The sequence below is a fragment of the Manis javanica genome, chromosome 1, assembly GCF_040802235.1.
Source record: "Manis javanica isolate MJ-LG chromosome 1, MJ_LKY, whole genome shotgun sequence".
Lineage (NCBI taxonomy): Eukaryota > Metazoa > Chordata > Mammalia > Pholidota > Manidae > Manis > Manis javanica.
In genome coordinates, this window is record NC_133156.1 from 49,062,802 (window position 1) to 50,209,528 (window position 1,146,727).

The 1,146,727-nt window shown below is 43.0% G+C and overlaps 6 protein-coding genes and 3 long non-coding RNA genes across 13 annotated transcripts; 6 read left to right on the forward strand and 3 right to left on the reverse strand.

The window, feature by feature from the left end:
• The first annotated feature begins 4,456 nt into the window (after positions 1-4,456).
• Positions 4,457-154,676, forward strand: WWC1 (WW and C2 domain containing 1). 3 transcript variants are annotated; one of them, XM_073231957.1, is made up of 23 exons: positions 4,457-4,677; positions 74,218-74,327; positions 85,310-85,513; positions 94,960-95,036; positions 96,385-96,464; positions 101,344-101,473; positions 102,789-102,935; positions 104,134-104,207; positions 107,746-107,988; positions 115,385-115,474; positions 116,280-116,815; positions 119,980-120,088; positions 120,552-120,632; positions 121,275-121,361; positions 122,502-122,694; positions 131,207-131,359; positions 133,406-133,497; positions 139,577-139,682; positions 140,956-141,120; positions 144,296-144,388; positions 147,752-148,003; positions 150,194-150,315; positions 151,315-154,676. In XM_073231957.1, the coding sequence occupies exons 1-23, from the start codon at positions 4,559-4,561 to the stop codon at positions 151,379-151,381; spliced, it is 3,330 nt and encodes a 1,109-aa protein (XP_073088058.1). In that variant the 5' UTR covers positions 4,457-4,558; the 3' UTR covers positions 151,382-154,676. The 3 variants fall into 3 exon arrangements, with proteins under 3 accessions (XP_073088058.1, XP_017505804.3, XP_073088059.1); XM_017650315.3 differs by having other exon boundaries at positions 147,770-148,003; XM_073231958.1 differs by lacking the exon at positions 74,218-74,327 and having other exon boundaries at positions 4,476-4,677.
• A 4,146-nt stretch (positions 154,677-158,822) lies between these two features.
• RARS1 (arginyl-tRNA synthetase 1) lies at positions 158,823-185,266 on the forward strand. Its single transcript, XM_017650317.3, has 15 exons — positions 158,823-158,963; positions 160,092-160,226; positions 163,202-163,390; positions 164,273-164,381; positions 164,963-165,063; positions 165,649-165,770; positions 166,287-166,407; positions 166,919-167,048; positions 168,039-168,143; positions 170,113-170,291; positions 170,820-170,929; positions 173,592-173,697; positions 183,711-183,883; positions 184,025-184,272; positions 185,048-185,266. Exons 1-15 carry the CDS (start codon positions 158,919-158,921, stop codon positions 185,155-185,157), a joined length of 1,983 nt encoding a protein of 660 aa, XP_017505806.3. The 5' UTR covers positions 158,823-158,918; the 3' UTR covers positions 185,158-185,266.
• Positions 185,267-209,458: 24,192 nt separating this feature from the next.
• On the forward strand, positions 209,459-210,792 carry FBLL1 (fibrillarin like 1). The gene has a single exon (XM_017650302.3). The coding sequence runs from the start codon at positions 209,671-209,673 to the stop codon at positions 210,664-210,666; it is 996 nt and encodes a 331-aa protein (XP_017505791.2). The 5' UTR covers positions 209,459-209,670; the 3' UTR covers positions 210,667-210,792.
• Positions 210,793-223,703: 12,911 nt separating this feature from the next.
• Positions 223,704-241,673, reverse strand: PANK3 (pantothenate kinase 3). Its single transcript, XM_036995082.2, has 7 exons — positions 241,369-241,673; positions 237,203-237,555; positions 234,544-234,797; positions 232,969-233,145; positions 232,256-232,379; positions 230,800-230,925; positions 223,704-229,811 (listed from the first exon to the last, which is right to left on the reverse strand). Exons 1-7 carry the CDS (start codon positions 241,394-241,396, stop codon positions 229,761-229,763), a joined length of 1,113 nt encoding a protein of 370 aa, XP_036850977.2. The 5' UTR covers positions 241,397-241,673; the 3' UTR covers positions 223,704-229,760.
• A 205-nt stretch (positions 241,674-241,878) lies between these two features.
• LOC118967786 (uncharacterized) lies at positions 241,879-289,588 on the forward strand. Its single transcript, XR_005055017.2, has 5 exons — positions 241,879-242,171; positions 262,108-262,560; positions 264,355-264,436; positions 268,558-268,649; positions 289,499-289,588. It is a non-coding gene; the product is annotated as an uncharacterized lncRNA (long non-coding RNA).
• Positions 289,589-314,025: 24,437 nt separating this feature from the next.
• On the reverse strand, positions 314,026-910,759 carry SLIT3 (slit guidance ligand 3). 2 transcript variants are annotated; one of them, XM_036995101.2, is made up of 36 exons: positions 910,130-910,759; positions 864,364-864,435; positions 858,170-858,241; positions 798,292-798,363; positions 511,383-511,454; positions 477,325-477,396; positions 456,450-456,521; positions 450,551-450,714; positions 441,570-441,711; positions 432,505-432,576; positions 427,605-427,676; positions 423,911-423,982; positions 412,575-412,718; positions 411,198-411,361; positions 401,243-401,393; positions 399,922-399,996; positions 393,475-393,618; positions 392,558-392,701; positions 390,098-390,261; positions 388,911-389,043; positions 370,064-370,132; positions 368,267-368,338; positions 367,577-367,648; positions 361,928-361,999; positions 360,080-360,243; positions 357,603-357,727; positions 351,327-351,424; positions 347,476-347,615; positions 344,368-344,461; positions 342,857-342,994; positions 341,097-341,337; positions 338,634-338,764; positions 331,122-331,276; positions 329,713-329,998; positions 328,520-328,731; positions 314,026-319,112 (listed from the first exon to the last, which is right to left on the reverse strand). In XM_036995101.2, exons 1-36 carry the CDS (start codon positions 910,324-910,326, stop codon positions 318,877-318,879), a joined length of 4,575 nt encoding a protein of 1,524 aa, XP_036850996.2. In that variant the 5' UTR covers positions 910,327-910,759; the 3' UTR covers positions 314,026-318,876. The 2 variants fall into 2 exon arrangements, with proteins under 2 accessions (XP_036850996.2, XP_036850997.2); XM_036995102.2 differs by having other exon boundaries at positions 328,520-328,728; positions 910,130-910,758.
• LOC118967788 (uncharacterized) lies at positions 319,101-328,512 on the forward strand. Its single transcript, XR_005055020.2, has 3 exons — positions 319,101-319,805; positions 325,173-325,418; positions 327,770-328,512. It is a non-coding gene; the product is annotated as an uncharacterized lncRNA (long non-coding RNA).
• Positions 480,159-542,458, forward strand: LOC118967787 (uncharacterized). 2 transcript variants are annotated; one of them, XR_005055019.2, is made up of 3 exons: positions 480,159-486,823; positions 489,465-489,649; positions 538,109-542,458. It is a non-coding gene; the product is annotated as an uncharacterized lncRNA (long non-coding RNA). The 2 variants fall into 2 exon arrangements; XR_012129334.1 differs by lacking the exon at positions 538,109-542,458 and adding an exon at positions 490,318-496,429.
• LOC108396092 (putative pre-mRNA-splicing factor ATP-dependent RNA helicase DHX32) lies at positions 534,311-537,657 on the reverse strand. The gene is given in 5 exon segments (XM_073231989.1): positions 534,311-535,628; positions 535,631-536,830; positions 536,833-536,954; positions 536,956-537,098; positions 537,284-537,657. Coding segments are annotated over 5 exon segments (2,034 nt in total). The 5' UTR covers positions 537,554-537,657; the 3' UTR covers positions 534,311-535,329.
• Positions 910,760-1,146,727: the final 235,968 nt, after the last annotated feature.

The following is a 1,146,727-nucleotide window of genomic DNA, read 5'->3' on the forward strand; positions in this document are numbered from 1 at the left end:
ACTTACACCCCCACCCATTTCCCACCAGGGCTCCTCTTCTGCTCTTGGGGCGGGGGTGGAGGGAAGCACTGCTTTGCAGCAACTCCCTGCCTCCTCACACTTTCTCCCCCCCACCTTTGAAACTGAGATTTCATCTCCACCTCCTCCTTCAGTGCATAATTCATTTCCTCATTGGTTAAAGACTCAACAGCGACCAGCCCCCAGTACCCAGAGGACTCTTGGATGAGAGTCGAAATCGCTCCTGCCAGTCCCAGGATAGCCTCCCATCCAGAAGAAATCCAGTTCACTTAATGAATGAACAGCAAGGAAAAAAGGGGGAGGCAGGGAGGCAAGCAGCATAGGGAGCAAAGTGCCCCTCCTTCCACAGAGACAGAGGAGCCTGTTAAATCCCCTGAGAACTAAACCCCAGGTGGGTCTTGTTGACAGCACTGGTGGAGGTCACGAATCAGGTTGGTTTATCTCCAGCTTAGAATTCAGAACCCCCACCTTGACCCTGCCCCTCTCAGGGTTGTAAACTCAGCTGACCTCAGCATGCCCCCTCCCACTACTCCAAATAGATATACCATCCAAACCAAAGCAAGTGCCAGACTGTCTCCTGTCTGCTCCTCCACCCTCTTACAACCAAACTATGCCCTGAAGTTCCTTTATCATTGGCATTTTAGAGCCCACATGAATTCAGAAGCAGAAACCCACTGGAAGGAGCTGATTTGGAGTCTTGGCTCTATTATTTACTAATTACTATAGGAAAATCACTTTGTCTCTCTGTGTCTCGGTTTACACATCTGTAAAATGGGACTAATGAGAATCAGGGCAGTAAATTTCTTCATAGAAACTCCACCTATTTTTAAAATGAATAAGCAGTCCTAGACTTATTTCGATTTATTATCAAGCGCTGTATTAAGCACTGAGGACCCAGGGATGAATAAGAAACATCTCTTCAGCATTAGCACTCCCACTGCCACGGTTTCTTCCACCCTAACTTTCCCTGGCTTAAGACCTTTTGTCCCATCATTGAAAAAAACAGTCCATGGGCCCAATTATGAACCAAAATAATGCATGACTAAAGAAAGGGGGCATTATTGGCTTAGTCCTATAAATCTGTGTGCATCCACAGGAGTGTGTGGGAGGGACAGCATGAGGTGGGAGGCACATGGAATCATGGAGTCAGAAGAAAACTCCCAGCCACGTTTCCACAGCCTCCATTTCCTTCAAGAATGTAGAAGCTAACAGGAAACTACTGCTGGTCTATCTGAGTTTTTTTTTCAAGCTTAATTTTTCCTCCCTACCATCTTCAAGAAATGTGTTATCCTTCCATTCTGAAATTTTCTGAAATGTGTGTGGAAACTGGCCTTTCTTCTTGCTGCTGCTGCAGTTGGGCAAAGGATTTTAAAAACAAGATAACCCTGTCCCAGACTCTGGTGTCTCCTACAGGCCACCTGGGTATGAAAGCAAATGAAGAAAGGCTTGTCCTGTGGTCACTTTGGCTCCGCTCCTGTGCTGGCCATGCCTCCGACTCAGCTCCCAGGAGACAGGACACAGCCCCAGCAGGAAGGCCAGGAGAGGCTGGGCTTCTTGTCTTCAGGTCAGATTCCTGCAGTTCAGTCACCTGTAGAATAATGTCTAATTCGAGCTTTCACGTGGCTGAGCCGGTTTTACCTTTAATCCCTTTCACGTTTGTCCTCAGCCTTGAGGAATGCCTGGGGATGATTCACGCCGTCACATGGGGCAGGCAGTCGTCTGTTTTATTACCTCACCCTGCTTGCAGCTTCTGGGAGATAACCTAAGATTCTTTGTTGTAGGGAGTGGGGAGGAAGAAAGGAGGATGGACTAGCAGACAAGGCTTTAAGGAGGCAATTCCTGCTCTGGCCTCACCTTCCTGCTCCCCAGCTCAAGTCTGCAGGTCCAAAGGAACAAGGCATTTGGAAAATGTCAGGGCTTGGGCATCTGGGCTAAAAAGAAAGTTGGGTTTGGCAGCCTGGAAGGTGTTTTCCCTTTACAACCAACACCAATCAGTGAAAAGGCTTGCTTGCAAAAGAAGACAGAAATGAAATCAGCAGTTAAGAAGATTGTCACAAGCAGCTATGCACGATTTTCTGGAGGGGAAAGGACATGGACTTGTGTTTGGACTAGAAAATACCCCCCTGATTCATACTGATGTGCTTTCGCCAAGAATGGTGCTCTGAATGCATCACAATGAGCCCACCTCCCCCTTAGATGATGGCTTCCTGCCGAGCCCCAAGCCCTCTACATTTCTCACCTCCTTTAGCCCTCACAGCAAGCCCTACAGAGTCTGTATTATTATGATGCTTTTCAGACCTAAGATTGAGACTTTGTAAAGCAAATTATTCCAGATCACATGGCCAGAAAATAGGGCTGGTTTGAGACCTAAACAAACCTATTCCAGAGCTCTTGCTTCTCAGCCACAAATTTATGAAGCAAGCATCAAAAAAGACAAGTGTCCATCAACATCCATAATATTCCAGATCCAGACCATGGGTAAGTCCAAGAGTTGCAGAATAATTAAAAAAGAAAGAAGTATAGGTTCATGGTGGACAGTACAAGTGCTGGGGTTAGTCGGACCTGGATCCACTTATTAGCTCTGTATCCCTGGCCAACAAAACAGCATCTTGGAGCCTCAGTTTTCTCATCAGTAAAATGGGTATAGTAAGTATTCCCTACTCCAGAGGGCTCTTGTGAGGATTTGTGTGTGAAGCATCTAAGACCATGTTGGCTTTCCTTTTGCACTATTGCCCTAATCAATCAGGGGAAGTTTTTACATAGTGAAGGCTTGGCCCAAGCACAGGAAGTGAAGAGGGCCTTGGGAATTCCTCATAAAAGGATGAGGAACTACTTTTGAGTGTTGAGGCCCGTCTGAGGTCCACGATTTTGGACTTTGGTGCGTGGCATCTATGGAATGAAGGAGGGAAGGAAGGGCCAGACACTGAGCCCTAGGTCTGGCCTCAGGGAAGTGACTGACTTTGTGAAAGGCCCTTGGAGGTGAGGAGCTGACAAGGCTAATGAGGCCACAAGCATGGGATCCTTTCTCTTGTTCTGCACACTCTGGCCCACACAGCATAGGATGATGGCACCTCTGGGAGACTGTGGGGCTCAGACAAGAGTACACACCACTCTGGGCTTCATTCCTCCAGTCCAGCTTCCTGTCATACGTTCAAGCAAAAAATGGTTAAACAGGTGTTCAGAAAACACAAGCCAGTTGATCCTTAACTCAGTACATGCTACCTTCTTTTTTGAACTTAATTATATACTTTTAATTTTTCAAGAAATATTGTCTGATTTTTCGATTTTTTCTGATTTTTGTCAAAATGGAATTTTGCTTTACTTTCCTCTTAGTCATAATCCCCTTCCCCAAATCCCTAACATTCCTACCTCAAAGCATCACAGGAGATAATGCATGTGAAGCTGCTAGCCCACAGCCTAACACAGGTTAAGTACTCAATTTAGCTGACAACATCATTACTATTACTTTTGCCAAGTGCTTCCCTTGACACCTTCTGAAAGTCCTCCTGGGGGAGGGGATCCAGAGCACTCCTAATTTTAAGGACCCTGAGGACAGCCAGCTAAGTTTGCAAATACCAGGGGTGGAGGATGGGTGAAATAACAGAGGTAGAAGACTGTCATAAGAGGGAGACAGATGGTGCGTGTGTTGGGGGAAGGGATCAGAAATCCTGGAAAACTTCTGTTCCCCCATTTGCAAGAATGTTTCCATTTAACCACTTCTTGCCTGACTCCTGATTCTACGTGACAGAGAATCGGGGAGTTTTAAGATTTGGGGCCACCTGTGCCAGAAGCTTGGACACTCGGGGTGGAGAGAGCTTGGAGCGTTGGGAAGCAGAGGCAGTGCGGGTCTTGCTCTAACCTCCAGGGGCTCCAGTCCGTGTCCGGGACACAGGTAAGGGGCGGTCTCGTCTCCCTTTCCCCTAACTGGGGCGCCAAGCGGATCGGACTGTCCCACGAGGGGGCGCGTCTTGTGCCCTAGGACCCGCCCTCTTAACTCTGGGCGCGGGGAGGGGACCTGGGCGCCCGGGGCTCCGCCTCCCGTTTCCGGGGCAGCGCGGTTACCTGCACCGCCCGAGCCGCACCTGGCGGAGGCAGAAGTCGCAAACGGAGGGAGCGCAGAGCGGCGGAACGGAGAGGGACTGCGCTCGGCTGCGGGGAGGAAGAGGCGGCAGGAGCGTGGAGGGCGCAGTGCGCGGCACCGCGGAGGAGGGCCGGCGGCAGCTGCGCTTGGCTCGCTCTGCCCCGCCGGCCGGGCGCGCACCCGGGCCCGCACCGCGCCGCTGCGGGCGCACATGGCAGCGTGAGAGGGGGACGGCGGGAGTAGCGGGCGGCGCCGGGCCGGGGCCGCAGGGCCGCATGGACAGCGGCACCACCCCGGCCGGCCCCCATTAAGGCCCCCAGTCCGCGGGCGCCACCCACCACCCTGATCATGGTGCCTCGGCGGCCGCCCGGGCCCGGTACAGCCGGCCGGAGCCGCTGAGCCGGGGGCCCCCGCGGCGGCCGGGAGCTGCATGGGGGAGCGCGGGCCGCTCTCGGGAAGATGCCCCGGCCGGAGCTGCCCCTGCCGGAGGGCTGGGAGGAGGCGCGTGACTTCGACGGCAAGGTCTACTACATAGACCACACTAGCCGCACCACCAGCTGGATCGACCCGCGGGACAGGTAGGACCCCGGGGGGCCCCCTCATCCCCAGCCCCCTCCTGCCCCCGGGGCCACCAGCCGGTGCTGGGCAGGGGGTGCAGGGGAGCTCCGTGAGCCTTCTCGCGCCTTCCGCAGTTTGCCACCCGCCCCCCTTCTGGAGCTCTGTTAGTGCCCCGGTGGACTGCTGGGAGAAGCGGACGGCCAGTGAGTTGGCCCGGGCTGCCCCCTCCGCCATCCCCGGATGGAGCACTTAGGCCCCAGCCGGCACCTGCACAGTTTTGACCTTAAGCTCTAGCCCCCCACCCCATCCCTTTAGGTAGAGAGGTCGGGCGGGGACTGGGGGAGCAACCAAGCCGAACCACGCTGGGGCTTCCCGGAGAGGCTTTCCCCGGCAGTGTGTGTATTGGGAGGGGCGGAGGGTGGGTGGGGAAGCACCTGATTTGGAGAGCATGGTAGGGACCCGGGATTCAGTGGGAGACTGCTTAAGGAAGGACACTACGCGGAGGGCAAGGCAACCGGGTGTGATTTTTGACAGGTGCCTTGGAGGCTCTGAGAAGTGCACTGGAGCAGCCAGGGGGCCTGGAGGCTGGGAGTGGGAAGGAAAGGAAGGAGTGGGGGTGCTGATTGGGGAGACTGGTTCTCCAGGAATCTCACAGCAGCTTGGAAGCTTTTAGGGTGTAGATGGATGTGAGAGGCCCCTCACAAGCCCTGTCCATCTCTTTCTCCTTCCTTTCTTCCTCTGGGGACCTGAGTTCCTCAGCCCTGCACCAGCGCGTCCTGACCTTGGTGGGCACCATGCCGGCTGTAGCAAAGGATTTTTTTTTGCTGAGGCAGGTGGAGTCTGATATGGCCATGGTGGCTCTTAGCTTCCAGACATTCTCCCGGTTTTGACTGCTTGGCATTTCTTTGCACACACACATACCTTACCCGTGTTATGTCCCGAGGGTGGGGAGAGGCCCACCCTCTGGTACAGCTTTGTTGTCCTTTGCCATCTCTGTCTATGGTCAGAGTGTCTCAGGAATGTGGAATTTTCACCTGGTCAGTGTGACCTTGGGCTGCAGGTGCCTGTAAAGCAATGGAGGTGAATCTTTTGGATCCTGCATGTTGGGCTGGGATGGAGGTCCCAGTAGTCTAGAATGGGGTGTGCAGCAAGATGAGGGTTAAGAAGAAGAAAAAGCAGAAAGAAAATATGAGTTGAGGTTCCTAGTAGTTTCTGTGAGCACTTAGGTTCATTCATTCATTAACTGGGTGCCTACTGTATGCTCCCTACCAGGCTGAATGTTTCATCAATGTAATATGGAAGAGAAATTTTTGATCCTCAAGGGCATCCCTCAGGCAAGCTGCTTTAACCTCTGAGCCTCAATTTCCCTATTTGTCAGTTTAACAGTTTGCTTGGAAGGGAAGAGTAATAATAGAAACTCTTAAAAGTTGCAAGGGACATAGAGTATCCGAGCCCAACTCTGATTTGCAAATTAAGAGAAAGTTTAAGGCCCAAAGGTGTAATTTGCTCAGTATTTTTGTCTTTTCACCACTTTGATCTTTCCACCACTCTGCTGTTCATCAAGTTCTTTAGCAGTTCTGTAGTTACGACCTCAAAACGTATCCTGACTCTTTCCTTCCCCGCTCCTCAGGGTCAGTTGCCCCAGGGACTCAGTTACTGTGTTGGCAAACTGAGCAGCCCCTTGCCCTTCCCTACGACAGACACAAGTGCTTCTGTGTGCTCCGCCAGTGTAGGTCGCTGCAGCTTACTGAGGCCCATGTGCTGCCAGCAGTTGGATGTCAGAGGGCTAGGACAGCCCCATATCCAGCCCCGGTTTTGCATCTGGAGACTTTTCTAGGACTCTGAAAGGATAGATAATAGAGCTACAGAAAAGCTTTTCAAACAACAGTACGTTTTTATCCTTGGGAAGAAAGCAAGAAGTACAGCTTGAGTGGGAAACTGACTTGTTCAGAGCATTAATTTCCCAAATTTTTGTACTATTTGGACCACTTTTATGATTTTTTGGTACATCTACCTGGGTTATAGCTTACTTATACTTGGCTTTAAATCAACACAATCTGAAATGTTTGAGCCATTTTCACAAATGGAAACTAGTAATGTCTATGGCCATAAATGGAAGAGATCCTTAAAAATAAAGTGGAGAAGAAAAAAAAAAAAACAGTGCCATTATGCTCTAGCTCAGTATCATTTGTGGCTTGCCCACAGCCCCAGCAACAGGTCTGCCCAGCCTTTGTTTTAGGCAGATTGGCAAGCAATGGAGAGGATCAAAAACATACTGATGCTTAACTGATGCTTTTTTCACCTTGTAAGTCATTGGTTGTAATGCTGTATCTTTGTACCTCCTGGGCATCCCACTCACACTGGGCTGATGTGGGATCCCTGGGCTTGGTGTAGTGAGGGGTTCTGAACACAACTCTGAGGTCACTGTTGTAGTGTGCCAACTTAAAAAATTGGGGGAGAAGAGCGGAGCAGAGAGCATCCACTTGTAGCTCCCTGGAATTTCTCTCTTGTACACCCACTTAGGGATTTCTGCCTTTCAGTCCTGCCTGCGACACCTCAGCCCAATCTCTTGACCGCTTTGAGGTGCAGGTGCTCCAATGGTGAGAGAAGACGATTGATTAGATGCTCTCCAAGGACCCTGCCCTCTCTCAGATACCGTTTCAGACTCCTCAGCCTCTCCTTATGCCTCCTGACTTCAAGGCAGAATGGGGTGGGTTGGGGGAGTAAACGAGTGGGGAGGAAGCTATGGGGAGGAGGAAAAAATTTAATAAAAGCCAAAAAAAGACAGACTTCTTTGAGGTAGTGGGGCAGGGGAGATCAGTTCTGCCAAGGTAATTACATCTCTGCAACTGGTTTACGCTGTCAATCAAAAAAAAATCATATTAAAAAAAATTCTACTCTTTGTGTGTGTATGTGTTTGCTGGTGTTTATCTTGGCCTTTTCCTTACCTGAATCAAGGAGATGCCCACCCATTCCCCCGAATTTAATAGAAGTCTATCAAATAATGCTTCAGTCAGAAAAGTGATTTCTTAGCCACTGAGAACAAAATAGCATCTCAGGTTACCAACCCTGAAGAATGTCTTGGCACATTCCTCCCTCTGGGCCGAGCTGTTTTGTGTGCTTGCTGTCCAGCATGGAGGCTGCTGGGGGTAGGGAATCCAGTTTTCAGCTCCCCTTTCACCAGGAGATTGGAAGAGCAGCCAGGCAGTCAGCCTTGCCAACTCTTTCCCCTTCTCACCCAGGGGAAGACTGGGAGGCCGAAATTCCTGAGGACGGTTGTCCCAACAACTGGAGAAGGTTCAAGTGGGCAGCTTGGGTCCTGCCTACTGGGCCAAAGGCTGCAGCAGCATATGGAGGGGCTCCTCCTGCGGCAGGGCTGGTCTGGGAGGGTGCGTGCTCCGTGGGGAGTCAGGTGTGCATAGCCCCTTGGAGCCGGCTTCCTGTAACAGAATACCTCCAGGTGCTTCTGGGAGCTCCCAGCAAAGGGCCAGCATTCCATGTGTATTCAACTTAGTGGTATGCAAAAACAAATAGGCTGATTGTTCTCTGAAGAAGAATGGATTATTTGAACTGGCCTTGCCAGAGAAGGTTCCGGAAGCCTAACTCCTGCTCATTCTGTGGTTTGTGTTCAGCCCTTCTTCCAGGAACTACCTGGGGACTCTGTGGGTGCAGTTTCTGGGTCTGTGTAATAAGTGTTGGAGACCCACATGGCTGAGAGGACTCTTCTACTTCCGTCCTGACTTGAGGAGAAACCTGTGCTAACCCTGTTTCAGAAACGATTTATATTGTGGAAATTGGGTCTACAGCAGTCATGAGATCTCTACCTCATTCTGGTCATAGACCCTTATAAGAATCTTGACAAAGGATGCTTTCTGAAGAAAAATGGAAACACTTTTAGGCAAATAATTTCAAGGGGCTCATGGACCCCAGGTTCCAGGACCCCAGGTTCCAGGACCCCCATCCAACTCCTGCCATAGATTAACTGAGAAACTGCTTGTCACTACTTGTATGCCCTCTTGTTTAGCTAGGTAGGAAATACTGATGGAGCATTTATTGTATTCAGGCAGTCTGCTGAGAGCTTTTCGTGGGTGATTGCTTTTAATCCTCCTGACAATCCCTGGAATAGGTACATGAGGAATTATCTACCCAAGGAACCTGAGGCTCACAGGAGCTGAGTTTGGTGAAAGCCACTCAGCTTTCATGGAGCTGAGGTATGAATACTAGGTATACTGCTTCCAGAACCCACATTTCTAACCACTGCATCACTCAGCTGCCTGCTGAATTAGTTGTTGAATCAAAACTTCTGCCCCATCGCTGAAGGGATTTGGTGTTGGGGAATGGAGCTGGGACAGGCATGGTTTCACTTACCTGCAGCCATGCTGGTGGGCCAGGCCACAGTCAACCAGAGACCAAGTGTGGACAATGGAAAGAGGTTGAGCCTTTGGATCCTGGCATCCTGGGTCTGCTGCTTGCCACCTGAGTGACCCTGGCAAGTTAAATATTCCTTCTGAGCTTTGGTTTTGTTTTCTCTATGATAGGGAGATGCACATAAGCTGTCAAGGGCAGTTATGAGCATTAAATAAGCTAAATCAGGTAGGGCAGTTTGCACAGCGCCTGACATGCAGTAGGCCCTTGGGAATGCCAATTCTCTTAGCTTTTACCAGCAAGTGCCTATGAAACACTTAAGTCGAATGGCAACTGAGTCTCTACCTGGCTCTGTAGTAGTTGGCAGCTGAAATGGACCTTGCTGATCATGTAATCCAACCCTCTATTTGATGGATTAAACAGGCTCAGAGACAAATGACTTGCCCACAATCACACAGCAAATAAATGTCAACCTTGAGTCTCCAGTAAAGGTCTCCTTTCCTCTTTCTTTCATGTAAATATTTCCCTAAGCATCAGATCCAGTTTCTCCTCATCCATGGTAAGGATTTGGGAATATCTTATGCTTGTGGCTGTTATTCTTCATAATTCTTTTTGACTGTGCAGACCAGCAAGTTTTTTTCATAGTGTCAAGATCATTTGTGAGTTGTGTGGCAGGAATTTGTTATATGTTGTACAGTTAGTACTGTTCACAGCAATTGCAAGTGAATTGCTATTTTTATAATCAATTAAAATGGATTTAAGGTTATTGTCAGACTAATGTCATTTTCTACCAATTTACATTCCAACATGCTTTCTTAAGTGGGAGTTATATATAACCAGCCTACCAGGGAATTTACCCAAAGCCTCTATCTCCATGCTTCTGCTCTTAATGATCCACTAATACCTATAGATTGGGCCATTACACGTTATTAGAAGGCTTTTCTTTTCCTTCCAAAGCCTGAGTTTAAGATCTACACATTCCCTGGTAGTCTGTGATGCATGGAATATCTTGTGTCAGTTATTAAGAAAGAAGGGTAAAAAGCACCAGTATAGGTAACAGGAAGAAATAAGGGACTTTGAAACACACAGATGAATAAAATAATATCTGAATATGCTACACACTGGATGAAGATTTTACATTATGATCTCATTGAATCCTTTCACTAACCATATGAGGCAAGTACTATTATCATTTCCATTTTCAAATGAGGAACCTGAGACTTAGAAAGTAACTTTGCCACCAGTAGGTGATGTGCCCAGGATTGGAGCCCAGATGGCAGAACTGAATCCACAGTCATATTAACTGTAGCCATTTCAGGACTCCAGAGTGTCCTCTTAATCAGTTGATCTTTGAGAGTTACCATTTATTTCTAAAATGAGGTGGACCTGCTCTGGATCCCAAGGAGACACATTGCAAAGGAGGCTTGATCTTAGAAGCCAGGGAGGTCCCCAGGTGGCTCAGCAGAGGACTCATCCTCAACAGAGATGAAAGCAGAGAAACACTGAAGGGTGCAGTGGGTGTAGAGAGTTAAAAGTTATTTCCAAACCCCTCAGGTAAATGCTCCCAACAGCCAGGGAATAAGTAGCCAAGGCAGCTACTCTCTGTCACTACCCCTCCCGCTTTTGGCTGGGCCAAACTGACCTGATTCTCCAATCCCCTGGAGTCCCAGGCTCTGAAACGCTGCTCTTTTGAAGAGAATCAGGTTGCCTTGGTTACTGGGAGGGTTAGAACTCCAAGCTCAGGTGCACAGAGGGGAGACAAGGCTGGAATAAGCGGGAGTTGGAAGGTAGTCAGCATGTTGCTGCAGAGCCCTCTGGATGAAGAAGGCTTGGTCAGATTTTGGTGATATTTGCTGGTGGGGCCGGGGGTGGGTGCAACTTAGTGGCAGTTGGCTGTCTGTGCTGAGTGCCAGGAGTTCTCTCAGCCATGTGTACCCCCAGGTGATGAGGATCTGCAGCCCCATCCAGTTCCCTCGGAGAAACAGCTTGGGTGACATCTCCTAGCACTTCCCCTTGGACGGGGCTGAGGGCTGATCTAGGCTGGTTCTTGTGAAAAATTCGGGACATGCTTCTCCCAGTGCAGAGAGGGCCAGCCGGCCACACACCCTTAGGCTGGGTGGCTGTTGCAGACGAGCTTTGAACCCGGCTGCCTTGAATCCGTGTTTCAGAGTGGGATAAAGGAAGAGAAAACTCAGAAACTGGATACAGTGGCGTTTTATTATTTAACTTTTACCAGCAGTCCATTAAGCCTCCAGCTCCTGAGGAGAAACCTCTTGCCAAAATAATGGGGGAATTGGGAGGGACAGGCATTCACTGTTGCTGTGTCGGGAGAGCATAGAACATTCTATAAAGATGCTGGACAGGGAAGAGGGGGTGGAGTAGAGAAAGTGGAGAGGAGGGAAAAAAGGACAAGTGCAGGGGTCACATGCCCCCTCAGTTGCCACCTCATACTTCTACCCCTAACTTCTCACTGTTGGGAGAAACGGGGTCTTTCAGTTTCAAATGTCTGCCAAAGAAAAAGGACTGAGGCTTAAGTTCTTGTTCAATGGTGAGCCAGAAAAAATGAAGCTGCATCAAGATTAGGGACACCTTTGTTGGCTTTTTTTTCTCCCCCTGCTCCATTCATCACTTTCTGGCAGCCAGGACACCAGGCCAGTGGCAGCTGCTGACTTTCCCCAGCCGGCTGCCGGCTGCCTGCTGTTGCTGGGCCTCTAGCAGCCCAGCTGGCCCCAGGCTGTCTTCCTCCCCACCCAGTGGCAGTTACTTGTTTGATTCATCACTGGGGCAGCCCTTAGGATCCACTGACTGGTACCTGACTTGGAAGGATAGAGTATCAAGATACAGGCATCAGGTGGCTGCTAGAATGAGATGACCCTGGGACAGCCTTCCAGTCCTGCATCTGTTGTGGCTTTTCTTGGATAGTTAGGGCTTTGTGAGCATTCTGCTGTGTATTCCAGGAATTTATTACAAGTGCATTGCTTGTCTTTGTATCACTAACAATGAGAACAATAACTGGCAGCTGGTGATAACTACGATAATAATAGTGATGTTTAATCATCTTTGTCTGGTACCTGTCATGTGTCAAGTATTGTTTCTCAGTGTATTTTTCTGGCATTTTGCAAAAGGGGATATTGATTTGAAAGTGACAAATCGAGGTCATACAGGTAGTAAAAGGCAAAGTTGGAATCTGAATCTAGGGGCCATGTGATTTCAAAGCCTTCCTCTTTGCACCACTGCATTCTCTTTCCGTGAATTTGGAGAGAGGAAGGGAGGGGGAGGGAAGCAAAGGGACCTTTAACTATAGAGAAATAAGCAGAAACACACCTATCAGTATATATAGCATATTCACCATGGAGAAAAATGTTTCTGTGGTTCCAGCCAAGCATTGTTTTGACATACACACTATTCCTTGCAGTAGATAAAGCCCCCCTTCATAAAAATCATCAGAGGATACTAAGTCAAGTCCTGGCTCAGCCATTTGCACAAGTGACCTTGAATGAGTTTCTTCTCAGCTGGGCAGCAGGGATAAGAGTAGGACATACCTACCCCTGAGGGTTGTAGTGAGGATGAGAGGACACAAGCTGTGTCAAGTGCAAGCCCAGTGCCTGGTGCGCACCAGGCTCCTCGTGGGGGCTGTTGCTAGTGAGGCTGGTTTACTCTCCTGTGCGTTGGTAGAGGAACTGGAACCGCTGTTCCTCCTTGCCAACTCAAGTCTTTTCCTGGTGAGCCACGTTGACATCAGAGCTTGCAAACCACCTTGGCAGCACTCATTATCTAAATGAATCAATAAATTCTTCCCCCCTACCCCCATCACGCTGGTCTTATCGGAGGCAAGCCCTTCTTTGGAATTTCTGGAGTGAAATGACTCTTGCCGGTGAGCTGGCACCAGGACTGTGTGAAGCAGCGGTAATGAATTGCAGTTGTCATGGCAGAGCTAAAAAGGCTGATGCAGAAACTGGACGTCTCTGGATTTATTTGTGATTGCTTATACATCATGTTCCTTCACTTGGGGAGTCTTCCCCTTGCACTGTTTGAAAGCTGTTTTTGAGAACCTGCTGATTTTCACGTGGTGGTTTTTCACAAGGGCAGTGGTGTTTATCACGTCCCTCCCAGCCAGGGGCTGGCCATTCACTCAGCAGGTATTTATTGGGTGCCTACTGGGTTTCAGGCTCCATAGCCAGTGCCGAGGATCAGAGCAAAGTCCCTGCCACTGCAGGGTGTACCTGTGGGCCAGGGAGATGGGTAAATAGGCAGATATATTGGATTATGATTGGGGGCTTGGTGTCCTCTAGAATTCCTTAACCAATCTTAGGAAGGGGAGGGGGGTGCTTGTCTGTGATATCTGTTGTCAGTTGTGGTGTGAACTTAGACTTGGAGCTGGGAGGCCTTTGTGCCTTCAGTAGGGTGTCACCAGGAGTCTGTAATGATGAGCTGAGCATGAAGGATGAGACATGTCTCCAACCCATCACATTTACTACAGATTAGTGAGAGAAACAAGGGTCACCGAGCTTGCAAATATAATTAGAAATACAAGGCTCTTTGAACCTCGATTTTCCTTCCTCTCCTGTTTCACCTGGATTCATTCAAGCATTTAAAAATATTTATTGGATGCTTGTAAATGGATAGAATGTTTGTGATGTGCCAGGTATTGTTCCCACACTGGGGATTCATCAGTGATTAAACCAACGAAAATCATATAGTGGAGCAGTGTTGGGAGACCCTGGGAAGCGTCAGAACCACGTGGAGGGCTTGCTAGCCACCCACCGCCAGTTGGAGTTAGTAGGGCTGCTGTGGGGCCTGGAAGTCGGCATTTCCAACAGGTCCCCAAGTGATTCCGGTGCCTGCTCTGCCAGCCCCTGACAGCTGAGTCGCTGAATCCACACAGCAACCTGGGAGGGGTGCCATATTTATCCCTGTGTTATGGAGGAGAAATGGGAGAAGGCTCGTGAGGAGAGCTGGCGCTTCTCCTGATGCTCCCGAGAGGTGAAGGAAGTGGCCTCAGGTGCGAGCCCTGTTTGCCTGACCTGCTATGATAGCTATGAGCATGCAGACCTGAAGCCGAGGGTTGACAAAATCCGCTAGGGTTTTCTTCCACTGTGAAATAATTCACAGGGAGCAGGGGGTCTGAGGGGATTCCAGAACCAGAAGCCAAAGGGATTTCCTGATGGCAGTGTGCCAGGACGTTTGTGCTGAGCCGCTCTTCAGAAGAAGAGTCCCTGGGCTCCTCCGCCCCTGGAACCTCCGGGGCCCATGCTGTCAGTCTTACTTCTTCTTTAGGGAGTGCAGAGGAGGTGTGGGGAAGAGGCAAGTCCCTCCTCTCACCAAGTCCTCACAAGCTCTCTGGGGAGGCATTGTCCACCCCTGTTCCCCTTGACCATGACTTGAATTTGCATCTCTGCCCTGTCATAGGCTAGTTCTGTGACCTTGATTACTTAAACCCTCCTGAGCCTCAATTTCTTCATTTACAAAATGAGAATAAATTAGAGCCTATCTCCCAGGGCTGGTCAGCATCAAATTAGAAGTCTTGCATATTCAGGATCCACGATCCAGACAGTTCTAACTGCAGCAATCATGGTCTCCCAAGTACATTGTATAGCTTTACCTATTGTTAGCTAGTTACTGCTCAATTCATATATTTTGAGTACCAGATTTTTTGGACATACACCCTTTCCTGTTTCTCTGGAAAAACCGATCATACTTAAGCAGTTCGACATTTTCCCAGTTACAGTGTGTGATTCAGTAGCCACAGAGTCACTGAGCCAACCAGCCTCTGAGCTACCTATCAACCAAGACACAGGCAGCCACACTGTTCTACTACAGCCTAAGGTGCAGGGATCCCAGGCAAGGGAGAGGGGGAAGGCCTTTCTGAACATCATTTGTGAGATGGATCCTGATGCAAAGAAGATGTCAAGTGACTGTAGGGCCTGGAGAATGAAGTGTGGAGGTCCAGCTTGAACAAAAAGGGTTTGGGGATGGTATTAAAATGTTCATAAGCCAGTGAAAACCATTTCAAGTGGCTGCATCTACCTGCACTCAGAAGGTTCTCCATACCTGGCCTGTTTTTCCCTGCAATCACCAACAAAGTACCTTAGGTCACACTGGCAAGACAGTTGTCCAGTGGTTCCTAGATTTGTAGGGGCAGCAGTCTCCCAGAGGGCTCCGCCTTCTGATTCAGTAGGTCTAAGGTGGGACATCAAAATCTACATTTCTGACAAGTTCCTAGGTGAAGCTGAGGTGCTGGTCTGGACCTACATTTTAAGAACCATACAGGCTGGGTGAGGAGTAAGGAGGCTGCAGAAACACCCAACCTCCTGCCCTGGAGGCCTGTACACGTTTGTATTATGTCAGAATGTAAATAAACCACTCAGGCTAATGTTGAAACTTCTGGAGCTATTAAGATTACCTCTTACTAGTCCTGTCTAGCAGAAGTCATTGTAGGCTGGTACGCAGTAGGCAGCAGACTCAGCCAGGAAATGAATGCTCCCAACTGGGAGTTTTGGGTCCTGCTTTTTTTTTTTGGCCCTTCCTCTCAGCAAGTCACTTGCCTTTCCTGAGCCCCAGTGTCCATTGCTCAATGATAGGGGAATAATGACCCTTGATCTCCTTTGCACCACAGAGAATAGGAGGTTGTATTTGGAGCTTAGGACAATAGAATCAGTCAATTAGTTTCAAGTTCAGTCGGACATTGGACTCATACCCCCACCCCACCCCAACTCAGAGATTCTGGTTTAATTGGTCCGGGGGATGTCCTGGGCATGGGACTTCTAGAAGCTTCCCATTTGGTCTGGGGTACAGCCAGATTAGAGAACCATGACCGTAGTTAAGTATCTTCCTTCCTCTTAGTTTGAACTAGATTATGTGAAAGTACCTTGTAAAGGGTTTTTAAATTTAAGATTTACGCAGTTCTACATAGAAAATCTGAGGTGATTCAGTAAGTATTTAAAAAAATAGTTGTGGCATGGGGAGAAGTAGATATTTGGGAGGTATCAGGCACCTTGCTGTTTAGTAATTTCTCCTCTTCTATATCTGTTTTGTTATTTCTCTTCTGACAAGTTAAGTACCAAAGAGATTTGGGCTCATCCTTGCCTTAGTGTGAAAATCTTTCAACTACCATTGCCGCAGTGCTTTTCAATAATATTGGTCTAAGGTACTTTAGAGTTGTAGGCCTGGGCGTTGGGCCTCCCTTGCATCTGCTGTCTGCCATCAGCCATACCTGGTCTGGATTTCATGCCCATGTCTGTGTCCTTGAGACTCTGAAAGAGTTGGGTGTGCAGATGTTGTCCCCATAGAGGCTATAGCCTATGGATAAGAACTAAAAATAGCTAATATTTATTAAGATTTTAGAGTGTGCCAAGATCTGGGCTGTGTGCTTTGAGTGCATCATTCAGTTTCAGGCTCACAGCAACTATATGAAGTATGAACTGTTACCATTTCTGTTGATGAGGAAACTGAGGCTCAGGAAGTTGAAAACTAGCCCTTGATTGCACAGCTAAAAGTGGCACAATTGGGATTCAAACCCAGTCCTCTCTGCTTGCAAAATGTATATTCTTCACCATCCTGGAGGTTGGACCAGGCCTCAAGGAGAGCAACACTGTCTCAATCCTGGTAATCGAGACCAGGGCCATTTTTACTACTGTGATTTCGTGCAGGGGCAGCTTCTTCCAGTTGTCTAGGGTCTGTTTGGAGAGCCAGATCTTTCTGTTTGTGCTACTCCTGTTTTAGCAGATGACCCTCTTTCAATAAGCAGAAAAAGAGTGAGCTCTTTTTCTAAGTAGTTGGTTTTTCAAAGCCCCTCCAAGGATCAGTTTCCTTGACCAGACCTCCCTGTCCATGGGGTTGTCAGCATCTTTGCTTCACCCTCCTTGTTGACTGTGTGGTCAAGGGAGGAGCTCCATCTCTTGTTACTTTGGCACCAGAGTAAGACTCAGTGAGAAATGAGAATCAGTTCCCGTTGGACTCCTTGGTGTCTGAACAGCACACGGGCTTGTTCTGCAGCATTCTTACTTTTCTTCAGATTGTTCGTTTGGGGTTCAGTAGAAATGAGTTGCATCATCTCAGGCCTGAAGTGGCTCTAGTTGTGCATGAATTACCTTCCACTTCTGCACATTGGGTAGAATTGAAACCAAAGAATGCCATTACCTTTGTCTGTTTGGTTCCTGGTGGGAGCTCTGCTTGGAAGGAGGTACAGCAGCGAAGACAGACAGACATCGTTTCTTATGGAGCTTACAAATAATAAAAATACAAACAATAATTATAGGCTAGGAAAACAAGATGCTCTATTAGAAAGTAACAGGCTTTGTGAATCACACCAAAGGTCAAGCCATAAAGCTATAAAGTTCCATAATTAGAAAAACTGGGGTTTGCCTGTAACTTTTAACAAGAGAAATCTGTAGTAATCGTCTCTCTACTTCTTAACCAGGTCTTCTCAATTCCAGTTAGGAGATCTTGGCGCTCACTGTAGCAGCAGTAAGCGGTATTTTTTTATTAACTTTGGCCCAGGAGCGTTTTCCGGAGGCAGTGTGATCTGTTGACAGCATACGTGAACATCCTGAGAGAGTGGCTCATATGCAGATTCCCAGGCCTGGCCCCAGGCAACAAAATCAGAATCTCTGGTATATGTGGACCCCAGGCTCCACATTTGTAAAAAGAACCCCAACGTGATTTGGGTGACATCTTAAGTTTGAGAGCCACTGATCAAGAGAATAGACTTGTCACAAGTTGCAAATCATTCTAGGGACCCAACCGGCACTGGAATGCCTCAGCTTCCCTCACAGTCTGGCCTACTTCTGGGTTCCTCACTTCAAAAAACATGACTTTCTCAGTGTAGCACAGAGAAGACAAATAGTGACTCTCTGGCATCTTACTACACTAATGGACAGTGACTTCAGTGGGGTGTTGGGGGGACTTGTTAATATGGGTGAATGTAGTAACCACAATGTTTTCCATGTGAAACCTTCAAAAGAGTGTATATCAATGATACCTTAATAAAAAACAAACAGGCAAAAACATGTCTTCCTTTTGGCATCTACTGATTTTTCCCCAGTGCACTCATGTGTTCCCTGTACAAGAGTAAAAAGTCTTCAGTCCCTCTGCCCCTCCCTCTATGCCCCTCTCTCATGAAGATCACAGACGGATCCCATACCCACTGCCTCCACAGCCTCACACATGCTTGAGCCCCTACCATCCTCCTCCTCCACTCCCATCCTCTGACCCAAGTTCCAGAAGGGTTACCAGGAGCCACACAGTGGTATCTTCCTGGACCTCTCTAATATCTAACAGTGCTGCTGACCCTCCTTCCTCCTTTACCAATGGCCATTCTTTTATTATTTTTTTTAATTTTATATTTTTTTATTGAAGTATAATTAACAAACAACTTTATATGAGTTTCAGGTATATAACGATTCAATACTTGTATATATTGCAAAATTAAGTCTAATCAAAGTTGTCACTGTACATAGTTAACAATTTTTTCTCTTATCAGAATTTTTAAATCTCTTATAGTCACCATAGTGTACATTACATCACCATGGCACACTTATTTTACAACTGAGGTTTGTACCTTTTGACCTCCTTTACCGATTTTTGTCATTCCCCACCTCCCTGTGTCTGGCAATCACCAGTCTGTTCTCTGTGTCCATGATCTTGGTTTGCTTTTGTTTTTTCAGATTCCACATGTAAGTGAAATCATACAGTATTTGTGTTTCCCTGTCTGACTTATTTCACTTACATAATGCCATCAGGATCCATCCATGTTGTCACAAATGGCAGTACTTCATTTTTTTATGGCTGAATAATACTCTATTGTGTGTATGTGTGTATCATATGCATATATGATGTATATATACATCATATATGCACATATATACATACACACACATATATATGTTTGTTTCCACACTTTGGCTATTGTAAATAATGCTGCAGCAAACATGGGGTGCATATATCTTTTCAAATTAATGTTTCATTTTCTTCAGTTCAGTAACCCAGAAGTGGAATTACTGGATTGTATGGTGGTTCTATCTTAATTTTTTGAGGAACCTCCACACTCTTTTCCATAGCAGCTGCATCAGTCTACCTTCCCGCCAACAGTGAGCAAGGCATTTGGTGGTGTTGCTGGCTCTCTGTTGCTGGCAGTCACTCTTGTGGGGAAAGGTAAAGTGTTCGACTACCTCCTGAAACCTACAAACTACAACAATCTAAAATTTTTTCACAAATTTGTAAACCCTGTTACAAATCAGCCCTGCCTCTAAGTTACTGGATGACCTTGGGCAAGCTATGTAATTTCTTGGGGCCTTACTTTCCTTGCTTTTATACAAATAAAACTAAGAGTAATAAAATAATAGCCAACATTTCATCGAGTGCCAACCACTGCTCTAAGCGTTTTATATTTGTTAGCTCAACTGTTACACTAACCTTCTGAGGGTGGTACTTTTACCATTCCTATTTAGAGAAGTGGAGGCACAGAGGGACTAAGTGATTTACCCAAGGTCACACAGCTGGGAAGTGGCAAAGCCGGGATTCAGGCTCAGGCTGTCTGGCTCCAGAGCTCATGCTCTTAAATTGTCACCCACTTTGAAGGGTTACTGTGAGAATCACAGGTAGTTCTATCACTTAGGGCATTTAGCAGAGAGCAAGGTTCAGAGTAAGTACTCACATATGTTAACAGTTATGACATCCTAACAGCATTAGTTTGCAGATGACCCCTATCACCTTCACAGTCCCAGCCTGACTTAACCTTTCTGCTTAGCAACCACAGCTAACTCAGTGTCCCCAAATTCAAATTCTTGTGAAGATGCTGATATGGAAATATCATGGAGCTGACATTGAATTGGACTCACCTGATACAGGAAACCACAACAGGGCTTGGGGATCATGTGGTACCAACCACAGCAGCTGCCCGCTCGGGAGAGGCCATGGGCAGCTTGCATCCCTAGGTCTTTCTTTCTCAGAACGTCCAGGGTAAGTTAGCAGAGGCAGTGGTCACTCTGTCTGAGCACATGTTCAATCCTGAGCTCTGCTTCTAGCCTCCGCCACCCTGTGGCAAGCTCCTGTTCATTTGGGTGACCCCTACCCTCTTGCTGCTGGAAGTGTGGACTGTGGACCAGCAGGCAGCATTGCCTGGGAGCTTGTTAGAAATGCAGAATCTCAGGCTCCACCCAGACCCACTGAATCAGAAACTGCATTTCACCAAGATCCCCAGTGATCCTTATGCATGTTAATGTTTAAATAACACTGACCATTCAGCACTACTTATGTTTGCATAGTCCCCTGGGTTTTTTGGTTTAAAAAAAAATTCTTTTGTTTTTGTTCTATGGCTGACAGTGCCTTTTACTAGCTCTAATCTAGGGCATGCCACATAGTTGTAATATCAATAAATGGAATATTACAACCAGTCATAAACATCATCAAGAGAAAGGAGCTTCTTAGCCTATTACCAGAACCCCATATAGGATAAGGGATTGGAAACCCAATTGAATAAGGGAGTCATTCCGTGGAAAGGGGATCATACCTTCTGAGAAAAGGCAGATCCTGAGGCTACAGCATGTCCACGAGGGAGTTAGATTACAGCAGGCTATGCAGGAAGTCCCCCAGTGTGGTAGAACCTGGTCCCCAGGAGGCATGGGGCAGTCAGAAGTGGGAACCCTTGTGGGAGGGTGGTGTCTGTCTGCTCTAATTCACATGAGGAGGTGGCCCGGCAGACATTTGGCAGAAATCACAAAGGCAGATTTCCAGCCCTCAGAACAGTGGCAAGAGCAAAAAAGGAGGTTTGGGGTCCCTGTAAGCTTCCCAGGCAGGGGCTTGAGCCAGTGAAATAAATGGTGGGCTCCCTGGAACTAGTTCTGGGAAGAAATACTGCTGTTGGGCTAACTGACACAGTGCCTTTGGCCAAGGGTCAGGCTGATTGAGTCAGAGCCCCCAGCGGCTAACCCCGAGCCAGGGGGAGCCTGAATGAGGTGGCACTTGGGCAGCAGAGGCTGGGGTCCTGGTGGGGGCTGGGGACAGGAAGAGCGCGCAGCCAGCCAGCGGGGGCCTGCAGGGAAGGTCCCTAAGAGGCCCTGTGGACCGCCTTGCCTTGCCTGGTGTGAGGGTGGTGAGGAGGTGTGGCCACATTCCAGAGGGCTTTCCGTCACTGCTTGCTGAGCCCAGATTCACCTGTGACCGGCATTTGGGGATAAGCATGGACCTTGCCCCCACACATTCCTGAGGTAACGCTCACCGTGATCCTGTGTAACACAGTGACAGCCTGTCTGTGTGTGTGAGGCTTCTGACACCCTCCCTGGCTTCATTTCCAGTTTGTTTGATGTTGGTATGTACGTCTGAGTAAAATAACTGAAGAGCGAATCATTAGTGCGCTGTCCAGAGTCCCTTTGGGAACAGTCCAGGAAAACAAACCAATATTCATCAAAGCAGAGATCACAAAGCAGGACCACAAGCAGATTTTTTCCCCCATTCCTCCAATGCAGTTCCTCAGCGTGTGGTCCACAGGTCTCCTGCACTGAGTCCCCCTGGGAGCTTGTAATAAGGTTCCTGGCCCCCACCTGAAATCTACAGAATCAGAATCTCACTGGGTCTTCCAGGAATCTGCATTGTTAACATGCTACCAAGATTCTAATACACCTTAAGCTTGAAAACATCTCCCCATACCCGTAAGGTGCTCTCTTTCCTTTACATAAAGCATGTGTGCCCTGCCTGCTGATAATGCCCTCCCTGTGCTGTGCCCAGCTAACGGGCTTCCTTTTCCCTGTGGCCTGCCTTGCCACCTGTGTCCCAGCCCACATAAGGGGCTTGCTGTGCACCCTTCCAATGTGAATCTATCACATAGTCATTATTCTCATTGCTGTGTTCTCCAGTGAATGATGAAGTGTCCTGTCGGTGTCCCCCAGCCCAGCAGTTTTACACATAGTAGGTACTAGTACATGAATGAATACAAGTGAAGGCAGCTGAGAGGCAACGGGGACATCCCAGAGTAAAGGGTGATGAGCAGATGCCTCCCAGTAAGAAACTGCCACCTGACTCCTCTCTTAGTCAGTTTGAACTCCTAGGTCAAGTTTTGAAGCCAGAAGGCCAGCATTGGACCCTTCCGTTTGGGGCTGAGGTGTCCCTAGTGGAAGCCCAGCTCTCTGTCTACATTTCAGGAAGACCCCAGTGCTTGAGAGGTAGAAAAAAAGAGGTAGAAAAAAAAAAAAAAAGACTGGGCTGCTACAGGGCTCAAACTTCTCCCTAATCAGGCAGAGGAATTACAGAATAGAGCTATCAAACCATGAAACTCTCAGGAGTCCTTTCCCCAGTGTTTCTCCTAGTTTGCTGCTATGATTTTCTGTGTGAGGCTCCAAATTGCTGTTTGCCAAACCAGGCATTGTTGACCCAACAGAAATCACACAAAGATACAAGAAGCCCCGGACACGCTCTCTTAATTGTGTTGGTGAAGGGACAGCTAGACACCTGTGATGTGGAGAATGCTGCCCATCACCTAGCTCTGAAATACAAAATGTATTTCCTTATTCTTAATGGCTTGAGCACCACAAAACCTGCTTTACCAGTCCAGAGTGCCTCCTCTGATCTTACTTACCCCTGTTTATGTGGAGGATGGGGAGCTTCGGGGGTTGGCAGGGGGTAGGGGGTAGGGTGGCTTTGTAGATGCCTGACCTGGCAAGGCTTTGGGGTTATTGCAGACTGCTGTGACTGCAGGGGACCCCAGCACAGGACACAGACTGGCCTCTTAATGCACGAGGTCAGGGTGAGGGCAGCAGGCACTTTCAGTCTGAAGTAGGGGCAGAATCCTTCTTGGTTCTCCGAAAAGAAAGCAAGCATTGGCTGAATTATAGGTGGTAGGGCAGAGCAGCTGAGGGCTCAGTAGCACAAGGCAGGCCCTTAGGAAATGCTTTTTGAATTGAGTTGGTGAAAGGGGAGCCCCCAGTTTTAGTTAAAGGTGGGCTCTGAGTCCTTCAGGAGGGAGTAAGGAATTAAAAGATTGTAGGTAATTACTAAGTTCCTTTTATGCCTTTCTCATAGGACGTTATTTCTGAATCCACTCCCTTTCTCATCTTCTCTCCCCAAATTACACCTGATTGGCTCCCAGGAGGAAGGCAGTACAGTGTTATCATTTGGTCAAAATTTCGTAGTCAAAAAATGATTAAGTCCAAAAATCTTGTTAGATGCTGTGGAAGTTCCCAGCTGGAGGTTGTGACACTGCCATTTGCTGAGGTGGCTGAGGCCCAGAGAGGTTAGGGAATTTATCAAGGTCACACAGCAAGTTGGTGAGGAAGTTGGGTTTCAGGCCAGGGCTTTTGGAATCCACGGCCGTAGTGCTTGTCAGTGGCGCATTGTCTCCCGGAGGTTGTTGGTGCATGTGAATGTGACATCACTAACACTCACTGAGCTCTCCACCATTTCTCAGAGTGTTTTGTGTATGTCCGGATTTGAGAATTAGTTAAGCTCTTGCACTCTCCACGGTGCAGTGCTGGAATTCCGGCTCTGGAGAACGTTCCTCCTCCTTCCTAGAGTCGGCCTGCAGCTGGATCGCACAGACCCTGCTCAGTAGGGTGGTGAAGACAGGAGATGAGGCCCAGGAGTTGGCAGGCAGCATGGTCAGGGGGTGTGGAGCAGGTAGGGTTGTGGTGACCCCATGGGGCACACGTTCCTGGTCACTTATCACGCTTTGGCCCCCAGGACCCGCCCCCTGCCGAGACTTCCTCCCCTACTTCCGCTTTGCCTCCTGCCCTCATAGGATCTCTAGCTATTTGGAAACATGAGCACAGAGGCCTTTTCAGGAGTCCTGTTCTACAGTATTCCCTGCATCCTCACTGGAGAGAGAGAGAAGCAGGATCCTATGGAAAGGAGAAACAAGAGTGTGAGAACAGTTTAAATCTGATTCTTAATGACTCCTGGAATATATCTCCCAAATGTCCCCATTTGCATTCAGGAACACTGTCTGCCTTTGTGAGGGGCTGCACCATGTTGAATGATGTGGTATCAGTGCAGTGCAATAACTGGCTGGCATCATGAAAATCCGGACTTGATGAGAGTATGTTCATAGGCAGGAATGCAGCGACGGGAGATGGAAGGGCCTCGTTATACTGCATATTCCAGCTTTTAGTAACCCCTGGGTTTATTGGCCCTTTGTTCCTTTTCTTCTTGACAAAGGGTGATTTTTTTTTTAACTTTCTGATTAGAAATCAGTGGTTTTAAGCCTGTTAATCACCTCTTTGGTTTGGCATGTGGACCAAAGAAAAAACCACCACACTTAATCTGTTTGCAAAAGTTCTCTTGGTTCCACAAGTTAAAAAATGTAGTCAGCCCCCAATTTAAAAAAAATCAGGACTGTTACTCGGGATAATTCCTACTGTATAATAAACATTCTGAGATACTTTTTTTAGTTTATTTTAAAAAATTATTTTTCATTGGGTAAAATATACGTAACATAGAATTTACCACTTAAACAATTTTTTAGTGTACTATTCAGTCGTATTCAGTACATTCACTTTGCTGCACAATCATCACCACTCATGTCCATAATTCTTTTCATTTGCAGAACTGAAACCCTATACCCATTAAACAATAACTCACCATTCACCCCTCCCTGAGCCCCTGACAACCACCATTCTACTTTCTGTCTCTACCAATTTGACTGCTCTAGGGGCCTCATATGAATGGAACCATACAGTATTTGTCCTTTTGTGATTGGCTCATTTCACTTAGCATAATGTTCTCAAGGATCATCCATTGTGTGGCGTATGTCAGAATTTCCTTCCTTTTTAAGGTTGGACAATATTTGATTTCACATAGATAACACATTTTGTTTATGTATTCATCCATGGACATGGGTTGCTTTCACCTTTTGATTAACATGAATAATGCTGCTCTAAACATGGGTCTAAAATATCTTTTCATGTTCCTTCCTTTAAATCTTTTGGATATATACTCAGAAATGGAATTGCTAGGTCATGTAATTTTGTTTTTAATTTTTTGAGGACCCTCCATACTGTTTTCCCCTGGAGCTATAAAAATTTACATTCTCACCAACAGTGCATGAGGGTCGCCTTTTCTCCACATCCTTACCAACACTTGTTTATTGCTTGTCTTGTTGATAATAGCCATTCTGACTGGTGTGAGATGATATCTCACTGTGGTTCTGATTTGCATTTCCCTGTTGATTCCTGATGTTGAGCATATTTTCATATATCTGTTGGCCACCCGTATGTCTTCTTTGGAAAAATGTCCTCTGCCCAATTTTTAATCAGATTATTTTGGGATGTTTTTTTGTATTGAATTGCATGTGTTCTTTATATATTTTTTATGTTAACCCTTATCAGATACATCATTTGCAAATATATTCTCCCATACAGTAGGTTGCCTTGTTTTGTTGATGGTTTCCTTTGCTCTGCAGAAGCTTTTTAGTTTGATGTCACTTGTTCATTTTGCTTTTGTCTCTCTTGCCTAGAGAGACATGTCTGGGAAAAAAAAACACTAAGGCTGATGTCCAAGAGTTTCCTGCCATGTTTTCTTTTAGTTGTTTTATGGTTTCAGGTCTAACAGGTTGTTGATCCATTTCAAATTTATTTTTGTGTATGGTATAAGACGGGCCGAGTTTCATTCTTTGCATGCAGCTGTCCATTTTTCCCAACACCATTTATTGAAGAGACTGTCTTTTCCCCATTGTATGTTCTTGCCTCCTTTGTTATAGACCATTTAAGCATAGATTTATTTCAGGGCTCTCTATTCTTTTCCATTGATCTGTATGTCTGTTTTTGTGCTAGTATTATACTGTTTTGATTATTATAACTTCATAATATAGTTTGAAATCTGGGAGCATATGGTACCTCCAGCTTTTTCTTTCTAAAGATTGCTTTGTTGATTCAGGGTCTTTTGTGGTTCCATTCAAATTTAGGATTATTCTATTTCTGTGAAAAATGCTATTGGTATTTTGTTAGGGATTGTTCTGCATCTGTAGATTGCTTCGGGTAGCATAGGCCTTTTGTCAATATTTTTCCAATCCTTGAGTATCAAATATTTTGTGTCATCTTCAATTTTTAAAAATCTTCCTCTAGTTTTCATAATGCAGGTCTTTGACTTCCTGGGTTAAATTTATTCCTAGGTATTTTATTTTTTTGATGCAATTGTAAATGGGATTTTTTAAAAATTTGTCTTTCTGTTAGTTCATTATTAAAATACAGAGACACAACAGGTTTCTATATATTGATTTTGTGTCCTACAACATTACTGAATTCATTTATTCTAAACGTTTTTTGGTGGAGTCTTCAAGGTTTGCTATGTGTAGTATCATGTCATCTGTAAATAGTGACATTTTTGCTTTTTCCTTCCAATTTGATTGCCTTTTGTTTCTTTTTATTGTCTGATTGCTGTGGCCAGGACTTCCAGTACTATGCTGAAAAAAGTATGTGAGTGGATATCTTTGTCTTGTTCTTGATTATAGAGTAAAAGGTTTTAGCTTTTCATCATTGAGTATGATGCTAGCTATGGATTTTTTGTATGCTCTTTGTTATGTTGAGGTATTTTCTTTGTACCCACTTTGTTGAGAGTTTTTATCATGAATGGATGTTGAATTTTGTCAAATATGCTTTTTTGCACTAATTGAGATGCTTGAGATGACCATATGGTTTTTCTCCTTCCTTTTGTTAATGTGATGTGTCACCTGGATTTATGAATATTGAACCATCCTTGCATTCATGGAATAAATCCCACTCAGTCATGGTGAATGATCCTTTTAATGTATTTTTTAATTTGGTTTGCTAATATTTTATTAAGTATTTTTGCATCTATATTAATCAGAGATATTGGTCTGTAATTTTCTTTTTTTGTAGTGTCTTTGTCAGGTTTTAATATCAGGGTAATACTGACCCCACAGAATGAATTTAGAGGCATTCCTTGATCTTCTATTTTTTGGAATAGTTGAGAAGAATAGGTATTAATTCTTTAAGTATTTAGAAGAATTCACCTGTGAAACCATTTGATCCTTGACTTTTGTTTTTGGGAATTTTTTGATTACTGTTTCAAAACAATTGTTACCAGTAATCAAAGACTGTATGTTTCTAGGAATTTATCCATTTCTTCTAGGTTGTCCAGTTTGTTGGCATATAATTTTTCATAGTAATCTATTCCTTTGTATTACTATGGTTGATTGTAATGCCTCTTTCATTTCTGATTTTGAGTCCTCTCTCTTTTTTTCTTGATGGATCTGTCTAAAGGTTTATCAATTTTGTTTTTCTTTTCAAAGGTCTGCTCTTAGGTTCATTGATCTTTTCTATTCTTTTTTTTTTTTTTTAGGTCTCTGTTTCATTTATTTCCACTCTGATCTTAATTATTTCCTTCCTTCTAACTTTGGACTTTATTCTTCTTTTTCTAGTTCCTTTAGGTGTGAGGTTTTCTAGTTCCTTTCGTTTCTTGAGGCAGACCTGCATCATTGTTAACTTCCCTGTTAGAACTGCTTTTGCTGAATCCCAAAGTTTTTGAACCATTGTGTTTCTATTTTCATTTGTCTACAAGTACTTTTTGATTTCCTCAACTTGTTTGTTGACCCCATTGATTGTGTAGTAGCATGTTGTTTACCTTCCACATGTTTGTGTTTTTCTTTTTTTGTAATCAATTTCTAGTTTCATACTGTTGTACTCAGAAGAGATACTTGATATGATTTCAAACTTCTTGAATTTGTTGATACTCTTTGTAGCTAACGTGATCTTTCCTGCAGAATGTTCTTTGTACATTTGAAAAGAGCATGTATTCTGCTGTTTTTGAATGCAATGTTATATATATATTTGTTAAGTCCAACTGGTCTAATGTGTGAATCAAAGCCAGTTTCCTTATTGATTTTCTGCTGGATTATCTACCCATTGATGTTAATGGGTTAACCTAGTCTTTTTCAAGTGGGGCAATGGCTTTGGGAGTTTGAATTGAGATGGTAGCTGGAACCTGGTGGGTTTCACACCCCAGGAGAAGGCATTTCAGGGAAAAGAACAGTGAAAGCTTCTGATAGCAATCCTGACACTTGGTAGTGTCTGGTTTTGAGAGTGAGTGTTTGAATTTGGCAGCCAGGAAGTGGGACTAGGCCTGGGAGCCTAGTGGAAAGAAAGCTGCTATGGTTCCTCCCCCAGTAACTATTAGAGCAAATAGCCATCTGGATGAGGAATGGCTCTTAATTGCCTTAAAGTAAGGCAGTTAGCTAAGGGCTTATGTTGCTACATGTGTTACCTTCGGCCACTGCATCCTTAGGCCTGTGTCCCCGTGTCTCAGCACTTGGGCCTCCATATACTGTCCCAGGTTTGGGACATCAGCTCATCCTACAGAGATCAGGGTTTCCCTCTTCCTGGGGTAAATGCCAGGAGTATTAGAAGCACCCTGGTTTACAGCTGCCCCTTTGCTTCCCAGAGCAGATCTCTGACTTGGTCACTCATCCCAAGGGAGGATGTCATGGAAAAGTGATCTTCATCCCTGATGCTTCTCTAAAGCCTAACCCAATTTCCTTGATGAGGCAGGAAGAGCAATGGTACTGAGGAAAGGAGAGCATACCCCCTCTCCTGCCTGCCCCTGATAAACTCCCTTCTCAGAGCCCAGCTTTAAATATCAGTTCCTCAAGAAATTATTTCCTGACTCCCCAAATGGGGCCAGGTTCAATGTTTACATTCCCTCACAGAACAATATTCTTTTCATTTAATTCAGTGATGGTAATTAACTAAGACCTCACGTTATTTCTGTTTAATATTAGCCTATTACTTTTCTAAACCAGCTGTTCTCAAAGTATGGTCCCTGGAGGTCCCAGAGATCCTCTCAGGGGGTCTGTAAAGTCAAACTTCATAACACTAAGAAATTCTTTGCCTTTTTCAACTTTCTACCTGTCACAAGAGGACAGTGGAGTTTTCCAGAGGCTACATGATATATGATTTTATAGGAGATTGATGCAGAAACAGATCTTAGGACCCAGCTGTCTTCTAGTAAGCTATATACTAAGGAGCCTTACAAAAATGTAAAATAATACCACTCCTCTCCCTAATTTTTTTGAGGGGAATTAGAAAATATTTCATTATAAAAATGTGATTTGTTAACATGTGATGGGTTTATTATTGTTATTTTCAAAGGAATTAATAAGTCTTTTCAAATTTTCTCTTTTGATTTCTAATATGGTAAATATTGATAAATAAAACCCACATGACCTAAAACTTTTTGGAGTCCTCAAATTTTAAGAGGGTGAAGGGGTCCTGAGACCAAAAGGTTTGAGAACTGCTGCTCTAGACATGGGTCAGCAACCTTTTTCTATAAAGAATTAGGTAATAAATATTTTAGGCTTATACATTGCTGTCTTAACTACTCAACTCTGTAACACAAAAGCTGCCACAGATAATATGCAAACAAGGAAGCATGGCCATGTCTCAGTGAAAACTTTATTTACAGAAACAGGTAGAGGGCACATTTGGCCTGCAGGCTATAGTTTGCCATCCCCAGCTCCAGACAGTGAGCTTTAAGATGGCAGGAACCACGTCCAAATTCTAAATTACTTTATTTGCAACACCTAACACAGGGCCTGCCACTTAGTAGGTATTTAGTGATTTTAACACAAATAGTGTTTAGTTGCTAGCAGTACAAGTCAAAAATAACCGAGGCTTAGCTTCAAAATAGAACATTACTTCTTTATCACATTTTAAAAAATCAAGACAAGCCAATAAGGGTTGGAGTGATGGCTCCACAAAAGGAACAGGGACTCTGGTTCCTTATGCTTTTCTGTCCCACCATTCTTAGCATGTGACTTGCATCATTAAACTCTCCTGATAACCCAGCAATGCTTAAAAAGCCCCAAGAGAATGAAGCTGACCTGCCAGCAAATTAATTGCCCATCACAACAAAACTTAACATTCTTTTAAGAAAGATTTTCAAAATCCAGATGCTCAACAATTTAGTGTTCACAATGTCCAGCACATACTAGAAAAGGTACTAAACGTATAAGGAAAGACAATCAGTAGAAACAGACCCAGAGATGTCAGAGACGTTGGAATTGGTAGAAAATGACCTTATGTTAATTATTATAAATATGTTTAAAGATTTAAAGGAAAATAAATCAGAGAAATGGAACCAAATAAAAATTCTAGGTGAAAATGACAATTTATGAAATGGAAAAGTCAGTAGATGGGTCTAACAGTAGATTAAATGCTGTAGGAAAAATGATCACTAAACATGAAATCAGGGTAATAGAATATCCAAACTGAAACAAATTTTTTAAAAGCTGGAAAAAAATCCTTTTAATTTCAGTGATCTGTGGGACATTAATTAAGCAGTCTAACAAATGTGTATTTGGATTCCTGAAAGAAGAAAGAGAAAAATTAAGAAAGAAAATATATTTGAAGACTAATAGCCACAAAGTTCCAAGTTGCTGAAAAATATCAGCCCACAGATCCAAGAAGCTCAACAAACTCTGAGCAGGTAATCATGTGGAAAAACCACAGCTCCACATACCATAGTCAAATTGCTGAAAGCTAAACGTGTAAAAAACTTATGTCAGCCAGAGAATGAAGATATATTACATACAGGAGAAAAAGAATTACTGACTTCTCATCAGAAACAATGCAAACTAAAAACTAACTGAGTAATATGTGTAAGGTGCTGAAAGTGGGGAGGGAGTCAGTTTTAAATTCTATATCCAACACAAAATTCCTTAATAAATAAGGGCAAAATCAAGATAGTTTTGGATAAAAGCTGAGAGAAAATTTTCAGTAGACTTACACAATAAGAAATACTGAAAGAAATTCTTCAAGCTGAAAGAAAATTATGTTAGGTGGAAACCTGGATCTACAAGAGAAATTAAGAGTACCAGAAATATAGAAGACTTTTAAGATTTTTCTTAATTTCCTTAAAAGATAATCGACTGTTTAAAGCAAACAAAATAATATGTATTGTGGATGGTTTTTTTTTAAAAGAAGGGAAAAAGAATCAAACAGAGAAGACAATAGAAAACTGTCAAGTTAGTGGACTTCAGTCCAGCAGTATCAACAGTTCATTAAAAGTAAATGGGACTAAACACTCAAATTAAAAGGCAGGTATTGTCAGATTGGGAAGAAAAACAAGACTCAACTGTACAGGTGTATAGGGTGCCCTGTAATAGATTCCTTTTATATAAATATAAATACACAGATGGGTAAAATGTAACAGGATAGGAAAGATAAACCACACACATACTGATCCAAAGAAAACTGGGATGGCTGTAATAACATACAAAGTACACGGAAAACAGGAGTATTACCAGATACAGAGAGCAAGCTTTTGTAATAATAGGCCAATTCATCAAAAAAGACACAATATTCCTAAATGTGTCCACGCCTAATAGCTGAATTCAAAATACATGAATAAGTGTCTGGATCCAGTCGAGTGAGTTTTCCAACTCTTCCCAAGGGGAAGGATTGACTGAGGCATTTCCTCATTCCAGACCTGATTTGAATCAGTGACAGGACAGAAGTGGGCAGAAGCGGGTTAAACTTCATGGCCTCATTTGTGTCCTGCCTGTGCCTCAGAGAAGGCAGTCCCTGGGGGCTTCTGACAGGAGCCCTTGTGGATACTTCCCACCTGTTCTTGCCATGGAGTGTTTTCTGGAACCGGATGCCAGCCAGTCCCTGGGACCAGGGTTCCTGAGGTTGGAGAGGGCTGGGGTCCTGGAGTGATGGATGGGGACAGTGCTGGCCACCAGGAACTCAGGGCGTCCCAGGCCGCAGGATAAGGTGGCAGTGCCAGCCCTCAGGCTGGCTTCCACCATTCAGGTACTAAGAGGTGCTGAGTCGGCATCAGGTGGGGCACGGGAAGGGGTTTGGGGAATTTTTAAACAGTAATGAAAAGTTGCCTGGAAGAGAAGGAGGAGTTTCCCGATGGGGTGTTCCTGGTTGGCAGAGTTATATTGTTTTCAGCCAGTTCATTTGCTAACAATTCAGCAATAACTTCTTAATTTTTTTTTCCTTCCTTCCTTCCTTCCTTCCTTCCTTCCTTCCTTCCTTCCTTCCTTCCTTCCTTCCTTCCTTCCTTCCTTCCTTCCTTCCTTCCTTCCTTCCTGCCTTCCTTCCTGCCTTCCTGCCTTCCTGCCTTCCTGCCTTCCTGCCTTCCTGCCTTCCCCTGCCTTCCCCTGCCTTCCTGCCTTCCTTCCTTCCTGCCTTCCTGCCTTCTTTCCTTCCTGCCTTTTTTTTTTTTAGACTTTTTAAAAATTGTGGTAAAATACACATAACATAAAAGTCAGTCTTCAGCGTTTTAAACTACATAGTTCAGTGGAATTAAGTATATTCACTTAACAACCATCACATGCATCCATCTCCAGAGCTCTTCTCATCTTGTGAAACTGTACCTCTGTATTCATTAAACACTAAGTCCTCCTTCACCTGTCTTCTAGCACCTGTCAGCCGTCGTCGTACTTTCTATGAGTTTGACTATTCTAGGTACTTCATGTAAGTGGAACCATACACTATTCATATTTTGTGACTGGCTTATTTCACTCAGCATAATGTCCTCCATGTCCATTCATTTGGTGGCATGTCAGAATTTCTTTCTTTCTTAAAGCTGAATAATATTCCATTATGCCTATAGAGCACATGTTGCTTATCCGTTTATCTGTCCGCAGACACGGTGGTTGCCTCCACCTTTTGGCTATTGTGAATAATGCTGCTGTGACAATGAGTGTACAGCATTGATTTCTTTTGTTTAATTTTGTTTTGTCTTAAGGTAATGAGGTGAATGTGGGGATAGGAGTTAGTGGTGCAGGACACTGGCGTGACTGCCATGAGAATAGAACAAGAAAAAGAATCTGGGAATTTTTCTGAGCAAATCTGCATTTTTGACAGGACAGAGCTGTCAAGATATTTCAGTAGTTTAGGTCTTTAAAGTCCATCCTACGTTTCTACCAATTCTTTGCCCTATCTGAGTTAAGGTGTCATTTCTTACATTGGCTATCTTAATAGTCCCTTACTAACAGGATGGCCAGACTCCAAGATCCTTTTCCAGAAACTCACAATGCAACTATTTTGGGGACTTTCTTCTGTAAGGTTTTCCAGAGCAAATTGCTCCCCTTCTCAGAAACTCCTCATGGTTTAAAATGCCCATAGAAACCCCCAAAACTTCTTAGCATGATTCAGGGCTCCACTGGCCTTCCCAGTTCCCTCTCTCTCTCCTGCCTTCCATTCCTTCATTTATTGATTGGTTCATTTGTTCACCCTGTATTGTTGTATTTGTGTCCTGTATTTTTTGTATGTGTTTCTAACCTGCATGTCTAGTACTGACTCAGTCAAATGGGGTTAAACCACCCAGCACATAGTAAGTGCTGAAATGTTCAAGATTAGAAGAGTTTTACCTTCTGGGGTCTCAGTAGCTCTTCACTGATAGCCTCCTGAGGTAAATCAAGTCAGGAAATTAAGCTTTAGCAGTGCAGAGAAATGGGTTTGTAATCTAGGTCCTTGGATCAAATTCAGTCAGAAACAGGGTGTTCCTCTGAGTGAGACTGTGGCTTTATGACATAACCGGGAAGCTGGAGGCAGCAAGAGTAATGCTCAGGGTTCTCCGGATGTGCCCTCTCTTGCCAAGTAAAGATGAGGCCTTGCTGGGCCTGAGTTTGACTGAAGAACCACGGAAGGCCAGTGCGTGTAGATGTTCACTTAATGAAAGCCATGGTGTAGTGTAGATTAAGTTGGCTGCTTTCCCAACTCTGGAATGACACATAATGGGAATATAAGCTTATCTTGAAAGAAAATGCTTCTCCCTCTATAGGGAACCGAGAAGCAAGGGGGAAGCCTTGACAAAACAAGTCGCATTTATGTGGGCAAAATTCTGAGTGCTCGGGATTGGAGTGGAGCACGGGGTGGGTGTGGACTCCTTCCTCCAATGTACAACCCACTGAAGTGTTGCAGTGAGGACAGAAATGGGATCAGAAACACCTGCAGAGAGCTAAGTGACTTGCTCAAGGTCATCCGGCTAAGAAAAGCTGAGCTGGGCCTCCCACAGTATAGGAATCCAGGTCTTGTGCTGCTTCATGCACATCACGAGCCTGTTGTTAGCATCACCTTCCCCTCAGAAGCCGTGCAGTGAAGCACAGAGAGTGTGGGTTTGGGCATCACTGCAGCCTTGGCCAGGTTAGCTTAGCCTCAGTGACCTCATGTGCAAGGTGTGGATAAGAACATTTGCAAGGACTAGTAAGCTGACCAGGTAAAGCAGCCCGCAGGGACCTAGGACAGAGTCAGTTAAAGGTGCTTTTTCTTGGTGAGCCCTTGCTTCTTCAGCTCTTCCTTCATTTGGTGGTGCATGAACCATCACCTGGGACTTGCCCCACATGGTAAGGAGGCTTGGTTGATTGCACCTTAAGTGCTATCAGAGAGAAATAAGGTTCTGATTGGATACAAATGTCGAACAACTGCAGTCATCGCTCCTTGTCTGATTAGAGCATTTTCACCCTTCTACATCAGCTATCTTGGTAGGTATGGGGAATTTTTTTCTCTTCCTTTCCCCCAAAAGTATCTGTATCACCTCAGTGTCTGGTGTCTGTTGGCTGTGGCATCTGTTACTTACTCTGTCAGCTCAGCCAGAGACTTTCCTGGGCTCCTACCTGCCAATAAAGTAGACATGCCTCACTGAGAAAACCAGGTCTGTCAGGAGTGAACAGGTGGGCCTTAGGACCTTTGCCACCTGTGAAGTTGGCTTTGCCCTTTTACGCCCTATTTGCAGGATACCCCCTCCCACCCCCCACCCCCGTCCACTTTGGTAATATCTCAGGAAGAAAATTCTACCCTAGAGTTTCCAGGAAGACACTTGATTGCATTACTGACTGATAACCCCATTACCCGGGAGCAGGGAGACTTGTAGTTTTGAGTTATGCTGAGTATTTAACGTATGCTGGTGTCAAGGCACAAGTGAAAAATTGAGAAGGCTTGGTTATATGATGAGCCCATGTCAGATATCAACTTAAGAAGGCTTTGAGGTTTCTTATTTTATATGTTTAAAAGGGTTCCTTCTTTGGAGACAGAACTTCAAAGGAGTCATTCCAGGCCACACTTCCTTTTGGTAAATCTTAACCAGTGTAAATGTTTACTTTTGTGTTGTAAATCCTAGGAGGTGGAGGGAGGAGGAATTTCAGAAGCAGGTGTCCTGCCAGCAAAAGTTAAAATTTAAAACTTAATCTGCTCTTTTGAGTATTTGGAAGAGAGGGGTAGCGGGGGAGGGGAGCATTGATAATTAACAAGCATGCTAATGAACCCAGAATCAATAGACATGGACTTTTTGCCACATTGTGTGAATTCCTGGACCTTGTGCCCGTGGGCCACTGGAAAGGAGACTTTAGGAAAACCTGCCTTGCTTCCTCCCCTTTTCGGGGGGGTAAGTGAATGAAAACTGGAGGAACAGGGCAAAACAATTAAAAGGGTAGAAAGAGAAACAAAGGGGAAAGTGAAATGATGTAAAGCAATATTTGTTAAAAGCTGTTGCTTTGGATAAAAATGTGCATTCCTCAAGTGATTACTAAAAGAAGTCTCCATTCCCCTACCAACCCCAGTTGGGTTACCCTCACTGCACCCAGGGAGGGGATACCTTGAACAAGAGAGTTTTGGGGATTGGCCTGGTACCCGCACTCTCAGGAAAAAGAATTCTGAGTTTTGTTTGCTGCCCAAGAAACATCCCATGTAAGAAACCCTTGAAAAACTGGGAAATTCTGTGTAGGGAGCCCACCTTGTGTGTTGTGTAGCTTGGGCAAAGGATTTACCTTCTCCAGGACTCAGTTGCCCTATCAATAAAATGGAGCTAGCCATTGGTACCTTCAAAATTGTGAAAATTAATTGGGATTTTCAATTACTAATGTCAGCACTAAACATCAGCACAATGTCCAGTAATCATTATTGTTACCCCCACCCCTACAGTGCCCACCATGTGTACATGGAATGTACTGAAAGGGAATGATTTGGTGGGAGGTGACCATGGGTTAACAAAACTAAGACCCCTGCCCACCTCTGCATGCTGTCATTCAGTGAGGCCTCTTTTGCCTTTGTCTTTCCTTTGTTCATCTGGAAGGCACTGGGGCTAGAAGGGGAAGAAAAAAGGACAGAGCAGAGAGAAGCATGCAGTGAGCGTGTCTGAAACTGTAGGTTGACAGCTGGCAAATTTGAGGCTACAGGGCTCTGCAGCTTAGGAGGAGGAAGATAGGGATAGAGCTGGGCCCTTTTCACTGTCCTCACCCCTAACACTGCTGAATCTTCTGACTAGAAGAAGCAGTTGGTGCATCCAGAATCCTCCACAACCAACTCCTTCCCACCTCCCTGGAGTCTCAAAACGACCTAAAGGCAGACCTGCCAAGCTGGCTAACTCACATCCATCCTGTCTGGAGCTGTCAGAGTTCCCCTTCCCACACGGGGATCATGCTTCAAACAGCAGTTTTACAGCTTCCTCACTTAGCCATGAGGATGAGAGCAACAAAATCAGAGAAATATCTCCCACTGGAAACTGCAGAGGTAAGTACAGGACATCCATGCAGTTGAATTGCTGTATAGACACTTAACCAGTGTGACGCGGAGCTACAGGTGCTGATATGGAAAGAATTTCAAGATTCATGGTTAAGCAGACATCAAGATTCAGGATTGTATGTGTTGTTTAAAAAAAAAATGGGGTTAAAAATACACATCCATATATACTAGACTCTTATAAAGGGTCTCCAAGGGATTCTATATTCCATAGAAACATTGGCCAACACAGGATTGAAATAGCTGCTGGTCCAGGACCACCATCAGAGAATCACTGTTTTAGAATTACTTTGTTTCATATAGTCCACTTCTCCCACTTCCCTCTGTTACCTGCCTGGCTCCTGTTGTGGTTTCAGTTTGTAACCCCAAGTCAGCTGGGAGCGAGTGGAGGGAGATTGTGTATGTACTGCAGTATATTTAATCAGTTTTATGATTTACTTGTTTTTTCCTCATAAAAATAAATATTAACATTGTTAACATCTTCAAATTGGAGTTTAACCTTAGGAATATTAGCCATGGTCAATGCCTAAATACATATGCACAAACTGATTTTCCTGCTAACATAACTGGTACTGGAGCCCCTCCGTGTTCAGTCACAAATCACTTAAGAACTATTGTGGATAGACACTCATGAGAGAAATTAAAGAAGACACCAGAAAATGGAAATCTATCCCATGCTCATGGAGAGGAAGAATTAATATTGTCAAAATGGCCATCCTGCCCAAAGCAGTTTATGGATTCAGTGCAATCCCTATCAAAATACCAACAGTGTTATTCAATGAACTAGAACAAATAGTTCTAAAATTCATACGAAACCACAAAAGACCCTGAATAGCTAAAGCAATCCTGAGAAAGAACAAAGCTGGGGGTGTCATGCTCCCTGACTTCAAACTCTACTACAAAGCTACAGTAACCAAGACAATTTGATACTGGCACAAGAACAGACCCATAAATCAATGGAACAGAATAGAGAGCCCAGATGTAAACTCAAGCATCTATGGTCAATTAATATGTGATAAAGGAGCCATGAATATACAATGGGGAAAAGACAGCCTCTTCAACAACTGGTGTTAGCAAAACTGGACAGTTACATGTAAGAGAATGAACTGGATTATCGTCAAACTGCATACTCAATCAAAAGTAAACTCGAAATGGATCAAAGACCTGAATGTAAGTCATGAAACCATAAAACTCATAGAAGAAATGAAACTCATAGAAGAAAACATTTCCTGGACACATTTCCTTGGGCAAGGGAAACAAAATAAAAAATGAGCAACTGGGACTACATCAAACTAAAATGCTTCTGTACAGCAAAGGACACCATCACAGAACAAAAAGGCATTCTAAAGTATGGGAAAATATATTTGTAAATAACTCATCTAAAAACTATATATAAAACATTTTAACATCTAAAATATATAAAGAATTCATATGCCTCAACACCAAAAAACAAATGACCTGATTAAAAAATGGGTGGAGGACCTGAACAGACACTTCTCCAAAGAAGAAATACAAGTGGCCAACAGGTACATGAAAAGATGCTCCACATCTCTAATCATCAGGGAAAGGCAAATTAAAACCACAATGAGATATCACTTCACACCGGTTAGGATGGCCACTGCCCAAAAGACAAGAAACAGCAAATGCTGGCGGGGATGCAGAGAAAGGGGAGCCCTCCTACACTGTTAGTGGCACTGCAAATTGGTGCAACTACTGTGGAAAGCAGTATGGAGGTTCCTAAAAACACTAAAAATAGAAATACCATTTGACCCAGTCATTCCACTCCTAGGAATTTACCCAAAGAAAATAAAATCCCTGATTCAGAAAGATATATATACCCCTATGTTTATCACTACACTGTTTTCAATAGCCAAGATATGGAAGCAACCTAAGTGTCCATCAGTAGATGAGTCCGATAAAGAAGAGGTGGTACATATACACAATGGAATATTATTCAGCCATACAAAGAAAAGAAATCTTGCCATTTGGAGCAACATGAATAATCTAGAGTGTATTATGCTCAGTGAAATAAGCCAGGTGGAGAAAGACAAATACCATATGATTTCACTTATTTGTGGAATATAAAAACAAAGCAAAACAGAAAGAACAAAACAACATTAGATTCATGGACATCGAGAAGTGACTAGTGGTTACCAAGGGGAAGGAGAGTGGGCAGGGGTGGGAGAATGTTGAACCACTGTGATGTAATTGTACATTTGATAATAAAAAAAAATATTGTGGACAGACCTTTGTTCATACTTATATATAAATCTTTCTTTGATGTCTTCTGGTAAAACCAGGAAGGCACCAGAATCAAATAAAAACTCAGAGTAATTTTCATTAGCTTGGGAGAAATTGAGGGGCCATTATTGGAGCTCTTTCAAGAAATGCTGCCTCAACTAGGAGTAGTGGCACAAAGAAGGACGTTTAAGGAACCCCAGGGTCTATGACTCAGTGCTGAGAAGGGCCTCAGTCTTATCAGGACTGTAGCTAGTTTGTTTTTGCTTGTATTTTTCTTTCCATATATGGAAAAGAGAGCCATATAATTAAGTCCATGTCTAAATAAGTCTAAAAGCACTTTCTCAACTCATATCAAATAAATATTCTAAGGTAAAGAAAGCATTTGGTCGTAGTTTGTTGGCAGTGTTTTTGTTTCTTGGTTATATATATAATAAAACTTCTGTAAGTGAGGCTTTCTTAGGTTTAATGAGGTAAAGTGAGTGTGGTGTGTGTGTGTATGTCAATGTGTATGATCACCACACATATGTATATGTGCTGGGCACATACACATGCTGGTGTCTATGAAAATATTTCTGAAAGGACACACAGGAAATCATTTTTTGAGATATAATTGGCATATTAACATTAGCTCCAAATGTGTAACATAGTGATTGAATATTTGTATGTATTGCAAAGTGATCACCACAATAAGTCTACTTAACATCCGTCACCAATCACAGTAATAGATTTTTTTCTTGTGATGAGGACTTTTAAGATCTACTCTCTTAGAAACTTCCAAATATGCAATACAATATTGTTAACTACAGTCACTATGCTGCACGTTACATACCTATGGCTATAATGTTTGGACATTTGGAATGAATGGAAGTTTGTACCTTTGGCGTTATTTTATCCACCTCTACCCCCACTCCCTCCTGCTGCTGACCATCACTGATTTGTTCTCTGTATCTACGAGCTTGTTTTTGTCTTTCTTTTTAGATTTCCACATATAAGTGAAAAGGAAATCTTAACTTTAAAGTTAACCTTAGGGGCTTACATCCATGGGTGTTGAGGGGAAAGTTTTTGATGCTTGTGGTGGTGGGGGGGAGGGTTTGTTTGTTTTTTTACTTACCGTTATGTTATCTGTGATTTTTTTTTAATTCTGTAACAAAAAGAGTGGTGGAAACTTGAGCATCTCAAGCCCCATCTCAGACCTCTGAGTCTCTGGAAACGGGATCCCATGTGCTTGGCAGCGTGTGGGTTGTGTATCTAATCAGGCTGAAAGCCAGCCAGCAGCTCCACGTTCGTGAGACCGAGAACCCCAGGAGGCTCATCAGGGTTTCAGAGAAACTGCTAACTAGCCAATTAACTGTCGTCTTGCTCTCCTGTCTCCTTTCCTTCCTTAAATGTTTTTTTGAGCATCTTTTGTGCGTAGCGTCAAACAAGCTTCTACAGACCCCCCTCTCCCTTCTGGAGCTGGAGGGGGTGCCCGCTTTGTGCCAGAGCTCATCCTGCTAGGATGTGTGTGTATTCACAGTCCTTGATCATCTCTGCAGAGCCTTTAGGTCTGAGAATTTGCTCTCGGTGCTGTGAGCCCCACCACTGGGAAAATGGCTTCTCCTCCCTAAGGTGACCTTGCCACAAGGCCAGATACAGGTCTGTCAAATTCCCAATGACAGGCAGCATCTCTGTGACCTTTGCATCCTCGAAAGGCAGTCCAGAAACACTGAGCTCAGTCCAGGTGTGGCCGCCAAGGCCTTCCCGAAGGAGAAAGACAGGCCACCCAACTCCACATGCACAGCTCCTTGCTATCCCCCTGGGTCCATCATTCTGGGGATTGGGACGCTGTAGAGTTCTCTAACTGGTGTCCTTGCTTTCTATCTTATCCTCCCCTCCTGACTCCATTCTCCAAAATGATCTTATTACAAGGTTTTTGACAGTCTGATCATGCCATCCTCTTGCATTAAACTTTGGTGCTTCAACATGGCCCAGAGGACACTCACATAAGACTGACCCTGACTTTGCTTCTCTTGCCGCAGCCTGTCCCCCTCCACCACCCACCACAGTCTGGCAACTGGTTTGCACAGGTGTTGCAGTTTTACGCATTAGAGAGCCTTCGCCAATGCTAGACCCTCCACATGGATTTTTCTTCCCTTCTCTTTCCATCTATTTATGCCAACTCACCCTTCAGCCCTGAACTTAATCATCACTAAATCAAGGAAGCCTCCTCTAACACTGGTGAGTAGATCAGAATCCCCTACATACAGTCTCATGTCACTGTATGTTGCCACTTAGTAGAACTGCTCGCATTATTTGTGTCACTGTCTCCTCCGCTGTACTGCAAGCTCCCTTAGAGTGGGGGCTCAGGCTGTTTTTCCATGAAACTGTATCCCCTGTGCCTGGCTCCAGTAAGCTCTGAACATACATGTTGGACAAATGAATGAATGGATGACCCTCCTGCTAAGGAGTGATGCTTCCCCCAAGGACCAGTGACAGGCCCTGCCCCCAGCAGGATGTGACTTAGGAGGCTGATTGGTGGGGTGGAATGTAGCAGGTCCCTCTGGTATCCTGGATACCAGAGCCGGTGGGAATGTAAACTGGGCTGAGAAGCTGCATTCTTGAAATTTCACTTTAGCCCAGGAGGAGTCTGCAGGGAAGTGACCCTGACCTTGAAATTCTTTTAAAAAAATCAAGATGAAAGGTGCAGTCATGCAACACGTTCTTTATGAGGGAGCTGCAAGGTGGGAGCTTCTACGTCATGCTTGATCAATCACCCAGACCTGCATCTTGCAGGCGCACCTTCTAAGATTCTTTGGCATCAATTCAGTGCCCTGGAGGAGGTGAGACTTCTGGCACATATTCCCTGGGCACTCACAGGAATGTCTCACAGCATTTCCCCAAATGAGGTGCCGCGGAAGTCAAAACGTGGTTTGATGATAATGGCCGGTGTTCACTGAGCATCTACTACATCTCAGGAAATGTGCTAAGCACTTTGCATGCTTTATATGATCTTGGTTTCTCAACACACCTGTAAACAAGGAATCATGCCAATTAAACATGAGAAATTACGACTCAAAGAATGAAAACGACCTACCCATAGTCACATAGTTTGGGTAGAAGGGCTGGGATTCGAAACCAGATCCATCTAGGAGCTTCCAAGCCACTGTTTCTATTCTGACTATTGTGTCATCTCCAAGTTGCCCTGACAGCCAACACCTGGCCACTTACAGTTTTTCTAGCACTTCACATTCATTAGCTCATTAAATTGTTTAAAAACTTGATGAAGCAGATATGATTACTCTCTCTTCTCAGATTACTAAACAGAGGCAGGATTCAAACACAGCTTTATCCACCTGCAAAGTCCTTGCTTTCTTCCCCCTCAGGGAAAAGGGGAGCCTGTGTTGCTGAGAGTAAATATTTTCCTCTCTGGTCCTTGATTGCTCTGTTTATTAAACGAGGATATTGGATTTTATCAGAGGTTTTCAGAGGTTTGGTAGCAATGGGGACATTCCGTCAAGTGCAGTCCCACACCGAGTCCTGGGGTGTGAACCCCTCCCTGTGCCTCCGACTCCTGCCAGCCTGCCTGGGTATGCCAGTTCCATATGTTCCACATACCCTCATACAGAACCCAGTCTGAGAACCTCAGAAGTAGGTGACTTCAAAGGCCTTTCCAGGGTGGTCAGCCATCTCTGTTTCTGTAATTTGGGGTCTGATAGAATAGCCAGGGCACATTCTCAATTTTTAAAACAAATACCTCATGGTCTCCCACTTGCTCAGGACCCCAGGCCAGAGGGAGCTGAGCCTGTGCCCTTCCTGCATTTTAGAAACTGACTAAAGGATAGGTGTTAAAGGTGAAATTCAGTGTCTTATGGTGTGGTTGGTGTTCTCACGTGCTAGGAAATCCATATAAATTAGTAGTTACTGCAGGACTGCTGGAGTTAAACTGACTGAATTCAAATCCCTACGCCTTCACTTCATAATTTGTGTCTGGGAGACAGAACACCCAAGCTGTGCTTCAGTTTCTCCCATGGGTCTAGAGGGTGCTGATCAAGCTGCATGTGGTGTATGGGCTTAATCTCCCAGCCAGTATTTGAGTGGTTCTTAACTGGGGAAGACTTTGACCCCTCCTGCTCCCCCCACCGCAGGGAACATCGGCAATGTCTGGAGATGTTTTTGGTTGTCATGACTGAGAGGGTGCATCTAATAGCCAGATGCCAGGAATGCTGCTGAACGTTATAGCTCCCTACAGAAAGAGTTATCTGGCCCAAAATGTCCGCACAGGCTTATGGTGAAGGCCAAAGTTGAGGAACCCTGAAATCTATCTCAAGCACCAACTGTGCGGGTTTGAGAATGAACAGAACAGACCTGGTCCCTGTTTGCATGGATCTTGTAGTCTAGTGTGCATTGCAGGGGTGGGTAAGGGGGACCTTAATTAAGGTGACTTGGTCAGATAAGAGCTCTCTGGGAAAGTGACAGTTTAACTGGAGTCTGAAAATCCAGGAGCTAGCCTTGAATAGAGAGGAGGAGGGCCTTCCTGGCATGGGCAAGAATGTGCTAGGTGGCCGGGTGAGAGTGAGCCTTGGAAAAAGTGTGAAGAGCTGGAAGCACCTGGAGAGCCTGCCAGGAGGGTCTTTAGGCTGCGGCGAGAGTGTGAATTTGTTCTAAATGCCACGAGAAGCCACTGGAAAGCCTTTAACAGGGGCGTGACAGAATCTTGTATAAAAAATACTGAGAGATGCTGAGAAACCAGTCTTGGCCATCTTAAGGACCAAGGGATCTAGGGAGGCCACTGACCCTCTGCAGGTGAGAGGACACAGGGCTTACCTGAATGCAGGCTCCTCGCGGCAGGGAGCAGGACCCGTCAGCTGGGCTCCCTGTAGAAACGAGACCCCCCAGAGCAGAAGGTGGGGTGGGGCCCTGGGTCTAGGAGAGGCAGGGAGCACCCCACAGTAAATTGCCTGGGGGGACGGGATGCAGGCCAACGGGTCCTAGGCCCTGGGGGCTGGGGGCGGCCCTTTGATGTGATGGGAGGGAGAACACTGTTTTTGCCTAGTGGTTCCCACTTTAAGTCCGGGGGCCCCTGGGTTTGGGGAGCATTGTTTCCTCCGTATGTGGGGGTCCAGCACATGGGTTTCTACCGCTTACCAGCCGAATCACCAGAGGCAAGTTAATTAACTGTCTGTGATCCTCAGTTTCTCATCTGTAAAGTAGATGAGTAATTAACCTCATGGGCTATGGAGTTGAAATAAGCTTCTATTTGTAAAGTGCATAGCAGAGGGCTCAGTGTAATCAAGGCTTAGTGAGTATTAGTTATTATGTAGTTACTTTAGATAACAAACACTTTCACAAATAATACATTTGATTTAATCCTTAGAGCAACAGTATGAGATAGGCACTATAACTGTTTTAAACAGCTTTATTGAGATATGTCACATGCCATAAAATTCATCCACATAAAATATACAATTAAGTGGTGTTTAGTATAGAGTTTTGCAGTCATCACCACGACTTTCAAACATATTTAGCACCCCAAAAAGAAACCTTGTGTACCCCCTTAGCCACCAACCCCTCAGTCTCCTTCTACCCCTCCCCTCAGCCCTAGGCAACCAACCGCTTATCTACTTTCTGTCTCCATAATTTACCTATTCTAGACATATCATATAAATGGAACCATATGGTAGGTAGCTTTTGGTGTCTGGCTTCTTTGACTTAACATGTTTTCAAAGGTTAATCCATGTTATACCCTGTATCTGTACTTCATTCCTTTTTATTATATTCCATTCCAGAAATATCCTATTATATGAATATGCCATATTTTGTTTATCTCTTCATTAGTTGATGGATATTTGGATTATTTCCATTTCTTAGCTATTATGAATCATGCTGCCGTGAACATTTACTTACAAGCTTTTGTGTGTCAATGAATTTTCATTTCTTTGGGGTGTCTGGTAGGTACTACTCTTACCCTTACTTTACACGTAAGGAAACCGAGGCACGAATGGTTAAGTTACTTGCCTGGGTCACACAACTGGTGTGTGACAGAGCCGTGCTTAGAACTCAGGCAGCCTGGCTCCAGAGTCTGTGCTCTCCCGAGAGCTTCCTACACAGCAGCTCCTGTGCAAGGAGTTGGAGAGGGCAGGAGGGCACAACAGACATGTCCCTGCCCTCGTGCAGCTTACAGGGAGACCACAGGCAGGAACCAAAGACACAAAGCAACTAGTGTGACAGCCGTAGCATTAGAGAGTCGTAAGGTCCTGGCTGGTGGGCCCTGGGACTTGTCCTCATCAGAGGTGCTTGGACTAAGCTCGGCAGGGTGTGGAGGTGCTGATCAGGCAGAGATGGTGGGAGGGGAAGCAGCAGCCTTGCTGGGCCGAGCTTGCCAGGGTTAGGGCCAGAAGAGCATGCGTCCTTCACTTAGCATTTAGTAGGCCCAGGGCTCTATAGATAATGGGTCCAAGGGGGCAGTGCTTTCTAAGAAACCCCACCCCCCACCCCTTGAGCACCAGGCATGAATGCGTCTTGCTGTCAGATATGACTGATGTCACAGTCAGGCAGGCCTAGATTTCAATCCCCGTCTCTCATCTTAAACATCAGAAGGTTGGTTTGCTTCACATCTAAACCTGGGGTGGTGTTTTTCATCTCCTTCCCTCCAGGTAACTGGCCTTTCAAATGGGGGAGAATATCCATTCCTCTTCAAAGGGGTGCAGGTGCCATTTGCTGATGAAAAATGGATTTGGGAAGAAGTAAGGTATCAGTCACCAGATACACCCCTGTAGGGGTTTGGCCAGTGGGGTCCTCCCCTGACCCCTTCTGAAGTGAGCCATGAAGAGAAGCTGGTGACTCACTCACAGGCAGCAGAATAAAACGCTTGTTATCTCCTGCTTGTTATCTCCTGCTAGCGGCATTTGAGCCTACCCCATTTCCCCAGGGGGCTGGGAGTATGTGTTGTTAGCTGACTGTGAACACCCCACACATTTAGTGCCCAGCTGCTCCCGGCCAGCAGGCTTCAGGGCCCAGAGGCGAGTCTGTAGCCTGCGTCAGGAACCAGTGTAATTGGAGGAAGCAGCAACCTGTCCCCAGGGCACTAGCTCCAAGGGCCTCCTCAGGCTCTGGAACTGGCGCACACACGCACACCCTCCCGCCGCATGGGGGAGTTCGGGCAGAGGAGTGTGGGAAGGGTAACGGGCCTCCTGGAAGACTTCCAGAGGTGGGGAGGATTAGACACTGCTCAAGCCCAGCTGACCTGGTTTTATTCTGAATTGTGTGGAGCAGAAGAGAGAAGAAAAACAACAGATCAGGGCAGTAGGTTCTGGGTGCTGATGGAGCTGAAGAACCAGGGGATGGCGGGTAGAGTTACTGAGCAAAAAGTCAGGCCATCTGCAGCTGGGCAGGCCCTTGACTGGGAACAAGTCAGAGCGTTAGGTGCTCTGGGTGGACTGAGAAAGAGGTGGCACATGCCCTGCCTCCCAGGAGCTAACAGTCCAGCTGGTAATGAATGCACACAGGTTTAAAGCAGTGAAATTAAGTTTTTGGGTTGAATTCATGCTGACAGGATTCAAGCAGAGGGAGATTCCTCTAGACTTCATGGAGCCCTTGTAGGTTTTGTGGGGTTTAGAACGGCCACACTGATGTGGTTGGGGGTGGGCAATGGGACCTGCTTAGCCTTTCATGTGCTAGGACATTGAGGTGGGAAGGGACCCAGTGATTAGACCACATTGCATGGAGGACAGGTTTTGTGGGAAGGGAGAGAACTCCCACAGTGTAGATAAGGAAGAGCCTTGGACACCCAGCAAGGAGACCTGTAAGTAAAAGGGAGCCACTGGCAATCCTGAGCAGAGAACAGAGCATATATGCCTTGGTTGAGGGCACTGTTGTGGGCTCCTGAACATTTCCATCCCCATCCAGTGGGCTTGTCCAGGTGTCCTGAGGCAGGGAGCAAAGGGCATTTTCAATTCCTTCCAAAGTTAAGTAATTCCTTCCTGCTTATACCCTCCAAGGAACTGGGCTCCCAGAAGCTTGGAGTTCTTATTCTGTAATCACCACCCGGCCCTAAGAGGTCCTCCTGGGGGCTCTGCATGTACTTCCCATTGCACACTGGGGAGTCCCACCCCGAAACTTGCCCAACAACAATTCCCCCTCCCATTTGCACAAACCTGTAGTCGTGGTTTTGGAGGTCATGAAGTCCCCTTCCTAGGGCACATGGAAGTGCCTTGTTGATAGTGGGACCTAACATTTATTGAGTGCTTCATTTTGCTGTGCACTTGATTTTATTCATGATAGCCTCTGGGGGTTGAGTGTTTACTGTGAAGTTAAGCACGGTGCTAATTGTGTATCCTCATCTCCCCACACTTTTTGCAATAGGTGTAAATAATGATGGCCATTTTATAGATGAGGAAAACTGAGTCTCAGAGGGGATGTAACTTGCCCTGGGTCCCAGAGCTCAGGTCCGCCTGGCAGTAGAGCACCCCTGCTTCCACTATACCTGCTGCTGTGGGCGGCAGCACACACAACTGGTTCAAAGATCTTGCTGACTTCCACCTCAAAAACTGAACTCTTGTTTCCAGGGTATTTCTTCCTTGTCCTCAGGGGTTCAGACTGCTCAGGTTTTGCCCATAACCCCAAATCAGTCTTCCACTGATGGCATTTCTAATAATCTGTGAGTGCTTCTCCCTTGGCTCCATTAGGGATTAAAAAACACTGCTGCATCCAGCCCTAGCTGACAGGAAGCTATCATGCAGCAGACCCAGACAGTGGTCTGCAAAGCCTTAACATTATGTGCCTTTGAATTAGAGCTCCTGTGATACTTAGTTTCTACATAGAAAGGTCTTGCTAGGGAAGTGGAAATGTATTAATTATCACTGTTTTGCTTAAAGACCTCGGACTGTTTCTGTGAAAGGAAAGGAGACAGGTTTAGGTATTTCAAGGCATTTTAAGGCAGCCTTGCAGATCGTTTCTGCAAAGACTTCATTGGCCTGAGAGAATGTTCACTAGCCTGCAGAATTTTCATTTGTCCTAAGTTTGATAGAGCTGGGTATCCCGTGGGAAAAAGTGCTTGGTTAAAATCTGAGTTCTGCTTCCATCAATGAGTTATAGGGCCTTGGGCCTGTCCTTCTCACCCAAAGTCAGTTTCCTCACCTGTAACATGGGAGCATTATTTTTGTGCTGCAGAATTGTCCTGTGGGTTAAGGCAAGACAGCAGAAGTGATAAGACTTTTGTAAATTCCACAGTGGATATACTTGTGGGGGATAATGGTACATTTCCTTAACTCCTGGAGTTCTTGAAAACATCATGAAACAAAAGAGGGGAAAGTTCTTTGGAGAGTGAAAAGCTCTCTGCATCTCTTCCGCAATGGTATTATTGCTCAACCCTCAGCAATGTGTCTCCCACAGCAGGAAGCAGGGAGGGCTTAACAAAGCACCGCAAGTGGTTCATAAACCAAGAAGAGGCTCATTTAGAAAAGAAACTATGAAATAGAGGCCAAATATTTATAGTAAATATTGGAGAAAAAATTTTTACTGGGACTTTATTTTGAGAAGCCAAACTGAAAATTATGACAATAAGTGGTTGTCATATTTAACAAAATTTGTTACAGTTGTAACTATGCCCCAATTCTTAGTATGAACAAGTGTTCAATTATTTTTTTGCATACTTATTTTGACGCAATTAACAATAGCAATATAAGGGGCACCTTTCTCTTCTCATTTGACTTGCCCAGCGGACCCCATAAGGAAGGTCATTTTTGCAAAATAATTGAAGAGAGCTTCACCAGTTTGCAGAGGGCCTCATTTAACCCCTTATTGTCATTGAAGTTCTTCTCTTTTGAGGGGCCTGCTCTCTCGCCCTCATCCTTGTGGGCCTTCTCCTTCGTTTGTTAACTAAGGCACTCTGCTACTCCTTGGGTGTGATTTGAGCCATCCTTCAGCATCCTTTTCACCAACTTCACGACATCCTGCATCATTTGCAGTATTACCCACTTCTCGAGGTTGATGTGCATTGTGTTTGCATTGCTTTGTCAACTGCTAAGACATTGAACCGACCCATGAGGATGTTGAAGTGTTAATGGGCTGGTCTAGACACTGATACTAACTGGAGAGTAATAGTTGAGTAGGCACTGATTTTATAAGTGCTTGTTTCATGGGTTAAATTTTCCAGTTGTGATGATTCTTGCTTCCCTAAGTGATCTTCCCAGTACGGGAGCAAGATTATAAATATCCAGTTATTGAGTTTCCCGTGATGAAGAGTGCAAGCTAGAGTCAGAGCGCTTGGATTTCCATCCCAGCATCTATTTGTACAATCTATGTGGACCCTTGACATGATAATTAAGTTACCAGAGTCTCATTTGTCCTGCCTGTAGGCAGGGGACACTGTTGATCCCTAACTCATAGGGTTTTTTTGAGGATTAAATGAGATAGTTGAGATAAAGAACTTAATTTAATAACTGAAACTGACTATACTCTCAGCAAATGTTAGTTATTACTACCAAGTGTGGTTCATGGTTTTCACCAGAATGTTTTTACTCCTCTGTGGCCCAGTTGTCCTGTGGAACTGCAGTTGGCAAGTAGAGTGTCAGGGACGCTGTACATCCAAGTCCAGGGTCTACCATAAATGAGGCTTTAGCAGGAAGGAAGCCTCCCAGAACCACAGTAATGTTGGGAACAAGAGTATCGCCAGCATTCAAGATGTTTGTATGGTGTGAGAGACTCTACCCAGCATTACCTTATCAGGTCAAAGTGCCTGAGTCTGTGTCATAGCAGAACCAGCCAAGGGAGGCATGCGCCTGTAAGAGCATTGGGCCAGGGAGCCACAGCTGTGGCCCTCCAGCTGCCTGGAGCTCGCTGCCCCTTGAAACTAATCAGGTGCTCTTTCTGATGTAAGAAGCAAAGAGGTACAGAAAGGGCAAGTTCTTGCAGACCGAAGTCAGCAGGTCTGAGTTAGGCTAGGAATCTATTTTAAAACACAAAAACATTTTGTATTTTACAAAAACACTCTAAAGAGAGAGCACATACCTTGCACTTAGTAGGCATGCCTGAAATGCTTGTTGAGAGAATAAATGGCATGCATAATACACTGGAATACCTCCTGTTGTGCTGTGAGCAAAGGAATTCAGCTGAGCCATTGTTGAGAAACCTGTGTGACTGGTTAGAATTAGTTAAAAAGTAAAAGCTGAGGACCTCCCAGGGCCCAAGTTTGGTATGCTCTTTAAGCATGATTGTTGCATAAATTGGTGGTGGTTTAGAAACGGTTGCCAGACGTGTCTTATTTTTTAATGTGACAGTGGATGTTCTGGTCGCCATACAGCAATTTAAGTAGGAACCTTGTAGTTAAGTCAGGCAGTGTGAACCCTCAGTGCCCTACATGCTTTCCTTCTGATGTTGGGGCACTGGACCTTCTGAGGGTCTGCTGGGAGTCACGGGGCCATGAAGGGCAGGGGGAGCTGGGCAGAAAAGGAAAATAAGGCTTTTGCTCCTGTCTTAGGCTTTGTCTCCTAGTCATAAGAAAATCATTCTGCATCTGTGACACTGGGCTCATGCTCTAGGTTCCTCTTTCCTTTCCTTATGGATCCTCAGAAATGGTTCTCAGGCACTGCCAATAACCCTGAACCCACTGGACTGGTCCCTGAGGGACAAGGGTCCTCCTCACAGGCCAAGGCCATGGTCTCTCCAGGGCAGCCACAACAACTTCGGAGCACTGGGGCGGACGTTGCTTCCTGGGTCCTGAGAATGACTGATTAAATGGGTTTGGACCATACATCCTGCAGGGCAGATCCCAGGAGGGAAGCCGTTCCTGGGCACTGCTTGTTTAGCCCACCACGCTGAAGGGCCCATTCTCAACTTCTGATTTGCCTTCCTCGGTGTCCATCCTTGAGAGGGAGTTTGGAGTTCTGGGCCATGGATCCCAGCAGCTGCCCCACGATCTCCCTGCACTTTTTGTTGAGATGCTAGTGTGGAGGAAAAGGTCTGGTGAAGTCCTTGTTTACTCTGTTGAGACCTGTTTGTGGGTCACCTGTTGCCATTCTGCCAGCTTATGAACGCAGGCCTTATTTTCCTGCATATACCGTCAACTTGAATGTGAGGGAGGGGCCTGAAAAAGAAGTAGGAATCCGTGAGAGGATTTATTTCATTCTTTAGCCTGCGTGAAATCTGATGGAGATTTTTTTCATAGTCATTGACAAGCAAAGTCCGTCCCCAAATCCCAAATCCCTATATATTTATTATCATCATATGCACCAGGCATTATTCTGTGCTCTGTCCCCTGGGGAGAGTGTAGTGACCTAACAGTCCTGATGCCTGCCCTGGAGAAGGTCACTGTCTACACAGAAAGATGTTAAGTTTATTTGCAGTGAAGCTGGGATCTAGTTTGGTCTGCAGGGTCAGAGCAGTGTTATTCAGGTGATGGTGATTTAATTATTTGACATACATACCACCATAAAGTATAATGCATGTAGAGTACTGAACACGTGCTGTATTCAAGCACTGTGCAAACACCTGGCATGCCTGAGTCCTTTACTCCTGTGAGGTGTTACTGTCAGCCCAGATTGACAGGTGGGGTTTGCAGCACCAAGAAATGGATGGAGTCCTGTGCAGGGCATATAGCTGCCAAGTGGCAGAGCTGGCCCTGAGCTCAGGGGATGTGACCAGTGTGTGTATGTGTACACACACATATGTATGCACTTAAGCTGAAGTAAGTTGCAGTTAAGGGAGGCCCAAGCCATCACCCTCACCCTCTCTGCTGTTTTCCTGCCAAGGAGGGGCACGTCCCCAGGATGTTTGCAGGCTTTCTTCCGCCTGGGCACTTACCCAGGCTCCTTTAATCCACGGCCGGATGGGAAGAGCTGCTGGCCCTGCTGGCAGAGGGAAGGGCCACACATCATTGTCCCTTTCACGAAGCTCACCTCTCACCAAGTTCCGGGGTGGGGTGGGAGCTTGGCGGTGAGCACAGGCCTGCCTTTATCCCACCTCGATGTCGGACAGGCCAGAGGAGAGCTTCTCTGACTTGCCAGCTGGGGGTGACAGCCATCACAAACAAGGGCTTCTCCAAGGAGGAAAGACAAAGACTCCCTCCGGAAAGCTGGGGACATGGGGGACTGAGGAGTAGTTGTCTGGTTAGGGTCCACTTGAGAAACACAGAGAAGGAAATGGTCAACCCAGAAAAGGGCTTTAAGAGGGCCCTTCCTGAGTGTGACCTAGAAGAAATTTGGTTGGGGGGAGGCTAGGGGTGACCAGTCCACAAACTATAGTCCTGCTTCTTCACTTAGGGATGTGGGAAGAAAGGGGTTTCTCTCCTGGGGGAAGAGTTTCTGGATAATTGGAAAACCACCGCTAACATGCCTCAACTGCTTTGCATCTGCCAGACATGATGCCCAATGTTGTACTCACACTGTCCTGTAAGCCTCCCAAGAGCTCTGTGAGGTAGATGGGACTGCTGTTATCCCCGCTGGCAGAGGAAGAAACTGAGGCATGACATGTTAATTGACATGCCCAAGGTTCTGGAGCTGGTAAATGGAGGAGCAAGCTGGGTATTCCTCTCAGCTGTGCCATAGCCAAGTCACCTCCCCTCCCTAGGCCTCAGTTTCCCCTCTCCACAATGAGATGGCTGTATATAGAGATTTCTAATAAAAGTCCTTTCAGGACCAAGGCTCCATGACTATGTCACATAGTCTTACAAGGTCATTCAGCCACTGAGGGGTAGGTCCTCTTGGGCACCTAGGTGTTGACACCCCTTCCCTCTTGTCCCCATGCACACCTATTTCTGCGTAAGCCTCCTGAAATCTCGTTTTGTGTATAACATCCTCTACTTACAATGTTTTTGTTTTGTTGTGTTTTAAATGCTTTCCATTTTTTATCTCAAGAAGTCCCTTTTCCTCCCCCCTATGAAAGCTTTCTGCCTCTTGTCCCATGCTGCAGGGCTCCATCAATGGCCAGTAGCCTCATGTTCACCCCAGCCCTGCAGACAGGCATTCCCAGCCCTCTTAACATTTACTGAGCACCTGTCACAGGACTTGCCCAAAGTCACACCATCCAATAGTGAGCAGCTATTCCAAGCTAGAGTTTCATCTCGGGCTGCTATTAGGCACGTAGTAGGCCCTCAAGGAATTCTATTTTCTTTCCCCCTCATTAAACTGTCTCTTCTTTTTGCTTCTATTCACAGACAGAAGGCAGCACAAGGCAGGGAGCAGGGTTGACTGCTTCTTCGCACCCTCAGGGCCAGACCTCCCAAGAGCCCTGCCTTTGGAGGCATTGGTCTGGACCAGCAGCTCCACCAGCCCCCACTCGAGGCAGCCTCCTTAGTAACCCGCATTTTCTCAAAGTAGTGCCCAGCAGAAAAGGGTGGTGATTCACACAGCACCATCTGCCTGGGCTCTCCAATGTGAGCTCTCTCCACGTTTGCCACTTAAAACACTTGTTTCACCATCCAGGCCATTTGTCCAGGATCTCATGGGAAAACCTTCAGCCACATTGGACATTAAATGCTTGGAGTCACAGTGAAAACCCCTGGAGAAGTTGCCCTTAGCTCCAGTTAGGACTCAGAGTCAGGACTTAGTTCTCTCCGTCTCCTGACTCTGTCCACTGTTATATTCCTTCATTCTGAGTTTCCACATGACAGGCTTCTGGAATGCAAGACAAGCGAAGAAAGAGGTCTCGGTCTTCCATGGCCCAGACAGAAGTCTGGAGGTAGACTCTCATGAGCCCACACTGGGTCACTTGCCTGCCCCAGCACCAGAAGCTAGGGTTCAGAGGCATAGACTGAGGCTTGGTCAGGCCTGTATAAATGCCCCTCTAGAGCTGGGGTGCAATCCATTCCCCATCAAAGCACATGGACTGAGAATCTTAGGTGACTTCCCAAGAAAATTTGCAGTATGCTTATGAAATAGGTGGAATGGGTGTTTGGTGGCAAACCCCCAACAACTGTCCTCTGCACCTTCCCTGCTGGTCCCCAGGACCAGTCCAGGAGCCTGCACATGGGGGCTAGGTGGGCCCCTGGACACAAGTTGAGAGTTGCCCTTCTGGACTGACTCTCCTACTTTTAAGCAATGCTCTATTTTTTCTCCACTCAAAGATGAAGGGTATCTGGCCAAGGGCAGCACAGAGGATGTAAAGGAAGTGGAGGAGACCCTGTCATTTTCACGATCATTCATTTGTTCATTTAGTCACTCATTCTTCTGCTCATCAGATTACTCAGCTCTTTGCTCCACAAATGTTTGTTAACATCTTAGACGTTGGCAGGCACTCAGTTAATTAAGGATTTCCCAAACTTTAGTCATTGGTGGATCCTCTTCCCAATTTGTCATTCAGTCATTGGTGCAACTTTTCAATTTCCCTCTTCCCAGTTGTTGGCAAAAGCCAGCAGAAGCAAAATGATGTTGTTGATCCTTGGCTAATGGCTCATGGGGAGGCTCTGAACCTGGGGTTTGATCTCCCTTTATTAAAGAGGAGTCTGGCAGATGTTGGAGGTGTTAAAGACACAGTATCACCAGACTGAGACTGTTTATGATCAGATCTGAAAAACTGGAGGGGAGTTGAAAGGGGAACCGTTTTCTTCTGAGAGCCCATGCTTATTCCTGCCTTGTATGTATGCCACCTAAAGTTGTCCTGCATGCTGCCAAAGTCTTCATATACATGTGGGAAATAAAAAATACTGATGGGATTCAGAAATAAGTCCAACATAGACCTTGCCTCAAAGCAACTTCCCTATACTAGGAGAGAGAAGAGCAAGACGTGATGGAAGGAAGGGTGCAGGGAGCTCACCGGAGGGTCTGAGGGTTTGCGCCTGGAGGCTGCTGGGGCCTTGATGCCCAGGGAGGATTGTGGCCTCCAGGGAAGAGGATAGGGCTCCCAGGCAGAGGGAAAGTGTGAGAAAGGCATGGGAATTGGGGGTGTTTGGAGAGCAGCATGGAAATGTGCCTGTGCCAAGTGCCACCTGCCCACTTGGGTGTCCTGTTTATACTTGGATCCTAATGGTGTTTAGTACGCTCTCCACTCAGAACCGACACGGGGATATTTGCCCAGGGACTTGCTTATTCCCTGCACGCTCTCCCCCGGGACACCCTGGTTTACTCTACCTTCTCTGCCCAGTCATCCTGGAGTGGCAGCTGGTGTAACAGAAGGAGCCTATGTGGATGCGGACCCCAGAGCTGCTCCTTTCCTGCTGTAGGACTGGACTTCCTTCCTGTAAATTGGTGGTAATCAGACTGCCTACCAGAAAGGGTGCTTGAGGGTGTAAAATGAGACAGTGTACCTGGAGTGCCAAGCGCTCAGTGAACATTAATGAAGACCATTTGAAAACTATTGTTCTGTATGCCCTCTTTAAGTGCTTACAGGTGAGACACGGTTGACTTCCTATGCCCTTTGCTTCCCAGCTCTGGGACCTCTGGAGCCTTAGTTTCTTCTCATAGAAACCCTGAGCCTTGGCTTCATCATCTGAAAAGTGAGATATCCATATCAGGCGATCCAATGACATGTACAAAGTCAAAACTACCCAGTATGCCCTCGGCAGACACTTCCTTTGCCTGAGTGGCATCAGCTGTGCTCTGCGTTTATGTGATAATTATTCAAACATCATTCACTGAGTTCCAACTTAGTACCAAAGCCTTCCACACATTTTTTTTTCTGATTGTCAAAATAACTGCAAGGTATTAATATTTTTATTTCCTGTTTTGCTAATTGGATGGTGCATGATGATTAAGGGCACAGAACCTACATGCCTAGATTCAAATCTCAGCTCTGCCGCTTTCCAGCTGTGTGGCCACGAGACCCAGCACACCCTTTCCATGCCTCAGTTTTATCTAAAAAATGCAGATAATAATCCATACAAAATAGTGTCGTCTCCCAGGACTGCTATGAGGATTAAATTGTGTTAATACATGTCATGCTTAGGTCAGTGCCTGCTAAATAGCAACACTCTGTAAATGAGAACTGATGCAGGTATTATTCATGAGGAGGTGAAGCTGCTTACTCAGTTGGTAAATGGCTGAACTCCAATTTGAACCCAGACCTGAGTGCTCCAAAGCCCACCCCCCTTCCACTCCTCTAGCAGTCCACCTGTATTTTCAGCCCTTCGGGGGCCCAGGATAGCCACTCATGCTGCCTGTCACCCAGGCTCACCCCAGTGGGTTTGCTCGCCTCCCTCTTTCGCTTTCCCTGAGAAGAGGACACACCACCAACCTTCTCCCTCCTCCCCTAGCTTTCCTGGAGCTATCTTGTGACCAGCCTTCCTTCCAGAATTTTCTTCCAGTAGCCCCATGCTATTCTTCCAGACCCTGAGGCAGTTCTTGCCCTTTGCATGTGAAGTTCTTAAGTAAAGAGACAAGGTGCTGCTAATGTGCAAACATGCAGCAGCCCAGCTGCTGGTCAGCCTGCTCTGACTGCGTGGAGCCTTCTCCTCTCCCACCCCCAGGAATTTGGGTTGCTGCCCTTCCTTGCCCAATCCTTCAGGGAGCCTCCCCTCCTTTCCCTCTGGGCTGCTGTCTTGAGGGCTTTTCCTCTATAGTTGTGTGCTATGGGGCCGATCACAGCTCCTTTTGAGGCCTTAGCTTCCTGTGCTGCACTGTGCCTGGTTGTGAAGGTTGAAGACGAATAACACTAGTTATTTGGTGAACAATCGCTGCCCTTCAGGACCCTGGCTACTTCCTGCTTCCTTTCGGGAGCCTTGTGGGAGCCGTCCAGCATGCTGGGAGCTCTCCTTTATTTTAATCCTGTGGCACCTTTCATGAAAGTTTCATTTTGAACAATGTCCTCATTGTTTTCATTCCTCCATGTGTATATATATATATATATATATATATATATATATATATATATATATATATATATATACTACCATGTGTGAATGAATTAATATGTTTATGTGTTTATATAAGTTCATATGTAGTGTTTGGGGCTGGACACATGGTAGCTATGTAGGAGATACTCGCTATTAGCTTAGGCTCTTTCAAAAATGAGTATTTTTTCATTTGTTTCTCAATATTGATGCAGGTAGATTGGGTTTGTTGAATCCTTTTTCATTGGTCTGCACGTTCTCCAAGGAAAAGCAAAATCTCAACTATTCAGATAAGTTTCTAAAATTTGTTTTAGTTTACTTTTTAAAAATGTCTTTTCTCCATTCTACTTTTTTTCAGGAAACTGAGGTGTGTTTAGCACTAGTACTGTACTAGGTACAAAAATAATCATTCCTAAAATTAATGGGGCCCTTGGGTGTTCACTGTGGACTCGATTCCAGGGTCTGACTTTTACCGTCCGCAGAGAGAGGTTTCTGGGTGCCCGCGCGGTCTACTCCATCAGCGTGTTTCTCCTTCATGGACCTCTTCTGGTCCTGTCATTCAAAGGAGGGTTCTCAGGGCCTGTTCTTTGGTAATTTCCAGTTTTCTGTGGGGTTTGTGGAGAGCTACGTAAGGTTCAAGGGCGACCCTAATGCTTGAGGTTCCAGAGGTAGACCCTGGAGTGGAACCAGACACTTTGTGCCCCGGGAACTCTTTGTAGGAGTCTTGGTGTTGGCTTTCTAAGTGTTGGGTTCCAGGACTTTGCCTCGCTGGGAGGGAAAAGGGAAAAAAAAATACTCAAAACCCTTCCCCTTGGAGTAAAAGAGACACTCACAAGTCCTCTGTTTCATTCGTTCAGCAGATAGGAAGCATCACCTAACTGCTCCATCATCAGAAGACAGTGGTGAGCTAGGCAGGCCAGCTGCATCTGAGTGGGAAAGATGGCCAGGCAGTCCACATGCTGCAAACAAATACGGAGCTCGAAAGTAACGGGCAGATGGGAGGAGCCCTGGCCTCAGGCGGGGCTGCCTGGGAAGGCTTCTTAGAGGTGGCATAGCAGCTGCCAGCTGAAAACAGAAGGAAAGAGCCATGTGAAAGTGTGTATGGACATGTGGGCAGCTCAGGTAGCAGTGTCCTGGGCAGGGGGAGCTGCGTGAGCGACCTGGGCAGGGGGAGAGGCAGGAAGGAGGCTGCTGAGTTCTGAGAATTGGACAGAATAAGTCTAGAGAGGTCAACAAGGGACTGTGTCCCAGAGGCCCTGTGCAGGCCGCACCAAGGAGTTCAGGTCTCATTCTAATTTTAGTGGCAAGACTTAGAAGGGGTTGAAGCAGGAGAGTGACAAGATCGGATTCTGTGTGTGTGTGTGTGTGTGTGTGTTATAATGGAAGGGTGGTGAGCAAGACGGAGGAGATGGAAGAGTCAAAAAAGCTAACAGCTAGAGAAGTGAGGTGCGGGCAAGGCAGGCAGAGAGGGAGGAGCTGAGAGAAAGAGAAAAAGAGAGACATGACTAGCGGAGAGCGAGATGTCAGTGATTCCCCTGGGGACGGCGACTTAACAAGTAGGAGAGATCTAGAGGCTTTTGGAAACCAAGCAGGTATGAGAGCTGCAGGCTCAAGGATCGGTCTCCCCATCCACACGGGGCAGACAGAGTGAGCCAGAGGGAAGAATCCCGGCTCATCCGCTGGTGCTGGACCTGCATGTCTTCTTCTGCACCATGAAATCTTGCCACATTATTTCTACTGATTAGACTTGTTAAGACGCTAATGCATGTAATTCTTGGAAGGCTTCGTTCTGGAGATAAAGTAGAAGGAAGTGAAGAAGCCCACAGTCCTTGAGCCCTCCTCCCTGCCAGGGAGCATGCTGCCTGGGCCTGCAGAGGTGACATGTGGCCCTGAGCCTTGCCCACTGCGCTGACCCAGTTAGGCTTTGGCTTTTTTGTGTTGGTGTCCAGGGAAAAGGAGCAGTAGGTGCATTGTGTCGGGCAGGGGCCTCCAGTCAGCTGGGCTGGCAGGGCCCCAGCGCACCCTGCTCTCCTCTGGGGCTCATAGGCGGTGGTGGAGCAGTGGCTCCCAAGTAACTGAAACCTGTAGACGCTCCACAAGGAGCCTGTCTACCATCAGGGGTCACTGCTTCCCCCAGGACATTTCAGCAGACTACCCAAGGGCTCCGGAATACATGCACCGGAGAGAGTTTCCCCTCTACACTATGATGATTATACTGATGAAAGTGAAACCAGAGTAGGAGACAGAGGCCCCTGTTGGGTTATTCACTCCCCAGAGAAGGAGAATTGTCTGCTACCACACTTCTCCAGTTACCAGTGGGAATGAGGCGGGAGACCCACTGAGACAGTCGAGGTGGACGGGAACAAGCAGTGGGCCAGGGCTCTGGTCCTGTCCAATCCTGGCACAAAACAGGGATCCGGGAGCCCTGCCAGTTCAGGAAGGTCTCTGAGTGTCAGTTTGCTCATCTGTAAAATGGAGTAATAATGATGGTAATGCGGCTGCCTTTGAGAATCAAATAAGATCAAGCATGCAAGCATGTGGAGGACCCCAAAGGATTTCTTCAATCACAAATTTCCCTTTTTCTTATTAGGACAAGCAAAACTTGGAAGGTAGAGGGCCTAGTTGTGAACCTTGCTGGAAATTCCAATGAAATCTTTCTTTGTTCTTTTATGAGTTCATTTATTTGCCCAATAAGCATTCACTCAGTGCCCACTCATGTAAGATGTGGGGGTTGCAGTGATTAATAAGACACTGCTCAGGACCTCATGAAACTCACAGAGGTGACAGACATGTAAACAAATAATACAAGCACAAATACCGTAAAGAAATAGGTATTCAACCCTTGCTTCAGATAAATGGGTGCCCAGGGAAAGATATTCTGGGCAAAAGGAACAGCAAAGACAAAGGCATGGAGCATGTGAACTAGTGTAGAATATGCATGGATGGTCTTAGAGTCGTGTTGTTACCAGGAGCAGCAGGAAGCTGCCACCTTCCCCAGGCCAGAACATTGTCAGGTCAGGGAGTTCAGGGGATGCACCAGAGTTGTTCTAGTAGCTCCTACGACCAAATGTTCTAGCTGTGGTCTTGCCACAGTTTGTGTTGTGACACACAGGTCTGATCTTCATCAGCTTTGTGTTTATCACAGAAAATACTCTAAGCTCCCCTTATTTATTACCCTCTACCCACAGTCTTCCAGCAAAATCTAATTGGTTGTAATTTGGGGTAAGGGGTAATAGTTTGGTTGTTGTTTTTTTTCTGTATTCTTCATACCCAGATGCCTGTGGGGGAAGGATCAAGAAATAATCTCCAGGTCTCCCCAGGGCCTTTGCCATCAGCTCCTAGACAGCCTCCCAGGCTGGTGCCTCAGGTCTGCGGGCTTTAGGGAAGAGCCGGGAGGGCTGATGGCATTCCTCTCCGGGCAGCTGCTCCAGGGCCATGCTGGGAGTCTCCTTGACTTCCACCCTGCTGCACCGCTCCACTTGTAAACAAGGATCGTGTAACTATGCTCATACTTGTTTTCTTTCAATACTTGAGTATGTTTCTATACTTTGAATTTTCCTCTAAGAAGAATATTAGAGTTCATTTTATAATGACTTTTGTATAAGGGATAGAAAGAGGTTTAATGGAAGGACTGAATTTGGATAGAAAAATGTTCCTTTTATTTTTAGGTCTTTTTTTTTTTTTGTCTTATTTCTGGTTATAAAAGAAGAAAAAAAAATCCTTGAATATTATCCTTACCACTGAAAAGCAAACACTGTCAACACTTTGGCATTTTTCCTTAGAGTCATTTTCCCTTTTCTTGCAAGTGGGTGAGATTGTGCTGCATGCACAGTTGTGTGTACTGCCTTTTAATTTCTTTATAAATTCTGTAATATAAGCATTCTCCCCTCTGTCATTCAAAATGCTTTATGAACATACATTTCAAATGGTTATAAATCAACCCTTCAGTCCCTATATTCCGCCATCCATTCATTTTCTACAGTTCTTGAGGCTGTATCTGTTTTTTTCTTGTGTTAAATAACATTGCTTTGAACATCTTTGTGTATAAAATTTTCTACCTGGGTAGGTTGAGAACAGTGGTGAATGCTGATGCATTTGTCCTCAAGAGTCCAGATAAAGCCCTTCTACCAAGCCTGCTGGGAGCATCCTTTGCTCTCCAGACCTTGGGTGGGCTCAGTGTGAGGACCAGCTGGTGCTCTGCAGTCCACCTCCTATCTGTTGAGCCCCCAAATTAATCTCAGATTTGTGGAATATTAGAAACAATGTATAATGTCCCATTTGCATTGCACAAGTGATCTCGGTGACATCTTTCTCCCTGTCTCTCTCTCTCTCACACACATATACCCTTGAGCCAGTTGGATATTCATACATTCCCCCCTGGCACCAGAAATAAAGGTGTCTGCCAACCTACAGGTTTCTTTTCCATGTGGCTCACCATCTGGAATGGCCACCTGGCCTCCTTGTGGGCTGTGTGTGTGCGTGTGTGTGTGTGTGTGTGTGCATGCATGTGCTCAGGCACCCGTGTCCCAGGGCCAGGGTACTGTGTCCCCTTTCTGTGTTTGAATGGCTGAATGAACAGGAGCAAGAGAGCAGAGGCACAGAGGACACTGCCCAGAAGTCATCCTGGCAGTATGAATGAATAATTCATATTGTAACTGCCACTTTCCAAAATAGCTATTTTAATTGCTTATTTGTTTCACTGCTGACTTTAATTCAGCTGCTTTCAGCTCACTTTGGTGTTTAACATTGACTTGCAGGTAGAGCTTCCCTTCAGGGAACAACAGTCTATTTATTTTCTTCTTTAAAAAGAAATGATGGGAGGAAAATAAACCCTTGAAGAAAGTCATGCTTTTCTGAGGCGAAAACCATTTTCTTTTCAAAAACTCCTGCACAGAGCACCTTTGTAATCAGTTGCTATAGGTCTCTGTGGTCTTGGAAAATAAAGAAATAGCAGTTGGGTGGACAGACAAGGCAAGCTTCTGGGCTCTGTCAGTCTGCTCACTGTGATACAATCAGCAAACACTTGGGTGTCTGGAGCTTCTCAGATCCTCAGACACAGCCATGCCATGCTTTCCTAGGCATGCCAGTGGCACCATGTAGGAAAGGTATCAATCAGAGAGGCCCTACCTGCCTGGGCAGGCAACCTGGGGAACTGCCCTACCCCTGCTGCCTATAAAATAGTGGGGGGCCAGTGTCATGTCCCCTCAGGGCTCTAACAGGACAACTCCAGTGTGAAATGTGTGGTTCCACTTTGAAATGGCTTCTTCACGGTCCTAGTAGAATGATCTGGAAAAGGGGGTGACTGGAAGTGAGGCTTTTGGAGCTCCCGATATATGTGTACAAGGGCAACAATAGGTAGTGAGATAGAGGTAGGGTTTGGAGGGCCTGAGAAGATAAAAGCCATATATGGGTTATGGTGTGAGGTGACAGGTGTTGATCTGAAGACACAAGAGCACTCAGAAATCCCATGGTGGCTGCAGAGATGGGGCCGGTGGGCACTGTGGCCCAGCCGTGCACCTGCAGATCCAGGGTGCCTGCAGAGCTGGTAGGCCAGGTGCAGCCGAGTGCCCCCTGCCCCAGCCCTGCTTGGCCTTCTGTATGCAAATGGATGCAAAGGGAAGAAAGCCTTTTAATGTGGGAGGAAAGAAAATGATGTTCACTGAGGGCCTGCTATGTGTGGAGCAGCAGAGTGGTTGAGAACCTGAGTTCCTGGATCAGATCCAGATGTTGGCCCTGTGCTCACTGGCTGTTTGTCCTCAAGCAAGACGCTGTGGGACAGGAGCCCAGCAAACACCATTGAGGGCTGATACAGCCTGCCTGGGGCTGTGCTTGGAGGGAGGCTGGGTGACCCTTGACCAGGCCCTGCAGAGTGGGACGGGAGGCAGAAAGCTCTAATAAAGAACAAGAAGGAGAGGGATTTCTTGCACACCAGATCGGTTGCCATTTTTTAAAGTACCTACAGATATGAGGTAGAAGATGCTGTACACCAATGCGCCCTAAATGTGGTGCTGGGACCAGCAACATCAAGGTCACCTGTGAGCTTATTGGAAATGTAAATTCTCAGCCCAGCCCAGAACCAGAAACCTATTAAATCAGAAAGTCTGGGGGTGCATCACAGCCGTCTTTGGGTTACCAAGCCCTTCAGAGGATGTCGGTGCAGCTCAGGGTTGAGACCACTCCTGTATACTGTGAGATGTCAGGAGGGGTGTTCAGAGAATGACTGAGTATGGGAACAGGAACTGGGGGGATGGTGCCAGGAAACTGGTGCTCAGGAACATTCACTCCTCTGTGACCATGTGACTCTGGACAAGTCCTTAGGACATAGTCTGGGAAGCTCATTACTGAAAAATCCCTTAGCAAAGACTGGGTCATCTTCTCATGGTAAGGGTGGGGAAATAGCTGCCCAGGGTGGGGAAGGGATTTGGCACAGTCGCTCAGTGGCAGAGCTGAGAACTAAAGCCGGTTGGATTTACCTCTCTGCTAGTTGACTGTTCCTGAATGTATCAGCTTACCTCTCTGTAATATACTTGTAACATTATTTTAAACAAGTTAATATCATATTGCATTGACTATGGAGCTTTCCTTAATTTTTTTCCTTAAAACTTTACTGGGGACTTAATTATTGAAACACACTAAATTGTGTGTAATGAGTGCAATTTGATGAGTTTTGAGGTACATATATACATCTGTGACCCATCTTTATAATCAGTATACAAACATTCCCATCACTCTTAAAACTTTCTTTGTGCCCCTTTATAATATCTTTCTCCCCTTCCTTCCCCCATCCCCAGGCAACCACTGATCTGCTTTCTGACCCTGTGTTTTCTAGAATTTTATATAAATGGAATCATACATTGTGGTCCATTCTTTCTGACTTTTTATACCCAGTATAATGTTCCTAAGTTTCATTTTTGTTGTTGCATGTTAATAGTTTCTTCCTTTTTTATACTGAGTAGTATTCCATTGTACAGATGTACTACGTTTGTCTACCCATTAAACTGCTGAATGGATATTTGGGTTGTTTCCAGCTTGGGGTTATTACAAATCAACATAACCCTGATTTTAAAACCACCATTCGTGCATGTGCCATTAAAGAAAAAAGCTACCAATTAAATTATGACCCAATGTTTTTAAGTTAACTAGAATGTTTATTTCATAGTCACTGAAACAAATCTTTCAAACTTAGATTTTTTTACTCACCTATCTCTTACATACGTACAGAAAAGTATATAAACAAAATAAAACTGCAATACTCCTAAAACATCTTCCCATTCTGAATTTCATTATTTGGAGTCACTTTTTAACTCAGCATTACTGATGTTCGTGCTTTACTTTGAGTATCATCCTTGGTGCCCTCGAGAGTGTTGGAGGTGCAGCCTTGTTACGAGGACCCAGAGAGGAATTAATTCAAAGGCTTTGGCGCTGGGCTCTGAAGACAGCAGGGCAATTAAGTAGAGTTAGCCTACTGTGCACTCCTGCTTTGGGAATGCTGCTAAACGTGTCTGTTCACCGCCTCCTCCACCCCTCCCCATAACCATTTGGTTCCTAGGGGTTGAAAGTGCTCCACTATTGTCTCTGGGCTTTTATCCCAAGCCCATGACAGCTTGGATGTCTGTACGCACAGGCGGTGACACCTCCTTCAGGACTGCAGCCGGGCAGACCGTGCTATAAGAGGTCAGTAGGCCGTGGTAACACACATCCCAGTTTCAGAGACGTTAAAATCTTATTTTAAAATGTGCAGTTAGAATAGTTGAAATAGAGTCCATGTAAAGGAGCCTGAATAGTGCCTGGTACTTTGTAAACACACAATGAAAGTTAGTGTTTATTATTATTATTACTAGTACTACTACTCCTGTTACTATTAGGCATTAGTTTCCTTGCAAGTTGAATGAGGGTGGTAGTGGTAGTATCTGCTTCACAGAAATTTTGGGAATATAAAGGAAATTATTTATGTTACATAGAGCTTATGGTCCAGTGCCTAATATTTAGTTGACCTTCAGCAAAAGATTTTTAATTATTGTTTCATTGCAGGCTCACAATGCCCTCAACCTTTGGGACAGGCAGGCCAAATAGTAAACTTAAGAAGGCTAAAACTCAAAGGGGGCCTTAGAGATGTTATTTTCTGGCTCCCTCGTTGTACAGGTGGGAAGCCCAGAGAGGCGAGGCACCTTGCCGCAGGCATGGCTAATGTGGTGCCAGCGTCAGGGTTTGGGCCCTGGTCTTGTCACCCCCTTCCAGCTCTCTAACACGTGCTGTCATGGCAGTGGCCTCTGGTCAGGGAGGATCCTGGAGAAAAGCCGTCATGGCCAGCTCCATTCTAGAAGGACCTGCTTCTCGGGCTGCATGGCCGAGGTGAGGGTCAGAGCTCCAGGCAGAGGATCGGCTGAATTCCAGGGAAGGGTGGGCTGGTTGGAGGCCCCTGGAAGGCCCAGCACCTGGGAAGACCCCTTAGAAACGGGGCTCATGGGGTGGAAGGGGCAGAGCTGAGAGCTGAGTGGCCTCAGCGTCCTGAGTACCGAAGAGAGGAGCTCTGCAGGCCTGCCTGTGTTGCATGCCAGGTGCTGTGCTGAGTCACTCCCATGTACGGGTTCATTTAATCTCTTGCCTGCCTGCCTGTGTTACATGCCAAGTGCTGTGCTGAGTCACTTCCATGTTCTGGTTCATTTAATCTCTGCAAGACCCCTGTGAGGCAGAGTTTCTTGACAACTTTATACCAGTGGAGAAACTGAGGCTTAGAGCTAGGGGAGGAATGGGCTAAGACTACACAGCTAAGAAGGGTGGGGGTGTCCAGTTTGGTTTCTTGGCCCTTTCTATAGGGCACAGAACTTCCTTAATCTAACTTGCAATTCAGAAATGAGGATGAAGCTGGCATGGAGCTGGGTAAACATATATACCAGGTGGTCTTTTCTGCTGTAGTGTTGGGCTTTCAGGAAATTACCCTCTAGGGTCCACCTCCCAACTGGATCCCTCCATGAATAGGAACTTCATAATTTGATACGGCCTCTCACCCAGTGATAAGTCTCCAAAAATAATAGGGTGAGTTAGTCCAGAAAATACTATTGACAACTATTTCTTGGAGGCTGTTCAGATACTCACTGCATTTCAAATAGAGCCAAGCTTAGCACCAGGTTGGCTTGATCTCTTGGTGTCCTGAGTGTTATGTAAGCCACTGGGTTCATTCTCGGGTTTTAGTTTCAGCCCTGCCACTGGGTCCTTGGGTGGCTCAGGGCAAGTCTTCTCTCTGCGTGCCTCAGTCTGCTCATCAGTAGAACAAGGGGGTTGGTTTGTCAGATTCTGGATAGCTCTTTCAGTTTCTCATTCTTTATTACCTTTATATTAGGGTCTTCATTTGGACAGCAATAAAAAAAATGCATTGCTTACATTTATTGAGCATGCATTGTCTGTCAAAATGCTGTTTCATGCATTATCTCATTTAATGTTCAAAGAACACTGTGAAGTAGGTATGAATGGTATCTACCTAAAATGGTTGTTATAAGGGCCAAATGAGTTAATAGATATGAAGTGATTGAAATAGTTCCTGGCACATAGTGAGTGCTCAATACATGTATTATTATTTTTCCAGTTTTGCAGAAGTGAACACTGAGCCACAGAGAGTTTATGTATTTTCCCTGAGGTCATACAGCCCGAACGTAGCAGAGCCAGAATTCAAACTCAGGGAGTCTGGTTCCAGAGCCCTGTGTTCTTTTTTTTTTTTTAAGTGTAATTTTTTTTTAAATTGAGTATAGTTGATGCACAATATTATATTGGTTTCAAGTATACTACACAGTGATTCAACAGTTACACACATTACTAAATCCTCACCCCAAGTAGTACAGTTAAAATCTGCCAACATAGGAAGATGTTAACAGAATCATGGGCTATATTCTCCATGCTGCAGTTCCATCCCCACGACCGATTTATGTTATGACTGAAATTTTTGTGCCTCTTTATCCTCCTCACCCACCCACCCACTAGCCCTCCTACTCCACCATGGTAGTAACAACCAATCACTTCTTAGTGTCTATGAGTCTACTACTGTTTCATTTATTTTGTTTATTCTGTTTTTAGATTCCACATCTAAGTGAAATCATATAGTATTTGTCTTTCTCCATCTGGCCTATTTCACTTAGCATAATACCCTCCAGGTCTAGCCATGTTGTCACAAATAGCAGGAGTTTTTCTTTTTCATGGCTGAATAATATTCCATCTTATACATGTACCACCTCTTTATCCCTTCATTTATTGACAGACACTTTGGTTGCTTCCATGTATCTTGACTATTGTAAATAATGTGGCAGTCAACATAGGGGTACATACATTTTTTTAAATCAGAGATTTTGTTTCCTTTGGGTAAATTCCTAGAGTGGAGTTACTGGATTTATGGTTATTTCTATTTTTAGTATGTTAAGGAACCTCCTTACTGCTCTCCACAGTGGCTACACCAATTTGCATTCCCACCAGCAGTGTGGAAGGGCCCTGTGCTCTTAACAACTACTCTGTGCTACCTCTTGATAAGACAAGAAGCAGGAGTAATACATTAGAGAGCAGTGGGGACTGTGTGCAGCTAGAGAGTACTTGCCCTCAAAAGGCATGCTAATTCCATCTTTAAAACATAGCACTATAGTAGACAAACCTCTACCTACAGGCTGCATTTGGCCCCTAGTGGTCAGTTGGCCTGTAGTCAGACAGTCTATTCAAGTCCACTATCTGGTTCTCAGAATCATAATCCCAGTCTTAAATCCCAGCAAGTGATACAGAGAATAGTAGCACAGATTCACTGCTATGTCAGCAAGCCAGAGGAAACTGGGGTATGACTAGGCGTAGAGGCGTGGGGATGGAGGTGGAGGAAGCAACAGGCCCAGGTGTGTGATCGCAAGACTCCTCAGGGGCAGACTGAAGACAAGATTTTAGTATGGAGGGGTGAGCCACTGTTTTGTGAGAGCCCTCCCTGAAAAAGAGAGGGGGACAAGGAGCATTCTGGAACCTTCCCTGCAGCTCTCTCCCTCCTCTTCTTTTCCTCATAAAAGAATTCCAGGAGTGGGAGTTACTTGGCAAGAACGATTCTGGATAGACCAGCCCAACTGAAGCAGGGAAGCAAAGAGGTCTGGGGGTCGAAAAACTAGAATATTGAGACAGGTGTTTTGAGCTTGGAGGGAGGGAAGGAAATCTTTAAGAGCAAGAGAACTTGGAAATTCCTGGTGCAAATGCCTCTTTCAGAGAGCAAATTTTGAGCCAAATCCACTCCAGCTGCCATCTCCTAACTTCTGTCATTTAATTTCCAAAAAGAAAAGAGTGCAGGCAGTCCCAGCTCCCCCAGGTAAGGAAGCTGTGGAGTACAAGCAAGGCTGATTCGCCATTAGCCTGGATAATTATTTTGCCTCAGCTTCCCAAGCATGAAAATAGGGATATAAAACCCAACTGATAATAACAGCTGATGTTGATTGAGCCCTGTGTGCCATGGGCTCAACATAGCTCTTTTTAACCAGGTAGTTAGTCTGAGCATCCCCACTCCACAGACATAGAAGTGGATTCAGGCAGGTTAGGGTTCACGCCCGGGGGTACACAGTAAGTGGAAGTGCCTGCCTGCATTTGGAACCCAGGCGGCTGATGCTAGAGCCCGCCAGAGCCCGTGAGTTAACCATCACTGGGGCTCTCAGGATGAAGGATGACGATGGTGCAGATGACGATGACATGTGATAGCTAACGGATCTGACCACTTATGATGGAGGATGACACCATCGTCACTGTGTCCAGAGCATAGAGGTCTCTGAGCTAATCACGTTAACAACTCCCATTTATTGAGGGTTTCTTATATGCCAGGCCCTTCATATTACATGCTAAACAATTCATATGGGGCATCTCATTAACCCACACAACACACTTACGAGATTGGAACTTCTGAATTTCACAGAGAAGGCAACTCCTAGTGCGGGTGCATTACATGCCCATGGATGTGGAAGAAGTGGGGCATGGGATTCAGCCCAGCATAGATTTCTGAGCCTTTGCCCATAGCATCTACCATCTCCACATTCACTGGAAAGCTGACCATCGTTCTGTTCTCTTCCTTTCTCCCTGGACTCCTTCCTTCTCCAGCCTCTCCTAACTATGCCCCAATCCCTCCATCCCTCCCTTCTCCCAGTGTCTTGGCCTTTCATGCCTGGATGGCTTACCTAGCGCCTCACTAACTACCCCTGCATCCTCTGTTGCCTGTGGTTCATAGCCTCAAGTAATGTAACTGCATCGTATGTGATCACCAGGTGCCATGCGGGTGGGTCACTGCCTGTTTAAAGTATAAGCCTTGGCTGCCTGGCCAGACCCTGTGCTCTTAGAGGCATAAACAAAGCTGATTCAGATGCCTGAGCTCCCCTCCTGTCTAGCATGGGACTGGACTGTTGTATCCATGCAATAAGTGCATGTTGCTTGGAGAATTAGTTGAAATGAGGGAGACAGGAGGAGAGTGGGAAGTGAGGGGAGCAGCTCCTCTGGGTCACCTTTGGCAGCTCTGCACAGTGGTGGCTCTCAAAATCCTTGCCAAGGGACCCCAGGGTCCAAAAAGCCCCACCTCTGCCTCCACGCAGTCACTCAAACATAATGCTATGTTATGTGGCTTCCTTTTCTGTTCCTCAAACTCACCAACATCATCCCACCCAAAGCCTTATACTGGCTGTTGCCCTTGCATCCCACAGTCTGGTCTTCCCTCCAAGATCACCTCCTCCATGAGGCCTCCCTTGGATGCACACACCCTCCTCCCCCGTGATGCTGATCCCACCACCCTGTTGTATTTTCCTGAATAGCGTGAGTCTCTGAGATGGTTACTTCGATTTGCTTCCTGGTTGAGGTTTGTCCCCTGCCTAGACTATAAGGGCAGGCCCTCTCTGTCTCAGCCGCTTCCACAGTTGGTGTTCATTAAGATTCAGCTGTGTTCTGTGTGCACAGCCCTACTAACAAACTCATGAGATGGTTATGTTTATCGTGCCCAGATTTGTGAGATGTGTGAAGAAAGGTGTTTGAATGGAACTGAATCAAAGGAGGGAAGGGGCTGCTTAGAAATGGTGCTCTGAAGGGCCTGGAGGTGAAGGCGTGTAGTCAGGAGTTGTGCAATCTAAGCTATGGGAACTATGCATGGGAAACACCCTGGGGTGGAAGAACTGGCCTGCTTATTGAGCTGGGGCAGGAGGGAGGTTCGGCTGAAAGTTTGGACAGTTCTTGGCTTGGAGTCTAGAGGGCTCTTTGGAAAGTGATCCTGCCCAGCTGGCCCTGAGAGCCGGGTCAGGGGCCAGCATCCTGCCGGACAGCTGTGAAGATGGTACTGTGGGAAGCATTAAGATTGCTCGGGAAGCACTGGGAACATGAAAGATACGCTACCTATTCTTCAGTCCCCAGAGAATCACCACCCAGTGTTAGACTTGGCAAAAGGTTTTCTGCTCCTTCTCTGAGCTGCCTCCTTAGAGAATATGCCCTGTCTGAATTCCAAATGCCGCCCAGCCGAGGCAGATTGCTCCCCGAGCCTCTCCCATAGACCCTAGGAAAGCAGCATGCAGGGGGCAGAAGGTGAGAGGCCTGTGTACTGTGCTCCCCTTAGTGGGGTCCCAGCAGAACCTACCTGTCCCCAAGGCAGCATATCTGGGCTGTTTTCCTGTTGTGAAACATTCGGGAATGTTTGTGTTCCTTCAGAGATTTGTGATTAAGAGGCAGACCTAGTTCTTGCTTGGTGCCTTTCCTTCCCTCCCTCCCTCCCTCCCTCTCGCCGCTCCAGCATTTGGTCATTTGATTTCATGGTTGGGGTTTTTCAGCATCCCAGGACTTGGAGGCTGGAGGCTGGACTGGGGTGAATCGCTTCATTGGAGAGTGGGGGCTGGGATTTCAGGCAGGGCCTCAAGTCCTGGCCACATCTGAAAGCGGACATCTCTTCCCAGATCACATTCTTGGCACTTGCCTGAGGGGAAACAGTGCAGGCCAGAGAAGCACCCACAGTTTCCCGGGGGGACTGGTTCAGACAGTTCCTCTCTCTGGCAGGAAGAGTGAATGTGTGCACATGTGTATACGTGTGTGTGTTTAATCCTCATGCAGCTAAAAACACTTCTCTTCATCCTGATTCTCTGAATGACACATCCCTGCACACTGAATAATTCATCTCCCTCTTGGCATTTGTTCCAGAGAGAATCTTGCTGTCCAGATTTCTTGTAACTTGCATAGTTCTCCAATATATTTTCTCTTTCCCACGGAAGAGCTCTGGGAGTCAGGATATCAGCCCTCTGGCTTTCCCCCGATGAGCGCATCGAAGGGAAACCTGAATATCAGACCAAAGACTTCCTCTCTCCTGTGCCATCTTCCTCTGACTTTGGGCCTCGCAGCTCACTCTTCTTTTCTCTGTTGGGCACAATGTCTGTATTGGCTACACGTGGGAATCAGCATCTCAGCCCCCCGCCTCCTGCCTCTCACAGGGTGTCTACATGCCCTTCACCTCACTGAGGCTTGGCACTTAACATTTTTTCAGACACTTCACAGTGTCTAAGGCTGAACAACCAATGGAGTTAATGGTTTCTGGAAAAGTGATGATTTTTGGTGTTTCAGTCCTGTCTCCACACTAAGCCCCATCCTCACACATAGAGAACTCAGTGCATCACTTGTATCGATGACTTGAAAATATTTGCTCATCCTTTCATTAAAAAGCGAGCGGCCGTGGCTTATCCAAGTATGTTGAATATCTTTGTACCAAGACACAGATAACCGAAGGTGCAAACATGCTAAAGCACCAGTGCCTTTTGCTTGCTTCAGACATCCCCTCTGCTCCAGATTCATCATCTTTATCTCTGACATAGCTTATGCTGCATTCCAGGTTGTTCTGAGACTCACTTGGTCTTATTAAATTTGATTAGCAAAGCTCAGGTTTTGGAATCAGGCAGTGGGGCTTCAGGTTATGCCTCTGGGGTTTACTACCTACGTGATTTTGAGCATGTTTCTCATTTGTAACATGCAGTTAGAGCCCCTATTACCCAGAGAGGGAACATAAGCTGCATAACTTGTATCTAGGCCTACATTTAGCTGTTATTAAGTATTTTAATTATGTTGATATATGAACACGACAGAGAAATTAGCAAAGAGAAAGAAAAAAATTTGGAATTACATTAAAATCCCTCTGCTGGATATCATTTTAATGTATATCTTTCCAGTTTCTCTTGTATACATACACACACACACACAAACACACATTTTAGGCAAAATGTCATACTACAACAGTGTCTGTGGATTTTCTCTTTTCAATAATGTTTTTCTCAGTATATTGAGAGCATCTGTCCATGTTAGAGTATGGAATGCTACATTATTTTTTGTTCTATATATTCATTATTGTATTCACCTAGTCCACAAGGATTAGTTGATTGTATTCACCTAGTCCACAAGGATTAGTTGAGCACCAATTGTAGGGGACATAGGATTCTTTTGCTTACATGCACCATTAATGAAATCATTTAATTAATCCCCAGGGAGGAATTTTGAAAGGTGATGATGCATGCACAGATCCATGGGCACTGTCAGGAAGGGATGTGTCTTCTTGGTGTTCTGGGTTGTAAACTGTATATATAATAAGATTTATGTCTCTGCACCCGGGCTGGCAGGCAGAGCTTTCAGGGCAGAGGGCAGGGAGAGGAATGAGCCAGGAAGGGAGGTCACAGATTTATCTTTCCTCAGTAACAGAGTAACCTGGCCTGTGTGCAGTTTTTCCAAAGAGATCCTTTCAAAGATTTCTTGGGTAAAATGTTGAATAAGATTTGGCTCTTGGTCACTGGTCTTCATTCTCTATAAGGAGAAGGGAATAAGCCACTTAGAGAAGTGTTTGGGTGGGGAGGCCCCACAGGGTGTGTCATTTGGTTTCTGAAGTCTAGGCAGTACATCAAGTGGAGATGCGGTGGACTGGGGACAACTTTGCAGAAACTTCATCCAGACTGAAGAGTACTCTTAGCTGAGGAGAGTTCCCAGCACCTGTGTGTCATCTCCACTTTTTCCTCCCTTTTACTCCAAGGCAGTGGCTTATGATTTCCCTGGGGCTCAGGAGATGCATTGAAGAAGTAAGTCAACTTTCAAGAGAACCCTTTAGCCCAGAGCAAGGGTTCTGGAGACATATTTCCTTGCTTGTAATCCCAGCTTTGTCACCGACATTGGGAATGTTACTTAGTCTTTGAGGGTTACTGCCTTGGGTTTCCCCTCCGGAGAAACCAAGCTAATAATAACTCATTTTTTGAGCATCGTTTGAAAAATAATTTGTGCTAAATGCTCTTACAAACATGGCCTTATTTAAGCCACGCGACAACCTGGAGAGTGGTGATTATTATCTCCACTTTTCAGATAAAAATGCTGAGGCTCAGAAAGGTTAAGTAAGTTGTCAGACTCACACAGCCAATAAAGGGGTACTTACTGAATCCTTATTTGAGGTTTAGTCTGTTGCATATCATCTGTGCCACTGGCTTCATCCTCATCGTCTCCCACAAAACAACAGAAAATTACTAATAGAAGTGTTTGGATTATCCTTTCATTTAGGCAATAGATATTTTGCACAACCCACCTGACTCTGGGGTACATGAACACACCAGGTCCTGTCCACTGGGGGTTCTTTCAGTGTTTCTGTTTTCCCCATCTATTTTGCTCTAAGTTTGATTTGGAATGGGTTTAAGAGGGAAGGAGATTGCACAGGATAAGAGAGGGGATAGTTTCCTGTGGCTTGGAGGGAAGCTCTTGGTCTGGAACCTGAGGCCCCATACCCGTTATCTTTCTCCCTGTCCTACTGTACCTCAGCTTGCCAATCTGTCAAGAGAGTGGTAAAGCAGAGCCTTTGGGCTTCCAGAATAAGGTGGGGGTTGGGAGCAGATAGGAGATGGGTAATATTAGGATATGTATTTTAGGCAGAGGCAGCAATGGGATGAAAGCAAAGGGGCTGTCTGGAGGGGCCACATGCTGACTTTTGTATATCTAGATTCCTGGCTTCCTGCACGCTGGGTAAAATGCTTGACCTAATGCTAAATGCACTGCACTCATGCTGAAATGGTGTGTGGTAGTTTCTAGCCTTGAAAAGCCTTTGTTTGTGTAGGTGGGTGATGTGTCTGTCTGATTTAGCCACCGTGGCCAGATGATTACCACCACTCCACTCCCCACAAAATGGGGACTTAGGAGGGTGGTTTTTGCTAAATGATCAGTTTGGCCTGGATTGTCTATCGAAGGAGGGCAGTGGGTATAGGCATTTGGGAGCTGACTCAGGAAGCAAGTAAGACTACTTTTGATCAGACCTCCAGGGATGGGAATCTGCTCTTCTAGTTGCTATAGGACACCAGCTTTCTAGAGGGGAAGTGGGCATGACAAAGACAGGCTAGAGCTAGAGTGAAGACTGGGGATGAGGTGGGCCAGGACATAGTAGGTGGGGAAGCCAGAGAGAGCCGGAGTGCTAGTCCAGAAGCAAGACTTGGCCTTCGAGCCCTTTCCCAGAGGAGGATGACGACTTCCTCAAATCACTCCTCAGTTAGTGGCAAAGTTGGGGCTGGAACCCAGATTCCCTGCCTCCCTCCTGGGTGATGTGACACTGCTGCTGCAGCCATGTGTTCACCTTACTGGGACAATGGGGACACAGAGCTGGTGTCAGCGCAGTTTCCAGGTCTTTTGGGCCAGCTCAGAGGAACAGGGAGGCTGAGAGGAGCAGCCAGTTGTAGCGCCTTGGAGATTGTAGGCTGATGGACTCTGTTTGTCCTCTCCTTTGCCAGGTACACCAAACCGCTCACCTTTGCTGACTGCATTAGTGATGAGTTGCCGCTAGGATGGGAAGAGGCGTATGACCCACAGGTTGGAGATTACTTCATAGACCACAACACCAGTAAGTTCCTGGCTGGCCTCCCTTCGTCGTCCCCTTATTCCATTCCCTCTACCTCCGCTCACCCCCAAGGCTGTAAGAGCTACCATCAGAGGCTCTTAAAGCCAGACTGTTTTGTTTTATATAGAGTTAGAGAGAGATGTCAATGTAGATATAGATAGATATTGTATGCTCACACAAATAGCACTTAAGAAGGGTTTTAAATAAAATCTAAAAATCCCCTTCTCACAACTCCTCTCCCCAGTTTTACAGAGGCAAGCACTGCAAATAATTTCTTGTAAATCCTTCCAGAAGTTTCCCAGTCATAGGTGTTTATATGTGTATGTGCATATATTCTTTTTTTTTAAACATGTGCATACATATATTTTTCATATAAGGCAGATGTGTCATTTCCGACCATTTGGGGGCAGCCAGAGCCTCAGTGAGTCCCCTGCAGCGTGCACACATGTGTCCACAGTGGATTGATAATGAGCGTGTGCATGTCTAGCTCATCATACCAGTCAGCCTACCCTCACTTCCCATCTGTGATCCAAGTATCCTGATCCAGAATGAAGATTCCTAGTGTCTCTGTCTCTGGGACTATGGTAGAGAAACGGCTGGGGGAGGGAGAAGCATGTTGTCTGACAGGTGGAGGAGCCCGGGCCACAATCTCCTAGCCAGGGGGAGTTGATGTGTATTTGGGCCTCATCTCTTGTGTACCTTCTGGCCACAACTATTTCTGCCCTCTGAAATTTGCTACGCCATTTGCCCAGGTATACAGAGGAAAGAGGATTTTTCTGTCTCCCTATCAACCTTCTGAATGTAGGATTCCCTTTAGCCCTTCAGGCAAGAGGAGAAGGGAATGAAATGGGAGATGCTTGGCCAATCCTGAAGGCTGAGTACACAAGGCCCCAAATCCTAGTAGCCCCAGTTGACTGAACCTATACTGTGTGCCATGCGCTGGGCTAGGCGCCTGGTGGGCATCATCTCATTTGGTCCTCCCCACCACCTTGTGGGTGTTGGGATGATGATAGCCCCATCTCATCAATGGGACTTAGAGGTAGTAATTGACTGCCCAACGCTCAGAGCTACAACACGGCAGAGCTGAGAATTGAATTGGCACTGGGAACACAGTTATACTTCCCCATCCACTTCCTCCTTGGGGTTCCAGTAGCACCCAGCCACCCCTCTGCTGTGCCTCTCATCACTCTGTAGATAACCCTTTACCTCTTTGTCTAGAGCAGGAAAGTATCTAATTGATCTCTCTAGTTCCAGGCCTTTGCCCAGTAAGACACATAGTAGGTGTGTACTTGACCTTTGCTAAGTAGAAAAGGGCATATATACATGAATGCATGACTAAATGGATGAATGAGAAGACTGTTGTTGGCACCAAAGCGTGGAAGGATTTTTGAGAGACAGCTAATGGCGTGAATTGCATTGTTGGTGGTAGCAGAGGTTTTTATTAGCACTCGTGATTGCATACTGGATAATGAGAAGTAAATATGCCTAATTGAGTGTGTATGGGGAATGAGGTTAATGCTTGGAGGGCTGCATGGTATGCTGGGTTAAACACTGATGTGCAGGAACCCTAATCAGCCCTTTCCTGTTGCTAATTGCTGAGCGCATTCCCCTCATTAAAATCTGATGGAGGGAGTGGGATTTTAAGGTACTTCTGGGAGTTGTTGGAGAAACAGAGAGAAGGAAGGAGTAGCAGGCAGTGGCATTGTTTATCCTTGAGGGGGTGAGAGCAGAAAAGGGGTGTGGGGGGCTGTGAGGAAATGGGGTGCACAACAGAAGAACTCTGGTAGTTTTAGTGCCTATCAGGCCACTGGTTTACTTTTGGTTTGAAGGTGCTTTCATTGGGTGGAGGGTACCACCTCTGCAGACAGAGCCAGTGATAACAGCACAGAATGAATAGGACCCTCAAGGCCCAAGAATTCAGAGCTTTTGACTTGGACCAATCCTCTGTGTGTGTATTGTTCATTGAAATCATTCTCTTCAGAGTTATAGATACAGTAGATTGGAACAAGTTAAGGCCGCTATCTAGTATTCACTCATGCAACATTTATTGACCACCTGCTGTGTTCCGGGCATTGTTTTGAGAACTTTGGATACACAATAGTGCAAAATAGCAATGACCCTTGCCCTTATAGAACTTTCATTTTGGCAGAAGAGAAAGAAAATAAACAGAATAAATAAGGAGATTATGTAGTGTATTGGAAAATTATCAGTATTGTGAGAAAAAGAGGAAATAGAGTGGGGGGCTAAGGTGTGCTGGAGTGTGTTTAAGGGTGGTGGGAGAAGGATGGTGATAATGGTCTGCAAGAAGACCTTGTTGGGAACAGATTTGAGCTACAACCTGATGGAGGTGAGGGAACATTTCAAGTAGAGAGGGTTGATAGTGCAAAAACTCTAAGGTGTGATCACATTTAGCTTGCTCAAGGGGTGGCATAGAAGCAGGTGTGCACATAGCAGAGTGAGTAAGGAAACAGGGAGAAGGACATCGGGCCAGAGAGCAGCCGGGCATGGATGGAATGTGGTCTGCCTTACATGCTACAGCTTCTACTGCATGTGAGATGGGAGCCATTGGAGGGCTTCAAGCCGACAAGTGGCATGATCTGCTTTGTCTTAAAAGGGTCACTCTGGCTGCCTTGCTGAGAGTAGACCTTAAGGGAAGGACAGAAGCAAGGAGACTTGTGAGACACCATTGCAAAGTCCAGGTGGCAGAAAACAGTTCCCAGGCCAAGGCTGTAGCAGTGGAGGTGGTGGAAAGTGGCCAGATGATGGAATTATTTCCAAGGTAGAGCCAATGTTTCTGTTGGATTTCTAGTAGATTTCATAAGAAAGAGGAATGGGTGACCCTTGTTGGGCCTGAACAACCGGCATGATGAAGTTGCCATTGATTTAACAGTGAGAACTATAGGAGGACTGGGTTTAGGAAGGAAGAACAGGAGTCTGTCTACACACATCAAGTCTTCCATGTTACAAAACTGAGAGAAGTTATTTCAGATCAGTTTGATAGTGGAATCTGGAGTCTGAAAAAAGGCTGAAGATACGTATTTGGGAGTGGTTGGCATATAGATGGTATTTAAAGATGTGAAGCTGGATGAGATCACCAAAGGAATAGACAGAGAAGAGGACCAAGGAATGAGCCCTTGGGGTCCCAGACAGTAAGAGGATGCAGAGAAGAGGAAAACAAACAATTCTGAGGAGTGATCAGATGTGGGGGGAAAGACAGGAGTGTCCCGGCAGCCACGTCAAGGAGGGCAGTCAGCCCCGAGAGAGGCTTCTGACAAATCGAAGAGGGCCGAGAAGTAACCAATAGATTCAGCACCCAAGCTGACACTGTGACCCTGACTTTGGACGAGGACTCGGGCAAAAGCATGACTACAGTGGTTCTAAAAGAAAACGGAGGGGAGGAATTAGAAACAGCAAATACAGACAACTCTTTCTAAAACAGAACCCATTTTCATTTTTTCATATGTCAGTATTCAGTATTCCCACTAATTACATCTGTCATGATTAGATGGTTTAAATCCATAATCAAATACGTGATTTGCTGTTTTCTTTTCATACTATATCATGAATATTTGAGAGATGCCATTTGTCATTTTTAAAACACCAAATAGATGTGTCAGTGCATTTGAATACATAAAATGAATGTACCGTAATACTCCTATTGCTGACCTTTTGATTTATTTCCCTTTATTTGTTATAAATTGGATCACTAGGGGGAGAATCTTTACCCATATTGCTTTTTCCTTTGTGATAATTTCCTGAAGTTGTATTTCCAAATATAGGATTACTGAGTGAAAGGTTATGAATGCTTTTGAGACTTCTGGTACATATTCCTAGATGGATAAGTATTTCTGGAAGATTGTATCAATCTGTATTACCACAGCAATAAGGTACTGTTTCTTCACACCTTGACCAGTATGGAGCTATTTTCATTTCTTTAATTTTTGACACATTCATCATAGGTTTAAACTGTTACTTTGTTATTTGTTTGTGTAGTAACAAGGTTGGATGTTCTCCAGATGTTCAGTTGTTTTCACACAATTGTTGTTAAAGTCCTTGATGAATACAGTAGTGTTTGCCATGTGGTGGTGGTGGTGGGGGTGCCTGTAGAAAGCAGGTGTGTGGTATGCTGAGGAGGTGGGGTGTGGAATGTGTAAATTGCACCTGAGTATGGCGAAGATGTAGGCTTTTGGAGAATGTGTGTGCAGTCTGTAGGTGGAGGTTTGGAGCATGAGGGAGGATGGAGACGTGGCTCTCAGTGATGGCTGGGCTCAACTAAATATTTGTTGGAAGTCACTGTCTTTTGACGAGGGGGAAGGGGACGGAGGAAAGATGTTTTGTGTAGCCATGCGTAACATGCTGACAGCTCAAACTACGTTCATGTATACCTTTAATAAAACAAGAACTAACAAACAGTTGGTCGAGGCGACCTTAAGATCTTGCCCAGGTATAAAGTTAAGAGTTCTGGTGAGACAGACTAATGGAAAGACAGTGTCAGCAGGAGCTGGGCTCGGGAGATACCCCCTGGGTGACTGGTTCAGGATGAACAACAGCTAACACAGCTGCCTAGGGAGCTTTTAAAAAGCCCAGAGCCCTAAAGGAAGTCTTTTCAACACTTGCTGACACAACCACTAGTCACATGGAAAAAATACACCTCCACTTCTCCACCTCATACTATATGCAAAAATAAACTCAAAAAATAGATCATAGACCTAAACATGAAAGCTACAACTAGAAAATATCCAGAAGAAAATGTAGGATAAAATCAGCAAGGTTTTAGGGTCGGCAATTATTATTATTTTTTTTTTTGGACAAGACACAAAAGCACTCACCCTAAAAGAAAATTAATAAATTGGGCTTCATCGAATTTAAACCACTGTTTCTCAGAAGACACCATTAAAAAGCTGAAAAGGCAAGCCACAGATATTTGCAGTACATATATCAGACAAAAGAGCAACATCAGGAATGTATAAAGAACTACAATCTAATAGTAAGAAGCACAACAAGCTAATAAAAAATATGGGCAAAAGATTTTAAAAGATGCTTCACTAAAGACATACAAATAGTCAATACACCCATAAACATAGGCTTTACATCATCAGTCATTAGGGAAATACAATTAAAACTATAAGGAGATACCCCTACATACCCACTATAGTGACTAAAAGGAAAAAGATTCACAATCCCAATGGTTGGCAAGGATGTGGAGGAACTGGACCTTTATTAACACATGACTGGTGACAGTGTAAATGGGAACAGTTTTGGAAAACAGTTTGCCAGTTTTTAATAAAATTCAACATATACTTAGCATATACCCCAGCAATTCCCTAGGTGTTTTTACTTAAATTTTTTAAAATTAATTTTAATAACTCCGCCTAGATAGTTTTGCTTAAGACAAACATATACAAAGACTATGCATACAAAGACTTATGCAGGCATGTTTATTACAGTTATTCATAATAATCCCAAACTGAAAACAATCTAAAAATTATTAAAAAGTGAATTGTGATATTGCTGAATAATATTCTATTGCATGAATATAATAAACGGACAACTGTATAACAGCATAAATGTGTCTCAAAAGCCTTATGCTGAGCGAAAGAAGTGAGACTCAAAGCATGTAGTATATCCACTGATAGGAAATTCTAAACCAGACAGAACCAGAGGAAGGGGAGGGTGGAGGTGACTGATGGAAAGAGCAAAGAGATCGTGGGGGTAAAGGATGTGTTTTTTCACACATTGATTCAAATGGTGGCATATGATATTTACATTTGTCAAAATGTATTGAACTCTACATTTTAAATGGCTCTACTTCATTGTGTGTAAAGTATGCCTCAATAAAGTTGATTTTAGCAATATATTGATGCCCACTTCATACTGCAGGCCAATGAAATGGAAATCTCTGGTGTAATTCCAACATACAGGCAAGTTGAGACCAGAGTTCTGGTGTGTGGTTTTGTGCTGTGTTTACTGTATATCCATCTATCTTTCAATTTCTACTACAAAAGAGAGCCTAGGCCATCAAAAATGGTAGCCAAGACAGCCTTTACTTAAGGCCGTCACATAGTTTTATATTCCAAAGAGCAGGACCTCAGCCAAAGGGAGGGTGTCACTCCCAGATTAAACCCAGAGCACCATGGGAGGGTCCATCCCGGAGTGCCTGGGGAACTTGTCCAGGGCCCAGCCCTCCAGCCAGCCCTCTGGCAGGTTGCATTTACCTTGAGCTCAGCGTCACATTGCTGTGAAGATTTAGTGACCAGTCAGCCCACCTGGGTTCTCACCTCTCAATGTGGTGACACATTGGAATTACTTGGGAATCTCTGCAAATCTCCATTGCCTCCTTCCCACCCTGAGATATTCGAATGTAAGAGAGATGTGAATGTAATTGGTCCAGGGGAGTGGGCTGGCCATCAGGAGCATTAAAATTTCCCCACGTGATTCTAGTATGTAGTCAGGCATTCTGAGCTATGTCTGCATATCAGAGTACCTGGGGAAGCTTTTAAAGCTACCAATGCCTGGCCACACTCCTTGAAACTGACTGAAGTGTTCTGGGGCAGGGTTCAGGCTTTTTTGTGTTGTTTTTTGAAGCACCTCAGCTAATTCTAATACACTGCCAGGACCTAAAATTACTAGACGAAGTACCATTTTTTTTTTAAATGGAGCAGTTTTGCTGAGAATCTGGGGGGAAAAGACACTCTCATAGGCCATCTGTGAGAATAAAAATAGGTGCAACCTTTCAGAAGGCAATTTGGTAGTATCTATTACAATGTAAAATGTGCGTACCCTCTGACCCAGTAGTTCCTCTTTTAAGAAAATGAAAGTTCCTATGGCCAGGATCCTCACCTGACCCTAAACTACTTGATGATGTAATTGGCCTGCTGCTAGGCTACTGCTTCCACACCTGTTGGCAATGAGCCATTATTGTTGGTGTTACTATATGGAGAGCCCCACCCGGTGCTGTGCCTGGAGTCAGAGATGGAGAAGGGCTTGCTGCATGCAGGCTGCCTCAGAGGCAGACGTAATTCCAGCACTCTGCTGTCACCGTGCTACCTATGAATCCTTTTACCCCTAATGTTCTGTGGTTATTCAGTCTCATCGAATCCAGACTGAACTTGCCCCGGAAGCAATTCCCCTGCAGGTGAGACAAGCCTGCAGAATTAATCATGCAAGTTCATAGAAATTATGTCTTTGAGAACCCTCACTGCAGCATTGACTGTGTTAGCAAAAGAACTGAAAACAGTCCAAATGTTTCCCAATGGTGGTCTGGGAAACTATTAATATCCTACCGTAAATAAACTGTAATACCATGGAATACTATGCAACCATTTATATGAATTAAAAAAATTTTAAATTAAAAATAAAAAATAGTAATAAAACTAAAAAAAAATGTGAGGTAAATCTTTATGCATCTACAGGGAAGGATGAATTGATACATCATTTAGAGATGAAAGCAGATTGACCAATATGCATGACATGGGACCATGTTGCATTAAGACTAAGTTTGTGTGTATAGACACCTATGTATGAAGAGATTGATATATAATCACAGGTCAATCTCTCTTGGTGTGTAAAACTCCTAACAGCAGTTACGTCTGAGGAGGGATTAGAGAGATGGTGTGGATAAAGTGAAGATTCCTATAGCCAGAATTCTCACCTGTCCCTGGTTGGCTAGCTCACTGCACACATGTGGGCAATATATTGTTATTAACTGTGTGTAAAGAGCTCTGCCCAGTGCTCTGAGCCACACAGTGGCACACAGCTGCAGGAGAACAGAAGCCCTTTAGCTTTCATTCCTCCTGAACAGGCCCAAACAAAGAAAGAAAGGAGAGAGAATGATCACAGAGGCAGCAGGGCCAAGTTCTCATCCCCACCAATAATGCTGTGTTACAGTGGCTTAACTTCTCTGATTCTACTCTATCATTCTTAAAGAGGATAATGGGCCCTGCCTCACTGCTTCCCGTGAAGCTGTAAGGCCCTTATGCCCAGGTAAAGTAAACAAATGATGGTAAGAGTAAATTCTCACAATTCTACCATTGTAAATTTATAAAATAAAGAGAGTCTCCATCTGTCTTGCCAATGGGTTTCAGCTCTGGGCACGTGAACTATGGGTTCAATGAGACCGAAAAATGACAATGGAGCATTCTTGGGAAAGGGTTTATACCCAACTTTATTCCCACCGTAGCAGGTCAATCACTAGAATCCTGTCCTAGAGCGGATCTGCATGCAGCAAGCCCGTCTCTGCCTCTGGGCCTCTCTGCCCTAGCAGCCGTCTCAGCCTTTGTCCTCAGTGCTGCCACCACTCCAGCTACTCCTGCAGCTGTGTGCCACCATGTCACCCAGAGCCCTGGGCAGAGCTCTTTATGTAGTGACTCAGTCAATAATAGCTTATTGCCTACAGGAGTGGAAGCAATAGCCTAGCAGCAGGCCAGTCACATCATCAAGTAGTTTAGGTTCAGGTAAGGATCCTGGCTATAGGAACCTTTACTTTATCCCAGTGGGATTTTCCTTTTTTTGTTTTTCATTATTTTCCCCAGAAGTGTAAAATTTTAGAAGTTACAAACTTTAAACAGCATCTCCAGCCTGGCCGTGACAAGCCAAGTTTATTTTCTGTGACCTGTATCAGCTCGAGGTTTGAGGCCAGCCCTTGAGGAGGGGGACCCAGGAGTCACCAACCCTGAGGGGATCCACATCTGCTCCCGGGACATGGGGCCTCACAGCAGCCACCCTTTAGCCCAGCCTTAGAAATTCTGTCCTCCTCTCTTTCTATCTTTTCTCGCAAATGTTCCTCCCTCTTTCTTGGTTGAAGGGTTACAAAGCTTTATGTATAGGGAACAATCCTGTGGCCCCTGCCAGCAATCTCCAGACTTCATTTTCTTTCCCAGAAAAAGAGGGAAGAGGAGCTTGAAGAACTGCTATTCACAGATGATTCAAAAACTGGTTCCAGTGAATAGCTCTGGCTTTACTCTCACCATCATTTGTTTACTTTACCTGGACATAAGGGCCTTACAGCTTCATGGAAAGCAGTGAGGCAGGGCCCATTATCCTCTTTAAGAATGACAGTAGATTCAGAGAGGTTAAGTAGTCTGCCCACTGTAACACAGCACTATTGGTGGGGATGAGAACTTGGCCCTGCTGCCTCTGTGGTCATTCTCTCTCTCTCCCTTCTTTCTTTGGAGATGCTTGTTTGGGCCTGTTCAGGAGGAATGAGAGCTAAAGGGCCTACAAAAAGAGGCAGACACATGACCTTAATGAATGAAGCAGACCAATGATCAGCTGGTGGAGTGCTAGGGTCTGTGGCAAATTATGGACCAAATGTGGCCAGATCTTCTGAACCATCAAGAAAAGCCCAGAGATCAGGATTTTAATGTATAAATATTATTGCTTTGACATGCCAGTGACCAGTTCAAAATTAATGAAACACTTTGAGTTAAGCAAAAACGATGGGCAGGCTGCTTTCACCCTATGGCCATGCTTGTACAATTTCTGGTATGTTAATCACTGCTAACCCCACCCACCCATCAACTGGGAAATGGCTGAGGGATTGACAGTTGATGGGCAGTGATTCTTTGACATTGCTTTGACCTCTTTCATGTCTGCTTAGCTACCCCTTTTTAAAATGTCTTCTTTTGTTTTTTACTTTTTTTCAAATTATCACTGAATGTACTTAGTTGCACACATAATTTTGAATAATTTAAAAAATGAAAAAATACCACTAGTAATTTGCTAAATTGACTCCAAAACTTTTTGATAATGTACATATTTATTTTGATAAATCAAAAATTATTTATGCAGTTTTGCACCCTGGATTTTCACTCACTTTTGTATCATAAGCACCTTTCTATTTTATTAACTTTTCTTCAAAGACATTATTTTTATGGCTGTGTTAGTATATTTTATAAATATAGCTGTGGATAAAATTGTAACATTTCCAGAATATCCTGCCCGGCTTTCGTTCATCTGCATATCAACAGGCGTTCAGATGTGGAAAGAAGTATGGCTTTAGTTCATTTGCATATCTTTCCTCAGGGGTGGAGAAGTTCATCTCCATATCAATGGGTAATTACCTGGGCAACAGAGGGCTTAACTGTACCTGAGAGGTGAGGGGGAGGGCTGCTTTTGCTGCTGCTTGAGAAGGAGAAATGGGTGTGTCTGTAGTTTTGTAAGCAATGAATGAATTTTAAGCTTTATTTCTCCCCTTGACTGATTTTGGTTTTTAGAGGTATTTTGCCACAAGATTTCCTCTCCCAGACTTACAATAGAATACTTACTTGAGCAGTTATTTCCTGTGTGACCTTGATTGAGTTACTTAACCTCGCTCTAATTGGGTTTTCTCTTGTATAATGGGGGTAATAATAGAATCTCCTTTATAGGGTTAGCGTAAGGATTGAAGAAGTAAATAGATATAAAGTGTTTAGAACAGTGCTTGGAACAGAGTAAACATTAAATAAGTGCTTGTTATTTATATTCATTATTATTATGGTTTTGTACAAATGCATCTTGGCCCGAATTTTTTATTACTTTTAATAAATTACTATAGGATTAATAATTGGTCATTAATTTGCATGGCCAGGTAGCCATCTTCTAAGTCTGTCCTAATTTACATTTCTAGCAGGGTATGAGTTGCCTATTTCTTCATATCCTCTGAAATATTATTTATTTCACTTTCCTTTATTCTTGGCCAAAACAGGTGACCTTAAGCATCTGTAACGTCCTTGAGCCTCTCTGTCTAGATTAAAATTCAAACCTGTTCCTTTTCCTGGCTGTTCTCACAGATTGACCTTTTTTTAAAAAAAAAGCTGGTTTATTTCATGGTTATTTGCTTAACCTAATGAGAATCTCTGTTGTTCAGTAGTAAGTTTAGCCCATTCACATGTATTGTGATTCTTTCTTTATTGTGCTTTTTTTTCCTGATAGTGGATTCCAACGGGTCACCAACCCCAATTGTATTTGTGAGGTTGCTGACCCAGGGTCTCTGTGGTGTTTTCCAGAAACCACTCAGATCGAGGACCCCCGGGTACAATGGCGTCGGGAGCAGGAGCACATGTTGAAAGATTACCTAGTGGTGGCCCAGGAGGCCCTGAGTGCTCAGAAGGAGATCTACCAGGTGAAGCAGCAGCGCCTGGAGCTTGCACAGCAGGAGTATCAGCAGCTGCATGCCGTCTGGGAGCACAAACTGGGCTCCCAGGTCAGCTGTGAGTACCTCCCACTGCCAGCACCCCCCACCAGTGCCACTGCAGGGAGCAGGGAGTGGCCTGCGGTGGAATCCTGCCTGCATCGCCTCCGTGCTCAGATCTGCCTGTGTTCCTCCGTCTCCTCTCCTCTCTGCTGCTCTGCCTACTCCTGCGGGTGCCTTGCCGTGATTCATTTGCCATTTCCACTCCATTCACTTTCATTCATTTGTAATCCTCTCAGCATGTCAGTCCGGTTACGAGTATCTCCTTGTTTAAACCCTTCAGTGGCTGGGGAAGTGCCGAGCAGAGAGCTCTTGTTTTAATGGGTAGAATTTCAGGTTGGGAAGATGAAAGAGTTCTGGAGGTAGATGGCGGTGATGAATCCACAACAGTGTGGATGTGTGTAATGCCCCTGAACTATATACTTAAAAATGGTTGCAGTGGTAAATTTGGGGGTATGCGTATTCTACCAAAATTAAAAAAAAACCTTCAGTGGCTTCCCATCATGCTTTCTACTGCCTACAAGGCCCTGTGTGATCAGGCGTCTGCTGGCCACTCCCACCTCCTCTCATTCTCTCATTCACTAGGCCCCAGGTTCCCGAGCCCTGCATTCTGCTCCCCTAGCCTGCCTGCACTTTCCACTGCGGGGCTTTGTGCTTGCTGCTCCCCTGTCCAGATGTCGGTCTCTTTGCACAGCTGGCCCTCATCCCTTGGTGTCATCCTACAGGTCAGCGCTCTGAGAGGCTCCCTTCCGACCACACCAGCAACAGACTCCCTTCCTCAGCATTAGCCTCTGTCACGGCTTCTGTTCGTTTTCTTCATAGCATGTATCACAGTACATCTGCCTCTGTGTCTCAGTATTCCACTAGAATATAAGCTGTATCAGGCCGGGCTCCTGTCTTCCTTGTTCACACTGATGTCTGCAGGAAACAGGAATGCAGAGCCCCCGCGTGGACCGCAGTACCAGGACATGAGCTGTCGAGGAGCCCCTGACCTTGTACAATGTCAGGATTTTTTGTGCTATTTTACTTAATCCTCCTAACAGCTCTGTGAACAAGTACAATTAATATCCCCCTGTAACAGATAAGGAAACTGAGGCTTACGGGGGGATCCATAAAATGCTCAGGGTCTTAATAGCAAGTAAGAGGAAGCAATAAGTTATAAACCCATTCTGTCTGTCCCCCCAACATTTTCAGTGTGGACCAAGGGGCCAGCATTAGGCCATGCTATTAGGTTGGCCATGGCTTGCCTGGGCTGGGACCAGATAGTCCTCCTGCGTGAAGCCCTCACATTGAGAAGTTTAGTTAGTCTACTAAGAGAACAGGGACAAAACTTGCCAGGTTACTCACTGTCTCAGCCCTGCCCTCTATCTTGGTGGCTCAAGAAAACCTCCAGAAATCTCAGATTGTAGAAAAGAATTGTATTACACTCTGAATCAAATAATGTTCCAGAGATTGTCGTGAGGATTTTAGCATTTAACCTGTCTTAGCTAGGGCTGCCATATCAAAATACCATACACCGGGTAGCTTAACCAACAGAAATGTATTTTCCCATAGTTCTGGCAGCTGGAAGTCCAACATGGTCTGGTTCTGATGAGAGCCCTCTTCCTGGCTGGCACCTTCTTGCTGTGTCACATGGCAGACAGAGAGAGACTAGCTGTCTGGTGTCTCTTTTTATATGGCCACTAGTCCCATCATGAAAGCCCCACCCTCATGACCTCATCTAAACCTGATTACCTCCCAAAGGCTCCCTCTCCAAATGCTGTCACATTTAAGTTAGGGTTCAACATAAGAATTTTGGAGGGTCCACACAATTCAGTTGATAGCATTATCCTTACCATAGACCTGGCAGGGAGATATTTTTGTCCCTAGTGAAACGTAGGTTTGAAGATTAGAGTGAGTTCATTTCTCTCTGAAGTCCCTAGTCTGAAAAAGTAACAAGTGTATATAAAAAGTTTCCTGTTTTGGGGGGCAGGATGTTTACATGGACCCAACATATTACCCCATAAATCACTTACTGATTTCATGTATTTTCCCATGAGAGAGAGCTGCAGCCACGACCTTACACAGGGGTTAAATTACCATCACCAATAATGAGAACTGTCATCATGTGCCTTCTGGTGATGTCATAAGAACAAAATGGAAGATTCTTACAAAAATGTTTATCATGAATGAAATCATAAACATCCAGACACATCCATAATGTGGAATATCCTACCAGATAATTGGCCTGGACTCTTTAAAATAGAAAGTACTGTGAAAAACCAAAAAGAAGAGAAACTATTTCAGACTGAAAAAACACCTAAGGAGACATAAAGCAAATGAAATGTCTGTACTTTGATTAGACCCTGGACTGGAGGGGAAAAAGCAGCCATAAAAGATATTCTCAAACAATTGGAAAATTGTCTTAGGTGTGATAATGATGTTGTGGCTCTAGGAAAATGTTCTTGTTTTTAAGACATGCATGTACCATCATGTCTGCAACTTAACTCCAAAAGGTGTCCAGTGAGGTTGGGGGGAACCCTGGTATCAGCTAAGTGAGCAGATCAGTACATGTTGATGATACATTGATGCCTTTGAATGTGGGATAGGTTTTCCAGTAATATGGAAATATGAATGATATTCAGTAATCTGAGATACTATTTCTAGTAATCATTCATGGAGGGCTTAGTGTGAACCAAGCATCCTGCTGAGAGAAAGATTGGGGTGAAGGGGCGGGATAGAACAAATGTGGAAAGTGTTAAAAACTGATGGATCTATTCCAAAATAAGAAGTCAGGGTGGGGAAGAGTCAAACAGAGCAGGAATGAAGCATTCCTGCAGAGAAACACTGTGGTAGGGAGTGGCAGTCTCTGGATGGTGAAGTCAGAAGGCCTGGGTTCCAATCTCTGTTTCATCATTACCAGCTATGCCCTCTTGGGGAATGTACTTTACCTCTTTAGGTCAGAGGTCCTGTCTGTTTAAATATGGAAATGTAAATAGTACCTTCATCTCATGGGTCCATGTCAAGGTTTTTTAGCTTCAGTATTACATTTTGGGCCCAACAGTCTTCATTGTTGGACTGTCATGTATATTGTGGGATGTTTAACAGCATCTGTGGTCTTTGCCCACTAGCTAGCTGCCGGTAGTACCCCTCCTCCAAGCCATGGCAATTAGAAATGTCTCCAGACATTGTCAGATGTGCTCTAAAGGGGCAGAATCCCCCCAGTGAAAAACCACTATTCTAGGTAAAACAGTTCCCTTAGAATGTGTTAATGGCTCAATAAATATTCTTGCCAGGAAACACTTTACATAATATTTTCAGAGCGTGGACTTTGGAGTTAGACTGCCTGGGTCCATATCCAGGATATGCAGCTTAGCAGCTGGGTCACCTTGTACAAGTTATGCTACTTCTCTCTGCCTCTAATTCTTTATCAATAAAATTGGTATAATAATGGTATCATCGCCGTTGGGGTATTATGGGGCTTAGGATTGCTAACGCAAGGAACTTGGGACTAGTACTTGTCACATTTTTTGCTTGTCACATTCTTAAGCTCTCAATAAATAGTAACTATTTTTTGATATTATTAATTGATTGGCTTGAAATGACAGGCTTTTAACAGATCCCTGGAACCAAGGGGAATAAATACACTATCAGTGGTAGGAAGTAAATGGTGCGGTCCTGTCATATGACTTCTGGGCATTCCCAGGAGCTCCGCCAGGCTTAAAGACACCACCATCCTGAATGTTAAAGAACTTCCATCTGAAGGGATGGAGTCACCTTAGGTAACTAGATATGAAATCCAAACTAGCCGGGAACTAGGGCATACCCCACCCAAGCATCCCAGTTAAACAGACATGACCCAAGCCTCCTCATGACTTCCTTCAGGTTTTACAAGCCAGGTTTGCCTTCCAAGTCAAGCTCTCTAGCATGTTGATAGACCGGTGAGGTTACATGCCTCACTTCTAACTCAGATGACCTGCCGGGACTTGTGAGAGTTCTGCCACCTGGCCTTGGCTGCTGTGGGGCCTGGCCACAGGTGGGGCCTTGCCCTGGGGATGGAGACTTCATTGTCTCCTCTGGAGCAATCTCTAGCTCCATGGGGAATGAGAAGAGAATGAAGATTTATATGTACCTATTATATTCCTGCAGGGCAATGTGCTGGGCATGCTATGCACTAAAAGTAACCTCTCTCCACACACAATCCTGCAAGATATTGTCATTCCCATTTTACAGATAAGGAAACTGAGGCCCAGAGAGGGTACAGTAGAAAAAGTTCACACTGGAAAAAATGTCATAGCTAGCCTTTATAACCAGGATCATCTGCCCTCCAAAAACCAGCTTTCCTAATTTCATCCAGCCAGTTAACCTGTAAGGTTTGTGGGCTCCTCACATCCTCAGAAGAAATCTAAAGAGCACAGCAAAAATACAATGAGGTAGAAACATCCTCACATCCTCAGAAAGTTGAGAGAGAACTCAGAATAGCTGGGTTCTTTGGGACCTCACTATGCCCCTTCCTCTCTCTAGGCCTTAGTTTCTCATTTGAAAAATAAATCACAAGGAACCTTGCAATTAAAAATGCCAGTTGAACCATCCACCTGAATTTAGTCTCTCCTGAAACTAAGAAAATATCAGTTAAGAGATTTTTTTTAAGGCATGCATGCACAAGGAAAGGGAAACTTGGACAAAAAGGAGCAGCAATAAAATAGAAGCTGGAAAGCAGACAGGCAGGCAGCAACCTGTCTGATAGACCTGAGGAAAGAAAATGGGTGAATAGTGAGAAACATCAACACTCTCATCAACATAGAGCACTTGCAAAATCCTAGGGAATCAGAGGCAGCAGCTATGTCTGGGAGTGGGAGTGAGGTGAGTGGGGTCAAATAAAGAGGATTGTGTGAAAGGTGTTTCTGAGCCAGACCACCAGATCTCCCAGATGGGCACAGCCAGGCAATTGCCCATCCCCAACCTGGCAAAAGACTGGAGATATATTTTTTGGAAACAGTAAAAGAGAGTTTCTGGACTACTGGATACAAGGTTAGCTCAAAGCTGGGGTACACTATACCGAAAACACAGTGGGTAGGTACACACAGACATACAGGATTTTGAGACCCTAGCTAGACTGGCATGTACCACTTGGTTCCCAGAATGGTGCCAGGCTACTACCATTCAGGCTGGACAGTAGAGGAGTCTGAGGAATGACCAGAGGAAAGATGTAAAGACACTTACATTGAGGATTCCTGGGTGAGACAGTCCTGCCAAATCATGTACCACATAACCCACCATCAATAGGCTTATTGCTTATTGCTCCAGCCTTTTGGGCCCACTCTTAAATGTGAGCAAGACAGCTGAGATTCCAGACATTCCAGGAAAGCCTCTAACTTGAAAAATGAGATTAAAACAAACACATGGTAATAGGGAGGCCTTGGATCGGGGAGTACACAGGCAAAGAAAACATCTGGAGAAGCTACGTAACCATGAAACAAGAAACGGATGCTATGTTTTATAAAAAAAGAACTCTCAGAGAACACAAAAGAGCCTTTGGAAGTTAAAATATGATAGTAGAAATTTAAAATCCAGGATAACTAAAAGGTAAAACTGAAGAAATCTAAAGAGCACAGCAAAAATACAATGAGGTAGAAACTGAGAAAAAAAAAATAGAGAACCAAACCAGGAAATCTATTTCAGTAATAAAAGTTCCAGATAGATCAGAGGAAACAAGGGGAAGAAGAATCAATTAAATAATTCGGAAAAGTTTCCCAGAACTTAGCAGGGAGAGATTTTAGATTGAAAGAGCTCCATGAGCAGTTGCCCAACACAAGTTAAAAGTCAACTCACACCAAGATACATTATTGTATGACTTCAAACACTGGGAGCGATTCAAGGTCCTAAAAGCTTTCTGAGAGAAAACTAGGTTACACAAAAATTATCAGGACACAGAATAGCTCTGGGCTTCTCACACTAGGAACCTAAAAGACAATGGAGCAATGCCTTCAAGAATCTAAGGAAACTCCTAGAATTCCATATCTAGCCAAACTACCTTTAATCAAGCATAGGGTAGAATCAAGGTATTTTTAGACAAGCAAGATTTCCAAAAGTTGCTTCCCGTGTGGTTCCTTTCTCAAGAAGCCACTGAGAGTAATATTCTACCAGAATGAGGGGGTAGGCCGTAGAAGGAAAGGCATGGTATTTAGGAAAGGAGAGAGGCAAGGAGGGGAATCTCAGGATTCCAGCAGTACAGTGAGCAGCCAGCTCACCCTGAAACCACACACCCGGGCGAGACAGGGCCAAAAAGGAAACCAGCAGAGTTCAGTGGACTCTGTGAGAGGAGATTTAGATAATTGGCAGAGGGTGAGGTTGAGTCAGTGATAAGGCTATATAGAAAGTAAGCAAGCATAAAAATGACAATTATTAACTCTAAGGGGAAAAAATGAGCTGGAAAAGAAAAGTAAGCCAAGTCAGCAACATGCCTCTACCCTGAACAATGTGTACAGAGTAAAAGCAATGCAAACCTTGAAGACTGCATTCACCAAAATTATGCTGTAATTAAGCAGGATGGGGAGCTGGGAGGGAGGGAAGTTAAACTCTCCATCCTCCAGAGAGAAGTGAATAACTAATGCCTAAAACTGAAAAAATCAAGAAGCAACAACACACGCATATTATTAGATATGTAGAGGAGGATATCCAAGAAACTGGCTGAACACACTGAAATGGTTCCCATTTGGGGAGTGAGATTTGGAATAGGGGCCTGTGCTCTCTTCTAGCAAACTACTATGTTCAGATATAACTTGAATAAAAGCAATTACAAACTATGAAAAGGTGGGAACTTTAAGGCAATCTCTAAGATCCTGTTCAAATATAAAATAATTGTAATAGAGGGATAGTGAGGGGATGGATGCAGACAGAAAGGGGAGGTGATAGCCTATGTCTTGATTGGCGTGCTGGTTACTTGAGTGTGTTTCTTTTGTGAAAATTTATCAAGCTCCACACATTATTTATGCACTTTTCCACATGTATTTTTTAATTGATAAGAAGTTGATGTGAAAAATGATAATAGGCTACATCCTATTTCAGCATCTTTGGATACAAATAGGGCACTTTACAGTGATACCCCAGAGGGTAGCAATTCATGCCCAGTTGGAGGAAATCTGTTCTTTTGGGGGTTCCTATCCCCCCAGGATTTTTGAGCATGTCCAGGGAACACCTCTGCATTCCACTAGTCAGCCCTGGTGTTGCTGGTCCCCACAGCCACCCTCGCCCTGTTAGGATCAAGTATTGCAATTTTTTAGGGCTTTTCCAGGCTGCCGTCAGGCTCACCTTTACACCTGCCTGAAGTGTAGGCCCAAGTCCTGCCACACAGCCCAACAAGCAGGATGGCTGTGGGGTAGGGAGCTCACAGAACAGGCTTTCTGTGTGTATCCTTATTTTATTTCCACACTAACAACCATTCTTGTCTTTTCATGTTTTGACTTTCAGTGGGTAACAAATATTGTTAACTACCTTAAAATTGTATTGAGAAGTACTGACCTGGAGAATATACTTAAGTGAATGCCTCCAACTATGTATCCAGCCAGGTCTTTCTCTGAAATCCTCAAGCCCAGCAAAGACCAGAGGAATTGGAATACAGGAAATGAAAGCTCCCAGCTGGAAATGAAACATCCCTGTGTCTGGAGTCCCTGTTCCATGCTCATGATGAGGGCTACAGGGCCCTCCCCACCCAGGTGTTCCTGCTACTCAGCTTCTCTGAAGCTCAGCTTTCATTACCACCACCATCATCATAAACTTGGCAGAAATGCAACACTGTCCGTGGTGCAAAACGTTTGTGTTATTCTGCAGAGCAGTTTTATATCATTTTCCAAACTTTCCAATGTTGCATTTTAACTTTCCTTTTGCAAAATCAAAGACCCACTCAGTATTTTTACCAAATCCAAAAAGCAGCATCTCCTTCAGACCATCACTTCTACCTTCCAGACACTGGTAATTGCCAGCAGTCTCCACATAAGTTCTTCGTCCTCAGAAAAATCTCACTACACACAAATAGTGTGTTCAGGTGATGTTGAGTGGAAAGGGGAGGTGGTGAACTTGCTCATAGAGTGGGGTTAAGGACTCAAACACTTCTGTGGCCTCCTTACCAAGAATGACTGTCCTTTTCCTGAACAGCAGGGTTGTGTTTACCTTAAGGACACAATGGACCTTAATATTGGGCCATTTCCCTCTTCACATCACCAGTTAGGAAGCTGAGAGCCAGTTTTGTGTGAAAAGTGTGAAAATTAATAAAGGGAAACCTCACTGGTATGGTGTCAGAGGCCTGCAGGGGGAGCTCACGTGCCCACTCTTTCTTTTCAATTGCAACCCCCATGGAAGGAAGGGACTGACATCTTGCAACTCAGACTATTTTGGCTACTTTACCACCCAGTAGGACGGGGGAAGAGTTTCTGCTTCCATCAGCCCAACCTATGAGATACTCATCTCAGCCAGTGAGCAGCCATCACACATGGGACTCCCCAGTTTCCTCCAGTGGACTTTTGCCTAGAAAGTCCCTGCAGCAACCCACTTTCTTCTTTCTGTAAAAAAGCAGGCCTTTCCTTTGTTCTTAGGACATGCCTGTGGTTTTGCCATAGCTTGCTTGTCCTGAATTGCAATTCTGTGCTGTTCCTGAATAAACCCATTTTGCTGGTAAAATAACTGACAGTATTATTTTGTTTGGTTAACATAAGGAAGTGGGACCTCATGGTAGGCAATGAGCCCTAACCTCATGTCTGTTACCACTTTGATTCCTCTTATCTCCTCTTGTTTCGTTTTTCTTACTTTGAATTTATTTTACTCTGTTGTGTTCATTTTTCTAAGTCATGAAATCCTTTTTCAAGACATAAATACTATTTTAAGAATACAGTAAGATTACAAATACCACATGATAGAACTATAGATAAACATCGGAATGTAGCTTGAAGAAAAGAATTGTATTAGGGCAACATGATTATGCATTATTTACTTTCCTTTTCAAATTACACTAACAAAGTACAGTAATTTTTAGTAATTTTTTTCTAGTTACAAAAATACATGTTTGTGTTAGAAAATGTGGAGAAGAAAGAAAAATACAAAGATGAAAATTAATATTCAGATCTCTAGATATCAGCGTTACCTTTTGCAATATTTCTTTCCAGTCTATTTTTAGATGGATTTGTGTGTGTGTATATATTTCCCAAATTTAAGTTCTTCTTTGTAGTTTTTTGTAAACTGTCATTTTCATGTAATAACAAGTTTGGCATTTTCCCCTTGTCCTGCAATATTCTGCACCATCATTTTAAATCACTTAAGTTGTATAGTCCCCATTCTATGCATATACCATATTTATTTAACATATCCCCTTTTGTTGTACATTTAGGTTGTTTGCCAATAATTGTTTCTTTCCAGATTTATCTAGATGGCCAAATAAGCCAACTTTACCAAATGTGTTTCTTCTACAGAATTTTTGTTTCTTTTTTATTGCAGTGGTCTCTGGTTCGTCCTCCAGCTCTAAGTATGACCCCGAGATCCTGAAAGCTGAAATTGCCACTGCAAAATCCCGGGTAGAGCCTCTTTGCCTGTACTGTTGATGGGGGTCCCTTAGGCCTTGGGCCACTAGCTTACCCACAGGACCAGAGTACATGCCTCACCCAGACGGTAGCAGCCAATGCTGATAAGCAAGATCCTAAATAATAATGGTAGTAGCAATAGTAGTAGTCATCATAGTAATAGCAATGGTAATAACAGTTATCATTTCATAAGCAATCACTATATGCCAGGTACAGTGCTAAATGCTTTATGAGTGCTATGTCCTTTCAACAGCCCCTTGAAGGAGCTCCTGTCAATATCTGCACCTTAAACATGAGCAAACAGTGGCTTAGGGGAGGTAAATAACTTGCCCAAGGTCGCAAGAGACTCAAAGCTTACTCTAAAGTTCTTAATGTCATATACTGTCTTCCTAGCCACTGCTGACTTTGCATCATCATATTTAATTACTTCATGATTACCTTAGGAGATAGATATTATTCCCACATCATTGATGTGGAAACTGAGACACAGTAGTTGAGTTGGTCAAGGTAAAATCAGTATTTCAAGCACTGGTTTAGTTAAATTTAAGTAGGTTCTATAAATTCAGATGCCTGCAAGAAAATATAAAAGGGGGAAGTGAGCTGAGAGTGAGGCAGTAGGGAGCAGTGGGGGCTGTGTGACCTAGATGGGTGTGCCCTGACTAAAGGGGTAGTTGAATGTCAGCCCTACCCCATTGGGGCCATGCTGGAATGTGGGTTCGGTGTTGGCAGATCTTCAGGTATTTTTAGAAGATAATTATATACCTATGTTTATTATACAAAATCTCAGTATTTAATTATTAGCAACTAATTTTTTAAAATTTAATAACACGGCAAGCCAAACAAAGCATTTCTGCAGGCTGATCTGGCTCCCAGGCCATGTCTTGCCTCTAAAGTCACTATACTGCCTCTCACCTCCATGCACAGCACTCCCATACCCATTACCTGCTTTAAGTTGATGCGCAGCCCTGGACCTGCCATTATCCTCATTTGTCAGAACAGGAAAGGCTCAGAATGGCAAGATGCTTGAGAGAGGTCCTGGTTGGTGCAGGGAGCGCCAAGCTCTATCCCAGGTCCGCCAATTCCTGTGCACTTTGTTTCCCTGGAGTGAAGGCTGGCAAGGAATGACCTTCAAGCCAGCCAGGCTGGGTGCCGACTGATGTGCAGCTGCAGAACCAAGGCAGCATCAGTGAGAGGAGGGTGTTGTGACCAGTGACCAAGGGATGTTGATCTGAGTCATTTTGCAGGGGTCGTGGGGGCTCTGGGTTCCCTTTCTGGGAGAAGGCTGCCGGAGGCTCGGTGTCAACCTCTGACCTAGCCCTGTGTGTGGTCTTCTGCCATCCAGGTCAACAAGCTAAAGAGAGAGATGGTTCACCTCCAGCAGGAGCTACAGTTCAAAGAGCATGGCTTCCAGACCCTGAAGAAGTAAGTCCAGCCTGCTGTGGGGAACTTGGAGATTGCCCCTGACCCGTGCTCCCCTCCTGCCCTCTCTGTCTCTGTCTCTGTCTCCTTCAGCTCCTTTCCTCCCTTCTTGAAATGCGGCTCTCTTGATTCGTTTCCAGTTCTATTCCTCTGACCTTTACTGAAGATAACATTACCCACAGCTGAGATTTAGAAAGGAAAGGAATCATGTTCCTTTCATTTGCATTTTACCAGTCAGTCATAGAAACAAGTACTGAGCATTTCTGTGCATCTGTCTCATCCCTTCTAGTAGACCCAGTAGGATGTGATTCGCACAGAGACAAAACAAAACTTCTTTTCCATGGCCCAAAAGTGGGCAGCAACTCGGTTAGAGCGCCCCACCGAGAAAGAAGGGTGTGTCTCCCACGGCAGACAGATCGCTGGAGGAGCATGTGTGGTGCCGTACTCACTGGACTTTACAGGCAACTTAAGGAGTTTCCAGGATGACTTGGAATGAGTGTGATTTTCGTTTTTAGAAACTGACTTGCAGCCAAGCAAGGTACAGCTCTGTTGTTTCTTTAGAGCAGAAGTGTTCATTGTTGTTATCATGATCATTCTAGCTAGATTTGTGAGTAGTTACTCTGTGCTGGGAAGCACTTGCAGTGTTTCTGCATGGGTGACCCCATTGCAACACTGTAAGGATGTTCTTTTAGCTAACTCCATTTTGTAAAATGGACGAGGAAACTAAGCCACATAGTTAAGTGCCCCGTGTTGGCTTATTATAATTAACCACACGCATAACCAAGACGTACGTAATCCGTTGAGTCACATTCAGAATATCTGATGGGCCCAGAGGTGGTCGTCACGATGGTGTCTGGCAGCTCCTGGAAGCTCCAGGGCGGACATCCAGTCAGTCTCTCTGCTCTGAGGGCCATCTCAGTCAGATTCCCAGGGAGGCCATGTCTGTGCAGACAGCAGCCTCTGCAGTCGCTTGGTTTCTCTCTCTCGCTGACCTTACCTTTTCCTCATCCTCTGAGCCTCACGTGCACCCCCACCGCTCTGTGGCCGCAGCCCCACACCTTTGGATGTCTGTCTCTAAGCCCTGTGAACCAAGGGGACTGTGGCCGCCCATCGAAGGACCATTTGGTTCTTACATCTTCCCATCCCCAAGCTCCCAATGTGTGAGGTGAGCCACTGCGAGTCCCCCACAACACAAGTGTCAGAAAGGACAGCTCTGTGTTATTGTGTACAATGCATTTTTGTATTATAAATTACTATAAATTGTGTGATATAAATATGGTTTTATAAAAATAAGCTTTATATTTCTATATATGTAGGTGCATTTAGATACATAGATACATATGTATATCAATTTTGTCTCTCAAATCAGATCCTAATCTCAGTAAGACAAGGGACCATGTTTTATGCTTCTTGGTGATCTTCAGTAGTGCCAAGGACAGTTGAAGGCAGTACTGTGAGCTTAGAAAATACCCATTCTTGACCTATAAAGCAGATAGCCACATCAGTCCATCCCTCTGCAGTGGAGCAGCTCCTGAGCACATAGTTTAAGGGCTACTCACTCCCACGTGGTCACTGTCTACCTCAGGGGCCTTCTCCCCGCCCCCTTCCTGCAGTCCTCAGGAGCTTCTGGTTAGATCACTTCCCATTATTCTCTGAGCCACCACAAACCTGTTTTACTACTTTGTCAAGCTGTAGCAGCATTTAAAACTCTTGTTGTTGGTAAGCTAATGCTTAAACCCCAAAGACAAGCCTCCTTCCCCCACCTCCACCTGATGTTTGATATCAGGCCTAGATAAGACTCTGTTGCAGCTCTGACCACCCATGCTCCTTAGCTGGAAGCCCGCTTTGTGTTCAGTATGGAGGAAGGCATCTGCTGTAATGCACACCTTGGCACAAAAGGTCAGGAATGTAGCACAAAAGGCAGATGACCTGGGTTTAAATCCCAGTTCCCAGGACCCTGGAAAAGTGACTTAATCCCTTTGAGCTTAAGTTTCTTTATCTGAAAAATAAGTTATTATAGAGACTGAATTAAAGTGTGTGGCAGTGCCTAGCACATAGGAAGAGGCCAGTGAGTTTGAGGGGGGTGGTGGCCTCTAGTTAGCTGCCTGTTGAGTTGGGAAGGATCCAGATGAGCTCTCCGTTCGCCCTGGGCTGGAGGCTGTGCTGGGTAAGCGCCTTGCACCAGGCACTCCATTCAGTGTCTTTACTCCCTTAAAGGAAGTTTTGTTCTGCTCCACTGTATTGATGAGGGCAGTGACAAAGTTGAAAATTCCCCCAAGGCCACCCACTGAGTAAGCGTCAGAGCTGGATTACAACCAGGACTGGGATTTTGAAGCTCATGTCCTAGTATCTCCCTTCTGGGCTTCATCCCAGGTAACTTCCCCCTCATACCCCAAAAACATGAGGCCTCTTCCCATCTCCTCTGGGATCCTTTCCCGAGTCTCGTCTGGGATGATAGAGTTACTCCTGCGTGTTAGCCTCCTCTCTGCAGAACATGGGGGAAAGTGAAATTCTTCCATTTGCCTGGTTTGTGGCTGGCAACCTCAGTTTTAAGAAGAGAAAAGGTTGGTGAGGATTGAAGGCTACCCCTTAGAAGAGACTGAAAAGTCCAGATGAAAGCTTGGCCTTTGGGTCTGCCAGCTGCATCGAGCCCTAATAAACAGAGAAGAGCTGAGCCTTGGCATAGCATCCCTGAGGGAGGAGGGCAGGGTGGGATCCCCCTGCTCATCCCCAGAGCCACCCTGCCCAGGTGAGAGGTGTCTGGACAAGACCAGGAGGAGCTGGCAGCTGGCGGAGCCTTTGCCCTGCTTCTCTGTGGTCATCCTGTAACTACGAGTCTCCGAAGGGCCCAGAGAAAGGACAGCTGTGTAATTTGGAAATCCTAAAACACATACATCCCCCACACACCCTCTCCTCCCCGGCAACCACACAACTTTTCTTTCCCTTAAAAAAAAAAACAAGGCAGAGAAAGACTCATTCACTGAGTACATAATGGTGACCCTTTGTTCCCCTCGCCCCAATCTCAGGAGTGTTCCCCCTTGGACCTGCTCTCTGGAGCCAAATTCCAGAGCCTGGGTTGCTAAGGCTCCTGAGAGAAATCAGGTAGAGGCTGTCTGAGGAGCCGAAGCCCAGCAGACAGACCGCTTCTGTCCTCATCCTGCTGAGGATTCAAAGCCATCCTCACCCTGTTGGCAGAGGACAGCTGGGCACAGTCCCTTCCCCAGAGCCCCCAGCCCCCACACATGCTCAAGCGAATAGCATTTGCCCTGCACGTCCCCCACTTTGGGGCAGAGCCACCTCTGGTCCTGGACTCACTTGGAGAATCCTTTCCACAGCGCATCGCGGGCAGGCCTCTGCTGGGGGAAGCTCCCTTTAGACTAATTTTTCAAACTAAATCTGAGACCAGTCTTACCGGACCTGGCAGGCTTGCCCAGGCTCCAGTCCTCGAAAGGAATAGACAGGCTATTTTTAGCGAGGAGACATAAATGGGGCTTTGTTTTCTCTCCATGGAGGCTGAAATAACGGAAGGGAAGGGGGAGGGCCATGCTGAGCCCAAGTTCATTCCCGCTCTCTGCTGCTCAGTCTCTGCTGCTCAGAAGCGCAGACGCTGAGACCAAGGCTAAAACCCCCTCCCCATCAGCGATTCCCCACTCAGGTTATTTTTAGCCCGGGACAGTTTGGTCTCTAGCAGGAAACCAGAGAGAAATGCCCGTGAGCAGTTTCTCATCCTGAAATAATGGGTTTGTGGTGTTTCCTCAGACTGTAAAACTTCCTTTCCTCCGTGGGGGACTGAAACCTCCGGCCTAGCCCTGGTGAAAGTGTGAGGCAGGAAAACCCATCTCTGCCCCCCAGACCTCTGCTGCTCCACAGCCTTCCTTGCCCGGAGGGCTGGCATCCATACTGTCTCTAATTTGGTCTGATCTTCAGGAAGCCACATCATGACCCTTAATGTGTTTTTTACTCTTTCCCCCTCATCAAAATGAACATGTATGTAGGACGTAGATAAGCTCTTCAGGGTAGAAGTAATTAAATCCCTTACATGTGTCCAGTACTTCCTAGTGTGCTGCCTGATTTTCCATCCTTCATCCCATTTGACATTCCTAATAGCTGCATGAACATAGGCTGGGCAGATGATGTCCAGGTGTTTTTGAAGTCCATGCTCAAGGTCACACTACTAAGTAGTATGGCTGAGTATTTCATCCTAAACATTTCCTTCATTGTGTCCATTCAGGCGTGATTTTGCTTCTTCCCCCAAGGACATTAGGCAAAGGATGGGGACATTTTGGGTCGTCATACCTCAGGGTCAGGGTGCTACTGGCATCTAGTGGGCATAAGCCAGGGGTATTACTACATGTTGTGCAGAGCGCAGGATGGCCTCCCACTACAGAGAATGATCCAGCTGCAAACGCCAAGTGTAAAGGACTGTTCTAGTGCCAGATACTGAAACCACTCACACGTGTGTAGCCTGCTCCGTCCCCAAGCCTGTCAGAGACAAGTCAAGGATACTGCCACATAAACTGTTAGTCATAATGCAGCATGATGGGTACAGTGTCGCAGCTATGTGCAATGTGTTATGAGAACACCTAGCCCAGTCTACAGGACCCAGAGGGGGCATCAGGGAAAGCTTCCTGTGAGAGCTGATGCTTAGTGGACTCTTGACTTTAGCAGTGGTGGTGTTCTGCAGCCCCACACCAGGGAACACCGCAGTTCAACAGGGACCTTCTGTGCCTTCTCCTGTAGTCAGGAGCTGGGGAGGGAAGGTGTGCTGAACCGAGAGGACCCTTCTCGTGGGGTCTGAAGACTGTTGGTCTGTGCTTTTCCCCTGGGGAACTGCATCCCTTGCCTGGTCTTTGTCTCACCTTTCCCACTGATTGTCTCCTAGAATTGATAAGAAAATGTCTGACGCTCAGGGTAGCTACAAACTGGACGAAGCTCAGGCTGTCTTGAGAGAAACAAAAGCGATCAAAAAGGCCATCACCTGTGGAGAAAAGGAAAAGCAAGATCTCATCAAGGTATGAGAGCTCCCGGTAACATGGGCCCCATCTCAATTTCTTCTGAGCACCTTTCTTGCCAGGACCTGTGGGCCGTCTCCACATGCCACACAATCACCAAGTCCTCATCTGGTTTTCTTGGGCTTTCAGCCTCATTTTATAGAAGAGGAAATGGAGGTTCAGGAGCATTACATAACTTGCCCAAGGTCACACAGTGTAAACAGCAGAACAGGAGCCATGGTCTAGTCCAGGGCCATGTCCTTGCCACTAGCCACCTGACTTACTTCTCAAAGAACCAAGTGGAGGGAGGTGGTTTTGACATTCCACCATCACAGTGTGGCATCTTTTTGTAAGCATTTCGTTGCTTACAACAGTGTTTTGACTGTATGCTAGGAACTGAACAAAATGGTGATAGGTAACATTCAGTGTACCGGGCAGTTGTGCCAAGCACCTTGACTGTATCGTGCCTCACTTGTCCCTCACATCAGTTCTAGTTTATCCCCATCATACTGATAATGACTGTACAGCTCAGAGAGGAAGTGATAGAACCGGGATTCAAACCCACGGATACCTGACTCAGAAGCCCATTCCCTTAATCCCTGTACATCCCACCTTCATAGGAACTATGCTGACCTCCCAGATATTGTATTTTTGTTTCCTTCAGCAGATTAGGAGTCAGGCACAAATGTTGTAAATGACTTAGTGCAGGGAGCTCTGCTACGTCAAACAGAATAATCTCAAAGTCCCTGTCCATAGCAGCCTGGTGAAAACATTCAGATGAGGTACTAGTGGAAAGTGAGGCATGTTCTTATTGTAGTTAGCAGTCAGGAGCACTGAGTCTTCAGTCGGAGAGACCAGGACCAAATCTTGGCCCTGCCAATAGCCAGCTTCTGCTTGTAACAACTCTCATCAATAAAGTGGGGATAATCGCAGGTCATTCCTCACAGGACTGATGACAGGATTAAATGAGATCATGGGTGATAGCCCTGTGAGATAGGACCTGTAATTATTTCTATTGTGCAGGAGAGGAAACTGAGGCACAGAGCGGTTACTCCACAAGCTCAGATCACACAGCTAGGAAGTGGTAGAGCAGGGATTCCAACTCAGACAGTATGGCTCCTAAGCCCATGTCCATGCCAGTCTCTGCTGTGTGAAGCACCCAGCACAGTGCCTTGTACCCACCTGCTGCTAGCTCTTTACAAGATAAGTAGAATGTCTGGCGGGAGCATAGGTTCCTACAAATTACAAAAAGTGAACAGGAAACTAGGTGGAGTGTGACATGCAGAGAGCTCCCCCGCCAGGAAGGTGTGTTGCTAACCCTGCCTCCCCTCTTCAGAGCCTGGCCATGCTGAAAGACGGCTTCCGCACTGACAGAGGGTCCCCCTCTGACCTGTGGTCCAGCAGCAGCTCTTTGGAGAGTTCGAGTTTCCCACTGCCAAAGCAGTACCTGGATGTGAGCTCCCAGACAGACATCTCAGGAAGTGTGAGTAGGCAGTGCGTGCTGCTGGGGGCCTTCCAGGAGACAGTGCCCAGGAGGCTGGTCTAGTGGGCAGCCACCGTCTTGTTCCTCACCTGAGGCACTGGTTCCTCTGTGGGCCTGGCTGGTCCCTCAGTCTTCTGGAGCTCTGTTCCCTTACACACCCCAGGATGACATGAGATGAGGAGAAGCCAGCACTGACTCCTCAGCGTTGCCAAGCCACCTGCTTGTGCGTCTAGATGCTGCACAGAAAGCATGTTTGAAGGACCAAGTGTCTTTCCCTGGCTTCCTTTATTCTAATTTGGAGTGCCGTTCTATTTTTCTTGCATGAGCTAGAAAGCAGAGGATATTCCCTTCTGTTTGGCCTAAAACACTGCATGCAGCATTCAGACAGCTACTTGACTCCCTGTTCAAAAGCTCAGTCTGGTCTTAGTGATAAATAGTGCAAGTGCTATCCAGATGTAGCTCATGAAGGCACCAGAGCAGGACTTACCCACGGCAACCTGGAACTTTTGGAGAACTTTTGTTTCCTATACCAGGTGACACTGAACCAACCTACCTCCCAACCTCCATGGCCAAGTGCTATTCCTGTCTGGTTTCTATAGCTGTGTTCCCACTTGTGAAGAGAAGGTATGCCGTGTCTGATTGGATGAGCCTGATATTTTCTTGCCACTCTTTGACAGGCTGGCATGGCAAACAGGGCTGTCCCCTCCTCCACACCACTCATGTGTCCAGCTACAAGCCACCTATGGGCCTCCTTCCAAGTTCTAGGACCTTCTCCTTGCTCACTCAGTTTTTTTCTCTCCTGTCTGCAACCTCTCTGGGTTTTCAATTGACCCCCTCCCCAGTACCCCCAAGGTGGCTTTTTTTATATATTGACTGTCCTTGTTTCCTCCTGACCAACCGCCCTCCATGCTTGAATGGCCCCCAAACCATTTGGGACTGCTAGATGATATTCTGGGGTCCCTCGGTTTCTCTTCTAGAAGAGATAGATTTCTGAGTTTGGGGCTCCTCCCCTGGATTGAGGGAAGAAACGTGTTTTTGCCTAACTCGCTTCCTTGTGATCAGCTCAGCCAGTTCAATAACTGGGGGCTATTCTTAGCTACTTCCCACATGAGCTGTCAAGTCTCTCATGAGCCCTTGAAAACTAACTCAACCTCGGCCACAGTAGCCACATAATTCTGTACTTTGTTCTTTCTTCCAGTTTGGCACTGGCAGCAACAATCAGTTGGCAGAGAAGGTCAGATTGCGCCTTCGCTATGAAGAGGCTAAGAGAAGGTACTTAGAGGCTGGATCATTCCAACCATAATACTGCATGCTATTGTAGAGTGTCACTCTGTGCCTGGCTATTTATATGCTTCCTCTTGTTTAATAGTCACAAGGGTTATGAAGATATGTGCTATAACTTCATATTTTAATACGAATATGATACTCAGAGAGGAAATGACTGACCCAAGAACACTTAGCTAGATAAAGAGTAGAACTATGCTTTGAACCCAGAGCTGTTAAACCTCAAAGCATAGTTACCTTCCTGCTTGTTTTCTGAATTTCTATAAGCACAGTTTTCTAATGAGCCTGTAAGTAGTTGGTTTGAAGGAGTACAACTGGGGTTTTAACAACATTCTAAAAGACTATGGATACCACCTACTTCAGTGTCTCCTGCCCACTTGGGAGCAAGCTATGCTTTTGAACCATGTAGACCCCAGTGACTTTAGATGTGCTGTGGCTTCACAGAATCCTAAGCAGTTGGGTTTCACTGCCACAAATAAAATTAAAGTGATAATGAGAGCTGACATTTTTTAGATCATCTGTTATGGGCCAGGCATTGTACTAAAACGTTTGTATGTGCATCATCTCATTTAATTTTAAAAGCAATCTTTTAAAGCATAGCTTGTATCTTATTATCTCCATGTTAGAGAAAAAGAGGGTAAGATCAATGATGCTTTATGACTACTCAGGGTGGTAGTCAGAATTTGAATCCTGGATGATCTGGCTCCAAGTGTCTGATTTTCCTATACCCTGAGCCAGCGTTACTGAGGAAGAACTCACAGGGTAGGACAGTGAATGGAATATATTGTATCTATTCCTCCTTAGGCTATATTCCCTGGCCCATGGACATTCTAAGCCAGGCCAGGTAGAGTATAAAAGTACCTCTCTGCCAACTCTGTGTGAGCAGCAGAACCCTTTGCAGCAGTGACAGAAATGCTCTAGAAACTAAAAGAAGCAAAAAAGGGATCTGTAAGCTTATTGAATCCAAAGTCCTGGGGTAGTTAGCTTCAGGCACAGCTGGATCCAGGGATTCAAATAATGCTGCATAGACTCAGTTTCTCTCCTTTTCTCTACCCTGCTTGCCTTTGTGTGACGTTCCTGTCAAAGTAGAAAGATGATCCCCAGCAATTCTAGGCTCATATACTACCAAGTTAGCAATCCCAGCAGAAAGAGGACCTACCTTTCCAACAGTTTTAACAAGTTTCAGGTTTGAGACTCACTGGCTTTTCTGAGTGAACCAATCGTTATTGCAGAGTAAGAGGAATTAGAATTGTCTGAAGGTTCAGTCATGGGTGAGGTGCCCAACTCTGGGAAGGGGATTGAGGTCAGGTTTGTGGTAACCAAGTGGCTTGAAAATTTGGTTGGAGTGCTTTCCCAAATAAAACTTGCAACATTGTTAACAAAAGGAGAAACTGAATACTGGTCAGGTAGGAAAAAAAGAAGTACTGTCCTGTGTACTATTTGAGCTCCCCCTAGAGGTCCAGCAAAACAGCAGGACTTCTAAATTTGGACAGAAATTTCTTGTCCCCTCTGAAGAGGACACCTCTGAACCCTGGACCTATTCCAGCCTGCCGTAATGCCTTTCTTAGATGATCAGTTCTGGAGACACTAACAGGGTGAAATCTTTACTCTGGGGTTGAGCCGTTAAACTTCTCATCACAAAACTTCCGGTCTCACCAGCCTTTGTCCAGCTTCCTGCCTCCCTCTTCATGCAAAGGTAGTTTAAATGTAAAGGACAGAGCAGCCTGGTGCAGGGAAAGCAGAGGCTGCCGGCTTGAAGGAGGGAAGAGAGGAGGCTGTAAAGCAAGGCCCGATCATTGTGTGCCAGACTTTGTCACATGCACATTTCTGCAGAGCCTCATAGTTTTCATCAGATTCTCCAAAGGACATATGGCCTGAGGTTTAAGCAGCACTCGCACAGGACCAGTGCCATTAGAAAGCACATCCAAGAAAGCATCAGTCACCCTTCAGTGTCCTACTTGTATTATAGCTCCTGCCTCCAAGCCCTGCCCATACCATTCTATCCTCAAAGTGGCTGAAGATACAAAGTTACCCAAAGCTGATTTTGATAGATTGCTGTGAATGTGACTATGGAACTTGAATTAATTAACTCTAAAATACTTCTGAGACACTTGGCTGGGGAATGGGCAAACCTAGATGTGTCTTTCTATACAAAATTTTCACTACACAGCATGGAGATCTTATCTCCAGTAGTGTTTTGGTTGAATAAGAGGTGGGCCATGTTGTCTGCAGATAAGATCAAACTGGGAGTCTAGAGGCCTGGGCTCTCAGGAACTTTTGGCCATGTTTATGACTTACAGTCTTAGATGATCCATATTCTCTCCAGACATCTAGCCAACTGGGTTAACCACCAGGTCTTAGCCACCCTTTAGGGAGGGAGAGAGGTGAGACTAGGATGTGACAGCCGAAAGACTTCACAGATGCTAAATCCTAAAGGATCACATTATGATTGTTTTTAGATATTCATAGCAATGATCTTAATTATACCATGAATGTTATTTTGGTGCAAAGGTAATCACACCTAGTGTCTGTGCAGCACTTGGCAATGTAGAAGGAACTAATGGTCCTTATAACCCACCCTGAGGCACCAACATTACAGATGAGGATCCTGGGTTTCAAGATGTAAAAGTATAGGGCTGTCAACTTCTTTTAACATTTAGTGGGTGCCTGCAGTGTACCAAGCACTGTGATAGAAGCTTGGAATACCACAATGATTTCTTAAGAAATGATGCCTTCTGTCAAGAAGCTCAAAGCCAAGACTGGCTCAAGGCCACTGACCCCAAATCCACAGTTCATGCTGTGTCACCACTGCTGTCTGGACTGGGAGTGAGTGGTTAGCAGTTGTAGAATTTGCCGCCATCATCGTGGCCCTGTGACTGCCACTGATTGAGCACTGGTTATGGCCAGACACTCTGGACACATTATTGCTCATTTTCACAACTCCGGTGGACAGATAATCATTTTCTTATCAACAGGGCTCAGGAAGTTTACATTAGGCTTAGGCATGATGTTGTACACCTACTAAGTGGTCAAACCAAGTAATAACAATAGTAGTGGTAGAAACATTCACTGAGCGCCTACTGTATGTCAAATACTGTGCTTTATGAGAGTTTATGGATTATGTTATAAACTTTCAATCACAACCCCAGGACGAAGGAGCTTTTGTTACTCTTCAGAGAGGTGAAGTGGCTTGCCTGAGGTCACTTAGCTGGGGTCAGAGGCTCCTGCCTGGTGACAAAACCAGCTCTCTCTCCTGCAGGGTTAGTGTCCCTTAGGGCAAGGACATTGCCTTGTTTATGTCTCTACCCCATCCCTGCAGAGCCTACTCGTTGGTGGCACATGGTGAGCACATGTTCAGTAGATAAAAATATGTTCTTTGAGACGACACACCAGTCTAAAGGAAGAGAGTGACTGTCAGAGATTGCTCAGATGTCATGGCTCCTCATTCCTCACCACCTTGGAAACTGTCACCCTGCTCCTGCAGTGCCACTGGCATGCCAGTCATGTTCGCCTTCTTGACCTGCAGGATCGCCAACCTGAAGATCCAGCTGGCCAAGCTCGACAGTGAGGCCTGGCCTGGAGTGCTAGACTCAGAGAGGGACCGGCTGATCCTCATCAGTGAGAAGGAGGAGCTGCTGAAGGAGATGCGCTTCATCAGCCCCCGGAAGTGGACCCAGGGGGAGGTGGAGCACCTGGAGATGGCCCGGAAGCGGCTGGAGAAGGATCTGCAGGCAGCGCGGGACACCCAGAGCAAGGCATTGACAGAAAGGTGGGGCTGGGCTGGGGCTGGGAGGGAACACGGGACTGTACCCTCCCTGCGGGTCTAGCCTCCATCCTCCAGCAGCGGGAAGGGTGAGGGGGACAGCCTGGGGCACTGGGCTCCACCCTGAGAGCCCTCAGTTAAGAGAACTCACAACTTTTCTTTTTTTTTTTTTTATGATCATGCTTTTGATATCATATCTAACAGACCAGCATCATGAGACCCACTGCCATATGAATCTGCTCTTCGCTCTTCAGATTTTGGTTTTATATTTTTACATGTAGATCTATAAACTATTTTGAGGTGATGTTAGTATGAAGTCTAATGTTTTCTACATAGAATATCCTGCTGCTAAAGGTGCCATTTTCTGAAACATTATCTTTTCTCCATCAATTTCCCTTTGTACTTTGTCAAAAGTCAGGTGTTTTTATTTGTGTAATTCTGTTTCCTGGTTCTCCTTTGTGCCCCTTTGGTCTGTGTCTCTGTCCCACTGGTATTGCATTCTTGTGATTATTGTCAGCTTAGAGTAAGTCTTGAAACTGGGTCACATGTCCTCCAACTTTGTCCTCCATAATTGTTGACTAGTGCCTTTGCTTTTCCATATACATTTTAGATTCAGCATGTTTCTGTCGGCAAAAAAGTTTCTGGGTTTGGGATTTTGTTGAATCTAAAAATAAAATTGGGGAGAATCGACATTTTAACAATAATGAGTATTTGAATCCAGGAGCATGCGTTTTAGATGTATGTTTAATTGGGGATTATGCCCTCTCTTGAGAAAATCTAGTTAATTCCCAAGGGCAACTAACATCTGGTATGTAGTAAGCATTCAGCAAATATTTATTAGATAAAGCAGCAGCTTAGCAAAATATAGTATTGATTTTGCCTTTTCTCCTCATATGCTTTAAGCAAGAGAAACCTTTAGGGGTAAAAGAAACTATGCACTTTTTTTTTGGTATCGTTAATGTACAATTACTTGAACAACATTATGGTTACTAGACTCCCCCTATTATCAAGTCCCCACCACATACCCCATTACAGTCACTGTGCATCAGCATAGTAAGATGCTATAGAATCATTACTTGTCTTCTCTGTGTTACATTGCCTTTCCTGTGTCCCCTCCACTACATTATGTGTGCTAATCGTAATGCCCCTTTGGTAACTGTTTGTCCATTCTTGGAATCTGTGAGTCTGCTGCTGTTTTGTTCCTTCAGTTTTTTCTTTGTTCTTATTCTCCAGAGATGAGGGACATCATTTGATACTTGTCTTTCTCAGCCTGGCTTATTTCACTGAGCATAATACCCTCTAGCTCCATCCATGTTGTTAGAAATGGTAGGATCTGTTTTCTTCTTATGGCTGAATAGTATTCCACTGTGTATATGTACCACATCTTCTTTATCCATTCATCTACTGATGGACACTTAGGTTGCTTCCATATCTTGGCTATTCTAAATAGTGCTGCAATAAACATAGGGGTGCATATGTCTTTTTCAAACTGGGCTCCTGCATTCTTAGAGTAAATAACTAGGAGTGGAATTACTGTGTCAAAAAAAAAAAATTGTTAGTTTTTTGAGAAACCTCCATACTGCTTTCCACAATGGTTGAACTAATTTACATTCCCACCAGCAGTGTAGGAGGGTTCCCCTTTCTCCACATTCTCTCCAACATTTGCTGTTTGTCTTTCGGATGTTGGCCATCCTAACTGGTGTGAGGTGATATCTCATTGTGGTTTTAATTTGCATTTCTCTGATGATTAGCGATGTGGAGTGTCTTTTCGTGTGCCTGTTGGCCATCTGAATTTCTTCTTTGGAGAAGTGTCTGTTCAGCTACTCTGCCCATTTTTTAATTGACTTATTTGCTTTTTGTTTGTTGAGGTGTGTGAGCTCTTTATATAATTTGCATGTCAACCCCTTATGGGATATGTCATATATGAATATATTCTCCCATACTGTAGGATGTCTTTTCGTTCTACTGGTGGTATCCTTTGCTGTACAGAAGCTTTTTAGTTTGATATAGTCCCACTAGTTTATTTTTGCTTTTGTTTGCCTTGCCCAGGGAGATATGTTCATGAAGAATTTGCTCATGTTTATGTCCAAGAGATTTTTGCCTATGCTTTTTTCTAAGAGTTTTATGGTTTAATGACTTACATTAAAGTCTTTTGATCCATTTTGAGTTTACTTTTGTATATGGGGTTAAAAAATAATCCAGTTTCATTGTATTACATGTAGCTTTCCAGTTTTGCCAACACCAGTTGTTGAAGAGGCTGTCATTTCCCCATTGTATGTCCATGGCTCCTTTATTGTATATTAATTGACCATATATGCTTGGGTTTATATCTGAGCTTTCTAATCTGTTCCATTGGTCTATGGGTCCATTCTTGTGCCAGTACCAAATTATCTTGATTACTGTGGCTTTGTAGTAGAGCTTGAAGTCAGGCAGCATAATTCCCCCTGCTTTATTCTTCCTTCTCAGGATTGCTTTGGCTATTCGGAGTCTTTTGTGGTTCCATATGAATTTTAGAACTATTTGCTCTAGTTCGTTGAAGAATGCTTTTGGTATTTTGATAGGGATTGCATTGAATCTGTAGATTGCTTTAGGCAGGATGGCCATTTTGACAATATTAATTCTTCCTATCCATGAGCATGTCATCTGCAAACAGGGACAGTTTGACTTCTTCCTTGCCAATCTGGATGCCTTTTATTTCTTTGTGTTGTCTGATTGCCATGGCTAGGACCTCCAGAACTATGTTGAATAAAAGTGGGGAGAGTGGGCATCCTTGTCTTGTTCCTGATCTTAAAGGAAAAGCTTTCAGCTTCTCGCTGTTGAGAACTCACAACTTTTCAAACTGGCAAACTGGGAGAAATTATTCACCATCCAGAACACCAGCTCCCAGGACTTACACAGGGAGTCACAGTACCAAAAAGCCTGTTCTGGTGCAGGTTTTCAGAAATTGTCTTCTAAGGTAAGTCATGTAACTCTGTATGATTTAGAGCAGTCATTGCCAACTTTGTGACAAGAACTCATATTATACAAATGTGTCCCCAAACAGTGCATGTTCTTCCCATGTGTGATAGCCCTCTGATATTTTCTCTTACACTGCATTCCTTTTCACACTGGTCATGACTCACTTAATTGATTTCACCACATGCTAATGGGTTGCAACTTCTAGTTGGAAAAACATTGGTTTAGATAGGGGTTGCAAACTGAGTTGCTTACAGGGGCCCAGCAGGTATGACAAGTGCTAGAGGCCCACTTGGTGGCAAACAGCATCCATGTAGCATGCACAGACCACATGTGTCTAAACCAGTTCCTTCTCCATCTCCAGCAAGTGGCAGTGCTGATGGCTGTGAGCCTCCTGCAGGAGAGAGAGGCCAGAGCCAACCCAGCACCCTGTCTGTGTCTGCAGCTGTTTCTTTCAGGCCCCAGGTTTGCCTGTGTGCATCTCTCTGACTGTTGTCTCTCTAGGCCTCATTCTCTCTGTTTCTTATGCTCCAATCTCCTCTCTCTCTGTGCTCTCTCTTCTCTCTCTCACAAAGTGGGAGTTATTATGCCCCTCACCTTCACACAAGAGCCTCTCCATTTAAGGTGTCTTTAAGAAGGACAGCAATAGGCACAGCATAGGGCCTGCCAGACCCCACTCATGAATCAGAGTCCCATTCATCCCAGCAGCCCTCGTCCTGCCTCTGCTTCCCCGCTTCCCCGCCACCACCACTCATGAGAACCTCTGTGCTGCCTGGAGCACAGGGTGCTCATTAGAGCAGAGCCTCTGGGCCCCACCCCAGGGACCAATTCCCCAGGCCTGAGATGCAGCCCAGGCTCTCACATTTTTAACCAGGACCCCAGGTGCTGAGCTACAGCTTGTAGGGATTCCAGTTCCCCCTTCTGGACTCCCTGCCTGCTTCCATGCTTGATGCCTTCTTGGCCCCCAAACACATGCCTCACACACAGATGCCATATGGCCTGCTGAGCCCAGCGCCTTATGTTGTTGCCAGTGGTTATACCTCCGACCCCCTTAGCATCCTGTCAGGGCTCCAGTGAGGACCTGCATTTACTCCCAGAACATGCCTCTGGCTTTCCTTATAGAGAAGAGGAAAATGAAGGTAGAAGCAGTGTGCCCCAACTTCTCCTTGAGCTGTTCAGATCTCACAGCCATTCAGGGCTTTGCTGTTGTGGAGAGTCAGGAGATCGCACACTCCCATCCATCCCATTGAGAGCCAAGGGTTTCGTTCATTACGAGCTCTGTCTACCAGCCTGCTCCCTGCCCCACCAGCCCCAGGCAGCACTCTGGAAGAACCATGCCAGGGACTGAGCTGCCAAGACCATGCCAAGGCCACCCTGGCCATGGCTCAGTTTGTCTTCCTGTAATTTTGTGAGTCCAGTTGCCCAGGAACAGGTCCTGCCCATCCCTACCACCCCATAGTTGTCTGGAGTGACCTCAGGTCTTCATTGCAGGGCCTGTGCGTGAGGTCTAGGTGTGGGGCTAGAGGGATCGTGTGCAGATGGAAGGATGACATGGTTAGGTTTTTCATAAAAATGAATTCTTCTTCAGTCCCCAGGCTGGGTTGGCTGTGCCCTGGAACAATGGGTCAGTCAATCCCCCTTTATCAGGATGGCATAAAGGGGATAAGAGGCCAACAGTGGAATGCATCTGTGCAGGGGAGACTGAGCATCTTTCAGCAAAGTAAATGAACTTTGCCTATGTCAGCTGGGAAAAAGCTGTTCATTCAGCAAATATTTATTGAGCATGTCCATGCTGTGGGCACCTTGCTGGGTGCTGGGAGAGCAAGGCATAGTCCCTGCCTTATAATCCCCAATCAGTGAAGCAGTTTATTAATATTAGTGTGCCTAAAAATCCCCTGGGATACTTAAGAAAGATGCAGATTCCTGGGCCCTGCCCCCAATTTTCTGATTCAGTGGATCTAAGGAAGACCCAGGAATGAGCACTTCATTAGCTCTCCTCCCTTCCTCACAGAGGAGGTCTGTGGGCCACACGCTGAGAACCACTCATCTAGCTGGTCCTGGAGAGCAGCCCAGGTCATGAATTTGCATGGACACAGCCTGGCTGGATGGCCAGATCAAGAGATCTTGAAGTATGGTTAGAGGAAGCCGTTCCAGGAGCCAACACACTCCCTGGAGCCCACCCAAGGAGGCTAGGGGCTGAGACATGGGCCTGTACCCAGTGGTTCATTCTAAACACATAGGTTTTGCCTCCAGGAAGATCGTTACTGGATTGGGATTTAGTATCGGATATCAGACATGATCGGTGCAGGTCTTTGCTCCTAGGTTTAATGACATGCGATCACACCCCTGTAGGTCCTCTCTGGCTCTCTGTTCCCATTCTCTTTGGCTCCCTTGCTGACTGTTGCCAGTTCATTCAACCTTGGAATGCTGTATATCCTCCAAGCTCAGTCCTGGCTGCCACCGCTTTTTGTTCCCCCTTTGTATTTTTACTCTCAGATAGCACATTCATTTGGTAGGGCTGTCAACCAAAGTACCACAACTGGGTGACTTAAGCAACAGAAATTTCTTGTCTCACAGTTCTGGAGCCTAGAAGGCCAAGATCAAGATGTTGGCAAGGTTGTTCTCCTGGGCTTGTAGGTGGCCTTCTACAAGTGGTATCTACCATGTCTTCACACCATCTTCTCTCTATGCATGTCTCTGTGTCCTAATCTCCCCTTATTATTGAAGCACAACAGTCATACTGGAGTCGGGCCCACCCAGACAACCTCATTTTACCTTCATTCTTTAAAGGTCCAATTTACAAATACAATCACATTCAGAGATACTGAGTTGTTAAGACTTCAACGTATGAATTGGAGGACGAAGGACACAATTCAGCCTATAACAGATAGTAATCTCTCACATAGTGATCCCTGTGATGGTGGTTCCCCACCTTTCCAACAGCCACCTGTTCAGCATTCATATCTGCACATCCATAAGATAACTCTTCTCTTTACCCAGATTGGTCTGCCTCCTACCTTACAGTCTTAACAAAAGCCATCCCAAAATCCATTCAGTTGCTCATGACAGTCACGTCGAAGTCATCCACATTTACTTCCTTGGCCTCCCCCATTCTCCAGCCCATGCACCTGTCTCTGTCTCCTCCAGTGTCACCCCAGTCCATGCCATCAGAATTACACTGTCCCAGACATCGTAACTTCTCTCTGCGTTTAGTCTGTAGCTTCCTGCCCATTTACCTCACAGCAGCCATGGTGACCTTAAAATGAAAGAGGTCTCTGCTGAAACTCCCTGCTTGGAGTGTTCTTTTCCTGGCCAACTCCAGGTTCTTCCTTCTGATCAGCTTAAAGTACTCTCCTAGTCAAGGGAAACTACTACAACCTCCTTAAATCTCTATGGCTTGACACAATAATTTTATTTCTTGCCTCCTAGCATCCAGTTGTGTATTCCTGGCTGATAGGCAGCCTTCTGTGGTTGGTCGTTCAGGGACCCAGGTTCTTCCTGTCTTGTGGCACCTCCCTTTTAGGTCATAGGAGTCATCCAAGGGATAGCAGAGTACACACTACCACTTCTCTTAACTACTTCAGCCTGATGAGCATCACTTCTGTCACATCCTATGTTGGCTGGAACCTGGTCACATGCCTCACCCACCCAGCTGCAAGGCAGGCTGGGAAGGGGTCCAGCTGGAGACCCAGGAAGCTATGGAGAGCACAAGTTGGGTGAGCACCAGCAGGCTCAGCCACAGGTTACTTGCTCAGAGTGGCTCGCCTGCCAGTTAAAACTTACTCATTTCTACCATTCCATGAACCTTGTCTTACAATGTGTTAATTAGATATTTGAGCATTTTCTTAATATCTGTCCTCCTCGCAACCTCCCCCATGGAATGTAAGCTTCATACAAGCAGAAGCAAGTCTGTTTTGCTCACAGCTTTATCCCCAGTGCCAACAGCAAGGTCTAGTATGAGGCAGGCACTCAGCAAATATTGGTGGGTGTGTGGATGTATGGATAGATGGATGGGAGGGAGGAAGGAAGGAAGGAGAGAAGGGAGGGGAAAAAATGAGAAGGATCCTAATTCTACCACTAATTCTCCAGCTTTAAGTAAATTATTTAACTCTGAGAATCTCAGTTCCTTCAACTCATATATGTAAAGTGGTAAAAATCATTATTACCTTGCAGGATTATTGTGCAAATGAATGAAAGCAATGTCATAGGTTTCCTAGCACAGCTCCTGCTGCGTAGTAAGTGATGAATATAGCAGTTACTATAGGATAATATGTAGAGGCCGCATCTCACCAATCATCATAGTAAAGTGCTTCCAGAAATTTCTGGTGTATGTTTCTGTGGGTCTGTGGAGTTGTACAAGTATGAGTACATGCCTATGGTTCCTCTTTTAGGGAGATGGAGGCTGGATCCCTCGGGGGTCCCCCGCTCATTCCCTCTCTCCCTTCAGGTTAAAGCTAAACAGCAAGAGGAACCAACTGGTGAGGGAACTGGAGGAAGCCACCCGGCAGGTAGCCACTCTGCATTCCCAGCTGAAAAGGTGAGAGGGGGCAGTGAATGCTCCCCTGGGGGTATCCAGATACAGGCATCCTGGCGGGGCCCAGCCCAGGCTCTGCCCTTCACGTGTCCTCTGTGGCTTCAGTGTGGACATTCAGCATCACGACAGGCAGGTGGTTAGTCCAGTGGACTTGGCCTGAGCCTGGCGTGACTGGGGCGGGTCGGAGGAGGCAGGGTCCCTCACCTCTCCAGACTGCAGCTCCCTCAGTCCCTCTGATAACACTGAGGAGAAGGCCGCCTTTGGATGCTAAATAGGTGTCAGGCTGGGCCTTGGCCAGCAACAGGGCATTATTGGAATTTAATAGCATTTTGTTTTCATCTGATACTTTTAATGGCCACCTCCTATTTGTAGTGGTACTTTTTAAAATTACACTTAGGATATCAAGTTCCCTTTTAAGGTAAATGAATTAAACTGTAAATGGGGAGTTGATTTGAAGAAAAATATTGAGAAATATTATTTTGGGTTGGATTTGAATAGGGAGAAAGAACATGAAATGTAATGCATCCAATGGAGGTTTGGGAAACAGAGGAAAAATTGGACTTTTAAGGCAGCTGACTTGAGTTCATTTTCCCAGCTCTGCCAATTTCTGATTATGTGAGCTTCCTGGGGTATCAGTTTCCTCCTTAGGGAAACGGTCAGGGTGCAAGGTCTCCCCTCAAAACTGTCAAGAGCGCCCAAGAATATAATGTATTCTGAGTGCCCGTGGTGCTTTTCAGAGCCATGCGGGGAGTTCCACAAGGCCCGCTTCACTCTGTGTCCTCAGCCTCTCCCCTCTCCCTGCCCCCAGCCTCTCGAGCAGCATGCAGTCCCTGTCCTCGGGCAGCAGCCCTGGCTCCCTCACATCCAGCCGGGGCTCCCTGGCCGCTTCCAGCCTGGACTCCTCCACCTCGGCCAGCTTCACCGACCTCTACTATGACCCCTTTGAGCAGCTGGACTCAGAACTGCAGAGCAAGGTGGAGTTCATGCTCCTGGAGGGGGCCACAGGCTTCCGACCCTCCGGGTGCATCACCACCATCCACGAAGATGAGGTGGCCAAGACCCAGAAAGTGGAGGGGGGCAGCCGCCTGCAGGCCCTGCGCTCCCTGTCTGGCACCCCGAAGTCCCTGACCTCCCTGTCCCCCCGCTCCTCCCTCTCCTCCCCATCCCCACCCTGCTCTCCTCTCATTGCTGACCCCCTCCTGGCTGGAGATGCCTTTCTGAGCCCTCTGGAGTTTGAAGACCCGGAACTGAGTGCCACTCTTGGTGAACTGAGCCTTGGCAGCAGCACCCGGGAGAGGTACCGCCTGGAAGACCCGGGAACACAGGGCATGCAGCTGAGCCAAGGTAGAGAGCAGCACCTCCCAGGGTGGGTGGGCCCCACAAGGAGGGAGGAAGGTGGAAACTGTGCTCAGGCCTGAGCGTTGACCCCAGTGATAATTATGGTCAGTGCTTACTGGCTGCTGTGTGCCAGATTGTTACATGGTATGTTGATTTATGTATTCATTCGGTAGGTATTTGTTATATATATACTATGTCCTAGGTTCTGGGCTGAGGGTTTTTCCATTATGAATTCATTGATTTCACAAATACTTATCAAGTACCTCCTGAAACGAAATGCCAGGTCATTTTCTAATGGGTGTGCCTGGATTCATTCATTCATTCAACAAATGTGCTGTGTGCCAGGCACCAGCTTAGTCACAGGATAATAGCATCCCTGTTCCATGAAGCATACATGCAAATGAAAGCACAGACAATAACTACAACTAGACCAATAGAATCACTAAGAAGGATCTTAAACAGGGGATGGGATGGAGCCTTTCAGGTTGGGGTGGGGCTGCCAGTTCAAACTGGGTTGTAAAGGAAGGCTACATTTAAACGCTGGCTTGGACACTGAGGAGCAGTGAATGGTACCTTGAACAGTGAGGAGGAGCCAACCTTGGGAAAAGCAAGAGCATAGTCTCTGAGGCCAGAGGCAAGGGGCTATGACAGGGGCCAGAGATAGGGGGTCACCAACAAGGCCAGAAAATCAGGCAGATTCCAGGTCACGTGTGGCTCAGATGGCTGTAGTGAGGAGTTTGGATTTTATCCTAATTGCAGTAGGTACCCAGGTGACCATTTGGAGCAAGGTCGTGGTATAATCTGACTTCCATTCTGCCTGGGGTCAGAAAGAACATTCTGGTATGGATTGAAATTATAATTGGAATCTTCAAAACAGAAGATGATGATGATGACAGCTGAGATTTATTAGGAGAAAAATTCTTTAGCAGCAACCATATAATGCATTATAATGATCAATATTCATTGGGATGTATTTTGAGATGGGCAGTGCTCTTCATATATCAAATAGGGTGCCTCTGTTATGTCCATTTCATAGATGAGGAAACAGAGGCTCAGTGAGATGATGTCACTTGTCCTAGGTGTCCAAACCATTCTGGAGAAACAGAGATTGGCATCCGTTTTTTGTTTTTATTTTTTTGACTCCGGAACCCCACCTCTTTATAGTCATCCCTTTTAGGATGCAAGGAATGTCCTGAGACTTTCCTGGTGCTTGCTGGTCCCACCATGCCCACCTGGTATGAAGATCAGGACTGAGGAGGGTGCCCAGTAAGCTCACATGGGGCTCCTAGGCTTTCCTTGTTATGATTTATGAAGTATAGGTGTACAAGCACACTGCTCTACATATTTACTCATTTAAGCCTCACATCAACTCTGTGAGGTGGGTGCTATTTTTATTCTCATCTTACAGATGAAAAAGTGAGGTTAAATGACTTGATCCAAGGTCAGTGTCACGGGTGGGAAGCAGTAGAGTCATGAGTGGCACAAGGACCACCTTCTCCAAACCCACACTAAGACTTGTGCCGGCTCTGTCTGCAGTGCGTTCCTGCTCCCGGCTCCTTGTGAGGCCAGCTGGGAGAAGCGGGACCCATCTCAGCCTTAAAGCTCTGGGAATGGGTGGGAGGGCTGCTGCCATGCCCACAATTACCCGTTCCTGTGTAAGGGGCCAGTGGAAGCAAAGGGGAAGACGAGATTTCCTGGTTAATTAAAGACTCTATTGGATGAGTGCCAGACATTTCCTTAGGAGCTGAGAGATCCCTGGGGCTCTCTCATCAGGAAAGGAGTCTTGCTGAGTGTTCTCAAACAAAAATAAAAACAGGCTTCCTACTGCAGCAGGTGGCAAACTTTAGAAAATTGTTCCCTGGAGAGGAGGGGGTGCGGGTGGAACCTGTAACAAGGCTCAGGAAGTGTTCCCAATGCTCCCTGATTAATGGTGGTGATAAGCCAAGTCAGGGACTTTGGGACTCCAGCCAGGTTCCAGGAGTGACGTCTCCCCACCACCACCACAACCTCCTTGGGGCTTGTGGGCCACAGATGGCACATATCTCGGGATGGCGTTTCCTTCATGGCATCTCCAGAAGCCTTGTTTGCAGTGAATGATACCAGGCTGAGCTCAGATGCTAAGCAGGTTATGCGATTAGTGCCGCTGTTCAGTCAGCAGACAAATTAATCTCCTTAAGTGGTTCAGTGGAGGGTGGAGATGCGTGGGTCTGAAGGCGGGAGGTCTCTGCCAGCCGCAGCAGGTGTGGGACACAGGCTGGGAAAGCCGCACCCAGACGGCCGCTTGGCTGCCCCAGGCTCTCTGTCACCATCCTTTCCCCCAGCCTGCCCCGCCCCAGTCTCTTCTCTGCCCTGACGCCTGGCACACAGTGGGTGCTCAGAAGTACTGGCTGTGAGGTTGCAGGGCCTGAATCTGGCCTTTCTCACAGCGCAGAGGTCAGGAACTATCCTGTTCATCTTGGAAGATGTAAACTTGGCAATGGGCCTGGCTCGCTGTCACCTGCCATCACCTGGGAGGAAGAAATGAGCAGCGTGCACTGAGTGCTCCTGTCTGAGTCCAGGGTCAGAGGCGTTCCAGGGCCTCCGTCCAGGGCTGAGACAGTGAGCTGAGTTAGGAGTGGAACGGGATAGGCCGAGTGGGAGACATGGCTCCAGCCCTTCCTTTTCCTCCCCTTCTACCTTCCTAGGGTCCAGGGGCTTTTATTTTGCCTCAGGTGTGTAGAGATTGATCTTGAAGGCATCAGAATAGTGATGAAAAAGACAGTTGCAATAAGGATAGTGGTACTGAATTTTGTAGAGCACTTCCCCTGTTCCAGGCTCTACACTGAGTCCTCCCAACAGCCCTACAAGGTAGGTATTAGTACCCCCATTTTACAGATGAGGAATCTGGGGCCTGAAGAAGTTCAGTCAATGTCCTAGTGTCATGAAGCAGTAAGTGGTGGAGCTGAGATTTGAACCCAGGCACATTGACTCCTGAGTGTGGAATGTTAAACACAGAATCATATGCTCTCTTTTCCTTCACCCAAAAGTGAGGGAGGACCTTGGTAAAAACTCAGAGGGGTTGGAATTTAGCAGGACTATCTAAGGACACAGTAAGTGTGTGTTGCATAGACAGTATCCTGGTTCCTAAACCCCTCCTTGCCATCCCTCCTTTTTCTTCCCTCTTCCTGCAGCTGTGAATACAGCCCAGGGGTGTGGCCTGAAAGTGGCCTGTGTCTCAGCTGCTGTGTCAGATGAATCCGTGGCCGGGGACAGTGGTGTCTATGAGGCTTCCGTGCAGAGGTGGGTCCCTGAGTCCGGCACCCTCTGTCTGGGAACTCGGGAATGGGTAGAGCCCAGGGCCGCACAGGTCAGTGGGAGGGGCCTGCATGGAAGGCGTGCCACAGGAAGGAAGGGTGAGCTCCGCCTCCGCCGGGCAGCCCTGTATGGGGCTGTGCCAGAGATGCAGACAGCGCAGCTACTCTTGGCACTGGGGGCACCTCGAATTTGGGAGAGCCCTAGTTCTGTGATTGCTGTCAGAAAGTGTTCGGCCCAGAGAGCAGGTGCTGGAGAAAGGACTGCCCCTTCAAGAGAGGGAATGGCATCTGTGGGAAGGCAGGCCCACGGGGAGGCCGAGCTGACCCAAACTTCCCTCTTGGAGGATCCAGCCACAGCCTCCCAGAGAACCCTGCTTCTGGAAGATGACTTTGGCCCCAGGTCACCACAGGGAAGCCTGAGCCTCTTTCTTTCCCACATTGCCTTTCAGACTGGGTGCTTCAGAAGCTGCTGCTTTTGACAGTGATGAATCAGAAGCAGTGGGTGCAACCCGGGTTCAGATGGCCCTGAAGTGAGTGACGGGGAGGGTGAGAGCAGAGGGGAGTGGTCTGTGTGGGGTCTCTCCCTTGTCTGCAGCATCGTAACAGCATTTACCTTCCTGCCTGCTTGGGGAGGAAGGCAGAACCAGCAGGACCTCTGTGGGGGGCAGCTCTTAGCCTGCCTCCCAGCTCCCCACTTTATAAAAGAGAAAAATGAGAGTCTGAGGACCTTGTCATTTCCCCCATCTCACTGAGCCGGGCAGTGACAGACAGACCAGGACAGGACCTCCTGCCTCTTGGTCCCCGTGGTCACACTTGCCATGGCTTTTGTCTTGCCATCCCATCAGGGTTTCAGGACTGCAGTTGACCCCAAGGGCTGCAGCCCAGATTTGTTGTTCCTGCTTTGTTTTCTCCTGTTACAGGATAGACTCAATTTTTTAAAATAGGAATTAACTGCCAACATTTAAATATCAGGAAATTACACACAACTTTCCGGCTTCTCTTTAAAAATTCAGTCTGTCAGCTCTGGAACCATGTCTGCATAGCAGCAGCACGCCAGGCCTGTGCTCTGTAGCTCCCCACAGTCCCCCGAGCAGCCAGCAGCCATGTCTGTGGCTCAGAGAGGAGGGAAATGTGTTACTAATAAGTGTTCCCTATGCCCTTTTTCATTTCAGGTATGATGAGAAGAATAAGCAATTTGCAATATTAATCATTCAGCTGAGTAACCTTTCTGCTCTGTTGCTGCAACAAGACCAGAAAGTGTGAGTATGTAGCTGACAGGTGTGGATTATCCTCTCCCCCTTTCCAGATATCCCCAGGGAAGTGTTCCTGCTCTGACCACAGGCCCTGTAAAATAAATAGGGGTATTTGAACGCATATGACCACAATGTAAAGTGTCAGTACTGTGCATGTAGGTACAGGTGTGGTAGCAAACATGCTGACTATTAAGACAGCATCTGTGATAAAGACATGCTAGACAGCTCCGATTCCTTCACATATACATCCTGCGTGCCTACCGTGAGCCAACACTAAGAGTGGGGTGGTGAGCAAACTCCTGCCCTTGCGAACTTGGAGCCTTGTGAAAAAGAAGGTCATGGTACCTTTTATCTCCTCTAAGCTCAAGTGTTCCACACAGGAGGGGACAGGTCTGCCTTTCTCAGGAGTCAGTGCCTGTCACAGTACCCAAGAGAGGTATTGCCTTACAGTTGATAGCACAGCAAGTCCCTGCACTCTCCTCCTGTCGGCTCTTGCCATTGCCGACTGGCTTTGCATTTCATCGCACTCATCTGCCCACATCTTTCTCCTTTAATGAGACCAGAGGCCTCGAGGGCATCATGGGAGCTGGTAACTGCTGTCGCCTGCACCCAACCAGCATCTGGGGGTGCAGCATGTCGGGGAAGGAAGGCAGGAGGACAGCAGGCCAAACAGAAGGAAGACAGGATTGGATATCAGGGTTGTGTTCAGTCTTTCACTCTTGTGAACAGTGCCAGAATGAATACCATTATCCATATTTCATCAGCACTTGTGCAGGGGTGTCTAGGAGTAAGCCATCTGGGTCAAAGGTTAAAGCATCTGTAGTTGGGATTTCCTATTGCCTTCTGCAGGGGTGGTAGCATTTTGCCTTCCTACCAGCAATTGTGCGAGGATTCCTCAGTGTTAGCCAGCAAGCTCACAGATGTTCTCACACTGTCGGCCTCAGGCTGCTCATGCTTTGAGGTTCTAAGGAATGGAGGGATTCAGGAGAAGGGAGAGTGTGCCATGTATTTTCCCTGGGGCCCTTTCTGCTTCCCTCACAACGTGCACCAGTGTTCTCTTGGGGATTCACGGCAGCTGTTTAGCCAAATACATCAGCACCAGCCAGGGGATGACCTAGGCTCTCCTGCGTTTCTGTCTCCCTCCAGGAACATTCGCGTGGCCATCCTTCCCTGCTCCGAAAGCACCACCTGCCTCTTTCGGACGCGGCCCCTGGACGCCGTGGACACCCTTGTGTTCAACGAAGTGTTCTGGGTGTCCATGTCCTATCCGGCCCTTCACCAGAAGACCTTAAGAGTAGATGTCTGTACCTCTGACAGAAGCCACCTGGAGGAGTGCTTGGTGAGACCTGCGTCTGTCTGTCTGTTCAGCCTTCCATCCTTCTGGGGAGTGGTCTGCCTACACTTCAGGGGGAAGGCTTGGAGAAAACAGGTTGTGGTATCAGTCAAGCTCATCGTGGGTTCTAGGCAGGAACTCTTCCACAGGTGAACAGTGTTCTCAGACGTAAGGGGAGCAGAGGATGGGGGAGTGGGACGTTCCTTTCTCTGGGATGGACCTGTAGGACCACATCCCTTGTGCCTGAGGCTGAGTCACCAGCCCTGTCCTTCCCCGCCATGTCCCCTAGGACTATTTAATTCTCAGTATGTTCCATTATCTGTAAAATCCAGATAGCACTGCCTATACCACAGATGATTCTCTGCAGATTAAATAAGGTGCTAAAGCAGTGCTTCTTAAAGCTTACCATGCATACAAATTACCTGAAGCTCAGGTTAAAATGCAGATTCTGACTCAGCAAGTCTGGGGGAGCTAAGACTGCATTTCTAAGAGCTCCCAAGTGATGGTGATTCTGGGGGATGTGAAGCAGCATAGTGTCTGCACCCACTAGGTGCTCAGTGCATATCAGTTCCCGTCCCTTTCCTCTTCAGCTGGGGTGCTCAACAGCTTCCTCCCCTTTATGTTGTTGTTATTATTACTGGCAGTAATGCAGTTGTAAGTGTCGATTGGATGCAATTTATGTGGCAGGCTCTGAGCTAAGCTCCTTACACACATCATGATCTCTACTGATCCTCACTATGACTTTATAAAAAAGGTAGTTATACTGGCTAGGAATCTGAGGCACGAAGAGGTGAGAGAACTTGCCCAAGGTCGCACCGTGAGGAGATGGCAGGAGCGCAGTCGGAGCCCAGCACGTCCTCCTCTGAAGCCCACCGCGTTAGACCCCTGGTGTTGCTCTGTGCCAGCGTAGTGCTATCTGGACCACTGTCCCACAGGTGGGAAGTGATGCAAGAGTTCTGTGAGTGGCTTTCTGAACAACAGCAAAAAAAGCTTTTCCAAACCCAGAGAAGGGTTTCCTCAGCCCTGGGCATTCCTAAACGAGAAGAGACTCAATCCTGTTTTCTTCTCCTAATTGGATGCCTTTTATTCCTCCTTCCTCCTTGAAGGCTGGCTGTTGCTGGTTGCCATGACAGCAGCCAAAACTGCACATCCCTCTGCGGCTTGTCCCTGTCCCTGGCCAATGGGAAACCTACTTTCCCGTATCCTGTGGGGACATGGAGTGTCAGGCTGTCATGTTTTGGTGGCTGGAGGAGGAAGCAAGGAAGAGACACGAGACAGGGCAGTGTGCCCCTGCACCATCTTCCTCCACTGCTGGTTTGTGGAATCCCTGCTGTTGTGAGCCATGTAATCAGCCAGACAACAGTAGTACCCATCTTAAGCAATGGCTCTGTGTCTGTCCTGGGCTAAGAACTTTACAGGCAGTATCTCATTTAATTCTCACAAGAGCCCTAGGAAGAAGTATGAGGACTACTTCCATTTGACAGATAACTGGTCGAGTCCCAGAAAAGCTAAGTCACCTGCTCAGAGCATCCAGTGAAAAAGTGGAGAAGCTTGGATGTGAACAGAGACTCCAACTTTCTTACAGGTAGCCATCATACTATTCCTACCTGTCAGGGGGCTACTTGACTCTCTCTCGTGTCCCCAGAACTGAGTTGTGTTTGGATGAATATACGGCCTGCCCTCGTTGATACTGCAGATAACAGTTGTCCCCAGGGCTTTGGCGTGGCCTTCAAAGAGGTCATAGGCTCTCCAGCTGGGCCCCTGGTGCCCACTCCCCAGCTGCTTTGCTCAGAGCCACTCAGCACAGGTTCTGATAACACAGCCCTCTCCCAGGCCCCACTCATATCCCATCATTAACGTTATGGCATCTCTTTGGCCCATTCCTATTTTGCCATCCTTACTTGGCAAAACCTCAGCCCTGTCAAAGTGAAGTCTCCACCTCCTTGCTACCTGTGCAGTTGGAGAAAGACACACACAGCCATGCTGTAAGGTCTCGTGTTAAGATTGTGGTTGTAAACCCCACATGAGCCCTAATGCTTCCCCGCATTTATTCTGCGTCTCCCTTCTGCTCATCCCAGTGGTGAGTTCTCCTCCCCTCTCTCTTCCAACCCCCAGCAGCTCCTCCCAACCCTTACCCTCCCTCCGCTGATGCTCCTGCGCCACGGTCAGTTCTGAGAGAATGGAAGGAACCAGGGGAGAGCTGCCACCCCTCACCTAGCTGTTCTCACAGGTTCTGCATTTCTCCTGGTTCCCCTGCTCCCATCTAAGGCCATACTCTCCCCAGGACACCATGCCCACAGTTATTCTCCTGCTCTTTCCTCTCCCTGTTTTCCCCCCTCTTCTGGATGTGGTCTATCAATATGTCAACACTGCTGCTATTTTCATGTGCTTAAAAATCTTTTTTACCCCACTTCTACCTCCAGCTACTACATTGTTTCTTTCCTTTCTCTCATAGCTAAATGTGAAAGAGGTATTCACGTTCTCTTTGGGGCCTAACCCATGTGGGCTTTTGCCTTTGTCATTCCACCAGAAATGTGTTCGTTACATTCCCCCTGCTCTGGTCTAAGGCCATCAGCGACCTCCTTGTTACTAAATCCAGTGGCCAGGTCTCCATCCTCATCTCTCTTGGCTTATCAACTGCCAACTTATTTGGCTCAGCTGCTCGCTCTGTCGTCCTTGACATCTTTGCTCTGACTTGGCTGCCCAGACCCCTTGCCCTCCTAGTTCTTCCCACATCACTGGCTTCTCTCTCTCTTTGGCTGGTTCTTCCTCATTGCCCTGACCTGTAACTGTCAGAGGGCCCCAGGGCTCAGCCCTTGCTCCTTTACCCTTTTCTATTTGCATTCACTGCATTGGTGATCTCAGCCTGTTCTCCGGCTTCAAACACCATCCCAAATGTGTGGCTCCAGCCTAGGCCTCTCGGCTTATCTCTGCAGTATTTAGCTGCTGCCTATTCCACATCTTTGCCTGCCAGTCCAGTAGGCATCTCAGATGTGTATGTCCACAAGCAAGCACCTGATCTTTCCTCCTGTATCTTCACTATCTCAGCTGATGGCAGCCCCATTCTTCCACTGTCCAGGCCAGAGACTACAGGGTCACCGTTGAGTCACCTCTTCCTGTGCCCTATAGTCAATCCTTCAGGAACTCCTGGTAGCTCCGCCTTCAGAAGGGCCCCATATCCCAACCACTTCCCACTGCTGCCCCTGACTCACTGTCGTCTCTCACCTGGATTGGGTAGCAGTCTCCTGCTGGGTCTCCCTGCTTCTGTCCTTGTCCTGCTTCATCTCTTTTCAACACAGAGGCCAAAGTAGTCCTATTAAATTACAAGTCAGTACATGCCCCGCCTCTACCTAAAGCCTTACAATGGCTTCTGTCTCCACCTAGAGTCAACATCTGGGCCTGGGCCTGGCCTCCAAGGCCCTTGGGCTCTCCTCCTCATTTTTCAGTATTCATACCAAGGCTCTTCCTCCAGCCTCCTGTGCCCCTTGGGTACACCGCACACTCCCTGCGTCAGGCCTTTACACTTGCTGTGCCTTCTGACTGGAATTCTGTTCTCCCACGTATTGACGTTCAAGGCTCACTCCCTCACCTCATTCTGGGCTTGACCCAAATGTCACCTTCCTTCTACTCTGTTTAAAATCACATGCCCCCCTCCACTCCTCTATCTCCTCCTATCCCTTCTCCCTGTATTATTTTTCTCTGGGGTACTTTCAATCACCTAACATTTCTCTATATCACAGATGTTAGGGTACACATGATTTTCGCATTTTATCATCTCTGAAATCAAGATGCAGTTTATACTAGATGGCAGGTCATAGTTTAGTTGGCAACTATTTACCTTTCTTAGTAGTGCATGAAATAATAGTACACTTAAGAATTGGTAGCATCTTAAATTCCATGAAATGCAATATAAAATTTACTTATTTGATTTGTATCTGATTCTCTCAGATGGGCATGTAAGCTCTTGAGGGCAGGGATTTTTATCTGCTTTAAATCCCGCTGTATCACCAGCACCCAGAACAGAGCCTGGCACATAGAGTGCCTGGCACTCTTGGCAAACCTGTGTGTTGAATGAATGAATGTAAATGTCAGCTGAGATACACCATTTTCACACCTACGAGCCAGCCCAAAGTAGATGGGGTAGCTTGTTGGCAATCATCTGATGGCAGTGTCATACCTCAGTGCTGTCCTCATGTTCATTACCCCTTTGCTCCTCATAAGTGAACTGGCACATTCTGAACTGTGCTATCTGATGTATTTGTCCCCGCAGGAAACTCTGAGTCCCTTGGGGGCAAAATCATGTCTTACATGGTACTGTGGCTCCAGAGCCTGCAAAGGCCTCAGAGAATATTTACTAAATGAATGAGCAATATAAACATATATTTAAATTTATTCTAGGTGCCTATTGACTATAGTCCTGAAGGTAGGAGTTATTTTCCTTGTTTTCTCAACCTACTCACCACTGTTCTCCTAGAAGTCACCTTTAGCCACACAGTGGCTTTGCACACTCCATGCCATGCTGTTACATGATAGAAGGAAAAACTGGAAGAAAGGATCCCAGGTAGATTGAAGAGCCCCCTCCTAATCCCAGGTGCCATCCTGAGCTATTACTTGGCTACTGGCCCACTTCACAAGCTGGCTTGTGGTATTTCTAGCACAGCCACTGTTATGTTTGGGGAAGGTGAGTGACCTAAACCCCAAACCTAGGCAGGGCTCTTCAAAAAAGGATGTGTTGAAACAGTAAGACCCCTGAGGAATGGTTAGAATTATTTTGTAGTTCTTTCTGCTAAGGATGTGTAGTGAAAATATTAAGTCACTTGAAATAAATCCTCTCTCTGAGAAGTTATATTCAGTTAGGCTAATTTGTTATAGTTTGTTTTTATCTTAAAGGCTCCATTTACATGATTCAAAGAAAAACTGTATAGAAAGGTTTGCTGAAAAGAAATCCTGCTCCCTCCAGACCTTTCACCCCAATCCCACTACCTACCCTAGATAGGTAACCACTCTGATTAGCGTCTTCATTATCTTTCCATTATTTCTTGTTGCATATATAATCATGTGATCATGTTCACTCTCCTCTGCACTTCAAACATGGTGCAAAATATGTACATAGAGACAGAATATATATATTCTTATCCCTCCATTTCTTATACAAAAAGTAGCACATATTCTGTTCTGCACTATTCTGTATTTTCCCCATAAGAATTTGCCCTGGAGATCTCACCATATCAGTGAAAATGTTCATCATTTTTTATACATACTATATAATATTCCATTGTAGAGCTATGGTTTACTCTTCCAGTCCTCTGTTTCTGGAGCTTTGCATTGTTCAAAATCATTTTCCTTGATATTAGTTTGGGCACTGATTTCTTGGATCTGACTCTAAAAGCAAAGGCATCAAAAGCAAAAATAAACAAATGGGACGACATCATACTAAAGAGCTTCTGCACAGTAAAGGAAACCATCAACAAAATAGAAAGGCATCCTATGGAATGGGAGAAAATATTTGCAAATCATGCATCCTATAAAGGGTTAAAATCCAAAATATATAAGGAACTCATGCAACTAAACAGCAAAAAGCAATCTGATTAAAAAATGGACAAAGGATCTGAATAGATATTTTTCCAAAGAAAACATACAGATGGCCAACAAGCGCATGAAAAGGTGCTCCGTATCACTGATCGTTAGGGACATGCACATCAGAACCACAATGAGGTATCACCTCACACCTGTCAGAATGGCTATTATCAAAAAGACAAGAAATAAGTGTTGGTGAGGATGGATAGAAAAGGGAACCCTTGTGCGCTCTTAGTAGGAATGTAAATTGGTGCAGCCACTATAAAAAAGTGTAGAGTTTCCTCAAAAAATTAGAAATAGAACTACCAAATGATCCAGCAATTTACTTCTGGATACTTAGCCAAAAAAACAAAAGCACTAATTCAAAAAGATATATGCACCCCCATGTCACTGAAGCATTATTGATAATAACCAAGATACAGAAACAAAGTATCCAGTGATATATGAATGGATAAAGATGAGATGTAATACATACACACACACAATGGAATACTCTTCAGCCATAGAAAGAAATGAAATCTTGCCATTTGTGACTATATGGAGGGACCACGAGGGCATTATGCTAAGTTAAATAAATCAGGCAAAGATAAATACCATATGACCTCACTTATATGTGAAATCTAAAAGCAAAATAAGCCAAGTTCATAGATAGAACAGTATGGCAGTTGCCAGAGGGGAAGTGGTCAAAATGAGTAAAGAGGGTCAAAAGGTACAAACTTCCAGTTATAAAATGGTCATGGGGATGTAATGTGCAGCATGGTGACTACAGGTAATAATACTGTATTACAGTTTTGAAAGTTGCTAGGAGAATCAATCTGAAAAGTCCCCATCACAAGAGAAAAAAATTTTTTGTAGCAACATGTGATGACAGATGATAACTTACTGTGGTGGTCATCTCACAATGTATACAAATAATGAATCATTACATTGTAGACCTAAACCAATATAATGGTATATGTCAATTGTACCTTAGTACAATATTTTTAAAAATATTTTTAAATTAAAAGTTTTTTTTACTATTAGAAAGAGGGCCAGAATAAGGACCCTTCTTATTCATGGGACATTTTGTACTTGTGTTGGTCTATCTATGGGATAGACACAAATAGGATTACTGGTCAAAGAGAAAAATGCCTCTGTGTTTTTGCTAGATATTGCCAAATGCCTTCCATAAGTTTTTTACCATTTGCATTCCTTCCAGAAAAGTAAGGGACTGCCTATTTCCCCATAGCCTCACCAATAGCATATCTTGTCAAATTTTTAGATCTTTGCAAATTTGGTGGAGGAGACACGATATGTGGTGTTTCATCTCATTTATAATTAATTACTTGTTCAATGTCTGAGTCAGCTTCCCAAGAAGGTGGGGAACCATCACTTATCCCTGGTACCTGACACAGAACCTAGCATTCAATATGATTAATATAGGATAGGTACCCAACCACAAAAAAACAAACAACCCAATTTTAAAAATGAGCAAATGGCTTGAACAGGCATTTCTCCAGTGGCCAATAAACACATGAAAAGATGCTCAACACCACTGTCATCAGAGAAATGCAAATCAAAACGACAATGCCTAAACTCATTAGGAAGGCTGTTATTAAAAAAAAAAAAAACTGGAAGTGTTGACGAGAATATGGAGAAATTGGAACCCTTGTGCACCATTGGTCCATTGGTGGGATTATAAAATGGTGTGACTGCTATGGAAAACAGTGTGGCGGGTCCTCAAAAAATTAAAAATAGAGCTACCACATGATCTAGCAATCTTACTGGGTATCTATCCAAAAGGATTGAAAACAAGGTCTCAAAGAGACATTTGCACACCCATGTTGCACACCCATTCACAACAATCAAGAGGTGGAAGCAACCCAGATGTCCTTGGATGGATGAATGGATAAACAGAATGTGGCATATACACACAGTGGGATATTACTGGGCCTTAAGAAGGGCAAACCTGTCACGTCCTGTCGCAACAGATGAACCTTGAAGACATTATGTTAAATGAAATAAGCCAGTCACAAAAAGACAAATACTGTTCGATTCCATTTATATAAGTTATTACAGTAGTCAAATTCATAGAAACAGAAAGTAGACTGGTGGCTATTAGGGACTGGGAGAGAGGGAGAAAAGGGAAGTTGCTTAGTGAGTATAGAGTTTCAGATTTGCAAGATGTAAAGTTCTGGAGACCTATTTCAGAACAATGTAAATATGCCTGACAGTGAACTATATACTTTAAAATAGTCAAGATGGTAAATTTTATGCAACAACATGGATGGGCCTTGGGGGCATTTTTGCTAAGTGAAATAAACCAGTCAGAGAAAGATAAATATTGCATGATCTCACTGGTACATGGACCCTAAAAGAACAAACTCATAAAAACAACAGATTGGTGGTTGCCAGAGCTGTGGGGTAGCACAAATGGGTGAAGGTGGTCAGGAGGTACATACTTCCAGTTATAAGATAAATTAGTGCTGGGTATATAATGTGCAGCATGATAACTAGTTAACAATCCTACATTATCTATTTAAAGTTCGTAAGAGAGTAGATCTTAAAAGCTCTCATGACAAGAAAAAAATTGTAACTGCAAGGTGATGAATGTTAACTTACTGTGGTGATCAGTTCGTAGTATATACATATAGCAAATCATTATGTCATACATCTTAAACATATGATGTTTCATGTCAATTGTATTTCAGTAAAGTGGGGGAAAAGGTAAATTTTACGTGTTTTTTAATAATAAAAAAAGAGAACATTCTATAGGTGCTCAATAAAGATTTGGCAAACAAGTAAACCAGTGAATGAATAAGGTAATGAATGAGTGAATTACTGAAAATGATTAGCAGTGAGCCCTTTCTTCCTCGCAGGCAGCTCCCATTTCCCCAGGAGCCAGACTCCGGAATGCCTTGGCAGCCGCTGCTTACACTCTCTCTTTGCCCATCCTCAACAGGGAGGCGCCCAGATCAGCCTGGCCGAGGTCTGCTGCTCTGGAGAGAGGTCAACTCGTTGGTACAACCTCCTGAGCTACAAATACTTGAAGAAACAGAGCAGGGAGCCCAAGCCAGTGGGAGCCAGGGCCCCCACCCCAGGGCCTGAAAGCACGGTGAGCTGGGCCACAGGTTTGCCCCACCCTCCGGCATGTGCAGCACCTGGGTGGATGGAAGGAAAAGCCTCTCCCAGAACTGGTGATGGCTGGGCATCGGAGGTGGAGGAAACCAGGACCAGAGGGTAGTGGTGTGGAGAGGGAGAAGAGACAGGGTAGGAAAGACCTCTGCCAAGGCGCAGGTAGCCCCCATCTGCAACATACCCCCTTCCCCATTTGTGCTCTCACCATCTGTGCTTTGCTTGACTGAATATAACTTGCGTGATTAAAAAATGAATGAATTATTTTTTGAATGAAGTGGAGAAGGGAGGAGAAACTGTGGAAGGTAGAAAATGTTGAGACTCTAGCACATGCATAGTGGTGGATGGTGGGAGGGAGTGGGAAGTAACAAGAAGTACACTCCGAAGACTGGAGGTTTCTCAACTGGGGGACAAGGATCATTTCTCTTCTCTGAGCATCCATTTCTCCATGTCTAGTCTCAGTCTAAAAAGGTTGTTACGAAGCTTTGAAGAAGCATATGTAAAGAGTACTTGGTAAGGGCTTGATAAATGGTATCTGTTACATTACTGTTTAAGTTTCTTGAAACTCTTACATTTGCTTATTTTTGGTTAAAAAATATGTATTGTTCTCATTTTAATGCTGTATACTTTAACCTATTGAAATATCATTAAACTTTTCCCTGCACTTGGAAAGCCCACTTCTGCTGACTGAGTAGACTGGCCAGTACTCAGCTGAGCAGTGAAGTTACCCTTGGACATAGAGTGTCAGCGTGTGTCAGCACATCTCAGATCTAGTTATGTCCAAAATAGAGAGCATTTAGGATCCCGATTGGCTTGTCATTCTCTGTGGTGCTTCTGTCCTGTCAGTACTTGGTTACCTTGGACAGTCACTGCCCAGAATTTCAGTGGAGGGGATGGATGGGTAAGGAAAAGGGTGAGGGTTCAATCTGTTCTCTTCTCCTCTTCCTTTGTCACTATTGTCATCATTTTCTATACGTCTGGCACTGTCTTGTTTACTGTGCATTTTACCAAGGCACAGAAAGGTTACCTGAGGATACACACCTAATAAGCAACAAAGCCAGGAGTCAAACCAAGGTCTCCCTCACTCCAAAAAAAGGAGTCAGTGAGCTAGCAAAAGTCTTGAAAACAAATTTCTAGAGCATGTCCTTGGCTAAATAATGTCAGCCTTAGGCACATTATTTTCTTTATTCACATTTCTCAATGGAATAATCATAATTTCTACCTATCAGAATGATTGTAAAGATTAAATAAGATGCTATATGTAAGCCATCTATCAGCACCTGGCATATACTAGGCCTTCAATTAATTTAGTTTCCTCTTTCCTTCCCGAAAAGAAAATTTCAGGAATTATACAGGCTCTGAGCCATACTACAAGCGTATTTGCAAATTAACCATGTGCTCAGAAAACTACATGATCAGTTTTTGTTCTATTAGGTGCCATTTACTGAGTGCCAATTATGTGCTGGATACTCTCTGCATTCCTTATGTATATATTCTCAATCTTCATAACAACCCCTTGTAGCAGTTGTCAGAGGGAACAGTCTCAGAAAGGCAAATAATTTCCTCAAGTCACTGTAGTGACTGTAGATACCGTTTAGTATAGATGATGTTCTTCCAGGAAGCCTTCCCTGAATGCAACCTCCCAGGCTAGCTATGCCACTGCTCCTCTGTTCTCAGACATCCAATACTTACAGTCTTTTTCACATCATTTTGTTATTGATAGTTCATGTGATGGTCTTCCTGGATATACTGAAATCTCTTTACAGCCAGAAACCCATAAACCTGTCTCACTCAACAAATAATCTTGGCTGTCTTGCAGAATTCCCCATGCATGCAGAGGCTATTCTTAGGAGAACTGCCAGGTAGAAGAACTAAGCACCATATCTCCAATTATAAGTGAGCTTGGGTAGACTCTTCCCCACTCCAGTCAGTCTTACCCTCTGTTCATTGGGAGGGTCACACTCTTAAGAATCTTTTGATTCTTGCCATGGTGGACAAATAAATGAATCGGCCTTTGTCTCCACAGGATGCAGTATCTGCTCTGCTGGAACAGACGGCAGTGGAGCTGGAGAGGAGGCAGGAGAGGAGGAGTGGTGCACAGACCCTGGAAGACAGCTGGTAAGCGAGGGCTCCCTTGGGCCTCAGCTGCTGACCTGGCTTGGACTGGACCCAGGAAGGAGATCCCCAAACACCGGGACGTTCAAGAAAAATGTCCCTCTGGGAAACTGAGAGCCTCTCTCCTCATGAGTTTTCTACAGGCAACGAGGCAATATATATACAGCGTGGTACAGTGGTTCCCAAAATTCTTTCCCAGTCTATCATTTTGTGTCCTATGAATCATTCCTGCCAGTTCACATCTTATATTACTGTTTTGATGCCATTATGTTTGTTTTGGTTAAAAAAATTAAGCTTTATATTACTATAAATGGAAAATTAGTATAATTTACCATAAATTGAAGATTCTCCAGCAAGGAATTACATTTGACTGGGAAGAGAGACTGGAAATAATAGGTTTAAATAAAATAGAAGTTTATTTCTTACTTAAGAAAAAAGGGAGGTGGCAATCCAAGGATCATCTGTCATTTCCATGGTGCTACTGTGAACCCAAGCTCCTCCTCTCTTTCTGCTTTGCTGTCTTGACCTCCATCGTAGAGGGGCTGCTTTTAGAGCCCCAAATGACTGCTGCGTCACCTAGCCGTCAGGCATCAGCAAAGAGGAAAAGCAAAAAAGTGTGCCTATGTGCTTTTTAACCAAGGAACATTCTTAAAGTCCCACCCAGCAATTTCTGCTTGATTCTCATTGGCTGAGCTTAGCGACATGGCCTGCCTAACTACATGAGAAGCTGGGAAATGAGGTCTGTTAATTGGGTTAAAAAATTAGGATTTTATGATTAAGGAGGAAGTGTGAATGGATGCTGGGTAGGCCATGAGCCAAATCTGCCTCAGAAGGTAACTGTTGAAAATTAAATGTAATGAAAATAAAACAGAAGAATTAAAGTCTAGCTAGATAAATTGCTTGCTAAGGCTGTAGGCCTGAGGTGGTCTCTCCAGTGTTAAAAAGGAAGTTTAGTTGGTGTTTCAGCAATGTTAAAGACATGCTTCCATCAGAGAGAGAGAGACTCTCTCCTTGATGTAGTCAGGAGGTCTGAAGGAATGAGACAGGAAACTACTTTCTCACCACGTGACTCTTTAGTCCTTGTCTCCTGACAGATCTCATTACATGCTTTAGGCAACAATGATGTAGACTAGGGTTCAAAGCTTTATCATTTTCTGTGTGAACCTTCGGCAAAACATTTTTAACTTTTCATCGCAGTAATGCATACTTACAGAAAAGTTCACTTAAGCATACAGCTTGGTGAAATTTCAGAAACCAAACTACCCCTGCAGCACCCGGCATCCAGACCAGGGAGCCACGCACTGCCAGCATTCAGAGGCCCATACCAAGCTTCCTCCAGGCCGCTACCCTCCATCTCCAGGGTAGCCACTATTTGGCAAGTCATTCTAACCTTGTCTGAGCCTCAGGTGAACAGTAGAATCATCGCACCAACTGCATAGGGTTATCGGAAGGGACTGGAGGAAAAACCACTAATGAAGGTGAAGTGCAAAGCTTGTAGTAGGTAGACACTCAGTAGATGGTAGAAACTATCATTAGGAAAATGGGAAGGAACATTGCTAGAAAGAGAAAAGGCAAGTCTCATCTGGAAATGACCACAGCTGATGAATCTTGCCACAGTGCATTAAGTGACGTGCTCTGAATTCAAACAGATAGGATTCAGAGTCTTGCCCAGCCAGTTTCCTATGGGATTTTAGGTCTGGGTGAGGCCTGAGCACCATAAGTTTTAAAAGCTCCCTGGGTAATTTTAATATGCAGCCGGGGCTGAGAACTATGGCTCTAAACCCCCACTTCTTCGTTTGTGAAGTACAGATTAAAAAAACAGCCACTATACATCTTACTACACTGATAGACAGTGATTGCAGTGGGCATGGAGGGGACTCGATAATATGGGTGAATGTAGTAACCACATTGTTTTTTCATGTGGAACCTTCATAAGAGTGTTTATTAATAATACCTCAATAAAAAAAATTTTTTTAAACAACCACTACAAATGGAGCTTTTCATAGACTCAAAAAAAACTATGAATGTTAGCACTTAACACAGACCCTGACCCACCCAGGAAGCACTCAATCACTGTTCTGCATTATTCTTGTACAGATTATACATTAGGTCTCAGGAGGAGTCTTTCATTAATATCTTTTACTCCAGGGGTCAGTCAGCAAATGTTTTCTGGAAAGGGCCAGATAGTCAATGTCTGCTCTGTGGGCCATATGGATTCTGTTCCATCTCCAAAACCCTGCTGTTAGGGTATGAAGGCAGCCAGAGAGTGTATATATACCAACCGCTGTGTCTCTGTCATTGAAATGTCATTGATAGACACTGAACTGTGGATTTCACATAATTTGCACAAATCATGAAATAACCACTCACCTTTTTTTGTCCTGACCTTTGAAAATATAAAAACCATTCATAGTCCAAAACAGGCAGTGAACTGGATTTGGCCCACAGACTGACCCCTCTTGTGCTCCTCTCTTTTACTATTCCTCCATGTGATAAAGGGCATGGCAAGGTTCCTGAATTTTTCTGTGTTCATTTGTTTGTTTTCAGGTTCTCTCTGAATTGTCACAATTTCTTTCAACTCCTTCCTTCCTTCCTCTGTCCCACCCTCTCATTCTCTCCTGTCTCCCTGCCCTCCATTCTCCCTTCTTTTCTCTCCCCCTTTCCCTGGCATACTATGGGGCTGTGCTGTGATTCACATCAGCAAGGTCTGATGCCGGAAGCAGGCCCAGGACCTGTCTTCTAAAACCCTGGCACAAGATCAGTGGTTTCCGCCAAATTCCAAGCTTGTGTTGAGACTTTTCACACTGTCTCCTAGCAACCGCCTTCTGTTCTCTTTCCTTTTGTGGCCCCCTGTTTCCCCACCCCTCGCCATTCAAACTCCCCTAGACACTGACATACAAAGAGGGCTGGGAATCCCAGCGCTGCTATATGGGGGTAAATCTATCTGCATCCCACCCCCTCCCCCAGACTGGACGCTTCTTTTGGTCCTGGAATGTTAACTAGCTTTGCTGTGCCTGCTTAGCTCTGGAGGCATGTGTGGATGTCTCCAAAAGACTGGTCTTCTGTTCTAATGTACACTCCCTCTCCCTCGGCACCCAAGGCCCAGAGTGCCATTGTTATCTCCTCCTTTTATTTGTTTAGGTTTCTTTAGCGCATATAATAAGAAGACTGGGTTGGTGTTTTTTTTTTAAGATCCACAAGCAAAACAAAACTCTTAAGAGTATTAGAAAATATAAAAGAATATAATCACAAACAATTACAGAGTAAAAATCCTTGTATTTGCCTCCTGGGGAACTTGCATGTATTTGCCTAGAGCAGAGGTTGAGAAGTGGCATTGCTGGGTCCCAGGGAATGAGTGTTTTATATCTTAATAGGCATTGTGAAATAGTTCTCAAACAAGATTGTACTAGTGAAGGCTCCTACCCACAGTGATAAGAGTACCCCCAAACCTACACCCTCTGACTTTGAATATAATCAAACTATAGTACTTAATCAGTAATACGTACATTTTTAGCAAATACCGTTAAATTGACTTCACAGTGTAAATTGGCTGCTCTAATCTACATTCCCCACAGGGATGTGCCTATTTGCTATACCTTCCCCAGCTCTTGGTATTATCAGATATATGTATGAGTGTGTGTATATATATATATTTTTTTGGAGGAAATACATTTTTTGGAGGAAAGGGGCATTCCAAAGGATGAAAAGATGTTGTTTGCTTTCATTAGTTTTCTCTTCACCATTGAGATTATTTTCCTTTCCAGAAATACTTTAATCAGAGTCACATTCAATAAGAAGAGACTTTGATAGTCTCTTGCTTAGTGGAGTTGGACACACTTGGAATGGAAACCTGGCTGCACCACTTGTGACACTGCACAAGGCCATCAACTCTCTGATCCTCAGCTTTTGAATCTGTAAAATGGAGACAGGAATTGGCTACAGTGTGGTTGTAAGGCCTTGGCGTAGTGCACGTAACTTATTAAGCCTTTGATAAATGCAGGCTAATGTGTCTGCAAAATTCTTCAGAGGTGCTCCTTTTGTGTTCCCATGTTTAATAGCTATTTTAAGAATAGATCAAGAGGCTGTGGGGGCAAAGAACGGGGAGAGAAAAGGCCCCTCCAATGTGGTTACACACATCTCAACACAGGGGAGATTGTAGTCTCAGAGCTGGGGTGGTGACTTAAGATCTGTTCTTCCTGCTGGGAAAATCCTAAGGGAGATCTGATGTTTGTCCACGGTCTCACTGAGTCAACTAACTAGATGTCAGATTCTCTGCTTTTGACTGACATGCATCCATTCCATGTGGCAATGCTGCCTCATACTGATCAGAAGCTTGGTGGTTATATATGTCTCTGAGAAGTAACGATGGGAATAGAGATAAGGTAACTAATTAGCAATACAGTCCATTTGTTATATCAACTCCTCCCAACCCTGAAGTCCAAGGGGAAAGGATAATTATGAAGAATATGACCAAAAACAAAGACTCATCATTAAATGGTGCCAGAGCACCATTGGAAATCCATAAATGAAAAAAAAACAAACTTTGAGCATCATGTACAAAAATTAATCTGAAATGGATCATAGAGCTAAACATAAAAGCTGAAACTTAAAGAAAATATAGGAAGAATTCTTTGCAATTCTGGAATAGGCAAAGATTTCTCAAAAGATTTTTTTTAGGACAGAAAAAGCAGAAATGATGAAAGAAAATTGATACATGGACTTTATCACAATCAAAAGCTTCTGTCTTTGGAATATACCATTTAGAAAATAAAAAGGCAAGCCACAGACTTGGAGAGAATACAGTGATTCATATCTGGACTATATAATGAACTCGATAATAAAAAGACAAGTGAATTTTTAAATGGGCTAAAGATTGTAACAGACACTTTGCCAAAGAAAACATGAATGATCAACAAATGCAGGAACAGATTCTCAACAGCAAAGTGTGAATTAAAACCACAATGAGATACGAGTACACATCCAATAGAATGACTAGACCAACAATGCCAAGTGTAGATGAGGAACTGGTGGTATTCTTACATTGCTGATGGGAATGTAAAATGGCAGAGGCCAGTTTCTTAAAAGGATAAACTGACACTGTATGGCCTAGCAGCTCTGCTCCGGGGTATATGTTTGTTGAAACTTTGACCCCAGTACCTCAGAATGTGACTGTTTTCTGGAGATAGGACTTTCAAAGAAATGATCAAGTTAACAATAGGCTGTCAAAAGTTAAGGTGGGCCCTAATCCAAAATGACTGATACCCTTATAAGAGGGTGTTTGGATACGTGTCAGGACACAGCATGAAGGTGGCCATCTGCAAGCCACAGAGATGGGCCTCAGAGGAAACCAAACCTGCTTATACCCTGATCTTGGATTTTTAGCCTCCAGAACTGTGAGAAATAAATATCTATTTAAGCTTCCCAGTCTGTGGTCTTGGGTTATGGCAGCCTGAACAAACTAGTATAGTATCCAAGAGAAGTGAAAACCTGTATCTGCACAGACTAGGAAGTGAATATAGAAGCTTTATTTATAATTGCTAAGAAATGGAAACAATCCGAATGTATATCACCTGATAAATAGCTAAACAAATTATGCTCTGTTCATCCAGCGTAACAGTACTCAGTGATAAAGTGGAGTGAACTATTGATACATGACCCAACATGGATGAACAGCAGAAACATTACACTGAGAAAATGAAGCCAGAGACAAAAGAGCATATACTGATTGCATTTACATGAAACACTAGAAAAATCAGATTTAATCTGTAGTGACAGAATGCTCAGCAGTGGTGGGCTGGGTGGGGAGAGATGAACTGGGAAAGGTACAGGGAACCTTTCAAGGTAATGGAATGTTCTGTATCTTGAATGTGGTGGTGGTTACACAGCAGAATACATTGGTTGAAACTCATCAGAGTAGATAAAAAACGTGTTTTGTTGTATGCAAATTATACCTTAATAAAAAGGATGTTTTTAAAAAGAAATGTGTCCTTCATCCTGAAGGTTAGGAATCCCTGCGCTGGATGTACTTAAAGACATCAGAGTAGCCTCTGGGGTGACTAACCAAAGCGGTTTGTCCTCACAGGGGCTGCGAGATCAGCGAGAACGAGGTGGCCGCAGAGGAGGAGGGGGAGGAGGGCATACCCACTGAGAAAACCTCACCGGATGTGGGCGAGTGCCCAGCATTAAAGGTAGGGAGGGCCGGGGAGACGGGCAAGGCTTTCTCGTGGATGTAGCCCTCAGTCCTTGAGCCCAGTCAGAAAAGGTTAAGTCTTGTCCTGCAGCAATCAGGGGACAGGCCCTCTGAATGAGATGTGACCTGCAGAAGGTTGTATAGGGGTGTCCCTGCCTGTACTCGGTGACAGTAAACTAGGAGAAGCTGACTCACTGCTCACCTTGCCTGCCCTTTGCAGGTTCCCCTGTTTCTTTGGACAGACCCCAGGCTTTCTGGTCACGTGGATCTGGGTTCAAATGCTAGCTTTGCTACTCGCTAGCTGTGTAGTCTTAAGCAGATGACTTCATCCCTCTTGAGCTTTGATGTCTTCATCTCTAAAATGGACACAATGATACCCACCTTGCAGACAGGTTCTAAGGTTTTGAAGGAATGTATTTATTTTGTTCTGCCCAAAGTACAATAGGAAGAGTATCCAGTCAAGTTCCCCTTGCCTCCTGCTTCCCTGCTGCACTGGGGTTACATGTTTTAACAGAATTCACTCTCCATAGAGATCTCTGTGTTCTTTCCAACTGCAAGAAATAGAGTACCCCATTGTGTTTGAACAGGGCAGTTGGAGGTGGGGCTGCAGGGTATGCATTGCACACAGGTGCCTAGCCAAAGGGGGCTGGAGAAGAACCTGGGGCCACCTTCTAGCTGCACCACACATAGGGGAAGTCTTTCTGCAGTTTCTGCAGCCAAAGGGGGGAGCCTTTTCCAAAACACACAGAGGCACTGTTAAGGCTAACAGGGGCCCTGTGTTTAAGTGTTCTTGTTTGTTATCTTTTACTGGAGGCTTGTGAAAGGATGGTAGAAGCCTTGATCACCTAGTTTAAAAAGCATGAATTATGGTTGCCTCCATAATTCTAAAAAAGTACCTGCAGTTCTGGGCTGAAGCCATGGAAGCCTTAGGTATGGCTTTGTTAAAATGTGATTGGCATAAGCCTTGAGGGTGCGAAGTCCAGGACATCTGTGAGGCACCTCTCTGCTCATCTGAACTCACCTTTGGGGACTGAACATGCGCTCACTAGTCCCAACCCACAAGTGTCATGGAGGGAAAGGGCTGGCACTCTGGGCCTTGAGCACTGTGCTGGCTGCGTAGGGCTGGGCTGAGGAAGCTCCTAGCTGTGTCTGTGGGCCAAAAATGAGGTGACAGGAGTGGGGAGCAGCCAGGGAGTCTGCCCGTGACTCTCAGGTGGGCTGCTGAGACCCTGTGGACGCTGGTGGCCTCAAAACTGTGACTTCTTCCTCAGGTGGACAAAGAGACTAACACAGAGACCCTGGCCCCATCTCCCACAGTGGTGCGACCCAAGGACCGGCGGGTGGGCACGCCATCCCCAGGGCCATTTCTTCGAGGGAGCACTATCATCCGCTCTAAGACCTTCTCTCCTGGACCCCAGAGCCAGTATGTGTGCCGGGTAAGCAAATACACAGCGCCTTCCTCCTCCCAAACGCCTGCTTCCCATGGAGCAGCTCAGAGCCTTCAGCCTCACCACTGCTCTAAGTGCAAATCCCTTTTATGCTCACCTTGTCAGGTGTCCCCGGGCAAGTGAACATCTCACCTCACGTGGAGTCACTAGACCAACTTCAGTTTCCTCACGTGGGGTTGACAGACTGACTTTGAAGGATTGTTTTAAGGACTGAATTAGAGAAAGTATGGAAAAGGCTCAGTAAGCAGTAGATGGCCGGTGTTTATTTTATAATTCCAACCAACTCTCCCCTCCTCACACCCTGCCCTCCCTTCCACACGACCACTTGGTGAGATGAGACTGACCCCTCGCTGTCATCTGGAGTGATGCCTGAGGTCACAAAGCAGCAACAGGCCTGTGTTAGTCCCAGGTTTGTTTGGTTTCTTTTTAGTTGAATTTGTCTCTAACATTGAAAATTTAAGAAAAGTAAAGTAAGAATGAAAAAGTTTCACATAAAATCCCAGTTTCTCTTGAAAAAAGATACTGCCTGGCACCATGAGCCTTGTTTTCTCTTGGCAGCAGCTGGCTAGAGCTAAGCAGTGGGGCCACTGTCCTTGATGACTGGAGGGCAGGGGGCTTTCATGTTCCCTTGGCCACCTGGCCCTCTTTACCTATTTTGGTTGCCAATGTGCTCTTGCAGGCCTCCCTGGAATTTAGAAGCCCTGAAGTAAGCCTTTGATACCCTTACCTTGCTACCCAATTAGTCTACCCCTTCCTAGGCCAGCCCCTTTCTTTCATTCTGCCATGAAAGGAGCATTCGAGCACTTAAAACCACATATGAGGACTCATGCTGGTTGCTAGGGCTGTAGAACCAGGCCTGTTGCAACCTTCCTTGGGGATGGCATGGATGGGGCACATGCACACTTTCCCTGAGTCCTGGACTCAAATGATGGGTCAACATCCTTCCTTACTCTCCACCCTACAGAACCAGTGGACAATAATGAGAAGCATAAACAGAACCTTCCTGCCTTGTGTTCCCATAAGTGATCACAGAAGGGGAGACCCATGGAGCCTCCCTACATCATCAACCTGTCACCTACCTATGTATTGTTATTGGTGGAGGAGGATACTGAAGGGCATTTTCACTATCTGATATTCAGTATCCAAGGCCTACAATTTTAAGATGGAGTTAGAGAAGCTAATTTTTTCATAAACATGAGAGTTTCCCTACTTTACCGGCTCATCAAATTAGTCCACACAAAAACATACCCTGCAGTCTCTCTCAGAAATAACATAAGCCCCTCCCTTCTGTGTCAAGTCTCTCGTTAATCATTTGAGCTTGTAAGCATCTGAAAAGACAGTGTAAGCACTGTGCATATTAGCTGCATATCTCACAGAAAGTTCAGGGTTTCCTAAAGCCACTGAATGTGATTTTGATGTTGGGGAATTCATGAATCATGGGTGAAGAATCCTGCAGTTAAGCCAGCTCACAGCTGAAGAGGAGAAAAATATAACCTATGTCTCATATGTGAATAATTTGAAGGATTTAGAAAAGCCCTTAGGATAATGTATAAAACCCTCTGTTTTTGGCAAAATTATCACCCTTATGAAAGTACAGTGGAAATAAAACACAAAGAATGTCCCTTGTCAGAAAAATCAAACCAAAAGAAATTAGTGTTGGATTCATTCTTTTTCATCAGGATTAAAGCGCAGTTGTAAATTTGTTAAATGGAGGATGTAAATACACCTTTTGTAAATTGCATTTGTATCCTCTTGGTACATATTTCTAGTTGGTATTGCACATATTCTGAGTGCCACCTTTGGAATAAAACAAGGATAAAAAAAGGATAAAGCCCCTGTCTGGTATGATATCCATCCGGTCCATGTGTGTGAAGCACCCCAGTCAAGATGGCCCACCCCTCCATCTATGTATTAGTTTTGTCTCTGAGGGAGAAAACATGGCCTGGGAATCAGACTGGACCTTGAAATCTCTCTCTGATACTCACCAGCTGAATGACTTATAAAAGCCTCATTCCCTCCTTTAGGATTATTTAAGGCTGAAATGAAAGCATATGGCACATAGTAGGTGCTCCACCCACCTGGCTGTTATTACTGACACTACTCTGTTTCTGGTTCTGATTGAGACTCTGCATTGTACAGTAACCACTTCATCAGTTACATTCCTGGGGTTGCTGTGTTCGTCAACATTGCAGGAAAATTAATATCATTTTCACTAATTATTAGTAACTGCAAAATGACAATGCAAACAGCTTCTCAGGAGAGACCTTCAGCAGTGAGCTGCCAGCTGCCAGAGCAGGCTCTGAAGAAGCGCCTCCTGCCTTGACCAGAAACCCCTGGTCTCTGGCTGTGGATGGGGAATCTGTATCTCTGGGGAGTACAGAGTAACTAAAGTGATTGAAGGGATTCTGCTGAGGGGCTGTGATCGGCTCTGCCCTCACAGAGCCTGTCTGCCCCAGCTTATCCCATGATATATATTAGTTATATATTATTATGTATCAATTACATGTATATCTCATATACAAATATGTGTGTATATATATATGTGTGTGTGTATGTGTGTATATATATATATAAAATAAAAATCTTGGCAGTGGCTCCATTTGTGCCATGAAAGAAGGCTCTGTGGGTGACAGGGAAGAGTCGATGCACAGGGGCCTTGGCACAGTAGATATAGGGGACAGTATACCCTGGAGTCACTCTCGTGTCAATCCCACTGTGCTTGCCAACTTTGGACAAGTTCCATAACCCCTGACCTCTGTCTCCTCATTTGTAAAGTGGAGGTGCTTCTCTCCCATGGGTTGTTGGAAGGATTAAATGAGACTCCACATGTATAGCATGTGTCAGAGTTCATTGTGCCAAGCATGTGCTCAATAAATATTCACCTCAAAAGAAAAGGAAAGTGGCATGAAGCCTGCTTCATGCAGTCCCCAAGGAACAGAAATGACGTAAACCTCTCCCTTCTGTGTCAAGTCTCTACTTAATCATTTGAGCTTATAAGCATGTGAAAAGACAATTTAGACAAAAGCATCTGAAAAAACTATGGTGTCTGCACAAGGAGAGGAAGGCGTGAGCTGAGTCAGGGAACCCCACCATCCTTCCAGCCCCAGAAACCTTCCAAATGTACACTAACCTTAATTAACTTCCCACGCCTTTTCTCCCACAGCTGAATCGTAGTGATAGTGACAGCTCCACGCTGTCCAAGAAGCCACCTTTTGTTCGAAACTCCCTGGAGCGGTGCAGTGTCCGGGTGAAGCGGGTAAGGTGGTCACCTCAAAGCTCTCTGTACAGCTGCCTCCCCACTTTCCCAAGCTCATCCCCTAACATCTGTTTCTCCTCAGCCACTGGCATGAAGAAAGTTGATCTTGCAAGTGTGATGATGTTTGTAAACTGCAAGGTCTGTGTAGGTCGCAGAGAAGGTGTCAGAGGGTACATGTAACATCATGATGATGATGAATAGGTTAGATCAGGAGGGTAGGTGCTTGGCCTTATCTTCCTGGGTAGAAATCAAAGTCATTGAGAACTAACTAACCCCAGGACATCACAGTCACCTAGGAGTCTACCTCACACAGGACGCTACTAGGCGTGTTGTCCAGCTGACTGAGTAGCTAAAGGCTCTGACAGCCTTGCCTGCCGGCAGAGAAGCCGGATACATCCAAGCACCAGTGGGAAGCAGGGAGGTGTGGATGGGCTTCTCTCAGTTCAGCTGGAAGAGCACAGGGAAGAAGCCACATGCTGTCCCTGCAGATAAATCTCACCTTTCCTTATGGAGACTTGGCTGAGAGATTGGGGTGGAGTAGCATTAGGCAAAGGACCAGCTCCTGATATGGATTTTACCAATCAGGGCTGCAGAACATGCAGAGGAACCTTCCCCACATTGGCCTTTTAACACGGCAGTTCTGGTGAGCCTGCAGAACATGAAGAAACAGGAGCCAAAGTGTCAGAGAGAGAAACAGAGCAGGAGAGAAAGAGAGCAAAGTGAAAGGCAAGGCTCAGGGAAAGGAGGGTAACCAGGAGCCCCAGGTGGGGGAAGGTGTCCAGCAGTTGGCTGTTGACAGCTCAAATTGGGAGCTGGTCCTCGGTCTGTCACCACCCCTCCCCTCAAGTCTCCAGAAAGCACTAGAGAGTACAGGATAAAGAAAGTAATACAGAAGAGGGTGCACAGGGAGGGGAATGAGCACTGGCTGTGGGAGACTGTGGACATGGCCTCTGGTGGCAGAGATGGAGGACTGCCCACAGGGGTCCCCCACCTCCACCCCTGTCTGCTGTAGCTGGCTGGGGCTGTAGAGTCTCTGGAGCACTGAGTCTCCTGGCGCACTCGTTGGCCATGCAGATTCCAAGGGCACACTCCCCGACAGTCTAGGTCAGGCAGCTGGAGTGGGGCCCTGGAAACTGCATTTTGATAAGCTCAGAAGGGTCTGGAGCAGTTGTTCCATGATCTATTCCTGGAGAAAAGCTTCTGGAGAAGGTCCTTGTTTCCCCTGCATTACTTACAACTCCCTGCCAAGACACACCCCACACAATTCGCCCAAGTTTCCTTTGGGTCCTACCAATGTCTTGAGGACAGAAGGGTTCAGAGGCCAGGCAGTCCTTCTTCCACCCACTGCCTGAGTTTGTCTCTCTCCTTGTGCCTGAACAAGCATATTCTATGCTTGGACATCAGTCAAAGAAAAGCAAACGAATCTTGAGCTCTGAGAGCTTGAGCCACATAGATCACTCAGCTGGATTTCCTAACCCTGCTCATTTATAAGCACAAACTAGGCCATGGTCACCCTAGAAGAACATTGTACAACCTGTGTACTAAGCTATTCATATTCCTAAAAGTGTGCTTGCCAGCCTTAAGTGAGGTTATGTCTCATAGTAATGTTTTATGTGACATTTCTCAAATCCCTTTAGCGGTCATTGTATTTGTTTTCTGTTGCTGCATAACAAATTACCATAAACTTAGCAGCTTAAACCAACACAAATTCGTTATCTCACAGTTTTCATGGGTTAGAAGTTCAGGCACAGATGAGCTGGGATCCTTTGCTGAGGGTCTCACCAGGCTGAAATCTAGGTGCTGACTGAATGTATCCTCATCTGGAGGTTTGACGGGAAAGGATTCACTTCTAGGCTCCCCCAGGGCTTTGGCAGAATTCGTTCCCTTGCGTTTTCTTGGTCTCTACTAGCCAGGGGCTGCTCACAGCTACTAGAAGTCACTCTCAGGTCCTGGCCATGTGGCCCTCTTCACGACATGCATTGCTTTTTCAAGACCAGCAGGAGACCTCTTTCCAGGAAGGAGAGCTTTTAAGGGCTCACCTAATTAGGTCAGGCTCACCCAGGATAATCTCCCTTTTGATTAACTCAAAGCCAGCTACTTTGTTTCCTGATCATGGGAGTGGTCCCCACCTTACTCACCGGTCCCATGTACACTGAAGGGGAGAGCATGATATGGGGCATGTATGTTACAAGGTGGGAATCTTGGGAGCCATCTTAGAATTCTGCCTCCCAGTCATTTAGTTACTCTTTTTAAATCATTACTGTTTTTTGATAGGAGAATAAAGTTAATGGTTGTATTACTCAGGATCTTTTACATACAAATAACCAAAAAACTCAACTGAAATATGGCTTGAGAGTGAAAGGGAATTTAATGGAAAATTTCAGTATATTGGAGTACCTTCACGCATGGATTAATCCAAGATTTGAAACAACATCATCAAGTCTCGGTTTTCCTCCCATGACACTGCTCTCTCCAGAGAGGGTCACCCCATATGATTGTAAAGATGGCCACAATCAGTTCTTGCTTTTAGCTTGCTGGCTTACAATGGCTGTTTAAAGATGCTGCCTTTTTTCTAGTGGGTCAGCAAAAATACCAGAGAGGAATTATTCTTGCTGAGCTTAGATAACATAACTGTGAAGCACTCACTAAGAATATAATTGCCCGGATTCAGTTCACATTCTTATTCCTAAAGCCGCACATGAACCACCACATGGTACATGGGGGCTGAGCATGGAGGAGGAGTGGCTTCCCAGGGAGGAGGAGGGAGCTGTCACTGTAAGATTGGGGAAGAGGATGCTGGACAAGCAGAAACAATACATGAACATATATATGTATGTCCATTACACAAACATAAAGTCAAGATGACACAACCATCTACCCAAAGGAAAACAGACCTGCAGTGAGGAAACAACTTCAGAGTAGGATAGTGGCAAGAACTCACAAAGCGAGTGTGTAAACGTTGAATGCTCTGAGAGTTGGGGAACAGGGACAGTATGGGGAGCCCGTGGGTGGGGTCTAGAGCCAACTGCCCCCAGTGGAATCTTAGCTTTACCACTTATAATCCATGTGACTTGACCTCTGGGAGTCTCATCCATGCAAATGATGATAGTTGGGACTTTCATAGGATTGCTGTGAAAAGGAACAGAAGTAATGGAAGTAAAGCTCCTAGCACTGCGCCTGGAACGTAAAAATACTCAATAAGCATGAGCTTGGAAGCAGGAGAAATGGAGACAAGCTGCCAGGAGGGCAAGCCCCATTTTTGAGGGATGGGAAGCCTGCAGATGAGCAAAGGAGGGTATTTGAGGTTCAGTGGAGGGGGTCGTGTGGGCTCATTGGACCTGACCCTCTAATAACCCGCCCAAGCCATCCCCACTCCTGCAGCCTCCGTCAGTCAAATCTCTGCGCGCTGAGCGCCTGATCCGCACCTCGCTGGACCTTGAGTTAGACCTGCAGGCCACCAGGACCTGGCACAGCCAACTGACTCAGGAGATCTCGGTGCTCAAGGAGCTCAAGGAGCAGCTTGAACAAGCCAAGAGCCACGGGGAGAAGGAGCTACCACAGTGGTTGCGTGAGGATGAGCGCTTCCGCCTGCTGCTGAGGATGCTGGAGAGGCGGGTGAGTGCCCCAGGGAGGAAGGGAGGCAGCCTGGCCCAGCCTTGGAGACCATCCTCTGCTGCAAGGGGAGAGCCCTAGAGCCCTGTGACCCAGGGAGAGTGTTCCCAGGGCCCCTCTTTCCCATCAGTAGAGGGACCCAGGAATCCCTTTACTCAGTAAATTTTATTAACACTTGACCTGGCTTCCAGGCCCCTTGGCGGCATTTCTGTGTTTATGTGTACAAGCTTTATTATTCACACTTATTCACCCTTGTAGTCCTTCTTCAAACATATTCAGTACCCAGTCTGCACTGAGGCACACACTTTAACAGAGTAAGCTCATTTACTAGAGTAAATACAGAATACTGACCCACCCCAGTGCCTGCCTCTGTAGTCCCACAGAGCATATAACTCCAACATGGGCAAGAGCAGATCATGGTGGGGCTTTGTACTGATAAAGATGCCCAGGAATACAAGCCTGCTTGCATCTCTGCCCTGGTATAGTGAGTTTGAGGGACTTCAGGGAGGCTCAAGGAAAAAGAGAGAACCACAGAATGGCACTTGCACAGTGGATTTTATTTGGGTGGTACTGCTTTCGCAAGTTTGCATGTGGGGCAGTCCTCAAGCATGACACCTCCTGAAGGCAGCTGCTGTTCAGGGACTGTTACCTAGAAAGGAGCAGGTGCAGGGAACTGGCTGGGCCAGGCTGGGCCGGGGCGGGGGAGGGAGGGCGCTACGCATCTGGAGGGTGTCTCTCCATGCACCACAGGGAGTCTGTGGGCCCAAGAGCTCCAAAGCAGCAGCAGCTCAGGACCTTTTATAACCCTAGGGTTTCTCTTATTTGTGGCTAGCAGATATTGGGTACAGCTTCATGGGCCATGGAAAGCAGGCCAGTTCTAAGTGGCTAAAAAATCTGTTTGAGCTATATTTTAAAACAATTAGATCGGTAAAAATGTGACTTTGGCACCATTAGCTTTTGAGCTAACCATGGCCGACGGTGGTGAGGAAGTAAACAATAGAAGGCCAATACACAGAGGCCATCTTTGACTCATTTATGTAACACCTGCCACTCCCAGTTGCCACACATGGCAGGGATGACAGACCTCTACTATTTCTCTCTGCACATAGCCAGACAATGCAAAGAGCACCTTATAGAGGGTGCCTGCCTGGATTACTAGGAGGGCCATTAGCTGAAGTCTCAGCTCTTGACGCAGGTGGTGATGCCTTAGAGCAGAAAAATAGTGCAGGACTTCTTGGGTCTGGAGCTTCACACCAACTCTGGTAATCCAGAAAGTCCAGAAATGTTTATTTCTTTGTAATTTATTACTTATACCCTATAGACATAATAGGGTTATAATAAGAGTATTATGGGAAAGTAGAAAATAAGAGAAATTTTTAAGGAAGAGAAGGAAATAAATATATCCCTAACATAATTGTAGTTGTCTATTACATTTATTTTTGGGCTGCCTGGTAGCCAAGGTAAAAATAGGCAAGAAAACAAGTGCATATGTGTTCTGTCTTAAGAAAACACCAACTAAGATAACCTGACCTTTCAAATAGTAAAAAAAAATAGTACATCCATGACTGTCTGATAATGACTTTCTACTAAAGAGCCCTTTAAATGATGGCTTCATTGACCAAAATTCTGTCATCGTGCAATGTTTTCAAGTATATGGTATATGGATATTTTAGGGCTCTTTGCGGTTTATTCTCAAAGGTGCTTACATAGGTTTGCATCAGGAGGAAGGTTATATAATGTAACTGAAGCCCCTGAGCATGACTAGGTATTCGGTTTTCACCACTTATTAGTTGTTTGACATAAAGAAATTCTTAACATGCCTGGGCCTCAGATTCCTCATCTGTAATATAGAGGCAATTATAAAATCCACCTTCTTAGGTGAGCCTGAAGATTATAGAAGTAGCAGACATTTCACTAGTCAGCCCTCATCTCCTTATTTCCCGGAGGTCCACATAGGTATCCAGTTCCCTGGCCCCTTAAACCTGTCCATTCTGACTGATGGGATCACTTCTCATTATTCTGAATAAAGAAGATCCTCCTCTGGAACAGGAGGAGTGAAGGTGCCTGCTCCTGACCCTCAGACCTTTTGACTGCAGTAGACTCATCTGTGCTAGAAAGTTCTCCTAGGATGACCCATTTCTCGAGGCCCTCAGGGACTACTCCCTCATGGCTTTGCTTGCTTTGGACCTACAGATGGACCAAGCCGAGCACAAGGGTGAGCTTCACACAGACAAGATGATGCGGGCAGCTGCCAAGGATGTGCACAGGCTCCGAGGCCAGAGCTGCAAGGAGCCCCCAGAAGTGCAGTCTTTCAGGTAAGCAAGTGGGTGCCCGGCCGCCCGCCTTCCCTTTCGCACCTGGCCGGCCCAGCCTGCGGCATCTTTTCTCAATCTCACTGCTCCCTGTGCCCTGCCCAGTTCTCTAGCAGAGCACCAGCTCTCTCTGTAACAGATGTTCATCCTCTGCCAAGCTGTCCCTGGTGGTCTGTGAGCTTTGCAGTGTTTTCCCCTGGCTGTCTTATCAGTCCCCACACAACTCGAGCTAATTTGTTTGATCCTCTTAAATGGATGAGCCACCTGCTCCGGCCTTTCCTCTTAGCGTTTCCATCACCGGTAATTGCAGAGGATTGGCTGAATGATTAATAATAAGCCTGGCGGTGACGGATGCTTGCTGGCCCCCCCTGGCTCTGCCTCCTGCCTTCCAGGATCTCAGGGAGGTCCTTTCTTGCTGTACTGGACCCAGGCATGTCACAGCAGGACCGCAAATGCCATTTGGCCCAGGCCTCCCATTCTCAGAGGGCCTTGTGTTTACACTTGTGATGTCCTCTGAGATAAGGTACCCGTGGTTGTGTATGTGCTAAAAAAGCACTCCTCTATGGAATATAAACATTTAATATATGCTGTAATTTATATAACCATGCTTGGACATCTCTTGATTTTTAACTAATTGGGAATCTAAAACAAAACAAAACAAAAAACACACAGGAAGTAGCTTGAGAGCTCTTTTAAAGCTGGAGAGACCCCTGATTTGAACTGAAGGTGACTGGTCCTCCTAATGTCTCCTAAAGAATGGTTCTCAACCAGGTCAGTTTGGACCCCCCAGGGACATTTGGCGATGTCTGGGGACATTTTTGGTTGTCACAACTAGAAGGATGGGTGGGGGAGTGCTATTGGTATCTAGTGCGTGGAGGGCAGGGTTATTGCTGAATGTCCTATAACGTAAAGGACAGTCCACAAAACAAAGAACTATGCTGCCCATAATAGCTGTGTAGTGGAGTTTAAAACCCTGCTCTAAAGGGATGGCGTCTCTCACAGGGAGAAGATGGCGTTTTTCACCCAGCCTCGGATGAATATCCCCACCCTCTCTGCAGATGACGTCTAATCGCCAGAAAAGTATTTCCTTTGTTCCACTGACCACGCTGTGAACGTAGACTGTGGCTAGTTGTTTATGTGGTGTTATATGAAGGTACTGAGTCACAAGTCCAGTAGTGCTCTTGTTGGTTTGAAATTGAATCAGATTTTTTAGTTTGGGCTCTATTATTATTGAAACAAAAACAAAAACAAAAAACCAGCATTAAAATGACAAGATTGTATAGTTTGTATATTTAGGAATGTATTTTTGAGAAAGAAAATTTAAATGAACTAAAGCAGTATTAAGTTGCTGCTCTTCTTAAAATTGTTTAGATTTTTTTTTTGTACAGCTCTACCTTCTAGAGGTTTCACTGCAATAAGAAGTAATGTTTTGGGGATGGTAATCCTAAAAGGACATCCCACAGATGTCACAGCACAGCTGACCTTTCCTACTTAACATATTTTGTACGATATTAAAAAAAAATGCACAAGAACCATTTGGGGGATTCTGAGGTGCATCCGTGAATCTTCAAGAGCTGTGATGTGTTTTTATGTGATCGCCTGATGTGGAGCAGAAAGCACGGAGCTGGCTGAGCAGCCCAGCCCATGCCGGTCTCAGATGCCCAGTGAAGCCACTGAAGTGAGTGAGGGAGGGCTGTGGAGAACGCCTTTCAGCTTTATCTTCATCAATAAAGTGGCCTTTCTGAACGTACTTCTTCTCTCTCTCTTTTCCCCCACCCCTCACTCCATCTATGTTTCCCTGATTTTTGACTCCCCTTTCCAACCATTTTCTCCCCACCCGTTCCCTGTCCAGGTGACTTGCTTTTCTTTTGCCCACCCCTCCCCTCGTTTCTCATTAAATTAAAATGACTGCTCAGCTGCGGCTGTTGCAGACAAACCAAAGTCAGCCTTTGACAAATGAGAAGCAAAGTCTCTTCCTGCTTCCTTTCGCTGACATCATCCTGTGTAACTTCCCACAAAGTGTGTTGCACCACCAGCCACATTAGAATCACTTGAGGCAGCTTGTTAAAAATACAGACTTCTTCCCCAGACCTACTGACCCACCCTTCCCCCGACCGGGATGGGTCCAGAGGCCTGCTACTAGCCATGTCCCACTGTCAGTCTTATGCACGCTGTGTTTTGAGAGACCTACTGGTATAATGTGAATGAAGCCCAGGCAAAATGCTGAGGCCCTGCACCCTGTTAGAGAGTCACATGGGACACTGATCTGCATGGCCCTCTCCAGGCCTCTGAGGATCACTGTGAGAGAAGGTGGTAGAGGAAGTAGAGCCCCTTTCACTGGGCTGTGGAGGCTCCTCCGCCATCTCACCACTGCTTTCCTGACCTGGCTGTTTCTCCTTCTGCAGAAGGAACCTATGGTGGCATAGAATCAACTGCTGTTCCCCATATGGCTTGCAGAGCTTTCAGGGGCCAGGCCTCCCTCCTACTATACAGTCCATTTTCTCACCACCAACCCAGAGCTTCCTCTTTCCCCAAGGCTTCACATCTCTGAACACACCAGTCCATGACACACAGTTGCTCCTTCCATGAAATTCCACCCCACACGTTGAGGGTTAGCTTTGCACTTTCTTCAAATGAGTATCAACATTGTCTCTAATCATTTGCAATAGGTCCCAGAGTACAAGGATTGTATCTCACACTGCTCCTGTGGCCCCAATGCCTGCACAGCTCAGAGCTTTGAGACGGCTGCTGTCCTTGCTGACCCTGCCCTTCTGTTACGGGCACTGATTGCAGCGATGGAGCAGATGGCCCCAGCCAACCAGTCAGAGTGTCCCATCCCATTGGCTGCCATGAATAGACCAAGGAAGGGCATGGGGCCCTAGCTGGGCTAATCAGAGCCCTTCCCCTGCATTTTCCATTTGAAGGTTAGAGACTAGATTTTCTCTTCCCAAAGCTACCGATAGCTATGGTTCCAGCTTCAGGGACCAATCCTACAGAGAGAAGCAAATGAAAGAAGTGAGAGGAGAAGGGATATGCTTGGAGTCTGAGTGCACAGGTCAGCTGCATCCTCACTCTATTTGTAGTCTATCTCTTAAACCGAGTCCAGAGTGCTCAAGAAAAATTTGAAGGTCATGAAATGGAGTTTTTCACTCAGTCACACCTTCATCCGTGTTAGCTGTCCCAACAAGGGTCAGCCCCTCACCCCCTCACAGCTTCAGTTTCCGTGAAGCAGAGCTCTAAACTGCCTCCTTATGTATGGGAAAGGCCATGTATGGAGCAACTCCTCCTGCCCAAGAAGCGTGTCTCAATGTTGCTGCAGCTGACAGAGCATTTGCAGGGAGTAGCAGACCATCTCTGCAGAAGGCAGACAGCCCTCTGTCAGCCATGGCATTGACCTCCCTATAAACAGTTCACTGGCAAACAAGCCACCAATACATCCTGTTGGTTGCCTGGCAAGAAACTAAAGAATAAATTTCCACTCATATTCATGCATGTGTGTTCTCCAGAATCTTCAGGAAAACAATGCTCAGCAATGTAGAATGATCTGCTCAAGGTCTTCCAAAAGCTAGGATGCCAGCCTTGTCTTCCAACTTGGAAATTTTCTATGTCATTCAACTCTAGTTTCTGTTTCATGGCATTGTGGTCACATGAGGCCTTACTTGAAGGGAATTTGATCATTTGGTTTTAAAGAATGAAGTGATGAAAACCTTTGGTTTCTCTGCATGGGGGTATAGAGAAAGGTGGAGTGAGTAGGAGACCAGCCTGAGAAAAGATATTCAGCAAACCCTCACTGGGTTTGTTTGTTCCATTCATAAAGCCAATCATATTGTCTTCTTGACTACAAATCTTTTGTAATATGCACACTGGCAGTCTTCATGTTTGCTGCCTCCAAGAAGGCTAACAAGTAATATTTGTCCAGGTAACTATCCCCCTCCTAATCAGATTGCAGCCACGCTGACCTTTCATTTCTATATTCCCATCCCATGGCCTTTACCTTCTGTCTGGCACACTTTCTCTCCACTTTTTCATCCCATCCTCATAGGACTCGCTCTTTATCACTATTCAGATCTCAGCTCAAGCCTCACCCCTCAGAGAGCCACCTCTACCCTGATCCTGGGCCACCTTACCCTTGCCCTCCTGTAAGTTAGTCTCTGGTATGATAGCATGATTTGTTTGCTTCAGAGCAGTGTTCTTCTCTGTAGTAATCTAATTACATCCCCTTCCTCTGTGTCTTCCTTCTAGAAAGTTAAGATCTTAAAGCCAGGGTCCTTGTTTACTTTGTTTTCTGTTGAGTCTGATGCAGGGTGAGTCCTTAATAAGTATTTGTAGAATGAATGAATGAGAGAATAAATGTTTGCCCCAGAGGTGTGTTCAGTCGCTTCTCCTTTGTCATTCCTAATCAGGAAAAAGGAAGGTTCTGGGTGGAATAGAAGAACTGAAGGCTCTTCTTGTGGGGTGCCAGGTTGTAGACACCTCTCTGATCCAACTCAGTGCGCACCGCTACAAACACACATGCCACCCTATGGCATAAAGAAACAAAAATGATTGGGATTCCAAACACACACATGCACACAGTGTTCACATTCTTTGAAGAAAAAGGTTATTTACCCTGAATTAGTCTTCCTGTAATAGTTTATTTTATTTCAATAGCTAATACTTACATACTACACAAAATCCAAAGGGCACATAAGAACTATAGTAGCAAAATCCTCCTACTCACTATAGGCCTAGGCACTGTTCTAAAAGCTTGCTTATTTTTGTAATTTTCCTCACGACAGCACTATAAGATGTAGGTACTATTATGACCATGTCTGTTTTACAGTTGAGGAAACTCGCCCAGAGAGACTTACGTTATTTGCCCAAAAGCACATAGCTGGTAAGTGGTAGAACTGAATTAAATCTAGTACGTCCTCTAAGACACCTTGCTACAGTGACCAGTAGGTCTTCTTCACACTTCTGTCCCCACCTACCAGTTTTTCCTTAAAGACATCCCATATTGCCAGTTTCTTTCATGTCCTCCCAGAAATAAGCAATGTATTATATGTACATTATACATATAAGACTTATACATGAGTACATATATAAATCTAATCTGTAAAGCTTATACAGTTGTACATGTGTATTCCTTTTTTTCTACCTAAAAATGCATACTAAAGGTATGTCCTGCACCTTGCTTTTCTCAATAAGATACCTGTGAGCAAATTCACTTTTTAACAACCGTGTAGAATTCCATTAAGTGATGTACCATAAATCATTTAATGGACATTTATGTTGTAGGCAATCTCTTGCTTTTACAGTGTCCTAATTGCTCTCTTTGTCCATCATCCTTCCACACGTGTATGAGAATATCTGTAGATAAATTACTGCCTACATTTTTAAAATGTACTATCAGAGCACCACATATAGCTATAAAGTGCTTCTCAGACATTTCTTCTCAGCAAGTTTGCTGTCTTCATTAAGTGGTGTGAAGATTCAAGGAGATAATATACTTTAGGTACTGAATAGTTGTAAGGAATGGTGGGGAAGTTGTTACATTCTTACTGTATTTTAATGCATCTGGGAATAACTAAACTGAAAAGTCTGTCCTACACTATAATAAGGCTTCTCCCAGGGCATTTAGGACTATAAATTTATTTAGGACAACACAGTAAGTCATAAGTTTAAAAGCAACCATAAATATACATACAGCTAAATCAGGAGTAACAAAAGGACAGAAGTTTGGCATTTATAGTACTTTTTACTACTTGCCTTTACATACTTTATTTTTGGATTTGGCTATCTGCTCATGAGGATGTTGGAGACATAAGGCAGGCATCATGCATGTCTCCTTCACTATTTTAGCCCCAGAGCCAGAGCAGTCCCTAACAGATAGCAGATCTCCAAATAATTGTTTGGTGAATGAATTCGGCTAAGACCAAAGTTCTAATTCCAGTGCTGTAAGTAACAGCTCAAACCTGGGCAAACACTTCCCAGTGGCTTTCATGACATAATGCTTCCCAAAGAAAGGCATAAGAGAAAATATTAGGTGGAGCCTAGCTGCATCATTTTAGTCATATGTTTATTTTAACATGCTCATCAAAGTTGTGAATTCACTGCTTAGGATTAGGATATGTAAATATTTAAGGTGAATCAGTTTAAAGAAAAAGATCACATATATAGTGGCACAAAGAAATGGCAAAAATAGTGATGGGGTAACATTGGGAAAAGATTAAGTCAATACATCTCAAACGGTCCTAAAGGGGCACCTAGCACAATTTCCTATTTGCAAATGAAAGCAGGCCCAGGAGCTGTGGCTTGCTGGAAGTGAACTGAGCTCTTGGGAACTAAGGAAAAGAGACAGTGACATTGAGGTGCTGTTATGGGTTGTCCCTACCCCGTTTGTTCTGATGGCTCCAGTAAGTGCTGCCTGGACAAACTGAAACATGAGGTCAACCTGAGTGTATCCGAGACAGCATCTTCTCCTCCTTTCACTCCCGTCCTAGATCTGCATGCTCTTGGCTCATTATCACTGTATCTTCTGTGTAATCCCTCTGCCCATTTTTAAAAGTTACATCTACTCTGTGAAGTAGTACTAAAACAATGGTGCCATCCCCAATATAAAATCACAATACGGAATATGCTTTTTTCTAATACATCCCCCTCATCAAGAAATTCCAATAGACCTCTCCCTTTCCCCATCCACTCTTACAAATTACTGATCCACTTTAAAATGCAAAAGGCAGCAGAAAGCAGCTGCAGCGGCAACCATCCCGTCCTTCTAGTTCAGGCCCCATCTCTGTGTTGGTGAAAGACTCCCGGGTCTGCCATCTCCCCGTTATAAGAGAAACAAGACAGGTCAGTACATTCTGGTTCTATCATAGGGCTCCAGAAATGGTGACAGTAATACTGCTACCACCATCCCCCACTACCGATTCCTCCTTTCATCTCAAGTGCAGACCCAGGAGCTAGAGGGAATGTTAACCCCAGAGCCTCATCCTTCAACATGGCCTGTGGCTAGGGATGCAGCCTGCCTCTCCACCTGCAACGCCTCTTTCCATCTGGAACACCCTTCCTCATCCCATTCCCAGCCTAAATATCACCTCTAGAAACCCTCCTCATCACCCACCAGCCAGGCCATCACACCTGCCACCACTAACAACCCACACACATCTTCCTATTTCCTAAACATTTTTTAATATGACTTCTCCCCTACTAGACTAGATTGCCAGTTCCTGTGGACACAGACTGTATGTCTAATTCATCTGTGTCCCCAGCAACCAGTCCTGAGCCATGGGTGCTGATGACTGCAGAACAAGGGTGAAGGATGGAGGCAAGTCAGGGGGCTCTGGGGCTCAATGGTGCCCACCTCTGCCCTTTATCCTTTAGAGTCCCCAGGGTGCTTTACCAAGCTTGGGGAGTTTATGGGAAAGCTGCCACTCTCCAAGCTTCCCAGACTTTCTCTGGCTTCAGCCTGCCTGAGTCAGCCCCTCCTGACCTAGCGTGAAGACCAAGGCTGTTGTGACACCAGGTCACTTTCCCTTAGAGGGAAGACCCAGGGGTTCTTCTGCAGATTGCCTCACTTGTAATCAGGAAATTCCAGACTGATGGGTTTAAAATTACACACCTGGGAGAGGTTGAAACTGCAATTACACTAGGTACTGAGTCTTGGTGGAGCGTCACATAAGTGGCTCCATTTCGGGCCTCTTCCTTTTTAACAGATTTGACAAAGAGGACTGGTTTTACCTATTAATTAATATGGCAACATTTCCCATAAATTAGATGAGCTAAATTTGCTGCTCCACAGTTTTGCTGAAAATGACATTGCGAGCACTTATACCAGAAACAACACACCAGAAAATATTCCACTGCCACTATTTAAAGTTGTGACAAGAGTTTTCAGATGCCAACTTTGAAAAGACTACACTCAAATATGAATGTTTAAGTATTTTTTATGAGGCACACAGCAGAAAAGATTTGAGACTGCTCCTCTAAGTAGGGGCTTTAGGGAAGAGGAAACAAGACAGTTACTGTCCTTGTCCTCCCAGAGCTTAAATCCCAGAATAAATGTTTGAAATTTTAACTCAAATATCACCTGCTCAAAAGACCTTCCGTGATCCAAATCACTCTGCCACATGACCTTCCTGGCAATTAAATCTGAAATTACTTTATTGTCTACAAATCTCTCAGGGACCTTGTCTTTGTTTCCAGCTTATGTTCCAGCGCCTTGAAATAGTGTCTGGCATATTAATGCGCACAATAAATGCTTGTTACTGTGATAAATGAGTGTCTTATGTCAATTACCCATTTCACAGAGGAGCAAACTGAAGCCCTCGAGAGACAGAGGTTCTAGGTAAATGCTTTTGTCCAAGTCAGTCCAAGCACAGAGCTCTCCCAGCCCGCTCAATTCCTCTGCTCTCGCACCGACTGCGGAGTCTAAGGGCTGCAGACCCCACCCCGGCCGACCTCTGGGCGTGTCCTGCCTGCAGGGAGACCCATGTCCCGCCAGGAGGCGGCAGAGGCGGCCGTACCCAGACGGGCCGCCGGAGAAGGCGGGACGGGTTTCCGCTTCCGGGCGGGCTGGCAGCTTCCACTTCCGGCCACTGGGCGTGTGTGTCGCTTACGCGAGGATGGACGGTGTGGTGTCTGAGTGCTCCGCGCGGCTGCTGCAGCAGGTAGGACCGCGTGGGACCAGTGGGAAGGTTTGGCGGGGAGGGACCAGACCCGGTTGCAGCCCGAGAAGCGTGGGGACGGCGGCAGCGAGGTGGGAGACCGTCCTCGTCCCCTCGGACGCGGGCAGCCAGGGTTCCGAGACCCGGGCCTGCGCTGCCTCCGATCCGAACGCGTTCGAGGACGGCCTCCCCGGGGTGAGAGAAGAACCAGTTACTCCCAGACCCGTGTGCATGTGGCGTTCAGCGGAGTACAGGGTGCTGCCCTCTCCCAGACCTCCCTACCCGCCTGCTCCGAGCGTCTCCGGTGTCGGATCCTGGCCTGTTCAGTGGTTCTCCGGCGCCGCTGCTTCCCTGCACACATGCGCTTTCTCGGGATGCGGGGCGACAGGCAAAGAGGGGAGTGGAGTAAGAGCAGGATCCCTGGGTCCTGGTTTGCAGCTCAGTCCCCCTTCCCTCCGTGATACACTGAATACAAGTAGCCCTAAAAAGGGGAGTGGTTCATTGTCAAGCAAACTCCTGGTGAAAGAACAGTCACAGCTTATGAAAGTGAAAGTGGGCCAATTCCATCATTACCTTTTATGCCCAGGTAGGGAGGGGTAAAAGGCAAGTAGTTTAAGTGCTCTTATCAAGGGAGCTGCTTTGTACTTACTTAATCAGCAGTCACAAAGCACAAGTGATCAAGTAACTTGGCAAGTTTTGCCCCAAAACGAGCAAAAGGCTGACACTTAAGCTATTTTAAATGTGACAGAAGGCATTTGCTTTTTTAAAGAGCCTCAACTCGTAAGACTCGGGATTAAAGTCAGGTTGGTCACTCTTAAACTTGACTAATATTCTCGCTGTAAATCAGTGGTTTATTGAGGCCAAAGAAACGGGATATGTGGCTTGTCCTGTCATATGTTAACACTCCTATTGCTCTCCCCCAACACACACACTTAATTTTTTCATATCAAGAATAATGTGTTAATGTCACCAAAAGCCTCAAGGTGGAAAAACTTAGCAAAGGGAAAGTGCTTCATTCCTATCACTGTCATGCCTTGGTGACCCAGGGAAATGAGGTACATTTATGGTACAATTTATCATGTGGAAGTCATCAGTCATACTGAATTGAACAAAGTGCCTTTTCTTTCATAGGAAAAAGAGATTAAATCTCTAACTGCCGAGATTGATTGGTTGAAAAACTGCAGCTGCTTAGAAGCTTCTTCAGATTTGGAGCAGTTGCGGGAAGAAAATTTTAAATTAAAGTATCGCCTGAATATTCTTCAAAGAGTAAGTATTTTGGGCTCTAAAACAATGTTATCTTAGATTCTAAAAGTACACACGGAGAAATTTGGAAAAAGGAGGAAAGAGACCCTATTCTTTAGTGCAAGTAATGGAGAAATTGGTGCTGCCCTGTCCTTCCGCGGGCCTTTGAAATGCTTCATCATACTGAATGTTGAGTTGAGACATTTCCTTCAGCAATTTTTTTTTTAATTTTAAATAATTGTCTCTGTCAAAGGAAAATATTTTAAGATATACTCACAGTCCTTCCGTGCCCTAAGTTGATAATTTTACAATTTCACTTTTATATTGCATGCTGTCATATTTGGTTATGTTTTGTTTTTTTTCTGTTTTTTTTTTCACTTAATATCTCAGAACATCTTTTTTTCCATGAAGTTTGTGCTGTGTTTGTAATTTAATGACTCATGATCTAACAGTATTTAAAAATTTTGTCAAAAAATTGAGCTTGGTTCAGTTGAGGTTTAAATTTCTTAGCCTGCCTTTCAGGTCTGCTGATGATAGATTCCAGAGGATGACCTCACTCCCATCATTGTTTTCCTGTGTGTATATACTGCTTTCAGCCAGGCTGCCCTGATACCTTTATTCCAAAGCTGACCCTACTTAACTCCTCTTAGATTCTGCCTGCCCCACTCCTATGAAGTCTTTTTTATTATGATTTGTTCTACTGAAGTAGCTTTGGATAGTCAAGAGTATTATTAAATCCCTAATGTGTGCTATAGGCTATAAGAGGAAAGTTACAAAAGGAAGTACAGTGTATTCTAATACATATTTCCATAATGCGAATTAGCTATAATGTGTAAATAGAAGAATACTGTCACTGTAATGCAGAAGGCACATCTGTTTGGTCACAAACACTTTGCCCTACTGAGTAACAGTGACTTAACACAAGGTACACAAACAACAGAAAACAGCAAGCCACAGAAGAATAAGTACTGTATGGGACACACATTCACCCTGCCTTCCTCCTGTGGCTCACTCAGGCTGCATGTCTGACTTACAGTTACATGATTGTCTCAGGCATTATACCCTTGTTTTCATTAACTCAGCAGCCTCAACTCTTCCTTATTCTCCCTTCCATTGAGCTCCTTTTTTTTTTTTTTTACTTTTCTTATGAGATTATTTTTTAATGAGGTATTTTTTTTTTTGTAGATAATTATTTTTTATTGAAGGGTAGTTGACATACAGTATTACATTAGTTTTAGGTGTATAACACAATGACTCAACATTTATATACATGATAATTCTGTGAGCTCCTTATTTTATTTAACATAAAATCTTGTATTTATTTAGTCCTTATTAGAAATTACAGGTACCTTTTTAATGGTGGTAGTAAGATTACTGTGGTGATAGTTTTCATTACACAATCACATGAATTTTGAGTAATTTGCTTCTGGTACTAATTTTCTCATAAGCTCTGCTGTTTCAGTCTGTAAATTTTTATATAATGTGAGGTGTTTCAGAATGCTTATATTGGGTTATGGAAGAGATCCTCATACTGTATGTAATATTTCTTAACCTCATGGAGCCTACCATTCTTGGGGAGAAAAGCCTTGCACATGTGAAACAAGTTGGGGAAAAGTCTTAAAATAATTATAATCAAATACTAAATTGCAGGGTGCAGAAATCACATACAGTGGATTTATATGTGAATGTTTACATATATACACACAAATATGCACACATACATTTATCCATGTACTCATCCTTTAAATATACAAAGATTGAGGTTTATTTGAATTGGGTTTTGGGTCTTAGGAGCATATCTAAATAACTTTAATATTTGCTATTAGAAATCTTTAGATCATGCAAAGCATATCGTCCCTTTTTTTGAGTGTATCATCATAGAGGGGAGTCAGTTATCAGTTAACTGAAAAGTTAGATCAGTTTTTTAGTGAGTTTAAAAATCTAATTTCTTTTAGATGATAAAGGCAGGTGATGAGGAAGCGTAGCACTTGGATTTTCTGTTCTAATAGTACTATTTGAATTCTGATTTTGCCAGTTAACCTTTGTTACCTTTGTCAAGTTACTTCATCTCCAGCCCATGTGGAAATGGTAGTAATAGTAACAAATACAATTTCTGTTGGTGTAGATGCAGTAAGATAATGCATATAAATAAAGCACTTGACTCAGTTCTTGATACAGTACTACTCAAATAATAGCTTTCTTTGCTGCCATTAATATTGGGCACCATTGAAATATTTAATTAACATAAAATTGTGTGTAGGCAGCCTTTTCATTCGTATTCCTTTAGAAGCTTATGTATTCAGTCACTATTTCTGACCTGCTACATGGCAGGTACGGTGCTAGGTGGCAGGGATAGAGCTATGAATAAGACACTTTCCCTGCATCCAGAAGTGTGGTGATAGAGACAAATGATTTTTAGAAGGTATGATAAGTACAATAATAAAGGTAAATAATTATATGCAATCTGAAATGAATATATTCCACTTCAAAGGAGTTGAGAAATAGGAGGTAGGCATAGTCCAACATGGGACATTTTTCTGATATGTTGATATTACTTATCAATATATTTGCCTCCTTTCATCTTATGCCTTGAAGAGGTCAACATTTTAATGGACAGAATACATTATTTGTTTTTGTCCATAGAGTTTTCACATCCAGCATTTGATAAGAAGTTAATTAAGACTGATTTTATATTTGCTCAGAGCTTTAGAGAAGCTGAGAAGATTCAGTCAGCCCTCTTTACTCCCTACTTCTAGTTTCTATTCTGATAAAAAAAAAACTATAGGAAGACAGATCTTAGGGTATTTCCCATGTATGTTTTTTATGCTGTGGGATAGATTTGTTCTATTATATTTGCAACTTACCTCAATTATAAAAGCATTGCACTGTGAGTGTATGTTTAGGTTCTTCTCCAAGACATTTGAAGGCTTCTCAAATTTGAGATAATTTTGCATAATAATTTAATATTTTATTGACGTACTTCCATTCTTTTCTCACAGAGCCTCCAAGCAGAAAGGAACAAACCAACTAAAAATATGATTAACATAAATAGCCGCCTTCAAGAGGTCTTTGGTTATGCCATCAAGGCTGCATATCCAGATTTGGAAAATCCTCCTCTGATAGTGACACCAAGTCAGCAGCCCAAGTTTGGGGACTATCAGTGTAATAGTGCTATGGGTATCTCTCAGGTAATTGTATTATTATAAAGCACACTTGGTGATTTGATTTTCTTAACCCTTATCATAATCATTACCATTTACATAAATAATAGCAAGTTGTATCCTCAATAAAAACATTTTCCACAATTCTGAAAAACTTGTTAAGAGGGGGTTCACGTTTTCAATTTTTTAAAAAGCCTGCAAACTTAAATATTTAGTTCAATGTTATATGCATTCTCGATATTTAGGGGCAATAGTTGGTACTTTTTATGCTTTAGTACTTCCCTACAGGATTGCTGTGTGTTTTTGGTGATTGTGGGAAGGTGAAAAATTGAAAGTTAGGGATTTCTATCAAATAATTGATGCAGCTATGCTATCTATGAGGTGGGCTTACACCCCATTTTTAATAGCTACATCGTCTAATGTGTTTGTGGCTAACTGCCCCTGGTTTGGGACATTTTGCTTTCCTTTGTTGACTAGAAAGGGTTAACCTAAAGGGTTCAGATTTTTTTCTGGACAACTTTTGTATGTCTGTGTTGAAGTTAAATTTATAAGGGTACTATTTATTGCTCAAGTCTGAATATTGCACACTTTCATACTTTGAAAATTAGAAATGTATATATCCTGGAATCAGGCACCATAACTAAAGACTGTTATATCTCATAAAAATGTTACAGATGTGTGTGGCAACTGATTTTGAAGAGATCATATGGTTTTGGCACTGTGGCATTCCATTTGGCACTAATTATTCTTGATGCTTTTAATCTGTCCGTTTGAAAGGTCATTGGACTGCTCTGCTTTTGCTGTTTGATGGGTCTTATGTCTGATGCATCTCATGCTTTGTCAGTTGTACATTTCCGAGTAACTTGCTGAAACCTGTTGTATAATGAATCATTTTATGTTGTGTTATAGATACTCAAAGCCAAGGAACAGAAAGTTAATCCAAGAGAAATTGCTGAAAACATTGCCAAACACCTTCCAGACAATGAATATATTGAAAAAGTTGAAATTGCTGGTCCTGGTATGACAATGTTACCCTTCTTAAGTAGTTGTGTTGCTGCTGAGTCCTTTTGAAATAAAGAAAACCATTTTAAATATGAATGTAGAGTTGAAACTTACATAGTGAACAAGATGGTGAAAGCACCTTGGATTGCGAGTTAGGAAGTTAAGATTTTATGCTAGATTTATCTTGGATAAGTTACTTTACCTCCCTATGACTCAATTTTTCATCAGCAAAAAAGAGAGATAATGGCAGTTAAGTCTGTAGCAAAAGGGCCAACTATTTTTCTTAAAAGCTGAACAAATCATTTGCTGAGAGTGAAGGGGCCCTGATTAAGTAGGAAGCTTTGCTGAGAGTGAAGGGGCCCTGATTAAGTAGGAAGCTTTCGGGAAGTGGTAAGGTTTGAAATAGATGCTGATACAGGGAGCTTATAAGAGGGCTTAAGTCAAGGCAGCAAGTGGTCTTAGGATTCTGAGGAGTTTTGCCAGAGCCCAATCAGCACTCTGGAGCTAGCATAACTGAAATTGAGGTCTTCTGGAGTGAGCAGTCCTTCAAAATAGGAGACTATCTGATTTTTTTCCCTCTCTTTTACTGTTCACTAGGTTTTATTAATGTCCACTTAAGAAAGGATTTTGTATCAGAACAGTTGACCAATCTCTTGGTGAATGGGGCTCAACTACCTGCTCTTGGAGAGAATAAAAAGGTATGTGTACAGTATTCAATTGAAATATTAATACCTTAGAACTGTGAGGACAGCGCTGTAACTGGGAATGGCTCTCACTTTTTGTATTAAGATTTAATCATTAGTATTTGAGATTATGAATATAACTGAAAATTGCCTTACTCCTGGGTCTTGCCTGTTATGTGATTTTTCTTCTCACTTCATTCCACAAGGCATTTGAGGTAGCCAGCTGATAATTTATTAGGTGTAGCTAAAATAGAGGACAGATAACCTGAATTAACAAATTTCTTTTTCAGTTAATTATGGACAACTAGATACATCAGTACTTCATTAGGTTGAAATAAATTAAACCAAGTTGAATTACAACCCAAACTGCTGTTGGAGTTTATTACTAAATGTTATTAATGAATGTGTTAGCAGAACAAAATGCTTAAACCTTTTTTATCTCATTGACTATATTTGACAAACAACATTATAAATTAAGGTGTACAGCTATGCTACTTTGGTATATTTATATACTGTAATATACTTGCCTTTATAGCTATATTGCATAATCATAGTACAATGTTATTGTCTATGAGAGTGTCTTTTTATTGTCTATCCCAGGTTGTAGTTGACTTTTCCTCTCCCAACATAGCTAAAGAGATGCATGTAGGCCACCTAAGGTCAACCATCATAGGAGAGAGCATGTGTCGCCTTTTTGAATTTGCAGGATACCATGTGCTAAGGTATGTACTCATGCCTTTGGAGATTACTATAGAAAATGAAAAATGTGACTTGAGAAAGAATCTTTGACTTAATTAGTGATTCCTGAGTATGGTTCTGCTTCTAATCATCCAGTAGGCTTTTTAAATAAATTTTGCTTTGAGCTCCTCCTGTGAACTAACAACTTTAGACTCTGTGGGGATGCAACCAAGAAAAAGCTCCCCCATTGATTCCGCAGGTATTTTTGAGTGCTCCCTGTGTGCCAGAGGTTCATATTCTAGTAGGGAAAGAGCTAGACAAGAGATAGATTATCCTGGACTTTCTAGGCCATTGTAGGAAATTGGGATTTTATTCTTAAGTGTAATGGAAAGCTATAGGGAGTTTTGCAGACCAGTTGAGGAAATAATTGAGTAAGAAAGATACTACTAAAAGTGACGACTGGCACTTAAATGTTAGTGGTTCGTAATGAAATGTAATTCTTCTCATTTAAACATGTTTATCATTTTTAAGTTATTTTATATTCTCTTAATTGGTATTAGATTAAATCATGTAGGAGATTGGGGGACCCAGTTTGGCATGCTCATCGCTCACCTGCAAGATAAATTTCCTGATTACCTAACAGTTTCACCTCCTATTGGGGATCTTCAGGCCTTCTATAAGGTTTGATACTATTTATTATATTATTTGTGTGTCTGCCATTTATAATTATTCATTTTCTTTAGTGAGTCCAGAATGGTGTTTGAAGCTGCTGTGGGTTTAAATAAAAACCGCTATACTCCCTCCCCTTAACACATCATCTTTCCTTTTTTATTGGTGTATATTAGAAATTGAATTCTACCACATTACCATTGGTAAATGAATTTAAGAGTTTGTTAACCAAAATACATTTTAGTATTTAAAGTTTTTTGATGCTATTATTTTCTTTATTTTATATACTTTGGAAATATTACTAAGCACATATAATAATAAGGTTCTTTGACAAGTTGATTGGTGACAGTATTCTTGACTGTTGAGCTAGAAGAGCACTTGTTCTGTTTTTATTCTAAATTTTTGCTTCCTCTTTGGTTTTTTGTGGGAGGTGGTGATTTGTTATTTTAGAAATGAACAAATTTTAAAGCTAGAAATGTGGGTTGGTTCTTTCTACAGACCTGCTTACTTGTTTTAAACACAGGAATCCAAGAAGAGGTTTGATACAGAGGAGGAATTTAAGAAGCGAGCATACCAGTGTGTAGTTCTGCTCCAGAGTAAAAATCCAGATATTATGAAAGCTTGGAAACTTATCTGTGATGTCTCCCGTCAGGGTGAGTTTCTGGACTTCATTCATCTAACAAATACTATTGCATGTAGTTTCCTTGAGTCTGTATTCAGAATTAACCTTGAATGACAGGTTAAACTTTCAAGAACTGGCAGATAGATTTTTTTCTTAAATATTTTTTGAAAATGAAACAACTATAAAGAAAGTTTATAAAGACATGCAGGTTAAATTTTAACTTCCTTAGAAGTCAGCAAATATTAATTAGAAAAGAAAGTGCGAAAGAAAAAGGAAAAGATCTTATTCACAGTAGCTACCAAGGCTATAAACACTTAGAAATAAATTTATCCAGAAATATGTAGGACCAAAATGAAGAGAAATAGACAACAGGATGTAATCAGTGTTTGAGTAGAGTAATGACAAAGTCCCCTAGTCCTCCACATTAATTTGTTTTAAGTCAATTTCAAGTTTTCATACTTGACAAAGTAATTTTAAAATTTCTTCACTTTGAAGACTAAATGAATAAGAATAATCAGCAGCTCTTAGAAAAGGAACCCTAATGGAGGTGTAAGTAGTACAATGTTTTATAATGCTACTGTAAGTGATATTTTGTCATTCCTGCCTGGCTGGACAGATAAATAGTAATAATTAGGAAAAACTATTTAAAAATTCAGTAAATAAGCTTTCCAAATAGGAAAGGCTTTTCTTTCTTTTTTTCTTCCCATGTACATTTTTTTAAGAAAAAATTTTTTTTAAGTTATGCAGGAAGTACATGTTCCATTTAGAAAAATGTGAATGTGGACAGGAAAAAAAATCATAATTATCTGAAGTCCCACCTACTGTTAATATTTTGATATGTATCTTGTTCTTTCCATATTTGCAAAATGGCAACATGTGTATATAATTGTATCATATACTCTTAATGTAACTCATTTCCTTCCAAATTTTTTAATTAAACAAAGTTATTTTAATGTAAGATTTGTGTGTCTTGTTTATTTAAATTCTTACGCATGTTATTTGGTGACCTTTTTTTCCCTAGAGTTTAATAAAATATACCATGCACTGGACATCTCTCTAATAGAAAGGGGAGAATCCTTCTATCAAGATAGGATGGATGATGTTGTAAAGGAATTTGAAGATAAAGGTAGGCAGTCTACCTTTTTTTTTTTTATTATGAAAATTTTCAAACATAGGCAGAAGTAGAGAAAATATTATAGTGACCCCCTAACTCCATGCATGTACTAGTTGTTCAACTTCAACATTTATGAATATAAGCCAACCTGTTGGATCTGTACCTTCCCATAAATACTGCATCATATATAACTTCATCTGTAACTACTTTGGTATATGTGTTCCAGAAAGAACAAGCCCTTCCTTCCACCCCAAAATTAGAATACCATTATCACTCTATAAAAATCAAGAATTTTGTAATGTTAACCAGTCAGAATTCAAATTTCACAAGTACATGCATAATCTTTTAAATACTGAGTTTTTTCAGAGTCTGTGAATTGCATTTGTTTGATATATCTTGAATTCTGTAAATCCATAGGTTTCTCTTTCTCTCCCATTTTTTCTCTTTTATTGTTGAAGAAACTGGGCCATTTCTCTCAGAATTTCCCATATGGAGTTATTTAACAATAATTCCTCCATCTCTGTATTTAAAGAGGCTTGATTAAATTCTGGTTTGTATTTTCCTCCTTTTTTTGTCTTGTCTTCTGTTTGTTTGCGAGAATGCAAAAAAATGTCTGGTTGGATCTTATGTTACGTTAAAATTGATCACTGAGTTCCAGTATTGTCAGTCTTATCTATACTTACATTTCCCCATTAGACTTTCCCCTGGTGGATTTAGCAGCTGTGATGAGCAGGCTTTCATCCAGTACTTCATTAGAGATTGAAAAATGGTAGTATTCTATCATTCCTTTTTTGTTTGTTACCTTGAATTCTCCTCTGCAGAACTTCAACACATAATTATTTTGGTTATTGTATGATATAGTTCATAGAAGACAAGCAGTATACATGCTTAATTTGTTTTCTTTAATCAATTTCTGGAATAATAAATTTGTTCCTTAGTATCTTCCAGCTGTAACAACTGAGTTGTTCTAAGCATTAGGAAGTGAGGTTTAATATGTCTTAGAGTTTTCAATCGTTTGCTTTTATTTATTTATTTTTTTGATACTCAGATTGTAGCTGTTATTTTCAAGGGAACTTGGCTCCTTGAATGGGAAATGGTATCAATCACAATCTAGAACCTAAGGAACATACTTTTAAGATAATAAAATTTTAAAGACTTTTTTATTTAATGAGAAGGAGACAGAAGTTAGCAATATCTCAAGGTCACATAGCTAGTAAGTGGTAAGTCTGAGATTCAATCCTAGACAGTCTTGCTTCAAAGGTGTTTTTAACTACTCTTTTATACTGCCTTTACCTTACCAAGCCTCAAGTTTCCTAAACTGTAAGAAAACAAAAATAGTAGTTGCTGCATAAAGTTTTTAGTTATTGTGAAGGTTGAATTTAAGACTTAGCATATAATTTGGCCCATAGTGGCACTCAAATAGGTATGTTATTATCATCATTTTCCTTCCTGTTCCTTCTTGCATCTGTGAATTTTGTCTTTCTCATGAGTATATGAACATTATTTTTCCTTTCCACTAATCATCTTAAATGCTACTGCCATGTTTGTTTCCTGGACCCTATTACAGTTCTAACTTTTTTTCAGTACATTTTAAGAGGCAATGGTAGAAATTGCATCTTTGTCTCAGAGGAAGACTTTGGCTCCAACTTGAAAACAAGCATAGACTCCCATGTTCTGTGTCCACTGAGAAGATGGGCTCCAATGAGTTGTTAAAATTGTTATTGTTAAAGTTTTATAGAGTTTGGGAGCCAAGTGTGGTGTGAGTTCAGAAAACTGCCAGGATATTTCACCTGTGCCCTGAAAATACCCTGGGTAGCCAGGCAGCCCTGACAATAGCCACTTTCCAAGGGTTATAGTAGGTCATGGTGAGAAAAAAATCATGTGATTTTTTGAGCTAATAAATATCATATAATAGCTAAGCATTTGTATTCCTTCAAGGCTCTTTTAACATTATTAATAAGCATTTTTTTTCTCTCTCTAGGATTTGTACAAGTGGATGATGGCAGAAAGATTGTGTTTGTCCCAGGATGTTCTGTACCATTAACCATAGTAAAATCAGATGGAGGTTATACCTATGATACATCTGATTTGGCTGCTCTTAAACAAAGACTGTCTGAGGAAAAAGCAGATATGATTATCTATGTGGTGGACAGTGGGCAAGTAAGTTTGTAGATTTGTATATATCCTATATTATTCAGTTTATAGGTGAGACCGTATAATGAGGTTTTTGGCATTTGGCAGGGAAGACTCTCTAAATTTTCCCAAAGACTAAAATTCAGAATAGCAGTGTAACATAGGAGAAAGACCAACATTTTAATTTGGCAAAACTGGACACTTCCCAGCTTGTCTCCTTAAACTAGAAAGGGTTACTTACTTCTCTGAACCTCAATGACCATTCTTATCTGAAAGGGTAGTTGTGACACCAAAAATTTAATTGAAATTATAATACATGAATCTGCCCTTAATTCTGTTACTTTAAAAACTTTTGAACATATAAAATATAACAGTTCTGCTCATTTTGTTTCTCACATATAGGAAATAAAGTAGAGCTTTTACAATTATACTTGCCTTACAAGATTTGTGAATGATTTAAATTTAACAAATCTTTATCCCTAAGCACAAGAACTTTAAGTCATTTTTTATTGTTAGAAAAAATAGCAAGTAACTTCATATTCCTTTCCTTTGTAGTCTGTGCACTTCCAGACAGTTTTTGCTGCTGCTCAAATGATTGGTTGGTATGACCCTAGTGTAACTCGTGTGTCTCATGCTGGATTTGGTGTGGTGCTGGGGGAAGACAAGTAAGTCTGGAAAACCTCAAAGTTGTATTGACATGCCCAACACTCAGATTTCTTCCGAAGAAGCTACATTGCATTTAATACCATATTAGAATTAAGAGCAAAGCACACAATTTTTTTAGTCTGCATATGTTGTAATGGTGAACCCACATGTGCCATTTTGTACCTATGTCTTAGCACTACCAGAGAATGTAGCTTTTCAGGGAGATTTGTACAGACTTGAATGAAAACCAGGCTGTGGACTTAACAGATTATAAAACGGTTTCTGGTTCCACAGATCTAAACTGTAAAACGTTTCACAGTACCCCCTCACACTTCAAACAGTGTAATGCAAGCATTTTGTAAATTGTTTTTCCCTTCACAGTTGAGCCATCTAGTCAACAGGTTCAAGTTTATTGAGACTCCAGTTGAGTTTTAAGGTTCTTCATGGCTTTCATTTCTGTGTTCATCTAAAAAATACTGTTTATTCAGACCTACATGTTAATATCCATACTTCAGTTTTTCTATTTTCCAGTTCTTTCCCCCAGTTTATGATGTAAAAAGGTAAATACAAACATTCGTACACACATTCATCAATTCTAAGGCATAATATTTTTAACATCTTGTCATTCAGTAGTTTCTGAGGATTTCTTAGCTATTTAATCAGCGTATCTCTTAAAATCTATGGCGTTTTAGATTTGGTGACATTGCCCAAATACTATCATCATAGGAAGGTGGTGATTCTTCTAAAAACTACGACAAGTAGATCAAGCTGTTTGGCTAGACAATGTACAAAGGCCCTAATTAAGCGTATAAAAGGCAGGCTAGATGTGTCAAGATATTATTAGTTTAGAAAGAGATTATGTGGAGATCAAAGACCTTGTTGGAGCCAACATCAAACATTTAGTTGTAACATATGACTTCTGTCCAACTGCACTTTTCAAAATCCCTGGGTCCTTATTCTGTTAACGGTCCTAAGAAAGTGCTTAAAAACTAACCAGTGAGTTAAATAATGCTTATGGTTTCTTAGTATTTGTTGTTTTTCTGGACTGACACTTAGATGATTATTTAGACAGTTGGATGAAATTATCAAATTTACTTTTATACCTGATATTTGTCATCAATATTCATATCTTGGCATTTATCATGTAATGGCTAAGGGCCTTTTTTGGGGTGAGGGAGGGTTTTATATTTCTGCACTCTCAGCAAGCATCATGTAATATGGCATCCTAGACTATAAATGAAGAATTATTTCAATGATAATTAACTAGTGACAGCCTACCATATTTTAAATATTTACATTAAAATGTTCATGGGTTCTGCTGTATAAAACTTAGTGAAATTTTCCATTTTAAAGCTTTTAAAAATAATAAAAAATTTATCCTTTTATTTAATTATTCCTTAAACACCTGTTTATTGAGCACCCACTTTACATGGCATTGGCTGGGTTCCACAGTGTGTACATGAAGATAGATAAAACATAGCCTCTTCCTTGAAAGAGCTTATCATCTAAAGCAAAGCAGTTCCCCTATGGAACCTGTTAAAATATACATGCCAGTCTCCACCAGGGGAGTTACTAATTTACCAGGTCAGAAGTGGGTAATAGGTATCTGTTTTTCAAAAGCTCTTTTGGTCTTTGGATATGGATCCCTCATATTAGAACCCCTAGTCAGAGGTATAAACAGACACAAAAAGACAAAAATTCAAGGCAGGGGAGTAACAGAGAAGACCAGTTATTGCAAAGTAGAGACATTGAGGAAGGCTTCCCCTAGCATTTTGGCTAGATTTTATAATGGGTATTATTTCATCAGACAGAAGGTGTAGAAGTTGTTGGACACTTAAGAAAGGAAGGGATGGCATAAGAAAAGCCATGAAAGTATTTCATGTATTTATGGTACAATAAAGGAGTTTTAATTCTGTGATAAAGGGCAAGAAAATCCTAAATCAACTCTGAAAATACAACTTTAATAGATATCACAATTATTTTGGTAGGCTTTGTGTTAGAAAAGCATGCTTTATTTCTACTGTTGTTGCATTTGAAGGATTTTTAACTTAGAACGACAAATTAAATACTCAGTGTTGTGCAAACTTCTGTTTAATAAATAAAACCCAATTTTCATGAAATGCTTTTACTTGTGCATTTGCCCAGGGCAATGCTTATAAGTGCTTTTGCCTCATCCACAGAGGTTTCGATTTCAGTAAGTATGAATGGGACACTGGGGTCCCTTTGTATGTTTGTTTAACTCTCACTTTAAAATACACCCAAATTTGGTTACCACTGAGCAAATGGAATTATAATACAGAGAAATGCGAATGAGATTCTAGTTAAGAATTTGCTTCCTAAACAGTTCTAGAAGCAAACGGGTATTTTAATAATTTTTCTTTTAAGGTAAAACAACTAAGCCAAATTTTGTATTTAGGAAAATGAACAAATTAACAGATACCTTCTTTCTTTCCCTTCTAGGGAATGTATTGAAGGTGAATATGTAGAGATTGCTATTAGTAGCCTAAAGCATGAGATGCTTTCAGTTAAGGGCCTGTAGATGAAGGAGAGTTGAAAGTACCCCTGTTTCTTTTGCATCCTCCTGGTTACCAACTGGAATAAGGCAGTGTCAAACCTTCACAGATTGCTGAATTTTAAGTTCTGTTTTAAATCTATTTAATTGGGGCTCTTAAATTTTTTTAGGAAAAAGTTTAAAACACGTTCCGGTGAAACAGTGCGCCTCATGGACCTTTTGGAGGAAGGACTAAAACGATCCATGGACAAACTGAAGGAAAAAGAAAGAGACAAGGTAATCCAAAGCCTTATTTGCACATTGTGTACATGCCTTGTGTTGTGATTTTCATTTGTGTTTATACTAAGAGAAACTGGGAAGGATTGTAAGGAGTCAGTCCACTTAGGACAGGCTTATATTATTCAGATTTTATTGCACAGTAACTTTTTTCATGAATTGCTGAGCATTTATTTTGAATACATACTCCTTGGCTATTATAAAAGGCCATGGCCTTTTCCTCCTTTGTTAATGTGGAAACAGCAGATTATCAGCAGCTCATGTGTCACTACTTCGAATCAATGAAAATTGTAGACTTAGAGCAATTCCCCAGCCTGCATTAGAGTCTACATCTGGGAGCATTGGGTAGCATAGCCATGACAGTCACCATCTACCACCGAAGGCCACTCATCAGCCACTAGAGTAGGCAACTGTTGGGCTTTCACAGCACCCATAAAAAGGACTATAATTAGGACAGAGAATTAAAGATGGCGGCATGGGAAGTGAGACAGAGGCTTACTCCTAAAACTACATATACTACAAAAATATAATAATACAACTAATCCTGAAAGAGCAATAGGAAAGAGGACTGCACCAGACTGCATACACCTGGAGAAAAGAGCAGCCCTCATGGAACAGGTAGCAAAGCTGTAGCCTGGCAGGACCCAAGCCCTTCCCCCACCCCAGCTTATGGACAGGATGAAGAGAAACGGAGCGGGGAGGGAGTGGAGGCCTGGGACTGCTGAATACCTAACTCCAGAGATCTGCTCTGGGAGCACAAACCTACACTTCATGGTGCTTGCATGGTACTCTGGTGATTAGGGGGTTGGAAAGCTAAGAAGGCAGAATTCCTGGAGAGACTGAGATTCCAGCTGCTTGTGGAAAGCAGGGATCCATATCTGGCTGCTCTGGGACAAAGGAAAGGCAAGCAGTCTGAGAAAATTCTTAACAAGGAAGCCCTTAGCAAGACGACTGCTAAAGGGGCAAGTACTGCACAGAGCTTACTGCTCAGGAGAACGGATAGGTAGACAAAATTGTCTGGGTGCATTCTGCCCAGCAGGTTGGGAGCTTTCACGATCTTCAGGTGCTCCAGCTCCCAGGCTGGCTACACAGCTCCAAGGACCCCCTTCATGATATGCATCCTAGTGCGCCTTTCTCCCAGCCAGCACCACCTGGATCACAAACACCAAACCCTACCCTGGTATTAGGCCAGCCAGATGGAAGATCTGTCTACAGCAACTGCAAATGCAAAGCATAGAGGCTTATACCTGTGTGCTCAGCCCACTGGTTCAGGCAGTGGAGATAGGCATAGCACCCGGGAAGCAGGAAACAGCTCTTTCCTCCCCCGAGGCACCAATACAACTCCCTTGCGACCCCCAGCATTGCTTCAGAGGCTGAGCAGCTCCAGAGAGTAGAGCTGCTGGACACTAGAGGGTGCCATTTACAAATGTGAAACGCCAAAGGAACCTGGTTCAAAATAAAATTATTAATACAACTCCTGAGAAAGATTTAAATGACATCGACCTCATGAATCTTCCTGAAAGGGAATTCAAAATAAAAATCATTAACATGCTAATGGAGGTATGGAATGATATTCAAAACTCAGGAATGAATTCTGGTCGAGATCCAATCATTGAAGAGCACAATGAAGGTTATTAAAAGCAGCTTAGATATGGTGGAGGAGACGATAAATGAAATAGAAACTAGAGAAGAGGAATACAAAGAAGCTGAGGCACAGAGAGAAAAAAGGATCTCTAAGAATGAAAGAATATTGAGAGAACTGTGTGACCAATCCAAATGGAATAATATTCGCATTATAGGGGTACCAGAAGAAGAAGAGAGAAAAAGGTATAGAAAGTGTCTTTGAGGAGGTAATTGCTGAAAACTTCCCCAATCTGGGGAAGGAGATAGTCTCTCAGGCCATGGAGATGCACAGATCTCCTAACACAAGGGACCCAAGGAAGACAACACCAAGATATATAATAATTAAGATGGCAAAGATCAAGGATAAGGACAGACTACTAAAAGCAGCCAGAGAGAGAACTAAGATCACATACAAAGAAAAGCCTGTCAGGCTATCATCAGACTTCTCAGCAGAAACCTTACAGGCCAGAAGGAAGTGGCATGATGTATTTAATGCACTGAAACATAAGGGCCAATATTACTTAATCTGGCAACATTATCATTTAAATTTGAAGGAGGGATTAAACAATTTCCAGATAAGCAAAAGCTGAGAGAATTCACCTCCCACAAACCATCTCTACAATCTATTTTGGAGGGACTGCTATAGATGAAAGTGTTCCTAAGGTTTAATAGCTGTCACCAGAGGAAATAAAACCACAGTAAAGAAAGTAGAACAGCTAATTACTAAGCAAATGCAAAATCAAAACTATCCCCAAAGTCAATCAAGGGATAGACAAAAAGTACAGAATATGATACCTTATATATAAAGAACAGAGGAGGAAGAAAAAGGAGGAGAAACAGAAAAGAAACTTTAGATTGTGTTTGTAATAGCATACTAAGTAAGTTAAGTTAGACTCTTAGTGAGGAAATTAACCTTGAACCTTTGGTAACCACGAATCTAAAGCCTGCAATGGCAATAAGTACATACATACCTATCAATAATCACCCTAAATGTAAATGGACTGAATGTACCAATCAAAAGACATAGAGTCACTGAATGGATAAAAAAAGAAGACCCATCTATATGCTGCTTACAAGAGACTCACCTCATACCCAAAGACATGCATAGACTAAAAGTCAAGGGATGGAAAAAGATATTTCATGCAAACAGGAGAAAAAAGCAAGTGTTGCAGTACTAGTATCAGACAAAATAGACTTCAAAACAAAGAAAGTAACGAGATAAAGTAGGACATTACATAGTGATAAAGGGCTCAGTGCAACAAGAGGATATAACCATTATAAATATATATGCACCTAACACAGGAGCACCAGCATATGTGAAACAAATACTAACAGAACTAAAGGAGGAAATAGAATGCAATGCATTCATTTTAGGAGACTTCAACACAGCATTCACCCCAAAGGACAGATCCACAGACAGAAATTAAGTAAGTCACAGAGACACTGAACAACACATTAGAACAGATGTACCTAACAGACATCTACAGAATTCTACACCCAAATTTTTACAATAGCCAAGATATGGAAGCAACCTGAGTGTCCATTGGTAGATGAATGGATAAAGAAGATGTGGTATATATACACAATGGAATACTATTCAGCCATAAGAATGAAACAAATCCTACCATTTGCAACAACATGGATAGAGCTGGAGGACATTATGCTCAGTGAAATAAGCCAGGTGGAGAAAGACAAGTGCCAAATGATTTCCTTGATTTGTGGAGTATAACAATGAAGCAAAACCGAAGGAACAAAATAGCAGCAGACTCAGAGACTCCAAGAAGGAACTAGTGGTTACCAAAGGGGAGGGGTGTGGGAGTGAGGGTGGGGAGGGAGGGAGAAGGGGATTGAGGGGTATTATGTTTAGTACACATGGTGTGGGGGATCACGGGGAGAACAGTGTAGCACAGAGAAGGCAAATAGTGAATCTTTGACATCTTACTACACTGATGGACAGTGCCTGCATTGGGGTCTAGGTGGGGACTTGATAATATGGGTAAATATAGTAACCACATTGTTTTTTCATGTGAAACCTTCATAAGAGTGTATATCAATAATACCTTAATAAAAAAATTTTTAAAAAAGGACTATGGTTGGATTTGTATGGAATTTGGAGGAACTTTATCAAAATGAAGAAAGCTTAAGAAAATTTTTAACATGGCTATAACAGAGGTCGGGGTTTGAGATTCAACAGGTCTTATGCCTACCTCTCCAGCAAGTCAAATAATATTTTAGAATGGACATAACTACTATAAATAGAAAAGTAAAATTACAGAAGGAGGAACAGTACAAGATGAAATACAGCCATGAAAGAGCCAAACACCAAAAAAAGGTTCTTTGAAGAGAAGCAGTCTTACTTGGTTCAGATAGATCACTGACCATCCAGAGAGCATGAAGGCAGGCCATGAGGCTACAGTCTCCCCACCTGCTCCCTTTGCTTTGCTAACAAAAAGAAATGTAAATAGTATTTCCCTCTATTTCTAGTAGGTGGTTGCCAGGTCTGCTCAGCTGGTATCTCTGGTGTAGTTTTGCCTTTTAGTCCTGGCCTAGGCACATCTGGCACAATCAGATGAAAAGTGGAAAATTTGGTCACTTAATCAGTTTGCTTAGTCTGCATGATAACAGAAACTGCTTTGACCGTTTTATTTATTTAGCCAATCCAGCTAGTATTTTTCATTTTTAATTTGCATACAATAAAATGTAAAGCTTGTGAATTTTTGCACATATATATGCCTGGTAATACCAGCCAATCAAGTTAAATTTTCATCATCCCAGAAGGTTTCCTATTACCATAAATCACTTCTATTTATTCTAGAGCATATATAAATGAAATTATAAAGAATGTGCAATTTTCCAGGTGTACCAGTAGTTCATTTCTTCTTATTGCTGAGTAGTATTCTGTTGTGTGAATATACCATGTTTTACTTACCGATTCTTCTGTAGGTGGACATTAGTTTTGTTTCCATTTGTTGGCTATTATGAAAGAAAACAATTTTCAGTATTGTTTTTCAAGCTCTTTTATGGATACATATTTTCTCTAGGATATATATCTAGGAATGTCACTGCTGGGTTATAGGGTTGGCTTATACTTAACTTTATTAAAAATTGCCAAGGAGAGAGTGGTATCTATTATGTATTTATTCCCACCATTAATATACAGTCATTCCAGTTGCCACATACCTTCATCAGCACTTGATTTTTTCAGTCTTTCTTGTTAGCCTTTCTGGAGTGTATAGTGGAATTTCACTGTGGTTAAAATTTACATTTCCTTCATGAGTAATAATAATTATATTTTCTTAGGCTTATTGACCATTTATATATATTTTATGAAAGTTCTGTTGAAGTCTTTTGCATGCTATTTGTTTTAAGCTATGTTCATTTATATTTGTATGCATGTTTACACTTTCCTGTGGACTTAATTCCTTCCTGTAGTTACTTGCTTCTATCTGGGATTATTTGTCTTCAGTCTCAAGATCTCTTGAGTGTTTTTTTTGTAGTGTAGGTGTGCTGGTGACAGACTATCAACATTTGTTTGAAAACATCTTTATATTGCCTTCAACTTTGAACAATATTGTTACTGAATTGTAGTTTGGCAGGTGTTCTGTCAACTTTATAAAGATGGCATTCTGTTGTCCCCTAGCTTCTTTCTCTTGCATATCACTTGTCTCATAATTTCTCCTTTGAAGATAATATATCTTTTTTGCAGACCACAGTTGACCCTTGAACAATAGGGTTTGAACTGTGTGGGTCCACTTATAGGTGGATATCCTTCAGTAAATGTATTTGGAAATTTTTTGGAGATTTGTGACAGTTTGAAAAAACTCTTTAGTTTTATTGGAAGAATACAGTATACGATACATACAACATATAAAATACGTGTTAGTCAGCTGTTTATGTTATTGGTGAGGCTTCTGGTCAATAGGCTATTAGGTTTGGGAGGAGTTAAAAGTTAAAGAAGGATTTTCAGTTGTGCAAGGCATTGGTGCCCCTGACACCTGCATTGTCTAGGGCAGCTGTACTTCTGCTATTTTTCTTAAGCTTTGTTTTGGTACTTTGTCTAAAAAGTGCCTAAGTGTATTTGGAATTTGGGGGGTAGGGGGTTGTTTCTTTTATACTTGCCACGCTTAGGAGGTGGTTGGCCTCCTAAGTCTGTCAGTTGAGCTTTTTATTGGTTTAGGAAAATTCTTGGCCCTGTCTTCAGATATTGCATCTTTGCCCCATACTGTTCTCTGGAATTCTGAGAATATATATATCATGCTAAAACTTGACTGTATGTCCCATGTCTTTCACACGCTAATTTTTTTTCTCTACTTTTTTTCCTCTCTGCTTCATTTTGAATATTTTGTACTTCTACTATTTTATTTTGCTGTTGTATATTCCAAATATCTGGTGAAATTTTGCATGCTTTCAGTTTTGTTCCTCTTTCTTTTAATTTTTTTGAACACCTTAATCATAGTTTTCTTAACTTTTCATTTTGAAATACTTTGTTGCCCCAAACACTGCAAAATAATAGTCACCATGTTAACTTCTCAAATATCAGCATCTTATGTAGCCATAATAAGATTATTAAAATCAGGAAATTAACATTGTTACAATACTATTAACTAATCACAGAACTTCTTTCAGGTTTTACCATTCATCTCACAAATCTTTTTCCTAGTTCAGGATCACAAGTTGCATTTAGTTGTCATAGCTCCTTAACCTCTTTTAAGTTGGGGGGTTATTTGTGCTTTAACTTTCATGACCTTTACACTTTGGAAGGCTACTTGGTAAGCTTTTTGCAGAATGACCCTCAGCTGGATTTGTCTCATATTTCCTCATGATTAAATTCAAATGCAGTCTGGTCAAGAACAGGTGTAGAATCCTTCTCACTTCATTATTTCAGGAGCCACATGATGTTGATAAATCTCAGGACGTTAGTAGTTCATTTTGATCATTTTAAGGTGATGGTGTCATTTTTTTCTTCACTGAAAGTTGTTGTTCTTCCCCTTTGTAATTAGTAAGTATTTAAAGATAGCTTTATTGTAACCATTCCAGACTTCAAAGTGGCTGTCTTTTTTTGTGTGTTGCTATTGTCTTGTTTCTCCTCCCACCCTACCCCCTTGGTTTTTAGTCATTTCACCTGGCCTTTTTATCGAGATTAATTCTTTATTAGATGCTGGATGTTATGAATGAAAAGTTACGAAGCTTCTGGGTAAGGTCCTCTTTCTCCAAAAACCAGTTAAGTTTTTTGACTGGCAGAGAGCACACCAGCTGATTGTTTTAATCCTGACAGTCTTAGTCTTGGGCTTTGTTATATCTGAATTATTTCAGTTTTACTTTGATTACCACTGAGGTGTAGTCCTTAATTCCTGAAATCAGAGGCTCTGCTGGCTTCACCAGGGTATTTACTATTGCCCTTCCATCTTGCTGCTGCTCAGACTCCTCAGCCTCACACAGCTGCTGAAATGTCTGCTCATCTGCTCATCCACCCACTTATTCTTCTCCACTGGATTATTTGGGAATCTTGCCACTGGACAATTTGAAAGAAATGTGTTCACAAATACCTAGGAATAAACCTAACCAAGGAAGTGAAAGACCTATACTCTGAAAACTACAAGACACTCATGAGAGAAATTAAAGAAGATACCAATAAATGGAAACACATCCTGTGCTCATGGATAGGAAGAATTAATATTGTCAAAATGGCCATCCTGCCTAAAGCAGTCTACAGATTCAGTGCAATTCCTATCAAAATACCAACAGCATTCTTCAATGAACTAGGGCAAATCATTCTAAAAATTCATGTGGAACCACAAAAGGCCCCAAATAGCCAAAGCAATCCTGAGAAGGAAAATTAAAGCTGGGAGGATTATGCTTCCCAACTTGAAGCTCTACTACAAAGCCACAGTAATCAAAACAATTTGGTACTGGCACAAGAACAGACCCATAGACCAATGGGACAGACTAGAGAGCCCAGATATAAAGCCAACCATATATGGTCAATTAATATATGATAAAGGAGCCATGGACATACAATGGGGAAATGACAGCCTATCAACAGCTGATGTTGGCAAAATTGGACAGCTACATGCAAGAGAATGAAACTGGATTATTGTTTAACCCCATACACAAAGTAAACTCAAAATGGATCAAAGACCTGAATGTATGTCATGAAACCATAAAACTCTTAGAAGACAACATAGGCAAAAATCTCCTGAATACAAACATGAATAATTTATTGCTGAACGCATCTTCTTGAGCAAGGGAAACAAAAGCAAAAATGAACACATGGGACTACATCAAACCAAAAAGCTTCTGTACAGCAAAGAACACCATCAACAGAACAAAAAAGGCATCCTACAGTATGGGAGAATATATTTGTAAACAACATATCCAACAAGGGGTTAACATCCAAAATATGTAAAGAACTCACAGGCCTCAACACCCAAAAAGCAAATAACCCAATTAAAAAATGGGTGGAGGATATGAACAGACAATTCTCCAAAGAAGAAATTCAGATGACCAACAGGCACATGAAAAGATGCTCCACATCACTAATCATCAGGGAAATGCAAATTAAAACCACAGTGAGATACCACCTCACACTAGTAAGGATGGCCAGCATCAAAAAAACTAAGAACAACGAATACTGGCAAGGATGCAGAGAAAGGGGGACCCTGCTACACTGCTGGTGGGAATGTAAGCTAGTTCAACCATTGTGGAAAGCAATATGAAGATTCCTCAAAAAACTAAAAATAGAATACCATTTGATCTGGGAATCCCACTCCTTGGAATTCACCCAAAGAATACAAGTTTTCAGATTCAAAATGCACCCCCATGTTTATCGGGGCACTATTTACAATAGCCAAGATATGGAAGCATCCTAAATGTCCATCAGTAGGTGAACGGATAAAGAAGAAGTGGCACATGATATTATGCTCAGTGAAATAAGCCAAATGGAGAAAGACAAGTGCCAAATGATTTCTCTCATTTGTGGAGTATAACAATGAATCAAAACAGAAGGAACAAAACAGCAGCAGATTCACAGACTCCAAGAAGGACTAGTGGTTACCAAAGGGCAGGGGTGGGGTAAGCAGGTTGGGAGGGAGGGAGATGGGATTGAGGGGTATTATGTTTAGTACACATGGTGTGGGGGATCATGGGAAAACTAGCACAGAGAAGGCAAAATTTTTCAGTCCTGTGGGCTCCTCCTCTTGGTGATTTTGTCCTCACTACTTTGGCAGCCCAAACTCTGATCTCTGTCTTCTAATCTCCCAGTAAGACCACTTCTCTCTTCATGGGTTTTTGTCTCCCACTTGCCCACCACACAGTGACTTGGGAAATGCCCTCAGGGAAAAAGCTAGGTGAATATGAATTTGCTTCCTATGTTTCCATTTTCCCAAAGATAATAGCCCCTCAAACTTAGCTTGTGTTGTTACTCTCCAGTGACTTCAGTTTCATTTAATTTATCCAGCTTTTAAATAATTGCTTCGGTTTGTCTACTATTAGCTACTCCCTTATGTTTAGAACAGATATCTTTAATCACTTACTTGGGCCTGATAGTGCTTCACAGTATATAGCCAAATACTATCAAAACAATGCATGAGTTCTTTGTCCTACTCTTGACACCCTGTTTTGATTTCAATTAACTACTTGACCCTAATTTTTTGTTTTAATTTTTCTCTATTACTTTGTTTCCTGTGAACTACCTCAAAATCTTTATAGAATGAAGTGGACATAAACTAATAATTGGTGCTTTCAGTTTCATATCTACTGAATACATTGGGGGGAAGAAGTATTCAAGCTGATACTTCATATTTAAAAATCAAGTTTCTCATAGAAACATTCTTTGTTGTGCAGAGCTGATGAGTTACATTTTCATTACTCTCTGTAGCTTTGCCCGTGTTGTTCTACCTTAGTGTCAATGTTTATTAAAGTTCACTGCTAGAAAAACTGAAGGAACAAAATAGCAGCAGACTCAGAGACTCCAAGAAGGGACTAATGGTTACCAAAGGGTAGGGGTGTGGGAGTGAGGGTGGGGAGAGAGGGAGAAGAAGATTGAGGGGTATTATGTTTAGTACACATGGTGTGGGGGATCATGGGAAAACTGTAGCACAGAGAAGGCAAATAGTGAATCTGTGGCATCCACTTTCCACTGATGGAAAGTGCCTACATGGGGGTCTGGGTGGGGACTTGATAATATGGGTAAATGTAGTAACCACATTGTGTTTTCATGTGAAACCTTCATAAGAGTGTATGTCAATAATACCTTAATAAAAAATTTAAAAAAAAATTTACTGCTAGAAGAGCACCATTAAGATGCTCCCTACTGCCGTCTTCTGCCTATGAGACACCAAGACAAAGAGTGGTTAGTAAGCTATGAAGTATTTTTTTTGTTTTTCCAAAAGGTCTTAACTGCAGAGGAATTGAAGGCTGCTCAGACATCCGTTGCTTATGGCTGTATCAAATATGCTGATCTTTCACATAACCGGTTGAATGACTACATCTTCTCCTTTGACAAAATGCTAGATGACAGGGGAAACACAGCTGCTTATTTGTTGTATGCCTTCACTAGAATCAGGTAATTGTGGGTACAGCGTTGTTTTCTTTTAAATCAAATGATAATTTCTAATTTACATCAATCACTTCTTATTACATATTTTTGGGCTGGAAAAGAATGTACATAACAAAAGAGAACAGTGGCTCTTGTCTAATTTTTCAGGTCTATTGCACGTCTGGCCAATATTGATGAAGAGATGCTCCAGAAAGCTGCTAAAGAGACCAAGATCATTTTGGACCATGAGAAAGAATGGAAACTAGGCCGGTGTATTTTACGGTTCCCTGAGATTCTGCAAAAGATTTTAGATGACTTACTTCTCCACACTCTCTGTGATTATATCTATGAGCTGGCAACTACATTCACTGAATTCTATGATAGCTGCTACTGTGTGGAGAAAGATCGACAAACTGGTGAGTGTCTCATCCAGTGGCCATTAGAACGGGGTACCAGCAAAGCATTTATTTGAATTGGGTGTGCATCGTTTTCAACTTGTCTTATTTACAGAAATCAGACTTCTTCCCCAGGTAACTGCAGGGTGATTCATATGTATATAATAGACAAAATTCAACAGTTCTAATTAAAATATAAATGGAATTTTTCCCATTCTCAGAATACTACTGTCCCCTGCAGTCACATAGCATGGAACAAAGGGCTCCAAAGAAAACAATTGAAAGGCCACTGCATATAAGATATTTCTAACAAAAGCAGTGTGACTGAGGGTCCCAGAATGAGTCTTTGGGGGTTCTTGACAATGGAAACTGCCCTTGGAGAAAAACTGGGCTCTATTCTTACCTTATGCTTTCTGCTCTGTTATGTTATATAGTTAATGAAGTAGACTAAATTACTGAAAGAACTGGAACTATTAGGAAAAAAATCTCACCATTATCCTAGAATTAAAGTTTATAGTTATTTCAAACTATGAGGCCTAGGAAAGAACTCTGAATCTTAAAAGAAAGATAAATTTATAGTTCTAATCATTGTAGACCTTGTATTCCTTGTCTTGATTATCAGTTAAAAACACTTGAGCAGAAATAACTTTGTTTCTTGAATTATCTGCCTTTATAATTTAAAGTGAAGGTTATTCTAGTTAAAGCCCCAGAACATCTATGGGTTAGGCTTTTTACTTCTCAGTAAAATCCAGAAGTAACAGGTTCTTATTATATCTTCTTTTTTCTATTTTCTCAGGGAAAGTGTTGAAGGTGAACATGTGGCGTATGCTATTGTGTGAAGCGGCAGCTACTGTTATGGCCAAGGGATTCGATATCTTGGGAATAAAACCTGTCCAAAGAATGTAATCTGTTTTAGGTTTGAACACTGTGTGTTTTTACCAGAAGTGGCCAAATAGCAGTTTGCTTTTTTACAATCATGTTAATACAAAAACAAGTAAAAGATATTTGTCAACTATCTACATAACCTGTGGTTCTTTATCTCTAACAAGTTGGCTTCTGAAATGGAAAAAATTACTTTCAAGATTTGTGTACTGAAATAACAGTATTGGCTTGTCAGGGATGTATTGTCATTAATTTTAATTGACAGGGAATCCCATTCATTGAGCCCTACCATAGGCCCCAGGAACTTAATAGTTCCATGTATTCCTTATTCCACTGTTCTGTCATACATACTTACCGCCATTTAACAAGTGACAAAACTGAGTCTCCACAGAAATAAGTAACTCTCCCTGGATTGCTCAGGAACAAAATCAAGGTTCATATCCATGTGTCAAACTCTTGTTTACATTCTTTACATTTTAGCAAATGATGGCATTTGCAATATACCAGACCTGGGTTCAGAGGAAGGGCATAGACTGGAAATTTCCTGAAGCTCCAGAATAACTCTTAACATCTCATCAATCATATGCCAATTCTATTTGCAAAGGAAGCTGGGAAAACTTGAATAAGCAAACAGGATTGCCATGATTTATTTGGATCAGTCAAGATTCATCCCCTGGACTTGGTATATTATTTCATTTCATGAAATCGAGAGTTCTAACAAGACAAAGTGAAGATTTCTGGTGGCAGTGAGGGCAGTACGAGGAGGCAGGTGCTAATAGTGATTGTTGGGTCAGTGGTTAATGTAGTCTGCTAACAAAGCTGAATTTAGAATTCATGGAGAGAAGAACACAGTGTCTAGAAAGCCAAGTGTTTAATAAACATAAACTCTATTCCACTATGTTGTTTCCAAGGGCCTCCAAGCTCAAAAGGACCTTAGAGATGATCTTAATGAGTTCTAACAATAGCTTTTATTTACAAACAAACTGGTATGTAAGTTTGACATATCCACAGGAAGTCAGTGAGTCAGTGCTTCCTCCAACAAATAGGAGGCTAAGCAGTTTCCTCTTAGCCGGCTAACTGCAAAGAGATAATCCACCTGTACTTACATAGGGGGAAATAAGAAAGACTATGGAAATGTGTTTGTTAATAATAGGTCACAATTGGTTCATATACTGATAAATATGCCTCAGCTTCTTGAGATAATAACTGTACCTGATTATTTCATCTTTAAAATATTGTCTGGCCAGAAATTATAGAAATATAAATATCCTTAGGTAACACCAGAAACTTTTCCTTAGGAAATAAAGTTCTGATTGGTCTGTTTCTAATGTGCTAGTCTTTGAGGAAAATAAAAACAAAGCTAGAATTCTTAGTGTGAGGATGGGATTGAGAAAGATTGAGTACTAGCATAACAGACTTCGAGAGGGAAGGCTTGAGGCAGTCCTGTGCCAAAAAGCATTGATAAGAGTACTGGAATATAGAACTAGCTCAGCCTACAGCTCTCTGACATTTTTTTGGCCCTCTGCTCTCCTGTAAAGCTGAGAGGTGGGGAAGGGTCAGACTAGAACATTTCTAATGTCATTGCCTCTCAGCCCTAATATTTGATTGATTCTAACATGCACATGACAAGAGCCCTAGGAAGCCATGTTCATGTGCTCCTCTGCAACCATCTTTAGTAGCTGGTTGGGGCCAGATTACAATGGCCTTTTTGTCCTTGAGTTCTATTTTAATTCCATTATTGTTGGAAAACACATTTCTGTTCTAAAATGCATTATTTCAATTCTCTGAAATTTGTTGAGACTTGTTTATAGCCCAACAGTTGTTTGGTTCTTATGAATGTTCATGTGCACTTGAATAGAGTGTGGTATCTGCAGTTTGTTGGATACACTACCCTATATAGTTCTTTAAATCTCTCATATCCAGACTTCAGCAAAAATGGTGGAGTAAGGAGCCCTTCCATAAAAGGAATGAAAAACTGGCAAAAGACTGTCATAATCAACTTTTCAGAACTCTGGAAACTAATTAAAAGCTTGCAGTAACCAAAGTAATGCAAAAAAGAAGAAACTATTGAATCTTAGTAAGAATGGAGATCTTTGTGACATTTTACCTTACCCTGGTCTCATATTCCTCTCCCCACCTCAGCAATGGCTTTGACTATAACAGCTATTCCCTGTCAATGTACCAGGACTACAGTGAGTACAATGAAACATTTGCCAAGGATTGTGTTTCTTTTGAATTGTCTGTGGCACTCTGAAATACCAGCTCAAAGAGTTTGCCTTTGTTGTAACTCAGAACCCTTCTAGTACTGAGATAGTTACCTCGAGGCATTTGTCAAACATTTATAGGTAAATATATTAGTTGCTGTCTTGGGGAGTGAGTAACATTTGGGAAAAACAGTTGACTAACCAAAGAGCTTGGGAAGAAAAGCTGGGAAATGAGACACTTTAGGGAATAAGGACTTTGAAAAGCTCTGACATATTTCTAGGTCTCTAGAAAGCTATGCTCATGCCCAAGGCTGTACTCAAGAAAGACCTGAAAAGGCCCTAATTTCTCATCTCTAGGTGATCCAAGGCTCTGTGCAAGCAGGAAGTAAGTACTAAGGCAGAGTTGTAGACGTCTGTAGAATGGTGAAGGTTATACCAGCATACACAGAGCCCATCAGCAAGACTGGGAGATAGTTTAGGTTCCAGGCTTTTAAGAAAATATCTGTCCAATCACAAACTAACCACTAAGCTAACAGAACAGAGTACAGTGGCTACTCAACAATGAATACAGACTTTACAAAATTAGTTCAAAAAAAGTCACTAAACAACTACAAGTAGAAATAACAAACCCTGGGAAGTAAGGAGAACCTGATTTCCAGAGTTATAATATTAAAATACTCAAAATACCCAATTTCCATGAAAATTAAACAAAACCAGGTATGTAAAGAAACAAAATATGACCCATACATAAGAAAAAAGAAATTAAGTAGAGGCTGTCCCCAAGAAAACCCAGACATTGGACTTCTAAGACTTAATCAGCTATTTGAAATATATTCAAAGAGCTAAAGGAAACCATGAGAACTATGTCCCACCAAATAGAGAATAGCAATACAGAAATTTCAAAAAGAAGCCAAGTAGAAATTCTGGATCTGAAAGTTTAATAACTGAAATGTAAGATTTGCTAGAAGGACCCAACAACAGGTAGAAGGAAGAATCAGTTACTTGAAATCATCCAATCTGAGAAACAAAAAGAATGAGGAATTTTAATAATTTAACAGCCTGAGAGACCAGTTGAACACCAGTAGAAGTACCAATGTATAATGGGAGCCATGAGTGAAGGGAGAGGCAGAATATTTGAAGAAATAGTAGCTGAAAACTTCCTAAATTTAATGAAAAACTTTAGTCTACACATATAAGAAACTCTACTCCAAGTAGGATAAACTCAGAGATCCATTGAGACACATTATAATCAAACTGTTGAAAGAAAAGACAGAGCATCATGAAAAGAGCAAGAGAGAAGCTACATGTCACACAAAAGAAATCCTCAATAGCTAACTTAACAAAAACCACGGAGGCCAGAACACTTGGAAGGACATATTCAAAATGCTGAAATAATCCTGTTAAACAAGATTTCCATATCCTTCAAAAATGAAGATAAAATTGAAATATTATTGGTAAGAACTGAGAGAGATTGTCACTGGTAGACTTTCCCTATAAGAAATGCAAAAGCTTAAAATGTAAGGACACTAGGCATTAATTTAAATCCACACAAAGAAATAAAAAATACCAGTAAAGGTAACTACATAGGTAAGTGTAAAAGTCAATATTAATGTAGTTTTTGTTTGTAACTCTTTTCTACCTGATTTGAAAGACAGCTACATAAAACAATAACTATATGGGCACATAATATGTGAAGATGTAATTTGTGACAAAAACAGCCTAAAAAGAAGGGGACACCCATGTAGGAGCAAAGATTTTGTACACAATTGATATTAAGTTGTTATTAATATAAACTAGATTGTTGTAAATTAAGGTGTTAATTATAATCCCTAAGGCAACCACTAAGTAAAAAACTCAATGTAAAGTAAAAAATTACAAGGAATTAAAATACTACACTAGAATATACTAATTTAATACTCTTTCCAGTTGTTAACTGTAAAATATGTATAATAAAAAATTTACCATCTTAACCATTTTCAAGTGTGTCCTTCAGTGGTATTAAATACATTCATGATATTATGCTACCATCACCATCCATCTCCAGAACTCCTTTCATCTTGTAAAATGGAAACTCCATACCCATTAAACAGTAATTCCCCATTCCCTTTTTCCCCTGAGCAGCTGAGAACCAACATCCTACTTACGGACTCTGAATTTGACTATTTTTGTGTAAGTGGAATCATGCACTTACATGTCTTTTTGTGACTGGTTCATTTCACTTAGAATAATGTCATCAAATCCATTTTGTAGCGTATGTCAGAATTTCCTTCCCTTTTAAGGCTATATTCCACTATATGTATATGCCATATTTTGCCAATCCATGTATCTGTTGATAGGCACTTGGGTTGCTTCCACATTTTTTTAAATTCATTTTGTTATCATTAACCTACAATTACATGAACATGTTTACTAGACTCCCCCCTTCAAGTCCCTCAAACACATTACACTCACTGTCTATCGGCATAGTAAGATGCTGTAGAATCACTACTTGTCTTCTCTGTGTTGCACATCCCTCCCTATGCTCCCCTCACATTATACATGCTAATCATAAGGCCCCCTTTTCTTTTTCCCCACCCTTATCCCTCCCTTCCCACCCATCCTCCCCAGTCCCTTTCCCTTTGGTAACTGTTAGTCCTTCTTAGGTTCTGTGATTCTGCTGCTGTTTTGTTCCTTCAGTTTTTCTTTGTTCTTATACTCCACATATGAGTGAAATCATTTGGTACTTGTCTTTCTCCGTCTGGCTTATTTCACTGAGCATAATACCCTCTAGCTCCATCCATGTTGTTGCAAATGGTAGGATTTGCTTTCTTATGGCTGAATAGTATTCCACTGTGTATATGTACCACATCTTTATCCATTCGTCTACTGATGGACACTTAGGTTGCTTCCATTTCTTGGCTATTGTAAATAGTGCTGCAATAAACATAGGGGTGCATCTGTCTTTTTCAAACTGGGCTGCTGCATTCTTAGGGTAAATTCCTAGAAGTGGAATTCCTGGGTCAAATGGTATTTCTATTTTGAGCTTTTTGAGGAACCTCCATACTGCTTTCCACAATGGTTGAACTAATTTACATTCCCACCAGCAGTGTAGGAGGGTTCCCCTTTCTCCACAACCTCACCAATATTTGTTGTTTGTCTTTTGGATGGCGGCGATCCTTACTGGTGGGAGGTGATATCTCATTGTGGTTTTAATTTGTATTTCTCTGATGACTAGCGATGTGGAGCATCTTTTCATGTGTCTGTTGGCCATCTGAATTTCTTTGGAGAACTGTCTGTTCAGCTCCTCTGCCCATTTTTTAATTGGATTATTTGCTTTTTGTTTGTTGAGGTGCATGAGCTCTTTATATATTTTGGATGTCAACCCTTTATTGGATCTGTCATTTATGAATATATTCTCTCGTACTGTAGGGTACCTTTTTGTTCTATTGATGGTGTCCTTTGCTGTACAGAAGCTTTTCAGCTTGATATAGTCCCACTTATTCATTTTTGCTTTTGTTTCCCTTGCCCGGGGAGATATCTTCATGAAGAAGTTGCTCAAGTTTATATCCAAGAGATTTTTGCCTATGTTTTTTTCTAAGAGTTTTATGGCTTCATGACTTACATTCAGGTCTTTGATCCATTTCAAATTTACTTTTGTGTATGGGGTTAGACAGCCCATCTGTTCTAGTGTGTTGTTCAGTGCCTCTGTGTCCTTACTTATTTTCTGTCTGTGGATCTGTCCTTTGGGATGAATGCTATGTTGAAGTCTCCTAAAATGAATGCATTGCATTCTATTTCCTCCTTTAGTTCTGTTAGTATTTGTTTCACATATGCTGGTGCTCCTGTGTTAGGTGCATATATATTTATAATGGTTATATCCTCTTGTTGGACTGAGTCCTTTATCACTATGTAATGTCCGTCTTTATCCCTTGTTACTTTCTTTGTTTTGAAGTCTATTTTGTCTGATACTAGTACTGTAACACCTGCTCTTTTCTCCTTGTTGTTTGCATGAAATATCTTTTTCCATCTCTTGACTTTTAGTCTATGCATGTCTTTGGGTATGAGGTGAGTCTCTTGTAAGCAGCATATAGATGGATCTTGTTTTTTTATCCATTCAGTGACTCTATGTCTTTTGATTGGTGCATTCAGTCCATTTACATTTAGGGTGATTATTGATAGGTATGTGTCTACTTATTGCCATTGCAGGCTTTAGATTCGTGGTTACCAAAGGTTCAAGGTTAATTTCCTCACTAAGAGTCTAACTTAACTCACTTAGTATGGCTGTTACAAACACAATCTAAAGGCTCTTTTCTGTTTCTCCTCCTTTTTCTTCCTCCTCCATTCTGTATGTATTAGGTATCATATTCTGTACTTTTTGTCTATCCCTTGATTGACTTTGGGGATAGTTATTTTAATTTTGCATTTGCTTAGTAATTAGCTGTTCTACTTTCTTTACTGTGGTTTTATTTCCTCTGGTGACAGCTATTAAACCTTAGGAACACTTCCATCTATAGTAGTCCCTCCAAAATAGACTGTAGAAATGGTTTGTGGAAGGTAAATTCTCTCAGCTTTTGCTTATCTGGAAATTGTTTAATCCCTCCTCCAAATTTAAATGATAATCTTGCCAGATAAAGTAATCTTGGTTCCAGGCCCTTCTGCTTTATGGCATTAAATACATCATGCCACTCCCTTCTGGCCTGTAAGGTTTCTGCTGAGAAGTCTGATGTTAGCCTGATGGGCTTTCCTTTGTATGTGATCTTATTTCTGTCTCTGGCTGCTTTTAACAGTCTGTCCTTATCCTTGATCTTTTCCATTTTAATTATTATGTGTCTTGGTGTTGTCTTCCTTGGGTCCCTTGTGTTGGGATATCTGTGAATCTCCATGGCCTGATAGACTATCTCCTTTCCCAGATTGGGGAAGTTTTCAGCAATTACCTCCTCAAAGACACTACTTTCTATCCCTTTTTCTCTCTCTCTTCTTCTGGTATCCCTATAATGAGAATATTGTTCCATTTGGATTGGTCACACAGTTCTCTCAATATTCTTTCATTCTTAGAGATCCTTTTTTCTCTCTGTGCCTCAGCTTCTTTGTATTCCTCTTCTCTAGTTTCTATTTAATTTATCTCCTCCACCGTATCCAACCTGCTTTTAATACCCTCCATCATGCTCTTCAATGATTGGATCTCTGACCTGAATTCATTCCCGAGTTCTTGGATGTCTTTCCGTACCTCCATTAGCATGTTGATGATTTTTATTTTGAACTCCCTTTCAGGAAGGGTCATGAGGTCCATATCATTTAAATCTTTCTCAGGAGTTGTATTAATAATTGCATTTCCCTGATAATGTTATGTGGAGAATCTTTTCATGTGCCTGTTGGCCTTCTGAATTTCTTCTTTGGAGAATTGTCTGTTAATATCCTCCACCCATTTTTTAATCAAGTTATTTGCTTTTTGTGTGTTGAGGCTTGTGAGTTCTTTGTATATTTTGGCTGTTAACCCCTTGTTGGATATGTCATTTACAAATATATTCTCCCATACTGTAGAATGCCTTTTTGTTCTGTTCATGATGTCCTTTGCTGTACAGAAGCTTCTTAGTTTGATGTAGTTCCATGTGTTCATTTTTGCTTTTGTTTCCCTTGCTCGAGGAGATGCATTCAGAAAAATGTTTGTCATGTTTATGTTCAGGAGATTTTTGCCTATGTTGTCTTCTAAGAGTTTTATGGTTTCGTGATGTACATTCAGGTCTTTGATCCACTTCAAGTTTACTTTTGCGTATGGGGTTAAACAATAATCCAGTTTCATTCTCTTGCATGTAGCTCTCCAGTTTTACCAACACCAGTTGTTGAAGAGGCTGTCATTTCCCCACTGTATGTCCAGGCTCCTTTATCATATATTAATTGACCATATATGCTTGGGTTTATATCTGGGCTCTCTAGTCCATTCCATTGGTCTATGGGTCCATTCTTGTGCCAGTACCAAATCGTCTTGATTACTGTGGCTTTGTAGTAGAACTTGAAGTTGGGGAGTATAATCCCCACACCTTTATTTTTCTTTCTCAGGATTGCCTTGGGTATTTGGCATCTTTTATGGTTCCATATGAATTTTAAAACCATTTGCTCTAGTTCATTGAAGAATGCTTTTGGTATTTTGATAGGGATTGCATTGAATCTGTAGATTGCGTTAGGCAGGATGGCCATTTTGACAATATTAATTTTTCCTTTCCATGAGCATGGGATGTTTCCATTTATTGGTATCTTCTTTAATTTCTTTCATGAGTGTCTTGTAGTTTTCAGAGTATAGGTCTTTCACTTCCTTGGTTAGGTTTATTCCTAGGTGTTTTATTCTTTTTGATGCAATTGTGAATGGAATTGTTTTCCTGATTTCTCTTTCTGCTAGTTCATCATCAGTGCATAGGAATGCAACAGATTGCTGTGTATTAATTTTGTATCCTCCAACTTTGCTGAATTCAGATATTAGATCTAGTAGTCTTGGAGTGGATTCTTTAGGGTTTTTATGTACAATATCATGTCATTTGTAAACAGTGACAGTTTAACTTCTTCTTTACCAATCTGGATGCCTTTTTTTTCTTTGTGTTGTCTGATTTCTGTGGCAAGGACCACCAGAACTTTGTTGGATAAACATGGGGAGAGTGGGTATCCTTGTCTTGTTCCCAATCTTAAAGAAAAGGCTTTCAGCTTCTCGCTGTTGAGTATGATGTTGGCTGTGGGTTTGTCATATACGGCCTTTATTATGTTGAGGTACTTTCCCTCTATACCCATTTTGTTGAGAGTTTTTATCATGAATGGATGTTGAATTTTGTCAAAAGCTTTTTCAGCATCTATGGAGATGATCATATGGTTTTTGTCCTTTTTCTTGATGTTGTAGATGATGATGGATTTTCTAATATTGTACTGTCCTTGTATCTCTGGAATAAATCCTACTTGATCATGATGGATGATATTTTGATGTATTTTTTTAATTCTGTTTGCTCATATTTTGTTGAGTATTTTTGCATCTATGTTCATCAAGGATATTGGTCTGTAATTTTCTTTTTTTGTGGTTTCTTTACCTGGTTTTGGTATTAGAGTGATGCTGGCCTCAGAATGAGTTTGGAAGTATTCCCTCCTCTTCTATTTTTAGGAAAACTTTAAGGAGAATGGGTATTAGGTCTTCACTACATGTTTGGTAAAATTCAGCCATGAAGCCATCTGGTCCAGCGTCTTGTTCTGAGGTGGTTTTTTGATTACCAATTCAATTGCATTGCTAGTAATTGGTCTGTTCAGATTTTCTGTTTCTTTCTGGGTCAGCCTTCAAAGGTTGTATCTTTCTAGAAAGTTGGCCATTTCTTCTAGGTTCTAGGTTATCCAGTTTGTTAGCATGTAATTTTTCAAAGAATTCTCTCATAATTATTTGTATTTATGTGGTGTCCATAGTGATTTTTCCTTTCTCATTTCTGATTCTGTTTATGTGTGTAGACTCCTTTTTTTCTTGATAAATCTGGCTAGGGGTTTACCAATTTTGTTTATTTTCTCAAAGAACCAGCTCCTGCTTTCATTGATTCTTCCTATTGTTTTATTATTCTCAATTTTATTTATTTCTACTCTAATCTTTATTATGTCCCTCCTTCTACTGACTTTGGGCCTCACTTTTTCTTCTTTTTCTAGTTTCATTAATTGTGAGTTTAGACTGTTCATATGGGATTGTTCTTCTTTCCTGAGGTAGGCCTGTATTGTAATATACTTCTCTCTTAGCATGGCCTTCACTGCATCCCACAGATTTTGCAGTGTTGAATTATTGTTGTCATTTGTCTCCATATATTGCTTGATCTCTGTTTTTATTTTGTCATTATCCATTGGTTATTTAGGAGCATGTTGTTAAGCCTCCATGTGTTTGTAGGCTTTTTCATTTTCTTTGTGTAATTTATTTCTAGTTTTATACTTTTGTGGTCTGAGAAGCTGGTTGGTGCAATTTCAATGTTTTTTAATTTACTGAGGCTCTTTTTGTGGCCTAGTATATGATCTATTCTTGAAAATGTTCCATGTGCACTTGAGAAGAATGTGTATTCTGCTACTTTTGGGTGGAGAGTTCTGTAGATGTCTGTTAGGTCCATCTGTTCTAATGTGTTGTTGAATCCCTCTGTGTCCTTACTTATTTTCTGTCGGTTGATCTGTCCTTTGGATTGAGTGGTGTGTTGAAGTCTCCTAGAATGAATGCATTGCATTCTATTTCCCCTTTAATTCTGTTGGTATTTGTTTCACATATGTAGGTGCTCATGTGTTGGGTGCATAGATATTTATAATGGTTATAGCTTCTTATTGGATTGATCCCTTTATCATTATGTAATGTCCTTGGAATAGAGGCATATTTTAACGAGTTTTTTTTTCAATTAGTATATCATGGGCATCATCCCACAGCTTTGCATATTCTTCCAAAACATCAGTTTTAGTAGCTGAATTGTATTCCATTGTATGGATGTATTACAATTTGCATTAATTCCTTGTTGAGCAAAGAGCTTATTTCATAACTTATGCTTCAATTATGCTGCTTTGAACTTATGCTTCTTCAGATAATGCTAAAGTGAAGATTCTTGGAGCTGAATATTTACACACATCCATGATTATCTCCTGCTATACCAAAGAAGTGGAATCTCTGAGTCTAAGCATACATTCATATTAAAGGATTCAGCACACGTTACCAAAGGGCTCCTAGAAAGAGGATACCAGGTCACAGTCCCAGCAGCGTGTATGAAAACTCCATGTTCCTGTATTGAGGGCTTTCTGCTAACCCTGACCTCCTTGAACCCCTATACCCAGCATACTTTTCTTGATTTGTTTTGTATAAATAATTTGCCAAATATCAAGGTAAAATTCAGTGAAGAGTTTGACAACTTTCCTTGCCAACACTGGATATTAAGTTTGACAGATTTGGTAATGCAAGGTTAGCCCTGGTAAAATTATTCAGCCTTAAGTTATTGGGCCTTACCTGTTAAAATGTAAAAGAAGTATATGTCCCTTCTCTGAAGGCATTCACAGAATATAGGCTGGGTTTCTTAATCCACCTTAACCACTACTTGCCTTCTGTTTGACTCTGGAAAACTTACTTAATCTCTCCTCATTTTCCCCTTGCCTGCCAACTGTGAGGACAGTGAGTGTTATGGATTGAATTGTGTCTCCCTATTGTTCAGGCCATAACCCTCAATGTGACTGTGTTTAGATATGGGGCCTTTAAGGAGGTAATTAAGTCTAAATGAGGTTATAAGGAAGGAGATCTACTTTGATAGAACTGGTGTTCTTGTAAGAAAAGGATAAGGTCTCCCTCTCTGCCCATGCACAAGCATAGAGGAAAAGGCCATCTATAAACCAAGGAGACCATTCTCACCAGAAACCAGCCCTACTGGCGCCTTAATCTTGGAATTCTAAGTCTCCAAAATAGTGAGAAAATACATTTCTGTTTTTTAAGCCACCCAGTCTATGGTATTTTTTTATAACAGCCTGAGCAGACTAATACACTAAGGATGGGGCCATGTACCTTGCATTTAAGGGCAGAATGTATGAGGTTGGATGTGGTTTTAAACCCTGGTACCACGAGTTATTAGCTATGTGATCCTGGACACAATTTAGGTGTCTAGTTGGGGAAGATAAATGAGGGAAAAAAAAGTATTATATGTAAATATATATATAAATATTGTATAATATAAATTATATTAATAATTTATATGAAATATATCTTTAAAATATAAAAGTATAAATATATTATATATAATATGTATAAATGTGAATGAGAATGTGTGTGTTCTTCTTTACCTTCCCCAACTAGACACAGTTATATATATATATGACATATACTAACTAGTAACAATAATAAACATGGTTAATATAGGCACAATGTTCAAAAAGAGTTGTCCTACCATTACTGCTACCACTCCTAACTGAGATGGCTCTGGGCAAACAGTCGACAAATGTTAGTTACCACCTACAAACTGTATAACTTGGCCGGGAAAGTTACTTCATCTCTCCAGTCATTGCCTTCCCCATCTCCTCAGGGGAAGTAATAATTCTCACCCCCCAGGATTACTTTTAGAAAACAATCTCAGAAAAAACAATGTGTAATGCCTCACAAATAGACAACTCGGAGGGTTTCTTTTGTATAGAACTCTAAGATCAGGGTGGAATCAGCGAGAGTTGGTCTTTACCTTGTCAAGAGTCTTCCTTTTCCCCTTGGAAGAATGATCCATATAACAAAAATATAACAGTAATATGCATGGTTAAACAACATCCTTTCCATTCCTTTGGCTCAATTTTCAGTTACCTGTTGCCAGGTGTGACTGGGTGACTGCAAACTTCATAGGAAGGTGGAGGCACCAATCTAGAGAGACTGAAATAAGAGCAGTGGTTAGGTGGAGATGGAGGAATTCTCCCCACTTCCTTGCTTAGTAAATTCCTATTGGCTTCCTAGGATGTTGCAAGCATAGTTAAACAAAGGTGTGTCAGTATCTAGCAGCAAAGGCACTCTGCCAACAACCTAAGCTTCTCAGCACCTGCTCTGGCTTTAATAGCTTTGATAAGAACTACTCATTATTGAGCACCTATTGTAAGACTGTATAATCCTTACAACAACCTGATTATTCCAATGAAAACACAGCTAACAATTCAAAGAGTCAGGGCTGGGATCCAGGTTTGTTTGCCTTAAAGTATACGTTATTCCTTCTCCACTTTCTCTTCTCTTCTTTCTCTACTACTTTTCAGATTCCTTCCTTTTCCGTCTTGCGCATCCAGATTTCAGGCCTTTCCCTATAGCTTCAAGGTCACCTGTCCCCATGACCCTCTACTTGATGGACTGAGAGGGATGCCAGCTGCTCTTTCTCTGGAGGGCACAGGGCCCTGAATAGCACACCAAAACAGGCAGGAACCTGGGAGCTGGGGACTCCTCAGGAACCTGAGTCTCTGAGTCACTGAAGACAAAGCAGGTATTTCAGTGAAAAGGGCTCAGCCTTACTAAGAAGCTTAAAGAAGATATTAAAGGCACTGGTTTTTAAAATAGTGTGTTTGAGGGGGTTCAACATTTTTAGCCAGAACAATTTCATACTGTGACTAAGGGAACTGAATGAAAGAGTTCAGTTAATATGCTATGTGGAAGCAGAATCATTGCATCTAAACAGACCTATGTTTTAACAGTTAAGATTTTTATACTTGATAAAAGAGCCAAGAGAACTCAATGGGGGAAAGTTAGTTTCTTCAATAAATGGTGTTGGGGAAAACTGGATATTCACATGCAAAGAAATGAAGCTGGATCTCTATCTTACAGCACTCAAAAAATTAACTCAAAATGGATTAAAGACTTAAATTTAAGACCTGAAACCATAAAACTCCTGGAAGAAAACACAGGGAAAAAGTTTGATTTTGGCAATGATTTTTTAGATGACACCGAAAGCACAGGCAACAAAAGCAAAAAGGAACAAGTGAGACTACATCAAACTAAAAAGCTTGTGTACAGCAAAGAAACAAATCCACAAAATGAAAATCAACCTATGAAATGGAGAAAATATTTGCAAACCACATATCTGATAAGGGGTTAATATCTAAAATATATAAGGAGCTCATACAATTCAACAGCAACCCCCCCCTCAAATAATCCTATTTAAAAATAGACAAAATGGGAATAGAGGGCAAGTACCTCAACATAATAAAGGCCATATATGATAAACCCACAGCCAGCATTATACTGAACAGCGAGAAGCTGAAAGCATTTCCACTGAGATCGGGAACCAGACAGGGATGCCCACTCTCCCCACTGTTATTTAACATAGTACTGGAGGTCCTAGCCACGGCAATCAGACAAAACAAAGAAATACAAGGAATCCAGATTGGTAAAGAAGAAGTTAAACTGTCACTATTTGCAGATGATATGATACTGTACATAAAAAACCCTAAAGACTCCACTCCAAAACTACTAGAACTGATATCGGAATACAGCAAAGTTGCAGGATACAAAATCAACACACAGAAATCTGTAGCTTTCCTATACACTAACAACGAATCAATAGAAAGAGAAATCAGGAAAACAATTCCATTCACCATTGCATCAAAAAGAATAAAATACCTAGGAATAAACCTAACCAAGGAAGTGAAAGACTTATACTCTGAAAACTACAAGTCACTCTTAAGAGAAATTAAAGGGGACACTAATAAATGGAAACTCATCCCATGCTCATGGCTAGGAAGAATTAATATCGTCAAAATGGCCATCCTGCCGAAAGCAATATACAAATTTGATGCAATCCCTCTCAAATTACCAGCAACATTCTTCAATGAATTGGAACAAATAATTCAAAAAATATGGAAACACCAAAGACCCCGAATAGCCAAAGCAATCCTGAAAAAGAAAAATAAAAATCTCACTCCCCAACTTCAAGCTCTACTACCCCAAGACAAACTGGCACAAGAACAGAGCCACAGACCAGTGGAACAGATTAGAGAAGAAATTAACCCAAACATATATGGTCAATTAATATTTGATAAAGGAGCCATGGACATACAATGGCAAAATGACAGTCTCTTCAACAGATGGTGCTGGCAAAACTGGACAGCTACATGTAGGAGAATGAAACTGGACCATTGTCTAACCCCATATACAAAGGTAAACTCAAAATGGATCAAAGACCTGAATGTAAGTCACGAAACCATTAAACTCTTGGAAAAAAACATAGGCAAAAACCTCTTAGACATAAACATGAGTGATCTCTTCTTGAACATATCTCCCCGGGCAAGGAAAACAACAGCAAAAATGAGCAAGTGGGACTACATTAAGCTGAAAAGCTTCTGTACAGCGAAAGACACCATCAATAGAACAAAAAGGAACCCTACAGTATGGGAGAATATATTTGAAAATGACAGATCTGATAAAGGCTTGACGTCCAGAATATATAAAGAGCTCACACGCCTCAACAAACAAAAAACAAATAACCCAATTAAAAAATGGGCAGAGGAACTGAACAGACAGTTCTCCAAAAAAGAAATACAGATGGCCAAGAGACACATGAAAAGATGCTCCACATCGCTAATTATCAGAGAAATGCAAATTAAAACTACAATGAGGTATCACCTCACACCAGTAAGGATAGCTGCCATCCAAAAGACAAACAACAAAAAATGTTGGCGAGGCTGTGGAGAAAGGGGAACCCTCCTACACTGCTGGTGGGAATGTAAATTAGTTCAACCATTGTGGAAAGCAGTATGGAGGTGCATCAAAATGCTCAAAACAGACCTACCATTTGACCCAGGAATTCCACTCCTAGGAATTTACCCTAAGAACGCAGCAATCAAGTTTGAGAAAGACAGATGCACTCCTATGTTTATCGCAACACTATTTACAATAGCCAAGAATTGGAAGCAACCTAAATGTCCATCGGTAGATGAATGGATAAAGAAGATGTGGTACATATACACAATGGAATACTACTCAGCCATAAGAAGTGGAAAAATCCAACCATTTGCAGCAACATGGATGGAGCTGGAGAGTATTATGCTCAGTGAAATAAGCCAAGCGGAGAAAGAGAAATACCAAATGATTTCACTCATCTGAGGAGTATAGGAACAAAGGAAAAACTGAAGGAACAAAACAGCAGCAGAATTACAGAACCCAAAAATGGACTAACAGGTACCAAAGGGAAAGGAACTGGGGAGGATGGGTGGGCAGGGAGGGATAAGGGGGGGGAAGAAGAAGGGGGGTATTAAGATTAGCATGCATGGGGGGGAGGGAGAAAGGGGAGGGTGGGCTGCACAACACAGAGAGGACAAGTAGTGACTCTACCACATTTTGCTAAGCTGATGGACAGTAACCGTAATGTGGTTGTTAGGGGGGACCTGATATAGGGGAGAGCATAGTAAACATAGTATTCTTCAGGTAAGTGTAGATTAAAAATTTTAAAAAAAAAAAGAAAGAAAGAAAGAAAAGGGGGATTACTCCTTAACAGGATAAAACTATTGGTAAATCAAAGATCAACGCATGCTTTAAATATCCTTAATGTTGATCACTTAAAGGGTGTCAGATGATCAGCTATGGAGGTACTCTTTTCTGATAATATTCCTTTCTCTTAATTAAAAAAAAAAAAAAAAAAGCAGTTACTGTGTGCTGACCTCCAATGAGTTCTGCACAGTGGTATAGAGGGCATGTCAAAGTGTGGGCAAAGGGTCTGTTTGTTTCTAGGCAGAAGATCAAGGCCTAGCTTGGATACCCAGAAAATGAACTAAGATACGATATGAGGAGGAGCTTCCGGCATCAGCACTCTCTGGAGGACTCGTGCCGGGGGATGATCATCAAAAAGCCTCCACAGGGATCCGGACGATGCTGCGGTTGTGGCTGCATCCAGCCCACCGTCTCCTGGACTTGCCATAAGAAGGAGGAGGGAGATGTCTAGGCTGGCATGTGCATACAGTGAGACAACGAATTTGACTGGATCTGTACTGTTGGAACTCAACCAGGAGTTGGGAGGGGTGCAAGTTGTAGCACCCCAAAATCTCATGACTATAGACTATCTATGGTTAAAAGAACATATGGGATGTGAACAGATCCCAGAAATGGGCTGCTTTAATTTGTCTGATGGTTCAAGTACAGTTCGAAAATATCCATCATATCATAGATAAATTTTCACAAATGCCTAGGGTGCCTAAATGGTTTTCTTGGCTTCACTGGAGATGGCTGGTAATTATAGATTTGCTTTGTTTATGTCACCGTATTCCTATTATGTTAATATGTGTGTGCAAATTAGTTAGTAGTTTAAAACCTGTACATACTTAAGGTACTATACAAGAAGATATGTCAAAGAAATAATCTATCCAAAAGAAATGAAATCCCTATCTCAAAGAGATACCTGCACCCCTATGTTCACTGGAGCAGTATTTACAATAGCTAAGACATGGAAACAACCTAAGTGGTGGATGAATATATATACATATATGGCATATTATCCAGCCACTAAAAAAGAAGAAATTCTGCTATTTACAACATGGATGAAACTTGAAATCATTATGCTAACTGAAATAAGTTAAAGAGACAAAACTGCATGATGTCACTTATGTGTGATCTATGTGGAGTCACTATAATGGAATCTAAAAAAAACCAAACTCCTAGAAACAGAGAATTGATGATTAACATGGTGTAGGGGAAATGGGTAAAGTCAGTCAAAGGATACAAACTTCCAGTCGTAAGATGAATAAGTTCTAGGGATGTAATGTGCAGCTTGGTGCCTACAGTTAACAATACTGTATTGTGTATTTAAAAGTTGTTAAGCAAGTAGATATTAAAAGTTTTCACCACACACACAAAATTGTAACTATGTGAGGTGGTGGAGGTGTTAACTAACCTTATTGTGGTAATCATTTCACAATATATACATAAATCATATCACCATGTACAACTTAAACTTATACAATGTTTTATCTGTCAGTTATATTTCATTAAAGCTGGGGAAAAGTAAACTGATTTTTATTTTCATTAAAATAACTTTTGTTCATCTGATCATCTGACATTTGGAAAGGCAACAGTATTTATAAAAGGGTCAGTGATACAGGAGGGGTCAACTTTATTCTAATTATTTCTTTCTGGAAAACGTTGATTCTTCCTGTCTTACTAGAAAATCCTGAAGAGCAGAGAAACCAAAAGGTTATAAGTGAAGTTAAACTGCAGTCAGAGTTACTTAGCATTAACAAGAAATGGGGTTATTCAAGACGTTTTCTGTCAAGCTCTGATTTGACCCCACTGGCAAAAGAAAAAAAATCCTAGAGATATGAAGAAATATGTACAGGCAAGAGTGAGGCCACAAATATTCAGAGTCAAAAGAGTAGCTGTGAGATCAACTGAAGTCGAAATGCCTATGTTTGGGCTCTATTTCATTTCTATGGCTTTATTTGGGGTTTTCTACTACCTATCAAATCATTAGAAAGCAGAGAAAACTAATGGTACAAATGAGGTCATAGAGAAAATTATTCTGAATATTTTGAGGTAAATGTGTCATCCAGCAGCCTTGATTTTTTCCCCATTGAGCAATTAATTCTTGCAGAGGATTTAAAATAGGGCATGAATAGTATCAGAGAGAAGTTACTCAAGGTTAATTTGTATCAGCAGTGTAATTTTATGTTAATTTTTCCTGCTAGTGTTTGACTTTCCCTCTTGGCCAGTGTTAGCCCAAATGGCCAGAGTTAACCATCCTAGAAAACTGGTTAAATAATATTCAGTTGGGTCACAGAAATTTCACCGAGGTAATCAAAGTATATGAGGTCAGTTGAGGTAAAAAAAACTTTTGCTTTATTTTGCTGTTTGGCATGCTTTGCATTTCAAGTTGGCCAACACCTTCATGACTGAAGTATAGACAGTGCTAGTAAAAGGTAAAATGCAATGGATTGAAGGAAAGCAGTTAGACTCACTATATTTTTGTGAGGATTTTAGATAATTTGTAGGAATTTGTAGATGGTAGTATTTGTAGTGTAAACAAGACCGCTAAGCCTGAATTTCAACTTCTTATTCTATAAAAAGAGGAATTACTGATGATTTCTAAGGTTTCTTCTAGAAATAAGACCTTTGGAAAAGTAGCTCATTACAATAGACTAAATTGTATTCCTCCAAAATTCATGTCAAGCCCTAACTCTCAATATCTGTATTTGGAGTAAGGAAGTAATTAAGGCTAAATGTGGTCATAGGGTGTAGCCCTAATGAATTAGTGTCCTTATAAGAAGAAACACCAAAGAGCTCACTCTTTATCCCCAGGAAGTGAGGACACAGTGAGATGATGACCATCTGTAAGACAGAAAGAGGGCTCTCACCTGGCTCTCTGATCTTGGACTTCCAACCTCTAGAACTGCGAGAAAATAAATTTCTGTTTCTCTGGAGAACCCTGACTGATATACCAATATAAGCTTTTTTGGGAATTTACTGAGTGCCAGTCACTAATTCTACAGGGGGAAAAGGAGTGAAGTCTGAGTCGCCTCAGAGATGAAGTACCACACCCAGCAAGGGAATGGCCAGATATTAATGGGATTGCAGTTCAGGCTTAAGCTATTCTCCATGGCACAGAGACTAGAAGAGGAGAGATGGTTCTCTTTTCCTACTTTATTTAACAAGCTGTATTAGATATATGATTGGGAATTGATGATGATTCTGGGTTTTAGTCATGTATTAATAAAAAGGTATTATATTTAGCTTGATGAGGTAATTTAAATATATGTACATTGAACAGTAAACTTTGCTTGTGATGTTTGTTGTGGGTGCACTGATGCAGATATGTATCTATGTAGCAGATACGTACAGCAAAAACATTTGCTGTTCACTGATTATCCTACCCACATTTCCCAGCTGCCTTTCAGTTAGACAGGGCATGTAACTAGATCTGGCCAATAAGTTATGAGTAGAAATAACATGTCAAGCCCTATGTCAAAACATAGAATAAAGAATGTGAGTTCTCCATGCATTCTCTCCCCAGTGGTAATAATAAAAGTCTCTTGTTTCTCATGTTATAGACACAAGACGTTGGTGCCTGAGCCTTTCCTTGACTATGTGGAGCAAACCTCTCACAGACCTTCAGTGAAAATGAAATGTAAGCAAGAAATAAACGTAACATTAATCCATTGAGATTTGGGGGTTATAATATGTTACTACTGCATCACAGCCCAGACCATCTTGACCGAATACAGTGTGGTCATCACTGGGGGTGGAGATGCAAATCCCGGAGTCACCTTTGGAAGTGAACTGTGCAGACTGGGGGAGCCACTTCATGCATGAACAGTTAAATATTAATGAGACTGCCTTCCAGCTGGTTTTACCTAAATCATGGCTAGTCGTTCATTAGGTAATTTTCTGAATTACCAGGTTACTGATGCACTCCATTGTTAGCTATTGAGGCCCAGTCACAGATGTAACTGGAATATCACTAAATTTTATGGAATAATAAGTCAATTGTAAACAAAAGTTTAAGTGACCTTAGTTGTTCTTACTGGCTGTCAGAGAGAAATGTCTGAATTGTAATGCCAATATATTCCTTTAGGAAACATCTTAAGTAGGTGGGACCTGCTGCTAAAGAACCTTTGGAAATGAGACAGATTTCAGTATTTTCAGTGGCTCCAGATGAAAATTTTAGTGGAAGAGTTTTTTTTGACACTTCAGTCCTTCTATGATGCCAATAACTGGCACAAGTCCAGGTCCTGGAGCATCCTTGGAACATGTACAGGGTAGGTGGAACATGTTCAACTGCACTGAAAGTCTTGCTGGCTAATGGGTGCTCCCAGTCTGTAGCATTCTAACAGGTGGACTATAGCAAATGGCTATGCCAGGTAGGAATCAAAGCCAGGAGACAGAAAAGTTCTCTATGGGAGTCCTCAAACACTACCCTGGGAAAAGTTGCCTCTGGTGAGAAGCAAGATTTGAAAATTTGATTTGCATCAGTTCTAAGGATCCCACTAGCAAAGAGGCAATGGGAAGAAGCCTGAGAAAATTACCTTAGGCTTGCATACCTTGAAAGAGGGTGGGTCTGGAACCCTTAGTGGATTTTTGAAAATGAGAGCAATAATGTGATGAAACCAATGGGTAGATGGGGGTAGAGGAGGGTATAGACAGCTGGAGAAATTGTCACTGCTAGACTTGTAGTGGAGGCTGCCTCAAGCCCTGGTTTGAAATCTAGTCAGTAAGGTGGTCCAACAAAACATGGGGAAATGTGCTCCACCAATGAGGTGGCCCAATCTTATTGTTAGTTTACAGTAATTACTCCCAAAGAAAACTCTAAAGGCATGAAGATGATGCTCATTAGATTTAGTTTGTAATCACTAGCCACCCTTCCCAAAGGATTCCATTTAACAGATCACATAGGAATGCATGACATCCTTGAGTATGTCAGTTCTGAAATAAACAGCAAGAAGAGTAGAAAGGCCACCTGAGTCTGTTTAAAACAGAGGCTATAAACAGGGGTCTGGGGAGATACTTGTAGTGAAGACGAGTTAATGACAAATTAACAGAAAGTGAAAAACAAAGGTCAAAATGTGTAAGTATCCCTGTTAAGGCTTACACCTGGAGTGAACAGAATTGTCTAAACAATTTTTAGATGTAAATTTGGGAAATCTAAACTATTTAAAATTAACTAAACTATTTTAGGTAAAACTATTGGATTTGATCCCCTTCAGTATCCTGGAGTCATACTGAAGAGGGTTCACTGCGGGAGACTGGGCTTTACTACCATGAATAAAAGTAAAGAAGGAATATACTATTCATATGTAACTGTAGACCTCCATGATACTGTGCACCAGAGTGAAAAATATTAATGCTCATTGATGAGAAATTTGTATTGCTGAGTTGAATACCTGTATTACAGGTAGTATTAGTACATTTATAGTGTGAATTTCTTTCTTGATGTAATAAGCCTTATGAACTTGTGCACATTTTCTAGGTTACAATGTTCTGGTTGTACGTGAAATATAATGGCTAAGTGAAGCAGGCACTGTTGGTGCCCTACCTGATATACCCTAAGCCCACTTCTGAGTTCACCCGCAGCTGTGATAAACAGTTTCCAGAATGATCCCAGCTCCCCACTCCAAGAACCTGCTTCTCTGCCTGAGGGCTTCCTGCAGCATCAAAGGAGTTTGCTGAGCCATGCACAGGAGCAGCTCAAAGGGCAGGGAAGTTAATGCCCCAGAAACACCTCTCAACAATAGGGAAAGAAAGAACTGTGGATTAATGCCTCAGCCTTCCAGTTTGCAGTAAACAATTCTGTGATGCCTTCCACACAGTTTCTCAGAGGGTGCTCATAACAAATTGAGCTGTAATCTCCCACTGGTAATCTGCTCATTAAAATCCCATTTCTTAGCCTTTCTATTCTCCTGCCTCATTTTCCCACTTTCACATGTGTTTTCTGGGGTCATCTCCCCAAAAGCCACCTGGACTGAAGTCCTTATCTCAGAGTCTGTATTAGTGTTCTCCAAGGAAACAGAGCCAATAGGATGGATTGATTGGTGTATCTATATCTACATCTATACCTATATAAAGAGAGAGATTATAAGGAAATGGCTCACAGTTTTGCAGACTGGCAAGTTCAAAATCTGCAGACAACTGTTGCAGTTCAAGTCTGAAGGAAGGCAGTCTGCTTAGAACGAGGAAAAGTCAGTGTGCCAGTTCAAAGACTGTCCGGCAGAATTCTCTCTTACCCTGGGGGAAGGCCAGCACTTTATACCATTCCGGCCTTAACTAACTGATCAGATGAAGCCCATCCACATTACAGAGGGTGAGCTACTTTAGTTGGTCTACTGATTTAAATATTAATCCCAAAACACCCTCACAGAAGCATCCAGAATAATGTTTGACTAAATATCCAGACATCCTGTGGCCCATTCAAGCTGACACATAAAATTAACCATTACAGGGTCTGATTTTTGGAAAATCCATAACTAAGTCACCAAGCATATCTCATTTTGGAAAATACTCCTCAATTTGCAATGAGAGCAGAAACCTCTAAGGAATGTGTTTTATGAGAACCATCCACCTCAGGAACTGTACATTGCACTCTCTGACCCCTTGTCCACATTCTCACACATAGACTTCTGGCCCCCATTAAGGAGGTGCTTTGGCTCTTAGGGAAAACCAGACCTGGTGTCACTGTCATTAATTGAGACAGGGAAAGTCCTGGTCCAGGATGGAGTGAAAGCTTTGCTATGTGCACATTCAGTATCCCCTGCCTGATATTTTTCCAGGTTTTCAGGTATGTCCTGTCTCTGGAGAAGACACTTATCTCCACTAATAGAGAGGTCTTCTAGTCGCTTACACCGCCCATCAGTCTTTCCCCACCCACGTCTTGGATGGCCCCAAAGCCATTGACCTCAATCGATGTCGCTGTCCGTGGTGCTGAGCAACCGCATAGGCGGGCCTCCGCGTTTTGTAGTCCTTGTACTGCCCAGTGGTTCTTTTTATACTCAGGAAGATGCTGCAGACTGAAAGCTGGTTTTTGAAGCATAGACTAGAATTCGGGATAAACGTGAGATTTTTGGCTCCTGCTGAGGTTATAGGATTTAGGGCTCCAGCCTATGTGTTCCCATTCACACTGAAAAACCAACATTTTCTTGCTACCCTATATCCCCAAACAAGTTCCGGGATTTAGCACAGTTGATGGAAGAGAGCAGAGCTATGCAGAGAACAACCAAGGCTGGCTTGTAGGCTATTAACCACAGCAGGGGAGTCACTATACTCTGGCAACCCCTGGCTTGCAATTTTCCTCTTCCTGACTTCCTATATCCAATCTGTCAGAAAGTTCTGTGAAGTCTATCTTCTAAATACCTCTTGGATTAGTCTACTCTGTCTCTCCTCTGCCTCCACTTCCACGACAACAGTGATCAATCACCACTAGCGCTATCACCACCCTCCCTCTAGTAGTTCTAATTACCACCATTGGCAATTGCTGGTATCATCTGTTTAGGATAAAATTTTCAAAGCAGTATTACTAAATTGAAATACAGTTACATGTTTAAGTGTTTTGTCAGAATATGCATTCCTACCAACCTTGTATAAGTGACAGAGCCACTCTTGGTAGCAAAAGCTCTAACAGCAATACATTTACTTAAAACAAAAAAAAAATGGTGCATCTTATTGTATATAAACTATATCTCAATAAAAAGGTTGACCAATAGAAATACAGTAAAAAAAAAAAAAAAGCTAGTGCTTATAGAGCATTTAACATGCACCATGGCTGGGTTATGTGTATGTGGTGCTTTAAAGCAAACATTTGAAGTAGGTTCTGTTTTACAGATGGCATGATGAGACCCAGAGAGTTCAAGAAACTTGCCCAAGTTCAAACGAGATCCTCAGAGAGGGTAAGCTTCCTCAGACCACACAGCAAACAGGTGGCACATCAAAGACTAAAGTCCATCCTGGTCTCCGCTCTCCTGCCAAGGAGACGCCCCCTGACTCCCCCACACCCCCACACCCCCGTTCCCTTCCCTGCGGTCGAGAAGTGCCAGGGATCCCCGAGAAAGCAGAAGATGGGGAAGGGGCAGGGGATGGTGGTGGAGGTGGTGGTGGGGTGTTAAGAGTTACAAGGCAGCAGGCTGAGTCTGCGTGAGCGCCGGGAAGGGGGGTTTCCGGGGCTGCAGGGTCGCTAAAGCGGGTGTGATGCAATCACGCCAGTCGCTGCGTCAAAGGGCGGCCCCGGGGATGCGGGGACTGCGGTAGAGCAGGACCCGACCGCCTTTCAGCCTCGCCCGGCCGCCGCGGAGGCTAACGCGGCCGGCGCCAGGACCACCTCCCGGAGCCTCCGCGACCCCTGACAAACCCTCCCAGTCACCGGTAACCCCTGCCAACCGCGTCCAGCCCCCGGGGCGCCCAGGGCGAGCCATGAAGTCTGCGGGCGCCCGCGGGGGCGGGTCAGGCGGCCGCGGGGGCGGCGGCTGGGGCGGAGGACGCGGAGGCGGCGGAGGGGGCAAGGGCGGCGGCGGCGACGGCGGCGGTCCTGGGCGCAAGGGTGGCTTCGGGGCGCGGGCGCGCGGCTTCGGCGGCGGCCGGGGCCGGGGGCGCGGCGGCGGGGACGGCAGGGATCGCGGCGGCGGCGGCGGCGGGCAGCGCGGGCGCGGCGGCCTGGCCAAGAGCAAGAGCCGCCGTAGGAAGGGCGCCACGGCTGTGTCGGTGGAGCCGCACCGGCACGAGGGCGTCTTCATCTACCGTGGGGCAGAGGACGCGCTGGTCACGCTGAACATGGTGCCGGGCCACTCGGTGTACGGCGAGCGGCGGGTCACGGTGACCGAGGGCGGCGTAAAGCAGGAGTACCGTACGTGGAACCCCTTCCGCTCCAAGCTGGCTGCGGCCATTCTGGGCGGGGTCGACCAAATCCACATCAAGCCCAAGTCCAGAGTGCTGTACCTGGGCGCCGCCTCGGGGACCACGGTCTCCCACGTCTCCGACATCATCGGCCCCGACGGCCTCGTCTACGCGGTTGAGTTCTCCCACCGTGCCGGCCGCGATCTGGTCAATGTGGCCAAGAAACGAACCAACATCATCCCCGTCTTGGAAGATGCTCGGCACCCGCTCAAGTACCGCATGCTCATAGGGATGGTGGACGTGATCTTCGCCGACGTAGCGCAGCCGGACCAGTCCCGCATTGTGGCTCTGAACGCCCACACCTTCCTGCGCAATGGGGGCCACTTCCTCATTTCCATCAAGGCCAACTGCATCGACTCCACTGCATCTGCTGAGGCAGTGTTTGCCTCTGAGGTGAAGAAGTTGCAGCAGGAGAACTTAAAACCTCAAGAGCAGCTGACCTTAGAGCCCTATGAGAGGGACCACGCTGTGGTCGTCGGTGTCTACCGTCCCCTTCCCAAGAGCGGTTGCAAGTAGCTTCCAGCCCTGGCTGCCCCTGCGATCATCCCAAGACTCTGTTGTGTTCTTCTGTATGTGTTTTCTTTGTGCGTTGTTCTTTCTTTTATTTTTCTTTCTTTTATTAAATGGCATACAGAAACAATACCCAGGTCTATCAGTGGGCCCCGATTGGGGTTTGCTAAAGTAACGTCAATCCCCAAACCCCGAACACAGCTAAGACACATGGTGGTAGGATCCCATCAGGGGACAGCTTGAGAGCTGTGCTTACTGTAATCACTCAGGGCCTGACTCCCCAGGACCCCTCTTCACATTGCTTCCTCATCAGTGGGTCAGGGGACACAGATCAGCTTGTGAAGCTCCCCTTGGAAATGAGGGGGCACTTCCATGCACATTGGCCAAGGCACATGACCGAGCCTGATTCCAGGAAGTGGCATTGAATATTGATGGGCAGTTACATAGTTTAACACATCCAGTCGGACTCCAAGCCAGAGTCCTAATCACAATATATATTTAGTATTTTATTCTTCAACTAAGTGAGCCCTTTTGCATGCCCCAGCATAATTTAATCATCACGCCAACCCTGAGATGACTTTATTACCATTTTGCTTTCACCTGTGAAGCAACAGGGCTTCTGACGGTAAACTAGTCGCCCAAGTTTACACAGCCAGTAAGAAGGTAAAATTTAAATGCACCTTTTGGTTTCTACATCCACTGCTATTTCCTCTCCCCCAGTGGGATCTTACCTTTCCCCAACACGGCCCTCAATGGGCAGACCGTAAGTCCCAACATGAGAGCAGGGCTCCTCAGCTTCACTGTGTTCTTTCTGTCACCTCCCTATGCCACCCTTTTCTTAGATTTCAAAATAGCAAAACAAGGGGGGCTGGATAGGATGTGGGTCCACCTTGCAGGGTATTCCCACTGCAAGGCATATCATGCCCAAAGTGGTATTGCCAAGTGTCTAAGAAACAACCAGAAGAAGGATTCTCAGAAAGTACCCATCTTAGAAGGGCATTTTCTGCAGCCCCTGAGTTGCTGCACTCAGTACATTCAATTTTAGCCTCCAGATTTGCCTGAAGGGAGAAGGAGCAGAACGATTCCAGGAGAATCGTGAATACTCCAAATCTGGACCTTAAAAAGGCCTTTCATTTATTCGTTCACTCATACATTTAAAAAATCCCCATTTAGTATGGGATTGATTGTTCACTAATTTAGTCACTGACATTTAGTATGGGAATGATTGTTCACTAATGCATCATCTGGAGAGTGAGTGTGCCTTCTTAAAGATGTACTTGGGCAGAGATTGTAGTCAGCATTTTCTGAAGGCATACTTCCTGAACAAACTATAAAGATAAATCAGATTTTTAAAAAGGCAGCTATTGCCCCTCTCTTCCCCTCCACTCCCCTACCACATCTATAAAAAATCTATAATGCAGGAGAAGAGTTAAAGTTTAAATTCATTGGCCAGACAGATTCAGGAAGAAGAGAATGAGTGAAGTGAATGTCTACAGAGGCCCAAACCAGACATTTTCATAAAGGGTGAAATCTTCATTACAACACTGCAAAGCAGGGATCATTATTCCCATTTAACAGATAACTGCCGTTCAGAGAGAAGACATGACTTGCTTAACAACCTCTGGTAAGGCTCACAGCTAGAAATCAAACCCAGAAGAGTCTGACTCCAAAATCTATAGCCTTTCCACAGAAATCCATCCTGGCTCCATCGCTTTGCAAAGCCTTCTTTCCAATCCTAAACTAATTTATTCATTGCTGGGATGAACCCCGGAGGCTGGGGATGGACTGCCAGGAAACAAGAATATTGCTTCCAGAATCTTACAGGATCCAGCCCTTCCTCAGAGCCAGCTTAGCCTCAATAAGGAGCTTTTAGTTCCTCCTTACAGGATAGCTGTCCCCTAGGATGGGGGACAGAGCAGAGGAAACGTGGCTTCCTTTCTTGGCATGAACATTCCCACATACAAGCAACAGAAAATTTATAGTCCATGTCTGAAGCTGCTTGAAGTGAGACTATCAATGGAGAAAGTCGAGAAACCAACTGAAGAATGTCTGAGTTGCAGATGGGTTCCTGGTTAGGCCTGGTAAGCACCAAGAGAAATATGGGTGTAAAGACTAAGGTAATAGAGGGGGTTTGGGAGGATAAAGGCAGGAAAAGTATAGAACTATTACCCCAGTGGGCAGTGAGGCCCAGGAAATAAGCAATGACACTGGGCACCTGATCTGTTCAAAGCTGAAAATGCTTGGGTTCCCAGAAGGCATTCAGTTGTCATCTCAATGTGTCTTAGACTGCTAGGTCTATCATCAAATACCACAGCCTGGGTGGCTTAAACAATAGACGTTTATTTTCCCACAGTTCTGGAGAATGGAAGTCCAAGGTCAAGGTGTCAACAGGGTTGGTTTCTGATGAAGCCTTTCTGCATGGCTTGTTGGAGGCCACATTCTCCCACGTCCTCACATGGCCTTTTCTTTGTGTGCATGAGAGGAGAGAGAGAGACTGAGAGACTGAGAGGGAAAGGGTAAAGGAGGAGAGAGAGAGATCACTGGTGTCTCTTCCTCTTACAAGGACACCAGTCCTGCTAAATTAGGGCACCACCTTTATGACCTCATTTAACCTTAGTTGCCTCCTTAAAGGCCCCATCACCAAACACAGTCACATTGGGGGTTATAGCCTCAACATTTATATTTGCCATTCAGCCCATACGTAACACTAGGGCTGGACGGGAACTTTCAACTAAAATGCCTGTCTTACTAGCTTGTGAGAACTGCCTGAGGAAACCAGTGTGCAGTGTGAAGTACCTGCATAGATCTCTGCGTATTGTTCCTTCCTCCAGTCTTACTGCCAATATAAGATAACAAGTTTGCTGAGAATTAAGACCTACCCTAAAGGCCATGGGAGTTGGGGGGATTTAACAGGGCATCTGAGGGAACTGGTTCAAACTGGGAGCTGGTTGGAACTTGCTGCTGAGTTTCAGAGAATCGACAGCCTGCCAAGAGCCATCATTGAACCTGGCCCAAGTGTCGGTGAGTGGCCAGCGGCAGTCATCTCTGCAGCAGGTGCAGTGGCCCTGGTGGCTGGTGCTCCAAGGCCAGGTGAGATGGACCCTGTGCTAAAGGGAGTCAGCAGGAGCCAGCAGGGAAGAACACACAGATCCACTTCCCACCTACCCTCACCCTCATCATCGTGTCTGTCAGCCTCCCCAGCCTGGATGCCTCCTAGGATGAAGGGAGGAAGAATGGGTGGAGAAGAAGACCTGATGGAATGGACCTTTGTCCAAAAGGGGCTATATTAAACCAGAAGGAACCAACTTCCTTTAAATCAACAGTTTCCCTCCCTGCTGCAATCCTGCTATCAAACAAGACACTTTAGCACATCTGAGCTGCAGTAAGTATATTTGGATTCCACTACACTCATATTTATCAGGCACTTACAGTGTCCTAGGCATAGAGCTAAGCATTTGTTTATTTTAAAAGTATTGTTTTAAAACTAATTAATGAAAACAAACATGCCAGAAAAATACTGAAACATAAATGTTTAGCTTAAATGAACACTGGTATAGCTACCTCTAACATTTGTGTACCCTGGAGCAAGAGAACACACAAGAGCTCCTGGCAGTGGCCTCCCCCTTCCTCTTCCCACCCCCCTGGTCTGCCCCACTCCCTGAAAGGCCTCATGTGCACTCCTGTAGACTCTCAACACTCAAATCCAAGATCCATCCCCATGCTCTTTAAAAAGCCTCCTTTAAGCCATGCCTTGGGGCTAGAGTTGTAAACTGGGATGTGGTCCCTTTTCAGGAGGACTGGCCTGGGGAAGACAACAGAAGTGGGTTCAAGCTGTTCAGGCAATGCATGATCTAGAAAATAGGAACACAGAATGCTGGGGGGCATGGCACTTGCTCTCTATGGGCTCCCTGCCCTGTGAGGCAAGGTACAGAGGAAGGCCAGAGAACAGTCCTCTAAAGTATGGGGCCCAGGGCAGGGACCCTAGTTGCTCATGTCTAATAAGAGTGGCCCCTCTGCCTCTCCACCCACCCAAATCTCAGCATTCCTTCTTAAGGAGACAGGTCCAACTCTTCCAAGGAATCTTCCAGGCCCTTGGGCTCACAGGAAGCCCTCTTCAGAAAGTTCTTGATTCATGTTCTGACTGAGACACCATTTACTAAGCACATTTTATGTGTCAGGTGCTTCCAGATACCTTGTTTCACTTAATCCTCTCAATGCCCACTGGGAGGCCAGTGTTATCACCCCCATATCACAGATAAGGAAACTGAGGCTCAGGAAGGCGACATGAATCACCCAAGCTGGTACAGCTAGAAAACAGGAGATCTGGGATGTTTTGGAGCAAGATTATATCCTTTTTCTAAATCAATGAAATTAAAACGATGCACCATGGGAAGGACTGACATCAGTGTTTTTAATAAACCTCCTAAGTGATTCTAATGTGCACTCAGGGCTGACACCCACTATTTAAAATCCCATACAATTCTTATCATTGAATGGGATAGGCAGACTTAGGACAGTATTCTGAATAACAGGAAGATGACGAGTTTTTCTGTGGTGCCTGCTGGTACTTGTGGCCTCTGAGACAGTCCAGGATGCTCCCTGACATTCCAAAAGGAGGGTTGACATCTGTGTCTGAAAACAAAGTTATTGATATTTCTGTGACTTTGGCCTCTGAGTGCTGTGTGCGGATCGTATTTGTTTGAGCTCAGCTGAACTGGGAGAGAGCGCTGAGCTGCCAAGTGTCAGAGTAGCTCAAAAATCAAGGAGCCGTCTAACTCCATACACAAAAGTAAACTTGAAATGGATCAAAGACCTGTTTGTAAGTCATGAAACCATGAAACTCTTAGAAGAAAAATTAGGCAAAAACCTCTTGAATATAAACATGAGCAATTTTTTTCTGAACACATCTCCCCTGGCAAGGGAAACAAAAGCAAAAATGAACAAATAGGACTACATCAAACTAAAAAGCCAAAGGACACAATCAGTAGAACAAAAGGTATCCTACGGTATGGGAGAATATATTCATAAACAACATATCCAGCAAGGGATTAACATCCAAAATATATAAAGAACGTACACACCTCAACACCCAAAAAAGCAAACAACCCGATTTAAAAATGGGCAGAGGATATGAACAGACACTTCTCCAAAGAAGAAATTCAGATGGCCAACAGGCACATGAAAAGATGCTTCAAGTCGCTAATTATCAGGGAAATGCAAATTAAAACCACTATGAGATATCACCTCACACCAGGTAGGATGGCCAACATCCAAAAGACAAGGAACAACAGATGCTGGCAAGGATGTGGAGAAAGGGAAACTCTCCTACTCTGCTCGTGGGAATGTAAATTAGTTCAACCATTGTGGAAAGCAGTATGGAGGTTCCTCAACAAACTCAGAATAGAAATACCATTTGACCCAGGAATTTCACTCCTAGGAATTTACCCTAAGATTGCAGCAGCCCAGTTTGAAAAAGACAAATGCACCCCTATGTTTATCACAGCACTATTTACAATAGCCAAGACATGGAAGCAACCTAATTGTCCATCAGTAGATGAATGGATAAAGAAGATGTGGTACATATACACAATGGAATACTATTCAGCCATAAGAAAGAAACAAATCCTATCATTTGCAACAACATGGATGGAGCTAGAGGGTATTATCCACAGTGAAATAAGCCAGGCGGAGAAAGACAAGTGCCAAATGATTTCCCTCATTTGTGCAGTATAACGACAAAGCAAAACTGAAGGAACAAAACAGCAGCAGACTCACAGAACCCAAGAAGGGACTAGGGGTTACCCAAGGGGAGGGATTGGGGAAGGTGGGTGGGGAAGGAGGGAGAAGGGGATTGAGGGGCATTATGATTGGCACACATGGTGTGTGTGTGGGTCACGGGGAAGACTGTAACAGAGAAGACAAGTAGTGACCTTGTGGCATCTTGCTATGCTAATGGACATAGACTTTGGTGAGGTGTGTGTGGGGGGACTAGGTAATATGGGTGAATGTAGTGATCACAGTGTTGCTATGTGAAATATTCATAAGATTGTATATCAATACCTTAATTTAAAAAAACAAGGAAAAAAATCAAGGAGCCAAAATAAGAGTTTTTAATTTCTTACTGGAATTACATGGAATAAGCAAGAGGCTAAAACTGGAAAAGCGCCAACTCCCCCGTTCCATTTCCCCCATGGATGGCCCTAATCAAGAGTCAGTGTATCAGAGCCAGGTGGAAGATCATCTCACTGTTAAGGGCACCCCCAAAAAAGGCTCCAGCAGTTTTAGGGCCCCTGAGGTAGGTGGGGGGAACAAGGAATATAGATGTTTGAGTACTGAGTCAGAGTGGGGAAAAGCATCTTCAAGATCTCCCTCCTTCCAGTAGATGGTAGAGCTGCCTGAAGGAGACTTCTATTGAAGACTTCAGGTAAGAGGCCTAGGAATAGAGGTGATGGGGAAGGAATGTATATTTACTGGTCAAGGGCCCCAAGTCCCTGACTGTATCCATTGTTAGAGACTGCAGTGCACAGGCTGTACCCCAAGTCTGGCATGGAGAGGGCAGCTAGCTGCTGACCCCACCAGGTCTGCAAGATAGTCTTTGTGATCACTTCTAGTCAGTCCTGAGAAATTGGTGAGGTGTGTCGGGGGGGACTAGATAATATGGGTGAATATAGTGTTCACAATGTTGCTATCTGAAATATTCATAAGATTGTATATCAATTGTACCTTGATAAAAAAAAAAAAACAAGGAAAAAAATCAAGGAGCCAAAATAAGAGTTTTAATTTCTTACTGGAATTACATGGAATAAGCAAGAGGCTAAAACTGGAAAAGCGCCAACTCCCTAGTTAAAAAACCTGTTTTTAACTAGGAGCCAGATTCTGCAATGTTTATCTCCTCATCCAGTCTCTTAAGTAGGGGTCCCTACTATTTCCATTGGTTTGAATGGGCTTTCTCTCTTAAGCAAAAACACTGATGGCTTTCTTTCCAAAATCTTGCCTTTTTATTTTTCCTTTATTTCTCACATTTGCCATTTCTACTCCCTGGTGGCTACCAAGCCCCACATCTATGTGAAATCCAGGCCTACTGTCCATTAGACACTTCTCCACTCACTGCCTTTCCCTGAGCCTCTGCCTGAAAACTTCAGTCAAGAATTCTGAGGAACCTCTAACTTACAGCCTGGTCAGGAGCTCAGGTAACAACCTGGGGTTGCTACCAGTGTCTAAAGTTGGGGTGAGGGGATAGCCCTGTACAACAGCCCGAGTGTGGGATCCGATGCTATCTCTGGATAGTGTCAGAATAGAGTTGTAGGACACCAGACTGGTGTCAGAACTGCCAGTGGTGTGGGAAACAACTCCCCTCCCCACATGTTGGAATCGGGGTACAGAACCAACTTCGGAGGTGGGGCCTTTGGGATGTGATTAGGTCCTGAGGGCAGATTAGTACCCTTAGAAAAGAGACCCAAAGAGATCCCTTCCCCTTCTATCATTGGGGTCACAGCAAGAAGTTGACATTCTGCAACCGGGAAGAGGCCTTCACTGGACGCTGACCACACTGGCAACCTGATTTTGCATGTCCAGCCTCCAGAATTGTGAGATTTCTGTTGTTTATAAAACACCCAGTCTGTGATAGTTTGTTATGGCAGCCTGAGCAGACCAAGACAGCATGGCCTTCCAAGGGCCAGCTTCTGACTACTTCAGTCTTCTTTCATACCACTCTGAATTTATGTTCCAGTAATTCTGAATTGCATGTATCAATATATTGATTTGTTTGTATCACCTTGTGTTTGACATCTGGGCCCTGCTGAGTATTTCATCCTGTAAACTACTTTCTTCTTTACAACCTTCTCCACAACTTACTCCTTCCTCAGGCTTTAAGACTTATCTCAGGTCCTTTGAAGAGTTTTCCCTGCCTGCTCTTCCCATGTTTCCACCTTCACCCACGTAGACTGGAATCAGTGCCTCCCTGCTCCCATCGTTCAGCACTGTGTTTGGCCAGGGAACTTATTACATGTTATTAATACTGTGGGAAGCAGCCAACCCAAAGGCCCCACTGCCTCCCGGCCACTCTGCTTCTCAAAGGATCTGCTTACTATACCAATTGTTGTTCATGGTGAAACAAAAGAATTCTGGCTGCTTGCAGAATGTTCTCTCTGCCACACAGTAAGGCTTTCAGAAACATTGGCCAAGAAAAGCTGAGGAAGAAACTGGGGGTTTTTATGGAGAACACCATCTTATTATGTGATTTTATTCTTCTCCCATTGGAACCAAATTTGTCCACCTCACTACCTTTAGTAACCTCAAAGCCAACTGTGTATAAAATGAGAGTTCCTGTGGCCAGAATTCTCACCTGGCTATGGTTGACTAGCTCACTGTACACCTGTGGGCACTACATGGCTGTTGACTCTACAAAAAGAGCTCCACCCAGTGCTCTGGGCACGACACAGTGGCAGGGTTGCAAGGCTGCAGGAGAGCAGAGCAGAGGCTGGAGTGGTGGCAGCGCTGAGGACAGAGGCCCAGAGGACGGCTGTGTGGACAGAGAGGCCCAGAGGCAGAGACTGGCTTGCTGCATACAGACTTGCTCTGAGTGAATGGGATTCTAGTGACTGACCTGCCACCTAGAAATAAAGTTGGGTATAACCCTTTCACCCTAAAGAGCGTTCTGCTGTCAATTTTCTTTGGTCACATTGAATCCATAGCGAACTTGCCTGGGGCTGAAACCCATTGGCAAGACAATTGGCGTAGTTGGCAGGATTCATTGTTGACCAAGGAAAAAGACAAGCTGCCCTTATGGGAGGGGTGATTCAGTGGGCTGCCCCTGTGAGTGGGGAGACAGTGGATTGTCCCCCAGTGGGTATGTGGTCTGAGGCGGCTTGCCTCCTGGAGGACTGGGCCCCACTCCAGGACTGGAGGCAAGTGGAGGTGACACCTGAGGCAGTAGGGGTGGCTCTTGGTATAGTAAGCAGATCCTTTGAGAAGCAGAATGCCCATGACGCAGCGGGGACTGTGGGTTGGCTGCTTTGCACAGTATTAAAAAAGTCTACAGAGGAGGCCCAAGAAATGGTGGCATGAGAACACGAGCCGCAAACTTCTGTGGATTCCCTGAAGAAAGAGATGGCATTGATGCAGGAGGAGGCAGCACTAGAGCACTGGCAGCAAGGTGCCATTGGAGACGAGATGACAGTGCTGCCAGGTGTTCTGAAGGAGGAAGAGGCCATCAAGAAAAAAGACAAACTCCTGACAGAAGCACAGGCAGAGGTGGCATGAGAACAACAGCTGTGAAGCATTGAGCTGAAGGTAAGAGACCTGCTGAAGACTGAGCTGGCATTGTTGCGAGGCACTGTAGCAGAGGAGGCACTTAGGAGAGTGGAGAGAAAGGTGCCATCAGTCTCAAAAATGGAGGAGCTGGGGAAGGATGAAAGGGTGGTGCCAGAAGCACTGGCCCCTCCTGTATTGAAAGCACACCCAGTGGTTGTAAAGAAAATAAAGACCCAGCAGCTGAAAGTTCCCCAAGGAGAGGAGCAGCCCCCTTCCTAGGTCGTGGAGCACTCTATGGTCCACCCCTATACTCAGGCTGAGCCGGTGGCTGTGGGACTTAGGGGTGGATGGAATTCTTCTTTCGGGATCAGAGATGGGAAAGCTGTCTTCCTTGACAGTGCAGCCTGCCTTGAGGCAGCAATTACAAATGCAGGGTGACATGTACAGTAGCTGAAGCAACAAGAACCCGGAAAGAAATAAGACCTGTTATTCACAGGAGGAATTTGAGGGGCCTCATGAGGGTTACAAGGACCCAGATGTGGGTTGATTTGATACAGGCAGGAGTAGATGGAAGGAAATTAGATGGGAAGCCAAATAGGATCTTACTGGAGCTATGGCAACAGCTGAAACCAGAGCAGCAGTTCCAGCCATTAAGACCAAAAAGGCAGAGATCAGAGATAGAGCCACGAGTCCGGCCTGTGTGTCTGTGCAAGACTTTTTGCTGGAGAACAATGTTTGAGCTTCCTTGCACGGGGACCATTGCAGAGGACTAAGGGCACATAGACTGAGAGGAGAGAATCCTGGAGGGGTGGAGTGTGGAGCAAATGAGAGTTCCTGTGGCCAGGATTCTCACCTGGCTTTGGTTGACTAGCTCACTGCATACCTGTGGGCACTATATGGGTGTTGACTATAAAAAGAGCTCCACCCAGTGCTCTGGGCACGACACGGTGACAGGGCTGCAAGGCTGCAGGAGAGCAGAGCAGAGGCTGGAGTGGTGGCAGCGCTGAGGACAGAGGCCCAGAGGATGGCTGTGTGGGACGGCTGGCAGAGAGGCCCAGAGGACAGCTGTGTGGACAGAGGGGCCCAGAGGCAGAGACTGGCTTGCTGCATACAGACTCGCTCTGAGTGAATGGGATTCTAGTGACTGACCTGCCACCTGGAAATAAAGTTGGGAATAACCCTTTCACCCCAAAGAGCGTTCTGCTGTCAATTTTCTTTGGTCACATTGAATCCATAGCGAACTTGCCTGGGGCTGAAACCCATTGGCAAGACACCAACGATAAATCAACACCGTGGGGTGCGTCCTGCACTGACCCGCTTGTTCTTCACCACTCCTTCAACAACCACTTCATTTCTCTGCCCCCTACCTGGCTAAGATTTCACGGACCTTTCTTATAGTCTCTTCCTTGCTTAATTCCTTGTCCCTCTCTCTTCATCTCTGCTCAAAAAACTGGCCAATTATTTTCTGAACACATGTTTCCTGGAGTACATGAACAAATGGAAACAAACCTTCCAATACATGCCACTATTTTCCAACTTCTACAGCCCCAAGTTCCTTGGTACATTCTCTCCCTTCCAAGTTATCAGGTGATCAAAGCTTCATTTCTTCATAAAACTAGTCACCACCCTTCTATCCTAACAGTGGTTTCTTTGCCACTTGCTGCTAGCCTCTAATCCAGTGCCACGTACTTTAGGTTTTTGTTCTTCAGCGTCATTCCATTTCTGGTATTGGTTGGGATAGGTGTATTAAATGGGTAAATCTCTGACACCTGTGCCTAAATGAAGTTTGTTTCCTTCCTCACACTACAGTTACTTCACTGCTTGGTGGAGGGACCTCTGTTAATTTTAGCCACTTAGGGATCAGGCTGACAGAGCAGCCACCATCCTGAATACTGCTGGCTGTCATACTAGAGGGAAAAGATGCCTCCTGGTCTCAAACAGGTGATAAAGGGCTCTAGCCTAGAAGTGGCACACATCATTTCCAAACACAATTCACTCAATAGATGGCCCGAACTAGTCATATGAACCTACTCAACCACAAGGGAAACAGAAGCACAGTCCTACTGTTTATCTGAAAGGTGGAATACTGAAAATTTGCTTAATGTTAATGATGACTGTTAAGATATTAGCTTGTGGTATTATGTGCATGCGGTGAGCACTTGGAGGTTAAGAAATTTGAGGTCATATACATAGTTAAGTCTGAGTATTTGAATCTGTTTCAGAATACATGCTCTTATCACTACTCTATACTACCTCAAACCACCAGCAAGTATGTTGATTTTTAATTCTTACTACTGGTGTGTAATTTAATTGGGGTGGTCATTTTTTTGCTTTTTTCTTGTTTGCTTGAATTGAGAAAGGTGCTGAAATCTCATCATGATGGCAATTCATGCCTTATCATTTCATCAATTTTAGCTTAATTTTCTGGCTATTTGATTACTTGCATATGTATTTTGTTATGACTTCTTGGTTAACTGAATTTTTTATGATTATGCAATGACCCTATTCCTTCCTTATGATGGATTTTATCTTCAAGTTTATTTTGCTTAATATAACTATGTAAGCTTTACTTTATTTTGCTACTGCTTGCCTGATTTTTAACCCCTTTGATTTCAAACTGTCCAGGTCCTTATACTGAACATTATAGGCAACACATAATTTTTTTTTTCCTGTTAAACTCAATCTCTTAATTGTCAAACTTAGTCCACTTGTATTTGTTTGTAAAGGTATTTGCATTTTTCTCATTACTTGTAGTTCTGCTTTCCTATATTGATTGCTCCTCCTTGTGTGGATGTTAACTTATTTTTAAAATTTATTTGGATAACATTCTGGTGCCACATTACTTGCCCAACAAAGCAAGGGTTAAAAAAAAAAAAGCACTGGAATGGGATAAGGAGAGCTAGGGTTGAGTTTTGCTTATATTAACTTGCTGTGTGACCCAGGACAACTCAGTTGACTTCTCTGAGCTTTGTTACTCCATGTAAAACCTCCAGTTTTAATCAGCAGTCTGTGAGATTCCTTCTAACTCTTGGATTCTGTCTGCCAAACTTGGCTGGTCAATGGCTCTTGGTGTGTGAAAGATCCTACAGCATCTCTAATCTGAAGTTTGCTCTTAAATCTTTTTTAAAATTTTTTTTGCAGCATGATTGACACAAGTATCTTTAAGTCTCAAGATAGAATGCCTTCTTCACAGCATTATTTCAGAAAAAAGCAGCATTATGTAAAATAACCCAAGAAAAAACAATGTTTGTAATTTAGTTATCTCGTGTCCAAGATTGGTCAAATCTTAACTTTCAAAGTTAGGGAATTGGATGTGTTGACACTAGTGTGAGTAGTTATTTTGTATCCATATTCAAAATAGTCAGTATGAGTTTTGACATAACTCACACCTGTGGAAACATCCCCACAATTAAGATAATTAAACACATTCATTGCTCCCCTACAGATTTTCTCCAGATTCTCTGTAATTCCTCTCTTCCTCCAATCCCTGGACCCACACAACCACAAAATGGTAAGGATTACCTTCTGACACATGATGCTGAAATGACTATATGTCCCTATGCCAAAACAACACCCCCCACCCATGCCCCACAAAAACCAAAACGCCTTTGCAAAACCTCTACTCTTACTTCATGGATTCACAGGAACAACATAAGGAGGAGAGGAAACTTTACAAAGTTTCTGCTCTTAGAGTTTATATTCTACTTCTACATTTCAGTTCAAACCTTATATTTAATCAGAGTGCAAATGTGGGACTATAATATATAAAATAAAGGATAAAAAGACAGACATAGTAAACAACTTAGAGAATTTATTTGTAAAGTAGGAAATAAAAGGCATGGTTTTAAGATTCTAGAATATGAACAAAACTAGAAAAAGTTAAAGTACAGAAAAGGCTTAAGACAGTACTTAAATTGGCTTAATGGCCATACAATACAAACAAGCAAAACCTAAGTGTCTCTCATGCGAATAAGCATTAAGGAAAAGAGTATGGGAATGTTTACAGAACAGGCCACAACAAGTATTTTTAAAATTTACATAAACTGTACATAAATGAAAAATAAATTAAACAATTTACAAGAAATGTTTGATAGGTTACAATAGGCTATAACTTAAGATTATGAATAAAATTTGTAGCACATTAGACATTTTTATATTACAGATTCAGTGTTAGAATTCCAACATGTACAATGCTTATACTTGACAGAACAATGCATCACATACAATAAGGTAACTTAAACTGAAATGGCTTATGTAAGTACAATTAACTTGTACAACCATCTTCTAGGTGTGATTTGGTCAATAACAGGCCAGACTTAAGACAAATGCTTTCAACTTCAGTTGAAAAGCCAAATTTCAAAAAATGCACACAATGTATTAAGAAAATGTTAAAACCATCTTAACATGACTTATGTCCTAATTCATTCATTATATCTGGGACAAGGAGACTAAGATATTGATGTCAGGTCTACAAAATTATCTTCTGTTTCTAAGTGTTGTAAACTAAAAGGGGCACCTCAGAAAAAAGCGGCAAATTTGAAGATGGCTTAGTATCAGTGACAACTACTGTACCAGGTATGATATCCATGACTCAAAGATACTCAGATATCTAAAATAATCTCAAAGTATTTGCATTACTCATGAATACTTTATAAAAGATGAAATGTTTTCTTTGCAAGTTACTGAAACTATAAGCACAGCAATGTATGAAAGATGTTAACACCAAAAAAAAGGCAACATTTTAGAACTGAAATTTAGTTGCACACTTAAATCTTGAATTTTAACTTCACATCACTCCTTTGAAAAATACAATCCTCATTAGTTTTTCTAAACATAAAATTAGTGGCAGCTGCAGCAAACAGACTGAAAATCTGAGAGAAAAATTACCCCTTGATTACAAAAGAGTCAGAATGTAAATAAAGGTTTTAGATTTTTTTATGGAAAAAAAAATCAATTTCCCCTTAAACACATCATTCAGCACTAACTTTAGTACCTGAAATACCAGTATCAGTACACTGCTACATTTATTTCAAATAGTAAGCTACAAATGTCAGACACATGTCCAATCTGATTATCACACCATTCTAAGGATAAAAGTATTTTAGGCCTTCATCATATTTGATGTAATGACTATAGACTATAGTCCATGATATTTCAACTCACTTGCAGGTAATTAAAATTGTGCTCTATAAATTTTGCTATGAATTGCATTAGACAATAGCAATAAATAATTTCAGGAGGGGTTTATCGCACATCTATTCCTATTCACAATGATCAGAAAACACAAACAGCTTGAAGAAAAGGGCTATTTAAAAAAAATCCCATCTAATATTCAAACATTGATAAACTTAATGGGAATGTTTCTTTCTGTGCAGTGGAAAAGTTCTGACAATGCCCACATATTTTAAAAATCAACATAATAAAAATTGCAGATATCTTTACAGATTGATGTACACATAAACACACTTTTATACAAAGCCCTTTGTATTACTTTAAGGTTATCCATGTGGCCACTGCAGGCAGTAATGTAGCATTATGATAGAATAACCAAATACCATTCTACTGGTTTGGTGGGAATTCAAGATGTAGCACCTACCAACTCACACAAATAAAAATTAACTCTAAAACATGACACCAAATATCTGAACAAACTGTTTTAAATTTAGTCTTTCCAAATGCTGCCATGGAGCAACCAACTTTCTTTCTCAGGATCCTGATGATAACTGAGTCATTTTCTGTTCTAACAAATCAATTCCCTCATTTACAAATAAAGAAAATAACATTCAAAGAAGTTTACACCAGTGGCAGTACTTCAAATACAGTATCAAATTATGATCCCATGGTCTACTTATAAACCAGACTGATAACACAAACAATAAAGACTGCTTTAAGAGGACATTCGAGAAAAAAATAAAAGACATTTGAACTCTTTGGAAATGGAAATCACTCAGAATTTAGATATGGCCAAAAGAGCTGGGATGACTTACTTTCATGCCACAATTATTTTTAGTAGTCTGTTAAAACAAAGTTGGCTGAATCCCTTCAGTATTAGACTAAAATACTAAAATAAAAAAACTTATTGGAAAAATAGGACATTGTTGAGATTTCATGGCAAATCATCTTAAATAAGGTCAGAGTATTATTACAAAAAGGCAATATATTTCTGATATTTTGTTATACATACTACAAAACAGTAAGATAAAGGCAAAAATTGTATACTCATTTTTCTGGCGATTACCCTTTATCAGTTTTTTCATGGCTTTAAAGGAGAATTTCTAAACTACACTCTCAAATGCAACAGACTAAAAGCATAAAGTGCTCAAGAGAAAAAGATACACTAAGTAAAATATGAAAAATTTTGCATATAATAAGCAGGGTAGTTATCAAGGATATTTCAAAATTCTTACCTTGCTAAGCTTTCTACCCAAAAATGCAACCTTAGAAATCAAGGCAAGATGTGATGAGCTGCTCTTACAAGGCAAGAATACTGCCAGCTGTAGAGGAAAACCTTTTCCCTTTCAGCTGCAACATTTTTCTTTCAGAAATGAAGTTTCAGAAACCAGTACTGACAATACAGCAATGACATTTGCATGCAAAGGTAAAAAATTTAGTAATAATTATAGAGTATATTTGGCAAACAATTTGAACCTCTTGAAAGCCGGTTAGTGACCATGTATATTATTGGTAACGGCACTGACTTAACCTAAATTAAGAACTCACCTATTTAAACTGGAGTAGCTGAGTAAGGAATGCCCATGTCAGTAGGCAAACAAATATAATACTTTGTACTCTGTCTCTGGAGAAGTCCTGGTGTAGAACTGAAGGCCATTAGTTCTAAAAGTCTCTAGTTAAAAGGCTGTTTTTTAGGGGGTTGGGGGGAGGAGTTTGGGGCTTACTCTTCTTTACCAAATCCCAAAACAAATCAATAGTGCTCCTTTCATTAGAAAATGTTGAGTTTTTAAGAATGAAAATGAAATTCAAAAGTTATAAAGATTCTCCCGTGGGTACAGAACTCTGTAAGAATTAACAGGGTCTCTTTTTTAATTCTTTAAAATTGACTTCTCGAAGTTCAGTTAGGTAAGGTGAGGGAGACGTGAGGGAGACTGATTTAAGTCCCTGGAATCATCAGATTTGTTGCAGAGGAAGAGTATGAATTTTGGAGACTGCTGAGGATGCAAGGATGTGTCTTGGGCAACCTGATGAGTATCATAGGAAAAATGATGCACACTATGATGAAATGGAAGAATGCAATGAATTTTTAGAATGGTCAGAAATACTACTTGTCTGTGTAAAATAAACTAACCCCGAAGAGCCACTTCATTATCTCTACATTTTAAAAAATAAGGCCCCCATATATTCATTCCCCTCTCAAACATTCTTTTTAAAAAAGCCTTTCTTTATAAAGTTTAAAAGATAATGACAGCATTAATTTTTAGCAGCTAGTTCTAGAACTGTAGTCTACCACTACCCATATGTGCCTAATAAGAACTTGAAATGGAATTTAGCCTAAATTGAGATGTGCTGTAAGTGTAAAATAGGCACTCATTTTAAAAAGTATCCCCCCAAAAAGGAAAAATATTTCCTAAGTGACTTTTTATATTGATGTAACAAGTTAGATATATGGGTTAATTAGAAATATGTAATTGAGATGAATTTCACCTATTTTTTTTTACTTTTTAAATGTGCCTACCAGAAAATGTAAAATTACATGTGGCTCACATTTTATTTCTATTAGCACTGTAAAGAGCACAGAGCGTTGAGGCATTATGCTGACTGGGATTAGAGCCAAACCACTTTACCACTGCATGCTTCCAAAAAATTTCTTGAGATGCTAATAAAAAAATCAGAATCTTGGTAGACTTCATTGCAATTCTGGGTTCTTATTTATTACTCCAGTAATTCTAGATTATCCAAGAGAAAAGCAAAGAGCAACTGTGTGAGATCGTTGTTCACTGTGTATGTATTTTAGCAGGTAACTTTAGTTTCAAAGGACAAAAAGAATGAATTATAGTCCCAGATTAACCAAACTATTCATCAAATGAACCTATATACATTTTGATCATTCCATTTATCTCTTAAAGACAGCCCCAAATCTGTCTTTAAGCTAACTATATGTAGCTGCTAACATAGTTTGCCACAGGGATACAACTTGAAGTTATCATTTAAAAATAGAAACATTTTGTACAGACACCCAAGTCATAAAATTGTAAAGTAAACTGAACAGATAGCTTTTGGCTACACTACTAGTCACTACAATGGAGACATTACAGTAAGAAGCGTTTAGTCACTGGAGGCTTTCACAGTGACTACTGATAGGAATTCAAAGGTCCAAATTCTAAAAGTTTATCTTCACATGTTTTTCCCACTAATTATTTACTCTTGCTATTCATACATTCATGTTTTTAGATAGAGAAAACTGAATTTTAAGTATTTGAGCACAAAATCTGAAAACCACAAGGAGAAATGTCTTTATCAAGCACTTCTTGATAGTCTATTGAAAATCTTTCTCTATGGAGAATTGTGTTCTGTAAGAACATGTTGTAATATACTCCCTTCTTCCTGTAAACAATTTTTAAGCTCTTCAAAGTACATCCAGATTTAATAGTACTTCGAGGAGATATTTTCCCCCAAGTTTTTCTACTTCCTAAACCATAAGTAAGTCTCAAACAACTCTGCTGAACTACTGGACCTTGAAAATGTTACTGCCTAAGTAAAATCTGAAAACATTTACATTATAAAAAATGACTTTAATTAGAGAACAAACTCCAAGGCAAAAGGTTTTACAAATTTTGGAACTGTAATGCTGTTACTACCAGAACATACAAAACACTGATCCTTTCATAATTCTGCAGTACTGTCTCAGACTCCCAGAATTTCGGAACAACTCTTAGATTTCTGTAACATCGTTAATAATAATAGATTTTGTTGCTATTTATAATAAGTCTTTAGCTTTAAAAGTTCAGACAGACCTAATTAAACACAACTGACTGGTTTGAGCCTAACGTAAATGTGGTATATCAAGAGTACAGAACTCTACCAATGCATGCAAACCATATTCTGTTGGAATAGTCCTGAACCTCATTGAATAGACTTTCAAATAAGTAATTAAACCTCCAATTTAAAAATATTAAACATTTTGAACTGTATTGATTTACTCTTAACATAAAGTACAGTATCATCAATATGTGCATTTTTGAAGATTCATTTTTAAATTCAGGTTATTATGTAACATAGTATTTCAATTAAACTATGGCATTTGAAAAAAATTTTAGGGAAAGATCACAACAAACATGCTTTTGGGGAGTATATGTTAGGAAAACTGTAATAATAATGTTGCCTTAACATCTCTAAAATCACATAAAAATTATCATCTTTGATTGCTATTTCAATAGTTTTGAAACAGGGTATGCTACTGTCTGCTTACTAGTAACCAAAACACACATACAACAGACTTGTAACAAATACTGAAATTCAATTATCTTCATGAGTTAAACATTTCTGAGACTTTAAGATTTGTATTTGAGCATACAGTATTGCAATGTTGGCTACATAAAATAAATAGAAAATCTTTTGAAAGGAAGCTCAATAATCAGAGGCTATATTGCATTTAAGAAATTAACACTGCTTATATACAGAAGAGTAAGCATTTCAATTAGAAATACTCACGTTACCAGGTTCTCTTTTAATATGGCAACATTTAGCAGCTTACCATTTTGACATTTAAATATCAACAGGAATGGAGCTACTCTTTTATCCTTTGGTTCCCAGTGACAAATAATCCAGTAATAATGCCTCTGGTTGTCAGTTTCTTTTGGATGACATTTATTAGCAGAGAGAAATCTGATGTTTTAGCTGAAATTTGGCAGCCCAAGAAGTGCACCAACTGCTCCAAAGTATCCCTGTATAATTTCAAAACAAGTATTAATGTGGTGCTTTTAAAGTAGCATGCAACATTAGGCACTAGTAAGAAAACATATTTATGTACAATCTATTTATTTTAAGAGAACACCTATTTCAGAAATCCACCAATCTGTGTTGTCAGCTATTGTAAAAAGAAAAGCTGTATTAATACAGTTTAACATACGTATTTTTAAATATGTATTTAAATACATAACAAATTGAAATGTATTTTTAAAGTCTGGCTTTTAAATACTAAAGCTTCTGTGCTTTTACTATCTAAATTCTGTTGCAAATTATATATTGCAATTCTGTGCTCCTCTCCCCTTTCCTCAAAATATTTTCTCTGGCTTTGCTTGCCACTCTCAAAGCCTATGGCGTGCCACATGAAGCTGCACAAGAGTGTATCATTCTATTTGTATAGTAAGAGCAGTGACAATGAAACACGGCAAGCTGGTAAGAGCAGAGCAAATACCCACAACTTGTATCATTAAAATTCTCAGTAATATATCCATTTGAGTGACCAGAAATAACTCAAGTAAGTTTATTCAATCCAAAGCATTATATGAATTATTTGCTCAGATTGTAATTTAACTGAATGTAGTGAATGAATAGGGAACAATATCTTGAAGAACAAACTCTAAAATGTTAACATTGGTTAGACCTGTAGAGGTGGGGGTGAAGTTGTGGTGGGAAGATTAAGGAGAATTTTCATTGCTGAACTATGTATTTTTGTACTGTTCACATTTAACATCTGTTATCTCAGGGAAAAAAAAAAGAACTGTGAAACTGTTACCTCAATGAGGTGTCTGCCAGGTTACAGTAACCTCTGTCTGCCTCAACTCCAACCCAAGTGAGGGAATCAATATGCTATTTAGTTATATCATATACTTTTGTACCTTACTTGTAAGTACAGAGCAAGAAGCAATGTATGAAACCTTCATACAAAAAGCATGCTATTAAAATTCACAGAACAGTATTTTACCATACCTCGTGCTCTAGAAACAATGCTTTCAGCTGACCTTTTGACCAGTAGTCCAGTGCATATGCCAAAAGTTTCATCGAGAGAATATTGACACGTAAAAAGTTCCCAACAAAGACAACTCTTTTTATTTTCTAAAAGAAAAGAAGGTAATGACTTGAAAAAAGAATTACCAAGTAGATTTTACAACATAGTAGGTTTTACAAAATCTCTTCTTAAAAATGTAAACAACTACTACCTTTTATTAGTGCCTATTACATTCCTGGTACATAACTCCATAATCCTGAATATTTAAAAATTATTTCAGGACATGTCACTACACATTTGTCAAGCCCATAAAATATACACCATGACTGAGCCCAAATGTAAACTAGTGACTTTAGGTGATAATGATGTGTCAATGTAGGTTAACAGACTGTAACAAACACACCAATCTGGTGCTGGTGCATGCATGGTAACTCTGTACTTTCCACTCATTTTTGCTATAAACTAAAACCCATAAAGAATAGTCTATTTTAAAGAAAGAAAAGTTCTAGAAATATCCTAGCAAATTAATTAATTATAGGTTAAAACTGGTTTTTTTAAATGGCCAATAAATAATCCATTTAATAAGTAATTTGGAGAAATACTACTGATGAGATTAAGAAGACAAACCAAGGAAAATTATTTCAAATGTATTTAGGATTACAAAAAAAACCATAAACTTGGCCAACATGTTGAAATTATGCTCAACAATGACATGCAACCTGCGGATCTAAGGTGGAGAGCAACACTGACTAGGGTGATGGCATTCTCTGTCCCAGGACTAACCCATCAAATCATTCTCTCTGCTGGGATTCTACTCACTCATTCGGCTCCTTAGCTATTTTAAGATGAGGAAATATCAGATGGAGGAAATGGTGTCTGAATTTTTGGAAAACCTACTTCAGATAATCCTTCAGATAAAAATAACCAGCCATGAAATAAACCTGGCTGCACATGCTCTTCCTAAGTATGCAGCATCCAGACTGCCTGCGAAGATGAGGTCTCAGCGCCTTCATAGCCCTGTACAATGCTGCTTGATCATATGCAACAAGGCAGCACTGTAAAGAGGCCGAGGGCAGTAAGACCGCCTCCAGGAGCTCCACTCGTCACGCAGTAACAGCAAACCTGCCTTCAGTGATGTGTTCCCGCAAAAGTCCTCCTTAGGAAGAATTCCTCTGTCTCTCCAAGACTTAGACTGTTTATTTCTGAAAAGGTTTCTGGATAAATATGAAATGTAAATACCTATTTTTCCTATTTCAAATTCGAATTATCTGCTATTTTCTTTAAAGGTACTGAAACAATTCGATACATAACGTATATACCTAATGAGTCTCGGAATCAGGAAATTTCTACCCTAGAGTCCTCCTTAAGGAACATGTAGAAAGCCTGGTATATGTACATAAAACTCCAACTCATTCTTCATATAATAAAAAAATTTACCTCATTAACAGCACACATTCGTGCCACAGAACCAATGTTATTGGTGATAGTAACTAAAGTAGCTCTTGCTAGATCTTCTTTACTAACAGATTCTCGCTTCTCCTTATAAATCATATTCCCAAAACTGCAGAAAAATGAAAAAACAATATCAAACTACTAATAACAAGCAACATTTTATACATTTTGGGAGTTTATTCTATAGATAAATCTAAACAAGTATGTACAATGTGACTCACTGACCTGTACATAGCAAAATATTGGAACTACCCAAACACCCATCAAACTATGATATATTCACATAATGGAATCCTTGAAGCTGTTAACAAGGGAGGGAAGAAAGAAGGGAGAGGAGAAAGGAGGGGAAGGAGGGGGGAGAGGCAAAGGGAAGAGAAAGAAACGGATAGAGGCAGGCAGACAGACTAATATAGTGCTACTGAAGACTTACATATAGTGCGCTATACAATGGTGTGTTACCCTCTATATAAGGAGGGGACAAGGATATGTATTTACAGAAACACTGGAAAGATTCTCAAGAATGAATAAAAATGGTTTCTATAGGGTGCACTCAAGGGAGATGTCTAATTTTTCTTTTCAACTACATGAATGTTCAAAACTTGGAACCTCAACTGGGTAAGAGGAAGCCCCCTTACAACTTAATTGTTTTCTAAAAACTAAATAAGCAACTTTGATTACAACATAAATGTTAAACCTACCTAGATGCTACAGCCCAACCTGGCAGACCGAATCTTTCATAATCTCCTCCATAAATATCACGGACCAGCTTGTCAGCATGGGTGCTGTCACCTTTGGATGCCATTTCAAGAGCCTCTTCAAAACTTTCACAGCCCGTCAATAAACTGCATAAACCCAGAAAGGTACCACCTCCAAGACTAAAAAGAATAAAGAAACAAGGTAAGTTGCATTTACACACCGTATTCTTTCTCCAAAGTAAAGGGTGGAACATTCATTTAGTCAATAAACACACAGAAAGAACATATTACTAAAGCCAAGTGCTAAAATATTAACATAATGAAGAAAGGTTAAGAAAAATACTTAGCCAACCCCAACTTGTCAGATCAAAGAATAAACCAAAGGGAAGAAAATCATTGGGTGGTAACTACACAAAGACAAGAGATCTCTACTAGTATCTTCACCTGATACCTCACACTCTTTTAACTGCTAAACGTAAATGTTTTTTACGAAAAAGAAATAAATGTTAAAGATTAATTCCATATGAATTAAAAGGAGAAAACTTATTATTCTAAATAGTTTCCAGGAAATCATTTTGTGAAAGGCCTATTACTGCAGCCTGACAAGGCTGAAATCAATTCAGTGTGATTAACATCAACATTTAACAGGACCCAGAAATGAATGCAGGGAGGAAATTTATGTCAGGTGGGTTATCATGTTAATTGGTTCTATTGTTTTTTTTGGGGATATGCTTACATAATGAAATGCTCCCTAATCCCTAAAATAAAAACCTTTGCTCTCTAGACTCACCTAAATTTCTAACAGGTCCTACTACCCCTGAATCACTGTTGGAGTTTAAATAACGCTTCCTTTTAAGTCTTTGGCATACGAAGTTACAATGGAAGTAGATTTTTAGCCACCAGAGCAATAAAATACAAAATAAAGCATTATTTAAATAAAATTACTACTTTAAAACTGAAATGAGTTTTTTCACAAGTCAATGCAAAACATCCCCAAATCATTTTTCTTGACTAATAAATAGGAGTTTCCACCTTTCTTGAAAGCCGATGAAGTACACATGAGAATCATAAAGAAAAAATTTTCAATCTCATTTCAAACATTTCAGGTATGACAGAAAATTTTATGGGATACTTGAAACATCTCATGTTAAATTCATCCTTTAAGAATTAATCAGTGTTGCCCAAATAATCCCCTTAAATTTAAAACAAATCAACATGTGGCAAGCTTTAGGCTTAAATATATCTATAAAGAAGTGAAAAATAAGGGAAGAAAAAAGTGCTTAGGAAAAGATATTGTAATCATTCCAGTTAAAACTGACTCTTATCATTATGGAAATTTTGATCCCAATTGTTGCTAACCAAATATAAATACTTACTGATTTTAGTTTTCAGATTCTGTATACATAAATTATAAAATAGTATTATCTCCAACACTTCAAGTTATACTTACACATCTACATTTTTTGCTATTGCACAAATACAAGTTATTTTCTTGATGAAGTTACCATTAATGAACTGATTTCACAACTTCCATTGTATAAAATATGAATGCTACAACAAGAACAGAAAGGATACTACCTTGTCCCAGTTACTCGTTTATAGTTGTCTTTTGAATGGACTGCTAAAATACTGACTCCCGAACCAATGTTCACTACCAGCAGCGGATAAGGATCATCCAGGTTAAAAGGCATCTTTTGGCATCGCTCAGGTTCTGAAGCATTAGCAAAATAATAGCACTCTGCTTGTCCATTGAAACTGACAGAATCTATATACAGCAAGCCCTTTACAAGGCAGTCAAGTTCGTCCAGTTTGTGCAGGTGGAGGTTTCCAATCTGTCAAAAAAAACAAAAAACATCAAACTTTTATAAAGTGAACAAAGGACAGCATATAAAATACTTGACTCAGTACTGTATAATTTTCACATACTCTACAAACTTCAAAATCATCTATGACCCCAAAACGTTTTCACTAGTTTCACATCAAAACCTTGGTCCAGTGCTTCTCAGTGATGATGATGACGATGGTTATACCTCAGTGATGAATGATGATGGAGGCATTCTGGAAATCTGTGGGTACATCTTAGTTTTCACAAAAGTGGAGAGGAGAGTTAACACTTAGTGGGCAGAGCCTTGGGATGCCAGACATCTGCAATGGTGGGGCAGTTGTACAAAACAAAGAACTTTCCCATTTCTGCATTATCTTTGAGTGTCCTTACATTTTTATAGGCAGAAAATTTTATTTATAATTATCTGAGCCTATCTATGTGTATAAACACAAAGCATTCTTTAAAAAAAAAGATTTTTTTTTTAAAAAGGTTGACATTATGTATGAAAAAATAGGACAAGTTGAGGATGAAGTAATTTTCCTAAGGATATTCAGTATGTTCCCTGATTTGGTGCATAACCTCTACCTGTTCAGGTGACCAAAGATGACTGCTACAAGGAGGAATAGTAGGTAATATATTTTAATGATCAATTCTTTTTATTTATTTATTTTTATTAAGGTATCATTGGTATATAATCTTATGCTCAGATTTCACATGAGCAACACTGTGGTTACTACATTCCCCCTATTATCAAGTCCGCACCACATACCCCATTACTGTCCATCAGCATAGTAAGATGCTATAGTCATTACTAACACAAAGCATTTTTTACATGGTTTTAATACGTACTAAATGTGCTAAGAATGCAACCACCATATAAACTGAGAAAATATTGTACTTTTCATTGTCTGGCCTTTTACCAAGTGTTGTTTAGCATCCTGGCAAGTTGTATCACCATAGGGAACACCATTGTGGTATTCGATTCTCCAGTAAAACTTACCGTATCAACCTAAGAGTTTGTGGCTTTAAAATTCAGTGAATCCATGCATAGGTGGCAAGCATCTAACTGCTTCATTATACCCTCTCATGTACCAGATTACCAGAGAATCTATCTACTACATACTTAACTCCCTGTCTTTATAGTGTAGCTTATGTACTACTTTGAAATTCTTAAACTCATTTCAGGTTAGTAAAGAGTATATTACAAAATATTTGTTATCAAAGATCTCAGCTTCAGTATCTGGGAAGCTTTCCAATTCGCTAGGACTTATCCCTCCTCTGTTCTCATGGCACCTCTCTTCATAGCAGTGGTATTAATTATAAGGCACTGAACTTTATAATTCACTTATGTGTGTAGTCTAGAATACTGCATTCTTTGAGGGCTGTCTGTGTCTTATTCCTAGATGAATTCTGTGTCTAGCACAGTATCAGGCATATACTAGATGCCCAGATATTGGCCTAGTAAATAACTGAACATCAACAAAACAAGTATTATAGAATTTCAGAACTTAGTATCAATACTTAAAAAAAAACTAAAACATTGTATCTGGATAACAGTATCTTCAATGGCCAGGTGCAAGAATACTAGCAAACATTAAATATCACATGTCCAAACAAACAGGCCTCAAATCCATGAAATTTATGCTCAGATTACTCAATAAACTGAATACAAATTAGTATCATCCATCACAAGAATAATGTTTTTTAATAAAAATTTACTTTTAAACTACCTCAAATTACAAGGGGCTCACTTATGTGAGCCCTATAAATGATCACTTATATTTTATTAACAGAATTTTCTTACATGAATTTAAGAAATTAAATGGTCCACATGTGTATTTTCAGGGAAAACAAACTTAGGTAGCTCCAATGCCAATTTTTAAATCCTAATGCTAACGGAAAGAAAAGAAAGGAAGCTTGGCAAATCCCTACTAGCACATAAATCAACACTTACACAGTTCTCTTGCCATATCCAAATGACCCCATTTGGGACAGGAACATGGTAGGTTTGATGGTATAAAACCAGGGAGAAAGGGGTAATGGGACTTGCATCTCAGGCGTATTCTGACTTTAGTTGGGGTTTGGGAAGGAGATGGCCTTGGGAGAGATGACTAGACTCAAAAAATCATGCAAACACAGGACAAATTCATTGAAGTCCCTCTTCACTGTGGCTTTGTAGCAGTCCCTAAAATTAGCTTTATCAAATATTACGTACAACAGGCCCAAATCTCGGCAATTTTTACTCATCCTATACAGGTGTTTAAATGTCCCCAAATCCAGTCATGAATACATACTTCCTCTGTACCTGCAGGGGTACTAATCTAAGAAACATACTAGGTGAAAGTCTAGCCTCAATTTTCAGTATTAGAGAGAATGGGCATCAATTTTTGGCTTTGAGTAATAGATACCTACTGTGCGAAAATCTTTTTCAAACTTGTAAGCACCACCTCCTGTAGCACATAGCACCGTGTGTAATGTGGAGAAGTTTTTATCTCTCCCCATTTGGATAAAAGTAGGCAGGTCCTGGGTTGGAAATCTGATAAAGTGCAAGTTCCCTCTCCGGCCAAAGAGTGTTAAATCCTTCAGTTCAAGGTGTACATCCCGAATACCAGTGGATCCATACGCTACATTAGAAGTCAAATATTTCCGGATACTTTTTAAGCTCTCAACTTCCTCTTGTTCTTCCTCTGCTGTGATATCAATTGGTTCAAAATATGACAGCTTCACTAGAGTTCCCCCAATGTCCATGCCAAACCATGGGAAAGCTGTGGATAAAAAAAAATACATATGTACATATATGTAGATTTTGGAAATGTAAATTAGGAACTAGTCAATTAGCCACTAATTTCATTTACCCTGAATCATGCATTCAGTCAATATTTACAGAGTAAGAAACATTTATTTACAACTCAGCATTTCCCCTTCAAAGTGCTATTTTGTATATTTTCTAAAAATCCCTAACATAGATGGTTGGAGCTGGCCCAGGGCTTTTGAATTTCTGGTCTGGTAGGCATTCTTTTTCATTTATTAAATACTTATCGAACAAGTTATAGGAAAAATTTGGACCAATTCTGTTAATAGATCATCACTGAGAACTTGAAAATGTTTCTAAAAATATTTTAAAGAATTGTAGTAAAACTGGCCTATAATCACCTCAAAAGAAGAACACCTTCTTAAAAATAAATCTTTTTTCTTTGCCCATTGAACATATTAGGGTTCTTTGGTACATCTGGTTTATTTAGCTATTAATAATATTGATGGTAAGTCTATTTGGAGACAAGCACATTTGGAGAGACACTATCATTTGGGTTTGGGACTTGGTCCTTTCTCATTAACTGAACTGTATGACTTTGGAATACCCATTAACCTCTCTTCGTCTTAGTTGCTTTACGGTCTATTTCTTTCGCTAGGATTAAATCATTGTGATAAGAGACTCAAAAATAATACTCAAGATATGGATTACAAAATGCCTTATAACCAAATGTACTTAACATTATTTTCTGTGTAAGTTGTCATGGAAAATTAGTTTCCTCTAAACTCCAACTTTCTTAAATATTCATATCTTATCTGATACATGCATACCATCAGAAACTGGGAACAATCCTTGATTCAGTGAGAAAGGAATCTCTATACTTCTCTATTTCAGAATTTACATTTACTGAAATTAGTAAATGATACTGAAGATGAGGAAGGAGTAATTTTTATTATTGTCTTTTGGAGAAGAACAAAAAAACATTGTTTTTGTATCTGAACCTCAAGTTGCATGCAGATCCAGGTCTATATTAAAGACAATCTTAAAAAAGGAACATTTTTTTTAAAAAGCAAAATGACTTAAAACCCTAATTTGGGAAGCTAGGGTAGCAAGATCTCCAATAGGCACTATGCTTTTTATGTTATCTATAGATCTGTATAAACAAGTAATTTGCAGGGGACAATGACTAAATTTTCTCCATTTTCTTGGGTGGCTAGCAACAGAGGCCATCTTAAATAAGGAACACACTCTTGAGAAAACAGGCCAGCTACAATTTTTTTCAAAAAGTAGAAACCATGTAATTACATATCCTTAGGTAGAAAGAAATGTGCTATCACTAAATTTTGCTACAGTTTATTCATGAAATCTAGAATTTGTTTTAAAGAGTGTCCCATGATGAGTTACATATGGTCTCTCCTCCTCTTTCATATAAATCAGTACAGAGCTGAAGCAGTACAGGGTTCAAAGTTCATACCGTTTTCATTTTTAATCAGAAGTCCCTGTCTATGCCCAGGTTTAAAATACTGGAATACTGCCAATCTTGGAAGCAAAATGCCAATTAACACTTACATGAAGAACTCTTTCAATTCTTCAACAAAATCATGAATTACATTTCAAAGGAACCATAAGGCCTAGGAAAATATTTCAGGTTTATAGCTACATCATTGAAGAGTATTATAAAATTACCTACTTTTCTAAAGCTATGTACAAGCACCAAGGGTTTTGACCCTAAAGGTATTATCAACACCCAATTCCAAAACACAAAACTGGAGCAGGCAGTAGAACCTTTAGCGTGCATAAAAGTGTTACTACTATTTTGACTCTTTCTTCAGAGAGAAAATGGCTGTTCGCGTATAGTTGTCATTAAAATGATAAAGAAAAAACAAAACCTTCCACTAATTTTTCTTTAAAATGCCTTTGTTGATCTACTTGCATGAAACAACCAAATCTGTCCTATCTCAAAAACTTTACACGCAAAGTAAAAAAACAAAGCTGTTTTATTATTACACTGTATTAAATCTCTCTTTGGTTTAAATACTGAAGAACATTATAAAATGTGTATCATATGTAAGGCATAAAGAGTAAAAACCACCAAGAATCAGGAACTCATGAAATAGGACATTACCATTCAATTTCAAACCTTTGTGTGACCTACTTGTTTGCATACGGACTAAAGAAACAGAAGGTTCTATGAAATAACTAAATTAAATTGGAAAGAACTATTACGATTTCCTTAAGGGTTATTGCCCACTGAGGTAGATTTTTAAAATCAACAATGCAAAAATAATCACAATCATCTCACATCTTTGCTGAAACACCTTTGACAGAGGTGGTATTCCTAACAGATTAGTGGAAGTTTGCCCAAATCTAAGTAATCAAATCACTAATCATAGCAAAAAGAAAACACCCCAAGAGTCCAATTTTGAGCTTGTCATTGTTAACTCATTTTCCTAAATCGAAATTCTAAGACAAGCAGAGAAAATGTATGTGTTGAGAGGTTTCCAAGTGTTCTACCTTACTCCATTTGTTTACGATTAGTTTAAGTCAGCAATTTAAAACAAGTAAATATTTCTATATTACTTTGTCATTTAAACCTTCGTATCACTTTTATAGACTTTCTTAATAAGAATTCTTTAGCTATTACAAGAAATCATTAAACTTAATTTTTTTGAATTAGTAGATAAACCAGATCAGAAAGGTTTTGTGTTCCTCTAAGTATTCAGACTATGTTTTACAGTTGCAGAAGCATGAACACTGGACTGTGAGTCTCTTGACTGAATGTTCTGAACCTCATTAGAACAGAATTGGTTGGTGTAGCCTTGGGAAAGTTACTTTGGGGCTCAGTAAATTCAATTCATTCTTCTGTAAAATTGAGACAATTATCTCATTTAAATAACAATTAGCAGTTTTGAGTGCTTTGTTATGTCAGTGCACCTTGTTATGGCAGATTTCTCAGAACTGTTGGGAGGATCTTACGAGACACTGTGAAAACTACAAAATATCAATACAATTCTAAGATAAAAGCATGCATCCCCACATGTACACTAGCTCTGAAACAATGTTCTTTAAGTATGGCTTTAATCACATGGCTGAGTGATTAAATAGGCCATTTACAGGAGTAAAAGGATTTTAAAAGGCTAAATATAAAGAAACTGATCTCTTAAAGCATGGGAATGATGTTTTTTAAGAAAAGTACATGAATATATAGTCCTAGAAACACCTTTATGAGTATTCACCAAAATATTAATGTGGCTAGCTCCGAGTGGCGGGAATGCGGGTGATTTATCTTTTTTATCTTAAAAAAAAAACAAATACGAACGAGTTGATATTCCAAACAAAAACAAGCCAAGACAATTACCCAATAGCAGGTTACATGTGCGTGTCTAAAGCTCTAATTGTAACAGTCCCGGAACCCCCGGATTTCAAGGACACCAACAGGAAGCCTAGAAATCAGCAAAGGGTGGTAAATGACCCCACGCAATTTGACAGCCATGACACCCATTTTTAACCTGACTTCAGAGAAAGCTGGAAAAGCATACTAGTGGCTCCAGTCTTCCTAGGCAAAACCCGAATAAAAAATTCTCCCTTGCACCTTCCCAGATTTCGAGGTGGAAGTGGAAGAGGCCAAGGGGGCGGCAAGCGTTCTTCACGCGAATAGGGGGATGGGAGGGGGCCTCGAACCAGGGGCTGAAATGGTCCCTCCGCCCCATCCCGCGCTGGGCGCCAGCGAAGAGCCACGGCTTGGAACCAGGCCGCTCCGCCACGGGGCTTCCACACCGGGCCCAACATGCTCTCCCAACCCGGCGGACCTAAGCCCCCATCTTACACGGCTTCTTGGCATCCTTGATCTTCATGGCGTCGGCCAGAGGGGCGAGGGGCAGTTTCCAGTTCGGCGCACGGAGGGTAGCGGCGGTGACTCCGGAGGTGGCTGGGCCGCGCGGGAAGGCCCAGCCAGTTCCTCCCCTCAGACCGGGCGGGGCGGGCCTAGGGCGGGGCGGCGGCGCCTGAGGCGAGGCCCGGCCCAGGGGGCGGCCCCTCCACCCCGGCGAGGGGCGGCCAGGACCCAGCGAGCTGGGGAAGGCCGCCGGCCTCGCCGCTCCGGGCCCCCCCACAGCCGCTCCGAACAATAGGCCTCGATCCCCAGAGCCGCCGCCGCCGTACTGAGAAATAGCCCGCCCAGGCTGAGCTTCCACGTGACGCGAGCCCACCCTCCCTGCGATTCCCGCCCGGCTGCTGGGGACTGTAGTTCTTCCGGGCGTGAGGCCCCACTCTCTAGCTACAGCTCTGCAGAAGGACCACAAAGCCCAGGATGCATCGCGGCCCCTCCTCGGAGGCTCTTTCGCGTCCGGAGATCGGCTCAGAATGGGCCCAGAGAGAAGGGGGCGGGGCCTCAGTCACGCCAGCGACCAAGCGGCCAATGGTGGCTGAGATGGGCGGGCTGCGGAAGTCTAGGGCCCAGGCCTTGCTCCGCCGCCCAAAGAGAAGAGAAAGGCAATGCTTTGCAAGTACCGACATGGCTGTTCTACGTTGCAGACTTTCCCAGGAGATAGAAGGCCAAGTCATTGTGCAATGGAAAGCGCTAAATACAAGACTCTAGAGCCGCTCTTTAGACGAAGATTGGACGTATTTGTAAGTTAAACTCATTCACAAAGGAATCCTCTGGCTTAAAAGAGACATCGAATGCTGGAGTCGGAATGATGACGACAATGACAGTATCAGTAATAAGTATTGTTTATTGAACGCTTACCATGTCGCAGGCTCTGGGCGAAACACTTGTGAATTATTTGATTCAATTCAGCAAATTTGTTCTGAACTTACCTACAGTCACTATTCATTTTATTACCTCATTTTGAGAACAGGGCAGGATCTGGAAAGTTAGTTTGCAGAGTACGTGCTCTCTGCCTCCATTCGGTTACCCTCAGGGGCTTGCACAGTTGAAACTGATTGCCAGAGAAGAAAAGTAAATGCTCTAGTTCTCACAGGCACCCCTTTCCCTGTGTCTCCTAAATTCTGAGTCCTCTAGCTGGAACGGGAAGGGCTGGCATTGGGGATTTCTTGGCTTCCCCTCCACACCTGTCTCTCAGCTGACCAGGAATTCAGGATTTTTGGGTGATGGGGAACCTTACTGCTCCTTTCTTGTGGAGAGTAAGACGGGTTGTGAAAAAAGATAGGAACGGACACAAACTGCCATTTAGGGAGCCCGTACTAACAGCTGGCACTTTTGCTTTCCTTATTATTAAATCTTAATGTAAGTTTAATCCTCCCAACCACCCTTTGATATATAATGATTAAAAACTCAAACTTGAATTCATATCTTGGTCCTACAACTTTGTATTAATTTGGACAAACTGCTTCATCTCTCTGTTTCCCATTGGAAATACCAATGCCTACATTTCATGGGATTGTGCTGGGGATTAGATGAAAGAAGGCATGGAAAGTGCTCACTCATTGCCTATCATATAGACAGTGATCAGTAATTGATGACTACATTTATAATTGGTATTGTTATCCTTATTGTAAAGATGAGATGAAAGGTTAAGTATCTAGACTGTTTGCCCAAGATAATTACTTATGATTGGGCCCCATATCTAATTGGTGCTTTGTAGTTTCTTGTTATTTTGATCTGAGGTTCCACACTTGTTATTTAAAAATACATTTTTACTTATATTTCTTATGGAGATATTCTTCTGAGCTCCCAGATACATGACCTGATACCTTAGAACCCTGACAGTAGATTTAACTTTCTTTTCTCCTTTTTTTCCCTGTTGTTACTGCATCACACACAGAACCCTAGAGATCCTCGAATAGTCCTGTATTCCCACATTTTCACTGGGAGAGAGTCATGATTTCTGATCTGACATGGCTTCAAAGAGTGTTCATTGTCTAATATGATTGCTCCACTGGTTCTGTAACTCTTGAGTGTGTACCTTGTTCTCTACTGAGATACATCTTTTGGTTGTTTCCTCCCTCTTTCTGATTGCATCAGGTTGGAAGTCAAAGGGGAAGTGATACATAGGCCTTGTGATAGGCTTGCTGTGGACAAAGAGAAAGGGGAGCTAGAAATGAGAAACCAGAGGAATTTAAGTGAGTTTGGGGTACAGGCTCTTATTAGTTTCTATGGCCACAGAGATGAGTGTGCACATGGATGACTTATATTAGTTTAGCTTAAAAGTTAGGTTTACACCTGTAAACACTGAACTTTGAAGAGTGAGAATTCTAGTCTTAGAATAGCCACAGAATTTCTGTATGATCCTGGGAGAGTCTTTTCACCCCCCTGGGGTTTCATTTCATCTGTAAAATGAAATGGTAGTCTGAGATTTCTTCCATATCTGATTCTTGAGGTTCACTGATGTTTCTTTTTCAGGAGTAATATGAGATGTGCTCAACTATGTTTTTCTATGTTTTTCCTAATGTACTGAAACTGAGAGGCTATCCCATTTCAGCCTCTGAGCAGAATCTTCCTTCTGCAGCCCCTGTTGGCTATCAGCCCCAACCTGCTCCTCCAGCCCTGTCTAGTTAACTGCATTTTCTCTTTTAGCTTGGTGCATGTCCTCAAAACTCATCCTAGCAGAGTGAGTGCAAGAGCTGGGAAGAATATTTACAGGGGTGAAGATATTGTCTTCCTGTCTCAATATTGTCTTACCAAACACAATAAATCCACCCCCTCTTGCAAAGTGAAAGAGGAGACTTTACATGCCCTTGTTTTGCTCTGAGTGGTATCCATGGAGACAGGTGGTAGGTTGTACCTAATGATGATCATGAGGTCTCTTGACTTGAAGAAAACACACAAAGATACAAACACACACATCCTAGCTTCAAAGCCCAGACCAATGGATTCTGTCTCTGTTTAGGTGTAAAAAACATGCTCCAGTCAGTCCTTAAATCCACAAATTCAAACCAGGATCTCACTGTGGGAAAGAACCATTAGTATGAGTACCAGTGGTATCACCAGCATATTCATGGAAGCACAATTCCATCCGACAAATGTTAATTGAGCTTTAACTATGTTCTGGGCACTGGAGTACAAATTGGGAGGCAGAGTGATAGAAAAAGAGTGAGAAGTTAGGGAACAAGAGTAGTCTGTAATAAGTGATATGAAGGAAATAATGAGGTCAGTGTTCTGGGAGAGAGAAGGAGGACTCTATTTCAGTCTGGATGGTCAGAGAAGACTTCTCCTGGGAGGCAGCACATGAGCTGGGATCCTTGCACATTGCCAGGGAAGACAGTGATGTGACTGGGACTGAAGGTAGGTTTGCTTTAAGAAAGAGAAGCAGAGTATGAGGAGTTGTGAGCAAGGAATAAAGTGATTGGAGAAGAAGTTGGAAAGATGGGCATGCTAGACTTTGAGGAGACCAGAAGATTCTAAGCAGGGAGTGATATGATCTACGATTTTAGTGGGTGTCAGTCCTCTCCCTGCTAATGACCCACAGACAAGGGAGGAGACGCAATGAGATATTGAAGGTCTGAAAGGGCCAGGCAGGGGACTCAAGGCGTAACAGCGCAAGGGTGGTGCTGAGAGGGCACCCTTAGTATTTATTGAGCAAATACGTGTTAATAACAATAGAATTCTGTGTGGGGGACCTAATAGACAACCATTAACTAACTGGAAAACTTAACCTCGCAGTCTCCGGTCTCCTGGGGCGCGAAGTCTTACAAGGTATTGAAACAATAGCAAGGGCAATTAGGTCACAGAAACTGTTTTGTTCTTGTTCTGTTCTTGATCACTTACCAGGAAAATATCAAGTCATATATGATTATACACCTGATTTCTATACTTGATTTATATATAAATCCCACAAGTGGGCTACTGTGGCTGCTTTGTGGAGAATAGGCAGATTGGACAGGTGCCATGACTTGAAAATTTAAAGAGTGGTCACCTGAGTCTTTCCCTTGCCCTCCTGGCTCAAATGCAATCAGTCACTAAGGTAGGGGGGAATGAGGGAGCACTCTAGGAACTGTGTGGAGGCTTGACTCAGTGTGGTGGCATCAGAGATGGAGAGAAGAGCTCAGATCAAGAATTTCATTTAACAAACGCTTATTGAACTCGCAGTGTGCCAGGCACTGTTTTAGGATTAGGGGTACAGAGAACAGGACAAAGCCCCTTCCCTCCTGTTACCTATATTCCAAAGGGGACACAGACAGTAAACAAGTACACAGATGTATAATATTATTTTAGTTAGTATAAATTAGATAGGAGAATATTTAGATAGTATAATTGCTAGGAAGAAAATAAAGCAGGGTGGGAGATGAGTGGTGATGGGGCTGTGTGAGATAGTGTACTTGAGGATGAATGGGAGAGAGAAAGGGGAGCATGAAGGTTAGGCATTAGATTGGGGCTTGAGCTTTGGTGCATGGTAGTGTCATTTACCAAGAAAGGGGAGCATGGGGAATAAATAAGTGGGAAATCAAGGTTCTCCGTATGCCTCAAGAGCCATCCTTTCCTCAGATTACAAACCCAACCCATGTTTGGTGATAGAAGCCAGTTTATTGCAACAGTTGACCATTTGCATCTAGCAGCTCCCAGCTTGGGTGTCCCTGCCTTCCCCAGGACTGAGTCCTGCCAGACATTTCCTTATGGAAACAGAGAAGAGTCTCTCTGGGAGCTCTGCTCTGCCTGGTGATCTTCACTTCCTGGCACACTTTAACCTAAACAAGTCCTGATATAAACTCATCATCCTTGCCGGCTCACTCTCCTGAAGGCACTACTTCAGCTGGTAGTACCAGCGTCCACCCACTCACCTAACAGAAAGTTGGCATCATCCTGGACTCCTCTCGCCCCCTCACAGCCCACAGCCAACCAGTCACCCAGTCCTCTTGCTGTTATCCTGGTGTCCATTCCTTCCTGTCCGACCTTACTTCTCTCACCTGAGCATTAGCCTCTGCATCTCACGTTTATACTTTTAAAGGCCCATCTTGCCTCTTGATGGCTTTATCCTATCCTCCCTCCTTATTGATGCCAGAGTGGGTTTTCTTGAAAGCAAGCCAGATCATTTCCATTTTCAGGGCATAGAATCATGCCTTTCCCCCTACACCGTCTTCGGTATAAAATCCTAGCCTTTTAGCCTAGGATATAAGACCCATCATGATTGGTCACTGTGAATGTGTTTAGCTGCATCTCTTGCATCTACACATCCTTCATTATATGCTCCAAGAGGACAAAAACTGCTATAGCTGATGGAGTGCATGCTACTGCCCAATGCCGCCACCCCTTTCAAATGCGTAAAGCTTTTTGAGTTACCACTGAACACCTGTTTGTACTTTAAAGTTCAACCCGGAAATCCCCTCCTTTGGAAAGACTTCCTCTGTGCTCCTTCTAGTCTCTGTATTTGCTTCTCTTTGCCACTTATTGTGTAGTAATATAGTGATCTATTTACTCGCCTGTCTCCTTCATTACTGGATGAACTCTTTGAAGGAAGATTGTGACTTATTCCATTTGGCATCTTCAGGCTTAGTATGGGGTCTGACCCAGAATAGTGACTGACAAATAATTAAACTGGAGAGGTTTGGGTCCAAGTCCTTCAGAAGCAACATGGAAACTTGCTCTTCTAGGAACTTCCAGTACCAATAATTATTGACCACAAACACAGCTTAGTAGGGGTGAATCATTGTACTTTATGGGGGTACTACTGAAAAGATTGACCTGAGAGCCCTCATGTACTTCCTAATACCATGTTTAATCAGAGGCAACTCTAGTTATAGCTGGGCTTATTCCTGGGCCTGGGACACCTACCAAGTTTATTTATAAAGGCTTCGACTAGGTTAGAGTACTGTTCAATGGTTAGAAACTAGGTATCACAATCAGGCAGAATTAGGTTTTCATCACTAATCAGTTGTGCAACTTTGGAGTGGTAATTTTACCTCTGTCTTGGTTTCCTCATCTGTAAAATGGGGGTAAAAATGGCTCTCATGCCATTCAGCCTTTTGAAGATGAAATGACTTCCTGCATCTTTGTGCTTAACATAGCACCTGCCACATTGGAGCGAAAGGGTGGCCTTGCTGGTGATATTAGAGAGACAAAGTATTCATGCTGATACCCACGCCTGGGTTCTTGCCCTCACCAGCATGCCTGATTAGGATGCCTGTTTGACCTCCTTATAAAACATTAGTACTTTTGTTCATTGTACTCATCATGATACTATTTGTGTCACATTTAATGTGACTTCCTCCCTTAGCTCAGAAGACTCCCAGAGGACAAGGGCTTTGTCCTTTAATCCCCAACTCTTAAAATAATGCTTGCCACCTAAAAACTTCTCACTGAATATTTGAATGAGTGAGCAAACCTTTCATTTCCTATCAGCATGCTGTCTTGTCATGGTGTGTGTGTGTGTGTGTGTGTGTGTGTGTGTGTGTGTGTGTGTGTGTGTGTGTATGTAAAGGGGTTGTTTGGTAGGGTTAGAAGTGAAAGCACTGGAAGAAAGCCCATGGTGATGGAGAAAGGGGGCCAACTGTGGTTAGGGAGGCTGGCACCAGTGCATCTAGAGACTAAGAGCACGTAAGGACAGACCCCTGCCTCATTGGATTTTGAAGGCTGTCACTGCCTTAGGCTGTGAGGCCAACATGTATAAGAATAGCCTGCACTGTTCTACTTCGGAAATCAGGAATTTGACTGAGAGCTTAGCCAACTAGCCAGCAAGAATAGCTTTCTGGGGGCTTAGAGCCTCATGAAAATTCCAAAACTGGGGAGTAGTCCAAAAATAGTTTTTTTGCTGGCTTTGAAAATCAGGAATAAAAAAAAAACTCTCAATATTCTCTTCTTCTATGATATAAATTATCAGATACTTACTGTGCACAAGTCCACAGCTGAGAGGAAGAAGGAGCCAGGAATAAACCCGGTGGTTGAGATGAGGTCATTGGCTAGAGGAGAAAGAAGAGTAAGGAGTGCAGTGTGGTGGTCCGACTAGAGCCATGCTGTTCAGTGAGGCGCACAGGTGGGTGCTGCCTCCCAACTCTGATGAGCTTGCAGCAGAGGTGATATGGAGCATGCAGTTGGGTGTATATCAACTGCATCACTAAGCACACAGTTTTTAGTAGGGCCGACATTTTTTTCATAGCAGCTATGCTGGGTGAAGATAGCATTGCATTGTTTTACATTTTGGCCTAATCTGCCACTGCCTTAGGCTTGGACCAGTAACTAGTAGTTCACCGACCAGCTACTTTGAGCAGCACTTGTCTGGAGCATGGACTCTGAAATCAGTCAGGCTAGGCCCTACTGCTTAAGCAAGTCTCCTAAACTCTCTGAGCTTTGGATTCCAAATCTGGAAAATGAAGCTTCATTTATGACCAACAACAATTTTGAGCACACACTACATGCTAGGCACTGTTCCGTGAGCTGAGGATGTCATAGTGACTTTGGCTGATAGCATCTCTGCTTCAGGGGCCTACAGATTGAGCAGTGAGATAATCACAGTTTATGATAAATGCTATTAAGAAAGTCAACAAACTTTGATGTGTGTATGTAACAGATTTCATGATGAGGGAGCAGTTTACATGAGCAGTTGAAGAACCAGGCATGCCTTGTGGACGAGTGGAGTGAGGGAGAGGAGGTGGAGGGTGGGGGGAGGTGAGCGGCCTATTAGGACATAGAGAAGAGTTTGGATCCCATTCTAAAAGGAATGTGGAACCATTGGAGGGTTTAAGCCAGGTCATAAAGTTTCCTGTGCATCATGTTAAAGAGTTTGGACTTTGTTCAGAGAACAACATGGACCTACTGAAGATTTAATGACAGAGGAATGTCAGGATTAGAACCACCCTTTAGAATGTTTACTATGGTAAAGGTAACAGATTAGGCAGGACAGAAGGCAGAGAGACCAGGCTGGAGAGCACAATCAGATAGAATGAGTAGGTAAATGTAAGAATGATTGAATTAACATCACTAACTATATTGCAAGTTTCCTGATGTCTTGAGCCTTACAACCTCTTGCTTTGGATATTCCACAGTACAAACTTTTTTTAGGTCTTTGTGAAAGTCAATTTTTAATTAATGTGCAAATAGCTGAACTGACTAGAGAACATAAAATCAAACTAGATCCTCCATCCACTCTATGGAAGCCAAGTCTTTGTGCGCAATGCTGATTTTGTCAAAGGATAGAAGTCTGTCTCCTTTACCTTGTTTGCTTCTCATCTGTTTATCTTCATACCCAGTGATGCTCAAGTCTAGAAGGTGAGCCATTTTCCAACACTGAACTGGAGTGATTTCTGTCTGGAACCAAACAAATGCCTAAGCCCTGCTTGGAATGTCTATTTTCAGAGTCATCAGGCCACAGGGCCTGTTGCACAAGGCAAGCTGGCATGTGCCCAGCCTGCTGAATAGAATTCCTAGTGCTCTTCCATGAGAGAAGGCCTGTTCATCCTCAGGGGCCTTGCTAGCCAACATTAGCTCAACCAATGTCCAGGAATAATGATGAGAGATGGTTATAGAGCAACTACAATGTACCAGGCACTGGGCTAAGAGATTTGCATTTATTCTTTGATACAGAACCTCACAACAAGCTTATTCAGTAGGTGTTCTTAAGTAACTCTATTTTAAAGAGAAAGAAACTGGGAATCAGAGAGGCTAAGCAATTCATTTGATGTTGTATGACTAATTGGATGCTGACCAGGATATGAACCTAGTTCTCTTCAATTCCAAAGCCTTCTGTGATTTTAATAGTAAATTTTAATTTATTTTATATAGTAATGACTTTATAATCGCTAAAGTTATGTATGCTTTTTATCATTGTAGGGGCCAAGGGCAGGCCACCCCAAGATATGCCTCTTGAGCATGTATGTATCCCAAAAGACTCAAAGAAACTTTGACCTTTCACCCTACCAATTGCGTAAAATATTTAGATGGAGGAACTGCTCCAGGAGGAGATCCATCACCACAGATAACTACGTTATCATGTGAACTAGGAATGGTAGTCAGGAAGGAATGTGGCCAGGTCTGTTAACTTCCTCTCTGTCCCATTGTTTCTGTGTGGGTCATCAAGCATTTGTTTACTGAATATTTACTCTTTCATATTCAAGTGCATTGCCTTCCTTTCCTATTCCCTTCTTCTTAGTTCAGGAGGAAGTACTTATCTCATAGTGCCTGATTGTCTTTGGAATCTCATGTCTGTGGATTCCTAGTACCTGTGTAATTAAACTTTGTTTTACTTTCCTCCTGTTAACCTGTCATGTGTCAATTTAATTTTGTTAAAAAACAAAACTCAAGTCAATTTGAAGACCTAATTGGCTTTATTAAGCAATTCATTAATTGGGCCACATCACCTCTACCAAGCAGAGAGATGCTCTGAAGAGTTGGGCAAAATGGAAGGATTTTATAGACAAGAGGGTGGGGAAAAGTTATTAGCAATATAAAAGAAGGGGTTGTTTCAGGCAAGATCACTTCTCTCAGGGGGAAAAGCAGGGCTCTTACAGTGCAGATCACCTTATCTTCTTTTAGGGAAGATGGAGAAGACTCATGGGACAGATTATTTTATCCATGATGCTGATTAGAAAATTCCTGACTGCCTATGTTTCTGGGAGAGGTTGAAACTGTAATTGGGTTTAAGTATTAGGCCCTGATTTGGGGACTTGGCTAAGCAGAAGTGACACCTTTTTGGGCCTGTTGTCTTTCTTTTTAATAATTTTTAAACCAACTAGAACCTTGCAGGGTAGAGGAAAATTCTTCCTCCCCAACATCATACACTCAAACAATTTAAGATTATATAAAGTAACTAAAGAAAGTACTGTCTTGATTATCTATTGCTGTATAACAAATGACTCCAAAGCTTAGTGACTTTTGAAAACCAGCAAGAATTTATTTATGTTTCATGGTTCTGGGGGCCTGCCTGGGATCAGCTAGATGTGTCTCAGTGTCTCCCATGTGGGTATAGTTGGTTATCATCTGGGACTGGAATCTTCTGAAAGCTTTCTTACTCTCACATCTGGTACCTGATGCTAACTAGAGACTGAGACCTCAGTGTGTGCTGGGACGCAGACATTTGGCCCTGTGACTTGGTCTTCCTCGCAGCATGAGCGGTGGGATCCAAGAATAAGCATCCCAAGGAAGAGGAAGTAGCTGCTCATTTTTTAAGACTTGGGCCAGAAACTGGCACAGTGCCACTTTCTATTGTGCTATTTTCTGTTGATCAAGCAGCTACAGAGCCAAGATGGAAGGAAAGGAGACATAGATGCCACTCTTCCATGGTGAGAATGTCAAAGAATTTGGAGGCCAAATTTTAGAACTGCCACAGTCTACTACATCTGACCCAAATTGTGTTCCTCCTTCATGCAAAATGCAGTGGTCTAATCCCAAGACTCTTCCAGACATCTCCTGCCATCAGGTTCAGGCTTCAGTCCAGGAGCCTGTCTCTACAGCACTTCCTGGTATGGCCAGGATGCCTTGAGTGCAGTTTCTTGGTTACAGCTTTTCAAGAGTGATTCTTTTTTATCTGAGTTACCTGTGAACTAAAAAAGACAATTATCTGTCTTCCACACCCAGAATACAACGGTGGGACAGGGGTCCTCTGAAAGCTGCAATAAACATATTGCAAGCTCCCTGATGAGAGTCCAGTTCTATTCAGTGCTTCCTCACAGCTCTTCCTTCTGAGCTCTGGTTCCACTTCCTGTTTAACCTTCCTTTCCTATGAAATGTAACTTGTATCTCTCCTGAGTAGTTTTTGAGCCTGCTCTTGTCCATGAAAGTTCTGGAATCCAAAGCTCTCATTTTGTCCTATACTATCTCCTCCTTCAGTTTAAGCTGATTCTAAGAAAGTTTAAGGATTGGTTATAATTCTTCCTGGAGTTCCTTCCATTTTGAGAAGGCTACAAAGCCTTCAGTCCTTGTTAAATCCTTTCTACCTTGGGGGCCCTTTTCCGCCACTGTGGGGCAATGCTTTAGGGTCTTAGAAATCCTGTTGTTTAATTAAGAAAGGCAGGCACACCCTTAAGGTCTTTAGAAGGATTTTGTTCTGAAAGGGTTAATGAAGTACCTTCTTAAACCTTTCTGAGCTCATAACAAAAAATGCTATACCCACCCTTTCCTGGAAAGCCATTTAAAATTTGAGAATAGTTTTCCCTCTGGAGAGCTTGGGCTTAACTAGTTTTATTTTCAAACCCAGAAAACTCAAGCTCTTTTATATACTCTCTAAAATTTGCTCAAAACCCAAACAAGTTCTTTTTTAAGCTGTTCTCTCTCTTTTGCTTTTAACTACAGGTAGGTTGGCCAGATCATCATGTTCATTATGGAACATTTCCTACTTTTCCACATTTACCACACAGCAGTGTCACCAAACTTTCCACCACCCACAAGGGTTCTCTTTCCTCCAGCTTCCAGTTGCGTTTTCCTCTATTTCCCTTAAGTCACTATCAAGATGCTTAGCCTTTCACTATGTAAGTCTGGGGAAAAATCCCAGGGCAAAATACATTTGGAACCGAAATCACTCAAAGGGAGAAATAAAGTGGGAGAAACCCATTTATTTCTTACAAGCAGTTGTCCCATGTCTCTCTTGACCCAGCTGCAGAAGAGGTCCACCCAACCTCTCCAGTCCTGGTAGCCCTCTACTTGCCCATGTAATTACCTATTGATATAGAGATCAACTACTTCTCTCCAACCCTTGGCAACACCTATTGATATGGAGATGAACTAAAGCCAGGCAAGAGATTCTGGAAATACTGCAGTTTTATCCACACACTAGTATGCCCTTTAGGACCCCTCCAACTTCTGCCAGCTGTTCAAACACAGGATGATTGTGACATTGTGGTTTGTGATAAGAAACATATATTTGCTCTTCAGATATTAAAATTGGAAGCAGAATTATAATTACACCACATGCTTAAGTTTTTAGCAGCAACCCACTTTTGATACCAAAAGCTATTGTATTTACTAATTGCTATGTTATAAATTTCCCATAAGGTAGTTGCTTAAAACAAAATTTTTACTGCTCATGGTCCTCCGGCTTGATGAGGTTCTGTTAGCCAGTTCTCACTCAGGCTATCTCATGAAGTTGAAGTTGTCTGGCTGGGGCCACAGTCATCTTGAAGGTTAGCCCAGGCTACACCAATCTCCCCTTTGGGAGTGTATAATTGGGATATGGACAGACTAAGCTAGTTGTCAACCTTGAAAGTCAAACAGGCAGGAGGATTGGATTAAAGATGGTGGAATAGGAAGGCAAGGCAGAAACATCTTCCCAAAAGCACATTAAAGAAGAAAATAGAGCAAATACAACTCAACCTGAAAATGACTTGAAGACTGCAGAACAGACTACCTACACCTGAGGAAGCAGAGAAGACCACACAGAAAAGGGTAAAGTGGCAAGGCTGGGACCAAGTGGGATCCAAGCCCTCCCCCAAACCCAGCCTATAGGCAGGAGAAAGAAGAATGAAACAGGGAGGGAGTAGGAGCCCAGAAGCATTGCATACCCGGCCCTGAAGATCTGCCTTGGGATCATGGGCTCACATTACAGTGGGTTCTGGTGAGTAGTGGGGCTGGACACCAGGAACTGGTGGAACACTCTAGGAGGCTGAGACTCCAGCCAATGTGGAGGGCAGGCATGCTCCACCAGTCCTGGGACCCAAAGCAGAAGTGGCAGTTTGAAAGACTTGCCAGCAGTGGAAGGGGTACCAGAAGGATGAGGGTTGGATGGAACTTTCTCCTCAGGAGAAAAGGCTGGTGGACCAGACCTCCCTCAGCCCAACAGATTGGGAACTCTTGGGAGCCCCATATGTGCCATTCCCCTTGCTGTCAATGCAGCCCTGAGACTCCTGCCTGCACATGCTGCTGGGAGCCAACCCATTTTGTCCAGTGGCAGCATCAGACTTTGCTGCCTGGCAGAAAGAGGGAGACTCCCCCATCTTCCTTGAGTCCATTTCAACCCAGTCAGGGAGGTGCCTACAGGAGCCAACCCCAAGAACTCCTTCTGCCCTGCAGGTGTCCAAACCCTATGCTGTGTATCTGGCCAGGGCAGAGCTAAACATAAGTCCACCCAACCCGTTAACCCTACAGGCATGCTATTGCTGCAGGCCAGGCAGAGGGCAGCCCCTCCCACAGTGAGCCCAACAGAGACTCCCAAGGTGATCACAAAGGCATGGTGGAAGCAAACTGCCCATCCAGAGAAGATAGAAAGGCAGCCTTGCCCATGGCACACCAGCAGCTGGGGCCCTCACAAAATGGAACCTGGCACTAGAGAGAAAATAATCTTGAGCTTATGGGCACCACAGGATGTATTTTTCATAAAGCTATTACTCTATAGGCCAGAAAGCATAGCAGAGACATCTAATACAAAGGAAGAAACACAGAAACCCTGGCAAAATGAGTGGGCAGAGGACTATGATCCAAACAAAACTATAAGAATCCCAGAAAGAGGGCTAAATGAAATAGAGATCACCAATCTTCCTGATAAAGATTTCAGAGTAAAAGTCACAGATTTACAGAAAAGTATTCAAGATCTCAGGGAGGACTTCAACAAAGAGATAGAAAACCTGAAGAAGAGCCTCTCAGAGCTGATGAATACAGTATCTGCTATGAAACATACAATGGATGGATTTAAGAGTAGACTAGAACATGTAGAGGAGATGGTAAATGAAATGGAAATTAGGAAAACGGACCTGAGAAACAGAGAGAAAAAAGGATCTCTAGGAATGAATGTTAAGAGAGCTATGTGACCAATCCAAATGAAACAGTATTTGCATAATAGGAGTACCAGAAGGAGAAGAGAAAGATAAAAGGATAGAAAGTCTCTTTAAGGAAATAATTGTAGGAAACTTCCCCAATGTGGGGAAGGAAATAGACACTCAGGTCATGGAAGCACAGAGATCCCCTAACAAAATGTACCCCCAGGAAGACAACACCAAGACATATAATAATGAAAATGCAAAGTTCATTATCTCAAGGATAAAGAGAGAGTGTTGAAGGCAGCCAGAGAGAGAGAGTAAAAGTTACTTAAGGAAATCCTATCAGGCTATCAGCAGAATTCTCAACAGAAATTCTACAGGCAAGAAGGGAATGGCATGGTATATTTAATATACTGAAACAGAAGGACCTCCAACCAAGTACCCTGTACCTGGCATGATTATCATTTAAATTTGAAGCAGATATTAAACAATTTCCAGATAAACATAAATTGAAGGAATTCACAACAACCATTAAGCCTAGCCCTACATGGTATATTAAAGGTGCTGCTGTAGATGGAAATAACCCTAAGGCTAACAAGCTTTAACCAGTGAAAATAAACCCACAGTAAAGAAAGTAAACCAACTAATTACCAAGGAAGTAAGAAAGTAGAACAAAACAAAAGAAGCAAGATCAACTATACACAAAATCAGTCAAGGGATACACAAAAAGAGCAGATTATGACATCTAACATGAAAATGTGGAGGAGGAAGAAGGTAAAAATACTGTTAGATTGTGTTTGAAATAGAGTAATCAGGAATTTAAGATAGAATATTTTATAGTAAGGAAGCTATCCTTGAACCTTTGGTAACCACAAAACTAAAGCCAACCATAAATATACACACATGCAAAAATAAATAAAAAAAGGGAAATCCAATTACAACACCAAAGAAAACCATCAATAACAAGAAAAGAGAAGAAGAGAAGAAGAAAGGAACAGAGAGGAGCTATAAAAGACAGCCATAAAACAATTAATAAAATGGCAGTAAGTACATCGCTATTAATAATCACCTTAAATGTAAATGGAATGAATGCACCAATGAAAAGATATAGAGTGGCAGAATGGATAAGGAAACAAGGCACATCTATATGCTGCCTATAAGAGGCTCATTTCAGATGCAAAGACATACACAGACTAAAAGTGAAGGTATGGAAAAAGATATTCCATGCAAATAATAGGGGGAAAAAAAGCAGGAGTAGCAGTACTTGTATTGGACAAAATTGATTTCAAAACAAAGAAAGTAACAAGAGACAAAGAAGGATGTCACATAAAGGGATCAGTCCAACAGGAGGATATAACCATTATAAATATCTATGCACCCAACATAGGAGGACCTAAATATGTAAAACAAATACCAACAGAATTAAAGGAGGAAATAGATTGCAGCACATTCATTTTAGGAGACTTTAACACACCACTCACATCAATAGATCATCCAGACAGAAAATAAATAAGGAAACAGAGGCAATGAACAATACATTAGATCAAATGGACTTAGATATCTACAAAACACCCCACCCCAAAGCAGCAGGATACACCCTTTTCACAAGTGCATATGGAACATTCTCTAGAATAGATCACATACTAGGTCACAGGAAGAGCCTCAATAAATTTTTAAAATATTGAAATTGTATCAAGCAGCTTCTCAGACCACAATGGTATGGAACTATAAATAAAGTACACAAAAAACAAAAAGACCTACAATACATGGAAGCTAAACAACATGCTTATAAAAATTAATGGATCAATGAACAAATTAAAACAGAAATTAAGCAATACATGGAGACAAATGAAAACAAAAACACAACATCCCAAAATCTGTGGGATGCAGCAAAAGCAGTTCTGAGAGGAAAGCACATAGCAATACAGGCTTACCTCAAGAAAGAACAATCCCAAATAAACAGTGTAAACTCACAATTAAAGAAACTAGAAAAAGAACAAATGAAGCCTAAAGTCAGTGAAGAAGGGGCATAATAAAGATCAGAGCAGAAATAAATAAAATAGGGAAGAATAAAATAATAGAAAAAATATCAATGAAACCAGGAGCTGGTTCTTTGAGAAAATTAACAAAATAGATAACCCCCTAGCCAGACTTACCAAGAAAAAAAAAAGTGTGTACATACATAAACAGAATCAGAAAAGAAGAAGGAATAATCACAACTGATACCACAGAAATACAAAAAATTAGTAGAGAATACTGTGAAAAATTATATGCCAATAAATTGGACAACTTAGAAGAAATGGACAAATTCCTAGAAAAATACAACCTTCTAAGACTTACCCACGAAGAAACAGAAAATCTGAACAGACCAGTTACCAGCAATTAAATCAAATAACTCCCCCAAAACAAAACTCCATGTCCAGATTGCTTCACAGCCAAATTCTATCAGACATTTAAAGAAGAGCTGGTACCCATCCTTCTTAAGCATTCCAAAATGTAGAAGAGGAGGGAATACTTCCAGACTCATTCTATGTGGCCAGCATCACTCTAATACCAAAACCAGGCAAAGACACCACAAAAATAGAAAATTACAGACCAATATCCCTGATGAACATAGATCAAATATCCTTAACAAAATATTAGCAAACCAAGTCCAAAAATACATTAAAAAGATCATACAGCATGACCAAGTGGGAATTATTCCAGGGATGCAAGGATGGTACAGTATTTGTAAATACATCAATATCATACTTCACATTAACAAAAAGAATGATAAAAACCACATGATTACCTCAGTAGATGCTGAAAAAATAATTTGACAAACTTCAACATCCATTCATGATAAAACTCTCAACAACAAGTTAGGATGGCCAACATCCAAAAAACAAACAACAAATGCTGGTGAGGATGTGGAGAAAGGGGAACCCTCCTACACTGCTGGTGGGAATGTAAATTAGTTAAACCGTTGTGGAAAGCAGTATGGAGGTTCCTCAAAAAAGTAAAAATAGAAATACCATTTGACTGGGTAAGTACACTCCTAGGACTTTCCCAGAAGAAAACAAAATCCCTGATTTGAAAAAATATATACACACCTATGTTTATCATTGCACTATTTGCATTAGACAAGATATGGAAGCAACCTAAGTGTCCATCAATAGATGAATGGATAAAGAAGATGTGGTACATATACCCAATGGAATACTATTCAGCCATAAAAAGAAAAGAAATCCTACATTACAACAACATGGATCTAGATGATATTATGCTCAATGAAATAAGCCAGGTGGAGAATGACAAATACCATATGGTTTCACTTATTTGTGGAATATAAAAACAAAGCCAAACAGAAGAAACACAACAGCATTATACTCATAGACATTGAGAAGTGACTAGTGGTTACCAAGAGAGGGAGGGGGATAGAAGGGCACAATAATTCACAATTACAGTGTAAGTTGATCATAGGGACTGTTTGAACCACTGTGATGTACATTTGAAACATAAGATTGTATAGTAATGATACTTTTAAGAAAAAAAAGTAGAACAACTAGTTATTTTACCAGCAAGAAAGTTTCATTCAGGAACAGCAGAACAATTGCCATTTGGGACATGCAGCTATGATAAACCATAAGCAAGTCTGGAGATCAAAGATCAAAGTAGAAGAATGTTACTTTATAGAGAAAAGGAGGAAGTTGGGAGGTTATTTTTTGAATGAAAGTTCATTGCAGGAAGGCAAGTGTTCAGGTTAGTAACAGTTTCTCATTAGCTGAGTCATGGTATTTTCATATTGGCTGAATTTGCGGCTGTGGAAGAAGTAATTCTTCCTTCCTCTATCTGGTGTAATAATGTAGGCTTCTTCTTATGGGAATGCAAGGTAGGAAATTCTATAAGTCTCTTCCTGTTTACCCCTGCAATTGAGACAATTTGTAGGGTGTGAAAGTACCCCCTTCTGGCCTCCCTACTGTATTTGAAATGAGATTTCCTTTATTCAATTTCACATAGTTAAGTAAAACCAAGGTAAGAGGCAATGGGGACTTTCAGAGTCAAAACAGAGCTGAAGCTGGTATATAAACCATTTGCAAGATGGTTAAACAAAGCAAGATAACAGCTGGGAGAGAAAACCAAGGTGTACAGATGACGGGGCATTCTGATTCCTGATGGCTTTTCAAGCCCTTACATCCTGGCTGTGCTTTGCTTTTTTAATACTTCTGTGTTCTCAACATATGCTTCCATTTTAACTTGAGTTGGCCTGGGAAGTTTTCTGTTTCTAACCAGGAACATACATGTTCATACCTGATCATGACCTGTTCCTGACTAGAACCCTGGAGAGATGTTGTAAGGATCTTTATTATTCTCAAGAAGTGATGGGAATAAATGAGCATGTACTTCAGGGCCATTGACTCAGGCATTCATTTATTTATTCATTATTAATTCAAGTAAGTGTCTATTGAATTCTGTTAGGTACCAACTTCTGCTAGGCACTGGGTAAACAGAGATAAGCAAAGCTGGCATGGTCCCTGTCTTTATGGAGCTCATAGTGTATTGAGAATCACCCAGAGCCAAGTTCAAATTCCTCCTCTGCCAGTTACTAGCTGGGTGAAGTCCCCACTTAATCTGGGATTCCATTTTCCCATTTTGGAAATGGACATCACTCTGCGGAATTGTGAAAATTCAATGATGTGTGTCTATGTATATATATGTGTAGGTCATATGACACATGAAAGGCCCTTAAATATTTGAGTTTCTTTTTCCTCTTCTTGTTTCCTTAAATAAGAGTTGAGATTTGGGGCTGGATAATTCTTTATCAGGGAATGCTGCCCTGTGCATTAACGGGATCTTTAGCAGCATCTGGCCTCTGCCCACAGCATTCCCGCAACCCTAAATTGTGATAACTAAAAATGTTTCCACATATTGTCAGATAAGTTGGGCAAAACCATACCTGGTTGCAAAACACTGTTTTAGTTAAACGCAGATATCTATGGCTAAAAGCTATAGATCCTAACATCCTCCTCTGCAATCTACCTGACTCCCTTTTACAGAGTTTTTGCCTCCGAAACTTAATGGCATCAGGAAGAAGTAATACCAATGGCAATTTTGTGGTACTGGCTTTTAAGAAAGGAAAATCTGCCTGGCTGCCTCCCTCCTTCCTTCTTTGAGGCCAAGCCCAGTCCTGCCTGTTTAGGCATTAACAGGGTCTGTTGATCTACCTTGCATGAAAAACAACAAGCTTGGCCAGATCTGATAATGTAGAGAAATCCGAGCCTGTCCCTAGCGCTGCTCACAAGGGCCCCAGCTGTGGGGCAAGGGTCATGGTTTTAGTGGCTCATGGTTGGAATACACTTGTCATTGCCTGAGGGAGAGAGAAGGGGTACAATTTCCAGTGGCTAATAGAGAATTACACAGTGGGGTGCCATAGGCTTAGGAATGTGATTTGTGAAGAAACTGAATTTGCACGGCAAGAATATGATTTATCTATAGATTGTTATAGAACTATACAAATATCTTGCCTATCACATGGGTTGACCTGGGCATTGGCCATAAGACATGGTAAACACTTTTCTGACAAGCCTATTGTGCTTAGTAAACGGTAGCCGCATTATTAGGTACTCTACACTCGCATGTGAAGTGAATGGGGAGGAGCCGGAGGTGCCCCTGTCTACTTGTGTCTGGGAGGAGCTCAGGGGGAGTTAGGAGGAAGAGAAGGTATGAGAACTGAGGAGAGCTGGATTCTGCTCTGGCTGGCAGGATGCAGTGCCTGTCTCCTGTGGCTTCCGTGGTTTTTCTGGTGGGGCTGGGGAGAGGCAGATTTAGTTTTTTCTTTCTTGGACAAGTTGGCATGTGTCTTGTGTCAGGTTTCTTAGAAGCTGAATCTGGGACAGGAAGAGGGAAGCTGTTCAAGGGGCTCAGAGCAAAATGAAAATGTTGGGGCCCTTTTTCAAAAAACAGGGAAACTGTCCTGTTAGAGATACTAACATGAAAACCCTTTTTCTTTCTTCTGCCATTTCTCTTTCAGCTTGCCACAGTATTTTTTATTTGCCATTTAATGTAATTCTAAGTTAAGTTGACATTTAAAATTATTAGCATGAATTTTACTGTTCACCTTTATATTTCTTATGCAAAGCCGATTTTAAATGCAAATATTACAGGGTTCAACTTGGATGTGGAATCACTAAAGTTATACACTTTGCATTGTGTGGCTTCTCCCTAGAAGGTTCCTCAAACTAGTCAGAAGAGACAAACACAAACCAGACTGAGGGAGGTTGGAAGGGAGGGTGTGCAGGCATTAGGATACCTTCAGCACCTGACATGGTCTCCCCTTCCCACAGGCCACCTGCTCCAACCCACAGCAGAAGGAGCCCCTACAGTTACGGCAAGCTCTGTGCTGGGAGACCAGAGGCAGAGGCAGCCACCCCCATGCCCTGCCCTGGGGAGCCAGCATGCCTAGCCTCATCTTTCCTTGTGTCTGCACTCAGCTCTGCCCAGGCAGAGGGCTGGGGGGTCACTGGACTCAGAAGTGGGCAATGAGGCCAGAATAAGGGTAGCTACTAGGAGGTAGAGGATATGAGAGATGGTGGGAATGGCACTACCTTTGAGTCCCTGTTCATCTCTATTGTCTAAACCGAGCAGGACATCCCCTACAATTATTAACAATTTCAAGATGGCATGCGCAGAGCATTAAACCCCATCAAGAGGCCCTTCTAAGCCTTGCTAAGCCAACTAGGGTGACCTCATTGGTCCTCTGCCCCTGAACGGCTCTGACCTCATTCTTTTGCTTACCACTCGATCTTTTTGATTGTGTGTGTTAAGCAGCACCCTAGTTGGCTGTCCTAATTTGCTCCCAAGATTACTGTGTTTGATGAGCCATCTATCTAGATCCCTGTGGGTCAGGGCCCCTTGTTCCCCTTTATGGTAATTACAGCCCTCTTGCTGCTTATGGTTGAGTGCTTCTCATGGTCTTTGCTCTTCTGGAATTTTATTACCCACTGTCTTCTAGGGAGCCCAGTTCTACAGCAGCACCTCCTAAGGAAGACAGCCACCATTGAGCTTCTCATGACACTGTCGCCAACCTCACCAAAACATTTCTTACCACGTTGGTAAAAGGAGAGTCCTCCAGGCCTTTCCAGGGAACACGGTCAGCTGCTGGGTGTGTTACTCAGCTGTCAGCCAGATCTGAACCCAAGTTTGGCTGCTCGTCATTCAAAAGGCCAAAATTTGAGAGACAAGTGTTGGTGAAAAGGAAAGGTTGCTTAAAGGTTCAGGAAGCTGGCAACCTGAAAGATGGTGGACAAGCATCCCAAGACCATCCCCGAAGTGCCATGCAGAGCAAAAGCACTTTAAAGGGGAAGTTCATGGAAACAGGAGGGGCTAACCGTGAGTCAGTGGCTCTCTGGCAGACTTGCTGGCATCAAGGAGGCTGAGCACTTTGAAACTGCCCAGGACTGGAATGGTGAGATTCCTGAAACTAAAAAGGTTGGGTTAGAAGGCCACAAAGGGGGGGAGGTTTAACTTCTTAGCTCGTTTCAAAAGGGAGTGTGTTAGTTAGGTTGTTAGAGCCTCTAACAGGTGTTCCTGTTTTATATAGTAGGCCCGTTTGAGAAAGCCAACTTCTCTGAGCCTTACAGTGTTTCTGTCCAGTGTGCAAGGGCAGTTGTGGCATCTCTACACTATTCAATTCATTGCTCTTCCCAATATTTCAAGAGCCAACCCAACAGCATTTTGGAACTGTCACCTGGAACCCTTGCCTGGGTGTCACATCCTATGATAACCGGAGAGGAGCCCTCCACCTCAACAAGCTTTACCTTATCCAGCTTCTGGGTCACCTGCCTTGCTCCATCACCCTTGGAATCCTCCCTGGGCACTCTCCTCCAGTTTGGGCTTGGGCATGTTGGCCGGGCCTGATGCCCAATTCTTTGCTTTCCTCAGCAGCCTAGCACTTCCTGAGCTGATCCATGCTGCAGTTTCACCCCGGGTATCGGTCTGCTGGCCAGGAGAGGGGGTAGGGCAAGTCACTAGGAGGGCAGAGCACTGTTTTCTAAAGCACCTTACTTGTTTTCCAGCCTAGCAGAGTGGGCGTAGAGCTCTATTGTCCAGCAAGGGGGCAGTGGACACTTCTGCAGGCCCAGAGGGTTCAGACAGCCTCTCCCAAGAATCGGGGTCCCCACCTTCCCTATCAGGGCCTAGTCTTTGGTGTAAGGGGACCCATCTAGCAGAGAATTGTCATTCTTGGAGGTTGTGCTGCTCTTAGGATGCAGTGCAATGCCTGTTCTTCAGTTCTCGCAGCCTCCTGCTATCGGAGGTGAGGTCTCTAAATGCTGCCAAGCAAGCCCTCTGAAATGGTCTATCGGTGAGTCCCTCCTGTTCTCTCTGTGACAGATCTGCAGTGCTCAGCCAGAGCCGTGGCAGCAGCTGGCGTGCCCCTCCAGCTCTACCGCATCCTGCTCGCTGAAGGTGAAAGTCTTAGCAGTTGCTTTGCGGAGGCACGCAGTGTTTGTTTCCTAGGACATCTTCTGGTACCAACTGTTATGGATTGGGTTTCTTAGGAGCAGAACCTGGGATGGTGTCCAATGTTCAAGTGAGTTTTTTGAAGGAGCAAAAAAAGGAGAAGGGGACTGAGGTAGCAAGACAAGGCCGGTGAAAAGCTAAGCATGAATGTGGGCTCAATGGGAGCCTACTTCTTGCCTCATCTCCCTTGGGTGCTCAGAGTACATATTGGATCACAGAGCTGGCCCCAACCTGAGGCAGGGCAACCTGCCTTTTATATTCCCCATATGGGCCAGTCATCGGCCTCCTCTCCCAGCAGAGGGGCACAGTCTGTGTTGTTCTGTCCTACTTCTCAGAAACCTTAAAAAAAAAAGAGGAAAGCAGATCCTCAGCCTTAGAGGAGAGAAGCTTGAAAAAGAGCTTTGGACGTTGGCCTGATTTCTCTGGAAAATGATTTCAGGCTTGAAGACATTTTAATTCATTGTTAGTCACGTCACTGATACCATCTCTACTGGGGTGGCTGTTGGCAATGGGACAATGAAGAGGTCTGGCAAAATGTGCCTCTGCAGTCAGGTTTGCTTTCTGGGATCCCATAGTTGGATAATTATGGGCACCACAGGAACTGTTTTGCAAAGGTCTTTGTCTCCCTTGACTCCTGGGATGTTCACTACATGTTTACTAATTGTGGCAGGAGTTAGAGAATCAGTAGGAAACCTGAAGAAATTGTGATATAAAAATGAACTTTCTTTGTTTCAACTAGATATTTTGAGCTGGCATGGGAAGCAAGGAAGAAAAGGGAAGAAGGAAGGTATGGTGGTTCAGAGCCTGCTCTTGAGACTCAGGTAAACAGGGGTTGGAATCCTAACAGTGACTCTTTGTAGCAGCATGACCTTCAACATGTGGTTTCACTTCTCTGAGCCTCAGTTTCCTCTTCTGTTAACTGGGGATGACATCTATATCTACTTCATAAGGTTGATAGGAGGATTACATGATATAATACATGAGAAAGATTTAGCATGGGCATTGATTGACTGCTTAGTAAATACTACTATGGGTAGTGGAGTGTTCTCTGAACTTGTTTGGGCAGCACATATTGTGGAGGCACTATGACAAGTGGAAGAAGCCAGGGCTTTGAAATCTGAGAGGATTCGCAGTCACTTCCTGGCTGTATGACTGTGGGCAAGTCACTTCCCCTCTCTGAGCCAAGGTTTCTTCATCTGCCAAGAAGGAGTAATCTACCTATATTGCAGGATTTTGGTGAAAAAAAGCATCTAGCCCAGTTGTACTCATCTTAATGTCAATTCTTTCTTCTTCTCACTTTATGGCAACATAGTAGTAACTCTACACCTTCAGTTTCTCACACATGGCTTGAGGCCAAAGTTGGCAATTAGATATTTTAAGTTTCTAAAGGATAAGAAGGTAGGACACACAATGAGTGAGAGTATTAGGTAGAATGCTTACTTTGGAAGGCAAAATACTTCTGTATTTAAAAAAGAAGCAAATGTGAATTGGCATAGAATTATGCAAGATCAAATAAGCAGACAACAAGCTCTGAGAGGCCATTTTAACATCAGGAGATGTAACCAATCTTATGAGTGTCTGCTTCTCTTAACCCTTAATTACAAGGCTGATGAAAGGGAGGGGGATGGTGGTAGCTAGGATTTGTCGAGCTCTTATTCTTTTCTAGGTGTGGTGCTAAGCACTTGATATGTCATATTTCTTTTAATCTTCTTAATACTCCTGGGAGGGAGATATTAATATCCCCATTTTATAGATAAAAGGAAATTTCAGAGAAGGGAACTTCCAAGGTCATGGGCTGGTGGGAGGCACACTGGATTAGATTCAAAGTCTGAGTCCAGAGCCCTGGATGTTAGGCAGCACCCCCTAATATCACAGGAATGTCCCAAGAGTCAGTACTCTAAGGAAATGCCCTATGAGGGCTTTTCTGAGAAAAATTGGCTCCCATTCCACTTTTATAAAAGGTGTCTATATAGCAGTGAAAACTATCCTCTAAAGGCAATAATTTTGAAACAGTCTTTCATATTGCTTGTGAGATTTTTTTAATGATTGAAGAAATACTCATTTCTTCTTGTTAATAAATGACACAAAATTATACTTGCAACAGTTAAGATCTCAGTTTTGAGAAGAAAAAAGTGACTCAGGCAAAAAAAAAAACGTTAATAGTATTGTCTCTGGTCATTTGGAAAGACTGTATTTCTTTACATTTTCCAAAGTGTCTGCAGTTTTTCGTTTATTACGTTGGTAATCAGGAAGAAAAAGGTTAAAGATCATTGGGAAAAATGATCTTCTATGTTGTTAATGATTAGAGCTCTACAGTTGTGTGGAAATAGACACTTGTAGAACCAAACTATCCAGTTTGGGGTGGGGAAGTGGGTGTAAAAACCATCAGAAAGTTTTCTTGATTGTGAATGTAGGCTAACCTCATGAACAACTATACCTCTAAGAATGAGGGATTTGCCCCCACCCTACCCCGATGATAACTGACAGAGCTTCAAATTCAGTGAATTATTTTAACAAGTGCAACATGAGCATGGAGTGACCTAGTTCAGAATATCCAAGGCTGGGACACCAAGATGGAAGGTTGATCTGGGGGACAATCTGTGAAAACAGTATGTTTCCATATAGATGAAATGTCTGTGAGAATGGCAGGCCACTTCTCATTAGCTACTTTTCTGTAAGGCGCCAGGAATTCTCCTCACCTTAGAGATCTTAAAAAAAAAGAGTTCTGTTACTTTTTACTGAAAAATTTAAGCTCAGATACTATCATTAAAAAAAAAAGATAAATCACTTAAAAAATATTTAATGTGCCTAACACTGTTCTGAATACTGGGATGTATCAGTGAAGAGGATGAGGTTTCAGTTTTCATAAAGCTTACTTTCTAGTTCTGTCATTTTTTGTTAAGTCAATAGATGGAGTTTGCTTTACTCTCTACAAATGTTATTCTTTGTTCAGCCAAACATTATCCTGATACTGTTTTTGTTTTGTTTTTTGTACAACTGTTTTTTCTAGTTCTGAGGTGCTTCAGTATTTGTCATTTGCTTAGTTTTTGAGATATTTATTGCTCCTTATTCCCTGTGTTCCTTCAAATCTGCCCAATGCCTTGCAGTAGTATTTCTAAATGTTCAAACACATAAGAGAATCGATTCCATGCTTTATGGTTTATCCCCCTGAGACTGACCTCCTGCTTTCTTACATCTTCCTTCCTTCTCCACCCTGGACAGCTTATACTTTGTCACACTTCTGGGTTGGGCCCTCTGTTGCTTGCATCCCGAGTCTTTGTGTTATCGTATTCCTTGTATATCCTTTGCAACCTTCCTAAGAAAGACTGTTTGGGAACTTGCATAACTGAGTAGTTGCTGGGTTGGCTTCCTTCATACTTGGTTCACAGTTTGTACAAAAGTCTTGAAAATCATTTTCCATCAGAATTTTGAAGCCTGTTGAAAAATCTGATACAATTATGACTCCTTTAATTTTTTTCCTCTATGGGTTCTTTTAGATTTTCTCTTAATCCCAGTAAAGTATTATTTCTCTGTGATGATTTAATTAAATTTATTTTGCCGGGTGCTTCGTGGGATTTTTCAGTCTGAAAACTCATGTCCCTCAATTCTCATGGGGTAGGAGTGCTCATAGCTTTGATTCAAACATCAATTTGAACATCAATTAAGTTTTATATGTGTGCAAACACCAATTAAGTTGTATGCATACCAGTATCAGGCAGCTACATTATGCCAGTTGCACTTATTATTGTAATTATAAATTAGTTAAAAATTGTATCTACCAAAGAACAAGTGAGTGAATAGAGAACTGTTCCCATGAAAACGAAGTTGAAATTTTGGGAAAAAGTTGCTTTTGTCAATGACTGGGAAAATAATAATTCTAGAATAATCAGCACTTTGAAGGTGACTTGCAGTTCTTTTCTTGAAAGAAACTGACATTGAAAATCTTAGACAATGCACTCCAGGACATGCACTGAAAATGGCTTAGAGATCTAGGTGCAGACCTATCCTCAAAGAAAAAGCCTAGGCCTGAGTCAAAAGCGTGGTAAATAAATGCACATTTATGTGGTTTAAGACAAACATGTAAAACATGGTTAAATACTAATTTTAAAGCATAACTGGCAGATGCCACTTAACCAAGTGATAAAATTGACGTTATTAATACTGGGTCAGACAGTCCCTCTGAATGGATGCACTGAGAAGGATGCCATGTATTTCTGCCAAAACTGTAAAACATTAATCTAATAATAAGGAAACGAGATGAGTGCAAGTTGGGGGACCTTCTACAAAAGAACTGGCCTGAACAATTTAAAAATGAATTGTTCAATCAGTTTTTCAATTAAGGTCAAGAAAGGCAATGGGAAGCTGATCAAAAGAGACCAAGAAGACAGAGCAACTAGATACAATGTGTAATCCTGGATTGGATCCTACCTTGGCAAAAGGCACATAACTCTAAAGGATATTTTCAGGACAATTGATCAAATTTGAAAATGAACTGTGGATTAGATAATAGTGTCACCTCAATGTTAAATTTCCTGATTTTGTTAATTGTACATGAGTATGTATGAGAGCATCCTTGTTAGGAGAACACTCTGAGGTATTTAGGGATTAAGGGGGATGATTCTCCAACATACTTTCAAATAGCTCAGAAAAATGATATGAAAAAAATAGAGACAGAATTATAAAGACAAAGTAAATGGGGCTAAATATAAACAGTTGCTGAAATCTGGGTAAATGCTATATGGATATTTATACATACAGTATAAATCTTTGTATTGCTTATGCAATTTTTCTGTGCAATCATAAAAATACATAGTTATAAAAATGCTTATAGTGAAAATGATTTATTCTGATGATCCACTGTAACTAATTTTTTAAATAATCAAATTTCCTTTTAATTGACCGGCTTTGGAGTTGTCACCAGGTCTGTGTTTCTGGGTCACAGGTTGAGTGTGGGAGAGCAAAGAGCAATGAGGCTGGAGAAGCAGGAGCCAGCTGGCGAAGATGCAATACCCAACTTAAAGGACTTGAACTTTGGTGAGCTGCTGAAAGATTGTTAAGTAAGAGAGTTATGTGAACCTTTTGCAATGACCACTCTAGCAGCTGGTATGCAGTGTAAATAGGAGAGGCAAGGGGAAGATGCAGAATTGAGGCTACTATAATCATTCAAGAGAGGAGTAATTGGATCTTGTATTACATTTGTGACGGTGGGGATAGAAAGAAGTGGAGGGATTCAAGACCACTTTAGAGGTGGGATCATCAAATGGGTAACCAACTAAGGAGTGGCAGTGAGGATGGGAACAATTCAAGTTGACTCAACTTACCTTCTTTAGCTGGTGGAGTAAATAGGAATGCCATTAACCTCTCAGGGACTTGAATAGAAGAAACAAAGTGGGGGTGGAATGCATGGGTAGGGCAGGGTGATAAATTCAATTAGTCATGATGAATTTAAGCTCCATTGGAAATCAGATGAATGGGCATAGGGTTATCAGCAAGACATCACCCCCTCAGTTCATGGCACAGAAAAAAACATGTAATTCAGAATTAATGAAGTCTGTAAATTCTGTCAGATTGCTTTTCAGTTCAGCTGATCTGGTTTTGTCTCCTGTTAGCTGTGCAAAAGGTTTGGTTGGTGTTTTCCCATATCCTTGGCAACATTTGGTATTTGCCTTTTTTTTCTTTCTAATTTTTGCTAACTTGATGGGGATATCTAATGATAGTTTGCATTTCATTGTTTACTAGTAAGTTCAGGCTTTTTTTTTGTTCTTTTCTCGCTTGTTAGCTACTTGAGTTTCCTCTTCTGTAAATTTATATATATATATATATATATATATATATATTGCTCATTTTTCTATTGGGTTTCCTGTTCTTATTGATTTTGAAGGAGTTTTTGAGTGTTGTAGATATTAATCTCTCATTAACTCAATGTCTTTCTGGATATTATCCCTTGCAAATATCTTTTCCTATTCTTCATCTGTGTATTTTGTCTATAAAATCTCTAATTTTGGCATAGTCAAATGTAATATTTTTCCCTGTGTGATGTCTGCTTTTAGAATTTTAACAGGTCCTTCCTCACAGGTCACACAGATATTATTTTCTATTAACTCCATAATTTAACCTTTTATATTTATGCCTTTAATTTTTCTGCAGTTCACCATTGAATATGGTCTAATGTAGAGATCCAACCTTATTTTTCATCATATGGTAAAATGCTTTTCTCAACATAATCTCCAAGAAAATCTGTCTATTTCCACTTATTATTATTTAACATGGGTCTATTTCTGAGCTCTCAGTTCTGTTCTATTGATTTTTTTGTTCCTTAATACCAACACACTAGATTTATTGTGGCTTAAATATGCCTTAATATCTAGTAAAGTGGACACCTTTTCTTTGCTCTTCTTTTTCAAAATGTATTTATTGTTATTTATTAATATATTTTTCAAATTTACTTATTTATTGTTGACATAAATTCTACTAGTCACTTATAGGAAACCTATTTGCTAGCTTTTAAAAAAATACTGTTTAATATTATTACTGTCTTTTTGATCAGTGAGTTTACTTTCATTGAAACTAAAATTGATATTATGTACGTATTTATTTCTATCTTATTTTATGTTTCCTGAACTTTATTTTTTACTCCCTTTTTCCTTTTTGACTCTCCATTAAATCAAACTTTTTTTTTGGTTTGAAATACATGCATTCTATTTTTAATTAAGACAAATATTTTTAGGTATCTTCCCTAATAATTTCTTAAGCTTATAAATATCACTATCTGTCCCCTAAACAAGACAAACATGTTAGCATGCTTTTACTTCCCTTATTTTTTATCTCTTTTGTCCCTACTCTTCCCTCGCCCTCCCTTAACATTAAGTTTTGAATTGTTAGTAATTGTTACAGTAATGTTATACATCAACTTGCCAGACTACAGTACCCAGATATTTGATCAAAAGCCAGTCTAAATGTTTCTGTGAAGGCGTTTTTTAAAAGATGAGATTTAAATCAGTAGGCTTTGAATAAAGCAGATTATATTGCAGATTATGGGTGGGCCTCATCCAATCAGTTGCAGGCCTTCAGAGAAAAAGACAGAGGTCCTCTGAGGAAGAGGAAATTCCGACTCCACACTGCCTTCAGACTTGAGTTGCAACATCAGCTTCTCCCTGAGTCACCTGCCAACTGATCTTCCTTGTGGAGTTTGGACTTGCCAGCCCCCACAATTGCAGGAGTTAATTTTCTTTCTGAAATATCTGTGTGTGTGTGTGTTCTTTTTCTATTGTCCTGTTTCTCTGGAGAAACCTGGCTAACACAAGGATATATTTACTTTTTGCAATTATTCTAGAGAATGGCATAACCCTGATCCTAAATTTAAGATTTAGGGTTCATTTTCCGAAGTCTGTCTGGCTGAATTCTGCCTCAGTCACTTATTGGATAATTTCTGAAAAATTTAATTGAAATATTATATACATATAGAAATGCAAACCCGTAATAGGGCACTGCTCAATGAATTTTCAGAAAATAAACACACCAGTGTAACTAGCACAATAAAAAACCAGAACATTACAAACTTTCAAGAAACTTCCCTTGTGCCTTTTTTTCAGTCACTACCTCACCCTTACTAAGAGAAACTACAGTTCTGACTTCCAAAAGAATAACTATGTCTTGTCAGCTTTGGTACTTTATAGTCAAGAAATCATGAAGTATGTATTTTTTTGTATCTGTGTTCTTTTGGCTGATCATTTTTTTTTAGTAGGATGTATATGGATGTCTGTAGTTTGTTCATAGTTGTGTAGTATCTAGCATAGTATTTCACAGTATGCCACACTACATCAATTATTTATTGATTTTACTGTTGATGAGCATTTTGGTATTTTCTAGTTTATTGTTTTGTTTTTTGCTATTATGGATAGATCTACCATGCACATCCTAGTGCCTAGCTTTTGGTGAGCACCGCAGGCATTCCTACTGAGTGTATATCCCTCGGGGTGGAATTGCTGACTCATCAGGTAGGCATATTTCAGCTTCAGATCTCCAAAGCTGGTGTGCCAACTTACACCCCCATAATCCAAGGTATCAGAGTTTTGGTTGCTCCACATTCTCACCCACACATGATATTTTTCCATCTTTTTTATTTTAGCCATTCTGGTTCTGAAGCGTTTGTATCATGTTGTGGTTTTGTGAGCATTTTCCTAATTATTAGCAAAGCTGAGTACCTTTTCATATGTTTATTGGATATTTGGTTATCCTTTTTTGCAAAGAGTTCTTTTACACTCCTTCGTACATTTTTCTATTGTCTTGTTGGTCTCTTTTTAGTTTATTGAGATGGAAGCTCAGGCTATTGATTTCTTTTCTGATACAGGTATTTAAAGTTTATTGAGATGGAAGCTTAGGTTATTGATTTCTTTTCTGATATAGGCATTTAAAGGTATGCATTTCCCTCTAAGCATTGCTTTAGCTACATCCCATAAATTTTGACATGTTATGTTTTCGTTTTCATTCAGTTCAAGATATTTTCTAATTTCTCTTGTGATTTCTTCTTTGACCCTTGGCTTATTTAGAGACATAAACTTTTAATTTCTAGGTATTTGAAGAATTGTCAGATTTCTTTCTGATGCTGATCTCTAATTTAATTCTATTGTGATTGGAAAATGTAGTTGGTATGATTTCAATCCTGTTACATTTATTAAGACATGCTTTATGGCCTAGCATATGCATCAGATTTTATTTGACTTTCAAAATCTTAATTTAGCCCAGCTCATTTAGCCTCTTGCACTCCTAGCCTTTGGAATCAGTACTGTGTAGTCAGGAAAATCAAATGTGTCTGATGCTCCTTGTTTCTGGTTTTGTCACTCCAGCTCTAAGCCAGGGCAGAAAGCTTTGATGGTTTCCCTTTCCCCTAGTAGTGGCTGTCTGCCTGGGCTAAGTCCTAGTCCTTAACCCATGCCCAGACTTGGCACATGTCCCTAGAGGAATGTATCAGCTGTCATCCGACAGCTCTCCTCTAAACTATTCTCTCTTCTCTGGGATTTTTAGTCCATCTAGTCATCATTACTGCCATAGCCCTTTGACACTTTTGAAATGTGATTTTTTGTAATTTATCTAGTTTTCAATAGTTGTGTTAGTGGCAGTGTTGGCCTGTTTCAACCTCCTCCGTTCTTCCCAGAGTGGAACTTCTTTGTCCTGTTTTAGGTATTTTGCTCTGCTACTTACTAAACTTTATTTCGCTTATGGCTTGTAACATTCCTATGTGTTTGCTTCTCTTCTTGCTGGGATACTACCTACAAAAGTATTTTTCAAAGAAGACCTTTGAATGATAAAACTGAGACTTTTTATATAGATTACAATTCTGGGTGTGATGTTCTTTTCCTTTAAAACTTTTGAAAATATTGTTTCTCTTCATGGCCCCAAATTGAAACAACCTAAATGTCCGTCAACAGTAGAACAGGTAAATCAACTTTGATATGCTCATACAATGGAATACTATTCAACAGCAGTTCTAACTGGAGATGATGTTGCTTCCCAGGAGACATTCGGCAATGTCTGAAGATATTTTTTGGTTACCAGAACTTGTTGGGGAGGGGAGAAGATTGCCACTGGTATTTAGTAGGTAGAGCCTGGGGATGTTGCTCTACATCTCATGGTGCACAGGACAAAGAATTATCCTGCCTAAATTGCTAACAGTGCTGGGCTTGAGAAACTCTGTATCAATAAGAAATGAATGATTGCTACATAGATGCAACCATATGGTCCATCGCACAAACATAATGTTGAGCAAAAGAAGCTAGACACAGAGGAGCTTATACAGTGTGCTTCTATTTATATAAAATTCAAAAACAGAAAAAAAACAACTCATGATGTTAAGACTCAGGATTGAGTTGTCTTTGTGGGGGCAAATGGGGATTGGTGGGGTCAAGAAGACTTAGTGGGTGGTGGTAATACATGTTTTTTTAATATTGGGGCTAGTTACATAGATGTGTTCACATTGTAAAAATCAAGGTGTGTTTTGTAATCGGTGTACTATCTACATATGTATATATGTGTTTGTGTGTGTATGTTTGTATAATAATACTGAATAAATGTTTTTCAAAATTCCATTATTTGATTTTAAGAAGTGATCTATTCTTCTTTGGAAGCATTTACATTTTCTGTTTTGTTTTGGTACTTTGAACTGTTGCTTTAATATGACAAAAAGAGGGCTTTTTCATACCTATTTATTGCTATAAGATCTTTTAATCTCAAGTCTTTCTTTTCTTTCTAATCTTGGGAAAACATTTTAGTTAATCTCTTCCCAGTTGTTCTCTGGGTGACTGGAATTTCCAATGCCACTAATTCATTCTTCAGATTTATTCATTCTGCTATTCAACCAATCTATTGAGTTCCTTTTTTTAAAGCCATTATATTTTTTTGTAATATTTTTCAACCCAGTGTTGCTTATTGTTTTGTTTTTCAATGTTAGTATTCTTGAATTGTTTATAAACTCTGATCTTCTGTGTTTTTGAAGATATTTGCTGTGCCTGTTTGGATTGTTATCTGTTCTGGTCCATTAGTTGCTCTTTATCCATCTGTCCACACAAGTTGTTCACTGTCCATCCTGTTGCCTTTCTTTTATGGTGCCAATCCCTTCAGTTATTGTACCTTGAGCTCGCACACACAGTAACCTTACTCTGGGGGCTTATCGCCTTGGTTGGTAATGTGTGTCCAGAGGGAAGGCTGAAAGGCCTGGCCCAGGCTTGTTTTCTGTGAAGTTTTGAGAAGTAAGTATGTGTGTCAAAGTGTATAATTCAGGGTGAGCACTCTGGCCGTGTAGCCTGGAACCCGCTGCTGCTGATTTCACTGGCCTTGAGGAATCTGGCTATACCTTACCCCGGGCTCTGCTCTTTCTAAGAGCTGTCTTCACTGGCTGAAATCCCCAGGTCCTCAGGCTGTGGGGCAGGGAGCAGTGCCCGGAGCCAGGCGTCTGTGTGCACCTGCTGTTCTTTGCTCCAGAGCCCAGCAGAGCCTTCCTGCTTCTGTTCTGCCCAGAGCACTGGCTGGTAGGAATATCCACCCTCTGATCCTCATGGAAACAGGGAACAGAAGAGAGCAGCTCTGAGATCCCCTTCAGAATCTGTCACCTGGGTGGCACTTGGCTGTCCTCTTATTTCCTAGGCTAACATTTTCCATCTACATTGGAACCTAACCATCCTCTGGCTTTCCAGAGAGATTCCTCACATTTTTGACATGGTTTCCTCAGATTTATCAACCTCCCTATCGCCATCATGTTTTCTCCAGGGTCGGAAGTGGGGAGAGAGACAACAGCCCTTGTTAGTTTACAATCTTGCTGGAAACCGGAAATGGTTATGAGTGTGAACCCTAAAAGCAGCCTCTTGAGAATTGTGTGACGTCAGGCTCTGCACATCTGTGAAATAAGTGGCTGTTGATGGTACCTGCTTCAGAGGGTTGCTGTGGGCTGGCACAGCATGGGCACATTGTGTCTGTTAATAAATACTTACCATTGTTGTTATGACAGGGTTTGGGATGTCATTAGTGGGGAGCTGATGTTGGTGGTCGGAACTGTGGACCTGAATATCATGTCCCCATGAGAGTGAATAGAGTAAGGAAATGAAGGAGGCTTCAGAAGTGGCTCTGGCATTTAAGGGTTAATGCACAAAAAAATGAAAGGAGATGGAGAGGGAGGGTGTATCACAGGAAAAGATAGGGCCACAAAGGCCAGGGGAAAGGAGAAGCTCAAGAAAGGTGGTAGTGTGGGGTGGGGATCATGCACAGGACCCCAAGCTCAGGACTAACCCTTTTTTTCAGTCTATTGCATTTTGCCATTAGCTGCTTCCTGGTGAACTTAGATCAGGTTTAGTGGAGGGGGGAGAACACAAGCCAGATTGCAGCCAGATAAGAAATAAATAGGAGGTGAAGACTAAAGACAAATATAGACCTTTCCCCCACAATGTTTGGCTGTGACGAGAAGGAAAGAGATGCAGGCAATAGCTGGCAGCCGTGTCGAGTCAGAAGAAACGCAGTGAGCTTGCTTCCTAGAGGAAAGAGGCAGTTCATCTGTCCTTCTCTTCCTCTCTCTCCCTTTTTCTTCGCTCTCTCCCTCTTCCCTCCTTCCAATTCTCATATGTGAGTCTGATTTCATATTATTCCTAAAATGAGTAAGGTGACCAGGAAGATCCAGAAGAGAGAGAGAGGGAGGCCGCTTGGGGAGAGTCAGCGGTGGGTGGGACTTCGCCCAGGGAGGCAGAGCGCCGGGCCTGGGGCCAGCTGGGTCTTGGATCCTTTCCTGGTGTTGTGGGAAGGGAGGAGAGGTAGCAGTGAGCATCAGGGTAGTGAGTGTGCAGTAGGGCGGAGCAGGGAGGGAGAGGAGAGGGGGGCAGTTTCTTCCACTCTCTTTAGTTTGGTTTATTAAGAACTTCAGTAGACTTGAACGTTTTTATCTTTCCCAGAGGCAGGTAATCCTCTTCTCTTCTCACAGAATTCTGCACAGGAGTGAAATAAAGTGAGGTGTGTTAAAAAGCTTTGTGAGTTGTGAGCCATGCAGTGCTGACAGGGGAAAGGCTTTCACTGAAAATGTCTGATTTGGCCTGATTGTTGCCCAGATGGTGCCAGGACTCAGTGACACAGGCTCAGACCTAGTGATGTCCCAGGCACGGAGGTCATGGCCTGACAGTCCCTCTTTGGGGTGATTTTACGATTATGATGTGCCCCTGAAAGATTAGAAGTGAAGGAGTCAGACTGCCTCCCATAGCCCAACAGTAAAACAAACACATAGAAATGCAACCAGAGGGCCCTCAACGCTTCACCATACGTGGGCCAGATGTCTCAACAGGCTGATGCATGACACAGTATTCTCAGCCCAGATGATATTTATGGAGATAACACCTCCACCACCCAGAGGTTTTCAGCTATGTGTGTGTGTGTGCACACGTACACGTGCATGTAGGGAGTAGAATTTATGCACTATATTCAGTTGGGGGATATACAGCATTCTTAATTTTCTAATATTCTGCTTATCTTGCTCATAAACTGGAGCTGAGAACAAAAGGTGTTAAGAGCACTCAATTTCTAAAGGGAGGTGCTAGACCAGCAATGCAAAACATGCCAAATGGGGATCGAAGAACCTGGTCCCATTGCTACTTTGAGAGTGTAAAAGAGGCAGGGAGATGATGGTGAGGGGGTGACCAAGAGCAGGAATTTCTTGAGAGGTGCTGTGTGTCTTTTCCCCATACCCATATACTATCTTGAGTGAAGTGAGGGGACTCTATGAAAACCCCTGAGAGAATATGACAGGTCAAGGGGCAATCTGGAACAGATGCCTTTGCTTCCTAAAACCGAAGGCAAGAAGTTGTCTAGGGGAAACAAGCCTTCCATGGAGGAAAGTCAGGCTTCCACTGAGCCAGCTGATGAGGAAGCCCAAAGGATGCTGTCGCTGGGATGGGCCTCTCAGGGCACAGCACAGAGACAGCAGTGATCGGGTGGGCTGATGTGTCTGCGTGCACGCATGTGTGCTCATATGTGAACTGGAGGTACATTGTCAGTGGGCACCGTGATGAGGCTGCTGGGGGATACACCTTATTCTCAGTTTCTCCTTCAGAGAGCTTCAGTTTGGATGTCCTCAAGACTTCCAACTGGAACCCTCTGCTGCCTCTGGAATTCTCTGGGGTGACCAGGAGGAAACACAGTGCTTCAGAGCCAAGGCATTTCAATAGCTTCTTTCATCTTGTCATAATAAAGGAAATAGCAAAATAGGGATGGTTGGTGGGCCAGCCTGGGCCTAGTATCCAGGGTCATGGCTCCGCTTGCCTTCCACTCTCCTTGAGCCTCTGGAGGCCTGCTAATCCTCCCCAGTCCTCTAGCCTGTTATCCCCAGCCAGAGAGATGAGGTCACAGGACAGCTGCTAACGCTGCCCAGTGCTGGGGGCCAGGGCTGTGAAGTCTGCTGTAGTCAGAACTGCTGGCTGAGCTGAAACAGGATTAAGGATTGAGGAAAGGTCTTAATTACTATACTTCAGAGATCATGAAATCCCAGGATCATGCAGAGAGCAGACTGCTTAGCTGAGGTTTCTTTACCCTCCGTGGACAATTTCACAGAGCCCACAGGCATTAGCATGTGAATCAGGTTTCCCTTTCCTAGCCTGCATCTCAGATCAAGATGGGATGCACTCATACTATTAGGCCTTTTGTCCCGAAAGAACTTGGACCTCTGCCAGCAGTCCCAGGTCCTAAGTCTGGCTTATCACTTACCAGCTGTGGGAACTTGCATGTGTGTGTCACTTCCCCTCTCCGAGCCTCACTTTCTTCATCTTTAGAGATGATCATATCTGTTCTAAAGGGTCGTTGTAGGAATGAAATAACACACGTAAAGTGACTTGCACCATGTCTGGGAAAGTTTATTGTAGATCTTAGTAAGAAAACACATGACAGCTACTCATTAGAGGAAAAAATCAAATTCCTTAGCATGGCTCACAAAGCAGGGCATGACCTGTTTCTGTCTCTACTGCCTCATCTCCCACCCACTCTTCCCATCTCTTCTCTTTGTTTGCCTCAAAAATCTTTTGCCTCTTTTTTGTTTGTGGACTCCTAACCTGCCCCTGAATATTCATTTCAAATTTTAATTTTTCCAGAAAGTCTTCCCTGATCACCCCTTTCTCCTCTCCCTTTTGGCGCCTCTGTAACCTGCACATCCTTCTACATAGTACTGAGTGCCCTGTATTCTCTCTCCTACCAAACTGTTTCCTCGAGGGAAAAACTATGATCCACCTTTAGAGTCTAGGGTGAACATTTATTCTTTGCCTTCTCACCTCCCTTCCATTATCCCTTCTTTAAGGAACAGTCTCTTGTTTTAATCTAGGGAGCTACTTTTCCTGCATTCTCAGTCCAGGTAGCTCAGAGGTGGTCCCATCCACCTGGTGTAAGAGACGTGCTTGTGTTTGTTATCTTGGTCTCTCAGCATACTTTGTATCTTTGTCCAGAGGGCTTGGTTGCCTACCTAATTGGAAAGGGCTTTGGGGGGTCATGGATCACATTTTAATGTCTTCTCCATCCCCTGCTCACCCTGTGGTGCCAACCCATTATATATTAGGCCTGTGCTAAGTGTTTCATGTTTACAATTTCATTTAATTTTCCCAGCCCCATGAGGTAAAGGTACTGTTGTCACCCCCCATTTATTCATGAGAACTCTGTTTCAAAGAAGTTAAGTAGAACACAGCTAATGTACTTCCAGCACTAGTACGTAGACTAAAAGCTAAAGGCTGCCTTTGTATAAGTGATAAAACATTAAACTTTTCCTCTATGGAGAGCAGGCCCTTGAAGAAAATAATTTTCGTGTAGGTTTTTCAAAGGTGTTATAGGGATGCCCCCCTTACTTTTCTCTAGTGTTTTAAAGATTTCATCTCATTAACCCTCTGGCCTCCATTGTCTCTGATAAGTAGTAAGCTATAATTATTTTTGTTCCTCTGTACGTAATGTGTCTTTTTTTTCCTCCTGGATTTTTAAGATTTTAAAAGATTTTAAAGATTTTCTCCTTATATTTAGTTATCAGTAATTTGATTATGATGTGCCTAGGCATGGCTTTCTTTGTATTAACATCTTTGGGGTGTTGTGAGTTTCTTGAATCTGTGGATTGGCCTGTTCCCTATTGGATTTGCAAAATTTTCAGTTGTTATTTCTTGTATAATTGCTTTCTGCCCAATTTTCTCTCCCCTCTTCTTCTGGGACTCCAATGACCAAATGTCATACTACTTAATGTTTTCCATTGAGGCTCTGTTCATATTTTAAAAATATTTTTTCACTCTTCTACACTTTCACTTATACTTTCAGAGTATCCAGTTTGCTGTTATTCCATCTAGTGAACTTTGTATTTCAAGTACTGTATTTTTTAATTTTTGAGTTTACATTTGGCTTACTTTTTAGAGTTTTCTTTTCTATCCTGAAATTTGTCAGCTCTTCCAACTATTACATTCATCTTTTCTTACAGAATATTTTGAACATGTTTGTTATAGTTTTTTCAAGGTTCTTATCTGCTAATTCTAGTATCTGATTCATCTTTGAGTCAGATACTAGACTATTCTGCTTCTACTGACTATTCTCTTGATTGTCACATTCTCTAGGTTCTTTGTATGCAAAGTAATTTTGTATTGCATGCTTATTGTATGTAAAACTCTTTGGAGACTCTTGACTCTATTACCTTTCTCCGAAAAGTGTTAAGATTTGTCCTAGTGGATGGTTCAGTTGCTGACAGATCACCTTAATCCTGTGAAAGCTTAGTTTTAGCCTTTATGGGAGTTGATCTCTTTCAGTTATATCCTATTCCTAGGTGTAAACTTAGTCCTGGGATGTGGTCCTTATTCCTAATGTGTGGCTCTGAAAGAGTTTCATGGAAGTGTTTGCTTAGCTTCTCTAATGTGACAGGACTTAATTTCAAACTCCGCTCAGTTCTTTGGTCTTGAGTTGCTTTCCTTTGGGTTGGTGTCTCAGCCTATGTATGAACTGTTTATCCGTCAACCAAGGATTTGAAGAGAGTAGGTATACAGACTTTAGGGCACCCCTTCTGTAGTTCCCTCATTTACAGGATTTCTCACCTCAATTTCCAGTCACTTCATACCTCATGCACAGTATACAAAGGGATGGACCTTTAGGGGAAGATCCAATTAAATGTGGCCCTCGCCAGAGTACTTCCTTTCTCTCCATTTCTGCCTATTTTGGTTGCTGTCCAGTGCCTTACAGCAGTTGTTTTTTAATTAAAACTTATCCAGAGTATATAATTATTACATGTGGGTTAGTTTGATACAAGCTATTCTGCTATTACCAGAACTTCTTCCTCACTTTTCTTCCTATAATTTCAACACCAAGGAACATGAGAGACCTAAGAAGTCAAGGAAGCAATGACAAAAAGCCTTGAGAGAGACTTACCAGGGCCAATAGGAAAGAGACAGGATGGTATAATGGTTAAGAACAGGCTGGTGAGGTGATCTTGGGTTTGAATCTCAACCCTGTCACTTATCAGCTATATGAGCTTATGCAAGGTATTTAACAATTGGAGCCCTTTATATTCTTATCTGCAAAATAGGAATGATCATTCCATTTTCATAGTTTTTTGGATGTGCTTAGCACCAAATCTGACATATAAGGCTTTAACCAAAGTAGTTGGTACAGTTATTTGAGAATAATGTGTTCTTTTCCAGGGGGCTTACAGGAGAGGGGACATGGCTGGAAGATTCTTTTCCAGACAGCAGGTGGGTGCCTTCCATTGGGACTGCTGGGACTAGAAGTCTGTGTCTCCAACTCCAGATGGTCACACTTGTTTGGAAATAAGCAAAGTCCCAAACCACAGAATTTCCTTATATTCTGGTAAGGCTTATCAAGGGCTGGAGCATGTAAACCAGACCCATCAGGGACTTTAAAGGAAAGGGACAAGGATGGTGGAGTTTAACTAGAAGCTACCTGGAAGTTCTTATCAAGGGCAAAGGCTAGGAGATGATACCTCCCCACAAATCCTGCTCCAACACTAAGGTCCCTTCCCTTAGTGTTCCAATTAGACATAAAGTGGTCTTAATTACCAAACCTAACATGTCTGGAAATTTTTAAAAATTGAGGTTTAATTCATACAGTAGGAAATTCCCATTTTAGCCATTTAAAAATGTGTAACTCAGAGACTCCCAGCACATTCACGATGTTGTCCAACCATCATCACTATCTAATTCCAGAACATTTTCACTGCCCCTAAAAGAGATCTTATGCCCATTAAATAGTCACTTCCCATTCCTCCTTTCCCCCAGCCCTACCAACCACTAACCTACTCTCTCCCTCTATGGATTTGCCTATTCTGGACATGTCATAGACACTATATAATAGGCAGCTGTTTGTGTTTGGCTTCTTTCACTTTTAGCATAATACTTTTAAGGTTTGTCCATTACCTGGAATTTTTTAGATACTCATTTTTGTATAAACTCCTGTGTCCTTTTGACTTTTCCAAGTTAACTCCTTCATAGGGATTTCCTATAGGGAATAGGGAACCCTGAAGTAGTGAGGAAGAGGATGATGGGTGCAAAACAAGTGGGGCACATAACCACACTTCCATTTCTGTACTCTGTTGACAGTGTTCTTGAAGCTCTTCTGTAGGAGTGTCTGTTTTTCTACCTGAAAGTTCCCTCACCCCAGTTGCAGTAAAAGATTGATATCTTTCCAAGTCACACAATTAAATGCAATGAGGTAACATTTAGGAGTGTCTTGCCAATAGGTTTCAGCCCTGGGCAAGTTCCCTATGGATTCAGTGTGACCAAAGAAAATGACAGCAAAACATTCTTGGGGTGAAAGGGTTATACTCAACTTTATTTCCAGGTGGAAGGTCAGTCACTAAAATCTCATTCACTCAGAGCAAGTCTGTATGCAGCAAGCCCGTCTCTGCCTCTGGGCCCCTCTGTCCGCATAGCTGTCCTCTGGGCCTCTCTGCACAGTCGTCCAGCACAGCCGTCCTCTGGGCCTCTATCCTCGGTGCTGCCACCACTCCAGCCTCTGCTCTGCTCTCCTGCAGCCTTGCAGCCCTGCCACCATGTCGTGCCCAGAGCACTGGGTGGAACTCTTTTTATAGAGTCAACAGCCATGTATTGCCCACACGTATGCAGTGAGCTAGTCAGCCATAGCCAGGTGAGAATCCTGGCCACAGAAACTCTCATTTTATCCACAGGAGTAAACACAGGGTCTGTGTTTTAGAGTCAGATGTGGATTTGAATCCCACTTCGGAGACTGCATATAGGTTTGGGGAATCCCAGAGTAAAGGAGACCTGTGTCCACTTTGCAGGCAGAACCTGGGCAAGGGGCACATACTCAAAGGTATTGCTGTGTGATAAGATGGTATGAAAGAAGTAGAGCAAAACAGCTGCTGCATACCATGTCTGAGTCAGCCTCGGAGAGTTCCCAAAGCCTGGTTTCTGTGTGTCTAAGAGAAGAAAGCGAGTGAACAGCCTCAGTCATACCTCATTTCTTATGGTCCCAGCATGGCGTAGTGGCACTGGGTGTATCCAGATATCCATGGGGAACAGAAAAGTGGCATAGGGAACCTACAGAGCTGGAGAAGTCTTGCTGGATACTTAGGGCAAAAGTAGCCAAGACAGATGCCCAGAGGTCCACATGAGTATCAGGGTGTCTCAGTGGCTGGCAAGAATACACGAAGACAGCAAGAGGCAATATGAGACACTTGGAATTCAGTGTAATTCTGGAGAAAGGGAGTGGCAGACACTGAACCAAATGTGATTTTTTGCTATGCAACAGGATGGGGGCTCAAAACAGGAATTAAGTTTCATTTAGAAAGGCAATGTACATTTTTAGCACTTCTGAATAGATAAGCCAAAAAGCCTAAATTAAAAACAGATTTTCCCACTGCGCTTCATTCTGCTTTATTTCATTTTAAGCTTTTGAAAAACTAGGACCTCTCTTGAAAAACATTATCAGAGAAAGGAGCCCCGGATTGAACTGATGGATAGAAGAGGCAGAACTTTCTAGCTTTAGGGGGCCAAGCAGCTGACTCAGGGTGCAGTCTCTCAGCTGAAGCTCCTGGGAGACTGCTGCAGGCATTCAGCCCCGGGCTCTGGAAAGCCGGTGCTGCCCAGGAGGCTGGTGCTTGTGAAAGCTCACTTCAGCTGAGCGGCAGGCCTGCCATCCTCATCCCCAACCTGTTTTTCCTTCCCTCTTTTGATTTTTTAAAAATTGAGGTGAAATTCATGTCACCTAAAGTTAACCACTTTACAGTGTACAACTCCGTGTCCTTTAGGACATTCGCGCTGTGGGGCGGCCATCACCTCTATCTAGTCCCAAAACACGTTCATCGAAAGGCGCTCCCTAACTATCAAGGAATCACTCTCCATTCTTCCTCCCCCAAGACCCTGGCAACCGCCAGTCTGCTTTCTGTCTCTATGGATTTACCCATTGTGGATAAAATGAGAGTTCTTGTGGCCAGGATTCTCACTTGGCCGTGGTTGACCAGCTCACTGCACACCTGTGGGCAATACATGGCTGTTGACTCTATAAAAAGAGCTCCACCCACTGCAGGGATGAGAGGCTGCAGGAGAGCAGAGCAGAGGCTGGAGTGGTGGCAGTGGCCGAGGACAGGCCCAGAGGCAGAGACCAGCTTGCTGCATGCAGACTTGCTCTGAGTGAACGGGATTTTAGTGACTGACCTGCCACCTGGAAATAAAGTTGGGTATAACCCTTTAACCCCAAGAATGTTTTGCCATCATTTTCTTCGGTCACACTGAATCCATAGTGAACTTGCCTGGGGCTGAAACCCATTGGCAAAACACCCATTCTGCACATTTCATGTAAATGGAATTGTATACTATGTGACCTTTGTGTCTGGCTTCTTTCCTCATCCCTTTTGTACCTTGCAGTCCTATCTCTTCTCCCTGAAGCTTTGGGGCCCACTCAAGCAGTTCCCCGGCTTCCAAACTCCATTCTCCAGGAATTAGGCCGGAGAAAGAAAGTGAAGAGTCAGAGGGCTTGGGGTGGGAATTAAATTGGTTTAGGAAAAAAGAAACCCAGCAGTTTCTGATCAGATCCCAGCAGCTGAATTTGGTTTGGAGGCCAATTATCTCAGGCCACGAGGTTTTAAGTACATCAGCTGGGGCTTTTGAGTACTTGCCATGTAGGAGGCAAGCTTGCCCTGGCTCCATGTGGTCTGTGCCCATGAAGGAAGGTCGAGTTTTGGGAAAAATGCAGCCAATTGAGATTGTGGTGTGACTGGATTTTTCACAAAGCTGTGTTTATGATCAGGCAGAAATGCATGGGAAAACAGCTACGGGGTCAAGTTGCTCCTTACATTCTGCATGACTACACCTGGCCAGGGGAGCTGGAGACTGTGGGGAAAAGCACATTGTAAGCCATGGGCCAGGTCTGGCACTTCTCTGATGAGTACTGTGGAAGGGCATTGAAACTCTAAGTGGAGGAGATTGTAGGTGGTGGCTTCTCTCTGTGTGTTTGGTTAAAGAGCTGACTGGAGACACTGCTGGCTCTCTGGTTTCTTCAGTGACTTTTTTTGGGGAGTGAAATGTCTATTTTCTTCTAGCTCCAGGAGGAGGAGGGGTTTCCCTGCCTGGGGCAGGTTCTCTATGATTTCAGTTAGACTGAAGAAAGGCAAGGGCAAAAAGTTGGGGGTAAGAGGGTTACCATATTTATTCTCACTGCGGTCACCGGCAGCTCGGTACTTGCACTGGCTCAAAAGCACTCCCCGGCTGGCTACAGGTTCTACTCCCCTACTCCTCTAGGCAGTAGGTCTCAGTCTCTCCATGTTCCCTGCCCACCAAGGCCCCCTACTCCAGCACTCGGGCTTAATTCTCCAGGAGCACTAGAGCTCCGTGGTTTTCTGCTCTCTCAGTGGCCCAGCTCCCTGCTCCCACGCTCAGTGAGCACCTCTGCGGGCGGGTCCCTGGTGACTGGTGGATGCCTGACCAATTATGTACCAGGTTTGTCCAGTTCAAAAGTTCATTATTACACCACTGAGGATGTGCCAAAGGCCCATCTCCTTAATGGCTTATGGTTGTGTTTTAAAACCCCTTGGCATGAGCAACTCCATTTGGTTTCACCTTTCACCCTGGTTTCAGAGAGCTTCTGGGTGGGTGAGCACTTGGAGATTTGGGGAGAGGGGCCCCCTTGGAGAGGGCATGGAAGCTCTGTACCTTTTCCCCATGCTTTGCTCTGTGCATCCTTCCATTTGGCTCTTCCTGAGTTATAGCCTTTCATAATAAACAGGTAATCTGGTAAGTAAACATATCTCTGAGTTCTGTGAGCTGCTTTAGCAAATTAATCAAACCCAAGGAGAGGGCTGTTAGAACCTCTGATACATGGTCTGTCTGTCAAAAGTACAGGTAACAACCTAGACTGACGATTGGCTTCGGAAATTGGTTGTGGGGCAGTCTTGGAGGACTGAATCCTTAACCCGTGGAATCTGCTACTGTCACTGGATAGTGTGAGAACTGAATGAGATTGTAGAGCACCCAGCTAGTGTTCAAGAATTGCTTGGTGTCATGTGGAACCTCCCTTCCTCCCACCTGGGAGATTGGGGTTAATGCAGGACCTCTTAACCAGGTAACTTTCCTGGGCTGCAAGTAGATTTTATCAGCCCATTCCCTTTTTTGCAGGTGCTTGAAGAGATGATATATTTTCCCAAGTGACATAGCAAGTCAGTGGCAGCCACAGGACTCCAGTTGGTGGGCTTTTTCTTCAGTGTCGGAGAGGGTAGAGGGTATTGGTGAGGATATGCATAGGCCCCCATCAGCTGAAAAGTTTGAGTCCATGAGGATGTATATGGAAAATGACCTTCCTGGACCTGAGCTGAAGGCTGGTTGGGAAGGGCCTCCTCACCAGCTGCTCCCTGGTAATCATGGCCAAAGCCCACCAGTAAGACTCAGGCCTCAACTGCCGTGGACCCACACCTCCTCAGAGCTTTGGAAACACTTCTTGCAGCCCCTCCCCCTACCCATGGAAAATAGAGCGTATTGTTCTCTACGCCAGTGGGAGAGTGGAAAAGTGGATAAATGTAGACTTAAGAGACCCATGTTTGAATCTCAGCTCTGCAGTTTAGCTGTGAAGCCCCAGGTAATGACCTCATATCTCTAAGATTCTGGCTCTTCATCTATAATACAGAGATAACAATCCCTATCTTACAGAATTTTTGTGAGGTTTGGGAATAAACGTGCAAAACCTCTGGCTCACAGAAGCCACCCTATAAAAGCTGTTCCCATTATTTCCCCAATAGTTGCACTGGCTTTACTCCAACACTTACACAAGGTCTGGTTTCAATCTTCTGATTAATCGGCTCATCAGCTTTCCTTAATCCTATGAGCTCCATTACCTTGCGTAAGGCTCCCTTGTGTGTAGGGAGGCATCCAAGGAGACATTTACCAAGAGCTTGTGCAAATGATGGTGTTGTAGTGGACTGGACCTGGGCATTCATTGTTCTTAGTCAAACCTGGTTCAAATCACCTTTCAACCATTTCCTTGCTGTGGGATTCAAGGCTTGCTCACTCTCTGATTAGATGCTGAGAACAGAACCTGCTGGCAGCATTACTTAGATCTTACAGAAAAGGATGTGTATAAATGTGTGATAAAGAGCATATGCTCCATGAGTGTCAGTTTTTCGACCTTCTCATTCTGGGAGTTTATCTTCTCACCCATGATTAGGCAGTCTTCCACAGCCCCAAACACTGCTTTTACATCGTATCAGCCACTGTCAATGGGAGGTGGAAGAGGAAATCATTTCCAAAACAAGGTCACTGGAGAAGAGGTCACCCTGAGAATCCCTCTTCAGCGAATTTATTTTATTCTAGATTCAGAGCATGGTTTAGCAACTATTCCCTCTCTTTATCTGTGCCCCCTCCAATTTAGGTAGATATATTTTTAGGCTGCATTTTAAAATCTAATTTTTCACATCAAATGCAAATTGCACCTTGAGCCCAATGAAGACAAGTTTTGCAGATTTTTAAGAATGTTAATTAGAAATTTAGTGTTATTTTTTAGCTGCCAAATGTGGGTATCTGCATTTACCACTTATGTTTACTAGGTGTGCCAGAGTCCACAAAGTAGATTGCTAGCCTTATCTAATCATCTCAATATTGTACCATAATTTTTTATTGAGATAAATTGAATAACATTCTGTAAGTTTCAGGTGTACTGTATAATTTGATATTTAAATATATTGTAAAATGACCACAACAATAAGTCTAGTTAACATCTGTCAACATACATAGTCACACATTTCTGGTGAAAATAACTTTTAAAACTTACTCTCAACAACTTTTAAATATATAATATAATACTATTAATTTCAGTCACAGATATACAATGCAGCCCCATATCCAAGATGCTGTATGTTATAATCCCAGGATTTACTTATTTTATAACTGGAAGTTTATACCTTTTGACCACTTTCACCCATATTGCCAACATCCCACCCTCTCTGACTCTGGCAACCACCAGTCTATTCTCTGCATCTCTGAGTTTTGTTTCATTTTTATAAATTCCACATATCAGTGAAATCATATGGTATTTGTCTTTGACTTATTTTCCTTAGTGTAATACTATCACCTCTGTTTATGTTGTCAAACATGGTGATATTTCCTTCTTTCTTAAAACGTACATATATATATACATACACACAACATTTTCTTTGTATAAAACACTTTTTTTTTTGAGAGGGCATCTCTCATATTTATTGATCAAATGGTTGTTAACAACAATAAAATTCTGTATAGGGGAGTTAATGCTCAATGCACAATCATTAATCCACCCCCAGCCTAATTCTCGTCAGTCTCCAATCTTCTGAAGCATAACGAACAATTTCTTACATGGAGAACAAATTCTTACATAGTGAATAAGTTACATGGTGAACAGTACAAGGGCATTCATCACAGAAACTTTCGGTTTCAATCACTCATTATGAACTATAAACAATCAGGTCAAATATGAATATTCATAAAACACTTTCTTGTTTATAAAATGTTTATATAGAACATTTTCTTTATCCATTCATCTATTGCTGGATCCTTAGGTTATTTCCATGTCTTGACTATTGTAAATAAAGCTTCAATGAGCATAGGAGTACAGGTATCTATTTGATAGTATTTTCATTTTCTCCTGATAAATACCCAGAAATGGAATTGCTGAATCACATAGTAGTTCTATTTTTTATTTTTTCTGAAACTTCCATACTGTTTCCATAGTGGTTTTAGCAACTTACAATCCCACCAACAGTACACAAGGGACCCTTTACTCCACATCCTCCCCAACGCTTGTTATTTCTTGTCTTTTTGGTGATAGCCATTCTAATAGGTGTGAGGTGAGATCTAACTGCAGTTTCGATTTGCATTTTCCTAATGACTAATGTGTTGAGAACTTTTTTATGTACCTGTTGATCATCTGTATGTCTTCTTTGGAAAATGTCTATTCTGGTCCCTGGCCTATTTTTAATAAGATTGAGTTTAGTTTTTGCTATTGAGTTGTATGAGTTCCTTATGTATTTTGGATATCAACTCCTTATCAGATACAGAATTTGCAAATATATTCTCCCATTCAGTAGATTGCCTTTTCATTTTGTTGATGATTTCCTTTGCTGTACAGTAGCTTTTTAATTAGATATAGTCCTGTTTCCTTTTTTGTCTTTGCTTTTTGTGTTAAAGCTACAAAATCATCACCAACACCAATCTCAAGGAGCTTACTCCCTATGTTTTCCTCCAGGAATTATGCTTTCAGGACTTACTTTCAAGTCTTTAATCCATTTAGAGTTAATTTTTGTGTTATGGTGCAAGATAATGGTCCAGTTTTATTATTTTGCATGTGGCTGTCCAATTTTTTAAACACATTTATTGAAGAGATTGTCCTTTCCCTGTTGTATATTCTTGACTTCTTCATTATAAATTAATTAACCTGCATGGGTTTATTGCTGGGCTCTCAATTCTGTTCCATTGACCTATGTGTCTATTTTTATGCCAATGCTGTAGTTTTGATTACTACAGCTTTGTGATATGGTTTGAAATCAGGAAACATGATGCATTTAACTTTGTTCTTTATCCTCAAGATTGCTTTGGCTACTCAAGGTATTTTGTGATTTCACACAAATTTTAGAATTTATCGTTCTATTTCTATGAAACATGCCATTGGAATTTTGAAAGGGATTGCCTTGAATCTGTAAGATTGCTTTGGGTATTATGGACATTTTAACAATATTAATTCTTCCAGTTCATGAGCATGAGTTATCTTCCATTTATTTGTGTCTTCAACTTCTTTCATCAATGTGTGTTAGAGTTTTCAGTGTACAGGTCTTTTTCTTCCTTAGTTAAATTTATTCCTATGTATTTTATTTTTGATGCAATTATAAATGGAATAATTTTCTTAATTTCTCTTTCTGATAGGTCATTATTAGTGTATAAAAACAACTGAATTAACTGAAGGAACAAAATGTCAGCAGACTCACAGAACCCAAGAATGGACTGTTACCAAAGGTAAAGGGACTGGGGAGGAAGGGTGGGAAGGGAGGGATAAGGGGAAAAAAAAGGGGGCATTACTTTAGCAGACATAATGTAGAGGGGGGATGGGGAGGGTTGTACAACACAGAGAGGACAAATAGTGATTCTATAGCATCTTACTATGCTGATGGACAGTGACTGTAATGGGGCATGTAGGGGGGACTTGGTGATAGGGGAGTCTAGTAAACACAATGTTCCTCATGTAATTGTAGATTAATGATATAAAAAAAAACCAACTGAATTTTGCATGTCAATTTTGTGTCCTGTAACTTCATTAGTTTATTATTTTAATAGTTTTAGGGGGAGTTACTTTAGCTTTTCTCTGTATCACCTACAAATTGTGACAGTTTTACTCTTCCTTTCCAATCTGGATGCCTCTTATTTATTTTTCCTGTCTGAATTGCTCTGGCTAAGACTTCTAATACTACACTGAATAAAAGTGACAAGAGTGGGCATCCTTGTCTTGTGTCTGATATTGGAGAAAAGGTTTAACCTTTTCACTATTGAGTATGATGTTAGCTGTGGGCTTGTATATGGTCTTCATTATGTTGAGGAATGTTTCCTCTATACCCACTTTATTGAGACTTTCTGTTGTAAGTGGATGTTGCATTTTGTCAAATGCTCTTTTTGCATCTATTGAGATGATCATATGTTTTTTTGGTCTTAATTTTGTTAGTGTGGAGTGTCACATTGATTGATGTGAAGGTATTGAACCATCCTTTCATCCCCAGAATAAATACCACTTGATTTTGATATACAATCCTTTATAAAAAATTGACATAAAATTGACATACAATATTGTATTACTTTAAAGTGAACATCATTTGACTTATTTATATTCATGAAATGATTACCACAATAAGTTTAGTTGACATCTGCCATCTCATATAGACACAAAAGAAAACAAAAAAATATTTTTTTCCTTGTGATGAGAACTCCTAGGATTTACTCTCTCAACAACTTTCATAAATACCGCATAGCAGTGTTAATTATAATCATCATGTTGCACATTATATCTCTAGTACTTAAAACTGGAACTTTGTACCTTTTGATCACCTTTATCCAATTAAACCCTTCCCACCCCTTCCTGTGAGACCTTTATCCAATTAGACCTTCCCCCACCCCTGCCTGTGATAACACTAATCTCTTTTCCTATGAGTTTCTTATTTATTTATTTAGATTCCACATATCAGTGACATCATATGGTATTTGCCTTTCTCTGACTTATCTCACCTAGCATAATGCCGTCAAGGTGCATCCCCATTGTTGCATATTCATGGCAAGATTTCCTCCTTTTCATGGCTGAATAAAATATTGCAGGGTAGTGTGTGTATGTGTGTGCATACCATCCATTTATCTATCAATGGATGCTTAAGTTGTTTCCATGTCTTTTATATGGTAAATAATGTTGCTGTGAACATGAGGGTACAGATAATTGTTTGATAAAGTGTTTGCATTTCCTTTGGACATATTCCGAGAAATGGAATTGCTGGATCATATGGTAGTTCTATTTTTAATTTTTTGAGGAACTTCAATACTGTTTTCCTCAATAGTGGCTGTACCAGTTTGGGTGTACAATCCCACCAAAAATGCAGGAGAGTCCCTTTCCTTCATATCCTTGCCAGCATTATTATCTCTTGCTTTTTGATGGTAGCTATTTTAACATGTGTGAGGTGATATCTCACTGTGATTTTGATTTGCATTTCCCCAATGATTGAATAATGATGTTGAATATATTTTTACATACCTGTTGGCCATTCATATATCTTCTTTGAAAATGTCTATTCAGGTCTTCGGCCTGTTTGTTAATTGGATTATTTGTTTTTGTTTTTTGCTATTGAGTTATATGACTTCTTTATGTATTTGTATATTAACCTCTTATGAAATATATGGTTTGCAAATATATTTCTCACATTCTGTATGTTGTCTTCAATTTGTTGATTATTCTTTTTGCTGTACAAAAACTTCTATTTTGATGTATCCTACTTGTTTATTTTTACTTTTGTTGCTTGTGCTTTAGGTGTCATATCCAAAAAATCATTGCGAAGATCCCCATGTCAAAGAGCTTATTCCCTGTTTTCATCTAAGAGTTTATTGTTTTTAGGCCTTTAAGTCTTTAATCCATTTAAAGTTAATTTTTGTTAGTGATTTAAGAATGGTGTATAGTTGCAGGTATAAGAAAAAAATATCCAACTTTCCTAATACCATTTATTGAAGAGACTATCTTTTCTACATTGAGGATTCTGCCTTGTCAAGTATTAGTTGACTATATATGCTTGGGTTTATTTCTGGGTTCTTTATTTTGTTCCATTGGTCTATGTGTCTGTTTTTATGCTGGTACCATACTGTTTTGGTTACTAGAGCTTTATAGTGTAGCTTGAATCAGGAAGTATGTGCCTGTTGCTTCATTCTTTCTTCTCAGAATTTGGCTATTTGAGGTCTTTTGTGGGTCCATATAAATTTTAGAATTGCTTTATCAATCTCTGTAAAAAATGCCATTGGAATTTTGATAGGGATTGCATTGACTCTATAGATTGCTTTGGGTAGTATGAACATTTTAACAATATTAATTTGTTCATTCCATGAACATGGGACATGTTTCTATTAATTTGTGTCATGTTTGACATCATTCATCAGTTTATAGTTTTCAGAGTAGTGATCTTTCACCTCTTTGGCTAAGTTTGTAATACTTAGGTATTGTTGATACTATTATAAAATTGGATCATTTTGTTTATTTTTTAGGTAATTTGTTGTTAGTGTATAGAAAAGCTACTTTTTTGCATGTTTGTTTTTGTATGTTTTGCTTGTATTTCCATATATTAATTTTGCATCCTGAAGCTTTACTGAATTTTTTGATTAGGTCAAACAATTTTTTAGTGGAGTATTTAGGTTTTCTATATATAAAATCATGTCATTTGCAAATAGAGACAATTTCTTCTTCCTCAATTTGTATGCATTTTACTTTTTTCTTGCCTGATTGCTGTGGCTAGGACTTCCAACATTATGTTGAACAGGAGTGTTGTGAGTGGTTACTCTTGTCTTGTTCCTGATCTTAGAGGAAAACCTTGTAACTTTTCACCATTATGTATGATGTTAACTGTGGGTTTGTCATATGTAGCCTTTATAATGTTTAGGTATGTTCCCTCTATTCTTAATTTGTTAGGAGTTTTTTTATCATTAAAAGATATTGAGTTTTGTGAAGTGATTTTTATATGTCTTTTGAAGTGATCATATGATTTTTATCTTTTATTCTATTAATGTCATGTGTCACATTGATATTTTTCCTATGTTAAATTGTGCTTGTATCCCAGAGATAAATTCCAGTTGATTATGGTAAATATTCCTTTTAATGTGCTGCTGAGTTTGATTTGCTGACATCTTATTGAGATTTTTGCATCAATACTGATCAGGGATATTGGCCTATACTTTTCTTTTCAGGCAGTATCCTTTTCTGGTTTTGGTATACGGGTAATGTTGGCCTTATAAAATGAGTTTGGGCGTATTCCCTCCTCTTTAACTCTTTGGAACACTTTGAGAAGCATTGGCAGTAATTCTTTAAATGTTTGGTGAAATTTACCAGTGAAGCCATCTGGTTCTGGAATTTTCTTCATTGGAAGATTTTAAATTACTGATTCAATCTCCTTACTATTAATTGGTCTGTTCATATTTTCTATTTCTTCCTGATCCAGTCTTGGCAGGTTTTATGTTTCTAAGAATTTTTCCATTTCTTCTAGGGGGTCCAGTTAGTTGTTTATAGTAGCCGCTTGTAATCCTTTGTATTTCTGTGCTATCAGTTGTTACATCTCCTTTTTCATTTATAATTTTGCTGATTTGAGTCCTCTCTCCTTTTTCCTTGGTTAGTCTAGCTAAAGGTTTCCTTATTTTGTTTGTTTTTTCAAAGAGCCCACTCTGAGTTCTGTTAGTCTTTTCTATTGCTTTCTTGTTCTCTATTTCATTTATTACTGCTCTAATCTTAATTATTTACTCCCTTCTGCTAACTTTGGTTTCAGTGTGTTGTGCTTTTCTAGTTCTTTAGGGCACAGAGTTAGATATTTATTTGAGATCTTTCTTCTCTATTCACGTAGGCATTCATTGCTATGAACTCCCTCTTAGAACTGCTTTTGTTGTAGTCTGTAAGTTGTGGTATGTTGTGTTTCAATATTCTTTGTCTTAGGATACTTTTTGATTTCCCTTTCAATTTCTTACTTGACCCATAGGTTGTTCAGGAGAGTGTTGTTTAGTTTCCATATAACATGAATTTTCTAGTGTTCTTCCTGTTCCTGATTTCTGTTTTCATACCATTGTGATCAGAGAATATATTTGATGATTTCAGTTTTCTTGAATTTGCTAAGACTTATTTTGTGGCCTAATATATGGTTTGTTCTAGAAAATGGTTCGTGTTTGTTTGAGAAGGATGTGTATTCTGCTGTTGTCAGATGGAATGTTCTGTGTATGTCCGTTAGGCCCATTTTCGTCCACAGTGTTCAAATCTGTTTCCTTATTTATTTTCTGTCTCAATGATCTGTCCATTGTTGAGAGTGGGGCATTAGAATCCCCAATTATTATATTGCTGTTTGTTCTTTTAGCTCTGTTAGAGTTTGCTTTATATGTTTGGATGCTCTAATGTTGGGTATACAAATATTTATGATTGTTATGTCTTCTTGATGAATTGCCCCCTTTATAATTATATAATGGCCTTCATTGTTTCTTTTTATCATATTTAGTTTAAAGTCTCTGTTGGCTAATATATAGGTATAGCTATTCCTGCTTTGTTTTCATACCATTTACTTGAAACATCTTTTCCCTTCCCTTCTCTCTCAGTGTGTGTGTGTCTTTAAGGCTAAAGTGAGTCTGTAGTAGGTAGCATATTGTTTGCTCTTACTTTTTATTGATTCATTGTTCCTATGATTTCTGTTTGGATAATTTAATACCCTTACATTTAAAGTAATTATTGATAGGTAAGAACTTACTAATACCATTTTATTGATTGCTTTTGGCTGTACTGTAGGTCATTGTGCCTTAAATATTTTTTAAATTGAAGTATAGTTGACCTAATGTTGTTAATTTCAAGTATACAACATAGAGATTCAATATTTACATACATTATGAAATGCTCACCTTGATAAGTGTTGTTACCATTTGTCACCATACAAAATTACACAGTATTATTGACTATATTTCCTCTATTGTACTTTTCATTCCTGTGACTTATTTAGAAGTTTATACCTTTTCATCCCCTTTACCTGTTTTGCCTTTCCATCCCTTCCTTCACCCCACCACTCCAGAACCACCAGTTTGTTCTCTATGAGTCTGTCTTTGGGTTTTTTATTGTTGTTTCTTTGTTCACTTGTTTTGTTTTTTCAGATGCCACATATAAGTGAAATCATATGGTATTTGTCTTTCTCTTCCTGACTTATTTTATGGAGAATATCCTGTAAGTCCATCCATGTTGTTGCAAATGGCAAGATTGAATTCTTTTTTTTTGGCTGGGTAATATTCCATTGTGTATGTATACCATATCTTCTTTATCCATTCATCTGTGGATGGACACTTAGATTACTTCCATATCTTGGCTACTGTAAATAGTGCTGCAGTAAACATAGGGCTGCATATATCTTTCGATTAGTGATTTTGTTTTCTTTGAGTAAATACCCAGAAGTAGAAATGCTGGATCATATGATATTTCTATTTTTAATTTTTTCAGGAACCTCCATACTGTTTTCCATGGTGACTGGACCAATTCACATTCCCACCAACAGTGCATAAGGGTTCCTTTTTCACTAGAGCCTCACCAACACTTGTTATTTCTTGTCATTTTGGTTCTAGCCATTCTGACTGGTTTAAGGTGATATCCCATTATGGTTTTGATTTTACATGTCTCTGATGATTAATGATGTTGAGCATCTTTTCATGTTTCTATTAGTCATCTGCATATCTGTTTTGGAAAAATGTCTATTCAGGTCCTTGGCCCATTTTTAAATCATTTTATTTACTTATTTGTTTATTTAGTGTTAAATTGTATGAGTTCTTTCTGTATTTTGGATGTTAACCCCTCATCAGATAAATCCTTTGCAAATATTTCCTCCCCTTCAGTAGGTTGCTTTGTGGATGATTGTCTTTGCTGTGTGGAAACTTTTTGGATTGATCTAGTCCCCTTTGTTTATTTTGCTTTCGTTTTTCTTGCCTTCCCTAAATATGGAGATGAAAAACATTGTTAAGGCTGATGTCAAAAAGTTTATTGCCTGTGTTTTCATTTAACAGTTTTATGGTTTCAGGTCTTGAAGTTAGGTCTTTAATCCATTGAACTTATGTTTGTGTATGGTGTAAGAAAATGGTCCGTTTTCATTCTTTTGCAAGTAGCTGTCCAGTTTTGCAATACCATTTATTGAAGAGACTGCTTTCAGTCTCTTCAATAAATGGTATTGCATTGTATATTTTGTATATCCATTGTATATTTTGACCCCTTTGTTATAGATTAATTAACCATATACTCAGAGATTTATTTCTTGGCTCTCTATTCTGTTTAATTGGTCTATTTCATTGTCTGTTTTTGTGGCAGTGCCATACTGTTTTGAACATTATAACTTTGTAGTATAGTTTAAAGCCAGGGTATATGATTCTGCCAGCTTCGCTCTTCTTTCTCAAGAGTGTTTTTGCTATTCAGTATAATCTGGGGTTCCATACAAATTTTAGGATTATTTGTTCTAGTTTTGTGGTAAGTGCCCTTGGTATTTTGATAGGGATTGCATTGAATCTGTAGATTACTTTGGGTAGTAGGGACAGTTTAAAAATATTCTTTTTTTTCAATTAAAAACTTTTTTTGTGTGTGAAGCAGAGTAAAACTTTAATTTAAGTACACTCCAAAGGAGGAGTGGGCCAGAGTCAAAATATCTTTTAGCAGAGGGTCCATTTATCATGTCCTAGCTGGGAGGTACCTCTTTGATTGACAGAGTGATGTTATTTGATTGCCAGTTCTATTATACACCCATTCCTCTTGGTGCACATGTCTTTTTCTAAAATGTACATGGAAAAGCCCCCAGGAAGGAGGGGTAGCAAAACTGCAATTTTATTTTAGTGAAATTATGATGGGTGGTTTGGGCATTGTGATCTCATTGGGACTGGATTGGTCAGCTCCCAACAGGCAAGGAAGTTCTCTCTCTGCAAAACCTTTGTCTTCAAGTGGGACCCCTAAATGGGTGATTTTTCCTTGAATCTTATCTTCCCCTTCCCCATAGCTCCTCATATCTATCTACCTGACATTGCCCCCTCAAGTAGTTGGGACCCAGTTCTTTGGGCATTGGGGTGATGACTGCTCTGGCTGCTTTCTGCTTATGGAGAGGTGACAGGCATAGACTGGGTCCCAATGCTTGCTCTGTGTCAGTTGGGGTTAGGGGCTTATGACTGGTTGGTTAAATCCTATGGGGCCTGATATCTAGGGAACCATGCCCAGGTGAAGGTTCTGGTCAATCCAGAGGTCTCATGTAGATTGAGGGTAAGGATGTCTGAGCTGGCTAATAGCCATATTGAATCATTATTGTAGATGTTGAGCCTTCTTGGGGCCAGGTTTCCTTACTGGGGAGTTTGTATTGGGGCCAGGCTGTGATGCAGAAGAATTTGAGCCTTTATCTCTTCAGGGTCTGGGGGTCAAAGTGTTGCCAGTGTTGGAGGATACTGCAGGGAATTGAGTATTGGTTCCCCATTGGGAATAGCGATCTGAGTCGTGGCACCAAATATGTTAGGGGTGAAGTTTGTTCTTCTCAGTTCTTGTCCCCACCAAAACAAAGAATTGACACATTAGTGAAGCAGAGCAAAAGTTGTATTTGAATACACTCCAATGGAGGAGTGGTTGATAGTCAATGTAGAGGAAGGCCACAATATTCATTCAATCTATGAGCTTAGTATATCTTTCCATTTATTTATGTCTCCTTCAATTTCTTCAGTGTCTTAGAATTTTCAGATTACAGGTATTTCACCTTCTTAGTTAAATTTATTCCTAAGTAGTTTATTCTTTTTAGTGCAATTGTATATGGGTTGTTTTCTTAATTTCTCTTTCTGTTAGTTTATTTTTACTATATAGAAATGCAACATATTTCTCATATTGATTTTGTATCCTGCAACTTTACTGAATTAATTTATTTTATCTAATACTTTTTTTTGGCAATCTTTGGGATTTTCTATTCGTAGTATGATGTCTTCTGCAAATAGTGAAAATTTTACTTCTTCCTTACCAATATCGATGCCTTTTATTTCTTTCTCTTTTTTGGTCTCATTGCTGTGGCAAGGACTTCTAATACTATTTGAATAAAAGTGGTGATAGTGGGCATCCTTGTCTAGTTCCTAATCTTAGAGGAAAAGCTTTCAGCTTTTCACCAGTGAGTATGATTTTAGTCGTGGGTTTGTCATATATAGCCTTTATTATGTTGAGGTACATTCCCTCTATACCCACTTTGTTCAGAGTTTTAAGCATGAATGGTCTACTTTCTTTTTTTCATCTGTTGTAATGACTATATGGTTTCTAATCCTTCCTTTTGTTAATTTGGTTTATCACTGCTTGACTTGCAGATGTTGAACTATTCTTGCATCCTTGGAATAAATCCTACCTGATTATGGTGAATGATCCTTTTATTTTTGAATTTGGTTTGATAATATTTTGTTGAGGATTTTTGCTTCTATGTTTGTCAAGGATACTGGTCTATACTTTTCTTTTTTGTAGTGTCTTTGGTTTTGGTGTCAGGGTAATGTTGGCCTAGTAAAATGAGTTTGGAAAGATTCCTTCCTCTTCCCTTTTTTGGAATAGTTTAGGAGGATAGGTATTAATTAGTTCTTTAATGCTTGGTAGAATTCTCCTGTCAGGCCTTTTGGTCCTGGACTTTTGTGTTTTGGGAGTGTTTTGATTACCAATTCAATTTCATAGCTAGTAATTGTTCTGTTTAGATTTTGTTTCTTTCCGATTCGGTCTTGGAATATTGTGTGTTTCTAGGAATTTATCTTTTTCCAAGTATCCAATTTATCGGCATATACTTTTTCATAGAATTCTCATATAATCCTTTGAATTTCTGTGGTGTTGTAGCTTCTCTTTCATTTCTGATTTTACTTATTTGAGTCTCCTTTTTTTCTTGATGGGTCTGGCTAAAGACTTATCACTTTATCTTTTCAAAGAATTAGCTCTGTTCCATTGAATTTTTTCTATTAATCTCATTTTCTTTTATTTATTCTCTTATCATTATTATATCCCTCATTCTACTAGCTTTGGCCTTTGTTCTTTTCTAGTTACCTAAGTTGTAAGATTGTATTGTTTATTTGAGTTTGTTTTTGTTTCTTGAGGTAGATTTGTTTCACTGTAACCTTCCCTATTAGAACTGCTTTTGCTGTGTCCCAGTGATTTTTGAACTGTTATCTTTCTGTTCTTGTTTGTCTCCATGTATTTTTCAATTTTCTCTTTGATTTCTTAGTTGGCCTATTGGCTGCTTAGTTGCATGTTGTTTAACTTCCACACTGCTTGTATTTTTTCCATTTTAATTTCGAGTTTCATAGTGTTTGATCAGAAAAGATGATTTCAGTCTTCTTAAATTTATTAAGACATGCTTCTTGGCCTATCCTGCATAACATTCTCTATCCTGCAGAACAGTCTATGTGCACTTGAAAAGACTGCATTCTACATATTTTGCATGGAATGTCCTGTATGCGTTTGTTAAGTCCATCTGGTGTAATATGTCACCTAAGGCCCATATTTACTTATTAATGTTCTCTTTGGATGATCTATCCATTGATGAAAGTGGGACAGTGAAGTCCCCTACTATTATTTTATTGCTGTCTATTTCTCTTCTAGGTTTATTAATATTTGATTCTGTATTTAGGTACTCCTGTAGTGGGTGCAGAAATATTTACAAATGTTATATGTTCTTGTTATATTTACCCATTTTCATTATCTAATGACCTTGTTTATCTCTTATTATAGTATTTGGCTTAAAGTCCAATTTGTCTGATGTTTAAGTGTAGCCACCTGAACTTTCTTAATGGTTTTCATTTGCTTAGAGTATCTTTTTCCATCTCTGCATTTTTAGTCTGTGTATATCCTTACATTGGAAATGAGTCTCTTGTAGGCAGCATATAGATGGACCTTGTGTTTTTAATACATTCAGCCACTCTGTCATTTGATTTGAAAACTTAGCCCATTTACATTAAAAATAATTATTAGTATGCATGTACTTATTTTTATTTTGTGAATTGTTTTCTGGCTATTTTGTAATTACTTTGTTCCTTTTTTCTCTTGGTGTCTTCTTTTGTTATTTGATTATTTTTTGTAATGTTATGCTTAGATTCTTTATCTTTTGTGTGTCTAATATAGGTTTTTGCTTTTTGGTTACCATGAGGCTTACATAAAATTGATATTTTTAATAGTTTAAGTTGATAAAATCTTAAGTTTGAATACATCCTAAAGGTTTATGTTTTTACGCCTCCCTCACATTTTATGTTTTTGATGTCACAATTTTAATCATTTTATATTGTATATTAACAAATTATTGTAATTATTTTTATTACTTGTCTTTTCACCATCATACAGCTTTATAAATCATTAACCAACCACTTTACATTAGATTTTTCTGAATTTTACTATTTATCTTCACCAGTGAGACTTACATTCTTATGTGTTTTCCTGTTACTAATGAGTGTCCTTTCATTTGTGTGTTTTTTTTTTACAATTAAAATAAATTTATTGAAAAAGAATGGAAATGATAAACACATGACCTTGATCTAAATTACTGCTGTTCCTGAGACTGGCTGATAAACTAGCTATGAAAGCTGCTTGGATTTTTTTTTTTTGAGAGGGCATCTCTCATATTTATTGATCAAATGGTTGTTAACAACAATAAAAGTCTGTATAGGGGGGGTCAATGCTCAATGCACAATCATTAATCCATCTCAAGCCTAATTCTCGTCCCCAATCTTCTGAAGCATAACGAACAAGTTCTTACATGGTGAACGAATTCTTACATAGTGAATAAGTTCTTACATGGTGAACAGTACAAGGGCAGTCATCACAGAAACTTTCGGTTTTGATCACGCATTATGAACTATAAACAATCAGGTCAAATATGAATATTTGTTTGATTTTTATACTTGATCTATATGTGGATCCCACATTTCTCCCTTTATTATTATTATTTTTATTTTTAATAAAATGCTGAAGTGGTAGGTAGATGCAAGATAAAGTTAGAAAACATACTTTAGTGCTGTAAGAGAGCAATTGTAGATGATCAGGTGTGTGCCTGTAGACTATGTGCTAATCCGAACTAGACAAGGGCAATAAAACATCCACGGATGCAGAAGCTTTCTCTCAAAACAGGGGGGGTGAGGTTCTAAGCTTCACCACTGTTGTTCCCCGATTTCTCACCTGATGGCCCCCCTGTGACTGTGCCTGTCTTAGGTTGTTCCTCCCTTGAGGAATCTTACCCGTCTCTGGCTAACCAGTCATCTTCCGGGGCCATACAGGGAAATGTAAAGTTGGTAAGTGAGAGAGAAGCCATATTGTTTGAAAAGGTTAGCTTTTTACTTTGCAGATTTATGCCCTGTGGCTTCTATGCCCAGCACTTGTCTCGAGGTATCTTTACCACCTGGAGGAATTATGATACTCGGTAAATTCGATATGAGGCACGAGTTCTATTTAAGGGTTGTAATTAGGAAGGAAGAAGAAAAGCTATAGAGGTAGCATATGGAAGAAAACATGGGAGGATTGATTATTTCTTTGACATATCTTCTTGTAGAGTACCTTAAGCATGTGTAGGTTTTAAACTACTACCTAACTTGCACACACATATTAACATAATGGGAATACGGTGACATAAACAAAGCAAATCTATAATTACCAGCCATGTCCAGTGAAGCCAAGAAAACCATTTAGGTACCCTAGGCATTTGTGAAAATTTGTCTGTGATATGATGGATATTGTCCAACTGTACTTGAATAGTCTGAGAGAAATCAGACAAATTAAAGCAACCCATTTCTGGGATCTGTTCACATCCCATATATTCTTTTAACCATAGATAGTCTATAGTCGTAAGATTTTGGAGTGCTACACCTTGCACCCCTCCCAACTCCTGGTTGAGTTCCAACAGTACAGATCCGGTCAAATTCGTTGTCTCACTGTATGCACATGCCAGCCTAGACATCTCCCTCCTCATTCCAATGGCAAGTCCAGGAAAAGGTGGGGTGGACGCAGCCACAACCGCAGCATCGCCCGGATCCCTGTAGAGGCTTTTTGATGATCATCCCCCGGCACAAGTCCTCCAGAGAGTGCTGATGCCGGAAGCTCCTCCTCATATCATATCTTAGTTCATTTTCTGGGTATCCAAGCTAGGCCTTGATCTTCTGCATAAAAACAAACAGACCCTTTGCCCACACTTTGACATGCCCTCTATACCACTGTGCAGAACTCATTGGAGGTCAGCACACAGTAACTGCTTTTTTTTTTTTTTATTAAGAGAAAGGCATATTATCAGAAAAGAGTACCTCCATAGCTGATCATCTGACACCCTTTAACACCCTTTAAGTGATCAACATTAAGGATATTTAAAGCATGTGTTAATCTTTGATTTACCAATAGTTTTATCCTATCAAGGAGTAATCCCTCTTTTCTTTCTTTCTTTCTTTTTTTTTTTTTAATCTTTAATCTACACTTACATGAAGAATACTATGTTTACTATGCTCTCCCCTATATCAGGTCCCCCCTAACAACCACATTACGGTTACTGTCCATCAGCTTAGCAAAATGTTGTAGAGTCACTACTTGTCCTCTCTGTGTTGTGCAGCCCACCCTCCCCTTTCTCCCTCCCCCCATGCATGCCAATCTTAATACCCGCCCTTCTTCTCCCCCCCCCGCTTATCCCACCCTGCCCACCCATCCTCCCCAGTTCCTTTCCCTTTGGTACCTGTCAGTCCATTTTTGGTTCTGTAATTCCGCTGCTGTTTTGTTCCTTCAGTTTTTCCTTTGTTCCTATACTCCTCAGATGAGTGAAATCATTTGGTATTTCTCTTTCTCCGCTTGGCTTATTTCGCTGAGCATAATACTCTCCAGCTCCATCCATGTTGCTGCAAATGGTTGGATTTTTCCACTTCTTATGGCTGAGTAGTATTCCACTGTGTATATGTACCACATCTTCTTTATCCATTCATCTACTGATGGACACTTAGGTTGCTTCCAATTCTTGGCTATTGTAAATAGTGCTGCGATAAACATAGGGGTGCATCTGTCTTTCTCGAACTTGATTGCTGCATTCTTAGGGTAAATTCCTAGGAGTGGAATTCCTGGGTCAACTGGTAGGTCTGTTTTGAGCATTTTGATGAACCTCCATACTGCTTTCCACAATGGTTGAACTAATTCACATTCCCACCTGCAGTGTGGGAGGGTTCCCTTTTCTCCACAGCCTCTCCAACATTTGTTGTTGTTTGTCTTTTGGATGGCAGCTATCCTTATTGGTGTGAGGTGACACCTCATTGTAGTTTAATTTGCATTTCTCTGATAATTAGCGATGTGGAGCATCTTTTCATGTGTCTGTTGGCCATCTGTATTTCTTTTTTGGAGAACTGTCTGTTCAGTTCCTCTGCCCATTTTTTAATTGGATTATTTGTTTTTTGCTTGTTGAGGCGTGTGAGCTCTTTATATATTCTGGACGTCAAGCCTTTATTGGATCTGTCATTTTCAAATATATTCTCCCATACAGTAGGGTTCCTTTTTGTTCTATTGATGGTGTCCTTTGCTGTACAGAAGCTTTTCAGCTTAATGTAGTCCCACTTGTTCATTTTTGCTGTTGTTTTCCTTGCCCAGGGAGATATGTTCAAGAAGAGGTCACTCATGTTTATGTCTAAGAGGTTTTTGCCTATGTTTTTTTCCAAGAGTTTAATGGTTTCATGACTTACATTCAGGTCTTTGATCCATTTTGAGTTTACCTTTGTATATGGGGTTAGACAATGGTCCAGTTTCATTCTCCTACATGTAGCTGTCCAGTTTTGCCAGCACCATCTGTTGAAGAGACTGTCATTTTGCCATTGTATGTCCATGGCTCCTTTATCAAATATTAATTGACCATATATGTTTGGGTTAATTTCTGGAGTCTCTAATCTGTTCCACTGGTCTGTGGCTCTGTTCTTGTGCCAGTACCAAATTATCTTGATTACTATGGCTTTGTAGTAGAGCTTGAAGTTGGGGAGTGAGATCCCCCCTACTTTATTTTTCTTTTTCAGGATTGCTTTGGCTATTCGGGGTCTTTGGTATTTCCATATGAATTTTTGAATTATTTGTTCCAATTCATTGAAGAATGTTGCTGGTAATTTGAGAGGGATTGCATCAAATCTGTATATTGCTTTGGGCAGGATGGCCATTTTGACGATATTAATTCTTCCTAGCCACGAGCATGGGATGAGTTTCCATTTGTTAGCGGTCCCTTTAATTTCTCTTAAGAGTGACTTGTAGTTTTCAGAGTATAAGTCTTTCACTTCTTTGGTTAGGTTTATTCCTAGGTATTTTATTCTTTTTGATGTAATGGTGCATGGAATTGTTTTCCTGATTTCTCTTTCTATTGGTTCATTGTTAGTGTATAGGAAAGCTACAGATTTCTGTGTGTTAATTTTGTATCCTGCAACTTTGCTGTATTCTGATATCAGTGCTAGTAGTTTAAGAGTGGAGTCTTTAGGGTTTTTTATGTACAGTATCATGTCATCTGCAAATAGTGACAGTTTAACTTCTTCTTTACCAATCTGGATTCCTTGTATTTCTTTGTTTTGTCTGATTGCCATGGCTAGGACCTCTAGTACTATGTTAAATAACAGTGGGGAGAGTGGGCATCCCTGTCTGGTTCCCGATCTCAGAGGAAATGCTTTCAGCTTCTCACTGTTCAGTATAATGCTGGCTGTGGGTTTATCATATACGGCCTTTATTATGTTGAGGTACTTGCCCTCTATTCCCATTTTGCTGAGAGTTTTTATCATGAATGGATGTTGAATTTTGTCAAATGCTTTTTCAGCATCTATGGAGATGATCATGTGGTTTTTGTCTTTCTTTTTGTTGAGGTGGTGAATGATGTTGATGGATTTTCGAATGTTGTACTATCCTGGCATCCCTGGGATGAATCCCACTTGGTCATGGTGTATGATCCTTTTGATATACTGTTGAATTCTGTTTGCTAATATTTTATTGAGTATTTTTGCATCTACATTCATCAGGGATATTGGTCTGTAATTTTCTTTTTTGGTGGGGTCTTTGCCTGGTTTTGGTATTAGGGTGATGTTGGTTTCATGAAATGAGTTTGGGAGTATTCCCTCTTCTTCTATTTTTTGGAACACTTTAAGGAGAATGGGTATTATGTCTTCTCTGTGTGTCTGATAAAATTCCGAGGTAAATCCATCTGGCCCCGGGGTTTTGTTCTTGGATAGTTTTTTGATTACCGTTTCAATTTCTTTGCTCGTAATTGGTTTGTTTAACTTTTGTGTTTCTTCCTTGGTCAGTCTTGGGAGGTTGTATTTTTCTAGGAAGTTGTCCATTTCTTCTAGGTTTTCCAGCTTGTTGGCATATAGGTTTTCATAGTAGTCTTTAATAATTCTTTGTATTTCTGTGGAGTCTGTCGTGATTTTTCCATTCTCATTTCTGATTCTGTTGATTTGTGTTGATTCTCTTTTTCTCTTAATAAGTTTGGCTAGAGGCTTATCTATTTTGTTTATTTTCTCAAAGAACCAGCTCTTGGTTTCATTGATTTTTTCTATTGTTTTATTCTTCTCAATTTTGTTTATTTCTTCTCTGATCTTTATTATGTCCCTCCTTCTGCTGACTTTAGGCCTCATTTGTTCTTCTTTTTCCAATTTCAATAATTGTGATGTTAGACTATTCATTTGGGATTGTTCTTCCTTCTTCAAGTGTGCCCGGATTGCTATATACTTTCCTCTTAAGACTGCTTTCGCTGCGTCCCACAGAAGTTGGGGCTTTGTGTTGTTGTTGTCATTTGTTTCTATATATTCCTTGATCTCTATTTTGATTTGTTCATTGATCCACTGATTATTTAGAAGCATGTTGTTAAGCCTCCATGTGTTTGTGAGCCTTTTTGTTTTCTTTGTAGAATTTATTTCTACTTTCATACCTTTGTGGTCTGAAAAATTGGTTGGTAGAATTTCAATCTTTTGGAATTTACTGAGGCTCTTTTTGTGAGCTAGTATGTGGTCTATTCTGGAGAATGTTCCATGTGCACTTGAGAAGAATGTATATCCTGTTGCTTTTGGATGTAGAGTTCTATAGATGTCTGTTAGGTCCATCTGTTCTAGTGTGTTGTTCAATGCCTGTGTGTCCTTACTTATTTTCTGCCTGGTGGATCTATCCTTTGGGGTGAGTGGTGTGTTGAAGTCTCCTAAAATGAATGCATTGCAGTCTATTTCCCTCTTTAGTTCTGTTAGTATTTGTTTCACAAATGCTGGTGCTCCTGTGTTGGGTGCATATATATTTAGAATGGTTATATCCTCTTGTTGGACTGAGCCCTTTATCATTATGTAATGTCCTTCTTTATCTCTTGTTACTTTCTTTGTTTTGAAGTCTATTTTGTCTGATATTAGTACTGCAACCCCTGCTTTCTTCTCACTGTTGTTTGCCTGAAATATGTTTTTCCATCCCTTGACTTTTAGTCTGTGCTTGTCTTTGGGTTTGAGGTGAGTTTCTTGTAAGCAGCATATGGATGGGTCTTCTTTTTTATCCATTCTATTACTCTGTGTCGTTTGATTGGTGCATTAAGTCCATTTACATTTAGGGTGACTATTGAGAGATATGTACTTATTGCCATTGCAGGCTTTAGATTCGTGGTTACCAAAGGTTCAAGGTTAGCTTCTTTAGTATCTTACTGCCTAACTTAGCTTGCTTATTGAGCTGTTATATACACTGTCTGGAGATTCTTTTCTTCTCTCCCTTCTTATTCCTCCTCCTCCATTCTTAATACGTTGTTTGTTTTGTTCTGTGCTCTTTTTAGGAGTGCTCCCATCTAGAGCAGTCCCTGTAGGATGCCCTGTAAGGTGGTTTGTGGGAAGCAAATTCCCTCAGCTTTTGCTTTTCTGGAAATTGTTTAATCCCGCCATCATATTTAAATGATAGTCGTGCTGGATACAGTATCCTTGGTTCAAGGCCCTTCTGTTTCATTGCATTAAATATATCATGCCATTCTCTTCTGGCCTGTAGGGTTTCTGTCGAGAAGTCTGATGTTAGCCTGATGGGTTTTCCTTTATAGGTGACCTTTTTCTCTCTAGCTTTAAAACTCTTTCCTTGTCCTTGATCCTTGCCATTTTAATTATTATGTGTCTTGGTGTTGTCTTCCTTGGATCCTTTCTGTTGGGGGTTCTGTGTATTTCCGTGGTCTGTACAGTTATTTCCTCCCCCAGTTTGGGGAAGTTTTCAGCAATTATTTCTTCAAAGAGACTTTCTATCCCTTTTCCTCTTTCTCTTCTTCTGGTACCCCTATAATAAGAATATTATTCCTTTTGGATTGGTCACACAGTTCTCTTAGTGTTGTTTCATTCCTGGAGATCCTTTTATCTCTCTCTATGTCAGCTTCTATATGTTCCTGTTCTCTGGTTTCTATTCCTTCAATGGCCTCTTGCATCTTATCCATTCTGCTTATAATTCCTTCCAGGGATTGTTTCACTTCTGTGATCTCCTTCCTGACATCTGTGATCTCCCTCCAGACTTCATCCCATTGCTCTTGCATTTTTCTCTGCATCTCTGTCAGCATGTTCATGATTTTTACTTTGAATTCTTTTTCAGGAGGACTGATTAGGTCTGTCTCCTTCTCAGGTGTTGTCTCTGTGATCTTTGCCTGTAGTTTTGCCTTTTCATGGTGATAGAGATGGTTTGCAGAGCTGGTATGAGTGACCACTGGAAGAGCTTTCCTTCTTGTTGGTTTGTGGCCTTCCTCTCCTGGGAGAATAGCGACCTCTAGTGGCTTTTTCTTGGCAGCTGTGCGCAGACAGGGCTTCTGCCTCCTGCCCATTTGCTATGGAATTTATATCTGCTGTTGCTGTGGGCGTGGCCTGGCTGGGGCTGCTCCTCCAAAGTGGTGGAGCCCCGTTGGAGGGGGAGTGGCCGGGAGGCTATTTATCTCTGTAAGGGGCCTCTGTGCTCCCTGCTGCCCAGGGGTCTAGAGTGCCCAGAGATCCCCAGATTCCCTGCCTCTGGTCTAAGTGTCCTGTCCTGCCCCTTTAAGACTTCCAAAAAGCACTCTCCAAACCAAAACTACAACAGCAACAATGAAAGAGGAAAAAATTTAAAAAAAAGGAAAAAATGCGCAATTTTCTTTGTCCTCAGGCGCTGATCCCAGGGACCGACTCACCGGTCCTGCTGCCCTGCCTCCCTGGCACCGGGGTCCCTGTCCCTTCAAGGCTTCCAAAAAGCACCCGCAAAAAAAAAAAAATAAAGGGGAAAACGAGCAATATTGTTTGTCCTCAGGCGCCAGTCCCAGGCACCTGCCCACTGGTCCTGCTGCCCTGCCTCCCTAGCACTGGGGTCCCCGTCCCTCCACAGCCTCCAAAAAGCACTTGCCAAAAAAAAAAGGGAAAAACGCACGACCCTCTCCGTCCCCAGGTGCCGGTCCCAGGCACCTGCCCACTGGCCCTGCCACCCTGCCTCCCTGGCACTGGGGTCCCTGTCCCCCTAAGGCCTCCAAAAAGCACTCGCCAAAAAGAAAAAAAAAAGGGAGAAATGAGCGATTTTCTTTCTCCGCCAGGCACCCGCTCACCGGTCTTGCTGCCCTGCCTCCCTGGTATTGGGGTCCCTGTTCCTCAAAGGCTTCCAAAAAGCACTTGCCAAAAAAAAAGGGGAAAACATGTGATTTTCTTTGTCCTCAGGCGCCGGTCCCAGGCACCCGCTCACCGGTCCTGCCGCACCGCCTCCCTGGCATTGGGGTCCCTGTCCTTTTAAGGCTTCCAAAAAGCACTCGCCAAAAAAGGAAGAAGAAGGAAAAAACGCGCGATATTCTTTGTCCTCAGGCACCGGCCCCAGGCACCCGCCCACCGGTCCCGCCGCCCTGCCTCCCTGGCATTGAGGTCCCTGTCCCCTTAAGGCTTCCAAAAAGCACTCGCCAAAAAAAAAAAGGAAAAACGCGATTTTCCCTGTCCCCAGGCGCCAGTCTCAGGCACCCGCTCACCATTCCTGCCGCCCTGCCTCCCCAGTACTGGGAAAAATGCGTGATTTTCTTTGTCCTCAGGTGCCAGTCTCAGGCACCCGCTCACCAGTCTTGCTCCCCTGTTTCACTGGTATTGGGGTCCCTGTCCCTTTAAGGCTTCCAAAAAGCACTCGCCAAAAAACAAACAAACAAAAAAAAAACCACTCCGGTTTCTTTCCACCCGCCGGGAGCTTGGGGGGAGGGGCGCTTGGGTCCCGCCAGACCGGGGCTTGTATCTTACCCCCTTCGCGAGGTGCTGGGTTCTTGCAGATGTGGATGTGGTGTGGATGTTGTCCTGTGTCCTGTGGTCTCTATTTTAGGAAGAGTTTTCTTTGTTATATTTTCATAGATCTATGTGGTTTTGGGAGGAGATTTCCACTGCTCTACTCACGCTGCCATCCTGGCTCCGCCCCCCTCATTTGTGTTTAAAGAAATATTTATAACACTTTTTGTAAAGCCAGCGTAGTGATGATGAACTCCTTTAGCTTTTGCTTGGCTGGAAAACTCTTTAAATCCCATTCAATTCTCAAGGACTGTTTTGATTGATAAGAATATTCTTATTTGGCAGGGTTTTTTTTTCTTTTAGTACTTTGAATATATTGTAACACTCCCTTCTGCCTGCAAAGTTTACAGTGAAAAATCTGCTGGTGTTACTGGGGTTCCTTTGTATGTATCAAGTTGTTTTTCTCTTGCACTTTTAAGATTCTTTGTCTTTAATTTTTTGACAGTAAAATATAATGTGTCTTGGTGTGGATGTCTTTGTGTTCATCCTTCTTTGGAATTCTCTGGCTTTCCTGGATCTAAACGACTGTTTCTTTTCCGAGATTAGGGAAGTGTTCAGCCATTATTTATTCGAGTGAATTTTCTGCCCCTTCCTCTTTCTCTGGTTTTTGGGGACCCCTATAATGTGAATATTGGTCTATGTGATATTGTCCCATAATTCTTTTTAGCTGTCTTCATTTCTTTTCATTTTGTTTTCTCTCTGCTGCCCTGATTGTGTGAGTTTTAGTGCCCTACCTTGAGTTCATGGATCCATTCTTCCACTTTGTCTAATCTGCTATTGAATCCTTCTATTGTATTTTCTGGTGCAGTTATTTTATTATTTACCTCCGTGACTTCTATGTGGTACTTTCTTATATTTTCTGTCTCTTTGATGAAATTGTCACTTATACATTATTTATAGTTCATACATTATTCTCTTGAGTTTGGTGAGCATCTTTATGACCATTATTTTGAACTCTTTATCAGATAAGTTATTTATCTTCATTTCATTAATGTGTTTTTCTGAGGTTTTAGCTTGTTCTTTTCATTTGGAACATATTCCACATTTTCCTCGACTCTCTGTGTTGGTTTCTAGCATTAGATAAAACATCCAACTCTCTCAGTACTGAAGGGGTGGCCTTGTAGGAGATGAGTCTTATTGCTCAACCTTGCCCTAGCTCATGGTTGTCCCTCAAAATGTCGTGATTGTCCAAGCAGCCTACCAGGTTTTTAAAATGAGATTTCTCTATACTTTTGAATCTGTATCAATTAAACAACAACAACATTGGGCAAGTTAAATAAATCAAAATGTATTTATAGACCAGTCTCAGTCTGTAGACTCCTTGCTTGGAAATTCATGTAGTTTTCAAATTCAAATTCAATGTTATAAGGTTCATAGCTGTGATATTCTGATTGACCTAGTTGATTCATAGCATATAAACTGCTGAGTATCTATATGATAATTCTTTTTCACATTGAGAATCAATTATAACATGAATTAAACTGAAGGTACTATTAGCTACACACGTAACATGCAATAAAATACCACTATTTAATGCCTAGTTTGTGACATGTGCTTTAAATACATTATTTCATTTAGCCTCTACAAACCATGCCAAAGAATTACTTATATTTAGTGGCTCTCAGTAGTTGAGGGGGTGCCAACACTTGTCCAGTGTCCCAGAAGGGAGGATCTCAGTCAGCACCTAGATTCAGGCTGGTTAAAAAACAGACCCTTAGACAGAAGCTTTTTTTTATTAAAGTATTGTTAATACACAATCTTACATTGGTTTCAAATGTACATCCAGTGGTTCAACAGTCCCTGTGATCAACTTATTTTGTGATTGTGAATTATTATGCTCTTTTATCACCCCCTCCTGTCCCTCTTGTCACCTGTCCAAACTCCTCCCCCTTGGTAACCACTAGTCACTTCTCAGTGCCTTTGAGTCTACTGCTGTTTTATTCCTTCTGTTTTACTTTGTTTTTATATTCCACAAATAAGTGAAAGCATATGGTATTTGTCTTTTTCCTCCTGGCTTATTTCACTGAGCATAATGCCCTGTAGCTCCATCCATGTTGTTGCAAATGGCAAGATTTCTTTTCTTTTTATGGCTGAATAACATTCCATTGTTCATACGTATCACATCTTCGTTATCCATTCATCTATTGATGGACACTTAGGTCGCTGACAGCAGTTTTTTAAGTACGCAAATATCTCTCTTTCAAGGGACGACTGGGTGATCGGTGTTTCTGTCTGCTCTCTTTGCACCGAGTCCCTGGTGACAGCCAGTTAGCAACTGTTTCTTAGTTTGTGCCTGTGAACCATTCATTGATCTGGTGATTGTAAGCTCTGGTGGCCACTAGAGGCAGGCTATCAAAGGATGCATCCTCTAGATGGCAACCACAAAAGCTGGGGTGCAAATATGTACAGTAGCTACTTTCTTGGAGATACTGGGTGTCACAGTGAGTCCTGTTGGCTTTCAAAGGCAGATGTTTTGGGAGCTCATCTTTTAGGTGCAAGTCTTAAAAGCTGGGGTGCCATATGTGGGGCTCAAACCCTTCGCTCCTCAGGGAGAAGACTGGAGTGGAGAGTTCCCTCCCAACTGTGGGTCACTGCACTGGAGGTGGGATTTATGGCCAGATTGTGTCTCAACCTCTCCTACCTTTTTTGATGTGGGTTTTTTCTTAGTTATCTGATGTGTAGGAATTGCTTAGCTGGTTTTGGGGTTCCTTTCAGAGGAAGCTTTTCCTTATGTAGCTGTAGATTTGCTGTGTCTATGAGAGAAGGTGAACTTGGGGTTCTCCTGTGTCACCATCCTGAACGAGAACTTGTCTTATTTTCTAAGTAACTCCTTGTGAGTAGTTACCATCTGTAATTTTGGCCCACCCAGCATCTATTCCCTCTTTTCCTTGGGGAAACACCCATCCTCACCCTCCACTGTCTGTGTCTGGCTCTGGGGTAGTCGTGGATAAAAGGCTTGGCTGATCAGTGTACCCTAATATCTTGGCCATATGTTTGGTCCAGTCATGGGCATTTGCCTCAAGCCAGGCCAATCAGAGATAGTGACTGCTGAGACGTCTCTTGGAATTTTTGGAAAAGAGAAGCTGTTTTTCTTGGACTTAGTGGTGGGTACTGCTTTCCATCTGCAGTGGCTGAGTCACTTTGCCGTCTTCTCAGGAGAGCCTTGCTGAGAAAGAAGCCCGAGCATGTGCAAGAGACCCCAAGCCCTTAGACATTGTATGAGCTCTAGGATCCACACACCCCTGCCTGATGCTGCGAGAACTGCCTGAGGTTTCAAGGACTTGAGCCAACATATTCCTTTTGTGCCTTAAGTTAGTTTGAATTGTTTTTTGCCACTTGTGCTCTACAGAGCCTTGATAACATCCACCCCTGTTCTCTAGATGGGGAAACTGCAACTCATGGTGACGTTGTTAAAGTCAAACAACAGGATAGGGGAGAGGATGAGGGGAGCTCTCAGACAGGCAGGGCTGCTCAGCCCCACTAGATCCTCCCAGCTCTCAAGCCTCAGGGCTTGCCTCCTCTCCCATGACCCCACTGCAGGGGCTGGAAAACAGGACGTTTACAGAGCCCTGGTTGGAAGCTGGGAGAAACTCCTGTGCCTACAGCACTTTAAAGGTTACTTGAGTGAGTGAGGCTACTCTGCCAGCCATCTAGTGCTGCCATCCTTACTGAGAGTCCCCCCAGAATCCTGTGCGACATCCTCAAGTGGGGCTGCTCGTGCCTTTGACCCACACTTTGTTCACTCGCCTTTGACATTCCACAGACAAATGCTCAGTGCGTATGTGCTGATGCAGTAGCCTTCCTGTTCCTCCCGTTGGGGCCTAGCTGAAGCTTAGAGTTGCAGGAAATAGAGACAACATTTTTATCTACCCTGTTCTTTATTTCAATGCCAATAGCAGGTCCGAAGGTGAATGCTCTCTGCTCTACCATATTTTGTATGTGTTACCTAAGCACATTAAATCCATAATCTGTTGCTTTTCATCCATTTTCAGTGACTGAGTGGCAAGAACAGAGTGGCAGAAAGGATGATGGTTACACTCCATTGCTTGAAATGTCTTGGTCCCAGTTTCCTGTCAGTGATGATGCTCTGAATACAGTATAGAATAGACCACCCGACTACCCTGTATTCCCACCAAGGGACCACATTCCCCTGAGGAGGTCACTATTTGTGCCTATTTAGTGCTCTTATCCCTTCCCCCTTCCTTTGTAAATTATTCAGTCTAGGTATTCAGGAAAGGAGCTGGTTAGTCCAAGCTGGCGTTTCTTAATCTTAGGACTACTGGTATCTTGGGCAGGATGATTCATTGTTGTAGAGGCTGTCCTGTGCATCATAGGATGTTTAGAGGCATCCCTGGCCTCCCAGTAGATGCCAGTCACACCTACTGACCTAGTCATACAATCAAAACTGTCTCCAGGCATTATCAAATATCTCCTGGGGGACATAATCTCTCCCAGTTGGAAGTTCTTCAATTACTGATACAAAAGGGGATTTGAAAGGGATCGACAGACCTGTTGGTCCCAAACCTGGGAGGAGAGGTTAGTTGGCCTAAGCATGGAAAGTGGAGGCTGTCCTGGAGAATCCTGGAAGGGGTGCCCAGGACTTGTGAGCACTTCAATGCCTAATTCCCTCCTTTATTCATGTCTTAGTAAGTGTTCTCTTTTGCTTTGCATCTCCCCCATGACCTTTGACATCCAGTCTGTGACCATACACCCTGCAGACCCTTAATTATGTGTTGGGCATTCTTTCTCCCATGCCTCTGGGAAATCTGGATTAATTTCCCCCATTTCATGGTCCAAGAAACCACATTTTTTCACTAACTCCACACCAGACTTGCCCAAATCCTTGAATGCAGTAATCTTTGCCCCAGGGAATGTGAAGGTCAGGAGTAAAGATAAAACACACACACACAGAGCAGGGCTGAGCTTATAGTATTCACAACAGCATCTGATAGCTCTCCTGCGACTCATCCATTTATTTTAATGACATCAGAGTGTGACAGTCTGTAATGCACATTATTTATCCCATATCAGGGAAGTGGCACTGTAACACTGTTTTTAAAACATCATAAAACTTTTCTTCTTAAAACCTATTGTTGAGTTAGAGAAGTAAGCTTTGCCAAATGCCCAATTCTGTCTTTGCTCATCCTGGCTAGCTGGCATCTCTCATCAACCTCCCCAAATGTTTCCTTTGGCAATTTTTAACCCAGACTGGAAAACATGGGTAAGTGCTACCAAACCAGACAATGCCCCAGCTTCCTGGTCATCTGAGTGCCCTAAGAGATGGCTGTGGGGGAAGGTGGAGGATACTTCCCAGCCACCTAGAAGGTATTGAAAGGTCTGTCTCAGGCTTCCCTCTGCCTGGATGCTGCTGTGGAGTAGCAGGAAGAACTTTGGCCTGGGTAGACATCTGGGTCTCTTCCTGCCTCTGACATTAATTTGCTAGGTGATCTTGGTCTGTGATTCAGACACTCCATTTCTGATTCTCAGGGTTCCCACCCACCAGGGACCCCTTTGGGTTCTTTCAGCTCTGATACCTGGAATGCTGTGAGTCTTTGAGAGGCAGGCTCATTTGTGCTAGGGGCTTCTGTTCCCCACAAAGGCAGTGGGTGGCTGGGTACCCTTAGGTTTCAGTCTGATGATAGCTTTGTATCTGGTGAAGGGCAAGGTTAGCTCAATCCCAGGCCTGGCTACTCCTGGGTGTCTGAGAGTTATCCTGGAGATTTTCTCCTCTTTTCCTGGCCTTAGGTGATCTCCCTTCATTTCCTTGCCCCTCTCCTCCTTGTCCTCCTCACTATCATCTTCCTGAAGTGTCAGACTCAGGTTCTTTCCTAGGAGATTGGAAAGGCAAAGCCATCTTCTACAAAGAGTCTTTTGGCATGTCAGTCATAGCAACAATGACGGTAATAACAACAACAGCATTGTACATATAAGGTTTTTAGTTTACACTTTACAAAGAGCTTTTAAATACATCATCTTATTGGCCATTATTTAGGGTTTCTTGGTTGTGTCAAAGAGGGATTCCTGCTCAGGGGAAAACAGCCCCCTCTTCTGCACATGTTCACATCTTTACCTACAAGCATTGAATTATACTTTTTTCAGTGTGCAGATTACCTGATTGGACCCCTCTTGCTCCACGGGACTTCCTGTTTCTAGAATTTGGCTACTAAAATAAGAGAGTTTTAATCTCCCTTTGTTAAAACAACTTCCTTGTAGGGAGAATTTTCTTAATGGTCCTACATTGGGCATTTCATAAAGTCAGGGCTTCTGAAATTCAGGGGAAGGCTCAGAATCACCCCAAACCACACCAAGAAAAAGAACCTTGGGTTTTTTTTGGCTGAGTGGGCCTGCATTCTGGATTGGGCTTGGGGATGATTGGCGGAGAGGTCTCAGGTTCCTTGGGGAGACAGAGGGAGAGCCAGCAGTCTGGCAAGTCCTCCCAGAAAGCCCGTGATGCTGGGTGGGTTCTCAAGATGGCAGGCTGCATGGGCTGTGTGCTGGGTTAGCTGGAAGTGCTGGTGGTAGAATAAGGCTTAGGTCCACCTGCCTGGGTGGGTTGTGGGGGATGGGAGGAGTGTAGGGCAGACCTGAGCATCTACAAAGACTTTTGTGACCTATCTGGAAACCAGCATTGTCTAGTTACAACAAACTAAAGTGAACAGCTAGGAGCCCACATACCATTTTGGGTGGTAGAACCCTCTCTCTTTCCAGGCCTCTTGCTACTTTGCTTCAAGTTCTCTTGCTAAAACAGAGCTTGTCTTGGTGTCCCCTCCTCCAAACCCAGTGGGTCCCTTTGGTCTAGCCTCTCACACAGAACTCTTCGTGGTGAAACCCCTGCCTTCCCTGTCTCCTCCATCTGTCCCTCTGCTCTCATGTGTGTCCCATCCTCTTGCCCCCACAGACCTCTGACTGCTCCCCAAACATGCCAGGCCTTTTCCTAGTTCACTGCTTTGTAATAGGCCATTCCCTGGAAAGTTTGACTTCTTACCTGCCCCCACTGGCAAATAGCTACTTCTTTTGTTTATACTGCCCTTAGGGTACTTGTATAATAAAGCAGTTGTCCATTTCTATGATTGTTTCGGCTCCAGATTGTAGGACCCTTAAAGGTGGATGTTTCCTTCCTATGGGGAGCAAGTTCTGGAGTCAGACATCCTGGTCCCAAATCCAGGTCCTGCAATTTCTTAGGCATCTACTCTCATGCAAGTCCCTTAAGTTTCCATGCCCCTCAATTTACTCAACTGTAGAATAGATTGGTAATGTCTTGACTAATGGGTGGGTCTGAGAAATGAATGAATATATATATACATTCACACAGGCATACCTCATTTTATTGTGTTATGTTGTATTGTGCTCTGCAAATACGGCATTTTTAAAACAAATTGAAGGTCTGTGGCAACCCTGCATTGAGCAAATCTACTGGAGCCATTTTTCTGACAGCACTTGCTCACTTTGTCTCTGTCACATTTTGGTAGTTCTTACACTATTTCAAGCTTTTTTGTTATTCTTATATTTCTTATGGTGATTTGTGACCAGTGATTATGACTTGCTGAAAGCTCAGATGACAGCTAGCATTTTTTAGCAATGAAGTATTTTTAATTAAGGTATACACATTCCTTTTTCTAGACATAATGCTATTGCACACTTTATAGATTGCAGTATAATATAAACATAACTTTTATATGCTCTTGGAAACCAAAAAATTAATCTGACTTGCTTTCTTGTGGAACCAAACCTGTAGTATCTCCGAGGTATGCTTTCGTATGTATATATATTGGAATGGTATCTCATGTATAAGGTAGTAAGTCCTAAGTTAATCTAGCTATTAATGTTTGAAACAAATCCTTCATAAGGTCCAGAAAGTACCTAGAACATACTGGATATTAATATGCATATATTAAGTAAATTCTTCCCTGTCATCCTTCCCCCCTTCCCTTCATCCCTCTCTTCCTTTCCCTCTCCGTCCTTCTCTCCCTCCCTATCTGCCGCTTGCTTGCATTCCTCCATCATCTTCTTTCCTTTCTCCCTTCTTGATTCTTTGAGGCTTTGACCCACTGTTGGTCTGCATGGAATCCCTACATTCCCTGGCAACCTGCAGAGCTGAAAGGCCCAGTAGGCCCCAAACTCACCCCAGACCTGTCTGCAGGGGAGGCTCCTGGAAGGAGGGAGGGTGAGAGACAGGGCGTTTGTGGGAGCAGCTGCACCCGGGGCCATCTGCACTACTCTGCAGAGGCGGGAGGGGCAGATGAGGGTCTGGGAGAGATGGCACGTCCCCTTCAGGAGGGCTGGCAGTTCCAAGAGTCAGGGCTGGATGGGCTGCCTTGTTCACACTCCCTGATAAATAAGCCCCCAAGTCTAGACTCTTTCTGAATGCTAGGGGCAGAATAAATGAACAAGGCAGAACAAAAGGAGGAAAAATAGCAGAAAAAAGCACCTACTTTCCTTTTCTGGTAGGCCTCCTCTGATGAACTAAAATTGCCTGTATCTCCTGTGTTTTTACCATTCTGAAGAAGGAATCTAGAACTTTGAGTCTGGGCTCCAGGCCTGGCTCTTCCACTTACCAGATGTGTGGCTTAAGGCAAGATACAGAGCTGGGGAGAGGCCTCAGTTTCCTTATCTGTGCAATGGGGCTATACTGTTTTAGCGTCCCTGGTAGACAGGGGTTGCATGGATGAAACAAGACACCATGGTGATATGCACTGGTGAATGTTGCAGATGGGTGAGGGGCCGATTTAGATGGTGGCCTGGAGGAGCAGGTGGAAGAGGTCTGACTGTTCTACAGCAAGAGCCCCCAAGAACTTTCCAGAGTCAGACTTACCCAGGTGTGGGAAGGCTGGACACCCAGCCTCCCTTGTCCCAGCAGCCCCGGCTGCCCGCTTTCCTAGTGTCACTGGAGGGAGGTGGGAGGTTCAGAACTTTGAGGAAGAGCCGTGGCGGGGCCTTGAGGAGACAGCAGGAGAGCCCCCGTCCTTCATTCACCTCACTGGGAGGAACCACGTTCTTGAAGAGGGGCAGGAAAAGAGCAGCTGTTTTAAAAGTTAGCAAAACAATCTCTGATGAAGCCTTTGGCAGAGTTCTGACAGTCCTGTGCTGGACCCCAGGGCCAGCCAGGCAGGAGATGCCGGCCCTGCAGGGGGTGTGGGCAGGCAGGGCCGGGGCTTGGTTTGGGTCACAGTGAGTCTGAGAAGGCCAGCTGGCGCTCAGCAGCTTTCCTGGAAGAACTGGCAGTTCTGGGCATTGACAACCAGGTCTTAAAAAGCTGGGAGCTTTTAGGGAAGGAAAGAGAGTCATTAAAAAGAAAAAGAAACCAAGAAAAATCTTTTTTCCTTCTCTTCCTCTTATCCTTCCTTTTCCTGAGCTCGTTAAGCAGTTCTTGGTTCAGCTGACACGATAGTGTTTCAGAAACATAAGAAGTTCCTTCTTCTTCCTCAGACAGGTTATCACTTCTTTATTCTTATCCTGTTGTTTTAAAACTATTTTATTAGTCTTCTTTCTTAAAATTTTTAACAGCTGTTTATCAAAGCACAACAAATACACAACCAAAAAACTCGGTAAAAATAACTCACTATATGGAACATATACTCAGATGGTGTGATATATTTATATAATAAAAGATGAAAATAGTCACTTTCCATAATAAAAATAAGTTCTATTTTTTGTTTATTTTACAATATACTTAATATTCTCTTCTTCTTTTGCTTTCTCTCCAGCTTCTGCTTCTTCACTCTGAATCTCGAGGGGGCCCCACGCAGCTGTCCCACCTCTGCTGAGCTGGAGTCCGAGAGGCAGGGAGGCAGAGGGGCTCAGGAACACATGCTGCAGCCGCACTCTAAGTGTCTCTCCACCTCCTCCACGAATGAGGAGCCGTCTGTGCACTGGAAGACATATTTCCGCCGCTTGCTGCGGGTGGGCTGGCAGCACAGGGGCCCGCAGCCCCCACGACATTCCATTATGGGCACCTTGGAAGCTGTGGCACAGGACGCATAACCTTTCTGGCGGTGGATCACCTCTCGGAGTACCTCCCCCAGGCAGGGATTCTCTGTAGAGGGCAGAAGAGGTTAAGGTCAGGGCATTGGTGGGGTAGATGGCTGGCAGAACCTGGGTAGTATAGGGGCCAAGGGCAGGCTGCCTCAAGGTGTGTCACTCTGACAGGCAGACTGTGCTGGAGTTGAAAATAATCTAGGCCCAAAAAGCCAGAAAGAAACTTTGGGCTTCCTGCCCCCTTAACTGCATAAAAGGCTTCCGATGGAGGAACTGCTCCAGCAGGGGAGCCACTGCCATAGGGAACTCCTTACCTGTGAACTAGGTGTGGTAGAGAGCGACGTGGCCAAGTCTGTTAACATTCCTCTAGGTTCCCTTCTTTCTGTGTGGCCCCTCAAGCATTTGATTACCAAGGATTTACTTTCATATTCCTGTGAATTGCCTTCCTTCCCTTCCCTTCCCCCTTCTCCTTAGTTTAGGATGAGGTCTGTATCTCCTTGTCCCTTATTGTCTTTGGAGTCTGTGTCTGTGGATTACCCTAGGTACATAATTAAACTTTGACACAAGACAGATTAACAGGAGAAAAAACCAATTTGTTTCTTAGACCAGCTAAAAGAACCTTGAAGGGTAGGGAAATTCTTCCTCCCCAACAGCTGGCATAGTCGGAGGGAGACTTGAACTCACTGGCCATTGCTTGCTTCAGTCCTCTGCAGATGAGAATCTGGGACATCTGACGGACAGCTGGTGGAAGGTAAGATTTCTTACCATATCATCCTCCTGGAATCTCTGGGGGTGTGATGGGGCAAGAATGGTGAGAGTCTTTCTCTTTCTGAATTTAGATTAGCAGGAGAAAATATTGGTGGAACTAGGTCTTTGGGCTTGATGACTCTCGGTAAATTTGGTCTGTGTGCTCTTGGCTTTGCTGAAGGATTTCTTCCCAGAGGTGGTCTTTGTCATAAGGAGAAAAACCACAGGGATAAAATGCAGGCATAGGCCCTGTGAGCCTGCCGTCTGAATCTGCCTCACAGCCTGCTGAGTTCACGGTTCTCACCAGACTGTCTGTGCAGACCAACTTTGCTGTGGGTGAATGTGCACAGGAGGTTAAGGCTGTTGCTATGAGACAACTTGGAAGCCAAAGCTGTAACCTTGGTGGGCACGGGTTGAGCAGTTAAAGGCTGTTAGGGCATTTGCCATCTCAAGAAGATTCCTGTGATAGGACAAGTTGATCACTGAATGGGTTGGATTGTTACTAGGTCATTGTCACTTCAAAGACACGTCCATGCAATGAGTTCTACTTTCAAACACACATGGCATGTTTAAAACACTCCTGAGGCATGTCCCTCCTAGGTATTAGTTTAGTTTCCAAGAAGGCCCAAGGCTTAGCTAAAGCTGTTAATGTCCATGTAAGTTTTCCTTTTGTCTTGTTGCATGCCTTGAAAGTTTAGCTTTGTGACCAGTGAGAATATTCTCTCTGGCCCCCACCACCAGCCAGAGGATGCGTGTACCGTGTGCACCTGTGGGCAGCCCAATAGGCTGTGGATCCAAATACCTGTATTCTTTGTCTCACTCTGCCAGCTCTCAGGGAGTTTGTCATAACAGGTCCCATTCCCTAAGGGACTTTTTTTTATCTCAGCCTTTGTTGCTTATTACAGCCATCCTTAATGCCTGTGCAATGAAGGTCTTTGCTTAGACTTTAGGAGTGAACTTTTTAGACCATAGGGGCTGTATCATCTATGCCCTCTAGGGACGTTTCTTGTGTCCCTGGCCTGGAAAGATTCCTCTGGGTCTTTCCATAAAAAGGGTTATGGGTTTGAATCACTATGAAGATCCTACTTGTCAATGAACAGACAATGGATCCTTTAAATGGCTATATTTGAAAGAAAAAAATCTTTTTGGAGAGCTCTCAGTTGTCTTATTAGTGTAATGGCTAGCCTCAGGGATTCTGTTGACAAGATAAAAGAACTGAAATTAGGCTTGGAAAAAAATTAATATCCACATCCAATACAAATTCCCCTTAAAATCCAGCCCCATCTGCCTGTTTTTACTTGCTTTCTGCATGGATGTATAAGGAATACTTAGACCTGATTTCTAGGCCCAAAGAATACATGTTACTCCTATATCTGCTGAAAGCCAGGGTAGAATTTAACAAAAGCACCAGAGACTGGAGGTAAGGCTTAACTTTGCTCCCACTTTCCAGGGCTCTGTAATCAGGCCCGACCAGGTTCAGACAATCCTACACAATCCCCTCTGCAGGTGTATCCTAGACCACCTTCCCTGCACCCAAACAAGAGAAATTTTTTTCCTGACCCCTGGACAGCAGCAGATATTTGACATTATAAAACTCTTTAATCTCTATGCAGAATATCCTACCAAATTTAGAGCAGTTAGAAAGATTAGTGGCCATTCACAACCCCCTCACAGAGGAAGCAGTGGGTCAAAAGTTCTGTTGGGCCCCCCTGCAAATGACCAATACAATGCCAATATTCTGGGGCTGTTGAGAAAGGAAATAGAATTCGCGATGCCCCTTCTGTTGCAAATCCATACTGATTGGTTATTGATCCTCAGGAATAGCTTTTGACTTCTTGTTGGTCTGCTTGGCTTGCTGCCTCCCTGGGTCGTGCAGCTTGTTGATTCTTTCTTTGGTTGTCTTTGGGAGTGACATTAGATCTCGTAAATATCCTTTGCATCCCCACTGAGGATGCCTCTTGCCTCCATGGGGGTTGTTTGATACTGTCAGAAATATTTACTGTTTGTCCCAGATGAAACTTGACAGGATGTTTACAAGGAGTTAGTAATTTTATGACAAAAAAAGTTTTTGGCCAAATTGGAAGCTGATAAATAAATACAGATAGAAATACTTTTAGGTCTCCCCTAAGCTAAATGTACCCAGAGGGAAAGGAAAACCTTTCAACAAAGTTGAATGGAAGTCAGTCCTTGTTAAACAAATTGGGTCTTTACTGGACCAAGGTGTGGCTCTAGAAGCAATTCAAAGCCCACCGTAGTCATTTAAAAATGCTTGTAGATATTAAAATAGATTAGGACAATTGCAAACAGGATTGTCTTGAACTTGAGGAAAGGAGAAATTTAAATATTATCATAAGTGTCTGAAAATAGGCAAACATGTCTTCCTTACCAGGACTTAACATTGAAAGGAAACTAGGATACTTTGTGTTTTTGTAATAAAATTTTTGCCCTCATCTTTTCTAGGACCTAAGAGCCATTCTTTAAATGCAAACTTTAGGGAGAAGTTTCTTATCAGAAAAAGAGAGAGAAAGGAAGTATTTAGAACTTGGGTAAATAAAATCTCCACAAATATAAGTAACTAGAAAATCTTTGCATTTGTGTTTGGCTGTGTTTGGCTGTGTGTGGCTGTGTGTGTGTGTGTGGCTGTGTGTGTGTGTGTGTGTGTGTGTGTGTGTGTGTGTGTGTGTGTGTGTGTGTGTGTGTGTGTGTGTGTGTGTGTGTGTATTTATGTAAATGGAAGATATTTTTCTGTATCTGGATGGTATTGCTAAAAGTAACTGGTTTGAAGATAGGGACTTGTAAAATTTGGGCATTCCAAAGCTCTCAGAAATTCTTACAGGAACACAAGTGTTTTTCCAAGTTCATGTGATCCTGGGAAACGTTCAGTATTAAAGCTCATCTAAATTTGGTTTAATTAAAAGAGACATGTCTGTAAGGTTATCTGCATTAGAATTAGAACTTTTAGTCTGCTGGGGTTTACTTAAAAGCCAGTTAATTATCTCTGTTACAAAATTGTTTTCCCAAAAAATGGCTTGGGGAAAATGACTGACTTGTATGTCTAATGAAGTTTTTGTGGGCAATATAGACATGGCTTTTCAGAACAAGTAAACTAAATAGATGTAATATGTGAACTCCTTAGCAATAATTATGTGTTATGGTATATGTACCTGAAAATAGCTCACTTAGTACCAAAAAGACTTTCAAGATAAATTAAATTCATTGAATATCTAGACATGACAAAACAATGAAACATATTCATTAGTGAACACAGGCTTACCTTTTTCTGGTGTTCTTATTACAGATAAACCAAAGATAAATTGTGTTTGTTAGTAAACATTTTTGTGCTTATTGAAAGATGGCACTATGAAGTATGTTTCTAGAAAGTATAAAATATTAATACATGTGCCAATCTAAAGAATGCTGGCATTGTAACAGTTTACAGTAACTTACTCCTTAGTTTTCACTAGAAATTAAAGTTTCTAAGAGTTTCTACGGGTTAACTACTTGAAATGAGGGTGTGGATAAAATTGTAATATTTCCAGAATATCTCGCCTGGCTTTAGTATATCTGCATATCAATAGGCGTTCAGAAGTGGAAAGAAGTATGGCTTTAGTGCATTTGCGTCATTCCTCAGGGGTGGAGAGAAGTTCATCTTCATATCAATAGGTAATTACCTGGGCAACGGGAGGGCTTATCTCTACCCGAGGTGACCGGGAGGGCCGGTTTTGCTTCTGCCAGAGCAGGAGAGAGACGGCCCAGACTGCAGTTTGTAGGCAATAAACAGGTTTTAAACTTTATTTCTCCCTTTGACTGACTTCGGTTTTCAGAGGTATTTTGCCCTGGGATTTCTTTTCCCCGGACTTACAGAAGGAAACATCTTCATATGCAAAAAACCTAGGATGTGTGCTTTATGTGAAATAAGGAATGAGAAATGGAAATACATTTTTGTTAAAGAAAAATAAACTAATTTGTTGTAGAGAGGTTGGAAGAGGGAAAACAGGACAAAATCTAAATGTAAAATGGAGAATTGTAGGTTTGTGTAAAAGGAATCTGAAAAGGAATTTAATGTGTGCTCATACTAAGATTAAAGTTCTGAGGTTTAATATCAAGTACACTTTAAGGTTAGAATTTGGTTTTCCCTTTGTGAAAAGGGCAAGGTTTTCTCCTATTGTCTGCTCTTGATGTTAAGAGATTGTGAAGGGTTTTTCTTTGCCTTAATTATTTTGTCAGAATAATTTCTTGTGCTTCATGTTGTCCTAATTAGGTCTTTGATTACTTAACAAAACAGTCTTATAATAGGGGGAGTCTAGTAATAGTAACCATAATGTTGTTCAAGTAATTGTACATTAACGATCAAAAAAAAAAAAAGAAAACAATCTTAAAAGAGCTAAAAACTGTATAACCTTCTATGTGCCTTTAAAATCTTTTATTGTCACTTGGGCTAAATAAGTATTACATTTCATAATGACCTGTGATCCTATTTAATCAAATGTTTAAACCTCTTGATATTTTTGACAAACTTTCCAAAACCAAATTCTAAATAAAGTCTTTTTTACCTCTGGTTAACTCAGAGATTTTCCAGAGGGCCCCTGGAACATATCAGAAGATTTTCTTCTTAAAGAGAGATTTAGCTAATTAGGCTTATTTATTTAGTATGTTAAATGGGAAGCATTGTCAAATTAGTAATGTCAAACCTAGATTATATTTGTGTAAAAATATGTTAAAATGTGTTCTAGCCATTATGCAAAACTTTGAGAAAGTTGTCTTGGTATGTTATTGACTTAAAATGTTAGGAATAACCAAATTTGTTTGCATTATAATGAACTCTCATCAGATCTTTATGTCCATTTCTAAATCGTTTGTCATTATAGACAATATTGTTTTCTTTGTGGCCATTTTTAAGTCTTTTGTCATTTGTAGACAGCTTTTGTTTTGCTCAGATGCTTTTGCAGAAGTGTCCCTGCAAAAGAATTTCAAGGAGATTCATGGAAAGGATTTTTGACAAATACAGGTGTTACTGATAACTTTAAGATCATAAAACTGAACTACATAAAAATTTACAGAACTAATGGAAAATTGGATTCAAGCAGAACAAGAATTACATGGCGCTGAAATTAACTGAGGGTGACGATTTAGACTTTTCATTTGAAACATTTCTGTTTTTTAAAAAAAGTTTTGTCCAGATTTATGGAAAATGCATCCTCTTAAACTATGACTTAGATCAATTTGGTAAATTATACCTCTGTAAGCAGAATTGAAACATTGTTTTTCTTCCTACCTTATCCTGCTAGAATTCAAGAACTCAGAACTTTTATTTTCATGGCAATATAGTTATTTGCATAAGTTCAATAAAAACCTGTTTTCCTTGTAACAGGACAATTGAAACATTGGTTATATTACCAAGGCTTTGACTGAAATGTCATATTTAAAGGAGATGTGCATAGACTCAGATATGACCAGACAGCGCTAAGGAACCAAGGTTGACAGCCAGTGAAGTCCCTTGGAAGAACTGGCTTGGTGCCCTGCTTATAGCATTCTCAGCAGCCAGGTGAGAAGGCCACTTCCTGGCTGATGCAGGAACCTTCAGAAGGGAAGTAATGCAACCCCATAGGTATTGCAGGTGAGTCTTGGCTTTCCTGGCCTCGAGAAGGCTTTGAAAGTTCAACCTCAAATTCCTTATGAAAAGATCCAGCAAAAAGCACATTTAAAAGAGCCTATTGACCAAATTGCAGTATTGCTGCAATGTAAATAATCAGGCCAACTCTTTTTGAAACTAGTTTTAATTTGGTTACTTCTAATAAAAGTGAGGGTGATTTTAGAGAGAAAAACTATGTGTCAGTAGCACACCTTTATGGGTATTAGAGTCTAATGTTTATTGTAAACTGGACTAGATCCTCAGTTGGTAACTGGAATCTAGTTTCCTCTAATGTCTGGCTACAAATCTCCAAACCAATGTTTTCAGTTTTCCCCCACACTTAGCTCTCAGTGTTTCCAAATCAGAAAACTGCTCTTTATCCTGAAGCTTGTACAAACTGAAGATGCACATCTTGATATAAACTTGAGAGAAACTACCACAGCAGCCCATGTTCAGTCTTTCTGCCCATTGCTGTGGAACAAATGGGAATTTCTGACCAGAATTCCTGCCTGGCCTTAATAGCACCCATTGTATATGTAATGAGTGTGCAAATCCATGGAATGTTCACAGGGACAGAGCGGCTGTTCAGTTACCAAGTACCGGTCCAAGAGGGGTGGAGAAGAAACACCCATTCTCTCCTCTCCTCAGTTCCTGGTATGTACTTGGTCAGGCGCCTGCCAGCACCAGAGACCTGTCCACAGAGTTCCTCCCAGGGTGAGGGGCAGGAAAGTAGAGGAGGGCTCTGGGAGAGAGGGGAGCGAGCAGCACCATTGGAGACCCGGCTCCTGGGTGAATGAAGTCTGAGCGGGAAGCTTGGCGAGAGGAGGAGGGGAGCCAGAGCAGATGAGAAACTGAGACCTACTGCGGTGAGAATAAAATCCCCTTTAAGCCCCTAACTTCTTGCCCTCGCCTTTATTTGGTCTTACTTAATTCATAGAAACTTGCCCCAAGCAGGGAACCCCCTCCTCCGAGAGCAACAGCCAATCAAAAAGATTATCAGAGACATTCTAACTACAAACTGAGAAAACCCCTTCATATCACCACTTCCCGCACTTCTGGGACATCTGGAAATCTCACTGGTAGTGCTCAGACACTCGGTTTATAATTTCTTCCAACCAGTAACCTCTGTTTCATATCCAAAGAAATGTCTCTTATTTAATACCTGATTGCTTGAACCACAGGCCTAATTTGGGGAACACACCTGCATCACCACCTCCTGAGAGGAGTTCAAGTAAACTGACTTATTGTCAGGACTCTAGACACAGACTCAATCAGCCAGATGGGTCAACTCAACCTTTAATGTGAAACTTCCCTGGAAGTTTTAGAGGAGGAAACTGTAGAGGCCAAGGGCAGGTCACCCGAAGCTGTGCTGCTCTGGCAGTCAGATTACGTCGGAGCTGAAAATCACCATGGCCCAAAAGACTCAGAAAGAAACTTTAAATCCATTTTATGCAGTTAAGGGAGAACCAGTAGAGCCATCACCATAGAAAACTGCATTACAAAATGTACTAGGTTTGGTAGATAGACAGGAATGTGACAGGCTGATTAAATTCCTCTGTGTCCCTCAATCATTTGTTTACCATATATTTGTTCTATCATATTTGCGTAATTTGCTTCCAAGTCCCAGACCCCTACCCGCTTCTGCTTAGTTCAGGCTGAAATATATACCCAATTGTCCTTGATTGTCTTTGTCTCCTGTCAAGGTTTAATTACATACCTAGCGGAATCCAATTTGATTTTTAGACCATCTAGAAGAACCTCAAAGGGTAGGGAAAATTCTTCCCAACAGTAGGCTGGTCTGAAGACCATGTGTACTTGCTTGTTCACTCATCCAACCATCTCTCTACCTAACTCTGCCACAAATACTAAGCGCCTTTTCAGTGCCAGGCTCTAAACGAAGGTCCCCCAGATATAATGATGACGAAAGCAGGCATGGGCCCTTCCTTTAAGCAACTTGAAGATCAAAGTAGATGTGGCAAGCTGGTAGACTATGGGCTAAATCCTGTTCCCAAATTTGATTTCACCACCTGTGCTTAAAAATCCCAGATTTCACTTAAAAATTGGGCTTTTCGGCTTTGAAAGCCAAGAGGTCTGGTAGAGCTGAGCCTGTGTCCCTCAAGTGCAATGACACACAATGACAGTGTGTTGGCTGGGGCAGGGGAACCCCTCCAGTTTGCCCAAGTCCCCACCACTCTCATTAATCATTTGAATGAATGTATTTGTAATAATGACATGGGATGGATGGGCTAAGGAGGGGAAGGGCGTCCCTGTATCTGCTGGAATCCCCTGGACTCGGACCAACTCCTTATCTCCATTCCTCTTTGTCTTCATTACAGCAGCGAGCATTGGGAGCAGAAGGAAATGGGCTTACAGCCAGACCCACAGCCGCACATCCCTGAACCTCATTTTCTTGTCTGGAAAGGGGTGGCATATTTCCCTGTCCTTCCTGCTGCTGCACAGGCTGTTATGAGCCTCATTGTGACTGAGAAAGGGCTTTAGGCATTTTAAAGTTTCAGGTGATTAATGTGATGTAATGTGAATACTGTTAAGCTTGAAGCAATTTTTAAAAATTGAGATTGTTAAAGAATCAGAGAGACAACTGATAATGGGCATGTGTGCAGTGTGGGGAGAGGAGAGTGTGGATACGGATGCATGTTAACTGGGCATCTGGTTGAAGGGAATATGAGAGCTATTTATATTGTCCTGGCAAGTTTTCTGTTGAATTTGAAGTTGTTTCAAAAAAATGTTATTGAATAAAACTTTAAAAAATGGCCAGTTTTGGTTAAGAATGGTATTTCAACTAGGTATAAAAATGCAACAGTCTCTAGTGATGTGGAGGGGAGGCAGAGAGGAAGGGAGTATTTTGAACTGTGATACTTTGGTGCTAAATCATTACACAGTAGTGGATAAATGATGCAGAAAGGTATAGTATTGGCTCCATTTTCAAGGTGAGGGAAATTGGGATGGATGAACTTGGTTAAGTCACTCTCTAAGTAGCACAGTGGGCACTGGAATGAGCGGGATCTGGAGCCCAACGCTGACCCCTCCTCCTCCTCAGGTGCCCTCTCCCATGCACACAGACCCACCTTGTTCGCAGTGTTCTCCACTGAAGCTGGGCTGGCACAGGCAGTAGGGCTCCCCTTGATCTGAGATGTGACACTGCCCGTGGTGACACTTGAAGGCTGAGCAGGGGTTGGTGGAATCATTCTTGTGGTCACATAAGGCCCCTCCGTAGCCCTCTACACACTTGCACACATATGAAGTCCCGGTTGCCACACATTTCCCATGATTGCATCTGCTGACAGAGGACAGAATGAGAAGGGGACCAGGTTCAAACCTGGGGACCCAGAGCTCTGGCACCTCAGGCCTTCTCCATCCCAGGGTCTGACCTCTGCCAGCACAGTGGCTCCACATCAATCTTAAATCCCTGCCCCAGGGTCAAATAGGGTGCATTCTTATTTTCTACAATCACCTATCCTCTGCTGCTTTTGTTCTGTACATAGTCTAGTTCACATCTCACAGAAGGAGAAACTGATGACAAAGTCTACATTCATAATCATGATGCAGCACTGTCTCTACTGGGATGACATTCAGAGCCAGGATTCACTGTAGACATATTCATTACAGAGTCAAAACACAGTCAAGAGCTACACAGGAAACCCAAACCTTTTCTAGCTGCCCATCATTCCTGATTCAAAATAATCATTTCCCAGCTTGTTCAGCCAATCAAATTACCAGTCTTGGTTCTGGTGTTATTTTTGACTGTTTCAGGTTTCTTAATACAGATAGTATTTTCTTGCATTTAGCACAAGGCCTGGCACATTGTAGGGCCTCAGTAGATATTTGTCAAATAAATAATAAATGATTGTGCCATGAAATGGGATTCAGCTGTGCCTACTATTCACACCTGGTGCCTGGCCCAGGACCCTGAATCGGGGCAGATGTTCCCCCTCGCTCCACGTGCCAAGCAGTGTGCTCCCAGGGCTGCATCTGCCGAAGCAGACCCTGATTCGCACACAGGCAGGAGGCTTGTGTGGCTCCCAGCAGGTTCTAAAAGCCACTTGGCAGAGGTGGGTTTTCAGCATGGCCCTGGCATGCAGTTGTCTCTGGGCAGGACCTGCTGTTTGAATGTTTAAGCTCTCAACCTTTTCAGCAGTCACACTTACACAGTCTGACCACCATTCCTCCAATGTCCTTCAGTGCCCACTTCTTGGGTGGGACAGGGACTGAGTCCTCGCTGTGGGCCTGAGAGGGGAGCCTGGGCTCTCAGGACACTGACCTGTGGCCGAGGCAGGGGTCCCGGACCTCCTGGTCGCACAGTGGGCCGGTCCAGCCAGGGTGGCACTCGCACGCCATGCTGTCCTTCTCTACTGAGCGGCACAGGCCGTGCTTGCACACGGTGCAGGACTTGCAGCCTGGCGAAACCCCCAGGGACTGTGGTGGGAGGGCTTTGAAGTCCTGCAGTTCGTTGTTGATGCGCACCTCATGGATGCAGCCGTGGAAGCCACCCAGCGGCCGGTCTGTGCCCTGGCGCAAGGCCGAGAGGCCCGTGGAGGTGGGGATGCCTGTGGGAGGGGCACCGGGACAGCAGCCTTAAGACCCACCCCTGTCCACTCTGCTCAGACCTCCCATCAGAGCAAGAACGGGCTCTTTACATGTTCATAGTTAAGTGCTCACAGCCCTGCCTCTGCTGTCCAGTACAGGGAATGGGCCAGAACCTGGGGCTTTGTCCGTGCATAGACAGGCATCCTTTGTCCTGTGCTGTGACTCTTTAAAAACCTTGAATTTGTTGTCAGTATTTAAATATAGGAAATCTCCCATACAAATCCATATTTCGGGTTTCTCTAGAAGAGTCTGGCCACCCACAGCTACATGGCCACAGTGACTGGATGAAGACCCCTCCCTCTTGGCAGGAAAAGGGAAGCGGCACATCCCGCTGGGTCCACACCAGCCTCCATAGCCCCTCAGCCTGGGCCCCGCAGGAGAACACGGGGCAGGAGAGGGAGCGTTTGGGAGAGGAGGGGCATGGGGGAGCAGCCTCGGTCAGGGGAACTTTGAGGGTCTTCACTAGGGGAGAAGCTGTGTCCCTTCAGGGGCTGGGGGATGCTCTGGACCGGGTGTTAGCAATGCAGATTCCTGGGCCCCTTCCTGTCTTCCAGAGGGAGACTTGGTGGGGAAGTCTCAGGAATCTGAACAAGCTGCTCTGACTTTTTCTGCAAAGAACCCTTTGAGAACTACTGGCCCAGGGCTGCATTTTAGGCCCCGACTCTGCCAAGCAGGTGGCTTCTCTTTCATCCTTTCTACAACCTTAATCTCAAACCTATTCTACATGCATTAGCTGAGCTTTCCAGGGTCTGAGGAGGCGGCAGAGCCCAGGGAATGTGGCCTGAAGCCTGCAGATGGACCCGGCCTCCATTCCCACTCCATCTTCACCTAGCCCCACCATCTTCTGAACAAGCCGTTAGTTCCCAGAAGGAGCCCTGTCCTCCCTCCTTTCCTCTTCTCCCCGTGACCTATTTATGGATAGCTTGGTTGTCACTTCCTCCGGGGAGCCTTCTCTGATTTGGTTTGGCAGTGGGTGCTGAGATAAGAGCAGAAGAACACTGGCCAGTGGGCCTGGTTGCTGGTGCCCGATAACAGAGGGCAGGTGGGAGGTGGCAGGGGTGGTAGCGGGGAGAAGGGCTTTACCTCCAAGGTAGAGGGGGGTATTGATGCTCACTGCAGGCTGCTTCTGGGGCTTCCCCAGGCTCTTGGGGACTCCTTTGTCCACCACCAGGTTCAGCGTCTGGTTTAGCATCACCAGCTCCACGCTGTGAAACTGCCCGTCATTCACTGTCTCCACGCTGCACAGGGGAGAGCCAGAGGATTTGCTGAGTGCCTTCAATGGCTGGGCACTGGGCTGTGAACTTGACCTGCACTTCACTTTTCATTTGGAAATAACTTCAAACTTACATAAATTACAAAAATAGAAACAGTAACAGAGAACGTCTATTACACTTATAGATTCTATTAGCCCCATTTGCTTTATTACTTTCCTTCTTCATATATACATATCTATATCTGTAACTATCTCCATGGATATATACACACACATGTGTATATATATGCATATGGATATATACCGTTTTTCTGCATACATAAGCTATATGTATAGTATGACATACATACACTTTTACTGAATCATGTAGGAGTAAGCTGCATACCTGGTGGCCCTTTATTCCTGGATAGCTCAGGGTGCATTCCCTAAGGATAGGCTATCCCCTCATATAAGCACAGGGCAGTTCTTATCTTTGGTAAATTTAACCTTGATACCATGCTTGTATCTAATGTGTCTGTATTCTGATTTTTCAGTGGACCCCATAATGTCTTTCACAGCATTTTTTCCATTCCAGTACAAGATCTCTTCTAGGGCCAGGTACTGCATTTGATTACCATTTTCTGAATTCTTCTAGCATTTTACAGTTAAATTCCATCCTCAGTTTTTGTTCTACTATGGATTTTTACTCTCCAATGGGACCACTATTTACTTAACATATTTTCTTCTACTGCTCTATGTCCCCCTTAAATATCAAGAAGGCAGGCATTATTGTAAGAAATGGTGTCCATGAAAAAAATATTTTGGTGGGATTGCACGCTTTTTCTAGTATACATGAAAAACATTACCTCACAGTTAAAATGTCAATAGTTTGTCTTTGTCCCACCTAAACTCATCTCAGGCACTGCCAGCAGTGTGCATATATATACATACCACATCTGGGAAAGTAATGACTACAACTCTCCTTCAGGTGTTCACAGAATCACAGACAGGACAAACAGAAGCCTAGGGAGGCTAAGTGATTTGCCTAAAGCTGCACACCTACAAAGGCGTGGAGGGGTTTAAGCCAAGGTCTGTCCAGCTTTGAAGTCCACACGTGTTCCCTTTCCCCATGACGCCCCCACAGGACCAACGGCTGCTCCCCAAAGGCTTGTGAGGCATGAGAGCCGAGCATGGTGCCAGATGGGCCACTGCTATTTTATATGAGCCTCATGAGAATTCTATGAAGTGGCGCCAGATATCCCATTTCACAAAGAGACTAAGGCCCAGAGAGGTTAAGTAATTTGTCTGAGGTCGCCCAGCTTGTATGTTCCAGAGACAGAATTCATAGACAAACATTTGACTCCAAAATTCTGCCTTTTCCTCTACTTAATCCTTGGCAGGGGCTGGGAGGGAGCAGCTATGGGAGGTGACAGAAGAGTGGGGATATGGCATTCCTTCCCTGAAGGAAATGGCAGAGTTGCAGCTGAGCTTCAGGTGTGGGCACTACATGTGGAGCGTCCCTCTCCCCGTGAAATCTCCTTGGTGAATCTGCAGGTGAATTAGCTCCAACAAGAGGATCCTGGCATGGAGGTGGTGCTGATGCTCCAGGCAGACAGGGACAGTTTCAGAGACTGACTCAGAGTTGGAAACCTCAGTAGCCAAGAAGGTGAGGGAAATGCTTGGGAGAAGACAGGCTGAGCTGAGGCCCAGGGGAGAAAGCACGAAGCCCATTCCAGCCCCTTACTGTGGGTGGAGGACGGCCAGTCACAGAAACAGAACCCCTCTGGTCTCGGTTTCCTCATCCAAAAAGGTGGGAAAATAACTCAATTACCTGATGATGAAATCAGTAGCTACACGGAAGTGCTTTGTAGCCTGTAAATTACTAGGAAAATGTGAGCAATTATCATGTGTTATTTAGAATACTAGTAACCACAATAAGAACCTACCATTGTCTCCAAATTAGCTCTACTGCCAATCTCTGGGAGAAACTGATGGCAGAGAGGGACATGTAGGTGCCCAGCACCCTCCCAAACCCATCAAGAACCCTCTCTTCTCATATCCACCCATCCATCAGTCATCTGTCCTTCCACCCATCCATCATCCATCTCCCATCCAACCATCCATCCATCTATGCAATAGTCCATCCATCTATCCCCCTTCCACCCATCCACCCACTTCGCACCCACCCATCCACCATCCATCCATCTGCACACCTATCATCTAACCATCCAGCAATCCATGCACCACCCATCCATCCATCCTCCCTCTTTCCCTCCCTCCCTCCCTCCCTCCCTCCATCCACTGAATGTCTACTATGAACCACATTATCCTAGGAGTTGGGGATCACTGGCAAACGGACAGAGTGTCTTCACTTATAAAGCTCACCTCACTTTCCTTAGCCTTTCTTCTAAGTCAAATAACCATCTAATCAATCTAAAGCCTGGTCAAGAAAGAGAGTAGTGAGGAAAAGAGTGGTAGTTAAAAGAGTTGCTTGGGGGATCTGGTTTTGTCATGGGGAGTCAAGAAGCAATATGAAGGTAGGACTGTTCTGTTTCAGTAGCTTCCAGCTTTCTGAATAGTCAACTGAGGATAAGGCCGAGGAGGCCTGTGATCCTGCAGCCTAGTTGGTGGTAGTGGGTTGGGGAGAAGGGCTGCTGTGAAGAGACCACAGGCTTCCTTGATCTTGAGCCCTAACACAGTTTTCTAAACACATGAAAAAATATGCAGATATATCTCCTAATCATCTTGTAAACTGATGCTGTCCTGAATGAAAATGAGCTCTCTATTCCTTGAGGTGTATAACTAGATGCTGAACAGCCACCCGGTCAGAGAAAGAGCTGTAGAGAGGCTACAGGTCTGGGCAGGTGCTCTTCCCACATTAGGATTCCGGAAGTCTGAGGCAGCTGCTTTTCATGGTAGAAGCACAGTCACAGTGAACACTCACACACCATAACCCTTCCTGGCCGCAGGCTCTGGGTCTATTCTCTCCTTTCCTTCCTGCACTCCCCCACTGGCCCAGGCCTTGGTGCACCACCACCGAGGGCATCTGGCTGGGAGCCAGTGGTTTGGTCAGAGTCACAGCAGCAGAGGGGACCGTTAGGCCTCTGGCCCCCTGCCTCTGATGGGAGTGCTGGGCTCCACAGGGCCCTGGCTGCCCGGCTCCCTGGAGGTCCTCCCCTGATGCCCACAAGGAGAGTCCTAGGCGGGCCCCTTCCTCTAGGTTCACCTCTTCAGTCATTTCGGGGCTGAGAGGTCGAGTGTCACACTGGGCCCTCCAGCTGAGGGACCCTGGGCCAGTCACATCACTTCTGTAAGTCCTAGTTTCTACTTCGGTGCAGTGGCCTGGTGATAATGTTGGCCTCATTTGGTTTTAACAGGCAATGCACGGCCCCTTAAACCATGCAAGTGCCCAGTAAAGGGGGAGGTGATGGTCTCCGTGGCCCTAACCCTAGCCTGGAGGAGCTGGGTGTGGCAGGCAGGACAGAGCAGGGAACAGGCTAGTGAGCCCCAGAAGAGCTCTTCTACTGATTCTTAACCGTACAGCTACTGAGGCCTTTGGGTTTCCATATGCCTTCACTGTCTTGTCACACCTCTGAGGAGGGCACTCATGTGAACCCCATTTTACAGCAAGAGAACCTAAGAAACTTGACTGAGGTCACACTGCTAGGAGGTGGTGGAATTGAGGTTCAATGTCAGGACTGAGTCTGAATCCAACCCTCCCATAACCTTGTCTGTGCCAGTAGATGCTGATGGATTCACAGGCTGCCTTCTTCCTGGCGCATCGTAGGGTCTCCTGGAAACACGGCCTAAAGCCAGTGGTTTTTGAATCATGGGTAGGTGGTGCTGAAGGCTCGAATTTCTTACCACTATCTTCCATATCAGGATAGCTCCATTTCTGCTTGTTTATTTTTTATTAAATCTTGACCTATTAAGTAACAATAATGAGAAAAATGGCTCTCCTACTACAAAAGAAGAGAAAAAAATTGGGGAGAAAACCCCCACCTACTGTTAATTCTTAAAAGAATTGATCTTCCTGTGGTTCTAAGCTCCATTACCCGCCTCCTGGAGAGAGACTGGGGGATTGCAGAGGAAGGAGGGGGCCCTGGCCAGCATGGAGTGGGAGGTGGGGAGCATGGGAGGGGTCAGAGCCAGGCTGGACAGCTCCTGCCTGTGTCTGGCAGGAGGACATGCATTGGCCAGAGTGGCCGCTGAATTCTCTTGCTTTTCATATCAATGGAAGGCGGGTGTCGAGTGCTTAACAGGGGAAGACACTGTGCTCCTCTGTGCTAAGCACCGGGCCTGCATTCCCTCATTTAACACTAACAACTTCCCATTATTTTATAAATAAGAAGCTTAAGGCTCAGAGTCTTAAGGAGTCCAGCCTGAAGCCTTAAAGTGGAAGTGATGGAGGTGGGACTCCTATCCCGTCTCCCAAGCCTTGGACCCTGCTGCCACTGAAAATGATCCTCAAGGCGGTGGGTGTGCTCACCTGAATGCTGTGTGGCCACTAGGTGGTGACAGAGCTTCACAGGAACACAGAGTTCCTGGCATTTTGGTTAGGCAGCCGCCCAGGCAGCACACCCCACTGCAGCCCCATGGCTGGAGCATGGGACCTGGCGCCCCCCGCTCAGATTCAGCACCGTGGGAGAATGGCATTTGGCGGCAGTCTGAATCCCAGCCCTGCCACTCACTGGCTTGCGTGCTTTGGGGCCACGCATTTCATGTGAACCTCAGGTTTCTCATCCTTAACACAGGGGTGATGACACTTGCCTGGGCTTGTGCTAATTAAGGCCATGGGAGCCAAATCGAGCTCTGTATGAAAAGTCAGCATTTAAGTGCAGATATTTCACATAGAAATCCCGAATTTCTAGCTTCTCTTGGTGCCCCACACCCCCACACAGCCGCACCTGCTGGAGCTGAGGGCCGCTGTGCCTTGACAAGGCCTGTACCCCTTAGGCTGCCACAGTCCCCACTACTCCCTGAAAGCTCAGGCTACTTTCCCCAGGTCTGCTCCCTTGCAGGCAGGAAATTATGCCTAAAGCCCCTCTGACAAGTCCCGGAAGTGAAGACTAGTGAGATCTGCCCCCACTCCCGGGGAGGGGGTGGCTCAGGTGGGCTGTTCTGTGTACATGCCCCAGGGCCTGGAGCAGAACCTCTGTGCCCTCACGTGGGGCAGATGAACACAGTCAGGCACCCGCACGGAGAAGGCCACAGAATCCAGCTGCCCCAGGCCTGTGTGTCCCTGCGGGGCCCTGGCTGTTCACTCTCCTCTGGGGACTGGTCAGCGGGGCCTCAGTGCGTAGCAGACCTCAGGCTGCCAGCTCCCCTCAGCAATACCAGGGCTCCCTCAGAGACAAGTGTTTAGAAGCAAAACCATTTTTAATATGGGATTTCTGGAGTTTTGGGCTCTTTAGGATTGAAGGGCCATAAAGTTTGTCACCAGGCTTGGCATGTGGATCCAGGCCTGGGCATCCTTCACAAGGTTCTTCCCACAGGTGGGAGAAAGAGCCGGTGGTCTCCCTGGTGCCCCTGCTAATGCTCATCTGACTCCCTGACGAGGGCCACAGGAGACAGCAGTGCTCTGGGTCTCCACTTCATCCCTCATGCCCTGAGTCAGCCAACAGCAGTGCTCCCCATTCCCACCGATGACAGCACCCCTTTACTAAGTCACCCCTGACAGCTGACGTCAGTGTGGGCGAAAGCTTGGTTTCCAAGTTCTGGACAGAGCCCCACCCCTCTGGAAGCCTGGTTGTCACCTTCTGTGCTCCACATGCCCACATAAAAGTTCAGTTTGCCAAGCCCTCCCTCCACCTCCAGCCCTAACACCATTCCTGGCGGTACACCCTGCTCTTAACCACAGTGTGCAGATGAGGAAACAGGCAAGAGGTTGAACAGCTTGCTCAAACCCAGGTGTGTCTTACACCACAGAACGGCCCCTGCCCTCGTCTCTCTGTCCCGTCCACTTTGCCATGACCAGCAGCTCTGCGGTCCTGACTGTGGGAACTCGAAGCCACGGGGTGAGCTCTCTGCCTGGGATCCATTGTACTCAACTGTCCTAACCAGGCTGCTCTTCCCCCACCGACCTCCATCTGTTACCACGAACCTTTTCATTGTCCCTTAGGCTTGTGATTGCTGTTCCCCCAGCCAGCCTGTCCACCTGTTCTGCTCATCAATTTCTTCCCTTTCTTCAAGACCCACCACAAACAGATCTTCCTCCAGGAAGGCTTCCTGTGTAAGCTGGCACTCTTCAGACTTGGGCATCAGAATCATCTAGAGGCTCCTTACAACAGGTGCAGGGCCCTACCCCAGCGTCTGGCAGCAGGTGCGGGCTGGGGTCTGAAAATGTGCATTTCTAACAGGCTCCTGGTCCTGCTGCCGCCCCGGGGGGTACACTTCAAGAACCGCAGGTTTAACCAGTGGTTTTCAACTGGGTTTGTTGGAGGTATACTGGGGTGTTCCTGACAGTATGGGAGAAGGGGAGGCCTTCGCTCTCTCCAGCCCTGCAGGGTAGTTTTGCTTCTGTGTAGTTACCATTCTTGAGTTCAATATAAAAGATTTGATTAAAGAAAGGATTTAGTTACTGGGGAAAAAAGTCTGAGAATTGCTGCTCTTGACCAGCTCCCATCAAACATGCGCTTGCTTCCAGAGGCAGGAGGCCGGCCTCTGCATGTGGGTCCTCCTCACGCACTGCGCTTCCCTGGAGTAACGATTCGCCTTCCACAGGCGGGTTTATGTGATGTCACATGTAACGCAGGTAAATGTTTCTACCAGTTATGTCTATAACTATCACAAAAATATTTATAGCTAAGATAATTTTTCATTTTAATAGTTTAACATTTATTGTACTGAGAAAAAAAACCCTAACATCGAACTAGCTGAAATCATGGATATGACTTAAGAGGAAGCTAAATTTAAAAAGTGAGCAGTTTAAGCTGATGTAAGGTAGCATGTTAAGCAATAGTACAGCTGACATATCAATAATGTAAAAAAGACCAGGGTGATTGTCAGAAAGACTGACGTTTAGGGAAAACTGTCCTTCAGAACAGTTTGAAGGTCACTTAAGGAGTGGTCCTGCTCTCTCAGTGCTCTGGAATTTCTTCCCCTTGAGCTGCATGCTCATCTCCTCCTGTTTTCTTTCTTAAACTAATAAAAGATTAGGATGACATTTTGAAAAGGGCATCTCATTAAGCAGCCTCGTCCCCATTGGAGCGCAGGGCTCCTGCACAGTCGCCAGCTGGCCATTTATCTTATGGTAATGAGGTGTCATCTCCCCGCAGGGCCTGCCTCCTTCTCCTGCCTCTCCCTCCCACCTGCCACTCCGAGGGGGAGAGTGCGTGGGGGGGCGGGGAGCAAGGCGGCAGCGTGGCCCCGCATCTTCTGGAGGGAGGGTCCATGCCCCTTACCTGTACACCGTGGTTGGTGGGGAGCTCAGGCTGTCGTAGACAAGCCTCACGTGGCCCTGGTACAGCTCCAGCGCCAGGGGGTCGTTATCTCCCTTGTAGAGGAGGATGCCGTTGTCTTTGTCAGTGGCCACCTGGAGAGAGGCGGGGGGTGGGGGGGGCGGAGTCAGGGCTCCCGGGAGACCTTCCCTCCCCTGTCCCACCTCCCAGAGCCCTCCTGCAGGGGCAGCTTCTGAACAAACCCCAGATCTGCATTCATGTCTCTATTTCCTCTTGCATCTGGTCCGTAAATTCCCAGAAGGTCAGTCTATACTTATCTTCTAGTGAATGTTGATTGAGCAGTTTAATTCAACAAATGTTTATTCTTTGTTATTGAGTAATCATTATGTGCGACTATGTTTACATATACAGTTGACCCTTGGGCAACACAGGGAATTAGGGGCAACTTCTCCCGCCCCCACCTGCGGTAAGAGATCTGTGTATAAATTTTGACTCCCCCAAAATGTAAATCCTAATAGCCTACTATTGATTTTATGGTACGCAATAAAACAGACTAGTGTTTACACATATTTTATGCATTCATGACATAGCTTTTTCTTAATTTTTTCATATTTCCAGGCTACATAGTTCATTTGTGAATTTTTTCAGATTGTTGCAAATCTCCAAAAAATTTTCCAATGTATGTATTTAAAAAAATCTGTGTGTAAGTGGACCTCTGCAATTCAAACCTGTGTTGTTCAAGGGTCAACTGTATATATAATGGACATTACCATATATATTATTTTATTATATAAATACATATGCATATATACATATATATATGTATGTCAGGAGCCCTGAGCTCTAATCTAGCCTCTCCCTGTGGCATACAAAGTGATCCCATTCAAATCTCTGCCCCTCTAAGGGCCTCTGACTCTCATATGAAGTATAATAATAATTATAGATAAAATGCTAATAATAACCACTTAATTTAATATTTACTATGAAGTAAGTAGGCTGTGTGTTAAGAGTCATCTGGGGGATTTTTAAAAATACTAGTGTCTGGGCTTTACCCCAAACCAATTACACATGAATCTCTGGGGGTGGGGCCCAGGCAAAGATTATTTTAGTTCTCTAGGAGATTTAATGTGCTGCCGAGGCAGAGAACCACTGGTTTCAGAAGCTGCTGCCCTGAGAGCTGGGGTTCTCTGGCCTGCATTCCCACTGCCCGCCCAGGTGCAGTCTGAGGGACAGCGGGGAAGCAGGCAGCCTGAGAGGACATCTGGGTGCCTGGGCACTGGGTACTGCTCTAGGCACCTGACATTCCTGCCCCTGGGTGGGTGGGACTGAGGCAGGAAGGCGGGAGGGCAATGAGGAGAACTCAAGAGGGGCTGATGGCAGCCAGAGCTTCCTTCTTGTTTGTGCCCAGGGACAGCCCTCATCTCAGAGGCTGGCCCACTGGACTGTAAGAGCCACAAGGTGAGGCAGTTTGAACTTGTGCCTTTCTGCAGCCCCAGTGCCTACAATGGTGCCTGGCATGCATAGGTGCTCAATACATCTTTGTTGAATGAATGTTTTCTCCATGAGCTTAAACCTGCGCTAGTGTGGCCAAGAGGAAGGCAGGGCCGCAGCGGGGGCTACCGACTGGCCTGCTCTCTCTAGCTGTGTCTCTGGAGTTTCTCATTCCCAGCAAGTCTGTAAGTAGGGGCCTGCTTTTCTCAATCATACACATTCCCTGCTCTCCCCAGCCTACCATGTAGCATTTAGGTCTCCCAGAAGTGCAGTTAGGAGTAAATGTACTCAGGACCACATGTAAGGAATCTGAAAGATGTTAGTTGGTAAAGAATTTGCTTCGTACTAAATGGACTTCCGGTCCCTGAAAAACTTCCTGCTCGTCTGTGCCTCTGGGCCTTTGCACATGTTGATCTGTGGGGCTAGACTGCTTCCCCACTTCATCCTGCTCTGTCAGCCCCTCACCCTTCCACCCCTTTCCAGGCTAACTCCTAACCCTACTTCAGATCTCAGCTTAGCCAGCATTGCCTCTGGGGAGCCTTCCATGATTCTGCCCAGCAGGCTGGGGTCACTGCCCCACTTGTTTGCTCTCACAGCACTCAGGGATGTCATTCCCCTTTCCCTTATCATCCTGCCCTGGGCAAGGGGCTTTGTGCATCTTATCTACCATGGAATCCCCATTGCCAGCACGCTGTCTGGCATATAACAGTTCAATGAATATTTTCTAGAAAAATGAGGGAATGAGGCTAGAAGTGGTGGCTGCTGTTGGCAGTGAGGGCTGGCCAGGAGTTGTGTATAGAACCCTCTGGATGGAACTGGTCCAGTTGCCCTGAAGCTGAGTTTTTGTCCTTGATGACGCTTTAGTTGGAGGGGGCAGGGCTGCTATGCTCTGGGGAATCCCACCTGTTCTGGAGACATTCAGAGCTTGGGGGCATGTTGGGGTGCTTTTAAGCACTGGGTGGGGTGGGGCCGCACCTGCAGGGAGATGTTGGCCTGGGGCCGGACCTTCGCAGAGGCCAGTTCCACATAGGAGTCCTTGCCCACAAAGTTGACGGTGATGAGCTTCTCGCACCTTGGGCCGGCGAAGCCTGGGGGGCAGCGGCAGGTGGGCTCCTGTTGCACCACGATGCACTGGGCTCCGTTCTGGCACTCGTACTGGTCACAGGGGCTGGTCTGTAGCAGGACCATGGGTGGGGGGTGCTCACAGAAGAGCCCGCTGAAGGAAGAGGGGTAGCAGGGGTAGGGAGAGAGCGGGAGAGGAGACAACCATAATTATTTGGGCCAAAAAGCCACTAGTAGAGAGGGGGAGAGAGAGTGATGGGAGCTGGGACCGGCTCCAGCCCTGGCCCTCACTGGGACAAGCCTTCTCTGCTAAGCTCCGATGGCCCCATTTTTAGAATATCAGGGTTGGACAAGAGTGTAGGACCCCACATTTCACTGTCATCAGAATCACTTGGGATGAATGTGTTAAAAGTGCAGATTCTTGTCCATTTGAAGAGGAACAGATAAGCAAAATGTATATGCAAATGATGGCATATTATTCAGCCTTAAAAAGGAAGGAAATTCTAACACAGGCTACAACACAGCTGAACCTTAAGAACAGACATTACGCTAAGTGAAATAAGCCAGTCACAGAAAGACACATACTGTACGGTTCCACTAATATGAGGTAACCAGAGCAGTCAAATTCAGAGACAGGTGGTTGCCAGGGGCTGCGGCTGGGGGAAGGGGAAGTCAGGTTTAATAGGTACAGGGTTTCAGTTTTGCAAGATAAAAATATTTCTGGAGATGGATAGTTGGTGACGGTTGCAAAACAGTGTGAATGTATTTAATACCACTGAAATGTCCACTTAAAAATGGTTAAGATGGCAAATTTTATGTTATGTGTATTTTTACCACAATTTAAGAACATTAAAAGAGTACAGATTCCCGGCCCCTTCACTCTACTCCCAGTTCTAAGTAGCTCTGGGGTGGGGCTCCGGACCTCATATTTTCACAAGTGTCTGATGCAGAGGGTCTCAGCCAGGCCTTAGAAAGACTGGCCTTGGGAGCTCTGTGGCTCCTTCCTGGCTCCCGTCCCTGGAGGCTATCGCATGGTCGGCTCTATGCCATCCAGTGGCTGATGTACACGGACCTGTCCCCCAGTCTGGCCCCTCATAAGTGTGGTCCCTGACTCCCCTCTAGTCCCTTCCTGTCAGTGCGGGAGCTCGCCATGGAAGCCAGGCCTCTCCTTCCACATACCCACAGATGTCTCCTGACCGCCTCTCCCCTTTCTCATCTGGTTTCACCGATTCCAGCAGCTGGCCCCAAGGCCCCGTTTGTCTCAATTTTCTGCCATTGGGGCATTATAATGTTTTTTTTCTCTAGCCTAAAAAGAAGATTTGTGACCACATGGCCTCCCCAACCCTGAAAGCTGGGCTCTAAGATGGTGACATCTTCCGTTAGATGCAATCACGCCCAAGCCTGACATTATGTGAGCTGGACCCTAAGTCTAACTTCTGCGCGGTTGCCCTGGGTAGATTTTCTCTCCATCTACAACACAGGGTTAATGACATCAACTGGGGGACTTGGAAGGTCTGGAGAAGATGCGGGTGAATGAAGGCATCATGGAAACCCAGGCTGGGCTGCCTGGGGGTGGGTCTCCATCCTGGTTGCCTTAGCCTGTCAGTCCCCAGCCCACTGCCCGCTGCTGTCTGATCCAGATGTCTCCTTCCTGAGGGGCCCCTCCACCATACCTGAAGCCCTGGGGGCAGATGCACGTGTAGGCATTGACCGCGTCCACACACTGGGCCCCGTGTTGGCACCTGTGGGCCACGCAGTCATCACTGTCCACCTCGCAGAGCTTCCCACTGTAGCCTGGGAGACATTCACACCTGGAACACAGCAGAGCAAGGCTGTCCCATGGGCCCAGTCAGCTTCCAGATGGCCTCTTCTCTATCTGTCCACATTCCTGAGTCCCCCTCAACTCACACAGGCTCACCAAAGCCTGGCCCCACAGTTGGTTTCACTGGGTGTCCATAGCCTCTGGTCCCTGTGAGCCAGTCTGTCTGCTTCATGTGAGGCTGTCCTGTTTTCAGGTGTCAGGCTGAGGAGCCCAGGACTGGAATCACAGATATGGGCTTGGACCTATGACCTCCTCCAGAGAATTAACATGCAGCTCAGTCCTCCTTTGTGCTTGTCACTGTGCTAAGCACTGTTCACTGTCTCACTGAGGCCTGCCAGCACCTGATGAGGTCTGTCCCCCTCCATTACCTGGGGAAAGCGGGGCCCCGAGGGAGCTGGAGTGATTCTCCAAGACCCCCCCAGTATAACACTGTCTTGTTCACACTTACTGATTGCCAGACCTGTTCTCAGTGCCTCAGCCGCTCATTCCCTCTGTTTCAGTTTCATCTTTAAATGCAGTTGGTAATAACTTGTAATATATTGTTCAAAAATTAAGTGACATACTTTGTGCAGTGCACTTGATGCACCCTGAGCAAATAGTATGATACATAGAAGGTAATGAAGAATTTGACGCTGTTTGTACTCCCTTTGATTCTGTGGTACTGCTTTTCATTATTCCCCCAAGACTGGTGCTGGGATAAGAAGGGCAAATGGCCTTGGGAGGGCTGGGAAGTAGCCTTCTGTTCCCCAGATGAGAGGACAGCAGCTGCTGCCCCAGCCCAGGCCCTGCAGGCTGAGCTGCACCCCCCAGAGCAGCGCCTCAGCTGTGCACCCCTGAGCCTGCTGTTTGGGCTTACACCTGGCTGGGGAAGGCTGCTGCAGCCGAAACGTGGCCTCCCTGAACGTGGCGGCCACACACAAGGTGACCAAACACCCTCTGGACTCTGCTCAGTGGGATTGCTGCCTGCAGCTCTGGAAGGAGAGCTCCTAGAGAGATGGAGGTGGGTGGGGAGGGAAGAAAGAAGGGGGGTAAAGAAAAGGGGGGTATATAATCAATCAATCAATCTCACAATCAATCAAAAGACACAGAGAGAGACTTACAGACACCCACAGAGACAGAGAGAGACAGAAACAGAGACAGACTGAGAGAATTCGACCGTTACGAGTCAGAGATAGAAGTACATGGTAACAAACAAGTAACATGACGGGGTTGGGGGGCGTGGGAGTAGAAAGCCGGGACGGAGGGAGGGAGGATCAGAATGAGAATGAACATGGAGGGAGCCTGAGAGCCTCTGCTGCCAGTGCAGATGGCTGGAGTCAGAGTGCTCAGGACCCGTGCTGGGGGCATGAAGCCAAGTGTTACCTGAATCCTTTGTCCAGGGAGATGCACTTGGCCTCATGCTGACAAAGGTTCATCCCAGGCACGCAGTGGTCAATCACCTCATCGCACAGCTCACCTGGGGGTGGGTGGAGAACTCAGCATGAGGGAGGGTGTTGGGGGAGAGCATGGCTGGAAGATCAGATTCATCTGGCCCCATTCAGGAAGTTAAGGACATCAGGAGCCCTGCATTTGCTCATTTGGCATATCCTGTCACCTGCACCTCTGCACTGGCTTCCCTAGCAGTGATGGGGAAAGGCCCAGGGCCTCTCCTGGGCATTGCCAGCACTATCATTTGGCTGTTTCACTTGGTTATTCAGGGGCTGCTGCAGCTGAAACCACAGGATGACAGCCCCTGACCTTGGGTTATGCTTATGTGTTTGAGTTTTCATTTCACACCCATTTATTGAGCTCTTACATGGTAGGCACTGTGCCAGGTGATAGGGACAACAGTGATGCGGTTCTGTCCTCCCCCATGGCCTAGTGGGGGAGATCTACAATAAGCAGGCCCTGCAGAGCTGTAAGCACGAGGGAAGAGGTGAACTCTGTGGAAGCCCAGAAGCTTCCTAAACAAGCAGACATGGCTTGGCAGCATAGTTCACCTGTTATAGATAAGCAAGCTCCTTGGATTTTCTCAGAGAAGAAACTATGAAAGGAATTTGAAGTTCTGGTCTCTGGATACATTCCCTTTGAAATTCATAGTGCTACAAAATGCCTAACGGGTCATAAATACCCAGGGATGGCCTTAGTATATAAGCCCCAAAAGCTCACAGTGCCTGAAAATGTGTTTTGGGAATATGATGGATGAGGCAGGATACGGCCGGGGTAAGGAGGGTTGTAGTGTACCTCTGAACTTTGTGACTCCTCAAATTCCACTGGCCAAGCCAGGTGGAGAGTGATCTAAGAGAAGAAAACTTCAATCCATGGCAGTTCTCTCAGAGGCGGGGTAGGAGCCAGGGCCGGAGAAGGCTGCCAGGCTGCGGCTCTCAGTGGACACGGCAGAGGACCGTCCTGAGTGTGGCTGGGGTGTACATAAACAATGGCAGCCCTGGCATCTGTTCTTGGCTGTGGTGGGGAAAAACTATCCCCTACCCTGTCCTCACTTTGCCACCAGCCTCTCAAGACCACCAGGCCACTGTATTCTTTACATAAGCCCCCTCCCCTTGCTCACTTCCTGGGGAGACCCAGCAAGGTGGACAAGTGTCTGCATGGGACTACAGTGTTTTCTGGGACTCAGAATAGCGGGACATCCCATTGTCAGGAACAAAGTGCAACCGATCAAAAGTGCACCCAATTAAGGGCAGATACGGGCCATGGCGCTCCACTGGGGCTGGGAACCACCTCGATGACTGTCTCCTCACCCTCTGCCCATCGCCAGCCATACATTCAGTTCAAGCCCTTCCTCTGCCCTTAAGCCTATTTTGAGCACCTCTACCTTCTAACTTTTGGGATTTTTATTACCTGCCTCCTGGCACTAAGCAGACTCTTCTGGACCAATGATTTTACTCTATACAATGATTCCACTCATCTGAGGTAGACCGGATGCCCCTTGTTGGCTGAGGGCATATCTTAGACTTTCTGCTATCTCTAGTAACCGATTCAGTACACTGTATACAGCAGATGCATAAAAAGTGTTGCCTGTTGCTAATTTAACTCTTGGCTATAACTCCACTCTTGAAGGTAGAAGATAGAAGGCATAAGGGAAGTAGGCCTTCAGCAGATCTCTCTGCACTTTTTCCCAGCACGAAGCCTTCTCTGAGACCCCAGGAGGCCTAGGATTAAGTAGAGTAGGTGGTAATCTCAGCTGGCCTTAGCACACTCCCACAGTCTCAAGAGTGTGCTTTGGTAGATGGTGGGGTGATACCTGGCTATTGGGCTGGAAGTCTGCATAAAGGCACAGGGTTTTGAGGGGCAACGGGAGCTACTTGGCTTCCCTGTCTGCAGGCTTTAGGACTGATTCCATTCATCTTCCATGTATTCTCATCTCATTCTTGACGTCAAAGCCAGGTTCCAACAGAGCAGGGTATAGGAGTCCCTGGAGTTGTACTGTCCTTATTTCCATCCTTGCCTTAGGCTGGTATTTCCTAAAATATGTTTCTTGCAGCACAGGGTGTTGATTGGCAATCGTGTTCTGAGGTAGGCTAAGAGGGAAGCTCTGAGATCAAATAAGTTTGGGGCCTTCTGGCTTAAATAAACAGCATTACTTAAAGTAGGAATTCTTAGAACCTCCTAATTTGTGTCAGGAAGCCCCAAAATAGGAAGCTATATATGCAGTGTTTCCCAAACTTTTTGCCAACAGAGACTTTTTCTTGAAGAATTCATGGACTTTCATTTTGGTATATGCTACTTTGGTATATACAAAGTAGGCTGTGTTCGTACCACTTAGTGGTATTTTGCTTCACAATTCAATGGCATATCTAATTGTGCACATTAGGGGCTATTGATGTAGGAAATGAAGGTGCTGTGTTTTGAGGGTGGAATGATTCTCCTGATGGATAACCTCCTGTGGGGAGCCTTCTTCTATTCTCCAGCTGGCTCAGCTTCCTGCTCTGTGACACACTCCCCCTGGGCTTACAGGTGTTATATTCTCATTCTATTAAATACAGGTCTCTCTCTACTGGACTATCAGCTTCCTATGAGAAGAACTTTGTCTTGCTCATTTTTGCATCCCACCTCCTAACAAAGTACCTGGAAAATGCAGTGAATCAGGAAAGGTTGCCGAGACCTGAATACAGTATAAACACAATGCAAGTGCCTCTCTAGTAGCCTCCAGCACCACTGGGACCCCAGGGTTCCCACAGGAGGGAATGCCATCATCTAAGGGGGCAGACAGCTGGAAGGGCCTCGGGGCCTGTTTCAAAGTGGGAAGAAGCTGGTGATTTGCAGGAGTGGGAGGCATGGACAAGCCAACACAGATAGGCCTTTGGGAAGCCCTGATGGCATAGACTGGGGCTTGGGGGGTTTAAGTCTCTGTTGACATGGGGAAGCAGGTAAGATCCCTGGAAAAAGCTAAGAAAATGCTATTCTTCTGTGCATGACCCCCACCCAAGTGACTACATGCACCAGTTCACACTCAGGCATCAGGGAGCTTACCTGTGTAGTTAGGTGGGCAGACACACACGTAGTTGTTGATCCCGTCCACACAGGTAGCATTGTTCTCACAGTCGTTGTCTTCACAGTCATCAGGGTTGACCTCACACCGCTGCCCCTCAAAGCCCAGAGGGCAGGAGCAGCTTTGGGGTTGTGCAGCCCAAGGAGAAGGGGAGCCAGAGGTCAGGGAGTGGGGTGGCAGAGAAGAAGGATGGGGTAAGGGGTGGGAGGGAAATACAATTAGATTTCTCTCCAAATGGAGTTTAAGGCAGCCCTTTGGACACAAGGTCTTGGGGTGCTGAGCAGGAAGGTCCTTAGAAACCTAAGCGGTCATTCATCTAGCCCCCTGTCTCCGGGCAATATTCCCTCTCCCTGGCCCTGCCCACCAACAGTCTCCTTCAGCTGGAAGTGGTTTTTCTGGACCTTGTTTAAATTCCTCCAGCTGTCTTTTCAACCTTTCTTTCTCAGCTCTTCTATAGACAAAACAAACATTTCTCTTTGGGAAATGTTCGACTCCAGGGCAGCCGTCCTAATCTTGAGCAGAAGCAGGGCACAGCGGCCAGGGTCAGCTCTGCAACCGGGTTTCCTGGGAATGAAATCTGTGCCTGCCACTTCCAAGTGACTTGCCCTTGGGACAATTACCTAAATTCTGTGTCTCAGTTTCCTCATCTGCTGATTTACCCCTAGGGTAGCTGTGGGGACTAAATGAGATTATACAAGTAAAATTTACAAGAGTACATAGCACATGGAAAATGCCAGACCACATTAGCTAGCTTTAATTCTAACTGCCTGCACAGCCCACCTGCCTAACTTTTCCCTCACGTATGCCATTTCTCCCTGTCATGAGCCCTACTACTTCTGAGCCCCCTCTGGCTTCTGAGGGATAACAGACAGTGTGGGAGGACCCCTCTCCTGACAACACTGAAGCTTTCTGGTGAGCATGGCTTAAAGCACCAGAGAGCAGCATGATGGATTTCCTTAGCTTGTCTCTGGGGTGTTAAATCTCTTGGATAGAAATGTTGACCCACCTGTCCTTTGCCCAACCTTGGTCACATTGTCAGGTTTAGGCAGGCAAAATCAGTCAGAACAGATAAAGGCTAGGCAGGTGGGAAGGGGCGAGGGAGCAGCTGCTTCAGTGAGCAGAGCAGTGAATCTTACTCTTTCCATGACTCCATCACCTAGTCAGGGACTTACATCCAATCGGTGACCTGGAATTCCAGGCCTCTTTCTGGAGCTCTGATTTGGGATTTAGCTAAAAAAGCTAAACTAATAGGAAGGGATTTCTAGAATCCTTCTTAACCTCCTCTCATCTACAACCTGAAAGCCATGTCATATTCTCTACAAAGGACAGGGGTTTCTTAGGTGTGAGCTCTTGAGGTCAAGAGGAATGATTTATTCCTTCATTTCTGTTAGGGACTCTGCATTTGTGAAAAAGGCTATTTCTTCAGAGCCAGACAGGGGTAGGTTTTCAAAGGTCTGAAACCAAAGTGTGCCTTATTTTCCTGGAACAAGTTACTCTGGTTGCTTCCACAGCCTTAGGATTGCATAGATATGGGACCTGGGTGGCTGGTTAAGGGAACAGGGGTTGCTCATGGCATAGACAGAGGGCGGGAAGGAGGTGAAAGTGTCCCCTGCCCTCACTGGAAACCCTGAGGGGAGGCTGTCCGGGAGACTCCAAGAGCATCTGGTTAGCTGCAGGGACACAGGACAGGCCACGTCTTTCGTTTTCCTCTTGTCCCTTGTCAGCCAGCTCTGCCAGTCTTTGCTCTTCTTGTGAGCAGACAAGCATCAAGATGGGAGAAGCATCTGTATGAAAGGTGGATGATGCTTCTAGAATTCTGACTCAGAAGAGCTGCTTTGGGCTCAATTGTGTCTCCTCCATAAGATATATTGAAGTCTTACCTCCAGTACCTCAGACTGTGACCTTATTTGGAAGTAGGGTCTTTGCAGATATAATCAGTTAACTTAAGATGAGTTTATACTGGTGTAGGGTGGGTCCCTAATCCAGTATGTCTGCTGTCTTTATAGGGAGACAGCCATGTGAAGACAGGGACAGGGAGAGAGCCACGTGACGGCCAGGGCTGAGGCCGGAGCGCTGCAGTGCAGGCCCAGGGACGCGGGGTTGCCAGCCACCGTCAGGAGCCAGGCAAAGGCAAGCGGGGCACCCCTTAGGGGATGCACGGGGAGCATGGCCCTCCTGATGTGTTGGCTGTGGACTTCTAGCTTCCTGAAATATGATGGAATACACTCTGTTGTTCTGAGCCACTGGTCCGGGGTCCTCTGTGATGGCGGGAGGGAAGAAGGGGGCAGGGTCCCTAACAGGTGTCCCTCGCTTTGCCAGCCTGCCGGGGTCTGACCTAAAGAGAGACCCTTCCCGCTCATCGGGAAGTCCCGGTGGCGGCGGGTCATCCTCAGTATGTGGGTCTCATTGCCTACACCCTCCACTCCATTTCACTAATCCTGTACATCTGAGCTCTTTTTCTTGATAATTAAGTTCTAAAAGTATTTCCAGTTTTGAATATTTCCAGTCTTTTGAGTATGCCCAATAACTGAGGGGGAAATGGAATTCTGCAGCTCATCGCACCTCCAGCCAAGAGGAGAGACAGTCACCTGCCAGGGGTGCTCTTCCTTCTCGCCAAGCGCATCCCTCGGCTGGCAGGGCTGGGCCCGGCTCTCACTCTGGAGGTGGTGCCTGCTGGGGCCACATGGCCACCTCCGTGGGATCTCCATGGGGTTTCTCCTCACCCCTGCTCCCAGCAAGAAGGGTGGAGTGGGTGGTATGGTGGACTCCAGGCAGCAAAATGAGCTCTGCCTGAATTTCAGTTTTCAAGGGCCAGAGTGTGAAGGGGCTGGCTTGGCAGGTGGACATGGGGGTGGGCTGGGTTCTCAGAGGGGGCAAACTGAGAACCCAGAGTTCAGTTTCTTTCACAGTCCATATGCAGCCCCTGCCAGAGTGCCTCTGATAATTAATTGTTGGCAGCCTGAGCTCTAAGACATCCACACAGAGCTTGGCATTGGGGACCCCCTCCTTTACCACCTGACCTACTCAGTCACTGGGGGTGCCAAAGGAACCAGTTTCAATAGGTCTGCTTTTGCCAACGCCATGGGCTGGGAAACCGGGCGCCTGGAAGCATGGGGAGGGTGGGCAGCAGGCAGGGGGCCCGAGGCTTGGCAGTGGCCTACGAGGTGCACTCCCAGGAGAGAGATGTGAAGAGCTTAAGTGGCTTCTATCCTTTTCTTTCTGAGCTCTCAATGCCAGGGAGGAAGGAGGTAGGGTTGGAAGACCCAGGAATGAGTGTCAGGATATGTGACCTAGAGCAAATCAATCTCTGTGCCTCAATTTCCTCATCTATCAAATGGGATAGTACATACCTGTAGCCGATAGGGTCACTGTGAGGATTTATATAATGACCACCTACTTACCTGGCACATAATGAGCATGTTATCAGTGTCACCAATTATTACCTTTTTTTATAACACAGAAAAGAATGGTGAAATGGCCAGGCTGGTGGGTCTTTGAGCCATCATCCCATTCTTCTCTGACTTTAGCCAACAACTATATTGTCCCTTGGAGTCCTTCTGGCTCTGGGGACAAACTATCTGAATTCAAATCCCTGCACCAATGCTTACTAACTAACTGCAGGCAAAGGACTTGTCCTGTTGACACCTCAATTTCCTTATCTGTGTAATAGGGATGAGCAGCTCCCTATGGGGTGTGAAGAGCCTTTAAATAATTCATGGAAAGGGTTGGCACAGCGTGGGCACACAGAAAGCCTCTTTGGCGAACAGCCTGCCCCAAGAGTTGGCCCATGAAGCCCTGTGTGGGGAAAGAAGGCCCGGGGGTGAGCTGGTACCTGAACCCATCCTTGTGGGTCTCGCTCAGGTGGCAGGTGCCTCCGTGCCGACAGGGGTTCTGGATGCAGGTGTTGATGGGCACAGTGCAGTCTTTGCCCTGAGGAGCAGGAGAGGGGGAGCACCTGGTTAGGAGGTTGCTAACGGCTGCCTTGACCAGGAGACCCCAGGGAGTTCTCAGCATCCTCTGGGGACAAGTCAGCCATGTGACACGGGGAAACCCAAAGGGGGCCCTTGCCTTTGGTCCCCCACAGCGAGAAGGGGAGGAATGTTGACAGCTCAGGAGTTCCGACCTCAGCTGTTCCTCTGAGCAGCTTCACTACTTCCCAGAATTCACACCGTTCTTTCTACCCCGAGCTGCAGGGCAAGAAGAGCATGGGCTGTGGATCCAGGAAAACCTGGTTTCACACTCCAGCTTCATCTGTTCCTGGTTGGCTGACTCTGACCTGTATAAGCCTTTTAACCTCTCCAACCTTACCTCACAGAGTTGTTGTGAGACTTAAACTACACTTTTCATATAAGGAAGTATTTAATATTATGTAACACATGCAGCACATAGTAGGTACTCTATAAATGCTAATAGATGATATTAGTCCCACTGAGGCTTAAATATAACCCACAATTTAAGTAGGGTGGCCTGAGGCTGAAGTGTGGCCAAAAGACCTTGCCCTTATAAAGTGACAACCCCACAGATTCATCTTTGATTCATCTGCTATGGACCCAGGTGCTCATGTATATGCTGAAGTTCTGCAGGTGATTCTAAAGTGGAGGACCTCTGATAATTTTGGGTGGGGGTCCTTTGGGGCTGGCCCCTCTGAAGGGTTTGTTCGAGCTGAGCAGGAGCCGACCATGTGGGGAGGAGCATGTCAGGCAGAAGACCAGGGAGGCCCAGGTGGAGACGGACGTTATGACCCAAACACCCAGGGAGCAGCCCCGTGCTTGGCCCTTTGGTTCCAGCTTCTCTCCCAGGATGGAAGGCCCAGCACTGCACCCAAGTCTTGGCAAGCAGTCCCCTGGAGGACCTGCGGGGCCTCGGGAGGTGTCTGTTGCATTTGTTTCTGGGCTGAGGGCTCAGTGTGGGCACCGGGCCAAGCAGGGGTGATCACGGGAGCTCTCCCGCTGCCACACCACCTGCTCGCCATCTGCCTGAGAGAACCCTCTTCCCCTCTGCCGCCTCCAGTGCCCGTGATGGAGTGGGACTGGGCTTCCTGGCTGGGATGCTGCTGCCAAATGGGCCCTGGCCTCCGCTGTGGACAACCTGCTTCTGACTGTCTCAAATGCTGGAGCCACAGGCTCGGTTTTCAGCAGCTGGTAGGCATGGCCACATCTGCCTGGTTCTCTTCACACCCTCTCACAGCTAAAGGGCCCGTAAGAGGTTTCTTAGAGGGAGAGGAGATGCAGTTTGGGGTGGGATCAGGGTTTATCCTAAAGCAGAGCAACATAGAATCCCTTTCGGAAGGACAGTGTGTGGAATGGAAACTGCAGTACTCACTCTCACACACATTTATTGAGCACATTTTCTGCTCCAGTCCTCACGCTAACTGTTTTATATTCATGATTGCATATAGTGTTCACAAAAACTCACATCCCAGCCAGGAAGCCCAGTGAGATGGATGTGATTGTCATTACCCCATCTTTACAAACAGGGAAGGCAGATGTGGAAAGGGAGACAATATGTCCAAGACTGCACAGCAGTGAGCAGAACAGGCAGCAGCTGAACCCAGACATCCAGTCCGAAGCCAGCGCTGGGCCATGTACTCTGTCTCTCAAAGCACGGGCTCCGGAGTTAAGCAGATCTGGGTGCACGTTGTAGCCCGGGGCTCTGTGCCTTGAGGAAATGAGCTCTCATTGAGCCTTGTTTTCATCATCTATAAAATGGGAATAATAATACCTACCCTGTGGAGTTAACAAATGATTAGAAATCACACACATGCAAGGCCATCTGGCATGTAATGATGGTTCCATAAATAAAAGCTCTTCAGATAATGTTTAACTGGGTCTGAGGCAGGACTGAATGTGGGTAATTAAAAGACTTTTTCAGGTCTTTGGTTGGTGCTGAATAGTCCATGTGTGTAGGCGTGTGTGTGTGTGTGTGTGTGTGTGTGTGTGTGTGTGTGTTTGTGTGTGTGTTTGTGCGTGGTGTGTGAATGGACAGTGAAAAGCAGGACTGGAGAAACTTGAGGAGGCTGAGGCAGGCCTCCCTCACCTCTGCTTGGGCCAGCCTCTCTGCTCTGGGGAGCTCTCAGCCACCAAGGACTCAGGGTGGAGTCCTCTCCTGGGGGCTGGAGGGGTGGTGGAGGCGGAGTTGATGGTGTCTCCTCCCTTCTTCTGTTCTGTTCAGACATCCAGGAGGCAGAGCCTAGCATTTGATGGTGTGGTAATTGGGCCTGGAGGTGGGGATTTCTGTCACTTACATGTCCTTGAGAAATAATCACCATTCTTAGTGCCAGCCTGATTAGCCCGATTCAACTCTTTTCAGCCTCATTTTGCTCAAACCCACTAGATTTGTGATGCTTCTTGGCTTGTCTCTTCCCATGCGCATGTTATGGACAAGCCTGGGGCTTCTGGCTTCCTTTAAAGGTGCTTTGGAACAGCTACCCCCATTGGCAGACTCTTCTGAGATGGGGCCAGGAGGGCTGCTCTCAGAGCTTGCTACTCAAAGGGTGGTCCTTGGACTAGTAGCACTGCACTCCTTAGGAGTTTATTAAAAATGCACAATCTTGGGCTTGACCTCAGATCTTAATGAATCAGAACCTGCATTATAAGATCTCCAGGTGATTCTTGTGCACATTTAAGTGTGAGAAGCACTGTTCTGAAACACTGAACATATGTACATGAAGCTAAATGGCTAAGAGCATCAGCCAAAATATACATTTCCTCAAATCTTAGAATTGTGGTAAAGTACTTACCCTCTGTGGCATGTCTACTGAATCCTGGCAGTGAGACTAGCAAAGCACATTTATGATCCCTTTTAATCCTTATGAAAGCTCTGCAGGGAAGTATGGTTATTCCCACTTACAGGTGGAGAAAGTGAGGCTTAGAGAGAGTTAGTTCGTGGTGGGGTGGAGTGTAGCGAGAGTATAGGCTTTCCTGCAGGAGAGCTGGGTTCTGGGTGTTGCTCATGTGCTTCCTAGGTGTGGGAACTTGGGTAATTATTTGATCTTTCTGAACCTCAGTTTCTTCATCAAAACAGGATAGTAAAATTTATTTCAGAGGGTGATTAAGAGTGTTAACTTAGGTAATTTGCTTAAACTGCTTCACAAGGCCTGGTATTATAGATTAACAGTTGCTGCTACTAGACATTTAGCAGTGTCTTCTGCGCTTGTTTTGGTATGGTAATATTGCTGCTTTTCAAGGTCACACAGCTAGTCACTGGAAATAGCCAGATAAATGCCTGAACTTTAAACTTGGTTTTGTGGGTATTCTGTTGATTGTTGTCTACTTAGCAGCTTCCCCAGTCGCTTTGCTTGGCTGGGCTCCAATCCCAGAAGGAAGGAAAGCAGGGGGAACAAATGCAGGACAGGGATTGGACGCAACCACAATTAAAGGTCCCCTTTTGTTGAACCTGCTGCATTTTACAGCTGGGGAGCCTGATGTGGGAGCAGCTGTCCAAGGTCATGCAGTCAGGTAGGAACCAGGGGTGTCCTCCTTGGTGATCTTGCCCCTATTATGCCCTACTTTTCCGTGTCCTGGAGACTCAGGTCCTAAATGGCCAATGTCCTTCACCCTCTGCCCCTGCGATCGTGGTGCTTGCCCGTGGGCAGTGAGTGTAGTGGCTGAGAGCATGGGTTCCACAATCAGCTCTGAGCTTTGAATCCCAGCTCTCTCAACTACTATCCCAGTTTTCTCAACTGTAAAATGAGTCATTTTAGTACCTGCCCCCTGGGGCTTTCATGAGGAGTATGCAAGAAAATGCATATACTTTGTTTAGTACATATATGTCGGTACATACGAGGCTGCTGGCTGCTAATATTGTTATTGTCATATTCATCATCACCACCACCATCACCATGACCCACCACCATCCCATGACCACCACTACCACTATCACCACCATCACCACCACCACCATCACTACCACCACCACCATCACCAGTGTATCCCAGACCTGCCTGAGCTCAACAGCTCCCTAAAGGGAAAAATCTCTGTTCAAATGTTTCTGAATCTACAAGATGTTCAGAATCTTGTGAACAAAGTCCAAACAAGTGGTGTTGTCCTGTAGGAGCCCCGTGGATGCATTCTGCTCCACGTGGCCAGGCTCGTTTTATAGTGTTGTCAAGTGTAGTTGGAAGAAGCCTGGGGCTTGAAACCCAGTTCCACTACTTCCAGAACTCAGGCCAATTTTAAAGAGAAGGAAGCAAGATTCAGAATATGAAGTGGCTCACCTTATCTTTCAGAAAGGGATGATACCACCCATCTCATATGGTGATTACAAAAATTAGAGCACAAAATAAATACAAAGGTCCAGTTGAGTGCCTGGCTCATAGCTGATGCTTAAAAAGATAACCATACATGTATGGAATTGGGGATGTTATAAATGTACATGGTACAGTTCTGAGAGCAACTAACAGCCTTTGACATTTTACACTGTCATAGACTGAGAATCCCTGGTGAAACTGGCAGCGCATCTCTTGTTACTGATGGCCCCTCCTGCATTAGGGACCAGTATGCAAGGAGTAGGGTAAAGGTAGCAATGTGTCTGCTTATAGAGTGCTTACTGAATGCCACATACTGTCCAAGGTGCTCTGTGTATGTTATTGTACATTTGATTCTCACAGCAAACCTATGAGACAGGTCCTAGTTTATACGTGGGAAGGCTGCAGTGAAGCCACTGGCCATCACCACACTATACATAACAGAGCTGGAATCACACCTGCCTCTCTGTGTAATTTCCAGAGTCTGTTTTCTACACTGAATTAATACTAAGGAGTTTGAGGAGCCAGGCCTCCTAAGTATGCCTGCTTAATTTCTACTTTTCCACCGCAATATTTGTATGTGTGCGTGCATATGTGCACCTGTAGGGTGCATGGATCTGGGACTACAGTCAGTTTGAGGTCCTGGGGTGGCTGCCTGGGGCAGGGCTGGCTGGCTTCAAAGGGACTCCTTTGGGTCTTTTGTCACAGGCCTGTAGGTGGCGCTCTGACACTGTTTACTGGAGGCACAGCTCCAGTGGAAAAAGCCACCAGGGACCCCTGTTCCCGAGCTTGCCACTACACACACAAATCCCCCTGGGGACAGGAGATTGAAGGATGCTAGCTTCCTCCCTCCCTGTCTGTACCAAATGCATACATCAGATGGGCTCTGGGGCAGTCCTGCAACTCTCTGTTTGCCCAGTGCTTTGGATGGGTGTCCTGGGGAGGCTGGAATCTGGGAAGCCAGGAGGGTCCTGGGCAAGAGGATCCAGCCACAGCCGTGCTGACTCAGTGAGACACGGCCAGGGGTTCAGCCATCCAGCCAACCCTCCAGGGAAAGGAGTTGTAAAGCCCTGGGTCTTATCCCAACCCTACTGCTTACAGGCTTTGGGACACTGAGTCAAGTTCTTTCAACAGTCTGAAGCCTAGTTTCCACATATGTAAAATGGGGATTAATAAGTCGTTCCTCACAGGGGGTGTTTAAAAGAAGAAAAATAAAATGCCAAGCAGGCTGTTTGGCACACAGTTCATATGCTACAGTGTTAGGAGGCAGGCTGATGTGTTTAAGGTGGTGCTGGGTGAGAAGAAAGGAGGCCAGGGTGACTCTGGGTTTCTGGGAGGACAGATGTCCAGCCCTTGCCGGCAGACCTGAGCCTGTCAGCAGTGCGGGTGGCATGGCAACCCCCCGGGCCTTTTAATCCCCATCTCCGAATCCCTTCAAGCTGGAACCAGCCCTTTCAGGGCTGTGCATCCTGAGGGCAGAGCTGGGGGTGGGGGTGGGAGGAGATTCTGGAAATCCCCTTGGAAAGAAAGCTGGGATACTGTTCAAGGGAGTCATCTACTTAGAAGCACTTAAACTCTTTGAGACTTAATTTCCCATGTTTAATAAAGAAAATACAAACATTACATTTGTTCTTTATCTTAGCGTCACTGTCAAGACTACATGGATCCTCTGTGATTGGCATGAGCATGACACAACTGGGCAGCCCCCACCGGTGGAACAGGAGTGTTACTGGCAAATGCCACACTGGGGTGACCTGTGAAATGCAGTTATGGAGGCTGCCCTCGGAGAAGGGAGGCTCAGCAGGGCCCAGTGATCCTCCTAGGACCAGCAAAGGTGGGGGCGGGCGGGACCTCCTGCCTTACCTTGTAGCCGTAGGGGCAGGCGCAGCGGTACAGCTCCACAGGATCCTGGCTACAGGTCCCATTGTTCTTGCATGGGCTGGAGAGGCAGGCATTGCACTTGGCCACAATGCCGACATCCACAGGCCCTGGACAGTAAAACCACAGAGTGTTGGTGGCAGGCCCCCAAATGGGCTCACTGTCACACCTCCCTTCCCCTCTGCTCTGGTCCCTTCCTCAGCCAGCTGCCAGTCTCTCCCCATCTCTAAGCACAGAGAGCAGCAGGCCCTCCCAGGTCGGCATCATCCTGTCTAGCTAGAGTCCCATTAATTCAGCCATTGTCCAATGAGGAAAAAAATCACAGTGGGACATCATTCAGAAGCACTTCTCACAAATCAATTACCATAATTAGCCTGATCCGATTCTGGTGCTAATCTGCAAACAATGCACTGTAATTACAAACCTCCTGAGTATCTTTTTATGTTCCGGAAGCTTGGCCCAGGCTCCATTTGGACCTCCTCTTCCTCCGCCCCATGGAATAGTCTGCATCAGGCTAAAGAGGGCACGGTGCCTGGGCCAAAGGCACAGAGTAAAGTACTCCTTGCAAAATCCTTGAATTTAGCAGGAGGAAGTAAGAAGTGGCCCCAAAGGACACAGCAATGACTCTGTAACCATGCCAGTATTAACTGGGTCGGTCCCTTAGTCAGGAGGGCTGGCGGGAGGCAGCCCATGGTCCTTGCACAGAGCTTTGCACAAGGGGCTGAATGCTTCTGCTGCAGCCGGCTTGACCATGAGCCCTGGATAAACAGGTTGTGCTCAATATCTGTCAGGACTTTAAACGATCCCAGGATAGGAATCATTGATTTGGTGGTAGAGGGAAGATCGACCCCAGGGTGTCCGACTATCTGTGGGTGGGGTGAACAGAAAGGCCTCACTGAAAGCCTGCACCAGCTGGCCCACCCCAGGCGTCACATCAGAACAGGAACATGCTCTGTCCCAGTTTGCCTGGGACTGAGGGGATTCTGGGGACACAGAACTTTCAGTGCTGAAACCAGGAATTTCCCTGGCAAACTAGAGCAAGCTGGTCAGTTTATGCCAGAAGCAGCCGCAGCACTTAAAAAAATCCCCACACCCAGGCTGTACCCCAGACCAATTTAATCAGAACCGAGAGGGTGGGCCGCAGCCACCTGTAACTTCTAAGGCTCCTCAGATGATTCCAAAATGTGCAGCTTGAGAACCATTGTTCTAGGGCCAGCTGGGCCTCTGTGGCATCAACCAGCTCAGAGGGACAGGCGGCAAGAGGAAAAAAAGGGAGAATCAGCTTAAAACCTATAGAAATGTCTTCTTGCTTTAAGCAGGAAAGAGACGCAATGAAATTTTAGAGGGTAATCAAAGTATACCTGTGAATCAAAATAGACATTAAGGCTCCAAGAGATGAGCAAAAGACAACAAACAGGTATGTTAATAGAAACGGAAAGTAAATTTTTGAAAACAAAAATAAAAAACCAGTTTCCCCAATAATCAAAGACAAACAAAATGTAAGGAGATACAATTTTTTGCCTATTGATTCAGCAATGATTACATAATGAGATAAAATAATGCCAGGGTCTGGTGAGAAATGCACTCAAATGGTGCTACTGGGAGCATAGATTGGTTAGAACCCTTTCTGGAAATCAATTTGGCAATATATATGAAAACCTTAAAAATGAACATATACTTTGGCTCAGTAATTTCTGTTCTCTGAATCTTACCTAGGGATATAATTTTAAACAGAAAGGAGTTATGCCATCGATGGTAAGAAAAACATTGAAAATATTCTAAAGGTTCAAAACCAGGAACTGGTTAAGGAAATTACGGTGGGATATTACAGCTTGGTGAAAAAGAGTGTGTACTTTGGAGTCAAACACCTGGAATCCTCCTAACTGTGGTCTTGAGAAGTCATTTATTCTTGATAAGACTTGGTTTTCTCATCTTTTAAAATAAAGTCAATACTAAGGTCTACCCCCATAGAGGTGTTGGGGAATTAAGTAAGTTAAAACATGGGAAGCAAAAATTAAATGAAATAGTACAAGAAAAAGTGCTTAACATAATGCCTACCACATAATAAAAACTCAGTTGTAGTTTGTTATCCTAATACTGATGCAGTCAATCAAAATCTCATGTACCAAAAATTTGCTATATAGTAAAATGGGAAAATGCTTATGCTTTAGGGATGTTGGGTAAAAAAATATAAGTTAAAGATTCTTCTCAACTATGCAAAAATATATAGAGAAAGAAGTCAGAGAAATATGCAGAAATGCCATAGAGGACAGAGTGACAAGCAGACTCTTAGCTGCTGGTCCACATCAAATGCAGCTTCCAGGTCTGTGTGACTCACGGAAGAGACAGGGCGGTGGCTTCAGAAGACACATCCATTGAGATGTCCAGCTCTGACAGGTTGTTGGAGACACAGGGGACCCCACGACAGGCAGGGAAGGGTGGAGGGAAGGGTCAGCACCTACCTTTGCACTGGAATCGGTGGGTGGGGGTGGTGAGCAGAAGTCTGTCCGCCATGGGCTCTGGGCTGCTGCAGCGGGCGATGCCGGGCTCCTTGTACCCTGCTTTCACCCATTCTGACAGCCAACGCAGGCTGCAGTCACAGTGCAGTGGGTTCGTTCCCAGAGCCCTAGGAGGCAGAGCAGGAAGTCAGCCCTCACTGCCCAGCTTGGCCCAGAGGCTCCATACCCTTGACCCCCTGGAAAGCAGAATTTTAAGACTTTGACTAGATTGGGGGTGGCCGACATGAGGCCCAGTGGGAAGTCATTTTTGAGGGAGCATAGTCAACGACTCTAGACTGTACTTCTAATACCTGCAGCTGTTTCAAGCCCACCCCAATCCCTCCCACCTCGGAGGCTCTGCTCTCACCTACCTGGTAAGATTCAGTCCTCCACTCAACCTCAGTCCTAACCTAGCCCCTCTGGGAAGTTTCTGGACTTCTGGCCATCTAATGATCTGGCTCGCTGGCCCTGTTGAAGGGTGCCTTCTTTGGCAGATGTACTTTGCAGAGAAGGTTTTGATACCCAACAACCTAGGAGGCAGCTTCAGACCACTGAAGGGGTTCAGGAAACACCACGTCCCAACATGCTGCTTTGACATATTGATTATTTTGAACTTAAGGCACTTCAGAAACAGCAGATGCAGGAAGGGCTCTCTGATCTCCCTCTTTCCACCTAAAAGCAGGTCATAAAATTTCTCATGGGAAAAGCGCCCTCCCTGTACCAGGAAGACAGCATTCTTATTACCAGACTGGGAGTTGATGCTGAAATGGGCCTGTATGAACAAACCTACTAAAACACCCTAATCTTTCATCAGTTTCCCCCTATATTTTCTCGTTACTGCCCCACAATTTACTGCCCCCAGCCCAAGCCCCTTTGTCTTGTCACATCCTCACAGCTTATCATTCTTTGTATAAAAAGGTTTATAAGCTTTTGGGTCCAGTGGCTTCATAGAGTACTCATTTTCCCATGTACATGTAAAAATAGCAGATACATTTGTATGCTTTTCTCCTGTTGATCTGTCTTGTCAGTTTAATTCTTAGGCCAGCCAAGAACCTAAGAGGGTTTTCCTCCTCTGCATCACTCTGCTTACAAATGTACTGAAGGACATGGCACAGTGCAGGGCAGACATCTCTGAAATGGTGTCCAGGAAGAAAACACCGGAACTTCTGCTAACTTTTATCATACCCTTTAACTTCTGTTTTCTAAATGTTTTATAACATGCATACATAATGTATCAGTATCGTAGTGTATACATACAATATTGAAAATAATTACATATACATAGAGTAGGTAGTATACAAACTGAAAAATGTTCACTGGCAGAGGCATGTAATGCTTAGTATTTATGGGGCTCAGTTTCCCCTGTGTAATGGGAAGGGAATACCCGAGGCAGAGTGCAGAGTGCTAAAGAATATGGAATCAAGGCAAACTTGAATTTGACTGGATCTCTAGCACTTGCTACCTGTGCTGTTTGTTCCCTAGGACAAATTCTTTACCTCATGCATAATAAGGGGATAAAAATGACTTATTACTGTAAGAAATAAATGAGATAATTCATCAAAAGTGTTTAGCACATAGTAAGAGTTTTATATTAGTCCTTATTAAATATTTACATTGCTTATGTAACTGATGATGCCTCTGAAAGCAGCTGGAGTAGTGGACACACAATGTGCCCAATGTGGGTACGTTTTTGTAAAGCTTGCTTACTCTGTGCACACGGAAAGATCATATTCTTTGTGAACATTATCTCTGGCACTATAATGATTTTATGTTTTGAGTGGATGCACACTGGGGAGAAATACAGCCACTTACAGATGGGAAAGAGATGTCAGGTCACTGAAGGAGCCTTCAGGAACACTGGAAATGTCATTGCCATGGAGGGTTCTGAAGTGGAAGCAGAGGTCAGGAGGTTAACACCTGGTGACGCTTCTGAACAGGGTATACTCTCCCGGTGTCCCAGCTGGCCTGGCACCTGTTGGCTTTGCTCAGAGCTGACTGCTAGCAGCAGCTACCATCTCCTTCATGGCAGGTGTGCAGACGCTTCCATGCCCAGCTCAGCAGTAGGGGCGTGGGGGAAAGAAGAGGATGGGCTTTTACATTGGACAAGCCTGGGAGAGAGTCAGAAATCAGTCCCTTTTAGCTGTGGAACACTGGGTAAGTGACTTTACTTTTCTGGGCCTCCATTTTTGTACCTGAGACATGGAGAGAAAAATCTACCTAATGGAGTGGTTGGACAGAGAATGTGAAGAGCCTGACTGGGCGCTGGAGCTGATACCCATGCAGACTTCTGAGCCCCTTTCCCAGAGATTCTCATGCAGAGTCTGGGGGCATGGTGGGGCGCCTGACAGGCTGCCTATCTAACAAGCTCCTGGGTGGTGCTAATACTCCTGGTCTTCTGAACCACACTGAGTTGCCCTAGGTTGCCATCCTGGTTACCAAAATCTCCTCCACCCCACCCTCTTCCCAGGGCAGCATGAAGAGGGGCACCAGAAGCTTCTCATCTCCCTAGGTAAGCAGGGGCTAAAAACACTCCCTAACACTTTTACCAGAAGCATTTAGCCTCTAATTCATGAGGTTATTTATGAATCACACCAGCTGCTGCCTGCTCTTAACTTGGATGACTTCATGGCTGCTGGCTGCTTGGCAAATGCCCCCAACCCCACTGTTAATCATTCCAAATGAGGCCTAGGCCCCTGGAGAGGCACGAAGCCCTAATTTAAAAACACGAAATGACCTAAAGGCAGCTTTGGTGCTGTGACTCCTCCAAGTCATGCTCCTATTTATTATAAGCTGAACTGCTGAGATCTCTATAAACTGCAGTAACGGGGCTATAATTTACTGGAATGCTGAAGAAATCTGCCTACACTGCAGGTTCTCACTCTTGATTTGGCCCCCAAACAAAGACTCTTGCTTGTCCAACCGCCATCATAAAGGATGCTCGGGTAGTGTCCAATATGTGCCCTCCCAGGAAGCAGGAAGCGGGAAGCAGGAAGCGGGAAGCAGGAAGCGGGAAGCAGGAAGCCCTCTCCCTTTCCCTCTCCTCTCTTACACCTCACAGGGGCTGGTGCTGGCAGCACTTCTGAATCAGAATGACTCATCTTCAAGGGCCTGGGACTCCTTTTTCCCTCCTGACTCTTAGAAGGTGTTAATGCAAACTTGGGGGTTGAGGGTGCAGATGGAGGCATCATTATAGCAACAGGAGGGCATAGCCATCCCATGACAGTTCTGGGTTGCCTGAACCTTGGGCTCTGAATCCCCAGGTGCTTACAGTTTTGTATGACAGATGGCAGGAACTATCCTCACCCTAAATGTGGGTTGAGGGGGGGTGAATTCTCTTCTGGGCTAGTCTTGGTTCAAATTCCAACTTTACTCTCTACAGGTTGTGTTACTTTCAGAAAGGTATTCAATCTCACTAAGCCTGTTTCCTCATCTGGGAAATGGGGTGAATAGTGGTATATTCTTTGTAGGGCTTCTGTGAAAAGTGAATATGCTAATGTAACTAGAGCATTGAGATGAGTGTGCAGTGGGCAGCCAAGGTTTAATGTCTTGTGATTGTATCTTTCTTTCAGAAGCCTTTTGATGGCTCAAACTGGGTTCCATGCATATCACATCTGCTGCTGTCACATCTATCACCCTGTTTTGAAGTTGCTTATTTCCTTGACCGTTTCTCCTATGCAACTGTGAGCTCCCTGAGGGCAGGAACTGTGTTTCATACACTAGTTTCTCCCCAGTATTTAGCACATCATTTAACTCAGAGTAGGCCCACAGGAAAGGATGAATAAGTAAATGATCTTGGGCAAGTCATTAAGCTTTTCTGAATCTGTCTCCTTATAAATGAGAGGTCTGGACAGGATCACTTCTAAGACTCACTCCTTATTTCTAAGATCCATTATTCAAATTTTTTTTTTTTTTGGTGGCACCAAAGGTCCAAACCAAGACCATAGTTTGGAGATAACAAGGAGTCATCTCTTGGCTCACAAGAATTGTCTGATGTCCAACAGCTGGTCAAAATGGAAGAGGTTGTCTGGGAAGGGAGTGAGTTCTTGGTCTTTAAAGGTAATCAAGCAGGGGGAAATGGGGCTTTTTGCAGAAATGTTGTAGGGAAGGTCCATGCAATCAGTACAGTAGTGGAGAACAGGCCTATGTGCGCAAACAGCAAGCACAGTCTTACTTCAGGAACTAGGAGCTAAAAATACTGAGGATGATTAATGATAATCCCACTTGCTTTCTCCTGAGCACACCCTGGTGTAGCCTTTCCAGGGCTGATTTCAGGTGGCCCTCCTGTGGCGGGGGCTGGGAGTGACAGTCGGGAGCGTACATGCACCCAAGACATGTGTCTCCATATAGGACAAAGATCAGGGACACCACAGGACCCTGATGAAGGGCTAGAATGCCCGTGAGAATGCTTGCCTCTAGCTATTTTAGATGAGGAGTGAAGGAGGAAAAGCATATTTTACACACTGTTTTGTACTCAGGGCTCTCTGAGCACCCTCCTGTCTCTGAAATGTATTCACACGCACCCACTAGCACATACACATGCACACACACTCGTCATCGCCTGGTCTTCCTTCCTGCGTCCTGGGACCCCTTCTGGCCTTCGTCTATGGTGAGCCTTGGTGCTCACTCTCCTCCCCCACCCCACACTGGCACCATCCCTGGGTCTCTGCCATTTCTGAAGTTGTAATCAAAATAATAAAATCTTTCAGAAATGAGAAAAGAAAATACAAATGCTCAAAAGCAGCTGCAGATATTGCAATCCTGATTTCAAAAAAGCCTATCTTTTTCCCAACCCCCTAAGTTGTAAATATGTTATGGTCTTCCTTTATCTTCAACTTTGCCTTCATGTATTACAGAATTACTGCACATGAACAGTTAGCCAGCAGTGATGTTTTTCATTGTCCGTGTTCCCTTATAGCCCTCCTTCATAGTTATACATGTTTGTAAGTTATGACTGTAATGTATATACAGATGAGGTTTATTTTTCCACAGAACACTATGTGGTGAGCACTTACCTATACTGCCTCTAGGTTTCTCTGTCACTGTTTTCATGTTTACCTCCTTTAATAATTGTACATCGTTGGCTGGTTGCTTTATGCTTTCCTTACACATTTTCCCACTGTGGCACTTGTGCATAATATTTAAAGTGTAGGTTAAAAATAACAGTGCAACCAAGATCTTAATGCAGAGACTCTTTCCCTCACTTTGGATTATTCCTCAGCATAAATTCCTAGATGTACAATTTCTGAGAAAGGATACAAATATCATAAAAGAAATGTAGCCCATAAACATTTTTATTTTTCCTGAATTGGTCCTTATGCAGAAAATGGTTGCTCCCCACTGAGGTAGATGGTTGGAATGAGGGCCTCTAAGACCTCTTATCTACAAGCAACCATGATTCTAAAACGATGACGTTAAAAGCCTGCTAACACAAGCATGTTGAATGTTTGTGTGTACCCCTGATGAGTTGACGGAAGCAGTAGTTCTGGAGTGGGACAAACAAGGTGGTGGGAAGGAGAAAACCCTGGTGATGTCCACCCTACCACTTGGTGGACAGACAGATGGACAGGCAAGTATTCTCTGTCTTTCGTGTGTTGAGTTGTCCCAGCCAGAACTAATTATAATTAAAAGCATATGCATAAAGATTCCCATTAAAATTGGGAAGTCCCACCTGCTGGCAGCAAACCCATGCACAGAACTGGAAGGCCGGGATGGGGGACAATAGGTTGGGACTAAGGTGTGGGTGGTGGGAGGGGAGCGGGTTCAGCCTCAGCCTCAGCCTCGGCCAGTGGGATGAGCCCATCTCCCATTATGCTCAACTGGAAACTGGGAAATGCTTTTGCTGATGTTTCCATTCTCAAACTCCCCAGAGAAGGTGGATAATAAATAAGTGACAATAACAGATTGCACACTGTCAGCATGGGTACTTCTTTGCCCCTAGAGAATTGATTTTTAATAACAGTGCAGATGACATGTGGTGGGAGTTGTCGCTGACACCGGTGTTTTGTGGGCTTCAATAAATCACACCAGCTTGGAGGCTGCAGATTGGACCAGCTCACTAGGTGCTGTTTCCAATTGTTATTGGGTCCCTGGAAGCATCCTGGGCCCTGAACAAGGAGGCTAAATTCTGCAAACTCCTGACTACTGGACTGTCAGCCAGTTAATTCACTAATCTGGGCCTCAGTTTTCCCATCTTTAAAGTGGGCACTATCCTCTCAATCTTACAGCACTGTTGCAAAAATTTACATGAAGCAATGGCCATGAAAAACCCATAAAAACACGGTTATCACTGTTACAGTAATAGTGGGCCAGAAAGGCAAGAGGTTGATAGGTTTGGGGGAAGAATATCAGGCATCTCTCTTCTCACGGAAATATCAAAGGATCCTCCTTTGCCCATAAAGTAGGTACAAGATGAGAAGGCACAAAAATTGGGTGACAGTCAGGCCTAGGGTTGTGGCATTGGGGTGCCATTCCTGCTCCTGTAAGCTCTGATGCAGGAACAGTAATAACAAATGAGTATTTATCAAATGCTTGCAGGAGGCCAGGACTGGGCTAAGTGCTTTACATTCAGTATCTCATTTAATCCTAGTAAGACGTGGTTAGGCTCTTACCATCTGATTTTATGGATGAGAAGACACAGCTGGGGAGGGACAGAGGCGAGCTAGAAAGCGGGTACACTCCCAGGCCGTGTCACCTCTGCTTGAGCTCATCTCCCTCAATGGGCCGCCCCCACCCACATGCAGGCAAGGCCAGCCAGATGTCACTGGGTGACAAGGGGCCAGGTGCGGTGGCTGTAGACCACACAACCCTGTCTATGAGCTGCTCTGCCATGCAGGAGGGCGGAGGAATGGCCAGGTCTCTCCATTTTCCAAGAGAGTATAGAAATTAAGACTTATGTGAGAAATCTCTGATAGGTAGATGTTGGCAACTTACTGAAACTCAGTTTTTTCAAAGATATTCTTTGTGGCAACTCTGTAATTGCTAACTAATAGCTGTCTGTGAGCTGGACGGGGCCCCTGGGTCTCAGTTTGGGAACGCTGATGTATGAGCGTGGTTTCCTCGCAGAGGTTCAGCGTTAGCATTGCTCCTCTGAAGCCAGAAGGACCAACTGTGAAATAGCCATCCTCCGAATGGCAGCTGCATGCCGAATGCTGTGTATGGCTAGGGTGCAGAATACACCTGCACATCCTAATCCTCGCGAGGGAGATGCTATTCATCCCCTTTTGTACCTAAAGAGGCAGAAACTCAGAGGGCTTAGTGATTTGCTCCAGGTCGCACAAGCAGTAGTGAGCCGGAATTGGCAATGTCTGCCTCTCTGCCCCACTGGGCCAGGAAGAGTGCTAGGCTGGGGAGAGATGTATAGGAAGTGGGCTCTGAGCAAAGGAGAATGGGGAGTAGGAGTGCCAGGATGGGCTGCTGTTACCAGGGAGGTGTAAGTTGAACCTCGGGCTTTGGGGTACTCACAGCACACGGAGAGACCGGAGTCCATTGAAGGCGTGGATGGGGATACATCGCAGCTGGTTGTAGCTCAGGATCCTGCAGAAACGGACACATGTGCCCTGTTGGCCATTCCAATCGCGGCTACTCATGGGTGCATTGTCCACACTGTGGACCAGTCAAAGCAAATGGGTCTCTTTATCTTTCTAATTTTAATATACTGGTGAAAAGAATCCTAACAATAAATGGAAAAGAAACATCTCCCACCACTCCAGGGAGCTCACTGGCTTCATTTAGCCACTTCCTCCCACGTTCTGTGGCAAGGAGGCCTCCTAACCAGCTTTGTCATCACCTTCCTCTATTGTCAAATGGTAATGCTCACGACATGCAGAGCTAATGGGAAGTAAATGGGTCTGAGCAAAATGTAATTGTGTGGGGAAACCCTCTAGCGGAAAGAAAATTCACAAATCACAGAAGGCATTCCAAAGAGGGCCTTGTTCAGAAGTAATTAGGCTCCAATTCCTCTCTAACTGCCTAGATAGTAGAGGTGTGATCTACTTTATTTTTCTTTTAATGATTAAGGTCTTCCCTCTGCAGAGGCAGCCACAGCCCTGAACATCACAAGGGGAGAGAACTTAGGCCTGGAGGCACGGGGGTAAGCCAGCCACAGAGCACTTGCCACCAGGCCCGTGGGAACACAGCACACCCTGTACTCACAGGGTGGACAGCTGAGACATGTTCCTGAAGGTGTGATTGGTCAGCACGCCAATGCTGTTGTTGCTCAGGTCACTAGGAGAAGGAAAACAGAGGGTCACACTTTATGGTTGGTTGCACCTGAAGGGGATCATTCCCAATGCTCACACATACCTGCCTGCCTGCCATCCATTCATCCACCCATCCATCCATTCACCCACCTGGCCACCTACCATCCACCCACCCACCCATCCACCCATCTACCCATCCATCCATCCATCCATCCATCCATCCATCCATCCATCCATCCACTTACCATCCATTCACCCACCTGCTCACCTACCTGCCTTTCATCCAAATGTTCATCTTTTTCACTCAAGATTTACTCAGTCATTGAAGCAATTGTTCATTCATTTGTCCATTCATTCAGCTGTTCAGTCATTCCATTAGAAGTGTGTTCATTCACTTCATTATCCCAGCAAAGCATAACACCTAAGTCTCTCCTTATTCTAGGCCACCCCTCCCTGCCTCAGTCACTGCTCCTACACTCTCCCTTTCCTCTGGCACTCACTTATTCCATTTTATTACATTATTTCCTAGAGGGAATAAGGTTGGTGTATAGCCCTTTGCCAGTTTCCTCTTCTCTTCAGGGATCAATATGCCCAGCAGTGGTTTTTAACAGTTGCTGCACATTAGTCTCACCTGGAGAGCTTTTATATCCTCCAAGATCTGGGTTCTGTGCCCAGATATTCTGATTTATAAATCAGATATTCTGATGGAATTGGTCTGGGATGGGCTTGAGCATCAGTATTAAAACACACACACAGGCAAACCCATTGAAGCTGAGACCTCGCTCAAGAGTGGGGGTTCTCACTGGGAGCACTTTTGCTCCCCAGAGATGTTTGGCAACATCCGGAGACATTCTTGGTTGTCACTGGCGGAGGAGGTGTGCTGCCAGCATCTAGTGCATAGGGTGCTGTTAAACATCCCACGACAGCCCACACAACAGAGAATTATCTGGCCCCAAATGTCCAGAGTGCAGAGGTTGAGGAAGCCTTACCTAGAGGTTGGTTTTGGGGCACCTAGGAAGCCAGGCTGTGTAAGGCAACAAGTGGCTTTTGCTGCTCTTCCTCAGTGGCCCCCTGCCCCCTTCCCAAGCTGTTCCCTCTGAAAGAACTCTCATCTCCCCTCCGTGGACTGGCTCCCAGCTCCTCAGTGGACAGGACATATGACCTGTCAATGACCACTTGCCCAAGGAACTGTTTTGCACCCTCTGGGTCCCCTCTTGACAAGGCAGTGAGGCTGTTGAGGGACAAAGCTCACAGACCACCCAGCTCCCTGGGCCCTGCCTGTGCCCAGCAGTCTTGCCCCCATCTGGGATTTTTCCTGAGTCTTGGTAGACCTGGAGCCAGTAGTGGTTACTACCTGACGGTACCTCAGTTTGAACCATGTACTTAGAGCATTTTTTGGGCACTAAAGAAAGAAGAAGAAATGCTCATTTATGCTGTTGGCAAACCTAAGTGCAGCCACAGCTTCCAAGAAATTTGAAACTGAGGAGTCTCAGGAACTTAATCGGGACCCCAGAAGGTCAGAGGCTCCCTGCCTACACCAAGCCGAGGAGAAGTGATGTGGGTGGCCAGTGATGCCAGGTTCTGGGCATTTCTGCATGTGGTTTTCGCAGGAAGACCTGGCTCGTCAGGCTGGTCCGCTCCTCCCAGCTGCCTCTGCGCACAGTGCTGAGCCTGCCCCACTGTCCTCCCTCACCCTCCACAGCCCCTCAGGAGAGAAAATGAAGTGTCCCACGCGCAGCCGGTTCCTTACATTAGTGTCAGGTGTCGGAGGGTGGACAGCTCCCTGGGCACAGCTGTTAAGTGGTTTCCTTCCAGGTACCTGAAAGAGAGGTGTGGAGTGACACTCGGCAGAGACACTGTGCATGTTCTCGTTTTCTCAGAGACGCTACCTGACTGTCCAGGCAAGATGGGGGCCCTGTTTTACTCTCTCACAGCTCTTTCTCTGCCTGCAAAGCACATACTATATTTGTCATTTAAAATCATTTGTGTGCTTATTCAACTAACGACATTTCTCCCCACTAGACTGCTAAGTCTCAGGACGGCGGGGCTCTTGTCTAAAATTGTCCAGTGTTGGGTCCCTCAAGACTGTACAGAGATGTACATGGTAGGTGTTAAAGAAGTATTTGTTCAATAAATAAATACCCACATTGTACCCAACCCTCACAATACCCTCAGTGGCAGGGATACGCAGTTGAGGAAATAGAATTTCAGAGATTAATCAAGAACACTTGCCCAAGGCCACACGGCGAGGGAGAATGCGAAGCCAGGTCTCTGGCTGTGCTCCTATCACAGTTCATATGGCCTCTACTCAACACTCAGACGGCGTGGGAGGTGGGGCCACAATGCATCCCCAGAACCCTAACTCAGTGTTGAGTATCTGTGATGTGCATCTGGAAGCGGAGGAGACAGGCATGTTCCTGGAGTGCTGTGTTGTGGATGGCTCCCGGCAGGGAAGCCACACGTGGGTGGGGACATGGGTTCAGAATGAGGGTGCACCAACAGATGGAGACTCCTTCTGGATGGGCAAAGGCTCGCTCGACCTCAGGGTCTGGCCCTCACCTGTTCATCTAGGATGGGACAAACTCCTCGGACACTTGAGCGTGGGGGAAGATGAGAGAACAAAGTCTCTTTTCCATCATGAATTACAGAAGTTATTTCTACCCTCAAGAGGCAACATGGGCCAATTCATTCAGCCCCACTCTTACTGTAAACCTCTTTCCCTGGGCTTCCTGCTGCTCTCAGGATGAAATTGCAAAACCTTAAGAAGGCTTACCATGCCTGTTCTGACCTCCTGGGCAAGTTTCCCTTGGTATCAGGCCCCCATGGCTTCCGCTCTCAGAGCAGTCAACATCCAGCCACTGCAGTCCATTGGCACAACACCTGCCTTAAGCTCAATGAGGGCAGACCACCCCAGGTCTATCTTTCTTTAGCCCCGTGCTTCCCAAATTTTAATGCACACATAAATCACCTGGGATCTGACCCAGCAGGTCTCCCGACAGGTTGGAGACTGCATTTCTAACTGGCTTCTGAGTGACAGTGGGAACTGCCAGTCTGTGCGCAGACAGACAACCTGGCTGACTGGACCAGCCACAAGATGATCGACTAAGATGAAATGGGTAAAACCAGGATCCTGGGAAGTTTGTCAATGACCAACTCAGGCTTAGCTTTAAGGGCAAGTTGGAATGGATATTACCTTAAACTAAGGCAAAGTGACTTTATTTCTATGGCTGGCCCCTGGGGACTCTCATGGCACAGAACACCAGACAGGATCCCACATGGCCTCAGCTTGCCATGGCATGGTGGAATAACCTTCCTTTGGTCCTCAAGCCTTGGTTGTGTGCTTGTTTTGTGCCAAGAGCTATGCTAGATGCTGGAGGAGATAGAAAGATGAAGCGGACTGCATATCTGCCTTCAGGGGGCTTGAGCATATGGCTTGAAATTCAGTCACACACACACTTTGATCATGCCCTCCGGCAGAGGAGCTAAGAGAAAGATATTCACTGATGCATTTGTTTATTCAGGCAGAAATTTCATTAAGCAACTGCAATGTGCCAGGTACTGTATATACTGGTGAATAAGGGAGGCAGGATGCCTGCTTTCTGGCATTTAAAAATCTAATGTGGGGGCACGTGGGGAGGGAGGGGACACGTGCACATAAAGTGACATAAATTACAAATTGTGATGGATGCTTTAAGGAGAGGAACAAGGAGCTGTGATGGAGAAGGCCAAGGGGCTTACTGCAGAAAGATGCAGCGGAGCAGGAGACATTTGAGATGGAAGGAGCAGGGGAGGAGGGAGAAGCCGGCAAGAGGGAGGCCTGTGGAGGGCCCTGAGCTTGAGCACAGACGGACGCAGGCAACAATGGTCAGGGAGGTGGAAGTCAGGTGGGTGAGCAGAGGACCGTGGGAGATGGGGCGGAGCACCCCAAGGCTTTGAGGGTCAGTTTATGCGGAGTGCAGTGAGCAGCATGAAGGCAGACAGGTGCAGGGGGCTGGTGTCACACAGAGCTTCCTGAATGCCTCTCATTTGCATTCAACCTTCTGCCCTGCCCCGAGTGCCAGGCTGTAGGGCATTCACACTGGCTCTGGGCCTCAACACTGGCAGGGGCTCAGCTGGTAGTGGGGAGGAGCAGGCGTGGAGGGGAGTGGGGGGAGGCTTCCAGCTTTCTCGGCTGAGCAGGGAGGCTCTGTAGGGGAGGTGGCATTCTGGGGTCTGTGCGGGCTGAAGGAGGGGAGGGCAGCCAGGCTGCGTGCTCACCTTCCTGCTTGCCTGCAGCAAGTGCTCTGAGGATGGAAGCCTGGGGGCAGGAGCGGTGAGTGGGCAGGGCCAGTGGGAGGCTCCCCGCTGGCCTGGCCGGAGACTAATTCACCCTGAGGGAGCCTCCGAAGGAGTGCGGCCTCAGACAGGCGGCTCCCGCTCTCTACTATGCCACTTACTCTCTTTCTCAATGACTTGCTATAACTACCCAGCAAACCTGAGGCATCAGAGATGAAACCCAGGGTAAGACGCCAAAACCCCTAGTGTCCTTCTGGGGTATTTCCCAAAGGCCCCAGACAAGCCCATCTGAGGGCAGGTTGGTAGCCTGGGCTTGCAGTGTGACTTGTGGCAAGTTACTTAACCTCACAGGCAACTCGGGGACAAGGGCGACTGCAAAACAAACAAGCAACCTAGCAGCCTTTCTGAGGCCTACGTTCCGGGGCCATGGGACAGAGAGACTCTGGGCTGGGAGCATATTTTGCTGGGTATTTTGTCCATTTTGTTGATGAGCATACTGAGGCTCAGAGAGGTCAGTCAGTCCAGGAGCCAGGCTCTAAACTCAGACTTGTTGGACTCCAGTGCCTGAAAAGCCAACCCTATGTGATTTGCCCTTCCACTTAGAGCTCCTTACTTTCACTCTCAGCCACCTCAGTCCCAGGAGAATATACTTGCTATTCAATTTACTTGTTTCTCTCATTCCCACTGGACTGTAAGCTGGATGTCACAGGGATTTTTGCTGGTTCTATTTCTGCTACATCTCCAGTGCCTATTATAATGCTTAGTAAGAGTAGGGATACAAATATTTTCTGAGTGAATGAATGAATGAATGTATATAGAGGACTGTTCACAGAGCCCTGGGTTAAAAAAAAAAATCTCCAGTGGTCTCAAGGCATACCACGTGCCTGGCCCACAAGCCCCTGTAGGGAGACTGTGCTCTATAAATGTGTTTGCAGAACAGTTGAGTAAACTGCATAAATGATCACTCGAGTTTAGGGATGCCAATGTCTTCCTCATCGGAGACAGGGAGGTTCAGGGGGCAACATGACACAGATGCTTCTGGAGCCTCTGGGCCCAGTGGGCTGTTCTCCGGGCTCCAGCCTGGCTTTGATCAGTGCTATCCTGATGCTGACTGGAGTAGCTGCTCTCCCTGCTTAAAACCCTTCTTTGGCTTCTACTGCTTGTTAGAGAAAGACTACCCAATTCCTGCCCAAATTCTGCCAAGTTTTCTGTGGTCTGCCCCGTCTCAGAGTTCTCAAGAGCAGCAGATCAATAGGGGATACACACACACACACACACACACACACACACACACACACACACACACACACAGAACCGCATGTAAATATAAATATATATATACACACATATACATAAATGTGTATACACATATGTAAATACACACACACACACACACACACACACACACACACATATACAGAGAGAGAGAGAATTTAAGGAAGGAATGCCAGCAAGCTGCAAAGTCAAGCAGAATTTCTGTGCTATAGTCTTGAGGCAGAATTCCTTCCAGGAAACTTCAGTTTTTGTTCTTAAGGACTTCAGTGGCTCATATGAGGTCCATCTCTACATTATCCTTGGTAATCACCTTTACTTAAAAAGTCAACTGATTGTAGGTGTTAATTGTACCTACAAAATACCTTCCCAGCAACATGTAGCTGGGTAACACAGCCTGGCAGAGTTGACACATAAAATTAACAGCCACAGTCCCTGCCTCCTTCTCTGGTTCATTTTACAGCAAAGTCTCCTCTCACCTCTGATTCCACCAATCTTAGCCCTCCCCAGATGCCCCCCACTCCTTTTGGAGGGGCAGGTCTTTGCACACGCTAGCCCCTCTTCTTCCTCTTTGCCAAAGTAACTCAGACAGACTCCTCCATCTCCACTCGGGCATCACTTCCCCAATATCTCCTGCGCCCATTGTAACATGACAGGTTCCCAAAGCCTTTGGTACATTTTCTTCACAGAATTTAACCCCCATGGTAACTGACATCTGTAGTGTGATTCTGTGATTGTGATTAATGAGGCCGAATCGTGTCTGTTTTCCTCACTGCAGCATCCCAGCACACTAGCTGGCAACCAGAGATGCTCAGGCAACATCATTCCTACGATGAAAAGCCCAGGATTCCCCAGGTGTAGCTGCATTTCACACTGCGGAGCTGAGTGGGAGCTGCTTTAAGTGCAGAGGTCCCTGGCGACTTGGCATTGAAGCTCTGAAGATGCAGAATCAAAAGGTTTTACTTCAGAGATGAAGATGCGGTTGTGTGGAAAAGCATTCTTTGTAAAAAACCCTTCATGGAAAGTCTGAACTCCAAAGTTGCCTGTAGCCTGCAGCCCAGATCCCAGAGGGATGCTTTCAGAAGACTGCACTCTTGCCCTGCCAGCCTTAGAACTACTAGAGCATTTCTAGTGGGTCAACTTTTGTGTTGATCCGCATTTAAATCATCTGTTTCAGCCCAGCGCAAGCACATGAGGACATGTCTGCTTTGCATGAAAATCCACAGAGCTCTGTCAAATGCATTTTCCCTAGTTCTGTTTTGAGTTCTGTGGTGCTGACAAGTGCCCCACAAAGAACCCTGGGACCTGTTGAGCAGTGAAGGAGGAGGGCAGCTACCTTCCAGGAGCACCCCCTCTGGGCCAGGATTGCCAGCAGGGAGTTGGGGTTATGCAGGAGCAGCTCAGAAGCCAGGCAGCCCAGCCTTACATCCTGGCTCCACTAGTCAGTGCTGTGTAACCTTGGGCAAGTTACTTAATGTCTCTGAGCTTGCGTTTCATCTGTAAAATGAGGCTTATAATGATCAGCACCTTGCAGCGATTATGAAGATTAAATGAGTCTCTCTGGAAAGCTCTTGGAGCAGTGCTTGGCGCACTAGTGTTCAATAATTTTGAATATATACACATGTATGTAAAAATATACACCTATACACACATATATCTCCATCCAATAATACATATGATTACTGAATGACAGATAATGATCTTTTTTGTTTATTTTCTATTCTTATTCCAGAATAATATTTCTAAAATGAGAATCAGATCATGTCACTTTCCTGCTTAGAAGTCCCCTTGGCTCCTGCATTTCTCCTGGGATAAAGAGTCAGCCCTCACCATGGCCTACAAGAACTTACATACCCTTCTTAAGTTTTACACACCCTTCTCACCACATTCTTTTCCATTCTATATGCTCCAGCTCATGGTCTTCTCGGTTTCCTGATCTTTCCACTTTGGGATCTTTGCAAAACATGCTCTTTCTACTCATTTCCCCCCTTTACTTCCCTGGGAAACACTATTCTACTTCCTACCTGAAATGCTTAATTTATTGGTTAACTTTCTTATTGTTTTCCTCCTTGATTTGAAGTTTCTGACATCAGGGATCTCTGTCATGTTAGCTGCTGTGTGCCCAGCTCCTGTGACATTACCTGGCACAACAGACTGAATGAACATTGACTGAGTGAAGGAGCCTCTCTTAGCCTGTGGCCTGTGCTCAGGCCTCCCTCAGCCCCTCCCACAGTGGTCATGACTGCACGACGGCCTAGAAGTGTCCTCTACCGAAGCCATCAGCTGAGGTCTCCTCTGGGCCAGGGCCTGAGCCAGGACTCGTCGGGGCTGCTGGGCCCAGAGCCAGCCGGCTGCAGGCACGTCTGTCCCTCCCCCCGGCTGTGAGCAGAGCAAGGATGCAGCCAGCGCTGGGCAGTTGCTCTGCCGAGTGCTCTGGGGGGCCTGCACAGCAGTACTGCCAAAGCAGGCCCAGCCGCCAGGATGGGCCCGGATGGAACCTCTCACAGGGGCCTGTAGCATCATGGCTGGTGCTGGGGTTTTCTAAATGCAGGTGGCAGTTTCCAAGCAGACCTGTGGCTGTCTACAAGTCCCCACCAAGCCAGGATGCTGGGCAGAGCACACAGGTACCTGAGCCTCTGCCAAAGGGAGGCGGTGCTTTAGTGGCTAAAGGATGGGCCTTGGGGTCAGACAGACCTGGGCTCGAGTCTATCATCTGCTGCATCTTGTCAGCATGATCTTAAGAAATTACTCAGCCTTCCCAAGCCTCAGGTATCCCATCTGCAAAACGGGAATAACACTTGCCTTGTAGGCTTTTTGGGAGGATTAAATGAGGTCACATATGCGGAAAATCTAGCCCAGCACCCAGCACACAGTAAATGTGATGTAGAGGAAGCTGTGGGCTACACACAGGACATTCCTGTGCTTTCCTAAAGGCCAGGACAGGCACAGTTTTCTGGATTCCTTCTATCCCAGAGTACATACTGTGGTTGCCACTCACGTGTGCTTGTCACTCACTGCGTCGCCCTGCCTCTTCTCTGGCATGCATGGCTATCGTCCATGTGTGTGTGCCAGCCTGCTTCCCATGATGTCCTCAGACCTCACACCCCAGTAGTAACCCCTCCTTCCAGCAGGGAGAGAGACACCATCCTTCCCTTCCCCTCTCCCCGGATAGCAGTGGCAGGACAACAAATGCGTGACCACGGGCCTCAGACTAGAATCAGGATGGGAGCTTCCTGTTAGGAGTGGGCTGCAGGGGCAAGGTGGGGGGTGGGAGAGCACTGTTTACTGGCACTAGATTCTGGTTCTACTTTCTAGCCCTTAGGAAGATGCAGGATTGTGGAGTTTGTCTGCAGAATCAGGAAGGCCTGATGTAAGTAAACATTTCCTTAAATGGAAACAAATTTTCAGGTTTCAGTTTTCCGGAATGGTAAGGCACATGGCACAGCAGTGAGGGAACTTTCTGAAGATGGTAAGTCCCTCAGCCTTTGCAGGGTATTTGTGCCAGGGACCTTGGGGGCTGTGATGGTTTGCATCTGTTTCTGCTCTTCTGGCAGTGACACTTTGTACGTTTGCTTTTAAATCAGGAACTTGAGCATTGACATCTAGCGGGTGTCTCTGTGCTCTTTGCCTATTGGTGTAATGACCTGAGTGGTTCTCAAAGTGTCATCCATGGACCCCTAGGGCTTCCCTACTTTCTTTCATTGGATCTGAGGCTGTAACTAGTTTTTTAATAAGACTAGAACATTGTTTTCTTTTTTCAATGTGTGAGAAAAACAGCTGGCAGCTCAGTATGAATTAAGGCAGTGGCACCAAGTGATATCAGTGGTCACTGTATTCTTGACCTCCATGCACTTGCAAAAAAAAAAGCCAGTTTTACTTAAGAATGACCTTGTTAAAAGAGTAAAAAGGGGAGGGAGCCAAGATGGTGGTGTGAGTAGAGCAGTGGAAATCTCCTCCCAAAACCACATATATTTATGAAAATATAACAAAGACAACTCTTCCTAGAATAGAGACCAGAGGACACAGGACAACATCCAGACCACATCCACACCTCCGAGAACCCAGCGCCTTACGAAGGGGGTAAGATAGAAGCCCCAGCCCGGTGGGACCTGAGCGCCCCTGCCCCCAGCTTCCAACAGGAGGAGAGGAGTCAGAGCGGAGAGGGAGAGGGAGCCCAGGACTGCTGAACACCCAGCCCCAGCCATCTGGACCAGAGCGCAGACACAGTGCATGCGCTGGGTCCTGGATACTAGGGAAACAGGGCAGCAAGACCGGTGAGCGGGCCCCTGAGGCCGGCGCTGGAGAACAAAGAAAAGCGAGCGGCTTTTTTTTTTTTTTGCGAGTGCTTTATGGAAGTCTTAAAGGGACAGGGACCCCAAAACTGGACGGAAGCGTCCTGGGACACTTAGTCCAGAGGGAGGGAATCCAGGGATCCCTGGGCACTCTAACCTCCAGGGCAGCAGGGAGCACAGAGGCCCCTCAGGGAGATAAATAGCCTTCTGGCCACTCCCCCTCCAACGCAGCTCCAACATTTTGGAGTAGCAGCCTGAGACAGGCCACGCCCACTGCAACAGCGGAGATAAACTCCATAGCAGCCGGGCAGGAAACAGAAGCCCTGTCTGCACGCAGCTGCCCAGCACAAGCCACTAGAGGTCGCTGTTCTCCCAGGAGAGGAAGGCCACAAACCAAAAAGAAGGGAAGTTCTTCCAGCCATCACTCGTTCCCAGCTCTGCAAACTATTTCTATCACCATGAAAAGGCAAAATTACAGGCAAACCAAGATCACAGAGACAACACCAGAGAAGGAGACAGACCTAACCAGTCTTCCTGAAAAAGAATTCAAAATAAAAATCATAAACATGCTGACGGAGATGCAGAGAAATATGCAAGAGCTAAGGGATGAAGTCCGGAGGGAGATCACAGATGCCAGGAAGGAGATTACAGAAGTGAAACAAACTCTGGAAGGATTTATAAGAAGAATGGATAAGATGCAAGAGGCCATTGATGGAATAGAAACCAGAGAACAGGAAAGCATAGAAGCTGACATAGAGAGAGATAAAAGGATCTCCAGGAATGAAACAATATTAAGAGACCTGTGTGACCAATCCAAAAGGAAAAATATCCATATTATAGGGGTACCAGAAGAAGAAGAGAGAGAAAAAGGGATAGAAAGTGTCTTTGAAGAAATAATTGCTGAAAACTTCCCCAAACTGGGGGAGGAAATAATCGAACAGACTACGGAAATACACACAACTCCCAACAGAAAGGACCCAAGGAGGAAAACACCAAGACACATAATAATTAAAATGGCAAAGATCAAGGACAAGGAAAGAGTTTTAAAGGCAGCTAGAGAGAAAAAGGTCACCTATAAAGGAAAACCCATCAAACTATCATTAGACTTCTCGACAGAAAACTTACAGGCCAGAAGAGAATGGCATGATATATTTAATGCAATGAAACAGAAGGGCCTTGAACCAAGGATACTGTATTCAGCACGATGATCATTTAAATATGATGGAGGGATTAAACAATTCCCAGACAAGCAAAAGTTGAGGGAATTTGCCTCCCACAAACCACCTCTACAGGGCATCTTACAGGGACTGCTCTAGATGGGAGCACTCCTAAAAAGAGCACAGAACAAAATACCTAACATATGAAGAATGGAGGAGGAAGAACAAGAAGGGAGAGAAGACAAGAACCTCCAGACAGTGTATATAACAGCTCAATAAGTGAGCTAAGTTAGGCAGTAAGATACTAAAGAGGCTAACCTTGAACCTTTGGTAACCACGAATCTAAAGCCTGCAATGGCAATAAGTACATATCTTTCAATAGTCACCCTAAATGTAAATGGACTTAATGCACCAATCAAAAGACATAGAGTAATAGAATGGATAAAAAAGCAAGACCCATCTATATGCTGCTTACAAGAAACTCACCTCAAACCCAAAGACATGCACAGACTAAAAGTCAAGGGATGGAAAAACATATTTCAGACAAACAACAGAGAGAAGAAAGCAGGGGTTGCAGTACTAATATCAGATAAAATAGACTTCAAAACAAAGAAAGTAACGAGATAAAGAAGGACACTACATAATGATAAAGGGCTCAGTCCAACAAGAGGATATAACCATTATAAATATATATGCACCCAACATAGGAGCACCAGCATATGTGAAACAAATACTAACAGAACTAAAGGAGGAAAGAGAATGCAATGCATTCATTTTAGGAGACTTCAACTCACCACTCACCACAAAGGATTGACCCACCAGGCAGAAAATAAGTAAGAACACAGAGGCACTGAACAACACAGTAGAACAGATGGACCTAATAGACATCTATAGAACTCTACATCCAAAAGCAACAGGATATACATTCTTCTCAAGTGCACATGGGACATTCTCCAGAATAGACCACATACTAGCCCACAAAAAGAGCCTCAGTAAATTCTAAAATATTGAAATTCTACCAACCAACTTTTCAGACCATGAAGGTATTAAACTAGAAATAAATTCTACAAAGAAAACAAAAAGGCTCACAAACACATGGAGGCTTAACAACATGCTACTAAATAATCAATGGACCAATGAACAAATTAAAAAAGAGATCAAGGAACATATGGAAACAAATGACAACAACACAAAGCCCCAACTTCTGTGGGATGCAGCGAAAGCAGTCTTAAGAGGAAAGTATATAGCAATCCAGGCACACTTGAAGAAGGAAGAACAATCCCAAATGAATAGTCTAACATCACAATTATCAAAATTGGAAAAAGAAGAACAAATGAGGCCTAAAGTCAGCAGAAGGAGGGACATAATAAAGATCAGAGAAGAAATAAACAAAATTGAGAAGAATAAAACAATAGAAAAAATCAATGAAACCAAGAGCTGGTTCTTTGAGAAAATAAACAAAATAGATAAGCCTCTAGCCAAACTTATTAAGAGAAAAAGAGAATCAACACAAATCAACAGAATCAGAAATGAGAATGGAAAAATCACGACAGACTCCACAGAAATACAAAGAATTATTAAAGACTACTATGAAAACTTATATGCCAACAAGCTGGAAAACCTAGAAGAAATAGACAACTTCCTAGAAAAATACAACCTTCCAAGACTGACCAAGGAAGAAACACAAAAGTTAAACAAACCAATTACGAGCAAAGAAATTGAAACGGTAATAAAAAAACTACTCAAGAACAAAACTCCCAGGCCAGACGGATTTACCTCAGAATTTTATCAGACACACAGAGAAGACATAATACCTATTCTCCTTAAAGTTTTCCAAAAAATAGAAGAGGAGGGAATACTCCCAAACTCATTTCATGAAACCAACATCACCCTAATACCAAAACCAGGCAAAGACCCCACCAAAAAAGAAAATTACAGACCAATATCCCTGATGAATGTAGATGCAAAAATACTCAATAAAATATTAGCAAACAGAATTCAACAGTATATCAAAAGGATCATACACCATGACCAAGTGGGATTCATCCCAGGGATGCAAGGATGGTACAACATTCAAAAATCCATCAACATCATCCACCACCTCAACAAAAAGAAAGACAAAAACCACATGATCATCTCCATAGATGCTGAAAAAGCATTTGACAAAATTCAACATCCATTCATGATAAAAACTCTCAGCAAAATGGGTATAGAGGGCAAGTACCTCAACATAATAAAGGCCATATATGATAAACCCACAGCCAACATTATACTGAACAGTGAGAAGCTGAAAGCTTTTCCTCTGAGATTGGGAACAAGACAGGTATGCCCACTCTCCTCACTGTTATTTAACATAGTACTGGAGGTCCTAGCCACAGCAATCAGACAAAACAAAGAAATATAAGGAATCCAGATTGGTAAAGAAGAAGTTAAACTGTCACTATTAGCAGATGATATGATATTGTACATAAAAAACCCTAAAGACTCTACTCCAAAACTACTAGAACTGATATCGGAATACAGCAAAGTTGCAGGATACAAAACTAACATACAGAAATCTGTGGCTTTCCTATATACTAACAATGAACCAATAGAAAGAGAAATCAGGAAAACAATTTCATTCACAATTGCATCAAAAAGAATAAAATACCTAGGAATAAACCTAACCAAAGAAGTGAAAGACCTATCCCCTGAAAACTACAAGTCACTCTTAAGAGAAATTAAAGGGGACACTAACAAATGGAAACTCATCCCATGCTCGTGGCTAGGAAGAATTAATATCGTCAAAACGGCCATCCTGCCTAAAGCAATATACAGATTTGATGCAATCCCTATCAAATTACCAGCAATGTTCTTCAACGAACTGGAACAAATAGTTCAAAAATTCATATGGAAACACCAAAGACCCCGAATAGCCAAAGCAATCCTGAGAAAGAAGAATAAAGTAGGGGGGATCTCACTCCCCAACTTCAAGCTCTACTACAAAGCCATAGTAATCAAGACAATTTGGTACTGGCACAAGAACAAAGCCACAGACCAGTGGAACAGATTAGAGACTCCAGACATTAACCCAAACATATATGGTCAATTAATATTTGATAAAGGAGCCATGGACATGCAATGGGGAAATGACAGTCTCTTCAACAGATGGTGCTGGCAAAACTGGACCGCTACATGTAAGAGAATGAAACTGGATCACTGTCTAACCCCATACACAAAAGTATACTCCAAATGGATCAAAGATCTGAATGTAAGTCATGAAACCATAAAACTCTTAGAAAAAAACATAGGCAAAAACCTCTTAGACATAAACATGAGTACCTCTTCTTGAACATATCTCCCTCAGCAAGGAAAACAAGAGCAAAAATGAACAAGTGGGACTATATTAAGCTGAAAAGCTTCTGTACAGCAAAAGACACCATCAATAGAACAAAAAGGTACCCTACAGTATAGGAGAATATATTTGTAAATGACAGATCCGATAAAGGCTTGACATCCAAAATATATAAAGAGCTCACCCACCTCAACAAACAAAAAACAAATAATCCAATTAAAAAATGGGCAGAGGAACTGAACAGACAGTTCTCCAAAATAGAAATACAGATGGCCAACAGACACATGAAAAGATGCTCCACATGCTAATTATCAGAGAAATGCAAATTAAAACCACAATGAGGTATCACCTGACACCAGTAAGGATGGCTACCATCCAAAAGACAAACAACAACAAATGTTGGCGAGGTTGTGGAGAAAGGGGAACCCTCCTACACTGCTGGTGGGAATGTAAATTAGTTCAACCATTGTGGAAAGCAGTATGGAGGTTCCTCAAAATGCTCAAAATAGACTTACCATTTGACCCAGGAATTCCACTCCTAGGAATTTACCCTATGCTCAGTGAAATAAGCCAAGCGGAGAAAGAGAAATACCAAATGATTTCACTCATCTGTGGAGTATAAGAACAAAGGAAAAACTGAAGGAACAAAACAGCAGCAGAACCACAGAACCCAAGAATGGACTAACAGTTATCAAAGGGAAAGGGATTGGGCAGGAGGGGTGGGTAGGGAGGGATAAGGGGCGGGGAGAAGAAAGGGGGTATTATGATTAGCATGCATAATGGTGGGGGGAGAAAGGGGAGGGCTGTACAACACAGAGAAGACAAGTAGTGATTCTACAACATTTTGCTATGCTGATGGACAGTGACTGTAAAGGGGTTTGTGGGGGGGACCTGGTACAGGGGAGAGCCTAGTAAACATAATATTCTTCATGTAATTGTAGATTAATGATAACAAAAAAAAAGAAAGAAAAGGGAGATTACTCCCTGATAGGATAAAACTAACTGTAAATCAATGATTAATGCATGCTTTAAATATCCTTAATTTTGATTACTTAAAGGGTGTCAGATGATCAGCTATGGAAATACATTTTTCTGATAATATTCCTTTCTCTTAGAAAGAAAGAGCAGTTCCTGTGTGGTGATCTCCAATAAGTTCTTCACAATGGTATAAAGGGCATATCAAAGTGTGGCAAAGGGTTTGTTTGTGTTTATACAGAGGATCAAAGCCTAATTTGGCTACCCAGAAAACTAATTAAGATACGATATGAAGAAGAACTTCCAACATCAACATTCTCTGGAAGAGTCATTCCAGAAGATGATCATCAAAAAACTTCAACAAAGATCCTGGCACTGTTGCAGTTGTAGCTGCATTCATCCCACCCGTTCCTGGACTTCCCACTGGAATGAAGAAGGAGATATCTAAGCTGGCCTGTGCATACAGTAAAACAAAAAATTTGACTGGATCTATACTGTCGGAACTCAACCAAGAATTAGGAGAAGTGCAAGTTGCAGCGCTCCAAAATCTTGCGACTACAGACTATCTACTGTTAAAAGAACATATGGGATGTGAACAGTTCCCAGGAATGTGTTGTTTTAATTTGTCTGATTTTTCTCAAACTATTCAAATTCAGTTAGACAATATCCATTATATCATTGATAAGTTTTCACCAATGCCTAGGGTGCCTAACTGGTTTTCTTGGTTTCACTGGAGATGGCTGGTAATTGTAGGTCTGCTTTGGTTATGTACCTGTATTCCTATTATGCTAATGTGTGTATGCAATTTAATTAGTAGTTTAAAACCTATACATGCTTATGTTACTCTACAAGAAGATATGTCAAAGAAATAATCAATCTTCCCATGTTTTCTTCCATCTGCTACTTCTATAGCTTTTCTTCTTCCTTCCTAATTACAACCCTTAAGTAGAATTCGTGCCTCATATCGAAATTGCCGAGTATCATAATTCTTCCAAGTGGTAAAGATACCTCAAGACAAATGCTGGGCATAGAAGCCATAGGGCATAAATCTGCAAAGAAGTAAAAAGCTAACCTTTTCAAACAATATTGCTTCTCTCTCACTTACCAACTTTACATTTACCTGTATGACCCCGGAAGATGACTGGTTAGCCAGAGATGGGTAAGATTCCTCAAGGGAGGAACAACCTAAGACAGGCACAGTTGCAGGGGGGCCATCAGGTGAGAAATTGGGGATCAACAGAGGTGAGGCTTAGAACCTCACCCCCTCTGCTTTGAGAGAAATCTTCTGCATCCGTGGATGTTTTGTTGCCCTTGTCTAGCTTGGATTAATACTTAGTCTATAGGCACACACCTGATCATCTACATTTGCCTTCTTACAGCACTAAACTATGTTTTCTACCTTTATCTTGCATCTACCTACCACTTCAGCATTTTATTAAAAAAAATAATAATAATAATAAGGGAGAAATGTGGGATTCACATATGAATCAAGTATAAAAATCAAATGAATATTCATATTTGACCTGATTGTTTATAGTTCATAATGCGTGATCAAAACTGAAAGTTTCTGTGATATGACTGCCCTTGTACTGTTCACCATGTAAGAATTTACTCACTATGTAAGAATTCGTTCACCATGTAAGAACTTGTTCGTTATGCTTCAGAAGATTGGAGACTGTTGAGAAGTAGGCTTGGGGTGGATTAATGATTGTGCATTGAGTCCCCTATACAGAATTTTATTGTTGTTAATAACCATTTGATCAATAAATATGAGAGATGCCCTCTAAAAAAAAAAAACAGTAAAAAGTCATTAATTGCATTAAACCTTGACCCTTGAGCTCACAGCTTTTTAATATTCTGTGTGACAAATGGGAGGTATGCACAAAGCATTTCTCCTGCAGAAGAAGTACATTGGTTGTCTGAGGAAAAACACCTGTGTGACTGAATTACAAATTCAACTAGCCACTTATGCCCATGACACACTATTTTTACTTAAAAGAATGACCAGCAAACAAGGTTATTCAGAGATGGGCATTTAGTAGGCAATTTCTCAAAAATGAACCAGTGAGCTTGTCACTTAAAAAAATATGACAGTATTGACAGTATTTGTTGGCAATGATAAAACTTGAGCTTCCACATAGTGATTAAAATTTTAGAAACCATATTGAGCTTCATAGCATCCCCTTAAAGACTTTTCCAATGAGATCAGTGGTGACATGAATGGCTATGACATTCTTGGTATTGTATAATGTGATGTGTCAACATTAGGAAGATCTGCCTAACTTGGTGAACCAGTATTTTCCAGATGACCAGGGCATGCTGTTACAAGATCATGCATGGGGGAATGTTCCATTCACAGTGCCAGACAGACAGACCAGTGGATGTTAATCTAACAGTGTTTGAAAGTTCACTGATATGGTTTTGGATTCCACACTGCAACTAGCCTTTAAGAACTACCCTTATGCATTTTTTGGTGTACAATCAAAGAAGACTATCCACAATTATTTGAAAAGGCTATTAAAATTTCCTCCCTTTTCCAAGTACACGTCTGTGAGAAGCTAGGTTTTCTTCTTGTACTTTATCCAAACCAATCTATCAAAACAGAGTGAATGCTGAAGCAGGTATGAAAGCCCAGTTGTCTTCTACTACATTTGTAAAAATGTAATCCCTCCCTTCTAATTAAATTTCTTTTGGTTTGTAATGGTTATATTGTTATTATCTCAGAGTGGATTAATAAATACATATTTTAAAAGTTTGTCATAGTTTTTAATATGGTAAATATCAATAGATATAACCCACCTAAACAAAGTTCTTAGAGTCCTCAGTGCTTTTGAAAAATGTAAAGGGGTCTAGAGACCCCAAAGCTTAAGAACTTCTGGAAAATTGAGAGCATGGGATTTGGCATCAGGCTAAACTGTTTTCTGATCCTGACTGGGCTGCCCACTGAAGGTGAGACGTGAGAAGTGGTGTTTACTTCTCTGGAAGCGCCTCATTACTGACAGGGGGCCAGAGGTACCATAGCCATTCTTCAGTGGCTACTTGCAAGGACTGGATGAGCAAGTGTGAGTGAAGGGGGCCTCTGTGTGGCCCACCTCAGCCAAGAAGAGAGACCAGAGAGGACGCACACAGCGAGAAGGACCAGCAGGGAGCTGGCAGAGCGCTCACTAGAAGAAAAATCCCTCCCTGCTGGGATGGCACTGCTTTGCTCTCTCTGGGCTTGCAAAGACTCCCATACCCCGCCCTTTGGAGGAAAGCTATGTGATTTGTTTTCTTTCCTTCTCAGTGAATTAAGCTTAATTTTGTTTTGTAAGCTGGCAGCTCTGCCTGAGATAATAAATGATGCCTGAGGGAGCTGGGAAGCCATCACTGGAAACACTGAATCTGTGCTCAGCCAATGTCCCTAAAACAGGCTTCCAAGCTGCAGTGCTCGGGTCCGCCAGCTTTCACCTTTTCTGGCATCTGTTTTAAAACCTAGGCGCTCCCTCCAGCACCCCTTGGTCCCCACACACTCCTTCTCCTCTTCTGGAGACAGACAGTTTGTGGACAGAGGTAAGCACTGCTCCCCTTGGTGAACTTTGGGAGCTGCGTCTGGCTGGGGAAGTGCCATCATCTCCAAAGCAGGAAATCAGCTCCCCTCCCAAAGTTCTGAAGTTTACTCTATAATTACAGCCAATTATCTTTGTTATTTCAATCTCTGTTTCCTGAGATTTGGGGAAAAGCATCCGCAGGCCTGTTTTCATGGCATTTTCTTCTCTTTGTCATGTGTCACTTAGCACTCAATTAGCCCAGGAAGGACATGTGTACCTGGGTCATTTTCAGCAGCCCCCACCCCAGCACAGCCCACTTAGGGACAGTGCTGAGCTTACTGCACTGCTTGGAATTCGCTCACACAGATCTTCAAGGGCAGGCCTCAGCCCAGACCTGGGGCTGATGTGGACTTTTTGGTGACTATCAAAGACCTTCCTTCCCTTGGGCTGGCAGCCCCAGCTGTAGCCTTTCTCAGTGTCAGGAGCCACAACACACACCCGGGAATCTGTCTGCTATTTGAAGACAGTGGCACGCTCAGGTTTCATCCCAGGAAGTACGGGCTCAGCTGGTCAGAGGAACACTTCCTGGAGGTGTCTGGGTTCTGTTGCTTGTGACTATGGGCACCTCCTAAGCTGGCCAGAGGAGGGGGTGTGCTGTGGGTCGGGAAGAGTACAAGCCTGGGGTGTGGGCGGCTGGTGGGGAGTGTCTTCCTGCTGGGGCCCGGGTTCCGTGGACTCTTCCCGCTGCTAATGCAGGGCTTTGCCCTGTGTGGCCACTCCCTCCTGGAGCACCCCTCCCCTCCTGGTCATCTGCTCCTCACCCTTCAGATTTCAGCTCCAGCTTCATCTCCCCAGAAGAGCTTTCTCTCATCTCCACTCTCAGTCAAACCTCTCCATGTTAGGATGTCACAGCAACCCTGTTCCTCTATTTTGCAGCACTCTTTACGGTTGTCATCTCACATGTGCTTCTGAGATGATTGAGCAAATGTCTACCTTCCCTAGTAAACCGTGAGCCCATGAGCATAGAGGGCATACCCATTTTGCTCCCCACTGTCTCCTCAGTGGTAGCAGAGCACCTGGCCTAGGCACCCGATAAATGCACGCTTAGTGAATGAATGAGGAGCGGTGCATGGTTGGTGCCAGCCGGCTGCAACTGCACTGCTCCCGGGACATCCCAGGGAGGCCGCTGGGCCTATGGTACTGTCTGAGCTTCCTGGGGTGCAGAAATGAGGTGTTGCCACAATATTAAGAGCCCTTCAGGATGGGAATGGCAATTCTTTTGCTTTAAGTGGGACCTTAGAGTCCAGAGCTTGGCTCCTGGGCAGACAGTGACCAGGACTCAGAACTGAGGTCTCATCTTAAGGTGGGACATGAGGATCGTATTCATAGAAGGGCTTTGTATGCCACAGTGCCTGCTGGATATGTTTTCATGATTATCCTGGGCTGCCTCTGGTGGCAGACTGACTGTTGGGGAATCTGGAAGGCAGCGAGCAGAGCAAGGGCTTTGGGGGGTGGTTCAGGAAGGGAGACAAAACCCTCCCACTTATATTCTGGAGGTCAGGCACTTGTCACCTGCTGGGCAGAGGCGCTGGGAAGGAGAGTGTCCTGCTCCCATGGCCAAGCTGACCCCTCTGAGGCTCTGCTGCCATCTTGCTGGGGCCCATTGAGTAGAGTCCCCAGGCAGTTCTGCTTGAGACCCTAGGGATAAAGTGGGATGGATGCTGACGGTGGGACTGCAGTGTGTTCGGTGGGGTGGGGTACTTACAGCTCGGTCACATCCTTGGGAATGCCTCTGGGGAGGGCATGGAGGCCCTTGTTGCTACATCGCACCACCGTCTCCACGCAGGCACACTGCTCAGGGCAGTGCGGGCCCAGCTGGCAGCTGCTCTCGTCATTGCCTGTGGGGAGCCCCAGAGTGAGCGCAGAGGGAGACACACCCTGCCAAGGGACAGGTGAGCAAGGCCACTTCTGGGACCAAGCGTCTGCTGGAAAGGGAAGCCCTTGCTGTGAGCCAGAACCAGAAATAAGGAGCCTGCTGGTTTCACTGTGGTTGGAGGGGTTGGGGAAGAGGGCTGCCTGTCTTCTACCACATGTAATGAAAAGACCCTAAAACCTTGACGGACCAGAGTATTAGACAGGACGGAGGTCACTGTCAGCCCCATCTGAAATAAGCCAAACTGACTAAGGGGTGCCTGGGGTAAGGGGCAGAGCCCTGTCTGTCCCTTTGCTCTCTCTCCTCCCTTTCTCTACTCCTTCCACTACACAGTCCCTCTGAGGTGCTGAACATGTCCCCAGTTCCCATTATACCTTAGCCTCAGTTCATCTACAAACCAGTTCATCTGTCTCTAGATAACCTAAAGCTGACCAAGTAAAAATAGTGCTGGCTTGAATTTATGCAAACAAATATGCCCTCTGGAATCCGGACACTCAAAGCCTTGGTTCTCCAGGTGTTCATACCCCCCCCCGCCAGTAAGAGGAATTCTCCAGGAGCTCATCTTAAAGTCTGTCTCTCATGAGCACATATCTGAGCCTCATGATGCAGACAGGAACACTGAGACCCAGGCCCCCATGTACAGTTGTGTAAGTTGCATACTGTACAAGGATGCCATATCATCTAATGGGCACCAGTCTCACTATGGACATGGTGGATAAAGGTACAATGCAACAGCATTCTCAATGGCTGTAAAATATTTTGTTTTAACAAAATCAATATTTCATGACAAATTTATGACTGATGGAAGTAAAAATCTTTAAAGAGAGGCACCTTTTCTTAATTTGCACCAAGGACCCTTGTGTGCTAGCTAGCAGTGGGGCCCTCCAGAGCTCCAGCTGCATGCCTGAGGGCAGAGTTGAAGCAGATCTAAGGGGTGCTGCCCTTCAGTTACCTGCTGCACCTCTCCTCTCGTGTCTTCCTTGACTTCCCAGGTACTGCCCCACCCTCAGCCTTCTCACCTTCACAGGTGAAGTCCTGGATGGCCACATCCTGGATGGGAATCTCCTTGAGGAAGAATGGCTTTTGGCACCGGGGGTTCCCGCTTACGATCCGCCTCTTCCTTAGCCACTTGCCGAGCCAGGCCAGGTGGCAGTTGCAGTTGAAGGGGTTGGACAGGAGGTTTCTGGAAGGAAGGAACCCACTGTGAGTGGTTAGCCTCTACCCTTTGACCGTGGAAGCTAGCCCCTGGGTCCAGCTCTGCAAACCTAGGGCCCAGCTCTCCAGGCAGGTCAGCCCTGGGTTCAGGAGAAGGAGGTCTGGGCAAGGAAACGCAGACTCTCTTCTAAAATCCAGATGCTGCCTTTGCAAGGCCTCTGCTGGTTGATTTGACAGTGGTCTCCCGCCACACTCTCCCTGCTTTGCTGAGCTCCAGTTGTGCGAACTGCCTTCAATTCCTCAACAGGACTCTGACACTCAGAGCCTCTGCACATGCTGCTCCTCCGGCTTGGGATGAATCTCTCTACTGTTTGCCCGGCTGGCTCCTCCTCATCCTTTAGTGCTCAGCTTAAATGACCCCTCATCTAAAGGGAAATGCAAAGTTCCTCCCTGTCCCGCTATTCTCCTGCATGCGCCTTTACTTCCTCCATAGCACCCATCAGAGCTTGTCATGACTGTCCAATGTCCATCTCCGTCCTTGGACTCTCAGTCCCCTAAGGGCAGGGATCAGGTCTGCTTGTCTGCCGCGGTGTCTCTGGGAACTAGCGTGACATCAGCCAGGCGCTCAATCCGTATCTGCTGGATGCAATGACTGGACTGATGGCAGGGTGAAGGGGTGACAGCGGCTACTGCTTTCTGAGTGTTTCCTAGAGGACTGGCACCAGGCTAGGTACTTCATAAATCCATTCTCTCATTCAGATTTGTCATAGCAGCCTGAGAATGGAGGTAACATTATTCTCATTTCACAAATGAGGAAGGGTAGGGAGGTTACACAAGTGGGCCAGACAGCCCTTGAGTGGCTGCTGCATGACATGGCAAGTATAGCTTGGGAGTCAGATATTCTGAACACACTGCAGTCCTACCATCAGTAGCTATGTGAAGTTGGGCAAGTTCACCCTCATGTCAAAGCTGGTTCCCTTCAAGCTTTGTGATTCGATACCTGTTGGCTTCTGTTGTGTTCTGGACTCCCAGTATGGAGGCACCTGGGAGAAGTGACAAGTGGGCTAAAATGAACCAACCCACTGTGATAGTTCCTAACCCGTCATCTCCTGTCTTGAAGCCACTTATTCATTCAATTCATCCATTTACCCAACACTCATGTAATGAGCATTTACTTAGCACCAGGCACAGATGTAGATATTTGAGTCTGCAGCAGTGAACAAAACAGCCATATATCCCTGTCTTTCCGGGACTTATATTTTAGCTGATGGGAGACAGACAATACATAATTAACAACAAAAAGCTAAGTTGTCTCTATAGTATATTAGGAAATGGTAAAAATTAAAAAATTAGGAGAGCAGGGCCAGAGGAATTGGGGGTGATGGCATAGGAGTGGCTGAGGGTGAGGCAAGTGACCCATGAGGAAAGAAAGGAGGCATGGAGGGAGGCCAGGGGGGGGGTGGGAGCTGTGAGTTTTACAAATATTAACAGATTCTATCCTCATAACAATCCTATGAAGTAGCTTATACAAAAGGAACAATTGAAGCTCAGAGAGATGAAGAAACTTTTTCAAAATCATACAGCTAACAAGAATAAGGCCAGGATTTGAACCCTGGAAGTTTTGCTCTAGAGCCCAAATGCTTAACTTTTATTCTAAACAGCATCGTTTACCAATACTGTGAATCACCTGGACAAGGACACTCATTTAGGTGTTCAGAAAGCTAAATTCTAACTCTGGTTCTGATACATATTTAAGCAGCCAGTGCTATATTTTAAAACCCCTGTCAGAGCATGTCACTGGCCCACTTAAAACCTTCAGTGGCTTCCTTATATGATTTGGATGAAGGCCAGAATGGCTAGTGGCAATCTGGCCTTATGCCGTGTCCGCTCTCACTCTGTGCTATGATTATGTCAGGCTTTGCTCAGTCCCATGTGTCTCCTCTGCTCCAACCTACCACAGAGCCACTGCACATGCTCTTCTCACTGAAAGAAATGTGTTTCCTACTTTCTTGAATAAGCTAACTCCCACTCACCCTCCAAACACAGCTCCAGAGTTCCTTGATGAAGCCTATCCTGGGTTTTCATATCACCGTGGACCTCCCTTCTGCAGCAAGTCACCGTGCTGTGAGCTCCAGGAAGGAGGAACCGAGTGTGTGAATCCACAGCACCTGGATGGTGCCTGGCATGCGGAGAGAGCCCAGCTAATGTTTATTGCTTTGTCAGATGGGTAGAAGACCTTGGCCAAGGACAGGAGGGAGCTGTGAGGGCAGAGGTCAGCAGGAGAGGAGCCAGAGTGAGTGAGCAGTGAATCCAGGAGGACTTACATGGTAGACAGGGAGACAAGCGTGGTGAAGGCTCCGGGGGTGATGGTGGTGATCCGATTGTCATAGAGGGACAGCAGCCTCACCGAGCTCAGGCCAGCAAAGGTATCATTGCCCACACAGCTGATCAGGTTACTTCTCAGCATCCTGCAGGGGAAGAGGTGGGATGAAGGAGCACAGGCTTTATCCCTTCCTTCCCACTGCCATAGCAGAGAGAGAGAGAGAGAGAGAGAGAGAGAGAGAGTGTGTGTGTGTGTGTGTGTGATGCTTTTGCCAACTCTAGGCCATATCATTCACACTGCTGAAGCTTTATCTGTGCTAATAGGGCCTGGGTCCCCATTGGGCCTACCTGTAAGTATGTGTGTACGTTCTTGTCTGTTCATGCTTTATTTATAGTAGAAAAAGGTATCATGTGCATATATGTGTACATGTGTATATTGTATGGTGAGTAGTGTGTATATTTCTGGCAGAAGAAAGAATCAAAATGTGGCTGTGGACATCAGCTTGTGTGTGTGTGTGTGCTTGTATGTACATGCTTGTTTGTGCCTTTATTTGTATATTGCATGTGTGTGCATGCCATTTTTATGTGCATATATATATGTCTCTGTTTGTGGGTAAATATATTGAGTGTGTGCCTCTATCAGCATGTTTCTGGTATGAATCTATATATGTGTGTACATTAGGGCAAATATCTTTTTGTATATATTTGTGTGTGTGTTGTGGGGGTTGCTTGGCATGCTAAATTTGTTCCCATCAAGGGCTAGAAAATGCCTGATGCCTCTCTGGCTCCAGGGAGGAAGAGATTCAGCAGGCCGGGAGAGTGACTGGGCCTAGTTCACGGCTCACCAGCCTTCACAGTCCCCCCTAATGGCCCTGCCCACCCGTCTCCCCCCAGGCCTGGCCTAAGCCCAGGCACTCACAAGGTTTTCAGGCTGCTGAGGCCACGGAACATGCGTCCATGCATTGTTTCCAGCTGGTTCCCTGTTAGCATCAGCTCCTGCACGCTGGCTGCTCCATCAAAGGCACCCTCTTTCACCTCCTTGATCTTATTGTTACTCAAATTTCTAGAAGGAGAGGACAGAATGGGTTGGATGCAGGGAGGGAATCGCTAGCTTTGCAGCCAGCAAAGGACTCTCAGGAGACCCAGCACTGAGGACTGGATGATGGGGAGCTCAGTCTGGGGCTCCCCGACACTGGTCTTCAGTGTCTGTGGCTGGTGGAGCAGGGCCCCAGTCCCACATGGGTGGCACTACCTTTGTGAATCAGACTGTATGGAGTTTTGAGTCTTTCAGTGTTATTTTTCAGCATTTTCAATGCCCTGGGGACTGGTACATTTAAAACAGTGATTCTCCAAGTTATTTCCTCTCTTCAGCAGAAACTCTCACTAATAAGCAGTGATGCTCAAGAGGATGGCAGGAAAAAAATATAGAAGGTGCCCCTGTGGCAGTGGGGCATCTGTAGAGCTTCTAGCTCTCTCACCGGTTGAGATCCCTGATGAAAACTGACACTTTGAAGTTACTACTTTTTGAGCACTCATTACATACTAGGCTCTATGTGAGGGATCTTACCAGCAGAATCACATCAAATCCTCAAACCAGTGCCTATCAGATGGCTATTATTATATTTTAATCATTGTCTCATTTTATAGATCAGGTGACTGAGGTTCGGAGAGATTACATAACTTGCCCACAGGCAGGTGACAGAACTGGGACTGAGGCCAGGCTTTCTGGCATGTAAAACTGCCAGCAAACTGCCCCTTTCCCAAATGAATGTCCCTTTGGTGATGGGGATACTCACTCCCTCCTATTACCACTGTGCAGAATTGAGGATTTGACATGTTGTGTTTTCTTAAAGTAGGCTCAGTCCTATCAAGCTTGAGGGACACCATGGCCAAATCTGTCCCCGACCTCTGAGAGCAGGTGCTTCCCACTGACAAGCCTCATAGCAGGTCTGAGCAGCAGATTCTGTAGAGCCTGAGTTCCCTAGTCCTCTCCTTGGCATGCTGGGAGGTCAGGGGCCCTGCAAAGACCACCCAAATGTTCAGACCGGAAAGGCACCTCAGGCAGGATGGACGGAGTGGAGAGTGACGGTGTTTACACAAACTGAGGGACAAATCCAGCCTCCTGAGCAAACAGCCTTTCAGGGTCTGGCACAGGGAACAGCGATCTGCAGGCAGGGACGGGGCATGCTGACTGGCGGAGCACCCACTGAGGCTGTTAGAACCACAGGCTCACTAGACATGGGCCAGTGGAAATACTGAGGCCCAGAGAGAGGAAGGCGTGGCTCCAGGTCACAGAGTGTGGGAAATGGATACAGCACGATGCCGAGGCTCCGGTGCTTTTGGTTTTCTCAAGTGCCCTCGTGCAACTCTGGGCTGACTCACAGCAACACCAGGGGTGAAGCTTCCCTTGGCCCTGACTCAGAGCAAGCCAGAGAACCGGGCAGCCAAGGGCTCAGGGCAGGCCACTGGCCCTCTTCCCAAGCAGGCACTGGGCCCATAGGCGTGGCACCGCCCTCACCTGTAGGCAGTCGGAAGAGACAGATGGGGCCCTGATGGCTCCCTTTGTGTTTCTGCCATGGCCCTGCTCTCCTCCTCTCCCATCCTGCCGGGAAAACATGAGCAAATACTTCTCAGAATCTCCCTTCCAAGTCTGAGAGAGTTGGGTGATGCTCTAACATTAGATTTGTGCCCCTGCTTGGCAGCCAGTTTTCTTATAAATCCCGGTAGATCTGGTCTGGGGTAACCCAGGAATGAAGGTAATGCACACAGGAGACTGCAAATTACCCCCAAATTAGACATGGGAGGAGAGATAAAGGCTCTTCCAGTAGCCATAGCTCATCCCAATGCCAGAGGAGAAGGATTTTGCTCCAGAGAGTCAGGCTTCTTGGGGAATTAAAGTACATGGGATGGGCAATGAAGATGAGTTAAAGCAGCTATGAAGTGGGAGGCTTAGCATTTCCTGACATCTGTTTCTTTGAATGAGCAAAATTAACATTACATTATTGTAAGGTTTGTGAATTGGACTTTGTCAGGCTGGGAGAATGGAAAACATAAGTAAAAAAGAGGGACAGAATTTTCCAGAAGACCAGGCTGCTGCTCTCTCTCTATCCATCAAAGCACTACTGAAAACTACAGGCAGCTCAGACTGGTGCAGAGAGAGAGAAGTTGGGGCAAGCTCTGCAGACACAAAGCCCGTACACCAGGAGTCTGCAAGAGCCCTCTCTCATTCTCAGAGTGGTGTCTTCCTGAAGACACTCCAGATCCCAGGAAACCACAACAAAACTCTCTATTTTGTCTCTGCAGACACAGCTGAAGGAAAATGGTTTCATCATGGCTTTGATGCCCCTGAGGATGGGAGTCTTTCACCTGAAAGGACCAGAAACTCCCGCCCCAGGTGCATGGTCAGTTCAGTGGGATCAGCAGCAGGACAAACCTAGCATGTGGCCTCTGCAAGCTGCTGTGTGTACCTTTCCCATCCTGTTCTCATTCTCCCTGAGAAACACTGAGGTCCCTGCAGACTGGGGATTCAACTGGCTATCTCTGCAAAGCCTGAGTCTGAGGAGGCAGGCCTCAGCCTCCTCCAGATTCACGTCTCCTCGGGTTTGTAGGACAGCCCATAAACTGTGGCTGGCAGCAGGGAAGCACTGGTAATCCTGTTTAAAACCCAGTCCCTCATGGAAATGCAGTGGGGAGAGAGCTAAATGGATTTTTCTAGAAATTGAAGATACTGGGTCATGATGGAACACTTCGACACACTGTCAAGTCAGGGAGGTCCTGTCCACCTCCTTACAGAGGACGTCTTCCTTTTTCTGAGATGCAAATTCTATTTCAAGGTGGGGTTGCAAGCTCAAATGTCCAAGCAGGTGACTTAATGCTGGAAGCCAGCCCAGTGGGGATGGCAGTGATCGGTGAAGCACATGTGCTCTCCAGGAGGGCAGCTGCTCCTCAACTGCAGCCATTTGGAAATGAGGGCCCAGGTTTTCCAGATCTTCTGATTTTCCAAAAGATTCCAGAAATCCAGTTGTTTTCCTGGAGAAACTGATTTTTAAAAGTGGGCAACTCATTAGAAACATAAGCACCCAGGTGTCCCTGATTTTGGCTAGAGGGCTGCCAGGTTTCAGCTTCTGGTTGAGATGCTCCTTCAGTGTAAGGACTGACCTGGAAGTCTGCCTGAGAGAGGCCATATCCACACCCTGAATGTGATGTCATTTGAAAAGTTGCTCTGAGCCACCTGAGTAGAAATAATCCTGTTGGGTAACAGCTCATACTTATTTTGCATCTCTTAGCACATGTGATATGCATGGAGATCTCATTATTCCAATGTGACAGGTAAGGGCACAGAGGTCCAGAACAGGGTGGAGAGGCACAGCAGAGTCTAAATACCTGGCTTTCTGTTCCTCTGCTTTGCCTACATACCCTGTCACAGGAGAGTGAAAAGTGTGACCTTAGGGCCCTGCCCCACAGTCCTTGAGGAAGTTCAGCAAACTCAGGCACAGACTCGCTGGTTTTAACCACTCTGGTGAGTGGATATCCAGTTGACCCACTACCTCTGTGGGGGTGTAGAGATGGTGCTGGGTTCCAGCACATAAGGACCCTTCACTTAAGGAAAAGAGTTGCAATCAAGTTACTTTAAATAAGTCATTACAACTGGTAGTCTTTGGGATAGAGTCTGTCCCACTGGCTCATTTACTTGGTTGGCTAGCATTATATGCAGGGCTGTATGCACACATATGTGTGCACACATAAATTTACTGCCTTCAGATGGTGTCTCCCCAGTCAATCTGCACCGTCACCACTTCTGGCTCGGCTGCTTGATTTCTAACCTGGGACAAGTTATTCAGTTTTCTGTGTTTCTGCTTCTTCCTTTGTAAAATGAAGGAATCTCAAAGCATTTTGCTTTTTTAGGTGAGGGCTAAAGGAATTAATGTCAGTACAGTCTGGCACAGAGCAAAGCATGGCAGGTACTGGGGTAAACTGAGTGACATCTGCCTATTTGGATGAGAACTGAGCCTACATTTTGCTACAGAACCCACCACTCCCTTTTATGGTGTGGATGCTGAGGCTGGCAGTTGTTTGACACTTATCATTATGTTTGTGCTGTTGTTTTCCTTGGTGCACAGAAACAGTTCTCTATACTCACATCCCTGTTAAAAGTGAAAGACTCAAAGTGCTTGAGTTTCACTTAAAATGGGAGTGTGCATAAGTCTTTATGGAAGCAAAGACTACTTGATCCTGTTGACTATGCAAATATGCACTTGTCCAGCTTTACTCTCATTTTAATATCTGCCTTAATCTCCTTATGCATGTAAGTTTCTATATTGAGGTTAAAAAAAGTGTGTATTTTTTGGGTTTGAATTAAAAAGGACATCTCCTGGCAGGCACTGAGTGATGTTTATGCTGGGCCTCTGAAGCTAGAGGGAAGCTTGATCACATGACCAGTCAATATCCTCAGGACCCATCTGGGTCCTTCTCTCAGCTGTCCCTTCAGAGTGTTGGCCACTGCTGTCAGTGACAGAGCAGCCACTGAGGCCACGGCCAAGGTGGTAGCTGTAGACAGGAGGCAGGGAAAAAGTCTGAACAGCACTAATGCAATCCAGATGCTGTGCAGGGCAGGGGAAGGTCTCTTTCCTTCTTGCTTGTAGGGGACTGATGGGTGGGAGAGCAGAACACAAGATAAAAATAAGGGTTACAGTCAATACCTATTATTCATTGTAGTTATGTTCTACAAAGTTGCCAAGAAAAATGAATTAGTGAATGCTGAATCATCGCTCCCAGGGGAAACAGAGGGTTACGTTCTGGCAAGCATAATATAGGGTGAGTCTCTGGTCACATTTCCATCAACCGATCAATACATAACCTTGTTTGATGTGTTTCCATTTAAGGACACCTTATTTAATATATACAGTTGATTTATGTACATTGTATTCCCAGGCAACAGTCCTGTAACTCAAGCCTGAACAAAGCTGGGGAACACAAGTACTTTATCCATAATGCACATCCCAGCCTTCTTGGGCTTAGGATCCTGGACAGCACTGCAGAACTATGCTTGGGGACATTTTAAAAAGTGAAATCACCCATGAAAAGCACAAATGTGCAAAAAAAAGCGGCACTAAATACACTGTGGAAAGGACATTTGTGAACAGTCTGAGAGCTGAAATGAGAAATCGGAGTTGCCTTGTTCCATTTCAGCTGGGAACATGCATGCAGGGTGACTCGAACTCTTTGCTGCTCGGTCCATGTCTATGAATGACCATGGAAGCACCACAAGCATTCATTTTGAGAGTACAAATGAATTTCAGTGAGCAGGCAAATTATCAAATACAGGACCTTTGAATAATGAGTCTTGGCCCCATTTCCTTTGTTCTAGAGGCAGACCCAAGCTCTGGGGCCGGGAGATGTGGAGTATGGATGTGGGTAGGGAGAGGGGTCAAGGAAAAGGTAATGAGATAGTACAGAGCCCCTGTTGGTGCTGGGGCACCCGGGAAGGGAAGAGGGAGGGCAAGCAAGCCCATCTGCACACTAGTGTGATTACAGATGAACCCAAGTCTGACGGCCAGCTCCTACATTTACTGGCTGTGTGGTCTGAGGGAAGTCATGGAACCTCTCTCAGCGCTGCCAGCTTTCTCATCTGCACAAGGAACACAAAGCTAGGACCAGGCTGGTGTGCAAGGAGTAAACGAAATGATGGGTGTGAGGCAGGAATCATGGCCCCTGGCCCACAATGAATGCTCTAATAGTTCAGCAACATTAGTCTTGTTATCTTTATGACTTGGCCCAAACTCCTAGTCAAGGAGAGGGCTATGAAGATAGGCAGCCATGGCAGTGGAAAAGCCAATATAACCTCAGGCTCTGGTCAGACCTAGGGATGCCAAGACTGAAGCCCAGTATGCAAGACAGACAGTGTTTCTGCTCCAGTGCGCCTCACTAATGCAGAGGCCTTTAGGGTCCATCTAAAAACATCTTAACTGTCACTTAGTAAAAATTACTCAGTAACATGCTCCCTAGACCTTTGTGTCCCATTGCTGGTACTTATCTGAGTCCCATGGGGTAGACGTTGGGTGTGGGGTGGGGAATCGGGGCGAGCCGAGGGGATATGGGGTGAAGGTCAGAAATGATACTGAATGCATGGTTTGTACAATACTCGATTAATTTAAGAATGGTAAAGTTTCATTTTGGCCTGTCTCTACATGGCCATACGTGAGTGTTCTGTATCCAATCCATGCCCATAGCAGGGGTCAGGAGGAGGCTGACAGGGGCCAGAGCAGAGGATGAGGGGACTACCAATCCCTGGCATTCTGCTCAAGTCTGCAATGCAGACCCTGGCCAGGGCCTGGAGGCTGTCGCCCAGCCTCCGAGGCTGACTTACATTTTCCGCAGGTTGGGCAACTTCTTAAAGATACCAGTGGCCTCTAGAACAGATATCTCATTGTCGTTCAGTCGCCTACATGGGAAGCAAGGAGATGAGGTTGGGGGTTAGGTTGTGGATGGGTAAGTCCTTTGTTGCTCTCTACTGGGCCCCCACAGCTTAAAACCGTCATGGCTTTAGCTGAGTTACTGCAGGGCCCTCACACTCGGCCAGAGTGAGCAGACAGAAAACTTCAGGGTCTGCCCCCTCAGCATGGGGGGCCCCCCACAGTGAGAGGAGGAGCGTGTGAAAGGGTGTGGGGAAGAGAAGACAAGGCTCTTTTTCTGGTAGAAGCTCCTTTGATTAGAGTGTATTGGGCTTTTGGAATACTCAGCACTCAAGCAATCAATTGGCAATGATTTGCCTTCATTTTTTAGGGGTACCCATGACAACTTAAACCCCCCTGGAAGGTTTCCCCAGATTTTCCCAGTGCATGCAGCCACTTGGCTCTTTCCTGACCTCTTTGCTCTGCTAGAGGCAGCTCGGTAGCCCCATGCCCATGTTCATACACGCTCAGAGAGCAGGAAGGCCAAAAAGGCTGTGCCTGGCCTTGTCCTCCTGTGAATTTGTAAAGTCAAAGAGAATAATAATAACAGAGCGCCATCATTTGTGCAGGAGTTACTCTGTGCCGGGATTCGAGATGACTTCTGCACTTGCATTGCTTACTTAAACTTCCTAATTCCCCAGGAGTTACCTCCGTTTCAGGAGAAGCTAAGAATCTGGCACTCAGATCTGAGAAGCAACTTGCCAGTCTCAGGAAAACTGGTGATAACAAGAGTCAGACCCTGGTCTGTCTGTCCCCTACAAACTGTGTCCTTGCTCTTCTCCATGCTGTAAATTTTTAGCTTTTCTACTTCCAGAAAAACCCTTTATTATCATAGATAATAGGAGGCTCAGATATATCTAACTGTATTAGTTTTTTTGCTTTATGACAAACATTTATTTAATACCCATATTTCTGGCTATAGTGAAAGCTTCAAAAGGGCAGGAGGGACCGTCTGCTTTATTCATTGTGGAAACTGTGGGCCTAGCACAGTCCTGGTTCACACTGGGTGCTCCAAAAATATTTGTAGAATGAATGTACTGTCCTCCTTTTCCTGCAAGCTGTTCTGCAGGATGCCTGGGTGTCTGCCCTCTGCCCAGGACATCGAGGACAGCCAGCCAGGAGTGCCCAGGTGACTGAGCCAGGAGGGGGTGGCCTCCGGGAGACCCCGCCCAGGCTGGCTCAGGGTGACTGGGTATGTGGGGATGAGCAAGGAGTTCAGATCTGGGTAGTACTTACAGATCGGTGACATATTCGGGGAGGTGGCTTGGGACGCGGGCCAGCTTCTGGTTGGAGCAGTCCACGATGGTACCCTCGCAGCGGCACTTCTCGGGGCACACGAGGTCCATGAAGCACTCGCTGCTGAACCTGCCGCGGTAATCCTCCGAGCCTGGGTGGGGCCAAAGAGGGGGCGTCAGCGTCACCCGGGTTCCCGGCATGGGGCGAGGTTGTGGGCACGTGGGGGGTGGGGATCCAGGGCAGACACAGCATGGCCCTCAGTGTTTGGCCACCTTAGTGGTGCTGCTGTGCACGCCCCCGCCCGTGCCCCGCTGCTTTCCATGTGGTCTAGGCCACTCAGCTATTTCCATTCCTCTCGGAAGCCAGGCTCAAGCTCTGTGGGCTCTTAGGCTTTTGTGGGTCACAGACTTTTTTGAGAAGCTGATGAAAGTTAGGGATGGGCTCCTCAGAGAAACGCTCCTAGGTGCATGTGTACAGGACTTAGTCCAATTTAGGGGGGCTACTTAGTTCATGGTGCCCATCATTCATGGACCCTCTAAATGTTCATGGAAGTCCAGATGAAGAGATTTTGATGGGGGCTATGCCAGCGGGGGGAACAAGGGAAGGGAAGTCGGGGTCATCAAGAGTTTCCCTCAGGGCCTTAAGCAGGTAATGAAAAGGAACCCCGTGTATGGTGATCAAGAATGACTGACACCAGGCCTCAACAGGGGTAGGTCATAATGAGGGCTGGGGACCTGAGCAATCGGCGCCCACTGCCCTAATGCTTGGGAATTTGGCTCAGGCCTGCCTGACAAGTTTTTTTAAAAACAAATTTAAACTCTGTGAATTAGAAATAAATTCAAATTTAAAACTTTAGGAAGATAGCCCAACTCTTGGGAGGGTCAGATTTGCCCTGTGTTTGAGAATAAGCTCTGTTTAACTACAGTGAAAAGCCAGTTCTGAGGAGCTAAAAGTAGTTGTAGCTTAGATTTATTTTTCGGAGACTGACTTTCTCTTGAGGTTGCACAGGAATGGTAACAGGACCAGCGATGTGATGTCTCGAGAAATGCCCTCGGGGTTGCTTTAATGGCCAGCAATGATCCCCTGGTACCTGGGCAAACCTCTGTGAGACCACAAACCACACCAGAGGCAATGGGGGAGGCTCTAGCTCTTCTATCAGACATGAACTAGGCAAGGGGGTGGTGTCTGGTCATTCTTTTATCCTTAGCATTTCATTAGCATGATGCCTGGGACAATACATGGGCTTGGTCCACATTTGTCCAAGGCACAAAGGGAATGCCATTAGTGCTTCAGTCGTCCTGTCCGTGAGATTTCTGAAGTGCTCCAGAGAACCCGAGTCATTTGTTTAACTACTCGAGGCATTGTTCGGTGATCTTATCAGTGCTAGGAGCACTATGGGACACTAGTGGCCCTGGGATCATCACAGTAGTGGGAGTAAGATTGCCCGGGATTCGGCAGTCACAAACTTCAGTCTCTTCATTTGTAAAATAGGAGTCAAATAGGTGCCCCCATCTCAGGGGTCGTTGTGAATCAAGGAATATCAAGGCCTTGGAGAGTCTTTGGGAAAGGGTTAAGAGTTGTACAGATGCTTGTGACTCTACTACTTTCTTTTTCTAGACCCTAGTGGACCATCTGGCACATCAGAGGCCACTAAAGTGTCAGTGTAGCGAGTGATAATAGCTGACATTCACTGAGCATGGCCCACGAGCCAGGCACTATTCTTAGAACTTCAAGTAGGAGAGCCCACTTAATCCTTGCAAGACCCCACATTATTATGACTCCATTTTATAGATGAGGAACCTGAGGCCTCCAGGTCACTCAGTATGTGGTAGAGGGATGAGCCCAGGCAGGCTGCTGCAGGGCCCACGTGATTAATACTGTGCTGTACTGCAGATGTGTCTTGACAAAACCTTTATCTCAATCCTCTAGGCATCATCATAAAGTTCAGCTTGGTGTTGGTAGATTGGCTGGCATTTTTCTGCAGTGGGCTATGGTGAGGCGGGGAGCAGACATCTTCCACACCCTTGGTTTCTCACCCCTCACATTATCAACCTGTGGTAATTCCTCATTGGGAATGAACTTGATGGGTCTCTGATTCGGAAGTAAGACCATCTACCTAAAACACGGATCAGAGGCCTGGACCTGTCTCCTTTCTCTTTCTGCTCCTTCCCCACCCCTCTACTTCATGCCACCTTCAACCCCCAGGCTTTTATGAGCAAAGTTGTGCTTGTCCCACAGTTATTTGGGTAGCATCCTGGTCTGAGGCATCATGCAAATCTCTTGCCCTTGGCTTGCCAGCATCCATTTCACTGTGTTACTCAGACCTGGGCCACCTCCCCCCAGACACATCAGCATGCCAAATCCTAGGAGAAACTCATTTTGCAAACCCTGCTGAATGACAACCCCCTCTTGTTTCCTGCCAGTCATTCTACACAGTGACGGTGAGAAGGGGCACTTGGTACATATACGTACACTTTTCCTTCAGAAAGTGTCTACAGTGGGATCCTTGCAAAGTGGAGCGCTGAGAGCTGATCAAAGGCAGAAAGGCAGGAGGGAGCACCAAAGACAGGCAATGCCTGGGCTGTGGCTGGGGATAGGCACCAATTAAATGTATTTCATTTTAATCAAGGTGAGAGTGACTATAGTTAGCAGAATTGCTCTCTCTAGTACAGTTAGGTTATAATTGGCAGACCTCTGCAATGGAGCCGCTGACCCATTTTAATGAAATGATTTTGCAATTAAATGCGATGGACAAATATGATCTTTCCAGCATTGCCCCCCCCCCCCCCCGTGCCCCCACCTGCTGTTTTTGTTATTGCCCTGGTTGGTAATAATGAGGGGGTCAGAGTGTGATATTTTATGCAAGTGAGAGCCAGAAATGTTAATAACAGCATACGCACATAACCACAGTAGTTTGTTCCCCAGTCAGAGCCGCCTGAAATGCCACCTCCATCACTTCGTATTTCATAACCGAAGCTACTCTGGGTTTCTCAGAGCCATTGGTTATGCCTAATGCTCATAACTGCCCAAAAGTATTTTTAACTTTTCCAGAGCTTTAAAAGTCAATTTCAATCTCAATGCGTATTTGTCACTGCCAGAAATACTTAGTAGGAGAGGAGTCTCTGAAATTGGCTGCTGCTTCTTCCCTTTGGGGTGAGTTCAGACAGAAGAGATCTCAGAAGACTTGAAGGGCCATGAAACAAAATTTCAGTGGAAATGGGAATGCCGATATCATCTGGTTCACTTTGCCTGCTCCTTTCCCTGTATCCCTTCACCCCTTTCCAGGGCATCTCAGAACAACAACACTTGGTACACGATCGGTACACGATCACAGAGAAGCTTTAATAGACCAGTGGGTAGAAATCCTCAACAATGTGATTTTATTACGAATCCCTGCCCCTGGCCACTTCCCAGGAAAGAATGTATGCGACATTTGGCTGGCCATGGGGTTAGGGTGGGTCGAGCGCCAGTGCTACCATCCTTGGATGGCCTTGCCAGCACAGGCCCAGGATGGTTGCTGTCGCCAGCAGTCTGCATTTCACGTCATCCTTTGGGCAAGCAGTTTGTTGAAGTCACTGACTCATCATTATCTGATGACAATGAACCTGCTACCGCATGTATCCAGAGGTCTCTTCTACCTCCAACATCCCTAAGATGGGAGGGATAAGAGAAGAAGGAAAGGAGCAGAAAGAGGAATTGGGGGGGAATAGGACACCTGCTGGGGCTCATCAGCTTGAAAAGTGAGTTATGAATATAAGCAAAGGGTCATAAGTGATGAACAGAACCAAGAGAACATTGCTAGGCACAGTTATCTCCTTGTGGGCAAAGGCTGTGGGACCAGATGCCAGCAGCTGTAAACCACCAACTGTTTTACTGGGAGTTTGGTGATCATTTGAGCAGACAGCTGTCCCAGTGCACTCTCTCCATCAGAGCCTGTCATGAACGCAGCCGTCCGCCTGGAAGTAGAGAATGCCTGTGGCCTGCACCTGGGCACTGCTGGGTCACAAGCCTGCTGCAGCAGGACCAAGGAAGTGCCCACAGGAGGGCGCCACTGTGGACACCTTCCAGAGGCCTGGCCCTGCATGTGGGGGCAGCCCTCAGGAAATCAGAATGCCCCCTCTGTTCAGAAGGAAAGGGAATTCTTCAGGTTCAAGGATTTGTTCTGTAACCACTGGACCTTAGTATAGTCCTGCTGGAGGGGAGGAGCCATTTAAATATTGCTGCTTGCTCTCTTACTCAAGCAATTTTCTATTAATAGAAGTAAGCCTGAAAGGGGGTGTTAAAAAAATTCAACTTCCTGTCAATTCAAGTCAATCCTATCATTCCTTTTGATTTTATAATTCAAGGCAATGGGACTTGTCCATAGTTGGGAGTCCGAGAATTACAGCCAAAAAGAGCAGCCATGCTGGAGACACAGAATGATGGGCTTTAGTTGACCTCTCTGACTTGATATCTTCATCTGTAAAAAGCCTTCCTTTGTAGGATTGTTGTGAAAATCAAGGTAGTGCTGTCCAACAGCTCTGTGCCTGGCCTGCCGTGAGCACTCAATGCACGGTAAGAGGAGCCAGGGGGTGAACAGGACCCCCATTACTCAGCAGTGGCTGGGACCCTGGCCGGGAGGGTGATCATGGGGACAGGAGACAGCACATCACGCATCACTGTGGGAGCCCAGAGCCTGCTCCTGGGCCGCAGCCAGGGTTTGGTTCCCAGCACGGCTCTCTCTCTTGCATGGCACAGGGCACAGATTCCATGGCATGAACTAACACCACACTCTTCTGATTACTCTGGGTCTAGGCTTTACCAAGAAATGAGCAAAATGGGAGGCACTAAGATCCCTTTCTCATAAGAGACAGCGGGTTTCTGCGCGGCCCCTGTGTGGCCCTGAACTAGCACCATGTGAGGAGCCCAGCACTTTGGCTTGGAAGGCCAAGGAGACAGACTGGACTTTAGGCTGCACAGGGCACAGGGCCAATGTACTCATGAGGATTGGGAGCAGGGCAGAAGGTGACTCAGACTAAATCTAAAATCTCAGACTCATGCCAGCTTTACACATTCATTCCCATGCTTCCAGTAAAGATGGTAGGTAGGGAGTGGGTCACAAGCAGTATGACCTTTAGGTTAGCTACCACTTGGGAAAATGACCTTGGGCTGGGACTCTTCCATGAACCAATGGGGCATACAGCTTGGGTTCACCCACTGCCTTCAAATGGAAGGAGAAAACTGGTTTCTGGGCTCAAACCCAGCTCTTTATGCTTGGCTGCATCCAGAAATATGGGACGGTGACTCCTCTTGGGGTAGGGGACGTGGATACGGATCTCAGCTTGCCTCCAGTGTGCTTCTCCATGCCCATGCTACCTGGACGTGGAGGTACTCTGTGCATCCTTCAAGACTCCCACCCCCTACCCTTTGTGAGGCTAGCTCGGGAGGGGCGGGTCTGGCGGGTGGTGGGCTGCGGTGCTCCAGAGCAGAGAAGAGGTGTCCAGCGGTGGCGGCGATGGCGGGCCATGCTGCAGGAGAGCGCGGTGCTTTCCGCGGTGCTTGACAGAACCATGTTCCGTTTCCATCGTTCCACCACATGGTTAGATCAAGCACAAAGGAAAGCTCCACGGCAACTGGTCAGAGTCAAGGTCAGGAAGCAGCGTCAGAGAGAGGACAGGAGCGCTCAGAGGAAGCAGCGTGGAGAAGCGGAAGCCGGAGCAGGCCCCCACTGAGCATGATTAGTACCAGGAGCGGGGTTCCGCAGGAACACTTCTGAAGACAGGACCCCCCACACCCTTGTTCCCACCCCAGGGGAGACGCAGTGGGGAGAGAGAAGAACGGGTGGGAGACTATTGGGCACCCTACTCAGGCGTATCAGGGAGAACAGATCTTTCCCAAGGGAATTGTGACCACAGATGTCTGTGATAACATCACAGGACTGAACTGAATCTCTGACCCTGACTCAGTCACACCATTTCATCTGCCAAGATATCAAATGTAGCAGAAGCATCTTCTGCTTGTTTTGCAACCTGGGACCCATCCCCTAGCAGAGTGGCTCCACAGTAGTTTGTTCCCTCAGCTCCTTAAATAAAGAGACAAGGGAGAATTCCGAGTGGTCTAGCAAAGCTCTGATGCTCTTCATTAGGAAACTCCCCTTTGAAATTCCACAGTTCAGGAGACTCCTCAGTGTCCTTCAGGTCCCCCAGAAGCCCTCTGGCTGACAGACATCCATCCCAGATCATTTGAGGTATAATAGAGGGCAGTATGTTATCAAAATACATGCTCCTAGTGAGGGAGAAAGACAGGGAAGCCAATAGTGTCCTGCATTTGGGACTGAGAAACCTACAGTCACAACGGTCCGAGAACACTGACTTTCACAGAGGCGGTGACCCAAGCCCTTCATGATACAGGCCCGTCAGACTAAGAGATGGAAGGAAAGAAGACACCAGATTCTTGGGTCCTTCTTGATTTCCTGACTCCTTCCATGGTTATGAATCTCAGGAGTCGGTGGGGGGTACTAACCACCAGCTCTTCTGGATGCCAGGGACCCAGGTGTGAGTGCCCAGGCACTGTCTCTATCAGCAATAGATCAGGAGCCGTTTTTATGAGCTTCCTCCCAAGACACTGGGAAAGGATGTATGCATCTTGAAGAGATCAGAGTCTGGGTCAGGAGACGGGGAGGCCCCCAACCCTGCCCTCTGAAAGGAGGGACAGGGTCACTGTTCGTCTGCACTGTATTTTTGGGACAGGATAGTCACAGCACCTTGACAGTGCCCGGGTTGTCTGCAATGGTTGACCTCTTAGTCAAGGTCGGTCCACAGCTGGGCCTGGCCCCACCTCTTGCTAAGACCTCCCATCAGACCAACTAGAGTTGGCCACTGCAATCCAGACTCAACTCTGCTTGACCCCCAGACACACAGGGCTCTGTAAACATTCTGGCTTGGGGATTTTATATTTAAGTTTGATTGGGCCTTTTAGTACAACAGCAGGAAAATCCATCCTTTTCCTGCCCCTGCTCTCAAGCCTTATGATCTCTTTCTCCTTCTTTTTGGTTTCCCTGAACAAAAAGAAATGGAGGGACCAGGGAAGAAGTTATGAAGAATTTTCACAGTACTTCAGAAGTCCTGGGGTTTAGATTTTGTCTTGAAAATATTACTCTATAAGCTAGGATGGACTGGATGATCTCTGAGGTCTCTAAAATTCTGGATTCCCTGAGAGGTGTCTAGCTCTTTGCCATCTTTGGACAGTGTGTCACCACCCTCTGTACTTTTCACTGAGAGTTTCTTCTTGCTGATTGGATCGCCACATAAAAGGAGGGGAAGGCATGACGGAAGACAGCATCTTTCACCTGCCAAGTCCCCACCCCTGGGACTGGCTTGAGGTCCCAGGCAGCCAGACGGTGCCTTTTCAGGAGGACATAATCTGATGGTCAGATTACCCCAGCCGGCTGCATTCACCTCTAACCAGATATTGCCGCCTGGAGCAGCGGATGCAGCTGATGGAGGCAGACACAGGGCAGCTGGGAACCAGACGCCCTGCCTAAGGAGGGGCTTTATGCATTGCAGGAAGAGCTCTCAAATTGGCTCCTAATTACATCAACTGTCTTTGCAATGGGGGTGCTTTTAGGGGAGAGTAAAATGCAGAGTTATTATCTGTCAAATCCAGTACGTGTCACCTGCCTGTCTTTCTCCTGGAGCTTCCTGGAAACACAGAGCTTTAGTTCTATGGCTTCTGTATCCCTCAAGGCCAAGGCAGGTCTGGGCCCCAAGGTCTCTCAAGCCAAGGTCTTTGGAGATCACCAGTAGCTTTCTCTACCTCTTCTCTGCAGCTATAGAATAAAAGCATATAGACTATGCTGTATGTCAGGCTCATCACAGCTCCAACTTTCTCCACCTTCATAGGAATAATCTGTCTGCTTAGTATTGATTTTAAAAAAAGATTATTTTAGACAGGTTGATCCAAGAACCCTGACCCTTCTCCCTATTTGTTTCTTCTTAAAACTTTCCAACCACTCCTACCCCACCCAGGAAAAGCAGCCAGGATCCGCCCAGTGCACAGGTAGGTAGGTGACTAGCGGCAGAGCTAGGGTTAGGAATAAGCTCTACTGCTTCCTAGGTCTACTTGCTATTTTCTCTTATCTCCTACTTAGTTCTGTCTGTACACCCCGCTCCCCACCCATCACGCCAACCCCAGCCCACAGTCATTCCTAGGCAATTGCGAGATGTTAGTCCTCGGACCACGGGCTGATTCCACCCCTGCCCTGCCCTCCCAGGGTCTTGGAGGGCAGAGATCTGGAGCCTGAGATCCTGACAGGACCCCCATAAGACTGATGGGTTGGGGCTGGCACCCTGCCCTCTATGTCTCTTTAGTCCCTCTTTTTGGGCACAACAGCTTGTCAGAGTTAATTAACTCAGCCCTGGCCAGACACGGGTAGGATCAGAGGGGACAGAGAGAGTAAGAGGTATCGTAATTAGGCCCCGGGGAAAGGATGGTTATGCCCTAGGCAACAGCTCTGGGCTAGGAGAGGATTTTTTTCCAGAGTTGCTGCTCGTCCCAAGAAGATACTTAAGGAGTTCATGGGGTGGGCGGCACATGCGACTGGGCAAGAAAGTCATTCAAGCAGGTGGACCTCCTTCCCAAATGTACTTTCTCTCCTACATGCTGCATGGTGTCCAGAGTGAGCCAGACCTGGGGTCTGGTCCTGCCTCCACTCTTTGCTGGTTGTGGCCAGGGGTGCCCTTCACCTCTGAGCCCTTGGCCCTCTCTGGTGCAGGACAGGGACCTCTCCTGCTGCTCTCATAGGACTACTGGAAGAAGCAAATCAAACCAGAAGCACTCAGCACAGTGCTCATCACAGGAAACAAACTCCTGTAATTGACATTTTTTGAGGGAAGACCAATTGCGACCAATGCCTCATATTGCCACAAAGGCCCTGAGGTACCTCCAAGCTCTCTTGCAGGATTTGCTTCTGTTGAAGAAAATACTGTAGCTAAGGTTGATCATTCGGGAGATGTGGACCAAAGAATTTGACTTAGAGGACAAGAACAATTTGAAAGAAGCAGAAGTCTGCCTGCTGGCCTTCTCCCCGGGGAAACTCACTCCCACGAGACACTGCTGGGCAGGGAGAGGCGGGGCTCCTGCTGACACACACGTTGTGAGGGTTGGCGCCAACCCATCTCAGCACATATTGCCATTGGGAACACAAGGCAGCTTGGGGATTTTATCCCGTAGCAAATGATGCAAATGATAGTCATTTTTAACTGCCTGTTCATTTAGCTATTGGATCAGGGAGAGAGACCTGTTTTTCCAAGACGACCTGATGTTTCCCCTGCCATTTGTCCCTGGTGTCCTTCCTGGGTACAGCAGGGGGGAAGGCTTCTAGAGAGGACTTGGGACCTGGGAGCAAGGCTTTGCTTTCTTCCAGAGCATAACTCTTTGCTATTCTCTCCATGATCGGAACACTCTAGTCTGGGTTAGGAGATAGCCAGAAATTGTTGGTGAAACCTGTAATACATTGTGGTCTAAGGTCTGTACCAAAGGTGGTCTTAGAGGGGGTGAGAGGCACCCAGGATTACACACTGCCTGTAGCCTAGTCTTGAGTACATTTTTTTTCTCTATCTGCTACTTAGGAACACACTTTAGCATCTAAAAAATAAAAACCATGGCCTCTAAAGGGCACATGCGTAAAGGCTGCCCCATCCCCGAGTTTCCACCTAGCCTCGGAGATACACAGCCATCTGGGTTCTGTCTCTCCTGAACTCATGCCCCCCATGCTTTTATTGTGTGTGTGTGTTTTATTTTAAATCCATAAGATAATTGGGTTTCTGTGGGGCTAACTGAATTTCCCCAATTTAATTTGCAAAGCTGCTCCCCAGGAGCCATTACAGCGCTTGCTGTCCTCCAGATTGGATTATTGGCCTCTCTGGGGCTGCTGCGCTCTGAGTCAGAAGGTGGGGCCCGGCTGTAACCTGATTACCTGAGCAGCGGAACTTCTTGCTCTTGATCTGGCTGATGCGCTTGTTGGCCAGCCGGCGTGGGCTGCTGCAGCGGGCCCCACTGGTCTCGATGGGGTTGTCTTGGAGGTAGTCGGCCAGCCACTTCAAGTGGCAGTCGCACACAAACGGGTTTTGGGCTAAGTGGCTGTGAGAGGGACGGGAGTCCATGAGGAGTGACCAGCAGTGCCACGACCTACCCCACCGACCCACCAGGCTCCCTCCCTCATTACCCCTGACCTGGCCTCCTCTGGGGGCTGCGTTCAGACAGGACCCAGGGGCTTGAAGCCCGCTGTCTGTGTGACCGTTACAGCTGTGGCTGGCTTTGGGTCGGGGAACCAGCCTCCCTGCTCTCCCGACTTGGGGCAGGACCTCCACCATTCTGGCCGGGCCTTGGGGCTTATGCTCAGAGCAGACTGCATGTCACTTCTCCAAGCTCAGTAACACCGGTGCTGAGCGTGGCTGGCATGGACACTGGCCCGCGGTGGGTGTTCGTACCTAGAGGCGGGTATTGTTACTATCCTCCTCAGCGTGAGAGCAGCTTTGGGAGTCTGACTTCCTCTGCCCCAAAGCGCAGCACGTGGTGCTTGGTGCCCTGGGTGCAGGTAATATGCAGCAGCTGTTCTTGCTCTTTATTGGCGCCTGTCTCTGGCTATGGAAGCAGAAAGTGCTGGAGGACTCAGAGCATCTCCAGAAGCCCCAGACTGTGCTCAGGCCTGGGGCTGGGGTGAGGCTCTAAGCTTGGGGCTACAGCCATCAAAAATATGGGCTGAGATCTGCGCTCAGGAGTCATCTGATGGAACTCCTTATGAACACCCACAGTACTTGGGAGTGAGGGACTGCTCCCTAAAGAAGGTGAAATGTTCTCAGGGTGCTTGCATTGGGGTTTGGTTTTGCAGGGTGGTGGGAGTTGCTTGTGGGCAGGAAAGGGTTATCAGCAGAGATGGAGCCTGCTCAGAATACAGTAGCTGTAAATGGTTAAGAGAGCAGGTAAGTAACAACTCTGCCTGGATTCAAATCCTGCTTCTTGCTAGCTGTGCAACCTTGAGTAAGTTACTTAACCTCTCTGTGCCTTGGTTTCCTCACAAAGAAATAGGGGATCACCATAATACCTATCTCACGGGGTTGTTATGAGGCTTAAAGGTTTGAATACAGGACAAGTACTCAGCTCAGCATCAAGCACCACGTGAGTGCTTGGTGCAGGTAAGCTGGTAATACTCTTGCTGTCCATTCTCACTGCGGCCTCTGTAGATCTGTCTAGACACGCTCGCTTTGCCTTCACTTCGGGTGTTCTCCATGACTGAGTGTTTGGGGTTGCCGGCTGCTCGGGCCAGTGCTGGAACTCACGGTGGCATACTCACAGTGTCTGGATGGCCTGCAGAGGGGCAAAGAGCCCCTTGCTGACGGTCTGCAGCTTGTTGTCATACAAGGAGAGCAGGTTGAGGTTCTGTAGGTCCTGGAATGTGTTCACCCGGAGGCAATTGATCTTGTTGGCGTTGAGGAGGCTGCAAGCAGAAGGGAGGCTGGTGACTGCCCAGTCCTGGTCCTGTGGAGCGAGGGCTGCAGCTGCAGCGGGTGGGCTGCAGAGCTCCCAGAGCCCTCCTTCCAGGGAAAGAGAGGGACCTTGGGGCCACCTGTACATCCAGTCACATGGACACTGGGCCGCACCCTGAAACCTCCGGGAGCCTCCCTTGCACACCACCCTCAGAGGAAGACTGGAAACGGAACCCCATGCTGCTGACTTTCTGCTTCAGCATGTGGGGCTCCCAGGAATCAGACAAAAAAATTATTTGCCACAATTGTTGTAAAGCTTTGGTTGATTGACTAAAGGAGTCTTGATTCAAAAAATGCCTTAGAGTTCTTTTGGATCACTGATCTCACTGGAAATTTGATGAAAGTTAAAGGTCATCCTCCCAGAAAAAAATATATCCATTGGTAGGCATGTGTGTATACACGTCTGAATTCACTCATTCTTTCTCTCCCTCTCTGTGTGCACAGAGTCCTGTGTGATCTGACCTCTGCCCCTTTCCCCTCTCATCCTCTCCACCCCGAGTCACTACCCTTTAGTTCCTCCAATACATTACAGCATCGCAGCCCCAGTCCTTGAACACGCTCTTTACCCTGTTTCATAAGGGGGCTTCCTCTGACTCTCAGCTCAAATGTCCCCTCCTCAGAGAGGCCTGCTCTGCCTATTTCCTCCACAGCAGGACCCAGAGGCCCCCTTTATTGTCTCTCACAGTCCACCATTTATTTCCTTCATAGCACTTCTCTCAATTTGTGATTATGTTTGTTTACTGTTTGCCTCCCTCCCCAGACTATAAGCTCTCTGATGGCACACATGACGTCTATTGTATTCCTCCCTATATCCTGAGTGCCTCACCCAAGCACTTAGTAAGGAATATACTCCACTCCATAAGGCAACTCCGGGGGGTCACACTCCTCCAACGTGGCACCCATTCCCCCAGGGCAGCCTTCCTCTCCACAAGGGAGCTGTTCTGCTGTGGCCTTAGCTCTTCAGACCCCTCTCCTCACACACAGACACACACATACACCCAGACACACAGACACACACACACACATGTATCAAAGGAAGCTGCCTTTCAGGTGAAACTGCTCCAGAATGGCGGATGCCATGAGGGTTATAGGAGAGTTTTCCAGAATGGAGTTGGCAAGTAAGGCAATTTTGGGTCCTAAGAATACAGTTCTCATTTATGATCCTAGGCCAACTAGTTATGCTCTCAAAACTAGCATAAAATAATTTCTCACTCCCTCCTGAATGAAAGTGGGGGAGGGAGGAACTAAACCAGCAAAAATGTTGAATTTTTAAAATTTCTATTTTCAAGGCTGGCTCAATGCTTCCCCTGTGGGGAATGACCCATGAGAACCATAATGGGCTGGCCTGCCTCTGGGGTCTCCTGATGCCAGGGCACCAGGGGACTTTAGCTGTGAACAGTAAGGCTGCCCATGGGAGATAAATCACCTGTGCCACCTCTTCCTTTTGGCAGCCTGTCCTCCCAGTGGGCCCTGTGCATCCCGTGTGCAGGCAGGCAGCTGTGGCCATGGCAAGTGGAAGAACTGCCTGTTTAATCTGGCTAATAAGGGGCAGTGTCCCCAGGGCCCAGGCAGATTGTTTCTGCCTTGCAGAGGAAAAAAGCTTTCATAGCTAGAATACTTCTCATGTTTTCCAGAGTGCTGCCCTGACATCCTATTATTCTCACAATAACCTGGGCAGATGGGCAGAGCTGGCCTCCCAAGTTACAGGTGAGGAAACAGAGGCTGAGAGTTTGGTGGGCTTGTTCAAGGTCACACATGTTTCCAGGGAGCATGCTGCAAGTAGTTATGATAATTTAGGTCTCTAGAGGGTTCAGTTTCTTCTTTATGAATGCCCTATCTACCCGGCCCATATGTCTGTCCCTTTAGTAGCATTTCCCCCAAGAATTTCCTGTGCTTTGTATATTAAATTTTAGTCAAGGTCATTCCATGTTGGGGGCATCCAAAGGAGAATGCTATGGAGCAGAGAAACAGGGAGAACATCTAGAGGACCCCACAGGCCCAAGCTCCACGGGGGAATGGGCCTTCATACACACACACACACACACACACACACACACACACACACACACACACTCACAATTTTTTTGGTTTAAAAAGGAAAAGTATGTGGTAAATAATTTTTTCCAAATCTTGATATTCAGGAACTTGTTAGGGTATTGTCTTGCTAGGAAATATTGAACTGTTCAGTAGAGACCAGGCCAAAGGTGCCAATCTGGTGGCCTGAGGACAGAATCCTCCCTGCAACATACTGCAACATTCCATATGCAAATCTGTTCGTTCAGTCCTTCCTGTGTCTTAAAAATCAGGAAATTTCTCTCCTTCTCCAGTCACAAACACACACTAACATACATAAGCATACATTAGATTTCCATTCTCTTGAAAAAAATTTCAGAGGCTCAAGGAACCCTGGGTCCATTTGAGGCAGCTAAGAGGTGGCTGCCCCCTTTAGATAGGACATATGCTCTCTATTTGCCACAGTCCTCACTACTCCCTATTGTTATACTTTACTAGTTTATTCTACCTACCTTGCCTGAGTAGGAATTTAGATTTGAGACTCTAGTGCAGATTCGTGTGCCCAATTGCAGCACTTAGTTCTGGGGACAAGGAAGATGGCCAGGAGGACATAGGCATGGCAACTTTGACCTGCCTTGAAAGGGCATCCAAACTGCATGTCATGCTTGCAACCCTCCCCACCCATCAGAACTACTGGGGCTTCCTTTTTCTGATCCAGAGAGAGGATCTTCCTTGTTCCCTACTGCTCCTAGATCTTTCAGCCTGGCATATTATTGCAAAAAGTAAGGCATCAAAACAACCCAGGCTGGCAGGATTAGTAGGCAAAGACAGCGGGAGGCGCATGAAACAGAAGCAAAAGGAAACACAGCAGGGCAGCCCCCAGGTCACCTATCGTCTCCTGAGCCGCTTGGCTCCCTCAGGCAAGACACAGAGGTGCGGGGAGAGATAAAATTAAGCCGATTATCAGATTTAGATGCCAAGGACAGCCTCATTGATCCCCAGCACCAGCAAGATCTCACAGCCTGTCCTTCTGTCCTCTCTCCTTTGAGAGGAAGTTGGCAGCTACTTAGCTCAGTCTCGCCTCCATGAAAGACTCTCTGAGCTCTCTGGCACGTGGGCAGGAGCTGGAAGGAATTTTAAAAAAACACCCTTTGATGGAGCAAATAGAGACTACATAACTATTTGAAATAGGGTATAGATATTCTGTTGTCCTGACATAGGCCTCCCTCCTCCTCCACCAAGGTTGCTTGATCTGTCCCAGTCCATGCCCTCTGAGGAACAGCCGTGTAACTGCAGTGTGAAAGGATGATAATCACACAGTCTCATTTCTAGAAACCACAGCATTGTGTGCAGCCATGTGCCTAACATTGTTCAAAGCACTTTCCATGCAGTATTTTCTGTCACCCTCACAGCAGCACTAAATTCATCCTCATTTTGCTGATGAGGAAACTGAGGGTCAGAGTGGTGATAGATTTGACCGGTGTCACACAGTGAAGTGACCCAAGTGACCCAGGTCACCTAAGTGAAGCTCTAGCCTGTCTGGCTCCAAAGCTCATTTCTTATCCACCACATAAAATCCACATTCTCTTTTCTGTGTGTGGCGGGACGTGTTCACTGTCTCTGGAGAGTGGCTATTTTGCTAGCTTTGGAAGGCACCAGGCATGCTTCAGGTAGACAGAGATCTGGCGGGGTCTGGAAGGCTGCTTGCCTCTGGGTTGCACAGTGGTGTCAGGAGTCCTGTTGACTCTTAGAAGGGGCCTGGCACCATGCTGGAAGAGATGGGATACCTACCAAACTGCCATTGGCACAAAGTGGCTGGTTCCCCACTGATTGGCTTGCACCTGTTTCAGCCTTCGGGGATCACTGACTCAAGCGCTGTTTTGGGAGCTGCTGTGCTCAGCTCTGTGCTCCCCTCACGCTGAACTCTCACTCTGTTCTGGACAGCCCAGGGGATGACGATGAGGCAGATACAACAGCATCCCTCATGTAAGACGGGAGGCTCCAGTTTGCCTCATTCAAGGGGCTGCCTGGTCCTCAAACTCAAAATTCTGATACCCTAATTAGATCTCAGCGTGATCTGCTGTTGGATCCAGCGAGTCGGGGGTTTAGGAGCATAGTGTGTTCACAGATATTTCCCCAGAAACAGATCCAACCATCTTTTGGGGCCACCTGCTTCCAGACCAACCTTCCAAAGAAAGTCAGAGGTCATAGAAACAACAAGAAGGGGAGGGGCTGAGATGATGAGGCCAGATGGACAGCTGGGGCCACGTGACCCAACAGGTACTATGCACTACCTGTGAAGAGGCCCTCGCCAGGCACCTTATGAATTATCAACTCACTGAATCTCCCCAAGGCCCTACGAGGTGTTATGTCCACCTGACAGATGACACCTCTGGGCTCAGAAGCTGGAGGACCTTTGAGCAAAGTGGTAGGCTGCCATCTGGATCCATGCTATCTTTAGGCTAAAGGCTTCGCTCTCACCCACGCCCGTCCTGATGCCTCGGTACAGCGCTGTGGAAATCACCTAATGGTAACCGGATGGGGGGCGGGGAGGTACGTTCTTTGTAGCCACTCCCATTAACTTAGTGATGATTCTACAATAAAACAACACAGAGGGAGCCGTGCTAGTCAGAGGGGATTAAGGAGAGTGGCACAACTGAGAGGGGGAGTGCCCGTGCATTACCTTCTAAATTTATTTTCCGAGTGTTGGCTCTGCGAGGCACTCTGCCACCCCCTCTTCTCGCAGCACTTTCAGCCTCCACATATGTTCCACGTCAAGAGGTATTAGCACTCAGCCCATTGACTAACCAACATAACGATGCTGCTGAGAGATAATCCTTTCCAGGAGCTGCTGCCTTCAGGAAAAACCCAGCAGGAAACAGAAGCCATTGAGAGCCACAGAGCTGGCGGGGGAGGGGGAAGTGAAACAGCCGGAGTCTGAGCTAAGGAGGGCTCCAGCGGCTCAAGTCCTTCTGCTAGGGGACCAGGCCGGGCAGGCGGGGAGAGTCCTAGGGGCCCTCACCCTCCCAGCAGCCTACAGCTTCACTCAGGTCCAGGGGATCTGGGAGCCAGACCACTGGAGAGGAATGAGGCCCACCCTGGTCACCGAAAAGGACACACCGTGTCCACTCTCTCTAAAGTGGACAGTGGGGCAGAAGAACACTGAGGCCCCATTTTTAGCTATCGCCCTTGCCCCACATCTCCTCCTCCGTGAAGCATCCCCTGGAGCTCACGGGCCTTTGCTGCAAGGTTTGGAAAACACAAACATCTGGAGTCAGGTTACATGATAAATTGCATTAAAATCACCTTGGCAACTCCAGAGGTTCACATGTTGATGCAGTGACCCAGCTATCATTTGGGGTGATATTTATATTCTCCACCCCCACCCCGCCCCCCACAATCCTGCAGAAGACAGTGGTCATATTACTCCTCCTCTTTATGTGGTGATTATGTGGAAATGATGAAAGAATATTCCAAACTCTAGAGTATAAAGTCTTTTCAGAAAACTTGTGCCCAGAAAGAGTGTAGTGGCCCCTTTCCCAGAGAAGAAGGGAAGCCCTTCCGGGAAAGACTGGGAGAAGAAGGTGGGCCCAGTTCCTTTTCCTAAGGCAAGGCTTGGGGGTCACTTGTGTTTCATAAACACTCAGATGCAGCTACACGAAGGAGAAAGATGGTACCAACAGCTATCTGGCATAACCCTTTCTATGGCTCCTCCAGTAGGGAAATTATTTTTAAAGAATGGGTTATAAAGGCTCTTTGTTATTAAAAAAATTATCTGTGTGTTCCTGGAAGTATTTATCACCATGGGCATAAACGATCAGTGGGGACACCAATTAGGGGAGCGATTCTGGACCCCTGATGAACCTGCAGGAAATACAGTCAAATCTCTCCCATTAATGTCTTAAAAAACTTTTTTTCTCTAGATTTAACCCTCTGCCATCCTGAATTTCATTATGTATTAATTGTATGAAGGGCCACTCTTTTCCCTGAGAACAGACAGTATGTTCTCACCTTCCCCTAAGAAATATGAGGGATTTATTTTGACTTTCAGGAACCTACTGAGGCCAAACAATGGGAGGTGTCTGGTGATACCTGGTGCCATAAGGTCAAGGACCGCTGGCCCCAACCAGAGCCTACTCTTGTGGCTGGGTGCCCTGGGCCACACAGTGCCCAGCTCTCTGGGAGGAAGCAGAAGGAATCCTCCAGGTCCCAACCCGGGGCAAGGAAGACACTGCCCGTTTCCCCTTTCCCCTTTCTCCTGATGCCTGCACTGACTGCCACAGGCTGTGTGTTGTCATGGTGATTCCTGATGCAGGGAAACACAAAGGCGCAATGCTACAAGTGGCCTTTCAGAAAACAGGCCCTCCTCTGACTTCTCAGACATAGGAGGCCCCTGAGAACAGGGTGCAAGCAGCTAGGCTTTCCTCAGGTGAGCAGAGGGAAACTGAGGCTCTCAGCGACCAGACAGGGGCCCATCACATGCTGCCAGGAGACTTGGCTTGTGCAGCCCTCCCCCAGCAGCTCCTAGGGCTGCGGTCACTTGCCTGACTGCCACCTGCTTACTGTCAGTCCTTGAAGAGGTGTGAACCATTCCCTCCATGGCCAGGCAGGGAAGGATCCCAGCGTTCAGGTTTCCCTGAGAGCTCTCTGGAGGAACCTCCGGGTGCCCAGGAGTGGGAAGAACTCCTCCCTCAGAATGCCTCCCACTGTTCTAGGAAGAGTAAGCCTGCTCCTGCTGCCAGGGAGGCCAGGTCTTCAAGACCAAGCAGCTCCTTGACCGCCCTCCTCCAGGGTTCAGGGCAAGGCCATGTGGTGGTGGCAGGGAGCCAGGGGATGGCGCACCGAGACAGCGGCCCGGGGCTGCTGACAGGAGGTGCAGCAAGAGGAATGGGTTCACGGCTCAGCAGCGCCTCCTCTTGGCCCGAGCCAGTGGGGAACTCGTTCTGTGTATCATAAAACTTGTCTGCAGTTCTGCCTATGACTGGGTCTGAAGCACAAACCTCTCGCGTGGACTCTAGAATCAGACTGCCTGGGTTCCTCTGCTCCATCACTTAAATGCTGAGCAATGCCACCAAGTTACTCAACCCTTCAGTGCCCTGGTTTCCCCGTCTGTCAAATGGGCCTTTCAACAACACCTTCCTTGTAACACTGTTGTAAAGATTACAGGAGGTGATGCATATAAAATTGCTTAGCACAGGTTCCAGAGCATATTAAGTATTGGATCAATATTAGCTGCTATTATTAGCAGCAGTAGTAATCATTGTGAAACAGCTGGTGAGGGAGAGTGAGCTACAGGGAGTGTCAGTGAGGTACTGAGACAGGGAGAGAGTGAGCTAGCAGTGAGTTTTGCTCACTGCTCTGTAACTGGCATGTTGCTTGGCAAACTCCAAGATCCTCAGATCGTCTTGTCTGCCTTCCAGGAAAATCAAACAGGTGCCTGGGTGTCTTAACTTATTCCAGCCCCAAGATAAGCTGGTTTGGTTTAGGACCTCCTGGAGCAGACTTAACATCGACCACAGCCAGCCTTTACATGAAAGCGTCCACCTTGAATGACATGCATGCCATGCAGTCAGTGAGCACTAAACGAATGCTCTTTGTTCCCTGGGGCAGTTGAAACAGCACAGCTTGCGGCTGCCCATCAGGAGAGGAAGTGATGGCTCTAGAGACATGCTGAGGGCTTTTCTTGCTTTGGGGCAAGACTGACCTCTGAGCTACGAGGCCTCTGGAGACCCTCTGGCTGGCTGCACACCCAGGGTCTCAATCTCTACAGGTGTCCCAGTTGCCCAGAAGCCTGGAGGGCAGGGGACTCAAGAGGAGCTAAGCACTCTAAGCGTTCACCCGAAGTTTAGTCAAGGAAGGGAACGGATGGAGTTGGGGAGAAGAGAACAGGTCACTCCTCTGGTGATCCAGCTGCTCTCTTCCCCAGAGTTGGGGTCGTGCCCAACGGCATGTCATGCGCTAACCCTGGATTCTGAGAGGGCTCCATGTGGGGTACTTCAGTCCTCAGCAGTGTCAGAGTGAACTTCACACTTCTTGTCCAAATGAGTATCTGACTCATTTCCCAGCAGCCTGTTTTAAAGAGAGCTGCTGATAGACTATCTTGCATCCCCAGTGATAATAAGGGTTGTTACTAATAGCCATTGGATGTGTTTATACAATGAGTATCTGCAGGAGCAGAACCTGCATATGATTAATTACAGGGAGACATACTAGCTATTTTCAAACATTTAAAGATTATGACAATAGCCTTTTCTTGAGCTTCCCAGAGGCCATTACGGAGGTTTAGTATAAGAAAGAGCTTCCTAACCTTCTAACTCCATGGTAATGACTTGTCACAGAAAGTGTCATGGATGAGCCATAGGAAGATTGGTCAGGGAGGCCATGGGAGGCGTTTCTGGACAGAAGCCTGTGCTTGAAGCCCAGAAGTTTCTTTGAACTCTAAGATTTTGGAACTTAAGCATGTGACTCTTGTGAGGATGCTACCCAGAGGACAGGATATTGGGTTTAGGGGGGTCATTCCTAGGACTATTGAAGCTCCTCCATGTAGACCCATTTGCTGCAGCCTCTGAATCCTTCTGAAGCCTTGAGATATTCTATTTGTGTTGGCCATCTGCTGGAATGAATAAATCAAGAAAATGATCCAGGAGACTGGGTAGAGACTAGGCTAGACCAATTTGGTGGGATAGCTGAAAAGTTTGGAGAAACGGAGGAGGGCAGGCAACAGATGTACCCACTTCATCAGAGGCTGCATGACGAGACTGCCAGGAAGGGAATACCCAAGATCACCTCGTGTGGCAGGGACAACCTGGCTTTGCGAGGCACCAATAATTTGAGAGACAGAGAAGAAAAACACAAACCTCTTGCAAAAAGCTTTCAAGAGAAAGGAGAGGAAATTATCTAGATTACCAGAATATTCTCATCAGGGCATTCTTATCAGAGTGTCTCCAGTCTACCAAGGAGAAATCCAATCTTCAGCAGGATGAACTCTAAATTAGATCTAATCAGGACTTGCTTTCCAACTGCTCAAAGGCAGGCAAAAACCCAATGACGGCTACAGTTGCTGGTTCTTTCTGGAAAGTGAGCCTGTCTGAGTTATGTCAACTCTTGGCTGTGAGAGAATGGGGGATGTTTGTCTTTACTCCCAGCTACTCAATTCCATCTGCTTAAAATGGTGATATTAAACTGGAGTTGCCTTCCTGGCCCATGCAAAGTCCTGTTAGTTCTATTAATCTCATGACTGCTATCTGCTTGGAGCTGGTATATTTCTTTTTGAAAAAGATATGCATCTCTTGAATCCTTACAACATACCATGCCCTGTGCTAGGCACTTCAGTGCATGCTATGTTTCTCCTTAATGCATGCAAAGGCATTGTCCTTTCAACACCAAACACACAGAATGTAAAATGATATTCAGCCCAGCAGAACACAACACCCCCAAATCTACCTCAAGGCGGACACTATTGTTACTCTTCTTTCAAGGGATTAATAGCTACAGTTAACTAGCCTTATGGTGGCAGTTATAACTTACAGTTTCTTTGCTACAAGCAAAGAACACCATCTGTGAAACACCCAGCTCCCTGCAGAGCTCCTGCGTGTCATTCTAACAAACAGCCTTAAAGGCCCACTGAGAGCTGGGACCTTTGAACACAAATATGCTTGCCCATAGATAACACAGAGTAAGACAGACATGGAGACAGAGGTGGGGGGACATGCATGGAAAAAAATAACGGAATTTTCTTTCTCTTGCTTCAGCTTCATTGAACCAAGCCTGACTCCTACTCTGATGGACAGCTGTCTGGAAACTGGCTGGACATCACACTGTGACATGATTCACATTACTGTATTGTCCTAGGAGAATCTATCCAGGGCTGAGTCTTACAGGACATGGGGAGGGTAGGGAGTAAAGATATGGGAAGGGGAAGGCTAAGGAAAAGTCTCACTTCCTCTTTCTTACAGAATCTTTGGGAGTCACCCTGTGAGATGTGTTGCCTCTCTCCATTCTTGCTTCTGGCTCCCACTCAGCCCGAGACCCAGTCTGCAAATTCATACTGCTGCTTCACTTCACTGCACATGGGAAGTGGGGAAGCCCCAGGCCCCTTTCTTGCTGCCCATGACTTGGAGGTGGTTTTACAGACACACACATTCATGCACGTACATCTTGTGCTTTTCAGAGAACTGGACCCTCCTCATCCATAAGACCATGTAAACACTACTGCTGTCTCCACACCTCTTTTGCTGTGTGACTAAGGGCAAGTCACTTGCCTCTCTGATACGTGGTATTCTCCATTGCTCCCAGGATATTTAGGATCATTTCCTACTACCAGTAGGAACTGATGGTCCCTGAGCAGACATGGACACACACACACACTCCCACACTCACAGTACATGTGTGGAGATGCTCTGGCTATCTAATCACAAACCAGACCTAATTCTCCCCCAATCAGAAATCTTAAAATACAGAATGAGCTAAATTCCTTTCCTTGCTTGCCTCCCCACATCAGAGTTCAATTATCTTCCTCAAACATTTAAGCTCAAATGACTGGGATGAAATAAATGCAAATAAATAATCCCAGAGCTGCAAATTCAAGACAACAAATCTTCCTTTAAATTAAATAAACACTTCTCCCCTCAGCCATATCTTATACAGATAGAGTCACATTGGTGACAGATTATGCCCTTCCCTAATTATTTCACCACCCCACCCCCACCCTTCTTCAAGGTCACATGTCTGAGAGAGCTCCATTTCAGCTTTAATACTGGAATATGATATGTGAATGTTTTAGTTGCCTAAATTCCTAGCACACTCCTGCAAGATGCTCCCCCTTGAAGGAGTTAACTCTGGCTTAGTTTCTAGCCCCCAAACCGAGGGCTAGAAACTCATGCCTGGGTCAGGCTCCTGAGCTGTGTCATTTAGATTTGTTTACATTGCCCTTGGCCTCCCCCTGCCAACTCCCTGGCTCTCCTTCCAACAGAAAGAGGAGGTGGAGGTGAGGGGTGACAGCTCAGAATTTTATTTTTCCTTTTGGTGTATACAAAGTCAAAAGAAGAACTCTACAGAGCATGACTAAAGTTTGCAAGGAAGAACCTGCCTGGGGTCCCAGAGACACAACGAGTGACAGGTGCCTACTCACAGCAGCTGTAGGGACACCAGCCCATCAAACAGTCCCTTGGCGATCTCGGTGATCTTGTTCCCATAGAGCACCCTGGAAAAGAGCGAAGAACACAGTAGTCACTGTGGATGTGAGGTCACTGGAAGCCATTCACATGGGAGGCTGTCACCTTGGCTAACTCTGGTCGGGAGGAAGGACGTCTCAGCGCGTCTCCTTCCCCAGGTGGCCTCATTCCTTCCCTCCACCAGTGAGCCGCAGGCAAGCGCCACTAGGGGCTGGCTGGACAGGCTGTCTGGGAGGCGAGGAGAAACGGGCCCCGTCGTCTTTCATCCCGGGCAGCCCAGCTCAGTGAGTCATCCACAATGGGAAGCAGCAGTCCCTCTGTGTGCCTGCCTGAGCTGCTCATATGACTCACACCCCGGCAATAAATAAGATGTGTGGGAAGCTGGCAGGCCTTGTGTCTTCTTGACTTCAATGGGTATTGATCAGGCTGAGCACAGCCTATAGAATGTTTCCTTTTAATATCCCATTGCATCCTAGGAATTCCTTAGCTGAGTTCTTTGATCATCCATTGAGACAGGGCTTTGGGACTCTGGAGTGCTATCCAGATAGACTTGGGACTGCTGAGTCAGGGGCTGGCTCTTAGGAAAAGTTGAGGAGCAAGGAACTGTCATCTCAGATTGATGGCAGCTCCTGTACTCCACTCCCTTTTCCTATTCTTTGAGCTCCAGGAACCAAGGAACTCTGAAGTCTTTGATCCCACTGTCTTTTAGAGCTACAGGTTCCTCGCACTGGTATCTCCTATTCATGGGCAAAGTCTTTGACTTGTGAGGCTTGGGGAAGAAGCCTACTGTCCGCCTCTGCAGCCCAGCACCCAGAGGGTCCTACTGGCCTTCAACACAGGCCCAGAAGACAATGCTGGCCTCTCCCTGCTCTCATCCATGGCACAGACTTTGCATCTCGTGGGTGCAGCCTCCTCTGAGAAGGAGGGAACTGAGCTAAAGAGAGTTTCATTTTTATTTTTAATTCCCTCTCGGGCTCTGAAGAGCACAGAATGAATGCAATATTCAATCCCCATTCAGATTACAAATCCAGATTTTTATGTGTCTTTGAGGAGGCAAAATATTAGGATGAAAAAATGGTAAATGAGAGTGATAAACCAAACTCCCCATTTTCCAGATGCCACCAGGAGTGAAGAGTGAGTGCCTCATTCAGCCTGCGGGTGTGTTTCATTAATGTTTCAACAAATTAATGAGTAAATAAAGTCAGCATGATGGCGCAGGCTCACATTTGTAATTCATATTAACGTCCCACTGCTCACTGTTCCAAAGGTAGTAATGTCACTGTCTGCTCGTCTTGGCTGATGTCAGGACTTCTAGTGTAGCAGAAGCTGGTAGGGTGGCTAGGCTGTGGGTCCTGCAACCACAGGTCCTCACATCACTCATCACACCTCCGTAAGGGATGCTCTGAGCCTAGTGGCTCAAAACCACTCTTAGGCAGGCTGAAGTGGGCTGTGGACCCACCTTGGGGCATCTAGGTGTGGACGCATCTGGCTTCCCCCTAGATCTTCCCTTGACTGCCTTCTTCCCACCTTTCAGGTCTGCGCTCAAATATCTCTTCCTTGGGGAGCTTCTCTTGAATACTGCAGTTAATATGTTTCACCACCTGCCACTCTCTTTATTTCACATCATGTTATATTATTTATTCATTAAAATTTTTTTTCTGTGCCTCTACCTCCCTGTTCCCTTGAATGTGGGCTCTGTGCACGGGGTGACATATGGTTAGTTATGGCTGGGTACCTACAGCTAAGATGGGAATGGGGTCTAGCACAATCAGGATTTGTTGGAAGAATGAACAAAGAGGTATGGGGTAAAGACCTTCCTGCCCTTTCTTTACCTTGGTCACTCCTGAGGTTGACTGTATGTGTTCAAAGCCCTATGAGGCCAAGAGGCTTGTCAGACCAGTTCATTGCCACATTCTCAGTGCCTGTAACACTACTCAGTACATAGTAGGCACCTACTGAATGGATAAATGCATAAATTGGGGGTCAGAGGCACTTCCCTTAACAGTGTCCCAGAACATTTCAGAATTGGCTAGTGGCGTGCCAATTTCATGTTTGGCAACCAGATTTTGAATTTATTTTCCTGTGGGACCAGAAGCATCTCACTGTCCTCAGACTGTCACCAAATCCCAGCACAGGGAAAGCAGACAAGGGGATGGGAAGGCAGGGGCAGGGACAGGATCCTGGTGACAGAGGGCCACCCTCCCTTCTCCTCTGTGATCTTCAGCACAATAAGCAGACACTAATCTCACACACAATCCTGTCTTTGATATCCCAGCCAGATGTTCTATTCGATAAATGAAACTAATTTACTCTGCAAGCAGCAGGCAACAGCTGAATCAAGATTCTTCTTTGTCCTCAGCCCCTTCTGGGGGGGGAAGCAGGTGGGGGAAAGACGTGTATATATCTTGTTACCTGCCCGCTCATAAATTAAGCAAACAGGCTTCACTGAGAGGCAAAGACTGGACAGCTTGCCTTGAGTATCCTGGCTGTTGCCCAGGTGCGCAGGTCACCAAATGACATAAATCACATCAACCCACGCGAGCTTTGTTGTACCTCACTTATACTTGGCACAGTCCCTCCATAGGCCGCACAACACGTGGACCAAGAGTGTAGGCTCCATGGTCATGCTGCCTGGGCCCAAATCCTGCTTCTCCCACTTGCGGACTTCTCATAGGCTACCTTTATTTATTCAAGAAGTTTCATTTTTTGCAATAACTATGAGCCAGGTACTATGTGAGGAGCTGAAGATTCAGCCAGGATCAAAACAGACAAAAACCCCTATCAGTGTGGAGCTTAGATCACCCAGTTTCCTCAACTGGAAAAGACAGAGGAGAGTCCCTATTTTAGGTTATGAGAATTAAACTTGCAAGACTACTAAGCAGCACCTGCCAGCACTCACAAAGTGGTGTGTACCGCCGGCTGTTAGTGCTGTTATCTTGGCTGCCAGGAATGTGGGGGCAGGAAAGGTGTCACTGTCCCCATCTTCCTTGTGAGAAAACATGCACTGAAAACTCGAATGACTTCCCTACGCCACAGGGTGCGCCACTGAGAGAATCAGGGCGGTGCTTCTCACCTCCCTGCCCCTGGGAACCTCTGAGCCCCGGTGGGGTAGGCTTGGGGTAGGCTTGGCTCTACCCAGTTAGTTGTACTGGGGTTTCAAGATCAAAGGAAGGGCTTCCAGGATGGGCCTGAGGCTTTCTCAGCACAACTGCTGTGAGGCTGGTTTGGAGAAAAAGCCTGAAAATCAGGGGGAGAAAATTAGCTCTTCCCTTGACAAGGGCACATACATGGCGAAATGGGTACCTGGGTAATAAACATATGTTTCAATTCTCTCCCTACATCTCCCTGGAGAGCGCTGTGGAGACATGGGGATTGCACTGGGCACGGGTTAGAGTAAAAGATGCACTTGAATTAGAAGCCAATAAACTGGGAAGCCTCTTGGGCACTTAATCAATAAAAATAATGCATTTAGGTTGTAGAAATATTCTCTGAGATCAATTTCCCCTGAAGAAATATTTGTTTCTTTTACCAGGTTGCCACAAGTGTGTAAGGGAACATAAAACCTTGATAAAACACCTCCTGAAAAATATGGACACATCCCTCTTCTGTCTACCCCTCCCCCTCCCGCCACGCGACTCTGCTTCCACTTACAGCGATGTGAGAGATTTCAGACCCTGGAAGGCATCTGGAGCGATGTCCGATATCTGATTCTTGCTGATGTCTCTAAAAACATTAACAGCAGAGTCTAAGAACACAGCTCAAAGGCATGCTACAGCCATTCCCAAGTGCATATCAAGCATTTAAGGTATTCAAAATGGTGAGAATTAATCACTCACTCAATCAACTTAGTTATTCACAGTGCAGAAGAAGGGGCTAAATGACCATTCAGTTGAATTACCTCATGCTAAAATATACTACATTTGTATCACTCTTCTTGACTTTCAAAGGATGCTCACCCCTGACGTCTTAACTTTGACATATGGCTTTGCATACATGAGCCCTCGCTTTGAAGGTGCAAAGCTGCACCTGTCAAACTAGGGCCTTGATATAGGTCACGTTACCAAGCATTTACAGCATACATGAAGCAGAAACGAGCATCACCCAAACGCAGGCCAGTGTTCCTGTAAGCATCAACTTTTTTTGTTTCATGCCTCAGCAATGGCTTATTTTTCTCCCCAAAAGTCCTGAGTCATTTCACCTCCCTAGTGACTTTGCCTTCCTGACCTGAAAGGAAGTTTTGAGCTGTGATTTAAGTCTCTGTCTGGCTTGGTGCATCCTCCAGGCTGTGTGATATAAGCGCGTCATGAGATCCTCAGGGGATGGCTGCAATGGAGCTTGTCGCTGGCAGTGCTCCTCAGACAGGAGCAAACCCAGGGCGGTGATATCCAGGGCTGGGGGATGCCCTAAGCAAGAGGGATGCTGTGCAGTAGGCAGCCAACCTGACCTTGTGGTGCACAGGCATCTCCCTGAGCCAGCTCCTCCTCAGAGCCACGAGGCTACCTGCTTTCCAGAGCCCCAGAGATTCCGGGCCTATAGTTCTTGCTAATGGCACATCACTGAGGGAGAAGACTTTGAGTCATTAGCTCTGGAGGGCCTCTGGGCTCCTGTCACTGGAAGGGGAGATGCTCCAGTTTGCAGCAACAACAAATCACTCCGGTCCTTCTTCTTTAACAGAATAAATCAATGGGTCTTTGCTTTTGTGTGGAAGATCAGGAGCTGGGGTCTTGGAGGGTCAACAGGGGGAGATGAGGGAATATCAAGAAGAAGGCACATCTAAGCAGATTCTTGAGCAATTGCCTCCAGTAAGGCCAGACACCCCAGGCCCCCAGCCTCTTAAGCACCATTCTCAGGCCTGGTTCTCTCCTCCTTCTAATAGCCTTCAAAGGGCTACATGAGCACCTTCTCTGGGCCTCTGCTCCTTTTGCTCTATTTCCAAAGCCTGTGTGTTAAAAGATACTTCAGAGGTTAAGGCTTTGTAGGCACAGCTGTAGAGCTTACCCTTTCCGCTGGCAAGATGGCCTCTAACAAATCCACAGATTGTGCTAAAAAATGCATCAGCTTACACCAGGCTTTTCTTCAGCTCTCCATTTTTGTATAAGGGTCTTAACAAGCAAATTCCCCGGATTATCCTAATCTTGCTTGCCCTTGGCGCAGCTGCCTGGCAAGGCATTTCAGGCAAGCATGTAGGGTCTGTGCTCAGATCAGGCTAGTGAGAGAGCTTGATTTCCACCCACTTCCACCATGGGGTGTCCCTCCAAGGTCCTTAGACCTCTAGCAAGTGAGAGGAAGTTTTGTGACCAATGGGGAAGTCCCATGCTTTAGCCTTGTCAGGGCAAACTGGTATTCAGTCCACAACTAAACTTTTGGGTGCACCCCTCTCTATAGCATGAGGTGAGATTCCTTGTGGATTTGGAGATGATGGGGAGTAGAAATTGCAGAAGTGATGGTTTAGGTGGGAGTTAATCCTGGTGGTCACTTCATCTTAATTCTTAACTCTGCAGGAAGGAAACAGTAGCCCTGAGAGGCGAGGCTCTTTAAGTACAGAGTTGGCATCTCGGGTCTTCCTTCTACTTCACTAGATGGATGCAGAAGGCAGTGGCCCTGGACAGGAAGGCCGGCAGGGGAGGGCTTCCACTGCCCACCCATCTTCACGTGTGACCCCTCCCAGTCCACATCAGGCAGTCCCAGGGCTGATGCCAGGCATCAGATGTTCTCCGACCTCACTGGGGTGTTTATTGGATGACCCACAGAGAGTCTGGTTTGGCTGGCTGGGGAACTGGAGTCAGGAGTCTGCATATGTAACAAGTCCCAGCCATTCCCATGCAGGTAGTCCCTGCTTGTATTTTAGGCTACCAGCGTTTTAGAATCTGGTCAGTCTCAGACTCACCCCACTGCCTTGGGGCTTATAAACTGGACGCCCAATAGGGAGTGGCCTTTCCAGACTATTTCGAACAGAGGTGGCAAATTCCAGTGCCTACAAGGGTCAAGAGGGGAATACGTGTGAGGCAGTGGGAAGTGCGGGAGCATGTGGAATACCGCTCTGTCTGAGAGCAGGAAAGTGAAGGAAGCCAGCACATCACTCCGGCCAAATGACACAGGTTTGGCCCTCACATGTCAGCATTGCCACCTAACCAAGCCTGTAATACCGAGAGCTCCTCTCTAGTCTCTACTTCCCCCTACAAATGGCTTCTCTATCTTGATTCTAGCTCTTACCAGCAAGTATTTTTTATACTAAATACACCACTAGAAATAGGTAGGGACAAAGCCATTCATTAAGGGGGAATTAAAAAATAATTGTTAGAGATAAGAGGATGATGTGATTCATTTACAGTTGAGGAGATACTTCTTTCTGTTAGAGATTAGAGATAAACTGGCCACGTACACCTGGGAGGAATTCACACTTGAGGTTTCAAGATCCATTCTCACCAGGGACCCTCCTTCTCCCCAGCCACTGCACTTCAGTCTGGGTTTCTGAAATTCTGTGAGTTGGAAAAATTTTTTAAGTGGTCTCTCTTCTCTACCACCATCCCCTTGGGGAAAAAAGGGCATCATAATAAATATCAATAGCATCATCAGAAGTGATCAAAAATTAAATTCACTTCTCAGGTCGTGACTGAGAAGGTCTCTTGAATTTTGAATGTGCAGATCATGGCAACCCCAATGGGATGGAGAAAGGACAGTAAAACACCGCCAAGCTCTAAATTACCTGGACTTTGCAAAAAATTAGAGCAGTAACTTAAATCATGCAAGAGATGTAGGTTGGGGCAGTAACTGAACTTGTCATTTGTCACTGAAATTACTATCTGGCTGCATAATCAAGCTGGGCTTTAAAAATGAATTGGTTGGGGGCAGGTATGGAGAATGAGCTTGGGGAGGCAGGAGATTAACAGCCCAAGGTTTTAAATATTAAGGCCTATATTTATACAGCTCCTCCAGCAAGAATGCTGCCAAGGGAAGGGAAGCTGCCGTGCTCAGGGCCGGCTCATTATGGTGGTTTCTACTTCTGGAATTGTACCAGGAGAAATTCTTGTTTGGTTTGGATTTCCAGGGAGAGGGGAAGCTGGCTTCCTGAGATCCAAGGGTAAAGCCTACCAACATCACTGTTTTGTGGGGATATTTACTTTTCACATAAAAGGAGTCAGCAGATAGTTAACCTCCTTAATGTAGTCCCTCCTACTCAAGGGAAACCGAGGAATCAGCCTCCAGTGGAGGGAACAAGACTGATTTCATGCGTCTTTCTACCTGCTCCCTCTCTTTCCTGTGGAGGGGGGGGCAGAGAGAGAAAGTAACTGGGATGAGAAAAGCCTCTTGATTATTGGGCTCTAATACACCATTTCTTAGCCTGGGAACAGGAAAGGAATCTGCCTCCCAGACTCTTCATATCAACTGTGGTAACAGCCAGGCGTTTCTGAATTCTACAGACTTCCCTTCAGAGCAGCCTGCTCTCGGTGACTCACGGAGCGGTGCTCCCGGGCAGGTCACGTTATGGGCAGGGGTGGTGGTGTGATGTTGCCACAGTGGGGATGAGGGCCCTGGTGTGCCGACACCCTCAGGGGCGCAGTCGTAGGGAGGGGCCAGCAGTGTTGGTGCACCGGGTGTGGACAGCATGGGGTGGCAGCAGTGCGATGGATATAGCGGCAAGGGGAGGTTGGGAACAATTGTGGACAAGTCATTTGTTGGAGGATCAGGGAGGCCCCAAAGCTTCTTACCTTACTCAGAAAGAACAGGAAGTCCTCACGCAGCCTCATGAGCCCACAGGATCTGGCCCATACCCACCTCTCCAGAGCTTTCCTCCCACTCGTTAACTCCTTACTGTTGTGCCACCTGTCCATGCGCCCACTGCCTTGCATGGGCTTCTCCCTGAGAGTGACTCGGGGCACTGGTGCCCTTCATTCCAGTCACCTGCATGTGGGGCTCTCATGGGCAAACCCACCTGTAATACCTCCCCGCATCACCTTCTGCCCCCTTCCCTTCCTTTGTTTTACTTTTGGGTCCCTATCAGTTCCTGATATTTACTTCTTTCTGTTCTCCCACTTGGACATGTAAGCGCCATGGGAACAGCCTCGTTTGGGCGCACCCCTTGATCCATGGATCCTCGCACTGTCCCTTGCACAGAATACACAGCACTGTTTCTCAGATGAGTGTGTGCATGGTTGCAGGGACTTTGGTGACAGTGCTGTGGAATGACACAGGGCCACTGTCACATCTCTACTGAAATTCCTACTTTAGGTCCGTATCACCAAAGCCAGGGGACAATGAAAATGGTCATATGGGGTTTTTCAGCCAACCAGCTGCCCCTCTCACCCAGGTGATTTCATTTTGGTCTGGTTGGATAGCCCTTAGCTCTGAAGGGTCTAAACCCATACGCCTCTCCAGTGAGGGCAGCACTTCTGAACCTGACCCCTGATCTCTGCTGAGCACTCCTGGTCTGACACTGAACTCTCCAGCAGGGATGTGATGGGGGCTGCCATCTGGGCAGGGTGCCTCCTACATGACACATTCCCCCCAAGACTGAAAGATTTGGGCTCATTTCTTCCCAGGGGAAACTCACATTCGCTTCAGTTTCTTGTACTGGGTGAAGGCTCCGGTGGGGATGGACCTGATGGAGTTCTGTTCCAGGCGTCTGAGAAACAGAGAAGGGTCGATTAGCTGTCCACCAGGCAACAAGTGGTTGCAGAAGGCCTTGAGGACAGGGCACACTTTCTTGGTTAAGGGACATGGGGCAGATACTGTGCAGAAGCCAGAGACTCATGCTGTAGTGTATGGAGCACCCACCCCAGGGTCTAACTCCTCATGGAGAAAGCTAGAGAAGAGAACTTCTCCTTGAGGATTTCTGGCTCTGGTTTATTATGAGCTACTTTTGGAAGCAGCTGTCTTCTTCCAAAATAAGCTGAAAAAGGCAAATGGATGAGGAAAAGGAAGAGTAAAAAGTTGTGGACTCTGTCATGTCACTATTCAGTTAAAAACTCACCCACACTGCTCCTGGGGTACCATACAGGCAGAACCAATGGTGGCTGACTTCATTTTTGGGTTTTTATCTTTTATTGTGGTATAAGTGACATATAACATATTAGTTGCAGGTCTACGTGATGATTCACCACTTGTTTCTGGGTCTTGCAGTTAGCTGTTCTCATATGGTGGGGAAATAGCCCTCAAGTCCCTAGGCCCCCCGCTTGTCATGCGTCCAGTTGTCTCCCTGACATCCTGAGGGCTCCCAGGGCGCAGCTTGACCACTCCCCAAGGCTGCTGCTGCATCGGTGGCTTTGCCATCTTAAGGACTTTCCTGAAATGCCTCCTTTCCTATTACTCTGGAAAGAATAAGATATGCTGCAGGCCCAGGGCCCAGAGCTTCTTGGAAGAGAAGGGGCTGTGGGGAGTGAGTGAGTGAGCATTTCCATCCTTTATGCTTTCACCTCACAAATGACTTCCCATCACCAGGAACAGGTGTGGAGGGAAGCAGGCATGAGCGGGGGCCCTCTATTAGAGGTGATGAATGGCGCCCTGGGCCCAGGCTGAGGACACAGCATCTTCTCCTCATTCATCTCCCTTTCTCAAAGGTGAGGCTCTTTCATCAACGCCTCATTTGGCATGGATGCTCCCCAAACCCTCAGCTGGGAAGACACACAAAAAGGTGTGTTGGGGGAGGGATGGGGCAGAGGAGCGGGAGGAGTAGATGGGTGGAACCGGCTTCCTCGCAGGCTATGTCTGGTGGATGCACATTTCTGGCTTGGATGAACCCATTCATCTCGAAGAGTAATCCCCACTGCAGAGTGGGGGAGACAGTCGTATTAATTTGTGCCTCTGCGATCTCATCTTCATTGGGGTAAGAGAGTATTTGTTACTGGAAGCGCTAATGGAGCAGTTTGCCAGCAATTTTCCCATTTCAAACAACATCTCAGCTGCTAATGTGGAATGGTTTGTCAGGCCTACGCATAACACAGACAAATCACCCTCCAGGCCAAGGAGGTGGGGGGCCGGGGAGAGGAGGGACGGGTGAGAGGAGACAGGGAGCGTCAGGACAGATCGTTCTTGGCTGCTGGATGAATGGAGTCTACAAACGAGACTGCCACGGTCTATTAGGAAAGCCTTTGCAGCCTGCTGAACCGGGTGGGGAGTGTGCTCTGCCAGGCACATGGGCACAGGCTGGCTGCACAGCCTGGCTGGCTCACAGTGAAAAGGCAGGCCACGAGGTCTCAGAGCCCATGGGCCGCTGGATACAGCCACCTGCAGAGGCAGCTGACTCGGGCCAGGCTGCCTTGACTGCGAAATTCCAAGGATGGTTCAGCTAAGTAGACTTCAGCAGGGATTTGTCGGCCAAGGCAGCAGCTCCCTGGGTCTCTGGGGCTGCCAGTCAGGTGGCAAATGCTCTCCAGGAATCCTGTGATTCAGCTGCTGCTTTGGCAAAGGACTGTGGCTGGGTGATGCCCCTCTAGAGAGACACTGTCTGTAACGATGGCAACCCCTTCAGCTTTTGTAAGAAGCTCCACAGCTCCCAGCTGCAGGCCAAGAGCCCATGCAGGTCAGCTCAGCACCGGGTGTAAGGTCAGCCAGCTGTCTGTGCACTGCATAATCCACCTCCACGTTAGTCATGGGTACAAGAGCTAAGGGAGGGATGATTCTGTGAGCAGAACAGGATACCCATCCCCAGTGAGTTGAATAATCAGGTGATAAGACCAGCACAAGATGCTGTATCACAGAACCAAGTTTTCTTGCTAACATAATAAACAAGGAAAGCTCTCTTTATGGAGTTTATTTACTATTATCTCTTTTAATCCTTACACTTCTGAGGCAAACTGTGTTGGCCCCCTTTGGTGAATGAGGAAAATAACACCTAGAGGGATCAAATGGCTTGTCCAATGTGACAGAGCTAGTAGTGGCAGAACTGCCATCTCTCTGTTTCTGTCCAGTGGGCACAATGCCTCTCTCTTTTCGGAAGTGGAGAAACTGAGTCCCAGAGACTAAAGTAGCTTTCCCAAAGTCAGAGTAAAGTTTAAGGGGTTATTCTAAGACATCAAGCAGCCTCTGCAGAAGTAGGCATTTTGTCAAAAGGTGTTAGGAGTTGAGAGAGCATGTAATACAGATGCGTTGCACACACACATACACACACATAATATGCAGAGTACGAAGGTGTGGCCTTGAACAAAGAATTCCAATCTCATTCTGTTCACCTGGCAGGGATATTGCTGTGCCTCCTACATGCCTCAGACTTGCTCACTCTGGGGATGGCCTTTGTCTCTGTAGCCTCTCTACTTATGCTGCTGTGGATGTTGGTTGGACATCCACCCTTAATGGAGCTGTAAATCGTCAGGGTACTTCCAATGTAAAGTAGAGGTAAGGGTGGGGATAATAACAACACCTAATAGGCATCAGGTGCTTATAAATCAGACATTAGGCTACTTTACTTGGTTTGTCTAACTTAATATTGACATCTCTATGAGGCAGATCCTATTTGTTATTACCATCCCCACTTTGAACATGAGAAAATTGAGGCTTAGAGATGTTAAGTCACTTAGCAAATTCACAAAGCCAGGAAGAGCTATAGCTGGGATTCAAACTGAAGTTCATCCAATTTGCAAGCCTAAACTCTCAATCACTGGGCTTTGTTGAAAAACTCTTTGGAGCTGAGTTATCTCCATTATTTAGTTACTGCCAGGCCACCCTCAGGGACATGACCCCCCTTTAGGGAGCGAGGCTGGAGTGTGTGTGCACCTGCAAAGTCTCTACCCAGCAGGTAGCTCCAGGTAGGTTTTACACAGCCTGGAACAAGCCTGCCAAGATCCATACTACCAGTGACAAAAATTCAGTGTGAAGGACAAAAAGAAGCATTAGCATTGGCAAAAACTGTCACAGTTAGGGATATGTCTGAAGCCAAAGCTGTTCTAGGTCCCTCCTAACTGGTACATGTGTCTTTCTTTGGCAAACATTCTGCAGGCTGCAAACTGATTTACTAAAACTAGCATAAAAACAAACATACAAATCAAACATCTGAGTATCTTCAGCATCAGTAGAAACAATGGAACATCTGATGGGGATTTCAGCCATTTGCGCTCTGTATTGATTCGCCCTAGTTACTCGGTGCTTCCTTGGTGATGTGTCATTTGCAAACGTGCGACTGGACACAGCATATTTCTAGTAAAACATAAGCCAACATGATGCCAGGGAGGCTGGCCGGGGCATGGATAGTGCAGGGGCCCCACTGCAAGTCACCCGATCAAGAGGTTCTGAAGCTGGGTCGGAATACTGGTGGTGGTGTGGTTGAGGTGCCAATAATGATGAACATCCACCACGTATTGAGGGATTTTTATATGTCAGACACTGTGCTCTTTCCATACTGGCCCATGTTATTCCTTCAAGAGTATGACAGAGCAAGTAGTAATATTAATATAATAACAACAAAGTTGAGGAATGTGCATATGCGACATGAGTCATTCCTAACCCACTCTGCAGAATATACGGCATTATCTACAGAGAAAAGAGGTACAGACACAGAGTAAGACTTCCTCTTATTATATGCATATATGCCCAGATGCCTCCAAACAGAGCAATATTTATCATCTAAGGGAAAAAAAATGAATGTAGTATGGGGATTTGAGACTAAATCATTCTATCATGTCACGTATGTGACATTTGCAAAGTTTTTCTTTTTAGATTCCATTTCATGACTTCCAAATGTGCTAATTTTCTACACAATTATGTTGTTAATCTTCATGAAAAATCTCTAGTAGGTATGATGAGCCCCATTTTGCAAAGGGGTAAAACTGAGTGAGACTGGAAATGTTAGGAAAGGTCCCAAAGAAGCAAAACCGGCATTCAAACATGGGACACTTTATCCCAAGGCTCTGTTCTTAATTCTGCTGCTGCCTCATGAGCTTCCCCCTGATACCACTTGCCCCTACCCCACCCACCTCCCCTCCCTCCATGGGGCAGTCCTGCAGAAACCTGGTGCTCTCAGAATGTTTTAAGAATTATGGATGTTGGTGAATTCCAGAGCCCTTTTGTTTGTTGGCTGCCGTTGTGTGTTTTTAGTTCTCTTTTTTTGCATCCCCAGGTGACAAGTGTAGTGGGGGAATATCTGCTTTATTAAGCAGATAAACCACTATTTATCTCTTCACCACAGCTGTACAATGGGATTGAAGTTGGCTACCTTTTCCCCTTGATACCTGCACTTATGATTGACATTAAGCCCGCCTGCAGCCTTTCCCCATCACCTGAGTTCATCTGCTGTATCAGAGGGCAGGAGACCCTGGATGGCCCGATGTGGGGGTAGAGAATGAAAACAGAAGACAGTGGGACAGAGACTAAGATGAGGCTCAGGGACAGAGGGTCTTTCTTGAGCCCCGAGGACACAAGAGAGCAGACTGAGAATCACAGAACAGAGGAGCCTGTGCTCTGACTCCTCCCCGAGTCTCTCTGGCTGGGGGCCAGAGCTGGCTCAGAGAAATGACAAGGAGCACCAAGAACGGTGTGGCTGGGGGGAGCTCAGTTTTGAGGAAAATCTGTAGTGAATGGCTTCACTGGGGGCTCTCTGGAAGAAAGCTATTTTTATGGGAATTGGCTCTGCTATGTGGGGAGACCAGCACACACTCTTCTGAGCTGCTTTGGCTTTGAAAGAAATGGTCTGCCAAATCGCTTTGCATGAGCAATAGCCTTCCTTCCCCCAAATGCTGGGGAGAGCAGAACCCCTCCCAAGGTTTAAAAGCATCACTGCCAGCTAGGGATTGAGTACAGGGAGGAGAGAGCCAGTCATGGTGCCAAGCATCCCCAAGGAGAAAGGAGAGATCTGGATTATGTAGGTGGCCATGGACACCAGGTGGAATTCTCAATAATAAAATGAAAAAAATCACAGTCAGATGTCTTCAGGATGATAAATCAGACATTTCCTATTCATTCTGGGGTGCAGTCCTGCAGTTTCAACTCTCCACTCCCTCTTTCTCATCTTTCAAACCCTCCATCTGTTGGTTTTCTCTCACTGCTAAGAGGATATGTTTCAGCTGCTTGAAAGACTTTTAGGCTAACACACAGGTCCCCAGGCACAGGCTTTGTTGCCTTAAGAACAAGCAGGCTTCCTCCTCAAAGTTCACTCATACATGCCTCCTCTCCCTGTACCCTCCTAACCAGGCAGTCTTGCCTCATCTGCTTTTAATGTCTCAGTTTCATTTCATCATGGAGTTGAAGGAGGCAGGTGCAGTGAGAGCCGACCTGGGCAATCTGTCTGGGGGGCCGTGGGGGCTAGGGGAACAGGGGCGGCCTGGTCCCGCTGGTGCATATATTTGCATGACGATGAGCTGATGCCCGGCTCAAGTCCTAATGCAGGCTTGAACTTGTCCTCTCAACCTTCAAAGGACAGACCTGCTTTAGGGAGGGGTCTCTTACTCAGGCAGCCTCATCTGCTACACTTTGTTTTCTAAGCCTCCTCCCCATGCCTAGTGGTGATGGTGGTGGCGGCGGTGGTGGGATTACTAGTGGTAGTCGTCAAATAACAGCAATAATTGCTGACATGACAGATCCCATGTGCCAGACACAATGCTAAGCATTTGACAGTATATGTTCATTTAATTTTCACATGAACCATTAAGAAGGTACTGTTAGCCTTTGTATTTTTCAGCTGAGGAAATGAGGACTCAGAAAAGTTATTTGCCAATGGTTAAACGGCAGGGCTGGAGCTAGAAGGTGGCTCTGCCTGAATCCACGGTCTGTACTCTTGAGAACCTAGTTGTTGTTGGTGGCTGCTTTTTTCTAGAAGCATCTAGCTAGGTTGCTCGTGTCTGGACTTTTAGGTTTCATAGGCTAGGTGGTTACAGATCTCTCATTTTGCCAATTTAGACCATCTATGCGTGTGTTATGCATAATATATATTTATACATAGACATGTAATTCTATAATTACATATGTAACTTAACATGTATTTATCACAACACACATATTCTGCCTGCAGGGACCATCATTTCATAAAATGAAGGGGCATTTTACATAACAACAGTAACAGAACAAGGAAGTCCAGGAATTTAAAATAAAGGACACTCTGTTGTTTTTCTCACTTTACCTCATATTAGGAAAAACTCAGTGATAATCAGTCAGCCTTTCAGGAATCCCTGCTCTAGCTTGCCAATGTCCCTTTTAAAAGTCGATGCCCATGTGTGACCCACGTGGGCCCTCCCCTGCAGTGAATATCTGCAAAGTCTCCCTCCCAGACACCAGAGCTGTGTGCCTGTGAGGCCCCAGTTGGAGGTGCAGAGATATGGGCAGGCCCAGAGCTTCTGAGTCAGGGATGGGGGTGCAATGGTTGCCATCTGGGTACTAGACTGGCCTCCTTCATCAGGCTTTGAGACCAAAGAAACAGGATAAAGTCTGATGGAAGGAGGGAGAAAGGAAGGAAGTGGGGCAGAGAAAGCAAACCAGCTCTGCAGGACTCTGAAAGGAGACGACTGTGGGCAGGACTTCTGTCTTGAATGCCCATCTTGGGGGGCCACAGTCCTACCCCCAGCGTGGATGAGGAGGGAAGGCAGGGGCTCGTATGGTGAGGAGCAAAGGGTTAGGTGGGTAGAGGCAGAGACAGGGTGGGAAGTGAGAAGAGCATCAGAGGGGAGAGGGCAAGAGGGGGAAAAGGAATCAAGTGGGGGGAGAAAAAGAGAAGGGGAAACAGTGCAGAAAGGGATGACAGTGAGGACAGGAATTAGGAGAAATGGTGGAAGGAGGGAAACAAGGGCATGAGAGGGAGAGGTAGTGAGGCCCATGTGGATTCCATGGAAGGAGGGATCTCTGCGCTGGAATATAGTGGACCACGAGCAGCGAGGGAGAGGCACAGTAAAACAGGAAGGGAGCTAGTTGTTGGTACTTGCTGAAACCTGAGGGCTGAGTGACCATGGATGCAGCCCACTGAAGGCAGGGCGGTCAGGCCGCAGGCCACGTCCCTGACGGCCTCCTCCCTGCAGGAGGGCTGTGGAGACATGGATGGTGTTCACTGGGGCTGGGGAAGAAGGTTTTAAAGGGAATCAGAGAAAAGCTGGCAAAGCAGATGAAGAAAGAGGAAACCAAGGCTTCACTAGTGCAAATAATGTTTCTTATTTTCAATTTGAGTGAAACCAAAGTCCTTAAAATGTCCTAATGCTCTGGCCACTCCCTACTCCCCTCACCTTATCCCCTAACACTTTCCATTGTGTTTACTCTGCTCCAGCCACACTGGCCTCCTGGTATATCACATGCATTCCTACCTCAGGACCTTTGCACATACTGTTCCCCCTATCTGCAATACTCTTCTTCTAGATATTCACTTTTCTTTCTTTCATTTGCTTTGTTTTTCTCCACAGAACCTACCACCTTCTTTCATATTATCTAATTCACTTTGTTTTGTTTATTGCACTCCACCACCACTCCCTACTCCCACCCCACAAATAGAATGCAAGTGACATAAAGCCAGAAATTTTATCTGTTTTGTTCACTGATGCTCTTCAAGCACAGAACAATGACTGGAACACAGTGGGCTTACCACAGACATTGCTGAATGAATGCATGAATGAATGAAAAGTCAACGGGACATCTATTAGAATGCAGTAGGAACAGAGGGCATTCATGGGAGGAGGAGGAGGAGATGAGGCAGACAAGCAAGGGAAATGTGTTTTTACTTGGAGGAATTTTATCTAGTGATGATTTCAGTGGGAGGGTTCCATCTAATCATGTTTTGAATAAAACCACCTGATGTGAAGGCAGAAAATGAAAGAAATTATTGTCATTTAAAGTGATCTTGAGGTCAGTGTTGACTGACCCTAATCCAGAATGAGATGCTGGCCATTTTCTAATGTATGAGGGAAGAGAGGACAAGACTGAGCTATGTGGACAAGTTTTACTGGAATTCTAGACATCTGTGCACACATATAGGTATACACAATCTTGCCTCTTCACCTACGGATATAATCTGGAGGACAACAATCTGATTTGAAATGATTAAGAATTCAGCCTCCTGCTCAGATAATGGTAACTATAGCTGTGCAATCAGTTCATCATTCATACACTTTGCACTGCCACTATTTTATAGAGTACTTGCCCACATGCCAAGGACTGTATTCAGTGCTTACATGCAGCATTTCATTTATTTTTCACAATGACCTATTGAGAATACTATAATTATCACATTATTATAAATGAGAAAACTAGAGATGAAAGAGAACAGTTATTTTGCCCAAGCTTGCACAGTTAGTAGATGGTAGAGCCAGGATATCACCACAGATTGGAAACTGGCAAACTTAAGGGGCCTTAAAGATAAACCCATTTCAGGCTTGGTGGGCCAAAGTCATGACTGCTCAGTACTGCCTTGGGAGAACAGCCAAGGATAATACATAAACAAGTAAGTGTGAATGTGTTCCAATACAACTTTATTTGTAAAGATAGGTGGTGGTATATTTGGCCCACAGGCTGTAGTTTGCTGACTGGGCTGTAGAGGCTATGCTCTTGACTACTGAGCTCTCATACCTGGGAAAGCCTTGAAGGACAGCACAGAGATTACTGAGTGTTTTTAACAGTCAGCTCTAACAGCCCAATATGCTGCCAGCCCCCTGGGGGATTGGCTGAGACAGAGAAGCGCACTGGCCAGGGAGAGAGGGTGGCAGATGGGGCACTTACATTTCGATGATGCCCTCTGGCAAGTTGGCGGGGATCTCAGTCAAGCCCTTCCCTCGACAGTCCACGATGTTATTACTGCAAGTGCAGGCTGAAGGGCAGGAGATGGAGCTGGCACTGCAGGATGGAGGCTCTGAATGGGGGCCTGTGGGGCCAGAACACAATGGTCAACCCATGTCAGTGTCAGGAGCCACCTGAGCTTCTGGGTCCCCCATAAGCAGCTTTCCAAGGAGGCAGCACTACCTGATAAGCTACCTGAGAAATTATCACCCACTGACACCTTCCCTCATCTGGGACACCCACCTGCCACTGGCTACATACTCAGCCAAGAGGAAAGATTCTGACTTTGACCTATTTCTGGATTGTTCCAACTACTCTGTCATCCCTTTTAGTCTTTCAGAGAAAAAGTTGCACTCAAACATCCATGAAAATATGCCTCTGGAATGCAAAGAGCATAAAATGGGGCCACTTTCAGGGCGCCAGGTGTCCGATGACACCCTGGAGCTTTAGGCTTTTATCTGGGTGCTGGCTGCGGAGTGTAGACATGCTTTCATTCCTTTCTCTCAAAGTTACTACCAAAACCAGGTGGGAGGAAAAAAGGCAGCAGAATTTCCCTTTTTGGGGCACAGAAGTTGTCCAAGTGTCAATACAGTCATCAGCAGTGACATCCAAGGCATTTTCAATCAGCTTCTATGTCCAGAGAATGTGAAAACACAATTTATCTCATTAGAAAAAAGGACAAATAAATTACTACATACTTTGGAGTCAGTTCTTAATTTTTTTTGAGGTGAGAAACCAGTTTTAATTTAAAGCAAAATGGTAAAAACCTAAGAAAATGATATCCAAGGAGCTTGCTTAGAAAGTGAAATGTAGATAAACATACACATTAGCAAACTAACTCAGGGTTCAAAGAGTCACAAGGATCTTAATCACTTCCTCTGGTGGTGACATCAAGTCTCTAATACAAGAAGTAACTTCAAACATTTTAAAGTCATTATAAAAGTTTAAAGTCATTACCTACTTCTTCAAAGTGAGTTGACAGTCAAACCTGTGGTTAGTTTTTCAAATGTGGACCTTGTGGTCCAAAGATAAACTCGACCCAGTGGCCCTTTCAGAATCTTATCCCACACCTGCTGGATCTAGCCAGCCAGGACTGAGACCACACTCAGGCTACCTCTGCAGACCTCCTCACTGCTCAGACATGGAACTTCTGGTGGGGCGCTCTTAGAGGGAGATTAAACACGAAACATGGAAAATGTCTGCAGGGGAAAAGTGATTTTGATAGGGGGACCCTGAGCTCTGGGAATGCTGAATCTGGGAAGCCAGAGCAAATCTAGCTACAGTGGCTGAATCAGAGGACCACCTGGGCTTGGGGCATGTTCTCTTTCAGACACTGAGTGAGACTTAAAGTGGTAGGTCCCTATCCACATTAGATAGTCCCCAAGCCTGGGGGAAGTCCTTCCACAAGGGCTCCAGTGATGTCAGTGGCTTAATTTGGAATATTTGCCTTGCCAGAAAGTGCCAACCCAGTGATCAAAGATTCTTACTTCCCTTGGCCTCAGCTGCATCACACACTCATCACCCTCCCTCCTACCCCAGAAACTGAAAAACATCCCCTTGGTTGGGACATTTGAGAAAATATTCCTGTCTAGGTTCCAAAGACTTCAAACTCTCTAGGGTCACACTAGTGGATCAAATGGAAACCATGGAAAATGCCAGAGATGATGATGGACACTAAAATCTGCAACTGGAACATTCTCGTAGAGAGAGAGGTGATACTGGCTTTCTTCCAATCTGGCCAAGTCTTTCCATTCCTGAGAAAACAGCAACCCCTGAGAACCAGCCTGTAGGAGCCTTGGGTCAGAAATGAGAGTGTTAGGGCTGTGAGTGTACGCTCTGGTCTCCCGCTGCCTCAGTGCAAATCCTGGTTCTGTCATTTCATTCTTCTATCCCTGGGCCTCACTTTTCCCCATTTGTAAAATGGGAGAATGTAGCAATATGTATTTCATACCATGGTTTTGTTGTGGAAGCAAAGGAAGTTAATGCCTCTGAGGTATTTAGAAGAGTGCATGGGACAGAGTAAGAGCTTAGTAATGTTAGTTGTTGTTATTGTTACGATTACTGGGTCTGGCTCTGACACTTTGGGCAAGTCACAGCACCCCCTCTGAGCTTTTCTGCTACCATCAATAAGGAGTTTGGATTGCATGACTTCTGAAGACCTTTCTGGGTCTAAAGGTTGATTGCCCCTGCTCTTCAGAAGAATGGAAGTAGGAGTAAGACGCCTAAGAGCACCATCCCCTGGCTCTGCTCTATCTCTTTGTAGGTGGCACAGAGGATCTACAGCCTGAAGGGCTCCCACCCCCTCACCCACATCTGGGGAAGGCTGGGAGCAGTATGGCTTCAGATGTCAGGGCTTTTCAAGTGCAAATGGTGTTCCTCAAAGAAAATTGCCATGCCTGGCCCTCCACTTCAGGGGCAAGTGCCCCTGACAAGCCAGGGAGTCTCCCTGCACCTGGGGCACCTTCCTGTGTGGGAAATGTCAGGGCATCCACAAGGGGCTAGAGTCTGAACTCCTGCATTTCTGTCTATTAAGGCAGAGGATAGCAATGGCCATCTCTCTTTTGATCTGTCAGAATATTACTTGGATGGGGTATGTTATTCAAGGGCTTATATGGGCAACATAAAGTTCTGAAGTGGAGGTTTTACAAAGGTGGCCCTTCTGACTTCCATGCTGAAATGAATTCTGTTTAAGACAGACCCAGGTTGTAGCCTTCAGTCCCTCTGGGAATGAGCTGGGTCTTTCCTAGGGTGGCTCTGATTCTGTAGGCAGTGTGTGTTACATTTCAACAGACATTGTCAAGGCAAAAAAAAGCCTTTGAAAAAGATTCCTTAACCAGGTCACTAACAACACCTTTAATTACACAGTGAGAAACAGCAGTAATTATAGCCTCTGTCAGCATCCTGAGCTGGTGGCTCCCAAGCCCAGCATTCACACACGGTGAGGACATTACCCTCTTGTTGAAATGAAACATGTGAGGTTTAAAATGGGGTTGAAAGACAGGTTCATTTTCCCTCTGATCAATGCTGGATGGACCAAGCCCATTTCCTCTGGGGCTCTGAGTGCTGTGGTGGAAGAAGTCCCCTTTGCTCCCTGTCTCTGGACACACTGGGACTAAAATGTAAACTCTACAAGGGCAGTGGCCTTCTCTGGCTTATTCACTGTTAGATTCCCAGTGCGTAAAACAGGGTCTGAGGCAAAACACAGACTCAATAAGCAAACCTTATTCACAATAAATGAATGTGTGAATGAAAGTGGCCCAGAAGCCTGGCAGATACGGGGGCTGAATGTCACCGGGCTACAGAGGTGAGCAATCTTTCTGGGAAGGCACAGAGGGGAGGCCCCGTTGGTTCTGTGTGCCCTGGATTTTGGTTGATGGGATCAGCCGTAGCATGGGGAGATCATGTGGCTATGGGTAGCCAGACTCACATGCCTGAAACTCCTATCTTTCTACCACAGCTGTTGATGCTGGCAAAGGCCATCTGCCCAGTCCCCTGGGGCTTCCTCTGAGCTACCTCACCTGCACAGATAAGGGTACCCTAGGTACTCACTGAATTCTGCCAGCAAATCCATCTCTTCAGCCCTTTTTTCCACACATATTGTGGGGTAGTTTGGGGGGCAATAGATTTCCAAGAGGGACAAAGTAAGGAAACATTTACCTTTCTTTCCAGCAAATTATATGACTATGATACCAGCAGGGAAGCAGAGAGGAATGGGAACAGAGTTTCCATATTGGGCTAGGAGTCCCCACATACCTTTGAGGGAAGGGGGCTCTCTGGGTATGTGCCTGCATGCGCATGTGTGTGCCTGCTGAGTCACATGTTCTCCCAGGCCTGTGAAGCCTCACTGCCCTTGAGAAAGCCTGTCCACTAGCACTACCTCCCCCTTTCTCTGGCAAGGAAAGTGGCTTAAACCGGAGTGTAGTGGTGGACTAGCGTGTGGAATCCCTGTTGTCCATTTTCTAAGATGTTCTATTACAAACTTAGGAGTGCACTGGACTTGTTCTTCATTTCATCATTTTGAAATAAGTGCCCAAGCCATCTGCTCTTGGAATACTTTCAGCGGTACTAAAATGCTGCTGCATGAGGTGCAAGGACATTCCTGTCCTGAACAGGGACAAGGCCACATGGGCCAAGCACCTATCTCCCCACCGGGGGCCTGTCTCACCTTTCCTTAATCACTGCAGTTCTGGAATTTCAATCTGATGCCAAAGCTATCTCCATGCTAAGCATGGAGGAAACTTAGATGTCCAGCCTCCTGATGTCTCCTAAGACTCCCGGGACAGTGGCCTGAGGTCTTGAGGGAGGGCACAGCAGGGCTCAGGAAGGGAGATGCTGGCCCTTCCATACCTGTCACTGGTCATCGGGGTCGCTGCTTCCAGCCCATGGGGGGCCCCCAGGGAGCGGAGGGCAGGAGTACCTTCTGAGCCAGACTCCCACAGGGAAGCACCTGTGGTTGCCAGCATGGATGGTCTACTGGTTACCCTGTCTCTGCTGGCTGTGCAGTTCCCCTCTGGCTCTGAGCGGGAAGAAGGATGGAGCAATGGCCAGGGCGGCTGGCTCCTGCCCAGCCACCTTCTCACCTCGGTGCCTCTCAGTAGGCAACTGGGGGCGATCATCACGCTGACATGAAAGGCCCTACATTGCCTGCCCCAATGAGTGTGGCAAAAATCACCAAACTTTAGATCTAGAAAGGGCCACGGAGATGGTGAGGAAACAGAAGCCTCAAGAGGGGACAGTCCTCACCTGAGGACACAGTGGTGGCCACACTGAGAGTGACCGTCATTCTCTGAATAGCAGCTGACATGGATGGAATGGGATGTTTCCTGTGTGCCAGATATGGCACCAAGTGCTTTGTTTGTATTATCTCATTTGATCCACATAAACCCCACAATGTAGGTTCTATTATTATTATTACTGATGAGGACACAAAATAATAGGGAAGTTAAGCAAACTGCCAAGATCATGGACATAGTGAACAATAAAGGTCTGTATTTTGGTCCAATGCTCCCTAACTATATCCTCTGTCGAAAATACAACCAAAATGCCGCTCTTTACTGCCATGAAATTGAAACCCATCAGGGTCCTGGAATCTCGGGAGATGGGACCAAGTGGCTTGGGGCAGAGACGTGGATTGTATAAGCTACACTGAAGATGGCGGGACACACTTGCATTAGAGCTGTGTTTATTTCTGTCTTTACAGAGAACTTCACCCAGTATAGCGCATAGAGTTGAAAAATCCAATGGCCTTGTGAGCATGTGAAAGAAAATTAATTCCAGTATTCAAATTAAGCATCCCTGTTGGCCTCTGGCCTTTCAAAAGCCAACAACAGTCTGTAATGACAATGGGGCTCGAGCAATTATGATAAGAATATAAATGAATGTGATTTAAATACCAGAGGCATGATAATTTTGGGAATGGCTAAATAAACTTAATAATCTCATTCCTGCAATGTCCAATTATGGTGTTTTAATTAAAACCTCCTAAGGAGATGGGCGGCTCATCATGGTTTACCTTAATTATCTTTATACTTGGTAACTAGTCCCAAATTAAAAAAAAAAAGTGGGGGGGAGGGAAGAAGGAGAGTTTCTTGTTTCCAGGGAGATACGTCTATTTCAATTCTAATAATAAATGAGGTAGTATTTGTTGAGAGGATACTAGGATCAATGACAGTTCTAGGCACTGGGGCACCTGAAAAAATGTTAAGCCATGGCCCTTACTTCTAGAGGACAAGACTAATCTTCACACAAGGATATTTCACATTCAAAGGCTACAGGCAGGTAAGTGTGAAATGGGTGGATGAAACAATAAATTCAAAGATGTTCAAAGGAAAGAGATAATTTAGGAAGTCAAATATTTAACTAATACTCTTGACTTACAAACTGTGACTGGTAGAAACTTTCTCAGATTAAGGTACTAGAAAGTTGACACATAGACGATAAATCTTAGAGTTTAGTTCCCAAAATAAGCCCCTTAGGTAAGGATGGGGGAAAAAAAGATTGCAACTCACATAACGCAAGCTGAGTAGTGGCCAAAGTAGAACCTTTTCTCTGGTCTGTTACCTTGAACTTGAATAAAGTCCCAGTCTGGGTCAAGCAACAAGTATCAGGGGCCACAGATACTTTGAGTCCTAGGGCCCTAACCTTCCTTTTGAAATAAGAAAAGTCGAGAGAAATCATTTCAGCAGTAGCTGAAGGAAACCAAGCAATACAGTTGTATACTATAGAAAAAGTTTGAATAAACAATAAAACAAAGATATAGTCCCCAATTCTTGTGAAAAATTTCTGGTTGTCTCCCTAGAGGAAGAAAATAAATGCCTTCACTTGGAAGGGTGCAGTTGACAGAGATGAATTTACCAGAGGGCGCTGCTAGCTAATGTCTGGGTTAGCTCCAGTGATAAGGAGCCTGTAGCCAGTCAGGGCTTCTGGGTGGAAGAGGCTGGTCTCCGGACAACTGGCTTTAATTCAAAAGGAGATATCAGGGTCTTGGGCAGGCAGGGTCTTCACAGGCTGAGGGAGATAAGGCTCTTTTCTGTCTCTGAAGTCCTGCGTTTGGTGAATATTTTGATACCATTGAAAGGCCCAGGGAGGTTTTCTGACGCTGCCTTGACAGGGTCCATGGGTGATGAGGCTACAAGCAGGATGGCTTAACTGGGGCCCATGCCTTTCTTCCTCCTGAGTAGATGACCTCTGGTTTTTAGGAGATGTTCTTGCCCCTCCTTGCTTGACTGGACTCCTCCTCCTGTGAGTTACTGGGACCAGCTCGAACAAGGAGCACTGGTGGTTTTGCAGCCGGAAACAACCACAGTCAGGTCCCTACAGATGGGCTTCGCTCAGAGGCCCTGATGGGCTCTGCCATGGGGCAGGCATGCCCCCCACCCCCGCGGTGGGTATGTAGGTGGGATGCTCAGGACATGTGCACAGCCTGAATCTTGCTCCATGCTACTTCTGCTGGCCTCTTCTTATCACAGTTCCGGAAACTACTTGCAACAATTATTAAAGGGTTGCTCCTCCTGCACCCCACTAATGAGGATAGTGTTTCATTTGTCCTGGATGTCCAGTTCACCAGTTCCCCCAGACAGACCACTGCAGCCAACTTAGCACTTTCAGAAGGCAACCCCACATAGCATTCTATCTTTAATCCAGGGAAGCCTGGTAAGGCATCTAAAGAGTCTCTCACACATAGGAGTTCTAATGTGTTGCTCTCCTAAATTTGTACTACTAGTAATAGGGTGGGGATTAACTATATATTCATGTCTGGAGTCTGTGGACTAAATTTTTCTGTCCTCAAAAGATGCTGGCTTTGTAAGAAGAAGCTACAAGGTGCTCACAAGCAATGGGCCAAATGGATAGGAACAGGGAGGCGACGGGATGCTCCTGCGTGACTAGTGTACTATCCGCCATATCTAGGCTTTTCAAAGAGGCAGACCTGGGGCCCTAGCATTCTGGGACCTGGGCTGGTCAGCCCGACGCCCTTGGACCCTGGGTCCTGACTGCTCTGGGGTAAGCAATGTCTTGCCATTCCTTTGACAGGAACATGCTTTTCTGATGAAGTGGTATGTGTATTTGAGTGTAGTGTTAAACCTGGCACTCACCTATAATGATGTGTTTTAACATTCTCTCTAATTCATTTTTCCCACTAGCTCTTGGATGACTCCTGCACTCTATAATTATTTCTTTCACTGACTCTTATGCCAATATTGTTCTCTTTGCCTAATAATTACTGTAATTATAGTCACTATATTTGAGTATACTGCCTGTGTGATAAACGGTTTTATTATATGTGTTTGATGGGAAGTGATTTCTAAGTGGGCGTCTATAGGAAATCATAGAGGTGCTGCTCTGAGACATGTTAAAATATTTTTGGAAAATAAATAACTTGACAAAGTAGTAACATGATGGGAGAAAGCAGAGAACAGGATGAAGTGAATTTAAGTAAAATTCTTCTATGTTGCAAATGCAGCCTAAGAACAGAAGAGGCCATCGGCACACTAGCTATGTCACACTAGCTATGTCGGGCCGCAGCACTGTGGGGCTAAATAAACCAGTACTGAAACCAGCCACAGGCAGGAAGGATAAGGTGTGCAGCCTCCAGCAGTGCTAAGCTCCCTGTTGCCCTTGTCTTCCCTGCATGCAGGGATCAGCTTTACCACAAGAAAAGGAAGGATTGGTAGTAGTGGAAGATGTCAATGAAAAGTAAGAACAAATGAGCAGGCAAATTTAGGGCTTGGTTTAAGAGCTCCAGTGTCCTCTGACCACCTTCCATCTCTGGAGAGCTGAGCCACCTTCACTTATGTCTGTGTACACTTCTGTTTTCTGTAGTATGTTGGCAATCTGCACTTCTGTTACACTTCAGTTACCCACAGATCAAACTCTTATGGTTGTTCAGCACATTTTGTGGGCCCACTAAACTATAATAATTAAGCTCTACTTATTAGCTCTTACCAAGTGCTTTCTATGCACTTTTTTCATTTAATCCTCCCACCCATCCTTTGAGTAATGTACAAAGATTATTTCCATTTTGTAGACATGTGGCAACTTGCCAGTCACACATTACCAAGGGGCACAGCCAGGATTTCCAGCCAAGCCAGCTGACCCCACAGCCTTCCTTAGCCTGTCCCCCAATTTCTGTGAGCAACTGGATGATAGGAGAGTGTTTAGCAAATGCTAAAGTGCCTGACAAATGTTAATTTTTTTAGCACTGATGGGTTATGGGGCTTAACAGAAAGTGACTCACAAGTTCCTTGAGCACTTTCCTGTACCAGATGACAGGAGCTTCTTTCGTTGAATCCCTCAGGCCCTCCAGAGTTCTTTAAGTGACTATGGAGTGCTGGGGTGACCCATGAGGTTCCACACCAACCTCTGGGCTGGGGGGTGAACTCATGGTGGATGAGGCACAGAACGGTGGTAGTGGTGGGTGGCCTTACCTGGGCACACGTACTCTTTCTTCTGCACATCCGCCACGTTGAAGCCCCTCAGGTGCACAGGAGCCATGCAGAGTGTGAATTGGCCAATCGTCCGTCGTTGCCGCAGCCAATCCGAGAGCCAGGCCAGGTGACAGTCACAGTACAGATGGTTGGAATGGAGGCGGCTGGGATGGGGAGGGGCAGAGGGAAGACAGTGTCACAGCGTGAAGTGGACAGAGTTGGCCAAATCTCTGTGCCCCTTTGTCCAGCGCAATGCTCCTCAGGAGCCCAGCGATGCCTCTCCCTCTGCACTGTGGAATTATGACAGAAGCCTCTACCCTCTTATGGCCAAAGCACAGATGGCAGCTGTCTTCACATGCAGGCCACACCAGTGGTGCCTCCGGGGCTCTGAGCAATTCTGTTTCTTACTAATAATTTCACTCTTTTCTTTCCCACTCAAGAAAGCCTCATCATGTAGGACAGGGAGAGTGACATCAATATAGCAACATTCCTAATCAAGTCAAACTTCCAAAGGGGTGACTAAATTGCAAATTTCAGTTCTTTAGTTACAGGTGACTTGAGACAACTTCCCAATCTCGGTGTCTCTGTCTGTGGTGGCACTGTGGCCCAGCTCTGCTGTTGCCTTTACTCTTTCCCTCCATCATTCTTAAGTGTCCCTTTAATGAATGCATGTAAGGCTGGTGGGCCAAAAACCAGTATCGCTTATGTGCACCAGCCAGGGTGAGCAGGGCAGAGGGAGAAAGGTACTTTATGAAGGATGCATCTTCTCTCTGTCCTCCTGTTAAGGTAAAGTGTTGCCCATTCCACATCCCTGCAGACCATACAGTGTCTCCATGGTGCCCTTTCTCTCCTTCCCAGGGAGTCCAAAACTACCAGGTTTATTTGCTATCTGGTTCAGGTGCCTCTGCAATGGCTTCCTAACCAGTTTCAGGATGCTGGCTTTCTCCCTCTAGTAGTTGTGATTCCAGATCAGTTTCTTGCCCTTTAGTGAATAAGATTCTTTAGAGGGTTCTGTGTATTCTACTTCTGAAAGGGATCCCCTCTGGTTAAATGACTTTATTTTCCTTTCTACTAATGGGCGTAGGGGTGGCAAACTGAGGGTATCCAGGGGTTTCTAAAGGTTTTTCTTCAAAGGTTTCTCTATTAGGGATTTCCATTTTCCACAATCTTTGCAACCCTAGGTCATTAGAAGTGGTGGTAGGTGAGTTTTAGTTACCACCGTTTCTGATGCAGACTTCAAATGCCCCAAATTGGACACGTTAACCAGCCTGCAGTGACTTAGGATTTTCAAGTACTCTCTGTCAGGCTGGTTAATACCAAGCACCAGCCTAAAGCAGAGGCTCAGGCTGCCTTCATGCCTCAAATGGGGAGAGCTGAAGGGCTCTTGACCACACTCCACTTAGCATGAGGTCAACAATGCTAAACATCAGCCAAGTTTAGCTGACTCGTGCTGCATGCCAGCCGAGCTCCCTGCCACTGTCCGGGATGCAGGCCTGGGCCACTGGGCACTTTGCAGCCTTGGGGATGGGAGTCCCAGATCCCACACAGAATGCAATGTTCTTCTGCTTGAAAAAAACTTGAAAAGATTTCTATGATTTTGTTTATAAGTGATTCATTTTGACATTGGAATGTTCTTCTTGTATTTCAGAACCAACACTTTAAGGTTGAACACATTTTCACAGGCTCCTAGGCCCAAGATACTACACCTGTAAGGGGTGGGACTCTCCCCCTTTGTGTTTCAGAGCTCAGCCCCCACGCCTCCACCAGCTTCCACTGCTGAAGCACACAGGGCGTCCTCCTAGGCTGGCTCTCCAGAAAGAGGTGAGATGGACGGGAAGGGGGAGGGGAGGCAAACTCCTAAGCTGGAGGCAAGGACCTCAGTTCTAAGAGGGAAAGCGAGACCTCCATTTTTTTAACAAAGCTCACCCCTTTGTCCCCAGGACAGGATGGGGGCTTGGTGGTGGACTTGCAGCTCATTACTCTTTCTAAAGAGAATGAGGGAAAGGGGGGTTTCCCTTTTTATACTGGGCCTTCTTGGGAAACTTCAGCATGAGTGAAAACGACCTGTCTCCTGACCCATTAGTAAGCTGTCCTGTGGGAAGGAGGGACGGAGAGGGTTCCATGGCCGGGTGTAAACTGGGCGTAAAGTTTGCCTAGGAAAATGTCAACAGTGGGTCACAGTTTTTGGTGACAAGGTGGAACAAAGGCAGAGGACACACAGGCTGAGGTGCTGTTCTTCTGGGTGTCAGGAGAACCAGAAGCCTTTACTGAGAGTGTGGCTTTTATTAGAGGAGGCAGGTGGTCTTGCTGGCAGTGAGGTATGTAAGCAGAGGAAACAGATTTACAGTGAATCACCGAGGGTGGGCCCACAGGAGGAGCGACAGACAAACTCCCGTGTGTAAATCGGGGGTAAATGATTCAGGGAACAAGTGAGATGAGGTTTGGCTAAGTCAGACCCTTACTGAGCTAATTCATTTCTGGGATTATCAAAATGTCAGAGGTTTCTCTTTTGGAAGAGTTTGGTTATCAGTTTGGTTCTTTCTCAATTCCCACCTGCCAGCCTCAAGTGACCTCTCTTCTTAGCATTACTACACGTGATTCCCATTCCTTCATCCACTTTTGTAGGAATTCTTCTCCTTGCAAGTGGGACCATGGAAAAGACGTGGCCAAAACTGAGTTGGAAGCCATGTGAAAGCTCTTGTCAAAAGCAGCAGATGGGCTCAGATCCCCCCTATTGGAATTTTACCAGAAATGGTGGAGAGTTGAGCTGAGCAGATTCTTGCAAACTGCCTTTCACACCATGTTTGGGAGATCAAATAAAGCAGTTATCATCCCAAATGCTAATATGGAAAGAAAATCACATCAATCATGAAATGGAAGCCTGCACACTGCCAGGAATATTGATAATCCTCTTGACTGAGAAGGAAAACTATTTTAATTACTTTCAATTATTTTAGTGAGTGGGGTGGCAATGACATAGGGGAGGGTGGCCCCCGTGAGGAAGCCACACTTCCTTAGGCCCTGTGGGAGCTCTGGCCTCTTCCTAGGCTCGCCTGGAACATGTTCGTCTGCCTTTGTTCCTGCTGAATAGGCTGAGCTCAGTCTCTGACATCAAATTGCCCAAATCTGACACTGGCTCTGTGCTTTCTCTCTTTGTCTTTTGACAGCTGACTTAACTCTGGGCCTCAGTGTTATCTATAGAACAGGAATATTGGTAGTGCCCCTTCCTAGGGCTGTGGTGAGGATTGAAATGATTTGTGAGAAGTGCTTAGTACAAGGCCTGGCATACTGTAAACCATGGAAGTGATGCTACCTGTGGCCATTACCATGTGGGGACCAGCTCCAGCCACGTCTCTTCCCAGCCACAGCCTGGTCTGTACAAGGCTGTCATCTCTCATTTAGACACTAAAGCATCTAGGTGGCTAGGTGGTTATTCTGCATGTTATTCTGCAATGTTTGCTGATGGAAACACCACATCCCACATTGGTGAAACCACCTTTACAGAGGATAAGGTGAATGAATACAAATGCCAATTTGTAAAAGGTGCCTTTTAGCCACAGGCGCTAAATTAAATTTCCAGCAAATCCTTTTAGAGAGGGGCAGTGTTCATTTTCTATAAAATGTGGCTTTCTGAATTCAATATAAAAGCTTTCCTTTAGAAATTCCATTTAGGACTTCCTTCCTCTCTCCTCTTCCCCCTTCTCCACCACCAGTCCCCTTCCCCCCACTTTAATTACAGTGAACGGGGATTAGTCAGCTCAAGTCTCCAGGGAGTTCTATACAGAGCCATCTCTGAAATTAAACTAAAGAGAAAATGGCAGCAGGCAGGGAGCAAAGGGAACAGATGAGATTGACTGATCTGAACTCACCAGATGAGTGTTCAGGACAACAGGGAAGAACGACAACAGGAACAAGGAGAAAAACCCTCCTGCCCTCCTTCTGTACCCCCGCTCGGCCAAACGAAACACTGAAGTCCAGACCTAGCCACCCCGCTCTGCGGACCCTGTCCAGCTTCTGCACGGCTGCTCCTAAACTTGAAATGAGAGGCGGGGAAGGCCACGCGAGCAGGCCTGGTGATTTCTGCAAGTGAGGGCTCTTTTCCTTCTGTTCAACCCATTGGGCTGGGGAGATGCAGGCCCCACACCGTGAGGCTTGCTTTCAGCTTCTTGGCCAGGAGCCCTGGGCCATGCGCCTCTGCCGCTCACCCATGTTTTATGTGGACTTTGAAGAGGTCTTTAAAGACCTGGTGGTTTCTCCTTCAAACTCCATTACTGCACCATCCCATGTTAAAAGGTAAGGAAAAGGGTAGATTTTCTTTGCTGAATTGTGGAATCAGAGGAGAGATCAAAGGAAGAATTGGAGAATAATGATGGAAGCGGGACTCAGATTCTTCCTCTTCATAATAACTAGAATCTGTTGAGCACACACCATGACCAGGCACTTTCCCTGTGAGTGCACCTCATTCTCACAAGGTGGAGATAAGCATTCATTAACTCACTGTCCTTGAAGTGCAGACAGATGCAGAAAGTTGCCCAGAGTGAGTGGCAGAGCTAACATTTTATACTCAGGTCTGCCTGCCTCTCAGCTCTGTGGGCTTCTCTGGGGGTTCCCTACTGCTGCCTTGTAAACTGCTCCACTGTCACGGATGCAGGCCTTCTCAGACCTTAGGAGCATTAAAATCCTGTGGAGGGCTTGTTCAGAACAGAAGACTGGCTCCCGCACAGATTCTGATTCCAGGGGTCTGGGGCAGGGCCTGAAGTTTTGCTTTTCTAACAAGTCCAGGGGTTGCTGACACTGTTGGTCCAGGGACTGCACTTTTGGAACCAGTGTTCTAAGGATTTTCAAATCCCAGGTTTCATGGTGCTCAGGGGCCATGCTTGGTACTCTCAGTCCAGAATTCTGTATAAACAGTGTGGTGAGAATGATAATATATTGATGTCACCTACCATCTACTCCGTGCCAGGCACTTTACATATTTAGTCTCACCTGAACCTCCCCATCATGCCTACTTATAGGAGAGGGAACAGAGGTCCTGGAGTAAGAAAGGGCCCAGCAGGAATTCCAGCCCTTTGCCTTGGCCCTAAACATATTTGGCTGAAAGCTCCTGGGAGCTGGTTCTCCCCTATTCCTGTCATGCAAACACCATTGAGGGTCCACCCATACAAGAAAGTACCAGGTATGAACGTCTTGGAAAAGCCGGCAGAGTCTGTTTGCAGAGAAACTCACAAAAGGGTCTCTGGCTGCGAGTAGAGGGGAGCTCTTCAGGAAGGAAGGCACTAGAGGTGCTCTCGGGATGGGGTGCTAAGGGAGATTGCTTCAGTACATGTGCACCCAAACATGACAGATAAAGAACCGAGTTACTGCACTCTAATACCAGAATATCACCCAGGGAGCAGGTAAGCAGGGGGTGTGGCGGGTGTGGGCGGATGGAGAGAAGGAGGAACTGAGACTCCCTCTGGCCCACTGGTCTCCGAGTGGAAATGATCATAGCCACGGGCAGTAGGACAGAACTGCCAGGGGTACACGTACACAGCTGTAGCTAGGGAGATGGTGAATCATTACATTTCACTTCTGTATGTTCCGTGACAACATACCACTAATAAACTTTGCCATCAGGATGGAAGACACAGGAAGAACTGCCCCGCCCCAGAGTGAAGGGTAAGGAGTCTGTCTGCTGCGGAGTGGCGGTTCCGAGCCCTGGGCGCTGTGGCCCTTCCCGCCACCTGCCCTCACCCACCAACACCCCTTCATTAGTGGTAGACGGAGGCGGAGGCGGCGTGTGGATGTGGGAACCAGCTGCCAAGTCAGCACAGTGGGTTTCACCGGCAGCCTAGTGGGGGGCGCTCCGGGCTGCCTAAGCGGGCAGGGGCTGGGGGATGAAGTGGGGAGCTTTACTCACAGAGTCCGGATCTTGGGCATGTGGTTGAAGCTGGTGACCTGGATGCGGCTGATGTTGTTGTTATTGAGGGTGCTGCAGACAGAGGACCAGGGACATGGTTAAGAGAGTGGCAGCATGGTGCGGGGCACGAAGGTGTGCATGACAGGTGGGCAGGGGTGGCTGGGACCGCCAGAGGGATCACACGCCAACACGGCGGGGCAGCTGGAGGCAGGTGGCCGCATCTCCAGACAAGGAGAAGCCCTGATTCCCTCCCTCAGGCAGCTCCCTGCTCCCCTCTGCTGCCCTCTCAGTGCTGGCTTACCCGTTGGGAGTAATAATACCATTTCCTGAAATCCTACTGTGTGCTGAGTGCTGCATTACAATAGCTCTAATTTTTACAACTACAATGCCAGTTACACATTACTGCCCTCATTTTAGAAAGAAGGAAACAGTTACACAGTAGCTCCCCCCAATCCACAGGGATACATTCCAAGACCCCCAGTGGTTACCTGAAACCATGGATAGCAATAAACCCTGTATGTACTATATTTTTTCCTATGCATACACACCTATATAGTTTTATTTAATTTAAAGTTGAATTTATAAATTAGGTACAGTAAGAGATGAACTATTAACTAGTTAATACAATAGAACAATTATAATATACTGTAATAAAACTTGTATAAATGTGGTCTCTCTCTCGGAATAACTGGTTGCACTGTACTCAACCTTCTTGAGATGTAAGATGAGAAAATGCCTAGTGACGAGATGGAGCGAGGTGAATGACGTAGGGGTTCTGACATGGCCTAGGCTACTAGTGACCAGAGGATTCATAAGGAGGAGGATCATCTGCTTCTGGGCCACGGTTGATCATGAGTAACTGAAATTGTAGACAGTGATATGGCAGATGGGGTGTGCAGGGCTACTATATGTCATTTTGTTTAATGACACACAACCCTGAGCTACAGAGAGGTAAAATAACTTTTCCAAGGACCCCTAGCTGCTAAGCTCTGGAACTGGGATTTGAAGCCAGCCCCACCTTGCTGGGAACTCTGCTCGCCCATTGCATATACTGCCTCACACAGGATGCTACGCGTCTTCTGATTTTTCAAGCACATCTTAAATGAGTCTGTGAGCTCTGTGGGAACAGGGATTAAGTCTCCTTTCTTGTACCTTCTGTGACCATGGACGGGAACTCCTACAATGCAATGTTAGCCCCGACTGGTATCTTTGTATAGGGAGAAGGAGTAAGAAAGAAGTGGGCTCCAGAAATGGACCAAGGAAGCATCTGCAGAGGCGGAAATGTTATGTAGCAGGAGGGCCTCTTCTGCTCAATTGGTTCAGTGACTGCACAGATGGAGAGGCAGCCATACATAGGAAGGTTGAGCCTGGTTCTCAGCCCTCTGACTTCATACCTATTTCACTCTGCAGCCCAAAGAGCAAAAGCTTGATACAGCCTTGGCGCCATCCTTTGTAGATGCCACTTGTTCGTGTGCTCCTCCCAGGGTTCACAGCAGTCTCCTTCTCATCAGCCCGACTCCTGCCCACTCACAGGGTCCCACTGGCTCAGGAAGGAGCCTTTCTTCGGCAGCCTTCATGGCTTAACAGATTTCTTTTGCTCTTGGCTCTTGGTAAACACATTATCTTCTTGTAAAAATATCCCCCAACATTTTCTATCTTGTGCATTCTAGTCCCATCACCTGATACATACATGGTTCAAATTGAATCTCATGTACACTGGTTGTGCGGTTTTGGGAAAATTATCAACATTTGTCATCCACAGATTCTTTATGGGTAGAAAGAGGCATGGTAAAGGGTTTAGCATGCAGTGTGCACTCCATAAAAGGAGGCCACCCTTTCCTGATCCAGGTGGAGAGAATGCCGTCCTGTCCTGCTCATTCCTGGGCCTACCCCAAGCCCCATGGATATAGAAACAGAGCTCTGTGCAGCATCCAGTGGCCTCCATACCCGCCCCACACAGGGCTCTGCACAGACTTCTCTCCAGCCCCTGTAACTCTTCCCGACATGACAGCAGGATTCCAGTGAGCACACCCCCTTATCCCAGGCATTCCTCAATTCCCCCTGACCTACTTGGCATTTGTGTGGCTAATAAGGCCAGGGGGAAATCTATTGACATAAAGGCACAGAACCTAACCATTTTCCTCCCCTCCATACTTTTTGTGTACCCACCCTGTGTCTGGCACTAGTTTAGGCACAGAGTGTGGTAAAGAGGAATGAACAGGGCAGATTTACGGTGCTTGTTTCTGCCTACTCCATAATTTCGCTAATGCACCAGTGCAGATACTTGGCATTTTATGAAGTTGAGACTATGTAGCTGTTTTGTTTCTTGTGTCTTATCTTTTCTATAAGTGTGTGTGTGTGTGTGAGGGTTAACCCATCCAATGTCGATTGACCTGGGAAACCTTCAGAATGTCTCATTAGACAAGGCCAAAGAATCTCTCACTCCATCAGACCAGCGTCTCCTGTCTTAGGCAGGGAGCTTCCTGCAAGTGAGAACTATGCCCCCAAGTCCTCCAACAGTTTAGAAATGCTTCTGGGGCAGAAATGATGCCTTCATTTCCCCTTCCACCCATCCATCCCAGAGTTCTAGCCTCTACACTTGGGGAGACCTAGTTAGGGTCACTGGCTCACTACCAGGCAAAATCTAAGCATTCCTTTTATCTCAAAGGCAAAGAGTAAGAAGGCTTTGCAAGAAAGAGGCTTCTTTCTGACCCTGCCCGGGCACTCAGCATCAGGTTGAGTTCACAGCCAGCCCTAATTTAGCTGAATATACAGTGCAGTTATATGCAGGGCTTGGACTGTAATGCATCCGGCAGAAGTCCGGCAGCAATGACTTATTAATGTATTACTACACTGATATTTAAATGTGAGCCATAATGAGGGCTATAAAACATTTACGATAATAGCAATTATTCCAGAACCAAAATGACTAAACACAGTATTCAGACTTTCATGATTTGCTGCATGGGGCTGGCTAGCCAAGGGATGTCAGAGGGCTGGCAACCTCTTGGGTGCTGATCTCCATGGCAGCTACAGTTTTTGTTTCCCTAATAAATGCACATTTATTTGATTTCCAGTCTTGTTGGCTTTTGCCTGTACAGGGAGCACGGTACTCTGTCTGGTTCTGTGCTCCTGCCTAGGCAGGTGGCAGTCAATAGAGGTGGTGTTGTCATAACCCCACTGCAGGGGAGCAGAGTCGGCAAGCATGGGCTCAAAGGCACAGACCTGCTTTAGAGTCTGGTCCTGCCACGTGGAGCCTGTGCAACCATGAGTGGGTTTTCTTAATTACTAGGTTTCCTCCTTTGTAACATGGAGTTAACAATAGCACTGACCTCACAGAGCTTTAGCAGTGATTAAATGAGATGATATTCATAATTGCCAATATTAACTGAGAGCTCTATGCCAGGCATGCACGGGGCTAAGGGTTCAGTTTGTACCATCTCAACCGAATTTCTCCTGCCACCCTAAGAGTCAGGCGCTTTTGTTACGATCTCCACTTCATGGATGAAGAAGTGGTGGTACCAGCATATGAATCCAAGCAAACCTGACTCCAGGAATGATGCCCGGACTTGTCTATCACTGCTCTAACGTATTACCAGAAATGGAGTGGCTTAAAGCAACACAGACCTATTCTCTTACAGCCTGGAGGTCCAAAGTCTAAAATGGGTTCATGGGACGGCGTTTCTTTTGGAGGTATCAGGGGGAGAATTTTTCATTTCCTTTTGCCACTTCAAGGGGCCACCTTTTCCTTGGCCTGTGGCCTCTTCTTGGTATCACTGCACCTGTTGCCTCTGTTGTCACATCTCCTGCTACACACTGTGAACTCCTGCCTCCCTGTCAGGAGGACCCTTGTGAGGACGTTTAGAGCCTAACTGGACAATCCAGGATAACTTGCCCATCTCAAGATCTGTACCTTAGACAATCTATCAAATACCTTTTGCCATATAAGGTGACATTCATAAATTCCTGGGAATGAGGAGAGGGACATTTTCGGGGGGCGGGGGCATGATCTAGCTGACCACCATGCTCTTGAAACAAGGCATGGGGAGCCTTGTTAGCACACCACCCAGCTCACAGCAATGCTTACTGATCATGAGCTACTATTCCTATAGCTCGTTTGTGTTTAGTCTTCTATAGTTTACTGCACCCTTTCACATCCCCCTAATTTGATATTTGTAACACTCTGAGGTTGGATTATTATCCCTATTTTATAGATGACCAATTTGAGGCTACAAGAGATAAAGGACTTCCCCAGGGAAGTACATGAGCCCCTAGACGATTCAGGAATCGCTGTTCTTTTTTACACCACAATTTCTTTCAATGCATCCACTGCTCCCTGTTTTCAGGGCAAGTTTGTTACTCAAATTTGAGATTCTCTGTCATCCACCCTGGCACTCAAAGCCAGCAGTAACTGCACAAGCATCCTGCTGCTTCTTATTCTATAAACTGCCTTGAAAATTAACCAACAGAAAAATAAATGGTTTGGTCTGACAATGTCCCACTCCCACCCACTGGATGGCTGGCCCGGCGACGCTGTGGTGACCTCATCAACCTCATTATTTCCCTCCACCTTGTGGAGGAGCTCTGCCAGTTCCAGAATCCAGCTTCAACCTCACTACTCTCCTCCTCTGGAGATATTTTTAGAAAACATTCTTTACCCCAAGTCACCCAGACTGGAGGGATTTCTTCAAGCAAATGTTTCCAAAACAGCATTCCCCACCAAGTTTCAAGCTCAAGGTCAGGGTCAAATTACTTCTACAAAACTTCAGGACTGTTCTGGCCTCCCCTTCTTGCCCCATCACCAGCTCCTGAAAGGGCATTTCAGTATGGTGTGAAAATAAGGCCATTTCCCTTCATGAGATTTAAAAGACAGTCCACTACCTCCTACTTCTCTCTTGTAAAACACTGACCCTGTCTAGTCATTCTTCTGTTCTGTCATGAGTGGAGCATAAATGCCTAATGAAAAGGAATAATTTTCTGTATTAAAATGACTCATTTGGACAACGCCACTCTTATCAATAGATTCCATTCTCTCTAGAACATGAGCGCTAGAAAGAGGGCATTAAACTTTTTCCCCCTAGGGCCCTAAGGGACTAGTGAACTTTCTATTGCTCTTATGATGCCCAATAGAACCTTAGACCCTGAAAAAGTTTGGACTTCCTCAGGTTCCTCAGCTAAATACTGGGGTACTGTGGCAGGACACAAGCTCCTGAATGATGAATGTATGAAGAAGTGGGGCACAAATCGATCTGTTCTGGGGGTCGGCAATCTAATGCCCACAAGTCCCATCCAATGCAGCCTGCTTCTGTAAATACAGTTTTATTCATTTGCTTATGTATTGTCTGTGGCTGCTTGTGTGTTACTACGGCTGAGTAGATGTGATGGAGACCATATGGCAGGCAGAGCCTAAAATATTTACTATCTGGCTTTTTATAGAAAATGTTTGCCAGCCCGTGGCTGCTCTGGACCTGGGCAGCTCTAGTCCTGCCTTCACCAGTGATGAACTGTGCTATGCTGGGCAAGTTGCATAACTGCTCTGTAAGAGAAGAGGATTAGTCAGAGGCTTGCAAAATCTAAACAAAAACAAAAAACATTGGTAGGAAAGTACAAGCAGCACCTGGTACAGCTGAGATTTGAAAGCAGGCGGTCTAACTCTAGAATCCATACTTCTCGCCCCCACACCATGCTCCTGCCTGGGAAGATGGGCCCCACAGCTTCCAGAACCCACAGAGATGTGACAGAGTCAGGTCCAAGGAGAAGGTCCTGTTCAAGAGATGGGGCAGGTGAATCCACCTTTGGGATTGGGCATGGAGTAAACTTGGGCAGGAGTTCTAAGTGTGGTCCCCAGACCTGCAACATCATGGGGGAGCTTGAGATGCCTCTCTCCAGGCCCTGCCAGACCTACTCAATCAGAAATTCTGTGTGGGCTGCAGCCTTGTGTGTTCTAATGAAACCTCCAGAGGATTCTCATGCAAGCTCACGTCTGCAAACCGATGTACTAGGAAAAGGCTAAGCATAGAGCCTTTATCTAAGGGCAGAGGGCAGTGTAGAGGCTGCTGTCTTGCCGCCTCTGGGACCACAGGCCTCTTTTGTGGAGGGCACAGTGTTTCCCTGCTTAGGAAGAGGCCCAATCTCAGAAACAGTACATAGCCCGCAATAGAGGTGGCTGTGATGTCCCTTGGAGCACTACGACTTGGCACCTGCTCTCCGGTCCCCACTGTGCTCTGCTGAGTGCCCAAGGGTGGTTCTCCCTCCCACCCCTCAAGACAGCCATCTTTGATCTGGAGGAGCTACACATCCAGCTGCAGTCACGCCACCCTGGCAACCTTAATAAGGCTGACATTTCCCTCCATCTCCTCTGATTAGGGCATCACTTCATCACTGTGCTTTCCTGGCTCTGGGTGTAATCTGTGTTGTGTGTCCATAACACTATGTAATTGGCTTTAATGCAGCAATATGATCTGTGAGCATGTATCAAGACCAGGCATTCCTAGTAAGTGCCTTCGCAGTTTCCCAGTGGGACAGCCTTCCTGGGGCGCTCTTGCAGCCCCTCATCCTCTCCACATGGGGTCCATCCAGTATGGGAATCCATACTCCTTGGGTGAGGGGGCCCATTCATCCTCTATCTCAAGGCAGGTTGACTACTCCTTAAGTGGAGATAAATAGGGTGGTTCCCTCTTTAACAGTCCCTGGGACCCTGAGTGAATCAGCAGCAGCCATGGCAACAGAATGTCTTTTTAAAGTAAGCTTGGAGATTCCTTGACTTCCACTTGCAAATGTGTGCTCAAAGGCCAGCACTCTAAGCCTGGAATATACAACAACTTCCAACAGGACCTATATTTGAATCATAGGGCTGGATGTGACCAAAGCAGGCAGAATCATTGCCTAAAGGGCAGCTGAGTGCAAATACTGTGGTTGGACCCTGTGGGAAATATCTAAACTGCTGTCCTTGGGGATGAAAAGCATGGAAGGTTCTGGTAGCACGTGGACCTCAAAGGGAGGGTTTGCGGGGTGGGCTCACTTTTGCCTTCACCTGCTGCTGGCTTGGGCAGGAAGAACAGAATGGAATCAAGGGCACTTCAGGTCCTTCAGATGCCCACTTTCCTCTCTGGCTCACATGGCAGTGCAGGACTGGCTCGCCTCAGTCTTGCTTGGTGGCTGCTGACTGACAGCCATCATGGCACCAGGAATCAGGCCTACTGTTGATGACCAGGTCTTTGCACAGAGGCCTAGATCCCGGGAATGTGAATGCTGTTAGCCGGTTTGGCCCATTAGAATGTGTGTAGAGAGCATCTCTTTGTGGACTTGGCCCCAGAAGAACACATAGGAGATCCCTCTTCCAGCACCAGGCCCTGTGAAGTTGGGAGAGGCTTCTTCAAGCCTCGATACCAGCCAGTGGTCTCTCCCCAGCTGTTCTGACTCATTTTGGGATGAAGCTCCCTTGCTCCCCTCTTGTCAGGGTTAACTTACCTTTCTTACCCAGCTATGCCCTGCTCTGATTTGGCTGGAGGCTCTAGGAAACTCCAGAAATGAGGAAGGATAATGTACAAGAATGCATCCTTTGAGAAAACATAAACCGAATCTTACAGGGTCTCCTGCTAACTCTCTGCCTTCTTCGAACAAGCTAGACTAGGAAAGGATATTGCTTTGAGGCCAGCTTGCCAAGATCTTCCACTAAAGATGCTCAAAATAACAATAACACCGATACTATTTATTATGTATTTGCTATATGCCGGCACTGGGCTAAGCAGTTTTCACACATTATCTCATTTAATTCTCCTAATGATGCTGAGATACTACTATCTTTCTCATTTTAGAGCCTAGAAAGATCAATGAACTCTGCCCTGATCACAAAGCTATAGTGCTGTAGAGCCCATGTTTGAATCCAGGGAAGTGTGACTTCAGGGTCTATGTCATCATCCATCCCACAAAATGGCCTCTTACGGGTTGTCTCTGACAGGCCTCGGCTGCCCAATTTCTACATCTTTCCCAAGGTAGAGGCGAGTCATACAGTCAACAGTGGATACAGCCCTGACTTCGATGTTGCAGGGACCATGGTGTCTGTCTCACTGCAACATCTGCTCACAGGCAGAGCATGACATGACCCTCCTCTTGTATGAAGAACAGAGGGAGCTCAGCACAGAGAGCAAAGCGGGTGGTAGAGGCTGCCTAGAAAGAGAGGGAGGTTATGTCACAAAGCTTTCTAAGGTCAAGGTTTGCCTAACAAGGCTACGTGTTGCCAAAGGCTGCTCTTGCCTTTGGATGGGTTGACTGGAATTTTTAAGGATACCCTCAAGGACCAAGTGTACAGATGTGTTTCTTAAGCAAAGCTCCTGTTTTGCCTGGTAGGAGCAGGCAATGAACCTCGGAGGGCAGATGGGGCAGGAGGAAGGAGATGGAAGGAGAGAGGAGAAAGGATTGTGGAAAGCCACCTCTGAAATTACCTGCTCTCCTGCCCTACCCTGGGTGCGGCACATCACTGATTTCCTTGATCTCCCTGTGGACCGTTTAAATTAAAGCTCATAACCATTGTGTGGGCATATAATGAAAACAACTGATGCCGCACTGATTAGGCCATTACTCTCAACTGTTAGAAAACATAATGATCTCACAAGGGGCCTTATTCACTGACGTATAGCAGTTGAGCTCTCATTTGACACCTCAAATTAGCAGCCAAAGCAATAACAGCTGGGGTTTTTGTCTCAATATTTGTACCCGACTCTAAAGTGATTTGGCACCGGGTGAGCGTTATTTTTAAACACAGAGCTCTCCCCGCCAAGTAACATTTTAAATGGTCTCCAGGTGTCATGTAAAACCTACAGAAATAAATAAAAACAATCAGCTGCCAATTTGGGCCTTTGATGATACGGATTCCTTACAAAAGGGCTTGTCCTGGGCTCTTCCTTCATTATGTATTTCTATTATGACAGGCAGAGACCCATCTTCTGGTGTTATAAACAGCAGAGTTCCCATGTTATAAGGGAAAAACAAATGCCTCCAAAATAATTGTAAAAAGTGGGAGATCCAAAGGGAAAGAAGAGTCTTCATCTTTGCTCAATCAAACTCTCAGGTTGTAAGTATTCCCGACAGTGTCAGTACTCCAGTGCTTTTGGTCCCTTGATTTTGAGGCACTCCTGACTCATTTTTTGAGATCATCACGAATACTGCCTAGTGGTGACTCAGAATGATTCAGCTGCCTCCCAGTGACCGCTTGAATTGTAAGATGTACCTGAAACAAAACATGAGCAAGATGGCCTCCGCCTCCCACTTCTATTTCATCATCTGTAAATCACCTGGACAATCAATTTTGTCTCCTGAATTATTCAGAAGTCGGGAAGTTGCCAGTGTGCCAAGATGTCTGCAATGGGCTGGGGAGGAAAGAATGAGCTCCAACATAGAGAACTGGACAGGTGAGTACAGGAGAGACACGCAGAAATGGACAGTTTCCACTTCAGCTGCATTCGAGTCCGTAAGACAGGAGGAAGGGGAATGTTCGAAGATGCCCACTAATGGGCACCCTGAGAGAGGGCAGAGAACATGCCTGCCTGGCACCCTGTTGGAAAGGCAGGGCCTAGCTTGGTGTTTGGCACACAAGGTGACTCACTAAATATTGACTGATGGGATCGGTGAGTTTCCAAATATGAAGGGCCATGCTTTTGGCATCTTCTGATAAAAAATTTCCACTCTGAACAGCCTTCTGGGCTGATCCAGGAATACAAGCCCAACCGCCTGTGGGAGTGAGGCTGTGCTTCTGAATCAACAGGCGGGCTGTGTGGCGCCTGCAGCCAGCACACCTCTACTACACAGGCCCTCACTTCATGTTTCAGAGGGTCACTGCTGCACGGGAATGCAGGTGCGCAGCTACCAGTCACTCCCTTTGCTCAAGAACATCAGACAGCCAGAATTTTTATATGAAGTCTCCATTAATGTTGGCAACAAAATCATCTGAAGGGACAAAAGTCACAAGTGAAACATCTGGGGACTGGATGTGACTTGCACATGCCAGTTTTAATCTTTGAACTAAACAGATTAACAATTTGAATCAAATGTATATGTGCATATCCACATATTTGTGTATATATATATGTTTGACATCTGTCTCAATATATATAGCATAGATATGATATATATGTAAAATCGAAGTATTTTAATGGCATTAGGTGAAATGTGGTTAATGCCTTCCTTCCATACTGCATCTCCTGAAGGGCAGCCACCAGCTGACATGTGCTCCCGGAACCTACTGTTCAAATGAATTATCTTTAAATGATTGAAATTCATTCACTGTTTTTTTTTCTCCCACTCTAATTTCTTGGGGACAAAGAGCCCTGAAGAAGCTTCTGTTTGTAAGGGTAAGACTGTCTCGTCAGGCGGGTGCACTCTTATCTGCTTCCCACACGCTACTCACCAGTTCTGTGTCTAAACATGTAAGTCATTTCTCATGTGCAGTTTGGAACTAAGCCTTCAGAGCTGTTAGCAGAACCAACTGGGCAGGGTGCATGAAACTCTGTTTCTAGGCTGAGATGGCACAGAGGTCCTCTGATATTTGCAAGGGAGAGAGTCTCTCAGGGAGCTGGGTACAATTTATTTAGGATACTTGGGCTCAAAGATAGGCAGGGGCACCCAGTGCTTAGTTACTGGGCCTCTGGTCACCACTGGTAGCCAAGATGAATGATGTGGAATTTGAGCTTTGCCCAGACTGCGCTCTGACTGGACAGCAACCTGCTGGGGCTCCAGGGTTGTTGTCTCCCAAGAAGCGGCTGCTGGCCTGAAGGCTCTAGAAAGGCAGGGTATTGGTCCGCATGCTCTGGCAAAAGGCCATAGAGATTAAGAGCTAGTGGGACGGACAAAGCGAAGAAGCTAGCCTCACTCTTCTTTGTTTCCTGCCTGCTAATCTAGAGGAAAGGTAGACAGCAAAATAGAGCATTGGATAAAGAGCTGCTTTCAGGCCTAGTTCATCTGTGAAATTTTTCTGTGGCTGTGGGTAAGTCACTCAGCCTTTCTGGGGGTGTATTTTCTCTTAACATGAAGTGATGGCAACAGTTAACCCCCAGGGTCTTTCCATTCTACTCTTGTGCTCTCTGAATGCCATGGGGCTGGTGCTGGCTCTAAAATGGCATTTCTTGAATGGGAATAGTTTTCCCGACAGCGGTGGAAGGGATTGTGGATGCCCAAATCGGCACAAAGATACGACACGTGCCAAACTCTGAAAGTTGCGACCAACTCCCACTGGGTGGCATTTGAAAATAGTAGTCTTCTTCTCTCTCTCTGCAGATACCAGCTCTCTGCTTGTGTGGGGTTAACAGGCTTGCTTCCCTCACCAGCTGCCACATCTCTAGCTTATGTACAGAGAAAGGACGGGTCCAGACATGGGAGTGACTTTCCTACCCAGTTGACTTTGTGGAAGTTATTTGCAAGGCTGACAGAAGCGAATAATTGGGATCGGGAAACCAATTTGCACAGGGAGGGTTTTGCTTTGGTGGGAGACAGTTTTAATAACCATACTCCTAGGTTTCACTGAAAATGGGTGTTTGGGTACAAGATCCAGATGTTTAAATTAAAACAGAGAAAGGGCAGAGTGGAGGAGGGAGTGGCAGGTATTTCAAAGTATTTATTTCAGAAAATACACTGTTTAAACATGGTGCTTCTTTATAAAAGGGAGATGGCTCCAGAGGTTTGCAGCAAGGCAAGCAGGAAAGCAGCTCGGTGGGGACTCCGGAAATTTGCAGAGGGCATGTCCTGTTCAAATGGGGTACTCGTCACTCAGCTCTAAACCTACACCACCCAATAAGGTAGCCATAAGCTAAATGTGGCAATCTAAATTTTAATCAATTAAAACTAAGTAAAATAAAAATTTCAGTTTCTCAGTTGCATTAGCCACATTTCAAGTGCTCAAGCATCCCATGTGGCTAGTGGCTACTGTATTAGATGGCACAGATACGCAACATTTCCTCCATCACAGTAAGGCTATCGACCATCATAGCCACAAGTGGGCCCCAGAGTTGCCACAGCTCCTAGATATTCAAGGGGAGTTGAAATTTCACACTTTTAAATAAAATTACCCAAGTTTTAAGTGTTGGTAATTAATTCTATTTTTTTTCCAAGCATTGGAAAAGACCAAAACAATTAAAAAAGAATCAAACCGCTCATTGGCAGTTTTTATCCAACCTATTAGTCAATAGTTGGGTCCTATGGCATTTCTTGAATGGGAATAGTTTCCCTGACAGCAGTGGAAGGGACTGTGGATGCCCAAATCGGCACAAAGACAGGACATCTGCCAAACTCTGAAAGTTGCGACCAACTCCCACTGTTATAAGTCAAAAGAGAATGGGATCTCTAGGGGTTCCTTACAATGAGTTCAGAGATTCCAACTATGATCTTGGAGAAGTAGAATCACAGTCCCTTCACCCTTCCTCCTGACCATCCCTTGCTGCTGAGTACCTACACACTTAGGAAATGGAAGTTCAGGGCAAGGTGGCAGTGAGCTGATGACTCCCCAGCTCTGCATCTCCGTGTCTGCCCCATGCCATCCTCCCCTCTGCAGAGCCAACTGGCAGCAGGGGGTCAGTTTCCTGCTTGACTCCTGGGACTTTGGCTTTCTGGACTCCGTTGTGCAGAGCACTGGACTCATGGCCACAGGTGGAGCCATCCAGTCCTCCCGTCCTGGATAGAAGTGGCGGCAGCAATAGGCAGCTTTGGCTCTTCAAGGGGGTCATGGCCCCACTGGCCTGGAGACCCATGAGAACCATGAGACAAGAGCCGATCAAGGGGCAAGACAGTCACGGAATGTGTTCAGTGGTCACCACAGCCTCTACTAGCAGCTGGGGGATGGAGAAAGAGCAGAGGCTGACCAGAGGCACAGGAGCGCACTGGCAGATCGGTGTCGATGCTCCCTGTCTTGGCAGTGAACTGGCTGCCCCACGCATTTAGCAGCTCTGCAGCACTTCCCCACTGGCCCGCTCATCTTGCCCCATCAGAGAAAACCCTCTGGAAGTTTCTTCAAAGATACAGAGGTATTTTCCCATTTTGTTTAAGTGGGGCAAAGCAAACCTAGTTTGTCAAGCCAGAATATCAGCCAGGAGAGCTGGCTGCTGCAGTGTGTGGCCCCCGGGGGCAGCAAGACTTCATGACCTGATGCCAGTCAAGCCCTGCTCACAGAAGTTGATAATGGGAATCCTACTGCTTCAAGATCCCCTGTTGGTGAAGAACAACTCAATGATCTCCTCCATATCCTCTCCTAACCCAGGAGTGTACACCAATACCTTTTCAGTTCAGAGACTAAACTAACCTTTAGGGAACAGGAAAATGACATCAAATGGGAACCACTACAACCTCCCAGGTTCTAGTTACTTGAACTGTTAAAGTGCTGCTTATTTAAATGGGAAAAAATTATCTTACATTTCAAAGAAATTTTCACGTTTTCCATAAGCAGATGTTCTCAAAACCAAGCTAGTCATTTTAAGAACAGTACTATGATGAAACTTTGAGTCTGGATGGCTGAAGGAAGGGTGTGTTGTGTGGCACAAGCGAAGATTTATAGAATACACAGTTCCTTTCCTAGTATTCCAGGGGCTGAATGGAAGTTACTGATGCTTTCCACAAAATGCAATTTTAATCCTGATTGCCTGAACAAATCACAATTTGCAGTACAGTACCAAAAAAAAAAAATCATATTCTGGAGGTATTTTAAGACTTTCATTAAGCAATGACAGTTCTATATTCAAAGCTATGTCATGACTAAACCACCCTGATTCCAAAGACGGTTGAAACAAAATGTTTGCCTCACCCAGAGAAAGCCAGGTGAAACATTTTGTAAATAAATGAAAATGAGTCTTGTCTGTTACAAAACACCAATTTTCCTGTGGCTCTAATTTTGTTCATTGTTCATAAGAAAAAAAAGATCACCATTTAGCCGGAGGCGTTAAAAACCAAAGATAATGTGATAAATATGCTGTTTCAGTAAAATAGTATATTGTTCAATATTTGAAATTATTCTGGGACAAATGCAATCTTCATTTTATTCAGGGCCAGAGACAAAGCAGAATCTAGAGACCGAGGTAGAGTAGGCTTCAATTCAGTTAATTAATTTTAACTCAGTTTGGTTTCACTGACTACCTACCATGTACCACCAGACTTGTGCAAGGTTCTGGAGATAAGATATTGAAACAGTACAGGGGTATCCTTCAACTTTGATCATTATGAGCATCCTGATTATCTGCTATTTGCTAGACATACACCTATGACATCTCCTTCAATCCACATAACTAGCCTCAGGAGCTGGTGTTACTGCTTGTATTTTTCACTAAGGAAATGAACCCTACACCACCCAGTTTGGTAAAGCTAGTTTGTCAGTCTGTCCTATGGGAGGACTCTAACACCCCCAAGCTCAACCTCTGCCTTGTGGCTCCAGGTCTGGGGCAGGTCTGTGGAACTGGATGTGATGCTGATTAAGGTTGCAGCTTTGGATCTGAAAGCCCTCTGGGTCAGCTTTTCAAAAAGAGAAACTATTGCTCTTGAATTACTCTGGGCATTTATTACAGCCGGTGATCTCATTAACACATATAATTGTTTTTCTGGTATATGTATTCTGGAATAGATTTTTTAATTTTAACTTTTTGGGGCAGAGCAGTTAAGTGCAGGACAGATATCAGGCAAAGCTGGATTTGATATGGGGACAGCAGTCCCCTTGTACTTGCCAGGGTGGCTCTGGGCAAGTCATTCAACCACTCTAAGCCTCAGTCTCCTCATTGGTAAAATAAGATTAATAGGATCCACCTTGTAAGGTTGTGCTGAGGATTTCCATAAAATGCTGCATTCTAATTGATCTCAGTGTCAGGCAGGTAGCAGATGCAAAAAAAAAATGGAGGCTATAGCAGTAATGATAACATTTATAATGACTATACTAGTAACTATAATATTATTGTTTTATGTATTATTACATTATTACTATTTGTTAATCGAGGCATCTAGTTCCATATGCAGAGGAAGCTCAGTAGAAGTGGAAGGCAGACCCCCATTTGCACTACATCCGGGTTTTCTGAACTGGACCGACAATGTCTATAAACATCCCTGCACCCTGTGCCCAGCACCCCGTGGCCAGGATAAGAGAGTGAGCTCATTCGATCTGGGTATCAGGATGGTGTCAGTCTCCTTTCACTGCCTTCGCATTACACCAACAAATTCTTCTCCATTCTTGTGTCTACAAGTGGGGCTCAGGGTCAGGCCATGTCATGCCACTTGTAAGTGGTTGAATTAGAACTACTTAATTGTCTGGTTAATTCCCACCACTGCTTTAACCCTTGAATCTCTCTTCTCTAAACGTGGGCTGAGAGGGAGCTTGGTACATGGGTTGAGGCAAAGGTCTGGGGAGCAAGAAACTGGGTGGGAAGTGTTGATCTCTTCTCATTATTTGCATAGACTTAATTACAACTGCTTTAAAATCAAAGGGAATTTGGAAGCTAGTTCAACTCTTGAGAAGAGCTCCTCAGAGGACGGGGCATGAGAGATGCCTGCCTGTTCCCAGGGTGTCCTCGTTCAGTTTGGGAGTCCTGGGCTCCGTGTCACTTAGCTCTCTGTACACATCCATTCAACAGTTCTGGGAAACTCATGGTCAACCCCTGCAGTTTGATCCACCAGAGCATCTGTTCTTTTACAGCTTTACCGTTCTCTGGCATCTGGCACTATCCTGGCACACAGTAGGTCCCTGGTAGCCTCTTGGGTGGATTAAAGCAGGGACTACCTGGGCTGGGAGGTAACTGAAATGAGTGGAGGTCGGTGGGAATGTGGAGTCTCCATGCCCCACCTAAAGGAGGGCGGGCACTCTTCAGCCACAACTGTCATCACAAAGTAGAAATGCAGACCACAGTTGCCGATGCTCTGGTTTGCCCAAAGTCCAAAGCTGGAAATCTGGACTTATAAGAAAATATCACTATTTTAAATATCACATTAAAATGATATGTTAATTTCAGTTTTAAAAAAGTACTCAACAGGATTAAAAAAAACTTCATCTGTGGACCCAACATAGTCTGTAGTCTAGTTTGCAACCTCTGGTTTCAAGAGACCTGAAAGCAGGATTGATCCCTTGGGTCTGTCATGGACTAAAGTTCGCCTTCCCCAACCTCCTAAATAATACAAAACACTTGATAATGGATTTTGAAAGAACTGTGCTTCGAATCCTCAATCTAGTTGGGAGGTTTCTTCTGAACAGCCTAATTGTGTGGCGGTGCCCCATGTAGGCACAGAACATGGGATCAGGGGTCTGGAGACCCAGGTTCTCGCCCCTTTGCTGCCGCCAACCTGTTTCCCTTGGTGAGTCTCCTGGCTGGGGCTGGGACAAGGGTGAGGGGGGCTGAGCACCCAGGGGGCAAGCGTTAGGAGGCACAGGCCTCACCCTATTCCTGGGGCCTGCTCTCAGCCTCTCTGTGCCTCATCTCAACAGTAAGAGGTCGTCCTAGTGGCATCTGAAGTCCTTCCAGGACCAGCCTATAATAATGTCACTGAATTTCCAAAATTGGCAACTGTCATAAATGGGAGTGAGACCTGCAAACAGCACCCACTGGTTATCCACAGGCCTGTGGGATCTGCAGGCAGCATAGCTGGAACCAGTGATTTACCAAGGGCAGACTACTGCCTGGGAGAGGAGAGCCTTTTCAGGATATGTCACCCACATCTTTGGTTTGGCATTTTTGGCAGTGTATTGACTGAACTTCTGATTTGCGACATGTAGTCACGAGACAATGTCTGATAATCTTTTTTCTCCCTCAAGACTATTGAAAAAAAATTATTTTGTTCACTAGGTTTTCTTGTTCTTGTTTCATTTATCCATACTCCTAATTTTATTTTTTTCAATTGAACAGATTTCTGACCTAGGATGGCATGTTGGGCACGGAGGTGACTGGTGAAATTGCCAAAATGCCTGGCTGTTCTCAGCCTAGCTGTCAGGAGCTAGAAACCCACTGCTCAGAGCACTGCAGTGAATGACTCCTGACCACCATGGGTTGGAAGTGAGGTCTTGGTAAATTCAACTGCATATAAGCACCACCTGGAGAAAAGTGATACATGAAATGCAAATGTATAGAACAGGTAGAAATAAAAGGGCAGTGACTTGAGTAGCAGAGGCATTGTGCTCACAGGAGGTGGACCCCTCCGTTAAGAACCCTAAGACCATACAGAAAGGTGGGTCTTTATTCTGGGGAGATCTGGAGAATGGAGCCCCAAAACTGCTGAGTGCTAAAGTCAAATGGCATTGTCCAGGGATGACAGTGAATCATCTCTGGGACTGGAACATAAGTCAATGAAAAGGCAGGATGATTTTCTTTCCCCTGCATGTTTGATTTACCTTCAGCTTTGGGGTAACCTGTTCACTAGGTAAACAAAAATGACAATTTCATAAGCTTGTGGGAGGCGCTGACATTCTCTTTGCTGGATTGTGAGGCACTGACAGCTCGCCTTGTCCAGCTCCTGGGGACCGGTTCACACCACTCTGTGGCACATGTTGGCCATGCTTCAGGGGAGCCAACACCATGCAAGCCTGGGCAACACAAGTCAGAAAGGCACCTTGGCAGAATGGTTAATCACACAGGCTCTGCTGCTTCCTAGTGAAGTGGTGACTTGGCTTCTCTGAGATGGGCTACTCCTTTGTAGGAGGGCGATAGAGCAGCTTGATGGAGGGGTTGTGAGGACGAAGAGAGAGAAAAATGTAAAAGCACAGGTTGTAGTGTTGGGTACAGGGACCTGGACCTGCCTAGCACACACTAGGCACTATCCCTTGCATTGACTTACTGTAGTGGCACGGGAACCTCGAAAAGTCTCACCCATACTATGCTTTTTCTCAGTCCCTTTTCTGGCTAGCTAGAAAAGGGTGGGAGGTGGCTCTTTTTCTTTGTCCACCATGCTCTGTGTTTGTGCATGAGTCAAAAAGGAGGATGAAGTGGGCAGATTTCACAGTCTTTTCCACCTGGTAGTGGTTCCTCTCTCCTCAATGCCAGTGGTGCCCTCCCAGACTCACCTCCTAAGCTCTCATTCAATGTCACTGGTAAAACCAACCTCAGCCTTAATGGAGAGAAGTTTGATGACATTGCCCTCTTCAGAAAGGATGGAATAACATGGTGATCCCATCTGAAATATTTCCATTAGTAGCTGACGTCCACAAACTTCTCTTAATTTTGAGAGCTTTCCAGGAGGTAATCATGAGTCTTCCTTTGCTTTGTAGTTCATGCTGTCTAATGTCAGAGAGAAAACACACCCAAAATATTACATCTTGTCTTGATTTGTAGACTTTTAAAGCTTTAGACACTTAGAGATCACCTTTCTGGGCATAGGGTGTTTTGAACTCCTCTGTGTCTTTCTTTCTCTTTGGCTCTCTCTGAAGAATTTGTTAATTTAATGCATGATGCTCTCACTTAGTTCCTATTTATTATTTCAAGATTCTTTGTCAAGATTCTTTATGGTGCCTAAGTTGCGATTACAGAGTAGTGTTATAAAATGTCAATCTGTAGATGAAATTTGCAAGGTCTGGGAGTGGGGAGGGGAGAGTCTTTAAATGGAGATGTCAGCTCTAGCCAATTTCAGAATGGCTCGCCATCAAGACGGATGGTTCCAAAGCTGTGTGCCTCGGCTGGAAATGAAAATCCCATGGAATAACTGATGATGATTAATTTTGAGTACTTAGTCATGTGAAGCCAAATGAAAGCATCTTTAAAACAAAGCTATTGATCTGGCTTTGTTTAGAATTGAGAAGATAAACTAATCAGAGCCTGTGGGCTCTCTGCAATGATGTGGAATGAAAACTACTCCCTCCATACCCCCCAACCCCCCCCGACCCCGCTATCCCCATTATAGGCTTTTAAGATTCAAGTTTGAGAGAGCTGGCGTACCTGGAGACCAACATTTTTTATAGCAAACATTGGACTAGAGAGGAGCAGTCCATTTCTGTCCTGGACAGTGGTTTTGTGGGGGTGAGGGCATGGTGGGGAAAAAGGGGAAGAGAAGGGACAACATTTGGAAAGCTCCTACGTAGTACAAAAGGTTGTCTCTTCTCAAAGTTGAGGAAACAGACTCAGAGAGAGGTTGAATAGCTTGGCCAAAGACCCACTGGGTCTGGGACAGCATGCCCACAAGTGTCTGATGGTAAAGCTCTTTCCTCTCCCTGGTGGGGCGGGACAGCACAGCTCTGAGGAGTGAGTACTAACGTGGGGCTGTTGGGGCATCACAGCTGGTTTGTGGCAGCTGGTGATTTCCATTTCCTGGTCTCTTCCCAAGGATTTTCTCATTCTTCTCAAGAAAAGAGTGACATGCTCCTAGCAGCCCTTTCTACATAACGTGTTTTGCAGGTGGGAAATTTGTGCCTACCCCTTTCAGCCCCAGCCTCTTGGTAAGAGAGGTCCTAAGGTACCAAATGTGGGCTGTAATCCTCTTCCCTATAGATATGCATGTGTTGCTGGTTCCGGGGTCAGACTTTGGGGGAGAGGAGTCCTTCCATTTTAGGAATGACAACCTGACCTCCCTGGTCCTCCTGTCTTTCCTGTACCGGGAATTCTCAGCTTTCATCAGATTTCTAGCGGCTCGCAGCACAGCACCCCCTTTATTTCCCGTGACTCCTCTTGGAATCACCTTCCTCTCACACAACGTGGAGAGGCTTTCTCCAACCCACTGCTACGATCTGAGCGGCCAGATGAAAAGGAAGGTGGAAGGAGGACCTTCCTTTATGTACAAAGGGACATTTTGAACTGTTCATTCATTTATTTTTTTCATTCTTCTGGAATCAGAGATATGTAAACTGGTGACTATGTAATTTTTTTTTTTCCAGGGGATGCTCTATAAATCCTACTCATATCATTCGCTAGATAGAACTGTACCATCAGAACTATTTTTAGAACCAAGCAATTATAGAACTTGGAAAGAGGAAGTCACCCCTAAGATAGAGCAACCAACCCCTTCATGTTCCGAGTGAGAAAATTGAGGCTCTGATTGCAGAAGAGACTTGCCCAAGGTCACACAGACAATTCCAGGGCCGAACTGGACTGAACCACATCTCCTGATACAAACTCTACTAGGCTTTATTGCTTTTCCCTCCAGGTTTCTCCAAATCAGGGACAGCTGCGAGTGTAGATTTGGGTGAGAATAATTTTTCTTACACAATTCAACTTTAGTTTGAGTGACCCCAAGATGACTTCCAGCTAACTTTGCCCCCTGGAAATCAGGCTTCTTTAGCTGGCCCCATTTGAAAATCCAGAACACAGAAAGGCAGCTACCTAGTTTTTTCTAGACAAGGTATATAGGGTGCAATTCTGGGGAGGAGTCTACCTCCTCTCATCTTTCCCCCGCCCTGCCATGTAAAGGTCACCTCTTAAAGTTCAGATTTAAACCTGAGATGAGATCCGGGAGCAAGGGCAATGACTGGACTTCACTGGCTGTTCGGCATCGCCCCCAGTCCTGTGCCCAGGTCCCTTTCAGATTCTGGCGGTTCCTACTATCCCCTCTCTTGTCTCCCAGACCTGTAACCTGTCTCCTCGCACGCCCACACCCGAACAGACTCTCCCTGAATGCTCTGGCAGGCACTGGGGGGCTATTCCAGCCCATCTGTTCCACCCAGCAACAAACACTGAGGGAGCATCGGTGGGGAGAAAGGACCAATGGAGACTTAATTAGCAGGAACCCCAGTCTGTGGGAGGTGAGAAATCACACTTTGCTGCCTGCAAACACTTTGGCCAAGGTGAGCCAGAGGGATCTCCTGGTTCCCAGTTTTAATAGCACTGCAGCAAAAGACACAGAAATGCATCCACACGGACCCCTGCACACACACTCCCCCTCTCTCCTCCTCACACGGGCACACACACACGCACACGCTCACAAGGCAGCGATCGCAGAATCTACTCACAGGATCTCCAAATCGCGCAGCGCTCGGAAGGCTCCATCTTCAATGCAGCTGATGTGGTTGTTGTCCAGTTGCCTGTGGGAAAGCAAGGGGACAGCATGAAGGCGGAGTGGGGGCAGTGCCGAGGAGCCGGGCGGCCCGGGCCACCGGAGCGCCTGTCCCTCCACCCCTTGCAGGCTCTGCTCGTCCCCGTCAGGAGCTCGCGCAGAGCCAGCCTGTCTGCCACGCTGCTGTCTCTCCTCTCTGTCTGAGAGAACTACACGGACGAGCGCACCAAAGGCTGTCAGGTCTCAGTAAATATTAATTGCGCATTTTTTTTTTTTTTAGGCAGAAGGGAGTAATTTCATTACATTAGGGCATCCAATCCATTACGAGCTCTTACCGTCATGTCACTGAAACAATTTCATTAAGCTAAAGGCCTGTAAATCATTGGAGGTCACTGCTCTGCCCTCCGCGACCTCCCAGAATGCTTTTCCCCTTCTCTCCCTCTCCCTCGTCCCCCTTTTACTGGAAGTTGCAGTCTTGTGCTCTGACACAGTGCTAAATCTCAAGGCTTTATCTGCCCAAGAGCGGCAAGGGTGCATGGGGAATATACCAATTCCAAATTAGACTCAACTAATCTAATTTTATAGTCTTTTTATTATTCTAAGCACCAAATGTCTGTGGTGGTTTGATGCCTCTGTGCTTTGTTATGGGGCCCATCTGGTAGGTCATTCTATTGAAGCATTTTCTGACTAAATACAGATTCCCTCCAACTGCACCGGCCATCATCAGCATTAAAGAAATCCACTGATGGAAGCATTCCTGATGGAGGAGAAAAAGGAATATCGTTATTGCCTTAAAGATGGACCACTTACATTTAAATTGGGGAGAATTAAATGCTCCTATTTCAGGACTCCTTTTTTATTTTCCCTTTCCATCTTATGAACATGAAAATAATGTCTTTTAAAAGGATGCCTTGACTAATAAACATTCTAGTTGGGGACTGAGGTATTTCAGTTCAGGGATAAATAGGTACCATTATCTCTAAAGCAAGATGTATCTGATGCATAAGTCATGACCATACCCCAAGTTAAATATTATTATGTGTTACTCATTTATTTCTAAAAAAATAATAATGCTCTACAGAAAATGGTTATTAGCACCACATTGTCTACTGTATTTTGTGTGCAGCTTATCACGGTCTTTGGCGGCAGGTGGAGGCTGGCCGACGCAAGCATGGCTGTATGGCTGTACTGAAAACTCTCTTAGAGACTTTTTTCTTCCTTTTGTCTCAGAAAAAATCAGCACTCGTAGGTGGAGGGATTTCCTGATGCCAGATTTTCATTTGTAACTTGCACTAATCCATCCCAACAACTCTCCTCAAAAGATGTGTCAAAGCTACATTTGGTAACCCTCACGGAGGTTTTTATATTCTGCTGAAAGAAGGTGGAGTTAGAATTAAAATATTGTCATTGAAAAAACATATAGATGTAGGGTTGCATAAATTCACAATGAGTTTTGAAATACGTACAATTAGAGTTATGCAGTATATCACAACAGATGGGCTCAGCTACGATATTATGGGGAATTGCATCATCTCAAAAGACACTCACAATACAAGATTTAGACTTTTAAATTTTAAAAATAAACAGGAAAAGGCTATCTCAAGAAGCGGAAGCACTCTTTAGGTTGATGACTTCTATATCTAGTGTTCAAAGTTCTTGCTCCTACCTATTCATGTGGATTCTAAGTGTTCTTGTTACACCCATTTTTTCCAGAGTCTTTCTTAACATGAGTTTGTTGAGTGTCCTTTTCCATAGATTTCCAACGAGCGCTGGGGCTGCTGAGTCCCCTGCAAAGGTTCTGTAAAGCCAGCCTAGCACTGCCGCCCAGCTTCTGGATTTATCATCAGTTTAAGGGCCGATGAATCAACCACCCCCACCCCATGCCAAGACCATCAAACCTTACCCAGCAGAAATGCAGTGGAGTTGGCTTTTGGCCCCAAGAAATTGTTCATTGAACATGCTGAATTCGGCAAAAATGGCACCATCCACCTAAGTAGAAAAGTACCTAAATCATCAAATTAGGAAGTCCGTGGTAGTGAGTAGAGATGGCAGCTTGTGGCATATCTGCCTTTGTGCAGACATTTTAGAGAGGTCCTTGCCTTTAGCATATTACTTATTTGCTGGATTTGTGAAGCACTTTCCATTCCTTTTCTTTCTGAGAGCAAGAAACTAAATAGGATATCTAAATGCACAGAATTTTACATGGAAAGAATTCAGTCTGTGGAGGGAGAAGAGAAACTCATAGAAAGAAGAGAAAAAATGGAGCAGGAGAGATTTAAAACAGTGGGGGAAAGGAGGTGTGCAAAAGAATTTTTAAAACTCTACTACTCAGAGTCCCATCAGGGATATGAAGTGGTGGAGATAAAGAGTTTCAGAGAGAGCCCTGATCACTTTAAGGCAAAAAGCAGAGAAGTCTAATACATTATCAACCACAGGATGTGTAAATAGTTTCAGTGGCACAAATTGTTACCTCCTTGTTTATTCGTAATGGTGAAAACAGTGCTTTACTATGAGCATCTCTGTGGATGTATTTTATAGACTATTTTAAAACATATGAAATGTATCAAAGTATAAAATATTTATGAAGTGTGCTCTTCTAGAAGACATTTATTATAACCAAGGTAATCTCATTTCATTCTACCGCAGATAAACAGTATCTGAGCCTTGGTAGTCAAAGAATCATTCCCAATATGCATTGTTCATTCATTATGGAAGTCCACAGGGGTACAAGGCCTTGTGAGGGTTCCGTCAGGCAGACAAAGCCTGAAGAGGCCATTCACTTCCCAGCTATTATATGTTCATGGCACTGAGCATCAGAATGTTTGTAAAAACTCATTAGTTGTCTGCAATCAATCCTGATATTTCATGCAAAGTAAGCTAGATCCATAGAACAATGTAAACACATACCTTCAGAGAAGGTTACTTTCTCTTTCAAAATAACAATTCAAACAGGCACAAGTTAGTCTTGAAGCACAGGAGAGGGGAGGTAAACTAACCACAAGCCTAGCATTTCTTTGTGGGTGTTGGGAGTAGATCTCCACTAAACACATAGAGAGCCTTCTGGAGCTTAGGCCAAAGCATCTGACTTAGCAGTTTGCTGCTGGGGGTCGACAGAGGCCGCAGAGAGGTGTTCTAAGCTCCCAGGTGAAAGGTCTATACTGTGCCTTTGAAAGGACTTATTCAAAGGTCCTCTCAAAAACAAGTCAGAAAAGCCCAATTGCCCACTGCACAAAACCCCTTACGCAGGGGGCATGCACAAAAGGAACTTAGCAACTGGAGCACAAAGAAGTCAGCAGCTGTAGGGTGCCTTAGGGCTCTCTTCTGTTTTCCCTCAGTAATAAGAAGTGCGCATTGTGCTGCTACTCAATCCTTTCTGCTCCTCACACAAAATAACCTCCCCCAGTGCCTAGCACAGTGTCAGGGACATCACAGCTGGTCATGTATGGCTGCAGAATGAGCCCTTCTATTGGAAGTGTGGCAGGGTGGGCTCAAAGTACATGGAAGAAAGCTCTAAGCCATGAGAGACACTGTCCTGGCTGTGGTCGATGGCCTTACCACTAACAGTGAATTATGATAGAGCTGTTCCTCCGTGACCGCATGAGGGGCCACCTTCCTGCCACAGAGACCTCTACTAAGGAGCGTTTAGGAAGGACACTTGGAATAATGTGAGATTTATATGGACCCAGGGTGAGGATGAAGAGCAGGAAGGCAGCGGATGGAGAGGAGTTTGGCTGTTTTTCAGAGGTGACTTTTATTGCCCTCTACTTTATACAGAATACTCAATTTCATTCTCTCTCCTGCTTGTGATAAGCCTAGAAGCCTCAAAATGTTCATGATATTTATTAAATTAACTGCTCTAATTTCCCTGGCAGCTCAGGTTTCAGCAAACAATGTGTGCTAAAATGATACGAGAGAGTCCATTTAGAAAGGAATCCTCAGACAAGAACTAAATGCGGACTCCCTGAAGGGAGATTTCTGACCACTGTATTTTTACACTCTGACAATATAAACAACTCAGGAAGGAAAGCCAGTGTGAGTGAGGACTTAAAATAATCTCCACAAACAACAAATAGGGAGATAGTGCTTTTGTAAGAATTCCCATTTGTAAGCACAATATCACAATTCATCTCTTTTCGTCACAATTTCCAATTTCATAATTGAACCAGGATAGAAATGTTTTTGTGATTCAAAAACTTAAGCCTATCTAAATCCTTAAAAAAGGGTTAAGAAAACCCCCAACTGATTACAATATTCAGTGTAATCTACCTGTCTTCTAACCACTTCCACCAAACTACAAAAAGTGAAGAAGAAAGAAAATTTCATGATTTCAAAGATGCATTTGGGTCTCCAAGAGGAATATATTGAAAATAGAAATCTCCAGAATCTCATCCAGATGTTCTGAGGCACCCTAGCATCTCAGCCCATGCATGGCTAAGCCTAGCTCAGGGTGCCGTCACTCCGGGCCCAAGATTCAGCCACAGCGTTTCACTCTAGGACTGCGGCTGGAGTTGCTGCAGTCCTCCTCGTATTAAGTGGAGAGGTAGCTAAGTTTCAGCACCCTTTGGAGTTAAATAGTTTGCTATTTTCTGAACAAAACTACACAGAGTATGCAAAATAAGTGGAAGGACTTCTGCAGGAAATTCACAAAGGAAGTCTTATTAGAAATTCAAAGCAAGTCTATGGTCTTGGAATCCAACAATTAATTAACCCTTAAGAGCAACTGAGTATTATTAGATGTTCACACTATGTTAGGTACTGAGGATGTAGTGAATTATAAGACATCCTTTGAAAGTGTTTGGAAGAAAGTTACCACCTGTGGTTTTTATATCTCAATTATCTAAAAAGGTATAAGAGTTCTAAAAACTGAACTAATTTGAATTTATTTTTGATGAAATGTATGTATACCACCATATCCACATTTGAAGGGCACTTCCTTTTCTAGACTGAGGAGAAATAGAATGTTGCCACTATTTAAAAAGCCTGGGGAATACCTGCTTTCTTAAAACAAGCCAGAAGGCTGGAAGACAAAACATGAAGTGTTCTTGCATCTGATTTCCTTTCCCCCTATTATCCAAATGTCCTGTGAGCAGGAAACAAGAAATCTAGCAGCACTTCTAAGGGTTGTTTTTTGTGACACTTTACTATTCTAAAAAAATCATTATTAAAGAACAAATTATAGAAGCATTTGTCTGCTGCTGGCTGGGATCTTCAAAAGAAAAAAAGTAAATAAAACTCAAGGTTATTTTAACTGGCAAAGGGGAAAAAAGTTATATTCAAAAGAAATGCACACACTCATATAATTGAGTACTGGCCACACTTTGTAGACAAATCAAACACTTGATCTAAGCCACAGTCTGCTAATGAATTGTCACCAGTTCTCATTAAGGACCGACTGTAATTCCACATGAAAAAAACATCTCAAATGAGCAAAAAGAGGTGAATCTGTTATTTTGTACATTTTGTACACTTGTCCACCAGACCCAGCTATACATGCCTGTATGTTTACTGATCCATGAATTATTTATATATCCACAATTTGTCATAGAACTGACAACTTTGTCTATTTTTCCTACATAATAATTACATGCAGTATCTCCCTATTGTATTCATGTAAATGTAAGTGTATGTAATAAAGTATGTAAAAGTGATTGCTGACCTCTGAAATTTTTTATTCCCGTATCTAATCATATTTATAGAGATATTTAGGCAATTAAGTGGTTGTTAGCATACCAAGGACTTCAACCAACCAAACCTACTTTGTAAAGGACAGAGTCCTAGGTTAATTAAGCTCTCTGATTAGAACATTCTGCCTAGAACTAAGTTGAAATTGAAGCCATGAGTCTATTTTAACAAGCATTGTTATGTATACTTTGCCACACAGTGCAACACAAAAGACTAGCATAATACCTTTTATTTAGTATATATCATATTGCTTTTCAATGTACGCAACTTCTCAGCAGGAGAGTAACTGCATCCACTCTGGTAGATGCTCCAGGAAGCAAGCTCTGCAGCACTGCAAACACAGGTGATGGATTAGTGCCAAAGGGGCATGCCAGGCCTCTGGGACTAAAGGGGGGTTTACACATCGTTGGGAAATAGCAATAACTCCACTTCTCTGTTTACATAGTTTCCGGTTTGTTGGGGATTTGGCATATGAATTTGTGCTGAAAAATGCAGGGGGAAAAACCCACAAAGCAATTTAGCACGAAGGATAGTTGTTGGGAAGAAGCTGAGTGCTCATTTAATTTGAACAAGTTTCAATTTGAATCAAATCTCTGGCATTTCTTGATGAACACAACAACAAACAGAACCCAAATCAAATGAAAACATCCCATATTTATGATGCAAGAGTTTCATTGATATCCCAGCAACTTTTAGACCAAGGGACCAAATTTGGTTATTGTTCGCAAAATGTGCTCTCATGTTTTGAGGCTTGCCTCAAACCCATCCTTTCTTGTGTCAGTCTGACACTAGGATCAAAGGGCTTTCTGTTCAGGATGTCCAGCTTGCCAAGGTTTGCCTGGTACTTTCTCCGTTTTAGCACTGAAACTTCTGAGACCCACTGTGGGAAACTCATCAGTCCAGGAAAGCTGCCATGGCTGTTCGCCCTACTGTATCCCTGGGGCGGGCTCCATTGGAACGTCATCGCTCCTTCATTCGTGTCCCTAAACCTTAAAATGTCTGTTGATTCAGAAACTCAGCTTTTGGTTACATCAGCTCTCAAAGGCTTCTTACTGCATCTAATGCACAACGGGCTGTCCCTTTACAATGCACTCCTGCAAGCGCGTTGCAGGAAACCCTGAAAGCCACTGAAATATTCCAATGTCACTCTCAACCTTCCTCGGTGGGAATTTGAATTTCTTTGTAAGAAGTATCCATGTTTTACTTGGCAGCCTTGCTGATGTCACGAATACTCAGAGGCCAAACAAATAAAAGGCTATCTCCATGGTGACTGAGGCCGGTTTGTGGTTCCCTAGTTACACTCTTGAGTGATAACCATCTGGGGTTCCTCCCTGGCAGCAGCGAGAGGGTGTAAGAAACCAGTAAGATAAAATGTGCTTTTGTTTACAGGCCTGAAAGTTATCTCCTGTATCTCAGTGTTTTAATTACTACTTAAGTCAACCAGCAGAAACGGTAGTGAGTTTAACAATTTTAACCTTTTAGAAATGTTCCACTTGTACTATGAAGAAACCACTCTGGCCACGTGCATATGACCAACAAGCAGTGGTGCGAGCAGAGTATCTCTTCCTAGACTGAGGCAGCTGCAGGCCCCGGGCCCAGGAGGGATGCTGGTTTTCATGTGAACAGGGTCATAAGCCACTCTACTCCAGGCTGAAGTCTTGGATCTCTCCCTGAGGGTGTAGGAGGCTGCATCACGGGGTGGCAGGGGAGAGGGGCGGAGAGGGGGGATCCCTGAAGACCTTTGTTTCCCCTTAAAAGAATCACATGCTCTCTCATGCAGAAACCTAAGATTTTCTTGAATTTACTCACATTTTGAACCTATGCAAACTAACCTTTTGGAGACTCTTAACATTTGTTACCCATTTTTATAAAATGGAAAACTAGGGCTCCCATAAATTTCTAGCTCTGTTACCAAAATGCTACACATCTGCTCCAGTGTGCACAGTGTGCCTGGGGGCGGAGTGCAGTCAGGGATGATTATTCTTGAGACTTAAGGTTTTGGGCTTGCTTGGGATCTGTCATCCTATCTTCTTTTCTATTTCTCCCATTTGGAATAGTGCTGTCAGTCCTATGCCTGTCCCAACACTGCATTTGGGAAGCACATAATATGTCTGATCTTAGTTTCCCAGCTGGACAGCAGTTCGCCTAAGAATGAGTCATACCTTGAGTCTCACCCATATCCGATAATATTTAGGTGAGACTTTGGACTTTAGACTTATACATTTATGCTAGACTGAATTTCGGTCTTTTGGGATGGACTGAACATATGTGGCACATGAGGAGGACATGAATTTTGGGGGATCCAGGGGCAGATGCTAGAGACTGAATGTTTGTGTGCTCCCCCAAGTTCATACATTGAAACCTAGCCCCCAAATGTGATTGTATTAGGAACTGGCACCTTTGGGAGGTGATTCAGTCAGGAAGGCAAAGTCTTTACGAATGGGCTTAGTGCCCTTATAAAAGAGGCCCTTAAAATCTCTCTCTCCCCTGCTGCCATGTGATACTGCAGCAAAAAGCCAGCTAGGAAGCAGGCCCTCAGCGGACAGAATCTGCCAGCACCTTGGTCCTGGACTTTCCAGCTTCCAGAACCGTGAGAAACAAATTTCTGCTATTTATAAACCACTGAGTTCTTGGTGATGGTGGGAGTCTAGTAAACATAATGTTCCTCATGTAATTTGTAGATTAATGATACAAAAACAAAAAACCACTCTGAGTTTATGGTCTTTTGTTACAGCAGCCTGAATGGACCAGGACTCCATTCATGCCCCCCAGTCTTAGTTCTTCACTTGTAACATGGAGATGACAACATTTAACTCAAAAGGAAGTTTTGAGTATGAAAGTAATGACACATATGCACTCTTTAAATGTATTTGTGGCATTGCTTAATTTTCTTTTCTTTGAAGTAAATAATGTTAAGTATAATAATTCATCTTATGTAATCTCTAAAGTCTCTTTCAGCTCTGAAGTTATGTGGCGTGAGGTCAATTTCTTAGGAGATTCTTAAAAAAAAGTTCCTGTTCATGTTACTCAGATCCTTCTGTGATTTGAGCGTATGTCTTTATCCCTTTACCTTCCATCCCAGACTCAAGAATCTATTATTTGAGATGCAATATATTGTTTCTGGACTGAGGGCAGCAGTTCAGACTAGCACGCTGTTTGAACTAGTGATACGAGATTGAAATACAAGAAGCCATCAAAACCTTACACGAAAGAAAATACAAATGTTTCTCTTACCAGGAAAATGATGTCAATAATGGGACCATATTTACAGTTCCCAGAGGCGAGAACCACCAAGGAGAGTAATTGCAAAATTTAACCCCATTTCTTGTTGTCCTTTTTCAATAAATGACCAGCCAAGTAATGCACTGAGCACTTAAAATAGCAAACTGCCACGCCATCATCTATGGTGTATAATTTCTTACTCTTCACATTCCTTAATCTGTACACAAGCCTTTCATGACTCCCTGTGGCCGACAGTATAAATTGTAACGACAACACAGACAGAGTCATAACTGTGTGGAGTACTTATTCACAGTGTGTTAGGCATCAAGGATTGAGCTGAGTATCTGCAAATTCTTACCTCATTTAGGTCTCACATCATGATCCCTATTTTACAGAAGGCGGCAAGTGAGGTATCAGAAGTTCCATCTCTGAGTCAGCTTTGAGCTCAGGTCTGACCATGCTCCTAGGACTACATGCTCGTGCTGACTGCGTCTCTGTGAACAGCCCAGACTCCTTAGAGAGGCACTGCAGCAACTCCATCTGTGCGGTCGGTGAGTGTACCAAGTATGTGCACGTTTCCCTGCCTCATTTATGCCGGGGCTTCCCCCTCCTCCATTTGGGGAAAGCCTTCCCATCCAGCAAGGCCCTTCTCAGAGGCCATATCCTCTATGAAATCCTCTTATGCAAACTCAGGCAAAATGAACTGTTCTCTCTAAGTCCTCCAGACCCTTTGGTCTCCCCTCCGTCGAAGCATCGTTTCACAGCAGCAGGACTAGTTGTAACTGTGTGAGGAAATCAAGGTTCAGAGAGGTTATGTAGCATTTTTTAAGGGAACTCAGCTAATACATCAGAGAATCAGGTTCAAACCTGTCTTCCTGACCCAGGAGCCTCAGGGCTTACCCCTCTGTGCTATCCCACCTCTCTCTAACTTTCAAAGTGCAAAGGTAGTGGGCTTGTAATAATATTGTGTGGACTTAACTCACTTACCTTTGGTTGGGAAGAGGTTGGTGAGAAAAGTCAAGGTGCGGTCTTGGCACCTGTTGCCCCAGTGGAAGGACCCCACTCCTCTCACTGGACTGTAATCATGCTTATTGGAGGTGTAATCAGAAGACCATAGGTGAGGGCTCTACACTCAACAGTGTCGCCATACTGTCCCCTGTGTTCTCTTAATTAGATTCTCTGGGAGTCCCAGGCCATTTGAATTTTAGGGTCACTGGAGGAAGCAGACTGAATTTAGCTCAGTTGCTGGGGATAATGGGCAGGTACCTGCACCCTAAGGAGAAGCTACGATTGTACCTCACCTCGTCAGGCCTGATGGGCGGCCTCCTGACCAGGCTGAGGAAGCTTAGGGCTTTCTTGAGCAGCGGGGAGGCATATCCAGGGAAATGGCTCTCTTTGCTCTAGGCAAGTGGCAAACTGCTCAGGTTTTAATTTGACTTTCCCGGGCTCGGCCTTCCGCAGTGGTGACCCCGACTTGTCTTCCCCAGTGGTGACCCAGAAACAATGCAAAGGTTTCTAAATGTGAGAGTCCTGAAATGACGGGGCAGCGCTAACCAGGTTGTGTGCTAGGAGTGCGGGATCAGTGGCTGTTACACAGGCATCACTCAAAGGTATCACTGCGGCAGCAGAAGCCAATTAAAATGTGTCTTGGAAGCTCAATGTAAGGGGATATCAAGTCCCTGTAATTAACTGCTGAAAAAAGGAGCATCTAAACTTAGCATCATGGGTGATGCTGCTAACAACATTCAGTCCAGCTAATGTGCAGAACGGAAACACTCTAGGACAAGGCCAGGTCCCTTCTCTTTACTACTGCTTTTAATGAATAACGAATGCCTGGATTCATTGGCAACAGGAGGGTAGGGCCAGAGGCAAGATTTGCCTTGCTCATGACTATACCTGCCCTACAGTGCCCAGCATATAGCCCTCGGGCATCACAGTGAGATACCAGTCTATATGCGCTAGGATAGTTATGGTCAGAAAGATGGAAAACAAGTATTGGCAAGGATGTGGGGAAACTGGGACCCTCCTGTGCTGCTGGTGGGAATGTAAAATGATGCAGCTGCTCTGGAAAAGAGTTTGGTGGTTCCTCATAAAGTTAAACCTGAGAGTTACCTGATGACCTAGCAATGCCACTTCTAGGGATATACTCAAATGGGCTGAAAACAGGTGTCCAAACAAAAATGTGTACACGAATATTCCTAGCAGCACCATTCACAACAGCCAAAAAGCAGAAACAATGCAAATGTCCATCACTGCATGAACGGATAAACAAACTGTGTCATATACATATAATGTAATATGAGCAGTCACAAAAAGGAACAAAATCCTGGTACATGCTACAACATACATGACCCTTAAAAACATTATGCTAAATCAAAGGGCCACACACAAGCCGGCCTATGTTGTATGATCCCATTTATGTGAACGACCCAGAACAGATCATCTACAGAAACAGAAAACAGAAAACAGATTAACAGTTGCCAGGGACTAGGGGTAAGGGAGGAATGGAAATGAGTGCTTAGAGGGCTATGGGGTTCCCTTTTGCTGGGATGAAAATGTTTTATATGAAAAGAATGGTTGTACAACACTGTGAATGTACTAAATGCCACTGAATTGTACACTTTAAAATGGTGAATTTTACCTTAAAAAAAAAAAAGAGATAGCTCTTTCTGTGACAGGGAGGAGCTTTGTGAGCATATCACAGGGTGAGGGCAATTCTCCTGTGACAACATCACAGAGAAAGGCAGGGAAGCCTGGGGCCGGATCTCATACGAGGCATGATCAGGCAGCAAGCCCAAATCTGTCTGATGTGAAAAGAAATATCTTGACATTTGAAGAGAAATGAGAATGAAGGAGAGAAACATAGGGGGATTTAACTCACCTACTTTTGCAGATTATTTACAGCAGATTTTAAAACACTCCTAGCTGGCTTTGGGGACACTACCCATCTACACTCTGGAAAAAATACAACCGGTTTAAGCAAGGAGAATGAGGATGGTAAACTTGACGGAAGGGGGGCAAATCACCTGCTCAATTCCCAAGTCAAATATAAAATGTGGTGGGATTAGCCACTATTCTGTATTTTCCACTCCACTGCTCCCTCCTCTCCGTCAGTACCAGCACAGATAACTCAGTAGATCATATTTGCATTTCAGAAGCTGAGTTTCCCATTTTGTTTTTGCCTTTCCTCAGACTGGCTGTTCGGCTTCCCTCTTCAAGAAGGCTAGAAAGGAGAAGAGAGCTGTTACCGCTGGGGCAGGGAGAAAAGCATCATCTCTGAGCAGAAATTCTTCCCACCTGGGCCCCCTGGCCTGAGTAGGCTATGCAAGCCCCAGAAGCTCCTGTGCAAGAGATGAGGGGGAAGCCCAGGTGAAAATGTGAGTCATTTCTCTTACTGCTTGTCCCCAAATTCTCACAGCACTCTGGAGCAGCTGCATTGATCTCACAGAGCTGAATGAATCCAGAAAAGGTGGCTTGGAAGGAAGGGGCCAGAGAAACAAAGGAGAGAAAGGGCTAGAAGCCAGAGGCACCTTACTGAGACCATGCCCACCTAGGCACCAGGTGTGGGCCAGTTCTAGCGACAAGCTTCCCTGTCTGGAGTGACTGTTTCTGGCTGGCTCTGGCGGCCACTGCTACCTAGCTGGCCATGTCAAGCCCGTAGGCAGTTTCTAATTCCTGCCCTGATTCCTAAAAGGGAAATAAGGACATGGCTTACACTTTAGAACTGAGGATAAGAAGCTCTGTGCTGGGGCGGGGCGGGGGTTAGGAAAAAGAGTGATTTTCTCTTTCCAATTTGGCTGCAGAAGAGTTTCATTTAAGATGGTGTGGTTTAGTGCAAAAATAAAAAGTTTGGGAATCAAATGACAAGAATCTTTGGCCTTGCTGGGTTGGGGCCTAACCTCTCTGGGTAACAATTTCCTTATCAGTATAACAAATGGTTGAAATAGATGATTGCTCTGGGCCCCTCCACCACTGACATTCAGAGCTGCGGAGACTAATCTAGCCCAAGTCCTCACACGAGGGTTTTCTCATTTTGTTGTTACAGGTACTATCCGAGGAGTCAGATTTTATTTTTAATGCAGTATGTTGAGAAAACAAATATGAGTTTCCTCCTGTCTAGAACAGTTAAGAGAAGGACCCTCCAATGCCTTGGAAATCTGAACGGTGGGTTAGAGAAGCAATACATGTGTGAATGAAACATGGTATTAACTTCTGCCGAACTGCTCCACAGAAACTCACCAAGCTCAGAAGCCCGCAACAGTGCCTACCAGGTAGACACTCATGTAGCATTTCTTAGGTAGGACAACATCAGCATTCTCTAGCTTCTGGATATTTATGGGGTTATAAATGAGCAGTCAGGCTGCTGTGGCCCCTTATACAATGTCTCCTTGACATGTCTCCTCTTCCTGGTCAGAAATGTCATGATTCAGAAACGGCATCTTTCTCCCTCCCATTAGTCACAGAGATGACTTTTGGAAAGTGTTCTATAATTTTTACAGTGGCTTCAGAAAGGTAAGGCTAGACTCCCGCATCAAACAGGGGATTGGCAAATTAGAGTCTCAAAGTGGGGGACACAGCCTCTGAAGGGGCAGTGGAGAAGCCATCCCCTCAAGTTGACTGAGTGACCAAGAAGTTCCTGAGAGGTTCAAGGGCAGAGAAAGCCTTCTAGGACTTCCTAAGATTTTCCACTACAGTACATTAGAGACAGGATCTTTGGACTTGCACAGAAAGTTCACTGGAATTTTACCTCCCTGCTAAAGGCTAGTTCCCTCTCAACACTGAAATTGGACCTGAAGGGGGAACATTTCCAAGACAGAAGGGCTGTTTTCTCAGCCATCCAAACTCGGCCCTGATCCTCCAAGGCCCCGCAGCAGGCTCCCTCTCTTCTTGGGAGCCCAGAAGCTCCTCAGCTCTCTCCCTCAGCTCTTGCTGGCCTTTGCAGCCTATGCTTGAAGGATACAAACAGATGAGCATGTGTCTCTGTGTATTTCCTCAAGCTTTCTAATTCTATTTTTTTCCCCTTAAGAAATTCCTTTTCAAATACACCAGGGTTTCCATTCTCTGTCCTTGGCTCCTCACACCCTTTCTGGGGCACTTCCATCCTGGCACTGACCTCAGCAAGGACCGTACAATGCTTATATCCCAGGACACTTTGGTTCCTCTGCCCCTGGCCAGACAGGAGGCACCGGGTTCAAGATGCACCTGCAAAGTGTGGAAGGGGGTCACCACTGCTGTGGGTCTTCTCGAAAAAGAGGGCAGATGAGGCTCAGGGCTGGGCAAACCCAACAGTCCTGCCACAGTGAGCGATGCTATCTCACGGGACTTCAAAACTGAGAAGTCGGAACTCGTCTGATCGGAGGAAAGGGTTGAGCAGTCAGAGCTAACATTTCCTTTGTCTGTGATGGATAGCCACTTTGGAACTACTTCCCGTCCTGGCTTTTCCTTCGGTCAGCACTGCGGTGGAAGGAGGGGGTGGAGGGATGGGGTCTTTTTCTGTCATGATGTCCTATGTGAAGCCCTGCAAGAAGAGCGCAGCCCCAGAGTTGTGTCGGTACAAAAGGTTTGCATTAACTGTAATGAAGCAAATGACAAAATCAATAAAGCAGGAATTGCGCGGCTGTCATAAAGATGATGTAAATCCAGGGTTCACGATGGTTATGAAGCTATTTAGAATTGTAATTAAAACCACCACCATTTTTTTCAAGATAAAAGCCCCTTTGACAACCATAAATGCAAGCTACAGGAAATTTTCAACAAATATATTCAAAATTAATGTATGGCACAAAGATGGCATAAATTAACTGAGGATAACCCATAAGTCCAGGCTTCGGAATGTAAGAGCACTGAGTAAAGAGATTTCGATTTCACGTTTGGTTTTTAAGCAATGTGGTTTTCAATTTTAATCAAGTTAAAGCTTGACAGAGCACTTAGAGACTCTGAATGAATGGCATGTTTCTGACAACTACTTTTCAATGAGACTGAAAATGCTGTCTCTGTATTGCCCAACTTGAGATCTGATGGCATTTGCTATTTTATGCATCCCACATATTTCAGAAAAGAATCAAGGGGTGTGTGTGTGGTGTGTGTGTGTGAAGATGACCTTTTTGTTTCATCTGGGAATGAGATTAGGATGAGCTTGGCGAGGAAGTGGGTGGGATACCCAAGTCTTCCAGTCCTAATGAGCTATTTTCCTTGCACTTGGATTTTCTGAGCCCTGACTGCAAACTGTAACCTGAGATTTCTTGGGAAACACCTACCTATCTACCTATCCACCCACCTAAGTTCAGAGAATCGCTGTTTGCTTTTACGTCATTAACAAAACATCTACTGTGGTCTTGAGCTCTGCTGAAGGAGCCTGAGGCTCCCTGGGTGATTACAGCTGTAGAGTCACAGAATGTCAGTGTTGGAAGCAGTTTTACAGATCATCGGGTCCAAGTCCATCATTTTTAATAGAAGAGTAAAGTGAGGATTAGAGAGAGGAAGAATTACTTAGAATCCTAAGGCAGCATTTGGCCGAGTAGTCAGGACTTGACCACGAATTTCTGAGGTCACACTACTTTCAGGGGGTGGGGAGGAGAGACAAATGATACATCAGAGAACAAAAAGTAAGTGATGATTAAATTGTATCATCAGTTTGAAATGCCACTAGAATTTGGGGGTATTTGATTTTTTCCATTCATTTTGGGCTTCAAGTGTGCTGAGAAGGTAGAATGGGCTTCTAAGTAGGAATTGAGGAGTCCTAGGGATTTAGGGACATATTCATGTTGTTTATTTTCTGTATTTTATATGGTTTGATATATTGGGGGGGTAGGTCTCGCTAACTGGGGGGAGTCTAACCCTCCCAGAGCTAGGTAAGTCCTGGAGATAGTAACAGCTGGTTAGTGAGACCATCTTTGATCTACAAACCAACCAATTCTGAGTCGACACCGCCAGCCACCTCCTTTATCTAACTCACACACCAAGTCCATATTTCCACTCCTAAATCAGCCTGGGGCCAGGCATCAGACCCCTGGGGGCAGACCCTAACATCCCAAGGCCCCCCTCCCCCAGTTGTTCAAATTTCCAACCCCAAGCTGACTCCAGAGGAAACCTCAGTAAGGGCTGTGGCCCGTGCCTTCGTCCCGCTCCCACGTTTGCCTCCTGTCTCTGGTGCTCCGCTGTGTGGCCCTGAATGGCATGGTGTGCCACTCGTTTCTCGGAGAACTTTGAGTAACTAAGAACTTTTCTTACAATAGCACTGACTAGCCTGTGTTATCACTCAGTCACTTTTATAAATTAAGACCTGGGCATAGGTCAAAGGGACCCAGGTTCTGGTCACAACTCCTGCCCACTGCTTGAATGGTTCTGCTAAGGTTTAATGGTCACATTTTTAAAAGGAGAGATGTATTTTCTTCAGGTTCTTTCTACTTAAAGTCTACAGCTTTAAGTAGATAGCAACCTGCATTCCAAGACCTCAAGTCAATAGGCAGAGAGGCTGGCTGCGGTAGAACTGCATGCTAGCCAAACCACTTACTATAAAAGCTCAGCTTATACTTGTCTCAATAGTAAAATTGGCAAAGAAAGGAATTCATTTTAGGGAATCTAATTGCATTAAGCAGCTGATTCCAGAAAAGGGTCTTGGACTGAGAGTCTACTGAGATGGCTTGTCTTCTGTGATGAACAATCCAGCAGAGAAAATTTGCACATCCATGACTCAATTATACTGGTTGATGGCAGGTTCCCCAAACTGCTCATGAGCCATCTTAATTGCTAGAAAGGTGCAAATGCTGTCAAGTAATTTCACAACAGACCCCAAAGGAAGTTGAATGCAGCCCTTGTTTTAAAATGGCCTGAGACATGTAAAGAGGACACAGGAAGGTTTGATTCAAACCATTCGGTCTCTGAGACACACATAAGGAAGCCCCTCAAAATTCAAAGCAGGGACTCCCTAGCCTGGGGGCCTTGGGATCTTTGTGTACAGGGCAAAGATGAGCCCTTATTAACATCCATAGCTGGTTAGTAGCAGTGAGAGCATCCCTCAATGGCTAAAGGAGATGGACCTAAGGAGAAATAGGCCTTCTCTTAAGAGAGGACAAACAGGACGATTTCTTAAGTACAGTTAAAGTTTAGAAGCTTGGCTTTGGGTCTAGGTATCTCACCTGTAGCCAGAAGACATGCCTATGGCTGACGCAGGCCTTCAGGATATTTAAAATAAGGCCGAGGCAGAAAAAGGAAGGCTAAAGAAATGGGGCAGGGATATTCTGCTTAAGGAAATTTTTGGAAAACCCCTTCATTCCAATCTCTGTGAAAACTTACAGTTTGAGTGCAGAAAACTCCAGAAACTGATTAGAGCTAATTGAGGCTTTACCGTTTACCTGGTGGTGTCCTTTTACCCTCTTACCCTCTATTGTTCTGGTTGACTCACTGTCACCCAACCACGCCCTCCTCCCATTTATTTCTTGTCTGTAACTCCTGAAGATCATCCAAGAGAAAGCTGGGCTTTATCTTCTTCATCATTTGGCTTAGGCAACACTCTGTGCTCAGACTGAAGAGGGAAAATATGCCACGTATGGACACTCTTGCTATGACTGCAAGTATTCACAAACCCAAATCAAATGCAGTCCGTTCACAACACCAAGGAGTTTGACTTGCCTGACAACTGACTAATGACTCAATATTTGTATCTTCCCAATGAATCAGTGCACTGGTTTCTTTCAGTGACCATGCAGAGCCAGGAGCACACTTTGAACCTGGGTGCGGAGTCTTTATTTTAGAAACAATCAAGCCAACATTTGCGGGTTTGTGAGCTGAATATGCTTAAGTGGACAAAAGAGATATTCAGCCAGTGATCTAATTGACATTTTATGGGGACAAGAGGACTGGGCTGGCCCAAGGCAGGCAAATTCATTTTCCAAAGGTCACGGGGTTGGCTGCTGGTGATCGTTGTTGAAAGATATCTCAGGGTTGGTCAAGGCCACAATCAGAGATGCCAGTGGAGTACAAATAATTCCCCTCATTCAAAGCTGGCAGCCAGGATGGTGGGTCAATGTGGTTGTACTTATGCAAATGGTAATGATCATAGTTTCCAGTTACAGAGGTCAACTGTGAGAGACAGGTGGCATGGGGCATGGCTGGCTCAGGATCTTCTGAGTTCTTGCTCAGAAAAGCATATTCTGGTATCTATCTCATACCAGGGAATTAGGTGAAACTGGAGTACTCCCATCCTTTGGGCTAGGGTCAGATGTTTTAACTCACAAAAAATTTTTTAAATATGTAAAAATATGCATACAACAGAGGAAAAGTTTGGAGAGCATCAAAGGGTCTAGCCCTGAAAAGCAATTCCCCTTCTGCCCCTTGCAGTTCCGCGCTTTGCTTCCAGTAGCAACTACTAGAGTTTCCTATAAGTTTGTCCATAAAAATTTCTCATATATGAAAGCATATGAGGACAAATACAAACATACTGTTTTAAAAGCACAAACTGTAAAAAACTATACCGACCTTCCTGTGTCTTGTTTTCTCATTTATCAGCTTTGGATGCTGTTCTGTATCATTAAGATCAGTCTTCTTGCTCTTAATTACTCTGTAATAGACCAGCGAACGACTAACCATGATTCATTTACCTAGTGTCCTATTGATGGGATTTTAGGTGGCTCCCAAGACATTTACTCTACAAATGACACTTATCTATACATATTCTAGGGGGCTTGTATGAGTTTATCTTTAAAATAATTCATGAAAGTTAAGTGGATGGATTGAGGAGGATGTGAGCTTCCAGCTTGGAGAGCTGTTGCCAGATTGTTTGTTAGGGGGTCATACCAAGTGACGCTCCTACTGCTGTCAGTTCGATGTGCCATGAACTCTTACTGGACACTCAGGAATACTGCTCTAGTCACACCTAAACTGCATGGGAGAGGCTGGGTGCAAACTTAGGTTAGCTTTCTAAAACAACGGGCTATAGGACAGCTTTTCCCTACTCTGATGTTCGCTGTCATTGTTGTTAAGTAACATTATGTTCATTGTAAAAATACTGGAACCTGACTCTCATTTTAAGTCAGGTAAAGTAAAAATAAAATAAAATAAAATCACTCCTAGGTATTTACCCAAGAGAAATGAAAACATACATGAAGGTCACAGCAGCTTTATTCATAATTACCCAAACTTGGAAACAACTCAAAGTCCCATCAACAGGGGAGTGAATATTTTGTAGTATATCATTAGAGTGGAGTATTATTCAGCAATCAAAAAGAATTACTGATACATGACAACATACTGCATGAGACCATTTATATGAGCTAGTTCTACAGGCAAAATGTGACTAAAAGCTACCAGGGTTGAGGCATGGGAAAGGGGATTGACTGCACAGATATACAAAGCACATTTTATGTGGTTACATGACTGTATACTTGTCAAAATGCACTGAACTGTATAGTTGAAATAGGCATGTTTTATGGTAGGTAGATTATACCTTGATAAAACTGATTAAAAAATTAAAATCACCTAAATTCCTAACATTGACAGCTAACCATTGTTAGCAGTTTGCTTATATTCTTCAGACTTTATTTCCTATGCAAATGTATATATGCATATATATATGTACAAAACTATATTCACACTTCTAATTTTACCTTCCATTTTATTTTTTAAATAAATGGAAACATATGGTTTGGTAATCTGATTAAAAAGAAAATCTTAAGGATACATTGGCTAGATTCTTTAATAGTTTAGTTCCTACTCTCAAACTGTTTTCTGTTCGTACCGTAAACAGTAGTTGGCTTTACCATCCCACCATCCTAGCTGTAGGTAAAAAGTCACCTTGGGAGGGTACTCAAGTTTGAAGTGCTGAGATTTGATGTCTCTCTTTTTTTAAAGCCTCTTCCCCTCCTCCTACAAGAAGTATGGATTTTACTGGCCTCAGGCAGATGGCACCCCTCTCCCCACCCAGCCACGGTCAGGGTGGTACAGCACAGTCAGCATAAACTGAAAGCTGGGCCAGACTCATTCACAGCTTGTAGGGAGAGACCCAAAAAGGCTCCAAAGAAAACCAGAGGCCCTCCCCCCTTCACTGTTTGGGGGAACAAAAGCCTCAAAGTAGCTGAAAGGGATGCTTTGTTCTCTGGCTTTGCTCTGGCTGCAGCCCTCCCACATTCTCCAATCATTGTCAGGACATGGGACCTCCTCCACTGACAACACTCCAAGGGGCTGACAAATTAAGAGCAACAAAGGCTAGGGCACTAGGCACAAAAGGAGTCAGTGTGAGCCACGACAGCCTCTCTCATCCCTAAAGGCACACAGTCCAGCACAGCAGCAGACACTTGCCTACCTTGTGTGGCTTGGTTTCCCCCTCTTCGCCCTCCTGGCCTCTTGACTCTCATTTTAATTCTGGATTGATGCCTTACTATAGTTTTCAGAATAGGTAACAGTGTGAGTCAGATTAATGTAGGTTCAAATTTTGACTCTGTTGTGTGATCTCAGAAAACTACCTAATCTGGCTGAGTCTAAATTTCCTCATCTTTAAATCCCACCAGCTCCATTGGGTTGTTAGGACACTGAAATGAGATAATGCTAATTAACACTGTAAGTGTTCACTATCTGTCAGTTCTAACTCCTTCACAAAACATTATCTGATTTAGGTGCTACCTCTCCTCTCCAGGAAAAAAACCTGGGCTTGGAGAAGTCAGCAGCTCGCTCAAGATCGGTGGGGAGGGCTGGGACTCAACTACAGATTTTTCTCACTTCAATGCCAACTCCTTATTCAGCATGCCAGTCATTCTCAAATGTTATAGAATCAACTGAGACGTGGGTTAAAAATGCAGATTCCTGGGACTTGACCAGAAATTATGATTCATTCAGTCGTTAACAGGGTTCAGGCATCGAATTCCTGATAAGGCCCAGGAGATTTGGAAGTAGGATGTCTTCCAACCACATTTTGGAAACACTGCACATGGTTATAATGAAACAATATGATTATTGTTTTATAATCATTCCTTTGAAAAAGAAATGGAGAGAAATTCTAGGGTGGGCCAGGGATAGAGGAAGGAAGGGGACTATAGAGTTTCTGAGTTATTGACTCTGGCCAGTTCTCAAAGAACATGCAATCAATGACAGGGTAAGAAGATGCTGGTGAGAGTAGAGGCACATAGATCTGCATATATTGAGTAAACAGTCTATCTAAATAGATAACCACAAGTCCAGTTAATGAATGTGTTAGCCTCTTGGGAATGGGTGGCTCTGTGGTGTTTCAGTGAAGACGACCGCTGGGGTGTGGCTTTGAAAGAAGCATGGCAAAGTCACCCACTTCAGGTAAGGGCCAGGACCATACCCTGATATAGCAAAGCCAATTCCTGACATAGCATTTGGCTTCAAAACACTGTGGGATGTGGTTGAAAGGGAAGTTCAAGTTCAGGGTCAGCATTCTGCTTAGCACAATTAGCAATGATCCATGTGGCAATTTCAGGAGTATCTATTCCCAGATTTGTCCCTCCCCAACTGTCTTGATTGGTACCATTAGAGTCAGTCTTTCAGAGCTGTTTAGGAACAGAATTTTAACTAAAGAATTATGGTACTGTGACCTGCCAACACATTTAGCACAGGTCAGGTTACTGACACGTGGGGCTTTGGAACAAACCACCAGGACCTTCCATTCACTTTTGCCCCCGTGGCAGGCTCTTCCCAGGGAGGGGGGGCATATCTAAATCTGCCTATGGTTGAATCTGATAATTCTGAATAGATAGTGTGATTTAGCCTATATGGTGTGGACACTCAGTGTTTAAAAAGATTTTGCATTAGGTGCCAAAATGTCAAAATAAAATGATTTCACATAGAAATTTAAGTTTATTACTTCATTCAGGAAAACGAAAAAAAAATGCTAAAGTGGGTCTATATGCATCTGCTGGAACCAACGGCAGTGACATAGATGGGGCACATGTTCTCCAATCAGCCACAGTTCCCACCACATCCGGTTATGTCCTAAGAGTGCTCAGGCTGCCCCAACAGTCATTTGTCAACTCGTGGCATATGAGTTTACAATCTCTTATTGGAGGGTTTCTTTCCATAAACTGAATCAGAGAAACTCCCCAAGACCACCAAACCAAACTCTCTCCTCTAGCCCTGAATGTCAATAGACCAGCTGGGAGATAATCTGCCTCAGTAGTAGAAGGATGTGTGAGGATGAGGAACAGAATACTAATATTTATTGAGCATCTACTGTGTGCCAAGCTCTATCTCAAGTCCTTTCTACTTGGCATCTCATTTAACTTTATATGAAAATTTATGGCTTGTTTAAGGGTTAATCACCTTCATTTTATTGAAAAGGAAATGCAGGCTCAGGGAGCAGAAGCTGTGTGCCCACCTGGCAAAGAGCAAGGAAGAAACTCAGCTCTTATGGTAGAGATGGGATCCTTCCAGGGCAAGAGGCAGGTTTGTAACTAGTCCTTTAAGACAAATACCATGTGATTTCTCTCATTTGTGTAATGTAAAAACAAAGCAAAACAAAATGAACAAAACAGCAGTAGCCTCACAGACACTGAGAAGTGACTGGTGGTCACCATGGGGGAGGGGCTGAGGTGGGTGGCAGGGAGGGTGAGGGGCTAAAGCGGCACAAAAATTCTCAGGCATAATGTAGGTTGGTCACACAGATGGCAGTACAGAGTGGAGAATGTAATTAATGATTCTGTAACATCTTCCTATGTCGACACATAGTAGCTGTACTATGTGCAGGATGTAATAATATGGTAACTGTTGAATCACTGTGTTGCACACTTGAAACTAATGTAAGATTGTATATCAACTATTCTTCAATTTTAAAAAAAAGCTCTACTTGAAGAAGGGATTCTCTAGAAGCTTGTGGGACCAGTGAAGTGGGTGCTGGGGATGGGAGGTTACACACTGTATTTAAGAGGGAAGATGAATTCGGCTTTATATTGTTACCTCACATGACTGAGTATCCTGTGTTAATGCATCTCATTTTTCAGAGAAACTAGAAATTATAATTTTTTTTTAAGGCAAAATTTACTGATTTTTGAAACTCCGTTAAGAAGAAATAGAACCTGTGTGGAAGTGGGATTTGGTCCATGATTTTTGATTTTTATTTTATGCTTATCTAAACTTAGGTAATGTTGAATAGTGTTTACAGGTTCTATGTTTAAACTCTTTGGGTTCAAATCCCAGCTCTGCTGCATATTAGCACATGATCCTGGGTAAATCATTTCACTTCTCTGTGCTTCAGTTTTCTCATCTGTAAACCAGTAATACTTACCATAATGTTGATAAGAGGATACATGAGATAACAGACAGCACTTAACGAGAACCATGTCTGGTTCACCATCCACGCTCTATAGGAACTTATGAGTGTCTCATTCAGGACTACTCCTTTCCTGAAACAGCCTGTGTTTATTCTGTGTGGGGGTAGGGGTTATGGGGTAGATAGAAACATTTCAGTTTAAATTATGGGTTTTAGAGGGATCTCAGAACACATACCCTGTCCCTGAGCCTAAAAAATGGGGTTGCCTCTAAGAGCAGAAAAACAAGTACAAACTTCCATAATTAAATGCTAATTAGCTATAAAATCTTATAACTGCTGCTGGATCATGTGCCATGTAAACCAAACCTTATCCCAGGTAGTTTCCCTGGTGGACACAGTACCTGAGGACTGATCATCAGCTTTAGAAGAATTTAGGTTTTTGGACTTGTGCCTGGGGACTGGTTAAACAGAGAGCTTTAAAGGAGAATGTTGATGGCAAATAATAGCTGTCATTCTAAATGGACATGTAACACTGTCTACAGAGCCGAACACTTGGGGCAGACACCAGTGCTCCGCTCTGGCATAGCAGGTGCTGTGCACATGGATCTGTTAGTTCTGATACAACAAGGCGCTCTGAAACACCAGCTCCGATCAAAGACCTGCCCCCATGTAGGCAATGTCACAGCTGATATCTCAGGCTCTGCAAGCACCATCCTGCACAAATGACTTCTTTATTCACCCAGCATATATTTTCAAGCACTGATTCCACCCTGAATCCTTAAGAACTCATTTCCCTGAGATGCAAAGCAGTTTATCTGGGGCAGCAAGCAGGAAGGGAGATGGTGCCGGAAAGCTGGCTGAGGTCAGACCTGCTGCACAAATCTCTAACTAGTCCTAAGGATGTCCGAGAGATTGTTCAGAAGCCCTTTGTCCCATTCCAGAAATATCTCCCAATCAACATCCATCTTTCTCTTCTCCTTTTCTCTGAAGGTAAGTCCAGCTCAGACTCTCAACCTTGGGATCCAGCTTCCAGGTGCTGAGATCTGGTGTTATTCGGATCTCCTTTTGTGTTGACCTCCAGCAGGCCCTGGCTTTGATTCTGCTGCTGAGTTTTGTCTCAGTGACAAAGCCTAGCTCTTCCCTGATGGAAGATGGTCTCAAAGAGTCATACTTTACAATTTGAACTGACTTGAAAGATTATCTATCTCATCCAGTGATTTTCAAGTCTGCTATTTTTTTAAGTACGGCTCTTTGTTACACAAAACCGCATGTTGAATCCTAATGTCTAAAAGAGAAAATTTAAAATTTTGTCATTATTGAAAAGTAGCTATTTGTGGGCTCTTGATGCACCAAAGTTTCAGAGAACACACACGAAAATCCACTTATGATAGCATGTCAACGACTTAGTTTAACAGATGAGGAAATCGAGATCAAGAGGTTAAGTGGCAGCCTGAGGGCTGTATTAGTATTGGTTTCCCATTGCTGCTTTAACAAAGTACCACACATTTAGTAGCTTACCACAACACAAATGCATTTTCCTAGCCTTCTGGAGGTCAGAAATTCCAGATCATTTCACTAGGCTAACGTCAAGGTGTGAGCATGGCTGTGCTCCTTCTTGGGCTCTGGGGGGAAGTCTGTTTTGTCATCTTCTCCAGGACAGCTGCTGTCGTCACTCCCACAGCACATGGTCTTTCCCCTGCTCTGCTTCCAGCTCATGACTTCTTTCTTATAAAGACACCGGGTTCACTTGAATAATCCAGGAAAACCTATCCATCTCAAACTCTTAATTTAATCATGGCCACAAGGTCCCTTTTGTCATAGAGGGTTCTGGAGATTAGGACATCTTTGGGGGACTATTATCCAGTCTGCCACACACAGCTGGGACTGAACCCGGACCTCCTGAGCTCTTTTGGTACATTCTGTGTCTTGATGGGGTCACGGGGAGGGAACAGGGCAGGGAAAGTACACATTCCTTTTCTTTGACCTATTTTGCCTCTTTCAAGCCATATATCAGAACAGGAGAGCCCCATTGGAAGAAAGAAGACAAGGTGTGATGGAGTTAACTATTTTTAAGAATTAGGGCTACCTCAGAACAGAACACTATAAATATAACCTTTTCCTTTGGATATGCATTTGTCAAGGAAGGGAAGATTAAGTCTGTTAGATATGATAACCTGAGCCAAATTAATTCTCAGAGATGGAATAATGGAGCAGTAATAGTTATTATTAATCTTCATAACAACATCATGATGAGGGTAATATTATTTCCACTTAACATGTGGGGAAACTGAGGCTAAGAGAGTTGTGTAATTTGCTTAAGATCACACAGGCTGTAAGAGCCAGGGTTTGTTTGACTCAGGGCAGCCTGACTTGGGAACCTGAGTACTTGAGCTTCATCTAATCGTCCTCAGAGTTTCTGCAGAGTTTGCATGCAACTCCAGACCTGGCAGGTCCTCTGAGCCTCAGGTCTTCTCTGAAGGAAAGCTGTTGGGAAGAAATTCAAATGCATGTACCTCAGGGGTGGGAAAGCAGGAGCTGGTCCTGGCCTTCTTGCTGGTTGTGTGACACTTAAATGTCACTTGCCCTCCCTCAAAGAAGAAACAAGAAGGCTCATGTTAGAGTCTGAAAAAGAATAAATACAAGCTATTGTGAAGGGCTACGAAAACACAAAGGGATTTATTTGCCTGTACATTTAAGAGCTAACACTTGAGGGCCTGGGAGAATGGAGAGAGGGATGAATGGGCAGAGTACAGGGAATTTGGGGGCCGTGAAGCCATCCTTTATGTTACTACAATGGTGGATACGTGTCATTATACATTTGCGAAACTCCACAGACTACAACACCAAGAAGAGAACCCTACATAAACTATGGATCTTAGTAAAAACAAATCAGTATTTGTTTAGCAATTTTAACAAATGTACCACACTAATGCAAGCTGTTACTAATAGGAGAACTGGGTGCATGGGGGCAGAGGTATATGGGAACTGAACTTTCTGCTCAATTCTTCTGGAAACCTAAAACGGCTCTTAAAAAATAAGTAAAAAAAAAAAAAAAAGGAGCTCTACCTTTCAGACAGTCTTGATAATCTGCTCAGAATTCTTTCCTAAGTGTGACCATCACAGCTTCTCCCTGCCCGGGGTCCTGCCTGTAGACCAAAACTGCTCTTCCAGCGTCCCCAACAGACCTGTACCTGTGGTTTCCTACAAAACATCACTCCGTGCTCACCACATCTTAGAGCTTTTCTAGCGAAGTGCCCAGAACAGCACTGACGGATGCTCCAGACTCATCCTGGGATCCCGGCCTTGCTGTACTACTGACCAGCTCTGTTGCGTTAGGAGAGTTCCTGAATTTCTTTGAGCCTCCACTTCCCCATCTATATCTAGAGGCTAATCAACTTTGCCTGATGACCTAGCAGGGCTGTTGTGTTAAATAAACAAGATAATGCCTACGAAGACTTTGGGCAAACCACAAAGTATTATTATTCACACATGTGGGGAATGTGCTTCCCCTGATTTACTCCTCACTCGAATTTCTGCCAAGTAGGAGACTGAGGCTCAAAAAGGTAAGTAACCGACCCAGAATCACATAGGTCATATGCAGCGAAGCTGGAATAAAAAAAAAAAAAAATCAAGTCTGACTCCAAAAGTCACAGCTTTTAGTTGCTATCCTACACGGACTCCAGTGGGACAGAGGCCAAACATCAAGACTTACTAGAGTCCCAGACTGTAATCTCCACTGTGACACTCATCTCCCCTCTCCTTTAGGCCATTTCTCTTATGAACTACAAATCTCCAGGCTGAGGCTTGCTCTGTGCCTTCTTGCCAGGACGGAGGAAACAATAGGATTCTATTTTACATGCTTGTTTACAACCCCTGGTTGCTGTGGATTTAGTGCTCAGAGGGCTTAAATATATGTTATGAGTTAAAAAAGAATTTTGTCTACAAATGGAAACATCCCTGATAATAAATTTATTGCTCAAGTCAGAACCATGGGGTCCATTATCCTGAAAAAACACAAAGGCTTCTCTGGGCTGGTTCTTGCTGCTTGCACTGCTTCCTCTTTGCTACTGGATGTAATCATGCTCTTTCATTCAGAGTTTCAGTGTTTCTCTAAGTGCTGGAGTCTCTTTGTTCTGAATTCACCCACCTATTCATTTCTTCATTGTTTACTGAGCACCTCCTGTGTCCCAGGCATAGGGCTAATTCTTGCAAATAAAATAGTAAGCAAGATAGACTTGACCTCTCCCTCTACATACCTTCAGTTTATCAGAGGAGAAAGAACTGAGCAGTAATAACTTAGGGTGAGGTACTTTGAGAAATAGCTAAAGCCCAATGGAGGACCTCTAACATAGCCTATAAAACTGTGTAATCTGCCCACGAAGGGATTTGACATGTTACCTGACAACTTCCAATTCTAGGCACAGCTTCTGGGCTGGGGCACATACCACCATCATCTCCTTGCCTTTGGGTAACAGGTACATCTTTTCCAGATTAATAGGGTCTGATTTACCAGATTCTTTTATTTTTCTCATTTCAAGGTATTTACTTGAATAATAAATCAAGTGGTATTTATTGAGCACTTATGTTGTTGGCCATGGGGCAGATACAGAGGAATGCTGTAGGGGAGAGCTTATCATATATGCTCTTTGTGTATCTGTTTGCCTCCCTCTGCAGAGGAAATTTCTCAAGAGTAGTGACTGCATCTTCCTTATTTATTTATTTCCAGAACTTGCTTTGGGCCTGGCAAAGGTAAGGGCTCAATAATGACGTGTAGGAGGAGCAAAAGGAAGGAAAGGAGGGAGAAAGGAAGAGAGGGACGCAGGCAGGCTGGCACGATCCCTTTCTCTAGCTAGCTTATTTGGAGAGTGCTTAGCAGATTGGGGTCCAGTCCAGCTTCCCCCAGAAGCACTTCTGAACCTGACACACTCAGCCAGGAATGCAGAGGAGGAGAGGCTGGAACACCTGCTGCACTTCGGGAAGGTGATAAATCAGCATCTGCTGGCCTCCTGCGAGCACATTTTCCCAAATCCCCTTCCAAGATGCAGCGTGTCGCTTTCATCAGGAGAGGCAGGCATCATCCCTGAGTTGGAGTCCACAGCTCCTGCCTCCACCAGATAAGCCCTGGTGACAGGCCCCCAGTCTGCCCCCAGCCAGCTCCCAAAGGCCTGCTGGCTTTCTCCTGCAGGTCTCTGCAGCTTGCAGCTGCCTCTTTAGTTCCATTTTGCCAGCTTGCTTCCGGGCCCTGTGATCAAATAGCAATGGGACGCATCTCCTGCCTGGTCACCCTGACTTCAGCGTTTTCTTGGCACCTTTCTATAAGCGTTTTCTTATTCTTTCTATAATATTATTTTCATATTTGAACAACTGTGCCCAATTTCTTATACATAATCAGCCAACTGAAAATTCTTGAGGAATGAACCAACAAATACATCCATGTGATGCACTTTTATGGGCACTGGGGATTCCAGTGTGCACATGTGTGCACATGTTCTTTCTATTTGACATACAGAGATGGGTTGACAAATAAATGTACATGATGATTTCAGAGGGCACTAAATGCTCAGAAGAAATATGACTGGGTAATGGGATAGAAATGAAGGGCAAGGGGGCTGGGGAAGGTGCTTGGATCTGTCAGGGAAGGCCACTCTGAGGAGGTGACATGTGCACTGAGACCTGAAGGATCAGAAACAACCAACTGCGTGGGGTCACAGGGCTTGGCATCCCAAGCAAAGTGCAAAGACCCAGAGGCCAGGAGGGGCTTGCGGGTATTCTGGAACGAAATGTAGAATCTCGCAGGACATGACCAGGAGTATGAACTCTGTTCCAGGTGCAACAACAGAATGAATGGCCTCCCAGATTAGCAGACAGAGATGCTGCCAATGAATGAGTGCTTCGTGCCCCTTCCCACACCTCTCCCACCCTCACACAAGATCACACCTGCTCACCAGGGTGGAGACAGCCCTCATTAATCTCAGGAAGCAGGAGGGGCAGACTGGTAAATGCGGCATCTCGGATTAACTAGAGAACACAAAGGCCGCCTGCCCAGCTTTGTTTTGAATCTGTCAATTCCAAATTCTGCTAGCTGGCAGAGACAGAGGTTATTGATTTTCCCTTCTGGAATGCATGTCCTACAGAGTCCTCGCAAATAGAAGCTGAAAAACAGAGGCAAACATAACTGCTGAGAAAGACAGGGCAAGGGGACATTAAAAAAAACACTCTATACTGGTGTTTGTCCTCTTCTCATCATGCTCTTTTGGGTTGTGGCTTGTCATTTCTTTTTTTCAATTCATTTTTCCCCTTCTCTCTGTCTTCCTGATGATCTCGATGATCTCTCTCTCTCCTCTTTCTCCCCGTGTCTTTGTCCAGTACTTACCACAGCATTTGCATACAGTAGGCACTTAATACTGGTTTGTCAAATGTTAGTCTATCTACAGAATCTCTCTTGATCAATCTGCCCATCTAACATCCTGTTTTTCTTTAAATATAGTACCCCTCCCACTTCCAGACAGGCAGCAGAGTGGAACCAGCTAATAAAACCAGCTTTTAGTAATTGCAGAGAGTGGTATTCCCAGTTAATCACTTTTTCTCTCTCCTCTGGAGAAGCAGGAAGCAATTAGAGGCTTCCTTCCACTGGCCCTTCAGCACACGTCCTACACTGGGGCTTCCCATTCCCACAGGGTCCAAACACTACCTGCATCCTTTTCCTTGGCTCTGCTGAAAGCTTGGGTACTTGCCCCCACTTGCTGGCAGCTTCCCGGGTTACTCGTTGGTTCTTCTGTTGTTGGGACGGCTGAGGGGAGGAATCTGGGCAGACAGAGGAGTCTCTAGATAGAGTCCTAAGATGGTTGGGTGTGTTACTAAGGGCAGGCTAGATAGGGAGGCCTTGGCTGAACTGTGTCTGCTGACTTTACCAAATTACACACACAATTTTATCATCTGGAAAATCGGAGTATCATCATCTCTTCCTTCTTGAAAGGAAATGTCAGGATAGGTAAAGACAATCTATGTTAAAACTACAAAATTGTATGAAAAGTAGACAATCCCTGATTTTTTCTTCGTAATGAAGCAATATAGTAAGATGGATAGACCTAGTTGTCATTTCATAGCTTGATCCTCCAATAATTTATCTTCTATTCCTATTTTACTTAAGTAACAGTAGAATAGTGTTACGTTCTCTGAGCTCACACAGAAGATGGAGAAGATTTGAGGGCTGCGAGGAGATTCTCAGACTGGGGACATTCCTGAGATTGAAAATTTGCTACTCATAACTCACAAGAGACAATCTACATGTGGGTGACTGAGGTCGGTAAGAGTGTTTCCTTAACAGGTTTTACAGAAAACTTCATTTCTGTAAAGCATCTCCTATTTTACATGTACTAATGCATACTTAAATGTATAATTTCAATGATCACATCTATGCAAATACTTTCCCTCCTTGAACTTGCTCCTCAGCTCAGTACCTATAGCTCTAATTACCCACGTGACATTTTCTCTTCAGTCTTTAAGACTGTTTAGTTTATCTCCCTTTTATTAAATTCATGAAAGCTCAGGCCCATAGTCGTTGCTGTGGCCCATAGACCAAATTCATTTAACCAGCAGGAGCAACAGGACCCGAGGTCAGGTTCACCGATTTCTGAACACACAGAAGATACTCTATCCATCCTAGGAGACCTAACATCACATCCACCTGAGGATCTATAAGCCTGGCTCTTCCTCCTGGCCTTTCAATCTCCATGGAGTGGAAGCTCTAGGAATGCAGAGCTCACAGACTGATCTCTCTTACTTTCTATGGCTTCCCCCAGAACAGGCACTTAATGGGCTCAAAGAATATTTTGATGGCTGCACGGGTGAATGACTATGAGAATTTGCCACCATTCCCTGTATTGTCTGAGTTTGGAACTCATCGTTTTCCACTTCTTTTTCCCTGGTCTCTAATAACTCATTGATAGCTCAGTTCTGCTGACTTGGTCTCTTCGACAACTTTGGACTCCTGCGTTCACTTCCGACAACTGTCTCCCAAGCGACAGCCCTGATTCCTTGGGGTCTACAGCCTCATCTCCCGCCCCAGCCTTTCCTTCTTCTACCTCCTCCTTCCTTAAGTTCCTCTTCCAGAAGAAATGTCATCACAACCTTTAGGTGGGAATCCACATTCTCAGTCTTCCTTCTAAAGTCCATGCTCCTTGCAAGCAAGGCTTGCTATCAACCTCTCTTTCTCACATCATACCTTATTATCTGCTGTATAATCTCTACTCCCATGATGAGTTGGCTCGGTGTCCCTCGAAACACACCTTACACAGGTTTGCTTCCAAGCTTTATACACACTGTTTTTCTCTAAATACCAGTTGTCACTCAGGCTGAGTTAAATACTTTACAATTTTAACAACAAAGGAATAAAGCCATAACAGTAGCTAGAACTTCTAAAGAAACTTCCATGTGCCAAGCATAATGCTAGGTTACTCATATGCATTATTTTATTAACTCTACAAAAACCCTAAAAGATTAAGTACAAGTCTTACCTAAGAAGTCTGGGCTCAGAAATATCAAGTAAAGTACCAAATATGCACAACAGCTGGAAATCAGATGTAAATGTAGCAGACTTCCAAAGCCTCCTTTCTAATTTAAGGCTACATTGCCTAAAGCTATTTTTCTTCTCTGAGCTCTGATAGCCTTTACTATGCAGAGCCACTCATTTACCTATTTGCATGTGGATGGTTAAACCACTAAACATTCTCCTGTAGGCACCATTTTTCTTATCCCCTGTTTACTGTAATCCACCTGAGAATATGAACTATACTTCTAGGCCTTATGGATTCTGCCCAATAAATGCATGCTGACCAAAGTGGTTAGAAATGTGAAGTAATCAACCCCCTTTAGTTTTTGTTGGTTAATTTGTCCTCTAAGCAGTGAGTTTCTTCCCTCCCATCTTCCCCTGGACCACATGCTGACACTTGGCATAAATAGAGATCCTGGCTGAGTTCAGGCCTGGAATAATCCATGTTTGCATGGCCTGGAGAAGGAGGGTCTCACAGGAGTTACTGGGTGACTCAGGAATCTGTGCTTGCAGAACCCTGAAACTTCTAGCCCTTGAGATATTTTAGAAGTTAGCGATATTATAAGAAAACAACAAACCCCTAAAACTCCAGCAACTGTTGAGAACCATTGTGAGATTTAATCACTTTCCTGAGAATCAAAGTTAGTTGGTAATTATACAGCCTTTCTTAGACATCACCATGATATGTGTGTATGTGTGTATATATATGTATATGTATTTTAACTAGCCCATTTAAAATTAGAACCATGAGTTGGGCAGATATAACACTTTGTACATGTAAAATGTTAATTTGGGGCTCCATCATCAAAAAGTTGGTTGACCTTGAGTTAGTCATTGTCCTTCTCTAGTCCTCAATTTTCTCACCACTGACCTGCGGAGTTTTAGAGGATCTCTAAGTTCCCCTCTTGCCTTGCCTTTCTGGGGTACGAATTAACACAACCTTGTAGTTTTGGTTTATGCGCACAATACTGAGTCACATTCTCCACAGCTTTTTCTGCTCCACTCTGCCCTCTCCTGCTCTGGGGCCGGATAAAGCAGTGGGCAGCCTTCTGTCTGGTAGCTCCTTGCAAAACCCCCTCTGTCTCCTGCTCCCTTCACCCTGAGGTGCCTCTGCCCTCTGTGTGTTTTGCCTGTTACACCAAATGCTCTCTCCTAAGTTCTCAGCAACAAGGGAGGCAGATAGGCTATATCCGGAAGCCGTCATTGGCTCCCAGCACCCTCAAGTCCCTGTAACCCGTATAGGGAAAACTGATAGCTAAATAAGTTAAAACAAAGCCAGACCCCTTCAGGGCTTCTCAAGTTCGATGTGAGCCTCTGGAGGAGGCCTGGGGACAGAAATGCCTTCTTAGACAAACCAGACCTGCTTCTGCACCCTCTCCAAACATAGGTTCTGGGCACATGGACACAGTGGTATAGGTAGAAAATTCAGAAGGCATACTCCTTGTGAAGGTAAGGACCCAGGAGTCATTGATGAGCAGCAAACAGTGAGGCCATGTAGGAAATGACAAGGGTTATTTGTGAAGTTCAAAAACATTTTGATAGAATAGTTGTGCCTAGACTGTATCCATGGGTGCAGGAATCTGCATGTGGTAACGATTACACAGAACACGTTCATGCACAAATACGCACAAATGGGTGCACGTAGAACTGTGAAACCTGAAGAATAAGGTCTGTGGTCACCCCAATGTCAGTGTCCCAGCTTTGATATTATACAACAGTTATATAAGATATTACCATTGGCAGAAAACTGGACCTGTCTACTATTTGAAACCTCCTATGAATCAATAACTACTTCCAAAAAAGAAACCAACCAAGCACCTAGTGGTTCTGGCTATGTCTCCCCACAATCCTGAGACACGAATCCCAGTGCTCCCTTGCAAGGTCCTATTGGTAACAGTGAGATCTTCACCATCATGATCGTCATCATCAAGGCTGCCATTTATTTAACATTTACTATGGGTCAGGCACTAAGCATTAAAAATATTCTCTCATTTGCATCAACACCCCCACCAGGCTATCATCCCCAGTTTATAGGGATAATGACCTTGGGAGAAGCTGAGTTGAGCCCCAAGCCACAGAGGCACTGCGGGGCCAGACTCTGACCAAGGTCTGGGACACTAATGCTCGTATTCGAGGGCAAATAACCAGAGGGGAATACGACTCTGCAGAGCTGTTGTGGCATTCCACGTGTGCTCCCTGGAAGCCACTAAGCGAATCCCTCAACCAGTTCCCGAGTCACCCGGACTCAGGCAGCACCGGACCCAGGGACACCGCCCTCCTGACTCGCCCCTTGGCCCAGCTCTGGGCAGAGCTGCGACAAAGCAACAAAAACGCCACTTACAGGTTCCTCACGGCGGCGATACCTCGGAACGCCTTCCTCGGGATCCCCAGGATCTGGTTTTCGCTCAGATCTCTAAACAAGAAGAGAAGAGGCACATTACGTTAAGCACCAAGGCCCGGCTTTATCTGCATCTCATTATGATAACAAAACCCCTCGGAGGCTGCCCTGCGGTCAGGAGTGTTTGAGGGGCTGTTTAGTCTCAGGCCCCAGACGGCTGGCTGCGAGCCTCCCTATTGTTCCTCTAGCGACGGCCTTTGCAGGAGCAGCTCGCCACCAGGGCGGGCTCTGTGGGTGGTCTTGCACCTCCAGGCCACGAGCCAAGACGCTGGGTTATTTGTTGTACACACGGCACCCAAATGTCTGTTTTGCCACCTCTCAGAGACGACCCCTGCTCCCCTCTCATCCCCCACAGCATCCCTCCCCCACCACAGGGCCAACACCACTCCATCTCCCAGCTCAGGGACTCTGCCTTTGTCATCTGGAATTGGAATGGAGCCTGGCCATCCTGATTTTCTGATGGGGGGTGACCATCTCCACTTATCCAGAGCCTCAGAGACCCCTGGGGGCCTCCTGGATTGGCCTAGTGACAGGCATGATGAATTCAAATTGCATTTCCAAAGCCCACCCCAAATGGGGTCCCACCGGCACCTCATCTAGCAGTAAGCAGTACAAAGGAGTTGCTTTGAGGAGGGAAGGTGAGGGACAGAGCGTCAGGTCTCCAAGCTGGCTCAAACCCAAGTCTTGTGACAGGGCCCTTTTAATAATCCTGAAAGCCTCAATTTCCTTTCCTAAGACTTACACAGTTGGTTTTTTTTTTTCCACTTTATTTCTGTTTTTTTTTTTTGCTAGATCAAATACATATACTTGTTTTCATTCATACCTCAAGCTTGCTTGGAATCTCAATCAGTTATCAATCATATCTATGTGTATCTACATATATTTACACAAACATGTATATAAATTGTATCTTTATTTATACATATATAGTCTACCCATAGATATAGACACATATCTTCATCATTTTGAAAAGAACACAAAAGCCTTCAGCTATTAAGCTAAAACATTCACCTACCCAGACATAACCACTGTTACGAATTAGAAGTAATACAAATTTCACCAATATGATCTCATAGCATAGAGTCAGTCACAACCTCTTTTTTTCTATCATATAGAGAAATCTGTTCATGTTACTAACAGTACAGCTACACCAACACTTTTAATGGCTGTATATTATCCAGTTGTATAGATGGTTGGATATTTATTTCTTTGCCATTTGAGGAAACACTTGGATGGCTTCTCCTGTCCCCACATTTTGGGGACACTTGTTCAGCTACTACCATCGTATCAAGTCCTATGAGGAGAAAGTACAGGGTCACAGTCTAAACGCATCTTTAATGGCCCAGCTGTTCCAGAGACAGATTGTACCATCAGACCCTCTTGCACTGATTTTCCCACAGGCATCTAATCAAAAGCTATAGATGACTCCAAATATACTTGCAAAGAGGTCAGACAACCATCCTCCACTAAAAGCTGGGCCATCTAAATTAACAATTCACAAGGGGGTTTAAAAAAGGCCAGAAGAAGGGTGTCAGTTTCTTGGCTCTCACCTTGCTGAGGTGAGCTGCCACACCTAGAGCAGCTGGCTGGTTATCTGGGGCCACTTGTTAGGCCCCAAGGCAAACCTCAGAGTTGGGATATGGTGCAGATATGAACACTAGCGGCATCTGAGGATGAATAACAGGGTGCTCCCCATCTTAAATCCAGTTTCCTCTGTCTGTATCTGATGTAAGTAAATTTAGATGCACAATGAGCCCCATTGCAGACTCCCCAGGCTGGGCCTTGATTCAATGAGCAGGGCTCCAGCCTGGAGTCGGGGCGCTGAACAAAGCCCATGATGACAGCAGAGGTCAGGCAGTGTCACCAAGGCCACTCCTCTGCTCTCCATCAGCCTCCAGGAGAAGGGGGTTCAGGTCTTGTCATCTGACTAATGCAATTTCCACGAGGCATCTGGGCTGTACCCAGGGCTCCAGCAGCTACAATGGGCCCAGGCTCTTCTGCCAAGCAAAGGCTTGTCTCCAGGACAGCAAGCCCCTGCCTTCTAGCCTCCCAAGCTTGGCTGTTATCTTTGGCCACGCTGGGAAACAGTTCAGGCCACCCTTCTGGTAAATGACTGATAATCAAAATCAGGGGCAGGGGAAGCAAACAGGAGAGAGGTTTAGAACAGTCAGCTCTAACTATGCCTGGAAGCCAGGAGAAAGGGCACATATTCCAGTAATGCATTAACACTTTGTGTTTAGGTGCCCCAAATGTACTGAAGAAATAGCAATTGTTTGAAGGTCCTGGTTTACAATATGGTGGGATAAAAAGAGAAGAGCAATGTTTAAGCAGAAAAATCTGGTGGAATTGCTGGGAAACCTGCCACTAAAGCAGTCACACAGGCAAAATCCTCCACTTGGTGGGGTAGTCACTTGGCTATTTTCTTGCTGTAAATGTACTGAGGCTTATTACTCTTAGCCTAAGGAGCCTGGTTTAAAGCTTTCCTTCTGCCTCCCTGCCATGGCTTACCTCTTTCCACAATTGAACAAAACAGTAGATTGTAGGGAATTTATCTGTTCCCCATGACAATCTGCTTGTAAATTTTATTAATTTTGTTTTCCATTGAGCTTCTCTTCTCTGGCTAACAATACCACTGCCATCCATCTGCAGGATTGTATATTGATTTCATAAATACCTCCACTGGGCTGACAAACTGACAGCTTTAATGGTGTTACTGATGGGGCATGGAGGAGGGTTCAGGGCTGGGCGCTTCATTTTCAGTAAGTGTCCCTTCACAATTATCTCAGGGCCTTTGTGAGGGTTCCTAATAGTGTGTTTATCTCAGCGTGATGCCTGAGCATGGAGCTATTGTTAAGTACTATCCTTGAGAGAGACAAGAGCACCATTTTCAGCTGACACTTAAATAAAAATAACAAAATCTATGTGTAGTGCCCAAGAGCCTAGTTCTGCCAATTGCTTTTTGGGGGTTTTGGGCTTTGCCCTACCTGAGGGAAAAATGCTCAGAAACGACCAGGGAAAGGGAACTTTTAAAAAACAAAAACAAAACCATTAGATGAAAGGTAAGAGGTTGGAGTAGGGTGAGAAGGTAAGAGGTGTGCTGGGACTTTCTGGAGGGATATGAAGGAAGGGGCTGGGGGAAAGGCGTTCCTGGTTGGGGAGTGGGCATATGGATCAGAATGCTTTTTTAAACAATTAGGAATCTGGAGGAAAGGAAAACTGCATTAGCTGGAGTGCATTTGTCCTGCTTCCCGAAAACATTAACTGACTGATTATTCCATCCAAAAACACAAGACTAAAGAGGAATTATTAAGGAGACAGAGGTCGAATAGGAGTTGCCAAAAACCAATATATTCCCCTTCCAGCCAACCCCCCCATACCCTTTTTAATTTACTAAAATGCTTTGGACACAGATTAACTTTCTTCACAAATTTATTATTGCTTCATCTACATTGAAATGGAACTGCAGACGCTTTGATAAATGGATTGAAAGGTTGTCTAGTTCCAGCGGAGCTTTTGAAATGCTTCCTGGGGCTCTCCCTGCAACGTAAGGCATGCTTTGTTCTCAGAGCAATGGTGAATGACAGTCCCCACCTTCACCTGACCCTGTGTTTACCAGGCAAGACTGCAAGGCAAGGAGCAGGGAAAGTCTCCTCTTTACTCTGCTCGGAACAATGTGCTTGTCTCGGTCACATTCATGCCACTAGGAAGTCCTGTCTGTTTTAAATGGCAGTATGTAGGGGGGTGGGATTTGCTCTTAGATGTCCATCTCAAATTATTCTGAAGGTGTAAAGTGGGGCTTAGAAGCTCCCTCAACCTTGGGGAATTCTTGCTTTTGAAGTGGGTGGAGCCACTTACTACCTATGTACTGTGCAAACGGAAAGGCTTTATTCCTCAATTTCTCCACCTTTACAGTGGGGCTATTAATTTTACTGCCCCCCTGGGTTAATTGTGAGGATGAAATGAGTTGATGCATGTGCACTTTGTAAGCATTCCCTGAAGGTCACTGTTTATTTCTTGGACCTCCCCCCGCATTCAGCCCTGGATTTACATTGCTGGCGTCCTTTATCATGATCCTCAGGACATATGCCTGCAGTTGTGCAAGGAACACCACACGCAAACATTGCTAATAGTCCTTCCATGAAATCTGAGGGAGGGAGTAAAGTCTCCCTCATCTACTGCCTGGACAGGAGTATCTGTATTTGACTGTAGTTTCTTTTGGACGAACAGGAGAGCTTGACTCAGGAGAAAGGTCTGTCTGAGGTTGAGCTCTCTGAGAAGCACTTAGCCCAGTGATGGATTCACAAAGTGCTCCTGGGCAAGACCAGCAAGGGATGGAGGAGCCAGAATGGAGAAGGGGCATAAAGGGCAATTCGGTAAAGTCCTGGCTTAGCCCAATACCCTGGCAGCTCCTGTCTCTAACCAAGGGATCTGGGCCTTTGTACCTCTGCATCAGAGACCACCCAAGAGAAATGCAAGTCTCCCAGCTCAACCTGCCCTCTATGAGGCTGAACAAGGTGTCTTCAGTAACTCAAGGAGAGAATGGTGAAGAGGTCCACAGCTATGATCTTTAGCAGCAAAGTCCAAAGGGTCAGTAAAGGGGGTCCAAAGGATCCCACCCAAAGCATTTATAAGAAGGCTTCAAGGAGAGTTTTCCTGACTCAGGAAGTTCTCAGATTAAGAAAATCACTCCTGAAAGATGACATATCCAGGATCATGGTTCAAGAGGCAACAAGGAGAAGCTAACTGACTAAAGAAAACTGGAATAATCTATTCTGGTACCTTCTTTGTCTACTTTCCCAAACCTTTTGTACTGAGACCAATCAGGTGCTTTTTTAGTAACATTAAAATAAGATCTGTCAACTCCTTTTTAACCATACTAACAAGAGGATGATCTAAAAGCATTTATATTTGGAATCATTATAGGATTTGGGATAAGGGCAGTGGATAACCATTATGATTCTCTTCAACCTGAGGATATATTAAATTACCTTCTCAGTCACTGCCTAGTAGGAGGAAACTTGCCCATTGGTGCAGAAGGTATCAATCAAAACTCACTTAAGGATTTTTAAAATTTCTCATGGATAATCCACGAACCTAAATTTCTTGTGCTTTCAATGCTGCTATCCTATACAAGGCTGAATCCTGCTCCCACCACCCCTGCTCCTAATAATACAGTAACTGTGACACATCGCTCTGCTTTAGAAACCAAGAGAAAGATAATTGTCTTGCTTATCTTATTTTATACAGCAGGGGGGACAGACATGCAGGAAACATTATTCTCTGGGGATTTTACAATGTGGACTTCAGGGAGTATTTATCTTAAAAGGTAAATTTCTTCTGTGGGCAATTTATCTTAATAAGCAAGATTATATGTTTACAGCTGGGTCACTGTCAAAACCAAATGAGCTCTAAGCACATGTCCCAGCTAAGAAGCCCTGGAACCCCCAGCTGGGGGTCTAGTCAATAGCATCCTTTGAGGGAGATTACAGTGGAGTAACTGAATCATTTCCTGAAAGAGCTGACACCGATCTCAGGATCCAGAGAATCCAAGGTATAGATGGGGAACAAAGAAACCCACGATTATTTCCTACTGTTCCGGTTGGTTTCTGAATATTTCACTGTAGCAGGAGTTTACATTGCTTGCTCCCTTATGTTACTGAATGAAAGATAACAATTAGAGTTCCTTCCTTTCTGCCCTATCTGACAAGCTCATTAGAAAAGTCCTAGTCATAGCACTTACGGCATATGTAATGCTGGCAGATTAACTGTTAGAGCAGATTTTTATTTCACTCAACAAAAAAACTGAGCAGCTAGTATGTGCTACACTATGTCACATATCGAGGTATAGAAGTTTGCCTTCTCACTGACCCAGAAAGGGACAAACAGACTCCTTTATATGTATGAATATAAAACAAACATCCAGACCTCTAAGAAGGTCAAAGTTGCAGCCTCACTGCTTTTTTCTCCTTTCCAAGATTCAAGACTGTATCTAAATTCACACTGGAGATTCTTCCCAACCACCAAGGAAAATAATTTACACCTTTATTTTACTTAACGTCCAAAATCTTTTGAGATTTTGGGTAGGGAAGAAGAGGAAAGATACCAACCAATCACTGGCACTTGCAGGGGGCTGGGCTTCTTTCAGTAAGCAGTTGGGTTTTGTCTTTCAAAGTGGACAATTTGATAAAAATCAGGACAGTTTGAAGATATCTTTAAAGAGTCAGCCTGGCACAGGGAAGCTGTTCTCACAGTGGGGCTCATGGTCTAACTGATCAGAATTTACTGATGGTGCTTCAAAAAAAAAAATGTGATCCCTGGTTTTTAAAATAATTTAGATACGATGTTGGTATTGTGGATTATGCTTCCTTTCATTTATGCCTTTATCTTTGTGGGACACACACTGAAATTACTAAGGATGAAATGATGATACCTGAGTTTTGCTTCAAAATAATACAGATGAAGGGAAGGGGGTAGAGGTATAGGTGAAACAAGGCTGGCCATGAGTTTATACTTACTGGACCTGAGTGATGGGTCCAAAGGGGGTTCATTTATTATCTGTGCTTGACTTGTTTATATGTATGTGTGAGATTTCTCAGCATAGAAGATTTCAATACAGATTCCTGGTACCCATCCCAGATGTACTGAACCAGAAATCCTGGGGGTGGGCTCTGGAGTCTATAAACTTTGAATCAGTTTGAGAATCTGGGTAGAATGATTAGTGCATAGGATTAGGTGCCAAGTTCATGTCCGATCTGTGCTATTTAATGGGCTGTGTGTCTTTAAAAGCATCAGATTAATTGTCTGGGCCTCAACTTGTACTTCTATGAAATTGGGATAAGCATTAGGGATACTTAATGGACAAGTGCTTTCTATACTCTAATGCAATATATAAATGCAAATCACTGTCTTCATTTAATTAGCATGAAGTTCACAAATATAGCATCCTGCTACCTTAAGTGTCAAGTCTGATTTTGTGGAAAATATTGTGTCCAAGATGCAAAGGCCTCCTGTGTCTCTTGTACGAGCCTGCCGGTATTGGGCAGAATCGCAGCCTATGGGATGGGTAGAATAGCAGGAAATGGCTGAAGGGGGTGCAGAGTGACAATGTCCACTTCACATCTGAGAAAGCCACTCATGGGACCAGTTTTGGAGGCTGACAGAGAAGGGGCAAGACTCCATCAATGGTTACACCCTGCCCTGGGATCCCAGAGACATGGCAGAAGAAAACCAAGCACTTTACCCCTGGACTCTCTCAAACCTGCAGGGAAGACTGGCTGACTGGAATTAGGACATTCCTGGTGGGGTTTCACAGACAAGTGATCTCCTATAGTTTTCTGGGAGAGCTGCCATCTAGGAGGGAAATAACTGGAAAGCAGGTAGTAAGCAGGACTGAGCAGCCAAGCTGAGAAGCAGATTGAGATGAAGGTCTAGCGTTCAAGCACAACTAAGCTAAGGATTGCTCTGGGGGACACAGGGCTGCAAACAGCTACAAAAGGCTGCCAGTGGAGTTAGGGTTATTGGTTTGCTCTATGGCTAGTTACTCATGTGGGCACCCTTTTTGTCTCTTTATGGGCAGGTATTCTAGAGATCACAAGCCAAATGCAGTAGGTTATACAGGTCAGTCAATTAATAAAGTAGGCTGGATATGGATAATAAAAGTAGCAAGAGGGTGAGCTGGGGAATTCAGGGCCCATCTAAATTAATTTCCCCCAAATTGAAAACAGCCCTCTGTGCTGGCCAATGGAACACTTCAACACAGAGCTGAAGGCTGCAAAGGCCAACAATCCTCCAGAGGGAATCTGCTCATTCTAGAACAGCACTGTCCCATAGAAATATAACATGAGGCACTCATGTAATTAAAAATTTTACAGTAGCTTCATTAAAAACAGTGAAAAGAAATAGTTAAGATGAATTTCAGTAAAGTACTGTACTTACCCCAATGGATCCAACATATTTTCCTTTCAACATGTAACCAATCTAAACTTTTATTAATGAGATACTTTACATTTTCTTTATTCCAAGTCTTCAGAATCTGGTGTATATTTTATGTACATCTCAGTTTGGACCAGCCACATTGTAAATGTTCAGTAACCACATACAGCTAGCACCTATTACATTGGACAAGGCAGTTCTAAAATAAGGCTAGGTGCTGGATGTTACAGCTGTGTGCCCTTTCATTGCCAAGAGAGGGAAAGAGTTTTAGATGTTGGAACCAAGCTAAAGGAGACCAATGTGGGACTCTCAGGGTTGGGGGCTTGGGTATACAATAGGAAATGTGAAGGGGAGCCATTCAAGATAGAAACCTTTGGATTCAAGGAAGCAAGCCACGCCCTGAAATATTCCAGTCATTCAGCCATGCCCTCCTATGAACAGGGAACCCCCTTCCAGCCATAGGCCTGAGTGTTTCCAAACCAACACCCTTATGGGGCTGACAGGGTTAATTTATGCTTCCAGTCCCAACAGAAGCTTTCTTTGTTGTCATATGCAGCTCCAACTGAGGCTCTTCATGTTCATTGAACAGCATTATAATTAACTGATCATCTCCAGTGAATGGTACAGAGGCTGAGCTTCTCAGCAGCTCACTAATCCCCGGAATTCTGACAATTTAGCGATAAGGCAGTTACATTAGGTGGGATTGGGGAGCTTTCACAACAGCCCAATTGTGCCCTCTATTCTGGTCCAGACTTCCCTGATTAACTAAGTGGTCCAGGAAACATCACCAAGGCTTCAACTACCAGCATCTGGCTGGAGGCCATGTGTCCATCACCATATACCCTTCAGGAGGTACAACTGTAATTCTGGTGTTCTTATATCATGTGCAGAAATCAGATGTTGAAGATCATCTGATCATAAGGATCTAATTATGTATCTGAGATAGTCCTCTACAAATTCTTAAGCCCAATGAGACGTTGTATTAATCTTGGTTGGTGGGGTGGAGGGGGTCCATCTGTTTTTTTGTTTTGTTTCCCTTTGTTTGAAGCTGTATGTCAGCTCAGCGGAGCTGGGAAGGGGAGCCCATTTCTGTAATCCAACGTCTTCCTAGGCTGACATATTGTTCCCACCCCCTCCTTCCCCTCCGTCCCTCTCCCTTGGCAGCCCTCTGAGGCTTTCATCCCTAATTTGATTGTCGTAGCTGACACTGTCAATCTGAAATCCAGTAGCATGTCTAATGCTGGCTGGACAAGGGGAATGCATGGGGAGAAGGGGAGGAAAATTCATCTTGAGAAGTAGCTTTATGTAAATCGATCCTCTGGCTGAATGCTGGAGCCAAGCATTTGTTGATTAATTGGAAAAGCGTCCTTGTGCCTGTGTCTTCTTTAGAGAGATGGCCCAAATCGAGTTCTCTCTTCTTCACAAAGACGTGCCTATGCCAAAAAGCTTTTGTAATTAGGAGAAGAAACCTTTGAGCGAGGGAAGGTGGCAGGGATTGGGGGGCATTTATGGAATTATTCTGAAATGAAGTGGGTGCATTTGGGCTGTTGCATGATTAATTGCTGACCTGGGCATCCTCATTTACCTCCCAGATAATGGCCTGACCGCCTAGGTTCTGAGGTATAATATCTCTTGGGTAAAGGTCCGCTTGTGCAATGATTAGCTAAAATTAAGGGGTGGAGAGTGTGCTTTCCAACATGTTTCTCTGGTGGATTCCAAATTTATATTTTCAGTTACCACTTGGGCCCATTTCTGTTGGCATCAGGAAGGACAGAGTGAGTTTGTGATTGACTAGATCTCTTTCCCATGTACTTTTACTTTCTCTGAAGAAGCAGCTCAAGTGAAATGGTAGATCATTCACCAATATGGTCCTTTCACTCAATAACTATCCCGGGGTACCGTTTTATCAGGCTTTACCAAAAAGCTGAAGGCAAATGAGGAACCTGGGCACAGGTTGGATTTGGAAAGACTTGCTTATTTGCTAACTTGCATGCTGGAGGAAAGTCAAGCTTGTAAGGTAACATGGTCTTTTGCGCTGGAGCCCTCCCCAGATTACTAGTTTCATGCGGTCAGACTTTTGCTGAGCATAAGGCCTGATGCATAGTTTAAAAAATACCTGTTGAATGGATTAAAAAAAAAAAGAAAATTATTTCATGCTTTTGCCTAGTTCATGGATGATTGAAAATAAATCTTAAGCTGTGGGGATTTTTTTCCCCCAAGTCCAGTTTGCCCCTTTGGATTATAAAGAGCTCCTGTTCTATTCCCCAACCCTTCCATCTCAGCCTCCCTGGTGCACCGGCTTCCGGGAGAACTAATGTCCCTAGAATAGGCTTGGTTTCTGAAGTCTCCAACTGAGAAAGGTTCAGCGAGTTAAACTGAAGCATGGGAATATTGGGAAGGGAGGCTAAGCAGACAAATAGTTTGCTTTTTTTTGGTAGTAGAATTTAATTTAAAGCTGGCTTGAGAGGGTACAGTAGGCCTGTGAGGGCTGTGTGCCTGAGAACGTTCATCTCCAAGAACAGCTGCTCTCCATTTCTGAATTCTGGCACTCACTGGAGTGAGTAATATGGATAATGAAGCCTAGGTATGGAAGGAGATACCTGTAGCGTCATGCTGCAGGAGATGTTAGAAGGGGCAGTGACCGCCCTTGAGAAGGCTGTGATTATCTCTGTGATATGTTATGCAGTCAGTATCCTCCCTGTCAAACTGTCTAAAAGATCTGGAAACCCTCATGGAGCCTGAGGATTAGGAAGTCAAACTGGGGTGGGGAGGTGAGGATGGGGTGGGAAGAAAAGGCCCTCTAACTTGGGAGCTGTTGAGGCCACTTCCTAATTTTTACCCTGTAACTTTACATGTTCAACTTGGTCATGAAGAAAGGATTCTCTGAACACCCCTCTGGGTGCCCTGGGTGCCTGATGTAAGACTAATGTTTTGTGGGTGGAACGATTCCTCTCTTCTCCTCTGGTGGAAATGGCACCGGGTTACTCTTCTGTAGTCCACGCTCTTGTATTGGAGACAGGAGAGTGTGTGGGGGCAGCGGGGCTGGTGGCTGAGGAGGGCTATGCCGCGGGCTGCAGCCACCCAGAGCTGCAGCTCAGGGAGATATGACTTGTTCTTTCTTGTAACTTTTCAGAACCTCATTAAATAAGTAAAACCTCAGTGCTAAAGGTGAGATGCTATCCTGGGGCCATCTGCTGATAAAATCAGCATGGCTTCAGAAGGCTCAAAATTATCTTCCACCGAACAGGAAAGCAATTCAGCAAGGGCTCAGCACCCTGAGTTGCAAGGCCAGCTTCTGGAAGCCCAGCATTGGATGAAGTATAGAGCAGCTTAAGCCATGAAGTATGCTAACACTACAGAACGACATTTCTCCTCATGACCCCCTGCAGTATTTATTGTTCCATTCAAAGCAATTACAGTTATTGCTAATAACTCACACCTGTGGATGTCCTGGGTATTGACTAAAGGAGAATAGATGTTGTTCTCTTGCTTATTTATGTAAAAGTGGATGCAGTTCAATAGATTTACACCAAGTGTGAAGTTAACACTAATATTGAATCCCAGACCTGCTTCTGGCCGTTTAGTTTGACAGGCACTAGACAAGGGATGTGAAGGCTGGGGGAACCCAGCAAGCTGCAAAGATGAAATTAATTCGTGAAAAATGTGAGGCTGCTGCGTCTAGCCTTATGCCAAATACAATAAACACCCCCGTCCTAGACAAAGAGGAAGGACCTCCATGGTCAGAGGTGGGGGAAGAGGGAAGGGAAAGAGGAGACTTCCTCTGAAACAGCTCCCTTGCCTCTCTGAGACTGTTCATTGACAACAGTCTGAGCCGTACTTCTGGTAACTCAACTCCTTTCTTTTGCTAACTGACCCCACAAGTCCTGCATATGGTCAAGATCCCAGGAGGCAGTGAGTCACAATATGGAAATCATGGCTCAGAAGCCTGGAAGAGGTCTGTGTGGGGAAGTTGGGGTTCCTATGGCCAGGATCCTCACTGAACTTAAACCACCTGATGATGTAACTGGCCTGTTGCTAGGCTACCGCTTCCACACCTTTAGGCAATAAGCTATTATCGCGCTATATAGAGAGCTCGGCCCAGTGCTCTGCGTGGTGGTAGAGACGTTAGTGCTCGACCTACCGCCAGGAGAACAAGCCGGGTAATAAACCCTTTCACCCCAAAGAACATTTTGCTGTCATTTTCTTTGGTCACATCGAATCCATAGTGAACTTGCCCGGGGCTGAAACCCACTGGCAAGATAGTTGGCATGAACTCCAACTTTGCCTCTTGCAAGCTGCGTGACTTTGAATGGGTGGATTACTCTGCCTGAGACTGTTTCCCAATCTATAAAGTGGGGACAATGAAAATATTTATGTCAGGGAATTATTATAAAATGGCTAATGAACTTAGAGCTCTTTGTATGTCACCTGGCTCATAACAAGCACTTAAATACTAATTATTATGAGCACTTGCATCTGTTCAATATGCATTCAGATACTATGAGTAGAAGATAAGCAAATTCCCACAAATTCCTTGTCCCAGAGAATATTACACAGGAACTCTAGAACTGTGCAGCACTAACTCCAAGTCATGTTCAACACCAAAGAAAACAATAATTGGGTTCCACTGAGCTTGTGGTTCCTCAAACCTTCCCTGGATCCTGCAGGGAGACTCAACCTCATGGACTTTATCAGGCTCTCTAGGAGGGAGAGGATGTGGTGCAAAGATGGGGACATAGCTTAGAGCCACACAGCTCTCTATAAACACCCTCGGAAGCTGGCTGGAAATGGTTGGTCGAGCAGCAGCTGTTGTGCAGAGGAGATGCTGGTGGGAGACTCCACAAAGAGGAGGGAAGGGAGAGCCTAAGGCAGCTGGTGGGACATCTGGGGAGAGAGCTTGAAGATCATGGCCAGGGAAGGCTTATGAGTGGGAAGTGACTCAACCCAACACGGCTTCTGGGCTGAGAGCAGAATGCTGGCTTGCCTCTGCACAGACTCAGGAGAAGTCAAGGTATCCCCCCACCTTTCAAAGGAAGCTGGGGACTTGAATGAGCTTTGAAGGGGTGCAGAACTAAGTGGGGAATGGCCATTAGAGGAAAGGCTGAGGTCAGTGAGAGTGGGAAGGTGACTGCATTTGCTACGAAAGCAAATTCCCTGGCTGTCCTCATTACCCTGTTAAAACTGTCCTGGGGCTTACATTTCAATAAACAGTCATCATTAATAGGGTGACTCTGATATACCCTTGGTGTTATTGCCAAAGCTAAGAAAATGAGAAGACACTGTCAATGGGAGAGGACAAAGGGGACAGCAAGTATGATATCACCTCTTAGAAAAAGAGTGTCACCTCTGTGAATGGGCCCAGCTGCTCAAGGCAAGACACAGTGGGCCTCTGATCTCATCCCAAGCCCCAATCCCAGTGGAGGAAGCTGCTCCCCGAGAGAGCGAAGGGAACCAGGAAGTCAGCCTCTGAGTGCTGGTGTGGACAGCTGAGCCTGGGATCTTTAAAGTCAGCTACTGGTGGGCAGGAGACCCCAAGCAGAGGGATGGAGATAGACAGAGGATATGAGAAGGAGAGATAGGGAGGGAAAAAGGAGAAAGAAAGAGTGAGAGGGAAAACAGACAAGCAGAGAGACAAAGACCAAGAGGAAGACAGAGGGGCTGGAGCTGGGGGCTGGGGGGTTGGGGGTGAGGTAGCTGACACAGAGGGAATAACACTAGAGAAAACAAAAGGAAAAAGAAAGTCAGAGAAGCACATGCACATACAGAGACAGTCGTTTCACAGAAGAGACCTGAGAAGGTAGGGAAAGAGAAGGGCACAGATATGAGATGAAGAGATGCAGGGTGGAGACAAGTTCACACACACACACACACACACACACACACACACACACACGCAGAGAGAGCAAAGAGAGCAATAAGAAAAGGATCAGGCAGAAGCCCTACAAGGGGTATGAGGCTGGCAGACAGGTTCTTCTCCAAAAGATGCTTGATTTGGGGCTTTCTCAAGATAAGGTGACCAAGAAAGGGAGGGGGTCCAAGGCCTCTCTCACATCCAACTTGGGGGGCTGTTCTGGGGACAAGGAAGTGTCATACTTGCTGTCTGGATGCTGCACTGAGCTCAGGCCTCTGTCCCCCTCCCAAGGCTTGTGTACCAAGATCAGCCCCTGGCACAAGGGCTGCTGCCCAGGCCAGGGGAGGGTCTGCTGGGCCCCTCCTCAGCTTCCCTTGCTAAGGAACTGTTCCAGTCTTTCCCATCTTGCTCAGCTCCAGAAAACTGACCCTCGTGGTTTTGGCAAAGGAAACTCACGGAGGTTTCAAACTTTTTACATTACAAAGCGAGTTTTTAAAAGCTCCATAAAATTTCAAGGCACATACTTAATGTTCAAATGGCAGAATATATCGATCCCTGCCTATCCTCTAGTATCTTAAGTTTACCCAGAGGACCATTTTATTTAATTAACTTGGTGCTTTATTAATATAAATATTCTCCTATTGATCATAAGAGGGCCTGACAGGCACTCAAGCTGGGTACACATCACCTTCCCTCTGAGCAATGCCACTTAGATGAGTAGTTGGCTCGGAATCAAGGAGAGTGGCAGGAAGTGGTCCCCTGGGATGTCAGGCGCAGATGAATCTATAGCTTTTTTTATGGAAGGAGCCCTTTTTAAAAAAAAAATATTCAGCTTCTCTATTCTCTTAAAGCAAAAAGCATATGGAAATGAGATGTGAAAATGGTCTTGGCTTACACGTATCAATTAAGCATGTCAATACTTTAATTAAATCGCTCAGCCTAATGAGATTTATACCAATGGGTATGTTTTATAGTTATAATAGCTTTTCTGGCCACTGTTCAAAATGTCAAATAAATTGTGAAAAGGGGATTAAAAAGAGACGTAACTGGCAGTCTGAACTGAAGCCAGTTTTTTTCTTCCTTCCTTTCTTTTCCCTTTATTCATGTGATTTTGGAGAATCTGTATAAGTAATAGACCCTATAATGGATTGGCTTTTAGAGAGTCTTTTTTATCCTTCATTTCTAATCCTTCTTATCAACTTTTCTAAGCTTCACACCACTGAACCTGTGGACACCCTCACTTTCTTCTGGTCCCTTAGAGCTTGCTTTTTAAATAATCTGCAACTGGAGCTACCCGGTCTACCCACAGAGAGGAAAACCTCTCTCAGCTCCAGCCAACCCCCCGCCCCCAACAAAACAGGACAGAAGGTTAAAAGGCATTATTACTGAGAAGGCTATTACCATAACCTCAAAACATCTGGGTAAAAGTATTCTTCATCTTTTAGAGAAAATCGTTTTACATAACTAAATAATGTGGCAAAGAAAGAAGATTCTTGCTTCTCCTTATACTCTTTGGCCTCTGAGCTTTTCTAAATCATTTATTTCTTCATCAGTTTGTTTCTGTATATAACTAGAGTGTATTTCCCTAAGAGTAGAGAACATAAAAAGAGCTTCAGGATATGTACAAACACATATACAATGAAGATGAAACCGGTAATGAGGGCATTTGCACTCCTATTGCAAGTTCTTCCCTGTAAGTCATCGAGTGAGTGCAGCCATAAGCACTGCGACGTAGGTTCAGTATAACTGTTGAAAACCGTGACGGCAAATAAGAAAAGGAGACAAAAAATACAAATTATTTTGGGGCCCTCAACTGAAACACAGAAGTGTATTTCAAGTCTCGATTAAATACTCCAGTCCTGAAACCTCAGCCGGGCCACTGGGTTGAACGCTGCCCTAACGCAGGGTGACAGGGGACAGGAGGCAGGAAGCGGGTGCCCCTCGGACTCCTGGATTCCCCGCAGGCTCTGACACGTGGGGGCTGTGTCTGCGGCCTCGCAGCCCTTCACAACCACCCCCCTGATAGCTACTGGGGAAGGCTGACACCAAACAGAGGCTCCAGAAAGTCGCAAGAACAGTCAGTCCTCCCAGTTTGACTCGCTCTGCTGACAGGATTTGGCTGAGATCAGGGGAAAAGGCCAACACTCCGACCATTCAGAATGGAACATCTTTCCTCTGAACTCATGATTCTCAACAAATTTTAGAGCTAAAAGATCCAACCTTCTTGGTTTACAGGTGGCAAAACTACGGCTCCCAAAGAGAAGGGACCTGTCCAAAGTCACACAGCCTGGGGCAAGGATGCAGGATCAGGCCTCTGGAGAAGGCTCCTACCCTCTGTGTGTGTTGTTTGTTTTATAAGAAAAGGGTAGGATGTGAGAGAGCTCTGGGTGCAGTAGTTGTCATGTCGTAGGTTGCCAGGGAGTCCTTGGCTGATCTGGTTCACGGGGCAGGTGCCTGCTCCTCCTCTGCTTCCTCTGCCACAGGCCGGGCAACATGTGAACAGTCCTCCTAATGCTCGGCCCACATCTAAAATGGGTAGTCTTTCTGTATCCATCCACTCATCCAACAAACACTTACTGAGCACCGACTATATGCTAGGCACAGGGGATAAGTGGTGAATTAGTTCTTTGCTCAGGGAGGTTACAGAATTATAGGGAAGACAAACAGCAAATAATTGTACAGATGAGCATAATAATTCAGTTAGATGCTTGTATAATAGGAACATGTATAATAGGAGAGCTCCATACCCGTTAGGCAGCCTGTGGGAGTGAGGCTCAGATCTGAGGACATGAGGCGAGTAGGACTCACACAGGAAAGTGTGTCTGTGGGGGTTGGTGCAGTGTCCTCAAAGTGCAGTCTCTGGACAGCAGCGCAAGTATCATCTGGAAACCCATTAGAAATGCAAATTCTTGCTGCAAATCCCAGATGTTCTAAAATAGAGACTCTGGGGGTGGGGAACCTGTGGCCCAGCCCCCACCCTGAGGAAATAACTTTTTATTTTTTTTAGTGAAATTTAAAAACATATACAGAAGCAGAGAGAACAGTAAATATCAACTTCAATAAAAATAAACTTCAAAAACTATCAGTATTTTACTAATTTCATTTCATCTATTCCTACCTCTTCTTCCCATATATATATATATATATATATATATATATATATATATATATACACATATATATTCTTTCCAGAGTATTTCAAAAGCAAATCTCACACATGTCATTTATGTACACAAATATATATATTTTAGTATGCAACTCTAACCAATAAGAACTCTTAACCATCTAGTATTATTACACCAAACAAACTTAATAATAGGTTCTTAAAGTTGGTTTGTAGTCAAGATCAAAACAAAATCCAGACGTTGCATTTCAGCCACCTGCGTTTTACACAAACCATCTGGGTGACGCTAACGCACATGGAAGTTTGAGAAGCACTGGTGTAGAGACTGCTGGGAGAGGGACCTGTGTGGGGAGGACTTGGCTCGTTAAGCACCTGGCATGTGTGGTTTCGTGAAGCAAAGATGAGTTTGCCTAGAATGGAGTAAGGGGAGGGTAACAGCTGAGTGGAAGCTGGCTGGGACAACAGGAGGTGATGGCAGGTGGGATCAAGTTGGACATAACCGGGAAACAAGGAAGCGCCACTGAAGGTTTTTAAGCAGGGATGGGGACAGTTCTTCATTAAATGTTGATGAGAATCTTACAACGAATCCAGCACACCAACAGGAATAGGCCTTCCTTATGCTGATTTGGAAAGCCAATTAAAAAATAACCGATATTTTAATGATTCACATTTACATGTAAATTTTCATTTAATAAAGCTGCAGACTGCTGCTCTCTCCCCATATGCCTCCTCCTCACTCGGTTCTCTGCTGTTAGGAATAAGCCTTGTCTCTGCACACATGCAGTGGGGCAGAAGATGCACAGGTAAAGAACTCCAAGGCAGCCGGGCTCCCTGGGGGTACGAACCTGGTGCCCCTGGAAACCCAGAGTTCTTCCTTCAGCAGGTTTTCCCTGTCAGGGCTTCACCTGTTTGGGCATCTTTTGGGGACTTATAAACCTATCAGTCCTTCAACATTTTCATTAGCAGAGGAAGCTGGGCCCTGTTCTTTAGACCAAGAGGGCAAAAGATTTTCCCCACCAGTCTAATATCACAGGAAGCCAGGAGGACCCCTCAATCTCTTGCTCTGTGTTCTAGATGCCCAGGCTAAAAGAGGGCACTTGTGGGGCCATGGGATGGATGACTTGGGGGTCAAAGGGCATTTGGGTCTGGTCCCACTGCTATTGCTCAAGGTTCCTACCCATCCCTTTCCTCTCTTCTCCTCCGGTCATTGCCCTGAGCCTCTGTATATCCCTCCCTACCCTCTGTAAACATCAGACAGTCTTGGTGGTTCTTTCCAGCATGGCTTAAACCAGTTCAGAAAGCTTGAAACTGTTATTTAAAGGCAGAACAGTTTAGTCAAATGGACATTTCAATAGTACCCTGATATACAGACTAGATCACACTGGAGCTTCTTGGGCCAAAGTGGTGAGGTGGCAGGGGAGCCCAGCTTGGTTGCACCCCTTTGGGTAAAACTGCAGTATTTCCAGGATCTCTTGCTTGGTCTTAGTGCATCTCCACATCAACATATGTTTCCAAGGGGTGGAGAGAAGTAGTCATCTCCATATCAATAGGTAATTACCAGGGGTAGCAGGGCAGATCTGGACCGGAGAGGTTGGGTGGGGCTCCTTTTGCAGCCAGGTCATGAGAGACATGGGCGAGCAGAAGTGGACGACTGCTTGGAGGCAATAAATGGCTTTCTCCCACTTTATTTCTCTCTTTGAAGGATTTCAGTTTCAAAGGTATTTTGCCCTGGGATTTGCCCTCTGGAGTTAAACCCCCAATAACCCGGGCACTCTGACAGAGTTTGAACATTACCAACTGCTTCGGTTTACTCACGAGGAAGCCAAGGCACAGAGGTCAGTGCCTTTGTGCACACTTGGCAGAGGGGACTGAAACCACAGCCCCGTCGTGCCAACTTCTAGTGCTCTGCTCCCTCTCACCCCACTTTCAGAAGCTCAGAAATCTTCCAAGGAGGACAGACCATACTCAGTGAAAACTCTAAGTGCTGCCTCATTTTTACTGGTTTAACTAGTAACCAGCTTGGGGACCGCACCTTTTTGATGTGAAAAAAAACCCACATTTCATTTCCCTGGCCTTTCCTGCTCTGCTTGCTTGGGGTGAAGACAAGTGAGGAAAAAACAAACAAACCAATAGCTGAATTCTCCATTCCTGAGAATCAGTCTCTCTGTATGCACAGCAGTGAACCAGAGCTCTCCTCAGAGAGGAAACTATGAAATTTTAAAGTTCTGACTCTTGCCTCCCCTGCGGGGCTAATCCAGAAAACTTTACTTTTGAGTTAGTAATGATAATAATAGCAGTGATCAAAGTACCTCGCACATACTTAACAAGCACTTATCACATTGCTATTATTCTAAGCATTTTGGCATAGGTTTCAATTTCTCTTTCCTATCAGGAGAACACAGAAAAAAAAATAAACCAAACCCTTCCAGACATCACTGCAAAATGCTAATTCCAGCTTGAAGGGCAGGCATAATGGCAGGAGGGTGAATTGTTATGGAGCTAATATGTTCTGATAGACACATGTGCATAATTAGAGGAACCCATAACAAAAGGGGTCATGCCACTGGTCTCTGGAGGCAGGCAGGTCCTCTGTGCCATAGTTTTGGCAGCACAAGGGTGCCCTGGGCTGGCACAGAAGGTCTAGATAATCTTGGGGTTCCTCTATGTTATTATCTTACAACCTTCTTTAAAGAGACAGATTTCCAAACCTCCCCCTCCAACGGGAATGTAGCCATAAAGCGTTATGAAATACTAGGAGTCCTGGCTTAGGTCTGCACTTAGATGAACATTTGATGGGCACCTACTATGTGCACACCTCAACTTCAAAAACAATGAGGAGGCAGGTAACACTACTCCAATTTTGCCTACAAGGACACCATCATTCAAATACTAGGCACCTTGCTCATGGAGACAGAACTGGGATTGGACACCTCCGTCTGACTCTGGAAGCTTGTCCTATCTTTGCTAAACCACAGTGTTTACCCAGAGCAGCCTGTCTCATCACAGTCTTCCTGAACCCCCACCCCTCTCCAATATCACCCTGTTAGAAAGAAGGACAGACTTAGGGACCCAAGAGAATAGAGATGACATCTAAACTTTTTAACCATGGAAAGAAGATGGTGTCTTCCTGGTTTAAGATTGTCGTTATTCTGGAGTTCAATAGTATTTTATGTCAACACATACCATTTACTGGGGTCACGCTAAAGCTTTAGCATTAGTGAGGTGTTAGGGGTACAAAAGGAGTTGAAAGGCAGTCTCCTTTGAGATTTTGACTAATGCTCCATGTCATGTAGCATAAACATGTATATGGAAGTTAGTTTCTGAGTAACTACTTGTTTGAAGTGTTGAGTGTTAGATGGCAAAGGATTCACCAAGGGTATGGGATACAGAAATACAAGGATCCTCTGAGGACTCAGCTGGAGTGCTGGAAACAGCAAGCCTGGAATCCTACTTTATCAGCAAGTCCTAATTTCTGCCCCCCCGTACCTTGGAGTCTGCAGAAACAGGGCTAGCTGTGGGTTTTCTCATAACGAAAATATCACATTCCCTTTCCCACCTACCCCCTATATTTTAATGTTCAAGAAAGGAAAGAATGAAAAAAATGTCTTAACACACCCTACCATGCTGTTACGCTTAAAAATACCGAAAGGATTAAAACTGCCAGACCACATTAAAACTAATGGCTGGTTTGGTGGGACCCTTCATTGCCTTGGCATTGACCATTGTCTCGAGTAATAAAGAAGCATCACAGGCAATTTATTGGGAGTTATTCTCAAATGAATTGCATTTGCTGAGAAAAGCGCATTTAGCATTTGGTGATTCATATGTGGGAAACATTATTGCTCTGGAAAAGAGCTTTAGAATGAGTGAGATTTAGAGCCCAGGGGTAAGAAACCAAAGAGTTTAAGTTTAATTTAAAAAAAGCATGCATTCATTATGTATCTGTGTATGATTATGGATTTGGACACGAGTGCATCAGACAAGTTCTACCTAGAACCCAAACTGTTAACGGTGGTTATCTCTACAGTGAGGAATGGGAATGGAAAAAATGGGTTAAAGGGAATCATCTACATTTTTCAATAAAAAGTAGAGGAAAACAAATATATGGTCAAAAACATACACTTTTATAACTCTTGGTATTTCTGTATTTTAAGTAATTTTTATAATGAAATATCCATAGGTCATTTGTATGTACTTGAAAGTTAAAATTAAAAGGAGTGATTATTTTTTCAGAGCTTTATTGTCCCTGGGAGCAAGGTAGGGAGGATTTTATACTTTCTCACCAAGTCTTTTAAGCCTCTGTGCTCCAGGTGGCTGACGCCAGACCCTCTGCTGCTTGAAGGCCTGCGTCCATGCAGAACCACAGCTGTGGGTTGCTGGGAATGGTGGCCTCAGTCCTAGGACCTCAGGCTGAAAGGTAGATCATTGGAACATAGCTGCCTACTCTCCTTTTTCCTCGTAGCTGTTGCTGGCTCATCAGGGCGCAGATTTACACATAGCCTCCCAGTTACAAGACCTTTCTTATTGCCTTCAACACCTATATACAGAGAGGCAGAATTCTTTTGAAAGTTATTATTATACAGGTAACAGAAAAGAATCTTGAATACTTTGTTAATCAGAAGGCAAGGTACAAAACCGTATTAAAGTGTGATCATGTATATGCAGAGAAAAGGCCAGAAGGTAGGATGCAAAAATATTAAGTGTCATCAATTGTGACTTCTGGGTTCTAAGAAAATGAGTGACTTTAATTTTCTCCTTTTTTGATGGTTGGTCACGTTCAATTTTGCTCAAGTGATTTCAGTGATGGTATTATAACAAAGAAATGTATTTATTATTTCCTTAAAGCAATACACACAGAAAAAAAGACATTTTGGAAAACACAGGAAGGTAGAAGCAATTACCTGTAATACTTCTATTCAAAATAATCACTATAAACATTTTGTTTACTTTTTTTTTTCCTATGGATGCATTTGTATATATGTTTGTGTATATATATGTAAATAAATACATACAAATAATATATACAAATATACATCTTTAAAGAGAGATTGGAAGAAAGGTTTAGCTTTATACTCTTATTTTTTTCAGTTAATAGCACATCAAACCTGGATAGCTTTACACAGAGGTGGGAAGATTTTTCATTGTATAGCCTTTTATATCTTCTGAATTTGGAACTACTTGAATGTATAGCCTACTTTAAAATAGATTAAGATAAAACATAATTCCATGTTGTGTTAAGCATTTTCCACGGTATTACATTTTATATACTCATCTTTTTAAGTGGCTGCATTATATTCCTTGTGAACATTCTAGAAGGGATGGTGACTGTGTCACTCACCACATCAGTGGTGCTAAAGTCACCTCAGTCTTCCTGACCATCTCACACCCTTGTCCAGTCTCTCCCAATTTGCCTAAGTAGCATGCAGTTCACAGCTTGGTCTGCAGAGGACTGAGGGCAGATTTCCAGCAGAACTGATGTCACTCTATGGGAATGAATCCGATGTCAGGAAGGATGAGTCAGGAAGAAGGACAGGAGACTCCAAAGGGCCTGAATTAGCAGTGTCTCCAATTCCCAGACCTTTCGTGGACTGCACTGCTAAACCGAGAAGGGACACAATACTATGTATGGGTCCCCTCCTAAGGTGGCTCCAGGGACTTCTTTTGCTTATGACAAGAGGTTTTGGAACATCTATAATCAGGGTAACAGATTGTGCAAGGAGCTGCACTAATTGAAAAATAAAAAAAGGAAATTCTGAAGACCAGAAAACATGGCTTGTTACAGACGTTCCTGTCCTGAAGTAATATTAAAAAAACAGACTGGCTAATAAAGTTCACTGCAATTCTTCCTGATTACTCTATATTGAGAATGATAAAGGTGTTCAACCTCTATTTCAATTAAAAATTCCCCCCATGTAAGACCTACAGAGGAATTGCAGTAATTTCCTAGGCAGAGACGTACTCGTGGCAAACCTTGTGTGAGGAGCTTCCCAATAATGTTCCAGCACCGACCTAACCCCTAGCTTGACCTGCGGCCTCCTTACAGATACGATGGTCATGTGGAAACCACATCAGGGTACCTGCCCAGGCCTCTTGTTTTGTCTACCAACACACTCAAGGGCTTTTATACACAAACCCGTACCACACCCACAGACACCTGCCCGCCAGCCACACATTTATCATGCATGCGTGTGTAGGCAGAACAGCACCAAAGGCAGCAGGGACTCCCTGAGTAACGCTCATGCAGAGGACCAATAATGTAGAGCATAGTTTTACTTCTTGTGGACTCTCCCTTCACCTGCAACAGGTAGTGCAAACTGGTGTTAACTGGACTTGCACAGTCTATAAACAAAATCTGAGCCAACACTTTAAATTTGGGAAACTTATATAAACACCTGAATTTTTGGCTACTCTAGAAGACTCTGAATACCCATCGGTTTAGGCTCTCTCCTGCACAATGCTCAGTGGCAGCTGCCCTCTGCGGAAGGTGCAGGCAATTTTTATTTCGAGTTCAACATTGCTCACACAAGTCCCTGCTGCCTCTTCACACAAAGGTCCCTGTGTCCGCTGCCATTGGTCATTGGGCTTGCATTGTTGTTTTGCTTTTTTTTTATTTTACTGAAAAACTCATGACTTTATTCAGATTAAGGTCCTCTACAAAACTCTACAAAAAGTAGGGTTCTGTCACCTGTGTCTGTGACACATTTACAAAATACCTTTTTTAAAAAAAATTTGGTCAAATTATGAATGGTTGATTGAAAACTTTTCCAGTAAGAAGAAAAAAAGCATGGAGTAGTAATTTAAAGAACTCAATAAAAACTTCTATTTTTTATTTTAAAATAGTATACAAAGTGTTATTTTTTCAAGACTACCTGTATGAGGGAAGTATGTCCGTGCTGACTATCTGCACATCACTCCAGTGGACCAAATTGTTAGGCAAATTTGGGGATATTTATTGCATGTCCTGCTGTGTGTAGAAGGGACAGTCACTGTATAGTACATCTTTGTTCAGTAGTTTCAGGGCACGTCTCACACATTTTCTGTTCATTTTTCATTATTGAAATAGGTGATAGGTGATGCATTATTTGCTGCAGGATATCCTTACTTTCACTAGGAGGCAGATTACTGAAATAGTATTGTGGTGTCATTTGCATAAATAGTTCAGGGGAGATTTCTGAGGTAATCCTAATGTAGTTGTTTTCAGATATGCTGAACTTGTGGAAGTGAACCCACTCTGGCATCTTCTTGGTGATGGAGTAACTGGACAGTGGGTGCAGCTGAGCAACTTGTGTGTCAGCATTAAGTAGTTACCCGATCCGTCCACATCCCGAGCAATCTGCATGAAGTAACCAGACAGAAGAGCTTTTTTTATGTTCAGAGCATTTTCCTTTGAGCCAAAAGCAGGTTCTGTGCAGGGAAGCTCTATTCGCTTGATGATTTCTGAGAATTCAGCTCGGATAACATCTGCCATCCTGAGTGCACAACAGTTGAGGAAGTAATCATGACACCACTTTTCAACACAGTGCTCACTGGTGGAATTCAGTGCCATGTCTTGGTAGGCCTTGTAAATGTTGATGAGGGCAAAGTGGTCTCCTTCAGGATGTAAAAATGACTTCCAACAAGTCAAGGCAGCCTCCTCAGCTCCACGTGGCAGATGCGAGAAGCAATTAGGAGCTGTCACCATGGCAGCAACTGTTAGCATTTCATCTACACAGTCAAATTCACAGGATGCTAAGATAGACTTTGAAAGCTGGGGATCAAGAGGGAACTCTGACATGATGATTCCAAATTCAGAGAGATTTCCATCATTGTCCAGTGCTGCCAGATAATCTAAGTCTTCCAAAGTCTGCATCAAACTTTCTGGTGCTGGTCTGTTCAAGAAGTCACAGTGGCCTAAGCCTGCGATGTCTATTCTTTTCATGAAAAGCACCATGCTGGTTAGGTTGGCTTCCTGCATCTCAGTGGGCTTGAGTGGCCGCATGTCTTTGGAGGCAAACTCTTCAGAGTATAGACAGAAAAGTTTTCCTGAAGAAGATGAGCCGAGAATCTGCTTGCGGGTCTCTGCTTGGCTTTGGCTGATGGGCTGCATGACCAGTGAGTTCGCTCTTATTCTAGGGTTGTACACCTTTCTTCTTTCCACACCCACATCAATAACAAATTTGACTGTGTTGCTCCAGATCAAAAACTCCGCAGAGCTAGCAGTTAACACCACTCTTCTCTGATAAACTTGGCATCTTTTTTCTGTTTCATCACTTGGCCTGAACAACGCACATTTCTCTTTTGGATACAAAAGAACCACCACCAGCTCTCCAAGATTTGGGTTTAAGTTAGATCCTTCTTGACAAACAATTTCATAGGCTTTTTCAATATCTTGTTCACAGGCCAGAAAGACTACAATGTCGCCTTTCTCATCAGATTGGTGAATTTCAAAGATAAGGTGTAAAACAGACGGGAAATGCTCCTTCTGAGCCCCACTCAGGTACACACCTCCACTGGGTGCTTATTTTTCACTTCAATGAGAGGCACGTTTCCATAGTAAGAGCTGAGTTTGCTGATCAGGTGAGGTGAGGAATTAATTACGAGCTTCAGTTCAGGTCTTGTTACTAACACCTTTAAGAAGTCCGAGCAACATGTCAGTGGCCATACTTCTTTCCTGTATGTCGTCCAAGATGATGACCCCATAGCTACCCAGAAAAGGACTGGACATCATTTCCCTTTGCAACATATCATCAGTACAATACCTGAAGATCACTGTCTTCCATTTTTGAAGATGAGCATTGGAGGGAAAGCAGTTGTTAGTACGAACCAAATGAGCCATTTAGGCATCTGGGAGAAGAACTGCCCCCAGAGTCTGCAGCAGCTGGCGGGGACAGTGCACCACTCCTTCCTTCCGCTGTCAAATGTGTAGGACATCCTCCACGGTACACTCATGTTGGTCACTGGGGATCTCAGTATCGTTTCACTGGTAGAGCAGTTCTCAAAAGGGATCACGTAGCCAACTTCATGGCCAATGTTAACATCCATTTCATCTGCTACCCATAAGGTGAGCTGGACTGCAGTCTGCTTGTGGACCTGTGTGCATACCACACCCCCGTGCTCGTAGCAGACAGAAAGGCAATATTCAGCATACCACTGAGGAACCTGAGAGGTCTTACCACATTTAGCATCTCCTGAAATGATCACAATTTGGTTTTGAAGCAGATTCTCCATAAAGGAATATTTTTCTTTCCATATTGGAAGATCTTCTCTTTCTTTCAGAAGTTTATAATACCGTGATGAATACGGCAGTCCATCAAAAGGGTTTAACTTCCAAATTCTCACAGGCCAAGATCCCCTCCTCATCTGCATCACTGGAATCGAGGGATTCAGGGAAGTAGCGTTTTTCAGAGGAGGAGTTTAGACTTTCCAGGTCCCCTTCCATCTTGTCCAGTGGTGAGCTTAAACAGCTGGCATTCTACAACCAAGTTTCTCTTACAACATTCCACTGCAAATAGGGTTGAATGTCTGCTTATTTAAACTCAGATGTCCCAGGCTCTAACTTGTGTTCCAGGTTTCAGCAAGTTGAATTGGTCAAATCTGCACCTGCCCTTTGCTGTGCTGCCTACTATGCTCTCTGCAGCACACTGAATGATTGTCAATAAACCACACTAAGAAGGAGCAGAATTTAGACCAGAAACTTATTACTCACATGTCCTTCTTCTAATCACTAGTGTTTTTCTCAAAATCCAGTGTTGCTAGAAATAAACCTTTTTTCATTTTACCCAGGTGAAAACTGCCGCGGCGGCTCCCGAATCCCGGGAGGGAGGCGCGCGCCCGGCCGCCCTTCCGCCCTCGGCAGGCCGAGCTTGCCGGACGCACGGACCGACGGACCGACGGACGCCTCGCGACAGGGGCCCCCAGTCCCGCGCTCCAGAAGTCTGGCGCGGGCCCCGATCGCGGCGCGAGGGCCGCCTGAAAGGGCGCCAGCGCCCGACCAGGCCTCCGGGACAGAGTCTTCAGCCGGCGGCCGGGCCTCCGCCCTCGATCAGCAACCCGGGCTCCGCGCTGGCCCTCGCGCGCGCCCGCGGCTCCACCTGTTGTTTTGCTTTTTGTAGAGAAATAATTTTATTATGTCTGCCCATTTCACTCAATTACTTTACTTGAAGACATTTGAGCTGTAATCCCTGGCCTAGAGTTTTGGGTGTATGGCCTGAAGATTTATTTAGGCATTATCAAAGTAAGATACACAAAAGAAGAAAACAATGCCTTCTGTCCCCTTCTCCACTGTGCTCAGTCCCCTAACTCAATTCCTCACATCAAAACTGGGTTTTGGTCTGGGTTTGAGCATGTTCCTTAGGGACTGGAGTTCGTGGTATCCCTTGGCCAATACTCCAGGCCCGTCTACATAGTTAGCTGTGCTTTCCATTCGTCTCCCAAACAAGCCTTGCCTTCCGCTTTGCATGAGCCGTTTCAAACCCATCAACTTAATTTGTTACAAATGTGCGGCATTCCCTTTCTTGTTAAACATGGACAGATAGGTGCATGATTTCAAAGCTGAGACAAGCACATAATCAAGTGATTTTGTCCAGAACCAAACCATCTGGGCTGAAAACAAGCTCCTTAAAATAATTGTTTTCTCCCCTTGATGGTGGATCACGTTAGAGTATTTAGCTCTGGCTGATTCGGTCTTGCTACGTTGATGAAGTCTGTTTACTTACGTGGTAATGGAACTAAAGGTTCAATGTAACTTACTCTCTGATGTCATAGACAAATCAACTTCAAGACTAAAATATCTAAGTGTACAGAATTTCCATTACATTAGCTTGCTCAAATTGTTTAAAGAAATATTTTTATCCACAAAGACACACACATATGTTTATACAATCACTTGTGCACATCTGTATGTTTATACATTTACACACATATTTGGCCATGCATCAGTGATGGATTAAACCATCACAGGATACTTGCAAATTTAGATGGTAATAACAAGGGGGTCTGTATACTTGATCAAAATGACCTCTGCAAATAGAACCTCTTTTAGAGCACAGTTTAAGCTTTATCTCTGTACAAAAGGCATCGGGAGCCCACTACGAGACTGTGCGGAAGTCACAGCCCCTTATCCCTCCTTTGTAAAGAGAACACCAATGAGAATCTTAGATGGTGGGAAATGGAGAATGTAGCCTGATGTTTTGCAGCAGGTACAAAAGCAAAAGCAGAAAAGCTGTGTTTAAAATCAAGCAGCTTCTCCACTGGTTTGATGAAAGCCAGGCTCCTCTCTCTGCCCTTACTCTCATCTCAGCCTGACTTCCAAGGACAAATAGTGCACATTAATTAAATGCCAAATGATTATTTAAAACACTTGTGAAGGAATAATTATTAGGCATGAAACAGATATTTGCATGTTAGCCTGCAGTGCACACATTTTGGATAATTTACAGGGTATTGGAGCTATACAACTATCCTGCTAAATTCCCCCTTCTCTCTACAATCTCCACATGCTGGTATAAGTAGTGCACGTGGAAGAACAGCTGCACTGAGGATTTAACTTATTTTCTCTCACTTATCATTAGCTCCCAATGGGTTTGCTTTTAATGAAGAGTCTCTGATTAAAAATGGGTTTTTGCAAAATCTAAATTAAATGCATAGCTTAGGAAATACTTTCCTGAAACAGTCTCACCACACTAAGTCTTGTTAGCATAGTAAAAACATGTACATGCACTCTAGTAATAAGAAGTGGCCATCATTTAACCATCCTCCGGTTACTTCCCTAAATAATTCCAGCCCTTGACTTCAGAATAAAGGAGGTTTATATTACAGTGTATTTGATGTCAGGATTAGAGTGGGGAGAGCCAGTAGTTCAGAGTAGAACAGATTCAGGTTCAAGTCTGAGCTCCGTCACTTTTTAGAGAAACCTTTTTCTCATTGTGTCTTAGCTCTCTTGTCTCATTTATCTTAGAGAGTCTTAGAGAGGATTCAATATAAATAACATTTTAAGATTGTATGAATAAATGCTGGCTGCACTTCAACTTTTGAATTGATTAATTTGCACAATGACCACTACCATTTCTCAGGCACTGAATATGCACCAGTTTTTCACACTCTCCCCATTTAACAGACAAGAAAAGAAAGCTAGAGCTATGTGAGGCAAGAGGCAGAGAGGCCTTACATCCCATAGCTAGGAATAGGAGAGGGAAGAATTAAAACCAGACCATCTGACTTTGAAGTCAACCCTCTTTACCATATGCTGCCTCTACACTTCCTCTTTTTTGATTTCGCTCTCTCTTTTCCCACACGTACAGCCAGAAAAGTTTGGGTGTGCATTCCATACAGACTGACAGTTGAATGTGCATTATACCCTTTAATCCTTACAATGTCTCTGTGACATATTTTACACATTTTACAACTAAGAAAAGTAGGATGCACATATCTGTGTATGGCTCCTCAACTAAAGTGGCCAAGTGGGGCTGTTAACCCATGTCCAAACCAAACCAGAGCCCTTGAACTTCCTGTATGGCTCCCCTTATGCTCAGTCTCTGCTCTGCTGCCCTGGTCCTCCTATGCTTTCCCAGACCCGTTCTCCCTCTCTTGGTGCCTATCCAGCCTGGATGCATCTATTACAGTTCAGCCCTACCTGACCAGTCTCCTGATAGGAGATTCTGTTCTGTATTCTGAAGCACTTAGAAGCCAAGATCAGCATTTAATTCCAGACTGGCTGCTATTGTTCTAGGCATTTTAGGTTTGTTGGTCTCTTTTCTCCCTAATATGACAACAAACTCCTTACACCTCTGTCACTGCATCCTACCCAGTGCTTAACACCTTCAGAGCCCCATACATATCCATAGTAATGCAACTGGTTGCTGCTAGTTTGAGAAGCTCTACTGCTCTTCTGTTTAGTGACTGGAAGACCAGATTTAAAAACTGCACCATTAGTTTTCCCCTAACTCAGTTGTTTTTTTTTGAACTAACTTGTGTATAAATATTTTTAAATTAATACATGTTCATGATTTTTAAAAATCCAGATATAAAACAAAAAGTAAAATCAATGTCTTTCATCCTCACTCTGACCTCTGATCTCTTCATCTATTATCTTGTTATTTTCTTGTGTATATCTTTCTTGAAAATGTTTATACATATACTGGTATCTATACATCTTATTTAAAATAGGCACAAGTAAGTATACACAGTGTTCTACATTTTTCTTTAACTTAATAGCACCTTTCAAACTCAACTATATCTTTTCCATATCTGCACGGGCAGCTCTTTTAAATGATTACATATTATTCCTTCGATATGGATGTACCATAAACTATTAACTGGTCCCCTATTGAGGGTTGCTTCCAGTTTTCCGGGACGACAGTGAACGTCAAGGGATATATATCTTGGACTGTTTGGTGAATGTATCTGTTAGAAAATTTTGTAGCAGTGCAATTGCTGGATCTAAAAGGGTATGTGCACTTCAATTTTTGAGAAAATATTGCCCAAGGGGTCTCCAAAGAGGTTGCACTAATCCTATTTATTTTGAGTGGTTCACATGGACTCTGCTCTGTAGGTCAAAATCCCCAAGGAGTATCCCAAACAAGAGCTGATGCTGTGGGCTGCATCAGAGTCTGTCAAGGGTTTGGGAAAAATGTAATCACGGTCAGAGAGAAGAAGCTCAGTACTGAGTTGTCATCTGCATGTAGAAAATGCAGAGCACAGACTGAATGGGTGCCTTCCACCAGCTGCTGCACTGTTACTTAAACTTTCTGGGAACAGCCTTTTAGTAACTGAGGATGAATACACTAGTCCTCCTGAGAGGGAGGAAACCTGGCTTCTAGTCCCAATGCTGCCATTCATTTGGCTGTATCACCTCCAGCCAGTCCCTTCTCCTCTCTGTACTTTAATTTTCTTATCTATGACATAGGTGCACTCAGTCACAAACTCAAATACATACTCATAGGGTTGAGGCAGAGAACTAACTCAGTGGCTGGGCAGAGATGGCCTCAAACAGGGCAGCACGTGCTCCATCTAGGGACTGAGCCGAACACCAGTCCAGGGTACTTGGGGGTGAACACAGGGGCCCATTGTTGCTATATCTCTCTGTTGCCAGGGGGAATCCAGAAACATATTTCATGCAAACTTTCTAGATTTCTTTCCCTAGATTTTTAAATACTAGAAACTGATTACAATTTTGAAAATTCAATTTGATATTTACAATTCAAAAATCTCCAAGTTCATAATACACAAAAAGAGAAAAAGTAAACTTCTCTTCCAGGCTTCATCACCACCGTTTAACTCTTTACTCTGCAAACTTGTAGTCATCGAACATTTATCTGGTCTTTCCTGTGGGCATTGCATTTCAGGCTAATGAAATAGCTCAGTGTTCTGAGCTTTTCTTTATATATGAATTCTAACTAATAGAGGTAAATAGAGTGGTAGAAAAAAATCATGTTTTAAACTCCAATTAAACAGTCATCAGTGAATGCTAAAATTGTTAAGTTAAAGGTTGACTCAGGATGCCAAATTATTAGTCACAGATTATTGCTGGTAGGGAGGGTAGAAAAACAAGTGACACTATGTCAGGAGTATCCTGATGTGGTACTCTGAAATACAGCCTCTTTTATGGGGTATTCTTGTCAAAAAATTTAAACCTGAATCTAAGCAAGCCCAATTAACTAGTTGCTAAAATATGAGGGATAGAGGAAAAAACTGAACTGTATAGCAGTGAAGTCAATCAGAAAAATCTAGAGGGCAGGGCATTCTTCAGGACCTGGTTTCTTCAACAAGAGAAAAACAAAGGAAACCTCCAGATTAAAAGCAGAGGGTAACATTTTAGACCAGCACTATCCAACAGAACCATACTATGGGCCACACATGCCGGTCACACATGTAATTAAAAATTTTCTAGTAGCCTTATTAAAAAAAGCAAAAACTGCATTAAATATATGTGGACTAGATATTAGATGATACTGAAGGAATTACTCATTTTGTTAGGTGTGATAATGGTGTGTTGTTATGAAAACATAATTTGCTTTTTAGTGAGGCACTGAAATACTTAGGAGTAAAGTGTTGCAATGCCTGTCATTTACTTTAAAATACTTTGACAAAACAACAATAGCAACCTCACAAATAGCAAGATATTCATGACTCTTATCTTTAAGGTTTCTTCCAGATGGGAAATGTTAGGATGCCAGCTGTATATCTGCATTTGAATTCCATGGCTCTGGGAACGAGAGGCACATACAGCAAGCAGTGATGTGCAGAAAAGTCACTCTAACAGGACTTCTCTCCTCTGGAGGGAAGGACCGGAGAATCTACAGCCAGGGAAGCTGCCTGCTGAGCCCTGCAGGGCTGAGCTGCACCCGCGGCCACAAGAGTGCGGAGCCAGAACGGGGGCCTTCCGGGCGCCAAGCGCGTCACTTACGGGACTCTGGCAGGACGCAACCAGCACCGTCCTTCATTAGCGCTAATGGAATTTCAAGGTCAATGACCAGGCATAAACATGAGCCCTAAATTAAGTGTATCCGAGGCTTCTTGCCCAGAGAATTTTTTCTTTTTTCTTTAAAGCCAAGTTGCTTAGGAGATACGGAGTGTCAAAAACACAGTTAACCTTTCAAGATGAAAACATTATCAATTCCATTGATTTAGATCATAACTCGCTTCCACTTAACTCATCAAAAAAGATTGCCAATTTTAGAAATAATGTATTTCTCAGTCTTAGGAGTCGTGTCTTCCCCCCACCCTCCCGCCGCAATCCCATCTCTGTCTCTCCAGGCAACTTTTCTCTTAGCTCCCCTGGGGAGCCTTGTACAGCAGGTTGACTGGGGACAGGCCAAATTGCTGACAACACCAAAGTGCTGCACACCTCACTCGTGCACTCGTGGGGCTTTGTATTATTGATAGGAGCTTCTCTGCTGTCATTTCTCCCTCTCTCCTGAACAGCTGCGGATATCCCTGCAATCCTTGTCATACAACATGACTAATATGGTCAGGTTCAGAGGTACAAAGGAGATAGAAATAAATGAAGGGACCGCTAAATAGTTTTCTGTCCCTTCAGTGGAATGGTGAGTAACTAGGAACAGCCATGAGCATCATAGTAATAATCAAACTGAGGGTTTGAGAGACTCTAAAAGAATCTGAAATCAACACCCTGCCTAAGGGCCAAGTGTATAGTGGGTTTAAGTGCCAGGGCCAGGGTCAACAGCAATTTTTAGTTAGGTCCTAGCGTTACCACGTCTTGAGAGACGTAACAATGGTAGATTTTAGCATCTCCAAAGCCCTCCTGCTCGTCTTTGGGGCGTTGTACCTTGGCTGTCTGTATACATCAGCTCGCTGCCTTGCCTATTTCTGAATCTGTGTGGGGCAATGCAGGAAAGAAGGAACTGGTCCCCTGACATAAATCACAATCAAAGCCCCATATTTGTTCTTTATTGATATTCCATGCTGAAGAATTCCAACCAGAACTCCAAATAAGGCACATCTTGCTGCTGACAGAAATTAAAAAATTTTTTTTTTACAAGATTCTGTCTGTATTGAAGAAAGATGGCCATAATCCTTCCACCATGCCCCTGTGGCTCCCTGCCAGCCTTCTCTCTAAATCTTGGGGTCTGTTGTAATGTCTCCTGTTTCCCATAAAAAAAGAAAAATTTGGTATTGCTTTTACATCTATGTTATCTCTAGGAGCATACCCTCCAATATGGAAGATTTTGGCGTGTTAAAATCGGATTCCTCTTTGGAGAAGCCAAGGAAACCTTTGCAGCACTATTGTGCAATTCTTTTCTCCCCAGGCTGAAAGGGTTAGCTTTATCAAGCTAATACAATCTTCTCTTCCAAGACAGACTAATTCTGACTTTAAACAATCTGTGAATAAATAGCCCAGCCTTCCCCAAAGTCTCTTTCCATTCATCTCAGCTGAGTAGTGAGGGAATATGGATTATCATTTTGATTACAAATATATATCTATCTGGAGGAAGATCTACAAAGGGCTAAAGTCACCTCTATAAATTTAAACAGTCTCCAGTTAGCCCTGAACAGTTAAATCCTCTTAAAAATAAAAAAGTAACAACATCCTGGTGATTCAAAGATGTTATATTAGACAGATGTCACATTGAGTATAATAAACAGCAACGCCAAATCTACTGAATTAAGAGAAAAGAGACCACACACTGAGATTTTTCAGATGAAAGCAGGTAATGACAGGGAAGAAAAATGAAGCTGCATTTAAAAACGGCCTGAGAGTTCAAAATTCAAGGTGTGGAGAGACTCGTAGCAGGAGAAATCTCAGCTGCGCTCTGCATTCATCTTACGTACATATGCGTTTCTGCTGATGGTCTGACTTGGGCAAAAAAGAAAAAGAAAATGAGATTTAAAGGGTCCCTGGGGCTAGTAATACTTTGGTAAAGGGAGTTCGTATATCAGTTGTCACTAACTCCCCAGCCATGTTGTCGGCGGCTGCACTGAGGTGAGGATTTTTAGCATGTATTTTATAAGGGGTTTGTGAACCCGATTTGTGTTTCCAGCAACTTCCTTGCACTTGCCATTAATTATGGTCAGGTAGGAGAATTCTGCTCTCAGCAGCGTGGATCTGTGGACAGACAACTGGCATGGCTACAGCCTCCCAAAGCATCTGTGTAGCAGTGCAGCATCGGGGTGCAGACAAGGGATGGCTCTTTCCAAACCTCTTTCAGAAAATGAGACGTTACAACCTCAGTGAAGCATTCAAGGTTATACACGAATGGCAAAGCTCTGCTTCTGGTCTAGTGCAAAGAACCCTGGCTTTGATTTGTGCCCATTTTTTCTTAAAAGTGTTTTGCAGCTATATCAACATTCTTCTTAAAACAAAAATCAGAATGTCCTCCCTAGGACCACCTAGCAATACCTATCCAAAGAGAAAGTGTTTATACCCGTTTCCCCAGCTGTTCCACTTCTAGAGGTTTATTTTATAAATATACTCAGAGTAATGTACAAAGATATATGCACAAGGATGTCTACTGCAACACTGTTTTAGCAATACTAGAAACAAGTTAAATTTCTGTCAATGACTACCTGTTAATGTTAATATTAAACTAAATTCTACTGCCTCTAGAAAACAGAATACCATGTAGTTTAGTAAAAAGAATAATCTAAAATGGAAACACACCCATGATGTATTGTTAAGTGAAATTGCAAACTTCAATAATAGTATACAGGCTGATTCCATTTGATTACACATAAAATTTTCTGGGAAGGTACCTAAGCTTTTAATAATGGCTACCTCTGTAGAGAGGGATATGGGAGGGATGGGGACTTATATATTGTAAGCTTAGAGGATATGGGATTTAAAAAAAAAGAACACTATTATTTTTATAATTAAAAACTAAAAAAAGAGTCCACTATCTAACAAAGATAAATTTTATCATCCATTAGTCTTTTCTTTTCCAGATTAAATATCAAGAACTTTAGCTTTTTAATAACAAGTATTTATATTTTAGATTCCATACATTTGTTATTTAAAGTCACTTCCTCATTGATAAAAAGCAAGAATATAAGAAAGAACCTTTTACCATGCCACATTTGGGTGACTTACACTGAATTTGACATTGTTCAATATGCTTTCTTCAAGGGCTCTGCTTGGAGAAGATTCACTGTCTGTAACCAGTGCCTGCTAAGTGATTCAGAGGGGTTAAAGTCAAATGGGGATTTGGGCTTTTACTACGTAGAAGTGGCTGTCATTTCTTTCTAGCAGGGACCTCTAGTCCCTTGAATTATCTGAACAGCAAAATCTCTGTAACAATGACCTTGATTCTGGAAGATAAAGGACTTTTGGAGACCTGGTCCCATTTGCAGAGAATTCTAGAGGATGACAATAAAAGTGTACAAAATGAGAAAGTCAGCTCTGTCTTTGGGGAAGATGTCCATGCTTATTTAATTTGGTTTATATTTTGGGAGTCAAAGATTTCAGCAAGTTGGAGCCTCTGGCTGCTTTATGCCAGCTCTCCACATCTGTGGAGACCCTGAATCCATGACCCTCACTGGGATGCCACCTTCCCCTCTCCAGAACACCTTACTCTTAACGCAGTCACAACAGCTCCACATCCTGGGTGGATTTCATGGAGAGAAAGAACAACTTAACTAGAAGCAGGGAGGATAATCCCAGAATGAATTATTCAGCAGTGAGACAGTCACGCTGCACGGAGGGAATACAGATGCCCACCGTGGGGCTACATCACACCAACGTTTTTATTCAGTTTTAATGCACATTTCTAGCCCTTGTGAACCAAGTGCATTCACACTCAGGGTGCTTCTGCATCGATTCGCAAACCTCTGACTTGTCTCTCCATCTTCCAGGTTAAGCTGACTTCTGTGCATGTGGGTGAAGTCTCGTCTCTTGTCTTTTGTTTAAGTCAGTTTCTCTGTCTCTCTCTTTCTGGCTTATTAAAAGTGAGTCTCTCTCCCTACTTAAAAAAAAAAAAAAGGAATCACAATCACCACCCACCAAGTCTTCCACACTGCACTCACTGATACGTTAGATATAAGGCATCGCATAAATACCCACATCGCATCACTCATTTGTTCATTTACAGCCCACGGAAGAACTGTTTGCGATTTCACTATTGTGACACATTGCTATGCTCCTTCAGTGGGGGAGCAGCTTAGCATGATGGCTGAATGTGGAAGCTCTGCCATCAGATGGCTTGAGCTTAAATTCCAGGTCTCTCATTTGAAATCTTATTTTTTCCCCTCAAAATCTGTATATTTAGACAACTATCACTTGACACATGGAAAAAAAGATGACAGAGAATGTCTATCTAAGAGGATACCTCCCTGCACATGATCATACACAGAAAAGCTTTCCTTTTTCTTGTTCCTCTCACCCCAATCTTCTTGAAAACTCTCACAATCCCACACTCTTCATATCCCTAAACACTCTACTTCCCTCAATCCCTCCACTCAGAGGTGCACACTAGCGCTCATCCATTCACTTCACGTGCAGGATGAAGAGGGCAATTTTATGTAGTAAAGATATATGGGACAAGCCAACCTCAAGTTCACATCCGTTAAAGCATTTCTCTGTTGGCAACATTTTTACAAGCCTCGCAGAGCTATATGCTTAATTAAAATAAAAGGGTGATATTCATCATTGCACCAAATCCTTGCTGATGTAGAGGAAGGGAGGGGAAAAATGAGTGCATTAGTTCTCCTTTATTAAAAGAGTTATTTCAGCGTAAATCTCAAATAAAGACTAGCCATTAGCAAAATTAAAAATTTGGTGCATTTGATTTTGGGAAATGCATACATCAGTGCCCTCCTGCTGTCTCTGGCTGCATCTCCTCCTGTCCAAGCTCCAAACTGCCTACCCACCCCACCCAGGTAGTACTCTTGATCTGCAAGTTCCCCAAACTGGTTATCAGCATATGGAAAGACAAGCAAAGGGAGAATAGCTTGTTTATAAAGTCTGTCTGATAAGTCCTCAAATTAAGTAAGAAAAATATGGTTAACCTTTACTGAGCATGTACTATATACCAGACACTATTCTAAGTTCTATTCATGAATGCTTGTTTAATTATTTAAACCACTCTTAAGGAGTGTGGGGGAAGGATAGCAATGTCTCCCGAACACCTGCCACCTTCTAACTGCATTATATGAGTTTCCTCTGTTAATATTCAAACCAACCCTACAAGGTTAATGAAATGAACTCCATTTTACAGATGAGTAAACTGAGGTTTTGAAAAGTTAAGGAGCTGGCCCCTGCTGCAGGTAAGAAGCAAGGTTTTAAGCTGAGTTCTCTTTGCAAACAAGATCAATCATATGTAGCCACTGTAAGTGGAGAGTGGGAACTGACGTGAACACAGATCTACAGAGATGGGAATGTGCATGGTGTGCTTGAGAAGGGGCTGACCAAGGCCAAAGAGCCCCAGGAGGAAGAGACACCAGGGTGATAGACAATGGCTGGGCTTCAGCTGTGGTGCTGGGCTGAGGGCCATGTGCTCCAATTGGACGTGACGGGCAACCATCAAGGGCTTAAGGCAGGCACACAAAAACAGCGCTTCATGTGTTTTGACCAGGCAGGCATGAATAAACTGATTATAAGGGAGATAAGTATGCTGGTAAGGGGTCTGGGCCTGAGACTTGCCTTGACCAGGGGGGCACACTGGTGATCAATAGGTAACTATGGGTGCTGCTCAGTAGGGGAGCCCTTGCTACACTGCCTCAGGAACTGAGTTGATTTAGACAAATATTTTGAGATTTCCATGTTACCTGACCCCATTGTATCACAAGCCTTGCTATCTGAACTAGGAATTGAGTAGATGTGGAAATCAAGGATATTTGCATTTAAGCATGGTTGAGCAGTTGAGTTGACAGATTATGTACTTAATTAACCACAGGAAAGCGGGACTTATAGGAAAAAAGGAATCCAGCCTGGAGTCCATGTGACTGGGTCAATGACTGTGAAGCCATGAACAGAAGACAGGTGACAGGACCGAAGATGTTTGGGGAATGGTTGGTTTAAATGAATCATTAGATGGAAGAAAAAGAGGGTGAACAAGTTAACCCCTGGAACATCCTACAAGTCAGAGACCTGGGCATCAGTCTTGATGTTTCCCTGTCTGTAATTATGATGTCCATCCAATCACCTAGTTCTACCATTTTTACTTCCAAATATCTGTGCCATCTCCTCCGCAACCTCCACTGGTAGCCTCCTTTCCTAAGCGCCCGTCACTCTTCCTGGGCTGCTCAAATCCCTCTGCTCCCCTCCAATCAACTTCCTACCTTGAAGTCGGAGAGCTCTTTTACAAATATAAATAGGATCAGGTAACCCCCTTCCTAAATATCTTCCAAAGGCTCCTCGGTGTCCTTAGACTAGGCCAGGTGACCAACAGATGATGGCCTGTGGGACAAATCCAGCCTGCTGCCTGAAAAGGTTTCCTGGCACTCAGCCACACTTGCCCATTTACGTGCTGTCTATGGCTGCTTTTGTGCTGCAATGGCAGAGTTGAGTGGTTATGACAAAGACTGTCTGGCTTTTTACAGAAAATGTCTGCCAGTCACTGGACAAGAGTCCTTAACGTGGTCCACAAGGCCCTGTGTGATCTGACCCCTGCCTCCTCCTCCAGTCTCTCTTCCTGCCACTGACTCCCTTGTTCTTAGCACTTCAGTGAACTCAGGCCAACTTCTGGCTGCTCAGAGGGGTTACAAAAATGGGGATAAGTGGTTATGCATTAGCATGGTCTGTAAAGCATCTGAATTCCACGTGTTCCTGGGGCACAGGCCTTTCAGAATGACAGCACTCCCAGCTCCAATCTTTGTTGGGTTTTCCTTCTTATGTCCTGCTTCTCTCTTTCCTAGGGATTGGGGCCCTGTATCCTTCATCTCTCTCACTCCTTCCTCTTCAAATCCTCCTTTTAGGAAAGGAGCCCAAATCAACCATTGCATCTCATTTCAACTTAGACCACTGTCATGAACAAGAACATTAAGTTCTGAGCCTTACTTCTAAGTAAGAAAGTCTTTCCCTTTTTAAAAACCTTCCAGAGATCACCAAGTAGGTGGGAAGACTTGGCTAAGTGGAGGGAAAAAGAGAAATCCCTTCCTCACATCACTGAGATCTCATCGTGGAGAGAAACAGTAGTCTCCTTCACCAAGGTGAAGGTCAGCCCCAATTTCAGATTCACAGCCAACAAGTATTTACTGAGAATGTTCTAGGAGCCAGGAATGGTGCTAGGACTGTGTGCTTGCTGTATTTTGTTTTCCTCTTAAACAGTCTGGGAGTGGCTGCAGGTAACAGGAGTCACTCTACAGAGATTAAGCAGGAAGGCCAACCATTTTGTAAGCATCTATCAATTTTGTAGCAAATAGGATTAGATGCTCATGAACTTGTTGGATGGGCTGGAGGAGCAGGCTCCAGGGCATACCTTTGGGAATAGCTTGCAGGAGCAATGCTGCAGAACTGACCAGCCAAGGGGGCTGCTGCCATGCCCCAGCTGGGGAAGTGGGAAGCTGCTGCCCTAGCTGCTGGTTCCAGAACCAGACCATCTCAGCTGCCCTGTGGAGATTTAGAAGCTACATCCAGAGCTGCTGGCTCCAGAGACATACCATACCTGCAGGAGCCACACCAGCAAGGCGGATCCTTGGCAGGCGTCCTCTCTTTCTGCTTTCCAGACGTGTATAAACACATCAAATACCAGATATTATGTCACCCACAAAGCCCTGGCTGTAGGGGAGTTGAGATTGTATTTTTTAGCTTTCTCATCCTTGTATTACAGGAAAGTGCACAAGGAAGATGTTGGCGTGGATATTGGGTAAAACAGTCTGTAGTCTCCATCTTGTTAAAAAAAACAAAATAGGGGCTATTTCCCTGATTTTATGGAAGCAGAAACCAAAGTTTTGGAGAGTGTGATATGCTCAGTACAAAGTCAAGTCCAAATCTGCCAGCTGAATGCCCTACTGCTTGTTCGAATACAAGGAAAAAGGATGTTATTTGTCTTATTCAAAGACAGTAACCAAGGGAAGTCTTGGTTCTCTTACTGCCAAAATGACACATCTCAGAGCTCAGCTACCTGCTGGAAAACTGACTAACATTCTGCTGACGAGGGTCAGTGCATGAACTGGAAGGGTAGAAGCTGAAATTTCTACTACTTTTTCCAGCAACTCGCCATTCAGAAAGTGATCTGCATGGGATATGGCTCATCCAGTAGAGCACTCAGTGACGAAAGGGATTTTCCCTAGGAGCAGGAACTCAGGATTCAGGCTCATCATAAAACTGCAACCTGTAGCTTCCATGAAACAGCAAGTCTGAGTCCATCCACCCAACAGTGGGGAACATGTAGAAAGAAACGAGGTCCTGAGAAGGAGCTCATTTCTCTAGGAGGGAACACGTATCTCCAGTTTGAGGGACAGCAGTTCTCAGGAGTGAGTAGGCCTAATTAGCTATTCAGTTAGTCTTCACCGTATCCTTGGTCCAGCTCCTGTCATTTCTTAATGGATCACTGCTGCATCAACTTCCTGGGAGCCCTGTTTTGTGTCTCTACCCTCCAATTCTTTCTTTTCTACTGCCAGACCTGTATTTCTACAACCTGGATCTAACTATGTTAATGACTTGCTTAAGAAGCTTTTAGCTTGTCACTGTTTAATAAAGTCCACTCAACAACCACACACCACCCAACTGAAAAATAGGCAAAGGAACTTGAATAGATATTTCTCCAAAAAAGATATACAAGTGACCAACAGGCACATGAGAAGATGCAACATTATCAATCAGTGAAATATAATCGAAACCTCAGTGGGATACCACACACTTTAGGATGGCTAAATGAAGCTAATCAGCATGATACAATGAGATACACACTTTAGGATGGCTACTATTAAAAAAAAATCCTAAATAAGTGCTGGAAAGGATGTGGAGAAATTGAAAACTTATGCCCTGCTGATGGGAACATAAAATGGTGTACTGCTGTGGAAAAGATACGGTAGTTCCTCAAAAAGTCAAAAATAGAATTACCATATGATCCAGAAATTCTGCTTTTGAGTATATACCCAAAAAAGTTAAGATCAGGGTCTTGAAGATACGTTTGTACACCCATGTTCATAGCAGCATTATTCATGATAGCCAAGGGGTGGAAGGGACCCCAGTGTCCACCAACAGATGAATGGATAAACAAAATGTGGTATACACATACAATGCATTGTTAGTCAGCCTTAGAAAGGCAAGAACTTCTGCACATGCTACAACGGGATGAACCTTGAGGACATTATGTTAAGTGAAATAAGCCAGTCACAAAAAAACCCAAATACTATATAATTCCACGTAGGTGAGGTACCTAGAGTTGCCAAATTCACAGAGACAGAAAGCAGAGTGTTGGTTGCCAGGGTCTGGGATGAGGGGGTGGGAAGTATCTGATGGGTGTAGAGTGTCAGTTTTACATGATGAAATGCGTTCTGGAGCTTGCTTGCACCCAATATGAATGTATACTTAAAACCAGTTCAGATAGTAAATTTTATGTTATGTGTCTTATGCCACAATTTAAAGCCATTAGAAACAGATATGAAGCCCATGGTACCAGGCACTGGGCTCCAGCCTGCTGATCGAGCTTCACCTCCCGGCCCCCACTCTCCACTTCTTCCTACAATGCACTGTACTGGCGCTTCCTGAAACTCGTCATCTCTCGCACATCGAACTGTCCCCTTGACCGAGAGTGTCCATTTTCCCAAATGCCTGCTGGACAACGCCCCAGTCACTCTTCTTGACTTCTCAGTGTGTTAAGAATCAAATCCAAACTTCACTGTGGCCCACAAGGCACTGTGTCACTTTGCCTGGGGACCACTTGCCCTCCTGTTCCCTGTTTTGCTGTCACACTGGTCTTCTCTTGGTTCCTAAAACCTCCAGATTTTTTTGGTCTCACAGCCTTAGCCTGAGTCCCTCCCTCTGCTTGGAACACTCTGCACCTCCCTTTCTCTGGCTGGGGGCTTCTTGGCGTTTATGTCTCAGCTTCACCCTTCAGAGAGGCCTTCTGTGATCCCTCGCCCAGAGAAGGGCCCCCATCATTATTCTGTAGCTTGTTTCCTTCATGACACTTATTAAAACTTGCATGTGCATCATGTATTTCCTTGGCCATTAGGATTCTACCTACCTTGCCTGCAAAAATGTTAGCTCCATGACATCAGGGACATTGTTCACTGCCGTACTGAGTGCCTACTACTAAGTGGATCACTGGGGCGTGTTCAGCACCCAGTCAGCTTCATTCTTCTCTGAAGCCCTTCTCAGGTATCCCAGTAGAATGGATCACTCCTTTACCTGGTTTGGTCTGCAGTTCCTTCAACTGCTAGCACATCACCTGTAACATTGTGTTAGAGTCACTGTGGGTGTGGCTATTTCTCACACTGGATGGAAAACTGTAAGCTGGTGGGGGCGGGGTCACACATTATTAACTGTGACATTCCCAGCACCCAGTAGAGTGCTTGGCAAATACTAGGTACTCAGTAAAGTTTAATGTGGCATTTTCCAAAATTCTGTCACTTTTTTTCACCTTCAATATGTTTGTTGTATTTATTTATATTTTCCGTTAAATTGGTTCACATTTAAAAACCTTTTTAAGGATGAAAAAGAGTAAGATAAGTAAAATTAAGATTTTAATGTACATTATATATTTCTTTTTCACTATAAGTTAAATGTATAATAATAAATTCTAAACAGTTTTTCCATGTACTCCTAAATCATGTTGACTATCATTCTTTGAGAAACGCTATTTTAAAGAATGAATGTCTTGGGAAAAGGACAATCTCTTCAATAAATGGTGTTGGGAAAATTGGATGGCTGTGTGCAAAAGAATGAAACTGGATTACTGTCTTATACCATACACAAGAATAAATACAAATGGATTAAAGATAGAATGTAAGACCTGAAATCACAAAACTCCCAGAAGAAATCATAGCAGCAAGCTCTTTGACATAGGTCTTTGCAATATTTTTTTGGACCAATTTATTTAGGCAAGGGCAACAAAAGCTAAAATAAACAAATGTGACTACATCAAACTAAAATTTGTACAGCAGAGGAAACCATCAACAAAATGAAAAGGTAACCTACTAAGAGGGAGAAGATATTTGCACATCATACCTGAGGGGTCAATATCCAAACTATATGAAGAATGTATACAACACCCAAAAGGACACATAACTTGATTAAAAAACAGGCAGAGGACTTGTTTTCCAAAGAAGACATACAGATGGCCAACAGACACTTGAAAAGATCAACATCACTAATCATTGGGGAAATGCAAATCAAAACCACAATGAGATAGCACCTCACATCTGTCAGACAGGCTATTATCAACAAGACAAAAAACAACAAGTGTTGGTGAGGCTGTGAAGAAAAGAGAGCCCTTGTACACTGTGGGAATGTAAACTAGTGCAGCCACTATGGAAAACAGCATGGAAGTTCCTCAAAATATTAAAAATATAATTACCACGTGCTTTAGCAATTCCACTTTTGTGAGCTTATCCAAAGAAAACACACCAATCCAAAGAGATACATGCAGCCTATGTTTACTGCAGCATTATTTATAATAGCCAAGATATGGATGCAATCTAAGTGTCTGTTGATAGATGGATGAAGAAGCTGTGGTATATTAATACAATGGAATATTACTCAGCCATAAAAAAGAATGAAATCTTACCATTTGCAACAACATGAATGGACCTAGAAGGTATTATGCCAAGTGAAATAAGTCAGATAAAGAAGGAAAAATACCATATGAATTTATTTACGCATGTCATCTAAAAAACAAAATTAATGAACAAACAAAACAAAGCAGAAATAGACTCACAGATACAGGAAACAAACTTCTGGTTACCAAAGAGGGCAATATAAGGGAGCAGGTGAAACAGGAGGTACGAACTTCCAGTTGTTCATAAGTTATGGGGATATAATGTAGAGCATAAAGAATATAGTCAATAATATTATGATAACTTTGTATGGTAACAGGTGGTAACTAGATTTACCATGGGGACATAGTTCATAATGTATAAGAATATCAAATCACTACGATGTATGTCTGAAACTCATAGGATATTGTATGTCAATTACACTTTAATTAAAAAAAAGAAAAGAATGAGCACCTTGAATCCATGCCACTCTAGTGGCCCTCCCACATCTCTGGAAGGGACTGGATTTGGGGCCAAGCGCAGGAAAGAGGGGAACCAGAGGCTGCTGAGTATATCACATCTACCCACCTGTCTTCCTTCTGCTTAGAAACCTGGCACAGTGGGCCACTTCCTGCCCCCTTGTGTATGCTCAAGTCTTTTTAGAAGGAGGAAATGACAAACCTAATGGAGTACCACATACCTCTGCTCAAAGTCCCTGGGCTGGTCAGTGGTGCACACCTTTGACTCTGAGCATAAGACTTCCATTAGGATATGTCACTGGCCTAGACCCAATAATAAATAATAAAATATTCATTAAAAATACTGAGTAACAATAATGATAAGAGCTAGGACCTGGTGTATGCTTATTATTGTCAGGCATTGGTCTAAGACCTTTTCAATCCTCACAACAACGCTGTGAGTTAGATACTCTTCTTGTGTCCATTTCATAGATGTGGAAATCAAGGCTAATAGTGGTTAGGTCACCTGCTCAAGGTTACGCCAGTAAGTGCTTCCCAATTCCACTCCACATTAAGCATTGCTATTGTTGATGTGGTTATAATGGCAATAGCTAACATTGATTGAAGGCTTACTATGTGCCAACCTTATTAAACATTTTATGTGATTTGAATCATTTAATCATCATGACAATCCTATGAGTAGGTTCTGTTATGACCTTCTTTTTGCACATGAGGAAACAGAGGTAGCCAACCTGTCCAAAGCCGTATGGGCAGCACAACAGTGGCACAGGCGGGGGCAAAGCCAGGCGTGCCCTGGAGCCAGGGTGGGTGTGGGTCAGAGGAGAGCAAAAAGGGGGGAAATTCTGTACAACTGGAAATGCCTCTGGCTGGGATTGAACCCGGAGGGATAGCTGAGAAGTCTGTCTGTGTGTGAACAGACAAGTAGCGCCTGGCTCCTCCGGGGAAGGGAAATGCCTGAGAAGACTCACCAATAGTTCACACCGGCTCTTGGGCTGTAGTCAGAAGAAGGGGCTATAGGGTGTAGACCACCGGGAAGTGGCAGGGCTTACCTCCCCTGCTGGGGAGGACAACACCTCCTCAGGCAGGCCCTGGCCTGGTTTATTTGTGGGGTGTCCCTCCTTGGGGAGCACACCGACCTTTGGGCCCAGTGTCTATACATAAGGAAGGCGGGTGTGGAGGAGACAGAGCGAGCCCAGGGGTCTCAGTGCAAGTCACCATCATGGGACCGAAATGGGGTCCTAGTCAGTGTTATACAGGTGGGGGAAGTGGCCCACCTTTACCAGGGGGAATTAAAGTACAGATTCCTGGGTGTTCCCCCAGATGCAGAAGTGCCTGCAGGGGGAGGATTGGGCATTGAAGTGCTCCCTCTCAGCTTCGAGAGCCCAGGCAGCATCTTGGCCTAAAGGAAAGATGGCTGAAAGGTAGGGAGAACCATCCAATATATGAAGCACCACCAGTGTGGAGGAGGTCAGACCCCTTTTCATTTTCCCTACACAGGCCTGCCAGGGAGACAGGTGCACATTTAAGCAGCCAATAAAGCAAGCACATGGAGGTGGAATGGTTTTGGTTGGAGCCCTGAGGCCAGGCAATCTGGTTTCCCACTTGCACTCTGCCACTTCTGGCCACGTGACTCCAATCAATTAGTCGACCCTCTCCTAGCCTCAGTTTCCTGTCTCCACAGTGGAGAGAACCACACCTACTGTATTTGAGTGGGGGAGGCCATGAGGACAGCCCTGAGCTTGGCACCTGGAGCACAGTAGGTACTCAGTAAGAACAAGCCCGGGGTGGTGGTGCTGCTCCTCTGGGCCTAATAAGGATGTCTGGGGCACTGCCACCTCCCAGCAACAGAGCCCTGGAGAGGGGGTGGCAGCTGACACCTGCAGCTTAGTTCACATGAGAAGCTGAGCGGCAGTTCGGGAATCCTCCAACCAGGAGTCCCTTGGAGGTCTGATCCACCCAGCACCCTGAGGCCCCTGTCCTGTTTCACAGTGCCACACGCCTTGAGCAATGTGCCTGATGGTCGATAACTTGTGGGCTTTGGGGTTCATGGAAGATGTAACATCCTATTTCAGAGGATAAACGCTGCAAATGTACATGGAGCCTGCAAAGCTTCCTGGAGTCTCGGGCCTGACGGTGCCGCTGTCTCCCTTTGCAAATACTGTCTCCTGCCCTGATGGCTGACTTCAGCAGCACAGCCTACAATTTGGGTAGCACCCCCAGGAGTTGACTACTGTGCAACATGAATAATCTGGGAGACCTTTGCTAACTGTCTTGCTGATCTCGCCCATGATTTGGCAGGAAGGAATCACAGGCAGAGATCGAATTCCCCAGAGCAAGTTAGAGCAGCTGCTGAAAAGGTGCCCCATAAATAAAAAGACCCCATTTATTTTCATTTTGCTTTTTCTTATGTTGTGTATAGAGTCTAGACTGCCTCTTACTAGCAACTGCATTAAAAAAAATCAGATGAGTTGAAATAATGAATGATAATTAAATTACTGACTGATTGATTCATCCATCCATCCTGCAAATATTAATCTACCTCTCTTAATGTGCCAGACATTGTATTAAGGTCTAAGGATGCAGGGGTGAATAAAATAAGACATGGTCCCTGGAATGGCTGAGCCTAAGGTTGAAGTAGAGACAGACCTTTACCCCACACATTCCTCCACAAAAAATCTCAAGTCACAGGTTCAGAGTTCTGATAAAAGTTTTCTCTGGGAAGGAAAATAGCAGTGTGTCTGAGAGGGATAAGACCTCAGTTGGGTTGGGTGGCACTGGATGGCCAGGGATCTCATGGCCACAGGCCCAGCCTCGTTGCTTCAGCGGCTCTGCCCCTGTGCTGCGCTGAGCGTCAGCAAGTAAAGCAATGATTTGTGGCTGGAAGACCCATGGCACAGGTGTCTGCTTGGGACTCCTGGCCTGAGATGACACTGGGAGGTTCTCCTTACAGCTTCTGCTTTCATAGCTTCCTGGAGATGTTTTCACCAGGGACCCAAGCCCTGGAGCCAGGCTTGTAAATGTTCCTGACATGTCCACGCTGAGCCACAGAACCTCAGGGGAGGGAACCCTGCCTGCTCGCCAGGCCTGTGTTGTAGCCATCACAGTGTTCACAGTGGGATAGGGATTTCAAATATGGTAGACTCAGGCCCATGCTGATCACTGGGAACTACAGTTGATGAAGAGAGAGGAGGCTGCCTGCTGCAGGGAAACGTGGGGGACACATGCCAGGAGCTCCCTGGCAGTTGTCTGGGACTTGCTGGGACACTTTCTCCCAAGTCAGCCCAAATCCCAACTCCCTATCCCACTCCTGACACTTTTCTTTTCGGTTGAAGGCACTATAAATATCCATATTATTTTCTTGAACCAGATAAGGAGGAAAGAAAGGAGATGAGGAAAAAGAGGCACATGTGTATGGGTTTCTTCTCTGGAAGTCCTCTCTCTTCCCGGCCCCCACCTATAAGGAGCCAGAGAGAGTAGTAGTTCCTGCCTCTTTTAGCTGGAAAAATTCCTTGCAGATAGCAAAGCCTTCGGTGGACTCATCTCAGTCAATCAATCAACTTGTGTGATGTGGGTAAGCAACTGCCCAGGTACGCCCCTTGGGGCGGTGTAGTCAGCCACCAACAATAATGGGGAGAAGCAATCCTGGGGTTAAGTCTCAGCTCCTCCACATCCTTGCTGTGTCACTTGAACTAATTCTTATCCTCTTAGTCTGTTTCTGTATCTGCAAAACAGAGGGGCCTACCTCCCAGGGCTGTTGTGAGAATTTAGTGAGGTCGTGCACATCCCAACCAGCCCCATGCATGTAAAGGTTTTGGCAGCACAGCTTATGATTTGGTTGGTGCCCCCAAGAGTTGAACACTGTGCAACATGCATAACTTTTTGGGGCCTGCCCCACAGCAACAGCTCTACCAACAGCAGCTATTAGTACAAGATTCGATCCTAGCCTCTGGAAGCTGACACTATAACTGAGCCTTTGCTGTAAATAATACTACCAACCACACCAGGCAAAGTGGGAGAGCTGACAGTTTATAGAGATTACAACATTCAACCTCAGTGGATAGAGAGAACCTCACAGGGTAGGAGAGAAAACTGCATAAGCAAAATCTCAAGGCAAAGATGCGCAGGGCTGTTAAATAGAGCAAGTGGGCTGAAGTGAGGGTATTTAATAATCACCAGCATATCAGAAAGGACTTTCCAGTCTGCCAAGTGTTTCTGACTAGCATCTCTGCTATTTCTTGTAATTGTTAGGGGAGGCAAAAATCGTGATTCCACTTTTAGGGATGATGAAATTGAGACTCTGAAGGACTTTGTCCCTTCCCCTGGACAGCATCATTACAATAAAGTACTGGATTCAAGACTTGGGTCCAGGGCTTCTGGCTCCAAAGCAACAATGTGGGTAAAGAGTTGCAGAGAAAATGACAAGGATAATTTGGAACCAGCACCAGGCCATCAACAACCCAACAGGAGAGTTTGGATTTTATGGAATAAGCAATAAGGAGGGAAGGATGGTCTTTCAGCACAAGAGTGACATGATAACTGATATGTTTGAAGAGGATGGACCTGGCTGGCATGGGCTGAATGGCATATGGAGCAGGGAGAGGGGCAGGGGCAGGGGAAATTCATAATTTATTACTCAACCCATATTTACCAACATGGTGCTGAGCTGGCAACACTAGCTCCATCTTCTGCCTTTCTGACTGGCAGCGTGCATTCTGTTCTACCAGGCAGCAGTGGCTCTGGAGTCCTGACAAATACATAAACTGCAGTTCTGAGGGGTTGAGGGACTCAATTCGCCTCCTGGAAGCCCACTAGGACTTCATCTCTGTTGTCTTTTAAAGAGATCCATGTGCTAAGTGAGCAAACCCTGCCGACAGACGGCACAGCAGTAATCACTCACCAAGAGCTCCCAAAAGGCGTATTTGACCACCCAGAAGCTCCTGCTGAAGGAGAGACTGGAGAGCTGAACAGACTGGTTTTGAACCCCCCAACCCTGCTTTCCCTTCCTACTGTTGGGATTCTACTTAAATAGCCTATAGATGATCCACTCTCTGATTCACATTTTCTCTGCCCATAGTAAAATCACACTAGATAAACAGCTCAGTCATTCATTCAACTATTAATTATTGAATGTATTGGGGGAGGGAACAGAGGTCAGTGTGACAGGGTTTGCCTCCAGGAGACATCAGGCTGAGAGCACACCACAGTAACAGGGACGTCACGAGGCTGTGGGAGACACGGATGAGGGGGATGTGGAACTGACATTCAATTTCAGTCCTGAAAAAAAGAGCAAAGTCAGCCTTTGAGACTGGGCAAGAGTGTCATAGGAGGGCAAAGAGCCTGTCTTGGGAACTAAAACAACAACAATAATAAATAATGGTTACGATTCTTGAGTACTTTTTGTGGGCCAGGCACTATGCTAAATGCTTCAGGTATATGCTCTCATATATCTTTAAGTATAAAACAAGAGTAATAATCCTATAAAGGTAGGTCTTGCCCTCATTTTGCAGATAAGAAATTGAGACAGCAAGGGTAGCTAACTTGTCCAAGGTCACTTGTTAAAACATGGTAAAGTAGGGATTCGGTTGCAATCATCTCCCTCCAGGTCCTGAAATCAGAGCCACTGTGCAGTGCACTGAATGACCCTCTGTCCACACCTCCTCCAGGAAGCTTCCCCTGATTTCATCAGCTTGCAGGGATGATCTCCTCTTACCCTGATTATCCCTGGATTACCTCTTATCTCCACAATCAGAGTATACCTTCTTCAAAGTCAGGGATGCAGCCTCTACTCTATTGTTTCAGTTTTTGTGTGTTCCTTCCTTTGTTTTTGTTCTCCCACAGCACCTTAAGAAGTATCTTGAGTGACCATTCTTTTGTCCCAGTGCCATATCAATGAAATGATCTGCTTAAATGGAAAAGCCTGTTGGATGTACACATGCCTCTAACTACCAGCCAAAGGGAAGTTTGAGTGCATTTTAGCTTTCATGGTGTTCTCAAAAATAGGGATGTATAGGGTTACAATGAATAGCAAAGAAAGAGAGCTTCAGCACAAATCATGCTGCTCCGAGCGCCCAGGGCCCTGGAGAAAGTCAGAGAAATCCCATCACAGCACTTATAGACCCTGTGGTGTGGTTTCTTTGAGAAGCATCCTTTGTATTTGTGTCTGATTTTTGTTTAAAGAATATTCTTTCCAAGATGGCAAACATTAAAGAAGCAAATCTGTTTATATTTGGCAACTAAAAAAATGCATTAGACAGAAAGCAAATTTCAAAGAATGAAATGAACCTGGCCTAGCAAATAAAGGCTCTGGAATCCCATAGTTATAATTAGTTTCCCCTACACAATTAGGGATGCTTAGCCTAGGGAGGACCACATGGATGTAAAATTAGTGAAACAGAACAAAGATTCTCATGAAAGCTGCTCCCTGGCACAAAGGTACTTGGAACCCATTACTTGTAGATATGAAATCAACAACCGTTAGGTGAAGACGGGGTGGGGGCGGCTCATTCACATGCCCCTCCTGGACCACAGCTTCTCCACTCAAAACAAACGATCACTGCAAAGCCCTCCCAAGCTATGCTGTCTACCAGCAAGAATGATTGTCCCCAGAAGGGAAGAAATTAGCTCTATGAGTAGCTTAGATCATGCCAGATTAACAAACACACAGCTTTCCATGCCCCTTGACCTCCTGTGATGCCCTGTTCCTAGGCTGCAGTGACATGCTATATTGATCCTCAATGGATGCAGGGTGGTGTTTAGCAAAGGGAGGGGGGCTTTGGAATCATTAGTTCATTTAGTCAATCAAAATATTTATTGAGTGCCGACTAGGTGCTTGTGCCATGGTAAAACTGGGCCTGCAGTGGTGAATATTTAAATATAATTCCCGCTCTCCTAGAGTTTCCAGTTTGGTGGAGGTAACTGGAGATGAAACTGCTACACAAGCAGCTCTTTTATTATCACAAGGCTTGGTGCTGTGGAAGCAAGTCTGTCATGATGGAGGTGTATATGGGGGCAAGGGTGCAGCCAGAGAAGGCTTCCTGGAGTAAGGGACGCTTGAGCTGGGGTTTGAAGAGTGAGTAGGACTTAACCAGGTGGAGTTCAGGGAGAAGCTCACATGAGGCCTTAGGGTAGGAAAGAGTCCAACCCTTTGGCAGGTCAGAGAGAAGGCTAGTGTTTGAAGCCCAGGAGCCCAGGAGCCCAGGGAGTGACAGTGGTGATGATGCTGGGGTGGAATCATGCAGAGCCCGTCAGGCCACGCGGGACGACTTTTATTTCTACCTTAAGAGAATAGGGGAAACCATTAAAGGGTTTTAAACAAGAGAGGGATGTGCATTTGGAAGAGAGAGCCTGATTCCATGAAGAAAGAGTTGGACAGGGAGAAGAGTGTATGAGGAGAGATCATTTAAGAGGCAGCAGTCCAGGCAACAGGTAGTGACTGCCTGACCTGGGGAGTTGGCAGTGGGGGAAGATGAAGTAGATGGGTTATGTGTTTGGAAGATACAGCTGACTAGATGGATGGCACAAAGTTGGCGGGAAGGAAGAGGTGGTATCCAAGGTGGTATCCAAGGTGGCACCTTTGCAGCAGGATGGGGTGGCTGGCATTCTCTTAGCCTGAGACCCTGGGAATGACTGCGATAGGGGAGGAAGATCAGACTGGCTGAGGATCCCAGATTGGCCATTCACTGTGTGCATGACCTTGGCTGAGTCACGAAGCCTTCCACGCACTCAATTTTCCTTTCTGAATAACAAGAAGATTAATAGCTACCTTGTATATTTTTAACTATTAGAATTAAGTATGGTGCCTAGTACAGTGCTAGGTATAGAAAAGACTATTAGATGATAGCCGCTGTAATCATTATTAGTATTTTTTTCCAGTGCAAACCATCAGATTTGCACTGAAGCTCCTGATTAGAAATACCTGAGATGGAACTTTCAACTTCCCGAATGCAAGTATACAGTGTGGCCACAGTCCTAGGGGATTCTATCCACGTCATAGATGCTATAGATCTGTACATTTATTATATTTTCTTCCCAAGAATATTGCAATAAAGTCCTTGTTCTAACAAATCAATATATCACAAGAGTTTTCTAACATGTAGGAGTAAACTACTTGGAGGAAGGGTAAACTTCTAATTCATACAATTTGCTATGGTTCCGTCTATGTGAGAGAACATGAAGTGTATTCTGGCTAAATACTAGGCCAAAAAGCACTTAAAAAATTCCTGTCAGTATTTAACTGTCAGTATGAATGAATTGTAGCCCCTAGCTTTTATAGAGAATATTTGGTTCTAATATCAGACATTAGTGTGAGAAGGGGGCGTTTAAACAGGGAATAGGTGAGATATGCATATGTAAGTGCTTAGCACATTGCCTGGCACCTAGTAAGTGACAAACACATGGTGGTATGATTGTGCTGCTAATGATGATATAGCATGTCCTACAATAAACCTCAGTTCTGAGTATTGTAATCTATAAGAACTCTTTCAGGGCACTTATTAAGTACCCTGAATACCCTGCCAGTGCATTCAATTTGGTAATTTAAGAAACTTGATTTGTGATCCCTCTATCCTGCTTTGTGCTCTTTCTGCACAGTAATTGAGCAGAAGCCGGTCTATCCCAGTTTGGAAGACATAATTTCCCACAGTGGAAGACATGACACACCTCCAGATCCACTACAGGACAATGACATGAAAAAATGTCCTTGCCAGGTGTAGAAAGCCCTGTAGACAACACAGGAATGGACACTCAAGGGGAGGGATGGAAGAAAGCATAAATAACAGAATAAAGGGGTCCCCAGGCACATGAACTGGCAGCAAGCCCGACAGAGGCACTGGGGCAACACCAAGTGCAGAGTGGCTGCAGGTGAAGGCTGGGGCAGATGGGTGCGTCTCTCTGGATGACACAGCTGCGCTCAGGCACATTTTACCACAGCAAGCTGGTGTCGCCTGGCCCCTGGCTTACCACAACACTACACAGGGAAGAGGGAAGAGCATGGATGTGTACCTAGCTCAGGAACTCCAGCTAGAGCTGCTTTCCGGTGAGAATAGTGTATCCCAGACATACAGCAAAACCTGTGGATGCTCACTCTTCAGACATTTGGAAATTTTGTTAATTCAGAAAGGCTTAAAATGATCTAAGTAAATTCTGTGAAAAAGGGCTTGGCTAAACAATTTGCTGATGCAGACACGATAGAGGGAACCTTATGTTGCCAGAAAAGCCCAAGCATTCACAGCACGCTGGCTGGCTTCAGTGGTCTTTGCAGTCAGCTGCCTTATGTGTGTCTATGGTCATCACTTCACTTTAGGGTACATATGCCTTTAAAATGCAACAACATGGATTTTTTCCATAGATGTTCTATAACCAAGAGTTTTCACCAATGTACATTATGTACTTTCATGCAAGGCACTTTGGTATACAAAACAGAAAGTAACATTTAAGACCACATTTTATGCCATTAGTATTATCCCTCTACTAGTCATAACGATAACAGCTACCATTTATTAAGCACCTTCCATGTGCTTGGCACTTGTTAGAGATCTTTCACACATTACCTAATTTAAGCCTATTATCCTACTTTTATCCCTGTTAATCAACTGAGCAAACTGAGATGAGGGTTAAGTTAAACAGCCATGGTCACCCATGGTAGTAAGTGGCAGAGACAGGATTTGAGCTGGATTGGACTGACTCTGGGGCTTATGTTCTCAGCAACTGGTAATATAGTAGGGGAGGTAAAAAAAGCTAAATAAAACTGTCAGGCAGTAAATGATAAGTGTCAAATGCGATATGGGTGATAAACGCTAACAGGGGGTAATAGCCCTTGGCAAGTGCCATTGGCTGGTTTGGTAATAACAGGTTGGTTCTGTTCAAGTCTTCATCTTGAAAATCTTTGATGGCTGCCCAGGGCTTAAGAACGAGAAGATTTAAATGATGGAATGCTTCTGGATGGTGCTTCTATAGGTTTGTTACAGTGAATGCCAGATGTCACCAGTCCTTCATGTAGAGCGGCAGTTCCAGAGAAAGTGCATGGTTTCCTGCTGCTAAGAAGGACCAAATCCTTGAATATATTTACCACTCTCAATATTCAAATGACATCACTGATAGCAAAGAAGGAAAAAAAGAAAAAAGCCAGGATCTCTTAAACACATAAAATTATAAAGTATTTTTATCATCGCTGCTCAAGAAAAAAAAAAAGGGGGAAGCACTAGAGTCTTCAGATCCTTTTACAGCCTGGTCTATTTTGCAAACACCAACTATCATATGAAGGGTATCAACAAGATGAGGGTAATTTAGTGCCAACCTGGAGATACGAAATAAACTACCAGGCAGGTTGCATTAAATCAATCCTGAAATGAGTCTTCCAGATATCAAATCAGGGCTTTTCAGGACAGTTTTATTTGCTAATAAGCCTAATAAATTGAAAGCTGCCAGCATTGCCATGAGACATGTACCTTCAAAAGTATAAACGATGTGAAAATGTGGGTTTGCACCTAGCAGACATGGAGAAGGATGGGGCCAGGAGGAGGGCCGTGTCCGCTGTTTCAGGGAAGCTCTGGCTGGTTGGCCTGTCTCCAGACGGTACCACTCAGGATCCCCCAAGGACTGTTGTCATTCCTGAGGGAGTTACAGGAGCAAGTGAAACACAAGACCCTTGTGTGAAAGCATATGAGCCCACAGGGCTTGAACAATGAAAACTTAGCCAATTTTAACTTTCGCAAATCTTTGAAAGATGATATTCTTGTTTTAGCCTGTAGCCTGTAGTTTGCCTGCTTGTTTGTTTCTTTTCATTCTTTCGTTCTTTTGTTTGAGGCCTTACGAATCACCAGGAGTTTGCTTACAATCTAACTGTCTTCTATTTTTTCCGTGCTCTTCTAAAGTTTGGGGCTGTGTGCCTTACTCATCTCCCACTCTACTCAGTTTGCTAATGAAGTCTCATCAGTCCATGACTGAAATCAAAGACATTCGGCCCATTCATCTCTTGGTAAGAGGAACAGAGTCAGAGCTGAGTTCGAACTCCGGCTCCACACACTGTGAAGGTTGGCCCATTTCATCCTTCGGACATTTGTGTTCCTCAGCTGTCTGATAGGAACAAGGAGTGCTGGTGCATATAGTTGTTTTTAGCATTCCATGGACTATTCTTTGTAAGGTGCTTACATAGTGCGAGGCACATGGGAAGTGCTCATTAAGTGAGAGCTCGTAGTGTTTTTATATTGTACCCAAGTGCTGATGAACAGTAGGGGATACGGTTTCCGTATCACAAACTTGAGGTTTAAGGCTTGTTCCTAAGTGGAAAAATTGAAATCTTGTCTCTGACTTGCCTCTCTCAGGTAAATGAATGAGGAATTTCAATTTTTCATGTCAATTTTCTCATCTATACAGACAAAGGGATCACGGAAAGGGCACAGAATTTGGAGTCAGGTAAACTGAAGGTCAAGAGCCAGGTCTACTGGAGTAGGTTATACAGTCCCTCTGAATATAACTTTTCTCATTTCTACAATAAATAATAAAATATCTACCTTGTGATATTTGGGTCAAATAATATTATTTACATGAAAAGAGCCTGCATACTGCTAAAACCTACTTGTAAAGTCTTCTGTTACCATCTAGCACTGGGTGGGAATGAACAAGCCCTCAACTGACAGGTGGTCAACGTTCCCTCCAGTCACTGTATCTGTATCATGTTCAGTGTTAAGTAGCTGTGTGTATGTGGGGAGTGGGGGAGTAGGGCTAGTCTCCAGGGAGACCACATGACCCAGGCTGGCCAATATGAATAGTGTCTCCCTGGCAGCAGTGATTGGTTCAGGGATGGGTGCAAAGCCAAGCCAGATCCAATCAGAATAAGTTCCAGAACTTTTACAGGACCTATTGGGGAAATATAAAAAAAGCACTTTGTTTTTTTTTTTTTTTGCCAAACTCCATGCTGAAGAGATAGGTATGGAAATGCTGGAAGCCACTATGTAGAGAAAGTCCCAATGACATTATTGAACTGCTAGGTCCAGCCTTGCCTGAAGCCCTTGAATTTTTAGTTGTCTGAATTTCCTTTCCTTTTTGTTTTAAAGCCATTCTGAACTTGGGTTCTATTATTTGCAAATGAGAATCCTGACTATACTTCTTCAGCAGTCTATACTGGCTTTGTTTATTTGCTTGTTTTTTAACCTTGATCTAAAAGCTTGATGTGCTTTAGGGAATAAAAGCTTTACAAAATATTGTATCTATATGTATTTCTTTTTCGGGATGAGGGGTTATATAGAATCACGAGTCTGTAGCAATCTAGATTTCTGCTTATGTACAAACCTCCTTTCTTCTCTGATAGATTGACTTCTCCCCTATAATTGTATTCTGAATATATTTACTTCCTAAATTGATCATTCCTCATTCTCTTTGACTTTCTTTGGTTGTCTTGAATTGCTGCTGATGAAATGAGGCCATGAAGATAGTATCAGCCACAAAGGGACTGACTAGCTGGTCTGGTTGTGCCTTTTAAAGCCTCTGGAGTTTTGTGAGGTCACAGGAGTCTAGGATCAAGAGGGCAAATAGATGCCATCTTGCCAGCCAGTTCCTGACTCTTGGTGGTGGCTGCTTGGAGGTCAGTTTTGATATGTGTAGGAAGTCTAAGCCCAGGCTAAGCACAGAAGTATGTGATGACTCTTTAGCAATGTCTGCAATGGGTTTAGGAGGTGGAAGTAGGGTACGGTTGATCCTAACAAACATGAGGAGTTCAGATCTGCTACATAGGGTTTTAATTCTTACCAGTTCACCCAGAGGGGGCTCCAAAAAACTAAGTCATGCTAAGTGAAATTGTAAGAGATCAGCCGGCAATTTACATTTTTCCACTGACCCTACTATCCATGTCTCTTATCCCAGGATCTTCAGAAGGGTCTCAGGCATTTAGGAAGATGAAGTGATGACAAATTTCCCAAAAGGAGGACAGACTCTAGTGAATATACTAGAAGAAGGGCTTTGGGTAACCCCCAGAGAAAAGGTCCACGATGCTGTGTGTTGTCAAAATTTTCCTGAGTTCAGGAACAGGAGAAGAAAGTACTTAGCAACTAAATTAGTTGTTCAAAACTGATACATGATATAATTCTCATGGAAAGTAGAGGAATAAAACTGATTTCAACCAACTTGGTTAGTCTAAATATTCAACTGCCATGAGCTGAACACATACTGTGTGTTTAAAATACATATGTAAACTAGTTTACATGTGTTTGTAGAATTCTAGGCTAGGAATAGCAGATCTGAGTCGTAACCTCAGTTCTGGTACTATCTATTGGTGACCACAGAATAACTTGAATCTTAGTCTCATTATCTGTAATATCATTATAACGATGATTTTATAATAGTTTATAAAATCATACAATAATGCCTATCTACCCCCACAGCATTGCTGTGTGCATCAAATGAGAAATGGGAAAGTGTGTTGTAAAGCTATGAAGCATTGTGCAAATTCAAGGTATTCCATGGGCACACACTCCATACGTGTACATACACACAGAGTTAATGAGTAATGTATGCACTCCTCATATCTCAGATCCATTCTGATTAATAATCTCACCTCTATGTTCATAGAGAACATTGAAGGCAAACATTTTGGAGTGATACTCTGACAACTACAGTGGCATTGAAGAATAGTGTTGAAAAAGGAGGACAAATAGGAAACTGCTTTAAGCCACAATCTCGCGCTGAACAAAACTCCTTGGTGAATCCCAAAGCAGTAATTCAATAAACAAAGTCATTCACTTGGTTTTACCCCCAAAGTCCTTGGTGGCCCAGCAGCACACATTCTGAAGGTTCACTTTGTTATGCACAGTCCCCATCCTAGGACTAATCTTTTTATAATGAACTTAATCCAGTTAGAACTCCCTAGAATGGCCACATGTCAAAGTAATTGGATAACGGCCTGAGATTTTCTAATTATTCCTACTCTCCAAGCAGAGCTGGTTGGAGTCTGCTCACCCCTCCTCCGATCACGGACTACGCTTCCCAGTGATGCAGCTAATGCCAGCGGGGAGAGAGAGATGAGCTCTGTTTGGGGGGACAGGGGTGTGGGCAGGAGGGAATGGAGGTAGAGGGGAAGGGAGGAGGGGGGAGAGTCAGCTGCTCCCCGTAGACAATCTGTCTCTCTCTAATAGGCTGCTCCTTGCAATAAAGACGCTCAGACTTTGAAAGGCGTAGGTGTTTCAGCACCATGGGGAAGCACAATTAACCCAGTTGAGAAAATGATTTTGAACAGTTTTGCAGCTGCTCAGGCACTGTTTCCTTCCTTGTTTTCCAATTTAGTCTTTCCCCCACTGAAGCGTTCCGCACTTGCCTCTGTCTCCCCATTGCCTCTCAGACACAAAGACACAAAACCCCTTTTGGGGCACTAGGCCCAGAATACTCTGAAAGAGGAAGTAGAGTTGGGGTTAGTGATTACAAAATTAAGATGCCAAAAAGCATTCCCTAAAAACAGAAAATTCAAATGCACAATAAAACTAAAGAGTGCATTCCATCTTCTGTTTGTTCTTTGATTGTCTATAGGTGGAAGTCATTGGCAAGTTCCGGGTTTGCCATCCCCCATGCTATTTTGTATGGGGACTTGATGGCCCTTTACTGCCAAGAGAGCCTCTCATCTATATCCCTAACTTCCCCTGAGCTGAGAATGGTGATCTCACTTAATAAACCCATTTCAATACTTCGAAGGGCTTGTGTCTCCAATCACCTAAAGATGCTGAAGAAACAGAGATGAATGTCTGAACCCCAACCAGGACAGACCTGTGCCACTGAGGAGACAGGGAGAAAGGAGGGGAGGAGAGGCTGACCAGGTGGTCCATCTCTCCTGCTCAGCAGGTCCTCAACTACTGAGCTTAACTTCTGCAAAGGGAATGGTGCCCTGGCAAAACTGGCAATTTACACCAACTGAGACTGACCCTGACACAACTCGCCCATGCCACCTGAGGCCACACCATGCTGATTCATGTCAGGGAGTTGTCTTAACAATTTATAGTGGGATATCTCATTGCAGGGAAGGAGACCAAAGGCAGACCAGGGGCTTCTTGATCAGAATCCACTATCAGGAGTGGAGAAAGGCTGACACATTCCGATCTGGCCTCACCTCAGAGGGTCTTTGATGCTCCTCGCCTGTCAGTGATAGAGACCCTGCCTGGAGCGCTCTCCGCATGCTTTACTTTTAATATGTTCTAAGTCTGCTTTCAGTTATTCCAAATATATCAACACTGAGATGGAAAAAAAAAATCCCTTGACTGCTTTAGGGCTAAACTCAGGTGCTTCCTCCCAGCACATGAATCAAACACATGCATATATGGCATATGGCTCTGTGAAGAGGCAGCCAGTCTTAGTGAAACTCAAAACCAAGTAATGAGAAAAGAGGGCATTGGCTCTATGAGGCCTGGGCCAAATCTCTCTTGATTTGTGCTAATCGCTGAGCCAGTGCTTATTTTCATGATTGGATTAGAAACAAGATTTTCCTCCCAGCCTTGGAAGATTCTTTAAATATTCTTCCTAAATTCCTTGCTATAATAATAGCTGCGTTATATGTAGTAAGTTTTGCATTATTCCCATTTACTTCTTACAATGATGCTATGAGGGAATCCCATTTAATGTAGGTGATAAAATAGGCTGTAAGATGTGAGACAATTTCTCCGTATTTATTCTCCATATTTCTCCACTATAAGCCTAGTTTGTTGATACGGGAGGCTGGGATTTCGACTCACCTCTGTGCTTCTAACCCCTACCCACTGCTGGCCCAGAACCTTTTCCCCTGCTTCTGACTTGGTAATTAAGGGCCTGAGAAGGGTGGGGCTCAGCTGAGCCCAGTTCTCTCAGACACCCTAACCTCTTAGCCTCTTCGTACTAGAGATCGGCCCTGCCCCAGGACTGGTGGGACTAGAGACCCTAGGAGTCACCCACCGGTGCTCTCATGGGCAGTGCCATTCAGCTGTGGGACATTGAGCCCTAACCTCCCGAATGCCTGCAAGTAGCCTGGCCCTGCCTTTGCCTACTAGGCCTCCCCCAGCCCCAAGGGGCAGCGGCTTCCAGGGAGGGTTTTTCATGGTCCCGTAAATGCTGCCCAGCATTGTTCTCACAGCACAACAGTGACATCCAGGGGAGAGGCTGGGTGATGGCAGGATCGCCGGGCTTTGGCATCTTCTGCACATTTTGGGCTGACTTACAAACATGCAGACCCCTGAATCGCCAAGGGCTGAGCATATTGAGGTTATTGGTTAACAGCCCTCCTCAGCTTGCCTACAGTCCTCCCACACTGACTACCTGCCCTCCCCCAGTCCTTCCCTCACATCCCACACACAGCCTTTGGCCCAAGAACTTCAGGGTTTAGGGGGGGTTACCTCTAACTTGACCTAGATGAATACGTCACAGCTCCCCCAGCACTCAAACATTCTCCATTTATGCAGTCTTTTATCAGCATGGCCTTATGATAGAGAAAACATTTCTGGAAATTACAAAGGTTTAATCCTCTCCTCTAAAAGAAGGTTTCACAGGTAAATGGCAAATGGACCAGGTGTCTTGCTATTGTTATTATTAAGTCTCTCACTACCATTTGTCATTCATATTCATTATGCTCTTCTCTTTGGTTTGATCTGCACTATAAAGAGTAAAGGTTGTCTACGGAAGCAAGGAGCATACATTGCTCAAAGAGAATCAGATCCTAAACACACACACACACACACACACACACACACACACACACACACACACACACACACACACACACACACAGAAATATGCAAACATCTAAACAGGCACCCAGGGCAACATAAACTGAAAGATTGAAAGAGAAATGCAACAAGAGAGAAAACAGATCCTTGCCTCTGCCAGGGCCATTTCCTAGGGGACCCATGGGGCTGTTGCCTGCCCACGCCCTGTCCAGGGCCTGTTGGGGCTGCCTCCGCAGATTACACTCGGGACTGCCTCAGTTGCTGAGGGAGAGCTGCTGCCAGCAGCCGGGCGGCAGGACTTCACTCCCACGTGCCTCTGCTCGCTATCTGCTTTGGCCAGGAGGTGGCAGGGCAGAGATACTGTGCAAGACTGAGGCCCCAAAAGGCGGCATAAAAGCAAAACCAGACTGGGCTGTGGGGCCCTGGTCATGTGCACCCTGGGAAGTAGGGGGTCACTGCCTTGTCCAGGCTGAGCAAAGCTGCAGGGCTGCCAGCATTACCAAAGGCCAGCTCCTCTGCATGCTCTGTGGGGTTTGCTGAAATTTTTCTTGAAGCATGAGTCCCACATCCAGTGCCTGAGGCAGGGTTCTTCAGACCCAAGTCCTGGGCAACATGGAGGGAGCCTGAAAGGTAGTTTGCAACATCCTGGAAGAAAAGCAGAAGGCAAGTACACTGGAAACTGTTGCCCATGGGAGCCTGAGGAGGAACCACATTCTTCCCTTTTCTCCCCACTGGACAGTTCACCCAAGCACCACACTCTTCCAGGGCCTCACACCGGGCCCGGCACACAGCAGGCACGCAACCACTATTTGCCTTGTAGTTATGACTATAGGAGGGTTGGAACAGATGAGGTAAGCTATCATTTTCTGGGTCTTAGAGGAGTCAGAGAGGGAAGGGGCTCAGTTTGGAACAGGCAGGATTTAGGTACCATGTGATTTAGGTACAAACAGTTCAGAGACGGAGTTTGTGGGACACCTCTGGACACATGGCTGCAGGTAGCAGTTTTCTCTCAGCTCCGGAGATAAATGCTCACGAGTATTGGGTGGCACGGCAGGCAGGCTTAGTTGATGGAGTCCCCTCTCTGGAGGTTTTAAGAAATGGAGAATCTGGTGGGAAAGGTTTGGTGGATTGATCTGCTGCAAGATGTAGGGCTGAGAGTTTCCATTTTTTTCCCCACAGCAAATATTTGCTCTTGCCTGTTTGTGGTCTAGAAACAAAATCTAATGTGAGCCTAATACATAAAATGGAGCCAGTCTGGTTGAACAAGACCGGAGCTTTCCTGGGACCTCCCCCTGATGACCATTTTTTCCCCAGAGCAGCCTCAAAGACACCTTGGTGAAAATCCCAGGGCTCCACCAACATGGGTCTGGAAACCACTGGGGGAACAGATTGTTAAGGCCTCCAGGATTCAGTCCTGGCTGGTCATCTGCTCGTGAAGTTCAGATTCACCTTCCTGAGACTCAGCGGGGACGAGTGTGGACTGAATCTATACCTCCCACACCTGGTTGTTTCTCAGGCTCCTCGGTGAGCTTGTTAAAAACAGATGCATACAACCCACGGCACACCTCCAGGAGAATTTCCTGGGCCAGGGCCTGAGCATCTGTCTTTCACATGTATCTTTGGGGCCTCTGATGATTAGGACTCCGATGCCCCAGACAAGCTGACCTGTGGGATTCTCTTCTCCTTGGAGAGCTCCAAGGCTCTGCAGTCCTGCTCTTAACCTTGGACAAACCTGATTGGGTTTGTTAAGCTAAGCTTCCCTCCCAGTGATGTGTCCCCAGAGAACACATGAACATCAAGTCCAGGCAGTCACAGGGGCCATGCAGTATCTCCATGGACACTGAGGAATGACACTATGAGAAGTACAAAGCAATAGAGTCATCAGTGAAAGTTCTTACACATGTGTAGTACATCACCCACACGTAGCTCTTGAAACCCCAGTCCGCGGAACACACCACAAGGATATTCTCACTCTTGCTATAGCCAGCTCATCCTTTGGAGAAGGCTTCCTTTGAGTATCCTCTGAAAGCACGTGCCACAACTATATATATGTGAGTATATATAAAATAGTTGACCAGATTGGGTTAAAAAACAAAACAGAACAGCAAAGTGCCACAGTGGAGGGGAATCTTTGCTGGAGTTTGGTACAGAAGTTAATGTGTAAGCAAAGTCACAGGTAGTTAAAAATGCTCTTAAAATCTCTTAAGTCACCCATAAACTACCACATTGGATAGCTTTGGCAATCTGTATACAGCTCTGTACAGTAATATGTACTTGGGGATAGACAAAGCAGGGGCAGGAAAATTTTCTTAAAGGGCTTGATGGTCAATTTTTAGGCTCTCTGGGTCATACAGTCTCTGTTGAAACTACTCAGTTCTGTGGCTGTAGCAAGAAAGCAGCCATAGACCATGAACTAATAAGCATGGCTGTATTCCAATAAAACTTTATTTACAAAAACAGGAAGTGGGCCAGACTTGCCCCTTGGGCCTCTTGCCCAGGTCATAGCTTGCCACCCTGTTATGGAATATAATAAATAGGGAAGGACTTGTTTTGTAGAAAGTGTTTGTCTCAAAATGCTACCACACAAGGGTGTAGGGTGAGGAGCAGAGTCCTGTTTTCCACCTCAGGCTCACCTTAGGCATACCTAGACCAGAATCACAGGTTAAAAAAAAAAATCACCCAGTCTTTAAATAATTTACCTGCCTCTCACTGCTCAGCACATAGAGTTGAATTCCATAAGTTGACTATTACCCTTCACAGCCCAATACGTAAATATAAAAACATACACCAAGACTGTTTTTCTTTTTTTTTCCCCCTACTTCCAGTGAGTTATGCTGTATCCTGTAGATTTGGCCTTTGCCACATCTAAATAATGGGGGTTGGGAAGGGGCAATATTTTAAAGGTCAGGTTCCAACCCCCCGAGAGGTGGCAGTCACCACGTGACAAATCAGCTCCTGGATGGAGCATTATTAGGCAAATAAGCAGCTATCGGTATGAGAGAGGAAAGCTCAGGGTTTTCTTACTGCCAGCATTCAGCAAGAACACAGCACCACTCTGTTTCATAATGGTCAAAGGGCAGAAGTCCTTGTGAAAGCCTTACAGATACTTGGCCTGATATTTAAGGCAGTGTGACTTAATGTCAACACTGGTTAAAGGAGCAGCTGACTCCCAGCTGTAAGCTATACTCACTATTAAGAAGAACAGCACTTGAGGCAACAGAAAGAGAGGCACCATTTGATGAGAAAGTCCAAGAACTGAGGTCCTGGCTTATTCCTTATAGGAGGCCTTTTTTGTAATAATGGGTACCTGCTGACCAGCAGACTGACCTCTAGCCTGGTCTGATGTCACTCCCTCTGTTTACATCTACAAAACTATCTCATATAGAGATACTTCTGCCAAAGAGAGATGCAGAACTAAGAGTACACAAACCAGTGACTGAAGTTCTTTGGTGCATAAGGCTGTTACAAACAGGAAATACACTATACAGCCCCAAGAACCAGCCAGGTGGAAGGTTACAGCACCCTCCCCTCACCCCTGTCTTCCAGGCTCAGCGCCAGGAGGGCCACCTTGCTGCAACGGCTCAAACCTGTCTTGAATTTCCTGGTGTTTCTTGGGGAAGTAGGGGGCAGCTCCAAAGATTTGGGGAAAAGATTTAATGAGAAATATTTCCCAAACATTCCCAAGTGCTGTGGGTTATAAATGAGGCCACCTATAATATTTTATAAGCGGTGTTGGAAAACCGCCTCTAATAAATTTGGAGAAAGATGGATCACCTTTCTGAAAAAGCAATATTGAAGGCATAAATATACACAAAGACCAGATTTTGATCCATCTCTGGTTAAGACGACCTCATTTCCCCCTCCCCTGGCACTCCCAGCACTCCAGCTGTAAGAGCTTCATCACTGGAGCTCAGCGCAGGTTTACATTTCAGGCTGATTGTTGGCACCAACGTCACATCTGGTATTTCTTCCCCCAAGTTGCCGCATGCCTCCCCCAGCTCCGTCACCCCCAGAAATCTCTGCAAACATTTCGCATGCAATCTCAGGGGCCTGAGGGTCGGGCTTGCAGGAGTGGGAGGACGATGAGGAGGAAGAGGAAGAAGAAAAGAAAGAGGGAAAGGAGGAAGTGGAAATACTAAGAGTGGGAAAGAACAGAAAGGGCAAGAAAATCAATGAGACCAAAAGGAAAAAGAAAAGATTACAAAGATGACAGGGAAATAGTAAGAAAAGGAGATAAAAAAACGGAGTGAGGAGAATGGGGAGGCAAACCCACCATCCCTTTCCGTAACATGCTGATCCAAGAGGAAGATGGTTTTGCTGATTTCTGTGCAGAAGTTTAGAAATAACCCAAATGGATGTTTCTTATTCCATTACCATGGCTGCGACTGACTGGTGCAACTTTTCATTCATTCAGGATGCCTAAGGAATTTCATTCATTCACAGTGCCATGAGGATGGTTGTGAGGATTCAAAGCAATAGCCACGTGCTTAGCTGACAGGCTTCCCCCCAGAAGGGCCCCACAGCATCTTAGCAACTATTATTATCCCAGGTGCTCTTCCCTGAATCTGCAGCTGAGGAAGGGAAAGGGAGGAAAAAGCAAGGATATTATTTTCTCTTTCTGGGCCCATGTCTACACACAACAGGTCAGAAGTAACCTCAGCTGTTTCTCAATTATAAAGTGAAGCGTTGTGGCAATTAAATGTGATAATTAGTGCAAAGCACTCGGCAGGTCTCCCGGCACACACAAGCACTGCGCAGCCGTTCACCACTGCTGCAGGGCCCAGCGCCTGCACAGAGTAGACGCTCCATAGAACGCTATGGAGGGAATACAGGTGCTGAATACATACCCACAACCGTACTCTCTTTGGGCCCCCTAACTGAGTCTCAGCCCAGGGAACTGGGGCAACAGAATCAAACATTTACGGTGCACAGAGCCCTCATACATAAATATTTATTTGCCCTTGAAAATGCTTTTCTTGCTGCTGGCACCTGAGAACCGAAGAAATGCTATATTTAAGCATCTGAGTTGATGACTTCTAGAATGTAGCCATAATGGGCTGCCAAAGAGGTTTTTGCTGTGGAGCAGGGAGCTCAGAAAATTTTACTTCAATAGGTGTCATTCCTGCACCAGGGAAACAGGTGTCACTTAAGAGCCCAACAAGTCCCTCAAAATTGTCTTATTCTAATGCTGATCAAGCACAGGAAAGAAGGAGGCAGCGGAGGGTGGGGGAGCTCTCTGGGCAGGTTATTCAACCTCCTGGCGCCCCCCATTGCTCAGCAAAAACTGGGAAGAATAACTCCAGCTTTGCTGGGCCAGGAGGGGCACAGATAATGGACACAATGTGAGAGAAGCGCACAGGCTCTCTGTAAATGTTCCTATTATTATCATTACTTCATCCATTTTTGTTAGAATACTGGCTTACTTTTGGTTGGGATCTGGGAAGCAAAAATACTCCTTGACTGTAAAGGAAGAATATTAATTTCTAAGGCCTTCAAGATTCTCATCTCACAGTTTTAAGCTGGTTAACGCTCCATGAAGTAGGTTCCTGGAGATAATTATTCTATCAGCTAAGTGACACTCCTACCAGGTGGGTTTTCTCACCTCCATTTCACAGATGAGATAACCAAGGCTTGCAGGCAGGATGCTTCCTAGATTTCTAGGGTCATTTGAAGCCAAGGTTCTGTCTTCAAAGCCTCAGAACTCCAGGAGTTCAAGTTCCCACACCAGTGAGGGCAGGCAGGTAGAAGAGTGGAGTAAAGATGGGGAGTATAGGGCTTAAAGGAGACAACTGTTCTAGCTGATTGTTGCCATGAAAGAATGTGGACCAGAGAGGCCAGATCTTCTGATTTTTAAGGAGAAAAAAAATCTCTGGATTTTAATGGTGATGACTTAAAAAAAAAAAGCACACGTGCTTATGTGTCAGATTTGACCTAAAGTCCAAAGTCCTGCCAGGTGCTGCACTCCCCTTACCCGCCACACCCCCACTCCCACTTCCGCCTCCAGAGCCTGACGAATGTCTCCAGGCATTCTATGGGAAGGCCTCTCCCCTCCCGAGGCAGAGGCAGGCGTCTCTGGCCACCTCGCAGCACTCCTGGCCCTCCCCCGTGGAGGGGGTAGTGGCGGTGGGCAGCTCACCAGGTGTTTCCTATTTAATTTTGATGTGCAGGTTTTAACAAGAGCAATTTATAAGTTTGACATTGTCAATGGTGGTCTGAATGGCTTCTCAGACTAATACAAAGGCTGCCAGAACCCATTAGCAAATCGATTGGGTAGTGCGGCATTTTAGAAAAGAAAATTATTTTTCTATTTTTGCAGGTTAGACAGCAGTGCTCCCTGAGGCCTCCCAAGAGGGACTCCATGTGGCTGTTTTCTCTAAATTTCTAACACTAATGGTTGGGAATAACCAGTTTCCTGCTCTCCTCCCTCACCTCCCCCTTCCAAGCAATAGGCTCAAGCCTGTTCACTAGGTCAGGCTGCTGGAGTTGTTCACTAGCTCAGGTGGCTGGAGCTCCTTCGGTGGGTCAGGCTGTTCTGAGGCCTGAGAGGTGGGGAAGGATTGGGCTCAAAATTCGTGCCCTGGTAGACACACTCCAGTCTCACCCCCACGGCCCGGTGAACTGGTGCATCTAAGAGGCAGGCTTGGGAAACGTGTCACCATCAGACCAACCTCTAAACATTTGTTGGGCCCAGAAAAGACACCAGGCTTTGGGCAACTGCTGAAAAGTTTAGGGTGAGAGCAGGGATTTTAAAGATTGTGTGTTGCAGTAATGGAGGGAGATGATACCCCTCAGCAGGGAAAAGATCTCTAATGATGAGTCTGTCCAAATTTTGCTTTGTGACTTGTGATGAAACCTTCCTTTCTGCTCCTCTATCCCTCCGAATAAATCCTGTAGGAAGGTTTCCAATAGTGGCTAAAATTTCAGGTTGGGGAGATGGCTCCTGCTGAGTCTGGTCTTAGGTTGCTCAAGCAGCAGGAGGAGAGGGCAGACAACAAGCCACTTAAGTTATATGCACGCCGGCATGTAGGTGGGCCGGCGCTGTGCTGGTCTCCTGCAACACAAACTCTGGATGCAGCCACAGCATGCACCAGGCAAGCTCATTTTGGGATTTAAAGTGGAGGAAAACACACAAATGGGATCTGTAAAACTAAAAATCAAACTTTCCTAGAGAGAAATAAAATGCTTTCCCACCCCATTTCACATACGAAGGCTGTTCACCATGCACTTCATGAACACCCACTATTAGAAGGAATGTAAGAACAAAACCCTTCTTAAGAAATAGTCCACTATGCCCCAAAGGGCATACAACAACCTTTAGGGTCTCTGAAAAATCAAGAGCACAAGAAAGGCAAGGTAAAACTATTTTCTGTAGGTGAGATAAGTACAACTTGGGGAAACCTGTTCACATGGGCAATAGTAAGATCGACGTACATACATAGGAAGAAATAGTAAGGCTTATTAAAAACACATCAAATTACCTTTGACCTGCAGCCGAAGTCTCAATCAGCTGCTCCATGAAGAAAGCAAGAAGACCTGTCATTGAGGTAGCTGGGTTTTGAAAATATTGCTGATACCCACAAGATCAAAGGCTTAATTTTACTTCATCCCAGGTCTGTATAAGTCTCTTCAACTCCAGGCAGATACTTTGGGTAATCTCTACCCCTTTTAAAGTGTGTTGCTATTGGAACTGCTGTGAGGGGCCTCATGGTGGAGTGTTTTGCAGAGTGGGGCCAGCTCAGGCTTTAGTACACACACCACTCAGCGGGGCCTGTTAACACACCCAGATTCCTGTTCAGGAGGCCTGGACTGGGGCCTGGGCTCCTCCGCATTGCTATAAGCTCCCAGGTGATGCCTATGCTGTTGGTTCCTGGGCCCACTTTAAGCAGCCAGGACCCAGCAATGGCTGCCTGACCTGATGGTTCCTCTGGATCCACCTGTGCAGCTGCTTTGATCATATGGTTCCTGGGCTCCACCCAAGAGACTCAGACTGTGTGGAACTGAGGCCTGTTTTTAACAAGCTTCTCAGATGATTCTGTTGCACTCTTTGCTGTGTGGAGATGGGGGTTGGGGAGGGCTCCCAGTCCTGGTTCTGCCACTTAGTCACTGTGTGACCTTACATAAGTCACTCAACCACTCTGAGTCTCAAGTTCTTCAGCTCAAACACTGGGGTGGGGGTTGGATATAAACAGCTCAGTTTTGTTACCTAAACATGGTTAATTCCTTCCTGTTTTTACCAAAGATATTTTAAATACTGGAATGATCAAACCACTTAATTTTCTCTGTCCTGCCAAATCCCCAACTGCCTTCCTAAAACTCTTGAGGGGCTGTTGAAAACTGTTGCCTCCCTATTACCCAGACAACTCTAGCACATTGTGTGAACGGAGTACGCTGAGGCATAATGCATCCTAACTGATCATATGTAACTCTATAAGCCATTGGTTCATTTTTTAAGTTATCAGGATACAGTAAAATTCACTTAGCACATTCATTTTTGATTTGAAAGGTCTCACTGTCGATTCAGAAAATGCTCAAATAGTGAAGAGGGCTCTGAGGGCCTCACTGTGCAACAGCAGTTATCCAACTGGAAGGTGACTTATTAACAGTTCACAGCTAGAGGGAACTCTATGTTTTCAAGATACATTCATGTCCAGCTGCCATTTTATTATATGAGAATTCATTACATACCAGGAACTGTCTTCAATGTTTTACATGCATTCTCTCCTAATCCTCCCCCAAGCTCTGTGCGGTGGGCAGGCATTATCACCCCCATTTTACAGATAAGGAACCAAGGCCCAGAGAACTATAATCACTTTCTTAATGCAAATCAACAATCAAGTGGAAGACTGGGGTTCAAAGCCAGAACTCTCTGCCTGCACATTTTGTGCACGTAACCACTATGCATGTGACCACCTTCCTCATCGACAGTCATCCGTCAATGCCTTCACCTAGACTGGGAGGAGTTTTACCAGGAAGAGAGAGGAGGAAGGGCTGGAGGGGAGGCAAGTGAGAAGGTTGCCTCCAAGGAGCAATTGGATTAGGTGTGTGTTGAGAGAGGGTGAAGCATATTGACAGTCTCTCTTCTACATTCCTCACCTTCCCCTCCCCCAAATTTAAACTAACACCTTAAATTCTCCTCCCTACCTGTGGCTTATGATGGAAATTCCACCAAGAGCGGTGCCTCTTTTGGTTTATGTTAAGCCAAGGATAACAGATATGTGCAATACCCAGCCCCCTCTCCTACATATGCAAACAGCGCTAATCAATCATAGCTCTTTTCCTCCTGAGACTGAATGTAGCCGCACCACCCTCCCTTGTAGAGCACTCTGGGCAGGCACAGCCAGAGATTTAAAAATGAAGTGGATACCCTTTGGAATGAAGCCTCAGTGGCACTATGGCCAAACAGAAATAGCACTTGTCTGGAAATCTGGAAGCCTGAGTTCCAGTCCTGGCCCTTGCGCTAACTTGGCTTATGAGCTCATGTAGGCTATGTCTCACCCTGGGCCTTGGTTTACCCATCCATAAATGAATAAGTTGGCCTACACACAAGAGAATCTAAAGTCTCTCCCAAGAATAACATCCGAGGTTCCACGACGTGTTCAAAGCCAGGTGGAGCTCATTCGGAGAAAGAATGGCTCTGTTAATGTGTCCGCATGGCCAAACTTGTGTAAGAAATCATCACACACACACGAAAACCACCCTGGAGAGTCTGCAATTTCACATCGTCTACAACTTTGCAGGATAAAGCACCTATTAGTAGAAGAAAAAGCAAACACAGTATCAGTTGTTCAAATGATAAGCAACAACCTGGCATAGGTCCCACCTCCCTGCTGTCTGGAGCTGGTGATCTCTCCAGAATGAAAGCTGAGGTGTGGAGGCCCAGAATCCATCCTAGTGATGTGAGCAGGGAGATTTGGAGCCTTGAGGACATGACTGCTTAATTCTTCTGCACCCCTGAGCCCCCAGCTCTATCTTCCTGGGCCTGGGAGTCAGCTTGGTACTGCTTTGCCTCCATTCAGCTCAGACACACAGGAACGCGGCTATGACTTTTCAACAAAAATCAAGACGTCTGGCCTTAGTGAGAACACTTCATCCCAGTTTAGTAACAAGAGGGTATATTTATTGAATGCTCTCTCTGTGCCAGGCCTGTTATGTATGCTTGAACCCTCACCAGCAGTCCTATGAGGCAGGAACTCATATTATCCTCATTGTGGAGATAAGGGAATGGAGACACTGGGAGGTTAAGTAACTTGCCCAAGGTGACACACCCGCCAGGGCTCAGTCTCAGACAATCAGAATCCAGAGCTCTTCATGTTAGCCACATATTATACTGTTTCCCTAACATGGACACTGGCTCTAGAGAGACTCAGAGACTCTGTTGCATATTTTCTGCACACTTGTTTAAATGACTATCTTCTCTGCTGGGGTATAAGCTTTGAAAGGACAGGGGCCATGTCTTACATATTCACCAGTGAACATGTACCTGTGGTGCCTAGTGAATACATGGCATCTAGCAGGTGCTCAGTGAATCTCTGATTCATGCTTGCGTAAGTGGATGAGTGGCTAAAATCCAGCAGACAAGAGTTAAGGATCGAGGCCTCCTCCCTAGAATTTTAAACTTTCTGAAAATAAAGAGGTTAAACTTATTTGTTAAATGCTCACTGCATGCCAGATATTGTGCTAAATGTTTTACATGACTGGTTTCTGTAATCATAACAAATGAGGTACAATTTCATACTTCCTTTCCACATGGGGGAAATCAAGACTCTTGGCGCTTCAGGACTGACTGATTCCAAAGCACCATGATCGTTCCATGACAGCATGTTCTTACTAGTGTGCATCACAAATTAAACCAATCCTGATCAAAGATACCTTCTTGGCTAGGATAGTTTGGTTTGGAAAAAAGGAAAGAGGTAAAACATACTAAAATGTAGTTAACATAAAACTGAGTGAGTGTCAGAAGTTATGGATTTTAGGCTTGGCACTTTACTACTTAGTTATGCAGTCAAGGACAAGGTCCTCCTATGTCTGGGACCTCTTTCTAGCATCTGAAAAATGAGAGGCTCAAGTAAATGAGTGCTGAAGTACCCACCAGTTCTAATGGTCTATGGCTTGATGGGGGAAGCAGAGCCCAGAGGTGGCCGGGACCTGTAGCAGTGATCTTGTGGGGCTGGGAGCAGGAGCTCTCCTCTGGCCCACTGGGTTGGTGGGGAGCAGGACAGAAATGAGAAGGAAGGGATGATACCCTTACATTTTTTTCTTCTAATTCCTTCCTTCTGTTCTGAATCTTGTAAGCCTTCAAAGTCCTTAAGTCCTCCAGGTATTCATCGGCTCAGTGACAGCAAATGGAGGCTGCTTCTCCAGTGTCCCAGGTAATGCTAGGATTCTAAGACAGAGCTGACAACACAAAGCCAGGTTATGCCCACTGGAGGAAAATCCTGGGGGTCCAGCAAAGATCTGGTGCCAAAACCAGAGAAAATTAAAGTCAGACCCCTAGAGCCCTGGGAGGTGTGGACTAGGAACTCACAGAGAGGTTTTCTTTGGCGCACATGGTACTTTAAAATGAAATTTAACCTGAAAATCCAAATTTCCAGATTTTGTTGGGGAGAAAAAAGATCTGAAAATGATAGTCCTGTATTCTCACATGGTGAGTATTGGATGGAGCTAAATTGGGTAAGAATCTTGTTACAAGCAAAGGAAAACCCAAGCCAAATGTCTAAAAGGCCCAGAAGTAGATTAGAAAGCAAGGTTGATTAGATTTAGAGCTCAATAAGGTCATCAAGGACCTGATTTCTTTCTGCTTTTCCATTCTTCTTCTAAAATATTGGCTTCATTTATAATGCTGGCTTCCCTCATGAGGCCAAAATGGAAGTTGTGGTTCTAGACATTACAACTGCATTCTATACCATTGGGAGGGAACCAGCTTTTATGTACCAGAATTTTCAGCAAAGAGGCTGAGCTCTGGTCTGACTGGACCACCCTGAGCTAATACCTGTGGCTTTAGGAATACTGTGCTATGGGTTGGCTTAAAGCTGAATTACCTGAAACAATCACAATAGCAACAAGTACAGGATATACCAGACAGGGGCATAACATGTGGCTTGGGGAGGCCAAGCACATGGCTGCCACTAAGTGCAGGAGGAATGAGAACTGATGCTGGAGAGACATCCTCATTATCCACTAGATCCTGTTGTCCTGTCCTGGGCAATTGGCTCTCCAATTTCCTGTGCTCCCTACCACTCCCCATTGCCTCACACCTGGATCATTTTAGCCATGTCTCCCAGGTATTAACCTAATTCAAGTCCCCCCTTCCCTGTTAAAAAATGTATAGGCATCTACAACACAAAAAGCAGTTGTTGGGTCAGAATTATTTTACAGATGGGGAAGTTAAGGCCCAGGTAACTGGGAAATATTCCACAGTTGCAGTTAGGCAGGGAGTGTTAGATCCAAATGGTGTAGCCCAGGAAATCTCACACTATTCACAGGTCAGCAAGACTGACATGGATCTGAATGACAGATGGTCCACTTGGATGCGACAAATCCCACTTAAGATTTAACTTTCAGCCCATGTATAGATGGCAAATGATAGAGAAATCAAGTCTATTCAGTTTTGATGAGCAGAGGCAGTTTTTAATACATGCAGACCTGGGGGAACCCCTGTTTTAGAGGTGAAAGCTAGAGTTTTTTCTGCTGAGACAAGGCTGAACTAACATTAGTGGGCTCTAGGGGTCTGACTTTAATTTTCCCTGGTTTTGGCACCACCGATCTTTGCTGGACCCCCAGGATTTTCCTCCAATGGGCATAACCTGGCTTTGTGTTGTCAGCTCTGTCTTAGAATCCTAGCATTACCTGGGACACTGGAGAAGCAGCCTCCATTTGCTGTCACTGAGCCGATGAATACCTGGAGGACTTAAGGACTTTGAAGGCTTACAAGGTTCAGTGGGGTAAAAAGCTCTCACAGTGGTTTGTAACAGTGTCCCAAGTTCCTATTGCTAAGAAACTCCAGGAAGTACTGGTGCAAAGTGGGTATTAACAGAGCTATTAAACTCACGCACGTAACTAGGTGGTTTGACAGCTGAGTCAGCAAAATCATAGATCAATGTGTCATGAAAGAATATAGGGCAGGTAAGTTTTGAGGATGATAGCAGGTCAGGAAAGGTGGGCATACGGGCGTCTAGAGGATTCTGGGCACCCAGGAGGTAGAAAAGGCTGCTGGGCCTGGTTGGGGCCAGACAATGAGAGGGGAGAGAGGAATCCAGGAGGGAAGAAGAGATGCCAGAGCCTCATTAATTGGCTGAAGGTTAATCTTGTTGTAAGAAAAAAAAGGGCAATGTGCTCAGGAAAGACCTAGCACTGGGTCTGAGGGTGGGCAGCAAGGCTCATGGTAAGAATTGGTGTCCTAAGTGGTGACAATTTGGGCTGTAAAGATAGACTGGTAATGTAATATGAGCCCTTGACCTTGAAAACCTTTATCTGCTCACCTGTATAATGAAAAGTCAGTGATAATATTTAACATTCTCTTTCACTCAGAAACTCTTCATTTCCAGAAAGGACTGTCATTCCTTCCCTTCCCCTCTTCCCCTTTCACTGTTGAAATACCTGGTCAGGTACTCATCTATCTTTGATTGGGTAAAATCCCTGGCAGAGGAGAAACCCCCAGGACGTAAGTAGTGGATTACTCAGGTACCCGCTGCAGGAGGAAATAGCCAGCACATTCACTCATTTGTTAAAAAAATGTATTTACTTTCAACCATGTACCTGACACCGTTTTAATGCAATAATGAATACACAGAACAAAAGTAATGAATACAAAACAACCAAAAACTATACACAGACACTGCCCTGTTTTTGCCCCAGGACTGATGAGGAGAGAGGGGGTAAGAACCAAGATTAATTCAAGATTAATCAATATTATTCAAATAATACAATATAAAATTATAGCAGTAATAAGTGCATTGAAAGAGAAATACAGGGTGGTATAGTTTAGGGAAGAAAGAGTGGACCTACTTAGAAGGCTGGGTGTTTGAGTTGAAAACAAAAGGAAGAGACACCAGAGAATAGAGCTTTCCATGCATGTGCAAAGGCTCTGTGGCAGGAGGAAGCAGGATGGGTTGGTAGAATTGATAAAAAGTTCACTGTGTTTCCAGAGAAGTGCAAGATGAGTTTGGAGAGGACCAAGGGCCTAACTGTAGGGATATTTCGTGCCCTGTTAAGAACTTTTGTCTTTATCTTAAGAGTAATAGGACACCATTTTAGGTATGCAAATGTAGGATTGTGTGCATGCATATGCCTGTGTGTGAGCGAGAAAGAAAGAGGCAGAAACTCAGAGAGAAAGAGCTGGTCAGAGTGTGCTTTGACAAGATCATTCTGGGTATTGTATGCAGCATGGATGGGGAAGGTCAGGGAGGTGTGGTAAGGTCACGAGGCCCAGGATTTGCTGACACCACCGTGCAGGTTTGCAGTGGGCCAGCATTCTGACTGGGCAGAACTATGGGTTCTGAAGCTCTGAAATATCTAGCTGTCCACCTGGCTGAGTCCTGACCCCAACCAAGAATCTCTGGCCAGCTTCAGTACCCATGAGGAGTTTCAATATACCCTGGGATTCAGGCTCACTCTCAAGTGGCTGGCCAAACTGAAGACATGGCTTCCAGATGTAAAAAGCACAAGCATTCTGCCCTCCAGACAGGACCAGACGGTGAAATTCTGCCTTAGAAATCAAACAACACATACATACACACACACACATGCACAATGGTTCCCTGCGTATCTGTCAGAAACCTTTTCCCTGGACAAATGATGATTTATGGGAGGCTGCTCTATTTCCCGCCTCTCTCTTGCTCTGTTTTAGGAGAATATATTCAGACCATGTGTTTTTGCTTAGCCTGACACATTCCAAGCAAGCTTTCTGTATTCCATGTGCTGGTGAAAGGTCCTCCTTTAAGAAGGAGAGGAAGAAAGGAAAAAGAAAAAGTGAGCTCAACCCCCTTCTTCCTTGGGCGGCTAGAGGACAGGTCATTAGCCACACACTGGAAGTGCCAGGGAGTGCCCCAGGGCAGCCTGAGCAGCCGTCTCCACGGCCAGATTCTGAGGCATGCCAACAGATATCCCATGTTCCTCAGAACACCCAACTTCAAGCCCAAAGAAAACTGGGCAGGAGGGCCCCCCTCACCTTAAGCTCCTCAGAATCACCAAGCACTTGCTCTCCTTGGGGCCTTTGAACATGCAGTTCTCACTGCCTGAAACCCTCTACTTCATACTGAGACCATTTACCTCCTCAGGACTCAGCCTAACAGATGCCTCTCCAAAGCAGCCTCTCCTTTCCAGACTACCCTATCCAAAGCAAGTGTCCCTGTCACTGGCTATCTCGGAGCCCTGCTTCTTTCTTTCATGGCAATGATCACATGTGACAAGCAGTATACTTAGTTGTTTCCACTTCTTGTTTAAAATGTCATTTGGCTACGGGTCAGCAAACCATGGCCCATGACGAGATCCAATCCCTTGTCTGTTTTTGTAAATGAAACTGTATTGGGACACAGTCGCTCACACTCATTTCTTCACAGACTGTCTACGGCTGTTTCTGTAACACATGGCAGAGTTGTGAGAGAGACCATATGGCTCTCTAAGCCTAAGACAGTTACTCTCTGGTCCATTATGGAGAAGGGTTTAGTGACCCCTGTGTTAGACAGTAAACTCCATGAGGGCAGAGACTACACCTGTCCTGTTTATCAGGGTATTAATGGTTTCTAGTCCAAACTCTGGCCCATAGTAGGTACTTGACAAGCTTTGTTGAAAGGCAGCCCCTCAAAAAGGCTGGATTTGGATTGCTGAGTCAGTGACCAAGAGGCTGACCTTCATTTTTAAACCTCAGATTCTTTTGTTTTTTCTTTGTTTAAGCTTGCCTTGTGCTTAGTTTGGGGTTAAAAACAAGAGGATGCTTTAGTTCCACAATATAGTGTCTTTAAATAAGAATAAAAAGTAAAGTTTTAAGAGAGGAGGGGAAAAAAACAAACCCTCAGACTGGATTTTAAATGGCCAACAAAGCCATAAATAATAACAGTTCTGATTTATGAGGCCACAGAGGGTTGCCCCTGTTACAACAACAAGCTCAAAGACAGAAGCCCAAATGGAGAGAAACGCAAGGACTGGCAAAAAAAAAGAAGACAGAAAAAAAAAATTCATTAGCTTGACTTTTCTCCAAGTGGGCAAAGACTTCCTGCTGATAAAAGGTAAACATTTGTGCAAATCTTAATTTAATAAAGCACTTGGGAAAACTTTTTTGTAGCATATCAAGATTTTTAAAGTTACTCAGTTATGGGAAAGTATTAAAAACAATTTAATTAGACTCAGTGTTGAATATTTTGAAAATTCTACTTTGATCAGAGACAGCTAATGTGTGTTTACGTAGGGGAGAGTTTGATACCTAACCTGTTGGAAGTGTTTCCTGGATAAATTACTACCATGGGTGATAAAAGGCAGATATTTACATGCACTTCCCGAAAGTCTGGGGCATAGTTTCACGTATTATTGGCCAACATGACATGTGAGGGGAGATCAGGAAACCTGAATAATACATAGTGCCAACAATGAACTCATTTCATTTTTCAAGCTGAACAAAAAGGTAAGAAGCCAGGTGAACTGCGTGAACGTTACCACTTATAATGAAAGGAAAAATGTAAAATAGTCCAGTTCAACACAATCAACCATTGAGACTTCTGCTCATCTAGTGGTATTTGTTTCAAATCTTTTGGCTCAAAGGTTGTAATGGAGGCAAAGACATAACATACACTTGATGGCACTTGATGGGCACTGAAGTAACAGCAGTCAGTCTGTAGTTAGTAGCTGAGCTGCCTGAAGATCAGCAGAGGGACCTCTTTACCGTAAGGTGTGTCTCCTCATCAGCACCTGCACACACCACTAAGTACATTTCTTAACACCTTGTAGGGCCCTTAATACATTTCTAGTGAAGGAGGCTCTCGAAGCCAGGTATCACTGATGTGCCGCAAAAAGCCTGCAGATCGTAAGCCAGGACTGGAGCGGGGCTAGTGGAGGCACCATGGACCCCACTCAAAGAGGCCCTCAGTCACAGGTGCCGCCCCTGCACTGGAGCATCCCTGAGAGAGAGCGCCAGCTCACATGGTGCACTGGGGCACCCTGCTGGTCTCACCCTAGTCTAGGCTCTGACAAGGACTTTTTGTTCTTCTCAGAAAAACTGCCCGAATGGATCACTCTCAAAGAGGAGAAATGATGATTTCCTTCCTTTAGAGTTTCTTAAAAGGGAAAAATCTTAAGGGTATAAATATCAATTGAAGACAAAATGGTATGAGCAGAATTAAGGCACGTGCTGGTTCTCAAAACATCTAGGAGATGAGTAACATGTTAATTAGGAGTGAGAATTTGCTCTCTTTAACAAGGAAAGATACTGAAACACTTAGAGCTAAAACAGGAAGATAAAGTTTGAGACCATGATAGCTAAGAAGCAAGCTTTGATAGAGCTTTCTTTCATCTTTCTAATGTGGACTTGAGATAGCTATAAAAATACTAGATTTCTCTGTCCACTCTAGTCAGTCCCCAAATATATAGTTGTGACTTTCTTTGCATTTTGATCAAAATTAAGTTAGTTCAGGAAAATATGATGAGTTCTGCCTCTTCAAGCATGGGTCCCCTATGGTATATCTGTTGTTGGTTATTCAAAATGAACTTACGCCAAGAGCACTTTGACACACCAGTGTTGCAAACTGATATTATACGGCTACTCTAAGTACAGATTTCTTCTCTATCACTTATCAGCAATGACACCTAAAAGTTCACTGTCTTTCTGAGGGCAAGTCTTCCACTTGAGATTCTGAGTTGATGCCTCTGGTTTCCAGGTAAGTAGCTCAGCAATTCCAACCAGAGTGTGCTGTGGAATGTCTCCCTTCCCGAGTGGGACCTCCCCTGCTGTCTCTGTCTCTGTCTCTCAGCTTACCCTGTTTCATCAGGGAAACAAGATCTGCCTGCTAAGTCACCCAATGGCAAGATTGCAGAACTGAGTATCTCAACGAGCTAAAATAAGCAATAGCATATGGTTCTCTTATCTGAGGCAGGCCAGAGCTTACGTGCTCGTAATGTGCAGAAGGGCCTGAAGAGATGCTATATTGATTGCAAGATACAATTGTGAATTTTATTACCTTCTGGAAAAAAAATAGGAAACATAAAAGCAAGAGTTTTGTGCCAGATGTAAGAACTAAACGCTACAGTTATCTGATTAGCATTAGAGACATGTGCTTTGAATGTGAAACACTTGTAAGTCTCCCCAGGTGAGCTCTCGATCTTATCTGCGCCATTTATGTCAGACTTTTATATGCCTGCTCTTCTCAAATGGGACCCAGATGAAGTTCAATCTTTTCCCTAGAAGAGTCTGAGGAGTTCACTGGATTTCTTTATTTGAAAGCCAGGGTGATTTTTTTCAGGGCCCTGCTAGAATCAGCAGGAAATATAGGAAGGAAGAGGCCTTCAGGAAGGCTGCATGGCGCTTCCTTCCCATGGGCCACCATGGCGCTCTTCTCCTTGTTGCCGTACTCCCAGTGGAAACTCCTCTTGAAAGCATCAGTTCTGATGGCAGAAGCTGTCTCTTAATTATATATATATTAACCCTGATAGAGAGAGACCCTCCTAGTCACTGCCATCGGTGTGTGTTAAATGCGTTCATCTGTATGTGGTTTGATCCCCCAGATCCGCCCCCAGGGCTCTCACTATCCCCAATGCCTAAACTTTTTCTGCCTGAAGAGTTCTGTGGGGTTCAAGGTGCCGTTAGGTCATGGAGTTCCTTCCAGCCTCCCAAACCTCAGCAGCAACAATTTTTTTTTTTTTTAATGATGATACCTTGTGAAAGTGAGAATGAGGAGAGACAGATGCTCTCACCTTTGGAAAGAACATAAACTGGCAATGCCTTTCAGTTTGGCGATTTGGCAATATAGCTCAAAACTCTTAATGTGTGCATAACCTTTTATTTAGTAACTCTGCTTGTAAGGAAATAACCTCACAAAAGTACAAAAAACTGTATACACAAGGCTGTTCATGGAGCATTTTTGGTGATGGAAAAACTGGAAACCACCTAAACTTCTCAACTGTAGTTGCTGGATGTCATGGCCACCACTCAATGGAAGACCAGCAGCCATTTAAAAGGAGGATAGTATTCATAGAATGAGACAAATGCTCTGGATATATTTTTAATGAAAATGGAGGTTTCTAAAGAGTATGCATTGTGTAATCCAATGCTATAAATATAAGTGTGTGTGTGTTTGTGTGTGTGTGTGTGTGTGTGTAAAAGGGAGAAGAAGGTCTGGTGGAAAACTGCACCAAAATATTACTATGGGTAAATTATTCTTATTTTTTGCTTTTCTGTATCATGTCTTTTTTTGACAGTGACTACATTATATCTGTATAAGTAAGTTTTTTAAAGGTGCTTGCATTCCCCTGGCACCCCCATCTGAAATCTTTGTGGGGTTTTTTCACTCCCTTCATTGCACCTGTGCCTCTCAGAGCTCTACAACTGTGACATCTGATGTGGTCAGCTGTCCTCTGCAGAAAGAATAATGCAATGGTTTCCCACTTTATTTCCTACTGTGGCAAACTGGCAGAGAAGATGAGGTCTGCACTCTCAACACTCTCGCACCTCCTGCAAGCATTGCCATGCTTGCATCAGATTCTCTTCCCCAGCCCTGCTCACCTGCTCTGGCAGGCATCCCGATTCTCTCCCCACCGCTCTCCCTGAGCCTTGGAAAGAGAGCAGGTTTTTAAGATTCCTCACCACGTTCCTCCCTGAACATAGAGATAAAGAATTATTTATCACTGCCCTCCTGTTAAACATGGCATTCCTTCCAATCCAGCCTATCTCCTTCTTTGCTTTCCCAGGCCAGCGGAGCTGGGGATATTTCTCATCACCATCCTTATCAGCAAGGCTACCCATTCTTGGTTTCTCCCCATGCCCTTGCTCAACTGTTACCCTTCCTGCATCTTCTTGCACAACATGTAAATCTTCTCATTTGCCTCTCCCTGTTAACCTGGAATTTCAAACTCTTCTCTCCCCAAATATGGCTGGGATGGGAGCTCCAGTCTCCGCACGTGGACAGCTGCAGAATCCCATACCTGCCATCGCCCAGGCAGGCGCCATCACCGACAACAGCATCACTGTAAACCCTGGAAGGTATCTTTGTGGTTGGCTCTCTTGGGTGCATCAGAAAGGAAATCCTCCTGCATCCTAATTGTATTTTCTTTTGAAGTACTTGTCTTCAAGGAGCAAAAAAATCTCCTTATGTCCCATGTGACATAAACCTTAACTTGCTCATCCACAGCAATCCAGTTCTCTCCTCACCTGTCAACAAAATCTAGTCCTCTAGTGGCAGTCACCCCTCCTGTTTGCCAAATCTATCTCCCACATCACAGTGTCTTGGCTACATACCTCTGGATTTCCTGGATTTCCTACACGAAACTCAAACTGAGGTCTGTCTGAGCGCTGACTCTTTCTAGCTGTATAACTTTGGGCCAATCACTCTACCTCTCTGATCTTCATAAAGTGGTGACAATAAGGTCAGTTGTGAACTGACATTTTCAGAAGCAGAAGAAAACCCAGTTAAACTCTGTAACTGGGGCTTTGCTTTTCTCATCTATAGAATTTCTGCTTAAAAAAAATCTACTGGTTTTTTCCAGAGACACCACACTTACAATAATAATAATTGATCACTTCAAAACAGAGATGTTTTTGTCTTAAGCAGCAGAGAGGAACAAGGTCCTCTGAGAAATAAAATGAAAGAATTGTTGCTACAATTCTGTGTTTCAGTTTATCTCAGCCCCTGAGCTGATTCTGCTGTTTTCTCTTTAAACATACACAGTGGAAGCAGTTAAACGAGCTCAACCTGAATGCAGACAAGCGGGGAGTCAATTTTAGGTTGTGATGAATAAATTACACAGAGGCTTTTGGATTAATTTTCTCTCAGTTGACATGTTGGACCTCGAGCTGTCCATCCAGATGCTGTTTAACTGGACAGGAATGGACAAAGCTAACCCAGGTGAACCCTGGCCGGGGGTGCTTCCAGTGGTGGCTCTCACGCTACCTTGAATTGCGGGGCTCTGTTTGCTTGTTTAGGGTTTTCTCCTGTTCAGGGCAACAGCAGCAGGGCAGACTCGGTCCCTCTCTCAGGTCGTCCCCAAAACAGCCCCTGAGCTATCAGCAGGAGGAACGGGCGGATGGGGCGGCTTGGTTCCCCCTGGCTAATAAACTCGAGCACATCTAGATGGTTTTCTGACAGGTTAAGGAGCTGACAGCTTGATAAATGGGAATGAGAATCTGTGACCGGTGCAGTTCCATGAACCCACTGTCCCTTCCTAGAGTGGCCCGAGCTCCTGGGGATGGACGGGGAACGCTTATCGCAGGTTCTCTTTTAAGGCCTTGAAACATTTCTCCTGGTGATGTAAGATCATTAACATCCTAATTCTTCCTTGCCACCCTTTAAAAACAAGACAAAGCAGAAATAAACTTTTCTAAACTGAACACTGTAAGAAAACGGGAGTCCAGCACAGCTGCCGTCTGTCTACAAACTACATCGCTTAAAGCCACAGTTAGAAGATTTATTTTTGTATGTGTGGGTTACCTCAAACTCACTCCCGTGCTTTGCCTACTCTTTTCCATGTGGGTTCTTACTCCCACCGCTAAGCTAGAAGTACCCTTTTCTTATAATAATTAAGAGCCTGGGCTGTCCCCACCTCAGCACTTCCTGACTTACGTGACAATGAGGAGTTTATATAATCTCTCAAGGCCTCAGTCTCCTCATCTGTGGAACATGGAATTCTTTATTTAGCAACTATTTATTGAAGGCTTGTTTTACGTCAGGTGTTTTCTAGGCACAGTACGTATCTGCGGTGGCCAACCACTGCCAAGCAGGCCCCTGGCATTAGAAGGGCTCGCAGGCTGGCCGGTCACTATAGGACCCGCCTCCTTCACTCATTCATCCAACAGACAATTACCAAACATTTTCTTGAAGCCATATGCTACTCAGATGCTGGTGATTCAGTGGTGAAAAAGGCAAGTGTCCTACTCTCGTGGAATTAGGTCTGCGTGGAAATCATGGTGGGGCTAAATGAGAGAAAGCGTGGAGAGTGTGCTCAGCACTGGCACAGGGCAAGTGTGTCTGTAACGCCCATAGCTCTCATCATCGCCCTCCTCGATATCATCATGTGTGAATCCCCTGACGTCACAGATCGGTTGTCCTGGAGTGGTTTGGCACAGGGCTCTTATGCGCTATGCCTGCATTAGAACCTGGGGGGTTTGGGAATCTGGTCTGAGAGCCCAAGCTGGCTAGCACCGTTGCACTGTATTGCAGGGACCAGAGTCATTTCCTCCATTCCCGTTTCTCAACATGGCTGTACCTAATGGAAGCTAAACCAGATTGGAGTTTTCCTTTTCCTTGTCAGTTCTGCCCCTTCCCATACCCAGCCCAGGAACAAGACTTCACAACTGCACTCCAGCGTCAAATCCAAACTTCAGCATCCATATTTCCTACCTCCTGGGCATCTGTTTTTAATCACTGAGAAGTGGATTTTATTCTTCATAAAACATCTTCACTAAATATCTGGAAACAAATGCATGGGAAAGCTGTTCAGATGTTCACAGCAAATAAGTGAAAACCAGGACATCCCAGAGCCCCCCCCTGCTGCCCAGAAATGTCTGCTCAGGCGCTCTTTCCTCTGTGTGGTACCTCTAGAGAGCATCCTCCTCCCCATCTTCCCATCTTCTCCTGAAGCGTTTTCCCAGGGAAGGAGCAGCCATGCATGACCTTGAGGAACCAGGTGAGGAGTCTGCTCTAACCTGCCTTGATGATGGACTGGTTGGGGGACAAAGCATGGCTGGAACCAGAGAAGGAAGAGAGACTCCTAGGTTTCTGGCTGGAGCAATGGTGGATTATGGCGACCCATTTCCCAGGCCTGCTTTAGGCCAATGTTGGTGAAGACACCCTCTCTTGCATGCTTAATTTCAGTTTCCCTACCTGTTAATTGAGTACCTTCTGAAAAGACACATCACCATTTCTGAGCCTCAGCTTCCTTATCTGTGAAAGTGTATAATAACACCTACTTTCTAAGGGTGTCCTAGGGATTAAGCAAGATGACCTGGTACGGTACGAAACTCACCCTGGGGGTTCCATGGCTGCCACTTCCCTGTCTTCCTCTTCCTTCGCTGGCCTCTATGTGCTCACACCTGTCTCCGCCTGGTTTAACTCAGAGTCAGCTTGTGCCTTGCGCTGGGTGTGAGCAGCGTGCAACATGTCATCCACACTTCAGGACAGCTGTTGTCACTCTCCTTCCTCCTCCCATCCCGGGGTCACACACATTCTTTCCCAAGTCCTTTCTTCCCCGCAGGCCGTGCCACAAATATCCCCCACATGGATTTTTAGGTTCCCTTCTCCTCTCTAGGTGTAATTTCCTGGTAAAAGCAGAGATTAAGAAGTGTTTGGCGACTCAAAGTGCTGGCAGTGACTGGGGCATGCTTTCCTTAGATGACCTGTGAAATTTCTTTGGAATTCTTCAGCTTAGCATTGATTCTTGGTATTGTCTTTGCAGAGCCCAAAGGAATGAGGGGCACACACAGATTCCTTCTGTCTTGCTTTCCATGTCTGTCATGAATATAAGAAAATTTTCTAACAATTGGTAGTAGATTCATGGTCCAAAGCAAAATCGTTCAGACACCTAACTTTTTTTTTCCTTTTCTTCATTGAAAAGTTTTAAGAGGATTTGTTGAGACATAGTTCATATACTTTATAATTCATCCATTTGAAGTGTACAAATCAATGGCTTTTAGTATATTCATAGTTATGTGCAGCCATCACCGTAGTCAATTTATACAGTTTCCCTCACCGCAAAGAGAAATCCCACAACCTTTAGCTGTCACCCGTCCCCCCATCTCTGCCCTACCCCCAGCCCTGAGCAACCAGTGAACTACTTTTTTCTCCATAGCTACCCCCATTCTGGATTGTCCTTTGGTATTTCGTGATGGGCTTCTTTCACTTAGCATAATGTTGTCAAGATTCACCCACGTGGTAGCATATGTCAGTACTTTATTATATTTTATGGCTGAACAATATACCGTTGTATGGATATGCCACATTTTGTTTATTCATTTGTCCATTATGGACATTTGGACTGTTTCTACTTTTTGGCTATTATGAATACTGCTATAAACATCTGTGTACAAGGTTTTATGTGGACATACATCTTCATTTCTCTCCAGAAATAACTTTCTAAAACTTCTCTTTCAGTAAAGTTTCCCACTAACAGGATGGTAAGAACCATTATCCTACCAATAATACAAACATAAAAATGTTTGGTAATTGTTTGTTGGATGAATGAATGAAGGAGGTGGCTCCTATAGGGATCCACCAGCCTGCGAGTTAGTTGGTGTTTGGAACTGTGCTAAGTTTATCTCATTAAATGAATACTCATGTGACGGGCCTGAGAGAAGTGCAATTATTATCCCAATTAACATAAGAGGAAAGAGAAACTCCTAGATATTATGCAGGTTTGTTTTTCCTCATAGGAGAACCAAACAGAAAGACATAGGTAGGCTGATCCCGAAAATTTTTTCTTCCACATCCCCTATGACATTTAGGGTTCCCCTCAAAATTTGCATTCATTCTTCCAGAAAAGAAGTGATAACTACCTTCATAATCTCCATCCACAGCCACCTTCCTGTCCTCTAATGACTTCAGTATAGAATAAGAATGCTGTAAGATTACACAAATACACACACACATCAATAGACATAAACTTTAGGTTTGTCCTCAAACCCTGCTAAAACTAAGGTTCCTGTGGTCTTGTTTCTACATGGAGTTATACGTAAAGAAGCAATTAGGCAAGCACAGATGGTTAAAAGGGAATTCTGATATTTATTTGAATCTCTTAAATGATTGGAGGAAAACTCAGACACCCTTTGTCCCAATCTCCACGTCTCCACGGATGTACTTCACTGATGCTCCGCACACCCTTAGCTGCCAACACCCGCCCTCCCTCTGTCAATCCTGTCACTTTACCACCTCTCACGTCCTGGCTTTCTGCCTATTCTCCATATTTTACATCACAAGACATCCAGGAACTAGGTAAGACTCTATAAGTCTTACAGATAAGACTCTCTTTTGGAAGGGTGGGAGTCAGGGGAGGTAGCTGTAAATGGTGGAGCTGAGAAAATTAGGGGTGAGGGTGAGAAGGAGGGAACATTATATTTAATTACATTTTAATCTTACAAAGCATTCATTTTCCATTTTATTTTTTCACTAACGAGAATGGGAGAATTCTGATTTGTTCAAGGGGTCCCACCCAGATCGTTTGACCAATAGATTACCATGAAAGGCAAATAGGTGAATAAAATGTACTGTGCACATGAATAGCAGAACATAGATTGGATAATTTCCCTAGTTTTAGCTAGAATGCAAATGGCTGGCTTTACATAGATACCTGATCCTCATTATTCACAGATTCCATCCTTGTGAATTTTCCTACTTGCTAAAATGTATTTGTAATACAAAAATCGATTACTCATAGTGCTTTTGTGATCATTTGTGGGCATGCACAGAATGGCCAAAAATTTGAGTTGCCCACGTGCAGGTTCCCAGCTGAGATCAAAGAAGGCAATACTCTGCCTCCTTGTCTCTGGTCTCACAGAGTCTGCACGGAGGTGGAGAACCTGGGCTAGATTGTGTAGTGCAAGAAGATCGGGCCAGTTGGGTATTGGGTACAGTTTAATCCTAACTCTGGCACCTTTCAGTAAGGTGGCCTCAGGCAAGCCACTTAACACTTCTGAACCTTGTTTTTTCTTTGTAAAGTGGAAAAAATAGAATCTACCAGAATGAGTTTTAGGATTTAAGATGATAATCCGAGATGTGTGTGTGTGTGTGTGTGTGCGTGCATGTGTGTGTGTGTGCGCACATATTTCACCTTGGAGCCTTGATTCAGTATTCACTAGTGCAGTGTTCAAGGTGACTTTATGGAGTACAGATTTGTGAATATGACAGTTGACTGCAGGTTGGTTTCATGGCCCTGGTGTGACTTGAATGACGGAACGGAATCTACACCCATTTTTGGAAACTAGCAGAGGGCTGGGCATTCTGCTCAGGACTCCTCTTCCCAGGATTCATGAACTCAGATTTTTGTCTGTTTCTCTATTTAAGCATCACAAAAATGTAGGCATTGGAGATGTAAGACTTTAAAGATCACCTATCTATTTTTTCCCTCACTGTGAACCTTTTCTTTAAATGAAATCTGACACGGAAACCTTGATATAAAATCAGACAAAAGTAGAGCCATATCTTTGAAAGAAGGGGCCCAGAGGAATGTGCAGTCTTGACAGCTAGGATTTTCCTTGAGTCCTTTCTCCCTACTCCACATCCCTGGAAAGGACCAAGGGGATGTACAGAGAACTGGTAAAAGAATGTGTGGACCATTGGTTTTGTCCAATATCCTCATGCTTTGTTTGAGTAAATTCAGACTCTGAGAAGTAAATTCCATAAAAGTGTAAATTAACAAAGTCCTAAATATCAAGGCTCTCACATTCTATAAAATATTATGATTCCTCCAAAGTCATCTATCTGAGGTACCAAACCATCAACCAAGACTTGCCTCTAATTTATCTTCTTTATTCTCAACAAACACAGCATCGAGAACATAGAATGGAAGGATTTTTCTTAGTTTAAGAGGAAGGCATCATTAACATTAGCTGATTTTAATCCTAAAATAGGATATATTCAATACTTTGTGTATATATATATGCTGGCCACGTATAATCCAGTTCAACAATACCAAGGGGCAAATATTGGATTTCTAGTTCATAGGACTTCCATGAAAAATACAGATAACTGTAAAACCATAATTATAAAAGCATGCCATTCTCCTCTGGTTTGGAATACTTAAATTATGCATTTTGTTTAAAGCTAGGATCAATTTATCTACCCATGTACCTATCTAAGTTTTTTCACTAAAACAAACTGATTTGTTTCAAAGTTTAGAGGACTTATACCCAGAGAAGTCAGTTTTCTTATTCAAGATCACACAGCTAGTTTGCAGTGGAGCTAGACCTCAGACTGAAAACATTTTCTCTTGGTTCACTGCTTTCTTCACTCTTAACATTATTTACTGAAATCATATCAGTAAGTCAGTAAGGGAATCTAATTTAGGGAATAGAATCATATTACTCAGGAAAAAGAGAGAAATCCTTTGTTGATTCCATAATTTTCCAGTTCAAGACAGATCTTGGCCTCTACTCCATGGAAGGTTGGGTCCCAGAAGAAAACAGAATTTTAAAAAGTAAGTTCCTTTTTGGCTTCTTTTAAGTTTTGAAGCAATCAGGTTCTGGAGATTTAAGGGTGATTCAAGAGATTTTCAAGAGTACAGTCACTGCTGACTTCATAAACAAATGCTTGCATTAATTGGACTATTTGTATTTCCCTCCAGAAACAGAGCCACTGTCCTCTTCCAAGGCATTCGGCTGCCTGACTCCTACAGCTCTGATCCCATGGCTGTAGGGCTCCAGTAAATCCCCAGAGAAGGTGGCCTGCTAACACGCCTCTAGCCTCTCCTCTGTGGATGGGCAAAGGACTGGGAAAATCCCTTCTTGAAATCCTGCTTATTTGCTGGCTCTTCCCTCTTGGCCTTACAGGGCCGGACTTCCATCAATCTCTCCACCATCATTCTCTACACCTTTTCTCTGTAAGGTTCAAACTCCTGCATTCTTCCCTGGATCCTCTCCTTTGCTTCCTTCTCTTGAAAGAGCCCTCTAGAAACCTGTTCTTCACTCCCTCCACTTTACTAGGACAATCTAACTCTGCTGAGTCCCCACCTCCATGTGGAGGGCCCACTTTCACAATGCATCCAGATCTCTCAGCGGGCCCTGCTCAAGGTCCCGTTCATTCTCATTCTCACAAGCATAAGGCAGCAGGACAGAGATTAACTTCTACATCTGATAACGCTTCTTTAAAGGCCAGAGCAGCTAGGGTTGATTTAATATTAAACAGCAATAAACACCTCTCCATAAACCATCCACTTCAGCCTTATGCTGGTTTAGGAACTCCATGACCACCACCAAGAGGGTACCAGGTGCCACCATGATTCTAAGTGCTTTACCTCAGGCAGTCCTCAAGGGCTTTATGAAGTAGGTGCTATCATTACCTCCTTCTGCAGAGAGGGAAACTGAGCCTCAGAGAGGAATTGAGGAGCTGAGTTTCCAGGTAGGTGTAGGTGTAGAGGAGTTAAAGGGGCTGCATATGCTGTGCACACTACTGCCTAGTCGTTGTTAGAGAGCCTTTTCAGCCTCAGAGAATGCGGCTAACCAATCATTTTAGATTCCTACAATAAATGAAAAAATAAACACGCAGCTGAGGATATAATTCAGCTAACCTCACTCCCAAATGAGGCTGATTCCAGATAGAAAGCAGATTTTCATATTTACTGTATGTGACAGCTGTAGGAATTAAATGAATCATCTGTCTATCTCTATCGCCTTGCTCCTTCTGCACTGTGTGTATCTATCCCAGGGGTTGTCTGTCTCCCCATTCCAGGAAGACAGATCAGTGTACTTTCAATTATTAATTCCATGTTTGGATCACAGTAACACCGGTTCCAGTTCAGTGACCTGCAGTTCTTATTGATTTAAGTGATGAATTATCTACACTGCAATGTATTATTAACTTTATTTTGTCTCTTATTCCTTCCGCATTCATGCATCAAAATAATAAAGCACCATTCACAGGCTAAAAGGACCCGTTACCCTTCTCATATTTCCCATAAGGGCGAAGCCAGTGCACACCCGGGAGGTAATTACACAGAGCTGCCGATGGGGGCTGGATATTTATGTTGCCTATGAATTATTTATCTTAGCTGTGAATTTGGGGGAGGGTGTAGGACAGGGATCTGCGTGGTGGCAGGGATACAAAGGGGGAACAAAGAGACCCAGGAGGGACATTAATGAAGACAAGTGAAGACTGGAACCTTGGAGATTCAAAAGAAATGTAACAACCTCAATTCAAAAGGTCAAATTCTGGGGGCCTATATGCCCATTCCGATACTGACAGGAGGATGGTGGTGCAGCGAAGGTAAGGAGGCAGGAGAAGAGTGCTACCAGGGTCCCTTATAATGCCCTGTCTGCTCTGTCTGCTGCCATGGCAAGACTGACATAGCAAGGTCACATCCTGGTGGGACATGGAATTGGTGCTATTTGGCAGAAATTTGTTGGTGTTCGGCTGCCACCACCATCTTCATCTTCTTTGGATACCAGCACACTGTCTTACTGCTTGCTGAGGAATTGCCTTTCTCTGCAAACATTCTGGCAGGGCTGTTAGTCAAGATGCCACCTTCCATGGTCAATGCAAGCCCCAAACTGGGCCAATGAGATTCTCTCTTTTTGGCATTGAAATTATAAACAAAGGAACCAAAAAAACTGAATGCAGTAGGCATGTATTCATTAGCACTGGTGCTGGGTATGACTATTGAGCCATCACTGCTCCCAAGACCCTCTGAAGATGAACAGTGCCTGTCTTTGCAAGCCCTGTTTCTCTATCTTCTCTTTGTTTTGAGATGCGTACCCCACGCTCCCCCACCCCCACCATATGCTTTCAAAAAATTCTTTTTTATTTAACTAGTTTGATTGTGTTTTGTCAGTTTCAAGAAGATAACCCTGGATAAGCAGCCTAAGGACTTGGCTTATCTGGAGTGTCTCTGATCCCTGAGAGGTGGCAAATGTGCAGAGGGAGACACATTTGAATTATATCCTCAGTTGCGTGTTTATTTTTTCATTTATTGTAGGAATCTAAAATGATAGGTTAGCCGCATTCTCTGAGGCTGAAAAGGCTCTCTGACAATGACAAGGCAGTAGTGGCACAGCATATGTGGCCCCCTATGCTTCCTTCACCAATCAAGCAACAATCACACGGATAGGAAGAGATGGGCAGGATGGAGAGTGAAAGCATTCCTCTGTTCAGTTTCTCCCATTTCTCTTCTGAACTGAGCTCAGCCTCCTGGCCTCCAGGATTCCTGTTGGGGCGACTCCCAAAGTCAGAGAGCCTGTAGAGATACCTCACAGGGCAGCCCTACCCAAGGGAAGAGCTCAGTAGTTTGCCTGGGGTCAAGCACCCACCTATGTGCCAAACTCAGAGAGGTAGGAGGGACCCCCAAAGACCTCCCAGCTTGAAAGGGACGGGGAGGACGCTAACTGTGTAAAAGCTTCCACGTGAAGGCAGGCAGAGGATCCCCTGGGTCTCCTACCTGGCTCTATTGAACTCAGAGACTGTGGGTGAGGAGGCCTGCCTCACCTAAGACTGTTCCCATTTTGTGACTCAGCTGGGGACGCGGCCTTGGCATGAAACAGATGTCACACATGTTTTACTGTGCTTTCTGTTTACCACCCTTCATTCCTCTGATTCCCAAGAGCCTTTGGCCTCCCTTTCCTTTCTGTGCTTCTCTCCCTTCCTGCTCTCCACAGAGCTGAAAACACCTAACAGGTGGAGTCTGATTTTTACAGGTCAACCCAGCCTCTTACAAGAAGTAGGGAATGGCCAGCAATGCCAGAGAAATGAATTCTTTCTCATTCTTAAACTTCCCCAAATAAGGAGAAGGGGATCAGTAAACCACTGTGATTAGATTATATGGAAGAGGGTCAAAGATTAAAAATCCACTGCCTCTCATTATTAGAGGAGGGTTGACAGATTCAGACCAGAGCACAAAAGAAAATACATTATTTCAAAACAGGATATGAAACCCAGTCCCGGGCGATTAGTCTCTGTTAAGTAAATTTACTATCTAATCTTTTAACTGTCTCCCGAAATTGCCTGTTCAAGATTCCCTCCCTTCTCAGTTGGAAGCTCAGCCTTGGGCGGGCGCTGTCATCTGCCCTGACTCCCTCAGCCTGCTAATGGGACTGGGACTCATCTGATGGGACTGGGAGTTGGGGTGGTGGGAGTGGAAGGGGCTCAAAATGAAATGCACCACGTAATAAAAACAGGATGTGCGCACCACAGACCAGCCCAACTGGAGGAAGACAGGACTGCAGGACAGGGGACCCTGTCCCAGCTTTGGCTTCAGAGCCAGGCCCACCAACCAGGAGGCTGTTCTTCAACATCAGTAGGCTTATTCCTGGGAATCTAGACTTTCCTTTCCACTTGGCCCCAAAAGGCCCACATGCCAAGGAATCCCATGCTCTCTGATTGTTTTCAAATCAGACCAACCTTTAAAGCTTTGATTTTAAATGAGTGTTGCTTTGTAGGCCAAATACCGCAAGCCCATGTTGGGGCCTGGAGAGGACAAGATGTGTACTCGGAGGCCAGACAGGCTCACAGCTCCATCCAAGCAATGAGAAAACAAAGAGAAAACTGGACACAGTGAAAAAGAGGGTCTGTTCCTCAGTGTCATTCTTGGCTTGGGTGCCACTGTCACAATATGGAGCATAGGAATCAGAGAGAATGTCAAAACCAAATCAACTCCTTCCCTTCTCTATTTACCAAAAGGAACCCTTTTTTCCTATGCTTCATGATTTTCTCATCATCTGTTTAGTCTAAAAGGCTGAACTATCGCACAAAGAAAGTTCTCTCCAAGAATGAGTTTTCCAGAAAAAGCTCTTCAGAAAGGGTAGTGTGTGTGACGCTCTCTACAGCCTGGAGAATGGGGCATGTGTTTAACAGGAGGGGCCTGGGGCAGAGCTGGACTCCCTGAAGGATTCCCAAGGTGCTCTGTTTGTGTGATTTATCCCTTCTGGAAAATCCAAACACACAATGTGCCTGCTGCAAAAGCAAGGGCAGACAGACACAGGGCCTCGGGCTCCTGAACAGCAGTAACCGCACACTGCTCCCTTTCCTCGGGCCTTTCTCAATTTTAGTCTTTGTAGGTTTCAAGCAAAGCAGATTAAAGGGAGAAGTGTGTAGTTTTACTGCGGATCAGTGGGTGTCATTCCTCTCTCTCTCCTTAGTCCACAGCGCACTTCACAAAGAACCTGAGAGTGGGAACTGGGCAAAAGGGGCTTCCCTCAGCTCCTGGGGTTTCAGAATCTGACATGTCATCTTGCTCATCAAGGAAGAACAACACACGACTCAGAGGCCCCCCCATTTGTAGATAGGGGGGCAAAACACACAGAAGACTCAGGGCCTAAACCCTTTTCATCTAATAACCATTTGTTCACAGGAGGTTTTATTTACATTGCAGAAGAGCTAGACGAGTTCTGCATGCCTGTGAAATTCCAGCCCCCACACCCCTTCTCCCCGCCTGAAATGTACTATGGAGCCATGCCCGGTTTGAGACTCGTGTGGAAGCTGATGGAGATGGCAGGCAGTTAAAAACGTGTCCTCACTCACATGTCATCTGACCAAGGCAAAGGCCACTTCTTAGGCCAAGAACTGTGCTCAGGGCTTGAAATGCATGATTTTATTTGAGCTTCAAAACAGTCCTGTGAAGCCAATGCTTTTATTTTCATCCCTGTTGTTTTGAGGCAATTGAAGCTCAGAGAATGTCAGTCCTTATCAAAGGTTACCCAGCTTGGTTAAGTGGCAGAGTGACGATTAGGACAAAGACCTGCCTTTCTGCATAGTCCAAGATCTTATCTTCCCATACCGACTTCAGCAATATGGTAAGTCTTCAGGAAGGCCCCAGAATTTTCCATGCCCTTTGATACAGTGCTTACAAGGCTATGGACTTCACCTACAAACATAATCATGAAGGCAAAGATATATTTACAAGTAACACTACTGGTAACAGCAGACATTTGGAAGCAAAATAGGGTATTGGTTGAATAAAGTATCATATTCTTACAACAGAATATTATGCAGCCATTAAATAACTAGGGTGGAAGATTATCTAATGGCATGGGAATGTTTACAATGTAAAGTGAAAAAAGTGAATGTGTAATCAAATGTCCATCGATACATCTATTTTGGTACAGATGGACAATGGAATCTCTGACACTATGGAAAAGAATGACGGAGTTCTATACAAATACTTAGAAGTATTTCTGCTAGTTTTCACTTTCCCTCCAAACATTATTTTTTGAATAAGGAAACAACACTAAAAACAACTTTCAATAATCATGTGCAGGCATTATTTTTAGAAACTTTGCAATATATGATTTTGTTATTATGTGTGTGATATATGAGAACAAGGTTGCTTTTGTTTATCAATATACATGTAGTTTGAATCACACATTGGTTTATTCATTAATGTGACCTTGGCACATTGTGGGGTGTATGCTAACACATTTTTGGTAAATGGGGAGATACAAGGGAGGTGGGGATCACATATGAATAGAGAAAGAGTGGGAAGACAAAAGACTGAGTTGAGGCTTGGGGGAGTCAGGGAAGGAGGTGGGAGAACTATTCCCTCTTCATAAACAGAAGTGCCAATGCACATGGCGGGTGTTCCAACACAGATCCCTCTCATCCCCATCAAAATAACATAACAACAGAATAGAATGAAATGAAATAAAATAAATAAAGCCTCAGGTGGCAGAGCCAGCAGAGCCGAGGGCAGGCCTAATCAGCTGGCACTGTTCCCAGCCAACACTCCTTGACTTTAATTATTGCAGATCAAGTTAAAACAGGTACCCAGTACCCCAGGCACTGCTGCCCCTACCCCCACCCTTTACTATAATAACCATAAGTCCTAATTTCTTCTCTGATCAATAACTCCATGCGTGAATTCTAAAGATACATCATCTGCTCTCATATTCCTCTGATAAATGGTTTGAATCAATGTTAGGTGCCTTATTTCCAGATCCCTGGATTATTGTGTCAAACGCATCTGGTTTCCCAGGAAGCTTCCAGGACCTTGGATATTTAAAGGTATTGAAGGTTGAAGCTAAGACTGGAGTCCCATTAACTCTCAGGTGATCACTGTTGTCCATTTATTGTTGATTATTGGTCCCTGAAGATATAAATGCTGAATTTGGGAATAAGTTATCTAGAACCTTTTATAACAATTTGACATTGCCACTACCTAGTATGTAGTATTAATCACCTGGACTTTCCATGGTCACTTTCCATGACCAGTGTGCACAGTATTGTAAATATTTTCCTTTATTCTTATTATGTGTATTCTGATTATACTTTGATGAAATGCCATCCTATGCCTGTTTAATAATTAAATATTTGGGCTTCCATTTTGTATGTATTTTTAATTTCATTTTTCCAATAAGTCATTTTTATTATGTTTTACAAATGTATTCATCTATTGGTTGGGGATTATTTTTTAGAAAAGGAAAAAATCCATCTCCACAGATAGTTTCAGAAGCACTAAGTAGGTTTGGGTTCAGTCTTCTCAATTTTTTTTTATTAATGGAGATAGTCAAGAGTTGAATAGAGCTGGCATTTGGGGTAAGGCTTTTTCTTTGAGTAGAACTCACCAGGGCTTCTAAGAATCTCGTTGGGTTAAGCTGATGGGAAGGTCAATGGAGTGGGCGAATTCTGGAACATAATCTCCTTAACTGTGTCAAGGGGCTCCTGTTACTAATAGACTTATTTCAATACAGTCATTATACCCACTGCATCCTGCCTTCTTGAAATTTCACTCAAACTTTTTTGTCTGCATAATTTGCCCAGCAACAATAAATTTTTGTTTAAAACAATCTCTGCTACAAGAAAATATATATAACAATGGGGGTGGGGGTGGATAAGATATTGCCCATTGCTTTAACTTACTTGCTGAGTTTCCTTTATGAAAAGATAATCACGCATTTTAAGCCATACTATCTAAGCCATGGAATAAGTAAAACTGGAAGGCGTGAAGTGGTCCTACTGCTTTCCTGAAGACCTGGTGAATTGATGTCCCTGTCTCAAGCGACATTTCCATTAGTATTTGAGATAGATTTGAACGTCAAAAGGCTAAGTCAGACTTCCTGATACCTACTGGCTCCAGAAAACTTAGCGATCAAAACATCACTCTCTGTACAGTGAAATGCTCCTTGCTTTGGAGAGATCTCACAAGCCTCGTCCCCCAGGTTAACTCCCCAAGATTCCTTAAAGCCAGGGATTTCCCTGTCTGGTGCCCAATTTATCTTTTCACATAAATCAATAGTAGGTTAGTTTTAAAGTTTTCTCCACTTAAGCCCTTCAATCCCTTCCCTTAGGATGAGAGCAAATATCTTCTTCATCAGAAATACCGCAAACCCTAAGTGGTACTTTGATGTTGCTAATTTCTGTGAGGCTAAAATTCTTTTTGGGAGGTGGCACAAGGTGGTAGAGAAGGGCAAAATCTGAGGTCCATTCCCTGCTCTACCTGCTTGTAACTGTGGACTCTGAGGGAGGCCACATAACCTCTGTGCCTCAGTTTCCCCATCTGCAATATGGGGCAACATGACTCCTAGAGTCATTATAAAAATAAGTTATAAAGTACATAGAATGGTGCTTGGCACGTAGTAAATATTAGCTGGTATAATTATTTACTTATTTAAGAGGGTATAAGTATTTCCAAAAGGTTTTTTAAAGTGCATGATACAGACAGAGAAATCAGAACCGTTTTGCTTTCTCCAAAGAACCAAGCCCCCAAATTTGAGTCTTGGTTTGAAACTACATTAGGATATCTTTACCATTGTAAAAGAAGGTCAAGGAAGAAAAGGAAAGGAAAAGAAAGAAAGAGAAATGAAGACTTTGATAGGAAAAATAATAGGTAAATGGAGGGCAAACATTGCAAAAAAATGCACTTGTGACAAACCAGAATATCACTTGACTTGGAAACTACCATAAAATTAAAAAATAATAACAGAACTCAGAAAACTCCAAGGGAGGAGGAATTTAGACAAATACTAAGTGAATTTAAAATGCCAGTGAGCATGAGCAGGGGCAAGACCTCAGTGTCAGGACTGGCTAGGCTTCTAGTGCCTGACGCAGAACTCAAATTGCATCTCCCCTTTAACAAGGAACTGGTTATTCAATCTGAATTTCCTAAATGAGAACCAGCTACCCCATCTGAATTGCTCCAGTTCAGTTGAGTTACCTGGCAGGCTTCCTGTCAATACCCTCTCAGCTGGCTTTGTCTTTTGTCCATGATGGCCTCTGATCATCATGAAGTTAGAGCAGCCACACTTTTTATACAAGGCCAACAGCAGAAGAAAGCTTTTCCAGTCTCCATGAAAAGTCAAGGTGAGACTGCGTGGGGGCCTATGACCTCTAGTTGGAAAAATGTCAGGATACCTCTGAAAACCTCTTGGTTGCCTTACTTTTCCAAGATGAGGGACTCTAATTATGTTTTCTACTCTAATGAGCTGCTTCCAGAATTCAGAGGAAAATAAAAGAATATGAGGCTGATTTGCCGTTAGGAATTGATAAAACATGAGTTACAGAGGAAATTTATACATAATAGGGGAATATCTCAACCCTCAGTGGACTTAGCAACCCAGAGCGCTTGTTAAACAGGGAGATTCCTATCTGATACCTCCTTCCCCATCCCCCACCCCCATCCCAGTTCTGAATCATGAGGTCTAGGACCAGTGCTGCACTTTCAAGCACCCAGACAATTCCAATAAAAAATTTTAAGAAACAGTGATCTGGAAATATTCCACGCAGGAGAGAAATGCTAAGAGTAAAGGAACAAAGCCATAAAGCATCATCTAAAATTTTCAGATCACTGATAGAACTACATGCCATGATCCTCATGTGCCTTTCCTTCTGGGTGAGAATTCCTTAAGTCCAGGGAGTTTCAGTGTTGCACCTGCAGCCACCTGGGCTCTGCACACTGCAGGAGGAGTTCAATTACTGGGTCAGGAACTAATCGGCAACCCAAGTTCACCTGAACTCTTTCAATAACCAGCTCAGGAATCAGGCCCAATTCCCACTGTAGCTGCCATTTGAGCTGAGCCAGGAGTATGCCATCCTGGCCCTCAGCATTAGCCTTCCCATTCTTCAGGGTTTTGCAAAGTCTAAGGAAATAGAAAGAGATTAGGCTTCAGCAGTCTCTGCTTTACTGTCATCATCAGTCAGTCATCAGAAGAAAGTAGATTTGTTTATACAGGGGGTGTCTGTATCTCAAACTGAAGGGCAAGGTAATGATGTGGGGGAATCTGTTAATTGATAGTTTATGTCTCCAGCATTTCTTTCCCTGTGTTTTTTAAAAATTGCAACAGCCCCCATTTTTTGTTTGCATAGCCAGTCCTCCCACATTTCAGTTCCTGTGCATGGGTGGGTGGAGCATGGGACCTGGGCTGAGCCAATCAGAGCTTCTCATTTCTCTGTCCCATGACCCAGCTGGAGCCAATGGGAATGGGAGGAGGTCTGTTTGCATGGATGGTGGAACAAAGACAGAGGCAGGTATTATTCTCCATTCAACTTAAACCTGCAGGGTGTGATGTCTGGAGCTGTGGTGGCCATGTTGCCACAATGAGGAGGGCACCTGTCTGCAAATGGAACCATGCAGACAACACTAGGGCTGAGAGAGAGAAAGAAACTGGGTGAGGTGGTTGTATCTGAAACCTGGTAATCATATTTTTGGGCATTGGATTCCTGGGCTTTCAGACCCATAGGGCAATCCCCCACCCCCACTTTTTTTTTTTTTAAGTAAACTTGGGTTGGCTTTTCCTAAAACTTTGTACCTGAATGACACCTAGCCAATATAGTATGGCTTTTCAAATGTGCTGTCCATCTTCACAAAGAAAATGTCGCTTTCACGTTTTTGCACGGGATGGTGATACGGAGGCTTTCCCGTAAGGCATATACGTTCCGTTTAGGAAATCAGAATACATCATAGAGCTCACATTTTTTCAGAGTTCTTTTACATCTGTTCTTACATTTGATTCTCACAATTTCCCCTCCTATGGTGCTAGATGCTAAGTAGGTTCACTCCAGGATGCAGGGCAAAATGGTGATGCTGCATATCACAGGTGAGAAACCAGACAGAGAGAGGGGAACTAATTTGCCCAAGGTGGCTGATCAGTGAAGGAGCCTTCCACCTGCACTTCCCAGGGCTGTGGGAATGGGAAAGCCCACACAGGAACTGCCAGGTCCTCTCCCTGGGGAGGCAGGAAGGCAGCTCTCAGCCCCCTTTGGTGGCTGGGGGAGAGGGCTTCCCACATATTCGTCAGCCAGAACACTGCCTTCAGGCCTGTTTTAGTTCCTAGCATTCTGGTCCCTCAATCCCCTGCACAAATCCTCCCTTACTGATTGGGTGACTTTGACTCTTCCAGAAATGCTGTGAACAAGGGGCAACCTCCATACCCGCACCAGCTTTGTTTTACTCCACTGGTAAACATGATGTGGTTTTAGCACAGGCTTTGAGCCAGAAGGACCTGAGTTCAAATTGTGACTCTTACTAACTATTGATATGACTGTGGGTAAGTGACAACCTAAGGCTTTGTTTCCTTACCTATAAAATGGGGGTCATAATAATAAAGATATCATGGGGCTTTTTCAGATTAATGAGATACGTGTAAAACCCTTAGCATCGGTCTCACTAATGATAGCAAATATGGTTAGTAGTGCCTTCTACTTACTGCACATGGACTCTGTCAGCATGTCATTTCATGGTCACTAAGCTTAGCTTGCTCAGTGTATGATTCCTACCTTTCACTGGCTGCTTCAAATCCTGCCTTCTGCCTTTATCTTTAATCCTGACAACTTTAGTTCTCTCTCCCCATGTCCTCTGGATTCCACTGCATTTGACATCAGAGCCACTCCCCCACTTGTATCCATCCTTTATGTCCACTAAATGAGTTTCCCCCATATATTCAGGGTGACCTACTTCTCCCATCCGGACAATTTGTGCTGTCCTATTCACTCATGCTAATCTCACTTCCATGGGTAGCCAGCTGGTCAAGGCCATGAGCTTTAGGACCAGGTTGTCCTGTTTTCAAACTCTAGCTCTTTGTTTCATCACCTTAAAAAAAGTGACAACCCCTCAGTCCATTTCCTCATCTGTAAAATAGTGACAGTAGTGTTTACCTACCTCTCAAGGTTGTTGGGCACACTCTAGCAAAGTGCCAAGCACATTTGTTTATCACATGCGCATAGCAAGTTCCATCCTTGCTAAGCTAGTCATGGCCTTACCTGAGGCCCTTCGCTTGCTGCCTTATACCAGGCAGGAGCTGAATTGATCGAGCAGAGTTCCTTCTCTGCTATTATGGGCATTTTCCCACATTCCCCTTATGGCCACAGGGTGGCAGCCTATCCATTAGAGAGAAAGCCTCATTCCCAGAACAGGGAGAAGATGAAATTTCTTATGGAATATAGAGATGACTTTTCTTTTTCCTTTTTGGGGGTGGAGGGGCACAGGGTGGACTGAAAACCCTCACAGACTCCAGCTTCCATTTTCTAAGAGTTTTAATATTGGTCCCCCGCCGCCCAAGTGACACAGCTGAAGCAGGTTACAGTGTCAACTGCACTTTAAGGTGCTACCTTTTGAGGAATGCAGTCGGCACCTCTCCTCCGCTTTTCATCAGCCAGCTCTAGCAGAAAGTTCACTGGATTTAGAAATCCCTCCCAGGTTGGGCTTCCCTTATCCCACATCTATTTGAAGGTGTGGGGGAGGCTGACATGGGGCACCATAAGTGTAGCTAGGGTGACCGTTTTGTCCAGAGCTTTCCTGGTTTTAGAACTGAAAGTCCTGCCCCGTGGGAAGTCCTCCAGTCTGAGACACACAGGGCGGCGGGTCACTGCAGGCCGTCTCTCTGCCATATTGTTCTTCTAACTCATTGACATGGTTTTCCTTTCTTTCTCAATGACATCATGTGATTTGCCAAAGCCCTAGAATTCTTCAGTTTTATATTTGGAAGGGATCACAGCATTCAGTTTCCCCAGGATGGGAAGGACAGAATGCACTTGCCCTGGTCATGTGACTTGGCTGGCAAGGAAAGATCCAGAACCTTGCATCTCATCCACAGTTCTTTCCTTGAGTTTCCCGTCCACTCAGAGCCACAGGATACAGAAGGAAGGGTGTCTGGCTTCCTGGCCTCTCTCAGAATAGCTTCTGGAAAACGGCAGCCCATGGTAGGAAGCACCCAGGGAGACTGGAAGATGTAATGTAAAGCAAATTTCACACCAGATGCTTAGGGATGTAATTAATGCGCCCCTCAACCTGCACATTTATATATGAAGGTAAAGGGTAGATTTAAATTTAACCTGGATGGCAGACCCTCACACAACTCACTTTGATAGACTGGAGGAGGATAAACTAGGAAATTCCCCCTGGGGATCGGAAGGGCAAGAATGGAGCCAAGAAAGCCTTCCTGGGTCTTGCCTCTGGAGCACAGGGTGCCCCAGCCTTCTCTTGGAATCTCTTTGGCACGCCTCACCTCAGTCACGGCAGCCGTTTGCCTGCCTTGTTCACTTCAGAAAGCAAAATTTTCTAGATTTATTTTCATTAACAAATCCTGCTGAAGCAAACCCCTGTTCTCAGTGCTATCGGCCATTTACATCTCCACAGTCCCAGCCCTGGCACTAAATTGATTTGCCTCAGAGACACACCACTGAATTTGAGTTTTTTATTAGAAAGCTACAATGAATGCAGGAAAGCTTTGCAAAACAAGATAGAAAGAATGCCTCTTTTAAAAGCATGAAGACCAGGCAAATCCACTGATCAAATCTTTAAGAAACCACCCTTTTTGTTATTTTGGTTAAAAATTCTCACAAAACAAAATTACTAGTAACAAAAATCTTTACACATTGGTTTTCCAAAACAAACTTTGCAAGGAATGGACGGATGTACAGGAGAAGGGAACAAACCCAAGTGATTCTATGTATAGAAGATGAACTGTGAACTCAGGTTTTGCGACTTGAAGGGAGTCTGCTGAGGACACACTAGAGAGACTTCTAGCAAGTTCCCTATGGGGTGTGTGGGACTTGCCACACTTGCTCCCTCTTCAGGGTCAGTAGGAGGACAGCCCGACCATGAGAGAGCTGTGGGGCGAAGCCACAGCTGACCTGTGTATCTGATATAATTCCAAAGTTCTGCGTATGAGTTAGCTGAATCCTGAGAGAGCTGGGCAAGTCTGGGGTGTGACCCACACCCACAGGAATGGAAAAGACAGACACAGACAGGTAGTAGGAGTACAAGGTCTGGGAACGGAGGTGGCAGCCAGGGCCCCGTAGCTGTAGTAGAATGGGAGGAGCCGAGAGCCAGCTGAGACTCAGGGTCACCTGCAAGATCTGGAGTTTAATCACAGGGCCACCGGGAACGGTCCAGATGGGTCTTGAAGAAGTTGTTTACCTGAGATTCAGTTTCCTTCTCCCATAAAGTGACGGGGTCAGGTTGAATGTCCTTTCTGGTCTCTTTTATTTCTAACAGTCCTGTGAATAAATATGTAGCTGACATGTAACAGTCATGATGTTAAGCTGAGGAAACAAGAAGTCCAGGCCCATTCCAAAACAACTTCACGGCCTCCTCTCCAGCTGTTTATTTGGGTTCAGAATAGTGTCTTGAGCTCCTGTTCTCGGACCAAGCCAGCAGATCCTTAGCTCCTTTCCCCTAAAGATGTGAAAGGGATGAGCTCAACCAGGAAACGGACTGCAGCCCAGCTGAGTGGAGATGTCTCTGAGTGGGGCTGCGGGATGCTGTCTTCTGCCCTTGGGCACTGTGGCCTCCCCGGCTCCTCCGCCAGAGCACCTTGTCAGCTCGCACTCTATTCCGTGCCTCCCTTCCCCACTCCCCGCTCAAGAGGACTGGGAAGGGTGGCACAGGCCAGGAAACCCCAGTTTCAGCTCCAGAATGTTCACGAAAAGCCCGTTTTTATGCTACACATTAAAAAAAAAAGATTCTTATCCTGTGAAATCCTGTCCGTTTGCTTCACATGCACAGCCAGGTCTTCACCTCTCCTCACACCCGCCACCGTCACTTGCTAGTCTTGAGAGCATTATCTTTGTCAACTCTGATGAGAATAAAAAGGTTTAAAACAAGGGTATCCTTGTCCCAGCTGGGAGCCTGAACAGCATGCTCCAAAAGGAGTCTTAAGGGGACCAGAGTAGAGGACCTCACTCTTGCAGGGATCAGTACTTACGCCTGTCAGCTGACCACTGATTTGGCCTGGGGAACTCACTCTGAGGAGGAGGCTTTAAGAACAAACACCTATGTTCTCATTGGAGAACAGCATGTGTGAGAGCTAGCATTACTAACGATATCTGTCATTACGACTGCTACATGCCAGGCCCAGTGCTAAGCACTTGTTTGCATTTACCTCCTTTTATTTCTCACTGCTGACTTGGGAGATGGGCATTATCATCTTTACCCTGCAAAGGGGGGGAAGGGCAGCTCACAGAAGTCAAGGAATTTTTCCAAAATCACACAGCCAGCAATTGTCACAGGTGAGACTGGAGCTCAGTTCTTTTTTATTGCTAACTAAGAGTTCTTACTAGACACTATACTAGAGCATTTGCTTCCCAACAAAAATAACGAAGTAATTATAGCTGATACTTCCACGAGTGGTTACTCTGCCAAGGACTGAGCTGTGGGATGCATACAGATTGTCTTCTTTCATCCATTCAAAAGCCTTATAAAGCAGTTCCACTCTTATGCCCACATCAGAGCTGGGGAAACTGAGGCTCAGAGGGCTCAGAGAGAGGAGACGGCAGAGCTAGGATCTGACCCACTCCGAGGCTCCTGCTCTCAGCAGCACGTGCACAGCCTCGCCCTGCCTGCTGCCTGCCTGGCAGTGAACCCTCCGCTCCAGGCTCTGGACAACACGGCAGCCCCAAATGCTGAGGCTGGCTCACAGGCATCAAAAACTGTGGCTGTCCATTTTAGCTTTTTTTCCAGGGGCAAACTTATAGCACTGGGGAAATGCTGGCCTGGGACAATACAGTGCCATGGCGGTCTGTCGGCAGAGCCAGGGAAAGGCTTATCTGTCTTTCATGGCTATGCCTGGGACCCTATGAAGATCCTTTTTGGTCTTTCTAGCAGGCAAATTGTTTTCAAGGGCCTTTCCTGGAAACCTGAGCAGAGACAGCCCATTCTCAGATGGCCCACCCCTGCTTGCCCTTTGCCATATAAAATCAGCCCAGACTCCTGCCGATCTGTCCCCACACTTCCCTCTTGATGCTGCCTGTGTGCTTCCCATCCGCCTCTGACCCAGGAGCCTGGGATTGGGGGTGCAGGCAACACTGTGCAAACCCTTTCAGGGCCTGGGAGGCTCACTGGCTGGCAGGCGCTCATTTTTTATTTTAAAGGAAAGCAAACAGCAATATAAAAGGGCCCATATAGGAACTCAGTGTGCAAATGTGACCTGCCTGAGGCAAATTTTTCTAGTTTTCTTGAAAACGTGTGTTGTACCTTTTGGCCCAAGGCAGCTGCATTTGCCTCTGGGCCTGCCCCTCCCTTTCTCCTGGGCCACCATTCAGGGGTTGAGAAGTTGCCCCTTGCAGAAAAGAACCACTGCTGCGATTTATTCAGATCCTTTCTGGGGGCTGGTAAGGGCTGCTCAGTTTGCTCGCTCTCCAGCCAGAGTCCGTGGGAGTTTCTCATGCACAGAGCAGGGTGACCTTATGAATTAGGAGCAGGGGGGCTGATGACATATGCAAGGACCCTCAACTAAATGCAAAAGGGAAAAAAGATGATGATGACTCAGAATCCTGTCAAATTTTGCTGAGGTTCACTTTCACTCTATGCAAGGGCTAATTAAGCTGGATTTGTAAACTGGTTTTTATTTATTTTTTCCTGTGAACATAATTACAGCTTGAATTCTGTGGATAGAACCTCTGAATCAGTCAGTGGTGCTCAAGCTCTTTTTAAAAGCAGTGGCACCTTCTGCCAATGGAGCAATATGTGGACCCCAACATAAAGAACAAGTGAAAGCAGAAGTTCCTGAATGGAGGCTGGAGGCCTGGGGCCATGCCCACGGGGCTTCCCAGTCCCCTGCCCTTTCCTCCTGACTCTGACCATCCCCCATCTACTTCAGTCTCTGACATAGTCCATGGAACCTCAGGGTTCCAAGGGAGGCAGTTTGAGAAACACGGCCTCTATCAGTGTGTACTCCTTGCAACGTGCTTTCTAGTTGTTGCCTCCCAGGATTACTGAACAAACAAGGGGGACTGATTTCATACCACCATGTCATTAGCATTTCCATTTTGTGGAAATTGATACAGTGACCCTTTGTACTAGAAAATGCCAGTGGGTATCAGTAAAGGCCCTTTGCATGAAGAACAATGGCCACGAGAGCTTGTTATAAGCTTCAAAGAGTTCTCATTATTGGAAAGGGTGACAAGGTGCAGGATCTACCCACTGAGCCTCTCAAGAAGGGTTAGCTTCTGGGGCTTCCCTAGATGGGTATTTGGGGGCCAGGAAACTCATGCAGCTCAGTCAGGCCCCAGATGAAAACAGCCCTTAGGTGCTCACTCAAAGCCTCGGGTCTGACATTTAGGGATTTATCTTTATTCCCAAACTGAAAATATATATTTCTTCTCCATCTTGTAAGGGACTGAGGAAACCTGACATGTCAGCTGAGTGCAGAATGGCCAAGTCCTTGGGGAGCTGCTGACAGGCTGACATGATGGAGCAGGACTTGGGCTCTGCACTGTCCTGGCTCCCGGGGCTCGGGGACTGGCTCTGATACACCAGTCTTGGGGAAGGCCCCACACACGGTGCCCCACCTGCAAGGGTCCCAGCTTGCATTTCCAGAGGCTCCTTCTGTAATCCTTCTGAAGCAGGCAGGACAGACAGTAATCCACCATACACATATGGAGAAGGTAGCAAGAGGTGAAAGGTCAGACCACAAAATCCCCCGGGTGGGCAGGCTCTCTCCATCAGCTCAGTGTGCCCTTATGCCTAGCTCTGAAGGTGCTTTAGCCAAAGAAGTATTCTCCGTCTTAAGAGACTGCATGCTTTTCTACCTCCCCACAAGATTGAAGGGAAAGGGTGTTTTGTTTTCTCATACACTAAGTAACCAGGAAAAAAATCCTGACTGAATGATGAAAGGCAGAAAATAAAAAGACATGATGACTTGCGTGGAAAGCCACCGCCTTGCTCCCAGGCAGGCCTACCTTCTCTGGGGCATCTACCACAGAGCCACATAAAGAAAAGGATCAATATATCCTACCTTTTCCCCTTCTAGCAAAGTCCTTGGATTCCTCCTGATGTTGTATTATAATATAAATAAAACAAAAGCAAAACACAAAATTTATAGAATGTCAGTTTCTAGCAGCAGCTAACTGAGGGCTTCTGGAATCTGCTAGGATTGTAGGGCACCTGGGTTGGTGGTAGAGTATGTAGACGAGAAATCAGAGGCTGGGTTCCTGTTCTGACTTTGACTATAACAGGCTGGCTGTGTAGCTTTGGGAAGAGACGAAGAAGAAAAGGCCTTTCCCAGACTCTGTACAGATGCCCTGTCTCAGAGGCACTGGAGTGGGAAGGCTATGTGGTCTCCTTGGAAGTCCCCAGAACCCCATGGATTATGAGACTCATAACCCTGAAGAGTAGCAGGGGAGATGGGACCCTAGGTACTGGGAGCGGTGTGATGCTATCTGCTATAGCTGGTTCAGACCCTCAGGGCTTTCTGGGACACAGAGAAACCCAAAAGCCATCTTCCAAATTCATATAGGAAAAGAATGCTAACTTTTACATGGTCCTGCACCTTTCTTTTCCACACTTTCCCACCTGGAACTTGCTCATACCCCAGTAAGAAAGACACTATCCCAGGATTCGGTTATGTCTATCTTGGTCTCCTCCGAATTCCAACCAAAGTATTTACAGCCCCACACAAATCCTACGTCACCCCCAAGACTAACAGCCCTGCCATCCCCTGGGCAAAATGGTGACAAACAGAATAATAATATTTAGTGCTACTAAGTTCCACCATGCGTCAGTCTTTCTATTTTGCCTATATTATCTTACTGAATGCTTACAACAGGCCTATGGAGTCAGGAGCCATCATATCTGTATTTTTTCATGGGAGAACTGGGGCACAGAAGACTCTGGTACCCTGCCTAAGATAACACAGTAAATGGGGGACAGAGGCAAGGGTCATACCAAGCTTACTGAAAAGCCCCATTTTTTTTTTTTTTGAGAGGGCATCTCTCATATTTATTGATCAAATGCTTGTTAACAACAATAAATTCTGTATAGGGGGGTCAATGCTCAATGCACAATCATTAATCCATCTCAAGCCTAATTCTCATCAGTCTCCAATCTTCTGAAGCATAATGAACAAGCTCTTACATGGTGAACAAATTCTTACATAGTGAATAAGTTCTTACATGGTGAACAGTGCAAGGGCAGTCATCACAGAAACTTTCGGTTTTGATCACGCATTATGAACTATAAACACTCAGGTCAAATATGAATATTCGTTTGATTTTTATACTTGATTTATATGTGGATCCCACATTTCTCCCTTTATTATTATTATTATTATTTTTATTTTTAATAAAATGCTGAAGTGGTAGGTAGATGCAAGATAAAGTTAGAAAACATAGTTTAGTGCTGTAAGAGAGCAATTGTAGATGATCAGGTGTGTGCCTGTAGACTATGTGCTAATCCGAGCTAGACAAGGGCAATAAAACATCCACGGATGCAGAAGATTTCTCTCAAAACAGGGGGGGTGAGGTTCTAAGCTTCACCACTGTTGTTCCCCAATTTCTCACCTGATGGCCCCCCTGCGACTGTGCCTGTCTTAGGTTGTTCCTCCCTTGAGGAATCTTACCCGTCTCTGGCTAACCAGTCATCTTCCGGAAAAGCCCCATCTTTTATACACACATGTCAGCTGCAGTGTACATGCCACGCCTCTGATATTCACAACCAAGCAAATCCACCCAGTATGACAGCACACAAGCTTTCCTGCCACATAGCAGAAAAATGTTTATGAAGGAGCTGTTTAAGCCTGGGCTACAAAGTGGGGTATGTGGCTGGGACAGGGGAAAATAAGCCAGTTGGTTGATACAACAGGACGAACACTCCAAAGGTCATTTATTCTGCTATCAAATTAATTATATGATTTTAATACTTCCCTCATTCTTAATTATGATTCCTAAGTCATGGTTTGCACAAGCTAATACTAAATTTAGTTTGTCTTTCTTGGATCCTCAATGATTAAGTGGTGAAAGAAAAGGATTTGAATTGTGTTGGGGGTAATAAGTAGGGAAAAGAACTTGGTTAATCTTCTGTCAGAAAATTCAGAATCATCATCATCAAGAAGGTGCTTCCTCTGAGAGAATCCACTTGACACACTTGCAAAATAAATGATTCTCAGAGGGAACCAGTTCCAGTAGATGGGAACTTGTGGTCTCTGATGGTGGCAGCTTCCCTTGCTTCCCGCACCCCCCCCCACAAGCAATATGTGGCATATTTGCTTACCTGGCAAACCAGCATCAAGCTGGCCTGCCAGCTCCGCACACAGCCCGGCTGCCAGGCAGCGTGGCCAAAGCATGGCGGACATCTGGGCCTCCGTTCTTGCACACAGCTTGAGAACTCTGGTTGATTTCCCAGAGAAGGATTGCTACTGAATCCAGGGCCCCTAGTACTCCATGTCCTTTCTGCCTCCTCTTGACCGGCCCTGAGCGTCCCCATCACCCTCCCGCCCCCAAACGTTCAGCTAATATCTACCAAGATCATTAAGGACACAAAAGCACTTAGCACCGTGCCAGGCACAGATAGGAGCACCACAAAGCTCACAGAAGCTCAGCAGGCTGGAGAGGGGGAGTGAATAGACTTCTGCTCCAGGAAGCTCCTCCCTGAGGGAGGCCTGGGCCCTTTCAGATGGAGGAACAAACACAGGGGCATTAGGTTTGCGAGCAGAGCCCTTTCACAGCTCAGCCTGCAGTCCTCCCCAGACACACATGATTTACTTAGGCTGAAGTCAACACGGGGACATTTGAGCTACAAATATCCTTTCCCATTTCACACCAGAGTGACACAAAATGTTTCCATTTTAAGTGGATGGGGGATGGGAAGAGAGAGGACTGGAGCTAAAGTTTCATTTTTAATGAACACCAATAAAATATTCTTTCCAACTTATGCAAGAGAAAGAATCTATGACTTCCAATGCCCCAGGCTTGCTTTAATATACCCTTCAGCTACAATGTTAAACCCCTCATGATGCCACTGTTTGATGTCCTAAAAATGGTGAATTTGGAAACCCATACGGAATGCTATCTACTCTGATCCTCAACAACTCTTAGCTTACTGGAATTTACCTGATAAAAGTTACAGCAGGAGATTTTAAAAGGTCCTCCGGTATGGTCATGTCACTCTAGGCTGGTCAGTGATTCGGAGTCAGGCCAGTCCATTCAGTCCCTAGGCAGGGCAAGGAGGAGTTGGGCTCCTGACAGTGCAGAGCCCCAGGCACGCGTGCTCTCACAGCCTCTGCTGGAATGCAGAAGCAAGTGGGACTCACACCTGCCCCTTCAGGTAGGTGGCCTGAGCCAGGGAGGAGCTAATGTAGGGAGAATCTGGCTCCTGATCTCACCAAGTCTAGAGACTTTCAGCTCTTGCAGGTCTAGCAGGGGACTGCTGCAGGTTTGCAGTGTGAATTGGTCCTCCTGACAGCTGTGAGGCAAGGTTAAAGAACCCGCACGAAATCACGGAGGGAGGGAGGGACCAACAGCCTCATCAACAAAGATTCCTCACTCTCCTTGCAGTCCCTGTTTCTATCCCTGGATATCTCAGCTTTCTGGCCTAAACACTGGGGGATTTGACACTTGACATCCCTTTCCCTGACTGACATCTGCACCTCCCAGGACAGGGGCCTGGACCTGGGCCCCTGAGAGTTCACGTGGTGATCTGGGAAGACCTGCATGGCTTCCCGAGGGCCTGGATGGCTGGGGAGGGAACTACTCCTCTGCTGAGAGCCACGGCTCCAAATCTAAGGTCAGCCTCATTGTTTTAGGATCCCATATAAGCTCTGCTTGTTTTCCTACCCCTCTCCCCATTCTAGAAGGATAAAATGCAATTATTTTCCTGCACTTCCTGGGAAGAGTTGAGCATTTTAGGCTCTGGGTCTAGTGAGCATCAAGTCCTATTGGGGAAGATGGGATTTGAAGGGAGTTGAATAGTGGTCTGGCAAAGAGGTGGGAAGGAGCTTCTTTCCCAAAACTGGGAAGGGATGGGCATGGGGAAGATAGGCATATGGCCTCAGGATCTGGGAAAGGCTTCGCTCTCTGCTGTGCTGTGGTGTTGAGGGTGGGGGTGGGGTGAAAATACCTCGGGGTCACAGCTGTGTGGCCTGTCTAGAAGCCTTGCCAAAAATCCTGTCTCCCAGGGCTGTGCAACACAGTGAAGACAAGTAGTGATCCTACAGCACCTTACTAAGCTGATGGACAGTGACTGTAATGGGGTGTGTGTGGGGGACTTGGTGAAGGGGGGAGCCTAGTAAACATAATGTTCTTCGTGTAATTGTAGATTAACGATAAGAACAACAACAAAAAACATTCTGTCTCCCAGCAAAACTCAGAAAAAGCAGGCCGCTGCATCCTAAGGGGACCTCAGTGGACTGGCCAAGGGGTGGGGGGAGCAGGGCTAGTCTCCCTCCCTTTCTGGGAATCTTGCAAACTCCCAACTCTGATGGAAGGTATGCTGGAAGGGAGAAAGGCAGAGGACCCAGAGAATGACTGACAAGGGATTTCCAACCGTCCTGGTAAGAGGAGGACTTCAGGGTCAAAATTAGGCTGGTGGGAAGGTGTTTTTTTCCTGGGCACAGCATGCCCCTTACAGCCCTTGTTTGGCCTTATCTTTGGTGTCTAAAAAGGATCAGAGTTGCTATTCTTGATGTAATTACCTCTCCCTGAATTTGGGACCAATTTCCTCCTCCCCCGTCTCTTGCTCTTATTCAGAACGAGGTGGAAGGTTTCAGTAATAAATTCTGGGCATCACCCAGGACATCGGGCTGATTTCTGGTTTCACAGAGTTAAAAGAAGGAAAGTCATCCAGGTTGTCTCTAGAATAAAATGTATTTTAAGAAATGACAGTGTCCCTGACAGGGGGTTGGGGGCATGTCGAACCTGAAGCACTGCCTCATGCTGACAAAGGCCAGGAGTGTGGACAGAGGGCACACCCACAGGCCCCACAGGGGCAGCGCTGGTCCAGTCCAGGGGCAGCCCGCCGCTGAGCTGGCAAATCTATACAGAAGGGACCTGCTGGGCTCACTGCGGCTCTGGAGCTCAAAGACCTTGTAGCTTGGGGCTTAGCCTACGGAGAGGGGAGTGAAGGAGTGTGGAAGACAGACTGAAGGCCCTTCATAACATGTCCTCTCGGGGCCTGGATGTTCCTGCCCCTCTATGAAAACAGGAGGTATGGGATACAGCAGTATCCATCACTTGCAAAAACCAGTGCTCAATCAATGCTGTGATCATTATTAAAAAGCTACACAATATTTATAGATTGCTACATGGGGAGAAAAAAAGGTAATACTGAATGCTTCCTGGCAGGTAGGAATTAACAGCCAACACATATGGAGAGTTGAGTATGGGCCAGGCATGTATCAATCAATGTATTAAACCATTAATTCTTCTACCACCACTATGGGGTCAGGGCAATATTATTCACTTCAATTCTACACATGGAGAAAACTGAGGCACAAGATGCTCAGCCAGTAGCCAAGGGTGACATAGTTAGTGTACAGGGCAGCCCAGATTCAAGTCTGGGTGGTCTGCCTGCAGGGGCTTTGCCCCTGGCCACGGTGGTGCAGCCCCACTCCACTGGCTGGCTGGGGCAAGGCTGGGACTTCTCAAATATGTGTGCCTTGCCTTAAAAAAATCAGGTAAGAACACAAAGAATTGTAAAAGTTACTCACATGATCCTTTCCAGAAGGGGCAAGTTCTTTCTGTTGTATTAATTCTTAAGACTACCATTCAGAATTGTACAAGAAAAACAAGGAATCACAAAAAATGTTCACCAACCTAAAAATAATAGTGACAATAAAAAAACCTTTAGGTAAGAACTAATAGCAGAAACTTGATGGTACCAGAAGTCAGAGCATGAGATGAATCATATAATACAGAGTTGAACATGATATAATTGCTAAGTGTTATGGCACCAAAGAATGGCCAGAAATTACCTTAACATAAACAGAGCCACACACACCTACCAGTTATAAAAACCCTGAATGTATAATAAACATCTGGTAAATACTGATTGATCACTGTTCAGTAAGAACAATCCTGAGAAGCTTTGTAAAGTTATTCTCTATTTTATCCTAGATGTTCATTATTGAATAACTTGTCCTGCTAATCTGTCACTTGAGTTGTTTCAGAAATCTTTTTAGTGAATTCTGCACTGAGCAGGGTCTCCATAGTCTATTACTTTGTCATTTTTTTAGTAAAGCTGTGATATGTCAGAGGGGCATATATAATTACATTCAATTGAAAAAATGTTTTTCTGAAAATACTGCTTTTCACATTTCAAACCACTATAATGTTTATCCAAATGCTTTGCTATTTTTTAATGAATGTCTGATGGGGCTGCAATGAGAAATTCTCTGCTAACACTTTTAGGAAGTTCTTGCATCTAGTGCTTCTCCATCAGTAGGTTTTTGAAGCTGTATCTTCTCTATTTAATCCTGAGAAAATAAGTGATCAAAACACCCCCAGTGATTAATTTGCAGTCAGTCTCCCCTACTAAATTGTTTAAAATTTACCTTTTGCTTGGAATGAAGGGAGAGGCCCCCATCTTTTGAGTTTGGTCTTAACAACAAAAAGATTCAGATAAAAACACAAAATGACTATAAAGAAGTACATGGATATTCAATGCTCATGCCTTTCCTCCTCCAGTGTTTATAATGGAGCATTTCAACTTGTTGTAAGAGTGGGAATGAGAAAGTGAAATAGACTAGAAACAGACCAATTTCATTTTTCTGTCAGCATCTCATGACAGGCCAAAGATAAACCTCATCAACTGTGAAAAATGGACAATTCTTGGTTTTGATAACCTAGACTGGGATGAGGACCAAGGAGTCAGTATCTCTGGAACCCAGGAGTTTATCTCACTTGTTTTCAATGATTAATCCTGAACTTATCCCATTTCATCAACAACTTCAGCAAGCCAGAAGGAAGGATTTAGACCCCTGGCCATAGCTCCTCTTTCCGTCTAGGCTTACTGGTGCCAAATGAAGTGGTAATTAACCAAAAGTCCCCTTTACTGACATGCAGAATTGTAAGGCAGCAATATTCCAGAGAAGGAAAACATTGGTGGGAACCACAAACACATTTGTAGAGGTGGGGTTGGGAGAAGGCTTAACTGAGAAATAAGAAGCAGAGATTGTGGAGGTAATTACAATGGCAAGAGCAACAAGACAGAAACGAATATGGAATTTGGGGAGTTGGGATGGACACTAAGAAGAATGGTCTGGTAGGACAAGAGTTTCCAAAGCAGGAAATGGTGGGGATAACATCGGATAGAAGCTGCTCTAAGAACTCAGTTAGAGGAGTTTGGACATAATGTGGTGGCCACAGGGAGCCACTGTGTGTTCTAGAGCAGGAGAGTCTTATGATCTGAGTGCGTATTAGAATGCACAATGGTGTGCAGGCAACTGGTGGAAGAGACTGGAATTAGGGGGCTGAATTCAGAAACATCTCCCGCCTGGGACCAGAGGTTATGAGGGCTAGATTCTTCCATGTTTTCCTTCCTTGGTAAAGCATTTCCCTATTCATCATCATAGAATTTTGCCATAGAACTTGTACTACTATTTACTTATTTTATTCTTATTTATTAATAACTTGACTTATGTTTACTTAACAGAATCTGTTTCAACCTCACCTTGGTTTGTGATATCTGTAAAATCAAAAACTTGATAAATATGTATCTCCATAGGAAAACAAGTATGTGCCTAGTAAAATAAGTTTATTTGAGTTGCACTTGAAATCATCTCAAACCACCAGTGAAGCTGCCTAGGTGCGTAGGTTTTTATGTTTACTGGGTACACAGACATCTTTGCTTCCCACTAAAATCTACAGAGGTTTTTCCCAGAAAATTGAGTGTGTGTCTGCATGCCACGCAATATTGTATGTCCTTTTCAGTCACCATGGGGTCTTGAGTTGAAACCCTTTTGACTTAGCTGAAATTTGCAGAATATGAACCTTAGCTTCCCAGAGGTCTAAGTCACTTGACAAATCTTCCCGAAGCTCATCATGACTTTGGACAAGTCCTTCCAAGAGCCAATAACACCCTCTGGGGGATACTGACCCCACTCAGCTTCCAGACGTTCTGTGCTGAAAGCCATTTCTAATGGCTCCACAGACATCCTTGCTTTTTGGCGGGGGGCTCCCACTGAATTGCTATGAGGAAACTCTTTCTACAGTGCTCGGTTGCATGGACCAGAGTGAGCAAGAGAAGCATGTGCCCACTCAGGCAGAACCTTGGCATAGCTGGACCAGCCCTGGGGAGAGGGGAGCCCTACAGTCCCGTGGTTCTCCCAGCCTGTGGCTGAGAGAAATGCCTGGTCTCACCCATGGCCTGTGATTGCTCTGTCAAATCAATTCAAGAGACTATAAAGATATAAGAGCTGAACAGCACCATCAGGGGACTCCTCTTTTTTTTTTGTTAAGGCTCCTTGCCAGATAAAACAAGAATAAATATGAAATGGCTTCATATTCCAAGCATGAACTAATGTTGGGGTTGCGGCTGATAAGTAAAGAACAGCTAAACAGGCTTTGACACTGTGACTCTGGAGAGGACAACATTCTCCCTGGAAGTGGGGGTGTGGGGATTTATCGGGGCTGCTGGGGAGGGAGCTGTCTGGAAGAGGTTCCTCCCTCATAAAAAACCCAGGCCCCTGCTGACTGATTCTCACATTAGGAAAACATTGGTAAATCATCAGCCTAATCCCAGAATTATTCCCTTCCTCTGCTCGGAGCACGAGGGCTCTTCTCTTCTTATCTGTTTCTAATTTTCTTCACGGGTGCAATTCCTAGTGCATTAATTGAAAGGATTTTTGGCTAGAAGCCCATGACCCGCCTGGAAAAAAAACACAGAATCGGAGGGGCTGATATTCTGTGTGTCTAAGAGAAGTACAATCGGCTGGGAATGGTTCCTCTGGAGGCCCTGCTGGGTTAAGTTCGGAGCCCTGAGGCACAGACAGGGGAAACTGGCTGCGTGGACATCTTCCCCTAGCCAGGGAGCCATGGTAAATCACTGGCTTTCAGAATGTACTCTGGAGAAAATAAGGTCATTACAAGGCTTTCAAGATCAACCGTAATAGACTCCCTACAATTTGTTTTTCTTCTGCTGCTTTTACTGACCCCTCTGGGCCTTCCTCCAATGCTGAATTAAAATAGTCCCTCCACATCTTCCTACCTATGTGGCTTTGGACATTTAGGGTAACCTCTCTGAGCTTCAGTTACCATGCAAATACAGAGGTATGGAAAACCGTATTACAGAAAGGCTATGAGAGTCGATGAGATGGCGCATGTAAAACGTACAGGAGAGTTCTTGCAAGTGGGGGGCTCTCAGTTACTGGCCTTCAGCAGCAGACCCCTCTCAGCACCCTCAGTATCTTTCCTGATGATCCCAGGCTAGGTTGAACAAGAACAGAGAAATGAAGTTCAACTCGACACCATTAGAGTGGGTTTGCAAAGGCACTGGCCATAGTACCAGCATGTAAATACTCAGTTTCATTCTTCAGCTAGATAATTGGGATATAGGATAAGAGATAGCTGTAATACTCATTCACTCAGCAAATATTTATTGTGTGATTCCAGACATGTTTCTGCAGTGGCAGCCACAGCCGTAAGCAGAGAACACAGATGCCCTTCTTCAGTCACCTCTGCCCTAGGGTGGGAGTGGGGCTGGAACACAACCTCAGCAAACAGTGCAAGATGCCTAAAGGCCACCCGAGTCATTACTCAAGGTTAGTGTTGCGACCAAATGGCAGGACACGGCAGTTGTCAGGGCCACAAGAACTTAGGGGCTGTACTATTCCCCAAATGCTTACAGAAAATCCAACAGGTATTTGCTGAGATCTCCTCAGTGCAAGGCACTATGCTAGTCCTGGGGATGCCATGAGGTTAAAGCTCATAATCTAAGTGGAGGGAAGGACAGAGAAGAAAACAATCATCTTACTACATTCCCAAGGCATCTGCTACATCACTGTATTTTGGCGCCTCACAGCATAACCATCCACCAGCCAGGTCGACTTCTGAAGCAGGCTATATGCTAAACCTCAAACCCACTTTGCATGCTCTCATCATCCATTTCATTTACAGGATAATATTAAAAATTAGGAAAGCAAAGATTACCTTCTCCACCTAAGAGATGAGACAACAGAGAAAGAGTTAGTAGATCTGAATTATACTCCACTGTCCCCATGGCTGGTTCTCCTCCCCCTTAACAGCACAGCTCCCCAAGGGATCCATCAGGAATCACCCCCCTCCTTCTTTCTTCACTCACCCCCCAACCTCCCACATTAGCGTATAAGTTGTGATCTGGGACTAAGAGGGTTTTGTTTTTTAAACAGTTAAATCTTTCATTGAAGACCAATTAAAATTTAAAGACTCTCGCTCCTCCCCCTATACCATTCCTCTCTGCTTCCCTCCCTTCCTCTCCCTCTTTCTCACACACACTCCCCCCAACACATTCCCACTTTTCTGAGCACAAAGAGCCAATGACAGCCTGGTGTTTACTCTTAGCACCAGTATCTGAAAACTCAATGAGAGAAAACCTGGCCCTTCACCTCCGTGTGTCCTTCTTGCCCCGAGTTCCCTACGTGAGAGACAAGACGGCTCCCCCAGGAACACCAACCGCCTCCAGCCCAAGCGTTCTTTTCACTAGAGGGTAAAGCAATCCCTTTGGTCTTCTCAGTGCTCAGGAAATGGCCTGGCTGCTCCTGTCACACAGCTGTGCCCACTGCACTTCCCAGCTACCCACTGCACACCTGCAGGTCTCAGAATTTAGGATGTTCTCCTTTCCTATCACCATGACTCATTGACAGTTTCAGGGGACATTCCCTGATCAGCAAGGATGAAGGGATATTTGGTTACTCCTCCGGTCACAATCTCATTGTACATGTTCTTTGATCCAAAAATAATAAATAGACTTTAAAAATGAGATTATGTAGAGAGGGCCTGGGAGTCTCTGGCTAGGTGTGTAAATGTATTCACATCATACCTGTGTATGCGTGTGTGTACTGGAAAGTGTATTTTGGGGTACACAGTTGGTTTATGTTTGACTACACACACCACAGCCTGTCTGCCTAACCAAATATGTATGGAATTGCTTTGTTACAATTTTAAACATTCTGACTTTCCCAAAGTAGAAAGCTCCTTTCAATAGCATTTCTTCCCAAGATTTATCAGAGTCTAAGATGGCCCCTTCCTAATGCAGTCATGTTATACCTACACAAGCATATATGTGTGCATATGTATGTACATACACACATGCATGCACGCACACACATGCATGCACACACTTTGATTTTAGAGATCTTGGGTTTTCCATGACTTCTCTCATTAGAACACTACGTGTTGATTTGGATATTAATTGTCCTTGCCAATGTCCTTTTCTCCTTTGCCTTAATGGGACACTGAAGAGTGACCTCCTTGCAAAGCAGCCAGCCTGCCAAGAGATTCCGGATCTGGGCTTCATGGAGCTGAGTCTGAGGAGAAACTAGCCACGTTCCTCCGGTATTACTGAGTAGAGAGCAGCTGTCCGCCATGATGTTGGGCATGTACTCCCAGCTTTATATGGTTCTTGGTGAAGTGATGCTAACTTTATCCTTATCCCAGGTGAAGTCCATACAGGGAAAGACAGAAATCAAGAAGCAAAAACAGATCAATTATTTGTGATGGAAATAAAGAATTTCTGGTGGGATGTGAGTTAGAGAAAATTCTGGGTCCCATGGAGAAGAGGGTCTCTAGATTTTTATGAACGAGGAAAACAAATCCTGTGGTGACTCACCTGTGGGTCAGCACATTAATCTGTGGCAAAGAGCTGGTGATGCTGGGAGGGCATCCTAAGAAAAGGAAGAGCACATGGAGAATGGGGCCTTTCCCTGGCCATGCAGAGGAGCAGAGAGGCTTGGAAAAAAGATTGTAATAATTGCTAGATCTGGCACTTGGGAAGAGCCAGAAAAACCCACAGATCCTGGCCAGATCCTTCTCTTTACTGGGACAGAGGAGCTCCAGCCCAGCTACTGACTTCCCTTGTGTGTCTGAATGAGCCACTTGGTCTCACCATCCCCCTTTTAAAAAGAGAAATCTCCCTGCCCTTTCTTCCAAAAGCAATAATAGAAAACACAACACCCTTACTATTATTATACACCAGGTCCTGTGGCAAGCACTTACACACATTTCTCACATGACACTCGCCCGCTTCCTGGCAAACATGTATGTGCTGTCATTCTTCACGCATCTCTGATGAGGGAGCTGAAGTTCAGAGATGAGCTAACTTGCTTGAGGTCATACTGCTGGTAAGTGGATGAGCTGAGATTTGAGCAAAGGTACCTTGACCTTTCTGCACCCAAGCTAACATTTCAGTATGAGCAAAAATTACTGCTCTCCTTACAAGACACCAGGGAAGGTAAATTAGGAGAAAGAGATCACTTTGGAACAAAAGCAAGTTTGAAAGGTCCTCAAAAGGTATCAAATCAGAAAATTGTCTTCCTCCTCTGGAAACTTCCATTCTACATCCATGTACTCTTCTGCAACTATGGGGATCTACAGCCCCGCTAATTTGCTTTCCAGATCCCATGTGGCTGTGTCTCTGGGTGACTTGGATGAGTCATCTGACAAGGTCTGCAAGACTCTTGGAAAGATGTTAGTTGCAAATGATGCCAAGTGTCATCTATAAATACACTCCACCCTCCTCATCAAAGAGCAAGCATTGTGTGTAGCTACCAGCCCCTTTACATGTCACCCTTCTGTGCCCAGGCTCCTCCAGCCCACTCAGCTGTCCATGAAGGATAAACCAGCTGTCGATGAAGGACAAACCAACAGGAACACACAGAGGTAAGATTGAGGCTGCTGTTGCCACTAAAAGCAGCCAATTTTCCTGAAAGGTGCTTAGGATTGCGATGGTGCTAGCCCTGTCGCTGACCAAGGCTGTGTGCCAATGTCACACTAGGCAATTATAAGCCACCGAAACAAGTTCAACATTCATGAAGCACCTACTTCAGGTCAGACAGCAGACATGATAAGGTATGGTGCTTATCCTTCCCCCAAATTAGAAATGTAAAGTAGGAAAAGACCAGTAAAGATATGCCACAATGTAAATGTAACAAAATACATGCTAAATGAGCATCATTTTAATTATGGCTGGAACATATCTTGAACCACTCATTTGTATTTATTTTTCATTGGTGTTCTCCTTTTCTGCCCTCTCTCCTCAAGCAAGTAGCCAGCCAGCCTTGTCTTCCTTGCCTCAGAGGCAGTATGTTGCAGAGAGAAAAGGGAAGCCACATGCAAGACCCACTGACTTTGATGTTCCAGAGGCTGACACCCAGAGTTGAACAAATAGGGTTTTTGGAGGAAGAAGGAGGCAAGAGAGGATTTGTAAGAAGCAAAGTGCTCTAGAAAAAGTGAAGAAAGTAGAAAGAGGCTTTCTCCCAGAACAGAAAAAAATAAATACCTGGGCTAGGGCAGATTAGAGGGAGAGTAAGAGAATGAGAAGAGAGAGAAAGAGGCTGCACTTGTTGGGTGCTTAGGCAAAGGGGACTTAAACTCATGATTCTTGTCTGAGCAAGACCCCAAAAAGCAATGGCCATGTCTGTGTCTAGGCAAACACAGGACCAGAGGCAATTCTGCAGAAGAAATTCTCAGGCCCACAGTGTGCCTACAGGGAGCTGCCAGCTCTAACCATGACATACGGAGGGGACCAAGGGCACCCCAGAGGTAACTTGCTTGTTTTCTGCCTTACTCTGACACTGCACAAGTCCTTACAACTGTGGCCCAGACTGTGGGTCGAACCCAGGCAATTCCTACCATAGTTGCTTGATGGCCTGGAGGGATAGGGCTAAGGTTGCCAGAGATAATACAGGATGCCCTGGACTGGGTGTCCTGTATTTTCCTGTGCTAACTCTGGCTACCTTAGATTGGGCTGGAAGTAAAAATTAGGTTGACAAAGATGAAGTGGATGAAAATTCATACCTGAGATTGTACAACTGAATTTGTGGACGGAGATTCATATCCATTCAAATATAATGCCTTTTATTTTTAGAGTGCTTTACAGTTTATGAAGCACCTTCCCATACACTATATCATTTGGTTTCCCAATAACCTGGTGAGATGAGAAATTCAGGTCTAATTATTTCCAGAAAAAGACGCAGGGCTCGGGGAAGCTAAGCCTGCTGAAGTCGCTAAGTCCATGGGGCCAAACCTATAACCCAAACTTGCTTCAGCTTCCAGGCTCCTCTGCCCCTGGCCCCGACTGCCTCTGATTCCCAGACTGGCCCAGGCTCCAGCATTCCAGATGACACCACTGAATTCAGTCCCAAAATGCCCTTCACAAGCTTTTGAGAAGCATGGTTTTAGGGGTGTCTGATTCCAGGTGACCTGGCTCTGCTTTGCAGAAGAGCCACAACTAGGAAATGATTTTACGTGGTGAGGTGACCCCAGGTGAGCTTCCACGGCCTGTGGGTCTAGGATGACGAGAGTGTAACCAGTCTAGCTGCTAATCCTTTGGTTAGGTATCCAACAGGCTCAGCGACACCTTCCTACAAATATGACAGGCTAGATTCCTCGGCTGCTAGTGGGGATGGTGATTTATGGAGAAGGGAGCCACGCAAAGAACAAGGCCAGACTTTGGGGATGTTTTGTCGACCCCCAATGGGGCAGGGCTGGGGGAGGCTCCACACAGCTCGCCCCAGACAGTCGGTCCCCTCTCTGTCAGAGCTCTGGGTTTTACACATCCTAAAATCTTTACTTATGGACTTCAGGTCAAAGGGAAGGGGTAAAATTCAACCAGACTTGAAAAGTTACCTGCGCTGCTGTCAGCAAATGGGCTGCAGCTGTTTCACCATTGCAGAAGCTGGTGCTTTGAGGTTTTTTTTTGAAGTATGTTGTAGGAAATAAAGAGCATGATCCTGGCGAAGCCCCAGTGTATACAATGGCCCACTTTGATAAAAATGTCATTTCTCACTCTACACAGGGGGACATCAAGGCCAAGGAGATGTTCTTTTTTTTTAAGTTTTGGAAGATAGGAACCAGGTGGGGTTTTTTTTTTGGTTATTTTTTGTTTTCCATACTTAGATATTATAAATATTATTTATCATCTACTAAACAGTTAATACAAACAACAATAACTTTCATTGTTGGTGGAAGCCATTTTTGGGATGTGGGAAAGGACATCTTTTAGATTGGGAAGTAAGATAAGGGTTTTGACTATCACCCCAACATTCATTAACAGATACCCATTTTGTCATGTTCCCAAATTGATGTGTTTGTCTGTGGACCTGCGAAACCTGCATCGGAATGTTTCCTCAAGGATGCTGTTGCCTGGCAGCCACTAACATGGGGCGTGTCCTCTAAGGAGCTGGGCCCTTCTGGTGTCAGTGGCAGGACTCTCGGCCACTGGCTCCGGGCAGGAGAGTCCCACTCAGGGAGAAGCGCTCCTTCTCGCATCCTGCAGGGCTCACCTGAACAGATGGAAGGTCAGCAGGGGCTGCATTCAGCGCCAGGATTCCAAGCCCTAGCCTCCGCCCCAGGCCCGTGACTTGTAAATGTGGGGCTCTGCTAAGCACTGGGATTTCATTAAGGGCCTCGTTAAATTTACGAGAGTTAAATAAAGAAAAGATCCAGCCTTGGAAATCATTCTCCACCATGTCTCTCACAGCTTCTCACCCCACCCCCAATCCCACTTACTCATCCATTAAACAGCTAACAACTGAGCTAATTCTGGAAAGCTGCCCATATCAAATATCTTTAGAAGTCGCTTCAGAAAACGCCTCTAGAAAAGTAGTCACCTCTTTTCTTCTCTTACTCTAGCAGGTCTGGTGTTTCCACGAAGAAGCAGTGAGGCAAAATTGTGAAGAATGCAGATTCCTAAGACCCGGGATGAGTCCTGCCCATTGCCTGCTACCTGGATGGCCCTGCGCAGGTTACATAACCTCTCTGAGTTTAACTTTCTGCATTTATAAAATGGGAAGAGTACTACTACCTATTGTAATAACAAGTTGGGGTTCAACAAAATAATGTGCTTAGCACACAGCGAGTACCAAAAATGTGGCTATCAAGCCAAGGGGACTTTTGCTGACAATACCTGCTGCGTTGCTCCATCTTGTGTTTAACAGAAGTTTTGCCAGATGCATGGGAACTAAGGAGAGGAAATGTTCAGGCTCCTGGACTTGCAAGTCGTTCCATCTTTCTGTGATGTCATATTTTGAGCTGCAGCCCACAAATCTGAACTCTAAAACCCCTGTAAGCAGTCCTCACCTCCCACATGCCTTTCATCACCTACTTGCACACAACATCTGGGGCTGCTGCTTCCATCCTAACATTTCGTGAGCCTGTCCGACTCAAGTTCCACGGTCGGCATTACTCAGAGCAGCCAGTATCTGCCTGAGGTAAGCATGCCAGGGCTTCTGAGATCTGAGGCAGGAAACCCTCTTCTGGGGAAGCCGAAATTTAGCAAAATGGGGTATAGGTAGGGACACCTCTTTGGTTTCATGATTAAAACTGAAACTCAATCCCTCTGCTCTAGGGCACCTGACCACAGGTTTCAGTTTTCAAAGCACTACCTGGAGGCTTGTTAAGGGCAGACTTATCTCTGAAATTAGGTTACTCTATGTTTAGCAGCTGCTTGACCTCTCTCCTTCCCAAGCCCATCCTGAGGGGAAGACTCACATGGAATTAAGCCTGGGCTAGATAGGCAGCCCAGGGCAGCCAGGGACCAGCAGTTCCTTGACTGACAAATTTGGGGGCAAGGCTGTTTCCTACTCACTCAGGTCTCTGCCCAAATGCACCTCCAGAGAATCCTTCCTGGACCTCCAAGAATGGTCACACACATCTTACCTCTTCTTGCACATGTTCTTTTTCTGTTTTTTTCATGCCACGTATTTCAAAGCAGCTCATTTGTTTGCTTATTGCTTTTGTTTGCTGTCCCTAAACCATCATTTACATGAAAAGAGAAACTGTCTTAATCATGCTATAGGCCCAGAATGTGCTAGTTTTTGCAGTTTGGTGAGGGAGGAGAGAAAAGGATTTTTAGAATGCTACTCAAGAACCAAGAGGCCTGACTGCCAGTGAGACTTAGAGTGCAGAGAAGGTTCCATTGAGGAAGGAAGGGGGGACAGTTCTTTTACTCTTGATGTCCCAAAGCTTTGTACCACACTTGTGGACTGACTATACTCTATGACATCATCCACAAGGACCGAGCAACTCAAGGTCATTTCATTGGGAAGCATCACCGGCCATTATACATTATATTTTCTCTGCTCTCTCCCTGTGTCGAGTGAGGTTTCTGAATCAAAACTGGTGAGGGCTTGGATGTCTAAGGTCACAGAGTGGAAAGTCAATATAAATTTGATGGGAACCAAGAAAAACTGAAGTATGGGGATGGGAGGGAGGTTGGTGAGATGGGAGAAAGGAGAAAGCACAAGAGTAGTCAGGGCTTGAAGTCTAAGACAGGTCACAAAAAAAGCACATGTCAGGACTACGTGCACCTAGCTTCCCTCACATGGACACATGCTTTCCTTGGCTCCTCTGGGCAGGCAACAGTGCTCTCTGCACACGGACCTGCAGGGAAGGAAGCGTGGCTGGGCAGGGAAGGGCTAGCCGTGTTTGCAAGAGGATCAAGTAGCAGCCTCAGGAGGTGCAGAACTTTGCTGGCTACAGAACTAAACTTCCAGAAGGGCAGAAAGCAAAACTGGGTCATTGGGGAGGGCTATACATCCATAAAAAAAAATTAATCGCAACCCCCTAACCCAACAAAAACAAAGCAACACCCTTGACAAGTTTATGTATTGGGCCCAGCATGGATTTTCTGTGTATTTTGAAAGCTCGGAACAGGAGAAGCTTTGGCCACCCCCCTTGTCATGCTAACTATCGCTGCTTGAAAGACAGCTGTTCTTATGCTCACAGAAGGCTCCTATAAGGCAGGTTCACAGCATGTTTTCTGGTGACCTAAGTCCAGTGGGAGGGCTGCTGCAGGTATGCGTTTAACAGCTGGGGGTACCCTCTGTGAAGGGATTCACAGAGGGGCTGCAATTTGGAGTTTCAGGAGCCCATTAGTAATGGGATTCCACAAGCCAGGGTCTGGTAATATGCATGTGTGCATACACACATGGACAGGCAGGAGCAAAATTTCTGCTATGGTTGTCCAGAAATGACACATAGCCTGTAGCTGTGTAACTTTGTGCAATAACTCTCCAGACCCTTCTCACCTTACTGGTAAAATTAAGACATTGGTGTAGATGCTCTCTAAGGATCTTCCAGTTTAAAAATTCTATACTTTGATGACGAACATGACTTTCTCTGTACTCTCTTTTCTTTCTCTCTGTCTTGCTCTTCCATCTTATCTTCTCCCTTTCTTCATTTCTCCCTCTTGGCCAAGACCCTGAGCCTCACAAGGACCAGTGGTCCCCCACCCCAGGAGGCAACTAGAGAAGCCAGCAAATCAGCAATTGTTTCCACAAGGTATGGAGTAGCTGATAACCCATGATTATCATTCAACTAGCTAATTCTTCGGTATAGGGTGAAACTTTTTAAGGTATAGAGAATTAGATAGCAGATAAATCCCCAAGTCTCCCAATAAAAAAAAAACAACTAGCGAATCAGCAAGTAAGGGTCTTTGGACTGAGTCTTGGGGTACAGAGCAATAAATGCAGCCACTGCACTGAAAACTCTGGTCTAATACAGAAACAGGTGCTCACAGAAATGTCTGCTTCAGATATCAAGACAGAGCTAATGGGTGAAATACTAGCAACTAAGGCATCATGCTGATTATAGGAGGAGTGACTTTTATGGTTACAGAAAGCCTTCCTATGAGAGGGCACAGTAATGTGTGAGTATAGTGAAACATAATTAATGCCGTCATTCTTTACTAAGTGCATCTCTCCCTATAAATTGAGAACTCACTTCATTTGGGATGGGCCCATCCATTAAGTGTATATAATATATGTAATTATCATTTATTGAGCACTGTAGGCTATGAACTCTGCTAAGCTTCTCATACACATCTCATTCAATCTTCATAATAAAATAGGAGATTGATGTTAGCACAGTGTTAAGAGCATGTTAATGAGTCACCCAGATTCTGCCTTTTTCTGCACCTCAGTGTTTTTGTCGGTGAAATGGGGAAAATAACATTATACATCTCACAGGGTTGCTGTGATTTATCAATGAAAAAATTATGTAAAGCACTTAACACAATATAAGGAATGTAGTAAATGCTCCATAAACGTCATTTATTGTTGCTAGTATTCTCCCACATACATGGCTACTAAAGCCCCGAGAGTGTAAGTGGCCCGTCTGAGGTCACATGGCTAGTATGAGCTTTGAACTCTGGTCTCTCTGTTTCTCCCATCCTCTGCTGTCCCTTGTGATGTAAACTATCACAGCTAAACTCAGGTTTGCTAGATGGCAACTTATTTAAATTTTCCAGTAAACACAGCACCTTTTGTGTGACTTCTCAATCTACCTTTAAAAGTCATTATGGACCTGCAGTTCAATTAATTTTGCCCTGGAAAAGGTTGTGCAAATTTGTGGCATTTACAGTTAGGCCTTAATTAGAATTAAAGATGCCTGTCACCTTCACTCTGAATAGGTACATCAGGCAGCTGCATCATCTGTGATTCCTCCTCCCCTCCCCTCCATTCTTCTGGGCTCTTCTGGGACATTCCCATCCACGCTTTCCGAATGACCCAGCTCACAGGCACTGGGGTGCCCAGTACAGAAAAGTCAAGGAAAGAAGAGCGATGGCATGAAATGGGGCTGGAAACTAGAAACACTGGAGGCTCTCACCAAAGGGTGCTCTGAAGGAAAGAAGCCACCGTGGGAAACATTCCTAACACTGTGGCAGAGAGGCCGAACTGCACACCATCTGCAGCCAGCTCCCCAAAGTCAGCCGAATGCTTCCTAAGCGCCACTGTACAGCAGTGGGGCTAAATGTCTGGGAGAAATGGTCAACCCCAAAGGCGTGTTCTGCAGTGTTAACTCTAGCAGAGGGGCAAAATTGGCACAGGTAATTGGTTATATGAGGAAGTCCTAAAGGAGTTCCATTTATAAGGCAAAAAAAAGAAAAAAAGAAAAAAAAGGAAAAGTTTCTAAGGAATAGCTTGGTGTCTTCAAGCAGCTCCAAAGTTTTATTTGGTTTATTTGCTTATATGAGGAGAAGTCAGAAGTGATCTGGAGTCACTGAGGATCAAAGAAAGGAAAATGGGCTTAAGCCAGAGGAAAATTCCAGTTGGACAAAATAGTCCTGATAAGACTGCTAGATTTCCCTGCTGAGTGAGGCTTTGCTTCTACCCATATCTTCAAAATACAATTCCAAAACAAAACAAAAACTCCCTCCGACTTCTTCCCCCAGTCCTGTATGCTTTCCACTTTCACCGCTTGTCCCAGAATTACCTACATCATTTGTACCGTCCACTAGAATCACCTGGAAAGCTTAGGTACATGCAAGTTCTCAGGCCCTACCCTAGACTACTGAGTCAGAATCCCTGAGAGGGAGGTGCCCCACAACCCAGTTTTACAAGCTCCCAGGTGAGTCCTATGTACACTGAAGTCATTGAGCCATTCCCTGTATTGGGGCAGGGGGGGAGGGCAGTGAACCAATGCAAGGTGGCTTTCACCTTGAATTTTCTGAACATACACATTTTCCCACCCTCATTAGAGGGCTGCCGGCAAGAGCACCGATAAGACTGACAGCGCCTTTTGCAGGGAGATGGGCTGCTCAGCTGCTGGAGTACCATCCCAAGCCCGCTGCTGAGCTGCTGAGCTGAAGAAGCAGTTTGGCTTTGGCTACCCTTGTTCACAGACAGTAAGAGGGGCCTGCCAGGCCTCATCCCAGAGGGCAGGGGAGGAACTTCAGCTAAGGGCAAATTCCCATGCCCAGAAATCTGATCTGAGCACCACACTGCCATGCTCTCCCAGAGAAAGAAATTTTGGTGTAATTCATATTCTCCCCCTTCTTATCTCTGCCTTGGGTAGTAAACTGCAGGCACACACTTAACTGATCTGCTCTTCACTCTTCAATGCTTTGCATCTTCTTACTAAGGGAACTGAAAACATTCCCTCCCATTCTGATGGTAGGTGATTGGCTAATTCTAGGAGAAAGGAGGGGCCTCCAAGGCAGGTTTCTTTTTCCTTCTATTGCTACTGCATCTTGGGAACGTGAACACACGGGCTGGCATATGGGACCCCATTCCCTGGGCACTCCTGAAGTGACTGTCTCAAGGTCACCCAGAGCACACTTAGCAAACTGCCATCACCTACCACCTCTACCATTTGCTTAAGACCAGCTGGAGAGCTTACCGAAAATGCAGATTTCTGGGCCCTAGCCAACGATACCAACGGTGGAATCTTACATTTTCAATAAACTTCCTTCTCACAGCTCTCACTCCTTCCCGTCGAAGCTGCTGAAAACATTTCCCTTTTATGTAGAACTAATTAAATATGTCCCCCGATTTCTTTATGTCCTCTTAATCTGTTTTCTTTTGCTGCCTCCAGCACCCAGCGAAAATACACATACTTTTCTTCAATTCTTTGCACATAGTCTAAACTGTTCCAGTTCTGTATTTAGCTTGGGAACAAGCGTTTTTCCTGGTCCTGAAAAGAGGTTGGCAAACTACAGTCCTTGGGACAAATCTGGCCCACTGCCTGTTTTTGTAATAAAATTTTATTGGAACACAGTTGTGCCATTTTGTTCACATATTGTCTAAGTGCCACACACACTCTTATACTACAATGGCAGACGTGAGTATTTGCAACAAAGTATAGCCTGAAAAGCTTACAATATTTACTATCTATCCTTTAGCAGAAAATGTTTGCTGAATGCTGATTTTAAAGGGTGGCAGAGATTGGCTAGCTGTTCAACACACCTATTTCCTTGTCCTCCTTGGCACATACCTAGACTACACTTCCCAGCCTCCCTTGCAGTTAGGCATGATCATGTGAGTGAGTTCTGGTCAAGGAGATGAGAGGAAACAACATGTGCCCTGGCTGGGCCTATTAAATCTCCCTGAATTCATCCTCCATGGCGCAGACAAGCCTAGCCTTGAATCTAGGCAGCCTCCTGCCGAAGGTGGCAGAGCCTCATGAAGGAGTCTGGGTCTCTGAGTCATTACTTGGACACAGCCACTCACCCATCTGGAAAAGCCATTTTGGCCTGTATATGAGAGAGAAATAAACCTCAATCAGTTTGAGTAATTATATATTTTATTGAATTCATTCGTTATAGCAGCCCAGATTAATTTAACTTAAACACAGAGCTTCCTCCTTTAGGTAGAAGTTACTAGAGTTATGGAGTGAGGTTTACCTATTCCGAACACCTTTGTTTTCTCCAAAAGCATGGGTGGGAAGTGTAGTGACTGCTACTTATATACAAGGGAAGGAGAAGGATGGAGGAGAATCAGAGAGGGCAGTGGGGTGGAAGCTGTTTTTCCTGAGGCCCCCACTCACATCCTCCATGATGAGTTTGCTCTCCCCATCATCTATGGGTGGGCGCCCTAACTACCACACACACTGCTGGAGGAGGGCACCTGCCCCTTTCTCCAGGAATAGTTATTTCCAGGGAATGTGCAAAAGCCTGGTATCGAAGTTAGAATCCAACAGAAAGCTGTTAAGTATAGAAGAAAGATTTCTGAATGAGGTGAGGCATATTTGGCTCCCAGGTCTTTCCGGGAAAAATTAGCTGTGTAGCTTAAGGCAAGTCACCTCCCCTTTGAAGCCATGATTTCCTCGTCTTTTCAAGTCTATGTCTTACAAGTCAGACCCAGTCTAGATTTTAGACATAGCTAGCTCAGTGATTTCTAAGGCAATTTCCAAGGACCCTGTGACTCTTCAGAGGTGCCTCAGTGTCTTCTGCAATGTTTAAGGGATGGGTAATGGGTAATTCTGGGCTTCCCGTTGATTGAATCAGCATAATACGACCTTTTATTTATTCATGGTGGGAGAGTATTCTGAAGTGATAAATGATGGGCTCCATACAGTACCCTCCAATACTCGTACATTTTCTTGTACCCAAGCAGACAGTATATATTCCACCTTTGACTTAGGGATGGTTTGTACCAGAACAACACAGAGAACAAAGACATTAATTATTGGCTTTTAAGTATGAAAAATCTAGACCTGTGCTATCAAGTGTGGTAGCCACTAGCCCATGAGGCTATTTGAATTTAAGTCAATTAAAATTAAACATTCAGTTCACTGGTCAAACCAGTCACATGTCACTGTGGCTATCATAATGAACATTTCCATCATTATAGAAAATTCTGTTGGACATTGCTTATTTGAAACCTAAGTGGACTAGGGATATAACTGATGAGTCTGAATTTATAACCTCTCTCCTCCAAACATCTCTCTAGCTGGGAAAAATATTAAAAGGATAGTGAAGGGAGCTGAGATACAGATGGGCATGTGGTAAGAGACCTCTTTCTTAACTTCTTTCTGCCAAGTAGCAGCTCTGGAAGTGGGTGGGATGAAGGGGAATGACAGAAGCTGAGGTCTGAGGAGACATACTCCCCTCAATCAGGTAGAGCAGGTGAGGGGGAAGGCCTCTCAGAATTCCATTGGCTCCATCCTGGTACAGGGGTATTAGAGGAGTAAATGGATTCATGGTTGCAATCAGCAGCCTTGCAGGAAAAACAGCCTTCAAGGGTTTCCCAGAACCTCTAAGGAGCAAGACTTAGAAGGATAATTTCCTGTACCCTAGAGACTTGCAGGGGAGAAATGAGCTGAGTGAGAGGGGGTCATCTTGTTGGATGTCAAGGCGGATAGACTTAAGTTCCATGAACTAGATGTCCATCACCTCCTCCCTTAATGCTGGGCACCATTTAGTTTTTGTGGGAAGAGGAAAATGAACATGAGTGAGAAATTATTATATATACTGATGTTTGCCGACTGAGTTGATACCCACTGTGTGTTTATGTTTGCCTTGTACAAAAATAATCTTACTGCTGAAAGCAATGAAAGGTTGAACAATTATATGAGTCAGAGGTCTCTGTTTCTTGCACCTAAAAGCATCCTATTGGATATAATGGGTTTTTGAGTAACAGGCAGATACAGGAAATGGTTTCAGGCCCCTTGCTATTTCAGATGAAATGCTGGGTGTGTAGCAGAGACAGAATTTTCCAGCATGTGCCCTGACACCCCTCCCAAAGGGAGCAAGAGCCATGCTATTGTAAGTAAATAATAGTGGGCTCTGTGCTTAAACAGAGGTGTACCGAGAAGAAACACACCCTATCCAAGCTTCAAGCCCTGCTTTGTTCCACAAGAAAATGAGCAGAAGATGAGCAGATTAAGCAAAAATGCATCACCTCAGTAAAAGCTTTAGATTGCTTGTACTTCTAGTGACACCCACTCTAAAATGATGAATGACCAATAGGGTCAGAAAGATGAAGAACATGACCAGTCGTCTGGCTGGCAGGCCTCTGAGCTGTGAACTTAATCCAAGAGAAAGCTGCCGAATGTGAATGCAGCGCTGTAATTTAGCAACTCTGTATGGCCAGTGCACACTGGGAGGAAGCGAAGGGGATGTGATAACAGCATGTATTTGTTGAGCATTGTCGCTGGGCCTTATCAGGTAAGCAGTGGGGCTGGGATTCAGTCGACATACTGGAGTTGAGTCCTCTTCTAACAAATACACTGCCCCCAGTGTGAGCTGTGGGCAGACACACATTTTATTCTCCAACTTCAAGTGGCAGCATTTTCCACTGGGCAAGAAAGCTACCAACCAAATATCTCTCACTGGGCAGTGGGAGCGGATGCACTTTTTTTTGCCAGAAGTTGCCAGAAAGGCTGTGAGACTTGTGAGGTTGACTAGGCCATGATCCTACTCCAGATCGGCATCTGCTTCAGTTTCCAGAGCAACAGCACAGAACTGGGAGAACATACGTGTTATCAGATTTGGACAGGGAGACGAGCAGCAGTGTTTGTCAGTGGGAACGGAGTGTGACACAAACAGCCTGGGCTTCGTGCCTTGCCCAAGCTGTCACACGCTCCATGTCCTTCAGCAGCAAACTGATAACAACCCAGAATAAACCACCCCCGCTTGTCTTTAAGAGGAGTAACAGAGAATGGGGGGAAAATAGACAAAATAAAGACAGGTCACAAACCCAAGACATAGGTTCAGCTTCAAGCAATGGCTACCTAGGTGCACAATTCTCATGGGGCCTCAGGATTACAGTGCAACGGTGATGCCTAACATCTCCAGACACCTCTAAGTCTCACCAAGTAAGAAGAGAACTTGTAAATTTAAATTACTTCTTATTAGGACACTGTTCTTCATTATTGGGACTGTACTTTTCCAGAGAACAGGTCTGAATGGAAGTGTGAGTCACAGAAAATGTTGGAAGTTTCAGAATGCAATCTATTTCCTTTTGTTGGGTCCAAATCAGAGAAGGACATATAGAAGGGCCATCTTTGGACACAATTCTGGAATCTATGGAAGAGAGAAGATCTTTTTTAAACATTACTTTGAATCCATCTGGAATCTTAAACTATCACTCAAAGAAGGGAAGATGTGAATTAAGAAATGGCTCCAGCCCAGTAAGGGAAGCATCAACTCATCCCGAGTTCGCAGCTCAATCCGGGAGCTCATATTTACTGCACCCCTCCTCCAGCTCTGCCTGTGGTTAATTTCCTAGACATGATGTTCAAGAGACCAAATCGAGTGAGTCCAGAGAAGTAGTAGAAAGACTTGAAATCATTTCCCTGGAACAGATGGTAAATTCTTCACTCTTTTTTCTTTTCTTTGATGATTTTGTTTTCTCCTGAGATGCTTTTGTGATATGGATTATGGGGAATCGAGAAGTCTCATTACATACTTGGTAGAGACAGACATATAGGAAACTTGGACTTTCTGTGGCAAAAACTCTAAGAGATGGCTGAGATCAACTCCCTTCTTGATAGAGAGGGAAGCACACAGCTCTAGGGGCCTCCTAGAGTCACAGTATGCAAATAATTCAACAAATGGTTTAACAGCAATGTTATCAGGAAAAGAATTTCCAATTCCATCACCATGGTGACAGCTCATCAAAAAAAAAAATCTAAGTCTAAAAATTGCCTTCATTTGGCAAATGAAAAACAATAAACAGGGCTTCTGAGGCCTGGACTTTATATTAATTCTTACTGCAAAGCCCAGTTCTCCCTGAGCTCCACCTTCGTCCGAGCTTGGTCCGAGCACAGCTGTAGCCACCTGTGGGCCCCAGGATGCACTGGAGCCCATGAGCCTAAAGGAGGAGTAGCTTATTCCTCAAACCCTGAACCACAAACCCCCAGCATGCTGCTTCTCCCGTGCTCTTGCTGGCATTGATTAACCCTTGCCCACAGGTTCATCGGCTGTCCACAGCACTTCTATAGAGAGGGCACTACGGCACCGAGCCCAGGTTGTGATAACTCCAGGGAGAGACTGCTCACAGCAAAGGAGACCAGAATGTCCTGGGGGGACTGAGTCAGGAATGGGCCCTTGGGTCTTCCTTCTGTTCTAAGGGAATATGCCACAGCTTAATTTTTATAGAAAAAAAAAATTGTAAAAAAAACAACAAAAAAACAAATTCTGCAAGTCTCTGAGGCACCCCAGAACAGACAATGTATAAGCTTAGCCATTTCTAGAACTGCAACCCAAGCAGCTGCTGTGGGAGTGAAGATTTCAAGAGGCAGAGCCAAGAGCAAGGACTGACAGACAGGAGAACCACCCTTGTAAGTGCGGGAATGTTTGCTGCACCTCTGCAGGAACAGGAGAAGAGTGAATTCTGGCACAACCACACAATGGAACACTGAGTTTAAGACTATGGCATACAAACTGCTGACGATCATGGTTATCAATGTGGGAAAATGTTCATGGTATGTGGTCAGCAAAAAAAATCAGGCTGCCAAACAATATACATAGTATAAACCTACTTAAATTATAATCTTTATATGTATATGTACACAAGGAAAAGAGTAGAAGACTATATACCAAAATGCTAATGACTGTTACACTCTGGTAGTTGCTTCTTTTTATCTTTATACAATTTTGGTTCCTAAAGCAGTATTTTGTGCAATAACTTTGCATTAATAGTATAACCACGAAAAATCCCACAAAACCCTAAAGCTACGTTTAGACCGACTTTCCAAGAGTTGAAGGTAGGGTTTGGGTCTCTATGTACCAGGCACGGTAGTGGGAGGGAAAAATTGAAGGACCACATGGCTGCTGCCTTCAAGGGGCTTGACATCTAAATGAGGGGTACATGACATAATCACCAAGTCACAGACCTTTAGGAGTAAGTGAGCCAAGCCTTAGATGGTGACACATCATCTTCACATGGGCAGATAGAGTTTAGTGGTTAAGACGAAGAAATCATTCAGTTTCCCATTTCAGGTGGATGCAACACTGGTCGACTTGCTTATCTGCTCTGAGGCCCAGGTTCCTTACCTGAAAGTGGACTTAATAATAGTAGAGGCCTCACCCCTGAGGATGGCTATGAGTTTTCAATGAGTTAAAGACAACACAGTGTCTGCTGGGGGCACATTAAGGAAATGCCATCTGTTATTATTACTTCATTGTCATTCTCGCCCTGAGCTCTGTGAGAGCAGGCGGGGACCAGCTTTAGCAGGAAGACTACCTTTTGGTATAATGTCTCCTGGATGCTCACAGTCATCTACCTTCTGAAAAAAGACCCTTCTTTTTAGTTGAGTGTTTAGACAAGTTTTAAATGAAATGGCACTCATTTTCACGGGAACGTGGGATGTCTGGCCCACACTTCCCTGGGACAACGCAGTTTTTATTGTAGTGCTTAATCTGCTAGTTATGTAATCTGTTGATGAAGCCAATCAATGGCTTCTCCCTTTCCTAAGCAAATGACTTGCTCCCCTCCAATCAAAAGGCACATTTAATCTGATTCGTCTTCACTCAACTCTCCACACTGACCCACATGTCATTTCATTTCTCCTTTCCCCGCCTGAAAGTAATCAGACTAGTCCAATTTGCTTGTGTAAACAGGAGGCCGAGGCGGGGACGTCACTTGGCCCTGGTGGTTCTGCTTTTTATACATCCCCTGCCTTGTTTCCTGAGACCTTTCAATTGAGCCAGACTTGGAGGAGAGTTATATTAAACAGTTTGACTCCAGACCTAAACAGCCCCTGAAGCATTAGTGGTTCAAAGATCTCCTGGTGCATTTATGAAAAGCCATTGATCTGGGAAGAGGTGTTAGTGGACTTGAAATGCACTAGGAAAACTCCTTTGCTGGCAGGAGGCAGAGTGGTTTTCATTAAGGAGCTGCCCTTTATCTTGTCACATTACTGACCTGCCCAGCTGAGATGGGTACTTCCCCCTGCCTTGAAAGGAGGCTGCCTCTGGTTAGAAACTGTGTGAAGAATGTGTTCATTTTTAAGACAGACACAAAGGACAGAGGTGGCTTGCTTTTCTGAGTCTGAACCCCAAATCTTTAAATTCTAAGTTTTGTGGTTGCTTCTGATGCATGAAAGTTTTGAGAATATTACGGGTCATTTCCTCAGTGTTTGGTTCTTAGGACTTGGAAAAAAAATTGTGAATCCTAGGACTTCAGAGCTCAAGAAATTAAAATATCATCTGGAATAAGGTCCATTCCTAACTCAGGGTCATATATGCCCAGGGGACCATTTATCAGTTTCAGGACTGTGTAGGTTGTCTCAAATCCCCCTCTGCTGCTGACTACTGGGGTGACCCAAGATGAATTCCTCCCCATCTTTGCCATGATCTTCTCATCTAGAAATTGGGTGTGATATAAGATTGTATAGCAATGATATTTTAATAAAAAAGAAAGAAATTGGGGGTGATGGCCTCAGAGGGTTGTTGCAAGGATTAAATATGTTAATATGTGTTCAATGCTCTACACAGTGCCTGACATCTAGCTGACATTTGATCAATGCCAGCTATTATGATTACTTGTTATTACTATATTATTGTTTATGCAGTCTAAATATTGTAAGTGATATTTCGTATTTGTGCACACATGTGCATTTTCCAGGGAAGAAGTCTATATGTTTCATTTTTATTTTCCTCTAAAAGGGAAGAACCACTAATCTAACTAGACTCTGTCCTTTAATTGATGAGTAAAACCGTACCCAGAGTTTACAGCGCTTTTCCCATAGTTATGTGGAAAAAAAAGATACAAGGCTAAAACCCACAATCTGTTGACTCACTGTCCAGTGCTTTGCAAAATTCTGGAAACATTTGCAAAAGTAGACCAAACCTTACCCAGGCTTTCACAAAAGAAGTGATCTGTAAGCAAATGTGGACCAGGATTACGTGTATATTGGTGGTGTCAAGGCAGAGCAAATATTCAGGGGTCTGGAGGTGTAATGGCTGTGGAGCTGTCAAAAAACTACTTGACAGTGATAAACAGAAGAGGAGAGTGAGCAGACCGACTGAAGGAAGAATAGGTGGGCCCGGAAGAACCTGCCTTAGCTCCACACCCCTTTGCATTTCCTATGCCGCAGCAAAGCACATTTATCCTGTGTCTATAAGCTTCATACAATCTAAGAAAATACATGCATACCTGGCTGAGGAAATAAGTCATTTTTAAATTTTGAGTGACTGTACCTCCTCTTTCAAGGAGACCTAGTCCTAGGTCTTTGAAGTTTGCATCCTCTTTTCTTTGACCAGGTACTTTAAAATACTTTAATATTTCTCTAGTTTAATGGTTCTCGAAGTGTGTCTTCGACCATTGCCATCAGTGTTTCTGGGAAACTTGTTAGAAATGTGAGTTTGGGGGAACTCCTAACTAAATCAGAGACCTATTGAACCAGAGACTCTGGGGTGAGGCCTAGGAATGTGCTTTAATGGGGTCACCAGGTGAGTCTGAAATATACTCAACTTTGAGAACTACTAATTTAGCCCATTGGTGTGGTAGAGAAACCTAAAAGGAAGGAGGGCTTGGAAAAACCTTCCAGAAATCTGAATCCCTGGAATACTTTCTTTCTTTTTTTGGTTATGAAATAAACTGGAATTAGATTAGTAACATAGATCCTCTTATATTTTGCAAACAAGAGATCTTGGAGGAAAGTGGAAAATATTTCAAGGCCTTTCATCTCAGTTACAATGACACGTTCATTTAGCATTGTGTGCGGAGGAGGAAGGAGGGGCAGTGGTTAGGCTTGTGGAGGGGAATACACAATTCCAGTGGAATCCACTGTAATTAAGGGGCAATTAGTATCACATTCTCCATCCATGAGACTCCACTAATCCAGTTAATTCTTACCTTTTAATCAAAAACAAACATCCCTGAGTGTTCTTGGGATCCTTTTAACATGTTCTGCCCACCTGGATGCTGCCCTCTGCCTTGTAATCCAGAATTAGGAGCGACTTTAATTCCTGGAAAGGGGGGACACCCTGCCATCTTGGTTGGGTCCTGCCAGCCCCTTGGAAATAAGCCCTCTCCCAGGGCGCACCTTTACCTGAAGCACATGCTTTCTGGCTAGACCCGCCCTCTGCCTCCTGCCATTACTGAGGAGACTTCCTTGCTATTTGGGTAGCCTTCCCTGACAGAGCCTTGACTACCCCTTTGGCTAAGTAATGCAAGTGCTTGGATAACACTAATGCCTTGCATTGCTAAGGCACTTTGCTGTTTCCATAGGCCTTTCTTAGCTGCTGTTTCATTTGCTACTCCAAACTGCCATTATGTCATTACTATTCTTCACTCCCCACCCCTCTACAATTTACAGATGGGGCCACTGAAGCTTCCAGGGGTTATATGAACTACCAAAGTCCCACAGCTAGTAACTGGATGACAGGGTAGGTTCAAACCCAGGTCTCCTGATTCGCAGGCAAAGATCTTCCTGTGACAGAACACTGTCTTTTTCTGACCACCCACCTAAATCCATAATGCTAATGAATAATGCATTTGTTGTTTCACTATGTTTATGTCTTTGGAATGTCTTTGAATCTATGAGATCACTGTATTTTCCTTCATTAAAAAGCCCTCAAGGAGAAGAAATCATAACTGTATAGCTTGGGCTCAAATAATAATGTAAAATGGTTCTACCTATTCAGAATGTCATTTTGTTAAGTAGGACGAGCAATACTGTACCTATTTTAATGATAAGGGAAGCTTGGCCAATAAAAACAACTTACTGTCTCAGAAGTAGAAAGTGGTATAATTGGGAATAGAGTGCAAATTTCTAATTCTTGGTGCTGTACATATCTACCAGATATGTGGTTTTAAAATTGTGTTCCTGAGAGCCCCAGAGTACTTACGTACTCCAGGAACTTCTGGGGGAGCCATGGAGAGGTGGGGTCAGCAGGGCTTTGGGTATTCTACCCTGAGTTTAAGTAGAAGGTTCTTTCTCTTCCTGAAAAAATAGCTTGGAAGCTGCTGTCAGGCTCTCACTTCCTGTCTAGTGAATCCAGCATTCTGGTGATAGCACTCTCAGTATAGACAGTACCATTAGGATAATACAGTTGCAGGAGGCCCTGATCAGCTGCGAAGTTCTTGCAGCCACTTCTGACCTCCTAGCTTGCTGTCAGCACAAGCAGTGGACACGGCTCCCTGTTTAGCAGGGAGGGTAAGCTACCATCGGCCTTCTCATAGTCTGTGTGTTAATTCAACAAATACTTGTTGAGAAATGACTATGTACTAAGTTCTGCACTAGGGTCTGGGACTAGAATGGTAGAAGACCAATATGGAGGTGATTCCATCTCTGCTATCATGTAGCTTCACTCCAATAAATAATTCTAAGTCATATTAAGATCTAGGAAGGAAAAACCTGCTGCCTGAAAGAGTAATGCTCATCCAGTCAGACATCAGGGATCTCCACTCTCTGCAGACAGAACTGAAGCTGGGTTTTCTCCCCAGAGAGGGCGAGGAGCATGTTTCTGTCACATGGAACAGCATTGTCTGGACATGAAGTGACAGGTGTGTGGCTCATTTGAGGACTCGGAAAGAGAAGCTGGCTGGCACCCAGTGAGCGGGAACAGAGAGCCAGGAATGGGAGACAGGGCTGTGGCTTACCCTTTATGCAAAGCAACATAGACAGTGATTGCTGGGATTTCAGTAACTCCCAGTTCCAGCCTAATGAACCTCTGGTACTGGAAGTTACCCTGCATGCTCTTGAGTGTGGAACCGGTTACCAGAAAGGAAATCCACAGCCATATGGGGAGAGATGCCCTTGAGGAATTTTCTTATTTAATGTGGAAGAGAGAGCAGGCACCATGGATAAGACCTAGAAGAGCAAGAGTGATAGCAAACAGAAAGTTCTACCTTAGATTTAGATGACGACATTCCACTATTGCCCCATGACATCCTATCTGTGTAACGTGGACAGGTCATTTAGCCAGCCCCATGGGCCTCATTTTCCCCATTTGTGACAAGGGGCTGATAATCCAACCTCAGCCCAATTAAATAATATAAGTAAAAGCGCTTTGTAAATGGTAAAGCATTACTAAAATGTATGATGTGATTATCATTAACCATACCAAAATATGCAGAACAATTATAGTTACAGTTCTGAGTAAATATGGAATAATGTTTTCATTTCTGACTACATTCCAAAAATGTTACTAGAAACCAAGGATTTTGTGTTCTTACATTGGTTAGAAGTTTCATCATATTTCATTAATCTACCTTTATTTTTTCAAATGCTAAAAATTATACAATTACTGAATAATTTTATTTTTTAGAATTATCATATTTACTCAGAATTCTAATTCTAATTCTAATTGTTTCATACTGCATTTCTCAAACTTTAGTCAATTTATATACCAGTCATATTTTTTAATGTGTAAATATTAACTTGATATTTTATTTAAAGTGAACTTATATTTATTCCCTTTTCTTTTATTTTTAAAGAAATTTCAACCTAATGAATATTACTTGTGAAATCACACAGCTGATATGCTTGTGATATTTTTTTTCCTAATTCACACTAAAATAGTTGGAGGACTATTTGCATAGAAATAATCTATATTATCTAACAGGATCTCCCATTACACCAGCAATAAACACTATACCTGGGAAATAATACTTTATACCATACACATTTCATGACCTTTTTAAATATCAAGATGAATATGGCCTTCCACTAGCTCAGTGGTTCTTAACATTAGAATCACCTGGAAAGCTTTTAAAACTCAATTCCTAGCTGGACCCCAAGTAATTAAATAAAAATCCCCAGGTATGGGACCCAAGCCTCAATATTTTTGAAGTGCTCTGGGATGTTGCCTATGTGAACCCAGGTTGAGAAACACTGACCTAAATTCTTTGATGCCTTCCAGGATTGCCTCAGCCTCCTAGGACTGTACACTGAGGACAGACTGTACAGGGAGACCCTGGCAGGAGTGGAGCCAGTCACTGTTTTTGCCTCATGCAGAAGGGGATAGCCATCGGGATGGATAAATGGCAGTAGTTGCAGTCACTACTGCTATTAATAGGTAACGATAACTGAGGGCTACCTGATGTCAGTTACTCTTTGAGTACTTTATAAGAATTATCTCACTTAATCTTCACAGCAGTCCTGTAAAGGGAGCACCATAGTGATCTATTTCAGAGAGGAGGCATCTGAGGCCCAGAGAGGTGTAGTAACTGGGCCAAGGTCACACAGTAAGTGATAGAGCTGGGATGGGAGGCTCCTTGAAAGCAATCCTGGATTGCCATTCTTTCTTGATGGCTTCCTACTTAAACAGATACTGCAGGTACTAGAATCCTGTTACATAAACTCCAGGATCTCTTTTCTCTCTACCTTTTTATTAGACTTCTTTCCCCAGCCCTAATTTGGCAGATGAGCACATTTTACTGATGTGAAAAATGAAGACCTGTAGATGCTGCATTATTTCCCAGGTCATAGAGCCAACTAACTACATGTGTGGTCTTGTGAAAGTCCCTTAATTTCTCTTGAGAAAGACGAGACTATTTCTCATCTGAGTTGCAAAAATAAATGCTTCTGCCTTGCAGATACTGATTTTGGAGGACAAGGAGGCATCCAAAGGACTGGGTTGCCCCTGTTCTTGGCCCTGGAGAAAGCTCCCGAGGGAGGCAAAAGGGTTTCCTGAAGCCCAGAAGTCACTTTTCTCCTTGGAGGATCCAGTTTCACCCCAGACTTCAGTCTGAATAAATGAGACTAGATTACCACACCTAGGGGGTCTTTGAGTCCAGTCTCAGTGTTTAGTGTCCATCTACAGGGAGGCGAGAAGAGCCTGTTGTTTTCTAAAAGAGAGATGAGGAAGCCACCCTCCACTTCGGCTTCTCAATTGAACAAGGGGCATGAAATCAGAAATTTTTCAAGCTCAAAATAGAGCTGTGGAAAATCTACCTCCCTTCTCCCTTCATAGAGAACATCTAAACACATTGCATTTAATTTCCGAATAGGGTAGTGTTCTTTTTAAGGGAAACGTTAAGCAGGGATTAAAAACACGATGGGCTGTGTAACTCTATCCTCAGCCCTTTCGTTGTTAATAGTATTTCTTTTGGCAGCGTCTGTACAGATATGTGGGAAACACCAAAGTCTTATGTAAATGAGAATTGACACCCACTGATAAACCAAGCGCCAGACCTGAGGTCTTAATTACACAGGAGTCTATATGTCAAAATGAATGTGGCTTATGGACACTCAGAGGTTTCACTCATTGTTAAGCTGGACACCTTTCTTCCGGAGCAGAGAGCAAAGCACAGGTTTCTCATTACTCAGGGCCACGTTCGCAAACGGCAGAGGGCTGTGGTCTTGCCTGGACACTTTTTGGGATGGACTATATCGCTGAACTCCTATGCCCACACCTGCTAGCAGGGGCACAGCAAAGCAGTGTTTTCAGGTGTTTCCAGCCATGGGGGAAAAGGCTGTTAACTGACCGAGGGCTCTTAAGGGCAAAGGTTTCTAAAGGTGTCTTCCCTGCTCCTCCCTCCCCTGCCTCACCAGTTAGCATCATTTGTGCATCTGAAGCCCTGTCATAGGCATTACCTCATTTCAACAATGATTACTCTTTTGAGATACATGAAAGCATTAGTGGCCACTTTTTAAGGCTGAGAAACATGCAGAGTCAATAATTAACAAGCACTTAAGTTGCTAAAGATGAGGACACTTGGGGGCATAGCTAGCTCACTCAAGTTTCTCCTGGTGGACTGAAGTCTTGCGAGTTTATATGGCCTCGTCCATAGCTCTTTTCACGAATTTGACACTGTGGCCGTTATCCTAGGGGGTACAGGCTGTGTTTTTAAAAGGAGAGAAGACTACATTCAGGCTTGGGCATAACCAAACAGTTCTCAGTGGGTGTTAAGGTCTTTGCCTTGAGACAGAAAAATAATACACCCTTTCCTTCCACCCGAACTAATTAAAGTGTCAGGACGGAGCCCCAACACTGATTTGACACATGACATGACGTCCTGTGTAATCTGATGTGTTTTATGCTAACATCAAAGCCCCGTCAAGAATAATGGAGCAGGATATTTAGTGCGCGCCTGTTGCAGTCTGACATATAACCTCCATCCAGCTTCATTCGCAGGCCCTCGCTCACCAGGAGATTAACCCGTCAGGCTGCCAAGTGAGAAGGGACAGAGCAGAGCCTGACAGGAGACCCAGGATGCAGGGGAAATCAAAACAAATCCACCTGCTCAGGGAAGACTTTGCCGACAACCGCCACACTGTGACCTTGTCCTCCTGTGGACATCTGTGGCAAGTGTTATTGCGACCATTGATGTGGTACTGTGTCATTTATGACTGCCTTATGACATTATTTTTCATTATTGTGTTTGCACTGTTGTTTAACAACTTTGTGTAATTGTCTCCTCCCACGCCAAATAAACCTTCACACCTGAAAGGTAAGGAGTAGTTCATTATGTTTCTGTCTTAGCAAACTTCTCTGGTGATTGCGTGAAGGGCCAGTGTTTTGTTTTGCTTTTGTTTTATTCTGCAGTCTATCATGCAGCAATAACTTTATAGAATGCAATAAAAAGGAAGTATTAGAAAAACGAAAATGGGCATGGATGACACTTAGCAGTGTCAAATTACTATGTCTCTGCTTACTCTCAATTTCTGCACTTATCTGGCCCAGACCAGTAACAGTGTTGCCAACTGGCACTGATCTGTGGACCGCACTTCTAGTAGCACTGAGCTAGAGCACTGGAATGAATGCCTGGAACAATGTGGAACACAGGATATCTCCTCAGTGTGGAACTGTTGATTGAATATATATGCATATGTACATATAACACATATACACATATTGTCAATGTACATCTATGATACATTTATGTTAAATATAGCAACGTGCACATGTTTTTAATTAAATTATACTTTACTTAGAAGATAGGGTTACAAAATGGAGACCTCTACCTAGGAAAAAGAAAGCATCTTAGTAAGTTGGCACTGAGATTCCCTCAATGAAAAGGCTCCTGTGGGAAGGGAATTATGTTTGAGCAGTGCCCACCCTGTGCTTGGTGCTGCATGCTTTAATTCTCACAAGCTCTCTGTGGATCAGTTCTCATACTCATCTTTTACCTAAGGGGCAGTGAAGCCAACTGAGGGTAAGTAAGTGATTCACTAAGGTCACACAGCTATCTAGTGATGGAGATTCAAGTGCAGGACTGTCGGCCTCCCCAGCCCATGTTCTTTCTATGGTACCATGTGAATTCGGTCATGTCAGGATGGTACTAGGAGGGTGGTATATTCCTACCACCACCTTCATGCAAAGGTGTCTATAAAATAGTCACCAATAGGCAGGTGAGATCAAGTGCCCTTGAGAAAAGCAAAGAGAAGAGAGGCCTCCTTTGGCTGGAGACTGAAGCATCAGGATATGATGGCTGGAATGGCCTACAGTCATCTAAGACCCAATCAGAGGATGGTGTCAACACAGCAAGGAAGGCAGAGAACACTGAGAGGACCAGAGAGCAGAGCAGGGGCCCTAACTTCCTGCGTCTGGGGTATTCCCATCCTAAAGGCTTCTATCGTGTGAAATGCAAATTGCTCCCACTTTTCCGGAAGTACAGAGTTCCTTTAAAACATTTCCTGAACCAAAATGGCCTCAAGTGAGGCAGCAGTTACCATGTTGTGAAAGCAAAAATCCATGTCGGTTTTCTTTCAGTTAGAAAACAGGTACTAATGCAGGTCTTCTGTACAAGTGAAGCAACATTCAGGGAACTTTCAGATAGCAGGGTGAACCTGTCCGGCAGTCCCTTATTACAACTGACTTGAGCGGGGCTTGTTCTATTACTTGCAGCCAAAGATACCCTGCTTAACGCAACCTCCTCTCACGATAAGGTGACACTGAACTTCTCTGTCCCTTTTAATAAATGGCAGTGTTTGATTCACACTGTTGGGTCAGAATGTGCAAGGAAACTATCATCTTATTTATGGCAACAGCATACATTTTTCAAGTCACCCTTTGAAATGAAATTCAGATGTCTTGAGGGGACCATAACGAGTTTAACTTGGAAATAAAGTTAAAAAAGAAAAAAAAAAGAAAGAACGCCCACAATATGTAATGTAATTCCTGCTGACCACATCCAGGGTTTAGTTCAACTTTCAGGACGCAGTACACTGAGGCATGTGCAATCGCAGCCCGTCAGCTCTGTTTAGGAATTCCCCTGCTCTTCTCGCATGTTTACAAAGTTAATACTTTTCTATATTGGCTCAGTAATGCATTTTTCTATTGAGATGGCATTGCTCATCTGTATTTATCCCTTAGCGAGGAGGCTGAGCTATCTTAACAGTTCATTCTGGTAAATGTAAAGCTGATAAATTGTGTAGAAACAGTTTCAGGAAATAAAACTGGAAAGAAGAGGATTTTGCGGCAACCATCTTCGACAGCCTTGCTTACTTAGAAATTAAGGTAGAGGTGTGGGTCTCTTCTTTCAGCTAAACTCTCATGCCCCTGCCCTTGACAACTTAATTTCCTGTCCTCTTTGGGAGACAGATGGATGAATATTTAGTGTAGAACATGATTGTGATTAAGCTTCCAAATGTATCTTCATCTGGATTCCAGCTGGTGTGGCATCTCAATTACCCCTCCATCCCCCTACGGAACTGTCTTACTGATGTAGTAAGCTTTGCATGATGGCACTGGATTAAAAATCTCCCAGGACTCTCCAAAATGTCTGACCTCAATCAATTATCCCTTAATACAGGGGAAAAAAGAGGTCTTCTGCATACATTATGACCCAAAGAATCCCACCAATAGGTATCAGCCCATTGCTTATTAGCTACCCTTAAAAAAGGGAATTATTTTGTACAGTCAGCTCCTTTCTCCTACTCCCCGCAGATGATGATTGATGCATTACTGTGAGGCTGATAAACTGATAGGGGTGGTGATTAATAGGTGTACTGTCAATACAACGTGAAGAAGGATGCAAAACATTCAGCTGCCTATAATTTCTTTACTGGACCATATTTCATATTTGTCACCCTTCCCATGCACTCTGCTAGCATTATGCCCAAACTACATTACAGGAGTATCAGGCTCGGAATTAATTCTGAGTATGTTAGACATGCACACAGTATTTTTTTAGTATCATTTCTTTTGAGAAGAGGCCCCAACTAATTTACATGGTTCTTTCATACATTTACTCAATCATTCATTCAACATTTACTTAGTAGTGTGTAGGCTGTGAACTAAGCACTGGGCATAGACCTGCAAACAAGACATAGACACAGAACAAGTTCTTTGTTTTCAGGGAACACAGTACAGTGCAGGTGACAGTCCTGCACACAGGTAATCACAATTTAGCATGAACAGTGCTGAAAAGAGCCAGGCCAGATACCATGGGTACACACAGGAGTGGCATCTACCTCGGATTCAGAATGATGAACAGGGGAGGATTCCAGAGCTGCTGTTTTTATCCATTATGTTTGCAGTGGCTTCAGCACTTAGACTAAGTCTTCTAAACTACAGAAGAGCCATATACCCTCCCTCCCCTGCCCTCCCTTCCCCTCCTCTTCTCTTTCCCTTCCTTCCCTTTCTTTCTATAAAATTGTGTCAGACACTCTCCAATGCTTGCACTTACAATCTACTGAAAATGACATATTCATGAAATGTTAGGAAAGAAAGACAGGCTAAAAGATATTTTCTGTTTTTCCTGCCGCGAGTATGTATTACCTGATGAATGGCTATGACAGTATGGCTGCTATAAGAGTTTGGAGAATGGAGGCAATCAGTGTGGATTAGAGTATTTGGGAGATGCTTCAGAAAATGAGGCGGAGTTTGCTTTCTCAGGCTGACAATGAAGTCAGTTCTTTCTACTTCCATTAGACAAGACCCTCATTTCCAACAACCAGGCTTATGAGAGTAGAGCTTCCCAGGAACCCAAGTGGGACAGTAGAGAGCCTTAAGCCCCCTTCCTGGGAGGAATAAGAATAAATAAGCTGTGGACCTCATCCCTCATCCAAATTTTTCAGTTCTAAAGAAGTCACTTCTTGACAAGAGGGAAACTTGATTCTCTTGCTTGCCTTCTTGGTTCAATGACTGTGTGTATATTGCCAGTATACAAGGCATATGCAAGGAAAATGGAAGATGCAGGAAGAATATTTGGTAGCAGAAGAGGATAGGCTAACTCATATGGCCTAATGCAGAATTTTCAAACTCGCCAGAATCCGTCTTCTAACCAGTGACCAAGGAGAAAATAGAGCTCCTCATATACTGCAATGTGGAGACACTTAAAACAAATCACCCTATGCATTAAAAAAAACAAAAATCCTCAGAAATTAGAAAAGGCTGGAATGGTAGCCAGAAGCACTATGAACTCACGCAAAATTAATTCAGTCCTCAAAGTCAGCGCTAGTAAGGACTGTTCTACATAACAAAAAGTTCTCATGATTAAAAACACTACTTCAGAGTGACCAATTAATTTCAAAGGTTCCTCTCATTAAGTCAAAAGGGTCCTCTCTATCAGATCCGGTGGCCATCTGTGCTCCCAAGGTTGTAATTGAGATCTTTAGTATGGTCTGAGTACTCTGCTTTGGTTCTAACCTAAAGGATTTTGTGTTATTTCTCCTAAAGGCCCAGTGAAGAACAAGATTAATGAAATCAGTCTTTTCCTCTGAGGAGCCAGTACCTCCTTCCACGCAGAGACCCTGGGCTCTCACACACAGTCAGGTCACCTCTGAGGGGTGGGAACTGTTTGCCACACCAGCATTTGCCAACTGGAGAAACAAACTGTGACATTTTTCAAGCAGAGGCAGGAGATGGGGGCTTAAGATTTTGGACATGTGTGTCCCATTTTAAGAAAGCCTGCTATTCAAAAATAAAAGGTATATAAACCAGATAAAACTAGAAGTGTTTTACCCATTTACAAAAGAGGACTTGCGTGGGGGTTCCTTAACAATCAGTTCCCTGATCTAGTTAAAATGTTTCATTGTCCACAAAACCAAAGTAAGAAGATATTTACTTGCACCATTTCTGCAACACACTTATTATTTAAAGAAAGATACATCTATTGTATTGCTAGTACTAATGGCTTCCCTTTACTGAATTCCTGCTATCCCTATTATGTGACCACCCCCTTTCCAACACTTTACGCAAGTAGTATTATTTGCTTACAGAACAGCCCTATAAACTACATATCTGAATCTCATTTTATACTAGAGAAAAGTAACTTGCCTGGGATTATATTCTTCCTGAGCTGGATTTCAAACCAAAGTCTGTTTTGCTTTGCACTTCACTGTTCTGGTCTTGCTGGTAATCAGACTAACTGGTCATACTTTAAAGCCTCTTTGATATGGGCTGGTTGAGACACCTGATAGTTCAAATATGCTAGAAACTTTTGAATTATAAAATATGCACAGATTACCCACAAGTATACAAGATGGGTTGGTGATTTCACTGTTTGCTAGAGATGTTTCAGGACTTATTTTAATGATAAGAACAATATATGTCATAACTCTGACAGTGATAATAGAAACACACAAGTAAAATACACAAAAAGTACTTTGTTGCCTTAAGTTCATTTAATATAACTTGGTAACATGCATATTAAATTCTCTTTACACCAGCTATGTTCACTTTATACCAGCTATGTTCAAGGGACCACAAATTCTTTTTATATCTATGTATAATTGACCTACAATATCCTATTTGTTTCAGGTATACATCATAGTGATTTGATATTGCTACATATTACAAAATGATTCCCATAAGTCCAGTTACCATCTGTCATCATACAAAGTTATCAGAATATTATTGACTATATTCCCTGTGCTGTACATTATATCCCAATGAATTATTTATTTTATAACTGGCAGTTTCTACTTCTTAATCCCCTTCACTTATATAAACTCCAACACCTCTCCCTTCTAGAGGCCAACCGTTTGTTTCCTATATCTATGAGTCTGTTTCTGTTTTATTCATTTTTATTTTTTAGATTCCATGTGTAAGTAAAACTATATGGTATTTGTCTATCTGTCAGACTTATTTCACTTAATATCCTCTAGTTCCATCCATGTTGTTGCAAATGACAAGATTTCATTCCTTTTTAATGGCCAAGTAATATTCCATTGTATATATGTACCACCTCTTCTTTATCTATTCCTCTGTTGATGGGCACTTAGGTTGCTTCTATATCTTGGCTACTGTAAATAATGCTGCAATAAACATAGGAGGCATATATCTCTTCAAATTGGTATTTTCTTTTTCTTTGGATAAACACCCAGAAGTAGAAATAGAATTGCTGGGCCATATGATATTTCTATTTTTAATTTTTTGAAGAACCTCCACACTTACTATCTGCCATAGTAAATGTACCAATTTACATTCCTACCAACAGAGTATGAGGGTTCCCTTTTCTCTACATCCTCATCAACATTTGTTATGGTTATTTTTTGCCTTTTTGAATTTTTTTTGTAATAGCCAATCTGACAGGTATAAGATGCTATCTCATTGTGGTTTTGATTTGCATTTCCCTAATTATCAGTGATGTTGAGCATCTTTTCATTTGTCTGTTGGCCATCTATTTGTTTCCTTTGGAAAAATGTCTTTTCAAGTCCTCTGCCCATTTTTTAACCAGGTTTTTTTGTTTGCTTGTTGTTTTTTATATTTAGTTGTGTAAGTTCTTTATATATTTTGGATACTAACCCTTTATCTGATGTATGATTTGGAAATACCTTCTTCCATTTAGTAGATTGCCTTTTCATTTTGTTTCTTTCACTGTGCAAAAGCTTTGTAGTTTGATGTAGTCACATTTGTTTATTTTAGTTTTTATTGCCCTTGCCTGTGGAGACTGGTCCAAAAAAATATTGCTGAGGCTAATGTCCAAGAGCTTATTGCTTATGTTTTCTTCTAGGAATATTATAGTTTCAGGTCTTACATTCACATCTTTAGTCCCTTTTAAATTTGTTTTTGTATATGGTGTAAGATAGAGGTTCAGTTTTATTCTTTTGCACATAGTTGTCCAATTTTCCCAAGACTATTTACTGAAGAGACTATATTCCCCCAGTTGTATATTCTTGCCTCCTTTGTCATAGATTAACTGACCATGTATGTGAAAGGAACACACATTCTTGAATAGTAAGCCTAATGTGATTATGCTTTGTTTTTAATTTCTTTCAAACCAAAGTTTGTTGCATATTTCATTAACCCCTTGGTTTAGAAATAAGGAGGAGCAAGAAGTTGCATATGAAAGCAAAATGCTCCTTCTCTCCTCTCTCCAGTTGTGGAGCAGGAAGGTTGGCTGTTTAAAAGTGAGTAGCTATCTCCAGCTTATCAAATTCAGGTCTTATAATTAGCAAAGAACAGAAATAAGAGGAATCTTGATCTTTAGAAGACATGTGAATTGGGAGCTCAAGTTGGGATGAGCAGATTCTAGACAGCTTAACATTAAGAATGAAGTAAGTATGAGAGACACAAAGTATTAAAAACTGTCCATCATCTTTCTCTCCATTTTAGGAAAAATTCTGGATCTTAGATAGGAGGAAATTATGCTGGTAGGAACAATGAATGGAGAGAAGTGGAAAAGGCCTAAAGTGGCCAAATCAATATACATAGGAAGGGGTACTACTTTACATCCAGTACACGCTAGGATGGCCCTACTAAAAGGACAATAATAAGTGTTGATAAAGATGTGGAGAAACTGGAGCCCTCGTACACTGTTGGTATGAATACAAATGGTGTAGCCACTGTGGAAAACATTTTGGCAGTTCCTCAAAAAGCTAAACATAGAATTACCACAAGACTTAGTAATCCCACTCCTAGGTATATACCCCATGACAATTAAAAGCATACATCTACACAAGAACTTGTTCATAGCTGTATTCAGAGCCAAGAGATTGAAAATCCATAAATGCCCATCAACTGCTGAATGAATGGATAAACAAAATGTGGCACACCCACATGATGGAACATTATTCAGCTATAAAACAGGAATGCAGTACTATTACGTGCTACAGCATGAATAAATCTTGGAGACCTTATGCCAGGTGAAAAAGGTAAACATAAGAGGTCACATATTGCAGGATTCCATGAAATGCCCAGAAAAGACAAATACATAGGGACAAAACATAGATTAGTGGTTGCACAGGCAATGGGGAAGGGATGAGGGAGAGACTGGGAAGTAGGAGTGGGTTTTTTGGGGGGTGATGGAAATGCTATGGAATTAGATAGTGATGACTTTTGCACAACATAGTGAATATACCAAAAACTGAACTGTATACTTTGAGAAGGCAAATATTAAGTTGTTTGAATTATGTCTCAAGAAAAAAAAAAATAGGCAAACCAGAAAGGGCATGGGGCTTGGTAGAAAGACAATGGCTCCAAGCAGTGGTACTTTACCATCTTTGAGTTTGAGGGACTGAAGAACTCAGCTCTATGTTCTGGACCCAGAGGAGGGGACTACTTACTGCTGCATCTTTGGAGCCCCGATGACAGCAATAAGAATGAGCTTCCTTAGCTCCCTCCTGGGCAAGTTTATCTTCTCCTGTGCAAGCAGCCCTGGTCGTTCACAGCATGGGGAGCACCCCTCCTGGGTTTAGAGCTGCTCTGGGACAAGGCAGCCCTAGAGAATGGAGAAGGTTGAGCTCATGGGTGGTCTACAGTCTCCCCCACGCTCTGTGGGATGGGTCTGAAGCAGCTACAGCTGGACAGGCAATGAGATGGCCAGGTTCTCCCTGAGAAAATGCTATAGGGCGCATTGCATTTTATTTCCAACGACTTCATGTATTCAGCAGCAGTGGGTGCGTGTTAAGATTTAAGGCACCCAACTTGGTTTTAGACTGTTTCTGACAGCCAACAGAGGATGCCAATGCATTTCTCTGTACCTTGTCATTATAAGCAGAGCTAAATTTGAGACAGGCATGGGAAGGGAGGTGGTGGTGGGAGAGGGTGACTCCTGTAGGCTGGAGCCAGTGGACACCAGCTTGGAGCTGCAGGTGAGATGAAAACCAGAGCCGAGCAAGGGGGCACGGCTACATGTGCTTCTTTCCCGCACCCCAGGAAAGTCCTTGTGATTCCTGCCTCAACAGGCAGCAAAAGAGAACTTCTATTAGTATTGCTTCTAAGACTTTCCCAAATACAGTCCATGCAGAAGAAAAAGGACTGAGATGAAGTAATTTACTTCCCAGAATTATTGATATTCCAAGACCAGGGCACACCTCTACACACCTTCAAGAACATTGCCTGACACATGGCAGGTACTCAGTAGGAATTTACTGAATGAAGGAGTGAATGAGTGAATGAAAGAACATACGCTTATTGAGCATTTACCATGTTCTAGGAACTTTACTAAGTTTTAAATTCATTATCATATGTTTCATGCACAGAGGTGCAAAGTGACTTGCCCAAAGTAACACAGCTTGTAAATAGTAGGAGATCCAGGATCCAACCTGTAGCAAGCAAACTTTTATTTCTTACAGGAAGCACACTCTGCCTCACTAAGGGGAGTTATGGGCCCCTATTTTGTGTTTGCATAGCACTGAGCACCTACCCCCATCTTAGCACCTGCCCTCCCAGATTATAAATTTATGCCCACTTTTCTGTCATCTCCGCCACAACACTGAGCTCCTAGATGCAGGAACTGACTCTTTTGTTCGTTGCTAGATCCCTGGGGATTAGTAGATCACTCAACATACACACATGAACTAACGAAGATGACTTGGTGAGTGGGAGTCATACAGACAGAGGAGAGAAGGCAGAATGTGAGCCGGGTGTGATGAGCCGAGGCGGAGGCGGAGGCAGCGCATGGAGGGACACCCCTTCCCCTGACGGATGTGTTCTGTTTGTATGCCTAGCTGCAGGTAGAGGGGAGGTATTGCCTAGAGGGACTGTAACTTGCTAGGGATCTCAAAGCAAATGTGGGGGCTCTGGGGTCTGGCTGTGGAACATCTGTACCGCACATTGTGAACGCCAGATGAAAGGCACACATAGAAAAGCAAAGATCACAGCCCTATTTTTTGCAGAAATGAAACATCCCTAAATTAATACAAGAAGGGAGGTGAGGCTCCCAGAACTGGATACACTGCAGCAAATACTGGTTCCCTTTGACATTGAAAAGTAAGTAGGCAAGTAAGTAAAAATAAGACACAGGAGAGAAAAACAATCTCTTTTGCAAATTTGAAACTTCTCCAGATCCCTAATCCCATGGGTATACACTCTGGGCGGATCAGAGTGGAGAGATGGACGGCGCGTCTAGGAAAGCATGAAGAAGGCCCTGAAAGGGCTGGGAGTCACTTTCTCTTTGCCCTTCACCAAAAATAGATTCTTGTGAGCACTGGAATCTGTTTAGCAGAAAGCAATAGTGCCCCCAGCCTCTCATGAAGGGAGGCTCACCCTTATCTCTCCATCTTTCTCCACTGCTAAGCCCTGTTCTTGCAAATATTATGAGCCCCATGTGTGTGAAATTAAAAACAAAAGTGATTTCTTCTTAGAGATAATTCTTCTGCCCAACCCCCACCCCCCTGCTCTATCCTCCCCCAACCCCCTCTCCAGGCCTAAACCCCTACTAGCAGCTGGGTGCCTGTCCCCGACTGCCAAAAACACCATTTGCTTTCTATATTCTGGGCTTTGCCACAGGGGTCTACTCCCACCACAGTCAAGACACACTAATTCTGACATTATTTTTACTGGCAACTTCACTCCTTTAAGGAGGATTTAAGTTCTATTTATAGACTAGGAAAAACTAAAAAAAACCCACAACAATGTATAGCCATAAAGATATACTTCTCCACCTGGATGTCCTGGAGGCATCTCAAATGCAGCATGTCCAAGACTGCACTTGTTTACAACTCCCTGCCCACCTCCTCAGGTCATCTCTTCATCCTCCTCCTCATAAACAACACCCCCACCCACCTACTGCTTTAGCTAAAGAACCTGGGATTCACTTCCCCCTATACCTCTCTCCTCCTTTTCAAGTCTGTCTTTAAGTCCTGTGGTTTTTTTGTACTTGAGATCTCTCGAATCCATCTCTTTACACCACCTCTGCTACTTTGTCCTAACATAGGCCTTTACACACCTCTTTATTGAGGGTCTCTGCCTATAGCGGCCCCCAAAGGGCTCTCACTATTGGTCCACTCAGTCTTATGGCCATCACTCCCATGGCAATTCCTTCAATCCATTTGGTCGGAGAGAATCCCCCACCTGCACTGCCACTCCCGGAAAGTGTTGCATGCTTTCATTTTTCTAGGCTTTTGCACACAAGGTGGTTTCTTTTTTTGTTGCGATGCCTGCAATCCCCACGTCCCTGGCACCCCCTTCCCCTGTCCTATAGTGAACCAGGACACAGCCCTGTGACAGTTCTCAGCCCACTGTGTTGCAAGGATGTGCTGTGCTGGCAAAAGCTCCTCAAGGTGATGAGTGACTTGAGAGCAGGACCAGGTTACATCCTACTTAGCCCAGTGTCTAATAAATGCTTGTAGGAGGATGCAAGGAGGAGGAAAGAAGAAAGGAAAATAAATGGAAGAAAATGTCAAACTCTGCTTTATCCCTGTTCTCAAAAGCCAAATATTGCCTCCAAGATTCATTTCATTTCTTTTAATGCCCCTTGAATGAACTTCAAATTAGAAAGGAGAAACTAAGGTGACTCAAAGCACAGTTTGCAGCTGATAAAGGTTTGAATATTCATATTCTGGTCACGGGTGGTCTCAGCTCACTCAACCTCTCAAAGCCTCAGTTTCCTCATTCTTAAAAGGAGAATCATCAGCTTTTCTACATAGAGTTGCCTTAACATTTGACCAGTGGGATAAAGTGCAAAACATTCTGATAACAGAACCAAGCATTTAGTAAGCCTGTATGATATTTTCTATCATGATTCTTTATTGTTGTCCTCCAAGATCTTCACTGAATACAGCTCTGCAAACCATGACACCGTCACGGCTCTAACCTATCTGTCCATTCAGCCGTGTGACCACCACTCCCAGCATCACTCTGCTCTGGTGAGGCCAGTAGTCTTGTTGGGGTAACATGTGATGTATGACGATAAAAAAGGCCTCAAACCAAACTTAGAAGAATTTAGGCATCACCATAGGCATGGCCGTTTGCAGCAACAGTTATTTAGGTTGCCTACAGACTTGTTCCAGTGTTGCTGCCAAGGACTCAAAATTGTTTGTATTTTTTAGCTCTGAGTATAAAAAGCAAAGCCAGATCCAAGTTCTGAGTTCCAGATCTGAGAAACAGTAATACTTACAAAATGTCACCATATTTTCCCACGCCACCGTATTTTTGCTTCAGATAATAGTAACCGTATTAGGTTGCTATAGTTAGTAGCTCTATCTCATCTCTGCAGATGGCATGCGACTCTTCTAGAAGGAATCAGAATCTGGAAAAGGGAACTCAGCTCCCTTGCCCCCATTGGTTCAGCTGCTTGGAAGAATTCCTTTCTGAGTTAAGATACTGTTACTGAAATGCAGGGAGCCAGATTAGGCTGAGCAAAGAACAGGCCAGAGCACGGGGCCCCTGGAAGTCGAGTGATGCTATGACCAACATAATGCTGGACCTTTAGTGGGTGACTGAAAATCCAGCTTGACTGAACAGAGACGACAGTCAGATAGTTTTCTTATGAAAGCCAACAGCCTGCGAGGGGACTGCTAGAATCACTAGGGCAGGCGGGGCCATTTCACCTTATGTCACATGAGCTTTCTTAGCGCATATGATGATATTTGGAGTTGGAAAAAGTATATTAGCTCCTATATGCAAAAATGTACAAAATCAAAATTATGAGAAGTAAAATTATAAAACTTGCTTTGTCTGCAAATGCATATTTCATGTGTAATATATGTGTAGTTTACTGTACTTGACATGGTGGAGAATGGGACTCCTCCAAAAGTAAGAGCTCTTACGGCTCTACAGGTAACCTAAGGTGCCCAGATCAGGTCAGCAGGACCAATACACATATTTACTGGGATCAGGTATTGCTGTTTGATTCTTGCTCCCATAAGTTATATTATTACCCCCTCCTCTGCCCCTCAAAAGAGCTACATAAGAAAAACCAACTGAGAACAGAAGTGGGAAGTGAAGAGGATGATCCAAGACGTACAGGGCTCCGTAATTTTCAATCGCTCATGAACAAAGGCACCAGAAGTGCTCGCTTCCTCCAGGAGCTCCAGTCTAGGGCCTCTGCCCCCTGCAGGAAGCTGGGAAGTTTCTAATTGTCCAAAGATTTATTGTATGGGTAAAGGAGAGTGACATTAACATACAGAAACTGGCATGTGGCGCTGACAAATGCTGGGTGACACTTAAACCGGTTAGACATAAACCTAAATTTGGAAGTGGGTGAAAGGGAAACAAATAAACATTTTCTGGAGCTCCCAGGGTGGGTTTGTCGTGGTGTTTTTATGTTGTTGATGGTTCCTTTTGGTCAAGAAATGCTGCCACAAGCATTTGATCTTTATCAGGGAGGTAGGACCTTGCAACAATCGGGCTTGGACACTGGTTTCCTGGCATAGATGAGGCATTTATTCCTTCTTGGCTGTCCCCCATCCTCCTTAGTTCTCTATTAAGTAAATGATAGGGTTCTAGAATGAGAAATAAAAGAAGAGGTGTACTGGAGAGAGTATTTTCTCCCATCAGCAAAGTATAGAGGAAACACCTCAGCAGACCCTGGATTTGCTGGACCACAGTGCTTGGTGCCAAGGGCCCTTCCGCTGTTCTTGCCACTCATTGCTCAGACCTTACTGAAGGACAGCCATTCAACAGTTAGGGGTGCAGTGCTATGTCCCCTTATGGACACTACCCAAAATCTATGAGGTCTTTCTGGAGAGTGATATTGAGCCTTAGTTACCCATTATCAGTTGTCCAAACAAAACCTCATCTCCTTTCCTCTAATCTCACCGTATCTAGTCAATCTGTCCCTCCATATATCCATCCATCCATGTATCCATCCATGTATCCATCCATCCATCCGTCCATCCGTCCGTCCGTCCATCCATCCATCCATCCATTCATCCAACAATTATTCTCTGATCAGCTTTCTGAGCACAAAGTCAGCCCATATTTCTTTGGAATTACTGGGTCTGTGCCCAGAGAATTAGTTTATTCAACAAATATCCACCAAGTATCTGTGACATGCTAAGCACTGTGCTAGGCTATCAGAATGTGGTGATCAGCCAGACCAACATTATGTTTGCCCTAATGAAATTTATAGTCAAATAAAATTCTAATTAATGTTAGGATTTGACTAACCACTGCCTTTGAACTGGATATTCTGCAGCCTATAAGTAGCACTTTTTTGTGTGTGTGCAACCACATAACACTGTTCATATTGAGCTTGCTGCCAACTGTAACACTTAGATTTCCTTTCTGACTATGAGGAAAACACATGGAGAGAAGGGGATGCCACAGGTACCGCAGCCAGATCACATCTACCCTTTATAGACGTTTCCATGTACCTACATAATAGGCAGAAATATGTGTTGAGTAAATCTGTTGGCTTTATTTCTTTTGTATTTCATATTTAGATTCAGCATTATTCCAGTCCTCTGTTACCTTTTATGGAGCCTGGTTTGTTATCTGACATAATCTCTTTCTCATTTGCTTTTTAAAAAAAATCTTAAAACCATCAAGATCTGTGTCCAAAAGATAGAAAATTGAAATTTGGCTGTACCAGAAAGTTTATGTCAACTTTTGAACTTGTCAGAAGTAATCAAGAGTAGACTTTGTGGGCCCTTCAGAACTGGAAAGGAAAAGGAAATCAAATATTCAAGGGATCAATTTAGATTCATAAAAAATAGAAAGGAAAAGGAAAGCCAACAGAATTAATGTTAGTTTGATTCAAAAATAAATTGCCATAAAAAAAGAACTTTCTAGCCTTTTTTTCCCCCTCTACAAGACACTGTGGGATTGTATATAAAAGAGTAAATCAGAGCTGTGGGTGCTGAATCTGAATTCTCTGTTTAAGTTTCCTCCTGCCCAGGAGTGACTCCAAGAAGGAAATGAATTCTCAGTGGGGGATCCTGGAGCTGATTAGCTTTTACCTTCCTGAGGAGATGTCAATCATGTTAATTGGAATCAATAGACAGCTGTTCAGGGGCCCAGGATAATTAAGCAAGTCATAAAGGGTAGAATTAAGAGTTCCCTTTAAAAATTAAAAAGGATCCCACTGTTTGCTAACATTTTAAGCCACTTTGGCTACCTAAGACCTATTCTGATTTAAACTCACTGATCAAAGAGGGACCAACTTTTGTGTGGGGGAGGGAGAGCAAATGCTTATCCTGTGGGAAAGAGGAAAATCCACCATTCAGTAGTGAACTACTGCATTCCAAGGGGAATCTAAATTTGCTGGTTTTAAGCTTATGAACCAGGTTGTTCTTGAGAGACAGAGAGAGGGAATGAGTGAGCATGCGCACTAGCCCTCTGGGCTCTTGTCTGTTTCAAGGTTGCACACCCTGAACAGCCTACAGAATCCAAAACCCAAACTTTCTGGTATAACCCAGGTCTTCCCTGAGGGCAGAACAGAGCAAACTTCGCAGGAGCAGAAGGAAAAAAAGACATTGACAGCAAGTTACAGTAACCGGACATCCCCAGTCCCCTTCAGAAAGATGCACCCTGCCCACCCCTGCCATGACCACTTCTTTCCAGAATGCATGTGCATTTTTATTCCCCCTTTAAAACTTGAAAGGGAGATCGCATACCACCACCAGCCCCCACCAACTCCCCCAACACACACACTTTTGCTTAAAGACAGAGAGGGCTCCTTCACCCACATGGCAACATAAAAGAAAATGAAATTCTGTCCCAGGGCTTGTGATTTTTTCTTCCTTTTCCTGAGTCAATGAATGCCAGATGTTCTCACAAAACATCTTCATATCTTCAGGACAGCCTGTGAGATTACTATTTATTATTGCTCAGAGGTCAAGAGGCCACAGCAGATTTATAAGAGGGCTGTGGTCACTCTTTGTGTCTCCTATACTTAGGAGATAAATGTGGCAAGAGTCATAGACAGCTCTTCTTTCTCCAAAATGTACTTCCTCAGGACCAATTAGCTGTGTCAGATTAAGAGCAGAGGTAGTTTCCCTGCCTTAGGCAACAGAAAGATTGTAGAGGCCAGCTAAGCCATTCAAGCCTGTCCAACTGTCAGAAGAACTAGAGGCAAGGAAAGTGCCCCGAAGAATACAGAGTGTGAGGGCTGGTAAGCCCATCTGTCAACCATCTATACAATGTGGTTGGTTGGTAGCTCACATCCTCTTTGGCCTTGACCCAGCAATGTCTCAGCCCCAATAAGCCATCACACTGTTGAGGTCTTCCAAGGTTGAACTGGGTTCTAAGTATAAGGAAGGTAGATTTCATTCCACACCACCCAGCTCCCTCTCAGACCACTGCTGAAATACTGTATCATCACCTCTGTCTGGTGCCTAAAAATTCAATCAGCCTTTCACAGGGATCACCCACCCATCTCCAACCTACTCTGTTTCAAAGCATAGGCGGATGTTGCAGAGAACCACTGTCTCCAGGTAAACATGCTGAAAGGCCCTGATGCCCATGGGAAAGTGGACTGTGTTTGGTCTGGACATCAAAGAGGCTTGCCAATAAGCACCGGATAACCATGTCAGAACAAGACCCTGGATCACTGGGGCCAAAGCAGAGAGTGCCATACCCATAGAGTCTGCCATTTCCTGTGCACGTACGTGACTGCTCCTCTGAAATAAGCTCAGTGACTAGAACTGGCCTGTCTTTTCTAAGGCTTTCCAACCAAACAAGACACTATTGATTTCAACCTTGCTTCCTAATAAATGAAGGGACTATAGATTAGGCTGGGAAAGCAGATTTCCTTCCTTTTCCTTCACAAGGAGAATTCAGGTTGTATTTGTGCTCCAGCTTTTAAGAAATCAGTTGAATTCAATAATCTGGTTTCCATTTCAGCTTCTGGTCTGAATTTTGAGGGAAGTAGTGTTTTCTCTTGCTTCACTCATGCAGTTGCCATCTTTGCCGTTTCTTCCTCTGCATGGGAGTTCTACTCAGATTGCTTTGGAGGATGGACTGACTACTTGAGAAGAGAAACAGGGATGTTGGGTGCTACACCTTGTATGATACAGTCTCTCTCTCTATATATATATTTTTAATTTTCTATTTTTATTGTAATGAAATACAATATAAAATTTACCATATTCAGAATTTTTAAGTGTGCAGTTCAATTAAATGCATTCATGTTGTTGTGCAACCATCCCCACCATCCATCACCAGAACTCTTTTTATCTTGTAAAACAGAAACTCTATCCCCATTAAACATTAACACCCATTCTCCCCTCTCCCCAGCCCCTGGAAACCACCATTCTAGTTTCTGGCTGATACAGTCTATATTTAAATACTGGCTCCACCCCACCATGTGACTGCATAAACCAAAAACATGGGGGACTCTTTCTAGATTATCATGTCTTCTTGAAACTTTTGTATCCATTTCGCTTCTAAGACTTACTGAATCCATTTCTATTCAGCTCTGGAATTTCCCCCCTTCTTTCCATTTCTTCTCTGTTATGGGTTGAATCATGTCCGGGCAAAAGATACACTGAAATACAAACTCCCATGCTATGGAGTGAATATTTGTGCCCTTCCCTCCACCAATTCACATGTCAAAATCCAATGCCCAGTGTGTTGGTATTGGGAGGTGGGGCCTTTGGGAGGTGCTTATAGGTCATAAGGGTGTAACTCTTTTGAAAGGGATCAATGTTCTTATAAAAGATCCCACAGAACTCCCTAGCCCTCTTTCTCCAGCAGAGGATCAAGCGAGAAGTCAGCAGTCTGCAACCTGGAAGACGGTTCTTACCAGACTGAATCTGCCAGTGCCTTGATTTTGGATGTCTTAGTATCCAAAACTTTGAGAAATATTTTCCTTTGTTTATAAGCCACCTAGTTTATGGTATTTTGTTACAGCATCTGGAAAGGACTAAGACACACACTCCAATGCCTGTAAATGTGCCCTTCTTGCAAAATGGGGTCTTTGTAGGTAAATCAAGATGAGGTCGTTTGTATGGGCTTTAGTTCAATGCGACTGGTGTTCTTACAAGAGGAAGAAAACGCCATGTGAAGACAGGGGCATGAAGGAGAAGACGGCTGTGTGAAGACAGAAGCAGACGTCGGACTGGCACTGCCACAAGCCCAGGAGCACCTGGGCTACCAGAAATCGAGAGGCAAGGAAGGGCCCCCTCCTAGAGACTTCAGAGGGAGCACAGACTCACCCCCGCCTGATTTTGGTATCCGTCCTCCAGAAATGTGAGAGAACAAATATCTGTTTTAAGCCTCCCAGTTTGTAGTAATTTGTTGTAACAGCCTTAGGAAATTATTAACCTCCCCTAGTCCCGGTCCAGAGGGTCTCTTAAGACCAATATTGGCCTCCTTTGACACATCCTCTCCAGTGGGACCAAATGGTTTTCCTTAAAGAGTGGAGTTGTTTCAAGATAAAGTCCAAACTCCTTAATGTTATAAAGGTCCTTCTTAATCTAGCTCCTATCTGCCTCTCAAGTTCCTGCTTCTCTTTCATGGGAATCTTTTACTCCAGCCATATGGAGGGACAGCTGCCAGCCTCTCTTGGGCCTCTCGATACTTTGCTTAGAATACTTCAATTCCTTGTTTGACTAACTCTTGTATATCCTCCAAGTTATAGTTCAATGTTTATCTCCCTTTAAAATATCTCCTTTCTTTGAAACCCCTGACCTAGGGGTCCATTTTCTGAGTGCATGAAATGCAGCTTTGTTTTATTTCTTACCATACTGAACAAGTATCATGGAGTTTTCTAGATCCTGAATTCCTTGATATCAGAGACTAGCTCTGGCATACAATGTTGCAAATAGGGAATTGATGAATGTTCACTGAACAAATGAATTTTAAAAATGAATGACTGAATCTCTGGTAAATTTCAATATGGTTGTTCTCAATTGGCAAAGGAGACCAACATCAGGTAGGAGGAGAAAAGGAATCAGTCCAGCTAATGAAGTTTCATGAAGATACCAAATCATGAACCAAGCAGCACTCTTAAATAATGGGGATGCTCCCGTGCACAAGACAGAGTCCTTGTTTTCTGGAACCATCTATTGTAGGGAGATGGATAATAATTGGGTAAATAAATTTCAGATAAAGATTTAGGCTAAAATAAATAAGACAGGGTAATACCACCTGTTTCAGTCTCTTGAAGGAGGTGACATTTGAGGTTAGACTTGAATTACATGATTACATGCTGAACCAGAAGTTGGACATTCAGGCAGAGGTTGAGCAAAGGCCCTGAGGTAGGGACATCTTGGCCTGTTCAAATAAGAGCGAGAAGGCCAGAAGAAACTGCATCTTAGGGAGGGTGCTGGGCAAAGGTATGAGAAGTCAGAGAAGTAGGTAGTAGTCCAAAGAGGTAGGGCTTTGTTGGCCATGGTACAAAATTGGGACTTCATTGTAGACACAATGGGCCACTGGTGAGTGGAGACAGGCTTGAGCAGAGGCAAGCTCTCAAAAGACTGGTTCTCAAAAGACTGCTTTGGCTTCTCTGTGGGTGTGAATTACAGAGGGCAGAGTGGAATCAAGGTGGCTGGTTAGGCAGTTTTCATGGAAGTCCAGGTGGGAATGGAGGGGGCCCTGGGGAGGCAGTGGAGTAAGGGTGACCCATATTTTCTTCTCAGGTAAGAGTATTAAGCAGACAGTTGCTGGAGTAGGTTCTGGAGCCTTTGCTATGGGCAGTGGGCACCTTGCTTTCTCTTAAGCCCGGTGGATGGGCAAGGGGCTCCTACTTGATTCAGGGGCCTGTGGATTCTTGGCTGGGCAGGTTTCCCAGCAAAGAGAAAGGCAGAGTCCAAAAGATTCCTCAATCATTATGCCAGCTTTTGTTCCTTTTGTGCTCTGTTAAATATATATGTTTATACATACTTATATATCCATGTGCTGCCTCCCAAACTACCTTTGGAGTGACCCAGGGATATTGATTTGTCTTTTCAATATGTGTTGTTAAGTTGACTGATTTTGACATCACATTGCCATCAAAAGAAGGTTTGACTTACAAATTATTTAGTGCTTACAACAGATCGTTGGCCACCTCCCAGACATTCATAGCTGGCAATCTCTTAAAAAAAAGATTAAATGAAGCTCACAGTGACTTCAGCATTAACTGCTGGCTTCCAGGATTTGTGCCTATTTGAGGCAGGATTCCTGCCGTTTTTGCAGCTGCTAATTTCATGGTTTCCATTTTATAATCACTTTAAGGGACAGGGGAGCAGATTGGCACAGCTGATGGCGCCCTGCAGCTGACTTCACAGCTCCGTGGAGGAGAGGGGTGCTTTAGCAGGGGAAGTGGCACGGGGCCACGGAAAGAGCACTCAACCCAGTCAAAAATCCATGTGCTCTTCTCAGCTGTGTCACCCACAAGCTGTGTGACCTTGGCAGGCCTCTTAACCGTTCTGAGTCTCATTTTTCTCAGCTGTAAAATAGGAAAGTGCTATGTACCTTACCCCTGTCCCCATAATGACAAGAGAAAGCACATGGTACATGAAATGGTGTTAATATTTTAAAAATATTTCCTATGTATTTCCTTTTTTCCTGGTAAGCAAGATCTTCTCATCCTCTCTCTCATTCCTATCTGCCATTAAGCCCACATTGAAGGTAGATACTCTAGGAAAGAAAAGGGCAGCTATCACCTGTCACCCAGGGAAGGTGCAGAGGATGTAGCATAGTAGTGAGTTTTCTTTCATCAGGAAAGGAAAAGGATGGTTTTTTGGACAATATGGGAGACAGTCAGACGGAATGAGACTTAAGTGGGGACTGGGGAAAGATGTCCAGTTACTCCATAACCCTGAGCTGAAGTTGGGCAGGATGGGTCAAAGAGAGTAACCCAAGACACACTGGGAGGACGCTGAGCACAGTGGAGCCTTCTCTTTTCTGGGAGGAGGCTGCCTCGCCAAGCACCCTGGCATGAGCATGCAGCAACTGGGGAAGCCTGAAAAGGGGGTATGGTGGAGCCGAGACAATCCAGAAACAGAGCTTTGAGAGTGGAAAAGCAGAGTCTGGACAGCACCTGTGAGCTCCTGGCAGGGATGTGGAAGGCGACTAACAGCAGGGGCATGGTGGATCCATCATGAGGCTGTCACGTGAGTGCTGAGAGGATCCCTCAGCAGAAAAAGAGGGAGGAATAAGCCAGGGGGTGGGAGGGAAAGCAAGTCTGAGACACAGAGAAGCTGCAGGATGTAGGTGGAGCCCAAGTTCAGAGGGAGGGGTGGGGTCATCCCGCCTCCCCTGTGCTGAGAGAAGAGACCATGAGTATCATCAGCCATGGACTTCAGCAATGGATGCAGATGACTAGGAGGGATGGGGCCAGCGCATGGATCTGACCTCCACCTCTGCAGGACAGGTACATGAGTTTCCCTCTATGCCCCAAAGAGCCTAGGTAAACAAAAAGACAGCTTTGTCACTGTGAAGGTTGGGGAGTTTGCCCCTCCCTTTCAGCAAGAGGGGGGCTTGAGATCAAGATGAGATTGGCTACAGAAAGTTACCTTGTTTGCCCCATTGTGTAGTGAATCACAAGATCAGACCCATTCCACTAGGTAAAATAATGGGATTTCCTTCCGCATCTAATGGGACTCGGCGATGAGGGTGGGTGCACAGCTGCCCTGTCCTCACGTGAAAGGCCCACTTGCACTGCTTCTCAGCTCTTCTGCCTATCAGGAGAGCTCCTTCTCAAACAGCTTCTCCCCAGCCTGTGACATCCACTGTATCTGGAAAAACTGATGCATACATGTTCCCGGACTTTCTCCCTGCTAGCCTTCCAGTGTAGATTCTTCGTTGCCTGCTTGCTTTTACTGCACTGCCTGGAGTTCTGGGGCCAGAAGGTGAGCCTCATTTACATGGGAAGGCAGCGTTAGGAAGAAACAAGATCTGAAAGGTAAGAAAACAGTTTCGAGGAGGTCCGAGCAGCTCAGGTTACTTTTGGAAGGATATTTGGGGGAAACTGGAGAGCAGACAGCACCTGCCTGACATGTGAGATACAGAGAGGACTCAGAGAAATCACTGTGTGTCATGAGTGGGATCCTGTGCTGTAACTTTTGAGAAACTGTTTTAAGATTGAGCTCGTTGGGCCCTCATTTTGGATGCTGGTCTGTGCTTCTGTGTGAACACTTTGTGGTGCTGGCACAGGCTGGGGGGCACTTTGGCTCTCTGTGGATTGCAATCATTTCTCATTCGGTTTTCTGGTCTGGCATCTGCACCTTAGTGAGTGAGCCCGTACTCTCTCCCGTTCCTTCCATGAGGGCCAGACAGTAGGCTGAGACCAGAGGAAAGAGTGAGATGGCCTCAGGTTTGAAAAGTGCATCTCCTCAGGGAAAGGATTCTTTGCTGCCCTACAGGGTGGCAAAACAGAGCTTCCAGAATATTCCATGCCAGGGAGCTACTATCCCAGGTCTCTTTGCACTGACTAAACATAGTAAGGAGCATAGATGTTGGAGAGTTTACCACAACCTCTGGGGAGAACTCCTGAATAAGGGTTTATTTTAAAGCACGAACTCCAAGGACATTTGCTTTTATCCTGGAGCTGATGCTCTGGGAGCTGATCACAAGCTCATGTCATCCTTTGACCTTCTTGGTAAGCAAGTCACTGTCAGAATCATCCTGAAAAAACAGAAAGCTGCAATCTCTTCTACTCTAGAAGACCACAGAGATTCTGTGGACACCAAACCATAGAAGCACCTTGCCTTCTTCTTTGGAGCAAAGTCAGGCATCTCCCTCTTCACACCTCTGGGACAATAGGGATAACAACCACATTCTCCAAGTGCTCACTACCTGCCAGGCACTGTACCAGACATTTCATAAGTATTGCTGTTTGAATCCTACAGTAAGCCTGCAGGATGGCACTAGGATCCCCATTTTATCAAGCTGTCAAGTCATATACGTTAGTTGTACTGCAAGCACATAGAAGTGCAGGGCTTTGAACCCAGTGCAGTAGGTCTCAAAGCCTTGGCCCTTATCCATGACTACATTGCTTCCTTCAGCCCACAGACCTGCTTAGTATACCCAGCACAAAACTAAAACAGTTTTTAACATTACTTGTCAACATTTTAAAGCTGGGAGATTTTGCTTTTAAAAATCCAAATTTCTGTCTTGACTTAAAATAAAATGAAAAGACCTGAGTATACCAGCTCCACATAACCATGAGGCCCAGCAGGTGGAAGCTGAGGAGCAGCTGCTCCTTCGATGGAGGGCAGGCTCGCATTTGGCTGGTTTCTGTCCCTCAGGACCTGCCCCACCCCACAGGTATGTGAATTCTTTAGTTTTGTGTGTTGCCTTATGTGACCACCCCCTGAGTACAATGGCAGCGTGTGAGCATCACCAGCTGGGAGTCTGGACTAGGACTCAGCACATCTCTGCTTCTCTCTTACACCAAATGATGCAGCTCTGTCCCCTGCTCCTGGATGAGAGTCTAGTCTGGGGTTGACCAGAAGCACAGCTACAGGAAGTGAAGAACCTTGGACAACAGGATAACAGCAGTGCTCACTGGGCTGTGCAAGGCGCTGACCACTGCTTGGGTCTGATCCACATGGGGCCTGTATTCGAAAACTGGACAGCTGTCCAAGCGCCACTGGGATAATCATAGGCCCTCCTCCTGCATTCTTATGATGAACCACACATATACCCTAGATAGGAACTGTGGGGGTGCCCACATGGACTGTGGGGCCAGAGACACCTGGGTTCAAGTCGGGCAGAGTCACTTTGTAAGCTGTGTCCTTGAGCAACTCTGTAACCTCTTTACACCCCCATTTCCTCATTTGCAAACTACCTCTATATAGCAACAGAATCTACCTCACTGGGATGCTTATGATTCAGTGAGGTAATCCACTAACCTGGCGTCTAGAATAAACATCCAATAAACAGAAGCAAATCTTATTTTCCTTTTAGTGTTTCCTTTCTGGACAGCTTAGAGGGATTTCCAACTCAGCCAAGGGCGGAGACGGCCTCTTTACAATGGAATGGATGCTGTGTGTGGCGTGTGGCTTCAGTGGTGTCCTTGGAGGGATCTCTCAGCAGATTGGTCCATGGGGTGAAGAAGAAAAACCTTCTGAATCGATGCTTCCTATCTGCTGTGCATGTGACTGGATGCTGACTGGTGACATGTCTGCTTGCCTCTCAGGTCTGTATCCATTCTGCACAATTCTTCCCACACTTACCCAAACTTAGAGGCCCACCTACCTACCACGTGGCTCCATAATGTCCACCCCATAGTCCTGACTGCAGGGAATGTCCTGTTAACTGTACAAGGTAAGGGCTGATGGAACATTTGATGTCCCATCACCACTTGAACTTATCACAGAGCTCTGAGTCCCTGCGAGGAGCTGGAAAGGCCAAGATTGGCTTCATTTCTCTCATATTAGCCATTGACAATATAGCATAAGGAGCCACTGAGTGCTTGGACTAGGAAGACTTTAAAGTAAGCATCAGGGAGGTGCGCCAGTCCTTCCTGGGAAGATGCTGGAAGATTATTTACCGAAGTTCATGACTTATGCCCTGAGAAACACCCCTCCTTCCTTCCAGCTGGAGACCAGTGTCATGATGACAGAATCATCCCCCACCCCCACCCTCCACCTTCTGGGGTCAAGAAGGGACCCAGATAGGCTGAGACCAGTCTTTGGATATAACTAGTCTAAGTCACACCAGAAAAATATTCCAAACAATTCATTTGACAGACCTTTGTCAATAAACCTACCCAATTTGTTCAGTGCTTGTCACTAAAGTTTTACGAACCATATTATTGCTCTGCGGATATTTAGGAATAGACTTAATGCTTTTCCTTACCTTCATGGTTTAGATAAGGACTCATATCTTTAAGGCCCCACCTTGACCCTATACCACTTGGCCTCACCTCCCTCTCTGATTTTACCTGCCTCTCCTTCCCCTTTCCCCATTACTGTGCTCTGGCCACACTCACCTCCCTTCTGTCCCCTAAATTTGCCAACTTGGCCTCTTCTTGCCTTTCCACCATCATTTGATCCTATTGTATTTTCTTACTATTTTACACTTTTTGAAATTATTTCATTTACTCATATATTTGGTCTTACGCCCTCTCTTCCCCAAGACAATGTGAATTCCATGTAAGCTTAGACCTGTCTGTGAGGTTTTGTCATCCATGGTCCCCTGGCACAGAGCTGGGCCTAATGAGGTGTTACCGTTACCATCACTTTCCCATAAATGTTTCCTCCCTGCCTTACCCATTAGAAGTTCTCAACATAGCCAGGAAGATGAGTAACACCTTCATTAAGAGGGTTTGTGTGTGTAATCCTCTTCAAATTCAAGCCTTTGCTAAGATGTTTCCTTACATTTCAGAATGGAAACTTTACTTGTATGAACAGTTATAAAAATGCACCTGTTGGGTTGTCTGCCAAGCTTAAATATGACACTTGGACAAATTAGCACCTTGGCGGCTGCAGAGACCCAGAGGAAGGAAGTCTGGAATTCTCAATGCCAGCCAAGCCGCAGGGCTAGGTGTGCACAGAGGGACACAAGCCTGCCATGCTGCTGATGCGGGCCTTGGCCAGCAGTTCTATATTCTCCAAGGTCACTTGGTTCAGTCTCCTTTTAGAGGATTGCTCCTTGGCATCCCATTAGATCCATTTCTGGAAAGAGAGGCTGTGGCTTTCTTTCCTACTAGGAGCAGATGATATCCCTCCACATTGCTTTGCCTAAGTGTCTACTCCTTCAATCCTCACATTTTCTCTCCATTCTTTTGTGGTTGATAGACGGAATAGGAACAGACTTGTCAGAACTGAGGCTCTCAAACATTGCCACAGTCCGAATGGCTTTCCTGATGCTCTTCTTGGTCCTTACCCCCTGCAGGTGACTATAGCTCCACAGTCCATTCCACCAGCAGCCACAGTTGGCTTCCTTCCATGCATGAGAAAGAGGGTGATCCAGTCAAAGTTTTATGGTGTGATGTGGGCACCATAAATCAGAACCCCAGCAATATTTAAATCTGTGAAATGCAGAAGGAATTTAAATAACAAGCTAGACATGCAGGCAGGTGGCCCCTGAAGCTCCAGAATGTTCATCTCCTGCTAACAGCTTGCACATTGTATTATTGGACTAGAAGCAGTGAGCAGTAGTGGAAGGTGTTAACAGCTACTGCAAAATATTTTTTTAAGGATACATTTCCTCTATTTCCTTGCAACATAAATTCTGACAACACAAATGCAGTATTTATCCATGAAATCATGTATCTGGGAGGACTGCTTTTAATTTATGGAATTATTTGAAAAAGCAGTTCTTTAATCTACACCGGGAGTAGCTGGTTAATGTGATATAATTAGCAGGGTAAATTATTTTCATAAAGGAAGGTTTAAGGCACAAAACCAGACCATTACAAATGAACACCTTTCCATTCTGCCTGGTGTCACAAAAATGAATTCCATTGCTCTCCTTTAAATAGATGAACCGATGCACTTTCTTGGATTATTAAAAGCCAACCTTAACTATGTGATTCACTGGTGACTTCCTACAAGGACCCTACCTTAAGTGGGAAGGGGAGACAGGGGGACAGAACACACAGTCTTTGATTGCTCAAACATTTCGTGGCTCTGGGCCACTGCTTTGTCTATCTGTGGGTGGCTGAAACAGAAACTTGTCTTCTCTGTTTTGGTCCAATAATAGCAATGGTGGTCACATTAGTGAATGCCCACTAAGTGTGAGACCCTATAATAGGCGAGTATTTTTAGATATACGATCCTATTTGCCACTCACAAGACCCAGCAGATGTATTATCCATTTATTTTTTTTTTACAGAGATGGAAATTGAGACCAGACAGGTAAAATGACTTATTTCCAATTACATAGATAGAAAGTGACCAAGCAAGGTTCTGAACCCAGGTCTTCCACTGCCAAATTTAACATGCAGTGCTGCTTGTATGCTGAGCCTTACTGCTGCCTATGCTGGATGGAAGCTATAAGAAAGGGCAGTCTCACCTACATGCACATCTTCTGTCTCATGAAACTGGATTTCTTTCAATATTGACTCCATTCTAGGAGCACTATGTTCTAGGGATTTGCTGTTGAATCATTTCAGACATTTCATATAGACTCCCAGGATGTTATAGCTATAAGGGACCCAGTTAAACCTCTCATTTTAAAGATGGTGAAATAAAAACTTCAGAGGGTTTTTCTCTAGCAGTTTTAAAATGAGAACCCAGACTAATTGTTCACCTTGATACTATGAACTTTGACCCTTCACTCCTATTATTTAATTTTACCCTCAAAGTTTCCTTTGAGGAAGCTATGGAAATTATTATTATTGTCCTTGAAGAAATGGAAGCCTAGAGGAGCAAAGTTCACAGGGTTAGACAGTCATATGTAATATTAGTGGGAAGGTTCAAAGCTGGACCTGTAAATACTACCTTAAATGCTCAAAGAGGATTCCTTAGAGAGTCTTAGATGTTTATAAGAAGAGTAGTGTCTCCCTTAAACCAGCTTCAAACAGTCACATCTCCTCTCCAACTATCAGATAAACAATCAGCACCCACCTTTATTGCAGCCACTGTTTATAGTATATCGTACAGGGTGCTAGAATCAACAATCAGAAATTCTCCCTACTCCATCCTAAATGTGTAATGTGGAGATCTTCATGCAGAGTAGGGCCCAAGATTCATGCTGGAGTCCTCATAAATCCATTCCCTTCTACTTTGGTGGTCCCTCTGAAGTGTTTATAGAGTTGGGCCAATGTCCTGGTGTCCCCAGAAGTTCTAAGCCTGTGTCCCTTGAGAATGAATTGAGAGTGCGACTGCCAAAGTGATCCTCATTTTGATTTGACCTTTGACTTGACCACATCAGGCATCCCACTCATTGCTGAGGCATGTGAAGGTCAAGTCATCCTTTCCAAGGCATCCTTGGATCCTGGGGACACTTCTATTCTCATGATGGGCCAGGACAGAGGTGGGATACATACAAATCCCTCAAGAGGGCCCATTCGATGTCAGCTGGAAGACTTCTTTCTAACACAGCACGTGCCTCTCCCCATGTGTCCTATCAGTAAAGAGAAAGGGATAGAAGGTGAGGGCAGCCCCAAGGGTTATATCAAGGCTACTCAAAAGTGACATCTTTCAGCAGAAAATTGGACATCATTCTGCATAGTCTCTTAAATGATAATAATGATAATTAAGGCATCTTTCAATGACTGCCATCTTTGTGCCAGGCACTGTCTTTTATAAGCTTTATTGCATATGCTATTAGAAGAAAGCTCTAGGAGATGGGTTTCATCATTTCATGTGACAGATAAGAGAACTGAGGCTCAGAGAGGTCAGGCAATCTGGCCCAAATTCACAAAGCTAGTAAATGGCAGAGCCAGAACATGGTCTAACTATATGCAATAACGCAACAACAGAATTGGCAATAAAACTTAAAAAATATCTTTGGGTAGTCTGGATTTTGTTACATATTCTTCAGTAGACTTGATTGTAGTGGTACCATTATATTTCCCCAATACCCAAACCCAGAGTTGATCCTATTCTCCCACTTAGTAACAAGTAATATAGCCGGTCAGTTACTTTTTTGGTAAACTAGGACACTAAAAGCACTTGGAAAGATACTCACATGAAAATTAACATCACAACATGAAGTGGTCAAAGGAGAAGAGGCAGTCCACAAAATAAGAATTTCAAATGGCCAACATACCCGTGAGAAACATGTTCGACCTAACTTGTGTGGAAAAGAAAAAAGCTCAAATTAAAATAAACTACCATTCCCTGTGCCTTGTAACCTAGAAAAGAATATTAATCATAAAAATTATAGTCCCAGTGTTGGAGAACATCAGCAAAAACATTTAAGTCCCCACTCTCTCTGACCACCATTTAAAATTTTCACACGGGGAGTAATCATGCCTATGCTCAAATATATTTCTAAAAGTGTTGCTTTTAATAATGTAAGTCTTAAAATAATTCAAATGTCCAACAATAGGCACAGATTAATAAATTACAGTACATTTATGTACAGACACACTTTGTAGACTTTCAAAATGATTTTGTAGAGGATGATTTAATGACATGGGAAAATATTCATGATATATTACTAAGGCAACAATATGATACCATTTCTGAAAAATGTAGAGATAAATATATGCCTAGAAAAAGAAAAGAAGAAAAAAACATGCAATGTTAACAGTAAAACAAATTGTGATTGTTATTCTGTTCCTTCTAGGCATTTTCAAAGGTTTCCATAATGACCACATCTTTGTTTATATATATATATATTTATATTTATATATTACACACACACACACACACACACACACACACACACACAATTTAAAGGATAAAAAATGAAGACTGATTATTCCATGTAGGCAATGGGGCTTATCATGCACAGGGACAATTCATTCACCTCTGCACCCCCAAAGAGAAAGAGCTGGCTGCCAGCGGGAGGATGCTGCAAGTTTTAATTCTCAGCCCAATGGCCAGAGTAGGTGCAGCTGAGCCGTTGAGTTAGCCGTTCCAAGCTAGTGGAGCTCCAGCTAGTTGGGCTTCCCAACTTACATCCCAACCAGAGACCTAAATATACCTGGGAAAATATTCCCACTGGGGTAAGCTTGTTAGAAGCCTCTGACAGCAGAGGAATGCACTGAGCGTGTTGCAAGCAGACTCCATAAAACACAAAAACATGGGCTCAGAGAGACCATGCGCTCGGTCCCCTACGTTTCCCTGTGTCTGCAGGCTTTCCAGCCTCCAACACAGAACGGCGGCTCTGTTATGCCTTGCAAAGAAAAAGAGATACGGCTTAGACCAGCTATTGCCAACAAGCAGGGCATTCAGCTGAGCTGGAACACTGGAGGGAAAGTGTTTAGTTATGATCATTATTAGCTGCTTTTAATCACAATAATGAACTAATACAGCAGTACTTACGCTTGGGAAAGTCAAAGAGGATCCATTAAAAATCTAATTAAAAGCCAGTCCTTAAGAAGAATCATGGCTTATTTATCTCTCTATTAGGTAATATAAACTAGCGAACTGTGCAGCTTGGAAATTTTCCACCAGTCGAGCTGGTAAGGACTATTCCCTGTTTGGCTGTTAAAGTACAATAAATCCTACTTTAAGGGAACTCTCACTATGTGTAAAGAGAGAGACAATGAGGGAGGGAAAAAGGAGAGGAAGAAAGAAAAAAGTGTTAATAATAGTGTCTTCTCATTTATATCTTGCTATTTTCTGAAAAAGTCACTTGGCATTTCTGAGGGAAAAAGCATGAAGAGTGATCTGTCGGTAATAGGCTGCAGTTCCTACGGCTGCACTGTGGTCCCGCCTTGAGCTAGGCGCCGAGGTGAAGAGATTAAGGTAGGAGGAAAAGAAGGCAGAGAGCACTGATGGAGCCCGGGATGAAGGCAGAAGGAGTCCTGGCCACCTGAGGGCTCCTGAAGGTGGCTGCAGGCTATATTCTGCTTCCTAGTGGCCAAGAGCAGAGATACAAAAGTCCAAAATACAGTGATTGCTCTGCAGAAATAGAGTCCTTCCTGGCAACCAAACACAGAAAGGAATTTCTTCAGTGAGAACATGAATGTCCATAAAACAATGTCCCCCGAAATACCCTTAGAGATGTCAGATCCCAACAGGCTTCCTAGGACTGCTTCTTCTGATGTCCCTGGACTCTTCATGTATTTTGTCATGTCCCTGGTTCAGCAACAACCACTCTTCAAAGGCCTACAGCAATGAGGTCAAGGTACTTAGGTGACTGATGAGACAGGCAAGTGAGGAGACTTTTGATGGTAGAGCATGCCTGGGCATGCCACACACAGCCCACCCAGCTGGAGAAGCTTTGCCAGGGTGCTTTTACTTATTATGGGGAAACTCCTATTACATATCTAAATTTTAAAAGCCTCAAAACAAAAAAAAAAGGAATAACAACAGCTCCAAGGCAATTCAATTTCAATTAATAAGTTTGTTGGGTTTGTTTTAAACCTCAACAACATGTAAGAAAAAAGTGGGTTATGATTAGCCCACATAATGTCGGGTGGGGGGCCATGGGGAAGGCAGCATAGCACAGAAAGACAAGTAGCGATTCTATAGCATCTTACTACACTGATGGACAGTGACTGTAATGGGGTATGTGGTGGGGACTTGATGATGGGGGGAGTCTAGTATCCACAATGTTGTTCATGTAAGTGTATATTAATGATAACCAAAAAAAAAACTTGTAAAAAAAGAAGGAAGTAGGTAGGCATAAACTCTGCTGCGGTGGAGCAGAAGGCATATGTTGAGTAAAACTGCAGTTTTTCCATAATCTCTCACCTGGCCTTAGTGCATCTCCATATCAATAGCTGTTTCCAAGGGGTGGAGGGAAGTTGTTCTTCTCCATATCAATAGGAGATTACAAGGGCCCGAGGAGTGAGGGTATATCTGGACTGGAGAGGTTTGGTGGGGTCCCTTTTTGCAGCCAGATTCCAAGAGACACAGGTGAGCAGAAAGTGGAGGACTGTTTGTAAGCAATAAACAGGCTTCTCCCACTTTATTTCTCCCTTTGACTGATTTTGGCTTCAAAGGTTATTTGTCCAGGGCTGGGAACATATCTCCCCCCTGTAGTTATAGCATAGATAGGAAATAACAAAAGCAGCAGCTACTCTTTAGTGATTAGCAAGACATGGGCTATGTTTTTTATGCAAATTATCTCAATCCTTACAACAACCCTTAGAGGGGTTCAATTACTATGCCCCATTGACAGAAAAGGCACATATCAAGAGGCAAGGGAATCCTCAGTGTCAGAGATGGGAGTTGAAGGCAAGCCCGACTCCAGAGGCCATCCGATCAGTCATGGCCTGGGACTGTTCTTTTAGATGCTCCCACAGAAAGAGGAGAGAAGTGACACTCAGCTGGCAGGTGAGGCATGTGAAGAGGAACTGCCACGGAGAGCCCCAGAAAACAGGAGCAGGAGATTTGTAATCAGTCGTCGCTCTAGGACCAGAGTTAGCTGGATGAGTAGTGACATGGAAGGCAAATGAGACAGGGACCATGGGATTAGGCAGAGTAGGGTGAGGGCCTCCGGAGAAAAAGCAGAGCAAGATAATTACAGTCACAACAATGTAACAATATGCAAAGAAGTCCCTATCAAAACTCTGTGTTAAGCATTATGCAAAATTGAGTCACACTAATTCTCTAGGGTAAAGATTTGTATATATGACTAGGAATATAGACATTCTTCAGTGAAATTGCTTAAAGCTCAAAAGGCCAGGAGCAACTCAGCCTGGAATGTTTGAGTGTTCTGCAGATAAAGAAAAGTATCTCAGAATAAACCATCACTTTATTGTATCAATTATATCATGATAATGTAAAATTTACCTTACCCTGCTAAAAGGCCCAGTTTATTTTAATTGTAACTACTATTCTCCCTTCTCTAATTGTAATCGAGTAATCTGCAACCTAGGCAAAAGATTACTTTGGTAAGCAATCTCAACTATAAACAACCCAAGCAAACAGACAAAAACCCAGACCACCTTGGGGGCAGGGCAGGCGGTCTTACAAGTCTGCACCCCTAACACTTTACCCTCATTCCTGAAAATCCTCAACCACGCATAAAAACCCCTAGACAATGAGCCAACCACGGCCTCTCTTGTCCCCTCCTGGTGTGAGTTGACAGCTCTGTCCTCTCACTGTATCCCTGAATAAAACCTGTACCTTGCTCTCCTACCTTGAGTGTTTGTGAAGCTCATTCTTTGGCTTTGTGAACAAGAACTCTGGCGTCAGTGACATGGAAGGCACATTGAGTCCCCATTTATTCCACTGACAGCTCTGGCATTTACCGCCTACCAGGTCCTATACAATTCAGTGGAGGAAGGACCCCTGCCCCCTGAAGTCACAGCTCAAACTGGTAGGAGTGGTCCCAGAGGGCTTAGGAGCCTGGAAGAAAGACACCTGACTCCACTGGAGGCTTCACATACTCTATGTGAAGACTATTAATACAATGTGCAAATGTATAGGAGAACATGGCAAATCTGGGGTTTGGTGAGAGGGGACTGGGGAGAGCAGAGAGGGCAGAGGGAGAAAGTGAAATGAAAAAAAGAAACATGGAGTGCAGAGAGTGTAACACATAAGACAGAGAAGCAAGGAGGAATATTTGTCCAGTCCACGGAAGAGTTTGGGCTTTATTCTGAGAGCAGTGGGAAGTTCTGAAGATTTTAAGCAGGATTATGTCAAGGTCAGATGGGGTTTTTAGACAGGCCATTCTACCTGGAGGAGGCACAGGAAGTGGGATGAAAGCGTAGCCATAACAGGCCAGGCAAAGGGTCATCCATGTGAATGAGGGCGTAGCAGTAGTAACAGAAAAGGAAGGGAAAAGAAAGGAGGGGGTGGTGAGGAAGCCAATCCTATCAGACGCTGGGTAAGATGAAAAGCTGAAGAGGATTCCTAGGGTTCTCGCTGATGGTGGCAGGTGAGACAGAGGGAGAGGGGTCTCAGGGATTTCAACAGTGATGCGGTGGGGCCTGCAGTAGGGTCAGATGCTGTGTCTGGGAGGTGACTGGATGTTTCTGGGGTTCAGGGACCAAGCCAGGGGGTAACCCCTGTAATGGATTGAAGAGATTCCCTTGGAGAGGCTGCTGCCTGTCACTATGCCCCAGCATGAATGTCTACCTCTGCATCCAGCCCAGATGAAGAGAAACTTTTTGACCACTGCACATTCTGTGTCCAGTATAATCTCAGGTTGTCTTCTGTCACTGACAATGTGCTGCAAAGAGGACTAAAATTTGAGGTTTTGGCTAAAACTCCCACCAGGGAAAAGCAAAAGGCAAACTTGAACTAATTGCACCGCCAGTTGAGATGACCTTTAGAAACAAGTCTGAACTTTTGTCAGCACGTTATCGGTATTTCCATCAGGAAGTATTTCAACCAGCTAATGTTTGCCAACTGAGAGGACCAAGTGTTCGGTTCAGCATCAGGGTTTCTGTGCTAATCTGACCTTCTGAGGTATTTAAAGATGCAAAGGCCAGATGCATCACCTGAGTTCCCAAACCCACTACCTGAATGCCATGGTGCTGCAATTACCAGTAGGTGCCTACACTTCTCTCTACCTTTCCTTCGAAAAAAGCTTGATGCCCTAACTTTTAAATTGACCTTACAAGCTTTTTAGAATCATATTCTGCTGAGCCATTTTAAGGATCATCGACCCTCCTCCTTAAAAGGAAGCCGGGGTAGCAGTTGGGCAATTGGGCTTTGGAACCAGCATACTGGGTTTGGATCCTGGCTTCCCTACTTCCTGATGTGTGCCTTTGGGCAAGAGACTTAACCTATGTGAGCCTGAATTTCTCCATCTGTAAAATGAAATGTGTGAGAGACTCACTTTACTGTGGGAAAGGTAGTAATAATACAGTGCTTACCATAGGCGGTGGGACACAGGTAGCTCTTGGTATGTGTGGTCACTGTGATCAGTCTTTGTTACCCTTAACACACAGAAGGTGGTGGGTTAGTTCAGTCCCTGAGGGGGGCCCATGCAGTGACACAAATCCAGGGACTGTGCTTGTGTTTCTTCCTCTTTATAAGCAGAAGCAACAGATACAATCATTTATGCACAATCCAGTACCTCCAATTGCATTTCACTGCTCTAAGAAGTAGCAGCAGGAGAAACCCAGAGTTTAATTATAATCTTATTTTGTGTAAAATAAGGGAGAAGAAAGGGGTCTTGAGGGAAAGGTAGTTCACAAGACACTGATTACTGTGGTGGAGGCCACAGAGATTGACAAATTGCTATCCTAGAAAAGGACATCAGACAAAGGCTTTTGCTCACTCTAGAGGTTTCCCGTGGGTTACAGCCCGTTTGATGAAGTTGCATTCCTCTAGAATACGTTGCACCCCACTTTCTCCTGACAACATGAGCCTCTACCCTAGGGGAGTTTCTGTGGTACTCCTTTGACAGGAATCACTGCTGGGGGGAAGCCCAGAATCAAGACTTGGAATGGAAACTGCCTGCTCTGTCTTTTCCACCACTTAGGCCTTGTGTTCTTGAGTTACTACCATGACTGACTTGGCTTCTTATTCAGGAAATAACCATTCTTGCCTTCTCAATTCCTTGTGTGAGCAGTTGGGAGGGTGGACAGGGCAGGCAGAGGAGAGGTATTGGGTCATTATGGTTAAGGGGGAAATGACAGGTGCAGAGCTCTAGGAATGTCACAGGGAAATACTAGAAGGTAACAAAAGCTCCCTTTGATGTTTCTTGGATCTAAATTGCCTTGAGTTGGGACTAGAACAACAGCTCAGTTTTGATTCCCAAAGAGCCAAAGAGTCCTTTATTAACAGGTATAAGAATTACTACCTCCAGATTCTAGAAATAAGTGAGGGGGAGATGGCCCCTATGTGAAACTATGCAGAGGGGACCTTCTGCAGGGGCAGAGGTTTGGTGGTGGTGGGGTCCAGACACTTGAGAGTGTGTAGGGAAAAGAAGATAATAATATAAGAAGTGAAAAATAAGAACATTACTGAATGCTGTCATTAGGCTCTGTGCTAAGGGTTTCACATGCACTGTCTTCTTCAGCCCTCACAGCAGACTGTGCAGCCAGTGGTGCAGTCCCAAGGCTGTCAGGTACGGTGTGCTCCTCCCCCTACAGTGACATGTCTCCAGACAAGGAGAGTGACAACTGCACTATCACTGGACTGGGAGACCAGAGACCTGAGATTAGCTATCTACTTACTGCTATGTGACCCTGGAGAAGTCACATAAGCTTCTTGAACCCCAGATGCCTCCCTCACTTATCAAACTGAGGTTTGTAAATATTTGCTGGACCTTCCTCAAAGGGTTGAGAGGAGTAAATGACTTAAGGCACATATATGTCTGCACAAAATCAACTCTTCCATTATTCACATCAGGTCTCTCCAGCTCCAAAGGGACTGTGATGAAAGGTGAGTACAAATGAAGATAAGACTTACTATTCAAGGGTAAAGAGTCTCAGATGGATCAAATGGAGCCACAGTGCTGGGTCTAGCTTGTCTGGAGAGGTTTTGTCATCCTGCCATAGCCACACAGGCAGAAGGCTAGGGAGGTTTCTAGACTCCAGCTGGGCAGTGGTAGGCATGGGGAAGAAAACTCTCATGCACATCATCCACGAGGCCAGGTCACTGGCTGGAGTCATCCACTGGGCATCCTTATGCTTAACCTTGGTCTGAGCAACTGCATGCCCTTACTGTCACTGCTGGCCATTCTCAGCCTCCAGCACCCTCCCTCTTTCTTCAAAACTCTGCAAACTGCAGCAGCGCAAACTGTTCCGGTAAAGGGTGCCCTCCACTTGCTGAAACACTGCCAGTCTCCACAGCAGACCCAGGTCTACCTTGAACATGCAGGAAACATCAAGTGTCCAGAGGGCTCATCCAGTAATTACAGCACATTCATTTAATATTTATTGGTAAATGCTCATGCAGTGCAGGGAACATGCAAAGCACTGGAAATTTATCCTTCTGACCAGATCCTTCACATTCCATTTTTAGGCTTCTATTTGAATGTTCTTTTCTTACATTGCTACCTCCTCTACCCCATGCCTTCATGTTACTTGGTTTCTCCTTGGGTGGGGGTGGAACACAGTCTCCTAACTGTCCTCCTGTCCTTCCATAAGCACCAGTACGTTAAATGGGGGTGAGGGTGGGAGGCTGTACACTTTGTGGTCACCACCATCCAAAAACCCAGTGCTGCTCATACCCACACCCTTCTTCCAACATTTGGAGAATGTTCCACATTTTGAGTCTTGGTGGGAAGCAGACAATGCCAGATATTTGTATCCTAGACTCCCTTGCAGTAATGATAGGGGCACACCACTGAGGCTCTACCAATCAGACAGAGCAGATCCTCAGGTGACTAAGGAATGGGTTCCTCAAAGAAGTGGGGACTTGGAAGAAGGCTGAGCAAGATGGAATTCTAGGGCCGTGGTGGCTGGAGGAGGCAGTGCTGTGTACCATACAATCTTCAGAGCTGGTGGGCAGGTAGCAGTGTTGCTTGGGGGCAGGTCTCAGGGTGATTCTGGGTGGGGTTGTTGGGTGGGTGGTCTTCAGGTCTCATTTCCCATCTCTTTGAGCAATTTGGTAAGTCAGCCCATATCATTTTTAATCCATTCCTTTCCTGCTCAAATCAGCTAAGTAGCTGGAAACTAGGAATCTGAGTGATATGCCAAGTGGCATAATAATAATAATAGCTAGCACTATTGAGCATTTCCACATTCCAGCAATTATCCCAAAGTTTTTCATATAATAATGCATTTACTCCTAAAACATATCCTATGAAGTAAGTACTATCAGTAACTCAACTTCATAGTTGAGGAAGCAGGAGGTCAGAGAGGTAAGTAACTTTGCAAAGGTCTCAAGTGTCACTCTTTCCTTCTACCACCTCCTGAGAAGCAGGTTTTAGTATGAATTCAGAATTAAAGCCATCATACTTGGGGCTCTTGACTCTGGCTCCTTTGTGTTTGGACCTGGGTAAGCCTTCTTTAAGGGAGAGCACTTACATCATCACATGTTCTCTGCAGCAGGGCTGAAACTGCTCCCCGGGAAACTGAACAGAGGCCACGTCCTCCGGTCAGCCTTGCTATAAACAATGGGAGCGAGGGCGCGAAGTGCAACAGGCCTGGGAGCGCCTCAGGTCCAGAGCCACCCAAGGGGTTTGGAGCCCTGGGACAAGCTGGCTGCTGGGAAGACAGAGGGTGCTCTCTGGAAATGTCACTGTTGGCCTCCAATCACCATTCGTGATTGGATTAATTAGGCTGAGAGCTCTGCAGATTGAGCTGTTCTCACACATGAAGTAGTTTTATAATACAGGAAACTCATTGCAGAAGGCCACCCGATGAGATGGAGAGTCAGATATAAACATAATACATCACTGAGTGGCTCTGCTTACGGCCAGGTCATGATTTGTCACCTGGCAGTGACTGGCTGTCTTCTCTTTGTTCTAATTTTGGGCCAGACACTTCGGGATGATGGTTGGGCTTGACATCTGAGTCGTTTTCTCATTCCATGAGAAAGGCTAAAGGAACCGTGACTCCAGTAGGAGAAGGAAGAATGAGGGGATCTGTTGACACTGGATTTTAATATTTATTTTTTTTGTACCAACTACAATAAGTATATACTTGGGAATAAAATCTCTCTGCATCAGGGTGAGCGAGGACTTGGAGCTTTCTCTGCTGCTGTGTTTCTGGTACTGCTGCTGTGTGTCTGAATCCCAAGAAATAAAGCTGTATCCTAAAATTTTGAGAAGTGTTTTGAAGGCATTCTGTTAAATTCTCCCTTCTAAAATTTCAGAGCGAGGAAAGTGGTTTGCCTACATTTTAGCCATGCCAGAATGGGCTCTATGAAGGCTTTCTTTGCAGACTCACCCTGGCAAAGGGGTGAAGGGTTGGCTGAGCTTGGTTCGTCCCCAGCAACATTCCAGGCAGAAGCACAGGGGGAGATTTGCCTTCTTATATTCACATGGAACAATCAAGGGGAAAACTACGAATGGCAGCCCTCTCTTCAGAATTCCCACTGCCTTTCACGCAAAACTCTACATGATCTGGCTCTTTCCTGCCTCTTTCTTGGATCTTATCTAGTACTTTCTCCAGCCAAGCGTCTCTTCTGGTGCTTCTAACAAGCCAGGCTAGTCCTCTCATGCCTTTCCATTGGCTATTCCCCTGCCTGGAGCACTCTCATTCCGAAAGAGGGTCTAAAGCCACCCCCAGGTGAAGTGGGCTCTTCTCTCATAGGCAGTTAGAACCTTGTTACGCACAGGCCAGGGATCAGCAAACAAAACGGCATTTGGGAAGTTGTCAGATCCAAAGTCTCGTGCCCACTCAGGCCTCTGAATCAGAATCTGCATTTTTAACAAGCTCTCCAGGGGATTCTACCATATGAAAGTGTGGGAAGCCTCAAGTGAGGATTCAGCTTGAGTATCACCACCTACCTACCTGTCACACAGGGAGGCCTTCCCTGACCATCACAGCCTCCCAAGCAGGGCTCATGCCACTCCTAAACATGTGATGGCCTGTTTCATCACATCCTCTTAGTTTGTCTCTGTACTTATTAGAGCTTGACATTTCTATTTTACTTTGTCTATATGTTTGCAGTCTCTGAAGCCTCAGTGGATCATGGAACTTGTCTGTTTGGTTTACCTGAGTGTTCTCAGGGCCTGGACCAATGCCTGATAATAATTCAAGTGGACATTCAATGAATATTTTTTTCCCAAACAAATTATTTTATTTATTTTTCAGCTTTATTGGGGTATAAGTGACAAAAAAAATTGTCAGATATTTAAGGTATACATCATGGAGATTTGATATACATAAACGATGTAAAAAGATTCCCCTGTCTAGTTAATTGACACATCTCTCACCTCACATATTTATTTTTTTCAATAAACATTCCTTGAATGAATGAATAAATCAACTAATCACTTATTACAAGATGCAACCCTTCTTCCCTCCCTCTCTGCTAACTGATCTGATCTATCCAGACTGTGTCTGTGGGCTTTAATACAACAAATCCCCACCAGAGGGTTGGGGAGGGACTCTTAGCATCTTGGAGTGGGTGCTGAGCTCTGCCCGTCTCTTTGAGAGTCTTCAGTGTGGTAAGAGATGCCAAAGAGAGGTTCCTTGCCAAAGCTGAGCCCATTGTGCCTTGGGTGAGAGTTCTTGGCACGAGGCCCGGCAGTAAGGGTCAGGCCCCTCAGGGGAGCTGTCATTCAGGAGAGGAGAGGTCAGCTGCTGGCCCTGGCCTGGGTTGCTGTGACCCTGACCGTAGGGAGTTGTGAGGGGATTATGAGAGCAAAGATGAATTAAGTTTCTCTAGCAGTTTGTGAAGAGTGCTATTCAAAGGCCAAGGGGACTGAGGGTCCTCATACTTAAGAGAGATCAAAGGGACTGTATATTAGGGCCAGGTTTATTCAGGAGGCTGCGATTATTACCTACGGCTGGCATGGGATGGGCATTCATTCCATAAATACTAGCTAGATGGATGACTACTGCAGGTCCCACAGTAGAGGAAAGCACCACTGTGGATTCAACTCATTTTTCTGCCTTCCTGCGTCCACTGTCTCTGCCTTTCCTACCTCCCTTTCCTTCCCTACTTTCCCTCTTCTCCCCACCTCTCTTCAGCTTGCTCAAACCTCTTTTTATAGAACATATCCATAAAAGAAATAGTCAAAAATCAATCCTTGGAAACTCTTGGCTTGGGAAGTTCTAGAATAAGTTGTAGAATATTGGAACTAACAACTTTACCCAAGAATATTCTTTTTAACTTCAAGGACTTGAGAAATGCCAATCAGAGATAGTTCACATCTTTGAGTAAAGGAACTTAGTATACTGTCAATGAAATATTATTAAACTGATGGGTCTTGGGAAAACTAAATACTGAGAAAATAAAAAAAATATAGCCGAATTTCACACTACCCTCACCAAAATGAAAGGCTTCTGTGCACACATATGAAGGTATATATATCAGAATGCCAATGGTGGATTATATCCTGGTAGACTTACAGGTTTTCTGTTCTACATTTTCCAAAGTTTTCAGAATGGATGTCCACCCTTACTTAATTATTAAAAATGAAAATACCATTGTAAAAATATTAAATGTTATTTAAAAGAATAACAATACCTCGGACGTGTACTTTTCTCAGGTCATGTCTCTGTACACACAGCCAATTTGTGGCCTGCCTTGCTCGGCCAACTGACAGCCTCCAACCCACACAGGATCAAGAGAGCTGTCTGTGAGCTGCCTCTAAGTTGCAGAATCCTTGGAAACCTCATTTTACTTTCTAGCAGCATGGTCTGGAGCCCTACCTTCACTTTTCTTCCCCAGTAGGGACTGACTGTATCCTGTGCATGCATTGCCACTCCTGACCCCAACCATCCATTGCTTCAACTGAATCACATCAGGTTATGTACAGGATTTAGCCATCAGAAGATGTCCAAGTACAATGACTTGTCAGGCAGAAGTCTAATCCATGTTGGCCAGAAGCAGCTGGAACTGGCTACATTTTGAAGAAAAATCCAAACCCCTCCTTTTTTTCTCCTTTGGCTTCCCTTGCTTCACATTCTCCTTTCTATTTGCTTTGATTCTCTTTTCCTCTACACTTCAGATTTCATACCATTTTATACCTAAGGCATGCCAGGAACTCTGGAGGCTGCTTTTACAAATAGATTTCTCTTTGGATACACACCACCAGTAAAAAGAATGTTTTATTCCCTTCTTCCAGACAGGAGCCTGAAACTCAGCAGGCAAAAAGCCAAGTGGAAATCACAGACCTAGTGTGTGAGGGAAGGCTGGCCTCCTCCAAACCCAAGCCCTTTGCACTTTACCACCTCTGTCCGTTTGCTTCTTTACTTATCCCCCAGCATCCTTTCCCACCACTTTCCTTTCTTCACTCCTTATCTTCCTCCTTCAGAGGAGCAAGTATAAAATGAGAAAAGGAAAAATAAACATACAATGAAACAACTGTGCTCAGAGCTTTCACACACAGCATCTCAATACATGATTCTGACAGCTCAGCAAGGTGAGTGGTACGCATCCTCTTAAATACATACCGAACACTAACATCACAACAGATGTCATGGTAGATGCTCGGAGTGACATAAGCTAAAAAAAAAACCCAATTATTGCCCTCAAGTTGCTTACAGTGTAGTGGATACTCCCGTTATCATTTGTTTTCAAAAGAGAGTGAAACTGAGGCTTAGAAGAATTCATTAGCCTCCTCAGTGTCATAGTTCAAACCCAGAATCCTCCTTTTTGACTCCATATTTCAAACATTTTATTGGTACAGAATTCTGGATGGTATCAGAAATATCTAGCTTTCCAGAAACAGCCTTTGCCTTTAGCTCTCTCAACAGGAAAGAGAGGGAGAGGGAAACGCACAGACAGACAGACATAGACAAGCAGATCCTTGACCCTCATCCTGCTGTGCCCCAAGGCAATGACTCGCTGATGAATCCCCTCCTTTCCCACCTGGGAGACCACAGGCTCCAAGGGGCCCAAGCTCTCAGGCCAGGGTTGGCCCAGGTGGTTGTGTAAACCAGAGAATCAAAGGCTGAGGTGGTTGTTATGCACCTGCCCCCGCTCCGCTCTTTGTTTTCAAGATTTCACAGCCCCTGGTTAAACAAAGAAGCTTTATTTCTCATCCTTGGTCTTTTTCTCCAAAGAGAGAATTTCAGTTCTTTCAGCTGAAAGGAAGACTCCCACTGCCCAGGCGGAAAGAGCAGGGTCACAGACGGGATCCCAAGCTCTGAGGCCGCACAAGAAGATGATGATGTTGAGGATGACGACAGCATTTAACACTTACTGGGCGTTGATGTGCTAAGAGCTTTTGCATATAATATCCTATTTAACCCACAATAAAATAATCCTGTGAGGTAGAAAGTATCATCAGGACCAGTGTAAAGGCTGAGAGTCTGGGGCTGGGAGTCCTGACATTACTTGCCCAATGTCCCATCAGTAGGCGATGGTGCTAGGATTTGCTCCCAGGCAGTCTGGCTCCATACCCTGTAAGTGCACTGCTGTGTTACGCTGCCTCCCTGGTGAAAGCTGTAAAGCACACGTATAGCAGCTGTTCAATAAATATTAGTTTCCTCTTCTCCTTTAAAAACACCCCTGGGGAAGTTGTTTTTCCACAAACCTCCCTCTCTCCCTGACCCATCAGCCACTCTCCATTCTACGACGTAGCCAACTCTGTGGTCAGATGGGGAAAGTGTGCTAGAGTCTAACTTCCATCCCTCCTGCTGCAGAGGAGCTCTCAGAGTCCTCAGCTGGCTGCCCACAAATGGCATCTCCCCCTGCTCTTCCCAGATTCCCCGGTGATTTGCAAGCACATTCACATTTAAGAACCACTGCTCTGGAGAGCCTTTGTGCTTGGCTTCTCTGAACAACCATTTATCATATTTCGTGGTTTTAAAGAAAAAAAACCCCAAAACATAAAATGCCAGCACTCTGAGGAGCGGACAGGATAACCTCTGACCCATGGCTTGGATGGGAATGAAAGCATAGCCAGCTCTGGGCTGTGGCTGCCCCTCCCCACGGACCCCCTCCCTCCTGGCTGCGTGGACTTGTAAATGGCCTGGGGCAAGCGGGGGAGGACAGGAGAGGGCTGTGCACATGTCACAGAGGCCCTGGGCAAAGCCTGGTTAGCTAGGTGCCCGCCACTTACAAGAAAACAATTTTCTCAGGTTGAACTCTACCTTTTGCTCTGGGAACCCCTGAAGTAGTGGATTCCTTTTTTTTCCCATTAAACAAGGATAGGGGGTGCACAGTGGGATGGGAAGGAACCTAGCCAGGGAGGAGAGGAAGAGGGTTTCATGCTGTGCAGGCAGGGAGCCAGCAGGGCCCCTGCCCCCACCCCACCTCCTAGCCTGGGCCAAATTGAGCCAGAGAGACCCACAGGTTCATAATTCATCTTAATGAAGGGCCTCTGTAAACCTGCCATGCCCCCGGGGTTCGGCAGGAAGCTCCCAGCCATTCTGCTGACATGGGTCCCCCCCCAGTTGTGCAGGTGCTAACGGGCTCTTTCCTCCTGGGATTTTTATGGCATGTTTTTGGGTTGACTGGAGCCTTCTTCCATCAGGGTCTGCAAGGGGAGGGGATACTGAACAGAGAGGTCTGCTCTGGGAAGGTCCCAGAAGCCACTGGAAGCTCCTCCACTCAGCATCACACATCCCAGCTCAGCAGATACTAGTGGGAGGTGGAAGCAGTGGGCAGTGGTGTTGGCAAAGGAGGCTGAATAAAATTCAAAGTTAGATTCAGAGCAGCTAACACCCTAGGTTTATCAAAAATTCATTCCAGGCCAGACCCTGCACTGTGCTCTTTTACATACACATTCTCACTCCCCACAATGACATGCACTATCAGCTCAGGTTTTTCAGGTGAGAGAAACAGGAGGTCAGATGGACTGACTGATTTACCTGAAGCCACACAGCTGGAGAATTGCAGAGTCTGAATATCTGAACCCAGGTCAGTCTGATTCCAGAGCTCCATACATCACAAGGTTTAGTGAGTATTTTACAAGGTAATGTATATAGTTTTCCCTTTTAACATAACTCTCTGTAAGGTCCTTATTACCAACACATTTTGCAGAGGAAGACAGAGCTCAGAGAGGCATAGGGATGTGCACAAAGTAGCACAGTAAGTGCCCTTGGCCAGAGCTCCTACAGCCTGTAGCCACTGCAGCGAACCAGTCTGTGAGGGGAGAAAACTACACTGAACAAGCTGCTGCTTCTCATGGTTCGTTTAAAACTCTCAATCTTTTCTAGCTTTTATCAATTTTCCCATTATACTTCCAAGGAAGCTCATAGGCGGTGAACATACAGGGCTCACATTTTATGTTCTGAGTTTTTTTTAAATCTCCAGAGCTTCCTGTTCTGAGTTTTCGGCAGAAGATCCTGTTAAGATAATGTTGGAGTAATTAAAGAAAAAAATACTGTATGCCTCACCTATTTCCAAAGGAGGAATGAGACAGTTTACTCAAACTAACACAGAAACCTCCTCCACCACACTTCAACTCTTCAAGGCTGGATGTTTGTCAATTGACTCTATATCCTGCTCTTGCCACTTCAATGCTGAAGATTCTGGGAAAGAGAGAGAAAGAGAGAGAGAGAGAGAGAGAGAGAGAGAGAGAGAGAGAGAGAGAGAGAGAGAGAGAGAGAGAGAGAATAACATCTTGTGCAGAATGGGAGAAATGATTTCACCAGGACTGAGAGTTACCACAGTTAATCCTCAAATCAGTTCAGAGTATTCTGGCAACCCTGGAAAAGAGTATGGAAATGACAGATGTAAGACTCACTGTTTATCTCTTGCCTCTGACTGGCAAGAGCCTTATGCGACTTCATGCTATACTCCTTCTGGCCGAGTTTATCCCTGCTTCCCCCTTGCTTCAACAACACCATCCATGCAGTCATTGATAAATGTGTTCCCAGAAATTCAATACAGGGCAAATCCACAATTTGAACTTGTTCATTTTTCTTATAGTCCCAAAGCAAACAGAGTGATCACAGAATCAGGTAGTTTGATCTTTACTGAATGACTAGCTTATGTGACATAACTTGTCCCAAATAAGAATTTGGTTCTCTTGGTTGCTGGTGAGAAACATTGTCTGTCAGTACTATTTGGGAACAAACTGGTCCCCCTGAAGGGAGAAGAGGACACATAAGGGCCCCAAACCAAACTAACCTCATGTTGACTCTACTTCCATCTATATTATGTGTATTTGCATTTACCTAACCAATGCATCTGGTAGTCTCTATGGGCAGGAGGACATTTATCTGTTCCTTTAATAGAACAGGTTCCTAGGAAAAGACCCTCCGAGTTAACCGGGCCCTTAGAGCTTGACTGATGTAACATCATCCCCCACCTCTCCACAGCCACATACCTGGAAATGAAATGGGGAAAGACAGACCACCACCAATCCATGATTAGAACTTCCAGCAAAGGGGGAATGGTGGTGAATGCCATCAACATGTTTGAGTTAAACTTAACACAATCCCAAACTGATGAGGTCTGGGTTTGCAAACTGGCAAACAGGAAACTGTCCCCGTGCTCTCCAGCTCTTAAAAAGGGAGCCTCTTTAGCGTGTTTGTCAGTTCAGAGTTTAATTAGCCATCTCTGCACTCAATCTGGGCTCAGCAGGGAAGACCAAACAGTGTCAGGGCTGGACTCAACCATCACAGACCTCTGGAAGCACATAGCATTGCTCAGAGCTGTCTTCCAGGGAGCTGGTGTGTTAGCCACTCTCCAGGAATCCTTCCTTCCCCTTCCCAATTTTTAATGCCCCAGGGCAAGACTTGAAATTCTTCTAGTTGGCTTGGCAATTAAAGAGGTGAAGCTCACTATGGGTTACTGAAAATACCCACTTGGAGCAGAACTATCCCTCCTGGTTAACCCTGCTTGCCTCACTTAATAAAACCCCTCTGTTCAGGGTCTTGCATCTCACTGCCTTGGGATTTTACTCTGTTCTCTTGGAGAACAGTTTCCACTTTACCAGTTTAAACATGCTCATGCATGGCCTTTGTTCTGTTCCAAAAGTGTGCTCATTTGGGTGTAGGAATCAAAGAAAAGAATCCTTTACTTCTTTTGGTTCAATTGTGCATGTGTGTGTGCATGGGGGCGGGGGGTGTAGGGAGGAAAGGTGGTACATTAATAACTCCTTTACAAGTCTGCAGACGAGTAGCCCAAGCCACCCCTCACACATGCCTTGTTGGTTCACTCCAACACTATTTAGGGAAAATAAAAAATTGAAGTTGGGGCTTACATTTTAAAACCAGGATATTTCACACACAAAAATTAGATTTCCAGTTTCTTTTGGAAAAAAACCCAAACAAATCAGAAGCTGTTAGCAAGCTGGGTCCCACCCTTGCATGCCAAATGTTGTCTTGAGCTGAGTGAGGCCACCTTTTGGGGGCGAGGGTGGGGAGGCACTGCATTTGTTGGGCAGGTTGCGCCTGCTGAAGGGGCCCAGAAGGGCTGAAATCAAAGCTGAAATGAAAGCTAACGCTTCCCTGCGGAGGAAGGGGCCCTTCTTCCCAAATTACACAAGGGCTCCCTATGGGCCATAGGGGCCCAGTTTCCTCCACTGGCTACCTGACCAACCTCACTCATTCTTGTTACCTGCTCTCCCTGCAGAAGCGTCTAATCCCTGCTACGGACAACAAAATTTACAACTGCAAACTTTTTACAAGCTCAATAGCACCAACACAGATTAGATTTCTACCTAGGCTTTAGACAAAATTCTTACTGGATTGTCATCCAAGTCCAATCTTTTCTAGACCCCAGGTTTCTTTCTTAAATTCAGCCTTCCCCACGCTGTCCCTTCTGTTCAGGCTTGGGTCCTGGAAAAACACAAAACCCAACTCTCGGAGACAGAGCAGGTCGGCTGGAAACATGTGTGGCTTATTATACCACCGAGTTACAAGGAATGAGAAGGGCCAGTCCGATTTTTTTTTTGTAGAGCAGCCCGCTGTCTCTGAGTTTCTCAGCAACCTTGGGCTTCGGCTTTTATGACATCTTCTGACCCAGCGAACAGAGCTGGGCAATAAAATGCAAATCATTCCGGCAGTCAATTAATCCCACTGAAATCGCTTGAACTAACACAGCAGTAAAAGGTGGGTGGGGGAGAAGAGTTTTTTTTTTGCTGGTCTTTCTCTACTCAGAGATAACCTGCAAAATTTAAAGGACTTTTAATTGTCCAGATCTACCCCAATTCCCCAAAATCCAGGCCACATGCGTGGCTGTTTAAGCCTTAATGAAAATTAATGAAACGGAAACAAGAGGAGGTTACTGCTGTGAGTCAGAACTGCCTGGTGTCAACACCCCAACCAAACACAGCCTGCCCCAGTGCAGCCAGGCGGGTCGCAGTCTCAAAGGGACCATGCAATGCTTACCCCAGTCCTAATACTGACCCATTCCCTCCCTAGTTTCTGAAATAATCAAAGGTCTGTGAGTTCATGATAATCCCTTCTGTGATTTTCATGGCTGGATAGAGAACATGTTCAAGCCACAGGCAGAAAAGACATGGGTGTTGCCAGGCAGCACCACCTTGCCCTCTTTTAAAGCTGGTTCAGCGCTGGCATCTTTGATCTCCAGCTAACTTGACGACAGAGCACCAGCCTGAAGCCTAGAGTCAGCACCACCCTTTATTCCATGGGTATTCCCAAAATCATTTCCCAGAGGCCTTCAGATTCCTCAGCAGAAAACATCAGCCTTCGTCTAAAGCCAATGGGGATTTCCACTCACAGCCACGAGGTGTCCTTCAGAAGCTCTAGCATCCTGTATAATCGATTTTTATTCTCCTCTGAGAATGGTCTAGGCCAAGGAGCATAGACACCTTCTTATTTTAAGAGATTAGAGGTTACACAGGCCATTAGAGGTTACCACCCCATTTTACTCATGAACAAAGCATAAATGATGCAGGAGAGCAAACACAATCAGAGCCCAGGAATCCAGAGTCACTATTTTGAGTTCTGAACATGTGTTGGCATTGCCCCAGTCCCTCCCCCCATTCCCTTTATTCTCCTATCATCCCATTCTTCCATTTACAAGTGGGGACTCCCCTGGCTTCTAAAGGGATGGGGCAATGGACACAGGAGGACAGCGTGTGCCCTAGATGCCAATATCGACTCCTCTCTACATTTGATGACAGTCCCTACTGCTGTTTTCTAGGCAGATTACTCCCTAGATTCTCTAACTAGGAAACAGAGGACAATGGCTTTAGACAGGGTGGGAACTAAGCAACTATACCTCCTGTAGTGGGGACTGTCTGTCTGGTCCTGGTGAGTGAGAAAGCCTGTCCTCCTCCTAAGGGTTCTCATCTTAGCCAGGTGACAGGTGGCCCTTCAGAAGTTTCAGAAGAGGTAACATGTGTTACAAAGGGTCCAGCAGGGCATTTGCAAAATTCTCAGTTCCACACTGTCCCCTTCTTGCCTGTCAATTTCTTTTCTTACAAGAAGTTTTTCTTATTCTTTGCCACCACCACCACCAGAGCAACACTAACAGCAAAAATAGTGGGCATTGGAACAGCCACCTGCAAAAGAATCACTGCATGAAACCAGCATTTCTGAACCAGGGATTTAAGTGAGCACAGGAGTGAGCAAGAGAGGGAGGTACTGTGGAGGGAACAATAATGACACCACAAACAAGACCTGGGGCAGGGTCCAGGGAGGAGTCAGACTGGGAGTGCTGGCTGCTATGCATGGCTGTGCGTAAAAATCTCCAGGAACCTTTGAAGAATTCAGCTTCCAGGCCCTTCCTCAGAAATACTGAATCTGAATCTCCAGAGGTGGGGTTGGGAGACCCGTGTTTTCAGCCGTTGTGCCTGGGACTCTGATGGGGCCAGCCCTGGACTCCTGGCCTGCACATGGGTGCTAAGGAACCATAGGGCCCCCACCAGGCAGCCAGAATTTGCTCCATTCTTTCTTCTGCCTATCCATCATTGCGTTCAAAGGCTTCTTCAGGGATGTCAGGCCCCTCTGTGGCTGGAAATTTCTAGATGCCTCTTCCTGGTGTCCAGGTCTGAGGTTCTTTTATGTGGCTCGGTGCCACTTATGAGCTATCTCATTTCTTGAGAAGAAAACTGGTTGCTCAAATGCTACATCAGGGTTGGGGGTCAGGTGGCATCCGTCTCGGATCTCTTGTGACCCAGCTCAGGCTATATTTCCTTGTGCTCCAAGGTAACAATACCACTTGACTGTTTTTCCCAAACCCAAACCCCACAGGGCCCTGTACCTCCTTCTTCCCTTCTTGATGAAGTCCTTTACTTGGGCTGCTGATGCTTTAGTCACAGTGACCATCTTCTAGACCCATGAGGGCTCCCTCCTGCACCAGGGCTTCTGCATGTGCCTCATCCTCTCTCTGGAGTGCCTTAGCTGGGTTACCTCATAACTCACTCTCAGATCTCAGCTCAAACATCCCTCTCAAGGAGTCCTAATGACCACCCACCTGGATTGGGCTCCCATGAATTTTTCTAAAGCTATCCTACTTCCATTCCTACACTGCCCATCATTTGTAAGCATATATTTATCTGGGTGGTGAATTGATTACTGTCTGTCTTTTCCATTTGACTGAGGTCCCAAAGAGGCACGGCCTGGCTGGCTCACTATTAGCTCTTGGTACAACAGTCCTCTTCCACCCTCTCCTAGACTATGTAGCCTTCAAATCTCAGCTTAGACTTGGCATAGGACAGGGATCTACCAGGAAAATCAAAACCACTGTAAGTAATTCCTGCAGAAGGAGTTTAATGCCAGGGCATTGGCTATGAAGGCACCAGAGGAGTTGGGAGGCCTACAGAGGATGCTGAGCTACCACACAGGTAAGCAATAGTAGGAAGCTGTCCCACCGCTAGGCTGGAGGGGCCAAGGGAGCAGGTGATGTTATCAGAGCCTGGTAAGAGATGCAGCCGTCAAGGAGGCACAGCCACCCCAAGAGAGGCTGTTAGGCAAAGATGAAGGAAAAGAAGAAGAAATACCTTAGCTTTACCCTCCTTACCCTCTCCTCCCATATGTCTCATGAGTGACACACCTTGGTAGGACCCACATGGAAGCCAGCTGATGGAGTGTGGGAACCATAACCTGCATGGGTTGGTTCCCCAAGACACAGAGCAGAGCAGGGAAGCATGAAGAACGGGTCAGAAGCCAAACAGGACCAGCCAGTCCTTAATTCCTCTAGGAACCTTGTCCACCCTGGACAAGGACTTTAAATTGTCCAGATTTCAAGCTCGATTAGGGGATTTAGTGGCTGAAAAATGGTTCCCCGAAGATGTATTCACTCCCGTATCCCCTAGAACCTCTGATCATTACCTTTTATGACAATCTTCCCTTATGTCCTAAAAGATGTGATTAAGTTAAAGATCCTGAGAGGAGGAGTTTATCTTGGATTTTCTGGACAGGCTCTAAAAGCCACCCAAGTATCCTTACAAGAGAGAGAGATCAAGGGAGACAGACGCATAGAAGAAAAGGCAATGTGAAGACAAATGATGGCAGAGATGGGAGTGATGCAGCCACAAGTCAAGGAATGCTGGCAGCCACCAGAAGCTGGAAGAGGTATGGAACAAATTTTCTCCTGGATCCTCCAGAGGTTAGTACAGCCTGGCTGGCACCTTGAATTTAGACTTTTGGCCCCCAGGACTGTGAGGGAATACATGTCTGCCAATTTGTGGTCATTCATTACAGCAGCTAGAGCAAACCAGGCCCATGCCCTTCCCCTGTGTCCCATCAGCAATCTCTGCTTACCTCATGCTCCTTGATCCCTTTGCACTCAAGTCACCTATTCCATTGTTTCATCTGTCCTACTAGACTGACGTCCTTGAGGACAGGACTATGTCTTGGGTAATTTCCCCACTTCTCAACATAGTGACTGGCGTGTAATGGATGACAAATAAACATTATTGAATTGAATTAAAGTTTTAAGCCACACCTCATCTTTGACCTCTTTCTAGGGACAATATTGCCCAAAAGAAGAGGTTAATATTCTAATATTTCTAGTTATCAAGCTAGCCTCTACCATGCAGGTCTCTCTGCCCTGCAATCCAGCCCCCACCTCCCAAGGCCCTGCAAGGGACACTCTCTGCTTTAGGTGGCAGAAAACACAGTCCCAATGGCAACTGTGCTCCCAGTCTTCCTATCTATCCAGCCCATACTTCCTGAAAGTGATGGGGAAAAAGCATCTTTTTCACCCAGCTTTTCTCTTGAATCATCCAATTCACAGCCAAGGGCCAGGTCAAAGTTTCTCTGGAGTCCCTTGTGCTAACAAGTGAGAAGCCAAACTGCATAGTGTCTTACAGCATTTTTCTAAGTAGTTAATTACCGAGGAGATAAGCTCCCTTGACAATCCCTGAAACAAGCAGCCTTGCTGTGCAGTCGGCCAGAGGGATGGGATTAGTTTCCAGGGAGACAATAGGGAAGTGACAAGGAGGGCAGGCTGTGGCTTCCTCAGTGCTGCTCCTTGCCCAATTCTCCTCCTGCCCCAAAGCAAAGAAGAGGGCAAAGCCTTGTAGCGCAGCTGGACGAGCCCAAGAATTAGTTATCACTCAGTGCTGGGGGTGGATTTAGAGTCTGCTCACAGGTGGCATGAGCCAGGCTGAGGGCCTTCTGGAAGTCACATTGTCCAAGGCTGTCAGCCCAGGGAGGTAATGTGTCCCAGGGAAATCACTGACTGACCCAGAAAAGTGACTCAGAGGTGGACAAGGCTGGTCAAGTCATGGGTCCTGGTTAACCCACAGGGGGCAGGAGATGAGTTGTGGTAGTTACTATGGGCCAATGCTGGCAAGCAGATACCCATGCAGAATGGCAGCATTTCTAGGAAAGAGAAGATGGGCCATAGTGGAAATGGGCCATTTTATTTTATTTATTCTACTCTACTCCACTGTACTGTACTCCACTCCACTCCATTGCATTCCATTTTTATTTTTTGCTATCCAGTCTCAGGGGGAGGTACAGTCTGACTCTAGAAGTCAAAGTGGCCAGATCATTTCCCCAGACTCCTTTGCAGCTAGGGTGTAGGCATGTGACCTAGGCCCAGCCAATCAGATACAACTGCCAGCAGTTTTTGAATTTGGAGCTTTTGGTGAATAATGCAGTGGTAGTCAGCATGTAGAATTCTTGCAGGGGAATCAACACAGTGCATTTCTGGAGTGCCAGAGAGGCTGGCTGTATCCAGGACGAGCATCCTGTGCTGGCAGTGGCAATGGCCTTCTGTCTACCCTGGCCTTTTGTGATGCTGGCGTATGAGCTACTCTTGCTCTCACCCCATCCTGAGCCCAGTCTCCAGATCTCTAACAATTCTGAGACCCACCTGATTTATTTTCTACCAGTTTGGTCCTCAACTCAGCCAGCATGGATTTCTGTTCCTTGAAACTATTAACCTGGCCCTATCCATAGTGTCAACTGGCTTATTTCTAAGTAGCTGAAGAAAGTGATTGCCCTGATTTATACAGAGGAGAGTTCTGGAAAAGTGTTTTCACTTCTTTTTTCTGTCATAGCATAATACATAATAAATTGGATATATTTTAGGGGGCCTCTTTGAGGTACAAGTGATAGAAACTGTAAAAACAATGGGAATTGATTTATACTGTAAACTATGGGGGTTAATAGGATCCAGTACAGCAGGATTGGGTAAGGTAAGTAATGTCAAGAACTCTCCTGCTTTCTTCTTTATTGGCTTAATTCTTGGGAAGGTTCTGCTCACATAATGGTCTCAGATTCCTCCAGGCTTGCACACTATTGGCTTTTTAATTCTAACAGGAAAAAAAAGGCTTTTTCCCCCAAATGGCCCCCCAAAAATCCTGGGGCTGACTATAATTGGGCAAACCTGGGTCACCTATCCACTCCAATCTGTGGCCAGGGTTGGATGGGGTTGGGGATAGAAGCTGATTGGCCTAGATCTAGATTACGCCATGGAGTCTAGTTGATCATTCACTATTAAATGTTCTGAGATTTTGTTGAAGACCTTCACCCCCCACCCTCCCTATGTTCTCAATTCATGAAACCTAAAGTTTTTGAAATTTTTTACTCTTTTGCAACAATTAGTATATTATAAGTAGTATTTAGTTGTTTTCTCCATTGGTTGTGCCAGATCTAAGACAGGTTGCTGATTATAAGTTGATGTTCCATTCATTTCTCACCTCTTAAAGAAATACGTAATATTGCAATGCAAGTGAGTAAGAGTGACATTGTAAGGATAGCCTTAAATCAGCTTTAACTTGTTAACTTTTAAGGCAGGCAAAAATCTATCTCATTTAAAGCAAAGTACTTATAAAGAAGTAACTACTGCCACTTACTACCAGTATCTGATGTTTACCAGGTGTGCACTATGTTGTCAGCACTGTTCTAGCTCTTCCTATCTGTGAACTCACATCATAATCCTAACATACTATGAAGTAGTTGTCATTAGTAATTCCATTTTACAGATGATGAAATGGAGGAATAGAAATATAAGGCAACCTGCCCAATTTACAAAGCTAATAAATCCTGCAGCCAGGATTCAAGTCCAGTAAATCTGCATACTATATTCTTATCTACTGTGCTATCCTGCCTCCATTCACTAATCTAACTTAATATTCAAAATAACCCAGTGATGTGGGCATTATTTCTATTTTCCAGATGAAGATACTAAGGTTCATGAGGTCATGCCATTCATCCAAGTTCGCAGAGCTAATAAGGAGCTTCTGCCTTAACTGCTTCCCAACGTATTGCAAATCCCCTGGGACAGAACATAGTGTTGAGACCCCAAGGTGTAGAATCATTTCTTTAGAAGAGAAATTGGCAAACTATGGCCTATAGGCCAAATCCAACATGACACTGTCTTTATAAATAAACTCCTATTAGAACACAGTCATCCCTATTCATCTATGTACTGTCTATAGCTACTTTTGGTTCACAACAGCAGAACTGAATAGTTGTGACAGAGACTACATGTCCTGCAATCCTAATATATTTACTATTTGGCGTTTTTCAGGACCACCTTATTAACCAACCCCTGCCTGGAGAGGACCCGGGATGGGTCATGACTCACTCGTTCTGCTTTGTACTACAGGGGCCACCATGGGGTGGAGAGGATAGCAAGGAAGGAATACCTGCTCACAGAGATAAAGTTTACCAATCACTTCTGCAGCTTTGAAACTATTTCTCTGTTCTACTTCTGGTTTCTGCCAAGTGCCCATAACCAGGGTATACCTTTGTTTCAAACTACAGCCCCAAATCTGGCCACTTATTCACTTTATCCTTGCTCATTGAATAAGTACTGCTCATCCTGGGAAATGCATCTAAGTTTTTCTCCAACTGGATGGATTTCCAAAAGTTAAAAATATAAATGCAGAGTCATCTTGCCCCAAACCATGTGTGACTGACAATTTTACATGTTATGGCACCTGTTTCAGAGGCAGGCATTTTTTTCTCTCCTAATGCTAAAAACCAAACCCAGTTACCCAGTGAGTTTTATGAAGCCCTGAGAAAAAGAGCAACCTTTCTGGTCCTCTTCTGCTAGAACATAATCTGAAGAAATTAAAAAATTAAAAGTGGGGCTTAAGAAGAAGCCTCTACCCCTTATCTGGCAGCCCAGTGAACCCCAGGGCTCTGTCCAGCCTCACTGTAAGTGTCCATGACCTTGCCACCTGTTGCTTCTCTGGGGAGTGGCCCATGGTGGCATCAGGTGTGATGCTTTGATTCCCCTTCATGACATTTACTGTGATGAATGACTGCTCTGTGCTGATTGTCTGCTTCCCCTCCCAATTGTCACCTTCCCCTGACTTTCATAGGGTCGCACTGCCTGGCGATCATCAGTGCCTTTCCAGCCCCCACTGTTCTGCTCTGTGGTCCCTCTGCTTGGCGCCACCACATTCCTCCCTCATCGTCCCACCGATCAGAATCACACCCACTCCTCAATGTTCTGCCTACGTGTCTCATATTTTTCATACAATGCTTTTTCAATCAATTTTAATTAAACAAGAAATACATGAATACATTCTTCTGGTCATGATGTAAAAATATTATGGACAGGGCTGAAGTCTCTACTGAGAAAAAACCTCCAAGCTCCATTCTTCCTCAAAGACAAGCATTATCCATTTGTTGCAGATTTTTTCAGTCCTTTCTAAGCATTTGTACATTTACATATGAACAGGCAGAAAATATAAAATACATTTTGCATGTTTTTACACAAATGGTAACATTTTTGCTTTTTTTAACTCAACAATCCCTACTGGAGACTTTTTCACATAACTCAGTATAGATAGAATGCATTCTTTTTATCTGCTATAGCATGAGTACAGCATTCCTCTTAAGCCTGACATTTAGATTGTTTTCAGATACTTGACAGTAAAACAATGATGCTATTAACATCCCTGTCTATGCTTCCTTGTGTACTTGTGAGTTTCTCTGGGGTAGATTATATATTATTTATTGTTTCCTAATTGTTTGGAGCAGGGTTTGGCAAACATTTTTCTGTAAAGGGCCAGGTAAGTATTCTAGGTTCAATGGGCCATAAGGTCCTGTCCCAACTACTTAAGTCTGGGCTTGTGGTTTGAAAGCAGACATAGACAATACGTAAACGAATGGGTATGGCTGGGGCCTAATAAAGCTGTATTTATAAAAAGTGGGCAGGATTTCGCCTACAGCCCATAGTTTGCTGACCCTTGGTTTAGAGCACACTTTCCAACTGGAACACTGGTGTTTTATGGTATTTCTAGGCTATCACCCCACAGCACCAATGATCACTAGTGTTTGCTGAGCCCTTTAGATGTGTCGTGCCCACTGCTACATGCTTTGTCTGTATTATCTCATTTAACACATTCAACACTCCCATGAAGTAGTGGCATAAATAGCAGCTCAGTGACATTAAATATTTCTTTAAGGTCACATAGCTGGTAACTGGTGGAGCTGGCATTCTTATCCAGGTAGTATGACACCATGTTTTTAACTACTACACTTCCTACTATTAAGTAGAGAAGAGGTGAACTGGTCAGAACCTAGCTAGTCAGTAATTTAAGTCCCAGGTGGCTCTGAGAATGAAGAATCTGATGGTTCTGGTGGACCATCTTCTCAGGAACAAGCACATACACTTTCCCCACAATTTCAGGTCATTCAGAAAGCCTCTGAGTGCTACCCATGAGCTTCAGGTTAGGAGTACTTACATTAGGGCCCAATGTGGCTGTGCCCCTAGCAATGCTGGAACACCACCGCCTGCCTACTCTGTCAGCAGTGTGGCTATGCCCTGTCCGTGGGGAGGTGGCACTGTAACTCTTCCCTTCTTTGGAAAGGGAGCCTTCTTTCCTTGTTCCCCTAAGTTTGAGAGATGGCATTAAAGCTGGCATGCGTTTCACCCTCTAAAGAATGAAAGGAGGATGGATGAGCAACTAGATGGGTGGGTAGGTGGATGGAGGGGAAGGAAAGGAGGATAGGGAGGGAAGAGGGGAGGGAAAGAGGGAAGGAAGGAAGAAAGAGCCCAGCTGAGAAATCTACATGCCCCTTTAAAACTGTATTTACCCAGTGTGCTTTTACCTCTTAGGGGCCTGCTAAAACTATCAAGGCCAGACTACAGGGAGATGTTTATTCTACAGGAAGAGCAGTTGTGTGATCATGTGAACTTAGCAGCTGTGGACAATTCTAGCCCCTAGGGGTCCTTGGGGGGAGCATAGGTGAGGCAGCAGCATAGGAAATACTGTCTGTTCAATGGCTTTGCTGCTTTCCAGGGGTCCCCAAGTGCTGCTTCTCAGCTGCCGTCTGTTAGGTCCAAACCCAGCTTCCCAGGCACAACTCGGACAATCAAGTGCATTTTTCCATTCCACTTCATTCCAACTGGAAAGCCAAGTCCTGCCAAGGATTGAGCTTTTAAACATGTGAGTGGTGGAATCCCCTAGGGGGCTGCACCAGGGGCCATTCAGAATGTTCTCCGTTAGAAGTTCTTAATATACTTGACAAGAGCTTACCCCCAATCCGGAGGAGAACCTGTCAGAGGGATGCCCAGAGCAAAGGAAAACTCTGACTCCAGGCAGGCAGCCCGTATCTTCCTGATGGTCATCACTGGGCCCAGGTGGGTTTTGTTTTATTTGGAGCACTAGTTGCTTCTTCTCTGTGGCGTTTCATGGCTTGGGGGTCATTCTTCAGGTGTGAATCACTCCAGAAAGAACCCCCCTTTCCAAGAAACCAAGCGACCAAGTGTCTTTCCTTCTACAAAAAGAACCTCATCCTTTTAAACGTGGGCGCCTCCTGACCAAACCATGCCTATGTGGGTGCACACTCACCCTACACATGTAACCAGTATCGAAGCACAGTCTTAGGCACATTTTTGGCCTGAGTGTGAATACCATTCCTAGTAAATGCAGGTTTTCTTTCTGGGGCTCAGGGACTCAGGGGAGACTATTCTTATGACTTTAAACCATCATCTGAGATAATGCTGGTAGGCACAGAGAATTCCATTTATCAACAGACTCACTGTCTATTATTCCACACATCACATGACTTTAGTTCTAGATATTTACAGCTCTGGTAATTCCAGAGAGAGACACTGCACCTAATTTGGTAGACATGAAATAGCTCAGCAAACAAACACAACAGTGAAAGTGGGTGAAGTTGATGTGCCCACCTACAAATGCATCAAATGATATAAATTATATATGGATGGCTTCTGACAAAGATGTAATTTGAAACCTTAGACTTCTACTTTGCAGCACACAGGGTCATTACAATGGGGCAATTGTTCAGGCACAAGAAAGAGGATTCACATTTTCCCAACCTGTTTGTACTTTTCCCTCCCAAAGGGGCATTTCTTGAGAAGTCTGAGGAACTCTGCTGATTACATCTCCAGCACAACCACATTCCAGGGGTAGAGGGTCACACACCTGGGCAGGCAGAGGAAGGCTGGAGCCCTGAACTCCAAGGCCAGTCCCCTCCCAACAGCACAAAAGCTCAGGGCCTGCTCCCAGCAGCCTGGTGAAGTTCTCTTATTCTGCCACCTCTGCTTTACCTTCTCCAGAGATGGCTGTAAGATTGAGCAAGTCTCATCCCCACCCCACCCCTTCTTCCCAGTCTTCTGCCATCTCTTCTTCTGACTGTACTTCCTTATTTCTAGAATTCTCCAATCAGTGTGGAATGTGCCTCTCAGATTAAAGTTTATGTTTGTATAAAATACTAATTCATATAGTCCCAGAAGCCCCCAAAGACAGTGGCCTTGACATAGCAGGCTGGTAGAAAGGGCTTAGGGTATTCCTGGGGGTCTTGTTCTTCATGCTTATATGTAACAGTTAATTTTATATGTGTTAGTTGGTCATGGGTGCATACATTAAACACTATTTCTGGGTGTATATGTGAGGGAGTTTCCAAATGAGATTAGCATTTGAATCGGTGGATGCGGTAAAGTATATTGCCCTCTTCTATGGGTGGGCGGACATCATTTAATCTATGGAGGGCCTGAATAGGACAAAAGGCGGAGGAAGGAGGAATTGGCCCCTTCTTCCTGCCTCACTGATTGAGCTGGGACATCTCAGCCAATCTTCTGTCCTTGAACTGGGACTGACATCAGCTCCCCTGGTTCTCAGACCTTCAGGCTGAGATTACATCACTGTTTTCCCTGGGTCTCCATCTTACAGATGGCAGGTTGTGGGAGTTCTCAGTCTCCTTAATTGCATGAGCCAATTCCTTTATCTATCTATCTATCTATCTGTCTGTCTGTCTATCTATCATCTATCTCCTTTTGGTTCTGTTTCTCTGGAAAACCCTAAGACACTGATATGACTTGTTCATCATCCATTCAGTTATTTATCATTTTTTAGTTAAATCAATTTGTCCTTCCTTCTAGGTTTCCTCCCTCCCTCCCTCCCTTCTCTCCCTGTCACATGCGTTTATTAGACATAATGCAATAAATAACATATTTTGAGCACCTACTGTGTGCCCTGCACAGTTCTGAATAATTTATAGACATTATATCATCTTATCTTCGTAATACCTTTTTGACTAGGTATGACTATTAGCCCTATTTTACAGATATGAAAACTTATCCTGGAAGTGGATAGCACAGCTATTACAGGCTGGAGCTGGGGTTTAAATGCAGGCCATCTGACTCTTCACAGCCCATCCCAGTACTAACCATGACAGAGGTCTGCCACAGGACCCTGGTTTCCACTTCAGTGTGCTCACAGTGCAGTGGGTATGGTGGCCAGGCAATGTGGGGATTGCAGCAGGATGTGATATGTGCCACTGGAGGAGAAAGTGCTCTGGAGGGGCATCTAACCCCACCTGGGGGGAAGGAAGGTAGGGGTTGTCACAAGGAAGAGGTAACACTTAAGGTGAGTCCTAAAGGCAAGTAGGACTTTTGCCACTGGGACAGAAGGTCCACTTGCTGGGTTTTTATTTAAACAAAAGCCAACTGACCACAAGCCAGAAAGCACTTCTTCCCTGAGGAGCAGATGTCAGAGAGACAACTGGCCTTTAGCTTGAAGCACGTTGTTCCATCTCACCTCTACTTATCTAATCACCCTGTCAAGTCCTCTTCTATTATTGCAAAAGCTCAGGATTCAGTGATAACACACAGCGAGTGTCCTGGCCCCTGGAAGCAGGGAGGCACAAGCCTGGAGCTGAGCCAGGCAGTGTGTGGGATCCAGTCCAAAGCAAGAAGAGCCAAGGAAGAATGGCAAATGCAGGACCCCATGGGCCCAAGGAGACAATGTGAAATACCACCAGCAGGCTGGGGAAGAGAGGACAGCAAAGCACTCTGGACCTAACAGTTGGCTCCAGTCCTGGTGCTGTCACATGGAAGCTTTGGGAACTTGAGTCGAGTCCTCAAAGTAAATGAGCCTTGGTTTGCCTATTAGTAAAATGGGGATTATGATGCCCATTTCACAGGGTTGTTGCAGGCACAAAGGAAAGAGTGGCAAGAAAGTGCTTTGCAAATGGAAGCAGGGAAGGTGCCTTTGCAATGTAAGGGAGTCAGGAATATGGGTCCATGCTCTCACCTAGGCAGAGGACAGTAATCAACAAATGTTTTATGAGCCCCTTCAGTGTGATTCCTTCAGACGCTGAGGGTGGAGAGAACAGGGATGCAAAGATACCACAAACATGATCCATGACCTTCCCTGTGACCATCTGACCCAGAGCTTCCATCCCTAAGACGGTGGCTGGTGAGGAGGCTGGAGCCACCACTGAGTCATTCTGTCTTCCAGTGCTCCTCTGGCTAATGCCAGATAACTCCACGTTCGCTAAAGGGCCAGAGATGTCTCAAGCTTTAGGATCGGGCTGAAGCATTAGTGTTCTCTCCATGGTCATTGGAAGACAACAAGTGACACAGAAAAATCCCATTTATCAGTGAAACCTGCAGGCAAGAAAATGCTAGTTGCTGCCTCTGCAAATATCCTCTTGTGTTTATAGACAGCCTAGCAAGGGAGCCACAGTGAAAGTTGACCACTGAAGTTCTCCTCCCAGGAACTCTTCCTGGCTAACTGGTGTTGAGTTCTGTTTATTTTGACAAAGGAAATGTTAATGTCGAACACTCAGCCTCATCCTGAGTCCCATGAATTTCTGAAATCAGCGTTTTCACTTTGATGGTCTTAGGGAGTAAAAGAAAACTGGTTGTCTTCTAAGAAAGCCATGAACAGAGCATCAGGGGGCAATGAGACCTTTGGGTTGCTGCACAATTAGTGCAGAAGAATAGTCCACAAACATCCCACCCGTGGTCATTACTGAGCTCTTGAGGGGTCCTTCTTCCAGGGCAGGACCTAGGCAAAATTATGAGGCAGGTGAAGTTTGTTTTCAATGCCTAAGAAACCTGTACACCTCCCACCATGGAAACTTGCTCTTGGAGAAGGTGTTTGAACTATTTCACGTCGAAGTGTGATTAGAGATTAAATTTTTATCCCATTCACAATAAGATAGGGTCAAAGCTTTAACAACTAGAATGGAAATCTAGGCTTCCAGGCAGCTGTCATGGAGAATCCTTGGTTGCCTTACCTGCACCTTCCCCTCAGTTCAGACTCCACAGTGCAGCTAGTGAGATCTTCCTCAAATGGAAATATATCAGTTATTTCTCTGCTAAAAATCCCTCAGTGGTCTTAAATCATTTTCAAGAATGATCCTGGCGATCCTGCTATGCCCCACGTCTCTGGCCCCAGTACCTGAGCACCATCATGTGCTCCAGTTATGGCAAACTGTTCCTGAAATCCATCCTCATTCCCTTACCACAGGGTCTTTGTCTTTGCACATGCTATTCCTTCTGCTTAGGGTGTCTTTCATCATCTTCTCTACCTGTCCAACCTTATATGCAACTTTCAAGACTCAGCTCAAGGGTTCTCCACTTTACAGTGGCTTTCCTTAATATCTCCTCTAACCCAGGCCAGATAAACTCAGAGAACCTGGCCATACATTTATCCCAGCACTTACTATTCAGCACTGCATCCTTCCCCCTACATGTTTGTGTTCTCCAACACTGTGACCTCTTTAAATAAAGTGACCCATGTCTTACTCACCCTGCCACCTACCAGTGTGTACAGCTATATGAATGAATCCTGTATTCTGGAGGGCAGCCAACTTTCTGAGTATCCTTCAAAATGTTTCTCTATTGCTAAGTGGAGCTGAGCCATAAAAAGGAGTATGTATTTCTGAGTGGGGGTGAGAACTGGATTCACATGCCCTGTCTGATGGCATGAAATCATTGCTAGCCAATTTGAGATGACTGCTGCCTCATCTTCTGGTTTTTCAGAGAATCTGGATATCTGGTTTATTTTCATATGAAAATATGTAGACAGTTATGCATACATGCATACATGTATGCATATACTTATAGGCACACACACATACACATATCAATGAGGGCCAAATTTGGCCCTTAGGACATGTATTAGGGTTCTCCAGAGAAACAGAACAAATAGGAGAGGTGTGTGTGTGTGTGTAATATAGTCTTCAACTGACTGGATGAGGCCCACCTACATTACAGAGGGCAGTCTACTTTATTCAGTCTACCAATTCAAATGTTAACCTCACCCAAAAACACACTCACAGAAACACACAAAATAATGTTTGACCAACTCTCTAGGCATCTTGTGCCGCAGTCAAGTTGACACATAAAATTAACAATCACAGGTTGCTTCTGTTCCAATCAGTAGATTTCAAATTTGTTTTATCCTTCAGAAAAACCCTCTTTTTCTTCAGACTGAACCTTCCCTACAACTCTGATATGATAATACTAATAAATACTAATAATACCATAATAATACTAATAAATACTAGTAGTAATGTTTTTGAGTGACTATTATATCTAGACCCTATTCATACTGATTTATGTTATATTAACTCATTGAATCTCCATAGTAACCCTATTAAATAGGCACTATTTTTCTTTTTCCCACTGAACAGAAGTGGAAACTGGGGGCAAACAGAAGGTAGTATAACATATTCAGAGTCTCACAGCTCTCAAATAGTGAAGGCTGCTTTGACCCCGAGGATCGGAGTTTCTTCCCGGTGTCAGACAAAACAGACCAATGAAGCCTGTGCTATTGGAAGTGGAGATGTAGCCCCTTCCTCCCAGCGATGTCCCTGGAACTGCAGCCCCTGAGGAAGGGTTTGAGAAGCCCCGGCTTGGGTGACCCTCAGAGTCTGTGAGGAAAACGAAGCCGAGGATATGCAGCCCTGTGGTTCCCAGCACAAGACAGTTAAACTCTGCCTGGTGATTTTTGAAAGCAAGTGGCTGTCAGTATACTGAACTGTCCTTTGGGTTGAAGCCAGTAGTATATGTGGACAGTGAGATCTCTTTCCTGATCTGGGCCATTCCTTTTCCATTTGCAAAGTGCAGAGATTGAATTATATACCTCCAAGCCCCTTCTCCAGGGTCCCTGTGCTGTGACTGGGAGATGGCAGGGTGTGCCCTCTCTCTAGGCCCAGATGGGCTTGCCTGCAGCCTGCAGTACAGGAACGTGCACTCGGAAAGCATGGCGGGCATTCCGTATTCCCACCCGCAACTATGCATGCCCATCTCTCCATTCAGGAGCAGGCCTGCACAGGCCTGGGGCTAGACCTACTGCCTAGAAGCCTTGGCTCCCTGCCCTGGCCTCTCACCAGCAGGAAGGGCAGCAAGACCAAGGAGAGAGGGAGCCACGGCTGACCCTGTGCCCACTCCTACCACCAGACGGGGCCTGGGACTTGCTGCTCTGTGCTGGGGTTTCCTCAAGACCCGTCTGCGAACTCCGGAGTCACTCGTTAGCAGGGCTGTCTACAACTTGTCAGGGATCCTGTTACTGCTGAATACAGTTCCAAAAACAATACGGGGCCTGATATATTAGCCCTGATTAAATTGGCCCACAACATGCTTTTCACTTAATTCACCTATTTTTCTTTATGCCTCTCTTTCCCTGGGCTCCACCCCTCAACGCTCAATTTGGAAATATTCCCACGTTTGAGCCAAAGGCGGTCCCCTGCTGGGATGTGTACTCATGAAGCCGTGCCAGCAAGGAGCCAAAAGCCGTGGAGTCACCCGCCTTTTGTGCATTTTTACATCGAAGCCCCAGTTAGGGGAAATGGCCAAAGAGTAAATGCACAAGAAATAAATAAGCCTCTGCAGAAACAACAGGGCAGAGGACGTGCACGCTCAACCCAGTCACATTTTCCAATTTACTCTTGTATATTTTTCCTGACATCTTTTCAGAGGGTAATTCTGATGAGGTTTTCACCTGTCAAAATGAAAAGGCTTTTAAAATTAACAGCCGATTTCACACAGGGGCACTACTTTATCTTAAATCACAGATCCACTGAATGCGATGGGGAACGTCACGTGGACGCATGGCTCTGAGGGTCAGCTTTCTCCGCCGCAACTGAGCGCGCCTGTTCACTCCGCCTCGGGCCGCAGTAGGAGCCTGGTCATCTTCTGGTCACGAGCTTTGGTGATTTTTTCTTGTGCTTTGTGGGGGAACTTCATGAACCATCCACCCCGTCATCTGGTTTCCTGGCAACCAGGGCGCCATCTGGGAGCCAGACAAGAGACCACACCCCGGTGGTCAAAAATCAGTAGCTCCGCGGAAAACTCCCAGGGGAGACAAGGAAGAAAACCTAAGCGGTGTCCAGTTTTCAGGAGCTGGGCCCATCTGCTCTGCACTGTGTCTGCCCTTCTGATGAGTGCCCTTCTTGACTGGGTGTGACATTTTGAAAGCAACATGTACAACACTTTCATGTCAAGAGAAGAATTAGTGTCTCAGAAAGCCTCAAGTCTGATCACATGTAATTGTTTTATAGATGCTGGCACAAGTTCAGGGAAGAATGGGTTTTTAATACCAAATCTTTCCATTTCTCTTTGTTTCCCTGTGATTTGTGGCCTCTGTGAATGGCAGGTTTCTGGCAGATCCACAATTGTGATTTCCCCTTTGTTTTCTCAAGACCGTGGAGTTCAGGGCTTCTTTCTTTCTTCCCTCCCCATGCATCACAAGTATTACTTAATGGGGTTGGGGGTGGTTTCCTTTCCCCCCACCGCCAACACATCGTTTGGTTAGACCACACATAAATTTTACCTCTCTTCAAAGAAACATTAACGATCTGATGCACATATGTGTACAGGCTCACACAGACTGAGAAGGCTTTTCTTTTTTCTCTTAAACCAAGGCAACACCCAAGGTATAACTCCTTGACCATCTTCATCTCCATGGAGAAGCAGTTCTCAGGCAAAGGAATGCGGGAGGGCCGTACGCAGTTATGCTGAGAACTCCCACCACCCCTACCACAAAGGCACGCGAAGTGTTTCTAAGGTTTGGGGATGTCTTCTGATTAGAGAGACATCTCAGGGGGCATCAGGCGTGTGAAGATAAGACTCATGTATGGCCTCAAAGGTCATCCTTGGATGAGCCAGCGTGTTGCAGAGTGGAGGGAAGTAGAAAAAACAGGATTCAGAGATCAGGGTCAGCAGCCTTGGGTTTGTATCAGGATGCAGAGGCCCAAAATACTCTCTTAAACAGAGGGGTTTTAGAAAAAATCTTTCTGGTTGCAGTATGGAGGGCAGACAGCAGAGCAACCCAGCGTTGGAACTCATGCAAGAGTATGATGAGTGATGATGAGGGCCTAGGCCAAGGGTGTGGAAGAGGAGGTGAGAGAGGAGAACTCTGTGGAGATTTCTGCCAAATGGCCCCTTCCTCAGCATCACCAAAGCAGAGAGATTCAAATGATAGGATCATACTGATACAGTCATTCCAATGTCAGTTGTATCAACATGCAAAATACTGTTTTAAAAATTACCAGTATTGAGTGCAACCATCATCTTACCCCTAATGTCTCCTGCCTCTGTCCCTCTCCTCATTCTTTGTCTTGGTCCTGAGCATCCCTTATCCGTGATGTTGCTTCACAGGTCCTGCCATCCCCTCCCTGTCTCCCTACAGCATGTTAAGGTGTCACAATACGCACTGACAATTCACTGGTTTGATTTCTAGGGCATGCCAAAATGATCCTGTGTCAACACAGGTAGGTCAAAATATCACCCATCTCTGTGCTGAACTTCAAAAGAAGCAAAAGTCCTTCAGCTTTTGTAGATAAATGCTCAAAAGTGAGGGCTGGGGAGACAGTTATTCCCTGCAGAAAGCAGTCCCCAGAATCTTTAGCCAAATCCAGCTTCCCTGGGCAATCCAAGGTCACATGCAATTCAGGATGAGCTGCAGGAGCAGGTGAGATGCCGCCAAAAGTGCCAGAGGAGGCAGCACCTGTCGGCCTCTTTATCCAGGGCTGCCTGCCCTGTGCAGGAAATGGTCCCCGCCGGGTGTTCTTGCAGCCACTTCAGCCAGGCCTTGGTTTGCTTCTGATTAGTGCTGAGCAGGGCACACAGGCCCTGCCTCCTCAGGCCTGCCCATATGGCTGGCCCTGCTCCTCGCTGCTAGGGGGCAACAGGAGTCAGTCTGCTTCCCTTTCTCTTCTGCATAGATCAGTCCTGCCTCTCACACTCCTCTCAGCTTAAGTGTGCTTTCCCAAACGCAAAGTATTGGGTGGGGCAGGGGCGGGTAGACAGGGCAGAAAATCAAGCCTCCTTCTCCCATTTCACAGACCCAAAGTCCTTGCTTACCTCGACTCCCTAAGAGCTGAGGCCTGTATAATTCCAGGGTGCTAAGGTTGTCACGTTGGTCTTTCTTTTCTAGTAGATGTGGGTTTGACATTTCTGAAGGCTGAAAAAAACTGGTTCTAAGCTGTGCTCCTTGAACATTGCAAGTGGATCGGTTGGATTTTTGTGTGGTAACAACCTCTCCCACGGGGTGACAGCCCCAGGGAGGCGGCCCAGCAGGGCTCTGCAGAATGATAAAGGGAGGCCCTGGCACATTGGGGTCACAGGGAGCCTGGGAGTGAGGTGGGCTTAGGGTTTGTGCTCTCTGATTGTGTCTCACTGTCTGACATGAGTCTGAGCAAGAACAACCACCTGGCTCAACTAGGCTTGTTTTAACTTCTCCAAACTCTCTCCCACTCCAAGGCCTTTGCCCACATCTCCTGGGGCAGGAAGTGAATGACTCTGCTTGAATTACTCTTCCAACTGCCTTCCCTCATACCCTTGGCTTAGCGAAATTTTCTTCTTCCTCCTAGTTTCATCTCAGGGACACTTCAGCCCGGGTATCTTCCCTGACGTTGCTGACCAGCTCAGACACCACCACGGGCTCTGCCATCACCATGTCCTGCTCACTCTTAACGTTTGGTACAAACGGAATCAAGTCATTTCCACTCACATGTGTGATACTTCAATCCTTGCCCGTTTGCCCCACAAGACCCTAAGCTCGCTATGGGCAGGCCCTCTGCCTGTATTCACCCCAGGGCACCTCATACAAAGTCTGGAGCTGATTAGGCACTCAGTAAACTTGTGGAATAAATGGAAGGTCAAAAGTTCTCCAGATGGAAGGGCAAAGACCAGGTGCTGTCAATCCAGATAGCAAGGTGCAGTAGAGGAAAATGGTCAGGTGATGTGGGTTTAAGTCCCAGCCCTGTCACTTGGATGCTGGCATCACTGCATGTGAGAACAGATTTTGGCAGACCCAGACTGAGTGGCACAGCCTACTCAAAGGACCAATGCCACATCAGACCAAGCGGAGGTGTCTTATCACTGGTCTGAAGCCCGGAGGGATTTTTCACAGAGAGAGATTCCTTGAGGCTAGGGAAGAAGCCAATTCGGAGAAGTGGTAAAGGCGGAAGGTGGGCTCAAGGTCATGGAGGGTTTGGCTCAATTATTGTAAGAATGAGCAATTGCAGCTTCCACTGCCAGGGGTGAGTGGGAACACTACCACCCCTGAGGCTTGAGGGCTGTGAAATCAACAGCTGGGCAGCCACCCTGCCTAATGCCCTTGGGGGATGAAACAGCTCTTGAGAAGTTCCCCTGCATGTCAAGTCAGTGGACGGACGATGCTCAAAGGCCAACCCAGCGAACATCATCTCCTCCTCTCACTGCATACTCCAGCTACTCTGAATGGAGAAGCTCGACAAGGGCAGATGGGTGGACTGCCTTGCTCTCCACTGCGCTCACAGTGCCAAGAACAGTGCCTGTTATAGAGTGGGCGCTCTGTCAATCCTGCCCGAGCGACAGAGGAGACAGTTGGAGTTCTCACACAATTCTCTATGGTGGACAGACCCTAATGCAGCCGCTGATGGTTCTCTGCCACCTGGTGTCCGTGTCTTTGTGTGATTTCTCCCCTTGAGTGAGGGTAGGACCTGTGACTTGCTTCTGACCAACAGAATATGCCAAAGGCAATAGACTGCCACTCCTTGATTGAGTTGAATTATATAGCGAAGGAGACAGGAATCCCATGATTACTTTATGTTATCTGGCAAAAGTGATGGCTTGTCACTCCTGTGAGTACATTCACTTACCAAGACTGTCTTAGTGGACAGGAGAGAAGTCTTCCTTGCTGGCGTGATGATGTAACATGTGCTGAAGCAGCCCTCATGGCAAGGAGCCTCTAGCCAATAGCCAGCAAAGAGCAGGACCCTCAGTCACACAGCCACAAACGGATGAATTCTGCCAACAATCTGAGGGAGCTTAGAAGTGGATTCTTTCCTAGTTAGGCCTCCAGATGAAAATGCAGTCTGGCCATCAGCTTGATTGTGAGACTTGATTGTGAGACCCTGAGCAGAGGCCACAGCCAAGCTCTGCCTAGTCTCCTGACCACATAAACTGTGAGACAGTAATTGTATGTTGTTTTGAATCTCTAAGTTTATAGTGATTTGTTAAACAACAATAGAAAAATAATACAGCGTCCAGGCCTTTCATCAAGCTGTCCCTCCATCTGGAAAGGTGGAACAAAGGGACTTGAATGAGACTAAGTCTGGGCACTCCAGGAAGCCTGTGCTCTCTCTGCTCCCCGCTTAGAAGCCCCCCATCTGTGCTTTTACAAGGCTTCCTGCATTAGCTTTTTACTTAACTTTTGACACCATAGTGTCACCATATTTTCTGTTTGCACATCAGTTTTCCTGACTAGGCCTTGAGCTCCTCAAAGGCAGGGGCCCTGGCTGTCTTTCTGATGTCTCTCCTCCCATCTCCTTACCTTTGGCAGGTGGTTTTACAGAATTCACAGTGAGCCACACAAGGTGCTAGTGGCCAGAATAGAGGCAAACAACCGAAGCAGCATAAGGATCCTGTTCTTATCTCACAGAGTGTCTGATTTAACCACAGAGTCACATCAATCTCAGAACCACACAGACTCACTCCAGGAGCATTGATGGTTGTGGATAAATGCCAGGAAGGTGCTCTAAAGCTGATGCTGGGTGATGTGACTGAATGAGCAAGGCCAGGGAAGGCTTCCGGAGGAGGGAATGTTTAGGATGGTACATGAAGGATGAGGAGGAGTTGCACAGGCAGAGGTGAGGTGAGGAGTGGCTTAGACAGAGGGGTGGTTTGCAGAAAGGCCTTGCAGAGGAAGGATGTGCAGCAAGTCTGAACAACCCAAAGAGGGCCAGGGGTACTCCAGCAGAAAGGGCGAGATGGCGTGAGGGGCACTAGGAAGTGGTCAATGCCCTCCTGGCCAAACAGACAACATGCCGCTGACCAGGTCAGGGCTCAGCCTTGACCCATGGGGTGTAAATTGGAGGGCTGCAAAAGTGAGAGTAACATAATCCAATGTAAATTGTGAAATGTTTAATCTGAGACGTGGGCAGCAGGTTGTACAGTAAGGATATGAGGGTGAGGGTGCCATGCCGAAACAGCCATAGGGAAACCAGTTAGGAGGCTGTTGCAATAGTCCAGGTGAGAAATAGGTTAGTGTTAAGGGCGGAATTATGTTGCTCCCAAAATATGGTGAAATCCTAACTCTGAATACCTACAAACGTGACCTTATTTGGAAATAGGATCTTTTTTGGATGATTAAGTTAAGATGAGGTCATTAAGATGGGCCCAAAATCAATGCGACTGTCCAAAAGAGAAAACTTGAACATAGAGACAGACATGCTTAGAGGGGAGACAATGTGAAGACACAGGAGAAGGCCATCTAAAAGCCAAGGAATGCCTGAGACCACCGGAAGTCTGCAGAGAGGAATGGAACATTCTCTCCCCCCCAGCCTCCAGGAGGTACCAACCCTGCTGACCCAGTGATCTTGGACATCTAGCCTCCAACTGTGAAACAATACATTTCTGTTATTTCAAGCCACTTAAGTTGTGGTACTTTGTTAGGGCAGCCCTAGTGAACTAATATACTTGGTTGAGATCAGGAGTTAGCAAACTTTGTCTTAAGAGGACCAGATGTAAGTATTTCTGGCTTTGGGGGAATGTAACTACTGGACTGAGCTGTTACAATGTGAAAACAGCCACAGGCGATAAGTGAACAGATGGGTGTCACTATGTGCCAATAAAACTTGACATCCTAAAAAAGCCAGCAGGTCTAGGTGATGGTGGTACAGATGAATGGGGGGATGGTGTGATATCCAGGGCTGGGCCAGAGTTTCCCTACATCTAGTTCATGCCGGGCACTAGCCAGGGGCTCTGTTAATGCTGAACTTGAGAACTGAAATTACTCTGGACTAATGGGTCATTTTGGCCCAGGCAAAATGAAGAGGTTTGACAGATAGTTTCAAATGTCTCTTTCAGCTCCTGCATTCTGGCCTGCTGACCGGAAGGAAGGCTTTCTGTGTCCGTGCTGAGTGTGGCTTGTTACAAAGGAGTCACCTGACCTTAAGGCTCAGTACAGGTTGGAGAGGTTCAGGGGCTATGCACAGAAGCTCCCGTTGTCCCGGCACAACACAAGGGAGCCCTTGCTCAGTGACTGCGTCCCCAGGAGATAATAAAGGTGAACAACTGCCTGCCTGGAGGTTCTTGCATTTGGTGGAAAGAGCTCAACTTTGGGGTCTGAAATCCAGGATTTGCCGCTTATGAGCAGCCTGACCTGGGCAAGTTAACTGAAATAAGCTCTCTGAGTCTTTTCTCACGCATTCAAGGAGGAAAAAGCACAGTGCAGGCACATCACAGAACTTCATGACATTTGAGTTTCTGGCCCTTTTCCTCAAGGCGCCCTGGGCCAGCCACCTCGGGCTGCAAACCTGCTTTGCATTCACCAACTGTGTGACTTTGGGTGAGTTACTTCACGTCACTGTCCTCATCTACATAGATGAGAATAATGGTAGCTGTGCCAAACTTTTCTGGTTGCCTCCCCAGTCTATTCTCTACACCCTGCCCATCTCCGAGCATGGGGAGGCTGCCTCCCTGGACAGCATCACTGGCCGCCCTCACCCTCTGATTTGAGCTGTGTTTGGGAGGGGCAGGCAGAGCAGGAGGACGGAGGTCAAGGTATTGATCCCCCAGCTCCTCTCTGCTAGGCTGTGGTCTGCACGTGCGGAGTTCCTACACCTAAAGCTACCCTCCTGTTGGTGGCCTGTGGCCCATGGCTACTAATCCACCTGGTTTGGTAAGTTCCTTCCACTTACCCCTCAGGCCTCTGGGCGGGTGTAGCTCCCCATGGTTGCTGCTCCCCTCCTTCCCTGCCTAATCACTCATTGGCACCTATAACTCATTTATATCTTTATGAATATCCCCCTTCTGTAAGCCCTCTTTTAAGATTATAGGTTGTGGTGAAATACACATAACATCAAATTTGCCACTTAAACCATTTTTAAGTTAACAGATTAGTAGCATTAAATATATTCATATTGTTGTACAACAATCACCACCGTCCATCTCCGGAACTCTACAGCTTGCAAAACTGAAACTTGGTGCTCATTAAACATTAGCTCCCCATGCCCCCTCCCTCATGCCCTGCTAATGACCATTTCTGGCTCTAGGAATTTTCTACTCAGGGACCTCATATGAGTGGAGTCAGATAATATTTGTCTTTTGTGACTGGCTTATTTCACTTAGCGTAATTATTCTTAAGGTTCATCCATGTTGTAATGTAGCATGTGTTAGAATTTCCCTCTTTAAAGAGGCTGAATCCTATTCCATTGTATGTACATGCCACATTTTGCTTATCTGTTTACCTGTTAATGGACCCTTGGCTGTTTCTACCTTTTGGCTAACATGAATGATGCTGCTATGGACATGGTTGTACAAATATCCTTAAACCCTCTTTCATTGTCCGTTTGACGGTACCACTGGGCTTCTATCAAGACTCTCATTGTTATTATATATGTAGCATCCTCATGTCATTTATTTTTTATTTTATTTTTTTATTAAGGTATCATTGATATACAATCTTATGAAGGTTTCACATGAGCAACATTGTGGTTACTACATTCACCCATATTATCAAGTCCACGCACGCCCCACTGCAGTCACTGTCCATCAGTGTAGTAAGATGCTATAGAGTCACTATTTGTCTTCTCTGTGCTACACTGCCTTTCCTGTGCCCCCCCCTACTTTATGTGTGCTAACCATAATGCTCCTTAATCCCCTTATTCCTCTCTCCTCACCTGCCCTCCCCACCCCTTTTCCCTTTGGTAACCACTAGTCCCTTCTTGGAGTCTGTGATTCTGCTGCTGTTTTGCTCCTTCAGTTTTGCTTTGTTGTTATACTCCACAAATGAGCGAAATCATTTGGTACTTGTCTTTCTCTGCCTGGCTTTTTTCACTGAGTGTAATACCCACCAGCTCCATCCATTCTGTTGCAAATGGTAAGATTTGTTTTCTTCTTATGGCTGAGTAATATTCCATTGTGTATATGTACCACATCTTCTTTATCCATTCATCTACTGATGGACATTTAGGTTGTTTCCATGTCTTGGCTATTGCAAATAGTGCTGCCATAAACATAGGGGTGCATATGTCTTTTTCAAACTGGGTTCCTGCATTCTTAGGGTAAATTCCTACGAGTGGAATTCCTGCATCAAACAGTATTTCTATTTTTAGTTTTTTGAGGAACCTTCCTACTGCTTTCCACAATGGTTGAACTAGATACATTCCCATCAACAGTATAGGAGGGTTTCCCTTTCTCTGCATTCTCGTCAGCATTTGTTGTTCCTTATCTTTTGGATGTTGGCCATCCTAACTGGTGTGAAGTGATACCTCACTGTGATTTTAATTTGCATTTCCCTGATGATTGGCGATGTGGAGCATCTTTTCATGTGCCTGTTGGCCATCTGAATTTCTTCTTTGGAGAAGTGTCTGTTCAGATTCTCTGACCGTTTTTTAATTGGGTTACTTGCTTTTTGGATGTTGAGGTGTTTGAGTTCTTTATATATTTTGGATGTTAACCCCTTGTTGAATATGTCATTTATGAATGTATTCTCCCATACCATAGGTGCCTTTTTGTTCTACTGATGGTGTCCTTTGCTGTACAGAAGATTTTTAGTTTGATGTAGTCCCATTTGTTCATTTTGCTTTTGTTTCCCTTGCCTGAGCAGATGTGTTTAGGGAAAAGTTCCTCATGTTTATATTCAAGAGAGTTTTGCCTATATTTTCTTCTAAGAGTTTTATAGTTTCATGACTTACATTCAGGTCTTTGATCCATTTCAAATTTACTTTTGTGTATGGAGTTAGACAGCAATCCAGTTTCATTCTCTTGCATGTAGCTGTCCAGTTTTGCCAACGCCAGTTGTTGAAGATGCTGTCATTTCCCCATTGTAGGTCCATGGCTCCTTTATTGTGTATTAATTGGCCATGTATGTGTGGGTTTATATCAGGGCTCTCTATTCTATTCCATTGATCCATGGGTCTGTTTTTTGTGCCAGTACCAAGTTATCTTGATTACTGTGGTTTTGTAGTAAAGCTTGAACTTGGGGAGTATAATCCCCCCTGCTTTATTCTTCTTTCTCAGGATTGCTTTGGCTGTTCAGGGTCTTTTGTGGTTCTATATGAATTTTAGAACTATTTGCTCTAGTTCATTGAAGAATGTTGTTGGTATTTTGATAGAGATTGCATTGAATCTGTAGATTGCTTTAGGCAGGATGGTCATTTAGACAATATTAATTCTTCCTATCCATGAGCATGGGATGTATTTCCATTTATTGGTGTCTTCTTTAATTTCTCTCATGAGTGTCTTGTAGTTTTCAGGGTATAGGACTTTCACCTCCTTGGTTAGGTTTATTCCTGGGTATTTTACGCTTTTTGATATAATTGTAAATGGAATCATTTTCCTGATTTCTCTTTCTGCTAATTCATCGTTAGTATATACGAATGCAACAGATTTCTGTGTATTAATTTTGTATCCTGCAACTTTGCTGAATTCAACATGTCATTTTGAATAGTTGAGTTATATATATAAAATTCTTAGAACAGTGCCTGACACATGGTGAATACTCAATAAATGTCTGCTGTTAATGGGAAGGTTTCTCTGTGGCTGACCCGGTGGCAGTGCGTCTTTACCTTGAGTTTCAGTTAACTTCTTTTGCTGCCATGTCAGGCTGGGACAGTGTGACTGTATCTAGAGAGTGCAACGTGACTGGAGGGGGGCACCCGCTTGTAAGCCTGGCCCATCAGCACCTCTCCCATCAGTTCTTTATGCTTCTCCCTTTTTGTGCACTAGACACCCATCTTGCAGAAGACCCTGGATGCTGCACCTGGGTCCCTCGATGTGTGGAACAGAGGTGGGAATTCGCATTATCATCCATGTTTTACAGAAGATAAAATCAGATTTGGTAACTTGCCTAGCAAGTAGCAGAGCCTAGACTTGAACCTAAGCAAGCAGTCTGGCACCAGGGTCCACACACCTGAACACTGCTCTATAGTCTCTCTCTCAAACTTAAGAATGGGTCTTCACAATTAAATTTTCCTTTTCTGGAACAATGCCCAGACTCAATCTAAACTCAGAATTCCTATAGTGGGAGTCCACAGAGCTAACCACTGCACCACAGGGCCGAGGTTCTCTGGTCATTTTAATTCACTGAATTCACCACCCAGTGGTGCAGGCAGCAGAGTGGTATGGGGGCATGAAGGACACAGACCAGTGTTAGCAGCAGTGTCCATGGCCACCTCTGATGTGCTCCTTGGTGTTCTTTCCACTTAGAGCCAGTGGCCTGTTCTAACCACATGGGAAACAGACTGAAGAAAGAGGGGTGCTCCCTGGCACCTTGGCACAAAGCCAGGATTATCCACTGACATTACAGCTGGCAGCCTCCAGCTGCTGGCACCCTTTAAAAGAGAATGTGATGGCAATTTTCCAGCTAAATTCTCCCAATTAGGCAGTTAGAGAAACATTATCCACCTCAGGATAAAGCTGATGAAATGGAGGGGCAGGGATGGGGAGGAGGGTGCTAATCTGCCTGTATTGGATCTCAAAGCCTAGAGCACATATTTCCAGAGGTGCTCGGGTTCCCAGAGAAGCATTTGCAGGGGGTCTGATGAGCTGCCTGGGGACAAACAGGTGATCTGTCCATCTCAGCCACTTGAAGGGCCCCATCTTTTGAATAAGCTAGGAACATAGAACAGTCTCTGAAGTCCCCAAACTCTCCCAGCTCTGATCTGGACTAAATGGGCAAAAGAAAGACAGGAGCAGAATTGAATAAAGTCTGAGCCAGAGGAAGCTTCTCCTACCCTCCCCACCCAGACTCAGTGTAGGGGCTGGGGAAACTAAGGCCCATCAAGGAAATCCAGTGACGTGACACAGGTCGGAATCACCGACCATTCACCCGTAGCTCTTCCAGATTGCCATGGTGTACTCATTAACCAGAGTCTTTCCTCATTTGAGGCATTTTACAGCCATCCTCACATCATCACATTTAATTCATACCACAACCTGGGAGGTGGTGGGTACTCCTGTTCTTCCTTTACACACAAAGAAACTGAGATTTAGTCAGATTTGAGAAGCAGACCAGGGTTCCACATACAGACCAAGCTAAACGTCAAACCCTTCAGCAAGGCCTTGGATGCTTTTTCCAGAATTCTATTCATCAACATCTATTCAATGAGAAAGAGAATGATAATAGTAATAGTGCACGGGGCACTGCATCAAGTGCCTAACCCAGAGCATCTCATTAAATCCTTCTAACTATTTCTGTCAAATGTGTCATCACGGCCCACTTGGCAGACAGGGCGACTCTGGACTGGAGAGATGCAGGAACTTGCCCAGGGTCGCACTGTGTGGTGAGAGTCAAGCCTCACCCCCCTGACTTGGGCCGGTACTCCTGACCTCCACATAAGTCCACCTCCACTTGGCCAAGCCTGGCCCAGAGCAAAGGGCACAGTGGGGCCTGCAGGGAGGCAGAGAGCAGTCTTGCACCTAGGGCAGGAGCTCTGTAAAGTGGTGAAGCATAAGTGCCTACTCTGCCAATGCTAAAGAAGCTGGGGGTGGGGTGGGGGGAAGGACCTGGGTCGGGGGAAGGCCCTGGGGTTGGGCTGTGAGTGATGAGGATTTGAATGGAGCATCGTGGCAGGGCAGTCTAGCCAGGAGAGGACACTCTAAGCAAAGATGAGGTAGGCTGGGGTTCTGAGGGACCACAGGCTCTCTGGTCTGGTTTCCACAGAAGCAGAGTGGGACATGAGGCCGTCACCAGGGGTCGAGAGCACGCTGTATAGAGATGTGACATCAGATACAAAGTTAGGGCTTTTCCCTTGGGAAGAAGGGACCTATTGAGTATTTTGGAGCAAGGTACCATATCTCTCCAGAACGAATGGCCCAGTGATGGTATTCTGGATGGTGTACAGAGAAAGACCCAAAGACATTGGAAATGGAATGAAGCAGGAATTGTGAAGACCACACTGACAGAACCTGGTGTCTGACTGGAAAAACATAGGCAACAAGGTCTGTCTGCATCACTAATAAGATGACAATTCATGCATGCGATCTTTCTGTTAATAACATTTCCTGTGGCTATGAATACTGGAGGAAAGGCTGAGGTCTGACAAAGAGCCAGGCTCTTCCAGCCTGCGTTATGAGAAGGAGCTCCAACTGCTTGGCACGGGTGCTGGAGGCAAGTCCTCAACCATCAAACAGCCTGCTGTCCTCTGATTCCCACAGTAATCATGGCCTAGTCGTTTATATGGAGCCTAATAAAAAGTAAGGGGCAGCTGATCTGTTGAGGTTTCCCTGGGTGAGCCTGAAAGTCCACGGAGTCTTTCAGATTTACATTACCCTTCAGGAGGGGCTGCATCCTCAGGCCTCTTTCACTCCCACAACATCCAGGATGGGCTGGGGACCCTCCACCAGGAACACAGCAAATCAGGGGCTGCCCTGGGTCCAGAAGGAACATGGCTTCCTACAAAAGGCCTGAAGGGGCTAGGGACAGTCCTTCATCGTTCAGAGACATCGTGGAAGGGGAAGGCACCAACACATGTGTGCCTACACTGTCCCAGGGCACAGATTAACACAAAGAAAACACTGCTTTACAGTCTGCCAAAATACATAACTTCACAATGGACTTAGAATCTCTAAAACACACCACTCTGTGCCTGGCCTGAGGGGCACGGGAGAGCCAAACTGGATGTGAGTGAGCAGAGATCTCCGGAAATCGCGTCTTGGACATAGCTCCTCACCACTGGGCCATTCACAGCAGTCACCCTGCATGCGCTCCCTCTCCCCTCCCTCCTCTGCCCCCACACCTCTTGCCAGCCTGAAGTTGCCAGTAATTTTGAAATCCGTGGATATGTTTCACTAGGACTTGGCTCAAGTCTTCCAGGAAAAGCAAATTCGGGCCAGAAATAGTGGAATTTGGACATGATGGCAGAGCCAAGCTGCTGCCAACTTGAAATTCACCTCAAGTGTGATGTGGTGAGAAGGAATGGAGGACTTCTAGGCACCAATGGGCAGCACTAGCCAGAATTCTGTTTATTTAAGACATCTTACCCAACCCACAGCCGAGGGTTCTCATTCCCTGGAAATGTCTGACAAATACTATTCCATGCCACCAAAGGTCTCTGTTCTTAGGATGAGAACTCTCCTTTTCTCTGAGGCAAGGTAAGTTCTGAATGTTGCCAGTGAAGTCAGAAATAGATTTAGTAGATTTGAAAACTCTGAGTTCTTTCCCTTGACCATTTAAATAGCACTTGAGAACCCTCCAGACTGGTTCCTAAGCATGAGTTGGCTTAACAAGGAAAAGACCCTCTGTTATCCACCCAGACAACATTGTAGTTCTTTGATACTATGATGCATGTTTTCCACTTTAATATTTTTGAAATGTGTACCTTTCCAATGTGCATGTATAACAATGTCTCAATTTCCCCAATAATTCATGTTAGATAGATTGTGTGATACACATAATGAAGTCTTAAATTGTGGGCAGGGGGAGAGGCCTTTGGAAGCTGGTGCTGGGAACACACACTGGTCTTCCTGGAGTTTGTCTCTCCAGGTCTTCAGTTGCCTCTGGCCCGAGTGCTCCCTTCAGTCTCTGAGTGTTCCCTGACCTTCAAAAGGCCAGGTGAGACCCAGGAGTGGAAAGAAATTTGGAGTTAGTGGTGGTGTCCTGCTCTTCTTGAAATCCCAGGCAGGACCAGGCCAGGATCAGGTTGTGAACCTAGGAGAATGGGGTCAAGGAGCAGATCTCAGTCTATGCTTTAAGCGAAAGGGATGTGGTCTCCCACGTGGTCTGCTCTGGAGAGAGATGACCCAGGAATGTGGATGGTATATGGATCTGGGGGATTTAGGACCTCGGCCATCACTAGGAAATGAGAGTTAATAGCTGTTAAAACAGATGGATGTGTCATTTGACACCTGCAGGGACCTGTGTACCTACAAACCTGTCACTCTGACAGTGACTCACCTTGGGAGTAGGAGGCGCTCTAGCCACCTTTTCACCGCAACATTTGTGACATTCTTGTTTGTTTGCACCCCTCAGGATGTACTCCATGGGGCTAAAATCCCAGAAAACAGACTCAAGATCTTTTTTAAACAATCTCAGTGGTGTTCTCAGTTTTAAACTACCATTTGTGAGCACTTACTATGTAGTAGGCACTATGTTAATATATTCTACATAGATTATTATATTTATTTCTGTTAAAATTTTCCCAAGGTCCCATGGCCAGTTATTGCTGAAGCTCATATTGGAACCCAAATGTGTCTAGATACAAAATCTGTCTACGGAACCATGATACTTGGATTGTCTCTGCAGCTATTAAAGTTGATACATATGGAAGTCAAGGATACTGGCTGACCTAGAGCAAAGGTGTTGGATTTTCACCAGAACAGACTTCTTCAGTCTTGCCTTGTGGGTGATTCCCTGGAACTTATCCAAAACTCACTCTCTCACAGGAACATTTCCCCTATAGGGGCAGACACAGCTCTTCCAGAAAATAGCATTAATAGAAGGATTTTCTGATCTTCATGATGGTTTGATAAAGGGACATTCAATAGGCATAAAATCTGGTCATGTTGTTAATGACCAGAAACTGTTATCATGCTGACTAATGCTGCCATTGTTTAGAACAATGATTAACCCAGCAGGAAGGACCCAAGGGAATGATATAGTGACTAATCAATATGAAAGGAATCTCCAGGTGACCTTTATTTCGTGAGAAGGGGCAGGAACCAAGGACACAATCCTTTTTCCTTGACACTGACATTCCATCCAACAGGCGGTCAGCAGAGGCAGCCAGAGCTCATCCATAGTCCATTTCAGGTATGGTCAGCAAATGCGCATTCAGGGGCACAGCAGGACGGGGAATCTTCCTTTGGCTGACCTGCTTTGGTGGTTCTTCTCTCTTCCTGCCAATCTTAGCACCCATTTTCTCAAGAGCAGCTGTTCACCTGAGTTGCTAATTAATTTCCTTGTTCATCTGACTTGAATGGTTTTCTTGCAGCACTGCCAAGTGGAAATGACTCTTAATTACATCAACTCATGAAACCACAACAAAGACAACCTTATGGGAAGACTCGTGTGTCATATTATTTAAAGAAGGTAAAAAATCAGCTAACTGATGGGAGGCCAATAAAAGGCCTTTTCATCATAAAGTCTTCATAGCTGTACCACTCATCAGCTTCCTAAACCAGCCTTGGATCTGGCTATTTAAAACCCTACTCCATGTACAGGAGCAGAATAGAACCAAAAAGGCTATCTACTTTAAGTGGGAATGTAAAGAAATCCTGTCTTTCTTCCCATTTAAAATCAAAATTAATTTGATCTTTCAGGAAACTTAACTGATTACAGATACAAAGTCAGAGTGCTTGGCTTGGAGGGGAAGGCGTAAGCAACAGGGACCTAATTCTCTAGCCTCCATATTCCTCATCTAGTTGCTCTATGAACACATTTGGAGAAATCCTGTGTGAGGGAGGTGCACCACTCATCAGAGTTCCAGTCCAGGCCCAGGGGGAAAGGCGAGGTGGCAAAAGAAACAGAGTGAGACTTAAATGCTACACTGTTGCTTTGACAATGGAGGAAGGAGCCATGAGCCAAGGAATACAGATACCTCCAGAGGCTGGAAAAGGTAAGAAAGTACATTCTCCCCTACAGCCTCTGCAGGGACTGGCCCTGCCAACATTTGATTTCAGCCCAGTAAAATCCGTTTCAGACTTCTGAATTCCGGAATGTAAGATAATAAAATTGTGTTGCTTGATGCCACTAAATTCACGGTAATTGGTTGCAGCAGCAGAAAGAAACAAGTACAACATGTGGTCCAAGACTTGGGCCTTGCACATATACCGGCTCTACATTCATCCCCTAGCTGTGTCTATCCGTGCTTAGCTTCCCAGTGGTCTTCTGTTGACCTTGGTTTATCTGCCTTTGACCCACCACTCACATCCCATGCAGCCAGCCCCCTTCTCCCTGTTTTAGTGCTGCTGGGCCTGATCCTACTGCTGGTCTCAGGATTGGTGCAGGATCCTCAGTGATAATCCTAGCTTCTAAATAGCAATAATAGTAATAATAATAATAATGATAATCTTAGCCTCTATTCCTTGGGAATTTACCATGAGGTCTTTTACTTCTCAGAACTATTCACTATATGAAACATAGTATATTTAGCAATAAGGAAGCTAAAGTTAGAGAAGCATTAGCTTATCCAAATTTACATAGCTACCAAGTGGTAGAACCAGGATTGTAATCCAGAGCTGCCAAACTCCCAGCTCTCTGTTCTCAAGGACTCTTCAGCACAGCCACATTCGTGAACCTCCGTTCTGGATGACCCCAGGAGTTGTGGTGCAGAGATTTCTCTCTTAACCCCAAAGGCTCAGAATTAGCTTTTAGGATCACCAATACCTTACACCTTTCTGACCAGAGTTGAAACTCCCTTATCTCCACTTGATTTCAGTCAAGAAAGAGCAAGATTAAATCTAACTTCTGGAGTGGCATACTTTGTATAGCTTTAGACGCATCTACCACAGTGATGCAAAAAATAGCCCCACAACTTCCAACCCTGTGGACTCACATCTCTTGTGTCTATGCCTAAAACACCTGACTTTTCCAGAGGAAGAGTCTGTGATCCCTGATGGCCTGTTTACCCCGGGCACTGACTGACACTGAGGCTGTCCTCTCCTGTCAATGTTCAATGTTCAGAACTGAGAGGGCTTGGTTTCCCCAGTCAACCAGAGGTGTTCGAGGGATCATTCATCTACACATTCCTTGCTGCTGTGTATTTACTTTTGAAGGCTACTCTGTGAGGTTAAACATAATCTGGTCATTAACATTTTTAAACACCACACTGTCAGTAAAGGTTGGAGGCCTTTATTCTGTGAAGAGAAAGAGAGAGAAACAATCAATACTCCTTTCTGTTTTGAACCTTTTTCCTCTATATACGAACTGGTGACGATATGATCATGGATGGTGCCGCACCTGAAGTTCTCCAGGAGCCGCTGTGATTCCAGGTCTATGTTTTCCTCCACCTCACATCACCACCCGACACTCCAATTCTACCAACTTCTCAGAGAATTCTAGAGCTGCTTGTGAGCTTTCCTGGAACACTCCCTCTGCTCACCAAATGGTATCTGCTTTTACCATCCCCAAAATGGAGAGGTGCGGGGAGGGGGGCTTCTTGTTGCTTTTCACTGAGCTTAGAGTAGGGAGTTGCCCAGCTTGGCTCCAGACTCCCCTGCAGATACTGCTGTTTCTAACTTCCGCCTCACTAAGGCCTATGTTTAGGTGCTCCCAGATAGGAGAGCATTCTGAAATAGAACTCAAAGTGAAGGCTGTCACAGGATCATTGGGAGCACAATCAAATGTTATTACATACTTAGACTACACAAGCCAAGGTCTCAGACCACACTATCAGGGGAGAACCCAGAATAACGATTTGGTTGTTCATAAAACTGTCATTATTCAAACCCTGAAATTAAAACACAGCCACCCCAGTCTCTAGGGTCAGAGATGCTATTTCTGGAATGTGCCTGCCTTTTGCATGTGCATCAAAGCCCTGGGTTCTGGTACCCAGAGTCCACTTGGCTCATTACAGCTTTTCTCTGACTTGTGGAAAGAACTCTGGGAACCATTTGATTCTATTATTTCACAGTTACTGAATAGCTCATGCTTACTGTGTATTCTCTCTGTTAAGCTACCTCAGTTTCCCCAAAATAACAAAGGTGAGACTTAACTAAGAGGATGGAAGAACTTGACCATCTCTCACCTTGAAGCACAGCCATAGTGCTGTGCTGTCCTGTTCTTTTAAGCCACTAGTAACACCATCACCACTTCCTGGGACAGTGAAGGCTACTGCATCCCATCGGTCCTGGGAAGGGTCACCTGGGACTTTTATTGGTCAGTGTTGATTACTGACATTTCAAAGTCACATATTCCCAGCCCTCCCCCAACCCATTCTCACCCCAAGGGAAAAGGATTTAAGCACATAAAAGGGTCTCAGCAGGGCTCAAAGAGAAGTGGTCCTTCTGAAAAACTCTTGAACTTTACCTACCCCTACAGAAAGCCTGAATTTTACCTACCTCTTTAGAATTTCTAAATTCTGAACCTGAGTATGAAATACCTTCCTGTCGCACTTAGACTATAAAATAATTACCCTCTGTAATACTTAGATGGTAGTTATATGAGATTATATGACCAAATGATTATGATTAACATACACACACACACACACACACACACACACACACACACAAACACAGAAGGAGGGCTGCTGTGAGAAACCCAGGGTCACTGTATGAGTTAGGAAATGGCATCCCTTCTGGGAAGAAACATTAGAACAAGGCTTGCTTTCCTCTAGGAAGACCTAGTCCAGGATGGCTTGGCAAGTGGATTGAGAGATGGATTTCAGACCCCACTCATCCCTTCTAAACCAGTGCTGGTACAGTGCCCAACCTACGGTACTGTATAGAACAACCCTGAATGAAGTATAGATGGATATGGAATATGGACATACATAAAAGTTGCTAGAGCTAGAGTAATTGTAAGCCATCAGGGGAGAGAAAAAAGGTGGGAAAACAGAAAAACCTCAAAGGAAAAATAATCGCCTGTAGTATTACTTTGAGAAATGATGACTATTTAAATCTCTGGCATATTGCTTTCCATTCTTCTTTTTCAAGTGCATATTGAAAAAATAGAGAACAGGGAATGCCAACAGTAATGTGCTGTACTTACTGTTTTGTGGTCTTTGCTTTTTGCTTATTATATCCTGCCCATCTTTGCATGCAAGCTAAGATATATCCCCAACATCACTTGCAACAGCAATGCAGCACTCTTGAACTATAATGTGTTAGGCGTGGCCTCTGGTTGGGATGTCAGGTTAACTAGGTCTCTCAGTAGACACCTGCTTGCAATGAAAGGCTATCTGGCTGGAAAGAGAAGCAAAGGGAACACTAAGCCTCGTGATTAGGATGAAGCTATGACTGATTAACAGCACGGTGGGGTAGGTGGGGAGGACATCCTTTCTTGACAGCATATCCAGAGTATATCCGGAGCTAAGTCTTCACAGCTTGTTCCTGACCTGCAGTGAAGTCTCACCTTGCTGCCCACTGGTCACTCCACCTCCACCACTGGGAAGGTTCCTGGCTTCCGCCCTCACTGAGCCAGATGCTGTTGTTGGAAATCTGTTGATAAGTGGCAGCTGGCTGAGGCTGAGAGTGCTTTTTCTGCACCCCTCTCCCTGCAGAACATGCCCCCTCTACCACAGTGCTTCTCCCCAAAGCAGAAAAAGGAGAGATAAGAATGTGACTTCCGTTTGTGCCTGGGCACAATCTAATTCCTGCCAACAAATGCATTCCTTCCATACCTGTCTATCAGCTTGAGAGGAACAAGGCCTGGGAGCAGGGGCTCACATTTCCTGAGCAAGTTCTTTATCTTTCCTCAGGTAGAGATGAAACCAGCTTACTAAGAGATGAAACACCCTTTAGCCTGGCTGTTGGAAGAGCACATCAGCTGGTGTCTCAGAGTTCACACTCCAGAGGGAATTTATTTTGGTAAGCTTGCCTTTAGCTCTTCTCATGGCAACATGTTTGCATTGGTGCCCACAGAGAGAAAAGGCCCCATGGAATTATAGCAGGAGAAGCTACATTTACCACAGGAAGACTGGTACTAGCTGAGTTCCAGCTTTCCAATGATATACCATTACACTTCAAGAGACCTTATGGGAATATCTTGCCATGCAAAATCCTGTGATAAACTTTTATTTTAAAAAGTGTCCACTTTGGACATCCTTTTTATGTTCTGAAGTGATAGGTACTTGACCAATATACAGAAGAGAGAGAGAGAGAGCAGGACAGCTGGACAAGGGGAAAAGAAGAGGAGTAAGTAAAGACACGCAGAGAGAGATGCCAAGATATACAGGGAACACGAGGAGGTTGCTAAAGGGAAACTAGTCAGAGGTATTTAGAGGTAAAGGTAAAATATCCTCAGAACCTCTTTCCCATCTTACTATCAATTAACAAAAAAAGTTCGCCTCAGAGAAACAATTGTGAGTCAGAGCCAAGGGACTTTAGTGGTGACATCATGAAGGACATAGCCAGGACTGGGCTCTTTCAAATGACATCATGGTTGACACTGAGCACTGCCTTTCACAAATACTCCATGGCAGCTCTGCTCAGACACAGGCTCTGCTCCCCTGACACAGTGATATCAACGATTTGAGGCACCAGGGGGCAAGGGGCAAAGATGGAGATCCATGAACCTGCCAGTGTGTCTGGAGCAGGCTTGGCAGGGAGGCCCTGAAGAGTCAGAGCTTCTAAGAAGGAGGCAGCATTCGCCAGAGGCTGGCCACAGACGGGGACTGCCTCACGTTTCGGCCTTGGTTGCCCAGATTTTTCTCCCCAACTTAACTAAGTGACACCAAGATCCATTAGTCATTCTTTACTGAGACTCACTGGGAGTCATCAGGGCTGCATGACCCACATAATTACAATGAAAAGTCTGCACTGGCTTCAGTGATTCAACTGATTTAAACAAAATGTTCCCCAGACAACTCTGACCATGGCTTCATTCACCAGAGAGTTGGTCTAAGAGCTACTCCTGTTGACTTCAGTCAGTCACAGGCTGCCAAGAGGCAGACATTTTTTCTTCCAACTTACTGGGAAGCAGTTTGAAGATGGCACCTCTCACACCCAGATATCATCACAAAAAGGACAAGGTCACACGAAAACCCTTTGTATGAGGTTAAGATACCAATCAGGGAGATCTGAAGGGTACAGCCGTAAAATCAGGGACTTTACTTTTCAGTTCAGAGAACAGTAAAACAGGTACTGTCTTCACAACCAGTGGAGAAATCCTCCAGGCTGCACTTCCCATTGCTGAGAAATCTGAGTGCATTTCAGTTGTTGAAAGAAGGCAGCAGCCCCTGAGCATCAACCTTCTCACCAAAATGGTTTACCCATCACAGAGAAAATAACTTTATGTCCTGGGCATAAACTGAGTGCCCCTCAAACTGAAGGTGGAATGGCCATCTTTCTCTAAAATCAGAAGAGCTTCATTAGGAAAACAAAACTACAGGTAGTCAGTTGGCATCAAGCCTCTAGTGAAAAGAGGTGCTTCAAAAGGGTTTATCTAACTCTCCTGTCAGTCAAATCAGGGTCTACCTGAGCCAGATGCTGTTCTAAACATGAGAGCAGGAGCTCTGGTTTGGCTAAGCATTTTATCCTCAGCATCTGGCAAAGTGCCTGACACCTAAGCTTATATGAAGGAATGAATGAAGCAGAACTTTAGCTGTGGCAATGTCAAAGTTTGTTTAAATCCAGAGAGCAAGCAGTGACCCAGGACAAAGTTACGAAATTCATCATCAGTACTTGGCTTCTAGAGAGCTCTAATAACATGGACTCCCGCTCTACCCTCAAATGTATCAAAAGCCTTAAAGATGTTCATAACTTTTGACCCATTCATCCTACTTCTAGGATTCTATTTTATAGAAGTAATCTAATATATAAGGAAGAGGAGCGCTCTGTTTTCAAAAACATTTATCCCAGCATTGAAAATTAACCAAAAGTATCAGAGAATGATTAAGTGAACTCAAGATTATATAAATGAGAAACTATTATGTATTCACTTAATAATTACTTAAGAGAAACAGACAAATTGTTTATGATGGTGTTATATGAAAAAATATTTTAAAAATGTATTATATAATATGTTCTGAGGAAAAAAGCATAAATATGTAGAAGGGAATAGCAACAATAATGTCTTTTGGGAAGTGGATCATGGATAATCATTTCATATGCTATTTTCTGAAAACTTTCTAAAATTTTTGCAGTGAACATTTATTTTATAATGGGGGTATAAGTAAACATAACTATACACATAATTTTTAAATATACTTAAAATAAAATAAATTTGAAATATAGATAGATATATATTTACTCGTATAAATTTAAAACAGAAAGTGTCCAAAACACTGCCCTTCTAAGAAAACAGTTGGCTATTTAGTAGGCTCTACGAATTGACCCTTTCTGAGTCCTTCTTTCTCGTCATTTAATAACACATTTAACCAACAACTTGGATATTGTTTCAGAGTTCTCTTATGCCTCTAAGTTGCCCACCAACAAGGGCAGTGGGTCTGGCCAGTGTAATTATTAAATTCTCTCTGGGGACAGCATCATAGGACCCAGATGGCAATGGAAGTTCACTCTCATCCCTTTGCCACTGAAGAAGGTTTTATTTGGAGTCGTCAGAAACAAGGACTAACTTTTGAAAGACAAGGATGATCACTGAGAAAGGCAGAGCTGGCGGACACAGAGCAGCCTCAAGCTGTGGTTACAAGACACTCAGGGTACAGGAGGTTATCATGCCCTAGGCTGCTTGTTCGCTGACACCTATCACTGCCATACTCGGTAAGCACTTGCGCCTTTAACCTCAAGACAATGTGTCATTTCATTTTTTCACTTTTGTCCTCGTACCAAAAGAGCCCCCCAGGCAGCCATGTTGAGAGTATGTCCCTTTCTGATGTGCTGAAATGGCTACCTCCCTTTACTGTTAAGGATCCACCACTCACTCACTCTCAGGTGAATTGGTTATGGCTCTCTAAATTCTTGATACTGCCTCTTTTAGACATTTGTTATGAACTAAGCTAAATCAAGGCCTCAGTACATTGATTGCTAAGGTCATGAAAAACAAGGAAAGACTAAAAAAGTTGACACAGGCCAGAGGGGACTGAGGAAGATACAGTTGACTAAATGCAATGAGGTTCCCTGGATGGGATCCTGGAACACTTAGGGGAAAACTGGTGATATCCAAATAAAGTCTGGAGTTTAATAAATAGTAATACATGAATGTCAGTTTCTTAGTTTTGACAAACATGTCAGAGTAATACAAAATTAATAATGAGGGAAAATGGACAAGGGGTATACAGATATTCTCTCTTTTATCTTTGATACTTTTCTATAAATTTAAAATTATTCTGAAGTTTATTTAAAAAAATTAAGACCTCCAAAGAGAATTAAGATGATAATTGTTATTAGGCTCACCAGGAATCTTGGTGAAATATTAGAAAGAGTGTTAGAATTAGATGAAAAGATTTGATTCAAAACTTCCTGCTCTTTTCAATGGGAACCTGGGGAACTCACTCAAATTCAGTGAAGCTCAGTTTCTTCTTCTGTAAAATGTGAATAACACCTGTTTGGTAAAGTTGTTGTAAGTATCCTATGTTGTAAACATCATGAGGGAGGGAGGTAATTCACACTCTGCTGTAACTTCCCTCACTGCCACCTCCCCATCCACCCCGGAATAGTGCCTGGCACAAATTAGCCCTCTGATACATGTTTGCTACATAGTGAATATATAAAAAGAGTTTGACATGGCATCCCAGTTCAATATATTATTGCCATTAATAGCAATATCAAAACCTTATCAATCCTATTGAAAATACTTGAAACATGGGGAAAACATAAAAGGATAATGGTATATGAAAATGTAACACTGCCAAGCAGTTAAAATAAATGAACTAGATTGAGATATTATCACCATGACTAGAGTTCAACATAATGTTGAATAAAAAATACAGAACAATACATGTAGAGTGGTACTATTTATATAAAATATTAAAAAGTATATAAAAATTCACCATAAATGGTTTATAAATACTGATTTACAGGGTGGGAAAAAAAATCAAGAAACAATGACCAGAAAGATTCACTAATGACATAGTAGTGGTCATCTTGGGGAAAGAGCAGGCTGCCTGAGGACAGCCTCTTGTCCATTGCTTCTGAGGCATAGCCAGGTCAGAGAAGCAAAGAGATTCTGGCCTCCAAACAAGTGACCACTGACAATTCCAAGACTGAATGAGGATAGTTGGCTTGCTAGTCACAATGACGATCTGCTACTATATTATTTAGTTGCTAAAGAACACAAATGAAAATAGCACAATTAAAAAAAACCAGCAATGGGAGTACTGGTCATAAATTCCATGCTTGTGTTTCTCAAAGTAGGGTTCCTGGCCCAGTAGCCTCAACATTACTTGAGAACTTTACAAGAATACAAATTCTCAGGCCTCACCCCAGACCTACTAAATTCTGAACGCTGGGGGAGAGACCCAGCAATAGATAGGTATTTTAATAAGCCCTGCATGTGATTTTGCTGCTTACTCCAGATGAGAGCTCCTGGATTAGCAGGGGCTGCACAGAAAGGTTCCTGTCATGAGGAACTTCACTAAGCCTCTTTATTTCTGACTTAAGTTTCTTCGTCTCTTAAAATATGGATTAGGTCAAATGATCTCTTAATTTCTTTCCAATTCTACAAATTTAGGACCAAAAACCAATTTATAAGGTTAACTTTTTGTCATACTTAAATAAATCGGAGAATGTAAGGCCAGAAATCATTATCTGCCCCTCTTACTATCCTTCCTGTCAGATGACTCTGTGGCTTAGTACTTACTAAACTATCCATAACCTGGCTCTCCCTTGCCTTCCTCTACTATGGAGACTATAAAGCTAACCTCTCTCCACTTCCCTGGGGTTTAGTACACCCACGTGAAACAGTTCTGGCCAGTCGGTTGTGAGTGAGGGTTGAGCTTCCTAAATATAAAACACAGTCTAGAGGTTAGGAGGTCCTTCACATATGTCATTCCCATGTGGCAGCCTCCTTGCAAACATGAAAGTCATCTGGGAAGGATGAAGGCCCAGGACCACTCTGAAGTCATTTTGGAACAGTTGCAACAGCTCTATGCTGCCTCCTTCGGGGCTTAAAAGCTCCTATTTCTTGATGCCACTGGATGACTTTTCTGTTCCTGCAGCTAACAAGTACCTGTCTGATGTACCCCCACGTGACCAGCTTACATTAAGCTCTAATTAACACCTGTGGATAACAACAGGGAGAAGGAAGAGGAAGGAGGAAGAGAAAGCAGAGGAGAGGAAAGAAGTAGAGAAGTTGGACAAAGAGCGTTCAAGAGAGCCAGGTGGAATTGTTGAGCGAGATACCTAAAAGGTGTAAGTTCTGAGCAAATCTGTAAAGTGAGAGAAGGCCTAGAAGAGAGGAAAAGAAGGCATGCCAAACCTGTATTTATATAAGAAATTTTATTATATCCATTAAAACATGGGTTTGATGTGCTGGTCATACATATTTTAATGCACATTAAAATGAATACACGGCTATTAAAAAAAATGGTCCATGTGCCACCAATAGAGGTTGGTGAACCCATCGAGGTTGGCCTGGCCACTGACTTATGCAAGTTCCTGGCCAGAGGGTTTGCAGCTTTTATGTCTGAAACAGCAAATGTAAGCTGGAAAGATCCAAATCTAAGATTGCTTGAATGTAGCAGGAATCAGTATTTCTCAAAGAGCACATTCTGTCCCAAGCCGAGGGTCGTTATGTCTATTCTCTTTATTTCCCTAAGGTGCACCAAATTTCTTGGCTAACCCCAAGTATCCAAGGAAATCTAATGAACAAAAAGAGGGAAGAATGGCTCTTGCTTTAGCTTTAGCTTTGGGAAGGCTCCATCATCTCTAAACCCCCAGGACATTTATTTTATACTCACAGTAGGGTCTGTGTGTGTATTTTAATGTGCATTTGTTCTATGTTGAGATACAGAGCTCTGTAGTGAGACACATTAAAAAAAAAAAACGCCTTTTGGTGTTCTGGTAGCCTTCATTTTCAAGCTATTCCCTCTTTTCTTGTCCTGCTCTCACAACTTCTTTTTTTTCAACTACCTCCCTGCAGCAGAGGCACAGACAGCCCTTCCCTGTTTGTCAAGAGGCTGTTACAGACCCACCAGCCAAGATGACAGGCCGGCAGGAGGTGCTGACCTGCCTCTCATCCTCCTTTTCCTTCCCTTATCCCAGCAGAGGTTTTGCATTTCTGCCCACAGGCAGGCGATTCCTGTCCTTCCTCGTGCCCTCCACCAGGCGCCAGCCCCTAGCCCCATCTTTGTGGGTGTGGCCAGCACTGAGCTGGACAAAGCTTTTTAGTGTTTGCCAATGGCACCCGCTGAAGGGCTTGCCACAGCCCCGGTCCAAATTCCTGGAATCTTGAGTGGTGAGCCCACCTTTGTCACTTCCCCATGAATGCAAAGACTGGAGCCTGTTTGTCTACCACCCACAGCTGCTGAGCTGCGTCATCTATGCACAGGGCCACGGGAGTCTGCTTGCCAGCAGTCTCCATGGAGAAGGGCAGAGGTCACAGAGAAGCCACTGAGAGACACGCCAATGTATCAAAGGATGCTCAAGGTTGACAGGGATCACTTTCCGTTCTCAAAGTGGGAGAAAAAAAAATAGAATCTTTATAGTAGGAGCTAGATTGGGGGGAGGGACAGCAGAATGGGAGAGTGAGAATGACATCTGTGTCAACTGTTTATTTTGGTGATTGTCTGCAAGTTGCAGGCAACATGGCTGAGCAAAGCTGTCATGGAAACATGATTTTGTCACAGATGACAAGTTGGCATAAAGACAATGTAGGTGGAAAAGAGGTACAGGAAATAAAACTACCTGTCAGGCAGGTGGATGGAGAAAGAAAAGCTACCCTCACCTACTTTCCCGTAATTAAATGTCAGATGTACACAATGCAGTAAAATAATTAGCATGGCATAATTACTGTTCAGATGGAGTCCCATGTATATGCCAAACAAATTGCTGTACTAGAGCACAAGCTGTTAAAACAAATTGAGTTACTTAATTTTACATGTAGCAGCCTGTTTTATCATTTCCTACGATGCAAATGTTTCATTAATAATGGGGTCTTTTAGACATGCAAAGCTCTGGGCCACTGCAAAGGCAAACCTCCTGGTCTCCCTCTAGGGACTCTGCAGACAAAAATCAACGGATCTAATCTTTTCTCCACATAGTAGCCCAGGGGCTATTTTAAAGCCATAAATCAGATCATGTCACATACCTCCTTTAAGATCTTTCAGTGGTTCCCACTGACCTTGGAATAAAGTCCAAAGGCCTAAAGGCGTGGGCCCCGATGTCTCTCTGTGACCACCTGGGGCCTCAGTCCCCACACTGGCCGCCTTTCAGTTCAGGTTCAGTGCTTCTTTGGCTCAAGGGCTTCATACTTGCCACTCCCTTTGCTCAAACACTCCCCCTTCCCTCCTCCATCTCCTGTTTGCCCCATCCCCCACCCCTCCTACTTGCCTAATTGTCTTCCACAGGACTTAACTTAAAATTTGCCTCCTCAAGGAGACCTTGTGGCCACACTACATGTCCCTCCCTGACCTCGGCTGATCTCCACTAGGGCCCTCAGCTTGCTTCCCCCATAGCACTGACCCCATTTTGTACTATAATTTTATATGTCAGTTTGTTTTTTTATTTGTTTATTGTGTACCTTCCCCAGGAGACTCTAAGGATCTGGAGGGTAGAGATCATATGTGTTTTTCTCACCACTATATATCCACCTAAGGCAGTTCCCAGCAGAGAGTAGTTGCCCAATAAATATATGTGGATTATCTGTGGTCCTAGGTTAGTCATTTACCTTCACTGTTTGTCTGTTTTCTCCTCTAAACAATGACAGAGTATGGACCAGATCAGCATTCTTTCAACCTATGGGTAGTTGTGTATTTAATTCTGGGTTCATGAGACCAACTCGGTGATTGTCAAGACTAATGCTTTCAAAACATGAAACAGCATAGAAACTAGTAGAAACATAGCAACAATTCTTAGCCTAATCACCAGTGAGACCAAAAGGGTGCATATTATTTCATAACACTCTTCTTCGTTCAGTATTTACGCATGTACCTGCATTTGTTTACAGGTCATGATGTAAAGTGTATATATCTCTTTCCAAAGAAAAAACATGTCAGCATGTTTTAAAAACACTGGAAGCTGGACAAGGACTGGATCAGGCAACTTCTAAGACCTGTAAGCAGGCTCCTGGTCTTGGCCTTCCACATCCTCTTCCCCACTGGCCCTTCACCACTGAGGGTGGGCTGGGAAATGGGCCAGAAGCACTCCTTCCCCCAGGGACAGAGGAAAGACTTCAGGGAACAGACTCAGTCCATGAGAAAGCATTTCCCCCATCAGTCCTGCTCTCCGCACCACCACTTAGCAGAGTGGTCTTCAATGCCCCAAACAGGGAAAGACAAACACCTCTTTCTCAACTCCACTCCCTCCCTGGACAGTCTCCTGAATACAAGGAAATGGGTCAGTGTGCCAGCCGAAATTAAGGTGACTCTTGATTTTCCTACCACATGAGGAGCAGGCAGGCTGGACATTACAGTCAGAATCCAGCTCTGGAGAGACAGGGGGACCACCTCCCCAGAGGAGTCCTCAAAAGTGGCAGACTTCTCAGGGGTTAAGACTGATTAGGAAATGTTGGAAAAAGTGGCATGAAATATGAGATGGCAACATCAGCGGTGAGACTGAATGCCCCTCAGTGGGAGGGAGTCAGCGGGTGTTACCTCTCGCAGGCACTGGCTCCTTTACCCAACATTCTTCCAAAGCCATGCACCAAGCCCCATCCAGTCCCTTGCCTCACACAGGCTTTCTGCTCTCTGCTCTGGCTACCATGGACTCGTGACCAGAACTTCGTTCTAACATGTCCTATGCCCCTGGACAACCATGTGAGCCCCATCATTCCCAAAGAAGGAGGAAACGGCAGTCCAGTCATGGGGTTAGACTGGACCGTGTGTTAGCAATGCTATGGGGCACTGCTAATGGGACCACCTTGGAGGGTAAACTTGATGACCCTTGGCACATTTCAACTCCTACAAATTAGTTTAGGGGGTGGTGAGTTAAAAAAAAAAAAAAGACCTAGTTTAACCTCCAATCTGGACCTCAGCTTTCCCATCTGGAGAATGGGCCAGGGCATTTTTCTCTCTAGAAGGAGATTTTATGTGTGCATGTGCATGTACACACACATGAATACATACGTATGTGTTTACATACATATATACATTATATACATCTATGTGAAAGCTAAGCCATTATAGCCCAGAGCTCAACCCTGACAACCTAATACCCACTTTTGCTCTCAGGACTACATCTCAGGTCTTAACCACCCTCTTTGCCTATTATGCAGAAAGCTTCACCAGAAGACATGATTATTCTTGAATTTCATGGCTCCTGGCTTCCTGTTAGCTTCTAAAGAAGGTTACCTAGACTCAGGTGTTTGGGCCTTTCAGAATCACAGAAGCGTATTTCAACTTGTCCAGCCCTATGGATGGGGTAGGAACTTTACAGGACATTTACTCACTGGACTAATTCAAATGTACATCTTCCTCTGCTCTCTCCCTCTCTTTCACATGCACACACACACAAAAGCATACCTACACATAGCAAACAGCCTGCTTTCAAAGCAGGAGGCGAGAGAAGGGTGTCTATTTCTGGCAAGCTCCCTGAGGAGGCCTCCAGGGGCTGGTAACTCACTCCCCTCCCCTTCTCCAATCCATCCAAGTCTTCCCTCTCATTAGCCCTCCCTGGATCTCAGACCACCCTCTCTGCTCAACTCCTGGCCCTGACACCCTCCTGTCAGGGGCTTTCCCGGCTGTTCCACCTTACCCAAGTCCCCCAAACAAACAGTCCCTAGCTGAGGTGGTTGTGATTTCAGGACCCTCAGGGAACAACAGCTCCGATCACCTTTAACTGCCTTGCCTGGCACCACCCAGTGCCCTGTATCCAGACCCTGACATCCTTAACTTGCTCCCATCCAGAAGGCTAGGCTGACCAACCACTCGGATTTGCCCAGGCCTGAGGGGGTTCCCAGGATGCAGGCTCTCAGTGCCAAAACTGGGAAAGCCGGGCAAAGCATGGCGAGTCAGTCACATTACAGAGGCCTAAAGGCAGGTCTTGCCGCTTAAGGTCGTCTCATGACCTTTCCCAAATCTCCAGGCCTCCTGAGCTCATCATGTCTTACCTATCTCTGGTTTCCTGGTTCCTACAAGACCCTCAACTGGGACACAGGAGTTAACAGGGGAGGGCGTATGAATCATGTAAGACCAAAGGCTCTGAGATAGTTGTCTGGGTTTGACTCCTGGTTCCACACAGCGGTGGGCCAATTACATAAACACTCCAGGCCTCGCTTTTCCTGATCTGGAAAATGGGCCTATTAATTGTACCTGCAGTGGTAGATGCTATTGAATCCCCACCCCGTTCCCCTTTACTGGGTTGTTATACTCATCCCCCAACTGAGGTTTGGCTGCTAATAGCTCAAAGCTACCCTTGGAATACGGGAGTCACCCTCCTAGAAATGCAAGAGAAGTTATGCCACACTCTCTCCTGACATGTGATCTACAGCCAAAGACTGATTGACACAAGAGAACAGAGGCCCAGGCCCCTTGACTGAAGTGCAAGCAGCCCTGTGGTGCCATTCACATGCTGCCCCTTCCCCTGGGATCAGGCTGAGACTTGGCTTTTCCCTCAGCCACATCTTTGCTTGGTTTCCCTCCCTCTCCTATCCCACTTCCCTCATTTCCTCAGTGTTTCCTCCTTTGAGCACGTCCTCAACAAACCACTTGCCCAAGAATCTCTGGCTCTGACTCTGCTCCTGGGGAATGTGAGCTGAGACACCTGCTTTATAGAATTGCTGAAAAGACTCAGCGAGCTTGTGTACATAAGATGCTTACATCAAAGCCTGGCACGTAGTAAGTTCCATATTGCAACTGCTCTACCTGAGCCTTGGGACACCCCTCCCATACACCCAGGGGTATGCAATGTCTAGCCACCAAGTCAGGAAAGTGCTTCGGAATGAAAGTGGCTATAAGTGACACTGTTATGGGGGAGACTGTTGCAGTTTTGGGAGTAACTGTTTGAAAGCCTCAGTAGTATTACAGGTAGCAGGTTACTCATGGTAATCATAGTTGGGATCTGCTGTGTACATCTGGCCGCTGCTGTCCCTTCCTGGAGGGATGACTTCCCCAGGCCTAGAGCCTCTGTCAATCTGCGTCCTAAAGAGATCATAGACAGAGGGCTCCTCCTCTCATTTCTCACTGGCAAGCCCAATCCCAAGTCCAGGGACAAGTTTTCTCTGTGGGTGCTACTGCCCAGGGCATGTGAAAGAGAGGGAGAGAGCAGAGGAAGATGTACATTTGAATTAGTCCAGACTTGATGCAGGATGCTTCCGTTAAACTCCAAAGCTGTAGGGAGCCTTTCCTGTGGATCTAGTGCTGGGCTGCTCCAAGAAAGAGAGGCTATATAAGAAACTGAGCGTTCAGTCCTTGTCTTGGAGAAACTTGAGGCAGACAAAGGATCCAAGACTCCTCAGACATTTATTGAGAGAGAAAAAAACATGATTAACAATATCCTCTCTTTATGGGGCATTTACTAGGCAGAGGATATACTATGCTTTGCATGTCTGACATTATTTAGTCCTCACAGCTTTTCTAGCATCCTCTTCCTCACTTCCCAGAGGGATGTCTGAGACTGTGAGCCAGCAGGGAGCTTGCCCAGGGTGCATGTCCAGCCCGCAAGAGCAGGAGTCATCCCAGCAGCCTGACTCGGGGCCCACACTCTCACCAGCTCAGCCTGACTCCTAAGGGTTTCCAGATGAGTGGATGAAACAAATGTGCGTATAAGGAACAGAATTCCAGCAGAGGTGGAGTGAGGGAAATAGGCCAGGAAATACTGAGTGATGGGAACAACACAACGCATTGACAACATCCTACAGTGCCAGGTTGTGATATTGAAAGCTCTTGGGAAAAGTGGGGCTCCTTTTTCATGCTTCTTGTCAACAGCTAGTAACCCCTCCACCCCTGCCAAAAAAGTGAAGAATGCTGCAGAAGAAGGCAATCTATCTGCCAGTATCCCAGGGACCTGCTCCATGCCAAATACCCTCCCGAGCAAATATTGATATATTAACTGCAGCTCAAACACTGTGAGTGCCGTGAGCATGCTTCCCTAGGGAGTGGGGCCTGGCCTGCTGCCACCTCCCCATGGCCTCTTCAGAGCCAGAAATGGGCTCCCCTTAGGGTGGAGGAATCTGCAAGACCCATGAACCAGGGCTGGCTGGGAGGCAGGAGTCCAGGGGATGCTAAGAACCCCCTGATGATGGGTAAGTGGTACAGGCAGGCTGGGGATGGAGCTAAACGCTGTTCATAGGGAGTTCCAGGGGACTGCCTTCGCTTCCTCCAGCAGGCTTCAGGGATGTGCAGATTGGGCCAGGAGCAGGGACCTGGGGAACAAGGAGCTCAAGAGATGTGATAATGATCCTGAGAGTCTAAGTGCAGACCCAGCATTGAGTTCTGTTCAGTTATGCGTGCAGAGCTTTTATTTATATTTATATTTATATTTAATTTATATTTATATTTATATTATTTATATTTATATGTAAAGTAATAAAAATCAGAAACCTATTTTACCTCTTTACCTTGTTAACTCCTCCATCACTAAAGGAAAGACTGGAACTTAGTTTCTTAAATTTAAAAGGGAAACATTCAATTAATTATATCAGAAAATGCCAGAGCTAGAAGGGACACAAGATACCACTTCATCCAAACTCTCATTTTACTGGTGAAGAGACTGAGACCCAGGGAGGTGAACTAATTGTCCAAGAGCCCAGCTAGTGAGAAGCAAGCCCAGAAAAAGACCCAGGCTTATGCCTCTTGCAGCAGTAACCCCTATGAAGCATTAACCAGCATATAACCCTCTCCCCTGCCCCACCGTCAAGCATCATTGCTAGTTTCCGGTGGTGGCCATTGTGTCTTCTCAGCTTTGAATGAGTACAGAAGGGGTTGGGTGGGTAGAGAGATGAGGGGATGAGGTGGTACGTGGGGTGCGGGGGGGATGCCTGGTCCTCTAGGCATGCAGGGCTGTCTGTGTAAGGGAAGTTGGGCATGCCCAGGTGGTATTCAGTAAGGATGTGAGACATGCAGGACCAATCCCAGGAGCCCACTCTTACTAACTGGAGGTTGCTGCCTTGAGCATTGTGTCAAGAATGGTTCTGAGGCATCTCCCAGGCTCTATGAGATAGTCTTTTGTGATCTATTTATGATATTGATCATGGACATGGAGGAGAGTCTCAACAAATATACTAATTATTTGCCATCTCTTTCTAAATGTATAAGGATAATGATGATGCTTGAGGCTGTGATCTTTCTTTCCCAAGAAATCCTTCTAGGTCCTTTCAAGGAGAAAATGGGGCATTCTATGCAGAATGCCAAGTACATAATAGGAGCTTAATAGCTGTTTGTTGGAAGGAAGGGAGGAGGGAAGGGTGCAAGCAGGGTATCTTTGGCATCCTTTGGAGTTTTACTGCCTTGAAAAACTCCACCTTGACTCCTAGGCGGCTTCTCTCCCCCTTGGCAAGGTTCCTGCAGGAAGACCTCAAAGAACTTGTTCCATCCACTAGAGGCCAAAGTGTACTTAGAAACTCCTGAATCACCAATAGGTCTTGGGTAAGAAATTCAGAAACATCTGCTTCACAGAGAACCTGAAGTTCCCCCTTCCTCCCTTCCAAGAGTAAACCTTCACACAGAGACCTACTTCCACCTGGGGTTGTGGCTACCACAGAGAGCAGAAGGAAGGAAGGTGAGGGTGAGGAGCAATCAGGAGGGGAATGTGGGGCTGTCCTTCCAGGGTTCAGGGAAGATAGAGGTTGAAAGAGGAAAGAACCATTTCTGAGGAACGGTACCAGTTGGAAGAATCACACAGGCCAAAGGAAGTCCATCTGGGCCCCTCCCTAGCTCAGGGGTTCCTACTGCCTTCTAAATCAAGTAAAAACACTTTGGATCTAGCCACCACCCTCACACAAGACCCCTCTCCTTGAATCTAATTTCCCTAAGCCATCTTCACGTCCTCTGGAAATGGATCCTCTTGCAATATTCTAAACGACCCCAACTCTTCCCCTATGCCACGAATTTGACTCGTGCATTTTTCCTTTCCTTTTGTTTCTGTAGTGGTCAGAATGTGACCCATCCTTCAAGACTCAGCTCAATGCCACCTGTTAGGAGGCCTTCACTGCTCCCTTGAGTTGCAATTTCTCTCTCTCTCTCTCTCTCCCTTTCTCTTCTTTAAATACACACACACACACACACACACACACACACACACACACACACACACACACACACACACACATTCAAATAGAAATAGACCTAGGTCTATTCCAATTCCATCCCCCAAATCATAGAACTGTACACAAAGACACACTGCTTGCTCTATTGTCAAATAAACAAAGACAAAAAGAAACTACCAAAAACTCTACTGCCACAAGCTCATCTTAGGATCTTAAATTCCTCCACACCAACCTGTTCCGCTCTGGAAAAGGTTTTGTTCAGGCTGCAGAGACTTTTATACAATTTTTTTTGAAAGTAGAGTGAGGCCATGAGTGTGCATAATTCTGTGGTGAGTGCCATCCATTGCATATTCACTGTGAATATAAACTAAAACTTAACCAGTTAACTTTATTTATACTCTGGATGGAGCCTTCTCTTTTAATAAAACAGAATCCGTTAAAGATTATAAACAAACAGTGTTTTATGAACTAAAACTGCAGTGCTTTAGTCACTCAAGGGCAAAAACTGGGCTCTGGGAGGCTCAGCCAGCTATAAATAATGATAAAGCCCTGCCAGGCCTGGGCTTGGGCAGAGTAATTGCTGACTCCATAATCAGCTTCCCTCCTCCTCCTTCAGGCCCACAAATCACTTGGGCATTGGGTCACTGCCCACTGGATGCAGCCCAGAGACAGAGAAATGGCAAAGCAGCTCATTCGCTCTGAGACTGAGTTGTAAACTGGGACTCATGAAACATCTAGACCCCATGTCAAACTACAGGCACTGATCCTCGAGGCCCACAGGCCTGGACAAGTCAAGTTAGTAGCACCAGCAGGTTGAGCTGTGCTGCACTCTGGACACGGGCCCTAATCAGGGGGTGTCTCTGCTACACTCCCTACCTTCTATGGGAGACACTGCTCCTCCCACCAATACCCATCCCTCAGTCCAACCATGTAGTGGGGGCTGTCCATCACCCAGCTCAATCCTGGATCACCATAATTGGTCCACATGATGGGTATACAGGCCAAGCAAAGACAGTAAGAGCCCCCATGGGGGTTGTTTGAACTGTAGCTAGAAGAGAACAGCCTTTTCCAGGTTGGCTACTGGATGGAAGAATACATTTTCAGAGCTGCCAGAGACCACCTCGTGGCTATGTGAAGAAAGTCCAGTGAAAATGCTCTGTATGATACTACAGTGATAGATGCCTGTCATTCCACATTTGTCCAAACCCACAGAATGCGCAGCAACAAGAGTGAACTCCAAAGTGAACTATGGGCTCTGGGCGATCGTAGCATGCCAATGGAGGTTTATCAATTGTAACATGTCCCACTCTGCTGGAGGCCGTTGGTCATGGGGGAGGTTATGCACGTGTAGGAGCAGGGGGCAGGGGTATGTGCAAACACTCCACCTTCCTCTCAAACTTGCTATAAACCTAAAACTGCTCTAAAAGAGTAAGTCTTAAGAAAAAAGATAAGAAAGAAAAACAACCTATTCACCTAAGGGAGAATGAAACTGAGATGCAAAAAGAAGAGAGAAGAGTTCTAACAGTCTAAAAGTTCTAATGTTTGTGTAGGTGTGCCTCTGCCTCTTTATTCAAGAAAGTCCTCATTAATCCTATTTTTAGTAACTGTAGTAGCATTTATTGAGCACATACTAGGTGTCAGACAATGTACTAAGCCATTCAGTACTAATAATGTATTATTGTCAATCTTTGTTGAGGGTTTGCCGTTTGCTGAGGGCTTCCCAAGGATTGTCACATCTAACCCAAACACCATCAGTGAAAGAGATGCTTTCACATTCATTTTTCAGATGCAGAAACTAGGCTAAAGTTAAGTACTTTTGTCAAGGTTATGCGGCTAGTAATTAGTGTAGCTAGGATATAAACTCAATCTGACACGAAAGCCCATGCCTTAACCCCCACATTATTCTGCTGTAGTCTGATTTCAGTTTTGTTTGCACAATGTGTATATGTGTTGTGTACATGTGTGTGATAAAGAAAGGACTCACAACAGGCAGGATAACATGAATACATGGTAAAAAACAGGAAGATAACCCAGAAATATCAAAGCAGAAGGTCTTACTATATTGCACTGCCAGCATTACTCAGTATCGTTAGGTGGAGGTTTGTGATTCCAGCCTTGACCTCTGTGAGGGAAAATCCTGGTGTGGTAGAAGCTCAGTGAGTACTACTGCACACAACATATACACAGAACTATTCTCCGACTTTATCCTCATGATTCCTCTGTGGTGTAGACAGGAGAATGCAATACCATTTTAATTTCATGGATGGAAAAACTGAGGCCCATTAAGCTACACAACTTCTTCCCTTTATCTTGTGACACTCATTCCCTGTCCTCTGTGCTCCAGTCCACTGACCTGCATTTTTGGTGATTTGAAGGTATCACTCTTGTGTTTTTCTTGGAGCCCTGTGCCTTCTCTTCCCTGGGACCAGGATGCTTCCTGCTCCCACACTGACTTGGCTCGTGGAGTTCTACTCTCTGACCTCAAAAGCCCCTTTCTTGGGGTCCTCTTTCCTGACCACTTTGATACCCCCAGGTTATGCTCCCAAAGCCCCCTTTCTTGCATGCCATGTTTCACTGCTTCCAATGATGTATTTGGGTCATTATTTCATTAACATCCAGATGGTCCATCTGACTGTTAGCTCCTGAAGGCATGGAATGTGCCCGCTGTACTCACCCTAAAAGTCTACCACAGTGTCCAGAATGCACTCAAAAGACATTTGACAAATGATGAATGAATGTGTGTCTATTCATAAGGAATAAGAAGTGCCCTAAACATAAAATACTAAGGAGTGGTCTGGTCTTTTTTGGGAAACCATGCCCACCACCCAAGGCCCCAGGCCACTGAGATTGGCCCAGGCCTTCTAGTTGACTCCTATGGTCAAAAAAGGGCCACTGGTCAAGACTTCAAAATCAAAGGTCTATTAGATGCCGAGTCTTGTAACTGGGCAAAAAAGATGGGCTTGTCCCATACTTTACCCTGTAACAACTGAGGCAGTTGTGAACTAAGAAAAGCCAAGAAGGAAAATGTCGCCTGCCTGGGACACAAGCTCCTTCCCAGCTACAACATTTAATCTACCAGGGAGCACCTTTTACATCCAGCTGATTATGTTTAACCACAGGCTTTTTGTCCTCACCTTATAATTACTACCTTTTTAAACCCAGTCACAAAATTAATTGCCCCTTAATGAAGCAGAGTAGCAATTAAGGGCAGCGAACCTTGTGAGAAAGAAGAAACACACATTTGTTTGAGGTGTGTCGTCAGGAGCCCAACTTTGGAGGCATTGTTGTTAGAGTTGTAATTATTTTCCAAGGCTATGTGACACCTTCTTACACTTGATCAGAACTGCCAGGCTCTGCAGAAACCCATTGTTCCTTCACAGTTAATTAGAGTCCAGTTGGGAGCTTCCCATCTCCTGGACTGGAGAGGAAATGCAATGTATTACTGCTTGATGCCCACTAGGTCTGCTGAGGGCTGGAGGCCTTCCCGGGGAAGCTGCAGCACATCAGCTTATCCCCTGTCAATGCTGCTCCCAAGGTACAAATGGGCAGATGCCTGAGGAGCTCAACGCGGCAGACAGAGCCTGGGGTCTCCCCTTGATGAGGTTCGCCATACAGAAGAAAGCACACCTCTGTTACTGGCCTTGCAGTAAGGGGGCTGCGAAGGTGTTCATCAGAGCCAAGCGACCAGGTCACACTGACTGGGGGGCTGTCACCCTTTCACAGAGCTCATGCCTTTAGATGTCCAGGAAACAGAGGGGTGGATGACCCTGCACACTCATAGGTAGTCTGTGCCTGCCATCCTGTGGGCTCTGGAATAATGCTCGTGTCTCAACGCTGAAGTTGATGATGATAACAAAAACAACAGAAACAATAAGAGCTAACATATGTTGAGGACCTACCACATGCCAGGCACTTTATTCTTAAAACAATCCTCCAGGAATGCACTGCCATTCTATTTTACAGCACAGAAAAGAATGATGCACAAAGAAGTCGAGTCACTTATCCAAGGACACAGAGCTAAGTAGCAGAACCAGAACACAAACCCAGGCGTTCTCCTAAGCACAAAATGGATCCCCAGTCAGGAATCAGCTGGTGGCATTGTAAAATAATGGTAGTGCAGTGGTTGGCCCATGGTCCAATTAACTACCGGCGGTTTCCATCTCTAGGACAAGGGGCTCTACTGCCCTGATGGAGCCCGGTGCCCCTTCCCCCCATACACACACACCGCCACATTCTGCTAGCTGCAGAACTTCACTCACTTCATTTCCCCTCCCTCTGGTCTGTGTCAAAGGCTTGAAGTTCAAGGCTCTTCACAAGCCAGCTGGCGCCAGCCATCCTCCTGCCTTTCATATACCCTCCTTTGTTCTGATCACCCAGCTCCTCCTGCCTCAATGGCCACTTGCACATTTTCTACAACTACGATGCTCTCCCTGCTTCTCTCCAAATTGGAAAGTTCTTTCAAACCCAGTTGTTGCACTGCCATGTCTTAGGACATCTTTGCCAAACATCCAACTCTTGGACCCTCTCCTCCTTGAAACCTCTATTGCCCTGAGTTTTTTCAGGCCTTTCTTGGTATGTGTGTGTGTCTGTATAATTTAAAAAAAATTCCTGCTACTAGTACACTATTATTTTATGCAGCAGAATCCTGAGCTGTCACTTATTACTTATGTGACCTTGGACAAGTTGATTAGCTTTTTTACACCTTAGTTTCCTTGTTTGTAAAATGGAGCAAACAGATTGTACATAGCTCATAGAGGTGTTTGCAGTTAATATAGGAAAAGAATTGAGTGTGGTGTCTGGTCATAGTAAGTGCTCAGTAAATGCCAGTTGTTATTATTCTCTATCAGACAGGGTTACAGCTCCTTGAGGATGGAACCCTGTCTGATGGTTTGTGTGCAGGTACGTATCTGTTTTTGGACTAGTTTGAGAGTACCTGGTGCTCTGTACCTTTCTATCTAACTTGCTTTGGCAGTGCCAGAGTGGGAGTGGGGAGAGATTTGGAGTCTCCTGCTTCTTTTGGAAGGTGTCTGGTCTAGCCTGCCCCAGATCCAGTGTCCCTGGGCCTTAGAGGTCTCAGAACTGGAGTCATCCTGATGCCGACACACACACGCTCCAGCCCAGCAAGCAGTATGCCTTCCCCTCTGCTTGCATGTCCTCCCTGTCCCCAGCAGTGCTCTGCTCTGCATTCCTGAAGCTGAAAGGAAGCTCCTGTACATCTTAGAGAAAGACCCGAAGTTGATAAATCCCTGTCTCTTTTTGCAGGTTAGAGTAAAACAGGAAGAGATGTGGGTCAGCAGCTCTGGGAGCCAACCATCCCATCTCCTCACACCCAGATTCTATTCTAGCCCTTCCTTCCATGTAGCTCCACCCTCCAGGGACTTTCAGAGTTTTCCAAGCTTTGGTCACTAGTGCTGCTTATGTTCAGGGCCTGAATCATTCAGATATGTTTTGATGTTGCCAGAAAACCCCGGTGGGTTTTGAGAAATGAAGATGGCCCTACCAGCCAGCACAGGGCTGGTATTTAACCAATTTAACTTTGTAAAATGCTCCAACTACACACGTGCTTGGGCTGCTGCTCAGCTTCCCTTTTTAAAAGGCCAGCAAGGAAATAAAAATGAATGATGACAAAATGTCCACATGGGTAGAAAAACAGAATAGCCTGAAAGCTCCAGGGCAGGAACTGACACAATTTAATTAACCATTGGAATAAACATGTTTGGTGCCGCTAGCAGAGCTGTTTGTTTGCCTGCACAAAATAATGCTTTTAATAAGTCTGAGATTAAACCTTCTAGAGATTAATTAAATGCAACACCTTAACTTGAAATGTTAGGAATGGCCAAGAAGGCATAATATTTTCTTTGCACATTGTTCGGTGGCTGTTGTCTCGCATAAAGAGCTCCTGACCTCTGTTATGTGTTGTATAAAAATATCACTGATTGTAATTTGGCATTGCCACTCTATATAAAATGCTTATTTCATAAATAGTCTAATAAATGGTTAACAAGGAACCAGGGTGGATCAAATTTAAACTGTGGTGGTGTACTTGGAGTTGCTCACCAAGGCAGATCAATGATGTTTGTAACTAACAGTGTCATTAAAAATAATCAGAATAATCATAATATTTGACACTTATTGAAAAGCTAGTATATTACAGACATTGTACTCACTGTACATGTACTATGCACAGTTCTTTAAAGGAAGATTATGATTCCTATTCTATAGAGGAGAAAACTGAGGCTCAGAAAGATTACAGGACCTCAAAATCTAAACAGCTGGTGAGTGGAGGAACCTGTGATTTGGAGCCAGATCTACCAAACACTGAAGTCCATGGCTACCTGGCCTCCTAAAACAGAAGAAAGAAACATAGTCTTGGAAATTCTAATCACATGTTAATTGCATGACACATTAAGAGGAAATGATACTAGCCAATTTTATTTGATTGCTTATAGAAAGGCACTTTGTACTCAATGATTGTTTGGGGGTAAAATAATTGTAAACGGTTCTGTTAGAAAAAGATACACCCTAACCTCACAAAGTAATACAACAGGGGCTTGTTTGGGTCATGTGGTAAGACTTCTTTATTAATTCCAGCTCCAAAATTCTGTCCCTGTCATCTGCACTGTAATCTGGCTTGTCCCTATAAGGCTCTGTAATTGACTTTTGCCTTTCCAGTTTATCAGTAGGAGACCATTCCCCAGGGACCCTGGTGCACCCTCTAGTGGTTATCAGCACAAGTCCATAGAATTGAACTGGGAGCTTCCACAAATCAAGGTGCCACCATTAATCTACTTTGTTTATGCCCATGAAAGTGAAGAAGGGCAAATTATCTGATATTGCATAACCTTTAATATCAAGGGCATGAATCATGTAAAACAATTTTTAAACTCTGGTTGTACAATGTTGTTCCAAACTAGAGGGAGGTCCTGGGGTACTCGCTTAATATTTAAATTCCAACAGATTCTTCTCTCCTGAGTCAGGAATGATCAATATCAGATGGCCCAACTTCAACAGGAATCTGTGCTGTAGGCACAATGGTTGCAGCTGGGCTCTGGAGGGCCACGACAGGTTACACAGGAGTCCTTACTTATGTTGACCTCCTTGTATGCCAGGGATAGTGCCAAGTGTTTTAACTGCATATCTCATTCAGTCCTCATTTTATCATTCCATTTTACAGTTGAAGAAACAGAAGCTCTGAGAGATAAAGGAACCTGCCCAGTACTGTGCAGCCAGTGACTGGGATTCCAATCCTGGTAGCTAGCTGCCAAAACCAGGGTTTTTCCATTACTGTTGATGTAAACTTGGATATTATAAATATTCCTTACACAAGCAACAAATAAGCAAATAATTGGTTTCTATTTTATAAAGACATCTGCAAATTAGCAAGAGCTTTTCTGATTTTTCTATCCATATCCTTTTGTATCCAAGATTTCAAAGGTAATTACTTCACCAGACGCTCCATGGCGGAGATAAACATCAGGGCCTCTTGCCTTGTGTGTCTGCCATTAGGATGTGGCCCAGGCAAGCTCACCAATGGCTAATGAGATTAAATATAAAGTAAGATAAAGATAAAGCCATGAGGCTGTGCAGGTTCTCGGGGACAAGCAGAAGACACTTGGGTCTAAACAAAGGTCTAAATAAGGAAAGGAAAGACACACACACGCACGCACACACACACACACACACAGACTACCACTATCACCACCTCTCTGTCTCTGGCTTTTTCACACAAATACAGCACACACATGTACAACTTCATTGTCTCTCAATCACTCTCTCTCACACACACCCCTATCTCACAGAGAGATGTAAGGATTTGCGGAGAGTAGCTGCTCTGGCTCCTCTTTGTCTTATGGCTGCACCAGGATGTAGAGGGAGAGGCCTAGTCTGGGAACCAGGTAACCTGGCTTCTGTTCTTTGTCATTGCTAAAGCACTGTGATCTTGACCAAAGCCTTGAACAAGAGCTCCCATTTGAACAAGAGAGGTCCTATGCAGAGCAGCTTCCAGCTGTCACTGTAACTACCTGCCTTTCTTGAAGGCCCACCATCGCATGTGGCTCTGGGAATCAGGAATTTGAATTCATGCCAGAGATACTGGAAACAGCTCCTGAAATTATGTCCCTAGGAATTTGGAAAAAGCATTAACTCAAACTTTCCTTTCCCTAAGAGAAGGCCCCCTCTGCATTTTGCAAATGGACTTCCAGCTGTGAGGGGTCCAGCAGTGGAAGAACCCAGGGAACACAGCTTGGGACTGCGAGCCCTGAGGCAGGCCATGAACTGGAGCTGGGAAGAAGGGAGAGAAATGAAGTGTAAGGGACACTGGGATCAATGCTGGGAGGGAGGGAGAGAAATGAAGTGTAAGGGACACTGGGATCAATGCCTCAAATGAAAGCAGCAATTTCCCCCTGCTTCACTTTGAGCCAGTGGCTTGTGGCCTGGTTGTGGCCCTCTCTCACAGCACAGCAGGTAGCCATTTCCTAATGTACTATCTGCACCCCATCACTGCCTGGGAGTATACTTCCCTCTGCCCTGCAGGGCCCTGCTTCCTTCTTTATTGGGACAAACTCCTGCCGTCATTTCTGAGAGTTCCCTGAGCTCCATTGCACAGAGCCATCAGGACGGGGTTCTAATAGCCCACAGTGTTGAAGATGCAGCATTCCAAAGAGCTAACTTGCTTTCAAAGTCAGTCCAGAATAACAGCTTAGGCAGGAGGACAGCCAGTGCAGGGACAACCCTCCTGTCAGGGACCCTAATGAGCTTCCTCTGGAAAGCATAGCGTGCAGCATCTGAGGAACTCTAACAGTATGCGCAGAAGGGGGGCTGGCCAGGATTTCATTTGGCATCAGTGTCAGCCTTCTGGGAACTTTATTTACAGATGACAGAGTCTTTTGCTACTAACTTCCCAGGTCTATGATCGAGAGCAAGCCAGAGAGCCCAGGATAAGGTGCTTAGGTCTGCTCCTTCTAGCCTCTGGAGGGTTCGCCTTCCTTGGAGGATATGTGGGCACATGGTTCAGTGGTCAGGGAAAGGGTGAAAGAGGCAGAAGAGCAAAGTGGCTAAGGGCATGGCCTTGGTAGATGCCTAGGCCCAGGTTCAAATCCTGTCTCTAGCTCTTACAAGCTTAGTGACCTGGTTCAATATTTCTATGTCTTAGTTTCTCCCTATCTAAAAAACAGGAACAATCAAAGCACATTATCTCAAGATGTCTGAAGAGCAAAGAAGATAAAGCACTTTGACATTAAGCCTAAGATGGGATCTCAATACTTGTTGCCATTTTTATTGTTATTATTATTATTATTATTATGGCTGAAAAGTCAGCAGCCAACAGCTCCTTGGCCAGGCAACAATGGACCAAGGGAGGCCACGTGACACTGGTAAAAGAGCCTCAGGTTTGATGTTGGCAGCCCTGGTGGAAATGCCTGCTCTGTAATGAATGTACAGTACAATTCCGGCACATGCTCTTTAAGTCCAGCAAATTCAACTAGGTGCATTTGCTACAAAGAACAGATAATCAACTGAAGGAGTCACCTGCCGCACTGCTCAGAAGGTAAATGCCCTCTGTGAGTGGTGAGCGTGGGGCAAGAGACTCAAGTCTGCCACTCCCTCGCTCTGCCGGCATGCTCACCTCCTAAGCGCTTCTTTCTTGTGGGTGTGCAGCTCAGCGGGCTGAGCATTAAGAAACTTTCCCTTTTTCATTAAACGTGACTTCTAAATGCAGATAACTACTCCAGCTGGCAGTGCACTAAAGAAACTGAGTTCTTCCAACTTTGGAGGACAGACTGGTCAGGCATGGCTCTTGGAGGGTGATTTGTGTTGTGTTTTCAGGGTAATTCTGATGGTACATGATTTTTCGCCTTATGTGCTGAGTCTAGGGGCTGATTTTTGATGCAGGGTCTCCTATAGAGCTGTGTGAATATGTGATGTGAACCTCAAGATCCTCATCAGAGAAGGCGGGGCAATAGGCCTGACCAGTGTATCCAGGGCTGTCACTGATACAAAATCTATCCACGTGTTTAGAAAACCACATTCACAAATACAGGGAGTAATAACTTCCTTCTCTGACACTGTGGGTATCCTAGTCTTAGGCTGAACAGAGGGGATGGGACAGTTATGATTACAGCATCCCCTGCATGTCACAGTCCCAGAGCAGAACATAGGCACTCACACCCTGACCCCAGAGGAGCGGTCAGGGGGCCTCCCCCAAATTGATTTTAGCCTGGTTTAGCTCTGAGCCATTCCCCAGAAGGGAGCACTGTTCCTTTTTCAGGTTAAAAGCATTCTAGAAATACCTTCTGAAGGCCCTGAGGTCCCACAGACTTCCCTGCTCTGATTTGGGTCCAGTTCACATCGCCTATGGCATGGGTCTGGGTAAGACATTACTTTTGTTATGTGGGCCTGGTTTTAGAACTCACAGCCAAATATTGACAGGTTGCCTCAAATCATGTTACATGGCCCACTCCTCCCTCCTTTGGGCCCAGAAGGAGGGCAGGGGAACCCCCACCCCACTTTAACTCAGAGAAAGTTTCAGTAATTGGCAAATGGGCAAAAAAAAAAAATGACTTTTTCTCCCTGAACAATCCTCTGAAGTTCAAAAACTTCATATCCAACTTCCAGACTTCACAAAGTAATGGAAATTATACTGGGCAGTTCACAGGTCTCTTTCTCTCCACAAATATATCTTGTAAACTGTGGCAGCAGACAGGGTTTTATCTAGCGAGCAGCTTAGGTGGTATTGCAACATCCAAGTCTGCTGATTTCGTATCTCCACTAACAGTTATCAGATGATACTCAGATACTTGGCATATTTTCTTGAAATACCCAGGCCTGGGTTTTCTCTTTGGCTCCAAGACAAGCTGTGTGTCAGGCACAGCCTGCATGCATTCTGCCTGGGGCGTTGTCCTGAATCAATGGTAGGAGTTAATTATCACTTAGGCAGACAGGATCTTGGGGTTTCTGCCTCACATGTTGGGGCTCCCCAGTATCAACAAGGCTTTGATTCTGGTTCTAACCCTTACCTTTCAACTCAAATTTGCCTTCAGTCTCCACCTTGGACTCTGGTTTTCGTTATTGGTTCTACATATTTTCCTTTGGCCTAAGCCCCTTCAGGTGAACTATAAGAACCTGAGACCCTTCACTTGTGAGTCCTGCCTCAGAACCCTGCCTACCTAGCTGAAACCTTGACAAATTGCCCAGATTCTGCAGCCTTCCCAGATCTCTCAGTAATGCAGACTCCGACTTCTCCATCACTTTGTTCTGCTCCCATTATGCCTAATTGTGCCTCCCGTGCTGATGGCTCCTTGGCATTTCTGCAGCCATGCCCTCCACTAAATGCTGCCATCACCTACAGCGGGGCATGACTCTGCTCCTTCTGCTTATTCCTAGGGTTCTAGGTCCAGCCCTTGTCTGCCTGTATCATCCCATTTCCCAGAATAGGGCAGTGCCCCAGCCTCTTCAGAGACAGGATGCGCAGGCTCAGGAATTAGACTGCTGGTCTCAAATCCCAGCCCTAGTGTTTCACTGGCTGTGCGAACTTCAACATGTTTTTCAATCATTCTGTGCCTCAGTTTCCTCACTGTGAAGTCAAGATGGCTTCATGGAGTATTAAGGGGATTAAATCTGATAACGAATAGAAAGGATAGCATGATGCTTAGTACTTAAGTGAACAATAAATGTTAGCTATTATACTAACTATGTGGTGCTGACATTTAGGAATTCTAAACTTTATTTTGAAATCTGTAGCAAACTGAATGAGAATCAGAGAAAATCAACATGGTTACTTGGAACATTCTTTTTGATCGCATAAGCTCACCAAGGCTTTCTTCCAAATTAACCTTTAAAGCAATCTCAGACCAAGCCATCTTTTGGGCATATCTCATGGCAAAAAGAATGCTTTACTCAGGAAGATTAATAGAGAGAGTCATCAAAAAGTCATCTCTAAGAATCAAATAAGATTTTGGTCTACCACCTTCAAAAAAGTCCTGATTAAAGTAACTACATATGCACAAGCCCTTGCAGTTTTTGTAACCTAGTGTTGGTGGCTGGTGTTTGAGCTTTTCAGTACTGTGTCTGTGAGTCAGGTAAGGACCAGTTTACAAAGCACATCCACATATTTGCCTTGACAAAAGGACAATGCATGCAAGTCTTCCCTATCAGCACGGTCGGCTTCCAGAGGTTGCATTCCTACTCAGACAAAGCAAGGCTGTTCCAACTACTGTCAGCACCTCGGTGTCTGCAACTGATAGCGATCAGGGCCTTTCTCCTGGCCCAAGTCACATTTACAGCATGAACCATTTGGATCTGAAATTAATTTATTGAAAACCCCAATGCCCCACCAAGATGCTAAAGGTATAAATCTTTTGTTTCAGGTAAAATTAAATCACTGAAACAAATGGATCCTAAATGAGCAGAGTTCTCAATTCCAACTGGGATATAGTGCTTCACATCAGCGAAGTGAGCCTACCCCTGTGTAACTTGGCAGACTTGACTCACTGGGGAAAATCCAAAGTAGAGGCCTTTCCTTTAAAATAAGAGTTTACAGGGGACATGGATTTTACTGCGATTATCACTCTCCAATTCCCCAGGTGACAGGTGCAAACTGGCATCACTTTTTCTCAAGGCATCAGAGGTGGGTACAGATACAGAGTTGCTTGTATACCTTGGTTAGAAGGATCATCATGAGTCCTTCTCTTCAAAACTGTGAGACACTTGACCTTGTCTATGACAGCATTGCCTACAAGATGTGTCCCCAGGACACCAGTCTCTAGCAATGCTCCATAACACAATGAACCCACAACTAGGTTAATTTGGGAATGCACTTCAGCACACTTAAGGATCTTAGAAGTTCCACCATAAAGAAATGTATTTAATTGATTTTAACCTTGTATTTAAATGTTTTTGACCACAGAACTTTTTTTTTACTAGCCCACAGAAGCTTCAGGAAGCATCCTGGAAAATATCAGGCTTATTATTATAAGCTGCCTAGTTTAATCTGATTGTTAAAGGAAAAACCAGTAACTCTCATCCCAGCTCATCCCTTCCTTCCACATTTCTCCAGAGTGAGAAATCAATATGATGGTAAGGAAGCCCTCTGAAACATGGTTTCCTCTAAAACAGATGTCTCACAGAAAGCCACAATGCACATGTGCACATACGCACACAAGGCTAAGCAACATCCCATGTAATGGTTTTTATGGCCTGAACTGAGTCCCACCCCCAATGGCTACTCTAACAAATGTCCTGCTCAGCCTGCCAACAGTGTTCCTGAGACAGCAGGGTGGTCCTTGGACTGGCAGGAGGAGCAGCATCGCAGGCTGTGGAAGGGGGGAGTCCCATCGGTGCTTCTTCTTTGCCCAGTCTTGGGCTGTTTCATCTCACTGAGAGGAGCTTTTCATCAGGAGCTTAGTGGAGACCATCTCCCATCTAGTTTCTGATGGGCATGAGGCAACTCTTAAAAAAAAAAATCACTGGGGGATTTTAAAGTGGATCTGTATATGGACAAACCATGGACTGAACCATCAAATGTATCAGGTTTGTCCTGTCAGCACTGTTAAGGTACCTGATAAAATGCTTAAGGAGCAATGTTAGAGGACTTCCCCTTCTGGGAAGATGGAGTAGATGGAGATACTTTTCCTAAGCCTCTCATTGAACTCCACTTAATGCCCTGGACATAACATGAAACAAGTATCAGAAGATTCTACAAGGTGGAGAGAAGAAGGCAGCCTGGCTAGGGACATAGCACCAGGAAATACCACAGTGGTGAGTTCCCTGGATTTTCTTTTTGCCTTATATATCCCAGACTTGGGGCTGGTGAAGCCAGCAACCTCAGTGTGCCAATGAGCACAGGAAAACATAAAGCCTGTTCCCTTAATCCGAGGTATAGAAAAGAGGAATGCTAGCAAATAGAATTGTATTACATGTAAATGGTCAGATACACCAATTTAAAGACAGAAATTGGTGGAATTTTTTTAAGCATAACCCAATGCTTTGAAGTGCAATGTAAACAGCAATGTTATGTAACTATTTCTTTTAAAAGGCAATTGACACATGCATTTTCCCCTTCTTGAATTTTCCTTCATTCTGCCTCTTGGAAAATGTATGTGATGGCTGCCAATCCAACTTAGACTATTAGGGTAAGGCCACAATACAGGAATAATGGAACCAAAAGCTAGAGCAACCTAGCTCTCTGAGTACTATTAGAGCAAAATTTCTACAACAATTCTGGACCTCCTCTCCATGGACTCTTAGTTCAGAGACAAAAAAATCTCTACCTTGTTTAAACCCTGTTAACTATGGGGTTTTCCATTCTTTGCAGTTGAACCTAATCCTCACGAACACCAGAGAATTATGCTTAGGGCTACTATGGGTCTTGCACTGTGCCAAGCCCTTTGGGAGATTATTTAATGAATTGAAGAGGCTATTTCCTATAGTCTGGCGGAAAGACTTCTGTCCATAGTCACACAAGACCATGATGAGCTCAGGGAAAGTTTTTATTCATCAAGCATTTCTAAAGAGTTAGCTGAGATTCTTTTTGAATTCATTATCCTTTTAGACATAATCAATCAATTATCAATTGGTCCCCTCATTCATTCAACAGACATTTATAAAGGCGTCATGGTGCCATGCTTTGAGATAAGCTAGAGGAATGAGGCAAGTGACTGTTCCTACAGGGGTCCCCATTATGGACTGGGCACAGAGCTCATTCACTCTGAAAGTTGATTTTTCCACATCTCATAACTCAGTTCCAAGCCCAAGATGTCAAACAAGCAGACTCTAGGGGTTTGCTGGTAAAATCCACCCTCCCAGAAGCCCCACTGTTCCATCCCATTTACACTTTGAGGGATACAGGTCAGTTTTTCCCCTTGACATCTCTCACCGGGCAGTGGGAGACTTTGGCGCCTCACCTTGTGGAGAGAAGGAAGGGCAGGAATGTTTCAGAGATGGTGGCCAAAAGAGCTTTGCGATTATGCCAGGCCCCCAGCGGCATGGGCTGGTCTTTCCTCTATGTTCCCTGGAATGAAATGTGGATTTTTCTGGCTTCCCTCTCACTCCCACGTCCCCACCCAGCTCTTGGATCCTGGCAGTGCCAGCACGCACATCCAGGGATAACAGTCAAAATCGCCTCCTTCTTCTCCAACAACAAAATATAGCAACCGTTTGGCATCCCAGTGTGCCCCAGTCTCCTGACCCCTGGCTGGGTCCCAGGGGATTTGTGGTCGGCTGCTAATCAGAGCCCTGGCCATAGCCATTTCCCATGACATAGCTGGAATTCTCCCACTGCCTGCCCTCTCAGCTTCAGCTACCCAGCCAGGCTGAAACTCTTTGCTCCCTTCCCACTCAGTCTATCCCTGCTCCTTCCTTAGGCCCCGCCTCCACACCCGCCGCTGGTCAGGCTCCGGAGGCCCTCAGTGGGGAAGCCGCAAACCTCTCTTCACTTTTATTACTGACCCGAAACCCACCTCCTACACTCCTTGGGCCCACAAGGCTTCTTTCAAGCACCCTCCTCTTGAGCAATGATAAACCTTGGTGCCAGGGAAGTTTAAAGAAAAACAGCCACTCCCTGATCAATCATTGGTATCAGAAGGGAGGTGGAGCGTGTGATTTTCAAGCTGTGGTCATAAAACGGTTGTCTTTTCTTTGTCATTTCTGGTTAATGTGCCTATGAACTAGAAAACCTCTCTCTGCCCTTTTGGAGGACCCATTCTTAGCTTACTTGAGAAAAGGCACGGGGCTGTACACCGTGTGGTACTGAGCATGTGCCCTCTGGAGCCAGGCTGCCTGGGCTGTGATCGAGCCCCGTGGACTTAGTCATATAAAATCTCTGGACATGGAGCCATATCCATGTGCGGTAAAGCAGTTCTGTGTATATTAATATGATATTCAGTTCATTTTCACAACAGCTTGATGAGGTTATCATTCTCTCTCTAGAGAAAATGCTACTGGGTCTCCCAGAGTTGTAGAACCTTGCCGTTGGTCAGACAATAAGTGGCAGAGCTGGGATTGGAACTTGGTTTGTACAGCCCATCATGTCAGTGCTTCTGAAAGCGAGGTCCTAGACCACCTAGGAGCTCGGTAGGAATGCAGATTATGTAGCCCTTCCCAGGCCTACTGACTCAGGAACTCTGCGGGCTGGGCTAGCAACATTTTAACCAGCCCTGCAGGAGGATGTGATGCCTGGAGGCTGACATGAACCATCACCACCTGCCCCTCATGGCAGGAGAGGCTCCCTCTTTTCCTGTCTCCTGATAACCAGTACAAAGCAAACACAAGCCACACACACCTCTAAAGGTCTGGGTGCAGAGTGTTGCACTGGACACCATCGGAACACAGAGAAATGTGAGCTTCCTGCCTGCAGAGAGTATTCTGTCATTACGAAGCCCAGACAATCATGTCCCCAGTTACCCAACAGCACCAACGGTGCTAGGAGTTGTTTGGAGGTTGGGGGCCAAGCCGAGCTGGGTGTTCATCCTGGCCTTCACTGCCATGAGCTGGGGCTTTAATGCAATCACAGGACCTCACTGGGGCCTGCTTCCCTCCCTCCCTCATAGGGCTGCTCTAAAGATCAAATGAAATTAGGGCAAACACCTTGTCCTGTGTTTGGTACAGGGCTTAGTTATCAAATAGCCAGGGTCATCGTTAAGACCTGTTACCAGATGATATAGGTTTCATTGCCAGATCATGATAGAAGGTAAGGTGGGGTTGGGGAGATGGCTCTGAGGGAGGAAGACTTACAAAGAATGGAAACTTGAGCTTGACTTCAATGCAGGGTGAAAATCTCAATAGGCAGGCATAAGGGCAAAGAAGGAAATGTTGCCATTGACTTTTAAAAAGGGAAATTGAAAGGCATGTCAGGCTAACAGGTCAAATCTGTCTTATTTACATGACTTCCAGCTGGAGGGTACAGATTCAAATGCATGAAACTCAAACTGTGCTCAAGATCCCAGAGTATCTTAGCTGCAGACACAGGCTTCCCAGGCCATGCCCTGTTAATCCACCAGGTATTTAGGAAGAGGACTGTGGAAATTCCTTTTCCTCTGGATATTCTTTGCAGGAACAGCTAAATTATAACTAGTGTGCTGGGGAAAATAACTGAAAAAAAAATTTAAGCTCTGATTCTCCCACATTTCCTCCCTGTTCTGAAGGCCTAAAACCTCACCAAAGTGATCAGATAGTGTGATCCAGAAAAAAGGCAAAAAATGTATGTAAACTTCATTTTACCTTTGCCTGGAGCATATCAGCAAATACTAAAGATGTCCAGGAACAATATCCTGGACAAGGAAGGATGGGTGACATGAGCACTCCCACTTTCTTCCTCTTCCAACCTTATGACCTGATGGCTACTCTTCCTGTAGAATTCACCAAGGCAAATTCCTCCAACTTGTGCCCTGTTGGTTCTCTGTGGGCTGGACAGAGGTGCTGCTGTGGGCTCAGCCAAGAGTAGTTCTGGGGCAGAGGGCAGAGAGCAACTGGAAGACTCTGGGAGACGGGCACTGGGCCATCTCACCAGGAGCCCTGACAGCACTCAGGCCCCAGCCCTCACCCCAGTGATTTATGTTCTGGAGGATGTTAGCAAATCAAGATGTTTTAGCTGCTCTGTTTGAAAGCCAGGGTAAAGCAATCCAAGACATCTCCACATGACCACATATTTGAGAGTCTAGTCTATTGTTTCAGAATCTCCCTTGAAGGCCCTCTGAGCACCACCCTCAGACTCCCCACCAAGACCAGTAAATATAAGTCAATGGGAGGAGAAATATGATCTGAAATATTTCTGGCTAATTCAGTTTTCCTGGAGAAAGCTTCGCTTCCAAAGGTCCCACTCTAGAAGGTGTTGGAGGGCTCACAACCTCAGCATCTTTTCTTGAAGAATCAGAGTCTGTGGTTCCATTTTGCTCCATTGTTTTAGTCAAAATTATCTCTGTGGCTTCAGGGTGTGCACCCACTCTGGGTGGGATGGTAAAGGGAGTGATTTGTCTGCCACATTACTCAGCCCCAAGTATATGCCACTGGGGGCAAACTTGGCTTCTACATTTTCTCACTCTCTCTGGGCTGCTCTCTCATCTCTTGTGAGTCAGCCTTTTCCTGGGACATACCCAGCCAAGCCCTCCAGGCCCTGGCTCTGCTGGATAAAGAGCAGTTGTTTGGATCGGGGGCAATGACTGTGCCCTTTCCCGCTGGTATGTGGAGCTATTGTTCTCTGGGCCCACGGCTGCCTTTATCTCTGGCATTCTTATGATCAGGATTAGCAGCTCTGTGCCTGTCTCACTCGGTTGCTTTCCACTTCACTTCCACTATGGGCTAACCACAGGCCCTGTCCCCTGGCTTCCCATGCATGTCTGGTCACCCCAAGATGGTACCCCAAAGTGTCACACAGGGACAAAGATGGAGACAGGTTTACTATGTGAGCCACAGAATATGTTGTGCCACAGGCCTCCTGGCAGGCAGCCCCAGCAGGCCATTTACTGCGGTGCCTCACTGGCAGTAAGGGAAGCAACATACAAGATTAAGGGAAGCAACATACAAGTGTGAGGCAACTGTAGAGCGCCTGGCACACAGCAGCTACTCAGGAAATGCTAGATCCCTCTGCCTTTTCAAAGGTAGGTGGGAGGCACCTGCTTTACCTAACCCCAGGGCTCTTGGAGGAACAACTAATGCAAAATCGGCACAAGTATGAAAAACCACTACAGGGATACATGAATAAGGGAAACTGCCGGATCCATGTATGTGTGATGAGTCTAAAGTTGTGCCCAGGCCAACCTGAAGAGAGGTCCTACTGCACATAGGCTGCCAACAGACTCAGAAGAGGCCTCTGAGGCCTTCCTTTCTGCCTATATTGAATATGACTTCAGAAAGCTAGAAGTAGAGGTGTGGCAGCAACTTCATTACTTAACCTGCTAAATATAAAAATAGGTAACATTTACTGAGCACATAGTATAAGCCAGGTGCTATTCTAAATGCTTTACATTTATTATGATTATTATTATATTTCATCCACACAACCCCATCCATCCATCCATCCATCCATCTATCCATCCATCCATCATCCACCATCCATGATCCATGCATCCATCCATCCATCCATCCATCATCCATCCATCCATCCATCCATCATCCATCCATCCATCCATCCATCATCCATCCAGCCATCCATCCATCATCCATCCAGCCATCCATCCATTATCCATCCATCCATCCATCCATCCATTCATCATCCATCTATCCATCCATTCATCACCCATCCATCATCCACCCATCATCCATCCATCCATCCATCCATCCATCCATCCATCCATCCATCCATCATCCAGTAGTGCTCTTTCCCCAGATATCCACAAGGCTCTTTATCTCACCTTCTTCAAGTCATTACTAAAATGTTCCTTTCTTAGTGAGGGTTTCTCTGGCTACCTTATCTAAAATTCACCTCACCACCTGCAATCTTCTCTGTGTAATGGTTCTTAGCATGTATCACTTTTCAAAACCTGTTGTTTCATTTGAAACCTTGTTTATTGTGCACATCCCCCACTACAATATGAGCTTTCCCAGGACAGGTATTTTGCTATTTCGTTTCCAGCTGTTTCCCTAGCACCTGGAACAGAATAATATCTGGGGTTCTAGTTCTGAGTGCATGCTCAACAGACACTTGCTAATTGATGAAACCTATGAAGTAGAGATGTGAAATAAGAGAGCGTGAAAGAAGTTTTCATGGTGCAGAAAATTAAGGAGGGGATCCCTGGCAAGAGGAGTCTCTCTATCCCTTTATCATGCCTGTTGTACAGATAAAGAAACTGGGGCACAGGGAGGTTAAATAATTTTCCCAAGGTTACAAAGTAAAATCAAAGTCAGCATTCAACTCCAGAAACCATGCCCTAGATTCTTTCACCTTTCTATCTAAGGTCAGTGTTTGCACTAATGCTACAATTTTTTGTCCTCTTCCTCCTTCTATTCTGGGATCATTGCTTTTGTTTCTGGCCTTCTTTTCCATGGATACCAGTGACTCCCCAAAAGGACTCATTCATGCTAAAATACAGATTCATTTGCTAACACGTGTTCTTAATGAGAAAACTGCTGCCCAGTAAATGATTCACTCATTGTGTTTATGCTCAGATGCTTCACAGAGCAGCAGACATGCCAAGGTACGTGACAGTGGTATTACTGTTGGCAGGGCCACGGAGGTCTTCTTGAGCAATGGGGCAGTGGTGTGAAGTGGCAGACCTAGCCTGGGTCCCAGAGCCACACACATCTCAATTTGAATTTTAGCAAGACCTTATTATACCGGAACTGGGGGTTCTTGGTCAAGTCAGTTACCTCTCCTGGCACCTGTTTCCTCACCTACAGAAACAATCTGTTGGGTTCTGGTTAGGCCAATCCAGTAAGCACTTAAGGTAGGTGCTTCATAAATGCTATTTCCATACTGTCTGCTACTCACTCCCACCCCCCACATGACTTCTAATGTTACAGGGCTCATCTTTTCCAGTTTCTGGCTTATTTCAGTAAGATACTGAAAGCACAGGTGAGAGAAATTCAGGGATGCTTCCTATCTGGAAAAGTTTGTGTATGTTCTCCTATTACTTGGAGAATCTAGAATATTCTCCAAAGTGACCTTTCATCTCCCTTCCCCTATCTCTGTGTTAAAAATGATTACATTAGCCAGCATGAACTAAACGCTTACATGGTTCCCGGTCCTGTTCTACCCACTCACATACATTAACTCATTTCATCCCTGCAGCAATCCTGTGAGCTAGGTACTATTATCATGCCCACTTCACAGATGACAAAATTGAGAAACTAAAAGGTTAAATAATCTGCTGGTAGCAGAGGTAAGTAAAGTAGCAGAAGATTGCTAAGTACAGGGCTGTCTAGCACCTTCCTCACTGGTCCTCTGGCAGCACTAACGAGAGATGAGTGATGCAAGGGGAGGGGCGGAAGGCAGGCCAGGATTCTGGAACGTGCTCTGGCCCGGGGGAAGGAGGAGCCTGAGCTCTCCTGGAACACTACCTGAGAACTCCCTAACCTCTCCACAGAGATAATCTGAACTTTAATGTTCTGTTGAGGTTCCTGGCAATGAAGAGGGGCATTCATGAGGGAATTTCCTATGGGAGGTCTTCTTCATTTTTTCAAGCATTTCTCCTATACCACAGGTCAACAGAACTCAGACCCCTCACATCCTCCTGGGCCATTCATTCTGAGCACCGGTCAGACCCTTTTGACAACCACACAGTAATGAAAACAGTGTCCAAAGACTCGGCTGCATGTCTTACAAAACTGTGATTTAGTACTTATTTCCAAAAGTGTTCACTCAAATCATTCTTTATTGGGTGAAAAATAACTTTCTGGAAAGCAATAAATATTCTACCATCTTGTTTTCTATTGTTTCAAGACTCCAGGGTCACAGAGACGGAGACTGCTCAATAATTTGCTAAGTTCTCCACCTTAGATCTTTTGACAGGGCTCCATGGAGTCAGATGATAAAAATAGCTAACATTTACTGAGACAGTGTTAATTAAATGCTGTGCACTGTGCTAGAAACTACATGCATCATCTCATTTAATTTTTACAACATCTCTCTACTGTTAGGTGTTAGTTATGCAGTAGGTGTTAGCATCACTATTTCAAAGCAAAACAACACAAAACAAAACAAAACAAAACAAAACAAAATTGAGTCTCTGGGAAATGAAGTAACTTGGCCCAAGACACTAAAATGGCAAAGTCAGGATTCAAACCCAGTTCTGTCTGGACTTAAAAGTCTTAAACCACTCACTCATACAGAATCCCCTTCAAGCTCTCAACTATAAGGTATGCTCCTAACAGCTCTTGGCTGATGTCTGATCTGCCTGCATCCTTCTGATGAAACAATGAGAAATGGTGATGGGAGGCAAATTGTGTTAAAGTTTCCTGACTCCTGGATGTGGTCACTAGTGACAGATGGTGCTGGGACAGAGGGTCAAGGACTGCCCAGCTCTATACCTCCTTTCTCCCTCCACCTTTGCATTGGGAAATTTTGTTAGGAGACATTCAGTTAAGATTCATCCCAAACCCATGACCCTGGAGTACTGTCAGCCCACGGGTCTCCTTCTCCAGCTCACACAGGGGTGCTGTAAGGGTTAACTACATGCTAGTTGCTTCTAGTTCCTGGGCACAGGCTCCTTATCTGTAAAATGGGGACCCTAAACTTCATCAGGGGTGGTCAGACCTAGGGAATGTGCAGCTACTGTGACCTGAGTCAATGGCAACCAGGCATAATATATCCCATGGTGCTTTTCTGAGCTTGGAAGGGCCTTAGAATCCTTTTCAACATATTAACCTCAGCACCATTTATTTAATCACAGTTGGCATTCAAGATGTAGTATATTTTCCATGCCTAAGCTAGAAGGTCTCAAAGGACCCTTCCAGATTAATGTATCATGTTATGGTATGTCTACACACAAAGTATATGAAAATACACATTTTTTTTCTGTAATAAATAATGGAATCCCATAACTTGGGAAAATAAATTAGCTGGCTTCTCCCAAATCTTTCCTTATGAGAAGGTCCTGAGCCCAGGGATCCTAGAGATGTCAAATAAGAGAGCGTGAAAGAAGTTTTCATGGTGCAGAAAATTAAAGAGGGATCCCTGGCAAGAGGAGTCTCTCTATCGCAAACTGATCCTATCAGAGTCAGTACTCAGTTCAGGCAGTAATTAGCACATCCCAAATCACCGGTCTGCAACAGCTTACCCAGCCTTGAGACAGAGAGGACTAAACTTGTGAGGGAGGCTGCGTTACCACAAAGACAGGGCTCTAACCAAGGGACTCCAGGATGAAATCAAATAACTACTTCAATTAAAAACAGACCTAGACCTGCCTATTTCTCTAAACTCCTTATTTACAAAGCCCTATCAGGCAGAGGAGGCCTGACTTTGACCGCGTGACACCCAAGGCTGTATGGACAAGCCCCAGAGACTGAATCCAGCCCTCCTGGGCAGAAGGCCTATGATGTGGGACTGGGAGCACAGGCATGCCTTCCTCGGGGAGGGAATGGTGCGGGTGGGCAAAGGGCTTCCAGAAGGAATGCCCAGATGGAATCCTGTCTGCGCTTCCCTGATTGTACCCAGACAAGGGGACTCAGCCTTGTTGGATTGGAGGTGGCAAATGTGCCATGCATGTTCACAAATTACACGGACACCTGCATTTGAAAAGGCTCCTGCCGCCTCCCCACCCCTGGCCTTCAGAGTCCTAGGAAGAGCAAGGGAGGATCTTGACTGTGCTGGGCAGCCTATTCTGTGGGATGGAGATGGTGATGTCTGCCCTGCCTGTTTCTCAGGAGTGAATGGACTGTGGAAACCATCAAAGAGAGGTCTAGTAGAGTCTTCAGCACTGCCTGAATCCAACAAAGAAGAAGGGAGCCCTGCCTGTGACTTGCTCTTCACTCCGGTGAGTGAAGCAGTGGCCTGGTGGCCAGCCCCCCTCAGTGGGACCCACCACCAGTGAGCATCGGTGGTGGCTCCAGCCTTGTGGGCCTCAGTCGTCTCCTGTGTGCAGTGCAGTGAGGGAATGAAGAAGGTCTTGGCCCCGAATTTAAAAGACTACCGGGGTTATGAAAGTAAATGAGCAGGGCCCATATGGGTCAGTGAGAATGATGGGAATTTTAGCAAGCTGGGGAAAGCATGCTCCTTGGAAGGGACCCCTCAGACTCGGCCCTGAGGACTGTTACCACACAGAAACTGGGGCCCTGTGCTGCTGCCAGAGCTCCTAACTGGAGGTAAGAACAAGCAATCTAGACTTTTATGTGAAATCTCTCAATTTTTAAATACAGTCAACTTTTTTTTTAAACATTATGCAGGCCAAACACACTATATCTGTGGGCAGGATTCCACCTGTGGGTCTGCCATTTTGCAATCTATTTAAGTGAAAAGGTGGTTCCAAGAAGAACAAGCGTGATTTTCTCCAAATCCTTGGCTTTAGCCAATCAGGTGGCTCAATTAAACAAACAAGTATAAATTCACCAGCTGATATATGACATCCAACCCCAGTAGACAACATAATTATCAACTAGACAGTTGGGAGGGAAAGGTATAAACAGTAGGAGCATCCTATTTAATCACACCAAACATGAATAGCAGTCCATTAAAACAATGTAAAAAATATGAGAGGTATGATCAATGGGGTTCTGATAATCACATGGGGAATTCAGGGCACCACTGTGGGATGAGACTGCCACAGTCTTCACTGAGTGGGGAGGATCTGAGGCTTCAAGAGTAGATAAAAGCAGCTGACACTTACTAAACACTGGGTAGCATGCTAAATGCTTTCAAGGAACACTTCATTTAATGTTTGCAATGATCTTCTAACAGGACCTTCACTGTTAAGAACCATATGGCATCATCTCTAGACCTGGACAGGTCTTGGAAGAGAAGGTAGGGTATCTCAGGCAGGGGGAATGGACAGGAGCAAAAGCATGGAGGTAGTAATGGGTCAGACAAATGTGTGGGTACAGAAAGGGCAAAGTCTGTGGGTTGTAGGTTGTCTCTGGTTTGCGTGCTTTGTGCAAGTGTCTGACACCAGGACTCCAGGGGTTCCCGGGAGTACCCTGGGGCTAGAGTTGAGTCCCTTGATCTGAAGTCTCTGGAAAGAGATTTAGGCTGATGATGCGGTATCACCTTAACAGGTACATGGGAATCAGACCACAATCCTGAGGGACAGAGGGACACGGGGGTGAGGGGTGGTGGGGTGGTGGGAGGGGATGGGGGGGAAGGTCCTGTCCCTGCCCCCAGGCTGGAGCACAGCCCACCAAGTAAATACATGAATATTCATTGTTTGGGGGAAGTTGTAGGCATCCCTGTCAAAGGACTGAGCTGGGAATAATTCAGACCACTTCTGAAGAGAAACTGGGTGGTGTGGGGGCGGGATGTTGGATTCAGGCAGGTATCTGGGTTCCAAAAAACCTCCCAGAATGCCTCTGGGCTTACAGCTACTCTCTACCTTTGGGACCAGAGGAATCCTTGAAAGAGAGAGCCAGACTGGAAGTATTGAGTGGGGTGGGCCAGGAGAGGAAGAGAGAACCAGTGACAGTGCAGGCATGGAGGGACAATGGTACCTTTCTTCTAGCAAATCAGGGGAAGATTTGAGAATTAGTGTATTAAGAAAGCCTTTCAAATGCTTCACAATCTCAGTGCCAGTGCACAGAGGATGAGCTTGGCACTGTAGCAGAACCAGTGAGAAGGTGCTGGAGGGCTGGGTTGAGAGTGAAATTAAATGGGCCCTTAGAATCACGAAACCTAGATTGACTAATCCATGGTTTTGATGACCATGGCATTCCCAGGAGAAATAATGAAGTGTGCTCGGATAGTTTTTTCCGGGTCTTTTTAGGACTCTTTAACCTATGAGTTAATCTAATTTTAAAAAGTTCTAACCTTACATTTTCTCAACACCAGTCCTAAAAAACTCAAGTCGCACCAAATGGGTCATGAACACATATTCCTGAGTTGGAAAATGGGAACTAACTGCTTACTTATTTTTACCACTTGGAACTTCACAACGTATATTAATAAGGTAAAAGCTCTGAGAAGTCCTGCAATCATGAAGCCTTCCATAGTTCCGTTAACACGTTTCCCAGACATTTCTCATCAGGATCTTTTTGCTGTTGTTATCAAATATCTATTAAGATGGAACACATTTGGGAAAAGCACGTATAGACATTTGAAACTGATCAGATCATCTGCGTCAAATACCTCCAAGGTAAAGAGTTCCCTAAAATGAACTTCTACTCTATAGCATTGCTTCCCATTTGTTATGGACTGAATGTTATGGACCCAAAAATTCAGAGCACTCTCACTCTTTCTGTCACATAAGGACATAAGATCGCCATCCGCAAACCAGGAAGATTCTCACCAGAATCCAACCCACTGAGAACTGATCTCAGATTTCCCAGCCTCCAGGACTGTAAGAAATAAATATTTGTTGTTTAAACTATTCAATCTTTGGTATTTTGTTACAGCAGCCTGAGCTAAGACACTACTTATTCAGTTTTTCTATCAAAAAGAAAATTTAGCCCTGTACTAAAAGCCTGCTATTAAAAAATAACAATATAATTCCTCATTCAAAATAGCTCATAGTCTGGTGGGGAAGGCAGACAAAACATCTGTCTCAAGAGTTGGTGCAGTTGATGCTCAGCTGTATTTTCTCTATTTTAGGGAGGACCCGGGAAATGAAATTGCAAGGTATGCTAGGCATAACTGTTGGCTTAGTCTTGTGTTCTGGACATAAGGGTAACTGTGATCTTTGGCCTGCCTCATAATATGAGCTCCACTTGGCCTGAGGCATGTTTACCCTGGTCTTTATACTCCTAGGATCATCCCCCTTCCTTCCAGTAAGAGAAGGTGGGCATGTGAGTCAGACTGGGCTAGTCATATATCCCAGGCTCTGGCCACAGTGACTGGTCTGGAGAGCGGTATGGGGCTGAAGCCAGACCCAATAGGAATCCTGTCCTGAGAACCTTTTGAACTTCAGGAAGAAATTGGGGAAGACCCTTTGCTCTCTGGTCACAGAGCTGCAAGGATATGGTGCCAGTCTGCCAGTACACCATCACAAGGGGGCACCTGAGGGAATGAATCTGCCAGGCAGAGATGCAGAGATGAGATTAGCAGAGTCACAGAGACCCAGCGGGCTCTGGGCCTGAGTCCCAACATCCGTCCTACCTCATGGCTTTGTGTTGTCATTATTGATGCTTGTTTGTTTCTCCTTCTTCTACTTTGTTTTAGGTTTCTGTCAGTGGTCACCTTGAGAGTCCTAAGAAGCCCAGTTTCTCTAGCCTGGAAGTGGTCAGATGCCAATAGGTCACATGAAGACCCTGGGATAACTTCTAGAAATCCTTTGGAGACAGTTGGGATGTCATTAGGAAAGCAGAGGAAATGATGAGTGAAGACAGATCGCCCCCTGTGTGGAGTGCAATGAGCTCCAGAGTTAGAAAGAGTAGATTCTGATCTTGCTTTCCATCAGTCTTAACTCGGAGAGCAGAAGTTCTTTAACCCTTTCCCTCAATGTCAAATGGAAATAAGACTAACATCCGTCTCACATGATAGGGAAGAAAAAGTGAGAATGCTGGAGAAAGAACTTGTCTAACACATAGTACAATACAAAATGATGTTAATTTTCTTGTATTTCAAGTTTTTCTATTGAAGGCCAACTCATCAGTGCATGACAATCCATGCCACCTCCAGGAGAGGAGATGACTGGACTAACCAAGAAGCTTTGCCAGTTTGATCAAAAGGCAAGTGTCAGTCAGCCCTCACCTGTCCCCTGCTGCATATTTCCCAATTTTTCTCTGTTTTCTATCCCCCAGAGCAGAAGCTCAGCAAAGACGAATTGAAAAAAGTCCTCCTCTAAAATGCAACTTCTCTTGACATGCATGTGATGCAAATACCTGTTGCTTTATTCATGTTCAGCAGGATGTTCTCCCCCTCTGGCTGTACAGTCTGTAGATGTACATCCATTTCTACTGGGGCAAATACATATCCAGTTTTGATGTTTCCACCTAATCTCAAAGGGAAAGATTGCTCTGTGTATCCCACTCACAGCAGACCTCAGCAGAGGACCACAGACAATGATGGTAGTGATGAAAACAATATGGTTGGTCTCTTATCAGACACAGAAAAAGGGAGGAAAATTGACAAAGGCCTGCTGAGCTCTTACTGTGAGTCAGGCAGTAGGTTTACTCTGAAAATATACCATCAGCCTTGATTGTTTCCACAAACTTGGCTGTTACATCCATTGCAACACTGAACACTGAGGCTCAGAAAAGCAGAATCATGCACCCATGTGGCAGAGATGGCCTATGGTAATTTGGCCCCATGTCATGGTTCTCCCACCTCCCACCCCTAGGATGTGGGACAGTTAAGGCGTCAGGCAGATCAGCTTCTTTCCGCCACCATTTACACATTAGCTTGAGCAAATTATTATCTCTGAGTTTCCTCTTCAATAAAATGAAATAGTTATACCCACCTCACAGGATGATTAGGAAGATTAAATGTGATCAGGAAGATTATAAGGTTTAGAACAAAGCCTGGTGCTTTGCAAACATTCCTCAAAAGTAGCTGCTCCTGCATGGCGGTGTTATGTATTATCATTTCCACTATGCTCTCTTATCTTCCCAGGTTCAGGGCCCAAAGACTATTTTTTAAGAGGTGTTTTGTTCTTGTTTTCAACCCAAGGTTTCTATAGCTGCAGCAGGCATGTCTTCAGACTGTGCACACACCATCTTCCCTCTACCTGTTGTGGGAGGTCAGGGCATCTGAGTCTGGCTGCAGGCTGCCTCAAAGCCTGGCGAGCTGCTCTCCGAGGGTGCAAGAGCCAAGGCCACCTTTGCACCCTAACTGCAGCAGAGCTGATGGCATCCACCTCCCCCACACGGAGGCCATATGGACCCTGCTCTCTCTCTGGAGTCAGCACTGCACAGGCAACGTGGGCCACAAAATAAGCTTTTTATCACCCAGGCCTTCTTTTCTTTGGTTTTCTTTTGCTGCCTGAGAAACAATTGTCATGTTTCCCCAAATAATCAAGTACTCTTGAGTCTGCTCCACCATCTATGCCACAGTGAGTGTGGCCTGAAGAAAACAAGATCCCCTCAGTTCTTCTCTGGCTTTTATGTTTTTTTGTGACCTGGCTGCTCACCTGTCCCCTTTTAGTGGCCCTTCCACAGAGCAGAGCAACACCCAGATAAATCTTCTTCCACTGCCAACAGCTTCGTCCTTCTTTGTCTTTGGGAAGTAGTGAGGCTTAAATGAAAGAAGACAGAATTTGGAGCCAGACAGGCAAGGTATGAATCCCAGTTCTACAATCTTCTCTCTGAATAAGCTTGGGCCAAATACTTCACCTTCCAGAGTCTCAGTTTTCTCTTCTGTCAAATGGGCTCAAAATCCCTACCAAGCCATACAGTTGTTGAAAGAAGCCACAGGAATAGATTCAGAGCAAATAATAACCACCCTAGTTTCCTTTGAATTTCCTTGCCATGGAATATAACTTCCAGAAAGAAGAAAGGTAAGGGAGTGACCCAAATTAATCTCTCCATCTTCATATAAAATATATGTTTGAAGGTTCTTCTGGTAGAGCAAGGATCAGCAAACTTTTTCTGTAAAGGACCATATTTTACATGGTTTTGGCATTTGGGGACATACAGTCTGCCAGAGCTATGAAGCTCTGCCACTGCTGTACAAATAGGGCCATAGAAATATGTAGATGAGTGGGTGTGGCTGTGTTCCAATAATACTTTATTCACAACAGCAGGTGGCAATGGGCTGGTTGGTAGGCAGGCTGCAGTCTGCCCACCCCAGCCTTAGATGTGTATAGAGTCTGGAGCTAAGGAAAAGCACCCCCTTGCCAGGCAAACCAGAGGGCTAACATCCTCTTTCTGCCAGCGCCATCTCAGAAGCCCACCCTTCAGGGGGGCGAAACCCACGTCAGCCACCAAAATTCTCTCTCTGCCTAGAGAAACTGGAGGTTTAGATTTATGGGCATGGCCATTTGTTTCACATAATTCTGTCAGTAATTACACCGACTTCCACCAGCAGCCATTAGGTAAATGATTTGGCCCTTTCCCCTGAGTAATATTTTCCCCCACTGAAATCAATGGAGGGTGCACTTCTCTCCCATAAGTTAAGCATATTATTTGCCTCATCACACAAGGCAAATGTGGTAGCTCCGAGCTATTAGTCTATCACTGCAGTGATCAGACAGCCAGGAGCCAGAAGTAATTTACAACAGGCAAGTATACACGGCCCCAGATAAATAAATAAGAGGCCCGGACTGGTCTAGGGCCTGAAAAGATTAGGTAATGAGAGTATCTAGTGAGAGATTTAGTGCTAAGTGAGCTAGGACCAGAGCAGCCTCCCATGGAGGAATCAAATTATATCATTGTAAAGAGATATTATTGAAGTCCCTCATGCTGAGCAGGGAAATCAGCACTTCTTGGGAGGGGAGGGCTGCCATCATTAACATAGCAATTTGGGACTCCACACTGAAATTTAGCTAATTAGCTGCTGGTAAATGGGTTATATATGGCAGGTAGACAGGGCACAGTGACCCTGCCCACTAGGAAAACCTGGTCACCTCAGGTTACCGGATTACAAGTAACAGGTTTGGGTCTTTTTCCTGAAATGCACAGGCTCCTTATAAAGGATGTGTCCTTAGAAAAAGCTAGTTGGGATGGGAAAGAGAATGCAGCTGAGGCTGATACCAAGCTGACTTCAGCTTTTTACCTTCTGAACATCCTAGGGGATAGAAACCCAGATGTGCCTGGGCTTGCTGTGCCTGGGAAGGCTGGAAGCCCTGAGCAGCAGTCTCCCTCCCCTCCCTACTCCAGAAGACTTCCTCCTCCTTCTCCTTCCCATTGATGACACCACCGTTCTTCCAGTGCCAGGATGGGAGCCTCAGGCAGCCAGGCCCTACCCCTTCCTTTTGATTGCCTATTTTGTTGATTCTTTACTTGGAATGACTCGCATGTGAGGTCTGCCCTTTCAATTCCCTTCCTTAGATACATCATGACATAACTGCATAGAGGCATACGAATGCTTCCACAGATCCCCTAACAACCCTTTCATAGGTAAGAATCACTCATTGTTACTTTCCCAGGAAATCTATTAACAATATTACCTCTTTCAAAAGAATGGCCTTTTTATTATAAGATAATTTCCACTCCAGCCAGCCCTGGCTCCTCAAGCATCAGTCCTGATTCCTTATACCTCAATAATCCTTCTTTCATGGTTTCTCTTCTCCATCACTTAATGAAAAATCATGACCAAGGTAAGAACATATCTTTGGGCTTCACCTGCAGCACCAGGAATCCCAAGAGCTGAGGTTTCTGAGTTTCCTGCAGCTCTGTGCCTCAGTTTCTCCAATTGTAAAATGAGGGCATTGGTCTAGAATTTCTGGAAGGTGACATTCGGCTCTGGAAATCTATGATGATGACGCTTACCTCCTGACCTGTTGTTGTAGAGACAAGAGCTCACACGGAGCTCCACACAGAATCGAGAGGTACGTGTGTGATCAGAAAATCTTTCATGTGCCTTGGGAGGAACCAGAAAACAGACGAAAACAAACCTGAGATATATTTCCTCCAAAGAGTCCTATTTTCTTTCTTTCTTTTCCTTCTTCCTTCACTGAGTCTCCATCTTCACCACCTTTGTTTCATGTTTACATTTTGTTCCTGTTGTTCTTCCTCCCTCCCTCTCCTCCTCATTCCAGATTTTCTTTATTTCTGCCCTATCTTTCCTTTACTCCCTTTCATCTAATGAGCACACCCTCACTGAAAAGGCACCTCTTTTCCTCAGGATGTGTAATGAAAGGTCAAGGTGTTCAGACAGCAGCATCTCTCATTATCGTGGGAGCGACAGAGCCCTGAAGCCGGCCTCCCACAGTGCAGTGGGTGAGCGCCACGGCGGGAGGGTAGGTCTGCAGAAAGGAGGATGGGGTGGGGAGGGACCGGAGGAAGAGAAGCAGGAGGCTGATGTTGCGGCTTCACCCCCAGCCAGAGACTCAGGGAAAGTTACTTTGGGAAACATTAGTATTTTGATGTTCCAGTGAGGTTCTGGTTCAATTCTTTTAGAAGATATGGTTCACTTTAGGCTTGGTTTAATTCACCAGGTGTTTTTCAAACAACCTCTGGTTTAAATCTCAGATCAAGAAAAAATTATTTGGAGGTTGAGATCAATGTCCAGTAAATTAGTGTAATTTATTCCTTTTTATTTCAGACCCAGATTTGGTGTTTGTTTTTATCAGTGGAAGTCCCCCCATCTCTTCCTCCTCCTCCACCTCCTCCTCCTGGTCTTTTTCCTTCTTTTTTGTAAGGACTTCACTGACCTGAGGCTTCCAATAGCTGGACAATCCCTTTCAATGCCCATTAGAGGAGAACAATCGATGAGGCCTGAAGATGAAGCAAACACAGCTTGTTCTTCCATTGCATTGTATCCCAGAATATTACTCCTGGGTCTTTGAAATGAGCACCAAAAAATAACATTCCTCCCCAGTTCTCAGTCTCGGGTACTGGCTCACATCTGCTAGCAGAGTATTCTGGCAGGGGCTGTTCATGATTTGGTGGGAGGATGAAATCCCACCCTCCTGGCTCTTGAGGCCAGCTTGCCTGCAGGCTGCATGGCCAGCAGGGTGTAGGTGGGCCCATTCCATGGAGGTCCTCTCAGAACTTCAGGGCAGGTCCTTCTACTTTTTAACCATAGTAATATATCTTGCAAAGAGTGAAATAGAGGTCAGAAACTGAGGAAGAAAATCCCTGTGTTAGTTTTATCAGCATACTTGTGTGTGCTTGTTGAGTGTGCCTGTGCACCGTCTGTATGCGTGTGTATGTATACACATATGCTAGTACATAATCATTTTGGGCTTCTTCAGGCCACTGGTTTATAACCAGTGGTGCCTTTGACCATATATTGAGAGGAAAGAGCAGATTTGGGAGAGACCAAGTTCCTTCTCTCATTCATTCATTTATACAATGTTTATTGAGTGCCCATTATGTGCTAGGTACAGCAATAGGCAACTGCAGAGTCAACAACACAGACAAAACCCCTGCTCCCAAGAATCTTATATTCTACTAGGAATAGAAGAGCAGAAAATAAGCAAGAAAAAAAAGTAAGAGAGCAGAAGAATTTCAGGTGGTGGTAAGTGCCATGAAGAAAATAAAACAGGGTTATGTTACAGACAGTGACTGGTAAGGAAGTGACTTCGGGGCCCTACTGTAGGCAGGGTTATCAGGAAAGGCTCTGTGAGGAAGTGGTGTTCCAGCCAGAACCTGAATTCCAAGGAGGACCTGGTCACGCCAGCATCCAGGGTAAGCAGGATACAGGCAGAAGTAACCCAAGGCCAAAGCCCTGAGCTGGGGAAGAGACGGGCACACTGGGGCGGCAGGAAGGAGGTAGGGGAGGCCGCCGCAGCGGGTGTGCGAGAGTGGCCTACTATGGCACAGGAGGAGCAGCAGAGGCTGATTCATGTAATGCAGGAGCTTGGGTCTCTTCTTAGGACAATGTGAAGTTATTGGAAGGTTTGACTGGGGGAATGAGATCTGATTTGTCTTAAAAAAACATGGTGGCTATTGGATGGACAGTGGATGATGAAGGAACACAGTAGAAGCAAGAAGATTTGGTGAGGAGGGCCTCGTGGTCATCTAATTGAGGAAGGATGGTGGTTTTTACCACAGTGACAGTAGCAGAGATGGAAGGTGGTGGATACATTGGTAATGCATGATGAAGGTACTGCTGACAAATTCTACCCAATGTTCTCACCACTCCTGTCAATGACTCTTCACTTGGTGAGAAACTTGCAAGTAGAGGACTCTAGGCAATCTATCTTTCCGTGCTATTGCTTTTCTGGCCTCATTAGGCCTAATGATCTACCATCCTTCACTCTCATTTACATAAAGGATGTACCATACACAGGGGAAGAGGATCTGTAGAGAATGCCATTAGCAATGGAAACCATAACAATTATTTCCTAAGATAGTTTTGTTTAATGGCTGAGCCCTTGGGAACTGGTGGTTGACAATACCCTACTCTGTCTTATAAAATAGCATGAAAGTCCCTGTAAGTATCAGGTATAACTATGACACATGCATATCTCTTCCACAGAAAAGAGACGCTCTCTCTGGGGGCTAGAAAACATTTACACTAATGATTTACTGCTTCTGACACAGATATGTCACTACCATCTCTATGCACCAAAAAAAAACAGATTATAAGCTAAGGAGACAAAGTGTCTCTCTACTTTACAACTGCTTCTGCCTTTCTGAGCCCTGATATCTCCTCACAGTGTTGCTCAATAATTTGAACTAATTTAAAGGTCAGTATCTTGCACTAAAGTGAAATTGTATCTGTGCTTTGATTCAGCAGCCTGGAAGGATCTTTATTTATTTGTGTGTGTTTCTCCTACAGACAGTAGGTTTTATATGTATGTGCATGCTATGTTTTGTGTATGTGCATGTGCTCTTGAAAAAAGGAATAGAATAGGAGATGTAGAAATACAGGAAGATAAGGGCCATGGTATTAATAAAACTGATGATCCAGCCTTTCTTTCTATATTGCTACCACTGATTTTCATTTTAAAAAATTTATTGAAATTAGGTCTCCCTGAGCATCTTGATGCATAACTTAGAGTCTCATAAAGCCCGAATTAAGTAACATTGAAATGGAGGGGGGTCAGTACTTGCCTTGCCCTGATGTAGTTTTCTTCCTTAGAGCATTTTGACCTTCCAAAGTCAGGATGATTCCCTCCCTAGGAGAAATGTTGGCATGATTCTACGTGCTTTTCAATCAAAAGCTGATTCACTGATGAAAAAATTTGAGTCCAGAACCTGAGATGCACCCACGAAAGGCCAAACCATCAGTTCAATAGCTGAATACTCCACTTGGCCAACCATGGCGAAAGGTTTTGGCCATACAATAAGCAGTTCCAATCAAGATGGGACCCAACTTCCCAACAGGCTTCATCACCATAAGTGGGGCATGGAGAATCAGAGAATGAATGATGGAAAGAAAGACACATCATGAATAAAACATTAAAATATTTCTCTAATCCATGAATCAAAAACTCAAGTCTAGCATATGACATCCAGGCAAGAGGTGTGAAATTTACTTAAACTTCCCCATTTCTTTTTTTTTAAACTTAAAACAGATTATATTTATTTACCATTTTTTAAATTGAGGTATAATTGACATATAACATTTATATTAGCTTAAGGTGTACAACAATAATGATTTGGTATTTGTATACACTGAGGAATAATCACCACAATAAGTTTAGTTTCCCCATTACAATATAAAGTTACATAATATATGATACAATATCATTATAGTCACCATGCTGTACATTATATTCCCATGACTTACTTATTTTATGCCTGGAAGTCTGTCTCTCTTGTCCCTCTTCTCTTTTCAACCATTCCCCAAACCCCTCCCCTCTGACAGTCATCAATGTGTTCTCTGCATCTATCTGCTCTATTTTGTTTTATTTTATTTGCTTATTTGTTTTGCTTTTTAGACTCCACACATAGTGAAATCATACAGTATTTGTCTTTCTCTGTTTGACTTATTTCACTTAGCATAATGACCGCATGGTCCATTCATGCTATCGCAAATGGCAAGATTTCATTCTTTTTTACGGCTGAGTAGCACTCCACTTCTTTATCAATTTATCTACTGATGGACACTGGTTTTTTTATATATCTTGGCTATTGTAAATAATGCTGAAGTGAACACAGGAGTGCATATATCTTTTCAGATTAGTGTTTCATTTTCTTTGGATAGATACCCAGAAGCAGAAATGCAAGGTCATATAGTAGTTTTGTTTTTAGTTTTTTGAGGAACCTTCATACTGTTTTCCATAGTAGACACAGCAATTTACATTCCCACCAACAGTGCATGAGGGTTCCCTTTTCCCCACTTCTTCACCAACCCTTGTTATTTCTTGCCTTTTTGAAAATAGCCTTTATGACAGGCACAATGTAGTATCTCATTGTGGTCTGATTTGCCTTGCCCTGATGATTAATGATGTTGAGCATCCTTTTATGTTGGTTTCAAGATAGCTTGGTGCCCTCCTGTATGTCTTCTTTGGAAAAATGTCTATAGGGGTTCTCAACACATTTTTTAATTGGATTGATTATTTTGTTGTTGTTATTGAGTTAATATGAGTTCTTTATATATCTTGTCTATTAACCCCTTATCAGACATATGATTTGCAAATAACTTCTCCCATTCAGTAAGTTGCCTTTTTATTTTGTTGATGATTTCCTTTGCTGTGCAGAAGGCTTTGAATTTGATATTTTCCCATTTGCTTATTTTTGCTTTTGTTGTCACTGCCTTTAGAGTCAGATCCAAAAATATATCACCAACAGTGATGTCAAGGAACTCACTATCTATGTGTTTTTCTAGAGGTTTTATGATTTCTGGTCTTACATTCAAATCCTTAAGCCTTTCTGAGCTGACTTTTGTGCATGTGCAAGATAGGGGCCCACTTTCATTCTTTTAGATGTAGCTGTCCAATTTTCCCAACACCATTTATTGAAGAGGCTATCTTTTCCCCATTGTATATTCTTGTCTCCTTTGCCATAAATTAATTGATCAAATAAGCCTGGGTTTATTTCTGGGCTCTGTATTCTGTCCCATTGATCTATGTGTCTGTTTTTATGCCAATATTATACTGCTTTGATTAGTATAGCTTTGTATATCAGGGAGTGTGATGGCTCCAGCTTTACTCTTCTGTTTTGAAGATGCTTTGACTATTCTGGCTATTTTTGTGGCTCCATGCAAATTTTAGGATTGTTTGTTCTATTTCTGTGAAAAATGCCATGGGATTTTGATATAGATTGCTTTGGGTAATACACATTTTAACAATATTGGTGAGCATCTTTATGGCGATTACTCTGAACTCTTTATCAGATAAATTAATTATGTTCCCATCATTAATATTTTTCCAAGGGTTTTATCTTGTTTTTTCATTTGGAACATATTCCTTGGTTTCCTCATTTTGTTTGCCACTCTGTGTTTGTTTCTATGTATTAGGTGAAACAGCTATTTCTTCCAGTCTTAAAGGAGTGGTCTCAGGAAGACTGGGATATGGTTTCAGTCTGTTGCCTGTGCAATGCTCTGGAGATAACAGCCTGCCCAGAACTGACTCTGTGATTGTTTCAGTCCTGTGGGATCCAGAAAGATAAGTCCCTCTGACCACTAGAGCCAGGGTTCAAGTGGCACCCTCTGTGTGGACTCCATGTACCCCCCAGCTTTGGCAGGGCCACAGGAGAGCACAGGGCCAGAGTAAACTTGCCTGTCAGGTTTGATGGGGCGGAGCCACAGAAGTGCACAGGGAGGGCAAGGGGTGCTAGCAAGATAGTGAGAGAGTACAGAAATGGAGCTACCAGTGTCTCTGTCCTCAGAGACAATTCCAACAGACGCCTGCTCCTCTGACAGATGCTTAGCCAATGAATCTCCTTCGCATGTGGTCCAGGCACTTTTCAAGCTGCTGCTTTTGTGCTGGGTCCCAGAGTGAATGAATTTGTGTGTGAGCCCTTTTAAGAGCGGAGTCTCAGTTTCCTAGAGCCCTTGTGTCTCCGGGACATAAGTCCTGGTGGTTTTGAAAGCCAGATGAGATGTTCTGGGGGCTCTTCTTTCCAGTGTAGGTCCCAAGGGTTGGGGTGCCTGATGTAGGGTACAAGCTAGTCACTTCTTGTGTGATCCTTCCTGCTAGTGGGTCATTTTGCCAGGGTGGGGGTGGGGAGGAGTTGGCAAGACTACCTCTGTACCTCTTCTACACATCTTGATGTGGCCTTTTTATCCTTTATTGTGGAGAAACCATTCAACTAATTTTTTAGGTCTTTTACAGAGAGAATTGTTCTATATGTAGCTGTAGATTTGGTGTATCCATGGGAAGGGGTTAAGTTCAGGGTCTTCCTGCACTGTCATTTTGAACGGGCCCCATCAAATTTCTCCATTTCTATTTGGTTTGACCAGTACTGTGTCATCACAGTTTTGCTATTGTCAATAATTTATCAATACTTCATTTATAAGCATCAATCTCCAGGACTTTGTAAATGGATCACAAACATTACAAATGGAAATGAATGTTCAATATCGAAGATACTGAGCCCCTAGGAAAGGCAGAAGAAAGTCAAAGTGACAGATTTTTAATTTGTGATTTGAAATTATACTAGGATTTGGGGCATCAAATTAAAACATGATTTGTCCCCTGGAGAGATTCCCAAATGTTGGTCAAAAAAAATGAGAGATGATTAGGTTCTTTAGAAATGTTTCTGTTGATGCTGAATGTGATTCAAGAACAAGTATTTCAAGATTCTTAGATGTGGGTAAATTTGCATCATTCAGGCAATTGAATAAGGTATGTCTGGGGTCTGCCCACCTCAAAAGGCTTATATTTTTCTATATACAATGTGGTATTTCCCTGACATTTTCAATTCCTTTGATAGTTTCTAACTCTATGTAAGGAGAATAAGCATCTTGGAGGGTAAGTGAAGGCAGGCCTTAGGTTCTCATTCTTGACAAAGGGCCATGTTGACACCGAGAGCACAGTCTTTATTTGAGCCCCCTTGATGATGACCACATAGTCCTACTGAGACTGGTTGACTCTACCACAGGCCACAGGGTGCTTAGGGTAGCACATGGTGCTGTGCTGAAAGGTTCCAGCCCTGTAGGTGGGTCCCTGCCAAGGAAGTCTGAGAAGGAGCCAGGTGGCAAGAAGCCCATGCTCACACCCCCAGGCTCAGATTAGACATGTCGGCATTCTGTATTCGGCATCCCAAAGCATATTCCAGTGACACACACACACACACACACACACACACAGTAGGTGTTCAACAAATGTTTTAGTTGTCCCTAGTCACGCAAGTCTCTTCCTGGGAATTGAGTAGGAATGTCCCCAACAGAGAATTGACTGTATGCCAGGTATCGGCTGGGTGTTATTTTTTCATTTTCCTAACTCATATTTTTTCATATATAGCACAGAGAACACACCAATAAATGAAGGGTTTTTGCTGTATGTGTGAGGGGCTGAGCTCTTCTTGCCATCAGCGGTGTAATATACTGTCAGAGCGATGATTCAGGAGGCTTCCTGAAGCCCTTACACATATAACCCTTCTCTCTACATTTTTCCTTTTTCTTCAGCAACTCAGTTGGCCTCTGGGTTTCACCATTTTCACAGGTGTCCAGCGTTTTTCACCAAAGGTTGGTCTGACTTCCTTCAAGGATGGCTTTTCTCACCTTGATCCATGGCATGACTCTAGAATGGTTAAACCCTGGCACACACCTTCAGGAAACCATCTCGGAACCCCCACCAAGTAGACCAGCAAAGGCCCTTACCTTCGAACCAAAGAAAATACTAAGTCCATGAAATCACTTAAGCCAGCCTTCCAAAGAGAGGGAGACTCAAAATGTTTTATGCAGCAACCTATAAGAAACTCATTTTGTGGGATGTTTCACATTCCAGCCTATGGTTTATTCCCCCATATATCCCTGCCAGTAATATCAACCAGATGTGGCAAAGAAGTCTGTGCAGAATTGTAAAAATTACAAGCATATTCTGTAATTCTAAAGCATTGTAAAGTTACAGCTTGGTTTTCTTTCTTTCTTAAAAATTCTTTTTTAAAAAACTTTTTAAGCTGGCAGAACATTCTCAGTACCAGTATTGCCTGATTACTTTAGAAAATTCTTCTGCTGGCCCAATGGGCTACAGAGTCTTTAAATGTAAAACCCAACTGTACCTTTGATAAATTGCAGGGAATTCAGAAAGGTCTACTTGCAAACATGCATTTGAGTCCATAAATTTTCTGTTTTAACATTTCAAGTCTTAATACCTTAGATCTCAGATATGAGCATGTGTTCATATATGTTCATATATGCATAAAAGTACAAAATACCAAACCTCAAAATCTTCAGAGATCCATGATTGTTTTTTCTCTGTCTCTCTTTTTTAAGGTGTGTTTCAGAACACCTTATCGGCACATGATAAGGTACGAAAAACACAGAATTGGGGGTCATAAATACCTGGGTGTATTCCTCATGAGTTAAATTCAAGCCTCAGTTTCATCATGTGTATAGTGGGCATAAAAAGACCTCTCTTGCAGAAGGACCAAAGAAAAGGCATATTCATAAAATGCCTTAATGCACAGTAGGTGCTCAAGAGATGTTTAGTTCCCTCCCTGCTCCCAAATCTATAAAATAACAGGGTCATATTAGTTTGGAGTTTCTCAAAGTATGACCCTGAGTGACATATACCAAAATCACCTAGGGTGCCTATTTGCAAAGTCAAATCCCTTAGTCCATTCCAGATCTAATGAACTAGCTAGATGTCTTGGGGACATGGCCTGGGAATCAGCACTTTAACCAGCACTCCAGTGGATGTTTTTCTATATGCTAAGTTTGAGAACCACTGAAGCCTAGATCCTTGCTCTGCAGAGTGTGGTCCTGGGCCAGGAGCATCACCTGGAAGTTTTTAGAAATACAGATTCTTAGGTTCTACCCCAGACCTACAGAACCAGAATCTGTATTTTAACACCATTCCCAGGTGTTCAGATGCACAGTAAAGTTTGAGAAATGCTGGCCTAGATATCTTTTATCCCTGTCTAACATTCTACAGTATAAGAATCTACAAGACAATTAAAACTATTAGCCCTGTGATCAACTCTGTGGATAGATAATAAGCTTCTATGCTCAGCTGGATAAAGCCTCAGTAGAGGAGAAAAGGAAAGAAATCTTTGATGTTATCTTTCCTGGCTCCTACTTAAGGCACTAAAGAGAGAGCACAACTTACGCAAGATAGAAACCCCAACAGTAACATGGCGCCCACTGAAGTCCATTTTCTGTCCCCATGCAGATTAAACCTACATGTGACTTCAAGCACATGATGAAACTGGCAGTTGATAAAGCATGCCATAAAGCCAACAGAAGGCTGGCCTCACTGCAGTGTTCAGGGTCTGGGGCAATGGAGGAGGAGGAAATGGAGCTCCAGTTTGGAGGGACATTTTCCATGAGCTTAGGTGGCTGTGCCCCTGGAAAAAGTGCCCCCACATCTACAACAGTAAGACTGGTCTGTGTCTTGGCCTCTGAAGGCTGGGCTAACTCAGGGCAGGTCTCTGGGACCCAGCTGCAGGGAGGCAGGCAGTCTCTGAAGCCCCCACCATCCTTATGGGATTGGTTTCCCCAACATCCTATTATCATTTCACCACATCAGATAACAACTCTGCTGGAAAACTGAGTAGTGTGGTTTGTTTTTCCACTGGTTTTTCACTTTTATAGCACTCTTTCATATCAATATAGAGTTTTATGGACACACATATTGTATGTAGTTATGTTTTCAAGTTTAGTGCAGAATTGGAAGACTAAGATGGCTGCAAAGGGACCTATGAACAGCAGGAGGTGCTACCTAGAGGTACAGGGCCTCAGTCACTCACCCAGTCTGGGCTCATTTAGGGCTTCAAAGAGATAAAGAAACTAGCACTAACTGAGCTTCTACTAGATGCCTGGCACTTTAACTTACATACCTGTAGTAAGGAAATTTGGTTATGAATGTAGCTCTGGAGTCAGGAAAGCATGGGTTGGAACTTTGGCTCCGCCCATTGCTGGCTCTGTGATCCTGGGCAAGCTAAATCTCTAGGACTCTGTTTCTTTTGCCCTAAAATGGTGATAATATAGTATCTACCCTCCCAAACCTGTGCTGAGTGAAAGACAATATGAAAAAGCAGTTCACAGAGCATGTGACCCCTGGTAAATATACAGTACATGCTTGGGAACTATTGTGGTTGATATGTCCCCACCAAATTCATACATTGAAGCCCTTGCCCCCAGTACTTTAGAATGTAACCATATTTGGAGATCAGGTCTTTAAAGTGGTGATTAAGTTAAAATGTGGACATTAGGGTGGGGCCCTAAGCCAGTACGGCTGGTGTGCTTATGAGAAGAGGAAGAGACCCCTGGGGTGAGCATAAACAGACAGACAACCCTGCAAAGAGGCAACAAGAAGACTGCCATCTATGGGACAGGGAGAGAGACCTCAGAGATAGTCCTGACAGAACCTTGATCTTAAGTTTCCAGGCACCAGATGAGAAAATTAATTTCTGTAGTTTAAGTCACCAATAGGAGGCTTTGTTTGGCAGGCCAAGCAAACTAAAACTGGAACTATGATATTATCGCTATGGTACAGCTAACCAACCTAAAACTGAGAAGAAAACCTGCCTGGGGTCACCAGAGAGTAGGATCCAAAGCCTGGTCTGTATGGTCCCAAGGTCTCTGTTTTTCGCTGTGATCCTGGGCTGACTCAAAGAGACGTGAGATCACCATGCTGAGTGCAGCTTCCGGTTTGTTTGGGAGCTCGGGACATGTATACCCACAGCTGTGACAAGAGCAGAAAATGGTAAACACGCAGGAGAAGTGCACATGAGCAGAGCTGAGAGCTCAGAGGAAGGCTCACTCAGTGGGGTTATGTTCCCTGGAAGCCTGGATCTCCCGGCCTTTAGTTCTTCGGGAGGACACTGCTCCACCATGATGACAGCCCAGGGGCTCAGGGCTAATTGGGTGGCCACATTTCATATTGTGTTTAGATGCCTGGGGATTAACATCCCAAGTCTCTTGCAACTCCACTGACCCAAGTGACTGACAGCAGGTTTAACCCCAGTGGCATTTTTTTAAAGCTGTCAAATGCCTCGTAACTGAGCAGAGAATAATTGGAGGCCTCTGTCCTGCGGCTAGCACACTGCTTGCTCAGCCACAGGTTTTCAACCACTAGCAAATATTTAATGGACTCTTTGGACATGAATCCAGAACCGAGGGGCCAACAGGATCCTGGAGGCCTGTTCGTCCTCATGGGGCAGAGTCAGACTTGAAAATAGTGGTGAACTGCCATGTCCCTCGTTCCCTTCAGAGTCTCTAATCCGGGAAAATGCTGAGGGGCTTTTAGTCCCTGTTTTCACCTTGTGTTCTTGCCTTCTAAGGAATTTCTGGCAACATTAACCACTTAAACTCCAAATGATTAGCTATCCCTTACTCCCTCTCCCAGGTGTAGGTAAAAGAGAGAGAGCTGGAGAGGACACAAAATAAGAAAAAAAACCCTGTAGACTAGAGAACAGACCAAGCTCCACCCCATCTTCTCCAGGTAAGCCCCGCCCCCCCACCCCAAGAGGTGAAGGGACACGCCTAGGGCCACACAGCTTGTGGGTGGTGGAGCCAGTATGAGGGCCAGGATCTTCTCACTCCAAGTGCAGTACTGCCTCAACCCTCATCTGTTTTGGAGGCTGAACTCTGCCAGGTGCTGAAATGCGTATGCCACAGATGTCAAAGCCCTAGCATGTGAGCTGCCCCCATCAGTCAGCTAGCAAAATCAACCACAGCTGTCTTTCACTGAGCACTTCCTTTGTGCTATGTAGTCAGTGCTAAGGTTTTTCCATGGGTTATTTCACCCATCCTCAGAGTAACATAGAGAAATAGGCTCTGTTATTGTCTGTTTTACTGACAAAGAACCTGAGGCCCAGAGAAATTAACTAACTTGTCCACAGTCTCACATTAGTAACTGGCAACACCTGAACCCTTTTACTTTATTGCCATCTCCTAAGCTCAACTGTGGGTCAGGAGTGGTAGGGCACCTAGAAAGAGCACAAACACAGTCCCAACACTCGAGAGTCTTATGATCTATGTCAGGATGGAAGGGAGCCAGTAGTAATCGAGTACCCAAGGCATGACAGAGGCCTTGCTGGGGGCTTGCAGACTACAGTGATTTCAGCTAAATCTCAGGGCACTTCCAAATTCTTGGAGTCTATGCCTGGGAGCTATGTGCTTGAGAACAGGGCAGTGATAGATACACCACTAACATACACAGGAATCAGTGAATCAGACAGCACTGGGTCTGAGGGTGGACAGGGTGGGGTACCCAGTAAAGACCAGATAGAAGCACTTGGCCATATGAAGGTCCATCATCAATCCTTTTCAGCATAACTTGAGCTTGCCACAATAGTCGGCATGGCAGTGTGGGGTGGTAGAAAACTCAAAGACTTTGTAGCAACATAGACACACATTTGAGTCCCAGTCCCATTGTATCCCATTTATATGACTATGGGTGAGTCAGAAAGCCACACAGTGTAGTTCTACTTCTCAGAAATATGTGATACATAGGCAGGTAATTTAAACTCTGAGTTTTGATTTCCTCATCTATATATAAAATGGGAGAACTGAGGCAGGGAGCTGACTGTAGTAGAGAAAAGCCCAGACTCCAGAGTCAGATTACCCAGATTTGAATTCTGCCTCTCTCACTAGTAGTTGTATGAAGCTGGCAAGTTCTCTAACCTCTCCGAGGCTCAGTTTCAAATCTGTGAAGCAGTAATGATCATAGCAGCTATCCCACGGGGCTGTAAGGAGCATCAAATGAGTTGTATGTATAGTGCTCAGAATAGCACTGGCACTCAATGCGTTTACTACTGTTATTGTCTTGAAGTGTTACTGTGAGGATCCAAAGCGCTCAATTAAATGGGGAGCTGCAAAAAGTAGAAGATCAATAAACTCATAAATGTCTATTGTTTTCAAGTTTGGTGTCTTTTCCCTCATCTTCTGATAACAGACTTATTCTTTCCTTTGGGAAACCCCTTCCCAGACCCTGCATACTCTCATCCCCAAACAAGTGGAATGAACATTTAACCCCAACTCGATCAATCAGAGGATACCACAAATGGTAACAGCCATTTGCTTAGACATGGACAAGCTAAGCAATCCACCCTCAATTCTTTCCTGTGGGACAGTTGTTGGGGCACTCTCTCCAGCTGGGTTGCTAGATCAGTATCCCTGAGTGTTCTGCTTTTCCCACCACTATGCACACTGTTCTAGGGATGGCAGGAGTGAGATGTAGTTCCAATGACATCACGAGACTCCTGGATCCAGTTGTTCCTGAAGCCATTCATAACTATCACTGTCTCAGACATACTAACTAATGTATTTCCTCTTTGGGTTAAATTAACTTCAGTTGCATTTCTGTCACCTATTGGTTAGCAGTAGTATTGTAATAGCATAGGTTCTTAATAAATATTGTTTCCCTTTCTCAACACTACTCAAAACATCTTATTACACATTCACAGTTTTTCCAAAAGGTATTCTTTGGTTAAACATTGAGCATTAAGGAGTTTTTGTCTAGAGATATAATAAGAAAAGAAAGGGCGTTTCCAGAATTGCTGCTTAGCCCTCACAACATACTATACAGGAACAGCCACACAGTGTCTGTATTTAGCATTCTCTGGAAAATTGCTTGCTGTGTCTATTGAGAAGCAGTGCTCTTTTAAAACACAGCCAGTGGCATATGTATACACACTCGTGATTGCACATTTATTGATTTCTAATTTGTACCCTGCTAACTTCCAAAAAGGCCCTGGAGTGGCTGACAAAATAAGACAAAGACACAATAGGGCCATTAAGAAAAATCAAAGATCAAGCCCAGAGAGAAAAAGGGATTGCTGATTATAGCCCAAACCTGGGTTAGTATAGTTGCTTCAATTTAAAAAAAAATTATATTTAGCTCCCAGCTTTTTGGCAGCCATTCAGATTGTATCATGATGGGGCACATGGAAAACTGGGCCTCCTTCATGTCTGCAGCTCAACAACCAGCAGAAGCCAGGCTAGAACGAGTGAGCACTGGGGAAGAGCTTATTGAATGAGTGAATGAATGAATCAGTGAGTGAGTGAGTGAGTAAATGAGTGAGTGAGTGAATGAACAGTGGATAAATGGATCAAACCCACTGAGGGCACTGTTCATATCTGTAGGCCTCTATGATGCATTTATTCATCCACCCATTCATTCACTGAGTACCTATGCGCGTCAACCCCCATGTCTGGCTGGGGATGTGGAGAGGGACAGACACCAAAATGAGTTCAGTGTCGGCTCTGCCTTCCCAGCTGCAGCTCTCTGGCTTAGGCAGAAGCTCAGTGAAATTTATCTCACTGCTCATAGCAACAACTAGATTATTCATGCCTCCCAGAGAAGGAAGAGCAGAGAGCAAGGTTGTAAAGGTGGGAACTCTAGGAGTCACAATAGTTATCTTGGTGACTACAAGTTAACAGTACTTTTAGACCCCAGAAAACACCATTATCTCATTGGATAGGCACAGCATCTCAATGAGGAAAGTAAAAGGGAAGAGGGGTGTCTCTCTTTTACTGATGAGGATATTTGGGCACAGAAGGCAAAGTGACTCTCCCAACCTCTCTCAGTTAGAAAATGGGGACTTCCTATGCCCCTCATGCTACCTGCCTGGGCTTGGCCCCCAGCATCTCAGAGACCTGTTACCACCGCCTGAAATTCCTCCTCTGACTGGATCAAGACCAGCTGCACACAAAATGCCCATCACCTGATGGCCGTGGGGAGCAGCCATGAGGCCACCTTCTGCGAGCAGGAACCAGCCCACCTGACATCCCGCAGCAAGTGGAACACTCAGATCCATCCTGCTCAAAGCTTTCCGGCAGCCCCACCCCACAGACACCTTCTGTTTGCCTAGAAAGGGACGCTGAGATTCCAGATGAATGGCATACAGTCTGTAGTTCATAATTAGGATCAGGTTGAAAAGGCACAATTTGGTTCTGGGTAGAGAGATGACTATTAGGTGAACATTTAAGGAAAGAACTATATAGGGAAGAGGAAATTAAAAACCACGTAGCTTCCCCATAGGCCCATTTGGTGTTGTTCATCCAGCTCTGCTATACACTCAGGCTGCCAAACCCTCGCCTCGTCTACCCTCATGTCCATCAAGATACAGTCAAGGTAGAAGAATGGAAAGGAGGACATATTCTTTTCCACATTTACCAAGGTCAGCCGGGTGGACTGAACAAGAGAAATGGGGTACACGGCCGGAGGAGACCTTGACAAAGTACAGGTGTTTCCTAGAGGAGGCAAGCAAGGCTGCTGTACTACTGAAACACCAGCCAACCCTTGCCTGATCTTGTTCCAAAAAAGTACCCTTTAAGATACTTTTATGTACATAGTCTGTGTATGTGTGTACAGACAAAGATGTAGATACAGATTCCTAATTCAGAACTCATTCTTAAGTGCACACACTGACTTGTGTTTCATATTTCCCAATTTATCCTGGAGCCTACATGCATTGTTTGACTGCATAAGTCAGTATTAAGCACAGCCATTGGAAATGAGAATAGTGGCCACAACTCTAGAGCCTCCCCAGTAATGTTAAGAGTTTTTGAGCCAGGCAATAAATTTCACTGCCTGACTGCTAAGCAGCCAGGCACTGTGTCACTCCATTCAGAAAGTCAAGCCTTAGGCCAACCCAGATCATCCCATGATCTACACAAGTCACTGCCAGAATGACTTTTAGGTTCAAAATCATGGAACTGTTCACTGTCAATAATTAGCACATGCCTAACACCCCCCATAATACATGAATCACAATCGCCATCTTGACGTACATCCCAGCTCCTGTGTCTCCAAACCTTCACACTGAATAAATGCACAGAGCTATCACCATATCTTTCCCCTTCACTACAATCTGGATCATTCCAGAAGATAAAGCAAAATTCAAAGTGTTTCTTCCTTTTCCACAAAATCATAGAGTCCAGACCCAGGCTTCCCAGACTGGCAGTGTTAGGAAGCCGGCAAAGGACAGTTGATTTATCCATTAAGGTGGTGAGGTAGAAATGTTTAGTCCAATCCAGTGACCCCCTGAGACCAATGGCAGTCTTGTGAGAATAAACTCACCTCAGTTCCCACCCTCAGGGCATTTCCCTGAGGTAAGGTCAGACCCAAGCTAATAGAAGACTTCCTTTCTCCTTGCAAAGGACTGATCCACTACCACAAGCCATTAAGCCCTCACTCACCACTTAAGCCCGTCTCTGAAGGCAGCAAGACAGGTGGGCCTAGAGGGGAATGGGCCATTCCCCCCACATTGAAGCCCTGCTCCAAGCTGCCATATGTATGGCCTCAGTGCCAAGCTCCGCACGGCACGAGGTTCCACGCGCTAAGGCAACCACGACTTCCACAGCACCAAAGCCAGGCAAGACAGCAAGGAGAGAACACAATTCAACTGTACTCACAGTCTGGTGAGCTTCGGGGTGCCCTGGAAAAGCAATTCTGGAAGGACTTGGAGCTTATTCTTGTTCAGGCGTCTAAAGATGAAAAAAGAATGAAAGGATGTCAAGGGGACATTAAATTGGATCAAGTATATTCAGACACCACTTCAATCAATCAGTCAATCACCAAGTATTAAAAGACTTTCTAGATCTTTCCACGTGGGATGCTCAGCGTGTGTGGGATATACTCCGTAATCAAGTTGGGGATATGAGGCAAAGGCCAGTCATAACAGCACAGCATGTGTGCTGCAGCACCCCCATCACGAGCCTAGGACACACATGTCACCGACTCATCACAACCTTCTTTCCCATGGACCCCAGACCAGGCTTTTGAAATTGTCTGGCCATGTGCTCCAGGGAGCTAGTGTCAAGTGACAGAACTGGCATGTGAAATGGGTCCCTAAAAAGAAAGAAAATACTAGAGAGACTATTCCAGATTCCAAGTGCTAATTGTGGCTGTGGTGAGGAGACAGCAATTCCTATGGGAACAGAGAAGGCCATAGACTGAGGGGCCAAATGAATCCTCGGACCAATGCAGGGCTGCATTATAACTTGCGTGGGCCCTGGCACTATTGCTCACATGAGCCCCTTCCTCCGTTAAAAAAGGTAATATAAGTTTATAATTGTGTTGGTATAAAAACAATATATTAATATCATATATTATAACATTTACTTTGACCTGATAGCTCTTTCTTTCCTTCTAATTTCAAAAGAAGTTAAAACAGTTTCATGGCCCTAAAAGGATTGCTGGCCCTGGGCACCAGCCCCGCTGAGCCTAGAGGAGCAGCTGGCACTGGGTCAGGGACCAGGACTTGTGGCTGGAGGTAAACTCGGCTGAGAAGGGTCACCCCACTTAGATTGGCAACAGAGCCAATCAGACACTCTCCTGAGAATGGTCAATGCTAATGTCCACAGAAAAGAGGCCACCTGAGTTTCTAAGGGACACGAGCCTTTGTTGTAGCCTCTGTGAAGGTTGCTCTCCTGGGAGTGTGAGGCCAAAAGGGAGACCCTATTCCGTGCTTGCTCCCGTGCCTCTCTGTCCTAGCATCTTTATGCAGCTTAATCAGTGAATGCCCGAACTGTCCCCAAGTCTTCCACCCTCAGAATGTGCAGAATCTCCTGGAGCACAGGAGCAGTTCAGACCTGGCAGCGTTTTTCCACTTAGAGTGAACTGCACGTTGGTTTCCCAGTATAACCATATTACCCTATTATGGAGTTATTAAATGGAAGGAAAGAAAAGGTGAGCGTTGTCCCAGCTTCTGGCCCCAAAGCCCACACTCGCTCCACAGCACCAAGCAGACATGAGTCCCTGGGGAGGAAGGATTTTACTACTTCCCCCGTTTCAATCCTGGTCAATGGCCAAAAACTTCAGAGGCACAGGGGACCAGTGGAGGTCACAAAGGGCAAAGCACAGGAGAGAGGAGCATCTGCAGGCTAAGGCTCCTGTCAGAGGTGTGCTGCTCAGCCAGGAACCGGTCAAGTGGTATGAGGACTGGTGAGGACAGTAAGGACAGTGAGGACGGTGAGGACATTGAGGATGGTGAGGCTGTCGGTGAGACACCTGAGGGAAGGAGGCCAGAGGAAGCCTGGGAAGTGGGCCGTGATAAGCTCAAATGCCCTGCCCCACCCCATGGGCAGCCGGATTCCTACACCAGCGCTTTTTTTTGGTTTTCATTTTTTATTAATTGTGTCAAAAAAAATAAAACATTTACGATCTTAACCATTTTTAAGTATATAGTTCCATTAAGTATATTCATATTGTTGTGCAACAGATCTCCAGAACTCTTTCTTCTTGCAAAACTGAAACACTATACCCATGAAACAACTCCCCGTCCCCCTTCCCCGGGCCCTGGTGGCCACCATCCTGCTCTCCGTTCCGTAGGTCTGACCAGTGTCCTTTTGATCACTTCCAGTATGCACTGTGTGTGTTTCTGTTACTGAAGTGGAAAGACAGCGTGGAGCCCAGGGGAGAGGAGGGCCGGGAGGAGTCCAGTTGCTTATCCAGAGCAGTTCCCACGTGGGGATGGTAAGTTCCTTTATATCACAGGGAAGCACTGGTCCAAGAGAAGGCAGGGTGCTGTGCCTTTGGGGTTGGCCAAGGCTGGCTTCAGTGTGTCTATATCATGAGAGATCTCCCCCTGGGAACTCAGAACTTTGGTTTTATATCTGCAAAATAACCTTACTCACTGGGCTACAGTAAGTTTTAATACATAAGTGTCTAGTATTATAATAAGAACATGGTGATAAAAATTATGCTTATTGAGTTCTAACTGCATGTCAGATGCTAAACTGCACGCTGGATGGGCAGGACTGCAGACAGAAGAGCTGGGAGGCAGGTGTCAGTTATTATCTGTGAATCATAGACGAGGACACCAACCCCTGCAAGGGCTGTGCACACTCCACAGGCTACAGTGCCAGGAAGTGGTACAGGCGGCACGCGGACCCAGGCAGTCTGCCTCCGGAGCCCTGGTTCTGGACTGAAGAGCTCTCAAAGCCTGGCAGTAAGTGACGGCTCCCTTGTTGTCTCTGCTTCCTTTCCTCCAGGCTTGCCACCTCCTCCTCCCAGCCCAGACAACCATCCACCCCAAGGACATTTCCCTCCCTTAAAAGTCCCCTGTTGGAGGTCCCTAAGGCCAGAATTGAGTCTCTTTGTGGGTCTGGGAATCAATACTGGAACCATGGGAAATTTTTTTTTATTTTTATTTATTTATTTTTATTTATTTATTTTTTAAATTTTATTTTGGTATCACTAATCCACAGTCACATGAAGGACATCGTGTCCACTAGGCTCCCCCCTCACCAAGTCCCCCCCCACATAGTTCTGTTATTTTTAAATGAGAAAACAACAGCATGAGTATGGGATGAATTAATCTTTGTAAAGTGCTTAGCACTGGGCCTAGCATAATCACTACTCAATAAATGTTATCAAATCTGCATTTATCATCTAACCAGCTGAACTCTAGTGGATGACAGGGTGAGAAAAATAAGATAATATAACTCTAAGGTTAAAAGGAATCAAAAAGAACTTCATGGTGCTACAAAATGCATAGCTTAAAGAGTAAGTTCTCCCAAAATTCTTATGTGTAATCAGGTTTGGGAACTATGTTTCTAGACATTTCTTATTTGGAATAAGAATGGAACCACCCTCTATTGTCACTGCTGCACAAAGCCTGGGAAGAGTTACATTCAGACAACACTTTAGTCTAGGAAAAAATTCTAAAACCCAGCGCCCCACTGCCTGCAGTGGGTTGGGTGTTGAGTGTGCTAAAAGCCCTAAACCAGAGTTGAAGCTAAAAATAAAACCAGCTTGGCTCTGAGGCTCCACAAAGGGAAAAACTCGTTTTCAGTTCGTTGCCGGTATTTGTGGCTGGACAAAAATAAAAACACAACCAAATTTAGCCAGTTGTGCTCTGCCTGCCACTCCATAAACCCTGACTGAGGATTCCAGGGCAGCTGGGCTGGGCTCTCCTCCCAAAAGCCTCAGGGTTTTCCGCTTCGGCTTGGGCGGGCCGCACGCCGGTTCTCCCTGTCACAAGGAGCTCCGGGACTTCATTTCATTTCCAGTTCGTTCCAGGATTGATTCATGTTTACTTAGTTAACTAAGCCAGCCAAAAGGTCTTGCATGAAGAAATGGTGAAGGTTCCAAGCTGCCTAAGGTGCACTCTTCACGTGGCTGCTCTAAGAGCAGCTCCTGAAGGGAAAACGAACAGTATGAAATATGCCCTTCTCCTGACAGAGGGGCAGGGAAGCACTGGGCTGCGCACAGAGGCTATTGGCCATGGTGCCCTCCGTCGCTCATGCCATCTGCCACTCTTGTCACCCTGGGCCCAGAGGTAGGAATCTCCTGCATAGTTTAAGCTGGAAATAAATCCGTGATGCTTAGATGGAGAAGACTGGAGAGGACCTGTATGAGGGCAGACCCAAGAAGGTTGACAAAGAGTCCACAGGCCAGGTCAGTGATGTGAAAAAGCCCACCTGGGTGTTCCCTATAAGATCAACGCACTTTTTCAGCTTTCTTCCTGGAACACTGGTGAGCATTAAGGTCAAAACCCCACTGGCTGCTAGTTACAAGGTCATACGGCTTTTCTGCCTGAACTGTGAAGCTTCAAGAAACAGAGCCTTGTCTTTATATTACAGTACAATTGAGCACCTTCCTGAAAGTATCTGGGTGTAAAGTCTAATTAGAGGTTTTTGCCACTTTATTGAATTCACCCTTTTATCTGTTCATTCAATTATCTACCCACCCATCTTCCCATCCAGCTATTTCATTTATCCATCCATCATCCATCCAACCATCCATCCACCACCCATCCATGCATCTCTGCACTCATTTTTCAATGTGAACGTTCAAAGATGAAAAAGATGTAGTACCTTCCTTTCAGGATGTCAGATGCTAGTGGAGGAGACAGACATGAAAACAAAGCTATTATGGAGCATAGAAGAAGGCCAGCTGCCCCTGACATGGGTAAAGAAAGGCTCCCCAAAAGAAATGGTTTGCAGTTTAGTTTTGAAGCATGAATATGACTCTTCAAGAAATACGGAGAGAGTGTTCTAGACTTGGGCATGGCCATGGAGGCCCATGAGCCCAAGAAACATTTGGGGAGGAGGCCTGCATTGCTGGAACATGGAGGTAACTTGAACAACATTAGCAAAGAAGCTGTAGAACTAGGCAGGGATCCTAAGGGCCCTTGTGCATCATGGTTAAAGATTTGTGCTTACCTGTTTCCTGAGAGTAACAATGGGCTATAGATAGAGGTTTAAGCAAGGGTGCACTTAATAACAATCTGGTTTGGATTTTGGAAACTCCTCTTGAGTATCAGTAAACCTGGTTTTGCAGAGGGTGAAATAGGAAGTGATGAGACCAGCTAACAGGGCTCCTGAGTAATCAGTGTGGCTGTATGAAGACCTGGTTAAGGATGAGAATGGTATTGGAGTGTAGGAGATAGATGTGAGGTACAATCAACAGAACTTTGTGATTGAATGCAGACAGTTACAGCAGTGGAGATGTTAAAAGTGGTCCGCAGGTTCCCTTTGAGTAACTGATCAGCTGAGATTGCCAGTCACTGCTGAAGGGCATAGAGAAGGGAGGCCCACCATGCAGAAGGTGGTATGTTTAGATTCAATATCTCTGTATTACTGGGACCTCTCAAATATGTTTTGATAACTAACAACAGTAACTAGTAATTAATAATACTGAAACCAGGAGTCAGGCACTGTACTATGCACTTTATGTGCACTATCTCATTTAATTCCCAGCAGAAATGCTTTGAGGCTGGTATTCTTTGTAGCCCTATAATAAGGAAACAGGCCAAAGAAGTTTAAGGCACTTGAACAAACTCAAACTTGACCAAAATTCTGGTGTTGGGATTTGAACCCATGCTCTTAACTTCTATGGAGAATAATGTATTTAATTTCGTTCTTCGTCATAGACCATCTTGATTTATTACCTAATGTATAAGCTTCCCCTTCCCATGAAGGGCTGTAGGTCCTTAAGAGTGGGAAATACATCTAATATCTCCTGGTGTCTCAACTTTAGCTCACACAGCCCCAGGTGCTGAAGAGGGGCTTCAAGAAGGGCCTGCTGAATTTCATGAATAAATCATAAGGCAGGAATGGCTATCTGGGGAACTTGAAGAATCAACAGCCTTCCTGACCTAACTGAGGGGAACCATCCTATTTGGAGTTGAAATTAAACTCCCTGAGGGCCCACCTGCCTGAGTCTTGTCTGCATTTTCTAGAACCTTCTTGGAGGTTAAGCTTCCAGACTCACCTGCTCCTCTACCAAGCAAGTCAGAACCGCAGGGCTCACTCAGTGCTTCAGCTCTCTACATGAGGGGCAGGGTGAGAGGCCTTCAGGCTGGGAGGAAGCACTCCATCAGCCACAGGCCAGGGTATGGCCCACACTGCAGCAAGTCCCTTCCATTCTCAGTAAGGTGTGCAATGTCCAGCCACCCAGCTAAGCCCTGAGGGAGGGAAAAAGTCCCTAGACCCCCACCACCCCATCTAAGCAACAAGGGCCAAAGAGGCTTTGTTATTCAGAGCAGAGGCTTCATGCCTCCCTCAGGAGAGAGATGGAGAGGCCCACGTCTCCCCACAAGCTGGGGCTCCTGGAAACCCAGAAGAAGGGCAGAATCAAACTGCAGAATCCTTGAATCACAGCTCAGAGGTGGCACCATCCTCCAGGAGGATGTACAGATGTCACGAGACATCAGGGGACCTCTGTGAACATGAGGAAAATACTTGAACTTAGAGTTTAAACAAGCAGACACCCCTGATTTGGGCTGTTCTCTTTCTACAGTTGCTCCCTGTAGTCACTGATGGTTTCTTATTTTCTTGGTTTCCTCACCTGTCAAACAAATCAAATTCAGTCTTTTTTTCTGCTAGGCAAATTTTCATAAAGCAAATTTGATATAACCTCATCAGTTCAGTAAGGCGGCTGATTTGCGATGGTTGTTGGTTTCGCCATTGTCTTGATCAGCAACAGTCCCTACATGTGGAGAAAGCCTATTTGCCTTAGTACTCACGGTCACTTTAGTTGGATGACTAGCTCTTTTCTGCCATTGAGATTTCCTTTTATCAATTTATTTATATTTTTTGGTAGCAGTTTCATTGAGATCTAATGGGGTTTCCTTTTCATAGCACTTCTGGAGCTAACCACAGTTTATTTTGATGGTTCAGAGTCAGGTTGACTAGAGTTTTGCCTTCCATGGAATTTAGCATTTGCTCAATGACATTTAGGTTGGCTTATGCCAATTTTGAAAACATGTTATTTTTAGTTTGTAACTTCAAAATGACCTAAGAGCAATTAAAAACCTTTATTTTTGACATTTCTGTGGGAGAAATAACTGTGTTCCCATAGTCCAAAATTCTTGCTTCTAAGCAATTTTGTCCTCATTGAAGTTGTTTAAGAGAACCCTTTTAAAAAATAACTTAGAACTTGTTTTAGGAACACAACTATTATGTCATAGCAAAACATGTACCTCAGCAGATACCTGAGAGGGCTGAATGGTTTAACAATTCTGAAAGGTTTTGCAATGTTCCTCAAAGGCTCTATATGTGGCAGCTATTGCAGCTACTGTTATTATCATTATCATCATCCCCAGATGCCCCAAGAGGTCAGAAATACAGGAGATTTATTTCTCCTTCACAGATGACTGTATTGGTCAGCTGATAGAAGTAACAAATGAATTCCAAAATCTCAGTAGGTTAACAAAGTAAACAAATTTCACTCACATAAAGGGCTTGCTCCACCTTATAAGATGTCATGGAGAGCATGTGGCCTCCAAGGCAGCTGTGTGGTGGAAGAGAGGGAAGGAGGAGCCATACCAGCTCTTAACTTCCTTGACTAGCAGTGACTCATATCACGTCTGCTCTTAGTTTATTGACCAGAGCTAGTCACATGACACAAACTGAACTGCAAAGGAGGCTAGGAAATCTACAGGGAAACATGGATATTTGGTGAGAACTATAATAATAACCACTTGTCTAAGCGTCAAAGCGACAATAATGATCTCTTTGTTCTTATTGTTTCTTCCTTCCTTCCTTTATTCTGGTAATATAGGGCACTTACAGTGTGTAAATACTGTGTGAGATGTTTATATGCATTATCTCATTTCACCCTTAAAGTGACTCTAGAAGGTAGACACTATTTCACATAAGGAAATAGAGGCACAGAGAGGCTATGTAACTTGTTCAAAGTCACACAACTAATAAATAAGGTTGGACAGAGGTCTTTCTAACACCAAACAGTGGGCTTTGAACCCTTTCACCATTCTTAACTCTTCAGCACTTGGTTGGCCAGGAGGCCTCACAATAATCCTAGGAGGGAGGCCAGTAATGGAGTATTTGCCCATTTTATAGCTGGAGAAACTGAGTCAAGGCAGAATAGGAAACTGACCCTTTGGCCTTACTGTCCAAGACCTATTTAGTGATTCTGCCTCTCTGGGTTCAGCAGAAGGCTCTGAAGGTCCTAGGAAATCACTGCCTCCCGGGCAGAAGAGGACTCGAGCCATCTCTTAAGAGCATTTATCCTTGTTCCCCTTTCAGACCTAAAGCGTCTGTCCATTCAGAACTTTCCCAAGGGTATTTGCAGCCCCTGCCTGTCCTTGTAGATGACTTTGTCCTGAGATATACATATAGTTCTAGAGAGCTCTGAGGCTTGCCCAGGATTTCACCTTGCTGGGATCCAACTCAGGACTCCAGCATGAAAAGAAAACAGGCAGAAAGATTCCCAAACAAACCCTTTTGAACTTTCCCGCACCTCACATTGGACCAATTTTCTTCCAATTACACGGTTGTTAGGGAGAAAGCAGAGCACATCAGTGGCCTGAGCATGCTTTGCCTCTGACCCCTGTCTCAGCTGCTGCCATATGACCAAATACTACTGCTTCCAGAAGACCCTGATTTCAGGAGGGGAGAAAGGGGGTGGAGGGAAAGAGGGACAAGAGTCTTGTCTATTCAGCTGAAGCAGAATACTACTGGCTACAGAGAATGAGCCAAAGGGCATTGAAAGTCCTCTTGTTGCAGGGTGGGTAGTTCATAAGGCATAAGTCATTTTTGCCTAGAACAATGCACAGAACCTCAGGGGATGTGACCCACAGTATGCTTTATCTAGGGCTAAATTCATGAGCGGGGGCTCTGAGGATTCCCTAGCAGATTGTATGTGGAACCATATTAGTACACTGAGAGCTCAATCTCCAGGAAAACATGTCTAGGGTGGCAGAAAATACACATTGATGCATGCATACAAATGCACATACATAGATACACACCAGCAACAGACATTGCAGACATAATGTGCATGAAACTTAACAGTCATGTGAATCCCTCAGCGCTGACCAGATCCATTTCAGACAGCAGACCACTTGGCAGGGGCCAAAGCTCAGATTCATAGTGATCTCTTCACCTCACATTTCATAAGGGGGCCAGTATGGCAGGTAGCTTCCTAGACTCAAGAATCATGCCTCAATCCCTCCTGAGATGCTACAGTCTTGCATCTCCCCCTGCCTCCAGGTTTTTGCTCCTACTCCTCCCTTTTCTGGGAATTCTCTTTACCCTGCTGCAAGGTGGCAGCTGCAGAGGTGTTAAGATGGAAGTATTTTGAAGGTAGAGCAGACAGGATTGGCTGATAATTGGACATGAAACTTGAGAGGGGAATTTAGGGTGACCCTGAGATTTGGGTCTGTACATCTGAAACTTTGAACTATTGTCACCCAAGATAGGGGAAGTCTGTGGGTAGAGTAGGTTTGGGGAAACCAGATTTGGAAAGTTAAACTTGATATGCCTATAAATATCCAAGTGGAGATACCCAATAAATGACTGGATATGCAAATCTGGGCTCGAGGGAAAAGATCAACATAGAAATGTAGGCGGTGTTTAAAGGCATAAATCATGGTCACCCTGGGAGATGAAGGAAAGAAAGAGGAGTAAAAACTGAGTTCTGGGCTGCACATCCATTAGAAATAGAGGGAGGAGGAAACAGCGTGGTAGGAGGACAAGCAAGAGAGGGTGGAACTGCAGATGCCAAGTGAAGAAAGGGTTCTAAGGAGGGAGTGGGAGTGATTGGTTTATCAGGTGCTGCCAAGAGGTAGAGAAAGATGAGGACAACATTGGATTTATCAATGTGGAGCTTATTGGTGACCTGGAAAGAGCACCTTGGGGCAGAGGTAGGCATGAACTATTGATTGGAATAGTTGCAGAAAAAGCGGGAAAAGACAATCAAGAGAAGACAATGATTTTGAGAGCTTTTGCTCTAAAGGGGGGTAGAAAATGGGTTGATAGCTGGCAGGGGATATAGAGACAACAATGGTCTTGTTGCTTTTATTTTTTAAGATGGGGGAAATTGTAACATGCTTATATAATGATGAGAATGATTTAGTAAACAGGGCAACTTGACCCAGGGGATGACAGTAAAATTTCTAGAGTCTCCTGAACAGGTGACAGGGAAATTCCAGTGCACATGTGATGGTGATGACCTTTGACAGGGTCAAAGACAGGTCATCTGTGGCGACAGCCAGGGAGGCAGAGGTTAGGGACACAACCATGGCAGATGTGGTGGTGGGTGTCTGTGGAGGGTTTCTTCTCATTACTTCTATTTTCTTGATGACAAAGGAAGCTAGATCCTTAGCAGACGCTGAGGAGCAGGAGGAGGTGTTTCATGACTGAGGAGGGAAGGTGAGAAATAGTTGTCTAGGGAAGAGGAAAGTGGATTGACTGGGAAAGGCTGGAGGGCAAGTCCCCTTGAGGTTAGTGAGCCTGAGTTTTAAGTGTCATTTGTTTATACAAGCATTTTTATATTCTCCATCCACGTCTAAACTGCCTGGGTGAGAGGGTGCAAACAACTGAAGACTGAATTCAGCCCACATTAAAGATTTCTCCTGGAGCTATGATGGAGGAAGACATGGGCAAGGGAGTGGAGGGAATGTGCTTATAGTACTTATGAAAATTGGCCATGAAATCTTTATTGGTTAAGGATGTAATGGAGGTTGTTTTGGTCTGAACATTTGTGTCCCCTCCAAATTCATATACTGAAATCCTAACTCCAAGGTGATGGTACTAGGGGGTAGGGCCTTGGGGATTAATGCCTCTATAAAACAGGCTATAGAGAGCTCCCTACTCCCTTCTCCATGTGAGAACACACCAAGTCAACATTCTGCAACCCAGAAGAGGGCCCTCACCAGAACATAACCATGCTGCCTGGTCTCAGATTTCCAGCATCCAGACTGTAAGCAATAAATCTCAATTGCTTATAACTACTTAACTCTATGGTATTTTGTTATGCAGCCCAAATGGACTAAGACAGAGGTCATTAGGAGGGTGAGGGACAGTGACAAGATAACATACTCAGTGAATTACAGCTCCTTGCAACGTCCAAAAACCCACAGACATGGCATGAGGCTGGCTCTTAGGGAAGCTGGTGTCCTAGCTCTGCCCCTATGAGTTGCGTGACTGTGTAAACCACAACAGCTCTGTAAGCCTTGGTTTTCTATGTCAACACAATCAGTGAGTTGGATGAGATGTTTCCTCAGATACTTATTCTATCCTCCTTATTCTGAGAACAGAATAAGGAGAGGATATTTGCATTGTAAACCCAGCTCTAAATGAGCTGTGTGTCCTTAAGGTCTGAACTCTCTTTATCTTGGTTTCTTCATGTGAAATATGTGAATAATGATACCAATCAGACTATACATTCAAATATGAAGTGCCACAAAAAGAGAGTTTTTTATCTGTTTTGTTCACTGCAACTCAGAGCTTAGGATAGTTTCTTGCAACTAGTAGATGCTCAGTAAATATTTGCTGGTTGGTTAGTTTGTTGGTTGGTTGTTTGAATGAATGAATGCCTGAGTGAATAAATACCTACTTCACCAATCCACAGAATTACTGAAGAACAGATGAGATAAAGTTTGCAAACTTTGCGAAAAAACATAAAATGCTATCAGTTGTTCTGCAGTGCTGCTCAAGCACCCTGGCTATGTTATTTGTGGCAACGAAAATCAGTGTCTCATTAGGAACATTTCAGAGTATTGCGACATTGATACTAGAGGTTGCAATCACAATTGCATGGATTAAACATTTTGCCACAGTGCCTGAAAGAGGGTCCTGAGAGTGTGGAGCAGGGGCACCCACCATCTGATTTGTATGGTGGGCTGATGGAGAAGCAGGGATAGCTGAGAACTGAGAGAAGCCAGAGTGAGGGTGAGGATCCCTCCACCACATGGAGCACTAGAGTGAGGTTTCTACATCAGCATAACAAGGGGTAAAAAGAAAAAGCAGAGGCCCCCAAAGGCTAACTCTCTCTTGGCTGTGCAGCCTGGGAATAAATATGGGAGGGGCAGGGGAGGAGGGTTGAGAATTCCTTAAAAGTTAGTATTGCTCTGTAAAAGCATGCTCCATCAAGACATTAAGTATGCCTTGAGCAGCCTATGGTTAATGTTGAGTCATTTCTGCCGGGAATTAAGAGAGAAATACTTTAGGCAACTATGAGGATTTTTTTTCCCCTTGAAAATCCCCAAAACAATGCAGCAAAGCTGGTTCTAAAAAGGATGGCATGAGCACAGCCCACCCCAGACTTTCCACGTTCTTCCTGGATCATTCTAGGCCTGTCATCTGGGTCTCCAACCCCTTCGACCCACAGGTAGGAAAATGACAGATGCAAATTGAAGGAGAAATACTCTAGTCGGTGGATGTCACAGAGGGCAGGCGCAACTCAGCACAAATTTTCTGGGAATGTACTGTTTAAAATGATACTGTTTGAACCCACTGGCTTTTTCTTTTGTTTTGATAAAGTTCAAAGTTAAAAAAAAAAAAGGAAAAAGGAGGCCTGACAGCAAAGCATTCAAATGTTCCTAATTTGCAATTGACAAATTCCCCTTTCATTTCTGTTCTAAACACTCACATTCTGCAAGATCTGTTAATGACGGTGAGCTTTTCTGTGTGTTTACCTAGGTATCTAGGTATATGTCTACATATCTAGCAACAAAAATATCTTTTAAGCCTTCTCAGGCATGAGTCAAGGAATGGAAAATAATTATCTGTGACCAATTCTCATCTATAAATAACTAGAATTTTACTTTCTCATAATATTTCCTCCTTGGTCCAGGTCCATTTTCCTTTTCTTCTATTTTTCTCCTAGAAAAGTAAGAAAACTGGAGATATTTAGAACTATGGGGTGCAAAGGGAACAGGGTGAATGGAGAAAGGGGGTGCTTTTCAGATTGCATTATTGCTTTGATCTGATGGAATCTTGTTTGGTTATTCCTTGTTTTTGAATACTTTTCTGGCATAGGAAGGGTTTCTCAACCCCCTGGCTATTGCATTTGAACTGAAGTCTGCAGAATAGTTTAAGAGCCCCTGTTCACCTCCTCACTCCCACCTCAGGCGAGCAATTCCCCATCTCAGTCACAGCTTTGAGATCCCATCCAAACTTGCTGGTATCTCAAACTGAATCCCAGATGTTCACTTAGCAAGAAATAAATGACTGGTCCAAGCTGTGGACTGAACCAGTGATCCTCACAAATAGATTCCAGGTGTTTTGGCATCTGGTTTGCTATCTCTCTTTTCCCCTGTTTTACACACTCACATACACACACACAATACCAGTTCCATCCTGAAAATAATTTGACACCATCTCCAGGTATAGAGTTAATATACAATGGACAGGACTAGTTACCTAACATGAATTACATCTTTTCCATCACGGACTAAGACAACGGGCTCCAAATACATCCCCCCTGTGGGGAAGTTGGGGTTCCTATGGCCAGGATCCTCACTGAACTTAAACCACCTGATGATGTAATTGGCTTGCTGCTAGGCTCCCACTTCCACACCTTTAGGCAATAAGCTATTATTGTACTATATAGAGAGCTTGGCCCAGTGCTCTGGGTGGAGGCAGAGACGCTAGTGCTTGAACTATTGCTGGGAGAATAAGCCAGGTAATAAAACTTTTCACCCCAAAGAACATTTGCTGTCATTTTCTTTGTTCACATTGAATCCACAGTGAACTTGCCTGGTGCTGAAACCCATTGGCAAGACAATTGGTGAAGTTGGCAGGGTTCATTATTGACCAAGGAAAAAGACAGGCTGCCCTTATGAGAGGGGTGCTTCAGTGGGCTGCCCCTGTGAACGGGGAGACAGTGGATTGTCCCCCATTGGGTATGTGGTCTGAGGTGGCTTGCATCCTAGAGGGCTGGGCTGCACCCCAGGACAAGTGGGAGTGATACCTGAGGCAGCAGGGATAGCCCTTGGTATAATAAGTAGGTCTTTTGAGAGACAGACTGCCTGTGAGGCAGCGGGGGCTGTGGGTTGCTTCTCACAGTATTAAAAAAGTCTACAGACATGCTCCTGAAAAATACCCAAGAAATGGCAGCATGAGAATGTGAGCTGCAAACTTCTGTGGATTCCCTGAAGAAGGAAATGGCATTGATGCGAGAGGAGGTAGCATGACAACACTGGCAAGCGAGGTGCTGTTGAAGTGGTAAAAGATTCCTTACAGAATGAGAGCAGTGCTGCCAGGTGCTCTGAAGGAGGAAAAGGCCATCAAGGAAAAAGATGAACTCATGAGGGAAGCACAGGCCGAGGTGGCACGAGAACGCCAGCTGCGAAGCATTGAGGTGAAGGTAAGAGAGCTGCTGAAGACTGAGCTGGCATTGCTGTGAGGCACGGTAGAAAAGGTAAAGGTTGAAGCAGAGGAGGCACTTGGGGAGGAGAGAGAAAGGTGCCATCAGCCCCGGAGGAGCTGGGGAAGGATGAAGGGGTGGTGCCGGAGGCACTGACCCCTCCTCTACTGAAAGCATGCCCAGTGGTTGCAAAGAAAATAAAGACCCAGCAGCTGAAAGTTCCCCAACAAGAAGAGCAGCCCCCTCCCCAGATCGTGGAGCACTCTATGCTCCATCCCTATACTCAGGCTGAGCTGCTGGATTTGGGCTCCTGATTTAGGCAGAAGCCCTCGGAGTCAATATCAGCTTGGCTCCTGCATCTGTGGGACTTAGGGGTGGATGGAATTGCTCTGTCAGGATTAGAAATGGGAAAACTGGCTTTCCTGATGGTGCAGCTCGCCTTGAGGCAGCAGTTACAAAGTGCACATCAGATCCCAGGGAGTCACTCCCTCCTTGATTGGCTTATGGCTGCACTTCATGCTCTGTGGCCCAATCAGGGTGAGCTACCATCCTCTCCTGTTAGATAGCAGACGTATGCTGAGCTCCAACAGGTGTTATGAGAGCTAGGAATAAGAAATGCCATCTTTAGTCCAGAGAATTATTACCCAGATGAAAAGATTTTTACTACTGGGATGAGAAATATTGTGCTTCAAAGGGCTCCCACATCCCTCTTCAGTCTCTAGCGGCCATTCTTTCCCCTTACTTAGGGCAGCCCATAATCGAGGTGACACCTACAGTAGCAGACTTAGGAGAGGCTGAAGCAATGAAAACACAGAAAGAAGTAAGGTCTGCTACTCACAAGAAGAATTTAAAGGGCCCCATGAAGGTTATGTGGACCCAGATGTGGGTTGATTTAATATGGGCAGGAGCAGATGGAAGGAAATTAGATGGGAAATCAAATAGGATCTTACTAGAGCTATAGCAACAACTGAAACCAGAACAGCAGTTCCAGCCATTAAGACCAAAGAGGTAGAGGTCAGAGACAGAACCACAAGTGTGGCCTGTTTGTTTGCAAGACTTTTTGCTGGAGAGCAAGCCAACCTCACTCGAGCCCACAGAGGAAGATGATTAGGAAACACAGTTTGACTGAGGGGAAGGTCAAGGTATCTGCCCTGAGGGACCATACGGGGACCGGAGGCCACATGTAGAAGTAGCTATCCACTGGTCTCCAGTGAATATACAACGGCTCCTGGCTCTGGTGGACACAGGGACTGAATGTTCACTGATTCATGGTAACTCTGACTGGTTCCCCAGGCCCCCTACTATCATGGATGGATATGGGGGTAAGGCTATCATAGTGAAACAAGCCCAAATCCCTTTGGGAATAGGGCATCTACCCCCAAAAGAGTATACTGTGTATATATCTCCTATCCCTGAGTATATTTTTGGGATTGATATCCTGTGGGGTCTATGGCTGCAGACCACTGCATGTGAGTTCAGACTGAGAGTACGTGTGGTGAAGGCAGTTCTGAGGGGACATGCTAGGACAGCCCCACCATCTGTCATGGACTTGTAGCCCAAGACTTGACTATATGGGAGAAACCGCCAATGGTGCAGCTGTACCATTATATTGATTATGTCATGCTCACATCTGATTCTCTTTCAGATCTAGAAGTTGCAGCACCTAGACTGCTGCAACATCTACAGGAGAAAGGATGGGCTGTGAACAGCACCAAGGTTCAAGGGCCTGGTCTGTCTGTCAAATTCTTGGGGGTCATCTGGTCGGGTAAGACTAAAGTTATACCAGAAGTAGTTATAGATAAAGTCCAGGCCTTTCCTACCCCCTACAACTGTAGCATTGCTACAGGAGTTTTGGGGTCTTCTAGGCTACTAGAGAGTGGCAAAAATTCTGAAGCCCTTATACTAGTTGGTACAAAAGGGCATCAGGTGGGACTGGGATGAGACTGCATCTGCCTTTACTACAGCAAAACAGGCAGTCAAGGCTGTGCAGGCCTTGAGTGTGGTAGACTCATCAAGGCCCTGTAAGCTGGATGTTCATATGACTGAAGATGGTTATGAGTGGGGTCTCTGGCAACGGCTTGAATGAACACACCAACCGGTTGAACTGGTCACAACTCTGGAAAGGGGCAGAGGTACAATACACTTTCATAGAAAAACAACTGGCTGCCGTGTGTCATGCCTTGCTGGCTACAGAACCCATCACTGGAATGGCCCCGATAGTTAATAACCACCTATCCTATCTTAGGGTGGGTATGAGACTGGACCCAAAAGCCAAGGAGTGGTGTGGCACAAATGCCCACATGAGCCAAATGGGATGCTTACGTACAGCAGTGTAGTACCCTCTCTAGTAGCTCCTTGAGTGAAGAACTCCAACGCTATTGGGGCTGGTGACATATACTAGTGAAAAGCAGGAAGAACTTGCTTTTGAACCATTAGTAGCAGGGAGTCCCTATAGGGAAGGAAGAGCCCCTATACCCGAAGATGCATGGTACACAGATGGCTCCAGCTGTGGGCAGCCCCCAAAATGGGGGGCCATAACTTTTCATCCTAAGACTGAGATAATATGGTGAGGGGAAGAGCAGCCAATGGGCAGAGTTGTGGGCTGTGTGGCTTGTCATCAGCCAGGAGCCCTCCCCTATAGTTGTTTGCACTGACAGCTGGGCTGTCTATCAGGTCTTGACCCTGTGACTACCAACCTGGTACCATGCCAACTGGCTGGTTGGTCACTGACTCCTTTGGGGGCAAGAATTATGACAAAACTTATGGGCCTGTGCTCAGACTAAAATAATTACAGTATACCATGTGACAGGTCATTTGCCACTGGCATCCCCAGGAAATGAAGCAGATAAATTGGCCCAGATACATTGGTTAAAAGGAAACCCTGCCTCTGATGTAGCCCAATGGCTACATCAGCATTTGTTGCATGCAGGGCAAAAGACAATATGGGCTGTAGCCCATCAGTGGGGCTTGCCTTTGATCTTCGAAGAAGTTAGTAGAGCCTGGCAGGAGTGTGTCATGTGCTCCAAAAGGGACTTACACTGAGTTCCACAGCAACATGGGAGAATAGCTAAGGGGCCTATACCCCTCATCAGGTGGCAGATAGACTATATTGGGCCTCTACCTGTGTCAGAAGGATATTGGTATGCTATGAGCTGTGTGGACATAGCTACTGAACTTCTGGTTGCTTTTTCTACCCTTTGTGCAGACCAGCAGACAACCAAGAGGCCTGATGCGTCTCTTTGCTGCCTATGGCCAACCACACGTAATTAAGAGTGATCAGGGCACCCATTTTATTGGACATACACTGAAGAATGGGTGTGAAAGCCAGGAATCAAATGGAAGTTTCATGTGCCATACAATTCTACTGCAGCAGACAAGACAGAGAAGCACAATAGCTTGTTAAAATCCAGACTGAAGTCAGATACCGATAGTCTGCGGGGATGGTCAGTCTGCTTATGGACTGTGCTACAGCGTTTGAATGAGAGACCCTGAAAGGGAGCCCTGAGCCCCATAGACATGTTAACACATATGGCTGCCTCCCCTATACAACTGCAAGTACAAACCAAGGAAGAATCACTGAAGCCAAGGTTCTGCCACCAGAATAACATCTTGCTGCCAGCACCAACTGCACTGAACCCCAGAGACTTCACTGAGTGTACATGGCCTTGGGCCTTTCGACACATGGACCAACGATGGCTGGCTCTCCTGGCACCTTGGGGACAAGGCCTGGAAGCTGGCCTCCTGTGTATTCCTGGAATAACAGCAGAGTGGCTGCCAGAGGTCACAGTAGTATATCCTGAATGGCCAGAAGGTAGGAGCATTTTACCAGGGAGTTTTGTTTTATCATTATGGCCAGTGCATGTACCTCCAGTAGCACTATATATAGACCTTTCAGTAACCCCCATGGGGAAAGCAGTAAAAGTATGGTATACTAGACCTGGAAGGGACCCCCTTCCTGCTACAGTCCTATCCCAGGACCACTTTCTTGCATGCATCCTACCTGATGGACAAGATTTGCCTATGTTGGTGTCATTAAAACATGTCTTATCACCCCTAAGGTCTTTGTGGATTGGAAACTTCCTTTGGCTTGAGGATTAGTATAATTTTTGTTAGTAGGAACCTCCTCTGGCTTGAGGATTATTATAATTTTTGTCACCTGTATCAAAAGCTTGTTCTATCTTAATTTTTTTTATTATCTCTAAGTTGTTGCTATCCTCTGTTGCTGCTGTGGAATCTGGTTACAGTGCTCCAGCTTTCTCGCACAGGAACCGTTGCGGAAGACTGAAAGCATATAGATTGTAAGGCGAGAATCCTGGAGGGGTGGAGTGTGGGGAAGTTGGGGTTCCTATGGCCAGGATCCTCACTGAACTTAAACCACCTGATGATGTAACTGGCCTGTTGCTAGGCTACTGCTTTCACACCTTTTGGCAATAAGCTATTATTGCGCTATATAGAGAGCTCGGCCCAGGGCTCTGCGTGGTGGTAGAGACGCTACTGCTCGACCTACCGCCAGGAGAACAAGCCAGGTAATAAACCTTTTCACCCCAAAGAACATTTGTCATTTTCTTGTTCACATTGAATCCATAGCGAACTTGCCCAGGACTGAAACCCATTGGCAAGACACCCCCTTTGCCTTCTAAAATCAAAATCATAACACATTTGATGTTCAAAATAAGCTAGGCCTGAAAGAACTTAGAATTACCAAACTATCTTAATTGGCATCTATCTTCATTGTTAACATTAGTCACCTCCTGCATATCCTAAATGTATCTTACTGCAAATTTAATAAGCACTTACTATTTGTCTACTTGGGGCAAGAAACATTTGGAAGGAAAAGGACAGAAAACAAGACCTCTGCCATCAAAGAATGTATAGTCCTGTTGAAATAGCAAAGCTCAAATCATATAATTCATAAATTGGTAGATAAATTCAATGCTTTTCAGTGTCTATTCTATGTAATGCTTTGAGACGCAAAATATGGCAAAAACCTTTCCTTAAAGTGCTAAAGTCAGTCTAGTGGGGAAGGCAGATAAGTACACTGACAACCACAGGCACATGTGATCTGTGCTAACAGAGTTCCTTCTGTGGGAAGCTGTGGGGAACTTCTTGATGGCTTCAAAGAGGAGGCAATATTTGATTAGCATCTTGAAAGGGAAGAGGAATAAGCCAGGAAATGAAAAACAGAGAAAGAGCAGAGAGACACTGAAGGCACTGCGATAGCACACCACAGAAATAGTACCTATTTTAATATGCAGAGTGAAGGATGAAGAATACTTGTGGGGTGGATGGGGAGACTTGGCAGGCACAACTTCATGTGGCTTAGGGCACTCTTAGCTAACTTGGTAAGATCAGCACATGGAAAACAGTAGAGAAGCATGAGCTGGAACACTGAGCAATGGGCACAGACTATAGTAAGTGAAGCAGGAAGAGAAAGCCAACTAGGGGTTAGGGGACTTATGGAGGAGGCAAGTCTTCAAGGACAGGCACAGAGAAAGGTGTAGGGTGTTCCAGACTCAGAGGGTGGTATAAGCAAAGCTATGGGTAAATGCTTTTCCTTGACAGGTGCACAGATAGTGATGAGACTGCCATAATCTGAGTGATGGAAATACACAGAGATGAGAATGAACACTAGATAGGTGGAGTGAAGCCCCAGGGGCTTGTGGAAGGCCAGAGGGTCCCCAGGTGCAATTCTCAAACCTCTAGTAATTTCAGAGGGTAAATGCACAAACATGTTTATTTTAATCAGTATATATTTTTTATATTTTTAGAAAAATGTGTAACTCTCATGGTCATTATTACTTAAGATGAGACTAAGGAAAAAAAGGTAAGTTAATTTAAAGTCAAATTAAAGCAAATATTAATTATAGCACAGGTGTCATAGGGATTGACCGAAACCATAAGGGGTGTCTTGCCTCAGGGTTTCAATCCTGAGCAAGTTCACTATGGATTCAGTGAGACCAAGAAAAGACAACGGAACACTCTTGGGGTAAAAGGGTTTATACCTGGCTTGTTCTCCTGGTGATAGGCTGAGCCCAAGAACCACATCTGCATCTAGCAGTCTGCAAGTCTATAATCCACCTCCATCTCTGCCTCCACCCAGAGCACTGGAAGGAGCTCTTTATGTATGACTCAGTCCCTAATAGTTCATTGCCTACAGATGTGGAGGCAGTAGCCTAGCAGTAGGCCAAGTACATCATCAAGGAGTTTAGGGTCAGGTGAGGATCTTGGCCATAGGAACGTCCATTTTCACCACAAGGGGGTACAGAAATTTTTGGCATTTGGGGAATCCTGTGTTGCTACATGGCCAGTCACTCAAGTTTCCCAAGCAGGACTGGCATGAAAAAAGAAATACTGTAGAAAGAAAACTCAGGCAGGGGCTTGCAGGATGTGTTGTTGGGGAGAAACAAAAATTGATAAGAGAACATGAAATAGACCACTGTGTGAGACAACATGTGAGCTCTCAGGGACCAGAGTTAGGAATGGATGACTAACTGGAAGATGACAAGTCAAAACTTGGCAACACTGGATGAGAACAAATTGGCATAGAGAGAGAGAATGGTACATTGGTTTATTGTTTCCAACTCTTCCCTCCTCTGCTATAGAATCCTACACCCAAGACTTCGGCCATGTGTCTTTGCAGTATCACTCATTAAAGTGGGCAGTATATATTTCCTTGGTGTACTGATGTTGGGCTTGGAACCTTGATGTGACCAATAGAAGGTTGGTGGGTGTGCTGTGAGCAGAGGCTTTAAATATATTTAGGTGCTTCTGTGACTTGGCTTGATCTCATCTTATCTTCCATCTGCCATGATAAAAATACGCGTTGTGTAGCCACTAGCCCAAAGAAAATTAGAAGTCTTATGAAAGATCCAATCTATAGCCCAAATCCAAGTCCTGCTGAGCTGAGCTGAGATCAGCTGAAATCAGCCAAATCCAGTCAACCCATAACCCATGAGCAAGAAAAATAATTCTTTTTGTAAGCCCCTGAGACTCTGAGGTTGTTAGGTTAGAATGGAGAATTAACTAATACAGAGGAGGAGGAGGTGCATTCAGATTTTGTCTCCTGACTGGTCTCCCTGCTTCTACCCTTCCCCCCTACATCCTATTCTCTACTAGCAGCTAGAGTAATCCTTTCAAAACCCACATTCCTTTCCTTGGAACACTCCAATGGCTCTCATCTCAGAATGAAAGGCAATGTCCTTGCAATGCACCACATGTCTCTACATGATCTGTCTACCTCCCTGCCTCTTAACTCCCCAAATTCACCTCCTTCTACTCTCCCACTTTCATCCTGTGCTCCAGCCACACAGCTTCCCTACTATTCCTGAGACACGTCAAGGTGCGCCCTCCCCTGGGCTTTTCCTTGCTTTTCTCTTCCTAGAAAACACTTCCTTCTGATACCCAAATGGCTAATATCTTTGCCCCTAGTCTTAAAGCAGTGGAATGAATGACACGGGCTGCTTGAAAATAATCCAACTTGACATCTCCTCGTGGACACCCCATACGCATGTCCAATACAAATGTTGCCATCTCCCCCCACCCCAAACTTGTTTTGCCCACATGGTCCCCATTTCAGGGAGCGACCCTCTTCCATGCTTCACTCCTTTTCACTTGATACTCCCCATGTACAATAAATCACCATATGATGTGAGCTTTGCCTCTTAAATGTATCTCCAAACCATTCTCTTCTCCTAACTCCACCACCACTTTCCTATTTCAGACTACCAGGGTCTCCCCCTGCATTACTGAAATGGGCTCCCGCTGGCTTTCGTGCCTCCAGTCTTGCTCCCTACTCTCCCACTAAGTTCTAAATCAATCCTTCATATTCCAGGCAAACTGATCTTCTTATAAAACAAGCCTAATTACGTTCTTCCCGTGATGAAAATTCTTCAATATCTTTCCACTGCCCTCAGAAAATAATTAAAACTTCATCCTTCTTGCAGAACTCAGTGCTGTCTGTCCTCTGACCCTCCAGCTATGAATTTCATTCCACTCCTGAATATACCCTGCTCTCTCTCACCTCTGGGCCTTTGCAAATGTTCTTCCCTCTATCCGGAATACTTTTCCCTTCTCCTCTATTTCATTCCTATTCAGTCTCCAGGTCTCAGTTGAGAAGGCATCTCTTTTAGGAAGCCTGTCTGATCCTCCTCTATTCCTGTGGTCCTCTGAAATCATTTTACTGTACTGCAATTTCCCATTGACTTGCCTCTTTCATTAGAGAGTGAGCACTGCACTGACATGTCTCTCTAGATCAGGTTGGCAAATGTTTTCTGGAAAGAGCTAGGTGGCAGTTACTTTAGGCTTTGCAGACCCTGTGCTGTCTGTCACAACTACTCAACTTTCCCTATGTAGATAGAAGCATAAACGAATAGGAATAACTCTGTTCCAACAAAACTTTATTTACAAAAACAACCAGTGGGCCAGATTTGGCACTTGGGCTGCAGTTGGCCAATCCTGCTCTAGATTATCATGGTCTCCCTGGGCCTTGAAGAGTGCCTTTCACTTCAAAGAGGCTCAGGAAAGACTGAATGAATATATGAATAAATAGAACATTTCAAAGGCCAAGCTAACCTAGTTTGAAAAACTTCTTTCCTAGAATTAAACTCATGTTTTAGAAACTGGGTCTTTTCGTGTTCCCTCATATCTAAACCCCTGCCTGGAAATAATAATGGCATTATTGAGTACTACTCTTTTAAACGTTTGACAACGATTAATCTATTTTATCTTCAAAATAACCTCATGAGCTATGACTATAATCTTCAGTTTCCATAGGAGGAAACCCCAGTGAGGTGCCTCAAAGACAGAGCTCTGTCTTGCCCTCAGGGGACCCCTCCTTCCCTAGAGACCCTCACTCAGTGCCTGTGATCCAGCCCCTTGGTTGGGCTTCTTCCCCCAGTGTCTTTGTGGTTAGCCTGAACCCATGCCTCTCCTTGGCCTGCTCTGCCTATGTGCCTTGTACCCAGCGTGGGGTCAGACGTTTCTAATTTGGATTGTCTGCCTGCCTAGCCCTCTAATTCCTTCATCCTCCATCTCCAGGTTAGATGCTGCTGCTTGCCTTTCCCCAAGGGCTTATCTCTGCTCTGGCCCCCTTGGAGCTCCATTCTATCACTTTTTCTCTCTCTCACATTTTTTTCTGCCCTCCAAGGATGTTCTTTCTAATACCAGCATGACATGTTTCAAAGGCCAAAGCACAATTGATTGTATCTAGAACTTGAAAAGTGAGAAAAATCCAAGAGATGAGAAAAGCTCTGATAGAAGCAGTAGCAAGCTCAGCGGTCTTCCTAGGGAGATTTGGCCAATTACCGAAAACACTTCCTTTGGCTGAAAAGCTCACCATTGAATCAGACTCCGAGAAGGACATGCTGTAATGTTAAACCCCAAAGGGCTGCTCCTTGCTCTGAGGCCCTGATTTCATCTGTAATTCCTCAATGGTTATCTGAAGTATGTTCCCCGTGAGGATTTCAGGGCTCCCAACAAAAGCAGATCCTTCACTGAGAAGCTGGAGGCAGCGCTTTCAGTCAGAATGTGTCTTTTTCCCCCTCTTCCAGACAGGAGTCTCTCTGCTTCTCACCCTGAACTCAGCAGCCCCTGACGGCTGACAGTGCTGGTCTGAATCTGACTTATGGGCTGATGGGTATCTCCATGGTGGGATGTGCGGCTTGGATGCTAATTGCTCATTAGCCATCTGTGCATGCTGTGCCTCAGCTAAAGACAAGAAAAAGAATGTGAGCCGCCTATACCTGGGAGTCCAGCTACCGACACACGTGGAAACTATCCAGGGAGACCTCAGGTTCAATCCGCAGCTTGGCCACATATTTATTTCTCACTAAAATAACATCTGGCTTTCATTTTTTGGTGACAACTCGTTTGGACAAGACGTTGAGTATGTTTAAAAAAATTAGACTTTCCACTCTTCCCCCAGCCTTAGGGAACCAAACTTTGTTTAAGCTCTTTTGTGAGCCCTGTTGTGAATAAGAAATAGGTGTGAGGACTACAAGCTGGGGTGTAAACAAGGAGTTATTGGCTTCTTCTTATTAAAAGATGATGATTCTGAGGAATTCACACACTCCCTACTTACAGGCAAGGCTGAATTCCTGGGGAGAATATATAGCAAATTACATGTAGATCACAGGAGTCTGCAGCTAAAGTACTTGGCAATCCCAGGGCTCGACTCCATGGCTGAGGTGTTTGGGACCTGAGTGGAGGATGACTGGGTTTGGGGAGTGACCCAGGAGAACATGACACATTGCCACAAACACTGCAGGTTCCAGGAAGATTCAGTGGCCCTAGCTGCAACACTACAGGGCCCCCTGGAAGCCCCCACTACAATATGAGCTCCATGAAGTCAGGGGCATTATTTGTTTTGTTCTTTGCTGCATCCTCGACACCTCACTGAGTGTTTGTAGGAAGTTCTCACAATTGTTTGCTGAATGAATGAACAAATAGCATGTACACAGGTTCTATTGAGATTTCAGCCCCCACCTGTGGCCACATCTCTTCCAAACTACACCCAGAATATTTCCCACAATCCTGAGAGCTGAAAGGTTGTCAGCCATATGTATGGTATAGGAAGTTCCTTGAGACAAAAAGACAAGATTCCTTACTGACTGGAACCTCCAGAGCAGAGAGACAATGGGAGCTCTTGTTTCTGGCTCTCCAGCTCAGACATTTCTGAGGAGGAAATGGGAAGTGAGACCTTAGCATCATACATCCAAACTTGAAATTTAATTCTGTGCCTACTATGTGCAGAGCATGGTGCTAAGTGCTTTGGAGATTTCACAGAAGAGGGAAGAGGGGAGACAGTGCCTGGTCTTGGGCTTTCAGAGCTCTTCTCATAGGCTATGTGCTTTTCTACAACAGACCATTTGCACATGCTGCTTGCTTATCTGCAGGTACGCCCTTCATGCATCTGCACATTCTTTTGAATAGCTTCAGATCTTTGCTCAATCACCACTACCTCAGGAAAGCCTTCTCTGAGTACCACCACCACCACCAGATTCTCCCCACGCACCTTTATGCAACTGTGTAGTCCTTCTGTATATTACTTACTTTAACTGTAATTTTCCATTGCTCTTCTTTGGATTATTTCCTTAACAGTTCTCTCCTGCTACCTGCATTGTCCAATACAGTGCTCACTAGCCACATGTGGTTATTTAAATTAAAACTTAAATTAAAAAATAAATATTTAAGTCCCATAGCTATATCAGTTGCATTTTGCATGCTCAATAGCCACCTGTGGCTAATGCCTATCATGTTAGCTAGTGCAGAGATTGGACATCTCAGTGACTGAATGTTCTATTCGACAGTGACATACTAGCGTATACACTCTGTGTAGACACGACAGTTATTACCTCCACTACCTATCCCCATGGTAGCACAATGCTTACCCCATAGTGAGTGCTCATGAAATATTTGCAGAATGATTGAGGAATCTTATAATTGAGCAAAGGAGACAGACTTATAAACTAGAGCACAAGACAGCATGATTCAGTGCTGCATGGGAGACCATGAAATGAGAGTATCATGGAACAGAGAGCGCTGTTCTTACAGGTAAGATAGGTGAAGGCTTAGTGGAAGAGGTAATATTTGTGTTGGGCTTTGCAAAGTGGGTAGGAATTTGTCAGTGGAGAAGAGGTAGGGTTCAAACAGCAAAAGAAAATAGCAGTTGAGTAGACTCATGTAATCAAGAAAAAGTGTTTCATACCTGGGGAAGAATGATGATTCATTCTGGGTGGTACATGGGTGTTTGGAAGGAATGTCTTGGCACAGCATGCTGAGGAAGCTGGATTTAATTCACATGTAGTTTCAGGTTAGATTATTGTCCGCTTAGTAGGTGTCAGAGCTAAGTGCTACATATATGACCTTATTTGATATTTGAAGCATCCCAGTGAGATAGGTACTATAATGATCCCCATTTACAGAAAAGAAAACCAAGGCTCATACAGGCCATATGGATTCATAAGAGTTAGAAAACCTGATCAAATTCACATAGCTAATGAATAGTAATACTGTGATTACTGAACTGAAGCTCCATGCAGGTAGGGAGTGTGCCTGTCCCACTCTTCGTTTGTTGCCAGCACCTAGCAGAGTACTGGAACACACTACAGGCCTAATAGGTAGCTGTCAAATGAGTAAGTGATCAGATATGTTTGATGGTGGTGCCTCTAGCAGTTGTGGAGATGGATATAAAAGCGAGAGGAGCAGAATTGCAGAGGGTTTAGGTGTAAGAGCTTTGGGTTAGACTCTCTGGGTTCTAAACTTAGTCTGGAATCAAAACATGGTCTCTGGGTGACCTGGAGTGAGTGTCTTGATCCCTGTGTACATCATCAGACCAAAGGCTTCACTAGGTAGTGGTAAGAGCTTAATGAAGTAGCCAATTCACCGGTCAGCTAACAAACAAACAACGGCTTACGTTATTAAGAGGTGATCAGAATCTTGTCCCTTTCTCTAGGTTTTGAATCTTGTCCCTTTCTCTAGATGCCAGAGTTATGAAGCCGGCTGAATCAACTTGGGACTCCACAACCAAAGGAAAGCTGGGCCAGGGAAGGAATCAGACTCTTGAAAGAATTTGAGTCCAGGGAGAATGAAAGGCTAAATGAGTCCGTGTTCAGAGGTGGAAGCATAAGAAGAGAAAGAAGTTTGGATGCAGAATAAACATAATGGTGACTTCCCCATGGGCCTCAAATCCAGGAACCCAGCCAGCCAAGATGAGGAAAATGCACACATCCAGGGGTACAGAGGAGGCATCTCTCTCAGTCAAGTAGGAAGGATTTGAGACAGAAGGGGGGGCTACCCTGCTTAACCTTCTAAGAGCAGAGCAACTGCCTCATCAGTTCATCCCTCAAAGCCTTGCGGGGTTTAGCGCCTCACCTGCTGAGAGCTCTATATGACCTCATCTTCACCATGAGTGGGCAAGCTGAAGGCTGCCAGGCAGCTGTGCAGGAGGTCAACCCACAGGCCTAGGCTAAAGCGGTGTGTGATCCTGGTTTGATGCCTTGTCACCCAAAGCATGATCTGGGACCAGCAGCATGAGCATCACCCGGGAGCTTGTGGGAAATGCAGCATCTCAGGCTATGCCCCAGATTCCCTGAGCCTGTCTCTCCTTTTAGCTGTGTGTCCAGGTGACTCATGGGAACATTAGGGGCTAAGGGTTTAGGACTCTGCAGACAGGCTGCCTGAGCTCTGGTTCTGCTCTTACTACATCTATGACCTTGGGCAATTGATTTAACATCCCTAAGCCTTCATTTCTTCATCTGGACAAAGGAGAAAACAATCAAGCTGACTGACTCACTGGGTATTCTGAGGCTTGCCCAAGATTATGCATATGGAAGTGGTTAACACAGAGCTTAGAACTGGTAAGTGCCCAATTAATGCCAGTAATGGTACTATAATTAAAAACTCAGTTTTCAAAAAGAAGGCAGAATGATGGTCCAGTTGACTGCTCTTTAGGTAACAAGAAGTTCTCAAGGAATAGAGACAATGCTATCAGCAACCAGCCATCTTCCCAGGTGCATTTACCACTCCAACTGCTTGGGAGGCTCCTCCCTCCAGACTGCATGAACCAGATCGGGCCCATCTTCTTGACTTACAGTTCAAGACAGACAAGATGAGGCCCCGAGCCAACATAAACACTGGAATGGGCCCTGAATCACTCCCCTGATTAGATCAGCAAACACTACAGGGTCCCCGAAGGACACATTCCCTGAGGACAGAGGCAGACATGAATCAGGTCAACTTCCAGCCCTGCCCAGCAGTGGTTTATGGCCAGAAGAACAGAAAGACCACACAATTACCCTGACCCACCTCGGCACAGCTGGGGCCATGAGCGGACAGTGGAGGCAGAATAAGGTTCCAATGTAACAGTGGTCACAATGTGCATACCAGCCATGCTCTAAGGACTTGATGGATTTTAATGAATCAAATTCTGCTAACAATCCTATAAGGTCCAGACCATTATCAATCTCATTTCACACATGATAAAAATGAGGCTTGGAGCATTTAAGTTCCTTGTTATACAGTCCATCAACCAACTAGGAAGTGGCAGAAGGAGGATTTCGGTTGATACAAAATGGACCGCTCACATCATCTGTGCCTTAACTGACCATCGCTCTTCTGTTCTCTGTTCCCCTTATATGGCCAGGAGCAGTCTATGCTGCCAAGAGGAAGCAGGAGTGGGCCAGCTGAGACATGCAGCAAGGAGCCTGCCTACCTTGGGAGGGATGGATTTCCAGACCCCTGAAGGTGGGCTTCTCATCTTACTCAGCCTCAGCTACAAGCAGGTGGTGACATTTTCTAGGACACCTATCCCTAACCCGAGAAAGAGCAATGTGGAAATTCAGAAGATGAAATCACACAAGCAATTTATCACCCTAGGTACAAAGGCAGGCATCTGTCAACAACGGCACACGCTTATAGGTGGGTGTTCATTGAGTGGCCCTTCCTCTATTGCGTTTAGAAGCCTCTGAGACCTCAAGCTGTCAAGAAGTCTCGAGCTGCAGAGATTCAATGTTCCTGTGCTGAGACACATGCAGAGGCAAACATGGAGGCTGTGGTCTCTGCTCCACACCTGCCTCCACCAGTCTTCTCACCACACACAGGGTGTCCCGCCCAACAAGCCTGGGCTCTTGTCCAAGTGTAAAAGTGAAACTAGTACATACGTACAGATCCAGTGTCCCATCCCAATGAGCCTAGGCTCTTGTCCTGGCTCCCAATTCCCCAGTCATGTCCCCTGGCTCCCCTCAGACATGGCATCCCTCTCACCCCCGGGTCCCACTGCACTCAGGGCTTTCGCATTCAGCCCTGCCCTCTCCTAGGGCTCCCATGCTGGGCACCACAGTGCTCTATATGACCAGTGTCCCCATGAGGTCCCCACAAGCAGAGATAAGATATCAAGACTGACCACTTCTAAACAGGCCCTCTTCATTCACAAACTAGCAGATAGATTATAGTCAAATACAAGAAAAGTCTTAATTTGGAGGGTTAAATAAATCAGAATCCAAGTCCAACAGAATGTACAACACCAAGAGCGAATAGTACTATTATCTCTGGGCCCTGGGGGATAATGATGTGTCACTGTAAGTTCACTGATTGCAACAACATCTCATTCTGGTGGGGAATGTTGGAAAAATGGGGGAGGCTGTGCATGTGTGTGTGGGGGGCATATGGGGACGCTCTGTACCTTCCACTCAATTTTGCTATGAACCTAAAACTGCTCTAAAAAATGGTTATAATAATTTTTGCAATCTAAAGAATCATTTCCAAATGGTTAAAAAAAATCTTGGACCCATAGCAGGCCTTAAGAATATGTTTTTGTTTTTGTTTTTGGTTACGGGACCTTCTGACTTTCTTCAACCATACTAAATGAATGATTATCTTCTCCAACTATGGATAAAGCTCTGATCAGTGTAGGGATCACACATAAGAACACACACACTTTCATAAGTCTGTGCAAGAATAATTTTGGGGAGTATAAAAAAAGAATGAGACAAAGGCTACATTGGGCAGGGGAACCAGGAATCAGCTAAAAGCAGAGATGCTTACCTTTTATTGGCTCCTAATCCTTAATGGTTTTGTACCATGAATATGTAGAACCTGCCACTTTCAATTTCAACAATATTTCATAATAGCAATAAAAACATGTGGACTCAGTGAATCACATCATGTGCCCACTCTAAACTGGCTCTTTAAACCAACTCTTCACCCCCAAAGCACAGTGAATATGTGTCAATGAGGAAAAACGTCCTTCAGGACAAACATATTGAGTCCACCTCAGCCACCCACAGCTGCCCACTTTCTGAACCTGCCCCTTCTGGTGTCTGACACTTCACTTGGCCTCCACTTCCAACTGCCACTCTTTGTATTAATCAGCTGATCTGGATTCTTGGGACAAGCCTTTTACCTTTGATGTGCCCTCAGGGTTTTCCTTAGAGCATCAAGTCTTGTGCTGACTCCTAGGATCCCAAGCCCAGAGTCCCACCCCAGTCACTGGGAGGGGACAGGACTCCAGAACTCAACTTTATCAGCCTTTGCGCTAGACCCTGATTTCCTTATGTAATCAAACTTAATCTCTTTTGGAACTTCAAATGTAAAGGTGAACCTAGTACATATCAGGGTTCAAAATCCTGGCTCACACTGATAGAAGAAAATATCATGACTAACTCATTGCAGATATGGCTGGGAAAATTAGTGCTTCCCCTCTGGCTCAGCTGTTCTGTTTATGCACCACTTCTTCCCATTCAACAGGCTGTCATTATGTGAGCGCCAATAAACTGGGCAGAATCATGAACACAATATCTCACTGTTCAGCGCTGCCAGAATTAGAACATAAAGACCCCTTAACTTGGAACAAAATCAGGGAGTCCACAAATTAGTCACTGCAGAAATGCCAAGACAATGTTAGTCAATCCACTGCACTCAACAGTATTAAACATCTGAATGGGTTTAAGGCTACTTGGAGGGGCGTGTGGGGGGTTGATTCACTGCGTCTCCTGTGGGGTATGGACTGTCACTAGCTGTGGCACATCAGGCCAGCAGCCCCCACACCATAGGACAGACTTTTCTCTCTGTCCCTCCGCTGGCCTCCGGCCATCAGCTTGTGGTGCTGTGTCCACTTTTTACCATGTGCCCAGCATCTCCCTTCCAAGGCTAATGAGCAGAGCGGGATGTGCAAAGTTTAATGGGAAGCTCATTTCTCCCCACAGTGTCTCCTTCTCATCCAGATAATCAGGGTTGCCGAGAGTGGTCAACATCCCAACATTACTATTGCGTGGATGGTGGAAGTTCACAGGACACATGCGGAAGCAATTTAATAAAAAGTCCATTATGGCTGGACCCTGTGGTGAGCCCTGCACACTAATGACCAGGATTGTCAGACTTGCCAAGGTCTCTGGTCCACCTCCCTGAGTAATAAACTGACTTGCTTCCTTGGTGGGGGGTGGGGATTAAGTACATCTAGGATAGTTGTTTGTGAGAGTCTAATCATTCATGAACCACCTTGTTTCTAGGCATCTGTAATTAACATATTTCTGTAAATTATCTCACCTGTTTTATTATACTTAAATGCCTGCTTCCACTCTCATTCTAAGCAAAAATGCCCATAAGGCCACACACTTGAGGAGCTATTTATCTAATACACATCACAGAAAATGTGTGAAAATGTTTTATCTGTCACATGTTGGCACACTTGGAATGAAAATCATCACTCAGAAGTCAATAGGTTCCATTGTATCTTAAACCCTATTTCCCACCACTGCTAGCAAGGAATCTTGCACACAGCAAGTCTCAAGCTCATTCCGCTTATTTGAATTGATCTCAGGTGCCATTTAACCAAACTGCTTGTCAGGACTATGATGAAAAGAAAAAGAAGATATTCAGGATCTGAGCAGATTATTTCCCTGATTTGTAGGCTTTGAGACTTGGAAGCTACTGAAAAAACATCTTAGCCCTAAACTTCTTGGTTCAATTAGAAGTGGGTAAGAAAACTGACAAAGTCGTGCCGTAACTTATTCTTAACAGAACATGAGAGCACTTACGAAAGCAGAGCTTGCAAAAATGAGGCAGAACTTTGCTTTCCATGTCTTCAGGGGAAGAATGTCTGCAGATCCAGGCCTCCTGCACAGAGTTGGTATATGCGTGGGTGTCTACGTAGAGGATGTCAGCGCTTCAACAATTGTCATTAGATAATGGATCAAGGGCTATGGTGGAATGCTCCCAGCCCTCCCTTGATCACAGCTGGTTCCTAACCCAAATGGCCATGGCATGGTGTTCATTCAGCAAGGACAGGAACAAAACTGAGTGGGAAGGTCTGCTTCTCACTGGAGAAACTGGACTGTGCATGGAAAATTCCACACCACAGTTCAAAGGGGCATTGTGACCTAATAAATTTAGCTGCATGGGTTATTAAAGGCAACTGTAAATTCAGCCTGAGATTTTTTTATTTCCCCCACCCCCCATGCTTTTCCCACAGCTGAAACATATGTTAAAGTGGAGAAAGTTCCCAGGGAAGTTGGGTGCCTGTTTTGATTGCATCTGACACGCCATGTGCCAGGATGAGGGATGTTTCTATAAATGACTTGTTGCTGAAGATTTGGTCCCAGGAATACTGATCTAGAGTCTCTGCAGAAGGCCTCAGAGTGGGGCTTCTTGGTCCTCCAGGTAAAGAAGACCAAGAGGAACTGAATCTGCAGTCAGCCAGATCTGGGAACATTTCCTTTTTGCTGGCTGGTTGTAACACCTAATCTCTCCAGAGAAGCCGTGTTAGAAGGTGAATAATTCATATTCTCTTCCTTTGCAGGGTTTAGCAATGTAGGCGTTCTGACAAGTCAAACAACAGTGATAAAGACATGTCTTTAGGGATTAGTGTAAATCGGACTCTTGCTTGATGGGATTTAGCTCTTCTCAGCCCCTATTTTGCAACCTGTGTGATCTCAGGGTCAGAAAATAAAGTAAAAAAGGCAGAGCACTAGGTTCAGAAAGCATCACATGGGGAGAAGCATACACAGCCTCTCTTTTTATTTCTCCTTCAGCTCTTTAAGAGAGACATTTGGAGATAAAAAAGATTTTAAAATTCCAGAATGATGTACAAAATGGGTCCTTGTCAAATAAATCAACCAAGAAAAATAAAACCAGCAAAGAGGTTTCTTTTTATTCCAGGAGCTGACTCAGAGATCTGTTTCTGTAGCAATGCATGCGCATGTGTCTCCCAGGCCATCTGCAGGGATGACTGGGAGGGAAAGGAGGAGGCTGCAGAGAACAGGGAAGGCTGAGCGGGTCCTCCACCTTTGGTGCTATACCTTCTGAGCCTGTTTATAAGGGACATGGGAGAAGCAGGCTTTTACTTGTAACTGCATCTTGTCTTTACTGCTTAGGTCTAAGAAGATGCACAGATCAGCCAATAGCAGAATCACCCACTTCGGAAGCAAAGCGAGCTGCTGTCCGATCCTGCCTCCGTGTCTCACAGTGTCGAGATTTTGGCCAAATTATTGAAGCTCTCTGGAGTCCAGCTTCCTTACCAGTAAAATGGGAGGGGAACAATAAATACTCCATTGGGTTACAGTAAGGATTAAATAAGGAAATGTATGAATGCTGAGCACATAAGATATCGCTACAGAAATTGGAGGTTATATTACTGTGTAAGAAATTACTGTGACAGGAGATGGCCCATCTTACCAACATACACTAAATACGTGACCTGGCTCCAAACAGTTTACCCACTTTTTAATGAAATGCACACTCTAACAAGTAAAATAATACTCAAATTTTATGCATTTTATTTTATGTAAATTATATCTCAGTAAGAAAAAAGTGTTTGCCACTAAAAAGAATGTTAAAAGTAATATGCTGCTGAGCATTCCACAAATGTTCCCAGAATCACTGCCATGTGCCAGGTCTTCTGTCACTGCCAGGAGAGAGGGCAGGCAGTTCTAGGAGAGGGGTTTCACAAATGGGACAAGCATATGGCCTCACAAGGCAACAAGCATAGCAGGCAGGTCTCAGAGGAAGCTTGAGATGTTCATTGTGGGTAGAGTGGACGAAAGCTCAGCAGAGCCTGTCTAACCAGAGGTGAAGGGGCAGTGTGGTCTAAACCTACGACCCTGGGTCTGGCTACACCCCTGTCAGCGCTCTGAGTCCCCCAAACCCGGGAATCACCAGTGACACTGCTTGCTCACATGATGGATGTTAATAAGTGCGGGTTCTGGCCAAGCACATTAGATAGCAGCAATACTGTGCTGAGCATCAACGCATGTGGTTTCTGTCTCAAAGGGCTTATAGTCTAATGAGGGAAACAAACATCAATCCAGCATAGCCATGGAATGTATAAATACAGACTGAGATGGGCAAAGGGACAGAGCCCTGTAAGAGTGTGTGAGTGAGGAATTTAATGGTCTGGAGGGGCACAGGAGGCTTCCCTGAGGAACTGACCCTGTTGGGAGCTGGAGGATGACCAGGTGAGGAGGGGAAGGGAGAGCAGTGGGGGGAGATGGAGACTGGACAGGGAGGGCCTGGACCCCTGGGCCCTAGGGCTGGAGGTGATTTTAAGAGACTGGAAGGGGTGGAAGGATTCTAAGCAGTGTCTGTTCGAGAATCCCACTCTGGCTTGCCCCAGTGTATAGAACACTTTCCCGGGGGCCAGAATGGAAGCACACAGGAGAGGGGGTGTTGATGACTGCTTGTCGAGTTCAGCAGCAGTGGTTATGGGAACGAGGGGAGAAACAAGAGGCCGTGGTGAGAGGCAGGCCCTGCCCACTCCTTCACTGCTCTGTTTCCCCTCCAGTCCCTGCCACCTCCTGGGTGCCCTGATGTGGATGCAGAATCCCCACCTGCACACTAGCTGGGCAACAGGAGCTCTGGAGGTACAGAGCTGCATGAACCTGAGAGCTCTCGGGGGTGCAGGAGGCACTAGAGAGTGAGGCTGAGTGCTGGGGCCTTTGTGGGGGACAGTCTCCTACCTAGACACGCCTTTGAGAAGCAGGACACATTCCTCCTCGGCCTGTCTTCTCCCTTCCGCTTCCCCACTCCTGGGATGGAAAAGGAAGTGGCCTTATAACCACTTCCTACCAACTCGGTCCCTAAAACAAAATCAAAGGCCAACTGAAACCAGGAGCACTTACTCTGTTCTAAGCTTAGGTCCAGGTGCCAGTCCCTTCTCTGTGGGACTGAAAGCAAGTGGTTCACCTTCCCTGAGATTCAATGTCCTCATCTGTAAAATGCTGAGAATAGTCAGTGCCTTGCAGGATAACAGCTCAGAGAATGTAGTCCAACAGTACCTGTAAAGCTCCAAGCACTATGCCTGAGTAGGTGTTTAATAATAAATGTAGCACTATTCATTATTCTAAGGGCAAGGTTAAGGCCAAAATAAAACATGCAGTCTGTTACGCCAGTCTCCTCTCTCGCTTCGTCACAATCTATAGAGGTGGTAATGATAGGTTGCAGGATACTCAAAGATTCAAGGAAGAGTCATCTTCCTTTGTTTGAAAAGACCCAGGCCTACATTCTCTCCGACATGGCACAGTGTGGATGCTGGAAGGGACATTTTAACATTTTGAGCCAGGGGGGAATGCCTTAATGAGACGGACTGGAGGAATGATGGGATGTGAAGTCCCTCTGTCCCTGGGCTTAGCATCCTTTAGTCCTGCCACTACAGACCCCACCCTATGTGGGACCTTGGAAAAGGGTTGGCCCCAGGCTGCAGCAGGTCTACAAGAAGGTGCAGAAGCTACCAGGGAAATGGAGTGCTTCTGTGCACAGGTGATCGGGTGGCCAATCCTGGATGGGCACCTCACGTATGGGATGCACGTCCTCGAGTATCTGTGGGTGAAGGAGCAGCAAATGGTCCCTGCTTGCATATACAATTGCTTCCGTTCTTGGAAGAGTTTTTATATACTAAATTATGTCACTTAAATATGATCATGATGATGATGTAATTAAGTTAATATGTATTAACCACTTACTTTGTTTCATGTCAGGAGCCTTGCTAGACACAAGACATGCATTATTTCATTTAATCTTCTCAACAACTCTGGGATAGGTAATTCTATTACTCTTTTAAACAGGTGAGCGATTAAGGCACTTGCCTAAGGCCACGCAGCTGGCCAGTGAGAACCTGAGATTCCCAGGGAGGTAGCCTGAGGACACAGTCTGTGCTTCTAATCACTATGCAAATCTCCAATGAAAATGAGCATTTAGCAGTACAGTTTGCATGGCACCTGTCAGTCTTCTACAGAGGACTGCAGTCCCATCCTTTTCATTCGATCTCATAGAAACAATGTTATAGAAGGTGCCCAGGTTCCTAATGGAGGACCTCATAGCATATTTTTCTAGAAATGACCACAATTGCCTTACTTATCAATTATAAATGGTCTATTTGTACACTGTGCAGTAGAAAGTTCTCTACTGTGTACATATATCACATAAATAAAGCAGAACAAGAACCAATCACATACATTTAATGACATTTTATTTATTTAGGTGCTCCTGGGAGAAGAGCCTAGTAGTGCTGTGGGGCCTGGAGGAAACAGCTGCAAGAATCCTGGGCAGAGGGTTGAGGCAAAAGCCAGAGAGAGCCCCCAAGGGAGGGGAGTAGCCATGTAAGACAGATCTCCTAAACGACAGAAGCAGGAGGACATGCTCTGAAAGCACGGATGCTGTCAGGGAATGAAATTACTGGGTGACAGGGAGTGAGGGCTGCCAAACAAAGTCTCTAAGTAATGGCACGGGTGCAGGTGACAGGGCCTCTAGCCATTTGAAGCACTGTGAAGCAAAGGTGTGCTGGGACCATTTGTTAAAAAAGAGTACATTTGTTTAGCGTGGCTGCCTCCCTACAGCACTCACATCTCAGAGATAAATTGTTTAACAGCAGACACTTAACGCATGCTTATTGTGTGCTGCTTGGTCTCTGGGCCCCTAAAACAAAGCCACACATGCAAAACACAAATTTAAAAAGGAAAGAAAAGAAAATATAAGCATGCTGGGATGTCGTTCTTCATGTTACCACTTTAAAGCTCCTAGGGATCTTCCTAGTTAGAACCTTAATTATGGAAATTCTCATTTGTATTACATGATTTATTTAAAACCCTGTCTTTCCGAGAAAATAAAATCCAGGTTTTGAAGCACCTCTCAAAACAATTTATTCTTCTCCGCTAACTGCTTTGGCCAGCAATTGTGAATTTATAGTACATTATGCCAAAGCAAAACACTTTAATAACTTAATCAAACATTTAAAATCCAGCTCACAGCCTTATAATATGCAGAAGCAGTTCTCTCAGCTCTCTTGTTAAAGGTCAATTACCATTTTTACTCCAAACCTCCACATCTTGGAAAAGCCACACACACACAGACTGAGAGAGAGAAAGAGACAGAGGCGTAAGCATTTTAAGATTCACAACTTGGCTGACATACCCCAGGAGTAGAGCAATTCTCCTTATTATTTTTTGAAATGAGAAAATTGATCCTTCAGATATGTATTTTTTTAATTCTAGCAAGACAATATGATGAATGTAAAGAAAGAGAATAAAACAAATGAATCTAAACTGCTGATCTTCAAGGCATTCAGGGGAGGAACTGGGTACAATTCTAAACTGGTTATTTGGCTGTACTCCCACAAGGATAGTAATATAGAAAAAATAATGATGATTGGCATTGTTTTGTCTGTTTGCTTTTTAGAGCACTTAAGCAGGTACTTACTTTTGACAACACCCTCACTTCTGTCAGACAGAAAATACTATTAAAAGTTCATTTCTCAGATGAAAAACCTGCTTTGACAAATTTTAATGGGAGAACAAGGACAGGAGGACATTTGGTATGTATTTGGCATGGGGTATCTGGCCTAAGAGATGGAAAAAAAGCCAATGAATAAAAATGTAGTCATTCGGTTCACCTGATCAAATAAATTGCTTTTTCTGTATTCATTACTGTTAACCTGTGATAACAATGGACATAAGGAAGAGAAGGAGAGACTGGGAGGACAGTTAAATACACTGAGTGGTAACTGTGCTGACCACTGTGCAAAGCACTTCACATGGACAGCCTCACGAGAGCCTCATGAAGTGAGTTAATGGAATTGTGTATATGTGCCCTGAACCTATGAGTGGACCAAAGTATAGACACTCAGCAAAAATTAAAGAAGATGAGAAACGCAGGTCCAGAAGGTCCTCCCAGCGTTCTCCCCATGCCCCCGTGCCCCCACATGTCCTGGGAAGAGAACTACGCATCCGCTCTTTCCTCAGCAGCTCAGTTCTCAGGCGCAGCTTGTGGCGAGCATCTTGGTGATGGGGAGTCCAGCGGTCAATGTTACTTTTCTGTAAAACCTGGTCCCTGCATGGCTTGTTTATGGGAGTTGGAACTGTCAGTGATTTTGAATAGTTTCCATTTTTTATCTTTCATGACAACTTTGGAAACAAACCTCTGTTTAAAAGACAATTCCACTCAACAATCATTATCCAAACTTAACAGATGGTAAACTTGCCCAATGTCTCATGGCTGGTAAGTGAAATGAGAAGATTTAATCCAGGTTCAAATCCAGATCTATCCTAACTTTAGAATCCACACTCTTAATATTTAAATCATTAAGCAAAGTGTCCACCATACATACACTCTGACTAAATTAGCAGATCAAAGGGCCTGTGGAAACTTCTAGAGATTACTATTCTCGCTTCACTCCTGAATGATCCAGATGTATCATCCTTTGCTAAACTGGTGGTCATGATTTATATTCTTATTTGATCTTCAAGATTCAGTTCAAGTGATGCTTCCTAGGCAAAGCTTTCCCTGACCTCACTGGTACCCTTGAGGGTTCAATATCCATCAAGCTGCAAAATTTGGGTTTACATGCTTGCCTTCCCAGTAGACTATACACATCTTGTAGGCAGAGGTAGCATAACTTTCTTCTCAAAACTCATGCTAACACAATAACTGGTACAAAGCAGATGCTCAATATATGTTTGTTACATCAAATTGTCTAATACACAAGATGAAAAATAGTCCTATAGACCCCCTCTGGAGGTGGGTGAGCTGTTGTGAGGTGGAGTGAGGAAAGAAGTTGTTGGAGAAGTTTGAGAGTGTTTGTCTTAGAGATTTTTCAGGAACATGTAATCAGTCTTTTTTATTTCAGTCCTGCTTGAGAGACTGCAGTGGCACGCTTATGAGGATCTGTATGAGCGAGAGGGGACCCTATGTTCTCTGTAAATGTACTATTTAGTTTTCCCAACAATCCTATGAAGCAGATATATAGATGTTTTATAGAATGAGGTAACTGAGGCTAAGAGATGCTCATTAATTTGCCCAAGGTGAAACCACGTGTAAGTGTGGGTGAGGATATCAGAGCCCCTGTTTCTTACTTCTCTGTAAATTCCTGCCATCATAAGCTTATATTCCTGAGTTTTGGTCTCCAGGGAGACAGTGTCATCCTGTACTACATGATAATTTGAAGTTTTTAGGCTTAAGTCTTCCAAAAACCTACTCTTCATGTGCCCCAGTTCCTTTGACACAACAGGAGAAGAAAGAGCTTGGTAGGAGAGAATCACGCAGAGCTGGCCTCGGACTATAGGCTTGGAGTCCTGCCTGGGTGTCTGATGGCCTTGAAATTTTTCCAGAGCTTTTTTGTTCTCTCTCTAATATTTCTCTACTTTTATGGCTTCTCTTCAATCTGTCTTACAATTCTTAAAGAAACAACAGAGAATATATTCCAAGATAGCAGTTACATTTTTTTAAAAATAAGGAATAACATAAACCAATCAAAAATCTGTCAACAGTGGCGTTTCTGGTGTTGGCAGCATATACACCCACACAGACACTGTGCTTTTTTTTCCATGGACTTAGAGTAATTTAAGTGTAGACACCGCAGGCGATACATTTCACAAAGAAAACCCTGTCCATAATTCTGAGTTAATAACAATGGTTAGTCTTTGATGTTGATACAAATGAGGCTGAATGAAGAAAAAGCCACATTCATAAGCTGTTTGAGTGCCTGGCCTCTAAATGGTCAGCTCAAGAAACACAACCCATGTCAGTTGTGGCCGGACAAACAGGCTTCTATCTACTAGGAAAAAAAAAACTATCACAATAATTTAAAAATTTATATATTTGTCACATATATGCATTTAAATATATAGTCTATTTACCTCACATCTAGTTAAAGAGCAAATGTGAACCTTGGGTTAGAGTTAAGGACATCATTGTGTTCTGCTCTTTGGAAAAGCTGAGCTAACACCAAGGCAACTCAACCGCTGCATGCTGCATTAACATTTCATGGAAGTCATATTCCTTCAGACTGGGTGCTTGTCTATTATATACAGAAACTGGATAGTAACAGTATCTCAAACTCCTTCCAGTTTCTCATAGTTATGTTTTCTTGTCCCAGCACCTGAATTCAGAATAGCCCTGGATGTAACTCTCAGCATGACAAAGTACGTTAACTTTCTGAACTTCAGGTTTTTTTCTCTGTGAAAATGTAATAATTTTCAAAAATGCATCTTACATTTTTCTAATAAAAAATGTTCAAAAATATAGAGAAGAAGAACATCCATATGCCCACCACTTAGGTTCAACAACTTTTTTGATTTTGCTATATCTGTTTTGTTTTCTGTACTGAACCATTCAAAGTAAATTACAGAAATCAGGACCCCTGGTCCCTAAATACTTCAGCATGCATCTCAAAACAAAGGAGGCTCTCCTATGTAACTAGAGTACCATTATTACACTTAGAAAAATTAATAGTAAGTCCCTAACATCATGCTCATGATACTGTGTCCATGTTCAAATTTCTCCATTTGTTTGGGAATTTTATTTTATACATTCATTTCTTCAAACTAGGCTTCAATTAAGAGCCATGCATTGAATTTGATTATGTCTATCTCTAAAGTCTCTTATAAAGATTAAGTTTTTTGAAGTGTAACACATCTGTAAAATAATGCACAAATCAAAATTGTAGGGCTTGAAGCATTTTTATCCAGTGAACAGATTCACAAAACCTTTACCTAGATCTAGAAACATGATGCTATACCCCAGAAACCCCTTAATGCCCCCTTCCATTTCCAACCTTCCAAGGATAAACACTAACCTGACTCTAAATACCATAGATAAGTTTTGCCTGTTTTGAATATTATGTAAATGGAATCTGGTAACATATATTCTTTTATGTCTGGCTTTTGCCATTCATTCTGTTTTTGAGATGTATCAGGCTATATGTAGCAGTAGGGTTTTCTTTTTTTAATGTTGTTTTCATTTCTTACCAGTCTATTCCATTGTATGAATATATCACAGTCCATTTTTTCTCATGTTGATGAGTATTCGGCTTGTTTCCAGTTTGGGGTTATTTCTAATAATGCTGTTAGGAATATTCTGCTGTATGTCTTTTTGTGGGATGTATATGTATGAATGGAATTGCTGGGTCATGGGGTATGTATATGTTCAGCTCTAGTTGGTTCTGTCCAAGAGTTTTCCAGAGCAATATGGTCTATTAGTCCAATAGCAGTATATGATAAATGCTGTTTGTTTAACATCATCATCACCACTTGTAAGTTTTAGCCATTCTGATGAAGGTGTGGTGTACATCATTGTATTTTTATTTTACATTTCTCTGAAGACTAAGGACACACTGATCATATTTTTGTACAATCACTGGCCATTTGGATATCCTCTTTTGTGAAGAACCTATTCAAAACTCTGAACCATTTTTCTTTTTCTTATTGATTTGTGTAAGTTCTTATATTCTTATATATAAGTCCTTTGCCAGTTACACACACTGCCAGTATCCTCAACCACTTTGAGGTGTCCTTTTTCACTCACTTAATGATGTATTTTGATGAACTAACATTTTTTATTTTAATAAATATTCAGTTCAAGTTATCTGGTTTTTTTCTTTAAGTTTAGTGCCATCTGTATCCTGCTTAAGAAATATCAACTATCCCAAAGCCACAAAAAGAGTCTATGTTATTTTCTGGAAGTGTTCTTATTTTATCTTTTATGTATAAATCCATAATCCACTTATAACTCGTTTTGTGAATGGTGTGCTAGAGGGCAATGTAACTTGTTTTCCACATGCAGATCCAGTTCCTCTTTCTGGGTTTATAGACCATTTGGAGACCATTCACTCTAAGCTGCTTCACAGCGCCATCTTTGCTCCATCAAGCTTCTATGTCTGAGTTTTCAAGACTAGCTTGGCTCTCTTTTGCCATTTGCATTTCCATATAAACATTAGAATCATAACAATTCCCACAACAATCTGTTAGCATTTTGATTAGGATTGGACTGAATCTACATATCAATTTGGACAGAACTGACATCTTCTAGATACCGAGTTTTCCTCTCCATGAACATAATTCACCTATCTATATATTTGAATCATCTCTCATGTTCCCAGTAATGTTTGTCACTTTCTGTATCTTGCACATCTTTCATTACATTTATTCCTGGGCAGTTGATAATTTTTGGTGCTGTCATTTAAAAAAATTTCCTAATTATTTGTTGCTGATATATATAGACATTATTACTGATTTGTTGGTATATTGGTCTTGTGTCCTGAGACCTGAAGAATTCAGTTAGGAATCCTGATAGTTTATATGTAGATTATTTTGTATTTTCTATGTACTCAATCATGTCATCTGTAAATAATGACATTATATTTCTTCTATTCCAATCTTTATACCTGTTCTTTCACTTTGTTTGCTTGCTTGCTTTCTTCCATCCTCTCTCCCTTCTTTCATTCCGTCCTTTTTTTTAAGATTATTGTCAGAAGCACGATTTTCAAAACAATGTTAAGCAGAAGTCATGATGACATGTTATCTCTCTGGAGAAACATTTTCAATATTGCATCATTAACTGTGATATTTGTTTTAGGTTTTTCTTGTAAAGAAGTTCCATTTTACTCTTAATATTTAAGTGCTTTTAAATCATGAATTAGTAAATTTTATTCAATACTTTTTTCTTAATCTATGGAGATAAAATTACTTTTCTTTCTTATTCTAGTAATGGGATAAATTACATGGTTAAGTTTATTTCTTGTTTATGTCATACCCAAATGTATGTCAAGCAGCGACAGAGGATCCTTTCATTCTGTGTTTCCACAACCTTTAAGTCCTTAGAGTACTGTCAATTTACCCAGCCTAGAGAAAGAAAGCAGGTGTGGAGGGCCACAGCACCTTCCCTTTGATTCCAGAGAATTCCAAATCAGTCTCAAGTCTTCACCTAACTTGCAGGGAGCTTGGAAGTGTAGACTACATTTGGCCTTATGCCAGTATCTCTCCAGGCTTTCGGTCATGTGAAACTTGTTCTCTGAGAGAGTCCTTAGAAAGGGCTCTATGGGAACCATGATGGCTGAGTTCCTGAATGAGTATAATAGTCTGTTGTCATTATATATGGACATTTGTGTGGCTCTGGTTCACATTTTATAAAATCTGATTCAAAGTTTATTCCTTTAAGAAGTATTCAGTTGAATTCTGGCTTTGGTGTCAAAAGTATGCTGGAAAACCATCAACAAAACAGAAAGGCAACCTATGGTATGGGAGAATAAATTCATAAATGATACATCTGATAAGTGACTGATATCCAAAAAAAAAAAACCTCATATGACTCAACATCAAAACAAAACAAACCATACAAATAACCCAATTAAAAAATGGGCCGAGGACCTAATAGACATTTTCCCAAAGAAGATATACAGATAGACAAAAGGCACATGAAAAGATGCTCCACATCACTGATCATTAGGGAAATGTTCATCAAAAGCACAATGAGATATCACCTTACACTGATTAGAATGACCTGTGTCCAAAAAAACAAGAAATAACAAGTGTTGACAAGGATGTGGAGAAAAGGGAACTCTCCAGCACTGATGGTGGGAATGTTAATTGGTGCACTCACTATGGGAAACAGTATGGAGATTCCTCAAGAAACTAAAGATAGAAATACCATTTGACCCAGTAATTCCACTTCTAGGAGCCTACCCAAAGAAAAAAATTCCGATTTGCAAAGATATATGCACCCCTATGTTTATCAATGCATTATTTACAATGGCCAAGATATGGAAGCAACCTAAGTGTCCATCAATAGATGAATGGATAAAGATGTGGTACATATATATGATGGATTTTTATTCAGCCATAAGAAAGAAATCTTGTCATTTGTCTAGGTCCACACAATGGACCTAGAGGGTGTTATGCTAAGTGAAATAAGCCAGGTGGAAAAAGACAAAAAGCATATGATTTCACTTACAAGTGTAATCTAAAAACAAAACAAAATGAACAAAACAGCAAAACAGACCCTGAGAAGTGACTGGTGGTTACCACAGGGGAGGGTTTGGGGTGAGTGCATGAAATAGGTGAAGGGGATAAAGAGACACCAAATCTCAATCATAATATCAATTAGTCACAGGGATGGAAGTACAGCATAGAAACTATAGTCAATAGTTCTGTAGTATTTTCCTGTGTTGACAGATAGTAACTGTACCAGTTGGGGTGAGCATCTAATAATACAGATAATTGTTGAATCACTACATTGTATACTTGAAACCAATATAATATTGTTTATCAAGTATATTTCAATTAAAAAAAGTATGCAGAGAGTCAGATTTTCTTTCCATTGTAAGTGCCTACTGGATTGAATGCTTAAGGATATTTTTCCTAAAATGTAATAGTTTTATTAGAATATGTTTTGGTTTTGAACTCCCAGGGTATATTTCCTCAGGCGTTCTGTGTCCTTTCAATATGCACCTTCACATCTTTTACTTCAGGAAATTTTCATTCTATTTGTTTTATTTTGTCACCTTGCTTCAGTTTTCTTCCTCAAAGATTTATAATCTAAGTGTGTTAAGGCTTGTTTGACTTCTCTATCACTTTCTTTTAAATCCTTTTCATCTCTATATTAAATTCTTACTGTTTTTTAAAAACATACCTTTCCATCTCTCTGAAAGCATTGTCCATTCCATTTATCTGCTCTCGGATTCCATCTAGATTAGTCTACATGTAGTACTTGTGGTGTAAAACAATACCAACATTTATTTTGCTTATGAAGCTGTAATTTAAGCAAGGCTTGGCAACAGTCAACTTTTAAAAAAATGTACTGTTTCAATTAGGATAGCTTTAGATGTACGTAATTATTGGGAAAATAATACAGAGCAATCTCATAAAACCCACTCCTAGTTTCTGCTATTATTAATATCCTATATTAGTATAGTATACTTGTCACAATTAATGAACCAATATTGATTCATTATTATTAACTAAGGTCAATACTTCATTCAGATTCCCTTAGTTTTTACTTATATCTTTCTTCTGTGTTAAGATACCATCCAGGATGTTACACTACATTTATTTTTAATTTTAGTTTTAATTTTTTCTCACATCACATTTAGTCATCATGTCTCCTAATGCTCCTTTTGGCTACATCAGTTTCACTGACTTTTCTTGTTTTTGATGACCTTAACAGTTTTGAGGAGAACTGTTCAGATGTTTTTAAGAATGTCCCTCAATTGGTATTTGTCTGATGTTTTACTTGTTAGACTGGAGCTATGGGCTTTTGAGATGAAGATCACAGATGTACACTGCTATTTGCATCACATCTTATCAAAGATATATACTATCAACATGACTTACCACTTTTGATATTGACCTTGGTCATATGGCTGAGGCAGTGTGTGTGATATTTCTCCACTGTACGGTTATTATTCCCTGCCCTCCCCTTGGCACACAGTACTCATTTGAAGGAAGTCACAATGCAAAGCCCACATTTAAGGAGTGGAGAATTATGCTCCACCTCTCTGAAGGCAGAAAATCCACATCAATTACTCAGAATTTTTCTGCATTGGAAATTTCTTCTCTCCTGATGTATTTATTTATTCAAGAATATTTATATCAATGTGGATTCATAGATATTTATGTCATATTTTAGTTATAATCCAGTACAAATGTATTTCTTTTGTTGCTGAAATTGTGTCAGCTTTGGCTCCTGCAGTTTGCTCCTGTGTCCTTTTGACATACTCCTGGAATTATGATTTTTTTCCTAAAGCACTTCCTTTCTGGCACAACCAATTTCAAGCCCTGGTCCTAGACTCAACCCATTTCTCCCAGATGTCTTAGTCCCTGTTTATTGGAGAACGATATCAGAAACCAAGATCTGGGCGCTAGGCATGCTCATCGCTACTGCAGTGTTATTGCTTCTAGGCCCTCTTGCTAACAGAGCAAGGAAATATTTGCTTGTGTACAAACCTATGTATATTCACATATCAATAAGTATTTCTATGTATCTATCCATATATATTAAGTGACAACATCTCTGTTAGGCTAAATATTTGTTCATACTGATATCTCCAACTCTAATCCATTACCACATGGATCATCATAGCTTTCTCCATTGCTTGTCTCTAACCACCCATTTCAACAGTGAGAAACCTGTCCCCACCATCCACCCTTGTTCAATTCTAATATACATGTATAGTGATATCAGAACTGTTAAGCCACACCCCTGTGGGAACAACTTTGTCAACCTGAATACAGTTCTTCTGTGCTGGTCCCTTTGCCTTTAGTCTCACAGACTCCACTCATTTCCAAACCTACTTAGGTTGGCACCTTTCTCCCCATCACCTTCAATGAGGTTGATTCATATATTCATTACAGTGTGTATTCTATTTTGGGATCCTCCAATTCTTGAATAATTAAAAAAATTTATATGCATTAAGGCTCACTCTTCATGCTGTAAAATTCTTTGAGTCTTAATCAATGCATATGTCATGTATCCACTAGTTCAGTGTAATGTAGCATAGTTACACCATCCTAAGACCCTCCTTTCCCACGCTAAACCTATTCACCCTCCATTCTCTCTTCTGTGAACCCCTACAATCACTGATGGGGATTCTAAGACTTGACTTTGTTTAGCTTTGTAAGAAACTTAAACTATCTTCCAAAGTGACTATAACATCTTGCACTCTGAGCAGCAATAAATGAGAGTTCCTGTTACTCTGCCTCCTCACCAGCCATTAGTATTATCAGTTCTTAGTATTTTAGCCATTCTAACTAAAGTGTGTAGTGGTATTTCTTTAATTTGCATTGTCCTAATGAAAAAGATGTTGAAAATTTCTTCATATGCAATTTGCCATCTATACGTCTTATTTGGTGCATTGTGCCTCTTCAAATATTTTATTTCTTTCTCTTTAGGGGATGGGGGTTTGTTTTCTTACTCTTGACTTTTGAAAGTTCTTTGTGTATTTTGTATAAAGTCCTTTATTAGATACACATTTTGCAAAAGTTTCTCCCAGTCTGTGATTTGTCTTTCTATTCTCCTAGCAGTGCCCTTTGCAGAACAGAAGTTTTTATTTTTAACAAAGTTCAATTGACCAATTTCTTTCATGGATCATGCTTTTGGTATTAAATAGAAACAAAACACATCTCCAAATCCGAGGTCATGTAGATTTTTTCTCATATGCCTTCTTCTAGAAGTTTTATGGTTTTACATTTTATATTTAAGTCTATGATCCATTCTGAATTAAATTTTATGTATGATTTCAGGTTTGTGTCTAGATTTGATTTTCTACATGTGAACATTCAATTGTCCCAGAGCCTTTTATTGTAAAGGCTGTTTGTTCCTTCTCCATTAAATTGTCTTCACACCTTTGTCAAAAAAAACAGTTGACTATATTTGAATGGGTCTATTTCTGGGCTTTCTATTCTGTTCCATTAAGTTATATGCCTGTTATTTTACCAGCACCATGCTGTCTTGATTACCGTAGCTTTATACTAAGTCTTAAAGCTGGATAGTATAATTTTGTGAAGTTTGTTCTTCCATATTGGCATTATTTATTTTGATATGACTTATTTTATTTCTGAATGGTTTCTTGAGCTATTTGCCGCTTCTCTCAAATCCTACTTTTCTCTAATCTTCTAATATCTGAGTTTTTAAATTTGAGACTCATGTTCTTCTTTTATAGTTTATAAGATCATAAATTTGTAGCTAGTTTAGAACTATTCCATCACAGTTTTCATACATTTTGTGGGTACTTCTATCTTGCATGTTTTCATTGTTTCTAGGAAGGTTAGTATACCTCTCATTTTTTATTTTTCTTATAAAAAAACATTTTGTGTGAACTTCAATCATAATCCTTTTGGCTGCTTATTTCTCAGATGAAAGAGATTCCCTGTAGTTTTATGAGGGCAGGGGTGGGGGATTGATAGCTTTTTTAGCTTCAAGCATCTATAGCTCATTCCTGGTGTTTTTGCATAAACTAACAAAAAATATGGCCTTGTATTTTAGAAAATCTGAGTCCTCTGGTGATTTCTAACACTTTCATCAAGACATTATTTTTTCATTTCTAGTATTGTTCCTGTTCTGATCAACTACTTCCAGAAGTTTCTTATCAGTGGTAGGCTTGCTTTGAAAGAGCTGTGTTCCTGTTAGTTTAAAGAATTTTATGCGGCCCAGAACACTCCAAGTACTATCAGTCATTATGGGACCATGGTTCCTTTTTACTTGCCATAATTGGATCTAATTAAATTCCCTTCCATTTTTGGCATCTTTTCTTAGGTTGACACTGTATCTCAATGAGTATACACTGGTAATTTAAGCAATCTCCTTCTTTCCTTAGGACCATAAGAATTTCAGTTGCCTGCCCTCCTCTTTCTCCCACACAGATGAGACAACACAAGTCTGTACCCACTGGTTGTTTTCCCACCTACATACATCGCAGGGCAAGGGTTTTCTAGGTAACTTTGTCTACTAGTTTTCTTGTAACTGTTGTTTGTATGTCTTTGGTTTGCTATCCTAGTTTTTCAGCATTATTTTAATTGGGGAGGGAGATTTTCAAATATTGTTCTGTCTCAAAGTGAGCCAAACTTGTAATATATCCTTTTTCATGTATTTTGTTGGGAAATGTATATAAAAATTCATGGACTATGTTGGTTTATAATTTTTCTTGAAATGTCCTTGTTGTGTTTTGCTATAAAGGTTATGCTACCCAAATGACAAATGTCCATCCTTTTTATAGAATGAGTTTATGTTAAATTGATATTATTTATACCTTAAAACTTTGGTAAAATTTACTAGTGAAGCAATCTGAGCCTAGACAGTTCTTGGTGGAATGTTTTAAATAAGTATTTAATTTCTTTAATAGATACAGACTACACAGACTTTCTATCTCTTCTTGTTTCAGTTTTCAATTTCACTTCATCTTTAAAATCACTGAAATAAAATTGTTCAAAAGCTGCTTTTATTATCATCGTAATATTTGTAAAATTCACAGTTATGTCTCCCCTTTTTTATCCTTTATATTGATTATTTGGTCTCTTTTCATTCTGTTTTCTGATCAGTCTTGCCAGTTTTTATAATTTTATTAATTGTTTCAATAAATAAAGTTTGGCTTTTTAGAGTTGTTCTATTTGTATTCCTTCCTATTTTGTAAATTTCTGCTTTCATTAATTTCCTTTCTTCTTCTTTGTTATTCTTTCTCTGGCTTCCTAAGATGGATACTTGCATCAAGATCTTAGTCTTACTTTTTAAAAAATATATGTTATATATAGCATATATAAAATTAGACAGTGACTTCAATGGGGTGTGTAGGGGGACTTGATAATATGGGTGAATGCTGAAATCACAGTGTTGTTCATGTGAAACCTTCATAAAATTGTATATCAATATTACCTTAATTAAAAAAAAGAATATTCACAACACAACCTTGAAAAAACATATATCATAAGTCGAATGACATAGGTAAAAGTTTTACGTTTCCCTCTGAGCATGGCTTTGGCTGCAATCCACACATTGTGATATATTGTGTTTATTAGCATTCAGAAAAATATATCTTTCAATTTCCACTGTGATATGTCCTTTGACTCAGAAATTATTTAGGAATATATACTCGACTTACAAATATTGAAACATTCTACTTAGTGTTTTCTTATTGACTTCGTGAATTTTTCTGCTGTGATCAAAGAAAATACTCCATACTATCTTGATCCTTTGGTATTTGTTTAGACCTGCTTTCTAGACCAGTAGTTGATAAAAGTTCCATAATCACTTGAAAACAATTTTTATTCTACACTTGTTGGTTGCAGTGTTCTCTAATAACAATTAGGTCACATGGGTAAACTTTGTCATGAAATATCCTGTATTATTACTAATAATTGTGTCTACTTGTTCTATTAATTATAAATATGGTATCTTAACTATGGTTATGAATTTGTCTATCCTTTTAGTTTTGTCAACATTTGCTTTATGTATTTTTCAGGCTATGTTTTTAGACACATACAAACATAGATTCATTATGTCTTTCTCACGTACTTACTACTTTATCACTATGAAATAGCCCTCTTTGCCTCCAATAATGTTCCTTGTTTGAAAGTCTGTTTTCTCTAGTATGACCAGAGCCACACCAACCTTCCTGCGGTCAGTGTTTTCATGGTATCATTTCTATTCTTCTGCTTTCAACTTTTCTCTGGTTTTGTTTAATGTTTCTCTTTTGTAAGAAACATAATTGCTATTTGCTTTTTATCCAATCTGACATATCCTTTGTCTTTTAAATGGCAGATCAACCCATTTACATACAAAATATATGATATTTTTCCTGCTGAAATGCATCATCTTACTATGTGTTTTCTCTTTGTCTCAATTTGTTCTAGTTCCTTTTTCTCTCCTTTGATCCCTTATTTGAATTAATCACATTTTTTCAGAATCATTCTATGTCCTTTTTCCATCTATTGGGTTGTTAAATATTTTAAACTATTCTTTTTAGAGGCTAGCCTACAGATTACAATACATCCTTGAATCAATGAGGCAGTAAGCATTAGCACTTTTTTGTCATTTCCTGGATAATTCAGAGATCCTAGAACACTTAAACTCCATTGACCAAACCCCCTCATCCCCAGTTTTTGTGTTACTGTTTCTAGCCTAAACTTCTTTTAATTTAGAACAGTCAACTCCCACTCTTTCATGACATTGGCTTTTTGAAGAGACCAGGGTAGTTGTTTTACAGAATGTCCCACCTACAGGATTTGTTTGTTTCCTCTTGGTCTCATTTAACTTGTTCCTTTATCCTGCAAACCAGAGATCAGATCCAGCTAAATTAGATTTAGAGTAAACATATGTAACAACAAAACTTCATAGGCAATGCTTTGAGTTTTATATTTTACCACATCAGGGACATAATTCTAACCCTCGTATTACTGTTGTATGGATTAAACGAGATGGCATATGCCAAGTGTCTAAGATGCTATCTGATGCATAGTAGGTAAAAAGTGGAGTTTCCCAACCTCAGCACTATTAATATTGTAATAATACTCATTGGGTAATTCATTGTTGTAGGAGCTGCCCTGTGCATTGTGGAATTTAATAGCATTCCTGATCTCTACCCATACTTGTCAGTAGCAGCCTCCAGCAGAGACAACCAAAAATGTCTCCAGACATTACCAAGTATCTTCTGGGGAAGAAAACTGGTCCCAGTTCAGAACTTCTTGTATAGAACAAAAATCCAAGTATCAATTTCACAAGTATTTACAAGGCTTTGAGATTAAGAGTAAAAAAGATCACGATTCCTCACCTCCACATACTCATAGTTTCGGGGAGCGACAAACAGGCAAATAGGGTATTAAAATATAGTGTGATAAGTGCTATGATAGGAACAATCATATGTTGTTTTACAAGGAGATACACCTAACTCAGCCCATAACAGGTGTCTTTTCATGGAGGAATACAGTTCTGATTTGAGACTTGAAGGACAGAATTCTTCCTCTGTTTCCATTAAGGCTCAAAATACCTAACCAATAAGGACCATTCCAAATGAAAATTAACACTCCAAAGTGAATTATTAAAACCCACATAATTTCCATACCTAGAGGGTATTATGCAAAGTGAAATAAGTCAGACAGAGAAAGACAAACACCATACAATTTTGCTTAATCTCAATAGCAAACAAAAACAAAACAGAAATAGACTGATAACCACAGAAAACAGACTGGTGGTTACCATAGGAGGGAAGGTGGAGAGTAGGCAAAATAAGCAAAGGGGAAAAAAAGCTAATGTGAGTAAAATCACAATACTTCCAGAATCTCTCACCTGGCCTTAGTCCATCTCCATATCAATAGGTGAGGACAAGGGGGAGCGAGGGCATACCTGGACCTGAGAGGCTGGGTGGGGTCCCTTTTTGCAGCCGGGTCACAAGAGACACAGGTGAACAGAAGTGGATGACTGCTTTTAAGGAATAAATGGGTTTCTCCTACTTTATTTCTCCCTTTGACTGATTTTTATTTCAAAGGTATTTTGCCCCAGAATTTCCCCCCCATCATTACATCTGGCGGTGGTTGGCAGAACCTTCGAATCCGAAATCTGTCTTCATGGGTGTGACCCTTGGGCAGGCTGCCCTTAGAGATGGTGGGGAGATGCTCAGAACCTCCCCTGTGGATAGTGGGGAGGCCCCAGTGGCTGCAGCAGCAGAGGGTGCAGCTTCACTTGTTATTGTCCCCCTATCTGTGGGGCTTCCATTTGGGGAGCCCCTAGTGGGGAACTGGTCTACGGTAAATCACCGCCTAGTGGGGTGGGGTCTTCCCAGAATTGGGAAAGGGTGGAGACACCAGATGCTGTGGAATTAACCCTCTGTGAGAGAGAAGACTGCTGGGCTGTGAGTGGCCAAGTAACAGCTGGGATTGTGGGATGTATGTTTCTAGAAATAGTGAAAAAGGTTATAGAAGAGAGAGAGAGACTTTGGCAGGAGAGAGACACACTTCAGCATTTCTTGGAGGAGCTGGATGATGACCTATGGGATGTCCTTAAGAAAGAAGGACAGTTATTGAGAAGATCAGTCATGCTCCTGGAAGATACATTAGCAGCAAGGGAGGTGGCAGCTGGAGAATCTGCAGTGCAGGAGGCCATAGGAAAGGGGGAGGAGAGAGCGGTGCCTTCCGCCCTGGAGATGGTAGAGGAGATGTCAGGAGAGGATAAGGGAGTGGGGCTGAGGGCCAACCTGTTGCCAAGGCCACTGCTGGAGGCACCAACCTCTCCAGTACTAAAGGCCTTGGAATTAAGAAAATAAAAATGCAACAACCATGGGCTCCTCAGGGGGAGGAGCCACCCTCTCCCCAGATTGTGGAGCACTCCATGCTCAGCCCCTATACCCAGGATGAGCTGGTAGACATGAGTGTCCAATATCGGCAGAAGCCATCAGAACCTCTGCCTATGTGCTTTTGCGTCTCTGGGATATGGGGGTGGAAAATGTTGTGTCGGGTTCTGAAATGGGTAGACTGGCTTCCCTGATGACTCACTCTTCTCTCTGGCAGCAGTTGAAAAGTACCCAGCACACCTCAGGGAATCGGGCATTTCTGGATTGGCTGACAGCAGCCATCAGGCAAGTTTGGCCTAATCAGGGTGATTTACCATACTTACCCAGTAGCTGGAAAATGTATGCAGAGCTCCAGCAGGTGTTATGGGAGTTGGCCGTGAAAAATATCAGCTATAATATGGACCTCCAGGGCCCTGATGAGGAATTGTTCACCTTAGGAATGAGAAATCTGGTGCTCCATACAGCTCCCCCATCTCTCTTTGGGTCCCTACTGAGTATTCTTGCCCCCCACATAGGGCAACCCATAAGTGAGGCCATTTGTACTTTAGCAGATCTGGGGGAGGTTGAAACAACAGGAGCACAGAAGGAAGTATGTGCTATGACTAAAAGGAGAAGTGCAAAGGGCCCCATGAAGGTCTCGAGGACCCAGATGTGGGTTGATTTGATAAAGGCCAGGGTAGTGAAAGAATAACTTGATGGGCAGCCCAATAGGATCTAGTTAGAACTGTGGCACCAATTAAAGCCAGAGCAGCGGTTCCAGCCACTGAGGTCCAGGACATGGAAGCCAGAGGCAAAGCCTCATGTCTGGCCTCTGTCCCTGCAAGATTTCCTGAGAGAGAGTACTCAGGCTCTGTCTGGGCCCTCACCCCCACAGAAGGAAGACTGGGTGTCACAGTTTGACTGAGGTGGGGGGTGTCAAGGCCCCCACCTTGGGGGACATGGTGGGGACCAGAGGCCAAATGTAAAATTAGCAATTCATTGGTCCCCTGTGAATGCACAACGTGTCCTGACGCTGGAGGACACAGGAGCTGAGTGTTCTCTGATTTATGGCAACCCTGAGTGGTTTCCTGGGACCCCTGCTGTGATAGATAGCTATGGGGTAAGACAATTAGGAAGTCAAAATCCCATTGGGGATAAGGCGTTTACCCCCAAAGGACTATACCATGTACATTTCTCCCATCCCTAAGTATATTTGGGGAGTAGATATCCTGCAGGGCCTGTGGTTACAGACCACTGCAGGTGAGTTCAGACTGAGGGTATGTGTGGTAAAGGCAGTTCTGAGGGGACATGTTAAGCACCCCCATGTAACTCTGCCTGTACCTCAGCAGGTGACAAATACTAAGCAGTATAAATTGCCTGGGGGACACAAGGGAATTGCAGAAACTTTACAGAAGTTGGAGAAGGTGGGCATTATAAAGCCCACTCATAGTCCTTTTAATTCCCCAGTGTGGCCAGCAGTGAGAAAGCCAGACAGCTCCTGGTGTATGACTGTGGACTTCAGGGAATTGAATAAAGTCACACACCTTTTGCATGCTGCTGTCCCCCCTATAGCAGCCTTTATGGACACCCTCAGTCATGAATTAGGGACATATTATGTTGTGGACCTAATGCTTTCTTCTCTATTGGCATAGCACAGGAAAGTCAGAAACAGTTTGCGTTCATGTTGGAAGGCCGGCAGTGGACATTCACTGTCCTTCCACAGGGATACCTCTACAGTCCCACCATTTGTCACATAACTGTAGCCCCAGACTTGGCCACATGGAAAAAAACACAAACAGTGTGGCTGCATCACTACACTGATGATATCATGCTCATGTCTGATTCTCTTGCAGGTTTAGAAGGGGCAGTTCCTAGACTGCTGCAACATCTACAGGAGAAAGGATGGGCTGTGAACAGCACCAAGATTCAGGGACCTGGTTTGTCTGTAAAGTTCTTGGGGCTTTTCTGGTCAGGTAAAACTAGAGTTATCCCAGAAGAAGTCATAGACAAGGTCCAGGCTTTCCCTACCCCTACCACTGTGGCAGTATTACCAGAGTTTTTGGGTCTTTTGAGCTATTGGAGAGTGTTTATACTGCACTTGGCACAAATTCTGAAGTCCTTATACTGGCTGTTATGAAAGGGTATCACGTGGGACTGGAATGAGACATGTATAGCTGCTTTTACTGCTGCTAAGTGAGCAGTCAAGGTAGTTCAGACCTTGAGTGTGATGGACTCATCAAGGCCCTGTGAGCTGGATGTTCATGTAACTGAAGATGGTTATGGATGGGGCCTTTGGCAGCAGCTTGAATGGGCACTCCAACCTACTGGATTCTGGTCACAAGTATGGAAAGGAGCAGAGCTTTGGTACACCTTGACAGAGAAGCAACTGATTGTCATGTACCACGCCTTGCTGGCTATGGAGCCCATCACCGGAACAACTCATACCAAGGTAATAACCACCTACCCCATCATGGGGTGGGTGCAAGACTCGACCAAAGGCCATGGAGTGGTGTGGCACAGATGCCTACACTAGCTAAATGGGGTGCATACTTTCAGTAGCATAGTGCTGTGTCTACTAGCCCCTTAAGTGGATAACTCCAACATTTATTGGGGCCAGTGACATATACCAGTGGAAAACAGGAAGAACTTGCTTTTGAGCCACTGGTAGCTGAGAGTCCTTATCAGGAGGGAAAAGCCCCTACACCTGAAGATGCTTGGTATACAGATGGGTCCAGTCATAGGCAGCCCCCAAAGTGGAGGGCTGTGGCTTTCCATCCTAAGACTGAGATAATATGAATGGAAGGTGGAGGGGAGAAGAGTAGTCAATGGGCTGAGTTGCAGACAGTATGGCTTATGATCACCCAGGAGCTCTCCCTTATAGTTGTCTGCACTGACACCTGGACCATCTATTGGAGCTTGACCCTGTGGCTACTGAAATTGTACCATACCAACTGGATGGTTGGTCACCAGCCCCTTTGGGGGCAAGAGTTGTCACAAAATCTATGGGCCTTTGGTCAGACTAAGACTCTTAGAGTATATCATGTGACTTGCCATTTGCCTTTGGCAACCCCAGTATATGGTGAAGCAGACACATTGGCCCAGATGCATTGGCTAGAAGGAAATCCTGCCTCTGATGTAGCCCAGTGGTTACATCAGTGTTTGTTGCACGTGGGGCAAAAGACAGTGGGCTGTAGCCCATTGGTGGGGTTTGCCTTTGACCTTTGAAGAAGTCAGCAGAGCCCAGAAGAAATGCATTCTGTGCTCTAAAAGGGACTTATACCAAGTCCCGCAGCAACATAGGACAATAGTAAAGGGGCCAACACCCCTTGTCAGGTGGCAGAGAGACTATACTGGGCCTCTGCCCATATCAGAAGGATATTGGTATACCGTGACTTGTGTGGACACAGCTACTGGACTGTTGGTTGCTTTTCCTGCATGTCATGTAGATTAGCAAATCACCAAAAGGGGCCTAGAGCATCTCTTTGCAGCCTATGGCTGGCTACAGGTGACTGACAGAATCAGGCACCCACTTTACTGGACATGCGTTACAAGAACGGGTGCAGCAATTAGGAATGAAGTAGAAGTTTCATGTACCATATAACCTTATCAGGGCAGGCATGATAGAGGGGTACAAAGGTTTGTTGAAATCTTGCCTGAAGTCAGACTCCAGTAGTCTCCGGGGCTGGTCAGTTCATTTATGGACAGTGCTATGGTGTTTGAATGAGAAGCCCTGAAAAGGAGCCTTGAGCCCTGTGGGTACACTAACACAGCTTGCTGCCTCTCCTATACAACTGTACGTGCAAACCAAAGAGGAGTTACTGAAGCCAGCATATGGCCAGCAGAGCAACATCCTGCTGCCAGCCCAACTGCATTAAACCCTGGACTCTGTTCAGTGGACGTGGCCCTGGACATTTTGACAGACAGACCAGCTTGGGCTGGCCCTTCTGGCACCTTGGGGAAAAGGCCTGGAAGCTGGCCTCATGAGTATTCCTGGAGTAACAGCAGAGTGGCCCCCAAAGATCACAGTAGTATAACCAAAATGTCCAGAAGGTGAGAGCATCTTACAGGGAAGTTTTGTTTTATCTTTATGGCCAGTGCATGTACCTCCCATAGCCCTATATATTGACCCATCTGTAACTCCCGCAGGGAGTGGGGGGGAAAAAGTCTGGTATACTAGACCAGGATGAGATCCCATTCCTGCCACTGTCTTATCATAGGACCACTCTCCTCCATGCATCCTAATCCTGATGGACAAGATTTGCCTTGGGGATGGACAGAAGTAGTCCATGTCCATATCAGTAGGTAATTACAAGGGGAAGTGAGGTCATATCTGGACCAGAGAGGTTGGATGGGGTCTCTTTCTGCAGCCAGGTCACAAGAGACAGGCGAGCAGAAGTGGACGACTGTTTGTAAGCGATAAATGGGTTTCTTCCATTTTATTTCTCCCTTTGACTGATTTCGGTTTCAAACATATTTTGCCCTGGGCTGGGAAAATATTTTCTCCCGGGAGTTACAACTAATTAGTGAGAAAAAAAATATCCATATAATTTCCAACCTGTATTTGAGAGTATGATAAATAAAGATTAATCTACTATCAAAGTAGAGATGCAATCAGGAGTAAGTCAGGAATGAGAAGGAGAGATGGCACAATCAACCATCTAGCTCTTCAGTTTTTAATAGCAAGTAAATTATACTTCCCCATGGATTTCCATAGCTCTCAGTCTGGGGACAGACTGGATGTCCACAACGAGATTAACACTAGTCAGTATAATGTCACACATACACCCCCTCTGGCTGACACTGAATATCCTTAAAGGAGGGTAGCTACCCAGCTGTGCATACTAGTCCAGCTGCCTGTTTCTGCTGCCTTCCTAACCAAGGACTTCTTCAGAGCACTTGCAGTATAAGTTAGACACTGGTTAGCTGTTCACTAAGCCTGTTTCCCCTACTTTCTGGGCATATAGCTCAACCACCTTTTCCAGCCTTCCCCATAGCTTACTGTGGCCATGTAAATAATTCCCAGCTCAACATAGGTAAGCATGAGGTGACAAGTACTCCTTCTAGGCCTCACCCATGACACCCTCCATTGTGCAGTCCTTCATGCTGTTTTCCCTTCACTGGCTCCATGCACACAAACATGGGTACCTTGGAAGCTACAATTTAAAAATGGCGGAGCTAAGGGTTGGAAGGAGTATGTGTCCTTAAGTCTCCCCTGGGAGGAGAGAGGCCCAGGAACACATTGGGTTTGAGATGACTAAGAGATAAATTTCCACTATGTCAAGCCATGAGATTGGAAGGTGTATCCAGTACAGCAGCTACACTGCTCTACTAACACACCAATGCAGGGAAATAGCCAGGCTTACCTTACAGTGTTAGTCCCCTTAGTCTCTAAAGCATGCACAGAATTTCAGCCAGGGTCACCAAGCCAAAGAAAAGTGCCTTTTGCCAGAATATTTCATTGATATTGCCTGAGTTAAATGGGTATGTGAGCAGCTATTTGCGGGGCCATTACTAAAGATCATACTTCATCTAATGTCTGTAGCACAGAAGTATGAAAGGCTTTGATGTCAGACAGATGTGGTTTTGAATCTTGACTCCCCCACCATCCAATAATTCTTTAGCTTCATCTCCCTGGGCCTCTGTTTCGTCATCTGTAAAATGAGGATAATAACACCTCCCAAGAATTTTTGGGGGATAAAATAAAAGATAGCATATAGAACACTGGCATAGTTCCTAGCATGTCAAAGGTATTGGATTAGTTCACTCTCAACAACTATGAAATTAATGAACTGGGAATTTATTTACCTTTCTAATCAGAAGATTAAGCAAGAGGTGGCCTTTTCACAAAGGACTGTATATTTATCCTTCCATAAAAATGTTGATGATTTCATACAAAGGAATCAGTTTCAACACATATTTATTTTTTCCTTGATCTGAATAAGGATAAGTATTTAAGTTTTAAGAAACTTAAAATAAATGTGTAAACAGAGGCAATATTATTTTACAGTTTTTCCTTTGAAAGAAATAAATGTTGCATTGCAAACCAACAATTGAATGTGCTAACCTTTGACACAGAAAGAGAGTGATAAATGAGACTTCTCACACAACAGAGAGGAGTAAAGGACATTTCCAGGTAACACTCCTTCCCCTCCAGACGGTGCCCCAGATGGAATGAATCCATGGGAAAAGATGGAGGATCACACACCAAACAAGTTGGTGCCAGGCCCTCCACCCTATCCAGGTCCATCTCTTTAGATGAGATTTGGCAACAGGACAGGTAAATAAAGCGTGATCCTTCTAGGTAAGCTGAGGGAGCAGCAAACTATTGCAGTCCCATCCCCCAGCTGCAGTAGGAGGCTGAAATGTCAGGTCAACCAGGTTGTGGAGGGAAGCATGGAAGAGAGCCGCCTACCAGCATGACTAAGTGCTCTTGGGGACAATCCCCACTTAAAGGACAGAAAGCAAATATCCAGATGTTAGGGACTATGAGATGTGATTCACCAAGGGAGGGTAAACCTGCCCACTTAACCATCTGAACTTCCCCTCTCATCAAAGTAACCCAAGAGTTTTCTGCAAAAGCATTAATCCACAAAACGAATGGAGGCTCCATCCAGCTTCTAGGCCCACCCCTGTTCCTCTCTCCCTCTCAGAGTCAGAACATCGGCCTATTTTTAAACTGCTGGCAATGCATTCTCTGGTAGAAATGTGTGGGCTTCCTGACACAGGCTGATGCTCACTCGGAGAAGATACAGGCACGGCAAAGGCTTTGCCAGTTCGCCTGTCCCTCCTCTCCCACAAGAATGGGGTTGAGGGGGCTAAGGGAGGAGCAGGCCTGGGAGGGGGAGCCTGCTACCCATGCGGAGGAGTAGGGAGTATCTGTCGCTGGTTTCCATGACAGGGACAATGAACTGCAGGCATCCTTCCTCTGCAAAGGGGAAGGCTGAGGCTTGGGCAAGAACCAGCCCCATACAGATATCAACAGAAACAGCTCAAGTCTGGGAAGAGAAAAACAAACCCCAGATGTGAATTCTAGCATCTATTAAAGAAAAAAGAGCTTAAGTGGATCTCAATGTTTCTTTAACATGCATCTAATGTGCTTTAAATATAATAGCAAACATTTCATTAAACATTGCAGACTTTTTTTGCAGATGGCAATGAAGACAATTTACAAAACAAAACAAAACAAAACCCAAGACCTTTTAAAAAAGGTCTGCTGTACTTACAATCGCTCCAGCTGCTTCAGCTCCTGGAAGGCACCTCTCTCGATGACGCTGACCTGGTTGTCTTCCAGATGCCTAGAACCACAGAGGCAGCGACGGTCAAGGACAGGTGGAACACAGGGGTCCTCACGCTAGGTTCAGGCCATGCAGGCATGGTCACTCGGCCCCTCTCATGACCCTCTGCCCCCGCACCCAGTCCCCAGCCCCCAGCCCAGATCAGTCTAGTAGGACAGGATAATTCACTTCCCAGCTTGGCGTCACGGTAACCAGGGTTTTGCCGCCTGCACATTTCTACCTGACAGATTGGTTTCCATGCCTCTATTTTAAGAATGTTCTCGGCAAATGTCCCCCCAAGCACTGCAGGATGTTGCACAGAAAAAGAAGAGGTAAAAGCTGCTTCTTATAAAAAATGCACACATACTCAGCATCTCTTCCCTCAGAGCTCCCTCCTCTAAGGATTCAAAACACTTCATTGAAAAGGGCCTTCTCTGCACACCCTGTCTCTGGGTCACCTCACAGAAAGGGGGAAGCTATTGTTGACAACCGTCTGTGCCAGGAACTCCGCGTGCCCAGGGCTTGGCTGTTCCCACCATGAGGGTGATGGGCACAAAAGCTTGTTCTCCCAACTCAGGCTCAGATGACCTCTGACATCCTCCATGTAGGTGATTAAAAAACCTCAATACTCAGCTTATGTGAGTGTGATTCATGCATGTTACATATCCCAAGAATTGAGCATACAATGAAACATTTCTTTCCCTAACATGGCAGCTTAAAATGGATTCGCTTAACAGTAGGGAAAGAAAGCAGTAAGGCTGCATAGTTTCCATCTAGAGCTGACTGGTGGCTGAGCAGAATTTAGGGCTATGCAGTTATGATTGAAGGATATTTCTTTGAAAGGTAGGGTTTAGGAAGGGCATGGGTTCCTCTGGATTAGACAGCAGGAGAGGTGCCCGAAGCACCTGAAGGGAGAGCAGAAGGAAGGAAGAGTGACCTTGAGGAAGGTAGGCCTTTATTTCATTTCCTTCCATGCCAGCCCTCCACCTGTGCGATGTCATCCCCTGTACCTCTTAGGTTTACCTCCCAGGCCCTTGCATTTATTTTCAAGTCTATCCTTCCCACTAGGCCTAAGGGCCAAGAGAGGAAGGACTTCTGTTCATCTTCATACCCCAACCCTAACCCAGTTACCTATCACAACAGCCACTTAATAAAGACTTACTGAATGAATGAAAAATGAAAGAGGACTTTGGACTACAGCACATACTGATTTTATGTCAAGGTAAAGGCTTGTCTAGGACACATGAATTTCTGCCTTAGACCACCAGAGTAATAGGGGTATTTTCAATGAGATTTTACACTTTTGTGACTGTTGCAAACAATTAAAAATCAGGATATTTTACACACACACACACACACACACACACACACACACACACACACACGCCCATAAAAGAAACTCCTTTTGAAAAATCAGCTCTTGTATTTGCAAATACCAACAACTGGCCAGAATCCAGTAGGTGTCAGGCAGGGCACATGGCTCCCCCAGTTGCCACAGTCCACACCCACTCTGATTCACACAGGCATGTTACATCTGGGCCCTGTAGGCTGTGCCCTTATAGGTCCTCACTTAACAGGTAGGACCACCGTGGAGCAGAGGTTAAGAGACTTGTCCAAGGAGAAATGATTTGTATAAAGTCGCTCAGCAAGCTAGGGTTGACTCTCTAACTCTCAGTCTGGCGTGCTTACCAGATTTGGTTGGGAATCCCTTTCCTGCTTTCTTACCAGCTGATGGTGTAACAGTGGGATATCTAGTCAACCTCTCTGAGCCTCAGTTCCCTTATTTTCAAAATAGAAAAAATAAAACATCTCAAAAGTCCTCATGAGAATAAAAATGGAATAAAGTATGCCAATTACCCAGCCCAGATCTGGAGTACAATCAAAGGCATAATACATGTTCTTTTCCTTCCCTTCTCTTCCTTTCCATTCCACCATATGGCAAGGAGGGTTTTGGAATGCTAACAGACTCACACTAGCACATCTTGCTAAACAAGGAACCAGTTCAATATTAGTGACTGGGGGTTGGTTCAGCTGGGTTTTTACTATCAATCGACCCATCACAGAGCTTGTCATTCCTTCCCAATTATAACAAGAAGCAACACTAGGGTGGCTGAGTGTCACATTCCCTCTGGGTTTCCAAAAGAGTTTAACTCCAACCTCCTATGATGAATCTCTAAGTTCTGTACTAATTAATCTAACACTACTAGCTTCTTTCCAAAAGAGGAGTAGAAAAAATGCGAATATACCTGTATCACATGCCTGCCCCTCCTCCACTTGCCTCATGCCTGGGAGGTTTAACATTCAGTGGCCTCATCAAGAAGCTTCTTTGTCTCTGGCTTCCTACTGGGTTTAGTCAATGGGGGGCACCAGCAGGAGCCAAGAAATGAGGAGCAGACTGAAGTTGGGTATTTATTCCCAGCTCCCTCCCTGCCAAGTCATTTCAGGTTCACTGTGTGCCACTACCTAAGACCACAGGTAGAACCTCTACCTAAGACAACAGGCAGTCCTGACCTTTTGTGGGCTTAGGTAACCACTTCCTCCCTCTGCTCCTTGAGGCCCCCAGGGCAGTCATGGTGCCCTATTTCATTGTCAGCTACAGGGAAGTGAAGGATCTCTTCTTGGTGTCTCTTAACCTTGCCCATACCTTTGTAAATAATTCTTTACTTAGTTCTCTTCACTTGTTCTGTGTGAGTGTCATCTCTTTCCTGCTGGGATCCTGACTAGTAAGAAACCTAGGGCTCCTTCTAGACCTACTCGCTAGATCTATAGAAGTCTAGCCTGGTACCTCCTGTCCTTTAAAGGCTCAGTAGCCAACATCTGATGAATTAGTGAGTCAATGAATGAATAAGCTTTGAATATCCCATCCAGATTTGTAGGCTGAGATGCATTTCTGGAGCTTGTGCTAATGCCATAGATAACAACTCTCATTATACTGACCAGACTCGAGAGGTGAGGAGAATCCAACAAAGGTGGATTCCCAGAAGGACTGTCCATAGCGTGAGTCTGTTCTGCATTACAGGGACACTTGGCAGTGTTATTTATTTATTTTTTTAGTTTTAACACTGGATCAGAATAGGAATCACCCCATGTATTGATGGCTGAGGTGGAGTTTAACTCCTTTATTAACCCCATTTGGGATAAAGCTGCTTCCACATTGTGGACATGGCAAAACTCTTGCAACAGACTACTAAGAAAGGGAATATAATTGATACCATCACAAGAGACCTTTTCGTACTTTTACCCCATGGGAGAAAGGATTGTTATGTGCAGTTCTTGTATCTTTTCCATGAATGCACTGCATTTGGGAAAATTGCCTTTGGATGAGGCTGAAGTTGCCCAGTCTCCACTTCATCTGCTTTTGCCCATTCACCTGCACTGAATTAATAGTTCTGCATGGAAATAGGTGGCAAGCTCAAATTATTCAAGACTATTGAGTCTTTTCTGGTTTCACTATAAATTGTAAATAAGACACAGATATAGGAAATGTGCCAAGGTGTGATGAAAGCTTTTCAAAAAAGATAGTTGTCTAGGTTACTCAGCTAAAAAGATTGAAGGAAATATGGTTTAAATGTCTGGACATTTTACTGGTGTCAGAAAGCAATTCAGCTACCCCACCTAGCAGATTCTTTCAGAATAATAAAAGGCCACTTGAATGGGATTGTCTTTGAGTTGATAAGGAAGATCATGAAACACAGTATATTAACAAAGTCTATAAAATGGGGCAAGGGAGAGTGTTTTGGCATTGCTTATCAAAATAAGAAGAATGCACCAATTAACTGGAAAGATAAACTTTAGTCAAAGGAATGTTGTAGACCATAAGAGGATATTAATGCAATCTTTTGTGATTATTTCAAATTTTCTACTTCCTCAGATCAGACATGGAAATTGGAATTTTTATTTGTCTTTCTGATGTAACGGTAAGGAAATTAAAGGGTTTCTTTTTTCTGACTTTGTTAGAAAATGAAGCATTAGGTGAAATTCTCTTGCATGAAAAGAGATCTCTCACAGATGCAGGGGGAAAAGAGAAAAAAATAAAGGGAGCATCTAAATGTCTATTCTTTAAGCTGGCAAGTGACCTGAAAGGGGGTGTACTGCCTCTCTCTCTTCAATAAAGATCACCCTAAAACTGAACCATGGAATTCCCCCACCCTTAACCCAATCTCAGTTCTCATCCACACATACCTTATCAGAGCTACTAGCCATTTGACAGACATAAGACTGTTCAGGGTACAAGAACACTTGCCAGAAGGTAGGGTCTCCCCTCTGAGGATGGAGAAAGGAGAAGGTACAGGACAAAGACTGGGTTACACATGGAGGGAAGAGCAGCTGCTACCTGGAGGCCCAACATCCAGACGCCAGAGTCCCCACACACCAAGGCTTAGGGAAACAGGTAAGCCCCTTGCACACCAGTGCTGCAGTCACAAAATGGGTAGACTACTCTTTCTTGGTCTTTACCTTTCTTATTAACTTGATAATGCGAATGATCAGAGGCACTGCGTAGAGATTAGAAAGTACAAATTTGGGTTCTGATTCCTCCTCCTGCACTTAATAGCCATGTGGAGTTGGACACTTAACCTCTCTGTGCCTCTGTTTCCTCTGGCCAGGTAGGGCATCATTACCACTATCTACTTCTCAATGTTATACAAGTAATGTTCCACAAGTTGTAGTGAGAATAAACAGACTGTTCATGAAAATGTTAAAATCATAGGGCATTGTATGTGCAACTATGAGAGATAGAAGGACTTCTAACCACTTGTTACAGGTTGAATTGTATCCTCTGCAAAACTCATGTGTTGATGTCCTGACCCCCCAGTCTATCAAACTGTGACCTTATTTGGTGATAGGGTCCTCCCTGAGGTAATTGAGTTAAAATTAGGTTATTAGGTGGGCCCTTATCTAATATGATTGGTGTCCTTCTAAAAAGAGTAAAGTTAGATACAAACATGCATAGAGGGAAGACAATGTGAAGAGACCCAGAGAGAAGATGACCATCTAGAAGCCAAGGAATGCCTGACGCCACCAGAAGCTAGAAGAGAGGCCTGGACCAGCTCCTCCTCTCATGACCCTCACAAGGAACCGACCCTGCTGACGCCTGGATTTTGGACTCTGGCCTCCAAAACAGTGAGACAATTAACTTCTTTTCTTTAAGCCACCCAATTTGCTTTTGTTACAGTAGCCCTAGCAAACTAATACATTATTCATTCTGTGGTTTACAGATGAGAAAACTTAGGTTCAGAGAGGTATAGTGACTTGCCCAAGGTCACACAGGCAGTTAATTCTGAATCAGGACCAGAACCTGATACTTCCTGTTCTTAGAACAAAATTCATCATATTATAAAGGACTATTAGTAAAAAGAAGGAATTGGCTTTAGATACCAAAGCAATAGCTGCTACTTCTAGTAAAGGTCTGACATCCGAGATTCCATGACACAAAAAAACACCAGGGTAATGGCTGGATTGCCCAGATTGTGCTCCAGATCTGGTGCCACATTTACAGGTCAAAATTAACCTCTGAGTAAAGAAGGAAAGAGGGTCCAATTGCTCCTTTCTTGTGCCTCTGAATGTCTGAGACTTGTCAATGGACAAGCGTGTAGGCACCTCCTCACCACTCATAGGATTTAGCAATGAAATCTGACATTTGTTGCTCCACTGTTGCACCAAAGCCCATCTCAAATTTTGCTACCGTCAGCACAGCTGTGGGTGTTCAGCAAGAGCTCTGACCCTGTCTGACTCTCTCCCACCCTCCTTCCCTTCTCTCCATTAAGCAACAAGATAAATAACTTTTGTCCTGATTGTTCTTTTAATGCACAGGCTGGAGAAGAAATTATAACCTCTATGGAAGGGAAGCATGGTTAGTCAACCTGACATTGCTGTCATCCTAGAAGCTGGGCATGTTGATTTATTCATGCATAGCCTTCTGTTTTCCCTGTTACTGGCACAGACTTCTTCGATCAGTCCAGCCAAGCCTACAGCATGGAGATACAGAATGAGATACATGTGAAAACCTGGGTATACTTATAAAGGGCTTTTTGCTGCAGAATGGTGAATTCCTGCTTAGGGGTGTGATGTCAGGGCAGTGGAACATTTTCACAAGGCTGAAGAGCTGAAAATGAAATTGCACTGGAGAGCCATATACTACTTACAAGACTCGGAGGTTCTTGAGTCCAGCAAAATCCATCTTGGTGATTTTGGTGATATTATTTCTGTCCAGGTCACTGTAATGGAGAGAAATTTGGGTAAGATTTTTGCAGACTACACTTGTGGTCTATTTAACCCAGACTGGCTTGGACTGGAGGATGTTGCTTGTCAAGGAGAAGGCAATTCCAATGATTAACGTTATCCCCTGAGCATGCCCAACCAACCTTAAATTAAGGACATTGTATGGAATAAGCTGTCTATTATGTATATAGTAGAGCCCTGTTATATTTATCTACTTGGCTTCTGTTGCCCCTTCATCCAGTATCAAAGTTTTCTTTGGAAGCCCCCTCTCCCAATTCTCAGATAACGTCATATAAGTGAGGCTGATTCCTCTTCTCAGCTCCAGGCTTGATCTAGACCAGGCTTATAACCATCTCCATTCCTTCTAACCACAGTAATTGTTTCACGAACATGTACATGACTCAAATTCCCAGTAGCTCCCTCTCCACTGGGCTTTCTAAGCTGTTCAGCACCACTAGAAGCCACCTGGCCACCACAAAGACAGAGCTTTCCAGAGTCAGGAGACTAGGAGACTGATTCCTGGTGCTACCCTGTGAGTATCTGGATCCACCCATGCCTGAAGTCAGATATCTCTGTATTTTGAAATTACATGACCCATACTATCCTACCTCTTTTACATTTTGTCTTAAATCAGTTTGAGTTGAATTTTCTATCACTTGAAATCAAAATAATCTTGGCTGAATTTGGTGCCTGTCTAGGTACTGTCTCTTTTCTGGCTAGTGTGCAAATTCCCTCAAGGCAAAGATAGTATCTCCTTTAACTCCATAGCCCAACATAGAGGGTATGTGACTGGCACAGAGTAGAGGTAACTGCACTAATCTCATACATTAGGTAGACAGCTACATGGACTACTTCTGCCTCAAGCTGTAGGCTTAAGTTCTTGAAAATGGCCCCAAAGATGAGGATTTGCCATGAAGAACTGAAAGCGTTATGGTGGTATTTGCACAAGGGGGTGGGAAGGGGGGCACCAAAACCTGGGTTAGGGAAAACCAAAGTCAAGAATGAACCTAGGAACAACTGTATAAATATTCTGTACTCACAAAAACTACCTAAGACTTGATGCAAAAAAAAAAAAAATTTTTTTTTTTAAAGCACCGTGAATGTTACAATTCTTAATCATGGATGCTGATCAGTCAATCCCTATTAATCATTCCTTCCTTGTAAGAAACTTTTCAAGATTTTGGCAAAATTGGAGTTTTGGCAAGGTTTTCTATAAACTGGTTTTGCTTTCCTCCAAAACATTTAAGTACTAAGAGGCCATTTTCCCAATGACAGATCCCCATCCAAATATCCACAATTTCTTTGCTTTTCCTAGTCAGGTCCTAAAGTTGCCATCCTGCAATCATGCTTCAGAAAGACTTCTGAGTTACAATTTTCAGATTCCAGTACTTTGTATAAGGAGGGATTAGTCTCCCCGTATTGGCAATAATACTGAACTGGAAATCAAGTGAGTTCTTGAGTAACCTCACCTGGAAATCACTTCCTCTCCTTCTTCCAGGCTTCCACTACCTAAAATAGCAATCACAGTATTTCCTAAACAGCCTGTGATGAAGAAAGACAGTATTTACACTGCCCAGACTAAGTTGAATGCAGGTAAAGGAAGCACAAGAATTACCCAGGGAAATAGAGACAGGCTGCCCGTGGAAGGATTAAACACCAGCACCCAGAGAGGAATCTGCGTGTGCTCATAATAACCCTGAGTGTTCTTCTCACCTCCCATCTCAGTTGGGACAGATGTTTGAGGACCTTGACAACTGCAGATATGACATTGCAACTAAGGGTTTAATTAAGGGGACACAGCATGGTGTCTCTGAAGCTTGTGCTAGTGGCTATGGCACCAATATTTTCAACTAATATTTCTGAATCCCTGCCTTGCCACATAGTGAGTGACCTAAGGGCAGTTTACATCATTTCTGAGGCTCAGTTTCTCCATTTATAAAATGAGTGTAACCATCTTGACCTTAAGAATTTTTATGAAGGTTAAATGAGATGATGCATACACAGTCCTTATCTGGCACTTGTTCAATATTTGATAATGGCAGCTATTGCTACTATAATTAGTTGAACTATGCTCCCCAACATCTCCACTCTGACATTTCAGTGCACTGAGAGCAGCTGACCACACTACCCCAAACTCTGTACCTAGAGATAAATCCTGGACTCCCCAAGAGACTCCCTTGGCATGCTGTCTTCCTACAGATCAGCGAGGGGTGCATGCGGATGACAAGCAGAGTGACAGTGCCACAAGTGGCCGCTTGTGCTGGCCTCTCCCTCACAGCATTTCTATGACACCTATTTCCATGGTACCTCCCCCAACCCTGCCAGACTTCCAGGGAGAAGGTCAGGAGTATGTGGGCTCTGAGGGGAGATAGGTCATGGTTCAAACCTCTTTCCCATCCCCAACTCCCAGCTGTGGGAGTCAGAGAGATTTACTTGACTTCTATGAGCCCCCATGCTTTACATACTATTCCCCTACTTGCAGACTTTGGGATCTGAGAAGCACAAAGCCTGGACTGCAAACATGCTTAGTTGAAATGGGAATTAATTAAATTAACACTGAGAAAAAGATACACTACTTCATGTGCTCACCCCTCCCCCAGCCCCTATCGTCCCAATCCGGGCTCTTCTTTCTGGAACTTTAGCCAGATTTCTTAACGTTCAGCTTTGGCCTTTGAGGAACTCGGCAGATCTCACCTCATATGAGTTCAGAACCATCTGCACACATGATCCTGAGTGGTCCTAGATGGGGAAGCCACTCCAGTGTTTAGACGTGGGGTAGGGCTGTGGAGCGGTATTAAAACATGTCTGCAAATAGTTTCTTTGACAATCCTGCCATCAAGAGGAGGAGTCTATTCTCTTTCCTCCTGAACCTGAGCAGACCCTTGTGACTGCTTGGACAAATAAGACTGGAGTGGAAATGACACTGGGGAACTTCTGAGGCAAGGTTAGATGAGGCAGTAAGTAACTGCCTGGCTCTCTCACTGGAGCCCCGAGCTGCCATGTGAAGACCAGAAGACCTAAAGCTGCCACTGGTAAGACCATGCATGGGGACCAGAGACAGACGGGGGTCGTGGGAGGGGTGCCTGAGGAGCCCTAGCTGCTCCACCCTGGCTATTTGATTCTTCCTAGCCTAGAGTTGCGTAAGAGGTACACCTGTGAGATTCCAACTCCAGCTATGACTGATGAGAAACTCTAAGCCAGATCACCTAGCTGAACCACTCTTGAATTTCTGCCCACAGAAACTGTGAGAGAGTGTAGTAAAATGAGTGCTGTGTCTTAAAACATTAAGTTTTGAAGTGATTGTTTTTCAACAATAGAGAGATGGAAGAGAAAGATAATTCCCGAATATTTAATTTGCCATTAATAATGGAGCTCCATTCACATGACTCTCAATGAAATGCCATTTCTAAGGCTTTCTTGCAACCCTGAGACCCTCAATTATGGTCAAGGAAAGCTCACAGGGGCCAAAGATACCATGTCATTGCAGGAATGGGGTGGGAACTGGTCCTTCTCTCAGGCTCTGAGGAGTAAAGACTGAATATTTAGGGCTGCCCATCCCTTCAGGTGGGGCTTTCCATACTATGGGATTCACCCCGGTGTTAAATTAGTAATCACAATAGTTGGTGCCATTCACTGAACATTCTGGCAGGGGCTGGCAAGGTGTCCACCAAACACTATTTTCTCTCTGTCGACCAACTTCCCTATGTCTGGTGTACAGGGACTACACTTCCCAGTTTCCCTTGCAGATAGGTACAACCATGTGACTGACTGGTTCTCACTATTACAGGGGCAGAAACAATATATGCTGCCTTCAGGCCTCATCCATAACACTTCCCTGCCTGATCCTTCATACTCTTTCTCATCCCTCATATTGGGCTGGATCCAGTGGAGGATTCCAAGAATGGAAAATTCAAAGAGCTTGAGTCCCTGCATGACTTCATGAAACAGTCCTCCCCTCTCTGTTTACCACATCAGATTCAGACATGTTCAAGAAATAACACTTAGTCCACTGAAATTTTGGCCCTATCTGTTATAGCAGTCTACATTGACAAATGCAATATCTGAGTCAGGAGCCTTCCAGCTTTTTCTGTTTGTTTTTTTCCCTCCTCTTTGCAGCAGTTCTGAAACGTGGGTATTATTATCTTCCTTCAAGAGATAAAAATACTAAAGATCAGCCTTAATAAGAGCTGATATTTGTTGGGCCCAAACTATGTACTGGCCAGTGTGCAAAAAACTGTATGTTTCTTCTCTCCTATCCAGATAGCAATTATATGTGGTAGGTACTATTATTATTCCATTTTTCACATGAGGAAGCTGGAGCTTAGTCTCCCCTGCCCCCCATCTAAGCTTAGGAGATTTTGCCCATAAAGCAACTTACCATGAGGTCACACAACCAGTAAGTGCAAAGGCTGGGATGTGAACTCAGGCTCTCTGAATGCAGAGGTCATGTTATTTATCACCTCTTGCTGCCCATCTTTAACTAGAGTCTAAGTTTTTTCTACTGCTGATCAGGTTAACTGTTGACTGAAAGAAAAATTAATGAATAAATGAATAAAAAGAATAGAACAGAACAGAATTTCCCATCCCTATGATTCGAAAAAAGGAATATGGTACTCCTAGAGTACCCATACTCACTGTTCCCACCCCCAGCCAAGATGGCACGCCTCCTACTCTGTCTCCCAGTGATGTCTGGGCCAGTGGGAGTGCTGAGCCTCTTTGCAAACTTGAGGGGGAAGTGCTTTCTTGCTCTTTTTGCCCATGTCTGGTTTCTGCCATGCTGCTCATCATCTACCATCTTGCTTCCGTAACCAGCCATCACCATGGAAATTTCCTGCATTCTTTTTCCCCATTCCAGTATGGTATTTTCACATCTGTTTGACACTTTTTGTAGGGTGGGGATGGAGAAAAACTTGGAACAACATAGGAAAAAATGAAACAGAAATGTCCTAGGGCAGTCCACTGTCCCGATCTCGGCACATAAACATTCATACCCTTTTTCTGATCCACTCTGTGGCAATCCTGCAAAATTTCCTTTTCACCTTGGCCCCTCTGGGAAGGGGAGCAGTAAAAACCACCTGCAATAAGCAGCATGGTGTGGAGGAAAGAGCATCAATTGTTAAACCCGGCTCTGCACTGAGTCCTCACTTCTTAGCTGCGTGACTTTAAGAAAGTTATTTCACTTTGTTGAACTCCAGCTATTGGTATCATTAAGACTTTTGTAAGCTATGACTGAGAATACCAGCTTTCTAGGATTACTGTGAGACTCAAGAGGTAAACTGTGTGAAGAAGTACTTTCTAAACAACACTTGGAGTGGTTAATTACTCACCCACAGCCAACAACTAGGAGGGAGGGGATGCCGAGGTAGAGATTATGATTGGCTTCAAAAAGATGTTTCTCTGTGATGGTGAAGCCTACAGAGTTAGAGACTACACAGTCAATTCAGACCAGACTTTAAGTACCCCTGCCCCCTGTACAAGAATAAAGAGTGATTCCACTCCTAGGAATTTACCCTAAGAATGCAGGAGCCCGGTTTGAAAAAGACATATGCACCTCTATGTTTATCACAGCACTATTTACAATAGCCAAGAAATGGAAGCAACCTAAGTGTCCATCAGTAGATGAATGGGTAAAGAAGATGTGGTACATATACACAGTGGAATATTATTCAGCCATAAGAAGAAAACAAATCCTACCATTTGCAAGAACATGGATGGAGTTAGAGGGTATTATGCTCAGTGAAATAAGCCAGGTGGAGAAAGACTAGTATCAAATGATTGCACTCATCTGTGGAGTATAAGAACAAAGCAAAAACTGAAGGAACAAAACAGCAGCAGACTCACAGAACCCAAGAATGGAGTAACGGTTACCAAAGGGAAAGAGGGGACTGGGGAGGATGGGTGGGAGGGAGGGAGAAGGGGGAAAAAGGGGCATTACAATTATCAGACAATGTAGAGGGGGCATGGGGAAGGCAGTATATACAGAGAAGACAAGCAGTGATTCTATAGTGTCTTACTATGCTGATGGACAGTGACTGTAATGGGGTATGTGGTGGGGACTTGATAATGGGGGGAGTCTATTAACCATAATGTTGTTCAAGTAATTGTACATTAATGATACCAAAATAAAAAAGAAATAAAAAGAAATAAAAAATAAAAAGAAAGAGAGAAAGAAAGAAAGAGAAGGAAGGAAGGAAGGAAGGAGGGAGGGAGGGAGGTAAGGAAGGATTAAGAGTGCTGCCTTCTGGGTTTCAGGAAGGAACGTAAGGTCTTAGCATAAGTTGAACTTGTAAGGACCACCTTCCAATGCAGGAGTTCTCCACTATAGGGGTAACCAGTGGGCATTTGTAGTAAATGCATGCTCGGCATGATGCCTAGTATATATACTATTGTGATGGGTCCTCATAATTTTGAGATCTATAATTCTCATATTTTGGGGGCCCAGACCATGTGGGTTTAAAAAAAATGGATTGATCCTTGCCCTCAGGGAGCTTGGGGTCTAGTTGAGGAGAGGGACTACTTGGAGAACAATGTAAGAATGTGAAAAATTAAATATTAAGAGGTGTGGCCTAGATTCCATGGGGCATAGGGGTCAGAGGTTTGAGACTGCTGTAAGAGTAGGACCTTAGAAAGAAGACCTGGAGCAGATGGGAAGGAAGTGCACTGTGGTGACAGCAGGGGCAATGGTGGGAATCACAGGGAAATGAAAGGTCTGAAGGCAAGGGCAGCAAGCTCCTATGGTGTGATGCACTCATGTGTGAGACCCTAGGGCTGCATGTGGGGAGCCCTGCTCAAGAAGAGGGTGAGAGGAGCCAGAGTTCAGGTGTCCCACGGCCCTGTTGACCCCTTGTTTACCACCAGCAAAGAGGAGGTTCCAATCACACCAGAATATGTTGGGGAGGGGACTCTGGCCTCAGCTGCACTTATTCTCTCTCCACCTTTTTCTAACCTGGGAGGCAGACCTAAAAGGACCACATTGCAGGGCTTGCTCCTGGGCCCTATTGCTCATCTTTAAGTTGAACAGGAGGTGGGAAGAAGGGAGCAGAGTGAGGAGAGGGTATTTATTCTCCTGGTTCCCTCCCTGAAGGATCAGCCAGGTTAGCTCATGCCTCCTGGCTCTTCTTCATGACTGACTACTCGCTGATTCTAGAACACTCTACCCCCTCAACTCTTCTGGCTTTGGGGTGGCAACAGCTCCCTTGCTTCCAGTCCTGTTCCTTGAATCACACCCACAATTCTGAAAAAGTCCCTTTGTAAATCAACCATCTTGAAATGATCCTAATGTGAGTTTTCTACCTATCTTCTTTTTCTGAATGACACATCATTCATTCATTTATTCATTCAACAAATATGTCTTGTGTATTAAGTTTCAGGTACTGCACTCACTGCTGGGATACAGAACTGAGCTGTAAATAGCACTGCATGGTCTCTGCCCTTGAGCAATGTGGAGTTTCGTGGGGAAGAAATAAATAGAGAATCAGTTACCATAGATTTTGATAAACACTCTATACTAGGGGTTGGCAAACTTTTTCTTTAAAGGGCTAGATAGTAAATAATGTAGATTTTGCCAGCCATATTTTTAATCATAACTATTCAACTCAGCTTCCCAGCATGAAAGCAGCCATAGACAATACACAAACTAATGGGTATGGCTGTGCTCCAATAAAGCTTTATTTACAAAACAGGCTGAAGGCTGGATTTGGCCTGGGGGCTGTGGTTTACAGAATCCCGCTCTGTACTGTGCCAGAGGTATAAACAAAAGCTTATGGGAGAGTATGGAAAGGAATATGGAGTAATTGGGTTTTAAGGGTCAGTAGAGGCTTCCAGGAAGAGGAAACATTTTAATTTAGACCTTAAGAATGTGTTGGCCTTAGCTAGGTTGGCTGGCATGGGAATATGTGAGAGGGAGGAAAAGGATTCTAAGTAAAGGAAATAGCATGCATGAAAGCCCAGAGGCATTGCCTTAGGAGAAGTGCGAGCAGATTTGTTTGGCTGTTAAAACATGTTGAGGGGAAAGCAGGAGTCCCTTCTTTCCTTCCTTCCTTTCTCCTTCTTTCCCTCCCTCTTTCCACTCTTCTCTTCCTACAATATGCCTTTCTTAAACATCTGCTCTGGACCTGGTATTCTGTTGTGGGTAGGGATAGAGTGTTGGACAACAACAAAAAGCTCCTTCCGGGAACTTTCATTCTCTTGGTGAGTGTGGCAGACAGACTCTAGGGCAGCTTCCATGATCCCAACCTCCTGGTATTAGCACCCTTGTGTAATCCCTTCTCCTTAAGCATGGGCATGACCTATTCATTTGCTTCTCACCAATACATGGCAAAGACGTCAGGATGTCCCTTCGAGATTATATTACATACAGCTGTTTTACGTGTCTTGCTCAGGGAATCTTTCCCTTGCTACCTGTGTTAAAGCCAGCAACCACACTAAGGAAGACCACATGGCACGGAGCCCAGAGCAAACTCCACAACCAACCAGTAGGGAACTGAGGATGCCTCGCAAGAGCCCAAACTCTCAATCGCACAGGCTGCAAGGAACTGCATTCCGCCAACAATCTTGAGAGCTTAGAAGTGTATCTGTCCCTAGTTGAGCCTCAGATGAGACCACAGCCCTAACGAACACCTTGACTGCAGCTTTTGGAGATCCTGAGGCAGAGACCCCCAGCTGACTGCACAATAATAAACGGAGTTGTTTTAAGCAGCCAAGTTTGTGGTAAGACTATTATTATGCAGCAATAGAACACTAATTCATGGGACCCAGGCAACCACAAATAAACAATAGGACCACAGATTTCAAGGAAATAACTAGGAAATAATTTCAGGGTAAGACCCAGACAGAGCATGAGAATGGGGAGAATGAGAAGGAAGTGGGGACACTAGCTAGGGTGGCCAGGAAAGGACTCTCTCAGGGAGAATTATTTGGTCTGAGACCCAAAGGAAAAGAAGGAGCCAGATGAGGGTAGAGGTTGAAAGAAAAGATTTTCAAGTAGAGGAAGAAAATTGCAAAGGCCCTGAGTAGAAAGAGCATTTGAAAGGCCTAACCAACAGAAAGGAGGTCAGAAGACTGGAGCAGAATGGCACCAAATGGGATCATAGGGGCAGGTGGCACCTGAACTGTGGAGCATCCATGGGGCAGACTTGATGCGTTCAACAATCAGAATCACAGAAGGGGTGAAGCAGATAAATTACTGATTTAATAGCACTCAGTCTCCCTCCCCTGCCATTCAACCTGCTCTGTACAGCCAGATTCATTTCCCCCAAATCCCAATTTCTTCACAGTGCAACAGCTCTGCAGCCAGGGGTGTCTCACAACTGTTCTCAGGCTGCCTCATTTAATTCTTTCTTCCTTCGGTTCACAGACATTTACTGAGCACCTACCCAGTCCAGGAACTGTGCTAGGCACCCCACTGACACATACGCTGTTTTTTGCTGGCCTCCAGAGCCCTCAACATCCTTTCTCCATCCAAATCTAATCACAATATTATGGATTGAATCATGAGCCCCCAAAAGATAAGTTGAAGTCTTAACTCCCAGTACCTGGAAATGAGGCATTATTTGGAAATAGGGTCTTTGCAAATGTGATGAGGTGAAGCTGAGGACATTAGGGTGGGCCCTGATTGAATATGACTGGACTCCTTATAAGATGAAGAGACAGAGACACACAGGGACAATGCCATATGACGACAGAGACAGAGACTGGAGTGACACAGCTGTGAGCCCAGGAGGGCCAAGGATTCCCAGCCACTACCAGAAGCTAGGAAAAGCCTCCTCCCCTATAGATTTCAGGGCAAGAAAGGACTCTCCCCTGTAGATTTCAGAGTGAGTGCAGCCCTGCTAACTCCTCAGATTTCAGACTTCAGCTTGCAGAATGTGACAGAATCCATCTCTGTTGTTGTAAGCCACCCTGGCTGTGGCACGGTGTGAGGGCAGCCTCAGGAAACTGATACACCTCTTTCAAGCTTTGCAAAGCCTCCCACCCTCCTCTCTGCAGCTTTCCCAGCCTCTCCGGCCTGCACTGATGTCTCCGTTCTCTGAACTCCTGAACTTCTGCATCATTTAGCCTCTGCACAACTCATTTTGGTCTTTCATCACATTTCCTACCACCTCGTGTGTTGCTGTCTGTTTGCCTCGCCTCCCAAAGGAGAGTGAAGCTCCATGGGAGCCAAGACCACAGATTCTGCTCCCCTCAATTCCTTCCAGACATCTCTAATGCAGTGAGGCCCTTTGGAGACACTCAGAGAAATGTACACTATGTTGAAGAGTTTTGTTTTTTAGAATTTTTTACATTTTACTTATTAAGATTATCAATGTTTTCCACAATAAACATGCGTTACTTGTGCACTTTTCTTTCCTCTCAAAAAAATATTGGAAAAAGTGGTCCAGTTGGAACAGGACTCTCCCCATAGCTTAAGTCAACAGCAGAGCTAAAGCCATACAAGACTTTGGAACTCTGGCCAAAAGAAGATGATCTCTGGTGAGCCCAAGGGCAGTTCTGAGGAGTTGCTCAGACTGTTCTACCCTAACGGTGTTTTTCTTCTTTGCTTCTTCTCCACAGCCCAAAGGACTTAGTGTCATCCATCCATTTTCTCCAATGGAAGACAGAAAACAGCATGTGTTCAAGAGCCATCAACTTACCATCCCACCAGGCCATAAGCAGCCACGTCTCCCTGTGGATCACCCTCACAGAGCCCCATCTCATGCTTTACCTCTCCTGACGTGTGAAACAGGAGGCATTATTCAATTATTCTCTGACTTTCACTTCGTTCTCATTCGTTACATAACCACATACCAGTTTAAAAACATATACATGCATTCAGGAAAGAGATGATTGAATTTGATTTAAAAAATTGGCTTCACAGTACCTCAGTTGTTTGGGAACTAAGCCTCTCTGGACTAAATTTCTGGCTTGGCAAAACTCACGCATATATAATTTTACACCTGCAGAAGTTTGCAGCCAGCGCTGTGCAGACAGCTACCTGCAGGGAGGAGAATGGGCCAGACAGAGGGGCAACCTGGATGGCTTAATGTAGGGGTAATGAAGGCCCTGCACAGAGCAGGGTGAGGGGGGAGTCTGCACTCTTTCTTTCCCTGCAGCAGGTGGGTTCCCTGTCTGCCCATCTTGCTCTGTTCATCTTCTCGCTCCAGCAGGAGAGCACATATGTGGGGCATAACTAGCCCTTTGCTGGAGGCAGTAGAGAAGAACTGCAAACTGGTAGCACACAGGCCAGTTCCGGCCTACAGACATGTTTAGTCTGGCCCTCAGTATGGTTTTAACATTGGAAAGTAGTTGCCAGTTTGGAAGCATTTCACATACAAACCTGGAATTCTGGGTTGTCTCCAGAAAATCAGATGATCTGATAACCCTGGGCCTCAATGGCCACTGTAAACTGGAGCTACAAAGCAACTGCCCACTTTGAATGAGGCATGTACTCTGTAATTCCTTGGTCCTATTCATCTGCTTCCCTGCTTGGTCCTTACAGGCATTTGAGTTTGAGATCCTTGCTCCAGAGCAAAATGCCGAAGAAAGCAGACCCTGGAATCAGATAGTCTGGGTACCAGATAGTGGTGTGATTTTAGGCAAATTCCTTAAGTCACCCCCAAGTTTCTGTTTCCTCATCTGTAAAACTGGTATAACAGCACCTAGCTCCTAGGATATTGTGAGGATTAAATGAGATGAGAAAGTGATTTGAGTACAAAGTATTCAGTAAATAATCATTACCATCAATTGCTGATTATTATTCATACAAAATGTAAGCACAGTTAGACATAAAAGCCCTTAGGGGACCTCAGTGCTCAAGTAACTTTGGAGGGGCATCTGACCTAATCCACAGCTCTTCACCCATATCTTCCTAGTCTACCCAGTCACATCCTCAATAAAGCATCTGCAGGGATCTCTGCCTTTGTGACACATCCCAGGACATCCCAGCCCTCACTCAGAAAAGAAGAAATAAAAATAAATCCTTCCCAAGTTCTTCTCATGACTACCTAAGGCAACTTATTCCTTTCTAATCAATAACCTCCAGGTGATGACTATCAATCCAAAAGGTTCCTCCTTAATGTCTCATTTTATCATGCCCAGAAATCTCAGATGCTTTCCAAATCTCGGGAAGCCTATTCTCAAAGACTTTCTCCCTGCTGCTTATAACAGCATATGAAAAATTAGCAAACCCTTGGGAATTAAGAAACAGAACTCTTAGGAGAGACTGGGGTCAGTCTTTGAACATGTGACAAGAAATGTTGAGCTCATGGTACAGCAGGGAGAATTCTATGTGTTCACCAAACAATTTCATTTTTCTTAACAGCAAGCTTAAATTTCCTGGCACCCCTTGTTTAGGTGGGGCCACGTGACTTAATTCTGATTAAAGGAATGTGAATAGAAATGTTATATGCCATTTCTAGATGATGTCACAGAATACCCTGCACAACATTATTCTCTCTTCCTTGGTCTTATCTTCCTTGACATGTGTAGGCCGTGTGTCCCAAGATGAAAAGGCCTGTGTTCCTGAGTGACTATATGGAGTACAGGCCACCCACCTCTATCCAAACCAACTGTACTGGACTATGATATAAGGAAGGAATACAATTTTATTGTGTTTTGCCACTGACCGTCTGGGCTTACTTGTTCCTGCAGCATAGGCTTATCTATGCTAACTGATACACATGGAAGTTTGATACAGTGAGAAAGAAGGCTTACAAGTTAAGCATTAATAATCTTTCTCTTTGCTCTGTTTTTAATTCATAGCATGACCTTAGAAAATCTACCTCCCCTATATTTACAAGAAAACTGGTTGATGCCCTGGGGCAGAATCTCATTGACCCTGGCTTATCCCCCAGGATACTTCCCACAGACCATGAACCCAATTAACATACCCTGCCTTAAACTATGCATTTTTTTTTAAGAAGACCACATAAGTTCTAGTCAACAGAGGTAGAAAAGCTGTGCCAGCCCACATCAGGGTCTAAATAAATATTTTCAGAATGAGCAATTATTATGCAAGAGTCAATGTGTATTGGGTGTTTACCATGTGGCAAGCACTACATTAAGCACTTCACATTCAGTGCCTCTTGTCATCCTCACAACCAGCTTACCAGGTCACTGCTAATATTAGTCCTGTTTTATGAATGAATAAATAGAGGCATAGGGATATTAAGACCCTCTTCTATGATCACAAGTTAAGTACCAAATGGGCATTTATATTCAGGCAGTCAAGTATCAATGCCTGAGAACTTAGCAATTGACTTGCAAGAAATAAATAGAGTCCTGATGGGTGAAAGACAAACTGAAATGATCTGTTCAGAGAATTTTCATACTACAGTCAAAATTTTAGCTAACTCAATAAACTCCATATCTTATTTATGTATGAACCCTCAGAATTCAGCACAATGTTCAGTACATAAAAGTCACATAAATATCTGTTGAATGACTGAATGATCTGAACTTAGCTCTTTGACAGTTTTATCTGAGTTACATTTGCTTTTCACTGACAATGGCTTGAGATCCAAAGCCAATGTCAGTATTTCATTTATATGAATAAACCTGGGCACCAGTCAGAACTACAGTGACCACATAATTTACCATTCAAACTTGAATGATTTTGTGAGGCAAAGGGTAGCCATTAATAAATGTATCAGGAAAACAGGCAGAAATTAATACTGGCCTGAGCAAATCAATACAAATGGTCATCCTAGCTGGAGCCACAAAACACCCACAAGAGAGGTGAGTGACCAAGCAGGTGCTCACAGGGGGCCTGGTTACCCACCATGTCTGTGTTCTTAAAGATCTCCCCTCCCCCATTGGCCACTTGGGCTGCAAACGACTTCAAAGTCTATGCTGTTTGCAAGATATGCTGTGGCTAAGTGTCATTCTCTGAATGGAGCACATCTCTAAACCCAACAGCCTTAGAGAATACACACTGTTAACCTCTAATATAGGTGCAGTGATCACTTTAAGAAAACAGGAAGGGGCAGACCAAAAAATGCAGTGATTGCTAAAGGAACATAAAGGTGGATTGCACTGCAACAGACTACATAGTATAAACACTAATAATGTGAGTTCAGGCTGAACTGTGACTTTAAAGGAAATTCTTCCTCATAAACATGTCCTGCCATGCCCTAATAACTCTTTAATTTGATGCACATTTGGGAAGGATGATGCAAAGCAATCACAGAATAATGTTACGGTCTGTTGTGAAGGAGGAGTGGCGGAGGGGAGGAATGTGGTGCAACTCGGAGCTAACACCATCCACCAGAGAGCTGGCTCCATTGCTCATTTCACACATGGAGGGCATTTGCTGAGTGACATGTAGGAGATTAGAGACAGGTTCAGCACAAGAAAATGCTGAGTGTCATCTGATGGTGCCATAGAAAACTCCAGGCCAGTAAATTTCTGACCTGCCTTCTCTTGTGAGAGACAGCAAAAGTGGCTTCCACTTGTATGTAGACTCTCCTTTCTAGACCAAGCCTCCTCAGATTTCAACTAGACAATAAGCTCCTTGAGAGCAGAGAATGCTCTTACACATTTGGGCATCTCCCACAGGGCTGACATGGCCCTCTGCCACTGCAGGAAGGCAGGAGGGCACAGATTTGATGACAGCCAGATCAGGAGCTGCAGCCTCAAGGCTCCCAATGCAGCTCCATAATTTGCTAGTTGTGCAGATTGTGCAAGCCACTCTTCTCATCTGAAAAGTGGTGAATAGCACTGGCTAACCTTAGAGGGCTTTGGACATGATCAAATAAAGTATAATGAGAGAAAGGGCTTCTGAAGTTAAAAGACAGTTGTACAAATACAGAAAATTACACTGTTAGGAAAAGCATAATAGTAATAATATATCAGTTTTGCCATGTATTGAATTCTCATGATGTATCAGGCACTGTTCATCTCCTTTGAGTCCCAGCAGCAATTCTAGGAGGTGGATACTATTATAGCCTCACTTTACAGGAAACTGAGGTCCCTAGAGGTTGAGTGATTTGTCACAGTTCACATATCTTCTGAGTAATATTCATTGGGAAATGATTCTGAAGAGCAGAGCTGGAATGTCAGGGCTCCTGCTCTTTGTTCCTGTAACTCCCAGCAAATTGAAGGAACGGAATCTGACTAGTTTATTATGAGCAACCAGGAGGCAAGGGCTGTATGAGTCCTCTCTATGTTTCCAGAACCCAGGGAAGAACTGGGGAATTAGAACTTCTGAATCAAATGCCAGCAGCTCCTCCCTCTCTCAGCCATCCTATCTTGTATACCAACTCTTGGTGTCCATGCCAGACAGCATTTGGTCAAACACACAGCTGATCTGATTTCTTCTATCCAGATACATGGCACTGGTCGCTCAACCCATCATGGTTCTCTGCCTTCACCAAATCAAGAGGCCTTAGCCTTGTGCCTGAGCTGCTCATCCATCCAGGCAGGTACCCCACACCACCAGGCTCATTCCGAGTGCCATGCCTTTGCTCCAGCAAGTCCCCCATCTGTCATGCCCTCTCCCATGGGCCAAAATGAACTGCATCTGGCAGGAAGCGTGGCTGAGGAATGGGGACCTTCTTTAGTGGTGTGCTGAAGAGCTAGAAAGGAGGAGAATGTCTTTGCAGGAAACAATGGGACCACGATAGGCCCCCAAACCCCATTCAGATGGGGGCCATTCTCTCCCATCTGGCACTGATAAAATGCCAAGGAATAGGAATTAGGCAAGGAGAGAGAAGTGCCCATCTGATTCTCCAACCAGTCCTGTATGTTCAGACCCAAGGCAGGCAAACCTCCCTTTCATCATTCATGAAATCGTATCTTCCTTATTATGATAATTTTAAAAAAACTCTGATTAATCTTTTGAGAATCCAATTTGTTTCTTTTGTAAAGAGGAAACAATTCTCTTCTCAGTTTCGGAGGTGGAGACATTCCATTTATCTGTAGGGAGGAAATCTGTTTCCTATTACAAATCACGTTCTGTAGATCTATTTGTAAAGAATAAATCTCTACACTTTATATAGACAAAAGAATTTTTTCTTCACTCTCCTCCAAATATTCATGAAGGGGGTTTTCTGCTTTCTTCTCAGTCATTATGACAAAGACTGGATTTCTTACTTTGAGAAAGGGAAACTTGACTCATTCTCTGAAAATCAGCAGTATCCCAGAGTCATCTAGTATATCTAAGAGACAGCCTACATGGAGTAATTCATTCAATCAGCATTTATGGAGGGAGGCCAAGTGCCAGACCAGAACCAAAACAGAACCTGGGAAGGCACAGACTACAATTAACACCCAAGCCTCCAAATCCTCGTGCTCTAGGTCAGGGGTCAACAAACTATGGCCCATAGTTCAAATAGAGCTCCCTGCCTATTTTTGTATAGCCTGTGAGCTAAGAGTGGTTTTCATATTTTTAAATAGTTGAAAAAAATCCAAAGAAGAATATTTCATGACACATAAAATGACATGAACCTCAAATTTCAGTGTCCTTAAGTATAGTCTTCCCGGAACACTGTCACTCTTACCCAGTTATACAGGTTGTCTGCAACTGCAGAGTAGTTGCAGCTGTGACCGTATGGTTCCCAGAGCCTAAATATTTACCATGTAGTCCTTTACAGAGAATGTTTGCTGACCCCTGACCTAAGAGCTTATGTAGTCCAGTAGGGGCAAACAAAAAAGGAAATGGCAGTGTCATGACTGAACGTTTGTCTCCCCCAGAATGTTCATGTTGAAGCCCTGCCCCTTGGTGTGATGGCATTTGGAGGTGGGACCTTTGGGAGGCACCAGGTTTAGATGAGGTCATGAGGATGGAGCCCCACGCTGGGATGACGGTCATTATAACAAGAGGAAGAGACACGGGAGCACTCTCTCTGTTACGTGAGCCCACAGAGAGAACGTGGCCATGTTCAAGCCAGGAAGAGAGCTGCCCCCAGAACCCAGCCATGCTGGCACCTTGATCTCAGATTTCCAACCTCCAGAGAAATACACGACTGATGTTTCAGCCACCTACTCTATGGTGTTCTGTAATAGCAGCCTGGGCTAAGACAGGCAATCACAATAACAAGTATAAAAATCACATCATTAACATGGAGGGTGAAGCATAATGGTTAGCGGGCAATGGGGTCAGGCTGAAGCTTACTCTGAACTTGGCTGACCTAGTGTTGTAACTCAGGAAATTATTTAAATTCTCTGGGACTCCACTTCCTTATTTGTGAGGTGGAGATAACCACAATGTCCTCCTCCCTGGGTTCCATTCAGAATTAATTAAGTTTATACATATCAGGAGGAGAGAACAATGCCTAGCCTGTAAGTGCTCAGTATCTCTCTGCTCTTATTGTTACCAGTACTGCTGCCTGCACAGCTCCAGGGGTGTGTGGAAGAGGACACAGCAGAATGGTACCCATGAAGCATCTAATGTGTACGGTGGCCCCGAAGTTCAGCAACATGGTGGCCCTGATTACTGCTAATATTGCAATGATACCTGCAATGCTTTGAGGAAAGATGGGGAACAGATTCTCCATTCCAGATGGGCTAGGAAGGTCCTGTTTATTTTTATTGCCACATTGTTCACATATCTATTATGCAGGAGACCCAAGAAGACAACATCAAATAAGCTGTGAAGGACTCCAGCCCAGACCCCCCACCTTCTATGTCTGTTTTTCCCCAGCCCACAGGCCCTACTTGGTCATCCTGAGGTGGGTTTCCCACACCCGTCCCTGTGACTGCACCCTGCTCCCCCGAACTCTCAGGCTGCGGGCTATTTTAAGCCCAAATGAAGGGTTCCTTCTCTCCTGAATGGCTGCAATTTCAGTCTGTGGTTTGTTCACTCTACGTGGCTTGGGGCCATGGTGGTGGTGCGCAGGCCAATGCAAGGGGGAAATTGTTTTAGGAAGGAGCAAGGGGCTTTAGAGGAACCTTTCACTGTGACACATTCTCTGTGGAAACAAAGCACATGGATGAATAAATAAAAGAAAACAACGGTAGGAGAGTCCCATGTATCTGGAGAAGGATGCTTAAAAATAAGACGTCAGAAGCAAGAACACGTTGCAAGCTATGTAGTGCTTCAAACCCTAGAGAAAGGGACTTGCCACTAGTTCCACAAGCCCGTCCTCTATTTTTTCATTAGTCTCTTGAAGGAAGGACCCTGGAGGCTCAGGCAGGTCTCCTGATCTACAGAAACCTTGCCATAGCCTCTAGTATCACGGGGTACAGCCTGGGGGGTTGAGACCATGGCAAAGCCTCCAGGACACCCCCTGGGGGATGTAGGTCCATAGTTCAGTGATGGGCAATGAGCACAGTGCCGGAGACAGCAGGTGAGGGAGGACAACGGAAGGAAACTGAGTGGGAGTAGGGCAGAAGCCCACCACACCTCCGTGTCTACATGCTAAGTCAGGGGAGGCATGGAGAGGAGCTCTCGGGATTCCCCTCTCTTCCTTTCTCTTCCTTCACTTCTCATGTTCCTACAGGGACAGAAGCAGAGTCACTACAATTTCTTCCCTATCCCATTTGCAGCCTCCACACTGACCCACCAGCCTAGGTCAGTTCCTCATTTGTCTGGTTCCATTCTGGAAGCTTTCTCAGATGCTCCATCAGTATGGAATCCCTAAGCAGTCACTGGAGATGAAGGTGGCCTCAGAAGAGAACATCTCCAGGATTGTGAAGGGCTTTGGGTGACACAGATGCGAGGGGGCCTGTGGCCCAAGAGCAGAGTGCTCGCCATCCTAAGTGGCTAGAAGTGGGTGTCACATTGGGTCCCCACCATGGAGGCCCTCTGTACAGACCCTGTTGTGTTTTCTCAGCAAATAGTTTTAAAACAATGCTTTTTGCCTGGGCACATGGTCCCCAGTACACTTATAGTTCCTCTCAGCCCCCACCACTCTGGTGTCACAGGCAGCCCAATTCACCACTTAGATAACCTGTCTGGCCCAAGTAGGTAGTTGTATTTGATTCCAGACTTTAAAATTAATAAAAGCTTTCCCACCTAGTGTAAAAACTCTGTTAGGACAAAAACCAAGTCTTACGGATCAGTCCTGGTGCCAGTGCCCAGCATAGTGCCTTTCCCAGTGCTTCTTCTCAAACAGCAGTGGGCAATGTGAATGTACTGATTGTGATCGGGTCTGTTACACACAGCTTCTGAGCCCTCATGAGAAGAGAGAACAGAAGGGAAGGGAATGAGAGTTACTCACCCAACCATCTCTTTGGGAGACTTGATCCTGTAGGTCTACTGAAGTGCACCCTAACCGCCCAGGGACAAACCGATGGAGACGGCTGTAGGTGAGCCAAACCTTGGCTCCAGTAAAATTGAGAACAGCTGGCACTTCTGAATATCCTGGTCCCTGGGGGTCTGGGCTGAGTGCACACAGGTAAGCACCAGCCCTTTCCCCTTTTTCTTCTTGTCATGCCTAATTACTCCAGGATTGTGCTGAGTCAAGCAACCTGCTGGGGTGAGGGCCCAGGCATGACCTTTTCCATTGCTCTCAGCCAGCTTGTGAGTCTCAAGTAGCCGTGTGCATTTCCACTAAGAAATCCAAGAACAAACAGTTCTGATGCACATGATGCCAAATGCTAAGCCCTACACCTCAGCCCCTTGGAGGATGGCCCCTTCTGAACCAAGGGTGAACAAAAGGGTCTTGTAACAGCCACACCACCTGTATTCAGCCCACCACCTCCTGCGTTCAGCCTTGAAACAGAACCCCTCAGCCATGGAATGTGACATCCAGCCTTGGCCAAAGGCAGCCATAGGAGAAGGAGGCAGGCATGTTTTATGCTCTTATGTAACCTCTGGCTTGGCCAAGTTTTTTACCAAAGGCTTGACTCCCAATCCCTGCACCCTCATCCTGGAGTCAGAGATGTTTACTCTGCACTACTTGAGAAGGAGCACATAGCTCTGCACTTCCCTGCACACATGTGCACGCACAGGCACAGGTGTGCACATCCCTCTGTAAATGTGTGAGAGAAAATCATGCAGCCAAATGCTCTAGACCAGGGTTCACAACTTTGGATGCAATTAGAATCACCTGGGGAGCTTTAAATGTCTTGCTGCCCAGGCCACACTCCAGAGCAATGAAACCAGAATCTCTAGGGATACATATCAGGCATCAATATTATTATAAGGCCCTCAGGTGATTCCAATATGTAGCTGGGCTTGAGAATCATTGCTCGAGGTGAACTCAAAGCCCTGGAAAATTCCATCCACCAACCCATGATTTTAGGCTGAGCTTCCAAGCTGGAATGGAGCTCAAAATATCAGATCCTCAGGCCATAAAGCCAGAAGGAAAGGTGATATTCATTCAACAAACACTACTGAGCACCAACTATACATAAAGCCTCTTCTAGGTATTTAGAGATTGTCTCAAGAGCTATATACTCCCCGAGTTCAACTGGCTTGCAAGTTGAGTCTTAGCAGGGTTGGTCTCTGAACCAACCAGCTGACATTTGCCTAATACTCAGTCTGTCCAAGGCTCTGCAAAAGGTGCTGAGAAGTAAAAGGTGGAATTCCTAATCCCTAGGAGTTTAACCTCTAAATGGCAAAGCCTAATAATTTGCATATTGAAAACTAAAAATACAACATGGTATATAAAGGAGAGATGAATGTGTGATTAAATAATTCAAAATAACAAATACGTATAAAGCAACTACTTTGTACCAGGCACTAGAGGAACAGCCAAGGCAGGATCCCTCTCCTCAGAGCTTTAGCTAGAGCAGGGGCTCTCAAAGCGGGCTCCGCTGGTGAGCATCGGCACCACCTGGGAACAGGTGAGAAATGCATTCTTGGGTCTCACCATGACCTACCAAATCAGAACCTCGGAGGGTGAGGCCCATCAGGGTTCAACAAGCCCTCCAGGTAATCCTGGTGTCTGTTCGAGTTCGGAAACCACTAGTCTAGAACACATACAATGCTGTAGGAATTGGAAAAGGGAAGATATCTCTTTGGGTCTAGGGATGATGAAAGCCCTGGAGGATTTGAATCCTGGCTCTGGCATAATTTCTGGGACCTTAAACAACCACTTTAACCTCTTTATGGCCTCTGTATTTTCAACTATAAAGTCATAATAAGCGGTGGGTGGTGCTGTGGTCTATGGTCTACCCTATTCTCTACCATGTAGAGGTACAGGAAGAGTACATAGAATAATGTGTAAATGTCACCAGGTCAGTGCTTGGGGCCTCATAAGTTTCCAATAAATGACCTCCAACACTAGTGTCATGGTACAAGGGAGCCATTCAGCAAATCAATGTTGACAAAATGAATAAAAGAAAAGAATGAACTAATGAACACATGATTGTTGGGGCCTGGTTTTGTCAAGCAAGAATGGGAACTGCATTCAATGGGCAAACGGGGAGATGTTCAAGATAGGACAAGGGCTCTGTGGATAAAGGAAAGTTTCCTGTGGCCAGGATTCTCACCTGGCCCTGGTTAGCTCGCTCACTACACACATGTGGGCAATACATTATTACTGAATCCTATGTAAAGAGCTCTGCCCAGTGCTCTGGGCAACACAGGTGGCACAGCTGCAAGGCTGCAGCAGAGCAGAGCAGAGCGGAGGTGAGAGTGGTGGCAGCACTGAGGACAGAGACTGAGACAACTGCAGGGGCAGAGAGGCCCAGAGGCAGAGACTGGCTTGCCGCATGCAGACTTGCTCTGAGTGGACAGGATTCTAGTGCTTGACCTGCCACCATGGAAATAAAGTTGGGTATAATCCTTTCACCCCAAGAACATTCTACTGTCATTTCTTTGGTCACATTGAATCCATAATGAACTTGTCTGGGGCTGAAACCCATCAGCAAGACAGGCTCTAAGACTGAGCAGTCAAACACATGGCAGATCTTGAGACTGGCATCTTCTGGCTCAGCCTCCAAAGCAAACCCAAGGAAAAACCTTCCTGCTCACAGTAGCTGGTGTGTTGGTCATGAACCTCGGTTCTGGAGTCAGGCTGTCTGGGGTCAAGTACTTACTCGCTGAGTGCTCTCAGTTGAGTCATGTAACTTCATCAAGCCTCAGTTTTCTCTTCTGAAAAATGGGTATAATAAGATTACCAACATCATAGAATTGTTGTAAGAATTGAACATAATAATGTGTGAAAAGCTGTGAGCTCGGTGCATTAAATATACCAAGTGATCTCTAAACCTTAGCTCTTTGTAACATGGCTGAGTGTTACTGTGACCTCTGCTTAGTTATGGCTGGCTGGGATTTTTCAAGCCAACCAGCATCTAGTGCGAGACCCAAATAACACAAAATCTGCTTCTTCATAACAGCATGAGTTGTGTTCAGGTGCTTCTCATGTATAGGTGCTATACACATGAAACCTGGGACACAGGTATCATTTTGCCCATTTTATAGATGAGGAAAGTGAAGTTTACTGACTCACAGAAATTACAGAACTACCAAGTGTGAAAGTTTAGTTTCAAATTTAGCCCTAATTCCAGATCCCATGGCACTGTTTCTACCACCATAAAATCCCCCCCAGACTTCCCCGAGTGGCTGCCTACAGACCTTCCCAAGTGGACTTCACCCAGCAGCAGTTGGCTCAGGGTCAGGCTCCTCCATGGTGTTGCTGGGTCACACAGTACATCAGAGGGGCTACAGCTCAGACTCTGGGTCTGGAAGGGGACGTCATAGGAGGGCCAGGGCCTGGGCCCTGCAGGAGATCAGGCTCTTGGCTTCTAAGGCTGCTCTCCCCTTGCTAATAATGATTAAGTGGGTATAGTGCACATTTGTGTGCCTGTGTATATCGGTCAAAGGGGAAAGGGTATTGGAGGGAAAGGGAGCAAAAACCCCTTCACAATCCAGAAATGGCTATCTAAGTCTAAACACAGCAAGAAACTGAATGCAACACAAAATTCGCATCAGCATTTAGAAAGCTTTTCTTCTTCTAAAAGAAACATTCTGGCCCCTGAAATAATGTGGCAAGATTAATCCTTTTTATCTCCTCCCAGGTCTATTTCTTTAAATGCCAAATTTTGGTCTTCTTTCTCTTCCTCCTGAATACCAGCTGTGACTCTGTTAATGGCCAAGGAGATCTGTAGACCCACAATGCCTCTTCCTGAGGATTCAAACTGTGTTATGAATAAATGGAGAGAAGTGTGGTTGGCCTCCTGTCTTCCCTTGAGAGCTTCTAACAAAGACTCCTGGAGTCCATTACCAACTTGGACTTCACCCTCTCACCCCTTTTGGTTCAATTGGTCCAATGAGCTGCCTGGATGCTCTCAAACAAAACAAATTGGACACAGCCTAGTTGAGATTCTGTATTTTTATAACAATTACTAATAATTCACTCTCCTTCAAATCTTATATTTACCTGCAATGGGCTGTTACCTTCAGCTGACCCCACCTGCCAAAAATATTACTGCATTTTCATCGTTATCATCTTTGTGTTCCGCAGTTGCCATGGTAGTAAAATTTACACTCAACAGCCTCACTGCCATTCTCAACTACAAATGGAATTAGTCTGTTCTCAGTTTGGTGCGGAAAAAAAAATGCATCTACTGTAAGCCAGGCCCTGTGCTATGCATACAGCCTGGGTGCTGAGATGAAAAAGAAAAGGATTTCTGTAAGATTTTGTTCCTCTACAAAAGAGACGTTTTGTTTTGTTCCTTAACAAAGAAGACATTTTGTTCCTCTTGTGACGAAATTGCTTTTTATTATGTTGTGGTATAATATGTATAACATAAAATTTACCATTTTAACAATTTCTATATACACAGTTCAGTAGCACTAAGTACATTCACAGTGTTGCACAACCATCACCACCATTCATTTCCAAAACTCTTTCATCACCCCAAACAGAAACTTTGTGCCCATTAAGCATTAACTCCCTATTCCCCATTCCCTCCAGCCCCTATAACCTCTAATCTATTTTTTGTCTGTATGAGTTTGCCTATTCTGGATATTTCATATAAGTAGAATCGTGTTTGGCTATTTTGCTTAACAATGTTTTCAAGGTTCATCCTCACTGCAGCCTGTAGCAGAACTGCATTCCTTTTTAAGGCTGAATAATTGTGTGGAGAGACCACATTTTGTTCATTCATTTATCTGTTGATGGACACTTTGTGTTGTTTCCACCTTTTGAGTATTGTGAATAATCCTGCGATGAATATTGGCATACATGTATCTGTTTGAATCACTGCTTCCAGTTCTTCTGTATATAAACTCAGGAGTGGAATTGCTGGATCACACAGTGATTCTATCTTTAACTTTTTAAGGAGTCGCCATACTGCTTTCCGCAGAGACTGTTCCATTTTACATTGCATTTTGCTTTCCCCACATCCTCATTAACACTTGTTATTTTCTGGATTTTTGGTTTTTGTTTTGTTGTTTTGAGTATAGGTATCATAGTAGACATGATGGTATTGTTTTTGTAAGAGCAAATTGGTGAGGTAAGAAATGACCTCGTCACCAGGGTGTCCCAGGTGCCTGTGGGGGCACCGAGTATAGCTTTGTTGAATGACTGAATGAACAAGTGGGCTCTCCTGTTTACAGAACTGTATTACTTCCTTGAACTTGATGTCCTGCACAGTTCTTCCCCAACTCACCTGTTGATAGGATTTGGAATTTGCACCAGAAAGTCCAGCTCCACCAAAGAGAGCCAGGCAGCAACAAGATCACAAGTATCTCAGGGTTTTAGTTCAGGGACCATCTGCACTGTCTCTCTGCATTTGTTTCCACTCTTAGGAACCAGTAAAATCCACTGCTTTAAAATCAGGGGAGCCCACTTGGTAGCACCTCAGAAATAAGAGACTATAAGCTATAGAGTATGGTGGTTAAGAAACAAAAGTTGTGGGTCAAACAGAGTGTCTGAATTACAGCTCTACTGTTTGACTTGTGTGTGATTGTGGACAAACTATTAGTCCCTTTGTGCCTCAATGTAGATCTCACCCTATTCTTGTAAGGATTAAATGAAGTAACAACAAGCTTTTGGTGAAGTGCCTGACACAAATGAGGTCTCAATGAACGTTAGCTCTTAATGTTACTCTGGTATCAGTGCACAGACTCACACTGACCCCCGCCTTTGGTGATCACCTCTAGTCCCTCAGACCACTGGAAAATCAGAAGGGGCTCTGGGGTGAGGACAGACTTCCAGGCTGACTGGAGGTGCTGAGAATACGCATCCAGAAGCACAGCTGGGATTTGAGACAAGAACTCCCATCTTGTTTCTTCTTTGCTTGGGCCACCAACCTCTCCAAGCTCATTTTGGCAAAGGGTTTGGGATGAGAGCTGGGCCATCACCACAGAGCTCTCCTGCAAAGACCCAGAGCCCAATCCCAAGAGGTCAGAAAGAACTTTGATTAAGGCCCACAGATGGGACTGGAGGTGGGTAGAGTTTCCATAGAGAAGACTGACTGACAAGCCAGAAATTCAGAATAAACAGCAGGGGCTGTGCCATGGGGACCGTGGGAAAGCACAGAAGGAATGAGCTATGAAGCTGGGCAGGGTGGTATTTCATGCTGGCAGCACCATAATTCTTATGTGCAAGGAAGGCAACAGCATTCAGCTTGGCCTGACAGGAAGCTTTATATTAGACTGGAGCATATTGAAAATATCAAAGTCCCATGGAATGAAAAACAGCTCGTGGGCCTAATACATCACCTATAACTTAAAAGTTTTATTGCATATGAAGACCCTCAAACCAAAAGCCAAGCCACTGGGGGTAAAAGAGGGAGTATTACATAGTAGGAACCCACAGATGTGTGAGGAGCCCTGTCTGTGCCTGGAAAAACAACAATGGATCCTATTTATTGAGCACTGTGCTAGGTGCTTTCCACACACTATCTGGCCAATATGGTACAGCAACACTGTGTGTTAGCCCCATTTTATAGAGGAAGAAACTGAGGTTCAGAGTTAGGAACAGGCAGAAGAAGGTCAGAGAAGGGAAATATTCTGTGATTTCTGTATCATAAATTAACTATGAAATTACTGCTCTTCAACTTTTTTTTTACTAACAAAAATGGCAATTTCATAGGGTCCAACACTTTATCAATATTATTTTGTACACAGTAAATTATATATAAATTATATCATACTTAAATATCCTATTTTACTTGATTATATAAGATAACTATACATTCTATAGTGTGAATAGGAGGCAGAAGGCTTAGAGGTTAAGAAACTGGATTATTGACTCAGCCTGCATGGGAAATTTAGCCCTGCCACTTACTAGCTTTGGGACACTGAGTAAATAATGTATCCTTTCAGTGTCTTTGTTCTTCCACTATAAAATGAGCTAATAATAGTACCAACCTCATAGGATTGTTGTAAAAATTAAGAAAACACAAGCACGTGCTAGAACAGTGCCTGGCGCGTGTTACTTATTAGCAGGCATTGTGCTGCTTTTGTTGGCTGATTCCTTGTAACAACTCTTGGCAATAGTCAAGGCTACCTTGATTTCACTGCGAGAAGCCGGAGACTCAGAGATTTGGCCAGGGTTATACCATCTAGCAAGGGTGCACAAACAACTCAAACTCAGGTCTGAGTCCCAAGCCCTGCTGTTCTTTCTAAGTTGCCAGCTTCTCCTGGTGGTCTCTCTGAGCTTAATTTGCCATTTGGTGAACGGAGTGGTCAGGCCAGCTGATTTTATGGTTCCTTCAGCATTCTTAGACAAGCGGGTGATAACATAGCAGCAGCATAAATAACAATCAGATGCTTTTGGTTCCACTGAAGCGGTATCTTTAGCCATGTGGCCAAAAGCAGTCTGTATTTAGGGTTCCAAATTTTTTTCCCTTTTCTGCTATTTCTTTCCAGAGTCCTCAGTACATTTCCTAATTAATCACTCCCACTTAATTTCCTAAAGCAATCACATCCTCCCCGCAGGCAAACAGCCTCATCTCAGGCAGAAGCACACACACCAGCTGGCCCCTCAGCTACGTGGGAGTGTGTGAGCAGCCCTTGGACGCAGACCAAAGAGTGGCACAGATGCAGGAAAAATGCAGCTTGGGAGCTACACTCAGAGGACACTCTCCTATACTGATGACATGTGGATTTCCTGGTGAGCAAAAGGACATTGAGATTTGCTTCTCCAAGGAAACCCTAAGATGCAGAAGAGCTGGCTGGAGCATCCCAGGATTCAAGGAGACTCTACCAGCAGCTAGTCTGTGATGCCAGGCAGGGCTATGCTGCAAGGTAGGAAGGCTCACATTCCTCTCCTAGTTACTCTGTTGCTTATTTGGTGCTGCTTATTTGTTACGTGGATTTGGACAAGAGCTTTCCTTCAGCTGAGCCTCAGTTTTTCCCATCTTTAAAGATGAGAACAGTAATATATGCAACATGATGTGGGTTTAAGAAAGGAGCCACAAGTACAATAGCCCTAGAAGGAGCCAGGCAGATGATATTAATGAGGAAAGTTGGGCTGAGCAAAGGGAAATAACATGATGCCAAATACATACCATCTCAGGGTTGGTGCAATAGGGAGTGGTGGGGCCTGAGGTAAAATGGAAACATGCTTCATCTAAAAGCCAGTCAATTACTGCCATGGAGCCAAGCTGACCCCTGTAGCTAAAATTTTCAACTTTTTTTAAGAAAGCTAGAACTAGGTTTTCATGTGAATTCACCCAATTTAAAGCATTGGCAAGAAATTGACATTATGAAAAGATTAGGTGAGCCAATATTACATGAGCCAAACACAACATATTTGGATGGCTGGATTTGGCCTGCTGGCCACAGGTTTGCAAACTCTGTCCATGTAAGTATCAACTGAGACAATGTAATGTATAAAGCACTTAGCCATGCACATAGCACATAGTAAGCACTCAAAAAATGGTAGCCGTAGTTATTACTATTACTATTAACTCTTCTATAACTCAGAACGCCCATCTGTAATAATGGATGTAAGGATTCCTGAAAGTTGTGTGGCTCATGAGCATCTGAAAAAATCTTGGAGGGCACTATAGCAATTAATCACTGCAACACAACATTTATGCTGCCTTATAAACTTAAGCATACTTCACTGAGATTAGGCTAGACCAGTGGTTCTCAACTGGATGTGATTTTGTCCCCCTGGGGACATTTGGCAATGTCTGGACTCATTTCCTGGTTGTCAGACTTGGGGCGGGGGTGCTACCAGAATCTAATGGGTAGAGGTACTGTTAAATATCTTAAAATGAACAGGAAGCCCCCAAAACAAGCAAAAAAATATCCAGCCTCAAATGTCAATTGTACTTAGGTAGAGAAAACTTGAACTAGATGGAAGTTTCCCCTTGCATCCTCTACCCAGAAAGGACTTTATAAAGGACAGAATTTCAGATGGGTTCCTACATGGTAAGATATGGGAGAGGCTGTTGGGTAGGAGGAGAAGGGAGCTTGCAAATGGGAGAACAAACGTCTGTAATGATCTTGTCTAAGAGGCTCAAGGCCCTGCTTTCACTCTGCTTCTTACAGAATTTTCTCATCAGTGTCTCAACAACTGTCACATCAATATATTCCTTAAAAAATTCTGTTGAAGCTGCACCATTGGAAAATGGGCTCTAGGGAATCTAAGGACTTGAGAGAACTGCTTGAGCCAAGGTCAGGTAACAAGTCGCAGAGCAGATCTGGGAGAGACTCCTTGTGGGTCCTGGTGCAGGGCCCTCAGGAAGACAGCACTCCATTTTGCCATTACCATGGTAGTTATAAATCAATTTCGTCTATCATTAAAGCAGTTATTCCTTAGAATACTTTCACAAAGCATTGTTGAACTTGCCCTAGTTACTCCATGGATATGAAAGTAATGACGTTTTTGTATATTCTATAATTCTGGCCATATTTATGATTGCCCTTCACCTCACTGGTATAAATGAGCAGGGTTGTATTGCCCTGTGATTGTGAGACATTGCTATGACTACTCCAAACAAAGCGAACTGTTATAGAAGCAAGGCAAGTGATTCTGGTCAGCCTTAAGCAAGGAAAGGAAAGGAGAGTGACTTTTGTCAATCTTTTCCATTATGCTGAATGTTTTGCATGACTTATCTCATTTAATCTTTTCTGCAATTTGGAGAATTTCTTTAGGTCAGTTTTCTCAAACACTGCTGTGCATAGAGTGACTTTTGTCAATCTTTTCCATTATGCTGAATGTTTTGCATAACTTATCTCATTTAATCTTTTCTGCAATTTGGAGAATTTCTTTAGGTCAGTTTTCTCAAACACTGCTGTGCACAGAGTGACTTTTGTCAATCTTTTCCATTATGCTGAATGTTTTGCATAACTTATCTCATTTAATCTTTTCTGCAATTTGGAGAATTTCTTTAGGTCAGTTTTCTCAAACACTGCTGCGCATAGAGTGACTTTTGTCAATCTTTTCCATTATGCTGAATGTTTTGCATAACTTATCTCATTTAATCTTTTCTGCAATTTGGAGAATTTCTTTAGGTCAGTTTTCTCAAACACTGCTGTGCATAGAGTGACTTTTGTCAATCTTTTCCATTATGCTGAATGTTTTGCATAACTTATCTCATTTAATCTTTTCTGCAATTTGGAGAATTTCTTTAGGTCAGTTTTCTCAAACACTGCTGTGCATAGAGTGACTTTTGTCAATCTTTTCCATTATGCTGAATGTTTTGCATAACTTATCTCATTTAATCTTTTCTGCAATTTGGAGAATTTCTTTAGGTCAGTTTTCTCAAACACTGCTGTGCATAGAGTGACTTTTGTCAATCTTTTCCATTATGCTGAATGTTTTGCATAACTTATCTCATTTAATCTTTTCTGCAATTTGGAGAATTTCTTTAGGTCAGTTTTCTCAAACACTGCTGCGCATAGAGTGACTTTTGTCACTTTTCCATTATGCTGAATGTTTTGCATAACTTATCTCATTTAATCTTTTCTGCAATTTGGAGAATTTCTTTAGGTCAGTTTTCTCAAACACTGCTGTGCATAGAGTGACTTTTGTCACTTTTCCATTATGCTGAATGTTTTGCATAACTTATCTCATTTAATCTTTTCTGCAATTTGGAGAATTTCTTTAGGTCAGTTTTCTCAAACACTGCTGCGCACAGAGTGACTTTTGTCAATCTTTTCCATTATGCTGAATGTTTTGCATAACTTATCTCATTTAATCTTTTCTGCAATTTGGAGAATTTCTTTAGGTCAGTTTTCTCAAACACTGCTGTGCACAGAGTGACTTTTGTCAATCTTTTCCATTATGCTGAATGTTTTGCATAACTTATCTCATTTAATCTTTTCTGCAATTTGGAGAATTTCTTTAGGTCAGTTTTCTCAAACACTGCTGCGCATAGAGTGACTTTTGTCAATCTTTTCCATTATGCTGAATGTTTTGCATAACTTATCTCATTTAATCTTTTCTGCAATTTGGAGAATTTCTTTAGGTCAGTTTTCTCAAACACTGCTGTGCATAGAGTGACTTTTGTCAATCTTTTCCATTATGCTGAATGTTTTGCATAACTTATCTCATTTATTCTTTTCTGCAATTTGGAGAATTTCTTTAGGTCAGTTTTCTCAAACACTGCTGCGCATAGAGTGACTTTTGTCAATCTTTTCCATTATGCTGAATGTTTTGCATAACTTATCTCATTTAATCTTTTCTGCAATTTGGAGAATTTCTTTAGGTCAGTTTTCTCAAACACTGCTGCGCACTGGAAATACCTGGGAGCTTTATAAAACCACAGTGTCCATGAAACACCCCAAAATCATTAAATCAGAATCTCTGGGGATGAGATACAGGCATTGGTAAATTTTTAAATCTCCCTAGGTGATTCCAATCTGTAGCCAAGTTGGAGAATCAGGGTTTCAGGATTCACTACCCTTATTTTACAATGATGCTGACATGCTAAGAGAAAAATTAACTTGCCTAAGGGCACCAGCTGGTGAATGGTAAAATTACAATTCAAACCTGGGTCTGCCTTTTTCCAAATGCCAGTCATCATCTTTCTCATTATGCCATTTTTTTCCCCAGAAGTTTGTCTGTGGCTTTCTCAGTTAGAGCTGTTTGATTGCAAGTTTATGAACTTTAGCAAAAGGGAATTCATTACAAGGCTATCAGGAACTTCCGGGTTTGGTGGGAATCTTAAGAAAAGGTCTGGGGAAATAGACAGGCATGTCTGGTCATTGCACATGTGCTTAGATGAAATGGCAAGCCATCATATCCAATTTCTTAGTCCCTCTGGACAAGATTCCAGCTCCAGGAAGGAAGTACCCAACTGGCCTGACATGGGTCATGAGTTCATCTCTTGACTAGGAGGGTGCAAGGTTCCTGATTACAAATCCACCCAACCAATCCCATGCATGCAGAAGATGATATTATGCTAGGAAGGGGGACTGAATCCTAGGCAGCCCAAACTCACCACATGTTCACCACAATAGAGGGGATGAAGGGACTTACAAAAGCAAGAAGATGTAAAACAGTCCCACAGGTACAGTATAATTCTCAAGCAGAACTCAGCAAAAACCCATGTAATCAAAATCAATGAAACAGTCATTCTGAAGAAATATGCCACCTGGGGAGGTGGCCATGAATGGCCTCAAAATCATCTGCAAAATATTGGGAGTTTGTGAGTTTTCTAAAGGACAAGGACAAAATATTTATCAAATTACCTAGACTCTTAAAAAAAAAAGCTAAGGTTGGAGCTTTTGGGAAATATTAGGGAAGCAAAGGAGGAATTCCTAGGCAATATTTCCTAACAAAATCTCAAGTCCCAGGAACTTCCTAGGAAAATTAAACCAGAAGTCTTACTTGGCATCATAGAAACAAGACTGGTAGAGTTTGCCAAATCTGAGCCAGGAAAACAATGTTTTTTAAAAAGGTAACAACAAAGACAGAAACAAGATAAGAGTCGTGTGTTGGCCTGTTGTTACACAACAGTAAGGGAGAGGACAGAGCCAAAGAGGACAGGAGACATCTGAGCAAAATAGTTAGAGCTTGGAAGAAGCCAGAGAGTGTTCTGGGGTCAAAAGCCAACAGGAGCAATTAAAACTCAATTGCAGGTGTGTTCAGTTGGAGTGCTGTCCCAAGCAGCTGGCCTGGGCCCGTAAGCTCCTTGCCAAAGGGCCATTTCTCAGTCCTGTGAGGGTGCCTTCCCAGATCTAGGCATCAGCAGACCCTAGCATGCAGGGACTTAGGAAATGAGGCTATTGTGAGTTATGAGCATTAAATAAATAATTGGTCTACACATAAATCCACGGATGAATCAATATACAAACAAAAGAGCAGCAATGTTGACTGTGGATACTCAGTTTTTACAGGTACTACGTATTAAGACCCTACTGTGTGTCAGGGACTGAGCTAGAAGCTTTACATGACATATTTCTGATCCTTACAATAACCCTAAGTGGTATATACTATTTTACCCATTTTACAGATGAGGATCCTAAGATTAAAAGAGATGAAAGGACTTATCTGTAGTCACACAACAATAAGCGATGGGATTTGAAACCAGATCTGTCAACTCAAGCATTTGTGTACTTGCTACAGTACCACCATGCCTCACAATGTGCATTAGCATCAGCTATGTGTTAGGCAGTTTACATATATTATCCCTAATTCTTACAACAATTCTTGAGATAGGTGATTCTGTCTCCCATTTTGGGGATAAGGAAACTGTGTCTAGAAAGACAAGCAAGCTGCCAAAGGGCACATTTTTTAATACAGACTCTTGAATCCCATTATCTTTGGCTTAAAAGCTCAGGGTCCATCCACTGAACCTGCCTATTCAGGTCAATTTGATTTTTTAAAATGTGTTAACTGAATCTTATCTTCACAAGCATTGTGCTAAGCTTCTGTAGGGAAATGCATACATAGCTACTGCCCTAAAGAAGCTTTTAATCTAGTTAAGAGATTAATTACACAGTATAGAAAAATAACAACAATAATTATATGGCTATAGAGGTTTTAAAATGTGGCTGCAAATTCTTTGGGACTTATTCCTTTGAGTATTGGTCCCCACCCTTGAATCTTAGCTAACTTGTGCTGTTTAGAGCAATAAAATACAACAGAAGGGACAGTATGTTGCTTCTAAGCCTAGGTAGTAAAAATAACTATGCAACTTCTGGGTCATTTACTGACACAACTGGAGCTCTGAGCCTCCATGAAAGATGTTAGACCACTCTAAGCCACTTGCTGCAAGCAGACACATAGAGAGGTCCAACTACACACAGAGAAGTCACATGCAGGGACTCTGGTCAACAGTCCCAGATGAGCCACACCTTCAAGTCAACCCATCTGGGTGCCAAACGTGTATGTGAACTGCCTGCAGATGATTCCAGCACCCAGCCATTCAGGTTTCCTCCAGTCATTCTCACCCTTCCCAAATGATGTCTCAGACAACACGGAGCAGAGACAAGCCATCCTTTCGAACCACATCTAAAGTTCTGACCCAAAGAGTCATGGAGCATAATAAAATGGGTGTTGTTTTTATATCACTAAGTTTTGGGGTGTTTTGTTAAGCAGCAATAGGTGATGAGAATGACTTTTTGAGTGGTTTTTTAATGCCAGGCACTGTTCTCTAAGCTTGACATGTATTACATCATTTGGTCCTCCCAGCAACCCAATGAAGCTGGTCATTGTTAAAGGACATGCCCACGATTACTTAGCTAGCAATGGCATTCCAGTCCAGCTCACACTAACTCCAGCTTCCATACTCTGCAGTGTTCTGCTACAGAGGAAGGGAAACTGTATCTGTAGACAAAGCCTATAAAGCCCAAAGCCAATCAATTTTAAGAAACACCGACTGCTATTTTTCAAACTAAACATCTTTTTCTTTCTTAATTTCAAAAGGCTTACTGTGGAGCTGAGCTAATTATTTGAGCCTTAATCAAGGACAAGCCACTCCCTGAAGCAGCTGTCCTGGCCTCTCTATTGCCTCTAGAAAGTCCCTTGGGTTGGCTGGATGTTGGCTCAGGTCTAAACCCCAAATCCCAGCCCCCAGAAGTGAAGATGCATAGGGCTGAAAGGATCCTTGGAGATCATCCAGTCTACTCCCTTCATTACCTTTCAAGACAAGGAAACTGAGGCCCAAGAGATCAAGTGACTTGTCTAAGGTCACACAGTGTGTTGGAGGTACAGCCAGGTCCTCAAATTCCCAGGCAAGCATTCTTTCCACTACACCATGCTTCAGTTACTAAAAATTCCCCAGAGCCACCTCCCTCAGCTCTTCTCTTGACAAAGCTGCTTCCCCCACACACAACTACACACAGTCACATTTGGCAAGAGGTGCTATTAGCCCCGCTCTGCTTGTGAAATGCTATTTTGCAATAGGGCCCCTTTGTTCGTTAGCAACACAGACAAAGAAACTGTAGTGCAGCCTTCTCGGGAGATGTTTCTTGTTTTAAAGATGGTAAGAGAGCTTCCACAATGAATATGGCTTGAATCAGCATGCAGCTCCAGTCAGAAATAAGCCAGAGGAAATTTAGGTCTTCGTAAAATTTCTAGAATATACAAGGAGGGCACATGGCACAAGGATGCTTATGGAAAACGTTTCAGAACGTATTACAATGTATGCCTAAACAGAGTAAACAGAGCAGGTTGGTTACCATCTTGTAGTATGAAGTAATTAGAAGTGGGGCACACTGGGATCATTACAAACTCCAGTGAAGCAACTGGCCTTCCCATGTTGGATTCCTGCTGCCATTCTGGTTCCCAGTGTTCCTTTCCTTGCAGTTTTCCCATCTGAGACCTTCCCTTTCTAGTCCCTAAACAAGCTACGTTGGTGCCTAGGATCCTCGGGTTATGATCTGCAATCCCAAGTCACACATCATGTGTCTCTTCCCTCTGGCTCCACATTATTCCTTATTTTTTGGTACTTGATTTGGTTCCTCTTCTGTCTCCCTAGCTTTTCAGATTACCAGAGGCTTCCTACAATTCTGAGAGATCTTTATTGAGGGCCAAATACTGTGAAAGAGACTGAAATGAAAACAGGGCAAACTTCTCAGGAGGGCAGCTCACACTGCAAAGCTAAGGTCCCTCCTATCAGTGCTCTAAGACATTTATGTGTCCAGGTGGGTTGAGAGAAGCAAGGAGGGGGTGGACCAGATGATCTCCAGAGATGTCTCAGAAGCCTGAGAATCTCTTGGCAACAGAAGGACATGAGAGGGGGAGGGCCAGAACCAAGATCCATGGCAGAAATTCAGGACTTGTAAGCTGGCAGCAGATAGAAAGAAAAGTGCCAAGTTCTAGTAGGAAGAGACGTAGTATGCATGTTTCTTTGGGCTATTGCAAGCCATGAGTCTTCCATTCCAAAGGCCCAGGTGAATGCTACCTGACAACCACCCTCCTATACACACAGACATCACTGGTCTCCAGGCACAAAGGGAAGAGCTCCAAATAGAAACTGGGCCAAATGACAGCTCTCAGACCTTCCCCTCCAAGCTGAGTCTTCCCCATAGTGGAGCCCACTCATAGGCAAACTTGTACGAAGAGCAAAGTCAGTCCAAAACTCCCTTCCTCTTTTTCCCTGGGAAAATTCCCACCTACTTAGTAAACCTGAGAGAGAATAAGGGAATTAACACCATGGGGAAACAATGTCCAGCGGTCTAGTTACAGCTGGAACCACCCAGAAGTGGAAGCTTGCCTCCCAAAGAAGGCCCTGTATCTCTTCATGGTCGCAAATGCTGCTGCACTGTGTGTCAGTGTTTATGAAATGCTTCTCAAATAAGGTCAGTGTTCTACAGAGTCAGGACTAATAAAATGCAGAACTTGCGCTGTTTGCCAGCTAGTTGCGGAGGCATACTTCAGTGCCTTCTCAGACACAACTGTTCTCAGATAATATTTTCCCCATGGGTTTTTTAAAAATTCCACTTGTACTTTTTCTTTATGATGTGTGAGTTATTCTACATATTTGTACCTCTGAAAGGGCAAGTGGGGCTTGCTTTCATCAGTGGTTCCTGACAGCTTGGAGTTACATCCTCATTGTCCTGGCGTTTGCCCGGACATCCCGTAAGTCTCCTCTCCTAACCTAGCATGGTGGCCTTTGCCTTGTCAACCATTTGGTGGGAAAGGACAGGCTGGACTCTTCTCTGTATTATTTTGAGCTCTTCTAGTTAAAAGGACACTTCACTTGCTTTATTCACTGTTGTTCCTGGCACAGAGTAGGCACTCAGTAAATAGTGCTTTTAAACAATTCCATCCTTCATGGAGCCCCTTACTTGGTTCTATTTTCTTGGAAACTGCCACTTATTTATTAATTACTTAGTTAGGTAAAAAGCCCTCTAAACTCCACCTGGTTGGGTTGTTGACTTGGCTGGTATGACACTGTATTTGGATTTTATAAAAAACATATCTTAATAAGTGGAAAGGAAACCCCTAGGAAGAAGAGGTTGAAGACACAGATGACTACGGGTGAGGTTTTTGACCTCACCTGTAAATGCAAGATTCTAAGTTGAACTCTGATCATCTTTCAGATACAGGATTTAGTGGTTAAACCAGATATTGTGGGTAGACTCATTAAGGTATTTGCATAGCACTAAATTTAGGAGGCATCTGCAGACATCTGATCCCATTTAAACCTTGCATCAGTCCCGTGAGAGAAGTGCTATTCCCACCACTCTAACGGTTACAGATGAGACACTTGAGACTCAGAAGGATATTCCTCCAAGATCCCAACAGTTAAAAGAAATATTTGATACCAGGATTCTGCCTAGGTCTTTTTACTTATTTAAGGTCACATCAAATTGTACTCCCTATTGATTTCCTATTAGTATCACTTAGAAACCCCATGTATAAAACACTTCTCTACCTACACTTTAGAGCTGGGAAGAGATGGGAAAGAGAAAAAGGAATGCCTGCAAATTCCTAGAGAATCCATAAACTTCTGCAACATATTTCTGAGCAGGACAGTTCTCCAATGAAATCATCATTGCTGAGCTTCTCAATCACAGAACAATCTGCTCTCCTCTCTGCTGGGGTTGTAGGGAGCTCAGGAGCATGCTATAAGTAATTCATCCTTCACAGAGTCCAGCCCTGGTGCCTCCTTACACACCATCCTGGACATCATAAAAAGTTTAATTTGGCATAAAGATGAAGTATGAGGTTGTTTCCAGGACACAGCCACAAGTTGGGAGTCTACAGTCTCCACTGAAGGTCCAGGCCACAAAGATACTCCTGAAATACAATTTCAGAACCTGAGGCCTAGATGCTCAAAGTCAAATTCAGTACTGAGGCTATGGAGAACAACACAGAGGGCAAGAAGCCAAGCTGGCAGGGTCAAGACTGGGGCAAGGAGCAGATCAGCCTCAAGGAGAGATGCACAGGCTGCACAAGCCCATAGTTAAGCCCACAGATTAGAAGATGACCGTGGACTTCATACCCTGCAGACCAGCATGAGACAGGGCATACACTAATCTGGAGGGCAGGGGAGCAAGAGGTGGGTAAGCCAGGGAGAAGACAGGCTAAGGCAGCCAAAAACCTCAAGAGGGAATCAAGATGGTGGTTAATGTGCTAGCAGACTTCCAGAATTCAAGGTGCAGAATGAATCCGGGGTCAAGACCGCAGGCTGGCGCTTAGGACAAGCGCAGAGGAGCCCGAGCCCACACAGCAGTGATAATGCCTTGAAAAGCTATGTCACATTTTCAGCCAGGATGCATTTTATACACATCCTGTTCCAGCAGGATCTGACCTCAGGGTGGGGGAGCCCAGAGAGCATGGCTGAGAGAAGGCAAGCGGCCCACCTCCCTGGAAAAGGAGACAGTCCCTGCCAAAATTTAAGCAGATACTTGTGGGGAAAACATTGGCCAAAAAGGCTTACCAGAACCATTCTTACAGGGTATCCCCTCAAATGCAAAATAAAGATAATAATTATCCACATTACTATGGTGTTATTTTTCCTAAGACTTGACCTGCTGAATTCTGTACAAATACCTCTGTTAGATAAAACTTCCTGAAGTGTAGCTCCTGTCATTTTAAATTGGGCTCAGACTCTCTTGGGTTCCACGTAACCATGAACTTCTGAATTTATGTACCAAATTCCCATTACTATCTGTGAGAATGCTGTTCACCCTTCAAGCTCCAATCTGAATGCCACCTACATCCCCACAGCAGACATGATGGCTCTTTGGCCAGGTGTCCAGAACGCGGCATTGGTGTTCCTCTCAGGACACTTTACACCAAACAGGTGTGCGCTGGCTCAACTGGGACTTGTTCGTTTTTTCCCCTTCTGGTTGTTGAGAAATGGGTTTGGAAGACAGGGAAGGGGGCGGACTTAAAAAAGATTTTGGGAGGAATGACATGACGAGTGACTGGAGCACAGACCTGAGCCCAGCCTGCCTGGATTTACCATAACCCTGCTGCTCTTACCCAGGGGAGGCACCTCGCCTCTCTGACTTAGTTACCCCATCTGAAAATGAAGACAGTGTGAGTTCCTGCTTTGCGTGATTGTTTGATTGAGTGAGTCCATGCGTGTACAGTGGGAGAGCTGTGCTGGCACGAGGAGAGGCTTGGGCGGTGGCATCTGTTGTGGTGGTGGTGACTGTTGTCATTATTACTGTTACTTACAGAGATTTTGGGAGAGCCTGTGGGCCTCAGTCCTCCAGGCTGCATCCCCCATCACATTCATTCCTAGCACTAGTCAAGCAAATATGCCCTGTGCCAATGGGCACCTGAGATGTTATAAAAAACCACTCCTAGAAAGTGAGGTTTCTCAGCTGAACTCTGCTGCTGACTGAAGGGCCCAATTTCTCAGGCTAAAATATATTACAGGAGAGAATCTCACACACACACACACACACACACCCCACTCCCATCCCATGCCAGTGGGGCCTCTGGCACCAGCCAAACAGGACAAAGATGAAGCTAAAGTCATGATGGAAAGTGCTATGAGAAACCAAGAGTTGAGAGAAAATTCACAAGTGCTGAATTAAAAGGAATTCAACATTAATAGGAAAGCACATGCAGCTGGAATGTAGACAAGAGGACCCCTTTCACCCCTGAAAATCTATTATTTTTCTCAATCAGGCTTTCTCTTGAGTATGCTTGGAAGGAAGATGACAATCAGTAAAAAGTATGAGAATAATGACAGTAATATTTCTATTGGATGCATCATGATCCCCTCAGAATATGAGTCAATTCAGTACTTACAGCATCCTATGAAAGGGGTAATTTTTTATTATTCCCGTTTTACAAATGAGAAGGTCACCTAGCTAGTAAGAGGTGAAACCAAGATAGGAACCCTGTCTCGTTCTGATGTCCACACCTGTACACACAAAGACCGTGTGTACGTTTCCTACCTCCCTGTCCACTCAGTACTGAGGCCTTCTAATCACACGCTCTTGACCAGTGTTTCCCAGGGAAAGGCTGTACCAGTACGGTGCTGGGAACAGAACTGGAAGTCCTCAGAGAGTGGGGAGGACAGTGCAGCCTTTGGCAGGCCAGGGACAACAGTAGTTACAAAATACAATCCAGGTCTTCAGAACAGAGAGGCGGAGGCTGCCTATTACCAGCTCTTCCCACCTGGGCAAGGCTCATTTATATTTAAGGCTGGAGAATGATGCATAATGGCAAGCCTAGAAAGCTTAACACTGCGCACCAGAGCAGGGCACTCTCTGCATATAACCTACCCAGAATCAGTGGTAGTCCAGAAAAACTCTCTGGAAAAGCTTCCATGCCTTGTTTTTTATTTGTTTGTTTGTTTGTTTCTTTCTTTCTTTTCAGCAATTCTAAAAAGGGTTAAGACCACCTTACATAATGCGGGTGGAGTATGCTAGTAAATACAGCTGTTTCAAGTAAAAGCAGTAATGGAGGCAGACACGGGAAGTCAGTAAAAGGAGGTATTTAAGGAAAGACAGGAGGAATGAGCATTGAGAAAAAATGTCAGGGCCAAAAATTCTCCATGAAAATCCAACCCCCAAAACAAATAAATACAATGCATTCCTTATTTAAATATACCACAAAGCACCACACCCATGGAAAAGATATAAACCACTTCAACCATAATCCCCTTTTTATGGAACAGAGGCCAACCTGGGCTTAGCTGAAAGGCAGAGGGAAGGGACCAGGCATAAGGGTGTTGGGCACAGCTTACATACAGGTGAGGAACTTGCCCTGAAAGGGCACATTTAGAGTGGGCATCTCACCTTCCCTCCGGGTGGGGCCTGAGATGAAGAAATGGAAATAACAGCTATGGTCACTATCACTAATAGTCTGTGGAGGCCTGTGTGCCAGATACTGTGGTCAACACTTCCTGTATATTATTTCATTTATTCCTCCCCAAGAGAATGTTTACTAGGCATACTTTACAAATAAGGAATACTAGCTGGAGAAGCAATACACTGGGCACTGTGCTGAGCGTGTACACGGACTGCCTCAGGCCATGTTCAAAATGAGGCCAGTGCAATTATCCCGGTACTACAGGTGTAGGAAGATGGTGAAAAGGCATTAAATACACTGCAGCCCAGAAGAATGGAGCAACTCACCTACGGTGTAACAGCAAAGACATAACAGCTAGAATTCCAACCGGAGCGGTCTGTTTCTAGAGCCCCTGTCTGAACCACTGGGCACAGGGCTCTGAAAGCTTGCCACAGCCCACTTAGTCAGCACAGAAGACCCCATGGCTCTGAGATCCACATTCTCACTTTCCAGGGGAGAAAGAACTCAGTGCCAATGAACAGAACTGGAGAGAAACAAAATACAAAATCAAAATGGCAAAAATGCAGAAGTAACATAAGACCCCAGTGATTGGCAAAAGCAAAACTTAATAATGATCCTACAACACACCAATTAATGTAAGAAAAGCAGCAATCAAAATCCACAGAAAGCTCAGGATGATGCTGATAAATTCCCAATTAGAAAGTCCTATGGTTTAAGTGTTTAGGATTTCTAGCTCTTTTCATGGCATGTGCACAGTAGGAGTTTTTCTGGTTGCTAGGCTAAGCAATGCCTAGCAACCAGACTCCAGAGTGGATCACTCATTTGGAGTCCTTGGCAACTCTAGTAAGGCCATAATTTTAGTTTATAAAAGCCAAATGTTAGAAACCCTTAATAAATCATGTTATAGGTTACTAGTAAGTTGCCCTTAGCCATACATTAAAAATGCAAAACTATAATTGCCCATCTTTCACTTCTAAGAACTAAAGAAAGATTTGCATTTTTGAGACTCATCATTCATTTAGCCAGCATGTACTGGAGAAGAGGACCATACATGGAAAACTATTAAAACTACACTAGAATTCTACTTTCAAAAAAAGAAAAAAAATGAGGTCCAGAGAGGTAAAATCATCTGTTCAGAGTTGCACAACACACTGGACGCAAGTAGGTTCAGCTGCTCATGACCAGCCCAATAGACTCGCCAGGACAGCACTGTGCTTCCCTGAAATGTCGCACTGCCACGACTGTCTCAGAGAGGCCCCGTGATTCGCCGGCTTGACCCCAGTCCTTTGAGCTGGCCCTGGGGGTTGGGAGTACCAGGATGTAGAGCTTGGCTGTTGAGCATCTTGGAAAGTCTCCCACTTGACCTCAGGACCTCTGTGGTCAAGTGAGGGAAAGCCTATGACACGGTGTCGGTTTTTATTGGACCCAACCACCAGCGAAGCCTGCCGTCATCTGGAGTGATGGAGAAAATTAAGTTACCACATTCTCACGTTTCAGCCATTCACTCATTTTCCTTCACAAACAGGAAATGTTTATTTAAATACAGCAGTCTCCAGCTTGTTCTGGAGCCAAGTGAAAAACCAAAGATGTCCACTCTTGCCCCACTCCCCTGTTCAGGCCATCACCTCGCCGCGGGTGAGAAGTGGGCCTCTGTCTGCCTTTAGGCAGGATGGGGAGGAGGGGCCCCACATGAGCGTTCACTTCCATCCATATCCTCTTTTTCCAGGCTGAGATTGTGGTTGGAGAAGAATTACATCTGTGGGCTCCTTTTGTACTCAGAAGGGTAAATGCAACATCTGTTTACTCTGCACTCCATGGTAAATGTTTTGTTTCAGGCACCACCATTCACTTCCTCGCCTCTTGTCCTCTGTCTTTGCTGTGTGGATAACACATTACACTGAATTCTCTTCTGCCTTCAGTTAGCTTTTTGTGGGTGCCACCTCCTCACTGAGGGAAAAAAATTGTCAGTTTATAAATGACAGTTTCTCCTTCTGTGTTATGTGCTGATATTATGGAAAAGAAGCTGAAACACAGACCCCCTAACTCTGATACCAGCTTAATTATGAACAACTGAATAAGTCCCATTTCAGACCTGAAGCAAAGGCCAAACGGTGACATTAGTTGCACACAGGTTTTCCTCAATGGCGTACCACAAGCTGACAATGCCTCAGAAATCAAAAACATTCAAAGAACCAACTATAACCACACATGCACACACCCCTGCAGAAAAGCCTCTTTGGCAGATAAAGTAACAGGAATGAGAAGGTAGCAAAAGCTTCATCTTTGTTATAAAACACAACATAAACATTTGAGATCAGAAAAACTGGATTTCAGGAAGATTCTGAGCATGTGACAGCATTACTGACAAAACTTCTACCTCATGAAAAAATGACCCTTGGCGGGTAAGATTCCTCAAGGGAGGAACAACCTAAGACAGGCACAGTTGCAGGGGGGCCATCAGATGAGAAATTGGGGATCAACAGTGGTGAGGCTTAGAACCTCCCCCCACCCCTGTTTTGAGAGAAATCTTCTGCATCCGGGGATGTTTTAATGCCTTTGTCTAGCTTGGATTAACACATAGTCTACAGGCACACACCTGATCAACTACATTTGCTCTCTTACAACACTAAACTATGTTTTCTACCTTTATCTTGCATCTACCTACCACTTCAGCATTTTATTAAAAATAAAAATTCTAATAATAATAAAGGGAGAAATGTGGGATCCACATATAAATCAAGTATAAAAATAAAACAGATATTCATATTTGACCTGATTGTTTATAGTTCATAATGTGTGATCAAAACCGGAAGTTTCTGTGATGAAAGCCCTTGTACTGTTCACTATGTAAGAACTTATTCACTATGTATGAATTTGTTCTCCATGTAAGAACTTGTTCGTTATGCTTCAGAAGATTGGAGACTGATGAGAATTAGGCTTGGGGTGGATTAATGATTGTGCATTGAGCATTGACTCCCCTATACAGAATTTTATTGTTGTTAACAACCATTTGATCAATAAATATGAGAGATGCCCTCTCAAAAAAAAAGAAGAAAAAAAAATGAGTCTTGGGAAGTTTAGAAGGCTCACTAAAGGAAGTTTCCTTCTTCCACCCTTTGCTTATATTCTTTCAGTTGAATTGATGGTTTTCTTCAGTATATGTAATGATTTTATATACAGTTACTGGAATGGAGTAGAGGCTCAAATAATGTTTGTTGCATGAATGAAGGGAAAAATAAACGAGAAATTCCTCCTTAAAGAAACTCTTAGCATAGCTTAGAAATGTCAACTATTCCCCCAAGAATGTGCAAAATTGATGTTACATCTGAGTCAACTGAGAGAGGGTGAATTGGTGGGCTGCTCCTAGCTTTCACAGTAATCCTGACCCAGTGTGCTTCCAAAGCCTGTCCCCTTCTCCCAGGAAGGAAGGAGACGAGAATGAGGAACCAGGCTTGGCAGCCACACCACCCCCATACACTCTAGCCCAAGAGGCATAAGTGACCAGAACCAGGGCAGACGAATCACAGATATTTCAAAGCACTTCCTCCTGCACCAATGCCTGCCAGTGACCATGACTATAAGGGGCTCATTGGAATGCCCAGGAGTCCAGTCTCCACCTAGTTTCTTTAGCTGGAGAGCACATGGGCGGCCCTGAGCTGCCTCCTGGGGGAGGTGGTTGGATGGCACACTGGCATCAATGCTGTGCCTGCAGCTTTTGAACACTTGCTATCTGCCAGGAGAAGAGGCACCCACTCTCTTTGGTTTCCCAAACATGCAATATGATTTTGAGATGGGGGAGAAGTAGTCTCAAGGCTCCAAATAGGAGAACTAATGTCCAAGTGAGCTGAATGTTTGCAGGGCATACCAGGAGGAGCAGAACAGCAGCCTCTTCTAAGACACAAGTCCAGCCAGAACCCTCCCAGGACCATCTATTTATAGATCTTGGCCCAGACTAACCCTTGTTCCATGGGATGTACAGTCGAATGTAGGGGGTATGGACTTGCCAGCCAGACATGCTAAATTCAAACACTCAACTAGCTACATAACCTTGAACAAATGACAGAATGGTTTAACTGTAAAGCAGAATAATAATCATTACCTGTGTAACTAATACCATTGTAGTGATTCATAAGATAATACACGCAAACAATGGAGGCACAGAGAGCACTCATTAAGCCATAGCTATCGTTATTATTTCACTAACTGATGTGATTGGCCCTGGTATGAGAAGGGAGAGGAATATAGTTTACAAGGTATATGTACCCCAAATACCACTAAAACAAGTTTTTCAGTATAATATCTGAATTAAGTTGTGGAAACCTGGATTACAGACCCTTTGTTGCCATCAATTTGCTGTATGACCTTGGGCAAGTCATTTCACATTTCTCAGCCTTGTTTTCTACATGCATTAGTGAAGATTCATCTCTAAACCTCTAAAACTGCATGGTTCAACCACACAAAATAATTAGTGCATTTGAAAAAAAAAAAGTTCTCAGCTAAAGGAAAGCTCCAAGAAGAAAGAAGGCAGTTGTACTGAGTCTCCGCCCAGGGACACATAAAGAGTAAGCAGAAGAGAAGTGGGTGACAGGAGGTGATTAACAGGAATAACACACTCTAGGACAATTCATCCTAGTCTCATACCACTCTCTTGGTGCCTAAGGTCACGAAGGCAGAATGGAAGACCCACACACCTACTCCGAAGACATGTGGGGATGGGGACAGAGGGAGAGCAAGACACGGAGAAGTCTCTCACTAGAGCAAACCCTCACCCACTTCTGGGCTGTGTTCCCAGGAGTGTTCCAACCCCCCTCCACCATCTCTCCCCTCCTTCTTCACTCCCCAACTGTGGGCTGAGAAGAGCCCACCCCGGATTCCAAGTTTTGAATTTGGTTCGAGGATCAAAATGATAAATGTTTCCAAAACGTTGACATATGAAAAGTAAATATTTGGTTGCACAATTGGGGTTAAAACGAGGGTCAATCTACCCCACTCTCCAAGCATCTCTCCTCTTGCTGCCAAGCCCAGAATCCGAGGCTGAGTGCGGTTTGTAAGATTACAGCGCTTGGTCGCATTTAAAGGGCTGTCAGCATTTCCATTCTCAGGCCCGTTTGGAGAGGCAGTTATAACCGAGCCATTAAAAATTCACCCGGGCTGCAACTTGGCATCTCCGAGGCTGCGCTCCAGGCAGGGCGGGTTTTGCAAGCATCCACTCTGAATTCATTCTGTTCCTCAGAAGTTGGACCTTCACACACACTCTCAACTTTCCTCGCAAGGGCAGCCAGGGATCCGCTGGCCCATTCTGATCTCCAGGCTGGCCAGATTCTCAGACTTTCTCTCAAGTTTCCGTGCCCTAATGCCCCATCACCCTTCAGCATCCTCCTTTGCCCCCTCTTTAAGGAGCTTGGACCCCTTATCCTCGCCCTAAGACCTCTCTGGCTGCAGTGTTCTCTCCTTCCCTCGCCTCCTCCTAGCGTTGTGCTTGGAAGCTGTCAGCGGGCCCTGCATCTTGGGCCCTCCCTCCTCCCCCCGGAGAGACACTGCTGTTTGCTGTAACAGGGGGCTTGGGGACCTCTCTCCCCAAACCAGCCCAAAGCCACAGACCCCAACTCAGAGAGTGAAGATCCTATCCAGGAGAGGCGAGAGCAGAGACTACATCCAGCGTAGCATGGGGAAAGCAAGGATCTAGCGCCTGGGGGCCCTTCTGCGGGACCCAGGTGGGTGGCCCGGGTGGGGCGCGGGTACTCACAGGCGCTCGGCGTTGCGGGGAATGCCCCGGGGAACCACCCGGAGGCCCAGCCCGTGGCAGTCCACGCTGGCGGCGGAGCAGGTACACTTGGTGGGGCAGGCGGCGGCTGGGGGCCCGCTCAAGGCGCTCGCCAGCGCCAAGGCCAGCGCCAGGCGGGCGCGCACGGAGGCGCCGACCCCTGTCCGCCCGGGGGCCATGGTCCTGAGAAGGCTGCCTCGGCGGGACAAGGCGCCTGGAGCCCTCGGAGGCGCGCCGAGAGCTCTGGCGGCCTGGGGAGCGGGCGGCGGAGTTCGCGCGGAGGAGGAGCGAGCTCTGCGTTCAGGCGCACAGGGTGCGGGCGGAGCGGGGCGCGCCGGGCGTCGGCGGCAGCAGCAGCTCCATCGGCGGGGCCGACGTTGCCCCGCTACGCATCGCTCGGAGTGCCCAGGTGCCGAGCGCCTCCTGGTCCCGCTGGCCCGCGGCCCGGGGCGCGGCCTGGCTCGGGGGACCTGGGGCGAGCGCAATGGGGCGCAGCGCCGGGGCAGGTCTGGCTTGGGGCTGGGCTCGGGAGCGCGGCGAAGGCGGCCGGGGCACGGGGCGGCTGGACGAGCTAGCCTGGCTGGCTCTCTCCATTCACTGAGCTGAGCAGACACCGGAGACGCGGGGCCCACCCCTCCTGCCACCCCCCCCAAAAAAACCGCCAGCTCCGCCTCCCATTGGCTGCGCCGCGCGTCATTTCCACTAAGTTGGGAACTTTGCTGGAACAACCAAGAGCCGGGAGGGAAGAGGCTGCAGAGGGTGGAGAGGGAAGGAACGCGAGAAGGAAAGGGGCTTGGTCGGCAGGGCCCCAGAATTGAGAGTCACTCACTGTTAGGAGCCAAGCACTTTTCTGTATTCTGGCACCGAGCCAGACACTCTGTTCATAGTCTTCCCATCTGTCCCAAAACTGTCCTGCAAGGGAGTGTTAAAGTACCCCCGTTTTACAGATGAAAAAGCAAAGCTCTGAGAAGTGAAATGCTTTGGTTAAGGTCACACAGCTAGTGACCCCCACCCGCGGCACTCTCATTCACCCCCGTTTTCCATCACAGCCCATGGGAGCTGTGTCCCTACCTCAACTACAAAGGTCCTCAAAGATTCTCATCTTGTAAAGAACAACTTCTTCCTGGAGGACCTACTGTATTGACACCAATGCTTTCTACAGTCATGTAGGTTACAGAAAATGGTTGTCCACATCGTTTAGGTCACTCTGGTAAACCCTACCCAGAGGCCTGTCCTGCTTTGTCCAGACCCAATGCCCGCTGTGCAGCTAGAAATAGTGATGGCAGGCGCTTGGAGCCCTAGACTGTCTTCATAGTACTTGAGCTTCCTGACTGAGTGACTGAGCCAATCATGTCACCTCAGAGCCTTGTTTTCCTCAAAGCAGTGGGGCCACAGCCCTGTCTGGGCCCACCCCCTTGGGTTGTTTGGAGCATCAAAGAACAGAAAGTGTTTAAGGTGTTTTTGCAAAACGGTCATTTGCATGTGAGGCATCCCTTCTGCCCCTAGCACCTTAGTTCTTCCAGGGCCCACTCTAAATTGGGCAGGTCTGAGCTTCTCCAGATGCCAGTGGGGAGGAGCACGTGTGTTAAAAGGCTCCATAAATACTTGTAGGAATGATTTTGTTTGTTTGTTTGGAGGGAGAGGGCAGGAACTGGAGGAAGTATTGGCCAGACTTCCTTGAGGTCTGCTCACACTGGAAAAATTTGAATGAGCCCTGCACATGCATACATTCTCTCTCTTTCTCTCTCTCTCTCTCTCTCTCTCTCTCTCTCTCTCTCTCTCTCTCTCTCTCTCTCTCTCTCACACACACACACACACACACAAAATCACACACACCATGATGGCAGCTATGCCAATGAGAACTCTTTCCTTTTCTTTCACATAAATGCTATTCTGATTTCTTCTACCTCATTTTCCTTCAAGGAAATGTTCAACTACCTGGCCACATCCTGTGAATATATAGTAGAAGTGCAGATTTTATTTTATTGTATTTAGCAAAATTTCTAAGTCTTAGCGCTAAGCGCCCAACTTTACACACACACACACACACACACACACACACACACACACACACACACACACACACACACACACACACACACACACACACACCATCACTCATTAAACACATTAGATGCAATTTACTGCTGTTATTCTTGGGAGCAACTTTCTGTACAGATGCTGTTGTCATCGCCCTCTGGTGGCCATAGAGGGTCTATACTCCGGTCCACAGGGTGACTTCAGCATTTAAGAACTCTAAACATCTTTTCCTCTGAAGCTTTTCTCCAAACCTTGAACCAATTTAGTACCAGGATTGAGGCAGATGAGAGAACTGGGCAAAAGCCCAAGGGTGAAAAAGCGTCTCAGACTGTCTGGAGCAGAAAAGGGTAGGATTTTCTTTGTTTTCCCAAATGCACGCAAGAGCATGTTTTGCAATCCCTTCAGGCTGGTCCGGGGTCTATGCTCAGAGCACAATGTGTGTGTGTGTGTGTGTGCCTGTTGTGGGGGGTGCTAGGTTTTCCATTTAATCTGATAGGGGGTTTCATGAGCCTGAATAGATCTTTAAGTGACTTCATAGGTATTCATGTGCTTTTCCCTATGAGAAGGAAAACCACCTGAGAACAGAGCTGGAAGTCAATCATTCCAGAGGATGGGGCAAGTGGAAAAACAGGAGGTGCACAGGACATTGGCCGCACAGAACTAGGGACTCTCTGGACTGGCAAAACCTTAGAAATCACCTAATCTAGCATTTCTGCAAGTGCATTCTGACAATTACTAGTTCCACATGTGTTCTAAAAGGGATAGGGGATTTTCTTGAGCAAAAACCTAGTGAGAAATGCTGCTCAATTTCACCTCTCTTAAAGATTTGCATTTACGATGAGTGTATTTAAGACACTGAGAAGTCCTGAAGTAAGGAAACCAGTTTACAATTTGTTGAACTCAGTTGCCCAGTATAGCTGACTCTTTTACATATAAACTTAAAAATTCTTTTGGAGTTTTTCCCAATAAAATTCAGCCCTGAATTTAATAACATGGAAACTGAGTCCTAGAAAGGAGAGGGCACTGGTACAAGTCCACCTTAGCTTATTAGTGAGAGAGGCAGAGCCAGGACCAAGGGGTTCCAGTGCCTAGAATGGGGCTCTGCCCACTTTCCCCTACTGATTGTGAGGCATCTGTACAATGTGTCAGCCTCCCCTGTGAAAGACTTACTCTCCCCAGAGAAGTCGGGGTGAGTGCTTAGGAGGCTAGGCAGTAGAGTAGGACCTTTATATCTAGATGGCCCTTACACTCTGTAGTGTGATTTTTAGTTTCACATAAGCCTCCTGGGGCCAACTTTTGGATTTTTTTGCTTTGCTTGTCCATGGTCTTCTCAAAAGCAAACTGCCCACCCCTCTTCCCAAAAAACCCAACCTCACACTCTCTCCTCCTCCTGTTTTCTGTCTCTTAGTGAAAGGCAAAACTATTTACATGGCCACTATAATCAGCTGAGGTTTTCTGGTTGTAGCAATAGAAAATAACTAACTAAAGTTTTAAAAATGACTTTTTAAGAAGGCCTTTGGGTAGCACACAAAATTAAGGGGAAAAACTGAACAAAGAGGCTTCAACAAAGACAAGAACCATGATAGACCTAGGTGCCAAGTCCAAGATTTCAAAATTCCCAGGAGGAAAAGACTGACTGGCCTGGCCTAGGTCATGAGATGAACTTGTTGGCCAGAGAAGATAAGAACCTACAGATGACAGTTCTATGGAAACTCCACTCAGTCAGGCAGGTAGGAGCAGTGTTCTCAAAGGAAAACTGAAAAGCTGTTAGCTGAAAAAGTAGGCAGGTGATGAGAAGGCAAAGCAGCATCTTCCCTCTGTCTCACACCACAGCCATTCATTTTCTGAGTCTTGTTAATTTTCCCAAGATTATCTCTTAAATCTGTCCCTTTTCATCTTCGGGCCTCTTGCCTTTGCTCAGATCCTAGTTTTGTGCATGACCGTTGCTCATATTGGCCTCCACATCAATTCTTTAACATTTTGTTTATTCCACCAATCCATCTTTTGCCCTGATGATTAAGGGATTTTTCTAAAACGCAGACCTGACAGTGTAGTCCTTAACTTTGAAGTAGATTTCTACCTCTACCACCTCAATCTCCCACCACTCTCCCACACCTACACAACATCCCTCCTGGAACATCCTTCCCTACTCTTTCCAAACTGGCTGACTCAGAGTGAATTTAGCTGTCCGTTCCTCCAGGATACCTTGCTGGTCCAGAAAGGCAGTGACCCTGTACAATCTATTTATTCCAACATTTTATTAAAAAAATTTTCAAGCATGAAGAAATATATAATCCAACTTTGTATGCTGGATACCTAGAGGTACAAATAAATCTTTGACGATTAATGAACAATGAACAAATACATGAATGCTCTTCCTAACCAGCTAGCTTATATGACATTCTCTTTCTGCAATTTCATTTATTTTGATCAGTGTTACTTGATCTTTTGAGGGAGGAGAAGGAGACTACATTTTTCCAGAATCTCCAGGTGGGTTTTTTGAAAACTATTCACACATACCCTATTCTGATATTTTTGCACCCACCCCATAGAAACTTATCATTTGTACTGGTCGTTCTCCAGTGAATTGTCCAGATCATTCTCTGCCCACGGTCATCCTGTTCTATTCCCTAGGAGGCTGACCTCTATGGATGGTATCATCTGCTCTTCCTGGGCTTTGGCCACATGGAGAACTAGCTCAAAGATCTTGAGGAGATGCCTTGGCTTCCTTCACAAGGACAGCAATTTTGCAGTGGCTGTCCTCCACTACTTAAGGTCACCGTTCATATCCTCCATCTACCACTTGCACCTAATCTTGTTAGAGAATGAGGGAAGAACAGTGTTTCACTGTTGCTAAACCTTAAGAAATCTTCATTATTTGTTGATTCCTTACCCTGCCTCATGCCTCAATTTTCTCAGTAGTTCCTTTACTAAGCTTTCTTCAATTACTCCTTTGAGTTATGTCATCTGTTTCCTACTAGGGGCCCTGAAATTGACATACTACCTCACTGAACCACCAAGGCAGATCTCTGAGGAGTAGGTGAACAGGGAGGGGAGAGAGAGATTAAGACTTTGATCCCTATTAAATCCCCCTGGGGGAGAAAACAACTCATGAATGTAAATTTTAGGTCATTTCTGGAGAACAGAGTTAAGAGAAAGGTATCATCAGTTGGGCCTGGAAGCTTTTTTTTTTTTTCAGTGAAAATGCCTCTTTCTGTCACCCTCTAGAAAGAAAGAACAATAAAGATTTATTGCCAATTAATCTATTGAGCTTTCCCATGGAGCAGCATCTCCTCTAACTAAATGAATGTTTGATGAATGAATACATAGTTTTGAATAAATAACCTATTCTGGAGAAGAGATAGAATAGCAGAACCTTCCAAATTCTAGATCCACCTGTATTGGACAACTATCACTTGGCCTTTCGCTTCAACCATGTGATTATGGTTCTTATATGATCTTACCTCACTCAAAACAGTGATTTTTCTAGGTATGGACACATGAATGAAATCAATCAGAGTTTTCCCTGGGATTTTCCCAGCCATAGCTGAAGAAAGAGATCCAGTTGCTCTGTATTTGTAAAGCTGGAACATGTGAGGAACAGGACTGAGTGGCCATCATTTCAGCTGTGTAGCCCAAGTTGGTAGAACAGAACGGATTGACCCTTTCTAGAAGCATAAGTAGCATCTAGCTTAATTTAGCAATCAAACAACTATTTGTTTCATATATAGCCAAGAGAAAACATACCCCACAGCTGCCAATAATCTAATTAAAGTATAAGATAAAGAGTATATGAAAGATGAGATATATGGTAAGATATATGAAAGATAAGATATTGTATATGATTAAATATTGATTGATGTGGGTCAGATAATAAGTGCTACAAAAATTCTAAAGATGGAGAAATCTTGGTTGGAAGGACTGAGGAATACCATTTGGCTTTTGAAAGATGCATAGATATGATAAGGTCATTGGGAGAGAAAAGAGTCTTTGCACTGAGAAAAGCAAGACCAGGAGGCCGGAATACAATGGTATGTGGGGATGGGGAGAGGGCTTTGGAAATGTGCAATAGAAGAGAGTTTGGGGCAGATTTCTCTTGGTCTGAGCAAATTTGAGAAAAAGAGTTTTGATGCCTGATTTGCCCTTGAACATGGCTTGGCCACCTTACTTTAGGAGCTGAAAGGCTCTGTGCAGAGGCAATGGCTCTAACCTTGAGAGATGACACAGATTAGAATCCCCAGAAGGGAACCACAAATAGCCTCCCAGATCAGCTTTGCCCTGGTCTGAGAGGAAGCCAGATGATGTGGGAGGCACTTATTTCTCTAAACTGATGCCTCAAGACAGTGACTCAGCCAGATGTGGGGTCAGGTTCCTAGTCCTCAGCACCAGAGTGCTGACCTGAGAGGCCTGGCAGACAGGTGAGTGCAATCATGGGCCTCTCCAGACTATGCAATGAAGATTTGTCTCATATTTGAGCAAGGCAAGAACTGTCACTGGGGAAATGGCTCTCCAGTTTGAGGAGTATTAATCACCCAATTAACCAGAACACCTGCTCATAAAACTCGTCCCACCCAGGGAACCAAATTAAACAAAGCATGAGGATGTGCGGTACAGACTTGGCAGTGGCATCTGCATCTTTGGCTGGCCTCCCTGGGCACTGGGGCTCATAAAACTCTCCAGCCAGCTGCTGGGCTTGACAAAAACTTCAGAGTATCTGATCTGTTTAGCAAGCAATGATAAGTGCAAACTCAGAGAAACTCCTCTTGCAACTTACCTGGCATCATGGATGCCCCTGAGGTGCTGGACACTGTTCTGGGTATTTTGCAAATATTAACTCTTTAATCCTCACAACAACCACATGAAGTCCCCTACTGTGGCAGAGGCTAGCTTGATGTTCACAGATCCAGTTTCTTATCCCTCAGCACACAGGAGTACTACATTTCCCAGACTCCCTTGCAGTTAGGTTGGGGCCATGCACCTTATTCTGACCAATGGAGCCTGTGCAGAAGTGATATGTACCACTTCCAGATTTGGTCTTTGAAACCTCTGGCACAATTTGGCAATCTTTGCCTGTTGGCTAGACAAATAGAAGAGACACAGTGAGGGATCCCAGGATACCAGAGTGTATAGTGGAGTCACAGAAAGGAAGACACTGAATCACCACATAGAAGGCAAACAGTCTGTAACATGAGAAAAACCTAAACCCCCTAGTGAAATGTGGTGGTTGTTTCTTATAGCCTTTGACATTACCCAGGTTGATATGCTGATGCAATCCTGACAATTATGTTCCCCCAAATCATACAGGACCAAAATTAGGGAAAGCTGTTATTTACATGATATGATTTTAGAAATAACAAGAAATTCCCCCCTCCCCAAAATAATATCTCCTCCTATTGATTAATTGATGAAATGCTTTTAAATAGTAACCCTCATTATTTGCCCTTTATTTATTTATTCAACATATATTTACTGATTACTTTCTAGGTACAGGCAATGTTATGCATTTTGTAGCTACCCAAAGTAAACATGATTGCTTCTCTCATGGAGTCTTGTATGGGTAACAGATGCAAAAAATTAAACAAGAAAATAAATATATAATTGCAAATACTAAAGTGCTGGGAAGGGAATTAATAGAGTGGTATGATAAAGGTTAATCAAGGCTGGAAAAGTTCAAAAAAGCAGTCAGGGAAGAAGACTCCAAAGACAAGAAGAATCTAGCTATGATATAATAAGGTATAGCGTGAGGTAGGTTACTATGCCAAGAGACAAAACAGCACATGCAAAGTCCCTCCTACAGTACGAGTTGGCTAGCTGGAAGAACATGAGGAATCTGGGCCCTGTGGATGGATCCTAGAACATGAGGGAGACTTGTTCAGGGAAGGTCAGAATTATTCATCCTTGGATTGACCCCAGTCTATCTGATGTATGACAGTGAGTGATACTGCTTCTATCATTTGTATTATAGAAGCCTAAAATTTTGGGTTAGTCTTCTCTGACACAGAATCTATTATAGTTTCAGGGGTATTTGTATACAAGGGAGCTGATAAAAAGCAAAATTATTAGGGAATTTATATTAAAGCTATCTTGTATAGGCAGCATCATATTTTTCTGCAGCTTTAAAATTTTTCAATATGGCTGAAGGATAAGGGATAGAGCTAATGGAGACCATCATGGTAAGGGGTTAAAGACCCTCTTACCCACTCCTGGAGCCACTACCTCATTGACTGATTACTCAGTGCTAGGTAAAGTATGTACATTTCTGTAAAATATTTTATTGCACAAATTTTTGTTTTTCCCAGTTTAGAAAATGAGTGGTATCACCGCCTATCAAGATAGTGAGACCAAAAACCTAAATGTAATCTTTAATTCTACTCTTTTTCTCTTCTTACTCCACCCCATTGATCAGCTCACCAAGACATCTTGATTCCTTGACTTAAAACACTGTGAGATCCTACTCCAAATGCTCCAACTCTTTAGATTTTTTTCAGGCCTTAATGGCCTCTCCCAGGTGCTTTCATTGGCTTCCCTGCTCAACTCCACCAGTCATATTGCAGAGCCATAAAGACATTTTCATTACTTACAGAAGAAAGTATAAAGTATGTACATGGTAAAGAAGGGTCTTTGTCAACTAACCTTGTCTCTGCCTTTATTTCTCACTTCATTTATTCACAAATCCCCATTCCTAGCTTAGGCTGAGCCATAGAAAATTAGTTTCTGAGAGTGTTGAGTTGTCTGCCATCAGTCAACTTATCCCATGCTCTTCTCTCTTTCTGCAATGCCCTTGGCTTCCTTCTCCCTCTGGTGAAATTGTCTGGGCCCTTCACCATGTGACTCAAGCATCTGTACCTCTATGAAGCATCTTATGCTTCCCTCCTGTAACATCCCCACTATATTAGAGTCCTCTTCATTTGATCTGTGGCAGTAGAAACATTCTTTAGTATACTCCTTACATGAATGCAATTATCTTAGTACAATTCTCTCTCTTTCCTCAAAGAGATTATGAGTCCCTTGAGTGATGTAATGTAATTAATTGAACTTCTTGAGAAAGCTGTCTTTCCTCACTGGGTCCAATTCCTCTTATATTCTTTCTTCAGTCCACCTCACCCCTTTCAGAATTTCTCCCCAGCACTGAAACTATTCCTTCAATGACCTCCCCATTTTTCTAGTTAATTAAGCCAAAATTCTTGGAATCATCCTCATTTCTCCCTTTCTTTCATACACTATGTCCAAACAACTGGCAAATCCTGTTTACTTTTTCTTTAAGTCCAGAATTCCACCATGTCATTCTGACATGAATTCTAGTAATAGTCTGCCCTCAATTCAAGTAATAGTCTCCCAATGCCTTGCTTCCATCATTTCTCATTTTGTAGCCAACCTTTCACCAAGCATCCCCATACTGTTAAAAGATATGTCAGATCATGTCATTCTTCTGATCCAAACCTTCCAAGAGAGAAAGGCTTCTGCTTCTAGCTGTGATGGAGTAACAGGGACTAGATTTACCATTCAATCTTAACTGGAGAAAGCTGGACACAATATATGAAAAAGATGGTTTTCAAACACTGGAAAATAAAAAGTGTTATTATTGCTCCTTGAAATGAGAAACAGATGAGGTAAGCTGTACAATTATGCCACCTTACTGTCTAGAGATAATTTCCAGACTGCAGTGAAGGGATAAGAACTCTACATTCTCTCTAAAGTGATGAGGCTAAGTTCAGAGAGACCACTATGTCTAGAGGTGTAACACTGTACACCTGGGAGGTGGGAGCTAAACAGAAGAGAGTTTCAGAGATCTATAAAGAGGTTCCCTTCAGCCTTTGCTGAGTATTACTGTGAGTATTTGTAAGAGAATTAGTGTTACATGGGGCTGGGGAAAGAACTACCAGTCAGCAGTAGGCTGAAAAATGCCCAGATTTCACACAATATGGGGAATAGTTCATGTTTCCACTGGCCACAGTGAAAGGCCCCCATAATAATATAAGGAATTGAGTAGAAATTTCAGGAAGAGTATTGCCTTTGTAGTAGAGCTAAAGACACCTTGGATACACCCTAAGACTTCAAGTCTCAGAAGGCTCCAACTGGTTCCATGTAACTTAACTGTGAGATAGGACAAAGTCCTATACTATTTAAAAAAATACAAGAGCACCCACCAATGTAAATTTCACAGTGACTGTCATCCAATCAAATATCACCAGGAACACAAAGAAGCCTGGAAATATGACTTATAAAAAAGCAAAAAATGGTAAAATCAATACAAACAGACCCAGAAGAGGTAGGAGGTTAAAACAGCTATTGTAAATAAACTTCACATACTTAGGAAGTAGGGAAAGAATGTAAGATATAAAAAGAACCAAATGGAACTTCTAGAGATGTTAAATGCAATAGCCAAAATGAAAATGCACTGGGTGGGATTAATAGCAGGTAAGATCAAGCAAAAGGTCTTATATCCAGGATTTATTTTTTTAATTCATAATTAAAAGACAAACAGCCAAATTAAAAATAAACCAAAAACTTTTAGAGTCACTTCATCAAAAAAGATATATGAAGAGGTATAGATAACAGGTAGACACATGGAAATATGCTCAAAATCACTAGTCATTAGGAAAATGCAAATTAAAATTACAGTGAGATACTGCTGTACTGCCCCTAGAATGGCCAACATCAAAAAGACTGAAATTGCTAAGCTTTGATAGGATTAGAGAAACTGGAACCCCCAATCAGTGCTAGAAGGAATGAAAATGATGCAACCACTTTGGACAACAGTTTGGCAGTTTCTTAAAAGTTAAGCATATATTTATCATATGACCCAGTAATTTCATTCTTAAATGCTTACTGGAGAAAAAGGAGCACATATATGTACACAAAGACATGTATAGCAATATTATTCATAGTAGCTCCAAACTGGAATCCATCTATGTCTACCAACTAAGGATGATAAAAAACTAAAATTGATGTATCCATATAATGAAATATTACTGAGGTTAAAAGGACCAAACTTCTGATACACACAAAAATGTGGACAAAGCTCAAAGACATATGTAATAAACCAGACACAAAAATAAGAATAAATATTGTATGATTCCATTTACAATTTAAAGAAACGTAATATATACATAGGTGCAGAAAGCAGACTAGCAGTTTTCTGGGTAGGGGTTAGGGGCTGGGCAGTGGGGATTGACTGATAACAGGTATGAAGAAACTTCTTGGAGTGATCAAAGTATTCAAAGACTGAAGTGTAGCAATAGTCACACACTATATAAACTTATGAAAACTCAGAGCCCAACTGTACTTAAAATTTTTATTGTGTATTTAAAATTAAACTTCAGTAAAGCTGTTAAAAAAGATAATTGTTTAAATAAAAATAACAATGTACCAAGGAGTTTATAATATACGTAGAAATGAAGTAAATGAAAATAGTAGCACAAAGGACAGGAGGAAAGTAATGGAAGTATAGTGTTGTGAGGTTATTACATTATAGGTAAAGTGGTATAATATTATGTGAAGGTAGAAGGTAAACTATGATTAATTTGAAATACGTGTTGTTAACCATCAAAAAGTAAAAAATAAAACAAAGATATATAGCTATAAGCCAATGGAATAAAGTAAAATGATAAAAAAATTCTTATTATATCTAAGGTAAGTTAAAAAAGTAGGGGAAAAAAGGAAGAAAGAACAGTTGGGACAAATATTAAACAATTAGAAAAACAGTAGATTTAAACCCAAATGGCAATAATTACATTACATATACATGGTCTAAACAATCCAGTTTAAAGCCAGAGATTTGTCAGATTGGATTAAAAAAAGCAAGACCCAACTCAACGATATCTGTAGAAATATACAAACATGAAGAGGATAAAAATAAAAGGATGGAAAAGAATGCAACATGAAAACACCAATCAAAGAAAGCTAAAGTGGTTATTAATAGTAGACCAAGTAGATTTTAAAACAAGCATTTCTCAGAATAAAGAGGGGACATTTAATAATGATAAAGGGGTTAATTTACCAAAAAAGATATAACAATTTTAAATGTAGATGCATCCAACAATGGGCTTAAAAATACATGAAAACAGAAGCTAGAATAGCAAAAAGAAGAATAGGTCAATGCACAGGTATAATTGGAGTTATCAAAACTCTTACTTCAGTAACTGCTAGACAAGAAATCACTAAGGATATATAAAAGACTTGAAAGCCAGTAGTAATCAAATAAGCCTAAATGACATTTACCACCAAACAACAGCAGAATATATATTAGTTAATTCCGCTTGGAACATTCACCAAGATAAAATTAAACATAGTCTGGATCATAAAGCAAGATTCAATAATTTTAAAAGGATTCAGCTTATATAAAAGTATTCTCTGGGCACAATAGAATTAAACTAGAAACCAAATACACAAAAATATGTGGAAAAATAATTTTTTAAAAATTAAAAATTAAATACCACTCATAAATAAACCATGGTCAAAAGAAGGAATCAGAAAGAAAATAAGAAAATATTTTTAATTAAATGAAAATGGAAACACAACATATGAACACTTGTGGAATAAAGCTAAAGCAGAGTTCAAAGAGAATATTTTGGCATTAAATATTTATATTAGAAAAGAAGTAATGTTGAAAATCAATAACCTAAGCTTCCACATTAAGCAAGTAGGTAAAGAAAAGAACATCAAGCACAAAGTAAACAGAAGGATAGAAATAATAAAAATCAGAAATCACCAAAATGGAAACAGGGATGCAATGGAGAAAACCAATTAAATCAAAGTTGGCTCTTTGAGAAGAAATATAAAATTGAAAAATTCTAGAAAGGATAATCATGAAAAAAAGAGAAAATATAAATTATTAATATCAGGAATAAAACTGGCCATATCTCTATAAAGCTAACATTAAAAGAAAAGAAAATATTATAAAAAGCTTTATGCTAAACTTTGATAAACTTAGATTAAATGGACAAATTGCTTGGAAGACACAAACAACAAAAGTTCACTTAGGAAGAAATACATAATAGGTTATTACAAAATTTAATTCATTGTTTAAAAACCCTCCCACAGAGAGAATTCAGGTTAACTGGTTTCACTGTCAAATCTGACCAACTTTACACAAACTATTCAAAAAAACAGGAAAGGAGAAAATACTTAAGAACTCATTCATGTGGTCAAAATTACCCTGATATCAAAACCAAAGACATTATAAAAAATAAAAAATAATATACCAATGCCTTCATAAATCTTAAAAACCTTTGACAAAATAATAGAAAGTAAATACATAATAAAAAGGATAATATATCATGACCAAGTGGTACTGATCCCAGACATGAAAAGTTGGTTCAACACTTGAAACTAATCAATGTCATTTGCTATATTAACAGAGTAAAGAAGGAAAAAAAACCTATGATCATTTAGATAGATGCAGAAAAAGCATTTGACAAAATTTCACATGATAAGCATTCTCAGAAAACTAGGGAAAACAGGAAACTTCCTTCACCTGATAAGGATATCTACAAAAACCTCTATAACAAACATATGATTAAAGAAGGAATACTTTCCTCTTCAAATCCGGAACAAAGGAAAGATGTTTGATCTCACCACTCATTTTCAACACCATACTGGAGGTCCGAGCCAATGTAGAAATATGAGAAAAAGTAAAAAGGCATAAATATTTGAATGGATGACATAAACTTCTTTTTACAGAACGTATGATTATCTACATAGGATATCCTGAAGAATCTATTCACAAGTGAGTTTGGTAAGGTTGCAATTTATATAGTCAGTGAATGAAAATCAATTGTTTTCTTAGATTCTGTCAATGAATAATTAATCTATACATTCAATGTAACCCCACTCACAATTCTAGCATGAATATTTTTGTAGAAATTGACAGGGTAATTACAAGATTTTTATAGAAAGGCAAAGGAACTAAAATAGCTGAAATAAGCAATTTTAGATAAGAACAAAGTTGAAGGATTTCCATGACCTGATCTGAAGACTAACTACAAAGTTAGAGTAATCAATACAAAGTGATACTGGCTACAAGAGAGACACATAGATCCAGGGCCAGGGAATGGAATGAAGAGTTCAGAAATAGATTCATATATATATATATATATATACATATATATATATATATATATACATGGTCATTAATTCTCGACCAAAGTGCCAAGATAATTCAATGGGTAAAAGATAATGTTTTCAGCAATGGGTGGTGGAACAACTGTCTAAATGCTAAAGAAGCAAATAACCTTGACTTCTTCCCTGCACCATATACAAAATTAACTTGAAATGGTCTGTATATAAATGTTAGTGTCAAATGCATAAAAATTTCTAGAAGAAGACAAGGGGAAAGTCTTTTGGAGCCTGTGTTAGGCAAAGATTTCTTAAGTAAGATACATAAAGACAGACCAGAGCAGAAAAAATTAGTAAGTTGAATTTAATAAAAATTAAAAACATTTCTTTGAAAGATAAGAAAAATAAAAAGATAAGTGACATATATCTGATAATGACTCTAGAAAACACAAAAAACTCTCAAAATCCAGTAAGACAAACAACCCAATAAAAAATGGGTGAAAATCTGACAGACTCTTTACCAAAGAAGATATACAGATGGCAAATAAACTCATGAAAAAAACTAAATGTCATTAGTCATTAAGGAAATGAAAATTAAAATCATGAGATACCACTACATATCCAATTAGAATGGCTAACATTAAAAAGTACCATTGAGAATGTAGGGCAACCGGAAGTCTCACACACATTATCAATGGGACTGCAAAATGGTAAAGTCTTTGGCAGTTTCTAATAAAGTTATGCATTCACTTACTATCTGACTCAGAAACCTCACTCCTAATATTTAAGCAAGAAAAATGAAAACCTATGCCTGCAAAAGATTTATGTACAGATGCTTATGGAAGCTCATTAATAGTAATCAAACAATAGGAACAAGTTAAATGCTCATCAGTTGGTGAGTGTATAGCCAATTTGTGGTATATTAATATAATGAAATACAACTTAGCAAATAAAACAAAGCATCAATACAAGCAACAAAATGGATGAACCTCAAAAGCATTATGCCAGTGAAAGAAGGTACAAAACTTACACACTCTGAGATTACATCTGTATGACATTTTGAAAAGGCAAAATGCAGATCAGAAACAGATCATTGATTACTAAGGACTCGGGGTGAGGGGACATAATTAGCTACAAAAAGATACAAGGAACCTTTTTGCGATGATGGAAATATTCTATGTCTTACTTATGGTTTTGGTTATAGGACTACATACATTTGTTAAAATTCATCCCAATATACCCTTAAAAGGGGAAAATTTTATCATCTACAAATATCTCAATAAACCTGATCCCAAAAATTTCACCCAAGCCTCAATTTCTTCATTTATAAAATTGTAGCCACTGTTATTAATTTTTTTACTTAAAAATGACACAAAATGGCAAGTGGTAATCAAAGCAATAAATTAGAAATCAGGACCAGAATAATATTTCCATGGAAAGAAATCAGGACCAGAATAATATTTCCATGGAAAGAAATCAGGACCAGAATAATATTTCCATGGAAAGAAATCAGGACCAGAATAATATTTCCATGGAAAACATGGAAATATTATTCTGGTCCTGATTTCTAATTTATTGCTTTGATTACCACTTGTCATTTTGTGTCATTGATAAATAGATATAAGATATATTTATGACAAGCATCTATTATTGTGCTTTATATGTACTGGTAACTTGTACAATACTTAAATTTGAGTATGATATTTAATAAAAGAAGAACAAAGAATGTTTTCAGGGGTCAAGCAGACATACCAAACTCCAGACCATGATGAGAATATTTTGCTTTTAGAATTCATGCCCTGACCTCTCAGTATGCACTGGAATTTTGACTGGGTAGAAGGAAGAATTCTCAAAAATATTTCTATTTACTTCCCATGGTCTAGGAGGTATCAGGGTTCTGACATAAAGCAGTGAGACTTGTAAATGCATTTTCATAGCTGACATAATTACAGTCAGAGTAATTGAATCCATTTTGTGTTTCTTCCCTTCTGTTTCCTCTGGAAGTAGGGTTGCTCCCTCATTTGGCCTCAGAACTCATCCTGTGTTTACATCCTATTACAGCTCTAACAGTAATTCTTATTGCTTAACCTTCACGTCTACTGCCTTTACAAATCTTCTCCCTTAGCTGAGTGACGTATCCCATACTATGGGTCCCAATTTTTAGTTATTCATTTCCACTGGGACAATCTTTTTAAACCTACCATAGCTGAATTTGCTAAACCGGACCTATCTGTAAACTGCACCATCATGATCATTATTTGACTTTCTAATAGTAATCATAACAACAATAATAATATGGCACCCATTACCGATAATTGGTAATTGGGCTCAGGACAATGCTGAATACTTATAACTAATCCTCACAACTGTCATGTAGCATAGGTGTGGGCCCCATTCCACAATGAGGAATTGAGGCACAGAGCATCTGAATGGCTTTGCCTGGGACACTTACACTATGAATGGCAGATGGAGCCTCCAGCACAGGTCTGACTCCAAAACCTATATTCTTTCTCTGGCTGAGAAGGATAAAAAGCTCACTCTACTTATGAGCAAGGACATATGGACCCAGGAATTTATTTAGGTCAAACTTTTGGAAAGAGAGAAAGAAATAACACTTCAAAAAAATATTTGGCAAAACTTCCCTCTTAATGTAGTCACTGACAACCTTTAGATTTCCTCTTTAATTAGAACAGAGCCAATCTCCAGACAATTGCTTTTTCTTGATGATTGCTGGTAAGCAAATCCTGGTGGCAGGTTGGTAAGTATACACCCATATGACTGCTTACTTATATCCAACCCACAGCAGACATCACTAAATCAATCACAGAGATCCTCAGCACAGAGCCCTTAGGTGGCTTTCCAGTCATCCCCATTATTCCTCTGGGGTAGCTTCCAGCAACTGATAACCATTGATAGAAAAGCCAAGAATTGTCTGCCATTCCTGTCCTAGCTGAGCTTGTGTGGCTTGTGTTTTGATTCTTCCCTTCTACAGAAAAAAGCCTAGACAGAGGTCGTAGATGGAACGGCAAAGGTGTCATCTAGCAACCTGTTATGAAATCTCTCTTTTGAGAGATCATATCCACAGATATCCATAGCTGCTCTTAAGATGTCAACCCCAGAACACTGAAGCAACATTCTCAGCAACTGGGATTTTATGCTTCTAATTCTACAATTATAAAGTGAAAAGGTGGGGGGTTATTTAACTGTACCTGAGAAGGATAAAATTTAGAGCAGCAGTTCTCAGCCCCAGCTACACACTAGAAGCCCTGGAGGGCCTTTAAACTATATAGATTCCCAAACACCATTCTAGACAAATTAATTTCACATCCAGATATACATCTGAAAGAACTCAGCAATTCTACAACTAGTGCACACATATTAAAACATGCTAATTATAGCACTGCTTGCAAATACAAATTATTAGGAAAACCTAAATGTCTACCAAAATAATGGGTAAATAAATTTTGATTATACATACAGTGGAAAATACACACCTGTTTAAATCAATGAGAGCTTTGTGTATCAACATAAACATACTTTTAAAACACAATTAGGTGAAAAATGAAGTTCAAAAATTTTATGTGACATATTATGCTGTTTATATAAAGCTTTCAAACAAGCAAATTTGACACCATTGTTCTTTACTGTCATTTCCTGAATAAAATAATTAGAAAAGCAATAGGAATGTAAACACCACATTATGGATAATAGTCACCTACAGGGAAGAATGGAGGTCATTGGGGTAAAGAACTTCAACTCTTATCTGTGGCATTTTTCTTCTTTAGAAAATTCTAAAACAAATACGGCTATATTTCAAGGTTTAGCAAATATGAAGAGTTCAAGAGCATTTCTATATTATTTTTCAACTTTTATATATGCTAAAGTATTTCAATATGTAAATCACTTTACTGCCATTAAAGTCATCAGATAAGATGTATGAAAAATTAGCACAATACCACATAACTGGGAGTAAATAATTGGTCATTAAATGGTAGATAGCTTTATTATGAACTCATCAATTATGGTAGATTATAGAGGTGGATCTGTCTGACTCTAAACAAAGATTTTCTACTAAGCCCATGCTAAAATAAGTTATTCACATGCTTGTAGGAAACCATTTTTTTTGTAAATAAAACTTAAAAATAATAATATGTATATTGTATTTCCAAGGACCCTAAAAACTTTCATTCTCTTCCCAAATATACCTGAGGAAGTCTCTTCACATCTCTAACTCTGGGTTTAGGCCTTATCCTTCTGAAAGTATATATTTGTTGCTACAACATGTGTATGCAGAAAGGAGCTTATTACACCATTATTGTCCATTAATCTCTGAACATAGATATGTAAGAATGGTAATCCATGGAGTGGGATATAAGCCATATAAAATATCTTACCATGACTGGAATGAAAGATTGGAAATGAAAGACCCATTGGACTGTGCCTAACCTTAGTGAGAAGAACCTTGAACTCAGGGAAGCAGGCAGGGTAGCCCCTCATAGTATGGCCTTGGAATCAGTCAGACTTGAATTACAGACCCAGCCTTTCCATTTGCTAGTTTTGTAACCTAGGGAAAGTTATTTAATCAAAGGGAGCTTCATTTTCCTTATCCATAAGAAAATAGATAGTGGCAGTATCTATCAAAATAAATTCTATGATATAGGCAAAGAGTTTAGCACAGTGCCATTTAAATAGTACACTCAGTTGATGTTGTTTATACTGTTAGTATTTTTCTTTTGCCAGTAAGTGGGACGTTAGTTGGTGAGTTTGGTAGATATATTATTACTAAAATACTGAATGCTTCCTAAAGAACAAGTGAGGATAATCACTCTCATGACTCTTATTCAACATCATATTAGAAGTCCTAGCCAGTGAAATAAGTCAAGAGAAAACAACTGTTAATATTCACATTAAAAAAGAAGAAATAAAACTGTTTATATTCACAGATAACATGATTTCTATATAGACATTTTTTTCTATAAAATAAATATTCTATATTTTGGAGTAGAATATCTAAAAATCTACTAGTGGTAATACGTTACAAGATAAAGGATTTAAAAATCAGTTGTGTTTCATATATACTAGCAATGAAATTTGGAATTTTAAACAAGAATATAATTTACAATATCACCAAAATCATGAAATAAATAGGTATATATCTAATAAAATTTGTGCAAAATCTGTATGCTAAAACTACAGGGTAATGAAAAAAGTTTTAAAGCTTAAATATAGATACCTTAGAGTTATAGACTGACAGACACAACATTCTAAGACATCAGTCCTTCCCAAAATTGATATATAGATTCAATTATAATAATTAACATAATCTCAACTCCCATTCTGGTAGAAATTGACAAGTTATATCTAAAATGTGTATGTAAAGGTGAAAAAACTAGAGTAGTCAAAACAATTTGAAAAAGAAGAACAAAAGTGAAGAACTTACCCTACCTTATTTCAAAACTTAATGTCAAGATATAGTAATTAAGACAGTGTGGTATTGGTGAAAACAAGACAGACACATATGTCAATGGCATATAACAGTGTCCAGAAAAGGAACCACACATATAAAATCAATTGATTTCAACAAATGTTTAAGGTAATTCAATAGAGAAAGGTGATCTTTGAACAAATTGTTGTGGATAAGTGAATATCCATACCAAAAAAACAAAATAAAAAACAAAACCCCTCCCTCCATACCTTGTACTACAGACAACAAATTCAAAATAGATATAGAAATAGGTATAAATCCTAAAACTGTAAAATTTTTGTAAGAAAACAGGAAAAATTCCTTGTGGTCTTAGATTAGGCAACTATTTCTTAGATATGACACCACAAGCATGACACATAAAAAAATTCACAAATTAAGCTTCATCTAAATTAAGAACTTCTGTTCTTCAAAACATACTTAAAACAATTAAAAGAGAAAACAACTAAAATCGGCAAAGATTTGAACACTTAACCAAAGAAGTATACCAATGGCAAATGAGCACATGAAAGGATATAAATTAGAATGGCAATGAAATATTGCTACATGCAGATTAGAAGAAAAAAAATGGATGTTGTGAATTGCTAGTGAGGGTATGGAGCAACTATAACTCATAGGTTGGCTGGTAGGAATGTAAAATGATATAGCCATTTAGAAAACTACTTGTTTCCTCAAAATTGCCACATATGACCCAGCTATCTCATTTCTAGGTATTTAAATACATGAGAGCATTATGTTCACACAAAATGCAATATGCAGATGTTTATAGAAACTTTATTCATCAATGCCAAACACTGGAAACAACCCAAATGACTTTCTATTGATGAATAAGCAAATAAACTATATTTATTCTGTGGAATACTACTCAGCAATAAAAAAAAACAATAGATATACACAACAGCTTAGATGAATCTCAAATGCATTATATTGCATGAAATTAGTCTGATAAGGCTACATTCTCTATGATTCCATTTGTATGATGTTCTGAAAAATGAAAATTATAGAGACAGAAAATAGATCAATGGTTGCCATGGACTGGGGTGGGAGGAGAGGTTGACAACAATGGGGCATGAGGAACTTTTGTGTGCATGACAGAACAATTCTATATTTTGGCTATGGCAGAAATTGTGTGACTATGCATTTCTCAACTCTCATAGAACCATATACTAAAAAAAGAAAGTTTCGCTTTATGGAAACTGTGTTTGATATACCTGAGTAAAAAAATAAAATAAAAATCTAGGTTGACTGCTCTGTTACTTCCTCAGCACTTTGAAATGATTATTCCACTGCCTTCCATCCTCTACTGATGTTAATGGTATCTCTTGGCTTAACTACAATATACCAAGGAATGCATTTATTTTCACTTTTTTAAAATTCTGCTTTCCAAATCTGAAGGATCATATCTTTTATTAGGTCTAGAAAATTTTCAGCATCATCTCTTTGAATATTTCATCTCCTATTCTAATTCCTCTTTAGGTAACATTTATAATAGATAAAATTGATTCTTCCCATTCTTATATTCCTTTTTATATTTTCCATCCTTTTATCCTCTAGTTGCATTCTGGAGAATTCTTCAGATTTATTTCTCAATTTTCAATTCTTACCTCAGTTGTGTCTGATTTGTTTTTTAACAATCCATTGCCTTTTTAAATGTTCATTGAAATACAGCATACACAAATAAGTATAAGTCATAAATGTCAACTCAAATAATTTTTACAAACCAAACACACTGTGTAACTATCATCCAGATCAAGAAATTGTTGCCAGCACTCCACAGACGCCCTTTGCATCCCTTCTCAGTTACCGGACCCACTGCAAAGGCAACCACAATTCTGTTTCCAACACCACAGATTAGCTCTTCTAGTCCTGAGCTTAATATAAATGGAATTTTCAATCTGAACTCCTTTGGCTTATTTTGTTCAACATTATTTGTGAGGACCATCATATTTTTGTGTCTAATGTTCATTTCTCATTGTGGTTCAGTAATTACTGTGTTAAGACTTTAAACATGATCTATTGTACATTTATATAAAAGTGGGTAGCTTCCTATTTGAGGCAATTATGAATAAGGCTGTAAGAACATTCTTGTCCATGTATTTTTGTGTAGATAATTCTGCCTTTCTGTTAAATGTATATAACTGTCTTCCTCCAGTAACTTTGATCTGAAACCTCATTCTTTCATCTGCTTTTGCCTTCTGAATTCTTCTTCCACTTTTAAGAACACTTGTGATTACATTGGGTATACTGAGATAATCTCCCTTTTTTAAGGTCAGGTAATTCACATCTTAATTCCATCTGTAGATTTAGTTCCTCTTTGCAACCTAACATATTTACAGATTCTGGAGGTCAGGATATAGAGTTCTTCTGGGAGCCATTATTCTGCCTTCCACATAGGGCATGCATATATTCAGTTTATTTTACTGTATAATAGTTTTCCAAAGCAGCTATGCCAATTTACATTCCTACAACAGTGGAAGAAAGTTTTAATTGCTTGATATTCTTGTCAAGATTTAAAAAGCTTTTTTCATTTTATTCATTTTGGTAATGTTGAACTGGTACCTCACTGAAGTTTTAATTTGTACTTCCCTAATGATTAATGATGTTGAACATCTCTTTCAGTGCTAATTGATTTTTTGAAAGCTTCTTTTCTGAAATGCTTGAGTCTTTTGCCCATTTTTCTATTGGGTTTATGTATTTATTATTAATCTGTAGGAGTTCCTTAGATATTATGGATAGCAATCCTTTGTCATATATATATGTACTGTAAATGTCTTCTCCCACTCTATGGCTTGCCTTTTCATTTTCATAATGGTGTCTTTTTACAAATAGAAGTTCTTAATTCTAAGATAGTTCAACTGTGTTTTATTGTTAGTATTCTATGCTCATTCTATTTAAGAAACTTTACCTAAAGATAGTTTTCCATGTTTCACATAGAAATTTTTTTATATTTAGATCTATAATACATCTGGAATTTTTATATAATGTGAAGTATAAATCAAAATTTAATTTCCTCTTATCGTATTCAATTGATGAAAATTAATTTATTGAAAAGACACTTCAGTTCCTATTCCATTTCAGCTTCACCTTTGTGATAAAATGAGTAAACATCTATGTGTGGCTTCTATTGACTTTCCAATTTGAAATGCAGTGCTTTTCATTTTTAAAAGATGTTAATTTCTTTTTAAAATGTTTTTTAATCCCCCAAATAGTACCCTATATTTCTCTAATTCGTATTTCACATATTCAAAATGTACTTTTTAATATAGTCTCTATTATTTAGTTCCATATTTCAGACTTCTGGGGCATTAATTCCCAGTTTGTTATGTCTGCTGTTTCCCTCATAGTGAATTGTTTCCCCATGTAGTTTTAATTCTTGTGTGTGATCCTCTTTGCAGTGAGCATTGTATGCATGTGTGTTTGTGTCTCAGAGTACATGCAATTTGAGTTTTGGCTTAACACATGAAAGTTTATTTTTCTCTCTTGCAAAGACTGCAGCTGTCTTCCAAGCAGTGATCCAGTAATCCAGCTGTTTTATCTAGTGGTTAAACTATCTCAAGATGCAGCTGACAGTGTTGCTGAGTAATGAATAGGAAGAGCAGGAGAGATCTCATGCTTCCCTCCCATGTTTCAGTTCAGAAGTGACCCATGTCACTTCCACTTACAGTTCATTGCTTAAATCTGCAAGTGGCCTGGAAATTGTGGGGGAGCACAGGAATATCTGGTGGGCAGTAAATATCTCTGCTTTTTAATCACTAGACATCCTTTTGCCTCCTTCTTCCCAACTGTAGAACACACTTAAGTCCTCCACTCCCCCAAAGGAATCAACCCAAAGCACCATCCAATCATTTCATGCAGTTTAAATTCCATCAGAGCCAGACATGGTTTCTCTTTGCCTTGAGGCCTATAAACTAAAAAGACAAATATCAGCCCCTCTTCCCAACAAAGTGGTGGATAATTTCAGCAGGATAATTTCAGTGAACACATCCATTCAGAATCAGGAAAAGGGAGATGCACAGCAATCACTGATCTGTAGCAGTTCTGAAATGGCATGGGGTAGATATGAGAACTCGCTTCACTGGGAATGGGAACTTCTTGATTATCTAGTTTCTTTAGGAATCTTCTATAATGTCAGGTTCTTGGAATGCTCATTCTCCATTTAGCAGTATCTGATGACTCTTCCTCATGATGGAGAATTTTCTTGTGCGTTTTTTAATTTTTGTTTGTGAGCTGATCATCAGTAAGGATTTATGGGTGCATGATTGTGGTAGTTAGTTATGTGTACCCCAAGCTGTGAAAGTGTTTCTGCCAAGTGCTTTAGGAAATTCATCATTCCAGGACCACTTTTTTTAAAAAAGCAACAAGTTCTCAGTTGGAGATTTTTATGTCATGAAAGTAATATAAATTTAGACTACTCATCCAAGCATAAGGTTGGGGATTTGATTTCTCATGGGAAATTTGTGATTTCTCTGAGAGATAGAGCTCTCAGTTAAAGGCCTTCTTATACCTTTCCTAATTTCACTTCCCAACTCTTTTCCCCAGAGATAACTGGTATTCTGAATATGTACCCTTCCATTTATCTATTTACAGTTTTACTGTGTATTTTAAAATAGTATATAGTGTTGATCTGTGATTTAAAATGTATAGTAACAGCAGCATATTGTTGTTATTCACTGCAACTTATTTTCTTCCTGGTAAATATATTTTCAAGATTTAAATATGCAGATAAATACAGATCTAGGTGATTCATTTTATTGCTGTGTAGTATTCCATTGTTAAAAAAAACCCTACAAAATTCAACATTTAGGTTTCCAGTTCTATACTATTACAAATTACTGCTTCGTGAATATTCTTTGTACATGTGTGTTTAAGTATACTTGGGCTATATACTTGTTATAGAATTATTGGGTCATAAGACTTGGATTTCTTTAACCTTAGTAGGTATTGACAAATTACTATTCTAAGTGGTTATGTTAATTTATAATCATAAGGATTTTCATACAGAATATGATGTTGGCTTTTCAATATTCAATTCAAAACTTGGTTTTGTTAGACCTTTTTCTTTTTTTCTGTATGATATAAAATGTTATCTCATGGTAGTTTTAGTTTGTAGTTATAAGATTACTATGAAGTTGAAATGTTTCATAATTATTAGCTTTTTAAGTTATCTTCTGTGAATATTCCATATTTCTATTATGATTTAGTCTTTCTTTTATTGATTTATGAAGAAGTTTAGTTTATTGAAGTATCATTGGTATATAATCTTATATTGGTTTCAAATGTACAACACAGTGGTTCAACAGTTACCCATATTATTAAATCCTCAACCCCTCTAATGAGGTTATTATCTATCAACACAGAAAGATGTTACAGAATCATTGACTATAGTCTCCATGTTGTACTACCATTTCTATGAACAACTTACATTTTGATGGCAAATTCTTGTGCCCCTTTACCACCCTCACCTTCCCTCCCATCTACCCCAACCCCTCACCCTTGGTAACCCACTAGTTGCTTCTCAGTGTCTGAGAAAATTCACACGAAAATTTATGATAAAGATTACATAGTAATCTTGTAACTGCAAACTGCTGTTTTGTTCCTTCTTTTTGCTTTGTTTTTATATTCCACAAATAAGTGAAATCATATTTTATGAGAAAGTTTTGTATTTTCTGGATGTGTTCCTTTGTTAGCTCTGTGAATTTTAAGTATTTTCTTCCAGATTGTGGCTTGGAAACCTTCAGAGTCCTAAGAAAAACTTACTTAGTTGAGATTTCTGGATTCTGCCAAAATGAATTGTTCATGTTTTTCCACCTTGCTAAAGTATGGCGTGGATATCAGAGGGGCAGGTGACATTTTCATGTTCCTCTGGGACCAATGAAAACACTATTCTCGAAGCTGGATTGGTTTTCTTCGTGACTTGTGTCTCTGGGACTCTTGACTGCCACTAGGACCAAGGGTGCACTGTTTACCCAAGACCTCCTGGAGCCACTTCATCTGATGCCATCAAAGTGAGAGCTAAAAAGACTGAAGACCTAAAAAATCGTAACTTGAGCAACAGCTCACTAGAAGCTGGGGAAAGACTTCCTATAAGCCTTCCGCAGACTGGAAATGGTGCCTAGATTCAGGATCACCAAATAGGAAGCTTTTTATTTGACAGGGAAAACTTACAAGCTATCAAAACCACTGCACAAGGTTTCTACCATGACTTGTAAGGTTGAATTTTGAGAGAGTCACAGAATTAGGGGAACAATTTTTATAAGAGTCAAACCACGTATGAGCTCTCTCTTGGTTATTTAAAAAGCACTAGAGAGCTTTAGCTGTGCACCAACAGGCAATTCTCTTAGAATTTCATTCTCTTTATAGACAGAATTAGGGAAAGGGGTTTGGCATCTAAGATTTTACAATTCTTTTTTTCCTCTCACCCAAAACATACCCCACACAATTTCTATCACCAGGAACATTTCTCTGCTGTAATTGTGAATCTCAAGCTTTGTTCACAAAGTGTTCTAATAGAAAGTTTTCCATAAGATCTTGGCACAGCTCTAAGAAGCCTACTGAAATGCAGTGTTTGTAAATTCTCATTCTTTATCATAAATTTTCATGTGAATTTTTTGTCTACTCTACACTATGCCTGGAAAAGAAATGAAACATTTGAAATTTAATTTTCAAATAAGTTGAAGCTCCAGGAAGGGATGTTTATCCTGTGAATAGCCCCTAGTTCATGCGTAAGAACATCCATGCGGCAATGGTTCCTGGAGATAGGCTTCCTCTAGCCATATGCTCTACTACTCTCCAAACACATACAGGATGCTTTGAACATATTGTATATGTCCTTTGAACTTGCTTTTCTATTTCTTACCTAATGATCTTTATTGATGTCATTTCCAATCTAGAATACTTATCCTTCTCCTGTTAATTTTTCCGAGATCTTGAAGACTGCTTCTCTGATAAGATTTCTAAAGTTCATGGAGCTGTTTCCTTCTTTTTTGCTCAAAACATTTGACCTCTTTTGCTGGGAACTTAGAGCTCTGCTGTCTTATATTGTTGGTTCCTGTATTGTACACATTCATCATTACCTGGGCTGCATGCTCCTCAAGGTCAGGTCCATGTCTCAGACCTCTTTATCTCTCCTGAACCTCATTAGGACAATCCTTTTTAGTAGAAATATCTTTTTTTTTTTTTTTTTAGCATTACTTAAGTATTGGTAGACCAAGATGAGATTACCCTCATAACAAGAAGAAAGAGGAGAACTGTCTTAGTCCATTCAACAGAATACCACAGAATGGATAGCTTATAAACAGTTTTAGAGGCTGAAAAGTCCAAGATCAATGTACCAGCATGGTCATGTACTATAAGGGCCCCTTCTTGTTGTCAGACTGTGGAAGGCGCCAGGTCTTTTTTATAAGGGCACTGATCCCATTCATGAGGGCTCCAACCTCAGTATCTGATGCCCTCTCAAAGGTTCCACATCCTAATATTATCACAATTGGGCATTACGATTTCAACATACGAATTTTGAGGGAACACAAAACATTAAAACCATAGCAAGAAGATAACACTGAGTGCTAAGTATGTGTAGGCACTGTGCAAACATTCACACACTGCATACATCACTCTCAGTCTTTGCAAGACCCCTGGGAGGTAGGTATCACATTTTGCAGATTAGAATACTAAGGCTCTGAGAGGTAATAACTTCCCAAAGATCACACCACAGTCACAGAGCTGGGACACAGGCCCCTAATTTCCTGATGCAAGGTATTAGGTTCTTAACTTCTAAGGGGATAGAGCAATGGGGGCATAGGTCAGACCACTTTTACATGGGTCAGGGGATTGTTGAAAGCAGCAACACAATGTATTACCTCTGGTCAGGGGCAGGAGGCTGTGCTCTTTCTAGTAGACAGAACTACTATTTTCTAGTGGACAATAGATGGTTTCTACTAGAAAGGATTATCCTAATGAAGTCCAGGTAGAACAAAAAGGTCTGAGGCATGAGCTGGTCTTGAGGAGCATATAGTCCATTTAGGAATACATCTGTACAATACAGGAATCGATGCGATAAGATGGTGTTCCAAACTCAAATGGGGGTCACTGAGTGTCAAGAGGGCCCAAGGCAGTGGGAGGAAAGCCAGAAGAAAGGGCACCTAGAACACGAATTCTCCTAAAACTAACTTCCTTTCTGCCAGCTGACCCCTTACAGACACCAAACTCTCACCTAGCTGTCAGTCTGAGACCATGGCTGGCCCCAGCAATCATGCCTGCTCAGCATTCCTACAGATGGATATCATTTTCCAGAATGGAGTACAGAAAACAATATTTTCCTTCTGTCATGAAAACATCCCCACAATTAGGGGGAAAAAAGCCAGGAACTGATATTTTACAAGGTCACGCTTCATTTTCCCCAGCTTGATGCAGCCTAAGGAGGAGGACTTGGTTTCTAAGAAGCCAGTGGGAACTCTGGGGGCTGAGTATTTGGTGGGCCTTGTGCTAGTCTTTTGCAGAGTTCCCTTAAGTGGGAGAAAATATAATTGTGCAGAGAAATGGTTTAAAATGCAGCTCGTCAATGAGGATTTGTCAGATCAATAAAGGCCAATTCTGAGTGTTCCCTGCTGGGCTCCTTAAATATCCTGGGACACTCGGCTGAACTATCCATTAAGAATATTTTCCCAAGTCATTTGTGTTAGGTTATAGGCTATAAACTGCTTATTGTTGCCCGTCCACCATAAATAAAGCAATCATTTTTAATGCAAGCAGCTGTTGGTCTGGCTTCTTCAAGATGCTTTGCCCAGGAAGTCAAGTTCTGCTGTTTTCTCCTTCATCAAGTGCATTTCTGATTGTTTTTCTGTTCTGCTGCATGCCACACACGTCGTGGGGGTGGGGATATACATTTTCCTTGCAGAGGTTTGTTTGGACACAGGGTTTCTAAAAATATCCAAAAGAAATTGAAGGTGCAGAGGGGCAATTTAAGTTGTATGAAATACGGTGACTCTGGCCCTCATCACCAGCCTCTAGCTTCTTAAAATGACCTTAGAAGCACGAACCCATTTGTTTTCCTAGTCTCTAGCAGTTAAGATTAGGGATTTGGGATTATATGTATTAATTCAAAAATTCCTTTTGGAGGGTCTGCAGTGTTCTAGGGCACCATGCTAGACATTGAGGATATAAAGGTGAGCCAAAATTGATACAGTGTGTGCATACCTGCCTCTTTTATTCCAGCTTTTGAGGTATAACTGACAAATAAAACTGTAAGATATTTAAAGTGCACACATGATGATTTTATGTATGTATACACTATGACATTATGAAAGGATTCCCCCATTGAGTTATTAAGACATCTATCACCTCACATATTTATCTCTCCCCTTTTTTTGGTGAAAACATTTAAGTTTTACTCTCTTAGCAAATTTCAATTACACAATATAATGTTATCAACTATAGTCACCATGTTACATATCAGATCTTCAGACACCAAACTTACTCATTTTATAGCTGAAAGTTTGTGTTTTTTTTTAATCAGCTTTCTCTGTTTCCTCTACCTCCAAACCCCTGGCAACTTTTCTACTTTCTCTTTGGGAGTTGAATCCCCTGCCTCTCAGTTTAGTAGGAGAGACAGACTGAACAAATAATTGCATAAATTGTGATATGATATATGAAGGAAATTTAAGGGGCTAATAAAATGCCTAAATTAGTAATTGATGGAGGTTTTCCTAGGAAAGTAGCATTTGAGCTGAGGGTAACTAGAGTTAACTCTGCAAGGGAAGAGGGGGAATGAAAATGAGATTCTACGAAGATGTAAAGTCACATTCAAAGGCTGGGAGGTAGGAATGAGCATTAAGAACTGAGTCAGGCTATAGCACCAGATGCAAAGAGACAAAGTGTGCACCGTGGGGCTGGGAAAGGCAGGCAGGCTTTACACTAACAGGTCTGTGGGGCCATGTGAAGAGGAACTTGGGCTCCATCCTGAGAACAATAGGAAACCAGTGGAGACTAGCTGTTAAGGCTTTAAGAGGAAATTGCTAGCTTCCTTGAACCATGCTTAAGTAAAATGTTGGGAATAATTGACAGAAGGAAATTTTTTTATTGAAGTATCACTGATATACAATCTTGTATTGATTGCAAGTACACAAAACAGTGGTTCAGCAGTTACACACATTATTAAATCCTCACTCCAACTAGTGCAGTTACCGTTTGTCAACATAGGAAGATGTCACAGAATCATTTGTTATATTCTCCATGCTGTACTATCATCCCCATGACCAACTTGTATTACGATTGAGAATTTTTGTGCTTATCCCCCTGACCCTTCCATCCCACCCACCTTAACCCTCCCTTAGGGTAATCACCAGTCACTTCTCAGTGTCTATGAGGTTATACATATTTTGTTCATTTTGTTTTGTTTTGTTTTTATATTCCACAAATAAGTGAAATCATATGATATTTGTCTTTCTCTGCCTGGCTTATTTCACTTATCATAGTACCCTCTAGGTACATCCATGTTGTTGCAAATGGCAGGACTTATTTCCTTTTTATGGCTGAGTAATATTCTCCTGTGTGTATGTACCACTCTTCTTTATCCATTCATCTATTGATGGACACTTTGTTTGCTTCCATATCTTGGCTATTGTAAGTAATGTGTCAATAAACATACGGGTGCATATATCTTTTTGAATCAGGGATTTTGTTTTCTTCAGGTAAATTCCTAGAAGTGGAATTATTGGGTCATACTGTATTTCTATTTTTAATTTTTTGAGGAACCTCCATACTGCTTTTCATAGTGGTTGCACCAATTTACATTCCCACCAACAGTGTAGGAGGATTCCCTTTTCTCCACATCCTCACCAACACTTGTTATTTCTTGTCTTTTGGACAGTGGCCTAGACTGGTGTAAGGTGATATCTTATTGTGGATTTGATTTGCATTTCCCTGATGAATAGTGATGTGGAGCATCTTTTCATGTGCCTGTTGGCCATCTGTATTTCTTTTCTGGAAAAATGTTCAGGTCCTCCACCTATTTTTTAATCAGGTTATTTGTTTTTTGGGTGTTGAGGTATATGAGTTCTTTATATATTTTGGATGTTAACCCTTTATCAGATGGGTCATTTATGAATATGTTCTCCCATACTATAGGTTGCCTTTTTGTTCTGCTGCTGGTATCCTTTGCTGTACAGAAGCTTTTTAGTTTCATGTAGTTTGACTTGTTCATTTTTTATTTTATTTCCCTTGCCCAAGGAGATGTGTCCAGGAAAAAATTGCTCATGCTTATGTTCAACAGATTTTTGCCTATGATTTCTTATAATAGTTTTATGATCTCATATCCTACATTTAGGTCTTTAATCCATTTTGAGTTTAATTTTAATCCATGGAGTTAGAAAGTAATCCAGTTTCATTCTCTTGCATGTAGTCGCCCAATTTTTCCAACACCAGTTATTGAGTAGGCTGTCTTTTCCCCATTGTATATTTATGGCTCCTTTCATTTATTAATTGGGCATATATGTATGGGTTTATATCTGGGCTCTCTATTCTGTTCCATTGACCTATGGGTCTGTTCTTGTGCCAGTATCATGCTGTTTTGATTACTGTAGCTTTATAGTAGAGCTTGAAGTCAGGGAGCATAACACCCCCAGCTTTGTTCTTATTTCTCAGGATTGCTTTGGCTATTTGTGGTCTTTTGTAGTTCCATATAGATTTTAGGATTATTTGCTCTAGTTTATTGAAAAATGCCATTGGTATATTGACAGGAATTGCAATCTGTAAATTGCTTTGGGCAGGATGGCTATTTTGACAATTTTTATTATTTCTATTCATGAGCATGGGATAGATTTCCAATTATTTGTGTCTTCTTTAATTTCTCTCATGAGTGTCTTACAGTTTTCAGAGTACAGGTCTTTCACCTCCTTGGTTAGGTTTATTCCAAGATATTTTATTCTTCCAGATGTAGTTGTAAATGGAATTTTTTTTTTATTTCTCTTTCTGCTAGCTCATTGTTAGGATATAGGAATGCAACAGATTTCTCTGTATTCGTTTTGTATCCTGCAACTTTTCTGAATCCAGTTACTAGTTCTAATAGTTTTTGGTTGAGTCTTTAGGGTTTTCTATATATACCATGTAATCTGCAAATAGTGACAGTTTTACTTCTTCCTTACCAATGTGGTAAAGTTTGTCTCTTTAGTTTGTCTGATTGCCATGGCTAGGACTTCCAGTACTATGCTGAATAAAAGTGGTGAGAGTGGACATCCTTGTCTTAAAGGAACAGCTTTCAGCTTTTTGCTATTGAGTATGATGTTGGCTGTGGGTTTGTTATGTATGGCCTTTATTATGTTGAGGCATGTACCCTCTATATCCATTTGGTTGAGAGTTTTTATGAATATATGCTGAATTTTGTGGAATGCTTTTTCAGCATCTATTGAGATGACCACATAGTTTTTATCCTTTTTGTTAATATGCTATATATATCACATTGATTGATTTGTGAATATTGTACCATCTTTGCATCCTGGAATAAATCCCACTTGTTGTGATGGATGATCCTTTTGATGTATTTTTGAATTTGGCTTGCTAATATTTTGTTGAGGATTTTGCCTCTGTGGTCTAAAATTTTCTTTTTTTGCAGTTTGTCTGATTTTAATATTAGAGTGATGCTGGTTCCACAGAACGAGTGGAAGTATTCCCTCCTCTTGTACTTTCTGAAATACTTTAAGAGGATGGGTATTAGATCTTCTTTAAAATTTTTGGTAGAATTAAGCTGTGGAGCCATCTGGTCCCAGAATTTTGTTTGTTGGGAGTATTTTGATTACCAGTTCAGTTCTGTTACTGGTAATTGGTCTGTTCAGATTTTCTGTTTCTTCCTGGGTCAGTCTTGAAAGGTTGTATTTTCTATGAATCAGTCCATTTCTTTTAGGTTGTCCAATTTATTGGCATTTAATTTTCATAGAATTCTCATAATTCTTTGTATTTCAGTGTTACCTGTTGTGACTATTCCTTTTTTGTTTCTGATTATTTGTATACTCTTTTTTCTTGATAAGTCTGGCTAAAGGTTTGTCTATTTTGTTTATCTTCTCAAAGAACCAGCTCTTAGTTTCATTGTTTTGTTTTCTATTATTTTATTTATTTCTGCTCTGATCTTTATTATAGCCTTCTTAGTAACTTTGAGTTTCATTTTTTATTCTTTTTCTAGTTTCTTTAACTGTGAGTTTAGACTATTTATTTGGGATTGTTCTTGTTTCTTGAGGTAGGCCTGTACTGCTATATGCTTCCCTCTTTGAACCACTTTTGAAGTGTCCCACAAATTCTGGACTGATGTATTTTTTTTTTCATTTGTCTCCATGTATTGCTTGATTTCTGTTTTGATTTATTTGTTGATCCACTGATTATTTAGAAGCATGATATTTAGCTTTCTTGTGTTTGTGGGCTTTCTTTTTTTCTTTGTGTAATTTATTTCTAGTTTCGTACCATTGTGGTTTGAGAAGTTGCTTGATACAATTTAAATCTTTTTGAATTTATTGAGGTTCTTTTTGTGGCCTAAGATGTGATCTCTCCTGGAGAATGTTTCATATACACTTGAAAAAAATGTGTATCCTGCTGCTTTTGGGTGGGATGTTCTGTAGATACCTGTTAAGAACATCTGATCTAATGTGTTGTTTAGTGCTTGTTTCCCTATTTATTTTCTGCCTGGTTGATCTGTGTATTGATGTAAGAAGAATTCTTTTCATGGGTGTAGGTGCAGTTAAAGGAACCAAGGAAGTATGTTGAGGCACCCAAGAAAAGTGACAGCAAGAACCTATTATCACCTGTAGGCCTGAAGAGACAAGGGAAAGTAACAGTGAGAGCTAGAGCTAGGAAGGCAAGCCACTCTGCAGGGCTTGTGGCCACAGAAAGTCACAGACAATGAATGATAGAACTGCAGCACTCTAGTGGGAATAAATACTTCAAGTTCTCCCACTCCTTGCCTCCAGTCCTCTGCTGCATCCTTCATTGGCTGAACCAAAACAGCATCCAGAAAACCAAAGGAACCCACTGAGATCAGCACCTCCACCCCAACATAACCAGGTACAAAGAAGGGAAGAGAGAAAGGCAAATGGAGAATAACTAGCACAGAAATTTTTTAGCCTATATGCTATGTGATCAGATTTGTGTTACAAAATAGATTATTCCAATTTCTCTGCAAAAGACAATTGGGCAAAGATTAAGAGCAGGGAGACATATAAACAGGCATCTACAGGATGGGAACAATATTGAATGGTAGCCTAAGTCAGAGTGGTGACAAAGTTGATGGGGAGAAGTGGACAAATTTAGAGATTTCTAAATGGTAGAGCTTGGCTGAGACTAGAAGGAACTCGGCAGCCTTCAAATTACACCCATCCACTGCTATGAGATAACGGAGGCTCAGAAAAGAGAAGGGACTTGAACCAGAGGCAGAGTTTTCCCTACTCCTTCTACCACACTGCCTCTGTCAACTTCCTCTGCCTGGATTAGACTTTGCTCCTTCAATTTTATTCTCCAGGACAAATTCCTTTCTTCTCTAATGCCCCTGTAAGGGTCACCTTGGAAATGCCTATTGCCAGTAGGTCTATTCCTTATCTGTTCTTTGAGTGAAAAATAAATTACCTTTCTTGGGGGGTGAGGTGAAGCTTAAGTCACTTTGAGTTGGTTTCTTTATTACTTGCAACCAAATGTGTGTTGACTAATAGAGAAAAATAGCTATCTATAGTATGATTTCCTTCATGAGTATTGAGTTCCCCATTTCCAGAATGGTCATGCAAAATCAATATAAGTCTATCAGAAAAGGAAATGCTGTATTGTTGGGGAACCCTAATCCTTTCCAGTCTCTCTGATTGAGGCTAGAGGTTTGTGTCTTTTATCTGAGGCAGAAAGTGCCTGTGAAAGAAAGAAAGGCAGGAGTGGAGGAGAGAATCTACACCATAATGTCACCAGATTGCCATCAGGCTTTCAATAAAGAGTTGATATGTTTAGCCTGGCATATCACTTCAGAATTGCTATTTATTGTCAGCTTTTTTGGTGAATGACAAGATTGGCCAACACCAGGGAGAACTGACATACCAAAAATGTAGTTAAAAACAACTAATAAGGGTGCAAGCTGGTTGAGAGAAAATGTGGCCACTGAAACATGGCAGCTAAAAAAGATTATTTTTCTTTTCCCTCTTTTATTCCCTAAGTGCACCATCTAAGGGAGAATTACTAACAAAGTCCAAAGTCCTTCAAACTTCTTGACAAACACAAACATCCTCACCACAGTTTCAACCTTGGCAGGGACCAAAGGAGAAAGTGTCCACTGCCCCCACCTCCAGGGGTCTGAGTCAAGAGGGCAAGGAACCTGGGTAACCCATCTGGGGCAGGAGAACAGATGTCTAATGCGGCAAAACCTAGAACTGGAGAAAACATGTTTTATGAAATGGAAATATAAATAAATAGCTGACACCAGAAGACAGAGTGTCTCCTGACTGTTTAGAAACCACTGGGCTCTGGTTCCATTTATAAAGATGGCATGTTCCACAGAACCAGTTTCCCCTGTTACTCACCAAGGAAAGGCACCAACATATTCCAGGCACATGTGGAAAGGGATTGAGATGTGGGTTCAGAGCTCCGACCTCTTTAACAAATGCATTCTGGCTCTGGGTCAGGACACATGTGGAGTATTTTTGTATTTTCTATTCTCAATAACTGGGGGAGAAATGGATGCACAGCCTTCCTCCAGATTTCTCACCTTCCTAAATGTATCAATTTTTTTAGTTTTTCTTTCTTGCTTGCCTGCTTCCCTTACATTCTTTTTTCTCTGCTTTAGCAGAAAGAACACTCATGACATGTCAAGAGGTGTGGATACTGGTTCAGGATTTGCCACTAACTGGCTATTTGACATTAGACATTCTATTTAATCTTTCTGGACCTCAGTTTCCTTGTCTGTAAAATGGGCTTCGATAAGTGTTTACCCAATTCATGTTTCCCAGAATATGAAGAACTGGTATATGTGTGTGGATTATCAAAGGCACTGCAATGTATTGCAATAAAGAATTATGTTTTATTTTGTTTGTTACAGTTCCAATTTGGGGACTCAAATACATTGGAGAACAAAACCTCTTAAAAAATAACATGTAGCTGTATCTCATTATTCTATGGTATATCAGTTGAAAAATGCTGGTTTTTGCCAATACTTGGATTGGTTCTCTAAACCTTCCTTTTACTATCCTTCTATTTAGAGAGGGTGGGAACAAAAACTGTATTTCTCAGACTTTCTTGCAGCTAGGCTCCTGCATTGGATTACATTCTACCAATTAGATTCATTCATGTGGAGAGGGAAGGCATTTTCATTTCTTGCTCAGTCTTGATGGATATCCTGACCTAGATGATCTCAAGAGTCTAGTTCAACCCAAAGGGACTTTGATGTTTTCTCTCCTGGCTGGAACTTCCCTAAGGCAAAGAGCTTATTTAGCTATAATGGGTGTAGTTCATGTCTTCTCTTCTGAGTCCTTGCTCCATCATCCTTTACAGTTCATTTCTGATTCAGTAGAACATAATTTATCTTTCTGCAGTCTTGCAGCAATTCCAAAAAGAGAGAGACTTGCTAAAAAATTGGAACTGTAACCGTGATGTCCCATGGGTCCTCTGCTGGCCATTATGAGGCTGGATTGAACTGGGCATGCAGAAGCCTATCTTTGGCTGCCCGATGACTTAGTAGACAAACTTTGTCAGGAAAAATAGCCACTCTGTCCCTTAGATTCTCTGAGTCTAAAATCAGAGAAGCACCATTTTCCCCAGTTGCCAGTACTTCAGACAAATAGGAGACTTTAGAGTGCAATGAGTTTTAAAATTGAGCCTTTAAGGTGGGTGTCAGATACTACCAAGGTCAGTCCTGAACTTGACTCCATGAAATTTGTTAAATATTGCAAGTTAGACTCACCAAAACATGTAATGAAGAGAACTTCTGGGAGGCTGGTCCTTTGGCAAAATTGATAAGTAGATAAAATCTGTCTCTCCTTTCAAAAGTTTTCCAACTTTTAGCACCAGTAAACTTTCCCAATTCTCCTGCCTTCTAGAACTGTGCAGCATTTTAGCTGTGTTCTTCTTCTTAGAAGAAGGAAAAATAGTAAGCTCATTTATCCTGGAGCTGTGGTTTGAACGCTGGCTGCACATCAGCCCTGGATAGCTTCAGAGAGCCTAGATGCCAGGGCCCCACAGCTAGAAACCCAACTCAGTTGGTCTTGGATGGGGCCCAGGTATACTAACTATTTCAAAACTCCCACGGGTGGAGAACCACTAGGGTATTGTTACTGAAATACTCCTCGTTAAAGAGAATAATGGAAAAGGTTCCAGGGATGAACTGATCTTGCCCTACTCCCACTCAAAATTTCCATAAAGCAGGTTATTGCCATTCATTTTTACTTGTAAGCTTCAAGATAGCCAAACTGTGAGTGTGATTCTTGCCAAAACCAAGCAGGAAATAAAATCTTGCCATAATACCAAAGTCAGTTGGATACGCAGCTTCTCCTAGTTGCTGGTGCCCTGTTGCAGAAATTTAGTGTCTATTTTGACTCCTGGTTTCACTGTGTTCAATTATCCCACCCTTGAATATCCCCGGAACTGTTTTCATCCTCTGCCAGTTCTGTTCCTCATTTTACCCTCCAGTACTAACCTGACAGTATCAAATAATGACAAACACATGGGCTTTGAGTTAGATCTTGTTCAAGTCTTGACCCCACCACTCTGTAACTCAGAACACCTTGGGAAAGTTATTCTGAGCCTTGATTTCTTCATCTGTAGAAAAGGAATGATACCACCTATTCTTTCCATTTAGGATTTTGACACACAGTAAATACTCAACAATTGTGAGGTCCCTTTTCCCCCCATGCTCATTGTTTACCTTATATTTATTTTCACTTATTGTTATGTAACCAGTAACGCAAAGGGTTTTAAAAGGCAGGATTTGGGGTATCAGTGACAAGATGTTTTAGGGGCAGCAAGATCTTTGTGTGGCAACTGAAATAAACCTGACTGGTTCCCACTAATTCTGTCTTAGTTCCACCACAGGGGTCTGGCCAAGGCATGCAGGGCCATGACAGGATAGGGGCAACTAAGGGATGTGTGGGGAGGAGTCATCTCAAGAAACCCTCTGATAGTCAGTTGTGCGAGGCTAAAAATAAACCCTGAGAAGACCTGGAAAGGGCAGACAACCAGATGTCCAACTAGGAAGCAGAAATCCTGACTGGAATCTGTTTCAAACCACAGAATCTGAATTTGGGGAAGAAAGCATTAAAAACAATAAATTACCCAAAATGGCAAATTTAGGATTTAGCTGCCTCAAACTATAACAACTTACGCACTTGTAAAGAGAAATATTCCAGATGGTAAAGTGGAAGGATGAATTATAGAGAAGGAAGTGGCTAATATCCTGTGCAAAACTTTGAAGCAATGCAGAGAACCTTCCTTGAAGGAGCAGGCTGTTGTTTGCAGGAAACAGAAAGAGGGGTGTCATGTGATCAGGTCAGTTGGCCCCACTGACCATCAAGCCTTGGGTGCTCAGGGTTCAGGTTTGACTTCAATTTGCCTTCAGTCTTCCAAGAGATTCTGGAACAAAATGGCTCTGGCAGCTTCACAAGACCACCTGGAGTGACAGTTTAATATGTACAGGACTTGAACTGGACATTGTCCACTTGGCCTTACTACTTAACTCCAGGCTTCATGGGCCTATGTATGATTTCAAATTGTTTCTTGTTCCTTTTTGTCTTTCACCTCTCTTTACATGAGGTTACTCCAGCTCTGGAATTAAGGGGATTGAATCTGAACAGGAAAGTTTAAGGAACTTGACTGTATCCTGGTCAAAGGGGTCTTAGTTCTGGCTCTTCAAAATGTAGACCTCAGACTCCATGATCTGACTACATAATGCCTCAGCAACACCTGGGAGACTACTGGAAATACAGTACCCCAAATACACCAAATCAGAACCTGCATTTTATCACGTTCTGCAGGTGTTGTCTGTATGTTAATGTTGGAGAAACAATGGTCTAGTAGATTTTATAGACAAAAGAGGGATGTAGGCTCACAAAGACCCCGTATTCATCAGATATAACATTGCCCATTGGGGTTTCTAATCTATTCAACAATACTCACCTCATGGAGTCTACAAGTTCCTAATAGCACTGTCAAGGCCTTGACCTATATGTACCTAATAAAGGCCTTTCAGTCTGAAGTTGGTCCAAAGCAAAGGACCATCCAGTGCTCATTCTCAGCCTCAGTTACTTTGTTCTATTGTTTATCCTCTTTCCTTCATGGGGTGATCCATTCCAACTGGAGGAAAGTCATGGATGAAAGAAAGTTGCATAAAACCTTCTGCTGGTTTGCTATTACACTCAAAATAATTCAGATTATTTATTGTGGTTGCACAGGGCCCTTCTTTCTCTTGCACCTGAATACATATTAGAATTTATTTCTTGCCTCTCTCACTCTGCTCCAGCCACTGTGGTCTTTTTCTTTCTTGGACATACCAAGTATATTCCCAGCCCCTAGTATTTCCAGTCAGCATTTCCTCTATGGGCATGCTCTCACTTTCCTGGTATCTTATCATTGCTGATTAGGTCTTACCACAAATACTGTTTTCCTGTAAAGACCATCCTTGTCACTGTACCTGAAATCCTATCCCACTTCATCCACTTCTGTCACAATATCCTGTGTGATTCTCTTTATTGCATTTAACATTACCTGGATTCCTCTTGTTTATATTTACCGATTTATTTCTCCTCCCCTACCACATACAAGCTTTAGAAGAGCAGGGAACAGGTTTCTCTCAGTGCTTGCTGTATTCCAAGTGCCTAGACCAATGCCTGACAGAGTATTTTTTCAATGAATGTTTGCTGAATTTGAGTAGATGACAGTGCATGTCATTGTTTGAGATCCAGCTGGTTCCCAAGAGCTAAAATGTGGCACTTAAACATGTTCCACTTGGCATACCTAGTTTTGTTTATAATATTTGATGCAATATTTAAAAATAAAGGACTTTCACATTAAATTCTAGATTTCTGGGTTCTCTCAAAAATTTAAAAGACCTAGCAATAAACCACTGCAAGGGAGGAGTGGCTGGCCTTTATATGGGCTATGTGCTCCTGAGATTTCCATGGTCCACACCCCAACCTATATTTTGGTGCCCCAGCATGTATGCTAAGAATGCTTAATTTGTTTATTGTGCCATTTTGTCCCCTTTTGGTATTTGAGTTTGCAACCCCTATTCAGAAGCTACCACTGAGAGGACAAACCTGATGACATTCTCAATAACAGGAAAGGACCTCAAAATATCATCTCATTGGAAAATTTTATCTGCTAAACGCTGAGGAATTTATTAGAAAATAATAAAATAAAAGGGCATGAAAATGGCCAATCCCTACCCCCAACTTTCTGTCTCCAGGCAGAATACAGGATACTTACATTTAAGGCTAGAGTTATATTTTCTTCATTGTTTTTTATTTCCCATTGGAGCTGAATCATGCTTTATATTTAACCAATGCCCAATAAATGGGTAAGGGTGGCATGCCATTGCTGGTCTAAGTCTTGCGTGTCTGGTATCCTCTGCCAGGAGACCTGACATCCAGGACACTATGTGTTTTGTTCTTTCTTCCATTTATTCCTGTTCTAATGCTCTCCTTCCTTCCATCTGTATTCATCTGCCTGATCTTCCAAGAAGCATTCTATGACTTCACCAAACTGGAAATATTTGTCTTCTCGTCTTTATTCAAAATTAGTCCTTATTTGTTTTTGTTATGTAACTACCTGAATTTTCATTTCCTTCATGGGAAATAAAATATTCATAAGATCATGTTGTACATAATCTCTGACATGGTGAAAATAACCACTGTAGACACATATATATCTCTTACTATATCCCAACACCCTCCCAAATGCTTTGTATATATTGACTTATTTAATCTTCACAACATTGCTATAAAATAGATACTCGTGCTATAATCTCAATTTTTTTCAGATAAAAAAGGTGAGGCACAAAGAGGTTAAGTACCTTGCTCAAGGTCACCTGGTTGATAAGCACTGCAGATAGGCTTCAAACTTAAGAAGCTGAATCCAGCATCTACGGCCCTAATCACTAAGTAATAATGTCTCTATTCTGAAGTGAAGTTTACAACATAAGGCAGTAACCTCTGTGTTCAAGACTGCAAACTGTCCTCTGTTACCTATTCTATTTGTATACCTATCTGTATACAAATACAAAATAATACAAATGTTATTTTGTATTTTAAGTCACATGCAACCAGGCTGAATCCTACATGCTCTTGAAGCATGATTTGACTAGCTGAAGACAAAGGTGGGGAGAGATCTCAGATAACATAAACCTTTGGAGGTTGGATCCTCTGTCCTTCCTTTTCTGCTGTTGTTTAGGCAGGGGAGTCTTCAGGCAAAGAAAACTTCAAAGATAACTTCATCAACAGATCCATCCTGAGACCTCTTTGTCTTCCAGAAGTACTGTATTTCCAGCATAGATGCAAAACATCCCTGAGGCCAAGCAAAGACTTGGAACTATCAGAATGTAAGTGGCATTACTTTTCCACTTCATCATTTTCAGAAACAGATCTATTTCCAACTCTAACACTAGCTTATCTGTACAATGTGGTATAGGCTCTTCTATATTTGTCCTTAGTTTCTCCATCTGTATAATGAAGACATTGAAAGGCAAACAGATTTGCTTTTGTAGGCCATGTCCAATGGATCCATTATGTTTGCCTAGAGAATTGCAAGCCATAAGCAGTATTTGACCCACTCTCTGCTACTGGAGAGAAGTGTGGGTCAGCATATTTGCCAAGAATTTGCCTTCCTGGATTAGATAACCCTCTACACTATTTTATGTACATGTGAAAATAGCTACAAGGGGAAAAGAGATTAACAAAGTAAGATACATGGATAAGATTTTTGTGTGTGTGTGTGTGTGTGAGGACTGTGAGGAAACAAAGTATGACCGTAGCACTACCACTTACTTATACTGGAAGCAGTGAAGAGCAAGGTTGATGTTGGAGAAAAACAAACCAGTAATGTGGTAGACGAAAGTAAAATTAATACAGAGAAAAAGAACAAAATGGGAAGTAGGGCAAGAAAGCTCTGGGTGTGATTATAAAAGGGCAACATGAAGGATCTTTGAGATGATGATGTTGGCTTGATCTTTGAGATGGTTCTGTGGCTTGACTGTGGTGGTGGAAAATCGACCAACACATCTAGTGAAATGTACACACACACACACACAAATGAGTAACAAGTAAAACTGGGGAAATCTAAACAAGATCAGTGGATTGTATCAATGTCAATATCCTGTTTGTGATGCTCTACTACGTTTCTGCAAGATATTGTCATGGAAGAAAACTAAACAAAGGGTACTGAGGATCTCTCTGTACTATTTCTAACAATTGCATGTGAATCTACAATGCTCTCAAAATGAAATGTCAATTCACAAAAAAAAGAACAAAAAATCTCAATCACATATAAATTAGCCATGGGGATGAGATTGAAGCATAGAGAATACAGCCAATAGTTGTGTAACATCATTCTAAGTTGACAGATAGTAATTACACTACTTGGGGTGAATATCTAATTATGTAGATTACTGTTGAATCAAGTGCTGTTGTGTACTTGAAACCATTGTAATACTGTATATCAACTATACTTCAATAAAAAAAGACACTAAGGGAGAATTAGAGACAAGAGAATAGAGCTCCAATATACATATCAATCGTGTTATCAAATGGAACTAAAATCAATGATAAAAGGTAAAAATAGATGTTTCTATGCTCAAAAAATTCCAGTATTCATGGATTTAAAAATTTAGGCATAATGAAAGAAAATAAATTGATTCTTAAACACACTGTGCCAAACTTTTCGTATTATGAGACTTGCAGCCAAAAATGATAGCCAAATGAAGTTGCTAGGAATTAATAGCTCATGAAGAGTCCTTGGGCCCACAGTGAAAACTCAAAGGCCAGTGGCATTGATGGTCCAATTCCCCCATGACTTGTTTTATGGAGTCCGTTCTCCCTTAAAGCCATGGACTGGTGACAAACCTGCAAATGCTGCTGAATGACAGATGCTGCATGAAGAACATCTGCACTGTGAGGGAGACTGGATAAGTTCCCTACCATTCTAAATGATTCCCTACCATTCATAAATGGATTCTTGAAAAACATGAAGGCAACTTTTATGATTACTTTTAAAATGTGGATCTGGGCACAAAGCAAATCCAATCATCCCTATACTTGCCCTCAGAAACATTTCTTTAACCTTGATGCCATGCCTTCAGTTAATGGACATTTATAAACACGTGACAGGTAGAAGGCACCAAGAATGTACAAAAATACTGAATCAGGTATGACCCTTTCCTAAAACACCTTGTTAAAGATGAGTATATAATATTAACAATAAAAACTATAAATTATTAAGTGTTATCTGCATTCCAGGCACTGCACAATTGCTTTATATGTTATTTAACTTAATGATCTCAATAATTCTATTGAAGGTAGACTTAGGATTTTACTTTGTGTTTGTGTGACCAAATAACTGTGCTATTCTCTATGCTCACTGCGTACAATTTTTCAAGGTGAAGGTCAAATCACATGGCCACCATGAATCTTCTTTATCACCATAAATGTGTACAGATTCAGCATTCATTTATTTATTCATCAACAAATATTTATTGGCATCATGTATATACCAGGATCTATGCTATGTCCTGGGATACAATGATAAAAAAAAGACAGAATCCTCCTCAAGAAGCTTCAAGTCTAATAAGGGAAATTGGTATTACTCAATATATGTGTCCATGGAAAGGGCTACAAAGAAAGATATATGTTGTTTTGAGAGCATGTAAGGTACCAATTTGACCTAATCAGTGAATTAGGGAAGGTTTCTCCAAAGAAGTGACCCTTGTAAAGAAATCAGAAGAGAGATTAAGAGTTTCTTTGGTTGAAAATGGAAGAAAGTCACACCAGGAAGAGGAAACAGCATGGGGAAAATTCCTGTTGTAGAAAGGGGCATGGCAATATGATGGACTAAAGGAGGACCATAGTGGAGAGAGGGAGGTATGGTGAGATGAGGATGAAAACTTGGAAGATCCAGGTCATGTCAAGCCTTGTGGCCCATGTAAAGAATTTTGCCTTCATCCTAAGTGCAAGAGGAAGCCACTGGAAGGATTTTAGAAAAGGAATGGTAGGGACATGATAAGTTTTTATTTCAATCAGTCTTTTTCTTTGCTTTCTGTAGCCAAAGCTGTTAGTATAAACTTCTCAATTACATTCTGTCTTATACTGCTTACTATGACATCAAGTGACAAGATATCATCTTCCTAACTAGAGGAAAGACACCTTTAAGGTTGGGACCACTTTTCAAACCATAGTTTATTGGATTTAATACATCCAAATAAGATTTGTGTTCATTGCTGCATTCCACTAAACTACAGAAAACTCTTCCAATTAGACATGCCATTAATTACAAATAGCATTATCTCCATTCCAAAGATGTAGAAATGTGAAATAATGTGCATCTTTAACTCAGTGAATAAATATTATACTTCCTCTATAGTGCCTAGTATAATATTAAGTTGGTCATAAGTGGAGTGTGGAGAGTGCTAGACTTCAAATGAGGAAACTGAGTTTGCAGTGGTTCTGCTCTGTACCTGAACAAAAATGAATTTTGGGATCCCAGTCCACTCTTCTGTAAAATTACTGTATAATCCCTGTGGTTCCTCCCAGATCTTCATTTTTCCTGTGCATCAGCTGCCTGTCAACAGCTCTAGGAAGATGACTTTGAGGTTTTACTCTGCTGGAGAGAGTGCCTGGCTGAGTGCTATAAGACTGCCCTTACTTCTCCAGGTAGAAGGCAGGAGGTACACAGCCCTGAGTTAGAATCAGAAATCTGAAGACTCAAGAAATCTAGTGACCAAAGAAAGATTCTGTAGGCCTCATGGTAACCAGAAGATGGAGGCAAAGCATGGGCCATGTTAAGGTTTGAATTGTGTTCCTTTCAAAAGATAATAAAATTCTAAGCTATAGTATCTGTGAATGTGATCTTATTTGGAAATAGGATCTTAGCAAATGATCAAGTTAAAATGAGGTCATGAGGGTAGGCCCTATTTCAACATGACTGTGTCCTTATAAAAAGTGAAAACTTGGACATGGAGAAAGACCAGAGAAGAGGGAAGATATGTGTAGATGTAGGGAGAATACCATCTATAAGCTAAGAATCCCTGAGGCTACCAAGCCAAGAGAGGCATGCAACAAAATTTTCCTAACAGTGCTCAGAAGGTACTAACCCTGATAAAACCTTGATTTCAGACTTCCAGCCTCCAAAATTTGTTCCAGCAACTGGAGAAATCCACTACAGGCTATTTCCTGACAGAACTATATCCTCCCCTACCTCTATGAGAGTAGCAGATTATCACAGACTATGGATCAGAAACATGTGAAATTGTTAAGAGAGTGCAAATTTATCCCCAATACTCTCCCACACCTGCTTCTCATAGCTGGCAATTCCTTCTTCTGCCATGGGCCTTGGGTACCAGCATCCCATTCTGCCCTCTAATAACCAAGAATACCTCCTGGTATCCTCTTCAACCCAGAAAGTATTACTCTCTCAACCCTAATTCTATTCTTCATCTTCCCCTTTCTTCATCACAGGTGTGTTTTAAAAACTAGTATGTGGCACAGGAAAGGGATGGGGAACTCTGTAGCAGAAGTGATAAATCTTGTGGGTGTCGGACATACAACTTTCCAGCTGGTGGAACACCCATCAGGGTGCAAAACACTAGAGACCTGTGAGGACACTTAACATTTGGTTTGGTGGTTAAAGCAATGTCAGACTTTCTCCATCAAAAATCTGCTCTTTGCTAAATGTAAATGGTCTGAATGCACCAATTGAAAGAAATAAAGTCACTGAATGGATAAAAAAAGAAGACCTGTCTATATGCTGCCTACAAGAGACTCACTTCAAACCCAAAGACATACACAGACTGAAAGTAAAGAGATATTTCATGCAACTAATAGAAAAAAGCAGGAGTTGCAGAACTTGTATCAGACAAAACAGACTTCAAAGCAAAGAAAGTAACAAGAGACAAAGATGGACATTACATAATGATAAAGAGGTCAGTCCAACAAGAGGATATAACTATTATAAATATCTATGTACCCAACACAGGTTCACCTACATATGTGAAACAAATACTAACAGAATTGAAGGGGGAAATAGAATGCAATACATTTATTTTAGGAGACTTCAACACACCACTCACTCCAATGGACAGATCAACCAGACAGAAAATAAGTAAGGAGACAGAGGCACTGAACAATGTATTAGAACAGATGGACTTAATGGACATCAACACAACACTCCATTCAAAATCAAAAGAATATACATCCTTCTCAAGTGCTCATGGAATATCTTCAGGAATAGATAAAAAAACTAGGCCACAAAAAGAGCCTCAGTAAATTAGAAAAGATTGAAATTGTACCAACCAGGTTCTCAGATCACAAAGGTATGAAACTAGAAATAAATTACACAAAGAAAATGAAAAAGCCCATAAATACACGGAGGCTTAATAACATGCTCCCAAACAATCAATGGATCAAAGACCAAATAAAAACAGAGATTAAGCAATACATGGAGACAAATGACAACAATAATTCAACAACATAAAATCTGTGGGATGCAGCGAAGGCCATGCTAAGAGGGAAGTATATTGCAATACAGGCCTACCTCAGGAAAGAAGAACAATCCCATATGAACAGTCTGAACTCACAATTAATGAAACAAATGAGGCCCAAAATCAGTATAAGGAGAGACATAATAAAGATTAGAGCAGAAATAAATAAAATCAAGAAGAATAAAACAATAGAAAGAATCAATGAAAGCAGGAGCAGATTCTTTGAAAAAATAAACAAAACAGATAAACCCCTAGCCAGACTTATCAAGTAAAAAAGAGAGTCTACAACACATAAACAGAATTAGAAATGAGAAAGTAAAAATCACTACCAACACCACAGAAATATAAAGACTTATGAGAGAATACTATGGAAAATTATATGCTAACAAATTGGATAACCAAGAAGAAATGGACAACCTTGTAGAAAAATACAACCTTCAAAGGCTGACCCAGAAAGAAAGAGAAAATCTGCGTAGACCAATTGCTAGCAAAGAAATAGAATTGGTAATCAAAAAATTACTGAAGAGCAAAACCCCTGGAACAGATGGTTTCACTGCTGAATTTTATCAAACATTTAGTGAAGACCTATTACCCATTCTCCTTAAAGTTTTCCAAATAGTAGGACAGGAGGGAATACTCCCAAAACTCATTCTATGAGGCCAGCATCACTCTAATACCAAAACCAGGCAAAGACACCACAAACAAAGAAAATTACAGAGCAATATCCTTGATGAACATAGATGCAAAAATACTCAACAAAATATTAGCAAACTGAATTCAAAAATACATAAAAAAATAATCCATCATTATCAAGTAGGATTTATTCCAGGGATGCAAGAATGGTACAACATTCAAAAATCCATCAACATCATCCACCACATTAACAAAAAGTACAAAAACCACATGATCATCTCCACAGATGCTGAAAAAGCATTTGAGAAAATTCAACATCCATTTATGATAAAAACTCAACAAAATGGGTATAGAGGGCAAGTACCTCAGCATAATAAAGGCCATATATGACAAACCCACAGCCAACATCATACTTAACAGTGAGAAGCTGAAAGCTTTTCACCTAAGATCTGGAACAAGACAAGGATGCCCACTCTCCCCACTTTTATTCAACATAGTTCTGGAAGTCCTAGCCATGGCAATCAGACAATACAAAGAAATAAAAGGCATTCAGATTGGCAAGGAAGAAGTTAAACTGTCCCTGTTTGCAGATGACATGATATTGTACATAAAAACCCTAAATAATCCACTCCAAAACTACTAGATTTAATATCTGAATTCAGCAAATTTGCAGGATACAAAATTAATATACAGAAATCTGTTGCATTCCTATTCACTAATGATGAACTAGCAGAAAGAGAAATCAAGAAAAGAATTCCATTTACAATTGCATCAAAAAGAATAAAATACCTAGGAATAAACCTAACCAAGGAAGTGAAAGACTTATACTCTGAAAACTACAAGACACACATGAAAGAAATTAAAGAAGAAACCGATAAATTGAAACACATCCCATGCTCATGGATAGGAAGAATTAATATTGTCAAAATGGCCATCCTGCCTAAAGCAATCTACAGATTCAATGCAATCCTTATCAAATATCAATAGCATTCTTCAATGAACTAGAGCAAATTGTTCTAAAATTGATATGGAACCACAAAAGACCCCGAATAGCCAAAAGAATCCTGAGAATGAAGAATAAAGCCGGAGGATTTTGTTCCCCGACTTCAAGCTCTACTACTAAGCCACAGTAATCAAGACAATTTGGTACTGGCACAAGAACAGACCCATAGACCAGTGGAACAAACTAGAGAGCCCAGATATAAACCCAAGCATATAGTGTCAATTAATATACAATAAAGCAGCTATGGACATACAATGGGGAAATGACAGCCTCTTCAACAGCTGGTGTTGGCAAAACTGGACAGCTACATACAAGAGAATGAAACTGGATTATTGTCTACCCCCATATACAAAAGTAAACTCAAAATGGATCAAAGACCTGAATGTAAGTCATGAAACCATAATACTCTTAGAAGAAAACATAGGTAAAAATCTCTTGAATATAAATATGAGCAACTTTGTTTTCTGAATGCATCTCCTCGGGCAAGGGAAACAAGATAAAAAATGAACAAATGGGACTACATCATGCTAAAAAGCTTCTGTACAGCAATGAACACCATCAGCAGAACAAAAAGACATCCTACAGTATTGGAGAATATATTCATAAATGACATATCCAACAAAAGATTAACATCCAAAATATATAAAGATCTCACACACCTCAACACCCAAAAAGCAAATAACCCTATCAAAAAATAGGCAGAGGATATGAACAGACAATTCTCCAAATAGAAAATTCAGTTGGTCAACAGGCACATGGAAAGATGCTCCACATCGCTAATTATCAGGGAAATGCAAATTAAAACCAAAATGAGATATCACCTCACACCAGTTAGGATGGCCACATATAAAAAAGACTAGGTATGACAAACGCTGGTAAGGATGCGGAGAAAGGGGAACCCTCCTACACTGCTGGTGGGGATGTAAATTAGTTCAACCATTGTGGAAAGCAGTATGGAGGTTCCTCAAAAAGCTCAAAATAGAAATACCATTTGACCAAGGAATTCCACTTCTAGGAATTTACCCTAAGAAAGCAGCAGCCCAGTTTGAAAAAGACATATGTACCCTTATGTTTATTGCAGCACTATTTACAATAGCCAAGAATTGGAAGCAACCTAAGTGTCCATCAGTAGATGAATGGGTAAAGAAGATGTGGTACATATACACAATGGAATATTATTCAGCCATAAGAAGAAAACAAATCCTACCATTTGCAACAACAGGGATGGAGCTAGAGGGTATTATGCTCAATGAAATAATCCAGGTGGAGAAAGACAAGTACCACATGATTTCACTCATATGTGGAGTATAAGAACAAAGAAAAACTTAAGGAGCAAAATAGCAGCAGAGTCACAGAACCCAAGAAAGGACTAACAGTTACCAAAGGGAAAGGGACTGAGGAGGATGGGTGGGAAGGGAGGGATAAGGGTGGGAAAAAGAAGGGGGGTATTACGATTAGCATGTATAATGTAGGGAGTGGGGGCTGTACAGCACAGAGAAGCCAAGTAGTGATTCTACAGCATCTTGCTGCGCTGATGGACAGTAACTGTAATAGGGTTTGTTGGGGAGACTTGGTGAAGGGGGAGCCTAGTAAACATAATGTTCTTCATATAATTGTAGATTAATGAAAACAACAACAACAGCAAAAAAGAACAAAGCAAAAATTGAAGGAACAAAATGGAGATGGTGGGTGGGAAGGGAGGGAGAAGGGGAATAAAGAGCTTTATGATTAACACACATAATGTGGTGGGGGGGCAGCACGAGGAAGGCAGTACAGCATAAAGAAGACAAGTAGTGAGTCTATAGCATCTTACTACGCTGATGGACAGTGACTGTAATGGTGTATGTGGTGGGGACTTGATAATGAGGGGAATTTCAAAACTGCAATGTTGCCCATGTGATTTTATATTAATGATACCGAAATAGAAAAAAAAAATCTACTCCTTGCTTTATCAGTTTTTTTTTAGCCTCTGAGCCAATAGCAGATGACCTATTTGTAGGTTGAAGGCCTCTGGGGGAGGCCAGTCCCAGTTAGATCTGTTTATAGGACTCCATTCGTTAATGCTTCGCAAATTGTTGTTGCCCATCTAAGAATAAGAGTCTGCCCCAGCCTGGCCCCTTTCTGCAGTTCCACAGGGATGAAGGGTTGACCTAGAAGGTGGCTGAGATCCCTTCCCAGGATTTCAGTCTTGTTATGCAATCTCTGCTCATGGCCCCACATCCTCTATAGCCACGTTTTCTTCTACTTTCCAAAGCTTTCTCACTTTATACCTGCCATTAAAGCATACCTAGAAATGGGGGTAAGGTTGAAATTCAATTTTCATGTAATATCCAGTGCTGAAGAACAGTTAATAATTAGTAATTATATAGCTTTCATTTCTTGAGAGCTTACTGTGTGCTTCAGTTGATGTTGTGTTTATAAACACTTTTTTTAACACTCTCTATAAACATATCAAGTAGTTATGAATGTGAGTCCAATTTTAAAATGAGGACTGAGGCCCACATAGAGTAAAGAACTCTTCTATAATCAGATATGCAGAGGTGTAAGTGGGAATCAAACCCAGAAAGAGCCAGGAGCCCATGCTCGTAATCACTCTGCTATGCTGACATCTCAAGTTTAGAAGTTAGAATATATTTGCTTATAGTCTATGAAAACCTGCTTTTATCAGTTAAGTTGAATGAGTTTTGAATACCAGGGAGGAATTATGAAATTGCAGAATTTTAACATTAGAAGACATCTTAGAGATCTTCTTGTCTTTCTCCTCACTTCAGAAATTAAGAAACTGAAGACTTCATGGGCAAAAATACTTGCCAGTGGATAAACACCTACAGACAAAGCTTTGCACTAAATCTGGATATCCAGACTCCTAAGCTATGGTACAATTGAAGAAGAAAAACATGCTCTAAATTGTTGAATTACTGGCTCTCAAACTTGAGCAAGCTTCAGAATTATGTTTTTTTTAATTGAATTATCATTGATATACAATCTTACATTGGTTCAAATACATAGCACAGTGGTTCGAGTTACACACATTATTAAATCCTCACCCCCCACTAGTGCAATTACTATCTTTCAGCATAGGAAGATGTTACAAAATCATTGGCTATATTCTCCATGCTGCACTATTATCCTTGTGACCAATTTATGTTATGATTGAGAATTTTTAAGCCCTTGTATCCCTTTCACCCTCACCACCCACTCACCCTAATCCCTCCCCTTTGGTAACCACCAGTCATTTCTCAGTGTCTATGAGGCTAGTGCTGTTTTGTTCATTTTGTTTTGTTTTGTTTTAGATTCCACAAAAAGTAAAATCATATGGTAATTGTCTTTCCTTACCTGGCTTATTTCACTTAGCATAATACTCTCTAGGTCCATCCATGTTGTTGCAAATGGCAGGATTTCTTTCTTTTTATGGCTGAATAATATTCCATTGTGTATATGTACCACATCATCTTTATCCATTCATCTATTGATGGGCACTTTGTTTCCTTCCATATCTTGGCTACTGTAATAATGTGGTGATAAATATAGGGATGCATACATCTTTTTGAATCAGGGATTTTGCTTTCTTTGGTAAATTCCTAGAAGTGAAATTATGAGGTTGAAAGGTATTTTTATATTTGAGGAACCTCCATACTGCTTTCCACAGTGGCTGCACCAATTTACATTCCACCAACAGTGTAGGAGGGTTCCCATTTCTTCACATCCTCACCAACACTTGTTATTTCTTGTCTTTTGGACAGTGGCCATTCTAACTAGTGTGAGGTGATCTCTCCTTGTGATTTTGATTTGCATTTCCCTGATGATTAGCAATATGGAACATCTTTTTATGTGCCTGTTGGCCATCTGAATTTCTTCTTTGGAGAAATGTCTGTTCAGGTCTTCTGCCCACTTTTTAATCCAGTTATTTGTTTTTTTGGTGTTGAGGAATATGAGTTCTTTATATATTTTGTATGTTAACCCCTTATTGGATAAATTATTTACAAATATAGTCTCCCATATTATAGGTTGCCTTTTTGTTCAGCATCAGAATTATCTTGTAGGATGATTAAAACACAAATGGCTGAGTTCTATCCAAGAGTTTCTGTCTGAGCCAAGGTCTGGACAAAGGCCTGGGAATTTTCATTTTTAAATTCTCAGATGATGCTTCTGAAGAGACCACTTTTGAAAATCACTGTTTTTAAACTCAGAGGATACTGTAATATTAAGTGAGTAGGCCTCTGACCCTGGTCATTGAGTAAGAACTGCACATTAATATAATGGTTTTTATCCTTGGCTACACACTGGAATCACCTGGGAAGATTTAAACACCCACCAGGGTCTGATTTAATTTGAGGTGTGGGCTGAGCATGGAGTATTTTACAAGCTCAAGATGATTCTTAAAATCAGCACTGGGAACCCCTGATTTAACACTTTTAACTCTCTAATTATGGGTAAGTTATATAAACTTTAAGTGCTTCAGTTTTTCATCTATATAATGTGAATAATGATGGTATTTACTATTTTTGTGAGTATTAAATGACTTAATAAATTCAAAACATTTAGAAATATGCTTAGCATTTAGTAAATGTTGGATGTTGTCAACATTATTTTAGTTGTAATTAGTGTGTTATTTCCTCTTTCTCTTTTTTCTATGGTTCAGATTTTCATGGACTGTTTTACACATGGGCAAGACAGGGTCTTTTCTAGATAGGGCCATATTAAACCATCAAAATTAAATAGGACCAACTGGCCCCTTTCAGTCTCACCTTACCCACACATCTCCCTCCCCACCAAAAAAGATGCTGGTCTATTCTTTCAGTCAGTATTGTTTAGTGGATAGAGCACTTTATTGGTAATCAGATAATATGGATTCTTTTTTTTAAATCATTAATCTACAATTACATGAAGAACATTATGTTTACTAGGGTCCCCCCTTCACCAAGTCCCCCCACAAACCCCATTACGGTCACTGTCCATCAGTGTAGTAAGATGTTGTAGAATCACTACTTGTCTTCTCTGTGTTGCACAGCCCTCCCCATGCCCTGCCTCCCACATTATACATGCTAATCATAATACCCCCTTTCTTCTTCCCCATGCTTATCCCTTCCTTCCCTCCCATTCTCCCCAGTCCCTTTCCCTTTGGTAACTGTTAGTCCATTCTTGGGTTCTGTGATTCTGCTGCTGTTTTGTTCCTTCAGTTTTTCTTTGTTCTTATACTCCACATATGAGTGAAATCATTTGGTATTTGTCTATGGATTCTTTTTAATGATCTAAATTCCAAAGCACTCTTGTTGAAAATCAATTGATCATAATTTTGGGACTTTCGATTGTATTCAATTAAGTTATATGTCTACACTTATGCTAGTATAATAACACTGTCTTGATTAATGTAACTGTAGTAAGTTTTAAAATCAGACAGTATAAGCCCTCCAACATTATTCTTCTTCAAGATTGTTTTGGCTGTTCTTATTCCCTTGCACTTTCATATGAATTTTAGAATTAGTTCGTTAACTTCTGAACAGAAAGCTGGGATTTTAATAGTGATTACACAGAATTTGTTGATCATTTGGTGGTATACTGCTATCTTAACAATATTAAGCCTTCATCATGAACATGACATTTCTTTCCATTTATTTAGTTCTTTAATTTCTTTCATCCATGTTTTGTAGCTTTTAGAGTATAAATTTTGTATTTGTTTCCCTAGTTAAGTTAATTCTTAAATATTTTATTCCTTATATTCTATTTATTCTTTTTGATGCTAATATAAATGGAGTTGTTTTCCTAATTTAATTTTCATATTGCTCTTTGCCAGTGTGCAGAAATATATTGATATTTTGTATACTGATCTTGTGGCCTGCAACCTTACTGAACTCACTTATTAAACTAATAGTTTTTTAGTGGATTCTTTAGAATTTTCTATATACATGATCATATAATCTATAAATAGAGATAGTTTAATTTCTTTCTGTAAAATTTAAATTCCTCTTATTTAATTTTCTTGCCTTATTGTGCTGGCTAGAACTTCTAGCACAAAGCTGAATAGATGTGGCACAATGAAGATCCTATTCTTGTTCTTGATCTTAGAGGGAAAGCACTGAGTCATTCACAATTAAGTATATTATTAACTGTGGATTTTTTGTAGGTGGGCTTTATCAGGTTGAAAATATCCACTTCTATTTCTAGTTTGTTGACTGTTTTTATCATAAAGACATGTTGGATTTTGTTCAACATTTTTTCTGCATCCATTGAAATGATTGTATGGGTTTAATTCTTTAGTCTATTGATATGGTTACATTACACTGATATTCAGTTGTTAAACAAACCTCACAGTCTGGGTATGTTAAAGCTCTTATGAAAAAAACTTGTAATTATGGAAAATTTTAGAAACACAAAAAGTAGAGAGAATAATATGAGGGACCCTAAGCTTTAATTATTGTCAGTTCCAGGGCCAATTTGGATCATCTATACTCTTTACTTCACTTTGCCACATTCTAATAATTTGAAAGAAAACCTAGCAATTATATTTTTTAGCTGTTACTATTTGTGTATGTGTCTCAAAAGTATAAGATGCTTTATAAAGAAAATAGTCATATTATTATATTTCAAAGCAATAGTTTTTAATATCATAAAATACCCAGCTAGTGAAAAAAATTTTCTAGTTATCTCATACCTTTTAAAAATTTGTTTGGGTGAAAGCCAAAATAAGGTCTACATATTAAAATTGAGTCAAATGTCCCTTAAGTCTCATTTAACTTATTGGATCACCCCTCCATCTCCCCCCATTTCTTTTTTTGCATGAAGAAATTAGATAATTTATCCGGTAACAATTGCCACAGTCTGGATATTGCCAATTTCACCCCCACGGTATAGTTAAAAATGTTCCTTTGGGCCCTGTATTCCCTGTAAACTGATAGTTAGATTCAGGGATTTGATTAGACTCAAGTTGGACTTTCTAGAAGTAATGCATCACAGATAATGCTGTCCACTTCCACCAAAAGACACATAATATCTGATGGTCTTAAGTTTTGTTATGTTAGAAGCTATTACTACTTACTGTTTAGATTCATAACTTCTTTAAGGGTTTCAAAATAGTTATATTCTAATTCTTCTTCTGGTTTTAAGTAACATTTTCATTCCACACAAGATTAAGGCGGGGAAGGGGGCACTTGAGGGAGTGGAGTGTGACTTATTTGGAAGAATTTCTGGGGTATTTTCAGGATCCAAGGCCTCATGAAAGACTATCAAGAGTAATATGGAGCTATCAGAGCAATACGGAGCTTCTCTTTCTCACCTCTCCCAGGTTTAACCCCATTCCTCTCAACTTAACTTGTTTACCTTTTTCACAGCCAAATACAGATGCCCCATACTTACCAACTTTAAATTTCCACAGCAAAACAACTTACAGAGATACTGTGCAAGGATATTTCAATGTCAGATCCCCTACCTGATAGCTTCTGATTGGTCCAGTTTGGGCCAATCAGCTATGATTAGGCCAGTATAGCAGTTACATAGGACAAAAATGTCCACCTGTGGGTCAGATGAAGGAGGATTCTTAAAGAAGAAATATATGTATTGGACAGATATTCCAAAATATTGGTTATTGGTATCTCCTCCTCCCATGTCAACCTATGGCTTCAAACCACCATTTTTATTTATTGATGAGTCTCCCTCTACTCCCCTCCCTTAAATAAGCTTCAGACTCTCATACAATACTGCCAACAGAAATATCTCCAGCAAACCCAAATCCTAACATGTCAAAGACTGAACTCATCATCTTACCCCAAAAACTTGATCCTCCTTCTTTATGTCCTATTCAATGAAAGGAATCATAATCAGTGCAGTGAGCCATATAAAAAACATGAGAAGTGCTCTAGGTTCTTCGCTCTTCAGTCCTTTTCTTTTCATCTCACTCCTCTTGTCACCAATTCATACTCCTATAATACCATTTGTAGTTTTCCCTCCTATCTGATTCATACTAATGGCCACTGCTTTAGTTAGTATCTGTCGCTTCTACCTTGGTTACTGCCATAGCCTCAAAACTGGATTCTCTGGGTTTCAGAATGATTCTTTTCCCATTTATCATTCACACCTCTCCTAAGAGCCATCTCTTTAAAGCACCATTATAATCATTTTACTTTGTTGATTAAAATCGTTCAATGGGTCACTATAGCATTAAGGTAACAGTTCAAACTCCCTATCTTAGCAACCAAAATTCTCCACCATTTGGATCCTGACCACTTTTCCAGCTTTGCCTCCATTGCTCCCAAACAATCAGTGTATTGTCTAGTCATGCAGAAGCATTTGCCATTTCACAAGTTGGACAAATTATTTCATGCTTCTCTGCTTTCCCTTAGCTGTTTCCCTATCTGGTATGCCTAATCCTTTCACCTTTCTTCATCCAACCAATAGCTAGTGGCTCCTCAAAACTCAACTAAGAAGTTGAGTTTCATCTTCTGTGAGAAACTTCCTAGGGGACATATTTAGCTTGACTTTTTATCTCTAGCACTTAGTCCAGTGCCTAATACAGAGTAAGTGTTCAACACACTTGTAATATACATAAACTGAACACCTACTTACAGTTAAGTCTTTGGGCAAAAGTACCTGCAGATCCGCTTTTCAGATGTTCTGGGCAATGACTACTCTTTGCTTCCCAGTCATCACAGGATTCCTCACAGCCTCCTCTGATGGCTTCCTATAGCTCAGTGTATCTCAGTTCATGGACCACAGCCCAACAGAAGTGAACCAGACAGCTCTGAGAGTCAGCACTGCTGCTGGGTACTGGTGCAAACAGAAGGGGACCAGCAGGCATTGGAAAGTGAAAACAGATTCCTGGAAATCTCCAAGGAATGCAATGAATGCCTTCTTGCTTGATTGTGGAACACTCTGAAATCAAGGACTAATCTTCTGGAGTCTAGGGTTATAGTCCTTACCATGCAGCCTTCATTAATACCTGCAGCCCACACTGATTGCCTTCTTGACTATCTAGGATATTTCTCTATTTGTCACATATTTTAATACCTGACTATATTTTGTGTAACTATCTATTGTCTAGTTTCTCTCAAATTCATGTAAGCATTTTTTAGGCAACACACACACACACACACACACACACACACAGAAAATGGCATATTTCTCAGTGGAAGAAGTACCAGAAACCTGGAGGATAAATATTTGATTTCTTTAAAGAAAGAATGGATGATTCTAGAGCTTATGAACTTATTATGCCCAAATTAAAAAACTAGCAAAAGCAAAGATTGAAAGGAGATTTGTCAGTTCATATAAAAAAGTGAATTTGTAATCACTGAGAGGATAATTTGGTGCACTGATGGCAAAGAATGCCAAATGAACCAAATTTTTTATTTCAGTAGAATTTCTAACTGGTAAACTAAATTATACAATTCATATCAATCTTCAGTTTTATAATACTATATTATCTCAGTAAGATGCCATGACATTGTGGAAAGAATGATGAATTTTTAAGCAAGACAGATATGAGTTTGAATCTTGGTGCAATTTTACTCTCTGATCATATTTTCTACATTTGTCTAATATCTTTAAAACATATAAAAGAGTAGAAGATAACCTGTGGTTCAGTCCAGTTATTGAAATACAACACCTGTATTTTATGGAGAATTTATTCTAATTATCACCATTCTTAATTTTCTCAGTAAACAGTGAGGAATGTATTAGTGTATTCATTTTTGCATATGAGAAAATCAAGGGTAAGTTTAGTAATTTTCCACAAGACACCCAACAAGTATGTTAAAGAATAAAGATTTCAATCCCTGTTTTCTGATCTGATCTTTCTCCTGTGCTATCAGGGAGTAAGATCACATTCTCATTTCCTCATTTTGCAAGCACAGAATATGTGAAACGGTGAAGAACTATGAGCTGGATGGTAACACAGTGTGATGTAATACACAATGATGGTATTACACGGGATGTAATACAGTGTGAAGAATTTATAGCCATTTGACTGACTAAACCTCTATAATGTTGATCAAACTTCATCAGAATGGGGTTAGGGTAGCTGTCTTTCGCCCCACAGAGGTCTGGGTTGGCCTATCCTCCTCAAGAATATAATTGACTTAAGCAAATAAAGGACATTTTTATTAAATCTGTAAACAGAAAGTGTAATGAATACAATGTACTGAATATCAAAATCCAGGTTTATTTTAAACAAAATAGATAAGAAGAACGGGTCAAAATAATCAGACCAATTTTACCAGAGATCAGGAGAAAACCCGATTTTATGATTAAAAAAAGTAAACTCCATGAGTACGGAATTGGAGAGGCACGGTTTAACAGCAGAAAATGTGAAAGCAACTTCATGATTCAAGTTGATTGCAAGCCCAATATGAATCAACAATATGCAAGTCTACCACTTAATCTTTGTCAACTAATCATTCAAAGAAACTTAGCATCACACACACAATGAAGATGATGGTTTCAGAGTATTCTGGGATGGTTAATTTGCAGCTGGAGTTGCACATTTAAATGTGAACATCATATTTTGAAAAGAACCTTGACAAACTCAAGTTCATATAGACTTCAATTTGCTAAATTCTTTTTTAAACTCTCTGGACTCCTTGTACAAATGAGGGGGTGGAAAGAAAACTCAGAAGTTTGATAACTTGAAAAACTTGGTCTGCTCACCCCAATGTTGCTCACATGACAAGTTCAAATTCCCTACTCAGGGCTCATTAGGCTCAGCTCTGACATTTGTCCTCTAATCCTCCCCTCATTGTTCATACAAAATGGTTAAAGATTTAAAACCTTACGCAAGAAATGCCTTGGAGATACTGGGGAAGTCTACACCAGAGGAAAGAAAACCTGTGGGAGACATTACAATGAAGGTTCCACCTTAGAAGAAAGATTTGATTTGGTCTGTGTGGATCCAAAAAGTAGACTAAAGATCTTGCAAGGGAGACACCTTTCAGGGCAAATGGATGGGAGTGAATGATAATGAAGTCTACGATTTACCAAACACAAGCTAATATGTCTCTAAAACGTTGTATTTCTCACAAAAGCCCTTTAAGTAGCAAGCACTACTACCTCCATTTTTAGACATTAAAAAACTCAAGCTTAGAAAAATTAAAGTAACTTGCCCAAGTTCTTAAAACTAGTAAGTTCCTAAGCAGGAATGTATTCTCACAATCCTATGTTGTAGGTATTTTAGTTCCAATAGAACCCGAGGTGACAATATTGGCTAAAAGTCAAAGATGACAATATGGTAGAACTGGCTTAAAAAACACCTCGTTTGTGTTAGCACAAATAGCTTTTATAAGCACAATTTATCTTAATAAACAGTGGCCTGGGATGGGTATTGTTATTCCAGTTACAGATGTGGAAACTGAGCGATAGACAGATGAAACAACTTGCTCAAGACCTTGAGTGACTAAGATGGGATTAAAACCCAGGTCTGTGAGGCATAAGCTACTGTACTATGCTGCCTCTTCCAGAGAAGCAGAAATAATTTTCTACCAACTAAAGGTCTCAAAAAATGCTTGAAGAGTCAATCAGTTCTTCATCACTGAAGTGGTCCGAATAAATGCTGGTGAGCCCTGTATAAGGATAGAATTGTAAACTGAGATGCCTGGCAACTCCAAGCCTTTATGACTGTCAATTTTGCTTTTCTGATTCATTCTTCACAGGGTGTGCTAAACACCAAATGGTTGCTCCATAAGTAGTTGTTGACTTCAATGGAAGTCCGCTTTCTAGAAGAGGACCTGTCAGTGCATTGCTGTGGGAGTTGTGGCTTTGCAAACGAACTTTCCAGCTATTTGTGTCAAGACTGAATTAGAGGGAGGCAGGCTTCCCAGCACAGCTAGCAATTAGACTCCAACCCACAAATTCATGCACTGGACTGCCTGCCTGCATGGGAAGGAGGCACCTTCAAGGGAAAGTGGAATACACTAAGGGCAGCCATGGGCAGTAGCCCTGGGAGCTGTGGCCACAAGAACAGCCTGGACAGCTGGCCTCAGTCTTGATTTGGATTAAGATGTTTACTCTGCTCTGCCTCCCAGGCCTCTCCCTTCCTGTCCCAAGGGCTGCCACTTGAGTGTCTGAAAAGGTGATTAATTGAATACAGACTCTCAGACCCAGCCAAGAAGTTTTCTCAGAAATAAGATTCACATTGGGGATGAAAGACATGCTCGCAGTGGTACTGTATGAAATCCCCTCCCCTCACTCACTCTTATAAAGGTCATAACCTATGAAAAATCTGAATTAAATGCATGCCATACTAAGCTTTTGCCTGAGTACAGATTTAACTGGCACTGTGAAATGGTAATGCAGGGATAGCATGTAACCAGTCTTGACTGGGGCTTCCCTGGGAGCAAATGTTCTCAGAGGAACAGGCCTAGATTGTCCATTTGGTTTTTGGAAGGAGGATAAAAAGCCTCTGGCTCAATGACCACCTCACTGGTTTATCAGAAACATCCAAATTATCACATCCTTGGGTTAAAGCACTGGTTCTCAAAGGTTTTAGTCTTAAGTCCCATTTATACTCTTAAAAATAATGGAGGATCCAAAAGAGCATTTGTTTATTTGAGTTATACTTCTCAACATTTACCATATTTGAAATTAAAATTAAGAAAATTTAAAATTATTAATTTCTTATAAAATAACAATACACCATTATATGTTAACATATTTTTTTCTGAGAAATGTATTTTCCAAAACAAAAATATTTGGTGAGCAGACTCATTTTTTTACATTTTTGAAAATCTCTTTAATGTCTGGCTTAATAGAAGGCAGCTGGATTCTAAGATCTGCTTCTGCTTTCAATCTGTTATGATACATTGTTTGGGTTGAAGGTTATGAAGAAAATACCACCTCACACAGTATGTTATTGGGAAAGATAGGAGTATTTCAATAGTCTTTTTAGATAACTGTGGTGATTCTTTTTTTACTACACCAAAACAGGTTAGCTGCAATGTGGATCTGGACCACATATCAATGAACTTTTCATACTCCATTATGCTGAAGTCTGTTGATCTGTCTTGCACTTTGAATATATCTTTTACCCATGCATAGTTTTGTAGCATCATACATTAAGCATGTGGAAAATATTGATTCACTGAGTTATGCTGATCTTCCAAATGTTGATATATTTCACTATTAATATAAAAAAAATCTCACATCTATTCATATCACCACTGATTAAAAAAATTTATGTATTGGGAAACTGTCAAGCTCATAGTGGCAGATAACAATTTTTCAAAATTTGAATTTTCACTTGAAAGCTTAAATGTTATCATTGATAACAGATACTATCAGTTGTTTTTCTTGAAGTGACAGACTCATTTTCTTCATCTTTGAGAAAATGTCTGCCAAATACTCAAGTCTGAATAACCAGTTTGCCTGTCAGTCTTTTTTTCAAGAAAATATCATGTTCTCTGGCAAAAGTGGTGAGTTCAGTTCACAGCTCAAACAAATCACACAAGGTGCTTTTCCTTGGAAATTTGGTATGCAGCAGAGATGTTTTACATGTGTTTCTCATTTTGTCACAGAAAATATTAAGAATATGTATACTCAGGGTTGAGATTTTAATAACATTAACAATACTTACAGCTTTGTCACAAATATTCTTAAGAAAACTACCTTTTTGTTTATACCATAAGTGTGTGGTGTTGAAGAATACAATGACAACTGAGTATCACTGCCTTGATTTGCTCTAAAGTGCCAGCAGTTATGTCCACAATTGTTTTTGCATCATCAGTGCAAATGTTAACTCAGTGAGAATGGCAGATAACATCTTAGAATTATTATGAAAATAGTTTTGACTTTGCAGACCTTCTGAAAGGTTCTTAGGGACCCCAGAGGCCACAGACTGCACTTTGAGAACTATTGTGCTAAGCTGTTGAAAGACTTTATTAAAATGTAAATGTCATTTGGGAGGGATGGGTAAAAAAAAATAAACTCTTGGCAGTCAATGTCAGCTTTGGTGTGAAGGCAGGAGAGTTCAGTAAGTGTGACCTTCAACTTAGGAGTCAGATAAATCTGGAACAGAATACCAGATTCTACATGTTGTAGTTCTGTAAGTAATAATTTTTAAGTTTTGGGCTTTTTTTTTCATCTGTAGGACTTGGCTTTTGAAAAAAAGGCTTGGTTTTTTTAATCTGTAAATGGAAATAATAATTCTAAACTCTCAACTTTGCTGTAAGGATTTAATATGATAAGTAAGTGCCTAATGCATTGTACATATTCAATAAACAGTAATTGGTTTCATAATTTATGTTCTTATAACGTTGAAAGAATGGGGTAAAAGATGGGTCAGTTTTTATGGGTTTAGAGAACAGGAGAGGAGCAGTCTAGGGGCCACAGAGTAGAAAATTCCCAAGCATCAACCAAGATTAGCCATCTAGACAGTACATAAAAAGAGATGAGGAAGGGACTAAAGACAGCCTTCACTTTTTTGTTCATCTACTCAACAAATACATTACAATCATCTAGTGCATACCAGGCTCCAATTTTATACTAAGAAAAGCCACAAAGTAATGACAACAACTGGTACAGTGAGCAGGATGTGGGATTCAAGTCAGGAAACCTGGCTTTTGGTCCCTAGCTGTGTCACCTAGGGCAAGCCCTTTAAATCCTCTGAAATTGGTTTCTCTATATGCAAAATGGTAATGAGAAAATAAATGCTTTCCAGTGATCTTTCAAAGGATAAATGTTAAAATATGGTTAAAGCAGTCTTAGTTATTTTCTGCTTATTGTTCTTGAATCACCCAAACTCTTAATGTCTTGAAAAGCAGGATCATGTTGATGAAGGAATCCCTCAATTCTTATTTACTTGACTCTAAACTATAATAACACCTGCCTACTTTTGAGGGGTCTTAGTGTATGCATAGTCAATGTTCTTTGTTTGTGGCACATAGTAAGTGCTCAGCAAATAACAGCTATTATTTATGATTTTGCAGTGAGATAGGTATACCTCCCATGGAAGCTGGTGCACAGCAAGCTAAGAAATAAAACAGAGGAGGACTTTTAGCATAATTCCAAATTTAAAAAGTACCCCATCAAGGATTTAATAAAATACTGATAGAATGGAAGGTTTGATTATCATTTAGAACCTCATTCTGTGGTCAAACCATGGTGAGGACATCTTCTTGCTTCTCTACACTCAATCTCAAGAGTGGACTGCACTTTGAGCAATGTTGGAAGTAAGAGAGCAATATAAATGATAAATTCTACCAGTTTTAGCAAATGATTAGCCAGAACCTTGGTGAGGGGTAAGGAGTGGAGTGTGGGGTAAACAAGGACTTGAAAGGATTAATAAAGTGTGGGAACAAAGAGATGAAGTAGCGTCCAAGAAGGGATGGTGAAGAGTCTTTGCTGACATCGGGGATTCTACATGGAACACCCCAGGAGCCTATAGCTAATACCCCAGGCCAGTGTGATGACCTAAAAGATGGACGGAATAGCACAGAGTAGCCTTCTTTACTCTACCTCATAATGAATGTGTATAACATGGGAAATAACCACTAAATTCAAATACTGAACATTCTCCTAATTTTCTCAAGGAAATTTGACAAGCTGGCAGTTAATCCACTTTTTTGTGGGCTGCATTTTATATTTTAACACAAATATTCACACAATAGTTCTAAGTGCCAAGAACTATTATAAGTACTTCATACATATTTTTAATTCTTTTAATCCCAATAAATTTGTGAGATAAATAGAGTGCTCATTTTATAGAGAGAAACTGAAGCAAAGTAACTTGCCTAAAGTATTCCATTAGTAAGGGGTAGATTCGTAGGAGCCAGAGAATCAAGCTCCAGAGTGCAGGCTCCTAATCATACAGCTACCATTTATAAGGGGAATAAATTAGGACTGTAATTATTTTTATGCTGATAAAGGTATTCGGTGATGTGATGATAATATAGGAGACAGAAGGTGCCCATTTTCAAGGTAATCTTTACACTACAGGGCAAATGAACTCCTTCTTCCAAACTCCCTGTAGAACTTAACCGGGCTTGCAAAGTTGCTGTCATCGAATCCCCTAGAGATGGATGGAGCCTCAAACTTCACTATTTATCTCTTACTTGAAAAGAAATTGCTGGAGGATGGTAGGAAGAGAAATGTGGATAACATTTCCTCAGGGGCTGCTCAGAATGAAATGAAATTTTGTAGGTGATCTGAGACAACTGTTCAAATGATCCTGTGTAACCAAAGAGCCCCTAGGAATCCTCTTCATCCTGTTTGCCTCTCAAAGTTGTCTCCTCTCCAAGAACACCATCCATGGAGAGCTGTAGACTCCCCATCAGACTCCAGTCAACCAGATGCTGAAGCTGCCTGCCCGCTTGGTCTTGTCAGTAGGCTTATGAAGGGAGACATAGCCCAGAGAATCACCTCAACTTGAAACAGGCAGACTCCTTCCAACCAAACTAAGACAGCTTCTCAATCACTTGGAGCACATTTTAAAAATATAACTGGGACCCAAATTCCACCACAGTCCAATTCAACTGAACTTCCTGGAGGAAGGGCCTAAAACCATTCTTTTTTGAAAGCTCTCCATGAGATTCTTTTATGATGTCGGGGTTGACTGTTGCTGACATAGAAGTTTAAAACTTCTGCATAGGCAGCATGGCTCTTATAGCTTCCTGGTCTCCACGAAAAGGCTTAATAGTTCTGGTTCAAGTAGTTACTGACACTGCACAATTTAAGGCAGTATGTTTGCTGGGTGCTAAGCAATACAACAAGATAAATCATACACAGGGTCCACTTTCAAGTGAAAGAAGCATGGGATTGAGTTCAAGTTCCTCCAGTTACTAGCTGTGCGACCTTGCATCTATTTATTTGCAGAATGGGTATGTTAATGCCTTCCTTGTAAGGGAGTGTGGTTTGAGATGATAAATTCTTTAAGTAAACCTTTTAGTACAGGCCTGGGCAAATGGTAGCTAATATTATAAGGGCTCTAAAATCTCTTGCAGATACTCCCCCACTGCATCTGCTATTGAGTCAAACTAAGCCTGTTTGAGATTTCTAAGAAGAGGCTGAGGATAGACAGTGGCTGTATCTGAAAGGCCTTGCAGAATATTGTGACCATTATACTACTTTGTGTAGAAGAAGCACAGTCCAATTTATGCTTTAAGAAAGTCATTCTCACTGTTTTGTGAATAGGCTGGAGAGTGATAAGAATGGAAGAAAAGACACTGGTGAGGAGGCTTTTGTGGTAGTTGTGATGAAAGATGATGGAGGTTTAGAGTAAAGAAGTGGCAGGAAGGTTGACGAGACTTAATCTAACAAGATGCACTGTAAAAGTAGCAGGGAGGAGGCTTGTAGACTCACTGTGTATGGGGGCAGGGGTGGTAAGAAGGAGAAGAGCATTTAGCATGTCTCCCATGTTTCTGCTTTGGAGTCCTGGGTGGAATATAGGTTCAGTTACCAAACTGGAGAAGGTTGAGAAGGATTTTAGAGGACAGTTGCATTCTGGTCAAGTGAACTTTAAGATTGATGTGACTCATTTAAGTTGAGAAAACATATAGATGGTTAAGTACACGGTTGTGAAGCTCCAAAGAGGGGGCTGGGCAGGTGACATATATTTGAGATTCATCTTCATAGAAATGGTGTGATTTCATGAGAATGGCCAAGCTCACCTAGGTGAGAATATAATGTGAAAATACAAGGAAAAGAAAAGGAGCCCAGAATGCATCCCTGAAGAACACTAAAAGAAGCCTGCTGTGTTTCCTACTAGATTGTAAACTCCTTGAGGCCAGGAACATGCCTTAATCACTCCTGGGTTCCTAGCGCCTGACATATACTAGGCACTTACACAATATTGAGTAAATCAATTAGTGAGACAGTGAAGTAGGTGATATATCAAGAAGTATCTCTGATTCTTTTATTTCAGACTGTGAGTGTTCATGTGTGTGTGCATGTGCTTTCTGTGAAGTAAAAGTAGAAAGTTTTGGAAGGCAAGCTCAGACCCTGAGCAAATACGTCCAGAAAATTAACGGTCCAGAAAATTCTTAGTAGTGTAACTCCACAGCTCCCACTGTCTTTGCCTGAGAAAGATATTTGATGTTCAGGCTTCACACAAATATGTATTTAAGGCATTAAGAAGAACAAAAATGGTTTAGTTTAATTACATGCTTTCAAACCATTGGTTCTATTTAATGAGTTTCATCTCTTGAAATATTTTAATCAAGATGCAAAATAATCCTTTCTGAAAGGGACTGACATTTCCACAGAGACCAGATGGGGCCAGTTTATCTCTGATAGCTGTCAACCCCTGCATCTCCCTTGGTAACCTCTTCATGATCCCTATGAGCTACTGCCCTCTCCTCTTTAAAAATCAGTGAACTCTCCCATTACTTCTTGTGCAGCTCTGGCTCCCACAAGTGAAAGACAAAGAAGCAATTCCTCTACCAGGCTCCCTTAAAAACATCTACCAGCCACCTGGTTTAGATTTGCCAATAATGGTATGTTAGAGACCCAAACAGAGGCACCATGCAAAAAATAAAAATTTAAAAGAGAAATGTGGTCTCTTTTCTCCCACCTCTCTGCATGGGAGGGGGGAGGTGGTGACAACAGTGCAGTGATTACAAACACTGGCTTTCAAGCCAGGCTGAGTTGGCAACTCACTTAAGTGCTCCTTAGCTGCGTCTCCTTGAACACATTGCTTTATCTCTCTATACCTTAGTTTTCTCATCTACAAAATAGGGAGAATAAAGTTACCTACAGTCTAGGGCTTCAGAGAAAAGGGAATGAGATGACAGATATAATGCATTTAGCACAGTATCTGGCCCAAAGTTCGTTCTTAGGAAATATACACTGTTATAATTGAAAGAATCCCAGTTTCCTCTGTCCTTCAAGAAATCAATTACGATTTGCAACTTCAATTGCAAAATCAATTATGCAACTTCAACTTAGCATTCTAGAAAACTCCAAAACTGTCTGTAGAATTAATAACTGGTGGACCAAAATTAGGGTTTTTTTCAAGTTGTTACTGTCATTCTGGATCTCTCTGATTGCTTTCTTATGCTTTAAAATGTCCAAGTCACATGTTAATATCCATAAGCAATCAAATGTAGATTAAAAATTATGCATGTAACATTAATATAACTTTCCTCAGGTGCATGCAGATTAAGAAAACACGTGCCCAGGATGTCTGCATCCCATCCTGCTGCAGAATATTTGCTGGAGTAACACCTAAGGAAACCACTGGTACATACATATTAGATTAAATCCCTCACTCACTGAACTACCTTGAGGGAGAAGAAATAACAGACATCATGTTATTCATGTCTGGCATTTATATTACATATAGGCCCTATCTAGGCACCATTCTGAAACTCTATCAGGTACAGCTTTTACATTACTAAAGCTATTTTCTCAGACCCCACTCTGCCCCATTTTAAAGCTCTATTCCAGGAGAGATATTAACAAGTAAATAAAGCTTTTTAATGAGGACATTTCATAGAGAGAAGGAGAGTTAAAATCATGTCATACATACGTAGCAGGGCCGTCTTAGAAAGATGGTTTTGTTGTTTAGGGAAATATTTTGGTAAATAGTTTGGTGTGAAAGATAATGCCCATGGGCATAGCTGGGAAGGAGAGAGCTCTGTATAAGTAGTGAGCAGGGATTTGAACACTACTTGAAAAAAAGAGGAGGAAGTAGGAAGATTACTGAAGACAGAGAAGCTAAGGCAATATGCTACATGACCTAGTCCAAGGTAAAGGGGGACAAGTAATAAATTCCTGGTGGCATAATAGATAAGAGATTTGAAGAACTATACTCTCAAAGGTTATTTTCAAATTGTTTGTGTTTGGCAGTGAATTGCCTCTATTACCACCATTAGTAAACTCTATCATGCAACCAAATGCTATATATGTGTGGATTAATGGATCAAGAGGATGATTTAATGTCAAGATCATGGTTGGGTAGAAAGTTGAGAAAATCCAAGGCCAGGAAACATTAATAAGACAGAATTCTATGGAATTAGAAACTCAAAGTCAGAGGTTACCTTAAGAACATAAATCCCCAGGAATTCGCAGAAACCTTGGGTTGGGCCTTAGATTTCCCACAGGATGTGGGATAGGAAGCTCTAGCCAATTTTATTTAAATCTCAAAGGACAGACTGTCCTGAATTGACATCTGGTTTATATGAGGGCTTATGGAAGTTATGGAGAATATTGGACGTGGAATGGGAGGTACCAAGTGGACCTATGGGCTGTAGTACAATATCTGAAGAAAGACTCAGGCAAAATAAGAAAAAAAAGGAAAACAAAACAAACAAAAAACCCCAAACAAAAACCAAACCCTTATTCCATGTGCTTCCAGAAGGCAGATTCAGACTAATCTTCTAAATTCACAGATAATTGGCTTTATATAAAGGAAGAACTTTCTAAGAGTAAGAATTTTTCAATATTAGAGTAGATTGCCTAATGAAAATGGTGAATTAGTTGCATTCCCTCTTTGGAAGTTCCCTAAAAAAGGATTCATTAAATGAATCACATTGGAGTAGGTGACTTCTAAGGTCCTTTTTTTTTTTTTTGAGAGGGCATCTCTCATATTTATTGATCAAATGGTTGTTAACAACAATAAAATTCTGTATAGGGGGGGTCAATGCTCAATGCACAATCATTAATCCATCTCAAGCCTAATTCTCATCAGTCTTCAATCTTCTGAAGCATAATGAACAAGTTCTTACATGGCGAACGAATTCTTACATAGTGAATAAGTTCTTACATGGTGAACAGTACAAGGGCATTCATCACAGAAACTTTCGGTTTTGATCACGCATTATGAACTATAAACAATCAGGTCAAATATGAATATTCGTTTGATTTTTATACTTGATTTATATGTGGATCCCACATTTCTCCCTTTATTATTATTATTATTTTTATTTTTAATAAAATGCTGAGGTGGTAGATAGATGCAAGATAAAGGTAGAAAACATAGTTTAGTGTTGTAGGAGAGCAATTGTAGATGATCATGTGTGTGCCTGTAGACTATGTGCTAATCCGAGCTAGACAAGGGCAATAAAACATCCATGGATGCAGAAGCTTTCTCTCAAAACAGGCGGGGGTGAGGTTCTAAGCTTCACCACTGTTGTTCCCCGATTTCTCACCTGATGGCCCCCCTGCGACTGTGCCTGTCTTAGGTTGTTCCTCCCTTGAGGAATCTTACCCGTCTCTGGCTAACCAGTCATCTTCTGGGGCCATACAGGGAAATGCAAAGTTGGTAAGTGAGAGAGAAGCCATATTGTCTAAGGTCTTTTTTTAACTCTAAGGTTTATATGCTTCCATTTGAACAAATTCTTTCTAGGCACCAATATTGTACAATGCACTATGTTAGGCACTGAGATACTATAATGAGAAAAATAACCCACCTAAGGGAAAAGCAATTTAGTAGATTCTACAATTGTATGAAATGTCTCTGCATATGTAGGTAACTCACAAAACTGAATTCCTACCATAAGCCAGGCATACTACCTAATTAGTTACCCAATCATCCCATCAACGTTAATTACTATTTAACACTTTGCATGTGGAAAATATAAAGTCAGGAAAGTTAGTAAGAACTTCCTCAATATGTGACGTTGAATGATTAATTAAACTTTGTTTGCATCCATTTCTTTATGGGTATAGTAATAGCAGTCAATGCTTAGAGTTCTTGTGATGATTATAGTGACTTAAAACATGTAAAGTGCTTAATAGTTCATATATAATTTTATTATTGCCATTATTGCACAGCTTTCGGTAGTGGATCTGAAAGCAGAACACAGGTCTGCTACTTTTAGAATGCTTAGCTTCACATAGAATGGGGCAAAATGAGCAGTGAAGCGAGCTAGGTGCCCTTTATTTCTCTTGAGCAGAAAAACAAAAGGTATTATAGCCACTGGATATGTGAAGACAGGCATCTGAATCTCCAAACTTACATCATTTCATTCCAAGTGGCGCTAAAGTTGGTAGTCACTCCTGCCAATAGGGAACTCTCAGCAGAAAGATATTGAGGAGAATATTAAATTATCCCACACGCTTCATGAACTTTTGTTAATTTCACATTTTGAGAAATTAATGTACTGAATTGTCTATCCTATAGACCATGCAATCTTAGAAAGTGTTGAGTAGATGAAGACCAAAGGACCAATAGGGCTTACTGTTCAGCAAGATGTGGAAGATAAAATACAAACAAGATAAAAATACTAACTCATATCCCTTCCATAAAAAATGGATAATTGGTTGAAATGTTTCAGAAGCAGTAATGGGTTCCAACCATTCTTTAATCATTTCTTCTCACCTCCCTCTGATAATCTTAGCTCCCAGGTAAGCCTTGACTGGCAAAATATTTTCTTTCCATTTACATACTTTGAAGTTCTCAATGATGTACTAATTATATGATTATTTTCCTTCCTGCCAGAGAAATTTAATAGTTGTTGCATAGGTGTAACAATTAATGAGACATGGTCGTTGACAGTAACACAGTGATAAAAATTGTTATTTTTAGTTGAGAGTTCACTATATGCAAAACACTTTGCTAAATACATTATTAATATATCATTTGGGTCTCACATAATACCATAAGGTCAATATTTATGGACTTTTTCTTTTTTTTAAAATTATTTTGTTGTCATTAATCTGCAATTACATGAAGAATATTATGTTTACTAGGGTCCCCCCTTCACCAAATACCCCCAAATACCCCATTACAGTCACTGTCCATCAGCATAGTAAGATGCTGTAGAATCACTACCCTCCCCATGCCCCTCCCACATTATACATGCTAATCATAAGGCCCCCTTTCTTTTTCCCCACTCTTATCCCTCCCTTCCCCCCCAGTCCCTTTCCCTTTGTTAACTGTTGGTCCATTCTTAGGTTCTATGATTCTGCTGCTGTTTTGTTCCTTCCATCTTTCTTTGTTCCTATAGTCTTTGGGTTTGAAGTGAGTCTCTTGTAAGCAGCATAGAGATGGGTCTTGCTTTTTTATCCATTCTATTACTCTGTGTCTTTTGATTGGTGCATTCAGTCCATTTACATTTAGAGTGATTATTGAAAGATACATACTTATTGCCATTGCAGGCTTTAGATTCGTGGTTGCCAAAGGTTCAAGATTAGCTTCTTTAGTATCTTACTGTCTAACTTAACTTGCTTATTGAGCTATTTTAAACACTGTCTGGTCATTCTTTATTTTTTTCCCTTCTTATTCCTCCTCCTCCATTCTTTAGATGTTGGTTGTTTTATTCTGTGCTCTTTTGTGCTTCCTTTAACTGCTTTTGTGGGTAGTTGATTTTATTTTTTGCCTTTAGTTAGTATTTGGTTGGTCTGCTTTCTTTGCTGTGATTTTATTTTCTCTGGTGACATCTATTTAGTCTTAGGAGTGCTTCCATCTAGAGCAGTCCCTCTAAAATACCCTGTAGAGGTGGTTTGTGGGAGGCAAATTCCCTCAACTTTTGCTTGTCTGGGAATTGTTTAATCCTGCCATCTTATTTAAATGATAGTCGTGCTGGATACAGTATCCTTGGTTCAAGGCCCTTCTGTTTCATTGCATTAAATATATCATGCCATTCTCTTCTGGCCTGTAAGGTTTCTGTTGAGAAGTCTGATGATAGCCTGATGGGTTTTCCTTTGTAGGTGACCTTTTTCCTCTCTCTAGCTGCCTTTAAAACTCTGTCCTTGTCCTTGACCTTTGCCATTTTAATTATTATGTGTCTTGGTGTTGTCCTTCTTGGGTCCTTTCTGGTGGGAGTTCTGTACACTTCCATGATCTGACTGATTATTTCCTCCTCCAGTTTGGGGAAGTTTTCAGCAATTATTTCTTCAAATACACTTTCTACCCCTTTCTTTCTCTCTTCTTCTTCTGGTACCTCTATAATACAGATATTTTTCCTTTTGGATTGGTCACACAGTTCTCTTAATATTGTTTCATTCCTGGAGATCCTTTTATCTCTCTCTGTGTCAGCTTCTATGCGTTCCTGTTCTCTGGTTTCTGTTCCATCAATGGCCTCTTGCATCTTATCCATTCTGATTATAAATCCTTCCAGAGTTTGTTTCACTTCTGTAATCTCCCTCCGGACATCTGTAACCTCCCTCTGGACTTCATCCCTTAGCTCTTGCATATTTCTCTGTAGCTCCATCAGCATGGTTATGAGCTTTATTTTTAATTCTTTTTCAGGAAGACTGGTTAGGTCTATCTCTTTCTCAGGGTTTGCCTCTGTGATCTTGGCCTGTATCAATTTCTTCTGCCTTTTCATGGTGATAGATATGTTTTTGGGGAGCTGGTGCATGTATTGGGTAAGAGAAAGTCCCTTCTTGCCAGTTTGTGGTCATCCTCTCCTGGGAGAACAGTGGCCTCTAGTGGCTTGTGCTGGGCAGCTGTGTGCAGTTGGGGCTTCTGATCTTGCCCACCGCTATGGAGTTTATTTAGCTCTGCAGTTGCTGTGGGTGTGGCCTGCCTCAGGCTGCTTCTCCAATATGGTGGAGCCACATTAGAGGGGGAAGAGGTAGGAGGCTGTTTATCGCAGTGAGGGGCCTCCGAGCTGCACTGTGGGGTTTCGGGTGCCCAGAGTTCCCCAGGATTCCCTGCTGCTGGGCTATGTGTCCCAGGGCATTTCAGTCCAGCTGTGGGGTCTCTGTCCCTTTAAGACTTTCAAAAGGCACTCGCTTTTCTTTGTCCTGGGTGCACCAGCTGTGGGGACCTGCTCACAGGTCTTACTGTCCTGCTTCCCTAGTTTGCAGCACCCCACGCACGCACTGTGTGTCTGCACTCCAGTGCGGATGGTTAGGGCTGGGTGTTTAGCAGTACTGGGATCCCTCTCCCTCTCCGTTCTGACTCCTCTCCTTCTGCTGGAATCTGGGGTGAGGGGTGCTCAGGTCCTGCCAGGCCGCGACTTGTATCTTACCCCCTTCGCGAGGCGCTGGGTTCTCGCAGGTGTGGATGTAGTCTGGCTGTTGTCCTATGTCTCTGGTCTCTCTTTTAGGGAGAGTTGTCTTTGTTGTATTTTAAAAAATGTATGTGGTTTTGGAAGGAGATTTCCGCTGCTCTACTCACACCACCATCTTGGTTCTCTATGGACTTTTATTTTACATATGAAAAAATTAAGTCTTAGGTAATGGTGTATTAGGTAGTTCAGGCTGATCTTTCTGCTGAAGATAATTATAAAAATTCTAGAAGAAATATGTAAAACATCTTCCTCTAAAAGCATTACAGGACAACCAAGTTAGAGTGGACTTCTAGGCAAAGATTGGGAGAAAACAGACATCCAGAAAAGCAAGCCTGCATTTGCTCAGCAGACATTTACTCATGCAGAATAAATGGATGAGAAGCTGAGCAGTACTTCATAAAACAGGCTTAGGGAGACAAAAGTTGAAATCCAGAACTTACCAAACTTAGGGGTCTTAAGAAAACATTTTACATTAAGGATTAGAACCTGGAAGGATTAAATCCTGGAAATAATGATGAAATCACATTTAAATGGAATAGTTTTAACTTATCTGGGTGATCCAGAAAAATTTCCAGCCCTGAAATTGGATTCAGATGGTCCTATGTTACTAGTATGCACAAGCACCTAGAAAAAGCAAATGAAAATCCTCTCTGGACAAAGACAAGATAGTCATCAAATTATCTTTGCAAATAAATTTTTATATACAATAGCAAGCACACAGTCCATGAGTAGCCAGGCCAAGAGAAGACAAGATGACCTAAACAAAAGCCAGTAAAAACAACTTAGGCCACAAGTGCTGTAAATAGTGGATATCTTGGGCAGAGATTGTGAAAACAGCTAGCTTACTATTCCCACAGACATAAAAGTTGAACTTACTATTTTCAGTAAAGAACTAGAAATTATTACTGCTAGCTTTTCAGAGTTAGAAAATAACCAGAAATTCTAGAATTAAAAAGGAACTCATTGGTTAGACCCAACAGCTTATTAAACAGACATGAAGAGAGAATAAGTAAACTGGAAGAGAAGTCAGAAGAAACTATTCAGAGTATATCAGAGGAAGAAAAATTAATGTAAAACAGAGTAAAGTAAGTGGGATCTCAGAGGATGCAGTAAGGAGGTCTCATATATCCAGAGGAATTGCAAGGAGGAAAGAGAAAATAAGGAAGAAAAGATGATGCTTGAGAATGGTCCAAACTTGATGAAAATACTGATTCCCAGATTTGAGATAACCTAATAGATCCCAAGCAAAATAAAGAAAAAAACACTTCTAGAAACATCATATTGAAATTCCTAAAAAGTAAATATTCTTTAAAATAGCCAAAGGAAAATGCAGATAACCTTCAAAGGAGTAATAATAAGAGTGACTGATGACTTTCAACATCAATAGTGGAAGCCAGCAGAGAATGGAATGAATCTTAATTTGCTTTAAGAAAACATTTGCTATTATAGAAATCTCTATCCAGCAAAAATATTCCTCTAAAATAGAGGTGAGAGGGGAATTCTGGGAATAGAGCTGTGTTTGTGGTAATAGCTGTTTTTCAGTTTCTCTGAATCACCCCATAAAAACATACAGAGCAATTAAGATTGAAAAACTAAAGACCAAAAAAAGTATCAATAACAAAAATAGAGATTAAGGTATCCTGACCTACCCAAACATAAGTGATTTATATAAACAGCTTCTAAACACATGTAGTGTCAGTCTATGTGAGAGACAGCAGAGGGAAGCAAGAGGGCATTTGATTTTCCTGAAACAAGAACCACTAAATGTAAGAATCCAGTTTGAGACTGAGGAGTTTAAACTGGGAGGATTTTTCATATTACAGTTATAATTGAGAGCAATGGATCGGCGGTTAAGGTTTGAATGCTTCTAGCAGCTTGGGCCCTACAAATTCTCAAAACTAATCAGCTCAAGTTTCTTTCCAAAATGAAACCCTCCACTGGAAAGAAATGACTTGGAAAATAATTAAAATTGAATAGGACAGGGTCACTAATGGCAAAGAAAAGAAAAGAGCCAGATAAAAGTGGGGAAGGGGAAAAAAGCCAGGGGGTCTCATAAAATACGAGGCCTTTCATTTTAACACTTTATAAAACAACAGAAGGATGAGGTCTTGCATAGCAAAGCTAGAAAAACTATTCACTCTCTTTCCTAAAAGCTCAATAACACTAATATCACATGTAATGAAAATAAGCTGAAAAGAACCTTAATCATTACCCATATGAAGTTATGATGAGGAAGAAGAAAATGAAGAGCAAAATAATATTCCTGTAGACACTGAAACTATACCAGAAAGACATGTCTACTAAAGACTGTAACCTAATATATCAAACCAAGCTAAAAGAGACCAAGAAAATCCACAGAGATATATAATAACAGCTTACACCAGAAATTGAAAAACTCAGAAATAAAGTGACAAAGTCAAGAAAGAATGAGAAAAAAAGGAAAGCAAATGTATTTCAGAAAAGATGATAAAACTAGAAGGAACATAGGAATAAACCACATAAATAATGCCTTGAGAGAAATAGAAAGTGAAAAGTAGAAAAAATTAAAATCAGCTAAAATGAAAAGATTAAAATTATATGAGAGAAAATAAAAGATAGAGAAGGTAGGTTAAACTCCATGAATACACAGTTACAGTCTCTTAAAAAAAAAAGTAAAAGCAAAAGGAAGAAAATACTAAACTATAATTCAAGAAAACTTTGTGGAAATAAACAAAAAAAAGACATGAACTTTTGTACTGAAAGGACACACTACTTAGCTGGGAAAGGAAACCAGAACAACTAATGCCAAAATATATACTAGAAAAAATAAAACTTTATAAAAATAGAAAAATTTCTTTGGCTATCCAGACAAAATTACAAACAATTATTAAGAAAAAAAAATCACATAGTCATCTTACTTTTTAATAGCTATAATCTATGCCAGAAGACAATGATGAAATGCATTTAAAATTCTGTTGAGGGAAATGTGAGCTGATTATTTAGTCATTCAAACTGTCTTTCAAGGATAAAGGCCCAAACAAACTATGAACATGTGAAAACATTATTCTCATTAGTACTTGTGGAAGGAAGAACTAGATGAGAGGCTTCAGACAACCAAAATTAGTTGTCTGATAGAAGAATTACTGACAATATGGTTACACTTGATCAATAATCGCTGTTTTCCAGATAAAAAGAGGCCACTAGATATGATGTGCCTCCAGATGAAAGGACTCAATACCACTCAAGACTCAAGGTCTGAAGAGTCTTGCCAAATAATTGAATCTGAACACAATAAATCCATTAACTACCAATCTGTGAGAAATACAGGGAGAGAGGGACATGTTAAGTGACACTCCAGAGATAGTATCAGCAAAACTAAGTTTATGAGGTCACTCTAAAAGATGAATGATAGTAGTTTCAAAAAATAAATTGTAAGAAAAAAAAAGACGTGGAGAGCAAACTATAGTTTAAAATAATTGAAAGTTTTACTAAATAATTACCATGTATAGGCTTTAATAGGATCCTGATTCAAACAAACAAACTGGGAAAGAAGAAGATTAAATAGTCTTTCTCAGACCAAGAAAAAAACTGATGGAATTTTCTGCCAATGGATCCGCACTAAAGGAAATACTAAAGGATGCTCTTCAGACAGAAGGTAAATGAGGTGCAGGAAGGAACAAGGAATGATTAAAATGGTAAATACCATAAATGATCTAAATGAAATGATTAAGCAAAGTAAAATTAACAAGGTCAATATATTTAAATATCAATTGCATTCTAAATTCAAGCTACATTTTGAAAATAAATCTTATAAAAATATACCATTCACAGTAGATTTAAAAAAAATTAAATTCCTTGGAATGAATATAATGAAATCTGTGCAAAATATCCTCATAGAATATTATAAAATATGAGAGAATTTTTAAAAGTCTTAAATAGATGGAGGTATATCTTGATCATGAATTAGATTTGTCATTGCAAAAAAAATTCACTTATCTGCAGATTGAGTCTGCCTTTAAAAAGCTGCAAAATCTTTTCTGCAGAATTTTCAATATGATTTTAAAATATAAATGGAAATGCAAACATACAAGAATAACAAAGACAACTTAAAGAAGGAGAACAAAGTGGGGAGATGTGCTCTATAGGATATCAAGATTTATTACAAAATTATAATTTAGGTAATGTTTTATTGTACCAGATTAGATAAATGGACCAATGACTCATAATTGAACCAGGTCCGCGTAATAAATGGACATTTGCTTTTTGCTAAAAATGTCACTGCCCAGAAGTATGATCTTTTTAATAATGCCGTGAAAATCAGTATGCATATGGGATGAAAATGAATGTTGCTCCTATCTTAACACCTTAAACAAAAAAATCACTCTAGGTGGATTATACACATAAATATGGAAAGCAAACAATACCATTTTAGATCCCAGAAGAGATTTTCTTTATGACTTTGGTTCAAGACAAAAGTTCTTAAATGTGACATAAAAAGCACTAGGTTGATAAATTTGACATTAAAATTAAGAACTTCATTTCCTCAAAATGTTCTGTTAAGCAAATGAAAAGGCAAACCATGCAGGGTGAATAGACATTAACAAAACATATAACTCACAAAGGGCTCGTATCTTGGGCACTAAAGAATTCTTACAAATGAGTAAAAATAATACAGAAAATCCAGCATAAAAATAGGCAGGGAAAGTAAAAGAAAGAAAAATAAAATAGAGAAGAGATTCTAACAGGTCCTTTGCAAACAAGAAACTCCAAATAGCCCATAAACATAAGGAAAGGTACACAATCTTCAATAACCAAGAAAAGACTAATTAAAACCATAATGAAATATTACCACACACCTACCTGAATGGTTAAAACTTAAAAATATGGACAATATAAAATGTTGGTGAGGATGAAAATTGATGGGAATACTTATACACTGCTGATAAAATTATAAATTGGCACACTTTGGAAACCTTTGTGCAATATCTAAATTTGAAGATAATGCATACCTATGATACAGCATTCCTGAGATACATGCACATGTGCCCCAGAAGACACAGACAAGAAGGTTCATAGCAGCAATATTTGTCATGGCCCCAATCTGGAAACAACCCAAATGTCCATCACAAGTAGAACAGCTATAGAAACTGTGGTATATTCATACAATGAAATACTATATAATTACGGACATGAGTGAATTACAGCTAAGTACAACAAAATGATTGAATCACAGATAACACAATATTGAGGAAAAGAAGCCATGCACCAAAGAATATATATGTTACAGATTTCCATTTTAACAACATTCAAACCAGGAAAAACAAACTACAGTACTTAGCAGTATTTACAAGGTAAAACTAAAGAAATGCAAAGAAGTTATCACCAATTAAGAATTGTGGTTATATTTAGGTAAGGGATGAAGTGTAATGGGAAAAGGGCACAGAGAAGGCTTCTAACATTCTGATAAAGTTCTATATTGTGCCCTGATTGGTGTGAAGTGTGTGCATTCACTTTATAAGAATTCATTAAGCTGTATATTTACAATTTATACATTTTCTCTAATTCACATTATACAATGTTTAAAAAGGTTTTAAATGAAGATAAGTAACTAAGGCTAAGAAGTTTTAATTGAGTTTTCCAAAGTAGGGTGCCCATCAACTGAAGACATGTTAGTCATCATCTAGTAGAGAATATCAGTTATATCTATAATACAAGAAGGAAATACACAGTGACATAAGAGAGGTAGAGAATCGAGCCAAGAAAGAGATCATGTTCAGCCTGACTCTTGGAGCAAGTTTCATGGAAGTGACATAACTTGTACTAAATCCAAAAAGACCATGGCTTTTGGGATTCTAAAACCTTCTAGGTCTAGGTGGACATGGTCTCCCTGACCTTGAAGGGCATATATGATGCCAAGGCTGCAATTGGTAATTGGCAGATGCAGACTTTCCAGCCCTCTCTGGGATGGAGATTAGTCTCACTTTTGGAACAAGAAGCCTGAAGAACCTTAGACCTGAGTGTCCAAGTTCTTCACAAACAGGCTGCCAGGGTGAACTCTAAAGGATCTGAAGTCACAAAATTGTCCTCTTTAAACAACAGCTTAATGATTTAATGAATGAACCCATACAGATTAAATTTCTCCTTCAAATGTGCAGATGGACTCAAGGAGCAAGAAGGACATAAGAATAACCATCTCTAGAGAACTGATGAAACTTTTCAGGACTAGGGGGAGGAGACAGAGTTCAGTTCCATTTAAAAACAAATCTACATGTCCCCCAAAACAGCTCCTTTTCCCCTCCCCTCCCTCAGTCTGATCCCCCATCTTTAACCTCACGTTCCTTCACAGGAGCCAGAAGCTTCTGCATCTTCCATCTGGCACACAGAAAAGTGACTCATAGCAATAAATACCTGGAAGAAAGGAGCCCTTCATGAATAAAAGGGAAGGAGTGGGACTGGCATTAAACACTCAACTACCCTTCCTATAAAGTAAATAAGTAGAGCAATGCCAACAACATAAAAGTGTAGTGCTCCTTTACACACTCCCTGTCACACGTCCCAGTGTCTTCGTTGCATCTGACAGCATGACATGGCAGAGCCACTCACTAGCTCCTATCTTTCTGGGCAGGCAGAAACTTACCTGATGTGCTCCAACCTAGCACCACTGCCTAACTCTTATAAGAAACACCATCTAGAAGTTGCATGATGAAGTTGGGTTGGAGGGTTCCATCTTGATTTTCTTCCAGGTATCAGACTTCTGAGCTCTTTTGGGTGTTCTCATCTCTGAATCAGCCTCCGCAGTTCTTTTCAGATTACAGAGTATTTAAGAAGGGCTAGTTCTGCCAGGTCCTCTGACAGGTGGTGCAGACATAACCTATACTTAGTGCCCACTCAGGAAGCAGTGTAGCAGTAGGTGCCACATTAACACATGAGTGCCATTAAGAAGGATAAGTACCACAATGGAGAAGGACTAAAAGGTACCAGGATGATAGAGAAGTTCTACACAGGAGATCAGGGGAGGAATAGGGGAGGTATCCTAGAAGAGATGACATTTGAATTGGATTTTGAAGGCTATTTTGATATCTACAAAGAACACAGGGAAAGAGCCAATAAGACAGAGGCATAGCATATGTAGACATGGAATACTAACATTAATATTCATCCTATTTCTAATCCCAGTTCCAATTGTATTGCTAATCCTAATTCCATTTATTGAAGATTACTGTGAGTTGGATGCTCTACCAAACTGTTTATTTTACTTGCTTCATTTAAATCCTATATAAGCCTTATGAAGAAGAAATTATTATCATCTCCATTTACAGGTAAGGACCTGTGGTTGGAGAATTCATAGTACTTGTTCTTGAGGGTACCTGGTTAGGAAAGCACATGCTTGGCCACTAGATTATATTGTCCTTCAGAATGTAGGCATCCCAAAGAAGAATGGAGTTAAAATACATAAGAAAGATAATCCAACTTTTAGAACCTTTCCACTTCTCATAGGACACCAAAGATATTGGAAGAGAGATGTGTGAATAGCTATTTAAATGGGCATCTGTACATGTGAAGAAATTCTTCCTTATAGGAAAGAACCAAAGGCAGGTGTATAAAATTATGCAGAGCATGGATAGAGTAAACAAAGATAGGTTTATAGATTCCTAGAAAACTAGAACTTGAGGGGTCAGATCAGTGGCAGCTGAACTGCTACTTTACAGAACAGATAGGAATCTTCTTTGACTTATGAAAATAATTAGAAATAACTCCAAACATGATTTAGGTAAACTTCTGGATAAAAAGCAATATGTTTGGAATATAGAACTGATGTCAAGAATACCCATTTCTACCTAGGAACTAGGTTGCTCAGTCACTACCTGCCTGTCAGATAGCCATGAAAAAATGAGAGATTGTGGAAGGCAGGCTTCAGAGAATTCCACAGGACAAGGTTGTGTCTTAGGATATTTAGACACACTTGTTAACATTTAATAACCATAACAACAACCAAAACAAGCTAGCCATCACTTTTTGAAAGCCAACAACATTCTGAGCACAGATTGCCATAGGTCAGTGGCCCTTCCATGAATCCTATGGCATTATTTTACAAGGTGCCATAGTCAATATAAGTAGATACAAGGGGGCTCAAGCCCTGGATTCCCAGACTCTGAATCTTACTCCCTTCACCTCAGTGGTAAGGAAAAGTATGAGAACAGAGAGTGTGTCCTGGAGCTAATCAACAGCCATGGCTTTCAGGGATTCTAGGCTGAGCTGGGAGCCAACAGAAACCTTCCACAGATGCTAACCACATCAGTCACTCTGTGGGTGTCAGCACAGAGAGCATGTACTCTGCAGTCCATGATGGAATCTGAATGAAATTCCTCATAGAATTCCCAGCCTATCTCCAAAGCATCCTGGAACAATGGAAGGCTCTTCAGAGCGCTCTGCATCCCTGCAATCTTAGAAGGGTATGAGCTGATCTAATCAGACCAAGCTCATGCTTCACTGCAGCAGAGAGATGCTCACAAGTTAGTCATTAGGCAGGAAGCAGTCAGAATCACTCATGAAACTGTTCTTTGTGATGAAGGCTGGAAAAAAGAGAGGATCCATTTCTGGATTCCTAACAGTGAGACATTGACTTAGCCCTTGAAGATGTTTTGAAAAAAAAGGGGGCTTGATTCCTCTTACTGAGCCCCTGGGTCCATTTCCAGAAAGGAAGGGAATGAAGACAAGGCCAGTGGGTCTCAGAAGAAGTCAAGGGGGAGACTGAAGACTGGTTTCTCTAAAACACCAACATTCCCACCATTCAGTAATCCAAGGGTGGTGGTTGGGAGAAACGTGATGAATTATGGAGTTACTAATGTAAAAAGTCAAATGTTATGATCTCCTCTGAAAAGTAATTAGTAATATATTACATAAAAAGCAGTCTCTTTCTAACACTGATTTTTATGGAAGGGTTATTCCAGAAGGTAGGTCATACTCATTGAGAAGGGACACACTAGGGTCATACTCATTGAGGAGGCGTTATTTAAAAAGGAATTAATTGCAAGATGGAGTGTAGGAGAGTACTCATAAGCCACCTCCTTCTCATCTTCCATTCTCTTTCCCATAATTTTGGAAATATCTGGTAAATGACACTAGAAAGTGTATCTTAGTCTACTTCCTCCTTTAACAGATATGGTTAAGTCTGCAGAGCAGACTTATTAACCCTACAATCTGTGTGGCCTGGGATGACCAGGCTGCCCAAAAAGAGCAAGGCCCTCTATGAGTAGAATAAGGAGGCAGAAAGAGAAGGAAGACCATACCTGGGGCCTGATGCAGGTAACGAACCCACTAGCTTCAGATATTCCAGTGAACTGTTCCTTGTAAGACCAATTGAGTTAGCAGAACTTCCTTGGGAAGGATAGAGTATATATGTTGGAGTGGAAAGAGGAGTTTCCTCTCGTATGGACTCAGGCAGAATTGTGGAGGGAGAGGAATGAAAGTTCCCTTCCCCATATGAAGGCTTTTCCTCAGTTTAGGATGCCCATACAAGCCCGTGTCATTTGTGAATGATGTAATCTAGAAAGGATCATTCACCAAAGTTAAAACCAGCAAGGGAGTATATAGACAAGGGAGGATATGTGTGCACGTGAGTGCAGCTACTCTATGAACATAGCTTGAAAGTGCTGATGGAGAAAGCCAGGTCCGCATTCCCTGTACTCACAGGAACATATAATCGGCACCATGGGGGAAGGCAGAAAGAGAACGCTTGAGCCTTGCCATTACAAGGGAAGACAGCTCAGAGATACTCCTCTGCCCCTTAGGAGAGAACTTGTCTACCCACCCCAGACATGTGTCACTTCATCTAAACCTCAATAATCTCTGGGGAAATGACATCACAGTTTCACTTGAAAATTCCTCAAATTCCTGGTAGGAAGTTCTTCCAGTTGTTCCCATCCTCAGTGGCAATGGGAATCCATTTCCTTTCTATAGGTCCTAGGACAGACTTTATTAAGTCATTCCTCAGTTTCAATTTCTGTCGCTAGGTAACTACAGTCCAGTGGGATTTCTTCATATCTTGCCTGTCAATAATCAACCTCTCCTGAGAGCTCTGAAGGGTTAAGAGATAAGGTTAAGTGACATATCCATAGTCAATCTTATCTAATCATCAGGTCTAATACTTGCCTAGCCTCCTATGCATTATAAGAAACTGTTCCTAATGAAAAGCATATGTCTGAACTAATCTTTCACATTTAAAAAAATGCCAGAAATCTACATTTTAGACTAATTATTTACTCCACTATTCTACATGTGATCTGATTCGTGAGCCACTCAAGACTATCATCAAGCTGGCCTTTCCAATCTCATGAGTAATAGGGAGAGAGTTAGGACCACTTAGATGGAGCACTGTGGCATGCTCGTCCTTGCAGACAAATACTGAATCACTGCCATGCATTCAGGCATTATCATTACAATTTGGAAATGAAACAGTGCATCTGACATAGGAGATAGGCCTCTGAAATGTCAGGAATATACACAATTTTTATAAACCAGAATTAACTTTCCATATGCATCGTCAATCACATTTTAAATATCCTTAATTTCTGATTAATTATAGGCAGTCTTGGGCTTATTTCCAAATTCCTACCCATTCCCATCCCTAGACAAATAATTTCATGGACAAAAATAAAATTTCAAACTTAATGGAAGTAGTGATGGCCTTTTTTTAAGAGATTATTTTCATAAAGGAAATACTTTAGGCATAAGGGATGAAAATAGGAATCTCCTATTACATTGATTCCCATAGTCCTGGATATTACTGTGTAGTAAAATAGCCCAAAATATTTTAGGAATTGAAAGGATTGTCAACATTTTAGTTTACCAAGTTAGGACATGAAGAAAAAATTTAATTAATGCTATTTAGAATCATCACTTCATGACAGGAAGGACACATGAATACCAAAATGTAATAAAACTATAATTTCACAATGAATTAAGAAACATTAGCTAACAGTAGTGTACTGATTTTTAAATTGGTATTTTAAAACCTTGTAAGTATTGAAGAATTACAGAATACATTTTAATTTGTGGTGCATGTAATTTATTTTGGTACATATTTGGTCAAGTTAGGGATATTATCCATTCATTAGCGGGACACAAATTATACCTCAAACATTTAAGTTTTTGTTTTTATCATGGATCTTGTTTAAAATTCAGGTTGACATAACAGCATGTGAACCCAGATGGAAATAATATGCCTGATAATACCATTTCTTTCAATAAAGACTGTGGTAGGTTGAATGTGTCACCGAAAGGGATATGTTGAAGTCCCAGCTCCCAATACGTAAGAATGTGACCTTATTGGGAAATAGTTTTGCAGATGTAATCAAGTTAAGATGAGGTCACTGTGGGAAAGGGTGGGTCCCAGTCCATTGATGAGTATAAAAGAAAGGAGAGCAGCGCAGAGACAGGAGACAAACATAGAGGGAGGATGGGCCTGTGAAGATGGAGGCAAGTCAAGGAATCCCAAGGGTTGCCAGGAACCACCAGAAGCTAGGAAGAGGCAAGGAAGGATTTTTCCCTAGACTTCAGAGGGAGGCTGGCTCTATCAACAGCTTAATTATGGACTTTTGACCTCCAGAACTATAAAACAATAAATTTCTGTTGTTTTAGGACCACCCAGTTTGTTATACGTCATTACAGCAACCCTAGGAAACTCATACAGAGACTATTCTGGGTGAACGGAAAGAAGCCATGGGAAAACAGATCCTCTCCTAGTTGCCAGCTCTGTCTTCTTCCTACATGGCCAAGGAAAGAGCAGAGGAGGTGACCAGGGGACTGGAAATCAGACGCTGTAGGGAAGTGTGCCCTATTCAGCTGTTGCTTACGTGGGGACAGCAGATCTCAGAGCCCTGTTCACTCACAAGAAATAGTCAAAAATTATGTAAGAAGATTGCCACAGATTTTGTCCCACAGTAGCACTGGTCAGCAGAGTTTTCCCAATTGATAAAATTATGAAAACCTGACTATGACAAAGGAACAAGAACATTGTGCATCTGTACATTCTCATTTCCATATAACAGGTTTTCTTGATGCAAGGTTACTCTTGAGCTGAAGCATCATGCTGAAATACTCTTCTGGAAGCTGAAGCCCAAATGGTCAAGCTTGGGAGAAAATTTCAGGGCCTTTGGCCTTCTGAGTAAAGAATTATCTTCCCCTGCCTTCCAGGCTCTTCAGCTAAGCCCATTAACCCAGAGTTGCCTCCAGCACCCAGCTGTCCCCAGCAATGGGTCAGTGGTCTCTAGGGGAACAACTGCCCAGGCCACTCAAAGCACTTGAACAAACCTATGAGAGCAGCTCTTAAACCAAACACAAGAGGCCCCATCTGTGTTTGCCTTCCTCCTCTCTTGTTTGCAAGCCTAGGGAGGGCAATGTCTTCCCAATGGCTCCTGGGTTATGGAATGTATTTAAAGGCCTGGTTCAAAACCCTCGTCCATCCCTCTCAAATTTGACAATTGTTTAAGCATTATTGCTTGAATGGATGCAGATGTTCATTCAGCTCATGTCTTGTTGGGAGGAGTGCTTCTTTAGAAGAGGGGAAAATGGGCTTTTTTTTCTTCTTTCTTTTTCTTTTTTTTTTCAGACACATATTTTATCTTTATGTTTGTATCAAGGACTGCCAAGAGATGCATCTGGTCTCCAAATCAAGAATCTCACACTCCTCCTTCCAACTCACAGCTTTCCAAGCATGTTTCTTTGTGGTCTCTGCTCAAACAAGCTATAGGTAGAGCACATTGGGCAGATGATCCACACCTTGTGGAAAAAAAAGAATCACTCACTCAGCAATGCCAGGAAGAATGGCACCGATGGCATTTTTCATGCTGCACCCCCCTTTACTTTTTTGTGTAACTCATTTTCTGATTAATATTTTTAGCAGCTAGTTTAATTAAATTTCCACACCATTCCCCCCTTTATCCAATTAGTGGGTTCACTGGCTCCTCAACAACCTTCAGTGTCTGCATTTTCAGTGAATTCTCAGTTGCTCATGGCCTCGCCAAAAAAATCTGTTACATATTAAGTTATAATAAGATATAGGCAATTATAGTAGCAGCAGGACAAATAGATTTGTATGGTTCATTACAAGGGATTTCTGGAACATACGTAGTGTAAATAACCAGTTTCTGGGACACAGCATAGTTTGAAGAAAAAATAATTTAAAAAAGACAGCACTGGGGCAGGGGGAAGAGGAAGAGGTCATTATTAATCATTATGAGGAAATTCTGGATGTAAGGAAATCCTACCAGCTAACTAATTCTCTGTTATGTAGATGAGCAGTGTTTCACCATGTAAACCACAAACAGGAGTGAAGGATAAAAGGACTGCCTTGGAAAGTGGGTGGATCTTGTTTCTCATTTTTAGAAAGACTAATAGCATTGCCATGGCATTGGAATGACTGCATAAGCAATGAGAATGAACTAACTCTGGAGCAGCATCTGACATATGACCAGCCATGTGCTACACACTTTGCACACATTATCTCATTTAAACTCATGACAACTCTAACAGATATAAGATTGAGATAATAACATGATAATTTCACAGAATTCACCCTAATAGCTATTATTTTATAAAGGAGAAAACTGAGGTTCAAGAAGTGATAACTACTCAAGGTTATCCAGGGTCTGCCTGGCTCCAAAGACTGGGATTTCCATGATAGTATTCCAGGCAAAGAGTTATAGGATCAATGTATAAATAAAGCAGAAGAGGAGCCTTTCTGCCTATAATAATTTTAGAAATACCAGAGAAATCCCTCTCTTAGATTAATTAATATATTAGATGATGGGCATCACTCAATATACATTAGATTATAGTTGACACTTAGCAGATTTTCATAACAAGAGTAAAGCAATGTTATTCCACTTGGAGAAGGAGAAAAGAATTTCCATCATGAGAGTGAAAATATGCCTAAAGGAATGATGAAGTAGTAGATTAGTTGAATTCACAATTCTATCTAAGTAGACTGTGAAGCAGACTGACTTTGATGCCACAGCTCTGCCTCAAGGAATTAAAAAGAATTTCAAATTGGGAAATGTATTATCTTCCTCCTTTTCACTATTCTTAAGAAAAATACTACTTCCTAAGAGTTGCACTGGAAAGAAACTTGACAAATCTTGCTCCTCCTGTAGCCCAATTTGTCCCTAAACCATAAATATTAGTATTTTATCTTAAAAACCTTCAAGGACGGTGGTTTTCCAGCTCTTTTTCCTAGTCCATATGGAGAACTATTTTTTAACCAATACTGGTCTGCAGAATTCATTTTATGATTCCCAGGATAAATTCAAGGCATTTTGCCTAATTCTTGAGCCCAGATTGGAAAGTGAAGTTGAAAAATCTCATATAAGTAAATATGCCACAAGTTTATACAGGCTGAAGTTACTGAGCTGAAAATATTATCTCGATCCCAAGAGAGCCTATAGCAGCATGTGAAAATGGTTTTAAAGAGACGTGCCAAGATGCTGGCCTCTTTCTCTTTGAGAAGCAACTGTGAGAATGGGAGATTCTGAGCTAATGCTGGGATGGGCAGAGAGTTGGGCTAAGTTAAACTTGCATAGTGTATCAATTTAGAGTGAGGTTTAGCTGGACCTGCAGGTATCAGCAGCCAACCAAGGAGCAGAAACCTGGTTGCTAAGTTGTAATAGAGTGAGCAGTGTTTTCTGTCTGAATGGGGACTTGGTGGTGTCAACATGGACCCACCTGCTATCTTTTGTGTTCTGTGTATCCACTCTTGCTGTACCCTAATTGCCAAGGGTCAGCAAGGAAGAAACATGGTGCAGTGGAAAGTGCTGGATATGGAATACTGGGAAGTCAGTTTGGTCTGTCTCTGCCTGTATGTACTTATGAATTACTAATCAACACACTTCTGAAGTCTCCATTTACTCATCTTTAGTAAGAAGGGTCGAGAATTCTTAACCACATGCTCTTTTCAAGTGCTAATACACTTGAGTGTATTTTCTGAGTTATGAACAACAAAGGCCAGGATTCACAGGGCTGTCCCAATGGAATTATGTGGCAGAATTTAAGAGCTGCAAACTGGCTATTAGACATAAGACAGAAGCTCTGGAACTGACTCCTCTGGACTCTTTGTCCCTTTATAGTTATACTAGTTAATTATCAAATCCCATGAGGAAGGGCAAGGTAAAAACAATTTGTACAAGTCATGTCCCTAAAATGACTATACTATCCATAACCTAATAAGAGGCAAACCTAGGCTGTTAAGGTTACTGCCATTGGGCCCCATCCAAATCTGCCCTAACTGATAGAAGACAGGAGTTAAATCAGCAAGCCATAGGCTGTCCAGGGAAACCGCATCAGAGTGCTGCCTAAAGAGTTTGGGATTTTTGAGCTGGATGATTAACTAGTAAAAGTAAGCACAGGAACTTTAAAGGATGCCCTGGGAAACATTCTAGAGAGGCCAAGGGCAGCAGTCAAGATGAATCACAAGCAAACTTAAGCTATAAGGGAGCAGAAGCTGGGTAAGCAAATGAATGGTCCTGTAGTAGCTGGTTTTCAAAGCTAGGTCTCCTAGTCAACCAGTTTTTTGGTATTTATGCTCTTTTGTAGTCTTCTCCCCTTGCATAAGGCCTGACCCTGCAACCATTTCAACATGGAAGCGACAAGAGTATAGTTCCCAAGGATCGGCTGTAAGAAGTCTTCCAGCTTCCATCTGGGTCTCTTGGAATGTTGGCTTTTAGGATGCTCTCTGTTAGGAAACCCAGAACCATGCAAAGAGAGATCCAAGCCACATGGGAAGACCATATATAGTCACTTTAGTCAACAGCCTGAGTTGAACTGCCACCATCAAGTGACAGCCAATTTGGATGAGCCATTTTGGAAGGCCACCCAGTTGAACTTTTAGATCACTCTCACTGAAACTACATGTATTGTTCCAGGTGAGAACTGCAGAGTATATAGTCAACTCACAAAACTATGAGAGACAGTGATAATTGTTATTTGGTCTCTTCTTGCCTCTTCTCTATCTCCCTGCTTCTCCCTACAAGCCCTGGGATTAAAAAGGTTGGGAATTGCTTTTACCTTCACTTCCTGGTCATCCTGCACTTCCTTTAGGGACAGGTTGTTCCAGACCTCCCACTTCCTCCATGGCATGTACTTCTTCTTTCCTACCCTAGATTCATGGCTAAGCATCAATGACAGAGGTGGCCATTAGAAATATAAACATTTTAGTAATGAGGCAGAGTCCATAACTTATCATAATATATGATACATAAGAAGCTCCCAATATAAGAGAGGTGGGAAAATCTATTATTTCTCAATGCCCTTGGCCTTGCTCCAAACTCAGTTTCTTAACCTATATTTGCTTAAAAATAAGTAAACAGATAAAATCTTTGCAACAAGATGCCCTTTCCTCTCTGGCCCTCCAGTGCCTTGTATGGTGTAAATTATTGCAACAGTTAGTTTAATGATTGCTGCTGTGAGTCATGTACTATTCTATAGAAAGGAAAGCCCTTCCACAGGCTCTACCTGCCCAAAGTTACAGAAAAGTAGTGAGTCAACAGGGAGCAGGGTGCATGGCACCCGCTACCAGCCTTCTCCTTAGGTAGAAGATCAAAGCCTGGGCAGAGAGCCCAGTGATCCTTATTTGCATCATGAAAGTCACCTGTCCAGTTCTGCTCCAGAGGCAAAGAAGATCAAAGCTGGGATGATAGCTGGGGGCAGGGAAGAAATAAAATATTGATTTAATGAGATGCATAATTCTCCTCCATCTACTTTTTCAGTAATTAAGGAGGGGCAGGCAAGTGACAGTTGTTCAGGCTCCTTCCTTGAGCTCACATTATGGCTCCCATTTGCTCTGCCAGATGGGTCTCATTCAACTTTGCCCAGAAAAGGGAAAACAGGAGGGAAAGAAAGACTGAGAAATGTGGAACATTTTGACAGTTTCCCTAGCACTGCTGCCACCTCTGTAAGGAGGTAGGTTTTGAATTCTTGCAGTCCCTCTTCAAAAATAATTATACACGGAAACTCAAAATCTAAAACACATAAAAAGGCAACTGCTGACATTAAAACGGATGGGGAAGGAGGTTTCCTCTGGAGTCTCATTCCTTTTCCCTGGTTACTGAAGAAGCCACAAAGGAGAAATGGAAAATGACTGTTCTAGATTCGGGCATCTCTATTGCTGAAGTTCTCTGGAGTTCACCATACTTGAGCTAGGCTTTGACGGAACGGGGGTGAGGTGAGGAGGATGCATGAAAGGAAGAAGGGATGTCAAGCTTGGTGGCAAGCTAAGATATTAGAGCAGCATAGAAAACCCAGGGAAATGGACATACTTTCTGGCTGGGAAGGTGATGGGGGTGAGACATTGCAGTCCTTGGGGAATTCTCCATCTGAAACTTCTGCCAAAGATGATGTCACTAACCCTCATCAGAGGCCAGACCCTTGGGACCTGTGGCTCACCACAGAAGCAGCTCCAGTTTCTGGGTAAGAAAAGTCACGCTCTCTTTGGTCCTGGCTGCACAGTGTGGGCAGGTGATGGAAGACTTAAGGATTAAATGGTGGAAATGGTAAGTGAACATGGGCTCCTTATTCATTATCTAGATCTTAAAATTTTTCAGCTTCTTTTCTGCAATATCCAAGAAGAATAGCATATGTACTTTTCATAATTCTAAAAACATAATAAAAGTTATCTAAAAAAAAGCTGACTCCTCTCCCCATGACATGTACCCCTGGTGTCATTTGCAATGAAGTCTCCAGCTGAGTCTCCCCACTTACCTCTACATCCCATCCTTTTACACCTTTGCCTTACATGTGCACATTGTGTCTCTTCCCAGATAGCCTCTCTACCTTCTCTATGGCAACTACTGTCACCAAGAGCAGGGAATTTTGGAATTCTGGCTTCAAATTCTGACTCTCCTACTTAATTGTTTTTTGTGTCTTTGGGCAAGTCATTGAAACTCTGATCCTCAGCTTCCTTATTTAAAAAATAGGGTAAGGATGAAAAGAAAAAACAGATAAACATGTGCTATGAAGAGTTGCTCTTCTCCTGGCAAACTAAAACTCCATTCCTCAATATGTAGCTCTGGGGAAACAAGCTCTGAAAGCCACAGTAAGTAGTTACTCACTTCTTCCTAGGCAGAAACCTGTACTGTTGACAGAAAGTTGCCATTATATTGCAGCAAAACTTACTTCCACCAGCAGGTGCTGAAGATGAGCACCCTCCCTGTAGGTCAAGAAAATGTTTTGTGCATGTTACACTGTATAGGTAAAATAGAGTATCCACTGCCCCAATGGGCCTGACTCCCCATTGACAGAGTCACAGAGAACCAGAGGATGAAATTTATCTTTTTAAAGGTCCTCATGGATCCAAGTAGAGGAGGTGAAAGCCTCCAAAGATCTTCTCTATCCCCGTCTCTGGATCCAACAAATCCTATCTCCATTAATGCATCAGCCCAGTGGGTTTTCAAGCCAGTTATTCCTAACACCGGTTATCTAGGCTCAAATGCCTTTTGTTTGCCAATAACCCATCCAAAGCAGTGGAAGCTCTGAATGTAAAGCAGGTATCTTGGATGGTAGAATTTTACTAAAGAAGGTGGTATTAAAAAGCTCTTGAAAGACACTGAAAATTGTCTGTGATCCACACACCTTATGGGCATACACTTGCAAGGGCCTCAGGGTGATGGGGAAGAATTTTCCAGCAGGAAGAAATGGAAAGTAAGAGAAGTGGAATCTGCAATATTCAGGGCATCTGTCCCCAAGCCCAGGTTCAGCAAGAGGAAGAGCTGGAAACTCCCTGACATGAAGCCAGACAAAGAAAGAGATTCAGTATGAAATGGCTCTGCATATATTTCTTGATCAGGATAATTTTCTTGACTACTGCTGCTACTGAGAGCCAGTCCCCTTAGGATTATAGATCCATACAACATTTTTCAGCAAGCCATCAGTCTCAAAACACCTGGGCCACACAAAGACATCATTCACTGATTCACAAAGTTAGTGCAATTCTAGAACCCTCTAGGTACTGCTCTAAATCCTGGAGATACAGTTAAGAAAACAGACAATAACTCCTGCCTTCAAGGAGGAGAATGCCTTACATTCTAGAGAGGCATTCTTGGTCTGGCTGAAGTGCAATACTGCACTGAGAATCAAAATCAGGATTCACAAACGCAATGCCTCCAGAGCTGCATGGGTAGCAGACATGAGCAGAGTGACTCAGTTGCAAGACAGTAGGAAGCTGGGGGTACTGTGAAGACTAGGGACCTCATGCTTCATTTAAAGAAGGAAGCTGCTGTTTGGTTCCAGATAATTGTTTCCATACAACAATGCAATTTCATTGCTTCCAGATCTGGTTTATCAGTAGACGCCAGAAATCTAGATTTCTGTGAAATTCTCCAATTTTTAAAACTGTTTTAAAATAAATCAAACTAAATTCAACTGTTCATCAGGTCCTATCTGAAAGACATCTGCTTATGACTCCTGCCCTTGATGTCCCGTGAGGATTGTTGGGAACTGAGAAGTGAGTAAATCAATTACAGAATGTGGAATCAGAAAGACAAAGTCTCACACTAGCTTCATCATTTACTGCTAAAAAATAGTAAAGTTGTCTTTTAAAGGCAAGTTACATAAGCTCCTTAAATCTCAGTTTCATGACTTATAAAACAGGAATAAAATCATAGAAAGGTTACAGTAAGCAATAAATAATAGATGTATAGCACCCATGCCTGGTCCCTAGTAAGAGCACAATAAATGTTAACTGTTACAACTATCAGGGTTCTGGCAGGAAACAGATGCACACTCAAAGGTTTTAACTGAAGGAGTTTGTTCTATTTACAGAGGCATAAATAAGGTTTGGGGGAAATGCATAAGGGCTGATGAAGCACCCAGAATAGCAATACTGGGGAACTGTTACTACCACTGACCTGCAGGAGCAAAGGAATACAAAGAGTTAGACCAGATCCCATTGAAACATGGGGTTGTAGAAGAAGGGCCCTTAGCAGGAGCTGCGGTCCTATAAGAATACAGACCCTGCCAGAACTGCAGTGAGACAGTGAGGGAGCAGGAGAGAAGAATACCCCTAACTCACAGCTTTTCTTCATAATTTCCTGCTGCTGCTGCCTCCCATTGGCCAAACCAATCTAGAAGTCAGAAGGCAAGTGCACTTGCATGGTGCAATCTGCCCAGGTCAATCTCCCAGGAGACAGGCGAGGGTAGAAAAGAGGAAGAGCATAGATCAGTGGATCTGTCCTTCACTTTTTTACACTGGGTATGAATCAGTTTTCTTTCTTAATCTTTGCATGCTGGGAACAAATATTCTAATGAAGCTGTCTCAACTCGACCTCGAAAATACTCATGTCTTTGAATTGTCAAGAAAACCAAGAAGTGCTCAAAGAATGATTTTTTGGGAAAGGTTAGGGCATCTGCTCTGGGTTCCCCATGGAAGGTCTTGGCTGTGTACAGGCTCAAGAGCTATGAATGGACAGAGCTGAAATCATGGTTGTTCTTAACTGTTAATAATCAAGACTTCTCTTTTTTATAGATGACTAGGATAGGAAGTTTGTCAAAAGCACATGAAGTAAAGGAAAGAGCAGACTCAAAGTGAGCAGAGGAAGATAGGGGAGAGGTAGGAAGTAGGTTAATGCTACTGTGGGTTGGGAATGGAGGATTGATCAGGAAAAGGGGTGACCAGGAAAAGCCAAACCTCAAGTGATGTTTTAAAAAATATCAGTTAGCACTGGTAGGCTGCAAGTAACTGGAAAATCACTCAAGTCCAGAGATAGGGCAGTGGATAGGTAGGGCTTATGCAGACATTTAGATCTGATGGCTGGTCATGAGAAGGCTGTAGCAGTCTTGGAATCACATCCAGACATGACCGTATTTACTAGAAGGAAGGGTTAGCTTCTAGTAGCTTATTCAAAACACAATGTTCTTTTCCAGATGCACCTAGCAAACTTCTCACCACATTTCAGGAGCCCAAACTGAGTCATTCACTCATTCAAGTCATTCTTGAATCAATTCCTATGTCCATGAAAATTCTGCATGATGACTGGCTTAAACTGAGTTAACAGAAAAAATTTCTATAGCAATAAGGGTGAGTGAGATTACTCTGATGGAGTAACAGTTTTCTCAATTTTTCCTTACATGTTGCATAACTACTACCATTTAGATGGATAGGAGAAAAGATAATTCATTACATACAACAGATGCCTTAGGGCATTAAAGCTTAGTTCTCCTGATGATCCTCATAAAAAACAACCCCTAAGTTTTAGTGCCTTTTAAAAACAAAAGTTTATATCTCATTCATGCAAAGTATCCAGTGAGGGTTGGCTTGGAGCCTTGCTCTACATTTCCTCTCTCAGAGACCCAGATATACCCACCAACTGGAATGTCTCTGGTTGCTGGGGCAGGGGGAAAGGAACAGTGACTTTCACACTGTCTATCAAGCTTCCATCTGGAAGTGACACATGTCAATTCCACTTGCATTCTAGAAACCAAAGCAAGCCACACAATCACTTCTAAGATTAAGGAAATAGGGAAGTACGATTTAACATTATGCCTGGAAGGAGGAGAAAGAAAATATTTGTGAGGAGCCCTAGTAACTACCACACAATGTTGGCAAGAGTTAGGTGAGATGGACCCTCACAGGCATCCTGGTAGCAATGTAATTTGGCACAGATTCTCTAGAATTCAAGTTGGAAACGCATGGTAAGGATCTAAAGAGAAGTTCATTCTTCACATAAACTTCTCTCAGAAAGTAGACACTCAAAGATTATGAAGGAATGTGTGTTGAAACACTGCATGTACAAACAAAAAAACCACCAACCAAAATCCAAGAGCAGGATAATTGTTCAATAAATCAAAGCACAGCCATATGACAGATAGTTCTTTAGTGTTTTAAAAACTGCTTTTGAACAGTGTGTAATGAATGACATGGAAAAGTGCTCACCATAAGTAAAAATTAAGTGAAGGATGAAAAAACTGTACTGTACAAGTTAATATAAAAATAAAGTACCAACGAGAAGGATAAAGGAAACATACTAAAATATTAGTGATGTCTGGGTGAATGCTACTGTCTCCTGTATTTTCTGTATTTCTTTAGTTCTTTATGCATATGAGTAAATATTGCTTAATAATTAGGAAAAAGAGATTATTGAAGCATATAAAAGGATATTCATTATGGCAATTTTTATAATAGCAGAAACTGAAAACATCTATATTTTTATCAATAGGGAATTAGTTAAATGAAATATAGTTCAGCCAAATAATAGATTATGATGAAGCACTTAAAAAGTAAGATCTATTTGATCCACTATGGGGTATTTGCTAAAATATGTTAAGTAAAAAAAGCAGGGTGCACAAAAGTTGGTATAGTGCACTGCCATTTGTATCAACATGGACACATACACATATACACACTTCTGAAAAGAATGCACAAAAAACTGCTAAGAGCGGTTGCCTTTGAGTGGGGAAATCTGGGAGAATGGAAAACTGATTAACAGTTATGCAAAAGAAACTTTCAACTCTAAGTCATTTATTTGATTTTTTTAAACCTTATAAATGTGTGCATTATTTATTTTTACATTCTAATAATGCACAAATAAATAAATTAGATCCTGTCTCTGGCAGACACATCATAACTATTCATCACCTTCCTTGCCTTTTTTCTGTATTTAGACCATTTTACTCAATGCCTTAGTCCTGGGTCAGGCTGGGGATTGAGAATGGATTTCATTGACCTATTTGCCATTCTGAGCATGAATAACAGAGGGTTCCCCAAGGAGGCTGGACTCATGCGCACGGAACACATGTTATCTTTTCAGCTGGGCTACATGCATCTGGCGTCCTTCCCAGGGACCTATCTGCTAACATACAAAGGCTGCTACTTGGCTGATATTGAACATTTCCTACAGACAGTAGACATCTTGAGCCCCAGCCTTTGTGTCTTCCCAGAGTCATCTAATTCTTGGGAGTTTCTTATGTCCATGGCCACTGGGCTGGACCAGTCACTATGGACAGTCTCAGAGTTAAGCTTTCTGAAGAAAGAGGCTCCAATGCTGATGCAGAAAATTTAGCTCTCAGCTTCCCAGAGCAAGGCATTAGGGAACAGCTGCTGCTTCTAATTCTATGACTCAGGACAAGCTTGGTGAGAGAACAGTTCAATGTAGAAGAGAGTTTGCTTTTTGTAAACATTATTCTGAAATTGGGTTCTATTGTTCTTCAGATCTCTGCCATACAGGCTTTCTCCCAGTACCTCGAGCAGCAGGTACTTCTTCCCACCTCCGCTGGGCATGGTCTGTGACAAATGTTACTTATTCATGCAGCAAATCCCCAGTCTAAGCATCTGGAATACAGTAGTGAACAGAATTGAAAAACAATCTTCATTCTCTTGTGGAGTTTACATTCAGGTAGACATGCCCAAATAATAAACAAAATTCAAAAGGTAAAATATATAGTATGACACAAGTGCTATGGAGGTCAATAAAGAAGGCACATGGATAGGGAGTTCCAGAAATAGGCCTCACTCCAAAGCTTGAGTGCAAATCTGAAGGGAGGGAAGGAGCCATGCAGATAGTGTGGGAAGGACGCTTCGTTGAAAGTGGCTTAATTTTACCCCTTAGTTCAGTAGAAGGTAAAAGAAGATGGTCAACTAAGATGCAGGGATACTTTTACATTTCCAAAATTAAATGCTTTAAAGTATATTTACAAGATCTAAACAGTTAAAATAAACAATCTAAGTGCCCAAAAGCATTATATCATAGTATGACCATGAAATGGATTATGATCTAGTCCTTAACAACCACAGATTTGGAAGAATATTTTATAAGGTGAGAAAACAAATTCAAAATGAAGTGTCCAGTGGGAAAAATAGAGTGCAAAATTATTTTCTAGTTTGTTTTGATCACTGTGATAAACTAGTCTCATATCCCAAACAGTGCTTGGTACATGGTAGATATGTAGTAAATACTAATAAACCCACTGATTAAATTAATCACTGAATTTAAGTATGGTGGGAAAAAAATCAGGAGATACATCCAATCATTAATGGTGGTTGGCTCTCAGTGATTTAATCTTGATGATTTTCTGTAGTTTACTGATTTTCCATATTTAAAAAAAAAGGTTATTTACTTTGTAAAGGATTTGAACACATAGGATTGCATCTAATCCCCTTTCCTATGAACACATTTGGCTGTATTTGCTCTGGTACAGTACTAGTGGCTGCAAAAAGCCAAAGATTTCTTCATATAACCTGAAGTTTCTATCACTAGAAACTTTCTTAGGGAGGCATTATCTAAGAATTTTCATTTATCAAATGCATATTAGAGGGACAGAAAATGTGCTCTTCTTTTTATATTAGGTGTTCTCAGCTTTGGCTGCACATTAAAATTACCAGAAAGCTGCACTGAAGACCAATTAAATAATATTGTTGGAGATGCGGCTGAGGCATCAGTATTTTTTAAAGTTGCCAATGACTCCAATTCAACTCCAGGGTTGAATACAACTGTTTTATATGTGTATTATTTTATTCTTTTTTGGGGGTATTATTTTGTTCTCTGAGGTAGGTATTTCAATCCCCAGTATATACATGAGGAAATGAGGTTCAAAGAGGTGAAGGTCAGCTTCCCCAAGGCCATATGCTAGGAAGCAGGTAAGCAGGTGATTTAACTACAGACTTGATGGAAATCACTTGGCCTGGTACTTCCACTTGAAGCAGCTGGTAGGCAAAGAGGGAAATGGAAGGACTTACCCTAAGGTATAGGCTGATTCCTTGTGAATCAGTACACAAGCTAAGGTTTCTACACCCTGCTTTCCAAGCACTCCTTGCTGCTGAGACAAGGAAGAGAACAGAGGATACATACACACATAAACACACACACACATACACACTATGTTTCAAAGTTCCACCACTGCCTTAGGTTCAGGAAGAATTCCAGGTTTGGTTCTATCCAGTCCCACCTTGGTAGTTGCAAGGGCTCCCCTTTCATGCCAACACTCGGCCTCTAGGAGTGCAGAGTCCTCTTAAGGATGCATGAGACACCTGGGCCATTAAATGAAAGATGTCTGTATGGGGTGGTTGGATGGGGGCTGAGCAAGGTTTTGTGTTTTTTCACTATATATACACATATATATATATTTTTTTATATATAATTTTTTATAATGGTATTATTGATAATATACTCTAATGAATGTTTCACATTAAAAACAATGTGGTTACTACCTTCACTCATATTATCAAGTCACCTCATACCCCATTGAAGTCACTGTCAATCAGGGTGGTAAGATGCCACAGTCACTACTTGTCTTCTCTGTGCTACACTGTCTTCCCCATGATACCCATCCCACCATGTGCACTCATCAAAATACCTCTCAATACCCTTCTCCCCTCCTCCCTGCTCACCCAACACCATCCCTCCCCTTTAGAAACCGCTATTCCCTTATTGGGGTTTGTGAGTCTGCTGCTGTTTTGCTCCTTCAGTTATGCTTCATTGTTATACTCCACAAATGAAGGAAATCATTTGGTACTTGTCTTTCTTTGTCTGGCTTATTTCACTGCGCATAATACCCTCTATCTCCATCCATGTTGTTGCAAATGGTAGGATTTGTTTCTTTCTTATGGCTAAATAGTATTCCATTGTGGATATGTAACACCTCTTCTTTATTCATTCATCTACTGATGGACACTTAAGCTGCTTCCATATCTTGGCTATTGTAAACAGTGCTGCAATAAACATAGGGGTGCATATGTGGTTTTTAATATGAAAACTTCTATTCTTTGGGTAAATTCCTGTAAGTGGAATTCCTGGGTCAAACAGTATTTCTATTTTTAGTTTTTTGAGGAACTTCCATATTGCTTTCCTCAATGGCTGAATGAATTTACATTCTCACCAGCAGTGTATGAGGGTTCCTCTTTCTCCACATCCTCGCCAGCATTTGTTGTTCTTAGTCTTTTCAGTGCTGGCCATGCTAATTGGTGTGAGGTGATATCTTATTGTGTTTTTAATTTGTATTTCCTTGATAATTAGCAATGTGGAGCATCTTTCACGTGCCAGTGGCCATCTGAATTTCTTCTTAGGAGAATTGTCTGTTCATATCCTCTGCCCATTTTTTAATTAGGTTATTTGATTTTTGGTTGTTGAGGTACATGAATTCTTTATATATTTTGGATGTTAACCCTTTGTCAGGTATGTAATTTACAAATATATCCTCCCATACTGTAAGATGCCTTTTTGTTCTGCTGATGGTGTCCTTTGCTGTACAGAAGCTTTTTAGCTTGATGTAGTCCCATTTATTCATTTTTGCTTTTGTTTCCCTTCTTTGAGGAGATGGATTCAGGAAAAAGTTGCTCATGTTTATATTCAGGAGATTTTTGCCTATGTTGTCTTTTAAGAGTTTTATGGTATCATGGCTTACTATCAGGTCTTTGATTCATTTTGAGTTTACTTATGGGGTTGGACAATAATCCAGTTTCATTCTCTTGCGTGTAGCTGTCCAGTTTTGCCAACATCAGTTGTTGAAGAGGCTGTCATTTCCCTATTGTATGTCCATGGCTCCTTTATTGTATATTAATTGATGATATATACTTGGGTTTATATCTGGGCTCTCTAGTCTGTTTCATTGGTCTATGGGTCTGTTCTTGTGCCAGTACCAAATTGTCTTGATTACTGTGGATTTGTAATAGAGCTTGATGCCAGGGAGCATAATTCCCCCCAACTTTATTCTTCCTTCTCAGGATTGCTTTGGCTATTTGGAGTCTTGTGGTTCCATATGAATTTTAGAACTATTTGCTTTGGCTTGTTGAAGAATGCTGTTGGTATTTTGTTCGGGATTGCATTGACTCTATAGATCACTTTAGGCAATATAGCCATTTTGACAATATTAATTCTTCCTATCAATAAGTATGGGATGTAATTCCATTTATTGGTATCTTCTTTAATTTCTCTCACTAGTATCTTATAGTTTTCAGGATATAGGTCTTCTACTTACTTGGTTAGTTTTATTCCTACGTATTTTATTCTTTTTGATGCAATTGTGAATGGAATGGTTTTCCTGATTTCTCTTTCTGCTGCTAGTTCATCTTTAGTGTATAGGAATGCAACAGATTTCTGTGTATTAATTTTGTATCTTGCACTTTGCTGAATTCAGATATTAGAACTAGTAGTTTTGGGGTATATTCTTTAGGGCTTTTTAATTTTTAAAATAATGATATAGATGCTTTACCACTTTGAAAGACATGGGGAAACTCTACATCCATTTAGGTTCCTTAACCCTCCTTACATTTTTCTATTTTTTTTGGTATCATGAGTCTACAATTACATGAGCAACATTATAATTACTAGACTCCCCCAATCATCAAGTCCCCACCACATACCCCATTACAGTCACTATCCATCAGTGTAGTAAGATGCTATAGAATCACTACTTGTCTTCTCTAAGTTGTACAGCATTCCCCATGCCCACCCTACATTATGTCTGCTAATCATAATGCCCCTTTTTCCTCCTTGTCCCTCCCTTCCCACTCATCCTCCCCAGTCCCTTTCCCTTTGATATTTGTTAGTCCATTCTCGGGTTCTGTGAGTCTGCTGCAGTTTTGTTCCTTCAGTCTTTTTTCTTTGTTCTTATACTCCACACATGTATGACTGAAATCATTTGATACTTGTCTTTTTCCACCTGGCTTATTTCACTGAACATAATACTCTCTAGCTCCATCCATGTTGTTGCAAATGGTAGGATTTGTTTTCTTCTTATGGCTAAATAATATTTCATTGTGTATATGTACCACATTATCTTTATTCATCTACTGATGGACACTTAGGTTGTTTCCATTTCTTGGCTATTATAAATAGTGCTGCAATAAACATAAGGGTGCATATGTCTTTTTCAAACCGGGCTGCTGCATGCTTGGGGTAAATTCCTAGGAGTGGAATTCCTGGGTCAAATGGTAAGTTTATTTTGAGCATTTTGAGGAACCTCCATACTGCTTTCCACAATGGTTGAACTAATTTACATTCGCACTAGCAGTGTAGGAGGGTCCCCTTTCTCTACATCCTCCCCAACATTTGTTTTTGTTTGTCTTTTTTATGGTGGCCATCCTTACTGGTGTGAGGTGATATCTTATTGTGGTTTTAATTTGCATTTCTCTGATGATTAGTGATATGTAGAATCTTTTCATGTGTGTGTTGGCCATCTGAATTTCTTCTTTGGAGAACTGTCTCTTCATATACTCTGCCCATTTTTTAATTGGCTTATTTCCTTTTGGTTTGTTGAGGTGTGTGAGCTCTTTGTATATTTTGGATATCAACCCCTTATTGGCTATGCCATTTATGAATATATTCTCCCATACTGTAGGATGCCTTTTTGTTCTATTGATGTTGTCCTTTGCTTTACAGAGGTTTTCAGCTTGATATAGTCCCACTTGTTCATTTTTGCTTTTGTTTCCCTTGCTGAGCGAGATATGTCCCTGAAGAAGTTGCTCATGTTTTTGTCTTAAAGATTTTTGCCTAAGTTTTTTTTCTAAGAGTTTTATGGTTTCATGACTTACATTCAGGTCTTTGATCCATTTTGAATTTACTTTTGTGTATGGGTTTAGAAAATGATCCAGTTTCATTCTCTTACACTTAGATGTCCAGTTTTGCCAAAACCAGCTGTTGAAGAGGCTGTCATTTCTCCAGTGTATATCCATGGCTCCTTTATCATATATTAATTGACCATATATGTTTGGGTTAATATCTGGACTCTCTATTCTATTCCACTGGTCTATGGGTCTTTTATTGTGCCAGTACCAGATTGTCTTGATTACTGTGGCTTTGTAGTAGAACTTGAAGTTGGGAAGCAAAATCCCTCCTGCTTTATTCTTCTTTCTCAGGATTGCTTTGGCTATTCAGGTTCTTTCATGGTTCCATATGAATTTTAGAACTATTTGTTCCAGTTCATTGAAGAATGCTGTTGGTATTTTGATAGGAATTGCATTGAATCTGTAGATTGCTTTAGGCAGGATGGCCGTTTTGACAATATTAATTCTTCCTAGCCAAGAGCATGAGATGAGTTGCCATTTATTAGTGTCCTCTTTAATTTCTCTGAAGAGTGTCTTGTAGTTTTCAGGGTACAGGTCTTTCACTTCCTTGGTTAGATTTATTCCTAGGTATTTTATTCTTTTTGATGCAATTGTGAATGGAATTGTTTTCCTGATTTCTCTTTCTATTAGTTCATTGTTGGTGTATAGGAAAGTCACAGATTTCTGTGTGTTAATTTTGTATCCTGCAACTTTGCTGAATTCTGATATTAGTTCTAGTAGTTTTGGAGTGGAGTCTTTAGGGTTTTTTATGTACAATATCATATCATCTGCAAATAGTGACAGTTTGACTACTTCTTTGTCAATCTGGATGCCTTGTATTTCTTTGTTTTGTCTGATTGCCATGGCTAGGACCTCCAGTACTATGTTGAATAACAGTGGGGAGAGTGGGCATCCCTGTCTAGTTCCCAATCTTAGGTGAAAAGCTTTCAGCTTCTCACTGTTAAGTATGATGTTAGCTGTGGGTTTATCATATATGGCCTTTATTATGTTGAGGTACTTGCCCTCTATGCCCATTTTGCTGAGAGTTTTTATCATGAATGGATGTTGAATTTTGTCATATGCTTTTTCAGCTTCTATGGAGATGATCATGTGGTTTTTGTCCTTCTTTTTGTTGATGTGGTGGACGATCTTGATGGATTTTCAAATGTTGTACCATCCTTGCATCCCTGAGATGAATCCCACTTGACCATGGTGTACAATCCTCTTGATGTATTTTTTAATTTGGTTTGATAATATTTTGTCGCATATTTTTGCATCTATGTTCATCAGGGATATTGGTCTGTAATTTTCTATTTTTGTGGTGTCTTTGCCTGTTTTTGGTATTAGAGTGATGCTGGGTTCACAGAATGAGTTTGGAAGTATTCCTTCCTCTTCTACTTTTTGGAAAACTTTAAGGATATTCGGGTATTATGTCTTCTCTACATGTCTGAAAAAATTCAGCGGTATATCCATCTGGGCCGAGGTTTTTGTACTTGGGTAGTGTTTTGATTACCGATTCAATTTTGTTGCTGGTAATCGGTCTGCTTAGATTTTCTGTTTCTTCCTTAGTCAGTCTTGGAAGGTTGTATTTTTCTAGGAAGTTGTCCATTTCTTGTAGGTTTTCCAGCTTGTTAGCATACAGATTTTCATAGTATTCTCTAATAATTCTTTGTATTTCTGTGGGGTCCGTCGTGATTTTTCCTTTCTCATTTCTGATTCTGTTGATGTGTGTAGATTCTCTTTTTCTTTTAATAATATGGCTAGGGGTTTATCTATTCTGTTTATTTTCTCAAAGAACCAGCTCTTGGTCTCATTGATTTTTCTGTTTTATTCTGAATTTTATTTATTTCTTCTCTGATCTTTATTATGTCCCTCCTTCTGCTGACTTTGGTCCTCATTTGTTCTTCTTTTTCCAGTTTCAATAATTGTGACTTTAGACTACTCAGTTGGGATTGTTCTTCCTTCTTTAAATAGGCCTGGATTGCTATATACTTTCCTCTTAGAACTGCCTTCTCTGCATCCTACAGAAGTTGGGGCTTTGTGCTGTTGTTGTCATTTGTCTCCATTTATTTCTTGATCTCTGTTTTAATTTGGTCATTGATCCATTGATTATTTAGGAGCATGTTGTTAAGCCTCCATGTGTCTGTGAGCCTCTTTGTTTTCTTTGTACAATTTATTTCTAGTTTTAGACCTTTGTGATCTGAGGACTTGGTTGGTAGAATTCAATCATTTTCAATTTACTGAGACTCTTTTTGTGGCCTAGTATGTGGTGTATTTTGGAAAATGTTCCATGTGCACTTGAGAAGAATGTGTATCCTGCTGCTTTTGGGTGTAGAGTTCTGTAGATATCTGTTAGGTACCTCTATTCTAATGTGTTGTTCAGTGCCTCTGTGTCCTTACTTATTTTCTGTCTGCTGGATCTGTCCTTTGGAGTGAGTTGAGTGTTGAAGTCTCCTAAAATGAGTGCATTGCATTCTATTTCCTCCTTTAATTCTGTTAGTATTTGTTTCATATATGTAGGTGCTCCTGTGTTGGGCACATAGATATTTATAATGGTTATATCCTCTTATTGAACTGACCCCTTTATCATTATATAATGTCCTTCTTTATCTCTTGTTACTTTCTTTGTTTTTAAGTCTATTTTGTCTGATACTAGTACTGCAACACCTGCTTTTTTCTCCCTATTGTTTGCATGAAATATATTTTTCCATCCCTTCACTTTCAGTCTATGTATATCTTTGGGTTTGAGGTGAGTCCTTGTAAACAGCATATAGATAGGTCTTGCTTTTTAATCCATTCTATTACTCTGTGTCTTTTTATTGGTGCATTCAGTCCATTTGCCTTCAGGGTGATTATCAATACATATGTACTTATTGCCATTGAAGGCTTTGGATTCATGATTACCAAAGGTTCAAGGGTAGCTTTTTACTATCTAACCATCTAACTTAACTCTCTTATTAAGCTATTATAAACACAGTCTGATGATTCTTTTTTTCCCTCCCTTATTCTTCCTCCTCCATTCTTTATGTGTTAAGTGTTTTATTCCATACTATTTTGTGTTTCATTTGACTGCTTTTGTGGATAGTTGATTTTATTTTTTGCCTTTAGTTGGTCTTTGGTTGGTCTGCTTTCTTTGCTGTGATTTTGTTTTCTCTGGTGACATCTATTTAGCCTTGGGAGTGCTTCCATCTAGAGCAGTCCCTTTAAAATATCCTGTACAGGTGGTTTGTGGGAGGCAAATTTCCTCAACTTTTGCTTGTCTGGAAATTGTTTAATCCCTCCTTCAAATTTAAATGATAATCGTGCTGGATATAGTATTCTTGGTTCAAGGCCCTTCTGTTTCATTGCCTTAAATATATCATGCTATTCTCTTCTGACCTGTAAGGTTTCTGTTGAGAATTCTGATAATAGCCTGAACAGTTTTCTTTTGTAGGTGATATTTTTTCTCTCTCTGGCTGCCTTTAATTCTCTTTCCTTGTCCTTGATGTTTGCCATTTTAATTATTATATCTTGGTGTTGTCCTCCTTGGACACCTTGTGTTGGGAGATCTGTGGGCTTCCATGGTCTGAGGTACTATTTTCTTCCCCAGCTTGGGGAAGTTTTCAGCAATTATTTCTTCAAAGACACTTTCTATCCCCTTTTCTCTCTCTCCTTCTTCTGGTACCCCTATAATGTCAATATTGTTCCATTTAGATTGGTCACATTGTTCTCTTAATACTCTTTCATTCCTAGAGATCCTTTTATCGCTGTCTGCCTCAGCTTCTTTGTATTCCTGTTCTCTCATTTCTATTCCATTAACAGTATCTTGCACTTCATCCAGTCTGCTCTTAAGACCTTCTATTGATTGTTTCATTTTTGTTATCTCCCTCTGGGCTTCATCCCTTAGCTCTTGCGTATTTCTCTGCAGTTCCATCAGCATAGTTATGACTTTTATTTTGAATTCTTTTTCAGGAAGATTGACTATATCTATCTCACCAGGCCGTCTCTGGGGTTGTCTGAGTGATTTTTGACTGGACCAGATTCTTCTGCCTTTTAATGGTGGTAGAAATGGTCACAGGCAGGTGGGACATGTGTCAGCTGAGAGAACAAAGTCCCTTCCTGCTTATTCATTGACTTGCCCTTCTCCACTGGCTATGCCATCTACCCGCACACCAGGAGCAGTCTCAGGGATAATCTCCTGAGCTACTGTGGGCCGGGCAGCCCTCGGGATAGACAAGTGCACTGTGGGAGGTCTCAGACACGCTGGATGCCTTCTTCAAGAACGTCACCCCTTCGTGCCTTCCGGACCTTCCTCTGGCTTCTGCTGCCTGTGCTATCTACCCGCACACTGAGAGCACTCTCTGGGGTAATCTCCTGAGCTGCCATGGGCGAGGCAGCTCTCGGGATAGCCTCGCACCATGCGAGGGGTCACAGACGCACCGGGTGTGTTCTCCTGGTAGAACGGCGCCCCCTCCATGCCTTCCAGACCTTGCTCTGGCTTCTTCTCTCTGTCTGGTTAGCTGCATGCTGGGAGGAGACTCTGTGTGGTTGATGTGGTTGGGGCTGTTCTCCAGTTGCTCTGCAGCTGTGGTGGGTCAGCTGGTTTCCTTGCAGCACTGGTGGTGGGGAATGAATGGCAGGCTGCTTATTGATGGAGGGCCTTCAGAGCTGTGTTACCCTTCAGGAGGTTAGGGAGCCTGGAGTTCCTCAAGATTCCCCACCTGCTGGGCTGAGTGTGCTGGGACAATTTTGTCCAGCTGTTGAGCCCTTGTCCTTTTAAGACTTTTAAAAAGTGCCCACTTTTCTTTTGTCCCAGGGAAGCCAGCTGTGGGACTGACTTGTAGTCTCCGTCTTGGATTTTACTTGTCCATTTCTCTAATATCCAGTACAGCATGCAATGTGTGTCTGTGCTCCTGGTGCAGATTACTAGGGCTGGTTATTTAGTAGTCCTGTGCTTCCACTCCCTCCCAACTCTGATTCTTTTCCTCTTGCTGGTGAACTGGGGCAGGGGGAGTGCTCAGGTCCCACTGGGTCATGGCTTTGTATCTTACCATTTTCATGAGATGCTGAGTTCTCGCAGATGTAGATGTAGCCTGGCTGTTGTACTGTATCTTCTGGTCTCTCTTTTAGGAATAGTTGTATTTGTTGCATTTTCCAAAATATATATGGTTTTGGGAGGAGATTTCCACCACCCTACTCACACCACCCTCTTGAGCTGCTCTCTTTAGGGCTTTTTATGTACAATATCATGTCATCTGCAAACAGGGACAGTTTAACTTCTTCCTAGCCAATCTGGATGACTTTTATTTCTTTGTATTGTCTGATTGCTGTGGCTAGGACCTCCAGAACTATGTTGAATAAAAGTTGGGAGAGTGAGCATCCTTGTCTTACTCCTGATCTTAAAGGAAAAGCTTTCAGCTTCTCACTGTTAAGTATGATGTTGGCTATAGGTTTGTCATATATGGCCTTTATTAAGTTGACGTATTTGACCTGTATATGCATTTTGTTGAGAGTTTTTATCATGAATGGATGCTGAATTTTGTCAAATGCTTTTCTGACATCTATAGTGATGATCATGTGGTTTTTGTCCTTCTTTTTGTTGATGTGGTGGATGATGTTGATGGATTTTCGAATATTGTACCATCCTTGCATCCCTGGAATAAATCCTACTTGATCATAATGGATGATCTTTTAGATGTACTTTTGAATACGGTTTGCTAATATTTTGCTGAGTATTTAGGGTGATTATCAATAGGTATATACTAATTGCCATTGCAGGCTTTAGATTCATGGTTAGCAAAGGTTCAAGGATAATTCACTTACTATCTAACACTCTAATTTAACTCACTTTGTATGCTATTACAAACACAACCTAAAAGTTCTTTTTTTTTCCTCTTTATTCTTCTTCCTCCATTCTTTATATATTAGGTATCATATTCTGTACACTTTGTCTATACCTTGACTGACTTTGGGGGTAACTGATTTAATTTTGCATCTGCTTAGTAATTAATTGTTCTACTTTTTTTACAGTGGTTTTATTTCCTCTGGTGACAGCTATTTCACCTTAGGAAAACTTCCGTTTATAGCAGTCCCTACAAAATACACTATAGAGGTGGTTTTTTGGAGGTAAATTCTCTCAGCTTTTGCTTATCTGGAAATTGTTTTATTCCCCTTTAAATTTAAATGATTATCTTGCTGGATAAAGTATTCTTGGTTTGAGGCCTTTCTGCTTCATTGCTTTACATATTTCATGCCACTCCCTTCTGGCCTGTAATGTTTCTGTTGAGAAGTCTGGTGATAGCCTGATCGGTTTTCCTTTGTATGTGATCTTATTTCTCTCTCTGGCTGCTTTTAATAGTCTGTCCTTATCCTTGATCTTTGCCAGTTTAATTATACGTCTTAGTTTTGCCTTCCTTGGGTCCTTTGTGTTGGGAGATCTGTGCACCTCCATGGCCTGAGAGACTATCTCCTTCCCCACATTGGGGAAATTTTCAGCATTTACCTCCTCAAAGACACTTTCTATCCCTTTTCCTCTCTCTTCTTCTTCTGGTACCCCTATAATGTGAATATTGTTCTGTTTGTATTGGTCACACAATTCTTTCAATATTCTTTCATTCATAGGGATCCTTTTTTCTCTCTGTGCCTCAGCTTCTTTGTATTCTTCTTCTCTAATTTCTATTCCATTTAATGTCTTTTCCACTTTATCTAATCTGCTTTTAAATCCCTCCATTGTATGTTTCATTTCTGATACTGTATTCTGTAATGATTGAATCTCCATCCAGAATTCTTTCCTGAGTTTTTGAATAAATTTCTGTAGCTCCATGAGCATGTTTATGATTTTTATTTTGAAATCTCTTTCAGGAAGATTGATGATTTCAGTTTCACTTGGCCCTTTTTCTTGTGTTTGTGGGATTTGGGTTTGAACCAGTTCCCTTTGATGCTTCATATTTGTATGTGGCACTCTCTAGTGCCCTAAATCTGTACTTTCCGGAGTTGCTCAACCCCTGGAGCAATGTCAGGGGTCACAGGGTAGCAGTGCTGGTGCTTGGGGCAAGGTAAGAGGTCTTTCCTGCTTCCTGCTTGCTATGCCTGTCTCCACTGCCAGAACCAGTGGGTTGAGCACACAGGTGTAAGCCTTGATGCTTTACATTTGTAGCTGCCATAGGTGGGGCTTCCCTCTGGCTGGCCTGATGCTAGGGCAGGGGCTACCGGTTCATGAGCCACATTCGGGCCAGCTGGGAGGAAGATGCAGCAGGCTGCATATCACAGTGGGGGTCCTAGGGGCTGTGTAGCCATCCAGGGGGTTGTAGTGCTTGAAGCTCTTGAAAGTTCCCAACCTGCTGAGCAGAGTGTGTCTGGACAATTTTGTCCACCTTTCCTTTCTTCTGAGCTGTTATCTCTGTGCAATCCTTGTCCCTTTAGCAGCCCTCTCATTGTTAGGAAATCTCTCAGAATGCCCACCTTTATTTTGTCCCAGAACAGCCAGATGTGGATCTAGCGGCTGGAATTTCAGTGTACCTGGTATTCCACCTGTCTTAGCTTTCCAACCACACTAATCTCCAGAGCACCAGGCAATGTAGTTTTGTGATCCCAGAGCAGATCTCCAGGGCTGGTTGTTCATCAGTCCTAGGCCTCCACTCCCTCCCCACTCCATTTCTGTCCTTCCCACCAGTGATCTGGGGTCGGGGAAGAGCTTAAGTCCTGCTGGATTATGGTTTTGGTACATTACCCTGTTCCATGAGGTCTGCTCTTTTCTCCAGGTGTATGCAGTCTGGTGCAGCCTTCTTTCCTGTTGCTCTTTCAGGATTAGTTATATTAATTATATTTTTTTATTATATGTGATTTTGGGAGGAGGCCTCTGTCTCATCTCTCACACTGCCACCTTTAATCTTCCTCCCATCACACTGATCAAATATTAAGCTGAGGCAATTGTTAGTAGATTAGTGGGGACCATCTGACTGATGGTTGTTTCCTCCTTACTGGTTGGCAGTAACAAAGAGAAATTGGTGCTATCTAGCTGCCACATGGCACTGTTAATGAATAGAGTCTTCTGTGTTCATCAATGTCACACTGTTGGGTCTCCCACCATTTTTCTCAACCCATTGCCTTTTTTCTAGTCATAAAGTGGGAAAACTGACCTTCTAGGTATCCACTAGAATGTTCCTTCTGTCTCACCTTCTGTAAGTTGATAGCATGGGCTTGTGACCGTCTCTTGGCTCTGTGGTGGATGACTCATACCCTGTTGTCAGGAACAGGATGGGGTGGGGGTGGGGAGCAGCCTTCAAGGTCATACTCATCTTGTCCTACTGCCTCAAGGTGCAGGGCAAGCATGGAGAGGAAACCAAGATGACTGATAAAGCAATGCCTTCCTGTGACAAAGACAAAAAGCCAAGCACCTGCCAGTACTCTAAAATGGTTTAATTTTAAATTAAATGTAGGCTTTAAAATGTTTCTTTTCACTCCTGAGTGAATGTATGTGTAAGTGAATTGGGTGTTACCAATATTCCTGCAACTATTATCTGAGCTTTAGTCTACCTACATTAAAGCTTAAAAGAAATCTGACCAGAAGCCTGGCCCTCTAACAATTGATTTCCTTTTCAGGTAGGCCAAAGAATTTGCTTGGAGGGCTGCATAAACCAGCAAGCACTCTGTGCTGAATGGTACACACTGGCACAAATGCAAAATGTCACCTTGGACTCAGCCAAGCTAGTGAATACCAATGAGCTGAGGCTCCTTGAAACTCCAGCTTATGCATGTCAGGCAGCTAACCACCATTCGGCCTGAGGCCCTCCTTCTGTTGCCCATGCTGACCCAAGTAGAAAAGATTTTCCTCTCTGAGGGACTCCTTCAGAATTGTTCATGTGGGAACCTTTCCATCCAGGGTTCTCAACCTGCTAAAAGCTCTAGCCATGCCCTTTTGTAAGCTAGTTTTTTTCCTGCACATAACCATTTACATATTGGGTTTCTCCCTCCATGACATGAGTAAAAATAGTTACAGGGAGGCTCATGGAATTACAGAATCATGAAACACAGCTTTCTGCACCATTTTTAATAGGCATACCTCTCTGTTCCATGCAGAAGCTCAGTTCTTCACTGTTCCCAGGGCTTCTTGCCCAGAACTGAACTTCAAAGAAATAGGAACATAAAGACCTACATGTCAACAAATCTATAGAATACCCCAAGAATCTCTTTGGAATGGGAGGCTTTATACTCCTTAAACATTAACTGTTCCACCCCAGTCCCATATCATTGGCCTACGTTGGTTGAGAACTTGGTCTTCTATTAAAACACATACCTTCAGGGAAAGGTCCTGCTGGTTTGGTATCAGTATCTCTTTGGGAGTGTGTATAGCAATTTCCTGCACTCAAATCCAGCTTCCAGCACTTACCAGTTAGGTGAACTTGGGCCTGTTCTTGAATTTTCTTGACCTCCATGTCTCCATCATTAAAATCGAAGTTAAAATAATATCTGCCTCTTAGGGTGATGTGTGGATAATCAAGGCCACCATGGAAACTGCTTACAATAGTGCCTGGGGCATAATTAGTGCTTAATAAATGTACTTATTTTATTCCCTAAAAGTATGGTTAGATCAGGAGAGGCATTTGGCAGAATGGGACCCTTCTGGGGAAAATGGATAGAGAAAAGGGTAGAAAAGGACATGGGAAAGAAAAGCTGGGGGTATTGAAATTGAAACGCCATCATGAAATTGTACTCCTTGCAGATAGATTCAAGTAGAGATAACAACATAAGAAATGGGGTCCCAACATAAGTGGGATATAGCACTGATGGGGTGCTGACAGATATGACAGTGGCAAAAATAACACTTCAAAGTTTTGAGGGGTTACATTTGCATTAAATTATAAGCATAATAAATGCTTCTGTAGAAGATTTGCAAGAATACAAAAAGAAAATAAATTTAAATCATTATTTCTACTGTCCTATATGAAACCAGTATTGGTATTTCATTCCAATCTTTTTTTCCATGCAGAACTTATATACATAATATTCATTATGCCCTACTCTATATTTAATTTTAACAATATTGGGATCATATTTTAAACTACTTTTTCCCCACTTAGTACAGCTTAAACACCTTCCCCTCATTAAATATGGGTTTCAATGGCTACCTTATATTCTATCATATGGATTCATTTATCCAATTCACTATAAGCATTTGGGCTAGTTCTAATTTTTTTATTATTATAAAACATGAAGCAATGAGCCTTCATGCACATAAATCTTTATGTAGATGTCTGGTAACTACCTTAGGATAAATTCCTAGAAATGGAATTACTAGATGAAGATTTATACTCATTTTGAAGGATCTTGATACACATTGCCCTTTTTCTTGCTGTGAATGGATGCACATAGGAATGACAGTTATAATTCAAGTGCCCTTTATACCTTCCTTTACTTCCTTACCTTGGTTAAATATTTTTTATCCCTGCATACTCAGTCTAAGCATCACCTCCCCCAAGAGGCCTTCTCCTACCCGTCCAGACTGGTTTAGATGCTCTTTTTCTGCACTCTTATAACCCTTGCACTTCACTTCAATATAGCATTTAGCATATATATTACACTTGCTGATTTATGTGGATGTCTATGTGGCTGAATTGGAAACACCTTAAGGGTAGAATAGTCTCTATAATCTTGACACCCGGCACATAATGGATGCTCAACAAATTGATGGAATCAGTGCAAAGCAAGCACTTGAGTAGGCTGGTGCTCTGCAGGGGCACATTCAGCCTGCCCCTCTGTTCACAGGGGCCTTCTCCACCATGACTTTTTTAGGCAATGGATGCCATGTAATGTGCTCTACTGCCCACCAGACCAGTGAACATGCTGACCCAGAGACTATTAGTACACGTCTCAGGGGAGGCTAATGTACACACAGGATCAAGGGAAAATAACCTACAAGGCTTGTTTAATAGAAGGCTTGACAATCATGATTTCTGGCCAGAGGTGTCAGGAGCAAAGGGCCCTGAACAGCAGGTCATTAACAGGATCACAGATTTTTAAAGTTGAAAGGAACCTTAGAGACTACCTTGGATTACAGCTCAATGTACCAAGTTCTAAAGAAGACTGGCTAATAATACTTCTACCATAAAGTTCTAAGGATTCAAAGAACAACAAATGGAATTCATAAATTAATTAACTCAATCATTTAGTCAGCTAACGTTTATTAAATGCCTTTTATGTGCTGTTATGGACTGAATTGTGACCCTTAAAACATTTATGTTGAATTTTATATAACCCCCAATGTGACTATTTTGAAGTAGGGCCAATAAGTACATCAGATTAAATGAAACACTAAAGGTAGAGCCCTAATCTGATAGGACTGGTGTCCTTACAAGAAAAGAGACACCAGACAACTCTCACTCTTTATTCCCCTCTCTCTCTATCTGCACACAGAGAGGAAAGGCCATGTGAGGATATAACAAGAAGGCAGCCATCTACAAGTCAGAAGAGAGGCCTCACCAGAAACCCTGACAACACCTTGGTCTTAGAATTCTAGCCTCCAGAACTGTAAGAAAGTTAATTTGGTTATTTGAGCCACCCAGTCCCTGGTATCTTGTTATGGCAGCCCAAGCAGATTAACCAATATGCCATGGTCTCACAGTTAATGTATGTTAGCAGTCACACCCAGTATAACTTAAACTGGGAAATCATAAAAGGATGCCCGGAATAAAATGTAAAAGCATCCTTTTGATCTTTAAGGTATTTCTGTTTTCTCATTATTCAAGGATGCCTCCCTGATCTCAGTTGGAAAGCCATCCATTCAATATACTCTAAAAGTTGCTACCTATTCAACACTGCTCCCCAGTTCTCTCACCAGCACAGAAATGTTAGAGAAGGCAGCTTGCTATTCCAGAAAGAGCAAGCACTTCTGAGTCAAACAGACCCAAGTCAGAATCTCAAATCTGTCACTTGCTAGATCTGGAACTGTGGGGAAGTCCCTTCACCTCTCTGAGTTTTAGCTTCTTCATCTGTAGAAGCTGCTTGTATATACCTTTGTGGTAAACAGAATAACAGCCCCCTGCTCCCAAACATGTTCACACTTTAATCCCCAGTACCTGTGACTATGTTATCTTATATGGCAAAAGGGACTTTGCAGATATCATTAAGAATAAGGACCTTGAGATGAAGACAATTTTTCCTGCATTAACTAGGGGGTGAATCTAATCATATGAATAATTTAAGAAAGTGGAGAACAGATCCTGGCTGTTGTCAAAGGCAGAGTGTGGCAATGGAAGTGTGCCAGAGAGACTGCAGCATGACAATGACTTGACCCACCATTGCTGGCTTTGAAGATGAGGTAAGGGGTCACAAGCCAAAGAATGGAGGCTATTTCTAGAAACTGGAAAAGACAAGGAAACAGAGTCTTCCCTAGAACTGCCAGAAAGAAATGCAGTCCTGCTGATACATTGATTTTAGCCCAGTGACACCCATGTTGGACTTCTGACCTACAGAACTTAAATTGGTAGGGTTTTAAGCCACTATGTTTGGAGTGTTTTGTTCCACTTATTATTTGGAAATTCATACAAATTTATATGATTGTTTTAAGTTTTAAAAAAGAATATGTGCTCATTACATAGGAGGCCCACCAACACAGGATCATTCATGGGCCTGTGAAGGAGTCCAAGCTATCATTATTGAAAAGAAATACTGTTTATATTTAAGTGTCTTATAATAAGGGAAGCAAAGGAATCAATAAGCACAGGTGATGAAGGTGTGCTCACCCACATTTTCTCGGCATGTCACTGGATCAGCAGCTGCTAGCTAGCTCAGGCTCCTCTCCCTACAGCTAACCAAGGTCTCCACCTTGTATGGTGACCTACGTTTATTCCCCTCACCTCACTGAAGTAGGATCGTACTGGATTTTTTTTTTGATGCCTCAGCATTCAAATGAGTCAATCACAGCCTTGGGTTCAAATCCTGTCTTTGCCATTTCCTTGTGTCACTTTGGGCAACCATGACACCCCTTGAATCTTAGATTTCCCTTTTCAAGAATTAAAAGGAACTCCTACTTTATATGGTTGGTCAGAGCAGGAAAGAGATACAGCTGCTAATTGCTTAGCACAGTGCCTATAACACAGAAGTTGCCAATAAATAGACTAACTTATCCTAAAAAATCAAACAGAACAAAAAATAAATGTATGTATACACACACATAAAAAATTCACATACATAAATATAATATACATAGTTATATATGCATATACACATATAAACACCTATACACACACACACGCTCATGCGAGCACGTGCCAGGTAAGAACTAGGGTTTGTCTTCAAAATTTTCACAGTCCACTGGGGATAAGACAAGTAAATCAAGCAATTGTAAGATAATGCAGTAAGTACTAAAACAGGATGTACTTTCTAGTATTATGGATTCACACGGGAGAGACAACTAATCTGGTTTGCATGGTCAAGGAAGGCTTCTGGGTGAAGTCACTTCTAAACTGAATCCTTCAAGATTAGCAGGAATTGGGTGCATGAAAGATAGAGGACATAAATATTATATACAGATGGAATAGCAAGTACAAAGATCTAATGCAAGGGAGAACATACACCAAAACATCAATGAATGAACATTGTTTAATATTACAAAGTTGGAAAGGAGAGAAAATGCATAGAAATTACTTACTGATGTAATTATGTGTGGGCATGACTATTATTACAAGCTTTGTCACACAAAAAATATCTTTTCATTAGTACAGAGCCTATTTCTCTCCCTTACCTGCCAAAGAAAATTCAGGTTGCTACTCAACCTTGTCCTGAAAAGTAATACGAAGACTGAGGTAATCAGTGAAGTACAGAAGTGCTGAAAAAGGTAGGTAATAATTTACCAGGAAAGATGAGAACCTAAGGGGAAAGAAAGATTGGGAAAGAGGACCAGAAGTTCCCCAGATTTTCTATCTTCTTAAGAAGCTGCAGTAATTGAAACTAGTTTCCATTTTTCCAACTGTAAGTTCTTTGAATTTGATTCCATGCCAAGAGTAGATTTTTTGGGGGCTAGGTTTTAAATAGCTTTCACATGTATGTAAAAATCAAAACTTTCTCCAACCAGACTGTTTTATTTATTTATTATTCCTTCAAAATACCTAACTCTAACCCTTTCCTTATGCCATTTCCCCTGCCTGGGATGCTTTTCCTACTTACCTAAATCCCTCCCATTCTTCAAAGCCCAGCTTATGCTCTAAGTGCTCCATAAAAACTGTCCCAGCACAGAGGAATATCCCCTTGATGAATTTAATGCATTTGTTGTCTGAATTGTAGACTTGAGTGGTTATCTTCTAGAAAATCTTTAATACAGAAGAAAATATATCACCCCTTAAGACCATTACTACTAAAGAAACAACTATTTATGTTCAATCCCTTCTGATCCTTAAATATGGGTATAGATAATCAATAATATTACAACCATGATGGTAACTTTGATTTCATCTCTTAATCTTCTGCCTTCCAATGTTAGTGACCTTTTTATGTCCAGAGTGCATAACACCTCCACCTTTCTGGCTTTATATACCATGGGGTCTTATAAGGTTATAATCTTAAATCTGTAGTGGAGAGAAATATCTCAAATAGAGAAGATGCTCAATAAATATTAATTACTCCCTTGAGTAGCTTAAAGCTCCTAGAGAAGCTGTATCATTTTCCTTCTTTTAAATCTGCTCAGCACCTTAACACAGATCACAAACTCAAACACTTCTAGGAACCAAAGTAGATTCTGCAAATGAGCAAAACAGGCTAAGGTGACAATGCTTTGACAGGTTCAATATGTTGGGGTGGTTGTTACCAACTTGCAAGAGCCAATTGTTACATTGTCAGGACTTCTGTGAGCCAATTTAAACCAAACTTTTATTAACTTACCACTATATAAATTATATTAAAAATAAAGACAACAAATATTCAAAAGTCATCATTCCTAATTATTTCACTAAATGCTGCTCTTACCTATGAGTTTGAGATTGTGTCTCTTGTATCTGTATAATGGAAATGCTATCCCATGTGTTCCTGTGCATCTCTTCTGAATTCCACCCTCAGTGATGTCAAATTGGTAGGCTGAAATTGGTTACGGTGAGAATTTAGACATTATAGAAATCAGCCAATGCTACAAATCAGAGTTTGTATATCATTTTGTTGATTTTCTAGACTGAATATACTGATGGCAACAATGTTATTAATGATGATAAAATGAAATTGTTATGTTTGCAGTCATTATATACTGAATAGCAAAAAAAATTGAGGAAATAGTCTTCTAGCATGTAATTCAGGAAAGAAGTCACTTGTGTCATTGAAGAACAAGTGAATTTCTTCAATGCTACATAAAACACAGTATGTCCAGTTAAATTTGAATTTCAAATCAAGAATTTTTTAGTGTAAGTATATCTCAGATATTGTTCAGAACATGCTTACATTAAACTTTTATTTGCTGTTTATCTGAAATTCAAATTTCAGTTTTCTGTATTTTTATTTGCTAAATCTGATAAACCTAGACATACATGTTCATTGCTTCACTTCCATCTTATGTGAACATAAACAAAAATATCAACATTCATTTTAGAACTATCCTTCTTTGTCAGGGCAACCCTAGATTGGCTATAGATAAGAGTTTGATAAAAACCAATTAACTGAGAGGCGGAACCAAGATGGTGGCATAAGTAGAGCAGCGGAAATCTCCTCCCAAAACCACATATATCTATGAAAATATAACAAAGACAACTTTTCCTAGAATAGAGACCAGAGAACACAGGACAACATCCAGACCACATCCACACCTGCGAGAACCCAGCGCCTTGCGAAGGGGGTAAGATACAAGACCGTGCCCCGTGGAACCCGAGTGCCCCTCCCCCCAGCTCCTGGCGGGAGGAGAGGAGTCAGAGCGGGGAGGGAGAAGGGAGCCCAGGACTGCTGAACACCCAGCCCCAGCCATCGGCACTAGAGCGCAGACACAGTGCATGCGTGGGGTCCTGGATACTAGGGAAATAGGCCAGCAAGACTGGTGAGCGGGTGCCTGAGGCTGGCACCGGAGAACAAATAAAAGTAAGTGGCCATTTCTTTCTTTTTTTTTTTTTTTTGGCGAGTGCTTTTTGGAAGTCTTAAAGGGACAGGGACCCCAATACTAGGGAAACAGGGCAGCAAGACCGGTGAGCAGGTGCCTGAGGCCGGCACAGGAGAACAAAGAAACACGAGCGGCCATTTTTCTTTCTTTCTTTTTTTGGCGAGTGCTTTCTGGAAGTCTTAAAGGGGCAGGGTGGGACACTTAGTCCAGAGGTAGGGAATCTGGGGATCTCTGGGCACTTTGACGCCCTGGGCAGCAGGGAGCACGGAGGCCCCTTACTGAGATAAATAGCCTCCCGGCCGCTCCCCCTCCAACGGGGCTCCACCATTTTGGAGCAGCGGCCCGACCAGGCCACACCCACAGCAACAGTGGATATAAATGCCATAACAGCCGGGCAGGAAGGAGAAGCCCTGTCTGCGTGCAGCTGCCCAGCACAAGCCACTAGAGGTCACTGTTCTCCCAGGAGAGGAAGGCCACAAACCAGCAAGAAGGGAAGTTCTTCCAGCCGTCATTCATTCTAGCTCTGCAAACTATTTCTATCACCATGAAAAGACTAAATTACAGGCAAACTAAGATCACAGAGGCAACACCAGAGAAGGAGACAGACCTAACCATTCTTCCTGAAAAAGAATTCAAAATAAAAATCATAAACATGCTGATGGAGATGGAGAGAAAAATGCAAGAGCAATGGGATGAAGTCTGGAGGGAGATCACAGATGCGAGGAAGGAGATTACAGAAGTGAAATAATCCCTGGAAGGATTTATAAGCAGAATGGATAAGATGCAAGAGGCCCTTGAAGGAACAGAAACCAGAGAACAGGAATGCATAGAAGCTGACATAGAGAGAGATAAAAGGATCTCCAGGAATGAAACAATATTAAGAGAACTGTGTGACCAATCCAAAAGGAACAATATCCATATTACAGGGGTACCAGAAGAAGAAGAGAGAGGAAAAGAGATAGCAAGTGTCTTTGAAGAAATAATTGCTGAAAACTTCCCCAAACTGGGGGAGGAAATAATTGAACACACCACGGAAATACACAGAACCCCAACAGAAAGGATCCAAGGAGGACAACACCAAGACACATAATAATTAAAATGGCAAAGATCAAGGACAAGGAAAGAGTTTTAAAGGCAGCTAGAGAGAAAAAGGTCACCTATAAAGGAAAACCCATCAGGCTATCATCAGAATTCTCGACAGAAACCCTACAGGCCAGAAGAGAATGGCATGATATATTTAATGCAATGAAACAGAAGGGCCTTGAACCAAGCATACTGTATCCAGCACGACTATCATTTAAATAAGATGGCAGGATTAAACAATTCCCAGACAAGCAAAAGCTGAGGGAATTTGCTTCCCACAAACCACCTCTACATGGCATCTTACAAGGACTGCTCTAGATGGGAGCACTCCTAAAAACAGCACAGAACAAAACACCTGACATATGAAGAATGGAGGAGGAGGAATAAGAAAGGAGAGAAGAAAAGAATCTCCAGATAGTATATATAACAGCTCAATATGCGAGCTAAGTTAGGCAGTAAGATACTAAAGAGGCTAACCTTGAACCTTTGGTAACCACGAAATTTAAGCCTGCAATGGCAATAAGTACACATCTCTCAACATTCACCCTAAATGTAAATGGACTTAACGCACCAATCAAAAGACACAGAGTAATAGAATGGATAAAAAAGCAAGACCCATCTATATGCTGCTTACAAGAAACTCACCTCAAACCCAAAGACATGCACAGACTAAAAGTCAAGGGATGGAAAAACATATTTCAAGCAAACAACAGTGAAAAGAAAGCAGGGGTTGTAGTACTAATATCAGACAAAATAGACTTCAAAACAAAGAAAGTAACAAGAGATAAAGAAGGACACTACATAATGATAAAGGGCTCAGTCCAACAATAGGATATAACCATTCTAAATATATACGCACCCAATACAGGAGCACCAGCATATGTGAAGCAAATACTAACAGAACTAAAGAGGGAAATAGACTGCAATGCATTCATTGTAGGAGATTTCAACACACCACTCACCCCAAAGGATAGATCCACCGGGCAGAAAATAAGTAAAGACACACAGGCACTGAACAACACACTAGAACAGATGGACCTAATAGACATCTATAGAACTCTACATCCAAAAGCAACAGGATATACATTCTTCTCAAGTGCACATGGAACATTCTCCAGAATAGACCACATTCTAGCCCACAAAAAGAGCCTCAGTAAATTCCAAAATATTGAAATTCTACCAACCAATTTTTCAGACCACAAAGGTATAAACCTAGAAATAAATTCTACAAAGAAAACAAAAAGGCTCACAAACACATGGAGGCTTCACAACATGCTCCTAAATAATCAATGGATCAATGAACAAATCAAAATAGAGATCAAGGAATATATAGAAACAAATGAGAACAACAACACAAAGCCCCAACTTCTGTGGGACGCAGCGAAAGCAGTCTTAAGAGGAAAGTATATAGTGATCCAGGCATACTGAAGAAGGAAGAACAATACCAAATGAATAGTCTAACATCACAATTATCGAAACTGGAAAAAGAAGAACAAGTGAGGCCTAAAGTCAGCAGAAGGAGGGACATAATAAAGATCAGAGAAGAAATAAACAAAATTGAGAAGAATAAAACAGTAGCAAAAATAAACGAAACCAAGAGAGCTGGTTCTTTGAGAAAATAAACAAAATAGATAAGCCTCTAGCCAAACTTATTAAGAGGTAAAGAGAATCAACACAAATCAACAGAATCAGAAATGAGAATGGAAAAATCACGACAGACTCCACAGAAATACAAAGAATTATTAAAGACTACTATGAAAACCTATATGCCAACAAGCAGGAAAACCTAGAAGAAATAGACAACTTCCTAGAAAAATACAACCTTCCAACACTGACCAAGGAAGAAACACAAAAGTTAAACAAACCAATTATGAGCAAAGAAATTGAAACAGTAATCAAAAAACTACCCAAGAACAAAATCCCTGGGCTGGACAGATTTACCTCGGAATTTTATCAGACACACAGAGAAGACATAATACCCATTCTCCTTAAAGTTTTCCAAAAAATAGAAGAGGAGGGAATACTTCCAAACTCATTCTATGAAGCCAACATCACCCTAATACCAAAACCAGGCAAAGACCCCACCAAAAAAGAAAATTACAGACCAATATCCCTGATGAATGTAGATGCAAAAATACTCAATAAAATATTAGCAAACTGAATTCAAAAATAAATCAAAAGGATCATACACCATGACCAAGTGGGATTCATCCCAGGGATGCAAGGATGGGACAACATTCAAAAATCCATCAACATCATCCACCACATCAACAAAAAGAAAGACAAAAACCACATGATCATCTCCATAGATGCTGAAAAAGCATTTGACAAAATTCAACATCCATTCATGATAAAAACTCTCAGCAAAATGGGAATAGAGGGCAAGTACCTCAACATAATAAAGGCCATATATGATAAACCCACAGCCAACATTATACTTAACAGTGAGAAGCTGAAAGCTTTTCCTCTGAGATTGGGAACTAGACAGGTATGCCCTCTCTCCTCACTGTTATTTAACATAGTACTGGAGGTCCTAGCCATGGCAATTAGACAAAACAAAGAAATACAAGGAATCCAGCTTGGTAAAGAAGAAGTTAAACTGTCACTATTTTCAGATGACATGATATTGTACATAAAAAACCCTAAAGACTCCACTCCAAAACTACTAGAACTGATATCGGAATACAGCAAAGTTGCAGGATACAAAATTAACACACAGAAATCTGTGGCTTTCCTATACACTAACAATGAGCCAATAGAAAGAGAAATCAGGAAAACAATTCCATTCACAGTAGCATCAAAAAGAATAAAATACCTGGGAATAAACCTAACCAAAGAAGTGAAAGACCTATACCCTGAAAACTATAAGACACTCTTAAGAGAAATTAAAGAGGACACTAACAAATGGAAACTCATCCCATGCTCTTGGTTAGGAACAATTAATATCATCAAAATGGCCATACTGCCCAAAGCAATATACAGATTTGATGCCATCCCTATCAAATTACAACAACATTCTTCAATGAACTGAAACAAATAGTTCAAAAATTCATATGGAAACACCAAAGACCCCGAATCGCCCAAGCAATCCTGAGAAAGAAGAATAAAGTGGCAGGGATCTCACTCCCCAACTTCAAGCTCTACTACAAAGCCATAGTAATCAAGACAATTTGGTACTGGCACAAGAACAGAGTCACAGACCAGTGGAACAGATTAGAGACTCCAGACATTAGCCCAAACATATATGGTCAATTAATATTCGATAAAGGAGCCATGGACATACAATGGGGAAATGACAGTCTCTTCAACAGATGGTGCTGGCAAAACTGGACAGCTACATGTAAGAGAATGAAACTGGACCACTGTCTAACCCCATACACAAAAGTAAATTCAAAATGGATCAAAGACCTGAATGTAAGTCATGAAACCATAAAACTCTTAGAAAAAAACAGGCAAAAAACCTTTTAGACATAAACATGAGTGACCTCTTGAACATATCTCCCCGGGCAAGGAAAACAACAGCAAAAATGAACAAGTGGGACTATATTAAGCTGAAAAGCTTCTGTACAGCAAAAGACACCATCAATAGAACAAAAAGGAACCCTACAGTATGGGAGAATATATTTGTAAATGACAGATCCGATAAAGGCTTGATGTCCAAAATATATAAAGAGCGCACACGCCTAAACAAACAAAAAACAAATAATCCAATTAAAAAATGGGCAGAGGAACTGAACAGACAGTTCTCCAAAAAAGAAATACAGATGGCCAACAGACACATGAAAAGATGCTCCACATCGCTAATTATCAGAGAAATGCAAATTAAAACTACAATGAGATATCACCTCACACCAGTAAGGATGGCTACCATCCAAAAGACAAACAAGAACAAATGTTGGTGAGGCTGTGGAGAAAGGGGAACCCTCCTACGCTGCTGGTGGGAATGTAAATTAGTTCAACCATTGTGGAAAGCAGTATGGAGGTTCCTCAAAATGCTCAAAATAAACTTGCCATTTGACCCAGGAATTCCACTCCTAGGAATTTACCCTAAAAACACAGCACTCAAGTTTGAAAACGACAGATGCACCCCTATGTTTATCGCAGCACTATTTCCAATAGCCAAGAATTGGAAGCAACCTAAGTGTCCATCAGTAGATGATTGGATAAAGATGATGTGGTACATATACACAATGGAATATTACTCAGCCATAAGAAGAAAACAAATCCTACCATTCGCAACAACATGGATGGAGCTAGAGGGTATTATGCTCAGTGATATAAGCCAGGTGGAGAAAGATAAGTACCAAATCATTTCACTCATCTGTGGAGTATAAGAACAAAGGAAAAACTGAAGGAACAAAACAGCAGCAGAATCCCAGAACCCAAGAATGGACTAACAGGTACTAAAGGGAAAGAGACTGGGGATTGGGTGGGTAGGGAGGGATAAGGGGGGGGAGATGAAGGGGGGCATTAAGATTAGCATGCATAAAGGGGGGGTGGGAGAAAGGGGAGGGCTGTACAACACAGAGAGGACAAGTAGTGATTCTACAGCATTTTGCTATGCTGATGGACAGTGACTGTAAAGGGGTTTATAGGGGGGACCTGGTATAGGCGATAGCCTAGTAAACATAATATTCTTCATGTAATTGTAGATTAATGATAACAAAAAAAAAAGAAATAAAGGGGGATTACTCCCTGATAGGATAAAACTAACTGTAAATCAATGATTAATGCAAGATTTAAATATCCTTAATTTTGATTATTTAAAGGGTGTCAGATGATCAGCTATGGACGTACATTTTTCTGATAATATTCCTTTCTCTTCAAAAAAAAAAGCAGTTCCTGTGTGGTTACCTCCAATAAGTTCTTCACAATGGTATAAAGGGCATATCAGTGTGTGGGTAAAGGGTCTGTTTGTGTTTATACAGAGAATCAAAGCCTAATTTGGCTACCCAGAAAACGAACTAAGATACAATATGAAGAAGAATTTCCAACATCAACATACTCTGGAAGAGTCATTCCAGAAGATGATCATCAAAAAACTTCAACAAAGATCCTGGCATTGTTGCAGGGGCGGCTGCATTCATCCCACTGGTTCCTGGAATTGCCATTGGAATGAAGAAGGAGATATCTAAGCTGGCCTGTGCATACAGTAAAATAACAAATTTGACTAGATCTATAGTGTTGGAACTCAACCAAGAATTAGGAGAAGTGCAAGTTGCAGCACTCCAAAATCTTGAGACTACAGACTATCTACTGTTAAAAGAACATATGGGATGTGAACAGTTCCCAGGAATGTGTTGTTTTAAATTGTCTGATTTTTCTCAAACTATTCAAATTCAGTTAGACAATATCCATCATATCATAGATAAGTTTTCACAAATGCTTAGGGCGCCTAACTGGTTTTCTTGGCTTCACTGGAGATAGCTGGTAATTGTAGGTCTGCTTTCATTATGTAAGTGTATTCCTATTATGTTAATGTTTGTGTGCAATTTAATTAGTAGTTTAAAACCTATACATGCTTAAGTTACTCTACAAAGATAAGTCAAAGAAATAACCAATCTTCCCATGTTTTCTTCCATCTGCTACTTCTATAGCTTTTTTTCTTCCTTCCTAATTCCAACCCTTAATTAGAATTTATGCCTCATATCGAATTTACCGAGTATCATAATTCTTCCAAGTGCTAAAGATATCTCCAGACAAATGCTGGGCATAAAACCCACAGGGCATAAATCTGCAAAGAAGTACAAAGCTAACTTTTTCAAACAATATTGCTTCTCTCTCACTTACCAACTTTACATTTCCCTGTACGGCCCCGGAAGATGACTGGTTAGCCAGAGACGGGTAAGATTCCTCAAGGGAGGAACAACCTAAGACAGGCACAGTCGCAGGGGGTCCATCAGGTGAGAAATTGGGGATCAACAGAAGTGAGGCTTAGAACCTCACCCCCCCTGTTTTGAGAGAAATCTTCTGCATCTGTGGATGTTTTGTTGCCCTTGTCTAGCTTGGATTAATACTTAGCCTATAAGCACACACCTGATCATCTACATTTGCTTTCTTACAGCACTAAACTATGTTTTCTACCTTTATCTTGCATCTACCTACCACTTCAGCATTTTATTAAAAAATAATAATAATAGTAAGGGAGAAATGTGGAATTCACATATAAATCAAGTATAAAAATCAAATGAATATTCATATTTGACCTGATTGTTTATAGTTCATAATGCGTGATCAGAACCGAAAGTTTCTGTGACGAGTGCCCTTGTACTGTTCACCATGTAAGAACTTATTGTAAGAATTTGTACACCATGTAAGAACTTGTTCACTGTGCTTCAGAAGATCCGAGACTGATGAGAATTAGGCTTGGGGTGGATTAATGATTGTGCATTGAGTCCCCTGTACAGAATTTTATTGTTGTTAACTGTTAACAACCATTTGATCAATAAATATGAGAGATGCCCTCTCAAAAAAAAAAAAAAAGTCAATTAACCCTGTGAGAATCAATAAGCTAAATGAAATTTACAATAAAATATATTGCATATTTTGTTATTATTTAAAAATTTTTGCTACATAGCTGTTATATCTATAAAACTTATAACAAACTTATTGTGTGTGTATGTGTGTGTGTGTGTGTGTGTGTGTGTGTGTGTGTGTGTGTGTATATATATTTTGCCACATATCTATACTCTATTATTCTAGGAGAACCCGTCAGTAAATACTTATCAGCAAACCAATGAAACATTGAAAGAGTGATAAACCATCACCTGAGAATGCACAAAAATTGACTTTCTAAACACTGTCCCTCTAAACAAAACTTCTTCACTACCACCCTCCAGCTGCCATTTTGCTGTGTCATATCTAGGACAGGTCAAGATCAGGGTCCATTTGAACAATCACAGCAGAGTTCACACTATTGAGAAATCAATCATCTCCAAAGCATTTAAACACAAGGAAGTGAAGTTACCCTCTTGCTTAAAGGCTAAGTTTAAAAAGAATTAAGAAGGAAGATCATTCCTCCCTAATGCCCCACCGTCTTGTGAGCCCCATCAAAACATATGAACCATTGTACACCACACCCATCTCCACCCAACTACCCACTCAAGTTGAAGAGTCATCTCTGGGTGCCCTCGGGCTCTGACAAGTGGGACTCATAACCACAAGCCGATAGCATTTCTTCTTGCCAGAGTGGCATTCGTCTTGGGAGGACTGGTGCACTTGGCGAGCCTCCCTGGTTATTTTTTTTTTACAAGGCCACGTGGACCTTGCTTAGGGCAGCTGTGGATCCCAAGGGACTCCTGAAATAAAGAGTTCCTCTGAATCAACACAGTTAAACACACGAAGAGCAGTAAGCATGTCAGTGAGGCAACATCTTTAGACTGTCTCATCCACAGAGAGACAGATTGGCAAAGGCAGAAACGAAGACAGGCTGGGCCTCTAGTCCAGATGCCTGGAAAGAGCCAGGGGCTCCAGACAGACCCAGTTTCCACATTCCAGGGCTTAGCTCAGATCCCACTTGGTTTTCGTGCCATATACTTGCTTTGTGTTAGTGACAAGAGCGAATCAATAAACTTCAGAGCCATAAATACTCTGCTGCTTATTTTATGGGTAGTCTGTACACCACCTCCCCTTCCTCCCTCTCTCCTCCCCTGCCCCCTGTCTTCCTCTCCCTCTCTCTTTCTGAAGGATAAGCAAAGACATAATAGGAACAAAAAAAGAAAAATAGGATCTCATTTGGGTGTAGCTGTAGTATTAAACACATTGAGATATTCCCAAATCTATGTCATAGGCCAGTATTTCTCAAAATGGGTTCAGACAGATGTTTATATATATTTTATGGAAAAATGGTGAAGAGTTCCATGGTCAAATAAGTTTGGGATATTGCAGGTTTAAAGTTTTCATTGTATATATATTTTTTGCTGCAGTACTTCTCAGAGCCACTAATATGCAGATATATTCTGGGAATCTATTCACAAGAGTAAAGATTGCCACATTTTCCAAATTTATTTGAGCCAAGTACCTGCTTTGCATGGACTATCTTACAGAACCGGTATTCTGTGGAGGAGACTTTATAAAACTCTTCAGCTCCATCTACTTTCAAAGCATCTGATGAATCAACAATACACTGACATTCACATTTCCATGGCTTTGTTCACCTACTCTCTTCTCTTATCCTCAGTTATGATAGGATTTTCCTTTCTTCAAGGCCTTTGGGTGCTCTCAGAGTCCCTATCATAATTCCCTTCTCTCCTTGCTTTGCTCAAATAGGACCTGCTTAGTACAAATGTCATTATCATTACCACAAGGTTCTGGAAAGCAGTGGCCTGGTAGGGAGAGCCTGGATAGAAGCCACATGGCCTGGAGTCAAGATTTAGCCCCAAGCGACCTTAATCATGGTGCTTTACCTTTCAGAAGCTCGGTTTCCTTTTACGTAAAATGGGAATAATAATTTATTTTTGTCACAGACTCATGGTGAGGCTCTCATGAAAGGGTTTCATGAAAGTGCTTTGTTATCATAAAATGAAACTGAAATTTTTTTTTAGTCCCATTTTTCCTAAATTCATCAGATCATAAGAATCAGATGAATAAGTACATAGGGTACTTTAATAAAAAAGATACTGTCCTGGGTCTGTTTCTGTGAGTAGAACCTAGAATCTTTGATTTTAACAAGCATCCCAGGTGATTCTTACCATCAGAAAAATTTAGAAGGTTCTGAAAAATTTTAAAGATATGAGGAATAAATGGTAAATTCTACATCAAAAGCTACACAGACAAGTGGGAGATATTTAGTTGGAGCTGAGGCAGGTGAAATGGAACACTACAGGGCTCTCTACCTGTTTAGTATACCACGTAGGCATGTGTATATCCCTTCATTGGGCAAAGGTAGGTCAGGCTTTTGAATTTTATACACTTCCTCTTAGAGCACATACCCCAAAAAACATATTATAAAAATGTATTATTAAATATTCTACTGGTCAAAATTTAACCAAAGTAGCCCTGGTTACTTCTTCATTTGAATCTTGGATCTCTTTTTAAAAAAACAATTATAACCTTGAAGGTCATTATAAATAGAGATCTTCATTCAAGAAATCAATCTCATTGCATTTAAAATCAAGGGTTTGCTGGGCACAAGAGAAGGGGCAAAACACCTACATACACACGTGCACACATATCTCTGCACTGCCTGGTGCCATATTTGACATTTATAACTCTCCATGTATTTGTTGAAGCGTTAGTGTATGAACGAAAAAAATAAAAAAGAAAGAAAGAAAAATCCCCAAAAACAAAAACAAATGACTCCCGTCTCTGAAATAATCTCTGTGCATATGTTCTTTATGCTGCTGGCATACAGGAGCTGGGATTACTTAAGAGACTTTTTTTTCCAGTGGAGATGCAAAAGAAAAAAAATAATGTTTGCTTTATTAAAAATAAACACCCTAAACAAAACCTCATTATTTCTAGAAAATCCCCTCTCATGTTCAACCACCAAGGGCGCTTCTACTGCAACTGACTTCTTGAAAAAATTCCAAATCAAAGCTGGGAAATTCTTGTGGCTATTAGACTATAATCTCTGTGAATCACCAATTTGTTTTTCATGACTTTTTATGCATTCTTTCTATATTCTGTAGTTTATTTGTTCAATGTTTTCAGCAACAGCTTTGCCAAATCCCAGAGTATAGAAGCCATTCAAGCCAGGAGCATGTCTTTTCCCACTTCACAAGCTGCTTGCCCAAAGAGCAAGGTGGGAATCTTGACCTCTCTCCCAGCCCATTCATTCTCTGTGGTTACAGGCACAGGTGGAAAACAACCCAATCTAAGCACTCATGGAAGAAGCCCTATCTAGTCGAAGGTACCATGAACAAATTCTGAGCATTAGAACCCTTTTTTCCTATTACTCAGAATGTAATTTGCAGAGGCTGAGGCCTTTAAGAAAAAAAAAAAAGCAACGGCAGTTGTAACCAGTTGACAGCAGCCACATTGTGGCTTAGTTAGTGCAATAAATAGTTTACTTTAACTTAACTCCAGCTTACTGAGTCTCTCCCTTTTCCACTCTTATACACAAACAATCCATTGCTCATTTACAAATATTACACATCTGCATGTGTAACCGCACTCTATCTTGCTAAATAGATATTTATTTCTTCTTCCCAGTATGGGAACTGGTTTTGAAGTCAGTTTGACAGATCAGCCTCTTTCACTATACTAGGTAGACTGGTATTTCTGGATCTATCTTGGTGGTGATAGCAGGGTAGGTATTTAATTTATTCATTCAGCCATCTATTTATTAATCCATTCATCCACTTATTCACTAAGTAAATATTATTGTCTATTTTGTGGGTCACAGATTTTGGGGGTAGGGACTGGGGGCACAGTGGTGAACTGAATACATGAAGTCCATACCCTGGGGACAAAATACAGTGTAATGGGAGGCACAAACATTAAACAAATGATAACACATATTTAAACATTTTAATTCTAATGACGGCTGCAAGGAGAAGTAAAGGGAACTATGAAAGTTAATAAAAAGGTAACTAAGGACCATGTATTCTATGATTCCATTTATAAGGAATGTCCAGAACAGGCAAATCTGGACAGAAAAAAGTACATTAGTGGTTGCCCAGGACTGGGAGTAGTGCCTGGAGGTGTTGGAGATGCTGGCTAAGAGGAGCAGGGTTTCTTTTTCAGGTACCAATATTCTAAAATTGATAGTGATTATTGGTGCACAATTCTGTGTATATACTCAAAGCCTTGAATCCTTCTTTCTCCATTCACCTCTATTTTTTGGGGGGGGCTAGATCATTCTCAGGTAGTATATTCACTTGCAGGTATTGGTGTTTGTTCTATGAGACAAGCAACCCATGGAGAGTGAGGGCCTTTACCTTCTAGCTTCAGCCAAAGTTGTAAGTAGGGCTTAACTGGTTTGACTTGTGACATATACCTATTTCTGCATCATTCACTGGGTTGGGGGAACATGGTACCAGAGTGGGTACATGCCTACCTTAGGAGGTAGAGTCAGCCCTATTTGAAACTTTTGCTCTGAGGACAGACAAGTTGATTCTGTTACAAGATGCAGAGAGGCTGAACAGGCGAAGGCAGCAGTTACCCACTTGGGATGATGAGTTGACTCATGCAATGCTGGAACAAAAGTTTCATCTTGAGAGACTACAACCCTTCAGGATACAGACTCACTAAATTTAACTGTTGCAGACAGCTTGCAATTGCCGAGACATTCAAGTGTCACTCAGAGAGCCTGCAAAAATTTTAACTCTTAATGGATTCTTTTACTTAAATTAAAAAAGTATAAATAGTCATTAGAGGTGGTGTAAGATTAAAAAACAGTGACTATATTTGTAAGTTGACTTGTGAAGACATATTAATGCATATCAATAATCCTAATTTGTATTGTGGGCTTGGGTGCTTTTTTGGTGGGTGAGTGGGGGTGAAGTTGGGATTTTCATTTAGTTTGGTTTGTTTTCCATGTGCATGCATTGGCTTCTGGGAAGCTTGAAGTTCCAAGCAGTATGTAAGAAAATATAGTCAAGTAACCTACATTTTGGGGTAGTTCCTCTAACAAATGTAGAGGAACTATAGGCGACACATCCATTTACTAATTACTGTCCTGCTAACAGGAAAGTGTAATGACCCAATGATGGTGAATGCGTGGCCGGCGAGTCTCACTGCCCTCTCACAGGCAAACAGCATGAATTGATTGCTCTGTTTTTCTCCACTGTAATCTGATATGACCTCAGAATCCTCCTCAGCACAATGCTCTGGGGCCCCAACACTAATGAAATTTAGTTGTAAACCAGGTTTAGCTGTGTGAGTTTGGAAGAATTTAATTTTACTAAGCCTTAATTTGCTTATATTTATGAAATATACTTGTGCCTGACAAAAGGTAGTTGTGATGATGATGGTTGTTTTCAGATTATATCTAAATATAATTACTCTATAGTTTCTCTCCATAGGTTAGGGGGAGGAGCACAGTATAAGTGATTCCCTTTTTGGTTTATTTCAGACTCTTTCAGTGCATCAGAAAGGAGGTTCCTAGTTAACAGAATGTTTGTTTTCATAAATGGTCAAGATGAGAACATGCACATTATGCAAGAAGCTACGGAGGGAGATATTGTCCATTCTGTACCACAGTGTCCTTTATACAATGACTCATGTGATAAATGCCTAAGTTTGGTTCCAGGAAAAAGTTTGTCTTTACAGAAAAATTTGTATCCTTTCCATTGTCAGAAAACCAAAACTAAATAACCCAACATGTTTCCACTTTGATTTCACTGCCAGGAAGTTTGTGCCGAAATTGTATTACCCAAGTGTAATAACCCAAATCAGGTGCCTAAAGACATCAACTCCTTTTGAGACCTTCAGATATTTCAAGTTTTCTTTTAGCCTTAACTGTTTTATTTTATACTGAGTGAATCTACAAGCTTCTTTAATTCCACTGAAGAATTGGGTCACCTGACCATTTAAGGTCTCTTTTAACTACAAAGTTCTATGAACTCTTCAATAAAATTCAATCATTACAGCAAAAATGACTAGTTCTAGACAGGACCTATGGAATCTGGCATCCAAATAAATGGAAGAGAGAGATGAAGGGATTTAAAATGTATTAGGAACCCACCGTATGTTAAACAGTCTACATGTATAACTGGTGTTCTAGATGTTCTCATTGGCATGTGGGTACAAATGTGGCCATGCTACCATTCATAGCCATGTGCACAGCTCAGTGCCCCCACCATCCCTGAATAGCAGCAGGGTGTCAGGTTCCCCCAGATGCTTTTTGGAACTCACTGCTTACCAGTGTCTCATAAATATTCCATGTTGTCAGAATACTGCTGTCGTGGATATAGGGTATTGGTATTTTTGGACAGCTAACCATGTCCCCATTACAATGCACCCCAACTGTTCCTCTGGTAGGCTCTGACCTGACTAGGGTGATGTCTTCTGGAAAAATCCCAAACCTGAAAACCCCTTGGGGTGCCAATATGTTTTTATACATTCCCTTACTCTTGGTTCTGTTCCATGAAGTAATGGGAAAACCATTTTCTCATCCCTTCTTAGGGAGTAAAAATTGATATAAGTATGTGTGAAATCATCCAGGAGAAGAAAGAGTTCAAGGGAGAAGGTAATCGTTTTCAGATCCAATCCTTGAGGAGCTTCAACTCAAGCTAGCCTAGGGGAATGAAAAGGCAGCTGAAGAGGAAGCTCCAGAAAGATAGGAACGAAATGCAAGAGGGTATGGTGTTGCAGACCCCAGGAGGAGGACCTGTTTCATAAAGGAGGACCAACCTCTGCTACACATTGTTATCAAACATTTGCAACCTTGTGAAGCAAATATTATCACTCCCATTTTACAGGTGAAGAATCTAGGTTTAGACAGGTTCATTTTATTTGCCCAAGATCACAAAGCTTGTTAGTGTCAGAGGGGAAACCCAAAGCCAAGCTTGCTATGCTCTTTCCATGACACACATGTGTGAATAGATTGTAGAACACACCTTTCCTGTCCCTTTAATGTTGTCAACATCTATTTCCCGAGCCTACAGTAGAACATTTCTATTATAATGCTTCCAAAATCAACTTCTCATCCTGACAAATGCCAAAAACAGCAACCAATGGCTTAAAAATCAAACTTCCATTCTCTTATCCAGGCCATAGTGACAAGGAGGGAAGGATTCACAGGGCAGATTTGAAGCTGAGATAGAGCTTGTAGGTTTGTCTTGTTAGTTTTGTGTTTTCTATGCATATTCTAAGAGAAGGAAAAATGCTTCACAAAAACTATAGTGTGTGTGTGTGTGTGTGTATATGTATATACACATATACATATATATATATATGTATACATAGGATTGGCTTTATTGGAGCATGAGAAGAGAATGGATCTTTGGGAATTTTGTATTTGCCTTGTCTAGCTATAAGCCAACTTAAATATATAAAGTAAGAGTGGCAAACTCCATAATAATACTTTCTCTTCAGAATTCTCTCCCTATCTGTATCATCTGTATTGACTGACATTTCCAGAGGAGGGGCAGGGTGGATTAAAGAGGCCAGAAATATTCTGAGAGTATGAGATACATTTTTTTCTGAGCAGAAGAGCATATTATCTGAATACTGTATTTGGTTTTGGCCTTTCAGCACTGGAGCTCCCTTGACTCCTTATAAAAAGGCCCACAGCACCTCTAAGATCTTGGGACTGTGCCTGGAGGAGCCCTGGCCAGGCTGGTTACTCCTGCATGTACTCTTCCCAATCCAGCACCAGAAAATTTCTGCTAAGGCATCTCACACTGCCAGAAAACTTTATTTTCCCAGAATCACAGAATTTTAGAGGCTGAAAACACCCTGAAGACCAAGTCAGTGTTTTTAACATTTATTTTTGAGATATGGAACCTTTGTGTGTATATATGAATGAAACAAATTGAAAAAAATATTATCTTGACATTTGACATCTTAATCCCTCTTACAAAGGAAACTATCATTGTTTGGGAAAAACCTTGGTAAACATACTTGGGATATGACATCAGCAGGAGCCAAAACATCAGGGGAGAAACAAGACAAACTATTCTGGGTGAGAATATAGGAGGGTCATGGGCAATTTTCTGGTTTTGTTTCTGAGAGGTAAGTGAGGAGGGAAAAGAATGGCAAAGGGAGTTTTGAGGAGCCAGAAATAAAAATACTCTAATTATATATGTATATATAATGCAATATGGATATTATCTATCTATCTATCTATCTATCTATCTATCTATCTATCTATCTATCTATCTATCTATCTATCCATCTATCTATAATTCCTGGCCCTGTTCTAATTGTTTTACTTACATTAACTCATTTCATCCGTACACTAATCCTGTGAGTAGATATTATTATAGTCCCCATTTTAAACTGTGAGACTGAGGAACAAAGGCTAAATAACTTACCTAGATCCTACTAGCAGATATGGAGCAAACAGGAAGTAGGTGAAATGGCATCTTAAAAACAGTAATGTCTGCTGCTCCATACGAAGTTAATTTACCTCACTGCTAAATAAAACATTTTCTGTTTTCCCCAGCCCCACCCCAATCTCTACCAAAAATGTCTCCTGTAAAATCTAAAAATATTTGGGTGATTGAGTTAGTGTCTTGTGCAATTCAAAGAAAGGGCCAAGACCCACGTCTAGGCCCAATGCATTCAAACGGTGATGTGGCAGCCTGGGAGATAGAGGAAGACATGAAAGCACATACTCCACTTCCAGGAATTCTCAGAATCTTGGGCAGGGTTTTGAACTTGGGAATTGGTGGAGTTTAGGCAATTTGATATGGATATCAGGGGACAAGGAAGAACTAAATAACATCTGGGAACACTGGTAGAAACAGCACTCTGCTGGTTGAAACTCGGCTGGATGATGCCAGTGCCATGCTGGCTGGCCTCCCCATTGTCCAACGGCTGCCTGTAGATCACCGCACAGACTGTCAGGCTCTATAGATAAGGATTTTTCTCTTACTGATGAACAAACTGAGGAGAAAGACTTTGTGTCAAGAGGCTACAAACTGGATTTTGTTTAATTTTTCCCAAACGAGTGTTTTAAAAAAACTAAGTCATCAGTATTTAAAATCAGGAGATTTTACATTTTAAGGGTCAAGATTTCTTGTGCTTCTTGAAAATCTGGAAATCTGTGCTGTGTTCCTGAAGAACACTTCACCAAAGGTATGTCTCACTATCTGCTGCACAAGGGGCATGACGTTTCCAGAGAAATTTCCTGCCTGCTCCTTTCGTTTACTATTTGATCAAGCACTGAATTTGAAGCTCCTGATAGAGCACACAGACAACAAAGTTAGTGTCAACACAGACCTGAACTTAAACATCTGGCTTCTCTTTTCAGAGCTTTATTGTATCATAGAGATCAGATTTCAGCACCAAAGTTTTTCTTACCAATGTATTCTGGTGTCTAGTACAGTGCTTGGTATAACAGAAGAACTCAATACATATTTCTTAATTCATGGGGAGATGGATAGGTGGATGAAGGCTCATAATAGTCAGTGAGCAGAAGAAGGTATAGCCCCATTTCTTCTCCTACCACTACCACCATCACCAAAGAACTTCACAGATGGGAAAAATGTCCTTTCTGACATTGGCCCTTTAGTGAGACCTACTAGATTCACTTTTCAAGGTCTGAAGCTGCCACCTCCCCAGTGAAGAAATGTACCACCTCTTCTTCTTGTCACTGTTCTTCCCAGTTCCCAGGGTCATACTTCTCAGACTGGGGACCTGAAGAGGACAGGCCAACCCAAATCAAAAGCAGAGGTGTAGACAACTCAGAGGGTCTTCAAAATGTGGGTGGTGCCCAAGGAATCAGATGCTTAGTCATAATAAGAAACCCTAGACCCCAAGGCACCACCCTGGGCACACTTGCTGTTGGCTGGATGGCATTTAAGCCCTAATTATTATTCTGTTTTATACTTGCAGTCTCAGAGCCTTGCTATTAAAGTGCTTTCAAATGTTTGGGAAGTCAGTCGTGTTCAAGTTAATCCTTTTACTGTTTAGTTGACAGGAACTATTTGTAAACGGAGTACCCTGCCAGTTACCAGCATTTATTTGTAGTTTTATTACAAATGTTTTTGAAACTTGTGTTTATCTATAATTTGACACATCAAGAGGACTTTTGCTCTTGGCCTGAGCTGCTGCCAAAGCAAACGGTTATGTGCTAAAGTTGCTTTCATCAGACCTTCACAGACCTAATGGCTGACTTATATTTCCCTCACATCAGGGTTACCCAAACTGATGTTAAGAAAGCAATTGAATACATATGTGACAAGCTGGACAGCCCAAATAAGAGAAAAGGGGGTGAGGCTGGGGGACAAGCTCTGCTTGGAGTAATGTTTTAAATAAAGAGCTGTTTTCAGAGAAGCTGGCTCTGACATTCACAAAGGCAATTTGGCAAAAGACCTAGTTACACTCTCATCCATCTCTGTACTGATTACGATGATTGCTCTTTGCTCTGTTGCTAAACTCAGAGTAATAAGTGCCGGCACCCCAAGGCATCTGTTTCACTCAGCTTGCTTATCCACCATTTCAGTTAAGCCCTGGGAAATCCTATCTTGGCCGATTTATTGAGAAAATCTCCCCATTGGAAAGATGAATGCTTTTTGTGATCAATCTTGAAAATCATAGTATTTCATAGCTGGAAGGAGACCCTCAGCTAATTTAGTCCAAACCCCATCTTATCTAATTCATGTATTCATTCAACAAATATTTGCCGAACTCCTTTCACAAGCCAAGCACCATACAAGATGGTGGGGAAATACTGGGACCAAAACAGCCAAGGTTCCTCTTTTATGGAGCAAGTTAACAAATAGTATAATTTCAGGGAGTGTTTGTTTCTATCAAGATAACAAAAACAGGATTAATGTGAAAAAGAGTGATTAGAGAAGTGGTTCTTTTGACAGATGGTTCTTTTTGCCATCTAAAATCATTCCCTATGAGTAAGAGGAGGCAATATTGGAGCTGAGACTAAGTGGTAAGAAATTAGCTGTGGGAAGATCTTTGGGAAGGCAGACAGAGGAAAGAGCAAGCGTGAAGGCTCTGAGATGCAAGAACTCTTGCGTGCTGGAGAACAGAAAGGTGGTGGTGGAACTGGAGCTTACAAGGGAAGTTAGAGAGGAGCAGGGACCAGGTCACGTTGGGCCCTGGGACTGATGATAAGGCAAGAACAGTAAAGGGACTGCCTTATTGTCTGTCATACAGCATAGGCTCCTATTCAGAATGTTTTCCCTAGTGCATGTTGTCCCTAAAACAAAAGCCACCATTCTTTCTCATTTTATTTTCCCAGATCTGTGCTTTAGGAAGCACAGGATATGGAAAAATAAGTCTTGGCACAACACATAGAAATTAATTCAGGAATATGTAACTCTCATAATGAAAATCACTCTTGATTAAAATGATATCTCAGCCTGAGTTGTGTATGTTTATTTTCCATGTGCTTTTCAATATTTTTTCATTCCCTATGATCCAAGTTAGTAGGAGAAGAAAATTCCTAGATCAAGCATTTCCCAAAATTTACCTGTTTGTGAATAGCCTTAAGTTTATGCCATATCTGTGTCCCACCCAGGGACAGATATGTTTTAAGCTGACTTACTAGTTTATACTTCTTTCTACCTGCCGCAATTGATAACATCCATAAAATTGAGTTTGATGTGCGAGCTATTTTCTATTTTATTACACATTAAATAAATATATTAAAGTTTAAAAGTTCCAACTTTGTACCATCTAAAATCATACCCTATGAGTAAGTTTTTAGAGGAAAACACTCACTGTGTCCAACAGGGGCATGCTATCTTAGAAGGTAAGCGATATAAACATTCCCTTTCTGTTTCTCTCTTTTATTTTTGTTCTTGACATAAACACTTGTGCCAACTTTCAATTGCTCTTATCTCAATGACTATAAAGAATCTCCTGAATATTTTATTTTTGAAAAGGTTAGATGATAATAAGTAATACAATCATTGACTCCTTTTAACTCCCTTGGAAAGGTGCCACTGCAGTTAAGTGGCGCTGTAGGGGGATAGGGGAGAGAAAAGGGAGATCCCCTCTGGAAAGCCACCATCAAGTGGCAGAGGCACGTGCGTGCCATGGACCCAGGATAACAAAACATAGCCACAGGCAACATTTGTCAAAACCAAGCACATTTAAAAAATAGGTATTAAAATCCTTAATCTTTATTTAAAAAATATTTGTGTAAGTAAAGAGGATAGTATAATAAACACTCATGCACTCATCATCTACTTTCCAGATAACCAACTCATAGTCAATCTTGTTTCTCTATACTCACACCTATTTCTTCCTCCCCAGTGGATTACTGTGAGCCACCCACAGACATTGTTTCATTACATCTGTAAATATTTCAGTATATGTCTTTAAAAGGAGTATGATTTTGACTATACGTAATTTACTGTACTAGTCTTATACTTAACAAAATTAATAATTCTTCCAATACCATGAAATAGCTAGTGTTCAAGACAGAACTTTTTATAGTTGTTTTGCTCAAATCAGGATGCAAACAAGATCCACATAATCTGATTGGTATATTTCATAAAACATTTTAACATGATAATGATCCCCCCACCCCCCACATCTTTTTCTTGCAACTTATTTGTCAAACAAACCAGTTCTGGATCTCTTCTGATTACATCTGGGAACATGTGTAACATATTGTGTTCTCCAACTGCCCTACAAATCAGTGTTTTACTCTAGAGCTCTTCTGTCCAAAGCTGCAGCCCCTAGCCATGTGCCTACTGATGATTTGAAATGTGGCTAGTCTGCATGGAGATGTTCTGTAAATGTAAAATATACACCGGATCCCAAAGACCTGGTACAAAAAAAACCAAAATATTTCATTAATAATGTGTATATTGATTATATGTAGAAAGTTTGACTTTGTTTATAGTAGTTCGAATAAAATATATTATTTAAATTAATTCCTAGCTGTTTCTTTTTATTTTTTAATGTGGCTACTAGCATATTTAAAATTCCATATGTGACTCATATATTTCACACAAGAGCAGCACCAGAGGCATGGCCAGGTTCAGATGTGATGTTTTGGTGAGAATAGTTCAAATATTCCATGAGGGGGCATGGAAAGACCGCTTCTCTCTCCTTTTTTGTGGTAAGACTGACTGCTGTTGTCAGCTTCATCCATCCATTCTAAAGTTACCTATCAGCTCTCACCTAAAAATTTTAACAGCAATTAATGATTATTGCCTTAATGAGGGTTTTTTAGCCTCAGCACTAGTGGCCCTTTTGGGCAGGATAATCCTTTGCTGTGGGGGCTGCCCTGTGTGCTGAAGGCTATGTAGCAACATTCCTAGTCTCTACCTACAAGGTGCCCTACGGCCTCCCCCTGCCTCCAGTTGTGACAATAAAAATGTCTCTAGAAGTTGCCATATGCTCCTGTGGGGCAAAATCACCTTCACTCTGGTCTAGTTGCTTAGGAACCTTTGAAGTTTGCCTATTAGAGGGCCCCTGTGTAGAATGTCCTATTTGTGAGAGGTTTGGAGTCAGAGTTATCACTGTACTTGAGAAATTATTCATTCATTCAAGAAACATACTGAGAACCAACTATTGGAGGAACAGTTCACTCAAATTAGAGATACAATGAGGAACAAGCCAGAGATAGTCCTCCCTGAGGAAGATATATCCTAATGGTAGAGGTGGGACTGGAGGGCTAATAAACAAATACACAAATAAATACATAAATAAACAAGATAATCTCAATTTGGGATTGTAAGTAAAAGAAAATAAACATGGTATGATAGAAAGACTGAAAGAGACTCTACTTCAGAGAAAGAATGAGATGAAGAAAGCCATGGGAAAAGAAGGGAAGAGCATTCATTCCAAGCAGAAGAAGAGCAAATGACAGACTGCAGCAGAAAAGAGCTAGATGTAGTCAAAGAACAAATAGCAGGTCAGGATGACTGGAGCACACTGAGCAAGGTACATGTGGAACAAGACAGTTGAGAAGCACGGGCAGGACAGTGTAGGCCACAGCCAGCTTTGGACTTTGTTCTAAGAATGAGAAGCTTTTGAAGAGATTAAAAAATAGATTTGTAATAATTTAATGTACATTTTAAAAAACATAGTTTTATTGAGAGTTAATCAATCCACATTTTTAAACTGTATAATTTAATAGTTCTTAGTATGTTCACAGAGCTGAGGAATCATCACCACTATCTAATTTTAGAACATTTTCATTACCCCAAAAAGAAGACCTACACCCATTAGTAGTTACGCCCCACTCTCTCCTACCCTAAGACCCTGGCAGCTATTAATCTTCTTGCTCTGTAGATTTGCCTGTTCTGGATATTTCATACAAGTGGAATTATACAATATGTGGCCTTTTGTATCTGGTTTCTTTGACTTAGCATAAAGTTTTCAGAGTTCATCCATGTTGTAGTATATATCAGTAGTTCATTCCTTTTTATGGCTGAATAATACTGCATTATACAAATATACCACTTTTATTATCCATTCATCTGTTGATGGACATTTGGTTGTTCCCATCTTTTAACTATTAAGAAACATACTGCTATAAACACTCATATAAAAGTTTTTGTGTGGGCATGTTTTCATTTCTCTTGGGCATATGACTAGGAATGGAATTACTGAGTCATATGGTAACTCTATGTTTAACTTTTCGAGGAATTGCCAGACCATTTTCCAAATGGCTGTACAATTTAATAATCCCACCAGCAATATAGGATGGTCCAATTTTTCCACATCCTCACCAATACTTGTTATTATCTGTCTTTTTTGATTTTAACCATCTTAGTGGGTATGGAGTGGTATCTCACTCTGATTTTGATTTGCATTTCCAAAAAGACTAATGATGTTGAACATCTTTCGACGTGTTTGTTGGTCATTTTTACATCTTCTTTGAAACCATTCACATACTTTGCCCATTTTTATTGGGTTATTTGTCTTTTTTTTTTTTTAGTTCAAAGAGTTCTTTATATTTTCTAGATCAATTTCTTTATCAGCTATATGATTTGCAAATATTTTCTCCTATTCTGGGTTTTGTCTTTTCACTTTTTTGATTGTGTTCTTTGAAGAACAAAAATTTTAATTTTTTTTTTTTTTTTTTTTTTTTGAGAGGGCATCTCTCATATTTATTGATCAAATGGTTGTTAACAACAATAAAATTCAGTATAGGGGGGTCAATGCTCAATGTACAATCATTAATCCATCTCAAGCCTAATTCTCGTCAGTCTCCAATCTTCTGAAGCATAACGAACAAGTTCTTACATGGTGAACTAATTCTTACATAGTGAATAAATTCTTACATGGTGAACAGTACAAGGGCATTCATCACAGAAACTTTCGGTTTTGATCATGCAATATGACCTATAAACCATCAGGTCAAATATGAATATTCATTTGATTTTTGTACTTGATTTATATGTTGATCCCACATTTCTCCTATTATTATTATTATTTTTATTTTTAATAAAATGCTGAAGTGGTAGGTAGATGCAAGATAAAGGTAGAAAACATAGTTTAGTGCTGTAAGAAGGCAAATGTAGATGATCAGATGATCAGGTGTGTGCCTATGGACTAAGTATTAATCCAGGCTAGACAAGGGCAGCAAGACATCCACGGATGCAGAAGATTTCTCTCAAAGCAGGGGGGGTGAGGTTCTGAGCCTCACCTCTGTTGATCCCCAAATTCTCACCTGATGGCCCCCCTGCGACTGTGCCTGTCTTAGGTTGTTCCTCCCTTGAGGAATCTTACCCGTCTCTGGCTAACCAGTCATCTTCCGGGGCCATACAGGGAAATGTAAAGTTGGTAAGTGAGAGAGAAGCCATATTGTTTGCAAAGGTTAGCTTTTAACTTCTTTGCAGATTTATGCCCTGTGGCTTCTATGCCCAGCACTTGTCTCGAGGTATCTTTACCACCTGGAGGAATTATGATACTCGGTAAATTCGATATGAGGCACGAATTCTATTTAAGGTTTGTAATTAGGAAGGAAGAAGAAAAGCTATAGATGTAGCATATGAAGGAAACTTGGGAGGATTGATTATTTCTTTGACATATCTTCTTGTATAGTACCTTAAGTATGTATAGGTTTTAAACTACTAACTAATTTGCACACACATATTAACATAATAGGAATACGGTGACATAAACAAAGCAAATCTATAATTACCAGCCATCTCCAGTGAAGCCAAGAAAACCATTTAGGCACCCTAGGCATTTGTGAAAATTTATCTATGATATGATGGATATTTTCGAACTGTACTTGAACCATCAGACAAATTAAAGCAGCCCATTTCTGGGATCTGTTCACATCCCATATGTTCTTTTAACCATAGATAGTCTATAGTCATGAGATTTTGGGGTGCTACAACTTGCACCCCTCCCAACTCCTGGTTGAGTTCCAACAGTACAGATCCAGTCAAATTCGTTGTCTCACTGTATGCACATGCCAGCCTAGACATCTCCCTCCTCCTTCTTATGGCAAGTCCAGGAGACGGTGGGCTGGATGCAGCCACAACCGCAGCATCGTCCGGATCCCTGTGGAGGCTTTTTGATGATCATCCCCCGGCACGAGTCCTCCAGAGAGTGCTGATGCCGGAAGCTCCTCCTCATATCGTATCTTAGTTCATTTTCTGGGTATCCAAGCTAGGCCTTGATCTTCTGCGTAGAAACAAACAGACCCTTTGCCCACACTTTGACATGCCCTCTATACCACTGTGCAGAACTCATTGGAGGTCAGCACACAGTAACTGCTTTTTTTTTTTTTTTTTTAATTAAGAGAAAGGAATATTATCAGAAAAGAGTACCTCCATAGCTGATCATCTGACACCCTTTAAGTGATCAACATTAAGGATATTTAAAGCATGCGTTGATCTTTGATTTACCAATAGTTTTATCCTGTTAAGGAGTAATCCCCCTTTTCTTTCTTTCTTTCTTTTTTTTTTTTAAATTTTTAATCTACACTTACCTGAAGAATACTATGTTTACTATGCTCTCCCCTATATCAGGTCCCCCCTAACAACCACATTACGGTTACTGTCCATCAGCTTAGCAAAATGTGGGAGAGTCACTACTTGTCCTCTCTGTGTTGTGCAGCCCACCCTCCCCTTTCTCCCTCCCCCCCATGCATGCTAATCTTAATACCCCCCTTCTTCTTCCCCCCCCTTATCCCTCCCTGCCCACCCATCCTCCCCAGTTCCTTTCCCTTTGGTACCTGTTAGTCCATTTTTGGGTTCTGTAATTCTGCTGCTGTTTTGTTCCTTCAGTTTTTCCTTTGTTCCTATACTCCTCAGATGAGTGAAATCATTTGGTATTTCTCTTTCTCCGCTTGGCTTATTTCACTGAGCATAATACTCTCCAGCTCCATCCATGTTGCTGCAAATGGTTGGATTTTTCCACTTCTTATGGCTGAGTAGTATTCCATTGTGTATATGTACCACATCTTCTTTATCCATTCATCTACAGATGGACATTTAGGTTGCTTCCAATTCTTGGCTATTGTAAATAGTGCTGCGATAAACATAGGAGTGCATCTGTCTTTCTCAAACTTGATTGCTGCGTTCTTAGGGTAAATTCCTAGGAGTGGAATTCCTGGGTCAAATGGTAGGTCTGTTTTGAGCATTTTGATGCACCTCCATACTGCTTTCCACAATGGTTGAACTAATTTACATTCCCACCAGCAGTGTAGGAGGGTTCCCCTTTCTCCACAGCCTCGCCAACATTTGTTGTTGTTTGTCTTTTGGATGGCAGCTATCCTTACTGGTGTGAGGTGATACCTCATTGTAGTTTTAATTTGCATTTCTCTGATAATTAGCGATGTGGAGCATCTTTTCATGTGTCTCTTGGCCATCTGTATTTCTTTTTTGGAGAACTGTCTGTTCAGTTCCTCTGCCCATTTTTTAATTGGGTTATTTGTTTTTTGTTTGTTGAGGCGTGTGAGCTCTTTATATATTCTGGACGTCAAGCCTTTATCAGATCTGTCATTTTCAAATATATTCTCCCATACTGTAGGGTTCCTTTTTGTTTTATTGATGGTGTCTTTCGCTGTACAGAAGCTTTTCAGCTTAATGTAGTCCCACTTGCTCATTTTTGCTGTTGTTTTCCTTGCCCGGGGAGATATGTTCAAGAAGAGATCACTCATGTTTATGTCTAAGAGGTTTTTGCCTATGTTTTTTTCCAAGAGTTTAATGGTTTCGTGACTTACATTCAGGTCTTTGATCCATTTTGAGTTTACCTTTGTATATGGGGTTAGACAATGGTCCAGTTTCATTCTCCTACATGTAGCTGTCCAGTTTTGCCAGCACCATCTGTTGAAGAGACTGTCATTTTGCCATTGTATGTCCACGGCTCCTTTATCAAATATTAATTGACCATATATGTTTGGGTTAATTTCTGGGGTCTCTAATCTGTTCCACTGGTCTGTGGCTCTGTTCTTGTGCCAGTACCAAATTGTCTTGATTACTATGGCTTTGTAGTAGAGCTTGAAGTTGGGGAGTGAGATCCCCCCTACTTTATTCTTCTTTTTCAGGATTGCTTTGGCTATTCGGGGTCTTTGGTGTTTCCATATGAATTTTTGAATTATTTGTTCCAATTCATTGAAGAATGTTGCTGGTAATTTGAGAGGGATTGCATCAAATTTGTATATTGCTTTCGGCAGGATGGCCATTTTGACGATATTAATTCTTCCTAGCCATGAGCATGGGATGAGTTTCCATTTATTAGTGTCCCCTTTAATTTCTCTTAAGAGTGACTTGTAGTTTTCAGAGTATAAGTCTTTCACTTCCTTGGTTAGGTTTATTCCTAGGTATTTTATTCTTTTTGATGCAATGGTGAATGGAATTGTTTTCCTGATTTCTCTTTCTATTGATTCGTTGTTAGTGTATAGGAAAGCTACAGATTTCTGTGTGTTGATTTTGTATCCTGCAACTTTGCTGTATTCCGATATCAGTTCTAGTAGTTTTGGAGTGGAGTCTTTAGGGTTTTTTATGTACAGTATCATATCATCTGCAAATAGTGACAGTTTAACTTCTTCTTTACCAATCTGGATTCCTTGTATTTCTTTGTTTTGTCTGATTGCCGTGGCTAGGACCTCCAGTACTATGTTAAATAACAGTGGGGAGAGTGGGCATCCCTGTCTGGTTCCCGATCTCAGTGGAAATGCTTTCAGCTTCTCGCTGTTCAGTATAATGCTGGCTGTGGGTTTATCATATATGGCCTTTATTATGTTGAGGTACTTGCCCTCTATTCCCATTTTGCTGAGAGTTTTTATCATGAATGGATGTTGAATTTTGTCAAATGCTTTTTCAGCATCTATGGAGATGATCATGTGGTTTTTGTCTTTCTTTTTGTTGATGTGGTGGATGATGTTGATGGATTTTCGAATGTTGTACCATCCTTGCATCCCTGGGATGAACCCCACTTGGTCATGGTGTATGATCCTTTTGATATACTGTTGAATTCTGTTTGCTAATATTTTATTGAGTATTTTTGCATCTACATTCATCAGGGATATTGGTCTGTAATTTTCTTTTTTGGTGGGGTCTTTTCCTGGTTTTGGTATTAGGGTGATGTTGGCTTCATAGAATGAGTTTGGGAGTATTCCCTCTTCTTCTATTTCGTGGAACACTTTAAGGAGAATGGGTATTATGTCTTCTCTGTGTGTCTGATAAAATTCCGAGGTAAATCCGTCCGGCCCCGGGGTTTTGTTCTTGGGTAGTTTTTTGATTACTGTTTCAATTTCTTTGCTTGTAATTGGTTTGTTTAACTTTTGTGTTTCTTCCTTGGTCAGTCTTGGAAGGTTGTATTTTTCTAGGAAGTTGTCCATTTCTTCTAGGTTTTCCAGCTTGTTGGCATATAGGTTTTCATAGTAGTCTTTAATAATTCTTTGTATTTCTGTGGAGTCTGTCGTGATTTTTCCATTCTCATTTCTGATTATGTTGATTTGTGTTGACTCTCTTTTTCTCTTAATAAGTTGGGCTAGAGGCTTATCTATTTTGTTTATTTTCTCAAAGAACCAGCTCTTGGTTTCGTTGATTTTTGCTATTGTTTTATTCTTCTCAATTTTGTTTATTTCTTCTCTGATCTTTATTATGTCCCTCCTTCTGCTGACTTTAGGCCTCATTTGTTCTTCTTTTTCCAGTTTTAATAATTGTGATGTTAGACTATTCATTTGGGATTGTTCTTCCTTCTTCAAGTGTGCCTGGATTGCTATATACTTTCCTCTTAAGACTGCTTTCGCTGCATCCCACAGAAGTTGGGGCTTAGTGTTGTTGTTGTCATTTGTTTCTATATATTCCTTGATCTCTATTTTGATTTGTTCATTGATCCATTGATTATTTAGTAGCATGTTGTTAAGCCTCCATGTGTTTGTGAGCCTTTTTGTTTTCTTTGTAGAATTTATTTCTACTTTCATACCTTTGTGGTCTGAAAAATTGGTTGGTAGAATTTCAATATTGTGGAATTTACTGAGGCTCTTTTTGTGAGCTAGTATGTGGTCTATTCTGGAGAATGTTCCATGTGCACTTGAGAAGAATGTATATCCTGTTGCTTTTGGATGTAAAGTTCTATAGATGTCTATTAGGTCCATCTGTTCTAGTGTGTTGTTCAGTGCCTGTGTGTCTTTACTTATTTTCTGCCCGGTGGATCTATCCTTTGGGGTGAGTGGTGTGTTGAAGTCTCCTACAATGAATGCTTTGCAGTCTTTTTCCCTCTTTAGTTCTGTTAGTATTTGCTTCACATATGCTGGTGCTCCTGTATTGGGTGCATATATATTTAGAATGGTTATATCCTCTTGTTGGACTAAGCCCTTTATCATTATGTAGTGTCCTTCTTTATCTCTTGTTACTTTCTTTGTTTTGAAGTCTATTTTGTCTGATATTAGTACTGCAACCCCTGCTTTCTTCTCACTGTTGTTTGCCTGAAATATGTTTTTCCATCCCTTGACTTTTAGTCTATGCTTATCTTTGGGTTTAAGGTGAGTTTCTTGTAAGCAGCATATAGATGGGTCTTGCTTTTTTATCCATTCTATTACTCTATGTCTTTTGATTGGTGCATTAAGTCCATTTACATTTAGGGTGACTATTGAGAGATATGTACTTATTGCCATTGCAGGCTTTAGATTCGTGGTTACCAAAGGTTCAAGGTTAGCTTCTTTAGTATCTTACTGCCTAACTTAGCTCGCTTATTGAGCTGTTATATACACTGTCTGGAGAGTCTTTTCTTCTCTCCCTTCTTATTCCTCCTCCTCCATTCTTCATATGTTGTGTGTTTTGTTCTGTGCTCTTTTTAGGGGTGCTCCCATCTAGAGCAGTCCCTGTAGGATGCCCTGTAGAGGTGGTTTGTGGGAAGCAAATTCCCTCAGCTTTTGCTTGTCTGGGAATTGTTTGATCCCACCATCATATTTAAATGATAGTCGTGCTGGATACAGTATCCTTGGTTCAAGGCCCTTCTGTTTCATTGCATTAAGTATATCATGCCATTCTCTTCTGGCCTGTAGGGTTTCTGTTGAGAAGTCTGATGTTAGCCTGATTGGTTTTCCTTTATAGGTGACCTTTTTCTCTCTAGCTGCCTTTAAAACTCTTTCCTTGTCCTTGATCCTTGCCATTTTAATTATTATGTGTCTTGGTGTTGTCCTCCTTGGATCCTTTCTGTTGGGGGTTCTGTATAATTCCATGGTCTGTTCGATTATTTCCTCCCCCAGTTTGGGGAAGTTTTCAGCAATTATTTCTTCAAAGACACTTTCTATCCCTTTTCCTCTTTCTTCCTCTTCTGGTATCCCTATAATACGAATGTTTTTCCTTTTGTATTGGTCACATATTTCTCTTAGTGTTGTTTCATTCCTGGAGATCCTTTTATCTCTCTCTATGTCAGCTTCTATACGTTCCTGTTCTCTGGCTTCTATTCCTTCAATGGCCTCTTGCATCTTATCCATTCTGCTTATAAATCCTTCCAGGGATTGTTTCACTTCTGTGATCTCTTTCCTGACATCTGTGATCTCCTTCCGGACTTCATCCCACTGCTCTTGCATTTTTCTCTGCATCTCATCCCACTGCTCTTGCATTTTTCTCTGCATCTCATCCCATTGCTCTTGCATTTTTCTCTGCATCTCTGTCAGCATGTTCATGATTTTTATTTTGAATTCTTTTTCAGGAAGACTAGTTAGGTCTGTCTCCTTCTCAGGTGTTGTCTCTGTGATCTTTGTCTGCCTGTAGTTTTGCCTTTTCATGGTGATAGAGATAGTTTGCAGAGCTGGTACAAGTGACCGCTGGAAGAGCTTCCCTTCTTGTTGGTTTGTAGCCTTTTCCTGGGAGAATAGCGACCTCTAGTGGCTTGTGCTGGGCAGCTGCGCGCAGACAGGGCTTCTGCTTCCTGCCCAGTTGCTTTGGGGTTTATCTCCGCTGTTGCTGTGGGCTTGGCCTGGCTGGGGCTGTTCCTCCAAAATGGTGGAGCCCCGTTGGAGGGGGAGCAGCCAGGAGACTATTTATCTCCGTAAGGGGCCTCTGTGCTCCCTGCTGCCCAGGGGGTTAGAGTGCCCAGAGATCCCCAGATTCCCTGCTTCTGGTCTAAGTGACCTGTCCTGCCCCTTTAAGATTTCCAAAAAGCACTCTCCAAACCAAAACAACAGCAGCAAAATTGAGAGAGGGAACAGAAAGAAAGAGAAAAAAAAAAGGAAAAAAAGGGGAAAAACAAGCGATTTTTTTTTTTTTTTTTTTTGTCCTCAGGTGCCGGTCCCAGGCACCCGCTCACTGGTCCTGCTGCCCTGTCTCCCTAGCACCAGGGTCTCTGTCCTTTCAAGGCTTCCAAAAAGCACCCACCCACCGGTCCCGCAGGGAAGGAACGCTCAATATTCTTTGTCCTCAGGCACTGGTCCCACGCACCCGCTCACCAGTCCCGCCGCCCTGCCTCCCTAGCACCGGGGTCCCTGTCCCTTCAAGGCTTCCAAAAAGCACTCGGCAAAAAGAGAGAAAAAAAAGGGGAAAAACGCGCAATTTCTTCCGTCCTCAGGTGCTGGTCTCAGGCACCCACCCACCGGTCCCACAGGGAAAAATGCGGGATATTCTTTGTCCTCAGGTGCTGGTCCCAGACACCCGCTCACCAGTCCCGCCGCCCTGCCTCCCTAGCACCGGGGTCCCTGTCCCTTTTAGGCTTCCAAAAAGCACTCACAGAAAAGAGAAAAAAAAAGGGGAAAAACGCGCGATTTCCTCTGTTCTCAAGTGCCGGTCTCAGGCACCCGCCCACCGGTCCCGCAGGGAAAAACGGGGGATATTCTTTGTCCTCAGGCGCCGGTCCCAGCCACCCGCTCACCAGTCCCGCCACCGTGCCTCCCTAGCACTGGGGTCCCCGTCCCTTCAAGGCTTCCAAAAAGCGCTCGCCAAAAAGAGAAAAAAAAAAAAGGGGAAAAACGCGCGACCTCCTCCGTCCTCAGGCACCGGTCTCAGGCACCCGCCCCCAGGTCTCGCAGGGAGAAACGCAGGATATTCTTTGTCCTCCGGCGCCGTTCCCAGGCACCTCCTCACCGGTCCCGCCACCCTGCCTCCCCAGCAACGGGGGCCCGTCCCTCTAAGGCTTCCAAAGAGCGCTCGCCAAAAAAAAAAAAAAAAAACCGCTCCGGTTTCTCTCCACCCGCCGGGAGCCGGGGGGAGGGGCGCTCGGGTCCCGCCGGGCTGGGGCTTGTATCTTACCCCCTTCACAAGGCGCTGGGTTCTTGCAGGTGTGGATGTGGTCTGGATGTTGTCCTGTGTCCTGTGGTCTCTATTTTAGGAAGATTTTTCTTTGTTATATTTTCATAGCTCTATGTGTTTTTGGGAGGAGATTTCCACTGCTCTACTCACGCCGCCATCTTGGCTCCCTCCCTGGTCTGGCCGTGCTCCGGGGCTCAGATGGGGCGGGAGCGGCTCCCTCCAGGAGGCGCCGAGCGCTCCTCTCCACCCACGCGCAGCAGCAGCTTCTCCCTTTCCCAGAGCGGGCCAAAAATTTTAATTTTGATGAAGTCCAATTTACCAATTTTTCCTTTTGTCCCTCATGGTTGTGGTGTTACATCTAATAAGGTTTTGCCTAACTCAAGGTCCCAAAGATTTACTCCTATTACTTTCTTCTAAGAGTTTTAATTTTTACATTTAGGCCTATTAACCACTTTAGTTAATTTTTTTATGTGGTAATGAGAAAGGAGCCCACTTCATCTTTTGCAGATATCTAGTTGTCCCAGCACCATTTGTTGAAAAGATTATCCTTTTCCTTTTGAATTGCCTTGTCACTGTTGTAAAAAATCATTCAACCATAAATGTAAGAGTTTATTTAGGGATTCTCAATTGTGTTCTATTACTATATGTCTATCCTATGATGGTACCATCCATTCTAGATTACTGTAGAGTTGTTATAAGTTCTGAAATTGAGAAGTGTTGAGTCCCCCAGTTTTGTTCTTCTTTTTCAAGGTTGCTGTAGCCTTTCTGGTTCTCTTGTGCTTGCGTGAGAATTTTAGGTTCAGCATGTCAATTTCTGAGAAGAAGCCAGCTGGAATTTTGATACAAATGGTGTTGAATCTATAGATAAATCTGGGGATCACTGCTAGGTCTTCCAGCCCATTAAAATAGGATATTTGCCACTTAGTTATGTCTTCTGTAACTTCTTTCAACAATGTTTTGTATTTTTCAATGTGCATATCTTATACATTTTTAAGATTATTTTTAACTATGTTATTCTTTTTTGATGCTATTGTATAAAAATTTTTAAAAATTTTAAATTTCAATTTGGATTGTTCATTAGTGGTGTAGAGAAGTACAACTGATCTTCATGTATTGATCTCATATCTGCAAACTTGCTGAACTCCTTTATTATTTCTAATAAAGTGTATGTGTGTGTCCTATTTTGCCTAATTGCCCTGGATAGAATTTCTAAAACAGTGTTGAATAAAAGTGGAGTAAGAAGAAGTAGAAAAAAGGGTGTAGTATTTTGTCAATGCCTTTTGGAGTCAGTGGTATTATATTTTTTTCTTATTTATTCTATTAATATGATGTATTACATTGACCGATTTTCATATATTAAGCCAACTTTTCATTCTTGGGAAGTACCATTTGATCATTGTGTATACTTTAAATATGTTGTTGGATTCAGTTTGCTGTTATTTTGTTGAGAATTTTTGTGTTTCTAGTTATAAGGAATATTGGTCTGTGGTTTTCTTGTGATGTCTCTGTCTGGTTTTGTTTCAGAGTAATACTGGCTTCACAAAATATGTTAGGAAGTGTTCCCTCTTCTAGTTTTTTTTGAAGAGTTTGCAGATGATTGGTATTCATTTTTAGACAACTGGTAAAATTCAACAGTGAAGCCATCCAGCATTGGGATTTTCTTTGTGGATTTTTTATTTAATAATTTGTTTTATTTACTTATTGTAGGTCTATTCAGATTGTCTATTTCTTCTTGAGTCAATTTTGGTAGTTTGTGTCTAAGAATTTGTCCATTTCATCTATGTTATGTAATTTGTTGGTATTTAATTATTCATACTATTCCCTTATCATACTTCTTATTTCTATAAACTCAGTGGTGATGTTCCTTCTTTCTTTCCTGAGTTTAGTAATTTGTTTTTCTTGATCAATTTTTCAGTCTTGCCAGAAGTTTGTGAATTTTACTGATTTTTTTTCAAAGAATAAACTTTGGCATCATGGATTTTTCACTACTATTTTCTAATTATTTTTTAATTAAATTCTACTCTCATCTGAATTATTTCTTCCTTCTCCTAACTTCTACTTTTAGCTTCCTTTTCTTTTCCTAGTTTCTTAAGTGGCAGTTTAAGCTGCTGATTTAAGATCTTTTTTAATGTAAGAAGTTACAATTGAAATTACCCTCTAAGTACAGTTTTTACAACATCCCATAAATTTTGGTATGCTGTATTTTCTAATTTACCCTATGATTTCTTCTTTGACCTATTGGTTATTTAGGAGCATGCTGTATGATTTCCACATATTTTTGAATCCCCCAAATTTTCTTCTGTTATTGGTTTCTCATTTCATTCTATTATGGCCAGAGAACATACTTTGTATGTCTTCAATCCTTCTAAATTATTTTAGGCTTGTTTTATGGCATTAAATATGGTTCTATGTTCTATGTGTGTTAAAGAAGAACGTCTATTCTACTGCTGTTGGACAGAATGTTCTGTGTGTGAGTGTGTGTGTGTGTATGTGTGTGTGTGTGTGTGTGTGTGTGTGTGTGTAGATAGATCGAGTAGGTCTACTTGGTTGATAGGGTTGCTCAAGCCTCTATTTCCTTTTTATTTTCTATATAGCTGCTTCATCTACTATTGAATGTAGGATATTAAAGTCTCCAACTTTTACTGTTTAATTGTCTATTTCTCCTTTCAATTCAGTTTTTGGTTTACGTATTTTGGGTCTGTTGTTAGGTGCATATGTTTATCATTCTTATCTCTTTTTCCTTACATATTGACACTTTTATCATCACAAAATATTCTTTTTCTCTGATGACATTTTTTGTCTTAAAGTATGTTTTGTCTTATTTTAGTATTTTCTCCTCCCCACCCCAACCCCAGTTCTCTGTGCGTGGAATCTCTTTTTATATTATTTTATTTTAAACCGATTTATGTATTTGAACCTAAAATCTGTCTTTTTTTAGACAGTATACAGTTGGACACTGTGTTTTTTTAATCCATTTTGCCAGTCTCTATCTTTTGGTTAGAGTATTTAGACCATTTACATTTACTGAAATTACTGATAAAGTAGGATTTACATCTGCCATTTTGCTAATTGTTTCTGTATGCTTTATGTCTTTTTCATTCTTCCAGTCCTCCATTATTGCCTTTTGTGTCAAAATAGATATTTGCTAGTGTACCATTTTAATTCCCCTGTCATTTGTATTACTATATATATTTTGTTTTATGTAGTGCTTTTTAAAATCATATAGGAGAAAAAGGATTGTACATTTATACTTTGCTTTTTTATTTACCTATATAAATGGTAACTATGTGGTTGCAATTACTGGTGTTCTTTATATTTTACTGTGAATTCAAGTAACTGTCTAGTGTCCTTTTAGTTCAGTCTGAAGGATTTCCTTTAGTTACAGGGCAGATCTGCTAAAGACAAATTTTCTCAGTTTTTATTTATCTGAGAAATACCTAATTCCCCCTTCATTACAGAATGATAATTTTCTGGTTATTCCTAGTTCCTAGTTGACAGTCTTTTTCTTTTGGCACCTTGAATATACCACCTCAATTGCTTTCTGGCTTCCAGAATTTCTGAAGAGACATCAGTTTTAATTATTATTGAAGATCCCTTGTATGTAATGAGTAGTTTTTCTCTTGTTTCTTTCAATATTTTCTCTACATTTTTCAATAGTTTAACTATTACATATTTAGATGTAGATCTCTTTGAGTTTTTCCTACTTGGCTTCACTGAGCATCTTGAATGTGTAGATTAATATTTTTCAACAAATTTGAGGAGGTTTTGGCTATTGTTTCTTCAAATATTCTTTCTTCCCCTTTATTTTTCTCCTCTCCTTCTAGGACACCATTATGTGTATGTTCTCAGGCTTGATATTTCCTACAGGTTTCTGAGGCTCTGTTCTTTTTTCTTCATTCTTCTTTCTTTCTGTTGCTCAAATTAGTTAATCTCAATGGATTTTTTTTTCAATTTTGCTGATTCTTCTTTCTTTTTCTAGCTCAAATCTGCTCTTGAGCTCCTCCATTGGATTTTTTCAATTTATTATATTTCACAACCCCAGATTTTCTATTTTTTAAAATAGTTTCTATCTCTATATTGATATTCTCCATTTAGGAGATATTTCCATACTTTTTTCCATGGTTTTCTTTACTTCTTTGAATTTATTTACCATAGCTGATTGAAAGTCATGTCTCAGATTCCTCAGGGAATCCACTGTTCCTCATAGACAGTTTGTATTTATTTTTTTATTTTTCTTGTGCTTGGGCCATACTTTCCTGTTTCTTTGCACATACTATAATTTTGTTGTTATTAAAAACTGGACATTTAAAATAATATAGGTAACAACTCTGGAAATCAGATCCTACTCCCCAGAGTTTATCATTGGTGCTTTGTGTTTAGTGATTTTCCAGGACTAATTCTATAAAGTCTGTATTCTTTATTTGGTGGAGCTGATGAAGTCCCTGCTTCATTAGCTTACTGTTCAACTAATGATTGGACATAGATTTCCTCAATTTCCTTAAACCAATATGTTTCTCAGCCTTCATCAAGATATCATCTGTGTTGGGGAATGATTTCAACACTCCAATAGGTAGTTGACAACTGTACCTTAGCCTTCACTTTCTGATTATGCAGATTCTCAAGGTCAGGTGTGATGGGGACCTTCTCAAAAGTCTTTTCTAGGTATGTACACTGCTCTGCATTCATGTATGGCCTTCTAAATTTCCAAGAATATGTCATAGCTCTTCAAATTCCTTTATGGACATATTTCCTGATTTTTCCTTTAAAGACTTTTGGCTGTCAATTTCTTGTTAGCCTCAGTTGATATTGCCACCATAGGCAATTGTGATGCTAAACAATTGCCATTGATTGTTTCTGACAAATTCCTTAGGGACAGGGCTGTTCACAAAGAACAGAGATTCTGTATCAAATAAAGAGACCCCCTAAGATGGGGGCTTTTTACATTTGTTGATTTTTTAAAAGTCTCACTTATTGTGTCATATTCAGATAACAATGAAATTGACCCTTTCTAAGAATACTGATGAATTTTGATAATGTCTACATTCATGTAACCAGTATCACAATCAAGATATAGAATATTTCCATCACCTTCAAACAGTTCCCTTTTGCCCCTTTATAATCAATCCTTTCACCTAGACACAGGCCCTGGAAAACACTCTTTCTTTCCTTCTAGTTTTGCCTTTTCTATAATGTCATATACATACAGTCATACATAGCCTTTTGTGGGATGTACATTTTTTAAAGTGCATTTTTGATGCCTTGTGAGAATGAACTGGAAAGAGCCAAAAGAGGAAGCAGTGGGAACAGCAGAAAGCTATTATTCTAGTCCAGGTACAAGATGGTGGGAACTGAAGTACATTGGTAATAGTGCAGATAGAGAAAGCATTCATTGTACATAAAAACCACAAAAATGACTCCTAATTAGTCTGTGTGGTTGTAGCTTTTACTGAGCTGGGGATACTGGTAGACAGAAATACCAAGAATCCTAATTCAATTACATAGAAAACCTTTTAGGTTAAGAAAAATATCATGCTCCTTATAGCAAGCTATCAGAATTTACACAGTTTAAAATTTAAGCCCTGATTAAAGATGGCAATGTGAGAGGTGAGACAGAGGCTTCCCCCTAAAATCTCATATAATATGAAAATATAATTAACATAACTAATCCTGAAAGAGCAACAGGAAAGGAATGCGCCAGACTGCATACACCTGGAGAAAAGAGCAGACCTCATGGAACAGGGTAACATACCAAAGCTGTGGCCTGGTGTGACCCAAGTCCTTCCCCCAACCCAGGCCACTGGTGGGAGGAAGAGAAATGGAGCAGAGAGGGAGTGGAGGCCTGGGACTGCTGAATACCTAACTCCGGAGATCTGCTCTGGGAGCACAAACCTACATTTCATGGTGCTTGCATGATACTCTTGTAATTAAGGGGTTGGAAAACTAAGACAGGCAGAATTCCTGGACAGACTGAGATTCCAGCCACTTGTGGAAAGCAGGGATCCATATCCAGCTGCTCTGGGACAGTGGAGACAGGCATAGCAGCCGGGAAGCAGGAAACAGCTCTTTCCTCCTCCCCAGGCACCAATACCACTCCCCTGCAACCCCCAACATTGCTTCAGGGGCTGAGAAGATCCAGAGAGTAGACCTTCTGGGCATAGAGGGTGCCATATACAAATATGAAAAGCCAAAGGAACATGGTTCAGAGTAAAATTATTAATACAACTCCTGAGAAAGATTTAAATGACATCAACTTCATGAATCTTCCTGAAATAAAAATCATTAACATGCTCATGGAGGTATGGAAAGATATTCAAGAACTCAGGAATTAATTCCGGTCAGAGATCCAATCACTGAAGAGCACAGTGGAGGGTATTAAAAGCAGATTAGATATGGTGGAGGAAACGCTAAATGAAATAGAAACTAGAGAAGAGAAATACAAAGAAGCTGAGGCACAGAGAGAAAAAAGGATCTCTAAAAATGAAAGAATATTGAAAGAACTGTGTGACCAATCCAAACAGAACAATATTTGCATTATAGGGGTACCACAAAAAGATGAGAGGGAAAAAGGGATAGAAAGTGTCTTTGAGGAGGTAATTTCCAAAAACTTCCCCAATCTGGGGAAGGAGAAAGTCTCTCAAGCCATGTAGATGCACAGATATCCCAACACAAGACACCTAAGGACAACAACACCAAGACATATAGTAATTAAAATGGCAAAGATCAAGGATAAGGACAGACTATTAAAAGCAGCCAGAGAGAGAAATAAGATCACATACAAAGGAAAACCCATCAGGCTATCATCAGACTTCTCAGCAGAAACCTTACAGGCCAGAAGGGAGTGGCATGATGTATTTAAGGTAATGATGCAGAAGGGCCTGGAACCAAGATTAAGTTATCCAGCAAGATTATCATTTAAATTTGAAGAAGGGATTAAACAATTTCCAGATAAGCAAAAGCTGAGAGAATCTACCTCCCACAAACCATCTCTACACTACATTTTGGAGGGACTGCTATAGATGGAAGTGTTCCTAAGGTTTAATAGCTGTCACCAGAGATAATAAACCCACAGTAAAGAAAGTAGAAGTGCTAATTACTAAGTAAATGCAAAATTAAATTAACTATCCCCAAAGTCAATCAAGGGATAGACAAAGAGTACAGAATATGATACCTAATACATAAAGAATGGAGGAGGAAGAAAAAGGGGGAGAAAAAAAAGAACCTTTAGACTGTGTTTGTAATAGCATATTAAGTGAGTTAAGTTAGACTCTTAAATAGTAAGGAAGTTAACCTTGAACCTTTGGTAACCACAAATCTAAAGCATGCAATGGCAATAAGTAGATAACTATAATCACCTGAAATGTAAATGGACTGAATGCACTAATCAAAAGACATAGAGTCACTGAATGGATAAAAGAACAAGAGCCATCTATATGCTGCCTGCGAGAGACTCACTTTAAACCCAAAGACATACACAGATTAAAAGTGAAGGGATGGAAAAAGATATTTCATGCAAGTTACAGGGAGAAAAAAACTGCAGTTGCAGTACTTGTATCAGACAAAATAGACTTCAAAACAAAGAAAGTAACAAGAGATAAAGAAGGAGTTACATAATGATAAAGTGGTCAATCCAGCAAGAAGATATAACCATTATAAATATCTATGCGCCCAACACAGGAGCACCTACATATGTGAAACAAATACTAAAAGAACTAAAAGAGGAAATAGAATACAATGCATTCATTCTAGGAGACTTCAACACTCCACTCACTCTGAAGGACAGATCGACCAGACAGAAAGTAAGTAAGGAGACAGAGGCACTGAACAACACATTAGAACAGATGGACCTAACAGACACCTATAGAACTCTACACCCAAAAGCAGCAGAATACATATTCTTCTCAAGTGCACATGGAACATTTTCAAGAATACATCATATATTAGGTCACAAAAAGAGCCTCGGTAAATTCAACAAGATTGAAATTGTACCAACCAGTTTCTCAGACCACAAAGGTATGAAACTAGAAATAAATTATGCAAAGAAAATGAAAAAGGTCACAATACATGGAGGCTTAACAACATGCTCTTAAATGACCAATGGATCAATGACCAAATAAAAACAGAGATCAAGCAATATACGGAGACAAATGACAACAATAATTCAACACCTCAGAATCTGTGGGATGTAGTGAAGGCCATGCTAAGAGGAAAGCATATTGCAATACAGGCCTACCTCAAGAAAGAAGAACAATCCCACATGAACAGTCTAAACTCACAATTAACAAAACTAGAAAGAAGAACAAATAAGGCCCAAAGTCAGTAGAAGGAGGAACAAAATAAGGATCAAAGCATAAATAAATAAAATTAAGAAGAATAAAACAATAGAAAAATCAAAGAAAGCAAGAGCTGATTCTTTGAGAAAATAAACAGAATAGATAAACCCATAGCCAGACTTATCAAGAAAAAAAGAAAGTCTACTCACATAAACAAATTCAGAAATGAGAAAGGAAAAATCACTACAGACACTACAGAAATACAAAGAATTATTAGAGAATTCAATGAAAAATTATATGCTAACAAACTGGATAACCTAGAAGAAATGGACAACTTTCTAGAAAAATACAACCTTCCAAGGCTGACCCAGTAAGAAACAGAAAATCTGAACAGACCAATTACCAGCAATGAAATTGAACTGGTATTCAAAACCTACCTAAGAACCATATCCCTGGACCAGATGGCTTCACCACTGAATTTTATCAAACATTTAGTGAAGACCTAATATCCATTCTCCTTAAAGTTTTCCAAAGAGTACAAGAAGAGGGAATATTTCCAAACTTATTATATGAGGCCAGCATCACTATAATACCAAAACAAGGCAGACACCACAAAAAAAGAAAATTACAGACAAATATCCCTGATGAACATACATGCAAAAATACCCAACAAAATATTAGCAAAACAAATTAAAAACTACATCAAAAAGATCATCCATCATGATCAAGTAGGATTTATTCCAGAGATGCAAGGATGGTACAACATTCAAAAATCCATCATCCACCACATTAACAAAAAGAAGGACAAAACCACATGATCATCTCCATAGATGCTGAAAAAGCATACAACAAAATTCAACATCCATTCATGATAAAAACTCTCAACAAAATGGGTATAGAGGGTAAGTACCTCAACATAATAAAGGGAATATATGACAAACCCACAGCCACATTATACTTAACAGTGAGAAGCTAAAGCTTTTCCTTTAAGATCGGGAACAAGACAAGGATGTGCACTCACCTCACTACTATTCAACATAGTACTGGAGGTCCTAGCCATGGCAATCAGACAACACAAAGAAATAAAAGGTATCCAGACTGGCAATGAAGAAGTTAAACTGTCTCTGTTTGCAGATGATATGATATTGTACATAAAAACCCTAAAGAATCCACTCCAAAACTACTAGATCTATTATCTGAATTCAGCAAAGTTGCAGTATACAAAATTAATACACAGAAATCCGTGGAATTCCTATACACCAACAATGAAAAAACAGAGAGAGAAATCAGGAAAACAATTCCATTCACAATTGCATCAAAAAGAATAAAATACCTAGGAATAAAACTAACCAAGGAAGTGAAAGACCTATATTCTGAAAACTACAAGACACTCATGAGAGAAATTAAAGAAGATACTAATAAATGGAAACACATTCCATGCTCATGGATAGGAAGAATTAATATTGTCAAAATGGCCATCCTGCCTAAAGCAATCTACAGAGTTGATGTAATTCCTATCAAAATACCAACAGCATTCTTCATCAAACTAGAGAAAATCATTCTAAAATTCATATGGAACCACAAAAGACCCCAAATAGCCAAAGAAATCCTGAGAAGGAAGAATAAAGCTGGGGGGTTATGCTCCCCAACTTCAAGCTCTACTACAAAGCCACAGTAATCAAGATGATTTGGTACTGTCAGAAGGACAGACCCATACACCAATGGAACAGACTAGAGAGCCCTGATATAAACCCAACCATGTATGGTCAATTAATATATGATAAAGGAGCCATGGACATACAATGGGGAAATGACAGCTTCTTCAACAGCAGGTGTTGGCAAAATTGGACAGCTACATGCAAGAGAATGAAACTGGATTATTGTTTAATCCCATACACCAAGGTATACTTGAAATGGATCAAAGACTTGAATGTAAGTCATTAAACCATAAAATTCTTACAAGACAACATAGGCAAAAATCTCCTGAATATAAGCGTGAGCAACTTCTTTCTGAATGCATCTCCTCGAGCAAGGGTAACAAAAGCAAAAATGAACTCATGGGACTATTCAAACTAAAAAGTTTCTGTATGGCAAAGGACACCATCAACAGAACAAAAAGGCATCCTACAGTATGGGAGAATATATTTGTAAATGACATATCTGACAAGGGGTTAACATCCAAAATATATAAAGAACTCACCTCAACACCCAAAAAGCAAATAACCCGATTAACAAATGGGCAGGGGATATGAAGAGACAGTTCTCCAAATAAGAAATTCAGATGGCCAACAGACACATGAAAAGATGCTCCACATCACTAATCATCTGGGAAATGCAAATTAAAACCACAATGAGATATCACCTCACACCAGTTAGGATGGCCAGGATCGAAAAGACTAAGAACAACAAATGCTGGCAAGGATGCGGACAAAGGGGAACCCTCCTACACTGCTGGTGGGAATGTAAACTAGTTAAAACCATTGTGGAAAGCAATATGGAGATTCTCAAAAAACTAAAAATCGAAATACCATTTGACCCAGGAATCCCACTCCTTGGAATTTACCCAAAGAATACAACTTCTCAGATTAAAAAACACATATGCACTCCTATGTTTATTACAGCACTTTTTACGATAGCCAAGATATGGAAGCAACCTAAGTGTCCATCAGTAGATGAATGGATAAAGATGATGTGCTACATATACACAATGGAATACTATTCAGCAATAAGCAAGAAACAAATCCTACCATTTGCAGCAACATAGATGGAGCTGGAGTATATTATGCTCAGTGAAATAAGCCAGGGGGAGAAAGACAAGTGTCACATGATTTGCCTCATTTGTGGAATATAACAATGAAACAAAAAATAAGGAACAAAATAGCAGCAGAATCAGAGACTCCAAGAAGGGACTAATGGTTGCCAAAGGGGAAGGCTGTGGGAGGGTGGGTTGGGAAGGAGGGAGAAGGGAATGAGGGGTATTATGTTTAGTACACATGGTGTGGGGGATCATGGGGAGAACAGTGTAGCACAGAGAAGGCAAATAATGAATCTGTGGCATGGACAATAACTGCACTGGGTATGGGCGGGGACTTGATAATATGGGTAAATGTAGTAACCACATTTTTTCATGTGAAACCTTCATAAGAGTGTATATCAATAATATCTTAATAAAAAAAATTTAAGCCCATTCATCTGTTCTCATGGGTGCTTAGAGTTCTCTACATAAATACCTATTTCTGCAGGCAGTCAAGAAAATGCTTGTATCAAACAGATCTACTGTGGGGAAGTTGGGCTTCCTATGGCCAGGATCCTCAATGAACTTAAATGATGTAACTGGCCTATTGCTAGGCTACAGTTAGCAACAGGCTAGGCTAGGATGCTGCTTCCACATCTGTAGGTAATAAGCTATTATTGCACTATATAGAGAGCTCAGCCCAGTGCTCTGGGCAGAGGTAAAGGCGCTAGTGCGCTACCTACTGCTGGGAGAACAAGCCGGGTAATTAAACGCTTTCAGCCCAAGAACGTTTTGCTGTTGATTTCTTTGGTCACACTGAATCCATAGTGAACTCGCCCAGGGCTGAAACCCATTGGCAAGACATCTACCATGGACTATATATCTGTGGGCAGAGTCCTAAATAGAGCTTTAACTTCTTTCCTTGTACTGACAAGCTGAACAGGAGACTCTTTGCTTTGCCAGTCTTCCACTTAAAACAGAACCTAATTAGATCATCCTCTGGCTTTGATCAGAGAGGGTCTTCAGAAAGTGTAACAGGTTGGAATGGACTTGATTGTCAGACAGAAATCAGCATACCAAAAACAAAGCATTAACCAAAGCCAAGAAAACAATATTGGTTGAGACATGGCTTGGTATGGGGCTCTAGGTATTTCAAACAGCTGGGTGTGATAGAAGCAATTAGGAACAGCAGTAATTGCCCGGCAGGCAACATTGCCATTTGCTGAGGACAGAGTTGATACATTTAGACACAAAGGCTGCCAGGCTGCCATTGTAGCCTTTCACTTTGGGAGACATCTTCTGGTCTCCATTACAATGAAGTTTAAGCTGCCCACCCCATTAAAATATCAAGATGGGGGGAAAAGAGGTCTTGAAATAAGTCTTTCAAGGCTATTGCCATGGTTGGTTTTACTTATGAAGTGAGGTTCCTTTACATACTTGTTTTACCATTTCTTTCCTTTAAGTTATGAAAGAACCAGGTCTCTTAGCCTCATCACCAGAATGCTGTGGAGCCAACTTTTGTTCTCTCCACAGTGGGGCTATAATCACACTTAGAATATCCTCTTTTGTTCTTCCCCACACATGGAAGAGTGAGTTCAGGTGCTCTTCTGCACCTTTTCTGTGCAAGTCCTGAACCTTTCATCGAGTTTTAGAATACCTAGCTCCACAAGTAGAAGTGTTGTGGCAATTTGGAATCCCCCTTTCTTTCCCCTTGTTCAGAAATGCCCAATCACAAGTAGCTGTTCTTGCATCAGATTACTTTATTCCAAATTCCAGGTCAAGGAAAAAAAGAAGGGTCCCCACCCTCAGAGCTAGTGAAAATTGTGACAATATGTACAATATGTCTATAGGGAAATAGAAATTTGCCAGTAAGGAGATAGGTTCCTGAGCTTCCTAGGGAAAAGTAAAATAAATCTAGGCACATTTACAGGCAATGTAAGTATTGCCAGTATTAAGGAGTCACTCCTTATTTTGGAGTATATAATTGAAATAAACCAAAACAGAAATGCTGATCTGGAAGCCTAGAGACCTATATCTCATCATATTGTGCTTAACAAGCTGTGTACTCTAGATCATGACTTTAACTTTGTTCTGTTTCAAAGAGTTTTGAGGGACACAACTCAATCCATAACAGGGATATTCCAGTTGTCTAATCTACCTCCCCATTTGTTATGAGGACTCAGGAGGATAATGTCTTTAAACATGATGTCTTTATGGAAAACTTCCTTTGGAATAACAGAAAACTATTCACATGCCTGAAAGAATGTCTTCCCCTTACTTATCACTTACTGTAAGGATGTAGTAATATTTCATAAAACTCAAATTGTCAACATTAACACTTTATAAGATTTCACAGTTTATTAATTTCATTAATATACATTATCTATCCCACTTTAGCCTGTGAGGTGAGCAGGGCAATACTATTATCCTCATTCTAGAGGTGAAAAAATGAGACTGAGATACTAAAATGACACAATCGAAGGCACAGTCTAACAATGGAAGAACTGATACTAGTTCTTAAGGTGTCAGCCTCCTGGTTGTGATGCTTTCTGCCACACCATGATACTGAGATGACAATTTCTCCTTGGAGCTTTCCTTTTCTCATCATTAGGTGGCCTGTTGCAGAGACCAGAGGTCATCTCCTGATCCACTAAAACTTGTTAGTGTTATGAAACTTCTGTTCAATTGGAGCAAACACCCAGTATTTTGGTGCTGGAAAGGAAAGGTGGGATAAGAGAGAAGGGGCCAGTAAAAAAGGACAAAGGTAAGAAGTAAATACAACGAGTAGGTGATCTCCCAACTCAGCCAGCAAGCCATGAATTAAGTGCGGTGTATACGATAACTAGCAGTCATTTAGTACAGGATAATTGTTACCAGCTGTTCAAAACCCAAGACTGAAGGAGTGATCTGTAAACAGTTATCTGAACAAGCAGGCAGACAGCTCCAAAATGAAGCTGTGCACCAGGGTCTAAAGGCTATGTTTCATTGTCCAGAGATAGCCTTGCCCTGAGATGAATCCTTTATGTTCATTAACTACTGTTACACAAATCTATTGGCCTGGCCGAAAGTTTCTAGAGAACACTCTGTCATGAATCTGTGGGGGATTAGCCAAAGAAGGGGTAAATAAGAACATCTGAGTCCTGAAACCCCAAGAGTACTCTCAGTATGGACCTCCCACTTTCTTCCATATAGCTCAGTGAGCAAACACAATCTTATCCACCATCAATGCCCATTTCCTCACTGAATTGCCCTGCCTACCTTTCAATAGATAAATATAAACATGACTCCAAAGACTGATATCTATCTTTAATTTAGAACTCAAATGCAGCTGAAGTACCTGGAAACCTTCAAAGCAACAACAAAAATACAGGCAGAAAATGAACAAGAAGATGCTGGAATGTCTTATCATACCTGAAAGCAAGGACACTGTCAAAGACTAAGAGTTAAGTCAGAAGTTCAAGAATCATCTCAAAGAAGCTTCCATTGATTAAAGTGGGGCAATTTGAGCAGTGACATGAATAAAACCATACCAAGGAATTAAACACTTCAAATATATTAAAACCCAAGAGTTCATAAGATTAAAAACAATACTCACCATCATCTTTGGAGCTGGCTAGGGAATTAATACATTACTCAAGAAACTGCTAAATAAAAGACTCAAGCAGTTAGCCTGATTTCATATAGGAACTGTACTGCAGACAACACAGTTGATGAGGGAAGGATTTTCTTTATAGAAGGGTTCCCAGTAATAAATATTATCATTTTGGAAACTAAATAATGGATCTAAGCAAAGATCAATTATGGCCACTAATAAAAAAGTAAGACAATGGGATATTATGTTTCTCCTGATAAAAGTACACATCACTACTTACAAAGGATCTTTTTAAGAAGTTATGCCAAATCAGATCTCAAGATCTAACTACCATTAAAAGGATATGCAACAGAAAAACACGCCAGAAAATCAGAAAAATCCAGAATGTGGGAAATTCCACAGGACAAATTGTTTAGTTTCTTCAATAATTAAAATAAGAAGAAAAAGAGAGAGAGAGAGAGAGAGAGAGAGAGAGAGAGAGAGACACACACACACACACACACACACACAGAAAACTGTGATTGACTGAATAGTTGGCCTCCATTATTCACCACTTTCTACATCCACACCCATGCCATGGCCCCACTGTGGAAGGAGTGTACTTCCCTGCCTTTGACTCTGGGCTTTGCAATAAGAATTGTTTGAAAGAACAGGATGGAGCACAAGTGACAGAGCAAAGCTCTGGGCTAAGGTCTTAATAGAACTCGTGATTTCCACTCAACTCTTACTTCTTTTGGGAAGAGCTTCCCTTGGGTAGCTGTTGACCCTTTAGCCTGGGCAGTGAGCAGATCAATGACAATAATAGTGGGCTGAAGACAGGAAGCCACAGGCTAATATTCTAGACAAGACATACAACCCCAAGAAAGGGAGGGCATTCTCTCCATCCCAACTCCTCCCCGTATCTGCCACTACCACCAGTCATGACTACATTCCTGACTTCTCTGAAGATGGAGTGAAACCAGAGGAAGCTGATTGAAGAATAAGAAACAGCATGAAGTATCTAATTCAAACCTACCATAAATTAATTTTAGTTCCCAATCGTTAGTAGCTTGAATACCAAAGCTAGTAAAATACATCAGCTGTACACTAAAATAGAATCCTTTCCTCTTGAGACAAAGAGAAATAGAATGCGTCACTACCATCACTAGGTTAAAATATTTATGTGGAGTGTTTATGGGTAGAGACCTAAGCTGTAAGTCTTTACTTTCTTCCCAGAGAAAAACAACTGGAAGAAACCTAAAGGGACAGGGCCCCACTCAGCCCTCAGCATACCACATAAATTCAAACCATCAACCCAAGAGGTCCCAGAACCACTTCAATTAGCAGTCAATCCAGAAGGTGAAAGTATGTGATGATCTCTCCCAAATCCAGGAACTTCAGCATTTATAAACTGTAGAAGGTGATAATTTCCAAAAATGGCTACAGCAATATTTCCAAGCCCACATGCTCTTCCAGAACTTTGTTACTCTCCATCAAGAGGTGGAATCTGTTTTCCCTCCCCTTAACCTAGGCAAGACTTTGTGAATAATTTGATGAACACAATGCCGTGGAAGTGACAATGTGTGACTCAGCCTGTTACAAAGTTTCTCTCTCTCTCAAGAAGCTTGTGCTTGGAACCCTGTCACCATGCTGTGAGGAAGTCCAATCCAGCCCATTTGGAGAGACCATTTGGTGGAGCCCATGTGGACAGGAACTGAGACTGCAAGCCAGCAAACAGCATCAATCACCAAATATGTGAGTGAATAAGCCCTCAGATGATTCCAGCCTCTAGCTTACGGGTCTCTTAGCTGAGACCCAGACATCCTGGAGCAAAGCATGCTACCACTTTTGTGCCCTGTCTGAATTCCAAACCCACTGAATCTGCAAGAAAGCAGAGTTAATATGTAAATGCAGCCCCTGAATACCAAGCATCTCAATGGCCTAGAGTCCCAGTGCTCTGATACCCCTCTACTGGTTTCCCATCATAGTCATTTTGGCCTCAGCAATGTATAAATAAAATGACCAGAGGAGTTAGCCCTGGGTGGAAGAAGTTTTATTTTTTATTATTATAAGAGACTTACAGTTTCATTGTGATTTTTATTTTAATTTAGAAGTCTTACAGTTAAAGTGAAGGTTGTCCTTTGTTCTCTTATCTAACTCAACTATCCTACTCATCTCAAAAGTATTAAGTATTTGACATCTCAAAAGTAGCTACTGGTGTACTACATCTTTGCAAATCTATCACTGGTGTTCTACATCTTTCAAGAACTTTTACTACGTGATGTGTATACATCATATTTAATACATACATAGATACATATATATATATACATTTAAAGAACATAAATGGGTTCATACTATTTTGTGTCATGAATTTGCTTCTGCATTTAATAATATATATGATATATAATATATATGATATAATAATATATATGATATTATATATGTATATCATATATACATATGTATATCATATACATATGTATATCATATACATATATATCATATGATATATATGTATCATATATATTATTAACTTTAGACTATTACACACAACAGTGCAACAAGCATCTTTGTTGAACACACCGGGATACTTCTGTGGCATTGATTCCTAAAAGTATGACACATGTGGGAGTCCTCTGGTACTGATTTCTAAAAGTATTCTTTCTGGGACAAGGGCATGTGAATTTTAAATTTTGTATCATCCTGATTTTTAAGATAAGGGAGCTTAAGAAGAAATTTGTCCAAGGTCACACAACTGGAGAATGGCAGAGCCAAGACTCAAACCCAAGTTATCTGACTCCAAGTCCCATGTACTTTCCATGGTGTCATGCTGTCTAGGAAGAGCCAGAACTGAATCACAACCAATGCCCATCAGGTGGATCCCTATGTTTCTTTAAATGCTTGACCACTGCTCCGGAAACAAGAAGGAAAACAGAGCCCTAATCACTTCCTACATAACCTTTAAGCAAAGTGATTCATTTTCTATAATTCACGGTACACTAAGTGCTATTACAAACACCACCACCCCCAACCACCCCAAATATCAGTAGAAAACACAATATAGTTTTATTTGCAACTTATGTCACAGTTCAAAACAGAATGGTGGTGGAGAGATACTCTGTTCCTTGTAGTCATTCAGAGACCCAGCCGCCTACCACAAAGTGATCTCAAGTTCTGGAGCACTCAGAGGGGTGTGAACTAACTACCACTCTCTTAATCAACTTGGCCTAGAGGTGTCAAATCACTTCCACTCCTGTTTCATTGGCAAAACTCAGTCAAATGTCTGGACAAAACTATAAGGAAAGTTGGGTATTAAAGTCTACCTATGTGCTCAGGAGGAAAAGTAGACATGTTTTGATGAACACATAGCATTTCTCTGCCAAAGTAAGGAAATGGATCATATAAATATAATGAACATTGTAATTTTATGTCAACTTGACTGTGTCACGTGGCACCCAGACACACTATTTCTGGTGTGTCAGTGAAGGTATTTCCAGATGAGATTAGCATTTGAATCCACAGACTCAGTAAAGTAGACTGCCCTGTCCATTGTGGGTAGGCATCTGCAAATCTCTTGACAGTTTGAATAGAACCAAAAATGGAGGAAGAAGGAATTTAACTCTTTTTTTCTTCCTGCATCACTCAGCTGGAACATCAGTTTTCTCCTGCCCTTGGACTGGAATGTACCACATCAGCTACCCTGATGCTCAGGGCTTCAGACTCCGACTGGAATGACACCACTGACTTTTCTAGGTCTCCAGCCTACAGATGGCAGCACGGTACTTATCAGCCTCCATAATCAGGTGAGCCAATTCTTCATAATCTCTGTCTCTGTCTTTCTCTACTTCTCTCTCTCTTTGTTTCTCTCTCTCTCTACACCTGCACCCACACACTCACATGTATCTGTTTGCTCTGTTTGCCTAGAGAACCTAGACTGATACAACATTATTGAGCAATTACTCAATAAATATATTACAAACATTTACTGAGCAATTGCTACATGGTAGTTAATACTATAAGCATGCTAGTTAATGATCTCATATTATCTGCACACCAGCTCTAGATAAAAACTATTTTCTCTTTCACGTGTTACAGATGAGAAAACTGAGGAACAGAGATTAAGTTATTTGCTCAAGTTCATGCAGCCAGTAAGCAGAGCAGGAGTCCGGACAGACTGGCTCAGGCCCAGGATTCTTTAGGTGGCCTTTTAGATCCCAGATCAGACCCTCTCATCTTGGGAAAACACACCAACGAACAGCACTGCGTGTGCTATAAAAACAGTTTTAAATTCACCTTTTTTCATGTAAATGTATTTGAATTTTTTCCAGGAATGCTCTTTATTGCATCCTGGCCTCAACACCAGATCTAATTAATCATCTTTTTAGGTCCCCCATCCATTATTCTCTGTGGCAGCTACAAATCCCTCTCTAGGAAGAAAACCTTCAAGTCTTGCCCTAAGAGGAAGGCTGGGGGAGACAAGGAGGGGTCTTGTTCCTGTTTGAATCAATTGTTTACTTAACCCTGTGGCTGAATTACAAGCAGTTTTTTTTAAGGCTAAAGAGAGAATTAAACTGGTCTATATAATGACTTAGAACGGAGAGGGCCAAAGTGTGATCAGGGCTCCAAATGTGCAGGAATGCATCCATTTCTTTTCATATATTTGGGTTTTTTTCCATACCGTGTTAAAAAGTAGCAAAGAAGAGAAGGAGTGGAGAGGTAGATGAGGAGATACAGATGAAGAGGGAGCAGAAAGGGAGAAAAGTTGAGGAGGAAGAGTAGGAGGAGGCGGCTCAGGCATACCAGCCAGCTTTTCAGAGATGCTAAAGGTAAGGTTTGTGTTCGTTCTACTCGAGGAAGAAGCAAGTCTGATACCCATCTGCTAGGCTTAGCCAAGGCAGTATTGAAATAGTTATACAATGGAAAAACAGAAAGACTTGCAAATCAGTTGGCAAATATCCAGTGCTTTCAGCCTCCTGAGGCTCTGCCATCACACTAGGTGCTTGGTCCACATCCTATGACCAAGATTTCCATACCATCTGCAACCAAAGTGATATCTTCTGATACTGCAGGGGTCTCCCTGGACCTTCCCCATCACCAAGGTGATTGCCTGATCTTCCTGTCCTACATGTTGGTCAATATTTTGACTATAACCTCTGGGCAGAAATCCTTACACTGCAGCCATTATCTCAAGCCTTCCTTGCTGATGGGATTCTGGGTAGACTAACCCAAAATATATCAATTTGGCATATTGATTATTTTAAATTAAAGTTATTTAAGAAACAGCCTGACTATCTTTTGTCCTCCTGGAAGCAAGAAATAAATCTCCTATGTAAAAGGTACTCTCCCTGTACCAGGAGGTAAAGGGACATCCTTATCACCAGAGACAGGGAATCCAGGGCTGAGAAGGCTGTAGAAACACACATTATTACTTCTTCATGAATTTATTATCCCAAACCCAATAGTGGTCAGTATCGAACTTTTTTGTCTTGTTAGTTCTTCATAAATTTATTGTTTTTTGTTAAAAGGTGTAAAAGCTGCCTACTTTGGTCGCTTGAATCTCATATTTCAATGAACTTCTACACATAAGAAATTAAATTTGGTTTTCTCCTGGTAAGCTGTCTAGGTCAATTTAATTATTAGGCCAGCCAAGAACCTAGAAGGGAATAAAGAAAAGCTGAAGTTGTCACTGAGTTCTTTCACTCCTCTCTCCAGTCCCATGTGTATCCTAATGACCATTACTTTGAACCCTTTATCAGGTCAATTGCTTATCTCCATTTTATTTAGCTCATTTTCTAATGTCTTTTCTTATTCTTTTGTTTGGAACATATTTCTTTGCCTCCTCATTTTGACTAACTCTCTGTGTTTGTTTTTATGACAAGTCAGCTGTCTGCTGGTCTTGAAAGCAGTGACCTTCTGTAGTAAACAGCACAGTATCCCTGGTCACCAGAACCAGGTGTTCTAGGGATGTCCCCTTTGTGGGTTGCATGCACCCTCCTGTTATGGCTGGGCCACAAATGGTGAGAGCATACTAGTGGGTGGGGTCAGCCCTTGCCCCGTTGTCAGCAATGTTTGTTCTGACTATTGTGGATGCACTGGTGGGGAGGGCTTACTCCTGATGTGGTTGCCTGAGAGGACCAGCCCTATCTACTGTAGCTCCTTCAATCCCCTAGGCAGGAGTCACTTTGGAGGGGTGCCTTCCATGGTGTACAGGTTGGGTGAAGTAAGTCCACAGGGGAGTGCTAGAGCACAAGCTGTGTTGGCACAGTAGATGAAGAGTGTCAGAACTGACTCCCACAAGCCAGCCAGTGAGGCTAAAAGAAAGAAAGAAAAATGACACCTGCCAGCATCTTCTCCCCCAGAAAAAGTCCTATGATTTCCACCCCTCTAGCACATACTGCAAAGTTAGTCAATAAATCTATTTCACATACAACCTGGAGCTTTTCAAACTGCCATTTCTGTGCGGGGTCTCAGACCTATTAGCACAGCATGCTTGCCCTCCATGAGTGGAAACTCAGTGTCCCATAACTCTTCAGCAATCCTGGAGTTATACCCTGTGATTTTGAAAGTTTCCAGAGTTAATCCCTTCTGATTTTAAAAACTGGACATTGTGGGGCTTGTCTTCCCAGTGCAGATCCCCAGGTCTGAGGTGCCTGGTGTAGGTAGGGTCCCTTACTTTTTCATGTCTCACTCCCTTCCTACTTGTGTGTTAGGAGAGAGACATTTGGATGCCAATTGTGCCTCTACCCCTTTTACCCTTCTCAGTGTGAACTTCTCTATGTCAATAAGCTATGGAAGGTCTGTTCTGACAATCTGTAGGTCATTTTCAGAGTGAGTTGCTTTACATATAGTTGCTACCTCAGTTTGTACATGGAAAGAGGTGATCCCAGGAACTTCCTATTTCACCATCTTTCCAGAATCCCCCCATAACTCTTTTCTTATTTTATTGGTTGCTTTAGGGTTATAATATACACCTATAACTTATAAGTCTAGCTTCAAGTGATAACATTTTATGTATAAGAACTTTTAATACTATACATCCTTTCTGCCTTTTCAAGCTTTTGGTATTTCTGTCATACATTTGACCTATGTAATAAAGTCCAGAATATACTGATACTATCATTGTTTAAACAATTTTATTTTAGAGACATTCACTTAAGAAGAAAAATTATATACATGTACCCATATAGTTATCTTACCTATGCTCTTCATATCTTTGTGTAAATTTCCATATGGTATCATGTTCATTCTGTCTATAGAATTTCCTTTAATATTTCTCATAGGCATTATCATGCTGAATTATTTCAGTTTTCATGTTTCTGAAAATGTCTTTATTTCATCTTTAGTTTGAAAGGTATTTTCAGTGGGTATAATTCTGCCTACATAGTTTTTTTTTCCTTTCAGTACTTAAAAGATGTTCCACTGATTGTACACTTATATTGTTTCTAATGAGAAATCTGCTATGATTCATATCTTGTTTCTCTGTATGTAGTATGATTTTCTTCCTCTAGCTAATTTAATGTTTTATCATTAGTTTTGAGCAATTTCAAAATGGTATGCCACGATATAATTTTTGTGTTTGTTGTGTGTGAGGCTCATTAAAGTTAATGATCTTAACCTTCATGGGTTTATAAGTGGTTAACAGTGGGTTTATAAATTTCATCATTTCATGTGCTTCTTGGCCATCTGTATATCTTCTTTGGAAAAATGTCTATTCAGGTCCTCTGCCCATTTTTCAATTGGGTATTTGTCTTTTGGTTTTGAGTTGTATGAGTTCTTTACACATTTTGGATGTTAATCCCTTATCATTTGTGAATATATTCTCCTGTACTGTAGGTTGCCTTTTCATTTTGTTGATGGTTTTCTTGGCTGTACAGAAGCTTTTTAGTTTGAGGTAGTCTCACCTCTTTATTTTTGCTTTTGCTTCCCTTTCCTGGGGAGGTATATCCAGAAAAAAAATTACTCATGCTGTGTTCGAGATTTTTCACTGTTTTCTTCTAAGAGTTTTATGGTTTCATGTCTTATATTTGTATCTTTAATCCACTTGGACTTTAATTTTTTATATTGTGTTAGATGGTAATCCAGTTTCATTCTCTTGCATGTAGTTGTCTAGTTTTTCCAACACTATTTATTGAAGAGACTTTTTCCCATTGTATAGTCTTGCCTCCTTTTTCATATATTAATTGACCATGTCGGTGGAGGTTACTTCTGAGCTCTTTCTGCTCTCAGCCTATGTATCTGTACCTGTGCCAGTACCGTACTGTTATAACTATAGCTTTGTAGTATAGCTTGAAATCAGGGAGTGTGATACCTCCAGCTTTGTTCTTTCTCAAGATTGCTTTGGTTATTAAGGGTCTTTTGTCATTCTACACAAATTTTCGGATTATTTTCTCTAGTTCATTGAAAAATGTCATTGGTATTTTGATAGGGACTGCACTGAATCTGTAAATTGCTTTGGGCAGGATGGCGATGTTGATAATATTAATTCTTCTTCTCCATGAGCACAGGATAGATTTCCATTTATTTGTGTCTTAAATTTCTTTCATCAGTGTCTTACAGTTTTCAGGGTACAAGTCTTTCCCCTTCTAGGTTAGATTTATTCATATGTATTTTATTCTTTTTGATGTAATTGTCAAATTGGAACATTTTCTGCAATTAATTCCTTTAAAAAATGTTCCCACTTCCTCTTTTAGGGACTTAAAGTAAGTACATGTATGTTAAGTTATTTGTACTTTTCCTATAACTCATCATTATTATTTTTATTTTTTGAACTTTTTTGATATGTTTCATTTTGGATTATTTCTATAGCTATGTATTCAAGTTCACCAGTAGTTCTTCTGCAATGTATTATTTGATGTTAAATCCCAAACATGCATTTTCATCTCAGACACTGTAGTTTTTACCTTTAAAAGTTTGAGTTGGCTCTAATTAATATATTCAGTCTTTTCTTCAGATTTATGAATATACAGGATAAATTCATAACAATATTTTAATATCTTTGTCTACTATTATTATCCATTTTATTTCTGTAGCAGTTTCCATTGATTAGCTAGTGATTTTGGTTGAATAGAAGATATTGTGAATTTTATATTGTTGAGTGTTAGAATTTTTGTATTCCTATAAATATTCTTGAGCGTTGTTGTGTGACAGTTTTGCTTATTGGAGAGAAATAGATCCTTCTGGTCTTGGTCTTAAGTTTTGTTAGATGAATTTATTTGAGGACTAATTTATTATACTACTAAATAAAAATACTTTGAGTAATCTCCTTGATATATACTTAAGATATTAAGATTTTTCACCCTAGCTGGTAAGAACAAGCACTAATTCTAGCCCTGTATCCCTTTATTAGCGAGCCCTAGGGAGTATTCCTTTATTAATTTCTGGTGATTCTTTCCTTGGTTTTCCTCCCATGTATGCACTAATGAGTACTCGTCTGAATACCTAAGGCACACTATCTTCATATCTGTGAAGTTCTCTTCCTGTACTCTTCTCTCCTTCCTGCCATTCTGTCCTAGTTACCTTGGTCTCCCCAAACTCTCCACTCCATCTCTTCAACTCACAAGGTACATCAGGTACTGCCAGGAATCCTTTTTTTTTTTTTTTTTTTTTTGAGAGGGCATCTCTCATATTTATTGATCAAATTGTTGTTAACAACAATAAAATTCAGTATAGGGGGGTCAATGCTCAATGTACAATCATTAATCCATCTCAAGCCTAATTCTCGTCAGTCTCCAATCTTCTGAAGCATAACGAACAAGTTCTTACATGGTGAACGAATTCTTACAGAGTGAATAAATTCTTACATGGTGAACAGTACAAGGGCATTCATCACAGAAACTTTCGGTTTTGATCATGCAATATGACCTATAAACCATCAGGTCAAATATGAATATTCATTTGATTTTTGTACTTGATTTATATGTTGATCCCACATTTCTCCTATTATTATTATTATTTTTATTTTTAATAAAATGCTGAAGTGGTAGGTAGATGCAAGATAAAGGTAGAAAACATAGTTTAGTGCTGTAAGAAGGCAAATGTAGATGATCAGATGATCAGGTGTGTGCCTATGGACTAAGTATTAATCCAGGCTAGACAAGGGCAGCAAGACATCCACGGATGCAGAAGATTTCTCTCAAAGCAGGGGGGGTGAGGTTCTGAGCCTCACCTCTGTTGATCCCCAAATTCTCACCTGATGGCCCCCCTGCGACTGTGCCTGTCTTAGGTTGTTCCTCCCTTGAGGAATCTTACCCGTCTCTGGCTAACCAGTCATCTTCCGGGGCCATACAGGGAAATGTAAAGTTGGTAAGTGAGAGAGAAGCCATATTGTTTGCAAAGGTTAGCTTTTTACTTCTTTGCAGATTTATGCCCTGTGGCTTCTATGCCCAGCACTTGTCTCGAGGTATCTTTACCACCTGGAGGAATTATGATACTCGGTAAATTCGATATGAGGCACGAATTCTATTTAAGGTTTGTAATTAGGAAGGAAGAAGAAAAGCTATAGATGTAGCATATGAAGGAAACTTGGGAGGATTGATTATTTCTTTGACATATCTTCTTGTATAGTACCTTAAGTATGTATAGGTTTTAAACTACTAACTAATTTGCACACACATATTAACATAATAGGAATACGGTGACATAAACAAAGCAAATCTATAATTACCATCCATCTCCAGTGAAGCCAAGAAAACCATTTAGGCACCCTAGGCATTTGTGAAAATTTATCTATGATATGATGGATATTTTCCAACTGTACTTGAACCATCAGACAAATTAAAGCAGCCCATTTCTGGGATCTGTTCACATCCCATATGTTCTTTTAACCATAGATAGTCTATAGTCATGAGATTTTGGGGTGCTACAACTTGCACCCCTCCCAACTGCCAGGAATCCTTTTATGCTGAAGCCTAGAAAATCTCTCAAGGCAGTGAGCTGGGGCAATTTTATTGCTTACCTCATTTTTTCCCTGTCTCACATGGATCACTGTCCTTTGTTGCTTGATGTCTTGTATTTTGAAAACTGTTGTTTTAAAGTATTTTTCTGTTTTGTTTATGGTGGTTGTAGATTTTTCAGATGGGAGGGTGGATCTGGTCATGTTTACAGTAAGTGAACATGGAAGTCCTTCATTTATAATATTTTGATAAGGCTCTGCTTCCTCAGTTTTGCATTAGTTTTACTTCTGCTCACTCTTTAAAACTTGGTATTGTTTTTCATTGAACTGTTCTTTAACCTCATCCCTCTCTCCCTAGGGGATCTCATCCCAAAGTTTCAAGTAAACCCACATGTTGATGAATCCCAAACTTTCATTATAGCCTTGGCCTGTTCTTTTAATTTCTTGATCTATCTAGTGAATGACTTACTGTTCATCTTTTCCTAGGTGTCCCATAAGCTGCTTGAACTCCACATGTACAAAACAAACAGCCGCCTACTACAGGTTCCTACCAACTTTTATTTAAATCTTCCTGCAACATTCATGACACTATTTATAGCTAGTTGTTTATGTTCCTCTCTCTCTTTAAATTGTTACCATAGTGTTTCTCATTGTTTTTCCCCAACAGTTAGCATTACTCCTCACATTAAAGAGCTTTTCAACAAATATATGGAATTAAATTAAATTCCACATATAAGGACATTGGTCAGGGACAGGAAAGAGAAATAGTCTAAGCTAAGGGCTATCACACTGAAAAGGACTTAGTCCTTCTCTCTGAAATAATGGAATGGGAAGTGGAGCCAGTCTGGGGTACTAGCCTTTCCATCTTTGGTGACTATGAAGGAGATACCTGGGTATAAGCAAGGATGGAAAGTTAAATGGAAAGAATTGAAGGGAGCCAGAATTCTGGGCTCCTAAATGCTAAACATTGCTTCTTTAAACTGTGTCCAAATTAACCACTCCTGTTGCTCTCTTTGTGCTGCATGTGCTTATGCCAAATTCATTACATACTGCTTTTTGAAGTGTTCTTGAGTTGCTGTATGTGAAGATATTTTATGTCATCAATTATATTATAAATCCCAACTAGACATAACAATACTTATTTTCTCTGGGAGAGTTTAGGAGAAAGGACCATGTCTCTTTCTCAAATTAGGATAGGGATCATGACTCTTTTCTTTCCAGGGAAAAGTAATACATAAAAATTTTGACCATGTATACAGAAGTGGAGATGAAGCGCTGGTTTCAGATCTGTACCCCACATGTAGTCATAAGTCCATTTTCACCCCTCTTTCTTCTCCATACTACACATACTCCAATCATACAAAGGGGCTGGGCTATTTCACATTGGCAAATCAACTTCAGCTTTGCATGAAACAATGTTGCCAAGGAAGTCTTGGCCCAACGTCTTTGAATACAGACTCCCTGGCATAATATGTTAGCCTCTCTTTGGAGAAAGTTCTCATCATGCTCTGCCTCTCTTCAAACTGTCTGGTGGGGCTAGAGTCAACAGGGGATTTGGAGAACAGGCAGGCAGGTGTGAAGGCCTCTTCCAGGAAACCAAATATTAGAAAAGCTTTTCAATCATCTTGTCGGATGCCCAGGTCTGGTTCCTCTCACTGAAAGGGCTGGGATGGCTCAGTCCTCTAAATCCCAAGGCCCAATGTTATAGTGTGAAGTAATTAGATCTGCCTTAGAAGGCTATTGTTATAAAGAACAGTTCAATTTCTCAGCAATCACACTGTACTCGCATCCTGTTCTAATAAAATTTGATAAACATTTCCAACTGGAGATCCAAAGCAAAAAAAATTTTAAATAAAGGTTAAAAATGTTTGATAAATTAGAATAATCATGGAATATCACTATTTTCCCAAACTGACAATTTCTTTAAACTGATAATATCCAGTGTTGACAAAAAGTGTGAAGAAAGAGTAAATCTCATATACTCTTGGTAGATGTATAAACTGGGTGCCATTTTAAAAGAGCACTTTAGGAGTATACATCAAAACTTACAGTGACTATGCCTTTCAACTCAACAATTCCAATTCCAGTTATCTATCTTTAATAATTACATTCACATGTACACAAAGATACACACTCAAGGATGCTCGATTCAGCACTGTTTTTATGTTAAAACATTATGAGCACTTGTCTAGCCTGGATTAATACTTAGTCCATAGGCACACACCTGATCATCTGATCATCTACATTTGCCTTCTTACAGCACTAAACTATGTTTTCTACCTTTATCTTGCATCTACCTACCACTTCAGCATTTTATTAAAAATAAAAATAATAATAATAATAGGAGAAATGTGGGATCAACATATAAATCAAGTACAAAAATCAAATGAATATTCATATTTGACCTGATGGTTTATAGGTCATATTGCATGATCAAAACCGAAAGTTTCTGTGATGACTGCCCTTGTACTGTTCACCATGTAAGAATTTATTCACTCTGTAAGAATTCGTTCACCATGTAAGAACTTGTTCGTTATGCTTCAGAAGATTGGAGACTGACGAGAATTAGGCTTGAGATGGATTAATGATTGTACATTGAGCATTGACCCCCCTATACTGAATTTTATTGTTGTTAACAACCATTTGATCAATAAATATGAGAGATGCCCTCTCAAAAAAAAAAAAAAAAAAAAAAAAATATACACTCCAAGAAAGGAGAGTACGGGCAACCTCAGAGAAGCGCAAAAAAAAAAAAAAAAAAAAAAAAAACATTATGAGCAATCTAAATCCCTGTTAATAAAAATAAGGAAAAGTTATTCCATATGCTCACATTATAAAACACTATAGCACAACACAAAAGAATAACAACACCCTTTGTATTAGAAAAATCTGTGAGATATTAAGTGATAAAAACTGTGGGGGCCCGGCCTACGGCTGAGCCCCACTCTAGCTGGACAATGCCCTAAAGATGGTGCCTGCTTCCTAGACACCACCCTTCCTGGCCTTATAGCTCAGTGCATAAGGAAGTCTCCATGATTGGCTTGTCCCCATTTCCGTGCTCGTGCTCATAGCATGCTTTTCACATGTTTCCAATAAGACTGAACCTGGCGCGTGATCAGTCAGCTGATTGGTTGGGATATGCTATATAAGCTGCTGCCCTGGAGGAAGTGGGGGTGGTGGTGGTTGTTTTTGCTTTTGCCTTTCGCTAGATGGATGCTCGGACACCCATAATAAAGATTCCTAATGAACCAGGCCTTCAGTGACCGTTCTCCTGCCATCGCCCTAGGAGGCAGGACGCGATAGCTGGTGCCGAAACCCGGGACGAAAACCTGGCGTCTGAGGACGCAGTGGAACTTCTCACCCTGTGGCGATCCAAGTGGACACCCTTTGGAAGAGTTACACGAGTGACTGACATTTTGGAGAGTGGTGAGTATGGTCAGGGACAAAGTGAAAGCAACATCAGGTCATGCAAGCAATTGTGGTGTGTGTGTTTAGCCTTTGTGTTCCTTGTCTTGTTCTGTCTTAGTCTGTATATGTTTCTGTGTTTCCTCACGAAAGAATAAGAGCGCTGTGGAAAGTTCGCAGGTAAAGCGACGTAGACTAAAGTTCGCGGGAAGCGACGAAAACCAGTTAGCGAGGACTCTCAGGCTGTAAGGAGACTCAATTCAGGGGTACGAGCGTGGGCGCACGTAACCTCAACTTAGAATAGAGTCAACCTCCTTTCCTCCACACTATGGGTTCAGAGGTGTCTAGGATGCGGGCGGAGGAACCACTCCGGGCACTCCTAAGGGCTAATGGAGAGGGGGAGGAAGTCCTGGAAGATGTCTGGGAGGAAAGATCCTCCGCTAGGACCTCAGAGAGGGGGTCTGAGCGAGGAGGATCTACAGATGAGGAAGGGGAGCTATAGGGGGAGGAATTAGAAAAGCATATAAGGAGACTCAGAATCACCCAGAGGAAGGAATGCCCTATCCCCGCAGTTATCTCTCCCTAACGCAGCTAAGGCAACAGAAAGAGGAAGAGGAGTCAGAGGACACCCCCCTCTCAACAACCCTGAAACCGTCCTTGAAAATGGTGCCGTCAGCACCCCCTCTTCCTCCGGCTTCATTTGCAGAACCGCCCCTGTATCACGTACAGCCCTGTAGTCGTACGTGTGATTGCAATCAAGGACTAGAAAGAGGGGGGTGGAGGGAGTGGCTGAGAGAACAAGGAAGTGCCACTTTCCCTGTATTTGAAGACCCTAATACACAACAGAGGTATCATCAAGCTCTAGATTTCAAGGTCATTAAAAGTCTGAAGGAAGCATCCACAACGTATGGCCCCCAGGCAGCTTTCACTGTTTCTTTAGTGGAGTCAGTAGCTTCTCTTAATCTGACGACGGATGATTGGGCCAATGTAGCAAGAGCAGCCCTCTCTGGAGGTCAGTACCTGACATTTAAGACAGCCTGGCAAGAATTTTCACAGGACACGGCTTGGCGAAATGCCGCAGCAGGTAATCATCAATGGAACTTAGACATGTTGATGGGCACGGGTCCATATTTGGGTCAACAGAATCAGGTAGGATTCCCCCCAGCGGTATATATGCAAATAGTCGCAGCAGCAGTGAGGGCCTGGAAGACGCTGCAAGGCACAGGTGACCTACAGGGTCAGCTGTCAAAGGTGTTGCAAGGATCTAATGAGCCATATGCAGACTTTCTAGCCAGACTGATGCAAACAGCCAGTCGCATATTTGGTGATGATACTGCTATGCCCCTTGTGAAGCAGCTGGCCTATGAGCAGGCCAACAAGTGGTGTAGGGAGGCCATAAGACCCTGGAAGAACAAAGATCTGAGTACTTATATTAAGGTTTGTAGGGACATTAATGACAGCGTGATCATAAAGGAAGATGAATGGCCGAAGGAATGGCCTTTAAATTGAGCTGCACAAACCTTAAGAGGACTCGGGATAGCCCTAGCGCCCCTATGTAGTGCTGCTTCACTGTCTTGGATGGACCAAGAAGGGCATGAGGGGATAATTCAACCCTTCGTGCTAAACATACCTGTGTCCCTCTGGGGAAGAGATGTACTAACCCAAATGAATCTCAAATTGACCACGGAAACTTTCTACAGCGAACAGTCTAACTGCATTATGAAAAGACAGGGCTACCCTGGGACAGGTGGACTTGGGAAGAACTTGTCAGGTCGAGAAAAGCCCATTCCTTTGTCTAACATTACGCCCAGTCGATTTGGAGGGCCCGGGCTGGGTTTTTCCTCGGGGCCACTGAAGGAGAAGAGCAAATAAAGATTCAGTGGTGATCTGAGAATCCTGTGTGGGTTCCTCAGTGGCCCCTTACTAAAGAGAAGAAGGAAGCAGCCCATACTTTAGTACAGGAGCAGCTTGCTGCCAAGCATATTCAGGCCTCTACCTCTCCCTGGATAAGAAAGAAAACAGGGAAGTGGAGGCTTTTACATGACCTTAGAGCTGTAAATAAGCAGATGGTGCTTATGGGCTCAATACAACTGGGTTTGCCACTGCCCATGGCCCTGCCTAAGGCATCTATCATTATATGGATGACATCCTTTTGTGTCATGAGAGCAGAGGGAGCTAGAGACAACCCTCAGGGTCAGGGTATGGTGGAACGCATCCACCTCACCCTCAAGAATGCCTTATATAAACAAAAAGGGGGAATAGGAGAAGACTTTAGATCCCCCAGAGACAAATTAAACATCATATTATTCATTTTAAACTTTTTAACACTGGACAAAAATGGCCGCAGTGCAGCAGAGTGGCACGGCCAACAATCCAATCCAAAACACATGCCTAAAGTTTTGTGGAAGGATGTGTTGGAAGGAACATGAAAAGGCCCAGACCCAGTGATAATCTGGACCCGAGGCTCGGTTTGTGTTTTTCCACAGGACCAGCAGAATCCCATTTGGGAGCCTGAACTTCTGATACGCAGAGTGGAAAACCCCGGAGCGGAGGTACAAGATGATCGCACTGCTTCTGCTCCTGCCGTGGATCCTACAGCAGGCAACGGCGGAGCCGAGCTGCAGCTGCAGCCACCGCCGTGCTATCACCATTCCTATGGCAGAGATGCTGAATGGTCTGTCCCAGGCCACTGCCTCGGCAATGACAACGCAGAACGTCATCAACAGCCATTTTAAGAATGGGATGGCCTTGGTCAACCAACGCATAAACCTTCTTTAAGAACAACTGGACCTCTTGGGGGAGGTTTTGTCTGTGGGCTGCGTCCATTCTTATATGGGGGTGTATTACTGGTATTTCTTTTCATAATTATTCTAAAGCTGCTAACTTGTCCAGACAGTTAGGCAAGATCTTAACCACAAATTGGTCCAGTAAGCTTGATGAGCTCACCACTCAGCTATGGTTAGAAATTTTGAATGTTAGCTCCAAGAAGGTAGAGATGCTCTCCGTAGCTCAAATAGCTGAAGCTGTGTTAAACGCCACCAAAGCCTGGTCAGGTGTAGGTGTCATAGGAATATTGCTAATTGTGGGCCTCCTCCTGCTTGGGAGGAAAGTCTGTTAACAGAAGGTCCTGTTGCAGGCCATGGCAGCACTAGAGGAAGGCATCTTCCCTAGAGTATGGCTTAATATGCTGGATCAGTAGTCAAGGATGGGTAAGATTGGGAGCTGCGCATATCAACCTAAGACAGGGCACAGACCTAAGCTGTCTGTTGCCTGAGGACGGGTAAGAATGCCGCAGACTCTGGACGACCTAAGACAGGCATGATCCCGACAGCCCTTTGGTTATAAAACAATAAAGGGGGAGATGTGGGGGCCCGGCCTACGGCTGAGGCTGAGCCCCACTCTAGCTGGACAATGCCCTAAAGATGGTGCCTGCTTCCTAGACACCACCCTTCCTGGCCTTATAGCTCAGTGCATAAGGAAGTCTCCATGATTGGCTTGTCCCCATTTCCGTGCTCGTGCTCATAGCATGCTTTTCACATGTTTCCAATAAGACTGAACCTGGCGCGTGATCAGTCAGCTGATTGGTTGGGATATGCTATATAAGCTGCTGCCCTGGAGGAAGTGGGGGTGGTGGTGGTTGTTTTTTGCTTTTGCCTTTCGCTAGATGGATGCTCAGACGCCCATAATAAAGATTCCTAACGAACCAGGCCTTCGGTGACCGTTCTTATGCCATCGCCCTAGGAGGCAGGACGCGATAAAAAACCATTACAAGAAAACATGGATAAATGAGAAAAGTAATGAAAAAAAGTAGGAGTATAAATTTTTCTATCAGACAAAATAGACTTTTAAACAAAGACTGCAACGAGACAAAGAAGGACATCATATAATGATAAAATTAAACATTCATTCATGATAAAAACTCTCAACAAAGTGGGTATAGAGGGCACACATCTCAACATAATAAGGCCATATGTGACAAATGAACAGCTAACATCATACTCAGTGGCAAAAACCTGAAAGCTTTTTCTTTAAGATCAGCAACAGGACAAAGGTGCCCACTCTCACCACTTTTATTCAACATAGTCCTAGAAGTTGCAGCCACAGAATGCTGGTAAGAAAAAGAAATAAAACGCATCCAAATTGGTAAGGAAGAAGTAAAATTATCACTGTTTGCAGAAGACATGATACTATATATAGAAGACCCTACAAGTTCCACTAAAAAAACCATTAGAATTAATAAATGAATTCAGTAAGGTGGCAGGGTATAAAATCAATCTAAGAAATCCGTTGCATATCTATATACAAATAATGAACTAGCAGAAAGAGAAATTAAGAAGATGATACCACTTATAATTGCATCAAAAATAATATAATACCTAGGTATAAACCTAACCAAGGAGGGTAAAGATCTATACTCTGAAAACTACAAAACACTAATGAAAGGAACTGAAGATAATATAAGTAAATGGAAAGCTATTCCATGCTAATAGATATGAAGAATTAATATTGTAAACGTGGCCATCCTGCCCAAAGAAATTTACAGATTCATTGCAATCTTTATCAATATACCAATGGCATTTTCAATGAACTAGAACAAATAATCCTAATATTTGTGTAGAACCACAAAAGACCCTAAATAACCAAAATAATTTTGATAAAGAAGAACAAAGCTGAAGGTATCAAACTCCCTGATTTCAAACTGTGCTACAAAGCTATGATAATCAAAACATTGTGGTCCTGGCACAGGAACAGATATATAGATTGATGGAACAGAATAGAGAGCTCAGAAGTAAATCCACACCTATATTGTCAATTAATATATGACAAAGGAGGCAAGTATACCCAGTGGGGAAAAGACATTCTTCAATAAATGGTGTTGGGAAAATTGGACACCTACATGCAAGAAAATGCAACTGGATCATTGTCTTATACCATATACAAAAATAAACTCAAAATGGATTAAAGACCTAAATATGACTAGAAGAAAACATAGGCAGTAAACTCTTGAACATCAACATTGGAATTTCTTTTCAGATATGTCAACCCAGGCAAGGGAAACAAAAGCAAAAATAAACAAGTGGGACTAAGGCAGGTTAGAATAAGAAGTAGAGGGACTGAGGGTTCAAATCAGAAGGTATGGGATAATAGGATGCTTAAAAAGTGCAAAGTAAGAGGATGCTCAGGGTTCAAAACAACAGGTACAAAACAATGGGATGTTTGCAGACCTGAACATACCATACATAAATTCTTATGGTTTGCCTACCAAGTCAATTTCCTCATAAGAGGAAACATTTTCTCTTTCCATCACCAGGCTTATGCCACCCAGCCCATTAGGAAAATTCCTCACCCTCTCATCCATGAATATTCCAAGGAGAGACCACCCCATAGAGGCTAGATCCCTTATAAGAGACCCAACTCATACACCCTAGTGCTGCTCATCTCTGGAGCATGTGTGCACTCCCTCCTTGCGTGTGTGCTTTACCTTTAATAAACTCCTGCTTTCTTACACCTGCTTGACCTGCTCATGAATTCTGTCTTGGCCACAGTCAAGAATGTCTCAAAGGTTGAGTTCTTATGTACAATGCAAGGAGACTTCCCCAGATTGGATTTCCTGATAATAGGACTAAAAAGCTAAAATCAAATGAAAATCAAACAGAAATGCTTCTGCAAAGCAAAGAAAATCATCAACAAAATGAAAAGGCAATCTACTTTATGGGAGAATATATTTGCAAATGACATATCTGATAAGGGGCTACTATCCAAAATATATAAATAACTCATACAACTCAACACCAAAAAATAAAAAAATAAAAAAATAAAAAAATGGGTAGAGGACATAAATAGACATTTTCCAAAGAAGACATGCAGATAGCCAAAAGAAACATGAAAAGATGCAGACCACTGCTAATCGTCAGGGAAATGCAAATCAAAACTACAATGAAGTATCACCTCACATCAGTCAGAACAGTTAGTATCCACAAGAAAAGAAATAACAAGTGTTAGCGAGGATGTGAAGGAAAGGGAACCCTCATACATTGCTGATAGGATTTTGAATTGGTGTAGCCATTAATGGAAAACAGTATGGAGGGTTCCCAAAACTAAAAATATAAATACCATACAACCTAGCAATTCTACTGCTGTGAATCTACTCAAAAAAAATCCAAAATCATTAATTAGAAAGGATATGTGTACCCCTATATTTACTGCAGCACTTTTTACAACAGCCAAGATCTGAAAGCAACCTAAGTGTCCATGAATAGATGAATGGATAAAGAAGATGGGGCACACATACACATATATACATATATACATATATATATATATATAATGGAATATTATTCAGCCATAAAAAAGAAAGACATCTTGCCCTTTGTGACAACATGGATGGATCTAGAGGATAACATGGTAAGTGAAATAAGTCAGTCAGAGAAAGATGAATACTATATGGTTTTATTTACACGTAGAATCTGTAAAACAAAGCAAATGGACAAACAAAACAGAAATGGATTCATAAACAAAGAGAATAGCCAGTTGGTTACCATGGGGCAGGAGAGAGGTGAAATAGGTGAAGGGGATAAAGAGGTACAAACTGTAAAGTAATTTAGTCACAGGGATGGAAATATAGCCTAGGCAATATAGCTCATAATACTGTAATACCTTTGTATGGTGGCAGATGGTAACTATACATCATGGTGAGCATTTAATAATACATATAATTTGTGAATCACTAAGTTGTTCATCTAAAACCAATATAATGTTAAATATAAACTATATTTCAATAAAAAATGGCTATAAAAAACAATAAGGGTAGATAATGAAGTTCATGCAAAAAATAAAACCTTAGAACTCTACATCTAGGTATGAAATACACTTCTACAAAGTAGCACATCAAACTGTTTGCAGCAGTTAAGGCTGGGACTCAGAAAGTGAGTCAACAGGGAATGGTGAGAAAAAAGTGGTAAAGAGAGAAATTTAAATTTAATTTTATATATGTTTTGAAAGATGAATAAAAGGTAACAACATTAAGAGAAACCTATTCGGGTGTGATGTTCATGAAGAGATGGGAATTCAGGTCTTCCTCAGAGGCAGTGTTTTTCAGTTTTGGCTATATGTAGAATCACATAGGGAAAAATATCTGTCTGAATTTAAGTTCTGTAGGAAGCAGAGCCTCAAGCAAGGATTAAAATGTTTGTTACTTTATTTGGGTGGTGAAAGCCCAGGACAATTAATTTGAAGAGATAAGGGAAGTAGGCAAAAAAAGATGCAAAGTAATGTTATGCAGCCTTACTTTGGTGGCCAACATGTCACAAAAACTACTGAGGAGCCAGAGCATTTGTTCATCAGAACTTCTCCAGATATGTAAGAAGCAGCTACAAGGAGCTGTCCACAGAAAAGAGAAAGAAGGGGACCTTCATCTGTCTAGTTACCTCCTATCTCCTATTTCTCATCCGTCAAGTTTTTGCCCAGTGAGGAGCTGCTTCCCAGGCATCATTCAGCCCACAGCTACTCTTAGGAAATCAGATCCCATGCCTTGAGGTGTGGCATTTTATCCAAATCTATATAAAAAGAGAGATGATTTGAAGTTGCTAAAGTTAACACATGGGTCCTGAGATTCTTGCTCTTTCAGGTTTTACCTTGAGCTCTAACCAGCTTAGGGGAGGTGGGAGTTGAAGGGGTGATGGTAGTGGAATTGGTGTTCATCAAGGGTCTAGGAAAGATAGAAGTAATGGAACATGGTCAGTGAGGCAAGAAGAATCTTCAGAAAGATGGAGGAGATCAAGGGATGCTAACAAGGTGCAAAATATGTGTTCCCTATAATTCTGACCCTACTTCACTCCTAACTAATTAAATCAGAATGTCTGTGAACTTTAATGTAAAGGCCTAGATTATTTGAATGTTCAGCTGGATTGAGAACCACTGCTCTAAAGCATCCATCGAAACAGACCACTTGGAACAAATTTCATATCATGGTACCCTATTTATTTCCTTTCAACTAAAAACTGGCAAAGTTACCTGGAAGGACATCTTAGAAAGCCATTGTGCCTCAGAAGCTTAAGTTATTTCTGAGTATGTTCTGAATGCAAGTACTCCATGACCTTGGCATCCTGTTAGACAAAAGGCCACAGAAATTCCTAATGCAAAACAATGAAATTTTCCATTAGGCTACATTTAAACAGCAATTTTGCAAAATGAAGGGAGAAACAGCAGGTTCCTCAGTCAGACTAAATAGGTTTTGTTTGAAAAAGAAATAATCAGTTCACTGCCTTGAATTTGGAGGGCACATCCTTCCTCAAAATGAACAACGTCACATTTTATATTCTCCACATAAATTGTGTTCTAACCATGTGTATCCAGATGAAACCAAAACATGAATAAAGTGATTTCTTAGGCTTTTCCAAGATACATGTTTCCTGGCACAAACCTTCAGTTTTTACACTTGTAATCTATTGCATGCTGGTTTATAAATGGATAAAAGAACAAGAAACTGCTCTGAAAAGAAGTTAAATATTGCAGCTAAATGCAACTTTCTTAGATGGCCTAGTATTATTTGAATTTTTTTCCCCTGCACTCCAATTCCCCACTTCCAGCTGCCCCTTGGTCAGTTCAGAAATTAGAATAAAAATGATCACAACTGATGATGAAGTTGGATGATGAACTTTTGAGAGATACATCCTGAATGTCCTGAGAGATGTATTACTTAGGTATCTGAACACAGTTTCCCCAGATATAAATGAGGGGGATAAGACTTAATAACATATTCAGTCCTTCTGACTCAGGTTTTAGACTTCTAAATTCTTGGACAATTTCCCATATACATCTGTCAATACACATGGCTGGCTGTGAATTCTGCCTATAAAGTTTCCAAAGACTTAGTGGTCAAGAAAAATTATTGCAAAATAAAACAACTAAAATGCCTACTTAAAACAGGCTTGCATACTGAGTGCATTATCTACTGCAAAACGATGTGGAAAGATGTAGAACCCTCCTCTGAGAAATTACATTTCATTCTCTGGTATCAGCAGAAATAAAAGGAAAACTGATAAGGACAACAGAACCCAGATACTGAGAAACTGTATGACAACTAAATTTTTTCAGAATATGTGTTATTTTTGTTTTTTGGATTTTGAAGATTAATTTGTTTATCATAATCATGAGCTAAAAATAGATGAATATTTTAAAATGTCAAATAATGAGGGTGCAATTCTTTATGCATAAAGCATCTCCTTCAGTCTCTGTCTGTACATATCAGCCAGAGCTTGTTGATAGCTACAACTCAAATTCATGGAGTACACGGAAGCCTTTTTACAGAATGTGCACATGAGGACCATGTTTTCCTGTGTTTTCTATTTCACATCCCTGTAGGACCCAGTGCTTCTCCTTTTTAGTAATTTAATTTAATACCTATCATTCTCAGTGGTTTATGCGAATTACAGGGATGAAGGCAGAGGTTCTTATTTACCTCTGATTTCTCTGAAAATAGTACAGTGCCTAGTATATAATGAACACCCATAAATATTTGTTGAGTGATTGTGTGAATAATCCATAAATAGATAAAAGCTACTTCCAGAAGAAGATTTGAGGTAACTCCATAAAGTATACATACTGATAATTTTTAGAAGGATATGGGACCAAGAATCATGCAATGGTAGAGAAGGAGAATATAATTCAAACAGAACCCTTGACTAAAAACAAAACTTTAACTCTGGGATTTCTGGCAACTAAGATATAAAAAGTGAACATCATCTATGAGCAAAAAAAAGTACTATATTGTTCTCTGCCAATGAGAACATGAAATCAGGACTCTTTTTGTAAGTTGGGTTCCATTATAACCAACATAATGGAAACATCTTCACTGCACCTGAATTCAGAACACTCCAGTTGGGTATCTGCCAGTGAGTCCACCATGACACACCTTTTTTCCAAGATGAATTGTGCTTGGTGAGCATTCCTTAAGCTTCTTCAGGGTTCTGTTCAATGCAAATCATTCTGCTCCACAGCTTTTTGGTTGGGCCTATCTCAAGGACACTGAAATCAAATAAGTGCTTTTCTGATACAGTGAAATGAGACAGACCATTTTAAGGTTTTTGCATCAAGTCAGGGGAAAATTTCATTATTTCTCTAAGCACATCATTGAAAACCAAATGCCCATTTCCAAATGTTTTACAAATGGCAATAAGTATGAAAAGGCTCATTTATAACTGGTATCACTCCAACGCTCAAGAGCCCTAATGTCAAGATCTTCATTCAGGGTAGTTTAAACATCTGTGAGTAAAATGGAACTCTGTTTTGATGAACTGTCTAATACAGTTTTATGTAGATTCATGAATAGGAGAAAAACATGTCTGTGTTTTAGCACGGTGATTGGTGGCACATAGGAAAACCCATATTATTACTACATATGTAATTTTATTTAATCCTCTCAGTAACCATGGGATATGAAGACTATTTCCATCCTAGAGATAAAAAAATTCAGACATATAGAGATTAAGCAAATTGCTCAGGGTCACAGAACCAGTAAGTGGAACATTAGGTACTTAAGCCCAAGTATTTGTGACTACAAATTCCAAGTCTTTTATACTATAATATTACTGCCTCCAAGAAATAAAGGGTCTTTTGCTTTTGAAATCCCAGAGTACTTGGCATGAATAACTTGGAAGACAAAAAATACTATTTGACTATGAATAATAGTTAACCCTTTAACAAATGGCTAATTTCTCAAGCACAGTTAGTAACAATGGGAACAATGGAAGCTTGTGGTGATGTATGCCATGCCTCCATTCAGAAAGGTCTACTGATACGTAATGTTAAGGATGATTTTTGTTAAAAGTAATGTAAGTCTCAAGGAAAATTATCCCAATAACAGGGTATGTATTATCTGGCAAAGCGAGATGCCCAGTAGTAAGTAAATACAGAGTCAAGGTAAGAGTTAATTCAGCTTCTGAGCAATAATATTACACAAGAGGTCCTGCCATCTTCAGTGTGGCTGGTAATACGCCCTTCACATTTATAATAACAATACTTGTTGAATGGCTATTATGTCCTAGACAGCTCTATTTTACAAGCATTTTAACTTAGTTGGTCCTCTGAATACCCCTATGAAATAGATACCATTACACTGAGATGGACACCCTTCGTGGGCATAAAATAGCTACGACAGTGCCAAATACCAAAGAGGACAAAAGGACAACCAGCAATATATAGAAGGTGCATTGTCCCCCATGTACCTCTTCTTTCCAGAAGCCACTGAGCAGATTTCTTTGAGGAGCTATGCTCAAACTAATCGCCAGCAAGTGGAATGGAAATTATCACCATTATCTTAAGCAAATCATGACTCACACATGATTCCTCTAGAATGGAGCCCCCCATTTCCTTAAGCACATGGCCACACAGGAGGTAACACCAGAACAAAAGCTGGGCTCTGATGCTACAGTTCTTCATCCTCAGCTGTAAAGGAAATGTCCTTAGACATATTCAAGGTTGATGGGTTTCTCAGAAAAGCAAGGTGGGCAGGCTGTAGATATTTAAAGAACTTGCTAATTTCCTTGGTAGATACTAGAAAAAGTATCCTGCTTGAGCAGTTGTAGAAGCTCTAAAGAAAGCCAGAAACTGAATTGAAACAAACAAAAAAGCATTGATTCTTTCAGGAAACAAGGTCAAGTTCTGAGTTTCACAAATACAGCACAACTTAAAGTAATACCGCTTGGAGTTTACAGATGTGAGGCAAGAAGCCCCAGCATGATTGTAAAGAGTGCTGCACAGCAGGAAACATTCTTGGTGGGCTATATCATGCTGTATTAGGTAGAATATACTGCATATACTCCACACCATGCTTCCAGAAATGGCAGAACTCCTTCAGCCTTCACTAAGATGTGTGTTTTTGTGTAGCAACTAAGAACACGTAGGTCTTCAGATGTACAGTGTGTATGTGTGTGCATGCATGCACATGGGTAGAAATTTCCCTGTGGATGCCTTACTGTTATGCACTGAATTGTATTCCCTCAAAATTCATATTTTCGAGTCTTAACCTGTAACCCAGAATGTGACCAAATCTGGAGATAGGTCTTTAAAGAGGTAATTAAGATAGAATGGGGTCATATGAGTAGGCCTTCATTCAACAGGCCTAATGTTCTTAAAACAAGAGAAGATGAGGACACAGACTACATAGACTGAGGAAAGACCATGTGAAGGAAAGGGAGAAAATGTCTATCTACAAGCCAAGGAGAGAAACCTCATGATGAAATCAACGCTGCTGACAGACTGTTGTCACACACTGATCCCATGACACACTGATCTCTAGACTAGCCTCCAGAATTGGGAGGAAATAAATTTTGGCTGTATTCTGAAATGTTTCATATAGGAAAAGCTGGCCTTACAAATGACTGGCTCTTCTTTAATTCCTTTCTCCTGAATGTGCTGCTGAAGAAGGATGATGTGGTTGCACATTGCCTATTGATCAGTTTAGCTATCTTAGCTGAATCAGATCATATCTGCAGCTCACTGGGTATGTTATGAAAAATTAATCATTCCATAACCCTAAAATGTGATCCAGATAATTGCTTTCCTCCTAAGCTCTGGCTTGTGAATCCATGAAAGCATGTTGGTCATCAACATGGACATAAAATTACTTCTCCTTCCTCCAAAGAAGTTAGAAGATTTCATAGGAGAGATGATAGGTGAAGTAAGGTGGGAAGTCATTTATGCTAATTACCCTGCAGAAAAAATTCTTAAACCTTGTCTTTAGCCTTCTGTTTTTCACCCTCAAGTTTTTTCCTTAGAATTTGTGATCTCAGAAGTCACCTCTTCTTCCCCCACAGCATTCACCGTAAAGGCACATCTCCTTTAGATGTCCCCAGGAAAGCCAAATCCCAATTCCCTCTCCTCAAGCAGTAAAACCTCTCTCTCCCTCTCTCAAAACCTGGATGCCAGATGAATTCATCAAGTCCTTGAAAACCTAAGTAAATTTATCAGTGTATTTTCTCAGCAAAATGTTGAGAATGTTTTATTATAAGAAGTTCTGATACCAGCTGCTGAGCAAATAAAATTATTTTCCTATCTTTATAACAAAAAGAGAACAAATAAAAGAAAGAAAAGTGGCTGAATACAAGAATCTTAGATCCTCTAATTTTCTTTTGTCAGAGAAGAGAGGCTAGTGCTTTGTGCCCTAAATCACTGGACAAGTTTACCAGCCTAGAAAAGCTAGAATATGAAAAGTCACATAGCACTGCCTTACTGAGGGGCAACTAATCCCATTCCCAGAGGAAAACATTGCTGTTTTCCTTTTAAACTAACCTTAACTTGCATTAAACACACACACATACTCTATATTTAGAAATGTTTTACATTTTAGTCCTGACTTCTCAGCAGGGGTAAGTGCCTCAATTTCCTGCAAATCATTGTCAAGTGTCTAGACAGGAGAAGTGGAAGGAAAGATAAGAGATCCTGAATTTCAACAGAGGGGCCATCAAGCTAAACCCAACTGAGCTGTGCTTTTTCACTTGGCAACAAGCTGATAACCTTCTGATAGGCACATATCTTACATGTTGCCTTTGACTTCTGATAAGGAAGAGGAAAGTGGAAAACGGTGATGAGCACTGATGATGAATACTCCTGGCTGTGCATTTGACTTAGTCTTTTTAAGTTAACTGAGCCCCAGAGGGAACCCAAGTCCTATAGGCCTATCTAATATCTGGAAAGGTTTATGAGCATTTTAAGCTACAGATTAGGATGAACAATATATTTTAAAGGGTTTGTGACTTGTTTAGCACCTTAACTTAAAATATACCTCTAAGTCAATCAAATATGTTTTGTAGAAATTCCGAAAGTTCAACAACGTTTCTGAAAGAGGATTTTATAATATCTTAATCTTTAAGAACTGGGTGGGACCTCAGAGGTCAGCAACAGCCTACACGCACCCTAAATTCACTACAGATTTCATGGGATAGGTAGCAAAGTTTCTTCCCTTACAAACATTCAGAGGATACCTTCCTTAAGAACCTAATCTCTCACTTTGCAACAAGACTTGGACATGTCTTTTACCTGATCCATTCCTCACTCACTCATGCGTCCAACAGCCCTTCTTTGAGTCCCTTACTGAGTACAGTAAGGATCAAATGGGTAGGCAATGGAGTTAGATTTCCTAGTTTAGAATCCTGACTCTACTAATCACTAGCTGTGTAAATCTGACCAAGTTACTTAACCTCTTGGGACTCATGTTTCCTATCTGTAAGATGGGGATAATAACAAGACTTACTTCTCAGGAGTGCTGTGAGGGTTAGAGAGTTATAGATGTGAAACACTTAAAACAGCATCTGATATATAGTAAGTGTTTAATGAATTTTAATTGTCACTATTATGTGCCAAACACTAGTCTAGTAAGAAAAGGAAAAGAGATATGAAAAGAACTTTTTAGGGATGATGGTGGAGATAAATTTACTATTTAAAAATTAAGAAATCAGAAATAGAAAGACTAAATACCATATGATCTCACTTATATGTGGAATATGAAAAACAAAAATAAAACAAAGAAAAAACAAGCTCATAGATACAGAGTACAGATCACTGGTTGCCAGAGGCAAGGGTTGGAGGAGTGGGAGAAATGGACAAAGGTAGTCAAAAGGTACAAAATTCCAGGGGGGTGGAGCCAAGATGGTGGCATGAGTAGGACAGTGGGAATCTCCTCCCAAAAACATATATATTTTTGAAAATACAACAAATACAACTAATCCTAAAAGAGAGACCAGAAGACACAGGACAACAGCCAGACCACATCCACACCTGCGAGAACCCAGTGCCTGGTGAAAGGGGTAAGATACAAGCCGCTGCCCGGCGGGACCCGAGCACCCCTCACCTCAGCTGAGGAGGAGAGGAGTCAGAGCGGGAGGGGGAGGGAGCCCAGGACTGCTGAACACCCAGCCCTACCCATCTGCACCAGAGTGCAGACACAGTGTATACGTGGGGTTCTGGAAAGTAGGGAAGCAGGACAGTAAGACCTGTGAGCGGGTCCCAACACCAGTGCCCCTGGGACAAAGAAAAGAGAGTGCTTTTTGAAAGTCTTAAAGGGACAGGGACCCCACAGCTGGACGGAAGCATCCTGGGTCACAGTCCAGCACCTGGAAATTCCAGGGAACTCTGGGTGCACTAAACCCCTGGGCAACAGCTCTGAAACCCCTCACGGAGGTAAACAGCCAAACAGCCCCCCGTCCATTACCCCCCTGGGGCCCCGCCATAGCAGAGCAGCAGCCTGAGGCTGGTCACTCCCTCAGCAAGGAAGCTTCCTCCATACTGGCTGGCAAGATACAAAGACCCAGTCTACACACAATTGCCCAACACAAGCCACTAGGGGTCGCAGTTGTCCCAGTAAAGAAAGGCCAGGAGCCAAGTGGAAAGAGGCTTGACTCTCCCAGCTGATAGACGAGTCAGTAGCACTCCACTGCACCTATCAACATGAAAAGGCAAAAAAATTTGATCCAGACAAGACTAACCCAGACAGCTTCGGCATCTGCTACATCTTCCCCTGAGAAGGAACCTGGGGAGATAGATTTAACCAGTCTTCCTGAAAAACAATTCAAAATAAAAGTCATAACCATGCTGATGGACTTGCAGAGAAATATGCAAGAACTAAGGAAGGAGAATACAGAAATAAAACAAGCTCTGGAAGGACTTCAAAACAGAATGGACGAGATGCAAAAGACCATTAATGGACTAGAAAACAGAGAACAGGAAAGCAGAGAAGCTGATGCAGAGAGAGATAAAAGAATCTCCAAGAATGAAAGAATTTTAAGAGAACTGTGTGACCAGTCGAAATGGAACAATATCTGCATTATAGGGGTACCAGAAGAAGAAGAGAGAGAAAAAGGGATAGAAAGTGTCTTTGAAGAAATAATTGCTGAAAACTTCCCCAAACTAGGGGAGGAATGGCCTCTCGAACCACAGAGGTACACAGAACTCCCATGACAAGGGATCCAAGGAGGGCAACACCAAGACACATAATAATTAAAATGGCAAAGATCAAAGACAAGGACAAAGTATTAAAGAGAAAAAAAAAGGTCACCTACAAAGGAAAATCCATCAGGCTATCATCAGACTTCTCAACAGAAACCCTACAGGCCAGAAGAGAATGGCACGAAATACTTAATGCAATGAAACAGAAGGGCCTCGAACCAAGAATACTGTATCCAGCACGATTATCATTTAAATATGAAGGAGGGATTAAACAATTTCCAGACAAGCAAAAGTTGAGGGAATTGGCCTCCCACAAACCACCTCTACAGGGCATCTTACAGGGACTGCTCTAGATGGGAGCACTCCTAAGAAGAGCACAGAACAAAACACCCAACATATGAAGAAGGGAGGAGGAGGAATAAGAAGGGAGAGAGATAAAGAATCATCAGACCATTGTTTATAATAGCTCGATAAGTGAGTTAAGTTAGACAGTAAGATAGTAAAGAAGCTAACCCTGAACGTTTGGTAACCACAAACTTAAAGCCTGCAATGGCAATAAGTACATACCTTAAAATAATCACCCTAAATGTAAATGGACTGAATGCACCAATCAAAAGACACAGAGTAATAGAATGGATAAAAAAGCAAGACCTATCCATATGCTGCTTACAAGAGACTCACCTCAAACCCAAAGACATGCACAGACTTAAAGTCAAGGGATGGAAAAAGATACTTCAGGCAAACAACAGAGAGAAAAAAGCAGGTGTTGCAATACTAGTATCAGACAAAACAGACTTCAAAATAAAGAAAGTAACAAAAGATAAAGAAGGACATTACATAATGATAAAGGGCTCAGTCCAACAAGAGGATATAACCATTATAAATATATACATGCACCCAATACAGGAGCACCAACATATGTGAAACAAATACTAACAGAATTAAACGGGGAAATAGAATGCAATGCATTCATTCTGGGAGACTTCAACACACCATTCACTCCAAAGGACAGATCCACCAGACAGAAAATAAGTAAGGACACAGAGGCACTGAATAACACACTAGACCAGATGGACCTAATAGACATCTACAGAACTCTAAATCCAAAAGCAACAGGATATACATTCTTCTCAAGTGCACATGGAACATTCTCCAGAATAGACCACATACTAGGCCACAAAAAGAGCCTCAGTAAATTCCAAAAGATTGAAATCCTACCAACCAACTTTTCAGACCACAAAGGTATAAAACTAGAAATAAATTGTACAAAGAAAGGAAAAAGGCTCACAAACACATGGAGGCTTAACAACACGCTCCTACATAATCAATGACCAAATCAAAATGGAGATCCAGCAATATATGGAAATAAACAACAACAACAACACAAAGCCCCAACTTCTGTGGGACGCAGCAAAAGCAGTCTTAAGAGGAAAGTATATAGCAATCCAGGCATATTTAAAGAAGGAAGAACAATCCCAAATGAATGGTCTAATGTCACAATTATTGAAATTAGAAAAAGAAGAACAAATGAGGCCTAAGGTCAGCAGGAGGGACATAATAAAGATCAGAGAAGAAATAAATAAAATTGAGAAGAATAAAACAATAGCAAAAATCAATGAAACCAAGAGCTGGTTCTTCGAGAAAATAAACAAAATAGATAAGCCTCTAGCCAGACTTATTAAGAGGAAAAGAGAGTCAACAAAAATCAACAGAATCAGAAACGAGAAAGGAAAAATCACGACGGACCCCACAGAAATACAAAGAATTATTAGAGAGTACTATGAAAACCTATATGCTAACAAGCTGGGAAACCTAGGAGAAATGGACAACTTCCTAGAAAAATACAACCTTCCAACACTGACCCAGAAAGAAACAGAAAATCTAAACAGACCAATTACTACCAATGAAATTGAAGCGGTAATCAAAAAACTACAAAAGAACAAAACCCCCGGGCCAGATGGATTTACCTCAGAATTTTATCAGACATACAGAGAAGACATAATACCCATTCCCTTAAAGTTTTCCAAAAAATAGAAGAGGAGAGAATACTCCCAAACTCATTCTATGAAGCCAACATCACCCTAATACCAAAACCAGGCAAAGACCCCACCAAAAAAGAAAACTACAGAGCAATACCTCTGATGAACGTAGATGCAAAAATACTCAACAAAATATTAGCAAACCGAATTCAAAAATACATCAAAAGGATTGTACACCATGACCAAGTGGGATTCATCCCAGGGATGCAAGGACGGTACAACATTCGAAAATCCATCAACGTCATCCACCAACCACATCAACAAAAAGAAAGACAAAAACCACATGATCATCTCCATAGATGCTGAAAAAGCATTCGATAAAATTTAACATCCATTCATGATAAAAACTCTCAACAAAATGGGTATAGAGGGCAAGTACCTGAACACAATAAAGGCCATATATGATAAACCCACAGCCAACATCATACTGAACAGTGAGAAGCTGAAAGCCTTTCCTCTGCGATGGGGAACAAGACAGGGATGCCCATTATCCCCACTGTTATTCAACATGGTACTGGAGGTAATTGCCACGGCAATTAGACAAAACAAAGAACTGCAAGGAATCCAGATTGGTAAAGAAGAAGTTAAACTGCCACTATTTGCAGATGACATGATATTGTACATAAAAAACCCTAAAGACTCCACTCCGAAACTACTAGAGCTAATATCGGAATTCAGCAAAGTTGCAGGATACAAAATTAACACACAGAAATCTGTGGCTTTCCTATACACTAACAATGAACTAATAGAAAGAGAAATCAGGAAGACAATTCCATTCACAATAGCATCAAAAAGAATAAAATACCTAGGAATAAACCTAACCAAGGAAGTGAAAGACCTATATCCTGAAAACTATAAGACACTCTTAAGAGAAATTAAAGAGGTCACTAACAAATGGAAACTCATCCCATGCTCCTGGCTAGGAAGAATTAATATTGTCAAAATGGCCATCCTCCCCAAAGCAATATACGAATTCGATGCAATCCCTATCAAACTACCAACAGCATTCTTCAATGAACTGGAACAAATAGTTCAAAAATTCATATGGAAACACCAAAGACCCCGAATAGCTAAAGCAATCCTGAGAAGGAAGAATAAAGTGGGGGGGATCTCACTCCCCAACTTCAAGCTCTACTACAAAGCCACAGTAATCAAGACAATTTGGTACTGGCACAAGAACAGAGCCACAGACCAATGGAACAAAATAGAGACTCCAAACATTAACCCAAACATATATGGTCAACTAATATTCAATAAAGGGGCCATGGACATACAATGGGGAAATGACAGTCTCTTCAACAGATGGTACTGGCAAAACTGAACAGCTACATGTAAGAGAATGAAACTGGATCACTGTCTAACCCCATACACAAAAATAAATTCGAAATGGATCAGAGTTGAATGTAAGTCATGAAACCATAAAACTCTTAGAAAAAAACATAGGCAAAAATCCCTTAGACATAAACATGAGTGACCTCTTCTTGAACATATCTCCTCGGGCAAAGGAAACAAATGCAAAAATGAACAAATGGCACTATATCAAGCTGAAAAGCTTCTGTACAGCAAAGGACACCATCAATAGAACAAAAAGGTATCCTACAGTACGGGAGAATATATTCATAAATGACAGATTCTATAAAGGGTTGACATCCAAAATATATAAAGAGCTCACACACCTCAACAAACAAAAAGCAAATAACTCAATTAAAAAATGGGCAGAGGAGCTGAATAGACAGTTCTCTAAAGAAGAAATTCAGATGGCCAACAGACACATGAAAAGATGCTCCACATCACTTGTCATCAGAGAAATGCAAATTAAAACCACAATGAGATATCATCTCACACCAGTAAGGATGGCTGCCATCCAAAAGACAAACAACAACAAATGTTGGCGAGGTTGTGGAGAAAGGGGAACCCTCCTACACTGCTGGTGAGAATGTAAATTAGTTCAACCATTGTGGAGAGCAGTAAGGAGGTTCCTCAAAATGCTCAAAATAGAAACAACATTTGACCCAGGAATTCCACTTCTAGGAATTTACCCCAAGAATGCAGCACTCCAGTTTGAAAAAGACAGATGCAACCCTATGTTTATCGCTGCACTATTTACAATAGCCAAGATATGGAAGCAACCTAAATGTCCATCAGGAGATGAATGGATAAAGAAGATGTGGTACATATATACAATGGAATATTACTCAGCCATAAGAAAAAAACAAATCCTACCATTTGCAACAACATGGATGGAGCTAGAGGGTATTATGCTCAGTGATATAAGCCAGGCGGAGAAAGACAAGTACCAAATGATTTCACTCATATGTGGAGTATAAGAACAAAAGAAAACTGAAGGAACAAAACAGCAGCAGCAGCACAGAACCCAAGAATGGACTAACAGTTACCAAAGGGAAAGAGACTGGGGAGGACGGGTGGGAAGGGAGGGAAAGGGCGGGAAAAAAAGAAAGGGGGCATTACGATTAGCATGTATAGTGTTGGGAGGGCACGGGGAGGGCTGTGCAACACAGAGAAGACAAGTAGTGATTTTACAGCATCTTACTATGTTGATGGACAGTGACTGTGAACGGAGATGTTGGGGGGACTTGCTGAAGGGGAGAGTCTAGTAAACATAATGTCCTTCATGTAATTGTAGATTAATGATACCAAAATAAAATTAATAAAAAAAAATCAGTAAAGTTAAAAAAAAAAGGTACAAACTTCCAGTTATAAAATAAATAACTGACAGGGGTATAATGTATAGTATGGTGACTATAGTTATAATACTGTACTGCATATTTGAAAGTTGCTAAAAAAAGTAGATCTTAAAAGTTGCCATCCATCACAAGGAGAAAAATTCTGTAACTATGTAAGGTAAAGGATGTTAACTAGACAATATGATGATCACTTTGTAATATATAGAAATATTGAATCATTATATTGCACAACTGAAACTAATATGTCATATCCATTATACTTCATTAATAAATTTTATTTTAAAAATTAAATTTTAAAATTAAAAAAAGGAACTAAGAAATCAGAAGACACAGTGGTATAGAGTTGACTCCTAACATTTCTTTAGATAAAACTATAATGAGCTTAAACAATAACTTTAAGACAGTGCTTAGTTGAACTTAAAACAAAAAATTTATCAGTTTTGGCTTGAAGGAGTTCAAGGAGAGATGTCACTAAAGGGGCCAGACAAGATTTCATGAAGGAAGCATGGCTTGCCTGCACCACGTTGGACAAGTAGGATGTAGATGATGGAGGAGGTTACTGGGGGAACAGCATCAAAGCAGAGAGGTGGAAACTGTTGTGACATGGGCCACACTGAACACCTGCACTAATTTTCAGTGATCAGTCCAGGAGGCAGGCTTGACATAATCTTTATTATCTCCCTTACAGTATCTGCAGGAGCCTCAGATTGCCTCTGGATTCATCCTTTCCAGCAGATCTTACATACCCTCTGCCAGGTCAGCCTTCTTTCACACTTCTGCCTCTTATCTCTACCCTGCTCCTAAGGCTTCAGTGTCTACCAACCCTCAGTCCCATCAGCATTGCTTTCTAGATAAAACCAAGCTTCTAGTCCAATACTCAATGCTCTTCACAATCTGACAATGAACTTCTTTCAGTTGTATCTCCGAATGTACCTTTCCCCTCCTTTTTCTCATATTTCTTCCAGCTAGGCCTTTCTTTATTGCTTCTAATCAATCCAAACTCCAGTATAAAATGACCTATATTATCCCCTTACCTACCTAATTCATCATGAACAATTTATTTGTGAACTTTCTAATTGTTTGCCAATTTTCTAATTCTTTTAAATTTTTTACCAACTTTCCAATCTCTTTGCTAACTTCTCTAACATTTCCTCTTGAGCTCACAGAACGTGTCTGTTCTACTCACCAAGCAAGTGAATTTGTAGTATTGCTTAGCTAGACTTTTTATACTGTTACTGCATTTGAAGTGAGGTTAGCTGATTTTTAAATTGAGATCTTAGTTTTCAATCTGGACTCAAAATTTCTCAAGATCAGGACTTGTATCTGATTCTTTTTCTTATAAGTACAGTGGATTAATTAACTACCAGGGATGACAGGAACCAGGACTATCAATTTATGTAACTAATTTAAGCCACCCAAATGGGGACAGTAAAGCATAAGAAGAAGTTTGATTTCAAGGTTAGTAGGTTGAAGGTCAGGCTATCTAGAAAACAGACCATGAAACTTAGGGATTTTTTTTATAGTTTTATTTTCAATTTTGCTTTTGTGACACTGAGATTTGTACTCAGAAAGTTACTGCTCTTAGATCAGCACCTTGGGGGCATGAGGGAGAACAGGTGAAGGATGAGGAGTGGGCAGAGAAAGAAGAGGTGGAATTATGTTATTGTAATGAGCTTTCAGCCAATCTCTGGGAAAGCTATGGGGCCGAGATGGCCCTTAAATCGTCCCAGTTGAAGCAAAGGGGCCGGGTCTTTGTATGCCCACTTAGACCATCCTTTGGACATAGGCAAGGAAACTGCTTCTGGCCATTCCTGGGGAGAGATGTAGCTGTAAATTGGCAGGAGTCAACACTCCTAGAAGCTGGCAGCATAAGTACCTTTCGTCCTAAAGGTAGTCTGGTGATATACCGCAGTATCCATTACAGTTGGGTAACATGAAAACATGAGCTCTTAAACTTTCTCATCTTACCCTTTGTGCTTGACACTGAGCTCCACCTGGAGTCATTCTGTTCTCTGGCTACTATGTTCTACATGGCTGACCTGAATTAAAACATGTTCATTTGTAGATCAAAAATCTAATCCTTTGTAAATTCTCCCTTCCTTGAAGTTTCTTGTTCAATTTGCCAGAAAGAAGCTATCCAAAACTGCTTACTAACTGGACCAGCAACTGGTCAATGTCCAAATCATCAGCACTTGCTCTAGAATCAGATAAGTAACTGATTTCTGAAATCTCAAGGGGAGATTCAGTCTTCATGGGATCCTCCTGAGGCAAGACTAGAAAAATAGCCTTGGGATTTCAGTATTTCCCAGAAACACCAGCTGACCAGACACATGGAAATGTCAAGAAGCCAACAAGGTAGAGCGACCTTAGAAGAAAGGAAACCTGACTTAGCAAAGAGTAACAAGGAGACAGTCTGAACTAATCTGCTGATTCATGACCACCTTGAAGAACTGCTGCTTTCACGTGGGTGGCCCTTGATCCCAATCCATTACCCCTGCCACTTCTCATCTATAGATCTTTTGTTACTGATGATGATGATGATGATTTAAGAAATTTAGCAAGTTCAGAAAAGAACCAAGAGTAATAAAACAAACATTTAAATATCTTCTTTTCAGAATTCACTATCATTAACTTTTTGTCCTATTTTCTTCATTTTTTAAATTAAACAAATTGTAATTCAAATCATCTCTCTTGCTGCTGCTTCTTGATGTGCATCATTCCAGTTCATTTTTATTAAGTTTAAATATGTATGCTACTATCCATGAGAATGCAAAATGTTGTTGTGTGTAGTTTTTAAGTTTACATAAATGGTATACTACACTATACTATAATTCGCTTTTGTTCATGAACTCTTTTTGAGAATTTTTCAGATTATAATACATAGACTTAGTTCATTTTTAACTGCTTATGATAGTCATACTCCATTTATTCATTTTCCTATTGATGGACAGTTAAATGGTTTCCAAGGTTCTCCTTTCTGTGCATTTTTTTCCCTGAATTCCTTGATAGATCAAAATGAGTGAAATGTCTTTTTTTGTTGTTGTTAATTTCTAGCTGAGATTGACCAGGCCTCCAGAGAGGAATTCCTGCTGTATCTTTGTTCTTTGCCCCTCTGCCTCAGCCCTGACAAATACCAGGTGCTGGTTTCTACAATTCTCATTGTTTTCTGAGTTGGTCCTGCCAAAGATTTCATTCCTAGCCAGACCTAAGAAACAGATTGTGGAAGAAATGAATACGGACAAAATGAATACAACTCACTGGGCTTCAAAAAAAATTGGAAGTACATCCTACAAAAATAATTCAGAAAAGGAAAAAAACCTATACACATGAAAACTTTTATCAAAGAACTATTTTTTAATGGGGAAAAATAAGAAATAACTGAAGTGGTCAACAATGGGGATCCCTTACATAACTCATAGTACAGCAACTCAGTAGAATATTATTCATTGTTTTACGATAATTTGAAAACTCTTTATTAGGTACAATATATGAAATTGCTTTACCCAGTCAAAGTAGCTGAATATGAGCAATTTCATGTAACTGAGGAAACCAAATGCTGATATAATACTAGATGATAAAAGCAAAAAGCAAAATTATATATATACAGTATGTGAAAGTGTACCTGCATTTGGATAAGGACTTGAAGGAAACACAACAAAGATAAAAATTGTTACAGTAAGAAAGGAGAGTATAAGAGAATTGAAACTTATTAAACATACATATCTAGAACCTCAGAACAGTATTCTTTTAATACACAGACACACACACCCTAAAGAAAGTTTTATTATTTCCACTTATAGATGAGAAAACTGAGGTCCAAAGTGATTAAGTTGTTCAGTGTCATAAGATGATAGAATTTTCATCCAGTCCTTTCTGATTTCAAAGCCTGCACTACACCCACTCCACCAGTCCCTCTCTGGTGGGACAAAAGAACAATCTTTTCTTTATAGCTTTCATAATATTACCTGTGATAGAAATTCAAATTAAAAATTCCCAAAGGGCAAGAGGATAAGGAAGATAGGTGACAAATACCTTTCCCCATTCCCATCTGGTCCAGAGTGACAGGGCACATGCTAGAATGGCTCTTTGATTTTCCAAACTTGTCCTTAGGGTTCCTGGTGTAGAATAGAAGTCTCCTGGGAAGAGGGTGACAGTCAACAGGCAGAGCCTATTGAACTGGAAATGAGTAAGCCATGTACTGCCATAGGCCAATTGATCAAAAGCTCTTGAACAAAGACAGCTCAGCTATTATATGACACTATGAGAGCAAGTTGAAAACCATTTGTGGGTGTTGTGGGTGCTCTCAGGGAGAAGTCTCTGAGTTATGGCCTGAATCAATGAACAGACAAGTGCCGGGCTGGTTGCCAGGACTTCTGGGTTCCTTAATCTAGTTAACTCCTAAGCAGATGAGTACCTTGGGCAAGTCACTGAGATACTCAGTTTTCTTATCTGCAACATGAAGGAGTTTGCCTCTTCTAACACTCAGTGTCCTTCCATCTCTTTTTTCTAACTCAGAAAGAATTCCATAGTCTGCTACCTGGAGAAATCATGTGTTAGCTGAGTATTGAAGGAAGTGCTTATTCCTCTTCACTCTCTCAGGGAAGTGGGATTTCCACCAACAATACTGCTTCTCTCTCCACCCACTAATGTGATCACTACTTCATACCTGGGGAAGTCTCAGGAAGGCTGTATCCTGGATCTAATGTGTGTAGATACTCTGCCACAAAGGTAGAAAACAGGCTCTGTCCATTCTCACTGCATCTAACCCACTGACAAGTGAGCCAAGAGGCACTCTGTACCCTTACTCTTAGGCAGAAAGCATGCCAGGTCAGGCTGTGGATCTGCCTAGAAGCTCTCTATTCTGGAGACTCAGCCCTTTCTCCTCAGCTATATATCCTTCTGGTTACCAGCTATAGCCTTCAAGGTAGCTATCTGGCTAAATATAAGCTGTGCAGACCCCAGAGTGGGCACCAAAGCTTAGACTTGGGTTATGGAGAAGAGGAAGTAGTGGGAAGCCCCATTATGACTTCAAGGTCAATCTATGTATTCCAGCACAGAGTACCAGCAGTTCCAAATCACAGGAATTCATAAAGCTGATTCTGGACTTTGATCTTCCCCAAGCTCCTTTTTTTCTGTTTGCCACTGATAAAGAATACAGAGGGAAAAAGAAAAATGAGTGAATAATTGGCAGTCTCAAACCTCAAATATAGAACTGAAGTCAGAAGAAATACCATCCCAGGATCAGGTATAACCTCATCAAACTGTTACCATGAGAACTGGATAACAAAGAGGTCAGAAGATAAATGGAGGAAGAGCAGATGGCAGAACTGAAATGAAATTCTGCAGTTGAGCTGTGCAAGAGACAGAGGTGAGTTAAAACAAGAATGTCAAATTACAAACTCCAAAATCTAAGAGTAAGTTGTAGGTAAGCCAAGCCTAGCCAGTGATGTGTCCTGGTTCCCAGGGCACTAACCTATGTGTACACAAAGTAGAGGTAAGCTATATAATTCTGTTTAGGGCATGAAGTCGGGAAGTGGAGCAACAGGAAGAGCAGGTATACTGTCTTGTACGCCAGTATGTACCCCATGCATGCCCCCAATTTTCCTAACTGCACAACAAGTATCATAATAACCCTCTCCTCCAGTAGGGTTGTTGGGATATTTAATGAGACAAACCATGTAAAGTACTAGCACACTGAGCTCTGAAACACTGATTCCCCTCTTGACATATTAGGTTCTGAGAGGTCAGGGGGCCATTGCCGCATTTGCTTATCAGTGGATCCCTAGTGCCTAATATAGTGTCTCAGAAAATATTTATTGTTGTTACTGACAATGTGGCATTGGCAAAAGGAATGAAGAAGCAACATCTGTATCCTGTTCATCCTCCCCATATCACCTTCCCTGTAATTGAAGCCAGCTATATTGCTGGGGGTAAGCCTTGGCCTTTCCCATCTAACGATTCCATTTGTTCCTGTTGCTTCAGGAGCTATTACTGTATGGGAAGATGGGAACCAACCTCAACCAGCACAGCTGGGATCTAAGTCTGATTCCTGCTTGCCAAGACAGGGCTAGCAAGGCAAGTAGCACACTCTGATTTGATTAATATGATTTGATTAATTTGATTCCTTTTGGTTGATTTCAAATTCCTTTCTCATTTTACTCCAAGTTCCCCAAAATTCAAGGGAGAGAGAATATAAGGTACTAGGAGACAATCTCCAAGGTCAGAATAAATGCCCTTGATTGGTAGTGGCTGGAGAAGAAAGGGCTTCTGCTGGAGTAAAGATTAAAGGAAAAGATGATTCTTTCCAATTTAGATAACTTACTTTTTGAGAATAAGATTTATACACTTTCTTATAACTAGACTAAACAGTTGGGAATGAGGGTTTGGGATCCTGGGATCCTGCCAATTAGGAGGAAAATTGAGTTTTATTCATGGTAGACCAGAGATAGTAGCCTAATAAATTTCTTAGTATCATTTAGAATCTGAATTCTAGGTAAACTGTAGGCAGAGTCTTTCCCATTCATTAATTCACTGTCTTGTAACACCTGAGTTGCCACAATCACACAACATCTTTGGTGGCTAGGCCTCAGGTGACCATCTGCAGGCTGGCGTAGCATTAGGAGCATCTTAGATGGTTAACAGATGTTCTGTCAAATCAAAACACTGAGGTTGTCTGTCTAGACAGCTAGTCAGACCTCTTCCCAACTCCCATGAGTCCCGCCCTGACTCTCCCTCCCTCCAGGTGTAGAGATGACTGACATTTTGAAAACCTTAGAGACGTATACTTTCTAAACATGGGAGTCTGAAGTGAGAGAATGGAAGAACTGAATGGGGTCTGTAGGACCCCACTACGGAGGTTTCACAAATGAAGGAACTTATTAAAACCCCACAGTCTGTGGCAAAATAAGAACTTGAGTTTAGGTCTTCAGACTCCAAGGCTTGTGTTATTTCCACTAGATGACCTGGATTCTGAAAAATATCTTGCTCTTTTCCCAGATTTAGCAGAGTATAGACTGTCTGTGAAAACAGTACCCATTAAGCCATCTTTTGCACCTGCTGGTGGTCATTATAAGCGCTTAGAGGTTCCCAATGTGTAAAAGCCCACATTTCTGAGATTTTATTAATCATCCAGGTGAAAATTGGTCTCAAGCATATGAAAATAAACTCTGTATTAGTTTTCCAGGGCTACTATAACAAAGCACCATAAGCCAGGTAGCTTAAATAATAAAAATATACTGCATCATGATTCTGGTGGCTAGAAGTTCAAAATCAAGGTGTTAGCAAGGTAGGGTAGTTGTTTCTGAGGCCTGTGAGGAACAGTTCTGTTCCAGGACTGTCTCCTTGGTTTGCAGTTGGCTCTTTTGTTTCCTCATATTATTTTCCTTCTATGATTGTCTGTCTCTGTATCCAAATTTTCCCACTTTCATAAGGACACCAGTCATATTGGATTGTGGCCCATACTTAGTAAAATAGATTATCTCTAGATAAAGTCACATTCTGAGGTTCTGGAGATTAGGACTTAAACACTTGAATTTTTGGGAAATGGAATTAAATCCATAACAAACTCTAAATTGGTGTTCCCAAATTTCAGTCATTTGTGTATGCATTATCATTATACCTTTGCCTATATCCATATGCCATCTGTACGATTACCCACTTAATAGTTAAAAATCAACTTGTCTTACTGAAATAGATTTGTTATAAGAGGTAGTTTTATCTCTTATATAAATAATAAATGAATTTTTTTCTAATATATATTAACATTGTTATTAAAATTAAAAAGTCCTTATATGACCTAACATTATCTCATAAACCATTACTAGAGAAAACAAAATGATTTACAAAAATAAAGGAGAGGTTGAAATATTATTTTTTAAGGATCTACATTAATTTGTGGCATTAGGTGGCCCATGATAAAGGAAATTGTGACCTTTTGAAACAGCTTGGACCATGAACCATCTCACCCATAAGCCTTCTATGATCATTGCAGAAAAAGTAGCTTCCCTAACCTCTTATCTCCTGGTACTTAGAGCTTGTCTCATGCTATTTGCACTTCTATCTACTACTGAGGATGGTCAGTGTCCCCAGTTAGATTGTCAATTCTTTAAAGAAGGGAATTACATTTATGCCTGACACATCTTAGTATCACCGCATCACCCAACATCTTGTCTGAGAGACATTAGAAGCAGATTAAATAGTTTGATTTTCTTATTGGTATATTCCATATGCCAAAAAGAGGTCACATTCATGAATTCAACATTTGCAGGTTGCCTGCCATAGACCAGAAACTATTCTGGGATTTGAAGCTACCCCAATACTGAGGGTGATGAGGATAATACTAATACCACTAATATTAATAATGGTTAGAATAGCTAACAGTTATTGAGAATTTACAATATTCAGACACCATTATAAGAACTTTGCATATATTATCTCATTTAATCCTCATAGCAACTTATGAGGTAATTACTATTATTAAGCTTATTTTTCAAACTAGAACACTGAGGTACAGTGGGAATAACTGCAACATAGACCCTGCCCTCAAGTATTTCACCATCTGGAGGGAGTCCAAATGGAATGCTAGTGATGGTGATGATATTCATAATATTAATAATAGTACTAATTTGAATGCAGTTTTAAGCGAAAAACTAAAAGACCATATATAAGACAAAAGAAGGTATGCTAACTGTATGAGTGGTGTGGGGCTGCACGTGTATAACAAGGTATCTTAATCAGACGAATGAGTGCTTCTCTTCTTCATAAATGTTAATGGATGTAATGTAGGGGTGTTAATGAATGTTTAACAACTAGATTTCCAGGTGTAGTTCCTAATAAATGCTGGTTGATACTTCATTTATGTTGATGAGTAAGATGAAAGTAAAATAAACACTGAGAACATATGTCAGAATTTCATTTGTTTGTGAAATATGTAACTTCTTTGTTGAATCAGGCAATAGGTTTTAAACATTGGAAGAATATTTCCTCAATTTTTTCTGCTATTCATATTCTAGGAATCATAGTGTGAATCCTATATACACAACAAACTCTTAAGTTAAATCTGCACTAACATTTTCTTTATCACTTTTTTATGTCTATACCAGGGGCTCCTCTTTTTGTATATGCATTAGCTGACTGTTGCCACCCCCCATTTTTAAAGGATTATACACAAGAAGAAAGAGGAGAAGGGGAAGAAGGAGTAGGAGAAAAAGCAGCAGGAAGAGAGACTATATGTGCTCAGCAAAGCCTAAATAGTTACTATCTGGATCTTTACAAAAAGGGTTTGCTAAATTTAGGTCTACATAATCCACAAAACAATAAATCAAGACTTTATTTTGTAGCATTGTTGCTTTCTGCAATGTAAATACTCCCTCCATGGCTGATTTCCAGCTAACAACATGAGGCAGAGTTGAGAGGAAATGTACAGCCATGCACTATCATATAGTATTTCTAACACACAGAAACAATAGACATAAATAATTGCAAGAGTATAGACAGCCTCTTGCAAAACAAAATGAGCTGGCCCCTGCACACTGCAGACTGATCACAGAAGCAGCTGGTTGTCCTTGATGTTAATGTTGATGGTACAATAACCCACGTATTCCTGTGAAGTAGGCAGCTCTAGCTAGTAGAACATGTTAAGAATATTCTTTAAGAGGATATTCATTACAACCTTGTTCATAATTGTGAATATTTAAAAAAATTGTAAATATCCACTGGTAGAAGAATAGACAAAAAAATCATTAAAGATGGCAATGTGAGAGGTGGGACAGAGAACTCCTCCCAAAACCACATATAATATGAAAATATAGTTAATACAACTAATCCTAAAAGAGCAACAGAAAGGAAGGCTGCCCCAGACTGCATACACCTGGAGAACAAAGAAGAGCTCATAGAACAGAGTAATGTACCAAAGCCTTGATCCCGGCAAGAACAAAGCCCTTCCCCTACCCCAGCTCACTGGTGGAAGGAAGAGAAATAGAGCGGGGAGGGCCTGGAAACCTAGGACTGCTGAACACCCACCCCTGGAGGTCTGCTTTGGGAACACAAACCTACATTGCATGGTGCTCTGGAGATTAGTGGAGTTGAAAGCAGAGACAGGTGGAATACTTGGACAGACTGAGATTCCAGCCAGTTGTGGAGGACAGGGATACACATCTGGCTGCTCTGGAACAAAGGAAAGGCCAGGGGTCTGAGAGGCTTCCTAGGAGTGAGAGGGCTACTGAAGAGGTGGGGATTTCACAGTGAACAAGGTTGTCTGGACATGCTCTGCCCAACAGGTTGGGAACTTTGAGAAGCTTCAGGCACTCCATCCCCCTGGCTGGCTACTCAGCTCCAAGGTTCCCCACTGTGATATGCAGCATGCTGCACCTTCTTCCTGGCCAGCCAGCACTGGCTTGCAAACCCAAAGTCCCTGCCCTGGTGATGGGCCAGCCAGAGGCCCCACCTATGGCAGCTACAAACACAAAGCACAGAGGCTTACACCTGTGTGCTCAACCCACTGGTTCTGGCAGTGGAAACAGACACAGCATCCAGGAAGCAAGAAACAGCTCTTTCCTCCCTCAGGCTCCAGTGCCGCTCCCCGGTGACCCCCAGCATCACCCCAGGGATTGAGCAGTTCCAGAGACTAGAGCTTCTGGGCACTAAAGGGAGCCACATACAAATATGAAACATCAAAGGAACCTGATTCAAAGGAAAATCTCAAAAACACCAGAAAAAGTATTCAGTGAGAATGAACTAATTAATCTTCCTGAAAGAGATTTCAAAATAAAAATTATAAACATGCTCATGGAGGTAAAGAAAAATATTTAAGAACTCAGGGATAAATTTAGGACAGAGACTCAATCATTAAGAAATTACATATCTGCAATGAAACATACAATAGAGGGATTTAACAGAAGATTAGATGTAGTAGAAGAAATGGTAAGTGGAATAGAAATTAGAAAAGGGGAATACAAAGAAGCTGAGGCACAGAGAGAGAAAAGGATCTCTAAGAATGAAAGAATATTGAGAGAACTGTGTGACCAAACCAAACTGAACAACATTTGCATTATAAGGGTACCAGAAGAAGAAGAGAGAGAAAAAGGGATAGAAAGTGTCTTTGGGGAGGTAATTGTTGAAAACTTCCCCAATCCAGGGAAGGAGATAGTCTCTCAGGCCATGGAGATGCACAGATCTCCCAACCCAAGGGACCCAAGGATGACAACACCAAGACATATAGTAATTAAAATGACAAAGATCAAGGATAAGAACAGACCATTAAAAGCACCCAGAGAGAGAAATAAGATCACATAAAAAGGAAAGCCCATCAGGCTATCATCAGACTTCTCAACAGAAATCTTACAGATCAGAAGGGAGTGGCTTGATATATTTAATACAATGAAACAGAAGGGCCTCGAACTAAGAATACTCTATCCAGTAAGACTATCATTTAAATTTGAAAGAGGGGTTAAATAATTTTCAGATAAGCAAAAGGTGAGAGAATTTACCTCCCAAAACCCATCTCTACAGTGTATTTTGGAGGAATTGTTATAGATGGAAGTGTTACTAAGGCTAAATAGCTGTCACCAGAAGAAATAAAAACACAATAAAGAGAGTAGAACAATTAACTACTAAGCAGATGCAAAATCAAATCAACTACCCCCAAAGTCAAACAAGGGACAGACAAAGAGTATGGAATATGATACCTAATATATAAAGAAAGGAGGAGAAAGAAAAAGGAGGAATAAAAAAGAATCTTTAGGTTGGGTTTGTAGTAGCATACTAAGTGAGTCAAACTAGACTGTTAGATAGTAAGGCAATTACCCTTGAACCTTTGCTAACCATGAATCTAAAGCCTGCAATGGCAATAATAACCCTAAATGTAAATTGTCTGAATACATCAATCAAAAGACAGAGAGTCACTGAATGGATAAAAAAACAAGACCCATATATATGCTGCCTACAAGAGAATCACTTCAAACCCAAAAACACACACAGACTGAAAGTGAATGGATGGAAATAGATATTTCATGCAAGTAATAGGGAGAAAAAAGCAGAAGTTACAGTACTTGTATCAGACAAAATATACTTCAAAATAAAGTAAGTCATAAGAGACACAGGAGGACATTGCATAATGATAAAGGGGGTCAGTCCAACAAGAGGATATAACCAATATAAATATCTATGCACCCAACACAGGAGCACCTACATATGTGAAAGAAATACTAATAGAATTAAAAGGGGAAATAGAATGCAATGCATTCATTCTAGGAGACTTCAGCACTCCACTCACTCTGAAGGACAGATCAACTGGACAGAAAGTACATAAGAAGATAGGCACTGAACAACATATTAGACCAGATGGACCTAACGGACATCTACAAAACACTCCATCTAAAAACAGGATGCACATTCTTCTCAAGTGCACGTGGAACATTTTCAAGAACAGATCATATGCTAGTCCACAAAAAGAGCCTCAGTAAATTAAAAAAGATTGAACTTGTACCAACCAGTTTCTCAGACCACAAAGGTATAAAACTAGAAATAAATTATGCAAAGAAAACAAAAAAACCCATAAACACATGGAGGCTACACAACATGCTCCCAAATAAAACAGAGATCAGGCAATATATGGAGACAAATGACAACAACAATTCAACACTGCAAAATCTGTGGGATTCAGCAAAGGCCGTGCTAAGGGGGAAGTACATTGTAATGCAGGCCTATCTCAGGAAAGAAAAACAATCTTATATGAACAGTCTAGACTCACAATTGATGAAACTAGAAAAAGAAGAAAAAATGAGGCCGAAAATCAGTAGAAGGAGGGACATAATAAAGATTACAGCAGAATAAATAAAATCAAGAAGAATAAAACAATAGAAAGAATCAATGAAAGCAGGAGCTGGTTCTTCAAGAAAATAAACAGAACAGATAAACACCTAGCCAGACATATCAAGAAAAAAAGAGTCTACACACATAAACAAAATCAGAAATGAGAAGGGGAAAATCACTATGGACACTACAAAATAGAATTATGAGAGAATACTATGAAAAATTATATGCTAACAAATTGGATAATCTAGAAGAAATGGACAACTTTCTAGAAAAATACAACCTTCCAAGGCTGACCCAAGAAGAAACAGAAAATCTGAAAAGATCAATTACCAACAATGAAATTGAACTGGTAATTAAAAAACTATCTAAGAACAAAACTCCTGGACCAGATGGCTTCACTGCTGAATTTTATCAAACATTTAGTGAAGACCTAATACCCATTCTCCTTAAAGTTTTCCAAAAAGCAGAAGAGGAGGGAATACTCCCAAACTCATTGTATGAGGCCAGCATCACTCTAAAAGCAAAACCAGGCAAAGGTACCACAGAAAAAGAAAATTACAGACCAATATCCTTGATGAACATAGATGCAAAAATACTCAACAAAATATTAGCAAACCAAATTAAAAAATACATAAAAAAGATCATCCATCATTATCAAGTAGGATTTATTCCAGGGATTCAAGGGCGGTACAACATTCAGAAATCCATCAACATCACCTACCACATCAATAAAAAGAAGGACAAAAACAACATGATCATCTCCATAGATGCTGAAAAAGCATTCGATAAAATTCAACATCCATTTATGATAAAAACCCTCAACAAAATGAGTATAAAGGGCAAGTACCTCAACATAATAAAGGCCATATATGACAAAACCACATCCAACATCATAGTTAATGGTAAGAAGCTGAAAACTTTTCCTTTTTTAAGATCAGGAACAAGACAAGGATGCACACTCTCCCCACTTTTATTCAACATAGCTCTGGACATCCTTGCCATGGCAACCAGACAACACAAAGAAATAAAAAGCATCCACATTGCAAGGAAGAAGTTAAATTGTCCCTGTTTTCAGATAACATGATATTGTACATAAAAAACCCTAAAGAATCCACTCCCAAACTACTAGATCTAATATCTGAATTCAGCAAAGTTGCAGGATACAAAATTGTTATACAGAAATCTCTGCATTCCTGTATACTAACGATGAACTAGCAGAAAGAAAAATCAGGAAAACAATTCCATTCAAAATTGCATTAGAAAGAATAAAATACCTAGGAATAAACCTAACCAAGGAACTGAAAGACCTATACTCTGAAAACTACAAGACACTCATGAGAGAAATTAAAGAAGATACCAATAAATGGAAACACATCCCATGCTCATGGATAGGAAGAATTAATATTGTCAAAATGGCCATCCTGCCTAAAGCAATCTACAGATTCAGTGCAATCCCTATCAAAATACCAACAGCATTCTTCAACAAACTAGAGCAAATATTTCTAAAATTCATATGGAACCACAAAAGACCCCGAATAGCCAAAGCAATCCTGAGAGGGAAAAATAAAGCTGGGGCGATTATGTTCCCTGACTTCAAGCTCTACTACAAATCCACAATAATTAAGACAATTTGGTACTGGTGCAAGAATAGACCCATAGACCAATGGAAAAGACTAGAGAGCCTAGATATAAACCCAAGCATAGATGGTCAATTAATATATGATAAAGGAGCCATGGATATACAATGGGGGAAATGACAGCCTCTTCAACAACTGGTGTTGGCAAAACTGGACAGCTACATGCAAGAGAATGAAACTTGATTATTTGATAACCCGATACACAAAAGTAAACTCAAAATAGATCAAATATCTGAATGTAAGCCATGAAACCATAAAACTCTTAGAAAAAAACATAAGCAAAAGTCTCTTGAATATAAAAATGAGCAACTTTTTCCTGAATGCATCTCCTTGGGCAAGGGAAACAAAATAAAAAATGAACAAATCAGACTACATTAAGCTAAAAAGCTTCTGTTCAGCAAAGGATACCATCAGCAGAACAAAAAGGCATCCTACAGTGTGGGAGAATATATTTGTAAATGACATATCCGACAAGGGGTTAACATCCAAAATATATAAAGAACTCACACACCTAACATCCAAAAAGCAAATAACCCTATTGGTTTTTCAATAACCCTATTGAAAAACAGACACTTCTCCAAGGAAGAAATTCAGATGGCCAACAGGCACATGAAAAGATTCTCCACATCGCTAATTATCAGGGAAATGCAAATTAAAACCACAATGAGATATAACCTCACACCAGTTAGGATGGCCAACCTAGAAAAGACTAGGAACAACAAATACTGGCAAGGATGTGGAGAAAGGGGAACCCTCCTACACTACTGGTGGGAATGTAAACTAGTTCAACCATTGTGGAAAGCAATATGAGGTTCCTCAAAAAACTAAAAATAGAAATACCATTTCACCCAGAAATTCCACTCCTAGGAATTTACCTGAAGAAAACAACTTCTCAGATGCAAAAAGACATATGCACCCCTATGTTCAATAGCCAAGATATTTTTGGAAGCAACCGAAGTGTCCGTAAGTAGATGAGTGGATAAAGAAGATTTGGCAGATATACAAAATGGAATACTATTCAGCCATAAGAAGGAAACAAATCATACCATTTGCAACAACATGGATGGAGCTAGAGGGTATTATGCTCAGTGAAATAAGTCAGGCAGAGAAAGACAAATACCAAATGATTTCCCTCATTTGTGGAGTATAACAACAGAGCAAAACTGAAGGAACAAAATGGAGGCAGACTCACAGACTCCAAGAAGGGACTAGTGGTTACCAAAGGGGAGGGGTGAGGGAGGGTGGCAGGGAGGGAGGGAGAAGGGGATTATGGGGTATTATGATTAGTGCACATGATGTGTGTGGGGTCACAGGGAAGACAGCAGTGTAACTCAGAGGGGACAAATAGGGACTCTGTAGCATCTTACTACACTGATGGACAGTGACTTCAATGGGGTATGGCGTGGGACTCGATAATAAGGGTGAATGTAATAACCACATTTTTTTTCTTGTGAAACCTTCATAAGAGTGTATATCAATGATACCTATTGAAAGCTTAAACAATAAAAGTCAACAAAATGCTTTTCTTATATTCCAAAAAAAGATAATAATAAACAAATAAAATATCATATATTTGTATTAAGGTACATTTTTATCATGGAATCCATATTATGCCACTATTGCAATGCACTGTCTACTTCTATATACTTCAACATGTATAGAGTTCTAAAACAAAATGCATGTAAAGGAAGTTTCAGAAAAATATGCACTGATGATGCAATTTATATTGATTTAAAAAACAAAGAACACAAACCCACACATTGTTTTATGGATACATCAAGTGGGGTATGGGTATAAAAAACATGCCAGGGGAGGATGACTCCTAGGCTGTGATATCAGTTGCTCCTCGGGTGTTGCAAAGAGCAAGAGAAATGGGATGAAATGGGTGAGCAAATAGAACTTAGATTTTTTCTATTTATAATGCTTTGTTCCTTTTTAAAAATAATAAATAAGTAGAACAAGTGTTGGCAATATTAACATTACGTAGTGGGAATAAGAGTGCTTATTATCTGATTTTAAAGTTATGTAAACATAATATAAAAATTAAAAGCCTCTAAGTTCAGTTTAAATGACTCAAACCTATCATTTTACGTACTGGTTTATCCAGCATACATTGAAAAAGAATTTCTCTTCCATCCCACAAGATCTTAGCAAGATGAGGACACAAATAAGTTATCTGATGACAGAGCACCAAGCAGGACCTATTTTCAAACAATGGCAAGCTGCACACTGCAGATTCTTCCCAGATGTGTCATCTTATTGTAATCAGTGTGAAAATACTTTGATTGGAGTGTCTAGTTTTACAGGTTGGGTTCCAAATAATGATCACTCCCCACCCAGTTGTATGCAAAGTAGAGCAAACACTCAGATGTCCCATGGCCAAGCTTGGTGGGAGAGCCCTGTTTTTCATCACACTAGATTATCCTCCTTTGCAGTGTCCAAAAAGTACACACCTAGTAGTGCTTGCTCATTATGCTCCAACCCACATTGAGGTTGGGATGTTCTAGTCATTGCCCAAAAAACTACCTGTTTGCCATACATGCATCAGCTGGAGCTGGAAGACTACCCAATGGAGTCCTCGTTGTTCTGGAAATACGCACCCTGACAGATCACAAGCATGGCATATCTCCATGTCCTACTTGCTGCAGCTATGTACACCAAAACCAGAGTGCAGGTCACCATTCAAGGAAATCCCAGCAGTATGAATCAATGTGGGTAAGGCTATCTCCTGGTCACTTTGCTATTGCAGATCAATGAGGCTCTTCTTCCAAAGGTGCTTAAGGTCCAATGCAAATTTACCCACCTTTTTCTCTAAGCCTCCAAGCTCCAGAAAGAATTCTTGTAAAGCAAATGCTAAAGTTTATTTAAAGATATCAGCTCAAGAGTAAGGGCTTTACTTGAATTTTCTCATTTGGTCCTCACAACCTTAGACATTCATATTCTTAATTAGCCCCATTTTAGAGAGAGGGAGAATGGAATCCTGAGTGGTTACTTCCCCAAAGCCACAGTCTTACTAAGTTGCAGTCAAGACTCAAATTCAAAAATCCAATGGGAGCTGCTTCACATATCCTTTCAGTGTCATTGCTGTGCTCCTCCAATCCCTGTCTTTGCATCTTCTCTTGGCTGCATTGTTCAATTTCTGGGCCATTTTCAGTATCCTAACTCCAGTTGAAGGCAAAATACGTTTTACTTTTTAATTATTATGAAACAGTTATTATACCACAAGAATATAGGTAACACATATGTCAGTTATGAAGCATAAAAGCAAAGCTAGAACATTACCAATACCCATATGCTCCTGCTCAATCCTACCCACATCCTTTCCTCCACTCCACATAGTAACCATTAGTTTTAGACTGATCACTATCTAAAAAATGTTTTATATATGTGTGCCTAAATATTGTTTCATTTTACCTTTTCTTATGAATGTTATAAAAAGAGTATACACTATGTCATCTTTTGTGACTTTTTTCACTGTATTATTGCTTCAACATGTAGGTGGATGTTTTGCAAAGATTGGTTGGTCTGATAATACCAAGTATTGTGAGGATTTAGAGAAACATGAACTACCTGTAGTAGTGTAAATTTGTATAAGCACTTTGGAAAACAATTGGATATTATTTTGTAAGGCTGAACAAATGCATTTAATATTTGCCAGCAATTCCTCTCCTAAGCCAATACACCAAACACATGCACCAGAAAACACATACAAGAATGTTCATAGCAGCTCATAATGGCAAATACTGGAGGTGAAGTATTTTTGATCTTGGGGATTATTCCTACACTCTCTCTGCTTGAATTATTTTTGACCTAGGCAACATATTATTTGCTATGGGAAAAGACATGAAAAAGTAGTTTCATTTCATTAATAGTTAAGCAATTTGGATTAGTGCTAGGCTAAAGTATGGCTTTATGATTATATCATACAGTTAGGCTGAACATTTTTAAAACATTAATTTCTAACTCTTGGAATTCAACAGGGTTGATGTCATAATTTAGTAACAAGTTCTCTGAATTCATTTGTAACAGGTTGGAGGGGAAGGGAGAGTAATGCCAGAGGCAGATTGAGGGGAAATGAAAAGTTTACAGATTTCGACACCTGATCACCACCCTCTCCCCACCCTACCCCACCGCACCCCATCCCATCCCACCACACCCCACTCCATCCCTATCTATTGAGCATCAAAGTGAGAACTACGTTTGTTGAGTCTGTGAAACTATTAGATTATTTTTTTGGCATTTGTTACCTATTTAGAAGTATAGATATTTTGACTTCATGTTCAACTTTGAAGGAGCTCTACCTTGGAAGAACTGAGAGAAGTTTGAGGGTTGAAATTTCCCCCAAATATTATTTTTTGTAAAAATGAATAATTATTTTCTGATTATTTAAAAATAAACTACATAAGCTCAGAATTCTGAAATTTGCTGCTTTTTTGAAGTGACTCTTCTGTGGTTAAAAGGCAGCACAGAGATATATATATGTAAATATATCAAGAGAGTAGAAAAGATCTTCCAACTTATACAACAAAACACAAAACTCAGGGAACATCTTGCTCTCACCCTTCCCCAATTCCAGCTTGCCCCAGCACTCACAGCAAGATGTGCCTGCATTTAATCCTATAATTCTACAAAAAAAGAACAGTTAACCCTGTTAAGTGTCAGAGGTTAAGTGATCTGCCTATGACCTCTTGCTGAGTATCAGGATTGGGACCAGGACCCAAGCCTGAGAAAAAATTTGTTCCTTGACAGGCGGTTTCTGGTCTCTCCAGAAGTTTTCATGTACAAGTCACTGAAAAGGAAATGCTTTGTTTTCATTTGTTGTTTTGTCTCTACCATTCCTCAAATGCTTTGAGAGCTTTCTTGATTTGACTTCCCAGGTGACATGGTTTGTATTTTCATCAAACAAAAGGGAGGCCTGGCAGCTCACCTGGAAACTCCACCATGACATATATAAGAAGAATACCATTTATCACCCCATAAGACCAATTTGATCTTCACTTGTCAATAGCTTCCCTCCTGATAACCCTTTCCGCAGCTTCTATAGGCAGCTGCCTGGGCTCCAAGTTCTACAGAGTAGACAAGTCTGCTTTTTCCAGGCTGAAGGGATAGATTTTTACTTGAACCCCTCTACCTCTTTCCCTCTCTGTCCTCTTCCAAGTACAACCAGACACTTAGCAGCAGGTTTTAAGCACTAATTGCCGAGGCATGTAGGGGTCTTCAAGAAAAATGGCAAGAGGATGCTTCAGCTCTTTTGCTGCAAAGGATTTGCAATGGAATGATAAATTCTTAATGCCTAGAAAGAATGTGACATTTACTGCATACCCTCCAACTCATGATACATGAGCACATGTGTCTAGCCATGCACACATGTGTGCGGGCACACGCACACACACACACACACACATTTAAACAAAGCATCTAAACACTTTTTCAAGATTTCAAGTGGCAGAACCTAATACCTTTGCTGTGGTTTAAGAACCATTGCATTGCTGTGGTTTAAGAACCATTGCATTGCAACAGAGTATACACAATTAAAAAGGAAAGACTATTTCCCAAACAGTAAAGCTACATTATCATGGGAAACGTAGGGTGAGAAAAGTAGTTCCTTAGGGAATTCCTGCAAGATTCAAGATTCAGAGGGATGCTTTGAAGTCAAGGAAATTGGCAATTTATCTCTTAATCAATATGACTATTCTTTGCATCCTGATACTATGGTAATGAATTTTGTACAGTTAGCCCATGTGAGGAAGGATATATGTATCACAAATAGGTCAAAATAAAGGAAAGAAAAGGCTGAATATCCTTGATTCTTCAGAGTAGAAATTATTCTAACACTCTGTAAGGCTGTAGCATGAAGATGCCCAAATGGCCCTGGAAAAGAACTGAAAAGCTTTCTGTCCTTGGAGTTACCCTGGGCCATAACATATCATACATCCTGCATTACTGAGAATGCATTGCCCCAGATCCAACAGCCTCATTTTTTCTTAACACTTCTAATATGCTAGTGAATTAAGCAGAAGTAGAAGGGAGTCAAAGCAGGCCCCTTTGTGTGGATGAACAAGGCTGGGGGAGTGAATGTCAAAATCAAAATGCAGAGGTAGAAATATGATTGTAGGCTGTAGTTGAATGCATTTGCAAATGAATGTCACCATGTGCAGAAACATTTCTTCTGGGAATCCTCAGGAAAAATTCACTGGTTGAGACTTGAGCAGGAAGCCCTGTTACCACAGAATGGTGCCTATGATATTCCTGGCAAAATCTCTGTAGAAACATACATTCACTCTCAAAGGAGGAATAGGTATCTGCAGCTCTGGACTTAAAAGCTATACTTATAAACTCATTGCAGACAGGAATTCCAACTCTTTCCTTATCAGTGCTTCAATTCCCATATTTGGAAGGCAATAATGGCTTCCTCACAGAGCTTTAGTGACTAAATAATATACCGTAGGTGACAGTGCTCCGGAAAAGGCAAATAGCCATGTAAATGGAACATTCATTATCTAGAGCAGGAGTTTGAGTTCTGGTTTCCTAGATACACCTCAGTCAACTAAGAGAAGCTTCTTAGTTATGTAAGGTAGGCAGTCCCCTTGGACAAGCAGCCAGGTAACAGGAAGGCAAGTCTGCTTTTACAGAGTGTACACTAAGTGTGCCACACATTATATGTTGGGCCTTTTTACCTCCTGTCATTTAGTTCTTGCAAAACCCCTGCAAAAATACTATTATTCCTACTAATGCATAAGGAAACTGAGGCTTCTATTGGAGGTTGGTCAGCTGAAGGAACTGGTAGTGACTGTCCTTCATATAAGAGGCTACAAATGCCAGGTGCTCACTCTCAACACCTCTCCCAGCTACAGTGTAGATGTATGCCCCAATTCTAGTCAATAAGACCTGATGGGGATGTCTTGGAAGCTTCCATGAAGGTCTTACTTCCTAATTAATAAAATGTATATAGGAGAAAACATGTCATGTCTTCTCACTGCAGATCCTCACCTCTCCATGTGACATCTGGAACCACTGCAGTCATCCCATGGCCATGAGAGATGAATTTACCAACTCACCAGAGGAAAAGCAGGGAAGGGAGGGAAAGTGCCTGTGGGCCACTCATGATACCATAGCTCTGAGCCACTGAAATAACTGACAAGGACACCAGCCTGTGGATATCTCCTCATATAAAAAAAAAATACACCTTTGGTGCTCCTTAGTGTTTACCCAAGAGTGGAAATCATATGGCTACACAAAATCTGCACACACCTGTTTGTAACAGATTCACAATTGCTAACACTTGAGAACAACTGAGAAGTCTTTCAGTAGGTGAATAAACTGTTGTACATCTAGACAAAGGAATATTATTCAGCATTAAAAGAGTATGAACTATCAATCCATGAAAGACATGAAGGAAACTTGAATGCATACCGCTATATGAAAGAAGCCAACCTGAAAAGGCTACATACGGCACAATTCCAACTGCATGACATTCTGGAAAAGGCAAAACCATGGGGACCATAAAAAGGTCAGTAGTTGCTTTGATGGGAGTGATGGTAGACAAAATAGGCAAGGCACATAGGATTTTTAGGGCAGGGGAAATACTCTGCGTGACATTATAATGATGAATATAGTCATTATACATTTCTCCATATCCACAGAATGTACAACACCAGGAGTGAATCCTCAGGTAAACTATGGACTTTGGGTGATTATGATGTGTCACTGTGGGTTCATCAGTCTTAGTAAATGTCCCACTCTGGTGAGGGATCTTGATAATGGGGGAAGCTATGCATGCATGGGGACAAGGGGTATGTAGGAAATCTCGGTACCTGCCCCTCAATTTGTTGCAAATCTAAAACTGCTCTAAAAATTTAAAGTCTTAATTAAAAAAGGAAGAGCCTTTGGGTGAAGCCATGGTAGTAAGGGCTTTCTGTTATGCTCCCCAACCCTCCTAACTAGTATACCTTCCCATGGCTAATTTGAGCAAAGCCAAGGATTACAGACTGCATCAGTCAGAGTCCAGTCAGAAAACATAAAGCACATCAGTTATTTTAAGGGTCAAATATAGACTTATGAACTAGGTACAAAGAACTACAAAAGAACACAGAACAGTGAAGGACAACACAGATACTAACTGCAACTGCCAGCCCCAGGACTGGGGAAGCAAAGGTAGGAAGTTGGATTATTACAATTTAGAAGCTTAGAGGAGGGTTTCTTAGGACCTGGAACACCCCATGATTATTGGGGGGAAGTCAGAAACCTTGTACTGGTTTCTTGGCAGGGGGGGTTCAGTAACGCTAGTTCTGAGAGGGTGTGGAGAACAGCTGTTATTAGAACCAACTGTCCATGCTAAGGTGAAGAAGCCTTGCTGTGCTAACAGACAGGATGGGGAGCAAACATTATTATACCCAACTCTGAAGCTGCCTTCTAGAGTACTGGCAGGTCCTAACAGGGAGCAGCTAGCAAAGTAGAAACATGGTTTCAAAGTCCCATCCCCAGCATCACAGAACAGAATCTAGGAGGGAATACTGAAGCTTCAAGGAAATAACACAAAGGGTATATTATTCGTTTCCTGGAGCTACTTTAACAAATTACTACAAACTGAGTAGCTTCAAACAACAGAAATGTATTCTGTCACAGTGTGGAGGCTAGAAATCTGAAATCAAGACATGAGTGGGGCCATCCTCTCTCTAAGGAATCTAGAGAAGAATTTGTCCTTGCCTCTTCTAGCTTCTGGTGGTTGCTGGCAATTCTTGCCATTCCTTGGTGACTCCAATTTCTGCCTCTGTTTTCACATGGCCATCTTCCCTCTATGTATGTGTGTCTTCACATGGCCTTCTCATAAGGACACCAGTCACTGGGTTTAGGGCCCCTTATAATCCAGTATGAACACATCTAAACTAATTACATCTGCAAAGACCCTCTTTCCAAATAAGGTCACATCTGAAATTTCAGATAGCTATGCATTTGTGGGGGGATACTATTGAACCCAGTATAAATGGTTAAGTCTTTTGTGGCAGAGTTGTAGTCTGAGAAGATTCCAGAGCTAGAGTGAGACTTCAGTTGCTGGATTATTTGTCTGAACAAGTGGTTCATGATATGGAGGATCCAGAGAAGAAAGGCATTTCTATTTCTATGAGAATACAAAGATATTCCTGACTACTCAAAGCTCAGGATGTTTGTGCTTTCAAATGGAAATAACAATTTCCTCATTTTCCAAGACTAAAGTTGAAAACAGAAAAACAAATAAAATAGCAAAGTATACTGGCTGAAAGAAAACTAGGATGTGGGTAGAAGAACTGAATCCATATTAAAAGCTTACTTTGGGTCAGATTCTTTCACAGTATCTCTGTGGTCAGTCTGGGTCAAGGGCAATACTAGCCCTGCTGTATATACCAAGCAAGGAGATTGGTCAAAAACAGTGGAGAGCACAAGACATGTGCCTTGGTGAATCTGAAGTGCAGTTCAAGCAAAAGACAAAGCAGAAAATAATGAGGTAGTAGAACAAGGCTAATGAGCAGGAAATAGTGCATTTAATACATTTAAGTTCTTTACAAAGGAACCTTTCCCAGACTACCTGGATTCAAATCCTGGCTCTTATTCCTACTGAGTGTGTACAAATGTCTTAGCCACTCTGTGCCTGTTTTCTAACTTGGAAATTAACTAAAAAGGACTAAGAATAGTATATATACCTCATAGGATTTTTGAAGAATTAAATCAGTTGATACTTTTTAAATACTTAGAATAGTACCTGGTACATATTTTTGTTAGATAAAATATTGCTTATGGACTAAAATAGACATGGTTAGTGGCATTAGGGAATTGTTTGTGGTATTATAATGACACCCTCAAGAACTATAATTTGTTGGTTATGCCATATTAATTAATTTTTATTTTTATCATATGAGGGGTTTTTTCAGAATATTTTAGCCAGGCCTGTAACAACACTCTGTGTGCATGAGTTTGTATGTACATATGTGCATGAGTGTGCATTCATACACATGTGTTTGGGTGGGGCACAGCAGGTTACAGGACAGAGAAGTATAGAGCAGACAAAGATAGGCCAGTACAACAGATTTTTGCATTTCCCTTCTCTGATACCTTTAGGAAATCCATCCACATATATAGTCCCTGTGGCTGTGTTGGGATTATCAATCCCACTGTCGGTGCACTCCTTGAAGTTTGATACAGATGTGTCAAAACAAAGGAGACCTCTCTCTTCCTCTGAAGCCTGAGTTATTAAAATGAGATTAAGATGTGGCTAACTGCCATTTTTTCCCACTATGTGTAAAATGCCTGGCTGAGAACATCTAGTGGGAACCAAAGCCAAAGGATGAGGAAAAAAAGCTTCCTGACTTCACTTGATGTCCTGGACCACACTGTACCTGAAACTTTTCTTTGGGTATCCCAGTAATATCATCCATTATTTTTTCTTTTGTGTCTATGCCAGTTTGAGCTCTGTTTCTGTCTTGTGCTACCTAAAGAATACCATCTAATTCATCTGAATCATCCAGTGGAGATATTTTTAATTTCTAAATGAGAGCTTGGGTTAATACAACGTATGGCACTCCTATTAGATAACCCAATCCAACCCAAGAATCTCTGATCCAAGGTTTCCTTGATCTGGATACAAATTCAGATTTCAGCTTTTTCACATGGGACCTTCTTAGGCATTCTGTTTCTCGCAAAGTTTGTACTCAACCATTGGGCCATTGTGGAGTGACCCTGCTTCCAGGTCCCTACACCAACATCAGCCCACCTGGAAGCCCAGAAGGGGGCAGTGGAGCAGAGCCCCATCTGGCAGATGTGAGGGAACCCTTCCTCGTTCCTGTACCTCATCAAACTTCACAATGCACTGAGTTGATTTATGAGGAAAGGTTATTAAAGCATGTAAGAGCTCCTGCTGGAAAGAAAATTATCTGTATAAACAAAGTGTTATTTTCGGAATCTGGGAGGCCCCAGGTGGGAAAGGTCATTAAAATAGGAAAAAACTGGCTTATCAGTCTTTTCAAAATCACTGCACTTACATGAGGAAGTTAAATATTTTTATATTTCACAGATTGCTTTTTGATTATTAGTCCTTTCAGTTCAGAAGGGGACATTCTCAGATGCTAAACTGTTGAATATTTTAAATGAGAGGGACTTTCTAAGACATACATTGTGAAGTTGGATTTTTGAAGGAGGGCTCAATTAGAGACTGCCTAGTAATACAAAGCAGACATTTGAGTCCCCAGGGTGTTATTTTCTCTCCTACAAATGAAAGACTAATTTTTTTTCTTTGCTTCATTTGACAAGATTTGATATTTTCCACTCTTTCTCCTAATGAAGAGAATGAACAACAGTCACACTGTATACAGTGGTGTACTTCACAAAAATGACTTCAGGCTTTGGGTTAAGAAAACAAATCTCCATAGCAGATAAGTTTGTATTTAAAAAAAAATACTGAACAAGGGCCAGATTCCTCCCGAGGAAATCATATTAGTAAACAGTTGGTTCCATTAAGATGTTTTACTCAAGTTCGGTTCTCTGAGTCACATTCTTTTGTTCTTAACAAGGAGCTGTGACAGCCCAGCTCAGACTTTTCTATATTCTTCAAGTGAGTGAACAATATAATGTGCCTTTGATTTCCCTTTCTCACTCATGGGACCTTCAATTCTAAAGTTTAAAGACAATAATATTACATCAAACAGTTCTCAAAAGGTGTGTTTGGAATGTATAATTAGGTGCAATTAAGTCATGGTAAAAAGATACTATGATGGTATTTTACCCAGGGGCCCTCACACTACCTCAATTCTCCCCTTGGGTACACCACTACTTCTTTCATAATGTCTCCAAGGGAGATACTAAACAAAGGAGGTAAAGTACAGGGGCTTTGACCCCAAATACCAAAGCAGAATTCAAGCAAGCTGGAATTGAATCCATAGAGAGCTCCCATAGCCAAGTGAGAGGCAAGTTTGAATGGACTAAAAGCAAGTAGAAAGGCTCTTCTGTCTCAGCAAAGCCCAATCAACTTTAAGTGCTTATCTCTGCAAAGTTTTCAGTGCCTAAAACTGATCAGGGCATTTATAGGATCTACTGGAAAAGAAGCATCCAAAGAGACATGATGGCATTCTCCAGTGTAGCAGGACCAAGCCAGTATATCACCCCAAAGGAGAGGAGACAGATTTTCTAATGGTGTGTAGTGACTCCACCCAAAATAGCCAACTCTAGCCATAATCCCCCTTTTTGTAGTTGAAGGGAAGAGGTGGTAATGAAAAAGAGAAGATCTGAAGAGCTCTTCTCCATTCTTAGAAGCCAAAATGTGAAAATCTTTCACACTCCAGCATTGCATATATTTAATATATGTCTTCTTGGCTCTTTTTAGGAGACCTACTATCTTAATTCCATTAGTGTTGTCTTGTGTATAATACTAGACATTTGATGTAATGAGTTTGGACACACAGCAGAACTGAATTGTAATCTGTACTAGAGTCCTCATACTTACATTTAAAGTCCTCCAAATCTATTTAAAAGATTCCATGCTGTGAACATCTATTATTTTGCTGTTTAGAATCTTTTTGTATTTTTTCTGATAGCTATACCCCAATTTCCCTCACTTTAAGCTCATGTTCTTCCAAAGGAGTTGACTCCATTTTTAATTCAAGAATGGGGTGAATAACCCAGACCCATCCAAAGTCTTTCATCCTGATGGCATGAGTTATCAAATCAAAGATGAGAACATGGACATACTTAGTCCAATCAGAGTGGACTCCAGAATGTTTTCTGGAAATGCTAGAATAAAGATGCTCACTCTTTTTCACTGGATTTCAACACAGAGGCATGGAGCTCCAAGAGCTAGTGACAGTCATCTTTCAAACATGAGAAGCAAGCCACCAAGAGTGGAGGCAACAGAGAGGAGAAATACATAGGAAAAAAACTGAATTTTGGAGACATCATTTGAGTCTTGGATCAAGCCATATCTGAAGCTGGTGTGTCCTTGAATTCCTTGATTTACAAGTGCCAGTAAATTCTTTTCCATGTTTAAGCCTGTTTGGGTTGAATTTTCATCTTTTGCAGACTAAAAAAAAAACTATAAATGATACACATATATACATATCATAAAAATTATCCAGGATAAAATAACACTAAAGGATAAAAATAAGTCTATAAACTCACATTCTAATAATAAAAATTAGATCTAAGATTTTGAGTACTCGCTGTAGGACACTGTTGTAACTTCATTATGTTTTAACTCATTGAATCCTAACCAAACAATCCCTCAAGTGGTGTTATTATTTTTTTCTTCTTCACATAAAGGAAAGTGAGGCACAAAGATATCAGGAAACCTGCCCAAGGTCACTTAGAAGTAAGGTGATGCTCAAATACTAACCAGGGCAATAGATCCCAGAGCCTGTGTGCATAACCTATACATTCTATTGCTAGGATCTCCCAAAAATATATTTTCAATACTCATGAGATATAAAGGTGTCTACCTGAGAGATCAGGATCATCTTATGGTGTTAGAATCAAGAAGTAGTCTTAATGTGAAAATGAAGAGCTTCAAATAAAGATAATATCTTTAACCTGCAATACAGCTGGAGTCCATGGAATAATATCCATGTTGAGAGAATGGCCTTGGGCATTGCATCAGTCTTTCCAGTTATGGGCACAATGAAAGGTGTTTTGAAGTCTCTCTTACTCTGATGGATGGCTAGTGGGGGAGGGGTGGAAATCAGGACATTGGGCAATGGGGTACTAAAAGCAAAGGTTTTAATTTCCAGTTGGCTTCACATTCTAAGGCGTACCTCCTCTAAGGTGGTTTAGGCAACAGTGTACTTTAGCAGGGCCAGTGGTGATAGTCAAAGGCAGACAGACATACTATTGGGGACCCGAGTAATCAGTTTGTGGACAATTGGCTCTGAGTTTCCACTATGGGCTGAATTGTTGACCCCCCCCCCATACATATATTGAAGTCATAAATCCCTGTACCTAAGAAAGTGACTGTATTTGGAAATAGCATCTTTAAAAAGGTAATTAAATTAAAATGAAACTGTATGGTAGGCTCTAGTTCAATCAGGTTATTCCGTTATAAAAAGAGGAGATTAAGACACACAGAGAGACACCAAGGATATGCACACAAAGAAAAAAGACTAAGTAAAGATACATTAAGAAGACAGCCATGTGCAAACCAAGAGGAGAAGCCTCAAAAGAAACCAACCCTGAGACACCTTGATCTTGGACTTCTAACCTCCAGAGCTGTGAGAAAATAAATACCTGTTGTTTAAGCCATCTGGTCTGTGGTATGTTGTTATGACAGCCCTAGCAAACTAAGTCTTTAACTGAGAGTTCAGGGTGAAAGATATAATCAGGGCTACCACATGGATATAACTCTAATTCTACCTGGGTAGAGTTTATTAAAAGCTAAGTAAATGCTGAGGTTTCCAGTCAAATGGAGAACTGAAATGCTGAACAGAATGCCCAACTAAAAGCAAAATTGTACGGATAGGCCAAAGGGCAATATTTGATAGGCAACAGATCAGATACCCAGAGTAAACTCTTAGCCCTACTACAAACTGGCTGTGTGACCTTGTGTATGTATTTAACCACTGTGAGCCTGAATTTCTTCATCTATAAGGATTCCTATCTCTTGGATATAGCAAGTATTAAATTAAAAGAGGTAATATATGAAAAACCCTTAGTGCAGTGCCAAAACCACTGTAGGTACCCAAAAAATGGAAGCCATTTGGTAACTGAGTTTTGGTGGATACTGCACAGCTAGGGTTTTGCCTCATTAGAACCTGTGACTTCCAGTCTGACTCAGTGAGAGCTCATGATTATGTCAGGTCCACATCTTCTGGCCTTCTACCTGCCTTGGTGGAGATTAACTTTCCTATTGGGTTGTGCTCTCAGGAGCTGAAGTTTAAGGCCCATAGCTGAGCAGGCTGAGAAGCCAGGGCTGAGATTTTTTTCTCCATGCTCCCACACATAGACAGTAAATCTGTTAAGTAGGGTCATCTTAGAACAAAAAAGGACAATTCCAAGCATGGATTCCACTGCTCTGTTTAGTGCCCCTTTCAAAGCACTTTGACCCTCTAGACCTCCCATGAATTTGGTGGAAGAAAGCTCCAGATGAGGAAATTCCAGGGATAGTATGCAAGGAAAGGGTCATCATTTTAATATATGGGTGTCATCTACCTAAAAAAAATAATCAAAAACACATCAGAGAGCAAGCAGTGAATTAGAGCTATTTACCAAAAATGCCCCCATTACGTTCATTGTAGATCACCACTACAATGAAATTTAAAAAAACTTTTTTTAGTTAGTTATGATTCACAAGAATGGAAGATAAATTTTAAAAACATTTCCTGAGATTCAGTCATGTTAGGGAGGAACTATCAATGTATTTTCATAAACGATGACTTTGTTGTCTCTCTCTGATGAGTAAGAAACCCATTTACAATCCCAAACCATTAAAACAAGACTGATCCTGTTATTACAAATAAAACTGCCCTGGCCAGTGGTCCACGCACTGTAAAATGTATTTAATAAATATTCCCTGAACCATCAAGAGTGGAAACCTACGGATGCCATTTCCTGATGAAGGGTTTGAAGCCTAATGGGAGAACCACACAGAGGAGGGAATGCGGGGAGCAGTCTATGGTGTTAAACCTCGGGGAGTGTTTACTCAAAGCACCTCAAGGGAACTCAGCTAAAAATGGATAGGGGAGGGGAACTAGTGTCATGAAGAAGTCAAAACAGTCACCAGGAAAATAACTTCAGATGTTAAAAAATGGGTGAGGCAAGGACAGAGATTGGAAGATAAGCAGCAGTCTTAGCAGATTGGAAACTGAAGCGTAAGTGGGAGAAAAAGGTGAAGTCGAGACTGGGACTCTGAACCTTAAATAATGGCTTTCTTTATGGGGTCAGGCAAATAAATAGAGTACAGGGTTGGACATTAACTGAAACCTATTTCTTGACATACACTGTTGGAAAAACCTAGACTATGAAGGAAGACAAAATTATTCAACTATTGTATAAAACCATTACAAGTGACATGTTGAATTCCACAAAAATGAAGAAAATTTTATTTTAGTATTAGTCCTAAAAATTGCAACTAACTGACAAATTTAAAACCAGAATAAATATAATCCAGAGGTTTCAAATTGGGTATCTGTGGGCTGAGTCTAGGTGTGTTTGCACAGAATTTCAGAAAATGAACTAGTTGTTACTATAGTAGGACTTCCATTCCTGTGGCCTTATACTTTATATTTTCCTGTGTATGTGATGGTGGCAACCTGTCTAAGGGATCTCTGCCTTATGGGTAGGATGCTAGGTCTAATATTCATTGGTCTTCATTTCTTATTTGGGTAGATTTATTCTACTAACAGTGTGACCTATCTTTTTTCACTCTTTCTCTCCTTACTAGGCAGTTCTGCATACTGAGGTTTCTTGAGGAAAGTGGTAATTGGAAAATTAAAAAATTACATTTGGCTGTAGATATTAGACTTTATCAATTGGCTTTATCAGTAGTAATGTTGACATCTTGATCTCCATCTGTCTTACTCCTGTGTCATTACTCAATCAGTAATGAACACAAGAGAAGATGAGAGGGGGTGTTATTAATTGACTCCCACAAACTCCAAGAATTTACTAACATTTCAACATTGGGAAATTTCAAGTAAAGATCTAGATTTTTTACTTTTGTTGAAAAATGAAAGGTCTGGCAAGACTGGGAGCATATTTGCACACAGTATCCATTGGCTAAAGCAAAGTAACAGATGTCACTTTTAGATCGATTATGGATGTTTCAATTTTCCACAGTTCCCACCACTCTATATTACTTACTTATACTTAGGCATTTAAGTTAGCTACTTTGTCTGGCATTTAAGTTTGTATTTCCTACTATAATCATATAAATACCCCTCTTTAGAATACTGATTTTTTTCTAAGTTAGTAGAATACTGATTACTGGCAAAAATTTTGAAAACAACCAGTGTGGAAGACCCTATTATCTGTAAGCTGATTGCTGATTGCTGAAAAGCTTAGTGTTGTGGCATCCTAGTTTCTGACCTAGAACAGCTACAGATCTCTGTTATTTCACTCCACATTCTTCAAGTGCAACCAGATCTAGATTATCAACCTTTTCCTGAATTTTAGGTAATACTGTGCCTGTCCATTCAGAAAAATCCTATTTCAGCCATATAGCAAAGAAAATCCTCCATCTCTAGCTTATATTTTGTGTCAAGACATTGCAGAGTTGTGTCTCTCTAGCAAAAGCAATGTAGAGGATTGGAAAAATTGCCAAAATAGTTCAAGCAAAACACATGTCAAATGACCCAGGTAATTTCCAGAAAAGCCAATGTTTTCTCTGAATTAGAGTACTTGGAGAATTGCCCCAACCACCTGTATTACTTAGGTCATGGAGACTGAGACTGTGTTTTCACAACTAAAATAACTATTGTTGAATGAGCCGTAAAGGTCTGTCTCAAAAACAGAATTTTGCTGTATCACCATGGATCAAATTACCTTTAACATAATCAGTTGTGGGTTAGCAAAACATACTAATTTGATTGTCCCAAAGCAATTAAACCATGTAACACAGATATGACTAACATTAACTTATTCCCAGTTTCATCTTATAAGATAGCAAAATGACTAATCAATCAACCAGTTGTCTAACTCAAATGACACTAACAGCTGGTTTGACATTTTTATTTAATTAATTTACTGCAAGTTTGAAATTCCTTTATACGCTCTTATGGTCGAGGTGCTACAGAGAAGATTTAGCTCCACTAATTATTTTTTCCTTTTTTGGAAACTAGCATTATTCTCCTTCATATATCCTCACTGGATGACTTTTAAATAAAGCCAAATTCCTCCACTGGCTTTCTTTCCATGGGCTATTGCTTAGATCTTTTCTGTCTGATAATAAAATCTCTTCTAGCTTACCTTGTGAAAATCTTTCACATTGATTGTCTTGAAAGGAAAAGAATCTCCTAACTATCCTTTAGTGTTCAATACCTGGAATCCCCACCATCATGATATCACTTACTTCAGAAAATAAATGCAAAGTAAATGTGTCTCTGGATTTAAATCTAGGGATTTGAATAACCCTGCAGACTGGAGTGTTTGGCTATATTTCTTGCCATGACTCAGAGCCAGGAGGTTCCTATTAAGGTGTACATGAGTCGTATTATTCCATGCCAAAGTTTGTCTATAACGTAATGTTGTATGGCAGCCAAGTTCTTCTAACAATCTTATGGACCGATATTCAAAACATTCAGTATCTCATTAGATCCTTCATTTGTAGAAAGTTTTACATTCTGCTCAGCAAGCTATAGTTACATAGACGTTTTGTTTTAGGGTAAAGAAAAACCTGTCTTAAATAAGTTTATTGCTTCCATTGTATTAGTACCTCTCAGGTTGTCATATTCATCTGGAATGAGTTGCCATAAAAAGAGGAGAAAATGCACAGAATTATGCATGGAGTGTGCTTTGATATAGTTCAAAGTAATAGGAGGGGAATTTTCAGGGGAAATTTGTTCTACATTCCCATCACTGTTCAAAACCAGTGGGAAAACAATCCCACTAAGTCTCCTGGCAAGATAAACACTCTTCAGATAAGCTCAAATTATCAGAGAAAAAAGGCAACAAATAGTTTCTCTGCAGCTTCAAACCCCTTTCTTTCCCTCTTGCTCCTCTCCTTTAAATGAATCCCTGAAGAATTTTAGGCAAATACATTTTGAAAAAGTGCTGAATCCCAGAAGATAGCATTTGTAGAAGAGAGTTCACTGCTAATCCCCTCCCACATCTCCTTATTCTTCAAAAACCACTTCTTCAAATGATAACTTGTGAAGACATCCCTCATCATTAGGTCATCTCTCACCCTAGCATGTCACCACCTTCAAAGACAAGTGCCCTGGTATAAGGATAAAATGTACTGAGTTTCAAAAGCCCCCATGAAGTGATGGTCCCACCACTTTAACTGGAAGATTTCTTTTCTTGTCTTTCTAAACCTGGTGTTCTGTGCTGAAAGGATAATGACTATTTCATCGGCTCCAGCAGTGAGACATGAAGGATCAGGACTGATAGAAATTGGAACCAAGGAATATAATCATGTGTTTTCTAGGGGGAAATATCAGACAAACAAACTGAAAAAGAAACTCTGACAGCACAAACAAAGAATTAACACGGGTCTATTAAACCTTTAAATAACATATTATTGAGGTACCTTGAGGAACGAATCAGATGTTCCCCATTGTCACTGAGAAAAATTTTAAAAAATGGCACTGAAATATGCCAGGAGAAGATAAGGGTATAGACAAAACTCCATGACTAGGCAACTGTCTTCCTCCAAATAGGTCTTTAAAACTGAAATAGTAATATCAATAATAATTTTTTGCTCTAAGTGGGAAGGCGAACAAAGTTTCTAGAAGAATTTGTGCATGATGGTCTCTGTTTTCTATTCCTCCAACCTATTTCATGAAATCTGACAACTAACAGGTGACAAACGGGTTTGTCCTGTGTGTTGCTCCTATCAAACATTGAAATGTATGTTCTCTATCTTTGCACATGTCTGTTTCTTCTCCCAGACTGAAAGCTCCTGAAGGAAGAACTTTTGTCCTGCTCAACTCTGAGATTATACTATGGTGACAAATATTATGAGGTTCAGTTTCTAGTCAATATGAAAGGCAAAAACCTTACATGGTCAAATCATCCTTGGAAATCTCTTAGAAATAGGGACAATTTGGAGATCATTTTCATTAAGTGCAACATCAAGTTTCCTCTGGTATTGGAAATAGTCAATGTATCATTACATCTTTTATCTGTATGAAGCTTTTCAGTCTACTGTTTTTTTGTTGACCATTAGTTAACTTCTGATTAAGGCCCATTTTACTTGAAAAATATAAACATTACAATCTCATTCAGTGTTACAGGATGTTTCAATCTTGAGAAGCACACAAAATCTGATACTAAACGAGGAAAGACAATATTCATGTCTCTAATCTCATACTACAGTACTCAGCATGAGTAGCCTAGGAAACAACTATCACGCTTAGGACTGGGAGAGCAAAAGGGAGGCAATGGTACCAGAACCTGGGAGCTTGGGAGAAGCATCTCCACAGAGCAGTGCTCAGACCCCCAAGGTGCCACTGCTCAGCTATTTCTTGGACCTCTGGGAGGGATCATCATCTGACTGCTACGTGGACTCTGATTGGGAGCTCTAAGAGCAAGTGTGGCACAGTTGCTACTGGTACCTCTCAAGAGGCCATGGTAGAACTGGTGCTAGAAATGCTGAAATAAGCTTCCAAGTGCCACTGCTAGAGGGAAGCTGGCTAAAACTGAAAACAGGAAGAGTATTCCTTCTGCTCTCCTATCACCTTCTTATCTCCTACAAGTGCCTCCAGTCAGCATAACCTAACCAGAAGCCAGCCAGCAAAGAAATCTAGGAAATGTAGTTTGTATAGTTCCAGCTCTACTGTTACATAGTAGAATGTAAAAGTCTGGGCTTGAGGCTGAGAGGTAGTAGGTAAAATTACTCTTCAGAGATGAATTCACTGAATGGAAAAAGAGGCAGAATTTTGCTTCTTCTTTTTTTTTTTTTTTTACCATAGTCGAATTTCAGTAAGTTAAATGTAGGCATGATGCAAATTCTCTTTTTCTTGGAATCCCATAGTTCATTAGCCAAATATCCTGCTTTTGGCATGTGATTAATGTACATATTGAATGGATAAATGAATGCCTTTTGGTGCTGAGGGGATTTTCTCTGATTATTAGTCCTGTTTAACTGTCACTGAGAAATGAGTCTAAAGAAAATATATAAGAACCTAAGGGCAAACTCTGCCATAGTTCACTGACATTGTAAATGTACCTACCCAAACAGTTCAATTGGTTTCTGTCCTGGGCTATATCTCCTAACTCTTCACTTATAACTCACTATTGAAAATTTCTACTACACTCATACTTGCATAGCTTAAGAGTGACATCCAGTGGCTTATAACTTAATCATTTATTGTAATGCATCTACAAATCGAATCAGCTTTTAATTATCAATATAAATAGAAAGCAGTACAGCATATAAAACCCTAAATAGAATATGAAACTTAAAACCATTAGATTTACTTTAGGAGATTATGGAAGTAGATTTACCTACTTAATTGTTTAAGATCTCATATTCAAGTTTGTTTGCATGTTTCCTTTCCTGAGCATGTGCCTGTCACAATTCTGGCAATGTCTGCTAAAGGCAGGAGGTGATGTGCAGAAATGTAAACTGGGGATAGATAGGACTAGGACTTGAAGCATTAACCACTAACAAGTTCTAGACAGGATTTCCAAGGCTAGAAGTTCAATATTTGGGACTGAAAAGAATATAATAAACTCAGCCTTGATCCAGGTTTGAACTAATCTCTAAAGGTGTGCAGTCTGGCAGTAGAGCCTGTCAGTCCAAGGTTCTAAGCAGAGTCAGTATTTAGAGTTGGGTGGGCTCATCAGTTGTGGCCTCAGGGGATCAGGCTACTCCAGGAGGACCCTGAGATCAGCAAAATGACAAAGCTGAACCCAAACTGCCTCAAGTTCAGGATGGTGCTCCATTCTCAATGACACACTGCAGGAAGCTGAAGGTGACTTACTTGTGGCTTGGGAAGTCAATCTCATACCAGTATATACACAACCTCCAGAAAGAAACAACGCAAAAACATGTTTTAAATTCTCCTCTTTTTTAAATAGTATAGTCAAAGAAAACTGTAACTCAATCATAAAAATTTCACACTTAAATAAACTAGGAATAAACTTTGTTTAGAAGGAGCTTAGCTTGAAAAATACTACCAACACAAAATCTGCAGTGATTTGAACGTTTTTCTGCTTAAAGGAATGCAGCCCAGACAACTTCTACCCCTATTTAATATTTTCCAGAGGCAACACAGGAAAAAAACATATTTATCCATAAATATACAGCAGTGAGTTCAAAGGAAATCTCAGCGGTAGTTGTAGTTAGAATTATTCAGACAACTCTTTGATTTAGCTTGATTTGGGTGCAGGATACTAATAGTGAATCATAAATATGATTGGTAAAGCTCATGATATCAAAATATGCTAAGGCATTTGTTGTGGCTTCCTTCCATGTAATCGAATCCTACAGGAGAGTGGGATATGATACTTTTCTGACTCTGGAGTCCAAAAGGAAACAGTTCCCACAAAGTTTGTTTACCTATCATGTAAGGATGAACAGTTAGTCTCTTCTAGGGGAACTTCATGTATTTAAAATAATATATGGAATCTGCAAGCAGAGCTATGGAAATTCATAAATGCTTACAACCTCAGAACAGACTCTCTTAGCAAGAATGCAATGTCATGATGAAAACGAGGATGATGATGATGATGATCTTACCTTTTTACCAAGACAGTATCTTGTTCCTGTGGAAAACAGGAACTCTCAGCACTCAAATGGAAATAATTTGAAGATCCAGCCTCTTAAATGATAATGTTTTAATTATTAGTGTAAAAGACAATATCTGACACTTAAATAGAAAACTAGATGATGTATATCTTTTGCCTTTTCAATCAGTCCAGCCTAATAATGGCCATGTGAGTATATATAGATATTTCAATGAAGATAGAAACTTCTTTATTGGTATTTTGTCTAGTGAGTTTTTTCCCTAAAATGCTTTTTTGCTAGGACATTAGTTGATTTTAATAGGGAACAGATTGTGTGTTTCAAATCTAATCAATAATGCAAGAACATTTCCTTATCCCCTCTTGTTTATTGTCTATATCAAGTCTGCTTCTGTGTTTTGTTTACTTAACCTTGGGCATTTTTCTACCAAAAAGGAGATCATAAGAGATGGAGTAAATCTGGGAAATGCTCTAGAATTTGAAATGCTTTTTGGCTTATTCTACACAGCAGCAGACCTGGTGATAACAGAAGGCACTATTTTCAAGAGACGCTTCAGTTCTATTAGTTCTTTTGAACTAATAGATGGCTCCGTATCTGACTGACTGAAGGTCATTGCACTGTAAGCTCACTGGCAGACTCTCCCTTCAGGAGGGAAGACCTATCCTCATGGCCTCTCAACTAACATGGATGGGGATAATTTTCAAGAGAGAGACTCCCAAGAATCTAGAAAGAGGTCAAAGTTATGTTTTGGGAATTGACTTTAATTCAGAGATAAAGCTTTCATGTTAATTTCTGTCTTCATGGAGGTGAGAAAGGCCACCTTACTAAACCCATGTAATGAAGAGTTACAGTTTTTAAGAAGTATATTTGACTGAGGAATTTGTATGTTACCCTTAAAAATGAAAAGAACCTTGTTACTTAATTTTCCTTAAACACCTAATTTAGTCTTCTTACCCTCAATTCACCTGAGGCACAAGGAACAAAACGCAATATTAAATATTTATTAAAAGCCTAATGGAACATAGATTGTCTTGAGGCACAGCAGAAAGAATGTTTGTCAGGAAAGCAGAACATCATGCTACCAATAAGCTCAACCAATAAGCTCAAATTCTGTCTTCTCTAAAAATTATCACAAAGTCAGACCCTTATAAAAATGTCCTTCTTTGCTTCTCTGGGTCAGGCAGTAGCTCCCAAGAAAGAAGGGTTCATATTTAAAATGATTTCATACTTCCTGTATCATATCCCCTGCTTACTACATACGCAGAACACTCAGATGTGAACCCTTGCTTGCATTTCCAGTAAATCAAGGCAAAGTTACTTAACTACTTAGAAATTCCATTTCTCTGGACCCAGTTAAGATACCATCTAAATTAGACACTTAACATAAACATGTGACCTTGGATGAATGTCTATGTTGAGTATTCAATATTGTTCAGAAAGTTAAGTTCAGAAAATATGTTATAGTGGAGGAAAGAGGTAGCAAAAACAATAAGTAAAAGTAACAAGTTAAAATAGAAAATTTAGGGAAGAAAAGAGTATTAGCTGATGAGATCTTTAAATGAACAAAAAGGGTAGAGATGATGTTTATATACTGTGACTAAAATGATAAGCATAACTAAGAGC

Excerpts from the sequence above, each read along its gene's own strand:
- WWC1 (XM_073231957.1), top strand. The coding sequence starts at position 4,559 with ATGCCCCGGCCGGAGCTGCCCCTGCCGGAGGGCTGGGAGGAGGCGCGT. Across the intron at positions 102,936-104,133 it reads AGACAGACATCTCAGGAAGT|TTTGGCACTGGCAGCAACAA; the intron begins GTGAGTAGGCAG and ends TCTTTCTTCCAG. Across the intron at positions 131,360-133,405 it reads CCCCAGGGCCTGAAAGCACG|GATGCAGTATCTGCTCTGCT; the intron begins GTGAGCTGGGCC and ends TTGTCTCCACAG.
- PANK3 (XM_036995082.2), bottom strand. The coding sequence starts at position 241,396 with ATGAAGATCAAGGATGCCAAGAAGCCGT. Across the intron at positions 234,798-237,202 it reads TTGAAAAAGATTTTCGCACA|ATTGGAAACCTCCACCTGCA; the intron begins GTAGGTATCTAT and ends TTTTTTTGACAG. Across the intron at positions 232,380-232,968 it reads GGTTGGGCTGTAGCATCTAG|TTTTGGGAATATGATTTATA; the intron begins GTAGGTTTAACA and ends ATTTTTCTGCAG.
- RARS1 (XM_017650317.3), top strand. The coding sequence starts at position 158,919 with ATGGACGGTGTGGTGTCTGAGTGCTCCGCGCGGCTGCTGCAGCAG. Across the intron at positions 158,964-160,091 it reads CCGCGCGGCTGCTGCAGCAG|GAAAAAGAGATTAAATCTCT; the intron begins GTAGGACCGCGT and ends TTTCTTTCATAG. Across the intron at positions 170,292-170,819 it reads ATGTGGTGGACAGTGGGCAA|TCTGTGCACTTCCAGACAGT; the intron begins GTAAGTTTGTAG and ends TTTCCTTTGTAG.
- SLIT3 (XM_036995101.2), bottom strand. The coding sequence starts at position 910,326 with ATGGCCCCCGGGCGGACAGGGGTCGGCGCCTCCGTGCGCGCCCGCCTG. Across the intron at positions 427,677-432,504 it reads TACAAGAAACTGAAGCGAAT|AGACATCAGCAAGAATCAGA; the intron begins GTGAGTTTCCCC and ends TAATGTTTTTAG. Across the intron at positions 412,719-423,910 it reads CTGGTGTCCCTACAGCTGCT|CCTCCTCAACGCCAACAAGA; the intron begins GTGAGTAGGCAC and ends TTCTGCTTGCAG.
- FBLL1 (XM_017650302.3), top strand. The coding sequence starts at position 209,671 with ATGAAGTCTGCGGGCGCCCGCGGGGGCGGGTCAGGCGGCCGCGGGGGC.